General features: G+C 46.2%; 2 protein-coding genes across 4 annotated transcripts; one reads left to right on the forward strand and one right to left on the reverse strand.

The window, feature by feature from the left end:
* Window positions 1-11,921: 11,921 nt before the first annotated feature.
* LOC138492910 (uncharacterized) lies at window positions 11,922-12,668 on the reverse strand. Its single transcript, XM_069620213.1, has one exon. It carries the CDS (start codon window positions 12,666-12,668, stop codon window positions 11,922-11,924), a length of 747 nt encoding a protein of 248 aa, XP_069476314.1.
* A 167,682-nt stretch (window positions 12,669-180,350) lies between these two features.
* TFDP2 (transcription factor Dp-2) lies at window positions 180,351-931,608 on the forward strand. 3 transcript variants are annotated; one of them, XM_069618278.1, is made up of 11 exons: window positions 180,351-180,438; window positions 335,302-335,406; window positions 501,421-501,545; window positions 512,927-512,968; window positions 594,064-594,226; window positions 631,978-632,121; window positions 662,189-662,257; window positions 717,414-717,565; window positions 751,509-751,675; window positions 888,495-888,696; window positions 929,938-931,207. In XM_069618278.1, the coding sequence occupies exons 2-11, from the start codon at window positions 335,404-335,406 to the stop codon at window positions 930,122-930,124; spliced, it is 1,254 nt and encodes a 417-aa protein (XP_069474379.1). In that variant the 5' UTR covers window positions 180,351-180,438; window positions 335,302-335,403; the 3' UTR covers window positions 930,125-931,207. The 3 variants fall into 3 exon arrangements, with proteins under 3 accessions (XP_069474379.1, XP_069474380.1, XP_069474378.1); XM_069618277.1 differs by lacking the exon at window positions 180,351-180,438 and adding an exon at window positions 272,907-273,035 and having other exon boundaries at window positions 929,938-930,269; XM_069618279.1 differs by lacking the exon at window positions 512,927-512,968 and having other exon boundaries at window positions 929,938-931,608.
* The last annotated feature ends 221,825 nt before the right edge of the window (window positions 931,609-1,153,433 follow it).

Genomic DNA, 1,153,433 nt, shown 5'->3' on the forward strand with positions numbered 1-1,153,433 from the left:
CCTTCTCCACAGCGACCACAACGTGCTCGAACGCTACTAAGTCCACAAATTCCACCTCTGGATATCTTGAATACTCGTTGTTAAGACGGATTTCTGAACTCTGTCCTGGTGGCGCAGAAGTTCAGAAGGCCAACCTAATTACTTGGAACAGGGTAACCTCTGGACAAGCCAGACCAATCAAGGTAGCGATCGCGGCGGTCAAGACTAGGTCTCAAGAGGGGTGAGGATGACTGAAAGCCCGCAATGAGCACACAAAGCAAGAGCGCTTACAAACTACTCCAAACAGTTGTTATATCAAAAATAGATACACATTTATTTTAAGGCCTTTAAAATAATGACCGTAGCGAGAAAATCACAATATCACAATATTAAACCAACACATACCATATCAACACAATATATATACAAATACACAGTCGCAAGCGTTTAAAGCACGAAATATGTAGTCCACCTGAAAGGAAGGAAAACAGGCAGTGCGATACCGCTTTAGACTCAGTTCGCCTTCAGAGGCACCTAACTAGATGGAAGTCCGAGCCCTGCGAAGAGTGGAGCCTTATGCTCAAAGTACCTGCCACGCCGGTGCCAACGGGCAAAAGGGGAAGCTCTTCGGAGGAAGTCAGGCAGTTCAGTATAGTGCACAACAGAAGGAGAACAGGTTCCGCAACTCAAGCGCAGCCTCCACAGCGGGCAGAAGCAGAGCGCGAGTACGGCAAAAAGGGTGCTGTTTTTACACAGCAGGGAAAAGCAATGGGATACTGCAGGAGGGCGACCAGATCCTAGCTAATCTACTCACCGGTCCCCGAAGCAAGCAGACCCAGGCTTCTCCTCGTTAGATTCAGTAGCTGGCAGGTTCAGAAGAGCAGGGAACGCCTCGTAGTCGTGTAGAGCAAAAAGACGTCCCAATCGACGAAACCAGCACAGTTTGTTGCCGCAGCAGGACAACGGAGCGGCCGTGTGTATTCAAGCCAAATGTATACTCCTCCCTTCAGACCTGGGGACGCCAAGCGTACGAAGCGTGGGAGAGTGACAAGGACTCGAAATACAACACAACCTGGCGGCAGTTACAGAGCAGGACTCCCTTGTAAGCTGGTCAGTCAACTGGATGGCCCAGAGACACTTCCGAAGGCTTACTTGGCAGGAGATGATGAAGTCGCCGGGAATAGCTGTTCCTGCTATTCCAAAGGTCGAAGCACCAGTACAGGCCTTCTGGTTCGATCCAAGGAGGAAAGGGTTTCACAGAACGACAGCAGTGCAAAGGAGGATTCCTTCAGCGGGTCACCAGCGATTCCTCGGTCCAGCCTCTTGGTTGCAGGATACTTGGCTCCTGTATTCCTTCGTTCGTGAGAACTCAGGAGATCGACATGGTAGGGGTGTTTCCAGCTCCCTCTTATCCACGGTTCCCTTCGCGCCAAAACGGAGGGGAGCCAATGGGAGATCCGCTCATCAACACACATACCATACGTGGACCAATCACGGACCACGGTGGTCCCAGGCATTCACACCACCCTAGACTCTCTGGCACCCAGGATGTGTATTGGGACCAGACATCCCAGCCCACACCCTGGAGGCACACAAACGACATGTAGAAGCCCGCGAAAGCAACCACGTTTCGCGGGAAAGTACATGCCCAAATAAGGAAGGCCCCGGGTCGCCCGACCTGGGGAAGGTGAAGGGAGCAAGACGGTCAGTGGACAGGACAAAGGAGCCTCGTGGACTGGCCATTTTGGGAGCCAGGCCACCATTTTGGGTTCAGTGCGAAAAACGTGCTCAGAACGCCAAAAGGAGCTCAAAATAAACAAAACGATCGCTGCCACCATTCGAGTCCCTGAATGACTTGCACCGATCAAATACCATCCTAAAAGAGTATCTAGGGTCTGTAGAAGGCTAGAGACCCAAGAGAGCTGTAACTTAGCTTACAGTGCCCTCTTGTGTCATGTTGCACTAAAGCCGCAACACGATAGAAGAAACTACGGGAAACAGCGTTCCCCGGTACTGACTGTCTTAAGGGCATGTCAGTTTCCCCGTAAGAAAAGGAGCGAAAGCCCAGAGAAGTGCGGCAGAAGGCTGTACTTCTCTGGCAAAGTCAAGAACAAGGTGTAAAACAACAGCAAAAAGTTTAGGGGTTGCCACATGGAAGGAAAATTCCCTACAATTACGAAATCTTTCCTAACACTCGTCAACTAGTACCAAGAAGTGGGTGCCCATCGTGGTGGAGCCGAAGTCCGCATGGACGACCTCCCATGGTTGCGTCCCGCGAGGCATCGCCTCTATCTCCAGCTCACGCTGTAGTGGAGAAGCCGCCTGACACCACAAGCAGGCCGCCACGAAGTCATCCACCTTACGCTCGAGTTCCAGGAAACCACACCTTCAGCCTTAGGCGGGCCTTGGTCTTGGCGGCACCCTGGTGGCCACGATGTGCCAGCGCAATCACGTCGCCCACCTTCGACTGGGGCACCACAATCCGATCACCCCTGAGCAGGAGCCCGGACGTTGAAAATGATAGTTGCTCCCGGACTTTCCATAGCTGCTCCAGTACCGTCCTGGCCTCCTGAGTGCGCCCTGCCAGGGCCTCCTGCACCGACTTCCAGGAGCCTTGCTGCATGGACTGCTTCAGAATGTTAAAGCACTCATCCTCAGCTGCAGCCGCCTCAAGCTCCTGAAGAGGCATGGCATTCAGCGTCGCCGCCTCCACTACCACTCGGACATGTTCTTCTGCCTCCTCTGCGCAAATGTCTGGGTCTCCTCCACCGGGTGCTCCCGGGTGTCTGGAGAGGTAATCGGCCATGTTATTCGCCCCAGGCCGATAGACAAGAGTGACCCCATACTCCAGAAGGGCGAGCATCCATCTTTCAATCCGCACAGGTGGCTTGGATGATGACCCCGCCAGGATAGGCAGCAACGGTTTGTGGTCCGTCACGACCGTCACCGGGTGTCTGAGAACATAGAGCTGGAAGTGCCAGCATCCCCAGAGAACTGCCAGTGCCTCCCGCTCAATTTGCGAGTATCGTTGTTCCGCCTCAGACAGGGCCTTGCTCGCGTACGCCACAGGGCGGATGCCCCCGTCAGGGTCTACCTGGGTCAGGACGGCGCCCAATCCGAACGGGCTGGCGTCGACAATGATCTCCGATGGTAACATGGGATCAAAGAAAGACATGGTGTCCTCAGCTGCCAGGGCTCCCTTGATGTTGTCAAACCCAGCCTGCTCCAGTGGGCCCCAGTTCCAGATCGTGTCCTTCCTTGTTAGTGCCCTGAGCGGATCCGACCTGGAGGCAAGATTTTTAATAAACCGTCCACAGTATGTAACCATGCCCAGGAAGCTCCGTACCTCAGACACAGACTCCGGAGGCTGCGCCTTCTTTATGTCCTGCACCTTCTTGGGATCAGGAGACACTCCCCCCTCCTTGAACACAAAGCCAAAGAATTCTATTGATGGTCGCAGGAAGTCACACTTTTCTTTGTGTAGGGTGAGGCCCAAGGACTGCAGTCTCTCAAATGTCTTTGCCAAACGCCGTAGATGATTGACCTTCGTCCTCGCGAACACCAGAATGTCGTTGCTTATATTCAAAACTCCCTCCAAATCCGCTAGGACACCCCGGATGATATTCTGGACTACCTCCGCCGCCGAGGAGACACCAAAACTAAGTCTCTTGTAACGGTAGAGCCCTCGATGTGTGGTGAAGGTGGTGATATATCTCGACTCGGGGTGGAGTACAACCTGGTGATACCCCGCCCTGAGGTCCAGTTTTGAAAAGAAGCGAGCACCTTGTACCTCTGCAATGATGTCATCTATCGTCGGAGTGAGGTGCCTTTCTCTCCTGATGGCCTTGTTTGGGAGCCTCATGTCAACACAGATCCTGACAGCGTCGGGTTGCTTGGGTTTTCGTGCCACTACTATAGGGGACACCCAGGGGGTGGGGCCATCCACCTTCTCTATTATGTCCAGATCTACCAGGCTGTCCAGCTCCTTATCGACATGTTCTCGAAGGACACCCTCCGATGCTTCAGGGCAATGGGCTGCACCGACTCGTCAATATGTAGTCTCACCGGTTCCCCAACCATCTGTCCAATCCCCTTAAACAGTGCCGCATATTTCTCCAACAAGTCATTTATGTCCTCCAAGTAGACAGAATATGCGAAAGTGACAATGCCAAGGGCCTCCGCTGCAGCACAGCTCAGCAACGTGTTGGTGCTCACAGGTGTCACATAGAACCATGCTTTGATTTGAGAGCCATCATGCTCCACCTTGGCCACAAACGCGCCATCCAGGGGGATAGGGTCAAGACCACCAAAAGCAAAAATGCGGGCCCTTGGTGCAGGCCATTTACGGATGCCCCAGTGTCCACGAGGACCGGAACGGGAGACTGATTCACCTCGATCACACACCTGGGCTGTCTCCTGTTCCTACTCTTCAGGACCCCCACACTCGAGACAAAGAACACATTTTCTTCCTCGTCCTCCTCCACTTCCTCCACCTGGGCATCCTCCTCGCTCTGATCCACCTGAGCGACGTTGGGCGGCCGACCCTGGCGGACGAAGCTTGGCCGCCCTGGGCCTCTCTGTACCAGCACAGGCGTGGCCGCCTTGCATACCCTTGAGAAATGGTCCGGCAACCCACACCGTCCACACGTCTTTCCGGCCGCCGGGCACTCTGCTGGGTGGGGCAGGTCGTATCCACACTTTATGCAAATTTCCCCTGCCCTTCCGGCCCTCTCTCGGGGAGCACCTCCAGGCCTTCTGACACCCCTGCCACCGCGCCACATCGCACATACCTCCTCAGTCTTGATGGAGCGCGACCCTGCCTCCATTTTGGTTGCTCTCGCCTCTGACACCTCATGGCACCTCCCCAATTCAAGGATGCGCTGAAGCGTGATGCCTGGTTCTCGTAGTACCTGACGCCTGAGCTTGCCCGATGAGCATGCCTGGATAAGCATCGTCCTAATCATGTCCTCTGCATCTCCCCAGGCGCAGGCTAAGGAGAGACTCCTCAGGCGTCCATAGAAGGAGTCCAGCGCTCCATCGTCCTTCTGTTTGGCCGATAACATCACAAAACGCTCATAGTCCACGTTGGCAAGAGGCAGAAAGTAAGCTTGCAGGGTGGCCTTCGCCTGACCATATGATCCATCCCCAGGCGGCAGTGATTCAAAGATCTCCTGAACGGACGGTCCCGCCGAATACAGCATGGTTGCCAGCCTGGTGTCATCATCCACCAACTGGGCCGCTCGAAAATACATGTCCAGACGGTCCACCCACCTCCTCCATCTGGGCCCTAAACTAGAGGGTGGGCCCAAAACATCAAACTCGGGGATGGGCTGCAGAGCCGCCTGGGTACGCACCTCAGCCATGACAGGAAGGATCTGTGGAGCAGCCGGCCCTGCCACTGGCTGTACGAGAGGTGGAGGACCTTGAGGAGCCGCCTGAACAAGTGGAGGTTGCTGCACAGGCTGCACTTGAGGTAGCGCACGTGGCGGGGGCGGAGGAGGCCGCTGTACTGCCGCTGCACCACCTTGGTCTTCAATGTCACTCATGAGTCTGAGCGCACAGGCACCACAGCATGGAACACAGGGGCCGCAACTCAAACTCCGCAGTCACTGCAACACCTTATGATGATGAAGAGGGTGAAGATCAGCGTGGCCACCAACCTGTTGATGAAGATGCACCACCTTGATGATGAAGAGGATGAAAACAGAGTGTGTCCACCAGCCTGATGATGAAAGAGATGAGGATGAACTATTCAGCTTTCAAATGTCCCAAAAATTAGAAGAAGAAAATGCGTGGGTCATGTAGACCTTAGGCTCAAAGCCTTCTTTCTTGCTTTCACTCGACGTAGGAAACCCAAGGAAAAGCCAAAATTGAAATTAGGCATCTATTCTTGCAGGTATGCCTTCCTGCTGTCAGGAGTTCCAAAAATTAAGCCTGGGGCCGCTTCCGAGCCGAAACCGGAGCCTCGTGAAGTCTCACAGCTTGTTCACCAAAATGGCCGCCAGCCACGTGGGTAACGCACTACCCGCGGCAAAGAAACGAAGAGTTGCATCCACCTCGTTTCGGTGAAAAAATTAATCAACAGTCACTGCCGGGCCCCGGCATCGTTTCCCCCACTCGTCGCCACTGTTGAGGGTTCCTCCATGCCCCCATGCGGTCCCGTAGCCCCACCTAGCAAGGACAACACATCCACACGCGTCCTCACTGTCCGGGCTTCCAAGTCGCTCTGCGCGGCCGGGAAACGCCCTGTTTATTTATGTTGCACGCGGCGACGTGCAACGTCACGCCGCCGCATGCGTGCCCGTCATCGGGCCGCGCCACAATGAGGAGGATCACACTGCAGAAAAAGGTGCTACTGTTGCTTTAAATATGGATTGACTTTCTTCAGGGCCAGCCACACCCATTCCACTAGGGAACATGTGTTTTCTTGTCTCCTGTACTTTGCTTTTGAAGAGAATTCTTGCCAGGATGGTGTTGCTTAGCAGCCTTTAAAGATCACCACTGTTAGAGTAATGATGGAAGTATGTAACAGTATTGTGAAGATTCGTCCCGTGAGATCTGAGATCCCGCGAGATTACGCGCGCAAAGCACGCACAGGAAGCAAGAATAAGTGACAGCCGAGTGGACAGTGAGGGCAATGGTTGTCCCCCAGCGCTCCTCCTGAGGTGAGGCACGGCCTCCACTGAGCAACCAGACAATATGGTGCTGCTTACACCATTGCAGAGCGTAATACCATGGCTACCATATGGAGCCTCGTGGGAGCTCTTGAAATTAAATTAAGACACTAAGGCAGAGACTGATACATCAGTGCAGTGAAGCCAATTGCACTGACCCACCAAGGACTTAACTGTGAGTACAGCCAATTCTCTGCATGTTCCAAGGTGCCAAATATAACACCTTATCGTTATCCTGGTGTCCTGTGTTCATTGGACCACCACAAGTATACACGTAACTCTTGTCCTCGTGTCTGTCACTATACAGAAACAGTGTGGAGGAAACCGACCTACTGACGCGCATCCGCCAGTACAGGGAGAGGCAGTGTGAGGAGATTGACAGGTTGGGCGAGTCTTGCACAACAAAAACTGCAGAGATTAGGACCACTGTACCTACACCCAAGTTCTGGAGTCATGGCATCAACCGACACAAGGAGGAGTCTCGCACAACTTCCTGGACACCCATAGAGATGTCACAGTATGGCACTCTCCGGATAAGCCTCACTGTTCTTACACCACTACAGTGGATTCTGGCACAGTATAAAATAAATATTAATAAAAAAAACAATTCTTAACATAAATTAATGTACAGAACACATCGGACATTATATTTTCTGTTCTCCTATTTAGTCTCCCCTTCATTCTCTTTTAGTGTTGTGTGACAGCCTAAGAACCTTACTTTGATATACAACTAAGCAAAATTACAGTAGGTGCTTTCTTTCACCTCCACATTTCAGCATGTTGAATTGGCCTCCTCAGGGCAATTCGTCCATTATACATCCTCACCTTAGCAGCAGAAACCGACTTCGCAATCGTTCCACTTAAGTACCGGACATAGCACCTTGAAATTAAAAGGTTAGCATCTGTTGCGTGGCTAGAGGCGAACGTTGCATTTGGATATGTAGGGTGCGTATGTGTGCGTATGGGAGGGTATTGAAACCTCTCTCTGCTTTCTCACACAACCAGACATGCAGAAAACTGCATGCTTGCTCTAGCTGCCTCTAGAAACCCCTTGAAAGAAAGAGGTATTTGGAAGTCTTAGTTACTTACCTGTAACTGTATTTCTCCAGCATTGGTATCTTTCATAGATTCACATGCTTGAATATTCCCTGTCGTCAGACTGGAAATCCTCTGTGATTTAAAAAATTATTAAAATTTTAAAATGTATACATTATTTCCATAGAAATATGACTGTAGATTGCCCATTATGCACTATGGGCCATCACTTGTGTAGTCCCTCCACCTCACTTTGGTCCTTTATGACCCTAACCAATGAGGTAGCAGGGTTTAAGCTCCGCCCCAGTCAGCCATCTTCAGATTTTGAGATGTATAGACTACAGTATGATGGAAGCTGAACGCAGGAGCAGCCTCTAGGGGAGGCGGGTGGGCGCATGTGAATCTATGAAAGATACCAATGCTGGAGAAATACAGTTAAAGGTAATTAACTAAGACTTCTCCAGCATTGGATCTTTCATAGATTCAGAGGCTTGAATAGAATACCAAGCAGTTAAAACATGCCAACATGTTATAACATAGATATGCAGATCCTTTCCCATATAACAACACCAAGGTTACATATCCAGGGAAATGCGGGAGGAAAGGCTGAGCCTACCTTATGCAAAGAGATGGCGGAGCACTGCCTGGTCAACTGCAGATTCTTTGTTGGTATCGTCTGTCAGGCAGTAATGCTTGGCGAACCTGTGCAGAGTGCTCCAGGTAGCGGCTCTGCAAATGTCCTTCAATGCTAACCCTGCGTGAAAAGCCACTGAAGCTGCCTTCCCTCTGGTGGAGTGCACCGAAGGAGGTCTGGTGAGGGGGGTGCCTTTAGATTGATGACAGTGGGTGATACATAGAGAGACCCAACGTGCCAAAGTTTGCTTTGAAATGTGTTGACCTTTAGTGTGTCCAGAGAAAGCAATGAACAATCTGTTGGAGGAGCAAAACTCCTTCGTTCTCTGTAAGTAAAACTTTAGAACCCTCGCCAAATCTAATGAATGCAAAGATCTTTCTGCATCAGATGTGTGATTCTGGAAGAAGGTTGGTAGGACAATGCGTTCCGTGAGAGTCATCTCCGACAAAACTTTGGGGAGGAATTTTGGATGGGTTCTCAGAATGACTCAAGCTTTGTGGAACAAGGTGAAAGGAGGTTCCGATGATAAAGCTAACTCACTGATCCTCCTGGCAGATGTGATGGCTATCAAGAAAGCTGTTTTCCAAGATAAGAATTTCATGTCACCTCTATGAATAGGCTCATAAGGTGGTTCCATTAGAGCTGTCAGTACTGTGTTTAGGCTCCAGGATGGTACCGATGTTGGCGTAGGTTTGCACCATTTGGAGAAACGAGTCAATTTCCAAGGATTAGGTGATCCGAGTAGATGGAGCCCTAGATGTCTTGATAATGTCCCAGCAATCTGCAGGGAGATCCAGGGAGATCCAGATTCATTAGTTTTCGCTGCTCAGGAACCAGGCCTTGAGAGATAGGCTTGCTGGGTCGTGGTGGAGGACCTTGCGGTCCTGTTGCGTCAAAAGCTCCTGATGAGCTTTGAGGTGCATCGGGGGCCAACGGGAGAGGTGTTGTAGGGTTGAGTACCAGATCTGCCGGACCCAATCCGGCACTATCAGGATCATAGAACAATTCTGTTCCTTCAGTCCGCGAAGCACTCTCACTATGAGAGGGATGGGGGAAAGGCATAAAGGAATTTCCCTGTCCAATCCACTGAGAACGTATCTCTTATTGACGGATGTTCTGGGTACCTGGAGGCCAATTCGTGGCATTTCCTGTTGGCTTTGGTGGCAAACAGGTTGATCTACGGATGATCCCATTCGGAAACTATTTGTTGGACTTCTATCTCGTCTAGTTCCCACTTGTGAGATGTTGTGAACTCTCTGCTTAGTTTGACCACTAGGAGGTTGTCCACTCCCGGAAGATGTTCCGCTTTGATTTGGACTCTGTGGTGCAATGCCCATGGCCATTGCAGTTGAGCTTCTTGTGACAAGATATCTGACCTAGCGCCTCCTTGTTTGTTCGTGTAATGCATGGAGGTCGTATTGTCTTTCTGGATGGTCACCACCTGGCCAGCTAATACCGATAGAAACGCTTTCAGCGCCCACCGTATTGCCCTGAGCTCTAAGACATTGATGTGCAGCTGAGATTCCTGAGCAGACCATGTGCCCTTCGTTTGGAGGTCCTCTGGGTGAGCCCCCCAGCCCGAAAGAGATGCATCTGTCCTGAGGAGAAGGGTAGATGTTGGCGCCTGAAAGGGCATTCCCTGTAATAGGTTTTGAGGTGTATTCCAACATCGAAGTGCCTTGTGTAATGTGTGCGGTAGTTCAACGGTATCCTCCCATGAACCAAGTGCTTGTTTCCATTGGTGGTCCAGGGCCTCCTGGATTGGTTTCTTACGATGTCTGCAATTTGTTATGAGGAATATACATGAGGACATCATGCCAAGGAGAGATTTCAAAGAGCGTACCGTGGTTTCCGCTCTGTTTAGGAACCAAGAGGTCAAGTGAAGAATAGCTGTTACTCTGTCCGCTGAGAGTCTTACCCTGGGGATGCAGGTGTTGGGATCTCACCCAGGAAGAGAACTGTCTTGCTGGGCATAGGGCATGATTTTGTTTCGTTGATTGAAAAACCTAACCCTTTTAAGAAGTTTATTGTTCTCGAAACTGCCAAGCGTGTGAGTTTGTATGAGCTTGCCCTTATCAACCAGTCGTCCAAATATGGGTAGACTTCTGTTCCCGTCCTTCTGAGTTTTGCCGCTACTGGTGCAAGACACTTAGTAAAAACTCTTGGTGCTGACTTTAGCCCGAACGGGAGAACACGGAATTGGAAGTGTAACTCCCCTATTGCGAACCTGAGGAATTGTCTGTGAGCAGGGTGAATGGGAATGTGGAAGTAGGCGTCTTCCAAATCTAGAGTGGCGAGGAAGTCATGTTGGTTTAGCCAAGGTAAGACACTTTGCAGGGATATCATCTTGAATTTGATGCGCTTGATGAATATGTTGAGCGCTCTTAGAGCCAGTATAGGTCTCCACTGACCGTTTTTCTTTTTGATCAGGAAGAAGCAGGAGTAGAAACCTCTTCCCTTCTGCTGTTCTTGGACTGGTTCGATAGCTGCTTTTAGGAGCAGTTTTCGAATTTCGGACATAACATGTCTTAAACGATGTACCTTGCGAGGGGTGAGAGCAAAGGATGGAGGTTGATCTAGAAATTCTATGGTGTGACCCTTGCGGATCACCTGCAACACCCACTTGTCCGATGTTATTGACTGCCAATGATGGAGACATCGGCTTACTCTTCCCCCCACCGGGGTGTGACATTGAGGAGAAAGACATGATCTGTCAATTTTGTTTGCCCTGGTTCTTGCCCTAGGTAGAGCCACGCCTTCCCCTCTGGGAGTGCCTGCCAGAGGTTTGATGGTATCTATTGTCCTGGAAGGTGTTTCCCTGCATCTTTTGGCCATAAGAGGAACAATTGAAGCCTCTGAATTTGGATGATGAACCTCGAAAGGGATGAAAAGGTCTATGGTCTTTGTCTTTAAGGGAACTGATGGCTTAAGCAGTGTCCGTGTCTGTCTTTATTCCTTTGAGGTGGTCATCGATCTTTTTAACAAATAAGTCTTGCCCATCGGAGGGCATGTCCAATATTTGAGCTTGCACATCTGGTCTGAAGTTTGTGGCTTTCATCCAGGCTTGTCTCCTTAGAACAGTACAGTGAGCCATTTGCCTGAAGCCTGATTCCGCCACGTCCACTGCTGCGTCAATCATATGATTGGAGGTAGCTTCCCCGTCGGCTATGTTTGTTCTGGCTTCATCCTGGAAATGCGCTGGTTAGTTTAGACATATGCAACCATAGCTAGCAGTCAAAATGCGCTGTCATGGCTAGTGCATTGCCCGCTCTGATGGTGAGAGTTGAGTAGATAAAGACATAGCCAATATCTTTGACCCCGATTCCCAGATGGTATCAAGAAGAGGTATAGTCATGACTGTCCTTCTGGGTTTGTCCCTGTGCTCATAAAGCACTGACTTTTTCTCTTTAGATGTGACCTGCAACTTGAATAAGTCTGCAGCTTTATCGAAAAATGGTATGAAAGGATACCAAGTCGTCTGGTGGTGAAGAATCTCCTGGAGAGTCTTTCTTTCTAGGCTTCTCAACTATGTAATCATCCCATTCGCTATGAGTGTCAGGTTCATGAGTAATCTCCCCTTCCTCTGGGTCAGAAAAATCTCAGAAAGGATCTTCTTGCCAGTCTGAGACCAATGCGGTTGAAGGCACAATTGTGAGGTCTCGAACAGGTGATCTTGGCCTAGGCAATGATCTTAAAGATGGGACCCTTTTCGGTGAAGCACTGAGCGTCCTGCTCCTGGATCTGCGAGGAGGCTCAGGTGAATGTGCCCTTTTATGTGGCTTGCTCCTGGAAGGAGACTCTCTAGGTGTGCTATGCCTAGGCGAGATGCTCCACAGTGGAGGTGTTACCTCTTTCGGCATGGATGACTTATTCTTTTCTGCTTGACATCCGTTGAATTCTTCAATTATCCTTTGCATCGAGTCAATGAGAGCTGGATCGGCAGGTTCTTCCACAGTTGGCTGCCAGGGAGGACTGTGTTCCTTGGGGGTGAAGCAAGGTTGCCCGCTAACAAATTCTGTGTCTGAAAACTCCTCCTGAAGAATGATGTCTGGGAGTTCTGTCATTTCTCCTAAAGAATAAAGTTGTGCTCCTATTGGTTCAGGTGTCAATGGTATAAGAGGTACCGTTTTTTCATTGGTTGGTGTAACAGTAGCATTTGTGGTGGCTGTTTTGGTTTTGGGCTTTGGTTTCTCCGTGGACGAAGGAATTGACTTTCTCGTCGACGGCGCCGATGTATGCTTCGTCGACGGTGGTTTTGTGGACGATGATGACTTCGTTGATGGTGGCTTCGTGGACGATGACTTTGTCGACTGTTGAGTGTCTTTCTCCGGCGATGGCATCTTCATGGACGAGAGATTCGTGGACGAGTGATGGGACTCCTTCGTCGACGAATGTTTCGTGGAGGCTGATTTCGACGACGAAGATTTGGTCATCAATGACGAGGTTTGAAGTGTCGTCTTGGACGATAAGGGTTTCGTCGACGACTTGGTCATCGATGGGCCTCTATCACTATGGCTGCTCGTAGACGGCTTATCCGTGGATGATTGCCCATGGGTTTTTTGAAAATGCCTCCTTACCTTTGGAGGTTGTTTTTTCTTTACAATGCCGTTTTTTGTTATCTCCAGAGCCCAAAGAGGGTATTTCCACCTTCCTCTTACTTTTGCGAGAGGGGGAGACACTACTTTCCACTGAAGATGCCCTTCTCTTAGAAGTTTGTATCTCATATGGTTTAGAAGAATGTACAGGAGCTCTTTTGGCAGATTCTTCGTCAGAAGATAGACCTTTGGCTTCTAAATGGAGAAAAAGTCTTCTGTGTCTATCCTGCAGGGTCTTGTTGGAGAAAGTCCTGCAAATGTCACATTTATTTATATCATGAGGATACAGGCAGTAGATGCATTGCTCATGTGGATCCTTCATGTAGACAAGTTTCTTCATGCACCGCGTGCAGTCCCTGAACAGGGAGGGCTTTTTGGCAGTTGGAAGCTCAGCCATGTTATGAAGAGGATTTCACTCAATGAATTTTAGGGGAAAAATAGTGTTTTCTGAGCGCAGAAACAAAGAGCAGGAAGAGTTTGAACAGGAGATTTCAAAAAGATATATTTTAGGTAAAACCAATATATCTAACAGGAAAAAGATTACGAAAAGCTCAGAGAGCTGGAGGATTCCCTCTGTCTGTTAGACTGCGGTGAAAAATCTCAAGATGGCTGACCGGGGCGGAGTTTGAACCCTGCCACCTCATTGGTTAGGGTCATGAAGGTCCAAAGTGAGGTGAAGGGACTACACAAGTGAATGGCCCATAGTGCATAATGGGCAATCTACAGTCATATTTCTATGGAACTAATGTATACATTATAAAATTTGGATATTTTTTTTAAATCACAGAGGACTCCCAGTCTGACGACAGGGAATATTCAAGCATCTGAATCTATGAAAGATCCAATGCTGGAGAAATATATTGACTGAAATAACTACTAACTTCTCCAGGCTGCTTGAAAAATGCTTTCGGGGTTACTGTTGGTGAAAATGAATGTGGCCTTCCACAGGTTTTACTGTAATCCTGGCTGGGTTTTGAAAGGGTTTGCAAAGGATTTATCCACCTAATTCCTCGTTTATACTGCTTTTGTCCAGGTTCCTATGCCTGTGAGTCTGCTTTGGGGGAAATTAATTTGTGTTTTAATGGATTCTCGCAGGCATACATTTTTTAATGTAAAGCTTCTGCCCACCTTGATGAGGCATTAACCCCTCCCCGGCACAGACGCACACGTTGCTTTTTGTCTTCCACTTCTTTCCATCCTTGTTTTTATTTTAAATCTTTTGTTCAAATTTTAATCTATTTTTTACCGTAGGCCATATTCCATTTTTAAGGGAATGTTGCTCCTTTTTCATTGTAACTACATTTATGTTTACTTATCCAACCTTCCGTTTTTCGGCATAACAGTGTTATAGTTTAACGTGAACATTATGATACATTATATTATTTCATGTTATATTGTATCATGTTTTGTTATGTCATAAGCAAGGCTGTGAAGCAGTGGGAAGGTGACATAAAGCACTCCACAGTCCCGGAAATAATTAAATAGTAAACATTAGCAGCACTCATTTCAGAAAAGGGCCATATTGCCCGCTATTGACCTGCAAAAGCAGACTCTACAACCATTCAGTACCTACATTTTCCTGCTGCCCTCAATTAACAGTACAAGGTAACTGCAGCAAACAGTGAGAAGAGTATGCAAGACTGGAATATGCAGAATAGCACCCATTAGAGCCCAGCCTCAGGCCAAGAGGGATGGATCCATCCTTCCACAGCACCATTACCGTCATCCTAAAGCTTTTAGATTGTACCCAAGAACTTCCAGGCAGCCCTGTCCTGGTCTTTGCTGCCAGTGGATCCACAAACTAAAAGCCACCCCATTTAAGCATGCCCATTGTTCCTCCCAGCTTTCATGTCTTTAGAACCTACCCATTTGTGGTCTTTCGTGGCCTAGGGAGTAAGTGGAAGGGTGTTTGCTCTGCTTCTCTTTTGGGCATTGCTGCAATACACCTAAGGTGATGAGAAAAGCCTCAAAGCCTGTGCTTCAGGTGCTACACAGCCTCTGGATGCGGGCCTTACAATGGACAATTGTCCTCCTACAGTGTTGATTCCTGGCTATACCAGAACCCCCTCTTGCTATCAACAGGAGGGAATCCATCATTATTATCTGGTTAGTAGCCCACACAACTCCTAGGAACTCTTCTGCACACCTTAAGGCTATCACCCATCCACAAAAAGGTTATAGCACCACTACACTAGTGAAGGCCTCCATGAAAGTTCTGCCAGCCAATAAGGGAAGTTGACGTCCCTTCTTTTGATTACAATTTCTTCCAGTCAATAAAATGTAAAACTATACATTCGTACAGCTCTCACTGCGAGTGGTAATTAATTCCAAAAATGATACATTGAGTACTCACTTTCACAGTACTTAGAAGCAAGAAAGCACCAGACTAAACCATGGTTTTATTGCATTGCTTTGCATATATTGTACTGTATGCACGAATGGCTATCGTTAGTTATCTAGCCTTTGAATGTCATGTAGGTCTGGTCCTTCTTAAATATGTCCTGATAAGTGGGAAATAACTTTATTAAAGGCTGATAACCTCCTACACACAACAAACCCTCTCTAGCTCAGTCAGAGGGTGACCTAACATATATGTATATAAGAGCAGAAAGGGAATTCCTACCTGATTCTATGTATACTAAATTTGCTGATGTATACTACACTGGGTTAGAGAGAGAGAAAGAACTCTTTAAACTGATAGTCTTGGAAAAAATAGACTCAGTATAGGTCCAATGTTACCAAGAAGGTTTATATAAAACAGTATTTAATAGAAAATTACTCATTAAGAAATTATTTTCATAAAAAATGTTTTGGACCCAAACATTACATACATGATGAACAACAAAAAACAACTAATACAAAAAAAGTGACTACACTCAAAAATTGAACAACAGACAAAACAACCAAATGACATAGTACAATAAATAAGCTCATTGAGTATATCACTCAAATGACATAAAACAATCCCAACATGTTTCAGTTCTTCCAGGCTGTAATTGCATGAACTTTCTTCAGGGGAGAAGACTATTTTCTTGTTAAACACCATGCATTCCAGGGCCACATGTTGGTATAAATTCCATAACCTGTACCAAAAAATTGCTCCTAGAAATAAAACACATAAGAGACCTTTAAAGCACACCTATACCCAGTTTTTCCTATATACTAAGACCAACGCCCAAAACGTAACATTACTAACAATGTATCCGTGGCCTCCCCAAAACATCACAGCCACTGGACCAAGTCCAAAGGTAGAATCACTACCTTGACCATCACATATATAAAGCAATGTACCTTGAATGGTATTTTGCGTAGCTGCTGCCTTCAGTGCATACAATACTAGCTCCAAAATTCCTCCGTCAATTTTGCAATAATTCGGAAAAGGCTCAAAAGTAGCCAGAAATCTCAATTAGACCTACAAGCAAAACATAACCCACTAAATCAATTGTGGGGAAGTGGAAAACAAACAAGGCATGGCAAAATGAGAGGGGGCACACACTATTCAGTGTTACATTCATAAGTCTAAAACATAGTCATCTCATACCAACCAGTACCTTAGATAGTACACAAACAACCAAGGACGATGTGCGGCCAGATGCCAATCCTAAATATAAAACATGCAGCGTTATCACCTCAACCTCGTGAAGTCACCCTTCTCGTGTCACTCTTCCGTACTGACCCCACATGCTAGTACAAACACCCTTGTGCTTGCCATTGTGAGCCACGTGTATAAATATAAAACATGTGTAGAATATAATACCTCCACAGTTGGCTTCACAATGTAAACTTTCATGGCACGGTCGGTTGCGGAATGACATTTTTTGTTCCTCATAGAGTTGCAGCTAAGTGTGGAAACACAGAGATACAATCACCTATGATGTAATCTGGCGTCGAACATTAAATAAATAGTATCACACTGCCACTGCACACGAATGGACGTACCTTTCACGGAAAAAACACCATTCTCACCGGGCACGAGGCGCGAGGCTCACAGCAGTCCCACAATGCACCGTGCCTGTGATATCAGGACATAACGTGTTGACCGCAGTAGAAAAAGGAGCCGGTTCATAGAGAAAGAAAGAGGACTACCTGCTACCTCATAAAGAACAATTATAGCGTGAGCTGTAACACGCTCTTACGCTCCATCCACTAATAAGTGAAACTATTGCCATCGCTCCACACACGGACAAATCTTAGCACCAGGAATGGAACAATCAATTCTGAAAAAACGTCCAGAATGGACCTCAACACAAAGGGCAGATACCTGGTTAATTTACCCACTCAAATGCGAAGCAGAACATAAAGTGGGTCCTGGAATGCATGGGAAGCGACAGAAGGAAGCCTTTTGACAGAATGGAAAAAAGCTTCAGTATCATGCTCATATTTCCCACACTAATATACATCTAGAGTGGAATGTGCACCCACATTAAACAACATCTAATGATTTGACATTTTGTGGACAACAGACCTATTAGTGATAAGGCTGCACTTACATAATCAATGACAGCAATATATAATATGGTGTTCTACAAATCTCAAAACAAGTAATAAACTTGTGCAGATAACATCACGTCTAAGTTGGTGGAATGAATCTAAACGGCATATTAGCACACTAAAGATATTATAGGTATCAAACGTACATCAGCATATGATCAACAAACTCAAGTATGGGTATGGTTCCATTCAATGTCTTCATTTAACCCAAGTACATGACTCTGACATTTGAAAATAATTTTTTGTTCAAATAGCACCAATTTTTGATCACTGTCTAATTTGTCATTACCTCTGACTTTTTTCAAAATTACCCATCTGAAATCTTCATGAGAATGTTTCATTTGGACAAAGTGTCTCACTAGAGGGGCTGTCATTATCTGGTTCTTGATACAACTACGATGTTCAATCATCCTAGTGCGACATTTCCTGTTAGTCTTACCAATGTATTGTAAACCACAAGGGCACGTAATCATGTAGACCACATTCTCGGTGTTGCAATTGGTCATTTCACTGAGTACCCAGGTGGTGGTGGTATTCAATGTAATTTGTTTGATTTCTTTGGTAGAAGAACACATTACACATTGTCCACAAGGAAAATGGCCCTTAACAGCTGGCATGCCCCATAGAGTGGTTTGTCTGGGTCCTACTGTTTGTTTGATGGATATGTCATTACGAATCAACATTTCTCTGATATTTTGGCTCTTCTTGAAAGCTACCAAAGGTGAAGGGGTAGACGTATCATTGTACACTTTTTTCCATGTTTTATTAATAATACCCTTGATCCTATATGACAAATTAGAAAAGGTATTCATGAATACAATTCGGTTCTCATTCTTGTCCTTTTTAGTTTTTTCCAGTAAGGCATCACGATTATTGTTATATGCTCTCTTCAGGGAGTGTCTAACAAGTTTCGATGGATAGCCTTTGCTCAAGAGTTTATTAGATAAACTGTGTGCACTCTCACTATAATCTTGTTGTCGACTGCTGTTCCTTTTCAATCTAAGGAACTGGAAAACGGCAGATTATTTTTGATGTGCTTAGCATGATGACTTGAAAAATGGAGAAGCGAGTTCTTATCTGTCTTCTTATGATATGGTTTCACCTTAAATTTACCCATATGTTCAAAGATAGTAATATCCAAAAAATGTATCTCCTCAGCATTAATCTCCTTGGTAAACTTAAGAAACACATTTTGAATGTTCAACCATTCCAAAAACAGAACGGCATCCTCACTGGAACCTTCCCACACAATGAAGATATCATCAATGTATCTTAACCATTCCACAGGGTGTTTTTTGTAAGGGTTAGTATCTGCATAGATGACTGACTTCTCAGAATACTCCACATACAAATTTGCAAGATTGGGTGCCATGGCCACGCCCATAGCAGTACCTTCAATTTGTTCAAAAAAAGCCCCTTGAAATTGAAAAATGTTTTTGGTGAGGGCAAATTCAGCGCACCACAAAATGAAGGCATTGCTCACAGGGTGACCGTCTTCTCTATCCCTTAGAATGTCCTCTACCACTGCAAGAGTGGCTCTCTGGGGAATGACTTTATACAGAGATTGAATATTGAGACATATCAAAAAGGATTTGCCATGATGAAAATGTAGATTTTCAATTTTATTGATTGCATCGGTCGTATCCCTCAAATAGCTCCTCATTTTCAGGGCAAATGGTCTTAAATAGAAATGCACAAATTTGGACAACGGTTCCAGTATGGAGCTCACTCCGGAGACAATAGGTCTACCTGGCGGATTTACAAGGCTTTTGTGAACTTTAGATACTCATAGTCTTGCTTACTTATCATTTCTGCCTCTAAGCTCTGGACACTTTCTCTTCAATTGCCTTCATCATGTTGGTAGTGGGATCAGTTTTGATAGGCCGATAGCTCCTAATATCGCTAAGGAGGCGTTCACACTCCTTTACATAGTCTGTGCGATTAAGAAGAACAATTGCGCCCCCTTTGTCTGCTTGTCTTATTATAATATTCTCAGTTTTAGCTAATTTTGATATAAGAGCTCGTTGTTTGCTACCAAAATTTGAATGGTGAGGAATACCATGATTCCCCAGTGTTTGTACTTCTCTCAAAACCTGTTTCTCGAACACTAAGGAATCGGGGGTGTAGCTACTGGAGGGTGCCTTGAAAGTGGATTGGTTCCTTAAACCAGTACGATTAGAATTCTCGTGCCCCATATCATTCTTAAAGAATTCATTGACGTGTACCTTTCTCATAAAGGTATGAAATTCAGATCTAAATTCGAATGGATCATGGAATTTGGTGGTCACGAAATTTAAACCTTTATTCAAAACGTCCTCTTCTTCTTTCCTTAGCACATAATTGGACAAGTTGATCACCACTGATTCCTGGGCATCCTTTTTATTATTTATTATTAATTGTATCCTTTAACATCAGATTAACACTATTGTGCATTCCGTTTGCTAATCTTCTCTTAACTTTTCCTCTTGGGCTGGGAGCACAATCAGAGGAGCTCCAAAGGATCTGGCTTGGAATTTGGCAATCTAGGTTAAGTTTCCCAAGTTATAGAAATGTCAATAGTTCTACTGCGCATGCTCCACATCTTCTTTTCCTGTTTCTTCTTTCCTTTTAGGTGTGGAGGCAGGCAGAAGGAAGACTCATGATCTGCTATGTAGGTAAGCTTGTTCTTGGTTCTGAACGGGTGGCAGGCATGGTTTAAATAGCCTTGCCGGCAAGATAGCTCTTGTGACTCAGAAGTTTTATGTGAGTATGCAGTTTTTGAGTACGTTTATTCCCAGCCTTCTGACCCTCCATTTCTTCATCAGACATGTTCATCTATCTCCCAATCCCTGGGAAAACTTGAAGGCGGATATTGATGTCATGGGAGAGGTCAGAGTCAGGCTAGGGGCCAGTTTGTGGAGAGGATGCAGTTGGGGAAAGTGGCTGAAGGCATGACAGTACACCCCGCTAAAGACCCACCCCCAGGTTGGGGGTTGTCTAGATGTTTAAACAACTGTGCCAGTAGGTGGTCTGCATAGGCCCCACTCACTGGTTCCCATGTCCACTCCTCTGGTCTATACCCTTTCGCATCTATAAAGCAATACCCCCGTACCCAAATTGTTTGGGCATCCAGGATGGATTTAACTTTGTACTCTAGGTTCTGATCAACTACTTCAGGTAAAGGGAGTTAAATTCCCGATCTGGTATCAGGATAGTCTTTTTTCAGTGTGGGATGTGGAACACTGGGTGTACTTTCAGTGTTGAAGGTAAGTCCACTTGTAGGCGTTGGGCGATGATGAGATAGGGTTTTAGGTAATGTGAGAGCAATTAATTTGTAGTGTCTCTTTAGATGTAGATGTTTTCTGGTTAGCCAAGCATGGTCTCCCACTTTGTAATCTGGTGCAGGTTTTCATGTTCTGCTCACATTTTTATTGTATGTCAGTTTGCCCTGCTGTAAATTCTGTTTGACTACTTCTAGGGCCTGACAGATTTTGGTGTGATGTTCCAGAACTTTGGGTGCAGTAGAGTGGATATGTGTCTCACAGACTGCTGCTGTGGAGTTCTACTCATATAGGAGAAGAACAGAGAGAATCCCATGGATGCATGTGGAGTATTATTGCATGGGAACTCAGCTGCCCAGAGGATCTCTGCTCATTCTTTGTTTGCATGTGCCAGTGTGCAGCGCACGTGTCGCCCTAACACCTGGTTAACCCTTTCAGCCTGACCATCAGTTTGAGGATAACTGATCAAGAGATGAGAGTGTGTGTGTACCGCTGTCATGAATGCCTTTCAGAAATGTGATAAAAACTGGCTTCCTTGATCTGAGATGATTATCTTGGGCTGTTGATATAATCTGATTACTTGTTTGTATTGTATTAGTATTTATTTAGTTTATATAGCGCTTTACTCCAAAGTGCTGCACATTTTAACAACAGGATACATAAAACAATTAACATTATAACAACATTGTTCTGTGAGTACTATTGTAAGTTCCTGCACTGAGGAAACCCCTTTCTAGGGAATAAGGTGTCACATGTTAGTCAAGTGATCCACTACCAGCAAGATACTTGTGTAATCCATACTCCCAAGGAAGTCTACAATGAAGTCCAGTAAGCACATATGCCAGGGTGCCAGCGGTATCGGCAATGGTTGGAGGAGCCCTTGGGGTCTTTGTCATGGAGTCACAGTTTTAACCCAACTTCCCATAAGCATCAATGTATCTTCTCGAGGGTTTTCTTGACTCCAGGGTGACGTACTAAAAGCAAGTCATGATACACAGCATGCATTTGGTTTTGAAGCTGTGTTGTTGGCAGATACATCAAAACAAAAGAGGTGATGGCTGGAAGGTTTAGAATTAATCTTAGCCTCTGGTATTGCTCTCGGCAACCCTGCAGACCATCGTTCTTCACCAGTGAAACCATTACAAAAGGGGAAAGACCATATGCAAATCAGACTTGGTCCCACCCAAAAGGGGGAATCCAGCCCAAACTGCTTGGTCACATCCCTTCTGCACAAGACCATAAGAATCCCCAAAAATGTTTTGTCCTTGTTGGGCCTCATCAGAGTAACTTGGATCTCTAGGTCCACCCGGCACGTGACCCATGTCAGGGCATACCCATCCCACTCGGGGTGACAATAGCAAAACAAAAGAGGTAATGGCTGGAAGGTTTAGAATTAATCTTAACTTCTGGCATTGCTCTGTGCAACACTGCAGACCATCGTTCTTCGCCTGCCAAACCATTACAAAAGGGGAAAGACCATATGCAAATCAGAATTGGTCCTACCCCAAAGGGGGAGACCAGCCCAAGCTGCTTGGTCACACCCCTTCTGCACAAGACCACAAGCATCTCCAAACATGTTTCAGCCTTGCTGGGCCTCATCAGTGAGAAGTACCTTGGGTCTCTAAGCCCAGTAGGCTCGGGATCCACGTCAGGGCATATCTGTCCCATTGGGGGTGACTGTAAAATAAAAATGTGATGGCTGGAAGGTTTGGAGTTAATCCTAAACTCTGGCATTGTTCTGGGCAACCCTCGTTGGCAGGTACAACACATTTTGTTGATATGGCAAGCCCTCTCTCAGGTGTCTATCTGCTGAGGTCAATGCCCACTTTTGGCACACGCCATGGGATAGATTGTCTGAGTAGAATGCTTTAGTCAGGTCGGGGCTTGCACAGCACCAATTAATTTATGCTCAGGAATGATGTTAGGAGGGTCTGACGGTTTCTCTGCCTCTTCCTCCTCCTGACTGAGACCTATGTGAGAGTGTGCGCCGGCTTTGCAGATCTTGGCCCCATGGCAATACATTATTATGATGAAATAAAAAAAGAGTGTCCATTGTAGTTGGCGCGCTGATAACACTTGTGCTAATTTTAAGAATTCCAGATTCCTATGGTCTGTATATATCTTGATCTGATGCTTAGCCCCCGTGTGATGGTGTCGCAATTCTTTGAAGGCGGACTTAATGGCCCATAATTCTTTGTCCATGACGGAGCATTTCTTTTCTGGAGCTGAAAACATCCGTGACCAGAAGGCGACCGGGTGAAGAACTACATCTGCACGGTTCTTCTGGGACAACTCCACTCCCATGGCAACATTAAACTCATCTGTTTCCACTATAAAAAGAAGGTTGTTTGTGGATGTGCCAGTATTGAGAGTGTAGTGAACAGTTTCTTTAATTCAAAAATGCAACTTCTGCTTCTTGTGACGAATCCTGAGATGTCGTCACTTCTCCCCAGGGGGAGTCCCTTCCTATGAGGCCAGGGTGGTGAGGCCACTACCCGATAGTCCCCTGGGGGTGTTACTCAGTGGGAGGATTTCATGGGAAGGGACCTCACGTCTAGGGACAAGGGAGAACATCTTGGGTGAACATGGTATACACACCCTCTACCCATTCTCATACACACTACTCATACACACTCCCTCAAACCTTATATCCCTTTGCTAACACAATTTCCCATGGTCAGGATAGACCGATGTACTTCTGTAACATCTCTGAAGTTAAGGGTACTGGGATGAGGAAGATGCTTAAGAGCCCTAGGGATTGGCTTGACCCAAGTACTGAGACGAGGTGGCCACTAGGAGAAGTAAGGATTGACTTGACAGCTCTGACTGCAGGTGTGGACGTTACACCTGGGTGGAGCTCACCAAATATAAAGGAAACTGAAGAAGGACTTGGTGTCTTCTTCTTCAGCCTGCGATGAACCCGGGAGTTTCAAATCATGTGCAAGAAAGAAGAACCAGGCGGAGCGGTGGACTGAGACAAGCAGCCATGGAGGTCCCGAGTAGGTCAAGCAGAAAGCAACCTCCCTGCCAGCCTTCAAGAACCGTGAGTTGGCACGGCCATAAGAAGCAGCAGGCAGAGAAACAAACTGCAGATCTGAACAGTTGACGAGGCAAGGGAACAGGAACGCCAATGCTGCAGTCAAGACCCTCAATCCAAGGAAGGACCAGAGAGCTACCCGGCCCCAGTAACATGTACGGGATGATCGGGTGACCCGGCAGGGACATGGGGCAGGCATCAAGAAGGCTCTCAATCAGAGGACCGCTTCCTCAGCCCAGTGGCGTCACAAAAACCACAGAGCTCCAGAGAAGGTTCTGGGACCCACATAGAGAAGCGAGGCACCACCCTTGCACCAGTCCTTTGTGGGAAATTGAGCAATGGTAACAGAGCCTAAGAAAGAGAGAAGCAGGTGTTAGGAACCCATACAGATAAGTGAGCATCTCCCTTTGCATCAGCACTTGGCAGGAGAGTGAGCCAACAGTGCTGAGCCAGGTAGTGAGAGAAGCAAAGGTCTGAGACCCAACCAAGGAAGTGAGGTATCTTCCTCCCGATCCCACTTGGCATGAGAGTGAACTAAGTGGGCCAAACCAAACAGAAAGAGGATCCAGGGTCAGGGACCCAATATCTGCAGAGGGCACAAGTCATCTTCCTTGTCGCAGTACTTGGTAAAGAGGAATACCAAGTGAGCCCAATCAAAGAAGAGAAGTTAAGAACTGTGTAATTCTGTGATGAGAAAACGGGTGTGAAAAACCAGAGGGTGTTTCACAATCTAATCCCCGGGGATCCCGGACTCAGTTGGCCAGGGAAAGGCCATTGCTGTTGGATCCCGACCCAGGGGGTGGACAAGCAAGGGAGGATATCCTGGGTAGGGGGGTCCTCAGGGAGTGGGAGAGAAGCAGCCAATGGTGAAGCAAATGAAGTGTAATTGACATCAGTTCCTAAAACTGGATACTTGTGGGGGTCCCCCAGGAAGCATTAATGTGGGGCTAGTGGTACTGGGGGTGGTGTCATCACTTGTTCTGGTACTACTGGTGGGGCTGACTGTGCCCCTGCTGCCAACTAGGCCTGTAGAGCATTGACCTGTTGGGACAAGGTATTAGTTTCAGCCCTACTGGCCTGTAACTCTTAATAGAAGATTCTGAAAAACAGTGGCCAGGCCAGCAGTTCTTGCTTAAGGAACCATGATGTCCAGGACAAGAAAAGCATGGGCTCAGCATTCTGTAGCCTCTAACCTGAATGGCCTTGGCAGGAATGTCGTGGATTGATCACCACCTCTACAAGGCTGCCCACCTCTAGTTTGAAAACACAGAGGTTGAAGCCTAGTGAAGGGAATGAATTTAATGTACACGGGGGCTCCCAGCTATTTCACTGTGGATAGTGTCTGTATCTTGAAACAAAGTGATACCAAAGTGAACAATTGACACCAATGTCGCTTCTTTCTCCACTAACTACTCTCTAGGTATTGGATGATCAGGAGTTTGGTCTTGTAAGCTAACACAAAGTAGTGCACCTGCTGCTTCAGTCTTAAAATTAGTGGCTACCTGGTGTTCTCTGTCACTTGCTTCAGTGGAAATTGTTTATCTTAATTTTAAAGTCAAATTCAGACCCCTGTACATTCTGCGTGCTAATCTTATCTTTTCGACATAGGCTGGGTGCACGGTCAGAGGACCTCAAAAGGATCCGGCACGGAATCCGGGAATATAGGTAAGTTTCACAAGTTATGTACTTTTCGGTGCAGAGGCAGGCAAATTGAGGATCAGGTGCATGAGCGTGGCCTGAGGAAGACTGAGGATCTAAATTCATGGAACTGACCGTGGCGGCAGGCGTGGCTTAAATATGGCTCTCATGACTCAGAAGTATTGTGTGAGTATGCAGGTTTCTGGGTAGTCTAGTCCCAGCCTTGTGATCCTCCATTTCTTCACTAGAAAGGTTTATGGATCTCCCCACCCCTGGGAAACCTGAAGCAGGCTATCAGTGTTACTGGAGGTATCAGAGTTAGAGTGGTGGGCAGGTTATGGAGAGTATGTGGTTGGAGAATGTGGCTGAAGGCCTGACAGTGCCTGTTCTAGCTGACTGTCTGAAACACCAAGACAAAGCGCATGAAGCAATATGGGAAAATATACTACAGGCCCAAGAACGATCCCAAAAATATGCAGATCGGCGTTGAAAGTATTACAAGGTGGATGATGGGGCCCTGCTGCCAGTTAATCACCTGAATATTCAGTGTAACTGAAAACTCCTTCCTCGATGTGTTGGGCCATACACAATTCGACAGATAATAAACCCTCTCGTCCTTTGACTTTCTTTGCCCAGTCACAAAGCATTCATGAAGTATTTTATGATTATCAGCTTAAACACTATTCAATGGACACTCATCTCCCTGGCCTAGAACTTTGAGGGCTATTGGAGAGGAACAGGAATATGAAGTCCACGACATATTAGACTCCTGTGTCAGAAGGGGTCCATTGCAGTACCTAATCAACTGGAAGGGCTACGGGCACAAGGAAAGGACTTCAGTACCTGCTCGAAATGTCAATGCTCCTCATCTGGTGGCTCAGTTTGACAAGTCCCACCCATGGCCCTGTTCCCTGCACAGGTTTTGGAGTGTGCACTGTCTGCACCTTGGTTCCCCAACCTTGTGCCTAATGGAGTGCAGAAGACTCCACACTGCTTTTCCCATGATTTTCAGGGCCATGTCATGCCAAGACGAGTCAGATGTTACCATATACCATTCATCATAAAGTAAATGTGGAATTTCTTTACAGGCTCCCAGCACACCCCACATTTCTTAATGGCTTCGACGCAGAGTGTCAAAAGCGACTTTGTTGTTTGTGGATCTTTGGTGCTTCGATCGGGTTCTGCCTGACCCACTGTAGTAGTCTCCTTTGGCTGCAACACCTGGGATCGCCAGACCACATTTTTTCCATTGGCCCTTTACTGGATTGTCTCTGTGCAGTGATTATTATTTTTCTTAACTCAGTTTGTATTGATTTTAGACAGTGATTACACCAGACAATGACATATACCAAGTATACATATATAATGAAGAAGAAAAAAATACCCAATTTAAAGCTACTTAACAACCGACAAGATAAACTGTCTGGGGTTGTGCACAAATCAGATTTCTGCTACAGCAGTGGAATGTCAACAAAGAATTCAAGATAGCCCCCTCACACCCATTACCCCTAGCCGTTAATGCATCCCTCCACTTTCCCCCGTCAGGCCTCCCCAAATATTCAACAACGGAATGACACGACAAGACACACTAGGCATAATGCCCGGGGGAAATGAATCCTTCTATTTAGGTCTTTTCAACCACCAGAGGACCTTATAAACAATCCAATGAAAACCAAGGGGATGTCTAGCACACTGCGGGTGTCCCTCCACTCGCCCTGGCAATAGCCTAGTCCTTCAATTACTTCTCCTCCTCCTCCTGTGCCTCAACCTCTACTCCCCCTGCACTTCAGATGTTGGACCCACTACTTCTACCATGCCATATTTTTATGTAAATAGCAACCCAATCCTCATTGAAAGTAGACATGTCATCATGTGCCATATACGTCAATTTCTCCATGAGATAAACTTCCCATACCTTTCACAGCTCGTAACCTTTATCGGGTACTGTAGGTTCTCTCCATTTCTGGGCCACGCCTATCCTCCCCACCCACACAAGGGCCTACCACATCCTTGGAAACCTACATGTATCTTGCCCTTTAGGGGGAATTCCAAGGAGTACCATAAGAGGCTACAGCTGAAAGAGGCATCCTGTGATGTCTTTCATCCAACTTAAAAGCTCCCCCCAGAAGAAACAGAAACAGTGGCAGTCCCGCCACATGTGCATTGAGGTCTCCAAATCACTGCATCCCCTTGTACACTGCGGCAATACTCCAGGGAACATCTTTGAGATTTTCAATGGGTCTCTGTGCCATCCATGGGTACCTTAAAATTATGTTCGATGACATGGGTGAAAAGGTTGCCATGAAATGTTACCTTAAATATTTACCCCCAAAGATCATCTGGTACTTTGTCCCCCAACACCCAGTGACAATCCAATTTTAATTTCTTTCCCCTTTAACATTGAATGTCACCATGGCTCTATATATTTTAGGGATTATTCAATTTCTAGATTGCGCCATCTCTAGGATCTTCTCAAAGAAGGTGAGGTTGTGATTTAGGTCATCCTTCTACTTAGGGTCTAAGAATATCCCCTTTCACCTAAGATACTCAAAGATAAAAAATATAACCCCCTGACTTTTTGCATACTTCCTTAGACTCTTTAAACTTGCCACTTAAAAGGAGGTGTGACACCAGATCCAGACCCACATCTGACAATGCTAGTGCCCCTCTGAACCCTTGACTTCCCAACGTAAGTGGGGGTTCGGCCTATAAAGTACTCAGGGGTGAATGCCACAAAACTCCCAGCATTGGGTGTTCCAGTACCTCCATGGGGACAAATCTAAAAGGTGCCCGAAAATAATCCTTAACCTTTTGCGGATATTTAATGCAATTCTCCATAAACGTCCAGTAAGTTCTCTGATCCTCCGACATATGCTCAAGCCTGATTCTAAATTGGGCAGCTTTGTAATAAAGTGCAACATTGAGAAACCCAAACCCCTCTCCTCTTTTGGTAGGGCCAAGGTCTCACATCTAATACGCACCCTCTTCTTCTGCCAAACAAAACTATTGGGCTGCGATTTTGACTTGGTGAACTCTCCCGAACTGCATTTCCTGGACATTTGACCTTTCCTCTTCTGATTGGACTGGATTTTTCCTTCTGAATTGCAATTGCTTTTCTTGAATGGCATCTTTGCTGTTTGGGCTTGTCTACTAGACTTTCAGAAGAAAATTACTCTAGGATAATCCTTCCTGGTGTGGATCTACCTGAATGCATCCTCATGTCATCAGGTTTGGGACATTCCACAATTGAACACCTCCATTCCTCTGCTGCATCCACCTCAACGGTGCAATCACCATGTCTACTGTGTTACCAGGTATGTACAGACATTTAGGGAGGTATTAGGGTTGTATTCATCCGTCACTTATTTTCTCATCCTCAGGAGAGGGCCAGACAGCATTCCTCTGCACTCGTTCAGTCCCGTAGATGACCAACAGTACATCTTATTTTCTTGGGTTGTCCTTTGGGTGGGAAAATCTTTCGACATGCTTGAGAAGAACCCTGGTTACATTAGCACCAAATTTCAATTGCTGGTTGCTTGCCACTATTGTAATGGGCCCCTATGAAGAAGGACTGGGACCAGTGGCTGACAATTTACACTGCCTGTTGTAAATTTGTGCAGAGACGCAACTCATGTAAAGAACAACTATTTGTAAAAGTGGGGTGGAAACCCCATGTGGATAAGCAAAGAGGACAGGCCAGGCAAAATACCACACCCAACAAATTAAAGTGTCATAAAATGTGAAAATGTGACAAAGACATGTTTAATTTAACAAGACCCATATAAAACTGGGACAGTTATGGACATCAAGACGATCTCCGTTCTCTTGAGTAACTCCAAGTTTGACAGTGGCTTATAAATGAGTCTGATATCACAATTGATGTTTCGTCCTAGTAAACCTAAGGTGGGAAGGAATTGGTTAGGGGAATCAACTGATATACATTTCATAGGGTTTAGTACATTGATTGACTACACTCTGTCTGGTGGCTCCGCCTGAGACCACGTACTAAAATGATACAAGTGAAAACATTTCATCATAATGCAGTATAACTGGCCGTTGCAACATGGGTAGGGATTGGCCAGTGGTGTCTTTCTCAGCCTTGGCACTTTGGAAGGTTACGAGCACGTGAGCAACAATAGGGGGTGGTGAGAACGGCACCAAGGTCCTACTTGTCGCAATAAGCTTCCCATTTCTGATTCTCTAGGCCACAAGCCAGGACGTTTAACTTTCAACCTTGCATTACCTTATATCTTTTGTCCCGAGAACTAGATGGGAACAAAGGTCTCAGTCTGTCTGTCTCTGAATCTAATGAATAGGCATTATCCTCCAACTATAGGTCACGCGTGTGGAGACCACATTTTGGATTATTCTACCAAGTATTTATGAGGATTTTTAGCTCTTCTTAATGCAGGTGTCATTACTTTCATCGGCCTCTAGAGACTTGTTCAGGCTACTACCTTCTCACTATTAAGTCAGAGTCAGTGGGAATGTGACCTTCCCATGTTACTTGTTCCTTTGCTCAATCTAAGAACAATCTATCTCACATCAGGGAACTGGTACTGTATGCTCTCTTGGGTGCCAATCCAAAACTTTCCTTCCAAGGTAACCTTGGCCAGGCATGTGCACCTATTGTCTAAGCTGTTCAGGTTTTGTTTTTCTGCTAACTCAGTCAACCAGGTTCCCCTGCAGCTTCGAGGGTTCCCGATGTCTCGCATGCACCAAAACATGGATGTGCTGTCCATCTTGTTTTTCATGGCCACTCATTTTAGTTGCGTTCTGCATTAAGCAAGCTTATATGTATTCTTGTGCGCCTTGCATTTCAGCGTGTAAAGAGTACATATTTTCTAACCTATTGGATGCAAGCATATTCTTCATGTCTAAGTGCAATTTGACTGATTGTTTGTGTATCTTTGTAGTGGATGCAGAGGTGCTTTGTGTCTAATGCACCTATGTGTGTCCGTGTTCAGCAGTGACACCATTGGTTTTCATCACCTTTGTCACAGCATGTTCATATCCTCCTTAGCTTGCAGATTTAGTTCTTCTACGATCTGTCCAGGGTAGGGTTGATAGGGTTGTCTCAGTGAGCACTGTCTCTTATACCTGAGGAACAATGGTGGGGTGGAGTCATATTCCATAAGTGATGCACAACTTCCTGTTCTGTAGCATCGAGACAGGGGAGGGGCTGACATGATGAATGACACATTAATTTGTCTCTCTTCATTCCCCCTTTGGTCGGGTTCTCAATCACAATTCTCAGAGGACCCTCCCCATTGCTGGGTACCGTGGAGATCCATATCTTCGTCAACCCCATGAGGTCACCTGAGTTCTTTATATGCTTGTCTATGCTCCAGGCCAAATAGCAGCACTCTCCATCTGGTATGCACATCCAACGTCCCACATAATTACGTGGATCCCAGGGATTATATAATTTTGTACCTGGATGAACCAGGGGGCTTTGCTCTAGGTGAAACAGAAGCAGATCACCAGTCTGTGTTTACTCATCCGTCTTCGTGTATTTGTATTTTAATTGGGTTTTATATAGCGCTTTAAGCCAAAGTGCTGAGCATGTCTACCAGGATTTTCATTCCTCCCGTCTTCTGGGCATTGGGCTATGGCTAGGAGAATAGATACATGAGCCAATCTTCGTCCTGCCCCAATTTGTTTGCTTCCTCCTCCATCTTCTTGTCCAAGTCTGTTAGCAGTGTTATAGCTTCTGTGAGAGTCACATTTTCTTCATCGTGGGCAGGTATGTAGAAGGATGGACCAATTTGTATGCATACGCCACCATCCATTGTTGTGATGATGTCAAGGACATACCTATTTTGAAGAGTCATGAGCCTCACGGCTCTGAGCTCCTCCGTTATGGCATTAAAGACCATCACTGTTGAGTTAATTCTTTGCAGCAGTTCCCAACGGGTGATTTATAACCATTTGGCATTTACGTTTGTTTGCATCCCTGAAACAAGAGAAGCGAAGAACATTTCTGTTCTACTGAACATTCTGTGTTCCTCTGGAATTTTATTAAGTGTGGCTTCCATCTTGTCGGAGACATGGGCCTCGTTACGGGTCCGGCGGTAACGCTGCCGGTGCTACTGGCGGGCTGCCACCAGACCGGTAAAGATTTCCCTTCCGGCACATTACGAGTCTGGTGGTTGGGAAGCCAGGTGCCGGTATATTTGTTAAACCCCATAGAGTCCAATAGGACTCTATGAGAGTGGGGACACGGAAGCACCGGCACCATTGCTAACAGTGCCGGTGCTTCCGTGAAGGGTTTGCCTACCCTGACCACTGAGCCTGGCAGGGTCAGACCTGTCAGGCACAGCGGCTCCGGCAAGTAAACACATTGTTTGCCGGTCCGGAAACAAGGGTGCCGGTGAGCTTAGCGGCACTGTTGTTTCCAGACCAGCAACAATGTAATGAGGCTCCTAATTTCCTCTTTTTACCTGTTTGAGTTCCAGGGTCCTTTTCTTTCTCTGGTGCATATCCATTTTGGGAAACCCACTTATTTGTGTGTCTTTCTGAGGTACTACCAAGTACTACCAGGGCTTGTGTATCCAGTAGCACTAGGGAACATATTCCTCCCCAGTTTGGAGGTAACTGCATGTAAGCTTTGGAGCCTGCGGCCCAATAGTGATCGCCTTTACACGGTTTAACGTCGCTGATGTGTATCCATGCGTGCCTGCCTAACACCTTGGCAGCTGTGCGGGTAATGTCCTTGTCATACATTCACCTAATCGCATAACCAGACTGTCTGCACCCGTCCCACTTTCCACAGACAGTACGTCGCCCATGTAGGTGCAGCCCGAAGCCACGGCTCACCAGGAAACTCACCGTGCCTCGGCGGGCAGCGTCCCATGGTCCCGCATATTTATGCTTGCGTCGGTGGCCATGTTGGCACTGGCAGATTCCTTGGTGTCTGCGGGCGCGTTACCAGCTGGTCTCCATTACATCTGCCGCACGGAGAGTGCGGTCACATGTTCAGGGGTGGAGCTGTTCCCCTTCAAACACAGTTGGATTCTCCTCCTGCTCATGTGACTCCTGCCACAGCAGGCAAATCCACTCACCACGTGTCTGTCTTCTGTTTCCCTGCTGGTAAGTGCCTCTTTAGATTCTGTTTGTGGTTTATAATATAGTGTACTGTTCTGGTTTATCCTTGACTTGCATGTTTTCCTTTACAGTCATCTGGGATCCGGAGTTTGCTGTTCCTGCCACCTGGGGCCTCAATGACTGGTCAGGGAGTTCATTGATATTCTCTCTGACTGGTGCTTGGGGTCAGAGGTACTATAATCTACGTGGACCTCAGATCTTGACAGACTGAGAAGCCTTTCGCTGCTAGAATATGGATTCTTCCGCCGGGGACCTGGTGACTGCATTGGTCCAGGCTTCACCATCCTGAGGGATAACATGTCGGCTGCTACTGTAGCCATCCATCAGCGTTCAGATGCATTGCAGAGTGAGATTCATGCTTTGCCCCCGGATCCCGAGTTTGAGGGCCCACCTGCCCAACCTGGCCCATCTAGTGGGGCAGCCCAACCCGCTCACGTTTGTGCACCCACACCTTTTCCTTTAGGGGCTCCGGAAAAGTTCAAGGAGGATCCCCGAAAGTTTCGCACTTTTTTAAACCAGTGCAAACTACACTTTATCTGTCGTCTTCAGGCTTTCCTTGATTCAACCACTAAAGCAGCCTTTACGTTATCCCACCTGAGCGGCATAGCGGCTACCTGGGCCAATCCACTATTGGAGGGCAATACCCCTGTTTTGTATGATTTTGATTTATTGGTCACTGAAATGACTAGAGTGTTTGATACCCGACATAAGGCACAGACCCGTGATTTGGAATTACTTGAGTTAACCCAGGGGAAGACCACATTGATCGAGTACATTACTCGATTCAACCAATTGTCAGTGGAAACAGCTTGGCATGAAAACAAGAAGGCTGCGGTCTTCTATCTGGGTCTTAATGATCACATGAAAGATGCCCTGGCTGTGGTTCCCACGTTGCCGGCTCAGTACCCCGACCTTGTTGATTTAGCCCTCCAGGTAGACGCCCGAAGATCACAGTGAAGAACCGAAAACCCACAAGGGGGCCTCCCCTCTCGTTTTCCCCTGCTACTACCATTGCAAGCAAGCCTATGCAGATAGGGGGGATACGCAGTCCGATCACTCCCACAGAAAGGGAATGGCGAAGACAGGCCAATGCCTGTTTTTATTGTGGTTTGGGTGGTCACTTTGTTAAGGAATGTCCAAGACGTCCAAAACCCAAGACGTCAGGTTTTCAGAAGGCTCGTCCCTAGAAACTGGGGAACGGATGAGCCAGTTTTCGACCCCCTGCTCAACCCTTCCTCTACCAGGCTCCATGAAACCCATGTTACTACCTGCCCTGTTAAGCTCTGCCTATAACATTGAACATCAGTTTCAGTTGGTCATTGACTCCGGGGCTAAAGGAAACTATATTGATATGTCCCTGGCCGCTTCTCTTAATCTCCGTACAAAACAAGAAACATCAAGAACCAGTACATGCTGTCGATGGTACTTCCCTGGTGTCAGGTACTATTAGACAACAAACCGCACCCCTCACCTTGCTCATTCAGGACAAACACATTGAAACCATTGCCTTTGATTTGATAACTACACCCCAATTCGGGCTCATCCTTGATATCCCTTGGTTATGGGTCCATAATCCTGCCATCTACTGGTCTCAGGATCTCATAGTCTTTGAGTCAGCTCATTGCCAAGACAACTGTTTACTCGCCCCCACTGACATTGTTTCCCCTTCTCAGGTTTTGGGTGCCATGGCCCATTTGTCTATGGAAGAACCACAAGTCATGGTTCTCGATCAACCAGGTCATGTAGTAGGTGTCGTTTCCACCAACATACCTTTGGAATATCATGACTTCCTAGAAGTGCTTGACAAGGGTTGTGCTGAGCACCTACTCCCGCATAGGCCCTATGATTGTCCCATTGATCTTGTCCCTGGGTCGGTTGTGCTATATGGGCGCATTTAGTCCCTGTCTCCCTCTGAAGGTCAAATCTTGAAGGAATACTTACAACATTCGCTACAGTTAAAGCACATACGACCTTCAAAATCCCCCACAGCCAGCCTCATCTTCTTTGTACCCAAAAGGGAAGGTGACCTCTGCCCCTGTATAGATTACAGGTGACTTAACCAGATCACCATAAAGAACCATTACCCCATTCCACTCATTACTCCACTACTTGATCGTCTGACCCATACCACAATCTTCACTAAACTAGATCTACGGGATGCATACAATCTGATCTGTGTGAGAGAGGGCGATGAGTGGAAAACTGCCTTTTGCATATGGCATGGTTTGTTTGAATATACAGTCATGCTCTTTGGGCTCTGTAACGCCCCCGCTACCTTTCAGCGCTTTATGGACAATATCTTTCATGACATCATTGATACCTTTGTGGTCGTCTATTTAGACAACATTCTGATTTTTCCCCCCTCTCTTGAGGAACATGTGGGACACGTATGGGAGGTCCTCACCCGACTCCATTCTCATGCTCTATTCGCCAAACCCGAGAAGTGCCTATTCCATGCACAAGAGGTGGATTTCCTGGTTTCCACATCACCCCCGGAGGTCTGTCCATGAATCACACTAAAATCAATGCACTCCAGTCCTTCATTGGCTTCGCCAATTTCTACAGGTGGTTCATTTCAGGGTTTTCAGCGATTGCGGCCCCGTTGACTAAACTCACCAGTTCTCAAAGTCCTTTTGAGTGGACCCCTTTGCAACAGCAGGCCTTCCTCACTCTTTAATCGGCTTTTACCTCAGTTCCTGTTTTGCAGCACCCAAATCCTGATCTCCCCTTTGTCATCGAGGCAGACGCCTCCTCCTACGCTCTGGGTGAGGTTCTGTCCCAAACCTGTTCCAATATGGGTTTATTGCATCCAGTGGCTTATCACTCCCGCAAGTTCACCTTCCCGGAAAGCCACTACACAGTGATGGAGAAGGAGCTCCTGGCGATAAAAGATGCCTTTCTGGTGTGGAGGCACCATCTCCTGGGTGCAAAACATCAGGTTACAGTGTATACTGATGACCGCAATCTCCAGGATCTAGCAACGTTCTGATGTAACAACATTCGCCATGTACGCTGGCATATGTTCTTCACTGCCTATGACTTTGTTATACGACATCGACCCAGTGTTTCAAATGGTAAGGCAGATGCCCTGTATCGTATTCCAGGAGGGGCTTCTCTTCCTGTGTTCCCTGAAACTCTACTTGAGTCCAAGCATGTGGTCTGTCTTTGTACCCCCTCCACCGATTTATTGTCTTCAGTTCGTCAATGGACGTCCAGTCATGCTGAACAGTTAAAAGAATGGGACACAATCATACACGATGGGTTGCCTATCGTAAACAACAAGCTTTTCATTCCCACACCTGACACCCGTACACAAGCGTTGGAATGGTCCCATGATGCACTCCTTAAAGGACACACCCTTGCTCTGCTACAACATTGGTGTTGGTGGCCCTCCATGCGTAGGGACACCAACTCCTATGTCCACTCTTGTTCCATATGCGCTCAATGTAAAAATTGAAAGGGACGGCCCCTTGATTTGCTTCAGCCTTTGCCTCTTCCACCCAGGCCCTGGCACACCGTTACCATGGTTTTCGTCACGGACATGCTTAGGGTGAAAGGTTTCGACACAGTTTGGGTGGTTGTGTACTCATTCACCAAAATGGCCCGATTCATACCCTGTACTGGCATACCCACGGCTGCTGTCCTCGCTGATCTGTTTTTTCATCATGTTTTCTGCCTCTTTGGATTACCTTCAGTACTTGTGACCGACCGGGGTTCCCAATTCACTTCACATTTCTGGCGTTCCCTTACGAAACTCCTGGGGATAGACACACGTTTTTCTTCTTCCTACCATCCAGAAATGGATGGGCAGACCAAACGTGTCAACCAAACTATGGAACAATACCTGCAGTGCCTGTCTTTACAACATCAACACTCCTGGTATCAAGTCCTACACATAGCCGAATTGCATACAACGATGCCTCTCATTCTTCCACCGGTTTTCCCCTTTTTACTCCCTGTATGGTCAGCACCCCCGAGTCCTGTCCTTTCCTGATGTGTCCCTGCCTCTTGTTCAGACACCTGCCGTCTCTTCAGGCTTAAGGGAGTTGAAACACATTCATGGTCAGACACTGGTTCATCTCAAGGAAGCGCAGGAATCGATTCGTCTGGCGGCCGACAAAAAGCATGCAGAGACGCCTGTATATAGTGTTGGGGATCGAGTATGGCTTTCCACCAGGCATCTGTCGATCTCCGGCTGTCGGAAACTACTCCCTTGCTTTGTTGGACCTTACAGGATCCTTAAGGGTATCAATCCTGTGTCATTTCACGTCTCCTTGCCAGCTTCCTGGCGTGCCATCCAGTTTTCCATACCTCCCTCCTGAAACCCTGTCCTCCAGCTACGCGTATCATCTTGCCAAGTTCTCCTCTGGTGTAGGGTTCTTCTGATGAGTACAAAGTCAACAGCATCCTTGGCTCTTGTATCCGTATGAGTCGCCTGTACTACTTGGTGGACTGGGTGGGTTATGGCCCTGAAGCACGATCCTGGGAACCCGCCGATCAGGTTCATGCCCCTCTCCTTACCTTCCGCTTTTATAGGGACAATCCTTCCAGCCCACGGGGACGTGGGCCTTTGGGAGGGCTCTGTCATGCATTCACCTAGTCCTATAACCAAACTGCCTGCACCCCTCCCACTTTCCACAGAGAGTACAGCACGTGCCCCATGTAGGCGCAGCCCGAAGCCACGGCTCACCAGGAAACCCACCGTACCTCGGCCCTTGGATTGCTTTGTCTCTTGTCTTGTGGATTTGGTGCTCTGGGTGTTTACCCTTCGCTCTGCCTTGCCGCTGGATTACCTTGGACCAACTTGATCCCCACCAATATACCTCTCCTCCCTCCTCCTGTTCTACAGTGGCACCCCATTGATGTTTTTAGTTTGGCAACAACCCTGTTGTCCCAATACTCCACCACGACATCTCATTGAAATCAAGGGGGGAACCAACTTACTTCTATTCTGTCTTCGGTTTCCCTGCTGGTAGGTTCCTCTTTATATCCTGTTTGTGGTTAATAACATAGTGTACTGTTCTGCTTGATCCTTTACTTGCCTGTTTTCCTTTACAGTCGTCTGGGATCCGGAGTTTGCTGTTCTTGCCACCTGTGGCCTCAATAACCAGTCAGGGAGTTAATTCATATTCTCTCTGACTGGTGCTTGGGGACGGAGGTACTATAATCTACGTGGACCTCAGATCTTGACAGTCCTCGATAACGAACGGCCATTCAAAACGGGGCTTGTACCACAACGTGCAAAAAGGACAGTGTCACCAGGTATAGGGGAGGGGGCTTGAGAATGTCTTGCAAATCTACTTGAGTGCCATCTTCATCATTCTTCTGCGACCTCCCCTGCCATGCTTGAAGCTGTTGGGAAATCAAAGAAACACTAGCCGTCATCGCTGCCAGGTATTCATGCATCTCAGAAACCAAAACAACAGTGTTACTGTGGGCATCAGTTAGTGCTCTAGTGGGAGGAGCAAGAGGTGCATGCATACAGCATCCTGTCACCAGCTTGTGAGGAGTCAAGTGGTGGTCTGAGCCGGGCTGGTTGTGTAATGCAAATAGGGCTATGGCCAGTTAATGGAGCCATCCTTTTTTCAGAGTCATCTTTAATTTGGCTATTTTCTCTTTGAGCAAGCCATTGAGGCATTCACAAATCCCATTTACTTTTGGGTGGTATGCGCAGGAGAACTTCTGCTTAATCCCCAGTTGGATTGTGATGTGCTCAAACACTTTGTTCACAAAATGCGGTCCATTGTCAGACCGAAGGACTTTGCACACCCACATCATGGGAATACCTCTGGTACAAGGTATTTTACAGCACAGTGGCATCATGGTGTGTGCACAGACTGGCCCCGATCCATCGGGAGAAAGGGCATACAACTACCAAAATGTAGCTGTAGCCACTATAGTTTTGGTTTATGTCTACATAATCAATGTGCAAATGTTGGAAGGGTCCAGTAGGACCGGGTATTGCTCCTCGCACTACTACCAGTGTGTGCCATGCTGTGTACTTCTGGCATACAATACAATTAGTAACAAAAACAGCAACATGCTCTGCTAAATTGGGAGTGAACCAATCTTCCGCAAATGAGCTGCAAGACTATCTCTAGTTGTAAGGGCTAAATAGTGGAGCTGCTCTAAGGCTGCTTTAAGAAAGTCGAGAGGCATAACCGGTTTGCCGTTGCTGTCCTGCTGCCACATTGAACTGGTGGGGGATACTAGCTACTCCCTTCTTTTCCGCAGCTCTTGCTCTTCTGGTGGTGGACATTTCTGCAGCTCTATTTTCTGGATGATGGGCAAGGAGTTAAAGTCTTCTTTTACTACCATGTTGTACCCCCTTGTGTATTTCTAAGGTGGTGTGTTAAATTCAGATATTTCAGGAAAATATGCTGATCTTTTGGCCTCTGTGTCTGCGGCTGTTAAGATGGATTTCTAAACTCCTGTGGGCAGAAGTTTAGGAGGCTACCCTCGGTTTAGTGAAACATGGGAACCTTCTGGACAAGCCAGACCAATCTAGGTAGCTTGGCAGGTGGTCAAGACTGTGGGCCTCATTATAACTCAGGCGCAAGAAAATGTAGCTCCCCATTCCCATTGAGTCCTATAGGACTCAATGGGAATGGGGAGGACGGATGCACCGGCTTTGTGTGCAACAGTGCTGGTGCATCGGTCAATGTCAGCGGGTGGGTGCCGTTCTGCCCGCCAGGTCAGACCTGGCAGCCGAGAGGGTATCCTGCCCACAAACTTGTACTTTGCCGGTCTGGTACAACGGTGCCGGTAAGCCTACCGGCACCGTTGTTACCGAACCGCTAATGTTATGATGAGGCCCTAAATCTCAGGAGGGGTGAGAGGGATCAGAAGTCCATAGTGAGCACACACAGCAATGAACCACAAGTTACTCTTAGACAAGTGTATATGAAAACTATCTATACATTTATTGTCGGCCGGACCAATAGACACAAGTACACTTTTGTTATGCAAAAACAGTTACCACACAACATACTCTACCATACAGCATATATACAATACGTTTCCTAATGCGCCAAATGAGGAAACCACAGCCACAACCTGTAAGGAGAAGGGTGTGTTAACACACTAGAAGCATTAGACAATTCTTCTAAGTCATTCCCTAACTTTCAAGTCCAGCCCTAAGAAATGGGTAGCCTTGTGCTCAACAGTACAGTTGTGTGTAAAAGCGCACAATCGCGTCGGCGAAGCAAAAAGCGGGTCTTCTTGAGAGGGCTGTAGCAAGTCATGAAGGGACTTGAGGCGATGAAGAATTGGTTCCCATTAGTCGAGTAGGATCTGCCTTTGGCAGAACAGTTTTCAAAGGGTGTGAATAGCTAGGGAATGCAAGCTAACCCAGTCAAGAATGAATACTTTTAGGGGATATTCGTGTGTAAAAGGGATCGGTTGTGCTAGGGGGTGACCAGTAAGTGATGCAAGTACTCACCAACCCTTAACACAGTCCGGACCAAACTTTGCCAGTCTAGTCGAGGTCACTAGTAATTTTGAGTCATGCAGTTTCGTGGCGCTCTGCCACTCAGCGGATGCGGGAGAGAATGATCATCTGTGATGGGACAGTTGCCTTTTCTTAGCTTCAGAAGGAGGTATGAAGAAATTTCAGTGCAGTAGGCTTCAGGGCACTGGAGAGTACAACAGCAAGGCACCTACAGCGACCATCACCAACAGGTAGTGACGCAGGAATCACAGATGCAGGCAGCATTATCCACTCTCCTTACTCAGGACCTAGAGGAGCTAGGCCTGCGGAATTTAGCGGCAGAATGCACTGGACCACAAACAAGCGATGTCCCCAGTCTTGGGTTGCAACTCGAGACAGAGGCGGTTCTGCGGAATACCATGAGGCAGAGCTGGACAGTTCACTGGATGGCCCAGGAACACTTCCAAAGGGGCTCATTCAGTGAGTAGACAGGGGGTGCCAAGAGTAGTTGTTTCAACTACTCCAAAGGGGCGAAGTGCCTTGGCAGGCCTTCTTGATCGAGGAAGAAAGCAGGGGTCCAACGGGACAGCAGAAAGCAAAGGGTGCTAAAACCTTCTAAAGCATCTCCAGAGGTCTCACAAGTCTGTTTCTTCATGCAGGAGGCTTGGCTCCTTCTGTAGTTCAGTGAGAACTCAGGAGATCGACCTACATGGAATGGATGCAAAGCCCCTTATCTTATCCAAGATTAGCTTTGCGCCAAAATCAAGGACTTCCAATCGAAGATCTGCTCTCATGCGGCATCCCAGTGGTGGTAAAATCACGGTCCACGGCGTCTGATTCATTCAGGCACTCCAGACATCTGGCACCAGTAATGTGGATTGGGACCAGACAGTCCCAACCCGCTTCGTGGGCACACACATGTGGCAGGCAGAAGCCTGTGAAAGAGATCGGATTTCGCAGGAGGCTGCATCCCCAAATAAGGAAAACCTGGGTTAGTCGACCTGTGTGAAGGCAAGGGACAAAATGGCCATGGGACAGAAGCAAAGACTTTGTGGCTCAGCCATTTTCTGACCTGGCCACAGTCTTGAACCAAACGTGGAAAACGCTGTGTGATTCAGTAAAAAGAAGACAAACATTATTAAAAGTAACTGCTGCCACCAGTTCATCCCAGGCACACTCCTTAGGGGGTGTCTAGGGGTATAAAACCAAAAGGACCCCAGCACACAGTACTGGAAGGTACATTGTGCACTGTTACAAAGTTACCAAGAAATGGAAACATAGTCAAAGACAAAGGAAAACATAGTTTCCCAGTACTGACAGTCTGAAGGACGTGTCAGTTTCCCCATAACAAGTGAGCAAAAGCCCAGGAGAGCACAGCTGGAGGCTGGGCTCCACTGGTAAGAGTTCCTGATAGGATCGCCAAACAAAAGCAAAACGTTTGAGGGGTTCACAAATGGAGGGAACATTACACATAAATGACATCTTTCCTAACACTCGCCCCTCCCAGAGTAAGGATTGGGAAACTAATCCTTCCCTGGATAGGCCTCATGTTCAGGTTGGTTAAACGTTCTGGACAACCCATCAGCATTGCTATGTTGGACACCTGGCCTGTGCTCAATGGGGAAGTCAAACCCTTGCAGGCTTATGGACCACCTGAGCAACTTTGGATTCTTTCCCTTCATGTTCATCAGCCACTTCAAGGGCTTATGGTCAGTTTGCACAGTGAAATGGGTCACATAGAGGTAGGCCCTCAGCTTTCTGAAGGTCCACACCACAGAGAAAAATTATTTCTCTACAGTGGATCACCTGAGCTCTCTGTCCTTAAGCTGGCGACTAATTAATCCAATCGGGTTTTCATTGTCTTTCTCATCTATCTGTGATGGTACAGCACCTATCCCAGTGTCAGAGCCATCTGTCTGCACAATAAAAACATGTTTGTAGTCAGAGGCCCTGAGAACAGGGGCCTGGCACAGGGAGTCTTTTAAGCCGTTGAAGGCCTTCTTACACTCCTCAGAACAAGAGACCTTCTTAGGCTTCTTTGGAGTAGTGAGAGCAGTCAGAGGGCAGCTAATGTGCCATAGTCTGCCATGAAATTTCGGTAGTACTCAGTGAGTCCTAAGAAGGCTCTCACTTGGGTTTGGTGTGGTGGGGGTAGGCCAGTCTTGTACTGCTTGTACTTTACTGAGTAGAGGCTGAATCCTCCCTCCACCTACTTCATCTCCAAGGTAGACCACAGATCCTTGAGCAATCTGGCACTTGCTGGCCTTTATGGTGGGCCTTCTGAAGAGCTTATAACACAATCCGAAGGCACTCCACATTTTCCTCCCTGGTGTCACTGAAGACTGCTATATCTTCCAGATATGATAAGCAGAATTCATCCATCCCATTTGGAACATGGTTCACAAGCCTCTGGAAAGTATCAGGTGCATTCTTCAACCCAAAGGGAATTACCCAGAACTGGTAAAGGCTGTCTGGAGTTGAGAATGCTGATTTCTCCTTGGCATGTTCTGCTAGGGCTATTTGCAAATACCCTGCAGTGAGGTCAAATATGCTGAGGTACTGGAGGCACCCAAGGTATCCACCAGCTCATCAGTTCTAGGTAGGGGGTGATCATCTGTCCTTGTGACAGCATTCAGAGCCCTGTAATCGACACAGAACCTAAGTTCAGAGGTACCTGCTTTTGGCAATAGAACCACAGGACTGGACCTTGGACTACTGGAGGGCTCAATCACCCCAAGATCCAACATCTTGTTGACCTCCACCTTGAAGTAGGCTCTCACCTCATCTGACATTCTGTTACCCCTATTTCTGGTAAGTACACTATCCCCAGTGTCTATCTCATGTTCGCACCAAAGTGTCAAACCTGTAGTTAGTGTGAACAAGGAGAAAAACTGGTGCAGCAAAGTTCTTACTTCCCCTTGTTGGTCAGAAGTCAGGTGAGGGGCCACTTAGACACCCTCAATGGAGCCATCTGAAGGACCATTCTGGAATAAGTCAGGGAGAGGTTCTGATTCCTCTTCTTCCATATCTGATGCCAGTAGCAGTGCAGCTATTTCAACCCTAGGGATGGAAGCCTTCAGTCTATTTACTTTTTGTTTTATTGTACATGGTTAATAAAAACTTTACAATTCAAATACAAAAAACAATTCAATTCACGTAACTAACACACATTAATTCATATATTTTACAGATAATAAAATTGATCAAATCGAAAGAATCAGAAGACATATAATAAAACCAATATTTGTTGAAGAAGTAAACATGTTTCACTCCATGACAGAACATGATAATTCCCAAATGAACAAACAATAAAAAAATGGAAAAGCTAAATAAAACAAGTAATTGAAAACAAATTTCATTTCGTAGCAAACATAAAACTCTGGAACGTAAAACCAAAATTAATTAACGTTGGCAGACATTTACATTAGTTCCACACTTTTAATGAATGACAATACTGCCAACCCTTGTCGGGGGAATTGGATATTCAAGCAACAAAACCATGCAAATTCATCTATCTTCTAGCAGATGAAATCTCCCTATATATTTCTTTCTTAGGGACTCCAGTGCCTTACACTCAAGAAGCAAATGCCTCATTGTTTCTGTATCAAACTTACAGAACCAACACTGACATTTATCAGATGTAATGAGCTTCCTACTCAGTTGGATCTCTCTAGTAGACAAGAGGTTCCACCTTAACCTCATCAAGGTATTTCTATGGTTCAAATTAGGAAACAAAATAAATATCGGGAGGAGCACTCCTCGTCTTTTATGTTCATGTGCTAAGTGAGCCATTGACGGATAGGCATGGAAGCAGTCAATTGTTTCACACCAATCCTGCTCCAACAAAATTTGTTTCACTCTATTTGGGTTACTCAAAAGGCAATACCTATCGCGTGTTGTACCCTAAAGAATAGCTTTGCATCTCTCACCAAAATCAGCAATGTAATTCTGGCCCACCGCGCCTCCTGATAATGCATGGCAAGAACCTCATAGATGGTTCCCGGTAATGGTGAGATCAGTTTTTCATATAGAGCCAACATACGCCATTCAATTCTAGCCTTGAATGAGGAGATACCCAGATCATATTTTATGGCTGCCCCTGGTATCACATTCAGGACCCTCAGAGTTTTACGCCACACCCTGTCTTCTATCTGATCCAGAATTTTATACATAGAAGTACCACAGAGCTTCAGCCCATATGTCAGTTTTGGGACAATGTTGCCCTCATAAAATAATAAGGCCTGTTTTAAAGAGAATCGTCCATATTTACTGTTTATCCTCCACAGCTGTTTCTGTAGCATAAGTGCCTTTTGGAGTGTAATCTCCTAGGATTGCCGTATTCCTGGATTGGCACAAAAATGAAAGCCCAGGTAGGTGAAACTCTGTGTTGCCCTAATAGGAGTATTTCCCAAGGACCATACATGCACATTTTTGGCTTTTTTCCCTTCGAGAATGCTAATATCTTGGTCTTGTCCGGATTAATAAGTAGCCCATTCTCATCAGCATATGCAGAGAAGGCAGATAATAGTTTTTGTAGACCTACCTTTGTGTTATCCAATAGAATAAAATCATCTGCGTAGACTAACCACATCATTTTACATTTGCCAACACTCGGGGGGAGTGCTTGTATCTGCTTTATCTAGATATTCCTCTGCATCTGACGTGTATTGATTATATAGCCAAGGCACCAGTACACAGCCTTGTCTGAGGCCTGAAGAGGCCTTAATTACCCCTGAGAGGTCCCCCTCTTTATTTAGCCTAATGCGCACACTTGAGTTCTGGTATAGACTCATCAGTAGCCACAGTGGGTCATCTGGTAAACCCCAGTTTTCCAACTTTGACTAAAGACGATTCTGAACTATCTGATCAAAAGCAGCCAATAGATCAATGGAAGCTAAAAAGGTGCATCCTCCCTTGGTACCCCATTCAGTTTCCTGGACAGTTCGCAACAACAGACCAGTTATGTTAGTAGAGTGACCTCTACTGAAACTAGTTTGAAATTTGTTCAGCATATGCCTACTGTTTGACCAGTCCTCCAGATGTTGAAGAAGAAGGGTTGCAAATGTTTTGCAGTCGGCATCGATCAACGAGATCGGTCGACAGTTTCTCGGCTCAGCTCTGCAGCCCCTCTTGAATATTGGCGCAACAATTGCCGAACCTCCAAGAGGAGGGCAACAGGCCCATGTCGAGAATGCTTCCAAACTACAAAAAAAGGACTTTCTAAAGAATAGACAGGGAAAGACTTAGAAAACAGAATAGAGCATGCTCCACATACATTGTTATTCCCCAGCCCATTGTAAAATTAGCCGGCTTCTCAGTTGCAAAAGCTGCTGCAGCCAACACTTGTTCGCAGGGATAACGACCCTTCATTACTGCATGTAGAAGCTCACTGTAATATGACAGTGTTTTTTATATCTCAGGGTAGTCTTCTGTGTGGGCTGTAAGGAAGGCATGGTATCAACAGTAACACAGACACAAGTGACCACAGTTCAAGGGGGTTTATTGAACTTTCAATTGGATTTAAAAAAAGCCTATCTAATCCAAAATCTAAAGATGGGAGCAAGCTACAACCATCAAATAATAATAACGCAGTCCAAGTGGTGTCTCTTCAAAATAAAAGGGCCTATACTAATAAACCTTTTGCCAATCCTTACCTCTAAGCACAAATTGTATGGAAAATAATGTTATGCAAAAGAAACGTGTTCAAGAAATGATATGTCAGGATATTCTAGCCGTTGTCTTACCTTACCTACGTTTTCAGCATGGGGAAAGGCAGCACACTGGAGCTTAGCACAGTCTCAGGCTTCTCTAGCACGATGGTGCAGTTCAAAACTTCAACATCATGGACGTCTGTGCCAAAGTCTCTTTGCAATACAAAGTCTCTTCTTTCAGAGGGCCTGATGCAACAAACAATAAAGTTCCTTTTCTTTATGTATTTCATATATACACAATTTTCTTAGGTGATTTAGTATTTGTTAAGACGGATTTCTGAACTCTGTCCTGGTGAAACTACCAAAACCCAAAACTACCTCAGCCTCTATTCCGCTGGGAAATGAGTCTGAGGAGAAGGATGCTCCTGTAATCTCTTCTTCCTCGTAGGAGGAGAAGGCCAGATTAGCGGAGTGGACCCCCAAAGGTCTAACCTTACAACGGGGATCCCCCTTCACGTGGTCAGTTGCTCCACAAGAAAAACAAGCCCCAGTGGGTCTGTTTACGTAGGGAGGCTTATTGTAACCAGAGTTCTGTTTCGGGGGCGGACCTCCACTGCCCTGTGAGTTCTCTTGTGTCTTACCCTTGTTTTTCTTTTTGTGGCCCTTTTGGGAAGAAGATTTAGCAGATTCCCCACCCTCCATATCTTTGGACTTTTTCCCTTCTTCCTGCTTACCAGGATGAGTTTTGTCCTTATGGGACACTCGATGTGACACCCATAAGTCTGCTGCAATGGCCAGCTTCTTAGGATCTATCTCCTTCGAATCGGCCAAATGCTGCTTAAGCTCCGGGGAAGAAGAAGCAAAAATGTGTTCCAGCATGACTAGATTTATCATGCCTTCGAAGGTAGAAACCTTATAACCTTCGACCCAGCCAGTTAAGTTTTTCAAGGATTCAGCGACATAAGATACCCAAGTACCACCTTCCTTTTTCTTATACTCTCGAAAACGCTTTAAATATTGGGCCGGAGTCTTCCCAAACTTTAAAATGAGAGTTTGCTTTAACATTGCGAAATCAGCTCGCTCAGCCTTTGACATTTCCATAATGGCACTACAGCCAGAATGGGGCAGTCTACTGAGTAACCAGGCAATCTTATCAGCATTGTCAACTTCTTGAACCTCGCATGCATACTCAAACGCATTCAGCCAGTCCATAATGTCATTCCTAAACCGCAGCTCTTGCTTCTTGAATTCAAGCATAGCCTCCCCATCAACACTGGCAGAGGAAACATTAGACATCACATCCTCCCTGTCCTCGTGGTCGCGATGGATCAGTGCAGCGGCAGAACCGTCGGTTCTACCAGTGAGAGCAGCCCCACCACCTTCTGCACTGTCCTCAGAAGTTATAGCGTCAAGCTGCGCTTCTTGCCACGCCACGATTCTCTGGATCATTTCCAATGTTATGCCTTGAGAGGAAACACCTCTCTCCGCACACATCTTTTTCAGCGTTTCTGATTTGGAAGCATTTAAAGTTAACAAGGTATTTGTTTCCATACTGTTTGATAGGACTATGGCCTTTTAAAAGTTATACTACAACAATTCACTACGTGTACTGGTTGGAATAACCTGAAATGCCTTAGTTCGAGCGCAACACTGGATACCTTCAGTCGTATCCCACCGCTGTACACCAATTTGTTAAGACGGATTTCTGAACTCTGTCCTGGTGGCGCAGAAGTTCAGAAGGCCAACCTGATTACTTGGAACAGGGTAACCTCTGGACAAGCCAGACCAATCAAGGTAGCGATCGCGGCGGTCAAGACTAGGTCTCAAGAGGGGTGAGGGTGACTGAAAGCTCGCAATGAGCACACAAAGCAAGAGCGCTTACAAACTACTCCAAACAGTTGTTATATCAAAAATAGATACACATTTATTTTAAGGCCTTTAAAATAATGACCGTAGCGAGAAAATCACAATATCACAATATTAAACCAACACATACCATATCAACACAATATATATACAAATACACAGTCGCAAGCGTTTAAAGCACGAAATATGTAGTCCACCTGAAAGGAAAGGAAAACAGGCAGTGCGATAACGCTTTAGACTCAGTTCGCCTTCAGAGGCACCTAACTAGATGGAAGTCCGAGCCCTGCGAAGAGTGGAGCCTTGTGCTCAAAGTACCTGCCACGCCGGTGCCAACGGGCAAAAGGGGGAGCTCTTCGGAGGAAGTCAGGCAGTTCGGGTTAGTGCACAGCAGAAGGAGAACAGGTTCCGCAACTCAAGCGCAGCCTCCACAGCGGGCAGAAGCAGAGCGCGAGTACGGCCAAAAGGGTGCTGTTTTTACACAGCAGGGAAAAGCAATGGGCTACTGCAGGAGGGCGACCAGATCCTAGCTAAACTACTCACCGGTCCCCGAAGCAAGCAGACCCAGGCTTCTCCACGTTAGTTTCAGCAGCTGGCAGGTTCAGAAGAGCAGGGAACGCCTCATAGTCGTGTAGAGCAAAAAGACGTCCCAATCGACGAAACCAGCACAGTTTGTTGCCGCAGCAGGACAACGGAGCGGCCGTGTGTATTCGAGCCAAATGTACACTCCTCCCTTCAGACTTGGGAACGCCAAGTGTACGAAGCGTGGGAGAGTGACCAGGACTCGAAATACAACACAACCTGGCGGCGGTTACAGAGCAGGACTCCCTTGTAAGCTGGTCAGTCAACTGGATGGCCCAGAGACGCTTCCGAAGGCTTACTTGGCAGGAGATGATGAAGTCGCCGGGAATAGCTGTTCCTGCTATTCCAAAGGTCGAAGCACCAGTACAGGCCTTCTGGTTCGATCAAAGGAGGAAAGGGTTTCACAGGACGACAGCAGTGCAAAGGAGGATTCCTTCAGCGGGTCACCAGCGATTCCTCGGTCCAGCCTCTTGGTTGCAGGATACTTGGCTCCTGTATTCCTTCGTTCGTGGGAACTCAGGAGATCGACCTGGTAGTGGTGTTTCCAGCCCCCTCTTATCCACGGTTCCCTTCGCGCCAAAACGGAGGGGAGCCAATGGGAGATCCGCTCATCAACACACACACCATACGTGGACCAATCACGGACCACGGTGGTCCCAGGCATTCACACCACCCTAGACTCTCTGGCACCCAGGATGTGTATTGGGACCAGACATCCCAGCCCACACCCTGGAGGCACACAAACGACATGTAGAAGCCCGCGAAAGCAACCACGTTTCGCGGGAAAGTACATGCCCAAATAAGGAAGGCCCCGGGTCGCTCGACCTGGGGAAGGTGAAGGGAGCAAGACGGTCAGTGGACAAGACAAAGGAGCCTCGTGGTCTGGCCATTTTGGGAGCCAGGCCACCATTTTGGGTTCAGTGCGAAAAACGTGCTCAGAATGCCAAAAGGAGCTCAAAATAAACAAAACGATCGCTGCCACCATTCCAGTCCCTGAATGACTTGCACCGATCAAATACCATCCTAAAAGAGTATCTAGGGCCTGTAGAAGGCTAGAGACCCAAGAGAGCTGTAACTTAGCTTACAGTGCCCTCTTGTGTCATGTTGCACTAAAGCCGCAACATGATAGAAGAAACTACGGGAAACAGCGTTCCCCGGTACTGACTGTCTTAAGGGCATGTCAGTTTCCCCGTAAGAAAGGAGCGAAAGCCCAGAGGAGTGCGGCAGAAGGCTGCACTTCTCTGGCAAAGTCAAGAACAAGGTGAAAAACAACAGCAAAAAGTTTAGGGGTTGCCACATGGAAGGAAAATTCCCTACAATTACGAAATCTTTCCTAACAGTATTCAACTCGGAATCCCCTCAGATCCACTTTAACACACTGTTCTCAGGATTTTCACATATCCAATTTCTTGGGTGTCTCACAATTCACCCCTGATCCCACTCTGCCGAGTTCAGATCCACTTTGACACTAAATGTTCAATCAGTCTCGCTCCGCCGGGCTCGGACCAATTTATCTACTTTAAAATAAACTTGCTTTAACACAAAGCTTTCAATTGATCTCCCTATGCCATGCTGAGACCAACTTTATCTACTTTACGATCAACTTTCTTTACTGTATCAACATTGAAGACTTTCGATTGTGCACAGGATTTTGCTTGAGCCGTTGCAGGACCACTTCGATCACATCAACTTTCTTTACTCTTTCACTTACTCTCAGCTGGATACCTTACAGGGGCCTTCGATTGAGCACCCATGCGGTGCTGGACCACTCTGCCAAAGGTATAATATCTTGGTTTCAAAGTTCAATCACTCATCTGCAGTTCGACTTAACTCGTGTTGGTTTTCACACAGGTTTCAAACAATGTTCATTCCAGCGCTCGCCATACAATGTTGCTGCTTGCAACCTTGGCTTCAACACAGACTGGTCTTGTATCGATCTCCCCAACTCACCGGCTGTGTTGATTTCACTGATGCTGCTTTGTTGTTGGAGTCAAGGACAGTACCACAACAGCTGGCGATTCTCCCCACCCTGATCATTGACGCGGAAGGGCTCCGGTTTCCTCTGACACACAATGCAGGATTCCACAGCCTGGTTTCCTGTTCTTACGCTTCCAATTCTCGAGGCTTCATGAAAGTAATGGTTCCTTCTCGAAAAGGTCAAGGGAACTTCCCTCCTTGCGATCCCTTTCTGTTTCACCGTCTTTCTCCTCATGTTCAACTGCCATCTTGGAACTACTGTTTCCTCATGTGCTCTGCCTCGCACAGAGTGTGCTCTCGCTCTCCGCCTTTTATCAGTGTGGAGAAGTGTAATGGAAGTCAGGTGTTTGTGATGGTCGGTAATTGCCTGACCGTGCATGACCATTGTATTGGGACATGTCAGGTATACAGCTCGGGTGTTAGTCAGTTATCTCTCATTGCGGCTGTTTGTGAAAATGTATATGTGTTGTAAAAGAGGGAGGGTTGATTTCCTAAATATCCTACCTGGTAGGATGAGGTAAAGGTGTTACAGGGAACGGGACACCGCATCTCACCATCCGGTGTCCCACTCCCAGCCCCCAAAGACCCCTCACTCAGGTGATTCTCCCGCACTGGTCCACCCCCAGGAACTGGATCCAAAAGCAATGGCTGTGTTCTGGCCACCTGGATGACAGATCCCGGGGGACTAGTGGGTGAGACACCTTCTGGTTTCTCACAGGGCACTGCTGTCATCACTACTCCATTTGAGTGTGAGAATGGGTATAATTCTACACTGTAATGAAGAATCCCTAGAACAGGTGCTGTACATACTACTCTTTTCAATTCTTCAAATGCCTCTATTATTTAACTTGTACAGGCTATCTTGCTGTACATTCTCTGAGCCTCTTCAATTCCTTTTAAGAGGGGCCTAACGTATGTGCTGTAATCAAAGACCCACACCCTACAGTATTTGCAAGGTCCTAAAATTGCTGCATCTCTCTCACTGTCTTTTGCTGCAGTGTTTTCATGATTTCTTCTGCTCTCTCAGGGGTCACTTTCCTGCCTTCTTGTGAAATCAACTGCCCAATATACAGAACCTCCCCCTGACAAAATTGTAATTTGGCCTTGTCTACCTTGTACCCCTTGTCTGCCAGGACTGTCATCAACTGTATTGAATCTATTCAGCACCGCTTCTCTGTCTCACTGCACACTTGAATGTCGTCCACATATTGAATTACTGTGCTGTCAAGGTATACCTTCCTGAAGTCCTTTTGGAGCACCCTGTTCAATATAGAAGGAGACTCACAGTACCCCTTGGGCAGCTTTGTATGCTTGCAATGTTTATTCATATATGAAAATGAGGTTAAATCTTGTTTCTCCTCATGAAGGGGGATAGAGAAGAAGGCATTCTTTAGATCAATCACTGTGAAATGTGTGGCTTTGCATGGGATATTTCATAATATCGGTGCTGGGTTGAGAACCAATGGGAATTCGGCCTCAACAATATTGTTTAGGGGACGAAATCCTGAATAAATCTCCACATGCCCCCGTCACTTTTTTCACTGGGTACACAGCCATTTAACACGAGTACTCTGATGGCACTAAGATTCCCTGTTGCACTAACACTGAAATTGTCTCAAAAATACCCTCATCTGCTTTTTTGGATATAGGATACTGTTTCCCTCTTGGCAGGATTGCTTCTGGTTTCAATTCTATCTTAACTGCCCCTACAATAGGCCAACACCATAGGGACTACTTGTCCACAATGCAATTGGTACCTGCGCCAAATCATCTTTGAGAAATGACAGATTGTTTTTTATCAGGGCCATTCTCTGTGGTACTTCCCTGTTCTCAATTCTCACCCAATTAGTAATGCTTATAAAAAACACCACTTCATCATCTGAATAGTCATCTCGAAACAACTCTTCATCTGTCAAGTAAGTCAATCTGTGCCCTTCGTCTAGGGCAATCACTGTCCGCCATGCTTTTCCATCATCAACAGTCCTGTGGAGAGTTCCTCTCTCTTCCCTAGCTATAACTACTTCCAATTCTATTGGGAATACATTTCCTTCCTCCATTCCATGGGAATATCTGATCTAAAAAGGATCTCTGAAGGTAGTCACAGTATTTTGCCCTGTATACCAGAAAGCCATGTTAGCAGAAGATTCAATCCAAATTGGAACACCTTGGGATACCTGGGTGATACCCTAAGTGCTGTCTGAAATCAAAATGCTGATACAAACTCTCGTGCATTCATGTAATGAATCCCTGGAGTGGAGCACACTATTCCCTGATCAGTAAATGAGATGGTCATGTTGAGTTTTCTCATCATGTCCCTTCCCATTATGTTGACTGCTGTCTGGCGGTAATACAATAGTGGCATGGTGAGGTTGTGCTCTCCGATAGTGTTGGGCAATTCGCCAGTAAATGGAACCAGATTTGTAGCCCCAGAAAAGCCTTGTGCATTCATGGTGACGCCTGACATTGGGTATCTCCTCTTCCTAACACAGAAGCTGGTTGCCCTGTATCTATGAGAAAAGAGAATGTTTTGTCGCCTATGGTCACGCCTACTCATGGCTCCTCTTGCAGGTCAGGTGCAACGGATAGGATTGAATGCATCAAGTCAATCTGTGGGCTATCCTATTGTGGGCATAGGTTCATACCTGTCCCAGTGAAAGGGTTCCCCCCCACTACAGTGATGGTTCTTATTCTGGTTGTGGGGGTTTGCACTTTGGTACCAGGGATCCACATGGCCATGGTATTCTGCTGTGTGGTGTTTATGGTTGCGTTTGCGTCTGCTGTATCTGCATGGGGGCTTGCTGGGGTTGCATTGGTGGCCGTTGTGTATGCATCAATGCTTGTTGTGCTGGTTGCATTGGCGGCGCCTACGTCTGATACTATGTGTGATCTTAGGCATAATAGTCAGGTGGCTCTGTACTGTATACTGGAGGATTGGTCACTCCCCTTCTGGGGTCCTGACAATTCAGATGCATCCCCTCCTACTTCTACATACTTGAGCAATGTGCCCCATTTTCCCACATGCCTAACATTGCTGAGATGGTCTCATGGGTCTGTCCTGTACCCCGTTAAACCCTCCTCCTCCTTTCAGAGCTTGAAATCCAACCCCTCTCTCTTTAGACATGCCCTCTCTTCCCTGGGGCCAGTAATTGTATTCTCCCCTTCCTGCAAAGCTCCCTCCAGTCATTCGCTGCGGATCTTGACTAACTACTCCCTCTCCACTTGTCAACATGGCCCCTTCCTTTGCAAACTTTGATAGTTTTTTCTGAACTAGCTTTTCTTCTTTTAGCTTCCTTTCTTCTGCTTTCTTCCTTATCTTCTCTTGTAATAACTGATAATGGTGAACTATAGTCAACTGTATCTCTATCTAGGACTTTGCTTCCATCCCCACTAGTTTCTTCAACTGCCTCTGCACTGGCTTGGGTAGTCCATGACACAGTATGTGAAGGAAGGTGCTATTGTTTTGTCCCATGGTTCATAGCTCTCAAGGCACCAATGCTCTTGAATCTCCTGAATGAAAGCAACAGGGTCTTCGTTCTCCCGCATTTTGCATGTCATTATCGCACTCATGTCTGACGTGTCGGGATATTGTACTTTAAGCGCTCTCCATACTGCTGCACTACAATTATTAAATGATGCTTTGTCATGTGCTGTATTCTGTGCAGTCACCCCTGGGTACACCGCTTGTTTCCAGATGTCATCTGCCCTCTCCCCAATAATGGCAGCCAAAAAGCTCTTTATGTTGCCCACTGCTAGCATCATCCCTGCTGGCATTCTCTGTAACTCATAAATCCATTTTCCCCGCCTGTGATGTTAACAAGGGCAATTTACATCTCAAATTGTCTTTGTCCATTTGTGGCCATGGTATGTATTGCAGCAGACCTCCCCCTTTTCTAGCAAAGGGAATTCTGTTCATTCTACATTAGGTTCAGGCTCAATTATACACTTCAGTCATGCTCACTCTCTTTCATCCTGGTAATGCTCTCATCCTCTGGGTTTATAGCATGATGTCTTGTAAGCTGCACAATCGTCATTTTGTGTGTTTAATATGTGTCACAAGTTCATGCTTTCTCCCTTCTATTTCTTCCAACTCGGACCACTCTGCCTCCCTTTCTGGGCTTGCCCCCACAGAGGGGGTTACGTGCGTTATTCCTCTCTTTCTCATCTTCATTTTCCACCTTACCTCATCTGACCCCATTATCCCACAACTGTCATCATTTTCTTTTCCGCCCTCATTTTTAAGATGTAGTCTTATTCATGTATTCTTCCCGTACAGTCCGCTCAGTACCTTCTCCGATAGACTCTGTTACTCCCTCTGTGGAGACCCGACTATGCTTCTTTTCACCTCCCGCTTTTCACCTCCCGCTTTTTTATACAGTGTCCCAATCCTCCTTCGTATTCCTACTCCCTCGTCTTCATCTGGAAGTGTGGGATTTTTCATTATCTCCTCCATTTTTCTAAAACGCCTCTCCCAACTTCTTTCTCTTTCCCTGCTCCTGTTCCTTACTTTTCTCCTTCTCCCAACATATATGCTCCTTAATTAGTCTCTCAATGTCCTTTCGCCGCCTCTCTCGGCTTAACTCTATCTGTCTCTCCCTTTCCTCTTCAACTTCCCTCTTTTTCCTCTCTTCTGTTTCCTTCTGTCTTTCTTTATTCGCTTTCTGTTTTCTAAGTCTTTCCCTGTCTTCTCTCTCTTTCTCCTTTTCTGCTTCTTCTAATTCCCTCATCTTCTCGTGCCATTTGTTTTACTTCATTTCCCTTTCCTTCACTTCCTCCATTATTTCCATCCATTCTCTTTCTTCCTCATCAAACTGCTTTGTCTGTCTTGCCTCATCTTTCTCTTTGTGCTGCTTCTCTTTAACTTCCTTTTCTCTGACTTTAGTGTCACTCATGGTTTGCATGTCTAATTTGAACAATATTTGTCCTCTCACCCACTCACTAGTCATTTGTCCATTATTTGTGACTCTCTGTTAGCTTTGTCTACAGTTCGCAGCACTCTTTATATTCATTGTGCATGAGGACTGGCTTTTGGTTATTCATCTTGGCTCCATTTATTGCGTCTTCACTATTATACACAGGGGGCGCATTTATGGGGTTAGTATATCCTGCCACAGCTTTCAATAGGTACAATCTCTGTCCTTCAGTTGGCAGATCAGTGCTCTGGAGTGGAGGAGTAGGAGCCGTAGGCGCTTCACTCTCCACATCATGCTGATTGAGCATCCACTCCCTCCTGGGTGGGTCCTCCACCTCGTCCATGAACGTCTTCAATATCTCCAGAATAGCTAACCGGTTGCGCAACTTCTTCCCCTTATATGCAGCACATAAATATGTGGTCATGTGTTACAGTACATAATTCGAAAGACTACCCTGGAGTAGGCTCTAACCATGTTTTACATGCACATTGTAGTCTTATACTGCAGAAGGGACTTGCACATATGCATAAGGGGAGTTTCGCCCATGAGGGAATGTCACACTTATGACTGCTGATACCCACCTGACCTTAAAAAAGGTTTTCTACTCAAGATCTTTCCACAATACTTTCACAATTTCTCACCAACAATATATATATATTCTGCAAATTTCAACACCCTTCAGACCTTTCCAAAAGCCTCTCCGGCTTTACCAACACCTATTGGGGCACAAACCACAAATGCTGCCCATTCCCAGGACTCCGCCCTTTGAGCCCAAACCAAACTGCGCATGCTCCTGTGACATAAACCAATATCAAGGCAACCTCTTTTCACAACCTCAAGTCAACTTCTCACCCTTCAGCAATTACCTCACAGCACTAAGAAACAAAACCTTTCTTGCCACTTCACCACAGTCTCTTGCCCCCTACCACAGGCAACCAACTTCTCCCGTCAATCCTCCAAATCCTATCTACACCATACCACTGACAGACAAAGCCTTCATCCAATAATTCTCCCCAATTTCCTTACAACCTACCACTGGCGACACTAACCTCTAGACATATCAGACATATGAGTGCACCCTCAAAACAACACAATAATCAAAATCCATTCGTCTTCCTCTCCTACTTCTCACAAGGGTCCATCTTCTCTTAAATAACTGCCCTTTGGGGTGTGACGCCTACTTCTATGCCCTCGACACAGGATAACTCATATACTTCTTTGTTTTTGATTTATTTTGTTTTTTCTTTTCTTATTCAATACTCCTTCTCTGAGTTTAAGGCGCCACCTTCCGTAACTCTGGCTACAGGTAAACTATCATAAATAAACACTTTCTACCACAATTTATACAAACAAATTCTCAAAATATACAAACAGCTCGCTCCCACCTTTCTTTGTCAAATCAATGCTCTCATACTTTCATCCGTGGGTTGGCCGACGCCTTCAGAATCACTCCTCCCACAATCAGCCACTCCTCCTTCTGGCCTGTGGGGCGTCCCGCAAGGAGCGGGTAGGATTATCATCAAGAAAGCTCCTGATGACCATCTCAGTTCACGCGTCATTGGGTATCCGGTCCTCACAGGTCACTCAGTAGTCCTTTAGGCTTGTGGAGGGAAAAAGCACTATTTCTGAGAGCACTGGTCAACCATACTCTGCTACCACATGTAAAGGTGGGGTGTAAACCCCCCCGTGGATAAGCAAAGAGGACAGGTCAGGGGAAATTCTATGGCCATAAAATGGAAGAGTCCAAATATTTGACAAAGACCTGACCGAGACCTGTTTTATTTAACAGCACCATAAAAAACAGGGACAGCTATAAACAGCATGACGATCTCTGGGCTGGGCAGTCAAGTAACTCCAAGCTTGACAGTGGCTTATAAATGAGTATGATATCACAGTTTACATTTCATCCTAGAAAACCTAAGGTGGGAAGGGATTCGTTAGGGGAATCAACATAGGGGTTAGTACATTCATTAGCTGCACTCTTCTGGTGGCTCTGCCTGTGACCACCTACTAAAATGATACAAATGAAAACATGCCATCATAATGCAGTATAATTTGCTGTTGCAACAGTGATAGACAAGCGTTAAAGGTGGGTAGGAATTGGTCAGTGTGGTTTTTCTCAGCCTTGGCACTTTGGAATGTTACCAGCTCATGAGCAACAATAGCAGGTCGTGAGAACGGCACCAAGGTGCTACTTGTCCCAATAACGTTAATATTTCGCATTCTCGAGGCCACAAGCCAGGACGTTTAGCTTTCAGTCTTGTATTACCTTGTATATGAGAACCGGATGGGACAAAAAGTCTCAGTCTGTCAGTCTCTGAATCTAATGAATAGGCATTATCCTCCAACTGTATGTCACGTGTGTGGAGACCACATTTTGGGATATTTTACCTAGTATTTGTGAGGATTTTTAGCCCTTGTTAATGTGGGTGTCATTACCTTCCTCTGCCTCTAGAGACTTGTTCAATCTACTCTCTCCTCACTATTAAGTCAGTGGGAATCTGACCTTTCAACATTCCTTGTTTCTTTGCTTAATCTAAGAAAATGTTTTCAAACGTCTGTGAACTGGTATTGTGTGCTCTCTTGGGAGTCGATCCAAATCTTTCCTTCCAGAGTAACCTTGGCCAGGCATGTGCACCTATTGTCTAAGCTGTTCAGGTTTGATTTTTCTGCTAACTCAGTGAACCATGCCCCCCCCCTGCAGCTTTGAGGCTTCCCGATGTCGCCCATCCACCCAAACGTGGCTGCGCCATCGTTCTTGTTTTACATGGCCACTCATTTTAGTTGCATTCTGCATTAAGCAAGCTTATGTGTATTCTTGGGCATCTTGCGTTTCAGCGTTTATAGAGTACATATTTTCTAACCTATTGGATGCAGGCATATTCTTCATGTCTATGTGCAATTTGACCTATTGTTTGTGTATCTTGGTGGTGGATGCGTATGTGCTTCATGTCTAATGCACCTACATGTGTCCGTGTTCAGCAGTGACATCATTTTCTTTCATCGCCTTTTTCACAGCATGTTCATATCCCCCATAGCTTGCAGATTTAGCTCTTCTGCGATCCCTCCAGGGTATGGTCGGTAGGGTTGTCTCACCGAGTACCATCTCTCACACAACCGGTAGAGTGGTGGGGAGGAGTCAAATACCTTAAGTGATGCGCCGCTTCTGTTTCTGTAGCATCGAGACAGAGGATGGGCCGACATGATGAATGACACATTTATTTGTCTCTCTTCATTTTACATAAGGGCAGACCCATCGAACCTTGGCAAGTAATCCACATGCTTTATATAGGGCCAATCCCATTGCATGGATATCAGAATCAGTAACATGGCAGCCTAACTCAGGACCAGTGATGTTTCTCGAAGATCTAGTGATTATCTTAAGAGACTCTTAATGACCCAGAGTTACTTTTGAAAAGCATTCCCTTTGGTTAGCCTAAAATGCTCAGAGACTTTGAAAGTCTGGTCATGCTGTCTGCTGTTTTGGAACATTTTGTATTTAACAAGGTCACAAACCCATGTAAGAAGTAAAAAGACACCCGGAAACTGGAGGAGGCATGTGTGGAAGAGATACTGATGGTATGGATAAGGCATTCAGCTGTAGTTCAGGTTGCATTGAGTTATATCACCTTCTCCGACCTGTTAAACCCTTGTTTAAGAAACCCTCAGTAAACATTGCTGTTAAAACTGTAAGCAGATCTGATCTAGTCTTATTGTGCCATGATTATGTGGTGACAGATACCACAGGTAAAATACCCCATCTGAAGCATGTGAGATTAGTTCTGCTTTTCAAAGTATTTATCTAGCCCAAATACAGTAAGGTCACCTTCTCACTGCCTTCTCCTTTGTAGCTCTCTTAGCCAGATTTGAGATCACTTTTAAAAAGAATTCTCTCCACAGTCTTAGGGTTCTGATTGTGAGTAAAGTGCTACGTGGCTCTGCCCAAAACATTTAGATGAGTTACTTAATAATTGTCTATGAAGGCAGTATAAAAAAGCATGGGTTACTTGTTAATTGAAGCCTGATTATCACAGCCACATATCCAGCCTTTTACAGTATGCAAGCCAATTGATATGAAGCCTCTTTCCTCAATAAGTGACAATGGGTACCCATTGTGGTGGCACCTACTCACCTGGCTCAGAAACCCAGTGGAGGCGGTAAAATGCTGCACACATATCAACCTATAATCCAATTGAGCATCTTGAAATCCCAGTTCAGATGCCTTGACCATTCTGGCAGAGAGCTTCTAAACCTCCTTCTTATGGTGTGTAAGATCATAGTTGCCTGTAGTGTGTTAAACAACATTGTGCTCATATTTGACTTGTAAAAGAAGCTGTTTTGTGAACTGTTTGAGCTGTTGTGAGCTGTTTTGAGAACTGCATTTGGGGCCACTCATCCCACATGCTGTCAGGGAGTCAGTTATGGAGCAAAGGGATTGCGAGTTCAAGCGTTCTCAACTCTGTTTACTACATTAAGAACACCACCTCACAGGTGGAAGTAGCTATAACATTGTGCCCATCGAGCACACTTTCCCTACAGGCAGAGATATGATAGTCCTCAAGGGCCAGGTGGCTGTTAAATAGGTTACTTTGAAGGCTCTTTGGTGGGTGACTGCTAAATTATTCATCCTGCCGCTCGTGCATTCTATGTCTCACCTGTGACTCAATCCCAGTTTAGTGTTCAATCTAAGAGGCCTTTGCTGCTGTTTTTGAGGTTTGTTCTTAGGTGCCTATCCTCACATTGTGAGGTCTATCAGGAGTTTTCATACCCACCTATGTGTCTGAACTGTTTCAATATTATTTGCTGCATAACAGCACAACTGTGAAGCAGTACATACCTCTTTTTTTGGTGGACTAGTCTCTTGATTATATAAAACAACAGCAAAGTAAGATGCTTTCTAAAGCCAGCAAACTTTAACATGCAAAAGGGAGGAAACAATGTGTGAAAAAATGCTTAATGATTTGCCAGCTTGCTATCAAAAGGAAACAAACTTGACTTTCTCCCTCATACCAGAAGATGACAAGGGAGGAAATCACTGATACAGACTGCATTTACTCACAAGTGCACTTCAGAAGGACAGATCATGTGCAACTTATTTGAATATAGCATCAACATGATCACAGTAGCAGGTACACCAACAGATCAATCAAGACTGGTTACGGATTTTCCTCACTAACTCATCCTTATAACTCTCTGTATCCCATCTGTGATGGGAAAAAGAGTGACAAAAAGAGGCTGCCCTTCTGGGAAAGATGTTCAGAAGGAGAGGAGCATTGTTTATCAAAGTGTATTACAGAGCACAAATGTGAACCTTGTTTTCCCTTAGGAGTTGTTAAGAATTTTGAAGCTGCAATTTGTTGAATACTCAACCTTTTGTCAGTTGACTTTAGCCATAAATGCACTTGTTGTTGTGAAACGCTGTTTGGGCAGGGAAGTATCCTTTGGAGGTAATGGCACTGGCATGTGAGTAAACCAGGAGGAAGTTGAAGAAGTGCCACAACGTGGTTTTGTCAGAGACATTTTATGCGCTTGTGCTACTGAAGAAAAGAGCTGTGAAAAGCTGCTAGGAAGTTGTGTTTCGTTAAAATTATCAGTTGTGGCAAATCATCCTGACCAAGACAATTATTGTTGCTATTGATGAATTGCAAAGTTGTTCTTTATCTGAAGAAGCTAAATTATATAGGGAAGAAGAAGAGTCTTTTATTTACTTTGTTGAAACATCGGAGTATTGTTACTTTTTGTTGAACAATTGAACTTGCAAAGAACTGTGTTGAAACATTGTGCAGACAAGGATTTCCTTATTTTCTTTTCTTGAACTTTGAAGCAGAAAGCTGTGGAAGGTGAATTTCGTCAGATTCTAAGAGACTGTGTTTACAATTATTGTTTTGAACTGCTATGCATGTCCTTATTCATTTGTTGTATGTATAAGTGTGAGGGACATAGATCCTTTGTTAGAGTGTTTCCTTTAGTTATTTTAGGCAGGGAAATCCTTGTTAGGGTAGAGATAATGAGGCGTTTATTCAACCTTCTTAAAATAATAAAATGGCATTTGTTGAGAAAACCTTACAAAGTGGTCCACCTCACATTTCCTGCTCCTCACACCTCTCTCCATGTGATTACGGATCTATGCCCACGGGTTGGGCACAAAAGGTTGCACCTGAGGATTGCAGCACAAAAGTCTGCATTCCGCTGGTGCAACCTTTTGTGTGCGACCCTCTCCCGGTCCCTATCGGGGTGCCCCCCGAACCTCCAGCCGCTAAGCGTCACTCTCCACCCCGTCCACCCGCTCCTTCCTCCTCCTCCACTTACGTGCTGCGGGCTCTGATCTCTGGCTGCCTGCTTTTATCCACTTCTTGGGTGCTATGCATACTGCAGCACCAGAAACCTGGGGCACAACACAGCGTGCTTTTGTGCCCCGTGCTTCCGTCGCCAAGACTGCATACCATGATTTGAATAACCTTAAAAAGTCTATCCTTGTAATTGTGTCCATTTTGTTGTACTCTATTGCTGTATCCCCTTGTTGTACAGCGCCTGGTTGCTCCACAGCTCGGATTGCACTATATCTAAAGCAGAAAACACACACACAAAACTCCCGGTTCCAATGGCAATCCATTCATGAGGGAAAGAACGCACATGATGCAGTGTCAACCCCTGTATTATGAAATGTTAAAATAACATAATGGCAAAATTATACAAGTGAGTACTCTCTAACCCTGCAATGCATACTAATCTATAAACAAGGGAATGTGACCACATTTTCTAGTGGGCATGCCTCTGACTATGTCCGAGTTGTCTGTTCCTCACGGAGACACCTTGTTTTCCAACAGGGGTTCCTGAATGTGTTACATGTGCGGCCCTCTGTGCATCCCTATGTGATGGGCCAGCAGGCAACTCTGTACCCACACTGGGGGTGGGATTGGACTCATGGCTGCAAAATGCACTTTGCAGGCTATATGCTATTTTGTTTGTGACCCCTGTCACCTGGTCATGATGCATCACCAGGAGGCAGCCAGGCCACCACATAATGGGTTGGTGCCTATGATGGCTGTCGGCCAACTCTGACACCATGACCCTTTTGGTCTCACCACTTCTGACAACTCTTTTGCTGTCAGACATCTTTGGCACTTCAGCTGTTCTGATTTCAGCCAACTCGGATACTATGGCCCTCTGGGTGTCCATGACATCTGTTGTCATGGCGTGCCTGGAGCTTGCCACCCCATTTCCTAGATCCACCAATCCCTTGCCAAATGTGGACCTTGTGGAGGAAGACTTGCTCCATATTGTCACCTGATGTCATTGCATTGCCTCCCACAAGTCAGTGTCTGGGATGGAGTAGACTGATTAGTATGGGTCACCAAGGTGGATGTTGCTGTGCGTCTGTGCCCATTGTTAATGGTTCTTGTAGGTCAGGTGCAGATGCTTGGTGGTAAAAAATATCCTGTACTTCCACTGGCATTTTGTTTGGGTCATACTCTACACAGTGGCATCCATAACAATACTGCTGTACTTTCAGGGCTGCAGTGGGATAGTCGCCCCAGTGTCATTTCCCCAGAGAAGTGGGTCTCCATGAATTCCCATAGTTTAGTATCAGTATGAAAATTGAATTGATTGATGGCATTTGTGTGTGCATTTCTGTTTAGTGTCCAGGCAGTTCATCACCTCTCAGCAAGGAGGAGTCACCCCCTTTGTTAACAGAGAGGCGAGCCCAGTACACTTAACACCCCATAGGGGATAGGGTAATTGGGACCCCTCTGGAGGTGACTACCCCTTAGGGGACAGGGAAACCTCAGAGAGAGAGAACTAAGGGCTGCTCTCAGCATTCCCAAATGAGAGCACATTACCAGTGGCAGACAAAAAGCTAATTGGCTTCCAGTCAAAGAAAGAATATTATTCAAAACCATGTCCATTACCCACAAATGCCTATCGCTCACAGCCCCTCCATATCTGGCAGAAAGAATTACCAGAGTAACATCCTCCAGACCTATTAGGACTCACCACTCATGCCAGCTTAAAATCCCCACCATCAAAAGAGCCAAAGCAGGAGGGACCTGCTTCACATTCCTTGCCCCCAAGCACTGGAACGCCCTCCCCACTACCTTGCGAAATGAAACATCCTATCTAGCATTCCGCAAATCGCTCAAAATCGAGCTCTTCAACTTACTCACCCAACACTCTCTGCCCAATCTCTCTCCCTGCATACGTGAGGAGGTCTCTCGCCGCCTCTATCTCTTTGTTTTATTTGCCACCTTTATGTCATTGTATTTCTCACCTGTCTGGCTCAATGTAACCAAGAACCTCAGACATGTGCCCCTGTCTTTTTTGCATTGTCACCAAGTAAGCACTACTGTAACAGCGCAACGATGCCCCTGGGCCGCTTTGTGCGCTTTATAAATTCAAAATAAATAAATGGAGACTTAAGTCACCATCCCTGTTCCACAGGCACTAACACCTTTATGAAGTATGCAGGAATAAAGATGTGTGAAAACTCTTGAACAATGGCTGGGACGGTTTCTGACACAAAATAATTTAATTGTATTTAGGAAAAACAGCAGAACAATGGAAAAAACAGCCTCATGAAGTCACGTCAAATGGGTAAACAATCAGGAAGGCGTATCCACGTAGAGTACAGACTGTAATTATGCTGCAGCACACATTGAGGAGAAAGGCACACAGAGAGACAAGACACCAGACGTGGTGTCACAGAGGTTTGCACTAAAGAGAGTGCAACGCAGCCCAGCAGGTGACAAGCCGCTGATATGGGGGGGTGGCAGAACAAGCAAGAACCAAGTACTTCTCTCTCGTATAGACCTGATCTTAGTAGACACAACCCTGAAGGCACAAGTTTTAGACTCACAGGTCTCCCCAACCACATGGTCGGACCACGATATGGTGAAGATCACAGTGGGCATGAGACGGACCTCGGGCCAAGGTGGGGGTTGGTGGCATAATGATTCCCTGTTGAAGGATGGGGTGGTTCAACAGAAACTGATCTTGGGAATCAAGGACTACTTCCTCTTCAATAAAACCGGGGAGGTGGGATCCAATCCCCGTGGGAGGGCTTCAAGGCAATGAATCTGGGGCTAATGATTAAGATAGGCTCTCAGAAGAAGAGGGAGAGGGGGGGAGAAGGAAAACACCCTCCATAGAAAGATAGCACTGCTACAACTGGGTGGAGCCCAGGGAAAATGTATTTCTCCAGTGGAAGCAAAAGAACTCCACCGATATAAAACCCAACTAAAGGCTGTCCTTAATCGGGACACATAAAATAAACTTCTGTTCTTGAAACAGAAATACCATGAAAAGGGAGATAGGGCAGACAAGATTCTTGCATGGGGACTGAGGAAGGAGAGGAAGTGGAGAATGATTGGCGAGATAGTTTCTGGGGAGGTTGTGTCCATCATAGACCCAAAAGGTATTGGAGAAGAGTTTGGGAAATATTATAGCAACCTTTATGCTACGGAATGGAAGGGTGACATGGCACAGATAGATGAATTTCTTGACAGGCTTCCCCTCCCAGGGCTAGCCCCGGACATAGTAGAAAACCTTGAGCACCAAATTACGACTGAAGAGGTTCTGCAGGCCATAAAGGGCATGAAGTCAGGAACAGCTCCGGTGGAGGATGGTTTCTCGATGAAGTTTTACAAACTGTTTAGGTCACGGCTGGCCCCATGCTTAGTAAGAGTTTTTAATGCCTGCCTGCAGGGGGAGGCGCTGCCACCCACTATGTTGTTGGTGACGATTGTGGCAATCCCCAAGGAGGGAAAAGATCCAACCAGATGCTCTTCGTAGAGGCATATCTCTCACTTGAACAGCAATGTAAAAATTCTGGCCAAAATCTTGTGGAAGAGATTGGAGGTGGGACAGAGACCAGTTGGGCTTCATCCGGGGGAGACAGGGATCGGATACTATCCGGAAGACCCTGAACCTTTTCCGCTGTGCTCAGACGGAGAGTCTGGATCCCTGTTTCGTATCCCTAGACTTAGAGAAAGCAATCTACAGGGTCGAATGGCAGTTCATGAGGAAGGTCCTTGTGAATATGGGGCTTGGTACCAATTTTCTGAGTTTGGTGGCAGAACTTTATAACCAACCTAGGGCAAGGGTGTGTGTCAATGGGGGGTTGTCAGAGATGTTTAGGCTAACGAGGAGTACAAGACAAGGATGTCCCCTCTCGCCAATTCTCTATGCCCTGACAATGGAACGTTAGTGATCGCAATCCGAGCAAACGAGGGGATCCGGGGAATAACTGGGAGCGGGGGAGGGGGAATCGAGTTTAAGCTCTCGTTATTCGCGGATGACATATTGGGGTAAGTCACCAACATTCAGTACTCACTCCCGGTGCTTATGGCACAGGTCTCGGAGTATGACCGCCTCTCGGTGCTGAAGATTAATGTTGAGAAATCATGCATTATGCTAATACTCAGGCTTAGCCCCCTCCTAGATTCGAGAAGGAGATACCAGGGTATGAGAGTAGAGAAAAAGGGCACACGTTATCTGGGTATCAATGTGACTAGAGACTTAGACTAGCTACACTCAGCGAACTGTGACCCCTTTCGCACAAAACTAACAGCTGACCTAAAACGGTGGGACTCTCAGGTACTGACCTGATACGGAAGGATGGCCTCCATAAAAATCAATGTGCTCCTTCATTTATTATATCTATTTACGGCTATCCCAAGGCAACTCCCAGAGACGTTCTTTGTAGACCTAATAGGGGAACTCTGCAGATTAATATGCTGAAATAAGACTCCAAGAATTAAAATGGCGACACTGACACTCCTGAGGGATAAGGGGGGGATTTGGGGTCCCGGACGTTCGCTTATATTGCAAGACGGCTCAACTGAGGGTGATGCTGGAGCACATGAGGGACGACCTGAGGACCTACTGTACCTACCTGGAAGACTTGACTGCCCATCCTTTGGAGGTAAGGGACTATCTTTGGTCCCTTCTCAAGTCCGTCCCGGAACGCCTCAGGTCACATCCCACCATGGGGATTTGTTGGTCTATCTGGCGTGACGCATCGGGTAATCGCACATTGTCTATGTGGCCCTCCCCCTTGTCATCAGCATGGGGACCCCCATTCGACTATGCGCTCCAGGGGCTAGCTTTCTCGCAGAAGTGGTCGGACATGGGTCTTGAGCGGTCGGGACAATTATTTAAAAAAGAAGTCTCCCTAAACCTTGAAGCCATTCGGAAGGTGCTTGGGAGGAATTTGGTCTCAGTCTTCGAGTATCTCTGCATTAAGGGCATACTGACCGACCTAGCATGGGGAGGATAAGTGGCAAGGGAACTAACAGTGGTTGAGAAGGTTCTTGACATCTCAACCACGCAGAGGGGCATTTTGTCCCTGATTATACAAAGCCCTGAATGAGTCTTGCTTTGAGGGGAGAGAGAAATTTCAGTGGTATTGGGTGGAGTTGGCTCGGGAGGAAATCATGGAGGAAGAATGGGCGGGAATGTATAAAGTCATCTTCCAGGGTAACTGTTCACCTCTACAATAGAGCATCATTTTAAAGTACTGATGGGCTGGCATAGGGATCCCTTGAAGTTGTCCAGAATGTTTGTGGGGGCCTCTACTTTTTTTTTTATTTTAAACTTTATTTGTTTTCAGTCAAAAATGTAGACCTTACAAATAATTTGAGATTCTTTCAGACAATACAAAATTGTTAAAATCAAACAACATAAGATATTGTGATATGAACACAATCGATGTAACATGTTGAACATAAAATGTCAAATTCATAAATTAAAATCTGTACAAGAGTACACTAGATTTGAGCACCATCAATTCTCAACATTCATTAGTTCTATAAAGTTGAGACGCATTTTCCAATTCTTTCTCGATAATATTTACAAAGTTTGTTGTTTTTACTACAGAAGTGTCCGTTGATCCCCACATACATTTAGTCCAAATCCACTCTCTAGCTAGAATCGTATTAGCTTGCCCAAAGGACTTTATAAGAATGCATCGTATATTTTCAAAATAACAGCAATATAAAAACAGATGTTTTAAGGTCTCCAGAGCTTGATTACAAAAACGACATACCTTGTTAGTGTGAGCCAATGTATCTTTAGACCAGTATTTCGTTCTAGATCGAGTGTGAATTAAATCTAGCCTGAAGCGCATAAATGTGCGACGGACCTTAGAGCAGGGACAAAGTCTCAAGTAAGACATGCGTGGTTTCTACTTGTGAATAAATTTGCGATATTCCGCACAAGAAGGGCAGATTTCCATTTTCGAACAGGTATCGCCCCAATCCTGTAGCAATAGCTTTTTCTTGATTTTCTCTTGAAAAAGTTACAAGTCTTCCATTGGGAGATTGATCTTATCCAGTAAAGTTAGCATGCGTTCTTTAAATTGCACCATAGAGGGAGGGTTGCTATCTGCTAGCATTCTGTTTAGCCCTATGTAGAGCGAGTTTCTAATAGGAAATAATATTTTAGCAAAATTATTTAGCATGCGGCAATTGTATCTGGAGGAGAGGGAGTTAATCCCCAACTCGTGTCTTATCACAACATTAGGCATTGATAAAGGTAAGCCTAATACATCTTTCCAAATATGCCCTTGAAGTTGGTCCAATATTGGCCCTAAGTCATGTAAGGTAAGTTCAGCTTCATATAATAAAATGGCTTCAACTTTTTTTGAATAAAATTCCAAAAGTGGCAATAGAGAAAATTTGCAGATTTTCTTTAGTAGGATTTTCATTTGGCATTTTAATGGAGAAATTTTCGCATTCAATTGTTCCTTCATGAATTTATAGGAGGTATTCTTTGAGAGAATCAATCCTAAGTACGGTAAAGTGGGGCTGATTGTAATTGGAGAAACACCAATTTTCCATACAAATTTACGTACTTTTTTCTTATTTGAGAAAATAATAATGTTAGATTTTTGAGGATTGACTACCAAATTATTAGAGCTACAATATTGCATAAAACAATCAAGTTTAGCTTGAAGACCTGACTGAGTCCGATCGAAAAATAATATGTCGTCAGTGTACGCTAACCAAGACAAGGTAAAGGCGCCAATGCGAATTGCAAACGACTTCTTAGCATTCCATAGATCTTCTATATCTAGTAGGTAGAGATTGAATAGTATCGCTGCTAAGTTACAGCCTTGTTTAACACCTGTAAAAGATGGAATAGCTTGGGTTAGAGACCCTTCCATGTTGATTCTAACTTTGAAATTAGTTCTAAAGTGCAACATTTGAATAAGAATAATGAGATATTGGTGGAATTTTGCTTTCCGCAATTTTTCCCATAATTTGCTTCTAATAACCCTGTCAAACGCAGCTTTCAGATCTAAGGAGGCAACAAAGACGGGGCTATGAGACGGGCATGTGGCATGAGATATAATATGAGCCATCAAGCATGCATTAAGGAGGGTTCCCATCCCTTTGCGAAAACCCACTTGCGAAGAACATAAAGAATCGTGATTGCGTGCGAAAATTTCAAGTTCTTGTAGAATTAGAGAACCAAATATTTTCGCAGCAACATCAATGATCGCTATAGGACGATAATTATTTGGGTCTTCAATTGAGCCTTTTTTATGTAAGGGAATGATAATTGAAGTAAGCCAAGACTCCGGTATCCTTTTGTATTTGAATATCTCTTGGAAAGTCGTAAGAAAAATAGGGGCCCAGAATAAAGGATCATCCTTTATTAAGCAAGGAGGGAGTCCATCAAGACCTGCGCATTTAGAGCTTTTAAATTTCTGGATAGCCTCAAGTATGTCATTCTTTCCCCAAGGACAGACATTAGGAAGTAGTTGGCAATCAGGTGGAGTATCAAGCACACTGACATTTTCTGGGAGAGCATATTTGGCGAGAAGAAAAGAAGTCCAGGTTGCACTATCAATGCCAGAGACAAACTCACGCGATGGTTCTTTGTCTAGAGATCTTATCGTATTCCATATGTCTTTAGTCTTGCGATTGCAAAGAAGAGTTACTATTTTTTGATTTTGAAGCAGTTTGTTAGCATCATGAATCTCCTTTATTGCTTTTTTATATGAAAATAGAACCTTTTTTTTTAGCGCAAAATACTCGGCATTGAAGCACAACGTAGACTTCTTTAACATCCGTATGCGAGCGTTTTTCTTACTTTTTAAAACTGCTATCTTAGCACAAAAGTCATCTCTGTTATATTCACAAGAGAGTTGCTCAGACTTACGAAAAACACCCTTCGCCAAATGTGTGGCAATCATTTCACAATTCCATTTTAGGATTGCAGAATTAAACATACCATTTTGTGCTTTGTCTTTCCAGACGTCTCTATTGACAATGAATGTGAAATCTCTGCATGTGGCAGGAGACCAGTTGATTGAGGCACCTGGTCTGTGACTTTGAATTAGTGCTAACTGAGCTACTGGAGGACACAAGGTAAAATAGTTCCGAATTGAGGTAGTGATCATCACATGATCGCCCATATCAGTCCTAAGGGTATTTGTTTTAGTCATAGAACGAGAAAGTCCATTTGAGGCAAACATGTGATCGATCCATGAACTTGCATTACCCCTTTTCCAAGTGACATTACAATGAGTGTCTGTGTGGTCAATTAAGTGTATATTCCAGGTTTTGAGGAATTTACACCAAATCTTTCCTTTTAGACTAGAGGCATGGTGATGGTGTGAGTAGGAACTCTTAGAGATGCCATGGTATCCCATATGGGAATTAAAATCTCCTCCGATAAGGATTTCTGCATGTGGAGCTTTACAGAGTGCACGATTAAGAGCATCACCTAAGATCTCAACCACTTTTTCAATTAGGAGTTGAGCGGGATTCCAATAAAGGGAGACCAACAATAGATTTTCATTTGTTTTAACCAAGAAGGAAATATCCAACATGATGAACATATCCGATTCATATATATTATTGATGGTAAAATTTAAATGGGTGTCAATCAAGATCGCAATGCCACCAGTAGGTCTCCCTTTCATCCCTTTTTTAGCATGGTGGGAATAGGTTTTATAGCCGTCAAATTGGATGTCTTTCGTGGCCATAGACTCCTGAATAAATAGAATGTTAGGTAAGATTTTATGTTCTGCCGCTCTTCTCCATTTCAGTAAATTAAGTAGCCCACAGCAGTTCCACGACACAATGGTAAGGTCATGACTTTATGAAGAGGCTGTAGATGTACTTATATTGACAGCAGACTTTATGACAGGCACCAGCCATTTAACCCCATTTAGGTCATTAGTCAAGGCAGAAAGTTGTTCCGACATGTTTTTGTTCGATGCATTATCTACAGATGGAGAATCTGTGGAGTCACTGTTTAGTTTCGGAGGAGGTGGTTGGTATTCCAGAAAGTCCATAGCAATTTTTATTTGTGGAAAACCAACCATAACCAGACCAAGGATCGAAAGATCACTTTGGTAATCCCACATTAGCTTAGCAATTATGGGAGAAGACACTTTAGACAGCATCCTGTTGTTATTCGTATTAGGCAATCTAATCCACTCTATGTCATTTGTGACCAAATTTCTGAGTGGAGGAATTTTATATAGGGCGTTCATAAGGAACGATCTGTTAATGCGAGCTGTCCCATTGATTTTGACGTCACTGATCCATCCAATGGTATTTTTCATTTCCGAGGGGATATTCTGGAATTGGTGGATGGTTTGATTCTCTTCTACCTCATTAGGGCACTCTTGTTGGAAAGCCTCGTCAGCGCTTTCTTTCCATTCTTCGGGCAAGTCACCCCCTGCATGGAAATTTGTTATTCTAGGTTCAGTCCTTGTTTGACCATCTTGATCTTGTTGTATGATTGCTTCTGGAAGGGTGTTTTTAGCGAGGGTAGATACTGTAGAATCAGATATGGATTGACTACGACCCTTCGTCTGCAGAACCTTTTCAATCAATTGACCTTGCTTAAAGTGAATATCTATGCAAGAGCTTTCATCTTTGGGGATTGATTCTAGTAGTATGGCAATTTTTTCTAAGACTTCTTTGCTGTGCATTGTTTTTGAATGTTTTTCTTCTTCAATCACAGTGGTCGCAGTCTCTCCAAAACTATTCTCTTTACTTTTGAATGTAGTGTTTCTAGTGAACCCATCCGATTTTTTTGATGAAATATCGGTAAAAAATGAAGTTAAATGGGGTTGAACCATCAGCTCAGGCTGCACCTTAGATTCGATTTCCTTATGAGTTTTTCCTTTCATGTCAGCCACTTCCATATTAGAACGTTTCACGAGCTGCTTCTGTATTTTTTTTTTTTTGAGAAACCAGTAGATTCAGAGCAATCTCATGAATAGGAGATGGTTTCAGTTGCAAGGCATTTTTGCTCACCTCATTTAACTCATTTAAGTTTAATTTTTGTTCTGGAGAGCTCACCAAAATTGCACCTAAATTAGTGCTTATGGATTCTTTATTTCCACAAGAGAGTTCTTTAGACAAATCATGCATTTTCTTCTCAGCTTTGAGGAAGATTCCTTTATTTTTGTGACGTCTTTTTAACGCTTTTAAATGATTTTTCTTGGATCTTCGTGACGTGTAATAGAACTTTGCTTGAGATTCCGCGCTTTCTTGATGTTCTTCTTTGGCCGTGGCGTTATCCATTAAATCAATCAAAATCGTAGGACTGTCCGGTGCAGATTCTACCAAGTTTTTACTGTCATTGGGTGTTTGATCCTCTTTTAGCATGTCTAGTATATTATTTTTGGAGTTCATCTGGACCAAGATGTTCTCGACTTGTATCAGTCTTTCATGTTGCAGTTTAGCAACTTCCAGATAATCAATTTTTATCAGATTCCGACGATGACTCCTTGTCCTCTTCTTTTTCTACTTTTTCAACCTTGCACTGCAATATTTGTGCAAAAGTCACTGGTACACTGTTTAATAGCATTGGTTCATCAGAGGTTTGTGTACCCATTTGTTTTTTTTCAACCTGCGGGATGTTGATTTCTGCAGCATCCTTCACTTTGCAGTTCATGTGATATCCCTGCCATGCTTCTTGCGCCATGATGTAACCTTCAATTTTGGTGATGTGGGAAGTGTTGTTTAGCATTTCCCTTTGTAAGTCTTGCAATAGAAGATGCGAGTATTCATGACCACGATCCAACAAGTTTAAAATTTTCATGAAGATAGGTAGATCATTGATTTTTTGTTTAAAGCAGTCCTCCTCAATAGTTTCTTGAGTCTGTGGCATGACGGGCACATTGGAAAGGTTAAACACAGGAACCAAAGTATTCTTCTGCTCAAATAGTGGGCTTTGTATGAGTGGATTAGACACGGATCTCTTTGAAGGCGAACTGGTGGACGGAAATTGTACAACAATCTTCTCTGTGATGTTTCCTGAGTATGTACACTGATAATTGGACTCTTTAATGTTGGATTTGTGAAAGTGTACGTGCTCCATCCGCATGCCTTGAGGAGACACTGGAGTGGAGGGGCCGAGTGATAAACGCACTCGTTTGTCTAAGTCTGACATAATTACAGGTTCAAGCATAGAAATATCAGAAATCGGTAAATATCTATTGTCATGGATGTCAGCAATTATATTTTGTATGTTACAGGTGTGTTCCTCTGTATCAAAGGGATCATTGGTTATGTTATCGTTTGCTTTTTTTAACGAACATACTTCATCAGACCCAACGGGTACAATTTGTTTTTCAGACATAGAGTCTACTTCATCAAATGGTTTCAACACATCATCTTGATTTGACATAGAAAGAAACGATTGTTTACCATTAAGTGATGTTACAGGGCTAAATTTTTTCTTTTTATTTACATTTTTTGGAGAGTCGGCGGAGGGAAGGGTTTTATAGGAACACTCCCTCCTCTTTTTCCCATTTCTTAAATCCAAATCCATAATGCAACGGTAATTGGCACAACGAACTCTAGAAGTTCTTATAAATCACACAGAACAAGAATAATTAACCACGTGGCTTAAACAAGAAGAAAAATCAATTTCCTACCAATAGTTCACTACTGGATAAAGGAGAGAGCCAGTCCCCGCAAGCCGCACCGAGCACAGCGAACAGCCAACAGTACTCATGGTACTTGCTAGGTGTCGCAGCGCGGGTGCGCAGGAGCAGCTGTTTATGAATGATACAGGAAGAGGCGCGGCCAGGCAAGGGGCAGGCACTCTAAAATATGTAAACACAAACAAAGGAAGTAAATAGTCAGAACAAACAAAACAACACAAACAGTCAAAGCACCGCTCAGGCGCGGCGTAGAGAAGGCACTAAGTATACGTTATAACTTCTTAGAACGTTCTTATAGCTAAACGCCCCTTTGGGCGTAGTGCGGAGAAGGCACCAATTAAATAAGTGCAGCGTCACGGGCAAGCCCAATGTGGGAAACACAAGTCTTTACAGTCACCTTTAAACTTCCTGTGAAAGGTCAGGCAGACAAAGTGTTGCCGCCAAAGACGTCCTCCTGGCGAAATTCAGGCAGCTTTGACACGATGTGCAGAGGGAAAACAAACAGCCGGTCCTCACAGCCAACAGTACTCGTGGTACTCGCTAGGTGCGCAGCGCGGGTGCACAGGAGCAGCTGTTTATGAATGATACAGGAAGAGGCGCGGCCAGGCAAGGGGCAGGCACTCTTTAAACTTCCTGTGAAAGGTCAGGCAGGCAAAGTGTTGCCGCCAAAGATGTCCTCCCGGCGAAATTCAGGCAGCTTTGACACGAGGTGCAGAGGGAAAACAAACAGCCGGTCCTCACAGCCAACAGTACTCGTGGTACTCGCTAGGTGCGCCCTTGGGAGTTCCGGAGAAAAACAGGGAGGAAAATAGACTCCCCAGGATGTGTGGGAAGCTGGCCCTAGCCCAGGGTTGGAAAAGTGGGACTTTCCTGTCAAAAGAAATGTGGGAAAGGAAAGTGCATGATATGATGATCATGAAGAGGGTTATGGCTGTGGTGCACGATGGGCTGACCGAGTTTCATGCGGACTGGGGTGTGCTGCTTTTAAAATGGGGACTTGACGTGGAGGCCTCCGCAAGCCCGGCAGACAAGTGTGGGGAGCAAGAGTGGAGAGAGGGGGACCTCGGAGTTAGCTGAAATAGAACAGTAAGGTTATTCTTTTTGTTTTTTTATATGAAGAACTGACCCCTCAAGACATGGTTAAATGGATATCGGCACACCTGGATGGGTTTTTTGAGAAGGGGTCAAGGGGGGGTGAGGGGTTTTGGTGGGGGGATTGGGGAGAAGGGGGAGGACTGGGTAAGGCTGGGGGAGTAGGACTGTTTTCTCTTGTAGAATGGATTTCGATTAATGGTATTTGATAATGTCTTGTTTCCTTAACACATGTCAATAAAAACTGAGTTTAAAAAAAGCAAGAACCAAGGACTTCAACGGATTGATGCTGAGCACGGAGGAGGAACTGATCACAAGCTCCCGCACTGAGCCAGTAGGACCGCCGCAGAGTCCAGTTGAGGAGTCACGTAAGCAGTCAGCCTGCATAGCCCTTCCAGGGAGCACTACTCATCATTAACAGGTACGCAGTGGCTTCCGAGAAATGGGAGCCACTCGGCAAAGCCAGAGAGAAAGCCCTAGTGTGGAGAAGAAACAGAGAAGCCCCACAGTAGGGAGATACATAGAGATAAACACTGAGGTGCGAAAAGAGCAGAAAAGCCCCTGACTAGGAGGGAAACAGCAAGAAGCCCCAGAGTGGGGAAACAAGACAGAGAGAGGCCCAATGTGGGTGAAAGAACTAAGGAGCCTAGATTGGGAAATGAGCAAGAGCGAGCCCCAGAAGTGGAGAGGAAGAGACTGAAAGAACCCTAGAAGGCAGGAAGCGGGAATTATGAAAGTTTCCCCAAATGGAAAAGGACTGTGAGACACACAAGTTCAAGAAGAACCAGAGCAACCTGTCTGGAACCCTGGGACAGCACCCCAGCTGTACACAAACTATTGTTGTGGACTGTGAACATAGGCAGGTGTCTATGGTGAAGAGACACAAGGGTGGGGTCAGAAGCCAGCATCCATCTATTTCTCTTGGGAAAGGTCCAAAAGTATGTCTTTGTTGTTGTATATTTTCTTTTGAGCTGTAGGGAGAGAAAATAGGTTAGAATAGGATTTCTGGACAGAGGACTTCATTTATGTTTGACTATCCTGACAGACTGACGAGCACCCCTTGTTATCTTCACTTGTATAGATTAAGGCTTTTTTTTTACTGTTTTTTGCACAATGCCTGTTAACGGAGTGGCAAAGCCAGTAATCCCAGGGTTTCCCTCAACCACAGTCCGCTGTGATTTATATGAAAACAAAATAAGCTTGAACAAAAGCATGGAGTAACATACTGAGGCATCCTAAAATAGGGGAGAGGCCCTGAGTTTTCCAGGACCATCCTATCTTATTAATGTCACCACCCCGTCACATGTATTACACTCCCGGGAGTCACCTCTGTCGACAGACCCCTCTTTTGCGCTTCTTGCGTAACTAACCTATATCACTATCCCTATCCCTTAGTACAATGCTGCAACATTTGCACGGGAAATACAATTACTCGCCCTCACTCGTGTCGAATAGCTCTTCCTTTGTACAGGGAGTTACAGGGATTTACCTCGTGCTATAAAAATCATTACTGAGAGTCATTTCAGATTTTCATTCAGGACAATCATCATGTATATATTATTTAGCTCTTATGAACTGCTCGAGGGCTTTCTCCAGTATTTCACTCGGATCAAAACGCGAGATGATAGCTGGAGGGCTGGAGATGTTAAGGCCCGATATATCTAGGGATTTTAATATCGTATGAACTTATAAACCTTTTGGGCTAGTCAAGGTGCTTCACACAAGAGAACTCCGGGTGGGGTACAGACTTGATTGAGGGCTTATTTTGATGCTTTAATTCTTGTATTTTGATGGACTTGAGGGCTTTTTGGATGGATTGATTTTACTAATTCTTCTTTTTGTAAAAATGATTAAATCAATTAAACCAAATTTAAAAAAAAAAAGAAAAAAACATATTTCACTCTATTGGTGGAACTCCAAGAGGGTGAAAATGTCAAAATTATCAGTGGTTGAGCGAAGGGGAGCTGACCTGGAGAATACTGTGTTTATCACCACGGTTTCACATTTCCAGCAGCAGGACACTATTGCTGCTAAAATGAAAGAAAAGACTGTTAGGCACACAGTGACGGTAAGTTAAGGCTAATCAGACACTTTTTGGTGAATGGCACATAAAACATCTCCAGAAGCATATAAGGTGGCAGTCCAGTGTGCGACTTCAAACGTACGTTTTTCCTCAAAATAAACAGTTTTCAATATCTGCAAGCTATTAGTTATATCAGTGACCTTTCTAATGTCGACCATTTCTAAATCTTCAAACCTCTGTGGCACCAAATTTGGTCAAACTTCAGATACTCTACATGCAGACTTACCCTCTTACTCTCTACAGCAGGCCAAAACATGTAAAATTCCCTAGTCTCACTCTCAGTATGAATCGAAACATTACTATCAGTTTCTGGGGGCAATGAAAGTTCCACTCATATATCCTTCCCTCGGAAACAACCCACCATATTTCCAGAGGTTCTGCAAAGGCCAGAGGTAGTCGGGTATTCTGGAATCGTTTCCTAGCAACCATGGCCATCTGTTGTATATCTCTCTGATGGAAAGCAGTTGGGAGTTCAAGCAGTCTTGTACCTCTCCACATGCCATGTTCCATTGCCATCCTTTTCTTGCTGCAACCCTGCTATCCATTATTAGCTGCAGCATCCCACACGTCAGCTGCTGAGTGTTTTGATGACGTAGAACTCCCCCACATGTGCTTTGCTATTTGCAAGCTCTGCCACAGATATACGCCTGGTGGCTTCTTCAAGACTGTTCACATGGCATTATAAACTTGAGCTCTTATAGATACTCAAGATGTAAGTGCCGTATTAGCCCAACTCCAAACTTTATCCACTACTTCCCTTTTCTACCATCCTCCAAAGAGTTCCTCTATCTGCTGTTACAGGCGAATCCATCTCCTACGCCCCTCCCAGCAGTTTTGATAATGTGTCATCACCTGGAAGGCAGATAATGGTACGATAAATGACATAGGGCCTCATTACGAGGTGGGCGCAAAGGGATACTGGGCACCTTTAAGGACATCAGTGCCGGTAATACCTTTGCGCCCTATTCCGAGGACCCTTAGCCCCATGAGATTACCTGTATCCTCACCTGTGAAAGGAATGTCTAATTACCTGCAGTTGTCTACTGATAAGTTGCTAATGTATGCAAAACAGTGAATCTCTTCTGTCAGTCACATCCAATACCAATTCAAGGCTTCCCTGCCGCAATAACCTTCCCGCCCAGCTCATTCATTGCAACCTAGAGATCGAGTTCTAATTAAGGTCCACCAGAGAACGTCTGCTCTCGCCCCAAGATTGAAGTGGCCATTCATTGTACTCCAGACATCAAACACTGCAGTGAAGGTGCAGGGTCACCCAACATGGGTGCATGTGCCTCACTGCAAGAGAGTGGTGGCTCTGGCAGACTGAGCCCTCTGGTTATTGTTTGTATTGGCGCTATTGGTGCCATGGCTGCCTCCAAACTCGTTCCGACTCCGCCCTGGTGAATGGTGCAATTACCGGTCCATTCCAAGGTTGGCGGGACCGGTAATTCCCCATTCACCAGGGCCATTCCCATTCCCATTTGAGCCCCAATAGGGCTCAATGGGAATGGGGAAGGTGCTAATAACGGTACCGCAAATTGCGGTACCGTTATTAGCTCCAGAGTACCTTTGCAGGTCCCGTCCTGTAGATAGTCCTCATCACTCATGTACGTTGGCTGTGCCTCACAAGGCTATAGGAAAACTCCAACTGGACATTTGGGTGGTGAAACATAAATCCAACCACTCATCTAATCCACATTCCCAGGTACCTCCCAAATCGCACTTTCCCACCTCCCACTTGACGATGAACCCCTTATTGTACGACGGCCACCCTTGTATTTCAGAGGAGGTAACAATTTTAGTGAGGTTATAAGCTGGAGCTGGTTCCGAAGCAGAAACATTAAATACAGCAGAAGCCAGAAATCAATATACTAGAATACAAAAGTACAAACAATAACCAGAGGGCTCAGTCTGCCAGAGCCACCACTCTCTTGCAGTGAGGCACATGCACCCATGTTGGATGACCCTGCACCTTCACTGCAGTGTTTGATGTCTGGAGTACAATGAATGGCCACTTCAATCTTGGGGCGAGAGCAGACGTTCTCTGGTGGACCTTAATCAGAACTCGATCTCTAGGTTGCAATGAATGAGCTGGGCTGGAAGGTTATTGTGGCAGGGAAGCCTTGAATTGGTATTGGATGTGACTGACAGAAGAGATTCACTGTTTTACATACATTAGCAACTTATCAGTAGACAACTGCAGGTAATTAGACATTCCTTTCACAGGTGAGGATACAGGTAATCTCATGGGGCACCCATAGAGGATCTCATAGGGGCTGAGCCCATTTTTCTCACTAGCAGTACTCTTCATGCTGAACAATACCAAGTAGCCGCTGTACCATAGGGTCTGTTTTGCCCACATTGTTTTGTAAAGAGATCACACATCTCTGACAGAATTCTTGAGCCAACTGGTATACCCTGACAAGATGGGAAATTAGTGTTTTGGGGGCCACTAGAATATCCTGGCCATTCCGCCACAGCGATTCTTCATGCAACCGACAAACTTGTCTTATCCAGTTATCTTTCTTAGTGGTAGTTGCATCCTCCTACATGTGGGCCATTTCCTCCAATGTTTTGTAAGGGGAAATATCAGGGTGACCTCAGCGGATAATATGAACACATCTGCCGTCTTCAATGTGGCAGCCAGTTTTGCTGTCATGGCCACAATGTATTGAATCCTCTAAGTACTGGTGTGCAGTACATTTAATGATAGCTAACTTATCCAGTAACCTAATAGCCTCCAAGAGAGCTTTTACATGCTGTCCATGCTTGATTGGGGTCCCTGTTGATATCAGGAAGCCTTGCCATTTCCAGAGCTTACCAAAATCGTGGACTACCTCAAAGGCATAGCATGAATTGGTATAGATATTCACCGTCTATGAGCAGGCTAATCTGCCAGCTCGTGCCAAAGCCACCACCTCTGTCAGTTGTGCTGAGTTCACCTGGGGAAATTCCCTGATTCTACCACCTCCCAGGAGCACACACTGCATATCCAGTGACCACTTGCCCAGTCTGGTCTTGATAACAAGAACCATCCACAAAGTATTCCAGAATGGGTTCAGACAAGAGCACCTCAGTGAGATCGGCATGAGGACTTAACAGGCAGTTGGTGCTGGCCACACAATCATGTGGGGTACTATCATAGGGAGAAGAGAGGCTGGGTTCAGAACAGAGCACCTAGTTAGAGTGATATTTGAGGAGTTTAGAAGGAGTATCTCATGTTTGCTAGCCTTCGAAACAGACATTTGCTGTTTCTTTGTGTTTAACAGTAGTGAGACGGCTACATGTGGCACAGCGACCTCCAGTGGATACCCCAACACTATGTTCTCACCGCCATGGCTGCTTCCGCCACTGACCTCAAGCACAGGGGCATGCCAGCAGCCACCGAGCCTAGCTCTTTGCTGAAGTAGGTGAGAGGCCGGAAATGTACTCTGTGCTGCTGTGCGACCACCGCCAAAGCAAACCCATTTTGCACATGACAATATAGGACAGCGGTTTCTTATAATCTGGCAAACCTAAATTAGGGTTATAAGGCAAATAGGATTTTATCTTAGTGAAGGCTTTCTCTGCTTCTGGTGTCCACTTTAGCAGTTCTATCATTTTCAGCCAGGTGTAGGCCTGGGAAGGTGTTATGATCTCTGCGTAGCGTGATGTCCACTACCGGCAGTAAGAGACAATGGGCCTCATTACACGGTATGCGGTAAAAAATGGAATTTACTGGCATGGCGCTATTAGCGTGTCCGCCCTCGCAGGCGACCGTTAATAGCGCCCCATTCCGAGTACGCGGACACGCGCATAGTGCCATGCCGGTAAATGACCCTACCGCCATGCCGCAAAAGTCCCCCAAGAGCACCTTACCGGCTTTGACCAAAGCACTGATAGCACCTCCGCCCTCACGCTACATGGAAATAGCGGTTACCGCTAATAGCGCTTACCGCCATTAGCGGTCACCGCTATTAGCGGTCACCGTAAAAAAGCGGAACCGGAAATAGCGTCATCGCACAGGAACGGGAAAGAGCTCGGCGGCCATCTTTAAAAGCACAATCCATTGCCATCCTCTGCACCCAGGACCTGCAGCAACACCACAGCTGGAAAAACTTCTTCCCACGACATCAAAGAATGCCCAAGGTGCTAAAGAAAGGTGATGCACGCCAGCGCAAACAACGCTTCTGCGACAAGGAGTTGACAATGCTAACAGACACACTAGCTGAAAACGCAGATGTAGTGTTTGCAAGCGACATGCGGCGTCCCGCACTGCTGAGAAAAAAGGAGATCTGGACAGAGGTGGCGTGGAAAGTCAGTGCGGTCGGCACCACCCCCGCACCGTAAAGGACGTGCGCAAGCGGTGGGACGATCTGCGCCTCCGTGTACGCAGTATACTATCGGCCAACAGGAGTCTGGCCATGGGCACAGGAGGCGGAGGAGGATCCCCGATGAAGATGCAGGATTGGGAGGAGACATGTGCCAGCACCATTGGCATTGAATCCACCGAGGGAGTGGGCCAAATTGAGCGCGGTGTGGCAACAACGTCAGATGGAGGTGAGTGTCCACGCAAAACACTGCAATGCAAAGCATGAGGTCCTCCCCCAAATGTGACATTGGAATTATCTAATGGATGGGGGCATCACACACACATGTATAGAACCCTGCACATATGCCGTGCACATCCCCACACAACCACATGCATGCAGCACCTCACACACGTGTCATCCTGACTCATGTCTGGATGATCCACCCATCTGGCCAACAACTGCATGTCCAAACTAGATGTCCAAATCCATAGAACTGCAGCAACAACAACATATGCATGATGCACGTTGACCCATCACTGATGCTATTCCTGTCTTGCTCCCCCACAGGCTCACAATCTGACAGTGAGGAGCTGGACTCTGCAACGCAGGCCCCACCACCCAAAAAGCAGGCCAAGGGCAAGGATGCAGGCACCAGGCCCAGTACATCGAGGGGCACTGGGAAATCTGGAGTGGCCCAGCGGTCCAAAGCCACACACGCACCGACTACACCAAGGGTTGATATCCCATCCGACAATGTGGTAGCACCCACACCACCCACCCCCACCACTCAGGAGCCAGTGGCAGAAGGCACGCTGTCCGCAGCCAATAGCTCCGTCGGGGAAGCAGCTACCACGGCACCCATGAGTGATGTGGAGGACCCATGTCCGACACCGGAAGTGCAGCGTACACCCAGTCCCCAGCTGTCTTCACACCACAGCCCATGCAACACACCAAATGGCAGCATCCATGAGGTGTATGCTGGAGAATCACTGGCAGGGTTATTGAGTCCCGTGGCGAGCTCACCTGATGGCTGCCACATGCAGCAAGCTGCGCCGAGGAGAAACAGGGGCTGGGCCACAGACGAGAGCATAAGCCTAATACGACAGCGCCAGGAGGAGCTCAATGCCCTGGTTGGCCGGCAAGTGAGCGAGGCTGCCTTGTCCAGGGAGGAGATTCGGGAGTTTTCAAGGGACATGAAAGCCGCCATGGACAGCAACACAACACGCTTATGTAATGAGATGGCCGCTGTGAGGCAGGTCCTAACCCGCATTGCTGAGGCGATGGAGAGCATGCGTCACACACAGGGACCTGATCAACCAGGCACCTCCTCGTCTGCCAGCTCCGACCAAACAAGCACCCTGCGCAGGTCCAGCCGGTCCTTGCGGCGGCCAGACTCACAACCCCCCAATGGTGGTAGTGGAGGAGGGAAGTAGGGCCAGCCTGTCACTGTTGACACTTGCAGACTAATGCAGCACTGATGTGCACACCATGTTTGTGGGAGTTGTGGAGGAGGGGGGTGAGGGTGTTTGGGGGAGTTGTGGGGGGAGGGGAGTGAGGGTGTTTGGGGGAGATGTGGGGGGAGGGGGTGAGGGTGTTTGGGGGAGTTATGGGGAGGGGGGTGAGGGTGTTTGGGGGAGTTGTGGGGGGAGTGGGGGAGGGAGAGGATGTTTGGGGTGGAGGGTACATGCACTTTTGATTCACATAATGCTCAACACACACGTTATGGCATGGATAATCACATGACTGGACATTGATTATTGTGTATGTGTGCTTTATTGGTGAAGGGTGCACAGTGTCAATGTCCTCCCAATACCCAGTGCCCTGAGCTCCACATCAATTGCACCCTCCTAATCCATGTGTATCAAAAACAATGGTCTATCAGGTGCTGGCGCACAGCACGTCCCTCCTGGGCATCGACACCTGCATGACCTGCAGCCCCCTCTCCTCCATCCTCATCCCTGTCATCATCCTCAGCAGGTGGTTGCAGTTCAATGTCAGGGGGCATTGGCACATTCCGTCTGATACACATATTGTGCAGCATGACACATGCCATGGTGATCTTGGCCACCTTCTCATGCCCGTACAGGAGTGCCCCGCCCGACCTGCTGAGGCAGCGGAAGTGTGCCTTCAAAAGGCCAAATGTCTGCTCAATTACCACGCGGGTACGGGTATGTGCACGATTGTAGTCCTCTTCGTGCCTGTTCTGTGGATTCCATACAGGGGTAAGGAGCCACCTCTTCAGGGGATAACCGGAATCACCTGCATGGGTGCAACAATGGGTATGTGTAAGTGTTTACATCAAGTGGAACCTGTACATATCACACAAACAATCATAGCATTGTGAATGACATCCACTGATCCAAGCACGCATGGCAATCAGGGTAACTGCAATGTGGGAAGGTGAGGTAGTCCTTGCAAGTGGACATGCACCATGCATGCATACGGCAGAGATTGCCATGTCCTGGCTGAGTTTAAGTCATTCATGTTTCCCGGCCCTGGCAACGTTTGTACCACACTGCTGGTATACTGCCATTCCTCATTTGAAGTCACCATGCTGTTTAATGGCAATTCAGTAGTGGTGTACGGGTGTGGCACACTTCAATGGCTACAGGAGATCCATTTGTATGCACTCATGGGCGCGGATCATTTCTGATGTTGTTCAGCGTACATTTCTGATGTGATTTTTCCATGTATGTTGCTGATTTGTGTTATGGGGCAAATGGTGTGTTGTGCGGTGTGCATGTGGTTGGAAATGGCATGTTTGGCGTAATGGATTGATATCTTTGTCCGGCAAATCACAACTTGCATGTGGTTTTTTGTCTGGTCCATTGTGGGCTTCCTCACTGGACAGTGATGCTAATATGTATGTCCATTCTTCTCCTGACACCAGTTCACACCCAGTTGGAGTATGCACCCCCCCCACACTCACACCCAGTTGGAGTATGCATCTCCCACCCCCCACTCACACCGAGTTGGAGTATGCATCTCCCACCCCCCCCCCACTCACACCCAGTTGGAGTATGCATCTCCCACCCCCCCACTCACACCCAGTTGGAGTATGCATCTCCCACCCCCCCCCACTCACACCCAGTTGGAGTATGCATCTGCCACCACCCCAATCACACCCAGTTGGAGTATGCATCTCCCACCCCCCCACTCACACCCAGTTGGAGTATGCATCTCCCACCCCCCCCACTCACACCCAGTTGGAGTATGCATCTCCCACCCCCCCACTCTCACCCAGTTGGAGTATGCACACCCCCCACACTCACAATCCACATCACACTGCCATGTGGTTGGCCTGCTACTCACCAAGTAGCCACAAACGTTGTCCAGCATGTCGCTCCATGTATCGTGGTATTGTCGAGTTCCGCAGGACCATTGAATCATGGGTTGATCCGGGATATCGGGCACAACAATGTGTGATGATCTTGTTGGAGTCACATACCATTTGGACGTTGATGGAGTGGTATTGCTTTCTGTTACGGTAGACTACCTCATTGGCATGTGGGACCACCAGTTCAACATGGGTACAGTCGATGGCCCCGATGCAACTTGGGATGCCTGCCAGTGAATGGAAGCCAACTTTGGTGTTGGAGATCTCCTGGGCAGTCCGTGGCATGGCTATGTGTTGACTTGTGTGCTTCAGGAGGGCATCGAGCACCTGGTTCAGCGTGCGTGAGAATACTGGTTGTGATATGCCATGCATCTGACCTACCGTATGCTGGTAGGTGCCTGTGGCCAAGAAGTGGAGCACAGTTACCACCTTCAGTAGAGGGGGGATGGCAGTACGGATGTCTATGAGACTCACGATGTCGTCGTATATCGTGTCTACAATGGTGGTGATGGTATCCCGGTCCAGACGGTACACGGTGTGTATCTGCTCAGGGGTTAGGTTGAATGGACTGGCTCTGATCCTGGGAATTGGTGGCTGCCTCTGTGGTATCACTAGGTGCACTGGTGGTGCTTGCTGCGCCTGTCTTGCCCTCCTCCTCCTCCTCCTGCGTCTCCTCTGTGCTGCCTGTTGTTGTAGCTGCTGCACTGCAATCATGTCCTCCAGCCCATGTAATGCTGCTAGTATTGCATCCATCTTGGTGTGGAAATGGGTGTGGGAAGGGGTGTGGTGTGCTCTTTTGTGCTGCCAGTCTCCATTGCCTCCACCTGTGCTGATTTTGTCAACCTGTGGCAGGTGGGAACACTGCTCAGGTCTTTTAACGGGTGGTTCGCGATGCCGGTATTAGCGCCTTGCCGGTAAGGGGTTTTTGGGTCTTCGCCATGCCGGTATTGCCATGTCCGCATGGCTTGTGATGGCGTGCTATTAGCGCTATGGCGCTATTTCCGGACTGAGGGGTCGCGCACCCACGGACTTGCCGCTAATAGTGTCACCGTACTTAGCGGTGCCGCTAATAGCGGTTTGTTCGGGTCGTGATTGTGGAGTGGATTTAACGATACCGGTAATCCCTTACCGGTACCAGTAAATCCCTACCGCCTACCGTGTAATGAGGCCCAATATCTAGGTACACCCTCATTTGTATGATCGTCTGAGGCTTTAGGATTTTGTAAACAGTGTCCTTTTCAGATGAGGATAGCAATCGATAACCTTTTATATGCCCTTTCATGGATAGGGCTGTCAGCAACAACTATGTGTCTTGTTGGCAGGCATCATATGAGGGAGAAGCTATCAGCAAGTCGTCAACATACTGAACAACCACAGTCTTTCCTGGCAGTTTTACATCGTCCAGATCGTTCTTCAACTATTGAGAAAGGATGGTAGGAGACTCTGTGTACCCATGTGGTAGCTATGTCCACGTACATTGGGCCCCCTTATCAGAAAATGCAAATAGACACTGACTGTCAGGGTGCACAGGCACAGAGAAGAAAGTGGAGCACAAATGTACCACTGTGAAGTGGGTGGCGTCAGGGGAAATGCAAGAAAGTATGGTGCCTGGGTTAGGTCCTACTGTGCATACCAGTATCACCACCGTGTTAACAGCCCTTAGGGCCTATACGAATCTGTAAGATGTCTTCCTGGGCATTTCCACCAGAAAAATTGAAGTGTTACAGGGGCTACTGCTGGGAACTATTCTCCAATGGTCTAACAGTGCTTCAACGACAGGGGTAATGCTAAGTTCGGCCTTAGCATTCAAAAGGTACTGTAGTATCTGGAGCAATTGCTCAAATGGATCCACTTTGATTTTTACTGGCTCAGCTATATGTCTATCAGCTATCAGTGCCTCCAAATCGCCTCACCGTTGTAGGTCAGGAAAATCTGAGCAACTCCTTTCATCTTGCTGAAGCATGGCCTTTGCTACTTCTGTGCTCACACAGGGCACCGCCAGAAAGATCTCATCTGGGGTACAATACATGGAACATCTACGCTTGCACAACAGGTCTTGGCCCAGCAGTTTTACAGGAGTAGTAGGGCTTAAAAGGACTGCACGCTGATATGTGATCGGGCCCAGAGTGATTGTAAGAGGTTCTGTAACTAGATGTAAAATGGGCTTAAAAGAAATACTTACAGCCTTTACCGTCTCAGCCGAGGTGGAGACATTGGGAAAGCATCAATTTTTAGAGCAGACGTGTTGGCCCCCATGTCTACTAGACAGGTCACTTCCTACACAGGCAGATTGAGGTCCCTGAGGATGATCTGTTGCCCGAAATGCATTGGACGCGATTTCTTGCCATTTGTCTCTGGAACACGTTTGTTTCATTTTATTTTATGGACACCAGTTTGTTGAACTGTATGGAACTTACTTAAAGGACTAGAATCAGGTTGATGACCACAAGTATATAAAAGCGAAAAAATTGACTTTGAATATTCGGTGTTGTTAGGCGCAAGACGTCCTTCCAATTTTCCTGAGTTACCTGACCCAGGATTGGATCATATTCTCATAGTTTCGCTCCTCAGTGCAAGTGGAGTTTTCTTGGCTACAGGACCACATACGTTAATGTTATTCTTACACACTATTGACCTTTCATTAATTCTCTGCTGTGCCACTCTATTGGCTTTCAAGCACCTGTAATAAAGCACACATGTATACGTATCTATTTGGGTCAGTGGTGCAAACAGAGCATCAAGATTGTGCCCTTGGTAGGGGTCTACAATTACAACAGTCTGTCAATTCACCCATGACTGATGGGGAAGAAATGTATAGTCATCTGACATCCCTTAATTGTCCCATGCACTCAGGAGTTGAGAGCTGAGTCAAACCTCTGAGTGGTATTTTGTGCTTGGAACTTTAACTCCTGTTAAAATATCTTTTGTTGAACTTTCCTGATGAACATTTTTTGAACCTGAAAAGTGACTTTCAGAGACTAACCTCACATATTGGCTTTGTTACCTTTATCACGTTTATGGAAAGACATCCAACCTGAGTTCCCCTCTTGCTCCTTCTCAGTTGTTTATTTGTGCACTAAACATTTTGTTTTGAGACTTTGTAGGTTGTGCCCAGAGTCCTGTGATAATCTCCTTCTTGGTACATCTGGTGTTAGAAGTGGGCTTAACGGAACTTTACCACAGGAGTCCAGCCAACGAGAGAAACCCTGCTGCCTGGCCAAGTAGATACATCCTACAAAATTCCAATTCTCCAGGGCTATCCTACGTCCCAAAAAACTGCAACTTCTGGGGTCTTTGCTTTTCCATACCAACCTCCCACAGACCAGCCCTACTTAGTGACATCACACGTATAGTCTCACTACACCTTCCGTGAAGAAGGCTAACCCCTGGAATAGGATCATCCAAACCATAAATCTCGGGTCCTCTTAGAAAGACCGTTGGTTAAGAAATTCACAATTTTTCCACCTGTGACCCAAAAAAAAACTCCACAGAAAACATTCTTGTATCAAACGAAATCACCACAGTGTTGACAGTCCTCTCTTTCTCATGGATTTACCAACTCAAGAGCCTGGTGAAGATGCACTCAGTTTGAGAAATGAGGAGAATGCCTTTTCATACCCAAATCAAAAAGCTGGAGGGGAGGAGGCTTGGAGCAGAACAGACTATTGGTAATGGAACAACCCTCCAAAACTCCTCCAGGAGTTGGTATCAGACAGTTGAAGTTCATTTGGTAACTAAAATCCATGGTGACGCAACATACCCACGTATTCCACACACCCCACACAGTTTTCCAAGACAACAAGAAGGTGAAGATCATTATTTGTTTTTTTTAATGTTTTTTTATTTTATGAAGATGCAAATGAACAGAAACATTAAACAATACAATTAAACAACATACAGGGCAAGAGCACGGTAAAGAGAGTGTTGGTGTCACGACTCGCTCCCTTCGCTCCCGTTCCCGCCACTTGGGGGCATGTTTTGGGGCTTATTCCTTGCTGGACATTTCCTCCGAACCTAATGCCACAGTGCTGTAATGAATTGGGAGCGCTAAATCCCTATTTTCCAAACTACTTCCCTTCCGGATCCATTCCAGGTTTTTGGCAGCCAGCATGCTTCTTTAACCAAATGACTGTGCTTCCCAGAATGCCTGGCCCACTGCTCCACCTCCACCCTTGCAGGACAAGGTTGGGTGGAGGATAGGCAACACCTGTGGCTGCAGGTGCAGCAGTCAGCACACCTGAGGCGTGTGCTCGTTAAACAGCTTTAAAAGCCTCAGTCTCACTTCAGTCCAGCGCTGGTCATCGTTTGCAGTGTTCCTGTTTTTGACTAGTCCCTGGTTCCTGGTTCCTTGCCTTTGTACCTACTTCCCTGTTCCTGTTTTCTTGTTTCCTCCGCCCTGAATTTCGGATTCATGCGCTAATTGATTTCTGCTCCCTTGATTTCCCTTTTTGTCTTCCCCTGTTTGCAGGCAGCAATTCTCAGTGCTTTCCCCTTTTAGATGCAGCCCAGTTTGTCTGTGTTCTATATTTCTTTGACTCTGTCCTTTGCTGCTGTTACCCATTTGCCTTAGCCTTCCTCTTAGTTTAGTTTCCTGTCTTTTCCTTGGAGGGGTAGGGAGAGTTTGCATAGGTAATTTCGTTTTTCCCTGCTCCTGATCCTTACTTTCTAGAGGATCCATTCCATGTTTTCCATTGCACTTCTGCATCCATTTCCCATTTGATCATTAGGTGTGGTGTGTGGTGGTAGCTAGCTCCTGTGTGAATGCTTATGTTTTCCCCACTAGTTTGTTATCCCTATTCCAACTTAGGTATTTAGTTTTCTGCAGCGGATCACGCTCCGCTGCCTTCCAGTCTCCGCCCTTGTCCTGCCGGGCTCTCCACATTGCAGCGGATCTCGCTCTGCTGCCTTCCAGCCTCCGCCCTTGCCCTGCGGGCTCTCCACATAGCAGTGGATCTCGCTCTGCTGATTCCCAGCCTCAGCCCTTGTCCTCTGGGCTCCCTGCCCGGCAGCCTGCCTCATTCCGGCTGCCTTCAGCCCTTGTCCTCTGGACCTCCCTACTTCTCCCATTGCTGTTATAGCCTTTCTGGGTCCCAGATTCATCAACAGGATTCGTGGGCTAGCTGACATTCAAGAGGTGTATCTCGTCCTCGTGAGTACAGTTCCTAAGTTCCCTTATGTAATACCATCAAGAGTGTTAGTACACAGATCCTGTCATTGCTGGCCCTCCACGTGGGTTTAGCGCTGTCAGTACCTGTAACAGCAATTGGGGGTAAGGTGCTTGCCGACTTTCCTCGCGGTCAGGTGCTTACCCCACATCCCTTTTCATATATTGGTTTTGATGTCACACTCTATTTTGCACTCCTGGGTTCTAGCATACCTGAGTCGTTGTTCCTGGGTGCACATTTCCCTTGCCATATTCGCTGCCTTAGTACTCGCCTGACTAATCCTGACAGTATGACCAGCCCAAAATTCCCATTGAATATGGCAAGTTTAAGAAAGAAAGGCAGCAAGGCCTCTAACAAGTTAGTACAGAAAGCTTCCCCTACATTTACCTGTAACAATCAAATCACTAGTCTTGGCTTAAATGAACTCCTTGTCACGAATGGGCATTTACGAGCAAAGTATTTTTCCCATAGGATGGCACATCCTACATTGCCTGATCCTAGTTCGATCTTTTGTTCTGATCCCGATTCTATGTCAGCGCAAGCCTTAGCCGCAGAAAACAACACACTGTTAGACTTATTATACAAGAGTACCTCTGTTGTTGAACCCCATGATTCCAGTTGTGCTTCACCTCAGATAGAACAGTTTCATGGTACAAACATAACGAATGGAGGGGTTCCTTGCATAACTTCAGTTTTCTACCCTCAGTCCAAATACTTCTTTGCACAAGTACATACGGTAGTCCCTAATGTCAAGAGGTCTAAGGTCAATAGATTGCTTAAGTGTAACACAGACCAAGTTAGTATGAGAAAGTATAAATCTCAGAACCTGAAAGCAGTTGAGGACAATGCACAATCGGTGCACATCCAGATTGCTAGTGCAGGATCCAGCCCTGATGCCACTATGCCTCCCCCTGTGCCTACTGATAGTGATGTACAGTTAATGCAGGGCATGCTAAGAGCTAAGCTTGAGGAGTTAACACAAGAATTCATTTCTTTACAAGAGGAGAATAAGATCTTGCACGCATTCCTGAATACACCTCAGACTTTATCCATTGATGTTGATGAAGTGAACACAGTTCAGCCCCTGAGTGCAGAGACTTTGGTAAACCATGATAATTGCCAATATGTTAGATCTATTGGAAGTGAAAGTCTTTCTTCTAGCACAGCGCTCAATCTGGGCACAGTTTCTAACAATTGTTCTGCTGATTGTCAGGGATTGCAGTTAGCTGAAGATTTACAAGCCACTCCTTTACCTAAAGTTTCCTGTGTAGCAGTCTGTCATAATTCTGAGCTAGCACACATACAAGCTTCTGATCTCCAAACACAATACACAAAGGTGGCATACACAGATTCAGTCACTACAGTAGGCTTAGGTCCTGCTCTTGATACAGCTGCTGAGACTGAAGTAGATGTTAAAGCTGATGTGGAAGACGATCTTACCTCTGGGTTCACTCTTCCTTCTGCCAATTCTGATCAATACGAACAGTCAGAGACAGTACAGATTTCATGTTCTGATGAACTCATTCCACAGTATACAGAACCAAAAGACCAGCAGGCGATTCCTGAACTGTTGATTGTTAATCTGCCTCTTTCAGAAGCTAAGACAGAGGAATGGACAATTGACGAAATCCTGATTAACAGAGACTTTACTATGGTGATTCCACTGGTTGATTTTGACTTCCACAAAGAAAGAGACTCTGTGTCACCCACTAAAGAAAAGGACTGCAAGGGTACAGTTCAGTCCTTGGTTACTGGAGCCAAGGAGTCTAATGCCCTAAAGGTGCCCTCCATTCCTGAGCCACTAATGTGTCTATCAACTTCTGAGACTTCTGTGTGTCCTCCTACAACCATTGACTCTTCTATGATCCAATCCACAGCCCTGCAGTCATCTTTGGTACACGTGTCTTCAATCAATGAACCGCTGCCATGTCTGCCATTTAATCAAGAGCCTCCACCATGCACGGGGTTAGTCCCAAAGACCCTGACATGTTTGGATTCAGCTACCGAGATGGCTCCAACTCGCATGCCTTCAGCTTCAAAGTTTCCTCTGGCCTGCCTGTCTTCAGCTACAGTGACTCATCCAGAAGATCATCCTTCAGCCAGAGAGCCTCCGGTAGTCCATCATATGTGCATGTCTTCAGTTCCAGAGTTTATTGCTTGTTTGCCTTCAGTTCATGATACACCGGTATCCTGCTTAGCTTCGCTTCCAACATCAGAGGTATACCTGTCTACACCATCAGATCCTGCTATATTTTCTACTGCTCCAGACAGTCCTCCTGAATCCCAAACATTTACTGTCGATGAACGTTTAGATTGCCTTTCTTTTGCTTCAGGAGGAGCACCAGAATGCCTGCCTTTTCCACAAGACGATTCTCCCAACTGCTTCACTTTAGCATCAGAGCCTCCTAAAAATGCAGCATCAGAGTTTGAGACTTTTGCCAGCTCCCGCTTCAGAGTCATCAAGCTGGACCAAGTGGTGAGTCAGAACCACTCACCTGGGTGTGCACAGGGGGTGGTGCAGACCGGCGTATTACCTACAGAACTTGTGCAACAGAATTCCGCCAAGAAGCACCAGTTGGGTGCTAGTAGCCAAAGGAAGGGAATGACTGCTGCAGTTCAAGATGTGTCTGTTATTGCTCCTTCTGCGAGTGTGCCTGAAATACCAAGTACTGTGTCTATCACTCCTATCAGTATGCCAAACGTCCCTGCTGTTGTATCCAACGTGCAACAAGGTGGCTACACGACTGTCACCAGGAGTACCAGCCTCGTACAACCCATGGGACTTCCAGGCATCCAAGGCGTAGAATATGTGCAGTCAAACCTTAATCATTTTCAACCACAAGCCTTTTCCCAGATGGATGACAGAAAAAGATCTGAACCTCTACCTCAGCCGCCACCTTCTCTAATGGCGGAACATGAACATTTCCTGAAGCCAGCAACTTCCTCACCTCCCGCATGTCCGCTCTCGGCAGAAAGGCTAACAGAACTTCTACCATCGTCTAAGGCAAGTTGCACCAGCCTGCCTCCCTCCTCAAAGACTTACAAGGGTCCACTCCCAGTGACTGAGCTTCCTGGACCTTCCAACTCTGCTCCAGGTCCTGCAAGTTCATGCCTTTCTTCGAACCATGAGTCTCTTCCTCACCAGAAGTCACCGTTTCCATCAGTATCACCTCCAAAGACAACACACTCCTATCATGGAAGCCCATCAGCCTTTGCCCACAAGCCACCATTTCCATCAGTGCCACCTCCAAAGAAAAAGCACTCCCATCATGGAAAGAAGAAGTCTCGTACGGGTGGCGGGCACCCGAAGAGGGCCGTAGGAGGGGGTATACTGTCACGACTCGCTCCCTTCGCTCCCGTTCCCGCCACTTGGGGGCATGTTTTGGGGCTTATTCCTTGCTGGACATTTCCTCCGAACCTAATGCCACAGTGCTGTAATGAATTGGGAGCGCTAAATCCCTATTTTCCAAACTACTTCCCTTCCGGATCCATTCCAGGTTTTTGGCAGCCAGCATGCTTCTTTAACCAAATGACTGTGCTTCCCAGAATGCCTGGCCCACTGCTCCACCTCCACCCTTGCAGGACAAGGTTGGGTGGAGGATAGGCAACACCTGTGGCTGCAGGTGCAGCAGTCAGCACACCTGAGGCGTGTGCTCGTTAAACAGCTTTAAAAGCCTCAGTCTCACTTCAGTCCAGCGCTGGTCATCGTTTGCAGTGTTCCTGTTTTTGACTAGTCCCTGGTTCCTGGTTCCTTGCCTTTGTACCTACTTCCCTGTTCCTGTTTTCTTGTTTCCTCCGCCCTGAATTTCGGATTCATGCGCTAATTGATTTCTGCTCCCTTGATTTCCCTTTTTGTCTTCCCCTGTTTGCAGGCAGCAATTCTCAGTGCTTTCCCCTTTTAGATGCAGCCCAGTTTGTCTGTGTTCTATATTTCTTTGACTCTGTCCTTTGCTGCTGTTACCCATTTGCCTTAGCCTTCCTCTTAGTTTAGTTTCCTGTCTTTTCCTTGGAGGGGTAGGGAGAGTTTGCATAGGTAATTTCGTTTTTCCCTGCTCCTGATCCTTACTTTCTAGAGGATCCATTCCATGTTTTCCATTGCACTTCTGCATCCATTTCCCATTTGATCATTAGGTGTGGTGTGTGGTGGTAGCTAGCTCCTGTGTGAATGCTTATGTTTTCCCCACTAGTTTGTTATCCCTATTCCAACTTAGGTATTTAGTTTTCTGCAGCGGATCACGCTCCGCTGCCTTCCAGTCTCCGCCCTTGTCCTGCCGGGCTCTCCACATTGCAGCGGATCTCGCTCTGCTGCCTTCCAGCCTCCGCCCTTGCCCTGCGGGCTCTCCACATAGCAGCGGATCTCGCTCTGCTGATTCCCAGCCTCAGCCCTTGTCCTCTGGGCTCCCTGCCCGGCAGCCTGCCTCATTCCGGCTGCCTTCAGCCCTTGTCCTCTGGACCTCCCTACTTCTCCCATTGCTGTTATAGCCTTTCTGGGTCCCAGATTCATCAACAGGATTCGTGGGCTAGCTGACATTCAAGAGGTGTATCTCGTCCTCGTGAGTACAGTTCCTAAGTTCCCTTATGTAATACCATCAAGAGTGTTAGTACACAGATCCTGTCATTGCTGGCCCTCCACGTGGGTTTAGCGCTGTCAGTACCTGTAACAGCAATTGGGGGTAAGGTGCTTGCCGACTTTCCTCGCGGTCAGGTGCTTACCCCACATCCCTTTTCATATATTGGTTTTGATGTCACACTCTATTTTGCACTCCTGGGTTCTAGCATACCTGAGTCGTTGTTCCTGGGTGCACATTTCCCTTGCCATATTCGCTGCCTTAGTACTCGCCTGACTAATCCTGACAGTATGACCAGCCCAAAATTCCCATTGAATATGGCAAGTTTAAGAAAGAAAGGCAGCAAGGCCTCTAACAAGTTAGTACAGAAAGCTTCCCCTACATTTACCTGTAACAATCAAATCACTAGTCTTGGCTTAAATGAACTCCTTGTCACGAATGGGCATTTACGAGCAAAGTATTTTTCCCATAGGATGGCACATCCTACATTGCCTGATCCTAGTTCGATCTTTTGTTCTGATCCCGATTCTATGTCAGCGCAAGCCTTAGCCGCAGAAAACAACACACTGTTAGACTTATTATACAAGAGTACCTCTGTTGTTGAACCCCATGATTCCAGTTGTGCTTCACCTCAGATAGAACAGTTTCATGGTACAAACATAACGAATGGAGGGGTTCCTTGCATAACTTCAGTTTTCTACCCTCAGTCCAAATACTTCTTTGCACAAGTACATACGGTAGTCCCTAATGTCAAGAGGTCTAAGGTCAATAGATTGCTTAAGTGTAACACAGACCAAGTTAGTATGAGAAAGTATAAATCTCAGAACCTGAAAGCAGTTGAGGACAATGCACAATCGGTGCACATCCAGATTGCTAGTGCAGGATCCAGCCCTGATGCCACTATGCCTCCCCCTGTGCCTACTGATAGTGATGTACAGTTAATGCAGGGCATGCTAAGAGCTAAGCTTGAGGAGTTAACACAAGAATTCATTTCTTTACAAGAGGAGAATAAGATCTTGCACGCATTCCTGAATACACCTCAGACTTTATCCATTGATGTTGATGAAGTGAACACAGTTCAGCCCCTGAGTGCAGAGACTTTGGTAAACCATGATAATTGCCAATATGTTAGATCTATTGGAAGTGAAAGTCTTTCTTCTAGCACAGCGCTCAATCTGGGCACAGTTTCTAACAATTGTTCTGCTGATTGTCAGGGATTGCAGTTAGCTGAAGATTTACAAGCCACTCCTTTACCTAAAGTTTCCTGTGTAGCAGTCTGTCATAATTCTGAGCTAGCACACATACAAGCTTCTGATCTCCAAACACAATACACAAAGGTGGCATACACAGATTCAGTCACTACAGTAGGCTTAGGTCCTGCTCTTGATACAGCTGCTGAGACTGAAGTAGATGTTAAAGCTGATGTGGAAGACGATCTTACCTCTGGGTTCACTCTTCCTTCTGCCAATTCTGATCAATACGAACAGTCAGAGACAGTACAGATTTCATGTTCTGATGAACTCATTCCACAGTATACAGAACCAAAAGACCAGCAGGCGATTCCTGAACTGTTGATTGTTAATCTGCCTCTTTCAGAAGCTAAGACAGAGGAATGGACAATTGACGAAATCCTGATTAACAGAGACTTTACTATGGTGATTCCACTGGTTGATTTTGACTTCCACAAAGAAAGAGACTCTGTGTCACCCACTAAAGAAAAGGACTGCAAGGGTACAGTTCAGTCCTTGGTTACTGGAGCCAAGGAGTCTAATGCCCTAAAGGTGCCCTCCATTCCTGAGCCACTAATGTGTCTATCAACTTCTGAGACTTCTGTGTGTCCTCCTACAACCATTGACTCTTCTATGATCCAATCCACAGCCCTGCAGTCATCTTTGGTACACGTGTCTTCAATCAATGAACCGCTGCCATGTCTGCCATTTAATCAAGAGCCTCCACCATGCACGGGGTTAGTCCCAAAGACCCTGACATGTTTGGATTCAGCTACCGAGATGGCTCCAACTCGCATGCCTTCAGCTTCAAAGTTTCCTCTGGCCTGCCTGTCTTCAGCTACAGTGACTCATCCAGAAGATCATCCTTCAGCCAGAGAGCCTCCGGTAGTCCATCATATGTGCATGTCTTCAGTTCCAGAGTTTATTGCTTGTTTGCCTTCAGTTCATGATACACCGGTATCCTGCTTAGCTTCGCTTCCAACATCAGAGGTATACCTGTCTACACCATCAGATCCTGCTATATTTTCTACTGCTCCAGACAGTCCTCCTGAATCCCAAACATTTACTGTCGATGAACGTTTAGATTGCCTTTCTTTTGCTTCAGGAGGAGCACCAGAATGCCTGCCTTTTCCACAAGACGATTCTCCCAACTGCTTCACTTTAGCATCAGAGCCTCCTAAAAATGCAGCATCAGAGTTTGAGACTTTTGCCAGCTCCCGCTTCAGAGTCATCAAGCTGGACCAAGTGGTGAGTCAGAACCACTCACCTGGGTGTGCACAGGGGGTGGTGCAGACCGGCGTATTACCTACAGAACTTGTGCAACAGAATTCCGCCAAGAAGCACCAGTTGGGTGCTAGTAGCCAAAGGAAGGGAATGACTGCTGCAGTTCAAGATGTGTCTGTTATTGCTCCTTCTGCGAGTGTGCCTGAAATACCAAGTACTGTGTCTATCACTCCTATCAGTATGCCAAACGTCCCTGCTGTTGTATCCAACGTGCAACAAGGTGGCTACACGACTGTCACCAGGAGTACCAGCCTCGTACAACCCATGGGACTTCCAGGCATCCAAGGCGTAGAATATGTGCAGTCAAACCTTAATCATTTTCAACCACAAGCCTTTTCCCAGATGGATGACAGAAAAAGATCTGAACCTCTACCTCAGCCGCCACCTTCTCTAATGGCGGAACATGAACATTTCCTGAAGCCAGCAACTTCCTCACCTCCCGCATGTCCGCTCTCGGCAGAAAGGCTAACAGAACTTCTACCATCGTCTAAGGCAAGTTGCACCAGCCTGCCTCCCTCCTCAAAGACTTACAAGGGTCCACTCCCAGTGACTGAGCTTCCTGGACCTTCCAACTCTGCTCCAGGTCCTGCAAGTTCATGCCTTTCTTCGAACCATGAGTCTCTTCCTCACCAGAAGTCACCGTTTCCATCAGTATCACCTCCAAAGACAACACACTCCTATCATGGAAGCCCATCAGCCTTTGCCCACAAGCCACCATTTCCATCAGTGCCACCTCCAAAGAAAAAGCACTCCCATCATGGAAAGAAGAAGTCTCGTACGGGTGGCGGGCACCCGAAGAGGGCCGTAGGAGGGGGTATACTGTCACGACTCGCTCCCTTCGCTCCCGTTCCCGCCACTTGGGGGCATGTTTTGGGGCTTATTCCTTGCTGGACATTTCCTCCGAACCTAATGCCACAGTGCTGTAATGAATTGGGAGCGCTAAATCCCTATTTTCCAAACTACTTCCCTTCCGGATCCATTCCAGGTTTTTGGCAGCCAGCATGCTTCTTTAACCAAATGACTGTGCTTCCCAGAATGCCTGGCCCACTGCTCCACCTCCACCCTTGCAGGACAAGGTTGGGTGGAGGATAGGCAACACCTGTGGCTGCAGGTGCAGCAGTCAGCACACCTGAGGCGTGTGCTCGTTAAACAGCTTTAAAAGCCTCAGTCTCACTTCAGTCCAGCGCTGGTCATCGTTTGCAGTGTTCCTGTTTTTGACTAGTCCCTGGTTCCTGGTTCCTTGCCTTTGTACCTACTTCCCTGTTCCTGTTTTCTTGTTTCCTCCGCCCTGAATTTCGGATTCATGCGCTAATTGATTTCTGCTCCCTTGATTTCCCTTTTTGTCTTCCCCTGTTTGCAGGCAGCAATTCTCAGTGCTTTCCCCTTTTAGATGCAGCCCAGTTTGTCTGTGTTCTATATTTCTTTGACTCTGTCCTTTGCTGCTGTTACCCATTTGCCTTAGCCTTCCTCTTAGTTTAGTTTCCTGTCTTTTCCTTGGAGGGGTAGGGAGAGTTTGCATAGGTAATTTCGTTTTTCCCTGCTCCTGATCCTTACTTTCTAGAGGATCCATTCCATGTTTTCCATTGCACTTCTGCATCCATTTCCCATTTGATCATTAGGTGTGGTGTGTGGTGGTAGCTAGCTCCTGTGTGAATGCTTATGTTTTCCCCACTAGTTTGTTATCCCTATTCCAACTTAGGTATTTAGTTTTCTGCAGCGGATCACGCTCCGCTGCCTTCCAGTCTCCGCCCTTGTCCTGCCGGGCTCTCCACATTGCAGCGGATCTCGCTCTGCTGCCTTCCAGCCTCCGCCCTTGCCCTGCGGGCTCTCCACATAGCAGCGGATCTCGCTCTGCTGATTCCCAGCCTCAGCCCTTGTCCTCTGGGCTCCCTGCCCGGCAGCCTGCCTCATTCCGGCTGCCTTCAGCCCTTGTCCTCTGGACCTCCCTACTTCTCCCATTGCTGTTATAGCCTTTCTGGGTCCCAGATTCATCAACAGGATTCGTGGGCTAGCTGACATTCAAGAGGTGTATCTCGTCCTCGTGAGTACAGTTCCTAAGTTCCCTTATGTAATACCATCAAGAGTGTTAGTACACAGATCCTGTCATTGCTGGCCCTCCACGTGGGTTTAGCGCTGTCAGTACCTGTAACAGCAATTGGGGGTAAGGTGCTTGCCGACTTTCCTCGCGGTCAGGTGCTTACCCCACATCCCTTTTCATATATTGGTTTTGATGTCACACTCTATTTTGCACTCCTGGGTTCTAGCATACCTGAGTCGTTGTTCCTGGGTGCACATTTCCCTTGCCATATTCGCTGCCTTAGTACTCGCCTGACTAATCCTGACAGTTGGTACATCCATGTCTTGACATCAAATACAGAGGAAGAAAAACAAAAGGAGCCAATGTGGTGGACGAGAAATCACTGGACATAAGGCAATAGCATGTACGTCGGCCCAGACTGCAAGTTTTAAGGTAAGCAAATGGTAATTTCCATAACATTCTCATGAATATACAAACAGTTCAACCCGCTCATGGAGGTTTATCATCCGAGCGTGGAGGCATAGCATGTCCTTCCAAGATTCCAAGCTTATCGTGGGTTCTGCCATCCCCCTCCTTAGGGCTCTATACCATTCAGTCGTCTCCACCAGAGATCATCTCAGCCAGTCTCCCCACCATGCTGCATAGCATGGGCGAGAGCTATTTCTCCATGACAAGGCAATTCTACATTTTGCAAGAAGAACACAAGCCAGGTCCATAGCTTTAACCATATATTTAACCTTGTCCAAACGTGGGTAAATACCAAGCAAGCATTCCGCAGGGGTTCAATCATATCTCAGTACCCATGCCTTCTCCAGTGCTAGCTGAATTCGGAGACAAAAGGAGTGCAGTTTAGGGCACAGCCAAAACATATGCATAAAGTCTGTGGGTTCTCCCCCACAACAAGGGCATCCAGGGTGTGCCTGTTTATTAAAGCTTGCCACTTTCTGAGGTGTCATATCTGTTCTATAGAGGACATTCAACTGTAACCGGCGAAATCTTGCATTTCTAGAGACTTTCTTTATAAACAGCAATGAGGAGTCCCACTGCCTATCCTCTACCACACATCCCATGTCATCCTCCCATTTTCCCTTTATTTGCATGACCAGGTGCTCGCTCTTGCGAGCAAGCTCTTATACAGGCACGTTACAGGTTTCCACCCATCCTCTACTTCATACAATGTATTCAATATTTCCTCACATTTGGGTTCATCAGGCGATCCAGGCCACATCGGTGAAATCTCTGAATACGCCATCTCTAAATACATCTCACCAGGTAGCAAGGCCCATTCATTCCCACCTCCAAAATAAAGGTAGCTCACATCTGTTTTGACATAGCATAGCCGCTAGGGGGATGTTTGTAGAGTATGCCTGCCCCATGTCCAATATCTTCCCCATCCTATGCCATGTCTTCCTCTCCAGGTCTAGCATGCATGGGTTATCCGGTAGGCAGCACTCTACAATCCACAAAGACTCCCACATAGTTATTCGTCTTATAGCGCCTAGCATGAGCAAAGTGTCCAGCGTTTCCTCATCAGCCAGCAATTTAGCTGCATGTTGTGTTTGTGCCACCAGGGAATATAACTCGAACCAAGGTAGCTGGATCCCAACATCCACATTACAAGTGAATCTACTTAAAGAAGGGGCGCAGGATCATGTACATAATATTAGTGAAAAAGTATGGCAGTTTTGGGAGTACCACCACCTTGACCAATGCAGCCCTTCCCATCAATGAAAGTGGCAATCGATCCCAAAAGCTCATGGGCGACTCAATCCCCTGCACAGCACACATCGTGTTGTCTGCATGCATTTGTCTAGCCAGGTGCCATATGGTGACCCCTAGGTACCTAAAGGACCGGGTTTCCCATTTGATTCCCAACTGCGATAGGTCTTCCGGTCTCATCCTACATGGCCCAGCAAGCGGAAAAATGCAGGACTTTTACTTGCTAAAGGTGATGCCAGTAAGCTTGCAAAGTTGTCTAATACCTCTAATATGATAGGTAGATTCTCTGCAATGTTATTTATATATAAGAGGCAATCATCAGCATATAGCGACACCAAGTGACGCATCCCATCCACCAGTATGCCAGCCTCCGCGAACTCATTACGTAGAAACACTGCCAATTGTTTCAATGCGAGTATGTAGAGCATCAGTGATAGGGAGCATCCCTGTCTGTTACCTCTGCCAATATTCCAGGCTGCAGATATGTGTCTGCCGGTGTTCACCCTGGCCACAGGTGTATCATAAAGCAATCTGACCCAATGAGAGAATCCATCACCAAGACCGTAGCCTTCCAGGACAGCGTATGTCCACTGCCAGTAGACCGTGTCAAAGGTCTTGACTGCATTTAAGGCAATCACTGCATAGGGGGCCTTGTGTGTCAGGGATCTGTCAATAACCTACTGGAGCCTACGTAGGTTGGATGATGTACTCCTATTTGGTACAAATCCCGTTTGGTCACTGTGTATAATAGATCCAATGACCGGTTTAAGTCTCCTAGCGAGCAAAGCCGTCAGGATTTTCACATCTTGATTTAACATTGACAGTGGTTTGTACGAGTCACACAAATAGTGCGGCTTGCCAGGTTTAAGGATGGGCACTATCACAGATTCAGTCACACTAGTGGGTAGGGAGCCAGGCTCATATGCTTCTCCAAATACCTAAAGAAGTACCGGCACCAAGGTGTCATATAGAACGTATCAAATTCAGCAGGTAATATATCTCCCCCGGTGCTTTGCTAGCCTGTAGGGACAGTATAACGCTGCGCAGTTCGTCCTCCTTTATGGGTGTCCCCAGAGCTGTTGCCTGGTCTGTTGTAACTCTAGGCAGGGTAATGTGTGTTAGGGTGTGTTGGATTTCAGCAGTATCTATTCCAGTCCTAGCGCTGTAGAGTCCCTGATAAAAGTCACTGAAAACATCATTAATATCTCTCCACATTCATCCCGGACCTCATAATCACGTCCATGGGTTGTTCACTTTTACATAGCCACGCAAACATCTTACCCGTTTTATCACCTTCCCCATGCATTCTAGAGGTGCATACGCCATAGTCAAATTTCCTAAGGCGTTCCCATGCTCTGAACATTTGGTACGTATGGGGAGCAGAATCTCTTTGAGTGGGCATTCTTTGTCTTCCCTTCCTTCAATCTTTAGTATCTTAGCTTCCAATTCACCCAATTCAGAGGCCAAAGTCTTCCTGATGCCTCCTGCTTTAGCTATTACTTCACCACGCACTACAACCTTAAAGGCCTCCCATATCGTACTCCATTTGTCGATGCTACCCACATTCACCTCCAGATAATTCTGTATTACATCAGCCAGATGTCCGTGAAAAATATCGCCTGTGAGGGCATGCGTTGGCATGCGCCAGGTCGGGATGATGGCAATGAGCCCATAGGTGCCCAAATATCCATCAACAGTGAGTGGTCAGAGATAGTCCTACCAGCATATTCTGCACTTACAAACTCATCTATGTGTTCCCTTCCAGAGAATATATAGTCAATCCTGGTGTAGACTTTGTGCGGTGAGGAATAAAAGGAGTAGCAGCGTCTGTTACCATGCATAGCTCACCACACATACGTCGAAGACAGGTGCTGCAGCAAGGCACACAGGGTCTTTAGCAGATGGGAGGGCAGAGTAAATTCATCATCCGACCTATCCAGCATAGGGGCCATTGCACAGTTGAAGTCTACCCCCCTCCCCAAATCCAGAACAAATCTCTAACAGGGGTCAGTCTAGTATATAGGGTGCAGAAGTAGGTAGAAGCCTCATGATTAGGGGCATACAAATTCACTATGCAAATCTCTCTTTGGTTAACAAATCCTCGTACTATTACCAATCTGCCCTGGTTGACCTTTTCAACCTTGACCCATTTAAACAACACTGTTCCAGCCACCCAAACCATAACACCTGTAGCCTACCTTGAATATTGCGTACCGTAACCCACCCCTAGCCACTTTGAAATGGTTTTCACAAGTTTGTCATTTAATAAGTGGGTCTCCTGCAATAATGCTATGGAGATCCGTTTCCTTTATAACGTTCCGGAGTCACCTCAAGTAGGAGGATATTCCCTGGATGTTCCAAGACAAACATCCTAAATTGTGACATCGCCCCTAAATAAAGGGGAGATACCATTCTCATTCCCAGTTGACATCCACCTGCTGCTCGGAGGCCTGAGATAGCGAAGCGTTATTAATACGACCAACACTTCCATATTCCTATCCCTCCCATCCATCATATGATCTCACCTATCCCTTCCATTGATACGTTCCATCTCAGTAGACCTCCAAGCATTTCCACCCTGGTATCGCCCAATATACACAGATGTAATCCCAAGTAACCATAAACTAGAAAAAACATTGTAAAGATGTGGCTCAACGACAGAAGTATGCTCAAGCCTTCCAGTCCCCCAAAAGCACTAGTGCGCCATGGGTCAGCGGGCATAGTGGAGACCATCATATCAGGCTCCATTGATGGCAGATCCGTCTCGGGTAGTGTTTACCTGAGCCGTTTCAAGCAATTGGAGTATCATGTAGGAGTCCTCGAAGCTGGCTCCCGAAGCAGTGTTACAGCACACAGATTTAGTACCAATGTTCACAAAGTTGACCAAGGTGACAGACACTTGCGTCAGGAAAAGTATTCTCTGCAGGAGTTTCCAAACATTAATCATCCAACCCCAGAAGCCTTTTGTCTCCTCTCTGGGCCAGGTGCCATGCCACATTCATAGATTAGCCTCCTTGGGATGTTAAAAAAATAACGCTTTGCTGTTGTAGGTGCCTTAAGTTTCACCGGGTACAGTAGCATAGGTTTTAGGCCCAGGTTGGGGAGCCTCTCTTTGGTTGGTGCAAACATGTTTCTTTTCTTCTGCACCAGAGGAGTATAATCCGGATAGATAGCTTAATTAAGCCTCCTTCTCTTGAAAACTTGAGGATAGTCTCCCGGTCCCAGAAATTAAGTATATGAGTTATGATAGGGCGAGGTGGGGCACCTGGGGGCGGGCAGCGGGCTAGTGATATATGCGCCCTCTTAACTGTGAACCCTGGAGAGAGTTGTCCAGCACCTATTTCTTGTATCAAGAGGTTTTCAATGTACAGCGTCGGATCCGGGCCTTCGTCCCTCTCATTGAGCCCTATTATGCACAAGTTATAACAGCGGGACCTGCCTTCAGCATCTTCAGCTCGTTGTTCCTGCACACCAGGTCTTGCACTGTGGTCTTCAAGGCGTCAGTCTCAGTTTTCACAGTCAATGAGATGTTCTTTGTTATCTGCGACCCTGGAGGATAAAGCTCTGAAAATCCTGTTGCAGTAGGTTGACATAAATTCTTTTATTTTTTAGGTTAACATCAATTTTAACCTCCTCCATTTTGTATTCAGTGGAGGTGCGTACTGCCGCAATTGCGCCCAAGACCTTTGGCCTCAATATAAGTATGCCGGTCCAGAAATAGTGTTGCTGGTCGCTCTGTACTAGCACCTTTTTCCGGACCGGCATAGTGTGAGTTGTGATGTCGCTACCACCGGCACCGCAAGTGACCCACCGTATCCGGCAACAGCATGGCCAGAATCTGCGGAGAGATGCGTCAGCCGTGCCTGAGATACCGGCATGGCGTTAGTAAGTGCACATTCTGAGCTCCACGCACATAAAAATACCGGCATGGACATGCCGGTAGCACTGTGAAAACCACACCGGAAACACCGGCATCACAGAACAGGCATTAATTAGACTCAGGTGTGTAGAAACATGCCACAGGTGTCCAAAATCAGCCCAGGTGTTCCCAATGAGCACCGCAACAGCACAAAAGGACCACTCCCACACCCCTTCCAACACTACCATGCTAGTAGTAGCAGTCCTGGAGCTGGAGGCCCTGCATGCAAGCGTATTACTTGAAGAGGCAGGAAGGCAGAGGATGCGGTGGAGGAGAAGGAGGGGCCATCATGGCTTAGCAAAACCCCACTGTCCAGCAGGTTGCAGCCCGCAGGCAGCCACCAATTCCAAGCATAAGGACCACACCTTTCAGCCGGAGCAAAGCCAAATTCTCACCCTGTGTCATGAATTTTCCCCACTGGAAGCTATGGGAGCAATGGAGGAAGGGATGAGCCATCGCTGCTTCAGTGAAGCTAGTGCAGCATACTAGTGTTCTGTCCTTGTTTTGATGACGTGTTTAAATACACGTCGGAAGCTTCACTCGGCGCGTTGCAACCCTGCGCTTCCCTTTGGGTTTACACGCTGCTCGCGTGTTCCGTATACTACACGCTTTCACTCATTCCTCCGTTCTTACTCTGTTCCTCCCTCTTTGTCTTCTTCCTTTTTGTTCTGCTCCTGAGCCGCCTCTTCCGCGTTATCCTGTAATGCTTTCCCTGGGCTCAGTAGCGGTTACGGTTACCGTGGTTCGGTACCGCCTACTTTATTTCAATACTTACTTCCTCATCCTCCTACTCCACTTACCTTCTGGATTCCCTTCCTGTTGGTTAGGATGCCTCTGATTCCTCTCTGTTGAATCCAAGTTCCTTGTCAGCCACGCATCCTGTTCCGGTGCACCTTGGAAATTGTAGTCTTTACAATCGGAAAAGTAACCAACACAGAGAGAAGATCATATTTACCTGGGATTCAAGATACCATCAACAGAAGGTCTACATCAGGGTTTTTCAGCAAGGCTTTTCCCTGAAGTGGGGTGGACTCACTGGAAGCCCCTATTGCCGGCTTATTGCTTTTAGGGAGTGTGGCTTCCAGAAGAGCTTATCCTAAAACCTGCAAAGAAAAGTCTAACAACTCCTGGTGAGAAGAAGAGACATTTCTTCCGAGAGCTCATCCAACGAAGCGTCCACAGGTGAGGAGGCAGAGGAGGTGGGAGACTTCAAAGGTGTATCTCTAACTGTTGCCCAGTCTGAGAGTTTGCAACGCCAAAAGATGGCTAGCCTAGAGCAATATCAGGAATTAGTTAACGCTATACAAGGGATCAATGTAGAAGTACAGAACCTGAAGACCGACAATGCTGCACTCAGGGCAGATAATACCGCCATGAGACAACAGTTACTGCAGAGAGAGGAGGTCAGAGGAGACCTTCCCTTGTTACCATTATCGTGTGGTAAATACGACGGTAACCCAAAAAGAATCAAAGAGTTTTTGGATGCATGTTTAATATATTTCACATTCTGTCCTAAAGCATATGAGCTTGATAAAGCTAAGGTCGGTTTTCTTATATCTAACTTAGTGAATAACGCCCTAGCCTGGGCTACTCCATTGGTGACAGGCTCAGATCCTGTACTGAATGATTATGGACAGTTTACCCAGCAGTTTCGAACTCGGTTCGAAAGACCAGAAGTACAATATTCCTCCTATGAAAACTTATTGGACGCAAGACAAGGCACCTCGGATGTACAGACATACGTGTCTACCTTTCAAAGATTGGCACAAGAAACCGGATGGCCGGATTCTAAATAAACATTATTCAGGAGAGGATTGCAAGACGAAATCAAGGATGAATTAGCAAGAATTGCCAGACCCTCCACATTTCAGGACTTGGTTACACTGGCCCTGCAGATTGAGTATCGTCTTTCTGAAAGGCGAGCAGAGAAAAGGAGACCCAAGTCTTACCCTCCGTTGCCTCCTAGCCTTCCGATCTCTTCAGAAAAGGTTCCTATAACATCCGGGCCTGAAGAACCTATGCAAATCGGATCAACTAGAGGACCTCTGACAGCGGCTGAGAGAAAGCGAAGGAAGGATCTGAACCTATGTTTGTATTGTGGGTCAGAGAAACACATGCTCTGTGACTGTCCAGAAGTTCCTCCCCGGAAAGCGGGAAACGAAAGACTCCGACCCTGAGCAGGGAAAAGGAAGGGGTTCAAACTGCTAATCCCTGTCTACCTACCCCCTCGGTCACCTTGGACATCTCCCATCACCTGATGGTGTTTAAGGTAGTTCTTAAATGGGTTAACCACCCCGGAGTGGAATGTCTTGCTATGCTAGACTGTGGGGCGGCTGGTAACTTTATGGACGACCAATGTGCAAGAACTCAATCAGTACCAAGGAGAGTAAAACCCCAACCCATTCCAGTTGAATGTGTAGACGGCACTCCCTTGACTTCGGGACCCATCATAGAAGAAACTCAGGAATATTCAGTACAAATGCATTTTCACCAAGAACGACTGGGTTTCGATCTTATAAAGGCTGCACATTTTCCAGTCACATTGGGAATACCATGGCTTAGAAAGCACAATCCTTTCATAGATTGGAAGACTAATACACTGGAGTTCCGTTCCGAATATTGTTCTGGCTCTTGTTTCAGCCCTAAGAAGAAACCATCGACTCACAGAGAACCGGTGCCTATAGACAGTGTGAACATTGTTCCCCTGGCATACAGAGAATATACAGATGTTTTTCTGGACATCCAACCTCGACCTTTACCCCCTAACACACAGGAGGACTGTAAAATAGATCTATTACCAGGTACAGTGGTTCCATTCGGACGGATGTTCCCTTTGTTCCTCCCAGAAAAGGAAGCCTTAAGGGATTACCTAAACACCAACCTCCAAAATGGTTTGATTCAAGAATCAACTTCCTCAGCTGGAGCATCGCTATTCTTCATTTCCAAGAAGGGGACCACCGAACTCAGACCCTGTATAGATTATAGAGGCCTCAACAGCTCGACTATCAGAGATAGATATCCAATGCCTCTCATTATGGATATCATGGAAGCTGTACAGGGGGCAAAATGGTTCACCAAACTGGATCTGAGGGGTGCGTATCATCTGCTCAGAATACAAGAATCGGACGAGTGGAAAACCGCATTCAGGACACCCCTAGGGCATTATGAGTATCGTGTTATGCCTTTCGGGTTGGTCAACGCTCCTGTTCAATTTCAACGATTCATGGACAAAGTCTTTTCAGATCTACTATTCACATCTGTTGTCGTATACTTAGACGATATCCTGATTTATTCAAACAGACTGGAAACTCATCGTCAACATGTCAGAGAGGTGCTACAAAGACTCTGGAAAAACAACCTTCTAGCCAAACCGGAAAAATGCATATTTGAAAGTACAACCGTTCCATACTTAGGCTTCATCTTAAGTGCTAATGAAATCGAGATGGACCCACACAAGACAGAAGCAATAACCAAATGGCCCATACCTGGTTCAGTCAAAGATGTACAACGTTTTTTGGGTTTAGCAAATTTCTATAGAAAATGTATCAGCGGATTCTCAAAGATGATCCTACCCATCACTGCTTTATTGAAAAAAGGGGTGAAATTTGAATGGAGCCCGGAAGCTGACCAAGCATTCAACCAACTGAAAGAGACTTTTACCACGGCACCAGTACTCAGACAGCCTGACCAAACTTTACCTTTCATTCTAGAGACCGACGCCTCCCACTGAGCTATAGGCGCTGCTCTTTTGCAGAAAAAAGAAGACCACTTAGAACATCCCATTGCATACTTTACAAGGACTCTAAATCCAAGTGAAAGGAACTATTCGGTACTTCTTGCTATCAGAAAAGCCTGTGAGGAATGGAGGCATTTGTTACAAGGGGCCCAACATCCTTTCTGTGTACGTACCAATCACAGAAATCTGAGTATATTACAACAAATGGAGTGCCGGAATTCACGTCACGCAAGGTGGGCCTACTTTTTTTCTCAATTCGACTTCGATCTCACCTATGTGCCTGGGAAGGACAATCAACTAGCAGATGCTCTTTCCCGGAGTTATGGAGAAGAATCAGGAAAATATACCGGACAAGAACTCTTATTACCCAGAAAGAGATGTATAGGCACTGTTAACTTGTTTCTCCAACAGGTGTATGACGCTCAAAAGGACACCTCTATGCCACAGGAAAGATCAATAAACAAGAAGGGGAGATACTGGTTTAAAGAGAACCAGCTGTATCTACCTACACAAGAACTCCAGTGCAAGGCCTTATCATGGTGTCATGATTTACCTACTGCAGGACACAAGGGTCAAGCAGCCTCCTTGGAGTTAATCAGAAGACACCTTTGGTGGCCTACTGTAGTCAGAGATACCAAGGAATACGTTTCTTCCTGTCCCACGTGTGCCCAGAACAAATACAGTACAGCCAAACCCTTGGGTCTTTTACAACAAGAGGAGCCTCCAACCGGGCCCTGGCAGCATATTTGGATGGACTTCATTGTGGAGCTACCCAAATCCATGGATCATACGGCTACCATGGTAGTAGTAGATTAATTTATTAAACTGGCTCATTTTTCCGCATTGAAAGGGACACCATCTGCCTCAGTCACCGCAGAAGTATTCCTTCGAGATGTGGTCCGACTCCATGGTGTACCCTTAACTATTGTGTCGGATAGAGGAACACAATTCACTTCCAAATTCTGGACTTCTCTTTGCAAACAACTTCGAATTCAGAGGGCCATGTCTTCAGGATTCCACCCAGAAAGTAACGGTCAAACAGAGCGTTTTAACGCAACTCTTGAGCAATACCTAAGATGTTTATGCATTCAAGCACAAGACAACTGGTACCAACTCCTGCCAGTCGCAGAATTCTCATACAACAACACCATTCATTCAGCAATAGGCATGAGCCCATTCAACTGTACCTATGGGTATCACCCCAGACACTTAACCTTCTCTGATTTACAGCCTACTAAGGTACCAACACTTATTCAGGTGTTGAGCATCCGAAAGGAAACCCATAAAAAGGCACAAGAGACCCTGCTGAGTAGTCGTCAAGGATACAAGAAATGGGCTGATGTTGGAAGACGATCTAATCCAGAATGGCAGGTCGGAACCAAGGTTTGGCTCTCTACTAAATTCCTACCCAGGTGGGTCCATTCAGGAAAGTTCGCTCCAAGATACATTGGTCCATTTACCCTAACAGAACGAATCAACCCAGTGGCGTTTAAGCTATCTTTGCCGCAGTCCTTACGAAGAATCCATCCAGTGTTCCATGCATCACTACTCAAGGAGTATATACCTGACCCCTATCATAGGAGTTACATTAAGGAAGTCACAAGATCAATTCCTCCGCAAGAATATCAAGTGTCCCGTATTCTTGACTCAAGATACAAACAGGGAACACTACAATACCTTATGCTATGGAAGGGGTATCCACGGTCAGAAAGAACCTGGGAACCAGCAAGAAATCTCAAAGCCCCTCGACTCCTATGCCTTTTTCATAGATTACATCCTGGGAAACCAGGAGGAGTGCCATTGAAAAGGGGTCATACTGTCATGAATTGTCCCCACTGGAAGCTATGGGAGCAATGGAGGAAGGGATGAGCCATCGCTGCTTCAGTGAAGCTAGTGCAGCATACTAGTGTTCTGTACTTGCTTTGATGACGTGTTTAAATATGCGTCGGAAGCGTCACTCGGCGCGTTGCAACCCTGCGCTTCCCTTGGGGTTTACATGCTGCTCGAGTGTTCCGTATACCACACGCTTTCACTCATTCCTCCGTTCTTACTCTGTTCCTCCCTCTTTGTCTTCCTCCTTTTTGTTCTGCTCCTGATCCGCCTCTTCCGCGTTTTCCTTTAACGCTTTCCCTGGGCTCAGTAGTGGTTACGGTTACCGTGGTTCGGTGCCGCCTACTTTATTTCGATACTTACTTCCTCATGCTCCTACTCCACTTACCTTCTGGATTCCCTTCCTGTTGGTTAGGACGCCTCTGATTCCTCTCTGTTGAATCCAAGTTCCTTGTCAGCCACGCATCCTGTTGCGGTGCACCTTGGGAATTGTAGTCTTTACAATCAGAAAAGTAACCAAAACAGAGAGAAGATCATATTTACCTGGGATTCAAGATACCATCAACAGAAGGTCTACATCAGGGTTTTTCAGCAAGGCTTTTCCCTGAAGTGGGGTGGACTCACTGGAAGCCCCTATTGCCGGCTTATTGCTTTTAGGCAGTGTGGCTTCCAGAAGAGCTTATCCTAAAACCTGCAAAGAAAAGTCTAACAACTCCTGGCGAGAAAGAAGAGACATTTCTTCCGAGAGCTCATCCGACAAAATGTCCACAGGTGAGGAGGCGGAGGAGGTGGGAGACTTCAAGGGTGAATCTCTAACTGCTGCCAAGTCTGAGACCCTGTACCGGCTAGACAGGGACACCATCTCTTCCATAGTGGACCTGATCCATGACGACCTGGACAGCCTGATACATAGCCATACAGCCCCCTCCCCTTGCTCAAGGTAGTGTCTGTGATACACTTCCTAGCCACGGGCACATACCAACACACTGTGGGTGAACTGCATGGGATATCGCAACCGTGTTTTTCGCATGTCCTGTTTCAGGTCATCAATGCACTCCTACATCACGTTGGAAACCACATCAGCCTACCCAGGGCTGCTGACCAGGTCAATGCCACTAAAATTGCCTTCCATGCCTTTGCAGGCATGCCAAACATGATAAGTGCATTGGACTGCACACATGTGGAGCTTGTGGCCAGGCATGTTGTGGAGGCATTCTCCTGGAACAGAAAATTATATCACTCACTGAACGTGCAGATGGTGTGCGATGCCCGCCACCTCATCACCCACTGCTGTGCCAGATTTACCGGTTCAACCCACGGCTTCATGGTGCTGTGCAACTCCATGCTGCCTGGGTACATGGCACGTCACAGTGGACAGCGTACCTGGCTGCTGGGTGAGTGTAACTACAAGGGCATGTGCACTGTTGAATTGGGGGGGCAGAAAAACACCATAGCCTACCTAGCTGGTTGGTGTGTAATACTGGATTAATCCCAAGACTGGTACTATATTGGTAAGCAGTAAACACTCACCAGGCACCGAGTCCACCGACCTGGGTCCGAGAAAGCAGCACTGATGAGAATGAAAAGTCTCCTGTCAGTCCACTTCCTTCCCGTTGACTAATTAGCCAGGAAGGAGTGAGGACACCAGGGAAACCCTCTGGGGAATGAAACCCTGCTGGATTCTAGGTGATGCAGTGTTCTGTAGCTGAAACGTAGGTGAAGAATTCAGGCGATGGTCAATAGAAGGACGTATCTAGCATTGAGCAGGTAGAAAGGGAGTAATATATTAGATAAGCAATTATTAAGGCTAGAAGGCTTCAGAGAAAGGATTAAATAAGTTGACTGGAAGAGAGCATTACCAGAAGAAGTGAATCCCAGAGATGAGATGTAGATCAGTGGTTCTTCCACAAGGGTCTGTTCAATGTAAGTATAGTGGGAAACAGATGAAAGTAATTTCCCTATTTGTGATGTGTACATAGAACTGTTACCAACATGAAAGGAGCAATAAAGAGAGTCTTAACGCCAGTCGGCAGCAAGGGACCTGTAATGCAGCACTGCCTGGGATCAGAGATAGAACACACACACCTCGCCGTGAACGAAGATGGCGTTTAGGGTTGCTGTGGCAACTGGAGGAAAGGACCGGGTGCTACGATTGCAAAGAGAAGGTAAGATTTTGTATGTGATGTTTTCAATCAGATTACCCCGAAGGAAGTTACGACAAATACCAGGATGAAACCTCTCACGAGGAATCTTGTCAAACGAAGCTAACTGCAGGTGACAATCGAGATAGGAACTCAAAGGAACAATTGATCCTATGGACATAGGCCGCTGATTATTGAAAGCTAAACACATATAAACACAGGGACAGAATTAGTGGAAGATACAGGTGAACTCACAAAGCATTGGTAGTAGAAGAGAAGCAACGCACCGAAGCACGGATCAAGATGCCAGATATGCCGTCCCGGGCAACGGGGAGGGAATCACACGGTGAGACTTGAACAGCAAGGCTGGGACACTGCAGAAAGTATGTCCGCCATGTTGGAAGGAGCAATACAGGAAATGCCAACACGGGGCCAACAATGCCAAATGGACCAACATCTTCTATGAGACATGACAGTATGCCCCCTCCAAAGGGCAGAAGTGCCGGGCTTCCCAGGATGACACAGATGAAAACGCTGTACCAGACGCAGGGCATGAACTCTGAGGCAGGCTCCCAAGACCTCTCAGCAGTACCCCCTCCATGCCACGAGATACTGCAACTTCCCATGGTGATAACGTGAATCACAGATCCCAGTCACCTCAAATTTAGGACCCGAGGAGGTAGACACAGGAGGATGACAGACTCCACCACCCGATGGAAACGGTCTGGTACATCCTTTTTGAGCTGGGAAATATGGAAGACAGGGTGAATCTGGGCCCAGGATACAGGCAACTGGAGACGGAAGGCTGCAGCCCCAAGTTGACGCACGACCTTAAAGGGTCCAAAATATCGGGGTGATAGTTTAGAAGGCTCCAAATGTCTTGGCAGAAATCGGGAAGACAGCCACACTGTATCACTGGGGGAAATGACCAGTGCTGATGTCCGATGGCGATCTACAAAGCGCTTAACACGGTTCTTAGCAGCAAGGAGAGAGGAATGTGCCGACTGATGCCCATGCCGAATGCTCAGCAGTAAACCATCAATGTCCGGGAATTACGTTGCAGAAGAACCCACAGCAGGAAAGCAAACGGGATAGAACCCATAAGTACAATGAAAGGGACTGCTACCCAGAGAAGCATAAAGGGCATTGTTATAGGCAAATTCGGCTAAGGGCAATAACTCAGTCCAATTATCCTGAGCCGCAGAAATGTAACACCTAAGGTAACCTTCCAAAGTCTGGTTCATACGCTCTGTTTGACCGTTGGTTTGTGTGTGAAACCCAGAACTCAGAGCGCACTTGATGTTGAGAAGGGCACAAACCTGTTGCCAATACCTGGAGGTGTATTGTAGCCCACGGTCAGAGATAGTTGTCTCTGGAACGCCATGCAGAGAAAAGATGTGATTAATGAAAATCCTTGCCATCTGACCTGCCGTGGGCACCCCTGGAAGAGATACAAAATGGGCCATTTTGGAGAAAGAGTCTATCGTCACCATCACTGCAATGCATCCATTAGAGGGAGGAAGATCCACAATAAAATCAGTCGAGATTATCTGCCAAGGTCGATCTGGTATAGGCATTCTTGTGAGGCTACCCAATGGAGCCCAAAGGGGACACTTTGACTGAAGACAGATGGAGCTGGCGGCTATGTAATCTTGAACATCAGAAAGAAGACTGAACCACCAAAAATTACGTTGAATGAGTACAGCAGTGTTACGAATCCCACCATGACCTGCCACATGCGTATCATGGCACATATGAAGCACTTCCTTCGGAAGTTCAGCAGTCGGAATAAACAGTTTCCGTGCCTTGAAACCATAGCCACGCTCCAACGTAAGATCAAGTTGCTCGGGGGCTTGGGGATTTTCAATCTTCATTCTCAGGGTTGCTCTAGAGACTGATTGAAGAAAATCTGAAATAACATAAATGAAATTGGCTCTGGGAAAAAGGGGTTTCGGCTCGAAACTGCGAGAATCAAACAGATTCTTGCCTGGACAGGGAGTCAGCCTTGAGATTACCCTGCCAGGTATAAAATGTCAAAAGGGGGAAAAAAATGAGCCCAGCGTGCCTGTCTACTGTTGCGGGTTTGCGCGTATTGCAATGCTCGTAAATTATGGTGATCGGTCCTTACTTCGACTGGATGTTGGGCTCCCAGCAACAAATGCCTCCATTCTTCAAAGGAGCGTTTTATTGCCAGCAGTTCCTTTTCCAGAACTGTATAATTCAGTTCCGATGGAGAGTGTCTTAGAAAGGTAAGCGACCGGACATTCTATTCCCTGAAGGTCCTCCTGGAGAAATACCGCACCCAACGCTTCATGAGAAGCATCAGATTCAATGATGAACCGCTTGTTTTGATCTGGAGCAAGAAGGATGGGAGCAGTTGTAAATCTAACCTTCAATTTATCAAAAGCCTGTTGGGCCTCCGTTGACCACTCAAAGGAAACCGCCTTTTTGAGGAGCATGGTCAAAGGAAGTATTGTAGCGGAGAAATTTAGGATAAAACGCGGATAGAAATTAGCAAATCCTAGACATCTCTGTATGTCTTTGATACAAACTGGGGGAGACCACTCCAAAATAGCATTCACATTCCTTGGGTCCATAGACACCCTATTGAGCAGACAGGATGTACCCCAGATAAGCAACCTTGTCTTGGTGAAATTCACATTTGTCAAGTTTACAGTATGAATGGTTCTTCTGAAGGCGGGTTAATACTTCCTTGACGTGTTCCACATGCTTGGAAGGGGAGGCTGAAAATATCAGGATATCATCCAGGTAAATGATTACGAAATGTAATAGAAAATCAGAAAAGAGATGATCCATGAATCGTCGAATGACTGCTGGGGCACTTGATAATCCGAAGGGCATCACACGTTACTCGTAATGCCTGAATGGGGTACAAAAGGCCATCTTGCACTCATTGCCAGGTTTGATTCAAATGAGATGATATGCCCCACGAAGATCTATTTTTGTAAAGATCTTAGCCCCTTTGACAGCCTCCAAAATGTCTGGTATAAGAGGCATAGGGTAGCGGTCAGGGATAGTAATCCTGTTTAATCCACTGTAATAAATACAGGGTCGGAGTTCCGTAGTATCTTTCTTTGGAACAAAAAATTATTCTCTATTCACGTGCATTCTTGGGATCCATACTTTTGCACTCCTCTAAGATGTCATGGTATCTCACATGCTTGTCTAAGCTCCAGGTCATGAAGCAGCAATCTCCATCAGGTGTGCACCACACCCATCTGCCCCAGTAGTTGCGTGGATCTGGGGAAAGGAGAATCTGTGCCTGGCGGGAACACAGGACTGTCATGACCACTGTGAGGGGGCACAAGTTGTACCACAAGCAGGCTCCTATCAGAACCCTGAGGGCCTTAAAACCACTGCAAAAGGGCTCCTGGAGCCAGTCATGGTGCCTTTGGCACCAGGCTCATATGTAGGAAGGAAGGGCTGTTCAAACTAGGTCCCATTTATATACATGGGCCTTTAAATCCAACATGGAAGCACCCACACAGTCTAGTTCTAAGAACCAAGTCATGCAGTCCAGTGTTTTGGGTGTGGCAGGCCTGGAACTACTTTCCCTGGTACTACTTTACCTGGGCTATATAAAGCACAACCTGACTGCAGAACATGCTTCGTGTTATTCTGCAACCAGCAGCGTGATGCTCACCGTGTCCAGCTCCTGTTCTTCAGCATCTTCCTGTAATCCTGCAAGAACAAGATTATTCTGTTTTACCTGAGAAAACACCATCCAGCACTCAGCATCTCAACTGGGCTGCAATCTGTGGAAACCGAGAGAAGAAGAAACATCACTCACCTGTGAGTACTAGCTTAAGGACTTCCGGCGAACCGCTACCACAACTGCTGTTCGAACATTGTGACCTGTAACAACGAGAAATGGAAAAACAATATTAGAACGCACGCTTCCAAAACATCGAATTTCATCAGTCTTACCTGAATTCCATTGCGCTATGCCACGCTTCCATCTGGAGCACCACAGCAACATCTGCAAAGGAAAAGAGACATATTCAGGTTCGCTTTCAATATTAAACAACCGCACAGCGCTGTACTTACCTTAACAGATTCCGGGGTCCTGTTTTTCAACACGCTCTCATCCACTCGCAGCACCACAGCGGCCTGTGAGGAGAAGAAGAAGAAAACACAGGTTAGCTTTAAAAGACAATAAAGGCGCTGTGCTTCGTGCTTTCTCTTACCTAGAAACGTGCCTCTCCATCCGGTAAGCCAGCATCAAGACCTTCACACCTGAAAAAAAGGACATAAAGACATTAACAAATTCCCAACATAAACAGAACAAAGACTTACAATTAACAAACCTACCTGCCTACCAGCAGATTCGGGGTCACAGCAGGCTTGTGTCCAAGGAAGGCGTACTGCACCAGTGAAGCAACTCACCAACAAATGACAAGCGCCCCTGCACAAGAAACGCAGGACGGATAGCTCACCCTACAAATAACTAAGATTTATTATTCAGCACTGGGCAACTACGCATCCAGGGTTCTGGATCTCAGAGCCTTCCAGATGCCAACGGGGATATCGTGTGAGCGTAGCAGGACACTGCTTCAGGTGTGATTGCAACACCCCGAGAGTATGTGGCTCTTCATCAGCTTTTGTCTCTATGTACAGTAATATTTTCATCCCTATCGTCTTTTCAGTGGTCTTCTTGAACTTTGCTATAGCTACTCTGATGCAGAAGGCAAATAATACTAGCACTAAGGCTACTATCAGCACTTTCAGTCCACTATCTATCCATGATGGTAGACAGGAAAAGATGTACGTCAGCCAATCTTCATCTTCTCCTACTGGGTTTGTCACTTCTTCCCATTTTAGCATACATGTCTGATAATAGTATGATTGCCTCTGTTAGTGTCTTGTTCTCTACATCATGGGAAGGTACGTACGTGCAGCAACAAGGCCCGATCTTGGTGCAAACACCTCCTTCCATAGCCATGAGAATATCCAGAACGTATCTGTTCGGTAAGGTCATCAATCTGACAGCTCTCAACTCTTCTTTTTCTAGCGTTAAACCCCTGGATGACCGAGTTTATCATCTGCAACAGTTCCCATCTGGTGATCTGGAGCCATTTGGCGTTCATGTTGGCCTGGACTCCTGGAACAATCGACACAAAGAACATCTCCGTCCTGCTGAATAATTTGTGTTCTGCTGGTATTGCGTCTAGTACATTTTCCATCTTTGTCGACACATAGTTTCCTCTGTTCATTCTTATTAGCTTCACAGATCTTTTCTTCCTTTGGTGTGTATTCATTTTGGGTGATCCATCTACTTGTATGTCTTTTCTAGGCACTACCAAGGCTGGTGTGTTCAGTTGCACTAGAGAGCATATCCCTCGTCAGTTTGGTGGTCATTTCATGTATACCTTGGATCCGCAGGCCCAGTAGGGATCCATTAGCACTGAGGTACCGACTCTCATGCCTGGTATCTTCGATCTTCATTTGCATTCATTATTCTCCCTAACCTTCACTGGACCATCATTCTGGAAACACAAGGAAGCATTCTCATGTGGTATGATTGGCAGGGGACCTGCTTAATTCTCTACCAAGGTGAGCAGTTTTGCACTTGTTGCCCATTCCTTGAGGCAATCATTGTTTTCCTTCTGCACCACTTCTACTGGAACTGCCAAGAGTGTGTGTGCTTTCCACCCTCCCATTCCTTCCTTCCATCCCTCTTCTGTGAATATTTGTCTGTATACTAGTAGCTGAGGCCTTTCCGAGCATCCTGACATTTTCCCTATCCCTCTTTGTCCTGTCTTTGGGCATTGTAACTCCTTTTGTGTCACTATTCTAGCTTCTCCTTTGTTTGGGCCATCAGAAACATACTCTATGGTCTTGTCAGTGCTTCAATAGTCATCTATCATTTCCTGAGTCTTGATATACCTATCTTCATATGGGAATATCTTCTGCGACATCCACTTTAGTGTGGCTCATCTTCCTTCTATCAGCCTCGGGTTGTGAAGAGCGACAGGTGCATGAGGCATTGTGCTCTCCCTGTTGGTATTTCTGTTGCTATGAATGTTCTGGAAGTATTCATGGCATAGGGGATGAAAGAGCACACATAGCATCTATCCTTCATTGTCTCTCTCCCTACCTTGGTCATGGGCTGATACCACACGTTGTTAGACACGTGGCCCGAATCAGCAAGGTATGAGTTTACGTGTTCAAAATCAATATCTGCACTTCCACTGAGTCTTTTTACTTCTCGGGCAGCGGTGGTTAACCGCCCAGATATGGCTTCAGTAAGAGCAGGAATTGGGGTTGTGTTAACAGGTACCAAAGCGTGTGCATGAGACAATACAACCTTTTGTAGTGCAAACAGGGTAAAGAAATAGAGACAGCAAGCAGCAAAAAGTATCAACACAATAGATCTTGCCACAGCTTCCATGTTCTGTAAAGCCAGATATCTTTTATATTGTCCATAAAGTCCATGAGAACACCTGAAAATGTCTGAGAAATGCATTACTACAATTTTGTTGTGTTAGTGAAGCTCTCCTGTGGTAATACTAAGCCAGTGCAGAAAAAACAATCAGTCCCAGACAAACTGCTTTTTGGCACTATTAAGATAAGTGTGTGCCACATAAAGAAGAAAAGCATAAAACAACACCTTAGGTGGTATCATTTGTCTGGATGTGGCTACAAGTTTGGAAAAGTGCTTCTCAAAGTTTGTGCAGGTATATAATCATTAGCCAGAATCAGTCTAAACTTTCACGATGAGTGCCTAGTGTAAGGAAATAACAGTGTGCCTAATCTACTAATCTAACTTTTCATTCTGTTCTTGTCTAGCTCTAGTCTTAGATTGGGTTTGTATTTGCTGAAGTGTTTATTCTTCTTGTTCTTCTTCTTGCATCTGTCATGTCTCCCGGCACACACTCGCCTATACATACTACAGGTACACCAACTAGTCCTCACCTACCTGATACAGCGACCACCCACCACCGGGGCACTGGTGATCCACGAGCCCATGCACATAAGCAGCGGCGACATTCCGCCAGACTGAGGAGATTCGTGTTCTGCAATCGAGGAGTTTTCCGACCCTCCCTCCGCTGGCAGCTGCCATGGAAACTTCTGCATAGCTGGCGCTGCCGCCCGGGTGCACGGAGAGTCCTGCGTCACGTGATGAGGCGTCCACAACAGCCTCGGTCAACATCGCGAATCACGTGATGCGCTCTGTACGTCTCCCCGTGACCCGCATCACGTGATTTCAGTGCGCAGTTAAATGAATAGGAAAAAACGGAAACAGTGCTTCACAGCTGCTTTCGTAAGGACTGTTTGGCGTTTTGAATTACTCTTGGATTATTTAGGTACTAAAACCACGGAACGTTACTTGGATTGTTTTTTCTTGTCCCCTGCACTATTTCCTCGGATTGGTTACCTGTTGGAACATTACTTTGGATCTTGTTGTTTCTACTGGCTCCCGACCTTGGATTTGTTCACTGGATTGCAATAGGATCATCCTCTGTATTGAACATTTTCAGATTCTATTGGTTATCAACCTCGATTCTGGTAACTGGACTGTTCAAGGATCAACCCGTGTAAAGAACATTCTTGGTTCAGGTGTTTTCCCAATTACCCTGAGTGTCGCCGGTATCCTGTCCCACATCCCCTGCTGGTGATTATTTTCATTAAGGCCCCTGTCATCCATACACTTAGGTAAGCCTTGCTACGACTTGTCCTTTACATTGCATTATTGTCCATTTGCACCTGTTGACTAATCACACAATGCCTTACAGCGGTCAGGTGGTCCTTCCGGCGTTCCTGGTTCCAGTTTGACGACACTCTACACCTGTGGCCACAAAGATTGCACTGGTAGTGATTGATACTTCTACCCGTGTGGTACTTGGGACGGAGGTATCATTAATCTGCACGACCATCAAGATCAGAACAGACTGTGAAGCCTTTCTGGTTGTCCAGATCATGGATACCTCCGCCGGGGATCCTGTGACCGCTCTAATGCAGGCAGTTGCGGCCCTTAGGACCGACATGGCCGTAGCCATGACTGCAATCCACCATCATCTTGATGCTTTACAGAGTTCCTGTCATCCTTTACCCACTGATTCCGAGTTCGGGGACCCCACGCCCAAAGACCCATCTCCTTCCACTTCTTCTACTATTCATACCACCTTGGTACACCCAACCCCATTCCCTCTTTCCGCCCCAGAAAGATATCAGGGCGATCCCAGGAAGTATCACACATTCCTGAATCAGTGCAAGCTCCACTTCTTATGTCGGCCCCAAGCATTCCCCGACTCTGTCACCAAGGCTACCTTTCTTCTTTCCCACTTATCCAGAGTGGCAGCTACCTGGGCTAACCCATTATTGGAGAACGACCACCCTGCACTATACGATTTCGACCTTCTAGTGAACGAAATGGCCAAGGTGTTTGACACTAGATACAAGGCACAATCCTGAGATATGGAACTACTAGATCTTACCCAGGGTAAACAAACACTTATTGAATACATTGCCCGTTTTAACCAACTCACTGCAGAGACGTCATGGCCTGAGAACAAAAAGGCTATTGTGTTTTACAGAGGTCTATGTAGCGCCATGAAAGACGCCCTCTCTGTGGTTCCATCTCTTCCCTCCGTCTATTCAGATCTAGTGGACCTCACCTTGCAGGTAGACGCTCGTAGAATGGAGCGTAGGGCGGAGACCGGCTTTTCTAGTCAACCACCTCTACCCTCGGCAAACACAAATCCTAAACCCATGCAAGTAGGCGGGATTCGAAGTCCCATAACTCAGGCTGAACGAGAACGCAGGAGAACAGATAACGCCGGTTTTTACTGTCGAATCAATGGCCATTATGTGAAGGGAATGCCCTCGTCGCCCAAGAAATAAGAACCCGGGTTTTCAGAAGGATCGCCCCTGAGATCGGGGGTACGGGCGAGCACTTCAAGTCCTATTAGACCTATTGTAGTCCAGGCCCTGTTGAAACCCACTAGGGATTTTGTACACCCAGTGCACATAGTAATCGACTCAGGGGCCACCGGCTGCTTCATAGACATCGCACTGGCCCACAATCTCAACTTACCCCTGATAAAGAAGGAAAACCCATAACCAGTGCAGGCAGTGGATGGCACCTCCCTTGCTTCTGGCCCGATCAAGCATCAAACTGCCCCTATGGAAGTGGTGATTCAGGACACCCACGAGGAAACCTTATCCTTTGATCTCATCACAACACCACAGTTCGGTATTATTCTGGGCATTCCTTGGCTGAGACAACATAATCCGTTGATAAATTGGGGTACTGGACAGGTTACCTTTGAATCAGAAATCTGTCAACATTACTGTTTGACAGAACCTGACACGCTCTCCACTCCTGCTAGCATTCTTGAAGCTATGGCTTCTTCCCATATATAAGAGGTAGTCCCGACTGTGACCACACCACATACGGTGGGTGCGGTTCAAGCCGGGATCCCCAATGAATACCATGAATTCCTAACAGTTTTTGACAAAGCCTCATCAGAGGGTCTACCGCCACACAGACCCTACGATTGCCCTATTGATTTGGTTCCTGACGCATTGATACCGAAGGGCAGAATATATTCTTTATCTCAATCAGAGGAACAGGCCCTGAAAGAATACATCCAGCAAGCTCTACGCTTGGGTCATATACAGCCCTCCAGTTCTCCAGCCGCCAGCCCTATCTTTTTCGTTCCTAAAAAAGAAGGCAACTTACGTCCTTATGTCGATTACAGACGATTGAACGCTATCACCATTAAGAACCGGTACCCCATTCCTCTCATCTCCACACTGTTAGATAGGTTAACACGTGCATCTATCTACACAAAGCTGGACCTCCGGGGGGCGTATAACCCGGTCCGCATGCGTCGTGGAGATGAGTGGAAAAAGGCGTTCTGCACCCGACAGGGCCTATTTGAGTATAATGTGATGCCTTTCGGCCTATGCAACGCCCCAGCTACATTCCAACGTTTTATCAATGAAGTATTCAGTGATATCTTAGACGTATACGTGGTAGTCTATTTAGACGATATCCTGATCTTTTCTCCCACCCTGGAGGAACATATTGTCCATGTCAAAGAAGTGCTGTCTCGCCTCAAAAAGAATGCCCTATTTGCTAAACCCGAAAAGTGTTTGTTTCACACTAAAGAGGTAGATTTCCTTGGTTTCCACATAACTCCCGGAGGTCTTTCCATGAATCAGCCAAAGGTCTGTGCTATCACAGAGTGGCCCGCCCCGGTTAACCTCAAACAACTCCAATCCTTTCTCGGTTTTGCTAATTTTTGCCGGCGGTTTATCGCTGGTTTCTCCTCCATTGTGGCACCTCTAACTGCTCTGACTAGTCCTCGTGTACCGTTCTATTGGACCCCAGATCATCAGGAAGCCTTTGAAACCCTAAAACCAGGTTCATAACCGCCCCTGTACTTCAGCATCCTGACCCGGAACTCCCTTTTATCTTGGAAGCAGATGCTTCCTCCTTTGCATTAGGCGCGGTGCTCTCGCAACCATGTCCAACCACGGGTCATCTACACCCTGTGGCATACCACTCACGGAAGTTCACATCAGCCGAATCACATTACACAGTTACTGAAAAGGAACTACTGGCCATAAAAGACGCACTACAAACATGGCGCCACCATCTCATGGGGGCAAAACACCAAACCGTGGTATATACATATCATAAGAACCTGCAAGATTTGGCCTCCCTTAAGTGCGTGAACAGTAGGCAGGTACGCTGGCACTTGTTTTTTGCAGCATACGATTTTGTGGTAAAACATAGACCGGGAGCGGCCCACGGGAAAGCGGATGCGCTTTCTCGTTCTCCAGGGGGGGATTCTCTTCCTTCGTTTCCTGTCACATTACTAGAAAAGGGTCATGTTGTTTGTATTTGCACCCCGTCCTCTTCCATGATATCTGTCATTCGTCAGTGGGTCTCCCCACAATCAACACGCATTGGCAGAATGGGACCTTGTCCTTCAAGAGGGGTTACCGTTCATTCAAGGAAAGCTGTTTCTTCCCACAAGCGATGCACGCAACCAGGCGCTTGAGTGGTCGCACGATGCCGCCATCAATGGTCACCCTGGGCAACGTCACACCTTAAAACTATTGAAACGTTGGTGTTGGTGGCCATCAATGAAACGCGATGTGGAGAACTATGTGAACACCTGTTCAATATTTGCGCAATGTAAATCGCGCAGGGGTCACCCACCAGATCTACTCCAACCGTTGCCTATACCCCCTAGACCTTGGCATACGGTTTCCATGGACCTTATCACAGACCTACCCCGCAGACAGGGTTATGACACAATTTGGGTCGTTGTTGATTCCTATACTAAGATGGCCTGCTTTATATCCTGTACTGGTATACACTCAGCTCCTACACTGGCCCGGTTGTTCTTCAAGTCAGTTTTCTGCCTCTTCAGTTTGCCACAGGTCATAATAGTCTCAGATCGTGGTTCACAATTCATGTCCCGTTTCTGGCAGGCCCTTACCAAACTCCTTGGCATCGATGCCCGCTTCTCCTCAGCATATCATCCAGAAAGCGATGGGCAGACCGAGAGAGTGAATCAGGCTCTAGAACAGTATTTATGCTGCCTGACACTCCAGTATCAAGACACATGGCTCAATTTGCTACATCTTGCAGAGTTTGCCTACAACAATTCCTGGCATTCATCCACTGGCTTTTCCCCTTTCTATTCCCTGTATACGGTCAACAACCCTGCACCCTTCCTCTCCCAGATTTCGTTTCCTCTAGTACTCCTGCTGCCAATGCCTGCGCCCGTGACCTTATCTCGGTCCATGCCCAGACCCTTGTTCATTTGAGTTAAGCCCAGGTTACCATGAAGACGAGTGCTGACAGGAAGCGGGTTGCAGCCCCTGACTATCATGTGGGAGACCATGTTTGGTTATCAACTCGCCATTTACATATTCCTGGTTGTCGCAAATTGCTTCCCCGGTTCATTGGCCCTCATCGTGTTACCAAAGTCCTGAATCCTGTGGCCTTGCGACTGGCGATTCCCCCTGCATGGCGTATACATCCGGTTTTCCATACCTCCTTGCTCAAGCCTTGCCCTGGTCCTACTCGTATCATAGCGCCTCCTGTTCCTGTCTTTGTGTCTTCTCCTGATGAGTTTGAAGTCAGTGCCATTTTGGGTTCCCGCTTCCATAGGGGTCGCCTACAGTATCTTGTGAACTGGTTGGGATATGGTCCCGAGGATCGTTCTTGGGTCTCCTCCCGGGATGTCCATGCCCCGCAACTTGTTGCGCGTTTCCATCTGGACCATCCTTCCAGCCCACGGGGTCGTGGGCCTTTAGGGGGACTCCGTCATGTCTCCCAGCACACACTCACCTATACATACTACAGGTACACCAATTAGTCCTCACCTACCTGATACAGCGACCACCCACCACCGGGGCGCTGGTGGTCCATGAGCCCATGCACATAAGCAGCAGCAACATTCCGCCAGACAGAGGAGATTCATGTTCTGCAATCGAGGAGTTTTCCGACCCTCCCTCTGCTGGCACCATGGAAACTTCCGCATAGCTGGCACTGCCGCCCGGGTGCAACGGGAGTCCTGCGTCACGTGATGAGGCGTCCACAACAGCCCCGGTCAACATCGCGAATCACGTGACGTGCTCTGTATGTCTACCCGTGACCCGCATCATGTGATTTCAGTGCGCAGTTAAATGGATAGTAAAACATGGAAACAGTGCTTCACAGCTGCTTTCGTAAGGACTGTTTGGCGTTTTGAATTACTCTTGGATTATTTAGGTACTACGACCACGGAACGTTACTTGTATTGTTTTATCTTGTCCCCTGCACTATTTCCTCGGATTGGTTACCTGTTGGAACATTACTTTGGATCGTGTTGTTTCTACTGGCTCCCAACCTTGGATTTGTTCACTGGACTGCACCAGGATCATCCTCTGTATTGAACATTTTCGGATTCTATTGGTTATCGACCTCGATTCTGGTAACTGGACTGTTCAAGGATCAACCCGTGTAAAGAACATTCTTGGCTCAGGTGTTTTCCCAATTACCCTGAGTGTCGCCGGTATCCTGTCCCACATCCCCTGCTGGTGATTATTTTCATTAAGGCCCCTGTCATCCTTACACTTAGGTAAGCCTTGCTACGACTTGTCCTTTACATTGCATTATTGTCCATTTGCACCTGTTGACTAATCACACAATGCCTTACAGCGGTCAGGTGGTCCTTCCGGCGTTCCTGGTTCCAGTTTGACGACACTCTACACCTGTGGCCACAAAGATTGCACTGGTAGTGATTGATACTTCTACCCGTGTGGTACTTGGGACGGAGGTATCATTAATCTGCACGACCATCAAGATCAGAACAGACTGTGAAGCCTTTCTGGTTGTCCAGATCATGGATACCTCCGCCGGGGATCCTGTGACCGCTCTAATGCAGGCAGTTGCGGCCCTTAGGACCGACATGGCCGTAGCCCTGACTGCAATCCACCATCATCTTGATGCTTTACAGAGTTCCTGTCATCCTTTACCCACTGATTCCGAGTTCGGGGACCCCACGCCCAAAGACCCATCTCCTTCCACTTCTTCTACTATTCATACCACCTTGGTACACCCAACCCCATTCCCTCTTTCCGCCCCAGAAAGATATCAGGGCGATCCCAGGAAGTATCACACATTCCTGAATCAGTGCAAGCTCCACTTCTTATGTCGGCCCCAAGCATTCCCCGACTCTGTCACCAAGGCTACCTTTCTTCTTTCCCACTTATCCAGAGTGGCAGCTACCTGGGCTAACCCATTATTGGAGAACGACCACCCTGCACTATATGATTTCGACCTTCTAGTGAACGAAATGGCCAAGGTGTTTGACACTAGATACAAGGCACAATCCTGAGATATGGAACTACTAGATCTTACCCAGGGTAAACAAACACTTATTGAATACATTGCCCGTTTTAACCAACTCACTGCAGAGACGTCATGGCCTGAGAACAAAAAGGCTATTGTGTTTTACAGAGGTCTATGTAGCGCCATGAAAGACGCCCTCTCTGTGGTTCCATCTCTTCCCTCCGTCTATTCAGATCTAGTGGACCTCACCTTGCAGGTAGACGCTCGTAGAATGGAGCGTAGGGCGGAGACCGGCTTTTCTAGTCAACCACCTCTACCCTCGGCAAACACAAATCCTAAACCCATGCAAGTAGGCGGGATTCGAAGTCCCATAACTCAGGCTGAACGAGAACGCAGCAGAACAGATAACGCCGGTTTTTACTGTCGAATCAATGGCCATTATGTGAAGGGAATGCCCTCGTCGCCCAAGAAATAAGAACCCGGGTTTTCAGAAGGATCGCCCCTGAGATCGGGGGTACGGGCGAGCACTTCAAGTCCTATTAGACCTATTGTAGTCCAGGCCCTGTTGAAACCCACTAGGGATTTTGTACACCCAGTGCACATAGTAATCGACTCAGGGGCCACCGGCTGCTTCATAGACATCACACTGGCCCACAATCTCAACTTACCCCTGATAAAGAAGGAAAACCCATAACCAGTGCAGGCAGTGGATGGCACCTCCCTTGCTTCTGGCCCGATCAAGCATCAAACTGCCCCTATGGAAGTGGTGATTCAGGACACCCACGAGGAAACCTTATCCTTTGATCTCATCACAACACCACAGTTCGGTATTATTCTGGGCATTCCTTGGCTGAGACAACATAATCCGTTGATAAATTGGGGTACTGGACAGGTTACCTTTGAATCAGAAATCTGTCAACATTACTGTTTGACAGAACCTGACACGCTCTCCACTCCTGCTAGCATTCTTGAAGCTATGGCTTCTTCCCATATATAAGAGGTAGTCCCGACTGTGACCACACCACATACGGTGGGTGCGGTTCAAGCCGGGATCCCCAATGAATACCATGAATTCCTAACAGTTTTTGACAAAGCCTCATCAGAGGGTCTACCGCCACACAGACCCTACGATTGCCCTATTGATTTGGTTCCTGACGCATTGATACCGAAGGGCAGAATATATTCTTTATCTCAATCAGAGGAACAGGCCCTGAAAGAATACATCCAGCAAGCTCTATGCTTGGGTCATATACAGCCCTCCAGTTCTCCAGCCGCCAGCCCTATCTTTTTCGTTCCTAAAAAAGAAGGCAACTTACGTCCTTATGTCGATTACAGACGATTGAACGCTATCACCATTAAGAACCGGTACCCCATTCCTCTCATCTCCACACTGTTAGATAGGTTAACACGTGCATCTATCTACACAAAGCTGGACCTCCGGGGGGCGTATAACCCGGTCCGCATGCGTCGTGGAGATGAGTGGAAAAAGGCGTTCTGCACCCGACAGGGCCTATTTGAGTATAATGTGATGCCTTTCGGCCTATGCAACGCCCCAGCTACATTCCAACGTTTTATCAATGAAGTATTCAGTGATATCTTAGACGTATACGTGGTAGTCTATTTAGACGATATCCTGATCTTTTCTCCCACCCTGGAGGAACATATTGTCCATGTCAAAGAAGTGCTGTCTCGCCTCAAAAAGAATGCCCTATTTGCTAAACCCGAAAAGTGTTTGTTTCACACTAAAGAGGTAGATTTCCTTGGTTTCCACATAACTCCCGGAGGTCTTTCCATGAATCAGCCAAAGGTCTGTGCTATCACAGAGTGGCCCGCCCCGGTTAACCTCAAACAACTCCAATCCTTTCTCGGTTTTGCTAATTTTTGCCGGCGGTTTATCGCTGGTTTCTCCTCCATTGTGGCACCTCTAACTGCTCTGACTAGTCCTCGTGTACCGTTCTATTGGACCCCAGATCATCAGGAAGCCTTTGAAACCCTAAAACCAGGTTCATAACCGCCCCTGTACTTCAGCATCCTGACCCGGAACTCCCTTTTATCTTGGAAGCAGATGCTTCCTCCTTTGCATTAGGCGCGGTGCTCTCGCAACCATGTCCAACCACGGGTCATCTACACCCTGTGGCATACCACTCACGGAAGTTCACATCAGCCGAATCACATTACACAGTTACTGAAAAGGAACTACTGGCCATAAAAGACGCACTACAAACATGGCGCCACCATCTCATGGGGGCAAAACACCAAACCGTGGTATATACATATCATAAGAACCTGCAAGATTTGGCCTCCCTTAAGTGCGTGAACAGTAGGCAGGTACGCTGGCACTTGTTTTTTGCAGCATACGATTTTGTGGTAAAACATAGACCGGGAGCGGCCCACGGGAAAGCGGATGCGCTTTCTCGTTCTCCAGGGGGGGATTCTCTTCCTTCGTTTCCTGTCACATTACTAGAAAAGGGTCATGTTGTTTGTATTTGCACCCCGTCCTCTTCCATGATATCTGTCATTCGTCAGTGGGTCTCCCCACAATCAACACGCATTGGCAGAATGGGACCTTGTCCTTCAAGAGGGGTTACCGTTCATTCAAGGAAAGCTGTTTCTTCCCACAAGCGATGCACGCAACCAGGCGCTTGAGTGGTCGCACGATGCCGCCATCAATGGTCACCCTGGGCAACGTCACACCTTAAAACTATTGAAACGTTGGTGTTGGTGGCCATCAATGAAACGCGATGTGGAGAACTATGTGAACACCTGTTCAATATTTGCGCAATGTAAATCGCGCAGGGGTCACCCACCAGATCTATTCCAACCGTTGCCTATACCCCCTAGACCTTGGCATACGGTTTCCATGGACCTTATCACAGACCTACCCCGCAGACAGGGTTATGACACAATTTGGGTCGTTGTTGATTCCTATACTAAGATAGCCTGCTTTATATCCTGTACTGGTATACACTCAGCTCCTACACTGGCCCGGTTGTTCTTCAAGTCAGTTTTCTGCCTCTTCAGTTTGCCACAGGTCATAATAGTCTCAGATCGTGGTTCACAATTCATGTCCCGTTTCTGGCAGGCCCTTACCAAACTCCTTGGCATCGATGCCCGCTTCTCCTCAGCATATCATCCAGAAAGCGATGGGCAGACCGAGAGAGTGAATCAGGCTCTAGAACAGTATTTATGCTGCCTGACACTCCAGTATCAAGACACATGGCTCAATTTGCTACATCTTGCAGAGTTTGCCTACAACAATTCCTGGCATTCATCCACTGGCTTTTCCCCTTTCTATTCCCTGTATACGGTCAACAACCCTGCACCCTTCCTCTCCCAGATTTCGTTTCCTCTAGTACTCCTGCTGCCAATGCCTGCGCCCGTGACCTTATCTCGGTCCATGCCCAGACCCTTGTTCATTTGAGTTAAGCCCAGGTTACCATGAAGACGAGTGCTGACAGGAAGCGGGTTGCAGCCCCTGACTATCATGTGGGAGACCATGTTTGGTTATCAACTCGCCATTTACATATTCCTGGTTGTCGCAAATTGCTTCCCCGGTTCATTGGCCCTCATCGTGTTACCAAAGTCCTGAATCCTGTGGCCTTGCGACTGGCGATTCCCCCTGCATGGCGTATACATCCGGTTTTCCATACCTCCTTGCTCAAGCCTTGCCCTGGTCCTACTCGTATCATAGCGCCTCCTGTTCCTGTCTTTGTGTCTTCTCCTGATGAGTTTGAAGTCAGTGCCATTTTGGGTTCCCGCTTCCATAGGGGTCGCCTACAGTATCTTGTGAACTGGTTGGGATATGGTCCCGAGGATCGTTCTTGGGTCTCCTCCCGGGATGTCCATGCCCCGCAACTTGTTGCGCGTTTCCATCTGGACCATCCTTCCAGCCCACGGGGTCGTGGGCCTTTAGGGGGACTCCGTCATGTCTCCCAGCACACACTCACCTATACATACTACAGGTACACCAATTAGTCCTCACCTACCTGATACAGCGACCACCCACCACCGGGGCGCTGGTGGTCCATGAGCCCATGCACATAAGCAGCAGCAACATTCCGCCAGACAGAGGAGATTCATGTTCTGCAATCGAGGAGTTTTCCGACCCTCCCTCTGCTGGCACCATGGAAACTTCCGCATAGCTGGCACTGCCGCCCGGGTGCAACGGGAGTCCTGCGTCACGTGATGAGGCGTCCACAACAGCCTCGGTCAACATCGCGAATCACGTGACGTGCTCTGTATGTCTACCCGTGACCCGCATCATGTGATTTCAGTGCGCAGTTAAATGGATAGTAAAACATGGAAACAGTGCTTCACAGCTGCTTTCGTAAGGACTGTTTGGCGTTTTGAATTACTCTTGGATTATTTAGGTACTACGACCACGGAACGTTACTTGTATTGTTTTATCTTGTCCCCTGCACTATTTCCTCGGATTGGTTACCTGTTGGAACATTACTTTGGATCGTGTTGTTTCTACTGGCTCCCAACCTTGGATTTGTTCACTGGACTGCACCAGGATCATCCTCTGTATTGAACATTTTCGGATTCTATTGGTTATCGACCTCGATTCTGGTAACTGGACTGTTCAAGGATCAACCCGTGTAAAGAACATTCTTGGCTCAGGTGTTTTCCCAATTACCCTGAGTGTCGCCGGTATCCTGTCCCACATCCCCTGCTGGTGATTATTTCCATTAAGGCCCCTGTCATCCTTACACTTAGGTAAGCCTTGCTACGACTTGTCCTTTACATTGCATTATTGTCCATTTGCACCTGTTGACTAATCACACATTGCCTTACAGCGATCAGGGGGTCCTTCCGGCGTTTCTGGTTCCAGTTTGACAACACTCTACACCTGTGGCCTCAAAGATTGCACTGGTAGTGATTGATACTTCTATCCGTGTGGTACTTGGGGACGGAGGTATCATTAATCTGCACGACATCAAGATCAGAACAGCATCAAACCATCTATGCATTGGGCTGAGGGGGTCTCACCTCTGCATGCTTGACGTCTCCAAGATAGTTCCATACCTTCTTTCCCACAGGCTTAAATGCCTTGTCTGTTGCTTGTTCCACAGAATATGGGCCCTCAAACCTGGGCTTGTACCAGGACCTGATGAAATTACAGAGATACATTTGATCCCCCGGATAAGGAAGTGGTTGCTTGAGCAGTTCAGAGTCTGTTAGTGGTGCATTATCTTCCTCATCCTTCTTTGACCTCTCCCGCCAGGATTGAAGCTGCTGTGAGATAAAAGAAGCACTAGCCATCATCGAAGGGAGATATTTGCACATTTCATTACCTAGGACAGTGGCTGTACTTTGGTTTGGACATCTGTCAATGCTCTGTGCTATGCGATTTACCTTTGGGACGCTCCAGGCGTCCTTTGGGCTCTACCTTACTTTTCTCAGTATCTTCCTCTCCACCCCACAGTGTCTCCTTGTCGGGGCTTACTTCCCTGAATGGGCAGCTAGGCCTCCCATCTTCATCATCATCACCTTCCCCTCAGTCCTCATCTGACTCCATGGTTCTGATGCTGCCGTCACTGTCCTTTCCTCCTTCATCTTGAAAATTAAGTCTCCATAACGTTAATTTCCCTTGTTGATTCCCCGGTACTCTGCACACTGAGTTGCTCTCCCCCTGCTATTCTCCTGCCTGTCTTCGGGGCAGAAGCGATATCTCTCCTGTTCTCATACAGTATCCCTATTCTCCTATGTATCCCCTCTTCTTCATTGTCCTCATTGTCATTTGAAAGTGTTTGAACGTGTTGGTCCCGTCATAATGTCTGCTACCTCCCTGAGGCGTCTCTCTTCATCTGTATCGGTCCCTCGGCCAACCCGTTTGGCAGGACTGTCACCATGTTATTTATCCCCACTACATTTCAATATCCCTTTGTCATCGCCCCTCAGTTTCACTTGCAAATCGTTGCGCTCCTTGTGTTTGTCATTTATAGCTTCTATTCTCTTGTAGGCCTGCTTCGCTCAACTAAGCGTGTCTTCTCTACTATAGGCAGGTGGCGCATAAATGGTGTTGGTATATCCTGCTGCTGCTTTTAATTCCTTCAAGGAGTAAAATCCCTGACTTTCTGTTGTGGGATCTGTGGATTGAGGAGGGAAGGAGGAGCTGTGGGCGCTTTGCACCCTTCGGCCCCCCCCCCACATCGTTCTGGTTCAGCATCCACTCTCTCTTGGGTGGATCTACTTCCCCATCCTAAAACATTTACATAGCTCCAGTATGGCTAATCTGTTACTCAAATTCCTCCTCCTAAAGGTGGCATGCAAGTACATGGTCATGACTTGCACCACATATTTTGAAAAAGTGCCCTCCCGGTGCCATGGCTGTACCATTTTGCCCTCTGTATCGCAAATCCATACTGGCGTATTTTGTCCTGATACCACAGAAGAGACTTTCACAAATGTTTGAGGGTGTGTCCCCCATGGCAGCACGCCACTTTCTGATTGCCAATACTTACTTGACCTCAAGTCGGGATTTTGTACATGTTTAAACACTTTGGCCCTCATTACGACCCTGGCGGAAAGTAACTGACCCGACCGCGATAGCGTAAATAGCGTTTCCGCCATTGCACGATGGAGTAAAGTGCGGCTAATTCTGACTCATCGGGCACGAGCATTACGCCATGGCGGAAGTGCAAAGTCCGCGATGGCGGAAATGTCCCCAAAACGCCCCTCACCGCCGTCGTACGGCGCCCTAGGTGCAATTCCGCCACCCATCATAGCGGTCACCGTAATGAACGCCAATCGCAAAATACGGTGACCGTAAATATACGGAAACGGAAGTAAAAACATGGGGCCGGAACGGGAAACAGCACGCCGTACACCTATAAAATCAGAATCCCAACACAACCATTAAAAATCCGACCCTGAGACACATCCCAACCCGTCAGCCACCCTAGTAAAAACAATCAAAATGGGAAAAGTTGCTAAAAAAGCGTGCGACCGCAAGCGGCAGGTCCACTTCTCCCATGAGGAACTCACCGTGCTGACAGAGACCCTCCAGGAGAATGCTGGCGTCGTCTTCTCGACGCAAATGACCAGGACGGCACTTGCGAACAAGAAGGCCATATGGGCCCTGGTGGCACAGCGGGTAAGTGCGGTGGGGACCGCACCCCGCAACCCACAGCAATGCAGAAAGCGATGGGACGACTTGCGGATACGCGTACGGAGCATACTATCAGCCAACCGTAACATTGCCACAGCTACCAGGGGAGGATCGGAATCACCCATCAAGTTGACCCCCTGGGAAGAAATCTGTGCCTCCACCATTGGAATGGAGAGTATAGAGGGAGTCGGAGGGATGGAGAAAGGAGTGCAGACATCCGAAGAATCAGGTAGGTGGGCCAAATAAAACAATGCTAAATCCACAATGTCCAATCATGTGAAGTACCATGTGTCCACAGAGTGCAACAGAAACACATGTCCAGGAGAACGTCCACATACATTGGCCTGATAGCGCACTTTAAAAGTCACAATAAATACATAAATAATTAAAAATCCTAAAAACACCCTCTACACGTGCAGCATGCACACCCTAACTGCAGGCTGCAAAACAACTGCATCCTCAATCCACACAGAAATGAAACCACCTCCAAGGCCCTGACCCAAATCACCCTCAGGTACCACCCCAATGCATGTGATACATTGCCATTCCAATTTCCACAGACCCATTAATAACGCTCGCCCTCCTTTACTCCACCACAGGGTCCGAGTCAAACGACGAACTGCAGGACACCCCTACCAGCACACCTGCAAAGAGGGCCAAGACCAACGGCCAAAGACCCTCCACCTCAGCTGCACGGATCAAGACACGGCAGCAGCACAAATCAAGTGGCAGCACACAGGAGGGGACTTCAACAGGCACCCCAGCAGCCAGCATGCCCACACCAGCAGCACCACAGGTCCCGCCAATGGATGCCACAGAAGGCACTGCTTCTGATGGCAGCAGCACCATAGGTGACACTGCATTAATGCCAGCATGCTCCGACACAGACAACGGTGCTGTCGATGTAGGACCCATCCATGACCTGTCACAATCCCCCTGTTAGTTTCATCCCGTACACCATGAGGATACCACGCAGGGGCACCCACAAGACGACGACTGGCCATCCCCCACAAGCCCTGTGGCAAGGCAACATGAGGTGATCAGCTCCTCTGTGACACCACCGCAAATGGCCATGGCCCAGCAGAGGCAACAGTCCCTCGACCAGGTGATCGTGCAACAGCAGCAACTGGCCACGCTCCTCAAGGAGCATGCTGATGAATGTGGGGCTTCTAAGGCAGCCATAGAAACATCTACTGAGACACTTAGGGCAGAAATGGAGCGAAGTACAGAGACACTTAGGGCAGAAATGGAGCGAAGTACAGAGACACTAAGGGTACAAATGGAGAGAAGCACCGAGAGCCTGAGGGGGGAACTGCATGCGACGTCCAAAGACGTATGTGGTGAACTTGCCGCTGTGCGCCGTGTGCTCACTGAGCTCTCACAAACCCTTAGGGACATGCATGGACGTGAGCAGGCAGAGACATCATCCGTTGCAAGTTCCGTCCAGGGCAGCCCCCAACGTAGATCTGGGAGGAACCTGCGCTCCACAGGCAGGGGTGCCCCTGATACCCGGAGAGGGGGCTTGCAATAGCGTCTGCCCACTGACAATGAGCATCTTTGGACACTGGTGTTCGGGGGGGAGGTAGGAGGGTGGAGGGGGGGTGTTGGGCTTACTTGGGTGGCGGGTCGATGGGGTGTGTAACATAATTTCACATATGCTATAAACATTACATAATCATCCAATGAGATGTGTGGACATTGTTCCTTGTGTATGAGTCCTTTATAGGCGTACAGTCCACATTGTGCATGTTCCCGACACACACAGTGCCACAAGTCCCGTGTCCATGCATCAGCCACCAGGCGTGAGTGCTAGAAGCATGAATCTATGATATTCTGACGAATTTCACGGGCCTCCTGTGCCTCGCGGACTCCTTGAGGTGCTGCCACATCCCCAACCTCATCATGACCATCTTCAGGTGCTTGCAGTTCTGCGTCAGGGGGCATGGGCACATTTCTACGTACGCACATGTTGTGTAGCATGACACATGCCATGACTATCTTTGCAACCTTCTCATGGCGGTACAGGAGTGCCCCGCCAGACCTGCTGAGGCAGCGGAAACGAGCCTTCAGTAGGCCGAATGCCTGTTCTATGACTACACGGGTACGTGAGTGGGCATGGTTGTAGTCCTCCTCATGCTGGTCCTGTGGGTTCCGGAGTGGTGTAAGGAGCCATCTCTTCAGTGGATACCCGGCATCACCTGTATGTGGACAATAAAGGATGTTTGTGGGATGACATTGCTACGTACGCATCCCCCCCCCTTCCTGCCAGGTCATTGCCGCATCACATACCCCACATTATCATGCATGGATTGAGACTCACCGAGTAGCCAGGATCTGTTCCCTGCGTGTCGCTCCATGTAGTGTGGTATTGTAGAGTTCCTCAAGACCATAGAATCATGGGTTGATCCAGGAAATCGGGCACAACAATGTGTAAAGATCCTGTTGGAGTCACACACCATTTGTACATTAAGAGAATGATATTGTTTCCGGTTGCGGTACTGGACCTCCATGGCATGTGGGACAACCAATTCCACATGGGTGCAGTCGATGGCACCAATGCAACCCGGTATGCCGGCAAGTGCATGGAATCCCACTTTTGTGTTTGTAATTTCCAGCTCTGAGCGTGGTAATGAGATGTAGTCGTCTGCGTGCTTCAGGAGGGCATCGAGCACTTGCAATAGTGTCCGTGAGAACAGTGGCTGTGAAATGCCATGCAACTGTCCGACTGTGTACTGGTAGGTGCCTGTGGCCAGGAAGTGGAGTACAGACACCACCTTCAGTAGGGGTGGGATGGCGGTTGGGCTATCTATCATGCTGACAAGGTCAGCGTGTGTCATGTCCACAATGGCGATTATGGTGTCCCGGTCCAAACGGTAGAGGGTGTGGATCTGCTCAGCAGTGAGGTTGAACAGATGAGCTCGGAGGCGTGGGATTGCGGGCTGCCTGCGTGGTGGTAGTGGCTGTGCTGGTGGGCCTTGCTGGCCCTGCCTTGCCCTCTTCCTCCTCCTGCGTCTCCTCTGTGCGGCCGGTTGTTGTAGTAGTTGGTGTTCGTCTTCTTCTTGGAGTTGGAGTACTTGCAGTGCTATCAGGTCCCCCAGGCCCAACATCGCTAGTCCTGCCGGTAGCATTTTGGAGTGGGTGTGGTTGTGGGAGGGGGTTGGGTGTGCAATTTATGTGTTTTCAGGCTGTATAGCCTCCACCTGTGGTGATTCATTCCACCTGTGCCAGCTGCAATCCCCTTTGGGCGAGCACTGTACCGAGGTTCACCGACGGGCGGGGCGTCCCATTTGTGAGTGAAGCCAGTTGCCATTTTCACACACTGCAGCACTACATGGATGAATTTGTGATTTCGAGCGGTCACAGATGCCTTTTCGACGTGATGTTGCAAATGAGGAATTCGAAGGACAGCGCTTTCGGTTTTCAGCTAGCGGCGAGGAGACGCCCACAGGTCTGACTGCGAATATAACGTTCAATTGTTTAATGTCCTTGGGACAGGGGCCATGGCGAGAATGCAATGATTGATATGAATAGTATGGGATGCGCAATAGCGTAGTGGACGATTAGGCAAGACGTTCCCACATACATGTTACTTCACAACACTATTATTCCGGCCTGGAGCACAGTGGATTTTGCAGGCTGCATTACGCACAGAATCCATGGAGATTACAAATGTTATGTGAGTAAATAATCGGGCGTTTTTATACCCGGATGAGGGAATGATGTATGGATGCATGGACAGATGATTTAATTGAGAGTTTGCCATGTACATGGTTTATTGGAATCTATCCCCTTCCCCTGCGCTATGTGATGCAGAGCTGCCATAGTGGGACCATCGTCTATCTGCCCTTGTTGAACCCTCCCTGTCTCGACGCGCCTTCCAACACTTGTGTCTATGCACGTGACTAATCCCATCTAATGGATTCTGTTTTAACAGACGCATGCACACAAACACTCGTTTGTAATAGTGTTTTCACCTCGATTTATATTGTTATGATTGGCAAGTGATTTATGGGTGGAAATAATCCTTTTGAGTGGGCTAGCATGCATATGGCTGTAGATTTAGTGTGATCATTGAAGTGAGTAATACTAATGAAGTTCTGATGCCCATACTATTCTTTTTCATTTCATTTGGGTGACAGGTATCTCCTCCCCTTTTGCCGCTGCCATCTGTATGCCACTCCTGCAGATGGCTTTTACTCCCGACACCTGCTGCTTCGAGTTAATCAGTGGAGCACCATTACGATCTTATGGGACGATCGCCAATGGGCCACATGCCCTTACGCAGTACTAGTGGCTAGGAGCAACATATCTACCTTTCTGCTGGACTAGTGCCTACCTAATGGGACGGCCCTGCGGTTCTAGGCGCTTCCATGTTGCCTTTTTGAACGTGAATGTAGCCCCTGTGTACCATGAAGGAACAGGGCGTCACACAAGGAGTAGCTGGTCATTTATTGCGGATGCAGCCCACAGTAATGTAGATATTTTGGGGTTTATGAACTAATAGCTGTATGGGCTTGGTGAATTTGATGTGCATTAAAATTTCATTCTGATGTTAACCGTGTAGCGTTATTCTTTGCAAGTAATGTAGCATATTCCTATTTGTGGAGCGATGTATTGTGAGTAGATCTGCATTGGGTTCCGGCTTCTGAGTATAGTTGCGTGGTACTGTACTGGCCGCGTTTGCCTACGAAGCCCAGTAAGGTCAGGGATAGGGGCTGCCATTATGACTGTTTTAATGATGTCATGCTTAGGGGCGGGGGATTAGCTTTTGTGTAACAGATGCCGGTCAGCCAGGTGGATTGGTGGAATGACGTGATTATCAGGAAATGGCTGGTCACAGGTGCCTGTGTTTGCGTGCGTTTCTTGGAGGGAGACTGAGGTCATGTCCATTGGAATAGCTTCTGTATTTGTGCCATCTGTGCCCTGCAGCTCCCATTGGCCCCTCTTGAGATGAGCCTGGCTGCACAGTCACTCTGCCAACTTGTGTGGTACATGCTTATGCTGATGGTTGGTTTGTTTACTGGCATGTGTACAGGGCTGGTGCAGTCTCCCTCAGGATACTGCTTTGGATGTTGCCTTACACTGGTGTCAGGCGATGGGGGCCTGTTGTTGTTTTGTCTCATCTTTCAGTTCATTTTGCTGTACTTGAACCTTCGCATGCCTGTGCTGCATCAGTACGGCAATGGTGACATGCCAAATATGGATGGCCACTCACAAGGCACTTGGAGCCCCTACATTCATTTGTTCGTTGGCATGCGTGGGTGACTTGTGCATTTCACTGGTTGCATTGTGTAACTTCATTGCACCTACGAGGAGTTGTGCAATGTGGCCAGGGAGTCGTGTACAGGCATAGGGCCATTTACGGTTGGTTCACGATGCCGTAATTCTCACCATGGCAGAATGGTACTTTCCGCCATGCTTGATGGCGTTAAGTGAATGTCCGCTGGGGTCAGAATTCGCGTACCGTTGCGCCATGGTGGTAATTACGGTTTTGCATGGCGCGCGTGCGCGTACTTGGTGCAGTTAGCGTTGGCTTTCACTACGGTGTCGCTAATGGCATCGTACTTTACGGTGACGGGTCGTAGTCGCACCGAGCGGTATTCGATGGCGGTATTGCATTTCCGCCATCGTTTTTCGATTTCCGCAAGGGTCGTAATGAGGGCCTTTGTCAATGTATATATTTCACAATTATCATCAATTCTCAATCAAATTCTTTAAAACCGTAACAATTCTCGAAACATTCCACCAGCCTCTCTTGTTCACCACCGTCAACAAGAGTGTGCTCTGTACACCGCCCACACTGTATTCTCCTCCCTTAAGGCCAAGCTACAATTCCTTTACATGCTCTTCAAGCCTAGCCCAAACGGCATACCACTCTTTGGTAATCTAAACATCACCTCATCAATCTAGAAACCATTGCCTTCTATTTCCAAACACTTCTCATTTCTCTCCTTTTCCTCTTTTCTCTTACCACCATGTCTTTGCCCTACTTCGGGTTTTCGCTCTCATATCAACGCACCATGTCCTATTCAACAACCTTATATATGTGATGTCACAAGATTAAGGAAAAAATCTGAATACTCAGATTGAAAATCCCAAGCGTTACAGCATCCCAAAACACAACACAAATGACATGACACGCAGCCTTCTTCCTGTCCTTCGAATCACAGGGAATACCAAAATCATGTGGTCCTTCTTCTATACCGCCGCATATAGGAATACATCTCCATGAGATAAACTAAGAAACCACCTTCCGCGACCTAAGCGAGCTACGCTAGCGTCTAGACACATGGATCCATACATAAATCATCCATAAACCAAGCTAACTGCTCAGAAAACAGGTATCCTTTTTTTGTCTTTTTCATCCGCAAACTAAGCTAGCGCCTAGAGAACAGGTATACCTTTTTATCTTTTTTTCTTTTTCCATCCGTAACCTAGCTGATGCGCCTGGAAACAGGGATCCTTCACAATAACACAAAATAAATGACAAACAGCAAGTTCCCCTCCCCAATATCTGTAGTATGGCTGAGTCTATACTTACACTCTGCAGATTCGCTGGAGCTCTCGGGCACTGTCTCTCCCACAATCCGCCACTCTGCCACGGGAAGCGGGCAGGAATTTCTCCAAGGCGGCTCCTGAGGACCTTCTGAATATCCATGCTTGGTTTTTGCAATCCTGTCCTCGCGGGTAGCGATGCATCCAGTTGCACACGCTGTTGGGGAAAAGACAGTATTAATTGCCAAGAGGTCTTAGCGACCCACCTCTGCAACCACTTGCAATAGTGCCAAGGGAACTATTATCAGTCTCCCCGTCTACATGCAAGAAGAACTGGGCCCTGGAAATCCCCTGCGCCAAGAATGGAAGACCCAGCCATAGGACAAAGTTCACTATCTTTATTAATAATTCAATGACAGGGATTGCAGCATGAACAATGCAACATTCTCCAAGTGCTCTTGCTCTCCAGTCACATGTGGTCCAGTTTTGTTAACATGTGATGTCACAAAAATGAGGTTATCTCCAAAACCCTAACAGGAGAAGGGATTGGTTAGCAAGGTGAACTACATATGCATTCTATAAGGGGTTAGTACGATTATTGAATAAGACATATGTGGTGGCTAATCCGGAGACCACCTCTATGCGTTTTGCAAATACAAAGTTACAGGTTAGCAAAAGGTGATTGGCCGTTGCAACATAGTGTAAGCTTATCTTGGAAGGCAGTTAGGGATTGGACAGAAAGAGTCTTCTCAGCTTTTGAGCTTTGGACAGTTGCCAGGCTAAGTGCAACTATTCAAGTTAGTGGGAACGACCCTGAAGGTGCTGCATGTTCCCAATAAGTTACCATATCGGATCTCCTAGGCCTTGAGACAGATCATTCAGCTTTCAACCTGCATTATTTTATCTCTGTATCCTCCTGCCTTTGGTTCAATGGGAAAAGCCACCTCAGTCTGGCTTGAATGAATAGGCTCTTTCTTGCAGGTTCAGATCACGTGTGTAGGGACCACAAAATGGAGCTCTCTTGCTTGCATTTATAAGGATGTTTGGCTTGTGTTCCAGACAGGTGTATTATCTCTTCTATTAACTTGAAACCTTCCTTTTCTCAGTGGCCTTGGCGAGGCAGTGCACAGTGTCCACGCTGGAAGACTGGTCTGAATGTTACAGCAGGATTCGGCTGTCAGCCTTTCTCTGTGTTCTTAAGCTCATCCTGCTTTTCTCATTCCATCCAGTGTCCCTATGGCTTCTATCTTTATTAGCATGGCCGCCCATGTTAGTTGCGGTTAAGTGCCAGCAAGCAGTTCATATGTATTCTTTTGCATTTTCTGCTTTCTGCATAGCAAAAGGTATACGTGTGAGTGTCAGTCTTCTAACTGTGTGAGTCATAAGCATATTATTCTTGTCGATGAGCAACAAAGCTAAATGTCTGTGTAACTTTGTGCATGGATGTCTATGTGCTTCATGTCTAACGTATCTATGTCATGATGTCAGTCGTGACATCATCAGCACTCTTCAAGGTTGCAGTCAGGAAACTTGTTCGATTGATGGCAGCTGTATCTCTTCAATACTGTCATCCAGGTATGGTCTGAACGGTTGTCTGAGTGAGTAGCGCTTCCCACACCTGCGATACATCAGTGATGGTGGGGACAGGGCCAGAAGCGAAGTACATCTCTCGTTTCTCTGTCATCTGGCTGAGAGTGAGATGGGTGCACTGAGGGCCATGTTTCTGTCTCCCCCTTCATTGGTAAAGGAATGAATGGAAATGACTACAGTAATATTGCAGGAAGTATGCTTGTGCCCGCACCCTGCTGCGCCAAGATAGATAAGTAACAAAATTGAAACAGCCGTTGTAGCTCAAGTTCAGTTTTAATTTGTTCAGTTTATTCTGTTTCTTAGCACCTTTCGGATGACACGTGTTTCGGCGTATATGCTACGCCTTTCTCAAATCAGGGCTATTCTTGTTCAAAGAAGACAACAAATGGAAAAAAGGAATACATTGCAAAAAATAAATCATATGTATAAACCTACTCGGTTATTAAGCAAGTATTGCTGAAAGTGACTTCTTTTGTATGTAAACCCTTCTTCAGTATTAAAAACATGTTTCAACCATATCTTAACACCTTAACACCTTGTGCATTTTTTCTGGTGAGTTTTTTGTGAAACTAAGGTAGGAGAGTTACAGGTTATGATTCTTGATATTAGATATACTGTTATATTGTGCACATTCATCCATACTTATGTCACTTATTACCCTATGTATGATGTTGTGGTTTCCCTTTAAACGGTATAATTTTGTATATCTTGTCAGGCAATTCCTGGGTTCAATCCCACCTATGTTGAAAAGCATAGATATTTGAAGTATAAGCATCCATTTAAATCTAGTTGAGCCTATTCATGTAATCTAGATTCCCAATCACGGCACACATTTCTTGCCATTTAAAATTTTTCCTGGTGCCTGCAGCGCCCACCGAATTTATAAAGTGCTGTTTGCAAAACCTTTATTTTTGCATTGACAGCTCCCATTCTGACTGTAACACAGTGCCTGCAGCGCACAGCAACTTTAAGAAGTGCTGTTAATAAGGCCGTCATTATCAATTTAAAAAGCCCCCATTGTGATTGTGACAAGGTGCCTGTAGTGCACCGCACCTTAATGAGGTAATGTTTTCAAAAAACGTCATGTTTACATTGGCTCCACACAAATTCTTATCTTCGTGTGCCTCTGTTTATTCTAGTCTACTAAACAATTTGTACAAGCAACACGGTCTAAAAACGTGCCTGGACCTGCAGGTGGGCTTCCCACCTCCTGCAAGGGCTTACCTCAAAATTCAAGTGCTCCTGCTCCTGCTCCAAGCGTCGGGTTCCTTCTCCCCCGAGGCTCTGCAGTTCGTAATTGACAGCTCTCAGTGCCCCTGAGTCCCTCATCACTTTCTATTCCCCACTAGTAAACTGGCGGCCATATTTTGGGATGCCTCTCCATGTTTTACACTTGGGCATATTCGTTGTAGCCCTTTCCTCCATTTCCTATTCATTCTTGGCAATTCTATATTCGCTTTAAAAAGCATTATAGCTTGATGACACTCCAGGTATCATAGATTTTAGTGATTAGTATATATATAGATCATTGTGTTTATTTAGATTTCCACATGCCCACTGTTTCTGATGCTTGTAATTCTAACTCTAAATAGCGTGGCCCACACGGCACGGTCAGGATAATGATCTGAAGAGTTATAATGATGATGGTTGCTTGTTATAAGCTCCCCAACTTAATTTCGTTGCTTATATTTCCTGACTATATTTGTAGTGCCCCATTCGGCACTGTCGTTAGTAAGATGCAAGAGATTATGGTCATGGTAGTTTCTTATTGCCTTGAGGTTTGTTTACCAAATGTGTATGTGTTTTGTCACGCTATTTGATAGTTCCCTTTTCTTCTTAACTAGTACTTATTTTTAATTGTGCTAATGGTGCTCATAATGACAGATCACTGTCAGTAAAACTACTTTACCTTCCATGATTATGGCACTCTCCGCTTTACATCATTTTTTGCAGACACATAGACCTGTCCTTATTGGTTCTCAGTTTGGGTGATTTATTCATAACTCAAATTCTAGTACATACAAGATAGTACACACATTCTTCATGTTGTTGGTCATAATAATTGTGTTCATCTTTAATAAAAATTGAATCATTTCATTGTCTGAAGTCCTTGTTCCACAGTTTTAAAATGACAAATTAGTCTGGCTTCTTCTTTCAGCATGGGAACAGACAATGTGAACAAAGAAAAGGTGAGCCCAGGTTACCCTGCCCTTACACACGTAATTGGGTAGAACAAAGCTTTGGTCAAGGACTGCAAAGAATTACTCAACAGTATTCATGGTCAGAGAAAGCTAAAAACATTTTATTCAAGAAACAAACGCATCATTGCGGTATCAAAAAACATGGCATCGATATACTGAATGGACTAAGGTACACAAAAAAGCCACTAAATATGGCTAGACTTAAACCCTAGTTCAAAGACATCTAGAGCATAATATATATACTGGCATGATATTAGTAGAAGTGTGACCAACATTTCACTGTAAGTTTCAACACTGTTGTGTTTCTGGCTATAGAGAGGAAACTGTGTCTTGCATCAGTTGATTAAGAAATAGAACCCTTCAAGCCATCATCAGGACACCCAGGCACAAGATGATGTATTAAAGTGTGTGGTTCACCCGTTGTGGAAAACAGCTCCAGACAAGCCCTGCAAACAAATATAAATTATAACATTTTTGAAAAACTGACCATGGAGAGTTCTCTTATGCGTAGAACTAATATGCCAAAACTTGCCACCCACCTATCATCTCTTCTGCGTGTCTTGGCCCACTTGTTAGTCAACACGTTGGACAACTCTGTGTATTGTGTAGATTATTACTGGAAAACATAAAAGGGGGCAACAATTTGTCCTCATCCTCGTAGCTCCAGAAGTTGCATTATAACTTCTTGTACTTGCCTAAGGCATTTTTATAAATACCTTGCTAATAAGTATCTCCCCTCTTAGTATTCACTGTCAAAAAAGCTAGTCAAGAACCCGCCTTGTGACGCTGATGTTTCTCGTGGGAAAAACCTGTTGAAAAGATGGAAGAGCGTTTTACTGCATTGTTGTGTTTGTTCACTCGCAAAACATGCACTACAACAAAAACTCAGATGCCCAGAATAAACTGAACCCATGGGGCTTCTGTTATTCCTCAGCATATGTGCTGCCAGGGGCTGCATTCCCTTTGTGTGCACAGACTACACGTTGCCCGAGCAACTCTTGTTAGTATGTCACTAAGGTCCATAATATAAGTCCTACTTATGCTCGCATTTCTGGGCAAACTCTGTGGTTCTATTATTAGCATACTCGCTACAGCGCTACGCGGAGAGTCACCCGGCCAAACAAGCTCTACGAAACCAAAAAGAGAAATGCTTTTCCGCATGGTTTGTATTATTGCGTACAAACGTGCGTCCATTGCAGCAAGCGCCATCTTGGATTGGGGTATAGTATGCGCCCGGGCAATCCTACACAGGACAGTGTTCCCTGGTCTTGGTCATAGCTTGGCAAGCAGGACCATTAAAATCCCGGCCTCAGCCTATGTTGCAATCATATGGGAGTATGAATAAACTTGTCGAGGCCCATGTGCCGGCAGACAAAAAAGAAGGAGTATTATGTCTATTTAAGAAACCTGATGGTATTCCCCAAGCCACTCCCTCAGGATCTTCCACTTAGGTGGCATGGGAAGGGCCTTTGCTTTTGGATCCCGACCCTGGTGGTGGACAAACGAGGGAGGATCACCTGAGTGGAGGGTCACAAGGGATTGGGAGGAAGATCCGCAAGGGCAATATATGATATTTCCCCTGTCCCAAAACCACCCCAACCTACTCTCCCTCAGCCTTTATGGGGTATCTCCAGTCTCACCCCATCTCCCCCCATTTGCACCAAATACTGAGACAAGGAAGAGGCGACTAAGATCAATAAAGATTAACAACATGGGAAAAGTAAGTGAAACCTACCACAGAAAGAACTCAAGTTGCCCACTGATAGAGTCAGGCAGGGTCAGGCATTGAATAGTAACCATTCACACCGGACTCCATATGACTGGTCTTTTCACTATAAAAGGTGCAGTCTGACACAAATGTATGCGCGCGTAGGAGAGCAAGAAGGAGAACGAGTTGGGAGGAGAGTCGAGATGCCAGAGTTGGCCAGGACCAGACTCCAGAGACCGGGATGCCGAGACGCTGAGGAACTGTCATGCGAAAGGGCAGAAGTGTGGCGAGGGAGCCGTGTCTCGAGGGAGCCAAGAAAGGGTTCATGTATGAGAGCCCGAGAGGCGTGCTGGTGCCCTGCAGAACCTATGTATGTGAATGCTCATTACCCTAGGCTGGAGAGACAGACCAGTAGTGTCAGAGGGGCAGGTGGTGAGACCTTGACCTCTGAACGGCGGTGCAGAAGTCAGCCCTGTGAGTCTGAAAGCATTGCAGAGCCGGGTTGTGAAGAGCACGCTACAAGGTAACGCCAGATATGTGTAAGAAAGAGGATCGAGTTTGAATGACCGTTTGTTTTATTTAAGCTGTCGGGAAATCTTCAACAAAGATACAAGTAACAGTGTAAGCACAAGACGCGCAGTACAGTGACCCGAAAAGAAAGAAGCCAATGCAAGAGTGCACAAAAGCATGAAAGGAGTGTGCTAGAGCCACAGCTAAGATAAGGAATAAAGGATCGTGCAAGTGTGCACGGAAAAGGCAAAGGAATACAGGAAAATGGTGCAGGAAGCACCTGAAGATAAAAAGAGCAAAAGGAAGTTAAAGTAACAAACTAAGAGGGGGCAAAGGGTCAGAGTGGTTGTGCTGAGGAAAAGTAAAGAGCCTAGCCTTTTTTGAAAGCCTCTGATTCTACCCCATAAGAGGATGATATGCAGGAAAGAATTTACACGAGAAAAGGGCACATCCTGACCAGCTGACTTTGTGTTTTGAAAGCTGGAAGAGGGACCTGAGCATGGGGAAGGGAACCCCGGAGGGCCCTTTTGAAGAAACTGACGTTGTGCTTTGTATGGAAAGTTGAAAGTGAACAAATTAAAGCTTGGGGAATGGAACTCCAAGGAATTCTAGGACATTGGAGGTGTTTGAATTGACACTAAGGGCCCTGTGGAGAATGTCGTGCGAACTGCCCTGGTGAGTGAACACATCTTTGTAACATTGACCAAATTTCACCTGCTGAGAAGACCACCTGAAACCAACTTTTGTTTTTGCCATTTTTGTTTAATCAATATTTTTCCTTTCACATTTTTGTACAGTGAGGGCAAGCATAGGTTTAGACATAGACATGTTTTTATTTTGGACTATTAGACAACGGCAACCATTAGAAACATCAGTTAAGGGAACCATCCTTTTAGAGTTAGGACCAGTCAGGCATTCTACCACTCCAGGAACCTTAGTAAATAAAGATTTTAAAACAAATAGTTTGAGTCTGTGTCTCTCTTGATACCATGCCCGTTTCACACATGGTGTCAGAAATGGGATGCAACTCAACTGAAACAAGTTGGGGGACTCTGAATATGAGAAGTTAAGTGATAGAGCTTCCAAACCTACAGTGGCAACTAAAGGGTCTGTTGAATTTGACATTACTAGTACCCAAACAGAAACCACCCCACCAAAAGAAAGACGTCTTATCCCGACTGATCTTGTTCTTATTGCACGTTCCGGAACAAACATCAGGTTGGCACCCAAGTCAGGACTGGCAAGGAAGTTTGGCATCAATGTCCGGGCTGGCGTGATCAATCCTGATTTTAGAGGGGATGTGAAGGTATTACTCCAGAACCATGGGGAAGAGGCCTTTCAGATCCAGGCAGGAGACCAAATAGCCCAGGGAATACTTGAAAGAGTGATGTTGCCTATCCCTAGAGAAGAGACTGAGAAAGTCGTTACTGAAAGAGGGGCTTTAGGCTTTAGGGAACTTGATGCCCAACCGAGTTCTACCCAAACCCCAGCCATCCATGACGAAAGCTCTTACATTGTCAGGGTCACATGCAAGGTCTGGAACTCTATGCCTCAAACTCATATAGCAGGCAGTGCCAGCCTACCTGACTAGCAGTCTAATCCATTAAAATACTCAGTAAAAGTGCTTGATAGGCTTTTATGCTTTTCTTGCAGAGCGAAAGCCTACCGGACCGCATTTCACAGCAGCAACTGGGCTAGAAACTACAAAAGGAACCTCATAGGGCATGGCACATTTGCACGCACGACACAGGCATGGGGCTTGTGCTCAGGATGCCAAACCAGCAGTACGAGTTTCCCACAGCTTCAGGCAAGAACGTCCAGAGGGCATGTGCGAGGGACCCCATCCCAGTAGAAGAATCACGGCCCCTCCCAGACGGCAGCCAGCAAAGGGGAGCAGGCGGGGGGGGTTGCACATGGGGCCCAGCCCCACCAGTTCACTAGCCCCATGCCTAAGCAAGAGAGAAGTTATGCTTAGCCCTCTTACGTGTACTACCTAGCGCCTTAACATTAGACTAACCAGCAGCAACCTAGCGCTCCTATCTACCTGCTAATTCCCTGCACCCAAGTCAAGACCACGTGTGGCTGATCCACACACCCAAGTCAGGTGCGGCAGACTCATGCACCCAAGCCACGTGCGGTGGACCTGCACACCTAAGCCATACGAGGCAGAGCCGCACAGCAAGCCATGTGTGGCCTATTTGCATGCCGGACCATGAGGGGCCGACCTTAGTTGCACCGCGCTTGCATTCCCAGCGACGGCTTCAGGGAAAGAACCCACAGGGGATTTAGAGACTCAGCGCATGACGACTAATACGCTATCAAGTTATAGAGCATGTGTGAACCACATGCGGTTGTGTAGTTTTCAGGGCACTAATTGTGGTGTTTCTTGCAGCATTGAACTGCTACCACAGAACAACCCAGACTAAGAACTATCATCATCAGGAGCAGGTACGTTCTGGACCATCATACCAAAAAGCTAAGTCAGAATCTCTATGTTTGAACGTCTTCGGGGACCGATGTGTGTGCATGTGTATTGTGATCCTGTTCAATGTAAGAACATGTTAGATAGGAACCTTCCCAATTCCCCCTACCTATCCCTTTTGCTTCCTTAACACTCTTTCCGGGTTAACCTACTTCCTCATACCCATCCAACGAACAAGACCCTAACCCTCCTTCCCTACTGGGGTTGCAGAGACCTGTGTAAGTTTAACACTTGCAGGGCCTTCGAACTACAGTGGGGGTGGTTAGTTCGTGCCACCCCTGCGTCTGAGACCTGGATCCTGGCAGAAGCAGAAGCCCATGTGTTTCTAGGTGCCTAAGTGGCACAACCCAGCATCATGAGCATGGAAGAGATAGCTCAGGTCATGCAGGGCCTGCGAGCAGACCTAACAGACACCAGTATGTTACTCTTGCAACACATGTATGCAGTTTGACTGCACAGACGGCCCCCTTACCCAGCCAGACCCCAGTTCAGGTTCAAGTCACCCCCGAAGCCCATGTTCCATTGGCCCCGCCAGAGCGTTACAATGGGGACCCCTCCAAATACCTCAACATTTTGACACATTGTCAGCAGCACTTCCTGACCAAGCCTACTGCATTCTGTTCAATGCAGGCTAGAACAGCATGTGTGATCTCGTACCTGACTGGCGATGCTGCAGCGTGGGCAAACCCCTTGGTTCAAGGGGACGATCCCGTCCGATACAATTGGGGAAATTTCCTTGAGGAATTCAGTAAGATTTTTAATAGACAGGCAGCTACCATGTGCAAGGACCAAGATATTATGTACAGCCTTAGCAGCTTGTGGCGTTTCTCCCTATTTTTGTCACGTAGATGTGGGCTTATGGTAGCTGCAAGTAAAGGTTTTATGTCCTGAGACTGTACAGGATGCTAAAATGGAAAAGAAGGTAAACCTTTTTCGCATTCGCTTGCACTGTCCCGTTGTATGTAATACAAACTACTCATGCACTTGTGATTTGTTCCTCAGCACTTATTTATTTCAATGTTCATTGAATTCATTTATTTTCAATCATATTGTACATGTCATCGTTCATGTGATACATTTCATTCATTGAATTTTCATCATTCAATTTGTCCAGTATTAATGATTTGTTAGTCTCCCTTTTATTGGTCTCCCTCATTCATTGAATTTTCATCTTTCAATTTGTCCAGTATTAATGATTTGCTAGTCTCCCTTTTATTGGTCTCCCGACACGTTTCCCCATTTTAGTGATGATGGTTCTTCAGGGGATGTGATGACTGTTTTTCGGTGGGGATCTCAATGGAGCAAAGAAAGATTATTATCTGTCACAATCCTACTCGCCTGCCACCCAGTACCGCTACATGCGTCTCTGCCTTTATTTCCTTGTTTTACCGCTGCAGTTTTGGACTAATCTAATTGCATGTTCCATTCCGGATTTTGGGTTAAACCAGCAGATGCATTCTGGGACATGTATGCTGTCCAAAAGGCAGAGGGCTGGAGGAGGCATACTAAATACATTTGTTTGCAGCAAGCTACTAAGAGCTGCAGAGGGCCTGATTGCATTCACCTGTTCCAAGCTACTGCAGGCTAGGCTGCAGAGAGCTGGAGAGCACTTGATTAGAAACCACTGCTGCTACTGCTGCAGGCTACTGAAGCCAGGGCTGGACTTAATTGAACACAGCTGCCAGCGTCGGCAATTAGCTCCACCCTGCTGACCTGCTAGCTGGGAGGGCCTTTATAAACTCACTTTGAACAGAAGCAGTGGTCAGTCAGCTGCTTCCACTGGGAGTTCGTGCTGGTGCTCCTGGTACCAGTTTTTGACCTTTCCTGGAAATCCTCTTTTGGCCTTTTGATTCCTGTTGCTGTTGATGCTTGCAGCTCCCTCTCCAGTCTGCTGTTGCCTTCTGTCCTGCTCCTCAGGGCTCCCATCTGGCGGCTCTGCCGCACTCTGCTGCCTTCTGCCCTTCTCCTCTAGGCTCCCACCTGATGGCTCTGCCGCACTCCGCTGCCTTCTGCGCTGCTCCTCTGGGCTCCCGCCTGATGGCTCTGCTGCACTCCGCTGCCTTACGCCCTGCTCCTCTGGGCCCCCACCTGACGGCTCTGCCGCCCTCCGCTGCCTTATGCCCTGCTCCTCTGGGCTCCCACCTGTACCTTCTGACCTGCTCCTGTGGGCTCTCACCTAACGGCGCTGCTGCACTCTGCTGCCTTCTGCCCTTCTCCTCTGGGCTGCCACCTGACGGCTCTGCCGCACTCCGCTGCCTTCCGCCCTGCTCCTCTGGGCTCCCGCCTGATGGCTCTGCCGCACTCCGCTGCCTTACGCCCTGCTCCTCTGGGCTCCCGTCTGATGGCTCTGCCGCACTCCGCTGCCTTACGCCCTGCTCCTCTGGGCTCCCGCCTGATGGCTCTGCCGCACTCCGCTGCCTTACGCCCTGCTCCTCTGGGCTCCCACCTGACGGCTCTGCCGCACTCCGCTGCCTTCTGCCCTGCTCCTCTGGGCTCCCACCTGTACCTTCTGCCCTGCTCCTCTGGGCTCCCACCTGATGGCTCTGCCGCACTCCGCTACCTTCGCCCTGTTCCTCTGGGCTCCCGTCTGACAGCTTTGCCGCACACTGCTGCCTTCTGCCCTTCTCCTCTGGGCTTCCCTGCCTGGCAGCCTTGCCACACTCTGCTGCCTTCTGCCCTGTTCCTCTGGGCACCTTGCCTTGCTTCCTGCCTGTTCCAACTCCTGATATCCTATCCTGTCCTGTACCTGGTTATTTCTTTCAACACTGCTTTCTACTTGTATACATCTTGGTCCACTGTGGTGTCTCCACTTGAATCCGTTTTACAGTGTAACCCTGGGTTGGTCTCCGTTCAGATCAGATAAGGGAAGACTTCTGTTGCCGTCACCTAGTCTGTTGAAGTCGGACCTGCCTCAGTATATGGTCTTTCCGTTTTACCCTTGCACTGAGTACAACAGTTTCCTCGGCACGCCTAAGTCATGACGTTGCTGTATGACTGTTGTTAAGAGTAATCTGCTGGTACCTATCCCAAGGGCTTTCCTTAATCCCTGTAGACCCCTTATCATATTCCAGTACACCCTTATTTCTGATCAATCCAAGTTGCCCAGCATACTTGCTTGTCTTTGCCTTTTCTCTGTCTCTTTGTTTACAGCCTGCACCTGCAGTTCCTGTGAATACCTGTTTCAACTAACAGCTTGGTATGTACCTTTAATCTGTTATATTCTAGCAGTCTCCAGAATCTCCCTTAATCTACTTGTATACAGTTAGAGATAGCCTCTGCCCCGTATTGTCCCCCTAGACTTGTGACATTATCTATGAATTTGTTGTCACCATGTGTGGTGTTTATGCTATATTTATGTGTTCTTTACTTGCTGAAAAAGGGGATAAAAATAGACACACCATTTAGGGTCAAGTTGTGGAATCTTTAGAACTTTCTATTTCATGATTTAATGAAAATACTTACTTGGACACTAGTGTCTATTGGTTCCAATTGTGGTCTTGAGGCTTTATAGGGACCGATGTTTGGTTGCTGCCAATATGTTTGTTCTAGTGGTCTTTAAATGGTCTGTTGAGCTGTTCGGCCCTTTGACCAAGGAGGAAAAGGAGCAGCGCAGGAAAGAGGTGCTCTTTATGTACTGTGGTACTACGGGTCATTTTGTGCGCGAATACCCAACCAAACCAAAGTTTCAGGGAAACGCCTCGGCTTGGCGATCGTAGGGGTCATGCAGTCGAGCCTGGGTAGTCAGGCGGCCCCAGCAGTAGATAGACATCATTTGACATCTCATGTCACAATACCCAGTAAATTGTGCTTTTCAGGTCAAAAGGTGTCAGTGTCCTTGCTAATTGACTCTGGTGCAACTGGGAATTTAATCGACATTCGTTTTGTACTAGCATTGGGGGTGCCCGTGTTTGGCAAGAAGGCCCCAGATGCCATTTGAGCTGTAGATGGAATGCCACTCTGTTCTTGCCCCATTACACGACATACACAAGGAGTACAGCTCGTCTGTGGGGAAACCCAATGGGAAGAGATCCGATTTGATCTCATTGCGGCCCCACAGTTTGGATTCCATTGAAATTCTGAGTATTGTGCAAGGTATTGTTGCATCCCGTGAGGGATTATACCCTACACGAGAATTGAGGGCAGCAGAGGGGTATATAAATCCAATATTTGCACCTCCACCATACACCAAGGAGGAGGGGCAGAAAGGGTTCGCGCCAGGAGGTGGGGGCAACGAGTGGCGGAGGTGGAAAAGGGGTGCGCAGTGAGACGCAGACAAGTAAAAGGGGATGTGGCTTGGGAACAGAGGAAAGAAGGGGCTGGAGAATATAGTATTGTACGAATGCGGTGGAGGACAAATACTCGGCAGCGGGAGAAACAGGAGGGGCGAGTAAGGGAATAGCTGGTTGCAAAGAGAACAGTTAAACACGAGAATGGGTGGAAATAATGGAAGAAGTAGAGAGGCAAGAAAAAGAAGAAAAGGAGGAACACGAGAGAGTACGAAGGTAGAAGCAAAAGGCTGAAGAGGAAGAGCGGGAGCAGCGAGAGATGAGGAGAAAGAGAGAGCTCAAGGAGATAGCGAGGACAGGGGAGGAAGAAGAGAAGGAAAAGCAGGTTTTGATAAAGAGGGAGAGGAGAATGTTAGAAATAGAGCGGCTCGTAGGAGAGCGCAAACACAAAGAGGATGACGAACGCACAGTGAGAGACATAAGACTATGGTTGGGATTAGCAAGTTTTAACAATGAGAATGGAAGAGACAACCAGGTAGGGCAAGATCGTGGCAGAAAAAGTTATAGGGCAGCTATGCTGCCAGACAAACACAATACTGGGTCCTCCGAGAACTTAATTGACATAGAAGGGGAAACGACAGGGAGGCACGGTACTGAGGAGACTAAGCTTCCAGGACGATGTCGACAGTGACTTGGGAGACACCGAGTCTGGCAATGACTTAGTACGGAGTGAGGATGAGGGAGCAGGGCGATCTGTTCGTTGATTGACAGGGAAGCACACTGATCGAAGTTCGACATGGGGAGCAGAGAGAGACATGTGGGGATTGAGGGCCAACAAGGATGAGAGACTATGTTGGTCCAGGGTTACATCGCGCAGCATGGACAGTGTAACTCCGTATATGCAGATGCTTAGGGACCTTCCAGCACGAAGAAGGGGAGAATTGGCGGGGGCATTCACTGCCTCCAAAGACACAGGGAGATTGGATGGTGGGATCGGGTCGACACAGTTCCCCTTACTGGAAAAGGCAGGGGGGGCTACCTAAATACATACCATGAAAACATATCAACAAGGAAAATCTGAGGTGTAAACTACCCTCGTTGACCGTGTGTGTGGGGAAATGGATATATGAAATGGGGAGGATGACAGCAGGGCAAAAGTTAGCAGTAGGGGACATAGAAGGTTTACTAGTGGCGACCCTCGGAGAGGCTGCAGATGACGTATGAAAAGGGCTGGATACCCAGGAGTAACCACCCAAAACACGGTTCATGATGGTTCACTGTTTGATAACTGCCAAGCGGCAAGCTCTACGTGCGCAGTACCCAGACACGTCAGATATTAGTGCGATTATGGCACGCAGAATGGGAGAAGACAAAGACCCGTACAATATATTCAGGCTACTCAGAAGTTATGGAGACTTGAAACACAAGAAACATGGGAAAAACAGTGGCATTATTCTATCATATACTATGCCAAGGGTTGCCAAATCAGGTGCAAAGGCAACTGAATATGTTGGTGGGGATGAAGGCAAAACCGAGGTCAGAAATACAATTTACAATAGTATATTACTGGAGGTTTTTTGCAGGCAAGTGCAAGGAAAAAGCACGAGGAGAGGAAACAGGAAGAGGCGAAGTTAGTGCAGAAGTAACTGTCTAAATATGTCATGGAAGGGGCAGTGTTAACAAGTGTGGGAGGACAGAGCGCACCACAGACACAGTACACACCGCTGCCAGTGGGAGGAGGGTTCATGGGGTGAGGGGGATGGGCGGCATGGGTTCCTAGGAAGAGGGGCGCCAGCCACCAAGGGGGCATGGGTATGGGCAGCAAATGCAACAAAGCCAAGGGGGATTTTCGGGAGAGTATCGCAAGTATGGGTAACAAATGCAGCAGGGCCAAGAAGGGTTCTCTGAAGGGTATCAGAGGCAAATAAGAGAACCAACCCAGTGTTGAGTGTGTGGACAGATAGGACATATCTCTAGGGTATGTAGAAGTGGACTGGGGGATGCCACATAATGGGGCAATGCAATACCAGCCAACATCAACATATCCAGGGGAAAAGAATGAGCATCATGCCTAGGACCAGACACAACAACAACGACAGACACCAAACGCACACCTGCAGACACACCAGCCCAGACACCACAAATGCAGGCACCAGTGCAGCATTACCCACAGACGTCCCAGGCACCACAGACACAGAATAACACACAGGCATCATACATGGCACAGCAAAACGACAGGACACTGGCACGCATGGACTCCATGGCAACGACTCCAATTAGGAAACTAGGGGGGGTCAATGTGGTGGGGGGAAACCCATTTGCATGAAATGGAATGTCATTATACCCTCAATAGGACAGCCCACAGACAGACCTGATGTGTTCCATCCTATCGTTTACACCCAACCCGGCGGAGGAACCACACATAGGGGTGACAATAGGTGACAAAACGTTCTCCTTTCTTGTAGACACAGGAGTGACTAGATCCTGCATCCAGTAGGGGAAGTATAGACTGTCAGGCGATGCCATGAATGCTCAGGGATTTTCTGGGGCAACAGTATTGGTTCCATTTACAGACAATATTGCACTTTCTATAGGCGAGCATGACCCAGCTCTACCCTGAAGGTATTCCTGACAGACAACGGTAAACTTAATGGGGAGGGACATCATGAGCAAATTAAACATGACCATCTCCTTCACTGACAAGGGGATAGTTTGTTCCACACCTGGGATACACCATCTAAACGTGAGGGAACTTATTTAAGCTTATTGTGGACGCAAGGTACATAGGGGGTGCCAGCAGATGAGGAACTATTTCGATATGGGACTGAAATAACAATAGCATGGCTCCCAGGGATTCAGGGAAAAATGTGGCACCTTCAAAATGAGTACATGTTCATGCCAGAGCTACAAATAGATGAGAAGGAAGGGATGATGGTACCACTAGAATTAGAGGCAGTAATAGTAGGGGGCGACTGGATAGCAGTACATGGGGCAAATGACACAGAGTGAGCATGGCGATCAGTGATCACCATGGCCAAAGGGTACAGATTGACTACAGTTACAGATGAAGAACTGTTCAAAGACAATCGATCAGATCACGAGGTAGTGTTTGAAATTAACATCACATACTGGGTGAAAATACATTACAGAGAGGCACCACAGAAAATGTGATGGTACAAGCACCGCCGACATTTCTCAAGGAAGACTTGGCAAAGGTCCCCAGAATCTTATGGACCACAAGTCCCTATGAGGTGGGGCTTCTGAAAGAGATAGGAGCAGTGAAAATAAAACTGAAGGCAGGAGCCATTTTACCACCAGTTAGGCAATATCCCCTGTCCAGGGAGGCAGACAAGGGTATTTATGAGACAATTGCAACGCTAGTGAAGCAAGGCATCCTGATACCATCAGAATCATAGTGCAACATGGCGGTGTACCCTGTCAAAAAGGCAACGGGGTCATGGCGTGTTTACAGGACTTGCACCCTCTGAACCACATTGTCAAAACAGAATTTTCTTTAGTTCCGAATCCAGCGACAATATTATGTAGCATTTCCACAGAAGCAACCTACTTCACAGTCATAGGTTTGAAGAATGCTTTCTTCTCTATACCACCACCCAGACTCACAAGACTTAACCTAATTTCTATATAGTAATTAGAAGTAGAACCATTCTAGACTTCCTCAAGGGTACTGCAAATCACCTTCCATATTCAACAGAGTCCTTCAAATGGATTTAGGAAATGTAAAATTGGAGAGCGTTGCTATACAGTACATAGACGACATTGATTTGCAGCAGGACAGAGACACAGTGTAGAGATGACTCTGTGCATATGTTGACTGTATTAGCAAAAAAGGGATACAAGTTTGACAAGGCAAATTTACAATATTGCCAGAAAGAAGTGTTGTACATTGGACAACTGATATCAGAAGATGGGCAAAAAGTGACACCAGAAAGAGCAAAGGCGATATGCAAGACAGAAAAGCCCACAACCATAAGACAAATGCAGCAGTTTTAGGACTATGCACATATTGCAGAGCATGTGGATTTGGCTACAGCACTTACACAAGTCCCTTGCTGAGTGCACTGAAGGAAGCACAATGAGGGGAGGGTACATTACAATGGACGAAGAAATGGCTGAGACATTTAACGAGCTGAAAGAAGCAATATGCATAGATCCTGTGTTAGGGATCCCAGGCTATCAAAGTGAATTTTTCTTAATCTCGCACTCCAATGGAATTGTTATGACTGCAGTACTGACACAAAAGACAAGCATGGGGCACAAACCTCTAGTATATTACAGTGGGAAATTAGACCCAGTAATGAGGGAACACTACGTATGCAAACAGGCACTGGCTGCTGCCACATTCGGAGTAGACAAATCAGTGAGTATTTCCATGGGATGCAGCACCACTCTTTATGTGGAGCATGCTCTCTTCTCAACACTGGAAAGGCTCAAAAGTACATTGACAATACAGAGAGCATCAAGGTATGAGGTGTTACTGTTAAACCCAGCTCTCAAGATAGTGAGATGCCGACTTGTCAACCCAGTGACTTTCATCGCCGAACCCATAGAGGAGGGTGACTATCTGCACAACTGCACAGCCAACATAGAACAATTCTCCGACACCCCAAAGGTACAGGAGAGTGCCCTTGAGGGGGAGACGTGCTTTAAATTGACAGTTTGTCCACGATTGACCAAACAACTGGGGAAAGACGTACTGGGACAGCAGTAGTGAGATTAAAAGAGTACGGTACGATCGAGGGGGTGACAAGCGCACGTCCACAGTCACATTTTTCAGCACAAGCAGCTGAATACGTATCTTTAATATTGGCACAGGAGCACAACAAAGGCAAGCAAGTAGCAGTGCATTACGTTTCAGCCTACATGACAGCCACAGTGCATTCTGGGCTGTCGTGTTGGCCGAGGAGGGGCTTCAGACGTGCTGATGGGTCATCAGTGCAGCACACATTACTATTGGGCAGACTGATAGAAGCACTCCAGTACCCAATGCGCATGGCAGTGGGGAAGTGCCTAGCCCACACAAGGGGGGAGGATCCCATCTCTAGGGGCAATGAGGCAGCAGATGCAGAAGCAAAACCTGCCGCCTGTTTTGGAGACATTTTAGAAATGGATGCTTCGTGCACAGCGCGATATTATGTGCAAACAATGATACTAAAGGAAGGATATAACACATTAACAGTGACACAGATTATGGAATTGCAGGGAGCTGCACTAAAGGAGGAAAATGAGTTGTGGATAAGGAGGGGATTTACAGTGTCTCCGACAGATGCATTATGTTGGCAAAACAACGCAGGACAAGTAGTAATGCCATTCTCATTATTGCACACTACAGTGACACAATCACACCATCGTACCCATATGGGGAAGGATGTGCTATCTGCTGATAATGAAGAAGATTGGTTCTTGTCCTAATTTGGCAGAACATGTGACAGAATTCGTGACTAATTGTCTAGTTTGTAAACAATTTACAGCAGGTCATACACTAAGGGTAGTGGGAGGAGCCATACCTCGCCCAATAGGTCCATTCCAACACCTACACGTCGACTATGTCGACATGCTCCAAGTATGCCAGGGCTACTGCTAGATGTGTGCCCATTTTCCCGATGGATGGAAGCCGGTCCCTGCTCCCATCCCGATGCCATTAGAGCAGCAAAATTCCTGGTTTGAGAAATCTTCCTACGATGGGGCGTGTGTGAGGTCCTGCAGTCTGAAAATGGTCCTCACTTTCCCAATAAGATGTTCCACAACATCACAACCTTGTTCAGAATACAACATAAATTCTATTGTGTCTATCACCCGCAAGCAAACAGAGTGTGTGAGTGCCTCAAAGGGCTGCTCAAAGAAGGCATTGCCAAAATTAAAAAGATCCTTAATAAAAGCTTGCTGCACTGTCTTCCATTAGCATTATTCGCATTGTGCAATAAACCAGAGTCCGACCACCATTTAACCCCACATGAGGTGGTGACAGGACGGCGCATGAGACTTCCCCTGCCTCCTCACAATAAGGCTCTGAAAGATGCAGAAAACATGTCTGATGTATAGGGTCAGGAAATTTATGGGTAAACCGCTTCCTTGATGGCTTGCGCCTCCTTTATTTCTTGTCAACAACAGGGACAACGGGAGAGGCCTGAAGGAAGAGAAGAGAACAACGACCTGGAAGCAAACAAGGAACTTCTGAAGCATCCACAGCTGTATCCTGGTGATCAGGTGTTATTAAGAGACTTCACCATGGGGTGGTATAAAACAAATTTTACAGGACCATATACGGTAAAAAATAAGTAACTGATCGAGCAGTAAAGCTACAAGGGAAGACGGCCTAGAATCACTTGGGGGACATCAAGCCCTGCAAAGCGGTAGCCTCTCCTAGCACCAAAAACAAAAGGGCCAACGATCCACACGCAGAAGAAAAAAACAATTCCCTAGATGCATCACAGCCAAGTATAGATCTACCTATGATTACTTGCTACAGAGCAAGAGAGATAGGGAAAGGACTTCCTACACATCCAGAGTGAGTGCACACTGACCGTTTATTATTTTTCTTTCCGCACACTGACAGCATTCATCGTGAAAGTGTGACTGTTAATATTGTATTGTCCCGTGCTTCCCCTTGATCCTCATCCTGAAACCTTCCAAGGCCAACTTGTCCAATTTGTTAGGAGATCCAACAGCGCAAGCATATAGCTTATTTGGTCCAAACATACCCACACATAGTGATAAGAAACCCTTCTGTGCTTGCAGTACTTTGTGTCCTAGAATACGCACAGTTTGGGAACAATTATTCCTTCTTGCAATGACCCAACGCCATGTTTGCGAAGCTTGAATTAAGTGCTAATACAATAATGCCTTTTTAGAACATGGAATGCGGGCAACAAACATCTTCAAGACTACACAAGAGTGCAAGGAAGAGTAAGTTATGGGAGAAATTATTAAAATAATGCTTATTGTGTTCTGTGTCTTATTTTTATGTGGTATTTTCACCCTCATCTTTTGGTGAATGTCATATGTTGCAAGTGATACCGCTGTGACCTCTACTAACACAACCCCAACTCCAGCAGGTGGAAAGACCATGTCAGGTGGAAAGGTAAGCACAGTAAGGAGAGGTAGCCACAGTGCGGACATGAAGGGGTGGATCTCACTGATACTGCTCAAGTATCTAATAACATGTGGCACAAGAACATGACTAAAGTAGGGAAGCAAACCACAGGGGCGAGCTGCTATGTCTGCTTAATAACCCCCTATGCCATGAGTGCCAAAGAAGATTCCAAGGGAGAACAGCAACATTGCGATGGATGCCCAAGGCAACATTCCCGTATGAAGATAGTTAGATAAAACACTTGACATAATGGACAATTATTGCAAACAAGAGTAAGCTATACAATACATAACTGATGGCCCACAGAAAGGAAAGACAAAAACAATAACACTGAAAGAATTACCGTGTTCTAAGAAGGGACCAAAGGAAATAGGAGGAAAACCAGGATGCTGGGAATGACCACAGCTGCTTGTGTATGGCCAAGTGTACACAGCGGAAGGATAGAAGGAGGGAGTAGTAGGTAGCAAAGCACATACGCTCCTACAAGTTCCAGTAAACACAGTATAAGAAGAAAATGAGAAATGCCTGAAGGAATGGGATGCAAGAGCAAAGTTAATGACCTTGGTGGAGAAGGAAGCTGGACCAATGCCCATAATACCACTAAAAAAGGCAGTATTGCGTTTCCAGAATGATGGTGCAGTAATGGTTGGAGAAAACAAAGAATGTAAGCACACAGAAAAGCATCCAAATATGAAGGTTGGGACGGCAGTAATAATGGATCATTATTGGTCATGCGGATATAAAGTGTATCAGAAGCTGCCACTCAACTGGGGAGGAGTAGGTTTGTAGGTGCACATCAGTACGCCAGCACTAGTAGTGCCCCAAAAAAGACTTCAAAACAGAAGACTTTCCTAAAATGAACAATGCGATAAGAAAGAAAAGGTCAGGGGAAGTGAGTAGAGTGAAAAGAGAGAACTACTTCTCGTCAGCAACAGAAGCATCTCTGGACGAGGTACCAATTGAATGCTGATTGTTCAGTTGATCAGAGAAGTTCTTCGCTCCAGTTGTTCCAGCTGTACAGACATACACAAATGCAAAATGAGATGGGAGTTGATGCAGACCATGATGACCATGACCTTCTCACAGCAATGGAAGGAGGAGTTTGCGCCAAGATCGGTTCTTCTTGCTGTATGTCCATGCCCGCAAACGATGAAGCAAATGGCACACTCACAGAAGCAGTTACCAGATTGTTGAAAATGCACGCCAAGATGGAGAAGGAAGCAAAAGGTACAGGAAAAGATAAAAGCTGGCTGTTATATATATTTTCATGGATGACAAGATGGATGAAGACGGACTAAAAGTATTACTAGGAGCACTAATGTTGGTACTAGTAGCATTATGTGTGATTAAGATCTGCATCACGCAATCCTGTAAAACGACAGAGGAGAGAATAGGAATGAAAGTGTTAGTGGATACAAATGGTGAAGAAGACAAGATAGTAGAGGAAATAAATAAAATAAGGACACAGGTAAAAGAGTGCCCATTGCTCTTGAGCAAGATGATAACATTCGATATTCCCTTGGACAACAGAAAATACTGGGCGAAATGGGTAAGGTGCAACCCGGAAGGAAAATGCAGTTACATGACGTGGAGTATGGATGACCGTGCACATTACTATGGACATCTTAGATGAATAACGAAAATATGGCTACCAAAAGCGACAGTGATTAGATTTGGTGGAGTGGTCGACAAGTCGACCAGAGGGGGACTGAAGAGGGGGTCCCTGGAATGCCCCTCTGGACGCCGATAAGCAAGACAGCCCAAAGAGTCAGAAATGCAAGATGCCAGTCACTGTTTGGCCCGCACCCAGGAGGGCCAGTGACGTCTACATATGCAAACAGATATTCTCTCAGACAGCCATTCACACCTTATCCAGCTGACGTCTTCATAGATACAGGTGCCTCAACACTGGACCTGGTCGACTAATGACAAATATCCAGCTGTGCTGACGACCTTAGAGACATCACGACATAGTAACGTTAGCCACAAAGCAAATTCGCATCCCTGCATGAAGTTACACGGACCCACATGTGCACACACAAAGAACATGCTTACACAGTTCTGTAGCTAGAGGACAGATACATACTGTCAAAAGCCTTTCCTTTTCATTAGCAAAACACAGAAAACGCAAGAAAGCAAGAGATGCACAGCAAGCTTGCATAGGCTTATTGCAACTAACCATATTGAACTACAAGAACCTGGAAGGATCAAGTACCACTAACCCTTAAGGAAATAATACAATGTAGACATATAGAAATCATAGCATAATTTTAGTAGAATTACATGAAGCCACAGGCCTCAGAATATGGGACGTAGGATTTTGCAGCACGCTTCCAGGGCTGGTGCTCGCAGCCAAGGTCAGAGATGAGCAGAAAATTCTTTGCTCCAGGGAGCCACCTGCAAAATAGCAGAATAAATCCTCACTAATTACAGACAGAAAAGCTCAATTTTGCTGTCTTCACCCACGTGATCCGGCCGAGCTGAACAATAGCATTTACCCCCGGTGGGAAGATGAGCAGTTCCCAGTGAAACAGACAAGAACTGATACAAGTGTTGTTTTACAATGTTGCTACCTGTAGGCACTCCCTAAGGCACGGTGGTGGACCCAGTAGCACCAATGGGAATACATAGTCTTTCTCATCACCTAGAGAAGGTACACCGAGTGCTGGGAACAAAGCTGGGTCCTAGGCCTGAGGAGACCTGCTCCAGCCAATCAGGGAACACAATTCCAGGAGTGGATGGCAGAGGGCAAGGGCCAATGGTAATCCTGCGACCCTGTAACAATGTAATAAGATAGTTTTCGGTGAAGGCTCAGGCCAAGCCACCGACATGTGAGGATCAGTTACCTAACCTCTATAGGTGCCGTCTATAGGCACTACCACCCCAGCCACCCAATAGAGTAAGCTCTTAGGTTTTTGGGGAAGAGCCCCAACTTGTGACGACACACACCAACAAAAGCCCCTGACACAGGCTCAGGAGCTGTGATTGCTGGAGAATTATTTCCTGTATGATCCCTGTCTGTTATGGAAAATAAAGGATAGTTCTAACTTGCCCTTGGCTGAGTCCTCTGTCTTTTACTGAGGGAGGGTTTGTTGGGCCCTGGGTACTCTGCTGAATGGTTTGTTGTGTAGCACAAACCCCAGTCCTCTGGTAAAACCATACCTTGCGGTTTTCTACTTAGTAAAATGTGTGTTTCGGTCCGCTAACTATGTGAGTCATAAGCATTTGCTTAATGTGCATTAGCGATAAACTAAAATGTCTGCGTAGCTTCATGCAGGAATGCATATGTGCTTCATATCTAACGCATCTATGTCATGATGTCAATCGTGATGTCATCAGCTCCATGTGGCTGCAGTCAGTCGACTTCCTCTATAAAATGCAGGCTTGTCTCTTCTGTGATGTTGTCAGGATATAGTCTGAATGGCTGTTTGAGTGAATAGCATCTCTTACACATGAAGGGGAGGAGGGGGTCACGAGCGATGCACATCTCTCGTTCTTCTGTCGATGGGGTGAGTGGGATAGGTGCAACGAGGGCAATGTTTGGGTTCCCCTCTTAACTATCATCATTCAGTTTACCAAGTACTATGTGCTTGTATCTTATGCCAAAGTTACTAAATATGCTTATGTCCCTCTGAATACACAAGGGTTGAGGTCAGGGTCTCACCACCTGCCCCTCAGACACTCTTGGGACCGGCACATGTCCAAAGGGAACGAGCATTGCACCGAACGCCACCAGCAGGACACAGGCTGCCGTACTCTGGCTTCTTGGAGGCACGGCTCTCTAGCCACGCTGCAGCCCCTCCGAAAAACTGGGCTAGCGTCTTGGCACGCTGATCTCCTCCAGATTTGACCTCTTGCTGTTCTCTGCTCCTTGGCTTCACTGGTCCGGACAGCATCTTCAGCTCGCTCCCCTGCTTGTGAAAAACGATGACTTTTATAGTTGAAAGAACAGTCAAGTGGAGTCAGGTGTGGGTGGTCATTATTAAATGCCTCACCCTGCCTAACTCTATTAGTGGGACAACTTGAGTTCTTTCTATAGTAGGTTTCCCTTACTTTCCCCATGTTGTTTCTTTTTTTTAAATGTATTGTATTGTAACATTAGTTTGATTCAAAAGAAAGAAAAAACTTTTAGTTACAGTTTCAATTCCTTGCCAAATGAGGTCAAAAATGTCACTCTGTGTTGTTTATCCTCAGAGCATCCATAAAGTTTATTATTGCACAAGTTAGCTGAGTATTAAATCCTGCAATCAAGTAACACCACCAAGCATCCATGTTTTCCGACAAAGGTGCAAAGTGTGCTAGATGTAAACCACGATGTGCTGTGATTGCTTCGCAATCCAAGATTAGGTGCCGCACAGATTCTGTCGCTTGCTTACAGAACCGACACTGCGCCGTCTGTACAAGCGGATCACGCCACAGCACCTGTATCTCCCTTGTTTTATAAAGGTTGAGACGCAGTCACAGGAACATGTTCCAATGATAGCATGATGGGAAATTCTCCAAGTATTTGGGGATTGCATCCAGTTTGTTTAGAGCGCTTCCAAGGTCCAAAGAGTCCAAAGAGTCCAAAGAGGATGCCAGTTTGTTTCGGCACTCTTTGTTTATTATCCAATTTCGTAATCGAATTTTCTTTTTTGCAACTTGAGGACGTAGTAGTACTGTCTCAAAGGAGACGCCAGCTTTGTCTAATATGATAAGAAAGGCAGATGGATGCTCTGAGACTGAGTGTAGAATTTCATACGGTTTTACTACTGCCTCCAACCGCATTTTCCTTAAAGTGGAGATTGATTTCCACAGAACAGCTCCATAAAGTGACTCAATACATAGCTCGTATCGTATTGCCGCAATTGAAGAGTTATTTGGCAATCCCAAAACTTTGCGCCAAAATTTCCCTTCAAGCTTATCCCACAAATCTTGTGGAATATTCCAGCTAGTTTCGCTCCCAAAGGTTATCGCAGGAACTACTTTTTGAAGATAAAATGTTAGAATTGGCTTCAAGGAAAATCTTCTGTATGCTGCATGTAATTTTGCCCCCTGCAATGCAAACATTTTCATGCGGACCAACAGGTCCTGTGTCCAATCCCACTCTCGTATAGAGGTGTTGAACAATACACCTAAGTATCGGATACTATCTAATGTCTCAAGGAGTTTGTCGTTTATCTTCCAGGCAAATTTACTTGATCTCTTTAGTTTACCTTGTCCAACCACAATGATCTTTGACTTTTTGATGTTGATTCGTAAGTCTTTTTGCAGACAGTAGCGTTGTAGCGCATTTAGCAATCGCTGCAGTCCAATTGAAGTGGAGTCAATGAGCACGATGTCATCTGCAAAGATAGCCCAACTTATCTTGTGTCCATTTACTGACGGGGAAGACCCTTAGGTCATTTAATTTCAATGGCAGGTCTGAGATGAAGAGCTTAAATAGTTGGGCTGCTAAAGGGCAACCCTGCTTCACTCCTCGTTTTGTGAAAATCTCGTCAGATAGGTCGCCTTGCTCGTTTATCCGAACTCTGATAGATGTCTTAGAGTGTAGAGCAATCAGTGGAGACAGCAACTCGCTTGGACAATTCCAAGCGTGCAGTTTCTTCCATAAAAGATTACGATTGATGCTGTCAAATGCCTGACTCAGGTCTATGAAGGCTATGTACAGCTTTCTCTTCTGCATCACAGTGTCTAATTTTAGACAGCTCAGAAGGACATGATTGAGCTCAACTCACACTCCTTTTGTAAAACCTGTTTGACGGGAGTCAACCGCTGCGACCTCTTCAGCCCAGCGTGCAAGTCGTTTCTGAAGAAAAGAACCAAAGACTTTCCCAATTGTATCCAAAAGGGCAATCGGGCGATAGTTGTTGGGATCGTCCCGATTACCCTTTTTGAATATCGCACAACCACCGCCTTTGCCCATTATTCAGGCAGCACTTTTTCCAGTGCAATTCTTTCAAAAAGGATACTCATCAAGTTGGCCCATTCGGAACTGTGAGTTTTCAACATCACATTTGATATGCCGTCGGGACCGGCCGCCCTGGAGGACTTTAGCTTCTGGATTGCCCATTCAATATCTTCTTCTGAATCTGCCACATTCCATCTTCCAGCAGTTAGGATTAATGGAGGGACCTCAATACAGTTGTGATCGTCAAATATGTTTGTGAAGTGCGCCACCCAACTTGCCCCATTTACCCCGTTTAACATTGAGTAAATATGTTTGATGCTACCAGTGCTGAGGATCTCCCAGATATGTCTACTATCTTTTTGTAAGATTAGTTTTAGTATCTGTTCAGCTTGATCCTGTACCCGAATCAAATTAAAGGATTTAATCCAATTTCGGTAGCGCTGTCTTGTTTTTTGTATTAGCTTGCTGTCTCTGGCAGAGTAGTCTTTTTTTAGGAGCCTAATGTCGTCCCGAAGTTTTTTCTTTTCTCTACTTATTATTGAATTAAAAATGTGTTTTGCTTCGACATCGCTCCCCTTATATGTGTTGCTCCTCACTTTAAATTGATGTAATAACAGTGGATAATTTATCTTTGAAGTATTTGAGTTTGCATTAGCAAAGTTAGTTTTCATCTGTGTCAACTGGGGTGCATTCAGGCGTAGTCTGTTTGCTCCGTTGTTTATGGTGACCCTCTCCGAATACTTCTTCGAAGCTATTTTTGGAGCTTTCCGCCAGTGCAGCAACAAGGCGTCGTGGTCGCTCTTTTCTGTCTTTATGACTTTGAGAGATGTTACTTGAGCTAAATTGTTCCTGGACACCTATATATAATTGAGTGTCTTCATGGACTCGCCTCGCTTCCAGGTAAAACCTGGGGAGATGTCTCCACGTGTACAACCATTCAGCATAGAGCAGTCTCTCAGGGCAATCTCGTTGGACCATCGAGCACCACGGTCCTGTATTTGAGCATCGCTCCTTGTTCCAGATGTTGTACTTTTTATCACTGGACTGTTCACCCAGGCATAGTTGAAGTCCCCACATATTAGAATTATAGGATTATTAAATGATAGTAAGCATTTGTCGACAGCAGACACAACCGCTGCAATGAAAATTGATTGTGAAATCATTGCAGGGTTCCAATAAATATTGACTATCAGAGTCACATGGTTGCGTGGATTTGAGGACCAAGTATTTTGAATTGTCGTGACTTACACAAACATGTTTAGATTCTTGGCAGATAGAATCTTCCAGTCATTGCTGTTTTTTATCATTGTTATCAAGCCAGAGAAAGGGCGGCCAAATAAATTCTTTCCAGCCGGATTGAGGAGAACTGTGTAGCCATCACACGCCGGACATTCACGCAGCCATGTTTCTTGCAAACATATGATAGAAATTTGATCCGACAATTGCCATTTTCCGTCGAAAAGGTGGGAAAAACCTTGGGTGTTCCATGATAATAACTGATGATTGCCGTCAGAACAATCCACACTGAACTATTGGCCGATTTGACTTTCGTCCTTTGGGCACAGTGAGCGCTTTATCCTCATCTGAGCCCACAATTCTTTTCTTCTTTTTTCGTTCTCGGTTTGTTCCACAACCGGGGAGTGTGTGCTTTCTTCATCATGGTCGTCAGCACAAAATACTTCAAAGCCGAAGAACAAAAAGTCATCAGCGGCATCCTTTACGGCTGACCTTAGCATTCTAGATTTGAGATGTAAGTTGACCCAATCCAGATGGTCCTCGGACATGTATTCAACTACCGCTATGTCTTCTGATTTAGTAGCTCGCAGGGTTGGGATGCACTCTCGAAGTTTTATTATGTTCCGTCGGTTCAGGTTTACCTCTTTTTGTTCTGGCAGAGAGTTTTGGATTTGGATTTTCCAAGGACCTTTGTCAGTTGAAGCATTTTGTTTTGTGTTCCTCATTTTGGATCCTCTGTCCAGTTTTTTCGGCTTGCGCTCTTGTTAATTTCAGATTTAATTTACCGCACCAGACATTTAGCTGAGCAGATGCAGCTGGCAATTTGCTAGTCGGCTCTTTTCTATCCTTGTTTATGGGCAGCAGTAGAGACATCTTTATGTTTTTCTTGTTTGCTGGACCACTGACTTGCGATGGGATTACACTTGGTTCTCCCAGCGGTGGATTAGTTTCTTTGGCTTTGCCCATGGCAGCTGGTAAGATTTCTGCCGTAGAAACTGCATCATCATCAGCCTCTTCATCATCAATTGAATACATGGAAAGCTCACATAAGTTGATGGATGCTTCAGAGATTTCGTCGTCGTCGCAATCAGAGTTTTCCCTTGCTCTTTTTGGGCAATGTTGAGGTGCCGATTTTATTTCTGAATCGTGTTTGGAGTTATGTTGAGCCTCCTTTGACTTCACCGAATGGAGAAATATGGAAGGGTGCGGCGGCGTTGTGAGGTTCCGTATGAATTTTTTTCTGCCCATTGTACGAGCACGTTTGGCCACTTGCTTCTGGTTAGAGCGTTTCTGGGATGTTTTATCACCACTCTTTTTTTTCGGAGGTTGGTTTTCACTAGCTTTCTCTGTCGTTGTGGACTTGTTGAAGATCCCAAACGAAAGTTTCTCTGTTAAATTGCCTAGATCAACTTTCGCCACCCCTTGCACAGGCGGCCGAACCCCAAGTATTTGCTCCAGCTCCAGCGTTACCGCCAGGGCAACACCATTTATGATATAGTCAGGGGCTTCCTGCTGGGACAAGGAGTTGATTTGTGCAAGCGGCATTTGGCTCTCGCTTGCTTTACTTGTCTTCAGGCCCTTTTCCCGCGCTGCGGGGAAGTTCTTTTCAGTTTCCGTTGATCCGTTGACTGAACACACCGGGGCCGTATTGCAGCCAGGCTCTCCTATAGACTCAAAGCAGTTTTTGGGGACCTGACTAGGTTCTCCATTTGTTACTTCTGACATTGGTGATTGTCTGGGCAGGTCATCAAACCCTCTGCTTCCCATTCGTTTTTTTGTTGGAATGTTGTGGCGCATCCACTTTGTGCACTCAATTACAGCATCGGTTAGGGACGATTTGTCTCTGTTTGCCTGTCGCGCAAGATCACATAGTCTGCTTTGCCATTTTAAAGATGTCTCAGCTTCGCTGTCAAGTCTTCGGGCAATTGAATGCGAAAAGGATTCAAGCGTTGAGATCTTAGCATTGACAGATGCCAAGAAAGACAATTGGTCACACACGGCTTCATGTAGTGATTCGTATAGTTTCATAAATGGCAATAGGGCAATCGTTGTTGCGGCCAGTACGTTATTATGAATTTGGATTCCTGCAGCCGTGGATAGGGAGCTTTTAGAGGGATGTTCGAGTCTTGCTTCCTCTGAAGCCACCTGTTTAGATCTGGCAGTGGCAGTGTTTTCCTTTGGCGGATCGGCAAACTTTGAATTGCTCATTACAGCTCTCATCTCTACATCCTTAATGACTAAAGGCTGCAGATTTCCATAAGATCTTTGATGTAGAGAATTATTATTTAAAGCTGACGTCGATTGCCTCAGATCTGTTTGATGTATTACAAGATAAGTTCCCTGGTGAGTTATGATCCGCGGCCTCCGTCCTGTTTGTGTGTGCCGTTTGATTTTGCCGAAAACTGTCATTTAGGCGTTCGTAGTTAGCCAAAAACTCTGCTTTTAGCCTTGCTGCCAACCTTGCTTCGCGTCCTGAAAGTTCGGTAGAGGCAACTTCAGTAGGGGGCTTGCTTTTAGGAGTGGCCTGCAACTTTTGCGGCTGCAAAGTGTGTAAAGCATTTGTTGCATCCGCTTCTAATAAAACCATTTGGCTTAAGTCTATTACCTGGACTGAAGCATTTCCAGGTGGAATTTGAACATGCAAGGGTTCGGTACTCTTTCCACCCCCCAGGTTTTATTCCTTTAAGAGATTTGAGAATGCCAGCCTTCTTTACACCATGCGACATTGAAAGCGCCAACATGTTTTTTTTTACATCTAAAGGTTTTGGAGATGAAAATGCACACTGTGCTCCGAGGCTTCTATTTTCAACCAGGGGGGGGTTGCATCAGCACCTTTCAACCTGGGGGGTTGCATCAGCACCTTCGTCTGAGTTAAAACATTTGGAATGTTGATTGCCAGGAGGTCGGAGTCAGTTAATTCAAAAGGGGAGATTTGGGCGACATCACTGGCATCAACATACACCGAAGGCGAGAATAAAGTTTCTGGCTCAGCTGAGCGACTTTCAGAGCGGACACGTTGGGGATTTAAAATGCCTTCATTTCCAGGACATACATTCACCATGTGGGGAGGACCCAATTAAGTCTGGGACAAGGAGGCTAACGAAGGCACTGTGCCTCTCTCCAAACGTCTGACAACCTCCATGTCGTCTACATTGTCATTAGAAACATTTGGGTCGTTTGGATCAGACAGGTTGACCAGGCTTACCTCCTTTGAGAGTCTCTGTGGCAGCTTCCTTCGGGATAACAATGATTTATGCCGAGTCTGCGGGCCCTCCTTCGCAGTCACCATGTTGCACTGATTTACAACAGCAGCTCGGATTGTTATCGGAGGCACACTGGCGTGCAAGCGGCAAGCTGCGGACGTGCGGTGGACTGCGGTAGATTGAACTCGTTTCCGAACTCTGCGCCACGCTTCAACGTAGCTTTTGTAGGATGGGCCAAAAATTAAAGCGACAGCAGCACAGCAACCCAGGATCCGTAGCAGCAGCTCCTCACAAGGTCCAAACACAAGGAGTTTCAACGGTAGACTGAACTCGTCTCCGAACTCCGCCATGTTGTTTCTATGGGTAATCTTCATTAATCTTGGTGACCACCTCCTTGTCTCAGTATTTGCTGGAAATGGAACGGGGGAGATGGGGTGAGATTGAAAATAGCCCATGAAGGCTGATGGAGAGAAGGTTGGGTGTTATTGGGAATGGGGGAATACCATGTATTACCCTTGGGTATCCTAATACCAATCCCTTGTGACCCTCCGCTCAGGTGATCCTCCCTCGCTTGTCTACGCCCAGGGTCGGGATCCAAAAGCGATGGTCCTTCCCATGCCACCTGAATGGAAGATCCCTAAAGAGTAGGTGGGAGAATACCATCAGGTTTCTCACAATAGTCAGTGTGCCCGTGTCACCCAGATGAATTGTACCTTTGCGCCTTTAAAACACGGAGTGCCTATGGCACCGGGACTCAATGCACCATGTACTAGTGCCTCATTGATTCATGGTGATAACTTGAAGTGGTGTAGGTTTGGCCGATTGCGTCTTTGATAACTATTACATTTTATACCTACCTGTTGATACTCTCAATGCACTATAAACACTTTTAAGGTGACCCATAATTAGTCATAACCTTGGATCTTTGAGATTCTTTTTGTGCCTGCAGCCTAATCTTAGAATGGCCATGGTACCTGAATAATGTGGATCAGAGCATTATTATTTATTCCGCTTCCCTTTTTTTAGCTTTAACCCTTGAACATGCAACTGTCGGTCAGACAGTTTGTAAAGTGTTTTTATGCCTTCACCTAACCATTCTCTCACGCTCTTTTACTTTACTTTCAGTAGTCATTTACAGATCCATGTCTGGAATACTAGAAAAAACATTTAGGCGTCACCATGACATGCTTCTTTCATGGCTATGGTTTAGCCAAAGGATGGCAGAGAACCCATAATTCAATTAAAACGCTAAACCATGGTTGTCCAAGTATAGGCCTCGAGGGCCAGAAACATGTCAGATTTTCAAGATCCCCCTCATTAATATTCATGAGATAAACTTGCATACAATGATGCTAAATGTATGCGCATTTTTTCTCATTAATATTAATGAGGGGGACCCTAAAAACACATCAGGATTTCGTCCCTCGAGGCCTGGAGATGGACAACCCTACTTTAAACCTTAGTACAGTGTTAAGTATCAGTGCCTTCATGTTACTATTGGTCCATGCAACACAATCTGGTTTTTCTCTTCTACTTTTCCATCTTTTTTCCTTTTGATAGAGGGTACAACCGTTGTTGCGGCGCTAGCAGTGCCCACTTGATGCAGCACATCTCAGTGCCGAAGTGACGAGCAAAAGAGAGGTTTACTCTCTCTTATAGCGTGCAGGTCCTTTCTTCTAGTATTATATCTGCGCATCATCTTACATTGTGTTACTTACCAGTAATTTACTTTATTCTTGGTTCTACTCCTTTTCGCCATTACCCCCTTCTTTCCCTTGCTCTGTTGGGTTGGTATCGACACAAAAAGCTGGTTAGTTCTGGAAAGTTGTGGGTAGTGAGAGACCATTTCTACTTCCCTCATCAGGAGAATGAGTTAAAGAAATGTATACATAAAAATACTTTTGTGGAGGAAAATGTAAACAAACAGAGTTTCTGTTAAAAGACAGGCATCTCTTAAAAGTAATTGACTTTCATGAGGTACAGTAGGAATATGAGTAATGGCGATTACCAAGAAATCATCCAGGCATATTAATAGCTTGGAATGCTCCTATATTACTTTTAGGGGTCATTTGTAAAGCTCGCATCTGCCATTGGTATTGCCTTGTAGCCTGTCTTTGCATTTCTCACACTGTAGCAAAAGGATGGGTGTCCCCTTCATCGCGGACATGAGGGAAACTACTATATCTAAAATACAAGTGTGTAATATGTCACGCAGAACTTCACAAAAAAATATAATTTGTAAATATTTAACAGATTTCAAATGAATGGCTGAGAGGAGAGCAAGGTCAGAGCATAACACCAAACATATAACATATAATCCATTATCAAAAAGTGTTTTAATTATCAAACAGATAAAAACGCATTGATCTGAAAATGCAGCCCATAATACATACCGGGCTTCCATAATGGAAATATTGACACAAATAAATGAATGCCAATGCATTCATAGTATGGACCTGATAAATAGTCGGTATCAATAAGTAAGAACACAAGACTCACACCAAGTGAAGGGGATCACATGGAAGGAGGCTGTGACTCGCAAATTGGTAACGAACTAGCAAAAAAGAGTTTTCAGTCAATGGTAAAATACATAGAATACATTTAAAGCTGCAAAACCAACTAAAATGCATTTAATGCATCAAAAAGTAATTCATAAAGGCTTGGTAATGTCAAGTCTAAAGGTGATTTAAAGTGCAGAAAGTCACTAAATTGCATACAAGCTGGACATCATAAAATCCAAAACCAAATTGAGGTGCAATGAGTCGACTACGAATTCTAGCTACAAATTCTACAGACATCATAGGTAAAAATACTTTTGTGGAGGAAAATGTAAACAAACAGAGTTTCTGTTAAAAGATAGGCATCTCTTAAAAGTAATTGACTTTAACGAGGTAGAGTAGGAATATGAGTAATGGTGATTACCAATAAATCATCCAGGCATATTAATAGCTTGGAATGCTCTACTGTTACTGTTAGGGGCCATTAATAAAGCATGCATCTGCCATTGGTATTGCCTTGTAGCCTGTCTTCGCATTTCTTACATCCATTGCAGACTGAAATGCATTTTAACAATTGTATGCTTCGTCCACACGGGCATTGACACAATATTGCACCATCCATAGCATAACATAGCAGCTGCAAAGAGGTCTATATTTTAACCGGGGTCTGCCTGCACAGTAAAGCTGCAGGTTCCAATGTGCATGACTGGTATGTGGGTGGCTATGTGAGTTGCCAGTTCTGGATCCTTTTGAGGTCTGATTAATGTTGTGCTCCCAACAGGGGCCTGCCTGGTGCTGAAGTTTAAATGTGTACATGGTTGTGGGAGACTGTAGGGAGGACCTTCTCCAATTAGGTACTACTGCTGGACATGTATCAGGGTACATATTCTTGTAGAAACCAGGCCCACACTTCAATTTAAGAGTAGTAGCCGAGACAGCTTTGTCTTGCAAGACATAAATCCAGACAAGGCATTTTCATTTTACCACAACAAACTGCCACAAGCTGACCCGCCCTCCAGACATCCACCTTTATAGGTCACGATCCCAGAGCAAAAGTGAAACTTAACAAGAACCATCTAGAACTGAAACTCTTAGACTTGCATTGTGGAACAGGGCCTCCCAACCCATCCAGCCCATGCAAACCCTTGCCCAAAGGTCCGTCATCGAAGCAGATGACCGTCAAACCTGTCAAATTAAAGTTCTTTGTGGAAGGTCCCACCAAAATGAGTTCATCAACCCCTCCTTTCATAACACTTCGTTGTAATCCTTCACGATGTCCAGTCTAAACTTTATCGTAAACACTGCTTTGCCCAAGGTGTCCACAAAATGAATTGTTAAGAAAAGGTGCAAGCTAGCAGTTTTGAATCTCAGTCTGTACATTGCAGAGAAGCACAACTTGGGCATCAAACAAATATTAGCAAGAGCAAACTATTAAATCATTTTAAGATGCAGTCGAAACAGATCGGCTGGAAAGAAAAACTGTTAGTACATGGGAAAAGAGAACAAACATAATGGCACTGAGTCAATTGAACTCAATGACATAACCCATTCGTAAACATAAAAAGAATCCAAGTTGTGCCACTGCTCGTCCTCTGGAGATGCCGGATTGGTGAAAAACGATGGAAGAACAATGTACTGTGCCTAGGGAAATTTAGAGGGATACCTCAGGAGGAAAAAACACATCACATCAGAGAATAAGCAAATCTGACTGGCCCCGTGGCAATGGGGCCAAACAAAGCAACACCCCAATCTCTTCCAACCTGCGGGCAGATGTAATAGCCACTAGAAACACGGATTTGCAAGTTAGCAACTTGATGTCCACTGACTTCACTGGTTCAAACGGTGAGTCCTGCAAAGCATGCAACTCCAAAGAAAGGTTCCATGGTGGTACCCCTGCATAAAGGGCTTGATCAGCAAGAAACTCTTTAGCAGATGAAACACCAGCGGCTCAGATCCAGTACTCAAAAGCCGAAGCTCCGGAAAATCCAGAATAGCCACCAATGTTCCCTCTAATTATTTTTCTCTATGTGCGGAACCGGTTGGTTGTTGTGCGAACATTATTTTCCATGTGTGCAACTGACTAATGAGGTCAATGACTTTGTGCGCTACCGTCGACCTAAGAGAGTTCGGAAAGGAATTTCCTCTTCCCAGCCACTGCAATTCTTCAAAAATCTTACAACACTTTTTCCAAACACATAGGCTAAAATAAAATATGTCATAGGTGATTATACAGAAAACTCATCAAGCAGTCCAAGACTTCAATATCTGCCACAGTACCTTGCAAACTTACATCCACGCAGAGAAAAATGTCGGCCTCATTAAGAGTTTGGTGGTAAGTGGTAAAGTTGGCATTAACTCCATTACCGCCAACTTTACCACTACACCAAATGACGATTTTGGGGCTGGAGTGGAGTATTTGCCTCCAGGAAAATCCTGGAGGTAAATCCTCCAACTCAACGCTGAAATAATTGGAATTTCTGCTGCGGTAAATCCACCAAAAAAGCCAGATTGAGTCCAATGGACTCAATATGGGCTCAATGTTAATGGGATATTTCCCTAACACCACAAGTTGTAATCCAGCAGAAATACCCCTGGACTAAGTGGTGGTAACAGTAATTCGTTTTGGCGGTATTCTGGCGGATGTATGCCGGGATAATGCCCCAAGTCTTAATGAGGCCCTGTATGTTTTATGCCACTGGAAAATCACTCATTCGTATTACAAGAATACATTTGATGATAGATTAATGGCAATTAAAAGCAATGTGTCAAAAACCTGCTGAAAGAAGTTCAAGTGCCACTTTAATAAAAAATATTCAAGGGCCAGAAGAACATGCTTCTAATAATTTGTGGAAGGATGATAATTGCATCAGAATAACTGCACCTTAGAATATGATGATCCAAAATTCCTGTGCCTCTGCTTACTATCCACATTACGTTCTCCTGCGGGTAGAGCTAAGAAACATATGCACCATGCATTTTTACTCCCTAAAAAAGGAAAATGTGCCTAACAAAAATGAGAAACAATGAACATATCATTGCTTCAACCCACAAACCTCCACTGATATTTTTTCGCATTAGTGACCAGTAGAGCAGTGACATAGGAAAGAAGGAAGGTACTCTAATAATATTAATGCTGATCGCAAAAGGAATGTTATGGGGAAAGAACATCTTTCAATAAGCAGAAGGTATCCCTATTAGCAAAACTGATTACTTTTTTACTCCCATAAAAATAATTTGACTCCAAATAGGGAGCAAAATCTGATTAGAGAACTGCTTGTACCCCTGACAAAGGGAGTGAAATGACAGGGCACATAATAAAGTGTATTGTTTTGCCCACCCTTCTGCACCACAGCCTAGATAGAATTTAACAAGAGCCTTTCGTGAGGTGTATTATGGAGCCCTGTTGGAGAAAATCAAACATATACGCCTTTTAAGGGAAGTGCATCAATTCATCAGAGATACAACTGATTGAGTGCCTTCTTCTGTAACTATGTCCCGAGAGGATAGCTCAGCAGCAATGTACTCGCCTTGGAAACAAGATCACACGAAGCAACACAGGTTCGATCCCCGGGTCCGCACTTAGAAACCTCTTGGTATTAAGAGCGTTATAAATACGGAACTAAGAGACATATTCCTGTAACAGTGCCTCGATGCGCTTTAAAAATGCAAATAAATAAATGGATCCCTCTTCTGTAATTCTTTGTTATCAATACTGGTTATCAATTCTTGTGTATAAGATGCAGGGGGATGCTAGAGACTGCAAAGAGAGAACTCATGGTTATATTGAAAAGCCCACAGCTGTTGAGCATAGAAAGAAAAAGAAGGTGCTGTTGTCTAGATGGGTACTATAATTTTCTATCCTTTAGCAAACACGCAACACATTTCCTTCAGTGTACTGCCAAAATGTCAGACTTGGTCTTTGAAATATGCTGCTTTGTTCATCACCCGCAAGGAGTGTTGCTTCCACCCATACCCTTCCACGGCCCCTGTGCTTACCTCCAATACTAGTTGATAGAGCACTGTAAAAGGTGAGGGGTTGTAGAAGTAAACACTCACTGGGATATTTGCAGACCCACAATAGTTTGCATGCAAGGCATATTTAAATGCCTTAACATATGATGTGCATTTTAAGAACATCATGACTCTGCATGTACACAATTCTTTTGCAGTGCAAACAAGATTGTTTGCAACATACCTCACCCTTATATCATTGTCTAGTATTATACAAGTGCTCAGTGAAACTGTTTTTGTATAGAAGCAAGTTACCATATAATGAATGAAGGTCTATGACCAAAGGAACTCCGAACCCTTGGAAACTATGCAGATTGTGTGAAAAGCATTTTCCTGTCTGAATATCCAGATACTATGGGCGAGTAATCCCAGGCATAGTCCATACCCATTATCCCTTGTAAACTAAGTAAATGATATTGCAATGTTGCTCTTTACTTATAGGGTAATGTTAGTAATGCTAAAGTAGGAGACGGTGAGCATCACGTTTGTCTTGTCAAAATCATTAGAGGGCAAATTAATATTTGAGTTTTATAATGCGTTAACTTACAAGGGGCCGCTTCAAAGCACTTGTGTAATATATGTACAAAGAGAAAGGATGGGATTTGGTTACACATCCAAGTAGCCTGCTTACTTACAGTCAGTATCCGATATTTGAGCTGGCAGTTAGATTATATAGTGTGGGTGACGCTATTGGTAAGGCACAATGAGTACCACAAATTCTGGGTCGTGAACGTTGTTCATATTACAACAAACATAAAGCAAGTGGATGTAGGTACACGTCTGCTAACCGTTCGCAGAGTCAAGAGAGGAAGAGTCAAGGTTGTCCGTTAGTATCTTAATGTACTCTCGGAGATACAGTAAAATTGTGGTAGAGTCAGGTTTAGAAGTCAGGGGTGGGGAGGGAACTTTTTTGGTTAATGTTTGCAGGCATATCTTGGTTAGATTCTTCTATTCATGGAGCCAGTTTTTCATATTAGTTTTTAACCTCTTGTTGTATTTTGCTGTTAGCGATTTTAGGTGCATAGTAGTGCAATGCAAATTAGCAGAATATCAAGACTAGTTGCTTATTTTAAGAGAACAAACATTTCAGGTAATTGCTGTGGCTTGTGCCTTATTAAATCTTTTTGAATAGGGGAGAATTGTCTGTGTGCGCTGCTAAAAATCGTCTGAGCGGCACCCAGAAGCAAGCTGGGCAAGCGCACACGCGCACAGCTTAGAGGGAACATTGATAGCCACCCACTGAGCCTGTAAAGCAGACACAGTCAGGCCCATAACCCAGCCTTGTAAAAATTGCAGAATCATTGGTACGTAGCAATCCAGGGCCTGCATCGACTTTGTGGAACACCACAACACAAAGTTTCTCCAATCCTTGTTTTACACTTTCAGCATAGAAGACCTCCTGGATTTTTGAACAGCCAGAGCCAGTTGCTGACTCAGCCCCTGTCTACGCAACTCCTGCCTCTCAATTTCTAAACCCCCTAACCCAGGATGCAGAAGGCAGAATCCCTCAAAACGTTCCTCCGTGGGCACAGTGCTAGAACCAATACTGAAGTCATTGCCAGGCTGAGCAGAAGAAGATATCAACAGCATTTCGGTCACCCTAGCAGAATCATCTGCGACCCAGAGTTCTGTCTCTTGCCAGCACCCTTGGAAGAAGTGGATGAGGAGGAAAGGCATAGTGTAGTCATGCTGGCCAGGACACTGTCATGGCATCCACTCGACAAGCCCACGATCAAGGGAAACTGGAACAGTACTAGGGCAGCTGAGCATCCTGAGGAGAGGCAAACTGGACCGGCACACTGAAACTCCTCCAAATCAGACGAAACAGTGTCCGGCCCAACACCCAACAGGAGGAAGGAAATACATTGCTCAACAGTCAGCTTGACGTTGTCCATCCTTCTAATGTGAATCGGCCAGAGACAGGAGGTTGTGTTCTGCTCAGCAGCCCAACTGGAATGCGAGTGACGCCAACTGATGGGAACGATTTCCCCCTTGCCGGTTCACAGAGGCTATTGCCGGCAAGCCGTCTGCCCTCATAAGAACCACCGACCCCTAGGTGCAAGAAGAAAAAACAAGTAAATACTGGGATGTGGTAGAAGACGGATGTAGAGGTAATATTCTGATCCACACTATATTTATTTTAAAATGTTTTTAGTGGCATTTATATAGTAGCAGTTATACATGTATCAAGTGTGTCATATATTGGCATATATTTCCATGCAAATACATTGGGCCTCATTACACGGTAGACGGTAAGGGATTACCGGCACCGGTAAGGGAACCGGTGCCGGTAATCCCTTACCGCCCTACTACGAGGTCCCTTACGGGTCCCTTCCTTAACGCCAGGTCTGACCTGGTGTTAAGGACGGGACCTGTTAAGGGACTTCAGAGCTACCGTTATTAGCTACTTCCCCATCCCCATTGAGCCCTATGGCGGCTCAAATGGGAATGGGGAATGGTTCCCGGAATGGGGACTTACCGATCCCGCCAAGGTTGGAATTACCCATTAAGTCCCTATTCCGGGAACACGGACCCGGAATGCGGTAAGGGGGTAGCCATGGCGCTAATAGTGCCAGGGCGCCTGCCTACTGTGTAATGAGGCCCATTGACTTATAGTTAACAACCAAATAACACAGTAACAACCAAGAAACTTTCTTTGCTTGTTGGACAATATACAGTATTAGGCATCTCTATTTTCCTTGTAGGCGAGTAGGGGTTCACATTTGTATTAAACACTATCTTCTGTTGGGGAGGAGCAGCCTGATCAGCACCCTCCATATGTTGTTTTACATCGTATCCTGGTTTAAATGTTATAGGAAAATCCTGTTTGCGCTCGTGGTGGTTTGTCATCGGAGGGATGGAACATGTCCCAAATCAGTGTTTTCCAAGCTTTGTAGCTATCCCTAACATTCCCCTCTGCCTTGGCTACCCATCATTCCATACTCTGGTTTCAGCTTCTGCCCAGCGCTCAAATTATTTGTGCCAGCGTGTATATTGCTGTCCCCCAGCTGATTTCCAAGCCATTGCAATGGATCTTTTGGCTAATATGCACGCCAAGTCCATGAACTTGTCCACATGCCTACATTTTCCAACTCTGGGGTAAGCGCCCAGCAAACATTCTTTCGGAGTCCAACCATACGTAACAATTCCAGTCTTCCCACAGGCCTGTTCTACTTGTGCCCAAAACCGCTGTACATGCCCACATACCCAGAACATGTGTATCAGCCCTGCTCCCTCCATTCCGCACCAGGGACACAGAGGCTGTGCATTGCTGCTGAATTTAGTTAGCCTTTGTGGGGTCATATAGGAGCGGTACAAGACATTCAGCTGGATTAGCCTAAATCAGGAGTTTCTTGACACTTCCCGGGGGTATACCAGTATCCTTTCCCATTCCCTTTCTGTTATATCTCCTCACAGGTCCATCTCCCATCGCTCTTTCAGCGTTATGCCTTTGGGATTGGGTCTGTCTATCAGTAGGCCATATAGTCTGGACACTGGTTTCCAGCCATTGCTCAAGTTGTGCATTAGAGTTATGAAGGGGTTTGATACCGGCTCCTCAGGCTAACATTCCCATTGCCCGTTTGCCACCTTCCGTGCCCTCTGGTACCACAAGAACTACCCTTTGGGCAATCCTTCCTTCTCAAGTAGGGATCCAAACTCTCTAAAGACACCCTCTTCGTACATATAGCCCCAATTGTAGATACCCCATCTTTCCCAGTGCTTCACCACTGCTAGATCCATTTTATCTTTGCAGACGTCAGCAGCGATTGGAGTCTCGGGCGAGTAAGGGTGCTCAAGTTTCAGCAATGTCTTGGCTCTGTGCCACACCTTTCTCCCCAAAGTTACAATAATGGGGGCGTGCCCCAAGCAGCTCAATGGTACCCATAGTATTTCTTTCAGGCATGCAGGGGCTACCAGTTGCTGTAGCAATTCTGTTTCCGGTGCAGCCTCACCTGAGAGCCATCTAGTTACAAAACTAAGTTGCACTGCAAGGTAGTATTTTGCCAAATCAGGTAGTTGCACCCCTCCCACCCTATAAGGCAGGTATAGTGTAGCAAGTGACAGTTTATGTCGGGCCGCACCCCATAGGAATTCTCGTAGCATTACTGCTAGTAAGTGGAAGGAGGCCTTGACATAGCAGTGGACGTTACTGATGTAGTATAAAACTCGTGGCAGAATTATCATTTTGGTAATGGCCACCCTGCCCATCAATGATAACCTGCTGATACCACACACACTATATATGTGCTGCAGCCCAAGGTATAGCCGCCATCCTTAGCGCCAAGTCAGAGAAGAGTGGTGATACATTTACATCATTCTAGCAAAACCAAAGGCATGGAATCACAATCTCCATTAATTAGGATATGTTCTGGTTGTACATATGACCCAAACCGAACCTTTCTAATAGCTAACATTGATATAATTTTGTTAATTTAAAAAGTATATTTCAATCTTAACACCAAAGAAGCACAACTTTGTTTCATTGCCAATTTTAAAATGCTCCTCATTTTGACTCTTACTTTTTTTTCTAATTCGTTTGCCTTTGGGATTTTCTCAGCCAGGACAAACAAAGTTAAATATGTATGCATATTTTGTATGAACAGTAGTATTTTGTTTTTTGCAATCGCTCAGTCTCTGCATGTCATATGATTTATACATATTAGCACATGGAAACATGTTTTTATGGGATTATATGATACCGTTGCAAATGTAAGAAGTGTGAGTGAGATAGTGGTTGGAGGAATGTGCATCAGATACTTTTAGTATACCCTTCTGCAGCCAATGAGGAAAACAACACGTTTTAAAAAAAAATTCAGACAATATAACCTGTTGGGTATTCCATTTCATTAAGGCGCTGGCGTTATTGGTTCCATATTTCACCCTGCACTGAGAGAATATTACTTTGTACCCAAGGTGCGTAATATGGAAGCGTCCTGTTGCACACACCTCTGATCTACACCATCTGTGAGCGCATGGCTTGGGGTATAGAGGGGTGAGTCGTGAAAGGATGCGCTCTGAGCTCGATTGCTCACGTCTGGGAGAGACTCAAGTTTCCACTGAATGGTAACAAAGACTGGAGAGTGTTGTTGGTACTGCAGTGAGAGCATGCTTCCCCAGTCCTAGTCCAGGTAAGCCGGAGAGAGCGAGGGATCATTTTGTTTCTATTTGCAGTGATTTATTTGGTATATAAACACCCGGTGTTTCACCTTGTTCAGATCACATGTGCAAATAGCCCCCTACTTGTCCGGCGACGTTGAAGCTAACCCTGGAAGTTGCAGACAGGCAAACTACAGTGTGCTGCGGGGGAGGACGGGGGAGGGGTGAGGAGTTGGCTGAGTTTGTCAATTAAATGCTCACATACAATGATTACAATGTGGATATTTATTTGCAGCATTTCCGCCTGCGTGTCTGGTTGTAAAACGTGTGGCCGTTAAATAAAATTAATTTTGCGAAAGATTTTTAACGCCATTAAGGGTACTTTAAAAATGTATAGAAATTGCAGTTGTCACTTTAATATCTCTCTGGTCCCCTCAATTAAGAATTAACTTTGACATTTGGTATTTTATTATGCATTTTAGTTTAGCCTGCAAATTATGTACACTATATTATGGAGCTTTTAATTCTAATTCTCGTAAATTCATTTATTAAATACATTTTCAAAAGTGGACTTTTTTTTAACACGGTTTTTTTTAAGATATATGTTTGTTTCTCAGTTTTCTTCCAATTTTGTGATGTTTTTTCCCTGCTGCAGTCTTCATGGGAAGAATGCGTTCGGTTGGAAGTGTCAGCTGTATTCTAATGAAGCCAGGCATTGTTTGCTCGTGAAGGGGCTAGTGCATTCCAGCCCCTTATGGTTATTACGAGGCACAGTGTGAGAGTGTGGGTGGCAACATTTGGTGTCTGCCTCTCGGGGCAGGAACTGCCATTGTGCAAGCTCTGGATTGGCAAGCGGCCCCAGCAAATAAGATTTTGTATGGATCTGAGCGCCCTTTGCAACACGCGATTATGTTTTCATTTTGTAATTCTTGCGTCACCCCATGCGCGAGAATGTATAATTCAAGGCAACAGAGTATGCCAATTACGCATGAGTAAACTTGTACTTATCAAAGTATGAATGGTTCCTTTTTATGTTAAATATTGCATATTATTTATGCCTCATTCCAACGAACAATGCACCTTTTATTTTGACGTGCGCCAAACTTCATGGCTTCCTGTGGGCTCCTGAAATGGCATTCTGCTGAATGTAAATAAGGGGTCAACATGCTTGAATTTATTCAGAGCAAACATTCTTTGAGTTAAATAATATATTGAGCAGGGTGTTCATGCTGTGGCTTTGTATTGCTGCTATGGAGCTAGGCAACCTTATGCAAAAGTAATGCAAGAATTGACAGAAATGTGGTAGTTTCATTCATAAGGCATAGGCGGGCACATAAATTAAGCTGAGGATGTAGTGAGCATTAGAATTGCAGATTAATGATTTAACCATACTGTAGCCTAAGCGCCGGGCCCAGTTTTTAGGAACTGCATAGCTCCTAAGTAGCCCCATGTAATCCGTGGCAGCGTCTGCCAGTCCCAATTTTTCAGCCTGCATCACTTTGAATTTCATGCCTGGTGTTATTGCATTCCTATCATAAGTCTGGGATCTACATAACTGGCAAATTGTTTGTTTGTTTGTTTTATTCACTTATAATGCGCACCAAACCCGAAGGTAGCCGGGCGCAGCAGTACAGAAAATGCGAAGCTTAGGTTGCAGGGTGGGGTCAAGGGAATACATACACTGTATAAATACAAAATACAAATAATAGAATGCAAAATATCACAGGAAGGCAGCAGTTGCGGTTTACATGCCGAATAGATACAAAATATGATCAAGAGAGTCTATGTACAAGAGAGTGGGACCATAAAGATCATGATGAAATGTATGTTCTAGGGTGGGGTGAAGGATAAGTGGGCGCCAATAGGCTATTCATTGGCAGTCCTTAGCAAATTGATGTAGTTGATTCTGAATTTAGGGAAGGGCTGTGCCTCGCGTAGAGGATTAGGCAATGAGTTCCATAATTGAGCTGCTTGCACCGGGAAGCTACTACCCCCCGCCTTAGATAACCTGAATCTAGGAATGATGAGGCTGTTGGCATTTGCAGTTCTGGCAGGGCGCGAGTGATTTCTTTTTGTGAGTTTATTGCGGAGATAGCTTGGTGCTGCATTGTTCAAGGCTTTATGAACCAGGGATGCTACTTTGAGGTGGATTTTGTTTTGGGAGGATAACCAGTTGTTTAGACGTCTGATGTTTGAAATATGTGATCTTTTGGGTACACCAAGGGCGGCTCGTAGGGCATTGTTTTGAAGAATTTGAAGTCGGTGGGTAATGGATTTGTTTGCTCCGATGTAGAGGGCATTACAATAATCAATCCTCGAAAGGATTAATGCTCTTGCTAGGATAAGGCAATTGTTATCGGAGAGAAAATGCTTGCCTGCTCTAATGAGCTTACATGTGTAGGCGGTGGCAGATGCCAAAGACTTCACCTGCTTATCAAAAGAGAGGGTGGCATCCAGATAGAAGCCAAGTGTCTTAACATCTTTGGAAACCTTGATAATGTTCCCGTCAATTTCAAATGAGGTATAGTCCTGACTGAGTTTCTTCATGTTAGAATGTGTTCCTAGGATGAGCAACTCTGTTTTGTCATCGTTCAGGCATAGACCGTGGGTTGCCATCCATGCCTGGACGATGATATACACCCTATTCACCAAGGCCAAATCCTTGTTGTAGTCCCCGGAAAGTGGGAGGAGAATCTGGGTATCATCTGCATAGTTGGTGTAGGTGATACCAAGATGGTCCAGATCATCAAAAAGGGGCTTAGTGAATATGTTGTAGAGAGTCGGGGAGACGCATGAGCCCTGAGGGACTCCACATCGGATGGGGATTGGGTCCGCCGCTGCCGAAGGGGAGAACACCCTCATGGTCCTATCACTGAGGAAGGATTCAATCCAAGATATGGCCTCCTTGGAAAAGTGTGCAGCAGAGTCTAAATGGCTGCAAAGTACTCCATGGTCTACAAGGTCGAAAGCCGCCGAGAGGTCCAGCAACAAGAGGAGAGCCATTTTACCTTTATCTCTTATTTCATCTATTTGTGCCTTTAGGTCGATCAGGGCAGTCTCTGTACCATGTTGTGGACGGAATCCTGATTGGCGCTCTCCTAAGAGTTTATGTTGTTCCAGGAAACTTTGGATTTGATTGTAGGCGATCTTATCCAAGATTTTGAGCAGGAAGGGGACTGTTGTAATGGGGCGGTAGTTTGTGGGTATAAGAGGGTCTAGCGTTTGCTTTTTAAGCAATGGTAGTACCCAGGATTGTTTTAAATTGGTGGGTACCGTGCCGGACGTGAAAGAAGAGTTGACAAGTTTGGCAATAAACGGGGAGAGATCTCTAGCTGCGTCTTTTATAAGCTGGGCAGGGCAAGAATCACCCTGGCAGTTAGAATGGAAGTGTTGTTGGATAAAAAGCCATGTATGTGCTGAAAACATCAAGTGACTAATTAATCAACAAATGCTTAGCCAATGGTGTCGCCAGTAATCCAACGACAAACGCGTATGGCCAAGCCAAGATGGAGGTATTATATGTCACCTACTGACTAAGGAAAATTTGTCACAGGAATGATCAAACCATGTGTACCGCCTCATTTTCCGGTTTTAGTAAATTTGCCGTTGAACGACATTTGGATTGATGAATTTGTATAACCCATGCCGCGGCCATGCAGGATTTCACTGCAGTGGTTTTGATGTTATAACGATTTGGTCACTCGACCTTTCGGGCTCAAAATGTTTACATGAAAAGTTAAAAACACGAGTAAGGGAATAGTAAATCGACATTATATGTCAAGTTGTGGAATTATTAGTAGGTATTTGATCTCAAATACATTGGTTTCGAGCCATTTAGGACTAGCCTAAGATGGCCGCCTGGGTTTCGCCAGGCAAGGTGGTCTTAAAACCTTAGTCACATGACCCAGTACGAGCCTATTCCCTGAAAATGTAAAAATAAAAGAAGTATGATTCTGTAAAGTTGTAACTATTCGCCTGAGGAAGTCCCTGAATAGTGGTGGAATGTGTGGCATGAAATAGCGTCTTGAGGACTTTGCAAACAGTTCGTAAGTCCATGCTGACTGCATTTTTGTATATCATGATGGATTTTTAATCAGAATAAAGTTATGTTTTTGCACTTAGAAATTATTGAGTGCTCTTTCAATTTGGCTTGGCCATACGTGTTTGCCATTGGATTACTGGAGACACTATTGGCTAAGCATTTCTTTATTTATGCACGGTTTTCCCTTGACCGAACGTATGAGCACCTGCTGAAGCAGGCATGAGCACCACTTTAAGGGAGTTTTGAGTGGGTACATTAGGAGTGGTAGCCGCCTCCCTTGTAAGCAATATGGACTTGAATAGAGAGGACATTTTATAGTATGCGTAGTAAGCCTGGTATAGTTTCCGAGTATTAGGGGTGAGCGAGTTGCTAACACAAGACACGGTTCAGCACCATCAGGCATCTCTTTTGAATTTTACAGCAAGAGATAGTCTAGGAGAAAGGATCGTACACCCGATGGTTGGTAAATTTGGCAAACTGACATTGGGGATTTTTGTCAAACTCTATGATTACAGGTAGCGGCAGAATACAGTGCATAGTTTGATCCCTACTAAGTACTAAGGATATAATCGTCAAGCATGGCAGAACAAATCAAAGCCAAGCGATTTGCGGCGACACAAGTCTTATTTAAACTGGATAAAGAGATTTTGGCAATACATGGAGCAAGCAGTTCAGTAGCATTAACAGTGATGCAACAAATGGGCAAATTGGAGCGCATCAAAAAGAACGAGATCAGTAAGTGGTGGGAAGCAATGACACACTGTCTGGAAGAAAAAAGGATCTCGAGAGGTTTGAGAATTTTAACCATTCCAACCTATGAGGATATGGATCCAAAACCTATAGAAGAATGGATTAACCACTCCAACAGTTGTTCCTTTGGGATAATTCAGACATTAATCAAATATGCTAAAAAAAAACAAGAGAAAATCTCATCGTTAAAATAGAGAATTTGGAAGGGAATTATTCACTTCAAAAGATGTGGATGAATGTAAACGTAAAGTGTCCATAATGGAAGAAAACTTTGAACGTTTCGAGGGTTTAAGAAAACAACATTAAGGCATTAAGAAACAACAAAAATTCCTAAGAGGTAAGAAAGATTACCAACAAGGCATAATCTATGCATCTGTCTGCAAATACAATGAGCCGATAAAGGAGCAATTTATGAAAAATAAGAAAAATCCCAGCAGTATTATCACAGTACCAGTTGAGTCCACGTCATGAGAAGTTGAATCATCCGATCTGGATTTGAGACCTGTGAGGATGAATTTTTTTAGAGGAATTAAAACTCCTCCATCTGGAAAGCGGGAACGAGAGGAAACCAAGGGGCAGACTCCCAGGAGGAAGAAGCAGAGGACCAACAAGAGGAGAAAGAAATGACGGGGTTGGCAATACACAGAATCGGATCTCACGTTCTGGGATAGGACAAAAGAGCTGAGGAAAAGGAGCACACAGAATTTAAACCAAGAGTCTTTAATATTTCAGAAAGAGTAATAACAGATAATGAACAAGAAGTTCTGGAATTGGGATTACGATTTTGTCCGACCCAGAATTTTGATTTACAGAAACTATAATAGACCTATTCCAATTTCTGAGGAAAATCTAATTGAAAAAATTCTTTGCTACTCAAAATAAGTGCAATGGCCCATATAATGTCTGATCCTCCGCCAGAACCCAACATCCTCAGTGTTAACGATTTGGAAACGGTGATAAGTCTAGAAACTCTATCAGATACACAAGCCATCATGATGGGAGCCGTGCCTGATAATGATCAGATCAAAGAATATTAAGAGATTGCTACAGATCTAACGGTAGAAAGTGGTTTAAAGAACAAATCAACCTTCAATCCATCAATAATCTCTAACAACATTGAGGCATTTGAAGAGTGTGTCATAAGAGATTTAAGAGATTTAAGGGATTTGTCGGATATATCTCCTTTCAACAGATCAAATCTTACACTCTCACAGAAATCAGCCATAGAATCTCTCAAAAAAGATGAGACTATTGTTGTCAGACAGGCTGATAAGGAAGGTGGAGTAGTGGTTTGGTCTAAAACTAGATATATGGTGGAAGCATATAAACAATTGAGAGATCTGGAATGTTATGAAATTAGGAAGATGCAATACATAGGCGAGATCAAAACAGAATTGTATGCTATGCTACAGTTATTTCAGGTTAATAACTTGTTGGAAAGTGAGGAGGTCTTATTTATGAAAAAAGATTTCCTTACAACACCGATCATGTATTTTATGCCCAAAATTCATAAAGATATTGAAATGTCACTAGGTAGGCTGATTGTCTCTTCCAGAGGTTCATTGTTGAAAATGTGTCCAAATACCTATATGTGTTTTTTGCAACTGTTTGTGAAAGGCTTGAATTCATACATTAGAGAAACTACAGATCTCCTCACTAAAATACAAGATATAGATGGGAATCTGGTTATCTATTGGTTTCGCTAGATGGGACATCTCTATATACGTCGATTCTACATCACAATGGGTTGCAAGCATGTCAATTCTTTCTTGGTACTAGATCGATCAGTTTCAAACAACAAAATGAAATGATTATAACACTTCTTAGATACTGTTTGGAACACTGTCTTTCTGTTTGATGAGAAATTATATAGAGAGAAATGTGGTATGGACATGGGTTCCTGCATAGCCCCAACATATGCTAATCTGTATATGGGGTGGTGGGAGCAAAAGATGGCTTGGTATGAAACAAATGGCCTGTGTGAATCGGATAACCAGACCCGCGGACACGCAGGATTTCACTGTAGTATGTTTTTATGTTATTTATTGTAACGATTTGGTCACTCAACGTAGCGGGCTCAAAATATTAACATGAAAAATTGAAAACATGAGTAAGGGAATACAAAATCAACATTATATGTCAAGTTGTGGAATTATTAATAGGTACTTTATCTCGAAGTACGATTCTGTAAAGTTGTAACTATTCGCCTGAGGAAGTCCCTGAGTAGTGGTGGAACAAATGTCATGAAATAGCTTCTTGAGGACTTTACAAACAGTTTGTAAGTCCATGCTGACTGGCATTTTTGTATATCATGATGGATTTCTAATCGGCATAAAGTTATGTTTGTGCCCTAAGACATTTGGATCCATTGTTCTTTCTATTTGGCTTACGTGTTTGTCATTGGATTACTGGCAACACTATTGGCTAAGCATTTGTTGATTTATGCACGGTTTTCCCTTGACCAAAAGTATGAGCACCCGCTGAAGCAGGCATGAGCACCACTTTAAGGGAGTTTTGGATTGGTATATATGTTTTTTTTTTTGTTCTTACACCGGGGTGTCTCAATTTTGACTGCAGGGTCAGGCCACCATGTCTGCTTACTTCCCTATATTTTTTTAATGTGTGAAACAAGTGACTTGCCTCTGTTTCAGACTGTATTGCTACACATTTCCATTGGGTTGATATGTTGTTTGGGCCTGGAAGGCATAGTGGGTCAGAAGTAACAGTACAGGAGGTAGAAGCATGTGTCAGGATTCAGGTCAGTTTCAATTAGTCTAGGAGAGGGGTTGGTACCCTTTTGTTGTTCACAGATTACCAGGAAAGTTGATGCACAATCTGAAGTTCCTGGTAGGTGAGTAGTGGAGGCCAACATCTGCTGGTAACATATGTACTTGCTCCATTAGTACAGGATGTATTAAATCTTATTCATACTTGACAAGGGACAAATTAAGTGCTTCAGAGACAAATTGTGACTGCTCTTGGTTACGTACAGTGCTTGTGTTCAATGTAACCTAATGTTTTTTTCTCAGGATGACCATATAGACTTGATTGAGCTGGAATAATCCAGATGTTGTATGACCATGTTTGCCCACTGGCATCATTTCATGACGTTTACCATCTGCCTTTCTGCTTTTCATCCAACCACACTTGGAATTCTGGAACTTTGTCAGTTTACCTATTATAAATACAGGCTTAAAGGTTCCTTGGTGCAGTGTGCTGTTAGCATAAACAGGAAGAATGTAATGCTCATTACATGAAGTTGTTTGGCAGGTATGAGAATTATCGATGTTAGCGAAATCTTGATGCTAGTTTTGAAGACATGCAAGGAACCCTCCAAAACCGTTGTCCAGCGTGAAATATTTTCCTCATTTAGAAGAAGAGTGGATTCACTTAGCAAGCTAGAGTGAACCCCTATAAAGAAGGAATTGGGGTGGGGGGGTCTGGGGGTTTGCCCTCCTCCAAGAAAAGTTGTTACAGATGGGACGTATTATTATTATTATTATTATTATTATTGTTGGGCTATTTAATGAGCGCAGACTAAGCTTCGGTATGCAACAGAGCGCTTTAAAAGTCCTTGGGGGAAGTACACAGTGAGGGAAGCAGAGATACAAGGGAGCAGCGGGAGAGTGAGCGGGGGCATTTAGGCAGCAAGGTATCTACAAGTAACCAGTGGAGCAGATTGCCAAGTCTCAGATTAGGTGGAGTGTGTGTGCACCTAGGTGTTATTGGGGAGCCATTACTTGAAGGGGAGGGTCTTGAGTCCCTTCCTGAAATGTAGAAGCAAAGGGGTGAGTCTTGTGTTGACAGGGAGGGGACTCCAGAATCTGGGGCTTAAAGAGAGAAGGCCTGTCTTCTGATTTGTTCCCTCCTACACCATCCAAGTTCAAGTCTGCATCTGCATGTGTCCTTCTGGTGGATTTTAGGCCTCTGGAGATGCTGAGCTTGTCAGCCAGGTAGCTTGAGGAAATTGACTGTGAATTCCTCGTAGGTGATGGTGCAGGATTTGATGGAGGTGCATGCCTGCAACAGTAGTCAGTGCAGTTCGATGATGGTCAGGGTGATGTGGTTGAATTCCTTCAATGAGTCATGCTGCAGCATGTAGGACACGGCTCGTGGGTGCCGGGGTGGTGACCTGAAGCCTTTGCAGAACAGCAATGCCACCATCCAGATAGGAGAGAGCAAATGCTTGGACAGCAAATCTGAATTTGTTTATTAGGATGAATGGCTTGATTTTCTGCAGGAGGGAAAGTTGTTAGCAAGCCGTTTGTGTCTTCCTTGCTATGTGCTCCTTAATGGAGAGGTGTGTGTCGATGTAGTACCCAACAGACTTAGCAAAGGTGTGAAGCCTCCGAGGTTAATGGTGGAGAGCCAGGTCTGGATGTCAGTAGGAATTTGGTTTTTAAACATTGTAATTCTCAACTGTATATTTAGATACGTCCCATAACGGTGTGCTTCACAGGACAATGACCCAGTGAGGCAGAATTATCATGAATGGCATTGGAGATCTATTCTTCTTGCTCCATTAGAAACTGTGGAATGTTGGAGACGTACACCTAAAGAGAATGGGAGTTGCAGATTATGCTCCAAACCTCAGATTACAGAAATCTTTGTAACATTGATTTTTAGAATGCTAGGGAGTGGATCATTTTATTATTAAGCTATTTTGTGGAAATTTGTTTCTAACGCAAAAACAATCTGTATATTTAATTTGTGACAAAATTGCTGAAAGTTAATCAAAATGCGCTTGTCGCATCAATGAGATTTATTAATTATGTTTATGGGATTTTAGGCAAGACAATTTACAAATGAATTAAGTAAATGTCATTTTTTCTTAACATTGGTATGTTTTGTATTTTATTAATGAAATTGATTTAAATGTATTTTGTAGCTAGTATTGTGAAAGGTTTTTAATAAACTATCTGACAAAAAAATGGAACCATACCATCACTTAAGACTGGGATACTGCGAGGGCCTGCACTCGCAAACACCAAATGATTCAGACCTGCCTCTCCCTCTGTTTTTTGTGTGAAGGGCCATGGACCATGACACCACCCAAAATGTAGAGGTGTGCTATTAAAATGTGTTACATTAAGCAGAATGGCATAAAACCATCAGCTAATATACCCAATATCAACTATAAGGCTCTGGCAATTATTCCAACCAGGCAGTAATGATAACATATTTGCAATGGCAATTATTTGGTAGCATTGACCTAGATACTTGTCATCTCAGATCCTTCCCCTACATACTGTGACACCTGCCTTCCCACATTTGCTGCTTCCATACTGCATATGCACTTCCTAGCATACACACAACCAAAATGTCAACAGGGTGCAGCACCACCCTCCACTCATGTACCCACAGGCCCATTCACACCCTCCTTCCCCCACTGACAAGCTTCTTCTCGGATTAATCTTTTAGGCACATCTTATTTACACAGGCACATAACCACCCTCTATCCACCGCCCCATAGCTATATCCTCACCTTCAGCCCATGTACACAGGCACATCATCAACCACCATCTGCTGATCTAGACTTCCACTGGGACAAAGCAACACTTCATCTACAGACGATTTAAGATTGAAGGAAATAAGGCTATATGTGTAAGACTTAAATTAGGTGACCAAAAATGAAGAGAACAAAATACAAGAAAATACATGTATATGAACTGTTTTATTGGATTTATCTAAGAAAGCTTTTATTCATCAGACGTAATTAGGAACCTCAATACTTAAAGTGTGCAATGTATTTTAACTTTACACTGTAGTTTTCAGTGTTACACATTTGGCCGCCAATTTCCTTTTTTGTGTTTTCATTGAGTTCTATAGTGAGTTTCAGAAGTTGACTAGCAGTACGCTCTGATGAAATGTCTCATATGCCCACTGATTGGGGCAAGCATAGAGAAGTGTTTATGCTTTTCCTATGTTTTGTTTGTTGGCAGGTTGTGTGTTTTTGATCTTGTTTACTAGCTTTGCATCTTCTCTATGTTCATAGGTTTCAATGGAAGTGAAGAGGCTGTGGAAGAAAGGGTAGTATAGGAGGATAGTGAGAGGAGGGGTTCATTTCATTATTTTGGGAGCACAACATTTGTCTGGGTGTTTTGGGTGCTAGGGAGTAAGTGAAAGGCAATCTCATGGAATGCAGAAGGCCTAAAGCAAAATGAAAACATGGTAAAAGACAGGAGTCAAATGGACTGACGCTTAAATCCTGCAGGACAATGAGGGGGGTACAATGATTGGGTCAAAAGCATATATTGGCTGGATTCCCGAGGTCCATCAGAATCTGATTTTCCCCAGTCCAAAAAATCTGCATCTCCTCTACTCGGCTAAGTGAACTTCCACTAGAAAGTGGCATATCAAGTCATTGGGAGAAGGGGGGGGGGCAGCAGGAGCTAGTGAACATTACAGCGTAGATGGTACATTGTCAGCATCGTAAGCTAAAGATAGTTCAGGATTGTTCGCTTTGTTACATTTTGGGACTCTTCTGTCTCTACCATGGAGTTCATGCCTATCAGAATGCATGAAGCTCTTCCTTCCCTTGCTCACTAAAGAGATCACTAAACTGCAAATTCTGCAGAATCTCCAAGGCTTGGCCAAGAATCGACATGTAAACCACTTTGCCTAAAGGAACAAAATCTTGGAAAAAGTGATGACTGGACAACTTCGAGTGTATAGATCTAAACAACATTCTTCATGTTCAGAGTCTAGCTTTAGACCAAAGTGGTATGTAAACAAAAATACTGGCCAATGTGAGGGAAGAGCTGCTCACTTTCCTGGATGAGGACCAGCAACTTGACTTTATCTTCCTTGCTCTCTGTGGCATACAATACAGTAGACCACTTCACATTGCTGTTTAGACTGAATTATAGGACCAATATTACCGTTGAAGCACTGAAATGGATTTGCTGCTTAACTGAAGCCAAACAGTTTGGATTGGGTCTTCTGACTGTCTATCACATTGGGTGCCTTATGGAGTCCCACAGGGTTCATCAATCTCCCTCCTTGTATTAATTGTGTACATGTGTCCACTTGCTTGAGTCCTTGAACTAAATCGGGTGCAGTTTCAAATGTATGCCGACGACGCCCAATTTCACACCCATCTTTAGGGGTCACTATTCAGATTTCCTGAGCAGGAGCTAACAATATCTCCTGGGTTTTGGCCAACATCTAGTAGGCAGGAGATATCCCTAGGACTCCAGGAGCTAGCACATAGTGTGCTGCATATCCAACTTACGTGAAATGCAAACTTGAATTGAATATGATGGAGCCAATTTTAAACATCTTTTAGATATCTTTAATGGTTCTTTATTAACATTCCCAGATACAGAAAGATAATGCCACATAGTCTTGTGTGTATGGCACCAGTTTGCCTCAAGAGTCAAAAGTAGCTTCTGGTAGCTATTGCTTTCAAGTTAACCAGGCTCTTCTAGGCTAGAAGCAGGAGCTAAATAGCTCCCAGCCATTTAGAACCCTGCATCTTGAGAAGGTTCAGGGACCAAGCTTGAGCATCACAACGTGTCTCGACCACATTCAGCACTTAATAAAGGAAAGCTTCCTTCCCGCAATGATGCAAAAAGAGACGTTTTTTTGATACTGGGTGGAATGCAACTCAATCCAGTATGTGTGGAGAACAAGTCTGGGCAACTCCCTGATCATCTCTGCTAAAGTAAATGATCTAGGACTCTGTTCTGCTTGGTGCAGAATTACGTTTGGTAATTAAATCATTGTGATCGTTAAGAATGCCCACTTCCAACGTTCCCTACTCCATAAATTCCTGTGTCTTTTGCAAATCAACTTCTTCATGAAACAGACAAGAGGTATGGTAATTACACTGATTACTCTTTACCTGGCTCCCAAACAAATTCACCACCAAATGCAAATGACTGCAAAATCAGGCTGCCAAAAGTATGCCTCTGCCTGCTGAAACAAGAGCATGTGAAGCCTTGGCTGAAAACACTCTGCTAGTTTCCATTTTGAAGAAAGAATAGCATTTCCGAACCTCTGCACTATAAGCAAGGCCTGCTAGAGGGAAGGCTGGAATTATCTTCAGAACCTGACCTATCTCTATGTACTAGCTAGACACCTCTGTTCAACAAATGCTCACTTGATCAACCATCAGTCATTAAAGCAGCTCAAACATGGAGGCCACTCTTTGGGAATAAAAGGGCCCAGACTGGGGAAGGCACTTAATCTCAATTTGCGGGCCGAACCTAACTATATTCACTACACAGAGCTCTTAAAAGACAGACTGTTCCTCCTTGCCTTGCACTGAGGCATTAGTTAGAATAGGATAGGATAGGATCGGCGCAATACTGAAAGTGGATCCATAACCTCCACTCAGTTTTATTCTAACTTCCTGTATTTTCTTTCTTTGCTGGCATCTAGCACTCTGAAGTGACTGCATATTCCCAATAAATGAAACTAATATTAGTAGTTTCTTGTAATGCTCTGTAGGGCAAATCTTGTGTCTCAGGTAAGCTCATAGAGCAGCTGCATACATAGGCACTAATAAGCACCCTTATTGCTAAGAGTGTCGTATAGAGGATGTCCTTGTGAGACTGAATAGGGGGTGGATTAGCAGCCATGGGATTCCTGTCTACTGCCACGGAAAGTAGGCAGCACCACCTTTCTGGAGGAACAACTGAAATACAGGAAAACATGCTAGACAAGTCCGATCTATGAAAGCCTCGTCAAAACAGGTTCATCCCCGTTCCTCTAAAACCATCAAGGACCACATTGACACCCTTGCTGATTTTTTGCAACCACTCCTTTGCCTCGGGAACCTTCCCCTCCCCTGTGAAGCACTCCTTTGTGCATCCTCTTCTCAAGAAACCCACAGCTAATCCTTCTTGTCCAGCAAACTATCGCCCAATTTCCATTACTCCCTTTCTTGGCAAACTCCTAGAAAAGTTGGTCATCTCTCAGCTTAACCTTCATTCCAATTCTGTTGGCTGTCTCCATGACCACCGGTCTGGCTTCAGAGCTGCCAGAAGCACGGAAACTGCTCTCCTGAACATCCGTGAAGATCTGCTCTCCAACCTTGACTCTAACATTGCCTCTGTTCCCAACCTCCTCGATCTCTCTTCTGCCTTCGACACGGTCAACCATACCATCCTGCTCAACTGTCTCCGTGAAAACCTGGGTATCACTGATCAGGCTCTGGCCTGGCTGACCTCTTTCCTCTCAGATTGACCCTCCCAGATCCAACTTGGGTCCTTCCTTTCATCTATCTTCCTCTCTGCCTGTGGTGTTCCCCAGGGGTCTAACCTCTCGCCCTGGCTTTTCAACCAATACCTGGCAACTCTCGCCCACTGCATTGCTACTTTCTGCTCAAATTTCCAGTGCTACGCTGACGACACTCAACTCATTTTCAGGCTGCCCTCTGCCACCTCCTCTCCCTCTCTCATCTCTGATTACCTAACTGCCATTCAAGATTGGTGTGCCGCCAATGATCTTTGTCTGAATGCCAGCAAGATGGAGATCCTCCCCATCGGCACACCTTCACTATCCTTTCCCCTCACTCTCTGGCCGGCCTCCCTTGGCCCTCCTCCTACCCGCACCTGCGAGGCTAAGAACCTCGGGGTCATCTCTGACTTCACCCTTTCCTTCTCTGTCCACATCTCTGAGGTCTCTAAAAATTCAAATTTCCGACTGCACCTCATCAGAAGTACTCTGCCTTTCCTCTCCTTCCCCCAGAAGCTCATGGTATCCCAAGCTCTGGTTCTCTCTAGCTTGGACTATTGTAACAGCCTCTTTCTAAATCTACCTGCTTCTACTCTCTGTCCTCTGCAACTAATTGCGAACAGGACTGCAAGACTTGTCCTTGGCCTCAAGCCCTGGGATTGTTTCTCTCCAGCTCTGAAATCTCTCCATTGGCTCCCAGTGGATGCAAGGATTAAATTCAAAACCCTCTGCATTGTCCACAAGGCTTTCTGGGGCCTGGGTCCTAAATACCTTCAGCTATCCCTCCGCAAATACCTCCCCTCTCAAACTCTTTGCTCCTCTACCTCCAACTCCCTCAGGGTCAGTTGTTTTTCAAAGAAACAAGCTGGAGGTAGATCTGTCTTCGGCTGGGGCCTCCCTCTGGAACAACCTCCCTGCCACTCTAAAACTTGAGGAGAACCATCTCCGGTTCAGAAGCACCTCAAGACCTTCCTCTTTTCTTCTGGCTTTGCTCCCCCTCTCCACTGCTGATCTGTTCTCTCTAGGCACTGTGCACCTGGCCACCCTCTGTCCTCTGGGCCCAGGTACCTGCTCACCCTCCTGCACTGCCTCCGGGCAACCCCTTGAACTGGGGTCTGTATCTGTACCCATACAGCCCCCGCCTTTTTCTTCCTGCACTTATCAGACCTACCCTGTCTGCTGTCTTAAACCTAGCACTTGCAAATTGCTGGCTGCACTAAAAGTGTTTGTTGCCTTTATTATTTATTGTTTTTTATCCGTTTCTCCTCTCCTCTGCTTTGCACTTTCCACTTCTCCCCCTCTCCCTTGCACTTGCGCGTTCTCAATGTCACTGGGCCTAGTAAGATCACTGTTTTGTTCTCCCTGTTCCCCTCCCTTGCCTTGTCGCGCTCTGAAACACTTGTGTATGAGCGCAATAGAAATAAAATCTCAATATCAATATCAATGCACATGGGGTTGGAACATCCATGTGAAGCTACTGATTGCATAAAACTAGGAGGTAATCGCACATTTCGATCTTTGCTTGCAGAAATATAGAAGATGTTACAAGGGAACTGACAACCAGAGTCGGAAACGAGGAGGGCAGTAGGAACAACAAGTGGAGAAGTAGATGTGTGTGTAAAGGAGGAGGATACATGCGTTTTACTGTATGTGTGGGGCACTGCAGGTGGAACTGCAAAGGAAGGAAGAAGCAGAAGACCGGTTTTCTGCTTCTGCAGACAGAAGATGCTCCAGTGTTTTCCAAAAGGCCCTGTAACACATAGTGGAGCAAACTAGCAAATCCTACCCAAAGGGGTAGAGAAGTAACCTAATTCAACACCTCATACTAACCACCAACTCACTTTATTTACAGAAAGGAACTTTCAGTGGTGTATTAATACACAACGCTGATGCTTCTTAAGGAAATCATAAAGTTCTGTTCTTTGCCTTTTATAGTGAGCAAATTACCACCATAGTGGCCTTGAACTTTATCCATGTGGGGCCAAGTTCGGACCCCACCAAGGGTGGCAGCGAGACCATGGTCTGTAGGGTGAAAAGGAAACTGGGCCAAGGAGAGCGGGAAAGGCAAAGGTTAGGGAGACAATAATGTATAGACTTAACTCACCACCTGTAGGCAAATTAAATAATAAGGGTGAGTGATAGTAATCGTTGGGATATATGTATAGTTTTGGTGCTTGACCAGAAAGAGATGAAATCAAGAGATGGGATGAGAGGTTCCCTTATTGGCAAGCTGAACTTTCAAAGCGGCAATTGCTAGTGTGGTGGCTGTGGATGTGTGATGGCCTTGGGATCTGCTCAAGAGTGCCAAGGGTAATCGCATAGTATTCCCTCCTGCTGATAGCCAGCGTTGGCTCTGATAAAGCCGAGCCCACTGAATGTGGCGTCGGAGCTGAGAATTGGCAGTGTGCAGAATGATTGCAGGGGGACACAAAAGGAGAGTTTGACAAAAAAATCTCCCCCACTCTAAGCCATACCCGATTGGTCTCGGGTGGACAAAATGGCCAAGCGTCACCCTTGTATGTAGTGAATTAGCAAATAAGGTGCTGGAGTGCTGTATAGAGGGAATGAAATTAGAGGTTAGGTTGTAAAAAATGCATAGCAGTCTAGCTAGGTCACATTAGGAACAACACTCCAGGAGGGCAACTGTCCTTTTATAAGGCATGTATGCAGAGAACATTTGGCACCTTATGCACTCTTTTACTTACTCTCTAGGCCACGAATGATCAGGTTCTATAGACTGTGAAAGCTGGCAGGATGTACAGGCTCTCCTACTAAATTAGGGTGGCCTTTGATCTGTGGCTCTTCTGGGAGCAAGGCCCTGGGACGGGCTACCTGGAGGTTCTTGAGGCCTGCCAGGGGATTTATGGGGATGCTAGTAGTGATATGGGTAGTTGGATTGCTTCTTGGCGGAGTCTGGGCTTTAAAAAAAAAAGTTAATCTACATAATCCAGCCGTGTCCACCCTTCCCAAGATAGGCTGCAATTAGTTACATAGTCCAGGTAATAGAAGCCAGTAGTGAGGTTCACACAGGTCGTATAGTCTTCTTTGCAGCTTTCATTTGCATGTATACATTGGGCATTGTAGCCCTTTCCCTGAAATGATTACCACTAATGTATATTATTCAATTGGATGTTTGCAGAGTACTACATGTTGCGTTTCACCTGCTTCACAGCCCTTGCACAAAGTGACATGACATTACTGTTAAATTACATAACAAAAGGAGAATATTTGAAACACTTTGAAGTATCCATCGCCTAATTTTCTCAACCAAATGTTCTAGGTTTCAGACTCTCTTCTCAGGGCTTTGGAGTACTCGCTCAAAGAACATTTGTAAATATGTCCTTTATTGAATAGGTTGTATAGATAGATAGTGCAAGCCCAGTGAAACTGGCTCATTAAATGCAACAAGCATGGTCACACCTTTGTACAACCAGTATTCATTTGATAACTGTTTTGGCATGAAATCCGCCAAACAACCAAATCCATCCTTAATAGTTTGACAATATTATCCTAAGGCCCTGGAGTCTGGAACAGAATTCACCCATTTATGATTATTATCAAAACGTTTTTCAACACTAACACAGTAGACATGGCTGGGTCCACTGTTGTATGTCTCGCGAACAATAACACCAAAAAGTTGCCTCTATCGAAAGACCACACATTTATTTTCATAAACACGAGAAATTAATCTTTTTCATGTAAAATCAGTGTAATTATAAAAAATTAAATAATTGGCAATTTATGTCTGTCTAAAAATCACCATAAGCTTTATATAAAAAATCTTCAATCAACCGTGTAAATTAGACTGCACTTAACAAAGAGTCGGATAACAGCAACTAAACAACACAGAAGCAATTTTATAAATCGTAACATAAAAGAAAAAGATCACAAACGCATAAGATTACATTCTGAATACATCATTTATTAACAATCTAAGACTTATTTCATTCCCATTGATCTTTCTTCATATTCCATTGATTGAAAAATCTAATTCTTGACATAATTGACGTCCTATGAATTTTTGTCAGTGTTGTTCGATGATTATTTTTAAAAACCAAAAGGTCTGTTTTGATCTGTATCCAGAAAGGAACACCTTTTATTGAGACCCATTTTCTGCAGCGCCAAAACATTACTTTTTTCCCTTTTTATAGGGGTTTATTCCCTCACTTGACCCCTAATGCGTATTGGCGTGTATCCATTAAAAGCACCTTAATCAAGGCCTCAGACTGTAATTACCAGCAATATTTAGATGTAGACTCGTTTTACATCCAGTTAAAGTCCCATTCTAATAAGTGGATATGGGAAAAAATACATCGCCCACCACCACCATCCTGGTGAAACCATCAGTGCATTTCATCATAATCATTTAATTGACTTTGGAATGGAAATAAGGAACAAGAAACGAGGGACAAGGGATGGTTGCAAGGATTAAAGTCCCAAGAAGCCCACAGTGTAGGAGATTTTTTTGTTGTTTCTCCTAATCCAAAGTAGTTTCAACTACCATTAGTCAATTGCGCATTTCCATGGCAATAAACAGCATGTCTGTTTTTAAATAATGAACATCAACCTACGTATGGACATACACACGTCAAGTACATGTGCTTACCATGTATGTGCATCGTTGAGGATCTTGTATAATGGAGTATTTGAAAGTCCAACCCTATACCTTTTTCATTTTTTAAAAAATGTAATGGCTGGTACTGCCCATGTTCAAATTTAAAAGGAGATGTATAGAGAGAGGGATGCAACATTGTCGAGAATACTTAACTTGGAAATGTTCCTCGTTTAAAATGGCATGCTGTTAATTTCAATATAGATAATTCCATTCCGTTCCTCTGCCATTTTGATTTATTTATAAAGTGTTGTATTTTACACAGTGTTTGGTGACAGAACGTGTCAACCAGATCGTGTTAATTCTGTATTAGTACATCTGTAATTAATATAACGCTGACAGTTACATAAGTCTTTGCACATGACCACCTTTTGGCCATAAATATTCATGCCAAGGACCTTTTTTTTTTTTCTTTTTTTTTTTATGTAGGAAATCGGGATACTTCTATCAACAAAGCCCAGCTTTAACTGCCCACTAAAGTTATTATACCAGGGGGTAGATATGCTCCTGTAGTATCCTACTTAACACACTAAAAGACACGGGAGATGTGACATTTCAAACACAGGTGATTGATGTAATCATAAACCTTTAGGCGTGTCCATAATTATCTTTAAATGTTCTGCAAGAAATAATGTTCAGACCAGTCTGATGAGATCTGAACCTGAATATCCATTGTGTTTTTTTTTTTTTTTTAACTTTATTTAATACTTGCATTGACACATTACGGGAAACACATGTTCAGGAGGGGTGTTTCAATTCACAGTTATAGCAAGATACATCTTTAGTCACATTACACACGATGCAGGGGGTGAAATTAGGAAAAGAGAGGGAGGGGGAGGAGGACACATCGCAATGAGTTATACAGCAGGACTTGGTGCATTCTCAGTTCCTTCCTCCTCTTCTGCCGCCAGTAAGTATGCCCTGAGGGGGGCCCATATGTCCTTGGGCCTAGATGTGGATTGGATCCCTCGTACATATGTCTCTTCACTTTCTTGTGTGTGAATTAGATCAAGTAACCAGCTTTTGTGAGTGGGGGGGTTCTTTTGATTTCCATTTCCTAAGGATACTCCGTTTAGCCACAGCTCCCCCCACTGCGAATAGTTTGCAAGCTTTAACTGAAGACTTGCCGATATCTCCCAGAAGGTATTTCAGCGGTGTGGGAGGAATGTTCATGTTTAATATGTCCTCCATGGTGTCTGCCACTTCTGTCCAGAATCTTTTAATTGGCAGGCATTCCCAGTACATATGGATGCCTGTTGCTTCGGTAGTGCTACATTTGGGACATGCTTGTGGTTTGGTAGGGTCGAACTTGGAAATTTGTTTGGGTGTAATGTGTAGTTGGTTCAACATCTTGAATTGAATGAGTATGAAATTTGCACACATGGATATAGTTTTTGTGTATTTGCAGTAGTTCGCCCATTGTTGATCATCTATTTGAATGTTCAAGTCTCTTTCCCACTTGGCTCTCATTTCGTTCTTGGATGGAGTGTTGATTGACCGATTCTGTATAGGCTGGACACGCTGCCTATAAAGCCATCCTCTGTCAGGATTTCTGATAGAAATTTGTGGACTGGTGGTGCAATAGGAAAGGACGGCCATTTCTTCTTGCAGGAGGCTTTTATTCTTTGATAATGTAGCGTTGTGGTCAGGCTTTGCCTGTTCGGTTTTGGATCTGTGCCGCCGTGAGAAATCGACCTTCCGGAAAGAGATCGCCAACTTTTGATTGTTTTGTAGGGTCCCATAGTACTTGTATGGTGTGGTCTGTTGTGGGCTCCAGTCCTGGGTAGTGCCATAGGGGTAGGTGTGGCCAATATGTTATTTCACTCTCTTGAGAATTTGTGCCCATGCTCTTGCAGTCGATTCCATAGGGTCAGCCAGGGTTTTTTCTCGTGGTACTTTAGCGAATATCATACTTTGACGGTCCAGTGGCGATGCTGCAAATATCATACTTTTGGCGGTCCAGTGTTGATGCTGTGAACTTTTCTGCATGTATGTGTGCAAATTGTTCTGCAGTATTTATCCAGTATTTTGCGAAGTGGGCTTGTGCCGAATAATAGTATAGTTTGAAGTCTGGGGCTGCCAGACCTCCCGTATCGTAGTTCTCACACAATTTGGACCAGCTTAGTCCGGGCACCTTCCCTCCCCAAATGAAGCATGTGGCCAGATTTTGTAGTGTATCGAAAAATCTCTTGCCCGGCCAGATCGGGATGCCGTTAAATAGGTATAGCAGTTATGGGACTACCACCATTTTCAATAGTGATATACGACCATACAGGTTAAGCTTAAATTCAAGCTGTGTCGGGTATGGGGCATAGTTATTTGCATACAGATTTTTTTTGTCAGGTGCCATGATGATGCCCATATAGTTTGCAGAGGTGGGGGACCAACGTAAATCATTCATTGTTGCGGTCTGGGTTGTGTACTCGGTCAGTGGAATTATTTCAGACTTGGTTTGGTTGATTTTGTATCCGGAGTACTTGGTGAGTTTGGTAATGTCTCGTAGCACCGGTGGCAGATGTGTGTCTGGGTTTCTGATGTACAGCATCGTCTCGTCTGTGTAGAGGGAGATGAACTGTGGAGATCCCATTATACGGATCCCTCTCCAGGCTTGGTTGTGTCGTAAGTGTGCTGCCATTCCTTCTATTGTCAGAACAAATATTAACAGAGAGAGGGGGCAGCCTTGCCTGGTACCTCTCTGCAATGCGAAGGTGGTGGACCAAGTTTTGTTGGTCCGTACTCTGGCAGAGGGCTTGCGGTATAGCAGTTTTATGAAGCTGAGGAATCATGGGCCAAACCCCATCTTCTCCAGTATTCCGTACATGTATTTCCACGAGATAGAGTCAAACACTTTCTCCGCGTCTAAAGTGACTGCCACCGTTTGTACCCGGTGGTCCATTTGGGATGTGATGGCGAAGAAGCGCCTGAGGTTCAGGGCGGTGGAAGGGCCAGGTATGAAGCCTGTTTGGTCCGGATGCACTAGTTTGGTCATGTATGGATTTAGTTTAGTTATTGCTTTTGCAAAAATGTTGGCCTTGATGTTGATGAGAGAAGGCGGCCTATATGAGGATGGGTAGTGTGCAGGTTTATTGGGTTTTAGTAGTACGGCTATGATGGCTTCTCTCATTGTCGGTGGGAGCATTCCAGTTACAAGGGCTTCGTCCCATACCTCTAGGAGCCGTGGGGCGAGTTTGTCTATGTACATTTTGTAGAGATCTGCAGGGAAGCTATCGGATCCCAGGGCTCTGCCCGCCTTGAGGTCCTTAATTGCTTGTTGTATGTCCTCTAGGGTAAGAGGTAGGTCTATCATGGTGCTTTCTTCTCTGGAGAGTTTGGGGAGTGGGAAGGAGTCCAGATATTCGCGGAGTTCTTCTGTTGTCACTTGGTCAGCGTTTGAGTATAACCTGCTGTAGAAGTCTCGGAACACAGCTTTCCCTTTCGAGTGGTCTACATGTGTTGAACCTTGTTCATCCATTATACTGGTGATTTGCCTGTGTCCCTGCTCAGTCTTGATAAGGTTTCCTAGCATTTTGCCAGATTGATTGCCTTCACCGTATTTCCTGGCTTTGGTTGGCTGAGACATATACCAGACTTCTTGCTCCGCTAGCATCTTGAATTTGGTCAGAGCATCATTCAGTATGGATAATGTTACTGGCTCAGGTGTTTTGACGTATGTCGTCTCCGACTCCTTGATGTGGGTTTCGATTTGGGTTAATTGGGTGCGTATATCTTTCAAAGTGCCATGAATCTTGGAGATCAGGTGTCCCCTGAGCCACACTTTTTAAAGGTTTCCCATACTGTATGGCATGATTTCACTGAGTTTCGGTTGCGGTCGAAGAAGTCCTGTACATCGATCCGGAGTGGTTTGTGTACCGAGGTATCCCGCAGGAGGTCCAGAGGCATCCTCCATAGTTGATGTTCATGGATGGACGATCCAATCTGGATTTCAAGTATTACTGGAGAGTGGTCCGAGAATGTTCTGGGTAATCTAGTGCATTCTTTCAGGTCGGGGATGCGGTCTGTGGAACAAAGCCAGTAGTCGATCCTAGAACTTGATCCGTGAATGTATGAACGAAACGTATATTCTCTGGTGGTAGGATGGGTTTCTCGCCAGGCATCTGCCAGCGGTAGGTCGGACATAGCCTGTTTTATGGTGAGTGCTGCTTTGAAGTTTGCACGGTGGACTTGGGATGTTCTGTCAAGTGCAGGATCTAAAATGGTGTTAATGTTTCCTCCCCATATGATTGTTGTGTTTTCTGCAGGGGTTATTAGATTTACTATCTGCTGGTAGAATTCAGGTGTGTCAATGTTTGGGCCGTAGGTATTTAGGATTACTAGTTCTTGACCCTGATTATTCCCCAGATTATCACATATCTGCCACCCGTATCTATTTTCATTTTGTGTACTTGGAGACCAAGTCTGCGGTGGATCAGCATCAGGACCCCTCTTGATTGCGACAAGTAGTTTGTCATGTATATCTGTGGGCCCCAAGCACGACCAAGTGCATTAGCCATGTGGTCCGTGTTATGGGTCTCCTGTAGTAGGAGAATGTCTGCTCTATGTCTATTGGTGTATGCTACTACTTTCCTGGTTTTGATTGGGTTAAAGAGACCTTACATTCCAAGGCAGAAGTCTAGTGTTTCTATTCAATTGTTGAGGTGCCATGTGTATAGTGTCAGTGATGTGTCCTGTGTTTTAGCCATATTTTGGGGATATTTTTCCCTCTGTGACAATTCCAGGTTTTCTTTGTTCAAAAGCCAATAGTTGTTAACAACACAAACGTTTTGGAGGTGCGACATTTTGAAACTTCGGCACCTTCTTCTTCTGAACAGGCAACCGGCCTGTATGTTTCCCCGTCCCCCGGTATCAGGTAATATTATCCCCATATATATGGTCGCCGTAAATAATATCGCCGGGAAAAGGTTGTGGCGATATTATATGGGTGACCATATATATGGGGACGGGGGCAAAAAAAAAAATGGGGGTTGCGGGGGTGTCCCCTGCATGCTCCATGCAATAATGTCACCACAAAAAGCAGCCATTTTCGGCGATATTTTGGCATGGCTAGATTTTTGTGGCAACATTATTACATGAAACCCGTCCCCCCCCATCACTATCCCCCCAATCGGGCGGTGTGTCCCAAAAAACCATTTGCAACATTGCAGTGGAAACCAAGTAGAGTGGGGGCAGTGTGGCCCGTCTCTGCTCCAGGACTGTAGCGTTCATGATCTCGTGGATCGGCCTGTGGGTGCTGCTGCGGCAGTGCGGAGTAGGAGCTCTTATTTTTGTCAAGTTTCGTAGCCTGGATTCCAGGGGGTCAGTTCTCGGTGGGCGTCTCTGGGATATGTCGTTCTATGTATGACCTTGCTACATCCGGTGAGTCAAAGAATTGTGTCTTGCCAGCGTGTTGAATGCGGAGCTTGGCAGGGAACATCATGGCGTATGTTATTTTGCGGTCTCTCAGTGATCTTTTAACAGAGTCAAAGGATCTCCGGGCGGTCTGTACCCCTGTGGAGAAGTCTGGGTAGATGTGAATGCGGTTAGAATCGAATGTGAGGGGGGCCTTGTTCACGAGCCAGACGGAGCACCAGGTCCCAGTCCCGGTAGTTGAGTAGCCTTGCTATGATGATTTGCGGTGCTGCTCCAGGTTTAGGGGGGGGTGACTAGTGATCTGTGTGCCCTTTCGATCAAGAATTGTTTCGAGAACTGCGCCTCTGGAAATAGGGAGTGGAGCTTGTCTTTGAGAAATTGTTCCATGGTAGTGTTGAACTTGTGCTCCGCTACCCCTACCACCCTGATGTTGTTGCGCCTCGAGCGGGACTCTAAATCTTCACACTTGTGTTGTAGTGCCTTGACATCTTTTTGAATTTTCTCCATGGTTTTGCCCTGTGTGGTAGCTGTGTCTTCTAAGGTGGAGACCCTGTTTTCCGCTTCTGTAACTCTGGAGTTCACTTTTCTTATGTCCGCCCAGATGGAGGCAATGTTGTCCCCTATGTCGTTCAGTTTAGTGTTAATCGCTGCAAAGCCTCTCTCCATAGCGACCATATACTGGGTCATCTCTTAAGGGGTGGGTCTGATATAGGTGAACTGGAGGTTTCAGTGGGTTCAGTACCCTGGTCTAGGTTGGAGGAGTTCGCAAAAGCGTCCATGGGGCCCCTCCTCTTGTCTTTGTTTTAGGTGCCCCCTGCCATTGTTATAAAGTGGCCTTGGGCTATTGCACTGGAGCATAACAGTTGTATGTGTTGGTGGAGGGGGAACAGGACATCTCCTACATAAGTTTATATGTTCAGGCGTGGTGCTGGGCCAATTGTGTCTTCGGGGGGTTATCCCGGATGATGTGAGTAGTGGTGAGGGTCTTTGGTGCGGCTAATATTCTGCGTGGACTTACGTCGTAGTTTAAGGTCTTGCAGAGAGTTTGTTGGCGCAATCGTTCAGTGTGGGTGGTAGGTTTAGTATTTTGCTGACGGGGTACGAGTGGTGCTCTGTGTTGGGCTTCAGGCTGGGCGGATGAGGAGGGATAAGCCAAGTGCTGTAGCAGGCGCCCACGTACCTTTGGTCCCTCTGCGAGCCCCCCAGCAGGGTTGATGATGTCTTTTGCGGTGCCGGGAAATGGGAAAGCCCGGGGCCGTGTTCCTGGCTATGGGATCTTCGCGCCCGCTTCCACCTGGCGCCTGTGTGAGCCAGCCAGCTCTGAGGCTTGTATCCGCAGTGCCAGCGGTCTGCAGGATCTCAGGAGGTGTTGCGCTGGCGTGGGAGGAGGGTCCCCGCTCCGCTGCTGGGGCACAGTGCAGGTCAGTCTCCAGGGGCTGTCGGCGGCAGTGCGATGCAAGTCCGTCACAGTCTCGGAGATTATGGTGCAAAGCTGCACGGCCGTTGGTGATGGCGGCCCCTCCTCGCCACAGCGTTTCTCGGGATCGGCTTGTCAGATTCACACCAAAAAAGCACGGGACACAACCGGGGAGGTTCAGACACCCTCTCGAGCACTCTGTTTCAGGCGTAGTTGGCTCGATCCTCAGGATTTATGCTTCAGGATTTCGCTAGTCTCAGAGCTCCGAGATCAGGTGGCCATTTTGTTCAGCGCGTCATGGCGCCCCCCTCCCCCCCCCCCCCCGAATATCCATTGTTGTTGTTTGTAATCAAAATTCCCTCTAACAATTTATAATCTATTTAGATGTGCTACATCTAATATCCACCATTTAAAATAATTTTGAGTGTGGCCATTTTCCAAATAGTGTTCCACAAAGGGTTCTCCCATTTTCTTTCTCCCAATCCTAGAGTGATGCCCCACGATTTGAGTGGTTGCAGTTCTTGACTTTTGTCCCAGATGTTGGAGGTCACACGGTTCTTTCACGCCCGTCAAATTCAGAAATTATGTTTTTTAAATTCACACAGGGAGCATATTCCACATTGGTATTGTCAAACTCCTTCACTAAGTTCCCATGAGATCAGCTGTCCTCTCTGTCCGTGAATGTTTAGTGATGAGTTTTAATAAATGTTTAAGCTTCCGTAGAATGTTAACACCTTCATGGCTTTCCCTCTTTACCTGTGGTTGAAGCAAGCATTGGCAAAGCCAATAGTATTTCCCTTTGCTTAGGCATGGGATAGGCATTTACCAAGCACTGCCATAATGGTACTTGCTAACTTCCTTGGTTGTGTTATTATTTTAAAAAGATATCATACGTCTCTTATGGTATTTGTTGTTCTCTAGACTGTCTTCGTTTGTATCTATCATGCATTTTTATATTTATCTTTTTGAGATACTTAGTTTTCTTTTTTGAAAGAATTGTTGATTTTGAAAGTTTATTAGACATTAGCACAATAAAACACTGAATTTTATTTTTTCATGAAATGTTTATATTTTTATTTGTGCTGAACTTTTTAAATCTTTTTCCTTTTTCTTTTTTAAATTAGTGTTCTGTTCAAAATAGGGATTTAGGACATTTAAAATAAGAAAAACGTGTTTCTATGTGTAGGAATCCCGGGGTTACTTATTTTTGTGTTGTGATATAATGGTACTACTTGGCTATAATACTGCAATAGCTGGAAAAATACTGTGACTACCTGAGCATATGATGGCAGTGCCTGGGAAATGCCCATCTAATGCACCTGTTTTTAAAAGGACTTCAGTGCAAGGACTCACCCATTGCTTATAAATAAAGTGGCCTAAGGCATTTTAGTACACCAACAGCTCATTTACAGCACAGTTAAGCCATTAACTCTCAGAAGACCTTTTAGAAGTAATTCTGATAGGCCCCACACTTCACAACGTTTTATGTTCCTTCTTGCTAGCTCAGGCAGATCACAAGGGGTTGTGATTTAGCTGGAGTTAGGCAGGCAGATGGTTGGTATGGCCATAGGGATTAGCATGGCCAAGGAAAGTCAAGGTGTCGGGGAAATCAACCAAAACATGACAATAGGTTGTGTTCCTCCTCACCCCATCTATGCTGCAATACAATCATTTTGGCTTATGGGTTACCACCTAATATTTGAAACTAAAAAGGCGGTGGGAGGGAAGGTCTCTCTGCCCCTCTCCCCTCCACCTCACACTTGATCAATACAAACACACACTACTAGTACTCCTGTGTGTCTATTCAACGTCCCTTTAAATTCCAGTATTATTGATGCCACCGCACATTCTAAATTTTGAAGGAGGCCAATGTTACTCTTCATTCTTCTCCTAAAAGACTTTTCAAAATCCCTTGCTTTTGAACAGGACATGTGATGAATCCTGGGCCGTTTAATCTAAAGTGTATTTATAGTGGTCCTTGTGGCACCCAATTGGGCACATCCTCTCTTTAGAGTGAGCTCCATACACCACCATTATCTCTTATGTTACTTTAGTTTATATTTGTGTGCACTGAGGCCTGGGGGCAAGCTGCACTTTATAAGAAACTTAATAATAATGATTTGTATAGCACTTAGTTACCACTGTCATGGCCTCTGGGCACTTTCAGTGTCTAAGAGTTTGGCACACCATGATCTGAATCTGCATGCTCAACATTGTCAGCGAAAGACACTACATGATGATATGCATTTACAGTTTCAAGCAAACTACTATTTCTGGCAGAGAAAACTAGCACTCGACAGTTCTATTTTTGCACTTGTATGACAGTTCTATTTTTGCACTTGTATGTGTTGGATGGGATGTGCTATGACATTTGTTATGCTACTGAATATGTTTATTGTTGGCATGAGAACTGAATTTGGCAAGAGATTCAGTCACTAATGTGACGCTGTGAGGTGGAATACGTAGAATGTACATATGCAAATGTCTATCCCTAGAGAAGCTGATTGCATATGAAGACTTTGCAAATATATGCTATACAATTAATTACATGCGTATTTGGTAAACATGACATGTTAAACTGTACGTGACATTTCATGTAAACATTGCTAATATTAAAATATTAAACAGTAAATTATCTTTCTTTACGGTCACAGGCGAGAAACAAATTTGGCAGAAATGACTTGAATTGTAACGCTACATTTAACACTTTCATGTGTGGGATGCAGGTGCTGTATGATTTCCAATGTCGGTGAATATGCGATTGTTGATATGAGGACAGAATTTAGCACGGGACCTAGGCAACCAATGTGGGGGGTGCTAAAGGTGGAGTGAGCAACCTGCATATCATTTTCAATCATTCTAGCACTGTTTCCAGTTGGGTGCTATGCAATTGCATGTTACACAGTGCTTTACATCACATTGCATTATACAGATGGTGGTTTAGGTTCATCTGATGCGAGGAAATAGGTTTATGCACTATATTTATGAGTGCCTGTAGACTTTACATGAACATGCGACTAACATAGCATTGTGGGTTTTAAGTACATGTAAGGTTACGCAATAAAGTTGTGCAGTATGTATATATGCTAGGTACCTTGAGTGAGGGCCTAGAGCGGAGGCTACCTGAGTTTTTTCCATTCGAAGTACTGCACCATAGAGGGGACTATAAGCAAACTGAAGAAATGGTGAGGAGAACACAACGTTGACAGACCTCTAACATATGAGAACATATTTTGCATATTCCCGACAAGACGGATTATAATTGAGGTGCTGAGGAGGCGGGGCATCTGCATTGGTGCCCGGTTCCTGTAGTGTACCCGGCTGGTTGGGGAGGGAGAGTTTCCTAATGTTGAGCCTCAAAACAGATCTGCAAATTGTCTCCCTTCAAGCATATTTAGCACAGAGGTGGCTGATTTCTGCTCATTTATATTCATGAATGACATTGCTCATCTATGTTCATGAGTGTATATAGACCTGGAAATGGGCGGAAAGCTATTGCCACTTCTACCCACGTTCTGCCACCACTGATTTGCATAATGACACACTATTAGGGAGGAGCCAGGCAGGAGAGATGGCTGCATTGTGAGGGCACAAAGGATTGACACTTAAACTAAACACATGCACTTTTATTTGACTATATTCCCACATCGGATATCAGCCAACCATTGTTTCAGGTAACCTGCTGCTCCTTTAGTGCTCCTTTTATTTAGTAAGTGAGGCAATCAGTTCATATTAACATTATTGTATTGCAAAAGGTACTATAAAGATTACGGAAGTGATAAAAATGCATCACTACAAAAGCAGATCATTACACTTGATTGCACGCAAGCACACTATTGCCTTTAGTCCAAAATGTATTCCAAATTTTCACAGCGCACATTAAGATAAGATCTCTACTCCATGATCAATTCTTGATGTGAAAAAGCATTAGCTAATTTGGGTAGGCCTAAGACATTTTTTAAATAAATCCATACTGGATTGGATGGCCTAGAATTCTGCTCCATAAAGTTCTTGTACCTTCGCTTGGTAAACCAAGCTTTTATAAAAGAAGGATAAAATTGCACTCTCAGCCAGTGCCATTTTACACTGTGTTCTATTGATCTGGCGGCCCAAGACAAGATATTTGAAAAATAGGTGTCCAAAAGGTTTTATGAGGATTCAAGTCTTTCATTCTTAAGAGTATATTTCAGCTTAGGTTGTTTGCTTTGTCCAATAATCGTACATTTGGTCAATCCATTCTAATCCTATTCTGAATGTTGGCGGATTGTCCATTGTATGTGCGATCTGTAGGATGTTTTTTAATCTGGCGACATCTAGTCTAGGGGAATTTTCCACCCACCCCAAACCGAGTATGCACAATTTTCATTTATTTAACACATTTTATTTTATGAAATTGGGACCCCCAATTTAAAAGTATTGATTGCCTACAGCCTCCACCCCCTTTCGGGACAATACATGCACAGGGTTGCACAGTTTTATTTATTAATAAAATAGAAATAATGGGATCAATTAAAATAATATAAACAAATTATACATCAATGAAATTCCAATGTCAGCAGTGAAGAATGATCAGTACACCAGTCACCTGAGTTTTCTATTTTACTTTTCCCTGAATGTGTAGTTTTGTAACACACACATCAATATATATAATTTATTTTACCCTGAGCGCACATGCACTATAGATTTAAAAATGAAAATGCATGAGGGTACATGATAAGGTTTTAGTTTACCTGTCTAATTCTCTCTATTGAAAATAGATACATCCCCTTTACTCAATAGACCTGTCACTTTGAAACAGCGTTCTAGAAAACTCTATTTAAATACTGGCTTCTTGACATTCCATGTAAATCTGTTACAAAATGAAAGCATATGCTCGCTAAACTTCCTTCATTGATATTTCCATTGAATTAATGTGTAAAACTTCACATTTTCAGTGGGCAACTTAAAGGAGGGAAAATGGGTTGTGAATAATTGCCCTTTCCCCCTTATTTTGAGTAGTTCAGCACTAATAATAGGACTCTGCTTGGTGATGTAACCAGGGAATAACTTTAAGTGCAGCAATGAGACAAGCTCTGATGTCTACCATGTCCATTCGCTTCTTGATGTCCAGCAAAAGGTAAGCCCTTCAGGGCTTTACCAGCATTTTTGGAGTGATTTGCTCCTTTCTAACATGGCTGCCGCAGCCTCACGAGCACTGCAGGGGACCTTTTGTTGAGGGAAAGCCTGCCTCCGCAGTCAGTGAATTGGCTGGGGCTTGGTTACATCTCTTCCTGTTCTGGGCCTCATTTAAGGGCCATGCACTACCCCTGTTTGAGCCTGTTAGAGCCAGGAAGGCTTAAAATAAAACCTGTTCACTGTGGTATGTTCCTTGTCAGTCTCCCGTGCAGCAGGACATGTTTTCTGTTACTGCAATAGTATCTGCCTAGTCCTACCAGCTTTTGCAACTCTGTACTCTGTACTTTTGTCTCTTGCTTCCATCGTATTCAACACGGACATAGCCCCCAACTGCTTGGGTGCAGCTTTTCCAGCATGTGACTCACATTTTTGTTCCTATATTACCTTGCTGTGCCCTTGCTACACCTATGTGCATAACGGGTTGGGCCTGCCTTACTTTCCTTCCTTGAGAAGCTAGCACAATGTCCTGCAGCTACACGCATCCTTGATTTACATGTTTCTGCATTTTGGATCGTCTTACTATATTGTTTTGTCTTGTAACTAAGCAACGTGCAACCGATCACTGCATCACCTTACTTTGACTGCTGCATCCATTGTATTCACCGCTGACGTAGCACCCAACTATCTGGATGTGGCTTTGCCAGTGTATGACTCGCATTGTTGTTCCTACATTACCTTGCTGTACTCTTGCAACACCTACTCTTAGGGTACCAGTGGGTAAAGCCTGCCTTATCGTTCCTTGAGAAGCTTGCACAACGTCCTGCAGATGCACACATACTTGATTTACATGTTTATGCTGTTTTTGATCAACTTACTATATTATTTTGTCCTGTAACCATGCAATGTGCAACCATTTGCTGCATCAACTTACTTTTGACTCCTGCATTCATCGTATTCACCTCTGATGTAGTCCCCAATTGCCTGGGAGAGGCTTTTCCAGTGTATGACTCGCATTATTGTTCCTATATCATCCTGCTGTGCCCTTGCTACACCACCTTACTTTTTGTGTCCCAGTGGAAAAGGGTGGTCTTACTTTCCTCTTTAGAGAAGTAGTGCAGACTCATGCCATTATTTGTATCCTTGATTTGCATGTTTTTGTTTTTTTGGATCAAATTACTATTCTTTTTTTGTTGTTGTCCTTCAACCATATAACTTGCAACCGATTGTTACTGTAACTATCCTGAATACTTCATGGTATTGCTATTCCCTGCATTTGCCTGTTATGTCCCCACTCGAACACCGTGCATCACATGGACCCTTCAGGTAGGTCTTGTCTGAGTCTCCTTAAAACAGGCACCAATCATAATGTCTTGCACTTTACCGCATCTTGATACTTTGGCTTTCTTGAATGACCATCACACTTTCGTCCCTTAACCTTACTACTTCTACTCACTTGTAACCGTTACTAGTGCCTAGATGCCTCAGGGCTTGGTGTGCTGCTATAAATGAAAGTAAATAAATAAATTACCATATACACACCATCGGGCCTATTCTATCAAATCTATAATTCCAGTCACGCATACACTTCTGAAATACTGGTTAATGTCCCAGAAGTTGCAGTAAATATATATGCCTGCAGTATATACAAATGACTATATACAAATGACGGGGGCTAGGTTTTAAACCATTTCCCCTTTGCCTTGCTCCCCACAGAATTATTTCCCCTTGATATTATACTTGCATACACATTTCTTTTGGCTGTCTCACAGACAGGTCGGTACTCTATTAAGTACTGGCTTAATTCTCCACCTCAGGAAACAATGGGCCTCAGTCAGTAAGATATCTGCCTCCGTCCACAGTCTGTCTGCTGTCTCTTTCACTGAAGAAGGACTGATAACTTTAACTCCAGGTAGGCCTCTCTTACAGTGTACCGCTAGTAATCCAAAAATGTGTCCAAAAGGAAAGCAATCTATTCCTTCTCGCCTTCCTCTTCATCAGTCAGTGAGTGAGACCCCCTAAAATAAAATCTATCGGTTCCGACCTTTACAGAGCACAAACCACACTCCTTAAAGGTATGTATAATTTCTCTAATTTGTCAATTTCTGGGATTGGACAGTGTTTCAGAAGTGACACCACACTAAACCAACCCTTCCATAGACATTGGGCAAATTAATGAAGATGGCAATCTAATGGAAGACACTTTTAAACAAGTTTCCCTCCAATTTGATGTGTCATCTTAGAGATATCTGCATTAAACAATTGTAACTTTCTAAAACCGTATAGACCACACATGTGATCATGTTACTAATCGGTTCATCAGGTTGCTCTCTCTTAGGTGAATCAAATAATGCACCTTTAACAGTGACACGATTTATGGTGGGCGAGTAATACATTTTTGTTTTTTTCTAATTGATACTTTTGTACAAAAATTATGTTTCCCTCTCCCGATAACCGGCCCGCTGGCGCGGACACTAGGATATATAAATCGGTTGCATGTGCTATTTTTTGCATGACGATATCCACATTCGCCTAATTTACATACTGACAGTAGCATTACAAAAATATCTTTCTGTATTTAGCTAATAGTGTCGCTAGGACCTTCATTCAGAAGTTACAAAGGATGTACGATTACAAATGTAAAATTCAAAAGGCATTTCTTATTTTCATGTACAAAATGTTACATATATCCCCAGTTTTTGGCCTAACACAGCCAATTGGTATCAGGCCCTTGTAAAAGACAGGGATCTGGACCATTAATGACTGAGGGTACAGGCTTCAAGAATTTCTTTGAAGTACTGATATGTCGGGGCCTTTTACGACTCAGTCCCACCTTCTTCAGTTATTACAGCCACTTCTGTTCACTTAAGACTGACTTTCAGTCTTGTCATGTGTCAGATATTTCCTCCTAGAAGCAACTGCGCTGATGACCGGATCTCATTGTGAGGGACCACTGTAAGACTACCTCTAACACCATATTTAAATATTCTAAACTAGGCTCGAAACAGATAGGAGTTGTACATGGGGGGGGGGGGGCATTTGTTTTTATTGCAGGGCCTGAATCCTATGAAGCCTCTCCAGGCACAGTCAATGGGTGTTATGGTACATCTTCATCCTTGAGTTTAAAAGTTCCTTGGAAAGACTAGGCATCCACCTTCCGGGGTGGGAGAGAGGGGTGGAAGGCCATTTGGCAATTCAGTCCCAACATGTTTTCTTGACAAAATGTAGCTTTTACAGAAATTATCTTTTCCCCTTGCTTTTACATTTCAACAACACAGGGCAGCATTACACATGTCTTTGCAATCAAACGTCTATAAAAGGTCCACATTTTTAAAATGTGTATGATTCATGACACTGATGCTTAATCCTGTAATGTTTTTCAATGTAATAAAAGTTTGCTGGGTTTTTCCATGTAACCCAACAATTCCTTGTTGTGCCTGTCAAACAGTGTCAGACATATATTTTTTTTAATTCAGATAGGCTGCGGACACCACACATTTTCCTTGCACATGTCATTTTTCAGATGCTGTGCGCAGGCTGCAACTCATGTTTGTTTTTAAACCGGCGCCTTTGTTTCTTAGCAGATTTTTCTTCAGTAGACATTTCTCTACAGATCCTTCATCCTAACCCCAACTCAAACCCTAACTTTGTGTCTCATTCTATTTCTAATTTCAAACCCAAAAACGCACAATCTGTAAGCCTGACACCTTAATTTTTTTCACCCTTCTACTTTTCACCCCAAAGGCCACTGTCCGGCTGCCAATGTTGTCAGACTCACAATTCGCTTCTAAACTGACAAGGCTGGGTACTTTAAGACCATTATGGTGATGAACGCAATGCAAAAGAATAATAACATAACCTACTTGCCTTGCCTAATGGTACTTCACATGTGGAATCTTGTTCTCTTTGCAGCCTAAAGGAAATTGTGTTCCAACATGTTAAGACAAGGATATCGGAAAAAGGCACATTGGTGTGTGCTGGTCATTTTTCTTCATGCGTTACCATGTTTAATGAATCCAAAACTATTATGTCAAGTTTATTTCTCTTAGGTCGAGTAGATAAACTAAGTTAATCGACTTGCAGGTATGGTAAGATTTTCAAGATTTTGGAAGGCCCGTATAAAGTCTTGCGGTATAACTCCAACAGAAGTGGAAGGTGCACTCGGTCTTCCTCACTGCCCTGTTGTTACCTTGCTATCCCCACACACAACTGCATGTTTGTCCATCCCCCAACTCTTGGTTGCAGACAGGAGGACTTTGAGGTTCATGACATCTTGGACTTGTGGATTGGAATGGCTATGGGCTTGAAAACAGGCAATGGGAGCCTGACACCTCAGTATCCCGATTGCACCTGCTACATCCTCAGTGCCTGCAAGGGATGGGGCTTTCTGTAGGTGAAATGTCAAGACTTGGATGTTCACATTGACTGCACCCCTCTGCGTTTCCCTCATGGCTGTCCCCGGGGAGGTTGATACACCAAAACTGACCTGATGACCTCACAGGAAGTGACGTCACTTTACCTGGTTGACATCAGTTCCTCTTTAACCCTGGTGACATTACTGAAAGTGACTGTTGGTAGTAAAAAAAAGTACTTCAACATAAAAATTTTAAAATACCAAATACGTACTGAAGCAGACATAGGCAATATTGGTTCCAACATCGGGTTCGCTATTTGAATATATGTTTAATCAATAATTATGACAGAGCAGTGAGCAGTTTTGGGGAGTGCTGTGACCTGATTCCTGCTGAAATGGACTCGGACAAGCTTACATTGATGGAAATCCCAGTGAAGATGTACAAAAAAATGAAAATTGTGAAATAGGCAAAGATATACAGAGAGTCATTGTATGAACTACAAAGGGAGCTAACCACACACCTGGGGACATATAAGGAGATGCAGTCCTTCGTAATAAGAGTCCAAGGGCCAAAATATTGTTACATTTATATACACTTTGGTCTTAACTTGCTAGGTTCCCTACAAAGGTGGGGTCCCGTAAGAGGAATCCCTTGGCAAGAAAGACCTTCTTGGCTCTGTAAATAGCCAGGGGAGGCAGACCCACTACAACATTGGCTAATTGGCTGTTGTGCAATCCTAGGGCCGAGGAAAATGTGTGAGAAAGTTCATAAGGCCATTAGGGGATTTAAACAGTGAAGTCAAAGGGGCTAGGCTCTTGTATGGATTATCTATCTCAGTGACCATTGCTTTAGTGAATATTTTAATAGTGATACACACACATTTTGGGGGAAAGGTTTTTCTCGATTAGTCCACCATAATGAAGTAGGGAATGGAGTAATTTGTCGAATGGGTGGAAAATGTAAACTTGGGGGTGAGGAAAGGAGGCCTTAATGGGCATATTGTATTGTGTTGAATGAATTAATGTCTGTAATGTTGTGCCTGAAGTAATTTATTGCCGTTTGTAATTGACTAAGAGTTGAACTATATATATATATATATATATATATATATATATATATATATATATATATATATATATATATATATATATATATATATATATATATTATGTTAAAGTTTTTAATAAACTATAAATACAGAAAAATAGGCGAGGCACTGCAATAGATATGCCGCTTCAGCATTGTATGACCAGTTACTTCCATATTATGCCAATTATAGTTGCATGTTGGGTATTGTCAGTTTATGAAATATATGAAAAGTAGATGCCCCTACATGTTAGTTGCTGCGATTAACACAGAATCCCAAAATCCAAAAGATGCAAGTTGCTTTCAGTGCACAGGAGCATTCATGCTGTAATGATAACAATTTGTTATTTATAAACCGCTGTACATAGCCCATATTTACATACAATTATCATCCCAACTGAAGTTGGTACTTATTTATTAACCTCAACCTCGGAAGAATGAAAGGCTGAGTTGACCTTGCCAGGATTTGAAACTGCAGGTCAAACCTAGACCGCATCAGCAAGCGCTCAACCTGTTGAGCTATCTTACCTCTTTGTTATTAAAAATGCAATGCCACCATTAGAAAGCATGTCAAAACTGTCTGCACAATGTAGGCCAGTCACGTAGTAACACATATGTTGTTTGCTATAGTCTTGATGATGCACAGTAAGAAATGCCTTGCCACAGTAAAACATACCTAGACTGGCAGCACCAAAATGGCAATCTAACACGTAATAACACTTAACATGCTTACATTATCATAAATACCCTGTAAAAATGTCATTCCACATTAAGAAATGACTAGAATCGCTGTACCAAAATGCGAGTCTAGACACTAATATCACATAGCAGGCCTGCTTTATCATGGTTGCCCGTGCACGTGATCGAGCACTCCACACACCTGTCCCACACACCTGACCCATCCCCTATCCCTCCAACTCTCCTCCTCCTACCCCAAACTCAGCCTCTTGTCCCAGTAGTACCTCCACATCCTTCTTCCTTGTCACATTACTTGCTTATAAGGCAAGGTGATTTATAGGCAAGTACTGGGAAAAGGAAGAGTAGGACTAGGAGTAATGAAGATGACGGGTAAGCGATCTAGGTATTGAACACAAGCACACCATTCACATGCTCATTTCACTGCACCCATCTTACGTTCTTACCTTTTTCCAAATCCATTGCTGCTCTGAGGAACTCCTCTGTGGGCAGGCCCCTTGCCCATGCTCCACGCACGCACACAGAGGACACATGATGTCTATGTACTGTGGGGGGCGTGTGGAGAGGTTTCTTTTTGAAATCAGTCTAACTTCAAACAGAAATTATTTCTGTTATGGTTTTCCATAACAGAAATAAATAAGACTGACTTAAAAAAATAATGAATGTAAAGATGGCTCTCGTCTGCTACCCCATGGCATCCCTGGCTGTCCTCCCAGATTAAATAGTTATTGGTGGGTGCAATAGCATTGAGTGCTTCAGGAAATGTTATGCAGTGCCTTGGACCAGCAGTTAGTTGTCGCTCTGATAGGGCTACTCTTCCCCATATGCACATACCCTGTTTGCACATGTGCAAACCCAGACATGATGAGGTAAATGCTTTGAGGACGTTAGCGGCTTGCTCCTTAGCAAGTGACCAGTAGGAGTGTGTTGTATCTGCCATTCCTCCAATTCATAGCAAATTCTGTGCTTCTATTACTGACCTTTTGGATCATGTGTTGATGGTGTATTTACCTTGTTCTAGTGACTTGCCCACGTTGCAGACTCCATTACGTCTCTGGTCTGGTTTGTCTACGCACTGTGACTTTCTATCTTGCCTGCACTTTGCAAAACCAGACTGTTAATGCATTGCTTTCTCTCCTTGGTCGGATCGGACTGCACAAACTGAATTTTTAGAACCCTTATTTCTGGCATTTGGACCTCTTCAACTCTGTTTGCTTAGTTGCACCACAATGCCCTTGGGCTGATGTGCTCTTTAAAAATGCGAATAAATCAAATAATAAATAATTAGACTTTGTTGTGTACACCTTTATGCTGTCCGGTTTCATCACAGACCTTCACTGCCTACAGTTTCTCCTAATGTATCCATGGGATTCTGCACCAGCTGCCACCGCTGACTTCTAGGTGTCTCTGCCATCCTTATCCTCCAGATATGCTGGTTCCTATTTCATTACATAGCTTGCCTGGTGGCCTAATATTCAGTGGCTCGCTCGCCTATTTTCTTTTTTCTTGCGGCTGGGGAGACAGTGTATGGTGATGTTCTCGCCGCCCTTTGCTTCACCCCAGGTTGGTTAGCATTTAGTCAGTTTCAACAGGGTTGAAGGGAGTGGGGTCCATGGGGATTGAGCATCCTAGCCACACGTGTTAACTAAGATATACTAATAAAATAATAATAAAATGACCAAATTGAACTCATTTAAATGAAATTGCTAAATGAAAATCATGTTGAACCTATAAGGTAATTGCTGGTCATTTTACTATTTTGTAATCACCATGGAAACAAACTGAATTAATGTTACAATGTTTGTAAAGACAGGTGTGGTTTCTATACAAAATTAAGTGAGCAAATAGGATATGCATATATCAGAATGATAAATCATATTCTTTTTTTTTTTTTTATTTTATTTTATTTCTTGTTTTTAATCAGAAATGATTTTTACAAGAATAATACAAAAATATAATTTAGAATACTTTTTTGCTTACAAACATGTAAATTGATTGTAAAGTACACGATTTTGAAATTCATAGAGACCATTTTATATTTCATTATTTTAAAAATGCAATCGAAATTCAAGCATCGCATGTAGAGCGCAAGCTCAGACAGTTCAAAAACTCTATAGATGCAATAAATATGCTCATATTAGCAGAATTTAACAAATAGGCCCATCTCAAGCTCGGCTGTATGTTGGCCACCACAGACATGTTTTCTGTAAGCATAAATCATATTCAAAAATGTGTATAGCATAATTTGGAAAATCTAATTGACATTGAAATATTTGTCAAATCAATAATATGATTACTGTAATCAAATATATTGCAAATAGTAAATATCTCATTGAACAATGAATACTTGTCTCAAATTCAAGTCAAAAGTGGCACAAGCATCATTTGTATCCAATAGAAACCTGGGAGTGCTACTTGGTGATGCCTTGGAGACCGATTTCGGGGTGACCAGCATCTCTGTCTAATAAAAGCAATATAGTGTCTTTGCTTTCCCCACCACGGATGACTGCATCCAAATGATCGATCCAGAAAGATTCGCTTCCCTGCAACATGTTGTAATGTTCTCTTCCTCATATAGTTTTTCCCTATTTTCAGATTGGTTGATCTGATGTTGTTCCAATAAGTGTGTGGCCACTGTGCACTGCATGTTTATAGTGCTCTTCTTTATTCATGTTATTTTTGCCCTTCGTGAAGACTATTTAACATAATACATGCCACAGGGGGAGCAGAAACCATAGATCACTTTGTATGAAACACATGTAGCATAGTTCCTTAACATGATTAATTTCATCCATCAGTGGATGAAAACAGTTTCCTTTTGTCAACAGGGTAATGCAATGATGAGACTAAGGTGGTGCATAAACAAGGTAGTGGTAGGCGGGAGATGGGGACCGACAATACAGTGATACTGCAGAAACAACATTAAAGCATTTCTTCAATGAAGGTTGAAATTCTTCTGTCTAGTCTTGTATTTTCTAAACCTACTCTGTATGTCTCGTACATCGACCCATGGGGCAGAGGTGATTTGTTTTATAAACATAGGCTAGGCGATAAAGTGACAGCCTTCATTCCACATTTATGGGTTTTCAGACCATGGTAGCAGGTGGTAGCAGTTTTCAGTGTCTGACATGCACAGTTACCATCAATCAGTTTATCTTAAAATAACTTGAGCGGATGAAGCAGGAAGAAAGTGAGGGGTGTGTTGAATATGTGATCTTTTTTCAATTGTATGGGTGAGAACACAATTCCTCATCTGTCTTGTGGAACTATGGTTGAAGCAAAGGTATTATTGCATGCCTCCATATGTAGTGGATGATGAAGGATTTTATTAAGTCAACAAGCAATCCGTGGATGGGGCCTCAAATCATTAGGCCCTGGTCTTTGGCAAATAAAGATTGCTATTTTAACGGCAGTCAAATACAGCTCAACAGGCAAGGCTATAAATACCCATGATATAAGAGGGAGACATTTTGAATTCTCTCTAGTCCCTGGTTTTGTGGAATTCCAAAACAGTCACCCTCTATTTGAGTCTAACCTGAGTTTTTTTTTAAACTGCTTTAAACTCTTACTTATGCAACAAGTTGGGATATAAAATAACATTCTTGTACTTTTTTGAGAATGCATATTCGGGTGTAACCATTTCATTGTAAGCTACTAGTCGGTCATAAAAAGCCACTCGCCCCTTCAGTTTTCTGCATCCACACAGTACACGATTTTATACTCCTGGGAAAGGAAGAGGTCCACCAAATTGTTGGGGACAACTACAGGGCACACCTTTGACTGATATAATCAGATAATTTTTCAATTAAGTAAATCAACTTTGTAACAACAAAGATCAAAATATATTTAAGAAAAACAAGTTCATAAAGTGTCGCTTATAGATTCAGCAATGCTAAAACTAAGGGAGCATGTGGTGCTCACAAATGAGTACAATAATAACAGTAATTAGTGCAAATCTATACAAATATAATCAAAGTATACACAAGCAAGGTGTTTTCAACTTTCCAACAATATATTCAGGATTTGAGCAAACTCCTGTCTCCTGTAAGGGGCATACAGGACTGTTGGTGATCTATGGGGTATAGTGCAGCTCCTTGTATATACTACGCGTTACAGGCGAAATAGCCCTTCATCAGTTATGAGACGTAGAGTAATTTCTGCAAGAAATGGAATCATATAATGTATGATATCCAATGCATGCTCCCTTTGTTATGAAGTATTGCTGAATCTATAAGCGACACTTAAGTAACTTGTTTTTCTTTATTAAACGTCTTTTGATCTGTTTGTTACAAAGTTGATTTACTTCATTGAAAAATTAACTGATTATATCAGTCAAAAGTAGGTTGATTAGAGCATTACAAATCCGTGTGTCCTGTGGGTAAGGAGAGCGGATTGCAATTCAATGCGTACTGTACATATCCGTGACATAATCAATGGAAATGACACAGTGAAAAGGCATAACTGAACTCGCCAAGCTGCATGGCTCCAGTGAGCGGCGTGTGAATGGGGGACTTGGCTGATGTTGCTAAAAAGATGTGACGGCCGGTGCGGTGCGATCTGTTGAATGGATTAGGTCTGCCTGACCTGTAGGTCGGAAAGCGTGAGTAAATCAATGTATTGGCATTTATTGGCATTTTTAGCGTTCTTTATTGAACGCGATCAGCTTACCTAGAGTTGGCAGTGTGTGGCTACATTAAACGGCAAGAGCCGCGTCTCTGAGGCACAAGCAGTTGTCACGGAGACCGTGACGCTTGCGCACAGAGTTTATGCATTCTCAAAATAGAAAGGCAACCAATTGCGCCATCTTGGAATGGAAATTGCTGATTTGTATTCAGATGCGGTATTAACAATGACTAGGGAAGACATTGCAGCAAGTTAAATGATTTATCAGCATGAATGCCAAAACAAAAAGTACAGTTCAATGATCAAGTTATGAAAACAATTTGCTTATGTATACTTTGATTTTATAGATTTGCACTAATTACTGTGATTATTGTACTTATTTGTGAGCACCACATGCTCCCTTTGTTATGAAGCATTGCTGAATCTATAAGCGACACTTAAGTTTTTCTTTATTTTTCTTTGGATCTGTTTGTTACAAAGTTGATTTACTTCATTGAAAAATTGATTATATCAGTCAAAAGTGTGCCCTGTAGTTGTCCCCAAAAATTTGGTGGACCTCTTCCTTTCACGACGGTTCATTTCTTGTAGGCAAGATTAACAATTGGAGCACCTACATTTTTCATAAAACTGTTGGAAATTCAGTGACACTACCTACTTTGAATCTCCACTACTTGTAAGTGCACCTCTAAAACATTTGTGTTTTTGCATGATTTTTTACTCGCCACAGGTTAATTATCACAAGCCAATGGCTAGTGCGAGTGAAAATGTTGATACTTGTTTGATGAACTGGTTATATTTTTTCTTTTGTTTAGTCGTAAACATTAATAGTATTTGTATGATATTGTGTATGTTTACCATATTGTTGTAGTGCTTGATTGTATTCATAGTACTTTTGAGTTGTGTTGTAGGGTACTCGTTTCTCCTGGGTTCACACATTTTAATATATTTTGAAATATCTCATGTTGTGAGGCTTCCATATATCCCAGCATTGCTAACTGAGTAGCTGCTAGACACTTCCTTGCTGATTGCTATCCCTGCCTAACTGTGTGCTAGGCCCATGCTTTCTTGCCTAAATGTTTAGCATGAACAATAGGGCCTGGGAGACACCATAACTACACTATGTTCAAGTCTGGCAGACGCTGTGGGAACTCAATTCACCAAGCACATAGGCATAAACGAGTCCGTTCATCCATTCGGAACTCGCTGGCGGTTGTCTGGGCGAAACTTGCCACAGTTTGGTCTAGTTCACAATTTGGAAGGGCGGCGCTAGGTCAAGATCAAGCTGAAGCTGGAAGAAAAGCACCTATTATTTGACTTAACAATTTTTAAGAACACAACTCAGTGAAAAATCCAGCGTGACATCACCTTACAGAGATGTGGAATTTCAGCCAAGCACTGTAAGCCCTGAGGAGACCTATGCAAAGTTCCAGGGCTATTGGAATGTAGCATTACAGCAGTGAACACTTATCACCTCCTAACGGATAATGTCCATATCCAGTGACCATGCTCCGAGAAGGGTGAAGAAAAACCACCATGTTAAATCGGGGTGCCAAAACCGGTCTATATTGGATGGGAAGAAGACTTGATTCTTTTTAAAGAGCCCAAAGCAATTACAAGACTAAAATTGTCCATCAGTCCCAAAATGCTCATGTTGTAATAGTTTATTAAACCAGCAAGACATTAACATTTCTTTATACTGGTGTATTCAATGCAACTCTGTGGCGTGGTTGGCATCAGTCTGATCACACTTCTGCAGCAAGCCAGCATGGTGCTGTTTGTGTTGTGTTACACATACCATGGAAAATAAACAAATATTAACTTGCATTAAACTCCGTATAAAATTGCAAAAGATGTGGTAGGACGTTTTATTCTTTTTTACTCTAACCCATACTGATAAAGTGTGAAAATTTGTGGTAAGAGTTAATGGCCTGTTTCCCGCTTATCTGAGTGATAAAATGTGTCGCTACCAACCTTCAAGGACATTTCCAACTAAGGACTAGCTCCTGCTGAGCGTTGCTCGATCGGCATTTGTTAAGAGGAGACAGACAATTCGCAGTTGCAGGTGCAAAACCTTGGAACAGTATTCCTTTGGAGATCAGGGCTTGCAATACGGTTTTTCAGTTTCGCCAGGCCTTTAAGACCTTTCTGCTTAAATAGTAGAATTACTGGTGGGATTTTCCCCTCGCTTTCTGTTAGAACGTTTGGATGCACCTCTTTTTGGCTGTTTGAGTCGTTATCTTTTTTCAACACTAACTGCGCCTTTAAATGGTTGAGTCCGTTCTGAGCACGTTTATAAATAATCAAATAAGGAAAATCTTGATGGAGAAAAGGATGGTACAGCAAATGGGCCATAACACATTTTTATCACCAGTTATACATATTTGGAAACCTAAATTCCCAATGGGGAGTTAGGAGGGGGCAATCTAACCACTTATGCATAAATGGACTTGGCACAAGATTCTTTTAAGACTGCTCTTACAGCCAAATCCTGTGGCATTTTATTTGATGCCAGTACGTCAATTTTCCCCAGGCTAATGCTGTATTTAGTGTTTCTTCCTACTATTTTATTATGCGAAACAGATATGCCCATTTCTTTCCATAGACAATCGAACCCTATCTCGGGCCATTATCTGGGCCAAGCTGGATTATTGTAATGCCTTAGTTTTGGGGGCCAACAAGAATTCCACAAAGTGGCATCAAATTCATCTTAATTCTGTAGTCTGTATCGTGACTAACAAGCCATGGATGGCTCACATCGCCCCAGTGTTAAGGAAACTGCACTGGCTTTCCGTTACGTTTAGGGTTAAGTTCAAGGCCAGGACCCTGGTGTATAAAACGTTATTTGGGTAAGCTCCTGAATATATAGCCGACTTCATTCAATTGTATACCCCAAAGAAGAATCTGAAAACCAAGGATACATATTCGGTTCCTGTCCCTTTCTTTAAACACTCGAGAGCTCTGAGTCTCGTTTCAAGCTTCGGTAACTTCCTTTTGGAACGCTTTGCCCCTTGAATTGCAAGGTATGAATGAATTGCTGGCGTGCAGGAAAAGACTCTAGAATCTTCTTCTCTTGCCCCTTCTTTTCTCCTTCTGGGCTCCTGAAACATGCTTCTAACTGGGCATCCGTCACTCTGAGATACCTCTTGGGTGGGTGATTAGCACGGATATCATTTTAGTTCTTTTTTTTTTAGTTAGTTTACCCTAACAAACTGGTTGGCACATTCTACTGGCTAGTAATTCGTGGGGCCAGACCCAACAGTGTCACGGCTTCAGCTTCCAGGCTCAGGAGTGGCACAAACCGACCTACCCCTCCAGGGTCTTGGCGCCTGCAAGTTAAATTTACACAAGCTTCCGCGACCCGGGCGGGGAAAGAGGGTTAGGATCTCGATGGTTGGATAGGTTCAGTAGTTAGGGTAACCGGAAAGAGGGCTGGGAGAGGGGAGGTGGTCAGGGAAGGGGACATTGGATAACACAAAACAATAACTGGCATTTATAGACATAGGTATTCCCAACATGCACATTTCCCCTCCAGACCCCACAACAAGGCTTATAACCAGAAAGAGACTCATCTCAAGGGGTGAGTGCTGGCCTCCTGCCTGCGCACTCTCAGGTCCGGAATCCGGAGAAGTGTTATGCTGAAAAGAGAGTGGGAATTACCATCTGCGTGTTACATCACACACTGAATGCTGACATTCACTCACTCTTGCACTAGAAGTTCATGCACCCTCCAGTGCTCATTAGTTTAGTACATGCAGCAGTTAATATGCCCCTTTACGAGCGGATTGCAGCCGCGCGTGGCTCCATGTCTTTTATTGCTCAAAGGTTATGCAGGGTTTTTCCCCTTTACGAGCGGATGACTGCCGCGCGTGGCTCCGCGTCCGCTATTGCCCAAATCGTGTTGCCCCAAAGGTTTCTGCGCAGCAACAACTCGTGGTTTAATCTAGATGGTTGTTATTGGGTTAAACTTGCCCAACTATGCGCTGCATGTTTTTCTATAGTTGCGCGTAGTTCAATTGCAGGCACTTATGGCGTTAATATTCAAGATTTAGCTTTGCTGGAGCAGGGGGGGAACATGAGGAGGTTGGGCGGAGCCCCCCTGCGCGTGCCCCTGACCGCCGTTGCTGGTGGTGTTCTCTGACTCTCTAGGGTTCTGCACTGCGCAGCGCGCTTTCCCCCAGATCGGCTTACGCTGCTGATTGTCTGCGGTACTTATCTGTATGGCTTGAGGGGCCCGGGTGGAGGTTGCATGGGGCGTGGCACCTCGTGAGCTTCCCCTTGCTCGGAGCTCCGGAGAACACGTCTTCTCTGGTTACTGTCCTGAGCACAAGCCCCGTGCTCTTGTTGAACGCGTGCGCATGCGCGCGCGTGTCCCGCCCGACGTGGGCTTCAACATGTAGTTCTTGGCCCAGGGGTGCTTGGGAGATGTGGTCCTTGAGCTGTTTCTCCTGCAAAAAGGACACAAAAGCCTTTTGTACAAAAGTATTTTGTTTTTTGTGGCTTGTATCTTCTTGATGCTGATTGTCATTAGTTCCTGAGCCCTTCCCAACACTGGAATGCTATGTTTATTATTGTGGCCCATGACAAACAGTAAGTAGTCTTGATGGAGTAATTAAGGGGCAGAACATATCCACATATTTGTATTCAACATGGATCTGTGATTTGTATTTTTCATGCTTGGGTGTTTTGTTTTAGCAAAATTAATTGTTTGCATTAGCACTCGGGAGATGTGTACCTACCAGCATCTCTGATAATGTTTTGGGAGCCGATGGTTCTGTTAGACGAGTTATCACATTGAAGACTTAACCATGTTGGTGGTGGATATATTATTTATTTATGTAGTGGCTAACCAGTTGCCTTGCTGGTGCCTTGGATAACTTTTCTGAAAAGCTCTAGCAGTCAATCCTGTCCTGCCTGGGCAGTGGGACCAGCCTTGCTGGTCTAATGGGGCACGTGGGGCTTTTGCCCACCATGTCCATGTATGGGTACTTGGCACTGTGTTATAGGGGACAGTGGTGGTTAATTGTTATCACCAGGTTTGAGGTTAGGCTATTGACAAAGGCCTTGAGTACTTAACCCGCTAAGATGTCTGCTGACCTTTCTATTATTTCTTTGCCAGGATGGCTTTCTCCTCCGAGTGTTTGTTTTGTTGTCTGGTTCAGTGTGTCTGACCTGTGTGTACCCTCTTGTCACTGGGTGCCCCTCCCTGTAGGGGTGGCCTGTGATAGAATGGGAATGGGGTGCCGTTCTTGTGCTTCTTTGTGTGCTGTCAATGCTGTTCCTGTGGATTCCCAAGCTCCTTACCTGAAACCTTTTGCAGACCCTTGAAGAGCTAAGGCTTATTGTGCACCTGCAGGGTGGCTTTAGAGAAAAGCAAGCCTTTGTTTCACCCCTACCCTGGACCTATGAAAAACAAGAGCACCTAGATGCTCTTGTGGTACTTTGGATACAGATCGGTGAGTTAAAGGGTGAAACAAAACAAACTTTGGATCATATGTTTTAATATGCACATCATATTATCAACTTTTATAAATTGCTTCATTTCACATTCCTCCCACTTCTAAGTGCCGTAATAGCTGTTACTGTTATGGATTTTAATGGTATTGGCCTTGGAAGGTTGGACGACCATGCAGAGATTTGAAATTGTGCAGTGCAGTCTTGCCCTATTTCAGAGGATGGCGCGCACCCCAGAGAGCTCATAGTTTTGGCCATAAACGTTTATTCTAAATAAAAGTGGGGTTGGGAAATACCTAGTTCTCCCTAACTTAAGAGGTGTTTCCCTACCTCAACCAAAAAACAAAAGGTCATTCCTTTGTCAAGACGTCCAAAGCAAAATGTCCTGTGTCCGAAATCCTATCCTAGCCCTTACACTCTACAAGTAACTCTAATGTGATAACGATAATGTATTTGGGCTTTAAAGTTGTACACACATTCAAGATCCAATGACAAATGTAACTCCAACACAAAGGTTCACAGTTCCAAGGGATGGCTCCCTTCCCCAGGTTTCTCTTCACCATCAAAATGAGTCAATTATGCAACCAAAGTTCTTTATAGCCCAAGAGGATAGCTCCCTCCTCTTAGCATCACAGTTCACTCCCGGGGCTTCCCCAGGTCTCTTTAAAACACTCAGAAGCTCCTAAGGGTATGAGTCTTCCTTAAGAGGGCGGAGGGGGGGGGTTCTCTGTTCAACAAAATAACTTACAGTTGGCTGTGCCTTGTGTACTCCCTTGCCGGGACTGTCTCATGTGGCTTCTTTACACACTTACATCCTTGACTTTTCGTGGTATACTCTCCTGCCAGGGTTCTCCTCATGTGATACACTTAACACACTTGCAAACTTAACTTTACCTTGCATTCACCTTTTTGGATATGTCTCACGTTCACTTTGTTACTATTCTGAATACATTGGCTTTCATATTCCCTTCCCATATTGCTTGCTTTCATCTGTCCTTGATAATGTTTCTGGAGCGCCCTGGTGTCCCAGTTTCCCTTCTTGGGATTCACCGGCTTCTTTGGCGTTCTCCAGCTCTTCCGTGGTAAACTGGTTGCAGCGTTCCAGAGTCCCGCTTTCCTTTCACAGGCTTGTTGGCTTTGCTCAGCTGCTCCCACGTCCCTCGCAGCTCCTGTCTTGCTGTGTAGCCCATCACTCCGGTACTGCTGCTCTGCTCACGCGGCTGTAAGGGAGACTTCCTTCGCCTTCTTGTTGCGGCTCTGGTACAGTGAGCCAGCATCTGCAGTTTTCCTTCCTTCACGGTTCCACTAAGCGGACTGGCTCCATAGTCTTTGTGGCTCGGTTGTGCCTTGGTCCACACCAAGGGGACAAAGCTTTCCCATGCAGCATCTCCGCTCTCCATGCTGGTTGGGTTTTTTAAATGTCCCGGCACCTATCACAGGTCTGCAAACGCTAGAGTGCGTGCTGTGCTTCTCTGACTCAATGATCTTCATTACTCCGTTCAGTCTCCTCCCCCCGGTATTTACTCAGGGAGTATTGAAAAATGCTGTTAGTAGATTTGGTGGAGGTTTGAAGAGAACAATCGCAGTAAGCCATAAGGGCTTGATATATGGAGGGGACATGCCTAAAAAGGGAAAGGGAGGGGTATATGCTCTCACCCGACGATGCTGTATCATCCCCCTGAAGGGTACCTACCCCCATGTGGTCCTCCCTCATATAGCTGCCCCGAGGGTCAGGATCAGGTTGCGACTGCCGTGCCTGGCCACATGGGGAGAGGCTACATCTGGGAAAGGAGTGATGATATCGTCTGATTCAACACAATGTTTACTGACCTTAAACTCCCTGTCCCTGCTTCACTTGACTGACCATCCCTGATTTGCCTTCCAGCCTTACCCCTCTTATCATTCCCTTCCCCGTGAGTGCTTGGAGGGGTCTTCGGGCCATTTGAAAGGGATGTACGTGATTATTTCAAATACAAACATTTCGAAGACGAAAATGTTGAATCCTAAATGTTTGTATGTGAAATAAGCACCCCACAACTAAATGCCCTTTGTAGACCACGCTCTCACCACCCCCTTACTTACCTTTTGGCGGCACACTTCGCTGTGTGCTGCCGAGTCCCTGCAGCGCCAGTTCCCTTCACTTCTGTGGATGGGAACCGGCACTTCAGGGTCCTTTTTCTTTCTTCTTTTTTATTTTGAAGCAACTTTTTTAGTTTGTATGCAGGGAAAACCCTGCCACCCCATATTCCATTATAGCGAACAAGGGTGCGGGGTACACCCCCGCAACCTCAGCTTCCCTTGTCGCTAGAATGAAAAACGAATGGTTGAAATGTTCGGCATTTTCGGCTGTATGTAATTTTGTACAGCCGAAATCTGGTCATTTCAACCATTCGATTTTTATTTTTATTTTTTTTGATAATATGTTCGTACAATACCAGTTGAAAGCACTAGGCAACAACCATGCATACACATCTGAACGTCCAAGCTGACAGATTTACCTGATCTTTCCTCAATCAGGGATTCTTAGTAAGTCTGTGAGTTGGAGTGTAATTCGGCACAAATGCTAGATTGCACTAGAAGGCAGATTAAACTTTTATCATGTACTCCACCGGCAGCACATGAAGTGCTTTTAAGGTGGCAGTTTGCTTCACAATGCTCTCCTGCTCTGAGCCGACACTCCTTTGTAATCTTGTTCCTCATTCTTCTCTTTCTCTTGCTGCTGATCCTGTCCCATCTTGGGGTCCTCCTCAGCTTGCCTTGTGTGTTTTCTTGGCCCCTTTCTTCTGCCTTCCTTGAGACTCCCTGGTGCCTATTCTTACATGCTGCTCCTTTTGGATAGCTCCACGTTTCATCCTTTCCTGCCTCTTCATGCTTCCAGCTGCCCTTGACCTCATTCATTGTTGTTGCTGTTACTAAAGACTTCTAGTTGAGGTTTTTTTTTCTGGGACCTGTTTTCATACGCTGCCTTCCTACCATCTGGAGGATTACCTAGACAGGACTGTGTGTTTACCTCGCCTCCTGTCGGGATGGTGTTTGGGACGGATAGGCCTTGCCTCCTTAGCACCTCCTGGAAAAAGAAACAAGAGCTAAGGCCTGTTGGTGACAATGATCTCAAAGAATATTTTTTTATAAACGTAGATTTGTTTGGCATGGGGAGCTGAAGTGGGGTTCAATATAGGTGGTAGTGGTCTTGTTTGGTCTAGAGTGTTCTCTCCTGAGGATTATCTGTGGCCTTGGAGTTTTTTAACCTTTAATTAGAATAGCATTGGAAGGACTGGGGTTTGGTACCCACTTACCAGCTCAATGATTTCCTGTTGCATACTTTTTGGAAGCTTGATGTTCTGGGATTTGTTAGATGGGGCGGTGGGACGAATCCAGGGAGATCGTCACCTCTCCCCAAGTGGGAGCCACCCCCTTTGGGAGAAGGGCAGAGGGACTGCTACACTTAACACCCCCTAGGGCTCAGGGACCCTGAAAGTGGATGTAAGTCACCAACCCCCTGCCCCGCTCCTCTGACTAACACCGTTGCAGGGTATCTAGGGGCTAGTATTTACTATAACCCAATATACCCCTTCGTAATGGCTGACTTAGCTTCTGACTTTACCTGTGCCCAGCCTTCTATAGAGACTGAGCAGAAATGAGTTAAGCAGTCCCCTGGAAGAGCGTCCCGCATACAATCAATCGCAGTCTCAACAGGCAGCGTGGTACTTGAGCTCACTAAACAGGAAAAGGGTGAAGTTGCCGGCGAATGAGGGAGAACGCTGGTTTCTGCGTCCCGACAGAGGACACAAGCCAGAGTGGAGAGGAGTGCAGGAGTAGGCCAACTGTGTCAGCACGGAGAGGCTGCTAGAGCGAGGCAGAAGGGACTCGGATGACCAACGCAAAGCCCAGTTTACGGGTTGTATAAGCGACTCTGCCCAGCCCGATCATCTACCAAAACGAGAAGCGAGAGCCTCGAACGGCCGAACGGGGTCACAGCGGAGAAGACGTGCAAGAGGCTCCGCAACCACCGGAGAAACGGTCCAACTCATGCCCATTTCGTGGAGCACTGCACAAGGCAAACGGGTACATGGTGCCTCCAGTGGAAAGGGAGGAGGGCAACAGAGTGCAGAGAAAGAGAAGGAACCCCAGAGCAGGGAGAGTGAGAAAATACCCCTGAGGGGGAGTGCAAAAGTGAAGGACCCCATGGGTAGGGAAACGGAGAAAGAGAAGAGAGGAAGAGAGAAGACTGAGAAGAGAAAGAAAATAGCCCAGTGTAGAGAGTGCCAAAACGAGGAGCCTCACAGTGTGAAGAAACCGTGTACTCCCTAGAGTACCAGCTAAAAGAACCTTCAAGTGGGGAGAGACCGTGAATACCCCAGTGAGAAGAGAGGCGCCCCAGAGTGGGAGAGACTAAGAGAGCCCCTAAAGGGGTTTAAGGAAGAATGACTTGAAAGACAGATTGTGACCTGGGCTAGAATAATTGGAGAATCTTCTGGCACCCCAGGAACTGTCTCGCCTGAGCTGGAACTATTGGCAAAAGTATTTTCTAATACGGAGAAGGTTGTATTTAGGAGCCAGGAGGGTTTTCTATTGTTTTGTTTTGTTTTTATTTTGGGAAATGGGTTACAGTAGGATTCTGGACAGAGGACCGATATTAATTTACAAGACATCCTGACGAGCACCATTTGACTTTCCTTCATAGGATAAGGTTTGAGCCGATCATGTTATGGGATGATTTTTTTTTACTTGACAGGAAAAATAGAGACCTGGGAACCATGCCTTTTTGTCCAAGTTCTGACTGTGATGTACCACGTTGGGGATGGACAAAAAGTGCTGGTTGGTAGTCGTATAATGGTTGCATGTGTTCTGCAACCCAGTCCGTTAGTATTTCTACTCATGGAATGGGTTGTGCTTTCATTGTAGAAGTTTGAGTTGAGCTGCCCCAATTAATTGTGGCCTCTTACAAACAGTGCCTTCCTTTCCGTCTATACCAGCAAGTCTCCCGAATTGCGCATTACATTCCTTCTCAGTGACATCTCACCGTCGCAGTTCTTCGCATACTCAAGGTTGTCCAGGGTGCTTTGGCCAGGTTGGACATTTTTATTCATGTCAGCAACATTGAATTTCTGTGAACATAAATCATAATGACTGAGAAATCAGAATGGGGTTTCAAAAAAATGTGACGTGAAATGTATCTGAAATGTATACTGATTAAGCTGATATCCATAAGTACCTTACTAACAGAAAACCATGGCGTGGCTCTGCTGCATGACTCCAGGAATTTAATGTGTAATCGAGCATCCTGGGAAAATAAAGTAGGCTGGATTGAGAGAGAGAAAAAAAACATCCCAAACTACCTACTTGTTTGGGTGTCTAATTTCGTGATCTTAATAAGAAAAATATTTAGTCCATAAGACGGGGAAAGGGAAATAAAAGACCTGCTTGTATAATTGTAGTGAAATTGTAATCCTGGAACTCTTAGTTCTATATCAAAATGTCAACAATATATAAATGCAGTGATATATCCAATAAGACCAGACAAACGTATTGCCAAGAGATGGCATAATTGTTCAGAAAAATAATTTCCAAAGTATCCAAAAACGACGTATCACGTGTTGCAATATAATGTGCAACTGAGTTCTGGGAAGATTTTCTGGTTGAGACTGTCCCAGCTAGAACAGAACCATAGTTTCATTAAAGAAAATAAGCCTATCAAATGATAAATCGCAAGAATTATTGGGGGAAAGTATAATTCCCAAATTAGAAAAAAGCAGTCCAGCATGGAAGACAATAGTTCATTTGAAACGTGGCAAATTGGTGAAGAAGACTAAATATGTCTTGCTATAAATCAAATAGGCGATTGGATTTGCCCATGGTGAGAACGTGCAGAGATAGAAACATAGTAAAAAGGTATCAATAATTTTACAATTTAATTGAAGCACACACTTTATCAAGGTTTCCGCACAGTCTGTGTAAACCGCAAATTGGAGCTACCCAAAACAGGCCTTGGTTCAAGAAAAAGCTCTTAAATTAGTAGTCAGCTTGGCAAGCTGTGTAAAACCATGGTGCGTTGAGTACAAGAGTATATAGTAAAGAAAATAAGAACATATATAAACTAACAAACATTGAAATCATTCAATTTTGAAAAACGTTAACCAGAAGTCCAAAAATAAATCTGTTTCAATCATGTTGAAAGACTTTTGATGATGTAACACAAGTTCAGTACGATGTGTTTATTTCAGAAATGCATGTACTTTTTTTCTACCAATGTTGAAACCCTCTGGCAGGTGTCCATCTTCTCAGTAAGGGTTGCCTCTTTTCGACAGAGATACAAGGCTCTGTCACTCCCCCGGATGATGTATGCAGGGGTACAAATGTCATGTTGCAAGCTACTAGGAGGCCTCAAAATGTGACTCGCCCCTTCACCCACTTCAGTTCTCTACATGCAAACCGAACACCGTTTATTACTCGCCATGAGCCTGTTCATTTGTTAAGGACTTTGCTAGGTATATGAGCCATTAGAAAGACCCGTACGTCCTTATACTACTTGAGTTCATGTTCTCATGCCTAGGCACGGCCATGGGGGGTAACTTTTGTTGGTGTTCTTAATGACGAAGCGTTTTCCTTTAGTCACACTGTAATTTGTTGAATAGCACATTTGATGTATAGACAATCAAAGATATTGTATAGCATATACAAAAAAAAGTTTAGCAGTTGATGTTTTCTTATGCAGTGTATTCTTTTTTTTTTTTAATTTTTACTTTATTTAGTGCAGTGACAGATATACAACCTCGACGCACATACATTTGCGAGTTTGATACAATCTTGTATTAAACAACAACGGTCACCCACTAAGGCTGCGCGGAGCCGGCACACAATGCAAGACATTTCATCTCATGGAGCAGTCACTGAGCCAAAGTAGTTTCTGCAGGTACTCGCGGAACGGTCCACATATGTCCTTGGGTCTGCAGATGGGAACTACCAGCAAAATGTAATCTTACTCACTTTCATTGCCATAAGTCAATTCCTTGAACCATACATTAACATCAGGGGCAGCTTTAGATTTCCAATAGTTTAATATGCTTTTATTGGCTACCAGACAACCCAAATTGAAAAGCCGGCGAATCTTCACAGATACCTTACCAATGTCTCCCAGCAAATATTTGGGGGGAGAGAGTGAAAGGGGGATATTAGTAATATCATGTAAGGCATCTGCAACTGATCGCCAAAATTCGGTGATCAATGGGCAGCTCCAGTACTTATGCATAGAGTCCGCAGCAGCCGCACTGCACTTGACGCTTCGCTGCTGGATGTAGGTGCGAACCTTGCTATTCGAGCAGGTATGAAATGTAGCTGATTTAATATCTTTAACTGTATCAATCTAAACCGAGCATTTATGGAAACTTCCTTTGTCCGTCGACATCATCGCAACTACTGTTAATCGCTTATTACAATCCCCAAATCTTTTTCCCATTTCCCTGTGGCGCTATGGATGGGAGTTTGACTAGCCTGACATGCTTCGTACAGTCTAGATACCAACCTTTTCTAGATACAACCATTCCCAGTGGTTCACAATCACTGGGTTCGCGGGGGAGGAGGGCCAACGTCTACGGAAAATTGAAGCACTCTCATTGGGTTGTTGCCTAGTTTAACTGTAAAGTCTTCATGAGAGACGAAGGGCCCATCAGGGAAAGGGTTGTGCAAAGTTAACGTCTCCCCAGGGTCCACGCTCTTTGAATATCCTTGCAATATGTCAGGGGAGGCCAGGACAGTTCCACAATGGGAGCACACCGCAATATGGTGTCATCATATCAAGTCTTTTAAACTGTATTTCCCATGCATTTACTGTCATGCGGACCGGATCAAATGTACAAGTATCAGCATGCTGACTAGCAAGAACAATTGATTGCAGGCTCGAAGGGGAGGTACTATATTTCTCTAAGCCCATATGTATCGGACAGTCTTGAGAGGAATACCAATAGCTGGCGAACAGCGCATCCGAGGCAACGTAGTAGAGTTCGAAGACGGGGGCTTGAAAGCTGCCTTGTTCGAACGGCTTGGACAGTCCCTCCCACTTAATCCGTGGGATCCCAGTTCCCCATGCGTGGCAAGGAGCGAAATGTATTGAATGTGTGTCCTGGCCAGACAGGTATATTATTAAAGTAGTACAATACTTTAGGAACCACTATCATTTTCATTATTGAGAGTATAACTCACCAATATGCCCAGATATTTAAATTGTGTGGGGCCCATCAGGTGCGCTGGGGCATGTGTGGCGTCTGTTAGCGCGAACAGTTCCAATTTTGATTTGTTGATGCGATACCCAGAGTATGTAGAAAACTGGCGGACCTCCAACAGTGGGGCCAGTTTTTGTGTTGGATTTTGAATATATAACAGCATATCATCAGCATAGAGAGAGATTCTTTGTGTTGGACCCTCTATATGTAAACCTCTGTGGCTATGCTTAAGCCGTATTATACATGCAAGGGGCTCAATCGTCAGAGCGAAGAGTAAAGGTGATAATGGACAGCCCTGCCTTGTTCCGCAGGCAAGAGCGTGCCACTGGTGCAGACTCTGGCAGCAGGGTCAGCGTACAGCAGACGAATAAACTGTATGAAGGGTCCCCCAAATTGCATCCGCTGAAGCACTGCGAAGAGAAACCGCCACAAGATTGAATCAAAAGCCTTTTCGGCATCGAGCGAGGCAGCCACAGCCTGTGCATGTGGATTAATTTGGGACATGATGCAGAATAGTCTGCGCAAGTTAAACGGCGTGGAGTGGCCAGGGATAAATCCTGACTGGTCTGGGTGGAGTCGACATATACGGTAGGATACGGGTGGATAATAATTTGGCAAAAAATGTTGTATCAGCATTAATTAGGGAAATGGTGTATATGAGGCCATCTCAGAGGCAGGTCTGTTGGGTTTTAGTAATGCAGTAATTACAGCCTCTGAGAGCGAAGGGGGCAACTGATCTGACTGGAGGGATTTCTCCCATATCTTCAACAGCCTAGGGGCAAGGATCAACCTGAGCTCCTTATAAAGTTCAATGCCCATTTGCCTCAGTAATTTCCTCAAGTGTGAGTGGTTGATTCAGCGCCTGCTGCACTTCCTGCGACAGCAATGATGGTGGGATCTCATCTAGGTAGCTTGTTGGCTCCGTATTAGTGCACCAATCTTAGTTGGCGTATAAAGTCTTGTAATACTGATAGAATTCACCTTTGATTGCCTCTGGTGCAGTAAGTATGTTCCCAGATTGTCCCCTAATACCAGTGATATGTTGCGCCCCCTTCTCAGATCTAATGGCGCCTGCTAGAAACCTGCTTGGCCTTTCCACCTCCCCATAACCCCTTGCCTGGATGGGGTGGTTCATCAAGTGGACCTCTCTATCCACCAGTTCAGTACATTTCAAGAGGTTCCCTTTAATGAGTCCCAATAATGCCCTGTTGTGTGATGTACCCTATGCATTCTCAAGCTGTCTCAGGTCAGTTTCAATGCTGCCGAGCTTTCTTCTCGTTTCCTTCAGGGCACCTGTGGATGTTGAAATCACCTCCCTTCTAACCCACCCCTTAAATGTCTCCCAGACTGTGGAGTAGCGTTGGACAGAGCCATCGTTTCTCTAAAATAAGTCTGTGACCTTGTTACGTAGTGTCTCCAGGAACACTGAATCTAGTAAGTATGAGGGGAAGCATGCACCAGGGAGGGCAGGAGGGACAAGGGGCCGTCCCAGACTACTGTCAGAGTGACCAGTGAATAGTGGGAAATGGTCCTAGGGTGAATCCTGCAGTCCTGTACCTGCGCTGCAAGCATGGCAGCAACCAGACAATAGTCCATCCTGGACTGTGCATCATGTACTTACGAGTAATGGGTTCATTCTTGTACCCCAGGGTTGTGGTCCCTCCATATGTCAACCAATTCAATTTGTTACATAATGTGCAGAATCGTGCGGCTCGCAATTCGTCGGATCTCGTTGGGTGGTCCTGGAGCGGTAAACCACACAGTCCAGCATTGAGTTAAAGTCACCTCCGCAGATAATATGGGAGCAGCAGCCCCCTATTGGAATACCCATCACTTGACCATGGATTTCAGGGTCATTTAAGTTGGGGCCTGTGATAAGGCAGAGGAAGAGAAAGCAAGTCCGAGCCAAGTCAGGTCCCTTTCTTCTAAGCAGCAATTCTGCCGAAGAGTAAATGGATGATGTCATAAGAGGAAATGCCTTTATGTGATAAGCACCTCTATGCTCCAATGAGAGTGAAGATTGTGGATGGTAGGGTGCTTTATTCTTCTTTGATGGGTTTCTTTCTGATCTCTGTTTTTTTTTCAAATATGTTTATGATATAGGAGCGGACAGCGTCAGAAGATGAACCACTGTATGATTGGGCCTATTAAGAAGGACGGGGGCCCATAAGAAGAGGAGATCCCTATACCAGTTGCATCTGTTGTGCGTATGTTTGAGGAAGACGTTGGCCGTGTTGGAGCCGAAATGAATGAGTCTATGATAAAGTAAGAAACAGGATCTGAAGAGGGCAGAGCGACTTGCTGAAAACAATCGGCAGCTGTCATCCGAAGCAACTGTGCGTCTCCCCTGGTGGTTTCACTCCTAGCCCCCAACTGCTCGAGAGGAGGAGCCGTCAAGATGGAGTGTATCTCCGCATTCACAGGCAAGGAGAGAGGCTGGACCAAGGGGCCATCGGCGCCCACAGGCAAGGAGAGAGGCTAGTCCCAAACGGCCTATTGGAACAAATCAGCTGATTGACGGACGTCGAATGCAGAAGGAGGGGCTCTACCCGCGGCAAACCGAAGACGTGCGGAGGGACGTAAAGGAGGCAACCTTTGGAAGTAAGCAGAAAGAAAGTGAAATTAACACTTTACAATACGAACGCTGAAGTGAACGTTTGTTACAATTGACACCAAAGTTACTGTTAAGCCACGGAGGGAGAGGGAGGGAAATATAACCCCATTAAACATTAACATTGAAACTGAACTGAAATGTACTTGAAGTGAAGTACAGGATAAAGACTTTCAAATAGGAGAAGGAAGTAGAAGAGAAAACGGAAACCGTTCCAGTTCCTTTATAAATCCCAGAGCATACAAAGATTCAAAAGGGAGGTACAGAAGTTGTAGATGCAGAAAAGGCCATGCCCCAAGATGTATAAAAGCTGAACGGAACTTCTGCATCTTCCCTGTTACTAAACCACGCCTGGTCTCATGAAAAGAGAAGAGTGAATATCAGTTCCAGAGAATTTTTCAGTTCATCCAGTATCCTTTTTATGTTGATTGTTGAGAAATCTTAATTTAGAGAATTAAAAAACCTAAAAGTTCTTAAGTCTGTCTAACAGTCTGTTTCCAGTCTTGAGGTTTATCACAGGGTCATATGTATTAACCAATGTTGTGGCTATTCCGGCCAGCTTACCCCATAGGATCACATACCTCCCTTGTGGGTCTATACAGCGTTTTGTTTCCTGAAAGGGGAGTGATCGGTGTATCACCGTCATCACTCCTCTCGTCTTGAAGGAGTAATCAGTGTAGTAACGTTGGGGGTCCCCAGTTTGAGGCAAAACTTTCATTGAGCGTCCCCTGAGCGCGAGTTTCTTCTCGCATTACGACCCTTGTGCCATGACGATTGATATATGCCGCTACCTTGCGCGACTTGATAGGATGATTGAGGCCTAAAACATTCCAGGTCAAGAAGGAGATCTTATCTCCTATAGCGCCATGATTATGTTAAATAGTGGACTCAACTTGCATGCATGGACAGAGAGGAGATTACTGCAAAGTGCAATAGAGGGACAGTCTGCGCCTGTTTTTAGTAAAAAGCATGTTACTACAACTTCAAAACATTCAACCCCCTGTAACTTTTGTTCTGCTTGTGCCACATTTACCCCCATCTCCATGCACTTCCAACACACCACCCACATCATCACCCCTAACTTGACGATGAACCCCAGCTAGAGAAAAATTGGAAATTTCCTGGGGTGCACTGCGACAGAAACTGCTAGTGCTTAGCTGGTTGCAGTATCTGCAGCCATTCCCAGAAGCTCATAGATTACCCATCCATGTACACTTTACGAAAGGGGGGGGGAGTCTGCTCAGTTTCCTTGTTGGTCAGTCTTCCATAATGTCAGGACCATTGTTGTGTGGGTGGGGGCTGTGGCCATAGTCACCATCACGCCTTGGGAGTGGAATAGAAATAGAGGCTTCTATGTAGGTCGTGGTGTCAGTTGGGTTATCAAGCACCCTTCTCCCTAGCCAGGCGCAGAATAAGATCTCTGTCCCAGTAGTTAAGTAGTCTAGCCAGGGTGGTGCAAGGGGGAAGGTGGCCGGCTTGGGGACAGGAGCCAGAACTCTATGCGCCTTCTCCACAAGGAAGTGCGATGAGAACTTTGAAGGAACAAACATTGATTTCAGCAGGTTTTCGTCAAAAACTGTTCCATCAGGCCCTTGCATGCCACTTCTGGAATTCCAATTATATGGATATTGTTGCATCTGGAGCGTGACTCCAGGTCCTTACACTTGTTACAGATTTTATTGACCTCTTGCTGCAGCTGCGCTATGTCGCGATCTTGTTTATCAATCTTGTCCTCCATGTCACCAATCCTAGTTTCAGCTTCAGTTATGCAGGAACTTTCCTTCTCCAATTTAAATTTCAGAGAGCCAATGGTGGACACGATGTTGTCAACTGTCATGTTGACCGTCATGAATCCATTCTGCATTGCCGCTAATAAATGGTCGTCTCTAGAAGCACCCGAGGTTGAGGCTTGGTCATCATCTGCTGTCTGGTCCGCAACCCCCGTGGATTTGGCGGGGGTTTGGGTGTAAGAGTCCATGGGCCCTTTTTTCTTGCCACCAGAACCCTTCGCCATCTTGCATCTCGGTGGCGTCTGGGTGGGAGAGACCAAGTATGGACTGTAGTGAGATCCAGGGACAGATGGAAAGAGTCCTGAAACTGGGGGGATGATGCCGCAGTTATCCACTAGCAAGAGGTCAACCTGTCCGCATCTCAAGCATTTTGTCTGCTGGGATTCAGTTGGGAGAGCTGTGTAGTCAGATCTTCATATAGAAAGGGCACCCGTCCCTTAAATAAGGCGAGGTAGAAGGCCAGGTTAGCGTTGCAGCAAGATGCTCCAGGCCCGCACAGACAATGAAGGGGTCGAGGATTAACCCAGTTATCGACAGGCGCCGCCCCAGATGCGTGTAATATGGTGGATTTCTGGAACAATATTGTCACAGGGTCAACAGGCCAGGCACCCCAGCAGACCACGCCAGTCGTAGCGCGGAACTCGGCAAGCGCCAATGCGGGGGCCAGCGCGACAGGCCAGCAGCACATTACAGTGCAGCTATCGATGCCAGTGCCCTATGATGTTATAACTGCCCCACTTCCACGGGACGCAAGAAAGGTGCCCACTACAAGCAGCGTAACTACTTTGAGCCCACAACTGGAGGTGCAGAAGCCTGATGTCAGGATAGGCCACAATCGGGGGGCTGCACAGTCATTCATAGTGGCCCTGCAAAGTCGGGGATCCAGTAGGGCGGTAAGATAGATGTCTGTCCAGCGCAGTGCCCACCGCACGCAGCTGTGCCCGGGTGCCCAACAGCAGGGTGATGCAAGGATAGAAGATGTCAATGTAGGGCCACCCAAGTTTACGTGTTAGCAGCCTTGCACAGATCAGAGGCCTCCAGGGTCCGACAAGGATCTGGGACACACAGCACTCACCAGTTGCCTTACCGCAGAGGGGCAGCTATCCGTTGTTGGTGGTAGGCCGAAGGACGGGCAGATGTTATGGCAGAGACCTCCTCGTCCGCAGTGGAAGGGCAGAGGGGGATTTAGGCTGTCACCGGAGCCCTGTCGTGCGGCAGGCAGAGTCCTGAAGTAGGATAGTCGCAGGCCCAGCTGTCAAAGTTTCACCTCAGTCCACAATGGGGTCGAAACAGGGCATTCCTGTCGATAATGTAAGGTCTAGCCAGGAAGTAACCACGTCGCCTGGCCACACATGCCACAGAGTGTATGTTTATGTATGTTATGGTTGCTCCGCCTGCAGACAAACCAAGAAGGGCAAGCTCAAAAAGCAGTAGGACTGTTCCGCATCCGCAGCAGGAGATGCAGGGGCCCGACGGCAGGCCAGGCGGCAGTCGAGGGGCTGCTCCGGCCTCCCGGACGGTCCCAAACACTCTGGGGCCCGGTATGGCGGCCAGACTCTCACAGCAGGATGATGCTTGGTTAACAGGTGCAGATTCTGGGTCGTCCTCTGCAGCACAGCGGCTGCCCCACACAGCAGAGCAAAGGTCCTCGGCCATCGGAGGGGGTCAGGGGTACGCAGCTCACTCCAGACGCGACACCTCAGTCGGCATCAAATCGAAGAATGCAAATGAAAGCTGCTTGTGTCGGGTCTCCGCTCAACATGCCGCCCGCCGTGTCCTCCACACAGGCAGCGCAATCCCAGAAGGCTAGCGGTCCAGGCTCCCGGTTCAAAAAGGTGCATCACACAGGCCTCGTCTCTTCCCCCAGGCCGTTCAAACTTCAAAGGCACTCCACACCGCCCACATGGAGAGGTTTGATTCAGGCTGAAGTCTGCTTGATCCCCACACTGTCTGCTGCAAACAAAAACCACTGAAATGCTGCAACAATGAACAAGTACAGAGTTATTTCAGGAAAGGATTTCGCGGGACCGGAATTCCCAGCTTAAGCAGCCAGCTTCTTGGCTGTTCAACAGCACCCCCCTTAAGCAGTGCATTATTCCAGTATGATCCACACATTCCTTTTTTCCTGTCAGGATATGAGGCCATACAATACAATTTCTCATTGTGTTTGTTTACATGTCTTCTCTGGTGCATAGGCTCTTTTTTTTAAGGAAGCTGAGACTGTTGAACAATTTCACTTTTGATGCCTTGTGAAACAGGATGGACAGTTGATCTGATATGGGAGGTTTCACTTCATCATCTAATAGGATCAAGTGCCAGTATATTTATAGATGGTTCATTTTGGATGTACTTTCCATTTAGTACTTTATGATGAATCTCACTTTTATCCCTCGTGTTTTGTTTCTAGTTTTTTGGTGTTTTCCGTTAGAGGTTTTGTCCTATTCAGCATTGGTGCTCTCATACATGTGTGCTACGTGTGCATTTTTCAGATAACATTCTCAAGTCTGATTAAATGACTTTGCCATGAAACATGTGTCGACTGTATTTTAATAAGATCATATGAAAGTTTCTACTGATTGGAGTAAATCATTATGACCTCGTCAATGGGTGGATTTGTTTTTATAAAACTGAACACCGAGCAATCCACAGAATGATTTTCGGATCCTTTTTTCACCAAAACAAATGTATTCAAACTGCCAACCAGGATAAAGCACCACGAATGACAAGAGTTTACATTTCCAATCAGTTCATAAATCTTTATGCATATAATTATAGAAATGAAACGTAACAACAATTTTGCAAAATCATAAAAATGATAAAAGCAAAAAAAAAAAAAAAAAAAAGAAATGTCTTAATGCGAAAGCAGGATTTCTTTTAGCATGCAATCTTGTATACTCGAACACCACTCCTCTGACTTTCTTCTCAGCAGGGTGGATGTGTTAAACGCTTCGACTGACCGTTCCTTAAAATACCTGAAAAACATATAATTTCCCCCTTTTAAAAGACGGCGAGAACCTTGTGAGACCTTTGTCATAGAACTAACAAAACGAAAAATCTTAGTCTGATACCCCTTTTATTTTTAGCTTCTGCTCTGTGGCACCTCATTGCCTATTATCCTATTCAGCCATTGTTTAGTGCTCTGTAACCGCAGTATAATGTTACGTCAAGTGAAGGGCGAGTAAGGGAGATTACATGCATATTACATTTTGGTAATTCTACAACGGAGGAGGAGATGAGCATGGTCAGAAAGAGAATAATGAGTATTGGTGACACAATAGGGAAGGAAGCAGTGAAAGGGAGAAAAGGTTTGAACATAAAGCGAGAGTCCTGTCCAACAGCAAGAGGAGAGAATGACGAGATTTGAGGCAAACCGATCCCGTCGGACAAAGGCAGCAATACGACCTTATTAGTTACCATGAATTATGGAAACCCAGCTGTGGAATCAAAAGTGAAATCTTCAACTCATTCCCACAAGTGACCCTTAGAAGGGAAATAAACTACAATTCACCTATGGATAGATATGTTTTTCTTACATCTTTGCACACTCCGAGCAATATGCATAATGGTTTTGAGTGGCTTTTCTCCACTACAAATTGATCAGTGCGCAGCAGATTTGGCCATATAGTCTTTTCTGCGAAAATAAATGGACCCTAGCGCAGAATACAAATGAGAAAATTCTCTGCTCCTCCAAGTAATATTTGCGTCTTGTGGAAACATTTGTAAAAAACTGTTCTTTTCTACATCTGTTTTTTAGGCAAACTTACTTAATGGTCCTGAAACTTAGAAGTCTACATTTAAAGGCTGATGGGTGTAAAAGATGTATTTTTAGAAGGCATTGTCCCCAATACATTTTTGGAATGTCCCAAATATTGGCAATTGAAATGACACATATTGTAAATTCTAGACACACTGTCACTATCAAATGTGTTTGGATCTTTCGTGTGGTGATAAAGAGACTGCATTTTCACAAAAAGCCCCCACTCACTTGGCCTGACATGATCGTCATGTAAGGCTGTGACAGTCCCTATAGACCTGCCTACATGCAGTGAAGTTTCTCGAAGTATTGGCAGCTTCAGAATATGAGTGTGGGCAGGTTTTGGGCAGGAAGAAAGAGGGGATGGTGCAAGTTGCAATTGCTCAGCTCTTGTGTTTTTGATCGTGGTGTGGTGCAAAAGTTCCAGAAGGCAGGCAGTTTGCTTTCTTCTGAGGATTAGTGGAAGAGATACTGCATATTGTGTGCTCTTCAAGTGTCCCCTGTTGTCTTGCAGTGCAGAGGCTTATGAGAAAGGCTTATGTGGCATGCCCACAGATTCAGGCAAATGCTCTATCAAATGCCATGCAGTCTTGAGGTCTGGACCGCAACTGGATGCGAGTGCATGGCTGCTGCATCAGAGAGATGTTTATTACACCTGCTCTGTTCTTCCAAGAAATGAAGCATATCAAATGTAGTCAATGAATATGAATTAGCCAGGTCATTGATAAATAAATGCATGGTGCCCGAACCTGGGATTGGTTCTGAATTGGATAATGAACATGGAGCATTCTTTGCTGTTTTACGTATATTTGGGTGTGTGTTTATACATATGTTTTGATGACTATATGGATTGGCTTTTCAAGATGTATTAAACTCAGTGTTCTTAATGTAGTTATTGGAGGTAGACATATGCGTCTTGTTAAAAACATTTTATATGGCTTTCTAATACTTTGTGGATACAATTTGAATAATCTATTTCTTCAAATCCAATGGAATTAATTGATGCCAGATTTGAAGTTAAAAATTTAATTAAACAGTATGCATAATAATCCTATGGAAACATTTGTGTTGCTGATTTGCGAAGACTCCACTTCTCAGGTGTGAAATGAGTTGCCTTCCCTTAGAGATGTACCTACCATGATGGAGCATGTTTGGAGAGTTATCATTAGGATTTGAAATGGCAGAGAGTATACGTTACACTGTAAAACATATGAAAACATTATCAGAGGTCCATCGTAATTTAGTACTGTAGGGAGGTCTGCTAATTCAAATAATTGAATTATTGGAAATGTGCTGTTCTACACCAAATTGCATAGCTGTTTCCTGATAGAATTTCTGATATCTACCATCATCCCGCTCTGACTACAAATAATGACCCTTGCTTAATTTAAAGTGATGATGAATATTAACAGACTTAAGCTAATTTGCCATAAAATGTAGCAGAGTCTTCTAGATCCTATCCATCACTGTGGCCCAAAAGACTAGCTGATAAGTACAGAAAAGACTTGGCTCATGGTAAAGACATTGACATTTCTAGAGAATTGAGCATTGATAGGCGTGAAAGAGAAACACAAAATACATATAATTAATCCTCTACAATTAAATCCTTTTATTACTGAAAGAAAATTTAAAAAGCTAAAAAACACATCCAAAGCAATATGAGAGAGTAATAATAGACCCGTACTCTGAGGATGTCCCTGGATGTTGATTTGGCTTTAGGCCTATAGGTGGTCAGAACACATGTAGACTTTTATGGGCCACTTCCTGGATACTTGAGGAAGAAAATAGCAATTATTTTGAACCAAGGGGAAAGTATACACAATGAATCACACATCGGCATCATTTCTTAGGTTGTGGCCCCATGAGACGACGATATTGCACCAAACATCACTAGGACGCTATGTTTTGTAAATTCAGAAGTGTTATTCTTGTATTGAAAAGGAGATGTGAATTAACAGAAATGGGATTGGCATCTTGAGAGACTTTACAAGACAATGCACCGCATTATGCGTCCAGCCGTAACCGTGTCAAAAATTCTGGCAGGTTACCGCCTGACTCGTATTACCATTCCGCCTCTGTGATTCCCGGAATTACCGGGGCATTAAGACCCCGGTAACCCAGGAATTCCGGAGGCGGAAGTCGGTAAATCCGCATTAGGACTCAATGGGAATGGGGAAGTGGAAACACCGGCACCATCTCGTGATGGTGCGCTGTTTCCACCTCTGCCTGCAGGCAGGTGGTGTTAAACCTGCCAGGTCAGACCTGGCAGGAATGACACCTCCGCCTGCAGGACTCGACATCACCCGGTATGGAAACAATGGTGGCGGCGGGTTTACCGCCACCGTTATTTCCATACTGGGTGACTCGTAATGAGGCCCAATGTATTTTACACAGTCATTCTGCTGTCAATAAAAAATAAATTACTCTTGGCTGTGCTGGCCTTTGCTTTGTGAGTTATGTGGTATACGGAAAGTTGCTAACAGTAACTTTGTTTTTGTAGGTGGTCCCCTCCCGACCAGTGGGTTTCCAGGCTCGAGTTTTTACTAGTTTCAAGGCATGGGTGGGAGTAAGGCCTGAGGGTTTCAACTCAAAAGGGAATACACCCAAGCAAAACACTCTAGATGACCTAATGTCCAGTGTTTAACCACATCTTAGATGTTAGTCTTTCTGATGTCTGGTTATGATGTTTGGCAAATCACTCAACAGTGCCCCAGAATCCTTCTTTAACATTGCCATCACTGTAGTGTTGATTCTTTTTTTCTATTTTGGCCTTGGTAGTGTCTCTAGTCTTGTCATCTTGGTCCCTACCCGTGCTTTGGGCTGTAGGACGGTGTCCAGTCATTATCTCGAAAACAAAATGTCGAATTACAATAATGTCGAAACAATAATGTCAAACAAAAATGTCGAATTGTTTTTTTTTAATTTACATGTTTTTTTGGGGTTCCGGTGGTAAAAAAAGGGGTAAAACATAAAAAAAAAATTTAAAAAGGGGGGTTGGGGGGGAACCCCCCATTTCGAATAAAAATCAACAAAAAAAAAAAAAATTCGACATTTTTGTTTTCGACTTTATTTTTTCGACATTATGACTTTCGACATATTTGTATTCAAGATTATGACTATAAACCCTGTAGGACACGGCGACAGCCCCAAGATGCAACCAGGGTAATCGTTGTATTGGATCCCTCTTGCCCTAAGGGGTTCTCCTAAGGCGACTGGTAGGTATTCTCCAATGCAGGGTAGTTCTGGAAAGCTATTTCTTCCCTTTTACCTGGGTTCTCAAATGTTTGCAATACTCTTTTTGGACTGGTGGCCTCACAACCCCCGAATAGTCTGGGCTAGAGACATTAGATGAGTTTACCCTAAATGATTCTTCGAGGGGAAGCCCTTGCCAATCTTGGGACCACATTTTCACCAGGCATCCTAATCTAGCTGGACCCTTTAACCTGGTTTCTCTCAAACTTTGGCTTAACTGACCAAACCATCTCCTGCTCAGTATCCCTGTTATTAATTGGCCTTCTTTTCTTGACCTACACAGCTTGTGGTCCTCTAACTCTCCTCTTTTGCTGCTCAATACAATGCCACTTTCCTGCCAAAATGCCATTTTAACACCCAACAACTTCAGAGGTGTATGCCTACTTTTAAGACAGCTGCTAATTAGGAGTTTGTGCCCGCGAATAATCTGATTTGTAGGTCCCTTTCCTCATACATTTTGCTCCCCATGCCTGATGGTTCCATCTCCTTAACAATTATATGGACTGTTAATTTCTTTCCCTGCAGGTATTTTTCATCTCCTACTAAAAGGGTTTGGCCCATACCTGAGGTTCTGAAACTTTCTTGCACTTTGTTGTGTTCATGCAGCACCATGGTAGTGGCACCCTGAGCCAACATTTGGAGCCAAATGATTCTGTTTGAGGGGTTTCAGCATCCCTCTGAGGGGGAGCAATCTCTTTCTCTTTCTCTCACCCCTTCCTTTGCTGCCAAACTATTTTTTTGGTTGCTCCGGGCAATGCTCCATGCCAGGGCACTCTCATCTGCTGTGTGCTACCCTATGACTCCTTCATCCGGAATAGAAATGTGACCAATGGTCGAACATTTCACAGAAACACTTACTTTTTCTAGTAATGGCAAACCTATGTTCTGGGCCTACTTTCCTTTAGGTTTTTGCCATGTTGGCTGGATATTGTATCCTGAGCCTAAGCAGTTTGACTTGTTCTCCTCGCCAATGTTGCCCCATATTTAATAAGTAACTAAAGGGTTGCAAGCTACTAGACATGCATTAAAAGGCACGCACCCCTCAGTTCTCCACATGCACAGAGCACATCATTTTTTTTAGTGAAGAGGTAATTATCACTTGCCAGTGCCGTGAAAATTATGACCCTGCTGTAATTTGTCAAAAATGAATACTTAGCATCGAAAGAAGTCTTTAACTTGTCCATAAAGTGCAGTAGGAGAGCAGTTCTATGAATGCCCAAAAATATGACACATCACTGCTTATGTAAAACAGCGCAGGCATCGACATTAAGACGGGACGAGGAGCTGAAAGCAGTCCTTTAGTGTTATTAGTAGGCAGAAACTACATCTGGGGAGGCATAGTGCACTGCAAATCTAACTTGTGCATTCCATTATGCTTTCAATATTCCTTCAATGTGCCCTTTATTCTCCTTTATACACATTGCGAAATTACAGAATTTCATGTTAGCATGTTTGCTTAGTTCCTGTTTGGCCCAGTAGGTCATAAGAAGGCCTTAATGGCTGGCTGTGTCATGCTAACCAGGATCTCCTGGGCTACAAGCAGAAGCTAAATAGCTCCCTGCAATTTCAAACCCTACGGTATGTCCTGTTATAAAGTCTTGCTGTCCTTCCACAGAGATTAGAACATTTTTAGGGGAACCTAAATGGAGATGAATAGAGTCTTCTATTAATCAAGCACCACTATACATATTTGATTTTCTGAAAACCTTATGGAAATTCTATGATTTTTCTGTGTAGAATGATGGTAACAGGCTGGGCTCATTACTCCGATCTCTTTCAAAATGTGGATATTGTTTTTACAACCACTGGAATCTAAGATGAGATCTTTTCTACAGGAACCTGACTATTAATGTAATGGAAGAACAAAGTGTGATGCAGAGAACGGTTATATTTTTATATTCACTCTTCAAACTATATTTCCCTAGACCAGATTTATGTTGGCTATTACACGTGCCCAGTACAATTCTAACCACCAACATTGTGTTCCTGCAAAGTACTTCCATTTGCAAATAAAATTAATTGCAATCGGGGCTGCCCCCATCCCTCTCTGGCTAATCTTCTTATAGCCAGGTTCAAGGAAGAGTGAATCATCTATAATAGCCCTTCTATGGGGATCATAGAGGTTTAAAAATTGTATATTTTGATGACGCTCTTGTCATCTGCACACTGACAGCCTCTGAGCATTTTTCTGTGGTTATTCGACGAGATGGCCAACTCAAGTGTATGAATTAGTGCTGATCAAAAGCGTTTTACAATCTTCTATTCTATTATATCACCAATACAGAAAACGGTATCCAATTGAGACTAAAAATCAAATGATAGGAATGCCATTGTGTCTTGTTCCAGTCATCGCCCTCCTAACACACTACAGGAGAACTACCTGTATTGTCTATTTCTACAGTTAAATTATTAGATAAATGAAACCCTACAGGCCACCCAGCAGAACTGCTAAACTAGTTTAGTGATGCCACATAAAACAGCCCAGTGTCATGACCAGCTAACTAGTCTAATGGTAAGTTGGTATGGGTAGTGGTGGTTAGTTGGAAGATAAGAGGTTATGCACTTTAAAGCATAATATGAAGAACTGAATCAGTCTGTGTACATTTCCAAATGCCCCCCTCTATATGTCCTAGAATTTCTCCTTGCTTTTCATCAGTCTATATGTCACTCTATGGTCGCCAGTTTATCCATCTCTTTCATCTATCTTCCAACCCAAAAGGTTGATGTTAATTCTCAGTTGTTTGACGCTATCAGTTTCCCATTTTGAAATAGCGTTCTTTGGCCTCCTAGGAGAGTCCTTTTTTTCTGGCAGTTGTTTTGATGCAGAACCCTTGGGATATTAATACATAATAGGCACATTGTGCATTGGGGCTCAAAAGGCGTTTTACTCTTTAAAGAAACAAAAAAGCCACTTGCCAAGCGCATGCACTAAGAAAATCAGTTCCAGTGGTACAGTTGATGTCTAAAATGTAGGTGTCGGTACAAGAAGTGGATGATTATCACTCATGACAGTTGTAGAGATTTTCAGGTAACACTCTGCCACACAAAACCTCTTCTTAATTTTTCACTGTCCGATATATCGTTTCTTGCAAAGGACGTGGAGACTGATCCTTCCATTATCTTTTCAAGAGCCAGTAAATTCAAAAGGACAAATACAATTCCATATATAAAGAATACCATTTAATAAACTGAGCATACCAGTTTAAATTCGTTTTATTTTTTTCATTGTAATATAGTCAAAACAGAAAGTTAAAACTTGACTTTTCACAAGACATCATTACAATGTACAGTCAACAATACTAAACAATTCAATAATAGCATAACAAAACCTCTCTGAAAAGAGCATATACGCCCACAATAATCACTCAAAAATTAAAAGCGAAATATAAAAGATCAAAATTAACAAAAAAAGAAAGATAAAGAAGGCAAATCCCCTCAAATCAGAAAACGGAAAAAATAGGCAAAAAAAGTCAATTAATTAGTGGATGTCAACAGATTCTACTCTCTCAATAGTTTTACATCTTCTGATGTTAAAAAGACTTCATTGCCCAAGACCAATCTATTCCAAAAAAGATCTGTTTCCAGCCACCACCCCAGAGAGTGAAACGCTCCAGCCTTTGGGCACTAATCTCCCAAGTCCCAGGACAATCCCACAAGAGATGTCTCGGAGTCTGAGTAGCAGAGCCCCCACACTTCTGGCAGTCTGAACTTGAGATCCCAATTGGGTCTCTAATATTCTTAATCTCCAGAATTGGTAGTAGGTTTAATCTGAATCTCAGAAAGTCACCTCTCGTAATTGGGTCTGGAAATGTACTCAAATATGTGGGTAGTGTAGACCTATATTTGTCCATCGGAATCAGGGAGGGACACAGGCAGGATTTTCTCAATTTATCAATTGTTCTTATCCAGTCCATTCTTTGAATTAACTCTTTGGCCTTATCAGGATTTAGGATCAGAGTAGCTTTTGTACAAACAGCTTTGTCTAAGATGTTAACACACATCTTTTTTAGATTATTCGATTTGATTTGTTTATTGGTATAGCGCTCCTAGCCCGTGGGCATCTGAGCGCATTTCTTACATCGAAGGTTACAGAAGCTACATTGACCGTAATAAAACGTACAGTTGTTGCATGAGTATGTTTAGCATTAATATATATAGCGCTTACATAATTACAGGTGTGAGTAATACAATTATAGAAAGCATATAAAAGACATATAACTGAGATCATAATTATACATATATTCACAAAGCAGCAAGTAATTACAAGGTTATCGGCCTAGTGGCTGAGATGCAGACGAAGATCTATGGATCTTGCGCCAGAAGCTACATTTTGGTGGTCCTTCTGAATGGGTGGAAGGCATGGTCAGCTCTTAGTGAGAGTCAGATAATGATTAGACATACCCCTTAATGCCACCAAGAGATCTTCATAGACTGAACCGGGAGTGGGCATAGAATCATCCTGTACTGAGAGATCCAAATCCATTCAAGACAAGCCCTTAGCGATTTCAGGCCCAGCTCATATCTCAAGGATGCTACAGGCACACAATTAGGCAAACTCAAAACACGCCTCCAGAGATTTCCTTCCAGCCTCTCCCAATCAATATTATATGATTGGGGAGTAGTCTCTAGGCGGTACATAAGAACCGGAACTATCTTACCACTATAATACTTAATTAGCGGTATCATGGAGAACTTGCAGCATTTACTAAGAATTCTTTTCATCTGGGAACCTGATTGCAAAATCTTTGCGTCCAGGCTAGAGGTAGACAAACCCTTATTCGGGAAAGATCTTGCTACCGAGCCCAGGTACTTGATCTCCTTCACCAGAGGAACTCTTTGATTATCCATATACCAATTGAAAGGCTTAATTATCTTCCTAGGATGTTTAAAAATCATAATTCTAGATTTCGAGCCATTCACCTCAGCATATGACTGAAAAGCTCCAAGTAACCTTTGCAAGCCGACCTGGGTTCTGTTCAATAACTCGATATCATTGGCATAGGCCAACCGACTAGTAGTAGTGGTACCTAGTTTCGGGCTGGCCAATGCCGATTCCCTTAACCATTCTGCCAAATACAAGAAAGAAAAGTGGGGCTAATAAGCAACCCTGTCTAACACCAGTGGATATTATGATTGATTTCGAGAGGTTACCTGATCTATCCAGTCTATCCAGTCTAACCTGTATATCAATGTTTTTATGCAGTTCAATAACGATTGCCAGTAGGGATTCAGGGATACCCCATTCTCTGAGTTTAACCCAGAGGTGGTCCCGACTGATATCAAAAGCCGGGGACAGGACAATCCATGCCTCAAACAAGGCTAGGCCGCCCCTAGAAACAGCTTCACTGCTGACTGCGTTTAGTACCAGAACGTTTAGAGATGTCGACAGACCTCTCCTAAAGCCTGTTTGATGCCTAGAGATTATGCCTTTAGAGTTCGGCCTAATTTCTAGATCTCTAAGGACTAGCACTGCAAAAATGTTCCCAACAGCGGCTAATAAACATATTGGGCGGTAGTTTATGGGGTCAAGTCGGTCTCCTTTCTTAAAAAATAGGTATGACAGCCGCCCTTCTCCAGGAACTAGAAATTTGTTTAGAGATTATAATGCCTTTAAATAAAGCAGCCGGGACCCAAGCCCAAGTGTCTGGATCAGCCTTGAGAATCATATTGCTCAGACCATTGGGTCCCAGGGCTCTGGAGGAGGAAGACTTCATAATTGGTCCCTTTTTGTCCTCTTCCATGTAAAGCAAGGACCACTTTGTATAACTTTTGATGTTCTGTTTCGCCGATGAGACACATCCATAAAGGCCAGAGAAGTGTTTGGCCCACGCCTGCTCCTAGATCATTCCATCCTGTGCAGAGGTTTATCAGAAGATCCCACTAGGGACCAAAAGTTCCGGCAGTTATTTTGACATACTGCCCTGAACATAATTTCTCCTTCAAGTTGTGAGCGTTGGAACCGATAACTCCTTCCTATAGATATTTTGTATGTTTTTAATATCAGCGTTCACTATTTGGAGATCCCTTCCTCCCCTCCTAGACTTTCTTATTGCTTGTCTCATCTCTATTTTCTTTTCCCAGGTTTGTTTGTCAAACTGGTGCAGATGTTTACCCGGGGCAGCAGTCGATGAATTATCTGGGGGGGTGGATGTTCCAAAGAAATTCAACAAAGACATTGGGTTGGCATTTCGTTTCCAACTCTCCCTCTGACATGGATTCTATTAGTTGACCCAACCGATCTGTCAGGACCCGACCACTATTTTTTAAATGTTGACTCTGGTCTCCCCCACTAGGCACCCTTGTTCACAGACACATTTTCATCATATCGTTTTATCATCTCCACTGGTTTGATCCTAAAAACCGCTTCCGGTACGTCGTGATCACTGGGTGACCCATTTGTAATAGTAAATTGAGAGCAACAATTAAACAGTGGCCCAGTCAAAAACAGATGATCTATTGTCGAAAGCTGTTCTGCCTACGCCAACTTGGAGCGGGGGTATATCCCCCCTCGATCGAACAGTTGGCCATCCAGAGGTCCCAACTCACTAGAAACATTTTTCCACACATTCCCATTGGTTGACGTAGTTTAGGGTTCAAAGATCCTGGTACAGTCGTCTTTATACATTGAGTGTTAAAATCCCCCATTATCAGCAATTCATTGCCTGGCAATTGTTCCGACCAAAGAACCAAAAGATCGGATAGAGAATGGTCAGACCTCACGAGATCGATCTTCGTGGGGTTCCAATATATATTCACCACAATCCATTTGAGATTGCCATTCTCAGTACTGGAATCCACCCTTTCAGCTAGGATACCCAAAACCTCATTTGACAATAGAACAGATTGGGAAAGAACCTCATTCCTTCATGCAATACTCATACCCTCCGAAGGTCGACCCAGCCCCTCACCCACCGCCAACTGTTGAAAAACAGAGAAGCCATCCAGTCCAAAAGTATCCTGTAACCAGGTTTCCTGGCAGACCATCAAATCAAAGGATTTGAAAATATACACTCCTCTGGTGACCGTAGGATTTATGACCCCTTGTGTTCCAATTCAGCAAGGCAATTGAGTCTTTCAGTATAGGTGTTTCGCTGGGTAGTGCAATTTGAGAAAGGCCACTTTTTGGAACATCGTTGCTGGTATTTACTAGAGATGCCTCCCTGGTAGGACCATCTTAAGGAAGACCTGGGAGACTATCTCTGGTACCATTGACCACACATCACGGGACCGATCAGTTCTTTTGGAGATGATTGGCCTAGGCTGTTCGACTTCTCGACTCATTGGCATGTCCGGCGTGGGTTGGACATTTGCTGGCAGCGCCTTATACATTTCATAGCCTCTCTTTCTCCATTCCAGACCAGTTCTCCGAACTGCATCCATCCCCAAGCTAGTCTTAAGACCCAGCTCAACCACGTCTGAGGATGGTATAAAGGGAAATCGAATATAATTGATATCGCTGTGGTAAAGAAGCAAAGGGCCGGGATTTCGTTCATGATTGCTAAAATTGTATATCTATTTAGATGACAGCACCTAGGATTAGACATATCTGATCTAGAGATATAGACCGTCCATGAGTTTTTATAGGCTGAGCCCAATGGTCTTCTTGATTCACAAGACGCTTGCACATCTACCTCAGAATTTACAGGCAAAACCCTCCCTGTGGGTTCCATACCTTGTGCGGACTTACTTTGCTCTTCCTGAGTGTGTCTCATGTCTGTTGGAATATTTACCGTTATAGGCTGATTGCCAAAGAAGATGGTGTCTGACCATTAGAGGTAGCTACCACTTAGCCTCTAGCAGTGGTTGGTTAAAATGTCACCTCCAGATACAGTTGGAGTATCCCTCTGATGTTTTCCTCTCAAGAAGATCTGAGCAATCTTCATAGTCTGAGTTGGCATGTCTGTCTGGCTCCTACTGTTGTTTGATTAGGTATGTCATTTTTTGACGGTGTGGCGATAGCTAAACTTTGCTTAGTTTTCCTTGTCTTCTTAGAAGGATTCTGGGCTTTTGACTTCAAGCTGTCAGCAATTTTCAGCTTTTTCAGAAACTGATTTGTATCCGTGTTTCTATTTCTTTTGGTGTTCAGGGGCCCAGTTTTCCTTTGCTCCACTGGTAATTCTTGCATTTCCAGGATGGGAGCCATAAGACGTACCTTCCTTTTTTGTTTTCCTTAGTTTTTCCATTTGTCTTAGCTCGATTGATATTTCGTACGTTCTTATCACCGGCTACAGAGTTTTCAGTTGGAGAACCCAGCTCCAAATCATCAGCCAACCGAGTAAGTTGGACAAATTCCTCAAATGCCGAAACCGATAGGAGTATCGTCCAAAGGGATAATTTGTTGTTCTTGGCATACTTCCTCTTGTCTTGGCATACTTCATCTTGTCTATCTACACCCAGCCTATTTGACATTTCATGAGAAGTTCTCCTGTCATTAGCCAAGTTGTAGTTTAGCCGGTCAAAGTCCTCCCTCAGCCCTTCCCAATGACGATTCAGGATGTCCAACTTGATTGTCTCTCTGTTTCAAGCTTGAGCTCCTTTAAGGCTTCTCCCATTATACCATTTATTGCTTAACTCGGAACCACCAGAGTGGACTCATTGGTCTCCAAATCCTTAGTAATTTCGTTCAGACAAGCCAAGTGCTGGTACACCTCGGATTTTAGAGCTTCAAAGACTTTCACCAACAAGCTTAGAACAAAGTTTAACGCAGTCAAAGTTGGGATTGATTCACCCACTGATGGCTGAGTATGATTATTTTGGGAAGCATTTGTAAGGCGCCTATACAACACCTAGTGTTGAAGACAAACATAAATAATGAAGGCAATCATTAATATTCCCCTGGATTTTACATATATTATTTCTCAGAATATGTTATCTTGGTGTTGAAGAGTAAAAGTCCCTTTGGAACCGTCGAAGGCACGGTATTGTACCACATATTAATTGTATTTTACCATGCTAGTTTAGTCTCACGTATAACTTAATATGGAGACTTCCTTGGTATAATTAACTGTTTGCTTTCGAAATCTGGCATTAGTTCAGAATTAATTAAAATATCTGGAGCATCCTTTGCTGTTATACGAGTGATGGGTATGTACGTATGTTTTGATTGTCAGGATTAATGATCGATACAGCTTTGGCCTTGGTCAAGGGCTTTGCAAATCCTTGTTAAATGGGCTCACATTTTATTTATTGTGTCTAGGTCCCTGTGACTCAATGCATGTAAGTGTGAACACATTTTTTATGAATTCTGGATACAATTGGAAATAGTCTATTTTTTGCCAATAGTGTGAAATAACTGATTGCCAAATTGGATGTGAAAAAACATTTTAAACGGTCAGTATAGTAGCCCCATTGGAATGCTCTTGTTCTACTTGATTCACATTTCCAACATTCCGATGCGTTGGAGGTACTAAATATACCAAACTACTAGTCACCCTCTATCACCCATTTTAAATGCACACAATAGTCCCACTACCTAGCTCACTCCAAAAACCTGTTTTAAAGATGTTCAGCGATTGTAACCCAACAATAACTACATGGACCGACAACACAACTCCGACTCCTCACCAGATCATAACTTCTCTATATCCACTACACTTGCGCTCAAATTCACATAGATTCAATCAATGCTAGATGAGTAATGAAAAATGCACATCACATCTCGGCTCTTTTAGAAGACTTTAATCTAGACATACTGGCCATCAGAGAATCATGGCTTACAGTCAATTACATTAAACTATTCTTCCCAACGATTTCACTATCAAAATGCTCATCGGGAAACATAAAAAAGGCAGAGTCATAGCACTCGTATACCATAAGACCTAGACCTTACTCGCTGTCACCAGCATACCAACAACCAACTTTGAAATCCTTGTACTCAAACTCATCAACTCTAAAACCACCCAAACATTTGTCAATCATCTACAGACCTCCTGACCACAACCCGCAGTTCGAGAACAAATAGGTCTCCTTTCTTTCCAACCTCTCAGCCAGCACAAACACATTTCTTGTCCTAGGCGATAACTACATCAGACAGGAGGATCACAATGACACTATGTTACTATGCAAACTGTCAGTCTGTTCCCCAGACATGGAGAAGACAAGTGGGAGAAATTGAAGCAGTCAGGGGGACATTGGGGAAACTGGAGCGCTCCGAGTGGACCTCGAATAAGTAACGGTCCTCGAACACAAGCAAGTGCTAAGTACATTGAATACCGAACTGAAAGAAAACTACTATTTGAGTGAGCATATTTGAATGCTGAATGTAGAAATAACTATTCTAAGTGAAATCAGCACGTCCAATATCAACATTGTGAGCACAGTTAACGTGTATGGAAAATTTAACAAACACTTAAGCATTCTAATTCCCAACGTGAGAATTCTAATAACTAACGTGAGAAAGAGCCATAACTCCGTACCAAGGCAAATACTGATGCAAAAGAGCGTTATATTAAATAAGGAGAATACAAGTGTGCAAAGTGAAAGTCCAAGGCAGAAGAGCTGTGAGGGGCCTAACAGTTTTGGGGAAACTTATGGTTGTGCGACCTGTGATGTGTGGACTGTGTGGTCTGACAACTGTGCCTAGACCAAGAAACCCTGATTGTAGAACAACCTGTAAACAATTGGTGAAACGTACCAGAAGGTGGGTCAAATAGACCCAGTGTTTTCTTTTGAACTTTGGCCAAAGGAACCCAGCATGAGTGCTATGTCGATAGTCTTGGGGAAGGGAATCCTGAGATTCAACCAACAGGAAATCTTTGTTTTGTGGAAGGGAGTCCCAGGACTTTCTTATTGTGTGAACTGTAGCCCATTTGAACTTGGAGAAGGTCATTGCAGAACTCTGAACATTATTGAAAACCACCTCTATTGGAACTATATATACTTGGAAATAGGGAATGAATCCAAGAAGATTTCCAGCTTAGGACAGCTTGGCCTTTACTTCATCACCTTTCCGGCAGCGGACCGCGCGGATGTAGGAAGGGTTACGGCGCGGAATATAGGCCTGACAGTCCTGCTGCCTCGGCGCCACCAATGCAGCGCCCATGAGACACGGACAGTTTTGGAACGGTGCTGCGAGGACACTTCATTTTACAATCGTCCTGCTCCTCCACACTCGATTATTTCGGTCTTGTTGACCATTGTGACCGCCGGGTGAGGGACATTTACTTAGGATCTGCCCAGCCCGCTGACTAAGAACTCTATTTCCCTTGGGGTCCTGACGAAGGCAGCATAATTGATGTCCGGCCGAAACGTCCTTTGCATCTCTCCGTGTCATCGAGTTATGCTACATGGCTTAGTAACGCCACTATGGACGTAGACCTGGGATGTGTGTTTTTTGGTCGGGCGTAATTTATTTTACCATGTTTAATCAATTTTAGAACTTGAATTAGGTGACGCTGCTTCATGGAGTATTTCTGTGACGTGTTAGCCAGATAGGGCCAGGAAGACACCATGTGTGCCCGTTCTCCTCCATATTAGAGAATTTTGGCTGTGTCACCTTTTAGCTTTTATGAATTAACCACAAAAATGCTATTAGATAATAATAATAATAATAATAATAATGATGATAATAATAATAATAATACGTATATATACATCCTCCACATTAATATATGTCTGTAGGTGGCTTGTTTTATTTTGTGAAACGTAGGACCCATGACCTATGTAATAAAACTACAATTTTTTTTTATATTAAATGAAAAATTCAGTGCACTGTGTATTACATTCTGTGTGGTGATGTTAACCTACGGAGTGGGACCCAGTATGAGTTAAGACTGGGCCATTAAATTTGTCTTTGAATGGTTCATCCGAGGGACTCCCCAAAGTGTGTTGATCCTGTTACTCATTTGTCCCCTGTATGCTTTTGAGTATTTATCCCTTGTGCGGTAAGATGGCCTTTACTTTTGGACACTTATAGCTTTGCTGAGAAGATTCCCACACCCTGTTTAGTTATAGGTGTGAGGGCAAGCATAGGTTATGACGGAGACAGACTTTTTTATTTTGGACGTGTAGACACAAACATTACTTAGTTTCTTTAGGCAGGCAAAATCCCACCATAGCATAGGGCAAGTTAGGCATTGCACCATCCTGATTATTAAGAACATTTTGTTAGAACTACACCTCTGATGTCTGTGTCATCGCTCTTGATACCATGCCTGGCTCACACTAGTTATTCATACAGATTAAAATATGCATTTGACCTCTTTGGCTTAGACAGTAATAATAACAATTTCTTTGTGTGGTATGTCATGCACTACTGGTTCAAACATATCCATGGACTTGTGTGGGAACGCAGGGATACAAACTCTGATGTCTGTTTCCTGTTGTTTATTTGGCAGTATTTGCCCGTTTTACTGAGTAAAAGTGCCAATACACACCTGTAGGGCTGATTCCACCGATGATCGAAGCCTTCACCCTTACTTCAGCGTAGAAAAGACAATGAGTCCGAAGGCATCCTCCATTCAAACCGACCCTTGCCCAGCCTCCATAACAAAAGAAATGGATCCCTACTAACACAACTGTACCTTATTCGCAACTGGTTGGTACCCAATGGCGCTCATAAAAGCAATAGTTAGACCGCTCCTGAAAAACACTAATCTTTCTGAAAAGAACCCTGACAACTATGGACCAATACCGAATCTAGCATTCATTGCATAAATCATGGAGAAGCTAAGCATGCAACTGACTCACAGAACACATCCTCCTTGCACTAGATAACACTTCTACCTGCTTAATCCTTCTAGACTTCTCTTCAGCTTTTGTCACCATCAGCCACCCCAGACTTCTTGAACACCTGCATTTCCACCTAGGCATACAATGCTCTGCCCTAAAAAGGATTAAGTCTTCTCTCCAAAACTGCATCACCACAGTAACAAAAGTTGGAATTTCCTATCAATCCCTAGGGAAGTTATTCATGGAGTGCCTCAGGGATCCACCTGTTCCCGTGGCTCTTCAATGCTTATATCAAGGCCCTCACACACAAACAACTCAATCCCACATTTCAAGGATAAGTAGTTGACATACGACTTGCCCTCTCTTTTTCACCAAATATCATATCTTACAACTTCATCGGCCAATGCCTTACAGCCATACAAAAATGGATGTCCCAAAACAACCTATGCCACAATCCCAGCAAGACAGAGGTCATGGTCTTTGGCATCCAACACACTCATCACTTTCCTTTTTTATGGCTCGCTGACCTAGGAACCCCCTCTTCACCTACTTCAGAAGCACAGGACCTGGGCATCCTAATAGACACTGACATATTATCCCTTAAACCACATACCTCAACAACAATAAAATACCTCCTCAACATCCCCACAAAGATACGCATCTACTTAGAATTTCACCAAATGATCATTATCACCAATGCCCTAATACACTCCAAACTAGAATGCTGCAATTCTCTCTACATTGGTATGTCCACGGAAAACCTAAAATTGCTTCAAACGATCCAACATAAAACTGCAAGATGCATACTAAAACTCATGTCTTACTGCCATATTGCTTCTGTTCTAAAAACACTTGACTGGTTACACATCAAAAGTAAAATAGAACTGAAAAACCTAAATATTACCCACAAGAATTCCACTCTTCTAGCCCCTCATACCTCCAATCATTGCTTAAGCTTACCATCCCATGCAGATACCTACAGCCATTCAATAAGACTGAACTAAAACTTCAAAACTTTCTACGTGAAAAACACAGAGCCAAATCATCTTGCCCCCAGCCTGCGGAACAATCTATCGGACTACATCTCACACGGACGCACATTTTACACCTTAAAAAAACCATCCAAAGACTGATAAACTGCCAACCTTCACTTACTAACCTAACACACCACCTGTTTCAACCTCCATACACCTAACACGTCATCCACATGACTCCACTCCCGCCTTTATCCAGACACCGCCTTTTTCCACTATATAAGCACCACACCTTCTACCTTGGTTAGCACTTTCCCCGCCACCCCTTCTCTCCTTCCTTGCATCTCCCTTTTACAATAGCACCTATCTGAAATGCAGTATATAACCCCATAGCACGTTTACCTCTTCATTAAACTGCACTTCCTTTCATTCCCAACCCACCTGCCACCCCCTTCCTCACCTTTCCGATCTATTGCAGGGTTAGGAATAATTACAAATTGAAGATCTTGGATATTGTATTGCTCATATATCCAGCCCATCCCTACCCAGACATATATCAATATGTCATCCAGGTAAAGGATGATAAAGAGGAACAGCGTATCTGAAAAGACTCTGTCAATGAAGTGCTGGAAAACCGCAGGAGCGTTGGCAAGGCCAAATGGCATAACCAAATATTCAAAGTGACCGTAGGGCGTACTGAAGGCAGTCTTCCACTCATCGCCTTCCTTTATGCGGATGAGATGGTAAGCGCCCCGTAAGTAAAGTTTGGTAAAGATTACAGCGCCACGTACTGCTTCCAATATGTTTGAAGTGAGTGGTAAAGGATAGCGGTCCTTGAGGGCGCATTGGTTAAGGCCCCGATAGTCCAGGCATGGTCGGAGTTCCTTGGTGTCCTTTTGGTGTCCTTTTGGGAACAAAGAACGAAGAGGCCCAAGCAGGAGACTTAGAAGGATGAATGGTCCCATTGGCGAGATTGGTGTCCAGGTATTCACGTAGTGCTCTTTTCTCCGGCTCTGAAAGTATAAATATCCTTCCAAATGGTCTAACTGCAGAGGCTTCAGTATCGATAGCACAATCTTCTGGTCGGTGGGGAGGTAGTGACTGAACAATGGCTGTCCAGAAAACATCTGAGTATTGTTGGTAAATCTCAGGCACTTGGGTAACGTTGGAAACACATATAGAGGGTTGTTCTGGGATCCGGGATTCCACGGATATGGTCTGCATCATGTTCTGGGATAAACAATGAGACAGACAGAATTCGGAACGTAGGAATAAGAATCCGGCCGCCCAGTTGATGTATGGGTTGTGTTTTTGAAGCAAGGGCATGCCCAGAACCATTAGGTAATGAGCTGCCTTTATGATATGAAAACGTAGCATCTCCTGATGGTTGTTTATTGAGAGCAGTAGTTCCGTGGTTTACTGGGTTATGGGTCCAGAAGACCGTGGTTTCCCATCTATCCCTTCAACTGCCTGGATTGTTTCTTTGGATTCTCGAGTAATATTGTGCTTTAAGGCACATTCGTAGTCCAAGAATATTCCCATAGCATCCACTAGGGCCAGGATGGAATGAGTCTTTATTGGTGGAAGACGAGAAGGCTTTTAATACCACCAAGGTGTTTTGATGAAGACAGTTCAAGGAAGGCGAAGAAGCGGAGCAAGTACCTTTCTCACGAAGCTGTGCTCCGTTTAAGATTGGGAGCTGGTGTTTCCCGAACGCCTAGGCGGGGCTATCAGACAATCTCTTACAAGATGTTTATCAGAAGCACAATACATACAGAGTCCAGTGTTGATCCTACGAATCCTTTCTTGTGGAGAGATTGGACCCCGCAAGGAGCCAAGTTGCATAGGTTCAGGATCAGGGGAGTGTGGAGTGGTTGTTTCTTTAGGGCTAGGATAATCCACAGGAACCTTTGGTGGGACTGTTCGTGTCTTTCTTTTCTCTGCCTTTCTCACTTGAATACGGAAGTTGATTTGTAGAGACCAATCTATCAAAGCCTGGAAGGAACCTGGACGGGCTACTCTAGCCAATTCATCCTTGATTTCATTGTTTAATCCTCGACGAAACAAGGTAAAGCTTGCCTCCTGAGTCCAATCTGCCTGCTTAGCCAATTGCTTGAAGCGGGTTACATAAGACAGCATGTCTTGGTTTCCTTGTTGGAACGCCAGCAGCTTTTCCTGAGCACTGTACACTTGTTCAGGGCGGTCAAACATGGTTTTGAAGGCATCCACAAATCTGTCATAGTTGTCCAGGAGAGGGTCACCCGCATTCACCAAGGGAGTTGCCCAGGCTAAAGCATTTCCAGAGAGGTGTGAGATTATAAATCCCACTTTGGCCCTGGGTGTGGAAAAATAGTAGGGTTTAAATGTGAAATGCACCAGACAAGAATTGAGGAAGGAACGCAGTGCCTTAGAGGTTCCATCGTATTTGTCCACTATGTCCCCTACCAAGCCACTTTCCTGGAATGCCGAGTCTCTGGATAGCACGAGTTGTTTTAGTGCTGCATTTTTGGCTTTGAGGTTCTGGACTTCTGTTGTCAATTCTTGCATTCCTCTCATGAGGTCCTGGACAGCAGCCTGCATATTGAATTTTATATCAAGTCTTTTGCGTCTCAAACTGTCACACTCTGCCCCTTGTATCACCTGTTTGTCCTTTGAAGTCTTCTTTCTCTGAGGTCTTTCTTTGTTCCTGGACGTTCGGGACTTGTACAGGTATGGACGGGTATCCTCTGCCTCCATTGTGTAGACCGGACACCAGCCTCGGAGAGAAGGTAAGTGTTCAGTATTCCAGGAAGGTAAGGTGAGTAACAGTCAATGTCCGGGATGGATCTAGGAACCAGGGAGGAGTTGCGATACTCGCAGAGTGCAGAAGGCAGTATGTGAGCACAGAAAGGACAGGACCGAAGGCCCAGGGAGGAAGAGGAACGAGTGGACCCTCAGGCGGGAGCGCAAGGAGCAGCACAATTGCACACCAGGTAGGAAATTGTATCCGCTAATTAGCAGGGGAGTAGCACGGAAGAAGGAAAGTTAGGAACACACTTGCCGGTTACTCTGTAAGGTAGCGTTGAGATGCGCAGAGCCGTGGGGGCGTGCCTGTTTTCTAGGAAGCAGCAAATTTTGCATAAACACTAGACGGCGGCTTTTCTCTGGTGTCTGCCATGTTGGTAGAATAGCAGGTATGACTCCTTTAGTCCAATATCACCCGACCAATTTCTCAAACTTCTCTGCCCGCAAACCATCCGGCTCTCCGCTAGACCCCTGCCTGGCCACAACCCTCAAAGAAATGTTCGCTTCTACCTGCGCAGGTGAACACGCAAGATCCATCATAAATGACTCCCTTTCCTCGGGTATCTTTCCCGACGCATTCAAAATGGTTCATGTCAAACCACTAATAAAAAAAACTTCCCTCGACCCTCTCGAGCCCAAAAACTGCCGCCCCATCTCAAACACCAGGTTCCTTGACAAACTCATTGACCGAACCGCCTGCTCCCAACTAAATGCCTTTGTCGAAACCAACAATCTCCTAGACCCTGCACAATCAGGTTTCAGAGCCCGACACAGAACTGAAACCACCCTAACCTCAATCTGGGATGACCTTAAAATCACGGCAGACGCCGCAGGATGTGCTGCATTAATCCTTCTCGACCTATCAGCCGCCTTCGACACAATCAATCACTCAATCCTCCTTGACCGCCTCCACTCCCTAGGAATTTGTGGAACCGCTCTCAAATGGATAGCTTTGTTCTTCAAAGATAGGTATCAAATAACACTACTCTCCACCTATTCCTCCCAAGCCCGACCAGTCGACACGGGAGGTCCACAAGGAGCATGCCTATCTGCCCTCCTGTTCAATCTCTACTTGATCACCCTCCCACCAATAATTCGCTCACACAACATCCTATGTTACAACTACGCTGATGACACTCAACTAATTCTAAAACTCCTGAACTCAAAACCCAACTGCCAACCTGACCTCGCTTCCTACCTCCTCGACATTGAGCTCTGGATGACCAGAAACCACCTCTTGCTAAACCCCTTCAAAACCGAAATCATGGTATGTGACAACTCTGAACTTCTTCCACACTCATTACCCTGGCCATTTGCCATGGGCAATTCACCGACTCCCTCTAAGTCAGTAAAAAACCTTGGATGCACCCTTGACTCTGACCTGACACTCTCGCGCCAAGTCAACAACGTCTCAAAGTCCTGCCACTACCACCTTAAAACTCTTAGGCGCATCTTTCCATACCTCTCCTTTCCCAACAGACTCTCTGCAGTCCAATCAATTGTTATATCAAGACTGGACTACGCTAACCCACTCTACCTCGGAGTCCACGCTTACCAACTGAATAAACTACAAAGAGCACAAAACGCTGCAGCCAAACTGCTACTAGCGCTTGGCCCGAGAGACGTCTCCCCAGCCCTCAAAACTCTGCAGTAGCTTCCGGTGGCCCGAAGGGTGACCTTCAAAATCTTATGCATTTCTCAATGAGCACTGCATAAAACCGGACCTCAATATCTTCAAGATAAGCTAAAACCCTATCACCCTCCACGTACTCTAAGATCTAGCTCAGCCAGCCTCTTAGTCCTACCTAAAACAAACTCGGTAAGGTTAGGCGGATCATCATTCTCTGCCTTGGCCCCCACACTGTGGAACGCACTCCCACCCCACATCTGCCTAACTGAAGATCTAATGTCTTTCCGCAAATTACTGAAAACGTGGCTCTTCCCCTAAAACCAACTCTGTACTCAAACTGAATAACAGCATCGCAGTGACACCAACCCAACAAACTACTAGATCTTGAATAACTATAAGACAAATAACAATACAACATCAAGATCCAAGCGAGAAATCGACAACTAATTGTAAACTATTGTAAACTAAAAGGACACACAGAATAGAATGATGAAAGTAGATCAAAGCAGTGGAATGGATAAAAAGAATAAATCGTACAAAAACAGGAATTGCGGTTTAAATTGATGAAATGGATATAATGATTGCAATGGACAAATGAACAAAATGAACGAAATGAATAAAGAGAAGATGATGTAAAGATGAATACAGGAGACTGATGAGTACTCAGACAGATGACATGGGATAGATGAGTGCATGGCATAAATGGAAAGTACAGAATAGACGATTCAAGTACATGAGACGGGTGTAGTGCATGAAACAGAGCGCACGGAACGGGTCCAGTGCGTACGGCAAGTGACATGGCCTGAACCGATAATGCATAATGAGTGGAGTAGAGCGGATGAAATCGGTAGAATGGTTGAAGCGCGTGGAACGGATGAGTGTGCCGAGCGGATGAGTGTGTTGAGCAGATGAGTGTGTAGAGTGGATGAGTGTGTAGACCTGCAGGAGTGTATAGAGCGGATGAGTGTTTAGAGCGAAGAACTGTGTAGAGGAGATGAGTGCATATAGCAGATGCGTGCGCGGAAAGGATGAGTGCATAGAGCGGATGGGTGCGAGTTGAGCGGGCATGTGCGCAGAGTGGACGGGTGCGCAAGAACGGAGGAATGTGTAGAGCGGATGAGTGCATAAGAGCTGAGGAGTGCCTAGAGCAGATGAGTTCGCAGAGTGGGTGAGTGCGCAGAAAGAGCAAATGCTTGGAGCGGATGAATGCGTTGAGAGGACGAGTGCCTAGAGCGGATGAGTGCCTAGAGCGGATGAATGCGTGAATGATGGAACGGTTGACTTATGTGGATGGAACGGTTGACGTATGTGGAAGGTACAGGTGTAATATGTGGAAGGTACGGGTGAAATATGTGGAAGGTACGGGTGAAATATGTGGATGGAGTGCATAAATCAACTTAGAATACACGGAACGGATCGGAGTACATGGAACAGATTAGAGTGCACGGAACGAATTCGAGAGCATAGAACGGGTTGGAGTGCGTGGAACGGGTTGGAGTGCGTGGAACAGATTGGAGCGCATAGAATTACCCAACATACATGGAATGGTTTGGAGTGCATAGAACGTTTGAAAGAGCATGTAAACCATCATATCGCATCACCACGCTTACTCTATTCTTTAAACCACCATTCAACTAGAACACAGAGATACTATGACACCATTCGGTATAGCTGTTCTCATACCAACATCTGCCTCATACTCCCCATCACTCTAACTAAACACTGCTGGTTACACACCCTCCAGCCAGGCGTTCTCCTCAGGCCTAACGCAGCCAGAATCGGTCTGGATAAAACCTGCCAGAACAAACGCATACTCTTGGTCTCTCAACCACCACACCTAACGCTAAGAAGCAGCTATTACACGAATGCCACACCAGCTGCACATATATACGGTGCTCACACGCACCTTTGACTCTCTCTACTGACTTGAACTTCGGTTCCCGAGGGCGTTCAATCTACCAGCGTCTTGAGACTATATCAATGGTACATAAGGCGCTATATAAATGCAAAATAACATGTTGCGGTGCATGATGGACCCTGAAGTCCAAAAAGGGCGGAAACAGCGAATCATGACAATGGAGGTGCATGGATGTTTAGAAACACAGTGGTTGCGGAATAGTTCTGCTCATCACACATGATGCCTATACTTGGTCCTTCACTTCTGCATAGGCTTCTTGCATTCGACTTGCAACTGTTAAGTTTGTTGCAGCCCACTAGGGTCTGTCTCGTTATTGAATTGTCTTTTGAACTATTAAAAAAATATATTAAAAAAAGGACATGTCTTCTCTGCAATAAGGGACCACTGTACTAGTGTGTCCCTGTTGCCCTCTTTCCTCTGGGGATTCAGGCATTACATATGGTGAATGCAGTGATGGCAAGGAACAACACATCTCTAGTGTGTTCTTTTATGGCTCCACCACATTAACAGCTAAAATCACTTGATTATTTTCTTTATGGCCCGCAAGTCTGATAGTATCAGACAGCTTGGTCAAGTTTGGATGAAGGATTTGATGTCCATTAAGGTTTTTAAAGCCATTATCTCTCCAATTTCTGCATGCCTCATTTCTTTTTCAGGAGGAGTTTGCTTTTTCTCCTCAATGACTAGTTGCGATTTCTAGGCTATTTAAGACTTGGAGTTGGAATAGCTGTTGCTCTAGATGTAGCTTTCTCAGATCTTCCTGGACCTGGATGGATTGTGCTGATCTGATGTCTCCAGGCCCTAACCACTAAATAGTCTATTTTTGATGCATCCTTTTAACTGACCGTAATGGCAGTGCCTTGTCCATGCAAGGTGACCTGTAATTCAATTCTCTGTCAAAATCTAGAACAATTGGGAAGATCTTCTATACTTTTATGCTTTTCTAATAGGGTCCTGGTTTCTTCTATCATAGGTGAGGACTCCATGGGCTAACACTTTCATGATCGTGTTAATGGGAATAACCTGCTGAACATTTTGGATATGAAAGATATGCTTTGGCCCTGTTGAATATATTGGTAGAGCTTTATAGAAACCTGAAGAGTACAGGTTTGGGAAAAACACTTACAGGTAAAGAAAAATCAAAGTGTTTTCGCTAATCCTCAAGGGATATGAGAGCCTTTCTGTCACTTACAATCACACAAGACATAATAAAGACCAAAACAGTATACATTTGCCAGCAAAACTTGGAACAAGTGGTACTTTAATTGTGTTACCTATTCTGACCCTGGCTGGAAGGACACCCTGACCCTGCAGAGCTCCTATCCCTAGTGTGCATGTGGTGAACCGCCTATCTAAAAGAGGCTAGATAAGAGGGAAGCTGGCCCTTAATGAGTAGTCAGACAGTTTTGCCCAGATCAAAAATGGGCTATCTCAAAACATCAAACACACCACTAGTGTTTAAAAAGACGGTAATATGAGAGAAAGAACACACGGCGGGGGATTTCCGAAACTTTATTCACCCTCTGTAGTGTGGGCTTTCCCTACCCGTCTGTAATCATGCATCAAGCATAAATTACTTGCCATTGCAAAAATCTATCTAAAAAGTATATGTAACAACTACTACAAAGTTGGTTTAGACGTTGTCCTCTTTGATATCATATAGATACAGGGCTGTATAGAAGGAGTAATTTTCAGGAAGTGTTTTGTTTCCTAAAGACATCCGTCTGTCTAGATGATGGATGTCTTTAGGAAACAAGACACTTCGTGAAAATTACTCCTTCTATACCGCCCTGCTCAACGCCCTAGCTCTGTTCAACACCCTACATCTGCTCACTACCATCAATTGTCCCTCCAATCTCACACTATGCCTTCTTCCCTCCACCCTTAGCTCTTACTATTCTCTGTATTTCTCTGCTCACTACTACCACTAGCACCTACTATCTCTTGTGTTATCTTCTCCTCCTTCCTGCCACCTCTAAACCCTCTTGGCAGCACTACCCCTCTGCTACTTGTACCACCTCTACCACTACTCCACTACCACTGCCGTCCCCTCCTATCATTGCCACCACTTACTACTACCAGCCCCTTCTCTACTCCCACCTCTCACTACTACTCTCTACTTCCACCACTCTACTGCTACTCCACTCGCTGCTTCCTGCCAGTGGGTGTATCATGGGAAGGGTCAAGGAGGGCTGATTAGGACTTGTAACCCCTGCCGCCTCTTGCCTCTTTTTTCACATGGAACCTGCACTGGCTCTCATGAAGCTTGAAAAACATGAAGACCATGCAATATTTTACAGTAACAATACTGCAATTCTGCATTATGTAGCAACTTAAAATGTTAGAAAGGGAATTAAAGTTAACACATACTGTCTTTGCCAGAAAGGATATAGTTAATTTAATGATGCCACCCTGTTTACTTCTGGTTTGCAATTATTTGAAAAAGAGAGAACGTTTCTTGCCTAGCACTCTCACATAGACCTCTGGCAATTTGAATAGTAAAGGAGATGATTCCTGAGATGATTCCTGCTGCACTATCTCCCATTAGTCCATTTGTACTTGCAGTGAACGGGTAAGAGGGTGGGGTAGCCCTGAGGGCAAAAGAGAAATGCAGGGTGAGCTGTGCTTTCATTGAACAAAATAAATTAAATAGCTAGCTGTGCTACACAAGTGTCAATTTAATTAGCAAAACTGCATATTTGCATAGCAAATTGCTATGCAACACTGCTTATTTTATGCCCTGTTGAATGAGAGCTACATTTTATTTAGCAGCTTGTGTCTCTTAAGTTTGATGCAGCCTAGAGGAATCGGTAATGCTGCTTGATAAAGAGGAATCTTCTTCATCCTTGTTCTGCTCTGTTAGGAAGGAAGGTATTTCTGCAGGGCCAGAAGAAATACAAGTCTAATTAGCTAACGGTTCATGGCTCTGGCAGCTGGGAATGCCTATAGAGGCTTCCATTTCAAGTAAACTCAGATCATTGATAAAGTTGTCACCCTTGGTCACCTACTAGCACCAGCCGATGAATAGAAGTCTGTAATTTTATTTTACCTGGATTCGTCTTAGTTTTGGCTATTAGGTGACAGAGCCACCTACACGCCATATTGCATTAGAGTACATATAGGTAGAAATGGCATATGAGGAGGGACACAAAGCTTGAAAGACGTGTCTGGTTATTTGCCCACCCATCGACTGCCCATGGCCATGCTAATCCCTGCGGCCATTCTCAACAAGTTACTGCCCGTTCCTGACCGAAACACCTCATGGGAACTCGTTCAGCTTGCTTACCATCAAGCTTTGCACTTGAAGTGCCTGCCGGTGTTTTGTTGAAGCAGTCTTCGGAGAGTTAATTACTTAATTGGAGCGGTAAACACGTTACTGGTGTAATACAAATGTCTAAACCAGATCTGCCTTCAGCCACTCTATTTATAAGCACTATGCGTGTCCTTCACTGAAGTTTGTTAAAAACAAACATGGGAAAGCAAACAGTTTTGGCTTGTGTATATGTATTCAGTGTTTTTCAGGCACTGCTGTTAGATGCCCAATTACTCGAACCATTTTGCACCTGCTGCCATCAATGGCCAGTTAATACCACTATGGCAGTGCCCGACAAGTGCCTTTCCCATCCCTACACAAAAGCCCATAGTGTTAGCTGGTTCTCCATTAGCGTTCATCTGAGAGGGACAGTCGTTTAATGACGGAGCCACGTTTACTACGTCAGCTGCAGTCACCTTGCTAAAAGCGTCAACTTGAACAGTGGTAAGGGGAGTAATATCTGTTCTACTGCCATACGTGGCTTTACTGCATATGTTATACATTGTATAAGGGGGTGCGATGGAAAACACTCACCTCACCTTCTCCAACCCTCAACTGAACTCTCACCACACTCTGCGTGGCAGACGTGCTGTGCTGGTTAATTTCAGTCGATGAAGCACGCCAAAGAATTCTGTCCCTCAAGGAAAACCTCTCTCCAGTCTGTCAGTGCCTCTAACTGCACTCGCTTACCACACTCGCTCAACATACTGGGACCAAGGGAAGGTGACCATGGGATAATCTCAATATTGCCTCTGTGTCCATCATCCACTGGTTCGCGGAGCCAATCCCCCTCTTGGCTGTATCCAGTACTAGGCAGAAGACTTGTTATAGTTGCAATGTGGAAATTCCAGTAGCATGAGCTACCCACAGCTGTCATGGATCCCCTCGAGATATCCCACCCATTATGTGAACAACCTGTGTGTTTCCCAGGTTTGTTTTTATGTGAAGGTTTCCTGGTGCGAATTGCACTTAACCATGATATGATGTGATAGGTTATTTATAACGCGCTTAATACCCAGAGGTTTCTAAGCGCGGACCCGGGGATCAAACCTGTGGTGCTCTGTGTCGTCTTCATTCCAAGGCGAGCACGTTGCCCCTGAGCTATCCTCCCGAGAAGACCATTACATGTTTTCTACTGAATTCTGCTGCAGGTGCATTGTTATTGTACTTCTAAATAGGTTTGAAGAAGGTTTTCAGATGTTTTTTGTCCCTCCTAGTACAAGCGATCACCCTCCTCCTTCCTGCCTGTACAGATGCACACCGCTCCTTATCTGCTCCACTTTTCCCCTCCCTGCTCACCACTCTTTTTCTGATCTGTCCCGGTAGGATAGCTCAGGGGCAACGTGCTCACCTTGGAAGCAAGACGACACTCACTGCCTAACCCTATACGTGAGGAACAGCCCTTTCTGAAATTCAGAACCAACTACATCAACCTGCTGAAGTCTACCAATGATTAGCCCATTGGTGCACAAATATCCCCAGACTACCCAGTATTTACATATCTTGACCATGCTCCTTCTGACCGTTGGACCTCTTCACTCTGCCCTCCTGGTTGAGGAGATAATGTTCATCCGGCACCTGTATATTTTACTGCCCCTACTATACTAGGACTGTATATTTACTGCCCCTACTACCATCTGGCACCTGTATATTTACTGCCCCTACTATATATACTATATACTTTGTAACTATGTCTGTGTCTTGTAAATTATAATTGCCTACTACTTGTGATATCTGTATATGTATCATGTATTTTGTATGTAACCATTGCTACCTTGTAACCTAAGCTTTGCATCTTCTTGACTGTTGCGCCTGGTTACCCTCGGGTCTGCCGCGCATTACAAGTGAATCAAACAATCAAACAAACGAGACACAGGGCAACGCGTTTAGAAGCTTCTGGGTATTTTGCGCGTTATAAATAACCTGTCATATCATATCATTACTCACTGTCCACTTTCTTTTGCTTCTTATCTTGTTTAGTGTAGTTTTTATATTTTTAATTTTTTATGGTATTTTGTAAAGCACTTACTTTAACCAAAAGGCATCATGGTGCTATAGAAGAGCACATACTGGTGCATTGTGCTCCAAGCAGAAATGGGGCTAAGAGCACGTGATCGTAAATGAACTAAATCGAGACGTGGCAATAAGTGAAACATATACAAAAAATAGTTTTCAGATGTTTCCTGAATGATAATAGTGGCATTCTGTTGCTGGCTTGCGACTTTCTAAACATACAGCAACGTAAAGCAATAATAGCGGGACTCCCTGCAGGACTACGCACGTATGTATCTATTGTTAGCGATTGTACAACCCATTATTGGAGCATTTGAGGCTGCACCCAAAATATGATGGCAGCAGCTGCATACATGGGAGACGTGCCTTACCATATGGTGACTATGGTACGGATATGGTGGCGTTGTTGAGGCATTCCAAGCTGTACTTGATATGCGACAACCAAAAAATATTGGCTTTGCCAATGCACATTTAACGTACGGGGATGCAGGATACCGTACAACACCGAGACCCGATTTCGAAATCGAGTCCCGGCGCAACTCTAAATCCTCGAATGGCCCCCATTTCCTCTCCCTTCCCCTCCCCCCGGGCACTTTACTCCAATAAGAGGGGGGTGCATGTGAGCACACACCCTCCGCGCCCCCTCTCGCCCCCCACCGCCCGCACGGGCCAGCGACATAGAAGTAGGACTATAGTCTTGTTTTTTATTTATGTTAGTCCTACTTTTATGTCTATGGCCTGTTCGGGGTTTTTGGGTGAAAAATCTGGTCACCCTACCTCTGACCAAAAAGCTCATCGGTACAGCCGTGGCCAACGTAGGTCTTGCGGAGTTGTTACTCAGCAGAAAGTTGCAGGTTCATTGACACGAGTTCCACACATTGCAAGGCTGCAAGTGCCCACAGCAGGTGGGGCGCCTAAGGCCACGTGAAGGGGAAGCACAGGTTTAAGATTGCCTTCGACCTCGGACATCTGCGCGTTTCTGTTACTGGAATAATCCATATTAAACCGGTGAGGTGTCATAGCAGCCGTTTTGTTTATACAGTACATTGGGAGTGTAAGGGTTTGGTAGCTGAACTTATACTTGCCAACCCTACAGATTTAGGCAGTAGGCTACTGCTTTTGAAGCAGTCCTACCGCCTACAGATTTCAGTGACAGATCCTACTGCTTTTTACAGTGGCAGGTAATTCATGTGACTCTAAGGCAGGCTGCAGGACAAAGCATGCAACGCATTAATTAGCCTGTCTGTACAGTGGGCTGGTAGGTGATTTACTTTGAGTGGATTCAGACCAATCCAATGACCTGACAGCTACTTGACTCTGTTCTGCACTCTTGCCAATGCCAGGACAACCCTTGGGTGAACCACGACCAATGAAAGCAAGTGGCAAAGTGTAACACCATCATACAGCATCTGCCGACAATTTGGTGTTCTTTCCATGTTGTGCTGTTTGTATGTTTTGTATTTTCCTGTGATGTCATTGTTATGGGAATTATTATTTTTGAAACTTGAAAAATTCTTCATCTTTTTGGTCACAGAATATTGGCAAGTATGTCAGAACTGCTCATATACCAAAGTCTTTGTAGTCTTTTTGATGACCTCGGGAGGATGACAGGCTGAGCCAGCCCTGCCGGGGTTCAAACCTGTTACCCTCAATGTATATATCTGCGTCACACCTCTGTGCTGTTTTGCCAGCTCCTGTACACCTCGATGCTGTTTTGCTAGCCTGTACACCTCCTTGCTGTTTTGCTAGCACCCGATTCCTCTGCATAGTATATTTGTAATGCTGTGCTACTGCTTTCATCAAAAACAAGGAGATTAAAAGCGAAGTTGATCTGGTGAGATCTAAAGTTTTGACCTGCTTATCGTCATCGCTTTACGTGCAACATACTGCAGTAGCATTCCCTAGCAAAGTCCTTGAAAAGGCAAATCTGAGTTTGGAAAAGGTATAACCAGAAGATTTAATGAGCTTTATTTTGGAATCGAACCATAGCAGTGTATGGGTTATTTTCAACATTGTAGCTTTAGCTCTTGTTGTGTTAGTGCCTACGTGTTTGACTGAGCAAAAAGTAAACCCTTTTTGGGCAAACCTTAACTAACTGCATTTGTATTTATTTGTAGTGCGCACCTTGCCCCCGGGCATCTGGGCGCATGTTTTGCGGGTAGTTACAGCAATATATACATTTTACCTTTTACACATATTTACAAAAAGTTAAGAACATTGCATAGAGAAGAGTGTACAGTACAAATGGTATACGGTATAAACAGTCTATAACAGTGTACAGACAGTTCGCAGGTGAGTGGATTAACAGCTGTATAAATTAAAGTGAGGTGGCTGGGGTATCCCGTTCATATAGCCACTGTTTGGTTTTAGGTTTGAAGGAGTGGAAGTGTGGAACATTTCTGAGAGCATTCGGTAGGGAGTTCCAGAGCTTAGCCGCAAGGACTGGGAAGCTCGAGCCTCCGGCTGTCTATAGCTTGAAACTAGAAATAGACAGTGTGCGAGCCTGAGATCTCAGGGGACTGGTTGCTGTATGTTGTCTAAAGCGCGTGGATAAGTAGGCAGGGGCTGCATTGTTCTGGGCCTTGTGAGTTAGAACAAGTGCTTTGAGGGATATGCGATGGATGATGGGAAGCCAATGCAAGTTGCGTCTAGTGTTGGAGATGTGAGAGCGCCTGGGTACGTTGAGAGCTGATCTTATGCCATTGTTCTGAGTGACCTGGAGTTTATCAAGGTTTCTTTGACTTGTCCCTAAGTAGAGGGCGTTGCAGTAGTCGATTTTAGACATGAGGGTTCTGGCGAGGATCAAGCAGTTGCTCGTTGTCAAAAAGGGACGGCATGCTGTGATCAGTTTACAGGTATAGGATGACGCTGAGATTACTGCATTGGTTTGTCTATCGAGGGACAGAGTAGAGTCTAGGTAGATTCCAAGTGTTTTAGTGACGTTAGAGACTTTGATGTTGTTCCCGTCGATAGTAAAGGATTTGTATTTGGGGTCAAGTGTGGTGAGTTTGGAGTGAGAGCCTAGAATGAGTAACTCAGTTTTTTCGTCATTAAGGCAGAGCCCATGATGTGCCATCTAGGCCTGGATGACAGTGTAGACTGCATTGAGTGCTTTGGCATCGGTTACATAGTCGCCAGTGATAGGGATGAGTATCTGGGTGTCGTCCGCCTAATTAGTGCAGGAGACACCAAGGTAGTCAAGTATATCAAAGAGCGGTTTAGTAAACACATTGTAAAGTGTGGGAGATGCACAGGATCCTTGTGGGACTCCACACGGGACGTGTGCTGGATCAGCTGCGGCTAAGGAAGAGAAGACACTCATGGTTCTGTTTGCTAAGAAGGAGCTGATCCAAGATGTGATTGCGTCAGAAAAGTGAGCAGCGATCTTAAGGTGTTGGCAGAGGATTTGATGATCGACCAAATCAAAGGCTGCTGAGAGATCAAGGAGGAGCAGGAGCGCCTGTTTGCCCTCGTCTTTCAGGTCCTCGATTTGGGTTTTCAAATCAATCAAGGCTGTCTCTGTGCCGTGTCTAGGACGGAAACCGGATTGTCTAAGCCCTAGTAGATTGTTGGTTTCAAGGTAGTCCTGTATTTGGAGATAGGCTGCTCGGTCCAGAATTTTGAGGAGGTTTGGCACAGTGGTGATGGGCCTGTAGGAGGGGTTAATGGGACCAAGATTAGGTTTTTTGATTAACGGGATGACCCACGCATCTTTGAAGTTGTTAGGTACAGTGCCCGATTTGAAGGAGGCATTAATGAATGAGGTGATGAATGGGGCGAGATCATGTGCAGCTTTCTGTATGACCGGTGCAGGGCAAGCGTCACGGCAATTGGAAGGCTTGAGCTTCAAGATAATATTTTCAACATCCTTAGTGGTAAGGGGTGTGAAGCTTAAAAGGTTTGAAGGAGTGTTTAGGTGAGGGGTTTTTGTAAGACAGGGTGTTACTCGTTGAGTCAGAAAGGTAGCTTTTTTTGGTATTAATTTTGGCTTGGAGCAAGGCAATTTTGTCTAACAGTGCCTTTGGAATGTTGGAGCACCACTCCGTGTCGGGGTTACACTTATCAAGCGGGGCAACTGGAGACTCTAGTTCCTTGAGGATCTTGAAGAGTTCCTTGGTGTTAGACTCATGCACGACATGTGCGTCCTACCAACCCGATGCCAACACCGAAGAAATCAGCTGTTCTAAAAAGCATTACGAGCTCTGAGAGCCATTACCTTCCTTAAATGGCCGCCGTGACCGTGGCAACTGCCACAACACCAGCTTCAGAGAAGCCGGATTGGCACCTACACCTCGCCGCAACCTCCTCTCCTGCTTTAAAGGGAGAGGAGGCTCGCCGCGAGGCAAAGCCGCGTAGGGAAGGCCAGGAGGAAAGGCTGTCAACCCTCTTTGCAGCTCTTTGCTGCTCGTCGGTGCTCGAAGGAGCGTGGCGTATGCAAAGAGGTAAGGCTCTTCACCCCCATCCACATACGTCCCCTTCTCTCACCTCTATGCATAGCCAGAGCCGCAATGAGTCCCCAATCCACACGTTACCTGCTCTCCTACCTGATAGAAACCTCTGTCTCCGCACATGCATCCTGCCGTTTCCGATGCGCTGCTATGCACCTTCCACTAGCGTCCGCAACCTCAGAGTTGCAAGCAGGTGTCCGCGACAAGCCATCCGCCGTTGCAAACATGTACGCGGCACGCCCACTAATATCAGAGACGCCCCCTCCATTGAGCATAACGCCCGCTGTAACAGCACCAAAAGACTCACTAATGGAACTTTGAATGACACTCAGAGCCAAGGCGTGGACGATAAAACTCACGCAAGTTACTCTATTTGCAATCATGTGGTTACACTGCCTTTGCACACTGAAATACCTGCGCCCAACCATGTTACTGCATTGCCTGTGCCCACCGAAATGCCTGCGCCCAACCATGTTACTGCATTGCCTGTGCCCACCGAAATGCCTGCGCCCAACCATGTTATTGCATTGCCTGTGCCCACCAAAATGCCTGCGCCCAACCATGTTGTTGCATTGCCTGTGCCCACCGACATGCCTGCGCCCAACCATGTTAATGCATTGCCTGTGCCCACCGAAATGCCTGCGCCCAGTCATGGTGTTACACTGCGTGTGCCCACTGAAATGTGTCTGCCCCCTCATGCTGCTGCACCTCCAATGCTTGGCACTCCATGCTTCGCTAACCACTCTGCATGTAACATTCCTGCCCCCACTGAGCCACTCACCACCTCCTTGCTACCCCGCACCACACCCCTACCCTCATCTCACATCACCCCACCCTGTCCATACTCTAAAGAGCGCACTAGTTAATGCACGTTCTATTCCCGCGCATCCCCTTGACATTCATGATCTGATCACCAAAGACAATCTCGACATACTTGTAATTACTGAAACGTGGCTGAATGATAGCTCAGGACCGGCACTCTCTTTAGCTATCCCCACAGACTACGCTATCTTCAGGAGAGACCGTACCAATCAGAGAGGAGGGGGTGTTGCCCTCATAGCCAAGAACTCCCTTAGCATCAGGGAATCACCGGGACAACAGAGGCAACTCAGACTCAATTGTGACTACCTCCCACTTAAAATCAACTTGTCTCACACCTTCACCATCTATATGCACATTGTATACCGACCTCCCGGCCCCTGCACTGACTTCCAAGACTCCCTCGTCCACGCCCTATCGGATAATATAAAAAAAACCTCCCAAATCATCCTCCTGGGTGATCTCAACCTAGGCCTCAATGACCCTAAAGACCATCGCGCCAAACCCCTTAATAAAGCCCTTGCCACACTTGGCTTCGCACCCACCATCTCTGAACCCACTCACATCAAAGGACGCACCCTTGATTGGGTTACCCAGCACAATTGCTCCATCCTGGTCACTGCCAATACCCCTATCCCATAGTCCGACCACCACTATATCCAGTTCAACCTCACCACTAAGAAAAAGGATTCCGTCCCCATCACCCTTTGTCCAGCGGCACTCGCCAGGAGTTCACGTAAACTCACAGCAAAATATCTGGCGCCATTCCTAATGCTTCCCATGCTTCAGACGCCCTCCTCCAATAAACCAGACATTCTCGCTAGCACCTTCAAAAACATCATCACCAAAGCTATAGACGCCATTGCTCCCCTGGCCCTCAAGAAAGCCAAGATAATCAAGCACTCCAACTCTTGGTGCTCAAACAACTCTCAGAAAAACAATCCGCCCTCTCTACCTGGAAAGCTAACCCCTCAGAATCAAACGGGAGGCCTTCAAAACCATCTCCAGGTCATATAAAAACAATTTAGTTAAAGCTAAAGCCCTCTCATTTGACTCGAGGATTAATGACGCCAAATCCAACTCCAAAGAAATATTCTCTATCTTAAGAGAATTGGAAAAACCCTCTACCCCCCCCCCCTACGCTCATCAAGGATGCAAATTGATGCAACATCATTCAATCAGCAATGCTAGAGAAGCTCAACACCCTTCAGTCCAAAAGCATTGGCCACCAAAAAGTGCTCAAAAAGCTAATAGCTAGCCAGCACAGCAAAGCACCCACCTCGCCTGCGCTGAACCCCACTCCACCCTTCGCATTCAGAGACATCACGGAATAGGAGGCCATTACCCTGCTCAAATCTATTAAACCCTCCAATTGCAAAGGTGATGCCTATCCAGCCCAACTAATCAAAGACTCTGCTCCCACGTTGGCTCCCTTCCTCACTGCCTTTATCAATGTTTCCTTCAGGTCAGTCTTGTTCCCAAAGATCTCAAAGAAGCCTGGGTACGCCCATTAATAAAAAAGCCATCACTCGACCCCCAACGTCCCCGGAAACTACAGGCCTATAACCATGGTCCCATTCCTGCTAAAAATTCTCGACAAAGCGGCTTATATGCAAGTTCAAAAATACCTGGAGGAGAACCAACTCCTAGGCCTGCGGCAACCCGGTTTCCGCCCACGACATGGCACTGAATCAGCTCTCCTCGATTTAAAGAACCAAATGGACGACATGAGAGACATAGGCAAACCTGCACTCCTCCTGCTCCTTGACTTATCAGCTGCTTTCGACCTGGTCGACCACAACACTTTGTGCCGTCACCTTGCTTCTGCGGCTAACTTCTCCCCCAAACCACGCGACTGGATCACCTCCTTTCTCCAAGACATGGCTATGAAAGTTTTCTCTGACTCAGCCTCTGCCACCCCAAGCCTCCTCAAATGTGGGGTCCCACAAGGGTCCTGCATAGCGCCAACGCTCAACCTTTTCACCAGGCCACTGTTTAGCATCCTGGATTCCCTGGGCATATCATACACCAATTATGCGGATGATACGCATGTGTTAATCCCACTCACAGGTGACTACAAAACTGACATGTCTAATCTCACAGCTATATACTCAACTATCCAATCCTGGATGGATGACAATTGGCTTTGCCTAAATGGGGAAAAACGGAACTCCTACTAATCGGCTCACCCACTACCCTGGGTAACCTCAGTCAGGAATACCCCTCTTTCACTATTGACAACACACCCATCAAGGTGTCTGACTATGTCAAAACACTTGGCATCTACCTAGACTCAAACCTCACCATGGAGAGACAAGTGCATGCTATCTCCACATAATCAGCCTACTACGCGAAAATCATCAATGCAGCCAGACCATTCCTATCACAACAGAACTGTCTCGCCATAGTCAGAGCCCTCATTGGCTCTAGACTATTGTAACGCCCTACTATCCGGGACGTCATGCAAAAACCTTTCTAAACTACAACTAGCGCAAAACAATGCCCTCGGGGCAGCCACTGGGACCTCAAGGAAAGAACACATCTCAGAAATCAGGAGACAGGTCCACTGGCTGCCGGGTAAACAGAGAATCATTTTCAAAACTCTCTCCCTGGTGCACAAATGTCTCCATGATACTGCCCCTCCATACCTTGTACAGAGGATTGTCAAACACACTGCCACAAGACCTCTTAGGGAGGGGTACTCAAACCTTATCCTTGTGCCTAAAACTAAAAAAGGCCCGTGCAGGAGGATCCAGCTTCCCCACGATAGCAGCCACACAGTGGAATGCCCTTCCGCCTAACCGAAGAATGATTCAGTCCCACCTAGCCTTCCGCAAAGCACTCAAAATACAACTCTTTAACTAATGAACTGTTTTCTTATGTCTAATAAAATATGTGATGAATACTGTACTTGTAACTAAGAGACCTCTCGGTCACATGTAACCCTACTTACTGAAAATTCTTTTAAAATTCCTGTAACAAGCGCCACGATGCCTCCGGGCTGTAGGTGTGCTTTACAAATGCAAATAAATAAATAAATAAATAGATTGGGCTTGTAAGATCCTTTTATTGTACACTTCCTTTTTTGCAGCTAGGATGGCTTCTTTGTAGGTGAGGGAAGCTGAGGTGAGGTTATTTTTGTTGACTAGAGAGGGTGAACTTTTCCAATGAGCCTCAGCTTTTCTTTTTTCTTTACGCAGGTCGCGTAGGTTGGGGGTGAACCAGGAATTAAGGTGGAGGCTAGGTTTTTGTTTGCGCAATTTGAGGGGGGCAATGAAGTTGAGAGCTTTTAGCATGGCGCGGTTGTAGGTGTCTACTAGAACTGTGGGGTCCGCGCAAGTGGAAGACACCGTGTTCAGTAGAGAGAGGATAAGAGGGAGTAGTTTCTCAGCCGTAATATCCTTCTTGTTGCGAGTGTAAGTGGGAGGGGCAAGGTTGGGTTTGTCTGTGGGTGGACTGGAGTTGATGGAGAATACTATTTTGTGGTGATCAGACCAGGCGCATGGGGACACAGAGGTTATGTTAAGCGCACAGTTCATGTCTGAGACCCAATTGAGGGTGCGACCCTTGGTATGGGTAGAGTCTCTAATATGTTGGGTATGGCCGAAGTCGGACAGAACACTTGCTAGGTCAATGGCTTTGGCATCATTCGTGTCCAGATAACCTAAATTGAGGTCGCCAAGTCATATGATTTTGGAGTTAGGCTTGGTGCTAGTAGCTAGAATGGATGAGATGTCCTCCACGAATGAAGAGGTAGGGCCAGGGGGCCTGTAGATGAGGTGCACTGTGGCAGTGTGATTAGGTGAGATCGGCAGTTTAATAGATAGTAGTTCCGCTGATGGCAGCTGCAGGGTGTTGACAGCTGAGATTGAGCGAGCTCTTAAATATGAAGGCTAATCCTCCCCCCTTAGTTTGATTGGTGTCCCTGTCACACCTGATAATGGAGTAGCTGTCGGGGATGGCCAAAATCAAGGCAGGGCCAGAGGCCTCATGCAGCCAAGTTTCCGTGATTGCAAGAAAGTCGAGGTTTTCCGTGACTATGAAATCTCCAATATCTAGGGCATGCGCGGGGATGGAGCGTGCGTTGATGATGGCACCTTTGAGTTTTGTGGCAGTGCTGGTATTGTGAGCAAGAAGGGCCAGGTCAATTTTAGGAGCCGAGAGGGCCGAAGCTTTGCTATCGCTAGAGTTGGAGATTTTGTCAATAGTGGGGTTGTTCAGGTGGTAGGACCAGTGATGACATCTAGAGGCTAATCTTTGGTTTCTAACTGAAGTGGCACATGGTTGACTAGATAGATTTGGTGATGTCGATGTGGTGCGTCATGGCATGGCATGGCATAGCATTTATAGGAAAGCCATTAACCCCAAATGGGCCAAGAACAGAATCCAAGGTTACGCTTCCAAATGCTCCTTCCAGGAGTTGGGATATCCACAATCTCGGGATTTCAGCCAATGAAGGATGCTCCTGCATGGGCTTGCCTGATAGAAGCGCTGGTCATTGGCAAGTGCCTTGAATATAACCGGGAAGGACAAAGGGAGTGAATGAAGTCCAAAAAGAGTAGGAGTTATGTCGTCTAATGTCCACACATCAGTGATCAAAGGAGCAGCAGAGTCGAGAACACCTTCGGGAGAATGAAGCGAAAAAGCACTGAGTGCTGAAAGAACAGCATTGCCTCAGGCTTGAGCTGAGGTCTGGAAATCCTAATCAAAGAGCAAACTGTATGGAAAAAAGAATTGGAACACATCTAATACACATTTAAGCACAATGGTTCATACAAAATGGATTAGTTAAATGAGCATCTCTGGTGTCGACTGGTTCCCCTGCAGTAGCTCCTGCCTACAGGCTGTTGCCAGACACCCAGGAGCTGGTTTTAGCTTGTGCTTATTGAATCTCAATTTCGAACCCTGTAATAGCAAGGGAGCAATCCGTCATGAGACCCACATATTTGCCAGGTGTGGCTATAGAAAGAAACTGTTTCAGAAAGACTGAGATAGTGGGCGCCTCTCCTGGACAGTCCTTGATGGTCTTGAGCCAGAGGAAATTCATCACCGGCATCTTCTGATGATCTCTTTTGAATGTTTAGGAGTACTTGTGGAACCCTAAGCCCAACACCAAATAACTCCACCTGCTCCAGGTAGATGTTATGCATGGTAAAAGGCATCTGTTGTACAGATAGGGGGTGGATCCAGCCTGGAGGTCCCAATTAGGAAACCTTGAGGGTAGCAAGGGAGAAAGAAGGTTAAAACACTCCAGAAAGTGATCTGGTATTAGCAGATAAGCCAGATGTCGGTGCCCCATGGTTGAATGTCCGATTGCACTGATGAAATAGAACTAAAGAGGCCCACCACCATCCAGTGCGTGCATGGCGACAGCAGTCACTGACCGCATTGTTTCTCAGTCATACTGCATTGCGTGACAACTGCTATGAAAAGAGATCAGACTCTAGTCTGATTGGGTTGTGTTGAGGTAACTTGTACTGTTAAATCCAGTATGTACAGGGGTAATTCGCCAGCATCAGAATGGAGTAATTGTATTACATTATCCACTTTCCCAATAAGGGTCTCATTTCACTGGATCTGGATGCTGGTCCAGGCACTTGTTAGTGTTTTGAGATACAGATTGAATGTTTGTGTTACCTGACCCAGAGGGTTGTGTATTCGATCTCTCCATTCATTTGAAAAACCTGTTAGTGTTTTGAGGACACGTGGATACTGTAGAACAATGACTCCATTCTGGATCTGGCAAATTACCACTTTGGAACTCGCCTCACATCAAGCTACATTTTCAAATTCATGAGCGATGATATTTACTGACACAAACCCTTGCTGCATGTCTACAATCTTTTATTTTGATAACACATATTTATTGAATTTATAGGGAAATGGCAAAAAGAGCAATCCAGTCCAATGCGGTATCCAGCACAATACCTCAATCAATATTATAGTCCAAAGCAAATACCCCTCCCAAACTCTCCCACTTTTTACCCTAGACCTCCCCATCCCCGTGAGCTTCCAATCACCTAAACTCTTTTACCCCTCTGCAGCCCCCCCTTTCACGCAGGCACTCTCCACCCTGCCCCTCATATCTTGGCCCCACCTTCCTCACTTCAGCTCTCCTCCGGTCAGTCTCCTTGAGCCCTCTGCACCCATTTTCCCTATACCTTGGTGTGCTTTTGCTGGCATCCCCTGTTCTTATATACCAGTTTTTCCCATTGAGGGGCCTTCCCCCGGCCCCCCTCCACATCACTATACGTCTTCCACGCCAAACATTGCCCCACCAGATATCTCCATTGACGTCAAGGGTGCAACCTCCCAAATCCCTGAAGCACACAGTTTGAGATCTAACTCCAGTTCCTCTTCCACGACCGTGTTCAACGCATTAATTAACCCAACCTCAACAAGCTACTAATTACTGGGCATATCCAAACCACATGAATAAATGGTCCCTCCTCTGTTTTGCACTTGAGGCAATCCCATGTCAATCTTTCAGTCACCAGCCTTCTCAATAATGAGTAATCTTGTAGAGGTTCAGCCTCCGACCTGATCCGTGTTCCCAGTGCGTGACTCAGCTGCACATAATGATATAGCATACTGGATGACACCCCATGACTTCTCCTCAAATCCTTGAAGGACTTCACGTCCCCCTCTGAATCACATCGCCCACCAATCTCACCCTCTGCTCCCCCACCTGCACCTCCCTCATTTCTGGGAGCAGCCTGTTCTTCCAAAGTGCCTGGTTCAATGCCAGTTTGCTGCCATCCCTCGTTTTCTCCATTAATATGCGCCAAACCTTAACCACCAATCTCTCATGCTGAGGAAAGTCTGTTGGGGATGGAACCCCAGTTATGCCAGAGGGACACAGGAAGTCCGCGGACTTTGAGGGCCCAACTCCATCCCCAGGATACACAGAGGACTCAGTCAACGGCAAGTTCAAACTGTGGTTTATTACAGGTAAAGCCAACCGGGATCAGCATAAGAGCAGAAAATAGTCATGCACATCACGCTCTTCCGTTGCTTGCAGGCTGGTTTTACTTGCAAATGGCATCAGCATTTTGTCACCACTTGGGCTCCTCTCCAGAGAACCTATTGGGCCAAGTGATTGGGTATTGAATATTCTTTGTAGATGTTATTCTACTGGCCCTCGCATGCCAGGTGGCCGGCCTGTTACATCCCCAATTCACTATCTATTACATTGTTGCAGTGTGGTGGATTTACCATTGGTTCTTGCCCATTGCTACCCACCCCATGGGTACTAAACTGTGATTGGCTAGAGCCGACGTCCCCAGGCCTGGGATCTGCAAAGATTCTAAGCTCACTGTGTACCTCTTCAAGGTAATGAGAACGATTATGTGTCCGTATTGTAACTTGTGTAAACCACCTTTGCTTATGAGAGTGCACTGCAGAGTAGCGGCACACTTGTTGCATACTTGTTGAGGTCTTTGTCTGGAAGCCTGAGACCGGCTCTCCTTTCCCACCGCCGATTGCTGTCCATTGTCTGCTTCGGTTGCGTGCGTGTTCAGAGACCACAGATTTGATCTGTGCAGCTCTGAATTATGAGGATTTATTAGTATTTTCTGCAGCTGGTACCTTTGTCGTCTGGGGATTGGAATGTCATCCGTATCTCTTGACCTTGGTTGCGGGTCCTCTCTCACACGTCTTGTTCTCTTCCCAGCCTGAATCGGCTCAGTCCATCCCTTGCTCAGAGGCCTGAGGCTTGCTGTAATTTTCCTAAACCTTATAATGTGGTTTCCACAGTGTCAGTGCTATACTACATCTCCATAGGTTAGTCACATTTGGCTCTGTCAGGTCCCATAGGTGCTCCTGTAGTTCCATAGGGTTATTTGTGTGTAGGCATCTGCAAGCTCTGCTCAGGATCTCTTGCACCTTGCGGTTTCTGCGTTGCTGTGTTTGGCTAATGGCAAAATAATAAAAGCAATGACAGTATGTATATGTATCTATCCTCTTAACTATAGAACTGTACTCATGTGTTCATGGATTAGAGTGCGTATTTGGGTCCTGAAGTGCGATGGCACGTGTGCTAAGTGTCTAACGCTGCTATGCCGTGGTGTCTCTTAACGACGTCAGTAACATGGCTTCTTAGTGTTTAGTCCAAGCTGTCCCTACAGGTTTCTCTAAACATAGCCTCTGCTTCTTCATCCATGTATGGATAGATCTGTATGTCCCTTGGTCAGTATGGCTGGGAATCGTACCAAAATGTCGACCTGATAATTGCGACGGCCGAAAATGGCGCCTTTTTTATTTTTTACCCCACCCTTACACCACATATATATGTGGAGGGGTGTAGAATGTAACATTAATATGGGGTGCTGCAGGGGGACTCCCTCTGCATATATATGTAATGTAGAGGGTTAAAAAAAAAAGTCGCCATTTTCGGCTGTTGCAATAATCACATAGATCCGTATGGCTGGCCGAGGGGATGCCTCTCAGCATAATTGTCAATCATGGGTCCGTTGGGAATGAGTTCAAAAATAGAATTGGTGACTGCAGTTTTTTCTGGCCTTCTTGTCATGAATTTAGTTGGAGGGAGAGGTGGTGGCAGGCTTCCCCCATCCCGCTTCAAGTCTCTCTCTGTTTTTCTCTTTCGCTCTTTCTCCCTTTTCGCTCTTTCTCCCTTTTCGCTCTTTCTCACTTTTTCTTATGGAATCGCCCAGAGATCTCTCTGAAGGTTGGGGAGGTTCTGTCCTCCAACCCAGCCTCAGTTTGCTATCTACCTTGTCAAATTCACCTTTGGGTACCTCATACAGCGAGGTCTGAAGTACATAAAGACATTTTGGGAAGGGAATCTTCTTAAAGAGCTCCACTCTGCCCATCCATGAGAGCAGGGGGATTTGACCACCTCACCACATCTTGAAGAATGCCGGTTACCACTGCCTCCCAGTCCGGCTGAAACAATTCCCTGCTCGACCGTGTCACCAATATCCCGACGTATTTAAATGCTTGCGTCAACGGTTGGAGCTCCCCCCACTGCTCATGCCCCTCGAGATCCCACTGGAGATTAAAATATGCTGACTTCTCCCCAGTTAATCTTCAACCCACTCATCTCTCCAAACGTTTGGATTAACTCTCCTGCCCTTTGCACTGTCACTTCTGGGTCGCACACATATAGGAGAATGTCATCCTCCTACTGCGAGATCCTGTCCTCCTGTTTCCCCAGACTCCCAATACCCCTGAAAACCCTGTTGGATCGCACCACCTCTGCCAACAGATCCATGTTCAATGTAAATAAAAATGGAGAGGGGGGGCAACCCTGCTTCGTGCCTCGCCTTAAAGCAAAGGGGGCAGAAAGATGACCATTCACCCTAACACTCGCCCAGAGGGAATCGTAAAGTAACCTGGCCCAGGAAATGAACTTTGGCCCAAACCTCATCCTTTGCATAACTGCCCACAGAATACCCCTCCACCATATCAAATGCACTATAGGAGTCTAAGGAGAGTATCGCTTCCTTGCCCTCCCAACCCCTCTCCCAAGTCCCTTGAGGTGATCACATTGAACAACCTCCTCAGATTATATCTTGTCAACCCATCTGGTATGAATCCATTCTGATCTTGTTGTACCAGCTGTAGAAGTACTCCTAACAACCTATTTGCTAATGCCTTAGCTAAACTGTTAACCTTCTCATTAAAAAGTGTAATTGGGCGGTATGATTCACATCTATGTTTATCCCTCCCTTTTTGTTGATTACCGCCATGGTAGAGGCTTGCAGATCTGCTGGCAATGTCCCCGTCGCTGTACTTTCCTGCAGCATTTTAAGCATGTGACTGCTCGCTTTTTCCACCAGAATTTTCCACAAATCTGCAGGTAAACCATTGGGACCTGGAGTTTGTTGTTTGTTTGTTTATTTATTTATAATGCGCACCAGACTCAAGGGTATTGGGGCGCAAACAGTACAGAATATGCAAGGCTTAGGGTTGCATGTTAAAAAGCAATATAGGACAGGTATATATACATAACAAACATGAGACAGGGAAATACTACATATAGAAGAGCATGCATATTAATCAGGAGAAAGGTGGCACACGTAAGGTAACTCGGAGAGTTATTTACACTTAGGTAGGGCTAAATATCCTCAGATTTCAACCAGTTTATATAGTTAGCTCTAAATTTGAGGTAGGGCTGGTCTTCTCTTAGAAGCTGTGGTAAGGCGTTCCAGTGTTGTGCCGCTCTGACTGGGAAGCTGGCACTCCCCGACATAGACAACCTAAATCTCGGTACAATGAGGCTGCTGTTGTTAGTTGATCTTGAGGGTTTAGAGGGGATTCTCCTTTGGAATCTGTCCGTAAAATAACTAGGGGCTGCATTATTCAGAGCTTTGTGACTAAGGGATGCAATGTTTAAATTCATTTTGTTTTGAATAGATATCCTCGATAAGGCGCCAAAACAATTGGCTATGTGTGATCTTTTTGGCATACCGAAAGCCGCTCTCAGGGCATTGTTCTGGAGGACTTGAATCCTCTGGATAGTAGATTTGTTGGCACCAATGTATAGGGCATTACAGTAATCGAGCCTAGAAAGAATAAGGGCTCTAGCCAAGATGATGCAGTTATCTTCCGAAGGGTTTGCCGGATCTGATGAGCTTACAGGTGTAGGCTGTAGCTGAGGCCATAGACTTCACCTGTTTGGAGAAGGAAAGGGTGTCATCAAGGTAGAAGCCAAGTGGCTTTACCTCCCTGGCCACCTGGATGAGATTGCCATCTATTACAAATGAATGAAGAATAGTCTTGGTCTAGTTTCTTTACATTGGGGTGGGTGTCTAGGATGATAAGCTCCGTTTTATCATCATTCAGGCATAGACCGTGTGTTGCCATCCATGCCTGGATGATGATATACACTCTATTTACCAAGGCAAAATCCTCGTTGTAATCCCCAGAAAGTGGGAGGAGAATCTGAGTATCATCCGCATAGTTAGTGTAGGTGATACCCAGAAGGTCCAGATCTTCAAAGAGGGGCTTAGTAAATATATTGTATAGGGTGGGGGAGACACAGGAGCCCTGTGGGACGCCGCAGGTAATGGGGATTGTGTCTGCTGTGGCTGATGTGGAGAACACCCTCATTATCCTATCACTTAAGGACTCAATCCATGTTATGGCCTCTTTGGAGAAGTGGGCTGCAGATTTTAGGTGGCTGCATAAGACCTTGTGGTTAACAATGTCGATTGCAGCTGAGAGATCAAGCAATAAGAGGAGGGCTGTTTTCCTTTTATCTCGTAGATCATCTATTTGTGCCTTCAGATCAATGAGGGCGGTCTCGGTACCGTGTTGCGGTCGGAATCCTGATTGTCGCGCTCCTAGAAGCTTATGTAGAATGTATAAATCTGATTATAGGCGATTTTGTCCAGAATTATTGGCAAGAATGGCGCTGTCGTAATGGGCCGATAATTTGTAGGTTTCAGTGGGTCTAAAGTTTGCAGTTTTCCCCCAATTGCAGCTGCATATACCCCTTTCTATCTCCGCTGTAGATTAATCTTCCTCCAGGTCCTCCCTCTGCGCCACAGTGATCCCTCTCATCAGGATAACTTCCAGGTAGTCTGCCAACCCCCCTCACCCCTCGGTCATAACCCGTCAGCACAGCATAGAGTTTAGCATAAAACTCTGCAAACACATCAGCAATCTCTTGGTGTTGCTCCCTGAGGATTCCCTGTTTCTCTTACTGCCGCAACCAACCTAGCTTGCTCCTTCTGCTTCTGCCACGCTAACATTTTCCCACAACCGGGTTGTTGCTAACTGTTCCTATCATCTTCGCCTCTCTAGGAATACTCGTCCCTTTCTCTCAGAGCCAAACTGTGCTTCACGTGCAATAGTATTACAGAGGCTTGACTACTGCAATACCTTGCTAATAGGGGCGAATAAACAGAACATACATAGGCTACATGTGATTTCAAACCGACGATGTACGTATCGCACTATCCACCGAGCCCTTGTTCTCGTTAAAATAATTATCTGTGGTCTCGCAGCGTGTAGCACCCATTTTGGGTTACAGCAGTTGGTACGCATTCATTCACCACACTTCTTATTTCCTTTCTTTACCTACCCTCGGTTGGAAACGCCCTTTTGGAGATACTCCACCGACCCTACCCTGCAAACCCCCTTCCCTCATCGTGAAAAAATGATCGATACATAATATAACCCATGTACCCCCTGAAATGAGACGCTCTTCCCTCCATACGTCCCTCAGCTCCAACACACCCGCCCATTCCTGTAGCTTCGTACCCCTCCCCTAGTGCATTTTCACCCTGGTGTGTTGGTCCTCCTCGTTCATTGTGTCATTAGTCACCCCAATCAACATCACCTCCGCCTCTAGACCTCCCTCATCAACTCCTCCTTCCCATGGGGCAGGAGGCACGCATGCCCATTAACCAGGGTAACCCTCTCTGTGCCCATCTGCTCTGTGACACTTAAATACCACCCGCCCTTGTCCCCCCACCACCCGTATAGTTTCCCATTGCACTGACTTTTTGATCAGGATTGCTGCACCTCTCGACCCCCTGCCATACCCTGCACTGAAGACTCTAGGGTATACTCTCCTCCCCATAAAGTGGCAGTTATTCCCTTGCAATTACAACATCCGGGCCATGCCTCTTCAAGAACTGGTACACTGCCCCCTTTTAATGTTGTCCCCCAGCCCATTCACGCTCCAGAACATGCATTTAATTACCATCTTCCCCCATTCTGCCCTCTCTATACCAGTTGCCTCCCCTACTTTTCTCCCAGGGGATCCCCTTGTCCAGCGTGTCTACGATCTTGCAGCTTCCTCAAGTCCCCATCTTGTCCTAATGAAGGCTGGAGATGCCACTGCTAATCGGCTAGAAACTTGGTTGGAAATGGTGAGTAACTGGGTGGGGTCAGATCGGTGAAAACTGAATGACTGAGATCCTAGTGGTGAGTCCACTTACTTCATACTCGCTGTGGACCCTGGCTTATTGGCCATTAGCCCTGTGTTCCTTATCTACCCTTCGAAAGTAGTAAAGAATGTGGGGGTGAAGACTTCTGCATCTCTTTCCTTGGAGGTACAGGTTTGCTGCCGGGATCCTTGAAGCAATTGAAAAAGGTACTACCCTATATCCCACCCATTTTCATGCCCTGTATGTTGCTGCCATGCTTACTGGCAGCCCTGATTACTGTAATGCTTTGTTTTTGGGCCAACCTGTATTACGTAATCGACTGCAGGTGTTGCAAAACGCTGTAGTGCATTTGGTTAAATACATTCCTTATGGTATGGCGGTATTGTCAGTCCGTCGTGACTTACACTGTCTACCGGTTGATTTCCTCCCCCCCCTCCCCTCCCCCAGGTCCAGTGTAAGCCCCTTTGTGTCATTCATTGGGCTCTGAAAGGCAAGGTCTTCCTGGCACACAAGAAAAAATAGTTTATATTGTTCTGGTCGACCTTTATTATCAGCTTCTCTAATTCGCCTCAAAGTACCAAACAAAGTATTAAAGTATCCTCTGGAGCGATCTGGCGGGCGCGTGTTTTCAGTGGCAGGCCCCAAATTGTGGCACTCTCTTCCCCCCCCTTTCTGCGAAAGATTCAGCAGTTTGATCTGTTTAAAGCACACTCAAAAACCAACTTGTTTGCCTAATTGTTTTTCAATCTTTCCTTCTGTATTTTAGCGCCCCAATACCAACGATGAGTGTTTGAGATATATAAATGTTACATTGATTGATTGAAGGCTGGGCATATACCCTAGCCATGACCCACTTCTCCCTTCAATCCAAAACATTTCTCTTCACTGACCCCTTTCTATTTTTAATATGTATTTATTTCTGTTATTGATTTACACTCATTCGTGGGTGAACAGGATTCATGCGGTATGCAGTGATTTAAACGAATAGAAAATAACGAATAACATTTACATCTAAACATAACACAACAAATGCCAAATTTAAAAAAAATAAAGAAATATATATATTTCTGAGGCTTGTGGAATCTGCTTAGATCACATGCTGTGCATAGGCCGACATCTAGTGGAAGCTGCGGAGTATTACAGTTTGTTTTTCGAAACTCGAAAATGGGCGTCGACACAGGGCGTGCCAGTAATACTATCCCTAGTGTGACGTCCACTGTACCCAAGATCCCTCACGTGTCTAGGATCCTCAGATTGTTTTGTTCCGCCATACTGGTCGGAAGCATTTTGCGGAGTCCCCTGGCCTTAGCCATACTTTTGCTAAAATATTGATTAATTTACATCCTTTCCCCATCCCAACTTCAACACTCGACGCCGGCTTGGAGAAGAAATCGACCGTCGGCTGCTGCACGACGGATTTGGGCCTCGGAAGGCCTCTGGCCTCGGCCCGGGCCTTGGAAGGCCTCTGGCCTCGGCCCTGCAAGTAGGTAGAGTGGGGGGTTGGACATACTCTACACTCTTGGTATATAGGTACACCTTATACATTTCCTACACTTACCAGCCCGCTGCCTCAAGGTGCGTATGGAGGGTACCCCTTTTCAATTCTGCCCCAAGTGCAATCGAAAATACCCTTGGGTCGACAGGCACGCCACGTGCAATCTCTGCTTGCCGAGGGACCACCCCGAAGCGAACTGCAGAGCGTGTAGTAGGTTTAAACCTAAGACACTTAAGGACCGTTCGACGAAGCGTTGAGCCCACCACGCCAGGCAGGCGGCCATGGCAGCGGAGGGCGCCTTCAGCGATGGCAGCGATGCCGTGCATTCGGACGGCGAGGGCATTACGGCGTCGAAAGACAGCCGAGCGCAGGTCCCCGACCTTGGAAGGTCGTCCGACAGGGCGGCTTTGGGGAAGACCCCCGGCGACACAAGCGCTTCACACACCACTCACACAAAACACACAAAGTCCAACCGAGACTCGACGACGTCGAGTTCTCGGAAAGAGGCACAAACAGAACGGTCCAAATCGGTGTCCTCTGGGCGTTCTCGTTCGAGATCGCTGCACGACTCCAGGCAATCATCCACTCTTGCCAAGAGTGCCTTGCTCCCTAGGCTAACAGAAGTTTGATCGTCGGAGGACGAAACGACTTCCACCCCCAGGAAGCTCTCCAGGAGTCGGAGCCCGCAGACAAGATCAGTGCGGCCCCACGTTCGAAGGACAGGGACTCTACCCCCGATCCTCAACGCCAGGCGTCGAAAACCTCCGGAGGCACAAAGGGACAGGGAAAACACATTTCCACTCCCGGGGAGGCGGGGGGAAACAGCAGAAGAAGCAGCCTCTGCACTCTTCCACACCTGTGAAACACTCCACTCCTCCTAAACAGACAGACAAGACCAGGTCTGCTGATACTTCTAAAACCAGCAAATCTACTCAAGATCAATCTCCTAGACTTTCTGAGAGAGTCATTCCCAGTTCCAAAAAATGGTCGAGCGATGACATAGATAGGGTCATGTCAAGGATGTCTTCTTTGGCAGACTTTTACGATAAAAATCCAGACCATTTCCTTTCATATAATCCACAAGGGGCTACACCCTCAGGCTCTAATGATCCTATTCCCCCCCGAGTAAGAAGCCCTGGTTTGAGACACCGATGAGGTCTACAGACCCCTTTGAGGCACAACCATACTCACGGCCATACTCACTGTATCAAGGAGAGACTTCCTTTGGTGAGGACCAAGATTTTGGCATGGTAGAAGAGCAAACCGGGACGGGCTACTATGGGGATGATGAGGACCGAGAAGGGGAAGGGGAAGAGGAAGACCCTGAAACCTACAGAGTAGATTACCCGGTAGAGAAGGAAGCCCCCGTTACCGACTCCCCTGTCGATAACCAACGACTCCTGAACGAGGTTCTCGCACGAGTAGCAGAACATTTCCATATTGACACCCACGGTGTCCAGGAAGAGAGGGACTTCGCCGAGGAGTTAGTGGGAGAAAGGAAGACTGTTGCCCAGACCATCCCTATCCTTAAGTCTATTCAGCGAAGAATAGACCCGTCCCTGGTGAACCCGAACCTCACCAGAGCAGTCAATCCCAGAGTTGAAAAACATTTCAGGGCAGCCCATTCTGACCCTCTCTATATAAGAGGACATCTGAAGCCAGACTACCTAGTTGTCACTAACACTCGTAAGAGGGCTGAAACACCCTTATCATCGTCCGAAACTCCTCCAGACAAGGAAAGCAAAAAACTATATGGTTTCGGCAGGAAAGTAGCCTCAACGTCCGCCTATCAGGCAAGGATTGCAAACTCCACCACCCTGTTGGCCAGCTACAGCTGCCATCAGTGGGAAGAAGTCGCGGCACTCATAGCCTCTGCACGAGAACCCTTAAAGGGCCAGTTAGCATGATTTTCCGCAGAGGGTAGTGCCGTGTCTGGTTGCATTTTAAAAGCAACTTTTGACGCTGCGGACAACGCAGGCAGATTGATAGCAGAAGGTACTGTTATCAAGAGACATGCGTGGTTACGGCAGTCTGGTTTTAAGGCAGAAACCCAGGCATCATTATTGGACAAACCGGTGGAAGCCGATCTGTTTGGTAAGGCGGTCGAGGACACGCTGAAGAATGCCAAGGACGAATATGAGACACTCAAGTCCCTTGGCCAGTTAACCAATAAACCCCCTAACCAGAGAGGGATTAGTAATTTTCGTCGCCCACGCGGCCAAAATTCCCAGAGAGGATCAAACTATTCCCAGGGGCAGGGTACACAGTGGAACAACAACAGCCAACCCAGGGTTACGGCAGGGGTAATAGGAGAGGACGTGGTAAAGGCAGAGGAAGCCCCAGTAAAGGAGGCGGCACGCCTCCACCAAAGCAGTGACGCTTAGTTCAGGGTCCCTTCTCACGCAACCCCAGTAGGGGGACACATTTCCAACTTCACCCAGGCGTGGGAAGGGATCACATCAGACAGATGGGTGCTGTCAACAGTATCCGCAGGGTACTGTATAGAACTACTGCAGCGTCCCTGGAACCATCCTCCACGACAAAGAGTACACTCTTTAGAACATCAGAAGATTCTCCTGGAGGAGATCGCCAATCTGCTAGCAAAGGACGCGATAGAACTCGTCCCGGGACACCAGGTAAACAAGGGTATTTATTCAACTTACTTCCTTGTGCCAAAAAAAGATTTGACAATGCGCCCAGTATTGGATATACGGCCTGCCAACAAGTATGTCAAGCCCCAAATGTTTCGTATGACTACGCTACCAGAGGTAATCCCCCTCCTAAAAAAGGGGGATTACATGGCAACCTTGGATATGAAAGATGCCTATTTTCATATTTCCATGTTCCCAGAGCACAGAAGGTACTTGCGCTTCAAGGTGGACAGTCGGCACTACCAGTTCAAGGTACTGGCCTTCGGGATAGCTTCGGCACCAAGGGTATTCACCAAGGTACTGGCGGCGACGGCTGCACACCTACGCAGGGAGGCAATCCCGATGTACCCTTATCTGGACGACTGGCTCATAACGGGGGAAACCCCAGTAATTTGCAGAACAAACATTCAAAGGACTATCGACCTCCTCCACGAATTAGGCTTCTCAATCAACGAGAAAAAGTCAAGCCTGGTGCCAAGCACCTCCAAACAGTTCCTAGGAGCAATCCCAGATACTCAAGAGGGGTTGACATTTCCTTCAGAGGAAAGAATTGGGAATATACTACTGCAAATTCCGCAATATCAGTCCGGTCACCAAATAACGGTACGCAAAGCAATGCGTTTGCTGGGCATGATGGCGTCATGTATTTACCTGGTCCCCCACGCGCGCTTGCGCATGCGTCCCATGCAGGAATGGTTGGCGAAACAGTGGTCTCAGGCAAGTGGTCAGTGGGACGATCTAGTGGTCGTTTCGCCAACACTAGTTCAAAGCCTTCACTGGTGGACAAGAGAGAATCTTGCACAGGGAAAACCCTTTTACGATCCCGAAGTACAGGCAGTAGTCACTACCGATGCATGTCTGACGGGGTGGGGAGCTCACCATCTCCACCACACAGCTCAGGGTCTCTGGTCTCCCTTAGTGGCCAAGAACCACATCAACCTGCTAGAGCTTCTGGCAGTATTCAGAGCGCTTCAAGCGTTCGAGCCCCACCTACTAAACCTGTCAGTGCAAATCCGGACGGACAGCACAACAGCCATGTTCTACCTGAACAAGCTAGGAGGGACTCGTTCACCAAATCTGTCCAAGCTTGCCCAGAAACTCTGGATATGGGCACTCAGACGGAACATCTTCCTGTCATCACAACATGTTCCAGGGGAGCTCAATTCCCTAGCGGATGCTCTGAGCAGAGACTCCCTCCCAGAGGAACACGAATGGGTTCTACACAGAGAGGTCGTAGAAGATATCTTCTCTCAGTGGGGTTTCCCCACTATAGACTTATTCGCCACAAGCGAAAACGGACAATGCCCAGGATTTGCATCCAGGTTCCCCCAATCAGACTCCCAGGGAAATGCCCTGTGGATGAACTGGTCAGGGATGTTTGCGTATGCTTTTCCACCAACTCCTCTCATCAGGAAGGTGGTCAACAAGATGAACAGAGAGTCGATGACGCTCGTCCTAGTTGCTCCCATGTGGGCAAGACAACTGTGGTTCCCACACCTACGCAGGATGGCGGTGTGCGAGCCCATCAAACTTCCAGCCTGGTACAATATACTGTCCCAGCACCAAGGTCAAACAGTGCATCAGCAACCCAACTCGACGAACCTGGCAGCATGGCTCCTGAGGTCATAGAGTTTGGACATCTCAATTTACCACAGAGGTGTATGGACATCCTAAAGGAATCTAGGAAACCAAACACAAGGCACTGTTACTTTGACAAGTGGAAGAGATTCGTTATCTGGTGCCAGAGTAGACAAATCAACCCAGTTGATTGCACTCCTTCCACTATTGTTACATACAATAGTTAGATGCAGGATTGGTTTTTAACTCACTGAAAGTACACCTGGCAGTCCTGTCGGCCTACACCACTTCCCATAACAAGGTCTCGTGGTGGAAAGTACCAGTAGTTAAAGCCTTTATAAAGGAGTAAAGAGACTTCACCCTCCTATTTCAAACCCACCACCAGGGTGGGACCTTAATGTGGTGCTATCTAAGCTCATGGGCCCCCCTTTCAAGCCCATGCATAAAAGCAGTCTCAAACACCTGATTTATAAAACGGCCGTCTTAGTAGCTATTACTTCTATAAGAAGGGTCAGTGAAATTCAGGCTCTGTCAGTGCAGGATCCCTTCTTTACTGTCCATAAAGTCAAACTGGTTTTACGCACACACCCTAGGTTCTCACCTACGTTTATATCTAAATTCCACGTAAACCAGTCCATCAAGCTTCCGGCTTTCTTCCAGAACCCTCAAAGCTCGGCTGAGGTGAAACTACACACCCTAGATGTGCGTAGGGCGGTCCTCTACTATGTAAATAAAACCAGACCGCTAAGGAAAACAGATCAACTGTTTGTCTCCGTAGCTACAGGCAGAGAGGGGGATTGCGTCTCTAAAGGTGCCATCTCGAAGTGGATTATTAACTGCATCCAGCTGTGTTACTCATTCTGAAAGAACTCTGCCTTTCACGCCAAGAGCCCACTCTACTAGAGGCATTGGGGCCGCTCTGGCTTTCATTGCAAATGTACCCCTTGACACCATTTGCAAAGCAGCTACTTGGAGCTCTGTTCACACTTTTACTCAGCATTACTGCATTGACACCCATTCCCAGGCAGATACACAAGTGGGACAAGCGGTTCTAAGACACTTATTTACTCACATCCCACCTCCTTCTTCAGGTACTGCTCGCTAATCTATGCACAGCATGTGATCTAAGCAGATTCCACAAGCCTCAGAAGGGATACATTACTCACCGTAATCGTATTTCTGATGCTTGTATCTGCTTAGATTCACATGCGACCCACCCTTCCTCCCCTCTGAGAGAAGGCGCATGGTTGCTTGTAGTCCTACCTTTCTACCTATCTGCTTGGATTATCTGTACTCGCGCTACTCCTCATGCTACCTCATGTCAGGAAAAACACAATCTGGGGATCCTAGACGCGTGAGGGATCATGGGTACAGTGGACGTCACACTAGGGATAGTATTACTGGCACGCCCTGTGTCGACGCCCATTTTCGATTTTCGAAAAACAAACTGTAATACTCCGCAGCTTCCACTAGATGTCGGCCTATGCACAGCATGTGAATCTAAGCAGATACAAGCATCAGAAATACGATTACGGTGGGTAATGTATCCCATATATATATATATATATATATATATATATGGGCTGGGTGAAGGAAAACGGGGTTTTCGGGGGGCACCCCAAGTAAAAAATAAAATCTTGTTTTTTTCGTTATAAATGTAATTCGTTATTTTCTATTCGTTAAAATCGCATGTAACCGATTCATGCTTCATCACATATGCTTCAGAGAATATTGTATGTTTATTCAGCACTAATGGTAGAACCATGTGATGCACTCCTATATGTGTTGACATGCTCCCTACTCCAATAGAAACATTGCTTAATGTATCCATTCAGGTAGCAACCATGATTCCCATGACAATGTTTGTTTCCTATGCATGTGATTTGTCCTGTCTTTTGAATTGATTAATATAAAATTGCTTAATGACTATGTTTTATGTTCATATAATGGTTTATACACCACCATCTCTAAATGAGGGAACTCCCTTGCTGTATTTTTTCTTCTCTCTATCCCTCTGCTCCTCATAACCCAGAGAGAACCACCACCCTTTGCATTCTAAATTGATTTTCAATGCTGAAGGAGCATGCAGTGGTAAACAGAGTTTAATTTTCACAACTTTTCTGGTTCATTTGTCTGGTTCCCAGCACCTCAAACCATCAGCAGAGATATTATATAGATTGAGCGCCAGTGTGCGCCATGCTGGAATTGGCTTGCTTTCCACAGTTCTACAATTTGACAAAACGTCTCCACAGATTCCGATTCCAGGGAAACCATAAACCTATTCCCATGCCGATGTAATCTTTGTACAGGCAATGATCAGGTATCGAAAGCGCTCTTAGACATTTCCAGACTTAAAAAAAAAAACTCTCCTCTGACGTGCCTTTTTTAGAAGCACATTGAAGTGCACTTAGCATTAGTTGGCCGGGGAACCAACAACTAGTGGATTGTCTTTTAAGAGGTGTGACCGGTGGGTCATTAGCATTGGGAGGAATGCATACTGATGGCCATGGTTACAACAATCCAGTGCATTTTCCTTCCGTTTTTTTCCAGGGGCAATTACTGAAATTACTTTGCGGAATGCTAATTGTAGGCTTCCATTAAGGATGAGGAAAGTAAAGCTTCAATGCATGTTTCATGTCTCTCTAAAACAAGATTTTTTTTATCCCCGGTTATTTGCACTTGCCTGCCATGACTCTGCCCCTAGCACCAACCTATCACTCCTCTCTCCCCAGGTGGACTCCCAGAGCACTTTGTTTCCATTTCCAACATGCAGTACCTATGAGATGCGCTTTCTTGAATTCCGAAGTATTTTCGTGGGTCCCCTGTTAGGCAAAGTTTGTATGCAGTGCCCTTTGGGACCACTACACACAACTAGGACTAGAGGTGTAAGCAAACCAACCTTTGGTACAAGTCTGTACTACACAGTTTTGGTAGCGGAGCTCAGCAGACGGGCTTATCTCAAGAGGGGAATGTGAGCAGTAATAATACACAGAGGTCTACAATTATAAGTGTTCAAATAAACTCTTACACTCAAGGTTTCATTGATAAATACTTATTAATTTATACATTAATTAGAAGGAGGTAATATAATCACACACTAATATACTCCAATACTTTTTCATAATACTTTTCAAGAGGCATAAAAGGCAAAAGATTATTAGAACATGAAAGGTTACATTTATTCGTAGACAGTGCAAATACTTTGAGTTCACCAGAAGAGTCAATTCAATTCAATAGGCTATGCCAAAGTCAATGGGCTAAAGTCTTGGATAGGATAAAGCGGTTCTGGTAAGTAAACCATAAAGTCTCAGAAGTAGTTTGTAAAAAGAAGAATCATATGTTGGGTCACAAGCTGATTAGGCCTGCGAGTTTCAAAAGTTTCAAGCACTTTCACCGCGAAAGTTAAGTACTCTGTCTTATTTCACAGTACCTTGCAATGAAGAAAAAGAAGCTGCTGATGACTTCTGTTCCTGGCAGTTCCTATAGATCTTGCTGTTCCTGTGCCTCAGTCGTGAGGACAAGAGGGAGGATGTTGTGGGGAGGTGGGGGGGTGGGGACTCCTGCACTGGGACTGGTCAAAAAGCTTGCACTTGGCAAACTTCAATTTCGTTGGCTGTGAGTAAAGCACACAAACTGGTGTCCCTCTCCCTGGTCCTATGGTTTCCTGCAGCAACTCTGAAGAAATTCAACCAGCTCCGAGATAAGGGTCCAGGTGGCTTATGTGTGAGTTGATTGGCCCCACCAACTCAAAGGGAGAATTTGTCCTTACAGGGTCTTCTCTGTCGATGTGAACTTGGCGATTCGGACCTGCAGCAGGGCTTCACCGGGCAAACCAGCGGTCCAGGATTTGCAGCAGCTGCCTTCAAGCTCTTCTTTGGTTCCTTCGTTCCAGTGGTTAACTCTGCCTTCCAAGCCAAGAGACTCGCCCTTTATTCAGTTCTCTCCCATTCCTTCCAGCCTAGCTGTCACTCACCCAGCAGGGTGGCTGTCCTTTCTGGACAGTCAGCCAGCCAATCGCCACAGAGTGCATTTGGGTCTCCTAGGAGACTAAGCACAGGGAGTTTCCGGCACCTCCCTCACTTTCTGCCCACCCGAGACACTCGGGTGCCAGAGGCGGTCTTCACTCCTGAAGCCTGCCAAAGGCGAATCAACAAAGAGACCAAACCTGGTTTGGCGCGCAGAGAGAAACTCTAGAAGGACCTTTCCACAAAGAAATGGCGAAAAAAGAAGACTGGGACCTGTCAAACAAAGGGTGCTCAGACGCCATCTTGAAAAACATGGCTCCCGCGATTTAACGTTACCGGAGCTACGAATAGTTCACAATCGGAATAAATCATGGTAGTTCATTGTAAAACCACTGCCACCAGCCATTCTGAGAGGAATGGGTAGCATTTGACTGCTACATGAGTATCTAGACACAGGGGATATTAAGTAACCCCTCCAGCAGTCTATTGTAAAATAGTGTGTGCTGGGCCTAGGAATTTAAAAGACTAGTAAAGTCAATTTCACTTTGCTTACTCTGGGAAACAGTAGTTTATCCCAGAGAAGGTATTTAAACCTGGGGAAAGCCTGAAAAGGCTTCCCTGTGCCACTGCACTGAGGGTGCTGTGTGACGCAAATGAAAAGATGATGCTTACGGAGTTGGTTAGACTCCATGACCAACACAAGAGTAAAACACATATCAAAATACATGAGAGAGTGGGAAAATGGCTCACACTCTCTCCAGGTAAAAAAGCAAGTCCTCAAAATCCAGCAAAGTTACTGGGGGTCTCTAAGGTGAAGGGAATTATCACATTTATGAGAATTCTCCCTAACATCCGCCCTGCCTTTTTGTGGGTTACAATAGACCTTCAGCACCTGGGAGCAAGAAGGTCTACTAAACTACTAGCTGATTTTGGAGAAAATGGCCCTACAATAGTAGCTGGCGATTTTCAATGTTAAAATTCCAGATGGGTTGCATTGTTTTGCAAGCAACTTATCGCACATGAATAGAAAACTCCATGATAACAAAGATAAAGCATGGGCAGATATTTTGTATCTAAATAACTTAAATATGTTATTCAGCCACTGCAGTGAGGACGCTCATAAAGCTTACACCTGCATCTGTGGAAACAGTGTAAGCGCCCTTGACTATATCTTTGTTAATGATCCGGCATTGAGCCTGGTAAACGATATGGCAATACTCTTTTGAGAAGAAAGTGAGACCATATGCCGCTTTGTGTTTGGCTGAATACTGAACTGGTGGTTGAAAACCCGGCAAAGTGTGATATTACAAGCTTTTCAAATAATAATTGGATAAGTTGGAACTCCAAGAACTTGGAGAGGGTTAATCATATAACCGATTTAGTTTTGAGTCAATACATTGAAGCAGTGAAGTCTCAAATGTCCAGGAGAGAGTGTGAGGCAATTAGGACATTTGAAATTCAGATGGGTGATATTATGAATGGTGTGAACAAAGAACATCAATACCTCAATAAGGGTGATCATTATAAGGGAGTCCTAAGGAAAAATTGTATGTTTGATGCTTATATTCAAAGTGCCAAACATTTATTGTGAGTTAAGTTCAATAGCATTCTGAATTCTGTTTACACTGATTGGATGTACTCCAGCATTATTAATGATTTATAATATAGGCAATGTTTTGGGTGGCTACAAATGGGAGAAATCAAAGGATTTGTGGATACAAATAGCATGTGCTGTCAGACAAAAGGATATTAACAGTATTTGGGATTTAATCAACGGGCCGAAAGAGGCCCATTAATTGTGTACATGGGGAGGATTGGACCACTTTTATAAAGGAAAAGACTATGAGGCAAGTCCATGCAATTAGTAAATGTATTTGGAACCAACAAGGCCTCTTAATTAAAACGGTAATGTTATCGTATAAGACAAAAATAGTCTCTGTTCTGTTGTATGGCTCAGAGATCTGGGCCAGTAAGCATTATAAAACATTGGATATGCTTGAAGGTAAAATATTAAGAATCTTGATAAGATTGCCGAAGTCGTTACCCTTGGGTTATATCTGATTGGAATTTGAAGTGATAGGTTTATCTAGTTTTATAGCATATAATGATATAATGTGTTATGCAAAATTAGCAGAACTAAAATAAAATTACTGCTCAGGTATATTCCACCTATTTGGCAAAACAAGACATTGATTATAAGAGAGTGCTAGCTAGAATGTGTCATGCATATAGTGTTTGGAGTACACGTGGGAACTTAATATATGGAAACCTTACTGAGATAGCTTTCAAGAGCTCTGTCAAGAACATAGCAATAAACATAACAGAACATAAATGCTGTGAGTTTTATTCAGTATGTGTTAAATTGTAGAAATGCAACAAATGATATTGATGCTTATCCATCAGGTTTTATTTTATTTTAGGATTACTTTCAATGTTGCTAATTCATTGGAAATTATAGGTGTAAGACAGACCTTTCCCAGAAATGAACTTTGTTGCAGATTCTGTTGTACAACTTGGGAGGAATCTGTTCAGCATTTGCTGACTAGCTGTGAAAGTCTTGACAATGTATGCAACTAAATGGGAAAGTTATATGGGAATTTTAGGATTTTTTAACGAACCTGTGGTTTAATGGAATATTTTTATGCGAGGGAATGATATGAATTGTATTTATTATGTGGTTAAATTGCTTTTGAATATTATGCAAATTGTACATGATTTGAATGATGGTTCTTTTTAAACTGTTATTTAATTGAGTACTTTTTTGTAATTGAGCTGTATACAAAGCCATGTTGGCTATGAGTATACTGATAAATAAAGAAATAAAAATACCTTGGCTCTCCTTGCAAGTTAATGCACAGGCTAATTTCACAGCTCTTCTAGGTGCTACACACTGGTTACCTCTTCTGAGTGCAGTACATTGGTTGTCTTCATATTTCATCTAAGTGCAGTGTATGTGCTATCCTCCTATATCTATTGTGTGCGATGCAAGGGCTAGGCTTCACATTTCTTCTAAATGCAATACATAGGCTAACCTTCACATTTCTTCTAAAATGCAATGCATAGGCTAACCTTCACATTTCTTCTAAATGCAATACATATGCCAACCTTTACATTTCTTCTAAATGCAATACATTGGCTAACCTTCACATTTCCTTTCAAATGTAAAACATAGGCTAACCTTCACATTTCTTCTAAGGGCAATACATAGGCTAACCTTCACATGTCTTCTAAATGCAATACATAGACTAACCTTCACATTCCTTCTAAATGCAATACATAGGCTAACCTTCTCAATTCATCTAAGTGCAATGCATAGGCTAACCTTCACGTTTCTTCTAAAATGCACTACATAGGCTAACCTTAACATTACTTCTAAATGCAATACATAGGCCAACCTTCACATTTCCTCTAAATGCAATACATAGGCCAACCTTCACATGTCTTCTAAAAATGCAATACATAAGCTAACCTTCACGATTCATCTAAGTGCAATGCATAGGCAAATCCAAGAGTACAGTGCAGGACAAAATAATGTTAAGAGTAGATGTTAGTAATGTTGGAGTGGTAGGATTTTATCAGAGAACAAAAAGTGTCTAAACTTAAAGACACTCCCGTCCCCTGCACACTTTACAAGCTGAAATAAATCAGTAAATTTTCATAGAATTCAAACTTTTATAAGCAAAAATATCAAGTCAGAACATGAATAACCACATATATTTGCTCGTATCAAGAGAAACCGATGTTGACTGGCTTCACAAATGGCCAGCATGAAAAACAAATCAAAACAGAAACCGAAGTAAACTCCCAATTTTGAAATGCAGCTTCAAGCACTACGCGTTTCGGGGAATGACCCCTTCTTCAGGAGCAGAAGATCTGCAAATATAGATATATACACAATTAAAATACATCTCACAGTTCACTCAAAGTTTCAACTACCTCAACAAATTCTACAAAGGTTGTTCATTAATTGTAATGTCTACACATAAATACCCAAAGGTTTATACATAATCTTGTCAAGTGGTTGTATATTCACAGTGGTGCAACTGGTGTGACTCCAAAAATAAATACCTTCAAATTGTAATATTGCCAAAGAATACTAAATGTACGTCTGTGTACATCGTGCACAGAAACCAGGATCCCTGCCGAGCCTCCTGCAGTCATTAGCAAGATGGTGTAGTTTCAAGAATTCTAGAATACCAAAACATAACTATAAGCACCAACTAAATAAACTAAATTACAACACCTTAATGGCTAAATGAACCAACATTCAAAACACTTATATCTAGTCACCAACTAATCCGTGAAACGCCAAAGAAAACACCAAATTCAAAAATCAACCTTGTGCCACCACCTCTACTAAAAACTATAAGTTAAAATCGCCCATCCTCAAAAAAACTTACTGTGTAAATATCACCACACCTCCACTGTAATGTATTTACCCAAACCGTGTTACTTGTTACTTACACCCCATTCCAGAATGCTGACTTCAGAGAGTTTCAAAACATAAAGTAATCCGCATCCAACATGAGGCCTCCTGCCTATTGTGGAATCTGTGGAATTGTGGAATTCCAGTGGAACTGGAAAAATAAACACATAACAGCACTTTTAACACTCGCCGCCTTTCCAATGAAAGAAAAGGGAACACAAACGTCCACACAGCTTGGTTTTACCTTACGAAGCACACCGCTTCCTAAAAAGTTGAACGACTCCTCTCCCATTCACACGGAACAGTTCCGAACCGCAAGTGCACTTCCTGGCTCATTATATGCTAGTTCCAGGTGGTCACATGATGAAATCACGTGACCGCAATGTAAACGAATACTGCAAACTGCATAAATTCTATATGTACGCGGACAATGGAGATGCCAACAAATAGTGGCTACAAAATTCTGCTGCATACTAATAACAGGATATAAACACTTTGGAAAAAAATGCAAGGCAGTATATTAACCAACCCTTCATCCACGCACACGTGAATAAAGAAATAAAGTGAAAAACGCCAAATATAAGTTTACCACCATTACCAATGCCTACTCAAAAACATTTTTATACTACTCACCGAAGTTGTGCAAAAACACAGAAATAGGGGAGAAGAAAGGAAAAGAATAAAAATAAATAAACCCGTGTTCAAGGAAGAACAAACATAGACAAAAGACTCACTGGTAAATATTTAAATGAAATGATAAATTAACCATGAGTAATCCATAATTACTAATGCTTAAATACAAAGACTAAAAAACAAGTTAAAAGTAACCTAAATAAACCAATCTATACCCAAGTAAGTAAACTTAAATCATAAGGACAAAACTCCTAATAAATACTACCAACCTTCAATGCAACCAACCTTAAATCAACAAACCAGCTACTCATCCATTCACCTCTAATGGGACACGCAGTATGTAGCTCTGTGAGGCAACCAACAACTCTGAGACCAAGTAGTAGTGTCTTCCGTCAGGTGTCCATGGGCGAACGGGGGATGGAATTTTCCCAGAGGGGAGCTGCTTATTGCCTCTGGCCAGCTGCCCGGGCAAGTCTGCCCTGGGGCTCACTTCTAAGAGTACTTCTTGGAGATAGGTGGCCCTATCAGGGATGGGGGGGTGGTAGTGGGGCTGGGAGATTAGCAGATGAAAGAAAATTGATGGTGGAGGATGCAGAGTGAGCCTTAGCCAATTGATATGAAGTTGGGAGGAGAGGGTAAAAATGAAAGAAACAGAGGGGACACCACATAGGGAGAGCTTTTTATAAGCAATCCAGCACAAACAACGGATTGGAAATCACACTAAAATGCAGGTAATCCCCCTCCAAAAGAATCCCAAACGGGATGTAAACTCCTTACCAGGTGCTTGCTGCACAGGATGGCTAAGGATTACTAACAGAAGGCAGGGCAAACCAGTAACTAGACTCCAAAAACGGAGGACAGGCACGCACGCCTACCTCAGCCAATTGCTATGAAGATGTGAGAAGAGGGTACTAGCCCAACTCCAAAAAACACTGCAATCTCAGAATGAGACAAAGAGGCCAACCAAAACGTGTTTCATTGTGCAAACATCATGACATGCACAAGTGCAGAACTTCCAACATTGCAATGTCCAATATGAGCAAAGCCATACACTTACTTAATTATTAATACAAAAACATATCAAAAGCTTGCCAGATACAAACATTGTTTCTGTTTTATATTCTGGTTTTGAAAGCAAAATATTGCAGTGATACACAGCAATCTTAGTAATGAAAGTAATCCAATCCCGTCTTTCTGTGTATATATTAGTATGCCACAATTGACATTGAGATGTTTATTTAAATTGTATGAAAGTAACATTGACATATAGTAAAATAGAAAAGGTTTTGTGTGCTATCTGTATATTGCCTAATACATTTTAAAGTCGTACTTCACATGAGTTTTTATATACAATATTTATCCAGCTATAGCGAAACATAGCGATTGTAAACCCATTTACATGTGCACTAGCAATTCACGATTGACATAAGCTGTTTTCTAAAATACTACGGTATTGTAACTGTGGCCACATCCTGGGGATGCATCAATCAAGGTTTTGCCCTGGGCATGTAACAGAAACTGCCCTGCTGAACCTAAAAAACAGCTTGATGACATCATAGACTCTGGAAAGCCAACTCTTCCTCTACTCCTGGATCTTTCAGCTGCTTTTGAACCTGGTCGACCATAATTTCATCTCTCCGTAATGATCTCATATTAATGGTGCAATGGTTGGGATCTCTGTGTGTGAGGCAATGCGTTTGGAATGTCATCTCAGGTGGAATTATGTGTGCCTGGTGTTCTGGTGGTGACTGTGCTAGCCAATGAAGGGGCTGGGGGATGTCTTTACGCTCTGTCTTGGACCTAATTCATTTATCTGTAAATAGTACTAAGATCATTCAAAGTGTTTATATAACGTGAGGCTCTGCATTTATATTGTAAAGTTCTGGGTTCCCAGTGATGACTGACATCTGGTGATGTTCTAGTTGTTCCTTTTATTGAAGTTCCAGTACATCTTTTATAGTTTCTTATGTCAAGTTAATCTGATCTCCAGGAAAACATGCACCGGCATCCTCTCAGGTAGGCTACATAACTACAACGGACAAACGCAGAACTCTCAGAGTATTCCATGTCACTCAGTCAACATTCCACTCATAATACACAAATTAAAATGGAAATAAAAAAAATACATATCTCCCCTCTTTACATAACAATAAAACCTACCAAGACACGGTATGTGTGTGTACACACACACACACACACACACACACACACACACACACACACACCAGCCCCACACCCCCCGCACTCCCCCCCCCCCCCCCCACCGGCACCAAACACATACCAACAGTGCCCTACTCCTTTTCTACACAGTGGAGAAAGGACACCAAAATTGCACCACTTCCAATCTTCACCACCTCGGGTATCACTCCTGTCCTCCTCTACCCTATTGTAACGCATAGCCAATACTATCCTCACAGCCACACCACACACACAGCTCTGAGCTGTGTACCCACACAAACCAAAGAACAAGAATGGGCGTTCCAAACACCCGAGTGAAACGACACAAAACAACATGCTCACCAAAAGTACCTATATCCGTCACCTGTGTCCTCATGATCCACCCTATAGGCCAACCACTGCTATGAGGAAGCATCATCACCAAATGCTTCACATTCACCAGAACGACCACACATATCTCCACAGCCACATTAAACACACAACAACATGATGTGCATCCCACCTTACAATGAACCAAGTTGGACAATCCAAACGTCTGAGTGAAACAACGTCCAACACCACCCATGGTGCAAAGTTGACACCCCCTATCCGTCATCTGTGTTCCCTGAAACCACCAAGCTCACACAACTGCTGTGAAGAAACAGCACAGTATAACTCAGCACTGACTAAACCTTAACGCACAAAATCACCATCTTACTCCAAGGCTTTAGAATACAGGCAATCCTCGCACCAACACACCACACACTGCAATAACATCTCATTACAGTAATATTCTTAACATTTATAGCAACATTAACTTCTTAGTCTTCAAAATAGGCACAAACCCCCTCAAAATACGCACCAATATCCATTCATAAGTCCCACCTGCAAAGCAAAATATCAGTGTGGCATAAAATCATATGCATTACTGACTCTATTTAGTGCAACATTCCCCAGTCCACATCACTCATTGCTTTACATAGTCCATCTGTGGGAAAGAAATCATCAATCACTAACCTGGCACTAAGTTAACACTGCCTAACTGCACATTTCCCATAAAAATTCCAACTGTGGTAGAAAACATTAGACACACTGTTACACTAAACAATCGTTGAATTATCAACTTTTGCTAAAATTACTACCTATGCATTTACCACACAGAGGCCACAACACATTGCTTTTCATTCCATGCACATTCAACCATTACCAATAACATTGCATTTATAGCGCCTCAAAATACCATAGGCCTCGCATGACACTATTACTAAAAAAGGTGTGCATAAATACAACCAAGTATGGTCTACTAGAACCTTATACACAAAACTCTGTAACAAGACAAAAACAAATTCTCCTGGTTGACCGCTTCATCTGTCAGTCCCTTCTGACCCAAAACAGTACCTTGGGGGACACGGCCCAAATTTCCTGGCAGTCTGCTTACATTGGACCTAACGTAGACTTTGCTTCCTGTGCCGCTTTCACCGCGGCTTAAAGAGTTACACCACAGCTGTATCTTCACCCGACAGCAGTCCCTAGTTTCTCATCCTCAGGACCGCTGAGTTATTTTATCGCCGGACACACTTCTCAGTAATACCTTGTTTCTCATCCTCCTGACCACCAAGCTCTTTTTATCACCAAACTCATTACCCAGCAACTGCCAGTCTTCCAGGAAAAAAAACGGAATATGCGTCCATGTGATTCACGACGCTGCAGGGTTCTTTTCTTTTCCTTTGAATCGCGTTCTAAAGCAACAGACTCCTCAGCGCTTACGTCCTGCCGACAGCGGCACAATCACCATTACCCTAGGCATTCTATAATACGTAATCAGATGCCAAAAGACACCGCAGGGAAAGGATCTATGCGACCCAACAGTCGCTGCACACAGCAGTGCTTCCCTGCCTCTGGGTTTACCTCTGGGTTGGTTGAGCCTCGGGTGTCGTGCTGCTCGTCCCCTGACCATCACAGAGTCTCCCAACTTGTCACTGTGTTAACTCCAGACCACGGCGCTCCCAGTCACACGTGCAACGTGCTGCCAAACATGCTCCAAGTACATGTTTATCTCCGCGCTTCACCATTGCAGCCCCTCAGCCACCCGAACTCATCAGCACAACGGACGCTGCTCACAGCCACACGGCAGCATCCAACCAATGGGCCCCGTCTGCCACTTGAGGTAACGCTTCCTCGCAGTGTGCTTATATTTCTTTAAAGCTTTATGTCTTAGCAAAGTCTCAAGTTGAATTAGCTCCAAGCCCCTCCAATGTCATTATTGGCCCTCATACCAACATATTTCAAATGCTGGGCACCAAGCCCCTCTGTAGCACAACAGTAATACCTCTGTTTCTCCTAGGCGCAGCTCAGGCTCCGAGCCTCTTCAAATGCTACTGCCATGGGCTCCAAGCCGCTCAGCTGCATAACATGGCTCCCAAAACTTCAAGGTACAGCTCAGACTCCAAGCCTCTTCAATTGCTCCTGTCAAAGGCAACAAACTTCCATGTCGCAACTTTGGGTTCCCAAACCCCTTCAAGACGGTCAATGGGCCATCAGCCCTGCTAAAGTTCCTCTGCCAGTCCCTTGGCCCTCTGTGCTTAACCTGCCCAACTTCCTGTTGGGTCAGCCCAGATGGCTCCTTGCCATGACGCAGCTCACTACATCCTGTGCCTGGGGCCCCTGCGGTGGGGCCTTCTGCGCCTAAAGACAAATAAGCGCTCGCCCCATCTGAGAGGATCTTCTTCTTGGGTTGGGGGGCGGTGCATGTGCCCTCCTTAGTGCTGTCCCCCCAGCACAGCCAGCATCCTCGACGCCATTGTAAAGTTCTGGGTTCCCAGTGATGACTGACATCTGGTGATGTTCTAGTTGTTCCTTTTATTGAAGTTCCAGTACATCTTTTATAGTTTCTTATGTCAAGTTCATCTGAGCTCCAGGCAAACATGCACTGGCATCCTCTCAGGTAGGCTACATAACTCCAACTGACTAACTCGGAACTCTCAACCATACATCAATACTCTCACTCGCAGCATTCCATGTCACTTAGTCAACATTCCACTCATAATACACAGATAACATGGAAACCAAATCACTACACCAGCTCTTCTTCTTCTCTTGGACCTTTCAGCTGCTTTTGAACCTGGTCGACCATAAGATCCTCTGCCGACATCTGTCCCCCAAGTCTCATATGTCTCCCTTACGCTATACAACATTTTCACCAAACCCCTCTTTGTCCTCCTGGACTCATCTGGTATCTCATACACAAACTACGCTGACAATACCCAAATCCTCCTGCCCCTCTCGGGGGAACTACCATGAAGACTCTGCCACACTAAGCACCATCTTTCAAACCACCCAAGTCTGGATGACCGCACACCATCTATGTCTTAACAACAAAAAGACAGAAATCTTCCTTGTGTGCTCGCCTGGAGTGCTAAAGAACTTCAGCCATCAATCTGCCTCCTTCACCATTGACGGTATCCTGATTCCTGTATCCCCAACAGTGAAGACTCTAGGAGTCTAGCTTGATGCCTCACTTTCCCTGAACCGCCAAGTCAACGCCATTGCCTCCTCTGCTAGCCACACAACTAAACTAATCAACGCCTGCAGACCATTCTTTTCTCCAACCAGCTGCCTTACCATTGACTGCGTTGTCATTGGCGCAAGACTAGACTACTGCAATGCCCTCTCGCAAGCACATCAACATGCAACATCCACAAAATACAAATCATACAGAATAACGCCATCTGAGCAGCCCATAACATGAACATTCCTAGACAAGAACACATCTCTGCGGCAAGAGGAAAGGCACACTAGCGCCCGCTGCAAGAACGGATAGCTTTCAAAACGCTTTCTGTCACCCACAGATGCCTCTTAAACTCTGCCCACCTACCACTCACAGACAATCTCCAAAGCCCAATCAACAAGATCGACCAGATCTGCTTACGTCCACTGGCTCATCCTGCCTAAATTTAAAAGGGCTACAGCTGGTGGCTCGAGCTTCCCAGTCATCGCAGCTAAACTCTGGAACCCCTTGCCGCCTGCGCTGAGAGCCGAACAATCATAATGGGTCTTCCGCAAGCTCTTGAAAACCTGGCTCTTCACCTAGACCCTGCCCCCTCAGCCATCCTGCCCTCACTCTTTTGTGACTACAAGCATTAAAATAAATAACTTGTAGTGTACCTATGCCTTCCTAATATATTCTGCTCTCCAATAAATGTCAGTCATATGCATTACGTGTGCTTTTTTCATTCATTACTTATTTACCTAAAGGCAAGCATTGTAGTGCTATGACACGATCTTAATGATGCAAATAAATCTGAGCATTTCCATGTATGTCCGCGCGTTGTGAATCATGTAGAGTGGTGTTCTGGAATAGTAAAGGAATGAAATATAGGACACATTGTTTATTACAAATTTGTTGATCAGCTGCTTTTCCATATATAATGTCACTGGAAGAAAACTGGGAAATGTCCTGATTGGGATACATGATGTCTTTTGCATGCCAGTTTTGCCGAAGCCTGCCTTTCCGGGGCCCTGCTTTCCTGCAGGGGTATGTAGGGCTGGGCGATATGGACCAAAAGTCATATTGCAATATTTTTGGGCTGAATGGCGATATATGGTATATCTCTCCATATTGTTTATGAGGGTTAAATGCTCGGTTGTAAGCCGCCAACTACATGTGAGAGGTCACAAACATCTTTATTTATAAGACATTGATCAAATTAAAGTGCAAATGCAGGGTTCCTCTTCCTGTTTGAGAATACACACAGCAGTGTAAATATCAAAATGTAAATAGAAAATAGTGGTGTGTGTATATATATATTTCTGAGGCTTGTTGAATCTGCTTAGATCACATGCTGTGCAAAGGCCGACATCTAGTGGAAGCTGCAGAGTATTACAGTTTGTTTTTCGAAACTCGAAAATGGGCGTCGACACAGGGCGTGCCAGTAATACTATCCCTGGTGTGACGTCCACTGTACCCATGATCCCTGATGCGTCTAGCACCCTCAGATTGTTTTTTTCCGCCATACTGGTCAGAAGCATTCCATAGAGTTCCCTGGCTTTAGCCATACTTTTGTTAAAATATTGTTATATTTCCCCATTTCTCCACCCCAACGTCGAGTCACCGAACATCCACACTCGACGCCGGCATGGAGAAAGAATCGCCGTTGAGAGCTGCACGACGGATTTGGGCCTCGGAAGGCCTCTGGCCTCGGCCTGGGCCTAGGAAGGCCCCTGTCCTCGGCCCTGCAAGTAGGGAGAGTGGGGGGTGGACATACTCTACACTCTTTTGGTATATAGGTACATTCTTATATATTCCTACACTTATTAGCCCGCTGCCACAAGGTGCGTATGGAGGGTACCCCTTTCTGATTTTGCCCCAAGTGCAATCGCAAGTACCCTTGGGTTGACAGGCACGCCACGTGCAATCTCTGCTTACCGAGGGACCACCCCGAGGCTAACTGCAGAGTGTGTAGTAGGTTCAAACCGAAAACACTCAAGGACTGTTCGATCAAGCGTTGGGCCCACCACGCCAGGCGTCAAGAGGCCATGGCAGTGGAGGGCGCCATCAGCGATGGCAGCGACGCTGTAATTTCCGACGGTCAGGGCAACGTGACGTCATTTGACAGCCAAGCGCAAGTCCCCGACCTTGGAAGGTCGTCCGGCAGGGCGGCTATGGGGAAGACCCCCCAGTGACACAAGCGCTACCCACAGCACTTCCACAAAACACAACAAAGTCCAACCGAGACCCGACGCGCACGCTGAGTACTCAGAAAGAGGCACATACAGAACGGTCCGATTCGGTGTCCTCTGGGCGTTCTCGATCTAGATAGCTGCATGACTCCAGGCAACCATCCACTGTTGCCAGAAGTGCCTCGCTCCCCAAGCTAACGGAGGTTCGATCGTCAGAAGACGAAGCCGACCTCTATCCCCAGTCTGTACTCCAGGAGTCGACGTCAACAGGCCGCGCAACGGCTGCTCCCGAGTCACAACCTCCACTACACAGAGATAGGGACACTACCCCCGAACCTCGGCGCCAGGCGTTGAAGGACTCTGGAGGGGCAAAAAAACAGGATAAACACTATTTCACACACGGGGAAGGTGAAAAACAGAGGAAGCACTCTCAGCCTACTTCCACACCTCAAAGACTTTATACCCCACTTAAACAGATGGACAAGTCTCGGTCTTCTGTTATCCCACAGACCCCTGTTCAAACCAATAGGTCTAGTCTAGATAAGACAGGGAAAGGCCTTCAAGAAAGAATCATTCCCAGTTCAAGAGAGTGGTCTACTGATGACATAGACAGAGTAATGTCAAGGATGTCATCATTGGCAAATTTCTATGCCAAAAACCCTGAACACTTCCTCTCTTTTACCCCAGACGGGTCAACTCCCTCAGGCTCTAGGGATCCGATACCCCCAAGTAAGAAGTCCCGGGTTGAAGCTGCTACTTCAGACCCCTTCAGTATACAGCCCTATTCTCAATATCAGGGAGATCCATCCCTTTATGAGGATCCGGATTTGGGCATGTTGGAAGAACAAACTGGGACAGGCTACTCTGGGGATGACGAGGACCAAGAGGAGGACAACCCAGAAACCTACAGGCTAGATTCCCCGGTAGATGAAGAACCCCCGGTTACCGACTCCCCTGTCGATAACCAGCCTCTTTTGAATGAAGTGCTGTCCAGAGCGGCAGAACACTTCCACATTGACACCCAGGGTGCACAGGAAGAGAGGGATTTCGCCGAGGAGTTAGTGGGAGAAAGGAGACCTGTAGCCCAGGCCATCCCTATCCTTAAGTCTATACAAAGGAGGATCGACCCTTCCCTTGTTAATCCCTAACTCACTAGGGCGGTGAACCCCAGAGTTGAGAAGCTTTTCAGGGCAGCCCAAACAGACCCACTGTACATAAGAGGGCATCTGAAACCGGACTCCCTGGTAGTTACTAACACCCGTAAGAGGGCGGGAACACCCTTGTCATCGTCGGAAGCTCCTCCCGACAAGGAGAGCAAGAAGACTTATGGCTTGGGCAGAAAAGTAGCCTCCACTTCCGCCTACCAGGCAAGGATTGCCAACTCCACCACCCTACTGGCGAGTTACAACTGCCACCAGTGGGAAGAAGTCGCGGCACTCATAGATTCCGCCCCAGAACCCTTAAAAAGGCAATTGGCACGAGTTTCGGTGGAAGGAAGAGCCGTGTCCGGTTGCATATTAAAAGCAACCTTTGATGCCACGGATAACGCCGGCAGATTGATAGCAGAAGATACTGTTATCAAAAGGCATGCTTGGTTGCGACAGTCTGGGTTCAAAGCCGAAACCCGGGCTTCATTGATAGACAAACCGGTGGAACCGGATCTATTGTTTGGAAAGGTGGTCGAGGATGCACAGAAAAATGCCAAGGACAAGTATGAGACACTCAAATCCCTAGGCCAACTAACCAATAAACCCCCTAACCAGAGAGGGAATGGCAATTTTCATCGCCCACGCGGACAAAATTCCCAGAGAGGGTCGAACTATTCCCAGGGGCAGGGTACACAATGGAACAACAACAGCCAGCAGTCTACCCAGGGTTATGGCAGGGGTAATAAGAGAGGGCGTGGTAAGGGTAGAGGCAGCCTGTATTGCTCTTCCAGAGTGCACGGAAAATCATAAATCACCAATGCAATTACGGAGCCAATACTTTGAACGCAGTAAGACGCAATAACTTGCAACCACACACTCTTAGAAAATAATGAGCTAACGGCTATTTATTCAAAGCTTAGAAGCAACCAGTGATAACCTAGAAATAAATCACAGAAGAAGCAAAGAATTCAAAAGGAAATACATCACCGTGAGCGTAACTGGATTCCTCATCTCGCCAGAAGCGACTGGAAGACCCCGATAACAGCCAGGCCGAGAGCACAACAGCCCACAGGTATGCCGGACGAAAGCGTCCTCCTCCGGCTGAAGTCCCACCTGACCACCCCCAGGGTTCCGCATATATGCACACTCCGAAAAGGGGTGGCGATTTCTCGAACCTTCTGGCAACGCACTTGCGCATTGATGAGCAGCTGTTGGTTGCCAGCTCGGTCAACCGACAGTACCCTCAAGGAGCAGAGTGCCTCCCTCCTCTAAAAACAAGCACCACGAAGAACAGTCCCATAGCTCATAACAAGACATAACAAAGTTAGCTTTCCCAGCAGAAATGTCCTTGACTGCATAACAGGTTTGGAAAGCATGTTTTCTTCAGCACCGTGAATCTAACTCTCAGCAAAATGCGTGCAGCTTTTCACTGCGGCATGAAGTAAATATCCATCATGGCTCCGAGCGCTCCCAGAAAGCACTGCGCACCAGTGCCATTTTAGTTCAAGCATAACACAGCCCCAGTAGAGGCGGCGGCACGCCTCCACCAAAACGGTGATGTTCTGTTCAGGGTCCCTTCTCCCACATCCCCAGTAGGGGGACGCATTTCCAACTTCACCCAAGCTTGGGAAGGGATCACTTCAGACAGATGGGTGCTGTCCACAGTGTCCGCAGGATACTGCATAGAACTGTAAGAGCGTCCCCAAAACCACCATCCACGACAAAGAATGCATTCTTTGGACCACCAGAAGATCCTCCTCGAGGAGATTGTCAATCTTCTAGCAAAGGACGCGATAGAACTCGTCCCGGGACAGCAGGTAAACAAGGGTATTTATTCAACTTACTTCCTTGTGCCAAAAAAAGATTTGACAATGCGCCCAGTATTGGACTTACGGCCTGAAAACAAGTATGTCAAGCCCCAAAAATTTTGCATGACTACTCTCCAGGAGGTAATACCCCTCCTAAAAAAGGGGGATTACATGGCAACATTGGACATGAAAGATGCCTATTTTCATATTTCCATGTTCCCAGCGCACAAAGTACTTGCGCTTCAAGGTGGACAGTCGGCACTACCAGTTCAAGGTACTGCCCTTCGGGATAGCCTCGACTCCAAGGGTATTCACCAAGGTACTGGCGGTGGCGGCAGCGCACCTACGCAGGGAGGCAATCCCGGTGTACCCTTACCTGGACGACTGGCCCATCACGGGGGAGACCCCAGTATTTTGCAGAACAAACATTCAAAGGACGATCGACCTCCTCTTCGAATTAGGCTTCTCAATAAACGAGAAGAAGTCAAGTCTGGTGCCAAGCACCTCCAAACAGTTCCTAGGAGCTATCCTAGACACGCAAGAGGGGTTGACCTTTCCATCAGAGGAAAGAATTCAGAACATACTGCTGCAAATTCCGCAATATCAGGCCGGTCGCCAGATAATGGTACGCAAAGCAATGCGCTTGCTAGGCATGATGGCGTCATGTATTTATTTAACTGGTCCCCCACGCGCGCCTGTGCATGCGTCCCATGCAGGAATGGTTGGCGAAACAGTGGTCTCAGGCAAGTGGTCAGTGGGATGATCTAGTGGTCGTTTCGCCAACACTGGTACAAAGCCTTCACTGGTGAACAAGAGAAAATCTGTCCAAGGGGAAACCCTTTTACGATCCCGAGATACATGCACTAGTCACAACCGATGCATGCCTGGCAGGGTGGGGAGCTCACCTCCTCCACCACACAGCTCAGGTCTCTGGTCTCACTCAGTGGCCAAGAATCACATCAACCTGCTAGAGCGTCTGGCAGTATTCAGAGCGCCTCAAGCGTTCGAGCCCTACCTGCTGAATCTGTCAGTGCAGATCCGGACGGACAGCACTACAGTCATGTTTTACATAAACAAGCAGGGAGGGACTTGTTCGCCAAATCTGTCCAAGCTTGCCCAGAAAATTTGGATATGGGCACTCAGACGGAAGATGTTCCTGTCATCTCAACATGTTCCAGGGGATCTCAATTCTCTGGCGGATGCTTTGAGCAGAGATCAAAGCACGAGTGGTGTCTACACAGAGAAATCGTAGAAGATCTCTTCTCTCAGTGGGGTTTCCCCACTAAAGACCTATTCGCCACAAGCGAAAACAGACAGTGCCCAGGATTTGCATCCAGGTTCCCCCAGCCAGACTCCCAGGGGAATGCCCTGTGGATGAATTGGTCAGGGATGTTTGCGTACACTTTTCCACCAACACCTCATCAGGAAGGTGGTCAACAAGATGAACAGAGAGTCAATGGCGCTCGTCCTAGTTGCTCCCATGTGGGCGAGATAACTGATTTCCACACCTAAGCAGACTAGCGGTGTGCGAACCCATCAAACTCCCGGGCTGGTACAACCTACTGTCCCAGCACCAGGGTCAAACATTGTATCCTCAAACAAACTCAATGAACCTAGCAGCATGGCTCCTGAGGTCATAGAGTTGGGACATCTCAAATTACCACAGAGATGTATGGACATCCTAAAGGAATCTAGGAAGCCAAACACGAGGCACTGCTACTTTGACAAATGGAAACGATTATTTATCTGGTGCCAGAACAAGCAAATCAACCCAGTTGATTGCACTCCTTCCACAGTTGTCACGTACATGCTCCACCTGCTGGATGCAGGACTGGTATTTAACTCACTGAAAGTACACCTGGCAGCGCTGTCCGCATACACCACCGCCCATAACAAGGTGTTGTGGTGGAAGCTTTCATGGAAGGAGTAAAGAGACTTCACCTTCCTATTTCAAGCTCACCACCAGGACGGGACCTTAACGTGGTGCTATTTAAACCCATGGGCTCCCCATTCGAACCCATGCATAAAAGAAGTCTCAAACAGCTGACTTATAAGACGGCCTTCTTAGTAGCTCTAACATCTATAAGAAGGGTCCGTGTAATTCAAGCTCTGTCAGTGCAGGATCCATTCTTTACAGTTCATAAAGATAAACTGGTTTTACGTACACACGCTAGGTTCTCACCTAAGTTTATTTCTAAATTCCAGCTGAACCAGACCATCGAGCTTCCGGCTTTCTTCCAAGACCCACAAAGCTCGGCTGAGGTGAAACTACACACTCTAGATGTGCGTAGGGCGGTCCCCTACTATGTAAACAAGACCAGACCGCTAAGGAAAACAGATCAGCTGTTTGTCTCAGTAGCAACAGTCAGAGAGGGAGATTGTGTCTCTAAAGGTGCCATCTCTAAGTGGATTGTTAACTGTATCCAGCTGTGTTACTCTTTCTGGAAAGACTCTGCCTTTCACGCCAAGAGCCCACTCTAGAAGAGGCGTTGGGGCCACTCTAGCTTTCATTGCAAATGTACCGCTTGACACCATTTTCAAAGCAGCTACTTGGAGCTCTATTCACACTTTTTCTCAGCACTACTGCATTGACACCCATTCCAAGACAGATACTCAAGTGGGACAAGCGGTTTTAAGACATTTATTTGCTCATGACCCTTCTCACATCCCACCTCCTTCTTCTAACACTGCTCGCTAATCTATGCACAGCATGTGATCTAAGCAGATTCAACAAGCCTCAGAAGAGACACATTACTCACCGTAATCATATTTCTGATGCTTGTATCTGCTTAGATTCACATGCGACCCACCCCTCTGAGAGAAGGCACATGGATGCTGGTAGTCTTATCTATCTTCTATCTGCTTGGATTATCTGTACTTGCGCTACTCCTCATGCAACCTCGTGTAAGAAAAAATACAATCTGAGGGTTCTAGACGCGTGAGAGATCATGGGTACAGTGGGCGTCACACTAGGGATAGTATTACTGGCACGCCCTGTGTCGACGGCGATTTTCGAGTTTCGAAAAACAAACTGTAATACTCTGCAGCGTCCACTAGATGTCGGCCTATGCACAGCATGTGAATCTAAGCAGATACAAGCTACAAGCATCAGAAATACGATTACGGTGAGTAATGTATCATATATATATATATATATATATATATTTTGAATGGATTGTGCCCTCCAAAGTATTCCACATCTTTGACATGTAATGTCCACAGCTGCGCTGCTTCAGACTTACTTTTTTTGGCAGAGGGCGTCCTGCGCCGATGACATCGGGGCGATGTCCCTCGAAGGCCTCCTTCGAGGGTGACATCATCGGATGTTATAAGTAAGTAGGACGCATGCCGCCCGTAGCCTCAGTTCTGTTTTTCCGCAAACGTGTTTGCTTCGAGAACTCGGCGTGCCTCATGTTACCTTCTTCGATAATGTCGACTTCTTCTACCCCACCAACCTTTGGGGCTTTAAAAAGTGCAGGGACTGTACGTCCAAGATGTCCATCACGGACCCGCACCGTATCTGCTTGTGGTGTCTGGGCGAGAGCCACTCACGGACGACTGCTCAAAGTGCCAGTCGTTGACTGCCAATCCCTTGAAGGAGCTTAAGGGGAGGTTGCAGGTAGGTCAAACGCCGTAAATCCAAAAAGACTACTGGTCTTTCCACAGACGACTCGAGGGGCGACTCTCCCCGTCAGAGGGAGTCCAGGGGATCTCGGTCCCGGAGTGGTTCTTGCTACTCGTCGTCCTCGTCAAGGCACTCCCGGAAGTGGCATCACTGGTCGCCTTCCCCGTCCTCGTCAGATGATGGCCCCGCGAGGAAAGTGGCTTGCCCCACTAAATCCTCTACTCCAGAGGAGTGGGAGGCATTCAGGAAGAAAATGCTGGCGATTTTTCAATCCCAGGCCACTGTCCCATCCCTGCCTTCGGTTGAAGCTGGCAAGGAACGGTCTCGGTCCAACGCTTGCGCGCCTTCGGGCCCGGGCAGTCAGCGCGATAAACATCGGGAACCATTGCATTCTCGTTCGGACAAGGTTTAGGTAGATCATCAGAGATGTGCCAGATCCGGGTTGCGGTCTCCGTCCCCTGCGAGACCGTCAAAGTCTGGGAAGGTGTTGAGGAAGGTAACGTGCTCTTCGAGTGTGACTGTTGGGGCCTTGCCCTCGGAACTCTCGGCGCCCTCAATGCCATCGGGTCCTATAGGCCTGAATTTGCCGGTGGTGGCCCCTAGAGCTGTGGCTCCTCTCAGAAAGGCTCTAAGACTGTGAGGCCTCCTCTTAATTCCAGAGCTCCCCCTGTGCCTAGGAGGAACTTCCTTCATTCTGTACAGGATATCTATGAGGATAAGGAGAGGTCTGAGGTGCAGTTGGAGCCTTTTGATGCTCCTGGTGCCACTCCTGATGCTCCTGACATGGCCTTTTCTGAGGACAGTCAGCTGTAGAATCTTCGTCAGTCTTTGCATGATTCCAGTGGACTTGACCCAGTGTTACCTTTTCACATGGCATTACAGAAAAGGGTGGCTTGGAACACCCCGGAGTCTCTTCCGGCAGTCAACAAGTCCTTGACTAAGAAATACTGCTCATCCAGTAGCGACCCCAGCTACCAATCCACTCACCCCACTCCTGAGAGTTTCGTGGTTCAGGTGGCCACGGCACCTCAATGCAGGCGGCGTACCCTGCGTTCCCTCCAGATGGGGACGACAAGCACTTTGATGGATGGGCAAGCAAGGTATTTTCAGCTGGGAGTATGGCCCTTAAATCGGCCAACTCCACCTGTGCCTTGGCAAAGTTTTCACACACTCTGTGGAATTGTATCTCTCTGGTGGCTCAGCATATTCCCGAGAGGGAAGAAAGGCATGGGTTCCTTGCTACTGTGCAGGATGGCAAGGATGCCACGTGTGAATCCCGTCAGTCTAGGTTGGACACGGCAGATAATGTCAGCCTATCCATGGCTGCGAGCACTGTGATATGCAGGTTTACGTGGTTGCGGAATTCGGGCTTTGCACCAGATGTGCAGGCCCGTCTTCTCAACATGCCCTTTGACGGCTCTCATTTATTTGTCAAGAGCCTTGAGAGGTTGCAGACCTCCAAAGCAGCTGCAAAATCTTTGGGCACAGCTGTGTGTCAACCTCTGCCTTTTCTTCCTAGGGGGCAGCATTGGAGAGGTTTATTTTGCGTTACATCTCTTTTGGTGGATCGAGGGAAGCAGCCAGTCAAAGGGGCCACCGTAAGGGTACTCGTGGTGGACAAGGACGTGCTGCCAAAGCTGCTCAGGCAGCTGCTTCTTTGCCTTCAGGAGCTGCCGCAGCTGCTCGGAAACAGCTATGAGGCCAGGTCTCATTGTTCGCCGGTTGGGGGTCAGACTGTCTCAGCATCTCGAAGAGTGGCGAGCCATTACTTCAGATGCGTGGGTTCTGGGAACAATAGCCCACGGATACTGCCTACCCTTCCAAAATCGGCCTCACAACAATCCACCAGGGAAACTCTCTTTGAAGATTCTGGATCCGGTCCTTGTGCAGGAAATCTTGACCCTGCTGGAGAAAGGCTCTATAGAACTAGTGCCTGTGGCGGAGAGGAACAACTGGTATTCCGTATATTTTTTGATTCCCAATAAAGACGGAGGACTGAGACCGATCTTGGATTGTGTCGCTTGAACAAATTCCTCAGGCGGGACAAGTTCAAGATGGTCACTCTTTCTCGGGTCCGTCAGGCCTTTAGACTTCAGGATTGGTTGGTGTCATTGGACAGGATGCTTATTTTCATGTGCCGATCCATCCAAAGCACAGAAAATACCCAAGGTTCGCCGTTGGAAGCTCGCACTTTCAGGTTCTGGTCCTGCCATTCGGGTTGACCTCCGCCCCGAAGGTCTTCACCAAGCTCATGGTGGTGGTGGCAGTGTATCTCAGGAGAGGGGGGGCAGCTCACGTCTACCCCTAACTGGACGACTGGCTGATCTGAGCACGATCTCCCGAACAGGTCTTGGATCATCCCAACCTCACCTGCCACTCCCTTCACAAGCTGTGCTTCTCCCTCAATTTCAAGAAGTATCATATGACACCTTCCCAACAGCTCCAGTACATCAGGACTGTGTTGGACACATCCTTGGGGAAGTGCTCGCCACCCAAGGCGAGGGCTCATCACATTGTACAGATGGTCAACAAATTTTAACATGCCCAGAGTCTTCCGGCTTTCGAATTCTTAAGGTTGCTCGGCCTCATGGCATCCTGTATTTTTCTGGTGCCAAAGGCCAGACTGTGGATGAGATCCCTTCAATGGGGCCTCAGGACCCAGTGGTCTCAATACTCCGGCATGATGTCGGATCTCCTTCAGATTCTGCTCATGGTCTCACAGGATCTTCTGTGGTGGGTCAGCGAAGGGAATCTGATGAAGCGAGAGCCGTTTTGGCAACTGTGACTGGAGGTGATGGTAGTGACGGATGCTTCCCACGCGGGATGGGGAGCTCGTGCCAACAAGCTGACCACCAGAGGTTGTTGGTCTCTGTCTGAGTCCAAATTCACATAAATCTTTTTGGAGCTGAGGGCCATCAGGCTAGCCCTGAAGGCTTTTCTGCCGTTTGTGTGCAGGAGGAGTGTTCTGATCATGACGGACAACACAGTGGCCATGCATTACCTCAACAAAAGGGGGGTGTAGGGTCGCTCCCACTGTGCAAATAGGTGATGGAGTTCTGGTTCTGGGCAATACAGCAAGGAATCTCACTCTCTGCAGTTCATCTGGCCGGAGAGGAGAATGCGGCAGCGACTGATGCTCTGAGCTGGCAGAGAGCGGTCTCCCACGAGTGGAAGTTAGCTCAGGAAGTCCTTCAGGAGATCTTCGCCCTTTTGGGAACCCTGCAAGTAGATCTGTTTGCGACCGGTGCCAACCAGAAGGGTGAGAGATATTGCTCAAGGGAATTTTTCCTCAGGGGAGCTTTAGGGGACGCGTTGGTCATGGATTGGTCATTCCCACTTCTGTACGTGTTTCCTCCGGTCCCCGTCATTCCTCAAGTTCTAAGGAGGTTGCGGAGGTTCGGGTCCCACATGATCCTAATTGCTCCGGATTGGGCCAGGAGAGCGTGGTACCCAGACCTTATGGAAATGTCCATCTGTCCTCCACGCCGTCTTACCCACAGGGAGGATCTTGTCTCCTGCGAGGGGGGGTCAGGTTCTCCATCCAGAGGTCAAGACTCTCAACCTTCATGCTTGGTTTCTGAAAGGTTGAGATATAAGGTTTGGGACCTCCCTGATGATGTGATGGAGGTGTTGCTTTTGGCTAGGTGTCCGGCAACCAAATACCTGTATCATTGGCATAAGTTTTGAGACGGATGCAGAGGACACAATGTTGATCCTTTTCAGTGTTCCATTCCAATGGTTCTTTCTTGCTTTCTTTGGCCCACAAGGGTCTTCAAGTAGGTACCATTAAGGGTTACCTGGCAGCGCTGTCTATTTTAAAGCCCTCGTCTGAAGAATGTTCTTACTTTAAGATTCCTTTGATTACCCAGTTTCTAAAAGGGCTCACAAATGTGTTCCCGCAGTCCCCGTTTCAGGTGCTGGTTTGGGATCTGAATCTAGTCTTGAAATTCTTGATGGGTGCTCCGTTGGAACCCTTGCACTCTTGTCCTTTGAGACTGTTTACCTTCAAGACCGTTTTCTTGCAGTGACATCTGCTTGCAGAGTGAGCGAGTTGCGGCACTTTCATCTAAGCCACCCTTTACTGTGTTCCACAGGGATAGGGTTGTACTGCGTGTACGTCCTTCCTGTCGACCTAAGGTAGTGTCTGAGTTTCATTTGAGCCAGAAGGTGATACTTCCTGCTTTTTATCCTCCTCCTCATCCGAGTAAGGAAGAGGAGAGGCTCCATAGGTGGGACCCTAGGAGAGGTTTGAGCTTTTATATTTCTAAATTGTCCAGGGTCAGAGTGGACGACCAACTTTTTGTGGGATACAATGGACACTGATTGGCCAGGCTGTTACCAAACAGACCTTGTCCAGGTGGATTATCCTCACCATTGCTGAATGTTACAAACTGGCTGGCAAGGACCCTCCGGATGATTTGCGAGCTCACTCCACCAGGGGTGTGGCTACTTCCACAGCCCTACAACAGGGAGTTCCTGTTAAAAATATTTGTGATGCTGCAACGTGGTCTTCCATCCACACCTTTTGTCAAGCAATACTCCCTGGATACTTTACATGGTCAAGATATGGCCTTTGGTCAAGCAGTGCTCTATTCTGCCATCTGATTGGGTATATCCAAATTCTACTCCCTCCTCTGTTCACTGATACTGCTTTGGGAGTCTGTCAAAGATATGGAATACGTTGGAGGACACAATCCATTCCAAGAACAAGTTACTTACCAACTGGTAACGATCTTTCGACTGGATGTTTCTCCAACGTATTCCACATTGCTCTCCCAGCCTACCTTTCTGAAGAATTTCCTATGCTATTGCAACTTGCGTTCCCACAAGGCTATATGCAGTCAATAAGGCTTGGTGTGTGGTTATGGCACACGTTGTGGGGGGGGCATAAACTGAGGCTACGGGCGCTGTGCGTCCTACTTATAACATCTGACAACATCACCCTTGATGGAGGCGTTCCAGGGACATCGACCTGGCGTCATCGACGCAGGACGCCCTCTGCCGAAACATTTCCAAAGCAGCACAGCTATGGACATTACATGTCGAAGATGTGGAATACGTTGGAGGAACATCCAGTCGAAAGAACGTTACCAGTTGGTAAGTACCTTGTTCATCTGCCAAAACTCGATATATCGTCCAGCACCAGCAGTAAGACACCATTTTAGCTGCCCTTTCCCCCTTTGAATGTGGGAGACACCCCCACAAGCCTTGTCATGCTATCCTCCAGTGCCCCCATCCTCCACCTTTCCCCTTGCCTCCAACTGTGGTCGCCGTCACTCTGCTTGGCGACCTAGACTTTACCTCAACCTCTCCTGCATCCCCTTCATTACCTCGCTAGCCTCCTGCAGTGCTTGCTCCTTCCGCTTCCTGCTCCCTAAGCCACTTGCACGATTAGCACTTGTGATATTTCCTGACAAGTTGCCATTCGGCTGCCTGTCAGGAAATATTTTGCGCTAAAGTTGGCCTATTGCCATGATTGTATGTAAATCAAAAAATGAACAGCACCATGTTCAAAGATGTATTTCTGTTGAAGCACAAATATTTAGAGCAAGAGGAACACAGGCAGCTATTAGCGGCTAATTAAAATATGTATAATGCAAGATTGTTAACCCTATGCAGGGCTGCATTTAGCATTACAGAAAAACATGTGAAAGATGAAAAAAAAAAAGAATCCAATATGTACCATCCATGTGTATTTATACTTGTAGCACCAGTTTAAACATAGCACAGCCAATGCCTTCTACTTCACATCAGTGAAACTATAAAGCATGAATTCAGATTAACGTCTCATAGACCCAATCACTCCTCAATCACAACTGAGAACATGGTAATGGTTTCCAAAGGGCATCTCTCTCTCTGAAGTACTTGATGTCTGAATGGCTATCACTATTCCAATAGAACACATCTGCTTATACAAATGTACTACAGACAGAACACAAATTACATTGCATCATTCCCACAATATATTCCAACATTAACATGTGCACACTGAAAAACTCACACATCACATCTGTTATGGCATCGCGAATTGCATCATTGATTACATCATTGATTACATCATTGGGAACGAGAGCACAATGGTGACGACTGCCATGACCTTAGGCCATTCCCCATAGGTGTTAAGCGCTATACAAATTCAATAAAAATACAAAATGCTCTGCCAAGCCACCCAAAGCCTGTGGCCAGAGATAGTGGAAACTTTACCCATCCATAAAGGATCCATGGGCCAATAGCCGTGCTCCCCGCCCCACCAGGGCCCCAATGTAGCCACAGGGCCTCGACCAGGCTAAGTGGCCACTTTATTACCATAAAGGATCCAGGGGTATATTACATTTCTGTTAACATGTACTACACATACGTCTGTATAATATCTTGAAATAATGTCTTGAAATAGACCAAGTTTTTTTTACTCTGACGGGTAGCTTCCCTTGATGTACGTTTTGATGTCACCTACCTTGTCATTAGTGATGACATCATTGATGCCATCACTGTGCTAGTCGGTTTTGGAAAAGTTGACCCTTGCTGAATTTCAATGGATATCCTGCGTTCAACCCTCATCTTCCAAATAACGTTTTGTTACCGTTTTTTTTTACTGAATTTTTGTCAACTGGTGTCTTGCGTTGGAACTATTTCAACTTAATCTTCTCTTAATTTCAAGGATTCTGTTATGATATTTTTCACACCGCCTGTAGTAGCTATGTTTTTTTCTTTGCATATAATCACACATGCCGTATTTAACATTATTGGTTATTTCTTACGGTACGCACAATGGGATATTTTCCCCATTACAGGTCCCTGGCCAACTGGCCATAGCATATGGCCATGGCCATTGGCCACTTTGCGATGAAGTATTGGGAAGAGAATGGGTGCAATGTTTGGGGAGACATTTTACATGCGCTGTAGTGCCAAAAGTAAGGTGTAAACGCAAATTACAAACAGGAGATCCAACTGAGACTTTTCAGAAATGAAAAGCGGATTATTTTTTATGTGAATTTCACAGTCAATTTGAAGTAGATTTACGTAAGACCAAAGCGAGGGTCCCAAAAAACTCTTCAATACATATGCTGGTCATTTTACAAAAGATGTGGACTGTATGCAGGGGAGCACCAAACTTGGCTCTTACATACTCAAGGTTGGTGCTCCCCTGCATACAGTCCACATCTTTTGTAAAATGACCAGCATATGTATTGAAGAGTTTTTTGGGACCCTCGCTTTGGTCTTACGTAAATCTACTTCAAATTGACTGTGAAATTCACATAAAAAATAATCCCTTTTCATTTCTGAAAAGTCTCAGTTGCTAAAATGTAAATTTGTAACTATTGGGCAGATATACACCAACCACCAAAAGGCACATCTGCAAAGTTTTGTAGCCAATTTGTTTCTTTTTAACGTAAATCTATCTGCCAGTTTTCACTATAATAATAATTAGGCTTTTATATAGCCTACAAACCCTCAGGTATCCGAGCGCTGCTTATTATTACCCACGGTGTGTGGTGCTCATTTATCGACCTCGGAAGGATGAAAGGCTGAGTTTGGCCCCGCCGGGATTCGAACCTGCGTTAACAGGCTCTGCACGGGTGTCAAAGCGAGCGCTCTACTCGCTGTGCCACTTGACCGGCACTATACGCTGGTCTAAAGGATGCAGGTTTTTACCTATGGTAAAATGAATGAGCGGAGTCAAAAATATCCAGTGGGGGTGGGGGAAATGGCAGGCAATTGTTTTTGGAAAATGTAAGCTTTATATGTCTAGCGAGTTAATGGTTATTAGCAAGTGAATGTTTGCAAAAGTCAGTGGTTTATAGGTTTAACATTAACTAAGGCAGCAACCACTGCCCTTTTCATTTTTATGAATCCATGGTCTCATCGCGATTTCAACATCGCAGCACACAGCAATGCTTATTCAACTAGCATGAAACTGTAACGGCAAGATAAATATCAAAAAGATACCAAGCTTTGTTACTTGTAAAGCTTTGTGCTTTTTTTTATCATCTCCGCTCCCATCAATGAACTAGAAATATATTTTTACACAAGTTGTATACATTACTCATATAAATTGATGTTGAAACTTTTGCGATGTAATGCCGGGATCTCGAGGAGGCAGGTAAATCAATCCATCCATCTAAGTATGTCACGACTCTGCAATTAACATCAAGAAGTTTACCGCGATGGGTGTCATTTAAAAAGACCACTCTGACTTGTGAAGTGTATGCTATGGGGCTGTATTGGCCATATTCCAGAAAATTAATAGGATTGACTTGAATCACAAAACTGCTTGGTAAAATCAGGATCTTTGGGGTGAATTGGCACTAGGACCATTTCTCGCACTCGTTAGGATTGCCTTCTCCCTAGCCCAGGTGCCCCTATCCCTGTTTCTAAGGCACGGTAACTCCTACTGTCTGATACTACAACTAGGGCTATGATGTTTTTCATGAGGTGTTGGCGGTCTAACTCCCTAGGGGGTCGTATAGTTGTCCCTTGCCTAGCCCTAAGGGATGGTGCCTTCACTCACATGCTTCGAGCCTCTCATCAAGCGTGCCCAGTCTCCCCTTGCCCTTCTATGCTGGTGTTCCCCTCCCCACCAGACTTCTGTCCTCAGATGTTTCACTCTGCCTTCCTACCTCCACCCTTGGATGTTACCTTATTTCTTCCTCTTACTTTCCGCCTTCTCTTCTCCTCCACTCACTACTACTACTGGCTCCAACTGCTGCTCTTTTACCTCTCTCCTCTTACTACCACTCCACCTCTCTACCACTACTACTTCTGTACTACTACTCCTGTTTCTTCTCCACCACTTTTTCTCCGTACTGCCACTTCTTCTCTGCTACTTCTACTCCCACCTCTACTTAAAAGTGCTGTTCTTCTACCACTAACACTTCCGCTACTCTCACTACCACTCCCTGCCACTTATTACTACTTCACACTATCCTCCCTCTCACGCCCACTCACTCTACAGAACTGTGCATATAAGAGAAGAACTAGTAGTCATTTTTCTCAATCCGGGGCTTTCTTCTTTCGGTAGATCAACTTTCGCGGCTCGTTTGGCTTCTTTGGTTGGACCCCTGGTTTCTGGGGAGACATGGCTCTTTGATGGGCAATGGCCATTTATATTGTCTCCTCTAAGGTGGGCTCATGTAATTATCACACCACCTTTTGTAGGTAGGAAGGTAGTGAGTCTGTAAATTGGTCGAGGACTAACTTCCTTCAAGGTCTTATTATTATGCCATTTATTTGGGAGATCTCGGACCCTATAAGACATTTGCCTCAATGTTTCTCCCGATCTTCGGTGGTAATGACATAACTTCATCTCGTAATGTTCCTGGTCCTTCTCCAGATGTTCCAAAGTTTTCCTACTGGGTTTGGCTATCAGTATTTTAGGCTTGGAAAGCCTGTTAGGGTTCCATGCTAAGAAGGGTGCGACATAATGTCCCGGTGCCAGCCAGCTGTTTCTGTGACCCTTTCAAAATTCACAAAGATTGCTGCTGGATCTTTTCCTGGGCCCAATTTCAGAAGGATGCTCAGCGAGGTGTTGCTATTCGCCCCCATCTTTTAGCCATCACTCTCTGCAGGGCTGCCATTGTCTACTGATGTTGTCGACTTATGTAGTTTTGCCTCAATCAGGGCCCATAATAAGTCTTCCATTTTTGCTTCATCTGGTGCTTGGCAGACTGGTCTATCAGCAATTACTGAGACTGGAAAAAAGGCCTATTCCTCCTTGTGTGTCTGAGCTGTATTTCTTCACTGCAAAAACTGGGCTTCTCTCGCTTTACTCGAAGGCCGGACAGTCTGGGATTCCACCAGGTTCTCCGTCTCAGGGTTTGGGTCAGCCTTGCTCTGCCTTCCTGTGCTTTTTGGTCTGGCTCCAAAAGGAGTAGTTTGAATGGGCACTTCCACAGTTAAATGGGAGTACAAATTCTAGATTCTGGGAAACAAGTTTGGACCCTAATGCTTCAAGTATCTCGCTCCAGGGGTCCAGCTGCTCCTTTCTGTGGATTTGGGGATCGGTTCTGTAGTCTCCTGCTTGCATGACCTCTGTATCAGGGCCTACTAATCCCACTCTGACACCACATTCGATGGGAGGTCACTTAAAAAGACTACTCTGAATCCTGAAGTGTATTCCAAAGTTCTCTATTGGTGATTTTCCAGAAAATCAATAGGGTTGACTGGAATCACGCAATCCATCCCAGGTTCAACTGTACCCTTTGCTCTCCTCCATGCCGCTCTCCACCTGCAGCGTCCCTCTAGCCTCTCGTCAACATCTACCTTGCCCCTCTCACCCATTTGATCACCGCCTTCACTCCTCACTTCCAGTGTTATGCAGACGACACACAACTCTCTTTCAAGCTTCCCTCCACTGCCTCCTCTTGCTCCTCTCTCATTCCTAACTGTCTGACTACTATTCAGGATTCGTGCACTGCCAACAACCTCTGCCTTAAGGCCATTAAAACTGAGATCCTTCTCATTGGGACCCCAGCTCCATTCTTCCCTCCTCCTCTCTGGTCACCCTCCATGGGTCCCATCCCCTCCTCCTCTTGTGAGGCAAAAAACCTTGGTGTCATCTTCGACTCCTCTCTCTCCTTCTCTCCTCACATCGCAGACCTTGCTAAGAAGGTCCACTTTCAGCTACACCTCCTCGGAGGCAATGTCCCCTTCTTCACCTTCCCCCAGAAAATCATTGTCTCCAGAGCTCAGGTCCTCACTAGGCAGGACTACTGCAACTTCCTCTTCCTCAATCTGCCTAATTCCTCCCTTCGCCCCCTTAACTAATCCAGAACAGGACTGAAAGACTTATCCTTGGCCTCAAGCCCAGGGAACGCATCTCTCCAGCCCTAAAATCTCTCCACTGGCTCCCAATTGTTGTGAGGATCAAATTCAAGACCCTCTGCATCATCCACAAGGCTTTATGGGGTCTGGAATCCCGCTACATCCAACTCTCTTTTCCTAAATACCTCCCTGCTAGAGCCCTTTGGTCTTCTAGCTCCAACTCTCTGCAGATCAAATGCTATTCCATGCAGAGAGTGGGGGGTTTATCCCTCTCTTCCGCAGGAGCCTCCCTCTGGAATATTGCCTCCCTGCCCGTCTCAGGCTTTAGCTGGATCTCCTTAAGTCCTGGAAGCTTCTGAAGGCCCTCCTTTTCTCGTCTACCTCCCCTCTCCCCTCCCCTGCTAATGTCCCGCGCTGCTGCATTCTGATTGGCTGCCTGGTTCCCTCTGGGTCTTACAGGGCACCCGGCCCTCCTCGCCCAGTCTACCCCAGCACCTAGGTCTCCCCCGATTTGCCCACCCCCCCACCCTTCCCCTTACCTGCACTTGCCCTACCGGACTCCCTCCCCCTGTAATAGTCTGGCAGAGCCTACCCCTACTGAGCAGCCCAGGCCACCCCCGTCCTCACACTTTGCATGTGAACCTTAATTCCCTGCACTCCCAACTTTCCCCTGGCACTTGTCCACCTGCTTCCTCTTAGCACTTGTCTAGCCCAGGGTCTTTTCCTCCCCCCTCACCCACCGCCCCCAGCACCTGCCCACTTTCCGGTGCTCTGATCTGGAATTCCTTTCCCACCTTGAATTATTGTATTCCTCTATTACCGGCATCTCCGCCCCCTCCCCTCCCCCCCACCCCCTTTGCACTCCCCTGTACTTCGTGTTACTGCACTTGCGCGATCCGAATGACACAAGGCCTAGTAGGACTGTTCTTTTATACTTCATCCCTGCCCCCCCCCACCCTTCCTTTTTGTCTTGTGGCACCTTGGAACACCATTTGCTGTATAGGCGCATTATAAATACCCAATAAATAAACCTCTCGTTAAAATCTGGGTCTTGAAGGGAATTGGTGCTAGGGTCGTCCCTCACTCTCTAGTCTCCTTTGGGATGCCGCCTTTCTAGCACAGGCATCCTTATCTCTGGTTCTAGGGCATGGTAACCCACACTGTCTGATACTATGACTATGGCTGAAGTGTTGACTATCTACTTCCTAGGGGTCTTTTATCTGTCCCTTGCCAAGCCCCACTTATGTTCTGGGGAAGTTAGGGGATGGTGCCTTCATTCGCGCGGTTGGAGTCTCTCACCAAGCACAGCCAGTCTCACGTTGCCCTTCTACGCTGGTGTCCCAGGGTGTTCTTTTCTCCACCACACTTCTGTCCCTCAAATGTTTCACTCCGTCTCTTACCACCACCCTTAGATGGTACCTTCTTTCTTCCTTACTTCCCCCTTCTCTACTCCCCCACTTAGTACTACCGCCTGCTGCCACGCTACTTCCTCTCTCCTCTTACAACTAGACCACCTATCTGCACCTACTTCGCTAGTACTACTGCTATCTCTACTACACTACGGCTTCTCCCTACTACCACTTCTCCTCTGACACTTCTACTACTGCCACTTCCACTGTTACCCCGACCACTACTCCCACCTCCCACTTACAAGCTCTACTGTTTTACCACTGCCATCGCCTCCCTTCTTGCCACTACCGCTCACTATCACTACCATTCCCTAAACCTCATGACTACTTCACTCTCTTCCCTCTCACACTTGCTCCACAGAACACGTCTCTCCAACCACCTGTCCACTCCTTCTTTCCATCCTCTGGTCTTTTGGCCATCCTCCTTCTGTCTCCTGACCCACCCTACTAAACCAAAAACAAAACCTTTTTCTTCTATTTCTCAAATTACCCCCCCCCCCCACTGTCCTCCCCCACCAACCTCTCCCTGTCCATTCACTTACCTGACTTCAGGGGTTATGACGGGAGGGCTGGAGGATGCTTTATAAGGGCTTTAAGCATGACACTTTTCTCTGCGGTTCTACCGCATTCAGAGCCGCAGCCCAAAGCAGTCTACGGGGGATTTAATCGCCCTGGTGCAGCACCGTATTAGAATCTGGAGCTTCAACCTTCCAGGTTTCACAAACACGACAGTACAAAATGGAAGGGGTGCACTGTGGTTCCCTGCACAATTCAACTACTCAGCCACTGGTGTGCTCTTCCAACCGGCTTCTGTACTCATCACATCTTCAGGTTGGCAGTCTATAATGTGCAGCTCACAGCCAGTGCAGGAGTAGTGAATCACTATTAAATCTGCTGCAAGAACTTGTGTAGTCATCAGTTTCGCTGGGAACCTGCTCACACCCAAACACCCACAGTGGGGGAGGAGTAGCAGTGCATGTGTCACCCTGGTGCAGCACCCTATTAGAATCTGGGTCTTCCACCCTCCATGATTCCACAAGCACAATAGTACAAGATGGAAGGGGCACACTCCGATTCCCTGCACAATTGATCTAGTAAGCCACTTGTGTTCCCCTCCGACCAGTTTCTGTGCTCATCACATCTTCAGGGAACGGAACAGTTCAGCAATAATAGCTTTGCCCTGGATTCCTGTTTAAAACAGTGCACGGTCCAAGGTCATGTGCTTGTCGCACTGGGCATTCCATGACTTTGACCAAACTTGCTTTCCTCCCGCCTTACGATATAAGTTGCTGGTAGATTGTTCGATCTTCAGCAGCCAGCGCAAAGCGTTAACCTCAAATCAATAAGTCCATCAGGGGCCAGTCTTTTCCTCACCTGGACCCAAAGGTGTGAAACACACTTCTGAAACATCTCGCAGCCATTGAGAATCACTTTCAGTTCAGTAAACTACTTGAACGTAGTTATGCCAAGCAACTCTAATCCTCATTATGCAGTCTCGCACAGGGGCAAGAAGCCACTTGTGGCACATAACATGACATAATCCATAAAGCAATTTCGCTCCCTTTGATCACTCTGCTGGCTACCTATTAATCCCATACTCCTCACCACCACTTCGAAAATGTCACACTTAGGACCTCCACTCACATGTCATCTCCACTGTGTATGTGCTTATTACCTGGGTGTAACCTGAATACGAGACGGTCTCCCTGGCCCAGGAGCACTAGTGTGCTGTGAAAAGCCACTGGACCACCTGACTGCGATGATCTGTCCGTTACATCTGGCTCGCATAAGACATCTAGACCTGCAGAAATGTATGGTGATCAGACCAGGCCCACGTGTTTTCTGCTGGCAAGCTCCCTTTCTAGTCTGGTTGAATTACTCTGGACCTATTGACATCCCGTAGATGTCACCTTGGCACCAGGTCCTGGCACCCCTCTTAATGGAAGAGTAAAATTCAAATTCACTGTGTTTCAGGCGAAACCCTTTCAAAACGTTCCCTTGTGCAGGTGTGATGCATCCAGGTTAATGTGTGATAGTTCATATCACCCCAACACACGCACAGGGGTCTGAGGCTAAAATCATATTTGGCTTCCCACTTGTTATGGCCTCCCAAGTCTGTGAATTACTTCTCAAACCCTACATTATACTGTCTTATCCCTCCTGTTTTAAAGCTAGACTCTGTGTCTTCACTGGGTGAAGCTAAACCCCTCTTGTGTCCACTGGACTGCCACGTGCAGTGTGGTAGTGCTCTCTAAATAGGTGTGGCCTATACCCCGATATTCTCAGCTGCAGTCCAATCCAAGAGCTAATCCGTTTTCAACTTACCCTGTAAGCAAGCTTTCTTTTCTAGCTCTGCACACCATGACCCTGGTCCTTCACATTCTGTGTTGTGGCATGTAGGCTGCCGTAAATGCAGTTCGGAAAAGAGGAGGCATACATATCCATTACTCTATTGTAGCATCACTGCCTTAGGCCCGGCCCTCTTGTTTGATATACTAAATACCACTTCCTCCTACAGTTCAGGCCCTGTGAAGAATATGCTCTCCGGTGCTGGTGGAAGAAATTGCACTCCACACCGATTATCCGAAAATCCTATTTCCGGTAGTTAAATTGAAAAGATTGTGTTGACACCCACCATCTTCATCGGCATGTGTACTGTCTGACGTCGCATGACACCTGCCAGTTCTACTCCTTGGCCTTACCCATCTCATCCTTCTTTCCCCTAAACTAAGTTCTCAATTAACTGCAGACACACACTTCATCCTTCCACAACTCCCTCACAACTCTCCCACGTATGCAAACAGACCTGATGGCCCTCCAGGCAAAATTGCTTGCTCAGTTTAACATTTCAAGTTGCATGCTACTGACCAGGTATACAATCTCACTTGTCTCCTCAATCCAAATACACCAACAAAGCGTTTCTCACTTGTCTGGGCCAGTTATCACCACCCAATGGCAAGTGGCGAGTGCACATTTTGAGGCTTGTAGTTGTCTGAAAAATGTATCTAAGGTCCCCCCCATCCTACCTTGCTGACTGTATCTCTTGCTACTCTTTCTTGAACTCTGATCCTTCTCTGCCCTTAACCTTTCTTCCTCTCATGTGTTTCTTCCCGCCTACGCTCCTTCTCTCTCCTTGCCCCCTCACCAACAGTGCCCTCCCTGGACATTAAAGTTTCACTTATTGGCCAAAGATGGGGTGTCTCCCATCGCCTCACTGTCCGTCACAAACGGACACATGACTGCCCCTGTATATGAATCGCATGTTTTGGCACTAGACATACATTATCATGCATCTTATTTTCATCTACCCGTTGCCTCTGCCTCTGATCTGGGTTAGCATTCTGCGTGTTCTGCATCAATTGCTTCACTCTCATTTGGACATCCACCCTCTATTGTAAAGGGACGTACCCAGGGATTGCTTCTGTCAACCGTATTTCTTCCTGTATGCGTCATTTCCGTTCGTAAGACTGCCTTTTATTTTTTTACTGAAAAAAAAATGATATTACAGAATGAATCCGTGTATAGAAGCGAAGTGTGCTCATCCCTATAGAGTTCTAAAGCCTGTGTACTGGCAGTGTAGTGTCCTATCAATACATCTCTAATGTAACAAGTAAAATAAATAGTTTGACGAATAAAGGAAGTCCTTCACGGGACAAATAACATCTTCGGTGGCATCCTTCACTATTTCTTGAACCCGCTTTACCTTGTTTATTGTTTTTTCTTAAATGCTCACCAATGTATTTTGTATCCGTACCTTTGAAATATGTGGTAATGCGGTATAGTATTTTAACACATTGTTTTGACATTTTTAGGTATCGACTGAGTAAATTTGGTTTCCAGTACCAAACATCCCCCTTTCCATCAAGATTTTACCAAAAACATTAGCACCCATTAATGTGAATGTTGGCCCCCAAATGGTGAGTACATCTATTATAATTTTACTCCATGCATTGCAGATGAAAATTGGACAAACTATTTTTTGGTTCAGGGCTAACCCACTGGAAATTTGGCATATACAAAAATAGCAAATAATGTCTGGAGCGGAATTACATTTAACTTTTTTTTGCTTAGTTTTATTTATAATCTGAAATGTAATTTCTGCAGCACGCCATGTGAACCGAGAAGTACCTGATGGGATCATTGGTTTTGTGAAACGGGCTAGTGGAGAGTGACTGGGGCCACGTGATGCTCTGATAGGTTCTATAGAGTCTGTGTATGGTGTGAGCATGCTGTGGTCCTGCCAGCGTCAGTCAGTGGATTCCAAAACGTGGGATGGAGGCTACCCTCCATGCATAGTGCTGTCCACACCGCACTTTTGCCCTGTTTCTGTTGTGCCTTTGCGTGGATGGGAAGAAGAGGAAGGATGAGAAGGCGGTGTCCATTTAGAATCTGGATAATCTTGACATAAATCGTACATTTGCATGTTAATTTAAGAATTAAGTTATTCTCTCCTGCTGTTATCGTAAACCCCCCCTCTGTTCCTAGCCCACCACTTATTCTGTGCCATCATCAACCCCTTGCCATCTCCAGAATCTCGAGTTCTGTGGTAATGGAGGAGTTCTATTGGTGGAGGCAGTTGTCACTTTGTGTCATTGAATGTCCCGTGTTTGCCTTCTTTGGTTGCCCTTAATTTTAGTATGGCTTCATTGCATCTGTGTAGTTAGTGCACAATAATCTATGCTATTCGTATGGACTTGTTATGCCATAGGAGTTCTGGAATGTTTACATTTCTTTATTACTCTGGGTTTTCGTGCAGACCAAAGTCTTGGTTTGCGGGGGTACATGTTTATTATATTTATTATTTATTTATTTGTTTATTTATTGTGCGCACCGGACCCTGGGATAGCAGGGCGCATGTGACAAGAAGGCTTACAGTTTAGGTACAGAAGTTACAAATTTACAAAGCATGGTAACAAGCAGCTTTCTCGACTCCACAGGTGGAACAAGTATAGACAGTATACAGACAATAGGTCATCATATCGCTAGCGTTTTCATAGTAGTAAATCTATGTCAGGTACAAAAGATGAGGTAGGTATACATGGGGAGAGTGCGAGTTATGTAGCGTTCTCAGTGAGCCAATTTATAGTATTCTTTCTGAATTTGTTGAACGTTTGGTCAAATCTGAGTGCATGGGGTAGGGAGTTCCACAATTGAGCTGCCCTTACTGGGAAGCTGGATCCTCCAATAGTGGTCAGTTTAAATCTAGGCACTAGAAGGCAGTTGGGGCTGACTATTCTTTTTGGTCTAGTGAAATTTTTCCTAGTGAATCGTTCTGTTAGGTAACGTGGGGCTTTGTTGTTTAAACATTTGTGGATGAGGGAGGCAGATTTGAGGTTGATTTTTTCTTGGGTAGATAGCCATTTGTGCTTCCATCTTATTTCAGAAATATGTGATCTTCTGGGGATACTTGGGGCCGCTCTAAGTGGATTGTTTTGGAGCACTTGTATTCTGTTGATGGTTTGTTTAGTTGCCCCTATGTGGAGGGAGTTGCAATAGTCTAATTTTGACAGAATAAGGGCTCTGGCTAAGATTAGACAACTGTCATCTGAGAGGAATTGTTTCCCAGCTCGTATTAGTTTGCATGTATAGGCCGTAGTTGAGGCCAATGAGTTCACCTGTTTGGTGAAGGATAGGGACGAGTCGAGGTAGAAACCTAGGGTTTTTACTTCTCTGACGACTTTGTGTTCCCATCGATGATAAATGCGGAGTAATTTGGGTTGAGTTTTTAGAGATGCGAGCTGCAGTGCCCAGGATGATGAGCTCTGTTTTGTCATCGTTCAGGAATAGGCCGTGGTTGGCCATCATGCCTGAACGATGCTATAGACTCTATTCACCAAAGCCAGATCTTCTCCGTAATCCCTGGTAAGTGGTAGGAGAATCTGGGTATCGTCTGCATAGTTTGTATAGGTGATACCCAGATTGTCAAGATCGTCAAAGAGTGGCTTGGTGAAGATATTATAGATTGTTGGCGAGACACAGGATCCCTGGGGCACTCCACAAGTGATGGGTATCGGGTCTGCTGCCGCAGTGGAGAACACCCTCATGGTCCTGTCACTGAGGAATGACTGTATCCAGACTATGGCCTCCACTGAAAAGTGGGCCACGGAGTCCAAGTGGTTACACAGGACTCTATGGTCCACCAGGTCAAAGGCGGCTGAGAGGTCTAGTAGGAGGAGGAGGAATACTAGTTTACCCATGTCTCTGAGTGGGTCTATTTGGGCCTTGATGTCGATAAGGGCAGTCTCTGTGCCATGTTGATGTCGGAAACCGGATTGGCGGGCGCCAAGGAGGTGGTTCACCTCAAGGAAGTTCTGAATTTGGGTGTATGCAACCTTGTCTAGAATTTTTAGTAAGAAGGGCACCGTTGTGATGGGCCTGTAGTTTGTGGGAATGTTCGGGTCCAATGTTTGTTTTTTCAGAAGGGGGGGGAGTACCCAGGATTCCTTTAGATTGCGCAGAATGGTGCCCGTGGTATAGGAGGTATTGATCAGTTTAGGGATGAAGGGAGTTGGGTCTCCAGCCGCGTCCTTGATCAGTTGTGCTGGGCATAGGTCGCCTTTGCAGTTGGATGGTTTAAGTGCCAAAATAGTTTTCTCTACCTCAATCACTGAGACTTTGGAGAAGTTGAATTGAGTGACTACTTTGGGCTTGGGTATAGGTGTTTTATTCAGGGGAGTTTGGGTTTGGGCTGATAGTGAAGCTTTTTTTAGAGCAATTTTAGTTTGGAGATTGGCCACTCTGTTGGTAAGTGCCAACTGTATGTCTGTGCACCAGGTTTTGTCTTTAATAGAGTAATCCTGTACTGCAATAGAGGTTTCCAGTTCTTTTAGCATGGAGAAAAGCTCCTTCATACTTGAGTTGGCTTGGGTAATCCTGTTATTGTAGGTTTCTTGTTTGGCCAGGATGATATCCTTTTTGTATTGCGTTGAGATATTTATTAGATTCGTTTTATTTTCTGCGGTAGGATGTAGGTTCCATACCGTTTCACATTTTCTTTTTTGCAGTCTTAGATTTTTTAGGTGAGGTGTAAACCAGGAGTTAAGATGCTTTTTGGGTTTACTGTTCCTAAGTTTAAGCGGAGCAGTGTTGTCGAGAGCAATGGTCATTGCATTATTGAATTCCTCCACTAGAAGGCCTGGGTCAGTATGGTCTGGTAGGGCGTTAAGATTGGGTAAGATATGGGGCAAGATATTTTTCTGCTGTAATATTTTTCTTATTTCTGGTTAATGTGGGTATGGCTGTGCTAGAAAGTAGGTGGTCTGCATTTAGGGCTATAGTGTGATGTTTTGTCCTGTAAAAATCATTTTAGGTAGACTGGTTGGGTTAGTAGTCCTTTGTGCCAAACCATCGGAATTTGTCTGGTGTTTGTGTATGTATTATTTTATAACTCTATACGTATTAGTTATCTAACTCTGTATGTTACTCTTAATATTTAGGTAATGTGTACAGATTTTCTTAAATATGCTACATAACCCTGTTTATACCTAATTCACCCTCTACGCTGTGCAATGTAATCCAACCTTAACATGTAATGTTTACCAAATGTATATGTAATACAAAGTACTGTATGGCATGTAATTGCAGAGCCATGGACTGCTATAGTTGACTGAGCCCCTTGTTAAATTTAGTTCCCAGGCAAGCAATCACATAGTTATTGACATGGCAAATCACAAAGCACCCTGCATCCAGTACATAACAGTGCAAACATATAAGGCTACAGCACTAGTCTTGTTTGCAAAATTGTCATTTGTCTGTGGGCGTAAATAATAGTACCATGTAATGTTGTTCTCCTGCAATACAAATGCACTGCTCATCAGTTAGGCGCTATACAAATATACCATAACCTAACATTTCATTTGTGTCTGACTGGACACAAAGTAACTACAAGCTCTGTCTGATTGGTTTCGCGTTTTTTGATGCTTAGCCGTTATCCATTGCCTGGAATAAGTGAAAATGTGTGCACAATGTTTGCGGTGAAGGTGCTACTGTCTAGGGCGACATGTATTAAGTTTGTTGAGTTTTGGATCTTCAAATGGACGTGACCTTTGCCGCCTGGACCGATAATTATTGCCTCTGGTGGATGTTTGACAATGTGATGTGCCAGATTGAGTCGTGGGTTCTTAATTGAAGTTAAGAGTTGTTGGGTAGCGATACTTTGGTGTCTGAATGCATTCAGCTCCATTTTGGTTCTGTTGGTTGTGGGATATTGTGACATCGGTGCATCTGATGTGCGATGTTGGATTAGTGTTTCGGTCTTGTGCAGGTTTTCCTCTGTTTGTGTTTGAATGTGTAAAAGACTTATACTTTAACTCGTACAGTCCCATCCAGACAGCCACAATCTCATTGTTAATTTAGCATTGCTTTGTACCAACGAAATTGAGTCGATTTGCAAGTTGCAAAAGGATAGAAGTTAATAAGCCACTTTTTTCTCTGTGTTGTGATTATCATCAACAATAAAGATTGCCCCTGCCTTGGGGCGAACATTATAAAGATAATGATGTGTTATGTATATAGCGCCTTAATCCAAATCGCTTTACAGAGCACATATTTACATAGAATATCACCCAACCGAAATTGGTACTACTTTATCGACCTCGGAAGGATGAAAAGCTGAGTTGGCCTTGCCGGGATTCGAACCTGCGACCTGCAGATCACGCTCAGATCGCGGCAGGGAGCGCTCAACCCGCTGAGCTATCTTACCGGCATATTATGCTTTCTCTTCTTTCTTTCTACCCTTCAGCAGATATAAATCTTCATACTTTCTTTTACTAAAACATATACTTTTTTTTTTTGGGGTGTTTTTAAAACGAAGAAAAACATATCCAGGCTGCATTTCCCCTGAATCCCAGTGTCTCTGATAGTCCTTATGCTCATACTGAGCCCCATGAGGCACTTCCTGCCTAGGTCCCCTTTTCTTCTTTTTCCTGCTCTTCACAGAGTGAAGTGCCTTGTTCGTGTCTCCCTGTGAAAGATGTTGTGCCATATATTATGTGCTTCCACGTTGTTTTATGTAATTATAATAACAAGGACATGCCGTGAACCAAACACGACCGCGCAGATGCCTGTGTGCCTAATTCTCATTCCCTCACAGCGTCCACACACCCTGTCCTCTCGCCTGAGGCTGTTTTACAGCTGCGCAGCGAACAGGGACTCCAGGGTCCGAAGCGCAGCCCATCATGCAAGTATCACACTAGCGCTATTTTGGTGGGGGCGAGGGGGGTTGGGAGATGCTGTGGAGTTCTGGTGCACACCTCCATTCACATTAGTAATTAATAGCACTAAGTCACAAGCATTCAGAGTGTCCTAGTGCAATTACTTATGCAGATACTCAGATATTTTCCTGTCCGTTTGGTCTACAGGACAATTCAAAAATAACTTATTGGACGAGTCCCTAATCAGGTTAGACCTGTTATACCTTACTCGCCCATTACAGGGACAATGGCACTTCCTTAGATAAATGACCCAGACTGGGTGACTTTATCCCTTTATCAAGTAAAAATCACTATGTAAGTGGTGGAAGCACAACTCACCTTGGGCGCAACTGTGACATCACCTATATATGAGAACAAACATGGTTAGCTTTGGTGGGACACATAATGGGTGACTCAGAATGCATGGGACTTATAACTGAATGAGTGCAGCCCTCACTTTATTATTTACATATAAATCACACCTAAAATGGTACTAAATTGCATGATTAATCTTTTCAATACATATATTTCTTTCCTCTATCCGGAATCTTGCTCGTATGAGGTATGTACGAACAATTTGAACACATTTCACTTTGTTATGCCTTGTACTATGTGTTATGTTATTTTAGGTGTATTTCCACGTTGCAACTGATTGTACAAATTATTCAATGTGAAACAAACATTATTACTGTCCAACCTGTTTCTAAAATATGAACGCACAGCCTTGAGAAAGACTTCTTGTCGAAACACATGTTGACTGTTTTTGCACAATGAAATCGCCAGAAAATAAACTTCACCAGCAACCCTTTCAAGACTTTGGCACATTCATTTTACGGATCATTCCTTCAAGGACTTTGCATAATTGTATTGGCCAAGTGCGAAGTGCGAGTGGATTCACCGAACTGTACATAGTTAATGAGTTGATCCAACCACAGTTATGATGAAGTAAATGGAATAGAAAAGCAGGAAAAAACACAAAAGAAACTATAAATACGAATTGTAAAAATGAACCAGTAGAGCTGCACAAATGAGGGTGAAGCAAATGTATGATTTTTGCAGGACAAATGAGCTTAAAAACGCTATAAATTAAACAGGAAGGGTAATGGAGGATTCCATTGCATTTCGGAATGCACATGAGGAAGCAAAGCATACAATGCAAGAGAACGCATATTAGATTAGCCAGTAGTGCAACAGCGATACCAAGGAGTAAAAGTTGAACCAGCAAGAGGCGAACAAAGTTACTACTGCACAGGATAAGGTATTCAAAACTGGACAGCCACTCCACCAAGTGGCTACAAGCAGCCCTGCAGATACGGGGTGTATCGGCCACTTTTACTCCCTGAAAATGGGCAAATACTCCCCAAAAAATAAAAAGGGGTAGTAAAAATACTCCCAACACTTTTACAACCCTGCTTTCACCCTCACAACGTTATGGATATGTTTGGACCAGTAGTGCACGTTGTACCACAGGAAGACACTGCTATTATTACTGCCTAATCGGAAGAAGTAAACATGCATCTTTTAATGTGCATCAATAACTAGGTTCAAAGAAATAAAAATTACAAACACATTTCTGGTTTTTAGTTAAAGAAGATTTTTACTTGCTTAGAAAATTCTCAATGCTTGTAAAGTACTCTCATTGAGAATTTTATTCCCAAAAATAGGGAGTAAAATACCCCTACTTCCAAATCTTATCTGGAGCACTGGCTACAAGTTAATAGCTGTCGCATTCAGATGGTCAAGTAGCACAACTAGAATCAAACTGGTCGACTGACTCTAGTCGTAGTACGTCCCGAAACACAGCTGCAACAGCAAGATGGAAAAATCACAGCAGTAGCAGCAAGATGCATAAATGTTGCTCTGCTCACCCAGACTGTCACTTGTCAACCACACCATGGTGCCACATCCCTACACAAAAGGAGGGCATTACAGCAGCAGTAGAACAGCAACTGCAGCCGTAAGACCGGAAGAGGGAACAGCACTTCAGCGGGTAGCCTGGACTGAAGCAGGAGAGTGCCATGATCGTGCCAAACCAACTCCAGCCTGCCGACATGTTGAGCAGGTAGACAAACGAGCGAGGGAAAGTGGGAGTCTACACCAGTGCCAAGATCCAAAATGGCACAATGGTCCACAGCTGGCACCAGGCTCCTCTCTCACTCCCTCTCACTCGTGGCTTAAGCTCAGCCGTGAACAGGCTCCAGCTCACAGTTCCCCTGAGCCACACCATTGATCCAATATGTAAGCGCCATTGCACTAAGCTGATGGCCAGCCATTAGAGAAGGCTCCTCCTCCTCACCATAAATCCACAGTATGAAGTTATCCGGGTGAAATCAGAGGAGAAGCAGGAGGAAGCAGTGTTTTGTGGAGACTTTTGTCTCAAAAGGTGTGGCCTTGGATAAATAAGTATAAAGATACTGCAGTGGGAGTGGGCATATTTGTTTGGTGATGGAGTAAAGTAAGCTACAGTAAGGAGTGAATGTGAAGTAGGTGGTAATGGGTGTTTGAGTTGTTGGAGGAGAGTAGTAATGATAAGAGAATATTAGTAGTGAGGTGGAGTGTGAGGAGTGGTAAGGTTAGTCCAAGGTCAAAGGTGGATGTAAGAACTAGGAGGAGTGAAACAGTGGAGGGATAGCAGATTGGCGGGATGAGCAAGAATAGGGGTGAAGGTAGAGGCCATTGTGAGTGTGAGTGAATGCTCTTGAAGTCTGAATAAGTGCAAGGCACTTGCCAACTCACTGAGAACTCTAACAACGGGCTAGAGTAGGAACAGGTAGGATGTCCCAGAGGCAGTAAGAGAGCTGGTGTTTTCAGGAGTCCATTCGTAGTCCAAGTCAGAAATTAGGCGATAGGTGGTTACTGTTCAGTTGCACTAACCAGGGAATACGGACGCCTGGCTTAGGGAGGCATTCCAGGGGAGACGAGAGAGGGATGGCCGTACTGCCCACAAACCTTTGGTCTGTCTCACAGACACTAAGTGATTTCTGGTGCTGTCTGTGACATATGTTTGCAGTTTTTTATTATTATACCAGATCTTCAGGCTCATTTTGGTTTTGGCACAAGCGGTTGTATTTTACCCACACCTTGTAGCCAGAACATTCCTAAGGAGAGAAGGGAAGAGGTGCTACAAATCTGAATAGTTGGTTGGCATGGCAACATGCAATACTTGTGGCACACATAGGCTGCAACAAAAGTTATTTGTTGTGGTTTCCGCCATATCGACTAGTCCCTCATCCTAGCCCTTTTATAAAGTCCTACTCCTAGTCTCTCATCTGTGTGCCCTGTTGTCTTCTCTTGTCCTTGTCCCGTAGTAATTTCTTGTGCCTTGTCTTAGTCCCTCGTTGTTCATGTAGACCTTCATCATAGTCCCTTATCCCAGTCCCTTGGTCCTCGTCCATGTTCCTAGGCCTTCATCATTGTGCCATCCTAATCTTGTCTTTGTCCGAGTTCCAAGTCCTTGACATTTATCCAGTCCCTCATCTCGCCCTAGTCCTAGTTGTTTCTAGTCCCTCATCCTACTCCCTCATTGTCTTCCTAGTCCCTATTCCTTCGTCCTCCTTCTAGTGCATTGTTCCAGTTTCTTATCCTAGTCCCTCGTCCTAGTTCTAGCCTGTCGTCCTAGTCTACTATCCCTGCTCATCGTCCTAGTTCCTTGTCCTCGTCTCACATCCTTGTCCCTGATTCTTGGCACTCGTCCTAGTCTCGTTTTTTTAGTTTGTTTGTCCTCATATCATAGTCCCTGTGCCAGTCTCTCGTTCTCCTCCTAGGTCCTCACAGTACTTTCTCAACCAAGTCCTTGTCCTTGTCCCTTGCCCTTGTCTCTTTTCCTAGTCTCTCCTTTTTTTCCCTCATGGCATTCTCCCTTGTCCCTCTCACCCTAGTCCCTTGTCCTCAACCTAGTTCCTCATGTCTTAGTCTCTCCTCCTGTTCCCTAGCCGCTTGTCCCAATTTCTCATCCTAGGCTCTTGTCCTTCTCCTAATCTCTTGAACCTCATCCTAGACACTTGTCCTCTGTCACCTCCTTTTCTTAGTACCGCATCCAAGTCGTAGTACCTTGCCCTCCATTGTCGCTCCTCGACCTAGTCCTTGTTCCAGTTCCCGTTGTCCTAGTCTCTTATCTTCCTAGTCTCACATCCTAAACCTAGTCCTTCAGCCTCCTAGTCCCTCTTTCTAGTCTCTCATTCTAGTCTTTTCTCCTAGTTCGAAACACTTGTCTTCCTAGACCTTTTTCCTTGAGCCTAGGCCCTCGCCCTCGCTCTAGTCCTTGTACCTCATCCTAGTCTCTCTTCCTAGTCCAAGTGCCTCACCATAGTTCCTCTTCTCTTGTCCTTGTCTCTAGTCCTAGTCTCTCCTAAAAATCTATTGTCCTTGTTCTAATCCCTCTTACTAGTCCATTGTCGCTCATCCTTGTCCTTCATGTTGGCCCTTTACCCCTCGTTCTAGTCCCCCTCCCAATACCTTATCCCCTGTCCTATCCATCATCCAGTCTCCCATCCTAGTCAGTTGTCCTCTATCTTTGTAGTCCTCCTACTAGCCCCCACCCCTTGCCCTGATCCCTTGTCCTAGTACACTTAGTCTCTCATCCTTGTTCTAGTCCTTCATCCTACCTTTGTTCTTCATTCTTGTCATAATACAGGTCTTTTCCTTTGTCCTAGTTCTGCCTGATCCTTTCTAATTCCTCCTCCTTAGTTCTAGCTCCTCGTCCCAGTCCCAGTCCTAGTTCCTCCTCTTCCTCCTCCTGTTCTCTCATCCTAGTCCCTAGTATTTCAGTAGTGTCTCTCCTCCTACGGGTAGAACAGATCAGTGGCAACACGCTTGTTTTGGAAGCAGGACGACGCAGGTTCGAATCCCGGGTCCGCACAGAAAAAAACATCGGTATTAAGTGTGTATTAAATAATCAATTATAATCCTAGTACCAATCTTTATCCTAGTCATGCTCTTAGTCTATATCTCCCATCCCCTTCTCTGTGGCTTCAAGCATCTTTCTTTTGGTCTCTTTCTCTCATGTTTCCTTCCTTCTTAGCAGGAAGTCATGTGCTGTTCAGCGTGTAAATAGTGTAAGAGAAGACGAAGAAAGAATTAAAGGCTGCATGCATAGTTTGTAGGGTTAAGGCCTTGAAGGCATAACGTAAAAACCTTTAGAAGAATGTTGCTCTGCTATGCTAAAACAACCACCCGCTAAACTGCCAACGTTTCTCAGTCATAAATGGGCGTACGGCCTTTACGCTACCACATCTTTCTTACATCTGTTTTAAGTGGCAGGTTTTCATGAATGTCGGTGCCCTCTTTGCAGGTGCATGGTTGGTAAACTGGTGCTGGCTTTTGGAACAGGCAATATTCTTATCGTGCTCTAAATGATAGTTCTAAAGCAGTGCCTGCCCTCCTACCCAGGTTCTCTGATATCATGCATGCTTTGTATACTGTTTCCAAGGTGGAACAGTCCCAACGTTTGGCCCTGTGGTAAAAGGCTTGTTCGCGGGGTTACACTGTTCTATTGTACTGTTGTATTTTTGGGGCTTGAAGGTGTGTTTTCACATTGATGAGTCCTTGCCAGATGGCCCAGGGATCAAACCTGTTGCGTGGGCCTCCGTAGCAGGCAGTGCAAGCTGCAGATTTCAAGCCTCCACTGCCCATGTAAAATGTTAGAATGATTTAATCAGCTAGCCGAGACCTACAGCTCACGCAATACTCATCTGAGCACCGTCCCTTCAGCTGGCATGTTCTTTGGGTTGCGCAAACACCGCATAGAGTTGAGACAAATGCATCGGTATCCATGTCAAATGCAACAAACTGCTGGCAACGCACATGCATTGAATTTGAATGTGTTTATAGCAGTGAGGGATTTTTGAACGTATAAGAGACTTGTGTCCCAGATCACCTTTGCAGTGTTCCCTGGAGGAGGTAGTGCTTTCTTTAGGAAGCCATTGTATGGTTTTTGATGCCAGCTTTGCTTGAACCCCCTGCTGATGCTGTGGCTGCTCAGTACTGTAATGTCTGTGTTTTTGTGAGACAAGTGTATAACCAATTACAGTAGTGTTGATTGGTAAGGATCCAAGGTGCATACCAGTGGAATAGATCCAGGAAGTGTACTAGCGTTTCCCTTTTACTCCATATTATTTATTGAAAAAATGTTATATCCACCCGCCACATACCCATGGGCCTCAGGGTGCATACACAAAATGACCACATGACAAACAGCCGAAAACAAACCGTGTTTAATAGTGGTGCGAGAGGGAAAATACCAGGGGCAGATTCAGGGTCGAGACAGTACCAGATTCAGGAGAAAGCAACTCATACGGACAAAGTCTAATCTGGAGGCAGATTAAAGAGATACGTCTTTAACTCTACCGTTAACTAAACAGTACTGGTTCCACAGGTGCGGGCCTTGCACACTAAAGCTACGGCCACCAGCCTTTACCAGCCTGAATCTGGGTTTAACCAGTCTCGCGTGGTATTGCGGTCTGAGAGGGCGAGAAGAGACCTGGAGTTGAATATGTGCTGAAAGATACTGGGGGGCTAAGTTCGTCACACATTTGTGTGCGTCAGAACATTATGCCTGATTCTATGTTTTTACAAGCAACCAATGTTTGGAAAGGAGTCTTTGATGTTACTTTTGCTAGGATAGCACCCTGAGTCGCCCCCTATTCAGATGTTGATTGCAGAGGTGGATCTGAGTTTTGTATGTTTTACATTTGGATTTGGAGATTGCGAGTTTGGGTGATGTTGGCCAGCAGGTGATGTGTGCATATTACATCTAAAGTGGAAAGAGAAGTAATGTGGGGAGCACTGGTGTTGACTTTCTCTATTGATATGCGTTGATCTTAGTTGGAGCTGTTTGGGCCTGCTGATGAGGAATCTCTTAATCCATCATTATTGAGGGTTCGAGATTGTTGGGAACTATCAAACTCCCGCTTATAGCCTATGAATGCCTGGTTAGCATGAAACCAATGGCTCCCATGAGCTACACTTGGCTCCTCAGGTCAACTGCTGCCTTAGAAACCTCTATATGTGAAATTGACTTTTGAGTAATTGGTAATGTTAATAAAGAAAAATTAGACGCTTCTAATACACATTTAAACACGATGGATCATACATAATGGGAAAAAAGTGAAAGGAGCTCCTAGTTCCTCTGCAATATTCTCCTGCCTGCTGGGTGATGCTCGATAACCGGGAGATGGTTTTAGCTTCTGTTCATCGAATCTGAATTCCGAACCCCGTTATGTCACAACTATTGAACAAGTGGGTGATGTTTCATGTAGCCCTCGAGTATTAAGCTGCAGATTCAGGAGCATGCTGTCCATTTCCTGCTCGGCATTGATCAGTTGCTCGGCTCCTTTTGATTACTCTTTTGACTTCTGCCTTTGCAGATGTGGGCTGGCCAGTGTTCTGTAATCAGTGATGCATTTTGGATTGTTCTGCAACTGGTTTGGACGTTGTGGATTGACACCTCTTCTTGGGTCTTCTGCACAACTTAACTTGTTCCTGCTTCTGCCTTATGTCGTTGTCTGATGTCTTCGTTGTGCAGTGGTGGTCATTCTTGAAATGGAGCTTGTTGCATTCCACAAAGGAATGGATCCTTCATCCTTGTGTCCCACGCATTGTCCACCATGGAGTCAAAAGTATAGAAGCCTGGGTTATAATAGCGTTGTGGTTCCTACAACTCAAGCTCCTCAGCCACAGAGCCCATCTTGCATACCTCCTATCTAAGCCGTCACAACTCTGTCTGAAATATTGCCATTGTGAGTTCAGTGTACAGTTGCCAGATGACTCCATGTCAGTAGAGGCACAGCGCAGTGCTGGGCGCTCATTTAATATCCTGACACATTTTGGATAGTGTGATCTTGGCCTACATCATTTGAAATGATTAACCTAGATCAGAGATCTCTTCATGTCAATTTCTTGAGAGCTAAATCCATACAATGTTTTCGTTTTTTCTAACCAATTGACATTTGAGTACAGTGATTTTAAGTGGGAGATATTTATTTTGTCTCTGGTTATCCTAAAAATCTGGTGTGATTGGGTACTCTTGAAGACCAACTTGGCCCTCCCTGGTCTAGAAATGTTTTGTCAAAGGAAAGTCCTGGTCTGGAATATTGTCTTGGTGTTGCAAGAAGGTCCTGTAGTCCTCTTAGTTCACTGGAGATTGAGCATAGATTTTTTTTTCTTTCCCCTCAACATTTCTGGGAACTTTTCGCTAACTTACTGTCGCATGTCTATGCCAATTTAGGCATAAATAATACAAACGTGTCTTTCTCCCCATGTCCCACTGCAAGTTTGTTTTAAACTGTTATGCTGGGTTTAAGACATGAATGTTTGAAACTTCTTCTTACTACCGTGGTTCTCCCCTAATAATGTAGAAGTGGGTGTGCAGGCTCGACCATGCAGACATCGTCTTCTTCTGTGTGATGTTATAAATATGCTTACCTCTTCTATCCCAGGCACGTCGACTAAACTAACCATTTAATAATGATGATCTTGGGATGTTTGTGCTTCATAAATCACTGTAGTATCAACCCCTTAATGTTGCAGCAATCGTATAAAGGCATTGTGAACAATATCCTCTGCCAGCCTGAATCTGTGAAGAATAACCCTGGCGAGTTATTCTTCACAGATTACAGTGCTAGGTCAAGCAGCACAGTTCACCCAGGCCCACTGCTAGAATCCTCCTAAGGCGTCTTCTCAGAAGTCCTTGGACCATCTGAATAATTTCTCTTCTGTGGTAAGCACAATACAGTCTAGGCATGCCTGTCAGGAACCGGACCTGAATCCAAGTTATATTGTACAATCTCAGAGTCCCAGGGAAAGAGTCTGTTTTCTCAGGGTCCCACATTTGTCTTCCAAATACATAAGAAAGTAATTTGATCACTCCTTTTTGTTCACATTTGCTAGCCTATTTGAAAAAGTTTAATTGGAGCGAAAACCAGCGAGTATTTTCTAAGTGCTGGATTCGAACATGTGTTGTGCTATGTTGTCTTGCTTCCATGATGAACACGTTGCCCCTGAGCTATGCCTTCACCCTCTTAGGTCTTACTACCTCTGCTCTCCTTTTGTTGTCACTTCTCTACCCTCCTCCATCTCTCCAGCCTTTCTTCCATCCCTCATCAAGCCTTCTCCAAACCTGAGCCTCCTGCTTGTGGAACCCACACTGATCAACTGGGACCACGTGATTTTATACTGTATTCCCTTCTCCCCCTGGGTGGGATTTTTAGTGAGAGTCTGAACCTGTGACTGATTAGGTGCCCTAGTTCTCCCAGAGTGCACCCTGGGCTGCTTTGAGCTCAAGGGGCCGCTGGACCAAGCCTGTAAGAGGCCTGTTGCCATCTGTGCTGAGCTGGTGGGTTTGGTTTTTCCAGCGTGTGAATTAGAAGCTGGGAGCACACAGGGTGAGCTTCTTTAACACTTTGCTTTCCATATTCTCTTATGTGCGGGTACATTTCGACATTGTATCCCTGGAGTGAAAATCTCTTGCAATGGGACAATGCTTTGGTAACCGAGTTCCTGCGCATAACCTTCACTCCAGCAAAACCCTTGCTACTATTTGTTGAGACAAAAGAAACGTTTTCCCTTACAGGGAAAGATGACAATTTTACTGTTCGGTGTCAGCCTGCTAAAAGGGGGCATTAGGCTCTCTCAGCAGGGGAGTCCTGCATGATCTCATACTGGGTGTTGGCCAGATCTGCCTCTTCAGGGTTGGCCTGTCCTACTAAACTAGTAGGTTTCGGAGCGTCCAGACCGCCGAGACTGCCTGTTATAGGCTGTTTTGATTGTGTACACTCAAGTGACGGGGACCGAAGTGGGTGGTGGGGGGCTGCAGATTCTCCCCATGCCGCTCCCAGGGCCAACATCCAATGGGGTGGGGTAGCACCTGGCCCCTGAGTCGCCCCCTTGAATGTCCCAAAATTGGGCAAGGGACTCGCAGGAACCTGAGCAGCTTTTGGAACTGAGGGGCCGAGAAGGCAGACAGCAGTGAAGAAGATGGCAGAAGGAGATGGGAGAAACAGTACAGCAACAATGCAGAGAAGTCAGCCTGAGCGAGAGTGGTGGCTTGGCTGAAACTCTATCATGAAATACAGCTCAGAGTTACGCCAATGAGACACTAACATGCCTCTCCATGGGTATGAGGTACTTGGCTCAGGGAACTAAGGCAGAGTTGCCATTGGGAATCTCCTTTTGGGTTTAAGTGTCCAAATGAATTTGAGTTTGGCGAATCATGGGTAAATGTAATGAGATGTAAAGTGAAATGCCGTTTCTGGGTACAGTAATAATGGGTCCTGTGACTCACCCCTGTGTACCTTATTTATCGAGCTTTGAATGTGGGACGGTAGAGTTCTGCCGTTTTGATTTGAACCACATGATAGAAATATATGCTTGACTAATCGGCCTTCTGTGAGTAATTGACCTCAGTATGCTGTGTTGCCCTGCTCGGCTTTCCTTTCAGTTCTTGTCGGTAGAATTGATCCTTTTTGTACTTGGCAGTTTGAGGTTCTAAACATCAGATGCTTCCATATTACAGGGAATGGAAGGTTCTCGTGTCCGGCTTTTATTTAAGAACCTAATCAATGCATTCTGGAAGTTGCAATCTTGGTTCATATCGATTGAACAAATTGATCTGAAGTAAGATTTTGTAAGACACACTTCTGCTAAATGCCTTTGCAACAAAGGAGAGAAACGCAGAGAATCTTCAGAGGGATTGCGATGTGCAATACTATAGGAATTTTAAAAAGTGCAACTATGGAAGTGTGGAGCTGGCTCTTTGCAGGGGTGTGACGAAATGACTGCTGCTTTGCAGGCCTGAATAGTGGCTTCTAAACCTCTACTCAGTTCATACTTAGGACTAATGTAGCAGTGATGCAAATCATCAAGCTAAAACGGAAAGGCGTACCTTCTTTGCTAGTTTAAGGCCTGCGGGCCCAGGGCACGCTCTACTCAGGCTTAGACAATTCTGCAGCAAGTAAAGAAATGCCCAATCGGAATTCTATGAAAATAGTCTTAAATCAAAATAAAAGGACAGGCAAATGATTACTCGAACAACCTGCCTTAAAAAGCACCGTAAATGCAGAGGTAAGCTAAAAAGGCACGGTTTGTATAAAGAACCGGGTCTGCAGGTAACAGTCTTGCCGAAATGTGAAACCGGTTAAATAACATGTGTTTTAAAGTATAAAGTGGGTTCCTAAATGTCACAGGGGCCATTAGAACAAGAAAGGCGGGGGTTGGGGCGGGGGCACATACCACTGTTAGATCACTTATTGTTTTCTTTCAGGAGCTCAACCGTGCCAAGCAACGTTTCTCGGTACTTGCTTGTGTGTGAAATCATGTTCGAGTTGCTCGTGATGGTTCCACGGGATTCTGCAATGCAGTGCACTAGAGGCTTGAAGCTTGGGACAAGCAGTGATGTTCAAGTCCACACGGTGTGAAGCGTACACGCAGGCGATGTTTGGATTGGCACAGCACAAAGGCGGTTGTAGGTGCAGAGTGTCAAAGACAGCTCTGTTGGGTCTTTGAAGCCCCTTGAAGGCATCCAGAGTGCTCACAGTGGCTGGAATCTGCTCTTCAAGGCAGAGAAATCCATAGGCTGTCTGTTTTGGTCCAGGAATTACTGCGAGATGCTCCACTGAGTCTGTGAACAAAGGTAGCCTGGCTTCTGTTCTTTCCATACAACAAGGTTGCTAGGGACACAGGCAGGGTGTGCCACTTCGGTATTGCCAGTCCTGGGTATCAGTGTCCAGCTGTAGTCAGGCCTTCATCAGCAGGCCACTTCAAATGTCCCCCGATGCGGTTAGGGAGAAGACCTGCACCCTCCTTGCAAATCCTTATCTTCAATAGCTATTCAAAGAAGATACAATTGGTGGGTCTCACTTTTTTGCCGCAGCGGATTGGTCCATTCCAAGCCTTCTGTAAGGGGCCAACCCTTGCGGCTGTAACAAGGGTTTTGTCTTCCGATGTGTCCATTCCCAGAGTGTATTGTCTGGAGGAAGTTAGGAACAATCACATGAAGGAAGTGTGCCTTACATGTTTTCAAGATCGTGGTACCGTGCCTTCATTGTATAGACCTTCCTCAGCTACCCTAAACTTCCCCCGCCCCCTTTTGTGCTCCTGAGAACAAAAAGACTCAATTTTCCCTCTTCTGTGATTTCTCCCATTGTGTTGGAGAGATTGCCTTAAAGTACCAGGCTTCCTCCCTACTACTTGCGGGCGTCTGTCCTGTTCTCCGGGGACGGTGTTCAGCCTTTCCAGCAGAGTACAAATGGGCATCCAGGACTAGGCCCAACATCTGTTGTTGGTGAAACTCCATTCCCCATGCAGTAATACACAGTCACAGGAAACCAGTGGTCGATAAAAGTACATATTATTGGTTTTGGCAGTATACAAGTGTTTCCTGACAGCTCCCTATACCTAACTACATATTGTTTTAGATTTACATTTAATCAAAGTTCTGACACGGGCCATGGGCATACACAGTTACATATAGTGTGAATCATAGGTGCCCACTGTTAAAGGCAGCCCACATTTCTTGCAAATAATGGGATTCCAGCAGGCTGTTTGAGGAATGCACATGTTACTCTATATCGGCTATGCTTCCAAATCACATTGCAGCTACTGGTGTGTCAGTGGACAGAGTCCAGCAAAGGGTAGATGTGTGCACTATACGCTTGTTAGCCAGGAGCATGGAAATAAAACCCTGTTGCGTAGAGCTCACTTTCTGAGACCAAAACCCAGCATCATTTTGCATAGCAAACATTAAAGTTAAGGATAGCATAAACTTGCAGATGGCATTCTGTTACATACAGCGATTTTGGGGCACAATACCATGTGCAAGGAACTGGCAATCCGGACCAGGGTATGACAATCTGGGCAGGGGAGACCAATATCAGGGGGTGGCAGCCACCTTTAGGCAGAATGAGTAAATCCGAGACGGTGGCCAAGTACTGTTGGGTGGCAAACTTTAGCGATCCAGAGAGCTACAAGTCCAGTGTGAACTACAAATGAAGTGTGAGTGCAAATTTGAGTGGGGCTGACAATTCTAGTGATAACAAAAACGTCAGTTGAGGTAATGATTCAAATCAGGGGGTACAGTTCGACTTGCAGCAAGAATTCCAGTCAAAACTCCTGATCTGTGAAGGCCAAGTTTCCATTTGGAATGACCAGTCAATCGAGACCAAATCTAATAGGGAAAATATTTCCAAAGAGAGAAACCAGTTCCAAGGAGATAAGAATTTCCTGTGTGAAAATGTCCAGAGAGAATTAGCAGAATCGTGAGGGTGCCTGGGAAAAACTAGCTATGGGAACTATCGGGAACCGAAAGGTGCCAAGCTGAAACATTAGCTTCCTGACTTTAAAGATGATCCTAGACTGGGTAGTAAGGGTTTCAGGGAAGCCCTACAGAGTGGGTCCTGATGCTCCAACAACCTTGCCAGCAATGTTTGCTTCTCTTGATTTTTCCCTGGTCGCTTTCACTGTAGATGTGGAGGGTCGCAAGCGACCAGTGTCTGGCCCTTTGACTGAGTGTGTACAAAATGATTTGACCTGGGCCACTGCACCCCATTGCTGCATACCAAAAGGTATCCGAAAAATGTGTTGTCTCCCTCCCCTCCACCCCCCAGCCCCTCTGTGCAGGGTTGCAGAATCAAATACAGGGTAGAGGGGTACTTGTCATCTTGATTAGGTTTTGAAACACAATCCGAAAACGTGCAGGATTGTACTACTGGGCGGACTGAAGGTTGTGGACCCCTGTTAAAAAGCTAAGTAAGCCATGGGAGAGCATTGTCTGGATGCCTTGGCTGCATAGATCGCTGGAGGGCGGGTGGTGAGACAGGAAGAATTAGGCAGCCCCCCCCACTTCCACATGTAACAAAGTAGGAATAACAAGTTGTCTGAAGCATGCCACCAGGGGAGAGGAGAGACAGGAGAGAGAACCCCATCTGCACCCCATTCCTCTGCCAAAGTTTGCAGGCCCACCCATTTATGGTAGGTGGTTCCTTGAATAGGCTAAAGGGCCACCCTAGCTGATTTTCTGGCAGCATTTGACACCCGGCTGTGCCTGGGGTAAATGTGGGGGGCATACAAGGCCCAGGCCAAATGCACGTGAGAGCAGCAGATTGCATGGGTTCCACTGCCCCCATGGGCCAGACTGGAGTACAGTCCTCTCAACCTCTGAAGGTCCCGCCTCCGAGTCACTCTTGTCCCATTATAGCATCAGCCAACCTTCACTGAAGACGAGGATCAAGGGATTCCTCCGCACACAGCTTCCTGCTATACTCCAGCAAATATCGCTCTGTTCCTGGATTGGTGGGGGCAGTGCAGGCAGGATCTGGGCCAAACCATAGCTGTTTACATTGCGGCTGCTGCAGAGCACCTTGCTGGCCAGACGTGCACACGAGGACAGGCTGCAGCATGCATCACTACTGTGCCCATCTACGGTCTCACCTGCACCCACCTCATTTGTATTGTTGATGTCCTAGCCCCATCCCATCTTAGATGTAGTGCTGAGGCGGCATTATTCTGAGGATGATTTTGTGTTTCAACTTAATCCGCCCATATTGTGCCCATCAGTTTGAATAAATGGCCACCCCGCCTGAAGGTGAGGCAAATCCAGACGTTGCCCGGTGTGTGCTTCCTCCTTACGTTGGACTACCAATGTAATTAAAGGAACATTTGGGACCCTTGGAAAGTTTATTTGTTGTCTAAGTTTACTACTGATAACACAAACTCAGAAAGCCCTGTAGTAGCTCACGAATGAAAACACTTTTTGCTGCTGTCTTGGATAATACTTTGTTGGTTTTGTTCGTTTTGTCGTTCAATGATAAAAAATCAATCGAGATTTAAAAAACAGCCGAGTCTGTTGGAAGACTTTCCTAAATATTTTGGCAGCTCTGCTCGTAAAGTTATTTTTCGCATAAGTAGTAACTTACTTCGAATCAGATGCAACACGAAGAGGCGATTAAGTTATGCAGTGTGCGCTATACAATTTGATTCACTCACCCAATGAAAGGAGTCCGTCTATTGACAACTATAGTTTACAGTAGCATCATTAATATGCAAGATTGCGAATGGGCTGGGGACTGAAGACCAGTGGCCATTTAACTTAATCATATGAACTTTGAGTATGGTGAAGGCTGTGTCATATTGTTGGACAGTAGCAATATGGCGTATCTCAAAGGGATATTCATACCAATAGCTTTTCATGTAGTGCTTCATGTCCGATCCCGCTCTCTTTTAAGCACTCTAACAATAGTCGTTATTATTTAACTCGCCTGTACTCCATGTATTGCCCTCTGAAGGATGAACAGCTCAGCCACTCCTTGGAGTTGAACCCACACAATGGAAATACCATCTCTGTCAATGAGTTGCCAGCAGTGTGATTGACCATTTTGCATTCTGCATTGCCCCGCTCAGTTTTCCTTTCCGTTTCTGTTTGTAGATTGCGCCCTAAGCACTAGGCAATGTCAGTGCACGATAAGCAGCTGATTCTGTATCGATCGCGACTCAGGGCTCCAGTCGTTGGCTTTTATTTAACAACTTATTGAATCCTGGAAGTTGTGCTCTTGAGTCACATCAGTTGAACTATCTGACCCATTGATGGCAATTGTAAAGAAAACCCTGGGACTGGACGACTGCGTTCCCTGTGGCTTGATGTCATGGGTCTGTGTGCGCGGGCACGCATATACCCTTTGGTACCTGAGGCCTAGCACTGGCGGCTCTATATGCCCATCTATGCCACTTCTGATCTGTGAGTTCTCTGATCCCTTTTTCTTTGGCGCTATAATGATGGTTTCATGGTGATAAATGCGGCGAGAATAAAATCTGAGCATGGCAGATCCCAGAGGGTTAATGGGACTTTGTACTGCAGAGCTACTGAGAGAAGGAAAGAGTGTTTTATATTCCTTCTCATTTGGATACCTAAGAGAGAAGAGTTTGATTCAGTCAAACGTATTGAAAGGTCATGGGACAAAGGCCAGCTGCCAAAGTCCAATGGGAGTTTGAAGAGTTAGAAATTTTAAGACCTTGGGTTTGAGTTGTTAGTAATTTGGACTCGGTGCCATGGAAATTCGCCTAGGCTGGTACAGATGCTCCTTATGTTTACATCGGCGAGTTGCTGGGGATTATACCCAAGATCCTGCATTCAGGAAAGAAAGCTAAGTGGTGGATTTTGAGAAGAATGTCGATGTAAATTGTACTGCTCTCCCGTGGATTGACAGGGATTCACTGTATGTGACTTTGACTGTGACCATGTGATGTGTGTGAATTGATTAAGAGCCAGCACAGGTCTGCTCGTAAACCCCAAAGAAACCATGCATGGTGCTGTCCTGAAGCGCCAGGTCGGAGTCAGCCATGTCCTGTAGGGAGTACCTGGAAATGGGCCCACCTTTGCAAAGGAGCATCCGGTAAGACTGCTCGGACAGCTACTTCATCTGCAACACTGCTACCACTGTTGAAATTAAGTACAGATATATTCTTAAACTGGTTCTTCAATGGCGGCATGCCTTGCATGCATCTAAAGAGCCTACGCCGCCTGCAAGGCCTAGATACCAGGAGAAACTAGAAGTTGGTGCTACCTTTACACTTTTCTCTCATCCACATAGACATGGGGATTATACCTAGTGTTTGAAGCAATGATCAAGTGCAGGCGTCTGTGTGTATTTTGTTGTTTGAGAATAGGGTTGTCCAACTCCAGGCCTTGGCGCTGGAATCCTGACCGGTTTTCGTGATATAACCCATTACTATTCATGAAACACAATTTGCATGCATTTAGAATCATTGTATGTACATTTACACCTGGAATATTAATGAGGGGTATGCTGAAAATCCGACACGTTTTCTGCATTCAAGGTCTAGAGTTGGACAACCCTGTTTTTGAATAAGGACCCCATCCAACAACGGGCTCATTGCGTACACTAGAATGCACATTCCCCACAATTCTTGCATCCCAAAATTAGGTTAAGTATCCCTCCACCCATTTTGGATACCTCACAGATTTGCTTGCATCAGTTAAATGCGACCCTGCCTTGTGTGTCTGGAGGATGGCAGCACACAAGTGATGGAAGGGGAAAGGAAGATTTCACTGAAATGTAAACGATCAAAATACCACTCAACTCTGCAGAGCTAATAGCTTTCTCAAAGTACCAACACACCTTTATAGATTTCTAGGTGTTAGGGAGAATTCTCCAGAATGGCTAATTTCCCTTACCTACTGAGTCTCTCAGCAGCTTTGCTGGATTTCTAGGATTTTCTTTTTCCACCTGGTAAGAATGTGAGCTTTTTTTCCCACTCTTACATGTATATTGCTGTGTGTTTAACATTTATTGTGTTCACAGACTGCGGAGCCTCACCTACTCCACAGGCATCATCTTTTTACTGTGTGTTACACAGCACCTTCAGTGCAGTGACACAGGGTTGTCTTTTAGACTTCCCAAATTCGGACTCCATTTTCTGGGACTGGGTACTGTCTCCCAGAACATGTAATGTTGCCATTGACTTTATTAGTCTCTTTTGAATCCACAGACCCAGAATAAACTATCTTACATAGAGTACTGGAAAGGGTTAATACTTCTCCCTTTTTGTCTGTTTCTCTTGGATCATTGTTTCGCTCCCTTTTCATCAAGACTTGGCTGGTGGCAGTGGTAACTACCCTATTGTTCCTACCGCGGTTATCTTAAATAACCTTGGTATTGTTTTAGCCTCAAACTTAAACCCGCTAGACCATATACATTTTTATACGGTTCCGGCCGGGTGTATTCGCCATTTCTTTTTGAAAACGTCTTTCTCGTGTTTTACTCCGCACGCCAAACTAGGTTTGGTTCCTTTGTTCAGTCTTTTCGCGGGCTTCTACGCAGAAGCCCTCCTTAAGGCGCCTGAAAGTCTGGTTAGGCAGTATGTGAGGGAGGGGTTTTAGGACACCTGCCATAGGTTCCCTTGGTAACCCAAGTCGCACTCTCTGTTTGATTGGCTTGGTGACTGTCCTGCCAGAACAGCCACCCTGCTGTGTGATTGACAGCCAGGCTGTGTGAATGGGGGAAAACTGCATAAAAAGCAGGTCTATGGGATTGAAAGGCAGAGTCGCCACTGGAACAAAAGAACCGACGAGGAGCTGATGGAAGAGGACCCCTACAACGACTGAACCGCCCGGTGAAGCCCTGCGGCAGGTCAGAATCTTCAGACTCCAACGACAGAGAAGATCTACCAGGAATCTTCTTCCCCTGAGCTGGTGGGACCAACCAGTTCGCCCAAACTGCAAGCCAGGACTCCCTCTGCTGGTCGAATTTGCTGTACAGAGCTACAGTTAACCGGATAGCCAGGAAGGTCGGACCCTGCTTGAGTTTTAAGGACCGCACCTTTAATTCGTGTCTTTGCTCTGCTGCTGGATTCTTCCCTGGGCAGTGCAGGACCCTCCAGTCTTCCTACTTTGGTTCAGTCCGACAGTCGCTTCAGGAACCATGTGCCTTAACCGCAAACTACACTGAACTGTGTGATCTTGAGCAAAAGACTTTTGTCCTATTGACTTTGGCCCCAAGCCTTTTTTGATTTGATTCCATCACTGTAGTTATTCTTTCTAGATTGCCCTGCTTACTTACCTTTTGGTGCTGCTCAATTCTAGTCTAACTCTCTTTTTCCCTCCCTTTTTAAAATTGTTGGAGTACCATTTTGCTCACACTTCGTTTTGAGTTCAACTTGTCTAGAATCTATTGGGAGTGGTGTGGTGTATTAAGAGTGTGATTTTTGAAGTGCTTTACTTTAGTGAGATGTTATACAACTGATGTGTAAATAAATGTATATTCTTTTACTCAGAAACCTTGAGTCATTGTTTGTTTGAATCATAGTAATTGCTGTCATTTGTGTAACTATTGATACTGCTTGCTTGCTCTTGAGATAGGTCTGGCTGCTCAGCCATCGCTACCACTTTTACTGTGTACAGGTTTGTACCAAAGGTGAATTTGTACTGTCATTTGTAGTCTTAATTGTGTGTGGTGTTCCCAAAGGGTACTGCATATAATTCTGCCTTACACTGGTGTACAGCGGTGAGGATCAAGTATAGTAATTACACTTAGAGTGCTGCTTTTACCTTGGATCAACTAACCACAAGGCTAACATCATATAATTCTGCCTAACACGAGGACATTCAACTTGCCGGTTGCCATCTTTTAATATGGTTGCACGTCACAGAATGTCAAACACTGCATCCTATTTCGAACAACGCAAGGTTATTTATCATCTTGCTCTATATTGCTCAGCAGGCCTAACTATAGTACCGAAATACTGGTATTCTGGTACATTTCTATACTGGCTTTCTTATAGAGCTATTCATTATAACATTTCGCCCACATATATGGACATTACTAATTATTGAAAATGGAGAAATGTGTGCACGTGGAGAATTCACTGCTTAGCTCAGTCGCACGATCCAATCAAGTAGGGAAGCCGTGATTAGAACTTGGGTTTCCTTGTACCACTATCAACGGCTTATCTACCACACCACTTAAGCTGATGAACTTTCTAACATCCTTGCATCCCATTGACATATCGCATAATGAGGATGAAGTTCTCCCTCCACCAACTTCAAACTAATGATGGGCCAAGTGCTCATGACAGTCCCCCACATAATCAATGCAACCCTTTACCCTAGGGACGCTCTCATCTGTCAAAGCAGAGTTAAAATGCCAGCTTCTCAAAAAGTGACTCCTGACCCATATGACCTGTCGAACTATCCCCAGCTCTCTTTCTGGAAAAAAACAATCCCTTTGCTGCCTGAGCAAATGGGTCATGGGGGAAACATTACAGGCTACCAGTCTGGGTTAAGGCCCAGATGTAGTACTGAGACAGCAACCATGCAGGTCCTTGATTAAGCACTGCACATTTTGGACACAGGGAGCTCTTGGTCTTAGTCCTGCTCAATCTCTCTATGGGGTATTACCCAGTTTGATCGAATATTATTGATCGAAAGGTACATCTGACCGAATTCGGCCAGTAAATTTGATTCGATAAATTGGGTAAAAAATTCCAACCATGGGAGCGGGAGTTGAAGTGGTGTCCCACGCTCCCCATGTTCAGTATTTTTGCTCTTGGTGGGGGGTGGGGGGTTGAGGGGTTGTCCCTGCTTCCTGAAGATTGATGGCGGGGGGAAAAAAAAGAATAGACCCTGCAGCGTCGGATTTGACCCGCCGCAGGTTTGGGAGAGGTAGCGAATGGAGAAAAGGTAAGTGGAGGTTTGGGGGGGACATAGATTTGGTGAGTTTGGCCATGGTAAAATTGTATTTGCAGAGAAATTGACTACGGTCAATTCCGCTGCGAACAATTCTGCCACAATTCTGCCACGGTCAAACAACCCAGATCTCTCCATGGCATTCAACACAATTTTATTATTACATTTTTCTCACAATTGTAACTACCCTGATGAGGTTTACTGGTTTACTGACTGTACTCGCCTGGTTCGTCTCCTACCCATTGTGCAGGCACCAACTAGTCCAATTGTGAAATGGCAGATCATTTCGTCATCCAGTTATGTGAAAGTTCCCCCAAGATTCCATCCTTTTTCAATCATCTTCAATTTTTACATTGAGGTCTTAGGAGCTCTCCTCAATGCCTTGTCATCTCCATGCATCAGTTAGCAGGTAAGGCATAGCTAAACCTAAAGGTCAGACACATTGAAGACCTCTTTTGACTGAAACACTGCTTTATGCTCATTCACTCCTGGATGTGGCTGGCAAACTCGAACTTAAAACTCAACCCCTTCAAACCGCATATGTGCTCCTCTGAAATGCTGCCAGAAACACTCTTCCATTCGTGACTAGCAAACGAGAGCCTCCATGGGTTCTCGCCAAAAAACTAGCTCCGAGTGCCATATCGCTATGCTTCACTATTGTTTGAAACCTCCTTTTAACACAACATCACCAACACGGCCCTGATGGTCTGGCAGCAACTATTACTGCTGCATAACATCCAACTCTTCCTGCCATCCTTTGGCTTCAGGACTCAGCTGTGCAATACCTAGTCCCGTTGCACTTGGACGCAGGTTACATGCTCCTCTTTGGATTTCCCACCATAACCCTCGCCCCACCCCAAGCAACACATCATGCTGCAGGCAGACTAATTGCTGGCATTTAAAAAAGTTAACACTTCTTCTAAATCCTCAGAGAGCTCTGCTAGCCTCCAGTCACAGCCCATATAAAGTGCAGGACGTCATGTATACCATATAAGACTCTGGGAACTCAAGCGCCGCCATAGCTTTCTAAAAACTGGTCCTGTTCCAGAAGCTGCTATATTGAGTCTGGAGATGAAAAACGTTGGAAACAAATTAAAAGGAGACCGACCGACCTCCTGTTATGTGCTGCCAAAGAATCGAAGACCGTGACTGTACTGTTCAAGGAATTCCTCTTGTAGCACAGGGTACCATGGAACACTGGTCAGGCGGATCCACTCTCACCCACCTGGCAGAAAATGCTGCTTTCATCATTCTTGGAATTCCTCAATCATTGGAAAAGTTCTGTTAAGTAATATCTTCCACACACCTACACCACATCCACCGCCAAATAGTGATGCAGACATTAACATTTGTGCTTTTGACTGTTTTACTCTCAGCAGCACTTGCTTTTGATTAAAAAATGAAGGTAGTAGTTATATTTACTTCTATGTTATAGATGCCAAATTGGGGAAACCTCTAACTTCATTGCTGTTATGAAGGTAGCTGTTTTAGTAAGACAATCACTCCATCATGTGCTTTGCATGTTTGTACATGTAGTTCTATTGGCTTCTAACTTCCCATACTTCCTACTTGCTGGAATAATTCCCAGTACTGCTTTCATTATAGGCTATTTATTACTGAGGTTAAAGGACAAATGCACATTGCTCCTGTCTTTCATAGCCCATGATCGTAGAAGAGCCCACCCGTCATCACACAGTAGTCCATCTTTGCCACCAACGTGTGTAGAGAGTAATAGTGTAGTGATCCTTTTTGAGGGTGACAGCCACGAGTTGTCAAATGTTGTCATGTACAATGACACAGCATGGAATGCTTTAGAATGCATGCTCTCAAGGCAGGCGTGATGAATCTGGACAACTCATACCTTCTCACCAGAGGGTAGACACCCCCTGTGAGGCTAGGGAGGTGAGTCTGCTCCATAAGACCCTCCCTAGGGGTCTGGGCAAGTGAACCTCAGTGGAAGTGACTTCCCTCTTGGGAGGACAAGGACACCCAGTCCATTGAGGACCTCCCTGAATGGACTACATTGTCCGCCTACATGGGACTTGAAAGAACTGGTTGTTCTCAGATTTCAACTACAAATACCAGCCATCCTCCCTCCATCCATGTTGGCTTCAGGTACGGCTGAGTTTGATCTGAAGGCAGCTGTAAAGGAAGGAGGACACCCCTTTAATGTGATGATGTACGTGCACACAATAAGAACTGTGAATGGAGAGAGACCTGGGATGACGCAGTGCATGACTCCTACAGAGGGAGGAGAATCAACGATACATAGAGGCGAGCTGCTGTGAACACGCCCTCGAGTAGTGGAGCTATGTGCAGCCAAGGAGTCAGTGGTAGCATAACACAAATGAAGCCCGCTAGCTGGGGGCTATAAAGCGGGTACGCTGACCAAGCAAGAGGCTACAGTCAGGAAAGGATCCTAGACAGGAAACAAATCGTCTTTACTGGTGGCGTGACCACTAAATCACAGCGGTGGGCTGGGTGCCCAGCAACCAACGCCGAGACAAGGGGAGAACACGGAACTTGAGTCCCTGAGCTTCACGCGGTGTGTGCTAGTGAGATGAGCACGAACAGGGCAGCGAAGGGTCTCACCAGGAGGACACCAGCGAGGTCTTTAAACTGTGGGTCAAATGCTGCCAAAGCCATTCGTGGTACGAGAAGTTGGGAAACCGGAACGGGCACAAGACTCAGGTAATACAGATTGAGAGAGATGTGAATATTGCATACCAAGGCTGGAGTGAAGGAAATACGAACGCAGTCTATGAAGACTGGGGAATCTGTTACAGTATCAGAAATTGAGAGAATTATATTGACCAACGTCCTGTGAACCAGGGAATGAAAGGAACAGGGGGAGGTTTTATGGTCAGGGGAGCCCAGAAAGTAAAGTTGAAGCTAGAAGATACTGTGCTTGCAGCAGGGGGAACATGACAGGCAGCAGGAAGCGAGGGGGGAGACAGGCACTGTACTGTATCCAAAATGGCAATCCTAACTCTTATAGCCTCTGTCCCAGTGAGACCTGCACCCAAGCAGGCACAAGAAGGAAGTGCCGTCAACCAATCATCAAGAAGACCTCTCCTCCAGTCTCAGCGGTCGTCTGTCAACCTGGAAAGCAGCCCAGGGGAGGGCTTACGACACAATAAAGACAGCTCCCAGCGCAGTCAGTTTGTGCCAAGCTGTCCAGGGGAGCAGACTGTGTGGAAGAGGAGCTGTAAAGAAGCAAGATATCCTGGAGAGGCAGAGTAGCCAGTGGAAATGTCGAGTATAAAGGGGAGTGTTAATTTAATTAATTGGGCACTATAGCTCCAACTATGGTTTTAATGGGGGGAGGGAGGGTTAGTGAGCAGATCGTTATATTTCTGAGGCATTACCATGGGAAGAACACTATATATTCTCCGGCAAGTTGAAGGAGCTACCATCTGAAGAATTCTTGTAGATTGTAGAAGGGTAGTGTTGGAGAGAGCCTGAGAAGTATTGAATGAAGAGTTGAGTGAAAGTCAGAATGAGGGAGACATAGTCTAAATGAAGATTAAGGAAGAGATTGGAGAACACCAGGATGGAGTCTGAGTCGAGGAAGTGGTTAAGGAGAAGGTAGGGAGGATCAAGATGGGAATGACCAGAAACCAGAGTTGCAGATAAGGAGGCGGTGGGTGGAACATCAGGAGGTGGTTAGTTTTATTTTTTAGAGAAGGTGGTGCAACATCAGGAGGAGGAAGGTGGAAGGAAGAGTGAGCTTTGCAACATCAGGAGGAGAAAGGTGGTAGTAAGGAACCTGAGGATTTTGCAGAGAACCCAGAGGAGGTAGTGACTTCATGATTGAAAGGAGGAGGTAGAGAGCAGTAGGGAGTAGTGCGGATGGAGCAGTAGATTGGAAGAGAGAAACTATTGTCAAAGGAAGAAGATGGAGGTCATACACTGAAGATGATGCGAAGGAGGGGGATGTGGTTTGCCTTCAAGTGGCGGAGGGAGGGAAAGAAACTATAGAATTGGATATAGTGGAAAGAGAAGGGGGGATCTTGGCCCGACAGCGCCCGGATTAAGGGAGGCACCCCAAGTGAATTCCAATATAAGGAGGCATGAGCATGTCGGCGTGGCAGTGATGAGGGCAGGACTGTTCTGGTTCATAGGGTTTGGTCTGCTAACCACTCTTAAAACACTCCAGAACCCGATACCTTGCTTGTGGCCATTGAGATTACCACATTGAAGGTGAAGGAACTTGAAGGGTCACGTCCTTCACCTCAAGAAGGGAGACTACAATAGGGAAGGAAAAAGGACGGGGTGAAGGACTTCTCCAAGCCATCCCGAATTTAGGGACTTAAATGTGACAAACCCTGGAGGAATATTAGGTTTCCACTTCTCAAGTGTCCTAACTTTTAACCTGTGAACTCTGTTGTTTTTGTTCTTTCAGTTTAATCCTGAGAACAAGGGAATTTTTAGTTTGATTGCTTTAATAGTGCTTGTACTATATCTTGGTGTCCTGCCTGTCTGCTGAACCTAGTGCCATCCTGACCGATGCAACACACCTGCTTATTTTCACAGTCATATTTTGGTTAACACTGCATATGCATTTTGGCATCTGTTGACAAAAATTTTGAAGGATTCATAATTACCAAATGCACATTAATTTAATTTTGTGTGTAATTTAGTTGTACATTCTCGCTCTTTCTTTCAGTTTCTGGCACAAGTAGCTAGACTTTACCTAGTATTCACTTGTTTTAATCCTCAGTTACTTTCTTATAATGCTGTTTTAGGCTGCCTCCAAGCAACCTCAATGTCTTTGACCCACATGGAGTCCTGTAGTCTAGGAAAATGAGATCTGATGTCGAGTCCTGTCACGCACCATGCAATCCTGTTTTGAGTTTGCATATGAACTTCACCTCGAGCCCAAATGTCCCTAGTATTCTTTGGCACTGCAATTTGGAAGTACATTTTTAACCATTAGAATATTGGTCATCTGCCCAGACAATTCTTACATACTCATGTTTACTTCTCAATGCTCTAGATAAGTTTTTGAAGTGGGAGTATTTTACTCCCCATTTTTTAAAGTTGGGAGTAAAAAGATTTTTTATGTAGTGAAAAAGTAAGCACCATTAGCAATGGGAGCATTTTATAAGCGAGTAAAAATGTTAACCAAAAATGTTTTTGTAATAAATCTTTCTTTGCACCTAGTTATTCATGCAAATTAAAAGAGATGGTTTTACTTTTTTGGGTCAGGTAGTAATGATAGTTTCTTCCTGTGGTACGACGTGCACTACTGTTCCAAAAATTACCAATGGAGCTGCGTGGGTGAAAGCAGAGGCACAAGCCGCTAGGTCCATTTCCTATTACGGGAGTGTTTGTACTCCTTATTTTTATTTTTCAGGTTGATTTGTCTATTTCTAGGGAGTAAAGGTGGCTGATACACCCCTTATCTGTAGGCTCGTTTTCTCCACAGACTCAGTGTGAGGCTGCTAACGCCATCTCTCTCTTGGTGGGAGTACCGAAGCTGTGCATGGTTAGTAAAATGCATAGCATGATCTGTTGGACAGAGCTCCAGAATATTGGCAGCCATTCCTGCAAATGCCCTGAACCAGAGCCCCCAGATGAGGGCAGATTGGCAGCAACATACTTCATAACCATGATTCGTACCCAAGTATAGTATTATTCTCCCTCTCTGTTGGGCAGTTTGTTATTTTGGCACTGTGGTCTGGAAGCAACCTACCTCTGCTGTTCTCCTGCATTCTTCTCTCTCGTTAAGCAAGTATCTGGGTATTTTAGAAGTCTGGTTGCATGCAAACACATGCTCTGTACCTTCCTTTTATACACTGGAGAACCTTTATCTACCTTGACGTGTGGTGGTCATTTTTTGCAGTCGCCCTGGAAAGATGCCTGGAGATTACCAGCTGACTTTCACATGACTTGTCCGATCTGTACAATTATGTCAATGTAGTACTGTGGCCCCCCTAAGACATACTGGGTGGGGTGCTACTTTCCAACAGGAAAAAAGGAAGAAATAATCATCACATTAACTAAAGCTCCTTTCTCATAATCCCAGTTCCTGCCCACTATAACTTATTCTGGGAAGTTTTTAAACTGCAGTCAAATCCCTAATGGAGACTCCCAATATAAGAAAGCATATTAACTGCTTCATGGGGCATTGCACATGTTTTCCTCCTGCTTGGCTTTAACCGCCAGTCCTCCCTACTTTGAACTCTGACCTGCCCATGGTGTGTACTGAATGTACTTTCCTGACTTGGGCTCTCATGCATGTAACCAAAGTTATGCCTGCGCTCGCACTGACCTTCCTCCCCACCCTCCGTAATTGGCCAGACCTGCAATAGGCAATGTGCTACCCAGTCTTCAGAGCTGGACATCGACATCAGCCTGCTTGTTCCAAGTGGTTCAATCCTGTGTTCAAGTTATTTCAATGGCAGAATTTTAAATGTCCTTCCAGTGGGAACCTTAGGCAGAGCAGCAGCCTGCAGGCTTCCGCATCATTGCACCCTTCTCTGCGTTGTACACTTGTGAAATCAGACCTCCTCTGGGCAGTTACTTTCTGTGTCCTGAAGCTTGAGTTTACACATACTGTCCAAAGCTGGTTGTAGGGACTGAAAGGTTCAGTGTAAAAGTGCACTCTCCAGTTTGCTGACATTTTTGTGTTCATGTGGTCTTTGCTGTATATTTCCCTCCTTCGATTATTTCTTTTAAAGATATATATACCACCACTTTAGACAAATATTTGTTTATTATTTTAAGGTTGCCACTAACCACATCTGTGGCAGTAGATGCTGAGGCAGAGAGATTCAGCTTCATTGCAGCATTTTCATTTCGACGAAGCTAGACTTGGCAAAATATTTCTCAGCTGCCTTCCTGCTCTGCTCGCCTTGCATGGTTACTGGAATCCTATCTAAATCTTCTGAGGGAACGAGAGGGACTTGAATTAGGGAGGAAACCGAGATGGTCAGCCAGCCATATATTGCACAAGGTTCCACTCCCCTACAGTTCAGAACAGCTAAGATTGAGGGAGTCTACGCTGGCATCAGAGTTTGGGTATAACCACCAAAGAGAAGACTGCCCAAGAGAAATGATCATCCAGCCTCAAGTCCCACATGGAAACTGAAAGTCATCATCGGGGTGAGAGAGTGAGAGAGTGAGATCCCAGGGGACAGAGCCCAACAGCCAGTTCTCATTCCAGGTAACACACCTGACACCCATTTCACCAGAGAGAGATTGGAGGGCAGGAACAGAGCCCCAGACCATCAGTGCGTGTGTGGGGTATGTGTCAAACCAGAAGAAGCAGTCGGACTAGACATTAAAATTTCAAGGGTGTCTATTTTGAATAAAGAAAAAAATCCCTACCTGTCCTCAGGAATTGTCCAAATCAAAAATAGTGCTCATTCCGAAACCTAACCCTTATCTGTCCTTACCACTTTCAGAAAAACTTTAACAACTAGCCAGAGCAGTAGCCTTTTCACTTGGCTACTGGCCGTTCCTGAAGAAGAAGACCGTGGGAGTAGTGCCCTGAAGGCGATGAAGCGAAGGACAGTGTTTACCATGCTTATAGGGGTGATGAAGGCGAGGGCAGTGAGGATACCCAGAAGGGTGATTTATGGGGTCCCGAGGGTCAAGACTGGGTGTGTACTGATCAAAGATGGGAAGAAGATTGTAGAAATCCTAATAGAAGAGTTAATGATTGAAGAGTGGGGAAAGGAGTGTGATGAGGGGGTGGAGCTGTGAAAATGTAGCGAAGTGAAGGAGCTGCAACAAAAACAGACAAGCCATGAGGAGAGACGAGGAATCCTGGGAAATAGACTGGCTTAAAGAAGGTGAAGAAAGGTAGAGGGGGGCCCAAGTCCTTGAGGCTAGAGGCAGGCAACCCTAGCCACCGGGGAGACCTTAGAATGGTTGGCCAACCTGGCACCATACTAAGCTCCCTTGGTCCACCCCTGGACTTTGGGAGTTGGCAGGTCCCGCTCCTTCTACACCCAGGGCCCCTATGTGACAGATCCAACATCCAGAGGTGTAATTAGTGTGAAACCTGGGAAAGGACAAGAAGCCACGGACCAACAAAATCATGTCACAGAGGAGGAGGAACTAAAGGGCAGACATCCAATGATCCCAGTGATAACTGAAGCCTGACACAGAGCCTGGAAGAAGCTAAAATGTGTTATTAAAGATTGTTTTTTGTACATATTGCACTGTATAGCCACCTAGGGAACCCTGGAACTTTGTGAGAGTGGAGAGGGCCAATGTTTGTGTTTTTTTTTTTTTTAATGTCCCTGCAGGATAGATGTTGTGGAAGAACCACCAGACCTATCCTCACGCTGGATTGCAAATTACGCTGCCCTCATATTTATCCCATTCACTGTACAAGTTGTCAATTAAAACCCCTAAAGCTTACTTTTGTGTTTTTCTGGTCATTTGATCCCCTTCATTGTCTTGACAATATTCATATCACCTTAAGCCACTCTGGAACATATAAACAGATAGGCCGGATCTTGCCTCTCCAAGCACTTTGGAATGGATTAAAGGGTGCAACAGATCAGTGAGCAGGTTGAAACCTTCGGGGTAATGGATGAGCGTTTGCTCTGGCCACAGGGCTTGATTTGCAGCGGCAGGTGACTTCTTCGTACGTGATTAAGTAACAACCTGGTTGGGCTGGAGAAGGGAGACCGAACTAGTTAGCAGGAGATCCCAGGAATTTCAAAATGCTAACTGACCTAGTCTCATGCTCCCAAAGGTACAATGCATAATATTTCGGAGATTTTCAAAAGGAGGTCCCAGACGAGAGAAGTCAGGATAGTACTGAGTCTAGATTAGAGAACAGGCTTTCCTTGGGGTCTGTGGATGAAGCTGGATTTGTAGAAATTGCAGAGAAATCCTTGCATTAAGCACTCTGGAGTGGTGCAAAGTGTACTGGCCTTGGCACTGATGCAGAATGAGGGCAGAGTAGAAGCCAAAGCAGCTGTGAATCCAAACATATAGAATGTAGCTGTAACCGCATCAGTCGCTGGGTCACATGATCATAGAGCTGGCTCGTGCTGCAACACAGCGGTAGAAAATTCTATAGTGTACATCTCATTGTAAACATGTGCAGTGCTTTTCCATCATGCAGTGACCTTCACTGCCAAAGACCTGCAGGAGAACCCTGACATGTTCTGAACATTGCCATTAGCTTATATATTAAAATTCAGCGCCCATAATGTTTTGCTAAATCCTGTTCTGGCTTTTTCCTCAGCCCGTATGCCTGTATCCCAATGCCACTCCCTGTTTAAATCTTTACCCCATTACCCTTCTTCCAGAGCCAATCCTATCTCAGAGGCAAGGTGAGGGATTTACTAGAGCCCCAGTATCTGACCCTTCTACCTGTGCTTGGATAAAATTGCCAAGTACTCACTGTAAGGGAGGCATGGTATCACAGGCGTGACACTGAGACAAAAGCTACAAAAATCTTTTTGGGGTTTGGAGAAACTCCCACTTGGCCCTATAGCTAAGATGGGAGTAGTGTCTATCATCAAATAATAAAGGAAATACAGTCCTAGTCAGTATGTCAAATACAAATATCCTATACTAACAAATAAATCTCTTATATAAAAAGTGTGTGAAGGGGAATATGTATGCAAAGTAAAGTCGGTGTTATAACCTGAAGAATCAATGTGGCTGAGACAGCTCTCCTTCCAACATTGGACAGCACGGATTAAGGCAGCCCCTGTAAACGGGATGACACACTCTGGCTCATGTCCTCAAAACAGAGGCAGCTCAAAACGTAGATTGAGGCCCGCTTGGCCTTACACGTTAAAGTCACTTATTCTAGCTTTCAAAAGTTCTTTCGCAGTTCAACAAACATTCACGCAGGTCTCCCTTGGTCGGTCTCAGACCTCTCAAAGCAAAAAGTTCATGTAGGTCTCCCTCAGACCTTTCAACCAAAGAGTTCCTGATTCAACGTAGATCTCCCTCAGTCGGGCTCAGACCTCGCAATCACAGCACTTGCAGGGGTTCCTTTCCCCAAGCTTATTCCCCTAACTAATCACACCTCTGATATCCCTCAGTCGGGCTTGGACATTTCACGGATGTTGAAGACTTTCGAATGTGCGAGGCTTTTACTATAAACCTCCGCAGGACCCCTTCGACTTTCGCTTCAGCTCATACTCTTGTGTTATTTTCCCTGGTGTCTCTTGGTCTTAGTAGTTCACTATCATAAACACAAATGTTCATAGAAATGTTTCTCTCTCTGCATATTTCACAGTCTTTTTAGTGGGCTATTTCCTGTCGCTGAATCAACCACTCCACTTCTTTGTATCACTGGCTTCACAATTATCGGTCTTTTAAAGTTCACCACAGGTCTGTCTTCCTTCGCGTTTCATCAGCATGCGCACAGCCTTCAATCGTGAGCTATACTGTTGCAACTTCACTATTTCTTTAACGCACACCGGCCTTTCATATTGTTTGCTAACTCACTGGCTGTGTGCATTCCTTTCCTTTCTTTTCTTTGCGGCTTTAATCATATGTCGAGGTTAATACCACAGGCTTGGCCTCGCCTCCTCAACTCTGTCGTTCACCCGGGAGCGTCGCTGGCATCCATGAAACACAATGCAGCCTTCTTTTCTGGGATTTGGCCTTCTCCGCGTATCTTTCATGGCTCTTTTCGGAGGCAACAACCTCCTGCACGGATCTCCTGGGTTTCCCTACCCTTTTCTCTCATCCCTCAATCCGTCATTCTGCTTCAGTGGGTTTGCCTTCGCCCCAGAAGATCTGCTTCTTCTCGTGTTCCACCTTGCTCAGAGTGTGTCTCTATGTTCTGCCTTTTATCCATGTGGGGAGAGCTAATGGGTATCAGATGTATGTGATTAAAGTCAAATGCCTGACTTTGCCTGAACTGATTAGCGGGACATGTCCAATGAGATATGTATGGGTTAGACTCTTTTTCACCCTCTTCCTCCGCCCAGTGTTAGTGCAGAAAGGGGGGGGGGGAGTTAGCACATTGGAGAATCCTATAAGGATGGGGAATGGGTACCGGAAAATGGGGAATACTGTCTTACGATCTGCTACCTCACCCCCACTCCCCAAAGACCTCTCACCCAGGTGATCCTCCCCCACTGGTCCACCCACAGGGTCTGGATCCAAAGGCGATGGCTGTGCCCTGGCCACCTAAGAGAGATCGCCAGGGACTAGCAGGTGAGACACCCTTTGGTTTCTCACATCACCCCATTCCTGCCATGCCCTGTTCTGGCCACTGTTCCTTTTCCTTTTTTACTGGAGTACAACACCCAGCAGTCCATGTCACAGAAGAGGGAATGAACAATCCTACAGCGAGAGAGCCGGCGATGAAGAGCGGGACTGCAGAGCAATACGCGCTGCAGATGGGCAATCGGAAAGCTCCATACCGCACGTCTAAGAACTTGAAGGGTGACTATGTTTGTCGTGAACGCCATTGCTGCGCCCCGGTAGACCTACGCGTGAAAATCGCACACAAAAGAGCTTTGAGAGAGGCCGGTAGTCACGGGCCGCCATTGCAAATCTCTGACGGACCCTCGTTGGGGGTGGGTCTTCATAAGCATTTTGCCTCGGTATGCCATGACCATGGGGAAAGAACAAGCTTGCGATTAGAATCCGGAAATATTTGGGAATAAAAAGGTCTTTGGTGAAATAGTGTTAACAATTATAATTATACATGGTATGGGCCAACATCTTAATAACAATAGTGTGGACTTAAGGGAGTGGTAATCGGCACACTCTGTTATATATAACACCACCTGGGGCATCATGGCGCTGAGGGAAAGAGACTAGGCAGAGGCTAAAGACCAGAAAGAGACTAGGCTGAGAACAGAAAAGCCTTGCGAGTGCCTTTTAAATGGCAGGTGAACAGAGAGCGCACGTAAAGGCAGCGGAATAGAGTTCCACAGTTGAGAGGCTGCAACTGAAAAAGAACGACCTCCTACCCTAGAGTATTTGACCCATGAGAATGACATATGCAGGGCACTGGCTGAGCGAAGGTGGCGCAAGGGAACATACTGGAAGAATTTAGCCTGAAGGAACTCTGGCCCTGATTTCTGGAGCATGATCCGCTTAGCCACTGGGAGCCAATGATGGGTATTTAAAATACCAGACACAGCCGAGCGAGTGGCGGAGGGCGCCAACAGCCAGCCTTGCTGCTTCGTTTTTTTTCCAAGTTATCTTTTTTGTAGAAATCTGGACGAACAATATAACAACATTGCTGTACACTATTAGCATTAAAACTTAATTTTTCAATTGAATCCCCCCTCAACAAAAAGGAAGTCTCATGTCTATTAGGCATAATCCTCTCATCCAGCATTGCAACCCCACACAGACCCGGCCTTCACATGACTTCTAATTCGACAGTAATTAGTAATTCCATAATATGTGGCCTAAAGAACATGTGCTCCTTCCCTTGGGTGAACTCCAGGAAGAGGGTCCAATTACGGGCAAATTTTACCATTTGATCGGACAAGTGTGCAGAAAGTTTTTCGATAGCTCGGACCTCTCATACTTTCACCCACCACTGTCAGATACAGGGATCTTCTGGAGTCTTCCAGAATCGGGCATGATTCATCCTCGCTGCTGTCAACAGGTGTGATATGATATCAGCTCTGGGGTCGGACATTGGATTTGTGACATCATCGGGGTCTTCCCACAGGAGGATCATCAGCAGACCCATGGGTAGCAAGCAGCCTGTAATATCTTTTATCCTTGACCGGTTTTCTTGCCAATGTTTGTATAATTGGGCAGTGCCACCACATGTGTGCGTGATCTCTTAATTGACTGCAGCCGTGCCAGCAGTGATCCGGGTAGCCTTTACAAAAATGACATGTAATCTTTGAGGTGTCATGTACCAAAGGAAGCGTAACTTAATAGCTCCTTCCCTGATTAAGGTTCAGCAAGAGCTCTTGTAGGCTCGGGAGCAGATCTTTTGCCACGAGTCCTCTGATTTCCAACCCCAATTTCCCTCTCCCAGCTTGCCATACATGGCAATTTGTTTTCCTGGGAAGCCCTCTCTAATAGGCAATAACAAATAGACACCTTGCATGTTTCCTGGCCCTTCAGCACTTTAAGTTCTATTTCTATGGGAGGTCGGCTAGCAACTCGCTTAACTTGGCTATTGGATACCCAGTATTGAATTTGGGAATAACGAAAGCACTCAATCTCAGAATGATTAAACATTCCACAAAGTTAAGTGGCACCCGTCCCTATATAAGTCGCTCTGCCGCCCAGCGGTTTCCCCTTGTGTGAACCTCGTAACTTCCATGCTCGGGGAAAACTCTGGGTTGTGCAACACCGGAGAGAGAGGGCCCAACCCTGTTTAAAACGCTCGCTGAGCAAAAGCTCTATCCCAGTGATGTAAAGTGGCTCAAGTAGTCTCCAGGAAGGCCTGATGGGAGCCTCTCGTAGGTTTGTGAAGGGGGAAGGAATGGGAGGTGAACCAATGGGACCGGTGGGATCGCGCCTTGAAACACTTGTGTATAGGTGCATTATAAATACCATATCACATCAGCGCCTTCAACTTCGGCTTCCTTTCCTCTGAAGCCTAGTCTAGCATTGGGGTGATCTGCACCTCCCGAAAGTAGCGCTGGATGGATGTGACTCCCATACCCTTAGAACGAAGAAGAAGCTTGCAGGGAATTATGGGGGGTGGAGAGGGAGGTGACCTCTCAAAAATAAATGGCCCTGTTGTTTTCTGCAGTTCAAGTAGATTGCGCTCGGGGATGACGATTGGTAAGGCCTGGAAACTATAGAGGAGCCTCAGGAGCAGGGTCATCTATGGACATGTCATGAATAATACGGAATCCTGACACCACAGGAACTGTTACAGAAGATCTAGAAGTGCTGGCAGAGTGGCTAAAGGGTTCGGCAGAAAGCAAATTACATCATCAGCAGGACATTAACTTTAGTTCTAGTGGACGGAATTTGAATATTTGCCAGAATCAGTTGACTGAAGGAGGGGCCAAATCCATAGGCTGGTAGGAGGGCTGTAAAATAATACCATGACATACTGTCAAAGGCCCGATGTGCGTCCAAAGGGAGCAGAGATAGTCCACCCAAGACCCGGGGAGCAAGAGAAACCAGGTCCACCACCATATTATCATGAGCCCCTCTATTTTGAATAAAACCATTCTGATTGCTATTAATTATGTCTGTGAGGACTTTGCCCAATCTGGTTGCTAAGATCTTACTGTACAACCTTGCATCTGTATTTAGGAGAGCTATGGGACGGTAGGAGGTGCAGACCTCAGGGTCTTTCCTGTGCTTCAGCAGTAAGGTGGTGGCTGATTCGGCCATGGTGTCAGATACTCTCCCTGATTTTAAAAAAGAGTTAAATAGCTTTGTGAGGTATGGGGCCATGGAATCAGCAAAGGTCTTGTAATATGTATTGGTGAAACAATCCGGCCCGGGGGCCTTGCCTGACTGTAGAGTCAGAGTTGCGTGGACCACCTCCTGGCCAGAGATATCTGCTTCCAGTGTCCCCCGCTGCCCCTCAGAGATCTGAGGAAGGCCCGGCTGACAGATGAAACACTGAACTGTAATTGTTAATTTGTAAAGCGCTTATACACAAGTTAAGTGCTTCAAAGCAGAAAGAGAACAAGGGAATATAGTTGTCATTCTTAGACCTTGAAGATTCCGAATGATTTAAACAACAAAATCTAGCATACTAGTCCAAGGGCATATATACTAGTGAAGAGCTTGACCAAGAGTTAGGATAGAAAAAGGGGGGTGAGAGGGAGAGGAGCATACAGAACAATAAACTACAGTACTGTCCTGGCGACATTTCAGGTAGCTTGGTAGTAGGTCATCCAATGCACCTATGCATGAGTATGTCAAGCACGACCAAGCTAGGGAGGGGAGACCGAGGGAGAACCGGACAGCGAGACTTGCAAAGCCTAGAACATTCAAGGTCGTCAAGTGCGCATGACAGGGAGTGCGAGGGAGGGGGATGGGGAGAAGTGCGTCCAGTCCAGTAGGGGCCTGGGTTAAGTGCAGAGTGGTTGCCCCTCTCATGGAGCATAGTGCAGTAGTTCCAGGCAGAGTGCGGAGGCAAGTGTAAGACCGGCGGGGGAGCCTGTGAGGCTCTGAAGGTGCACCAGGCATCAGTCGGCTAGCTCAGCAGGTTGGGGAAGTGAAGGAAGGAGGGCGAGGAGAGAGGAGGTTAGCAGGGGAGAAGGAGAGATGAGGGGGAGGAGAATGGGTAGGTCTTGAGGCGTTTCTGGAACATAAGGAGGTACGGCTCAAGATGGAGAGAGGTAGGTAGGCTGTTCCAGAGGGAGGCACCTGCAGAGGATAAGAATCTACCCCCAAATCTCTGTTTGGAAATGCGTCTCACCCGCAGAGAGTTGGAGGAGGCCGAGCAGAGGGTTCTAGAAGGAGAGTATTTGGGAAGGGAGCGTTGTAGATAGTAAGAGCCCCAGAAGGCCTTGTGGACTATGCAGAGAGACTTGAACTTGATCCTTGCAGCCATGGGGAGACCAGTGGAGTGATTTCAGCGCTGGAGAGATGCTGTCCCTGGGCTTGAGGCAAAGGATAAGTCTTGCGGTTCTGTTCTGGATAAGTTGCAAAGGTCGGAGAGTAGAAGTAGGATGATAGAGAAAGAGACTGTTGCAGTGGTTCAGTCTGGCTAGAACCATGGTTCTGGAGACAGTGAGCCTCTGGTGAGAAAAGGCATAATACCCCTGAGGAGGTGCAGCTGGTAGTGATTTTTTTTGCACATGCCGAGATGTGAGAAGAAAAGGAGAGTCGAAGATGACCCCCAGGTTTTTTGCCGCACTGCTGGGTGGGGGTGCAGTACCAAGGGAGGCTGGCCAAAGTGGGAATGTGGGAGCAGGGGTCCCAATGAGGATGATCTCTGTCTTGCTGGTATTAAGTCAGAGATCGTTAGCAGGACACCAGGACTGAAATGCGGACAGTCAGTCAGGAATGAGTGAGGAGGAGGAAGAGGCTGAGGGTAGCCTGAAAGAGAGATGTGTGTCATTCTCATAACACAGAAAGTTGTAGGTGAAGGCGGAGAGTATGTGGGCCAAAGGGGCCATGTAGCCATTGAAAAACAAGAGGGATAGATTAGATCCCTGGGGGACACCACAAGGAAAGAGAGTGATGGTAGAGAGAAAGGACCCAAGTTCCTCCTGGGAAGGACGGTCAGAGAGAAAGGACGCAAGCCACATCAGGGCCTGATCTGTGATGCCCAGGGTATCCCGGAGACTGGTGATCAGGATGTTGTGGTTTACCTTATCAAAGGCAGAGGAGTGGCCAAGGAGAATGAGTACAGAGGGAGAGTTGGAGTCAAGGTTTGAGAGCAGGTCTTTACAAGTGTTCAGAAGAGCAGTTTCCGTGCCTGGATGCTCTAAAGCCAGACTGATGGTCGTGGAGACAACTAACCGGTTCAGTGTGGAGAGCCAGCTGAGAGATAGCCAACTTCTCTAGGAGTTTGCCCAGGAAAGGAGTGATGGAGATCAGGCGAAAGTTAGCCGGAATAGAAGGGTCAGCACAGGGTTTTTTCAGCAGAGGGTGCATATGAGAATGCTTGAGGGAAGTGGGGGAAATTCCAGTGGTGAAGGAGAGGTTGCAGAGGTCTGCCATGGATAGAGCTAGAGAGTCAATGTTGTCCTTGATGGTTTTGGAGGGGCAAGGGTCCACCTGTATAGCTGAATAGCTGCTTGGTTGCTCTGATGTGGGGCAGATGCCCTCCTGAGGAATTCCACCATAACCTGTAGTTTTCCTTGCCTCCCTAATAGTTCATTTTCCATCCTCCCCCCTCATGGCCCCAATATAATTCCGAGTGGCCACCTTCCACAGCTTGGCCGTTAGTAGCCTGTTGGCCTTCTTCACCTTAGAGTAAAAATATTGCTTAGTTAGCAATATTGACTGAGCCGCCTTCCCCATCGGATGTGCCTCCTGTGCCTGCTGAGCCACCCTAAGGTCCCGAACAGAGAACAGACTCCCTTTCTCTACATGTTCCTTTTCCTCTCCTGAACTACCTCCTCTTCCGGGGCCTGATGAAGCCTATGTGTCAACTTCCAGGGCACCGACTGTTCAATGATGACTCCCCTCAACCACCCCAAATCGCTGCCTTCCCAACATCACATACCGTCCCAAAATCGAGTTCCCCAGTATCATTGATAAGAAAGTAATTTGTGATGGGTTCAGATGTATGGGTTTTCAAGACCAAATCCGTTAATATGGAGTCGTTAAGTCTCCAGAAAAGTCTCTGCGGTGTGGTGGCCACACGAAAGCTAAGCATAAACCTAAGGGGGGCATGGTCGGAGAGCACTTTTGGCAAAATGTCTAGCCCCTTTACTGATGGAACAAGGGTATTAGAGATCAAAAGCATGTTGAGCCTGGACAACCCCTCTTGCACAGTTGAAAAGAAGGTTTATTCCCTTCCCCTGGATGGAAGAACCATCATTGCTTGTGACTTATCCCTAGTAGGGTCGGTGACACAATTAAAGCTACCCCTCACTCCCCCCAGGATTATCTCTCCTTTGGCAGATTCCTCTGGAATCTCCATCCCCACATATATTTTATTAAAAAAGGATTTCTTTTTGGTAACAAAATAAAAAAAAACAATGTAATAACTTGGATTCGGTCACTTCTACTGTATCGCACCCTGATAAGCTAGAATAATGAAATACCTCCCCTCCCCTTCCCGCAGCACCTTAGTCACCCTTAATGGTAAGCCCTTACAGATCATGATGGCAGCCACTTGGCTTTTTAGACTACTTGTAGCTAAATACGCCCTGGGATATAAATATTGCAGAGGCGCATCTCATCCACAGCCAGTAGATGGGTCTCCTGTAGGATGATTAGGGCTGTTTCTAGGGAAGACAACCTATGCAGCAAAGCCCTTCGTTTTATTGGGGGGATTAAGACCCTGCATGTTCAGGGTCAGGCAAGGTAAGTCGGGGGACGCCATCATGTCTCCCTTTGGGCCAACAGTCACAAAAGCAAGACTTTGTGAGCACTACGAATATTCTGTGTGGAAAATATCTCCCAAATCTAGGTTCAATGCATGTTCATGTGACAAAAACGATAACCCCAAAAACGTGAGCAACACAAAGATAAAACATTCTATGCAGTATAGCATACATACATACATAATGGAAAATACTGGGCACAGTTCCCTAGAGGCACCCCAATCCCCTTTTCTTTTTTTTTTTTAAATTCTTTTTTATTAGTGGTAACAAAAAGGTCAACAGCACCATTGCACAGTTCATTTCAAAGATACAACAGGGATAAACTTGGTCAATGCAGGTTTACAAAACAATATTATGGTGACAAATCATCGGTAATCATATTGCATAGGTAGACCCTAAACGGGCCCCAAATGTGTTCCCAATCCCCTTTTCTATCACTCCTCCAAATTGTATTATCCTTCACAAGACAGCTTTCCAACCCCTTGAAAAGTTAGGCACAACAAGGTAATTTTAAATGACAAATAGTATAATTAACGTTGACATAATGGCCACTTGCAAGGCCAACAACCAGCAGAGACTGTTAGGCCAAGGCACTATTAGGCAGACCGGCTTCCTCCCATAGACGTATTCACCAAATTTCACTTTCCCTTAGGCCTTCTGAATTGGTCCCTAGACCCAGAGTTCCCTCACCGCCACCCTCTTGCCTCCTTCTTTTCCAGAGCTCGCAGGCGCTTCCATCAATTCAGCCGCTTCCTGCTCCGAGCTGATGGTATAGCGTGGATTGTGGTGCTCAAATAGTAGGTTGCAGGGGATGCCCCAACGATATTTAATGTTTTGGGATTGCAACCATGACGTGACAATGTTTAGATTTCTTCGATTCGCAAGTGAACGCGGCGCTAGATCCTGAAATATAGACCGCATCGCCCTCTGAAATTCTATAGGTTCTCTTACTTGCTGCCACTTTCCCTTAGGCCTTCTGAATTGGTCCCTAGACCCAGAGTTCCCTCACCGCCACCCTCTTGCCTCCTTCTTTTCCAGAGCTCGCAGGCGCTTCCATCAATTCAGCCGCTTCCTGCTCCGAGCTGATGGTATAGCGTGGATTGTGGTGCTCAAATAGTAGGTTGCAGGGGATGCCCCAACGATATTTAATGTTTTGGGATTGCAACCATGACGTGACAATGTTTAGATTTCTTCGATTCGCAAGTGAACGCGGCGCTAGATCCTGAAATATAGACCGCATCGCCCTCTGAAATTCTATAGGTTCTCTTACTTGCTGCCATCATGATTTGCTCTTTTAGCTGGAAGAAATGTACTCTCGAAAGAACATCCGGCAACCAGTTGATGCCTTGTTGGGCCGAGGAGTACAACCAATGCGTTCTGTCCAGTTCTAAGTCTGTAGTGCTCGGCAGGTCTAATAAGGATCTGAACAGTTTCTGGACATAGTCTGCGAGCTCCTGGTCCTGCACATGTCGAGGGATTCCTCTAATCCAGATGTTTCTCTGCAATCTATTTTCTAAGTCCTTCTGCTTGGGCCAAATTAACTCCAACTGCTATTCAATTCCCACTGCTCTGATCATTAACTCAGAATGGTCATGCGCCTGCTCGCACACCATTTTCTCCATATCGCTGACTCTGGCTTCCAGACCGAGCATGTGCAAGTTAATGTCTGCAATGGGCTTGATCAGTACCTCCTTCGTGGACTTAATCTCTAGCGCGAGGTCTTGTTTCAGAGTAGCCAGCATCTTGTTTTGTGACTGTGTGAGCTAACTGAGCAGCTGTGGGAGGCTGTGTGTGGCCCTCTACCCGGACCTCCTGAGCGTTCCTCTCTTTTCCGGCATGGTAATCATCGCTTTAATATCTCCTGATTTAGCTTTATTCCCAGACCTGGGCATTGCAGCAGAGCCTGACAAGATCCTACAAACACAATGCCCCGCCAACCGACTAGGGGCCACTTCGTCACTGGTTCCCACTCTCTGCTGCATTACTGCACACTTTTCAAATCAGAGTCAGTTGCAGATATCCCAGCCAAGGCACCAGCTCCTTGTAGCCCTGTGTACAGCCTCACCGAGCACACCCTACTACCGGGATAGTGTTTCAAAGCGCCACAGTTAGAGAAGATACAACCAGCGGGCGAAGCTGAGGGGGAAGAAAGGGCAGCACTTTGCGGACAATACGTAACTTGTGATGGACGGATTGACATACAGCGCTGACCTGAGCCTGCATGGACAATGAAGCGGAGAGCTTGACACCCAGGTTCTCAACCATTGGAGAGGGCAGAGGAGGGGGGCCAAGTTCATCAGACCAGATAGCTATGTACCAGGGAGAGGTCTCGGGTGCAGAGCCAACAATTAGCAACTCAGTTTCTTTTCGTCATTGAGGGACAACCAGTTGTTACCCACCCAAGAGTGGATGGCTGACAAGCAGGCACAGCACCATTCAGCAGTAGACAGAAGAGAGAGATCAAGACACACCAGAATTGTGTGTCATCTGCATATGGATAGCACCGAAAACCAAAAGATAGGACACTAAACCAAAAGCATTAGAGTTGGTTAGTAAAGAGATGGAAAGAGGAAATATTCCGGCTTTAGAACTTTGGAAAAGCCGAAATATCAAAATTCTAGAATCCATAAATGCCTCAGTTGAACTTTTGCTAACAAGTCCAGACAAAGTGATGGAAAAAACATTTTGAGGCTGATTGGATACGTACAGCAGAAATGGCAAATGAATATAAGCTGACAAAAACTTTTCCAACTACTGAGATGAAAATAAATGATGTAAGAAACTATTTGGAAAAGTTTCCGAATAAAAATCTAAGCAGAACTTTCATGCGCTTTCGTCTGAACCAACTGAAAACAAATGAGATACTGTTTATACGAAATCTTTCATTGACGAACAAGTGCCGATACTGCCACTCGGAGAATGTGATAGAAACAAGCAGACATCTTCTCCTTGGATGCAAAGGGACTAAGAGTGAGAGGTTAGCTTCTCTGTGAAAACTGCTGAATTCTTTTACTACATTAACAGAAGACGAATGGTGGTTAATCCTGACAAGTGGCGGTGACACTCGCTACGTGATTGGAGTAACCACATCCTTTAGATACATTGATCTGGAGCACCGTGGACATGAGGCACTAGAAGAAACAGAGAAGGGAGGGGACAAATTTAAACTAAGAGTAATACATGCTGGATGATGTTGAAAAGAACTACCTATGGCGACTGTTATGAAATGGTCCCTTTGAGTGAACTTTTTAAGTGATTGATATTTTGTAAAAATTGTTTTTCAATTTAAATCAATAAAAAAAAATAGTTTCAGTTTCACCAAAGACTGAATATATATGTTTAACACACGAAGGGAGAGAGCAGAGCCCTGCGGGACACCACAAGTGAGGGGCTGAGCAGATGAGGAGAATGCAGAAAGAAACAGAGATTACAAACAACCAGAGAGAAATTACAAAAACCCATCAAACACGAGCCGGAGATAGCAGCCAATTGCAACTTCTCCATAAGAATGTGATGGTCAACAGTGGCAAATGCAGCAGAGAGGTCAAGCTGGATCGGGGTATCAACACCACCCCGATCCACTATCTGAGCCAGGTCATTGACTGCGGACACCAAAACAGATTCAGTTTCCCGCCAAGGTCTGAACACAGACTGGAAAGAGTCAAAGTACACAGAGTTGTCAAGAAAAGAGCATAGAAGAGGGGTAACCAGATCTTCCAAGAGTTTCATAGGTTAAGTTAGAAGGGAGATAAGGTGAAAATTGAGAGGAATGGAAGAGTCAAGATTGGGTTATTTTAAGAGAGGAATAATGAAGGCATGCTTGTGTTAATCCGGGATGTGACCGGCAGCCTTAGAAAGGTTCACGGCAGCAGAGACCAAAGGCACAATAGAGGAAATGGCAGATTTTAGAATGCTGAGCGGCACTGAGTCGGTAGGAGAAATAGACTTCAGATCCTGGGTGGCACGAATAATGCCAGGGTCACAAAAGGCTGGAAAGGCGGACCACAGGTGGGGCAGCTGGCATTGCTCCAAAGAGTGAGTAGTCCCCATACCGGTGGCCATGGAGACAGCAATATTCTGTCTGATGGTTGAGATTTTATCATGAAAGAAAGAAAACCAGAGAGTTGCACAGGCACTGGGAGGGAAGTACTATTTCACTTTGCTACTGACAAACTCTGTATCCCTCTCCCTCTTTTGGTCTCTCAGGTAGATGTATTGTAAACTGTGTGCAATAAGGATCTGGGAAGTGGCAGGTATGGGAATAGGCAACACATGATGTTTGTCAGGCCATCAGTGCCACAGCCAGAATCCATGGTTGCTTATAGCAGAATTCTTTCCCAGTGTCCCCAAAAGGCCCTGAACCCTCTCCTGCAGTGCAGTCACAGGCTAAAAACCAAATCCGTTTCAGAATTGGGATGACTCTGCAAGCAGTTCTTCATGTGGAGGTTGATGAGATGAGGAGAGGGCAAGCCAAAAAATACCCCATGAAGTTTGTTGCACCATTGCTTGGCCTAAAGCTGCATAAAGGTGAAGAGAAGCCTTTTCACTCCCTTTTGACTCGGGCCTTCTTTCGCACTTTGGTCTAATAAATCAGTCAGTTCCCTCTGGCCCTTTGACTTTCTCAGCAACCCTGGGGCCTGCCAGCTCTTTTACATCCATCACCTCTCTTAGGTCCTTTGGTACCCTGGTGCATTCTTCTACCTTCACATGCTCTGCTTCTCCTACGGAGGCCTGAGACCCGTTATTACAGTTTGGGCACCTTCACCCCAAGGAATTGAATTTGTTTGCTTTGTGTAAGCATTACTTTAGCATGCTTGGATTGATCTGGGGTCTCGATGAGCCCCTAAATCAGATGAGCTTAGCAAGGTAAGTGAAGCCAAAAAGGATTTACTTACCTCTAAAAAGACAGGAAAGGTTCAAATAATGGCAAAACACATGGGAGTTCCATAGATCTCTTTGAAGGAAAGCAGCATGAACAGAATCTTTCCATATGAGTCTAGGTAAATCATTTACACAACTTTGGTAAGGAACATTGGGTTCACTTGGAGAACCAAGTTCTCTCTCCATTGTCAGTGGGAGAATAGCTCTGGATACCGACAGGTAGGCTTCAGGGGAACACAAGAAACCACCCACTGTTAGTGGTCCTACTGGATGTATGGTTGGCAAGAGAGGACCATTAGACCAATCCCTACTTGGCCTGCATTAGCTGTATTTGGGTGCCTTCGAATAGAGAGGATTTCCTGGACCAATAATGCTATTAGTAATGGTATCAAGTGGGAGGTGGGAGTGTTGTGCAATTATATAGGTATGACATGTTCATCAGCCTCCCACAATTGAAAGAAGAATTAAGTGGGAGCCAGTCTTTCTGTACCTCTGTGTTACGGTGGACTTGCTGTTTGTGGCCAGGGCAAGCCAAGCAATGGTGTAGAAGAGACCATGTCTTGGTTCTAAGAAAGAATGGTTCTTAAAAGCATGGGGGATTTCTGGCATGGAGAGACTTACCCCCCTAATGAACAGATCCTCAGTAAATGTTCAAATAGAGTGATTCACCTTTTCTAGAAGTACCAAAACGCAAAATCCCAATTTCAGTAGAATGTATATGGGCAGAATGATGAAATAACATCGACTCTTGAGGTTGGAAGAGATTGAGCAAGACTGTCGTGCCTTCTTCGGTTTCTGTTAAGTGGAGGCATTGATTTGCGTCTTCTAAACTGATATCATGGGGTGAGCGGGGAAGGGAAGCCTTCTGTGTTCAAATCTCAATATTGCTCTGAATGCTAATCTCCAGGTAAGGACTATGAATTTATGACGTTTGAATTTAGCTTGGATTTGAAGAGCCATTAGATGTTTTTGTATCTATTTCAACTTAAAGACAAATATGGTTGATTAATTATTTATTTATTTCAATTAGACACAGCAGTTCTGTAACATTTCTGTTAAAAAATGGAAAATCAGTAAATGTTAATTGGACAAAAAGCAAGCAGTCATGTTATCCGTGTTCAGGGAGCAAGGTACTAGCAATATGGTAAAAAGGATACATTTGCGAGTATGGTGCAAAATTTGCTCTCGCCACTAGCCATTGGCTAGTGATAATTTGACTCTTGGTGAATAAGAAATGGTGTGTATGCATTGAATTGAGGTGGCAAGTAACTTACATTTTATGGCTGCGTAAGGGTGCAGAACGAGGAGACTGACACTTGGGTGGTATACTTGTTGGCTTAGACTTTTATTAACAATGACAATAAAAATAAAACCTACCTTTCCCTAACTCAGAGACGGGTTTCCCTAGCTCAACTAAAAATGCTAAGGGAATTGTCAAGATTTCTGTGTAAATCAATAGTCAGCCATCTTGTGTCAAAAGCCTACTTCTGTCCATCTGACTTTAACCAAACTAAAGAGGCAGTGGATGTTCTTGGTCCAGAAGAATGGTTCCCGTTTTCTGGACAACCTATCACAGTTCCCATTGTTAGGTGGGATCTTTTTCTGAAGGAATGTATTGCTTTTCTTGTCACATCCCGGGGCCTTAGACTTCTGCACCCTCTTACACAGACCAAAAGCAAGTACTGGGACTCAGGGAGGCAATGAACCACACTTGGAGAAGAAAATAAACGACTCGTTATAGGCCCTTTATTCACACCCAATATACATACACATAACTAAAACATAACAGTCGATTATACATCAACATAAAAAAGGAGCTTTACCGTTAGTATAGCTGCAGAAGACACCTTCATCTCGGCCACCACAACACACTGCTTAGTCCCAGGGTAAGTAGGCAGAGAGATCACTCGTGCTAGTGGGGTCTGGGGCAGAGCGTCCTCCCTCTCAGCGAGACCGCATCACCCGGGGTCCAATTTTCTCTGACTTCCCTGAGGAATACCTCATCTCTTTATGGGGAAATCCCCACCCCTTCATGGTTACCACTGCCCTCGGCCGAAGGGCAGACGGCAAGCATTGGGAGCAAAGAGTGGAAAAATCCAGCTAGAAGTGGAAAAACCCAGCTTCTCTCCCTCATCTTCATTGCCCAGCACCCCTTATGACTGCACCTGCAAAGCTCCTACTCACTTCTTGGCTCGTCCTTCAGCGGATAATACCTCCACAGTTGGTTTATCTGGCATCATTATGTGACCTTGCAACCGTTGTAGAATTCTCGTTAGCTTACGGAGCCCACAAAAACTTAGTCTTTCATTGCGCTAATGCAAGGGAATGTCCAAAATGACCGCACATCAGCGCCATTTTGTTTAGCTCATTTTCGCACACACACTATACTCAACCCCTTGGACAATCAACTACAATAACACAACGGGCAAAAAGAAGGTTCCCTGAATTTATGCAACATCCCCCATAAATTCGGAACACACGAAATACAACAGCAACAACAAATCAAAAGAACAAAAACCCAAATAAAAGTAGAACGCAAAGCCTCTGGAATCCATGCAAACACCTGACCCCACCAGCCCCCGTCCTGGTCTTGAGTGACTTGAGAAATCAGAACCTTCAACCCGCCAATATGTTTTTCAATGGAACGGGACTGATCATCCAAACTAAAACACATCCCTTCCACGGCATTACAACCTAAATTATGCTACAAAAACAAATCCTCAATAGCAGCTCTATTCTGCAAAATAGCCTTTCTAAAATGTTTACTATCTAAAGATAGCTCTGTCAAAGCTTGCAAAGTTTCATTGAGCCCTTTTACTACTAAGCAGGCTTGTTTAATCGTAGTTTTATATCCTCCAGCCGTTAAACCCCAAATCCCTATCAACGAAATAGCAAGAGCCAATACTTCAGCTTTGGATAACAAATGCACATTAGAATCACAATCGGGTGACAAGGCGGTGTAATGACTAGACTGCGTAGACCATTGAACAGCAGGCTGCAAAGGAAACCTATTTAAGCTAAGGCATGTCAAAGCACAGGGGCCACCCGAAATGTTAGCAGGAATATATGAATATGTATAGTTGGACAGGAGAATAACCAACCCGTAGGAAGTTTCACATGATGCAGGTGACTGGCAGTTAAAATTACAAACATATTATTGGATGCATCAATAGACACACTTTCTGATCAGCACATAAGCGTTTTTCAAAATCAGTTCCTCCTTGATCATCGTTTAAATCCAGTTGTTGACATTTAGTGATATAGTTTGGATCACAAGTCATTTGATAACAAACATCATCAGGAGCAAATAATGTAAGTGATGAGTGTCATGTTTCTCCATTTGCGGTCTGTGTCCGTGCAGAATTTACAATACTCATAAACAGAAAAAGAACTCCTTACATCGGATTCTACCAAGGAATCTTCATGCAACACCCCAAACAGATGTCGTAGCAGAGGAGCGGGTGTAGGCACAGCTACGAGGCAGGTGGAAATTAGATTTGCGGAGTCGTGTACATCCGCTAAACAGAAACGTGAGATGTTCAACACCCGCCCAGCCAGAAAAACCCATATATTCTCAGGTTGCTCAACAAAGGCCAAATAGCCATGCTGCACAAAGGACATAGACACTGCAGAAGGGGATAACGTATCCCGCTTACGCCCCCGTCATTTTCTCAAAACATCACGATACGCTGCAATTGATGCGTCACTTGGTCCAGTGGTTGTAGCAAACTCGTTGGTCATCATCCAGATTCCTGATTCCATCTGCAGAACGGAGACATTTGCCGCCTCTTCTGGCATGTCCCCAGACTCTCCTGAAAGGACTCCACATCGCTCCGCACAGACAATCCGCACACTCAGGATCTAGAAAGTCAGGATTCAAGAACAAGATATCAGTGGAGTACATTACTCACGCAAATATTTGTCAGCGGGAACATGAGTCCATTTCCTCTTCCCGGGTTCCATCACAAGAACCACCTGATCCTCTCCTGCCGCAATTACATCCGCTGTGACAGGCGGACCATTAGGCTTTTCCACCCACACCTTAGCTCTAGGGACCATTGCATCTGATGGGCCACAACCCTTATCCCCACGAGTTGTTACTACAGTGGGTGGCTCTCCTTTCTTCACCATGGACAATTTCACAAGTACAAGAATTAACTGTGCCACTCTATCCCCCTTATGGATTGGCAACATATTCTCTCCAATGTTCATGAGAATCACTTTTACCTCTCCTTGATAGTCTGCATCCACAATCCCGCCCAATACCTGAATATCCTTTAAGGCAATCCAGATCTGGGGGCAATTAATTTCATATGGTCAAATGGAATTTGTACCCCAATCCCTGTATCAATCACAACAATGCTTCCAGGTTCAAGACAGATGTCTTCCCTTGCATGCAAGTCCACCCCAGCAGACTCAGGGGGGGGGCTCGATAAGGAGCTAAAGCCCCAGGAGGCATTTCCCTGTACAATAAAGTTTCTATCGCTCTGTTTGGTTTGATTTGAAAGGTTGGTATTATCATGCGCATTAAAGGAGTCTCACCATTAGCAATGGGGCGGTTATTCAAAATTTAAACCACATCCAACACATGCTCACACCACCCTTTCAAGGTACCTTCACCAGTTTTGAGCAACTGTTCTTTCAATAATCCATTCACTCGCTCATTTAACCATGAAGCCTCAGGCTGATATGGGACATGAAAGATCCATTCAATTTCTTTCTCCTGACAATAATCTAGAGCAAATGTTCCCTTCAAGTGTGGCCCATTGTCACTCTGAATCTGCAATGGTACTCCATAGTACATAGCCACTTGATTCAACAATTTAATTGTGTTCAATTGCGTGGCTCTTTTGCATGGCAACCCCATAAGGTAGCCAGAATACATGTCCACAATGGTGCACGTATATTGACATCCTCGACTAATAGGTAGTGGACCGATATAATCTATCTGCCAAATCTGTCCGGGCAATGTACCCCGTTTCAATGTGCCTCGAATTACATGCGGAATAGATCTCTGCTTCTGATGTTGACACACGGGGGATTGTAAAATCACTGTTTTCACGACTTCTAATGGAATGCTAATTCCCCTGTCTTGTGCCCACCTGATAGCCTTTTCTCTGAGATGCCCACTTTTCTGGTGGGCCCACTTAGCAATCCCCTCCAGATCATCTTCCTCAGACCTTGTGTCCATGACTGAAATCTTGGCATGTTCAACTGCGACAGAATTGAACCATCGTTCCAAGGAATCGGTTGCACAATGGGCATCTACATGATACACAGTTACTTCTGTATGCATCAGCATCTCAGCAATATCTTGCCACAGTTACTTTCCCCATACTTCTTTGTCATGAATCTTCCATCCATTCTCCTGCCATATAGGCAGCCAAACAGCCAGCCCATTTGCAACGGACCATGAGTCCGTATAGATATAGCAACAACTAGGCGCCTCTTGCTGCAAAGCCTGATACAGGGCATATCATTCAGCAAATTGGCTACCTTTCCCTTTTCCGGAGGTGGTTAACACTTGCTTTGATTTAGGGTTATATGCCACTGCTTTCCAGTATCGCTCAGTACCCACATATTTGGCTGAACCATCAGAAAGCCAGGCATATTCAACTTGTTAATTCTCCATACGGGATTCCCCATTTTACCTGAGACTCACCGATTTCTATCCTCTCCATGGATTCCAGATCTACTAACGGAACCCCTGACACTTGCTCATGTAACTTTGCAACTTCCCCCTTGCCTGTCTTGCCACAATATTGAATTTACCATTTCCATTTGATGATACTGACCTCTTGTGCGTGCCCTATTTGATGCGTCTGATGAGAGCTCAGTACCCACTACACGATTGGAATTTCCGGTCGGATCAATACATCATGTCCCACCGTCATTTGTTCAATATCCACGAGAGCCCAGTAGCAGGCTAACCGCTGTTTTTCAAAGGGAGTGTATCAATCCTGGGCCTCAGCAATTTACGACTCCAAAATCCTAAAGGCACCCGCTTTCTGTCCTGTTTTTGCCACAAACTCCAGTTGGCATATCTTGCACGGACACATTCAACTCAACCTCTCCCTCCCTTAAGGGCCATAAATCAAGCACTTTCTATATGGTATCCTTTGCTAGCTGAACTGCTGTCTCTTGCTCAAAAGGGCACCAAAATCTGCCCCAAATGTGGTATATGCTGTCTCCAAAATCCAAACAACCTGATGAACTGCTGGGCTTGTTTCTTGTTCATCGGCGTGGAAAACACAAGGATCTTTTGATTAGCTTTTGGCACCATTTCTCGATGTCCGTTGTGCCACTGAATTCCCAGAAAAATCACGCTCTCTGGTGGACCCTGGGTCTTTGCTTCATTAATTTTCCATCCTTTCTTTCGTAACCCTTCCATTATCCACTCTAGGTGCGATCGTACGCTATCCACATCCTTTCCCTGTATCAAATATGTCATCAATGTAATGCACAATTTGCACATCAGGCTTGCACAGAATTTTGTCTAAATGTTTGGCCACCAGCCGGTGACAGATGGTGGGACTATGCATGTATCCCATTGGCAGATGTTGGAACGTATACTGCCTCCCGTTCTAGTAAAATGCAAACTGCTCCTGACATTCTTCGGCAATTGGTGTGGTGAAGAAGGCATTAGCCAAATCTAACACTGCATGCCAAGTTTCCTCAAACTTCTGCACATTTTCGATCAGAGTAACCGCATCTACGACTGCAGGTGTTGACTGAGGAGTGTACTTATTTAACTTGCGGTAATCTACAGTTATCCGGTAACTTCCATCCGTTTTTTTAACAGGCCAGACCGGATTGTTCCTAGCCGTGGTTACGGGGCACAATACAACGGCTTAAACATATCCTTTAATCATGTCTGAAATCTTTCTTGCCCCTGGGAATTCGATATTGTTTCATAGATTCTCTTTTTGTGGCTAACAGAACCTGCACGAGGGGCATCTTCAATTTCCCTACAATAACGGGGGTACAGGTCAAAGCACTCACCCCAGACTGATAGTTTACCTCCCAATCCGAGAGTCAAACCCTCCAAAATGTTAAATCTGATAGTATATTCAGTTATCGGCACAACTAACACTTGATAAGTATCCCTTTTTAAATTGCCGATTTTAATCATCGATTTGGGTCTGCATGGCTGGGGTTTCTTTTCCCCCCCAACCGTGTGATCTTCAAATGCCACCCATTAAACCTTGAAGAATTCCCATGTATCAATGAGGCCCCCGCCCCGGTATCAATTAAGACGCAGACCTCTTGGATATTTCCTGATTGCCAAAATAATTTCACTTTCACATGAGGCCGTCTGTCTACCTTAATTCGGGCAGTTGTCACCAGGGTTTGGGCACAATCCTATTCATACTTGGAATGTGCATATTTGGACTCCATTTGCACCATAGCACTCATCATTTCCCTCAAATCCGCATAAGTCGGCTGGTATTGTGGGGATGTACCCGGAGACTCATCGTCCACTTCCCGTGGCACCCCATCTTTTAGTAGCGCCATAAACATAGCCTTCCGGGATACCTGAGAGTCTTGTCTGGCAAACCTTTCCCTAGGGGTCCGGCTTTCACATCGCTTCTCTCTCTCTCCCTTTCTCTGAGTTTTTCCTCAGCCTTTTCACATTCCCTTAGGTTGGCCAATTGCCTGATTGCATCCACCACCTCATCTGCCATTCTACCGGTAAACCCACCAACATTGTCATAATGACATTATTATATGCGGAAGGAGCGGTTCAAATTATGGCATTTCTCGCTGAGACCAATAACGCTACCACCCCCAATATGCTGCGGGTACCCAAATGAATCGCTTCTTTCATGGCATGTTCCCTCACTCTTTGTATGGCGCCTCTCAAGGTGTACCACATTTTCTCCTTGTTAGGCTAGTCTGATGCGATCAGGTACTTGCGTTTACAACCTTGGGCCGCTTGCTGTAATAAAGACATTTGCACCTCTCGCCCATCATCCTCACGAGGAGGACCTACACGTAACATCTCCTGAATACGTGTTTCCTGCGATAATGGCAGAAACCTGGCTGCATCCGTGGCATCTACCCGGAGATCCGCCGCCCATCCGACAAATAACCCAACCACCCACGTTAAGACTCACCAGCCCTTTGTTTCAATCGGCTAATGATTTTCCCAACCTCTTGCTGGGAATAATCATCTAGCGTGGTCAAATCCAGCAACCCCACCCCCTCCGGGATTATTGGGAATGGGACCAACTTGCCTGCGCATCACTGGTTTGGCTGTTAACTCCTTCAGACCAGACTCTGGCCTGGACGATACCTCCTGCTCTGAACCACTCTCGGTACTTGTACTATCGAATACCTCCCCATCCCATTGGTCAGGGTCCCAATCAATCCCTGCAGCGACAATCGCGGTCACTACTTTATGGGAGTTCACCCTCCTTCTTCTCTTTTGATATTTGTATCGGGCAACTCTGACAGCAGCGCGCTCGGCTACCGCTTGATATTTATCTGCCTTATGATATAACTTCATTTGAAGCTGCTGCATTAATGCAATCTGTTTCTCAGCCACCATCTCCTTTTCCAATCTCAACACACTTGCCTGCAATTCCACATTCTGTTGATTTACCTTCTGGAAAGCATGCAAAAGAATCCAGCCTCTTCTGCCTAAAGCCTAGCACTCTTTCCCTTTTTCCACAGGCACCTGTTGCAGGCAGCCCATTACTTCTGCTGGACTTGCTTCTCCTATGCTATTATCCCAGGTCTCACTCAGACCTGCACCACATGCCCAGGTCTGTGCCACTTTGTCATATGGACTCTTGGTCCACCTTGGGATAGTCACTTCAGGACAGTCTCCGCCTGCGGAGCTTCCTTTTTTCCTGACTAGGGAACCCCTGATATCAAATGAATGTTTCACATCCCTATCACCAGTACCACACACTACCAACCTTTCCCATCAAATATTCACAAAACCAATATTGCCTCTCGGGAGTCCAACACTTCAAATTGACAAAATTGGCAGGGCTTCTTTGGCATCAATATCAGCACAAAGACCCTGCACACAGCGCCAAAATGTATTGCTTTTCTGGTCACACACCGGGGCCTTAGACTCCTGCACCCTCTTACACACACCAAAAGCAAGTACGTGGACTCAGGAAGGCAATGAACCACAATTCGAGAAGAAAATAAACGCCTCGTTATAGGCCATATATTCACACCTAATATACATACACATAACTAAAACATAACATAGTCGATTATACATAAACCTAGAAAAAGAGCTTCACTGAATTACACATTATCAACGTTGGTCATGGTGGCAGAGGAAAAGATTAGGCAGAACTGTGGGAAACATTATTGGAAGAACTGCCAACGCTGCAGCATTACACTGGAAGTAGCGGTCTAGTTGGTTTACGTTCGCCTGGCCCTTCCACGACAGATCACGTGATGCCTGATAAGGAAGGAAGTGCTTCAAGCAAACTCGTCGCTACTGTCTTTACCGACGCTCCGTAAGTCCGCTACTAGGAATCCTACCTTTCTGACTCTGTTGCCTGCAACTTCCCTTGTTCTAACTATCATCTCTCCAAATGTCCTTTTCTCAGACTTAGGATCTGGCCGATTACCGATTATACGGTTAAATACTTGAGAGAGGTTCTGCCCTCTGCAGTGAGTGTTCACATTATCCTTCTCTATTCTCCTGTCATTACTCTTCCCTCCAAACCATCCATTCCTTAATCTCCTTTCTTTTCCACTCAGCCCAGCTACCGATCCAGCCTCCCGAGACACTTTCCTCTGTCTTCCTCGAACCTCAGAGAATAGTCAAGTCTTTGTATCGAACACCTTTCAGGATTCATTGTAAGTCACCTCCCGATAGGTAGCTTTCCCTGTATCGAGACATCCTTCTTTCTTTGCACTTACCTGTTCTGCCTTTCTTTCATAGAAAGAAAACCAATCCTCATCGCGTACGAACTCGTCTAGAAACTGCATCCACACTCCACCGCCCAGTCCGAAGCTTTGCTGCTACACAGGTTTTTTTTCCCCAGGAGGGTTTCCCTGGGGGTCGTGCCTTCCTCCTCCCGGCCTTTCAACCGCGGGGAGAGATGGGAGCAGGATTCTCACTGGAGATTTTTCCAATTCCTTGCTGGTTGTCTTCATTGGAAACCGCAGTCCGCTCAGGTTAGTGATACAGATTGTCATATACCAATTATCAGAATAACAGTTAACAGTTAGCCACGCCCAAAAAAAAAAAAGATTGAGAAGGATTTGGTTATTGCCAAAGCAGACGCCGATTTACAATGGAGCAACAGATGCAACAACTCATGGCCGCCGATTATGACCTCCTATCATATATCACTCTTTAAACAACTGTCCGCTGAAACTGGATGGCCGGATGATGGACTTACTACCTTATTCAGACGAGGTCTTTCTGAAGAGCTCAAAGATGAGGTATCAAAGGTTCCGCGACCAGCCAGTCTGGCGGACATGATCACCCTTACTATGCAGATCGATTACCGGTTACAGGAACGTCACCATGAGAGGAAAAAGGGAAAAGGTATCCGGTCTCATACAGAATTTCTTCCCAGTAATACTAAGCCTGTATCCACAGAAGAGCCTATGAAATAGGTTCCATGAGGGGTCCACTATCCACCAATGAGAGAGAGAGAGGAGGAAGATGTTGGGACTTTGTATGTATTGTGGGTCTTCCGTACACATACTAAGACACTGTCCATTAGTCCCACCATGTCGAAACCATTCCCAGGTTTCGGGAAACGCCAAGTCCCTACCATAGGGGGAACCACGGTAGGCATTTTTCGACAGGGTTCCCCTAGTAGGAATGAATCTTCACTAGACAGTGAACTAGCTGAACAACCTATGGTGGTGATTTCTCTGACAATAATCTTCCCGAATGTCATCCTAAAGAATATCCCTGCGCTTATTGATTGCTGGGCAGCGGGGAACTTTTTGGATGATGAGTGGGCTTCTAAGAAAGATATTGCCAGAGTAACTAAACCACTAGCCACTCATATTCAAGGGGTGGATGGAACTCCCTTAAGTTCAGGTCCTATCCGAGAACAAACTATACCCTTAACCTGTTTAGTTGCTGCTCACCAGGAAGTTCTGGAGTTTGATCTAATCAGAACCGCACATTTTCCGGTAATTTTAGGCCTTCCTTGGCTAAGATTACATAGCCCATTTATCAACTGGTCTGCCGGAACTCTCTTTTTGGGATCTGAATACTGTGTCACTCATTGTCTGCCCCAAACGTCAGTGGGAGTACATATTTCTTCTGAGACTGAAAAGATTCCGAAAGTTCCATCTATTGGCCACATTAGAAAGATCCGCGATTGCCATCAACAATATTTGGCAGTGTTTTTGACTCCCAAATTCCCTACTCTACCCCCACATAGAAGAGATGTCTGTCATATTAATCTTCTCCCTGACCAGCCTCTTCCATTTGGTCGGATGTATGTGCTATCTCACAAAGAAAAGTCTGCCCTTAAGGAGTACCTACAACAAAATATCCAGAACGGTCTGATCACCGAATCCAACTCGAGCAGGAGCATCATTATTCTTTATCCCGAAGAAAGACTCTGAAGAACTCAGACCATGTATAGTCTAGCGGGGACTGAATAGAATTATTATTCCTGACAAATACCCAATGCCATTGATCCCTGATGTTTTAGAAGCTGTTCAGGGGGCATCGTTCTATACAAAGTTAGATCTGAGAAGAGCATATCACCTCATCAGAATTGCTCCAGGAGACGAATGGAAGACGGCTTTCCGAACTCCATTCGGACATTACGAATATCATGTTATGCCCTTCAGCCTGGTTAATGCACCGGCTATTTTTCAACGCTTTATGGACCATCTATTCTCCGACATCCTTCTTCATTTTGTCATAATTTATCTTGATGATATCTTGGTTTTCCCCAAGGACAAGGAGGAGCATATCCGACACGTCAATCTAGTTCTGGCTCGTCTGCAAGAAAATCAGTTATATTGTAAAGCCGAAAAGTGTGAATTCCATCAAGAGCAAGTAACATATTTGGGATTTGTATTGTCATTTCGAGGAATCTCCATGGATCCAAGGAAGGTATCTTCTATTTTGGACTGCCCACCACCAACATCTGTTAGAGATCCAGCGGTGCTTGGGGTTCACAAATTTTTACCGCAAATTCATTCCCTGTTTTTCTGAAACTGTTCAACCTTTTACCAGATTGTTAAAGAAGGGAATCCCATTCTGTTGGGATGAAGTGGCACAAGAGTCTTTTGAAAAACTAAAACGCCTTTTTACTTCCGCAGAGATCCTGGCGACTCCAGACCAGACTCGTCCTTTCGTGGTTGAGACGGACACCTCACATCATGCTTTGGGGGCTTTTTTACTCCAAAAGGACAATCAAGGATTCGAGAAACCAGTAGCATATCTATCGAAGACCTTTAGCCCTTCTGAAGAGAATTATTCAGTCCTCAAAAAAGAACGGTTAGCTATTAAGAGAGCCTTCGAGGAATGGAGGCACCTCTTATTGGGAACAATTTTTCCAGTGGAGGTCCGAACGGATCATCAAAATCTCAAGGTCCTACAGCAAGCCTACACGACTAATAATCGACATGCAAGATGGGCCGATTTCTTTTTGCCTTTCAGAATACAATTTACGTTCCTCCCAGGGAGCCACAAATTCGAGCACATGCTCTTTCTCGCAAGGGTTCCCCTTCACAAAGATATACCCCGGAACCATTATTCCCAAAGGCTAAATTTGTAGCTATGGTGACGGTTCTTCTTCAAGACCTAAGACAAGAAACTTCTCGAAATAGACAGGTATGTGAAGATCTCGCTGGCTCTCATCCACTTATTTTGACGCAAGGCTGCTATTCCATAAAAAACAAGTCTTCATCCCCACCGAATCTCTACAAAAGGATGTTGTACAGATGTGTCATGACTCTAGAGCAGCCGGTCACCGGGGATATCGAAACACCTTAGAATTAATCTCCCATCATTTTTGGTGGCCAACATTAAAGACTGATGTCCGGGATTATGTATCCGCTTGTGTGATTTGTCAGCAGTCCAAAACCCCTCGAGCTCCTCCTTACGGTCAGTTATCCCGTATGCCTATCGCTGACAAATCCTGGAAGGTGATTTCTACGGATTTTATAGTAGATCTCCCCCTCTCTTCTCAATACAACACTATTATGGTAACCATCGATTACTTGACCAAATTGGCTCACTTTACACCGCTAACCAAGTTTCCTGGGGCAGTCCAAATGTCAACTGTTTTTGGCAGAAATCTTTTCCCGACACAGTCCTCCCAATACTATTGTCTTTGATAGATGTCCCCAATACACTTCTCAATTTTGGAAGTACTTGTGTCTCGAATTAGGAATTAAGAGGGCTCTCAGTTCTGGTTATCACCCGCAGACCAACGGACAGACCGAGCATCTCAACCAAACCTTGGAAGGTTACCTACAGTGTTTTGTTTCAGCAGCCCAAGATGATTGGGTAGGATCACTTCCACTGGCAGAATTTGCCTACAACAACGCGTATCACTCTGCACTAAAGTCTACTCCCTTTTACTGCTCCTATGGTTATCACCCATCTTTCCTACCTTCAATCGCTCCCCCTTCATCGCAGAGTCCGGGGGTGGACAGTCTTATTGAAGACATTCGCAAAGGTCATCAACTGGCTCGCCTATCTTTGAAATCCGCCCAGGACAGAGCGAAACGATATGCAGACTGCCATCGTAGGAAATTACCTGCACTTCAGGAGGGAGAATTGGTCTGGCTAGCTTCCAGGTTCCTTCCCAGACATTTGGTTCCTTCCAAACTATCTCCCAAATATTTTGGTCCATTCAAGATCATTTCCCTAGTGGGGTCCTCGGCGGTTCGACATGAACTACCCCCCTCCTGGTCTCGGATTCATCCAGTTTTTCATGTCACCCAGATCAAGTTGTCCATTCCAGACCGCTTTTCATGGGCAACTAAGACTCGCCCTCCGCCGGTGTGTACTGAGACCGGTCCAGAATATGAGGTAGCCAACATCTGTGACTCAAGATATAGACGAGGTCGCCTTCAGTTTCTAATAGACTGGAAAGGGTATTCGCCAGCAGAAAGGATGTGGGAAGCGGCTTCGGGAGTTCATGCCCCTGAATTAGTGAGAACGTTTTTCCGACTTCACCCGGGGTAAATCGGGGTCACCTCCCCGGAGAAGGGGGCATACTGTTACACATTATCAACGTTGGTCATGGTGGTAGAGGAAAAGATTAGGCAGAACTGTGGTAAACATTATTGGAAGAACTACCGACGCTACAGCATTACATGCTGGAAGTAGCGGTCTAGTTGTTTTACGTTCGCCTGCCGCTTCAGCGTCAGATCACGTGATGCCTGATAAGGAAGGAAGTGCTTCAAGCAAACGCGTCGCTACTGTCTTTTTTTTTTTTTTTTTAAAGGTGTTTATTTTTTAACACGGCAGGGGTAATGACAGTACCGACAATTATCAACAATTAAAATGCATTTTTGTAAAGCCCATCTCTTCACCACTGCCCCCCCTCCCTCCCGTTTCTCTATTCTTCAAGGGACCTCTCCATCATTCTTGCTCTTGCGGGGCATCATTGCTTTCTAGGACTTTCTTGGCCAGTTGGGGTTTGTAGGTTAGAGCCGGGAAGTTTCTATCATAGTCAAAAACAGGGTTCCAAATGTTCCGAAATCGGTGGAGGAGGCCTGCTTTAGCTGCCATCACTTTTCCCGCTATCAGTACATCCCATAATTTTACCCACCAGAGGGGAAGGTGGGGGCCTTCCGCGGATTTCCATGTGCGGGCCACCACTATTTTAGCCGCCAGCAAGCATTGGGACACGAGTTTGGCCCTGGGGCCTAATCTTGGATAGGTTCCGGGGATCGGAAGGCCCAGGAGGATGGGTTCAGGGTCCAACGGAAGAATAATTTGGGTGATGTCGGCTATGATCCTTAAGCATTGTTCCCAGAAGTTTTGGACTTTGGGGCAGGTCCACCACATATGAAAAAAGGATCCTATCTGGCCGCATCGCCTCCAGCAAGCTGGGTCCAGAGTGTGGGTCATGTGGTGGAGGCGGAGAGGGGAATAGTACCATCTCAGTAAGATCTTGTAAGCACATTCTCTGTTTGTAATGCATGCTGATGACGAGTGGGCGCGGGTCCAGATGTCCACCCAAGCCTGGTCCTCCACCGGGTGGCCCAGGTCTGCTTCCCATTGTGCCATGGCCTGAGTCCTATCGACAAGAAAGTCTCTCTAGAGGCGTTTGTACAGCACAGAGATTCTGCCCCGGGATGGTAAGTCCTTGAGGGTTAGTTCCAGAGCTGTGGGGGGGGGGGCGAGTTACTGCCTGACTTGTTTGCGGGTGGGAGCACCAGTGGCGTAGTTGAAGATATGTGAACCTATCTCGTTCCCGCAGTTGAAACAGTTCCTTACATCGTTCAATGCGATGCAGTTGTCCTCCCTCAAAGAGTTGCCCCAAGGTCTCCAACCCCCCTTCAATCCAGTTCTTGAAGTTTTGGGGGGCCATTCCAGGTGAGAAGGCGGGGTTTAGGAACAACGGGGGTGAAGAGTTAAGGCCTCTTGGAATCTTCTTTTGCCTCAGAGATCTGTCCCAGATGGCAATAGTGTGTCTAGTGGCTAACAGAAGTCCCTGCCATTGCCGCCTTGTCGCTGGGGGAATATGGGGGAGGAAGCGTAGGGGGAGGGTCAGACGTGATTGCTCCAGATCTACCCACCTGGGGCGGTTGGTGAGTGTCTGCCATGCCTGAACGCAGGATAGTTGGGCGGCCAACTGGTAATTCTGCAGGTCTGGGACCCCCAAACCCCCAAGTTTTGCGTTTCCCAGCATCGTGTTCTTGGGGATCCTGGCCTTCTTTCCCTTCCAAATGAATTGGAACACCTTCCTTTGCAGTCTTTGGAGCGCTGGGGTCGGAATTGCGACAGGGAGGGCGGCGCATGCGTACAGGAATCTCGGGAGCAGGTTCATTTTACATGCTGTAATCCGGCCCATGAGAGATGTCTCCTGTGTCGTCCAGCGTTTCAGGTCTGCTTCAAGCTCTTTAAAGAGCGGGGGGAAGTTTACCTGATAGGTGTCTCTTGGGTTGGCTGGAATTTGGACCCCCAGGTAGTGATCGCCTTTGTTTTCCATTGGATTGGGCACATAGAAGTCAAGGACTTTTGCTCCCTTTGAGAGATCCCTATTCCCAGAGCTGTTGATTTGTTGAAGTTGATAGTGAATCCTGTGACCCTGCCGTAACTGTGCATTTCTGCCAAAGCCTGCGCCGGGGAGCTGCGGGGGTTCGTGATGGTCAAAAGAACATCGTCCGTGTAGAGCGCTAGTTTATGATGTGAGGAGCCAGCTTGGAAGCCCTTAATCAGATTATTCCGTCTAATCCGTTGGGCAAATGGTTCCATGATCAGAGCGAATAAGAGTGGAGATAGCGGGCATCCCTGCCTGGTTCCGCAGGTCAGGGTAATGGGGGCAGAGAGGTTGCCATTAATTCTCAGCAGGGTCTTGGGAGATTTATAGTTAGCCATGACCATGGAGCGGAATTCCGGCCCAAATCCAAAGGCCTTCAGGGTGAGTTCCATAAACGTCCAATCCACCCTGTGAAACGCTTTGGTCGCGTCCAGAGCCATGAGCACCATTCCTTGTGAGTCCCGGGTGGCCCTGCGGATATTGTCAGCTGTGGATCGATTCCTCAGGAAGCCGCTGTGATCCGGCTGGATTATGCCCGGTAGGATATGAGAGAGGCGTGTTGCTAGGATTTTGGAGTAAATATTAGCATCAATATTGAGTAGGGCGATCGGCCTGTACGACGCTGGGTTTCTTGGGTCTCTTCCTGGTTTCGGAAGAAGGACTGTAATCGACTCCTGCATGGAGGGGGTTATGATGCCTGTGTCTCTGAATGAATTGAGTAATTGCACCAGTGGGGAGAGCAGTTGGGGCCTGAAGATTTTGTAGAACCTAGTTGTATAACCATCTGGGCCCGGGGCACGGGATTTGAGGGATTTGATAGCCTCATCCACCTCTTCACTAGAGATTGGGGCATCCAGAGTGTCTCGGGCAGCCCTCGAGAGATGAGGAAGTGCTGTTGATTTTAGGTATTCCTTCTGTTCCTCAGGGTCCAGTGGCGGGGCGGTCATTACTCAAGTTAGGTGCTCAGCTGCTAGGCATTTTGTCTTTTCCGGCATACTGTGTTCTACCTTGTGGGTCCCGTAGGGCAATTATCGTGTTGGTCTGTTTTGCTTTGGCAAGCTGGGCAACCAGAAGTTTATTTGCCTTGTTGTTTTTGGCATAATAAAACTGTTTGGCTTTTGCCAATTGGTGTGCTGTGTGTTCTGCGTAATGGGCCTCAATCATCTTCCGCGCCGTGCGGTTGGTGCATTGTGTTCTAGGGGACCATCCTTTTTCTTTTTGGATTCTCTGCTTCCCGGAGGTCTTCTTCGAGGGATAAGCGCGTTTGCCGCCTGATTTTGTGAAAAGCCGTGCCTTGGGCTATCAATTCTCCACGTACGACTGCCTTCATAGCGTCCCAGGTATTAGCGGGAGTGGTGTCTGCTGTAGGGTTTTCTTTGAAGAAGTTCCTAATTGTAGTAGCGATTGTGTCCCTGAGCGACATCTCGTTAAGGATTGGATCATAGCGTGTCCATCTGCGTTGCGCTGAGCGGGGTGCCTCCTGTACTCGGAGCTCCAAGGTCAGTGGGCCATGGTCAGAGAGGATTCTTGGGCCTATAGTTACATCATTGGTGAACGAGAGGAGTTGGGGAGAGACTAGGAGAAAGTCTATCCGGGAGTGGGTTCTATGGACGTGCGAGTAGAAGGAGAAGTCTTTTTCCCCAGGGTGAAGTACTCTCCATGAATCGACCACATCTAGGGTTCTGAACACTTGCAGAAGGGCTAGCGCTGTGGAGAAGTCCCCAGATGAGGGTGGATGGGATTTGTCCTTCGTGGGGTCAGGGACTCCATTGAAGTCACCGCCCATGACACTTTGGCCTTCCATAAAGGGGGAGAGGGATGCGCTCAGAGCCTCGTAGAAAGCAGCCTGCCCTGAGTTTGGAGTGTAGACTGAAACAAAGGTATAGAGTTGGCCCAGCAGCAGACATTTCCCCGCCGCAAATCGGCACTCTGGGCAAAGTTTAGTACCTAATATCTGGGTGTCTAGCCCCCTCTTAAAGAGGATCGCTGTGCCTCCTTTTTTTGTATTTCCTGATGCGCAGAATTGTTTCGGAAAGAGCCGGGAGCGGATGCGCCCAAAATCAGCCAGCAGTAAGTGAGTTTCCTGTAGCATGGCCACCGTGGCGTTTTCGTTTTGAAGCTTTTGCAGGATTGACTTGCGTTTGGCCGTCAAGTTCAGACCATTAACATTTAGAGAGATAAATCGCAGAGTGGAGTGATCGGGAACGTGGGGTGGAGGTGTCACCGTGTTCGGAGGGGGGGTGTGAGGCAGAGACGAGTCAGCCGGCATCTCGTTGAAGTCGTGATTGCATTGTCACCTGCCAGTGAAAATTTTGCTCCGGCCTCCAACGGGAGGACGGAGGTTTAACTATAAAGAGGGCCAGTGTTGTTAGGCTGGCACTACTTCCGGCCAACGTGGCCAAATAACTAAAGGTAGCCAACATGGCTAAAATTACAGGTTAATGATTCAAAGGACGCAGATGGATAGTACCTCGGAATTGGGCATGGGCCGTGGGGTAGGGCCCGCTGCTTCCGTTAGTAGCGTTTCGTTTGCAGGATTGTGGTGGTGATTACCGCTCCAGGCAGGCCGTTGGCAAGACCGGGGATACGGAGAGGGAGAGAATTCGGCGGAACCCAGCAGGGGATAAGCCCATGGTACCCGGGGCCAGGGTTCAGGCTTCTGTTGCTTAGGGTTTCACGTATCCAACAAGTTGGCTGGATTCCCATCTCTGGTTATCTCTTCTTCCTGAACCTCGGGACCTTTGACCAAGGGTTCTGCTGAGATATAGGAGGGGCCGGGAGATCCGTGTCGGTGTTGTGTTCGGAGACCTGGGGCGATTGAGCCTTGGGTGAGGATGGGTTCATGTTTTCGGCATCTTCCAAGCGGCTAATTCTCCTCTGGGTGCCCTTGTACGTAAACTGTAAGGCTGTGGGTAAGAGCCATCTATAACGGACTTGCTGGTCCTGTAGGAAGACCGCCCAGGGTCGGAGGGCTCGTCTTTACTGGAGGGTGAGAGCCGATAGGTCTTGATAAATTTGGAGAGGAGAGCTTTGAAAAGTTATTTCGTCCCAGGAGCGGCTGATCGCAGAGATGGCCTCTTTCGTGGTGAAAAAGTGCACCCTAGTGATGACATCTGGCGGGCCGTCTGAGTCTAATCCTATGCGTGTGGTCAAGAAGGAGCTGTGATTTGTCCAGGTCTGGGAGGAGAGCTTGAAAAAAATCGCCTACATATTCCGCCAGCTTCCTATCTGGGACCGACGCAGGAACCCCTCGAATGCGTAGGTTATTGCGTCGGGCCCTGTTCTCCAAGTCTTCTTGTTTAAATTCAAAAATTTCAGGCTTATCCTGAAGGAGTCTGATTGCGCGTTGGACTTCTAACTAAAGTGGAAGCCTGGTCCTCAATTTCCCCCAATCTCTGTTTGGCCTCCGTTACTCTTCGGTCGGTATTTTCCAATTTAGTAGAGAGTTCCGTCATACATGACCTGAATTCGGATTTGATCTCTTCCATGAATGCCTGAATGTCCTTCTTGGTTGCCAGGGATCCCTTGTCTTCTGGGGGTCCTTGAAGGGGAGAGGCTGGATTTTTTAGAGGACATCAGCATTGAGGCAATGTCAGAGTTTTTACCGGGTCTCGTTTGTTTGGTCATTGTGCTTTCCAGTATGGGGAGAAGGAGTGAGCCCCCAAAAGGTTAAGGCGGCAGTGTTGTAGGCGGAGTGGCAAGCTAGGTGCAGCTGCAGAGGCCGAGATTCCCTATTAGGGGGGGGCTCAGGGTGCTCACGAACTGCACTTGGGCCGTAAGGTACGATATATGGGTTGCAGGGAGTGGGCCGGGGTGCCCCAGGAGAGGATGCAGCAAGGTCAGGTGTGATGCAGTCCCAGCAGGTCTTGGTCGGGGTCCGCCGGACTCAGGCGGCCGATGGAGTGCAGTTCGGCGTAGGCAGGCGGAGGGGAAGAGCGGGCCGACCCTGGGTCCAAATGCTCACCTCCCAGGAGACTCCGGGTCTGCCAGAGGCAACGGGGCCAGCAAAGTTCTGGTACTCCCCCGGGGATCGTGGGCAGACAGGGGACCTGCTATGTGTCATGAAGCAGGCTATCCCAGAGATTGCAGCAAAGGGTTCCAAAATCGAGTCATCCAACTTGCTGCCAGGGACACCGGGAATCCGAGAATACCCCAAGCGGGCACCTCTGACGACTGGCGCTTAGGCGACCCACACAGGCCAGCTCCTGGAAGATCGTCCCAGCACATCGGCTGTCTCCCAGCGTCCCTACCCAGGGGAGGTCCGGTATGCCGAGTGCGCGGATCGGGGCGCGGGGTCCACAGGATCCATGGAGTCGGCTCCGGAGAGCGCAGGTCGGGCGGGCGAGCATGCAGGTAAGCGGGCGGGCGCACCTCAGGAGTGCGTCGCGATGGTCCGCCACTATCAGCGGTTCCCCCACTCTTCATCCGGCGGGTGGGGGCAGCACCTCAACGGGTCCCGATGTCCACAGTGTAGGGTCACCAATCTTCCTCCAGCGTAGTACGGGAGAGGTGAAGGCGCCTCACTCGGACTCCATGGCTTCTCCGTTCCTCCCCCTCCCGCCGAAGCGCTCGTCCGCCATCTTGAAGGACAGCGAGGCCAGGGGGGCAGTACTTCTTTTCCCGGATTTCGATGGCTTACGGGGAAAAACGGCCGCACAGCTCAGCACCGATTGTGCTCAGGTTGTTCCGGGAGCGGCGGCTATGGTTTTTAATTCGATTCGGACATGACAACCGCTAAAATTCATGTGTAGCAGCGGGCTTCCCACAGAGGCCATTAGGAGAGCGACCACATCGATGGCGCTCCAGGCCACGCCCGCGTCGCTACCGTCTTTACCGACGCTCTGCAAGTCTGCTACTAGGAATCCTACCTTTCTGACTCTGTTGCCTGCAACTTCCCTTGTTGGTCTAACTATCTATCATCTCTCCAAATTTCCTTTTCTCAGACTTACGATCTGGGCGATTACCGATGGTACGGTTAAATACTTGAGAGAGGTTGCACCCTCGGCAGTGAGTGTTCACATTATCCTTCTCTATTCTCCTGTCATTACTCTTCCCTCCAAACCATCCATTCCTGAATCTCCTTTCTTTTCCACTCAGCCCATCTACCGATCCAGCCTCCCGAGACACATTCCTCTGTCTTCCTCGAACCTCGGAGAATAGTCAAGTCTTTGTATTGAACACCTTTCAGGATTCATTGGAAGTCTCCTCCTGATAGGTAGCTTTCCCTGTATCGAGACATCCTTCTTTCCTTGCACTTACCTGTTCTGCCTTTCTTTCATAGAAACAACACCAATCCTCATTGCGTACTAACTCGTCTAGGAACTGCATCCACACTCCACCGCCCAGTCCAGAGCTCCGCTGCTACACAGGTTTTTTTTTTTCCCCAGGAGGGTTTCCCTGGGGGTCGTGCCTTCCTCCTCCCGGCCTTTCAACCGCGGGAAGAGAAGGGAGCGTGATTCTCACGGGAGATTTTTCCAATTCCTTGCTGGCTGTCTTCATTCGAAACCGCAGTCTGCTCAGGTTAGTGATACAGATTGTCATATACCAATTATCAGAATAACAGTTAACACACTGTCCGTATAGCTGCAGGACACCTACATCTCGGCCACCACAACACTGCTTAGTCCCAGAGCAGGTAGGCAGAGAGATCACTCGTGCTAACGGGGTCTGTAGCGGAGCGTCTGCCCTCTCAGCGAGACTGCATCACCCGGGGTCCAATTCTCTCGGACTTCCCTGAGGAACACCTCATCTCTTTATGGGGAAATCCCCGCCCCTTCATGGTTACCTCTGCCCTCGGCCGAAGGGCAGACAGCAAGCATTGGAAGTAAAGAGTGGAAAAATCCAGCTTTTCTCCCTCACCTTCATTCCCAGCACCCCTTATCACTGCACCTGCAAAGCTCTGACTCCCTTCTTGGCTCGTCCTTCAGCTGACAATACCTCCACAGTTAGCTCATCTGGCATCATTATGTGACCTTGCAACCGTTGTAGAATTCTAATTAGCTTATGGAGCCCACGAATAGTAGGCTTTCATTGCGGTAATGGAAGTGAATGTCCAAAATGACTGTGCGTTGGCACCATTTTGTTTAGCTCATTTTTGCACACGCACTACAAGGAAAGTCTCCCTTCCCCAGGTCTCAATCCGTTTCCAATGCACAAAACAGAGTTCCAGGTTGAAATGCCAAAAAACAGTAAAGTTCTCAATTCACACTCAAAAGGGTAAAGCTCCGGTTCAGACATCAACATTCCTATTTGCCCATATTTGCCACATTCCTAACTGACCAGCAAGCAGCCTTCACGGACCTTCACCTAACCGGCATAAATAGAGAAGCACCGCCATTGAACAGCCAAGCTTTCAATCTAGTAGACCGCGTCAACGAAGATGCAGCCTTCACTGATCCTCATCCACCCCAATCAACGCCAATAACGATGCACCGCAACCAAACACCACAAACCAAAACAAGGTAAAACTAACAAGCAAAACCACACCAAAAAGATCCACTGCAACCTCATCAATGCAAGGTCAATGTCCAAACATGCCACTGAAATATACGTTCTGCTCTGCGACGGAGTCCTGTTTGTAACAGAAACATGCCTAGACGACAACTACAAGATCACCCTCAACAACTGCCTGCATGAATACTTCAAATACGTCCAAGCAAATAGAAAAACCAAAAAGAGGAGGGGGGCTGGCAATCATTCACAAGGAACATTTTGATATCAAATTGGAAGACCCACTAAACATCGATAAATGCAAATCCCTAATCATAGGTTCGAGGGGATTGTGTCCTCCCACGTATTCCACATCTATGAGCGGTAATGACCACAGCTGTGCTGCTTTGGAAAGTTTTTCGCCGTGGGCGTCCTGCATCGATGTCGACACGTCCCTCGAGGGCCTCCGTTGAGGGTCGCCATCACCGGATGTTATATATATGACGCACGCCGCCCGTAGCCTCAGTTCTGTTTTTTCCGCAAACGTGTTTGCTCGGAATCTCGGCGTGCTCGGTTCTTCTACTTTGAACAACGATGTCTTTGTCTTCTTCTACCCCGAAGTTGGGCTTTAAAAAATGTCGGGACTGCGGTTCGAAATGTCCCTCACGGACCCGCACGACGTCTGCCTCTGGTGCCTCCGCAAAAGCCTCACCACCGATGACTGCGATGACTGCCAGTCCCGGACATCGAAGGCCTTGCGGGAGCGGAAGAAGAAATTAACGGTAGGTAGGGTTTCAAAGCCCCATAAGTCGAAATCCGCTGGGCTTTCGACCGATGACTTGAGGAGCGACTCTCCGCATTGGCGAAAGTCCAGGTGGTCTCGGTCTCGAAGTGGTTCCCGCCATTCCTCTGCCTTTTCTAGGCATTCTAGGAAGCGCCGTCACTAGTCGCCTTCGCCGTCCTCGTTGGAGGACTCCGCCAGAAGGTGGTTGACTTGTCCCACCAAGTCTTCGTCGCCGGCCGAATGGGAGGCATTCCGCCAGCAGATGATGGTGATTTTCGAATCGCTAGGCACTGTTCCATCCGCACCTTCGAGAGAAGCCGGCAAGGAACGGGCTAGGTCCACCACTCGCACGCCTTCTGGCTTGGGCGGTCGGCGCGATCATTGGGACCGTCGAGGTCCTGATCAGACAAGGTTGATCGCCATAGCCATGCCAGATCCAGGTGCCGGTCGTCGACGCCCTCGAGACCTTCGGAACCTGTGAGGCCTTCCAAGAAGAAGTCAACGCCATTGGCGCCGAGGCAGTCGAAGGACACTCTCGGGGCTCAGGCCTTGAAGCAGTTGTCCAAGTCATCGGCACCTCGGTCGACTTAGACACTGATTCCATCGGCGCCCTCGACGCCGTTTGTGGAGGATTTGCCGGAGGTGCCCCGGAGGGCTGTGGAAACTCTGAGGGAGGCTCTCAGTAAGTCTGTGAGGCCTGTTTTTTTAACCCTTCTCTGTTCCTCCACCCAGATTGGATTTATTCCAGCCTTTGGATTACATTTCGGAGGTGGAAGAAGAGTCTGATGAGGAGGTGGTTGTGCCTCCTGATGTCCCTGATGACGTGTTGTCTGGTCACAGTCCGATGGAAGAACTCCGTCAGGCCTTGCATGACGCCAGTGGGCTTGACACCTCTCCGGAGGTGGAGTTTGGCAGGCCTGAGCCTAGTACACATGCCGAATCCTCATATAGGCGTCTCATGGGTGACTGAATACTTGGGGTGGTCTGCTCCACCTGTTCATTTTCTGCAGGATGATCTGATGGATATCCTGGACCAAGGTCCACCCACTGACCCGGTTTGCCATTTCATATGGCTTTACAAAGAAGGGTGGCGGCGGCTTGGACTGCTCCGAAGAGTCTCCCGGCAGTGAATAAGCCGCTTCTGAAAAAATACTTTCCAGCCAGTGGTGACCCCTGCTACTTGTCGACGCACACTACTCTGGAGAGTTTGGTGGTGCAGGCGGCTACGGCCCCTGCAAAGCAAGCTTTGTACCCTACCATCCCTCCTGATTGGAACGAGAAGCGCTTTGATGGTTGAGTGAAGAAGGAATTTTCATCTGGGAGTATGGTTTTGAAGGCAGCCAACTCTGTTTGTGCCTTGGCAAGATTCACTCACACTCTGTGAATTGTGGTTTTCTAGCCCATGTCCAGGCCGGCAAGGATGCCATGTGCCATGTGTGAAGCCGTTCAGTCGGGTTTGGACACAGCAGACTGTGTCAGTCGGTCCATGGCTGCGAGCACTGTGATAGGCAGATTTGCGTGGTTGCGGAAGTCAGGGTTTGCTCCTGATGTGCAATCCCGGTTTCTCACATGCCCTTTGATGGTGTCCATCTGTTTGGCAGCAAGGCTGATGAGAGCCGTGAGAGGTGAGCAGACCTCCAAAGCTGCAGCAAAGTCTTTGGGCGCTGCAGTACGTCAACCTCCGCCTTTTCATCCTAGGGGACAGCAATGGAGGGGAGGTTCCTTTCGGTAATACTCTTTCTTTGGTAGATCGAGAGGAACTGCCAGTCAAAGGGGCCAACGTAGGACTACCAGAGGTGGAAAGCAAGGTACTCGAGGTGCCAAAGCCGCTCGGGCAGTTGCCTCTTTGCCCTCGGGCACTGCCACAGCCGTGTCTGCTCAGTCATGAGGCCATGTCCCATGGTTAGCCGGTTGGGGGCCGACTTGCGCAGCATCTTTGAGAATGGCGTGCCATTACTTCAGATGTGTGGGTTCTGGAGATCCTAACCCACGGCTACTGTATCCCCTTTCGGCAGAGGCCTCTGACAATCCACCGGGGAAGCTTTCTTTAAAGAGTCCGGATCCGCTCCTTGCACAGGAAATCCTATCTCTGCTGGAGAAAGGTGCCATAGAACTGGTGCATGTTGTGGAGAGGAACAAGGGATGGTATTCCCCTTATTTTATTATCCCGAAAAAAGACAGGGGATTGAGACCCATCATGGACTTGCGTTGGCTGAACAAGCTCCTCAGGAAGGACAAGTTCAAGATGGTGACTCTTTCTCAAGTCCTCCAAGCCCTTCAACTTCAGGATTGGTTGGTGTCTCTGGACCTCAAGGATGCTTTCTTTCATGTGCCGATTAATCCCAAGCACAAGAAGTACCTGAGGTTCGCGGTTGACAACTCGCATTTTCAGTTTTGGGTCCTGCCGTTCGGATTGACCTCCGCCCTGATGGTCTTCACCAAGCTGATGGTGGTGGCAGCGTATCTCAGGAAAGGGGGGATTCACGTCTACCCCTACCTGGACGATTGGTTGAACAGGGCGCTCTCTCCCGAGCAAGCCCTGGATCATCTGTCCGTCACCTGCCACTCCCTTCACAAGCTGGGCTTCTCCCTCAATTTAAAGATGTCCCATTTGACACCTACCCCGCGTCTCCAGTACATCGGATCTGTGCTCGACACATCCCTGGGGCTGTGTTTGCCTCCCCAGGTGAGAGCTCATCACATTCTGCAGATGGTAAACAAATTTCAACGTGCCCAGAGTCTCCCAGCATTCGAGTTTTTGAGGTTGCTCGGCCTCATGACATCCTGCATTTTCCTGGTGCCAGAAGCCAGGCTGCGGATGAGATCTCTGCAGTGGGCTCTCAAGATGCAGTGGCCGCAGTTCTCCGGCAGGATGTCGGATCCCGTTCATATGCCGCCCTCGGTCGCCCAGGACCTTCTGTGGTGGGCCGTCAAAGGAAATCTTTTGAAGGGAGCTCCGTTTTGGCAACCGTGGCCTGAGGTGATGATTGTGACGGACGCATCCCTCACGGGCTGGGGAGCTCATGCCAACGAGTTGACGGCCAGCGGCCGTTGCTCTCTGTCGGAGTCCACACTTCACATCAATCTGTTAGAGCTGCGGGCTTTCAGGCTAGCCCTGAAGGCTTTTCTGCCGTCTGTGCGAGGGAAGAATGTCCTGATTATGACAGACAATACAGTGGCCATGGACTACCTCAACAAACAATGGGGGGGCAGGTCACTCCCATTGTGCAAGGAGGTGATACAGCTCTGGTTCTGGAAATTTCAATCTTGGCAGTTCATCTGGCCAGAGACGAAAACGTGGCAGCGGACGCTATGAGCCGGCAGAGCACGGTCTCGCATGAGTGGGAGCTGGCTCAGGAAGTTCTGTTTGGGGAACCCCACAAGTGGATCTTTTGGCCACCAGTGTCAACCAGAAGTGCGAAAGATTCTGCTCGCGGGAATTTCCTGCAAGAGGAGCCTTAGGGGACACGTTTCATAGTGGAGTGATCCTTCCCACTGCTGTACGAGTTTTCTCCAGTCCCCGTCATTCTGCAAGTGTTGAGGAGGTTACGGAGGTTTGGTTCCCGAATTATCCGCATTGCTCCGGCATGGGCCAGGAGAGCGTGGTACCCGGACTTTCTAGACATGTCCATCTGCCCTCCACGCAGTCTTCCCTACCGAGACGATCTCCTCTCACGGGATGGGGGTTGGGTTTTCCATCCAGAGGTCAGGTCTCTCAGCCTTCTTGCTTGGTATCTAAAAGGTTGAGGTATAAGGATTGGGACCTCCGTGAAGATGTGATGGAGGTGTTGCTTTCAGCCAGACAGCCCGCAACGAAATCCCTGTACCGTTGCCATTGGAGAAAATTCTGCGACTGGTGCAGGGTACAGAATGTGGATCCTTTCCAATGTTCCATTCCTTTGGTTTTCTGTTTTGCTTTCCTTAGCCCACAAGGGCCTGCAAGTGGGTACCATTAAGGGTTACCTGGCGGCGCCGTCTATATTTAAACGCTCGTCTGAGGAATGTTCTTATTTTAAGATTCCTTTGATTTCACAGTTTCTAAAAGGGCTAACTAATGTGTTTCCACCATCGCCTTTCCAGGTGCCGGGTTGGGATTTCAATTTGGTTTTAAAGTGCCTGATGGGAGTTCCGCCTGAGCCCTTACTTTCTTGTCCGTTGCGACTGTTATGCTTTAAAACTGTATTTTTAGTTGCAGTTACTTCCGCACGCAGAGTGAGTGAGTTTCAGGCACTTTCTGCCAAGCCACCCTTCACTGTGTTTCATAAGGACAGGGTTGTCCTTAGGGTGCGGCCTTCTTTTCTTCCGAAGGTTGTGTCAGAATTCCATTTGGGCCAGAGGATAATTCTTCCGGTGTTTTGTCCTCCTCCACATCCTGGTAAGGAAGAGGAGAGGCTCCATAGGTTGGATCCTAGGAGAGCTCTGAGTTTCTATCTCTCACAGATGTCCCGGGTCAGAGTGGACGATCAGCTCTTTGTTGGTAATGCCGGCAGGCGGTTAGGTCAGGCTGTTTCCAAGCAGACCTTGTCCAGATGGATCATTTTGACGTTCTCTGAGTGTTACCGTTTGGCCGGAAAGGACCCTCCAGTAGGCTTATGGGCTCACTCTATTAGGGGTGTGGCTGCCTCCACTGCTCTACAGAGGGGAGTTTGGATTTGCAATATTTGAAGCAGCCACATGGGCCTCTGTCCATACTTTTGTGAAACAGTATTCCTTGGACTCCATCCATGGGCAGGATTTGGCCTTTGGTAAGGCAGTCCTCTATTCAGCAATTTGCTTGGGCATTCAAATATTCTAAATTTGTAAATTCTTTTCCCACCTCCATGCATTGGTACTGCTTTGGGAGTCTGTCATAGATGTGGAATACGTCGGAGGACAAAATCCCCTCGAAGAAAAAGTTACTTACCTTATCTGGTAACGTTCTTTCGATGTGATGTTCCTACGATATATTCCACATCGTACCCTCCCAGCCTGCCCCTCTACAGCATTTCTTATGCGATTTCAGCTTACGTTTCCGCAAGGCTTTCTGCAGTCATACTGGCAGGAGATTGGTGCCACACGTTCTGGGAAAAAAAATACAACTGAGGCTATGGGCGCCGTGCGTCATATATATAACATCCGGTGACGCCCACCCTCGACGGAGGCCCTTGAGGTACAACGGATCGACGTCATCGATGCAGGACGCCTACGCCAAAAAAATTTCCAAAGCAGAACAGCTGTGGTCATTACCTGTAATAGATGTGGAATACGTCGGAGGAACATCCCATTGAAAGAACGTTACCAGATAAGGTAAGTAATTTGTTCTCTAACAGTAAGCCCCAAAACAAACCTGAAATTCATACTAATGTATAGAACCACCAACCTACGATGCAACCTTCGTAGGCGCCTTCACAGAAGCAATCACCATCCTAGCCATCAAACACAGTAACCTGATAGTCCTCAGAGATTTAAACCTCTGGTTTGAAGAAGAAACCAAGACCATACAAAAATCGCTAACTAGCCAACTAGCAGCAATGAATGTGCAACAACTAGTCAAAAGAGCAACCCACTCGGCAGGGCACACACTTCACGCAATCTTCGCAAACAAATTACTCCTCACCACGGCACCTCCAATTCAAATACCCTGGAGCGAGCATCTCGTCATCCCCTTCGTAATCAAAATGTCCACCCCAACAGTCAAGTCAACCGAACAAAACACTGAACACCATGAAAAGAAATTAGAGAACCATCAAAAACTCCAACTTAATTGAACTCCTGGAGCTTAGCAAACCACACCAAACATTCATGGAAGAAGATGACCTGGACAAAAAAGTAGCCCTGTTGCATTCCTGGATTATAACTACTATAGACAACATCGCCAAAGAAAAACCCTTCACTCCTTCTCATAAACAGGCAATGGCCAAATGGTTCACGCCACTACTTAGCACCATGAAAAGGAAAAACCAAAGACTAGAACTTTATTGGAGAAAACAAAACGATGATGTGAAAAAACTGAAATTCCTCCAACACAACCGCGCATACAAAAAGGAGATGCAAAAAGCAAAGAGGAAACACTACAACAACCGAATCTTCGAAGCACCAAACACCCAAAAATAACATAAACGAAATCAAAACCCCTCCGGGATGTAACAACACACAAACTCCGTCCACGAAACTAATGACCTTGCTGACCACTTTGAAAACAAAATCACCAGCATCCAACAAAGCAGACTGCCTGATCTGACCACGATCCCCACCTACACCCAGGAGGAACACCCAAACAAACAACAAGGCTTTCCAGAAATATCAGCTGAGACAATCGTCAAACTGGTGAATGAAAGCAATAACTCGGGGTCTCCTGAAGACCCCTGCCCACCAGATATATACAAATAGATTCTTAAACAAGGAACGCCCCTGGAATATCACAGGAACGTCCTCAACCATTCCATCGCAACTGGGAAAGTGCCACAAGCCTTCAAAACTACATACATCAGGCCACTACTCAAAGATACAGCGGGAAACGTAGAGGACCTCTCCAAATACAGACCCATCTCAAACATCCTGTACACAGCCAAACTGCTCGAAACATAGATATGCAAAAGGACCCAAGACTTCATAGAACAGCACGGCCTACTAGACCAAGCACAAGTTGGCTTCAGACCAATGAGAGGAACGGAATCAGCTCTACTCTCAACATGGGACGATCTAAAAATGAACGCAGACTCGGACAACAGCACTGCCTTGATACTCTTGCACCTATCGGCAGTATTCGACACAGTTAACCACGACACCCTCATAACGAAATTAGAAGGACTGGGAATAACAGACACCGCCTTACTATGGATGCAATCTTTCCTAACAAACAGAACGGAAACCATATGGATGAAACCCTTCAAATCTATCCCGAGATATTCGACCTGTGTAGTACCACAAGGATCCTCCTTCTCCCCGCTACTGTTCAACATCTACCTGTATCTACTTATCAGAATCATCAAAAGCCACGGCCTCACCTGCTACAACTACACTGACGATACAGAAATAATCTTCAAAATACAAGACAACCCGGAAATAAACTCAACGCAAGAAAACAGCCTCCGCGATGTATTCCTCTGGATGAACTCCAACTGCCTCAAATCAACCAAGGCAAAACATAAATAATGATCGTCACAAAAAATGGAGGAGAAAACCACTTCATCCCTTGGCCAAGGCAACTCGGGACAACCCCAGCAACCTCGCCAGTTGTAAAAACCTGGGGGTCCTGATGGACAATAATCTTACGCCAGAGCCACAAGTAAACACCCTTCTCAAGAAAAGCTTCTTCCTCCTGCGAGCGGCAAAGAGGATCCTACCATTCCTATTGTTCGCCACCAAAACAACCACCCTCATCGCCCTAATCATGTCCCGAGTAGACTACGCCAACAGCCTTTACTTAGGCATGCCGGAACGACTTTAAAAAAAACTACAACGCATTCAAAACGCGGCAGCCAGACTGCTTCTGAAACTACCCCGGAGAGAACACACCACACCAGCGCTGAAAACACTACACTGGCTACCAATAAAGCAACTGATAAAATTCAAAACAATGTGCATCACGCACAGAGCGGTACACAACGTAGGCGCTGAGTTCCTGAGAGACTAACTGCATCTATATCAACCAACAAAAACGCTCAGATCAAGCATTGACATCCGCCTGGAACCGAAACCCTACAACAAAAGGAAACTTGGAGGATCCTCCTTTTCTCACCAAGCCCCGAAAACCTGGAACAACCTTCCAAAGTACATATGTAACACAAGAAACCACCTACTATTCAGGAAACTACTCAAAGTCTGGCTCTTCACGTTGTAACTAGAAAGACCAGCCACAGGGGCACACACACAACTATAACATCTATGAACATAGAGAGAGACCCGGATCCACACCAAGCCATCAATGGGGAAAAACCCTCAGGAAAATATCCCAGAACATACTAAACGACTAACCGGGATACAGCCGCAATACGACCAAAGACCGTATACATAGCAAGGCAACGATAGAAACACTAGGACGAATCATCAAGAGGACCATGACCTTAAACCATAGCCATTCCCAACAGACCTAAGGACAATAGACAGAGAGGGAAAGGAAGCACTACACCACGAGCCCCAAACCGGTGGGTGAGAAACAGAATGTTTCATCATTACACACTGTCCACCTGCCACACTGCAGGAAGCACAATGCCCCATCACACAAAAACTACAACTAACAACATCCCCAAGGATGTTCACCCCACAGAAACCAATGAACCAACGGAAAGACAGTCATGACAAGAGGAAACGCATGACTGAATACACAGGCTCACCAAGACGGAAGCACCAGAACACCACATCAACACCACTGCGACCCTGACCCTTTCAAAACCTCACCTGACCAGTGTCACACCAGATAACGAGCGAATAGAGAAATTACCAACCCAGTCCCACACCAGAATAAAGGTTCAGACGCACCTATCAATCTAAACAATACTCACTATGATACAGCAGGGTCAGTGCAGCACCAACAAAGCGAGTCGGCCCATGAGGAACCACCATCAACCCAACCCACAGGGATACAGCTCTAGCAGAATCAGAAAGTACCTGAATCAGGACACAGACCCCACTAACCCAACCCTCAATCTTCTGCATACTTAAACCACACAAAGCCACACAACCATCTCTCTCCTAGCAATCTGCACGCACTTTACCACACCGCATCAACAACACCTACAACACTCGATGTCTCGCCCGATCCGATACAAACACCAAAGCCCAGCACTCGGTGCATCACTTCTCCCACTCCCCTCCTCCAGACTAACCATATCCATCCTTCCTGTTTAAAGATCTGCCAGAGCGTCTGGGGACCAATTCCGTTGGTGACGGTGCGCTATATAAGTACCTTTAACATAACAGAACATAGTTGCTTGTTTACTATTGGGTTCCTGGAGAATGCCTCCCTTCTCAAGGTGTCAGGCTCTCAGCGCCTTTCCTCACACAAATCCAGGGGGAATCCCTCCCTTCCCCTGGACTCTCATTACACTAGGTTTCACAATTTCACAATGCCAGGAGAAGGACTCCCTTACCCTGGCCTTTTTTGGCTTCATCCTCACACTTCTCGGCTTTAGTTTCACAGTTCAATATGCTAGGGGGAAATGTCTCTCTTTCCCTTGCTTTTTAACACAGTTCACAATGCCACAGGGAATGTCTTCCTTCCCCTGGCATTTCTCAGTCTTTTTTATTTTTTAAATCAATTTTTATTGGTTTTTCATGGTAACAGGAAGCTTTTAGAACAAGTGAACATTCAGGCCGCAGCCCAACATACCTCAAAGATCAAAGCATTATTCCCTGAAAATGTCCCCCCCTCGCCCCCACTGCCCCCAGGTCCATTGTCTCTAGTCACACGAACCAACTAAACATAGCACCTCTCATCGGGCAACTCCAACCGGGCCTTCAGCCGTCGGGGGTTGACTGACTCCCCCAGTTCTGGTGCACGGCAATACATGCTACCAGTATATTCGGGCCGGGTCATGGGCCCCTAGAGATCATCAGGCGCTTCCTCCGTGTGGCCGAACACCTCCATGAACTGTAACCAGTCCGTTTCTATCTGGGTGCATGGGCCCTGTGTTGCCGCTGTAAGTCTTTCCATGGAGTAAATGTCCCTGGCCACTGCCACCCACTCTCTTCGCGTAGGAAGGGTGGCCCGCTTCCAGGTGCTGGCTCGAGCTGCTCGGGCTGCCAAGAGAAGGGAATGTGTCAGGTTCGGGAGTTTTTCCCAGTGTTCGTCCCTTAGCTGCAGACCAAACATTAAAAGGATCGGGTCTTGTGGGTATGTCCCCTCTCCCGCCTCCCTTATCCAGCTTAGGACGTCTGACCAGAAAGCTTGAACCCTCCTACAAGACCACCACATGTGCCAGTAGTTGGTCTTTTCTCCACATCCGTGCCAACACCGGGTCCACATCCGGGAACATCTTGGAGAGGGTGATCGGATCATACTGCCACCTATGAAGAAGTTTGACCGCGTGTGTCTTATATTGGCAGGAGATGGACGTCTTGAATGCCCTACTGCAAATGCTTCCCCAGAGGCCATCCCCTATTCCACAGCCCAGGTCCCTTTCCCATTTCCTTCTGAGGCTTTTGGTTGTTCCGTCACGTGGAAGCATGAGGGCTCCCTAAAGGAGGGAGATGAGTCCTTTCATTTCGACGTGTGAATCTAAGATTTTTTTGACAGGGTGAGCTTTCTTTGTATACAGAGTTTGTTTTGGTTTCATCAGGACGCCCTTGAGTCGTAAGTATAGGAGCGGGGAGAGAGACTACCGATTCCCAAAGCTTCCTCCAGCTCCTGAATAGATATGAAGGTGTCTTCCCTCACCAACTGTCCGACTCTGGCTAGACCAGCGTCGATCCAGGACTGGTAGTGTTCATGGCCTGGGATCTCCTCCAAAACTGGCGTGGACCAGATGTGGCTCAGTGGCGAGGGCCATGTGGTTACTTGCTCTTAAGCCCTTTCCTCCCAGTGCTTTCCACATGGTTCCGAGAATGGGGTGGTCCAAAATTCTTTTTGGTAGCTTCTTTAGAGGAACCCATAGCCATTCACCTACTGTGACCGGGTGCAGGTAAACATTTTCGAGATAAGCCCATTGCTTGTTGGGATCCTCCCTGAGATGTGGGGCGAGCGCCCAAAGTTGAACAGCTCTATGGTATGTTCGCAAGTCGGGGAGGGCTACTCCATCCCTTTTCTTGGGGAGGGTGGGAGTCTCGTATCCAATTCTGGGTCTCTGGCTCTGCCATATGAATTTGGTAATTCGCTTTTTGGCTTCACTGAGGTAGGATTCCGAGGCTTCCAGCGGCAGCATCCGAAAAACGTACAACACCCTGGGGAGGAGGTTCATCTTTATGGCATTTATTCATCCCATGCATGAGATTTGCCCCTTCGCCCAGCCCTCCATATCCCTAAAGAGTTTATCAAAGAGAGGGGGGGGGGGGAGTTCGCCTGGCTCAGGTCCTCGTCAGGCCTTACGATTTGAATCCCCAAGTATTTTATACCCTCTGTGCAAATTTGAAGACCCAGGGGGATCAGTTCGGCCAAGTTCCTCTCTGGGACTGGAGCAAAGGGGAAAATCATCGACTTGCTTATGTTTACTCTGAAGCCAGAGAAGAGACCGAACCGCTCGATGACCTGCAGGGCAGCTGGGTACGAACGTGCTGGTTCCCTCAGGTGAAGCAGAATGTCATCTGCGTAGAGACCGAGTTTAAAGGTACAATCTCCGATGTCTATACTCCTTACCATCTGAGAGCCTCTAAGGTATTCTGCGAGAATCTCCATGGTCATGGTGAACAGGAGAGTGGAGAGGGGGCAACTCTGCCTAGTCCCTCTTTGGAGTTCAAAGATGCGTGACAGGTGGCCATTAACCGTAACCCTAGCTGTTGGGGCATATAGGGCTTTAATTTTTCGTCTGATCCCCACCCCAAAACCCAGCTTCTCGAGCACCCTGTGCAAGAACCCCCAGTCCACCCGGTCGAACGCCTTTTCTGCGTCGATGGACACTAGGAGCGGGTTATCCCCTTTGGGTGCCGCCTCCCTCATAACATGGAGGGTCTTGCGCAGGGTGTCCGCCCCCCTGCCTCCCCTGTATAAAGCCCACCTGGTCGGTGTGGATTAACCCCGGCATATGGCTAACGATCCTTGTAGCGATGATCCTGGTGAAAAGTTTCGCATCCACATTCAGGAGAGAGATTGGTCTATAGGAGCGGCAATCTGCTGGGTCCTTCCCTTCCTTCGGAATCACCGTGATTAGTGCTTCACCAAATGATGGGGGTGCCCTCCCTGTGGTCATGATGTTGGTAAATAGGCTTGACAGAAATCCCGCTAGGAGGCCCGAGAAGGTCTTATAGAATCCTGCGGAGTACCCATCCTCTCCCGGAGCCCTTCCCAGCTTGAGGCCTGCTATTGCCTTAAGTACCTCCTCCTCTGTTATTGGGGCGTCCAGGGTGGCGGCCTCCGGGGCCTGGAGAGTGGGGTGGGCAACTCCGTGGAGGTACGCATCTAGCATTTCCTTATCTACCTCCCCCTCCCTCCTGTATAGGGTTTCATAGAAGCCAGCGAACTTTTCCGCTATGTCCTTCGGATCCGATGTTTCTCCCTCATCCCCGCTTACGATTCTTGTCACCCATCTCTTAGCCCAGCCCGCTGACCTCAGAGTTTGGTTGCCAACATAGCGTCGGCCTTGTCACCCTTTTCGTAAAATCTTTGGCGTAGGTGTTGGAGGCTCGCTACCGTTTTGCCCATCTCTAAGTCTCTCAATTCCTGCCTCTTCCCCCTTGCCCTTCCCAGATCTCTATCTATCTCCACCTCCCCCTTCCCCTCAGACCCTTCGAGTGTAATAATCTCGGACCTCAGCCTGTGGGACAGGAGGGTCCTATCCCTCTTTTTGGAGGCCCCTTCACTGATCAACCTACCCCTCCAGGTTGCCTTCGCCGCCCCCCCATGCTATCTCCCGGGAGACTTCTCCGGTGTCGTTTAGCTCAAAGTATTCTCTGATGGCCTTTGTCATTTCTTCTTTAAAGACCGCGTCCCTAAGAAGGAAGTCATTACATCTCCAGAGGGATTCCCTGGGTTTAAGGCCTGATATGCTGGTGTCAAACCAGACCAGATCATGGTCTGACCAGCTGACTGGGCGCATCTCGGTAGCCTCTACTCTGCTCATGTACTGGTGCCCTGTGAATAGGTAGTCTATTCTTGTCCTTGTACCGTGCACCGCGGAGTAAAAGGTATATCCCTTCTCCACAGGATGGAGCTCCCTCCATATGTCCACCAGTCCCTGTTCCCACATGAGGTCCCGGAGCCCTCCACCTGGCCGTACCTGTCCACCACCTGGTGGGGAGGTCTTACCATTATGGTCCAACTTCCGATCAGCCCACATATTGAAATCCCCCCCAGAAAGAGAAGTCCTTCCGCTCTGGCCTGCACCTCCCTGAGGACGTCCTGAATGAATCCCACCTGTCCCACGTTAGGGCAGTATACGGTGGCCAGGGTGATTCTAGCATTATGTAAGTTGCCTGTTACCACCATGGCACTCCCGTCTTCCCTTCCCCAACGGATTATCTCAGTTAGCTTGTGGTTCTTGTGCAGAATAATCCCGACACCCCCTTTCTTAGTGTGGCCGGATGCCCAGAAGGTCTGACCCACATGGGATCGCGGGATGGCCCTCTCCTCCCCCCTGATCGTTCTGGTCTCCTGTACAAAGAAGATATCAATTCGTGCATTTTTCATTTCCTTCCCCCAGAGAGAGCGCTTCGTTGGGGAGTTGAGCCCCTTAGCATTGAGAGAGCCAGTTCTAAGGGTTTCGGCCCGGCCTGTCCTCTCATTGTCTATTATTGGTTCCTTGCCTTGTGCTCCTCTTTACCCCGGTATCGTGGGAGTTGCCCTGTTCCCTTTTGGAGGGTGAAGAGATCTGGACCTGAGGACACCTGTAATACCCTCCCTCCCTCCCTCCCCTCCCCCTACTCCTCTCCCTTCCCCCTTCGAGACGCCTGCCAACGGGCAAGCCACCAGGATGAGTGAGCATCCATACACCGCTGGTCCCTCGATGGGCTCTGTGTCCCCGGCCGGGGTTGTGAAAATCGTGTCCGTACCTTCCCAGGCAGGATGACATGATTCCCCATTCCCCCCCCCCCCCGCCTCCGACGTGGGAGTATTTGGTTTTCTGAATTTTCTTCGGCCCTTTGCCTTCTTCTTTGTAGACCAGGGGCCCTCTGGTTGTCTCTGGGGTTCTGGCCACGCTTGTGTGCCATCTTCGCTCCCCTCCTCGGGCGCGTCGCCCTTGACCACTCGGAGAACCTGCAGGGCCTCCTTACCACTGGTAACCCTGTAATCTACTCCCGTTCGTTCAAAGGAGAGGGCGAAAGGAAACAACCATCTATATCTTACGTCTTGACTGGTTACCCACTGGGTGAGCGGGCGACACTCTCTTCTGCGGGTGAGCGTGAGGGTGCAGAGGTCTTGATAGATCTTGATTGTGTCACCTTCAAACTGAAAGCTCTTGGGTCTTTTTGCTTTTTCCAGGACCTCCATTTTCTCTCTGTACCTGAGAAATTGCACCAAGATAGATCTTGTGCCCCCTCCTGCACCCCCTCCACGTGCTCTCTCCAGCTGGACTTCTTTGCCCCCCTCCAATGTGAAAAGCTGGTTGATCAGACCCTGGACCTTCCTCCCCGCATCGGCGGCCGTCTCTCCTCTTTGCTAGGTCACGCCCATTATGCATAGGTTGTTTTGGCGTTCTCTATTTTCGAGGTCATCCATCTTCAGAATAATGTCCTCCTCCCTCATTTCGAGGTCCGTTAGCCTGGCCTCATATTTCATGTCCAACAAATCTGTCTGTAGGTGGTTGTTCTCCATTCCTTCCATTTTTTCCTCCAAAGTGTCCACTCGCCCTCTAAGGTCCACTATAGAGGCCTGAATGTCCGTGCGAATGGCCTTGATTTCCTGAAGGATGTCCTTAAGGTCGTCCTTTGTTGGTGCTGCAGAGGGGGGTCGCTGCCTGTGGGCATGGTGGCACCACCGGCCTCCCTCAAGGCTATTTGTGAGCGGCGGAAGCGCTGTAGGGAGACGATTAAACCGGAGACTGAGGGCCTCTCCAGGGTGTTGCTGTTTCGGCGCCTCTTAATGTGGTGTTTTAGGAGGGGCGGGCTCTCCAGTGTCCCCTGTGTCCAGCGGGGGGGAGGCCCCTTCGCCCCGTGGCCCGGGTGCTAAGTGTCCTGTAATTCGGCTTGCTACTGTGCTTGGGGGCAGCCTGGGCCTCACGTGAGCGTGATGTTGTGGGCCTTTGCTGAGTGGGCTGGAGGAAACGCGGCATCACTGGCGGGGTGGGTGCCGCTCCGTATATCCCTTCTATGTCAGGGGTGAGGTTGGGGGGGGGAGCTATGGCCCCACCATCATTCCTTGGTGTCCCATTTCCCCCATTGGTCTCCTCACCTCTTCTCCGTTGTCTTCTGCGGTGTAGGCTGGTACTCCAGGCCCTGGCTCCCTCTCTTGCTTCTGGCCGTGCGTAGAGACGGCCCCGCCGGCCTCCTCACTCAGGATGGGCCTGGGGCACCCCCACCGGACGGCTGGGAGGCCCTTCACTGTACTCGGGCCACTGCTTGATGGAAGCGGGTGCGGGGGAGGGGAGCCCGAACACGGGCTCCAGAGGTGTTTGGAGGTCACGGAGGAGGTGTTCTAGCCTCGCTGGGCCCGACGCAGCCTCACCGGGGGGCCAAAGGCAAGGCAGCACAGGGCGCACCCGAGGGCTCCGTTGCTCGCAGGTCCAAGGCGCCGAGGTCTCTGCCACTCACACGATGCTGGTCGAGGGGCGAGCCGGGAGACTGCCCCCTCATGTCTGGCAAGCTGTTCTCGCCGTCGTCAGTGGGCTCCTTCTGCTCACTCCAGTGTGCCGCCTGTGGGGGGTATGGGAGGTGCGTCCCCCCGCCTCACGAATCCCTTGAATCCTCGTCTATACGGCGTTTGGAGCACCCCCGCACCCCTCCGGGGCTATGGGCGCGGTTGCGCTGACACCCGCTTTCTCAGTCTTTTTAACACAGTGCATAATGCTAGAGGGAAAAGTTGTCCCTTCACCTGGCTTTTCTCTGGCTTTTTAACACAGTTCACCATAACGGGGGGGAGGGGATCTTTCCCTTCCCCTGGCCATTGTCAGGCTTTTTAACAGAGTTCACAATGGCAAGGGGTCTCTCTCTTCCCCAGGCCTTTCTCGTATGCACTGGTCGATGTGCGTTCCAGACCTGTGCCACAGTTCCTTTAGTGATTTGTTTTGGCAGACTTGGTTCACTATCCTGCCAGGTACTGCCACGAAGAAGATGACTACTGATGCTCTCCTTCTTAAGATGCGAGTCCTAGACCCTGCTCTCTGTGTATTTCACTCCTGATAGAACTGGTTTACTCTCCTAGCAGGTATTATTTAAAGTATTCATCTGTCTTATATATGGGTTCTAGGCCCGTGGTTTAAGGTTTCTCTTCCCCCTTCTCTGACCCAGACAGCCAATGTACCTTCTGGGTCTCCGTCATGCCTCATTTGGCGGTCTCGGGCACTTTTGATGTTTTAGCTTGCTTATCTTGCTCTCCTATGGCTTCTGCTGTACTTGCTGCGACTCCACAGCATTTCGTTCTGGACAGGCTGCGCGTCTCGCATTACGGAGCGGCCCGGCAGCTTCCTGCGATGGGATTCCCATTTCCCCAGTCGATCTGTGAGCAGCGGACTGGATTGGGATGCCTTGGTTCCTCTCCTCGCATCCCTGACAGCAACTTCTCCTTCTCTGTGTGCTGGACGCCCTCCCAGCTCGCTGGTCTTTTATGGTGGGGTGGGGGAGGGGGTCTGACATCATGGTAAATCCTTCCTTGGTCTTTATTCGGAATGGACGATGATATCTAGAACGTTCATTCAGGTTCCAACGGGGATTCGTTAGAGCTCTGCACCTCCTCCTTGTCTCAGTACTTCTTACAGAAGTCCTAGTCAAGTCATCCCTACTTTTCCTCGATTCAGTGACTGCTTTCTAATCCACCTCACAAACATACATGGGGAGAGTGTAATATGGAGGTGAGTGGTATGGGACAACGGGGCATACAGGAGTTGGGTGGAGGATTGGAAGTGGTTGATGAAAAGGTGGGCCTCTCAGACTTAGGGGAGGTAAAGGAAGTGGGTGGAGGGTGATGGTTGTTGTAGTGCATCTTCCCGAGACATCCTCCCTAATCCCCACAGGGGGAATCCCTCCTCACAAGATCCTATCGCTGAGTACCACCCCCAGGGGGACCGTCCGGTAGCAGCCTCACCTCCCTGACCTCATGGGAAGGGATAGGCATTGACGTCTCTGCATTTGTCACGCTGGATAGTAGCTTCAAACTTGAATGCTTGCCCCCCTGTCACGATGCAATCAAATAAAGTGTGTAGTTTTAAATAGCCTGCAACTCGGACGCTTTCTGGTTGAGTAAACTCACAGATGGATATAAGGCTGAGCCCTGTTTTCCACATACGCTGCAGTCATTTAGTAGCCCAGTATACATTTTGGGGGCAAGCAGAGTCCCGCCTTATGGATGCAACTCTGCATTGGCTCGTCACTGGGGCCATGTGGCTATGTTGGATTTGGCATAATGTTCCTTGTTTATGTACGATTTCCCCATTGATGAGTGGACCTGAACGGGGAAATGCAGCACTATGGTCCAAATGCTAGCACAGTAATATTGCTTGCATACAGGGTCTGAGCTCTGCAGTGGTGACAACGGGCAACCTGACCTGTGATAGGTATATTGGAGAATCTTGTTTTGATCTTCTTCACAAGGGCGGAATGGTATTAGTACTGCTTCACATATGAATTGGTACTTAAATTCAGAGAGTGGTAGTGCAAACCCATCTGTGAGCATAGTGTCTATAACTCATCAGGCCGGGGTGATGCTGAACTGGGCAGATAATTCTGTGGATCTCACCCTTGTACCCCCTCAAGTAGCTCGCAGCACTGGCTTGAGAGCCCTGCAGGCTGGATTTCCTGGTTTGCAGTGTCCCCCGCTGCTGATGTGATGGCATCCGACCACTGACTTTGTCCTACCACTTAATCTTTGCACCACGTTACAGTCACATTACTCAAAACATGATGTGCCAATTATATTTATTTATTTATTTATAACGCGCCGAAGCTCGCAAGCATCGGGGCGCGACAAAGACACGTGGACAGAGAGTTCACAGGACAACACAGAAAGTAGAAGAAGAAATGAGAAGCAGAAAGAGTGTAGTCCAATGCAGATATGGGGACTACGTAGTTATTTGAAGAGTGTGGTCTTCAGCTGCTTCCTGAAGGATTGGAGGTTTCTTTCCAATCTAATATTGCCAGGCAGTTTATTCCAGTGAGAGATTGCTACGTTCGGAAAAGCTTGACCTAGGCCGGTAGATTTACCAGGAAAACAGGGATTGAGTAATCCTTGTTTAGCGGATCTCAAGCTACGACTTGGCTCGTACCAGCTAAATTCTTTCTTTAGGTATGTTGGGGCCGTGCCGTAAAGACAGCGGTGGACCAGGGTCAATGATTTAAAAATAGTACGTTCCTTCACTGCCAGCCAGTGAAGCTCGTTTCTGTCCTTGGTGATATGCTCCCATTTGGATTTTCTTGCAATGGACCTGACTGCATTATTTTGAATGATATGGCATTGTTTCAGGCAGCTGCCACTGGCGCCAAGCAGTAATGCGTTGCCATAATCTAATCGGGACAGACTGGTGGCTCTCGCTATCGTGGCACTGTTTTTAGTATTAAGAAATGGTCTGATACGGCAGAGAAGTCTCTGTATAATTCCCAATGCCACTTTCAATGCCAGAACATTGCTCAATGGTACTCTCTCACTGCCCAAGATCATTTCCCTTTGCTACTTTTATATTGCCTCGTGCCACATTTTATTACCTCCGACCATTGCACCATGCCACTTTCAAAACACTCCATGCCATATTCACATTTTACCATAGCTTTGGCCCATTGCACTTTGAAAGGGCCATATAGAGTTGCTCTGTGTGCAACTACCCCTAACATGTACACTGCATACACCCACACATACACTGCAGAGGTCCCTGGCATTGGTACACATATCCAAGGGTGGAAGATCAAGCAGTGATGTGTGATTTCCTGGGACTGGGCAGTGGTGACATATCATTCCTGCCAAGGACGGAAGTCACTGAACAAGGAGCCACTCCTTTCACCACGACTTGTCTGCCTGTACCCCAGACTAATGGTGGGGTCAGCAAGCATACCTGAACCCCTGATTGCAACAAGCAGGAACAGAGCGGGTGACCAAGAAAAGGAATTCTGCTGCCAACATAGTCACCGGTCAGCCCTGGGCTGGTTGCCACCCAGTGGTGTCCTACACATGCTTCCAATGTGGGGCTGCAGAAAAGTGCAACCCCTAACCCATCTGCACCACTGTACATGGAATCAAGGAGCAGTGAGTCTTGTAGAGGATAAAAAGGGATGTGTAGGACAAGGAATTGTGAGTTGTTCCGATGAGGTAGAGGGAGGAGAAGTTGGACCAAAAGAGCAGCCAGAGGAGCGACAGTGAAGCAGAGCATGAAAGAGACCAACTGAGAGCATGTGCAGGGCGAGGTATTGGTTGGTGAGAGAAAGTGGTACTTGGGTATGAGTGTATGTTTGGTAAGTAAGGTGAGTGCATGAGATTGTGTAGGGAAGTGAGACTGAGTAAAGCAGGATTATTGGAAGAGTAAAAGGAGGGTGACTGAGAGAAGGGAGAGGAGTAGGAGTGTAGCGAGCAGAGAGGGGGTTAGCGCTCAAGTAGAGGGTGAGTCGGAGTAGATGTAAGGTGGAATAACATTGGCTGAACAGAGTGAAAAAGAGTGCGAGACAATGGAGAATGGGAAGTGAGAGAAATAGATGAAAGGCAAAGGAAGGACAGAAAATTAGGCCAAGGAGTACAGGGAGAAGATTGGGTGGGATCTGCGCAGTTGGAAGGTACCAGTTCCTGTTAACCTTCTTCTGAGAAACAAGCGTAAGATGCACACAGAAGTTCCGAGAGTGGGTAAAATAGATTAGTCCGTTGCAGTCACCCTAGTCTGCAATATTTTAGATTGGGGAAGTCTGGGCTATGTTGGCGAGAGACCTGGGGGAAGATGAGGGATGGCCCTTAGTTGGACCCCCTTTAAATTCATAATAAAGACCTTTGAACCATCTTTGGGGATTGTTCTTGAGGCCATCTTCACACGCCATGAATTCCTGGTTGCTTGATGTTTTATATACATTCCCCCCCTGTCTTGTTTTGTAATGAATAATGTCTGTGTCCCTGGTGATTGAAGCAGTACTCCTGTTGAATTGTGCCTTACAAAACACCATAATAAAATAATTCCTTCAAAATTCACAGGGCTGGAGTGACGAGACATAGTGCGCAAGTGTAGGACAGTAAAGGCACTGGGAAGTCTTCTGAACTGGGGCCTTTTGACATAATATTTAACATAAGTGTTGGAGAGTGGCTATATCCGCCAAGCACAACCTAATCCCCTCGCTTCACCAGTGGATTGTTGTGAAATATGGTTTATGGGAATGGTACGAAGAGAATCTACCACAGCATGATCAGAAAGACATCTCTGAAGCAGCCCCGCACCTCAGAAACAAATGAAGGGCGCTTGGGGTTGGTTCTGGTTGTAAAGAGCTGACTGGCTAACAAGACTGTTCACTTGCCATTCCGCGAGGCAAATGTAGAGGTTCGCCAGTTCTACACGCATGCGTGTGTGCACGGGGATCTGCAACCTGTGGCTCTCCTGATGTTCTGGACTACTACTCCCATGATCCCTTACCTTTCACTATGCTGCCCAGAACTGATGGGAGTTGTAAAGCTAAAGGTTACAGACTCCTGTCCATGAGCATGTCGTATACATGAAAGCAATAAATATTTATATATATATATATATATATATTTTAATTTTTGTTTTTGGTAGCAAAAATTAATTTACACCTTTACAAAAAGTTTTGTCCCCAAAAATAGCACTGTTCATAACAAAATCAAAATATACTTATGTATAAAACACATTGTAGAACATAATATAAACCCCATTTATTCTTTGGAGCATATAATGCACAAATCTAAAATTCATTAAACACACTTGAATATAGTACAATGTGAAATAAATTTCAATTTCAAATCTTCATAAAAAATTTCAATTGCCTGCACCACTTTAGTAAACCCTTTACAGTGAAAATTACTAATTCATCAGTTTAGAAGAATGTTCATATACATTCAAGAAATATCAACCAATGCTCAACAATAGGAAAAAAGAATTTGCTCTCCTTATGTAAAACCAAACTCCATGATGCCAGGTGTGTTACATTTGGTAATATAACTGCTATTTAGGTGCCAGTGAGACATTTGTGGCCTTCATGGCATACATGGATTTATTTAATGACGAAAGGTCTTCCTCAATCATATTCACGAGTCTCACAGTTACTAGCATGATAGAATTAGACATGCCCCACATGCAGCGCAACCAAATCAAGTGGCGCTCAAAGCTAGAGTTCGAAACCAAAAGAGATCGCGTACAACAGAGCCTTTGTTGCTCAAAATGGGTGCAATACATAAACAGATGTTCCAGAGTTTGACACCCCAGGTGTGGAACAAAACTGGCAACGGTCCCACTGTCGCAGCTCTTTATATCCTGACCAATTCCTGATACGAGATCCCGTCTGGATGAGATCCAGACGGAATCTCATGTATGTCCTTCTAGCATTTTTATCGGGAAAACACAGAACATAGGGCAAGCAGGGAGAAATTGCATGGCTGAATTTTGCATAGGTGCAAAATGAGGAATAACCTGAAATCAAGTCGGAATTACGGGCCCATGCATTCCTAAAGACTCTAGTTTTGGCTTTCCCTGGAAAGTCAATTAGGTCCTGCTGCGACATATTCAAATTTCTTAAAATCGCAAACATGCGTAGCTTAAATTCAACAATAGAGGCCGGATGGTCCTCTTCAAGCATTGACCTAAAATCCTCATAAAGAGAATTGACTGGGGGCGAGATCATTTTACCAAATGAATTTACCATACACCAGTCATATTTATCTGCTAAGGGATATAATCCCAATTCATGTAGAAGAATTGCATTGGGTAAATAACCAGGGAGGCCTAGGACCCTTTTCCAAATTTTACCTTGCAGGAAATTTAATAGTGTCCCCATATTCAACAAACAGGCATCCAGGGTGTAGAGTAGGATAGGCTCTACTTTCATGGTGAAGTAGTGGAGCAGGGGCATAAGAGAGTATCTACAATACCTAGCGAAAATAATTCGCATCTGGGCAGACAGATGGGTAAGCTTGGTATCGAGCACTGTACGCCACTTGCCGACAGACATGCCATTTGATATATGGTAGCCCAAATAAATGATCTCTTCCCTCATCATGATTGGTTGTGAATTTACGACATAGTTGAATGTCGACAATTTCTTCTTAGTCGTGAAAGCTATGATCTGAGATTTAGCTGAATTAATTGTCATATTATTCTGAACACAATACTCATGAAAGATGTTTAATTTGTTTTGAAGCCCAAAGGGTACCTTATCAAATAGAATGACATCATCAGCGAATGCCAACCAGTGAAGACAGAGCATGCCCAAGGTTACCGGAAAGGTGTTTGTTCCCTCCCATATTTTCTCGATATCGGCCAGGTATAGATTTAAAAGTAAAAAGTACCGCAGCCAAGTTGCAACCTTGCTTCACACCAATTCCCGTTGAGATGCTATCAGATAGCAGGCCTTCTGAGTTGATGCGGACCCTATATGAAGTATTTTGGTGAAGTGCCGCTATTATCGCCACCAGCTCAACAGGGATGCCATAAGACATCTTCTGCCAAAGGCGGTTGCGCAGGACACTGTCAAATGCAGCTGATAGATCTAAAGATGCCATATAGATCGTACCATTTGACTGAGTGCGCGATGCTGACAATAAGTGGCCAAGAATCAACGCATTAAGCTGTGTGCCCATGGCCCTACGAAAACCAACCTGGGTTTTGGAAAGAATACTATTGGCGATGACATAGGATTCCAATTCACACAAGACAAGCCGTGCGAACATTTTTGCTGCTGTATCTATTAAGGCAATTGGCCTGAAGTTTACAGGGTCGTTTAAAACACCCTTTTTGTGAATTGGAATTACAATTGCCATAAGCCATGAGGCAGGAATTTTGCCAGTTTGGTATATTAGCTGGTAGCGAGGGAGCAGATACCTGGCCCAAAAATGGGGGTAATCCTTGAATACAAAAGGTGGCAACCTGTCAGGCCCTGCCGCTTTTGAAAATTTCAATTGAGAGATTGCCCATATGATATCTTTAACTACCCAAGGGCAGACAGGAGGAAACTTCAACTGCAAGTTAGATAACTCCAGCCTTCAATGGTTTATTGGCAGATCATATTTTTGAAGGAAAATATTCTTCCATTCAGGGCCAGATATGGTTGCCACCATATGCTTATCAACCTTGCCCGTGGTATTTCTTCAGATAGACCATAAATCCCTAGTGTTTTTTTTGCAGAGCAATTCGATCATCTGTTGATTGGCGAGATTGTGAGCAGCTTGGCGGAGGATCTTCCACTTTAGCTTGAATCGAGCGACAATAACGTTTTTTTTCTCTTTTATAATTTGGCAAGCTAGTAAGTATGCGTCTCACCTTGCGAAGCTCACTATTTTTTGGGATTTTTAATTTAGCAACCTCTGCCAAATATGTATGGGCAACTTTTGGTGAGTTATTATCAAGGCATTCCTTGGCAAAACTTACCAAATGCATGTGGATCATCGTCAGATTTAATTAATTGATTTTTTCCACGTTACCCACAGATAATTGGTCGTTGTGCATCACCATCAGGTCCCTATTCACAAAGTACACCATTTTCCGTCAGATGCTGCAGTGCCATCTCACAGACAGGGCATGCCTGTTGCTTTCCACCATAGCGGCGGAAGCCGAAGTTTCATATGCGTCAATCCCCAAGTGTAGACAAGTAAATAACATACGATGGTCGCTCACTCCCACATTCAAAAGTGAAATGGGGTCGAGCAATCCGGAACATACCACTGAAGCAAGCATATAATCTATGAGAGACGACGAAGTCCCGCGCTGCCAAGAGAATTTACTAGTATGTGTCGCAAGTTATATCGGGTAGATGCCCCATGCTTCAAAAAAGCTAACCCATCGGATTCCTCTCTGAAAAGCTTGTTTTGCATATGCGGAGGAGTGATGTGAAGGCCGAGTGGTGCCATTGAGCTCCACGTACGAGTTCAAGTCACCTCCAATTACAATTTCATGATTAGGGCAAAGAAGGGATGTGTGGCCTAAGATTCGGTTTAATTCATCTAAAACCGAGTCCAAAAGGGCAGCACTCTGATTCCAATATATAGACTACAAGAGCATTGCGTGGAATTTAGAATGATTAAAAATGTATTCCACCAGTATACATGACTCCGATTTGTCTAATATGCCCGACGCCACCTTCAAGCCATTGTTAATAAAGATAGCGATACCACCAGATGTACGTCCAGATTAAAAGCGTTGTGCTGGAACACTAATGCCTGTGTAACCATCTAACACGAGATCATCTAACGCCATAGTTTCCTGCAACAATAAGATATCGGGTCTATGATGACTCCCGACCCGTCCATGCCATGCCTTGAGATTGCTCACACCACAGCAGTTCCAGGAAGCAACAGCAATCCCAGACAGTTATGATTCCGAGGTTGCAGTCTTCATGGATCCCGCCACTTTAATCAAGGGCTCCAACCATGATAGGCCACTCAAGGCTTGCGTGAGCGAAGCCAATTGTAGGGTTGTTTGGCATGAGACTCGAGAGAGGCTCATACTGGACCTTCAACACGCTCTATGGGAGCTGGCATTACGAAGTCCAAAAATGCCCAAGCACTCTCCATGTTCGCAAACAAGCAAGGAGCAAGACCCAGAGATTCAAAGTCATCTGTAAAGTCCAAAACCATTTTAGTTATTATCTGAGATTGGACTTTACACAATACTCTGATTGTTGTGGGAGGCTAGTTTTACCCAGTCCATGTCCTTTGATGATGGATTTCTTAGCGAAGGAATTTGAAAAAATAAGTTGATCAAAAAGGACCTGTTAATCCGTGCAGAGCCATTTAAATCCGGGTTACTGACCCATCCGAGTATTAATTTCATGTCCTTGGGGGTTTCCGAGAAAGACAACATATCAGCAGAAGACTCCGCTAAATGGGTTTCTCGTGCTGCATCTTCCTCTGTAGAGACATTTCGCGGCGCGCCCAGTAGTACCTGCACGTCCACTGAACTGGAATCATTCACCATATGCTCTTCTCTACCCAATGAGTCAGTTTCCTGTACTACTGGATCGATAGTCTGACACTCAGAAGCTCAGTCGCCATTTTTGGAGAGATTACACCTTTTGTTTCTACAGTGGCCCGAGTAACCACTTTTTTAGTTTCAATGCTTGGAAAAAAGCAGTGAAGTTGGGGTTGGGACTTGGCAGATAGAGTCCTAGGGGAAATGTGGGTAGAGACCTGTACATTGCCACTTTTCAAAGCTTTGATCTGGAGATGTTTTTTGCTTTCCTCGTTCAGATCACGAAGATCCAATGCCAGATCATCCTGACTTGCACCTATTTTAGTACTCCGTGTTGGGATGGTTTCTGTTTGAGCCTGGGGGACAAGTGTCCGAGATAGCTTTTTTTGCTACTTTCTTCTGCGTGGCCTTGGCAAAGTTTAAGCGTTTTTGGGCTCTCAGGAAGGACTTTTTCGCCTTACGAGAGATGAAATGCCTTCCCTCTTGCACTGCATGACCCTCCTCTAGCTCATGTGGCAACTGAGGAGCCACAGATTCTAAGATGGTCTGGCCATCAATGATATCCATCAATGCAGAGGGACTGTCTGGTGTATGATCAGGCTCCATTCCTCCACATGGATAATCTGTGGCTCCCGAAGGTTGAAACTTTGCCGACATCTTGAAAAGTAATTGTTCTACCTGGAGGAGACGATCATGGTGGAGTTTGGCTACTTCCAACAGATCGATAGCCTCAGAGTCACAGAGCTCTAGACCAGCCCTATTGTCCCCTTGCAACACTTGCGAGTACAATCTTTGTGGCAAATAGGCGTTCGAGTGCCCATTTTCCATTTGGGACCCTTGCGACCGTGCGGAACTGGGAGGAGCAGGTATCAAAACGGTAGCGGCACTTGCCAACATTTTTTCAAATTGGGCAAAGTCGAAAGCCTTTGATTGCTCTTCCACCAAAATAAAGCCTTCCAATCTGGCCATCTTTTCTTTCATAAAGGCAAGTGAGCCCTGCATTTCCCTTAATGAACAGTGGGTTAGCTCGTGGCCTTTATACAGAAGGTTAAGTATACGTGAAATCACTGGGAAGTTAAAGGGGTCATTTGGAAAGGTACCAGAGGATGAGTCCTCCGGAGTTGAAGATGACCGCACATCTACTTTAGGAGCGCTATGACCGACATCATCATTCCCCAGGGAGAAGGCGTCCAGTCCATGAGGAAGACGAGTCCCAGAAGAATGTGCATAGTCATCGTGAGAGTTGTTATAACCAGAGGACAGTCCACCTCCCTGGCCGCTCACTGGAGTAGCTGATGGGTCCCTTCCAAATTTGCTAACCTTTTTACAGTTTATTTCATCGGGAAGATGAAAGTGAACTTGTTCACGAAAAGGAAATGACCTAAAGGCAGGTGAAGAGCGGCCCAAAGCCCGTGGACATGACAAGGCCACCTCCCTTTACTTTGGGAAGAGGTAGGACTTGGCATCAAGGGCACATTACAAAAGAAGTTACAAGTAAAAATAACTTTAATTTATTGTTTTTCTGTAAAATGCAATGTGGCTTTGGATATATAAAATATGTATCAAATAATGCACACGCAAACTGCTTCAAAGGAAAACCTAAAAAGGTCAAACAGATTTAAAAAATACATGACTTGTGTAACATTCACCTGCCTTACTCTGGGGACTTCTAATGGGAAGACCAAGAGTAGCCCCTAATAACACCTCCCCGTCCTCATCCTTGTAACATCTCTGAAATTCAGATCTTCAAAACAAGCATGTGCCATGATCCATGAACCTGGCTCAAATTATGGACACCTTCCCTACCTCTAGCCTACAGAATCTCACTTTATGACCAAACCTCTGCACTGGACTCTGCCAAATCTTCTTACTTCACAAACCTAATCTCCTCCCTTCACAATCACCCCTGAAAACTTTCATCAACTCTCCAATTTTTGCTCACACCTCCCAAACCAATATCCATCAAACCAATATCCATTGCCTCCTCCCTTACTACTTTTCCTCTAAAATCTCTAGAATTTGTGTCACTCACAGTCCTCCCCTCTCCATTTCTAACCCTCTAAATGTCCACCACCTCACCCCCTTCCTCTTATATGCTGGACTACATCTCCCCTGCATCTCCTAATGAATTGACACCCATAATTTGCAGTGCCAGCACATCTTGCGGAATCAATTCTTTTGCTCCCCAAATGGTCAGTCTTGGTCAAATCACTTGCCTTTTTCTCTCTCAGCTCTTTAACCTCTCTTCTAGACTTCTCCCTGCCTCCTTCAAATCTGCAACTGTCTTACCCCTATTGAAGAAACCCTAGTCTGAGTGGGTCGTCTTCAACTCGATCACTAAGTACCTTGAGGATAATGGCCTTGGAGATCCACTTCAATCTGTATTCCGTAGTAAACAGTCCACTGAGAGTGCACTCATACAGGTCTCCGCTTTCGTTCTAGTGAACAACACTCCAAACTCTTTTCTATGCTCCTTCTTTTGGAACTTTCTGCCACTTTTGACACTTTTGATCACTCCTCTCTCCTCCTCACTCTCCAAGACCATGGGTTTCCCAAACCTGCTCCTGCCTGGATCGCCTTTTAAAGGTTGATCCTTTAAAATCTCTTTGAACTCGCAAACATCTGGCCCCACTCCTTTCCACTCACTTCTCAGTCCTTGGACCTCTGCTCTTCACCCTCTATACCTGTGTCCTGGGGAGCCTTCTCTCATTCTTTGGATTAAACTATCACTATTTTACTGATTACTCTCAAATAGGTTTCTCCTTTCCCTCCCTTACCCCAGACATCTCTGAACAGATTACAAACTGTTTCACTGCAATTCGTCACTGGGTGGCTCTCTGCTGCCTCATGCTGAACTCTTTAAAAACAGAAACCATCTGTCATCCGCCGCCGCCGCGATTGGCGGATTCATCCACGTTACCGGTGGCGGCACAGAGGCGGTGAGTTTTAGTCCTTTTTCAATGGTCCTCATTCTCGGCCATTCCTTGTGGGCGGAACCTGCCGGGAGTTTTAAAACTTCCTTTTCCCAGCAGCCTCCGCGTTGCAACCCGCATCGGAAGTCTCCCTTCCGGGTTCATGCGCTCCCGAGGCTTGGCGCTCCTTGTTTTGTTGCGGCCTTACCTAGCTCCACTGTCCTCTGCTTCGCTGCTCCCGCGAAGTGCTTTTGCTGACGCCTGCCTTTCTTCCCTTGGGCGTTTTCCTGTGTTTTCCATTAGGTCCGGTTCCTTAATTTTCTCCGGACTTTCCTTTCTCCATCTTACCTGTTTCTGTCTCCCTTCTCTTCCGCCTTTCTGGCTGGGCTTCCCGGATTCCGTTCTGCCCTCTCTTCTTTTCCCTACTGGATCCGGCTCTCCTTCGTCACCGGCCTACCTTCCGGAGGTCTCTTCTGTCAGCGTTGTTTCCCTCATCGCTCCCCTCAAAGGCGCTGCTCGATCTTCACGCCATTCTGCTCATTCGCTTCCTGCTCAGCCTTCACCGACACCTTTGGAGAGGACAAAGAAGAGCTCAAGTGCTACAAAGGTCTTTTTCTTCCCGAATGGGTGTTTCCCTTCCTTCGGCTTGATTCCGGAAAAGGGGCCAAGGAACTGCTGTTTCCTAGCGGTAACTGTGGCTTCCTTCCGTGACAAGCACATTCATCCAAGAAGGGAGAAGGATTACCTGGCCAGGCGAAACCTACAGTCTATGGACAACGATTCCGGCAGTTCAGGAGAGGAGAGTGCAGAAGGAGGGAAAGAGGAGGGAGTGCAGAAGGAGGGAAAGAGGAGGGAACTAAGGAAACCAAACAACCACACCATCTTTCTCTCGGCTTCTAATGCCATCCCTACCCTCTCCTCTCTCCTTGACTGGCCTTCTTGTTCCCTCAGCAAAGGCTCGCAATCTTGGGGTCCTCTTTGATAGCGAACTACGACTGCACCAATTCATCACTATTGCTGCCTCTTATGCTTGTATTAACCGCCTTAACATTTGGAGAATTCGTCCTTTTATCATTAACCACACCTTGGCCTTCCTCTCTGTTACTTCCTCCCTCTGGGCAAAGTCCTCAACTTTGTTACCCCAACTCTCTACAAGCTACCCATATCCTCCCCCACTTCTACCTACTGACAACATGCTAGTTGGCACTACATGCACAACTGCTCTCTTTTGAAGTTCCATCTCAGTCTACAAAGATATCAACGGCCTTGCTCCCCAGTACCTGTCTGATTGTATCTCCGTTTACTCACCATACCATTCCCTCCAATCCTCTTCTGCACTCAACCTCACTGTCCCATGACCTTCCTGTGCCTCCTCCCACTTCCGCTCTTTCTCCCTATGCACCCCACTCCACTGGAACCCACTGCCCATAACAATCAAAGCCAGCCCAATTGTCGATCTCTTCAAAGCTCGGCTTAAAGGAATGGTTCGGTCAAAATGTTTTATTGTCCCTACATGTCGGCCATGTGTTTTTAAGCCTAAATCGCTCGATTTTAGAAAAATTTCCTCTGGACCTTACCAGAGTTTTCGTCCATTAAACGCACACGAAAACAGGCATCAGGGCGCTGCCATTTTGTGATAATCCTATCACTTGCCGCATCGCCCTGGCTGACCTGCTTTTGCGGCACTAAATCATATCCCCCGCCCCTGAGCCTGACATTATCAAAACATTTATATTACCCGCCTCTCTCCCCGTGATGTTACTGTGCTGCGTAGGCAAACGCGCCCAGTCGTCTTCTACGCGACTTCACACAGAACCCGGAAACCAACACAGATCAACTCACAACACAGTGCGCCACAATTCGCAATATGAAACTGTACTTTCAAATCAAACAGCAACACGGTACATTTGGTAAAGTACATTTATTTAACATTAAATGTTTATAGAATATTCAGCAATTGGCATATTAAATCGGAATGGGATTTTTTTTTTCTTTTTCTTTCTCTCTATCCGCAAATCCTGTTCCGTTTTATCGTGAATCACGCGCTGTTCCTTTATGGTACACAGGGTGTTGGTTTTCGTTAAAAGAAGCACTTTGGTCGCACGGTGAACCGCAAGGCTGTTCCATCAACTAGGCCAGCGTAAAGGTTGATATGTTGCTTCTAGCCGCTAGTACCGCGTAAGGGCATATGGGCCCTTGGCGATCGTCCCATAAGATCGTCAAAGTGGTGCAGTTGTTTACGATAAGCTGCAGCTGGCGGTTGAAAAAACCATCTGCCGGGGTCTGAAACTGGTGGCAGTAGCAGTAGGGTAGGATATACCTGTTTTGAAAACATAAAAATTATAATTAGTCTCGCCAGCCGATCTTTATTAATATTATTCATTTTATTTATTACGGCCGATCTGAAACTATTTGCTTTCAAGGATAGTGCAATGGAGTATGTTCGGCTCCAAAATCAATGCGAAAACTAACGAAATAAATCAAAGTTAACACACAGTGAGAACCGACTGTTTGTCTACATGCGTGTGGAATGTGGACCTGCATGCCCATGTGCTCGGTACAAAGACGATCCCACAAACGTTTTACTTGCTCTTCATTCATCCATTCATTAATTCTTCATTCCGGTATAAAAGCGTTACATTATATTTGCAATTTCCATTGTGTCTCTGCGTAATGCAGTCCGCAAATCCCACTGTGCTCTTGACAACGATTTTTTGTATACTGAACTAACATGAAACTCGGTCTAGTTTCAGAATTTTCTGCCTTATCGTCTCTTACGTTATGGCACCCCTCCTTCAAATTAAGTCCTTTCGGCATGGTCCCTGTCTCTCAAGGTCAAAAAACAATAGAACCTTATACTGCCAGTGCGAGTTGTGGGCCTCTTCAGGCCGCCAGCTGAAAATCAAAGCCGCTGACCTTCACTCTAAATGAGCATACATTCTTACTTTGAAACATCCCGTGTAAAGCCATCTTAGAGAACTTGAATTTTCGAATCCATCTATGTGCTAGGCCTCAATGTGCAAATGCGAACTGGCTTCTCTCCTGTCTGCAACGGCTCGCTTGGCGCGTTCTGAGGCCCCCAATTTTGGCCTCGTTGTCCGCGAGCTTTGCAGCCCTAGAGAACCATAACTATGGAGACATTGACTTTTTGTTTGTCTACATGAAACTGGTGGCAATTAGAAATGAAATTAAGCTGAGAAAAATCCTTTCAAATGCATTTGTGGCTAGGGGCTACAGGTATAGTGCTTAAAATGCCACCCAGATGCTGTTCCAAATGCTCCAGCAAAAGAATGGGAGGGTGCGTGTGAGAAAGGGAAGGAGTTTGAGGCCGTACCAGGCCAGAAGGTTAAGGTACATTGCTGGCGCCTAAGTGCACCTTGAAGCTATTTGTAAGCACTCTATGGGTAGAGGGGGGAGACGGAGGTACTTTATGTGGGTATCCAGTCACATGATATGGTATTTATACCGCGCCTGTACACAAGTGTTTCTAGGCGCGACAATATTTGTGTACTTAGGTACAATTATAACAATACCTGCCAAAAGGTGCGATTACATGACATATAAGGGAACAACTTGGCATATGGGGAGGGTTCCTGAGTACATGGAGCCTTTATCTGGAAAATGGCATGAGAACCTGGGCATATGATTGCCCTAGCTGTCTAATAGCCTAAGCCCCCGGGAATATAATGACCACATCTGGCAAATGCTGGCCCAAACTGCAAGGGATGGGATAATGATGGAGTAACCTGGCAAATTGGGCGACTTGCAGCCTCTCGTGGCAGCTTGAAGTTTGGACCAGTACCTGGCTGTGATGGCCAGTACTTTTCTATAATTTGGGAATGTCTGTCATTTTAAGTATGATGGGAGCAGGTGACGGGCAAATATTGGTAATCTAGGCATGCAATCGTAACTCTGTGCGAATCGTGTGGGTACCTGAGCATTTGATGTCGACGCATAGCAATAAAGTGAACATGTTCACTAAGCAAAACTCGTTCATGCTTGTTTTCATAATGCAGGATATTGCAACTGTACACCTAGAACAACAAACAATAGCAGTTATCCTTGTTAACCCCACGGTCTTCTAACCTTAATCTGTTCTAACCCATTACCCTCAATGTTTCTAGCTTCTGGCCCTTTTTCCTTAAAACTTGAAGAGTAGAAACCAAAATAATAGGTAATCATGTTTTTCCTTACTTGCCACATGGAGCTCACTACAAGTTTGCTGATATCCTGTGGGTAAATCCACCAGGATACAGGCAAACTGAAATACTGATACTGGCACTCGGTCTGGCGGTATTACCACTGGATTACAAGTGCTGGGGCCGGGTGTTAATCCTGATTCCATGCAGTCCCATTGGACCCAATGGGGGATTTTGCTGGTATTACCGGCACCGGTAATAACGGTGATGTTTGCCAGTAATGTGCCGGAATTGCCTCCAGCTCTTAGCTGGAGGTAGTTGGGCGGTGCAGAAAGGTGCTGGTAAACGTTAATACTGACACGTTAATTCCACACTGGCCAAATCCTAATGAACCTCTTGGACTTTAATTTAGCAAATCAATGCATTCTGGGAGCTGTAGTTGTGTTGGCTTAATTAGGATTAAAGTACCAGACCTAAGCCGTAGGATTGCCTCCCCCTTTTTCAGCTCTCTTGAGAATTCACGGAGAGGGACATGCCGAGTTGGTATTTACACACCAGTAGCGTCATTCTAAGTAAACTAGTAGAGATGGCATCATTGCAAGACCTTCGATCCCCAGGGATATCACACGAAGCGCTATCATCACCACCGTGTACTCCTGGTGATGTGCTATTAAACCCATCTTCATAAAACATGACGTCTATAGTACATCAACAAATATCGATTGATGAGGGTATAAACAACAAACTACTGCAGACAGCAAAAAAAGGCAAATTACATTATATAAGACCCAGCCCCACCCCTCGCTTTCACCAAAAGAATTTGCTTGAAACAGAGTAGACGAACTTGATTTCAAACGGAACTTTCTTCTACCAGCTGTCCATTAGATGGCAGTAGTGGACCGCATTGTACACACGTCGACGGGAAATGTACACCGTGCAATGTTTTTTAACCAGACTTCCTGCTCGCTCCACATATAGACAAGCCGTTTTGTCCTTAGTAAGTTAGCTGAATGGGCACAGTATATGCCTATTTTATACTAGCAGAAATAGCAGCATTGTTTGTTTTTACAGCCAGCATCCACTTGCTTTTGTGGCGCAAAATGTCAGCAAAGTGACCGCGTGTGCTCCTCTCGCCCCGGGCAACGTCAAGTATGTCAGACTTGCAGTCCATCCTCCCGGGAATGGCATTCTCTCTGTTCATAGGCCACGGGGATCTTGGACGTGATAATGCCACAGGCCTTGCTTGCCGCTCGACCCCTAACCTGACCCCTGACCTGGCCTCTATGACCCCAGAGTTGGGCACCATGGATGAGTGACTACGCGGCCGAGGGCGGGGTGAGCGTTGCCCGCCAATACTGAGCTCGGTGCGTCTTCAAAGGAACTACCCGACCCCCAGTTGCTAAAAGCGTCTTCACGCCTTAGCTGTTGTGCTAATAGTGTTCAGCTTTGTACGTCAACTTTGCATATGTGCCACCACAGAAGCGGCCATCTCGTGCCCAACTTGCCGGATAGGATACCTCCCACTCTTATTGAAAGTTGGCCATGAGCCTTTCACGTTTGACCCAGTGTTGAGGCCCCTTTTAAAACACACATCCACGTGTGTATACCTTTTTACTAGAATCACTGAAATGAATGTGCCGAGATGGGACAAGGCATTAGCGTTCTAGTCACGTGGCCCTTCGAATCACCCTGATTTTGGTTTAACAATAGCTGGTTCAGAAGCCAGTTCATTTAGCTCAATCAGTTTAGTACTGACAGCTGTGTTATGTTATTGAGATGCATACGGGTCGCCGCTGCCATTTTCATGGTCTCCAGGTGCTCTGGAGGATCTGAAAAGGATGGAGAGCAGGGGAGTGTTAGTGGGGCGCAAGGGAGCTTTTGCTGTGCTGTTGGTATCTTCAGTTCAGACAAATCGGCCACTGTGTGTGGGCATTGCATGTAGATGGTATGGATTTGGTGTTGTGTGTCTGTGGAGTAGTGCTAGCATGAGATTTCTGGGGGGGGGGGGGCGTTTCCTGTGTGATTTCAGGTTTCTGCTTGGGTAGGGTGTTGCATTTGGTGGCTGAGGTGAGTCTGTAGGAAAAGGGGACGTTTTAGTAGGATTAGTGGTGAGGCAGGTTTGTGCGTTCTTGTCGGTTGCATTGTTTTGATGAGGCTGACTTCCTTGTATGGCGGTTGGCGCCGTTATGCCTTCCTCTGTACAAGATCTGAAAGCCACTCTCAGCCTTTCATTGAAAACGTGCAATTTCGGATGATGTTTGCATGTCAAAAAATGGCTCCATCTCATTCACTTATAAATTACAGATTAGGTCCCCTCAAGCCCTGCCAAGAACAGCACCACTGGGCAGTAAAAAAAAACGCGCACACATGTATTTTATAACAACTTGCCCAATCGCAATTTGGTTTATGAGACCTTATTTAGAAATCGCAAGAAACATTTACTCTAAAGGGAACCAAGACTTTAAAGAAGTCCCCACACAAATGAGTGCTGCAGCCTACTACCCCGAAAACGTCCAGGCAGCTCCTGGCCCGCATGTTTAGGTCTTATATACTTTAGCACTTGTTATGGTGCTCACTGTTTAATGCACGCCCGACTGCACCACTGGGAGATAATGGGCTTTTCTCAGGAACATATCCTTTGTTTGATGTGGAAAAGCTAGCATTTAAAGCCAGTTCTCCTTGTTCCATAAGCTCTACGTCTGCATGTACAACAGTTCGGCATAAATATAAGTGTATATACCAGGCAAACTCAATAGCAAGCCTCCCACCCAAATATATTTATTGCACATTGGGTAGAAATGTTTGCCTTTATTTACGCTGCAGCGTATGGATGCCTTTTGGAGACTCATGCCCGAGCGAATCCCGCCTTCCTCGAGGGCCTTTCTATCGTTTGTTTCCTTTCTGTGAAAGAACCGAGGCGCAAAGGTGACATGCGCTCATTGAGATAAGTGACAATTCCGCCTACACTTCTCTGTAAATGGTCTTTACTCTTTTATACACGGAGGAGAACTGTAATTAGTGCCCGGAATGGAGCATTGGGTGCTGCCCTGCTGGCCAATCGGGAACCTTGAAATGCAGGCACAGTAAATGGCTGCGAATCGAAGGATCACGATTGACTGCACCCAGTATCCCCCTCGGCCGCCCCGCCCCATTGGTGCATCCGCTCCCCTTCGCTCATTTCCCACCATGACCACACTATGTGCCCCATTTACCTTTTCGTGGCTTTCTCGGCTACGCTGTGGTGTCCCATTTTTAGTTTGTAGAAATGAAAAAAGGGGCATGCCATCTTGGAAGGGTTTTTCCTTGCGTGTTTTCTTGCCTTTTTGAAGTCTTAACTCACCAAATGGTAAACACCTGAGCTAAATAAGGATAATGAGAGGGGGTTTAAACCCAGGCTTCCTATCCTTGGTAAAGTGGTGGAGAGTGAGTGAGGGAGTAAGATTGCAGAGGTTGAGCTGGAGAGCTATAATGAAGAGAGCACGACGCTGTGTCCTGCGAGACCAGATTTGAAAGAGAAAATAAGAGCTTGCTGAGAGCGCTATACCGTAAATACTGGGAGTGAGCAGGCGGGCGAGAGGGAGATCTGACTAGAAAGTGGAGACGTGAGCTCGGCACTACATCCTCCAGACTGTGATTGAGAGACTTACCAGGATAGAGACCCATAGCCGAGTGTAGCTGTGCTTGAAATAGACCCTAAACTGGTGGGGGAGGTGGGGTAACCTGCTGGTAAAACAAGTGAACAGCGCGATATAACCGTCGGGCAAAGACTAGCAAAAGAAACTGCAGTTGAGAGAACCCTGGGAAGACTCGTATTTCCCCTGACCCTTGACCCTTCCATATCTCTGTATTTGAGTATCCCTTTTCATTCCTGTGTTGCAGTGCCGCATATGGTGTAAGAAGTGGGATTCACCAAACCGCCTTCAAAGGTTCGGTCTATGGTTGGTCACGCCATAGACCCAGCTCCTCTTTGACCAGTGAGACTATTCAGTCCAGTGCAACCGTATTGAGGGTACCAAGCATGCCGTTTTCAGAGTATGATCTTGCTTTTCAACCTTGGTGAAGGTCTCGTAGTCGGAAGTGTGTAGCGTTGGTAGCATCCATGACTTCTAGTAAAAACCGGCTTGCACTTGCTGGGTTTAAGCCACATCAGTACCTTGTTAATTTGGTATAATAATCACATTTTCTTCTATGCTTTTCCCAACTAGCCAGCAAGGATTTATGGTCTTAAGTTTTTCCAGCTATCCAATTTTGCTGAAAAAGTGGACTTGTGTCTCAATTACATTGAAAGACCCTGCAGTTACCGAAATTCGACATGGAGGGAGACGAGTCCTCCAATCCGATTATCCCACAGTCATCGGCCCAGGCGGCAGAAAAACCAGGAGCTTCTCCCAGGAGTCGATGGTTCCATGTTACGCTTGAGTTGAATTCTGTCGGAAAGCCACTGTTGCATTTTGTATGAAGAACTCTTATTCCCTCCCACCAGGCCCAAAGTACACGTTTACGAAGGCTAACTTGCTGGAACACCAATAGGAAGCCCGGGAAGAAGTCCTCGATGGAAGTGGGACCTTCAACCCTGCCACTGAAAGCCCTAGAAGAGGACCGGTCTGGAGAGCCAATTCCGGGAGGAGCTCCTGTTCCAGTAATGATCAAGCATAATAACCTCCCTCTCGAGACAGAGCTCGAACCCGCTCACAGAATCAGGGGAAATGGTCTGGGAGAGCGTACGCTAGACAGGCCATGGGTGCTTAGGCTGGCAGCCCTCGGCCGGCCGGCCCACGAGGAAGAAAGCGCCCATGTGTAGTCCAGCAGAAGGGAAACCTGCCTTGATGAGGAGAATTAATCCTGTTATTCTTTAATAATATGTTGGCCTCATTTTTTTACCAGCCCATTAGTTCAACCGGGCAGTCGGTTTTCATGGTTTCATCAACCTTTTACTCGTACGGTTAAAATCTTTACTGCACTAGGGCTCCGGCCTGTGAATGATTGTGGTGTCCCTCTTAGGCCAGAACACATCGAGGCACTGCACCCCAGGCACAGTGTTGTGTGCATTCGACTCCCATTTGCAAGGTCTTTGTTGCATCCCCATTAAGCAGGCCTTGAAAATGCATTTTTTTCCAGAAAGGGGGCTTGTGCTTTCGCTGGCATCTCCTCGTTTTTTTCTCGGAGCACTTTCCAGGAAAGCGACCTTCCACGAATCTGCGTGGGTTTCTTTTCGGATCCAAGAGCGCTGCAGAATAGACTCCGCGCTCCCGCTGCTTACGCTCCGTACGCTTATAAGGGCACTGTGCTGCGCGAGCCTGCATCTGTCGGAGAGCTGCAATTATCTCCGTGTTTTCACAACTATTTTTGGAGCGCGAACAAGAGCAAGCCTCGGAAGAGCGCGGCAGAGAAGGTGCTAGGCCGCGTCTGCATGCGTGCCTCTCTGCAGCACAAACATGTCTTGAAAAATGCAGGATTGCTTTGATTTTAAAAGAAGGTAACGCAAATGTGAACAGGCTGGGTTTAAACTCCACTGCCACCCAAACAAGTGGAAACAATAAGAGTGAAGACCTTAACCCGATCTGGGGTAGGTTGTGGTGGAGAGTGGGTGTCAGGAGGGTACTTTTTAAAACATCATGTTGTTCTCAGCATCGGTGTTCGAGGCGGGGTCGCATTCCCTTTCATTGCTGTCCCCTCTCCCCTCCCCTCCCACCAGGTGCATCACCAGCTGTGTGTCATATACAGTCGTCTGAACATTGGACCCATGTCTCCATATATGAACCAGCGGTTGTACATGGATGCTAAACGGTAGTGGGCAGAGGTTGGAACCCTAATGCTAATCGCTCCGATTGGTGACCACAATGTCCTCACTCTGTTGGGTACGCATTGTTCCAGGGCGGAAGAAATCCCAATCGAGACGATTCTCGAGTCTAGGATGATGTGTGTTACAGGTTGCCTTTAATTACGGTGCTATGTTTTTACTACCAATTTCTTTGGGGTTGTTTGGTGGTATGCCCATTGCCGAAAAGCTAATGTGGTGGTTTTGGAGGAGGATGGGTGGGGGAGGCGGGGGACTCTCACTTTTAAGCTGTCCTGTTTTCTTCCTGAAATGCGGGATATGGAATCCAAATTCCTCTTTTCATGGTTGGAGTCGGTATTATTGTCATTCTTGTCATACCTTGGTTTTTACATATGCATGGCAAGAATGTTGTAAATTTACAATAGTTCTGTTGTGTTACAACTCCCCATTCATCCTAGATTACCTTATGTCCCATGCACCATTTCCCAGCAAAGGCCTTCCTTGCCCTCAAAACTCAGGGCCTGATTCATGGAAGTGTTTTATAATGGCACAATCCCATAAGAAAATGTTCCATGAATCAGTGTGATAGAACTCTTGAGAGATCCCTCTATGATTACTAATTATAAATACATGCCATTCACCTAGCATAATAAATACAGAGAGCTAAATTAACTATATAGTCCACTTATTTTGTAATCTTCAGGTAAAGGCATATGTACGCAAATATTCTAAAATAAATTGTTATATTTTGTTCTCCTTCCCATAACCAAAGCCTAACCACAACACGCCGTGGCCTCCCATTGCAAAGGCAATCAAACGTCTTGAGACGGTAACCCGCCCCTCTCCTTATCTAAAGAGGAGTGAATCCTTGCCAGGAGGACCTTAGAGGAGTTCCAGAAGAATACAGAATTTGTGTGTGCATGTTCATAGCAAGGCCGGGCAATACGCATGATCCCACCGACTACAAAGCGAGAACCTGGCGTTTCCTCTGCTGCATAAAAGATGTACTGTTGCACACGTTTGGGCAAAAGCACACCCCTTTTTGTTCGATGCGGAGCAAAGCACATCTTAACTTTTACTAATGCATCTGGTAAGATTGTGGATGCTGTAATGAATGATTTTCTTCCCATCAGGGTTAACATTTTGAGCTATGATCACATTGACATTGTGAAGCAAATGATCTCGCCACATTAACCCCTCCAACCTGGTGGGGTACCGTCCACTGGGATTTAACATGCCTTTTTCCTTTCCCCCGACCAACCTTATAGGCTGGAATTGTATGGGTGTTCGGTTTGCTATAATAGCTGGTGACTTTTAATTTATGGCAGTGTATGCAGGAGGACATCAGGACCTCAGACTTCTTGGACTAGCTCATGCTTTCAACATTCTCGGGAGGATAGTTCCGAGGCAATGTGCGCGCCTTGGAAGCAAGACGATACAGAGCACCACAGGTTCGATCCCCAGGTCCACGCTTAGAAACCTCTGGTTATTAAGCGCGTTATAATCTATCATATAACATTAACCAATGTATCCAGGACCCCACATGTGTCTTTCCACCAAAGCCCTAACATCATGGAAATCTTTCATTCTAAGTCAGATTTGGTCGGGCCATTAGATGGTTCCTTTTCAGGTCATAGTCCCACACCCTACTTGTTGCCCAAATACATGCTTAGCAATGGTCTTAAAGACATTCCACCCTATCTCTACAAGTGCTGGACCATATTCACTAACAACTGGCCTTCCCAGTGCTGCAAAGAATGTTTGGATTATGTAGTTGATTTAGTCCGCATAGCAGTTGTGGTGATCCTTTTAAGGAAAATCCGGCACCAATCGCACCACTCCACATTTATCTTTGTGATCCTGCTTAAGGGGATGGTGGAGGAAATATTGAGAGGTTTCTGAAAAAATGTCATTTGAAGAGATCTAAACAACTGCCCCAACCTCCATGCCTCTCTCCTGAAAACTCAGCTGATTATACCCATTGTGGAGGGTAGTCCACCATGCTCCCCTTTGACGCCCTGAGCCTCTCTGCACTCCTCTGTTCTCAACCCAATCGCTCCACCTCTTTATCCTTTATTAGTGACCCCTTGTTCATGCTGAATGCATGGTGCCCCCTCCCCTCCCACTTCTCCTAGTCCTCCTCCTTTCCGGCCCATTTGTTTCCATGCTTCTTCCCTGCACAGGTTTCTCTTCATGCTATGCTGCAAGGTCTGTTCCTTTGCCACGACTGCTCTGCGAGATGATATCTCACCCCTCCCCCCACTGCCACGGATGTTACTGTCTTCCCTTTAACAGTGGCAACATGCCCATTTCCACATCAATCTAGTTCAGTCCAGAAGGATACTCCAGCATCAAAATCTACACAACCCTTCCTTGAACTGGAGTACCATGGGCTACACCAGACACGTGTTTCACCCTTGTTGGACGTCATCTGTGAGGTGTGTTGTGGTGCTGTGTCTCTAGGCACAGTGTTCAAGGGGTGTACGTCAGGATTAACCTTACTGATTTAGGGTACCTGAGTATTTTTTAAAATCTGTGCACTCTATTGATTTTACATTGACTAACAATTTGAGAAGTTGATACACGTGGTGAAAACAACATACTTCCAGAAATCTTTTAACAATTGATTAGAGGGGCGTTTTCACATATATTGAACAACATTTACCTTCAAAGCCAAAGCAATGACGGTAACACCGCTCACTGCCTTCAGGGATTGCTTCAGGAAATGTGTGCAAACTCTTATGTCTGAATGTTGGGATGGTCAGCAGTACTCATCCTTCTGAAGCCGATGCCTCAGGAGAAAAGTGTTGCTGCAATAAAATTAACTTTTTTCACTGTTCTAGTAGGAAGCTTTTCAAAATGTAATATATATTTCATTTCTCCGGTGCTCCAGATAAGATTTTGAATTGGGAGTATTTTACTCGCTATTTTTTAAAGCTGGGGAGTAAAATTAATCTTTAAGGAGCAAAAAAGTAAGTCCCAGAAATGTTTTTGTAATGAAGTGTGGTGGGTAGCCATATCTTACATTTCGGCCCATCTGCGCTAGTTAGCTATATTTTTGTATTCATCTAGCAATTGGATTGTCTGTGAAACGTAGCACCGCTCTTTGTACATAGATGTAACCCAGGATGTAGACATTGTTTGTACAGCTAACCCATTTTCTCCCCTCGCACACCGCACCTTCGTAATTTAGCAGAAGGCACATGCTCATTCCACAGACCAAGTGCTTTAAATGGAAAAAAGAAGTGTAGGGACTCGCCAAGCCACGAAGCTGAAAAATCTGGCGCAGTGCTTTCAGCGTCGCCCGCTTTGGCGTGTCAGCCTGGGCACGGGTGCCTTTTAGGCACACCCTGTTGTTTGAAGGCAATGCCAAGTGAGATTAAATTATGTGCCAAGGAGCACACACTATGGTAAAGCAGTGTGTCTGAGATCCTTTCACACAAACTTCGTCTGTTGTTATGCATTGTGTTACAAAAATGTGAATATCTATATTAAATTAGACTTTATTTGTGTATCAAACTAGCAGATATCAAAGCTGTAAACTATGCTTTAGAAGGGGAGTTGTATTATTGCTCGCTCGGTAGGAACTGGAGCTCTGTGCGAGTTTTCACTTCAAAACGTTCCCTCACAACTCCAATTACTTTGGTAACAGGTGATGCCCTCTTAGCGAAACTCTTTTTCCAAGCCTCACTAGATGTATGTTTGTATCTCCTTTTGTTCTGCAGGGTGGGCCCTGAAGGAGACATTATGGGCACTGCGGGTGGTCAAGAGGGCTCTTTTTTCCCCAGCAAAGGCTGCCGAAGCTTAGTCCTCTACGTGGCGATAAAGTGAAAAGAAATGCTTTCATTTTCACCTCGCAACATAGTTGATTACCACTACTCTCTTTCAGGCGTTGAGAAGCGCATGTACTCAAATGCTCAAAAAGAAGTGCAGGTACAGAGGGACGGGTCGGACCGGCCCTTTTAAAGCACTGCACACACCCTGCACTCACATAAAACACAAACACTACTGCACAACACCTCTGCCATTAGAATTAAGCTACCTCTAACAACAAAAATTCGAACTGTAGCTTCTCACATAATTCTCTATATCCTTAAACACAACCCACCCCTATTTAGTTCATAGTTTACCTGCGCTGTGACCACCCACCCACCATTCAGACATGGGTGACTAACTGGGTCTTTGCCACCTTCACATAACTTTAATGGCTGAAATGCACACACGCATAATAGCACCTCCCAACTTCTCCCAAATTTGGACAACGGTCCCTCAAAGGGCATCCAATACACAGCACACTGGGGCCATAAGAAAGGCGCTATGTAAATGACAAAATGAATTAATGAAAATTATTTAATATATAAATATCTTTGCTCCTAGTTATTCATGCACATTAAAAGATACATTTTCACCTCCTCTCCTCGGATAGTAATAGTTTTTTCTTCCTGTGGTACTAAATGCACTACTGGTACAAATGTATCAATCATTATAATGAATTATAATTGGCTATTTATAACACGCTTAATACCGAACAGGTTTCTAAGCGCAGACCCGGGATTCAAAACTGTTGTTCTGCATCATCTTGATTCCAAGACGAGTGCGTTGCCACTGAGCTATAATAAGCAAAAACAAAGAGGTGATGGCTGGAAGGTTTAGACTGAATCTTAACCACTGGCATTGCTCGGGGCAACCCTCCAGACCATCGTTATTCGCCTGCCAAGCCATTACAGAAGGGGAAAGACCATATGCAAATCAGGCTTGGCCCCACCCCAAAAGGGGAAGTCCAGCCCAAACTGCTAGGTCACATCCCTTCTGCACTAGACCACAAGCATCCCCAAAGCTATACTACACACGGTCCATGAAGCTGTGTTGGTGTAAGCAGAGGGGCGGGCACCTTCTGTCTGTTTCCTCTTGTGTGTTCAGAGTATTTTTACTTCCTATATTTCTGTTTTGGGAGCATTTGCCTATTTTGTTAAAGTGGATGATATACCCCTTCTGCGTGGGGAATGCATTTGCCTTTTCTTTCACAAATTAATCATTAGCACTTTCAGGAAGGTTAGAAATGTAGACTGAAACCCAAAAAGTGATGTGTGGAAGATTTTGAATTAATCTGAACCACTGGCATTGCTCTGGGCAACCTTCCACACCAATGTTTTTTAGCTCGTCTGTGCCATTGCAAAAGGGCTCCAGCCATCCTCACTGATGAGGCCCAACAAGGCCGAAACATGTTTGGGGATGCTTGTGGCCTCGTGCAGAAGTGATGTGACCTAACAGTTCCGGTTTGACTGCCCCTTTTGGGGTGGAACCAGGCCTGATTTGCATATAGTCTTTCCCCTTCTGCAATGGCTTGGCAGGCGAAGAAAGATGGTCTACAGGGTTGCCCAGAGTAATGCCAGAAGTTGAGATTAATTCTAAACCTTCCAGCCATCACCTCTTTGTTTTTGCTGAGTTAGAAATCTAAACATTGAAAGCTCACTCAAGAAGACCTTTTCCTGCATGGCCCATTTGCCATCAATCTCTGCTTGCTGGCCATCAGCAGTCGTTGCAGACAAAAGATATATAAACCAAAACGGGCAGGATCGAAAGGTCATGAGAGAACCCAGCCTTGCTGGGGGAATCCACCTGACGGCCTCCCGGGGCCACAGACTGATGGGAGGGGAAAGGGAAGAGGGCTCCAAAGACCGCATCTAAACATTTGGTGACTCCCTTAATCACAATGGGTAAATGGGACCCTCTGGTACCTCTTCTGAGCTGGTATTTGGTTTAGAAGCCACCTGGATGTCAGACTTACTGTTTAAATTGTTGAATGACAATATTAACATGTCGTATAACTTCAAACAACTCACGTAAACCCCGGTCTGCTGTGACACCAGTTGTGGCGAATTCTTCACGAAATTCACTTAATTAAATTAATAAAACATGAATATATTATAATAATTTATAATAAATCTTCCATACAAATGTAAAGAATTGTACTTTTTCTTGAAATGGCCAAATTCAATTCAAAATTCCCAGAAACAGGCAAATATTAATAGTAAGCAATGCGTTTTAGGGTGAGAAAGCAATGCTAAATGGATAAAAATCCTTCCCTCCCTTGCCCTTTCAGAAATCTGATTTTCAAACAAACCCTAATGCACCCAGACTCCTCAAAGTTCAAGTTATTCAGAGAAAGGATATCGGCTGCAGAAGGTGATAACCGTCAAATGTAATAAAATCAAACATGGAAATCTGTTTTACTTTAGGAACATTTTGGTAAGCATAGGTTCTCCTACCAAAATTGATGATAATTTGTTAGGGGCCAGCAATAAAGCTGTGTCATCTTGTGTGGTGGTAGTCTTCGTCCCCCCCAACCTCCTGGGTTGTTGGGAATTGAGTGACAGTGCCTGAGCCTCCTGCCTCTGCTTGCCATTATGCTCTACCAGGTGTTGGGATTGGTCTTGTTCCACTTGAGCTGCTCCAGCAGGGTTCCTCCAACAGCAACTGGTTCCCATGATGTTTGTAACTCATTTGGGATTTCTCGTTGGATTGCATTGCACTGAGTTCATCAAACTCGAATTTGTTGACGGCATGAGAACCTGCTGGCAAAGTGGCGGCATTGAGCAAGTATTAAAAAATGCCCTTTAGGTAGTAATATCTGGGAAGGACAATGCCACAGATTCTCTAAGAAACACAGAGCACCGATTGATGTTGGGTTTTCATTTAAACTTACCAGGTATTCTTTATTCTTCTTTGACTAGATTGGCTAATGCTTGGCCAACACAAACATAGTTGAATTTTTTTAATTGGGCCTCCCTTGGATGCTGATCTGCCCGTCAGTCATCCTTCTTCACTCCTCTCCTCTCTCCTCTATTTCTTTTTCTGACTTTTGCTTTATCACTGCTAACTAAGCCTGCCATACTTTAATTTAGACACACACGAGCCAGAATTCCTTCGTCACATACTCCCAACATCAGCCTTTCCTGTTTTCTTAACTGTTGAGACATGATCTTGTTTGTTGTCATCTTTATTACTTTTTTCATCCCTTGTGATAGGCTGACTAAATGATATGTACATACATATAATAAACACTGTAGGTCTACAGACAATTTTTCATGAGAGTTCTAAACGAAAGCCACATAGAAACAGAAGATCATAACTGTAAACTCCAGACATGGAAAAGCAAAAAAAAAGATTAAAAAATGGGGAAATGAAACACGAGAAGGGCAGACTGGTGAACTAATGGGGGCGCAGGGGTTGAGCCAGCTAAGTACAAACACACCATCTAACCCCTCCATTCATTCCTGTCGGTTCAGTAAGTGGGAAAACGCCAAACATAGAAGCAGGACAGTCTCACGATAGGGCAACTCTCCCGTTCCTCCACCCCCCCACCATACTCCAGTTACACATCCTCTTTTTGGAGGAGTGTCTTTTTCAGCCCGCTTCCCAAAAATAATCACACCCTTCATAGTCCATCTTAATTTGGCCATGTCCTGAGATGGACCTTCTCACCTCAAGGTACACCATATAGTTTCGTATCTCCTACGGCCTGATTGGAGCAGCTCGCCACTTTGATCCTACTACCACCCCTTTGTATTGCCAGCAACTCCAAGAGGGGAACCACTCCTTCTCGTCAGTAGGCAGAATGCCTTCAGAACACAAAACGGTTTGTTGCTGTTACGGTGCCCCCACCACTGTATCAAAAAAGGACTGCAATGTTGCACAAAGGTCATGGGACTCCACTGTATCTTGGACACTTAACAATATAGATTTGCTGTTGCCAAAGGTTTTCAGCTGTTCTTGTTTTCCCTTCAGTATAAGCATTGATTCCACCATGTACTCAGGATATCTCGGGTCTCTCCAAGTTACACCTTGGCCTAATCTCCCTTCTATTCAAGAGACTGTAACCGAGTGCCTGTGTCACAAAGGTTTTTCTCAGTCCTTTCAGTCGCCCTGGCAAAAACTTTGTGTGCTCAATAGAGCTCACTGACTTTCTACTTTTTTTCCCCATCTGCTGAAGCGTCCAATAGCTGAAATGTCCTCCTGATTGCCCCTCACTAAGTCTGCATTGGGTATAATGGATCACCTCTGTCACCTGTTGTGGGGTGGAGGCTGTGTCTAGATGAGGCCCTTCTCCCTTGATAATGAGGCACACATGGACAACCTTGTCTTGGTTCAGTCTACGTCTGCACTGCCCGCTCGTGCTCAATACTTCCCCCATTTATTAACTTGGCCTCGTGATTTGACACGTCACAAGGCTCTTAAAGGAACACACTACACTCTTCCTTTTTCATAATCAAACAAAACAAGCACCACATTTTCACAACAGGTGACAACATAGGGTCTCTAAGGTGGCATTCTTCACGATGGCCAATACTGCCTGATCAGGGTTTAACCTCACGGTATATCGACAAAGTCTTTGAATTAGGCGGGTTGCCGGTGACGTTCTATCACTGGATACCTTCTGTCTCTCTTTCAGGACTTGCTTCTCTCAGACTCGTACCCCCTCCTTGATCTATGGGTTCCGCTTCTCCATAGCTGGACTCCGGTTGTCCCATGTCGGACTCAATCTCAAGGCCTGGCCATCATGAGGGACTTGCTCCCCTCCCTCTGACAGGGCTATCTCTGCCACCTTCCCCAGTTTGGTCGGCAATCTTGCGGAATAAACTGGAGTTACTTTTCACTGCCGTTCAGCCATCTGAGGCAGTAACCATTGTACCCATAGCCATTACCACGTCCATGGGTGTGGGTTCATGAGGTACAGACATTTTTGCTTTTGGGCATCGCTGGAAAAGGACCTCAGCTGGTGGTAACGCAGTCGAGCAGTGCGGGTGGAGTGGTATTCCCGACAAGTACTGGTATATGGCTCGTTGCTCACGCTCTCCTTGTCCATGAGCAATGCAGAACACTTTATTTAGGGTTCTCATCATCCTGTCCACCTCCCTGTTTGCCTGTGGCCACACCGGTGTGATCTTGCGGTGCTGAATCCCTAGGGGCTGGAGGTACTCCGAGAATCTGCTGCCCTGAAAGGGTGGTCCATTGTCTGTGCATACTTCATCAGGGAGCCCATGGGTAGCAAGGATCTTCTCAAGGCCCAATATCACATCTTCAAGTGAGGTTGACTCAACAAACTCCACCTCCGGGTACCTTGACTACTGATGTATAAGCACCATGAAATGATTGTCCCGGCAGGTGGATCCAAAGTCCATATGCACTGTTCCCTAGGGAATATTGCTTCGGTCCATGGATTCAATGTATGGCTCCCTTTGGCGTGGCAGCGCCGCTTGACACCACACACAGGCTCGGACACATTTTTCCACGTTTTCTTCTAGACCTGAAAACCAGACCTCCATCCGAAGCCAGGCTTTGGTCTTCGCCGCTCCCTGGTGTCCTTTGTTTGCCAGTTCCAGCACCTGTGGCACCAGGCTGTTCATGAATGTCAGTTCGGATTGCACCAGCCAAATTTGCCACATAGATTTCCTTGCATCATGAGTGCGCTTGTTTAGCATATCCAGGACACGTTTCCACTCGCCCTGTGTCCCTGCTGACTTCAGCAGTTGGAAGAAGTCGTTGTTCGCCGACCCCCCCCCCCTTGTATTTCTTCGAGAGACACGGATACGGGTGTAGTCTCCGATAGCAGGGTAAGCAGGAACTCTTATGTCTCCCTTTCTTCGTCCTCCCCCACCCCCTGCTGCCCTTTGCCTCTGCTAGGTGCCAGAAGAGGAAATCGGCAGCATTTTAGTGTTCCTAGGGTGATACGCCAGTTCCAGGTCATACTCTTGCAGGGCAAGCAACCACCTCTCAATCCGATCAGGGGTTTTGGAGGACAAGCCAACCAAGATCGGGAGAAGTGGCTTTTGGTCAGTGACCACCATCACAAACTTGCCGTACACCTATAAGTGAAAATGTTTGCAGCCCAGAGCATGCTAGAGATTCACATTCTATCTGCGAGTACCTCTGCTCCGTGGCTGACAGGGCTTGGCTTGCAAATGCCACTGGACGGGCATTCCCTTGGCCGTCAGGTTGCGTCACCACTGCCCCCAGGCCAAATGGGCTGGCGTCCACAATGATCTCTGCTTTCTTGTTGGGATCAAAGAACACCATTGTATCTTCTGACGTATGCACGCTCTTAATCTCCTCGAATGCACATTGCTGAAGGGCGGTCCACCTCCAGGCATAATCCTTCTTCGTAAGATTACGGAGCGGTTCTGTATGAATCTCCTGCAATACTTGACCATACCAGGAAAGCTACATACTTCTGAGGCACTGGAAGGAGGTCCTGCCACCTGAATGTCCCTTACTTTTGCGAGGTCTGGGGAACTCCTGTCTTCTTGGAACTCAAATCGATCTTCCTTTGCATGAACGTGCATTTGTCTTTGTGCAGCGTGAGTCCCAGCTGTTGAGCGAGTGCCAGGATGTGCCCTAGCCTTTCCAAGTGTTCTGGTTCTGAGCTGGAGTAGACCGTAATGTCATCACTGATTAATTGCTCACTACAGTCCAACAAGTGCACCAGAGATCGTGTTCTGAAACACTTCTGCGGCTGAAGATATTCCAAAGTTGAGATGCTTGTACCGATACAACCCCCCATGAGTAGTAAACATTGTGATGTATCTGGAAGCGGGGTCAAGAACCGATTGGTGGTAACCTGATCTCAGGATTAGCTTTGAGAAGAACTTCGCCCCTTGAATGTCCGCTAGGAGGTCATTAAGCGTAGGGGTGATGCGTCTTTCCCTGTTGATAGCTCTGTTTTGACACCCTCCAGAGTAGTGGGACCTTTGCCCCAAACACACAGATTCGCAATTGCGTCTCCCTTAGAGGTAGAGCGCCTGTCAGTCCACGATAGTGTTCATCAGCCATAACACTTACAGAGGCCCGGGTATCACTCATCGCTGGAATCTGGGAGTTCCAAATGTTGACTGTACATTATGGTTGACACCGTTTTGAGGCCTACAATTCGGTCATGCTGGAGATGAGGAATACATCTTCTTCATCAGGTTCGTCTTCTACCGTCTGTACTTCCTCAAGGGAATTCTTTGGAGGTGACTGTTCGACCAGCGCAACCTTCCGCGTCTGTCTTTGGTATTGTTCCCTTGAACCGGCTTGTCCCTGCACGTGGGTGGAAGGTGTTGGCGCACGGCATACACGTGCAAAATGGTTGCTCGTGCCACATCTCACTTATGTGTGCCCTTTCACTGGGTAGTTGCTGGAGTTAGGCAGGTCGTATCCACAGTTGGGACACAGGGTAATCTCTGTGCCCCATCCATCCTTGTTCCATGGAGGGCGTTTGTCCACTTTCCGGAATTGTTGACAACCCAATTCACAGGCTTCCTCCAGCTTGACCGACTTCATGGCGGCACACATCCTATCTGCCCTGACATCCGCCAATTCATGGAAGCGCCCCAGTTTTAGTATCGGCACTAGCGTAATACTTGGCTCCCGCAGTATCTGTCGTTTTAGCTTGATGGAGGAACACCCCTGAATGATCGGTTGATGCATCTTGTGTTCTTCATCTGGCCATGCACAAATCGTGGCCAGCCGATGTAGCCTGCAATGATAGGTGTCATTTTTGCAGAGCATTCCTCATGAGACCTCTCATAGTCCCGATTTGCCATGGGCGCAAAGTACTCCTGAAGCACCGTCTTAGCCGCATTCAACGACATGTCAGCGGGCCCTAGAGTCTCGAAAATGTTGCTGAAGGCAGGGCCAGCCGAATAGAACATCAGACTTTCTTGTGTCGACTTTATCCTCCCCTGACGCCACCAGAAATAGCTCTAGGTGCTTCACCCAGGCAGACCACCTGGGGCCCAGGGCCGAAGGGGCCCCGGAGACATCAAACTCCTGTAGGGGCATGAGGGTCATCGACGGGCGTGGCTCCCTGGCACCAGCCGGTGCACCATCATATTGATTTGCCATGTTTCCTTGCACTGTGGTTTCCAGCAAGTGACAAACCCCACCTTCAACACAGAGAGCGAGTGCCTCTGGTCCACCCTTTCTGGCTGCGAGGAGGTAGGGTCTATTGCCTCCGTAACAGTGTCTGGGCGCACAAGCACTCCCGGTAGGATCTGCAAGCCAATCGGGACGTTGATATGGGCCAATTAGTGTTCGATGTCGCCCAGTAAATTGACATGTGGAGCACTGTGAGGGCGGGACGCACAAGCACTCCTGAAGGGTTCCACAACCCCTGTATTAGCACTGGCCAACTCAAGTGATTCACGGCAAACAATAGTTTGCTGACTCCTGACAGAGAGTCTTTTATACAATGTAGCCTAGAGCAGGCACTGCACTGGTTTAAGTTTCAGTTGACGATGTGGGGGTAAATGCTTCACGTGTTTCCAAAATCCAGGCCTGGGCACTCCAGGGAAGACTTATTACTTGAGCTCCTGGTCAGCAGGAGAAATTCACACGTGCCGCTTTGTGCTGCCGGGTGCGCTGCAGAGCAGAGACTTACTTTCTTAGACTACTGCCAGTGGCCCAGGCACCCCACAGTGAGATCAGAAGGCAGCAACTGCTACAGGCACACAACCAAGACAGCGCTGCGCCCGGGGTAGGCTTGCTCAGGATCCTCACCGGCAAATGTATGTGTCTAGATGAGGACCTCCACCCTTGATAATGAAGCACACGGACAACCTTGTCTTGGTTCAGGTCTCCGTCTGCACTGCCCGCTCGTGTTCCGGACGTCCCCCATTTATTAACCTGGCCTCCTTAAAGGAACACACTGCATCACCTATGCATTTCATGGGTGGTGATCACGGATAAATGTCCCCTTTAGCTGTCTTGGGAAGATTTGCCTGCTATGCTGAACTTTGGCAGTTCTCTCCAGCTGTTGGACCTGCTACTCAGCTGGAGAGAACCACCTGTGGAGCATTCACTGTTCCTCAGAGCCCTCTTATCCTGCCTCCTCCAGTACAGTTGTCCCTTTGTATGTAGAAAGATGTGCTGCATTTGAGAGGAGTCAGAGGACAAGGACTACATTTCATATAAACCCCATCCGTTATCGTGAGGGCGCTCCCTACACTCTCAACAGGTTATCAGTAAAGACTCTCTGACCGCTAATCTCTTGCTTCACCAACTTCATTAATACTGCTGCGCCACCATTTTGACCTAACTTCACGCCTTCTCATGCGCTTGCTCCGAGCAAGGGATACTGTCCCATAACGGGACAACCGTCTGAGCACCAACTTCAAACACCCAATAGTGCCTAAACCGGAGCACTCCTGTGCCTGATGGCAGCACCAGGGGTGAAAGGCTAGGGTAGGAGCAGATGGATGAACCAGCCTATTTTCTGCTACTTGGCTCCACCACACTTTTTTAAGGTCTTGTAATTGCAGTACTGACATGTGGCCAGTATTCTTACAGCAGCGCCTTTATCACAAGTAACTGTGAACATGTCCTAGGTAGGCCATGGGATACTTGTCAACTATTAACTTAAGAATTGCCCATTCATCGTTTGCTGTTTCTCTTCCAGCCAGTATTGACAAAGCCTTGGCTGTCCCAAGAGCTGGTTTATCCGTGTTTGCCTTCCTTAAACACCAGGCATTCAAATCTCTACAGAGGTAATTTACTGGGCTTAGGTACTTCGTTTGAATCAATCATTATCTGAAACCAATGTCTGGAGCGCAATTGCCTACTTTTTAGTTTTTATTTTATTTGTAACACGTAGTTATTAAAAACTTTTATTACAATTCATCACCATAATGTGTACCAATATTGCACATCATGTCCTCAGTTGTCGAAAGCAAAGTAGTAAAAAGAAAAGAGAGAAAGAAAGACAGAGAAACTTTCTATCTTCGTCTTCATCTAGTCCTGACAATCTTGCTTTTTCTTTACTTCCCTTAAATCCATTACAACTGTCATTACTGTCCTGATTTTAAGACCAATAGGCTCTTTTCCCCGGGTAGTTAATCATTGAGTAGCTAGCAATTGCCTCCATTGCAAAACGTGGGCTTTGTTATGAATTTCTTGATCATGTTTTGGAACCGAGCAATGCACAGTGAAGTCATGCTTTTTGTTTTACAATTTGCAACGTGAAACTATGCATGCTACCTACTATATTGAGCAGATCATTTGATCTTGGGCAAGGCAACGCGCAGCAACACAGGTTTGAATCCTGGCGTAGCGCTTAGAAACTGGTCTCTGGTATTAAGCGCGTCATAAAAGAACAATTATAATCTTTCAGATTGCATGCCAAAGACCCATTCCACAACCAGATCTCGAAGCTAGTAATGCAGGGAAATCGAATGTAGGAAACGGTGGTTCTATTCTATAATTGGTAGGAAAAATTGAGGTTTTGTTCATTTAATTCACCAGCAAAAAAAAATCAAAAACTAAATACTAATGATGTAATGGAATTTTTCACCTTTTTAATTTGCCATGTTTTAGTTTCATTGTCAATGCTGAAGATCATGTCAGTGACACTGGGCTTTGACCAGCCATGTGCGATCATTTTGCTAGAACTATACTTCGCAGTGCAGGCTAAATGACGCAATTTTTGCTGTCGCAGCCTGGTGCGAATCCACAATTAATTAAATGAATACATCTTTTATTACGCGCCTAATACCGTAGACCAGCAGAATGAGCGGATGTGTTTTGCTATTATTGACTGTGCTGGTAGTAGCAGATTTTTGGTCATTGGGCTTCCATCAGTGCTTAACTTGACACGCCATGGTAATGTACTTTGACCAAAATCACAATGTAGTACAAGTAAATATATATGTTTTTTAAGGTTTAGTGGGTATGGGGAGGTGGGGTATGGGGCGGAAATCCTTCATTAACATATTTTTTTTTTAAAGTGAAGTCATTTATGTCGACGTAAATTACTACAGAGTAATTTACTTCAGCAAAACAACGTAGCGCCACCAACAAGCAGCCATATTTGGTCATGTCAATGGCAATACAAGTAGCACACATCTGCTCACTGATCCAGCACCAAGACAAGTGGAAAGTGTGTAATTGTCCGTGATAGGAGGACATGTGGGCCATGATATGATATATGATATGATAGTTTATTTATATAGCGCCTATACACAATGTGCTTCAAAGCGCTTTAAGGGAGGGAACAAAGGAAAATACGACGACATTCTTACAGGCCATAAACAGTAACGATGTGAAATTAACTATCATACTCGGTCTGACGACATTTCAGATAGTGCAAGAGCTAAGACATAGATAAGAAAGGGAGGGGGAGAGTGGGAAGGAAATGGAAACAGACCGGCAACTACCGTACTAGTGTATCACAAAAGGGGTAGCCACCAAACAAAGTTGGAACATACTATAGATTTTGTATGTAGTTATTTACAGTTAAATACGTGGTGTTTTTTTCAATAAATCACCAATAGTTCATACTAGTGATGTAGTCTAGAACCCCCTAAAACGGTGAGCATAATGGGTATATTGCATTGTACCAGTGTTCTCAATCTGAATGGGAGAAAGGGCGTGCTTTAGATGCAATTTTATTACAAAAAGTTTCTCTTATCAAAACAACAAAACACAAAATAAAATGTCATGATATATTAATAAATAAACAGATAGAAATAGAGCATAAGTCTCGAGTCTATGCTGTAGACAAAAAGATGGAAAGAGAGAAAGGAACAACTCAGTTGTAATCATACATTTTTTTTCACATAACATAACTTAAACAAAATAATACAGAGGTAAACATAAGCATCAGTAATTAGAAGTGCAATTTCATCATTTTCAAGAGATGCCCCACTAAAATAGGGCTGTAATGAACCATAATCATGACAGTCTAGTGGATATTAGTTGGTTAGTGTACAGGTAAATGCAGGTCAGGAACATATGTGCTTGCAGTATTGATTTTAATCCTATATATTTGTATACTGATTAGAGATCTATTGGTGACCAATCTTCGGTACTAGGCCTGACAACATTTCAGATAGTGCTGGAGGGAGGTGGGGGGACAGTAAGGGGATGGGGGAGCAACAGACGAGGTTGCTATCATACTAGGTCCAGGGACAATTCTGATAGAGTAAGTGCATAGAAGAAAGTAACGGGAGGAGGTAGGAAAAGGGATAGGGGAGGAGAAATAGAGAGTGAGCAGTCAAAAAGAGTGGAGAAGCAAGAGGGGAGAGCGAATACAATTGCAGAAGTCAGTAGTAACACATAATGTTGCAAGCCAGGATATAAGATGAAGATGGGAACAACATGATTCAGGGCCACCATGAGTACAAGATGCAAAGGAAGTCCAGCATGAGAGTTGAGAAAGGGTGACGCACCGTGAATCAATGAAGTCCATAAAAATCAAATCCAGCATTGGCCACAAGACCGTGATGGTGAAACCATGTATCGGGACAGAATCCTGTGTGGAGGAAGGGGAGACAAAAATGAACAACACGGGGGGACCAGAGAGGGTGGCGATGGCCTGTGGGGACAAAGGGTGTAAACACATGTTGGTGCATGCTTACCTGATGTCTTAGCAGGGGGGGGGTCAGACCCTGGATCCTCCTGGCCCAAACAGGAATTTCCCTTTTCTTTGACTGCCCTTCACTTTGGACGCCCGGGCGAGAGACACCCTTGATCTAAGAGTTAAGAGCAGGAAGGAAGAGGCAGGGCTAAGAAGGTGGGTGATGCTTAGGCCAGGTGACGTATATCCCCTTACAACTGCTCCCCAGCTGCAAAGGAAAAGAGGCAGGAGGGCTCCTTAAGTAGGAAAAAGAGCGGCAAGCAGGAAGGCACCAGGTGGGCGGGGCTTGCTAAGTGGTGAAAAAGAGTGGCAACCAGGAAGGCACCAGGTGGGCTGTGTTTAGGCCAGGTGACCTAGATCCACTTACACCTGCTCCCCAGCTGCAAAGGTAAAGAGGCTGGAGGGCTCCTTAAGTAGGGAAAAGAGCAGCAAGCAGGAAGGCACCAGGTGGGCAGTGGTTAGGCCAGGTGACCTACGATATCCAGTCAAAATGTCAAACCTTTGGTCGAATGACAAAAATGTCTAAAAAATGTCTAAAAAAAAATATAATAAAATTCGAATACTTTTTTTATTTACATGTTTTTTTAGGGTTCTGCAAGTTAAAAAAAAAGGGTTAAAACAGAAAACAAAAATTTAAAAGGGGATTCAAAAAGGGGGGGATGAGGGGAACCCCCCCATTTCGAACAAAAAACAAACTAAAAAAGACATTCGAAATTTTTATTTTTCGACATTTTTTTGACATTTTGACTTTCGACCAAATGTTATTCGAAATAATAACTGTAAACCGTGACCTACATCCACTTACACCTGCTTCCCAGCCGGCCATAAAGAAATTACCTCAGGAAAATGCTCCAGAAGCCCCACTCGGACCTGTCTGCTTTCAGGCCGGCTGCCTGGCAAATCAGCCCATCTGGGAGGATAGCTCAGCGGCAACGTGCATGCCTTGTGAGCAAGAGGACATGGAGCACCACAGGTTCAATCCACTGGTCCGCGCTTAGAAACCTCTGGGTATTAGGCACGTTATAAATAACCTATCATATCATATCATCTCATCTCACTGGGCCTGCAAGATCATAGTAGACGCGGTGCAAGGGACGGGGCACTTTTTCACTCGTTTAGGATCCGCAATACATTCCAAAATCTTTCGGGAGAGGACAATTAAAGCCTCGCACCGATTTCTTAAGTGAAACAGGTTATAATGTGAAACCTAACAGAAGCTGGATATTATGTGCACCAAGGACATAATGTAAGCTGGCAATGATGTGCCAAGTGGGTATTCTGGTATTTGGCTATGATGTGCACACTGGCCGTAATGCAAAACTGCCAATGATCTACTTAATGGGTAAAGAGGTAATTGCTTAACCGGGCATAATACAATCTGTGAATAAAGTGGTAAAAAGGCATATTGTAAACAAGTAAGGTTGTGATATGATATGGCATTGTACCCAAGTGTTTCTAGGCGCGGTTCAACTATATATCCCTGAACCAATGAGAAAATAATATTGATTCTCCAAATATTTTGCGTCTTGTAGCGTCTTTGATTTTTTTTAAAGAGCACCTGCTATCATAGCTTTTTGCCATTAAGCAGTACAGGGATAATCGACCTTGGAAGGAGGAAATGTTCGGGCTTGGGAGGTGTTGCCATGGATGCAGACGTGCGGAGGGAGCACGTAACTCGCCAAAGACGCTAGAAAAGTCAGTGGTCCGGTCGTTTTTTCGCCATTTAGGCTTCTTGGTTCTGTTTTCATTCAAAGTGTACTTTCGTGCCGAAAAGCCAGCGCCGCCTCCTGCTGGACGCTTTCCACGCGCCTCCTCACAATACAATTATGTTTTCTAATCGCGTCCGAGGTTTAGCTTCTGAAATCCCTCTGAGTTTTGGGTGCCTAATGGCGTGACTGTCTGACTGCACATGTGAAAGTAATTCGTCTAACAAAGTAGTGCGCTGCAAACCGGCCGAGAATGCTTCCCTGCTATGCGGCGGCGTTGTTTTAGGGAAAGCAAACAGTGTAAGTTGTTTCCACAGAGGCAGCCAGCTGTCCTCTCCTGTTGGTGTGCGGCGGACATTCCAGCCGCTCGGTCACCTGGCGTGACTAGCCTTGACCTCCTGCAGGAGCCTGCTCCAGGGGCCAGCGGTGGGCTGTTGGCTCTTTGATTTTTCTGAAGCTTGTGGGATTTCATGTAAAGTCCCCAAGTGAGAGCGATGCCCCTGACCAGAGCTGACATCTGCTCATAGGAGCGTCCCCCTACCAGGCTACGGCATGTTGACTAGGAATTTGCCAGCAGGCTATGGTGAAGGGGGGGGCTGTCGGAGCAAATCACAATATTTTCCTAACTGAACAGGTTCTCAAGGGGGTCTTATTTACAGCGTGGATATTTGTTCGGTACATTAATGGTTTGTTAGAAGAATTTACTCCAGGATAGCAGTGGGAGAAGAGGAATGCAGAGGGATACAAAGAGAGAGGCCTTGGAACTGCCCACGAGTCTGCTGCGAGGAATGTCTCTGTCGCTCGTATGGGAGACCCTGTGCATGTTGAAGTCCCCATTAAACAATGCTCGGCTGCACGAGTTAACTTGGAAGCTATGCCGTGTGAGTGGCCCAGTGCAACATGTCTTCAGTTCTTCTCTACGCTTTTAGATCACCCCTCCTTCAACATAGACCTCCCTAAACCGAGACCACAGTCTAACCTTCTTAGGAAACGGATTGGACTGCCGAGCCCCCCTGCATTGCTACCCCCAAAGGAACACACATTCAAGCCAATTTGAGATGTTGTCCGGAAAGCGGCGTGTCCTAATGGAGCAGTCATTGGCGTTGGAACCAGAGGATCCAGGGTCCTATTATTGTTTCTCCCTCTCTTCTCACATGTCTCTACCCCCCCTGTCTTTCAGTTCTGTGAACAGTAAACATTTTCAAGCTTGTGTGCACGAGCCTTACCTGCACACCATATTAGTTAGTAGAATTTACCCCTATGGCACTATGTCCTAGTACAAAGTGGCCTACTGAATAGATCATTTATTTTATATTAAATTGTGTGCCATTCAGAAGGTTTATTCAAGTATAGTTTGAGAGCTACGCGTTCTAGTAAGTGTGTGGCCCTATAGAATTACAATTTTTGGGATTTCTTAATTGAGGGGGCTCCCCTTTCTTGTTTGACAGTTCTAGCACAAAGTGATACAACCATCTAACCGCCCTACCCCTAGATCTACAAATTAGAACGTTTTGGCCATTGGTTATGTCCAATTATGCTTCAAAGTCTTGTAGAGGTTTCCTAATCGCATGTACAAATGCACACACAGAGCAATAATGTCACTTAAGTTTATCTACATAGCACCACTTGGACTGGAAGTCGAATGTAGCTCCTTGTAGTTTTTGGAGTTAGACTAACCAGTATCCTGTAGGCTACCAGGAGGAGCTAACTAGCTCCCAGCCAGTTTTCTTCTTGCAGGTCCCAAAGTGTGAATGATCAATCCCACTGCTCTATTAGGGCTTGGGGTTTTCCAACTTGTCTGTCTTGTTAGTTGTCAGATAGTCTTACTCGTCTGCTTTACATTATGTTAAGCAGGTCTGCAAAACTACTCGTTGCACTTGGCGTGTTTACTAATCAATAAAAACACTGTACATTCGTTTAAGGAGGCCTCCTTTGCTGTTTCTGTGCTTATTCTTTACATGTGGAATTTCATACTTGAGCTGTGCATATTGTATTTCTTCTTTTAAATAACATTTTTTAGGATGAAATTCGACATCTTTAACCTGCAAGCTGAAGGTGCTCCCTCCTGCTGCATTTCCTGTTATTACCTCCCAGCAACTGCAGTCCCGCGTATTGCCCCTCCTGGAGAGCGTAGCTAGCGTAGTCTGGGTCTGTTGTAGGCTTATCTTGAGGGTTGGGGACTTTGTGTGTGGTGAGGGAGTTGCGTAACTGGGGATGTGGTGATGGCAAAAAGTTGGAGGCGGAACTGAGCAATAGCTGTGCCAGGGGTCCAGTCTGGCTCTCGCCGCAAAGCTTATTCTCTTCTATGGTTGAATGTCCTAGTGGAATGCAGGGATAGGTAACAATGAAGTATACAAGGTCCTAGCCCATTTGTTCACAGGCGCATTTAAGAAGGTTTTTTTTTAATGCACATTTTGCTGAAAAAGTAGATTGGGGGGGCAAGAGGTAGGTTTAGGTATTTATTAAGGTGCAGGGGTGCGGAGGGTCCATTTGAACTTTGCTTGTGAGGCATTTGGGATGCCTTGGATCTCACAGGGTAAGGCATTGCCTCGCATGGTTTTAGACTCATCTCCGGGCCTCTGATCCTGATGGAAATGTCTCATATACCTGCATTTCCTCATAATACACCAGACAGTTATTTAATTTCTTCCTTCAGGTCATCTGTGCATCTTGGTAAACCTGTAACATTCTGTTTTTTGGAAACTATAATACCACTCGTGACTCTCCAATTGCCCTATGTCTGGGAGGAGCAGTCAGTCCAGTCCTTTTATGCATTTGCACTCTGGGACTTTTGCTTGTCCCGTTATACGTGATGGGCTGACATTTTCCAAATGCAAAGAAAAGGACAAGAACTGTCCATGATAGCCATTGATCTGCCAGGCACCCATTCCTTTCTATGAAATCCCTCATTTAAATAACAGGGTCACAGATCGATTTCTCGCATAAGCAGTAATGCTACATTCCAAAGGCCGTTACTAGATGGTAATAGCCTTTGCCAAATGATTCACTTGGGCCTTTAACGAGGGGCCAAGGGATGTTACCACCTTATAATGGCCCGAGGAGGGAGCATTATTGGTATTAGCCCACCTGTGCAAACTCCCAAAGTGCAAAGGGCAAGTTAAGAAAATGGACCTCCGAAAGCATGTGGCCCTTGGATTCAGTGTCACATAGGGAGACAAAGCATTGTTGTCATGGAGATGGATCACTGGGCTAAAGGAGGCGCTCCTAATCCATTGCCGTGGCTTGCAATATAGTGAACATTGTGGTGTGTGGAGAGATGGCACTGTGAGGGGGCAGTGGTACAGGGGTGTGTCTGAAAAGTAAGGAGGTTGAGTTGAGAGGCTGGGAAGTGAGAGCTGGGATGAGGCCGACCAGTTCCATTGCCACGGCTTGAAATGTAGGGATTAGTGTGGTGTGTGGAGAGATGGCACCATGGGGGGGCAGGGTTGTGTCTGAAAAGTAAGGAGGTTGGGTTGAGAGAGCCGGGATAAGGCCAACCAGTGCAACCAGGAGAGGAAGGGGCAAACCAGCAACATAGACCTGGGCTTTGATCAACATATAAAGTCTGTGTCCTCAGCAAGTGGATTGGTTGCCCAGTGTCCCTTTCAGCGTGAATTGCCATTCTCCCATCTACACCAGGACATTATGGCTTTTGTGCCATTAGCTCGTTTCTGGAGCTTTAAATGCTTGCTAGTGAGAGCGTTTGGTGATTCGCATATCATGAATACATCTAAAAGGCAGTAAAAGGGTTAAAAAAGGGTTTCGGGAGTTGAATATTGCTGTCACTTGCACTCTGGTCTTTCTCCAGATGCTTGATGTGATTGTGTCCTATAGATTGTGGCGTGTGCGACAGCGTACGGATGACTATGCCGCTCCCATCTGTTATCCCTGCTTTGGGCCTGTGGGCCATTGCCCTCTCATATGCCCTAGGCTGCCATGATTCTAATCAAGGTCACTTTTGTTGTGGACTCGCCGTATTGTATCATAAAATTCTTTGCTGAAGCGAACCTTGCATACAGGTACGCTATCTCTACATTTACCATTTTGAGTCGATTTTTATAAATGGTTACTCTGTTTCCATCTTGCAATCCGACTGGTAGCCTGCGGGCAGTATAGTAATATCCAAAACAATGTATTCCCGACTGTACATTTAAAGGATATTTGCCACTGAGAATTTCTTGGTCCCATAAAGCTTGAGCTCTAAGCCTAGATGTGATGTTCAGAATATAGAAACTCTCCTCTCGCCCCCAGCTGCCTTGCCTAGATAACTATCCGCATGACTCTCTTCCTCACTATTTGGAGGTCCTGAAACATGTGGTATACAAACCACCCGCTCCTGCAAACAAATGGCTCTGTGACCCTCTCCAATCTGGGAAGTGTAGTAGACTGAAACTGCACTCTTCCATGGCTACAACCTTCTTACTGTAGTCCAACACGGTCCCCTCTCTTTCATCCTCATCCTAATTGAGATCTCTGTTGTCATTGACCATATTCATCATCCCTTTCTCCTTCTGACTGTCTCCTACCTTGGCTTGAAGGACATCACCCTTGCTTTGGTTGCCCCCTAACTGGTAGCTGCAACTTGTTCGTCTATTGGAGCTCTAGGACCTCTTATACCAACCTCCTCCTGGTAAAGGTCCCAAAAGGGTCCTCATTGCCCTCCTCTTCCCTCTTTGCATCTACTTTTTTTGCCCAATGGATCTCCTTCTCTGGCTTCTCATATCATCTGTTGGTTCATGATACTCTGATCTTCTTGTTCCGTTCCTTCGCCACGGTACAATCCTTCCTCTTGCATTCTCCCCTTCCTTGCTGCCTTTAGGGAATGGTTGGTGCCATTTATTTTACACTTAACTTACCCAAAACAAGAGATCTACCTGCTCACAATTGTGATCCAGTCTCCACACTGGACCCTCACTCCACTCTTTCACTTCTATCAATGAAGGGATAATCTTTGCTACCCGCATCATCTCCCATTTCCGTCACCCAACTCCACTCACTGGCTTCATATGCTGTGGTGATCTATGCAAAAAGATTTACTCCTACGCCCCGTCCCCTTTCCTCCATACTTATGGGACATCTCTCCGTCCTGTGGGACGGGACTGGAGCACTTTGTAAAAAGCATCCAAAAATTTTTTTAAAAAATGTGTCCTTTCTCTCTTTCTTGCGCAGGGCCAGGCACGCGGCCGTAACCCCGCCCACCTTGGCTCTGCATCGCCCATCAGTCCTTTTCTCCGCATGTTCGGGACTGGACGCACTTGCATCCGCGGAAGATTTTCTTTCTTTTTTCCTCTCTGGCTCTCGCTAGCGATCGTGTACTAGTCGGTCTATGTCGTTCAAACTAGACTTTGCAGATTATTCATCGTGTCACCAACGCTTCGCGAGGGCGGATCCCCATCCTCTTTGTTTAGAGTGTTTGGGTCCGGATCACCGTTGGACTCTTGTTTTCACTGTGACTCCCTTTCGGTCCTGGCTCTTCAGCGTCGGTTGGAGTGGTGGGAGGAGGTGTTCGACAAACTACTCCTTCGCATTTTTAAGCGTTCATCGACGAAAAGAAGAGACGTCCGGTAAGTTCTTTACTTTTCGGAGCACCCCGGCCGGGAGACACCTTTCCGGGTTCCTCCCGGGCCGGGAGGGGCGTTGATCGCTCTGTCACCAGAGTTCGCCCTGAGGTGCCCATTGGGCCTAATAATTATACCAGAGTTTTCTCTCAGGGTCTCCGTAAGGGGCCTGTGGGTACCAGAGTACATTCCGAGGCCCCTCCTGTGGGGGCTGCTTGTAGGCCGAGTACTACTGGGCCATGTGGTACCGGAGCTTGCTCTGAGGCCCCTCTGTCGGCTTCCCTCAAAAACAAGACCGGGGTTCGCCCCGAGGCCTCGGCGGGGCTTGGTATTACCGAACGGATGTTCGAGGCCTGCGCCAGTAAGGCTGTTTTAACGGGCCTGTGTCCGAGGTCCCTAGTACAGAGGCTAAAGCTACCAACATTTCTGAGAGGCCTGACACGGCCTTATCGGTGAAGGGTTTTTCTCACCGTTCCCGCTCTTGCGGCGACCCCAGATCTGTTGAGGGGGCAAAGGAGGAAAATTCTGAGTGCCGAGGTCCTTCCTGGGAAGGCTTTTTTGGCGGTTGGTATGTTGCAGAACCATTCCAGGCCTCATAGTACCGGCTCTGCCGAGGTTCCTTGTGTCAAGGCTAAGGTTAAGACCCCTGATCCATCGACGGGGACCCCTGCCTCACTTCCTAAAATGCTGCAGTTCCCCTCAGACGATGACAAAATGGCGCCCGTTCCCGCCACGACCCCGGTGGCCATTTTGGGTGCTACCCCTACAACTACGCCATCGGCCTCAGGTGTAGGGCTTGGTTCCGTGGGTGAACATAGAGTTCCTTGTGCGCATCCTCATCGGCCAGTTTATGACTGGAATGCCCGGATGCCCCTTCCGCACAATGTTTTGTTGCCTGCTGGGTCGGCACCCTTGATTTATGTGGGTACGCCGATGGAGGGGCCAGCGTGGCATCCTTCCCAGTTACGTCCCTGGAATTATTCCTCTCATGAGAGGCCTCCACTGGTTCCCAGGAGGATGCCTTTTTCAGCAAATTTCAAACGCTCATGCGTACATGAGGGAATATTTCAAAGTTCTTTTTAGGGAGATATGTCCGCCCGCGCCTCCGGCTCCACTCGTACCTCCGGTGGTTCCGCCGGTGCCTCCCTTTCCTATGGTGCCTTCTCAGACTCTTCTGCCTTTGCCCCCTTCGTCTCCCGTGGACAAGGCAGTGCCCGACACGGTTCAGCAGGATCCTGACCTGTCGGATGACGCGCAAGGCGATCAGGACAACGAGGACCTGCCCCTCTCTATCAGAGCTTTTCATGACCAGGTACTGGACATGATGTGCTTCTTGGATGTTCCGGTGTCCGAGGGACCTGATCCGTAGTAGGGCGTGCTCACACTGTCTCCTTTGGAGCGTACCAGCCTGTTCTTGCAGAAGGATGTTCTGGCCGAGGTCCGCAGGGTCTGGGAAAAGCCACACTCTGTACTTTTCATCAATAAGAAAATTGATGCACGATACAGGCTGCATTCTTCGGAAGAGGTGGCCCTGTCGTCTTGTCCGCCCCCCTCTTCCACAGTGGTGGCGGAGGCCACTTTGCAGTCCAAGCCTGCAGCATCCTCTTCCACGATGGCTACTCAGGTTCTGGGAAAGGAGGATAAGCTCCTTGACTCCCTTGGGAGAAAGATTTTCACCAACTCGGCCTTGCAGCTCAGGCAGACCAACGCCGAACTGGTGTAGCAGGGGCTAATATGGGGATGTGGAAAGCTCTGTCGGAGTTTGAGGAGTTAATTCCGGTCGAGAAGCTGGAAGACTTCAAAGCGGGATTATCCGACGCCAGGGTCTTCGCCCAGGATCTCCTGGAGGCTGCGGCTCATCACGTACACACCTCGGCTCGGGGCCTTATGATGGGGGTTGATATCTCATGGCAGGCGTGGCCGCGTGCTACCAAATTCTCAAAAGAAGTGCATGACAAGGTGTTAGACCTTCCGTTTGATGGTAAGGAGCTCTTTCATTCTACAACATATGTAGAGCTGACCAAGACGAAGGATAGCACTCAGACAGCTAAGTCCTTGTCGGTCCTTGTTAAAGCCCCTTTCAAAACCCAGAGACCGTTGTTGCAAAGCCAACCCTCCTGGCTTTAGGGGCTTCCTAGACCGGAAATCTTGCAGAGCGGACGGCTCGCACGAGACCCCGGTGGGAGGATGCATCTCATTGGAAGGTGTGGCAGACCATCACCGAAGACAGATGGGTCCTGTCAGTCGCTCGGGCAGGCTTCCGCTTACCCCTACCCCTACCCCCACACCCCACATTACAACCCTCCTTTTCAGCTGTCGGGCTCGCCCTCCCTCAAAGCTGAGGTTCAGAAACTTCTGGACCTCAGAGCTGTAGAACCCGTTCCCCTTGGGGAGCGAGGGGAGGGCTTCTACTCCCAGCTGTTTACGGTGCCCAAACCCAACCAGGCTGGCCTGCACACCATCCTAGACCTTTCCCAGTTCAATCTTTTCCTACCCCAAAAGAAATTCAAGATGATCACGCCCGGCCAGATACGGTCCTCCTTGCAGATGGGCGATTGGCTCAGCATGGTGGATCTTCAGGATGCGTACATGAATATTCTGATTTGGAATCCACACAGGAGATACCTCAGTTTCCCTTTGGGAGAGGAGCACTTCCAGTTTCGAGTGCTTCATTTCGGCCTCAGCTCTGCGCCGCATGTCTTCACGAAGATGTCGGTGATTGCGGCCTGTCTTCGTCTGCAGGGTATCCATGTGTATCCGTATTTGGACGACTGGCTCTTACGCAGTTCTTGCCCGTTGAAAGCAGCGGGCAATCTTCAGTCTCTCCTTCAGCTCCTGTTCCATCTTGGGCTGTCAGTGAATTGGCGGAAATCTTCCATGACGGTCTTGCAGGACTTGATGTTCCTGGGTTTTCGCTGGAACACGATCAACTGTAGAGTGTACCTGACCGGGGACAGAATGGCGGATCTGTTAGCCACGTGTCAGATGTTTGTTCAGTCGGAGAGCATGTCGGCCTGGTGGTTCCAGAGGCTTGTGGGCCTCATGGCCTTGTGCGTGTTGGCTCTTCCTCTTGCTCGTCTCAAGATGAGGTGGACCCAGATGGCTCTTCGGAGTTCTTGGCCTCAGGCTGTGGACCCGGATTCCAAGCTGAGGATTCCGGCTCCCATGAGAGTGGACCTGGAATGGTGGTCATCTCTCAGCAACCTGTCGGTGGGTGTAGGGTTTCAGGACCCAGCCCCTACGGTTACGATCACGACGACTCCTCCCTCCTGGGGTGGGGTGCGACGTTAGATCCTCTTCAGGTCTCGGATCTCTGGTCGCCTCAGGACAAACTCCTCCACATAAATCATTTAGAGCTTCTGGCGATCTTCCTAGCGCTCGGGGCGTTCAGACTGATCATAGCCAACAAGGTGGTCCGCATACAAACGGACAATGCAGTGTCGATGTAGTACATCAACAAGCAAGGGGGAACCAAGTCTTCCCCCCTCTCGTGGACTTGTCCATCCAGATTTTGGAGTGGGCTGTGCTTCATGGTTTTTGGCTGCTTGCAGTGCACCTTCCGGGCCAGCTGTGTCACAGCGGATGCCCTCAGCCGGCGGACAGTGGTCAGCTACGAGTGGGAGTTGAAGGCGGAGGTCCTCATGGATTTTCTTGCATTGGGGCACACCGGAGGTGGACCCCTTCGCTACGGCGGTAAATAAGAGGCTTCCTCAGTATGCCTCCAGAGGTGGGCTGGGAGCCTCCTCTCTGCGGGATGCTTTCGAGATTCCATGGCACAACATGAGAGCTTACGCCTTCCCGCCTCTGCCTCCAGTTCACCGTGCAATTTGGAAGCTAAAGAACTCGGTGAACTGTTCCCTTCTACTCATAGCCCCGTGGTGGCCGGCCAGGTTTTGGTTCTCAGAACTTCAACACCTGTCGGTGTATCCGCCGATCAGGTTACCTGTGACCCCCGATCTTCTTCATCAGGGGGAACAGCAGATGTGGCACCCCTCCCCACAATCACTCAGCATGGCGCCTGAGTTCAAGTCTTTAGAACATCTAACTTGTCTGCGGATAACATGCAACCCTCGACTAGGTCCCAGTACAGAAGCAAATGGCTCAAGTTCTGTCATTGGTGTTTAAACAGGCAGTTGGACCCAAGGGGGGGGCTACAGTTGACATGGTTTTGTCCTTTGTATCATTCTTAGCAGAATCGGGTGTCCATGTTCTGTCATGCAGAACTTACCTTTCAGCAGTTTCTGCTTACCTTTCTATGGACCAATGCTCTTACTCACTGAGTAACCCAGTGGTTAAGAGACATTTTGCAGGCTTGACACGCCTCTATCCTCCAATTCGTAGTCCGCACCCGTCGTGGGATCTAAATGTGGTCCTGACAGCGTTGTCATAAGCCTTTCGAGCCAATGGCCACGGTGGACCTCAAGTACCTGTCCTGTAAAGTGTGCTTTTTGGTCGCTGTTACATCAGCAAGGCGGGTAAGTGAGCTCCAGGCCTTGTCGGTGGAGCATCGCTTTTTGGTCTTTCACAAGGATAAGGTAGTCCTACGGACGAATCCCGCTTTCCTGCCGAAGGTGGTAACCGAATTCCATCTGAATCAGTCAATCTCCCTGATGGTCTTTTTTTCCGAACCCTACCTCAGAGGCAGAAAGGGGTCTGCATTGTCTCGATGTCAGAAGGGCTCTTAAGTTCTATCTGGACAGAACGTCTGAGCTTAGGAATTCTTCTCAACTGTTTGTGACCTTTGGTAACCCTCAGGGTAAGCAGGCGTCTAAGGCGACTATTTCTCGGTGGATCGCCGCCTGCATTACGGAGTCTTTAACCGTCCGAGGGCTGTAACCTCCTAAGGCTATTCATGCACACCTGGTGCGGGGCAAGGCAGCCGCGGTTGCTTTTCAGAAATATGTCCCCTGGGAGACAATCGCTAGGGCAGCTACTTTGGCCTCCCCTTCTGCTTTTTGTAAGCATTCTCAAGAGCTGATGCTCAGTTTGGTCAGGCTGTGCTGAAGAACCTTTTTCAGTAAGGGGTATTCCATCCACCCGTAGTTCCTATAAGGAGTGCTAGGGAATCTCCCATACGTATGGAGGAAAGGGGACGGGACGTAGGAGGTAGGAGTATAACCAGGTTACTCACCGTAGGGACAACCTTACTCCTAGTCCATAGTCCCATTTCCTCCATACACCCGCCCGCCGTCCCCTCTAATAAGGTTCCTCTGTTATTGCAAATAGGTCTCTGACCTGGCGATAGAAAAGGGCTGATGGGCGATGCGCGGGGCGGAGCTAAGGTGGGCGGGGTTATGGCCGCGTGCCAGGCCCTGCGTAAGAAAGAGAGGAAGGACACATTTTTGAAGAAAATGTTTGGATGCTTTTTACAGAGTGCTCCGGTCCCGTCACAGGATGGAGAGATGCCCCATAAGTATGGAGGAAAGGGGTCTATGGACTAGTAGTAAGGTGGTCACTACGGTGAGTAACCTGTTTAATTTTAGACTACTTCTACACAAATCTCTATACGGGCAAGTCACCCCTCCCCATTACCCCCTGGCTGACACTGTCCCCTGCTGCACTCACAAAGGTAGGTTCACTTAACAGGTTCTCTCCTCGTCTTGCTATTCCGGCCCTCCTCCTGCTGCTTATCGCTTTCGTCCCTTAACCCTCCTTGAGCCCGACCACTGGCCCTCCCTACCTCCTGTATTCAAGGACAATGTCACTAAAACCTGATTAAAGATTCCTGCGAAGAGCCACCTTCCCTCCCACGAGGGACCCCTAGTTTCAGGCTCCATCCTGTCCCCCTCAGCCGTCCCCTCGAGCCTCCAATTAGGACGTAGGTATTGTATGATTTTGTATAGCAGTACATTTGGTATCTAGTGAAGCTTTTCTGTTTCTAACTCTGTATCCTTAACACCCTTATTTATATAACCATCAACTTGCATAGATCCTACGTGAAGTAACCTGAAATGGCATTGCCCCGTCTGTAATCTGCACTATATCCAGGACGCAGTGGGCAAAATACTCTACACCTCAACTAAATACATATAAATAAAATCAAAAGTAGGCTTATTGCTGAAAATAAAATGTGCTTGATAGGGGCGGCGGCTATATGATTGTGTATGATATAAACCTTGGTAGGGGGTATTCTTGTTTTTGAAGTAGTCCCTGGGTGCCTTGTACGATAGGAACATGACGCAGTCGTTTAAAATGCGGCCTTTTGCGTACAGGCGGTGTATGTGCTTTAGTTGTTTACCTCCGAGTGGAAGAAAGCCCTTCCACCCCCGTGAGCTTAGTTCAGGCCTTCATCACTGGTCATGCTGGCTACTGCCTGAGCTTCACAATACAATCATGTTGGCTACCAAAAGGAGCTGTGAATTTTACATGCGTTCACTAAAGTTAATTTTTACTCTGATCTCTGGTGAATTGAAAGTGTTCCACGGTTCACCCGTATACAAGGATCCTACCTCCAAAATGCCTTTACGGTTTCAGTAACCTGAAAAAAAGTCACTGGTATCCTGGACTCAATTTATATCTGCAAAACATATTGTAATATTACATTGACCGACTCCATTGACAAGCATCCTTCGTGTTTAGTTTTAATAATTCCATAGCCGTGTGCAACTTTTTATAAAAATGATTTTTCACTGACATCACAAATAGTGAATTTTTATATAATTGACAATTAAACCAGCACAACAAAGGTGTAGTAGCTTCTTTTTGCATATTAAGTTACACTTGGAATAATGTGTTACTTATACTGCACATACCACTAATACACCCTTTTTTGCCACACTGAACGGAGTGGCACTTCTTTCATCATGTTATGGCCATTTACCGCTAAACCAGAATTAGTTTAACAGGCGTTTTACCAGCAAAGTCAGAGCAGCCGAGCGTAAACTCTTGGTTCGGATCAGTTAAAATGGTGGAGGGAGCTAGGGGCTATTATTGTTAATGTGGTATTTATTGAGCACGGACCTAGCTTTGGGAAGCAACAGAATGTGTTAAAAGTCATAGGTGTAAGTAAATGGGGAAGGAAGCAGGTCACAAGGGATCAAGGCAAGGAAGTGGGGAGCTAACAGTGGAGAGGCACGTAAGCTATTCGGCAGCAAGGGACCTACAAGCAGTCTGGAGGAAATTGGGAGGAGCAGATCACCCAGTCACAGGTGGGGAGTGGTGTTCAGCCAATTTTTGAAGAGGAGGGCCTTGCTCTCCATCCTGAAATGCAGAAGCAAGGGGGCGAGTCTGGTGTTGATGGGCAGCAGCAGGTTCCACAGTCTGGGGGCTTAGAGGGAAAAGGCCTGTTTGCTAGTTCTTTCCTTCCTGAACCTGTGGAGTTCAAGCCTGTTCATGTCCTGTCTTCTGATTGATCGCAGGCCTCCAGAGATGCAGAGTTTCTCAGTAAGACATCTTGAATACTTGAAAGCGACGGCCTTGTAGATGATGCAACAGGATTTTAAGTTGATGCATGCTTGCAACTGGAGCCAGTGCAGTTCCATTATGATACTTTAGTAAGCATTCCCATAACTGTTGCATATCCATTATTTTAAACATTGTTTTATGTCACTTCAGTCAGCATACCAATGTATGGTCATTGATGTACTGTATAAGGACATAAATGGTGAAAAGCTTTGTAACTATTGATGTGCGTGGAACTGTTAGGGAGAATTCTCAGAAATGTGTTAATTCTCTTCTACTTCAGAGACCCTAAGCTCTTTTGCTGGATTTTAGGACTTTTAATTTCTAATCTGGAGAGAGTGAGGCCTTTTTCCCACTCTCATGTATTTTTCTGTGATTTGAACTCTGTGTTTCCTTTGACTTTGAAGTCTGACAAACTCCATAGGCATCATCTTTACATTGAATCATACAGCACCTTCAGTGCAGTGGCACAGGGAATTCTCTCAGATTTCCCAAAGGTTTAAATACCTTCTCTTGGTGAAACTACTGTTTCCAAGAGCAGTGCAGTGAAATTGACTTTACTTACATTTTGTAATTTCTATCTTACCATAGAGGGCTGGAGGGGTTACTTCGTATCCCCTTTGTCTAGTTTGTCATGTAACATTTTTATGTTACTCTTTTGACATTTAATGGCTGGTGGCAGTTTTTTAATTTTTACTACCATTGTGTGTTTTTACCGCGGGCTGCGTTCGCAGCTGCAGTAAGGCACTCATGGGTGTCCATTTTGTCAAAATGGCCCCATTCTTTTTTTGCCATTTCCTATTGGAAAGGTCCTTCCAGATTTGGTCCCTTTGGTTGTTTTATCTATGGCGGAATTCACGAGTTATGTTATGTTATGTTATGTTATTTTGCATTTATATAGCGTTATATACCATTGGTATGGTCTGAAGGCGCTGGTAGGTTGAACGCCCTTTGGAACTGAAGTTCAGGTCAGTATAGAGAGTAGAGAGAGTCTAAAAGGTGCGTGTGTGCACCAGGTATGTGTGCAGCTGGTGCGGAATTCAAGTGGTAGCTGCTTCTTAGCGGTAGGTGTGGTGGTTGAGGGATCAGGAGTATGTGTTCGCTCTGGCCGGCTTTATCCAGAATGAGTGTGGCTGCGTTAGGCCTGAGGAGGACACCTGGCTGGGGGGTGTAAAACCAGCAATGTTTACATAGAGTGATGTGGAGTGAGCGGGAGAATGTAGATATGAGAACAGTTATACCGAATGGTGTCATAGTATCTCTGTGTTCTAGTTGAGTGGTGGTGTAAGGGAGAGAGTAAGCGTGGGGTGTGGTATGATATGTTTTTCAAATGTACCCTTCATTCCAAGGAATAATATGTATGTCGCACAGTTCCGTGTGGGTAGGTTCGTTCTATGCATTTTGTTCGCTCTACAAACCCCTCTGCTCCATGCGTTCATCGGCTCTACATACTCATCAGTTCTGTACACTCATCCACTCCACTCGTTTGTTACACACACTCGTCCGTTCCACACACTCGTCAGCTCCAAATACTCCTCTGCTCTAGACCTTCGTCGGCTCCAGACCTTCGTCGGCTCCAGACCTTCGTCGGCTCCAGACCTTCGTCGGCTCCAGACCTTCGTCGGCTCCAGACCTTCGTCGGCTCCAGACCTTCGTCGGCTCCAGACACTTGTCCAGTCTACACACTTGTCCAGTCTACATACTCGTCCAGATTAGACACTCGTTCAGTTGACAACGCTCATCCGGTCCACCCACTCATCGGCACAACATACTACTAGCCCACCTCTGGCTCCAGTATGTCTGGCAGGAGCAGGAAGTGAGGGAGGTGCCCAAAACTCCCTGTGCTTAATCCCCTTTGTAATAGGAATGCACCCAAAGGTGATTTGCCGGCTTGCAGGACAGCCACCCTGCTGTGTGATTGACAGCTAGGCTGGAATGAATGGGAAAACCTGCATAAAAGGCATGGCTTTTTGGCTCGGAAGGCAGTCAACCAGTGGATGAAGGAATCCGAAGAATAACTTGGAAGGGACGCCTGCTGCAGCTCCCGGACCGTTGGTTTGCCCGGTGAAGCCCTGCTGCTGTGCTGTAGCTCCGAATTCTTTTTGATTAGAGAAGCCCTACACGGACCACTTCTGGGGTCCAATGAACCCCAAAGTGAACTTGTCTGGACATCCTCTTGAAGCTGGCTGTACTTAACACTGCTGGAACCGAAGTGCCAGGGAAACACTAGACCGAGTGGATTGCTTTTTAGTCGGACCCGAGCGCTAGGAAGATCCTCCGGACTTCCCTGAAGCAGGACTGACCAAGCCTGAGCCACCCCAATAGAGTGCTGGACCCCAGATGCGAGGAAAGTCTGAAGTGGTATCCGAGAACTGCGATGATGCTATTTGCTATAGACGTGAGGAGCTGAAACCACTACGTGCTGCTGAATTGAAGTTTGACCATTCCTGCTGCTGTCCTCCCTCTTGTCCCCATGACTGAGGCCCAGGAACAGCAGGATCTGCAGAGCCACACAGGAACAGAAGCCAGCTGGAACTATTTCCTCTAACCAAAGGTACTGTAAACCTAAGAGGACTTACCTCTTGTTGTGTAGCCTTACTTGCTCTCAGTTGAGACTTGTCTTGGTTGCCATTGCAGAGTTGCTTGCAGCTTTGGCCCTTACAATCCTCCCAGCTTGTGGTCCTTCAAGTGAATCATATTTCTACAAACCTTTCTAAAAACATTGTGCAAGACGTTACTTACCCGCAAAGAAGATCTTCAGCTCTCCTAGACTTTGTTCAACTAACATGGACTGTCCTGGCTCCCTGAAAGACTCTTCTACATCTCACTTTGTGCTTTTGCCCCCCCCCCCAGGAAAGGGTTAATTTACTTTGCATTGGAAGGTTTTAAAAAGTGCTTACCTGTTTATTAATTATTTGTTAACCTTTGTTTTATTCCTCTATTCTTTTACACCCCCAACTCAGTATTGCTCTAGATGTACCAGTGATAAATCAGTGTCCACAGTGACCTAGCTATTTAAGTCACCTGAGGGTGTAGGAAGTGTCTGTGTGCCATCCCCGATGGGTATCATCTGATTTAGAGAAACCGATTGTTTTGAAGTGTATTATAATTGTTACACGTTTTGTTCCCTTCTGAAGAAGGCTTATATAACTGACTGTTAAATACATTAATACTTGTTTAATCAAGAAACCTTGAATGTAAGTGTTTATTTGAAGAACTGTCGCTGTGAAGCTCTGTTACAACCCTACTGATCACATTGACCCCTCTTTAGATGAGCCTGGCTGCTCAGCCACACTACCGACCTCTGTAGTACACACTTATACCAAAGGTTGGGTTCCTATTGCCAGGAGGTCAAGGTTGCTGTAGTCTCCCAAAAGTTACTGCACACAATCTTGCTTAACACGCACCCTTTAAGCTCCAGTGCCAGGGAAGTCATTTAGGGGACGCCAGGGGTCGCAACTGCAACCCCTGTGGTCTCCCTTGCTACCCTTGTGGTCTCCCTTGCTACCCCTAAAACCCTCCCCTCCCTTTAAAAAAAAAATGCTAGGTCTTGGGCTATGGCCAGCGCCATGAAGCTCTTTGCTTCTGGAGTAGCCTGCTTTCTTGTTCAGGCCTCTAAAAATAAATAACAAATACAAAAAGTAACAGGGTTTCCACAAGTCTAACACTTTCAGCAGTGACGTTAAATAAGAAAGGATAGGAATACCAAATTATTTGTCTTTCTGGAATTCCATAAAATAATTGTTAGACTCATTAAAGGTTTATTTCAGGCACACTTCAGGGGGTGAGTCACTGATTTAGTCTGTTCTTAAACACCTCAACTCAGCCTTTCATCCTCCTGAGGTCGATAAATGAGTACCAACGCAGGTTGGGTAATATTGTATGTATATTTGTTCTATATAAAGCGCTTAAGCGTAGGTGCTATATATTAACACATCATGTTTTTGCCTTGGACGTCTGCTTGCATTCACAGTAATTTGGTAATATGAGCCTATACACACTGATCTTAATGATACATTTAGCGATCCATTCTTTTATGAAATGTACATCACATTTAAAGTGATATCCTAACCATATTTCGAGGGGATTGGGTCCTCCGACGTATTCCATTATCTATGACAGTAATTACCACAGCTGTGCTGCTTTGGAAAATCTTTCTGCGTCCTGCGTTGATGATGTTGATACGCAGTCCTCGAGGACTTGCTCCGACGGCCGACGTCCCCAGATGTTATAAGTAGGACGCATGATGCCCGTAGCCTCAGTTCTGTTTTTTCTGCGAACGTGTTCGCTTCAGAGATCTCGCCGCGCCTCGACTCTTTGCAGTTTGTTCTTTTGGTTCTTCGAACCTGTTTGTTTTGTGAAGAATTCTCAGGATGTCTTCCTCTTCTTCCACCCCGCGTCCGGGCTTCAAGAAGTGTGGGGACTGCTGGTCCAAGATGTCGGTGACGGACTCGCACAACGCCTGCCTCTGGTGCCTCGGGGAGGCCCACGACATGGATGATTGTGCCGACTGCCAGTCGCTTACGTCTGAGGCCTTGCGGGAACGTAAGAAGAAGCTGTTGGTCGGTAAGGTGTCCAAGCCCCAGAAGGCGAGGTCCACTGGGCTTTCGACGGACGATTCGAGGGGCGACTCTCAGCATCATAGTCGTAAGTCTAGGGGGGTCTCGGTCCCGGAGTGGGTCCCACCACTCCTCTGCCTCTTCGAGGCACTCCCGGAAGCGCCGTCATCGGTCACCTTCCCCATCCTCATCCGAGGACTCTGCCCGTCGGCGGATTTCTTATCCGACCAAGCGTTCCTCTCCGGAGGAAGGGGCTTCCTTCGGGAAGAAAATGTTGGCGATTCTTGAATCGCAGGGCTCCGGTCCGTCCACGCCTCCGAGAGGGGTCGGTCGTGACCGTACTGGAGACACGGCTCGTACGCCTTCGGGCTCGGGTGGTCGGCACGATTCGCGGGAGAGGTCCCGCTCAGACAAGGGGAATCGTTCGTCATGCCCGTTCCAGGTCCTGGTCCTCGACGCGCTCGAGCCCGTGTGCACCTGTGAAGTCTTCGAAGAAGACGTCGATGCCGGTGGTGTCGAAGTAGTCGACGGACTCTCTCGAGGCTACACCTCCGAGGAAGTCGTCGACGCCATCGGCGCCCAGGCTGTCGAAGGACACGCTCGGGGCTCTGCCCTTGAGGCCTGTGTCGAAGCCGCCGATGCTGTCGGCGCCGCACTCAACGTCAACGCCATTTCACTCAACGCCCTCGACGCCTTTCAAGGCTGTGGTGTCGGAGGTACCCTGTGGCACAGGGGAACCACCTAGAAAGGCTCTGGCCAAGGCAAAACATGTCTTTCTCCCTTATTCATTGCTCACCTTCCAGCCTATGGAGTATATTTCTGAGGTGGAAGAGGGTTCTGAAGATGGGTTGGTTCCGGACACGGTACCAGATGAGATTTTTTCTGGTCATAGCCAGATTGAGGACTTGCGTCCGTCACTGAATGACGCCAGTGGTCTTGACGCCTCTCCGGAGGTGGAGTTCTGTATGCCTGAGCCTGGCACCCATACCGAATCATCGTACCGGCGCCTTATGTTGAGGGTCACAGACTACTTGGGGTGGTCGGCGGCCCCAGTTAATTTTGTGCAGGATGACCTGACGGATATCCTCGACCAAGGTCCACCCACTGACCCGGTACTGCCGTTCCATATGGCTCTGCAAAGAAGGGTGGCAGCGGCTTGGACTGCTTCTTAGAGTCTCCCTGCAGTGGGTAAGTCTTTGCCGCGAAAATACCGCCCAGCCAGCAGTGACCCCTGCTACTTGACCATGCACCCGACTCCGGAGAGTTTGGTGGTGCAGGCGGCTACGGCCCCAGCAAAGCAGGCGTCGTATCCTACCATCCCTCCTGATAGGGACGACAACCGTTTTGATGGCTGGGCGAAGAAAGTGTTTTCTTCAAGGGGTATGGCTCTTCAGGCGGCCAACTCTGTATGTGCCTTGTCACGTTTCACGCTCACTCTGTGGAACTGTATTTCCTTAGCGGCTGAACATATTCCCGAAGGGGACGAACTGGATGGTTTTCTTGCTATTATTCAGTATGGCAAGGATGCCATGTGTGAGTCCGTTCAGTCGGGTTTGGACATGGCAGACTGTGTCAGCCGGTCCATGGCGGCGAGCACCATGATACGCAGGTTTGCATGGTTTAGGAAGTCTGGGTTTGCTCCTGATGTGCAAGCCAGGCTCCTCAACATGCCCTTTGATGGTGAACATCTTTTTGGCAGCAAGGCTGACGAGAGCCTTGAGAGGTTGCAGACCTCCAAAGCTGCAGCGCATTCGTTGGGCGCTGCAGTCCGCCAACCTCTGCCTTTTCGTCCTAGGGGGCAGTAGTGGAGGGGAGGTTCCTTTCGTTATTACTCATCCTTTAGTAAAGCGAGAGGAGCTGCGAGTCAAAGGGGCAACCATAGGAGTGCCAGAGGTGGAAAACAAGGTACTCGAGGTGCCAAGGCCGTGCAAGCAGTTGCCTCTTTGCCCTCTGGCAACGCGCAGCCGCTTCTGCTCAGTCATGAGGCCCATGCTTCGCCGGTTGGGGGAAGGCTATCACAGCATCTTGTAGAATGGCGTGCCATTACTTCAGATGTGTGGGTTCTGGAGATCATAGCCCACGGCTACTGTCTTCCTTTCCGGCAGAGGCCTCACGACAATCCACCAGGGAATCTCTCTTTGAAGAGTCCGGATCCGCTCCTTGTGCAGGAAATTCAATCCTTGCTGGAGAAAGGTGCCATAGAACTGGTGCCGGTAGCGGAGAGGAACAACGGATGATATTCCCCATATTTTTTGATTTCGAAGAAAGAAGGGGGATTGAGACCCATCATGGACTTGCGCGGTTTGAACAAACTCCTCCGGAAGGACAAGTTCAAGATGGTTACTCTCTCTCAAGTCCTCCAGGCCCTTCAACTTCAGGACTGGTTGGTGTCTCTCGCCCTCAAGGACGCTTATTTTCATGTGCCAATCCATCCCAAGCACAAGAAGTACCTGAGGTTCGCGGTTGGCGACTCGCACTTTCAGTTTCGGGTCCTGCCGCTCGGATTAACCTCCGCCCCAAGGGTTTTCACCACGCTCATGGTGGTGGTGGCGGCAGCGCATCTCAGGAAAGAGGGGATTCACGTCTACCCCTACCTGGACGATTGGTTGATCAGGGCGCGCTCTCCCAAGCAAGTCCTGGACATCTGTCCGTCACCTGCCACTCCCTTCACAGGCTGGGCTTCTCCCTCAACTTAAAGAAGTCCCACTTGACGCCAACTGAGCAGCTCCAGTACATCGGAGCAGTGCTCGACACGTCCCTGGGGCAGTGTTTTCCTCCCCAGGTGAGGGCTCATCACATTCAGCAGATGGTGCGCAAGTTCCTACATGCTCAGAGTCTCCCTGCGTTCGAGTTCTTGAGATTGCTTGGCCTCATGGCATCCTGCATTCTTCTGGTGCCAGAGGCCAGGTTGCAGATGAGATCTTTGCAATGGGCACTCAAGCTCCAGTGGTCTTTCCTCCGGCAGGATGTCGGACCCTGTTCAGGTGCCGCCCTCGGTTGCCCAGGACCTTCTGTGGTGGGCTGTCGAAGGCAATTTGATGAAGGGGGCTCCTTTTTGGCTACCCTGGCCGGAGGTGACGATCGTGACGGACGCATCCCTCACGGGATGGGGAGCTCATGCCAACGAGTTGACAGTCAGCGGTCGTTGGTCTCCGTCGGAGTCCAGACTCCATATCAATCTGTTGGAGCTGAGGGCCGTCAGGCTTGCCCTGAAGGCTATTCTGCCGACTGTGCGAGGAAAGAATGTCCTGATTCTGATGGACACCACAGTGGCTATGCACTACCTCAACAAAAAGGGGAGGGGGCAGGGTCACTTCCTCTGTGCAGGGAGGCGATGCAGCTCTGGTTCTGGGCCACCCAGAAGGAAATTTCGATCTCGGCAGTTCATCTGGCCGGAGACGAAAATGAGACAGCGGACGCTCTGAGCAGGCAGAGCACGATCTCTCACGAGTGGGAGCTGGCTCAGGAGATTCTCCTGGAGATCTTCGCCCTTTGGGGGACCCCTCAAGTGGATCCCTTCGCCTCCAGTGTCAACCGGAAGTGCGAAAGGTTCAGCTCGCGGGAATTTCCTCCAAAAGGAGCCTTAGGAGACGTGTTTGTGGTGGAGTGGTCCTTCCCGCTGCTGTACGCGTTTCCTCCAGTCCCTGTCATTCCGCAAGTGCTGCGGAAGTTACGGAGGTTCGGTTCCTGGATGATCCTCATTGCTCTGTCATGGGCCCGGATGACGTGGTACCCAGAATTTCAGGAGGGGGGGGGGGGTCAGGTTCTCCATCCAGAGGTCCGATCCCTCAACCTTCACGCTTGGCTTCTGAAAGGTTGAGGTATAAGGATTGGTACCTCCCTGAAGACGTGATGGAGGTGTTGCTTTCGGCCAGACGGCCGGCAACAAAATCCCTGTACCGTTGCCGTTGGAGAAAGTTCTGTGACTGGTGCAGGGTTCAGAATGTGGATCCTTTTTCATGTGACATTCCTGTCGTTCTGTCTTTTTTCTTTCTTTGGCCCACAAGGGCCTGCAAGTGGGTACCGTTAAAGGTTACCTGGCTGCGCTGTCTATATTTAGGCGCTCGTCTGAGGAGTGTTCTTATTTTAAAATCCCTTTAATTTCTCAGTTTCTGAAAGGGCTCACTAATGTGTTCCCTCCGTCTCCTTTCCGGGTGTCCGGTTGGGATCTGAACCTTGTTCTCAAGTTTCTAATGGGTGCTCCCTTTGAGCCTTTGCATTCTTGTCCTTTGAGACTGTTAACCCTTAAAACTGTGTTTTTAGTTGCGGTCAGTTCTGCTTGCAGAGTGAGTGAGTTACAGGCACTTTCAGTTAAGCCACCCTTCACTGTGTGTCATAAGAACAGGGTTGTCCTTAGAGTTCGTCCTTCCTTTCATCCAAAGGTGATGTCGGAATTTCATTTAAGCCAGAAGGTTAGTCTTCCTTTTATCCTCCTCCATGTCCTGGTAAGTAAGAGAAGAGGCTCCATTGGCTGGATCCTAGGAGAGCTTTAAGCTTCTACATTTCTCGCATGTCCCGGGTCAGAGTGGACGATCAACTCTTTATTGGTTACGTTGGAAGGTGTTTGGGACAAGCTGTTACTAAGCAGACTTTTTCTCGATGGATCATCTTGGCAATTGCGGAATGTTACCGCTTGGCGGGTAAGGACCCTCCGGTAGGCTTACGGGCCCATTCTACCAGGGGTGTGGCTGCCTCTACTGCCCTGCAGAGGGTTGCTCCCATTCGTAACATCTGTGATGCAGCCACTTGGGCTTCGTTCCATACTTTTGTACGTCACTACTCCCTCGATTCTATCTGGGGGCCTGATCTGGCCTTTGGCAAGGCGGTCCTTTACTCTGCAATTTGATTGGGCATTCTAAATTTGTATATTCTAAATTCTTTTCCCACCTCCTTACGTTGGTACTGCTTTAGGAGTCTGTCATAGATATGGGATACGTCGGAGGACCCAATCCCCTCGAAGCATAAGTTACTCTCTTACCTGGTAATGTTCTTTCGATGGGATGGTCCGACGACGTATTCCATATCGATCCCTCCCTGCCTACCCCGCTACAGAATTTCTTATGCGATTGCAGCTCAGGTTTCCGCAAGGCTTTCTGTGGTCATACTGGCAGAAGATTGGTGCCACTCGTTCTAGGGAAAAAACTACAACTGAGGCTATGGGCATCGGCCATCGGAGGAGGTCCTTGAGGACGGCGTATCGACATCGACGCAGGACGCAGACGCCGAAAGATTTTCCGAAGCAGCACATCTGTGGTAATTACTGTCATAGATATGGAATACGTTGTCGGACCATCCCATCGAAAGAACGTTACCAGGTAAGAGAGTAACTTGTTCTTTTCGTAGTGTACTTAGGGGCAATGCTATGTGATGCCACTTCCTGTTTTGTCAAGGGGTGAAAGGTTGTGTTCCATCGCTTCCTGTGGTATCACATCAGGGCGGGGTCAAATTACATCTCTTGCTGTGATGTGATCAGAGGTCAAGGGTCTTGTGATGTCACTTCCGCTACCCCTGGCATTTTGGTGAAATGACGTCCCTGAGTTCTACGCCACCATTCTAACTTCAGCAACTGCCACCATTCTAACTTCAGCAACTCTCTCGCATGGCTCCTAACTGGAAGCTGCTACTAGCGGTTACTACAGCTTAAGACTGTGGGAATTCCCCTTTTAGCAGGACAAATTGACTAATTTAATCGAAGCTGAGCCATGCCAAATCCTCATCGTCATCCACCAGTGCAAATCCCTTCATTCATTTGGGGGCACTGATTGGTTTGACGTGTGCACACTAGAAGTGACCCTACGCCTCGCGCTGTATCTTTATGGAATCAGTGTTTTCTTTGCGCACCCTAGCACACCCACGTGTACACAACAACATATGCACACACAGACCAAGCCCGCACACATTGGCACACGCACAGAAACCCCTGGACACCAACGTGCCACTAACGCATTAAAACACGCTCTCTTCCCCCATTCCCTTATCGCAGCACAGATCTGCAAAGCTGCATGGCGTTGTGGGCTCGCATTGGTAATATAGTATTGGCACATTTCCAAAGGATAGAAATTGTGCAAAAGGCCTATCAGTATTTGTGGTTTCATTGAGCACCGTCTTAGCCAGCGTACATATCGAGGTGCTGCATGGTAGTTGTATGTTTGATGTAAATGAAGTGCAATGTCTTGTTTGTTAGCAGGATATGTATGTGTGTGCTCAGTTTCATAGAAGTGTGCTAAAGAGAGTTAACCCTGATGCGCCATCTTGAACATTTGATTGAAAAGCATTGCACTTGGGATAAGGATGCCAGGGCCATTAAAGCAAGTCACCTTCATCTACTTAATTCCCATCCGTTCTTGCCTATTTCATACACGAGTGTCCATTGATGCCGGTCATGGTACTGGGATCCACATCGCCTCCTATATAGGTGCTACACCTCCCACAAGCATATATATTTTCTTATGTCCTAAGCAGTTGAACTGCACCCTTTCACGAGTAGCACATGATCCATTGCAAAGCACCGAGCCTTATTTCTCAGTAAAAAAAGTCATGCAAAGATATTAAAATAAGTCTACTGGGCAAATATTTACTGTACGTGGCCGGATCCCGTTCTAAGCAAATAGGGAGTTACCGATCTGCGTCATTATGTCAATGCTCATATTAAGACAATGCAAACCTATTTTTGCGCCCTAGTCTTTTTCTCTTTGTCATATTCAAATGAAGAGAGGAACTCTGGTTTAAATAATAGAACAATGTTTTTATTTCTGTTTGTTTTCAAAGGTATATTCTGTTTTTCTTTGTTCACAACTTAATTGAGACTCTCACCTTCGACATGTGTTTCACTGTCTTTTAAACATATCGGAGAGTTCTTCAGGAGTGAACTTTTTGTAACATCAAGATATGTCTTCATTGTTTTCTGGCGATCCTTTCGGGTACGTGATTCTCGCGGCACGTTAACCTCTGTTGCAGCCATAAGCAATCATAAATAGTCACATCAATTGGAAATTGCAACTACAAAAGGCTGGCCAAGGAGTTGTGTGAGGCTGAAAAGGACTATAGAGTCCTTATTATTTTTATAAAGACAATGCAACTGTTCTAAGGTCGCCCCTTCATTCTTTCTCACGGTTACCGTCCTTTGGCCTGCCATGTGCTTATAGCATTTTAAAATAATAACGCTCAAAATGTGACATGGGTAACTAGACTAGCAGTGAGCCATGATGCATATGAAGGGACTTGGTGACATATCAGGATCCCTTCATGTGTGCATATCCGCCCAAGACACTGGCGCCTAACGAGTGTCGCTGCTCCCTCCACATGCTGTGCGACCCCAGATGCCTCAGGCAAAGTGCACGCCGCTCACTCCTACGTGTCCGGTCACACGGACTGTACACAACCTATGACTACCTCAAAGACACTTCGCTTCAGCTGCTCCACCAACAGTGACAAAGACCTCACCGAAGATGCCGGATCCCCCTCTCTGATTAGTTGTGGCTTGACATCAACTAATGGCGCCCCGTTATGGCCCGCCCTGCTTACCCTATGCACGCTTGGCCATACTGGTGAAGGCTGCTCTGTGCCCACTATCCCTCCTGCATATCAAGTCACCACCAGTATGCCCACACCTCACGTTATGATTGTGCCCCGGCAGCTTGCCACTCACAAAACTACTGCCTACCTAGCCATGCCAAAGGATCACGCTGTGCCCACGCCTTTACCACTACCTGTTGATGTTGATAGCCCTACTATGCCTGCGCATCATGTTGTGCCCATGCCTATACCACTACCTGTTGATGTTTCTAGCCCTACTATGCCTGTGCACTATGTTGTGTCTATGCCTTCACCACTACCTGTTGATGCTGATGTTACTAACCTTACCATACCCGTGCACCTTGAAATACCTATGCCTATGCTCTTGCCACTACCCGCACATGCTACCAACCCCACCCCAGCCCTGCCATGCCTGCACCCCCATCTCAGCCCTTGCCACTGCTTACCCTCGCTCCTCCTCCCACCTACACCCTCAATTGTGCACTCATTAATGCACGCCCACTACCAGCTCATGCCCTTGACATTAATTACTTAATTATCAAGGACAACCTCGACATTTTAATAATCACAGAAACCTAGCTCAATGAAGGTTCTGGCCCTGCTCTTTCACTTGCCATCCCTACAGGGTACGCAATATTTAGAAAAGACCGTACTCATCAGAGAGGTGGAGGCGTTGCCCTCATCGCTAGGGAAACCCTTGCTATTAGGGAGGCTGAAGGTCAACATAGTCACAACTGTGACTACCTCCGACTCAAAATTAACATCTCCCACAATTGCACCATTACCATGCACATTGTATATCGTCCCCCAGGTCCCATCGCTGACTTCCAGGAAAACCTCATCCTCTCCCTGTCTGACAATATCAAAAAGACTTCCCAAGTCTTGCTTCTGGGAGATCTGAATTTATGCCTTAACGACCCGAAGGACTCCCATGCCAATACTCTGAACAAAGCCATTATTACCCTAGGTTTCTCCCAAACCATCCGTGAACCAACCCACATTAAAGGACGCACCCTGGATTGGATTAGTCAGCATAACTGCACCATCCAAATAAATGCCAACAAGCCTCTCCCATGGTCTGACCACCACTACATTCAATTCAACCTCCTATCCAAAAGAAGCTCCTCTAACCCAACTACCCCCTGGCCAGCGGCACTCGCAAGATGCTCACGTCTGCTCACTGCAGAAAACATTGCACCTTTTCTAACGGGTCCTGCATTGCAGGCACCTTTCTCCGATAACCCTGAAATTCTAGCCAGCACCTTCAAAGACATCATCGCCCAAGCTGTTGACGCTATAGCCCCCCTCTCCCTTAAGAAAGCTAAAAAAGTCAAACATTCCAATGCCTGGTTCTCTAAGGAACTGCTTGACGAACGCGCCAAAAAAAGGTTAGCACTCTCTGCTTGGAAAGCCAACCTCTCGGATGCTACCAGGAGTGCCTTCAAAGCCATTTCTAAAACCTACAAAGCCAACATCATCCAAGCCAAAGCCGCATCATTTAACTCAAAGATGCTAAATCAGGGTCCAAAGAAATCTTCGCCATCTTTAGAGAGCTGGAAAAGCCGTCCCCCGCGCCCACTCTCCTTAAGGACAAAAGCAGGTGCGACAGCATTTAGTCGGCTATGCTAGACAAACTGAATACTCTCCAAACCAAAATCAGGGGCCATCAAAAAGCACTTAGCCTTCTGATAGCCAACTTGCATGGCGACTCGTCTACATTCCCCAAGTCCAACTCCTCCACCCTTTTTAACTTTAAAGAAATGACGGAACCTGAAGTCATTGCTTTGCTAAAATCCATCAAACCTTCTAACTGTAAGGGCGATGCCTGCCCGGCCCAACTGATTAAAGACTCAGCAAACCTCCTTGCCCCTTTCATAACTGCCTTTATTAACACCTCCCTTAAGTCTGGCCACGTCTCCAAGGATCTCAAGGAAGCCTGGGTTCGCCCACTCCTTAAAAAAAACCTTCCCTCGACCGAACAGTTCCAGGGAACCATAGGCCCATCACCACCATCCCTTTCCTCCTAAAAATCCTGGACAAAGCTGCCTACCTGAAAGTCAAGAAATTTCTGGAAGATAACCGTCTCCTTGGCCTGCGGCTGTCTGGCTTCCGCCCACGACATTGTACTGAAAAGGCCCTTCTTGACCTAAAGAATCAAATGGATGATCTTAGAGACTCAGGCAAGCCTGCGCTCCTATTGCTCCTTGATTTGTCAGCAGCCTTTGATCTGGTGGAGCACAACACACTTTGCCGCCACCTCGCCACTGCAGCCAACTTCTCCCCCAAAGCCTGTGCTTGGATCACTTCCTTTCTCCAAGAGAGGGCTATGAAATCTTCTCTGACTCAGCCTGTGCCACCCACAGCCACACCAAATGCGGAGTCCCTCAAGGCTCCTGCATTGCGCCCACTCTGTACAACCTCTTCACAAGGCCTCTGTTCAGTATCCTCGACTCCTTGTGCATCTCATATACCAACTAAGCGGATGGTGCACAGGCGCTTATCCCACTCACCGACAATTACAAAGAGGTCATGATCACCCTCACCACCATATGCTCCACAATCCAGTCCTGGATGGCGGATAATTGGCTGTGCCTTAATAGTGAGAAAACGGAAATCCTCCTAATCGGCTCACCCACTACTTTGGGCAATCTAGACCAGCAGTACTTGTCATTCACTATTGACAACATTCCCATCAAGGTATCCAACAATGTCAGGATGCTTGGAGTATACCTAGACTCAGACCTGACCGTGGACAGACATGGCAACGCCATTCCTTCCTCCTTGGCCTACTACTCCAAAGTCCTTAAGGCAGCCAGACCCTTCCTATCCCGTCTGAATTGCCTTACCACCGCTAGGGCAAAAATTGGTTCAAGGCTTGATTACTGCAATGCCCTCCTCGTAGGGACTTCCTTTAAAAACCTGGCCAAGCTCCAACTGGTGCAAAATAACGCCCTTGGGCTGCTACAGGAACATCGAGGAAAGACCACATCTCCGAGGTGAGGAGGCAGGCTCACTGGCTCCCAGTCAAAGAGCGAATTGTCTTCAAGACACTCTCCCTGACCCATAAATCGCTTCATGACCTGGCCCCACCCTACCTTGCTCAAAGAATGGTTAAACACACATCCACAAGACCTCTCAGAAAGGGGTATTCCAACATGATCATCATTCCCAAGACGCTGAAAGTCGCTGAAAGTCCACGCTGGGGGCTCAAGCTTCCCCACAATGGCCGCTTCACACTGGAACGCTCTCCCTTCCCACTTAAGAATGATTGAGTCACAGCCTGCATTCCGCAAAGCCACCAAAACCAAGCTCTTTGTCTAACTTCCTGTCTAATCTGTTATCTCTGCTGTAATATTGATTGGCTCACTGTTCTTGTATGAAATTACCTGCCTGTCTTGTATGAAGTCACCTACCTTTATTGCACCTGTACCTAAGAGACCGCATCGGTCACCTGTATCTTAATCAAAATTTCCTATAAACTTCATGTAACAGCGCCTCCATGTCCCTGGGCTGTAAATGCGCTATACAAATGCAAATAAATAAATATTTGCTGTATAAACAGATGCACCTTCATTAGTACCTCCTGCATAAAACACATCCCAACGTAAGACCACCTATGGTTATGGTTGCTCTTCCTCAAGTAGCAAAGGGATTCTTAGACTTGGTTGGCAGACATTTCCTGAAGCAGAAAGTGATCTCTTTTTCCCAAGAGAGTGCAGTATATGGCACTAAGGCAGTCCCAGAGTCGTAGAGTTCTAGATTTCAGAGTAGAATGCAGAAAGGGTGTTTCAGAAATGGTGGTTTTCTGCACTTTCAGACTTCCAGGCATAGAAGTCGGACTCACATCGGAACCTCAAATTTCTATTGTTAATAACTAGTAATGGCTTTGACGGAAATGTCGCAAGTGATTAAAAAACCTATGGTCCCCCCGAGACTGCAAAGTTTTGTAAGGATTTGTTTTAAAATGAAAAAGTTAAGTGCCCCCAAGAAAACGCTTTCTCCAAAAGTGGGCCCTACTTCCCATTAATTTTCCCATAAACAAACTGGGTACATTTTTTCCAAAGTGCACAGCCCAAACCGCTGGACGGATTGGGACAACGTCCGAAACAACTTGGGCACAAAGCGTTGACTCGTGATCCATGTGTGGTTTGGGGGATATAGTGACACAATTGCCATCCAGATGTTCCATCCATGATGTAACCAGGACAGACCCTGCTTAGCTTCAAAGTGGGGAAGGGACAAGCCTCCTCGGGCCATGTTGCCAGATAAATAAGCCAAAGTTACAAGACCACTTAGAGAAACGGGCCGGACCTTTCTGTGCTTTCAAGCTAAGCAGTGTCAGTCCCAGTTACTGCATTGATGGGCAACCAAATTATTTTATTTTTTTTAAACCATGCTACTGTCAGTCCTTGAAAGTTTTGCATTCAGAGACATTTTGTTGCCTTTTACCAAATTGCATTCTGGTAGTTGTAGTTTCATAGTCAAGATGGGGGGAATAATGCCACAATTGTACACTTTTTGCCTAACATAATTATATAAGGATTTATATATTTGAGTGACACTATGGTATGTGTACTTTCCAAGTTAGCTTTATAAAGGAGAGTATTTTTGAAAGCTAGACATGGGGGTGAGGAGGGGAAATGATAAGGGGGTAAGTGAGTCATAAGTATTTGCCCACAATGTGGTAAGAGAGTTTGCAATCCTGGTAAGAGAGTTTGCAATCCTGGACACTGTTGCAGTTACTTTCCCCTGCTTGTGGCTGCTTTTCATGGCACCAGTAAAGGACTCGTGGGTGGACAGCATAACTTTTTTTCAGAGTGCGGGTGCAACCCCTTGTTTTTTTTTTTTTAGGTTGGCAACCTTACTGTAGTATTTGGCTACCATGATTTTACTCAGGTTGTCATGTTCCCAGTGCAGACATTTACTCACAAGACCACAAGCAATTGTTTCATTTTGGGATTTAGTTTTCCAAGGAATATTTCATGACAGATTGCTGGTTTTAACGGTGAGCACCTTTTATACTTTGCCAGCATATTTATTAGAACATTTCCTCTCTCAGGTAATTTTTCTGGTGTTCATTACTTTTTTTTTTTTTTTAAAGTCCAATGCTATTTTGTCTTGAATACTTTCGTCTAAGGAGTAGGTCTGTGGAATTACCTTTGTATATATCACTTTAAGATATATAGTAACTTACTGTGGGTGCCTGCTTTTGATTTTTGCTATGGGGCAAAAGTACCTGGGCATATGTTATTTTTGCAGTTGGTAATTCTTTTCCCTTTTACGTGCTGCTTAAATACAGTTAGTTGGGATTGTGCAGTGTATCACAACAGCCAGCAAGAAACCGGACATAAAACAAGGGGCTTGCAGCATGCTGCTTAAGTGCGTGATCCTCAGGGAAATTATTTAATCGCACAGGGCATTAACTAAAATCATTCGGAATTCTCAAAGCCTGCAATCTCTTATACATAATAAAAACATATATTTTTATAGCTACAGTGACATCGAGGGTAAAATAATCACTGGTGACCCGGGTCTCCCATCCATGCAGTTAGCAGGAATAACCCTGCTTAGCTTCACAGTGAGGAAAAGGCCACCCCACTCAGGCCATGGTGCCTAATAAGTGAGGCAAAGTTACACTCCCATTTGGAGCAACATAGCCAGGCCCCTTACTCACCTTGAAGTTAAGAAAGGGTGCCGGCTTTTGATTTTTGCTATGGGTACAGGAAGAACCTGGGCATATGTTATTCTTGCAGCCGGTCATTTTTTCCCTGTTTCCGTGCTGCTTAAATGTGGTTAGTTGGGGCCGTGCGATGTTGGCCAGTTAGGTGCACGCTGTCATGGCAACCATTTCACTGCAGGTCCCGCTTGGCTGCGTCCAGTTAGATGCAGCCAATTGGGCGCAGTGGCCTCTCGGCGCAAGGATGTTTTGGCGCGAGAGGTCGCAATTGGCACAGCATGAACCTGCAAGCACTTTGTATTTTGTATCTCTCGGCGCAAGAATATTTAGGCGCGAGAAGTCACAATTGCTATGAACCTGCAGGTATTTTGCATGCAAGAGTTCAAGATGCAGCACTTAACCATTATGCTACAATGATATTATTGTTTGGATTGGATTCCAAATATACCTTGCAATCGTGTTGTTCTTAGGGTTGTATTCGCTTTTGGTTTTTTCTTTAGTTGGATCAAAATGTATATATTAGATTTTTGAGGTGCAGAGGAGAAAGTACATCCCTGGCAAATGGGATGTTTATGGCAAATCTAAGAAAAAGAAAGTTCCCTGGGATCCTTGTGTCCACTGCACACTTTAATTGGCTCAGTTAATAAGCCCAACTTTCTAGAACATTTTCTCCTGGTATAGGGTAATTTATGAATGATTATGTCCATATTTTCACATAAAAGATTGTTATTCCATTGTTCAAATTCCTGTGGTTTCGAATAAAACACTTTCAAGTTGCTTTTTTATTCAAATAAGGTTCTTTAATGCCCAACGCATTTTGAGACCGAGTATCTCTTCTTGAGGTTCTATTTACTAAACCCTGCAATTGTCAGGTTTTTTATACAGTTATTATAAGACAAACCGCATTATCAATGGTTCACAAATTCAAAATTTCAAAATAAACTTGTATATCTAGTCATGCATTGTGCTGTTGGAGAAAAGTATGTATCATTTTGCTTGTCATAACTTTTCATTTATCAAGGTTACCTTAAAACTACCAAAAAAGATGTCAAAAACAGAACTCTATTTTGATCAGTTTACATGTATGCACTCTAAAAAGCATTGTTTATATTACTAGGGTGTTTTTAGGAATTTACACAAAGTACTAGCCTGTATTTTCTTCTTTTCTGTTTCTGTCTCTAGTGAAGACGCTCGTCCTTTTCTTTCCTCTTGGACTGGGCTCATGTGTACATCCTATTTGTCTCCCTTTATGCCATCTTCATTATTTCACATGCTCCTTGGATGGATTAGATGAAGTAATGCGTAATATGACATTGACTATCACTTCTGTAAACATAAAGAATCCTTTTCTGTTTGGTTTACTACTTACATAAGTGGTTGTATTCCAATTGTAGCTTGATAGTTGTGTCTGCTGATGAATCTCATTTCCCTTATGAAGGGTTCCTTTGCATGGATAGCTGAAAAATGCCTCTTGGATCTGTCGAAAATATAGTGTTGCTTATTTTAAGATACAGGAATAAAATAAAAGGGGGGGTTGGATGATACCTCATCTTGTAGGTGTCTTGTAATTACCTATATCAATGGATCAATAAGGAAGGGTAACGTAGTGGAGAATTTCTGTTAAAGGCTTGAGCCTGTGTCACATACTTGGAGTCCTTGTGGTGCTCTGTAATTAAGCACAATTCTGTTTCATTGAAAAAAGTTCCTAAGTAGTATGTCTAGGTTAGATTTAAAGTAAAAAATCCAAACATCTCAATGATGTTTTGGATTTTGAAGGATATCGTACCTGGAGAAGTTGTTCGCGTTTGCCCACGATTTTCAGGGTTTACTCTCTGAAGCATAACCAAAAAATGGCCACCTAATATAACAGCGTCATTACATTACTGTGATGTCATCGCGTCATGTATGATGTGCATGACATCACCAATGTAAACAATTCGCTGTGCAGTGCTGATATATCACGGGTTGAATACTTTGTGTGTGAACTGTTATTAAAATGGTATATAGTTAATGATGTTTGGTTTAAGTCACTAAGAAATTCTTGCACTTCATTGTGTTTTTGAGAAGTGAAAAAATATTAAGGTATATTTACAAAGTTAAGTGTATAAGTAAGATTGTTCTGTGTTCCCAATGGCAGCAATAGTGTACAATATTTGGTCATATCAGTAATTTATTACTGGTTCAAAATTGTAATTTACACTCACCAATAGGTAATCGAACAAGGTTTTTTCCGACATAGTCTGTTACTGTTTCATTAAGGAGATAACTGATGTTATCTAGATTCTCTATTAAAAGAAGATCTTGGGTGTTAGTCATCTGGGGATGTCATCAGATGTTAACTAGCCTTTTTATTAAAATAAATATGTTTTGGGTCTATGATATCCCTCAATGTCCATAGATAGATAATAGCTAAACTATGTGCATGAGGTCATGAGTGATATTATGATGTACATAACTACATATACCCGCCTCGTTTGAATATGCATTCTATCTCCTAAGTTGTCTTGATGTCAAAAGCATCTCACCATTCAATTTTTCTGCCTCGAACTATACATAAATGGTTCTAGTTCTCTATTGCAAAGCAGTACATACCTATACAATATAATACGAGAGTAGTCAAATTTAGTGCTTATAAGTACTTGTCTAGATAGTGTAGTCAAAAAGTATTTGTTGTCAAGTAAAGTGCTGTTATCAAAAAACGAGATTGTTACTCGTTACTGTACTTGCACATACTAATGGAATATAGTAAAAGATCATTTGTTATCAAATTTAGTGTCATATAAATGACATGTTATTCAAAGTTATAGTACTCAACACTGCAAATATATACAGTGTGGTAAAAAAAACATTTGTTTTCAATTTGAGTGTTTTTATCCATATACTTGACCGTTACTCCACTTGTTCAATATGGTATGTTAAAGTTTGGCAAAATAGATTGTCCATTGTGGCTGTTCTGTCTCACATGAGTTCTCAATCTATCCATATTTCTAGAGTTATTTAGAGGTATGACCCTAAATAATGTTCCTCATTTAATCCCAGTGGAGATATGTAGTCTAATTTGTAGATCCAGAATCATTCTCTTTGAGAGAGTATCTTGGAGATGTTACCACCCCTCGGTAGGGGGTATATTACTTCCAGGATTAAGCATTGTAATTGAACTATTGTGTGTTTGTTGTCACAGAAATGTCTGTAAATTGGGGATTTTATGTTTCTCAACCTGATGTTGGATTTATGCTCTGTCCAATGTTCCTTGGCTATCCTCATTGTCTTGACTACGTAATATTTCCTGCAGGGACATTTGAGAGCGTATATAACATTCTTTGAGTCACATGTGGAAAAGTCTCTGATTCAAATCTTTCCTGTGTTAGGATGTCTAATGTGGTCATCTTTGATCAAATTGGAGCAATGTTGGCAGATCAGACAGGCGAAGTGTCTTTCTTTTGTTTTCTCAGTAGATTGTGTCTTGTTATTAGTCTTTCTGCTTTTATCAGTGCGTCCCTGAGGTTTCTGCCTCTTTTGTAGGCGAACATTGGGGGTTCAGGAAACAGACGGTTTAAAGTCTGATCACTCTTGATAAGATCCCAATTCTTCATTATGATTTTCTTAATTTGAAAACTTTGGGAAGAGAATTTTAAAGAATGTATCAGTCTGGTGTTTTACTTTTTCTTAGTGTATTTGAGGAGGTCAATCCTTTCCAATGGTTCCACTCTGGTTTTTGCCTTTTCAAGTGTTTCTTCCGGAAAATTAGATCCCACAGGTTCTTATGAAGAATACATTATCGAACTAGATGCAGATGAGGAGGAGGATGTTTTTTAGATAATCCTGGTTGAGACCCTGAGGATTATACCGTCCGATCTCCTGACATCACCAATGACCCTGTTTCATCCACGCCCATTGATGGAGGTGGCAGATTTCTTTCAAATTGAAAAACGCGAGTTCGAAGAAGACACTGACTTTGCTGATGACATTCTCAATAAGAAAAAACAAGTCAGTCTCTAGATCTCATTACTACAATCAGTTAGAAGACGGTTATTACCGTTCCTTTCTACTCCAGCACAAACCAGGGACTTTCAATGCACATATAGAGAAACGATTCAAGCCAGCTTCAAAAAGCCCACATTTTATTAAGGGGCAGCTGAAACCAGATTCACTGGTGGTTACTACCACACGCAAAAGAGCTGACGCCCCTTAGCCATTTATGAAGTCCCGCAGACAGAGGGTTAAAATTATCTATGCTCTGGGGAACAAAGTAGCAACATCGGGTGCGTTTCAAATGTTCATTGCCAATAATACCACCCTCATGGTAAGCTTTAATAGAGCGCAATGTGATCAGGTTGAGCACCAGTTTAGCGGAGTCCATGAGCCCCCTATGGTCTGAAATAATTAAGACCATATCTGAAGCTAAACAACCAGCAAATGCCATAATAAAAAATACCCTTGACGCTGGAGATACAGTTGGTAGAGTAGTGGCAGAGGGGACACTTATAAAAAGCCACGCATGAATCAGGAATTCAGAGTTTAAACCAGAAACTCAAGCCATGCTTATTAATATGCTAATCGAGAACAATGCCCTTTTTGGCAAATGCCACATAGGTATGTTTGTTTTGCACCACTTGGGTCTGGGGAGCTAAAAGGGGCTTCTGGTAGCTATTGGGGGTGAAGCTTACAAGGCTATTTTAGGAAAAAAGCCGGCGCCAAGTAGTCCCCTGCAATTTCCATCCATACACAGATTGCATGCATTGGTGTGATTTGAGGGTAGTTAAAGTTAGCGTTTGCTATGGATATGTTTCTTGCTGCAAACCCAGCCTTTCATCCCACCTGCCCCCCACCCCGGTTGTTACCAATGCTAATACAATAAATAGGCCTTCAGCCCTTGTTTTAACATGTTAAACATGCTGTAGTCTCAAGTCTCCAGTGAATATTGTTTGAAAATGCATACAGTCACCCATCCTGTCACTTACCACAATATCATTGAGAGATCAAGATGGGATTTGATGTCTCTTTTGCTCCCACTATGATTTTGGTGAAAACATTGTACGCATTCAGAAATAAAAATGTTAATGTTGAATCCTTGTGATGTAAATATAGACCACATTGTTTAAATAACATGTTTTTAATTTGTCTGTATACTTAGTCGTAAGGGTTCCATGTGGGTGTTTTTCACTGAAATAATGGCAGACTTTTGTTGATGGTCAGTGGCAATTCCTCTGCTTGTTGAACACTTTCTTGGTCAGCAACCTACCCATCACCTGTGTAGTCCCACAAGAATCTTTAAACTTTACATGGAACTGCTCAGAGCCCTCCTGGCTTCGACACCACATCCCAATCTACCAATACCCAGATGACACACAGCTCTACCACAAGATATCCTCAACCCAAGACTTCCACAGGCTCAGGGCCTGCATCAAATTGATCCAGTGCTGGATGTCCAGTGCTTATTTGAAGCTCAACCCCTCCAAGACCACATTTCTACTGCTAACCAACACTACCATACACCCTGATAGCCAGACCTGATTCTCTGCTGTGAACCTGAGATTTATGTTACATGCTGCAGCAGACTCATCGAACAACTCTGCAAATTCTAGCACATAGTCCCAACCCTCATGAAACTGCACTGGCAGCCGATATTTTCAAATCAAATACTGCTTCATCATCTGCAAGGCTGTTGCCCTGAAGTGCCTAAGCTACCTCACTGAGAAACTCTTCATCTTTGGAGGCCTTCGATCCACCAGAAGTAAGAACATGTGCAGACTTGTGAGAGTTCAGAAAGGAAAGAACCAGAATACTGACCTTCTTTGCCTGTGCCACCGGAGTCTCAAACCTCCTCCCGGTCCACATCAGACTCACCCCCCTTCCTTCTACATTTCAGGGTGGAGCTCCTCCCTAAAACATAGGTCCACACTCTCTCCACTCCCCACCTAACCTGCGACTAGGTGAATCGCTCCCTCCTCTGTCCTCCCCTGGTTGCTTGTAGAGCCCTTGCTGCCTAATTACCCACCTCCCCATTCGCTGATGTTAGCTCCCCCTCTGCTTCCCACAGCATGTCTTTCCCCCTAAAACATGTAAAGTGTTTCATTTCTACCAAAGCTAGGTCCGCGTTCAAGAAATGTTAAAGTTAAAGGTACTTTTATAGCCACCGTCGCCACCGGAGTGGTCCACAGGCGTTCTGGCGGATATGAAAAGGAGGGTGTGAAAAGAGCGGGGAAGTAAGGGGTTAGCAGGGTGCAGTGGGAATAGGAAAGTGAGAGAAGTGATGTCGTGTTGGCAGCTTCAGTTTGGTTTGCACCGTTCGCTGAGCTTAGGGCAGTTTCCGGATTTGTGCAACATCCCATGTGCTGTTGTGCCAGGGTATGTGGTGTTAGTCTGTTGTTGCAGTGTGGTGAAGTGCAAGCAGATTGCTGTCAGAGATGTGGTTGTGTGAGTTTCTGTATGGGAAGTGTATGCGGAAGGTTAACTGAGGCCCATTGTTGTGTGGAACCCTTCCAGCGTGTTCCAGGTGTATCTCGGGGGGGAATTGTATTTTCATGTTTCTAACACTGAAAAAACACTTTCACTCCCTTAACCTGCATGGGTCCTGAAATGGAGTGCTCGCTTCATGAAGTTGCTAATGCTATTTTGTCCAATGTAGTCATAGATTACGATCAAAACTATGAAATTGATCACGTAGAGGGTGTGTTCCAGCACTCCTTCGATTATATATGTGTTCCTATCCCATCCTATTAGTGAATGGTCTCCAACCTGCCATTGTTACTAGGTTTTCATCTCCCACTATTAGTGCAGGTTTGTATTTTCTGTTACTCATTGTCCATTGTCTCTCCCTTCCTCTGCTTCCATTGGAAAACATTTGCTATCCCTCCCATAGTAAAGGTGTCCCTGCCCCTTCCTTTCTGTTAGTGAAATATCTTTCATACTCCTCAGTGCAGTCTCTGCCCATACATTCTGAGTTTCTTTCGCGTTAGTGCATGCTTACTGGGGCCTGCCATTGGCGCAATAGCTTGCCTGTCCTGTCCTCTCCTCTCCTTTCCTTATTGAATGGTTGCCTTCAAACCATCCTCAGCTATAGCCCGAATGGAACAGCTGAGCGAAAAGACTATTCTTAGTATGGACGCGGTGGGCAAATGTTGACAATTTGTTCCGATATGATTGCTAGGAACCAGAGCAACCAGAACATCTTGCTAAGTTGCTCTCTGCAGGATTTGGGGTATAGGAGGGATGGGGGCAAAGGGCAGTACAGGGGATTATTTGAACACACACAAGAGAGTAGGATAGCAACCCCAAAGTGACTGCAGCTGTCTTAATGGGTCAAAGACTGCTTCTGTCGTCCTGGTATCTGGTGAGCCCACTTCTGTGTCATTGGCTTGGCCATCATCCATCACCAATTCAAAACTTCTGTTTCTTCTATTACAGACTGTGGGTAACAAGGGTAGTCATGCCCAATGTAAGTCTGTCCTTCTCTCCACAAGTCAAAACTGTCTTAATAGGCAAATTTTACTGCTTTATCACAATTGCTTGGGTCCTCCGGCTTCTAACGTGGCTGCATTGGATACCCTTGGCCATTGCTATGGTTTTATCCCCTGTATGGGATGCAGTCTCTCTAGCATCCATCCATCGTAAGTGTTTACCATCTGGACTCTTGGGAACCCATTTCCCCATGCTAGCCCTTCCCGTGCCAAATGCAAAAGGTTTTAAAGCGGCCGAGAGATGCCCTGAATACAACACAGAAATCCCTAAGCTAAATAAAATATTTAGTTATTTGAACCAATTGTGATATGTCTATCGATCATGTGCTGTTCCACCTTTCTTGTTTTGATATTTCCAATAACCAAAAAGCATCTGCACTAAGTTTATGTCCTCGTTTTATGTTCAACAAATATGACGTTGCTCTCATTTTCATTTTTTCAGCTCATAAGCGCACCTCAACGATTTGCCAATTCAGGGAGTGTTCTGACTGGAAGAGCATACACTCCGACACCATCTACAATGGTCACCCTCACCCACATCACAGAAGGCACCAACTGGATCCCAGGGTGAGTCTTGGTCATTTGTGTCCAACATAATGGGAAAGTTGAGCGGACAGTAGAACAGTAGTGAGAAATATGTTTTTGAATGGAACTCATTTCTCAGATGTTCAGGTTTTAGGAATAAGCCACAGAATTGCTTTTTTTAAATTATTGTTTTTTTCATAATACTTTAAATATGCTCTCCTTCCTTCCAGTCTGATGGACTCTTTAGGAGCTACTGGATCAGTCGGTTATTTAATCTGGGTCTTCTCTTTTTTTAACCCAGTCTGTGTACATCGCTTTGTTTTTAACATTATGTTGGCCGCTACAAATTTGCCAATACCAAGCCTTCACTAATATCACATTACATTTTGCATAGGGCTTCATGTTTAATTCTTCCTCTTTGAAGTACTGGAACAAGAGGTGTTTTTTACCCACTTGAGTGCTACTCAATAGATCGCCCTCTGACGGATGAAGGGACGAGTTAGTCCTGCACGAGAGTGTAATCTGCGTCTGCAAAATGACCAAGCCAAACATGAAGAGAGCAAAATAAAATCACCCTATTATTTAAGACAATTTATCAAATAAACCCTTCTGAACAGGTGCACTGCAGTTCAGAGTAGGCGAGGAGAGCTCTGAGGGCGCTTTCGTGATTAGGGCATTTCCCCCATTTTTAAAGTTTACCTTGAGCGATAGAAGTAGGCAACGCTAAATGAAAGGGTGCTTAGTGGAGCAGAGAAGGGCATTGGGCGATTTATATTTCCCTTCATATTAACTAATTCAATAAGAAACCAAACGCACATTATTAAACCAATAGGTATAGTTCTATAGAGGTTCCGTTTTTAGAAAAACAAGTAACTTTAAATGCATACATCCATTTTCGCATTTGTAGCATGCTACATGGCACAAGTGGGCTTAGTTATTTTTTGCTCTTTTTACTTTTTCCGTTAAAAATGTCTTTCTTTTCACGTAAAAAATACTACAAAAATTGAGGGGACTTTTTCAATCTATCTTAACTAAGCTTGTGTACATATATATATGTATATATATATGTATATATATATATATATATATATATATATATATATATATATATATATATATATATAGCATGCTTGTATATTAACCTTTGCCAGGGGTCTACCACCTGTGGCTCTCGAGATGTTTTGGACTACAGTTCCCAGGATCATTCACCACTGGCTATGATGGCTGGGGCAGGCGGGAGTTCTAGCCAAAAACATATTGAGAAACAAAGGTTGCAAACCCCTGACATATGGTGAAGTATTTAAGCCAAAACATTTTCAAAACGAAATTTATATTTTATTGAAAAGTCTCATTTACCATAACAATTTAGCCATATTAAAATAGCATCCACAGATAACGAGAAGATTTTAATACATGTATTAATTGTAAATGTTATGCAAGTACGTGGATTGTGGTTTATGTGGAGAAGTATAGATATCTGTACTCCGGACCAACCATTAGTTTCTGTTTGCAGTCCTTCAAATGATCACTTACACATATAATCACTTTTCAGTATACATTCTAAATTCTAGTGCTCTCTTCAGCATGCCCAAAATCTAAACACAATTCAGGTATTAAGGGGAAATTCGTTTTTTTTCCTTCTTTATTTTTACAGTGGGTTGTAATTCCTGGCATATCACACTTTAGGACCCTCACTTGTTCAAAACACTTTAGCACCAGCAACACATAGTATCCTGTTTGAGATATAATCCCCTAATGTTTGGAAATAGAAATAGTCCTTGGGAAGATATGCTGTTTACAGAAAGAAGCCAGGTGCTTTTACTTGGCACTCCCAATTGTCCATTATTGCACAGAACGGGCAGGGATTGGCATACTACCCTCCAAATGTCCCACTGCATCACTTGCCCAACCTACCTCCACCTCGGTAGTAAGTATTTATCGAAGTATCCAGTGTTTTTCTCCGATCCAACAGTGTGTTATGGGGATATAGCCTGATGCACGGAAAAAGTCGACACCAAACCACACAAGGCAACTACCAAGTACAGCAGAAGGATCCTCAGCTGGATGACCTGGCCCAAAGGGAGGGGGAGACAGACAGACACACACACACACACGCACGCACGCACGCTCGCTCGCTCGCAAGCTCACTCACTCGAGCTCACTCATCGGCCCCAACAATTTTTTTTTTTTAAATGACTATCTCATTTTCACATGTGAAGAAGCGGTCTATCATGGATTGGGAAGTGAGAGGTGCTTGAGTGATAAATGTAAGTGTTGCCGTTTTGTCTATCACATGTTACATGCAAACCTCTCTCTTGCCTCATTCAGTATCAGTCATTGGAAGCCCTTCCAATGTCCAGCTCATTTCTGGTCTCTTGAGCACATTTTGTAATGCTGCTGCACCAGGTAACAGAGGACTAAACTTAACTAAGCTTGTGTACAAATCGGATGTGCACCTGCAGAGCTGCTCTTTGGGCACCTTTTGTTCCTGGGCTACAAATCTCGTAGGATAACTAGGTTCTTACAGAATATCTGTCTTTTTATGGAAAACCTCAGAACTGTAGGAGCGATTGGAAAGGCCCTCATTATAATTATATATCACGTGTCCTTGGCACAGTACAGCTCCACTATTCAGTAGTGCTATCTGTGCACACATCTTTGTTTTATTCCTAAAATGATCTGTCAATCCCTTGATAAAGGTTTGCAGGAGGCTGGGTAGCGAGTCACTGATCACCTTTGTTCCTCGAACCAGCAGCTTGCTCACTCAATCATGGAGCAACAAAATGCATCACTTGATCAGCGTACCCGACGCTAACGGATACGCCTAAATATCATAAGATAAAGAAATCCTGCCCCTTAAGAAAATTGTGACCTCTCTTCTAGCCACTCCAACTTCCATAGCCTATTAACTCTACTGTCAGCAGATACCCATGATGAAAACTTCCATTGCTGCACACCTTTCTGTGTTGAGATTTGCACAGGCCAAGAAGCAACTAGCCTGGTTACGCCTTGTGTAGTAGACCTGTGAGAAATAATCAGATTGAGGTCCTAGAACTATGAACACTCCAGGCCCTCCACGTTCAGATGTCCTATTTCCATCTGGTTGAGTCACAGAAAACATAGCATTCAGAGGGTCCATTTTGAATCACTAGTCCTGAAGAAGTCAACAACTGAGTCTATAGAAACGCCTGGTTAAAAGACATTTAGACTCCATATAACTGTCATTAGTTAGAAGGCCACCTTTTGGGCCCTTATGAATTAAGTTCAGACGTAGACCTGCTAGAAAGAATTCACCCTTTGAAAAATTATAATGATCAGTTGTGTGAACCAAGTATATTTGAAGAAATCGGTCCATTATGTGAAGCTTTTGTTACGGGTTTGTGTTGGTACAGTTTCACACTTTATTTTGTACACTACGCTATTATTGTTATGTCGGTTTTGATTATTTGAAAATATCTTTTTATAACACTGTGCACACTGTTTGTCTGGTGTTTGCACATTGGTACAAAAATAATACACATTTCTTTTTCTAAAACAGATGTATTGGTCAATATGAGGAAGATAAAGGTGTACATTTAATTAGTAATCTTTTCAAGGAAAATCACTACCCCTTTCTTTTGGGAGCTATCTGCCAAGTATAAGGGACCACAACATACATATGCAACAAAGTATAATCATGTTTTTAAATTGTATGTACATGTGTTGGTAACCTACCCCTGTATGCAGAGTCAGTGATCACGTCATGTAAGAATGAATGAGTGTGGTGGGTGGAGAGGGACTATAACAAGTATTAATGCCCTCACCAAAGTTATCGTTAGCCATAACAATGCTAAAGGGAATTAGTATCCAGTTTAGCCAGTCCTCTCAGATTTTATTTTTTTTAATAGTTTTTATTAACTTTTATAACAACCAAACATCAAATAACAAAACCAGCAGTACAGGTCATATAGCTTCAAACATCATATGCATTTCCTAACTATCTACTGCCTTCCTATTACCCCCCTCTAACTCGAGCCTACCCCACTTCGTTCTCCGCCGCTGTTTCCTCCAGGGGAACTTCCCCCCCCTCAGTGTTCCCAGAGGTGTCATGTTCGTTTGGGCCGGCCTGGGCGGACCCAGCCAGGGTGACCACTAAGTGTCTCGAGGCCTCCAGAGTCTCTGCTTCCTCCTCCCCCACGCCCTATTGGCCGCCTCATTCCAAACTGCTGTTTCTGCCTCTGACCATTTCTGAAGATCATACCACCATATCTCCACCTTTGGTCTATTACGTTCTTTCCAACCCATGGCTTATATACTGGCCAAGAGCAGAATTGCCAAGTCTTTAAGATTGCTCACATGTTTCAGTTTCCGCAGTCTGGAGAAGCTCCCCACCTTGCATGCCCACATGGATTCCACATCTAGCATGATCCCCTTATCGGTTAGACGGTGGGCTACTTCTCCCCAGAATTTTCTGATTTCCGGGCATGCCCAGAACATGTGCACCATTCCTGCATTCACTTCCCCACATTTGGGACATGTCTGTATGTCTGCGCTTTTGAATCGAGCAATCCTCTGGGGGGTCATGTATGCTCTGTGGGTAACATACAGCTGGATTTGTTGCAGCCTCGCATTCCTAGACACTTTTTTGTGATACCTCTGCACCCTCTCCCACAGCCCATTGTTTATGGGCTCCCTTGCTTCCTCTTCACAGTCCAGTCTCAGCTGGTTCACCTCCCTTCCCACCCTGGACATCAGTAGTTCATAGATCCGGGAGACCTCGTTCAACCCCCCCCCCCCCCCCCCCCCCTCTGAGATGTCATACATTGTTTCTATAGCCGGGGCGGGCTGATCTTCCAACATTATTTCAGACCAAGTCCCTCTCACCCGCCGTACTAATCTGGTATAAGTAATGTATTGCCCTGGGTGTAAGCCATTATCTTCTACCAGTCCATTAAATTCCATAATTTTCCCATCTTGCCATACATCCCCCATTGTTGCAATTCCCATCAGTTCCGATTGCTTGCGAATCGTCTTCCTTAGTTGCTCGTCCCCTCTGGTCAGTGCCACTAGCGGGGAGCACGGTATCAGGTTTTCCATGGCCTGGCAAGCCTTACGCCACATTTCCCATCCCAGTTCTAACATCCTCGTGCATCCTTTTAGCTCAGATTTAGGCAGCCATATCCATTCTTTCAGGAAGAACAGGGCACATTCGAACCTAAATAGTCTGGACTCCGATGTTGAGTCCTCTTTTAACCGATTAGCCACGTATTGTAATTGACTGGCCAAGTAATAGACCTCAAAGTTGGGCAGTTTAATCCCCCCTTTTTCATACATATTCTGTAGTTTCCACAGGGCTATTCTATTTCTGGTGTTGTGCCAAATGAAACCTCTACATATGCTCTGCAGTTTAACAAAGAATCGCCTAGGTATCATGTATGGTATATTCCCAAAAAAAGTGCAACAACCTCGGCAATACGACCATCTTCAGCAGTGCCACCCTTCCCATCGTGGCCAAGCAGAGTTTGATCCAGAATCTCATGCTATTCTCAATGTTAGCTATCACTTTGGTGGTGAGCTATATAGTAGTTTCAGCCATTTCAGGTACTCGGGCCGATTCCATGTTCTTTTAGGACTGCTATCAGCCAAGGCCATTTGACAGTCAAAGGCCTTCACCGCATATAGTGAAACTATTGCAACTTCATGCAAATCCCTTTCCGTTTGTTCTATGGCACGGTGAAGCCTCCTAAGATTGTCGAATATGCCTCTATGCGGGACATATCCGGTCTCGTCTGGATGTACGAGTTTGCTTATGACCGGTTTTAATCTATTCGCCAGCACAGCCGTGAGTATTTTGCTGTCCTGGTTCAGCATGGATAACGGTCTGTATGACCCCCAGTCCATGCTTGGCTTATTCGGTTTCAGGAGTGGAATGATGATCACCTCTCTAAGGGATTCTGGCAGTGTCCCTGTTTCTAACGCTTCATTCAACATTTCCAGTAGAGGGGGGGGAGCACCTCCGTCTTATATGTTTTATAGAACTTGCTGGAGTTTGTCGCTCCCAGGCCGTACTAGTAGGTAGTTGCTTAATAGCTGCTTCTAGCTCCTCCAGTGTGTTTGGGGCATCTAGGCTCTCTCTTTCTTCTGTACTCCATTTAGGTAGGCCAATATCCTCCAGTGTTTCCGATATCTCTTTCCATTCTCCCCCCTCTACATTTCCATACAATTGTTGATAGAACTCAAGGAACCCTTCGTTCACGCCCTCTTGGGTATCAAGTATTTGTCAATTTTCACCCTGTATTGCTCTGATCTGTGATCTGGATGTCTCACTTTTATACAGCCAAGCTAGCATTCTTCCCGGCGTGTCCCTGCCAGCGTGCTGACTCTCTATGTATTTCTTGTTATTTAAATTGCATAGTCTTTCCCAGTGCCCTTCACATTCTTGTTGTAGTTGGTTTATGGTCTCGGCCTCCAGAGAACTATCTCCTCTACGCATGACTACTTCTAATATCGCCTCTGCCTTTTGGAGTTCTTGCATTATGCCTCCTTGTAGCCCTTTGGATTTGGAAATAGCCGCTCCCCTCACCACTACCTTAATTGCCTCCCATAGAGTGCCCGCCATTTCTACGCTTCGGTGTTATTTTCAAAGTATTCTATTATTTCTTCCCTCAAGTCCCCTCTGAACACTGTATTTCAGTGCTTCAGCTCTGAGCCGCCACTTTGGGATCCTGGCTCTAGGAGGCATGTATTGCCATGTTAAGATCAATGGCGAGTATTCCGATCGCACTATCTCCCCTGTTTTTACCGGTGAAGCAAGATATGGCAAAGGTGGCAGGACAACTGAAGGTTGATAAAGAAGCCACTAGACACTGAATGCCAAGCAATGAACTTAGATAAGTGATCGAAACGAACTCATGATAGCTGTATAATGTACGCAAAAACAGGTCAGATGCCGGGAAAAATGTATACATGTGTGTCTAACCACAATGACTAAGGGTGAATTAAGTATTTTGGTTGTGTTTTGTTTGTAATCTATAAAACAATAAAAAGTATTTTATGAAAAAATAAACATAATCTAGTTGTGTGTACAAATTTTACAGGGCCGAGTAGTGTGAATAATGTCTATCATATGGGTGATGTAGCCTCCATACATCTTCCAGCTGTAGGTCTCCCAACAGGGTTTTCAAGGTTTTGGCTGCCGGGGTAGGTTTGTCTGATTTCTTGTGTGACCTGCCCACCCTGGGTTCTAGAATGCAGTTAAATTCTCCTCCACATATGACCGTGCCCCCCAGGTACGGGCTACCTCTGCTATATAAGGTCTTAAAATATGCCACAGTATCTTGATTCGGGGCATACGTGTTAATGATACACAGCCCTTTATTTTCTATCAATCCCCGAATCGGCACCATCCTCCCACCTGGCTCTACGGTGGACTGCAACAGCTGGAAGGGGACATGCGGTGCTATCCAGGTGATTACCCCTCTAGTGTATGCCGAATACATTTCTACTATGGTGGTCCCCTTCAATTCTTTATTATCTCTTGCTTTTCCTTTGTGTCCTTTGTGAGGCGAGTCTCCTGCAATAGAGCAATATCTATTTTCTGTCTCTGTATGTACATCATGATCTTATTCCTTTTCAAATAACTGTTAAGCCCCCTAACATTCCAGGTTGCTATCTTGAGGTCGCCCATCTCTCATCCATATCCAGTCCCGCCCCTGTCCTCCCTTATCCTGCGCTTCATGCACAGCAGGGCGTGGATGTAAGCTTGTTCCCTTATTAATACCACTACACACCCCCCGCCTCCCCTCCCACCCTTTCCCTCCAACAACCCCTCAAACTTCCCCATCCTCTTCCCTCCCCCCACCCTACCCCACCCCAACTGTTGCCCTCCCTCCATTCCCCGTTCAACTTTCCAAAATGGATGCCCAGCTCCATCGCTGCATCTCAGGCTACCCCGCATCTAGTCCCTTTCTCGGTATGACCGGTACTCAGTACTCAGCAGGGGGATACCGCCCTAACAGTATCCCAACTAAACTACCTCCGTGGGCGGGTTGGCAGCATGCCTGTGGTGCTGCCTCATGCTCTAGCCTAATAGCATGTCTTGGTGTAGGCGATAGTCTGGTCCACCTATCCCACATACATTTCACTATAGTATAGTCCCAATGTCATTATATATGCAGTACTTATCACTATTGAAACATGTTCTTTTGTCTTGGCGTAGCGCTTGCCGGGCTCCGGCTCATTTCTCTGTCGCGCTCTCCTCCTGGTCTGTGCCGCTCGTCGGGCCGTTCCTGGAATCCAGCCATGTATTCACATCCTCTGGTGTTTCGAAGAACAGTGCTTTATTCTTTAGGAGCGCCTTCATTTTTTCAGGGTATAGCAGCATATACCTGTAGCCTGCAATCTCCGCTTCACGGTACCATAGTTCAATCGTTGCCTTTGCACCATGAGTGTGTAGTCCGGGTATGCAGTGACAGTTTCTGACGCCCTGCTGATTGTTCCTCCCTTCTGGAAGTGTTCCAGAACCTTCTCCCTGTCCCTATAGTTCAGGATCTTTGCGATGATAGGCCGCGGTAGGGCAACTGGCGGCGGTCTCCTAGTCTGGGCCCTGTGTGTTCTTTCCACTGCAAACCCTTGGCTTAGTGCTCCTCCCGCTATCTCCTGCAGCAGCATATTTTCAACATAGTTTGTCGGGTCCGGTCCCTCTCCCCTTCCGGAAGCCCTACTATGCGCATGTTATTCTACCGGCCCGCCCTTCCGCCTCCTCAGCTCCGCTATCGAGGTTGCGCATCTGTTGCTGTAGCACGTGAACATCTGTTGCGTTAGTCTTACATGAGCTTGAGTTGTCTTTCATTTCCTTTTCCAGGGTCCCTGTGCGTTCAGCTATGGCTCGTACATCTTGCCGCAGTAAGTTTACATCTATACTAACAGCATCAATTTTGAATTCCAGCGCAGCCCTCGAGTCCGAGATGGCTGTGTCCATCCTACTTCCCATCGATATTTTCAGTTCCGCTATAGAATCCAGTATCTGTTAATTGCTGGGCGCCATCTTCTCAGTTTCTCTAGAGTTCTGTCCCTTTCCGCTGGTCCCCTCCGTCACCTGCGGTAATTTAGCAATCTCTTCAATGGTGGTTTGTATTCCCTTGCTCTTGGGCAATTTGGTGGACATTTTGGCTCGTGTGTGGCCTACGTGCCTGAACAGCCATCATCCTCAGCGCTCTCCGGTGTATGTATCGAGCCCCTCTTCCCTGGGCCCGGGATATCTCTCACAGCCCGTCCCCTCCTAGGTCCATCAAATTTCACCCAGTTGCACTTGTCATGGGGCTGCATGCATCCTCTGGAGTTCCGGCAGACTCAATTATCTGCCCGGCTTTGTTCTGCGTGCTCAGGTGCTGTATGTGCCGTTATAGCATGGGTTTCATTGGCCGTGTTCAATGTTGTGTCCCGATTGGCTTCTGGGCCTCGCTTAGGGGTTTGGGGATCGCTGGACGCCCAGTCGGTTGCCTCAAGTTTGTGTATCTTCCTTGGTTCAGACAGTTCAAGTCGTGCCTGACGTGTCCTGGAGTAGTTCTCAACTGGCAGTTCTCACCCTGCTTTCCCCCCTCCCTGTTCATCCGTTTCAGCCTCACCGCCAGTGCCTGGTTGTGGATTTGCATACGGGACAATGGTGTAGCACTGTCTTATGGGCCGTGATCACCCGCTCCCGGCTGGCCTCCCCTCTCTGTTGCTGAATCAGTGCAGCCTCTGGGACTTACGGGGCATGTCTCTACTACTGCCTTCTATGTTGCTGGTGCGTGCGCTCGCCATATACGGGGCCTGTTACCATCCATTCCGTTCAGGCTCCCTTTTTCACACTTCCATACCCGCTCGTATAATCCTGGGCCTCTTAACAGTATCCAAAGAGGTGCCTTCAAGTCGCCTCCGACCACACTCCGGTGCACGTTGATCAAGGTGTCTTGCGGCTCTGTTATTGTTCCCCACGCCGTACCTCACTCCGGCAGACCAGCAATCCGCCCAGGTGCCGCGATCCTCTGGTTCCTATGACCATATATATGTGTCAATCCAGGACAACAAGCAACAGTATGACGCTGGCTTGTAGGCCGCTCTCGTGCTTCCCAAGCTCCCGGCTTTTTTCTGTTGTCGCTCACCTGGGTTGGCCTCGGAGCTCCCATTTCGGATGTGTCGTCTTCTTCGCAGCACCCCCTGCTCCCAGTGTAGGTAGCCCGCAGCCTGGCTATTTTTACCCCAATGCGGGACTTCCTCTGCTTGCTCAGTCCGCTGCCTCTTCAACAGCTTTTACGCCGTGCTGTGTTTGATCAGGCCGGCTCTGTGTCGTTGCCCTGGCCCTCTGATGCTTACAGCTGACTGGTAGTTCTTGTTCTGAACAATGGGCAACACTGTATCACTGCAGGCCGTCTTCCTGCACTCATGGCTCACTGCTCCCTTTTTCCATTGTTCAGTTGGGCAGACCTCTGGAGCTCCCCGGCTGGGTATATTTTATCCCTAATGTAGCCTCTCGAGTTCTTAGATGAGTGTTCCTGTAACGTGGGGTGCACCGCACGGTCCCCTGCATCTAGGGCTTCCTTTGTAGTTGCTTGTGCCCAGTTTTGTTCACAATGGGGATTTTACCCCTGTGTTCTCAGTCCGCCGTGCACCGCACACCAATGCACGGTGGTCGGGATGTTCTCGAGCATCCTCAGCCCCTCCTCACTTCGCGCTTCGTTTCATAAGGCCGGTCCTTTGTCCTGATGCCACGGCCATCTTAATTTGTATGGTAAGGCTCCTCTCTGTCATTTCACCTTGCATTTTGCGCTTTGTTCATCTTATCCTTTCGATTTTGCACCCCATCGATGCCAGGTTAGTTCATGCGGCCGTAGGTCAAAATATAGCTTCGGTGGTCAGCATATACCGCCTTTACTCTTCCGGATCATTAAGGATCTGCAGGAGTGTCCCGGACTGGTGTCCTACTCCATGGCTCCCATGCCACGCCCCAGTGCCAGTCCTCTCAGAATGCTGTGTAAGTATCATTTTGAACACCCATCCCCACCTTACCCTACACTCAGCAGCCACGTTGTGAGGCGCAGAGGCACAGTGATGTTTTGGCAAGCACAAGCAAATAAGCACAGGGACTGGAAATAGAAATGGAAAGAAGACTACCACAACAAAGTGGCTCTGCTCTTCACAAGGAGGCTGCCAAGAAAGAAGGGGCACAGAAGCACCAAGGCATATTGGAATGTTACAGTGGAGACAGGGAGCGAACATTGTAACAGCGGTTAATGGGAACGTTACTTTGCTACTGAAAAATCGTTCCACTTATGAACTTGTCATTTTGACAAAGAAAAAATGTTTTTCCTATCATTTTAATTGTCAAGTTGTATTTAGAAATATTTTGATTATTGTTGTCTGATAGTCTCTTCTTCTCTTCTTTCAATCACCACTACGGACAGAAAACGACCCCGCGAGTTTATCGATTCTGATTTTTCCGATAGGTGAGCCCCTCTTATTCTACTCTTTCATTAATGTTCATGCGTAAGTTCTGAGAGCCTTGTCTTGTCTCTGTCTGCAAACTCTCAGGATCCAGCTCTCAGTTTCAGGGTTATTGATGCAATCTCAGGGTCTCCGTTACTGGGCCAGGTGCCTCTGGGTAATCTACCTTGATTCCAGATACACCAAAAGCGTCTTGACTATGTGACTTTTTTACATCTTAGTTAGTTTTTCATGTGATGCATGTATGTGACTGTCATGTGAAACTGAATACCATGCATACTTTGTGGTACTTGTCAGCATTATTGATGAGGGTGTTGGGTCCAATGCTGTCTACTTGATCATCCCAGACTGCGCCCATCAATTTAAATGCAATTATCCACTGTATGGCAAATCTCAGGCTAAAGCAAAGCCGAAGGTTACCAGGTGTGCTCCTGTCTACTAACGAAGGCGGCTCACCTGGTGTCTCAGCATAATGAAACCTAGCCTGCAAGAATCCATTTATTGGCTACTGAATCTCCAGTGGGCCTTAAATAGTGGTATGACCCCTGCATGGAGGCTGCTCATTCAACCTCATGAGGTTGCCGGTAGGCTGTACTGGCAACCTCGGCTTACCATTTCTGTCGCTTGATATCCCGGTAATACTGGGATATTACAGGCATCAGCAGAACGGTAAGTTCCCATTCCCGTCGAGTCCACGGGAATGGGAACACTGAAGCACTGGCAGCATTACTAATGGTGTTAGTGCTTCAGTGAATTATCTGCTAGTAGTTCACAGCCCCTACCGGCAGACTCGGAGTGAGCCGGCTGGAAAAAGTGCCAGGAAACTTTGTTTACTGCACTTTATTTCCGGACCGACTCACGAGGGCCATTGTCTCATATTTGAGTTCTGCTAGGAGGAAGTGTTGGGGGCTCCTCCATCAACTGTTTTGCAAAAAGGTCTGCCTCTAATTGTTGCCAGGGGCCTTCGTCCTTCCGCCCTTCCCACCTGTCTTTGTAGCTTGTCTCTCTTAGGAATTGTACTTCAGCACAAACAAGTTTCAAGTGAGAGAGGTTGCTATTGCACAGTGTGTACAATTCACATTCCTAAAATGAAATCGAAGGACACAGCAATACAGTCACATACAGTAGACCATGCATGTCTTGTGGGTTTAATTTTTGTTTTCAACGATGCTATGAAGAATTCAGAAGTACGTGATACAACTACCAAGCACTGGCGCTGTGTGTGCCAGAGGCATGGAAAAGCTGCTCCTGTACCCAAGGGGCATGTGAGCTCTGCCAGCAAGCCAACCCTTTCCATGAGTGCTCTGCCGAGAACCAGTCTAAGCAATAGGCCTAAACACGTTTTTTTGAGCAAATAGTTTTTCGTTCATTTTGGTTGAAAAGCGATTGTTTGATTATTCTGAAGGAGAGCGCATTCAATAGCCCAGTATTTCAAGTTTAAATACAGTGCCAAAGAGCATTATGCCCCTGCTGCCAGAAATACGTTTGTTTATAAAACTGGCACAGACAAAAAATATTATTCACAACACAATAAACGGTAATTTTGGGGTCAGTGCAGAGAAGCACATAAACTGGGCCCTTGCTTCAAGAGCTTTATGGCGCCTTGGGAAAGGCCCACAAGTCATTTGTGCACACCACTCTGTTCACTCTAGCAGTGGTCTTCAACCTGTGGTGCTGGGCGCCTGAGGGGGGAGCCCAAAGGATGTCCAGGTGAGGTGCAAGTTTCTTTAAAAAGGGATTGCGGCTCGGGATTTTAATAGAATATATAAGCAGTTATAGCTTGTGGAAGTCCCCAGAAAAATAGTTTTACTCAGGGGAGGAGGCTCAGTATAAAAAGGTTCGAGTAGCACTAGACTAAAGTGTAATCTTGTGTACACACTCCGTCTTCCTGTCCATGTGGAGGACCTCACTCAAATTCCAAGTATCTCTCTCAAAGTTATGGCAATCCGAAGACCAGTGCTCTCTCTTTCTCTCTCCCTCCGCCCCACACCAATCTGCAAACTGGACTGAATATCGCCTCCACTCTGCACCGCATGAATTGAAAGCACATTATCACAAATCCTTGTTATTCAGCCAGGGCACATTTGTTAACGTGGATGTATTGGTCAAAGTTTCCAAAGGTCAAGTGTACCTCCCCACCCTGCCACTCTCCTTAAGGGGGCTTTCTGGCGAGACCTGTTTTGTTGCTATGTTGGTTGAAATAAGAGAGAGTTGGTACAAGGGATGGACCGAATCGTACATTTAAGTATTTAGATGAATTCCAAAAAGTTGGACACGTATTCAGCCGGAGCCGAATAGTTGCCTTTTTAATCAATAAAGTTTTTTAGACAAGCAAAACACTGTAAGTTAAAAACACTTTAAAACATGTATATCCATTCTTTTTTGCATTTCTTTTCTTTGCTGTCTACAGAAGATGTTTGTGTGCACCATAAAAGGAATACATTTTCAGAAAATAAACTGTTCAATAACAGCATGGTTTGTTTTTTCGTGTATTCATAGGTGTCACTTGTTGGACGGGAGGACCAAAGTAACTATAACTAGCCCAAAAGTACAGTATGCATGTATGCAATCAATGTGAGGGAAGACTGAGCTATGTCTACTTGTGCTTTCAAAGGTGCCTTTTGGGCCTGCCCATCTTTAGCCTTATGGTTCCAGCAAGGCACTGAAACACGAAAGAAGTGATTACATCAATTAGCACCCTGCTGTCTGCTGGAGTGCTTCTGAATGCAAACCTTTGGGATGCTAAACCATGCTTTCTACCTGTGGTACTGAGTGGGGATGAGGCATTTGATAAAAGTCCTTTAATTAAAAGATTGTTTTATTCTTTCTTTTTTGGATGGGGTATGCTTGTGGTGTTTTAGGACATGGTAAGACACCAGACAAAAATGTATAGGGAATGCTGGCCGAGTCCTCCACAGTTCCCAGCTGACCAAATAGGGAAGGAAAAGTGCTGATTTTCACATCTTTAATTAACATGTGTATGTTTCATTTACTTATTTGTTTCACTTGTACATCCATTTGATCCAATGTTTCTAAATTGTAAAGTTGTATCTCCTTGTCTTTATTACACAAATATGCCCTTTTTTTGTAATTCTATAATGTTGGGACAAAATATTTCTGCTGCCACAGACTGGGGCATTTTGGTCAACAAAATGTAGCCACATTCTTTAGTAACATCTCTCACATTTACTCAATTCAAAGGGACTCATATTGGCAACAACTGGAGGGCAGGAATTGTAACCTATGTTTCGATATTACAAGCACATCTCTGCCATAGCCACGCTTCCCACTGAGCCATTTACTGATTTATAATGTTGGCCTGCAGGCTGAATACAGTACTTTGCTGCAGGCACACTACCTCTTGAACTAATTTACTCAGGATTTGGAACTTGCTGCAATCTGCAACAGCTATATTAAGCCACTTATTTATATTATTTGGATTGGGAATTGGTGGGATTGGAATCTGTAACTTTCAGATTTCTCACACGTTATCAGCAAATCAATAAGCGCCTAGATAAAGTACCATTTCCAATAGCGACTTCATAAACTATTTTTCCAGTTCAATGGTTTTTAACTGCAAAATGAGGAGAGACCACAGATACATTCAAAATATTGAGTTTTGCTTCAGCTAACCGCTCTCCAGTAATCCACCAGATGAAATTCTGTCTGTCCAGTACATGAAGGCCAGGGACTTTGTTTGAACTTTAAAACCTCTGTTCTGCCTGTACTCAATCCAAAATGTGACAGCAGCCTTTGTTTAATGATCCTTTTAAAGGATATACGGGACATGCCTGACTGATTCCAAGCACAGTCAAAGCAGTACTTATGTATTTTGTAGGGGAAACTATTCAGCTTCGAATGATAATTAAGTATTCAGCCGAATATCTAATTTTCTACCGGAATTCAGCCGAATACTTACTCGAAGCTGAATTTCGGTACACCCGTAGCTGGTACAGCCCAGGATCCTTGGGAGGCGCCTGAAGCGAAGGGACCCCAAAGTGTAGCGCAAGCAGATCATCGTTATTTTAGTTGGAACCCAACCCTCACTAAAGAGGGTCAAGCTGGCACCCTGCTCCGTGCCCAACATGAAAAATACCCAGCATTTTAGTTGTACGCAAGTGTCCAAAATATGAGTCGCCATTGCCTAGTTGCAGCTTCCTTAGAAGCAGCAGGTGCCACACCTGCACTCTATTGCTGGTTGTGAGCGCTGCTGCACTCCTGCTTTGACAACTCTCTCCTATCCTCTTTTACTAGCCAATAACTTTTTTTTACGCAAGGATACATTGCGTACTGCTGCTGGAATATGGATATATTTTATTGAATTGAAGGCCGCATTCCACATGGAAATACCAGCAGCCTGACCATTTTGTTGCTGTGGCACGTTTATTAACGTAACGGCAATCAATGAATTGACGTATTTTATCCTTCAGCTAATCTGGTATAACTTTTCTTCTTGCACATGAATTCCGATTGTAATAGTTTAACATTGCCGACTTTTATCAGCTTGCTCTTTGTTTTTTTTTCCCAAGCCATGAGTTATGTGTTTTTTGTTTTTATAAATTGCTAAACCACCATGCGTGTGGCCGTAACATGCTACGTGACATTAGGTGGTGCTTAGCTATACGTACTCTGCTTTCCAGACTACAGTCTACTGTGTGTGAGAACAGGTTCAACACCTCTATCCGCAGATCTAGGTTATTCCTAGATCTGCGGATAGAGGTGACTCTGCAGCGTGGTTGTGCTGATGCAGTGTCTATCTTCTGCGAGCCTGCCGGTCTCATCGAGACAGCCGTGCCTACTGCAGCGTGTCTGCAGTTCGATCGTGAGCAAGCAGCGGTGGAGACGCCGTTGCTAGGTGCCAAACTAAGATATAGTTGCACGCTGCAGAGTCACCTCTATCCACAGATCTACGAATAACCCTGGCCAAGCACGAAGATAGTTTCAGTCTCTGCCCGCCCTGATGCGGTAGTGAGACGTCCCCCCTTTTTTGTGGCGCTGATGAAATAGCACCATTGTGAAGTTGAAACAGCAACAATCAGGGCTTTCCCTGTATTTTGACAGCCTGCTGTAACAACACAATCGTGAAGTCTAAAGCAGCATAAATAAATTCACTCAAAACCACGGGTATCCCGAATTAGGCTACTTTTACTACCTTCACCTGGGGCCTGACTATCGTCCCCACAACACCTCCTGAACATCTTGACCACACAGTCCTTCCCTGTCCTGATGAAGGCCCTAGGAAGAAATGGCTCACTTTGCCCCCTGATAGGGCTAAAACACCGGGTGTAGGCGTATTTCCCTCCAATGTACAGTGTCACCATTGTCAACTGTTTATTCTCAAGATATTTATTATATATTTGCTGTTTATTTGTTCACTGGATTCTGACCCCTGTCGTCTACTTTGAGTAGCGACAGTAGTAGCTGTATTATGTCTTTTGTTAGTATCACTATGCAAGAACAATATCTTGCCTCTGTTTTGTTCTGATTGTGCAAACTACGATTGCTTCCTGTTGTATTCTATGATGTTCAGAAATATTGCTTAAATAATGTAAAAGCAGACACCAAAAAAACTACATAAACCTAGGTTTTTTAGAACCCTGTGTGTTTTTTTTGTACACATCATTGTGCTAAAAGTTTTGAATGAACTAGAAGGGAGGAGGCTCTTTAATGATTTTGCTCTCAACCCTTTCGTGTGTGTTCTAGTAACGTAAGACCTCCTGGGCAGAATAGGGTTGAATCCTCCAGGAGCCCTTCTTTATAGGCTATGGGTATAAACCATGTGTTGGATTGTGGTGTACTGCAAGTCTAAATCTGGGGCTAGTGTCTGGTGTGTGAGTTCAAAGTATAGTGTGAGTCCAGTAAGAACCGCCAGGAAGCTGCATGAGAGGAGTGAGAAGTAGGCAGCCAGTAGTGTCCTCAGGGCTGGACTCGGAACCAAAAGTGGCCCTGGACATTTTTTTCAAAGTGGCCCCATAAGAAAATGTTGAATAAAGTTAGTCAAAATGAGTGCATTTAAAGCAGGTTTTAAACATATATGGGGTAAAACGATATGTTTTAAATAAGTTCATGATCAAACAAAGATTATCTTCAATGATAGAGGGACAAACCACGAGTGCAATATCAGTCTGAATAACTTCAATCTTGCCCAGGTTCACTTCAGTTGCCCTCCAATACTCGCACCTCTTTGCTTCCCTCCCGGCTTTCCTTCTTACCCTGCCTGCCACGCTCCTTCATCCCATGCATCTGCCCTGCAACCCATAACTCCCGCCCTAAAGCACATTCATGCACTGCATGTGCATGTACTGTTATAAAGGCACGATAATTGCATTCCTGGAATAATCATTCCAAATTGGGGGCAACATCAGTGAATTTTCAATGCATACTTCCAAAGATACATTTACCACTGAATGAAGGAAAGTAAGAAAAACAGTGATTACAAAATCAGACTGCCTGTCAATCCCGCGCCTTCCCAGAATTCAACTACATCTCACTACCCTTTAAGCCAATTCACTGGCTGCTGCCAATGGAACATTGACAGGGGAATGATTGAAAGGGTGGGCGGGGAGGCGATAGCTCATTCTTAAAGCAGTCCTTAAGAGTCTGGTTTCAGACCACAACTTTGAAGCTGCACCAGAACAGCCTCATTAGATTGTGTAAAGAAGTTAAATGCCCCCACGCACGCTCCCCCGCCCCACACATTCTCTGAAGTTAACCATGTTCCCAAAATATGAAGTGTTACACCCCACACCCTACCCTAGAAAGAAGGACTGAGTACACCAGACCCCCGTGATGCCCTAAACTCACATGCACCATTGAGGGCTTCAAACTTAAAGAAGGCAAAAGAAAGTAAGAAGCAGATTTCTCAGAGCTCTGGGGATTTCTGATTTCTGGAAATGCAGTTTCAGAAGAATGATATTTGTGGTCAACAGTGTTGTGCATGCTACTCAAGTGTTTTAGGCCTTTCTTAAAGGGTTTCTTCCAGTTTAGGGGCAGTCTTTATAGCATTATTTTGATAATTTCTTGTTTGTAGATCTTGCAAAGCTGCCCGGTTTGCCGCCAGCATGTGATTTTCAAGCTGGCGGTAATGCCTGCTGTGGAACCCACCTAGATTTACCACCCGGTGGAAGCAGGCGTCATTCCCTAGAAATTGATTGTAAATGCGGCCTGCAATTGGGATTTGTAGAAGGCAAGTATAGTGGTCCTACACTGTTTTATCGAAATTACTCAATTCAATGCGGCAGAATTACTTCTCCCATATCCCTTTACCTCCCCCACGACCACCTCTAGCCCCTCATATCCCGACATAAACAGGTATATTTATTTATTGGGTTTTGATAATGTGTCTATACACAATGGGCCCGATTCGTGGAATTTTTTGCACGGTTCAAAGTGACTTTGCACTGCTGAAAAGTGACTTTGCACTGCTGACACAAACAATGATTCATGGAACTGTGCCAAGTGTATTCTTGCAGTGCAAAGTCTGCGCAAAGTCAATTTGTATTGCAAAAATGACTATGCACTGACGTTGCATGGACTTTGCACTGCAAAAATACACTTTTGCACAGTTCGATGAATCAAGGATTGTGTCGCCAGTACAAACTCACTTTTCAGCAGTGTAGTCCATTTTCAGCAGTGCAAAAAATTCCACGAATCAGGCCCAATGTGTTTACATTTACTTCCGCAAGAAGTAATTCTGTCGAAGTCAATTCCAATGGTAGACCTTTACACTTTTTCCAAAGCAGAGTGGAAAACACTCACCATACCTTGCAGTACCATTTTTTTATTTGCTTAAAATTCTCTTGTTTAGTCTCCAGGTTTGATCCGACTGCCCCCACCCCAGCTCTTCCTGCTCTATGTCAGCGGACCTCTCTGTGGTTCTGTCCCACTACGTTAGGTTATACGTCATACACAACCTACGGGGGTGAATTTCGAATCCCATGGAGCGCAAAACGTGGTGGCAAAACAGGTGTAAAGTGGTACACCTGTTTCATCACCACTTTTCCCACTCCAAGTGGCAAAACAACCAACATCTCTTAGGCGTGGGCTCACAAAACGGGGTAACCCTGCCTGCTAGCCCCCGAAATGTTACACCTGCATTCATATGCATACAGTGTTGGGCAACTGAAATCGTGATGTGGGGTTAGTACTTGCATGCCAGGGGAGAGGAGACCGCTCATTCTCAAAGCAGTCCTTAAGTGTGTGGTTCCAGACTTAAAAGAGAGAGTTAACTGATTGTAACATTGAAGCTGCAAACAAATAGTCCCATTAGAATGCACACAGAAGTTAGATGCCCCCCACACAAATACGTTTGCCCCTCCCTCATCTCTGAAGTTAGCCCCTCTCCCAACATTTGAAGGAGTCGCCCCTCCCCCAGCCGAAATGTAGGTTGTGTTTCGCCCCTGCTTAGGAACATTTGTAACTGCATTTCACACGCATACGTTTGCACTTCCTTGCAGTATGACCCTGGACCTGCCACTTCACAGTGCAAACAACGAACACTGCACGCAAGTGTGTAAGTGCACACTTCGGGCTTCCCCTCCATGCAATGAACACATTTCAGAAACATGACCCCTTTGGTGTCTGCGGGGGTCAAGGCCAGCCCTCCACCAGGCTCCCAAGCGCAGATGAGCGCCGGATGGGTGAGCTGTGGCCGGGTGGGGCCCCGCGCCCCAGTGAAGCTGGCGGATACTGCCCAGAGACACAAGATTAACCAGGCAGGTGGCTGGCAGCCTGGCATCCCTTCCCTTTGCTCGTGGTCCCATTACAGGTCCTAGGAGCCCTCACAACATCCTCAAAGCGCCCTCTCACTTTTTTCAATTTCAAAATGTAAACAGTGGATGACAGAACGACTCACAGAGTGGAGTGAGGGACATATGGGGGCCCATTCCAGGAAGCGATGGGCGTCATGTTAATTCCAGGGAGTGAGAGCGGCAGGGCGCTCTTTCCTGGGAGTGAGAGAGACGTGCAGCATTTCATGGAGAGATGTTGCGCTTGGCACGCAGGATGGGGGTGATCTTACTCTGCTTCCGGACTTCCCTATATGCGCCCAGTTAGTTGGAGCTGCTTTTAGGCACTGTCGGGTTTGCCTGAGGATAAAAGAGGGTCAGAGGGATCAGCATATCACCCAGGATCACACCATGCAGGGCAATAATAGATGCTGGGATTAGGGCTCCCAATTGTGTCCCTCCCCAGCCCCCACGCACACGCATCTCTTCCCCGGGGTCAACCCCGTTCCCTCTTATGGCAAGGAGTCCCAATTGCCCTCCATTATACCGCCCACACCGGCAACAGACCGGGGAATCCCCACTCGCTTAGACTCACCTACTTGGCGGTTTCCGGCACCCCACTGTGCGTGGTCCTCTGGGTCAGTCCTCGGTTTGGTGATCACCTTAAATTGAGGGGTACTTCCGCCAGCAGAATCCTGCAGACCCCGTATGGTCACAGGGGGCTGCCATCCTGCCTGACACGGCAACACCCACTTCTATTTAGATATCTTTTTGTGCCAGTAAACGTGCTGCCTGCCTTCAGTGCCGGAGACTGTATAGCCAGTGTAATGCCAAGCCACTCACTGCTTGTTGCTTGACGATCTGTTTCACTTTATTCCACAGCCCTTCGGTTAATTTAGCAAACTCGGACCACAGTCAGCCTAGTTGGGCAGATTAACAAAAGTGACTATTTCCTATGATCCGTGTGGACAGGCGGGTTGAGCTGTGTCACTTGAGTGATTGTGCAGCCTGTCACAGCCTATACCGAAGTTGGCACTGGCTGAGAATCAATGCCTTAATCAGAAGCAGCTCTGGGCCACTCTGATGCATCACACGCAAACAGGCCTCTAATTACATTTAGGGGATACATATCTTACACATAAAATCTGCCATAGATATCGGGCAGTGTTGGGAGCCGTCAGGCGGGATAAGCATAATTCCCCCAGCGGCCCTGGGCCTTGACATGTTCAATACGTGCGCGCGAGGTGCTGCGAGCAGCTTTATACGGCTGATTGAGTTATGACAGCGCCAAAGGCAACAGGGGAGCCGCCTATGCAAATGTCAGTTAAGGGGTACAGACACACCGGTGCAATTGTGGTTTGGCCTCTCATTGGCTCTACCACAGGGGGCGCGGGCCGCCTGCGTGACGTTAAGAAAGATAATTAACATCCAGTTTAATAAGCGCTGCATGCCGCATCCATTGCGGTTTCAAGAGCTGCCTGTAACAATGTTATGTTCATATATTTAGTGGCAAAACTTTATTAAAACAAAAGTTAATACTTTTTATTGCATACATACTTTACGGTTTAAAAAAAGTGTACAAACCTACCTTACTGCAGTATATGCCTCTGCCACACACCCTGGCTCATTGCCACTGCCAGACAGTGGCCGGACGATCATCTGTACACCTGGCCGCACAAAATGAAAGCGGGTGGCTCCACTACGGTCCTAATGCGTCCCACTGCACCCACCCACAGCACTCATTAGTGTTAACAAATTTCATTGGCTGATAAAACAGCCAATGAAATTAAGCTTTTCTATTGTTACTATGCAGATTCAGGCCTGGCCTGTCTGCTTTAAGACTGTTGTTTTCACTCATTTCATCAGGTGCAGTGATGGAGCAGTGATGAAGACCCGGCCTGTTAACCTGGGGACTGCAATTCGAGTCCCAGGGACGGATCCATGATTTATAATATGATTGATGTTTCTTACTTGTTATTATTATACACCACATCCATAACTATGGCCTCTAAAATACTGGGGACAGCGTCCACCTAATGATTTATGTATGCTTCTGCCAAAGACCGAAGCAAGAAAAGAGGCCCTATGCCCCGAGGCCCACCGGGGGAAGTCCCGGTGTCCCGGTGGGCCAGTCCAGCACTGAGTGTCCTTAGTAGCCAGAAAAATGTTTGAAAATCGTGTGCTCTGCCTTTTTAAATTTTTTTTTGTAACTGTAGAATAATTACAGATGGTAAGGGATCGCCATACACAGCGCTTTACTTTGCAGTTGTCTGTAGGGGAGAGTCCCATTAAAGAGAGTGTTGGAGGAGAGACCTGGTTCTTGAAGTTTGGGCCTGGGCATAGAGGAAGGTTTGGCCATTGGCAGTAGAATGGTTAATATGAGGGACAGAGCTCATTTCAGCAAGCACTGCTTCACTGCTGGTTGAGTGGTGGAAGTGGGTGGGGACTCTACATACAGATGAGATTCTGAAGGACCTGCCCAGGAGAAGATGTCAAAGGAAATTGACAACATTTAAAATGTTCTGGGGGGAGAAAGGGTGGATTGTCAGTGGGGTGGGTGGGACTGGGGCTCCGGATTGTTAGTGGTATGGGCATGCCTGAGGGGGCAGAGCTAAGTGTTGAATGATGTGCATGCCCTGAATATAGGATGCTGGCTGCTCTGCATGAAAACAAAGTGCATTTACGGAACATAAGAATGACCACCAATTTATCAAACATGTCTGTGCTAGTAATTCAAACATTCATTCCTTCTGAGCATGCAATGCACACTTGGTATGACGCTCATTTCCTCTGCGAGAATAGACAGTAAAGCACGAGACCTATATACATCTTTGGACGGTTTTGTTATTTGAATTTGGGCTGCTGTTCAAAAGACGACTTTCAGATGCAGCCTGTGAAGTCGCTGCATATCGCGGCTAGGCCGGACGCATAGAAACACTGTCTGTATGCATGCAGCTGAACGGCGATGTGCAACGAGCTCCATAAATCCCCCCCCCCGTCCCCCACCCGCCACCCAAATTGAGGATGCTCATGGCAGTCAAGGGCAGACGTCTTCCTCAACTTGGGAATGTGGGCAAGATTTGGGCCTTGTATCTACACAGAACGGTGCTCCAGCAAGGCAGTTTTTCACGGAGTGCAGCTCTGTCTTGTTCCAGCCCAATTCCTCCCCTGTCCTCTGTGCCAATGTATGTTAACCGCAGTGGGCCACTTGTGCAGGGCTAGCATCCTCGAGATAAAGGTGCTAAAGTAGTGAAGCCCGCCCTTTTCTGTCAGCTCTTGCTTTAGACCAATCCAGCATGAATTAAGACGAGGAGCCAGTCTGTTGGCGTAGGGTTCGGCTGAACAATTTGCAAGCACTGTTTGAGCCTTCCCCTCGCTGCCACCTGTAATTGTACGTCAAGTGACGCTGCCGATTGGATTCGGGGTGTGTGGCAACATTTCACACTAGAACCAACCATTGCTTTCACCTTTAAATTTGAAAGTATTCAAACAACTTATTCCGAGTTGTATTTGTTTTTATTGTGTATTTTGATATTTGTTCATTGGAATGGAGGAACAGCCCAAGTATGTTCCGTACATGCTGTACTCTTTCCAACTAGAATAAACAAAATATTGATTCTCATTAACATTTCTGTAGGAAAATAAAACTACACTTGTGAGCAATACAAACACTATTGCAGTGATGCCAATACATAGAATAAACCTACAGTCCCGATTAACAGCAAGACTCTTGCGGGACTCTTTTCCTCGAGGTATCAAGATCCCTGCCTGAACTTGTTCTTACCTGCACTGAAAGCGACTGCTCATGCACATTTCAGCAATGTCCATTTAGCCCCGGATATCAACTCAGTCATAGCGTAGCTAATGATAGGATTGCTCCTGATTTATTTATCAAACTGGAGCAAAAGACGGAAGTTTGGGACAGGGCACGCACCATCTCTAACCTCAATGGGAAAAGAGATACATGGAATAGACTAGACAAGGTTTTTGTACCAACAACCCCTTTGCTTATTTGATTAAAATCTGTATCAAAGACCTAAGGAGGTGTATTGACTACCTACGGCGGCGTGACAGACATACTTCCTATGTATGAATACGTTGGGTGCTGGTTAAAGGTACCCTACGACGATCGGATCTGTAGAATCTGTCATACTGTGATTGAGACATCACAGCATGTGCTAACACAGTGCTCCAATTTAAACGAGCAATATCCAAAAGGGCACCAAGCTGTTGTCTTGCACATACTGGATGTGCAGGAGGATCAGTTCTGCAATACGCTGACTGGGGCTACTTTACTAGTGCAGCATACTATATTTGGAAGGAGGTATTGAGAATGCTAGAAGGGACTTCCAATATGTAGTCCCAATGTGCCCCATTTATTTCTAGAATCTGTGATATTGTTCTTGGACTTTTGGATGCAGCGAGGCTCATGTTTAACCATTCATTTTGCTTGAGATGCTGAACTGTCGTTACTTGCTAAGCAATATTGATGTAATGAACATTGTGTGTCCATATACTGATTGGCTTTTAACATGTACATGATACTACGTTATCATTTTATGAACATTCATTGAATTTGTTGATTAAATGTATATTGCAACAATTATCAACTTTAAAGGATGATGTAATAAGGACATAGTCATTACGTAATGTGTAACCTGATTTTGATGTTTTGTAACTGTGCTTAAGGTTATATTTTTAATAACCAAATGCACAATAAATAAATAAAAAATAAAAGAAAGACTAAGCATGTATATATAAGGCTGGGAAGGTAACAGGTAGCCCCTGATGACATAAAGATACACATGGTTGCCCTCTTTCAAAAAGCGTTCTTCTGGTCTAAACATTTGATGATATGTGGTTGTTGACAGGTGACTGAAGGTATTGTGTAGGCCTTTACTTAGCACCATGTGGCGGCTGGCACAGACCCGATGATTACTTCAAGCTTCCAGGTCTTAACGGTATGCTTTTGCACATTTGAACTGATTTGGCATCCGAACAACAGCGGCATCTTCGACACTGGCAAGCAGGTGAGCAAAATATATTAAGCCAGCCTGCCCTCGAATCTGGCACAGTGAATACGTTCACAGAAACTCAGCATTGAAATTTTGAAGCATTCGAAATCACCTACAGTAATTACTAGACTTACTCGGGCCTCTATTAAGGTCACACGCGCCAGCAGTTCTGCTGAATGGTAGGGCCTTGTGGTGATAATCCACTGTTTGCGGTTTCCAATGCCGTCATCTGTGTGCGTAGAACCGCCACCACTGGAGCTGTGTGTGGTGGCACAGAGCCGGAACGGTGGGCAGAATGCTCCTGAAGCAGGTACTTATTTGGCAGGGTATGTATGATTAAAGGATACAGTACTTCATGGAAAACCTCCTACACTAGGCCCTTCATCTCATCATCCCGTCAGCAAGAAAGCGCAGTAGGCGCAGTGGAGCGTCATGTTGTATGTGCACGAATGACTACTGTCAGAAAGATCAAAAAGGTGTGGGCACGGAACTAGTCCAGTGCAGGAAAATATTTGTGCACCTCATGTGCGTAGAGTGGAATCCTCACTAGGGCAATACCACAGTTTGTGCGTCACACCTCCTCTGTCAGACTGGTCTGCATTAAAGACTGATGGGTTTATTATTGTAGGGAGTTTGGGATGTAAACAACATTGAGAATGAAAGCCAGGATAGCTATGTCCTTGGCCTTTAATATAAGAGTAGGTTGATTGGCATTTGTGTGTGTTTGTTAGGTTTTACATTGTGCTACATACCTCATGAAGAGGTCCCCATAATGCCAGCGTATAAATGAAACTTGGCTGATTGATGATAACCGCAAAGTACAAGTGTATGAACATTCTGGAATATAACAACATGGTTGCTACTTGTACCTAAAACCAATCCGATCGGCTGTGATTTTAGGTGTATATGAGAAGTTAGAATGGAAATGGGTAGGGAAACATGAACACAATCTAGTACATGTACAATTGTTGCTTATACTAAAGAATAAAATGATTTAATGCGGACAGTCTTAGGTGTTGTCTGTATCGGTGGATGAAAAAGTATGCCGCAAAGGTTTAGTAGAAACTGGTTGTAAGTACACAACGTATTCCTTTACGGAGCAACCCACAATCTAACCATTATCGGGGTCCCTCTAAAAGTAGATGGTGAAGATTTTCGTCACCATTAGTCTGTCCCTCAAGTGGTAAATATTTTTAATGACAACACTTGCATACGGGTAAGCACAATTGTCCTGGTATTGTGATCTTTTTCTTTTTCAGTAGAAGTAGTGCGCTTTTATGTCCCTGGGCCTAAGGTCTTTGCTGTGTTTGGTCGTCTAGATTTAAGAAAGTTTGATCACCACTTTCTCATGAATAACCACAGCTGTCTACCCCACCCTGTGCCTATAACTGCACTCCTTCAAACTCTTCCGGTATTGGGGGGTATTCAGGAAAAGGTTTCTGTGAGTGGCATTTCCTTCTTTCTTCACTGATCAGCTAACTCAATCACTGAACCATCAGGCCAGGGCTTCCTAATCTTTAGTTTCTGGAAAGCTCTGCATTGGAGTTCTGAGTAGTTAGACCCTCCCACCCCAATCACACATTATTTTGCTCCCCTCATTGATTGACCACATTTTGTTATGAACTTTGATTAACCCTCAGTTATGCATACCGCTATACAAGACACTTCAGTATTCATGAAGCACTATGCATATACTTTGTGCTAAGCCTTTCCGAATATCACTTGTGATATTACAACATAGTAGTTGAGATTGTGGTTAAAGGCTAGACTATAATGACTTCAAAAGCATAATGCCATCCAAGCATACATAGAGAGGCTATGGGCCAGGAGGTGCATGGTGGCCTAGTAGTCCTATTTCTTTTGCGACAAATCCCAGGGTATTGTCACTGTTCCCATGAGAGAGCCCCTTTGTATGAGGCCAGGGAGGTGAGGCCACTACCAGTGGCGATAGCCTTGGGAGATCGCAGTATTTACTCCCTCCATTTCTGTCCCCTCTTTCCTCTCACCCAACTCAGTCCCCCTCACTTCTATGTATCTTTTACATGTACGTGTCTTTTACATGTACGTATCTCTTCTATGTAGAGGGCTTCATTCATACAGATCATACTGGGACAAGGAAGGGTGAGGCTTACCTCGCTGGAGTGCATTCAATCGCTGACACCAAGAAGATCAGGCAAAGAGGCTAAAGGCCACTGTGAAACCAACATACACGGTACAGTCTACTAGAAGCAGCCCTGGAGATAAAAAGCAAGGAAGGATGGTGTGCCTTGTCAAGCTGTCACGTCAATGAGACGTGAGGAACCAAACGCTGGTTTCCTTGGCAAGAGACCAGAGAAAAGTGAACAAGATGCTGTCATGGATGGATGAGTGCCTCCAGTTGCTCCGTGGAGCCATGGACCTGTCCAATGACTGGGAAAGAGGAAATCTGACCGCCAAAGCAAGGAGAAGGCACACAGCCAAAAATGCGAGAGAGAGCCTACAGTTGTGGAGAGAACGCAGGCAAGATGCTGAATGCAGAAGCAGAACATATGCCCTGCTCTACTCCCAGGAGAGACCATAGACGGCAACAACATTTCCCGACAGTAGGGAAAGGGTCGCACTAGCTGGTGGGAAATGGAGGAGGCCAAATGAATTAAAGAGACACTTAACAATATCCAGAGAGGCAGAAAGGGAAAGCGAAAGAACTGTTAAAAACTGGAATGAACTTTAAGGAATATCCTATTTGGAACAGTACCTAGCAGGAGAGTACTGCAAGTCTGTTCAACTGAACATTTAGTGATGCAGGGGCAGAGGGGCCCGCAAAAGCAGCAAACCAGGGTCTGGGACCCCTATGAAGTACGGGACACCCTGCAAAAGAAGCACATAGGGGGTCACAGACACACGGTTAAGGTGCTGGTGCCCAGAGCTAGTCGCGGAGATCGCTAGACACCCCAGAGAAGTCTGGGACCCACGTAAGAGAGAGAGATGCAAGAAGCTAATACAAGGCGTTGAGGACCCACTGACAAAAGAAGAGACATTTTCTGGAATTCTAAGATCTACAGCCACGTCTAGCAGGATAGTGAACCAGACTTGACACTACATTTGTGAGATGGAGAAAGAACAGGTGAAGGGACTACCCCCCTGAAACTTGGGAACTGTGTTTTGTGATAAGAAGATCTACAATCAAGTCTGGCAGAATAGTGAACCAGATTGGATGCTACATTGGTTAACTGACGAAAGAATAGGAGAAGAGACTCCTCCCAGCACCGACCCCCCTGAATATTTGGTGACTGTGTTTTGTCGTAAGAAGACCTACAGTCTGGCAGGACAGTAAATCCGCCTTGATGTTTCATTGGTGAAAGAAGAGGGGAAGAGACTCCACACTCCCTCCACCCTTGCCCCGTTATACTTGGGAACTGCGTTTTTCTTTGTAATAGAGAGAGACTGGGAAAGAAAGAAGAGTGGAGACAATTCCCCATTGAATCCTGCTGTTTGTTTCTTTTTATTATTTATAATGCGCGAGCGTACCCGGGGGTATCAGCGCGCAGCCTTTACAAGAATTTTCAAAGCTTAGTTACCGTACAGATAATATACATAATACAAGAATAGAATACAACACTGTTATGTACATAGCATTAATGGGCCAGCAGAACTGGCAATTTGTTATAAACATGTAGGCATACCAAGAGGGCACACAGGTTACAGTTTGTGCAGGTAGTAGTGGGCACTTCATGGTATTAGTGGGTCTCCAGTTTCAGCCAGGAGACATGTGTCTCCGCATGTGTTTCTGTATACATGCGGAGGAGCATCCAACATCAAGAACTTTTAAGTTAAAGAACCATTTGTGTTTTTCATCAAGAACTGAACATATGAATCTGTAGCCAGAACGAAAGTGAGTCTCCTGGATCAAGAAGACGTCCATTTTTTCCTTAGTCTAGAATGCAGGACGGTGCACATTTGACTTTACTGGACATCGTGACAGAGTGCCTAGTATTTTTGTTGAGGTAGGGCAACCCCTCATAGAATTAGGGCATGATAGGTTGTCCTTTTCTTTATTTTCATACATAAATAAATGTCTTTGCCAACAAACATACCACCAGTGTCAGACTCGTACTTCTGCACCCTTACATACACTATGAAGAGTTGTACATGGTCTAATGATTTTTTTTTAATGTATATTTTTGGTTTTCGATTAGAGGGTGCCTTTCCCCTTCTGCAGTGGCATGACAGGCTGGAAGACAGTGGTTGGGGGTAGGGAGAATTACCCAGAGCAATGCCAGGGATTATGATTAATTCACAACCTTCCAGCCATTTCCATAGAGCCTAGATTGGTGCCTGCCACAGATTGAACATGTTCTTGGTCTTCTTTATCAGTTGCAGTTCCAGTTATTCCTCAAGATCTTCACAATCACCGGCTATCCTTACTCCACACTGCTTCAGCCTCAGCTGTCACACAGAGAATGCTTATTCATAGCATGGGCCAGCGCTCTGGTCAAATGATGCTCATTCCTTCGTGCTGACCTGCACACTCAGCAAGCAGCGCACAACACCACACACCTGCCTTCCTTTCATAAGACCCATTCGTGGCACAACACACCACCTTCCTTTTACACATTTATTACGGTCACAACACACCATTCAGTCCTCATGGACATGATGTGACACAACACAAGACATAGACCAACACAGTGCCATACTATACACACCACCTCTCCACCACAAGTTTGGCGTAAGTCAAGAATATTTAAATGGGTACAAGACAGGTCATGCCCACATACTGAAGCAGCCCACAAAACCAGAACCGATGAACCAACACAGAGCTACTTAACAAAGGTAGTCATGTCAGAAAATGCACAGGATGATGAGAGGACATACTTTCTCCATCAGCAGCCTCTCAACCCCAAACAGCGGGAAAATGCCTAGGCACGTGTTTTCACTCAATGCACCAACATCCATACACCTGGATGCCAGCAGAAGATCAGCACCTCACAACCTGCAGCCTCCGTCCTCCCATAAACCCAGAACTCAAAAACACAACTATCACCACTTCAACATAGTCCCCTCTTATACACAACTAGACATAAACACACTTCTGCTCGCACACAACCCTTAAACCTCATAACACGGAGCGAAAGCACCTTGCCTGCTCCAAATGATAACTCCTATCGAATGACACAGACAACCAAACCTGTTGCATCCGCTCCAAAAGACAGTTCACACTTACTTCCATTAAGCTAAACACCTTTGTAAGACTGTGAGCTCAGCTCAAAATTATTAATATTCTACCTCCCACACTTAACGCAATAGACTATACTCACTCCCTCTACTTGGTGAACAATGAGAAAAACAATCCTCAAGTTCTATGGTAACAAAGTGATTAATCCATTACAACATGGCAACCACTCTCATTGGCCAGAGGACATTTGCCCAGACTCTCCTTATAAGCGTATCAATATTTTGAAAATTGCAATACACACCTACAATACTGCCAAATACATGTCTAGCTGTCATATGCTGTTTACTTCAAGGCAAGCTGAACTGTGCCACATTTACTAATATTAACTCTGCACTCTTTAAACACAAGGTGCTGTGTTTTACCATTGACTCAAATATGAATTGACTTCAATTAATAATCTTCAATTGATCACATCTGCCTCCAACTAAGATCAGAGGAGCCGTACGCATGACGACTGCCTTAAAAAAGCACAGGGAGATGAAACGTGTCCCGTTTGGCGTCAAGAGTGTAAAGGTGCCTTTTGAAAAATTGGTAACTCCAAGAGTCTTGAAAATCTTTGGCACCAAATGAAATATTACTGCAAGAATATTCCCCTTATCACAAACTGAAGTCATAACTGTCTAAACAAAGATGTACAATTTTAGTTGTAGGCGTGTAGCACACAGATTGCAAATTTGAGTGGCTCAGAACATAACTAAATTCCCACTTTAACAGTACCACCACTTAACTATCACTACCTCTAGGTTTATATGTGGGCCCAAAACATCATCATCATTCATAAGGCGTGCAGTCTGGGACTGCACAGCAACTACTCTGAAGAATATACCCTAACTAACACATCCTAAACTTCAGGGATTATATACCAAATTGGCCTTTGAAGAAGTTCAGTGATCTTAAATGCAGCGCTTCTAGAATGTCTGTCGCTGCCATGGAGCTATGAGCACCCTGATACTCCAGTGAAAGGTGGCACAGCAGGCTGGGCCATTGATGGAGCCACCCAGTCAAGACTCATCAGCCATGTGATGAACTGGCACATTCCACACACATCCTGCATGTCCTCTCAACCACGCTGGTGACATGTGCCTCTTGGTTCCCTTCTTCATCAGACGAGGAGCTTGGACTAGCCTCAACAGACAACTCACTTCCCAAATCTACTTAATGCTCACCCTCCGAAGCAGATTCTATTTCAGATTCTGCTTGTGGTTCTGTGCTCTACTCCGAGTCAGACTGGAACCGTAAGTTGGGAGCCTCCTCACCAGACATCTGGCATGAAGCCATGACAAATGTGTCGATCTAAAAGTGTACTGTACAAAGAACAGATAAAGACTTAAACACCAAGTAACTTTGCTTTTGAAAATAAGGAACTACTGTAGAAATTGGTCTTCAATGAAATAGACCAACACCACACAATTACGCCAAATTGTCCAAAATCTGCTTATGAAATGTAGCAGTCCTCTGAAATAAAAGTCTAGCTCACTGCTTACTTACAAGTAGTTGGACTGCTACAACACACCTGCATCTATAACAAAGAGCAAGTAGAGTAGGTCGCCCTGCCCTCTTATCGCTCAGGTGGCCATCAAAGTCCATTAAATTCTTCAATACTAGACAATCTGGTGGCATACCCTGCTACTTTCAATCATTTTTTCATGTTTTCATATTTTGGTCCACAAATCTCCAAGTAATTGTGAATTATTAAAAATCATTCAACACTTTATTATTGCTTGTATACGTCATCATTCACATATATCAAAAATGCATATTTAGGCAATTGGTCTTTGTGCAAAATACAGCAAAGTGCAAAGCAGTACATCAAGACACAAAAACGTGCAAGTGCATCAAAGTGCTGTCAAGAAACAACTTTGTCAAACTGACTTTGTAGGGCTGACGGAGAAGGTGCCTAATTGCTGCGTTTAATGCCAGAAATATTAACGCATGGTAAAAATGATAACATGAGAACAACCAATGCCTTTGGTCATGCTCTATCTTCCGTGCAACAGCACATTCAATTTACTAGTGCTGAAGCTGATGTTCCCTATTCTGGGAAGCAAAGTCCAACATAGGATGACAAAATATGGATATCAAACCTATGATGCCAATTATACATATGTCAACGCTTTGTGTTTCGGCCTTAAGGTGCAGAGTACACTTCTCCAGGGTATCTCCTAGGCTGATCTAGAGGGCCTTCATCAGCACGTAGAATAACATTTAACATTCACTTTTCCATGCACTTCTTGGATTTGAGACCTTCAATCCAAAGTAAATCTGTAGGTAAGACACATAGAAAGATTTGTGAGGTTTTTAATGCGAAAGCTAGAACCTCAAGGGGTTTTTGTTGCAAAGTGGTCACAATAGTCTCAGACTAAACTTACTGGGTGTTCCACAAGAGCGCTGGGCTTACTTGTGTTTTTTCTCAAGCCTATGATTGGCCTTAATTTCTTTTGAAGAGTCCTCCACGAAGGGCAAATTCTGGGCTTATATTCAATGGTTGCTTTCTTCTCAACACTAGTGTGGAAATCTAATAGTGTTGCTTGATTATTTTGGGGGATTTAATCCCCTCTGTTCTTATATCTCTGGTTCATATTGCTAAATCTTTTAAATTGGATTTATTTAGGGCTGCAGAGAGTGCTAATACAGGTGCCACTATTGTGTTATACATAAATGCGGCTCAGCATGTTAATGCAGAAAAATAACTTTTGAGTCACATCTACTTTTCAACCCATGATTGTTCATCACTGACATGAAGGTTTGCTTTATATATATTACACTCCTTTAATTTCTGAGAATTCAGCTGTTGCAACAAAACCACGTGGCTGCGTGTCCTTGGGCAGCAGCTTGGTGAAATTATCCCACATAGGAATTCATCCTGCGGGGTGTGAAAATGATACTCATTATGACCGGTCAACCAGGTTACATTGAGCAATTTCTACATGTATTTCTTCTCACATGTTTGTTAAAAAGGGCTGACGAGCACTGAGAGAGTGTATTAGCCTGCTGCCTTTCAGACTCCATAGGCACGCCCAGTCTAGCACCTGGGTTAATATCAATGAAAGACCGGAGTGGTGGTCACTCCAGTGATTTATGCAGAATTACACTGCTACGGTCAACATAGACGGACATAATCTGTGAAGGCGGACGCGCCCTCTTAGAACTATCTCATGAATCGCCTTACTTGGCAAAGAATGACAGATTTGCATCCAGTCCGCCAGCTGTCCCAGCAAACTCTGGTTCAATGTGCATGAACACTCTATATACACTTTTAATTGACTGCGTCACATGCGGTTACAATGGTAACGCGGCCCATGTTCAACAGCGGGGATATGTGAAAACACAGTGGCCATATTGTACTGTATTGTAAATACTAACACATGCTGTTTGTTTCCTGTGCATAGCACTCCCATAGCACCATAGTGTCTAATATTTTTGTTTATTGTGTGCGTGTTACACAAACATAATTGTGAGCATTAATAAAGCACAACTGCGGCATCCATTACCACAATGTGCTCTTCAGTCACATGTGTCGGCTGCCTCAGTTCCAAAGGGTGCCCTACCAACTTGTACTGTACTGACCATGTTAGCACATGCTGTTTGCTTACTGTATATGGCGGTCCTATAGCACCATAGTGTCTACTTTTTTGTGTGGTATGACTGATGCAAAAGCATATTTATAAGCCATATTCTGGCACAATTTTGGCATGTGGAGCCACAGCGTGCTGTTCAGTCACAGATGTCGGCTGCTTAAGTACTAAGGAGTGCACTGTAATTTATGAGTGTGCAATGCAATACTTATCCAGGTCTAGGTATATAGAATTCATAAGGGAGCCAGGGCAGCTTTCCTAATACTGTTCTTGGGCTCTGTCGATCCTACCTCATAAGGACCCTGTTACTCCTCAGCCATTGCCGGTGGTGCTGCCCCTGTGGTGGAAGAAGCAGCTCAGATGGACACTGACACGGATACCACCACAACCAGTACACACGCGCACTCGCACACACACACACACACTCGTGCACACAAACACACACACACACACACACACACACACACACACACATACACACACACACATTCGATGATTACTGTCCCGGAGATGGGGAACCCCCTGATGTCGATGTGCCCTCATGAGCCTCTCCACCGGACGAGATTGGGTCCTTCCACTCCATGATACTTAGGGCTACCAAACTGTTCAACCTAGTACCGGAGTTTAACCCTGGCACCCAGCATCGTTCAGGGCGACACTACCAGTGCCAGGCCCTGCCCTTTGGGCTGAAATCAGCCCTGAGGGTGTTCAACAAATGCTCGTCCCCAGTGACAGTGCATCTGCGCCGCAAAGGAATCCACGTCTACCCTTACCTGGTTGATTGGCTCATCCGATCACGCTCTCACGGACTGGCAATGCAGCACACCGCTGTGACCATCCAGATCCTGACTTTGCTAAGATTCTCGATAAACTATCAGAAATCTTGCATAGTGTCATCTTAGAACACATGATTCCTGGGTTCCCAACTGAACACACTCCCTTGTGTATAACTACTCCCTCGGAAGAGAGGGTGAAGGCCATCATGGGAAAGGTTCAACGGCTATTGACCGCTTCCGTTGCAATAGTCCCGTCCATCAAGTCCCTGCTGGGGATGATGTCCTCCTGCATCCATCTAGTCCCTTTTTTGCAGACTACAGATGAGGCCTCTGCAAGAATTTCTGCATGCCCAATGGCAGCAAGTCATGTGCGCGTGAGCCGACAAGATCAAGCATTCTGTCAAGCCCTGCAATGGTGATCAGTCCGCCTTCTTCTCTTTTCAGGTCCCTGCTTATCAGGGAACAGTCACTACCGATGCCTACCTAGATTGTCGGGGAGCCCACACAGGTCATTCTTAAGCCAGGGCGCTCTAGCTCCCAGAGGAATCATTGCATGTTAATGCCCTGGAACTACTGGCAGTCTTCTGGGCCCTCAGGTCTTTCCAGCCTCAGCTCCACGAGAAAGTGGTGCAGGTATTCATGGACAACACCACCACCATGTTTTACATCAAGAAGCAGGGCAGGACGCACTTCCCTGTGCTCTCTCTGGAGGCACAGAATCTGTGGCGCTGGGCCATTGCTCAACACATGCTCCTCGTCCATTTCACCTGGCAGGCGTCCAAAACATCATTGCAGACTCTCTCAGAAGGGAGCAGCGGTCCTACCACGAATGGGAGCTTCAGCAAGCACAAGTGTCTCGTCTCTTCAATGAGTGGGGCCTCCCTCAAATTGGCCTATTTGCGAAAGATACCAATGCGGAGTGTCCAATGTTTGCCAGCAGGTATCCTCAGTCAAGGAGTCTGGGGGACGCCTTCTCATTTCCTTGGTAGGGCCTCTTCCTGTATGCTTTTCCACTGCTTTCGTTGTTGCTAAGAGTGATCAACACACTCGGACATTGCCACTGCAAAATGATCCTCATTGCAACAGCATGGCCCAGGCAGATCTGGTACTTGGACCTTCTCCATCAGTCGGTGGTCCCACTCATCACGCTGCCTCCACTTCCAGACCTCCTCTCCAGAGAAGGAGGGTCAATCCTGCACCACAACCCAGAGTCTCTCAATTTCGCAGCCTCACTTCTGCAGCCCTAGAATTTAGACACTACTCGCTGTCTTTGGAATGCAAGAAAATTCTAGCCAACGGCAGGACCCCTTCTATGCTTGCTTGCCAGAAACACAAGTGGAAGCGGTTTACCATATGGTTTCCGACCACAGAAGATTTCTCTGCTGCGCGTGATGTCGCTGCAGCTCCTCCCATACCTGCAGAAGCAGTGCAAAAAGGACTAGATTGCTCGTCCTCAGCTTTTAATGGGTTAAGGGAAACATTAACTGTCCATAACGAGGCATACTGGTCTACTAGCATCGGTACAGGATACATTTTATAAACAGCAGCCGCGAGCAGGGTGTACTCTTAGATGCAGGACATAGATCAGTAACCGTATGTAAAAAGTACACATACCTCAGCAATCTCAAAGAATGTAAAAATGCTCATGCATGGAGACTAATTTAAAGCAATGGGAAATGTACACATACCATTGCATATAATAGATAGTGGATGTAAATGATAAGCTAACAGAAAGATGCATGTATGCTAACATAGACAGAGATTAGCAAAAAGCTCTGGTTTTCAAGATGTATTGCTATTAGTTAGCGAAGAAACAAATAACTTTGTGGTGTTCAATATATCAGCGCATGGTATTTATCTTTAAAAGAGAAGAACTCTTTTAAGATGCCAAGATACCAAGACCTGTAATAGCTTGTCCTTATGATGTTGCTGAACCACATATTCAATCTTTTGACGTGGGTAAAGCTGGTGTGAAATCTCTAACCATTTAAAGAAAGGAAAGACAGTGCAAGACCTTTAAGGTTAAAAATCCCCCTTACTTTCAAAGGTACAGTGAAAGGAAATCTATAAATAATGAGCTGAACAAACTGCCTTCCTCTTTTAAAGATTCTTTTCTAAATGCATTTAAGAAAAATAGATCTGCATTTAAAAGAAGCTGACAAAAAAACCTAATTTTGTTGTTAAGGACTACAAGGTCCATAATCCCCTAAATATGGGGACAAGGAAGATGGCTCAAGAGCAATGTTGCAGGAGTAGTCAGCTTGTTAAACGTAATGACCCACACCTGAGGGAAGTAAAGAGGCTTAAAAGACCCCCTCAGTTGCTGGCCTTTAGATGGAGCTTTAGCAGGAGTGGTTGCAGCAGTAGCAGCATAGGAAGCAGAGCACAGTGTTGGCAATCCAAGCAGAAGTGGTTGAAAAGAAGGGACGCTGGGACTTTAACCAAGTAGATTCCAGCTGCCTGCCCTGAGAGGGTCCTGTTTCCCCAAAATCTGAAGTTCAGAGGTTACACAGCAGAAGGCATGAAGGAAGACTGCTTTTCCCCATGTGAACCTGATCGCAGAGATTGTGCAGCAGGAAGCGTGCTGAAGACAGTGGCTGGAAGGTGCTCTGCAGCTGAGGGTCCCAGGAGCGAGAGGAGCTCCTTGACTGTGTGGCAGGTCCGAAGATACCTTCATCGAGGAAGAATGTGTGTCTGAACGAAGTCAGAAGCAGTTCAAGCCCTACAGCACACAAAGGGAGCAAGACAGAAGCCAGTGAGTGTTACTGAGCATTCTGAATCCTTGCGCGAACAAAGGCAGGCGACTGTATCCAAGCGGAATCACTCGCGTAAGAGTGAAAGCTAAAATAAACCGACCATTGATTGTCGGATAATGGGAAGTCTGAAAAGTAGCATCTGTGTATGAGGAAACTTTATTTATTGCACTTGCCTAAGAGTCAAATCCTTTGAAACCCACTAATTGCATACTAAAAACTCTGAAACCAGATGAGACTGGTTGCATGTGCCTTAAAAAGATTGTGGTAAAGGTTAACCTAAGAATCAATTAAGAAGTAGTTGAAAACAATGTAACACTAAAGTTAAGTGACTGAACATTAAGAATTGTGAGTCAAGGGAACACACATTGCCTAAAGCTAAGTTTGAAGCAAGCATTGCCCAAGTCAAGAGTGTCAAAACATTTTCTTTTGACAGAGACAAACAAAACGGCATCTAGTTAAGCTGATCTGGTTGGCAGCTAATAGAGGTGAATGCAAGGATGTAAAGAGGTGAAGCTTACGCATGGTGTTTATTCCCTAAAACTTGGTGTAACTCACATTGCCAAAGCCACAAGGAGGAAAATTAGAATTACATTCTTGGGGGCATTTTGGTTGTTAATGTTGCAGAAAGACAAGTGTGTCAAAGAGGCTGCCCTTCTGAAAAATGAATGTTCAGGAGAAGAGTGCCTTGCTTACTTGGAAGTGTTGAGGGGCACTAAAGTGAATATTGTCTTTTCTGGAAAACTGTTAATAGTTACAAAGGTACAAACTGCTAAAACTGTGGTAATACTTTCAGTTGTCAGTAGATTTAAAACTTCAGATGCACAGTTGAGCGTGGAACACTATGTGGCAGGCGAGTAGATCCACATGGTGAATCCTTGCAGAGGTTATCCTATATAAGAGGTATTCAGGTGAAAGTAGAAGTGCTGTGAAGTCATCCTGACAAAGATATAAATTGTGATTTGTACTGATATAAAGACAGAATTGAGAAGAGCTCACAGACGTTGTATTTCTTTAAATCTGACAAGGAACTGGTGGTTCTTTGACGTTTAGGTTGTGGCAAAGCATCTTGACCTGCAACATCATTGATGCTATTTGATGAAGTGGAAAGTCATTATTCAAGGAAGAAGGCAAACGTTTCTGTTGGTTGAACATTTGTTAACAGAACCTTCTTTTGACAAAGTGAAGGAGCCAAGGGCTGAATTGAAACTTTGTGGACACGGATGCCCCTGTTTCTTTTTGTTGAACATTGGAACAAAAATCTGACTTGAAACCTGGAGGAGGGGAATTCACTTGGGTTACCAAGAGAGACTGTGAATATATTATAAGTATACTTGTTGACATTGTTGTGACTTGCCATATATATTTTATGTTTAACTGTCAGGGCCTTTTTTAGAGTGTTCCTTTACTTTTTGATAGGCAGGGAAATCTTTGCCAGGATGGGGAAAGCGAGGCGTTTGTTGAACTTTATAATGTAATAAAATGGCACAGTTTGAGAAAAAGTCCAAATGTTGTCCACCTCACATTTCTGACCCTGCACAATAGTTAAAACATTAGTGAGATTATTTTGAAGAGCATACCCTGAGGGCTAAATCACTCTTAGGGGCTGATCATTTTAATAGATTAGGCACCACGATATTACATTGAATTCCCCAAGATCACAAACATTGTTGAAGAGGTGACACCTGGGTTTTGATCTGCAAATTCTGAACTTGACACGTTGTTTCCTGGCTGTTATCACACAGAGAGCAATTATTTGTTATATTAGACTTGCAAGGACTAAAATAATACCTTTATGTAGAACTGACTTGCAAAGTACACAAATTGCATAATAACCCAATTTACCAGATTTTAAAACAAACTTTATAGAAGCATGCTATGTGGAAGGCGAATGGTTCTGGCATCATGTTCTTCATCATGAAGACAAGTGTAGAGATACCAGAACGTTAATTGATGCAAGTTTTAAGAAGATGTTATATGGGTTTTTCTATTGTAATTTAACACACAGACTTGTGGACTGTTATTTATGATGTGCGGCTGTACCTTTGAAATTGTATAAAAAAAAGCAAACCATTTCTTGTGCTAAGTAAGCACACCTGAAAAAGGTCTTGCTAGAGTCCTGTGACATGTGTTTGGTTCTCTTCTGTCTGGACCCCTTCACTCAAATTGCCTACAGAAAGCAAAAGATCAGGCAGTGGTGTAAAAATAGCCACCAGTATGTGAGAAGGCAAACGCTCCCATGGTAGGCAGCAGAGTTGTCCGGGTTCAATGTATTGTCTGCTGCTGGAGTCAGGATATGAACCTCAACACTTGGGCTCCACAGACTAGAATTTGGTTACCTAATCACCTCTCCTGACTAAGACTTTATGCTGTCTATTTGGGGTGGCTGGCAGCTTTTACAACTCTCATTTTGAGGAACCACGCTCTAAACCTCCATCATACTGATGCTATGTTACTTGTTATAGCTAGCGCTATCTGGTGCAGGTGCTTAGTTTTGTAGCAAAGTAGGTTTTGATAACGCAAACGTATATAGACGCACACAAGTTTATCAACCTCAGACCAAGAAAAGGCTTAGTCCTCCTTTCTGGTATTTGGCACTGTGATCACAAATCTCTAAATGCTTAACACACTAATTTATCAATATGCATTTCAACTTTCAGGATTGCACGTGATCGATATATTCCATGCAGAAGGGTGAGAATGCTACAGGAGCTGTGCTATAGTGAATAGACAAACTGGGGCAGATTCTCAAAACCTATTACAAATAGAAAAAGTGCAGAGTATTAGCTTTTTTTCATTTGGGCTCCTTTCACAAGTGCGCAGTTCTCCTTATTCTCGAAGGTGACCTGCATCTTTCAGGGGCGGTTGAACATTAGTGCAACGATGCACTCTACACACACCCTAAATACATTAGTCTTGGGAACACTACAGGATCCCAGCACCCATGTGGGTGCTTGGAGCGTATTTCAGAGTGACCTGCCCTTGAAAGGCCTAACACTGTGAAATGTGCAATATATGCTTTTCTATAATTGTTTGGAGGTTAGAAATGCAAGTGTGAGAGCAGCGGTTAACGCCACACCTTTCCCACTTCATAGGAAACGAATTAAAGTTTCAGAAATTAACCTGTTATGGATTGGCCTTCCCCTGTGCCTAGTCCAAACATGCACAGGGGATCATCTTTCATTTGTGTTCATTTCAAAGCGCATCCTGTTTGTGGATTTGGAATGTGCACTTAAATGTTTTAAAATTTCACTTATTTGCACCAACGAGGAAAGGCATCTGAATGCAAGCTTCTAAGATGCACACATTTAGAGGCCATTTGAGGATTTGGGTGCACCTTTTTTTGGTGCAAGTGGTGAGATGCCTTCGGACATATCATCTCTTGAGCCAAACTAGTTTGAGGATCTGGCCCAGTGAATGTGCATTACAGTGAATACAGAAAGGCTTCACAAGATTCATTGATCTGAACAGAATGTACTTGTGAACAACGTCCAGAGAGCATGTTTAGAGCTTCAGCAGTGCACCGTAAAATGGCCTGGCATGGTTTGGAAGAAATGTACACATACTACTTTGAATCGTGAAGCCATGCGGGGGTGGGTGCACACGCCCACTTTGCCACCATATTAAAAAAACCTCTACTCATGCATGTGTTTGGAGTAGAGTAGCCGCTCAATGAACCCTGATAGAAATCCCTCTCCACAGTTCTGTCCGTAAGGAGCACACTACCTCTGCATCCATAGAACCCCTCACTTCCTGCTCCCCTGTCACCCACGCTAAGTAATACATATACCTTCCAACAGAGCTACCAACCACGCCAGACCAGCAAAGTCTTTCTCGACAAAATCACAGACCTCAACACAACAGCATAAATCAGCACCACAACTAACATCTTCCTGGGAGACCTCAACATGCCGGGGACCCAAGCCATCAAGCAACCAGAGAGACTTCTCAGACAGCCTGACACCATCAAGCAATTTGTCACAGAACTAACCCACAACAAAGTCAATACACTCTACTTGGTATTCACCATTTCTCCAGCCATCAGGTCTCCTCCTGCCCCATCTGGACATAACAAACAACCATACCTGTCCTGCTCACCACACACCTCTAACACTCCGCCTCTCTTTCAAGAACTTTCCTGTGAAAGCACTTGAAGGAAACCTCATCTTGTTGGCCTTCATGTCCAAACCCTTGGGGTTTGTCGAGGCCCAGCTACATGTACTTAACCACGCCCTGCGACCACTAACAGTCATGTACCCCTGAAACGTCGACACAATAAACATAAGCCGTCCACACCATGGTACTCAAAGGAATTTGTCAACAGCAAGTGTGCCATCCAGAGAAGAGAAAAGGTCTTGAAAGAATCCCACTAACTAGAAGGACTCATCAGACTGTGAACTCTCCCATCAGCATGCAGGACACTCATCACCACAACCAAAGAAAACGACTTCACAGCACACATCATGAAAAAATCCAACAAGAGCAGATGGGTCTTCCAAGCCGTGAAGCACTGCATCTACTCGCTGCCAGAACCTCCAGTACCAAAATCCATTTACAAACGCAACACCATCAGCTTATTCCTAGACAAGGTAGATGAGACGAAGCAACACAATGACCGCTCCAAATGCACCACAGACATCCCATCCTACCAACTCGCCACTTATGACGAACCTCTGAATTCAGGACAATTGCTCCAGAAGATCTGACCGACACTCTTGCAGCTCTCAAGACCACCATCTACAAACGTGACATTCTTCCATCCTCCATTGTGAAGGTCACCAAAGGTGAATCAGTCACACCATTTCTCAATGACATCCTTCAAACAAGGCATCTTCCCAGATGCACTGAAAATGGAACAGATCCTCCCCCTGTTGAAGAAAACCATACTCGTTTGACCTGGCCAACTATTGCCCCATCACTCATCTACCCTTCCTCAGCAAAGTGATTAAGAATAAGATTCGGTTGCATGGAAGGATCACTCAGCATAATTTCCCACAGCACTACCTATCTGCTTTCTGAACACAATGCAGCACTGAGATCACCAACATCCAAGTTAAAAATGACACTTCCCCATCCTGAACTAAGGGGACCCAGCTTACTCTTGGACCTCTGTCTTCTATGCCATTGACCATGAAGCCCTCCTCAACATTCTCGCCATCTGCATGGGCTTCAATGGAACAGTCCTGCTGCAGTGGTTCACCTCATAACTGTCAAACAGAGATCAAATCATACAGATGGGTCCCAAAAAATCCCAGTGCTGCCCAGTAACCTGAGTAGTTCCAAAAGCCTCCATCCTGTCCCGTGTCATCTTCAACCTTTACATGGAACCTGTGGGAGAACTCCATACCAACACACACATCAAGATGCACAATACGCAGATACTGCACAGCTGTAACTAAAGATCAATTTTATTAATAACAATCATCGACTCAGGCACTGTCTGATCTTCAACCAAGCCTTGATGTCAATTGCCTACCTGAAGGTCAATCCTGCAAAGACTTAATTAATTCTCCTAGGAAACCCAAACAAGCATGCCCAAGTCCAGAATTGGCTGACGGACATGAAGCTTAAAGGATTTACCCCTCAACTCTCACCCAGTGTAAAATCTATAGATCTACGTACTGTGACCTCTCATTCTAAGCACACATCACCAAGAAGTCCCAATCAGCTTGGTGCCACCTTGCGCTTCCCTGCAAAATCAAGCCCTTCTTCCCTGCTTCAAGTTTCAGAACAGTTGTCCAAGACCTGGTCATCTCCCAGCTGGACGGTTGCAACACCCTTGTCACAGGAGTCCCAGTCCTCAAGGATCTGCACTGGCTACCCCTTCAAAGCACCCATCGTGCTCAAGACTGCCTACATCACCTGCAAAGCAGTCACAACCAAAATACTACTCTACTTAGCTGGGAAACTCGCCATTTCCAGAGGTCAGCACACTACCAAAAGCCATGTTATCGCCGGGCTGGAAACAAAGAACTGCAAGAGGGCAATATCAGAAAACGCACCTTTTCCTGCTATGCGCCCTATCTCTGGTACAAGTTGCCAATGCAGATAAAACTGCCCTTCCAGAAAGGTCAGAAGACCCTACTATTCGAGGCACATTTTTCACTCACTGATTGCTCTACTAAATCTATTTCTACATTCTGAAGCCACCCACCCACCTTCCAGCTCCTCTGCTACCCCTACATCGAGTTCCCTCAGTGTGTATTTATATTGCATTTATTTACAGCGCACATAACCCATAGGTATCTAGGCGCTAGTTTCATTGTGGACAGGCAGGTTATTTATAACACTTATTTTTTTCTTTCAAGCGTGGGTGCGGGATTTGAACCTGTGTTTGCTCAGCGTGGTCTTGCTTGCAAGACCCAGGCGTTGCCACAGAGCTATCCTCCCATCCCGTGTCTCCTTTGTACAGTGCTCTGTTGCTTCCCAACTAGTTGACGCTTTATAGGCATCGAGCTATGAGGGATACTATGAAAGATCCTGCATTCACATGAACTTCATGGTCTCATGAGTGGAAGAGAAATGGCCGACTATGAGAATCGAAAACTGTAAACCTGGGTCCCCGAGCACGTGCATTCTTGCCTTCACACATACCCTGTGCCAATATGCCAACATGTAGCAGTAATGCCAGAGCAAGAAGAATTCTCCACCTTCAGGAAGACTCACTGGAGATTTGTAGAGCATGGTTTCTGGGCCTTCCAGTCAAACGAAGTCCAGCATATGCTGTAATTACATAAGTGCTTTGCTGTGCCTATGTGTACTTAAATTACCCCTACTCCCTGGCCCCAATTAACGGAGTTCATCTGTTAAGGCCAAACCACTTCTGGCCCCTCTTCCTGCTCTTAGAGCGCTGTACCGTTTGGAGGCCTCTTGCTCACGAGTGCCATCCCTGTGCTGCTGCTTTCAAGGGGCCTTGGACCGCCTCTTCCCAGCTGCAGCCAGAGCTTGTGCTTCATGGCCTTCATGAGTCCTCGTCTGTGACGCGGGTGGATTCACTACTTCAATCTGTGCCGGTCCCTAAAAGAGGCTGCGTATCTCCTCACCCCGCGAAGTTTGGTAAGCCCAAAGCACCCTCGTTGGCTTGCGCTCCCTGAAAGATATCCCCAAATTCTACCTGCCCGCCCAAGGACCAGCAGGGGTCACCTGGTTACCTCTTCCTTTCCCCTCTCTGACGAAAGGTACTGGTCTGGGAAAAAACTGCTATGGCCATTCCTAACCCTAAAGCTCCCTAGAGCTAAGACTAAAATACTAGGCTGTGGTAGTGGGCATGGCTTGGCCGGCTGAAGATGTCGGACCGATTTCAATGTGATGTTTAAGGGGGGAGGCTTGCCTACAGTGATGAGAGGTAGTCTGAGGCGCCAGTGGGGTGCTTACATTATAATGGAGATATACAAATGCAGCAAGGCGGTTAATAGCTGCACATTGTCATGGAACAGGCACCCACTAGGGAGTTTGAAACACTAAATGTACACTAAAAAGCTATTAATTGTTGCTTGCAGCAAGGTGCTAATATGGAGAAAACTGGAGTTAAAAAGGTAACGAGGTGATCAGAATGTTGCTGGATGCTGCAAGAAACCAGAGTGAGGTGGCGCGGGGCATCAGGAAACGCAGCCTGGAATGGCACACCTTTCATCTCCTGAATTAAAGACGTGTGTGTCTGTGCCATAAGACTGCCAACAAGTGAGCAGCAGCTGGGGGCCCGCTTCAACTAAAAGGATTGAAAGGTACCGATGCCGCCCCTGTCACTGTACTAGTATCATTTATTTTATATGGCATATAATGCTCAGTTACTCCCGTTTCTAAGCGATGTAATGGTAGCTGTTAGTTACTCATTTTATTTGTACTCGTATCCTCCTCGGAGGGATGACAGGCAGAGCATGAGTGGTGTGAGGATTCGGGCTTTCAGAGTACAGGACTACTCCATAATAGAGGCCCGCGCGTTACCTGCCAGCTTTCCACCCAGGCATAGAGAAGAAAACCCAGCCCGTGGAAAGCAATTGCTGTGTTTCTGGGGCATCTGTCAGCTATTACTTGGCTTGGAAGAGAACTGGGCACATGGACATTAAATATTGAGGAATAGACGCGAACATTTTAAAGGGGATAAGCTTGATGCACGAGGGAGTTCTTTGTCATTAAGAAACATGGGGCCTCTTTGAAAATTATTTCAGGGCCTCATTTGGTCCGCAGCCCACCCCTGGTGGGCGAGCTCACATCTTAGTGCAGGGCTGGGCAGGTTGGTGGCGGGGAGTACATGAGGATGATTATTGTGGGGACTAGGCGAAGGTTGTGAGGAAATGAGTTTTTTTTACTTTAGCGGCAATAGGCCGCGTGTGGCACAGTGGGAAATTATCTGTCGCGGTAACTGTCTTGTTTAGCGTATCGAAAATGTGATCGACATTATCCATTTCAGCCTTCAGAAAGGTACAATGCAAGCCCTCGACACAGATTGAGCAACCCCCTTTTTCTGTCATGTTCTAATCCTCGGGGATTATATGACGGGTTACGTGAATTATTTCCAGGCAGGCTCCGTGGAAGCTAGTGCATTGGTTGCTCCCGGAGCGCTGCGGAGAATTGTGATTCTGCCTGCAGGGCTTTTTTTTCCATCAGCTGTGCAGAATTCAAGAAGCCCCCTTCATCACACGAAACAAGCACTTGAAAGGTCCTTTCAAGCCTGCCTATTAGCATCACTATCGACGCTGACTTAAAAGCCCCCTGGTTCCCGCAGTGCGCGCGTACAGCGCGGAGAGGGAGTGGGGGCTTTCTGTCCAATCGCAGTGGGCCAGCAGAATACGCCGGCGATGTGCAGCCAGACTTGCATGACTCGTGTGCAGCGCCCCCCTCCCTGCCAGATTTCTCAAAGGTTGCTGCTACTGCTGCCCGGGGGTCTTTTGTCATCTTTCAATTCGGGTGGGCAGCATGGTTCTTAAAATGGGGTTACCAGTCACACCACATTGCCGGTTCCAACGGACCAATCGGTGGCTTTCTCTTTTCCCTTTGACCGTCGTCCAACCTGAAGGTTGCTAAGCAGCTGACGTAACCTCCTCAGTTATGCCCTACCCCCCAGCAGACTGCGTGGCAAACCGGTTTCAAATGACAACCACTGGCCTCCTTCCCGCTCTTTAATAGGGCATTCCTCTGTAGCACCCACCCTGTCTTGAATGCACGATACGTGTATGCAGGGTACAGCCCAATCCGGCCACAACATTGATCGCGACAACATAAAGCTTTCGGGGTGTAGCGACTGGTTGGAGCGCTACAACCATTTGTGGTCCGTTTGACGTCCCCTTTAAATATACTCTTACCTGGCAAGGCCGCAGTAAGCTGAATTGAACGGGCGATGCCAAGAGGCATGAATGGAGGGGGTGTCATCAGGTACAAAACGGCACTGCAAGAATGCCAGCTGGCCTGGAGACCGAGGTCCGCTGGCAATGACAGAAGTCTGGCGCCCCGTTTTCAACTCCGCTTTTTTTTTATTTTAAAGTTAAACTATTGTAATTTTTTTTTCAAAGTAACAAAAAAACATATAATTGCTGGCTGGCAGAGGCTCGCTCCAAAGTTTCTGGTTCAAATTGTGCCCCATTTTCCAAGCAAGGTATGCAGTGATGTTCCTTCCAATATAACCCAAAGTACATAGTCCCTACTGGGTGTCTTTGCCAGAGTCTACTGCCATTATTTAGAATGTTATGGATGTGATGTATTAATAGCATCCCCTTGAGTCTATCATGAAAGATACCAACATGTTAAAATACTGCTATACATAGTTACAAAACATCATATCCAGATACATGACGAAATAGAGGATTACAGCGAAATAGCGTACGGAAACGATCCTGCCTCTTGGTTTACAGTGAGCTGCTGGAACAGTTTAGGAAATGGAACTTAAAGCGTTCAAGGTGTCTCCGTGACCAGCCTCCAAAGAAAGTGTTGATGGCTCCTGGTGTGATCGGTTACCATTCACATGTTCACCTTCGCTATGTCTGGTCATTGGTAGTGGTTTCTACATTGCAAATATCAAGGAGGTTCGACTGTCCAAAAGCACCTGTGCATGCATAACTCTCAAGATGTGGCAACGATTCAACTGAGCCCCGTTGGAGTGCATGGGATGCTCTTTTGCGTTTGATCTTTCAAATCCATCATACTGCTTATTTTTGAAGGCACTGCAGAGTCTTGATGCATTTCACAGTCATGCCGATATAGAGCACATTGTAATAATTTAAGATTGACAATGCGTTGACTCTAATCACAACTTCCCTTTGCTGGAAATGTAGAAATTTAACATGAAGAAATAATCCTGATCCGTGACGGTGGCCTCATTGGGCAAAAGAAGGGTGCGTTTAGCAATCTCCTCATTCCAAACAGCATTGGAATGAATCCCCCATGGGAGTCAAATTGCATTAATTTAATTTAATTTTGCATTATATATATAGCGCTACAAACCCTCGGGTATCTGAATCTGCTTATTATTACCGACTGGGGTGGTGCTCATTTATCGACCTTGGAAGGATGAAAGGCTGAGTTTGGCCCTGCCAGGATTCGAACCTGCAGGCTCTGCACGAATGTTAAAGCAAGTGCTATCTGACCGGCATTACTAAGTGTCTTACAGTGCCTGCAGTATTAGAAGACATGCAGTCTAGCAGGCCACAGGAACAGTAATGTAATGTGAAGCCCGGCCGTGTAAAGGGCAAGTGCGAATTTTCTGCTGTTTGGCTGTTTGCTGCTTGCCGCAGGCTGCAAGTGATACTCTGCCCACTCTCAGCCTCAAGCAGGTAACCCTTTGTATATACCTTGGTATCCGTGTGAAAGAGGAGCTGCAGCAACGTACTATGGACTGCTTTCTCCCTTGGCCTGCTGTTGTGCTAACTGAGACTTCTCCTTTTGGTTGACTCCACCTTAAAGGTGTATGCGTGCGCGGAGCGCTGCACAGAGTCCCAAGGAGAGTTCAAGTCCACCCTAGACCATACTTAGATATGCGGTCTCGCGCCAAATACATTTTACAATAAAGGTTGGCACTTAAATGAGCGGCCGTATGAGCAGCCGTAGTGACACTCGTGCGATGGCCCCACAGACTCAGCTAAAACAGAAAACTCAACTCGAGTCTGTGCGCCAGGGTTCCCTCGCTTTATCCCCCTCCCCATCCGCCTCAATTCCCTCGTCTCAAGCGATGGCTGGTTCTCTTGACCTTGCTTCATCAGTGGTGAGTGGAGGAAGTACGAAGGTAAGCGTTGAACCGTCAATAATGTCTTTACTGCCTAATAATCTACTGGATGAGTGTACAGTGACAGGTACGGTGTCATCGCTTTTGAAATTGACATTGGCGGCCATTGAGAAAGAAAAGCTACTCACACGTCTCAGACTTAAGCCGGTTGCCGGCGCGTGTCTGAGTTCAGTAACAATTGTGTACCCACTGGAGTGTCTGGCTTCTCAGATGCCGTACCTCTTTCCTCAGTGTTTAACAAAAACGCATTCGCTTACGAAAGTACCAGCGTAAATGAAAATACAGGGCTGAATGCTAATACAACAAATTGCGACCTTCTATCTCCACAGACGTTAATTCCTGCAGCCTCTCTATCCTTGACATCTGTGGAGACAAATTTGATTGAAGTAAATTCTGCATCATGTCAATCCCCCTTTGATGTAACTGACACAGAGTTACTACAATTACAAGTATCTGCTGATAACTCGAACATTTCAAACCTTGCGTTCATGCCTCCAATTGTTCAAGATGAGATCGGGCAGTCTTCAAACAATTCTAATAAAACACGAGACGATAATGTGGCGGATGTACAATGTAAAGCAAATATAAAGACAAACATGTTTTGAGAAATCAAATAGTGAATATAAAGCCTCAAAAGGGACTGGCGAAAGATTCACTCTGCCATGTAATACGTCTATGACACTTTCAAATAATGACGGCATACTAAACAGTTTGCGAGGGCCTCAGACACAGAATATGACCACAGCGTCACTATGCCGCAGACGCTAAAAGGTCTACAGTCTCATACTCCATCCAGTCAGTCACCAAGAATACTTGACCTGGTAGGTCGGGAGTCACGTCTCACTGAGAGGCTGACGGCTGACTTCCAGTCCATTAAAGAAAAGCTAGTACAAAGCTTCGTTCATTCACCATGTGACAACCTGGTAAAGTCAGTATGAAGTGGACGTGATAAAACCGATATGGCAAGACGGTCTACTGAAGAGCAAATGAGGCTGCCTCAAATTAATTCACAAAATGGATTGCTGTTAACTCCAACAAAGTCGAGTTCCTTTTCCATGGATGACAATTTGCAACAGATACATGGTGTAATGGGGCCTAAAAATACAAATAAGGACGTAATGGAAGTTGAAAATATGCCACAAAATGCTGGGAAGCATGCCACATTAGATGACCATCGACCAGAAGTGCATTCACAATCAGTATGTGATAAACTAGCACAAGAGCAATTGAACAAAACCAACCTGTCGGTGGCTGCCGGCATCCAAATACACAATAATGTCCTAGCTGCAACCTCCCTAGCGCTCATTCCTTTCTTGAAGTTATACGAAAGTTTAAATGACTCCATAAAAGATCAAGGAACTCAAATTAACAACTTGATCACAAAAGTAGATGCAATGACACATTTAAAATGTGCCTTACAACAAAGATTAGAAAGAGAATCGGAGATCTCTTCACAATGGCAATATCGCCTTGGTGATCTGGCGACAAGTGCACAGGCAGAAAATTCTACTCTGTCAGCAACATTAGAATGTATGAGATGGCTGAGACACAACATACATACAAAATGTGATGGGATCCATGAAGTACACAGCGTTGACACTGTTGGAAAAGAAAATAGAACCCACCTACATCCAAATTGCCATAGTCTAGAACAAATGCAATCTTCAGGAAAGGCCGCTCAGTCAATAAAGCCTACTACATTAGTGGTAAGTGCAACACAGGCAAGCAGTTCCGATCCGTCGGACGAGCAGGAAAGCTCGCTGGATGTACCTATGATGCCTTCAGTCGAATCCAGTGGGCTAGTATGTGCAACAAACACCATTGCCGAAAATGGCCAGACACAAGACCCTGAAAAATCTAGTGCCATATCAGACGTAACAGCTATGATTGTGAAGAAGATGACCTTTGATATCTTCACTGGTGCGGCAAAGAATCTGCCCACTTGCAAGGTCATGACAGCGAAGATGACTACAACAAAACAACAACCTGCTTTAAACAAAGTAAGAAATAAGTCGAAAAAAAAGTCCTCTTCACAAGTCAAACAATTTGTTAGAAACTTGTCAACCCCACATAAGCTTAGCCTATTTGAGCGCACTCCACAAGGGCAACCGACAGACAACTCAACAAAGGCACAACTATTGGAGTTGAAATCTCAGCCTAAGAGTGCAAAGCCTTGTTTGAACCAAAGGCAGAATCCAAAAAAACGGGCAAGGTTAGATTCTGATACTCAACAAACAGGGGAAAACGAAGTTTCGGTGGAGCTATGTGACTTATCGACTTATTCAATCGAGTCAGAAGTTTCATCATCCTCACATGAAGAAAAAAGTGCTGGAGAAAGGCCATCAAGAAGTCGTGATCTTACCTTTCAGGCTAGATTGACTAAACAAATAAATGCAAAGCGGCTGAATGCAGATAGAGTACCCATGTTGTCGTCAGTTCGTGATGAACAAAGCACGTCTTTGAAAGAACCTACCGCAAAGTCAAAGATGTCTCCAAAAAACCAGAGCTGGAAGTCGGCTACAAATCTGAACCCTAGAATGACTGCTGCTCAATTAAATAAACATCAAACAATGAAAACTAAAGATCATGAAAAACACTAGATAGAGAGAAATCATAAATCATGGAAAATCAGAGTGGAAAATGTGTTCCCTGAAGAAAGTGGAGTTAATTTAAACAGACGTAATGTGAAGAGATTACTTCACAATATTCCGTCCTTACGCACAATAACTACAGAAGATATTCTGATTGTAGAATATATCTCTGAAAAGTCAGCTGACCGTGTCTTTCTACATATTAGATCAACTGTTGTGGAAAGAACTCTTTTAGCGGCAAAGGATGAACTCCTATCGTATGGTTTCGAAGTACAATCTGAGAGAAGTGTGAAACAAGTTTCCAAATCAACAGAACAAACTTCTTCAAATGAACACAGACGTGATGATTTGAGGACGCACTTCTCCGAAAGAGCCTCTCCGTCTCCAACGATCTATACTTTGAAAGACTCATCTGAAATCGCAAGAAGAGTTGACGCCAACAAAGTCCATCGAGCGTAACCATCATTAACCATAGGAATGGAAACATGTGGAATACTATCTTGGAATGCGAGAGGATTTACCCATTTATTTCAAGAATTTCCAATCCTGCAGGTAAATAACTTAATAATCTGTTTACAAGAGACTTGGCTGAGAGAAATCCCAATAAAGGACGGGTATACCATTGTGCTAAACAAAGCGAAGAAAAATCATCCTGGAAGACCCTTTTCTGGTCTAATCACAATGGTAAATAACTCCTTTGGTTGGGAGATTGTCCAAACTTATATGCCAAATATTTTTGTACAAGGCTCACTGTTACAGCTGATGTCAGCCAATACGAATCAGACTTCACACCTACTGGTGATTAATCTATACTGGAATCGAGCAATGATTCCGACGGTGAGTTTCATCAAAGCGGTGACAGGCATAATTGATCCACGCTTAACACTATTCAGAAACTTATTAATTTTAATCTCCAGAGACTTCAACTTCTCCTGGTTCAACGCTTCTTCAAGAACCGTGGCGGAAACAAGCTTGACACATACAAAGGGCGACAAATGAAGGAAAGCGATGAAAGGGAGAAGTTGTGAATTGGTTAACGGACACAATTATGGAGATATTCCACCACGACCTACTTGGCACCGAGAAAACACTCATAAAACATTAGACTACTTCTGGATCTCCTCGTCTTTCTGGCCAAAAGTAAATACAATGGCAGTACATAAGACTGATAACAGCGACCATAGCATTTTGGAATTAACCTGTGCAATAGAGCGGATTCAAACTCTGCACAATTACAACTGTCCTGTAGAAGCAAATGAAGGCAGGAATCGTCTGCGAATTAAAGATCATCATATCTGCCAGTTGAGAAACCGATTAAAAAATGAGCAAACAACTGCCGCTGTAAAAATAAATTACGCCCCATTATTACTGCAAATATGTACGAAAAAAAACATCAAAGTCCCGCCACCAACAGCCTAAATATGCCTTCAGTATTCAGGTCAATCAGAAAAAAAACAAATGCATAAGATCATCAGGCAATTAAAAAAGAAAGATAGCACAACGATTAAAACAGAAAGAGCTATCACAAAATGCAAAATGAAATATCGAAATTGGCTCAAATCGTTCAAAATACTTAGAGATCAGGAACGTGCGGAATTGATGCTTTGTTTGATAATCCAACGTAAATCAAGAGACATCTGGAAAATTCTAAATACGAATAATTCCCAAGAAGCAATTCTGGTGAATGGTATATCCATGGCAACATGGGAAGATCACTTCAGAAAAGTATTTGCTGGCACATCAACCTATGACATAATAAAGTTTACACAATCCGTGGAGCCCTGGATGTATGTGAAACCAAAGATAGACTCCTCACACTTATAAAGCAGCTTAAGAACTCGCGTGCTGCAGGCCCTGATGGGTTAACAAATGTTATGATAAAAGAAAAAAGGAGTTATGGGCTGAATTTATTGCAGATTTATTTGAAGTAATATCAGTGTCCAAATGTATACCCAATTCATGGAAGTTGGCTGTCATTGTGCCTATTTTCAAGAAGGGCAATAGGGAAAATCCTGCCAACTATCGCCCTATTGCCCTCTTGGATATAATAGGGAAAAACTTTGCGACTTGCTTACAACAGAAAATCACAGCTTGGGCGGTAAACAAAAATCTATTAGATGTCCTCCAAACCGGTTTTACTAAAGAAGTCGGAACAGAAGTTAATCTTCTAATTGTGAATCTGTTGAAGTTGGAAACTTTAAAGACAAAGAAGAAACTCTTTGTAGCATTTATAGACATGCGTCAAGCCTTTGACCGAATAAACCGCATAAAATTGTGGAACAAATTAATAACATGGGCTTGCCCCCCAACTTTACTGGAGTCTCTAATGGCTTTACATGAAGAAACTTCAATAAAAGTTCGCACTAACAATAGTGGTAGCCTGAGAAAAGAAGTTCCAACAATCCATGGAGTTAAATAAGGATGCCCGCTAGCAGCGTTACTGTTCAAGCTTTACATTGCTGACCTGTCAGCAGCTTTCCAGAACATCCGCTGTTTTCCACCAAAATTGAACCATCAAATGATAAGTTGGGCTTTATATGGCGATGATATTGTATTAGTCGACCAAACTGAGATTGGGCTTCAACGGCTCCTGAATGCATTGGTCATCTACCTACAAGTAAACGATCTTGAAATTAATGCTGCAAAATCAAAAATTGTAGCTTTTGGCACAAGTCAAAAAAGAGCCCTGAAAAGATTTGGGTGGTCAGTGAATGGTGAAAAAATTGATGCCGTCTCAAGGATACGTTATCTTGGGATCCAGATCAATCAATCCATAAGAGAACAAGACTGGATAAATGATTTGAAGCATCGGACGGCATCCTTTACACTGCAGGGAAACGGTTACATAATGAATATGGTAAATTCACCTTCATTCCGATAATGACATTTTATCGGCAAAAAGTTATTCCGGCGATAAAATATGGGACGGAAGCTGGATTAAATTTGGATAATCGGATCTGGCCGATTCTAGAAGGTCAGTTCTGGAGGGGAGTTTTGGGATTACCATCCTATGTTTCCATTGTAATAATACGATATGAATTAGGCCTGGAACCTTTAAATAGACTAATCCAATGGAAATCAATTGCCTTACTACGTAAAATGAACCTCAGTACCGTTGCTCCTGCCTATGAAATTTTAAAGGAGTCGGCCAAAAATCCATACACCGGAGTTCTGGAAATTTGGGCCATGAAAATGCATAAGATTCTAAAAACTACTGACATTGCTTGGGAAACTGTCATAAATATGCCGCAAATTGCAAAAAAAAGCTCATACAATGGCATTGGATAAAAAACACGGAAACACGTGACTCCATGCCTTCTGCACTTAATCTGGGTCTAACATGCAACAAACTAGATAAACTACCTAAGTATTTAGAAAGGTTTCCATCCAGATATCATCGTAATAAATTCTTGAAATTACGGCTCAACATCTATAAAACTAAGGAGATGATGTGGCAGAGACATTTCAAAGAAGCAACAGATAATAACTGCAGGTTCTGGAAGAGTGAACCAGAATCCTTAAAGCATTTAATTACTGAATGCAGTCATGTATGTATCCAGCGTACATTCTTTCTTCACCATCTGACATTATTACATCATAATCCTGAAGACTGGTGGCATACATCTATAGCTGGAAATAATGTGAGATTCGTATGTGCCTTAGTAGACTTTTTGGAAAATGTTCTTCAAATAGATCCATCTTGATGAGATGATATCTCTGTTTTTCTTGGTTAAATGAAGAGGATTGGACAGGTTTGTATGTTTGTAAATAAAGTTGTGTAAACAACTAAATGTTACAATAAAAATAAAATAAAAAAAGTAATGTAAAGTTGTCTTATAAAGTGCCTTCATGGTGCATGGCTCTTCCAATGGAGGAGGGTTAGTATTGGGTGGAGAGACAGAGAGAGAGGCAGGTAGGAGTCCTGAGGAGTTGACTAGTGCAGGCCCGAAGGGGACACTCCCTGTGGCCCTTATGTTCCTATGAGTTATGGTGATGTGTAGGTATCTGTATAATGCAGAGGGGAGAACCCAAGTTAGATTATGCACCTGCAGAGCTATACCAGGAAAGCCGGTGGCTTGAAATATGGGGTGTATTTGTGGTAGGGTGTAGAAGTGTTGCTCAGCTGTGCAGTCAGTGCTCTTCATGAGCGTATAGCTGTAATGTGGACCCATTAGTGGAATTATTGCCTTCTTCACATTCAGTAGGCATATGGCTCGTCCCCTTTTTGCCATACTTGTGGGAGTCATGGGGACGGCACCAGAACCTTTGGCAGTGAAAAATTGAGCTTCCCCTTTAAATTTAGTGTAGCGTGCAGTGGCGCGGCCTCGGGCGTTGGAATGCCATGCCTTCCGGCGCCTCAACTCAGTCCCTTTTTCTGCACGGATGGTGTCGGACCTGGCAGCCAGGGCAGATACATTTTTAGCTTTCTGCCTGCTCAGAGTTTGTTTTTTCAATTCTGATTTTACTTCAGTTCGGTGCCTCGCTGGCGCATGTTGGCCGCAGGAGGCTTCCTGAGATGTGCCTCATGCGACTGCTCTTTCCTGACGTCAGACCCACATGCACTCTGTCATGAGTGTTTGGGGCCCGACCACCGCTGGGACTCATCTTCGGTCATAGGGCATTGAAGAATTGTTTGTCGCGGTGGAGGGAGATCTTCCACACTTCTCCCCCGCCCTACCATAAGGACTTTGTCTCCAAGACCTCTCGTCAAGACAAGGTAGGCCCTCTGTTCAGCACGGCCCGACAGCGCTAGCGACTCCGTCCCGGGGTTCACATGGATCATGGTTCCTTGGATTCAGGTTCTGGCAGGCCCAAGGCCTCGAAGGCTACCGGCTACCATGCCGAGGGACCCAGACGCTCTTCCGGGTGCTCTGGGGGCAGATCTGAGGCCATCCCGGCTCCCAGCTCCCAAGCGGTGGGGAACACGGCCCCTACCAGGCTGTCCTTGGGGTGGCGGGGGGGAGATCAAGTTCGTCCTCTCATTCTACCCCAGGGGGTAAGGGATCATCAAGTGCCACCTCCAAGAGTCTGTCCTCGACTAGATCCAGCACGGCTACCGGCACAGGTGCAGAGGGCATCCAGCCTACTGGTGCTCCCTCCAAGGTCGTGAGTCAGGGCGTTACAACTACCGGCCATCCGGTCGAGGGCTCAGCGCCTACCCGAGTGTTCTCCGAGGTTGACGCCTCTGCTTAGGGTGCAAGACCCTAGCTGTAGCCTCTCATGTCTGAAGTCTCTCTTGGCTCAGGGCCTTCACGCCCAGGGCCTGGTGCCCGCCCAGGGCCTGGTGCAAGGCTTCAAAATGGCAGAACAGGCAGCCATGTTGGATTCAGTTTAGGGCCCGCCAGTGCTTTCACCCATCGTATGGGCTTTGCAGGATGATCCCAGCCCCTTCTCTCTGGAAGCGGCAGCAGATCGTACGGTGCAGGCTTATTGTCCCCTCAGGTGTACATCTACCCATCACAGCCGTACGGCCACATGCACCAGGTGCCTCATCACTTTGACCAGGAGCAGAGGCCCAATGCCTCAGAGGACTGGGCCTCTAGGGGCCTGGAAGCTTGTGAGGACCGCTTCTTCGAGCGCTTCCTCTTCCTCATGCGTTCCCCTCAGATGAAGGGGCTCCTGAAGGACATTGTGAAGGAAGTCATCCCGCAGGTGGCGCCACCCCGGCCTCCTCCTCTGGGTATTCCTCCCGTTTCTCCTGTGCTGCCGGTCTCTCCACTAGTTCAGACACCACCGTCTGTTCTTAGCCCTTCACTTCCTCCTTTACCACCAACGGCTCCCCTCAACAGTTGCTGGAACTGTTTGCGGCTCCGGACCTGGGGGAGTTCTCCACTGGCACCCATGTCCCCGGACCCAGATTCCCCTTGGTCTGTGAAAAAGACGTAGGGGGGACGAAGATGATGATGATGATAATGACTATGACCATGACCCTCAAGACGATGTGCCCTCGGCATCTGTTAAGGGCTTACTCCTACATCCCGTCCCCTTTCCTCCATACGTATGGGGACATCTCTTTGTCCTGTGGGACGGGACCGGAGCACTTTGTAAAAAGCATCCACATTTTTCCAAAAATGTGTCCTTCCTCTTTCTTGCGTGGGGCCCGGCATGCAGCCGTAACCCTGCCCATCTTGGCTCCGCCCCGCGCATCGCCCATTAGTCATTTTCTCCGCTCGATCGGGGCCGGACGCACTTGCATCCTCAGAAGTTTTCTTCCCTTTTTCCTCTCTGGCTCTCGCTAGCATTCGTTTACTGGTCTGTCTGTCGTTCAAGCTAGGCTTTCCTGATTGTTCATCCTGTCGCCATCGCTTCGCGGTGGCGGATCCCCATCCTCTTTGTTTAGAGTGTTTGGGTCCGGAACACCGTTGGGACTCCTGTTTTTACTGTGACCCCCTTTCGGTCCGGGCACTTCAACGTCGGATGGAGCGGTGGGAGGAGGTGTTCCGACGTACTCCTCCTTCACATTTTCAGGCATTCATCGACGAGAAGAAGAAATGCCCGGTAAGTTCTTTACTTTTCAGAGCAGCCCGGCTGGGGGATACCTTTCCGGGTTCCTCTCGGGCTGGGAGGGGCGTTGATCGCTCTGTCACTGGGGTTCGCCCTGAGGTGTCCTTCGGGCCTAATAATTCTACCAGAGTTTTCTCCAATGGTCTCCGTAAGGGGCCTGTGAATACCGGAGTACGCTCCGAGGCCCCTCCTGTGGGGGCTGTTTGTAGACCCAGTTCTACTGAGTCGTGGTGTACCGGAGCTCGCTCTGAGGCCTCCCTGTCGGCTTCCCTCAAAGATAAGACCAGGGTTTGTCCCGAGGCCTTGGCTGGGCTTGTTGTTACCAAACAGATGTTAGAGGCCCGCACAGATAAGGCTTTTACCAGACCTGGGTCCGAGGTCCCTCGTTCAGAGGCTAAAGCTACCAACAGTTCTGAGAGGCCGTCAAGGCTTTGTCGGTGAAAGCTGTTGCTCACCGTTCCTGCTCTTGTGGTGACACCAGACCTGTTGAGGGGGCAAAGAAGCAAAGTTCTTCTTTTACCGACGGTGCCGAGGTTCTTCCTTCGAAGGCTCAGTTGGCGGTTGGTATGTCACAAAAACATTCCAGGCCTCATAGTACCAGCTCTGCCGAGGTTCCTTATGTTCAGGCTAAGATTAAGACTCCTGATCCATCGATGGGGACCCCTGCCTCACTACCTCACGTGCCGCAGTTCCCCTCAGATGAGGACAAAATGGTGCCCGTTCCCGCCACAACTGTGGTGGCCATTTTAGGTGCTACCCCTACAACTACGCCATCGGCCTCTGGTGTAGGGCTTGGTCCCTTGGGTGAACCTAAGGTCCCTTGTGCGCATCCTTACCGGCCGGTTTATGATTGGAACTCCCGGATGCCTCTTCCGCACAATGTTTCGTTGCCCGCAGGCGCGGCACCTTTGATTTATGTGGATACGTCGGTGGAGGGGCCGGTGTGGCACCCTTCCCCGCTACGTCCTTGGATTTGTCCACCTCATGAGAGGCCTCCTCCGGTTCCGAAACAGTCTCCGGAGGACGCCTTTTTCGGTAAATTTCAAGCGCTTATGCGCACCGACCCCATAGGGGAATATTTCAAAAGGCTTTTCAGGGAGATATGTCCACCTACGCCTTTGGCTCTAGCCGTTCCTCCGGTGGTTCCGCCAGGGCCTCCCTTGCCCATGGTGCCTCCCCCGGCTCTTCCGCCTTTGCGTCCATTGTTCCCAGTGGACAAGGCAGTGCCTGACACGGCTCAGCAGGATCCTGACCTGTCAGATGACCCTCAAGGCGATCAGGACAACAAGGACCTTTCCCGCTCTATCAGAGCTTTTCATGACCGGGTACTGGACATGAGTTTTTTAGATGTTCCGGTGCCCGAGGCACCCGCTCCGCAGGAGGGGGTGCTTTCTGGGGCGTTCACCCTGTCTCCCTTGGAGCGTACCGGCCTGTTCCTGCAGAAGGATATTCTGGCCGAGGTCCGAAGAGTCTGGGAAAAGCCACACTGGAATTTTTGTCAATAAGAAGATTGACGCGAGGTACAGGCTACATTCTTCGGAAGAGGTGGCCCTGTCGTCTTCTCTGCCTCCCTCCTCCACAGTGGTGGCTGCAGCCACTTTGCAATCCAGACCTGCAGCTTCCTCTTCCACGACGGCTACTCAGGTCCTGGGTAAGGAGGACAAGCTCCTTGACTCCCTAGGGAGGAAAATCTTTGCCAACTCGGCCTTGCAGCTCAGGCAGGCCAATGCTGAGTTGATATTAGCGGGAGCTAACATGCGGATGTGGAAAGGTCTGTCGGAGTTTGAGGAGCACATCCCGGTCGAGAAGTTGGAAGACTTCAAGGGTGGCCTATCCGACGCCAGGGTCTTGGCTCGTCACGTAGACACCTCGGCTCGGGGCCTTATGCTAGGGGTTGATACCTCACGGCAGGCGTGGCTGCATGCCACTAAATTTTCAAAAGAAGTGCAGGACAAGGTGTTGGACCTTCCGTTCGATGGTAAGGAGCTCTTTCATTCTACAACAGATGTAGAGCTCACCAAGACGAAGGATAGCACGCAGACAGCTGAATTTGTCTATGGATAATATGCATATTATCCAGGCAGCCAGGAAACCCTCGACCAGATCTCAGTACAAGGGTAAATGGCTCGGGTTCTGTCATTGGTGCTTGGAGAAGAAGTTGGATCCAAGGGTGGCCACGATTGACACAGTGCTGTCCTTCGTGTCCTCCCTAGCAGAGTCAGGGGTTCATGTTCTGTCATGCAAGACTTATCTCTCGGTGGTTTCCGCTCATCTTTCTACAGACCAGTGTTCTTATTCCCTAACTTACCCAGTGGTGAAGAGGCATTTTGCTGGCTTGACACGCCTCTACCCTCCGGTTCGTAATCCGCGCCCGCCGTGGGACCTAAATGTGGTCCTGACACCGCTGTGCCATAAACCCTTTGAACCAATGGCTACTGTGGACCTCAAGTACTTGTCCTGGAAAGTATCCTTTTTGGTCGCAGTTAAGTCAGCAAGGAGAGTGAGTGAGCTCCAGGCATTGTCGTGGAGCATCCTTTCTTGGTCTTTCACAAGGACAAGGTAGTTCTTCGGACAAACCCGGCCTTTCTGCCGAATGTTGTGACTGAATTTCATCTGAATCAGTCGATTTCCCTACTGGTCTTTTTTCTGAACCCTGCCTCTGAGGCTGAGAGGGATCTACCCTGTCATGATGTCCGAAGAGCTCTCAAGTTCTACCTGGACAGGACTTCCGAGCTTAGGAGTTCTTCTCAACTTTTTGTGACCTTCGGTAACCCTCAGGGCAAGCAGGTGTCTAAGGCAACTATTTCTCGGTGGATCGCTGCCTGCATCACGGAGTCTTTCACCGTCCAAGGGTTGAAACCTCCTAAGGGGCAAGGCAGCCGCGGTTGCTTTTCAGAAATATGTCCCCTGGGAGTCCATCGCTAGGGCAGCTACTTGGGCCTCGCCCTCTGCTTTCTGTAAGCATTATTCTCTCGACATGAGCTCAAGGGCTGACGCTCAGTTTGGTCAGGCTGTGCTGAAGAACCTGTTTCAGGGAGGGGTATTTCCATCCACCTGTAGTTCCTGTAAGGAGTGCTTGGGAATCTTCCATAAGTATGGAGGGAAGGGGACGGGCCGCAGGAGTATTACCAGGTTACTCACCGTAGTGACCACCTTACTCCTAGTCCATAGTCCCCTTTCCTCCATACGCCCGCCCGCCGTCCCCTCTAATAAGGTTCCTTTGTTATTGCTAATCGGTCTTTGACCTGGCGATAGAAAAGGACTGATGGGCGATGCGCAGGGCGGAGCCAAGATGGGCGGGGTTATGGCCACATGCCAGGCCCGGCGCAAGAAAGAGAGGAAGGACACATTTTTGGAAAAAATGTGGATGCTTTTTACAAAGTGCTCCGGTCCCGTCCCACAGGACGGAGAGATGTCCCCATAAGTATGGAGGAAAGGGGACTATGGACTAGGAGTAAGGTGGTCACTACGGCGAGTAACCTGGTAATTCATGACTGCCTTCAGGTTCTGGTGGAGTTCTTCTGGGTCCCTTTTCCACACACCACAATCTGGTCTGGCATCCTCCTCCAGAAGGATGTCCTGAACGTGGCACAAAATGTCAGGGAGAAGCCCATGGCCAGCGCCCAGATGAACAAAAATTTGGACAGCAGGTTTAGGCTGACCGAAGGGGAGCCAATCCTCCTTTCCCACCACCCGCAGCCCCATTCCTCTGTGGTGGCTTCAGCCTTGTATTCTAAACCATGGTCTTCGTCGTCTTCCTCCACGGGAGCCACCTCAACTTGCCTCTCCAAGGAGGACAAAGTCCTTGGGGAAAGCGCTGCTACTCTTATCTCAGGACTGCATTTGTGGCAAGCATACGTGGATGTCCTCTTGACTGCGGTTAACCAGAAGCTGTGGCTGGAGTTTGTGGAATTTCAGCCCAACCTTCCTTCGAACAAGCAAGCCTCCTTTAAGGCCAGTCTGGCAGATGCCCTGGCCATTTTGCAGGACCTCATGGAGTCTTCAGTCTCCCACATTGATACAGCCATCAGAGGGCCTTGGGGTCGAGATGAGAAGGATGGCGTGGCTGGATGCTACAAAGTTTTCTTCTGACGTGCAGAAGCGGATCCTGGATCTGACCTTTGAGGACGTGGACTTTTTTCATTCGTCGACCGATGATGAGTTGACAAAGAAGAACATCTCCACTCAAAAGGCGAAGTCTTTAGCCATCCTGACAAAACCAGGTCAGAAATCCTTCCCTCAGTCCCAGGGCAGGACCGAGTTCAAGACATGCTCTTTATCCAGCTTCAAGGGGTTCCCTCACCATGATACACAGAGGCCTGACAGGTCGCCCAGCGACAACAAAAGGAAGCAGCAGAGGACATTGCACAGGTTTTTCTGCTCCTTCTCCTCACCCCCTGCCTCTGACACCAAGAAGCATTGACGTCAGAGTCGGCGAACACAGCTTGCCTGTGGGGGGCTGTTTGGCTCTTTTCCAGGACACCTGGAAGTGTATTTTCAGAACTAGTGGATCCTATCTGTAGTCTCCATGGGCTACCGTCTTCCTCTTACTTTGTTTCTACCACCCTCTCCTCCTCTTCGTCAGATCTGTTCTCCGGCTCTTTTACGGGAGGTCCTTTCGCTCTTGGAGGTACAGGCGATAGAACCGGTTCCTCTTGTAGACAGGGGCTTCGTTTATTATTCCAGGATTTTTGCGATACCCAAGAGCAACCAGGCTGGCCTGAGGGTAGTTCTGGACCTGTCATTTCTAAATCTGCCTTTACTGCTAGAATGCTTCAAGATGATTACTCCTGTGGGTGTAGCTGAGTCGCTGTGTGCAGGGTACAGGATGTGTTCCCTGGACCTCAAGAATGCGCACCTGCATGTACCCATCTACCAGATTCATCGGAAGTTTCTACGGTTCACAATGTCATACCATTTTCGGTACAAGGTGCTTCCCCTTGGCCTGAACTCGGCCCCTCGTGTCTTCACCAAGTGTATGAACACCGTGGCGGGCCTCCTCTGCTTGGAGGGCCATCATCTATTTCCTTATTTGGACAACTGGCTGGTGAGGGCGGGATCACCCGAGTGGGTGGTGCACTCCTGCCAGCGATTGGCGGATATCCTTCATCAACTGGGTTCTCCCTCAACCAGATGGAGTCACAGTTGTGCCCATACCAGGATCTGGTCTTTCTAAGGGTGCTTTGGACCAACACCATTCAGCAGGTGTTCCCAACGCCGAGAGGCTCCTGTCCCTCCGCAAGGCGGTGGGGCATTTTCTGACCAACTTAGCATGGTGGTTCCTGCACATTCTGGTCCTGATGGCCTCCTGCGTGTTCACTGTTCAGCATGCATGCCTCAAGATGAGGCGCCTCCAGGTGGAGGCCAATTGGGATCAGGAGACAGTGTCTCAGTTGGACAGGATTCCTGTACTGCTGCTCCTTCTGCCAGACCTTCACTGGTGGCTGATGGAAGGCAATGTTTCGTTGGGAGCCCCCTTCACCTGACCAGAGCCTTCCCTTGTGGTGATGACAGATTCCTTTGTTTCGGGCTGGGGGCTACTCTGGAGAGCTACGCGATTCATCGAACATGATCCAGGACGGAAGCCCTCCTCCATATCAATCTGCTTGAGCTCAGGGCAGTGGGCCTGGCCCTCAGGGCGTTTCCGCCGCTCATCAGGGACAAGTCGATTTTGGTCAGGACGGACAATTCTACTGTGATGTTTTACCTGAAAAAGCAGGGCAGAACCTGCCTCCCAGGCCTGGTTCCTGATCAGCTGAGGCGTCGGCATGCTCAATTTTCAGATGACGACTGGGAAATTATTCAGTAGGCCAGGGGGCCCTCCACTCGGTCCCAGTATAAGAACAAATGGGCTAGGTTCTGCCATTGGGCTCGCAACAAAGGTCTGGACCCTTTCACTTGTCCTCTGGATGACCTAGTGGCCTTTTCAGCACTCCTGACCCGCTTTGGGGTGTAGGTGGATACTTGGTGCATGTATTTGGGGGCCATTTTGGCTTACGAAAATTCCCCTGAACTTTAGTTTTTGGAAGCCAACCCAGTGGGTAAGGCCCACCTTAAGGGGTTGTCTAGACTTTTTCCTCTTGTGCATTGGCCGCATCCGGTCTGGTATCTCAATGTGGTTCTTGCAGCTTTGCAACGCAAGCCTTTCGAGCCAATGGCCTCTGTGGACATCCGCTTGGTGATGCTAAAAAACATTTTTACTGGTGGCTCTCACCTCTGCATGAAGGGTTAGTGAGCTGCAGGCGTTGTCTTGGTGCAAGCCCTTCACCACGTTTAACAACAGTCATCTTGTGTACTCACCCAAGCTTCTTGCCCAAGGTGGTCTCTCTGTTCCATCTGAATCAAGAGATCTGCCTGCCAGTGTTCTTCACGAACCCATAGTCGGAGGCAGGGAGGGTCCTACATTCCTTGGACCTCAAGAGGGTTCTCAAGTTTCTCTCTCTCGGATGAAATACTTCAGGAAGTCTGAGGCATTGTTTGTGACCTATGCATGCAAATTATAGTGGACAGTAAGCTCAGTCAATTATTAAAAAGCAGAGGCAAGGTATACGACTTCAGCGCAGCACCCACGTTAACATAGATACGATGGGCTGACTGCAGTTGCTGAAACCCTTAACTTGATTAGCAGTCACATCAAGAGAATGTAGAGTTAGTGTGAAATGCTGCAATTGGGTCTACCATAAGAAAGACGGTTTGCAGTACGTTGAACAATTTCTTTCTGATATATCCAATTGTGTATTTTCTGTTATGTGCATTTGGACGTAAACCTGATTGTCTGAAGTACAAGAGTTTGTGGGGTGCATGGTAGGCCTGCCCTTGTAAGATGCTAATATATTCCAGAATATGGCGATATTGTTGGTGCCATCTGCTCTGACCTAAAATTTAGTAGAACACATTTCGATAGGAGGTATTCAGTTGTGCGCATAAACGCTGTTCTAAATGCACATGCTGTGTATACATTTACCATCCAGATTTTGGATCCAGAAAGCGCACTTGTCTCTCTAAGGTTTGTGGTGGTCAACCAGCACATTGTCTGCAAGGAGACTGCCTTATCACGGCGACCGTGTCCTCGCATTGCCCCATACATCGGAACCTTTTTCAGGTTGTTCTTTTTCCTGTCGTTAGTATTAGTCGGAGTAGATTTCCTTGTCTAAGTTGCCAGAATTGCAATGATGTAGTTCAGGGTGAATAAGTACATCCATCCTCAAACGGGTACATCTGTAGTGTTATGTGATTATGCTACTTGTGATTAAATGAATGTCATGTATGGCCTTAAATGCCCTTATGGCTTGTGCAATGCAATTAGTAATCTTTGAAGTTTTGAAAATTCTATCAAGAGGGCGGGAGCAACAATCCCAAAATATCAGTGAGGCAGGGAACTATTTTGGATTTATAAAAAGTGCTTCTTGTCTACTAGAATAATTAATGTTAAAAAAATCTAAATGATTCCATTTGTCAGCTTTCTAATTGCTAAATGTGTTTTAGGATGAATTATGTGTAATGGATTTTGAATCCTACTGACACTAGCAATGTAATGTGAAGTTCATTCACTTTGCGTCGGCAATATTATAATGATTTCATTTTTGAGGTAGAATTAAGATTTAATTTATGTATTTTGATTTCTATACTTCTTAAGAACATGATCACTCTGGAGATTATGGCATCACAGTTGGCGTGGGGACTATTCCTAAAACTATATGGTTGATTTGTTTTGTCCTCCCAACATGGCGCCTGAGCTGGGCGGCTGGAAGTAATCGTTTGGTGCTCTATATATGGAGCATTGCATTGCGTGGCAATGTAGGATGTGGAAGAGTATGTCTGGAGTTGCTTGCATAAAATGACCACCAGTGTGCAGAGAATGTTTCGAGGTTGCAGGAAGCTCAGTTATAAATACAATAATGTTCATGTGGCGAGTTTGTATATTAATTACCTAGTTGCCTATTTTGATTATGTAGGGATTACATCCCAGTTATTTTATCCCCGTTCATGTTGGTTAGAAGTTTTGTTGGTTGATTCATTATTTCAGAATTAGAAGATTTGAGACGCAACACACCAGCATGTTGTTGGTGTAATCAAAACAGATACTTATGTGTAAGGGCTATATAGCTTTGATTATTTTAAGTTGATGAGTATTGAGATGGCCTTTTCACCATTTTGCTGTCTTGAAATATTAGGATTTGCTTCCATTATTTTTGTGTTTTGGGCATTTTAGACTTGTTGAGATGACCAGAATTAACATTATTTTTTTTAATACATTTTATTTTCATACCATATTACAATGAGCACCAGAGAAAATAGTACAGCAGCAATATATGAAGAAAAAGACGAGAGTTTCTGAGGCACCCTCACATTCAATAAATGGGGGAGACTGTACGTATCAGCTTGAGAGGATAGCTCAGGGGCAACGTGCGCGCCTTGGAAGCCAGACAACACAGAGCACCACAGGTTCGATCCCCGGGTCCGAGCTTAGAAACCTCTGGGTATTAAGCGAGTTATAAATGACCTATCATATTAGTATTACCGGCACAAATAATACACAGTGTTTTGATATTAATCATATTAATTAAATTGGCGTATACCATGCTTATTCCGCATCAATATGATGAAATAGAAATCGTTTAAAGTCTGCCGAGATGTCCCTGGGGCGGCATGAAGTAGGGGTAATTGCAGTTAGTGTCTTCCATGTGATGCGACCATGTTAAATCAGACAGCTATTGTTTATTTGGGGCTTTGCCAGGAGTCCATCGGCTTAGCACACATCTCTTGGGAAGGAGAAAACAGAGGCTTAAGAAAATGTATATGTGTTTGTGGACCTTACCAAATTGACTGAACAGACAGACATTTGGCTTAGTGTGAAGGTGGACCCCTGCTACATTTTCCACTGCTGTGCATACATCGCTCCAAAATGTATGTAAGTCAGAGCAGCTCCATAACACGTGCAAGTAATTGGCTTCATTAGATCCACACATGGGGCATTCACTTTCACCATCTCGGCCAAAGAGGCGTAGTCTGGCTGGGGTGTAGTGCCACCATCTGTTAGTTGGATCAGTCGGAACCTCGAGTTTAAATATATGTCGCGGGTCAAAGTACACATTTCCCACCACACATCGTCAGGGGTGTCAGTGTTCAGATATTTAGCCCATTTCTCTCGAGGATTAGAAGTGCCTTGCCGAATGTGTTGTAGTAAAAGCATATATAATGTGGATACCATCTTTTTGCTACTGCCTGCACAGGTAAGAAACGTTGTCCATTGTGATTGGAACACCACTCATAATCTATACTATTAGACAAACTGAGAGGAAATGGCGTGCTACATACCAATGTGAAGCAAAAGCTGATTTTCGTAGGATCCTTGCCATATTCCACACTGCTATCACGAACGCAAAAACAAGCCTATTTGGTGTCTCTGTGGAAGAGGCTTTAAATAAGCCCAAGGCTCTATTTGACCTAGTACAATCTCTCTCGACCCCTAAATCTAGTCGTCTCTTGGTAACACCCTCTCGGGCACTATGTGACTCCCTGTCCTCCTTTTTTGTAGACAAAATATCGGCTATCAGAGATACCATAAATGAGGAGGCAAGGGCTCTCACCACAAATATGACACCTGTTGAACCCCCTCCTGCTAATATTCTGTAGTTCCTTTGGCCATCCAGTGTCTAAAGTCGGCTTCCCCTGCTGATGCCATACCATTAACTCTTATGAAGGAATCCTCCTGTGATCTGATTGCTCATATCACCTCTGCGGTCAATCTGTCCCTCTCCACTGGAGTTATCCCCTCCGCTCTTAAACATGCCTTGGTTATTTCACTGTTGAAGAAGCCCACGTCAGATCCCGCAGTACTTATCCAACGACCGTTCTATTTCCCTACTGCCGTTTCTCATGAAGATCCTGGAAGCCCTGGTATCTCCCCTCTTATCTACTTTTCTTGAGTCTTCTCAATACTTTGATAAGTTCCAGTCTGGGTTTCGGCCAGGAAGATGCACTGAATCCATTTTAAACTCGGTGCTGGATGACCTGGTATGTTTGGTCGATCAGGGTGGTGTCTGAGCCGTCTGGTTATTAGACCTTTCGGTGGCTTTCGACACTGTTGATCATTCTACCCTGATAGCTAGGTTATCTGCTGCTGGACTGTTGGGTCAAGTTCTTAGTTGGTTCTCTGCGTTCTTGGACGACCGTTCACAATCTGTGTGCCTTCCTCCCATTCTGCTCCCGTCTCTATTTGCTGCGGGGTCCCTGCATTGTCCCCCATTTTGTTTAATGTTTACATATACTCCTGTTGGTTGTCCTTTAGTCACACAGCTTCCGATTTTATTCTTATTCGGACGACACCCAGATTCTGGTGCGCCTGGACCTATCTCAATCGGATACTGCAGCCCGTTTAAGCAACTGCCTGGAGGAGTTAGGGGGTTGAATGACCTCTAACTGGCTCAACCTTAACACCAGCAAGACGGAGGTCTTAGTTTAGGCACTGCCTCCCCTCATCTGTACTGGACCAATGACTTCTGGACATTCTTCTTGGGCCCACTCCCTGCGCCAGTTGCATCAGTAAGAAACCTGGGTATAAAAATTGCTGTCTCCTTGACTATGGCGGATCAGGTGGCAGCAGTGTGTAAGACCAGTCATTTTAAACTCTGGATTCTAAGGAAGGTTCTTCCTTTTATTCCAACTGATTCCCAAGCGCCTATGGTTGCTGCCCTAGTTTTAAGTGGAGTTCATTATTGCAATTCACTCTATCTAGGTCAGCCCCTGTACTTGTTCAGGCGGCTGCAACTTCTTCAAAATGCAACAGCAAGATCGGTTCTTCGCCCATCATTTGGTACACATGTGTCCCCTCTACTTGGACAACCCCATTGGCTCCCGGTGGAGGCTAGGATTATGTTTAAATCTAAGTGTATGGTCCATCGGGCTTTCTACAGCATTGGTGCTCAGTATCTGCAAGCGAAATCTGTGCACTATATTCCTACTCGTACTCTTTGTTCCCACTCTGCCCTGCTCTTAGTTGTCGCCCGGTTCAGGCGCACCCGCACTGGCGGTCATGCCTTTTCCGTTGTGGCAGCAAAGGCCTGGAATTAACGTCCTCTATACCTTCTAAAGATTGTTGACGACCTTCTTTTCCGATGGACGTTAAAAACTTTGCTGTTTTAGAGCTCTCCTCCTCCGCTTGTATTCTACTGTCTTTGTTCTTCAGAGCACCATGATTGTTAGGAAAGATTTCGTAATTGTAGGTAATTTTCCTTCCATGTGGCAACCCCTAAACTTTTTGCTGTTGTTTTTCACCTTGTTCTTGACTTTGCAAGAGAAGTGCAGCCTTCTGCCGCACTCCTCTGGGCTTTCGCTCCTTTCTTACGGGGAAACTGACATGCCCTTAAGACAGTAAGTACCGGGGAACGCTGTTTCCCGTAGTTTCTTTTATCATGTTGCGGCTTTCGTGCAACATGACACAAGAGGGCACTGTAAGCTAAGTTACAGCTCTCTTGGGTCTCTAGCCTTCTACAGGCCATAGATACTCGTTTAGGATTGTATCTGATCGGTGCAAGTGATTCAGGGACGGGAATGGTGGCAGCGATCGTTTCTTGTGTTTTGAGCTCCTTTTGGCGTTCTAAGCGCGTTTTCCGAGCTTAACCCAAAATGGTGGCCTGGCTCCCAAAATGGCCAGACCACGAGGCTCCTTTGTCCTGTCCGCTGACCGTCTTGCTCCCTTCACCTTCCCCAGGTCGAGCCGACCCGGGGCCTTCCTTATTTGGGCATGTACTTTCCCGCGAAACACGGATGCTTTTGCGGGCTTCTACATGTCTTGTGTGTGCCTCCAGGATGTGGGCTGGGATGTCTGGTCCCAATACACATCCTGAGTGCCAGAGAGTCTAGGGTGGTGTGAATGCCTGGGACCACCGTGGTCCGTGATTGGTCCACGAATGGTGTGAGTGTTGATGAGCGGATCTCCCATTGGGTCCCCTCCGTTTTGGCGCGAAGGGAACTGTGGATAAGAGGGGGCTGGAAACACCACTACTATGTCGATCTCCTGAGTTCTCACGAACGAAGGAATACAGGAGCCAAGTATCCTGCAACCAAGAGGCTGGACCGAGGAATCGCTGGTGACCCGCTGAAGGACTTCTCCTCTGCACTGCTGTCGCCTTGTGAAACCCTTTTCACCTTTGATCGAACCAGGAGGCCTGTACTGGTACTTCGACCCTTGGAATAGCGGGAACAGGTATCCTCGGCATCTTCACCATCTCCTGCCAGTAAGCCTTCGGAAGCGTCTCTGGGCCATCCAGCTGACTGACCAGCTTACACGGGAGTCTTGCTCTGTAACCGCCGCCAGGTTGTGTAGTATTTCGAGTCTTTGTCACTCTCACACGCTTCGTACACTTGGCGTTCCCAGGTCTGAAGTGAGTAGTGTACATTTGGCTCAGATACACACGGCCGCTCCGTTGCCCTGCTGTGGTAACAAACTGTGCGGGTTTCTTCGATTGGGACGTCTTTTTACTCAACACGACGACGAGGCGTTCCCTGCTTTTCTGAACCTGCCAGCTACTGAAACGCACGCGGAGAAGCCTGGGTCTGCTTGCATCGGGGACCGGTGAGAAGCATAGCTAGGATCTGGTCGCCCTCCTGCAGGAGCCCATTGCTTTTCCCCGCTGTGTCAAACAGCACCCTTTTCCGTACTCGCGCTCTGCTTCTGCCCACTGTGGAGGCTGCGCTTGAGTCGCGGAACTTGTTCTTCTTCTTTTGTGCACTAAACTGCCTGATTTCCCTCGAAGAGCTTCTCCTTTTGCCCGCTGGCACCAGCGCGTGCAGGTACTTTTGAGCACAAGGCTCCACTCTTCGCAGGGCTCGGACTTCCATCTAGTTAGGTGCCTCTGAAGGCGAACTGGGTCTAAGCATTATTTCGCACTGCCTGTTTTCCCTCCCTTTTAGGTGGACTACACTGCATTTCGGGCATATAACGCTTGAGACTTGTTGTATTTGTATATATATTGTGTTGATATGGTATGTGTTGGTTTACTATCGTTATATTGTGATTTTCTCGCTACGGTCATTGTTTTAAAGGCCTTGAAATAGATGTGTATATATTTTTAATATAACAACTGTTTGGAGTAGTTTGTAAGTGATCTTGCTTTGGGTGCTCATTGCGGGCTTTCAGTCACCCTCACCCCTCCTGAGACCTAGTCTTGACCGCCGCGATCGCTACCTTGATTGGTCTGGCTCGTCCAGAGGTTACCCTGTTCCAAGTAATTAGGTTGGCCTTCTGAACTTCTGCGCCACCAGGACAGAGTTCAGAAATCCGTCTTAACAATGATGCCCCCCGGCGTGCATGCGCTTTACAAATCCTGCTAACATAACATCTTTCTTTGGAGAGACCGTGGTGGTTGTGCATCAGCCACTTAGATCGCTTGAAGTAAAATCAAGCATTCCATTTAACAGATATTTGCTTCCAACTTATCTTTAAGTTCTCATAAATAGGAGCCTCACTGCATGTCATGAACCACAGATTCCGGCCCTTCTGGACTTTGTGGTCCATGATGTACCGCGGCATGAGGTCAGTGATTCTTCCAACATGGCCAACGGGCCAGAAACGCTGCGCTCTAGCCTTTGCGCGCAAAACTCTGCTTCCTAGAAAACAGACACGCCCCTCTGCATGTCTCAACGCACCTGCTTGGAGTTGTTAGGCGTGTGTTTCGAGTCCGTGTACCATACTGTCTCCAACTCCTTACCCCTTTTTCTTCCATCCTGGAACCCTCTCCTGATTCCTTCAATCATCCCACTATCCCATATCCCCTCATCCCGGAACCCGTCTTGTGCTCGGTGCCATGGTCTCCCGGGCACTTCCCGACCATCGGACGCCTGCCCTCCTCCTTCATGAATCCGTCGCTAAACATTCCTGGATACTGAACGCTATCCGGCTTAAGGCAGCCGGCTACCTCACGCTGGAACCCGGAGACTCGCGCTCCAACCTGTACAAGTCTCGAACAGTGAGGAAGAAGGAAAGCGCTCCCAAGGAGACCACAAGCAAGGAAAAACAAGTGAGAAAGAAAGAAGCTTGTGACACTGCAATGAATCCATGGGTTTTAGTTATTTTTGACAACTCTTTAAGCCTGTCAGCACAGCACTGACGCTTCTGTACTGCCATTCTATTGTCCCCCACTACCCCCCACCCTGATTCATTTCTTTGACTGTTGCAGACAAGGAATCTGGAAGTAATTCCGCTTGACAGCTGCATGCCTTGCGTGCCAGCCAGCAACTGTTGTGGCCATAACATTCTGCTTATCACTGTCCTGCTTTTCCAAACAATGGAGGTCAAACAATACCATTTGATAAGATTGCCATACAACTGTTCATCATATCATTTGTTTACCGTCAGAGATTAGTATGTTCTGTAGAATCTGTTCTGCGCTGTCTGCATTGTAGCTTTCACAATTAAGTCGTTTGACGCATAATGAACTAGCCCTTTTATAATTACCAGTGAATTGACCCTTCTTTTATATCCTTCAGCCTGCCAAGTGAGAGATGGTCAATATTCACAGGAAGACTTGGTTTAATAGCCAACCTTTGAATATGTGTCTTAAAATGGCTTGACCCACTAAGCACATTGTGTTTTCTTTTTCAGGCAGATCTATAGAGGTACCCAGCATTCCACACCATCTAACCCACAAATCGTTTCAGGCTGAAATTGCCCATATCAGAGTATGTTAATTTCATTTTCCAGCATGGGACCTTGCATGGATTCACATGCTATGACTATTCTATGTCGTCAGGCTGGGTATCCTCGTTAGCCATAAAGCAGTTTAGCTTTAAGCTAAAACTGCATCTTCGCTTGTATAGCCCATTGTCATACTGCCCCAACGAATGACAGTTGCCTCCCTAGCTCTATCCATGGTGGTCATCTTCAGATTTTTAACAGATGTTTTCGTGTCGGGAGTCCTTGACTTTCGCTCCTCGAATTTCTCGAGTACTTGGCCTATTTTTGATAGCTTCTTCTTCAATCCATCACCATTGTGACTTGTCGGAATCGGTGATCTGTTGCCGATCTCAATCCCACCTTCCGTTGGACCGCTACGTTGTGTGGGGCTGCAAACCGAGTTTTGGGCATAGGAAACATGCCATGTCGGAGCCTGAAATGAAGTGCCTCTTTAAGGCCTGTTCCAGAAGAATGTCTTCATCGATGACTGCCACAAAAAGAGCATTTACTAACTGCCCTCGGACCACGATGTGGAGAGATGTCCCAGCTGCTAGACTTTCTCTACTAAAATGAGGAAGGATCGCCATCAGAAGCTGATGTCATGGCTGAAGGAAGGTAAGGCCTCTACCTCAGTGTCTGTGCGCGGTTAGGCCTCTGCCAGGGCTAGCAGGCCCAAGGAGCATTCTCCCTCTGGCAAGAGGTTGAGATCCTTTGAGGATGCTTTCAATGGGAGGGTACCGAAAAAAGTGAAGTCTTTGCACGCTCCGACTTCCTCATTGAGCATAACGGCAGCAGCATCTGTCATCTGGATTGGCGACTGGATCGAAGGGATCCTCTTCTTCGGAAGGCTGGATATGGTCTACTCTATCACAGTTAACCCAATTGTCGAAGCAGCATTCATCGCCGTCAGCAGTGTCATCGTCATGGCCCTGAAGATATCTTCGTCGATGACCCCAAGGACGTTGTCTAAAGCATCGTCATTGTCTACAAAGACTCTGTCGATGACACCATCCGCCAGACCGGCGGTCCCAGTTTTTGTCACATCTACAGGCACGTTCACGAATGCAGGCACCATCTCTATCGTCACATCGGTTATCTCAAGGGTAGCATTCCAGTTCCGTTTGCACTGCCTTCTCCAGGTGTGTCTGTGCTGGGCACCTTCCTGGGAGATTCGAGCTGAGAGAGGGAGGCACCACCAGATCTCTCGTTTCTGCCAAAGCTCACGAGGGCCCCTCAGCTGCCTTCCACATCCCCTGTGATGCCTCCCAGGGTTGTCTCCAGCCCCTGTCTTCACTCTTTCTATCCTGTCAGAGGAGGAAGATGTCCTTGTAGACGTCAGCCCACATACTATGCAAGGTGGTGTTAGCTTACTTCCACAGCTGGCACTTCGGCCTTTGCAACCACTTCAGCCTGTTCGCTGATACGAGCCCTTGACCCCATGCACCAATCTTAACACCTAAAGCTCTGAGAGATCCATTTCTAATAGATGTTTCTTTTGACATTTTGTCAACTCTCCACACTGGTCCTAGAGATTCAGCAGTGACTACCGCCTGTGGCTTCTGTTCCTTGTGTGGATTCGGGCCCAGCTCCTGTGGCCAGTCCACTAAGACCGTCTCAGCCCTGCCCAGTGCCACCTCCTTCAGTGCCTGCGATCCCGCAGCCACCTCCTGTTCCACAACCCTCTATTGTAGAAGAGTTGTTCCTGACAGTACTGGACAATAATACGGACACGAACCCGGATACAAATGGTACCCAGGGTACGGATGAGTTTGAGGACTACAGCCCTGGAGGGAAGGAAGTTTGATGTGGCTGGAAAGCACGCAACCACCACTGCAGCGTCTACAATTAAGGCTGCCAATGCCCTAGCCATCCTTGCACACTACGACAGAGAACTCTAGTACAATTTGGGACACATCCTCGATTTCCTTCCAGATGACAAGAAAGCGAAGGCCATGGCCATCTTTCAGGAGGGGGAAGTGGCATCTGACGCGAATGCCAAAGGAAACCTGACCAGGTACAGTCCCCGAGCACCGGCTTCAGCACCCCAGTGGGAGGCCGGCTAACTCAGTTTGTCGACATGTGGCGCAACATCTCCATGGACAAATGAGTGCTCACCGTCACTGAGCAGGGACACTCTATGGGTTCCTCCCGTGATGAGACCAGAAAAGCGCAGAGCCCATCTCTTCAAGGAAGGCCATGCTGCTAAAAGGGGCAATAGTACTTGTCCCTCTGCGTCTCCAGGGCTCCAGCGTGTACTCCAGTTTCTGGTTTGCAAGAAGTCAGGCGGGTGGATGCCCATCCTGGATTTACACCATCTGAATAATTTCCTAAGGCCTCAAAAGTTCAGGATCGTCACGTTACTGCACTTGCTCAGCCAACGGGAAGAGGGAGATTTATTGGCGATATTAGATCTAGAGGAGGCACATTTCCGCATCCCCATTCACCCAAAACATCAGACGTCCCTAAGGTTTATCGTCCAAGGAAGGCAATCCCAATTCAAGGAGTTACCCTATGGCCTCAAATCAACCCCCGAGGGTCTTCACCAAATGCCTAGCCCTAGTGGCAGCGTTCCTTCATCGGAAGGGGTGTATGTCTATCGCTACCTGGACAATTGGATAGTCTGGTTTCATTCTCACGCCCAGCATTCATCGGAGACAATACAGACTTTAATCTCTCTTGGATTCTCCATAAACTATCCCAAATCCTGCATGGTGCCATACCAAGATGCTCTGTTCCTGGGGCCCAACTCAACAGTCTTGTGCCTGGCAGCCCCATCGGAGGAAGGGATACGTGCCATCCTAGGAAAGGTCCAAAGGCTATCCACCAGAGTGGCAACAGTCTGGTCCATCAAATCTTTGTTGGGGGATGATGTCTTCCTGCATCCATCTGGTTCCTCATTGCAGATTGCTCATGAGATTTCTTCAAGAGTTCTTGGATGCCAGGTGGAAGCAGATCTCCGGCTCATGGAATGACAAGATAGTCCTCAAACAAATGTTCATGAAAGCCCCGAGGTGGTGGTCCATTCACCTTCACAACTTGTGAGTGGCTCCCTTTAGGACCAAGCTGCATCAGGAAATGGTCACTACCAAAGTCTATTTGGAGGGTTGGGGCCCCCACATGGGCCAACTGTACTCCAGGGGGCTACGGTGCACAGAAGAGACAGCCTTGCATATCAACATCCTGAAACTGCAGGCAGTTTTTAGGGCTCTGAAGTCTTTCAAACTGCAGCTTTTGGGGAAGGTGGCGAGGCACAGAGCCTGTGGCGCCGGGCCATTGTTTAGTGGATGTTTCTAGTCCCGTTCCACATGGCAGGTGTCGAAAACATCATTGCAGACTCACTCAGCAGGGAGCTGTGGTCCTGCCACGAGTGGGAGCTCTAGCAAGCTCAGGTGTCTCAGACCTTGAGCAAATGGGGCAAGCCTCAGATCAACCTGTTTGCTACAGCGACCAACACCAAGTGGCAGCGATATGCCAGCAGGTTCCCGTTCCCTCAAGCAAGGAGTCTAGGGGATGCCTTCTCGATCCCAAGGGAAGGCGTGTACTTTACGCATTCTCACCAATACTGTTGCTGCTTCATGTGATCAAAACACTCACTGTCTTGCTGCAAGATGATCCTCATCGCACCAGCATGGCCCAGGCAGATCTAGTACCAAGATCTATTCCACCTTTCAGTGGTGCCATCATTTGGACTGCCTCCTCTCCCAGACCTGCTCTCCAGGGAAGAAGGATCCATCCTGCATCACTATCTAGCGCCTTTGAACCTAGCGGCCTGGCTCCTGCAGTCTTAGAGTTTGGCCGTTACTTGCTGACGTTGGAATGCAAGGACATCCTGGCTAAGGCCAGGAGTCCATTTACACTTGCCTGTTACGAGCACAAGTGGACACATTTTTCAGTGTGGTGCCAGTCAAAGAAGAGCTCCCCATTGCACGTGAGTGCGCCACAGCTTCTTCCTTACTTGCTCTAGCTGGCCAAGGCTGGCCTTGCAAATGCTTCAATCAAGCTGCCATCTCCCGGGTCACCCGGACTATGCCTGTGGTCAGAGAGACTTGTCAAAGAGTTGCTCACGGGCCTCTTCAGGCGTTCTCCGCCAGTGAAGGCTCCTGCATGGGGCTTAATGTGGTACTCTCCAAGCTCATGGGGCCGCTATTTGAACCCATGCATCGGGCACCCTTGAAGTTTATTTCTTGGACAACCACTTTACTCATGGCTATCACCTCGCCCAGGACAGTTGGTGAAATACATGCTCTCTCATGTAAGTCTCCCTATTTGTTGTTCCACCCAGCGAAAGTGGTTCTAAGGACTCATCCTTCCTTTATGCCCAAGATCCCATCAGACTTTCATTTAAACAAAACTTTGGTACTGACAGTTTTCTTTGCAAACCCTTCTTCGCTTGCTGAAAGGTCTTTTTATTCGCTGGATGTGGCGCATACTTAGAAATTCTATGTTGCATGCATGAAGGACATTCAAAAGACTTCTCAGATTTTTGTAAACTTTGGATCAGTGGTTCATGGGAAGGCCCTATCTAAAGGGTCCTTCTCCAGATGGCTCTGGAGCTGCCTCATGCATTACCATCAGCTGGCCAACAGGCCATTGGCAGGCAGACCGAGGGCCCCTTCCACCAGAGCAATCGCATCTATGACTGCGTTTCTCTCTGTGTTCCCATGCTTATTATCTACAGGGCTGCTACGTGGAGGTCTACTCACACCTTCACAAGATTCTACTGTCAACATGGATACCAGGAGGAGTCTTGTGTCGGACAAGCAGTGCTTCGCAACCTGTTTTCTTGAGGTAAGTGTGTAAGTCTTATTGCTTCTGTTGAACCTTGCCACCTCCTGTGGTTGTGTTTATGTACTGCTGTGCAATCGTATGTATTCATAGCATGTGAATCCTTTTTAAGACCCCATGCTGGAGAAGGAACAAGTTACTTATCTGTAACTCACGTTCTCCAGCATGGGTGTTACATGGATTCACATGCAAACCCTCCGTCCTCCCCCTATATGGCTTTTCGTGGGTCCTACTGCCACTTTCCGTGCACAACCAAATCTGAAGATGGCCACCAGGGGTGGAGCTAAAGAGGACAAGTGCTATTTGTTGGGGCAGTATGACCCACAATTACAGCAATAGGCTATACAATCGAAGATGCCGTTTTAGCTTAAAGCTAAACTGCTTTATTTTTACTGCAGATTCCGAGCCTCACAGTAGGGAATAGTCATAGCATCTGAATCCATGTAGTACCCATGCTGGAAAACAAGAGTTACAGGCAAGTAACTTGTTTCTTCTTCAGTTTTGATTTACTTTTTCACTTGAAATTAGCCACAGAGCCTGGATACCCACTCTCACAGGTTAACTCACAATTGACGAGCCTTCAACCTCTACATCTTTAGTGGTCCTTTAACCCAAGTGGGCAATAATTGGACATCATTTACTCGCTGGTTCTTTCGTAGCCAACTGCAAGTAATGGACCTAAACCCATCTCCAGTGGAATGAAGCACCCATATCTGAAACAAAATGTCATGCTTGGCTGACTATTATCCCATGTTGGCTTTCTAAGCAAAATAGTAAAGCTAATCAAAGCAAGAGTGAGTAACATTGTTGGATCAGTGTGTGGTAGCAGAGTGGTCAATGGCTGGATTGCGCAGTGGTCTGGGTTATTGCCGATCTGTCAGTAAATGAAAAATATACCTTTCCAGCAACTCCATCCATCACATTTCTCTAGCTCTAAAATTCCACCCTCTCCTGGTGCTGCTGAAGTGCATCTTGGCACACCGTTAAAATGGAGTGGTGAATAAAGTTGTAAACAATGCAGTGGCCTTTGGGTATTTATAAAGTCTTTCTGTGACCAGCGAGCTGCTGCTCAGACATCATCACAAACGGGTTTTCCGTTGTCGATAGCTCAATCTCGCCGATCATTTTCCTGAATGTTGAATTCCTTAGGCATTTTCTAGAAGTTGTCTGAATCAAGTGACCCTGGCTCTGGTCTGATTCTTGATGTAGTTGTTCAGTCCAGGCACATCAGGACTCAACTTACTGGGATCGAAAACCGCAGAATGGGTAGACACATCCCACTGGCCTAACAACGGGATATGCATTGTTTTCAGAAAGCAGATCCGTACACATTACATAGAATTTCTTAGGAAACGTTTCTGCTGTGCTGATATTGTTATTAGAATGCTTTTTATCGAAACCATACCATACCATCCCCTTACAACCTTATTTCGGAGCACCGTTAAGTCTGAGGAAATCCCTATTGAAATATTAAGCTAAATTTCCTGGTTAAATTCGTACTGCATTACACAAACCCTTTATAAGAAAGTATGCTTTAGAGTATGTTCGTATTTAGACCTAACATCTTCCAGTCCATGTAGTTATGCTACTTGGCTCTCTCCTCTCATCTGGCTCCTAAATGATTCTGCTTTGCATAAAACTTGAAGTCTTGCGTTGGGAAGTAAAGGTCAGAAACTTTCCTGGTAGTGCAGAGAAGCCTATCCAATCCAGCTCCTAAAGCGCTCTAATGCACATGGGACATCCAAGTGCTGCCAAGAGAACTTTGTGAACTTCATCTGTGGAATTGGACAAGGGGAATCAGAGGCTCAGGCAAGTGCTTCATATTTTTGAGATTGGAAATGTGGAATTATGCTATTTAGTGAAATGATTCCGCTGCAACTTCGAGAGAAATGTTCTTTTGCTGTCCAATTCCTGGCCTTAATTTCTAGGGTTAGTACCCTGGTCAACAAAGAAAATCACACTTCTTTTCTTTCACAAGCAAATCCATATTTGTTGAATGAAATGTTACGTTGTGGGCCATTTCTAGAGCCCTCTAACGCTTGGAGAGGAGTTTCTCAGTGCTACTGATTGGGATAGTGTGGGCGATCAGATGGTATTTCTGTGCGATTCCTGTGAACGAGCAGCTAGGCTTTTGGACTTTGCAGGAACGTAGATGATTTCATATTTTTCCAAACTCAGCTGAGAATGTGCGTCCAGCATTTATTCATGATAGTCTGGTACCCTCATCAGATGCACCATAGTGGTTAGCTCCCTGGGTGTGTTTTGCAGTCTCTGAAACTGCTGGAGCAGGCACCGTGGCAGACCAAAAAAGCTGTCATTCGGTTAACCCATTCTAGACGTTGCAAGGTCATATTCCACCTGCAGCAGGAAGGTCTGAAAAAAGAAAATGTGTATGGCCATCCCGAGGTGGTGAAAACCTTCCTTCATCATTGGGCGATCTGCAGCACCATGATCAGTTCAGATTGTGAAATAACTCCTAATGTCTCCCCATATGGGAGTTGATCATTGTTTTTTTTGTGCTTCGATTCTGTCTTTCGTGTACTGCTAGATCAGGCGCTTTTCGATTTATACTCTTTCCATTGTCAGTATCTGGAACTTGATGTGGGAAATGAAGAACGGGGGTATGGACTCCCGCTGTACCAAACCTTTTCCTGGATACTTCCTAGCCGATCATATTCATAAATTGAGTTCACTACAGATGATGCAGTACATTTTCCTAAATAAAAGAGCGATGGTTGGTTTATAACAATATCTTACATATTTTTTGTATACAATGACTTCTTTGTTTTGATGCAAGAGAGGTGAAGGGAGAAGTGTATAAGGGCAGTGTGATTAAGTAGCCCCAGATAGCTGTTTGAAATGTTAATCTGTTTACATCGCCTATCTCCAGCAGAACACCCAACCTCTTTTTCCCACTCCCTGATATTAAAAAATACCATTCCATTTCATTAAAAAAATTATAAAAAATGTCTTCATCAGTCCATAATGTGTGAGTCGATATAGTGCTTGTTCTCTAAAATACAACAGAGAGAGGGGAAGGAAGAGAGCAGTTCATCTCTGAAAATAATTTGCATCAATAAATGGATTAAAATAGGTAAAAGTAAATTTGTTGGACATGCCCTGACAGTGCTTCTTTTAATCAATTTGCGACTGTCACGTTCCAGTTCTCCAATGTATGAAAACATGAAACCTGCGGCACGCAGAATCCACCACATCACGGCGTGTTTTCTACATTGGACAAATTGTGAACTGAGCTGCCTCTAGGCATTGAGCGAAATCAACAGAAGGACTCGTGTTCTGATGTCACATTAGCGCTCTATACCTTCAAATTGTGGAGGCGGGGCACTTGTGGTCAGCAAGAAACATTTTATTTCACAATTGAAATGTAATAAGGAAAATTGTTTTTTTTATAGTAAAAGGATTTGTCTGTCTCAAAATATGGACCTGCATCCACACACACCACATTCACAGTATCTTTCACACTCCTCTCCAGTTTGCGCATTCACTGTAAACACGTATGTAATACGCTTCTGGTCATTTCATTATAGGCTGATGTGCTCATCACACGTCCATAATTAACTTGATGGGTTATTTGTTCTTTTCCATCATTTTAAGCGAAGAACAGAACTGTGCCATTTACAAATTGAAACTATATTTTTTCCTCCACTATACCAACTTTTTTCTTTGGAGATTACATAAAGTACTACCGGTTTTGACCACTGGGTCAATGAATTGCTTCAGTCGATGCAATCTTCATCGTGTGTATTCTCAAAGTTAATATGGATGCAAATAGTCTTCCGTGTTCGGTGTAGAATGGCACACAGTTGTGTAATGACATTCTATAATTCATTTATATGAAAAGTAAGGCTAGAGTAGACGTAAAAGAACAAAGAAACCATCAATTTAGCTTCTTTTTTGCATCTACAAATCTACAGGTTGTGTAACTTTGTTTCTTTTTTAAATATATTTCACACATCATTTACATTTTGTATTATCATCCTCTCCAGTTTATAGTCTGATGTCAAAATATTTAATACTGGTCTTCATTGTTAATTGGTTATAACTAAACCTGTATTCTCCCCGTACGGCCTACTCCCCAGATCTACCTGCAAGGTATTGATCTAGAGTAAAAAAGGAAATAATTTTCATTTACTACCGGTCCATGAGTCTGACTACAGTAAATACAGGGGTAATTACCATCCTAGATCTGTACCATTATATCTGTTGACCTACACCTGAATTAGTGGCCAGAGTAATTTTGTGACTTTTTAGTAGCCCCCACTAGAGAAGGGCTACCTGTGGTTTGGCAAGCTGCATGGTACTTAAAAAGTGTTTAAGAGCCATGTTCACTTTGAATATTTGAAATCAAGAATATGGTGACTATGGTTTACAGAGATACATTGTGAATTACTCATCCTACAGGGTGTTCAAAAAGGTAATTTTACACATGAATTCCTTAACTTATAGGTGCGCTCAAAGTGTAAGAATATGCTTTATTACCTCGAAGTGTCTGTTGCTCGGAGGGGCGGAAATGTAATTATTGGGCCCAATATGTTAGTGCCTTCTATGTGGCTCTAACCCTTAACCTATAAACAAAGTATTTGTAAAATATCAGAAGCATCCAAAGGATATGTATACAACAAAAGCATCAAATATTCAACTATGGGCATTTTCGTCTGATCATTATGCAACTTATGCACCCTCGAGTGAAATATGTTCAGTGTGGCTCAACCCTTAACCTATAAACAAAGTATGTGTAAAATATCAGAAGCATCCAAAGGGTATGTATGCAACACAAGCATCAAATATTCAACTATGGCCATGTTTGTCTGTACATTATGCAACTTTGTCCTCGCCTATTTGCACAATTGTAGGTTGGGAGATTCATCCCTAATGTTATATCCTGATCTTAACATCTCATGCCCAAAAGTCTTTTAAGATCTGAATTCTTTCCCTGCTTATGGGTATGTGCACGTGAGGTAAATTCATTGGTATTCCTTGAGGTTAAAATGCTCGTGTAGAAAAGAAAGGTGGGTTTCCCATTGAGCTGTGAATGGTGGTGTTATGGGTCTTTCGCCATGGGTAAGACATGTATTTAATTGTCTTGATTGTTGTTGATATAACATCAGAGAAAGTGTTTCAAAGTATGGTTAATTCTTTGTCTGCCCATCTGTTTGAGGATGATGGTCTGGTTGGATTTACAGTAACTGACATATGGATTGCTGTTTGTGATGATTCGCTGTGGTAGTCCATGCAATTGGGAAAACCTCCTATATGAACAAGCTTTCGATTTCTGTGGCCCTGGACAGACATGGACAAGGAATTAAATGAGCCCATTCTGTTAAATAATGTGCTACCAACATTGTACAAGTAATTTCCTCAGAACGTGTTGAGTCGGTTATGAGAGTCGGTTATGAAGTCAATTGGAATAAACTGCTGTAGTCGTTCCAGTGTAGGCAGTGGACATAACTGCCCCTTTTTCTTTGCCGCCTCCTCCTTCATCTTAGTACAGGTATCATACTTCTTGGTGTATGCGGCCACACATCATTTCATATTCGTCCCCCAGAAATATTGCTGTAGCAAAGGAAGGTTTTTTTGCACCCTCACTCCCCTTTGCCAGTGCGTTGTTGATTCTATCAGTTCTTGGTCCACAGGATTGAGGACAGTTAATGTGTCTTCTTTAAACCATAGGCCTTTTGGGGAACGTGGACTCCCTATCTTCAATTTGTTGGGGGTTTAATAATCTTGCTTATACCTGCTCTTGATCTTGGCTATACTTTCAGTGGTTTAGAGCGTAGCCATGAATTGTGCTGAAAACCCTTTGCTGAGGAGGCACATTTTTTCTTGTTTGCTTTTAATGTTTTGACTGTGCACTGGCCCTATTTTCTCTTGTGGCTATCTAAGTGATGAGAAAATGAAAACCTGAAGGGAAAAAAAAAATCTATCGGACTAACCTTTGGTTGGTGCATCCGAAAGTGCCAAGATATAATGCAAGCAGTTGTGTTCCGGGATTCCGTACTGGTTGGTTTGTCTCCCTGCGTTGAGATGGTTCTAGTTAATTTCTGTGGTGGTCAGTTAGTTACAGAATTGGGCAATGAGGAATTGCTTCGTGGCACCCTTTTTTCTTTTGGAAATTACTGCTCCTATAGCCACGTCGGAAACATCTGCTTCCGGAATAGATTGTTTGGATGGAATAGGGACCCAAAAAATGTGATCTTCCATAAAGGCTTTCTTTAGTGCTTGGAAAGCTGCTTCTGGTCCCCAGGGTCTGTCACAAATAGACTGTATTCATCCCCTCACCGAAGGGTGAGCCACCCCCTTTGAGGCTAGGGAGGTGAGCCCGCTCTGCAAGACCCTCCCTAGGGGTCTGGGCAAGTGGGACCTCACTGGTAGTGACTCCCACTTAGGCGACAAGGATCCTGGATCCTGTGAGGATCTCACTGGATCAGCTACACCATCAGCATATATGGCACTGCCTACTGGGAAGAAGAATTCAAGCATCCTTATATGTGGCTGTAGTCAATGCTGAAGCAAAGCCATCAGAGATCGAAAAGATGTCCATTTAAGAGTCTTGCACTGAACGGAGACCAGTCGAGGAGAGTGAGCATTGGATGCAGAGAAAGCCGCTTCACATGATCGCAGCAAGAAGGGTGGAGTTGAATCTAGCCGCAGAGCCTGTGACTTTTGAACAGGCAAGGTTTGCCAAAGCGAGACGCTGGCAGAACCGGCGCGCAAGGAACTAGGGGAATTGCTGCCTGAGAGAGAAGACGTGTCCAGGACCTGGTGGTGGCGTGATCATGAGCAAATCGTGGTGGCCAAAGCACCCGCACAACTATGCCAAGACTGTGATGCTGGAAATGCATCAGAGGGACAGGGCCTCCGTATCCTTGTCCTTTACTGCTTTTTATTGTGTGTTCTGTCATGTTTTCCACGCAGGAGTTCATGTGGGACTCCTGGCGGTGCAGCTCTCTTTTGGTTTGGTGAACAGACCCATGGGATACCCTTATGGCACCCATGGGTGGGGGTACAACCCTGTGCGCCTAGTGTATGTTTTTGGGCACCTGTGGGAGGTCCACAGAGCAGGGTATGGGCTGGTGGCAGCTCCATGCTGAATTTGACAGGTGCTCTGAGTATCCTCCATTTTGGGATACCCAGGCCCTGCCATTGGGATCAGTTGATTCCTGATAGGAAAAAAGATGGCCCCCGTGGCCTCTTGCTTTCTATTGCCTGTTACCTTGTTTTCCCAAAGTCCTGGGAAGCCCTGACTCTGTCCCTTCCCCCTGACCGGTTGTTGGGTGGTGTTGTTGTGAAGTCCAGTCCAGGCCAGACTGGCTGGAGCCTTCCCAGTGACTGTATGTTGTGGGTACACCCTGTGGGTGGGACCTGGGTGAATGGAGTGTGTGATGAATACGCATTCTGTGTTGTGGGTGTCTAGTATCTGGTGTATGACACAATGACTGAGACGGCCCTGCACGAAACTGGTATTAATGCAGTGTGGAGTGTTGAATGGCTGGGTACTTGTCCCAATACACATAACTTGTTGTGAGTGTCTGGAGAGGCGTTAATGGCCTGAATGCATTATGCACCTGATTGGATGCCTGCCTGCATGAATGCCCTTCTGACCGATTGGTTGCCTGAGTGTGACCCAGCAGAATGAATGGGAGATCAACTAGTATATCTGGGGGCCTCTCACTGCTAGAATTCGTGTTCAGAAGCTGAAGAGAAACTGGAGTTGAAACTGAAGCTTAACCTTGAAGCCCTGCTGGAAGAGAAGTCTTGCTGCTGCTCTACTTCGTCAATCTGAAAGCTGCTGTGTCTCCAAGGACTGACCCAGAGAGGACCTGGTAAGGCGCCCCTCTTCCCGAACTACGAGGGACCATCGTGCACCAGGTGATCTTTGCCAAAGCTCACTGGTAGACAGACCTACAACAGGCTGCCGACTGGAGACGGGGACTGCCGCGGAATCCCAAAGAGAAGCGCCCGGACTGTTGTCCGCCATTCTGTTTTTTCCTTCCTGTACTGGCGGAGTTCAAATCTGCACAAGTCCTTACTTCTGGTGGATTGTAGGCCTCAGGAGATGCTGAGTTTCTGAGTGAGGTAGCTTGGGGACTTCAGGGTGACAGCCTTAGGGGAGCAAGTGTAGTTCAAAGAGGGTCATAGTGATGTGGTCGGATTTGCAGAGTCCTTGGTAATTCGCGCTGCAACATTTTTTATTTTATTACATTTTCTTTAAAGCGTGTACGTTAACACAAGTGCTTAGAGAATAGGTCCTGGTGACCTAATTTATTCTGTGACAGGGTCAGGGACCCTGAACCTGTCAAGGGGGAGCGCATAGCGACCCCTCACAACCTGGTGTAGGAGGGTGTTTGGACTCCCCCAGAGGTGGGGTGAGGGAGTTGGGAGGGTCCCAGTCTCTGCCCTCCCCTTTATGTGCTTGGTTACAGTTGGTTAGGTACCACTGTCTATTCACCCAATGCATGCCTTACAGCGTACACCATGCTGGCTAGTGCTCTCTCTCTTTTTCTTTTTAAAACTACAAAGCCCAGAAAACCTTGGGGAGAAGGATGACATGCCTGACCCACAAGGGGTAGATGCAAAAATAATTACAGAGCAGGCAGAATATCACACACTACACATTAATAGCAGCGATGCTCCAACTCCCAGAAAATGGACTTGTCGAACCTCAATGATGATGCCGAGCAGACACGACAAACTGCCAGCTGATCTGTATTGGGAGAGGGGGCGGTGCTTGAGGGGCATTTTGTAACCTCACCCCTGAGTAACGCGGCCTCTGGCAAAATGTCAGGTAGAGATTGTCCCAGGTAACCAGGTGTACATGATATTTATTTATTGTGCATTTGATAGCCAATTTAAGGGGGGTGAGGAGGCAAAACACACAGAAGAGGCAGTATTTAAGGGCACCAGGGGGATGTAGGAGTGTGGGTTGGTTAGGGGAGGTTAAGGAGAGAGGAGGCTGACCAAGACACCAGGTGGAGAAAGGATGGTGGAGCGAAATGTTTAGGTGGCAAGAGCGTGTTAAATGTGAGGCGTTGGTTTGTGAGAGCGAGTAGTACTTTTTGTGAGTGCATGGTAGGGTGAGGGAGAAGGGTGAAAGACTCCAGGTGAAAGAGTAGGAGAATAAGTGAGTGAGGGTGAGAAGTGTGGATGAGAGGGTGACAAGGGGCTGAGTTTAACTGGGAAAAGTGGAGGGTTCTAGAGGAGCACAGAGTAATGGAGAGGAGAGGAGCTTAGAGAGATGAACGGAAAGAGGACAAGAGATGCAAACCGAGTAAGAGGGAGTTGTGTGACCATCAGCGGGACATAGTGAGAGAGGTAGAAGAAAGTAGAGAGTGGGAGAAGGAGGGAACATCAGGAACCGAAGGATTAGAAAGAGGGAGACTAAGTGAAAAAGAGTGGTTGAGAAAGGAACCACATTCCTTTGCGTGACCCAGATATTACTGGGCATTTAAGATTGGTCTCACCTAGAAGAACCCTTGGGGGAGAGAGTGAGAGAAGGCTGATGCGTTTAGGCCATCACTTGACTTAATAGTCAAGAGAATAGGAGTTACTGATCACTAGTTGACAACCAAGGGGATAGACAAGGACACTGATTGAGTGATCGACAGCAGCATGTGTAATAACTGCTTCTCTATGATCTGGAGAGAAGAGGGGTCAACATAACTAATCAAACCAGACCCATAGCAGGCTATTGGAAATGGCTTGACGACATACATCTGCACAGTCGATTCTATAAGAAGTCCTCACATATGTTTCCCATACAGTCCCAAACCTCCTTTAATCTAAAAGAGCTTGTATATTTAAATGTTTGCATGCACTGTAACAGTGTGGTGTGAACCAGTAACGTAACATCAAGGAACGAAGAATGTGTTCAACCGTGTGCTCATCATATGATGAGGCCAAAAGCAGAGGGTGAGGATAAAAATGGGCGTCAGACAAAAGATGCTGTTCTGAAGGAAAAGTATGGCACTTGGAAGACTTCTCATGCCATTGAACCATATATAGAAAAGGGTGACACTGGAGAACTGAGTTCGCAAAGTAAACTGAGCTTGTGGAAAGCACCCTTGCCCATGCTCGTCAATGAGCTGGTCAACAGTAGTGAGAAGGCTGAGAACCAAACCTAACTTGGGAATACCGAGCCACAGAGCGGATCCAAGCCGCTGGGGCTAGAGTCGGGTCCCACAAAGGTCTTCCAAACCCAAGGTGAAAGTAAGAGGAAATAGCTGGAGAGGGAAGTGACCATGTGATTTCAACAGTTGAAGTCCATAGCCATGTCAAGAGCCAAGAAAGAGTCAGACAATCCAAAGTGGCGAAGCAAGACTAAGAAGCAGAAGTATTAGTTTAAAATCAGAGGCCTAAAGACAGAGAAGAGATGGGAAAAATTAGTAGAGAGGGGGACCTAAGGCGAATCAAGGGGTCAAGGAACAAAGATCCCAGAGAATTGGGAATAAATAAAGCTTATTTTCAGTTAGTACAATCATTCAAACTTAAACATTTCCAATAAAAGTAAACAGTGGGACCCAAATGAAGGGTGACATCAACATAAAGCCAGGGGAACAGAATTTGACTAAGGTGACTTATTAGATGTCGATCTAGACAACACCTTCTTACATTTTCTTGATCAGAGCCCAACGCTAGAAACACTTTGTACAAGCGCGTTATAAATGCCATATCATATCATAATATCTTGTTGGCATTGGGAGAGCCCCTAGTTTGCGAATGAGATGTATTAAAATATGAATTGTAAAGATTCTTTAAATGCTCCCAGAGTTCTCTGTGTTGATATCACAGGGCAGACTATATGCATCCGTAAGGAACTCGGGGTTGCTGCAACAGCTTTCCAAAAAATCACTGGTTTCTATAGTTGAACAATTTACTCTTCTAGCCGATCACAAACCTCCCTCTGCAGCACCCTCTTTTAAGCTGATGTTACTGCTGAATAATTGTGCATTCATCGACCAATAAATGAACGATCCAGCTTTTTAGGCCTTCCTGCAAGGTGTATCAAACCAGGTTTGCAAATTTGGGGAACTTTTCTAGCTGCACTCTTAAACCTCCGCGACTTAATACAAAAGTAATAACTCAATCGTGTCGCAATGATGTGTGTAGAGAGCGAAGACACAGAGTTCCCCCACTTCGCTTGTCAAAAATGAAACTATAAAGTTCTACACGCATCCATTACTGCGCCACCAAAAAAATATTGTTCAAAAGCAGTTATGTTTGTTCATTTTCAGCCTTGTTCTATTACTATCCAAACGATCTAGGCCTAGTAAATACACGACGCTTGATGCCAGAATTGTGACTTTTCAGGACGTACCTCGTCCACGAGTCTGACGGGACTCTCTCCATTTGTATCACCCACGTCATTTAGAGAAACCATGAACAACAAAAGATCGTTTGGATAGTAATTTGTATAAGAATAATTGCCCAGATTTGAGAAAGGCAAAGTTAGAGTGCCGAAACATGTGTCATCAATATGGGCTGCAACTAAAAATAAACAAGGCTGAAAATGAACAAACATAACTGCTTTTGAACAATATTTTTTTGGTGGCGCAGTAATGGATGCGTGTAGAACTTTATAGTGTATCAAACCAGCCCCTAGCCTGTTGACATAAAGTGCCAGGTAGGACCTTGGCACGCTGCTTAGCATTAGCCATAATATTCTCGTTGGCCATCCGTTTTGAGTCTGCAGAAATGTTTAAACTAAACGTTTTTTGATTTCCTTAAGTGAAGAAGAAATGACAAAAAATGCCTTCCTGAGCTTCGTAGTGCCCCGATTTCTTGTGATCTTGTGGAATGGGATTTCCTTGAGGGGGTCCTCGTTAAGATCGTTAAGATAGGGCTGGGCAAAATATTTCTCTCGGGCATTATAGAGAATTCATCGAGCCGGGCACTACTCTGAGGGAGGGTGAGCATTTAAAGTTCATGATCTCTTTCCTTTCTGGTGTCTACATAAAATTCCCCAATAAGATACTGATTACTTGGGTGCCTCAGAAAGTAATTAAATAATAAAGTAAAAGTATTGGTCTGAAGCGGTGGGTGTACTGGAGGATACTCTCGGAAACTCCTGTTTAAGATGCTCTTTATGTGGGCCAAGCATTCATACATCACTTTAAATAAGCTTATTTTCAGAGCATAAAGCTGGTCGGGGGACATGGGAATAATTATGAAAATTTATTTTAAAAGCTGGGAATCCATTCAGAGGTAGAACAACCAACTGTTAATGAGGTATCCATAGACACGGGCTCATTGGAGACCTTTGAAGAGGGAGACCTAAATGTGGCCCTTGTTGTGCCTATCCCACTCGCATCTCGACGGCAAAGAAACGAAAGGTGTACATTGTTCCTGTGCCTCTCCTCCCCATCTTTGATGTGTCGCAGGTGTGAAAGATGCTACTCACTCAGACTGCCATTCAGACCCTGTCCTGTTGACGCTGCTGAAGATCTACAGCTGCAATGAATGGAACAGGTTGACTGACTATAACATCAAATAAGCTGATGATGTCACAGCTGACACTCTGACATAGATGCGTTAGACATGAAGTACATAGGCATCCCTGCATGATGCTACGCAGACACTGTAGATCTATTGCTGATAGACAGAAAGAACATGCTTATGACTCAGATAGATGACGCACACGCACTTTCGCTGAGCAGAAACCGATAGAAGTCACATACACATAAACATGAATTGCTTGCTGAAGCTTAAACACAACTAACATGGGCTGCCATGTAAATCAAAATGGAAGCTACAAGTATTTTGGAATGAATGGAAGGAACAGAGTGGACTCAAGAATGCAGAGATGAACTGATAAGCTGATCTCACCGAGACGCGCAGACCTGGCTTCTAGTGAAGCGCTGTGCACATCCTTGCCAAGAACACTGAGAGAGGGGGGAGTTACAAGTCAGGAGAAAGGGTAAGACACCTGCACAGAATACAAGCTGAAAATCCTCATAATTGCATGCAGGATAAATCAATTCTGTGGTCTCAACACACGTTATCTGAACCTGCGAGACAGAGCCTATTCATTTAAGGCAGGTGGTCGCAGGAGGAGCTGATGGATATGTTTTTCCCAATTGCCACTTTAACCCTTTGTAGATTGTGTATATAGTTTACCCTACTAACAATCCCAAGTCCTGTTAGGTTTTCTAGGATGTAACTTCATTTTGTCACATCGTATGTTAACAAAACTGGATGGCAGGCTCAAGACTAATGAGCGGGTGTGGAGAATGCTGAATTGTTCATGTTTAAATCCCTGTCATTGAATTTTTAATAAAGACAAGTAAAAGGTTGTCCTGTGTCTGGATCTTCTGTTTTTTGGTGCAGGGGATTTCCTCAGCCCATTCCCTCTTGCATGTAGTTGGGGAGATTGATAACGATCCCCCTCCCCCCGTGCCAGTTATTCACCTTCGACTTCAGCTGTATAGAAATATAAGCAGCATGGGCAACAGTGCATCTGCCCATTTGGTTCCCATTGGCACTCGCAGAGAAACCTTTGAAATGCTTACTAGGCAAAGAGGAACTCGACTCTGTCACTTGGAAATTAAGATATCAAACTAAGTTATATAAGAAACCAAGTTTGGCATGTGATGTCCCGATCTGCAATACTGCAAAATATAGTCTTCTAAGTTGAGCGCCCCAGAAGCAGGATTAGAGAATGGATGGGCCCTGCACTGCGCCTTCTGTGCACATTGTAGTTTTTCAGTTGAGTTAAACGAAAATACTTAAGTTTGGAACATTTTAAGACAAGGCGGCACCATAATTGTGTTTTGATCTCCATTTGAATGATCCACTGCCAAGCACTGTGAGTTTAGAAATTGCTAATCCTCTTAATTGTTGTCTGTGTGATGCTATGTTTTATTTGCATCATGTATGCTAAACTGAATGATGTACCATTGCATAGCATCATCATTGGTGTATGTGCTCTGCCCACGGTTGGACTGTTAAAGGTTCAGCACCACCTGTGACTCTGAGCATCCAGGGCCCAGGATACAGTGTACACAGAGCATCGCCAATATTTGGGGGCTCTGTCACTACTGACAGTTGGGTTAGCAGTCGCAGAGTCACATCTCGGGGGCCATCACACAACCATGTTGCCACTAATTCCAGTACTTCCTCCCAACGTACTATACACTGCCCTCATGTGAAAATGCTTACCACAAGTTTCTTAAGTGCCCTCTTTCATGATCAGCTTTCTATGTCATCCCGTCTACCATTACAAACGTACTCCTATGTATGCAACCACGTTACCTTAACTCCATCTCATCTTCCCAATTTGCATTAACTTTGTGCATTGCTAACCAATTCCTGCTTCTCCCTGCCCCTATCATTTGCCCTTTTCCCACGCTTCTAACTCCATGATGTTACTACTGACTTCTGCAATTGTATTTGCTCTCCCTTTTTGCTTCTCCACTCTTTTTGACCGCTTGTTCTCTGTTTTCCCCTGCTCTCTGTTCTCCCCTCCTCTCCCTTCTCCTATCTCCTCACCTCCTCCCTTCTATGCACTTACTCTATCAGAACTGTCCCTGGACCTAGTATGATAGCAACCTCGTCTGTCTCCTCCTTCTCCCCTTACTTGCTTCCCCCCTCCCCCCGCAGTCCCCTCCAGCACTATCTGAAATGTTGTCAGGCATAATACGATAGTCGCTTGTTTTGTTCCTCCCCTCCCGTTCTGCACCCCTCTCCCTAACCATTTGTTTTCTCCGGCTCTACCAGAAATGTCGTTAGGCCTAGTACGGTAGTCGCCTGTCTTTCCACTCTCGCCCTCCCTTCCTTATCTATGTCTTAGCTCTTGCACTATCTGAAATGTCGTCGGGCCGAGTACGATAGTTAATTTCACATCCTTACTGTTCATGGCCTGTAAGAATGTCATTGTACTTTCCCTGGTTCCCTTGCCTTGAAGCGCTTTAAAACACATTGTGTATAGGCGTTATCTAAATAAACTATCATATCATAGACTATGGCCTGCTTATCCTGGGCGGGGGCACACTATGCTAATTTCTCAGACCAAGTTGCTGGCGCCGTAAGACCACCAAGTTGTGATTGGCCCAGTATAAAAGCTGTATAGCATAGCATGACTTCAATTACATTCTTGCTTCTGTGCCAGAAATGACTGCAGGTACCATCTTGTAAACAGGGACGTGTGTTTCACATGATGCAGCAGTGTCCTAGGAAAATGTGTAAAAAGTTAAACATTTGACAATTTTGTACACAAACATATTGTAACAGTTTTTCTTTTTCACTGCAGCAAAAGAAGCAAAAAAGGAGATAAAAATGGAAAAGGTCTCAGGCATTTTTCAATGAAAGTGTGTGAAAAAGTTCAGCGGAAAGGAACAACTTCGTATAATGAAGTAGCCGATGAACTTGTGTCAGAGTTCACCAGCGCTGACAACCAAATCGCCTCGGATTCTGTAAGTGAGCGCTTGTGGTCACTATTGAACCTGTGTCTGCATGTGCATGCCTGCCCTTTTAACTAGAAGGGATGCTGTGTAAGATTTGTTGATGTGTTTGCTGAAGTTAAATTAAATCTGTGGAAAGTGTATTCCTATTAGCTTACTGCGAACGCTGTAGGTTTGTTTCCCAAATGTTTCCCAAATGTAAGAAAATGGTACAAAGCATGGAATCGTCCGAGTAGAATTCAGAACCTTGTGCATCACCGAAGTACCCGGCATCTTCATGACATAGCAGCACCCTTCACTTTGGACGAGCCGTAACTGCACACCAGAAGGGGAGGCACAGCAAACGTAGGTTTGTTTCCCAAATGTAAGAAAATGGTACAAAGCATGGAATCGTCCGAGTAGAATTCAGAACCTTGTGCATCACCGAAGTACCCGGCATCTTCATGACATAGCAGCACCCTTCACTTTGGACGAGCCGTAACTGCACACCAGAAGGGGAGGCACAGCAAACAAAGTGCACACATATGGCTTCAAGAGGCCTGGGTCCCGTTCCAGGGTCAAAGCTCAAATAATAGTCTTATGTGGAGGAGTATCTGTAAAGTGCTACATTCACAATGTCCAGGGCTTGTTGACATTGGCTACACTCATCGAGGTGAGCAGTTGTTTGGCCCTGGGTGGGTTGCAATACAGATAGATTTCCCCAAGTCTTGAGAGAACTGTTGCAGATGCCCAGCGCCCTAATTTATGTGATATGCCATTGGCTCGAGGGTGGTCAGGCATTTAGGCATTTAGGCCTGTTTGCAGAATTAAGAAGAGAACTAATTGTTTTGAATAAGACTTTGTTACAAGGGATCATGAGTCCCCTTATGTGGAGGAAAGCATGGGACTTGGATTTTGAAATGTAGTAATAGGCCCCAGCATTAAGCTCCAACAAGAAACCCAGAGACATTTGGTCTTTACGAGCAGGCGGAGACCTGAGAGAGAGACACTTGGGAGGTGTCAAGCACCAACCAATAAATCCAAAATGGTGGTAATCCACAGATGCAGGAAACTGAAAACATTACATCGTGCCTTCGGAAACGAAGTGATAGAAATTGTCCAGTCTTTGAACTAGGTTTTATTTTCTGCAGTGGTACATCCATTATAAAGCTTTAGAAAAGACTCGGGAATAAAACAAATTATTTTATTTCCCAACTGAAGACAATATTTTTTTAATTCTCTAAGTTCTCAATTGTTTCTACGTTAGACTACTGTAATATGAAATATGTTCGTAACATTGAAAAACGTATTGGACACTTCCAAATTATCACTCAGATTAAATTAGCTTGTGATTGATTATTTTGTAGAAGCAAATGACACCATCGTAAATGTATTGGATCTTGACGGGAGACTGTTTAATGGTATGGTAAGTGTTAAGTAATGTGTAAGAGTTTAAAAGAAATGATTTCACTGGAACTTGAGTAACACCAAAGAAAAGATGAAAACATCTTCTCTGCATGGTGAATATGCAAAATATACAAGACAAAGGAATACTTTTCCTGGTTATCTTCTTAATTCCTGTTGCCTAGGAAGGTTTATATGAGATTTAGGAGGCATTTGGTTCCATCCAGAGAAGTATTAGGTCTGAGAATGTACATAGATAGGCCATAGAAATTGCAGACTGTGTAATTCAATCTCAGAAAGAGAAACAATGAGACTGATCTTGACTAATTGTAAATATACTTGGAACTCCAGAAAAGTGTCCTAGAATATAATGATTTTACAGCCATATTATTATGGCATCGTTTTATGGAAGGACAGCAAGTATCTTTGACTATAACATTGACAAAATATGTAGTGCAATTGTATGACATTTTAGAAAGAATTTACGAAATAACTTTTATGAATTTCTTTAATGTTTTGTATACATTTAGAAAAATGTAATTATTGTGAAAGGTTTATTATTAATGACAGTAACACAATTTAAAAAAAACCAAACTGACAGTATGTCCAAAAGCCAGGGGTTCCGGGGGGAGAACAATAAGGAGCAAAATTTGACTTTAAACAGAAAAATAAAATATATAGTTACAAATTCATATTTGGGAATGGAAAACAATGAAAATCCGAGGTACTTAAAAATGTTAGGTACATATGAGGAGAGGGAGAACATGGAAGTCCAACAGTGGGTATGGAAAAAAGAGAGGGAAATCCATTCAAAAACAGGCAAAGTGTGCCCGTTTTTTATATAGAGAAAAGGATATGTTAGAAATACCTCCTGCCAAGCGGGTGAGATGGCAGTGGACTGTGGCTATGGAGATCCGAGTACCCGCTATTCGTTGGAGCAGTGGGGCTTGTAAGCGTGTGTAAAGTCAGGGAGGAACTGTCAGATAGTTCGGATTCCTGGATGCAGCATGGGCATGCATGGTGCTGTCATTTCTCTGGTGCCATCTCCGAAGCTCCCAGGCGTGCTCTTTAGCTGGGCCTAGCACTGGCTAATGGACACATTCCTAATGATGTATATGGATCCAAAGTTTGAGACAAATGTCATGTGGCGGTGCTAGCACTCTTGGTGCCCTGATGAGTGATTGGCGATAGGCTGAGCATTTATACTTTCATAAGCCCTATCCATCCCCTCAAAGGATGTAATCTTTCCAATACAGGCGGCTGTTAAAGTTCTTCATGCTCCTTATGTCATCGGCCTGGGGAACTATTTTAATACTTTGGCTCCAGTAAAACGAAATCTCACTGTTGAAACAAAGTAGACCAATATTTATTATGCAAGAATAGAACATTTTATATTCTGCTCTTATCCAAGGAGCTCTACATTACACGCATTGGTACACATTTACTATTTTCTATAGGATCTAGGATGTAAAAGTGTGTGTCCCTTCAGTTTAAGGCCATGATAAAGTGCCAGCTACCAGACAGGTTTTGAGCAGAAAGGATTTGGTGTATCTGGTCCTTCCTGCTTGTATGCTTTGTGTAGGAACACTGCGTGAGTGACAGCCGTGGGGAGTCCTTTGGTCTATTTATTTGTGAAGGTTCTGTATCCTACGGTTGGGGACAGTTGCTGCCGTCTAGGATGGGTGTATGATATGATGGCCAGTTGCTTTGCTCTGATCCGACTTACTCCCTGGTGTTCTTAATTGCCTTACAATAAAGGCACTCGCCTGCTGAAGACACTTACTGTCATTCCTTCACATAATACACTTCATTATAGTTCAGAATTATTGACACAATAAATCAATTTCAGAAAATAAAACACTTTTTTCATTCTTATGTTCATTCTTATGTAAATGTGCAGTCACCTTCCTGTGACCTCAGTGCGACACATAAATGAGTATTGCAGGGCAGTGAGGTACCTGTTAGATTTTTGGACCAAGTCGCCAGCTAAATATTCTTTCATGGCTTTTTTCTTCCTACAGAAAGCGGGGCATACTGCATGAGGAAGCCTCGTTTGCATTGCATTGTCTTCGGCGACAACAGTTAGAGGTGCAACGATCTACCAAAGCGTGAGCAGCCTGCTGTTGGCATTGCATGTCACAGTGTGCCTTTTCTCTTACGCTGATAACGTATAAGTATACCTTATGCCATCTTTAGCAGCAAAATATGCACTTTGCTGCTAAGACCTCCGAAGGCAGATCTACGACATGCAGTTGTCTGTAGTGGACAATGTGCCACATTCTCTTCTGTGTGGTAGCAGGTTTACAGTTTATCTGCCTCTGCTGATGAATGATGTAGAGCTTGCTCCGGTTTTTTGTTAAAGATGAGCTGGTTTCTTTTCCTCCAATTGCACATGCCTTGTATTATGACGGATGTAGTGCTTGCTTTGCCTCTGGTGTCAGAGGCGTGCTTTGCCCAGCCTCAGTTCGTCACTGGTCATGGTGGCAGATGTGTAGTTGGCAGGGCCACTGGTGTTATGTGCAGCTCGCTCTCACTTTGCCCTCAAGTGTGCAGCTACCACTTCTTCTAATCGCAGATTTGCTGCTTGCTTGGACAGGGCTCCAAAATATAGAGCTTTCTCTGGCTCTGATGGCAGATTAGAAGTATGTCCTTCCTCTTGCGGTGCATCCATGTGTTCCTTAGCTTCGGTGGGCAGATGTGTGCATTGATCAACCTTTAATGCCAGATGTGCAGCTTGCTCGGCCTATAGTGGGTAATACACAGCTTGCTCTCGCTATAGTGCAGATATTCTGCTTGTTCGCCCTCTAGTCGCAGATGTGGAGCCTGTCCTTGTTGCAGATGCATGTTCCACTGGACCTTCTATAGCAGATGTGCTGCTTGATCTGTCTCTGTTGGGGTCAGCCTTACAGATTTTTACTCTCTAAAAATAGGCAAATGCTCTGCAAAAATAAAAATAGGGAGTAGAAATACTCCCAACTAAAAATAGGAAAGGACACGCAAGATCGCGTAAGATCATGTGCTCCTGCTTTCACCCACAAACCTATATGGATATGTTTGGACCAGTAGTGTACATAGTGCCACAGAAAGAAACTACTATTATTACTGCATGTTTGGAAGACGTAAACCTGTATCTTTTAATGTGTATAATTAGGGGCAAAGGATTAATTATTAAAAAACCATTTACGTTTTTCAGTTAAAACATTTTTATCGTTTATAAAATACTCCCATTGGGAATTTGACTCAATAAAACATAATTTTACTGCCAACTTTAAAAAATAGGGAGTAAAAACTTCAAAATCTTATCTGGAGCACTGGTTGAGGTAGCTACAATTCAGAGCTGTAAAAAGACACCAGACTATTTCTTAGCCATAGACCTTGCCTGGGTGTAATCACATATGTTGTCAATACCTTTTTTTCATGTAATGCGCCAGTATGTCCTGCATCATTAAGTCGTACCTTATCATCCACCCTATTACCTGCATTTTACTACCCAAATATTCTCAGATTCTTTTAGTCTCATTTTTAGTTCCGACTTTAGGTGGCAGCACAACCTGTAATCCTACACTATTGGATTAGAATACAGATGGAGAGAAACGGCATATGAGGAGGGACACAAAGCTTGAAGGTGTTGTTTGGTTATTTGCCCACCCATTAACTACCCATAGCCATTCCCACCCATTTCCTGACCCTCCCTGCCCGAAACACCTCCTCCGGGGAGTTCTTTGAGCTTGCTTTAATCAACCCTTGCCATCCTACTTTGCACTCAGTGTGCCTGCCCGTGTTTTTTCAAAGCAGACTTATGAGGGTTAATAGGTGTAATAAGCATGTCTTAGCCAGGTCGGCCTTAAGTCACTTGATTTATAAGCACTATCTGCGTCCTTCACCGAAGTTCTGTTAAAACTAGCATTGGCAAAGCCAACTGTTTTGGCTTGTATGTAAGTATTATGTTTTTACCAGGCACTGCTTTTCCATGCCCATGTACTTGCACCTGCTACCCTCAATGGGCAGTTAAGACCACTACACCAGTGCCTGGCATGTGCCTTTCCCATGCCTACACAAAGCACAAACTGTTGGCATTGCTAATGCTTGTTTTACTTCCCGTGGTCCCATTTTACTTTCTTAAGACGTTTAAAAAAAGAACATTGAAACAACACAATACTCCTACATCGCGTCCCCTTCCCCCATCCTTATTGGCGCCCCCCAATATGGAGACGGTACCGGAACCTTTGGCAATGAAAAATGGAGCTTCCCCTTTAAGTTTAGTATAGCGTACAGGGCTGCGGCCTCAGGCTTGGGAACGCCCTGCCGAGGCCCCACCCTCCGGTGTCCCGCCTCAGTCTCTTTTTCCGCACAGACGTTGTTGGATCGGCGACCAGCGCAGATATTTTTTTAGCTTTCCTCTTGCTCCCCGTTTTGTTTTTTGCAATCTTATTCAACTTCCCTTGGGTGCCTTGCCTCCCCCGGCGCATGTCGGCTACAGGAGGATTCACGAGTTTGGCATGATGCGACCGCTTGTTCCCGGCATCGGACCACCATGCACTCTTGAGTGTTTGGGGCCCAACCACCGCTGAGACGCAGGTTCAGCTTGCAGTCCTCTCAATCACAGGGCATCATAGACTCCATCACCCCGGTGCCCTGGTCAGACCATCATTGCATAAACTTCACTATCCTGTGCAAAAAAACAGACTTACCGAAAACGGTTGTTGAAGAATCCTATGTAACAAGGAACATCAACCCCCTATTAGCCAATGCCCTCAATAACAATATCATTACTGCCAAAGAACCTTGTGCCCTGGCAGACCATTACCATAACTGTCTTACCAGTACAATTGACGCCCTAGCACCCTGCGTTAACAAAACCAAACGTAAAGACAAAAAGTCCTCCTTTTGGTTCAACGAGGAATTAGTCTCTCTTAGACGGATCAAAAGATCGCTTGAACACCGCCTAAAGAAAAACCACACCCCAGAAGCTCTGGAAGAATTCAACTCTGCAAACAAAACCTATAAATCGGCCATCATCGCCCATAAAGCAGATGCCTTCAATACTAGATTTATTAATGCGGCCTCCGATAGCAAAGAGCTATTTACCATACTCAAGGAGCTTGAGAATCCGATCCCCATAATTAACCCATTCAAACCAAGTAAAGAATGGTACACCACCATCCAAGATGCCTTGGCCACTAAAATTAAACTATTACAAAACAAAATTATCTCCAAAAGAAACCTCTTGGCCGACAAACACTCCACGGCCAACCAGATCTCCACGATTATAGAAAATACCGTCCCCCTCTTCAACTTCACACCAGTCTCTCATGATACAGTACTTAATACTATAGCCAAACTTAAAGCGTCCAACTGCAAATGAGATAACTTTCCAGCACACCTAATTAAACTGTGCCCCCACTCTCACGCCTATAATCACTAACTTTGTAAACACCTCCTTCTCCACAAATCAGGTCCCAGTCAGCATTAAAGCGGCCTGGGTCACCCCTCTACTAAAAAAGCCCACACTAGACCCAATAGTGCCCACAAACTACCGGCCCATAACGACTGTCCCATTCTTACTTAAAACCATTGATAAAATAGCCTACAACCAACTTCAAACTCACCTAGAACGAAATAACCTGCTAGGAGCCAGACAATCAGGCTTTAGGCCTAATCACAGCACTGAGACAGCTCTCCTGGATCTTAAAATCCAAATAGACTCTATTAGAGATTCAGGCAAACTAGCCACACTACTGCTACTGGACCTATCAGCAGCATTTGACTTGGTAGATCATGACGAACTATGCAACACTCTAAAAAAGATTTTAATCTTTACAACAACGCCACACACTGGATCAAATCCTTTCTCACTGACCGTACATCCAGAGTTGCCATTGGAAACTTTGCAGCGGACCCCATAATAGTACCCATTGGAGTCCCCCAGGGATCCTGCCTCTCCCCCACCCTTTATAATGCATATACTAAACTTTTATTCTCAGCCTTAGACGATATGGGTGTCATTTACACTAATTTCGCAGATGACACACAGATCCTCATCCCTATTACAGGCGACTACACCCAAGACACCTTCACCATTAATAAAGTTTACTCCATAATCCAAAACTGGATGGCCCTGAACAGTCTGCCTAAATGATGAGAAAACGGAGGTCCTCATGGTGGGCTCCCAAAAAAGAATAAGCACCCTCCATCCAGACTACTCTCACATTAATATCGACGGTACCCGGATCCCAGTACTTAAACAAGTCAAAACGTTAGGTGTCTACATTGACGAAAACCTGTCCATGCATCAACAAATAGCAGCCCTTTCCTCGTCCACAGCCTACACAGCAAAACTTATTGCACTCAGTCGCCAATTTCTCACCCCTGTAAATTGCATCACCCTGGCTATAGCCCTAATCCTAACAAAACTAGATTACTGCAACGTCCTCTTCCTAGGAACTTCCAAAACCAATTTAAACAAAATCCAATTACTACAGAATAAAGCCCTCAGAGCGGCTTAAGGGGTAAAGAAATCTGAACATATATCCGGCACTAGAAGAGAAAACCACTGGCTGCCAATTGAAGCAAGGATCATATTCAAAACCCTTAGTATCGTCTACAAATGTACCACCAACAAAGTGCCCAGCTACCTCAACAACTCCATTAAAAAGAAAATGTCATGTAGGTTGCTGAGATCTAATAATCTGGCCCTCTTAGAAGTTCCTCAATACAAATACAGCAGAGCAGGAGGAAGTAGTTTCAAAGTTCTAGCCCCTTCGCACTGGAAGGCACTACCTCTGAGTATCAAAAACGAGGATTCCTTACGAAAATTCAAAAAAGCATTGAAAACCTGGTTATTCAATAAATATTAACCGCTCAAGCCCTACCCTCCCATGACCAACTACACTGCTTAGGGCAGCCGCTGTACTGCAAATAAGGCTGAAACAAAATGCGAAGGGCTAACTGACCAATTGGAATCTGGTATATGACTACATGATATCTTGTAACCTATGTATAAAGAAAAATGTATTATTTCGAGGGGATTGGGTCCTCCGACGTATTCCATATCTATGACATGTAATCACCACAGCTGTGCTGCAGTGATTACATGTCATAGATATGGAATACTTCGTCGGACCATCCCATCGAAAGAACGTTACCAGGTAAGAAAGTAACTTGTTCTTCTAATGTAACTGCAACATTGTAATAATGAGTTTAACTCTCCTGTATCTTTCGCCGTGATACCCTACGGTCTGGGCGAGTAACAAATGTAATAAATAAATAAATAAAAATAAATAAATAAATAAATTGAAGAATCTTTTGTAACAGTGGAGGGAAATCTTCCACACTTCTCCTCTGCCCCGCCTTAAGAACTTTGCCTCCAGGACCTCTCGTCAAGCAGAGGTAGGCCCTCTGTTCAGCACGACTCTGCAGCGAACCAACTCCTTCCCCGGGGTTACCGCGGATAGGGTGTCCTCGGATTCAGGTTCTGGCAGAGCTGAGGCCTCTAAGGCTGTCATGATGCCTACCTCCAAGGAGCCAGGTCCGACCCAGCAACCCCAGAGGCAGGCATCATTTCCCCCAGGGGAGTGCCAGCGGGCCCAAGCTGGGGCCCTTTGGACGCAGTCCTGGCGCCTTAGGCGCCAGGCTCATGTTGGACCTCTGTCCTGGCGCCTTAGGCGCCAGGCTCATAAAGCTAGACATGTGTTCAAGTGTTTTAATGTGCACTTACCTGATGCAGACCATGCTGCCACATCCAGGCCCTCTTGAGGCCTGAATAGGCACTACTTTACCTGTGGGACTACTTTCCACCCGGGTGTGGTCGGGGAAGGATACATACCTGATCAGAGGAAGGATACACACTTGGAACTTCTTCCAAAGCTATTTAAACCACACCCGATCAGCAACTCACGCTTCGCGTTGTTCTGCTCCTCGCAGCTGGACGCTCAGCGTGTCAGCTCCTGCATCTGGACTTCAGCCACGCCTGTCAGCATCTTGGGTCACCTGCAAAGGGAGACAAGAGACCTACCAGCTAATCTGCACCACGGAGACATCACCGACGATCCTGAAAGGGAAGACATCATTTTTAAAAGCATTTCGTTACGATCGCTGCAGCGCTGCATTTCACTCACCTTTCCTGGGTTCCTCCATCTTCAGCTGCGATCATCCGGATACACAGCCACTTCCCAGAGCCTAGAGAAAAAGACAAGAATAAGAGGTGAGAGAAGGAAGGGAATAGGAAAAGCTCAGTTTCCTTCTAAGACTTACCTGTTGGGTCATTCCCATTTCATTTCGGGTTTTGCTGCTTCCAAGCAGGAACCCGGCCCCTATGGGGAAAAAAGACAAAGACATTAGATGAGCGAATGCAAAAACATTACCTGAGCGCTCATCTAGGACTTACCAGATCTTTATTGGAACTGCACGTTTCACTTCGGGTCGGCGCCATATCTCCGGCATTCCGAAACCCGGCCCCTATGGGGAAAAGACATCAACATCAGCGCTTTGTTGCAAGAAGTCTCCAAAGGAATCTTCATTCATCACCTGAAAAAAGACAATGAACATTATTATTTAAAGCTTGAATTTTTGAACTCGCAACAGAACTTTTACAGCGCCTTACCAGTATAATCAAACTTACCTGAACTCCCATCCATCCTCAATCCAGTGAAGTAACTGGGCTCAACGCGCCCCTGCGTCAGAAGCAGGATGGAGAGCTCGTCCTTTCAGACCCTAAGGTGAGACTTCACAGGGAATCGTGGAAGGGTATCGTGGAGGGTTGGAAGAGAGTGGGAGGCTTGAGCATAACTCAGTCAGTAGGTAATACTCCCTTTTCACGCACAGGGGGAATATTCCTGCGAGCCGGAGAAGCCAGAGTAGAGGGCCCTTCCTGTCCATCTTCAGAGTCCTGCGCTTCACCATTGAAGAAGCATCAGCACTCGAAGCCAGACCTGCGCCTCCGTGGGAATCAGGTGAGCGTTACAGAACGCGAAGCCTACCCACAATTTCCCACCCCGGCGCTATGGAGTCTTCCGAGACTGACCAGCTGGCCCAGCTTTTGGGGGAGTTAAGGGCAGAGGTGCACTCAGCCCGCCAGGACACTAAGGCTCTCAAAAGAGAACTGATCTTATGTAAGGAAAGAACTGATGACCTAGCCAAAAGGTTATTACAGGCCCAGGCAGGGCACACTCCTTTACCTAATTCCGGAGACATTTCCACATCAATGGGTTTGAGTAACCCGGTACAAATTAATCTACCTGGACACATGCCTTTGGCCCCGCCTGAACGTTTTGCGGGGGATTCCAAGAAATATGCCGTCTTTATGAACCAATGTCGTTTACACTTTCTATGCAGACCCGGAGCCTTCCCTAACGACCAGACCAAGGTAGCCTTTATACTATTTTACCTCAGTGGCAGTGCTGCCGATTGGTCTATTCCATTGGTAAATCAGGATGATCCCATTCTCCAGAATTTTCAGGGTTTCCAGGCCAGCATGGAAAGATTGTTCGCTCGACACTCTCAAGGACAGGCCCTTGATAACGAACTGCTATCCTTACGACAAGGTAATCAGGATCTTCTGTCCTACATAGCTAACTTTAACAGACTGGTTGTGGAAACTGGATGGCCAGAAAGCAAAAGGATCACATTGTTTCATCGAGGCCTGCGCGGAGAGCTTAAGGATGTTCTAGCTCAGATAGTAAACCCACCCCAGGTCTGCGCAGACTACATTGACTTGGTGGTTCAACTTGATCACATACTTCAAAATAGAAAAGCAGATCGGTTCAAGTATGAAAACCGAGCACCGATCAAAACCCACGCTACCTCCAAGAGTACCGACGTATCTGAACCTGTGCAAATCGGTGGTGTTAAAGGACCATTAACGCAGAAAGAACGAGAGAGAAGGCGGCAAATGCAACTTTGTCTGTATTGCAGGACTTCCGGTCACTTTCTTCGAAATTGTCCAGTTAAACCACTTAAGAAGGTGGTTGGAGCTACTGATAACGAATTAGTGACACCTGATTCGGGAAACGACCTAGCCCGGCAAGCGTAGGGGTCCGCTTGCCGAGCTTGAAAACTAACTCTTTGACCTCGCATTTCGTCATGCCAATGGTGCTCGTGGACCCAAAACAGCCTCAGCAGTTGCATGCTATAAAAGCATACATCGACAGTGAAGCTATTGGAAATTACATAGACCGTGAATTGGCTTCCAGGATTTAGCTTCCTCTCCGCCCGAAAGTAACCCAAGATGTCATTACTACAGTAGATGGAACCGAAATAGCCTCAGGGCCTGTAACGCATTCCACTGTTGAAGTGACACTGGTGGGTCAGGATGGACATCGGGAAGCAATCGTGTTTGATGTGATCAAGGCCCCACAATTTCAAGTAATTCTTGGAATTCCTTGGTTAGAAACACATAATCCCAGAATTGACTGGCGAGCAAAGAAGATAAGTTTTCCTGATTGTGAACCAACTTGTTATCCAAGAAATCCAGCTATGGGTCTAGCCACAGCAACTTCCCCCCCTGTACAGCTACCGTCAGAATACCAAGAATTCCAAGACGTTTTCCAGAAAGAACAGGCTAACACGTTACCTCCCCATCGGTCTTATGATTGCCAGATCGATCTGGTACCCAATGCTCAACTACCTTGTAGTAGGATTTATGCTCTTACGGAACCTGAGAACCTGCATTTGGTCAGTATTTTGATCAGTACCTAGCCAATGGTTTTATTCGCCCGTCCAAGTCCTCCTGTTTCTTCAGCTCTGTTCTTCGTGCCAAAAAAAGAAGGCGACCTTAGAACGTGTATAGACTATCGCGCCCTAAATCAAATCACGATTAAGAATCGTTATCCTCTGCCCTTGATCCCTGAGCTTATCGACCAGGTGAAAGACGCTTGTGTGTACACCAAGTTAGATCTCCGAGGAGCTTATCACCTGGTGCGCATAAAAGAAGGCGACGAATGGAAGACTGCATTCCGCACCAAATTTGGGCTCTTCGAATATCAGGTGATGCCCTTCGGTTTGTGCAATGCACCTGCCGCCTTTCAGTACTTTATGAATGATGTTCTTCGGGAACTTATCGATGTCTGCATCATTGTTTACATTGACGACATCCTGGTGTACTCTTCTTCAGAATCTGATCACAGAAAACATGTTAGGGCAGTTCTTGAGAAACTGCGCCAGCACAGACTATTTGCAAAACTCGAAAAATGCATTTTTCATACCACAGAAGTTGAGTTTCTCGGATTCATCCTGACACCTCAAGGAGTCGGAATGGACTCGCGAAAGGTGGACGCCATCCTCAAATGGCCATCTCCAAGCTCGGTGAAGGGAGTTCAGAGCATGCTCGGCTTTGCCAATTTCTATCAAAGATTCATCCCGGAATTTTCCCGAACAGTCCAACCCATCACCGCTCTCCTAAAGAAAAACAAACGCTTCAAATGGACTCTTGAGGCTGAACAAGCCTTCCAGGACCTGAAAACCAAATTCACCTCTGCACCTGTATTGAAGCACCCGCATCCAGATCTCCCGTACATAGTGGAAACCGATGCTTCCAGTTCGGCCATGGGAGCTGTCCTGTCGCAAAGAGACCCAAAAACTAACCAACTACACCCAGTGGCCTTTTGGTCCAGAAAATTTTCTCCTCCTGAAATCAACTACGCAATTAACGATAAAGAGTTACTGGCCATCAAATCTGCTTTCAAGGCTTGGCGTCACTACCTTCTCGGGGCAAGACACACCATCACCGTAATTACGGACCACAGAAACTTACAGTATTTAAAGACGGCCAAAGCTCAATCTTCACGACAACTCCGATGGGCTCTATTCTTTGCGGAATTTGATTTTGTAATTACCTATCGCCCTGACTGCAAGAATGGAAAAGCAGACGCCTTATCCCGGATTGGCATGGAAGAACCTAATTCGAGCTTAGAACCTGTGCCCATCATACCTGAGCAAAGAATCTTAGGCTTAACTTCATTGCAATCTATTGAGGATATCCAAACGCAAGTAAAACAACTTCTAGACTCTTCAACCTTACTGGAATGGAGTCAAAAGGGTCCTCATTACACCGTTAAGGATGACTTACCCTACTTCCAGGAGCGGTTGTTTCTGCCAAGTAAAGAATTGCAAGAACTTGTTATTGCCCATCATCATGAATCTTTAATGGAAGGACACCCTGGTATCGCTAAAACGGAGGAAAAAATCAAACGCCACTTCTGGTGGCCTTCTTGGAGAAAAGACATAAAGTCTTTTGTACTGTCTTGTGGAATTTGCGCCCAAAACAAGGCTCAAAAGAAAAGGCCAGCCGGCCTACTTCAACCCTTGGATATTCCACCGGCACCATGGCACACCCTGTCAATGGACTTTATAACAGATCTGCCTCCTTGTGCTGGTTACAACACAATCCTTGTAATTGTGGACCTATTCTCCAAAATGGCCCACTTTATCCCTTTAAAGGGTTTGCCTTCAGCTTCCACCTTGGCCAAGGAATTCCTGGAGAATATAGTTCGCATACATGGTTTCCCTTTCGTATTAGTCTCGGATCGTGGAAGTCAATTTATCTCCCATTTTTGGAAGAAGTGTTGCCGATTAGCACAAATAGATGTGCGGTTATCCACCAGCCACCACCCCCAGACCGACGGACAAACCGAGAGAACCAATCAGACTCTCGAGCAATATCTTCGGTGCATGTTACACCAATCCGAGTTAAATTGGAAAGACATCCTTTGGATCGCAGAATATACATACAACAATTCAGTGCATTCTGGAACCGGACAAACCCCCTTTTATACTTTGTATGGTCACCATCCTCGGACCTCTGATCTAGATCCACCTCTGACCCTGGAAATGCCCGCAGTAAATCATCTGCATTCCACATTAACCCGAGCCTTCAAGGAAGCTGCAACTCATTTACAGCAAGCCAAGAAAAAGTATAAAGAAAACGCTGATTTGCACCAAAGTAAAACTCCTCCTTACCAAGTAGGAGACCAGGTATGGCTAGCAACTAAACATTTACCGCTCAAGGGCCCGCGAACCTTCAATCCCAGATTCATAGGACCTTATCCCATCAAAGCTATAATCAACCCAGTGGCCTTTAAACTGGATCTACCGTCCAACATGCGTATCCATCCAGTTTTTCATGCATCACTTTTGAAGCCAGTACAACCAGGAACCCGATTGTCCAAGCCTCCAGATCCAGTTCAAATTGAAGGGGAATTAGAATTCGAAGTTAAAGACATTTTAGACTCCAAGGTGGTAAAGTCGAAACTCTTCTATCTTGTTGACTGGAAGAGATATGGACCTCAGGAGAGATTGTGGGAGCCTAGTAACCATGTCCACGCACCTCGATTAGTACAAAGGTTTCACCAGAGATTTCCGAACAAGCCCAAACCCCCGGAGGGAAGAACCTTGGGAGGGGCCTTGAGGGGGGGTACTGTCATGATGCCTACCTCCAAGGAGCCAGGTCCGACCTAGCAACCCCAGAGGCAGGCATCATTTCATGTTGGACCTCTGTCCTGGTGCCTTAGGCGCCAGGCTCATAAAGCTAGACATGTGTTCATGTGTTTTAATGTGCACTTACCTGATGCAGACCATGCTGCCACATCCAGGCCCTCTTGAGGCCTGAATAGGAACTACTTTACCTGTGGGACTACTTTCCACCCGGGTGTGGTCGGGGAAGGATACATACCTGATCGGAGGAAGGATACACACTTGGAACTTCTTCCAAAGCTATTTAAACCACACCCGAGCAGCAACTCACGCTTTGCGTTGTTCTGCTCCTCGCAGCTGGACGCTCACTGTGTCAGCTCCTGCATCTGGACTTCAGCCACGCCTGTCAGCATCTTGGGTCACCTGCAAAGGGAGACAAGAGACCTACCAGCTAATCTGCACCACGAAGACATCACCGACGATCCTGAAAGGGAAGACATCATTTTTAAAAGCTTTTCGTTACGATCGCTGCAGCGCTGCATTTCACTCACCTTTCCTGGGTTCCTCCATCTTCAGCAGCGATCATCCGGATACACAGCCACTTCCCAGAGCCTAGAGAAAAAGACAAGAATAAGAGGTGAGAGAAGGAAGGGAATAGGAAAAGCTCAGTTTCCTTCTAAGACTTACCTGTTGGGTCGTTCCCATTTCATTTCGGGTCTTGCTGCTTCCAAGCAGGACCCCGGCCCCTATGGGGGAAAAAAGACAAAGACATTAGATGAGCGAATGCAAAAACATTACCTGAGCGCTCATCTAGGACTTACCAGATCTTTACTGGAACTGCACGTTTCACTTCGGGTCGGCGCCATATCTCCGGCATTCCGAAACCCGGCCCCTATGGGGAAAAGACATCAACATCAGCGCTTTGTTGCAAGAAGTCTCCAAAGGAATCTTCATTCATCACCTGAAAAAAGACAATGAACATTATTATTTAAAGCTTGAACTTTTGAACTTGCAACAGAACTTTTACAGCGCCTTACCAGTATAATCAAGCTTACCTGAACTCCCATCCAACCTCAATCCAGTGAAGTAACTGGGTTCAACGCGCCCCTGCGTCAGAAGCAGGATGGAGAGCTCGTCCTTTCAGACCCTAAGGTGAGATTTCACAGGGAATCGTGGAAGGGTATCGTGGAGGGTTGGAAGAGAGTGGGAGGCTTGAGCATAACTCAGTCAGTAGGTAATACTCCCTTTTCACGCACAGGGGAATATTCCTGCGAGCCGGAGAAGCCAGAGTAGAGGGCCCTTCCTGTCCATCTTCAGAGTCCTGCGCTTCACCATTGAAGAAGCATCAGCACTCGAAGCCAGACCTGCGCCTCCGTGGGAATCAGGTGAGCGTTACAAAGGCAACCGGCTCCCAAGCCGAAGGGCCCAGCGGTGCCTTACGGGGGGCAGACCTGAGCCCTACCAGGCTACGGGCTCACAAGCAGAAGGGCTGAGGGGCCCTACCGGCTGTCCTTGGAAGGGTGATAAAGTTCATCCTCTTCTTCAACCCAAAGGGGTAAGGGATCGTCGAGTGCCACATCCAAGCATATGTCCTCGGCACAATCCAGTACGGCTACGGGCGTGGGTGCCGAGGGCGCCCAGCCTACCAGAGCTCGCTCCGAGGTCGGGAGTCGGGGCATTAAGATTACTGGCCAGCTGGCTGGGGAATCAGCACCTACCAGAGTGATCCCTGAGGTCGACGCTTCCGCTTTGGGTGCAAGACCCAAGCTGTATCCTCCAGTGTCTGATGTCTCTCGTGGCTTCGGTCCTTTGCGTCCTCCCACCCATGGAGTGGCGCAAGGCTTCAAAATGGCAGAGAGGCATGTTTGGAGCATGCCAGGACAGTGCCATCTTGGATCCAACTCAGGGCCGCCTGTTTTTTTTCGCCCATTGAATGTGCTTTGCAGGATTATCCCGGTCCCCTTACCTCTAGAAGCGGCAGCGGGTTGTACGGTACAGGAATCTGGTCTCCTCAGGGATACATCTACCCATTGCAGCCTTACAGCTACATGCCCGAGGCGCCTCAGCGCTTTGACCAGGCGCAGAGGCCCAGTGCCCCGGATTACTGGGCCCCTAGTTACCCGCAAGCTTGCGATGGCCACTGTTTCGAGCGCTTTCTCTTCCTCATGCGTTCCCCTCAGATGAAGGGGCTCCTGAAGGATATAGTGAAGGTCATCCCGCAATTGGTGCCTGCCCGGCCCCCTCCTCTGGGTACCCAGCCCCCCAATCTCCCCCCAGCCCCCTGTTCTGCCAGTGCTGCTGGTTCCAGTGCTGGTCTCTCCCTCAGTCCAGGCCCTACCGGTTGTTCAGACCCCTCCACCTCCTCCTGTTCCACCAACACCTTTTCAACGCTGGACCTGACTTCGGCACCAGGCTCGGGTGGGAGGGGGTGCGCCGCCAGCATCTGTGTCCCAGTGTCCAGACAACGATTGGTCTATTAAAAGGGGGGCACCAGATGGACCCAGCCCATGTCACACATCAGGCGTGGGCCAGGATGGTTGGTCACCGTGGCAAGAACACAGTGTACAATTCGGACATGCCGATCTGCGGTGCACCGTACCTGCCCCCAACGCTAGACCAGGACTTAGCCACACACTGGAGGGAGCGGTGCATAAGATACTTTAAAGACTTGTTCTGGAACGGCCATTTCGTTGCCTGGGATATTAACAAGATAACTATTGGGGATACTACACTAAAGAAATTGCAGTACCTCAGGTTGCGTTCGACACTAGCGTCCACCTGGATTGGGTTCCCCACTGAGCCGCCCTCTCACCCTGGCTTGCGGTATGTGCTATCCCCCAGCACAGTGAAGAAGACTGCCTCGGAGCTGTGGAGGATAACTTTGTCAACTAGGGAATTACCGACACCAGATGCTAAAAGAGAGTAGGAAAGTGATCTGGGAGCTATAATTACCGATATACAATGGGCACAAATCTGCAGACTAACAAAACACATCATGTAATTCCAGGTACTGTTTAATCCTTTTTAAGATAGTCAACGGACTGCATTTTACTCCAGCCCGCCTCAGGAGAACGTACCCTGCAACAGATGGGAAGTGCCCTAGATGTGAGAATGAGGACGCAGAGATACTACATATGTTGTGGTCATGTGGGGCACTCGCAGAGTACTGGTCAGATGTCTGTAAGGCACTGGAAGCAATGATAGGCCCTCCCCCCTCGTGGAGTGGGAAGCTGGTCAATGCATGCTGGGATATGTAGGCAAAATGAACACCATTCCCCGTAGACTCCTGAACCTAGGACTGCTCTTGCCAAACGGGCTATACTAATGTGATGGAAAAGTAAGCGCCACCCAGTGGATGAGCGATATGGCTTGGGCAAATGACAATGAGGAAGTGTATGCTAATTTGCTCCCTATGTTGAATCGTCTGAAAGATATATGGGGGGGATTTAAACAATATTTGAGTGATAGAAGTGAAAATGCGGACAGCCAAATTGAAGTGGCGTAATGGCTGGAATATGGTAACTGCCTGACTACTCATATGCATAATCTAAACATATGTATCATCTGATCACTGTCTAATGTAACTACAATACTGTAATGTGATGAATCAGTGCAAAGTTAAATATAAATAAAAAATAAAAATAAAAAAAGAAGGGTGGGGGGTGATGACATTGAAGCCCAGGATGATGAACCCAAAATAAAAAAAGAAGGGGGTGGGGGGTGATGACATTGAAGCCCAGGATGATGAACCCTTGGCATTCGTTAAGGCCTTTCATGACTGCCTGCAGGGCCTGGTGGCGTTCTTGGGGTCCCTCTTCCTGAGGAAGCCCCTCAGGAGTCAGGAATGCTAGCTGAGGTTTTGGGCAAGTGCACTACAAAGTCTGGCTTCCCTCTCCAGAAGGATTCGCTGCAGGTGGCAAAGAAAGCCTGGGAGAAGCCCAGGGCCAATGCCCAGATGAACAAGAAGCTGGACAGCAGGTTCAGGGTGATAGAGAAGGAGCCAATCCTCCTGGCCTCCCACCCACAGCCCCATTCTTCAGTGGTGGCTGCAGTCTCATTATATTCTAAACCATAGTCTGTCGTGTTCCTCCACAGGAGCCACCTCCAGTTGTCTTTCCAAGGACGACAAGGTCCTCAAGTTACTCCATCTCAGGACTGCCTCTGCGGAAAGCCAACGCAGACAACCTCTTGGCTGCGGCTAAGCAGAAGCTGTGGCGGGAGCTCAGGGAATTTCTGCCCAACTTCCCTTCGGACAAGCAGGCCTCCTTCAAGGCCGGTCTGGCAGATGCCCCGGCCTGTTGCGCAGGATCTAATGGAGTCTTTGGTATCCCTCTCTTTCAGGCTGGGGAGCTACTCTAGAGCGCTACGTGATTAATGGCGCTTGGTCCAGGACAAAAACCCTCCTGCATATCATTCTGCTCGAGTTCCAGGCAGTGGACCTGGCCATCATGGCGTTTCTGCCCATCATCAGGGACAAGTCTGTTCTGGTCAGGACGGGCAACAATGTTTTACTTGAACAAGCAGGCTGGCACCCGTTCCCACCTCCTTTGCATGGAGGCGGTATTGATGTGAGAATGGGCCCTGACAGAGGGGGTTTGGATTTCGGCGGTCTACCGTCTGGGGGACAGCAATGCAGAAGCGGACCAACTGAGCCGGCTAGGGTTCGACACTTAGTGGGAGTTGCACACCGACTCCTTGTTGCCCCTGTTCCAGCGTTGGGGATTCACAGAGCTTGTTTGCATCTCCACAAAATGCCAAGTGCCACCAATTTGCTTCAGGGGCATGTAACGGGTCACTGGGAGATGCCTTCCAGATCTCAGATCTGTTGGCACGGCCACAGGTGTTATACGTTCCACCCACCCCTATGCTCCAACGGACCCTCTGGAAATTCCTGGCTTCGGTAGGTTGCAGCCTCATCCTGGTTACCCCCAATGGCTTTCGAGACCCTGGTTTTCGGATCTCCTGCAGTTATGCTCTCTGGGGCCCATCCACCTCTCAATCTGCAACAAAGGCTTCCTGACGCAGCAGGGCGGGCCAGTGGAACATCCAGACCCAGCCAAGCTGGTGCTGGCGGCGTGGTTCCCGACAAGCTGAGGCTTCAGCACGTCCAATTTTCGGATGACAACTGGGACATTATTCAGCAGGCCAGGAGACCCTCGACTCCTGGCAATAAGAACAAATTGACTAGGTTTGGCCATTGCGCTTATGACAAGGGTCTGGATCCCGTCACCTGTCCTCTGGATTACGTACTGGCATTTTCGGCACACCTGGTTCGTTCTGGAGTTCAGGTGAATACTTGTCACATTTATTTGGCGGCCGTTGGGGCTTCAAAGAATTCGCCGAAGCATGTGTTTTCAGCAGCCAACCCAGTGGTTAAGGTCCACCTCAAGGGGTTGTCTAGACTTTTAACATTGGGTACGTTTCTACAAAAGAGGGACATCTAGTGTATAAGCTTTACCTATTACATGTATCATTTCATATTATAGACAACTTTTGCCATCCGATGCGTAAAACTGCCCCTCATTAATCACCCAAAATTGCAGTGGGGGATTTGGATCCACTGGGCATCGACAAAACGATGTTCTTTTGGCTGCATCACAATACAAAAGATGGATTTATTAAGTAATTAGAAAGTCCATACCCCAGACTCCGCTCAGTGCATGGCTAATTCATTATGGCTCCTCTTTAATGGGCGAGGGGGTACCAACCCACCAGAACCCTCACCCATTCTGGAGGAGCTGAGACAGCACAGTGTAAACACTGAGAGCTTCCCCAGCTGCTTTCTGTAGCTGAAGGGAATGTTCCTGGACTGGCTTAACCCATCAAAGGGAAACGTGGTTTCCCCTTGACAGTTTTGTTCACCAGCGCGCATGCTCAATGAGCCATGCTCAATGAGCCACGGGCGTTTTGCTTCCCCAGCCTAAAGGGCCATTGGGGATGCAGGCTGGGGAACTGCACCTTTTGAATGTGTGTGGTGCTCTCCAACAGCTCCCAGCACATTCAAAGGGTATGGGGCAGGGTCAAGGCAGCATTCAGGCTCCTGTGCACAATTAAAGGAACCGGGAGGTGCTCTAAAGCAAGCATAATACGTTTTACTACATGGCTGGACTGGCATTTTGGAGCAGCCAGTCTTGCCATTTTTTTACCGTGGCATGACATGTTTTCCTTGGCATCTCTATTAAAGCAAGCATGATATGTGTTATTAGATGGCTAGAATGTCCTTTTGGTGTAGCCAATCTGGCCATTTTTTACTGTGGCATAACATTCTTTACTGGGCAACTTTGGTAAAGCAAGCATGATAAATGTTATTCCAGTGCTAGTTTGGCATTTGTCTTCAGCCTGTCTAGATATTTCTTCTGCATAGCATATTTTTATACTAGGCATCTTTGATATATCAAGCATAATGTCTTATAACGTGGCTAGACTGGCATTTTGGTGCTGCCAGTTTTGAAATGTTTTCATATTGTGGCATGGCTTTTTTAGAGGCAAAGCCAACTGGAGTATGTTCTTAGGTGGGGATATATTGGCAGAACCAGGTTGGATATGTTTTCTTATAGTATCATTACTGGCATTATGAGTAAAGAATAAATGTGTTTCCATGGGAATGCAGCTAGTATGGAAATGTATGGGAAATGTATGGGCTATGGATAATGTTTTTTATACTGGTAGATATTGTGGGCAAAGGCATCGTGAAAACGCGTTGGGAAATGCTCCTGTGCACTGTTGGCGACATGCATCTATCTATTGGATTTTTTTCATGAGTTGGCCTACAAAACATAACTGTCTGGCCTTTTACCCAATTTTTCACTTGGTGTGCTTTAAATGCACCGCTGTAACCCATTGTTTCAGGGTGTAAGAACCCTCCACAGACATCTTTTGGTTGGTTCGGGCTCCAGCTGTAGGCTGTTGGTTGTGAACCGATTATGTGAAACCCATACACCATTACCCTTGAGCATGAAAAGGAATGCACCGAAATAGAAAGGTGGCATTCCATTTTTCATGTCCCTTCTTATTCTTGCATTGCTGAGCTTTTCTTTAATCAAAAGTGTAGCATGTGAAGATTATTAGTATTGGGTCAGTGGCTGTGTGCGGCTCGGCCTACATTGTGCACCACTGTCGCCAGCGTGGCTGGGAGCGTCCTGTGGAGCGGGATCAACATTGCTTATGGTCTGCATCCCTTTATTAAATTGCAGTGTTCCGGCAGTGCCCGCCCTTGCTAAATAGGGGCAGGCGACAAGGAAGAGATCTGTTTGGCTTAGAGATGAAAGATCTGACGGCAGCCTTGGATGATGAAACAATTGTGAGCGAGGCCTGCAGTCCCCAGCTTAGAACACTGCTTCCTTTCCATAGAACAGGCGGTAGGGATGGGTTTCCCTTGATGTACACGGTCCATTTAAATGGTAGGATGTTTTTGCATAAAGTGCAAAACCTTTCTAATGTGTACTTGCAAATAATGTGCTTAATCACGCTAGGGGACACCCGGCTTCCGCTTTCAAGTTGTTTTTAAAAACACATCAGAGGCGTTTTCAGCTCTTCTGATCAAAGCCCAATTTTAGAATAATTAAAAGCGTGCACTCTTATTATACTTTGTAAGATAGAGGCTTTGATCCCGATGGTGTTTTACAAATCCAAACAATATATGATTACTTGAAATATGACCGGTCTTCCAGCTGCCTGGCATCAAAAGCCATGGGCGTGAAACTGCTGTTGTATGATCATTTCTCCATTCCATACATTCAGAAGAGCACAGTGTACAACCCAATCCATCCTTGAAAAGGGTTTCACGGTGCATTAAAAAAGAGCACAAGGGAAATAATTCAATCCGATAGAAAAATAGCCAAGAGAAAAATTGAACCATATGGAAACAAGAGACCCTGGGGAAGGGGTCATGAGTCTGACCAACCGCTGCTGAAACTGAGATCCAGGACCCAACAGGCTTTAGATTAAAAAGCCAAAACTCTGCAGAGGCCGGCAACCCTCTTACCGCCAGACCTGGAATTTTTCCCAGCATCCAAAATAGTCCAAGATACGCAGTCTCTCTAAAAAGGGAGGAGCACAGCGAAGGAAGTCGCTGGTTTCCAGGCAACCCTGGGACCGCCTGGAATGTAGCGGTAGGCAAAAGAAGCTGCTGGCTCCGACAGAAAGAAGTAGGACTCGGGGGGGCTAGCAGCCCGCCTGAACCTGCCCAAGGAGGCATCATGATGAAATGATGGCAAACGCCCCATACCAGGGTAAATGGTTCAGAAGGGAATCTACAATTGGGAGAGTAGAAAGTCGTACCGGGTGACCAAGGAAAGGGCACGCCGAAGTGGGAAGATGTGAATTCCTCCCCAAACCTTTGTCCTAAAGCAGACTACAAAGCTTTTGGGGTGGGGGGCAGGGGTAGAGGGGCATGGCAGCATTTGTAGTTTGTATGATCCCTGTTGCTGAGGACGAAGATTCAACCGCCTCCTCTCCCATTGTGCATCTTCATTGTTGCCGACATCCTGGCCCCTGCTAATCTACACCACTCCCGTCCCCCAGGTTTATCCTGCTCCACATTAAAGGGCTTAACAAGGCTTTCTCTTTCAACATCTCTCCTCTTATCTAGGCCCTGCTTGCAAGTAGCAATTGTGAGCTCCTCCCCTTGCGTTTCTTAGAAGCGAGCACTTCAGTCGTGGCAGTATTTTTCTGACTGTCATCTGTGGTTTCTCTATGGTCTGCTACAAAAACTTGCCAATGAGGTTTACTATTCTTTTCCTCTGGGTAGAACAATCCAGAGGCACGCCTGTTTACATATTACCGATAGGACACCTTTGTATTACATTCTGTTGTTCTGATGTTCTTCATCCTTGTACTAGTATTGAAACTCTCCTTTACCTCAGATCTCATCTCCATGCACCACACATCCCAGACCCAGGAAATCACTGCCTATTAATCATATGCGACGTGTCGTGTGCAGTCACCCACAAACCTGTGCTGCGTATCCTTAACCACACACTTGGGCTTTGATTGCTCCTTGAAACACGTGTATGGGCACAAATACAAATGTCCAATAAATAAATGAATCCATTCTATACTGGTTTCCATTTTAACTCGCCAACAGTCAATTGGTTCATATGGGTTCTCATCCAAATACCAGTGTTGTGAAACTACATGTAGCATATACACGGTTGCATGCTCTCATATCATTTTAAGCCTACAAATCTGCAACCATTGGCTCTCCAGATGCTTTGGATTGCAACTCACAACATCCCTAGCCCTCAAAGTCAATGGCAAGGGATCATTGGAATTGTAGTCTAAAACATCTGGAGAGCCAAACGTTGCAGGCGCCTGTTATGCAATAAACCTCCAATTAGGACATCAATATACAGACAGTAGTTTATCTGAGAAGCTTCTGGGATTGTAGCATCCAATAACTCAAAATCTGACTTTCCTTCCTCGTATCACACATATATAGTGCCTACTTAAAATTTGACAATAGTCTGCATAATGCACGCATGAAACACGGACCTGGCCGCCCAGGAGCTCCTGTCGCGAATCGCAACTGACTATGGTACGTTGGTGTTGGTAATGCAACACCACCCACCAATTTCATTGGTCTAGTGAATAAAGATGGCCATAGGTGATTTACAACACTCAAGTTGCTTGGGGAAAACAGCCTACTTACAATTTCCCAGGGCTATCTAGCAATCCAAGATGCCATGGTGCTGTTATCTATCGATTAATGCTTAAATCATTTCGAGATTCCACAATAAAGGAAAAAGGGGCAGAATAAGAATTATTTTTTTTGTGTAGTGAAAGAGCTTGATAAGGAGCGCATCAGCAAAAGGTGTCCGCGGAGCACATGCCTAATTCTCATAATATGCATTAGGAATTTTTATGAAAATTAACAAAATGAAATGTGGCGTAACTGAAGCCTAATTTGTGAAAAGCTGTTCATTTCACATTATAATACGTTTAATTAATTGGGGCCGAGGACGAGGATAGAAGGCTTCACAAACTCCAACTTTAAATGAAACGCAGCAAAGACAGAATTCATCCACCTCAGAAATCCTGAAAAGGAGGCACAAGTCCAGACTTGGCTGGCAGACGTGAAAGTTGATGCATTCTGTACTCACTGCGAACTCCTTTCAAAATCCCTTGGTTTTACCATCGATCAAGATCTCACATTCAATAACCACGTCACCACGCAAACACAGACCTCATGATGTCATCTCTGTGTATGTTGTTAAAATCCAGAGCACCGCTCGTCGCATGATTTAGAGGCCGCTGCTCCTCCCTCACTTACATGGTCATAAGGGCTCCTCACAGACATCCCAGCCTCCACCCTCTGAGAGTTGCCCTCAGTGCTTCAGCAAAGCTCATTGCTAGCCAAACAAATGTGTTGATATGATCCGGTCCTCAGTCTCCATTAAATTAAAGTCAATATCTGCAGGCTTCCCCTCCTTCCTTGTTGAATATCTCACGTTATCCGGGAAAAACGCATCAAGTGAAGTCATGATATCCATTGGTTGGAAACCAAGAACTGCAGGTGGGAAAAAACAGAAGCCAAGCTGTGTCCTGCTATACATCAAAATATAAGCTGCTCATTTGCATCACACAGGCCCAAAATCACCTACAGTTCAGGGAGCAACTCGAAGCACTTCTCATTAATACCACACCCAAAACTGAACTGCCCTCTCCATCTCTGGGTCTACCCAATAATTGACCTCCTGTTCAGCGCACTGCAGCGTGCTAGCTGGGTTTAAGCCGTAAAGTTCCTTGCTTATGCATGCATGCAAAGTCCAGGCCAAGAGGTGAAAGTGGATCTTTTTTATACTGACTAATATTTTGGACATTTTCCACCATGTAAAAGTTGTCGTCTTCAGCGGGGCACAAGCAAGCTTTCTTTAGTATCTCTTCCCTTTGCTGTGTCATGCCAACGTTCCAATTAGTGCTGTGCAGGGCAGCCTCAGGAGCATGCCAAGAGTATAATTAATCTAAAGAATTGACTGAATGGTGCCCGACGGGGAGATCAATAATATTAAGTACTTCACCAAGAGGCAAGAGCGGGCAACCTCATCAGCCGTGTGATGGTCCATAAGGATGGAGTGAGATGGTGTTAAGGATACCAATCGGGCGTCACACACGGGAACAGGACACTTGGTTTTAGCCTGGTATGTGGTGCTCAATAGGAATGGTTTTTCTTTCATTTCAATTCAAATTGAGCCGATACCCGACCTGTCTAACACCCCCTTTTACAAATATCCTCGGTCACAATGGACCATGAACCAGGCCGGTTGGTGAAATACAATATTTATTTATTTATTTATAGAATTCACAAAAATAACACAACTTTTAATATTGGGCAGCAATCACCAATGGGGTGATAATGACAATGGAAATTGAAGCAATGCACTTGGTTAACCTTCTAGTAGAACATATCTAAAGCACAATTGAATAGGAGCACTTTTTAAATCAGGGTAGCACCCTAATTAGCACCCAAGTTAAGGTTTCCTCCTGCAATGTTCCCTCAACACACAAATAACCAAATTCTGAGTGGATAAAAAGAAGCAGCAGGTAGTCTGGGATAAGAAGCAGCAAACAGAATCAAAATCACAATGAGAGGGATTTTAAACCTTTTGTAATAGCATGAAATGACACTCGGAAAGTGACAAATAATTAATGTGCGGTTAAATCTTTGAGATAAATATGACTTCTCACGACAACAGTAATGCATAAACCCTAGCAATCCCAAGGCAAGGGATCAACAAGAAGCATACAATTCAAAAACAAGGGGAAAATTAGAACATGCTGCAGCCAAACGACACGTTGGAAAGTTGCCATTTTCTCATTTCCTGTTTAAAATGACACAAACGAATTTGAGGAAAAAGGGGTGAAATACTTGAATTCTCAATGCAGTTTCTGGGCTGGGGGATAGATATATATCGCAGGTACAATATAGAGGTGAAAATAGGTCTCTAGCTGGTGAATTGAGAGAGCTTTGGAAGGTAGAGTGAGGTTTGTTTTTAGGAAAACAGAGCAGTGAAAAAGAGAGAAAATAAGTCTTTAAAAGTGAAAGGCAAATTTGACTTAAACTAGATTTAATGGCTAACAAAAGAGGAATGCCACCCGTGAATATCAAAGTTACGCTGCAGTTATAACCCTTCACACAGTGTACCCCTTTTCTTTAGGGAAAATTAATTAATTTAATCAAAATATCGCTAATAACTTAAGATCTATGCTGAACAAAAGGAAAATAGAAAAGTGGCGCTAACGCTGGGAAATTCAATGACAGGGTGCACAGAGAATTCTAACAGTTTTAACAAGTTACCACGGTAGGGATAGGATTGCTTAGAGAGTGGAACAAAGACAAACGGGTCAAGATGGGGTAAACTATGTGTTATGGGATGTGGGATACTCACAGTCCACTCTTGGGTTTGGGAATTTTGGAACAGTCAAAAAGGTTCTGGTCACTGCAGCGCTCAGGTCACCAGGTAGCGGACTCTCCTGGCAAAAGGCAGCTGGGCAAAGGTCTGGTTACCGGATGGCAAAAGGCAGCTGGGCAATTCGAGTCACTGGATGGCACAGGTAGTGGACAAGACGGTCTGGTCTCAGGATGCTAAGGTACCACAGCCTTTCCCCTTTTTCATTGTGATTTTTAGTGGTATTTTTTTAATCTATGCCTTTGCTGCAGTAGAGTCAGCTATGCTTTGGACTGGCAGAGAAATCTGGTCAGCTTTGCTTTGGCCTTGTAGCGGAATCTGGAGTCTGGCAGGAAGAATGTGGAAGATCAGGAACGCAGGCGCTGGAAATTCAGGAGAGTCTGTCTGGAGCTCTGTCAACCACTCTTATTTATAGAGCATGGTGACATCACAGAATTATTGGTGGGAAGAACTGAGCTAGGCCTACCCCCAAAAAGCAGATAGGACAATCAATGTGGGTTGCCTCCTACGAAGGAATCGCAGTTTATGAGGTTGCATTTTATGAGGTAAAAAGCCATTTCAGTCCTTTTTGCCAAAAATCTGTCATAACCTAATTTACACATTTATACATTTGTGGAACTTTAACCAATCACATGGGCAGATTACATATTGTAGGTAGATTATAGCAGTCTAATCCTCTCGGTTGTGGGACCTTGTTTAGCCCTTCTACCAGTTTTTCACACTTTTCAGTGAGAATTATATTACTTAAAATTCAATAACTTTATACATGGGTTTGGATTATCATTAGGCATGTAAGTATTAAAATTCGAAATGGCATCATGGATACTTTCCTTATAATACCCAATTCTCTGCCCTTTCTATTCCTGATGTGTCAGTGAAGTCTATGACGTCTTAAATGAAAGCCCATAAAATCACATTTAAACTGTTAACTTTTCACATTTTTGCAAAGTCCTGTGGCAAAGATGAGTCTTACAAGTTTTATTTATAAAATAATCTTTGGAAACAAATGTTCAGTATTGTTTCCCATATACGGCCATAGCTTCCAAGCTACCCCCTCAATCCAGGGTTGTCAAAAAGATTTCCTTTGAAGCTTCCTGTAGAAGTCACGAATAGGTGTGATTTTTCACTTTGCACATCCATGTCCTAGAAGTTCCATTGTAAAATGGTTCAGCCCAGACCCAAGTCTGATTAGTATGTGAAGTTGCTTTGTTTTGGTCAGTCAATGTTTTCCAACCTAGCAATTATCACTTTCGTGTCCTGGAAGTTTATGATGGTTACCTTTTGGGGGAAGCATTAGCTCTGTCAACAGGAATAACCTGTTTTGGGAGCTTGCAAAATCCAGCCCATGCAGCGTAGCAGTTTTATTTTTATTTTATTTAGTCCTGAATCAAAACAAGCCTGTTGAATAAACAGCCCATATATGTTTCCCCAGCAACAAACCCCTTTACATTGCTAGGCACGGACAAGCATTCATTCAACATTGTACTTTAAAACAGGCATTTTCTTTTCTGGTTTGTAAAAGCCCATTTTGACACGTGGTCAATGCTGCTGTGATTTATCATCCATCTACTTCCCAATATTGTTCTGTAGCTGTAGTTCGCTTGTTTTACACAACAGTCTGTACAAGACAAAAGTCTTCATGAAATTGGCATGTGCACAGAAAGCCATGATTTTCTTTTCAAGCAGTGATTTTGACATTTTGTAGCAAAATGTAAGCATTTCCCGTTTAGCTGAAGGAAAGTGTTTGCTGATTTTCTCAGATTTGGCTGGCACAGCATGTCATTCAGGAATAAGGCTCTTTTCTGATGAGCACAATGTGAATATGGCTGGGCATGACGGGGTCTTTTTGATAAAGGTGGTGTGATGAAGAACAGGGACAAATAGCATCAGATCGGTATCATTTTAAAGGTGAAATATTCCCTTTTTCAAATGGGAACTTTGGGCTTTGCAGCAAAGCAGCGCCGCTTTTTCACTCCCCTTCTTTTGTACATGTAAGAACACACTGGCAAGCTTTTTCAGTGTTCCCCCTTGTTCCATCCTGCCAAATATGTGCTTGGCAAGGTGGTGCAGCCATGCTTGCCATGCAACCTGCACTGCTCCTCCTTCTCGATCTATCAGTAGCCTTTGACCTGGTAGATCACCAAACACCACCCACCTCATTCATGCAGCCCATTTCTCTAAACAAGCAGCATCCTGGATCACATCCTTCCTCGAAGGAAGAGCCATGAAGGTCTTCTTCGACATAGCAAACGCAGATCCTACCACGATAAACTGCAGTGTCCCCCATGGTTCATGTACTGCTCTCACCCTCTATAACCTCTTCACAAAACCCCTCGTTTACCTACTTGACGCTATGGGTGTTGCATATACCAATTATGCAGACGATACTCAAGTACTTATACCTCTATCTGGAATCTATCACCAAGAGGCCACGGCTCTACACAACATCTATGCAACTATCCAAGCATGGATGGCAATTAATGGCCTCTGTCTCAACGGGGAGAAGACTGAAATTCTCATCCTTGGTCAGAAAAACACACTAAACTGATCCCCCAATACGCCAACTTCAACATAGACACCTCAACCATCTCTGGATCGTACTCCGTCAAGACACTAGGTGTCCACATTGATGCAAACCTATCAATGAACAAACAAGTCAGCGCCATAGCCTCTGCTTCAGCCTTCAGCACCAAACTCATTAACGCCATCAAACCCTACCTATCTGCTCCCAACTGCCTGGCCATAGCCAGAGCAACTATAGGAGCCAAACTCGATCATTGCAACGCTCTTCTAGCGGGCACCTCCTCCAAGAACATTCACAGACTGCAAACCACACAAAACAATGCCCTAAGAGCCGCCATGAGCATCCCCAGAAGAGACCATAAATCCCATGCCAGACGTACGGCACGTTGGCTACAGGTCAAAGACCGCATTACTCTGAAAATCCTCACCATTACACACACATGCATCAACAACACTGCTCCCACATATCTATCTGAACCTATATCAAGAACCGCCTCCACTCGCCCCACCAGAGTTCAGTATTCCAACCAGCTACACATACCACGCATCAAGAGAGCTACAGCGGGAGGTCTAGGCTTCTCTTACATTGCACCGAAACTATGGAACGCACTCCCTGCCACCTTTAGAGCTGAAACCTGTCTCTATCTTCCGCAACAACCTCAAGACCACTTTCCTCAACTAGCACTGCGTTTCTTCCTCCTCTATTCCTGTCATGTATGTTGTATTATAAACACAAATGTAATATATATATATATATATATATATATATATATATATATATATATACACACACACACATATATATATATATTTATATATATATATATTCCCTGCTCAAAATGCTCATTATGTAACAATTGCATGCCTCATCACTCTGTAACTAAGTATTGTTTTGTAACAAGTGCCACGATGTCCTCGGACTGCTGTGTGCTATATAAATACGAATAAAACAAAAAACATCTTTTTGTCATTGCAAAATGCAGTTTTGGTGTGAGGCAATGGTGCTCACAGGGGCCAGCGCAGCCATTTTGCTGGTTCTGCTGCTTGGTGATGTGGGAAAGTACTGCTGAGTGGGTAAATATATCCCACAAATGTCACATGTGTGAGGCTTGGGAATACCCAGGGAAATGCGAGCCACCACCCACGTCATGATGCAGGTCCCAGAGGAGGTATACATGGGTCTGTACCAGGTGACCCAGCCCTTCCCTAGCCTTCTGCGTAGGGAGAGTCTCATTTCTAGGAGAAGTATGAGAGAACCATAGTTCTGCGTGGAAAGCATAAATGCTATGTTGAAAATATGTATTAAAGCAGAAGCAAGCCTCTTGCTGACCCACTTTGGGTGGCATCTGCAAGCTGCATTATGCCACCATGGCATCTTGGTTAACGACTGGGGGATGGGCATCCAAGGTATATTTATTAGGCGTCAGTAGTGATGATTTGTAGAGAGAGTGAACGGGCAGGCGGTCTTTGGGGAGGGTTGCCGGAGCAAGGGCTACTGTCAGACTGTTTTCAACATGGGGAACATACTCTTTGTAACCGTGGGAAGCAGAGCCACAGGGACATACACTACACAACCCAGGCTGTGCAGGTCTGGACCAATCAACACACTGTTGCACCTCTCACACACCTCAACCCAATCATCCCCGGCGCCAAGAGCTATATATGTAGACAAAGCACTCTTGAGCAGACATAGAGAGGTGGTGTGGGAGTTGGGAGATGGAGTGACTGTGGGGGGGTACAGAGCATGCTGTTGCCACAAGGGGGGTGACGAAGAGTGAGTAGAGAGAAGGCAGCAGAGAAGATCAGAGGAATATGAGGAGAGGAGGGGGAGAGTTCAGAGGAGAGGAGCAGTGGGTGAGGAGGGGAAGGAGCAGAGAGGTAAAAGCTAAGGAAGAAATGAGGTGCGGGAGGCACATAAAGTAGGACACCTTTAGCAGCATAGGCCATAAAGTGATTTTGTGACAAAGGTGCCCAAGGTCCTAGTACAGGCCGGGATTGAAAGACACTCACGTAAACTAACCAGGAGTGCCCTGATATCCAATCAGCAGCCCATTACCCGGTGCTTCAGACCCTGCCGGAACACCTAAGGTCACTGGGCAGTGGCATATGGAAAGAAAGCTCATGAGGACCAATGCATGGCCGCAAAGACATCGGCCACTACCAAGGAAAGAGACAGAGATTAGAAAAAAGTGCAGGTCACTTTAAATCCCAGAGCCTGTGATTGACGTTTTTTTGCCACTAAAGCAGCCATGCACAAAGGGAGAGGACAGTGGTCATTAAAAGGTTTGGCAACGACGCAGATGTGGTTTACGCCATCCCTTACCTTACTTTCTATGAGGCAAATGCACTTGACCATGACCTTTGTTGATCCTTTAGCTGTGAAAAGAAACAATTGAAAATTGTTAATGCAGCTGTTGTGCATAAATGCTTCAACTCTGTCATGCTCTCCAGTTAAATGTTTTGTTCAGACCTAGTTTTCTGAATTGTGACAGGTGGGGATATACATATATTTACATTATGCATTTATTTTCGCACGGTTGTGTATAAAGTTGTTGCTTGGAAGAAGTGCCTGTTATTTCTTTGGTTGTTTGTTTCTGGCCGATGATGGCTAACATTGCTGCAAAGTGCTGGTGGTCATTTGTTACAGTTGCAGGTAATATAATGGACCCTCAAGTGTAGATTACTAGCTGGCTGTGCGTCTTGTTGGTGCAATGCGGTGACTCTACACACCGGGCACCTTTTGAGTCCTCCTAAAGGTTTTATGTGGTGGTTGTGGCCCTTTTCAGTTCCTTTAAACCAGCGCAAGGACCATTTTGGGAAATCCAGCCCTTTTAGGCATACTTTCCTATGGCGCAGGCGGGTCATCAGAGATAATGAATGGAAGTTTTATACACCTGCACTTTAAGTAGGTCTCTATTGAGTTCAAGTGTGCAGCGCAGTTGTTCTTGCGCTTACAATGTTCATTGTATTTCAATCCTTCACTCCAGGGTGCAAGGGTTGCTCTCACAATGCTCAGTTTTTTTCTGAGGGCTGGGATCTCCACCGTTTCCCTCAGCGTGCTTCCGCTTCCTGTTTCCCAGTGTTCTCTGCCCCGTTTCCCATTGAAGTGATGCGTTTTGTCTCTTGCATGACTCATGTCTGGGTGGTGTCATCAACCGGCTGGACTTCATCTCTAACTGAGCTTTCATTCATGACCATTATTTCTGCCTCTCTGTGGATACTAGTCTCTCTTTCATTCTGACTGAGTATCCTTTCCCTTGAATGCTCATCAGCCTCTCTTCCGAGCTGGTAGGATTCTTTTATCTTCTCACCAGCTCTGTTTGTCAACGTCCCTCTTCCACTCTAACATGCTCTCTCCCCTCTGGTCTTCTGATGGATTTATTGTGCTGTTCAGCTGCTTGATCCACCCGTGGTGTGGTGATGAATATGGACAACAGACTGCGGGGTGTCTGTGTTATGGGACGCTACGGGGACACTTTACCACATGTATGTTGGCCTGAGAGAACGGAAATTGATACCACATATGGTCTTTACCGAATGAATACAGTTTGTTAGCCTCAAAAAATGTTAGCCTCATATGGAACTCTGGAAGCGTGGTCATCGGTGCCTTTCTCTAACTGGAAACTGAGGCTTGCAGGAACTATGAAGCATGGGTGAGCGAGGCTTTGTGTACATGTGGGAGAGTGGGCGTTGTGGATGAATTAAGCAGGCAAAGCTGGTGAGTATACTTTGGGAGGCAACAGCGGCATGGCCCATTTGACATTTCCCACTGTTCCTGTGTGGTTGGGCACTTTTCTGGAGAGTCCCAAAGCAGACCATTGTGGGCACACTTGAATCATTTGCCATCTCCTAACCGGTTCCAGGAGGAGCCTGACTGCGTCTGTTGAGCCTGTAGGCTGCAAGTTAGTTCTCTGGCTATTTCTGCACGTGGGTAGTGTGACAAGGCCAGCTCTCGGGCCTTGTCAAGAGTGGGAAAGTGAAGCCCGAACCTTAACCCTTTCCTTAGTGGCTGCATGATTCAGTGAAGTAGGCCTTTGTCTGACCCCATGCCTCTATATGTTGATGCTTGCTAGTTTGTTTCTTCTGGTATTCAGGCATCTTCCGAGGGACAGCCTGTGCAATCAGGTAACCTGTTAAAGGCCCCATCATCACAGCTTTTCTTGGAGACCATATCAGCTGGCAGCAACTGCAATCTTGCAGGCAGCAGCCAGTCTGTAGCACCTTTGGTGCAGGAGTCCCTAGCCCACTAGAGACTATAGGGCTCCGACCCCAAAACTAAACTCAATGGCCTTACCACAGGGAAGTCAAAGATTGCCCCCCCCCCCCTCTACTATACACTTCAACCCTTGGACTCTGGGGCCGCCATCGATAACCCATGGCAGGAGTGGGCGGGTCTTAGCTCCATTTAATAGATTTCCTGTCACACATACTTGCCCAGCTGGGGAAGACTGTGTGACAGGATAAAGGAGTCATTGCTTTGGAAAAAGCGCTGAACAACCTTGACTTTAAAGTTTACAATGAGGATCCCACCACCCCTCAGGGAAACCAGTTAGACTGGCTGTGTGGATATAATGTATCCCTGCAAGATTGCAGAACCACGCCCTGCATTTGGAGCGATCACTATCTGGTATCTACTAATCTAAAACTGCCAATACACGTAATTCAACATAATCCCCATATCCAAGTAATTAATAGAAACTTTAAAAATCTAAACAGGGCACAGCTTAAGTCATGCGCTGATGAAATACTGTGCTCCTTTCAGGATCACGATTCGTGCACAACTCTCTTAGACAAATACAATAAGCATGTTCTTGAGCTGGTGGAGGCAGAGGCCCCTCTCAAATCTAAATTAGCTAGAAAAAACAACAACTGCCAAAAATGGTTTACTACAGAGCTCCACACATTAAAAAAGGAAAAACGAACTCTGGAGAGGAAATGGATCCTAGATAAATCAGTGGATAGTAAAAATAATTGGAAAATAAAGGACAAGGAATATAGAGATAAAATCAAGTCAGCCAAGGCCAACTTCTTTAATTCAGAGATTGAACATGCTGACAACAAGACTAGTAAACTCTTCGACATACTGAAGCGTATTGAAAAACCTGCTAGTCTCACACCCCCGTTTACGCCCACAGAGGAGGATTGTAATACTGTCTCTAATGCTTTTCAAGCTAAAACAGAGAAAGCACGACAAAATATTATCAAGGCTAGAACCTCTGTTAATCAGGATACACAATGTATAGAAGTGGAGGCAACCATTAGAGAACAGCTATTCAAATATGACTCCATTACAGAAGCAGAATTATTAGAGGTGCTGAACAATATGAAACCCACCACTTGTGCAGAAAACATTTTACCACCTAGCATTATTCTCCAACATAGACATTTTTGCCCCCATTCTCCTGAGAATAGTGAATGCTTCGTTTCAGGAGGGTGTAGTGCCTAAGGAACTTAAGAAGATCACCATCACCCCTCTTGTAAAAAAAAGCCGGCCTGGATCCTAAGGACCCAGCTAACCTGCGCCCAATAACAAACTCCAATTTTGTTCTTAAATTATTGGACAAGGTAGCAACGCAGCAACTACAGTATTTTGTAGAGAATCAGGAGGCCTTGCACCAGCAAAAATCAGGCTTCAGAGCGTCCCATAGTACTGAAACAGCCATGCTGGACATACAGAATCAGATGCTGAGCCTGTTAGATAAAAATAAGTTAGGGATGCTGATGCTTCTTGATCTAAGCGCCGCTTTCGATCTGGTAGATCATCAACTCCTCATTAAGGCACTCGGAGAGAATGTGGGCTGCGCCGAAGGAGCCATTGACTGGTTATTGTCATTTCTATCGAACCGCCAAGCCAGAGTCCATTGGGGCAGCAACTTCTCTGTTCCCTGCGACATCCTCTTCCGGGTGCCCCAAGGGGCCAGTCTGTCACTGATGCTGTTTAAAATATTTATGCGCACTTTGTGCAGCTTTTTGGTGAAAGCTGGTGTGTCGTTTACGAATTACGCAGATGACACCCAGCTTATTTTGGAACTGGGGGGTAACCATCACGCCGCTGACAGCGAAGTGATTGCAAGGGTTTATAAGACAATAAACGACTGGATGCAGGCTAATTGGATGTGCCTGAATGATTCAAAAACCGAACTGATGCTGTTTGGATCCAGTCGTCAGTTGGCTAATCTAGGGGCAGAGTATAAATCTTTCCAAATTAAGAAAGCCATCATTTTGGTGGCCCCTAAAGTGAAAACCTTGGGCATGATGGTTAACTCTGCGGTTGATTCTCTTGCCCAGACCAGCTATCTCCAAAGAAATACGGCTTATTATCTTAGGCTAATGAGATATATCAAGCCTTTCCTCAATGAATGCAACCTGGCCACCATAGCCAGAGCCATTATCCTGTCACGGCTCGACTATGGCAATGCACTGTTGTTAGGGGCCTCGTCTAAGGACTTATCTAGATGTCAGGTTATTCAGAATAATGCGGTTAGGTTAGTCAAAAATCTGAAGAAGAAAGACCATGTCACCTCCGATAGGATTTCCCTTCATTGGCTTAGAGTAGAGTAACGTATAAAGTTCAAGGCCCTCTCCTTGGTCCACAAGTGCCTTTATGGTAAAGCACCAGAGTATTTGAAAAACAGCCTAATCCTCTACACTCCCAGGAGAAGACTACGCTCGGAAGGAAAGTGTCTGCTGGTTGTACCCAAGTTCAAGCTGAAATCTGGGTTGGGTAGATCTTTTCTGGTGCTGGCACCCAAATTGTGGAATAGCCTCCCTGATTCTCTGCGGTCAGAAGCAAACCACCTTGTATTTAGGAAACGGATGAAGACACACCTCTTCAGATAAGTTTTGGGGTGCTAGTGGCTGTTGGGTCTTCCGAGCCAACAGCTCATGTCATATTATGCCTGTCCTCTTTATTCTCTTTATTCTGTGTCGTATTGTTCAAGCGCCCTGATGCCCTCTGGCTACCGGCGCTATACAAAAATAAATACATACAAATACATACATACAGATTGGCCTGGGAAAGCTGACCAATGCTAGCAGACAGAGGTAGATATAAGCCTGGGACAGGAAACGGGTAGTTTGGGTCTGCATTGGAGTGGAGGAGGACCAAGAGACCAGCAGGTGGAGGGAAGAAACGGCGGAGTGTGGAGTCTATAGTTTGAGAAGGTAAGGTATTGGTTTAGTGAGTGCAAGGGGTACTGCAGTGAGTGAGCATGTCTGTGTAGCAAATTAAGTTAGTTCAAAATAGTGTAAGGGAGTGCCTGTGGAGTGAGTGGGTTAGTGAAATGGAGAGTGGTGTAGAAAGTGGGTGGAATGAAAGGAGTAGTAGTAGTGTGGGAGGACTGTTAGTAGTGTGGGAGGAACAGTAGTAGTGTAGCAGCTGTAGTAGTGGTGTGGAGGCAGAGTATAAGTAGATGAGGAGTGGTGTAGGGGTAGTATGAGGGGTACAGGAGGAGTTGGAAGGGAGGAAGAGGTGTGGTGTTAATATCAAAGGGTGGAGCGAGGAGTAGGAGTGTGTGTGACATTAGAGGGAGAAAGGAAGGGTGGGGAGGAGACCCGAAGGAGGGAGTTAGTAGAGTACAGAGGGAAATGTGAGTGAGAGTATGGGTGTGAAGGAACCACCCTGTACACCACTGAGTAAGTGCCAGGCGCTGTGCCTGCTCCCTATAGAATACGAACACGTGGTTAGAGTAGGGGACGGATAGGAAGTTTTAGGGAGACTATCCTTGGAGAAGGAAGATCTAGCCAATAGGGGTTACCTGGCTATAGATACTAACTTGGGAGTTAAGGAAGTCTGGGCCTAGCCCCCACCAAGCCCTCGTCGTGTCCCTGTGCACCACAAGGTGTGATCATGTGATTTGTAGGTGATGATCAACAATTCCCTGTATATATGTGAATATATATGTGAAAGCATGATGCCACACCGCTCTAAAGATTGCCCAAAATTACAATGGACGCATGGTTCATTCAGATGGTAGCTTTGAGTAATTTACATTTACATATCAAAAGGTTTAACTATAGGTGATCTCCTCTCTCGTTTTGCAGGCTTATGACCAGAAGAACATCAGACGGCGGGTCTACGATGCACTGAATGTACTGATGGCTATGAACATCATTTCCAAAGAAAAAAAAGAAATTAAATGGATTGGGCTTCCAACTAACTCAGCCCAGGAATGTCAGAATCTAGAGGTGGGTTCCCTGGACAGCATTTGCATGTATTTGGAATGTGCAGTTGAACGCAGCAAAACATGATCATCCAATGCTCTTTTTCTGTGCAATAGTGTATGGTCACAATGGGGGTGATGGCCTGACCCTGTTGGCGGCGAGGCTTCCTTAAGGGGGATTGTGGCGCCGTTACCGACAGGGTCGTACCTGCTGCCAAGTGGCATATCGCCATTAGCATCTGTGTAGTTCACACAGGTGCTAATGGTATCTTTTTTTTGTTTAAGTCGTAGAACATTTTTATATTTTGTAGGTTTGAAGGTCTGTTAAATCAGTTAACAATGGTATAACAGGTTTAATACAATAATAGGCTAAAACAATTATGTTGAAAGTTGATAATAAGACACACAGGGAGCAGGGGGGAAAAACAGGACAAGATACGATAGGATAGGTAGATATAGGGGTTGATCATGTTTAAGCATAATAATCTTGATGCTACATGGTTGAACATCATTATTCAGTATTATTGAGGTATTGAATGTAAACATTCAATTTTTTGTTGAATTTATGTGAATGATCTACAGTATAGGCGTGATATTTTTCAATATGGTGGATGGAACAAATGGAGTTCCACCAAGTATTGAAGGACACATTAGAGGCATTTGCCCAATGAAAATTAATATTATGGTAAGCAATGCTAATGAATAAATTAAATAAGGTAGGCGATTCAATCTGCTGCATGCAGGGGTTACTAATAGTGCCAATACACAGAGACAGAGGTTCTTTAAAAAGAAACATTTTTTGTAGACAAATCCACATTTTTTCCCCCAAAATGCATTTACAAATTTACAATAAAAAAATTAAGTGTAGAAAGTCAGCATTTGAACAAAGACGTGATCAACAGTTATTAGATACGTTAGGAGCAATTTTTGCAATTCTCATGGGTGTGAGGAATGTACAGTGTATGAAGAAGAAATTAGTTTGAATTAGATTGGCGGCAACAGATGTTGAGTAATAAAGTTTCCATATTTTACTCCACATCTCAGGGGTGGGTTCGAAATTCCAATCAGGTTCCCATTGTGTAGTAATACTAGAATTTAGCAAATTAGGAAATGGGGATCATTTAAGAATGTATATATTTTGGCTGCTTTGATAGAGGAACTATTGATTAGAAATGTTAGTAATGGGAGGGGGATTTTTGAGTAAGAGTGTTGCTGATTTGGTTAATGATTTGGGAAGAGAAGCATGAAAGGTAAGGTCAGACGTAGGAATATAAAATTGTTGTATAAAGGGGATTGCTGTAAAATTATGAAATATGTGTTTAACTAGTTTGATACCTGAAGAGTACCATCTATGTAGGATTATCAGGTTTAAATGTGTGAGGGCAGGATTTATTGAACCAAAGATTACCAAAACTCCCAGGAGGTGTAAAATTCCCCATTTTCCAAACATATCATAAAGCCTTTATTCTCAAGCAAATAATTGCTTTTTTAAAACTATGAAATACCTCTTTATGACACACCAATATGGATCAACATAGAAGCAAATATTATCGTTCCATTCTCCCTCTGACATTTTTTACCTACATCTTCATGGCCTAATATCACCACGTTTCCCTCTCCACATCTCTTCAAAATCATTTAGAATACTTCCTACCAACTCTTTTACCGAAACTGAACTGGGAGACATGGTAACTTTTTTTTTTAGTTTTTTTTTTTTAATGAACTTCGGGGGCCGGCACTGTGCAGCAGTGGGCCACACAACAAAGGTGCGTGGCTTTTATGTTTTATTTTTTTAAACAAAATAAAAAAACACACTCTTGGTACCTGTGTACGAAACTACACAGGTGATAAGAGGTGAGGGCAAAGGGAAGGAGGTGCTGGATACTCAGGCTCCTCGGAACGCAGGTTTGTACCATACAATACAGCCTATGTTCTGAGCCTCCAGATTGGCCAGCGCCCAATCCCAGGGTGCTAATGACGGTGGCAACTACTTAATATTCTTAACCATGATCAACTGGGCCTGTATTGCATTATTCAACTAATGTTGTAAAAAACTACTACCTCGCACCACAGGGTGTGTGATGCCACCGGTCTAATTATTTTTTTTCCTCTTTTCTTCCATTGAATGTTTCATTGTTTATATAATCGATGTTGCTAAATAGATTTTCGTATTCTTTTTTGTTTTTTATTTTATGCTAAAGGTTTTATTGAAGTTTCATAAGAGCAGTACTGAAACATATTCCAAAGTATGTGGCCAAGTTCTAACAGGATAACCGGCATGACCTCATTATCGAAATATAAGAAATTTCGAAGTGATATAACAGATATTAAACAGGAGTAATTACAAAGTTTTGCAGTCTTTTCCATTTAAGTGGGTAAGGAAGAGTAAGGCAGACATTAAGATATATAACACATGTCTAGTACGAAATGACACACGCGCGCGCACACGTGCACACACGCGCGCACACACGCACACGCGCGCACACACGCACACACCCCCACACACACGCACACCCCCACACACACGCACACCCCCACACACACACCCGCACACACCCGCACACCCCCACACACACACACCCACACACACGCACACCCACACACACACCCCCCCCACACAAAGGCATTGGATCAGAGAATGGATGCCGCTGCAGCTTTGGGCACTTGCATGTGAAGAGATGTCATATGAGTGCAAGAACAGCTTTGGAACCATGGGCAAAGCACAGTCCGCATCGTGTGGGCCTCAATGGTCTGCAAACCTTGAGGTGGCTCCCTGCCATCCACAGGTGCTCTGACAGAACCTTTGCACACAGCGGTATTCAGAAACATTTCTAGTGGGAGTCTCATTTTCTGAAAAGTGGACAAATTGTTTTTCTTTGACTTGCTGCGGACCTCCTCTAAAGTCTGTGCAATGAAGAGATTTTCACCACCACATTTGTGAAAAGGTCAGGGATGTGACCCTGTCAAACGAATGGGGAGGGAACCTAAGGACGTCCTCACTTCTGTTTCCCCAGAATCCTCCTCTCGGAGGACCAGGGAAAGGCCTTCGCTTTTGGATCCCGACCCTGGGCGGTGGATATGCGATCACCTGGGCGGAGGGAACTTGGGGAGAGGACGTCCTTAGATGAGACATGGTATCACCCATTACCTTTTCCAAATTAACCTTCTGTCCCAAAAGCCTTTGTAGCATACTGTCAGCTTTTCACCTTTTCGCCCCTTCAAAATATCCCCTAGAAATAACAATTAAACACTGGGACGAGGAAGAGACCAGCTAGGAGGACACATCCTCATTTGGATAATGCAAACCTCCCTAAACACCACTCTGGTACTGACACGCAGAAGAGTGCTATGGAGGATTTTGCATGGAACAGCATGGCATTTCACCTTAAATATGATCAGGCGATTGAACTAAATGACCTTCATCGGTGATCACTTAGCAAGTGTAATGGATATAAAAATGTGGGCTGCAAAGAGGACACAGCAGGCTGGAGCTTGGAGCCAGCTGGAGAGAGGCGGACTGACGAGATAAGAGCGGGAGACACTGATGCTGGAAGCCATGTTGAGCAAGGACAAGGGACGCCAAGGCAGGCCCAGAGAGTGTCTGGAAGTCATGGACACCCTCCGTGTCTGGCGCAAGCAGGAACCGCGAGGCACCGAAGCATTCCGGGCACCGCAAATGGCTAGGAGAGCGAGCGGTGCTCTCTCCGATATCCATGAGGGAAGAGCAGAGTTATTGGAAGCCGAACGCAGGAAGAGGAAACGGAACGAAGCCAAAGGGAGCTGCCGCCTGAAGCCGGTGAGCGTAAACAGGGAACACTCGTACAGGGGCGCTACAGGAACCTGAAGCAAGCATTATTTGAATATCGAACAAACTGGAAATTGTCTTAAGCACTTTTGAATACTGAAACAAGTGCTTTTAAATCTCAAACGAACTGAAAGTAGTTAAAACACTTTTGAATGCCGAAACAGATGATCTTCAACATCAAACCAACTGAGAGACATTATAAGCATTACTGAATGTCGCACCGAGCAAAAGCAAGTTATGAACCTTTTCTGAAAGATTACCGACCGAACTGAAAGACATAAGCATTTCTGAATGCTGCACGGAGCTAAAGCAAGTTAAGAGCATTTTTTAATGGAATAAAAGTGAGGTGATACAAGTGGCCAATACCACAGAATTAATTGGTTGAGATACATGTTGGCAAAGTCAATTTAATCCCAAAAAGGGTCTGAGAGGAGAAACAAGTATTGACATAAGCTCAGTGTTCAAGGACTTGTAGGTTAAGAGGAAACCTGTATTGGAAGAAGACAGAAGAGCACAAAAAGTGTAACAAAGTGAATGGTGGCCAATCTAGCCATGGTAAAGTGTTGGAAGAGTATAATTCTGATAAAAGGAACAATCTTCACAGTCAAGGAAAAATATTTGTTGATGAAAGGCAGATGAGAAAGGGTATCGGTTGCGTGACCTGTAATGGGTGGACCATGTGGTCTGACAACTGCACCTAGACCTAGTGGCCCTTTTGGAAAAAGCCAAGGAAAGTAACTATAATAAAGCTTGTGTATTGCAACAGTCGCTCAAGTGATTTTGAAGTCAAGAAACAGAGCTATTTTTGTAAACCAGTGAAAAGTACTAATTACAAGAGAGTTTGGAAGTGTCCCAAGGAATTGTGCTGTTTTTTTTTAATCTCTTTTTATTGAATTTACAACAAGATAGAACCCCCCCAACAAGAACTCCTCCCCACCGTGAGACACATCAGCCCAACTCCCAGTTCATTACTTCCATATTCCGGTCACCAATTATCATTGCAAATCCAACAGTTTTAAACGTTGCGGGCACCTAATCAGGAATTGTGCTGTTTTTGATCTGGAAGATTTGAACTCTTAAGGGAGCCCCAATACTTTGTGAACTGTTTGAACTTGAGGGAAGGCAAAGGCGATTGCAAGCCAAGAGCTGGAAGAAGCCCAGAACTTTATTTTGGAACACTATTCATGTTGGTGCTGACATCCTTACACATTGTATGCAGTTAATTGTGAGGGCAAGTGTAGGTTTTGGGCACAGACTGACAATTGATCTGGACTTCCTGACGCAGACTATCCTTAGTTTTTTTAGGTAGGGAAATCCCACCTTAGCATTAGGCAAGTTAGGCCTTACTCCATCCTGACATTTAAATTAATAACATTTTGTGAGTTAAAACTTGAACCTGTTGTCTGTGTCTACTTCATAATGCCTTCAAAGGGGGTAAGATGGAACCTATCCCCCCCAGAGTGTTTGAATATGTCCAGGGAAATGGGTACAATTGCCTCTGACTCAGTACCTCTAGACCAGGTCTCTTTTTCTGAACCACAACTGCCAGAATGCACCTTGGCGCAATCAGGAAAACCGGAACCAGGGAAATGGAATCACGAAATGGCATGGACTTGGATTTTCCATGCCCAAAAGGGATAAGACACCCAACCCACCAAACCTAGATGGACCCAAGGGGAATGTTGGGGAAACTGATAAGACTGATAGTTAAGAGACTCATAGGTGAGAGACATGAGCTCGGATGGAAACAAAACTAACCAGCAAATGAGGCGAATCACAGGGAAAATGAACAGGCAGAGCCCACTGCTGCCACCACACAAATGAAGATTAAAAATGGGCAGGACTAAAAGCCTTTTATTAAAGACTTTCAGGGGAAGTCCCAACCCCTAGGGGAATAGCTCAACCAGAAATTAATGAAGGGGAGCATGTGACATGGAGGACTAATGGGAGCCAGGAGGAACTCCACAACAGCATAGGCTAGGCTGTAGAAGGGCAGCAAGTGCAGAAGAGGTTGACCCAAGAGACCAGCGAAGAGGAACTGGTATGTGTGGTAAGATTCTGGGGAGGCTGTTGGAATGCTCTGCGAGAGTGACGGTAAGGTTTTGGATCTGAGAGGGTGGTCGGTTGGCGGGGGAGGCTGTTGGAATGCTCTGCGAGAGTGACAGTAAGGTTTTGGATCTGAGAGGGTGGTCGGTTTGGGGGGGAGGGAGGAGATGTATATACACATCTCTATTTACTCCTTTGTCTAAGGAAATGCATAATGCCCCCTCTGTGGTTTATAATTTCACAATAAGTCCTATGGAGGAAGTGCATCTCCAGATAACCTTTTTTAACATAATCACTGGTCACCATGCATTGGTAAAGAATTAATGTGTGAAATAAGAACATACTCTCTGAAGGTTCAACATAGAAACACCATGGGAAAGTGTTGGGCTTCTCTGCAATCTTGAAAAAGACTGGCTTCATTGTCAGTAGACGACGCAGCAGAGGCCAAGAACCTGGGAGCAGATATTGTATAGCCTGATAAGAACCACCATGAGGAATGTATTTATTTATGCATGAAAAAAAGAGGTGAGGCACGCACTCTAGTTCCTGGCCAATATATTACCTGATAAAAAGGTTACTGGGTTAAATCCCTTCTTGGTATTTCATATTTATTTATTTAAACGTTCTACAATGGGGCGACATGTTGCTGTTGGGCTGTTCGTGGTGCAATGAGAATCCATCGTGAACCTTGGGTTCAAAGTCTCCAAACATGCCACAGATATTGTCTTGTTATCTGACGATGGGCAAAAGTAAATCATGGATGCATCAAATCGGAGATGTTAAAAGCTGTAGGGTCCAATGGAATGGGTCAGGTCTAAAATACTCAGAGTCCAAAGTCGTCTAGGGAAAATTATAATCCTTCATGTTTGAATCATAACCGATAAGGTAGGGGAGTACATTGATCGGTGGTCCCAACTAAATTTCACAATAAGGGGCCATGACTCTAATACTATAAGGAATATAATGCATACAGTTCTTTTATGTGGTCAGCTCACTCTCAGTACAGGAGTTTTAAATATAAAATACCTACATTGCCTTCTCATAACTTTCCTGTTATTCAAGTTAAGAGAGCAAACCTCTGTGAACTACTATGAAATGCCCACTTAATAGAGGTGAGTTTGCATTCCCAAAATGCCACCAATACAAAGGTCTTCACTTGACAGCAACTTTCTGAGCGATAATCAGGGAGCATTTATTACTTGTAGGATGATATTGGAAAAGGGCATGTGAGCCATAGGCTCCTTATAATCAATTGCAATCAGAGAACTTACCCAAACCTCTGTACCTGTAGAAGTAAAAACAAGACTGTACTTACCTGCAGAGAAACCATGGGCTAGAACAAAGAAAGCTTCTGGATAGGAAACTGCCCCGCTGGGACAACCTGATTAATGCATACAACTTGCATTGTAAAGATGGACCAAAGTTGGTGTATGCATTCAGTCACTCCCACCTGAGCAAATGAGACTGCTTGATTTTGGGTTCATAACCTTTAAATATAAACTATCCTATGGAAAGTATGAACACTTGCTAGGATTCCTCAAAGTTCCTCAAAATGTAGTCGCTACAGATATAATTTCTTCCCTTGATTGTACTCCACTATTAACATTGCGATCGCCCAGACTACGCTTATCGTTCAAACTAACATGTTTGCCTAGACGCCAACATGGTTATGGCAGCCCCAGTCTGAGATTTGTTACCTATGGTCTAAAATTCTAAGGGTTATTCATCAAGAAATCAAACTCTTCACAGCCTCCAACAAATAGTGTTGTTTTGTGTATACTGGCCACAAGTGAAAATGTTTCGTTGGAGTGAAGGATAATGATTTGTTGGTCGTGTAAGATGATTTGACTAACCCTCATGTTTTAGCGTTGTATTGTACCTGGCTGTTTACAATTTGGACTAAATTCTCAGATTGGGGAAAATGTAGACATGACAAAGGAGTCTACTTTTCACCAGCAATGTTTCTCCTTTGTGTGGATGAATCTTTAAACACTCAGTCCTGGGCCAGTGGAGAATTTCTATTGTGCTCTGTCTTGGTTGTTTAGAGGGTGAGATTAGGGCTGTGTATGTGTGCTGGTTCAGCTTCTATATGACCGGTATGTGCACACTTGCCACACATGAGAAATTTGCCTAAAACAAGAGGAAAGCAATACAAACGTTTTTAAAGTTGTGAATTGTTTTTTTGGACCTGTGTGCAACTATATTGTTTTGAAAATATTTGACACCTTCTCCATGCCCAACTGTCTCCCCCCTTGCCTAGACTTTGTCTTCTCGCCTTACTCCTTTTGCCACCTCTCTTCCTTTGTGTGTGTCTGTGTGTCTTCCGTGATACCCTAGGGTCTGGGCTTTACACAAATGTTAAAATAAATTCTGTTGTCCATTTTATTTTTATGATTTGTGTTGGTGCAGATGACGTTCAAATGTAAATTACACTATATTGTATATTTTATAGCACAATAACTTGTTTTACCTGCCTTCACAGGGTGTGTGTTAAAATGCAAGAGATGTGCACTGGATCGTTCAAGTTAAAGCTTTCTCACCTGTGATGTACACATGTTTCCGATATGAGCACATTTTATTAATTTATATATGGTAAAAAGCAACATGTTACTAAATTTAATACGATCATGCCTACAAAGTGCTTTTAAACTACTCCGGTCCTAGTATGGCACTGCATAAAAGCATAATAACATGATCTAATAGGGCGCTGTTGTGGCAAAGTTAGCCCCCAGGACCTATGCGGATTCTAGGAGCTTGCGATCTGTGTCTGTCACTGTTATTTTCAGCGGGCAACCAACCTACTATTAAGCTTATGGGCATGGCCCACAAGACATGCTCACATCACTTTTGTGGACAAAGTGACCTGCGCTTTTCTCAGATTCACACCGGTCAAGAAACAAATCTTGTTGGATTTTTCACTTGCGTGCTTCTTTGTGACGCATACCCCGTATGTGCAAGTTGGAAATATTCCCATGGGGGATGCCGAGGGGGCATACTACAGGGTAGAAACCCCAAGTGGTTCCTTTTTCTAAAGAAATGTAAACATCCAGTCATTATATCCTTTGTCACAACGTCTAACATATCTCTGAGCAAGGAGGTGGTAATGGGTACAGGCCAAGGTCTAGTGGTTGGATTATGGAGCACTAAGGTGAGTCCTCCATGCGTTAATCAATTGGGATAACAGACCCATACAAGCCCCTGAAACCTGCTACCATGATAGATTGTGGACAAAGTCTATCTGCTAGACGGATAAGGGAATGACTGTGTGCCACTAGAACATGATGATGAAAGGGAGGGGATGGCCAAAGCAGGCTTCGGGCGATGGGTGCATGTAGGCCTGGCACAGATGCAGAGGGTAATATCAGAAGCCTGGGAGACCTGGAGGCAAGAGTTACAGGCTGATTATAAACCGGCCTGAGTGTCATGGGTGGGGGGCTGGAAGGTCCCAAGTGGGCCTTGATGGATTGTAGCAGGTGTCTGCATGTGTGAGGTGCATATGTGGCGAGGGAAAGCACAACTAGCTCACAAATGAGACCTGGTAAAGGAGGAAGTGGACCTGGCAGACATGCCAAACGGGGACTGAAAGTCATGTTTCTTTGGTGGGGTGACAGGTAACTAACCAAGCAGATTGCAGATGCTCATTTAACAAGGCAAGGAATTCACAAGGTCTTCCTTTAGATGTGCCTCGTACTGATTTAAAGGGGGCGTGCCCTTCAAACTGCTGCCTGGAATCCTGGCTGTGCTGACAGTTAGCCGTTTGCTCTTTTCAGAGGTTGCATCCGCAGGACACACCTTCAATCCCCCCTTCCCGTGTCATGTAGCCTGCTCAGCCTCTGTAACCCAGATCCCCGATTCCTCCATCCCCTTCTCCCACCATGCAAACAAGCTACTGATCCAAGTGGTCTGGACAAGCACTTGGACTGGGGTATTGTTCGGTTAAGATATTTCGGAATAATGTTTGGATCAATATTCTCGGAAATTAAGTCATGGTGATCTTTGAGTCGCTTTGTGCAAAAACATGACTTCTTTCTGGAGCATATACGTTATAATTTTAAGAGACTTGAACCTTTCCTGTTCGAATTCCAGGTGCGCTGTCTAGGACAATTCGATTTCACTATTTTCACATCTTTGATGGGGAACTTTTGCTTGCAATTTCTAAATGTAAAAGTGCCCTTTTCCCGGTAAAGAGGTGCTTTATTTTCTAGAGAAATCTCCATAAAAGGGCGAAGCCTATCTTGGTGGTTGCATTGTTCTGTTATTTCCACCGCAATAGCTGCACTATTTTAAGTTAAACTATCGGATCCTCTGCTGTGCTTTTGTTTTGAAGTGGCATGTAAGCGCCTCTTGAGGCAAACAATTGCATGAATAGGGAGGTTCATGCATTCCTGGGGGGGGGGTCATACCATTCACACACTTGTGATTCCCTGCTGCTATATTGCAGGGGCACACATGTGAGAGGGAGCACGGGAGTGCAAGCATGACACATTAACCGTCCACCTGACCAGGTGTGCTGATTTCCATTGTGCTCTCATGCCCAGATGAGTGCCCTGAATGTGGTTGGCAACTGGCACTATAAGGCACCGTGGCTCCTCTGATGCCCACTAGACTGGCACCGGAGCCTCCGTCAGCGGCACTCCATGGTGCACATAGCTGATTAGCCGTTTGGCAGGGGTGTGAATCCAGTGCGTGCTTGTTTCGGCCACTTTTGGGCCGAGTAATGGAATGACTAGAATACGAAAGTTATAGAATTCCAACTATATAATGTGGGACATGTTTTAAATGTCTTCATTGCTATTTCAGGGTTATTAAACAATTTCAGGACCAATTGTATATAATTGAAGCATTTTCAGGGAGCTTTCAGGTCTTTTGCTGGTGAGAATCGTGGTATAGGAAAGAATGCTACGATCATCGCTTTTCTCCATCTTCTATGACTTCTCCTGTGCTGCTCCTTTCACTCGCCTTGGGTTGCTTCTTCAATCCATTACAGTGGCCCTTACTAGTGTTTCTTCCCATCCTTTCTCCACGTTCTCGTTCATGTGTTCCTGTCTCTCGATCTTCAGAGCCCTGGGTCTTCTGGCTGCAATAAGAGAAGCTTAAGTTTACACTGCCTGTAAGTTTTGCCTGCATGTATCTGTTCTCAGAGAAGGTCGCAGGTAAGGAGCATAAACCCTATTCTAAAAAGTGGGAAATAGGAGTATTTTCAAGAAGCTTGTCGGGACAGGGGACATGGTGACAAATACCGGGCCTGCCCTCGCTACCCCCAAAACCAGGACGTCTGGTGGTAACTATCTATGTACTAGTTCCTCTCTTTGTATGGAGTGTTGCCCAGAGCAATTGCCAGAGGTTTAAGATTAATTGTAAACCTTCCAGCCATCACCTCTTCGTTTTGCTTTGTCACCCAGTGTGTGACGGGTATGCCCAGATGTGGATCCTGTGCCTGCTGGGCCTAGACACGCAAGCTACTCCTCACTGATGTACACAAAACATGTCTGGGGATGCTTGTGGATATTTAATGAGCAAAAGACCACTTTTTTGATAGGGGCTTGTGGGATGTGGTCAGAACATAATGAGAATAACAGTTTCCCAAAAAACAAGCTACCTATTGGTGTCACACACTTAGACTCTAGGTCTAGACAAGGATTTGGCACATCTTAGAAAAAATCTTCTGTTGAAGCAAATATCACAAGATATAACACATAGGCTAGTATTTTGCCATAAATATATTAAATTTTATTCATCTTCATAAAATATTGAGCCCAGTGGGTCCAATTATTAAAAGAAAACACAGAACAATGGAGATCAATCACAATTCTGTTAGACAGCACAAAATATTCATATAAAGATGATTATGTGAGTAAACTTGCTTCATCCTGTTCCTATATCAAGAACACTATTGTTTTATCAAGGTGGTGTTAGTAATTATATAGGTGACTTTATCAACATGAATATTTTCATAGTGAAGATATTTCTAAAGTCCCCAGTTGGTACAGTGTGTGGGCATAAGCCCATCTATACAAAGTGTCGACAGGATGGCTCTGTTTCCAGCCTTATAAGCACAAAAAACAACAACGTTTTTTTTGGCATTTATAGATGACTGTTGTCCATTCGGCCAATATAGAACCAAATAAGGCTTTCATCAGGACACGTTAGAGAGGTGTTTTTGACCCAGACCACGAGGTCTTCACAGTGGGTTTCGAATGTTGACTGGTATATCTCTACAAACAGACAAACAAATAGATTAAAAACTAGCTGTGTTCGAAATATCATTCATAAACATGCCTCATCACCATTTCTATGACCTGCCCTGTCTTCTATTGATCATTGTGCACCCAAGAAGAGATCTTTACGTGGTTTCCCACGTATGACTATGACAAAATTGAATTAAGTGAACTATTTTATGTAGTCTTTATTACCACTTTTGGAACATCTTAATGCGCATCAACATTTACTATTTTTGCATAATTCTATTTCTATTGATCATTTCATTATGACACGGTGTTTATTTTGATATATTTTTAGTACCTTATAATGTGGCTGAAGTTAAATAATCTTCAAAAAAGGTTGTTTCGAGGTTTTAGGATCCTTCCTGCATTTCTGTAACAACGGAATATGTCAGGAACTTGCCTACCATGATTGAAATGGGAAAAGAAGAAAAAAGTGCATGTAATGCACGTGAGATGTGATAACGCTATTTCATACAACATCTAAAGGTGGAGACATGTATAACTCTTCCTACCTTCCGTGAGCAGTAGATGCGCTGCCTTCGGCGAAGAATTACTTAATGAACGATCGGCGTGATGCAGGAATAATGACCTCTGTTTTAGACGCCGTTAGAGGAACTCCCCGTGCTGCAGGATAGCGGGGGCACATAAGGAGTTTGTAAAATAAAACGTCTTTACTGTGTCCTACGATGTAAAGAAACGCTGCATGCAGGCACACTTACTATTGCGAGGGGAACGGGACTGCTGCTTGTCTCCCTCAGATGATCGCGTTGTCTGTATGGAACGTCTGAATGGTCATGTGATCATATTTACGCCTTTCTAAAGGTTAAAGACCTAACGCTGACGTGATGACGTGTTGTTTCTAGTAGCGGCTGAATAGATTAGAAAAATGACCCGGCCATCTTGGAGTGACTTGTTGTATAGCTAATATGCCACCATTTCAATGCTTGTGGCCTCGTGCAGAAGGGATGTGACCTGGAGGTTAGGGCTGCACTGCCCCTTTGGGTGTGGGACCTATCCTGATTTACATCTGGACTGTTCCCTTTCAGCAGTGGCCTGTCAGGCAAAGAATGATGGTCTGGAGGGATGCTCAGAGCAATTGCCAGAGGTTTAAGATCAATTCTAAACCTTCCAGCCATCTCCTCTTAGTTTTGCCTAGTTCCTTACTCCCCAGAGGTATGCCCTGTTCACTGAGTGATGCCAGATTCCCTAGAGCCATCATTGAGGATAACCTTACTCAGTGTCTCTGTTCTAGGTAGCGATGTTGGCTCTCTCATTCCACCCTGCAACCAATGAAATGGGAACGGCATCCCCTGTCCGGGTTCCACCCATTCCAAAGCCTGCTTCCACCTCAGTGCACCTATAAGATTATTTTTCTTCTGCAGCTTTCCTTCGCCTAGCTGCAATACCTGCCGCTAGCAGGGGCGATTTTCGGGGGTAATTTTTCTTTTCCTAATGTTTTTTTTTTTCATTCCAGTTTTCATTGCACTGTGGAGACCCGAATCATCTACTTGAATGGCGTCTTATTTGGTTTCGTGGTTATAGAAGCAGTGCGCCTTCATGCTGTTTTAAAATATTTATCAGAAAGGAGCTCGTATTTGAATATTCATAAAATATCTGTTTTTAATGTATAGTGTGTGTTTGAACACACAGATGATCCATGAGCCTCGAAGGAAAGTCCAACATGTTGCTAAATCATTGCAAATACAGGAGCCATCCTAAAGATATATTTAAATTCAATGTCATTTGAGACCATCGGCGATATTTTCCTGTCCTGTGAATAGAAGAGGGGAAACTGACGTATGAGGCAGGACGAGCTTCTGCCATTTGACTGAAGGTCCCTCGTTAGAGTCAGCTCAGCAGTGGGAACAATCACTGCATCAAATTAACCTCCCGACCCTTATCTATTTTTGACCTAATTCAAATCCCCGAGCCACTGCATAAAAGCGCATGGTAAAAACCCACAACAGCTCCGCTCCTGCAGGCATGTCGCGCGCGCCCAGCTGTGCCTCCACTGGTAGCAAGGCGGAGACGCAGAGCACTATGGGAATGTTTACTGTTGATGCATTGAAGCTTGTAGGATTTGTGCTAATACACCGTTCTTGCGGTTTAGGTTATTGGTTCTAAACGAACATGCTAAAACCGACCGTCAAAAAACAACCGATAGCTTTTGGTGGCACGTGGGAGGCGGCTTTCTACGTCAGTAGAGCGGAAGATTTGTGACGTGGGCAATGCTAGCGATATCAAAAATGTGGAATTGTATGGCATGTGTATTTTGGAGCGTGGCCCACTGCTGGTGCAAGGTGCTGGTTTAAGACTCTGGAGATAACTCTCGTTCTGCCGTATCTAACATTCATAACTTAAATGGTTGCTCAAAAGATGTAATTCAATTATTTTTACATTTGTTAAGCAATCAAATGTGCTCAATCTCAGTTTTACAGGCGTTGCGGCAGAGATCATTGTAGGCGCACCAGGGCTGGATGCAGATAGGGTTCCATGTAATTTTACCGACACCTGTTTTTCCAACGGGTGTTTTGCCGCAGGAGTTTTTCTAAAAAACATAATCACATTTTTTTGTATTTATGTTTTGGGGAGTTCCACCCCCAAACCCCTATTCATTTAACTATCATATTTATTTCCCAACCCTTTATTTGCCCCTCCACCCCTAAAAAAATGTTGGTGAGTTTTTGGAAAAACTCCTGCGGCAAAACACCCGTCGAAAAACGAGTTCTCGGTAAAAGGCCGCTATACTGCAGATAGGCAGTCATGGATGATGGAGGGTGAAAGAGGGTCAGCAGGGAGACTGAAGAAGAGCTGTGTGTCGTCTGCGTAACACTGGCAGTTGGAGGAGAAGGTGGAGATGAGGCCTGCAAGGAGAGCAAGGTAGATGTTAAAGAGCCAGGGGGAGAGTATAGAGCCCTGGGGGATGCCACAGGAAGAGATGGAAGTAGGAGAGGAGAAGGGGCCCAGGATGACTTGGGAAGAGCAATTAGTGAGGAAAGGGGGAAGCCAATCCAGTGCCCGTTCTGAGATACCAAGTGTATATCGTGGAGCCTTTGTATGAGGATGGAATGATTAACTGTGTCAGATGCAGAGGAGAGATCGAGGAGGCTAAGGGACAGCTGGGGAATTGGAGTCCAGATACAGCCTTCTCAGCCTGGAATCAGAATCGTTTTTTTCCCCGGTTTACGGACATGGACCCAGTGCATCGGACCTGCTACTCCTAACTATATACCACCACACCTATAGCTTCGCATATCCAAACTACTAAAACCTGTAACCTCTGCTTCCACCAACCTCTGTTAACTCCAAATTACTTGTACAGTGCATCATTGCTTACTAGCTAGATAAACCCGAATACACCTTCAAAATAGGGATTGTCAGGTGTGTAAATAACTGAAAATAAAGAATATGGATGAGGTGCATTTAGCCCATTCTCACCCTGTCGCAAAATCAGTAACTTTGATGATCCTTTATATTTTGAGGACACCCGATCTCAAGCTGTATATACAACCATGCCATGTTTTGGCTGCCGGGCACATATCTCATCTACCTACTGAAATAAAACCACAGAGTTCTCATTGGAAAGACTCCCCACTTCCCTTTTCAGTGGTATGTTCATGCTCGAAATACGTCCAGTGGATCACACCAGGCCACTGTCCCGCTGGAAGAGCCACTAGTCGCTACTCGCTGGAGAGTACGGTTGAATAAAGCATGGATGCTACCAGCCATAAGCCTGTCTTGTCACATTCACGTTTTTTTTGTTGGATGCTATATGGTCCTAAACATTGACCATGGCACAGTCACATTGGAAAATAACATTCAATAATGTTCTCTGTAACCTAATGATTTGTGTTTTATATTTTCATTTCTTCTGGAATAAAACCTATTTGAGAACAATGCACATTGGGGAAAGGAGAGTTATTCCCTGTTTCATGGATACACTAAATAGCACAGTAGAAAACAGTAGAGCAGCAGTACCCTGGAGGAACAAGGCGTCAAGCAGAAACCCATAAAAAAGAGTGATAATGTGGGGTGCTTGGGGAGGGGACAATATTTCTGCCTTGCAGTGGAGAGTTGTAATGTCCTACCCCCTCCTACCTTCTAATTTTTCGCTGTGAGTATTCAATTCCTTTTTTAGATGGAAGTATTAATTAGTCTGTGCTCAATGTGTTGTAAATCCAGGCTGGCTGCTCCAGTGCCCTTTACAAATCGGCGTGCGCAGCTGCATTGCTGATTAAGCGCCGGCGTTCACGCGGATGACTCCAAGATGCGCCCGTGCCCTAGAGGCCTCTTGTCTCCAGAAATCATGCCAGCCATCTTATTCGTTCTGAGTTATCGAGACAGCGCCTCCGCAAAGGGCAAGATCGCACACTGATGAAATGGAAGGATGCTGCTCTTCGCCTGTGAAATGGCCAAAGCATGTGGCACGGCTAAGGCGTGCGGATTGTTAGCCCTCTGAGTATTTTAGCTCTAATATGTGACTTGCTTAGTCTGTTAATAATAGTTTTTGCTCAGTATATACAGTCTGTGCTGATCCTTTTGAATAGTATCTTGCCAACAGGGAATTCCTTTCTCAGCGCCAATATTATAGCCACTGTCGACACACTTGAAGCTACCGTGAAACAATATCTTATTTCTAGTTGATATTAGTTTTACAATTGTTGGCCGGACAGATGCTTGAGTGGAAAGTCTGGCCGCTGGAAATGTGTAACAATGAAAGCAGATTCGGTGTTGGAACTCTAGAATTTGTGTCGATTCCCTACTGATTCATTGTGTGAATTTGGAAAGAATGCTGTGATTTCCCAGATACGAATGGAGTTATATTAGAAGTGTGAAAAGGACAAAAGAAACGCAATATCAACTGTTGCAAAATTGGTTTCAAAATATCCCAAATTTGATTTTGTGTCCTTTCAAATGTCGCCTTTCCTTTCACTAATAGCACCACGCTTGCTAATGAACAATGCCAGCCTTCTTTTAATGGTGCACTGACAGTGGTTGAAGTCTGCAGGAGTGGTTGGGAGCGGGGCTCATATACTTTTTTAAATAAAATTTGACCATTCCAATCCTTTTATTTTAAAAAGAAACCATTCAGGAAATGGCTTAGTTTTAAAATAAGTTTGGGAAGAAGTTGAAACTTGAACATTCCCTTAAACTTGTTTATTTGGCGGTTTGGATTGCGCGTGGTAGGGGCATGCTAATGGTATTTGTGTGAAACTGGGGCAGGCCAACAGGGAATACAGTTCCATTACTTCTTTTCGTACACTTCAACAACTGTACGCATACCTAATACATCTCCTCACTAATGTTAGCTTTGGGAAAGAAATCATGGTCTCCGTTAGCCTTTAGACAAGCATTGGCGATGCCAAACGTTTTGGCTTTTGTGTTGGCCTGGCAAAGGCATTTGCCAGGCACTGTTCTAATAGTACTAACTGCCCATTAATGATAGCAGTTGCAAAATGGTGCAAGTACCTGGGCATATAATTGCAGTCCCTGGCAAATGTCTGTATAATGCCTATACACATAACAAAACTGTTGGCTTTGCCAATGCTTGTTTTTTTACAGGACACACCCACTTCTTATAATTCATGTCTGAAATGGCTTACACAGGTCTGCCTGCTTAAGACATTTTTATGACACCAGTAGTGCCTTAACAGCTAATAGTAAGCCATTAACTCTCAGAAGACTGCGTTCAAATAACTCATTTAGGCACTTGGGGCATGGCTACGAGGCCATGTAGGACGACATGTGTTCAGAGGAGCTCCTGATGATCCTGCCATGATCCGACTATAACTATGCACTCAGACAGCTGAAATGTACAGAAATCAGAGGCACAAGCACTGGAAACTGCAGGGCACGGCTGGATGTGTATTCCGTGCTGAGAAACAACGTGGCTCACAGACAAAAGCCTTGAGGAGATTGCTGTAGGTCCCCGACAAAGGACCCAAGATGGCGACCTATGGAAGACAAAGGGACTGAAGACGAATATAAATGAAGGTGCCCAGACCGCTACTCAGCCCGAGAAGATGGAGTAATGAGGCTCGAGCCTCGGTATCCAAAATCACTGCTGATGGATAAAAGTCTATCAGCAAGAAGAAGAACAAGAGGCTGCGGTCCGAAGCACAGAGAATATTACGAGAGGAGCGGGCTCTAGCTGCCACCAAGCAGTGAAGCAGAGACTTCCAAAGATGTGTGAAATATTGATGAATACGTCCTGATATGAACCGCGATTAAGCTGGCACAGTGCAGGGGCAGAGATCGGACCCTGGTAAAGAGAGCGAGGATCGGAACGACGCACATGCACAAGATCAAAGCGCTCCCCTTCCTTTGAGCTGAATGCAAATATGGCAGTGCCCACTGGGAAGCCTGGCCTATGGCAGTGCAACACCCCCGGATATAATCTAACAGCGGATAGTAAAGAGAAACCACAACCGCGGCTGCACTGGGAACGGCAATGCGTGGGGTACTCCTGCAGCAGCTGCCCACATAATAGACTGTTTACAAGCAAGGCACAGTCCCGTGCATAGGAGCAGCTGTGGGCCGTCATACCCAGGACGGTGAGAGGAGTCAAGGCAGGAACGCACGACGGCCAGTGGACGGCACACAGCTGTGAGCAAGGTGAGCCCAGGTGATGGAGAACGGCAAATGAAAGGAAGAAACGTGGGGGCTGCCTCATCAGTTACAAGGGCAAATAGCGCTATTAATATGGCACGCAAGACAAACAAATTGGCAGTGCAGCCATAGGTGATGTGCAGCTGGGGGAAGGCATAATTTAACTCTTGCCCACCGGTCAGCTTCCTGCACTCGCCGACGTGGGTATGGAATAACTCCCTGCACAAGGACTGCACAGGCGCACAGCAAGATCAGAGAGACGCTACAGGGGGAGGACCAAGGTGAAACACGCACACCACGTGTGTGCAACAGCATCCTTGTGGAACGGAAGAGAGGAAGGATTTTCAGCTGCTTGGCAGGAGCCTACAGGACAGGCCTGTCCTGGCCAAAACCAGTAAGGGCCGCATGAAAGTTTGGGGTCCATGATACAACCCTTTAGTAGCATAAGAAGATACCACGGACAGTGCGGCTCTGGGAACAGTAGAGCACTGTGGACGAATGAACACGTGCTAAATGGGACTCCCCAATTAGAGGCACCACAGGATAGAGCCTATACCCTGAAACCGATGCCCAGAGAAGGTTGGGCAAGCAAATAAGCGACCCAGACTTAAAGCGCAGTGGCCAAGAGACAAAACATAATGGTGGAGGCGCAGGCGCAGCGGAGGACAAGGGGCTTATACAGCCACTGACAGGCACAAGGCATACCAAGTGGACGAGACACAGAGACGGTGTCGCAACAACAGGGCACATAGTGTACAATATAGCGGTGCTGACCAGCGCAGTGCTACAGTCAAGAGGGAAGGATCCCCTGGAGACGGAAATGGCGTCTAAGGGGGCAAAATCAAAAGGAAGCAACCAATAATGGAGGATTTTGCCAAATTGACTCAGGCTATGGGAATTGTAAGACCCAAGAAGCAAGACATGCAGGGAGAAACGACCCGACACAGAATGATCAACAAATCCTAGATGCCATAGCAGAGTTGAAAACATCATGGGAATGTAAAATAGACCCGGCAATTGCAGAATTGTGGACCTTGCTGGAACAAAAAATGTCAGTGTGGAGGTCAGTCTTCTACGGCAAGATGGTAGATCGCTGGTGGAGCGCACAGTTGTGCTAGGAAAGGATGTGAACGTGAACACTGGTACCTGCACCATGAACGCCAAGGAGGTTTACATACTAAAACGACGAGTGCGCAACCCCGGAAAACAGGGTGGAGGAGGCGGAAGGGCGGCCGCGCAGAAATAATATACACATTGTTGGGCTCCCGGAGGGAGAGGAAGGCTCTGATCCGACAGATTATGTCGAGACTATGCTGCTTTAGGAGATGGATGGTGGGGCACTCACCCAGGGATTCACTGTAGAGAGGGCGCACAGAGCTCAGGCCAGGAGGCCGCCTCCGGGAGCCCCTCCTCGGCCACTCATCGCCAAGATATTGAACTATAAAGACAGGGAGAAGATACTGGAGCACTTCCGCAAAGGAGGAACCATAAGTAGGGGATCGGCAACCATCACAGCGTACCAGACTACGCCTTTTTGGTACCGAGACAGCGGCTGAACTATGTGTCCATTAAGAGGAGGCTACAAGAGGCTGGATATAAATATATGTTGCTTTACCTGGCAAAATTGAAGGTGATGCAGAAGAACAGGGTGCATTTCTTTGAATCCCTCGAAGAGGCGACGGTATGGCTGTATGCGTGAAACTGGCCGGCAGGAGCAGACGACCAGACAGAGAGCAGACAGGATAAGTGAACCTGGGTTTCTCTGAGACATACTTTGAACTGAGCAGGAGTGGTGATGTTTATATACTGTTATGACACAAACTTTAGACTAGAATATAGAAAAAGTAATACGGGGAGTTTAAGGCGATAGGTGCACAGAAGAGCTTTAAGATGTAAGAGTGTATAACAAACTCGGGAGACTCGGAGGGAACACGTTATCATGCCCCAGTAGTTAGTTTAATTGGGATACTAGTAGAGCGGTATCCCCTGCGGAGTTCCTAGTATCGACTGAGTCAGAGAAAGGGACTAGATGCAGGGTAGCCTGAGATCCAAGGGAGGAGCTGGGTAACAGTCTGGGATGGATAGGGAGGGGGGAGGAGGAGGGGGACGGGAAGGGAGATTGGGTAGTTAAAAAGGGGCAAGCCTACAATCACAAGCCATGAAGGAAAATGAGGCAGGTGTGGGTGGAGATGTGGGGCGGGGGAGAGTAGGAAACAGTTAGGATGGGGGACCTGATAATAGCGACTTGGAATGTGAGGGGACTAAACAACTACATTAAATGGAACAAGGTCATGATGTATCTGAAGAGACAGAAAATGGACATTTCACTGCTATAGGAAACTCATCTAACCAGGGAAAAACAGGAAGTGGTAACAAGAAAATGGAAAGGGACAACCCTGGGGGAGCATACTCTGCGTATGTCAGAGGCGTCATAACATGGATAGCGTCAAGTGTCCCGTTTCAGATACTACAGCCACTGTGGATAAAGATGGGAGAATGGTGCTGATAAGAGGGATGGTGGAAAATAAAGAAGTGAGCATCATCAATGTGTGCGCCCCCAACCAAGACACTGCAGTCTATTTTAGGAGTCTACATACCAATATGGGCCCATACATGGACGGTACAGTCCTATGGGGAGGGGACTTTAACTGTACCTTCGACCCGAGGCTAGACAGATCGGATGAGAAGGTCAGAAGGCCTGCCCCAGCAGCGAAGGTCCTGGGTGACCTGCTGTAGGATTTTCAGCTGGTGTATGTGTGGAGAATGCATGACCCGCAGGATGAGGAATACTTGCACTATTCTGCCCCACAAAACCTGTATACCAGACTATTTACTGGATCGGATCTGACAAAATAAGTGACGCAACCAGAATATAAGGCGATGGTCCTCTCGGACCATGCACCGCTGATAGTAACATGGCAGTACTTCCCTCCCAGGGCAAGGGTCCCGACATGGAGACTCGGGGCCAAGGCATTAAAAGACAGTGTTCAAAGAAGACCTGAGGAAGGAAATAGAGGAGTATTTTGAACATAATACCGGCAGTGTAGACTCGGCTGGGACATTGTGAGAGGCATTTAAGGTAGTAGCGAGGGGAGCTGCAATATCAAAATCAAAAGGACTGCAGGGAGGCATAGTATGGGAATTACATAACGCTGAGATGAGGTTAGAAACAATAATGCGGGAGGGTGCGAGATCCCCCGAGGAGGCCGAGACCAGAAACCAATTACAGGAAGAATGCAAGAACCACTGGGAAAAGGCTATGTAATTTAAACTATAAAACATATGTGGCGAGACAGCATGCAGAAGGAGACCAGCCAGGCTGGCTACTAGCCTGGTTATTGAAAAGTGAGACCGCCAGACAAACCATCAGGGAAATGCGGGGGGTGGATGGGCAGATACAGGATACCCAGGAAGGAGTACATTAATGTTTTTTTTAATACTATAATGCACTATATACTGACAATATTGAGGGCGAAGAAATAGACGTGCAGGTACATTAACTGAGATTACTCTCCCTACAATTGATGCGGCTGAAAGAGAGAACCTAGAGGTTCCAATAACGCTAGAAGAGCTAGAACAAGTGATCAAGTCACTGCCTACTAATAAGGCCCCGGGGGCAGAAGGAATCCCGAGTAAGTTTTACAAAGCGTATAGGATGGAATTACTCTCCCCGCTGCTAGCAATGTTAAATGAAGCGTTTAGCACGAGCACATTGCCTGAGTCCCTACGGGAAGCAATGATTATTCCGCTCCTTAAACCCAACAAACCGGACACGGAATGTGGGTCCTATAGGTTGCTCTCGATGCTCAATCAAGATAGCAAAATACTCACGGCAGTGATGGCAAATAGGTTGAGACCATTTATAAATAAACTCATACACTCGGACCAGACAGGGTATATCCCACACAGGAGCATATCGGGCAACCTAAGAAGACTTCATCATGTTATAGAGCAGGCACGAGGTAGCTCACTGGAGGCAGCAATAATCTCACTAGATGCGGTGAAAACATTTGACTCAGTCAAATGGCCTTGCCTACTGACGGTTTTGAAAGAAAATGGTATCGGGCCCATATATATATATATATATAAGTGGGTTCAACTGCTATAAAGCAAACCACTGGCTAGAGACAGAACAGGCGTGACCATATCTGAAAAGTGTCAACTGAGTAGAGGCACCAGACAGGGATGTCTGTGGTCTCTGATGCTTTTTCATTTTAGCATTAGAACCCCTGGGGGCGTACCTGAAGCAGCAATATGGAGAAGAAGGAATCGGCACTAAGGGAGGGCAACATTTGATATCGATGTACATAGATGACACGTTGCTGTACCTGAGGTGCCCCAAAGAGAACTTAAAGTATATTTTGGAGGTTATGGATAGGTACGCGAAGCTGTCTGGCATAACAGTTAAACCAAAAAAGTCCAGTATATTTCCCCTAGGTAGATGCATAGGAATGCCACAACATAAACTGCCGGTCCTACAGATAAAGTGGGAAACGGAGACGTTCAGATATTTGGGAATATATGTATATCACAATACTGAAGTTGAGCATAAACATAACACAGTGTCTAAAATTGAAAATAGCATGGCTTTTTGGGCCAAGCTACCCTTGACCATGATGGGCAGAGCGGCATTGTTAAAGATGGTGGTACTGCCCAGATTGTTACACTACTTTGCGAACATACCATATGAGATACCCAAACGATTCTTCGCTAGAGTACAGAGCATATGTAGGGGGTTTATATGGCACAATTCCAGGAACAGAATAGCGTTGTGGAAGCTACAAAACCCGTATGAATTGGGAGGCGTTAGACTGCCCAATTATGAAGTATATTACCTGGCTAGCCAACTCCAATATGTGGCAAGGTGGCTATCAGAGGACCCTACACCTGAGTCTAAGTTTTGGGGGCCGAATGCACCCCTTATTTCTTGAATGAATGGATGTGGTTGCCGAAATTGCAGCAGGAGGGGAGAAGTAGATTGCTATACCTAGTGGGGAAGATATGCCGTAGAGCATGCAAGTTAATGGGGAACTCGTTCCCGTGTTCCCCATAGATACTGCTGGTGGCGTTGGAGGAAGTAGATGTGCAAATGCGTAGCATCAGAAGTCAGTGGGAACCGATGGGCATAGTGACCGTGGGGGTGTGTGGCAGGATGCAAATGCGAAAGAGATTGACACATTGGTTGAAGACACAGGATTACACCAAGGGCAATATATCACATATGCTAGGCTGGTGAAGATAATAAAAAAGTACATGGCCCGATGAAGTGTTGGCTAGTCAGCTAGAGGCTGTCATAGAAACATTTTATGACATATAGGATGGGGGCCACAAGGTCTCCCGGATATACGAGCTACTGATGTCTAAGGTGGGGAAAGGAGTAATCCAAACAAGACTTGACTAGGAGGAGAGGATGGGGCAATCAATGGGAGACGGGTGCAGGGATACCACATAAAAGGATCAAGGAACGTGAGGTTGCAGCAGATTCAGTTGTATGTTACCCACAGAGCATACATGACCCCTAAGAAGATAGCCAAGTTTAAAAACGCTGGAACAAACATGCCCAAAATGTGGGGAGGTGAACGCAGGAATGGTACATATGTTCTGGGCATGCCCCGAAATAAGGAAATACTGGGGGGAGGTGGCTCACCTCATGGTAGGAAAGGAGATAAACTTGGATGTGAACTCCCCGTGGGCATGCATGTAAACTCAAAGACCTGGCATACATACTGGCTAAACGTAGGATAGCAATGAGCTGGAAAGCATGTAGAAGACCCCGAGCGGAAGCTTGGTGGCATGATCTTCAAAAATGTGTGAATGTGGAAACAACGGTGTGGGAAGAGGCAGCAAACGGAGGAGGGGAGGAGGAAGCGGACACATTGATTGCCTGGAAACAAATAGTGATGACGCTATCTGTGTCCGACTAGGCAAGCCTGGAGGAAGACGGCCCTCTAAGAGAAGGAGGCCCGCCGCACGTATAGGTTGAGGAAGGTAGAAGTGTTTGGTAGGCTCGGAATGGGTGGGAGGGGGGGGAATATGAGGTTGTACATGTGAATGGACATGCATATTTGTTGTTATTGTATGGTGAGCATGTTGGAAAATCAATAAAAACTGTTTAAAAAATAAAATAAAAACTCATTTAGGCACTTTGAGGGCAAATTATGATTTCACAGCTTTATAAAGAGCTAGCTCAAAGCGATCCCAGTAGGATTAGGGTGTGTTTAGGCAGAGCGGCTGGAAGTGTGTGGGAATGACCATGGGGATTAGCATGGCCATGGGAAGTTAATGGGTGGGTAAATAACCAAACAACAAGCTTTGTTTCCCTCCTCTCATTCCATCTCCCCCTACCTGTACTCCAATGCAGTTAAAGCGCCACCCAATAGCCAAAACTAAAAAAATCATTCCAATACCCCTTTCAAGATTTCCTTTTCAACCAGACATATATACAGTAACTGGATGAAAGCACAGCTGGAAACGCTTGCCGGGGCATCCTCCTATCCTTTCCTTTTGTGATGTCATTGGTTGGAATAGTCTATTTAGCCTTCCCTTTGCATATCCTTGTGACAGGCTGCTTCGGGGCTTGGAATTCTGTCTGTTGTGACGAATCTGAGGATGTTGCCCCTTTTTTCTCTGCGGGAGTCCTTTTCGATGGGGCCAGGACAGTGCGTCCACAGAACAATAATCCCCCCGGGGTGGTGTACTGAGGGAGGATCACATGGGGAAAGAAGCCCGCTATGGAATTGGGGATGGTTGTTCTCAGAGAATGCAGTATTCTTCCGCCTTGTTGCATCCAGTCCCCTCTCAAATACTCAATCCTTCCCCCTCCTTTTTTTATGCAGAACCAATATACTCTGTTGCAAGGTTAGTGACTCTGGTATACTTGAAAACCTGCACCCATTAGAGGATGCGGAGTGTCTCTGTCATGTCCCTGTCACCTCTTCTGACCCTAACCCTAATATACTACTATAATTGTGCAAGGAATGTCTTAACTTCAAATAAACAGTGTTCTTGATGATCTCAATAAACAGACAAGTCTCTAGGTTCACTGGTAATAACGTGATGCAAAATAATCTTTCAACATTACAAGTGTATCTATCATTACTCGTTGCTTTACCTTTTTTCGGGCATCTGTGCTGTTGTGCAGAGACATATCTTGCCGTCTGGGAAAGCTGGAAATCGAGGCTGCCCAGAAGAGGAGTAGAAGTGAAATGCCTCCGACCAAAAACAAATTGAAAATATCGGAGTGTGCATCGCCTCCTTGTACCTAACCCCAAGCCCACGCTCTATATCAGCTGCTGAACACTGTGACCAATCCAACGGTATTCGCCGCTTCTCCCCAAGAGGGAGCCATCCTGTTTGAGGCTAGGAAGGTGAGCCCACTCCGCCACACCCTCTCTGGGCAAGTGGGACCTCATAGGGAGTGACTCTCCCTTAGGGGACAAGGAATCCCGTTCCTATTCAGAACTTCCTAGATTGCCCAACATATCAGCATATATGGGACTGCCTGCTGAGAAGAAAAATGTCGCATCTTTGTATTTGGCTGTAGGCATTGCTGAATTGAATCTATTAGAATGATGAAAAGATGATGTCTATTTAAGACGAGACGTATGTTTACCAGAGACGAGTGGAGGAAGGAGGAGGAGTGAGTATGGCATGCAGGGTAAAGCCCCCTGAGGTGGTCAAGCCTTGGAGGGGTAGCGTAGAGCCAAGCGGTAGAGCTCATGACTTTCGAATCGGCGAGGAATGCCACAGTGAGACTCCAGGAGGCCAGTGATAACGGCAACAGGGAAAGAGCTGTCTGACGAGAGAGAAGCATCCAGGAGCTTGTGCTGGTGTGATCATCATCGCCTCATGGTGTGTGAGAAGCCCACTGAAGGACGCCAAGACCATCACAGCTGGTAACGCAGAAGCTTCCTTTCACCAGCGCTTCCATAGATAGCTGCAGCCCGAGGGAAAGCCGAGAACGAGATGCTGCTGCAAAGCCAGAGCGAAAGAACTGACAACAGAGAATAATACCAGAATGCACAGAGAGAACGGGAAAAGCGGGAGGCCGCCAGGAGAGAGAGCGAGAGAGAGAGAGAGATTTTCTCTTGTCTGACTTTACGTTGGTTAAACGAGCAGTAGAGTTAGGTTTGGACCGAGGATATTTTTACTTGGGTACTTCCTGAAGACAGACAAGCACCCTTAGTTTCTTCTTTAGATAGGTAGAGTGATCCCTTTAGCAATAGGGAAAGTTAGGCTGTTTCATATAATTTCATTAAATAGAGTACATAATGTCCTTAATGTGCCAGACTCCTTCTTCCGACCTGCCACAGCACACGAGTCCTTGGGTACATATGCAGCCTCTTCCCTCACAATATCGGTGAAGAGGCAGAATTACCTAGTCATCTGTAAATAAATGATTATTGCTAACTAGTGGCGTCAATTTCTTATTGAAACTGTATTCTGGTGGGAGAACACACTTTATATGAGAAAATAATTAATAACAATGAAAACCTTCTATATGGAGATTGGCGTCACCCATGTAATATAGCTATCTTACAAATTGATGTTCCTGATCCCTATTTGGGCACGCGCCTCCGGTCTGCCTGAGATTAGAGACTCTAGTCGTTGGCATGGAGGTCCAAGTAACCTATGGCATTGTGAAGCAGACAATTCCCAAAATGCTGCTGCAAGCGCTCATCAGCCTTTAAACTACAACATTCTAAGTACAGGAAAACTGAACTTGAGTTGGACGAATGCGAAGACCCATCGAGTCAAGGCAGAAATATCATAGAAGGTCTTGACATGTTGGCAGTAAAATAAAGGAGATTCTGATTTCCCATTTCAGTGTGAAGATTATCCATAAGTAGCCGTGTTTGCAGTAGCAAGGCTATAGAGGGTCACTTGCACCACAGCATTCTGCAAAGGTGGGCGTAAACAAGATGGAAACTACAGGCAGAAGCCTTCTGCTCTTCTAGGCAACCTGATGAAATCATTATTTTCCTTCACTGTTAATGCTGCCAAAAAGTGGTTGCTTAGTTGAACCCTCTCTCCTGAGGAATGCTCATGTTAGAGAACGCTGTTCATCGAACAAGGATAGTACTTTAGTGTGGCTTTTACCCACCTTCCTTTCTACCTTGTTTAAAATAACTCGTTGGTTTTGACTATTAGCTGGCTCTTGGGTGCCACCTTAAACCCAACTATTGCTTGCTTTTGAGCACAGCAATGAGGAAATTGACATGCAAGGAGGTACACACTGCTTGTGAGTGCTTGGCCATTTACCCACCCATTGATTGCTCATTGCCACACTAGTCCCTATGGCAATTCCAGCCCACTACCTGCCCGCAACACACCCACCTGTGGTCTGTCTGATCTAGTTCTATCAAGGAGTATCATCAAACGTTGGTCTGTCAGTGTTTTTAAGCAGTCTACGGAGTTATTGGCTTAACTGCAGCTAGAAATCTACTACAAGTGTAATACAAACGTCTTAACCAAGTGTGCCATGAGCCACCATCTGTTGCTTGAACTGAGTTCCTATTAAAAATATACATTGACAAAGCCGACAGTTCTGGCTTGTGTATAGGTGGTAGGTAGGCGGTAGCCAGGCACTGCTATCATTTCTCCAAGTAATTTCACTATTTCCAGCTGTTGAGAACTTCGGTCCAGTAGTGCCATTATGGCAGTGCCTAGAAAATTCCTATTTTATGCCAATAAATTAGCCAAAACTGTTGGCTTTGCAATTGCTTGTTTTTATTGGTACACAGTGACGGGAATAAAACACAAAATGAAGCGTGCTGGCTGTAGTTCCTTCCAACACAGCCATATTCTGCAAGTCGATAAAGCTCCAGAATTTCTCCCACCAATCAATTCTATTTTCTACCACTAGCGTCAATAACAAATAGACCCTTTGCCACCTTTCCTTGAGCAATTCCCCACTTGTTTGCTTCGTTACTTTACATTCCAAGGTTTTTCTGTCTTAGTATGACACATCTGTGTATAAATTGTCACATATTGCATCAGAAGCCGATTCCCTGCTCAAGTTTCCAGCATCCCCTTTGGATTCCTGCTAGTCCCTCTCCTTCTCTAAGTGGCAAAGGTGTTTTGCATAGTACACTGCTGTTTTTTGTGACTTGAATGGTAGGGCAGTCACTTTGCGGTTTAGGTATCGAGTTTAGCGCTTGGGTGGATGGTGGTATGCGTTTAGATTACCTATACGTGGAAACTAGCAAATGTTAGGTGTTTTCGGAGGGATGCTTAAATTAGGTGCTAAACGTGTATTGCCAGGGTTAGATTGTGCATAGGTAGGTTGGGGTAAGTAAAGAGTGTGGTGGTTGGTGCGGGTATGGACTAGTATCGAGTTCATCCCATCCCCGATGTCTGGGCAGGCGATACCCTTCCAAAAGAGGGGTGATGTTGGATGTTTGCTCTCCTCGTGCCGCTACTTACTTGTGCTTTTCATTCGGGACGTGCATGGAGGCCCCTGCAGAGAGTCAGTTAGTTGTAGTTTACCTACGTTTGTGGTGCATGTAATATATATATTTGTTTATTTATTTCCCTGAGCGAGAGACCGAGGCATTGCAGTGGGCTGCCGCTGCACTCACCAATGCTCAGTACTGGAAATGGACACAATGTACTTGGGGAACGGCGCCCCAATATCTGTGTGGGTTGATGGGGGGGGGGGGGGCACTGAGGGGCGGAGCCAAGTGTTGAATGATGTGCATACCCGAATATAGGATGTTGGCTGCTTTGCATAAAAACAAAGTGCATTTTGGGAACATAAGAATGACCACCAATTTATCAAACCTGTCTGTACTAGTAATTCAAACGATCATTCCTTCTGAGCATGTAGTGCATACTTGATATGGTGCTCATTTTCTCTGTCGGAATAGTCTCCTTGACAGTAAAATGTGAGCAAAGATTGAGACATATATACAGCTTTGGGCCCTGTGTCAACACAGAACGGCGCTCCAGCAAGACCGTTTTTGCTGGAGTGCTGCTCCGTCTTGTTCCAGCCCAATTCCTCCCCTGCTAATGCTTTGTCCCCTGGTATGAATTGTAGATGTTCATCATAGAGCGTCTGGAGCCATGAAACAATTTACATTATGGATAAAAGCTTTTGACCCACAAATCATAGGTTTTTCTTATATTTCAGGGTGAAGTGCTGATGGTCCATTTTCTATCTGACAGGATTTTAAATGTATGTTTGGATAAATCATAATTTGTTGTGGGGAGTTAATAGTTCCAATGATATAAAATAAATGCCAAAGCACCTCTGGATGATAATATAAAGACATTTACTAAATTGGTCTGAGTACTACACCGCTTTCCAAGGATTGCAAACATCAGTGGAATGCAAAAATGAGATGAACCACTAATACTGTACACAGGGAAAGCATCCATGTTTCAATGTACTTTTTGTCTTTTGAAAGGTGGAGAAACAAAAACGAATGGAACGAATAAAACAGAAGAGAGCTCAACTACAGGAGCTGCTACTTCAGGTAAATCAAGACTTTTTATATAAATGGCAGGTTGGCGGGAATGATGGAGCATTCATTGTTAGGATCGATGGTAATTAAGTTAGTTATGCTATACTCTACAGGGTTGTTCATCACAGTTAAAGAAAGGTCATACAATAGTTATCAAGTTATTGGGATAATAACAAGCATAGCAAAAAAGACATAAAGTGAATAGTCCTAGTGCTTTAAACACACGCAGAATCAGTGTGCATTTAAGAAATAAAATAGTTTAACCCTATAAAACCAACGTTCCTTGTGGCCCATCAGTGAGACTCATGGCCCAAAGAAGAAAAAGAAGGCTGACCAACTACTTGGCATATGTCTATCCCTTTATTTCCAAAATCAAATATCTTCTATCTATATATAAAATGCTTAGGTATGTTTCTGTACTCGGATGACACAATTTTTGAGTGTTAGGTTGCCCTCTGCTGTCCAAATGGCAAAGTGCTCTCACTTCAACAACCTTCCACTATTGCATACATTCAGAAGTTAATTCTTTCCACCCCCACTTCTCTTCACACAGGGCGCAGCAGGCCCAGTGTCAATAAACATTTAATTACTGGCTCAATGTTTTAGTCTCTAAAGAGCAAAACGCTGTAGGACGAATGCCTCTCCACCAGCTAAAATTGAAAGTAGTAATTATGCTACTACCCAATCTTATGCCATCGCGGGGACTCTGCAATGGAACAAGGTTGACAATTGCGCGTCTACAAAGACCCATCATAGAGGCCATTGTGATCTATGGAACTTAGATACTGTTATTATACCGCGCATACCTCTCATTCCATCTGATACAATTAGCCTTTTCAATGACCATGAATAAGTCACAGGGACCTACGCCCCATTTAAGGAGGGGGACAGAAGTGACCCAATGAATTACTGACCGATATTGAACTTTAGACCGGCGTATGTTAAGCCAGGAACAGCTGGTTTATATGAAAATGCCTTCCCTCGCAATCACTAAAAAGGATCTTACAAAGTAGGTCAGTTGTGGTAAAAAGATCCACATTCTCTCTAATATGATCCGGCAGGTGATTTAAAATCAAACTGGTTCCAGGGTTTACTGCACGGGGCGCATCCCAGTAAAGATGTGAGACGCTTACGCAGAGAGTTTGGGCAAGGAGATATTTATCCAACAGACTCACTCCTGCTTTGATTTGGAGTGGTGACACCAATGCTACTAAAGGGTAAGCAAAGGGGGCCACCTAGTGGAGAACAGCTTCTTAGGTTTTAATTGAAAAATCCCTAGCACATTTAGCACATTTATAAAAAATAGACAATATCTTGGTTTAGGGAAAAACAAAGTTGGAAACTTATAACTTACCTTGGGAACTCAAAAAAGGAGAGTTTAAAGCTTATGAAAAGCTCAAGAATAAAGACTCTGACCCTGAATTCATTTATTTATGACTGATCATAGAATCGAATTTGGACCTTAGCTTCAGAGATTTCAAAAAAGCCAATGAACCGATTAGGGAGGATGGCGGACAAGTCACAACCCCAGCTCCTGAAAAGGACATGGCAAATCTGAGCATGCATCTGCAAAGCACTGGAAATCTGAGCGTGTCGTGAAGATCACCAGCTTCCTGTTCAACTATAACTGAGGGAGGGGGGCCGGGAATCCGACCTGTTCCTATTCCTGGTCAGAGTACTGGAAGGGATATTCTACCATGCATGCATGCAACAACACAAAAGTTCCGTTTGATTTGGACTCATGTTGCCTATGCCAAGCATTGATTGTAAAACCTTAAATACATACTCTTACAATGTTCAAAAATGCAATGAGACATCTCGTTTTGAGACAGGTTTATTTACTAGGCAGGATAAGACCGAGAAGTAAATTGAATTATGGGCATCTGAATGAGCTGTATGGTTAGTCTGAGTTACTGATTCTATGTGTCAACAGGATTGGAGGTTGTGGGCTGCTTGGGTTGTTGCTTGTGTCCTTGTGTGTTTGTGTGTGTGTGTAGTTTTGTGTGTTGTCGTCCTCCCCTTTTGTATGTTCTGGGTTATTGATTGGTGGGGTGTTGATTACTTTGTGCTTTGCATTGTTCATATTGTTGCTTTTGATATGTGTATGAATTATGATTTCTGTAATTGCTAATTATGTTTATGGAACATGTGAAAATAAATGTATTAATGCAATGAGACGTGCAAGACATATGGGGGCTTGACACCTGACGACAGATCCGCTAGCATCCTAGTTGAAAGCCTGCAAATCACAAAACATTTTGCTGTGGTCGGCAGGGGGGCTTTTTCCGATCTCAGGAGATTGTGCGAAGAAGAGGAAATAAAGAGTTAAACCACCACTTCAGAGTCAAGGGTGTTGAATTAACACTTTATAAACTATCTCTGTGAAGAACAGGAGAAACCGCCAATGAGAGAGTAGACGAAATCCCAAATGCCAAGACTGCTTCCAAGCATCTACTGTGGTCCTGCACAATTGATAGTCTGGTGCCTAATGTTAGTGCATTTAACTATTTGTGTATGATTTTCCACCATTACCAGGGCATAAATACAGATGCATTAGACAGGGATTCATGTTCCACGTACACGTTGATGAATTAACCCTCATACCTGCTGGGGATGTCACTGGATTCGTAAATTTCGTAACAGCTTGCTACAGTCTTTTAAACAGAAAAGGGGTGAAGATGGTAACGGGAGGTTTGGCTGCAGTAGATTTAATCGAGAAAGAATTGGTTGAATATTTTCTGCCGCATTTTACTACAAAATGTATGTGGGGGTGGGTTAGGATAATAATAAAGGAAGGGGGAATTGGAGTGGGGGTTGATGGGGGCAGGGGGATCTCCCCCTGCATGCATTTGAAGTAAAATGTCCTTGCAGGAAAAAAAAAATCGACCAATTCGCCCTCAAATAAATTCGACGAAATCACGTGTTGTCTCGTTCTGGCTGTGCACACAGTAGCAACATGGCATCAGAAATCAAAGCAGGTGGAATCTGCCTCTTGATTATATGGTCACACCAAAGTAGTTGCCTTTCTAGGTGCTATAGTTTCTGTGTGATGTAACTATTGTTATGATGAATTATATCTGTCACATGGGGCTACAGGAATTGTTTTACTTGCCCTTTTTTGCATATCCAAGCAAGGAGAGAGGCTTAAACAAAATGAGCCCCATGGAAATTGGACGTTTGAAGATAACTCAAGTGTCACGTGGCCTTCCCTTGGTTTGGGCCAATGGAATTGCCCTCCCAAGTTCCCTCTCTTTCCCAGCGAGCGAATACATACTGATTATCTAATGAACATATCTTGCTAAATTATGCATTTCTTATTGCTTCAAATCCACCACCCTTTCTCTAACATGGCTAAACATGAAAAGCCTTGAATGACAATCTATGTTGCAATATCCTGCTCCACACTGAATACTTGTAGTTTACTGTGCCACAAGCATCACTACACAAGATAACTTCTCCTATGAGAGTATATGGCCACTTCAGAGTGACTGCCAAATCAGTGTGCACAAGACTTTGCCAATTATAGGCTGATATCTTACTCTACCATCATAGTAGCACTTGGCCACACAGACCACATGTCTTTAGTTGCCCTTCCTTGTATAACCCTGTGGGAGGACTAGGATACAGGTCTGTTTCAGGAAGAAAATCTAAGGTCATGTACACTTGATGTTATCCGTGTACCTGGCAATTGCATTGGAAACGTGAGGGTGCACTGTCTCTGACCATGGTGAGAGCTATGGTTTAGACTTTGGTGTTCCCCCTTACCAATGGGTAGGAACCCCCATTACGTGGATTCTTAAAAAACAGAGCATTTGAAAAGAATGAAATGATTGATTTTGCATGGCTAAATAGTTTTAATTTTGAAGATGGCTGGTTTGGTCGATTCATTTTGTTCGACCTATTATTGACCTCTATTTCTGTTATGTGGGTCTCCCTCCACACTTCCCTCCCTCCCCCTTACCCTCTCCACCCTCACAAATCCCTACTCCCATAGATATACGTATTTGTGTGACTCAAGCAAACGGGGACAACCAAACCACATCTCTCACCTCCAAAATTAAAACCGTTTAATCATTGCACACCAGAAAGATCAAGGGCAGTAATTTGCATAGTACCTCGGGACTAGTGGTGCAGCTGGAACTCCTAGACGCACGTTAGTGTCCTACATATATATCGGAAAAACGTAAACCTGCACAGGTTTGTGCTTTCTGCACACTGGTGGTAAAGTTTTCACCATCAAAGGGCTCACTATGTGAACCAAGTCATAGGTGCTGCCTTCGATGTATAACAGAGTTCGCAATTGAGATTCATTGAGCTGGCGCTAAAAACAGCTCCTGGGTTTTGGGCATCACATTGTAGGCAGGACCTACCGAAGGGGTACCAGGAGCTACCATAGATTCTCCTTTAAAGTTTTGTCCATTTTGTGTGAACTACCGTGTTTAAATGTACATTATATGTGTTCTAATTCTTCTTTATTAACATTCTCAAATATACTCAGTTAACGTCAAATTTACATGTTTTCAAGGCACCTGTGGGGCCTTAGGAGCCAAAGGTGGCTCCTGGTAGCTGTTGGATTCAAGCTAACCAGTCTCTACTATGCTAGAAGCAGGAGCTAAATAGCTCCCAGCTCCCCTCAATTTCGAACCCTGTATACTCCTGCCTCCTTCCACCATGGCCCATGTCTGCTTTATATGTGTTCACTAAAAGAACACCTCTTCAGAAGGAATGGCGTCACTGGGGCTACTGTGCTTCCTCTTACACCAACGTTTTTGTTCTAACCAGTCACTCGTCAATCATTACAAGTAGTCCATATTTGATGTTCTCTTGGCTGTATGTAGACCAGAACCGACACAGATCAATCGGTATCCCCTGTTTACTTTGCCTAAATAACTTCTTCTACATTCACTTCATCTGACATTTTCTTCATGCATTTACTTGGTTGAACAATTCACATAAGAACGGTGAAAGTTGAGTTGCAAATAATCTATAGAATTCAGATATTAATCCATCAGGCCCTGGAGATTTTCCAGTATTAAGCTTCAAGTACCTCACTGATCTCAATTGTCGCTTCACTATTAGCCTTCCCTTGTAATGAGAGTTGTAAGTTCAGTTTTTCTAAAGAAATTTCCAAAATCCATATCATTCGGAAATATATCTTCTGTATATAGTTTTGAATAAAAATCTCGAAAGTAGTCACAAATCTCTGAATTTTTCAGTAGAGGTTTCCCATCTTGAGTTTCAATGCATTTGATAAAAGTATCCTCTGCTATTCCCCTGAGTTTGTTAGCCAATACTTTGCCAGTTTTGTCTTCGGTCTCCCAGAACCTTTATTTAGTATAAAAAAAATCTTTCTCCGACATCATGTCTATTTGGCTTTCCAAAGTCTCCTTCACTCTTTTAAATTCAAGTCTGCTTTTTTCAGTATTTGATCTAGCAAATGTTTGTTGCAACCCTCTTAGTTTATTCTCTAAAGTTTTCAAATTGTCCAGACCTTTCTTCCTAGCATGTGCAGATCTACTAATTAATTCTCCCCTCACTAGTGCTTTAAAAGGATTGGGGTTTAAAGACCGAATTAGAAATGTTCCAGGGAGAAAAGACCGAAGATTATTTTTTCTAAATAATCTTTGGTCTTTTCTCCCCTGAACATTACTGACTTGGCCCCCACCACACCCCTGGCCACACCCCCAACACACCCCACCCCCCCCCCCCGACTCCCACCCTCCCTACTCACCTTGCATTCCAACTTGCTGTGTCCCTGTGACACCTGTTCCCTTTCACTTCCGTGATCGGGAACCAGCACTGCAGGGTCCTTTCCTTTCTATTTGTTTATTTTTTTGTTTTTTTCAGGACAGCTGTGGGGGGGGTGGCCCCTGCAACCCCTGCTCACAATATAGTGAGCACGTGTGCGGGGGACATCCCTGCAGGCCTTTTAATTTGTTTTTTTTTTCATTTCGGATGGCTGCAGGGGGGGGGGTGGTCCCTCACAATTCCCGCTCACAATATAGTGAGCAAGGGTGCGGGGGACACCCCTGCAGCCCCAGCACCGAATGTGTGATCTGGTCTAACTTTTCGGCCGTTCTGATTTTTCAAACGGCTGAAATTCAGCCAAATCACGCATTTGCCATTTTATTTTTGAACCTTTTGGAGGAAACCCTTTAAAACAGTCCCAAACTACCATTGTATCAGCCACCCCCACGTTTTCCCCAAAGTATTCAGTAATAAGGGTCTCCATTCCTATAGTTATTGACATATTTTAAGTATCACTGCATGTAGTCTCCATTTTACTCGTTTAACCCCTAAGCCTGCAATTATCAGTTGCATTTCTACCATTGCATGCTCGGAGATTGCTCTCTCCCTTATCTCTGTGCATATAACCTGACTGACCATCCGATCACTGATCAATCGATAATATATTCTTGAGTGTGAATTGTGTACGGGTGAATAGAATGTATATTCCCTTCGTGTCGGGTGTATCTCTCTCCAGATAGCAACGAAGTTGTATTTCTGAAGAAAGTTATTCAACTCTCTACTTATTCCCTTGCCCGCTAATCTGCATTGTGCGGTTCTGTTAAGTACACAATTGAAATCACTGCCCAATATAATAATGTCCCCATGCCTTCCATTCAAAGGTTTACACAACCCATCAAAGAAGGGGACACTCAGTGAACATGGAGCATTGACCACTCCCATAGGTAATTTCCGCATCATCAATTTAACATTATTTGGCCCTCATCATCCTTCACCATCTTCTCTACCTGAAATGACCATCCTCCCCTAAATAATATACTTACTCCGATCGATTTGAATCATAACAGTTGGACAGCGCGCATGTATACTTAGAGCTAATTAAACCTTTCTCAGATTGTTCAACTGTGTTTTCTGGATAAGCACAGTGTCTGCTTTACTTCTCCAGATCCTTGCTCGTACTTTCTTTTGTGTACACTATGTAGGCCCTTTACGTTCCACAAAATTAAAGTCAATGGATTCCTATTATAACAGTAATCTACTTTTCGAGGGGATTGGGTCCTCCGTATTCCATATCTATGACATGTAATCACCACAGCTGTGCTGCTTCGGAAACTTTTCCGGCATCTGCGTCCTGCGTCGATGACGTCGATGCGCCGACGTCGAGGACCTCCTCCGACGTCCGACGTCATCCGATGTGATAAGTAGGACGCACGACGCCCGTAGCCTCAGTTCCGTTTTTTCCGCGAACGTGTTGCTTCGTGTTTCTTGGTTCTAAGCCTCGACTCTTTGGAGTTCTGTTTTTTCTGGTTCTTCGAACCTGTTCGTTTGTGAATTTCCTTCGGCGATGTCTTCCACTTTGTCTTCAACCCCGCGTCCTGGCTTTAAGAAGTGCGGGGAGTGTGGGTCCAAGATGTCGGTGATTGACTCGCACGACGCCTGCCTCTGGTGCCTCGGGGAGGCCCACGACACGGATGACTGTATCGACTGCCAGTCGCTCACGTCCAAAGCCTTACGCGAACGTAAGAAGAAGTTGTCGGTAGGTCGGGTGTCCAAGCCTCGGAAGTCGAAGTCGGCGGGGCTTTCGACGGATGATTCGAGGGGTGACTCTCTGCGTCATCGTCGGAAGTCTCGTCGGTCTTCTTCTAGGAGTGGGTCTCGCCACTCCTCAGCCTCTTCGAGGCATTCTCGGAAGCGCCGTCACCGGTCGCCTTCCAGGTCCTCTTCCGAGGATTCTGCACGGCACGTCGGTTACCCCACCAGCCGTGCGACGCCGGAGGAATGGGCTTCCTTCGGGAAGAAAATGTTGGCGATTCTTGAGTCGCAGGGTACTCAGCCGTCCGCGCCCCCGAGTGGGGTCGGCCGTGAGAGGTCGAGAGACACCGCTCGCAAGAGTGGTCGGCACGAGTCACGGGAGCGGTCCCGTTCGGACAAGGAGGCTCGTTCTCGCCGTACCCGTTCCAGGTCCCGGTCCTCGACGCGTTCGAGACCGTGTGCTCCTGTGAAGTCTTCGAGGAAGACATCGACGTCTGAGGCGTCAAGGGCGTCGACAGGCTTTCTCGAGGCTCCGGCTTCGAGGAAGTCGTCGACGCCGTCGACGATCAGGTCGTCGAGGGACACGCTCGGGGCTCCGGCTTCGAGGGCTGTGTCGACGCCGCCGATACTGGAGGCGCTGCATCTGACGTCGACGCCGATTTCCTCGACGTCGACGCCGATCCTCTCGGCGCCGTTGCCGGTTTTCTCGACGTCGGCGCCGATTCGCTCGACGCCATCGACGCCTTTCGTGTCGGAGGTGCCCCGTGTCACGGGTGTACCCCCTAGGAAGGCTCTGGTTAAGAGCAAGCACTCTCGGGTGCCTTTTCGCCACCTGGAATATATTTCAGAGGCGGATGAGGATTCTGATGGCCTGGTTCCTAGTCAGGTGCCAGATGAAATTGTCTCGGGCCATAGTCAGTTTGACGATTTGAGGCAGTCACTGCATGATGCCAGTGGACTGGACACCTCTCCGGAGGTGGAATTTTGTAGGCCTGAGCCTGGCTCCCATGCCGATTCCTCGTACCGGCGCCTTATGGCTAGGGTGTCTGAGTATCTGGGATGGTCTGCTCCCCCAGGGGAGTTTGTGCAGGATGATCTGACGGACATCCTTGATGTTGGTCCCCCAACTGACCCGGTACTGCCGTTCCATATGGCTTTACAGAGAAGGGTGGCGGCGGCTTGGACTGCTCCGGAGAGTCTCCCGGCGGTGGGCAGATCCTTGTCGCGTAAATACCGTCCAGCCAGTAGCGACCCCTGCTACTTGACCAGGCACCCCACTCCGGAAAGTTTGGTGGTGCAGGCGGCCACGGCCCCGGCAAAGCAGGCGTCGTACCCTACCATCCCTCCTGATAGGGACGACAAACGTTTTGATGGCTGGGCGAAGAAAGTGTTTTCTTCTGGTGGTATGGCGCTTCAGGCGGCCAACTCCATTTGTGCCTTGTCACGTTTCACGCACACTCTGTGGAACTGTGTTGCGTTAGCGGCTGAACATATTCCCGAAGGGGATGAACGGGATGGTTTCCTTGCCATGGTCCAGGATGGTAAGGATGCCATGTGTGAGTCCGTTCAGTCGGGTCTGGACTTGGCTGAATGCGTCAGTAGGTCCATGGCGGCGAGCATCGTGATACGCAGGTTTGCGTGGTTGCGGAAGTCGGGGTTTGCTCCTGATGTGCAGTCCCGGCTCCTCAACATGCCCTTTGACGGTGAACACCTTTTTGGCAGCAAGGCTGACGAGAGCCTTGAGAGGTTGCAGACCTCAAAAGCTGCAGCGAAGTCGTTGGGCGCTGCAGTTCGCCAACCTCCGCTTTTTCATCCTAGGGGACAGCAGTGGAGGGGTGGTTCCTTTCGCTATTACTCGTCCTTCAGTAAAGCGAGGGGAGCTGGCAGTCAAAGAGGCCAACGCAGGGGTACCAGAGGTGGACGACAGGGTACCCGTGGTGCCAAGGCCGCTCGGGCAGTTGCCTCTTTGCCCTCAGGTAACGCTGCAGCAGCTCCTACTCAGTCATGAGGCCAGGTCCCATGGTTCGCCGGTTGGGGGAAGGCTGGCGCAGCATCTTGTAGAGTGGCAAGCCATTACTTCGGATGTGTGGGTTCTGGAGATCATAACCCACGGCTACTGTCTTCCCTTTCGGCACAGGCCTCGCGACAATCCACCGGGGAACCTCTCTTTGAAGTGTCCGGATCCGCTCCTTGCGCAGGAAATTCAAGCCCTGCTGGAGAAGGGCGCTATAGAACTGGTGCCTGTAGCGGAGAGGAACAAGGGATGGTATTCCCCTTATTTTTTGATTTCCAAGAAAGACGGGGGATTGAGACCCATCATGGACTTGCGCGGTTTGAACAAACTCCTCAGGAAGGACAAGTTCAAGATGGTTACTCTCTCTCAAGTCCTCCAGGCCCTTCAGCTTCAGGACTGGTTGGTGTCACTCGACCTCAAGGATGCTTACTTCCATGTGCCGATCCATCCCAAGCACAAGAAGTACCTGAGGTTCGCGGTTGGCGACTCGCACTTTCAGTTTCGGGTCCTGCCGTTCGGATTGACCTCCGCCCCGAGGGTTTTCACCAAGCTCATGGTGGTGGTGGCAGCGCATCTCAGGCAAGGGGGGATTCACGTCTACCCCTACCTGGACGATTGGTTGATCAGGGGGAGCTCTCCCGAGCAAGTCCTGGATCATCTGTCCGTCACCTGCCACGCCCTTCACAGGCTGGGCTTCTCCCTCAATTTAAAGAAGTCCCATTTGACGCCAACACAGCGGCTCCAGTACATCGGAGCAGTGCTCGACACTTCCCTGGGGCAGTGTTTTCCTCCCCAGGTGAGGGCTCTTCACATTCAGCAGATGGTGCACAAGTTTCAGCAGGCCCGGACGCTCCCAGCGTTCGAGTTCTTGAGGTTGCTCGGCCTCATGGCATCCTGCATTCTTCTGGTGCCAGAGGCTCGCCTGCGAATGAGATCTTTGCAGTGGGCACTCAAGACGCAATGGTCGCAGTCCTCCGGCAGGATGTCGGACCCGGTTCAGGTGCCGCCCTCGGTCGCCCAGGACCTTCTGTGGTGGGCCGTCGAAGGCAACTTGATGAAGGGGGCTCCATTTTGGCTTCCCTGGCCAGAGGTGACAATCGTGACGGATGCATCCCTCACGGGATGGGGAGCTCATGCCAACGGGCTGACAGTCAGCGGTCGTTGGTCTCCGTCGGAGTCCAGACTCCATATCAATCTGTTGGAGCTGAGGGCCGTCAGGCTAGCCCTGAAGGCTTTTCTGCCGACTGTGAGAGGAAAGAATGTCCTGATCCTGACGGACAACACAGTGGCCATGCACTACCTCAACAAAAAGGGGGGGGCAGGGTCACTTCCTCTGTGCAGGGAGGCGATGCAGCTCGGGTTCTGGGCCATCCAGCAGGAAGTTTCGATCTCGGCAGTTCATCTGGCCGGAGACGAAAACGTGACGGCGGACGCTCTGAGCAGGCAGAGCGCGATCTCTCACGAGTGGGAGTTGGCTCAGGAGATTCTCTTGGAGATCTTCGCCCTTTGGGGGACCCCTCAAGTGGATCTCTTCGCCTCCAGTGTCAACCGGAAGTGCGAAAGGTTTTGCTCGCGGGAATTTCCTCCGAAAGGAGCCTTGGGAGACGCGTTCGTGGTGGAGTGGTCATTCCCGCTGCTGTACGCGTTTCCTCCAGTCCCCGTCATCCCGCAAGTGCTGCGGAGGTTACGGAAGTTCGGTTCCCGGATGATCCTCATTGCTCCGGCGTGGGCTCGGAGGACGTGGTACCCGGACCTTCTCGACTTGTCCATCTGCCCTCCACGTCGTCTTCCCTACCGAGATGATCTGCTCTCACGGGAGGGGGGTCAGGTTCTCCATCCAGAGGTCGGATCCCTCAACCTTCACGCTTGGCTTCTGAAAGGTTGAGGTATATGGATTGGGACCTCCCTGAAGACGTGATGGAGGTGTTGCTTTCGGCCCGTAGGCCAGCAACGAAGTCTCTGTACCGTTGCCGTTGGCGTAAGTTCTGCGACTGGTGCAGAGTTCGGAATGTGGATCCTTTTGCATGTGACATCCCCATGGTTCTGTCCTTTTTGCTTTCTCTGGCCCACAGGGGCTTTCAAGTGGGTACCATTAAAGGTTACCTGGCAGCGCTGTCCATCTTTAAGCGCTCGTCTGAAGAGTGTTCTTACTTTAAAATCCCTTTAATTTCACAGTTTCTGAAAGGGCTCACTATTGTGTTTCCTCCGTCACCTTTCCTGGTGCCCGGTTGGGATTTAAACCTTGTTCTTAGGTTTCTTATGGGTGCTCCGTTTGAGCCTTTACATTCTTGCCCTTTGAGGCTGTTAACTCTGAAAACTGTGTTTTTAGTTGCGGTTACTTCCGCTCGCAGAGTGAGTGAGTTACAGGCACTTTCAGTTAAGCCACCCTTCACTGTTTTTCACAAGGACAGGGTTGTCCTTCGAGTTCGTCCTTCTTTTCTTCCGAAGGTAGTGACGGAATTTCATTTAGCCCAGAAGGTTGTTCTTCCGGCATTCTATCCTCCTCCGCATCCTGGTAAGGAAGAGGAGAGGCTCCATAGGCTTGGCCTAGGAGAGCTTTAAGCTTTTATGTTTCATGCATGTCCCGCGTCAGAGTGGACGATCAACTCTTTATTGGTTACGCTGGAAAGCGTTTGGGGCAAGCTGTGACGAAACAGACTTTGTCCCGCTGGATTATTTTGGCCATCTCGGAGTGTTACCGCTTGGCGGGTAAGGACCCACCGGCTGGCTTGCGGGCCCATTCTACCAGGGGTGTGGCTGCATCTACTGCCCTGCAGAGGGGTGTTCCTATTCGCAACATCTGTGATGCAGCCACCTGGGCTTCAGTACATACATTTGTACGGCATTATTCCCTCGATTCCATCAGAGGGCAGGATCTGGCCTTTGGCAAGTCGGTCCTTTGCTCGGCTATTTGATTGGCTATTCTAAAATTTTGCTTCTAAATTCTTTCCCTCCTCCTTGTTTTGGTACTGCTTTGGGAGTCTGTCATAGATATGGAATACGTCGGAGGACCCAATCCCCTCGAAGAACAAGTTACTTTCTTACCTGGTAACGTTCTTTCGATGGGATGGTCCGACGACGTATTCCATATCGCTCCCGCCCTGCCTTCCCCGCTGCAGAATTTCTTTTGCGATTGCAGCTTACGTTCAGCAAGGCTTTGTGTCTGACTGGCAGTTGACTTATGTCACACGTTCTGGGGGGAAAAAACTACAACTGAGGCTACGGGCGTCGTGCGTCCTACTTATCACATCGGATGACGTCGGACGTCGGAGGAGGTCCTCGACGTCGGCGCATCGACGTCATCGACGCAGGACGCAGACGCCGGAAAAGTTTCCGAAGCAGCACAGCTGTGGTGATTACATGTCATAGATATGGAATACGTCGTCGGACCATCCCATCGAAAGAACGTTACCAGGTAAGAAAGTAACTTGTTCATCTAGACTATGCAATGGAACATTTCATAGCACAGCATGGAACATTATCTATTGGAAATTAAGAGAGTGGTGTAGTACAAAGGTAAAAAGAACAAAAACACAAAACAAGACAAGAACACTAAACTTGCATTAAACAGCGCATTTGATTAAGGAAATAGTAATAGTGTCTGATCCTCATCAGACACATTTTGAGTAAATGTATGTGCACAAGTCACCTTATCTCGAACTATACTGCCCAGTAAGGCATATGCCCAATATAATAAAACATTATTGCCAATATATAACCCTGTCTTCCTCCATTCTATATCTAGCATACCATTCAGACACCACCACTGCGTACATGCAGTTACATCCAGTAGGCCTTTGCGTCATTGGGTTGTTGGCGTATGTCAATTGTTTTTTCATGTCGGAGATGAACATTCAACCTAAACTTTAGAGCTTTCCATTCACCAAATTCCCAACAATACCCACATGTTCCTGATTTCCAAACAACTTGATTCCACTACCTGTTATATTCCCCTTAGTGTAGCCATTAACTAATATACAAATCTGTGTTCTCAAATATCTGAAGTGTAAATAGTCAGGCAGCTAAACAATTCTTGCATTATGACTTCCAGCGATTAAGGCACGCTTACAAGAAACAGGTGCAAAAATGAGGGGTTTTCCTTCAGAAAAGTAAAGGTTAAAAATGATGCCTCATTTTGCAATATTAATCGCATGCTTATGCTTAAGTCAAGCACAGAGGTCCCACAGGTGGCACTAAAATGATGTTCAGAAGCTAGCATTAATTTACCTCCACGGCCCCACATTTCAGAGCTCTGTGGCCGCCCATATGTTGAAAGCATGAAATAGATCAAAAAAAGTTAAAATGGCGGAGTAAATCTGAATGCACAAGTGCATGAAGAAACATATGAAAGGATACCCAAAGCAATAGAAGGGTGAGAACAAAAACAGCGTGCCAAAGGTACACATTGTTTCAGAACTGTAATGGTGTCCTGTAAAGATATCCATTCAGCCACCTTTACAGAGGCTGCCTGGTGCTAGGCAGGCAAATGGCATCTGTGCTGAATGTATCATGTGTCTTTGATGACATTCTTCTGCACGCTCAGTACTACCAGGAGAACCAACTGCAAAGTATGTCGCACAATCACATCAATATCTATTCCCACAAATCTCAAAATGTTCCTATTTATTGTACAGTCCAACACTACAGAGTTAGCAAACATTTTATATTACTTTAAACTCAAGCAGGTAAAACACATAGCCGAAACCACACCCACAAAGGTAATATTGTGCTGGAAAGCCCAATGCATTGCTCACTTTTACTCTGGAGTGTTGGGTATTTTGAACAATTGCACAAACAGCAATGATATAAACAGGGTGTACCACTTAATTTGTTACAAAAAGGTGCCTGAATTGTGCAGCTACGAGGAATGCTATTGCTTCCCACACATGAATGCTCCGGGTCGACCTAATCCATTACACCACCATGAGAATGCGCAACCCGCTTCCTCCCAATGTGAATGTCCTTCTCTTAGACGGTCCACGGATTCGGGGTCTGATGGTAGAAGAACGTGGTCCACTATATTGGAGTATGGCATAGAGCAACATAGCATCACCTATACAGCTATTCATCTCCACTCCAGTCTCCCCCAACGGATTTTCTAATCTCGAAATCTGGTGAGCCTGGAGGGTTGTTTCTCGAACCAATGCTGCAGCTCATTTTCATATCTGAATGTCTTTGGATGTAGCGGTTTCGTAGTTCACTTTGTGGTCGACATAAGTGCAGAATTAGGATCTTAGTGGTTCAATTGTGGTTTGGCAGCATGCGCACCCAGGTAAAGGGGAGTATCTTACAGTTTTTCTGGGCCTCTCTGTTTGACACCATGATGGAGGCCTAAAAGAAAGAAAAGGAATTAAGAGGATTCACAATATACCCCCTCCAAGAAGATGACATGCAGTGGGTGATCTTTCCCGGTCGGCAGGGTCTCTCAACCTCTAAATGACACATTACAGATAGCTGAGCCGTACCCCAGAAGGGTGCCTTAACAATAGCACAAAGATGAGAACATGTTTGAGTCATTTTATGAAGATGTGAAGAAAGTGAGATATGGACAAGAGACATAAGTAAACAGATATACAGTCAGACAAGTTTCATTGTGCCTGGCTGCCCTTTCGGTTATGCTATTTGTACGTGTAACGTGCACGTTCACCAAAAGTATCTTGGCACGAGGAATACACTGATAACACAAAAGCAACCAAACTAGCAGTTAAAATAACCAAGTTTCCGTGACAGCATTGCACAAAATATGAAGTGTGCTTATGGTGAAATGCACCATTTTAAAGAAAGTACTGGTTAATATTTTGTCACCCATCATCATGGGGCGACTGTATTTTTCTTAGGTTGAGTATGTAAACTAAGGAGCTCGCTCTGCATGTCTAGCGGATTTTTAAGATTGTGCAAGGCCTGCTTATTGATGAGACCCACTCCGCCACTCTTCCCAAATGTAATGGAGTGTGGGAGAAGGTAGCAGAGTCATTGTGGTGAGCTGCTAGTGCAGTGATCCCCAACATGTAGCTCGGGAGCAACATGTTGCTCGTGGCACCCTAAATTGTTACTCACCAGTTGCTCAGGGCCATGGTATGGAGGCCTAGAAGGAGGTGCTGCATGGATGAGACCTCGGTAGCATAGCCAGGACTGGACTGAGCGAGACGTTTGGCCAATGAGCCTGCTGTGGTTCGAGTTGGCTTATTTTTGTAGATGCAAGATTTGAGTTTGTTGCCACCATGCAATCTATTTTTCAGTAAATGTCCTTACTTATTATATCAGTGTAATTATTAAAAATCTGTCACCTTCAGATGTGTTGTTCAGCTGACAAATGTGTCAATGACCAAAATAAGTGAACCCTGTTCCCAGGTTTGTATCTGGAGAGCATTGTCATATTCTGTTCCTTTGTACAGCTAGCAGGACCAATCAATGGCATGGATACCCAACCTTAATTTATTAAATAATTTGCATGTACTGCATTTTGTATCAGTGAGGTTTGTGTTTGATGCCACCATGCATTATACTTATCAGAAATATTACCATTCGTGTCACCTATATTTATTATTACAAAGTGTCCTAGTGTGAAATTGTCGTTTGATACCCTACCCATCTGGTATGTGGATGATGGGAAGATCAGACAAATGCATGCCACATTTTTCATAATTAATTAGCACTATCTATATTAAAATCCAATTAAGTCACTGTTAATATGAACAAGCCACGTAATTAATCCAAATACCTAGTTAACACCACCACACCACTCTTATGAAGTGGTTGTCAAATGCTAAAAGTTTTGACCAATGTTTGCCGCTACGTTTTGTATAAAATCCCTTTTGGGCAGAGAAAAGAGGATCCAAATCATTCAGAAAAATAAAATATTGGGCCTCATTCCGAGTCGGAGGGTCTGGGGAAAAAAAGTGCTGGTGTTCATGGATACCAGCACTTTACCGGACCGCCCGACTAAGAGTTTGCCGGTGGGGCACCTCGGTTACCTCCAGCTAAAAGCTGGAGGTTAGCAAGGTGCACTACCAGCAATAAAAGCCGTCATTACCTACCATACTCCATGAATGGGGATGGACACCGTCCCGCCGGTGCTCGTAATCCGGCGGCCGGCAGGGACGAGCGTGAGTTGGAGTGCTCTGTCCCCATCGGGCCGCAAAAGAAGCTGATAATAAAGCAGTGTAATCTGATTGCAGCTGCAATGGTGCTCTTGAGCCGTTACTGAATAGAGTACCCAACCCGAGCATGGACATCGGCCCTCTGACGAATGGGATGTTAAGCCAGTCTGTTGGCTGGTGGTGTGAAAGGCACCATTCGGTGAAGCAAGTTGCCAGCAGGATGTGCAGGAAGGCCTCCAGTGACGCAGGATACCACAATTTGGTGCAGAGTCCCAGGCAGTAAAGAGAAGCAGAGAATGAAGGGGGTGGGCTCCGGGGGCGAGATGACTTGTACTGGTGTGCCGGCAAGCGCAAGGCGTTCACTATCCTGGCAAGGAAAGACGGCAGCAGCAGGAGGCAGTGTTCCTGCATCGTAACTCCCACCAGCTACGAAGACCGGACAACAAAGTGGGTGAATACCAGAGGCGAGGCAACTAAGAAGTCGGCGGCAGCGCAGGCAGCGTCCCAGGGACTCGCAGGAAGGAGTCTGGCAACGCCAGAGGCAGCATTTCTTCGCCGAAGCCCCTGGCAATAAGGAGAGGCGGTAAGTGAAGGGGATGGACCCTCAGGGTAAGATGCTCCAATTTAGCTGAGCCGGCAGGCATGAGGTGGTCATCTGCCCAGGGCAGAAGTAAACCAGCAGCAGTTGGTCGCGTCCCCCATAACAGACCTCCCTGCAGTTCAGTGGAGCAATTCGAGAAGGGGGCACTCACCAGAGGTGAGGCAGCATAAGATTGCAGTGCCGGGGGCGGTTATCTTCTACCAGGTCAAGGCTAACGGACCCTAGTGAGCAGGAAAATCCTAGGCTGGCAGCCTGAGGAGCTCACAAAACAGGGTTGGGGTACCATTGGAGCCACTAGGGACCCCTCTAGCACTGGGATACGTGGATGGGAAGGCGGGTGACCAGCATATTGAAGACGGGAAGGCAAGACATTATACGACAGCCCCTGTGGATAAGGCTTCCATCTTGTGCACTGCATTCATATGTGTTCCATTTTTAAAAAATCATATCTAGGTGGTGTGCGTTACATCCTTCATCCATCTTTTGCAATGCATCCATTTGTGTTCCATTTTTAAAAAGTGTATCTAGGTGGGGGTGCTTTACATCCTGCAACCGTTCATTTAGGATACATTTTTTAAAAATTATATCTAGGTGGGTGTGCATTCATCTTGCATCCATTTTGTACACTGCATTGAGATCCTTTTTAAAACGTACCCCTGTACCCATCCTATTGCTGTGCATTTGTACTTGTGCCCTCTTTAACTACTAGGACGCCTTGGGTAAGTGCCAGGACTGAGCGGTGTACCCCACCCCCTTCTTTCCTTCACTCATCTATCCTCTCCCTCTGAGATGGCACTCAACATCTCTCCTATCCTCTCTAACTGCTACTCTATCACCTATCCTCACTCTCTCAAGTCTGTATGCAAAAAGCACAAAAAAGACATACTGGGTGGAAATCCTGGCCTTCCCATCGCAGACACCTACGTCAGCACATCTTCCAGAGAGATCTTTACCGATCTCCTTTTCTCTGTCCCCTCTCCAAACCTAAGGACTTTTCATCTCTACTCTCTCCCCTTTCACATCCTCTCCCATTAATGGTGGCACCACGTGGGAATCCCGAGGTAGAGCACCCCAAGGAGAAGGTCTTGGCAGAGGTCCTCTCCCTAAAACCCCCTACCAAGAAGGGTATCCCGATGCAGAAGGATGTTGTTGCTCTGGCCAAGAAGTTTTGACTCAAGCCACACTCGGCCCAGCTTGTCAATCAGCGCTTCGATGCCAAGTATAGACAGATGGAGGGGGATACACTCTTGCTATCAATGCACCCCCAGCCACACTCGTCGGTGATCGCTGCAGCGTCACTGTACTCTAAGCCTTAGTCGTCCTCGGCGCTGCTAGGCAAAGAGGAGAAGATCTTGGAGGCTTAAGGGAAAAAGCTGTACTCCAGCCCCTCCCGGCGCCAAGCCAACGCGGATGCCATGCTTGCAGCGGCTAACCAGACGTTGTGGCGGGAAATATCGGACTTCCTTCCGGAACTCCTGGTGCAGAGCCAGGCACGCTTTAAGGCCTCACGTGGTCAAAATGACTGCATTCTGCGGACGGGCAGCCATTCCGGCAGCCGACTCCGCAGGTCACCATTACTACGGACTCCTCCCTAGAGGGCTGGGGAGCCAGTCTGGACAGCCACAGCGTACATGGAGTCTGGACACAGCAGGAGTCTCATATTAACTGGCTGGAGCTCAGAGCCCTCGGGGCCTTCATTCCGCTCATCAAGGGCAGGACCATCCTGATCCAGACCGACAACTCCCACAGCATGTACTATGTCAACAAGCAGGGGGGTAATCCGGTCCCCTCTGCTGTGCAACCTAGCTCAGCATGTGGGAATAGGCCCTGGAAAACATATACCTCAGGGCCGGGGGTGGCCAACTTGGAAGCAGACAGACTCAGCAGGCTGGATGCGGACAATTACGAGTGGCAATTGAACGACCAGGTGCTGCAGGTGTTCTTTAATAGGTGGGGCCATCCTCGGGTGGATCAATTTGCCTCCTGGAGGAACAGGAAGTGCCATAAGTTTGCGTCTTGGCGGGGACTATGCCCCGGCTCCCTGGGCGATGCCATGCAGATTCAATGGGAGGGCATGACAGCCTATGCTTTTCCAACCACCCCCCTGATCTCCAGGGTACCCCGCAAGATAAAGGAGGCTTGTCACCTCAGCATCATAGTGATAGTGCCTTGTTGGCTGGCGAGATGTGGTTCTCGGAGGTTCTTTGCCTCTCGGACCGACAACCCATTCACCTTCCGCTGGGCCCAACACCTCTCCTGCCCCAGCAGGGTGGCAGGGTTCTCCAGCCCACTCCTCAGAAGCTAGCCCTTTCAGCATGGTTCCTGAGCAGATCACTGTCAAGCACCTGAACCTTTCTTGGGCTAACCTGGAGATCATCCAGGGCGCTAGGAGCAAGGCCACTAGGAGCCAATACAGGAGTAAATGGAGCAGGTTCTGTCACTGGGCAGATTCTAAGGAGATCAACCCCCTGACGTGCACACAGGACCCCCTGACGGCACACCTTGCCCACTCAGAAGTACAGGTGGACACATGTCACACCTACCTCGCAGCCATAGGGGCCTACAGAAACTCGGAGGAAGAAGTCTTCTCCTCTTTTTCTCCTCTTCCAACCACATAGTCAAGAAACATGTGGCAGGCTTGTCCAGGCTTTACCCGCCCATCAAGAAGCCAAACACAGCGTGGGGCCTCAATGTGGTGTTGGGCGCCTTGGCGCACAAACCCTTCGAGCCGATGGCATATGCGGACATCAGGCTGGTCACCATCAAGACAGCTCTACTAATAGGCCTCAACTCTGCTCAGTCAGGGAGATCCAGGATCTGGTGACTTCAGAACCCTATACCACTTTCCACAGGGATAAGGTGGTCCTGCAGACTCACCCGGCATTCCTACCTAAGGTACCCTCCGCGTTCCATCTAAACGAGGAAATAGTCCTACCTACATTCTTCGCTGAGCCCAAGGATGAGGCTCAGAGAGTCTTGCACTGTCTGGATGTCAGACGCGCTCTGAAATTCTATCTGGATAGGACCAAGGGCTTCTGCAAGTCGGACGCACTCTTTGTCACCAGACCCGGTTATCGGGCGTCTAACGCCTCCATCGCAAGGTGGATGGTTGCAGGCATCAAAGAGGCCTATGACTGGCAGTGCAAGCCGCTGCCAGCCAACATGCACGCCCATGCCGTCAGGGCCAAGGCCATGGCTATGGCATTCCAGCGGCAGGTTTTGTGGCAGGTCATAAGCAGCTTTCTGTAAGCTTTACTGTTTGGGCACCGGCTCTAAATCAGGCGCAGCCTTCTGACAGGCGGTTCTAAGGAACATGTTTGCTTAAGGAGGGTCTCCTCTCCACCCTGGGGCTACATTCACTTGTAATCGCCCATATAGTATGGAGGAAAGGGGACGGGATGTAAAAGGAATTGCAAGGTACTCACCGTAGTGACTAATCTTTAGTCCCCTTTCCTCCACACGTCTGACCATCCCCCCCCTCCCCCCCTAATAATACTGGTGTCATTAGGCAATAATAAATATTGTTGACGCGTCAATGGGGACTGAGGAGTGGCGCCCGTTGGGCAGAGTCTGGGTAGTGCATGCTCCCCGGGCCGCACCCCTCTCGCGCCTCTAAATTTATCGGGGAAAAAGGGTTTTCTGGTGAAAAGGGTTCCGTCTCCCGTCCCTAGGAAGGGACACCTATACAGTATGTACGAAAGGGGACTAAGTTAGTCACTACAGTGTTATTTTTTGAACAACTTGACTGGTCCTATCTGTCTAACAATGTCTTCTGACCTCCTCAACATTTCCTGTAAACAACCACTTAATGTCAAATGAAGTTAAAGACCTTGCATATTTACTTTACTAGAATTGCACTTGGTCTAGGTAACTGTTAAGTACTGCAAATTAAAATGTTCAAGTAACAGTCTAAAGTTTATTACATTTCTAATGTGTTGCAATCTCTTTTCCACCAACTGAGCGTCAATATGTTTTGTCGAATAATGGAAGTTGCTTACTATTTTATTTGATATGCACATTTTGCGCATTGCGCACAAAAGGTTGTGGACCCCTGTGCGAGTGTAACAGTCATGAGGGGAGAGGAGGAAAGGAGCTAAGTCATTGTGCAAGATGGAGGGTACGAGTACTTTGTAAGCAAAGGCGGAGGAGGAAGGGTGAAGCCTGAGAGGGTAGGGGAGTGAGTGTCAAGAGAAGAGGGTAAAGGGGAAACGCTAGCTGTGAAGGTGAAAGCAAGTCCGAGGACGGAAGGGCAGTGGTGGCCATTGTCGGGGGGGCTTCCAGAGTTATAGAAGGCGAACTGGAAGCCAACAGGTGTCTTGTTGCCTGCAAGGGATGCGGCTGGCACAGGGAAGCAGAGTCGCCGAAGCGGAGGTAAGAGCAGATTGAGAGGAGTGGGGAGGCGCAATGACAGACCTCATTCAGCAATAGCGGAGATGGTTTTGCCAGCTACTGGCCATCTTGAATCCATAGGTGGAGGAACGGCTTGGCTGGGGAACACAGGCTGAGGCTCAGAAGGAGGGGTTTCCACCTTATGAGTGAGGCTTGCCGCAGGTGGGACACCGGTGAGACTCTGAGGGGGGCGCACTCTCGGGGCCCCTGAAATGTGGACATTAGGCCTTGGCTGGAGGTGATTTTGTGGAGTGAGGTGGAAAGCTACTTGAGCGCATACACTGCAGGCCAGTGGAGGTGATGGGATGTTGCGCGAGGAGCAGCCATTGTAAAAGGGGAGGTCAAAGTAACCCCTGGCATCAGGAGAAGGAGGCTCTCGTGTGCTAGCAGCCCTCAGCGGTTATAGTAGATTGATGCTGGGAAGCAAGGTCCTCTTGTCCAGGGTAGATCCAAATGAGGAAAGAAAGGTGTACAGGGTCAACACGCTACATGTTGAACCAACTAATGCAAGGAGATTGTAAAATTAGGTTGCAAAGCTTTGCGCAAATACCAAGAGGAGTACAGCATGGAGGCAGAAAAGCAAACGCAGCAAGAGGCTTTGTCATCACCTTCAGAGATGGTGAGTGTGGCCACCAAACAAGATATTATGGGCATCTTGATGAAGATGGAAGGTTTGAGGTCTTAAGTACAGGCATCCATAGTTGACCCCAAGAGCAGGCTGGACAAGGCTGAAGATAGACTTAAAGCACCAGAGAACAATCATCTATCGCCAGACCTCCTAGAGCTCAAATATGAACACAAATTGAAGGACTTGGTTCTTGTACAAAAACTTTAGATAATACAAAAATAGAGAAAGGAGGTGCAATTTGCATTTCTTCGGGATATTGGAGGTGGAGGGGGAATCCCATGTACATGTAGAGAGGGAGGTACGAGAAGGAAGTGGTCAAAGCTCTTTCAAGAGTAACTGCTCTTTGGGTTTCAAAAGGAGGGGGCACACCGTGAGATTTTTCAAGATCTATCGCTGTTGACCATGATGGAAAGAAAGGAATGTCGCCCTCTTACAGAATTTTTAAGACAAAAAGAAATGAGATATAGATGGGTTTACCATTTTGCACTGGTGTTCAAGCTCAAGTGAAGCCCTATTCCCTCTCCCAAATGTAAGAGATGTAACGAACTACTCAGGAGCTGGTCGGAATAGTAGAAGAAGAGAAGAATGTCACAGTGGGCACGACAAACACCTCAAAGGGAAAGGAAGTAGGAGAGAAGCGATCCAGGAAATTCCATAGGCTGAATGCCTGATCAATGAAAAGAGGTAAAAGGTGCTAGTTTACATAGATAATAGGGATGTGCAAGGAAAGTACGACCTGGAAAATGAGCAAATAGGCCTGCAGGCAAAATAAAATGTGGTAAAGATGGAGAAATAAATGAGATGGGGTAGGGGGATGCAGGGTGGGGAGAACGCATGCAGTTTCTGTATAGAGATTTAGGGGGGGCTAAAAACTGGTGAACTTTGTGTTTTTTTACTGCAGGTGTGTCTCGAAAAGTTAAAGATGTATGGTTAAACGTTGGGGGAGTGCTTGCAAGGGGGGAAGGACAACAAAATGGAGGGAGAAATTGGTGGCTCTACACAATCAAGAGTCACGCTGTACCCTCCCACAAGTACATATGAAAGGGCAGTGGAAGAAGCAGAAAGTGGGAGGAGAAAGTGAAATTCAGATCACTGCAGTTGGGGAACTGATAGAAAAGGGAGGATGAGAGAAACATTTCTTTGTTTGGATCCAATAGTCCAAAGCAATAGCTCTGTGGTAAGGTGAGGTGACCTATGAATGGGAGACAGCAGGGGAAGCAGCAGGGGAATGACAACACAAGGGGAAAAGGCTATAAAGTGTAATGTTTCCACCCTGAATGTCAAAGGGCTGAATTCACCACACAAGCGTTCCTTGTTAGGTAAGTGTGAGGAAAGAGTTCTCTTTTAGTCAACTTTCCCTCCATATTCTATGGACCCCCAAACATTTCGCTTTCGTTTTACACCTTGTCCTGACATTTTACAGAGAAGTGAAGCCTTCGTCTTCACTTCACTGTCCTTTTGCTAATTTGTTATGGGGAAACTGACTAGTCCTTCAAATGGTCAGTACTGGTAAACTGTTTCCCTTTTGACATGTTACCTGTTGGGGTAACCTTTTCCTATTGCACACAGCATCTTCCAATGCAGTGCAATGGTGATAATTTTGTATCTGCCTAGACTTAATCCAAAAGAATTTTTGGTTACTTTTAAATGTGCCTAATGACGAGCTGGTGGCAGCAGTTCCATTTTTAAAATTTTTTCTATATTTTTTGTTGCCACATTCACGTTTACCGCGTTTTGGATAAAAACTGTGTCTAGTGTCCTAAGATGACCATGCCCTGAGATTTATTGCTTGTTCTTTGGCCATTTAGTTCTTCCTGCCATCTCGGGTCAGGAAGTCCCTTTTATGGTCATGCATTTGCCCGGGAAAGCAGCTGTTTTCCCAGACTAGCATATGCCATGTGTGTACGGGCACAGGAAGTAAGCTGGGACTGTTTGTCCCCAATCCACAAACTGGTGCCAGTGTGTGTAGTGTGCATGCATGAGTCAGCCCCACAGTGGTCCCTGATTGGACCACTGCTGGTGTGATTGAGTGGTGCAGATCCTTGCTATTGGAGAGCTGAGTTTGATCACTCAACAGAATTTAGGAAAAGAAGAGGAGTCCTGCAGCCATTCCAGCAGATCACAAGAGGAGCCAAGTATCCTGTGTAGCTGTGCAGAAAACGGAAGACCCAAGGACGAATCCTGAAGAGGGCTGGCGACCATTCTTGCTGCTGTCCCGGTGAAGCCTTGCTGGACTACCTGATCTCAGAAGACCTTTGCTGGTACTGCGAACCTTTGAACTGGTGGGACCAACTAGTCTTGATGCCTTCTCCCAATCTTGTAGCCTCGAGAATTGTCCCTGGACCACCCATTGGACTAACCTGCTCTGTTGTGGGCTACTGTGCCAGAAGTGTTACTGTTTTGCATTTTGCCCAAAAACTTTGGGGCTGCACTTCTTCACTGGAAAGGGTTGCACTCAGCTCCTGGACCTGACTGGAAACTTCCTTACACACGCAGCTCCTTGGCATCTTCTTCTGCACCCAATGGTGGGTAAACCTACCTCCAGCAACCCCCATTTCGACCTGCTAAGTCCTTTAGGAAAACTGGAGTAAAGGTAATGAGTAGTCGCAATACTTATTGTTACCCCTATCACCTCCATTATAAACTTTGTGAATAACTTTGATTTATATTCCATTCCGTCGCTTCTGAATAGTTTGTTGAAAAAGCTACTTGAGAAGCTAGGAAAATCACTTTACTTAACTGTAAATCCCTTTGAAAGTCTTCTGGAACAGTCTTCACACCCACGGGAACAATTCCTAACTGTGCCATCTTCTAAAGGTACTGTGCAAACATTTGGGCACAAGGCCCATTCAACTTAGGGTTGTACTCATAAAGTTAGGGCTTATATTCCTGTGGACTGGTTATACAATTGCCTAACTATTTACCTTTCCTTTCAGGTGTAATGGTGAATTGTATGCATTGTATTAACAAACTGTGACTGTATATATGTTTTATTTTTTGAGTTTGTGTGTTGCTTGATATTACCTGCTTGATTCATTTTCCTAGTGTGTTTTCGGGCCTATAATAAGTATGTTTGTACTTACTGTCCAAGTGTAATCATTATTTATTATGTATTTTAATGGGTATGGCTAAGGAAAAATAAGCATTTTGCATGTAGATAGAAAATACAATTATTTAACATTTCATTAATATTTCATCACAGAATAAAACCACATCAATTCAATAAAATGTAAAATACATAAATAAAACACATCACACAAAATTCCACATCACCAAAAAACTCATATTAATCATACAGATTAGTTTAAATGTTCACCTTTCTTATACCATGTTCTTACATGATAAGAGGGACTGAATAGTCTCCCAAACATGTATGGATGCGGCCGTAATAACCAGCAATTCAGCTGTCATGATTGTAGACCAAAACAGGTCAGATCAATCAACCTCTGTGTATAGCAGAAACGTTCATAACCGCATGTGAGAAGGCTGCAGATCTGTATACTTAGGAGTAAGACATGTTTACTGCTTTCATCACAATTAGTACACAACCAGCATAATCTCCTTTCTCTCTGTACCCTTTGTCATCACCGGAAGGATATTTAGCCTCAAATACAAAATAAGCTGTCTTAAAAGGTGAGGACACACCCGAGTTAAATAACTACAAGGCTTTTGTATTCAAAACTCTGTACTGCAAACTCCCCATAACGTTTTTGTGTGTGAAGGGAGTCAATAGATCTAACTCTGTCCCACAAATATGACTTTGCCTTAAGCTTATTTGCATGATTTCCAATCTCATTGTGGTCAAAGGAGGCCAACCCAATATTTTTCAGATGAATCTGCATAGATACAGCTAGATCACTATCTGCTAGATTAGCTTTACAGAAGCGCGAGTGAGCCTCAAAAAGAAATGCAATTCGAGGGGTGTCCTCAGGCTCAACTGCATGCTTTATGCTTCAATGCAGTTTACTACACATCACTTTACTCGGAATATATAGTGACATGAGTCCCAGCTCCTTTCTTATTGCCACCAACCGGTAAGAGGGAATCCTTTTAAACACATCCCTGAATATTTATTTAATGATATCAGAACAAGTCTAAACAGTCCCTAAATCACAAAGAAAGTTCAAAAGGCACTGAAATAACAATACAGGCTGTTTACCCATGCATAGCTTCTATTTTTACAATAGGTCACCTTTAAATAAAGACCAATGTTGCATGTATCCTCCTGCATAACTAAAAGACAAGATAATTGAGCGAACAATACAACTTCAGCTTGCCCTAACTATTATTATCCCGGCCCCCCTCTTTCAGATCTGTAGTGATTCATAGGTTTTACTGTTTATATCGACCAATATGTTCCAACAGGATGTAATCATTGACACATCTGGTTAAACCATTCCTAAGGATGAAATGCTCACAGATTTTGCAACCTATCAACCCGCTTCTTCTGTGTACTGCTACTAGTCCCCATGCTTTGATCAAAATGGGAACCATATTAGGCATATTAGGGGTGTTAAACTAGAAATTGTTAACTTATATTCGCTTGGGCCTCCCTTTCTGTAGTGCCCCTCGTGCTGCTGTGTATTACTCCTATACCAAAGCGAAAGCTCTACGACGAAGGTTAAGCCTTAAGGGGTTTATTAAATGAGTAGGTGGTGATTCGGTGGAGGGACTCAAGGAAATATACAGTAAAGCAATTGTCCATGTCAACTTTACAGGTTACAGACCCTCCCGGAAAAGCATGTGGGATGGCTCGATATTTTGGAGGGAAAGATTCTCGGGTCTCTCTTGGGAGTCAGCAGTATCAAAGGCTGCTGATGGGTCCAGCGTAACAAGCATACTGATATCACCCTCATCAGTAGCCCTCAAGATTTTGTCCCATACTGTGACAAGAGCAGACTCTGTCCAGTGTCCAGGTCTAAACCCTGAATGGTAGATGTCCAGGATGTCATGTTCTTCTAGGAAACTCTGGAGTTGCATTGTCCCTAACATCTCCAGAATGTTTGCTGGCCAAAGAAGGACAGCAATTGACAGTAGTTAGATAGAATGTTATAGTCCAGGGATCATTTTTTCAAGAGTGGAGTAAGATATGATTTTTTTTCAGTTCTGGTGCAACACATCCTTCGCTCAATGAGGCATTAACTAGTGAGTGAACAATCTGACTTACGGCTGGTACATGCTATTTAACCAAATGTGCTGGGATGGGATCATAACTTAGATAGGTAGGTTTAAGCTTCTCCATAAGTGAGGATACTGTTTGCAAACTGATTGAAGACAAAACAAAATTAGGAGATCAAGAATTGCCGATCAAATGATTCTGGCACTTTAAACTTTGAGAGTCAATATTCATACGAATCGGATTAATTCTGTCTAAGAAACAATAAATGATACATATTTGTTTGGAACTGTACATCTGTTGTCTGTGTCATCTCTCTTGATACCATGCATGTCTCACAACTGTTACATATTAAGTTTAAAAGTGAGACAGAACTTTACATACGAGAAAACACCATCAAAATGCTGAATCCTAAACAGAACTATAAAAACAAGTGAAACCATGTATACTGCATTTAAAGTTGAATGTGAAAACTACACATCACATTTAAAGCATAAGTAACTAAGACTTCACAGTTTATTCCAATACTGCTGCAATTTCTATATGAAAAACTAACCATACCACGACTGCACAGTAGCAACAAAGAACCTTAAAAAGACCAAGGATATTTTAAAGCTGAAATTAAGTCTTGGGGAAGGGAGCCCTGAGACTTGTGGAGGAATTACGTCTTGGGGAATGGAATCCCAACAATGAAACCATTAATTGCCTTGGAATTGGATTCTCAAGGTTCTTTTGTGCTTGGAATTGTGATATTTGGTGCTTGGGGAAGAGAAGCCCGAGCATTGGTTAAAACTGTATCATCCTGAACTCAAGAGAGGTCATTTTGAAACTCTTCCTTTTAAACTGCTTTATACTTGGGGAAGGAAGCAGAAAGGAAGCTGCGAACTGGAAGAGGCTGAGAACTTTATGTTGGACACTATTTCTTTTGGTTGTTGACATCCCTATACATAGTATAGATTAGCTGTGATGGCAAGTATATGTTTTTGGACAGATTCTTCAGTTGAACTCTTTGACTCAGACTTTCCTTAGTTTTATTTTGGTAGGGAAATTACACCTTAGCATAGGGCATAGGGCAAAAACTTAGGCCTTTTTCCATTCTGACATATCAGTTAATAGAGGTGTTAATTTTGAAATGATAATCTGTTGTCTGTGTCTTGCTTCATGATTGCCGCACAGTACCCTCTAGGTGTAAGAAGCCCTCATTATAATCCATCATGCTGTAGGTGACTTTGCATTCAGACTCACAACCGTTTTTGACTGCTATTGGTATCTAGATGTATATAATCTTGAGCACAAAGGAGAGTTAGTTATCTAAGTGTGGTGAGTCAAAGGCCTTCACCATCCTCTGTATGGGAGACTGAGTCATAGGGCTAGGGTGATCCGACTGCTATCCAATGTGCCTAGCAGAGCGTGGAAGGAGCCCTATTCCCTAGTCTCAGTATTCCCTCAAATATGATACAACCCTGACCACCTAGAAGCTCTCTGTATCTAGAATAACCCTTTAGCCCTGCTGAAGAAACATAAAAAAGATTCTGTGGCCGAGCTGTAAAACTCGAGGCACGCACCCGAGAGAACATACTCACAAGTTTCTCCTAGAAAAACAGAAACTACTTGCTCACATACCTCATGCGAAAATGAACTTACCAGTGGCACACAACGGAAGGCAGCCTGTGGTCTCAGAATGCCACAGAGTTGTTGGCAAATACCTTAAAGTTTCCAAGAACAAGTGTAAAGTCTGGACTGTTAGGAAAGTTTACCATTTTATGTGTCATTATCCCTCCAGTTGTGTACCCCCCAACGTTTTGCTGCTGTCTGACAAGCCTAGTCTGACTTTTGCCAGTGGAGCACAGCCTTCAGCTGCACTCCGGTGGTTTTTCTCTCACTTTGTTATGGGGAATCTGACATGCCCTTAAAGACGGTCAGTACTGGGAGACTTTGTTTCCCTTAGTCCTTTCCTATGTTGCAACTTCTCTGCAACATGTTACAAGTGCACAATGTACCTTACAGTACAATGCACTTGGGTCTTCATATTGCTCTTGATATGGGTCCTCTCACTGGGCATAGGGGTCGGTATCAGAAGCCATTTGCTGTAGATAGACAACCTGTTTTCACTATTTAAATATGTGACTCATATCTGGTGCACATTTACCATCAGCAAGGTGGCCATTATTGGCGCATTAGCCATCTGAATGTATTGTTAATATATAATAAAACTAAGCCATCAACAGCCCTCCACAATCACCCTAACCCCATCTCTAACACTAACTGAATCCCCTATTCTACTCTTAACCCTTAGACCTTCACACTCTAGAGCATCTTATTTCCCTATCTAACCCTAAACCTGGAAATCTCAAGCCCTCCACAACCTCTGTAACCCTAACACGCACCCTAACAGCACTGCATTTTTGGTTACATTTCAGCTAAATCTTTTCAATACTTTTTATTTGGTGACTTTTTCACTGCAAGCGTATTTTCACCACAATTATTTCACTGAATACTTTTTAATTGGCAACATGTTCACTGGTTACATATGAATTTGCAAAACAGCTAGGAATCTGCCCCGTGCACTTCCAGCAGTTGAGATTCATTCAAAACCTTTCACTAATCACATTTTAGATCATAGTTTGTTTCCCTAAGTGAGAGAGAGTATGCCCAGAGGTGGGTCCCTTGTTGTTTCTGGCACCATAGGGAACCAAGCTACACCTCTGATGAGGCTCAACAAGGCCACAACATGTCTGTAGTTGCTTGTATTTCCATGCAGAGGCGGAATGGCCTAGCAGTTTGGGCTGAACGTCTCCCATAGGTGGCAGGACCAGGACTTATTTACCAATGGCTGGTCACTTTTTATAAAATGGTGCAGATCTTGGAGGTTTCACCTGTTGGTTCTTCTGGACCAAGATTGTCAGGTATGAGAGTGGGAGAGACTACACAAGTAAGGAGGGTCACAATGGTTGCAGCCGGAATCTTTTCTCTCCCTTCGTCCTGCTTGTTTATGTCATAAATGTACTCTTTGTGCCTGCGGTCTGGCTGGCAAATCTTGTAGTTCAAGACATCAATCGCAAACACTTCATGGGGGCTGTGCCATTTCGCAAACAATTAGTTATCAGATTTATGCAACTGCACCAATATGTTCTCACTAATATTAAAAGTTGATAGACTTACTCTTTGATCGTACAGAGCTATCTGTCCATGCTCAGCCACAGTCAACTGGTTAAAATTAATTAATAACCCTTACCTATTACATTTTTTGTTTTTACAGGATACCCACGGAACACTTCTCATCAGATGAGCACTGCAATAGATAAAAGATGGGTGTGTGAGTGGAATAATACTCTGCTGCGTGTGTCTTAATAGAATATCACCCCCGCCCCTTACAGTATCAATTCTATGGCAAGCCCGAAGGCTTCTCATTATGCAAGTTCATAGCCTTTGCAATGCAACATTAGCCACACGCTGGACACGTTTATGGTAAAATAAATTGTAAATTATGACTCCTTCAGCAAATCCACCACATGGAGAATTCCTTCCAAACTCCCTCCCAGCAGGCCTGATTTAGAGACCACAGTGCCTCTGGCAGAGTGAACACCTAAAAAGCTAGATCAAATCCTGCCTCCTTCATCACGCATTGCACTGTGACGAATCCCAGGGTTTTGTCACTGCTCCCATGGGGGGCTTTCCCATGAGCCCAGGGAGTTGAGGCCGCTACCTGATAGTCCACCTGGGGGCAGTAGTCAGCGGGTGGATCTCTTGGGGGAGGGAAGCTCTCCATGGGACCAGTGATGACACTGGTCTTGGGAGAACGCGCTATTCACCCCCTCCATTACTGTTCCCACTGTCCTTGAACCCCACTCAGTCCACGCTGGTCCCTCACACCTCTATGTACTTCAGTAGAGTAGAGGACTTAATCCTACTGGGACAAGAAAGAGTGGGGCTTACCCAGGTTCAATTCAAAGCATCACTGACACGAAGATCAGGCAAGGAGGCAAAAGCCCACCAGGGAACCAACATACGCAGCACAGCTTAATGGAGCCAACCGTTATGATAAATGCAAGGAAGGACTGCATACTTTGTCAAGCCAGCCCTGGAGGAGCGAGGAACCATACGCCCGTTCCATGGCGAGGGACCCAAATGAAAGAAGCAGAGACGCTGTGGAGGAGGGACCCGTCTCTCCAGGAGGTCCATGCAACAGGGACCTGGCCGGTGGTGGGGAGAGAGAAAACCTGACCGGCGAAGCCAAAGAGAGATGAAGGCACACAGCTGAGAACACGAGAGGTAGCCTAATGCTGCGGAGCCGGCGAAGACCAGCGCTGAATGCGGTAGCAGCACAAAAGCCCTGCTCTGCTTCCAGAGTCGACCGGAGCCCAGAACAAAACTTCCTGAAGGTAGGGAAAGAGTTGGGCAAGCTACTGGGACACAGAGGGAGCTAAATCGATTAAAAAGGCACACACTAACATCCCGAGAGGTGAAAAGGGATAACAGAAGTATTATACAGAATATTGAGGGGTCTGGGACCCACAGAAAGGAGAAACCAGTAGCAGAACAAGTCGGAGAGATCTCGAAACAGCCCAGAGAGATCTGGGGCCCAGTAGAAGAGAAAGAAAGGGCAATAAACCAGAACAAGGGGTCGGGACCCTTTGCATAAGATTTGAAAACAAGTCTGGCAGGATGGTGAACCAAGCTTGATACCACATTGGTGATCTGGGAATATTTGGAAACTGTTTTGTGAACAGTAGGTCCGCAGTCAAGCCTGGCAGGATAGTAAACCAGACCTGATACTATGTTCATGAGCTAAAGAAAGGACAGGGGAAGAGGCTCCCCCACCCCCGATACCTAGTAACTTTGTTTTGTAATATAAGGTCTACAGTCAAGTCTGGCAGGACAGTGAACCAGAGTTGACACTTGATTTGTGAGCCGTAGAGCGGGAGCAGGTGAAAAGACTCCCCCTGATACTTAGAAATTGTGATTTGTAATAAGACGATCTACTGTTAAGTCCGGCAGGATAGTGTCCCAGACTTGACGCTATACTTGTGAGCAGGGGAAGAAACTCCCCCATAGACTCAGGACATGTGCTTTGATATGATATGGCATTTATAATGCGCCTATACACAAGTGTTGGAGGGGGAACAGAGGGAGGACAGAGAAAACTATCTTACTAGGCCAGGTGACATTGAGATTGCGTAAGTGCAGGGGAAGGGGGAAGGGAAAGTGCGGGGGGAGGGGTAGTGGGCAGTGCAATACATAGGATCAACAGTAAAATAAATAAAACAGTAGGTAAAAGTGCAGCCAGCTACTGACAAGTGCATGGGTAAGTGCAGCCATCAAGTGCCAAGAGCTGGTGGGGACTGTAGGGATACAGAAACAGCCCCCAAGTTCATGGGCTGCCTGCAAGGCAGTGCAGGAATGCAGCTGGTGGGGGAGTGGACCTGGGCCCGAAATCAGAGGGTAGCCAGGTGACCAGTGCAGTTTCAGTCAGGAGTTCAGCAGGGGAGAGGAGGAGAGAAAGCAGAAGCAAAGAGGAAGGATTTTAGGTGCTTCCGGAACCGGAGATGGTTCTCCAAGTTTCAGGGAGGCCGGGAGGCTGTTCCAGAGGGAGGCCCCAGCCGAAGAAAGAAATTTACCACCAACTTGTTGCTTGGAGAAGCGACTGACCCTGAGGTAGTTGAAGATGAGGAGCGAAGAGCTCGAGTAGGAAGGTATTTACGAAGAGAGTTGGAGGTATTGAGGACCCAGGCCCCAGAAGGCCTTGTGGACAATGCAGAGGGTTTTGAACTTAATCCTCGCAGCCACTGGGAGCCAGTGCAGAGATTTCAGTCCTGGAGAGATACGATCCTTGGGCTTGAGGCCAAGAACAAGTCTTGCAGTCCTGTTCTGGATGAGTTGCAGAGGGTGGAGAGTAGAAGCAAACAGATTTAGAAAGAGGCTGTTGTAGAAGTGCAGCCTAGAGAGAACTAGAGCTCTGGAGAAAGTGAGCTTCTGGGGGAAGGAGAGGAAAGGAAGAATACCTCTGAGGAGGTGCAGCTGGTAGTGTGACTTCTTAGAGACATGAGGAGAGAGAGAGTGGAGTCGAAGATGACCCCGAGGTTTTTAGCTTCACAGGTTGGAGAAGGAAGAGCTTTGTGCTCCACAGTGCAAGTCTGGCAAAATAGTAAACCAGACTGGGCACTACACTGGTGGACTGGAATATGACTAGGGGATGGGCCCCACCCCCTTTTTATGTTTGGAAACTGTTTTGTTGTAAGAAGATTCGACAGTCAAGTCAGGACAGTAAACCAGACTTGTTATTGAATTGGTGAATGAAGCAGGGAGGTGATTCTCCATTGAATCCAGTTGCGTTTTTTTATTTTATTTAAGGGGGAGCATCCAAGATCAAGAACTTTTAAGGTAAAGATTTTTACACATGGTTTTCCCATCAAGAATTGAACGTTCGAGTCTGTATCCAGAATGAGGGGTAACTCCTTCTGGATCAAGAAGACAGCCAATTTTTCCTTTGTTCAATTAGAGTGTAAGGGACGGAAATAGGACGGTGGGCATTTTACCTTTACAGACATCCTGACAGAGTCCTTAATATTTTTGTTGATGTTGGGCAACTCCTCATAGTAATAGTGCAAGATAGGTTTTTCTTTGACTTTTATGTAAATAAGTCTTTACCCACAAACATATTACCACTGTGTCAGAATCGCACTTTTGCACCCAGCAAGCTGAGTAGTGAAAAAAAATAGAATGATGGTTTGATACAGGAAATGGACAGCTGAGAGGTGGATGGTGTGTGTGGAAGGGCCTTAGTTACGTAATTACTATTATCAATAGCCCTTCATATTTACAGCTTTAACATCAGAAAAGCGCTTAGTGGAGATATGGCATAACAGCATTGTTGGCTTAGAAGTGTATTGCTTTAAAATTAGTAAATAAGGTTACTAATTGTCAGGATTGAAATAAATAAAATATGTCATTGACATCCCAAAATATGGAATACTTAGCCACCTGTGGCATCTTGATGCAAATGGAATATGTCAGGAAATGCTACACTGGTTCACCCTTATGTGACCCGCAAATGGGGCTGATCTGAACCCATTAATGGTCCTAAAGGTCTTAACCACTTTGAATAAAGAAAACGGGTAGTTCACTACCTCTAGGTTTAAGTGCAGAAATTAGATTCATACCCCATCCTTATAGCAGCCACCCACTGTGTCCATGGTAAAAAGAAATGGGAGTATTAACTGGACTTGGCCCACGATTCTCTCATGACCTAAAGATGTCATCCAAAAGGCCTGAGAGCCCAGGATTCACTGAAATCCTCCAAGCAATGAGTCTGAGGTGGCCTTGAAGCAGTGGGTTTTAGAACTGTCTAGCCAAGTCGGTTAGCGATGTGGATGCATTGGGTGAAATCTGGGAAAGTCTACCATCCACATTAGTAAGTACAGGACCCATACCAGAGATTACCAAAACGGGGTGAGGCGAGCTATAGTTGCTTGTTGTCCGCGGACAGGCACCAGAACCTTTGCTATTATAGCAAATGGGAGAAACGCATAACCATTTAACTGGGACTGGTCCTGGAGGAACGTGCCCACTGCCAGGGCATCTGAATCAGGAAGCCTTAAGAGGAATTAGGTAGACTGGCATTTGAGACAAGCGGTAAAGAGATCTGTGCCCATGAAGCCCCAGAGGGATTGGAGAAGGGCAAACCCATTGTTGTCCAGCATCCAATCGCTCCTTTCCTGAAGGTACCTGTATATTGTGGCCAGGACTCTCTTGCAGTCGCTCTAATTATTAGCAGAGAACACTCTGGCCCATCAACGACTCCCAGCCACAATAACGGGAGTCTCGGCCACAAGGCAAAGTTTTACTGTCTTTTATTGGCCAAAACAAAAATGGCAGGGATCGCACCAGAAAAAAAAATATTCTCCAGAGCTCTCATCTTCTAAGCATGTGTTACCCGGTTTTACCCCAGTGTGACATGACAAATTCAGGTACCCACCCAAGAAAAACTATCAGCCGATTACATTGGTCAGTTTAAGCATGTTACATGTAGAGGACCTATAGGTTAGTCCTACGATTGGAGAGCCATGTCTAGGAGCCCCTAATGGTATCTATCTACAATGTTGCATTGTTGCAGGGAGACCATTGGCCCTTGCATCAACTTATCCCCACGTGAAAGATGAATCTGGATTGTTCAGAGTGTGTTCTCCCATCCCTGGGACCCTGGACAGTTACCAGACTGGGTGCCTTTTCAAGGCAATGGGAATGGACATGGAGGTGTGAAGTGTTCCCTAATGTTGCTATTCTGATCACCTAAGCCTGTGAGAGTGCATTCAGTTGAATACCCAGATGCTACACTTTTAGCTTCTTCTCCCTTGGTTCGATGGGAACCGCTCTCCTCGTCTATCTCTGTTCAATGGGCATTGTCCTGTTCAGCTGGGTCACGTGTGCTGAGACCTCGAAATGAAGCCCTCTAGCCTGTAATTATGAGGACTTTTGTCTGACTTTCTGCAGGTGGCTCATTGTCTTGGTAACTGGAACTTTCCCATCTCCACTTGTCCTTGGCTGAGTTCCTCCTCTCTGCTTGACTCTGCCTGTAGTGCTTGTGACCGCCTTTCCATGTGCTGGAAGCCTGTCTCTCTTTTGCCATCTATTTCACATACCTATAGCTTCTATATCATTCCTTATGGCTTCTCCATGTTAGTAGCAGTTAAGCATGTGCAAGCTAAATATATGAACTCTTTGCATCTTGTGGTTTCAGCTTTAGCAAAATATATGAACACAACAGTATGTACTTGTATCTGTCCTCTTACCTACATGAGTCATACGCAAGTGCTTTGTGCCTATATGCAATAGACTAGTGCATGTTTCCTGTAACTTCATGATTGGATGAATATGTACTTCATGTATTATGCGGCTATGTCGTGATGTCAGTGATGATGTTATTGATGCCTGGCTTTGCAGTCAGTCGACTTGTTCGATCAATGTCATTTCCATATTGTCTAAGTCATCGATTGGGTATGGTCTGAACGGTTGTCGGATTGAATAGCGTTTGTCACACCTGCGATACATCGACGTTCGTGGTGATGGGCCTAGAAGTGATTCACATCTGTCCTTTCTTTGCCTTCATGCTGCGGATCGTGTGAGGGGCATGAGGGTTAGATTTGGCCCCCATCTGCATACCTGTATTTCCAATCCGCTGTGGTATTGGCCAAACCTAGAAAGCTCTCTCTCTGTAGAATTATACCTCTCAAGATAAAAAATACCAAAAATAATTTGCTAGATCTGCAAATCCCTTTGTCTTCAACCCTACTGCCCAAAAGATTATGTATCTTTCTGTTGCCACATTGTCCATTTGCACAAAGGCACAATTCAGCTGGTCTTTCACCAGACTTCTTACAGCAAACAAGCTTTCTTAAAGCTCCAAACACTTTATATGATGTGACAAAGTGCCCTGTTTTACCAAGTTGGTGGATGGTGGGGTCAGAAAAGGTGTACTTCTACATAGGATTATCATCACTACTCTAGCCCATTTCAGAAAATTATGGAGTAGCATTCCTGAGGGGCTGTCGGCACTGGTACGCTCGGCTCTGTTCGTCAGTCCCTAATCTGCTCTGGAATTCATTCAAACCAAGAGGGTGAGCTGAGCTCGACCAAGATGTCCCCAAGAGAGTCTGCCTGCAGCTTGAAGAGGGAGTTGGGAACTTCAGTATGTGGAAGTGGGTCTTAAAAGCAGATGTCCAGAGGCCCAGAGAAAAATGAGTCCTAAGTTCCTCTTGTGAGACATCTGATCCCCATTCCACCAGGTGGAGATTGAAAAGAGGGTCCAAAGCCCTAACAAATGGCAAAGGCTCATTTATTTGGTGGTGACGGTAGGAGGAAGAGCCCCTTCAGTGCTGGCCGGAGAGAGGAAGAGGAGAAGCTGGGGAAGGAGCGGTAGGTGATGACTGGAGCAGAAGGCTGGGGCAGAGCCCCTGGAGCCTTGGAAGAATAGGTGACAAAAGGCTGGGGGAGAAACCCAGAAGGCTGGCGTAAGGAGACCGGAGGCTGCAGAAAGAACCAGTGGGCTGGCAGGAGGATGACCCAGGAGGCTAAGAGACGGAAGGTTTAGAAAGTGGTAGAGACAGAGGCGTTGTAGAGCACAGGTGTGGTTATGAACAAAGTGCCCAAAGTGGTGAAGAAGGTGGAAGAGTAAGGTGTACATTGGGGGAAACATGATTGCAATAATAGAAGTGCCTCAAAGGGGTGCGACTCCACTTATGGATGGCACCCACAAACTCCAAGTATGGCGCTAAAGGCCAAGGACAAAAGAACCTGAGCACTGTGATACACAGGGTGCTGGAACCCTTAAAACGCAGTACTGTGAGCTCACATGTTTTGTGTGGATTTTTGCTGGGGGAAATCCAGCCCCTGGACTTACAGAGCACGGGCAGAACATTTGTTGGAACACTATATTTTCAGAATAGGCACTTTCTTTTTAAATGTTTCCCCACAGCACTACCCCACTAAGAGAAAGACCCATCCTGACAACCTTTAATTTAATTCAGACACTAGATCTTTATTTCAGCCAATCCTGTACTGTACACATCTAGTAATAAAATCCTTTAACCTTTTTTCCTGGGGCTTGGTCTAGTTTATTTGCCCACTGTATGACAATGAAGAGATCGCTCTTCTGAAGACCATTTCCCCCCTTGGAGATGTCCCCTCTTCTCTCACCCCACCTTGAGTTGCTTGCATCTGACTCTAGTACTGTCAGAGAGGGCCACAAAAAAATCACATTCGTGTTCCAAAAGTCCCATTCCTGTTGCAAAAAGTCCATGTATTTGAGCCACCAATCCAATTAATCCCTGGCATCTGGCGACCACTGCATCGACTGGGAATATAAAATACTTCTGTGCATTTTCCTGTTCTTGAGTCTTTGAAGAGCTCTATGATGCAGGGGGGGCTTGGAAAACTGCCTGAATTGAGGCAGAAAGCATTGCCATTACTTGAGCCAAAATTCTAAAGGGGTATTTCGCGACATATTCTCTTAATTTGTGTCTTTGGAAAGAGTAGAATACATTGCTGAGAATCTAAACGAATACCAGAATCGGGTGAATTGGTAGACTCAAGTACTTAAGACGTTTTGGTATTCGTGACAAACCTCAGGCTTTCAAAGAGAGATACAGTAAGTGAGAGAAATAACAGTGCATCCTGTGCTGCCAGAACCAAGGTGATTCTATGTGATATCCTGACACTGTTTGGACAAACCCATAGCTCAGATATTCGATGTGACAGTTTTTGGAAGAAGATGGTGAGATTTCCACAATAACCTCCCATGGATAAAACATTTCAAAGTCTACTCCTTACCTGTAGTGGGATGTGAAAGTCCAGATCGGTGGCTCAACCAGCCTCTCCACTGACCCCCTCTATGGGGAAAGAAATTTGGTTAACCACCTGGAGGAGACAAACCCAGAGTTGTAGCAAACTGATATGGGTGTGGTGGACCCGGGAAAGACTGCCAGAGGAGTGTGTCCTGAATATTCCAGCTCGGTTAAAAAAAGACTAGGAGCAAAAACCTGTCAAGTTTGTTTGGGCGGTATCCAATGCTGTAAATGCATGTACATGTGAGGACAGATCCTTAGAAACTTTGTCTGGCAAAGGGAAACCCCTGTGTCTAGGGGGCTGCCTCAGAGGAGGGTCATAACCCTTATTTTGTAAGCTCTATGCATTATAGGTGCCTTCCTTCTTTCCACTGATATGGCTGGATTTGCGTTGGTGTGCAGGGTAATTCATCTGTGGACCCATCCACAATGTCTGGCATGATGCCATTAATGTCATCATTAATAGCCCCGTCCTCCAGTAGTTAAAATATATGAATAAAGGGACCCAGCACATCAAGAAGTGCATCTTGACAGGATCCTAGAGATTTGTCTTCATGGGATATTTTCCTTTATAGATAAGGCCACCAAGGGCTGGTTGTAGTAGCTAACCCAGCATTAGATGACCGTGTTCTATAGAATGTCATGATGCGCATATTAGACGGTTGGGAAGACAGTGGCTTACTCTGCACGTTTCGCAGTTTCCTCATTCGTCATTACTGCCACACAGTCTTTACTCAATTTTATTCTACCAGTCATCACAATATGCCCTGGTGGGTGACCCTGCATATTGCAGCTGGGGTCACTATAATGTCCTTCACATGAGGAACCGCTTTGTAATTACTACATTACTACATAATTGGCGACGAGGTGGAGGATGTGGTGGAGTGACCCCAAGCACGTACGGCAGATGTACTGCAAGAAGTCTGAGGTCTGGTTCACCAACGCGACAAGAGGCAGCAAAAGTAAAAACTGTTCCACCATTAAGACGTGCCACAGCACGGAGATCCCCTATCACACGCAGTGGCAAGCAAGCTTCAATGGGGAGAGGCAAGGGAATTGCAACAGAGATTTCAAGCATGTTAGGCAGAGTTTGGGCAAGTGCTTTTGAACTGCAAATTGCACCGCAACACTTATGCCGTCACACGTCGTGCAGAAGGTGGTGGCCATATTGGAACTGGAGAGCAAGCTCATATAGTAGACTATAAATATATATAACTAACTGGAGAGAGAGGGGAAAAAAACTACTGCTGTTTGTGATAGGTGGATGGATCGTGCAAGAAAAGCAATGATGAAACGGATATTGCGTCTGTGTTGAGTGAAGTGGCTGACAACTTGGAGCCAGCCATGTCCACCAGAAAACTACTGGAGCCAGTGTGCGGGTACCTTTGTTGAAGCAGGCAAACCTTGTGGAATGCTTAGATAGCATGAGACCGAGGACAGCGGAGTAGAAGTGGACTCTGTGCAGGCAGCAAGTGGAGAATGGAAGGAACATGGAACACATTACTGTGCCGTTCGCTGTGGAAGTAGTCGGTGTATGTGATTGCAAATAGTGATTAACATTTATTTTTAAAAAAGGGGAATTTTTCACCATATGGTGTGAGGAGGGATTGGTGTAAAATGCACCAGTGATATTTTTGTTGACTCCAGGGGAACCTCCAGTACTGTGGGAAAATTGGAAGGATTTGTTTGAGTTTTATTTTGTAGCATCTAGGGGAGAAAGATTTTCTGATGAGGACATGTTCAACTCTGTGTTGTTTGGGAAATGCACCAGTAAGGATTGTGAAGAGGTTACCTGATATTGATGAGGGGGTGAAGGTGGGATGATGGTAGGGCCGAAGGAGGGGGTTTGTATAACAAAGCCATGAAAAGAATGGATGCACAATTTGACAAGCAGACAAATGTAGTGCAAGAAAGGGTAAACGTTTTTCATGAAGAGGCAAAATATTGGCAAAACAGTTAATGTGTTTATAACGGATTTAAGGGGTTGTTCGCATCTTGTGAATTTACGGGGGTGGGGGAACAAGTATATACATGACCAGTTGATGATGCACACATCTAATCCGAAGATGCAAGAATGTTTATGGAAAGCTAAAAATCCATCACTGCAAGAGGCTTTGACAATAGCAAAAGATATGCACCTAACAAGAAAATGTCTGAAGGAGATAAAGGCCAAAGTGGGAAAGGAAACCCTACAGATTGTGAGTGGGGGATGGAACAGGTACGAGGTGGAAAATTTTGAAGAGAAGATGCATGTAAAAAGGGAAAGTGAAAAAGGGAGGGTTCAAGCACCACAGGAGACAAAGAAGTGGCAATGCGTTGTATAACAAAGTGATGAATATTGTGGGCGAGGAAGAGGAGGAGGAGGAGGAGGAGTTTTGCAGACTCTGGATCGCTATACAGATAATACCAGAGAAGGAATACAAGTAGATTTGGTTGGGGAAAGATCATATACTACATGGGAGTAATGTAAGGTTCAAAGTATATGGGGGGGAGTATTGAGGTGATTGAGTTTGTAAAGGATCGCATCACGTATGGTGAGAAAACTGTGAAGCGAAAAATATATGTAGCGACAAAGGGTGATTGTCTTCATGGTTGCTGACACCCGGGTAAGACTAGGGATGAAATTGCATCCAGGTAAGAAGGGGCAGGTGAGAGCGTTAAAGGAGAACAAATCTGATATGTCTGCAAAAGAAGAGGTGCAGAAGTTCAAGGAAGTATTTGCTAAGAGGATAGGGAAGCTGAAAGGATATTGTCACCAGATAAAGTTGAGGGCAGGATCAGTAGTCTATGCCAAGCTGGAATAATTGTGCCAATTGAAAGGAGTGAATGGTCATCTCCAATTGTGGTTACCCAGTGTCTAGATGGACGTACAAGATTATGCATTAATTTAAGAGACCTGAATAGGAAAATATGGGTGGATAGATATCCATTACCTTAGGTGAATGAGATGTTGATGACCATGGCTGACGCAGGATGCTACATCACATTCGATTTGTCACTAGCATGCCATCAGGTACAATTACACTTAGCGTCACAAGCTTTAACAGCATTAATTCCTCTGATGGGTACGTACCAATATAAGAGAATGCCGTTTGGATTGGCATCTGCATTAGCAGTGTTCCAAGGAGTGATGGAGGACTTGTTCAGGAAGATACCTGAGCTGAAATGTTTTCAGGACAACATCCTAGAGAGGGCCAGAATTGGGGGAAGAACATGACAATAGGTGCATCAAGTGTTAAGTGGAGTAAGTTTCATATTTAGGGCACGTTTTGATGAGAGGGGCATAACACATGCCCTGAAATGGTAGAGGCAATTTGAAAAGTTGAGGCACCAGAGAATAAAGATGAGTTTGGATTATTCCGTGCATTGAATTAATATTATGTGAAATTTATGGGGAACTTTGCAGCCAAGTGTTCAATTTTGCAGCAGTTGTTAAAAATAAGGAAGGAATTTGTGTGGGGGGACGAGAAGGCATTCAGTTGCATCAACGAGGAAATGGCAAACACACCCATGTTGTACAGTTTGAGCTTGCACCAAAGACGATAGTAACTGTTGATGCTTGTATGCAAGGGTTAGGAGCAGTGTTAAGCCGTATTAGAGCTGGTACAGAGGTACCAATTGCATTTGCGTCAAGAGTTTTGTTGAAGTCTGAGACGAAATATTGCACCATATAAAGGAGGCATTGGCATGCTACTGGGCCTCAAAATACTTTAGTACTTTTTATAGGGAGTATTGTACACCATCAGAAGTGACCACAAACCACTCATTCATTTATTCACCACCAGACGATCAGGGTTGGCAACTCCAAAGATAGCAAGGTGGTTAGCAGCAATTCAAGAACACAAATTTAAGGTGGAACATATCCCAGGGAAATGCAACCCTGTGGCAGATTGTGTGACCAGGTCGTCCTACGAGGGTAGCGTAACAGAGGACAATGCAAGTGATGAATGGATTGCACACGTGGAAGCAGCTGTATCTAACATCATAGAATGGTCGGCGTGGGTGAAGAGGGTGGAGGTGGACCAAGAATGGCAAGATCAATGATTTACATGAAATAAGGGTGGTGAACGGAAGAGGTCAAAGCGTCACAGTACTATAAAGTAAGGGTGGAGTTAAGCAGATCAGAATTTGGAGTAGCGAGAGGAGAAAGACTGGTGCCTCCACCGGTATTGAGGAAAGCTCTAATAAGGGTTGCGCAGGAAAGATCTGACAAGGGTTGCGCACAATGTTCACATGTGGGAATAGTGTGATTAAAAGAAGGCCAAGTGCAAAATTCTGGTGGCCAGGAATGGATACAATGGTGGAGGGGGAAGTGGGAGCATGTACTATGTGACAACTCTTTGAAAACACAAATCAGGAAGCAGGTAAAGTTGAGATACCTGATCGAGTATGGGAGAAAGTTGCGATAGACTTCATGGGTCCTTTAGTAGTGTTAGGACAGGAGAGCAAATTTGCAATTGTACTAGTAGATTATGCTTCCAGATGGTTTGAGGTGGAGTTTGTTGACAATATAACATAAAAGGGTTATCGAGTTCATGGAGGAGATATCTGTGAGAGTGGGATATGCCACGTTTATAGTGTCAGACAATGGGGTGCAGTTGGTGCCGTATGAGATGCAAAAGTACATGGGGGAGCATAGCATTGAAAGCCACAGTGCTGCACTTTATAATCCGAGAGCCAACGGATTGGTAGAGCGAGTACATTGAATCTTTAATGAGTCTATACAATTGGTGCATGCAAATTGAATGGATTAGAAGGTCAAGGTGCGTAAAATGGTGTTGGCATGCAGGGATACACCCCATGTTATAACGGGTGTGGCACCATTGGAGAGAGTGAGACGAAGAAAAATGCGATTGAGGTTGTACCCGCATTGGATGACAGTAGGGGCAAAGACCATGATGGAAAAGAAAGGGAAAATTGGTAATGGAGATTAGAATTCTGGTGCCCAGGATGGAAGGAGGTGTACTGGAAAACAAGGGAATGTGGACAACATTGTGAGAGGGAAGAGACCAGTACCAAAAGGTTGTTTGTGGTCTTATCTCATTGGAATAAGCAAAGTGGGGAAGAGACATATTGTGATGACTGATGAAAAGAAATGGTGTAAAGATCGCGTGGTGTTAATGAGGAAGCTGCAAAACTTGCTTCTGAGGAGGCGGGCAACAATATGGAATATATATGGAGGATGAATGGTGGAGGAATGGGAGTGAGCAAATTGGTTTGCGAAAACAAACACAGGATGAGAGAGGATGTGTGCATGAAGCACTTCATTGACATGTTGGATAACATATACAAGTGGGGTGGGGACAAGAAAGTGAGACTGGTGAGAAGGATAATGCAGTTCATGAGCATGGTAATACACCTGAGGGACAAGCGTTAGTGGGAGTAGTGTTGCGGGCAGTGTGAGGAGAAGACCAGCTAAGTTCAATTAATAGGTTATGTATTAGCATGGTTATAGAAAGTGTCATGCTCCATTTCATCCTGTTAATGCTGTTCCTAGTAATATGTTTGGTAATATGTTTGACTAGTGTACTAAACATTTATGTTGTGTGAAGAAAATATAAGAACAAGCAAATAATGCAGTAACTAACCCAGCGCATTATGACATTCTCTGTGTTTTATAGGATGTCATCATGCGCACTATTGATGGTTGGGAAGACAGCAACCGACTCTGCATGTTGCAGCTAGGGTCACTATATTGTTCAATAGATGTACCTTTACATGAGGAGAATCACTTTGGAATTACTACACTGGACTATCTTAGCTGCCTGGGCCACTCTGCTCAGCAGGGCAGGTCACAGGTTTTCCTTTAAGAGTGTAGAAGTGGGAGACTGACACACAGATGGCATATTTTGGCTATAGATATTTATTATGTAAAACAAAAGGGAAATCCCTACCTGTCCCTATTACCAAGAGGGGTTTCCCTGCCTAACCTAAATACTAAGGATTCGGTCAGGGTGTCAGTCCAAAACAAATAGTCCACTGTCTTGTCAAAACCTATTTTTGTCCCTTACACTCTAAACCAAACTAAGTAATGTGGGGATCTTCTTGGTCCAGAAGAATCACTCTCTTCATCTGGATGATAAACCATAGCTCACTTTCCAGTGATGAAAATTAAATGTTCTTCAAAAAAGGTCAAAACCAAAACATCTGAAAAGTTCAGCTTGGCGCTCCACCAACACAATTAGAAAAAGAAAGTCTCATATCTTCACAGGGTTAGGGGGGTGACTTCCTCTTCCCCTAACCTTCCTCAGGTTTCTTAATACTTTTCACAGCACCAGGATTAATAATATTTTTCTCCTGGCTTTTACCATACAGTTCACAATGCCAGGGGGAATTACTCCCTTCCCCTCGTCTTTCTTGCGTTTCCCACAATGCCATGGGAATGGCTCTTTTCCCTTGGTTTCTCACAAAATGTTCACAACCACCAGGGCGGGCGATTCCCTTCCCCTGATCCTTCTCAGGCTTTTCACAATGTCAAGAGAATGACTCCCTTCTCTTGGCTTCTTTCACAATGTTCATCAACACCAGTGGGATTACCACCCTTCCCCTAGCCCTTCTCAGGCTTTTCACAATGCCTCGAGAATGACTCCCTTCTCTTGGCTTTTCTCACAAAGTTCATCAGCACCAGGGAAGGATTGACTCCCTTCCCCTGGCATTTCTTCATGCCCTTCCTTCTCCTGGCCTTTTTCAGGCTCTGCTTCACAGCTAACCTGATTCACTACCCTGTGAAGTACTGTGACAATGAAGATCAATGAGCCTATGTCCGCCCACTCGCTGGTTGGTCTTTCCGTCCTGGACCGACTCCCTACTTTCCAGCTCCTCGCTTGGCGTCCGACCTGCTTCCACTCCGTGCTTGCTTTGGTGGTTCCTTTACTTAATAGAAGATAACTGTCTCAGGAGAACCCCTGCATTATTTTCCTCAGAGTGAGTTTACCTGGACACTGGTATTGGTTTTCCCCACCAGAGCAACTGCATCATGCAGTGGCACCTCTGCCCCTCTAAAGGCCGCTGCTCGTACTCTAGATACAGTATACGTTTCCTTTTTATGTCAAGCAGCTGCCCCCTTCATAATCGTCGTGAAGAGGCACTCTCCTGTTAGAGGGCTAGGAAATAACTTCAGCGAGTGCATCACTGAAGCTCCAGCTGAGCCAATGCAACCAAGAATCGGCCGAGCAGGCAGCAGGTAAGAGAGGCAGGGATTCCGAGCAGACACCCTCGTCCAAGCAGGCCGCATGGAATCTACCTGGGGAGCAGAGTGGGCACGTTGACACTAGAAAGGTTGGCCATGGCAATGCACTTGTGAATAAAAAAAACACCTGCGTGCAGTGTCAGCTCCCTTACTAACACAGCCAGCGCAGGGTTCATGACTAGGATGATCGTGCGCTTGTGGAAAAAGTCATACCAATCTGAGAGAGGGATGGCGCCAGCAACTGGCTTTGGATGGCTTAAGCCCTCCCAAATGGCAGAGGTTGCAGGCAGAAGCTCTGCCATGAATCATGACGCCCAACCCAGGGAGCGGTGCAAGTGGGAAAGGGGTGCAACCTCAAGAGCCTGTCACATTTTTTTAGGAGAGCAGAGTGCTTACTTTTAAACAATCATTAACGTGGCAGAGCATCATGCGTACAATGGGGCAGGACAAAAGTCTGCCCAGGTAATATTTCAGATCCACCAGAGTGCCACTCAGGTGGCGATAGTGCGCAGTATAAACATCCTTTAACATAACATACCATAGCCCCTGTGATTGAAGCCAAAGGCTCAACTGCTGCCCTATGCTTTTAGATTGCCATTCTTTCAATGATTAGCATCTCTTTGTGAAACTAAATGTCCTCTGAATTGGGATGAAAGATGCATCTATGCAGCCAAAGGAAGGCATACTAGCTATTCAACCTCCTGAGCTCGAAGGAATGGGAGGGTGGACAACCTAATGGGTTAATGTCCTTCAGCCCCTTCATAATTTTGAGGCTGGCTTCGCCCCTGCCAATCACTCATCGGAGGATGTCCAGTTACTGCAGGAGGCACTACCAAACAAAATACTGGCTGAAACCTTAACTACGCTTCAATATTAACAATATGGGAAACAGCAGCATAGCTGCTCTAAAGCACAGAGCAAGGACATTAGAAGGGATTAGCTTGTGCTGGTCAAGGAGCAAAGAGAAGGATGAAAGACCAACTCTGGATGGTTCCATGCTATGAGACTATTGCTGATTGGCTGCCGAAAGAGCAGCCCATGACACGGCCCTCCATGTCGGATTGGGGAAAGTCCTTGTTTCTTGCATTGCTTTCATATACAAACACATGGTCTTGTAAACAAACGTTTTTTCGAATGTTTTCTTTTTCTGTTGATTGAATATAAAGAAATGCTAAATGCAGAATAAGAAGCCTCCAGTTTTTAAATAAATGTTTTCTGAATCTACAAATCTTGCTTGGAAAAGGGAGCCCAAGGGAACCAAGGCGGCAAGTTGGAGAGTTGCCTTTGTGGAGCTTCATTGTTGTGCAAATGATACCCAGGGAAAGTTTCCAAGCACAGCTCGCAGAGGGAAAACAGTGCCAGAAAGAAGCATACAATATGATCACTGTAGGAGCCCCGTTTCCCGCCTGAAACTGGCAGCTGGACGGGGCCCAGTAGTGCTCAGGAAGTCACTACCACTTTGAGAAAGTAACGGCTACACTGTGTGTACCGTTGTCGGGGTAGCCGGAGACCTCGATTTCGAGTTCGCTAATCTGAAACCACAGGGTGATCGATTGGACAAAATGCTTCCCCTTTTGTACGTGCGGAAACTCGTATTGAGTCGCACAATCAAGACTCTGTATCATCATCATCCATTCAGATGGGCCTCGCTCAGAGCTGAAAGGCGCAGCCAAACCGGCCCGGCCCCATCTGTGCAACTGCCAGCATCCTTCAAGATTACACAAGATCCACTTGCAATGCTGCAGCATCCCTCAGTGCAGGAAGAAAAAGCAGCTTTATTGCAGAATTATTCTGGCGCGGTTACACGATTCCTACTCGATCATTTCTCTTTCCATTCACCCAAGCCCCAAAATGGTTTGGGGCTCAGTCATTTTGCTTTACATTTTATTTATCAAAGTGGTGTGGTCCCATGGATGCGAGAGGTGGTGGCTGAGGGTAAAATGCTCACTCTCAGAACCAGGCTCTAATGCAGACGCTGTGGTCTTATTGTGCCCAGCTGCGGTTGGGTCGTGGCACCAGTCATATTGATATGTTTTACCTGCAAGTTTTTGGTTGCAATAAACATCATTGTAGCGATTGTACATCATCAATCCATGTAAGTGATTCTTTCCATAAATGGACAAAGTTGTCCCCAGCCGCCTTTACATTGATGGTATTAGATGTGCAAGAGTGACACCTTCCCATTGTAATGAGCTAGTTCTCCAGTTTATAACGATTTCCTCTTGAAACAAATAAAATCCAGTTTTCATAAAATGTAGAAGAAAATCAGAAATTATTCTTAAAAGGTGCCTTTTGGCAATCTGCCCTTTACTTCAGACTTGGGTAAATTGTTACTTGGCATTTGCATAGCGTACATATTCCATTGGGGTGGCGTTGTGGTCTTGTGCAATGTAGCCTGCAGCCCTGTGATAATTGGACAGAGAAGTCTGGTTTTGTGCAAGTTATGTGGTATATCTTGGATGTCATGGGTAAGGTCAAATGTGAGCCTCTATAACAGAGCTGTGTTCTTTTGCTCTGACTGTGTGGCAGTGTTGCACTGAAATGTCGCTTCACATGGCAAAATAGTGACATTCATACCGGGGCAGTTGGCCATTAAACCGAGCGGGCTGATCCCAAGGCATTCTCTACTGCCTGGCTGCAGCATCAAGGTCTCCATTGTTGGGGAAGGTGTTGGCTGCATGCAATCAACATCCTCTTCTGTTCCTTTCCGTCTCTGTTAGACTGAGCAAAGCAGGCACCTGTGCCACTTCCTGCATCACATCACTCCTACAGTTATTGCAAACATGTGGCTTGCCATTAGTCATCTACATCTGCACAACTCCTTCTCAGACAGATCGCTCATTGAAATATGCACTTCTTGCTGTTTGACATAACATAATAGAGAACATTTAATATATTGCTTAATAACTAGACTGTCACGGTTATAGGTTAAAGGTGCGAATGAAAAGTTTCGAAATACAATAGGTTCGAAACAAAAGGAGCGAAAACTAAAGGTTCACATTTTTTTTTTACTATAATTTTTTTGGGGGGGTCCCCCAACCCCCTTTTTGTGGTAAAAAACTTTTTTTTACCTATAAGGAAACCCAAAAATAAATATATAATTTAAAAAAATTGAACCTTTTGTTTTCGATCCTATGTACCCGAAACTTTTTCATTCACACCTTTAACCGGACACCGTCTGTCTGCTATCCAGGAGTGGTGTGCCGCCAACGATCTCTGCCTTAATGCCAGTAAGATGGAGATTCTCCTCATCAGCACACCTGCACCCTCCTTTCCTCAATACCTTCCTACTCAAGCTCTTCGCTCCTCCAACTCCCTCAGGGTCAGTCAGATTTACAGCACTGCCCGCTCCCCTGGCACTTTTACCCCTCCCCTGCCCTCCTCTGCACTTGTGCGATCTCAATGTCACTTGGCCTAGTAAGATCGTCGTCTGTCCTCCCTCTGTTCCCCCTTCCTTGCCTCGTTGCACCTTGAAACACTGGTGTATAGGCGCGTTACAAATGCCATATCATAACACAACACAGTTGAAAAGTTTTTACTATGGGAAGTATATCTGCCCAAAAACAACTACTTGTCAAAATGAAATGGTGATGACAAACAAAGCCCCTTTGCATTGGACCTTCTATATGATGAATGTACCTAAACAGAGGAGAGGTGCTTTGGAAAGTCCCAATACTTGACCCATTGAATACGCCATGTGAAATGATCCTGTACTATTGTAAGGGATGGTATTTTCTGTCTGTTGGTCACCTGATCCGTTGGATAAGAGCTGGGACATACCAGTTGTTCTACTGAGAGGTCCATACCTGGAGGATAGGTTATTGGCTGTTAATTACAGAGTCCTCCCCCAGAGGTTTGTAAGATTGTGTTGCAAAAAAATATGGCCATCCCTATCACCGCTTCCTTGATGGATGACATAGAAGTGACCTTGCAGTAGTCTTGTTTCAACCCACCGTAATTGGGAACAACATGTATAAATGACCTGGCTTATGCTGATGATATCACTCTTTTCGATATGACACCGATGCGGGGCCTGGTAGCCATCAATGTGTACTTTTGAAAGTTGACCTACATTTTAATTTTTAAAAAATTGAAAATGTTAATACTCAGCCAAAATAAGCGAGTAAAACACATTTAATTGGCTGTTGAATCATTCGTGGTTAGAGCTTGTTTCAACCTTTAGATACCTTGGAATGAATGTGCAAGCAAAGCAATCCAAATTGACTGACTTAAATTTGGTGACAACTTTAGCAGCCGTAAATACTACTGAATTACGACTGTTAGATAGGAAATTTGGCCAGTTTTCGGCTATACCACTGTTGAATTATTACCATCAAAAATGATTCCTCTGTGGTTATATGGGGCTGAAACAGGCTGACTGTCATCCAATTTGTATATGACTGAGGGTCTCCTGTGGATGTAACCTTTAGCTTTACCACGGGGGACCCCACTTCCAATCATAAGACATGAAATGGGTTTACTGTCTTTACGAGTCTGAATGAACTGGAAGATAGTTCAACTATTTTGGAAGCTCCTTGTTCCACCAATGAATTTATTATTTGTACATTTGAATTCTGAGTTTGCGAAGTAGAAATATTTCATTTTGTGGAGGTGGAAGCAGCCTTTAATTGCCATGCTGGAGACAAATGATGTAATCTTACAGAACTTGATAGACAATATCTTTAAGGTGAAAAGAAGGATGTATACGGTTTTGCCGTAGCACAATTGTTCGCGGCCGAATTGACCGTGGTCAGTTCGGCCGCAAAGCCAATTTTGCCGCAGCCAAAACTGCCTAAACTAAAAAAAAAACCATACACTCCCGCTCATCTTCTAACCCTGCAGCATCAGATCTGTCCCTCCTACGCGAGTCGGATCCAACACAGAAGGGTCCGCTTTTTATTTTCTTCCCGTCCCCTGCCTCCATACCTCTGAAAGTGGGGGACACCCCCGCTACAAAGGCCATCACTAACAAACATGGGGAGTGGGGGAAAGCCCTGCAACCCCCCGCTCCCTATGTTTGGTAGTGATTACCAAAATTGATTGTTTCCAAACGATCGAATGGTACTGGCCGAATTCGGACAGATTTACCAAACGGTTCATTGGAACAATCAATTTGGGTACTAACGAAAAGAACACTGTTTGAAAAGGATTGGATTGATAATCAGGGCATTAGCGATGAATTATCATCTGTTTTATTATTTCAGATTTGAAATTAGAGCTTTTAAAATGTTGCCTAAATACTTGTTAGAAACATCCATCCATCCAGGAGGCATAGAGTTGAGATGCTCAGGTTTAAATTGAATCTGTCACCAACTAAAGACGTTGTAGGGGCAAGGCAAAAGATTGTAAAATGGCAAAGATTATGTAGATATTGTACTTATACGATGGAAACCTTGCGTCATCTATTAATTGAATGTAAAGCTCTGCATGAACTGCGTGTCGATATGACTTCCAGATTTGTTTTTATGAACCTTATTTGAATCCTGACCACATTTGTGCTAGGATTTTAAATAGTCGAGTTAATTTTAGATTTTGTAGTATTAAAATTCTTATTGACATGTTTACCAGAAACTATGATTTAGAAGGATCTCCTAACTATTGCAAGCTTTTAATTGAAACTATAGTAAGATGCTGAACCCTTTAAGCAGCAAAAGTCACTGGCTTACTAACTCACTGGAATTTCAAAGTCACAATTTTACTTATGATTTATTGTGCTTATGTAACTAACCTGTATAAGAAACTCCTATTGAATACAACCTATGTAACAAACAACTTGTATTGTTTCACTCCTTTGATACCGGTAAGAAGTGCGTATAATAAGGGAACTTGATTTCAAACTCTGTATAGGAAGATATTGAAGTGTTGTTCATGCTAAATGTATGGATATTTTATGTATTCTCTTAGTATTTTATTGTTGTGCAAAAAGGTGTATACTTAAATGCACAGTAAATAAATTAAAAAAGAATTGACAATGAAATAGCCATGGTAACAATAGAGCAGATATTCCCAGGGTTACACCTAGATTGTACTCTCAAGCTGAGGTTTGACACCCAATTGCTCCCCAGATATTGGCTAATGGACAACGTGGGCAGGGGGGGCAAGAGGAAATCTAGAATTAATATACTGGAATATAGCAGGTCTAATTGGCAGCTTTGAATCCTTTGCTAATTCACTCAATTTCGAAAAATGTCAGCATTCCATCAGTCAAAGGTCTGCATGATCTGGTATGATGTTAGAACTTTTGTTATGTACTATCTATCTGAGACTGATAGGAAAAATCGACCTTGACACACTCGAGGAATAAAGAATGGTAATAGAACAACAGGCAGTTTTTAACCATCTAAATGACAACTACATGGTTCTGGTAAGGGGGGATTTGAATATTCAATTTGAACCTTTTGGACTTACTGAATGTATAACAGAAGTGTCTGGGGCGTACATGGCCAGTAATGGCCCACTAGCCGAAGCCTAGGCAGGCCCGAGCTAAGCGAGGACTGTGGGCTGTTACTGGCCATGTACCCCCTGACAAGGAGTGGGTAACTATTCACTCCCCGGGGTGCAAATATATATATATTTTTTAAATATGTTTTGTACGAGATGGGCTCCACGTGTATTGTGTGAGCCAAATATCCCGTAATAAAAACAAGATGGCTGCCACCTTAGGAAAATGGACTTTGTCGCTTTTACATTTCCATGTCAGCTGCAGGTGGTAATCTAGCATAAAAGTGGGGAGGGTGGGGGGTGGGGAAAAGGTTCAGGATGTCTTTTAGGGTGGAGAGGAAGGCAGAGAGATGTGGAGGCAACAGGGAAAGACTAACTATTGCCCCCCTAAAATGAAGATTGTGCCACCAGAGGGAAGGGCCTCAGGTGGCTGGAAAAAGCAGGCGGTGCACAGTGTATTCTCGCCCTCTTTTTGCAGCCACTTGATTGGCTGAGCACCCTTTCCTCCCAGGGCCGAATATGAAATATCCCTGAGCTATGTGCTTATAGCCCTAGATTGAAACACCCAGGTTCTATTAATATTGCGCCAAAGTTAATTGAATTGGGTTTAAGGGCTGCGAAGGGCGCCTCCCAGGAGACAAACCTGCGAACATTACTTTTAGGAGAGGATTTTCATTCTCAAGGCTATATTGTATACAAGCAGGTTGTGCTAGTTACCATTTGATGGTTGAGTTGTTGGTTGTGAATAGAGTTGAAAGTGATCTTGGTCAAGTTATTGTAGATTTTAAATGCCATTCGGATTATTCTGTTGTCTTTATTCATAATTATAATAAAGGGCTGATTCAATCTAGCAACAGGGTAGGAATTAATTGCACTAATTTGGACTTCGGATTAACATTACCACTTATTTGCACATTTTTGCTACCAACTTTATATTGTTTTTTATATTCGCATTTTTATTAGATTTTCTATTTTACAACAATACATACATGTTTTCACAAACGCGCGCCAGGCTGAACACGCACAAGCCCAATTACATTACCTCCAAAACCCTCCCCCATATATCTTCATACAGGTTTAATTTATTTCTTTTGTTCAAAATTACCCTTTCCATTTGAGACATTCTGCATAAATCAACAATCCATGCAGACCTGCTGGGCATTGGGACACTTTTCCAATCTCTTAGAATTACCATCTTTTTATTGTTTTTTAAAAGTAATTTAAGAACAGACATTGTCAATGTAAAGGAAACATATAATGACATTGTTGCAGTGTTTACCCCTTATGTTAAGTATTGATGTGAGGGGGAAAGTAAATTCCAAATCTAGTAATGTGCGGTACTATTCTGATTCCAAAAGAGCAAAAAAAGTCATCAAAAATGAGCCATAGCAATAGATAATTAATCAAATATGTGCATGGTCCCCATTCCAGAAGGGAATATAAACGCCTGTTAGAATAAAAGAAAAGTAAGGCACTGGGCAACTTATGGGCTACTCTTATTAGAGCAGCCAGGGACAAAGACCAAAAGGCTTTTGGACAGATTGTTTTGAGAGGTAATCCAGGTTCCCCGAATGTTGAAGTATTAGCAGTTAATGCATGAAGAGAGTGCTAGGATTACTTTGGGAAACTTTACAATGATGTGGACAAGGAGACGGATCGTTGCTCTCTGGATCTAGTAGTGACTTGTAAAGGATACACACCATCCAAGGTTAATATTTACTGAGGATGAGAATAGCAGAGCTATACAGTCACTAAAGATGGTTAAGGTACCGGGAATTGACATGATCACTGGCGATATTTATTTAACAAACCTAGGGAATTTAACACCTATTTTTAACGTTAAAAAGAAAATAATAATAACTCTTGTAACATACCAAGGAGCTGAATGAGTGGGGAAATTGTTCTAATTTTTAAAAGGGGAAATGGCCACGCAACTATACCTCTTATTAATAGATTGTGCTGCTAAAAGGTGTGCAAGGTGATACTAGCTCGCTTACATGAGTAGATAACCGACAATAAACTGATTTCTGATCTCCTACGGGCTTTGGGTAGAAAACAAGGGCACACTCGAACATTGCTCCCTGTTGAATGCGATCATGCATAAAGTTTTTATATAAAATAAAGCTTTTTTGTGTCTCGTTTTTATCAATTTTAGAAGTGCTTTTAATAGGGTTTGAGGGGGAAACTGTGGCAGGTTTTATAGTCATTAAATATCCCTCACATTTTTTTAGCCGCTATAAAATATTTGTACACAAACAACTTGGTGAGAGTCCGATTTCACTAGATGGGAGAACACACTGATTATTTTGAAATAGGTAGGTGGTTAGGCAGGTCTGTGTGCTTACCCTGTTTATTTTTATTTTATGTATCAATTACTTAGTTGACATGATAAAGAGTATAGACTGTTAAGCTCCCAGAATTGGTGGAAAAAAGTGGGCATATTATTCTATGCAGATTTCCAAATTGGTAGCAAGAACCAACTCCAGACTCTAGAAAGATTCTGTGCAAATTGTTCTTGAAGGTTAACATGTCGAAACAGTCTTAATGGTATGTCATAGGCTCACAACAAAAAAAAGTAAAACTTCCTCATAAAGGTGTTGCTATTGATCAGGTTGATCGTTTTGAAAATTAGGGTTTGAGTTTGTCTGCCAATGGTTCCTGGCTCAATCAGGTGGAAATGGGCAACTAAGTATATTCCTGCTTGGAAAACGCCTGTGCAACACAAGTGGTGTTAAAATCCTGACTGCCCTTTAGAACTCATGCAACCGCATCGATATGCAATTATCATGGGCACATAATGTGCATGTACATAACAGTGGTGCTTATTTCTCCAATGTTTTCCTATTTGCAGCAAATAGCTTTTAAAAATCTTGTGCAGAGGAATCAACAGAATGAGCAGCATTCCCAAGGCACTCCAGCGTTGAATTCGACCATCCAGCTGCCCTTCATAATAGTCAATACCAGCAAGCGGACGGTTATTGACTGCAGCATCTCCAGCGATAAGTGAGTGTAATGTATTTGAAATGGCACCCCTGCTGGCGTCCTAACATACACGTCTGTAGATATGTCAACGCTTTTGACAATGAGAGAAATATATGACAGTTGGAATAATGCAAGATTTTTCTTTGCTACTATATCTGATGTATAACCGCTATTGTTTCCATCCTTAACATAGCCAGTAGTGACCCTATTGCTTTCAGATGGCATGAAGCTAGACTTGTGTAAAAAAAAAAAAAATAAATAAATAAATAAAAAATGGTCCTCCCGCATAGCCAAATCTTACACAAAATGTCAGTGCTTACATGCAACTTGCCCATGAGTTGATGGCCTATTGACTGAAGTTTAAATGGGTGCGCACATCCATTGCATCAATCAAATGCATTGCTGTGTTTGAATTAATACTGCACAAGGCTGTTGCATATCCTACCTGCTTAACCACTTGCTCTGTGATTCGGCCTCTTGTTATAATGATGGAAGGTTAGTAAAGCAGTGAAGGAGTCTGAAATGTTCTCCTTTAACATCTGTCCACAATTTAAGGGAAATTGCAGGGTATTCAGAAGTGGCTGGTGAGTATTTCAAGTGTTAGAGTTTAAAAGTTGTCCCATTTTGGATTGGATTGGAAACGCGCAGGGTGGAATCCACTTAGGGTGGTTCAGGAGGTTGTCCCTCCAAAATATTTCATTAACTAATGGGTTATAATGGTCATTTGCATGTCTCAATGTTTGGGTGACATTTGATGTAAAAGAGACGCAGGATTTACAAGCAGCAGTTCTGTTTAGAACATCAGAAGTATTTCAATATTTCAGGTGCTATGCCAAATTGCCTCTTGGTTTGCCCCATGCCGCTCTCACTGCCGCCTCTTTTTCCCCAGTGTAACTCACTCTGCTCCAGTTTTACCCCTTTTCTGCCACTGTGATACTCTCATTGCTGCATTCTGTCCCATGTCACTACCACTGCCTTAGTTTTGCTCTATTTGCCTGCAGGGCTGCTTTGTCTGTAGACATAGGCTGATGATGACTGCAGAGGTCTTCGAGTCAGGCTGACTGTCTGGGACCACTCTGCTCATCAGTCTCTGGTGTCTATGGAACATAATTTGCAAACCTCTGTGGACAGAATGCTTTGTGCATGTTAATATTCTGCTTTGTTGACAAACCTATCGTTGCTGACAGTTGCCCGAGGGAAATGTTACACCAGGAATCATAAACGGGTGTTGTTCATTTAGTTTGTAAGGGGCTATTTGAATTGTCCTCTTGGCTCCAGAACTCTGAGGTCTTTCTGTCAGAATTTGCTTCAACCAGTTACATTGGAAACAGCCAGGATTCAAAGGCATGTGGAAAACACAGGCAGTTTGAAATGCTCCTGGTGGTCCGGTCACAAGCATTCAACAATTTAGCAGCTTGCCTGAAAGTCAAGCTCCCCTCTCTAGGTTCTTGTGCAAATGAGGAATAGCAAATCGTTTTGGCTAGCTTGATCTTGATTTGCATCTTGGTGCATAGCATAGCAATGAAGGAAAGGGAGAATGTACGTTATGAACTGCATGGTTACAACAAAGAGGAAATTGAAAATTGTTCTGCGAACTACAGGGCGCTTGAGAAAGGCAATGCAGGAGTGGGAGGCTAGTGTGTGTGACATGGTATTCTCTCCTCGTTAGTGTGACCGGGTCAGTTACCTGACCATGTCAAGAAGAGATGGGGTCCGCACTCAACCTGGGGTGGAAGGCCTACTAGGGTGGTGGAAACAAGAACCATTCCTACCCCAGAGGGAGAAGATGACAGTTGAGAAGGCCCTAGTCACTGTCCTTTCTCTATGTGCCCAGGTTTTGATTTGTAGTACTACTCTTTAGCTCCCCATGCCTCCGCAATGCTGGCAAGTCTTTTTATGTTTCCTACAGGAAACTACAAACATCAACAGTGAACCAGAGAAAAAGCAGCCCACTATGATGCTCTGCAAATTCTCAATGTTGGTGCACCCCAGCCGGAGGAGGAACTCTAAATAACTGCAGCACGATATGAAAGCAGGACCCAGCGGAGTGCAGAATACTGCTATCTGCTCCCCACTGCAGCAACGTTCATCTGTATCTCAGTCGCTGGCCCACCTTGCGAAACAGACGGTATGCTGCAACTGCTCCTCCCTGATAAGTCGTGCAGTGGCTCATTGAGAGGAACGGTCACATTTTGATTTCAGACACTATCACTGACTAGGACTAGTAGTAGTGGAGAGGCAGTGGAAGTAGTAGTGAAGAGGCAGTTGGAGTAGTAGAGGTGTGGAGGTAGGAGTAGGTGTTGCTTGGATAGAGAAGAGTAATATTGCAAGAGTAGAAGTAAGTAATATTGAAGGGTGGAGGTAGACCATAGAAAAAGGCACATTAGAGGGACAGAAGATGCAGAACCAGGGGGAGAGAGGAGAGGAGAGGCAGTGGGCAGAGTAGGAGGGAGGAGAGTAGAAGAAAGAGTGATAGAAAGATAATGGGAGAGGAACATCAGAGCGCAATCGAACCAGAGAGGGTGAAGACCTGAGTCTCTGGAAAGGACTCTTTAATCATAACTTGGGGGAAACTGTTGGATAGCAAGCCTAGATTGTTCCCTGAGTGGAGACTAGATAGAGAAGGCAGTTGCCTTTAAGCCATCAACAAAAGCTAGATGGCTTTTAGATAGTAGGCATTACCGATCACTAGCAGCAACCAGGGAAGTCTGGTCCTTTTATTGCTCGCAAAGACTCGTCAACCGCCTTTCCGAAGAGGTTCTCCTCTTCGAACGACATATCCAGCACCTTCAACCAAGCTATTATGTTCATCCATCGCGAGACTGGGACTCGCACCCAAAAGAGAGTTTGAGAATAAGAGGGTTGAGGACCCTGAAGACAAGAGAAACTGTTAAGTTGAAAAACCCATGCTTGGTAGGGCAATACACAAAGCCGGTAGTATAAAGAATTACGAGTCTGGGACGCGCACCTTTATGAAGGTATAAAATACACTGAGAAGATAGAGGCTCTCTAGGACCCAAAGAAAAGGAAAGTAGAACCAGAAAGAATCCAGGGGAAAGGAGCAAACATCAAAAACCTGGGAACTTTACGTGGTAGAACATTTCTTTTGTCTTTTGGACCACCCGAGACATTGGGAACTTTTCTGTTGGCAAGAGTTATGATGAACACATTCCTTTGGAAGAGCCCATCCCTACACAGTTGGTTTAGGTTATTAGTGTTGGAGATAGAAGTAGGGTTTTGTGACATGACAGGAACAGACTATTTGTTTTGACATTCTGATGTATTCCTTAGTTTTCTTTGAGGCAAGGAAACCCCTCATAGCATTTAGGGCTAGGGAATGTTTTTCCCCACCAGTTTATTGGTTAATAAAAGTTTATAGACAAAAATATGCCACTTTTGTGTCCGAGCCTTCCTTCTGCCGCCTTACAACATCTATAACACAGGAAGAGGTTTTAGGATTAAGATAAGAAAATTAGCTCTTGGGTGATAAAATAGATGGAGACAGTCTTGGGAATGAGTGTACAATGCTTCTAGCAAGGCAAGTCCGGAATGTGAAGGAGCAGAGAGCAAGAAAGATATGCATGGATTATAAAGATGTGGACAAGTAGAGTACTGAATGGCTTGTCAGGCAGACTGGGCCAGAGCAAGAGTGGTGGTGGGGATTAAAGGCTGGCAGAAAGGGAGGTGAGCTGCTCCTGTCATCTATGCAGGCTGACAACACCCTCGGCTAATGTAAATGTAAGATCTGCTCCTGACAGCAATAGGTACAGCAAATTATCTTGCTCCTTTTTGATGATATGAGCTCCAAGATGACCTGAGCACTTCTTCCACTCATGTGAGTCTAGATTTAGGGTTTCCAGCACCCCTTACCCAAAGGCAGTCATTGATGCTCTCTAAGGCACTTAGGGTTCTTTTACAGATGACGTAGGGGTCAGCCAGAATAGTGGCAGAACTAAACCCGCTTCTGTGTGATATTTCAGTATATTGAAGACCAAACACAAAAAAGACAGATTTTTGTTTGTTGGTCAATTTTGTGTTACCTTCTGTATGTGGCAATATGACACTAAATGACCCCCCCCCCCAACCAGCCTCACCCCCATTCAGATCCCCTGCCCGCCCCCACCCCTCCCGTGCTGGTGAGATTTCTTGATATTTGTGGATTTCCTCCCCAAAACCCCATTTTCCTCTTCCAACTCACATAAAGCATTCCTCCTGTACCCACCCCCATCACAGACACACTAACAGTCTCTCTCTCTCTCTCTCTCTCTCTCTCTCTCTCTCTCTCTCTCTCTCTCTCTCTCTCTTGCTCACTCACTCACTCACACACACACTCGCACACACACACACTCACACACACACACGTTTACCTGCTCCATTTCCACTCCCTGCTACAAACATTACTCACAAGCAGACACACACAAACACTTACCTAGTCCGCCAGTGTCTTCCCTCTTCTGGCTCCGCCGTTGCTGTCAGTGTGCGTCGAAGGGGCTGACAGCTTGATTTAGAAAGATTGCTCAGAGTGGTCGCAGACTGGTCTTTCTAAATCGGTAATTTTCAAAATGATTTTAAAAAATGGGTTTGTTCACTTAGTACCCAAAACATGTAGCAACCTTTCTTGAAGGCAGAAGGCCCAACCCCTATTAAACTGTTTTTTTGAGTGTGTTCTCCCCGCCACCTCTCTCAACTACTGCTAGGCTCCCTGAACACCACTGTAGCTTCCTCCCAGCTGTTAGATCTGGCTAGTGTCTGACATGGCCCTCTGGATGCTCCTATCCCTAGCTGACTAACCTGCTTCCTGCCCTCTGCCTCTCTGATCAATTCCCTGATAAAGTTCCCAACTGTTTCTTCTACTGCCTTCTTTTTCCTCCTCCACCTCTCATCAACACCTAGTTGTTTGACCTTACTTTCCTTGTCTGAAGATGTCCCATCCCCAGTACCCTCTCTCTCTCACCTACCCCTTCACTACTGCCTGCTCGGTCACCCCCTTATCTCCCATCAGCTCCAATCTTCCACTCAGTTTACTGTTTACACCCTCCTCTCTACTCAGGATCCTACTTCCTACCTCAGCTTTCAGAGGTTTCTCCTTCCTTCAACTTGGATCCAGGTTTACTTCCTCCCCTTTGCTTTTGTCATAACCTTCCACTCCACTCCTGATTTTACTTCTTCCCTCCTTTGCTGTGATATTGCTTGCTCTTCTTTCACCAATTAACTCTCACTACTGTCTTCTCCCCTGTAGATGTCCCCTCCTCCTCTCTCCTGATGCCACCTCTAGCTCTCGCCTTAGTCTTTTTCAAATTATTTCCAACGTCACTCCTCTGCAGCAGTCTTTAGTCTCAAGCCTTCTCCAAATGAGAGCTCCCTGCTCCCGTCACCCACAACATTGGGCTGTGCTGCCTGGCTTGTATAGTAACATTCTCCTCTCCATCTTTGTAGGACTAGAGCTTAAAGCCCTTAGCTGTGAGCCTAAGGTGTGTCAGAGATGTTTGACTATGCTGTCTCAGTTTTTGATGGTCAGAATACGGCTGAATGGGCTGGCCTTAATCTATTAGTGCCCGATCTGCCATGTTGAAACTATTCTGTGTGCATGGAAAGATTGTGCTTAGGATATCCTGCTGCACAGCTGCTGGACAGCTGTAGTATGAGGAGTCGGGTGTTTAGATTTCCTGTATGGTCTTCCTGTTTTAGAAAAGATTTAATTTCCCTTTTCCATTCTGCGTTTTCCGGTTGTGACCTGACTTGTCCTTTTGCAAGGTATACTCTCTCCCAAATTCCACTTTTTGAGAGGGGAATGTTTTTTTTGCTATCTGTCTTTCCCGAAAGGGGCTAGTGGTTTGTGGCATAGGAGGGACACTTACGTTCCCTGGTTTGGGAAGAGGGTCTAGTGGGTTGTCAGAATTGAGTCCCTGCCGGGGAAGACCGGTGAGGCTCCTACTCAGTATGATAGAACCTGCCATCGTGTTGAGGACCACAGAAAGGGGACCAGGGGATCTTCCCCCATGCAGCACCTGGGTCCATCATCCACTGACTTGGCTATGTACCCGGCCACCGGAGTTGACCGGCCTGGGGTTACCAGAGCCAGGCAGGTAACTTTGTCACAATAATGACCATATTACAGAGTAGCAGTAAAGGAAAGAAGCGATATTGGGGAGTGAGGGAAAGTGTCAAGCCAATGATGACTTAAGTGCCAGTTCATGTAGACATTGTAAATATGGAGCTAAAAGGAGAGAAAAGTGTGTGCATAGGTTAAAAAAAAAGGGGATACTAGGTTATTGATGCTTGTGGATATCTCTAATATTAACTATGGTTCCTGATACATTGATATAGTGTTGGCCAGGGAGTTTAGTGACCATTTCCACTTTGCAATATTTTAAATTGTGTTTTATTAAATATATTTTTTTTAGCTTTAGCAGACCTCCGTCTTATACATTTAATCTACTTTTACATTGTTTTGTTTGGTTTAAAAAATAATTTGTCAATATCAACACATGGTGTCGGCACCCTCAAAGTACTTTATTGAAAACATCCTCTTCAAATGCATGGCAACGCAATTTGTAACCAGCGCCTCTGGATTCCGCCCTCGCTTTTAGACAACTGCTGAAATCATAACAATATCTAACGCAGCCTTTCAGGTAGCCACATTGTGCCCCTTCTAGAACAGACAAAACAATTGTTTCCAAATTCTGCCCAGTAGAAGGTAACAGAGATACAAAGGGTCCCCTAACCCTTTCCTATTGTATTTAGAAAATGTGTTTTCAATTGGTATATTCAACCGGTCTACTTGAAAACCTAGCTTCAATCTAATGCAGGATCCTGTGAGGTACTTTTATATACAGAACCCAAGCCCTAAAAATCGACTTTAACATTGGTTCTCTTTACAGTGCAATCTGAAATGCACTTACACATGGTAATCAGTATACCACTTCTATCCCACAGTTCTAAAAATGGTGAGACAAAAACGGCTGATTACGTCTTGTTTCTATATTAAAACATTTGCAATAGACTCCAATCTTGTTTAAGATGCATCATAAAAATTCCTATACTCATTTGGTACCCGCAAGTCTTTCCGGCAATCTTACAGCAGCGAAGTGTGCAAACCTCGAGATCCTAGGTGCTATTTTTCCCCAAAGCCTTCGCAAAGCATTCGCAACTGACTAGTGCTGTATAGCTTCCAAACAACACAATCAGAACGACTTTAGCCTCATAGGCAACTTCAGGTGCTCACTCATTAAACCAACCATCTATGGGATTACGTTTTTAGTAAACCTAATGTTATTTTCTTGGCTTTTTAAAACTGCCTTAGAAGATTAGCTCCTGGTGTCTATATTGCTTAAATTACTCCAGGCTGTGTGCAACCCATTTACCATGTGTAGAACACCTTATTTTTCCCAAAAACATTATTTTCATTTTTTGTTTGTTTACAAGAAATGCATTCTTTTTGCATTACCATCGACTGTGTCATTAACCATAGGGGGAAGTAAGCCGAAGTTTGAATTTAGATGGTACACCAGACACAAAACAGTCTGTAAAAATAAGGACTGGTTACTGAAAACAGTCCGGAGTACAGGTGCAAAATAATATTATGTATGCCAAACAGTAGCAAAAAGGAAACTGCAAAGCAGACAAGGCAGCAAGTTACCTATCCAGAGGCAGTGGTTAATAAGCAGATGTAAGTGCAGCACAACCAACCATAGCTTAGATTCCAGGAGGGCTGTGTAAGCAGCCATATCCAAATATAAAAACTGTTATGACAAGTTAGTAGCTACATTTGTGTGTATTGAGTGTGCAGAGAAATTGAATTAAAAGTACATGGTGGTTCTTGAATCTTATGTTGGAATTTGGTTTCCCCTCTACAAGATTATGTAGATTTCCCTTTGTAACAATGTAGGAATGGTAAACTCTTGACAGTATCTCTTGACCTGCATCCGCTCTCTACTTGGAATGGCATTAATAGCTGTTTTGGTCACACAGAACAGCTTAGTAGAAGTATTACGCAACACACCGGCACGCAAAGCATCTTAAAACAGAGATTACACCATCTTAAACGCAGGACTACTACTATAGCTTGTAATCTTTCTAATAGTGGACAGTTCTTAAAGCAGCACACCATTCATTTGGTATTATTGTAATGTATTATTTGAAGGGAACTTATTGAGAGCAGAACAAGTTTTGGGAAGCAACACAGGGTTTTTTGAATGATGAGGGGGAGGACACAGTGAGGGAAGCAAAGATACCAGGGAGCAGGAAGCTAACCGGGGTGTGGGAGGGTGGGCAATTTGGCAGCAAGGAATCTACAAGCAACTGGGGAGTTGGGGGTTGTGTGATGAATCCGGTGAAGTCATCATGGATTCCCCAGTGGTAACTTCCTCCCATGTGGTCATGCGATGGAAGCTGCACCCTGCTCCTGACCCTGGGGGTGGCTATATGAGGGAGGATCACATGGGAGGAGACAGCCTCTGAGAAGATGTTGACGCTCCGTTGGACGAGACATGGTATCCCCCATTTTCCCTTGAAAATAACATCCCCATGTCTGAAACATTAATGCGCTATTGTCCTGTTTCCACTCCTCTTCCTAAGAAGAGTAGCGAAAACCCTTTTACCAAAGCTACTGAGCAACCTTGGTTTAATTTGACAATGTGATGAAATCACCTCTTTCAATCCCACGTGTCAATCAGAAACTGACTTACCATCAAAACCTTTTGAAAATGCTCATCTGAATTCCATAAATCAATCATTCACAATGGACTTCTGTACCCAGAATTCACAAAATACTGGGACGAGGAAGAAGGATCGAGCAATGTGGTGCATAAGAGACTGCAAACCTAGCAAGTGCTCTATTGTTTGCTGGCACTCACCTGTGTCTGGGAAATTTAAGCAGCCCAAACAGGGAGTGGGAGGCAGCTGCTGTGGCGACTGGCGAGAGACGGCTTCACCTCTGCGCGAGAAGCAGAGAGCCCAGGACCTGCGTGGTAGAGTCAGGCGGTTCACCACAAGGAACAGAATTTTGCTTGCCAGAGCCGAGACGACCGCAGGCATGTTGAGAGGAAGCCACTGAGGAGCCGTGAACAAAGAAAAGACCACGAGAGGGAAGCAGGCAGGAATCCTTACGCGGCCGACCACAAGAGAAGAAATCAACACCTACAGAAACAGGTGAGTCCTCAAAAAGGCAACGGGGACACTGGGGGTTATCGGCGAATACGCAGATTGTGAACAGTTGAAAGTTACTTAAAGGGCAAAGAGAAAAGAGTCACAAAGAAACTTCTTTGTAATGTGTAAATGTACACAATGTCAATGCGGAAAAAGTAGAAATAGGATAATATATTAGGAGGATACATGATTAAATACCATATGCAGACAACTTTGGGAATGGGTGAGAAACCCAAATGAACAGAAGTCCTGACGAGATGCTTTGCGTGCCGGTGTGTTGTGTAATACTTCTACTCAGCTGTTCTGTGTGACCAAAACACACAGAACAGCTGAGTAGTTTTATATGCAAGTGTTGCACTTGGCCAAAAAAGGCCCAAACAACTATGGTGAATGAAATCCTCAAGACGTAAAGAATAAACATGGGAAGGGAGCTACCCTCTGGAACCAAAAACTTTATCCTCGAAAAAGCTTTTGTTTAAATCATTTATCCTTTCTTTTTTAATGCTTTTTCCAAAGCACTCAAGGTTAAAGACTCTTCCCTTTTGTACAGTTTGAGTTAAGTTTATAGTGTGAAGGTCAGAATAGAATATTGGAAAACGCACAGTTTTGTTTTTGACATCCTGACACAGACACAGCCTTCGTTTTTGTTTAGGTAGGGAAATTCCTCTATCACAGGGTCAGAGAGGCCTTTTCCCAACCCCTTTTATTTTCAATAAAAGTATTTAACCAAAAACAATGCAAACTTGTGTCAGACTCTCATTTCTTACTCTTCACTGTTATGAACTTTGGTTGGTCAGACAGAGGAGGCAGACACAGAGGCATGGTTCCACAACACTTTATTAAATAAAGAAAACCTTTTTTTATTTCTTACCTCTAAGATGAGTTCACTGTGCTATAAAACAATAAAAAGGTAGTCGTCAGGATATCTCACAAAATAAGTTCAGTCCTTAGTTCCAAAACCTAAGCTAACCTATAACTATCCTGCTCTATTGAAACCCAGATAGAAAGAAGTATCATAACCTAGTGTTTGTTTAGGGTTAATTTTATCCATTAATTGATGGTGGCTGGTTTCTGACCTCCACCCCAGAGTTCATAGCATCTCCTGTGGTTCCAAAGAAAAAGAAAGATTTGTTGTGGTTCAAAAGAAAAATAATGATTTCTTCCAAAGAAAAATGTCTCTCAAAGTTCCTTCTGCTCTTAAAGTAACGTACTTGTCAGAATCTGGTTTTATCGCATCTCCGGGGATATGTCGACTTGACCCGGGAGGCTCAGCACTCCCAAGTCCAAGAATGTTCGCCCTTTGGCCCTCCTGGGAACTCTCTCCTGGCAAACTCAGAAAGGCACTCTCTCTGCTTCTTCGATACAATTTGCTGCTGCTTCTCCTTTTCGTGGGTTGGTCATTCTCTAGGGCCTGGGTGCGTTTGGGTGGCTCTGGCCCGGTCTGTTGTTCTGGCGCGTTCACCTCTTGCAGAGGTATTCCTTCGGTTAGCCCCTTGCGAGCTCTGGGCTTCTCCTGCCCTCTTGGTTGCTGTGTTTTGTGCACCCGTTTCTGGGGTAGCTCTTCGGTTAGCCCCTTGTTGGCTTTGGGCATCTCTGGCCTTGTCACTTGCCCAAATTTGTTCAACTCTTTGATGCGGGAGGGCTGAGTGGATCTCAGATGTTGGCCTTCATTGCCGTCCTCGCGGCAAATTCCAAGATGGCCACGCCTTTGCTGGGATTTAAACGCAGGCTGAATGCCCCTGAACTTGCCTTCCTGCTCGGCCTTTGGGCATCTCTATCTTTCCAACTGGGGACCAGCATGCTTTAGCTGGCACCCTCATCAAAGGCCCACTTTCTAATGCCCTCTCTGCTCCCTGTCCGCTACCTGGTCGGGTCCGGGATGTCCTCCGCACCCCTCACTTTTTGCATTGGGGCTGGTGCTTTTACACTATTCAGGAGTAGCTGGAACTTTGTGACATTTCACTTCACCATGGGTTAGTCGCCTATTCCTAAAAATACTCCGACCCCTCTGATTGTCCCACCCTCACTCCGTCTCACCTGGACTCCGCTCTTCTGCCTCAGCCCATTGGCTGCACTGTGGTTCACCCTGTTTCCTAAATTTCGCATCTAGTTCTGCCCATTGGCTGCACTGTGGATCACCCTGTTTGCTAATTTTCACATCTAGTTGTGCCCATTGGCTGCACTGTGTTTCACCCTGTTTGCTAAATTTGATTTTGTCTGTGCCCAGCGGCTCCATTGTGCTATTCTGTCCTGCTTTTCCTGTCCTGCTCTGCCTCTTATGCTTGCACCCCCCCACCGTGCTCTTCCCTAGTGTTCCCACCCATCCCCCTTTCCGCTCTTCTCTCACTCCCTACTCAGGCCCCTCTCTCTCCTCTACCCCCTCCTCCACATCACCCATGGCGCTCTCTGTTTCTCCTATCCTCTCTAACTGTTTCTCCATTGACTTCCCTACCCTTCTCACTAAGTCTGGTAGGAAGAAGTTCAAAAAGGATATCTTGGTCTTTAACCCTGGTCTCCCCGTTGCTGACACCTACACCAGCGCTTCCTCCAGGCAGACCCTCACTGACATCCTCTTTGTCGTTCCTTCGCCTGACCTATAGACCCCTCATATGGTCTCTGTGCTCTCTCCTTTCTCTTCTTCCCTGATTAATGGTGGCACCCGGTGGGAGGCCCTCCTGGCCCCCTTCCACTCCTCTAAGGTCGTCATTAATGACTACCAGGTATGGCACCGTCCTAGTACAGGGCCCTCAGGCCAACCTTCTCCTCTCTGGTAGACACTTCCTGCGCCTCATCAACTTCCTTCCTTCTCCTGCTGTTCCTTCTGGTGTCCAATCAATATGTCGAATGCATTTTTTCGAAATGCAAAAATGTCGAAAACAAAGTCGAAAACATTTTATTTATGTAATACATTTTTTGGGAGGTTTTGTTAGAAAAATAAAGTGTTAAAGAAAAAAAACGGGAGTTAGGGGGGGGGGAACCTCCATTAAAAAAAAAAAAGAAACATTCTAAAAAGAAATTTCGACTTAATTTTTTCAACATTTTTGTATTCGAAAAAATGTAATTCGAAATATTCACTGTAAACCATTCCTTCTATCTCTTCCCCGGCTTCCTTGCTTCACACCTCTGCCACCTTGCCATCGCCTTCTTTTTCTTCTGCCTCCTCGGGTTCCTCCTACACCAGGGTGTACCTCTGATTTGTACCCCTCCCTTTGAAGTCTTTTAAGGTGGGCAACCTTCTCCACATTAACACTCTCAACTCTCGCTCTGTCGTCAAACACTCCTCTTAACATCTGCCGCCTTCTGGAAAAACTTGATCTCGATGTCCTCGGTCTCACCGAGACATGGTTCACGGCCAGCTCTCAATCTTTGACACTTCTCCCTGATGGCTACAAGATCCTCTCTGCGCCTAGTCCCAACCATCCCGGTGTAGGAGTAGCCTTGATCTTCCTGGAATGGATTCCTGCCTCTGTGATTCCTATGCAGGACTACCCCTTCGAATGCCTAGTGTGCAGACTTTCTCTCTCTCACCTGGCCATTCTATCACCATTGCTACTATCTATCGCCTACCTGCTAAGACTTCCTCCTTCTTCTCTGAGTGGGCTGACATCTCCAGCTCGCTCCTGGCCTCTACCACTCAGCTCCTCCTCCTTGGTGACCTCAACATCCACCTGGATGCTTCCTCTCCCTCCTCTGGAATCTTTCGCGACTTCTGCGACTCTCTCCCGCTCTCTAGTCTTCCCTCTGGCCCAACTCACACTGCTGGACACACTCTGGATGTCCTCATCTCCTCAGACCTCCCCTTCTCTAACCCTCTCACCACTCCTCTCTCCTGGAGCGATCACTTCTTCCTTTCCTCCCATCTCTCTCTCTCTACCCCTCAGGCCAAGCCAAATCCAGCACTACCACCTAACTTCTCGGTCATCCGGCCCATGAAGCGTGTGTCATTTGAGGCTTTCACTGCCACTTTCTCTCCCCCTCCTCCACCTCTGATTGACTCGCATCCTGACACAGCCCTTTCCAAGCTCCACTCTTCTATCTCTGATACTCTAGATGTACTTGTCCTTGTCATGAGGATCCGTTTGAAGCCTAAAGCCAAATGCAACTGTTGGTACGACTCTGACCTCGTCACCCTTAAATGCAAGTGTAGGGTGGCTGAGAGGAAATGACTGGCATCTTGCCCATCCTCCTACAAACTTGCCTGCCGCCTGCTCCAAAGGCAATACTGGCTCCCTGTCCGCACTAAGAAGAGAGCCCACATCCAAGCCCACGACTATGTGGAATCTAACAACTCGGCCAAACTCTTTAAAATCTGCAAGGAGCTGGCCAATCCTACTGCAGTCTCTACTTCTCCTGTCCCGTCCCAGGCCCCCTGCTCGGCCCTGGCTTCTCATTTCATCTCTGATACCAAGGACATCCTGTCCACCCTCTCGTCCTCTCCTCCTCTTCCTGCTTCTCTCTCTGCTACCTCTGGCCCCCTTGCGGCCCCCCTCTCCTCACTCTTTCTCTTCCTTTCCTCTTTTCTCCCCTGATGAGATCTCCAGACTCAAGATCAGGATCCACCTGGGTAGCCCCAGTCTCAAATAACAACTGGGTTCTCCTATCACAGAGTGAATTTTCCCCCGAGAGCACAGCCTGCAGGAGAAGACAACCTGCTAGGCTAGGTGCTCAGGTGAAAAGGCCGGAGCAAGACAGCCGAGCTAAAAGGAAATAAACAGATATTACACAGTCAATCTCCTTGTTACGCCAAATAGGCACACCTACACCACCCTCAAATATCCCCCACTCCTACCTGTTGTTGTTATGCTGCAAGCCAGGAACCTACTTGCAATACTCAGCTCCAGGAAAGACCCAGCAGAAACTCTGTAGAAAAAGAAAAGGAGGAATCTAACCCGGGTGCCACTAGGGCGCAACTAGGGGTACACTCCACTCGGGATCAGGAAGCAGGAAGTCCAAAACACAACAGTTCCTCAGGAGAAATCCAAGGAAATGTCCCAGTACAGTTCCACAAGCGAAGAAGTTCTAGGAGACCAAATGAGCCAGGGAGTCCTTGAAACAATTGAGAAACAGAGTTCCAGGGGGAAGAGGCCGAGTTCATGAGTCAAATAGGGAGAAAAACAAAATGCAGTCCAGTATCCAGGAGCAGAGGTCAAGGGGAGCCAAGGAGACCAGCGAAGGGACCAAACGCGCCACACACATTTGACGGTCGGATTCAGAGAGTAGCCGTAGAAAGAATGCCAAAGTCGTGGGATCCAGGTAGCAGCTGAACGGGATGGGGTGCTGGAATCCATGAGGCACAAAACAGAAACAATCCGATAAGAAAAGACAGGAGGTCAGGATGCACAGGAAAGCAGAATCGCAGGAGATGAACACAAAGCAGAGCAACCTTGCCGGGCGAACGCGATGGTTAAGGAGTGTCGCCCAGCAGCCTAGCAGTCGGCATATACCGTTGCTTCCGGGTAGGGCTAAGTGCGTGAAGACGTGCTGCATCACGTGGGGGCTGGGCGCAATGGTGGCTGGGGATGGTAGTTCATTATGAACACTGGAGCGTTGGTTGGGTCAAATGCCACGGCACACGCCAGTTCCTCCGGTGCTTAGTGTTCCGAGGCTGCCTGGCCCTTGAGCGCGGATGAGGAGTGGCAAACAAGTCTGATCTATGAAAGTCTTGTCGAAACAGGTTCATCCCTGTTCTTCCAAAAGCATCAAGGACCATATTGACACCCTTGCTCCTGCCCAGGCCGACTTCTACAATCACTCCTTCCCCTCCCCCTGAAGCGCACTCTTGTGCACCCTCTTCTCAAGAAACCCTCTACCGAGCCCTCCTGCCCAGCTAACTATCGCCCGATCTCCATCACTCCTTTCCTGGGCAAACTCCTGGAAAAGCTGGCCATCTCCCAGCTTAACCTCCACACTGATTCGGTTGGTGGTCTCCATGACCATCCGTGTGGCTTCAGAGCCAGAAGCACGGAAACTGCTCTCCTGAACATCTGTTAAGACCTGCTCTCCAACCTTGATTCTAATCTCCCCTCTCTTCTCATCTTACTCGATCTCTCTTCTGCCTTTGACATGGTCAACCATGCCACCCTGCTCAACCCCCTCCATGATAACCTGGGTATCACTGATCAGGCCCTGGCCTTGCTGACCTCTTTCCTCTCCAACCAACCCTCCCAGGTCCAACTTGGGCCCTTCCTTTCCTCTATCTCACTCTCTACCTCTGATGTTCCCCAGGGTCTAAGCTCTTTCCCAACCAATACCTGGCACCCCTCGCCCAACGCATTGCTGCTCTCTGTTCCAACATTCAGTGCTATGCGGATGACACCCATCTTGTTTTCAGGCTCCCCTCTGCCACCTTGTCTCCCTCTCTAATCTTTGACTGTCTGGCTGCAATCCAGGAGTGGTGTGCGCCAATGACCTCTGCCTTAATGCTAGAAAGACAGAGAGCCTCCTCATCGGCACACCTGCACCTTCCTTTCCTGTCACTCTTCTGGTCAGCCTCCCTGGGCCTTGTTCCTACTCCCACAGGTGAGGCTAAAAACCTCAGGGTCATCTTCGACACCACACTTTCCTTTTCTCCTCACATTTATTACGTCTCTAAGAAGTCAAACTACCAACATCACCTCGTCAGAGGTATTCTTCCTTACCTCTCCTTCCTCCAGAAGCTCACTGTCTCTAGAGCTATGGTTCTCTCTAGGCTGGACTACTGCAACAGCCTCTTTCTAAATCTGCCTGCTTCTACTCTCTGCAACTCATTCAGAACAGGACTGCAAGACTTGTCCTTGGCCTCAAGCCCAGGGATCGTATCTCTCCAGCCCTGAAATCTCTTCATTGGCTCCCAGTGTCTGCAAGGATTAAGTTTCAAGACCCTCTGCATTGTCCACAAGGCCTTCTAGGGCCTGGGCCCACAATACCTTCAACTCTCCCTTCGGAAATACCTTCCTACTCGAGCTCTTCACACCTCCAACTCCCTCAGGGTCAGTCGCTTCTCCAAGCAACGAGTTGGCGGTAGATCTTTCCTCGGCAGGGGCCTCCCTCTGGAACAGCCTCTGTGCCTCTCTGAAACTTGAGGAGAACCATCTTCCCTTCTGTAAGCACCTCAAGACCTTCCTCTTTGCTTCTGCCTTCTCTTCCTCTCTCCTGCTGATTTCTGTCCGCTATTGCTTCTGGGCACCTGGTTACCTTCTGAAATCGGGCCCAGGTCTCTGCCCACCCAGCTGCATACCTGCACTGCCTCCTGGCAACACTTGCACTTGAGTCTGTGTCTGCAACCCTACAGTCCCCTTACCTGCACTTATTAGACACCTGTGTCTGCGCTTAACCCTTGCAGCAACCACCTCCTGGCCGCAATACTTGTATTGTCTTGACCTTGTTCAACACTTCCACTCCTCCCCTGCCCCCTGCATTCTCCCCCTTGCCTCTCCCCTGCACTTGCACAATTTCAATGTCACTGGGCCAAGTAAGATTGTTGTCTTGTCCTCCCTTGTACCCCTCCCTTGTCTCATCGCGCCTTGAAACACTTGTGTATAAGTGCGCTATAAGTAAAATATCATATCACCCCTTTCTGTGGTAGTCTCACGTCTAGCCCCCCGCAGGCTACAGGCTTCTCTGGACCTGTCTTTCACCCCTTCCTGGGGTAGTCTCTCAGCTAGCCCCTTGCAGGCTCTTGGCTTTGTTGGCCTTATCAGCTGTTGTGCTATGTACACCACCTTCCTGGATAGTCCTTTGTTCAGCCCTTCGCAGGCTATGGCTTCTCTAGCCCTCTCGGTTGTGGTACTCAAAGCGGTCTCCTCCTCCTGGGAGTGTCGGCATCTATGTTTCAGGATGCCGGTACCTCTCGGCTTCGGTGGTGGAGGCACTTTCTGGCTAAGCGGTCTCTCTGTGGCTGGAGGTTCCATCTTCATATAAGCTACATAGTTCTCTTAGCTGTCTCCGGTCTCCACCCACTACGGTAACTGCATCGTACTCTGCTCCTCTTGTGCCCTGCTCAGTGAGCCAACGTTCCTCGCTTTATGGCAATTGATCTCCAACACTTCCTATGTTCGGTGCTCTTGAAGTTCCTCCCTGGATGAGAAGGAGAAAAATGGTTTATCCTGGCTTCCACAAAGAGGTGATGACAATTACAGAAACAAAGCTGTTCACATAAAAGGTGCTCTGTGCATAATTGCCCTGTTCACCTTCCATAAAACCAATAAACATGCCACATTCAGGGGAAAGGGAATGTTGGGGTGTTATCCTTGTTCTAGCATTCCTTGTCCCCAAAGTGGGGTCACCCGCAATGGGATCTCACTTGCCCTCTCCCCTAGGGAGGGTGTTGCGTAGCGACCTCACCTCTCTGGTCCCAAATGGGTTGGCTCCCCCTTCAGGAGAAGAGACCAATTGCTTGGATTCATCGCAGAATCTAGGTTTTTGCAAAGTGCCATTCCTTTGAAGAGGAGTGTCTTGAGCGCCTTCCTGAATGTGTAGAATTAAGTGGGCGGGTCTGGTGTTGACTGGGAGTAACTTCCTGAGTCTGGGGGCATTGACATATAAGGTCTGGCTTTTGGTTCTTTAATTCCTAAACCGGCGGTATTCCTTCTAGGCACAGATACAGTACATCTGGATTTACAGAAATGCCAAGCAAGATGAAGGTTCTTTCATGCAGCTGAATAATTGGTTCTAGTGATGACACATACTTTCTAAATGCTTTGCACAGTTTTCGGAATGGTTGTTCCAAAGGATTTAGCCTTTTAATGGGTGTAGAAGTGCAGAATATATTCAGAAGCCAGTGGAAGCCGATGAGATTCATTTCGTGCCTCAATGAATGTGTTTTTCTTTCCCCAATTGGGATTATAGTGGGTTCTGATTCTGAGTAGTGGTCAGGCATTTTCTGTTTTAAAAAAAGTTCTGTTTGCTTAGCATTTTTTTGCTAAAGTTTCCCATGAACAGAATGCGCTTAGACAGGGGGCTTAATGGAAAAGGAACCATGCCAACCTTTCGGTTGGTACTTTATTCAAAACAATTAATTAAATGGGCTGTTTCACAGTAGGAGTATTATGTATTAGAAATGAATTGAAAGGAAAGACTATAAAACTGTGTTTGGCAAAGCTGTGGATAATTCGATTTACACTGAGGTTGTTGCGTCGCTCTTTGCCTGTAATTTTGTTTGATAAACTTGATTGGCTAAACATTTTATCCTGCTGTTAAAATCACAAGGGACAAGCGGTACTGCTCTGCATTTTTGCTCTTCTTATTGATCAATAATATGTAGCTGGCAAAGGAGTCGGGGGAGAATAATTCGGTTTGTTGTATTACATTTATTTCCTGCTCTTGCATTTTGCCCCTAGAACTATATCAGTATGCTACTATTTTATGTTTGCACTCTGAGCTTCATTCTTCATTCTTGGGCAGAATACTATTAATTATCTTGAATGCTATGAAATGCATATAGCTGAGTTGGTGCAAGGTATTCTTTTGTTTTCCTCCCCACCACTCATGCTGATTAAATTAGAGGTCAGGTTAATTACAATTTTCATATCTCCAGCACATTGTATTGCATTGCATGTTCACATTTGTTGTTTGTTCTTGAGATGTTTTGTGAGTCTTTTCAGAGTCAAAATAAATGGAAATATCACTTGAAATGTGTATATGTTAATGGCTGCCACCAAAGGTTTTACAAGATGCTGATGCTTTATCTTAAAAGGAGGCCTTTCACAGTGGAACGAAACACATTGCGCATTTATAGGATGCTTGGCTCAAATGTACCTATATATACAACGATATCAAGGAATCCACAAGGGCAGATTGTATTTATTTGCTGAATATTGTAAGAGTGGAATTAGATCAAAGAATCTGTGTTTAGTTCCACTCCACCTAATAGCCATATATACCCAACCTACCAGTATCATTTGTGAGTAACTCGAGACAATGATGCACATCCTACTGAATGTGGTTAAAGGCCTACATGTATGTGATGTATTGGTCATAATTCGGAGTTGGATAACCCCCCTAAAAGCGACGAGGGGGAAACTCTAAAACTAAAATACTGATAGATTTAAGCAAACAGTGGTCAGGATAGGTCACAAACTGAGGGTTCTTGTTTCTTGCGTGCAACACATTTCTATAAATTAGTATCATAAGTCCCTGTCCCTTTCCTTAGACACCCTATTCTAGAAAGCAATCCACAAATGAGGTGGCCAACACAGTCTCAAAATCCCTAGCCTGCAGCAGTCTTTAGCCTCTGGGCTACCCTAGTCTTTAAATGAAGTGTGCCAACAAATTAGTTATACAATCTTAATCTTTAAGTGTGCAGCCCAGAGCTAATCAAATGCACAGCAGCAACCGTTCTGAGGAGGCTCCATCATGAGTTGTTTGCACTTCATATGTTCCATCAGCCTATCTGCTTTCACCCTATGACCTAGTACCTCCATCAGGAATTTAGTTCTGCAGTTTTCTCTTAGGCTTCTACTGGACCTTGCAATAATTTCTCATCAGCTTTTTCCCATCCTTTTAGTTTTCAGGACTCGCAACAGCTCCCTCTTGGACCTTGGTTTTCAGACTTTACAATAGGTCCCTCCTGGGTCTGGGGTGTCTGGATTTGCAACCGGTCCCCTCCTGGTCCTTGGGTTTCAGGTTTCATAACAGGGTCCCACCTGGATAGTGGCTTTAATGGGTATTTCCTCCTCCCACCCCCCTCCTGCAGGTTCAGGATGCTTTTTAGGCCACCACTGTCCTTTTGCCCTCCTGCCATGGGTGCAAGGTTTATAAAGGCACTTGTGGAGTGCTGTAACATCTTGGACATCCCTTGCTCCGTGTCAGCAGCTCTGTTGTTTCTTAGTCTCCTGGTCATTTTGGTCCGTGGACAGCTTTATTCCCACATGAGGTGTTCTATGAACTGAAGTGCTCTGGTTTATTTACAGGCTGGGTTGTCCTTGGATGAAAGTTACCGCTTCTCTCTGGGACAAGCACACCACCTCTCTTCCGCTGGTGGACTGCTGGGCAATGGATTCTGCCATAGCAGTGGTGGCCGAATACAGCATCACGGATTCAGGGATTGAATTGAGAACACTTTCTTTAAAGGTGGGATAAGGCTTCAGTGAGACCCTCTTTCTGACATATTGGATGGCGGCAGGGCCAGCATCATTCCTCGTGCCCTGAACACCTCATAAGGGAGATTGGGGAATGCCTCCACTCACAACACATTATATTGACTAAATATCCATATAGTCTGGCTAGAGTTGGATGTACATCCCTTCCACATGCCTTGCCCCACCAATAAGCTTGTTTCTTATATTTCCTTGCCACTCTGTTCAATTGTTACTGACTCTTGAAAAACAGAAATGTGCTCCTCTCGTTTTATTTTCATATATCATGTTTTCTTTCTCCACATAAAGTGTTAGTCTGTGCAAAACTCTGTTGCCTTTCTTTATCTCTGAAGCCACTTCAGGCTGCAAAGGTATTGCCTCAAAGAGTGTAAACTCGTGTTGCAGGTCAGAAGGACAGAGACTGATATATTCCATTGAAGGATGTTATTCAACCAAATGAAAAGATGTAAACTCCTAACTAACATTTCCACACTACAGTAACCAACACTCATTTGTTCTTCATGTCTTCTTTGGATAGAGGTTGTTGGAGGTGGGATGTGGGTGAGAAACTTAGGGAGTTCCTCTTTGAAACGGGAGAACTTGACCCCAAGCGGCCGGGTGAGTCTCTCGCAATGAGGGCATCGCGTAGCGGGCTCACCACAATAGCCTCACAGGGAAAGGAGAAGTGACTGAATCCTGAGATTCATCACACTCTGCTGTGGCAAGTTAATGTTTCCTATTGCATAGGGCTTCGAGAAGATGCCTGCGTAGGTTATTTTGCAATCTACTTGTTTCTTTTGTTTATAGATCATTAAATGTTTCTCTTCCATGAATATGTAGACTTGGCCTATTATTGCAGAGCTGGCGGTACATGGTGGAACATGCTCCTAGTTCCAACGTAAGGGCACTAATTAGGTCCTTTACCATCCTCAAGAAAAAATTCCCTTTAATTTGTATTTTATTCATTGAATTTATATATCGCTTTCACCAAAGCGCTGAACAAGTTAAGGAATGCACCATCGAAAGGTTTGCAGACATGTCCTCAGATAACTAGTAGTCTTCTTTTCCTCTGCCATTGTTCTGAGGTCTGTGTAGCTCTGGAGAGGTAATTTACAAGCTCACCCAAAGGTTGCACCTAGCTCTGATGGCTTCCCAGGATCACTTAGTAGGGATGCACATGAGGCACAATGCATCAGTCGCCACCTCTCAGAGAATCACAGTACAAGGTTTCTAATCTCGAACTCCTAGAAGAACAAAACGCCTGCTTCCCAGAAGAGCCATGTGGCACACTCATTGTAAAAAGAAACAAAAGCAGGATGAATAAGGGAAAGATGAAGCCCCAAACTATCTATAGATCACGTAACAGAGAAAGGGTTGGAGAAGGACTAGCATGTACATAATATAACTTTGGGCCCTGCTCCCCTTGAAAAAAGGGAAGCCTCCTTTGTCTTTAGTATCACTTTCGACTTTCATTTTTGAGCTAGGGACCGCATTCCAAATATAGGAGGGAGATTGGGAGAAAAGTGTAAGAGGACAGGGCACAGCCCAAGGGCCGCATTCCAAGCTCTTATTAGGAGGGCAGGGTATACATACGGAAGGTTAAGAAGGGGGGGGGTAATGGGTGAGGTGATGTCCCCAGGTAATATTTTATACTAACCACAGTTCTATGGGCTAAAACAGAAGACGTAGAGAGATGGGAAGACTCTGGCAGTTGGTGTGTAAATTGCTATATAGAATAAGGGAGGCAGAGTGTGCATATCCTAACACGCCTAATAAATGGACACTGCCCAAATGTGAAAACACATCTAATCATGCAATAAATGATTCAAGTGTATTCAAAACTAGACACAATACATATCTTCAAACCATGTAGATATCAGATGTTAACATCACATAGAACCCATGTGAAAAACAACAGTACATACATTTAAAGAATACATATAGTTGTCAAAATAAAAAAGAAAATACAATCATTATCCAAATGTACACTGCTGGCCAAGCCCGAGTAGTCTTTGTGCGTTTTTTCAAATTTGGTGATTGTCCATTTATTAGGAGTGTTAGGATTCACAAACTAGGCTTTTCCTGCTGTATCTAGCAATTTATACACTAACTGCCAGTCATCCAGTCTCTTTAAATCTTCTCTTGTTGCCCATACAATTCTGGTCCCTTCCTTTTTGTTTCTTTTAGGGTGCTCACGGCTAAGCCTGACTGGAAGGGAGAGAAAGAACAGTAAGTAGAGGTGGAAGTTTAGGGAGAAGGGCAACAGTTCAGGGGGTGTTTACTACTAAACCTCGGGGGCACATTTTCACCACCTTTATAGAAGAGAGATTGATGGAAACAAAATAAGGGATCAGAGAGATCAGAGTTGGTTATTAAGATCCCCAGAGGGAAGTGGCAAGGTGATGTAACAATTCTGATCCTGTCACAAGAAGGGCAGAAAGAAAGAACATTACATTTCAATTTGCCTGTCCTAGCAGTTACAATCCAAAGTTTGAACTTAAAGTGCTGGGTAGTAAATGTCAAGGTGTTTCAAGTTCAGAGGCAAAACCCCTGGGATTGTAATGCTCAACCAGAAACATGAAAGTGGGGTGGATCTGACTAGGCCAACTGTAGTTTTCATTTGCGATTTCTTCATTGATAGGCAAATGAGAGCATCCAGAGTTTAACAATGCAAAAGTACTCACAGGAAATACTAACTGTGTTTGTATACCCTACTATGAGACCTGCACTGATTGGAGGCCGAATTGAGTGGTGTGGAGTGGGGAGAAGGACAAACCAATTAACGGATAACACAGTTTGCTGGCTGCCTAGGTGAGGTCACTCTGGGGGAGTTCGATTTGGACACATGACATGGTTCCTCTACTCCGCTCTGGTCTAGGTCTTGCAGGGCTTTGTGGTGTACATTAGGTCGGAAAAGAAAGGAAGCTGTCAAGCATGCTCTAGTTACCTCCCTTAGTTCCAGGTACATTTACCTGATTCCGCTACTTGGCTCTAGCATCGGTCTCAAAGTGGCTTCTGGGGCACATTGATGATAATGCTGAGCCTCTCTCGCCACACTGCAGGATTCCCAAACACTGGCATTGTGTGGACATTTTCCACAAATGGCCCATCTTGTGTCAGTCGACAAGAAACCAAATCCTTCAGGCACCATGGTGAGCAGCTAGATACCTTTGCATCAAGTGTTTCTTTCAGACTGAGGAACCTCATCCTCTAGTACTCTTCTACAGCTATAACGTTCTCAATAAGTGATTATTCACTCTACAGTATGAAATGGTCCCTATTTCACATTTCTTAGAATGATTTTCCTAGTGTCTGGATTTCCCAGAACCTGTATTTCTGGATAAGGAAGATCAGTCGGATCCATGTGGTCACTTCGAAAAAGAAAATGCTGAATTTCCTTTAATCTTTAAACCCATTTTGCCCGCATATAAATCTACAGGTAGACCTCCCGCAACCCCACTCCCACATTTATGATCACACTAGCCTACTCCCCACATACATACGTGGCAAAATGCAGCATTTCAAATTCGTCATTTTGGTCTTCAGTATTTTCTGTTGTACAATAATGGGCTGATACCGATCAGTCCACGCCTAGGTTGCTGGGCTTCTTCATATTGCTCAATTCTCTCTGGGGTAAACGTGACAGAGTAATCGGGTGGTAGTCTCGGGAGGGGAGCCTGGCGGTAAAATAAGTCAATGTACCATGCAATAAAGCACAATAAAGGAGTGTTCTCACAGTACACATGTAAAAATATACAAAACTATATTTGTTTCAGCAGAAATGAAAATGCAACCTGTTATAAATGTGTAGCTTTTTACAAATGGGGTGTTCGGGGTGTTGACGTCTATATAAGTCAATTGGAAAGTTCAGGGGTTCAGGCTTAAGACCTTAAAACAGGGGTTGGGGTTGGAAGTTTTAGAACTTTTCGAATCTGAGCACGCCCAATGCTTTCCATGACACCAAGTCAATGGTAAAGTACAGTGGTTTTGATAAAGCAGAATGGTCTAAGTTTAGTTACAATCAGCAGAGGTCAAGATTTTGCTTCGCTTGTACCTAGTGGTTTCCAATGGGCTAATGCTGTTTAGCGCAAAAAAGACAGGATGCAGAAACCCTCCAGTTTCAAGCAAAAGGAGCTGTCAGTGTGGTGACCGAGCCATGACGATGCAGAGTTTACAGGATGTGGCTTGAGACCAAGGAGGAAGACAAAGGACCCTGGGACCAAGAAAGAACCACCAGATGCTGGGGTTGGTTTACCCATTATGGTTTCCAAGATTGTAGCCTCAGTGGTCAAGGTGATGCAGGCATGGGGGCCAGCAGTTCAAGGCAGTTAACATGAAGTCTTGGCCAACTGTAGGTCAGTGACACTACCTGTTGTTGGTCCACTGCAGGAGAATTCGGTCCGATGCATAAAGTAAGTCATGCAGTGGTTAGTAAATGCTCTTCAATGGAGGCCAGATTTCTGGAGATGAGTACCTTGACTTTCACCGCAGTGTGAAAGGAACGACTCACATATATCGTTCCCTGTGGTCATGTGGTGTTTGGTCTGAAGTGCACAGAGACCAGCAGTACCTACCCGTCAGAATTTAAATTTCAGGTCTCGATCATTTTCCTTCCCGCAGGAGTTTCCTTTTCAGCTGCTCTAAGACAAGTCCCAGTGATTGACAAAAATAATGATGCAAATATTCCTATTCTTAGACTGTTCTAACAGTTTGTGGCCACCCAATCTGGGATGGTTCCCACATTCAAACAACCCAGGCTCCCTTCTAGGCAAGCAGAAAAGATGTGAATCCCAGACAGCCATTCATACATCCTACTAGGTCTGGTTATGGTGGTCCTGAGCTCCCAGCATGAACTCTCAGGATGGACATGTCCTTATATGGCACACCCTCATTTCACTGCCTCCTTGAAGGCCTCACTGGACTTGTAAACCCAGACCACCATTTTATTCTGTACCTACGCATGACACGTTTTTGTTGCCTGATGGCAGCATGAATACAAAGAGCAGCCATTGGACATTGAGCTACATAAGGGAGCCCTATTGAGCAACCTGCTTGTTGAAAATGAGAGCAGTGTTCCTTTGGGGCACTATGGCCTGCAGTCATGGAGATTCCCAAGGGCACATAGCACAGAGCGACATTGTCGGTGAGGCCCTGGATTGAGAATCAATGTGGAAAAAGAGGTTGGTGAATCGGCGGGGAAAAGCAGAAATGCAGGTCGAGAGTCGGAGATTAGGACTTTGGTCCTAAAAAGCTTCATTGAATCTTAGATGTAAAAGCTGTGCATGTTGTGATTCTCTTCCACAATCACTCTTGTTGTCCTTATTAAATGAATGAGTTGTTTAAAATGTTTTTTAGAAAGTCGCATACAATTTTAAAGTATTAAGTTGGGAGTTATTCCCATTGACTAGTCATGTCTAAAAAATACTTAGACTATGCTCAGAGATGGAGGTTTGGATCCTGGCAGGTTTGACTCTGTCTTTCATGCTTAGATTGATTACATGAGTACTATCCATCCATATAATAATACTCATAATTAAAACACATAGCGGCAATTCAGATAGTAATGGGTGCTCTACAAATATACTTCATTATTCTTCTTTGTCCTGGGCTGGAAAGAGAGAGAAGCAGGAGTAAGTTTAAACAACTTTATTAGTCGTATAAGGAGAGTTGGATGTCTGACTACTAGGAAGAGGAGCTTTAACCAAATGGGAGGCCCTATGTGACTTGGCAAAATTAACATTAAGCAGGTAAATTTAATATATAAAGCTAATGCGGGGAGAGGTGTTCAAAGAAATATCTTGAACGGTTCCTGATCCTTTCTGGGATGTTAATGTTCCTTAAGAGTTAGTGCAATTTTATAGATATGGGTCTTGAGGAACTCCCATGGAACCTTTGTGTGGTGCATTCCTTAATTGGAAAAAGAAAATCTCTATTTAAAAGAGTTGGGATAGAGGATTAATAAAATATGCACTAGAGTCTATAGTAACAGGATTAATGTCCCAGTTAGTCCAGTTCCTTACTCCTGTTCCCTACTATAGCCAAAGGTTCAGGGTTGCCACACTCCGACAGCTTCCATCAGTTCACTCAGTTTCAGGGTGTTTAAAACCCCCCAGTGCGGTGTTTGTTTTCTTATTCACAGTACAGGTGTTGTTGTCCTCTGGTCTTCAGCTAACTTCCTGGGCTCTTCAGGTGGAGACGTTGCACATGTCTGTCAGTCAGAATATATGATTCCCCATGCGGTATACCCATGACTCTTACCAGTAAGAATACCCACTGCTTAGATGCGCGTCAGACGGATGTTATTCTCCCCAGCTATCTAAGCCACCATCAAAGGGTGCCTTACTGCCATTGACCCCATTGCAGGCTTCAATCCGCTTCTAGCTTCCTGATTTCTGCCAAGCTCAGAGTGCTTGCCCCCAGCAAACTAATGATACTGCTTCACTTCTGGTAGTTACTGGCTTCCACCAGGGTCTGGGTTATAGCCCCCATCAGGCAAGTAACACCCCTTCTCCATAATGGCCTCTGCGCCTTACCAGGTTATCTGCTATAGTTCCCAGCAAACTCCCCTAGTTCTCCTTGCTACCTGAGCCCCCTCAGGAACTGTGCTCTTTGGCTCAGCCACCTGTTCATCTTTCCTCCTTTCACTGCCTCTAGTAAAACACTTACTCTCAGGAAGACTGTCCTGACTCTCTTTATGCTCGTCTCTTTCTGCCTCCTTTTATACTTCCTCAGCAGTCTAAAAGAGCTCAATATGGTCTTGGATTGGATGGACCATTTCCCCCGTGACCTCTGGGTCACAGAATTGGTCAGGGCTTCGAGGTCTTTGCTTCTCACCAGGTATTTCCTTACCCCTTCACAGTATTCTCACGTTTCATTTCTCTGCCGGACGTGTTCAGTAATTGCGTAACTGATCTGGGATCCGCGAGAAGAGGAACACCACAGGCCAGTGGGCATCTTTGAATCAGACAGAACTGCCATGACAGCTGTGCAGCTCTGCCATCCGGCTCCCCTCTCTGTTACCTCCTGCCTGCGTCTGCCCCCCTGAGATCCCAGGTTTATCTGGCTTCTAAAGTGTGAGTGTATAGAAGAAGGAGGCTGACAAAGACGGTTCATTTTTTGGACTAAAGACTTTTATTAATATCCAAAAACTTAACTGTCCCTATTTCTATTAGGGGACTGCCCTGCCTCCACCTAGAAAACCTCAGTGGTCTGTCAGGATGTCCATCAAAGTAAAATGATTCTCGGCGTCCTCTGTCAGTAATCAACTAAACAAACCCCAACACTAAAAATCAGGCTGATAAGTAAATTAAAGTTTGTGAGTTCTTTAACCAGGAGAATGACTCCCTTCTCCTGGTTTCCTTCTCCAGTCTTCCAATAGAAATGGTTTGGTAAATGTTCCACAACAAAAAGGGGACCAGGGCAATAACTCCCTTCTCTTGGTCCTTGGTTCTTCACTGTATTTCCATCACTTTAGTAACAACTTTCAATGTCTGACTCCTAGACAGTACAGAAATGTGGGTGGCTCTGCTGATAAGGGTCCTGTATCCGTAAGCCCTCTGATTCTTAAACTGGCCTTGTTTTGTAGTTTATATATCCTCTTGGATTATCACTACAACAGTAGTGGTCATGTCTGATAGCTTCTTGCTTTATTTCGTTCTCTCTAGCTTCTTGCTTTATTTTGTTCTCTCTCCCTCATCTTCACTCTGTTGAAGGGTACTCCCCCAAATGCACTTTTCTGTGTTCTCCTTTTCATAAGTATTAGGACGAGGGAGATTACTCCTGAGGCACTTCTCAGTGGTGTACTGCTGACTGTGAGTACTGGTACGAGGGGGATTACTTCTGATGCACCTATCAGTGATGTATTCTTTCTGGTGAGTACTAGGACGGGGGAGATTACTCCTGATGCACTTCTCTGTGATTCGTGTATCCCTACCGGACTTACTGTGCCTACAGTCACCTTCTTGCATGCAATGGCACTTCACTGGTTCTTCCTGGGACTGAGTTTCACAGCACCGGTGTCCTCCCTCTTCTCCTTCTCTTCTGGTTGTCTTGTGGTTGCTGCGTAGTCTGCCAGAGGCTACGGTATCGACAGTGATGTTGGACCCACTGGTCCACCTCTGCGAGGTCCCGCCACTGTGTTCCTGCTTCCAACTTCTGTTCGAGTCTTTCTCTGCTACGCCCGTGTGTTTGGCATCCCAGGCACTTCTGGTTCGCTTTCTCTCTGTGTCCAGGCTCCTGGTTTGATATAATATGACATTTATAACGCGCCTATACACCAGTGTTTCAAGGCGCGGCGAGAACAAAGACCATGATCTTACTAGGCCTTAGTGACATTGAGATCACGCAAGTGCAGGGGAGGGGAAAGATGCCTGGGGAAGGGGCGGCAGGGCAAGTGCAGGTCACAGGATCAAAAACAAGTAGTGCGGCCAGCAGGTGGCAGTGCAAGGTTTAAGTATAGACAAAAAGTGTCTGAATAAGTGCAGGTAAAGGGACTATACGGTTGCAGGCCCAAGATTATCAGGAGGCAGTGCAGGTGTGCAACTGGGCGGGCAGGGACCTGGGCCAGAGGTTCAGAGGGTGGCCAGGTGACCAATGCAGTATCAGACAGGAGATCAGCAGGGAAGAGAGAAGGCAGAAGCAAAGCGGAAAGTCTTGAGATGCTTCCGGAACCGGAGATGGTTCTGCTCAAGTTTCTGAGAGGCAGGGAGGCTGTTCCAGAGGGAGGCGCCTGCTGAAGAGACAGATCTGTCCCAACTTGTTGCTTGGAGAAGCGCCTGACCCTCAGGGAGTTGTAGGTGGAGAAACGAAGAGCTTGAGTAGCAAGATATTTCCAAAGAGAGAGTTGGAGGTATTGTGCTCCCAGGCCCCAGAAAGCTTGTGGACAATGCAAAGGGTCTTGAACTTAATCGTTGCAGCCACTGGGATCCAATGGAGAGATTTCAGGGCTGGAGATATACGATCCCTGGGCTTGAGGCCAATGACAAATCTTGCAGTCCTGTTCTGGATGAGTTGTAGAGGACAGAGAGTAGAGGCAGGCAGTAGTCATTCCTAGAGAGAACCAGAGCTCTGGAGACAGAGAGCTTCTGGGGGAAGGAGAGGAAAGGAAGAATACCTCTGATGAGGTGCAGCTGGTAGTGTGACTTCTTAGAGATGTCAGAGATGCTAGGAGACAAGGAGAGAGTGGAGTCGAAGATGACCCCGGGGTATTTAGCCTCACAGGTGGGAGAAGGAAGAGGGCCAAGAGAGGCTGGCCAGAGAGCGATCAGAAATAAGGGAGCAGGTGTGCCGATGAGGAGAACCTCAGTCTTACTGGCATTTAGGCAGAGATCATTGGCGGCACACCACTCCTGGATAGCGGAAAGACAGTCCGAGATGAGAGATGGAGAAGAGGTGGCGGAAGGGAGCCTGAAAATCAGTGTCGTCCGCATAGCACTGAAAGTTGGGGCAGAGACCGGCAATGCGGTGAGCAAGAAGTGCCAGGTATTGGTTGAACAGCCTGGGAGAGAGGTTACACCACTGGGGAACACCTCAAGTAGAGATAGAGGAGAGGAGGACCCAAGTTGGACCTGGGAGGGTCGATCGGAGAGGAAAGAGGTCAACCAAGCCAGGACCTGATTGGTGCTACCCAGCTTATCACAGAGACGGTTGAGCAGGATTGCATGGTTGACCGTGTCAAAGGAAGAAGAGAGATCAAGTAAGATGAGGACACAGGGTATTGGAGTCAAGGGTGGAGAACAATTCTTCACGAATGTTCGAGAGCAGTTTCTGTGCTTCTGGCAGCTTTGAAGCCAGACTGATGGTCATGGAGACAACCAATTCAGTGTGAAGTTTAAGCTGGGAGATGGCCATCTTTTCCAGGGGTCTGTCCAGGAAAGAAGTGATGGAGATTGGTCGGTAGTTAGCAGGGCAGGAGGGGTCCGCTGAGGGTTTCTTGAGAAGAGGGTGCACAAGGGAGTGCTTCAGGGGGGAAGGAAGACTCCAGTGGTGAAGGAGTGGTTGCGGTTGCAGAAGTCAGCCAAAGCAGGAGCCAGGGTGTCAATGTGGTCCTTGATGGTTTAAGCGTAACAGGGGAGAACCTATTTCAACAAGACTTTCATAGATCGGACTTGTCTAGAAACCTCATCTGGGGCGAACAGGGGAATGGTAGAGAAGGTGGGCAGAGAGTTGGCCACAGAAGGGCCAGAGGAAGAGAGGCGAGTAGAGGTAGGAGGAGGAGGAGGAGAAGAAGAGAGAGAGGATAGGATATCCTGAGTTTTAGAGATGAAATGAGAAGCCAGGGCCGTGCAGAGGGCCTGGGAGGGGACAGGCAAGGTAGAGACTGCAGCAAAATTGACCAGCTCCTTGCAGATTGTAAAGAGTTCGGCTGAGTTGTTCGATGCCGCAGAGACTCTGGCTTGGATGATGGCTCTCTTCTTGGTGTGGATAGAGAGCCGGTATTGCCTTTGGGGCAGGTGGCAGGCCAGTTTGTCAGAGGATGTACAGGAAGCATGCCATTTCCTCTCAGCCACCCCGCACTTGCATTTAAGGGTGACTAGGTCTGAGTCGTACCAGGAATTGCACTTGGCTTTGGGCTTCAGGTGGATCCTCATGGCAGGGTCAAGAACATCAAGAGTATCAGATAGAGCAGAGTGGAGCATAGAAAGAGCTGTGTCGGGTGTGAGCCAGCCGAAGGGGACTGGGGGGTGAGAAAGTGGCGGCAAAAGGCTCAAATGACACACGCTTCATGGATCGGATAACCGAGAAGGTAGGTGGCAGTGCTGGAGTTGGCTTGGCCTGAGGGGTGGAGAGTGTGAGCTGGGAGGAAAGGAGAACGTGATCATTCCAGGAGAGAGGAGTGGTGAGACGGATAGAAAGGGGAAGGTCTGTAGAGATCAAAACATCCAGAGGGTGCCCTGCAGAGTGAGTCGGGCCAGAGGGGAGGATAGAGAGTGAGAGAGAGTTGCAGAGATTGCGAAAGAGTCCAGAGGAAGGACATGAAGCATCTAGGTGGATGTTAGGCTCCAAGAAGGAGGAGTTGAGTGGTCAAGACCAGGAGGGAAGAGGAGAGGTCAGCCCACTCTGAGAGGAAGGAGGAGATCTGACACTGTGGCCTATAGATGGTAGCCACAGTAAGGGAATGGCTAGGAGAGAGAGAGAGCCTGCAGACGAGGCATTCGAAAGAGGAGTAGGCCTGCATAGGAATAACAGAGGCTGGAATCCACTCAGGGAAGATCAGGGCTACACCCCTGGGCGTGGAGAGGATCTTGTAGCCGTCTGGGAGGAGAGTGGCAAAACTCGTAACAGAGCTGGCCGTGAACTATGTCTCAGTGAGACTGAGATTTCTTAATTCGTGCTCCTGGTGAGGACCCTATTCTGCCCAGGAGGGCTACTTATGAAACAAAAATACAATTGAATAGGTCAAGAAAGGTTCACTTTTGCACTCTGCTCAAGTCCTAAAGCCAAAACAGTTGTACACAACACTCAATTTTTAGTACCCAGAAGAAGTTACTACTTTGATTTTTATAATTAAACGTTTTGCATTGGTCAAACAAAAAAAAGATTTTTCCATCATCATCATACAGGGTAAAAAGAACACAAAAGCATAAACAATAATTATTTCAATTGCTTGTGTATCAAAACAGGAAATGAATCCTTCACTGCCATGATCTAGTGGGCAGTGTTCTAGAAAGAACAATTGAACATTTCTAACAAGGACAACACAACAAATGACAAAATGTTCACTCAGAGAACAGTGACGATACACTGGTTTTAAAAAGGTGCGTCTACACCAGGTGTTTCAGCCGTCTGTATGGGCTAAGTGAGCCTCATATCTGATACGGCCTTCATCAGGACGGGGGGCTGGATGAGACTGAGGACATCGAGGTCAAGTTCTTCAAGGAGGCGGCAGATGTCAGATGAGTTTTGACAGCTGAGCGGGAGTTTAGAGTGGCAATATGGAGAAGGTTGCCGGCCTTAAAAGACTTTCAGGAAGGGGTACAAATCAGCGGTATGCCCTGCGGAGGTGTAGAAGAAGCCTGAGGTGGGGCAGAAGAGGAAGGAGGAGAGAGCAAGATAGCCAAGGAGGAGACAGCAGAGCGAGGCAAGGAAGCCATGGAGGAAAAACATTTCTGGGCCAACTAGACTGACCAGCTGTCTCTCCAACTTCTTTTGCACGTCTCACCTGCGTGCTGTGAGCATCACCCACCAACTAACTGGTTCTTACTACACATTTGAAGTTGATAGCTCCACCCTTGCGTAATGGCAGCCTCATAGTGTACAGTCTCTGAGATGTTCTTCATGTCTCTGGTAGACCTCCCCGTGTAAGTACATGCATAGATTTGCCTATTGTTTCCCCATAGGTTTCTTATGCTCTTCTTCGTCTCAGTATTTACCATATTGGGCAGAGCCGCGATGTTACAATAGAACATAGTTCTATAAGTGGTGGAAGTGAAAAAGGTGGGCAAAGATATGGTATTGTTGTATGTGAACTAGGTTTAGGGAAAGTGATTCCCAGGTGGTCGTCCTTATCCCCAGGTGGGGAGTCCCTCCCTATGAGGGCCTCCTGCATATTACCAGTCCTAGGGGGACTATTGGTTAGTGGACGCACCTCCCTAGCATCATAGGAAAGCCCCCCCCCCCCACGGGGAGAAGTGACAAGACCTGGTGAATCGACACAATAGCCACTGCAAGAGCGTCACCCACTATGCTAGCCGGCTCACAAACAGCGCTGTTGTAATGCTGCTTTCATTGTACCCGTTGTGTAATCTGCTTGCTGTTTGGGGTTAAGGAGGAGAGGCAGACCCTAGGGGGGGTCTCTCATATAGAGCGAGTGGCTTCCCCTGGACTCCATAGTCCTCTGGCTGCCTCCAAACACCCTACTAGATATGAACTAGTCATGTATTATTATTTTTATTATTATTAATACTAATATGTTTTCATCCCACAAGAGCCGGCCAAATCCCAAATAGTGTACTAATGTTCCATTGATGTCTGATGAAATCCATATTTATTAGCTTTCTGGTTCTATTTATTGTGTGTGTTTTTTACTTTATCATGTAAAGCATAATCTGCTATTTTATAGTGAGCAACTTTATGCAAACGTTTACCATAGAAGAGTGTAGACAAGTGTCGTCTTTTTTAGGACTTATCATGGGAAAACACTTTGGGGCATAAGCATGAAGGTGTCGTTTATAATTACATTGTGTATACCATTCACTCATTTTGCATTTGAAAAGATGTTTCTGCCACTCTGCCTATAAATCATTGGCTTCTCCCAATGCCGTTTGTTCAGTCGTTGTTCTGTATGCTGCATTTATAATCGGTGAGAACTGTTTTTTCATGGCACATCTTGAGTTTCATCTTCCAAATTGGCATTATTATTATCATAATTGTTTTTTATAACATGCTCAATACCAAAGAGGCTTCTAAGCGCAGACCCGGGATTTGAACCTGTGTTACTCTGCGTCCTCTTGCTTCCAAGAGGAGTGCTTTGCAACTGAGCTATGCTACCCATGGCATGCTGATTGTTTGCTGTTCTCCAGTTTGTATCATCAACCTGCAGCAAATACAGTTTTTAGAAGGAAAGCAACACATGCCATTTGTTTACATGAATTTGGATGTGAGTGAATCAAAATGGGGCAGCTCTTGTGCCACCTTAGGAAAAACAGTATCCAGACGTATCAACTTTAAAAGGTATTCCCTTAGAGCTATACAGACGTTGGTCTTGATGATGCATGTCGGGCATAGTTTCATGCCTGTTCTTGTTCTTGCTCCCCATTGCACAGGTTTGAATACCTCTTCAATTTTGACAATGCGTTTGAGATCCACGATGACATTGAGGTTCTCAAGCGAATGGGTATGTCCTTTGGCCTGGAGTCCGGCAAGTGCTCCACTGACAATCTGAAACGTGCACAGTCGTTGGTCCCAAAGGCTTTGGAAGGCTACTTGACAGGTAAGCAATACAAATGTTGTATAAAGTAAAGGTTGCTCATTGGTAGTGCAAGAACGCTAAAACATTGACGGAATAACTAATAAAGTGAATGATTGTCAATAGTGCTTGTTAGAAAGGTGGTATTGAAAGATAACTTTAACATAATGTCTGCTGTGCCTGTCCTAATTTTCCGTTTTATCTCACCTTAGTAAGGCTTAGTTCCTTCCCATTCATAGGGATGCTTCAACGCCCCTAGTGGAACTTGCAATGGGTTGATGGGTTTTGTTTTTTAGCCTCAGAATACTTTATTCTTGATATCCTAATCCCCTTTTTCTAACTTGAAACCTAGTGCAAGTTCTTTTTAGGTTCATTTGGAGACCACGTAATCCAAATTCGTACTCTATATACAAACACCTGCCCTTCTTTGTGGTTTTCACTATCCCCGAATCAATCGAAATCTGCCATTCAAAGAAATATTTATATTTTCTTTACAATGTAACTGAAACAATGCAAACTCCAAATAATCAATACTTCTGTATCTCCTAAGAATGTGCTCCTTTATATTCATGTTTAGTGCCCTAGAACAGCTAGGATCACATAACCATACATTTAAATTCCAATTGCTGAACACTTTCTCATCCTCATGAACACTTGTCTTTGAGTCAATTTCAGTTGCGTAGATCCAAATTCTTACCAAATCATGCTTTTTAAAAGCGTGTGTGAAACTTTTAAATTACCTGTGAAAAGTTTATCGCTCTCCTGTCAAAAAAGCGGTAGAATTAATCATTTGGTTTATTTTCTATGTATTTCAGCTGCATGTTAGCCTGTGTGATCCATAATGTGCATGCTTCTTTGTATTAATCCATGTATTCTGATGTGTTTAATGTCCTTCCTTGTATGAACCCTGCATCCTGTTGCTAGTCCTGGTCCACTTCCTCTTATAATAATGGTCGGTGTCCTTTCAGTGTACCTCGGACATGTTTGGTTTGATAAACATTGATAAAAGTAACATTTATTGACTTTCTGTTAAGTCTCATTGGCTCACTGTGAAAACAATGCACCGCATGGTATCGCCTTCACCAATAGAATATACTAGAACTCTACTTACAGTAGTGCTATCTGCACAGTTCACAACACTCCATCCCTCGGGATATTGTAACATTGAATGGGAAACGTAGTAGCAGAAAATGGTTTGTGGCACTTTTTGTATTCACTTAAGGGTGAGACAGAGCACCGGATTGTAAGATAGGGGCCAGAGTGCTAGAAAGATGGTGTGTGTGGCGCTAGAGCATGTGTACATGCAAGAGGGCCAGATGAGGCATGCATGACAGGGAGCTGGATGTGTGAGAGATTATGCCCAGGAGGGAAGGAGAGATGCACCCCAGTAAGTGTGTGTGCACAAAAAGGAGGGTGCACGAGATTGAGAAGGGCACCGAAGAAATGGAAAGAAAGGATTTTCCCCAGGGCCCTATTCTCTCTTCACACATGTTCTATTTCAGTCACCACTTTACTATGCCCTCTCCCCTTCTGTGCTTTCTCTGCGCACACACTCCCTCTGCCCTCCATATGCTCGCTGCACTGTAGCATCATTGTGCCTACCACCATTATATTCTTTTCAGCAACTTTTTGTTACCCGCCTCCCCCTTGTTTAAAAAATGTAAACTAAACTATTTTAAAGTGTCATAAAATCACTATAAACTGGGTGATGCTGACATTTTCTAGATAAAACTTGCATTTTCCATTCTAAGACTGTGAATTTTTTAACTCCAAATGGTAGTTCCCGTAGTTATTACCATAAATCTTAAGTTGCATATTTCCACCCAGACTCTTCACACAATTACCATCTCCTGGTCGATAGCTGAACTGGAAGGTGTTTGTTAATGCAGCTCCCATCCTCCAGTTTTTTGCCTTTCTCCAACAGCAGCTCTATAGAGCATTAACAAGATGCTTCCCTCAGGTGTGAGCTATTAGGCTTAATTGCCTGACTACTACTACAATATGACTCTTCCTCGTACCAGTACTTACAGGATTATGGGTCTTGTAGTCCTCAACAACAAAGTTAGTTCATTTTAGTAATTTCTTGGTATTGAGGGTAGATTTATTTCCCTTGGAGTTATTTAAGGATGAACCATTAAAATGTGTTGATACAAAAGACGCTTTATTTAAAGCAATGTTTTGAAATTCCTTTCCATTATACCTTTGGGAGTAAGGAGGATGTTTATCCTGAAGAACCTTGAATGGTCTGTTCAGGTTTTATGGCATTTGTGCCTATAGTCACAGATCTTGTATGTGGTTCAGTTACATCATAATGGCAATAAGCCATTACCTGTTCTGACAACCTTAAAAGGTTCTCCCTTTTAGAGGACAAATACTGTCTCATACCACAGGTTCTCCTCACCAAACTGGGCCGGGTCTCCTCCCAGGTGATCCTCCTGAAGTACACCACCCCCAAGGTCAGGATCCAGAAGCGCCTGCCCTTCTCTTGCCCCCTGGGAAGAGACGTTAGGCAGGGGTTTAGTGAGGGATCCGTAGGATTCGTCACAAAAGATTCAACATATCCACTTGATCACAAACATTTTAAATGTGCTAATACATTCTCACAATTTCATTAAAATCTTTTTAAAATGCCACTAATGCAATAATCATAGCTATCATACTTTTATCAGTCAATCTGGGCCATACATTTTAAGGTATTACAGTTGAAACAGAATGTACCCATTTTCCCAAATACAGAATGATCTTCTGCATAGGTATGGGACATTCCAGAACCAAATGATAAAGTGATTCCAGAGAATTTGTTTTACACAGCCTAAATAAGCGTTCAGCTCTATGTAGGCCAAACCTAGGGCTAATAATCTCCAAATTATGTAAACAATTTAGGTGAAACAGATACCACATATGTATTTTTTCCAAAAGGGAATTTCATAAAATAAGGTCTTGTGGTTTGTTGATTAATATAGAGTGTGAACAAGTCTTTTAGTTGAGACGGATCTAACTCATCCTCTATTCTATCCCAAACTCTCCACCTTGATTTAATCGCAGCCTTTGACAAGTCTACTCAGTTATCTGCTTCCTGCAGATAACCTTCACAAGCTCAGATAAAGACCATCAACAACTTCTCTGACTCTGTTCGAGACATATCCCCTAGTTTGGAGAAAAACAAATTCCCTGACCAATTTCATATTTTAAAAAAGAGGCCCAATCTCTTCCACTTATTGTGACCAACATGATTGCAGCCACAATTCCAGACTAAGAACACTAATAGGCATGGGAGGGTGTGGTGGGGGGTAGGCCCCAAACTGCCCTCGACATCTTACATGGTTACACATCAAACATTCTTCTACTCTTAAACTGGATTCCCTCTGAACCATTCATCACAGCCAAAGTGTGGGATATGGTAGTTTCATCTCAGAGATTTGGTCAAATCCATCTAATTTTTTGGTCCCAATTTGGCCGCAAATATATGTGGGGGGTGGATAAGGGTAATAATTAAGGTTGGGGAGTTAGAGTTTTTTCTGAAGTCCAACTAAGGGCTTAGTAAAACCATACAACGGAGACCGTACAAAACTCCACTCTTAGTATAAGACTGTACCATCTGAGTATTTGGTAGCGTGGATGGAGCAGCCAGGGTTACCTTAGGAGGGATGGAGGGCTGTAGCTTGGTACAAAGAAATAGTAGCATACATATGGTCCAAAGAAACGCTATGGGCCTCATCAGGAGTCTGGCCCATCGGGAATACCACCCGCGCAAATAGCCTTACCGCTACTCGGTCTTGCGCTATTAGTGCTGGCAGTAAGTTCCCACTCCCCATTGGGTCCAGTGGACCCAATAGGGTTGGGTGGTGCTATTACCGCCGGCGCTAAATCCTCATAATCGTAGACAGAAAACCTACGTTTTGAGGTCCTCGCACAGGTGACCCAGCCGAGCCGAACAATGGCTATTTGCTCATGGTGAAAAGAGGAGCTGTTCCCAGTGAAGCAGACAAGATTGATACATGCGTTGTCCACCAAAAACTGAAACGTGCAGGCACTCTCTCAGGCTAGGTGATCAGACCAGTGGCAACAATGGGGACACAGTCTTTCTCATTACCTTGAAAAGGTACACCGAGCGCTGGGAACGAAACCGGGACCCAGGCCTGGTGGGGGATCCGCTCCAGCCAATCCAGACGTTCAGATCATGGGGTGGTGTAGAATGTTGCACAGGCCAATGGTCTTCATGTGACCCTGCAACAAAGTAATAGATAGTTTTGGGGTTGTGAAGTCTGAGGCGAAGCCACCTGACGTGGGAAGACCAGTGAGAATCCAGATGTATAAGAGCTCCATAGGTATTAAACCTGAGCTAACCAATACAGGGTTCACATAGGTTTTTGTGGATGATGTTAACGTTTGCACATCACCATGATATAAAACTGGGTGACATAGGCTCGGAAGCTGAGATTGCCAGACATTTGTGGTTTCTTTTATGATCCCTGTCTATTGGAGAATGAAAGACTGTATTACTTGCCCCATGTCTGAGTCCTTAGTTATTGCCACGGGAAAGCTTTCGGATGGGCCCTAGATACTCACTTGTGATATTGTTGACGCCCCCGCCCTCTGGCATACTATTACAAATCTATCACACACTAAATTTGGTATGACAACAATACTACGAGAAGGGTGACAAAGCAGATACCAGTCTGACAAATAGACTAAGAACCCAGAAAGTGAATTAGCAGGTGAGAGAAATTGCAGGAAAGGAAAGAGAGAGGTGTAAAACTCCAGAGGATATAACTCGATGCTTTGATGGCTTCTACCAGGAATTGCATGCAACGGGAGGGGATGAAAATGTGGAGAAAGTACAGGACTATCGGGGGGCGCTAGCGAGCCCAGCCAAGGTGGCCGCAGAGCTGTGAGCCTCCTCATTATATCCAGAGGATATCCAGAATCTCCTAGCTGCACCAGTGCAGTGTTTTATGGCAAATCAGCTGTTGGAATTATAGGGGTACGTCCTCAAACATTGGCGGCTCCGGGCTGCGTGGAGCTGCAAACTGGTGCACCACAGTGGGCGCAGGGCCCTGCCTTCGGCACTGACGCGGGAAGACACGTGAAAGGTACGGAGGACCTTGCAGAGATTTTCCTTTGAAGGGTCGGCCCAGGAGAAGTGGGGCTGGCACCCTTTGAAGTGGTGGCAGCGTTGTGCCCTTTTGAGGTGGCAGCGGCGTTGCGAGGGAGAGAGCGCTGTGGCTTGTGGAATGCAGACATTTCATAAACTGATTCTCTGCAGCTTAGCTGGGGCCCCCGCGGCGTGAAGTGGAGAAGAGTAGTCGGTGAGGCCCGGCACCTACGGGGTGAGTCACATTGACGCGACAAGTGGATCGAGAGCCAAGAGGGGTCACCCGACACCCTGCATTCCCTGGTTAGACAACCAAGGCAAAGTTCACTCTGGCTACGGTGGAGTGGCTGGGAGAGGAGGGGGAAGCACCCAGATGGGGAGCAGGCCTTTCGTGTGGTGCCACAAGGAGTGCTGATCTGGAGATGCAGAGGCAGGCGGAGTGGTCCGTGCATTGCACTGGCAGACATGGCACTGAGGGATTAGTGCACTGACTGGTGTGGACTCCTGGGCTACTATAGCAGAGACTTGCTCTAGGAGGCCTGTGATTCTGCTTGGAGAGCCAGGAGCATGCCGAAGCTTGGGATGTTGTCTGGTATAGGAATCCCAATGTGACAACTGTTAAAGAATTGCAAAGAGGTGCTGCCCCGCAGTGAAAAGAGGTACTGGCACTACAGGGGAAGCAGAGGGGAAGTTACGCCCTGCAGACCTGCTTGGAGGAGAGACAAGGAAGGACTGACGTGTACTGATAGAGGTTTGTGCCACGCTCTGTTATTGAACACCCTAGCATACCAAGGGAGCTTGGAGGATCTGTGTTGCTACCACCATGTTCAGAGGATGCTGTGGTTTTGCTATGCACCCCATGTTTGCTGCATACTCCTACAATGCGTGAGGGTCTTTTAGTATATATGGGAACAGTCAATCCATACACTGAGATAGCCAAAGTTTTAAAGTGGACAAGTACGATCTGTACACAGACATTTGGTGGCAGGAGTCTGGGCCATCCCTGGGGGTAGGGAATAGATGTGCTATCGATAAACATTGAGGAATACCTGTGGGTGGGTGTGGTGCTTAACATGTGTGGCACCTACTGTTGGATGATCCCTCGTTTCGCTGGGCCCCCGTTGCCCGGGACAGCTAGACACCAGGCTTGGGGGGGGATGCCTATTGAGACTTGGTATTTTATACTGGAACACATTTTGGCTGCAATCGAGTGGATCCTTTGGACTTCATGAGGAGAGAGGCGGAATATTGAAAATAAGCTTGCAGTGCAACACCATGTCGAAGTCGCATAAAGGGGGGGGCGCAGCAGGCAACGCTGCTCTTTGAAACACCCAGTCACGCCAACCGCCACAAAGTAATGGATGAACCTCCTAGCAGGAGCTCTCAATCCTCCTCTTTGGATCCTAATGGGGCCCGTAAGGATATTAAGGCAATGTTTAATCAACTTCAAGCTGGCATCCAATCATTGGAAGGAATGATGGACACACTACCGTGTAAAGTAGACCACATGCATGGATGAGGTTGAGGGCTATGTCTCGACAGTTGAGGATATATACTCATCCGCATCCCAGGACATTGCACAGTTTAAGAGGGCTCTTAAGTAATTGGCGGCGAAGCAGGAGGATTTTGAATCGCTATCCAGGAGGAATAACTTGAGAATAGTGGGTGTCCCCGAATCGGTTGACCAATGGTTTATGGAACACCTGGTTGAGTCCATTTGGCGTGAGATACTTGAAGGCAAAGACCTCTAGGCAGTATTCATAGTGGAAAGAGCGCACTGAATTCCTAGTGGAAGTAAGATGATTCCTGGAATGCCTGCAAGACCAATTATGACCTGCATGTTGAACCGGACAGAGATTTAGCCTTGCGGTAGGCCAGACAGAAACGGTCATTCTCATACAAAGGGGAGGATATCTGAATTTTCCAAGATTTCTCAGGTACGGTGCAAGCATCCAGGCATACATATACCGATGAACAGAAGCGGCTGAGAGGGTCATGAAGTGCGCCATGCTCTTCCACACTAAACTGAGAGTGGAACATGAGGGACGTTTACTGTGTTTTCAGCCCCGGAAGAAGCCAACACGTTTATGGAGACACTACCAAGGGTCCCGAGATACAGGGTGAATAATGAACATGGGGAGGCATCCCCATGATGAATAAGTGATGTTGGTTTTGGAATAACTGCAATGGAGGTTGCAGGGAGTGATGAACACTGTTGTTGGGGTGTGGGGGTGGCTGGGTGCTATAGTGGCCCTCGTGCGAGAGCATATGATAGTAACAGTTTTTTGGAAGGAGGAGTTAACTGGCAGATTGGGGTTGCTGTTGCGGGGGGGGTCAGGTGGGATGGGATTGTTTTTGGGCGGGCAGTTGGTGATAGAATGGGTGTTGGGGGAGGATGGTGGCTCATGGGCTCGTTATTGCCCAACTCTCTGCTTTTTGTTGCTATTTGACTGGGTCATGCAGTGACACTAGATACACATCGGGGAAGCCACCGCCTGTTAAGCAGGTGACACAAGAGTATGGCTAAGGTCCTTAAATGTATAAATGTATGGCATGGAACATTAAGGGTTTTAATTGCCTGTCTAAATCTCGCAAGGTACCATTGTATATGCAATGCCACCAGGTCGAAATAGAATTTCTCCAAGAGACCCACTTGACTTCATTTGGGGAGGCACGATTTGGACGAAGATGGGGGTGTCATTGCTACTTTTCCTCATATTCCTCCTATTAAAGGGGGTCTGCATACTGCTGTAACGCTCAGTTGGGTTCCGTCACACTAGGATGATTAAAGATCAGGAGGGGCGGCTGGTGCTGGTGTTAGGATCTATACACGGCCAGGCAGTTACTTTGATCAACTACTATGGCCCGAATCAAAACTCATTGGAAACTCTGGCGTGGATCGCCCAGCAACTAGATAAGAACTCTGGTGGAATGATTATATGGGCGGGAGATTTTAATGCAGTGTTAGAGCTGGACTTCGAAAGGACTACGGGATGGGGTGAGTAGAGACCCCTCCTGAAGGCGACCTGTACATTGCGGGACCTCAGCTGGGCATGGGAGTTAAAGGACATTTGGATAACTAGACGTGAAAGTGAAGAAAGCTATACATTTCAGGCCACTGTCCACCAATCGGTGTCCCGATTGGACTACTTTTTGGTGTCAGACGCAATTGTGGGCTGGGTGGCTGAGGGCATGATACTAGCATGCATACTATCCGAACACACACCAGTGGCATTGACTTTGGGGATATTAGGAAGGATGGGCAGAAGACCACCCTGTGCGTTTAAGAGCAAGGGGCTGTCTGATGAGGTCTTTTGCACTGGGATTACGTGTTGTTGATTTCAATTTTGAGGAGAATGTAGGTTCGGTTGACTCATATGCAGTGCTGTGGGAGAGTTTTTAAGTGTGTGGTTAGAGGGGAGTGCATTTCAAAGGAATCTGGGACATTAAAGCAGATTCAGAGGGAACTGGCAGATTGTGAGACACGTCTTGGCAAATGAAAACAGATGTAGGATCTAGAAGTATGCCCGCCAGACAGATGGAGATCAGGTAGGAGCTGGACGTGTTCAGCAAGTGGCGCAGAGAGGGGTGAGGTTTCTCTTGGGGAAGTTGGCTGTTTGGAAAAATGGAGAGGGACAACATCCGGGCGGGCTGATTGCCAGGACTGCAAGGACTGACGTACCGAGAGCATGAGTGTTGGGGGACAAGGGGAACTGAAGTATACAGATGGGGATATTGTTCAAGAATTCTGTACATTTTATACTTGTCTCTATTAGGGATGTAACGGTATTACGGTATACCGTTAAAGATACCGTGAACCACTTAATTGAACAATAATAACCGTCACATTGTTTATACCGGTATACCATTCATACCGTTAAGTGTGCTTTTCAGTCTGATTTGGAAAGGCTGCAGTAAGCAAGTGCTGCGCAGTCTTGGTCTTGCACTGTTGGATGTGCCGTCTGCCAAGTAGTTTCAGTTGGAGCAGTTTTTAATGCCATTCCATCAACCACACGTGCCTGACACAAAATCAATATGTTAGCAATAGGAAGAATAAATACAGTGCCAAGAAGGAAAAGGGTTTACTTTGGGTTGGCGGTTTGGGGTTTATATATTTATAATGGATAATGTTTTCTAAACATATGACAATGGGGGATTTCCCTGGTTCCATCATTGAATTTACATATAATAAGTCACAGTGCGAAATTTACTCATCTCTGTGGGTATTCCCTGCTGCCATACCAAAGTGTAACATGTCCGTGATTACTGAACACCTTTTGGCCCACAAGTAAACTAAAGGCTGTAACGTAAAGAGAGAGTGCTTGGGTGCGTGTGTGTGTATGCGCACAAGCGTATACTACCATCAGACTCCTTTGATCTGTGGCATGCAGGTTATCAAGATGGCAACATGTTCATCTTCACCAGTAGCCAGTGGGGGGGGCTAAAAGCCGAAATGACCACTTAAGAAAAGCTATTCAGTTTGCTTTGCTAGTCGCAGCAGTGCTTCCCCCTCTCCCCTCCCCACCCCTCCTCCTCTCCACACGTGTTTTTGTGTTTGGTGGAAGCAAGGGGTGGCATTTCAGTGGAAAGTATGTTGAAAAGCCCAATTCTGGCCCTGGGTTCCTGGTTTTGTTTGTGATGATAAATCTGACAATTTATGACCTTTTAGAAAATATTTGTTAAGATTAGTTAACTCCACCTGCTATACCGCGATAACCATGATATACCGTCATTTGGCAAGAAAGTTATTGTACCGTCCTAAAACTAATACCGTGACACCCCTAGTCTCTATTCTTCACAGACTCAAGTTTCACAATCTGAGATGCACGATTATCTTGATCGGGTGGCACTCTACCGGTGCACTGATGCAGAGAGGCAATGTTTGGTTGCGCCCATAACGGTACAAGAAATCCTATTAGCTATCAAGGCATTGTCTGTGCGGGCTCCCGGGCCTGTTGGCTTCACGGTCGAGTTTTATAAACACTTTTGGTTGAAGTTGGCTCCGCATCTTGCAGAGTTATACCAGCAGGCTTTGATAGATGTCAATTACCGGAATCTATGAGAGAGGCAGTGGTTGCTGTATTGCTGATTCCCGGTAAAGCAGCTGATGAATGTTCTTTCTACCACCCCATTTCACTCATCAACTTAGATAATAACATTCTGGCTAAACTACTGGCCACAAGGTTAGCACCTTTGATGCATAGATGTGTGAAATCGGATCATTCGGGATTCATACCAAGGTGCGCCACTTCTTATGGACTTGTGGCAGATGTTTGGACTAATATATGGGGTCCAGCAGTACGAGTCCATTGTAGCGGCATATTGGCTGCAGAAAAGGTTTTATATTCAGTTGAATGGCCCTTCCTTTTTGCGATATTGTGGAGGATGGATGTGGGGGGGGGTTCATCTCTATGGTTTCACTGCTTTATACTCTGCCTACCACGAGAATTCGAGTGAATGGCCAGCTAACCCCTAATATATTACTGAGGAAAGGCACACAATGGTGCTGCCCTCTCTGTCCTTTGTTGTTTGCTTTGGCGATTGAACTGTTAGCTGAAATCCTCAGAGACAAGTATGTTCATAGAGGAATGTGGTTATACAAACATAAGGTAGTGGTCTCCCTCTATGCAGATAATTGGTAATCTATGTCAAGGATCTGCAGAATAATCTAGACCTGATCATGTTCTGTTAAAGGTATTTGTATTGTGCACCGTCACCACCGGAAGTGGTCCCCAGACGCTCTGGCGCATCTGAAAAAGAAGGGGTTGGCGGTTTGCAGGGTGTAGTTGGAGTAAGAGAGGGAGAGCTGTGATATTCTGTTGGCAACTTCAGTTCGGTTTCTACTGTGCGCTGAGCTTGAGTGAGGTTATGGGATCAAGTCCCCATGTGCTGTTGATACGGTTTATTTGTTGTTTGTCTGATGTAATGGTGTGGTGAAGTACATGCGAGTTGTTGTGCGGAGAAGTGGTTGTGTCGGTGTCTGTGTGAGAAGTCTATGGGGAAAATTGAGGTTTTCAAGTTTGGGTTTGTTGTTTTTATTTTAGTTTTTTATACCTCTTAGTCTGTGTTTCTTTGTTCCACATCTATGGTTATCCTGCGAGATTGGTATTGTAGCTTGTCCGTCTAGTTGGCAGGTATAAAGGAGTGGCAGTTTCCTCCGTGCTTTAGTGTTGTGTGTACCTGGGTGGAGCAAGCGTGATCCTGCACCCCGGTTGGCGATGTACGTTTTACATTACTCCCTTCCCGACCAATTCTGTTTCTGCCTGTGTTTCCTCTGTGGACTGGGGTATGTGTACCAAGGTGTCCCCCCCGCCCCCGCAACGCCCCTCCCTCTTAGTGCCTCCTTGCTTATTCCCAACGGGAACCTGACCTACCTACGTTTCCTCTTTGGCATAGCGCTATGCAGTAATGGTGTCCGTCCTCCGATTTTGAAGTTAAGGCATGAAATCAGGAGGACTGGTTCCCTATCAGGGATTAGTTTCCTGTTACGTATGTGTTTCCTAGTCGTTTCCTTCAGGTTCTTACAGATGGCAGTTGTGTTGCACTTTGGAGAGTTCTCTGGGATGAATGTTAGGAAGTCAGTACTTTTTCCGCTTACTGAATGCACTGGATGATTTCATGATAGTTATGGATGTCAGTGGTATGAGGTTTATACCTGGTATATGGGGATAGAGATTGTGCGTACCCCAGAACGAGCTATATAAAGCTAATTACGAAAGGTTGTTAGAACATACTCAAATTACGATGGGCAGATGGATGGGGCTCCTGCTTACACTTTATGGGAGGATCTTGCTTGTTAAAATGGTCTTGGTACCCCGGTTTCCTTATGAATTTCTTAACATACCTCTGGTGTTGCTGAAGGTTTACTTTTGCGAAGTGTAATCCGTGGTGTCACGGTTTATCTGGGTGGGCAAACAGGGGGTGTGTCATGAGGGAAGCTGACAGCACCATTATGCAGAGGGGGATTGGTGCTGCCTGATTTTTAGATATAGTATGAAGCTGCCCAAGCAGGATTCTTTGTGTACTGGTTTGTGGTACGACCGGACAGGAGTCATGTGGAGGTGGAGCAGGCTTTTGCAGCGCCATTTCTCTTATGGGCAGTTGTATTAATGGCGCCAGGCAGGTCATCCAAAGCAGAGAACATGGTGCAATTAACCTGCAGATCTTGGTTTCACATTGAGAGGAAAATAAAGGTGGAGGTGGTTTATTCTCCAGAGCTTCCGATCTTATATGTCTTGGGTCTGCCGCTTACCTCTGAACTAGGATTTGTACGCTGTATGAAAAATCTGGGCATCTCATGTTTTCGGGACTTCTTTCCAGAGGGACAAGTTCTTACTGTGGGAGTGTAACGAAGCAAGGGAGCAATATCGTCTCTAGATCTGTTTTTATGTTTCAGACTGCAGGGGTCCCTGAAGAATCTCTTCTCTACCATTCCGAGGGAACCGGGAGCAGCCCCTATTCTACATGAGATGATAGAACGAGTGGATACCAGCAGCATAGTGTCTAAAGTGTATAGCAAAATACAGGACATCCGAATGGGATGGGCAGAGAATGGGATGGGCAGAGTCCTCTGGACGGAGGTGGGAGGCTTCTCTGGGAGCCACTGTATCGGAAGGGGTCTGAAGATATTGCTGTGCACAAACAAGGCAGGTAGCCCTTAACAGTCGTTTTAAGTTGATTCATTTTAAGTATCTGCATCCGATTTACTATACTCCTGCCATGTTACATGGAGTCCCCCTCCCCCACCCACCCCCGGTGTTGCGATTCTGGGAACACGTTTTCGAGACACTGAGCAACATTATCGGGAAAAGGGTGGAACCATTGCTGCAGATGGCCTTGCTGGGTAAAACCAGGCAGGTCCCAGGGCGAGTGAGGAAATTGACGGGTTGATGTTACTTTTAGCTAAGGGGAGAGTGGCGATGAGGTGGGGTAGACTTAGAGCTCCTAAGGTGGAGCAGTGGAGAGAGGACATTAGTTATTGTAACAAGATGGAGATTGAGTATGGAAGAGTGCTGCATCCTCTGAACGTCTTGGATCCTTATAAACATTATCTAATCACTCAATCCCAAAGAACTGTGCCAGACTCGGAAGAGGGATGTTCCCGAATATTCGTGATGATTGTTAGAGAGGGTTTGCCATTTGATTGTGGGGAGGGCATGTGTCCAGGGGTATGGAAAAATCATATTGAAGTTGGGGAGAAATTTAAAACGTGATAACATAAAGGATGACAAAATATGTAATTGCGATGGAGAGAAGACAAGGTGTATAGCAGTGGAGGGAAAGGGGCTGAGTTGGGGAGCCACTGTCTTCTGTTTTCTTTTTTGTGGTTGTTGTGTATTCTTTATTTTATATGTTTTTGTTATTAAAATCAATAAAATAAGAGTTTAAAAAAAAGAAAAAACAGAATTACCCAGCGAATGGACAACTTTGAGGAGAGGTTGGAAGGGGTCGAGAACAACCAAGCTTCAATTGACACCCTTGAAGCCCAAATGGACACGAGGATACGCAGCATCGAGAAGAGGGAAGAGGAGATGCATCTGAAAATGGACGATTTGGAAAACAGAGGAAGGAGGAACAACCTCCGATTTTTCAGTATTCCGGAATCCGAGGGAGAAACCGAAGACTCACTTAAAGCTACAATACATGATATCATCAAAATTTTAATGGTGGATAAAGACATAGACAAGCCCAAAACTGAACGGATCCAGAGGGCAGACGGACCTCCAGGTGGCCCGCGCTCTGTCCTCGCAAGATTCCACCAATATCGGGACAGAAATAGGATCCTGATGAAGGCCAGGTCCGGGGACTCGATCACAATGGGAGGTGCCCAAATTACCATCTTCCATGACCTGTCGTCGCTCACACTGGCGTTGAGGCATCTCTGCAGCCCCTTGACGAAATGGCTAAAAGAGCGGGGCACGAGATACAGGTGGGGGTACCCCTTCTCCCTCACATTTGAACACGGCAGCACAAAATGGATTCTCCGGTCCGGGGAAGAGATCAAGGACTGCATTGCGGACATTCTTGGGGCAACCCCCAGAGAAGGCGGAAGGAGCGAGTCCGAACACGCCGGAATGCAATGGGAACTCCAGGGCCCTAGAAGAAAGAGAGTGAGAGGATCCAGAAAATATAGACGCCCTAATAACACGCCTGAAAAGCCCGAAAATGGGAAATGAGGACGGATCTCTTGAGCTGGTTGAATCAACAGACTGAATTACACGAATGAACTGTTCGGAGCCAAGTACTTAAATGCACGGACCGACGCGATGGCTGCGGAAACGGCAGCGCCTGGCAGCGGCAACCCCCCTGAAGTAAGGGGGGAAACGATTATCCGAAGGAAAGGCCGGAGAACGCACGTATCGTTATACCTTTGTTTCCTTTTTTGATGTTATTGTTGAAAGATATGAAGTTGCGGGGTGGGCGGGGACGGGTGAAGGGGGCTCAACGGTATGTTTTGATGGTATACTTGAATGGGACCGTGAGGCAACGGTCCCACTGGTGGTCCGATACTGGACTGAACACTTCCATCATGTCAGAGTCGGACGCCGTCAAAGTGCTGAAAATGGCACGCCGGAAGTGAGCGATACCCCAAAGACACCCGACGATGGCATCACCTGATAAACTTAAGGTGAGAGGCGCGCTCAGATTTGGGACCATCAATGTGAAAGGCTTGAACTCACCAACCGAGAGGTCATTGGTGCTCAGGGAGTTTCGCAGATCCAACATTGACATACTCTCCTTGCAGGAGACCAAGTTTGCCAAAGGGGAGGAACGGAGCATCCTGGGGAAGCGGGGAGGCCTGGAATGTTGGGGTTCGGGCCCGCTTAGGAAGGGAGGAGTCGGTATCCTACTCAGGAAGGGAATCCAATTTGAAATGGAGAAGACATGTTCTGACTTGGTGGGCCATACTCTCCCGATAACGGGTAAAATAGCTAAAGTTAAAGTAACTATCGCCACCGTATACGCACCAAACACTGGACAGACCGCATTCCTTGACAAAGTGATCCCTAAAATAATGTTAGAGGCCACAGGGCATGTTATCCTGGGGGGAGACTTCAATGAATGGGCTTACCCGGAGACGGATTGGAAACCAGGCAACCCCGAAACAAGACACCAAAATAAAGGGGCGGGCGCAATGCACTGGCTGAGATAATGGACCTGTATGGCATGAAGGACGTGTGGAGAATCATGCACCCTGGCGCAACTGGATAGACCTTCTATTCAAACCCCCACCACACATTTACGCGTATTGACTACATATACCTCACAAGCGATCTCACAACCACTGCACAACACTCGGATATCATTCCAATAACCTGGTCAAATCACGACATGGTACTCGTAGATATCTCCTGGGCCGATCTACCCATCATGGGAGGGAAGTGGAGGTGCAATGAGACCCTCTGGAAAGACTTGGTCTTCATAGTAAGCATGGAGACCGAAATTGATGAATATTTTAAAATGAATAATGACGGGGAGGTTTCCAATCAAATGGTCTGGGAGGCTGGGAAGGCCACATGGAGAAGGTGCCCTAATACGAGAAGGGTCCTCCAAGAAGAGGGAGAGGAAGATCATACAGCAAAGGTTACGGGCTGAAATAAGTCAATTAGAGGGAGAGATGAGGAAAGACCGTAAGATAGACCTGGGAAAAATGAAAACAGCCCAGCAAAAAAGGGAAGAACTACGGTTCTTAGAACACAACCAAGTGGTACGCACATTGCAGTTTCTAAAACAGAAATTCTATGAAAAAGGAGATAAAGCCGATGCCTTATTGGCTGCTAGACTTGGGGAACAAAGAGCAGAATGCAAGGTAAATGAAATCACTGAGGACTCCACCCCCTGTCCCCTTATCCCCCGCACCATCCCGGAATCCTTCACCAATTTCTATGAAAAGCTTTACACCTCCGAAATAACCCCTGACCAACTAGACATAAACTCTTATCTATCATCAGTCACTATGCCCACAATAACGACTGCAGAAACTGAGCTCCTCGACTCCCCAATCACTGAACAGGAGATCCAAGACGCAATTATAAGGTTGACACTGGGCAAATCCCTGGGAGAGGAAGGCTACACTGCTGGTTTCTATAAAACATTTGCTAACCAATTAACGCCTTTCCTATCAGAATTATTTAACCAAATATTAGAGACAGGCGTGGCCCCAGACTCTTTTAAAAAAGCATTGATGACAGTGATCCCCAAAGAGGGGAGGGACCCTAAAAATTGCGGATCATAGCATCCTATTTCCCTTCTTAATCTTGACGCCAAAATTTATGCCAGGGTACTAGCAGCCAGATTGGAAACCCTAATGCCCCGCCTGGTCCACCCAGATCAAGTCGGGTTTATACTCGGGAGACAGGGAGCTGACTCCATGCGCAAAACACTACACCTTATCCACGTGGCCCATGACCTCCCCAATGACCCTGTTCTATTGTCAATTGATGCAGAAAAGGCCTTTGATAGAGTGGAGTGGGAATTTCTGTGAGCAGTCCTCCAGAAGGTCGGAATAGGCCCCAAAGCTAGAAAGGGAATGCAAGCGATATACACATCCCCCATGGCATCGGTATTGGTAAACGGGGAATACTCCCGATGGTTTGAATTGAAGCGAGGGACTAGACAGGGATGCCCCCTCTCTGCAATCCTATTTGCACTTTCGTTGGAACCCCTGGAACAAAAGGTGAGATCCGACCCTGTGATAGAGGGGATCGGCTAGGCCCGAAAGAATACAAAATAGCACTCTATGCGGACGACATTCTCCTCCACATAACCAACCCCTCAGAGTCCATCCCCTCAGACTAATGGACGAATACGGCCAATTCTCCGGCTTTAAAGTAAATAAGACAAAGTCCATTCTGTTACCCCTTCAAGGAACCGCAGAAGAGAATGACGCCAAGTTTCTCCCACTAGGCCTTAAGCTGGAACACCGCGCACTCCAGTATCTGGGCATACAGATTACCAAAATCCTGAATGACCTATTTGAAGCCAACTTCCCCCCCACTCCTCCAGCGATTCGCAACTGACCTTAAGAAATGGAGCAGACTCACGATCTCCTGGCCTGGCTGAGTTAATGCAGTCAAGATGGTGTGCCTTCCCCGCTTCCTGTATCCCTTCCAAATGCTCCCAGTTGAGATACCAAAAGGGTTCTTTATTGAAGCTAAAAAGATCATGACGAGATTCATATGGCAGGGGAAGAAACCAAGGATCCCATATACCACACGGACGCTCCCCAAGGATAAGGGAGGGGTGGCCTCCCTGACTGGAGTACTTACTACAAAGCTGCCCAGTTCCATGTCTTAATCCCACACCTTAGAGATCACCAAAACCTTCAATGGGTCCAAATGGATAACCACTATCTGTCCCCGGCCACGGTATCGGAATGGCTATGGACTCCGCACAAAAGGGTGCTATGGAAAATCAAAGGCCACCCCATAATGAGCACCATATGGAGTATATGGTGTACAGGCAAAGAAATGCGCAAAATCACTACCTGGCCGTCCCCACTCAGTCACTTATGGTCGCCCGGCATAAACAATCATATCCCAGGCGTGGGTAGGTTCCAATCGTGGTATGAGGCGGGCTTGGAGAGAGTGGGACAGCTGCAGAGGAAAGACTCATTCATCACTCTTATCAGAATTGACTGAAGCATTGGGTATAGGCACCCTATCCACATTCCAGTACATCCAACTGAAAGGGGTCCTAACAAAGGCAGAGTGGAAAGACAAATTGAACAGAGACCTGACCCCATTCGAGAAAATCTTAGACTCTAAAGCCGAGATGAAAGGTCTTATATCAGTAATGTACCAGGAACTAATAGCCTCGGGAGACGGATCCACGAAACCCCTGAGGTCGAGATGGGAAAAAGACTTTGGGGAGGGAATACACCCCGATCAATGGGATATAATGTGTAGAGAGGCCTCCACAAAGTCTATATCCTGTCAATACAAGCTTCATGCCATCAAACTGCACAGGTGGCAATACGATCCCCTTAGGCTATCCAAAATGTCCCAAACAATGAACCCAACATGCTGGAGGAAATGTGGTCAAATAGCTAATTACTGACACATGTGGTGGGCCTGCCCGCGCATTAAAGTATTCTGGAGCGAGGTCCTGCGGTGGATTAAAGAGATAGAAGGCATCCAAAGAGACGCTGACCCCTACTTAGTACTTTTCGGCTTGGAAAGAGATGAAGATGACTGGATCAGAGTGAAGGGCTTGACTCCCCACCTACTACTAGCGGCCAGGGCGCTATTAGTGATCAAATGGAAATCAGCTGTGGTGCCCGGAAAGAATGAATGGATCGCCTTAGCCACAAATATCTACTTCACGGAAACCATAACTGCCTCTCTACACGGCAAGGCCGCCCAATGTGAGGCCCTATGGATGGACTTTAAAAATAAAGACTTAACGAATCACAAATCCTAATCGGAGGAGCCTGAAGGGTCCTGATGAAAAAGGAAATCCAATCAGCATCAATGGAAGAGTTCTCAGAATGAGTGCTCACTGCGCGACCAGACAGAGGATATATGACTACTGTGCATTCTATGTTCTCACATTTCAATAACGTTCAACGGATGTGTGCCAGAACAAGGAGGGGGGCGGGGCGCAGTTCTTTAGTTAAGGTAAATACACCTCAAAATGGCAACTGAGACTTATGTTCCAAACCTCGTTATGATATAATGTCCCTTGTCTTTGTTATGTAACCGAATGTTACCAATGGTGTATCATACAATGTGTAACTTTATTTTATTGTTTCTTTCTATTCTCTGTTTGTGTTAAAACCAATAAAACCGAATTTTTTAAAAAAAGAAGAAAAAAAGCACATGACTATCTCCATGAGATAGAACGGCCTGTGCTTTGGCCCACAGCACGAAGTCGGCTAGATAGCGAGATTACACTAGAAGAGGTGCAATGTGCAATCAAGGGGCTGACCTCCCGGAAAGCCCCAAGGGAGGACGGGTATACTAGACATTTGTACAAATATTTTAATGGTTTGCTGTCGCCCTTCCTGGTAAAAGTATTTAATGATCTGCTGTTGACTGGGGAACCACCTCCCTCGTTTCTCAAGGCTTGGTCACACTGATGCCTGACGCTGGGATAGACACCTCCAGCTGTGCAGCCTATAGGTAACTCTCTGATCAACATGGATGCCAAAATGTTTACTAGGGTCTTAGCCACCAGTTTGAGAAACCTTTCCCTGCATTGATCCACTCGGACTAAGTGGGGTTTGTTTAGAATAGGCACGGGCAGACAACGTGAGGAAAACGCTGGACTTAATGTCTCTTCTGGAGATGCAACTGGCTGAGACCGTCCTTATTTCATTGGACGCCGAAAAAACCTTTCACAGGGTCAGTTGAACCTTCATGGAAGAGGCCTTGTTAAAATTTGAGTTTGGAGGCAATTGGATGAAATGCGATATACTCTAGGCCAATGGCTAGGTTACTGGTTAATGGTGTCTTTGCTAATGAAATAGTCTTGGAAAGAGGGACCCGGCAGGGATTCCCCCTCTCCCCACTGCTGTATGCGCTTGTGATGAAGCCTCTGGCGGACAGAGTTTGTCAGAGGGAGGAAATTCGGGGTATGGAAGTAGGTGGGCAGGAATGCAAACTGGAGCTTTTCGTGGATGACATTTTGATGTGTATTACAGAACCGGCTGAGACGATGGCCTACATCCTGGAAGAGGTACGGGTCTATGGGCAGCACTCAGCTTCAAGGAAAAATGCATAGTCATGCCGCAGGGATGCACAAAATTGGAAGTCATGAAGCTCATTAATTGAAGGGGATTTATATTTGCAGAACAGTGTCGTAGGTATCTGGGGGTTAACTTACCGAGAGACGTACAAGTTCTCTTCTCAGAGAACTACACGGAGCTGTGGGCTGGGGTGAAGGCATGCTTGTTCAAATGGGCCAAACTGACATTTTGCTGAATGGCTTGCATGAATATCCTTAAGATGAATGTTCTGCCCAAGTTCCTTTACCTCTTCCAGTTGCTGTCTATGATGCTCCCAAGGTACTTCCTGGGAAGCGTAAAGGAGGAGTTGCTGAGAATTTTGGGGGGGATACTAAACCCTGGATTAGTTATAACACATTGGTCCTTCCCAAGAACTTAGGAGGGGTGGAGTTCCCCGACTTAGAAACCTATATTAGAGCAACACAGTTTAGGGTCAAAATAGTGTAAAATACTGCAAATATGACTTTGAATATCGAAAATTTTAAATTCATTGCAAATACTTTATGTGAAAAAAAAATGCAGGGGAAACCACCCGCACGCACCCTGCCCCCCACATACACCCCTTTTAATGTATACCTCAAACCAATCCCCATCTATATTTTCGCATAAAGTATTTGCCAACCAGTCGATAATTTCGGAATTACAGTAATGGTGTTCGCAGTAATGGTGATATCTTACAGATCATTCAGATCCTCAAATGGTTAAACAGTGGCTCCCTCTAGAAATGCGTGTTGCGCCCAGTGGCTCTTGGAGAGTTGCTGTGGGTATCATGGGGCGGGCTGTTGTGAGGGGTCAGAAATGAGTCGGACACAAGGTATTCATATTCTCAAGTAAAGACATTTAGTGAAACAAAAACAGGTTGGGAAACTGCCTAACTGGCCCTGTTCTAAAAGGAGTTTCCTACCTAAGGATCAATCTATGTCAGGAAGTCAATAACTGAAAAGCTGTCCTTGTGTCCACAAACGTACTATCCTGACCTTCACACTAAAACAAAACAAAGGGTGCAAGGAAATGTATTTTTCTTGATGTTAGCAAAAAGTGTTGAAAACCAAAATGTAATAATGACTACAACAACAATGTTCTCCAAGGTAGAGACCCTTGGATCCAGAGGATGGTTCCTTTCCCCTGGTTTCTTGAAAAGGTTGGCAAAAGTTCCACTTTAATCAACAGTTCCTTTGTTCCTTCACTGGACTCATAAAGTTCTTGTTTTAAATCGCAGCTTTTGCACCTGTCTTTCTGTAAGATTTCCTTTAACTCTGCAGATTGCCTGGTGTACTCTCCTGCCATGAATCTTCACTCAATCCCATCCACCTGGCATACTTGCATGCCAGGATTTCTTTTAATTGATTCACGGTTCCTTAGTTATACAAAAATGGTCTATAAATTACTTTTATATTTGCCTATGATAGCACTTGCTCAATCCTCAAACCCACACTGGCATCTCATGCACCTGTATTGGATTGGGGTTTCTTTAGACACTGTCTAGTCCGTATACAAACATTCTTCTTATTGGGTATTGTTTCAGTACTGTGTCTTGGCTGCATTTATATAGTCTTCTTATGCTCTTTTCATCATTAACAGTGTTATATTTATCAAATACGGCTGGTGCACTTGTCAGAATGCCCAGGGGTGCCCAACTGTTAGGGCAGACTCGCCGGTCTCTTCCAGCATCTCCGACTCAGTCCACGCCTTTGTGGACCAGCTGCTTCATTCGTTGCCCTTCCACCCTGGCGTCAGCTGAGGTGTCTCTCGCGTTCTGTGCGGCACCGTCGTCACACGCTGGCTTCTTCCCTCGATCTGGACTGACGAATTCTGCTTCCACAAGTGGCCCTATACCCAGGAGCTTCTGCGCAGCCCCTTGTGTCTCCATGGCTTTTCCTGCCCATCTGCTGCGTCCCTACTTCTGTTCCGGTAACCTTTTCTGTGTGTCTCATGTTTGCGAGCCTCCGCCCGGAGTGTACCGTCCTCTCCTGCACTCCTCCTGCTGAGAGGTGCAACCCTCTCACGCCAGCAAAGTCTTTTAGGTTTCTGTCCATAGGCTTCAATGGGCTCCACCCTACTTGGGTAAGAAAACAAACCTCCTAGTGTTTCCTCCTTTGTGAGGCATACTGCAGTCTCTTCTGGTCTGTGGGGCTTTGCTGGTGCTCAGGGGTTCCACTTCCACCTACAGGGGGCAGACTGGTCTCCTTGCCACTTCCAGTGCTTTGCAGTCCCCCGCAGTTGGGAGGCAAGGATTCCCCCCTTTCTTTTCTTGACAGAGCAGAATTCATCACTTCCTTTTCCAGCACGAGATTCCTGCAGCCAGATCCGCCAGGGACCTCGCTCACACTTCCTGAGTCTTTCTACCTTTTTATATTGCTCTGGACAATAGGATTTGAGGAAGGACTAGACTGCTGACAGTAGGAGGTGACCATCATTACTCCTCTCCTTCGTCCCAGTGTTGTGGGGATTGTGGGCATAGAAGTCCCTGTTTGAGAATGTTGTATACATGTTTGCCATTAGTTTTAAAGAAAAACTATGTTTGGAAGAGTATGAGGAGCTGGGAAAAGTCTTTCATAATTTTACAAGGCAGGTTAGTGAGATTTGCCTTTTCGTATGTGACCAAAGCTTTCCACTCTTCTCTATGGGTGAAAGAGGGAAGATATCACAATGGCCCATTAGATTGTTACAAATGGCGGATTAATCCTGAAAGGAGAAAGGGGGATACCGTGTCTCACCCGATGAACTCGGGGGTATATCTCTGGAGGTTGTCTCCCCCCATGTGATCCTCCCTCATACAGCCACCCCCAGGGTCAGGATCAGGTAGCGGCTGCCATCCCCTGGCCACATGGGAGCAGATCACAGCTGAGAAAACAGTGAGGAGTCCATCAGATTCATCGCACTGTCTATTTGAATTCTAAAACACTCAGTCCTCCAGGTCCTCTGAGCTTTGGAGGGAAAAGGCTGATACGAGATGGTTATCTATGTGGCACTCGCTGCGACACTGTAAGTGAGCCCCCATTAGAGATGCCATATACGATCCAAATAGCTGTCGGGCATGGTATGACGCGGGCCTGGAAAAAGAAGGGCAGGTGTGGATGGGAGATCGGTTTATATCCCTGCAAGAGCTAGAGGAATGGCTACAGATAGGCCCCTCTGTCTTTTTCTGTCTTTAGCATAAGGGGGCATTGACAGATGGGAAATGGGGTGCGAACCTCAAAAGGGAGCTGATCCCATTTGAAAAAAGCTTTATATATCTTAGGACAAAGAAATAATATCCAGCTTTATAAAGACATCCTCCTAGCCGAACCACAGAACCTGTTGAAAGTGAGAGATCAATGGCAAGTAGACCTGGTAAGGGAAGTGAACAATAATTTATGGGCCCATATGTGTAGTTGGGTAGCCAAAACGTCAGTAGCAACACATTACAAGCTACATGCTTTTAAGCTACTGCATTGCTGCTAATACCCCCGGCTAGGCACACACAGATGTTCCCAGCAACCAGCTCGTCGTGGTGGAGGGGAAGCGAGAAGGAGGGCACCTACTGGCACATATGGTGGGCTTGTGGACAGGTATGTAAGTACTGGGAAGAGGTCTTGTCCTGTATTAAGGAGGTGGATGGCATTGAGAGGCACTTGGACCCTTTGTTGGTATTATTTGGAAAACAGGGATGGTATGTTTGAAACATTAGGCCATATGGAACATAACCTACAATAAGCAGGAAGAGTCAGTCTGGTTAAATACTGGAAGAAAGATAAACTGCCTACTGTTATAGGCCAGAAGAAGGAGGCAGACTAGTTTTCATCATTTTCAACAGATGATGTATTCAACAATAAGAAAAAGTGCCTTCCTATCCCTACCCTATGGGTTTCCCTACCTGACTAACTAGTGTGCTCATTGCCAGTAGTGATGTTCAAACACAATATTGTCTGTCCTCCATCTCAAAACTAACCTGTTCTGGATCTACCACTAAGAGAAAACATCAAAAAGGAAATCCAGGAGAACTACTCCCTTCTCCTGGATAGGCTTTTGAGCCTTAGTGAACAATTTTCAAATAGCTCGTGGCTATTTCTTTGACCAGTTCCCTTAGTTCTTCTCGGGGGTGTTCTCCAGGCTCTGCCTCTCTTTCTCTTTTAATGGTGAACTTCCTCTCCTCCCAATGTTTGTGTTGTCCCCCGTTTGGGCTATGACTTCTTGCACTGTCCTTTTGAAGTTTGCATTAAGCCGTACTTTTGGTGGGACTCAATGGTTCCTTTTCTTGCCCTTGCTTCTGGCTGTTCCTCTGGTTACTTATTCATCTATAAGCAAAATGGTTTATCTAAGCTTTGTTTGGTTTGTTACTCTTGCTTCCTATGTACGATTGGGGTGCCATCCCCTACCACTTTTGCCTATTGGTTCTGACTTGTTGTGTAACCTTTGACAGGTTTCGGGATCTTCTTTTCTATCGGGGATATTCTTGCTATTAATGTCTCTTGTTAATTCACTGGAACGTGTACGCCTTGTTTCTTCTCAGTCCTGTGAATTCTGCTCTTTCCACTGGGGCGAGTAGACCGAGTCCTGTATTTGTTCTCACTCTGGTGAATATGTATAGGTCTACTGGGACAAGTGGGCTGTTTACCGCTGTTATTCTCACACTGGTAAATATTCATAGCTTCACTGGGACGATTAGCGTGTCTCTCTTCCCTGTACTCCTTTACGGGTCTCCCTCCTCTCTATTTACCTCTGTATGCACGGACTAGCATCACCGGATGCTTGGCCAGGGTTGAGTCGACACTCTGAGTCAGAACGGCTTTAGCATTCATGCTGCCTCTTCTCGCTTCTTCCGTGTGGTCCCACAGGGCTACAGCAGTAACAGTATCAGTGTTATTGGACTGACCAGTCCATCTTTTCCAGACCATTCCACCGTCTCTCGTTACCCTGGGATTCCAATCCCCTGCAGTTTGCTTCTTCCGTGCCTCCAGATTACAGCTGCCCACAAGGTCTTTGGTAGCTTCCAGCCTTCCTCAGATTCAAACTTCCTGGGCTTCACTCTTTTTGTTCAGTCCTTCCATTTCCATATTCAAATCCTGGGTCCTTCCCAAAAGAATCTTACAGTCCTTTCTCTCTGTTGTATGCGCAATCTCTCCTGCTCGCCCATTATTTTTCGTTAGTCTTAGTGTGTCAAACATGGAGTGATCCTTATTACTCGCTCACCTCTCTTGTCACAGTTGTGTGATACACTTCTCTCAATCTAGATGTTGGGGCTAGTAGTACAATAACCAATATTAGTTTGATGCAATAAGTTGCTCTGAAGTGTAGATGATATTGGTGGGTTATAAGAGGTTCTAGTGAGCTCCTTGACAGAACGGGAGTCCTTATCCACAAGAGTGTGGTCCAGCTTATTGCCACCTCCAGGGGAAATGTTACATAGCGGGCTCACCTCCCTAGCCTCATAAGGAAGGGCTCCCCTGTGGGGAGAAGTGACAAAACCCTGTGATTCGTCGCACTACCAAAAAAGAATGATTGAATGTGGCACAAGAGATCTTCATGATGGAAAAACGAACACTGATGCTCAATGACCCCAAACGTAACCTTGTGATCGACATAGATAGGAACTATTCCAAGTATGTGAGCAGGTATGCGTGGCTGATGAGACATGTAGGGTAAAATGGACGGATCTGGAGTCGATGGAGTGGGCAGGATGGATGAGAACTGAGCCTAAATTCGTACAGATCACTAGGATGGGGCAACGATGGGATAGTTGACACCCGGTTCTGGTTTGAGGGAGCTTTGTTTTATTCCATGGAACTGTGATGTTGATGCACATATACTTGAAATGTTCGGTACTTTGTGGGAGGTTGAGGTTTGCTGGAGGTCCTCCCAGAGTTATGCGATGATCTTATGAAAGTGACAGAATTAACATAGAAACATGAAAAATGCTGTACTGTTTTGTTGAAACCAATGAAATACGAGTTGTTAAAAAAAGACAAGTGTGTGTTCTTCATACTACATGACAAAGAGGGATCGCATCTCACCATCAGCACTCTGTTTAAATCAAACTGTGTGCTGGCCCTGGTTCGAGCACATGGGGGACAGTGCTTTAGGTGTCAAGCAAAAGCTGGAATACAAAATGAAACACTTTCTTTTTTTAGTGGTAGCTTTTTGTTCCTTTTTTTGAGTAAAAATACAAGTCCAGGGAAAAAGCACAGATCACATATGGGCCCATGACCAATGGGTTCATCAAACGGCCAAATGAGATCAGGAATATAAAAGGCAAAATTACTTTTTATTCTTGTTTTTTATTCTCAATTCTTTTGAGATTATATAATATGATATTTTATTTGTATCGCGCTCATACACAAATGTTTCAGAGCACAACGAGGCAAGGGAGGGGAACAGTGATAGGACACAAAACAACGATCTTACTAGGCCCAGTGACATTGAGAACGCGCAGGTTCAGGGGCGAGGGAAGGTGGAAATTGCAAGGGAGAGGGGAGAGTGGAAAGTGCTGAGCAAGGGATAAAAACAACTGGTAGTGCAGCCACCAAGGTGGCAAGTGCAAGATTTAAAGCGCAGACAAGGAGAGTCTGATAAGTGCAGGTAAGGGGACTATAGGGTTACAGATACAGATCCAAGTGCAAGGGTTGCCAGGAGGCAGTGCGGGTGTGTGACTGGGTGGGCAGGGTCCTGGTCCCGGAATCAGAGGGTGGCCAGGTGCACAGTGCTGAAGCGAACAGATCAGCAGGGGAGAGGCTGAGCGAAGGCAAAAGCAAAGAGGAAGGTCTTGAGGTGCTTCCGGAACCGGAGATGGTTCTCCTAGAGTTTGTGTGGCAGGGAGGCTGTTCCAGGCGGAGGCCCCAGCCGAGGGGAAAGAGATCTACCCCCAACTCGTTGTTTGGAGAAATGACTGACTCTGAGGGAGTTGGAGGTGGAGGAGCGAAGAGCTCGAATAGGAAGGTATTTACAGAGGGAGAGTTGAAGGTATTTTGGACCCAGCCCCCAGAAAGCCTTGTGGACAATTCAAAGGGTCTTGAATTGAATCCTTGCAGCCACTGTGAGCCAATGAAGATATTTCAGGGCTGGAGAGATACGATCCCAGGGCTTGAGGCCAAATACAAGTCTTGCAGTCTTGTTCTGGATGAGTTGCAGAGGGCAGAGAGTAGACGCACGCAGATTAAGAAAGAGGCTGTTGCAGTAGTCCAGCCTAGAGAGAGCCAGAGCTCTAGAGACCGTAAGCTTCTGGGGAAGGAGAGGAAAGGCAGGATACATCTGAGGAGGTGGAGTTGGTAGTTTGACTTCTTAGAGATGGCAGAGATGTGAGGAGAAAAGAGGAGAGTGTGAAGTCGAAGACCCCGAGGTTCTTAGCCTCGCAAGTGGGAGCAGGAAGAGGGTCAAGGGAGGACGGCCAGAGAGTGACAGGAAAGGAGGGTGCAGGTCTGCTGATGAGGAGAATCTCTGTCTTACTGGCGTTAAGGCAGAGGTCATTAGCGCCACTCCACTCCTGGATAGGAGACAGTCAGAGATGAGCAGAGGAGGTGGCAGAGGGAAGCCTGAAAACGAGCGGAGCGTCATCCGTATAACACTGAAAGGGGTGGGCAAGGCTCCAGAGATGGAGAGGTTGCAAAAGTCGGCCAGAGCAGGAGCAAGGGTGTCAATGTGGTCCTTGTTGGTTTTGGACGAACAGGGTAGAACCTGTTTTTCAAGACTTTCATAGATCGGACTTGTCTAGAAACCTTGTTGGGGGTGAACAGAGGAAAGGAAAAGAAAGACGGGGGCGGCGGCGGCTACAGGAGGCCCAGGGTTAGCAGATAGAGAAGGGGGATTTCGAGGAGAGGACGATAGGGTGGACAGAATGTCCTTGGTTTTTTAGATGAAATGAGAGGCAAGGGCCATGCCGCGTGCCTGGGAGGCGACAGGAGAGGTAGAGACTGCAGCAGGTTTTGCCAGCTCTTTGCAGATTTTAAAGAGTTCAGCCGAGTTGTTAGATGCCGCAGAGACGCAGGCTTGGATGTGGGCTCTCTTCTTAGTTTGGACAAGGTGCCCGTATTTCCTTTGGACTAAGTGGCAGGCCAGTTTGTCAGAGGATGTACAAGAAGGTGACACAAAGGGGAAAGTGTTGGGAAAACATTTTGGGTTTTTATGAGGGAAGACAAGGTTAAAATGGTCAGACAGCAATGTACACTAATGAACAGGCAACAGAGGGCACATGTGACTATAAATCATTCAATGTATCCGCAAGAACTATCAACCACTCCCAAAATACAAGTAGTGGGCTTGCTCTGTAAGCTCCTGCTCCTGCAGTCTAACAAAACCCTCAAACAGAAGTCAGTGATTTTTACAGGTCTCCCAAATTTCACAGAGCACACTGAATCCCGACGAGTGATTTGTCGACTCCGATTGACCAACTAATGGGAACCTAATCCGACCAAACCCACGGGACAGGTTCGGGCACATTTGGCTGCTGGCGAGCCGAATGGGAACTCTGAAAACTCCTATTTTTTTTTTTTTTTTAATTATTTTACATTTTTAAAGCGCTCACGCAGCTCGCAGGCATCGAGGCGCTGTTACAGAAATTGTTTGTTTTGTAGTTGCGTAATTTTTTTTTTTTCTCTTAGTTGCGTATTTATAACGTGCTTAAACACCCAGAGGTTTCTAAGCGCGGACCCGGGGAGCGAACCTGTGTTGCTTCGTGTCATCTTGCTTCCAAGGCGCGCACGTTGCTGCTGAGCTATCCTCCATTTGATTCGAGCCGCGGCCCAGGCCAGCTTTATTTTGAGGAGAACAAGGGGAGGGGGGTCTGGGAATCTCTCTACCAGCACGAACACAGTCCATTGACCTGTTCTTCAGTGAATAACCCCTGGGAGAGACTCTACCAAGTCTTTAGCTCACTGTCCCTTTCACAGAGAAGAAATTTCCCTGCATATCAGTCTTTGTCCTGCCCAGGGTCAGTCCAGCACCGAAATACTAGGCAATTCTCCTCTCAACAAGAGTACCAACAGCAACCCCATACACGTGTTTCAGCCTTGTTGGGCATCATCAGTGAGGTGAAGCTGTGCCTCTCTAAGAACAGTGAGCAAGGGGTCCACGTCTGGATCGCCCTGGTAACTTATTTTGAGGAGAACTGTCATGTTTTCGGAAATTTTATATAAACCTAAAACACCATTTTCAGCTAGGATTCCTGCCTAGTGAAGCAGTATGAGGCAACGCCTGCCACCTTCCAATAGATTTCTTCAGGTGTTCAGAATGGGTTTGCTTAGTGCGGTTATTGTCTTGTATCAGCATGGACGAGACTCTGGGAATTGGAAATGTACTACCAAGTTCAACTCTAAAGCCCTTTGTGACTGAGGCAGCTAGAAATGTCTGCTTTTCATAAAATGCAAACACACATTTTAAGAAACTCCTGGCTAGTCGATGTTACTAGTCGATCTGGCTAGTCGAACTGGCAAGTCGATCAGAAAAGAAGTCTGCTACTCAGTGATACTTCACTTGGGGTGTGCACACTCTGAAAATGTGTGGTTCTGATGTTTCTCTACATTCCAAGTTTGCATTCACGTTACCAAAAAACAGGTTTTTATTTGGCAGTGATCTTCGTGCCTTTGCAGACTATGGTCCCCAACCCTGCTGTTCCAGGAGATGGTGTTTCCATCATAGAAAAAGATAAACGATAGCGATTGGTCAAAATTACTCATCATAGTTTCCTTGTGCAACGATTTATCTACATGGCGTCAGAGCCATGACCAAGATCTGACTGCAAAAATAGAGCAGTTTGAGTAAAAAACAGACTGGGAAGCACAGGGGCGCTAAAACACTTTTTATGGGAAAGGGTTAATCGATTGCCCCTGATTAATTGAACGGTCACGGCTATCATGTTAACATACTCAGAAACAATTTGCCTGCTGTGTTGTTTTCAAGCAGGCTCTTTCAATCCCAGTTCACAAAACTGAGCATTGGCGATGTGATTATTAAAACAAAAAGATTAAAGATGACGCAAACTGGCAGCATCATTATAGGTTAATTTGCTGAACTTTAAGTTACCCTTTTCGGTGTCGAATTGCAGGCTCAGAGACAGGCCATGGCATGTTACACCGAGAGGAAAGACTTGAGTTCAGGGGTGGACTGGAAACCAAAAGAGGCCCTGGAAATAATTTTCAAAGTGGCCCCATATTAAAAATGTTAAGCATGCCCAACCCTTTTCGTATGAGAACATTTGGAAATAAAATAAGGTACCACACAAAAGAGGCCCAGGGTGCAGAGGCCTGCCTGGAAATCCCCAGACTTCCCTATAGGACAGTCCACCCCTGGCTGCTTCTACCTGAAGGGCCTTGCGCCCAGTACAAGTCAAAAGGCACAAGGGTACGTAAAGCAATATGAGGTATGTCAACCCCCGGACTTGACTTGCAACGTCACGGGACATGAAATTTGTTAGGTCAAAGAGGCTCACTGTAGGGTTAGTTGCAGGCGGTTCAAAGGCTGCGGGTTCAAGGCTTCCAGTAAGTGTTAGGTCAGGCTCAGCCAGAGACCCCAGGACAAGGAAAAGGAGGCTCACATTTGGTTCCAACAGCCCAGGAGGACCCCGAAGGAGCAGCAGACAGGAGTGGCTGTTGGTGTGACCAGAACAGGGTCAGCATGCCCATGGAAGCAGCATGGTCAGACTTTGGGATACAGCAGGCCCTTCCCTGTTGTGGGGGACAGCAGCAGCAGGTTGGTAAGGTACCAGCAGAGCACTGAGTATGCAAGTGAAGTTTTCAGCTTTGAGGCCGCAAGGAGCCTGTGGAAATCTGCATGATTTCCATTTACAGTCAGGAGCAGGACAAATGCAGACCGGTTGACGACTCCAACCTTCAAATAGCAGTGGATGCAGAGAAGGGCTTCAGACTGGTTGGTCGCACCAGTTCAAAGGAGGAAAGTCCCAGGTTCAGATCTTCCCAGTTAATTTGAAGACATGAGAGCTGAAACACCGCATTTGGCTTGGCCAGTGCTGGTAGCAGCAGCACTCCTCCTGGGGCTCTCTGGCGGTCCTTTGGCGTCAGATGCTTGGATCTTGTGGTCGGCCTTTCCAAATGGCTCCAGGACCTCTCCTTTTATCCAAATTTCATTCTGGGGTTTGATTTAGCCCACTTATTATAAGTGACACAACATTCTAACAAGTAGAGTCTGTCCAGCCAGGGACAGCCTGCCAACTCCCATTCTGCCCAGCAACAGAACATCCTCTGGCTGAATTATGGATCGACACCAGTCAACCCAAAATGTCAGTTCCAGGTAGTTCACACACAAAGCACTGTTCACGAGTCCAGAGCTGAACTTCAGCCAGAGTGCATTCCCTTATTTGCAAGTTTCCAATGTGGAAAGGAAAGCAGACAGTGAACAAAAAACTGGGCTTGTACTATGAGCAATAGCCATTTTGGGTAGATACTTGTAAAAAGCATTATTGCAGTAAAAAATAAAGTGGAAGGTTATGCACCAGGAAAAGATAAAACGGTTTCACAGCCACCAACCTGCTCAGCACACATCACAAAAGTAACTGTGATGTTACTTTAAGAAAAATAAAAGGAACACAAGTACATGTTCTAAGGGGCGAAACGGTAAAGCAAGTGTAATGTGTGTGTACCTTGCTTTACTGCCCTGTGGTATTTCAATGCCTTTGAAGGTGGACAAAGGGGCACAAAACGGGATTAACATTTTTGCTATGCTTTACTCCTCTTCAAAGTGCAGTGTTTTAAGCCTGCGTGAGATGTTCATGAAGATTGAAAACTAATGGATTCCTGTGTTTTCTGCCTCAAGTTAGCAAATAACAAAAGCAAGCGGGTCTCGTAGCAACACATTGTAAATGGTGTTTGCAAAGAATAATTTGCAGGTAGTGTTTCCGTGTTTTACAAAACAGAGCGTAAGCCCGTATTTCTGCCAGGATTTACGTTCTACCTCCGCTCCGCAAACGTTTATATGCACGGCACCCAACAGCATTTAAGTACTAACATTTGCAGTCCCCTTCCTTCATAAAATGACATTGACAGTGTCCTGCAGCACTCAAAATGTAGGTGAAATGCGAAGGGACTCTGAATGTGCACACTCGCCCCACTGTGCACGCAGATCAAAACCTGGAAGCCCATCTTAGAAGGAATCACGCTGGCGGCTTATGCCAAGTGATTCTCACTAGGTCTGGTCATCCTAGACGAGACTTAAATGGGTGCAGCGCCTCAGGGAACTTTCATTTGTTATAATACCATGTTTAAAACGTTCTATCGTGGCTCATCCACTCCCAGGAAACACAAGTGGTGGCTGGCCTGGCACCAGAGAGCCCGGACCCTGACCCCTCCCCACACGCAGAACAGACCCTTTCTAGGGTGTGCCAACGCCAAACAAACATGCACTGAGCGCACCAGGTGGGGTGACAATGAGCTTCCCGCATGCTGCAAAGCAAGGCCCCCGGAACCCTAAAAGGGCAGTGACTATTCTAATGCATGGGGGCGGCGGCGACGCAGCGTGGGTTTGCACGAGAATGTTCATGCTGATCTCACTGGCACTGCCCTCCCTCCAATGCTGGATTATTTATGCGCTGTGTCGATGGTCTTCACAAGGCAGGGAACATATTTGCTTTAATTGCTTCCTTCCAGATAGAACTGTCTGAGACTCCGAGGACCGTAGGTCCGACTAGCATTCCATTTTTGAAGGGAAGCGGGAATGGGCCATGGCCCTGTTCCAGGCCTGCACTGCAGCAGCCACACCATACAATACTACACATCACCGACCCACCCCCAAACCTCGAGTCCCACCTTAACAGCGCCACCGCCGCTGCACACCAACCAATCTTTATTTTTCTTAAATCTTTAACGTTTGTGAAGGTGTGAAAAAATGCATTTATTGCACGTTGAAAATCGACGTTTAAAATTAATAAATGCATTTTTTCACCCCTGTTCCGGAGTCGTCCGACTCCCCCACCAACAGTCAGCTGCTGTCCGTTCTCTTATCAATTTCATTCTCACCTTAGTGGTTTGATCGTTGGTCGTCATCGTTGGAATTGAAAAGAAGCAGGCCTGGCTGGCTGCTGTTGAATGAAACTAAGTGAGTGCTAACGATATTTCTATAATGGCTTGGTTTAAATGCAATACTCTATATTAACATACCTAATTAGAAGCTGGTGTTTGCTCGGCAGACGGGCTGCGGACGCTGTGAGTTCCAATGCTGATGTGGAACGTTGACAAGGCAACGATAACACGAAAAAAGTGGCGCGCAGGAATGGACACGGCGCCCTGTATGGGGAGAGATGTGCTTTCTTTGTTTGCTCTGTTGTCGTGGCAACGGAGGAAGTTCGGCGTGCGTGCCCCATGGAGAATGGAGTACGCTGCGAACAACAAAAGGGTCCATTGGACTACAAAAAAACCTATTAGTGTGTGCTAATTTCCGTAATAAATATTTCAAAATAAAAAAATATCTTTTTTTGAAATAAGCAATGCAATGTAATCTATATACCAGAAATTACGCTGTGGTTCACCACATCGAACAAGGAAAAGAAATAATGGAAATGGAAATACTAACATAGTACAAAAATAACCAGAATAACAAAAAATTTCTCCAAAGTTGTACGACCACTTATACAGTGAAAAATACACCTTTTTTTTTTGAATAAGCAATGAAATGTAATATATATATATATATATACCAGAATTTCACCACATTTAAAAAGTGAAAAAATGGAAATGGAGGAAATACTAAACAATACAGCTACAGTGAAAAATACATTGGTGCATACAAATGGGAGTTCAGGCACCCTGAGCCATTAATGGTGTCACCATGGACGGCACCTTGGGTCCCAGACCAAGTTGTCCAGGAAAAGGTCGCAGGGGTGCTAATTCAATAACTGTGATGCAAATCTCAGTACATTTCAAAATGACTTGTCTACCAATTTGTGGGAAAACCCACTAGGTGAACTTCAGTATGTTTACATGCCATAACGGTGGCTGGACCACATGGGTTGAACTCTAGTACACAACGAATAGTTCAAAACCAGTTGTTCATTATTACTTAATCAAATAAAACCATAGAAATTGATCCCTTCATTGAGACCACTAGGAGTTAAGCTTCCTAGCTTGTCGATCCAGTAGGTCTCTCTTCTATTGAGTCTTAAACCCAAATCTTCATGGGGATTATTCTTTGTGAGTACTTCTAGGATCTGAAACCTTATTTGATACTTACGACTATATCAACAAAGAGATGTATACCTGGATGGATAAATACGGACCAACTATTCCAAAGAAATTATTCAAATACACATCAGACAATACATATAGTTCTGAATCAGAAACACAGAGGGATTCTGAACCTGTTACAGACCAACCGACAGACACAGCTAATCGCTCAGATAGCCTAACAACTAAAAAGAACCCGCAGGGGGAGGAGGAAATCAAAGAAACAAACCACAGATAAGACTAACACTAAGGAAAACCTAGTAATTGACATTTCACCAAGATTAACACAACAAGAAGAAGAAACGTTACAGAAGGGCCTTAGTTTTGTCCCAACATATCGGACTATGCTATTTGACACCCAAATTGAGTTATACAAATTTGTGAGGAAACTAAAGCTCAAAGTATTCTTTGATGAATTAGAAACCCAAGAAAAATCCACCATTGCAGGTCTTGATTATAAAGAATTCCGTGCCAACAGCAACTTCATACCACCTATCTCAGTACCATCTATAAACATTTTTCAGAAGCTTGTCACCAGAGACCTTGAAATAATAAGTTATAAAACACCTCCTTACAAGAATCTTAAACCACATGAGATGAAATTGATTAAAGATCTCTACACTTGCAAAGACATACTATCCGTCCAGCAGATAAAGGTGGCTCATTGGTCATTATGAATACCAGTGATTATGATGCAGAGTGCAGAAAACAATTACAAGACCACACGATTTATGCTCCTTTAGATCAAGATCCCACAACATCGATCAAGTTAAATCTGGAAACATTACTAGATAAGGCACTTGAACTAGAATGGATAAACAAACATACCCATACATTTTTGAATAATTTACATCCAAGGATTCCGAATTTTTACACCATACCGAAAATTCACAAAGACCCCATTAAGCCACCTGGAAGACCAATTGTGGCAGGGATGAATAGTATTAACCAACCATTGGGTGTATACACTGATTTCTTCTTACAACCTTTGATACAGAATACCAATACATCTGTGACACAACCCATTTCTTATAAAAATTGAAGTCATATAATCAAGACTATCTAATGTTTACCATCGATGTCAAAAGCCACATCAATCCCACATAACCTTGGAATTGATCAGTCGAATGGATATTACTACAAGCACCTGAAATCGAAGCAAAAAAGGCGTTAATACTCTCCCTTTTATAGTTCATAGCAGAAAATGTATACTTTCAATACAAAGATGAATTTCTATTGCAGATTTCAGGAACATCAGCCACTATGGCCCCTACATATGTGAACTGCTTCATGCACAGATACCAGATGGTCCATGTCCTCAACAATAATGAATGGAGCAAGAATATCCACATGTGGGTACGTTACATCGATGATAGTTTTGTAATCTAGACAAGCTCGGAATCGGAGTTCAAAATGTTTTTCAACTACTTGAACAATATAGACAGCAGAATTCAATTCACCAAAGAAGTATCTAAGAATATGATTAACTTCCTGGATGTAAGGATAGAGAACAAAGCATCAGGATACAATACCTCTCTTTTTCGGAAACCTACAGATCACAACAATCTCTTACATCGTCTCAGTTTCCATCAACCAAGTCTGCTTAGGAATTTACCGTATAGTCAGTTACTATGGGTGAAAAAAAATTGTAAGTGATCCCGAAGACTATTTATCTAAACAAACCGAGATGACGCAGAAGTTCCTCACAAGAGGATACAAGAAAGAAGAATTAGAGCTTGCTACCCAAAAAGTGAATGCTCTTGACCGTGATAATCTACTAACCTCTACCCCGAAAACAAGGAAAGAGCTCAAATCTCCAATATACGTTTCCAAATTTTCAACCCAATTTAACAAAATCAAAAACACAATAAAGAAACATTGGAGTATTTTCAAGAATATCAGAGTACAACACCTCTTTGATGAATTACCTGTTTTTGCCTACCAACGAAGCCGCAACCTACGAGATGAATTGGTAAGGGCTAGACCACCCTTGAAGGAACCCATCTCACAACGGACTGGAACATACCCCTGTTTGCATTGCACCAATTGCAACTCTGTGATTAAAGGCAACATTGTGTATCATCCCCGCACAGGCAAGAACATTTCTCTCAGAATTTATGGTACTTGTGACAGTATCAACAGCATCTATGGAATCAAATGCCCTGTGGCAAATATTATGTGGGGCAATCCACCAGAGCAGCTAAAACACATTGGAACGAGCATCGCTCATGTATTTGAGATAAGAACACAAGTTCTGCTGTAGCCCGACATTGGGTTAAGGAGGGACATTATCTCACACAAATAAGGTTTCAGATCCTAGAAGTACTCACAAAGAATAATCCCCATGATGATTTGGGCTTAAGACTCAATAGAAGAGAGACCTACTGGATCGACAAGCTAGGAAGCTTAACTCCCAATGGTCTCAATGAAGAGATCAATTTCCATTGTTTTATTTGATTAAGCAAAAATGAACTACTGGTTTTGAACTATTCGTTGTGTACTAGAGTTCAACCCATGTGGTCCAGCCACCGTTATGGCATGTAAACCTACTGAAGTTCACCTTGTGGGTTTTCCCACAAATTGGTAGACAAGTCATTTTGAAATGTACTGAAATTTGCATCACAGTTATTGAATTAGCCCCCCTGCGACCTTTTCCTGGACAACTTGGTCTGGGACCCAAGGTGCCGTCCATGGCAACGCCATTAAGGTCTCGGGGTGCCTGAACTCCCGTTTGTATGCACTAATGTTGTATTTTTCACTGTATCTGTATTGTTTAGTATTTCCTCCATTTCCATGTTTTCCCTTTTTAAATGTGGTGAACTTCTGGTATATATATATTACATTTCATTGCTTATTCAAAATAAAAAATGTATTTTTCACTGTATAAAATGGTCGTACAACTTTGGAGACATTTTGGTATTCCGTTTATTTTTGTACTGTTAGTATTTCCTCCATTTCCATTATTTTTTTTCTTTGTTCAATGTGGTGAAGACATCGTAATTTCTGGTATATAGATTACATTTCATTTTGAAATATTTCTTACGGAAATTAGCACACACTAATAGGTTTTTTGTAGTCCAATGGACCCTTTTGTAGTTCGCGGCGCGCTCCATTCTCCATGGGGCACGCGCGCCGAACTTCCTCCGTTGCCACGACAACAGAGCAAACAAAGAAAGCACATATCTCCGCATACAGGGCGCCGTGTCCAATCCTGTGCGCCACGTTTTTCGTGTTACCGTTGCCTTGTCAACGTTCCACATCAGCATTGGAACTCACAGCGTCTGCAGCCCGTCTGCCGAGCAAACATCAGCTTCTAATATTAGGTATGTTAATATAGAGTATTGCATATAAACCAAACCATTGTAGAAATATCGTTAGCACTCACTTAGTTTCATTCAATCCTTGGAATACGTCTTTCCACGGCAGGTTTGCTGCCCGGCATATTTGAATGAGACGAGCACTGATTGCAGACGTCTTGGACGTTATCTCAACACTACAGTTCTTGTGACTTTGAACGCACGCAGTCAATCTGCACCGCAGGTGGATCATTCAATCAATATTTCACATGAGTCACACGTTCAGGCACCCGCACTAGAGCTGACATGTGGTTTTTTTATCCACAGAGTGTTTCAGGCAGTGTCATTACCGCTGCTTATGATACTAATAGAGACAAGCGCTGAACACTGGAGATTTTGGCATTTTTCAGGCCCACTTTTTTATTTTCCCCAGTCAACAATGAGATGGGTAACAATTTCCTTACCTTTCTACTTTTAATTAATCTGCCACTTTTATCAAACTTCACTAATATTAGTTATTATTTTTCCTTTCTCTATATATGCACTTGGGCAACATTTGACAACAATTGGAATGGGATGTGGTGTTTTATCTATTTTTCATTCACATTTGTATTTGTATTGACATAATACTGATGGTTTTATTGTACTATGTAAGACCTGCCCTGATGGAGGGAACTCCGAAATGCATTGTCAATTTAGTCTAAGTTACAACAAAATGTTGACTGTTACCTCACAAAGAGACTATTAGTGAATGTTCAGCCTTTTGGATATAAATTTAATTTGAAAAAACAAAGCACAGATTGATTCATTATGGAATTTTTTCTATGAACATAACTGGTTGAAACAGAAACACTGAATTCCTTTTAATTTGTTTGAATTTCAACATCCCATGCTGGGATTAAAAGAGTGCGAGTGTGGCTCGGTGCTTATACCTAGCCTTTTTCCTCGTACTACTGCACACTAGTCCACTATCACTTTTGTTGTCGACATCTTGCCACATGCTTTTTACAAAGGGAACTTCTCCTATTAACTCTGTCTCTTTCAATCTCTCCTATAGTCACCTGCCCCTTCTCGACACTCCACTGGCTCTGTTACCCATACTCCTATGCCCACCCGCTAGGGGCTCATCTCCTCCTGACACACATTTTTTGTATTGACCCAACCCTCCTTTCTTATTATCATCTAGTTACCACCCTGCTAGTTCTTTCCTCTTTTCTCCTCTTTATAAACCTCCTTTCATCTCAGTGCACCTTTCACCCTCTTCTATAAACTCCTTTGAATGCTCCTCTCAACCTCCTGTTTGCACCTGCCTCCAAACTCCTGCTGATGTTCTCTCACCGTGTCTCTTCTGTAAAGTTCCTCCAACCTCTTCCTGATCTCCTTGTTCTCCTCTAACCTCCTAGCAGCATCCTCCAACCTCCTCCTGAACTTCTACTTCTCCAGCATTGGATCTTTCATGGATTCACATGCTTAGAATATTCCCCGTCGTCAGACTGGGAACCCTCGGTACACATATATAGTCATTTCCTATAGGAAAAAACTTCCGACACTTGTGTGTCCTATCCACATCTACGTCCTCTCCGGGGCCGTCCACGCAAGCCCCGTTGGACGTAATGATATAAAAGGCCCCGCCCCCGCGGGTCCCGTCAGATTTCAACCGTCTCCAAAGATAGTGGGATCTCCTCGCGTAGTCTCTACTGCTAGATTTTTCGAATTGTCGAACTCCTGTGAGTTTGTTAATTTTTTTCGGAATGTTGGGAAAACCTCTATTTCGCCCGTGCGCCACGTGCGGATTAAAGAAGGTTTACGAGGGGGACGGCCATTTAGACTGTATTTATTGCCTCCACCCTCACCACTCGGCAGACCAGTGTGAAATATGTAAAGGTTTTTCCCAGAAAACCCTGAAGGATCGAAATCGACGGCTGGTATCCTGGTTAAATGACGGTGCGGGAGCGTACCCTCAGTCAGAAGTGGGCTCTGTGCGCAGCGTGGCCTCCGCAAAAACATCAGGAGCCCCTCGACGCCCAACTTCGTCGGAACCTCCGGCTAAGAAGTCACGACCTGTGGAAAAGGACGTTCCACGAAGTCACTCTTCTAAGGACTCTTCTAAAGACTCTGCAAGAAAGACATCGTCGTCAACTTCGTCGAAGAAAGGAAAGGAAAGGCCTAAATCCTCCTCGGGCGATCAACACAGATCAGCCACGAGTGGAAATTCGGATAAACGCAGGGAGAGCGCTGTGAAGGCGGGACCGCCTAAACCACCTGCAGGCCCGACGACGACGAACCAGTCGGTGTCCTCACTGCCTCTGACGCAGTCGATTTCACCGGTCATCAACCCAGCGACGACCTCGGCGACGATGGCCTCGTCGACGGAAGTTCTGGCCTGGAGACAAGAAGTATTCGATATGGGGTTGCCTGACACATTGCTACAGGAACAGGCAGCGTCAATTGCCTCGAAAGAAGACGACGGCTTCAGAATTGTGAGCCCGGAGGACCTCGGTCTACGAGCCAGGTTTCCATCAGGAGCAACCTGCTCTCAGGTGTTTACTCAACCTCCAAGCTCTCAGGCGACCCTGTCCATGGAGGTACTGTCCTCCTTACACTCGCTGCTGAAATCGCTGGACGAAAGGCTTCCACCTGTACCGTCGACACCCCCCGTCGACGAGCCCGGCCCTTCACACCGCCCGACCAGATTTATCGGGGTTCCAACTGTTCCAGCAATCCAGGTGGAAGGTGAGCTTTCGGACTCCCTATCTGACCATGGGTCAGCGTCAGATATATCCCTCTCACCATCTAGGGATCCATCCTGGGTGTCGGATGTGGAAATGGAAACACCAAAGAGTCCCACTCACCCGTCACCACCGGACGATATAGGTGCTTTTCATTCCATGATGGAAAAAGCGTGCAAGGAGTTTGGCCTGGTCCAACAGGAGGAGAAAAAGGACTGTTTTCTTTTTGACCATATGGGCAAGAGTAGACGCTCAATATTCTCAATACCCATTTTAGACCATGTCTGGAAAGAAGGTGTTCAAACCATGCGTCACCCATTTTCTGAGCCTGCTGTCAAAGGCCGCATTGAAAAGAAATTTAAAGTACCAGACTCTACACCGAAGTGTCTTTCGGCTCAGCCTACACCGGACTCGGTGGTGTCGTCGGCGGCGACGAGAAAAGCAAAGGCCCAACATAAATGCTCTACCCCTCCAGATAATGAGGCGAGGCGCCAAGACGTGTTTGGTAAGAAGGTTCTTTCTGTGGGGGCCTCAACGGTGAAAGCAGCTAACTCCCTGGCGATTGTGGCCAGATATGACAGGGAGATGTGGCACAGACTGGCACCTATTCTGGACCACCTCCCGGAAGAACATAGAAGAACGGCTATGTCCCTGGTTCGAGAAGGCGAAGAAGCATCTAATCATGCTATTAACATAGCGGTGGACCTGGCAGATTCGGGTTTTAAACAAATAAATAACGGAGTTGTTCTAAGACGCCAGGCTTGGCTTAAGTGCACCAACTTCAGACCCGAAGTACAGTATAAAGTTTTGGACATGCCCTTCGAAGGTGATCTTCTTTTCGGAGAAAAGGTGGACGAGGCCTTGAAGGGCATGAAGGAGGACTCAGATACAGCACGCTCGTTGCGTTCTCTCCAGAGTGGTAAGCCCTTTCGTTCCTTTCGTCCCTTTAGAGGAGCATCTGGAAACTCAAGATTTTCAGCAACCAGGGATAGATCTTTTGGTAGATCAGCGTATCCTTCACAAGGATATAGACGCGCCTCTCAGACCACAAGCCGGCGCAGAAACTTCCAGTCTTCCAAGAGACGACCAACTTATTCGTCGTCGACGAGCAAACAGAAAGACCAGCAATGACGGGAAGAGTACCGTTCTGGGAGGAAGAGTGTCAAGCTGCATCGAGGAATGGGAGGCCATCACAACAGATCAGTGGGTTTTGGACACTGTGAGGTACGGACATTCCCTACTATTCAAATGCAAACCTCCAAAATGTCCACCAATACACCTATCCCAGCCGCTTCTAAACATCTTGAGGCAGGAGGTAACACTCATGTTACAGAAAGGCGCCATCGAATTAGTCCCTGCATCGCAGAAAGGCCTAGGGGTATACTCACGGTGTTTTGTGGTAAAGAAACCAAACGGAAAATGGCGCCCTATTCTCGACCTGCGAGACCTCAACAAGACCCTACAGAGTCAAAAATTCAAAATGCTTACACTGCAGGAGGTGACCAAATCCGTCCAAAGGGACGATTTTTTGGCGTCACTAGATCTACAGGACGCGTACTTCCACATTCCGGTGTGTCAAAAATACAGGAGGTTTCTGAGGTTCATGGTAGGTCAGACACACTACCAATTTGCAGTGCTCCCATTTGGTCTAAAGTCCTCCCCAAGAACGTTTACAAAATGTTTGGCACCTGTGGCAGCCTGGCTGAGAAAGGGAGGGCATCATGTATACCCGTACCTCGACGACTGGCTTGTGAGGGGATCCTCCCCAGCGTCGACCAACGACAGCGTGCAAGCCACCTTACAACTTCTGCAACGACTGGGGTTCGCAGTGAACTTCGAAAAGTCTTCTCTAAAGCCCTCAAGGAGCTTGAAGTTCTTGGGAGCTCAATTCGAAACCCACTCGGGAATAGTGAAACCGTCCCTAGACAGAATATTGAAGATCAAACAACTGACGAGTCAACTTCGCCTACAGAGCACATTTTCCGTGAGAAAATATGTGGCAATCCTGGGTTCCATGGCTTCGTGCATCCACCTGGTAGCAAACTGCCGATTGTTCATGAGGCCTCTACAGGAGTTCCTGTCGGACAGATGGAAGCAGGCCACGGGCCGGTGGTCAGACAGGATAACCGTCGACGACGAGGGGGTCATCAGATCCCTCCAATGGTGGAAAATCTTTCACAACCTGGACAGAGGGGTTCCTCTACAAGAGCCGGAATTTCAGAACACCATCATCACGGACGCCTCCCTGACGGGCTGGGGAGCACACATGAACGATCATCAAACCCAGGGCAGATGGTCTTCGACCGAATCGCACCTACACATCAACGTGCTGGAACTGAGGGCAGTGAGATGGGCCTCAAAATCATTCCTTCCACATATCAAAGGATCGAAAGTAAGAGTGCTGACAGACAACACGACAGCCATGTTCTACTTGATAAAGCAAGGAGGCACCAGATCCAGGAACCTTTCGGCGGAAGCTCAAAAGATCTGGCACTGGGCGTTGAAACACAACATATCCTTAGTGGCTTACCATCTCCCGGGTGTGAAGAATGTGCAAGCGGATTCCCTGAGCAGGACAATGGCTCAAATACACGAGTGGGAGCTGGACACCGGTCAGCTACAAATAATCTTCGAAAGGTGGGGGACCCCCTCAATCGACCTCTTCGCTACGAAGGAAAACAGGAAATGCGAACAGTTCGCGAGCAGATGGCCTCAAAAAGGATCCCTGGGGGAAGCGGTCTCGTTTCCTTGGACGGACAAATTCCTGTACGCTTTCCCTCCGTTCCCCCTTATACGGAGGACAATCCAAGGGATTCGCAGGTACAAATGCTGGGTCATTCTAGTGGCTCCGTATTGGCCGAGACAACCATGGTTTTCCGACCTCCTACATCTGTCGTTGGAACAGCCTATAACTCTCCAGAAAGTGCCGAACCTACTGTCCGGGGACAAGGGAACGGTGTGGCACCACAACCCGGACAGCCTCAATTTAACAGCATGGCTCCTGACTTTTCAGAGTTTGGCAACTTGAAAGTCTCGTCGGATTGCCAGAGAATTCTACAGGCGGCTAGGGCCCCTTCGACTAACAAATCATACATATGCAAATGGCGAAGGTTCTGTACGTGGTGTCAAACACAGCACGAAATTCAGCCTTTAGAAGTAACCCCTGAACAAATTCTTCCGTATCTTCTTCACCTAGCTGAGAGTGGGCTGTCATCATCGTCCATCAAAGTGCACTTGGCGGCCATTTCAAGGTTTACGAGGAGGAGACAGTCTTCACCATTATTCAGTGACAGACTGGTGAAACATTTCATGAGGGGTCTCTTTAGAACTTTCCCCCCTGCGAAACGGTTCCCACCGTCGTGGAGTCTAAATGTGGTGTTGGCTGCCTTAATGAAGCCTCCATTTGAGCCAATGTCCTCTTCATCCATGCAGTTCCTATCTTGGAAACTGGCTTTCTTAATTGCCATTACATCGGCTAGAAGAATGTCGGAATTACAGGCATTGGTCATAGATCCTCCATATATGAGATTCTTTAAGGACAAAGTAATTTTATCAACCAACCCTACTTTCATCCCGAAAGTACTGACAGTCTATCACAAGCACTCGACCCTGGTCCTTCCTACTTTCTTTGCGTCCCCGTCGTCGACGGCGGAAAAAGCCCTTCATACTCTGGACGTCAAAAGGGCGTTAAAATTTTACCTACAAAGGACGCAAGATATCAGAACTACCAGACAGTTGTTCATTGCCTACAGTCCGTCGACGAGGGGAAGGGCAATCTCCAAGCAAGGTCTGGCTCGTTGGGTCTCTTCGGCAATTACTTTTAGTCACTCCAAGGCTGGGAGACCCCTACAAGGACGCCCTAGAGCCCATTCCACGAGATCGACAGCCTCCTCCGCGGCTCTATGGGCAGGAATTCCTCTGACAGACATCTGCCAGGCGGGGGCATGGTCCGTTCCACACACGTTTACACGCCATTACTGCCTGGAAAGGCAGCATGCGGATGAGGTACAGATGGGAAGGGCAGTACTGCGCCATCTGTTTCAATGAGGTAAGCCAAATACGGTGAAGCTGTTGTCTCTTGCCTTGCCTATGTTTGTTCCCTTGATCTTATTTATGTATTACGAATATGTTTATATCTGAAAATATGTTGCTGCTTACACACATATATATACATATTTGGACTGAGAGTTTTTCTTGTAAAAGTAAGTTACATTGCATTCTCACCTCCGTCTTCGATGATACTGCTATACAATCTATTCTAAGCATGTGAATCCATGAAAGATCCAATGCTGGAGAAGGGAGTAGTTTCTTACCTGTAACTCCATTTCTCCAGCGTTGGTATCTTTCATGGATTCACATGCGCCCTCCAGCCTCCCCGGATTGCAATGTGCAAGATATGTGCATAAGCAGGTTTCCCCTTCTACTTTGGAGGGGCCGAAATCTGACGGGACCCGCGGGGGCGGGGCCTTTTATACCATTACGTCCAACGGGGCTTGCGTGGACGGCCCCGGAGAGGACGTAGATGTGGATAGGACACACAAGTGTCGGAAGTTTTTTCCTATAGGAAATGACTATATATGTGTACCGAGGGTTCCCAGTCTGACGACGGGGAATATTCTAAGCATGTGAATCCATGAAAGATACCAACGCTGGAGAAATGGAGTTACAGGTAAGAAACTACTCCCTTCTCTGCTCTTATAGCATCCCTCGAACCTGCTCCTGATTTTCTCCTTCCCCTCCTCCTTTTCCCTCATGCAGCCTTCTTCAACTCTATTCCCCTTCCACCTGCTCTCGCTACTGTCTCAAAATGCATGCGTCCTCTGTCTTCAAACACCTTCACTATTTATCTCATTTCCCCCCACCCCCTGCTTGTAAGGGGCCTTGATCTCCCCCTTTACCCGCAATCTGGGGTTGACATTAGCATATTCAGCTGTTTCTCATATTATTTCTCTGGTTGGGATTGGGGAATTCCAGGTAAAATATTGACTTAAGCTGTTAATACTGTGGGGCAGCCCCGATGTGAGGACTGAGCCTTTAAGAGGCTTCTCTGGCATCTTGGGTCTTAGATATAACTCGCTCATATGCATGGATTGTCAGTCCTTGTGCTGCAAGCTTACTACTGCTGCTCACGGTCCTTGTCTCTCTGAACAGCAGGAAACCATGGAAATAGCAATGGCGCTTGATGCAAATGCCAACAAAATAGCATAACCTTTTCCTTTGCTTCCAGGAATCCCTGCAATTCCTGTACCACAGTGCAGCTGGCATGCATCAGATCTGTTCTAATTCACTCCCTAAACTAGTAGGCTCATTCTCTGAATTTGGGAATCTGTTAAAGTGAAATTATATAAACGGCAAATTTTATTTCGAAGGGATTGTGTCCTCCGACGTATTCCTCATCTTAGATATCTCCTTCCAGCTCTGCTGGCCTCGGAAAATGTTTTCTCTCTAGAGGGCGCTGCGCGTCGACGTCCTCCGAGTCGATGTCCCTCGACAGCCGCCGTATCGACGTCGACGTCATCCTGCCTATAAAGGCTGCGCGCAGCGTCAGTTGCTCAGTTCCGTTTTTCCGCGCTTACTCAGTGCCTCGGAATACCGTTGCTCAGTTCTTAGTCAGATTAATCCTATTTACCTCGAGTCATTCGATCCGTACTCGATGGCTTCCTCGTCGGAACCGACAACTCCTCGATCCGGCTTCAAAAAATGCCGAGATTGTGGGAAAAAGATGTCGTTGACTGATCCTCACAGAGTTTGTCTGTGGTGTTTGGGAGCTGAACACCATTGTTCGGAATGCGAGGACTGTATGTCCATGACAGCTAAGGCCCTGAAGGAGCGTAGGGGGAAGCTGGAGAAAGGTAAGACTTTTAAAGCTTCTTCTTCGTCGACGAAGTCGAGACACTCGTCTCCTCGTCACCATTCGTGCTCCAGGTCTCGGAGTGGGACTCAACACTCCTCGAGATCGAAGCACTCGAAGAGGAGACGTCGAAGATCCCCTTCTCCGTCTTCCTCTTCCTCTGTTTCGCCAAAAAGAATCCCTTGCCCCACGAAACATAGTTCCCGGGCTGAATGGGAGGAATTCCGCAAAAATATGATGAGCGTCTTCGAGAAAGCGGCCTCGACCCCCTCGAAGACTGCCGAGAGCGATGCTCTGGTCGAAAGACCCGAAGGTCAAAAACGCTGCGAGTCGCAGTACCCGGCGAAGGTAACCTCTCGAGCGCGTCTCGAACCCTCGAGTAGGACTATGACCTCCAAACCTTCCTCGAAGGTTCCGTCGACGAGGGTTCCGTCAACGCCGAGGTCGATGTCTTCGACGCCGTTGTCGAAGGGACCTTCGACACACGGGTCTGTCGACTCGACGCCAGCTTCGACACCGGCGTCGACGCCAAGAAAAGTCACGGTTACGATACACCCAGTGACTATCCCCAGGTCCTCGACGTCGAGATTGTCGAGCAGAATTCCAATTCTGTCGAGGTCATCGAGGCCTCCGCCTTTGTTTTCGACGCCACGCTCGAAGCCTTCGACGTCGGCGTCAATGACATCGACGTTTTCGAGACCGATAATGACAAGTTCGGCACCCTCTGCCTTGGAAATGGGATTTACTCCTTTTATGATTTCAGAACAATTGAGAACTATGTCCTCAATTTTGGAAGAGGGTGAATTGTCTGAACAGGAAGACACATTTGAGTTGCAGGGACCTGTAACCCCAATTAGAGAGGAATTTTCCTCTGAAGAACGCAAGTTAAAGGATCTTCATGATTCCTTACATGAGGCAAGTGAGTTAGACACTTCCCCTGAGGTGGAGTTTGCTAGGCCAGACCCGGGGAGCATGCTGAAACCCCCTATAGAGCCTTAATGGCCAGAATCAGAGAGTTCATGGGGTGGTCTGCACCTTCACAATCTTTCCAACAAGATGACCTCACGGATATTCTTGACAAAGGCCCACAGGAGGATCCTGTGGTGCCTTTTCATAAAGCTCTTCAGAGGAAGATCATGACAAACTGGGAAACCCCAGATGTAGTACCAGCAGTAAATAAAAAACTGTCTACAAAGTACAGGGTATCTTCTACAGACCCTGAGTTTTTGTCTAACCACCAATCCCCAGAAAGTATGGTGGTACAGGCAGCATCCTCTACCGATGTCAAGACGGCTTATCCTACCGTCCCACAGGACAGGGACGATAAAAAATATGATGCTATGGCAAAGAAAGTCTTTTCAGCATGTAGCATGGTGTTAAAATCTGTTAATGCTACTTGCACCCTTGCTAGGTTCAGCCATACACTTTGGGAGTGTGCTTCTACAGCGGCTGACTGCATCCCGGAGGGAGAAGAAAGGTATGCGTTCCTGAATATTATACAGGACGGTAAAGACGCTATGTGCGAATCCCTCCAGACGGGCATTGATTCGGCTGAGAGTATCAGCAGAGCAATGGCGGCAAGTACATCAACCAGGAGATTCGCTTGGTTGAGAAAGTCTGGTTTTGCCCCAGATGTGCAAGCCAGGCTCTTGAACATGCCATTCGATGGCTCTTCTTTGTTCGGGAAAAAGGCGGATGACAATTTAGAGAAACTGCAAACTTCAAAAGCAGCAGCAAAATCCCTAGGAGCTGCAATCCGTCAGACTCCTTTTCGTCCCACAGGAACCTCTGTGAGAGGCAAGTCCTTTCGCTTCTACTCCGCATTCGGAAGAGGTAGAGGACGACCGGCTCAAAGGGGACAAAGAAGAACTACCCGAGGTGGACGGGGTAGATATTCAAAAGCCGCAGCAACAGCAGGTGCCTCTTTACCATCGGCATCTGCATCAGCCGCCCCAAAACCACTGAGGACTTCCCTCACAGGACACCTGTAGGAGGCAGGTTGACTCAACATCTGCCAGTATGGCAGGCTATCACGTCAGATGCTTGGGCATTGGAAACAGTTGCCCAAGGTTACTGCCTGCTTTTCCTACGTATACCTCAGAGTCATCCACCGGCGATCAGCTCTCAGAAAGCTCCAGATCCGCCCCTCTTGCAGGAAATTTTGGACCTGCTAGAGAAAGGTGCCATAGAACCGGTACCTGTAGCGGGGAGGAACAAGGGCTGGTACTCCCCTTACTTTCTCATTCCAAAGAAAGACGGAGGACTGAGACCCATCTTGGACTTGCGAGAATTGAACAAATTCCTCAGAAAAGACAAATTCAAGATGGTCACTCTTTCTCAGATCCTCCAGGCCCTTCAGTTCCAGGACTGGTTGGTATCTCTGGACCTTCAGGACGCTTATTTCCATATGCCTATCCATCTCAAACACAGGAAATACCTGAGGTTCGCAATTGGCAACTCTCACTATCAATTTCGAGTGCTGCCATTTGGGCTGACCTCCGCCCCGAGGGTCTTCACCAAGTTAATGTCGGAAGTGGCTGCAAGTCTAAGGAGGGAAGGGATTCACGTCTACCCCTACCTGGACGATTGGTTGATCAGGGCTGTTTCTCCGGAACAAGCTCAGATCCAGCTAAATCACATGTGCCACTTCCTTCACAGACTGGGCTTCTCCCTCAATTTAAAGAAGTCACAAATGATACCATCGCAGAGACTCCAGTTCATAGGAGCGATCCTGGACACTTCCCTGGGAAAAGCCTCGCCACCAGAGGTGAGGGCTCAAGATATTCTACAGATGGTTACCAAGTTCCAACATGCCCAACGTCTCCCAGCCTTCGACTTTTTGAGGTTGCTAGGCCTCATGGCATCCTGCATTTTCCTAGTGCCAGAGGCTCGCCTGAGAATGAGATCCCTCCAGTGGGCACTGAGGACTCGGTGGTCACAATTCTCAGGGAGAATGACAGATCTTCTTCAGGTTCCCGGCAGGGTGGCTCGAGACCTTCAGTGGTGGGCCTGTCAGGAGAACATTCTGAAAGGAGAACAGTTTTGGCAACCGTGGCCGGAAATAACAGTAGTCACGGATGCCTCACTCATGGGGTGGGGAGCCCACGCCAATGACTTGACCATCAGCGGTCGTTGGTCTCCATCGGAGTCCAGACTACACATCAACCTGTTAGAGCCGAGAGCCATCAGACTTGCGCTGAAGGCGTTCCTGCCGGCTGTACAAGGGAAGAACGTCCTGATAATGACAGACAACACGGTGGCCATGCATTACCTCAACAAAAGAGGAGGCGTAGGATCACTACCCCTGTGCAGAGAGGCGATGCAGCTCTGGTTTTGGGCAATCCAAGAAGGAATCTCTCTATCGGCAGTTCACCTAGCCGGAGAGAAGAACTTGACAGCGGACGCTCTGAGCAGGCAGAACACAGTCTCCCACGAGTGGGAGCTAGCTCAGGAAGTCCTTCAAGAGATCTTCACCCTTTGGGAAACCCCTCAGGTAAATCTGTCCGCCACCAGCCTAAACAGGAAATGCGACCTGTTCTGCTCAAGGGAATTTCCCCCGAGAGGAGCTCTGGGAGACGCGTTCATAGTGGACTGGGAGTTTCCGCTTCTGTACGCGTTCCCACCGGTCCCTGTCATTCCTCAAATGATCAGGAAGTTGAGAAGATTCCGGCGAACCATGATCCTAATTGCCCCGGATTGGGCCAGGAGAATGTGGTACCCGGACCTTCTAGACTTGTCCATCTGCCCTCCAATTCGACTTCCACTCAGAGAGAACCTACTCTCACAGAAGAAAGGTCGGGTTCTCCATCCAGACATCAAAACCCTCAACCTTCACGCTTGGCTTCTGAAAGGCTGAGGTACAAGGATTGGGACCTCCCTGATGATGTTATGGAGGTGTTGCTTTCGGCAAGGAGGCCAGCAACAAAGTCTTTATACCGCTGCCGTTGGAACAGATTTTGCAGCTGGTGTAGAGAACAGAATATCGACCCTTTTTCATGTGGTACACCAATGGTTTTGTCCTTCCTACTATATTTGGCAAATTCAGGCCTTCAAGTTGGCACCATTAAGGGCTATCTCGCAGCGCTATCCATCTTTAAGCGTACTGCGGAAGAACCATCCTATTTCAAATTACCCTTGGTAATACAGTTTCTAAAGGGGTTAACCAATGTTTATCCCCCAAGACCATTCCAAGTTCCCCTATGGGATTTAAACTTAGTACTAACTTTCCTGATGGGTACACCTTTCGAACCTCTCTTTTCTTGTTCGTTAAGATTCCTTACCCTTAAAACTGTTTTATTAATAGCACTTACATCTGCTAGAAGGGTGAGCGAATTACAAGCTCTTTCTTGTAAACCCCCTCACACAATATTTCACAAAGACAAAGTTGTCCTGCAAGTGAAGCCTAATTTCCTCCCAAAAGTGGTTTCTGAATTCCATATCACTCAGAAGATTACCCTACCATCTTTCTATCCTCCTCCTCACCCGGGGAAAGAGGAAGAGAGGTTACACAGGCTAGACCCTAGGAGGGCTTTAAGTTTTTACATCAGTAGACTAGCCAGGATAAGACAGGCAGACCAGCTGTTTGTAGGTTACGCAGGTCACAAGCTGGGGTTACCAATAACTAAGCAGACCATTTCCAGATGGATCATTCTAGCCATTCTGGAATGTTATAAACTGGCAGGGAAAGAGCCCCCTCAAAACCTTAGGGCTCATTCGACCAGAGGTATTGCAGCTTCATCGGCCCTCAAAAGAGGCGTGCCGGTTAAAGACATATGTGCGGCCGCTACATGGTCGTCTGTCCATACCTTTACACATTTTTACAATTTGGATTCCTCCTCCAGTCAAGAGACTAGGTTTGGAAGGGCTGTACTGCATTCTATTCATCAATAGAAGACAGCGTGAAGTTAGTACTCCCTCCTCCGATAATAGAATACTGCTATGGGAGCCTATCTAAGATGAGGAATATGTCGGAGGACACAATCCCTTCGAAGAACAAGTTACTTCTTACCTTGTAACGTTCTTTCGACGGGATGTTCCTCCGACGTATTCCTCATCGACCCTCCCATCCATCCCCGCAGTTCTACTTCCCTTGTTGTTGCAGCTTGCGCTCCTTCAGGGTGATTAGTTTAGTCCAGAAAGTATTATTGTGGGCTACAAAACGGAACTGAGCAACGGACGCTGCGCGCGGCCTTTATAGGCAGGATGACGTCGATACGGCGGCTGTCGAGGGACATCGACTCGGAGGACGTCGACGCGCAGCGCCCTCTAGAGAGAAAAATTTTTCCGAGGCCAGCAGAGCTGGAAGGAGATATCTAAGATGAGGAATACGTCGGAGGAACATCCCGTCGAAAGAACTTTACAAGGTAAGAAGTAATTTGTTCTTTGATTGTTATTCTGATAGATATGGACTAACTTTCTCTTTTAATTTAACTTGATACTTTTTTATTATTGATTTTGGATTTTAGTGAATAAAGTGTGTTTAGATGACTTTCTTTATCTTTCCTTCTTCTCATCATTTTTTAAATTAAGATATTGATGGATGATTTTGTGATGCAAGATGGAAGATCTATTTAATGTGTAAAAGTTTTGTTTTTTGTTCAAAACTGTCTTCACAAAAAAAATTAAGTGAAATTATAACTACTCGGCACTTTACTACTGTTTTTACCAGCAATAACTGAACCATCACTTAAAGGGTTCTCCAATGTCCTGATGTGGTGAGCCCCTGCCTACCACCAATGGCGTGGTGGAGGTATCCAGATATCCTCCCCATACCACCCCTGTCCGAAAATAACCAACCACCTTTGCTACTTCACCCACTCCCCACCTTTAGGGCCAAGCAGTGGACTTCTTCACACTGAACAATTGCATATTGTGTGGATGAAGTTCACTGTCTATTTTCTACATCGAGGGCTAATGAATTTTGGTTTTGACCTATCTTGAGTTTGCTCCTTGTGTAGTAAAGCCAGTGGAGATATTAAAACCATGGGGGGGGGTCTGGGAAACTCTCTACCAGCACGAACACAGCCCATTGACTTGTTCTTGGGTGGATGGCCCCTGGGAGAGTCTCAACCAAGTCTTTAGCTCACTGTCTCTTTCACAGACATTTCCCCGCATATCAGTCATTGTCCTGCCCAGGGGCAGTCCAGCAACGAAATGCTAGGCAATTCTCCTCTGAAAAAGAGTACCACAGCCACCCCATACACGTGTTTCAGCCTTGTTGGGCATCATCAGTGAGGTGAAGCTGCGCCTCTCTAAGAACAGTGAGCAAGGGGTCCACGTCTTGATCGCCCTGGTAACTTAGGGTTAGACCCAAAGTTAATTTATGCAAAACAAGGGGGGAGGGGTCTGGGAAACTCTACCAGCACAAACAAAGCCCATTGACTTGTTCTTGGGTGGATGACCCCTGGGAGAGTCTCAACCAAGTCTTTAGCTCACTGTTCTTTTCACAGAGAAGAAATGTCCCCGCATATCAGTCTTTGTCCTGCCTTGTTTTGCATAAATTAACTTTGGGTCTAACCCTAAGTTACTAGGGCGATCCAGACGTGGACCCCTTGCTCACTGTTCTTAGAGAGGCGCAGCTTCACCTCACTGATGATGCCCAACAAGGCTGAAACACGTGTATGGGGTTGCTGTGGTACTCTTGTTCAGAGGAGAATTGCCTAGCATTTCGGTGCTGGACTGCCCCTGGGCAGGACAATGACTGATATGCGGGGAAATGTCTGTGAAAGAGACAGTGAGCTAAAGACTTGGTTGAGAATCTCCCAGGGGCCATCCACCCAAGAACAAGTCAATGGGCTGTGTTCGTGCTGGTAGAGAGTTTCTCAGACCCGCCCTTGTTTTGATATTAAAACTGTATTTGTGTTAAGGGCATCTTTTTCGGCCCTTCTCTGAAGCCCCTTTTTCCGATGATAATTTCCATCTTGTCTTTAAAAGGTTGTAGTGTCTTTCTTGCCAAATGTCAATTTCACCCTGTAGAGATTCAACATTAGTTTCATTATTTTTGCTATCTGGAATTCATTCATTTTGGGAAGGCGATGTATGTCCATTATATTTTTAAACTGGGACAGAAATGGATTGGAATTTACTCATAAAATCATGTTTGATTACTTGTAAATTAGTCAAGTTTGCTACCGAGACTCATTTGAGTTAATACACTTTGAGGGCCGTGTATACTGGCTGAGATGTACACATTTTCATGAATCTATAAACCCCTCCTACCACCTGCTGTATTTTCCCAACTTGCTTGGAGACATGAGCACTCCCAGATAGTCTTTCTCTGTAGTCATGAGATTTTACTAGTATGAGAACACCCCTGTGGTGTTTCCATGAATGTGACTGGTCAATCTTCGGTCTAAACAAACTGTTATAGCCCGCAAATTGAATGTAGCCCGTCACCACTGCCCATTATAGCCCAGAAAACACACTTGCTGCCTGGAAGTAAATTGCAGCGTTCCTTTTTTCATCCACTTGCATCCCATTCCAGAACTTAAACAGTTAATGATCCGTGTTGCTGTGCAAGTGTGCCTGACGTGGCCTGCCCCCTCATGGAAGTAATCGGAAAAAAAAAATGTTTCGGTTGCTGCCTTCCCAATACCCCTGTATTCCATTTCACAATAATACTATATGCTCAGAATGCTAAACTTGTCCTGGCTCCCTACGACAATTGTTAATCGGCCTGCTGTGCAAACATGCATAATGTGGCCCCTCCCCTTCACGGAAACAAGCGAAAAGCGTTCTGTTGGACTAATCGCTGCATTGAAAAGAAACACACATACACAAGTAAGTATCACACAGTTTTGAATCCTACCAATGCCCACCTGATACATATTTTTGAAGAGTAGTAGCATGGTTCATTTGTAACTAATTTGTAATTACTTTGTCTCCACATTAGCATGCCTGAAAAGAAAAAGAAAAAAGTACTTCCACCTGCATTGATTTAATTTTTGTGACACCACACACTTAAATCTAAAATAGATATTATTCTTAACAATGCTACCCTTTCGATCCTCTAACCCTTAAAAATGATTTTCTGTAACATGTATTAGTTGTCTTTTTTCCTATTTAATAAAATACTGAGGGTGTTCCAATAGCTTTATAGACCTGTCGCGAGGGCCGTACCGGGTGTTATGGTCCCTCATACCTCGTTAAACGCCCTTGCCACGCTCGGGCCTTTAACTCGGGCTTCAGGGCCCATTACACCTGGTGCAGCCTCCTCTACAGGTCTATAAAGCTATATTAGTAAACTTTGATGGCGGTTTTCTTGTCCTTTTTGCTAGCTGACAAGCCATAATGGCTGATGTACATTGTGATGAGCACTTGTAATAACCGCAGAGTGTGAGCTAAAATTACATTGTCATCTGCCTACATGAAGGCTGGGAATAATCTATTGCCAATCTTTGGGGCGTCTGTTTCAGTACTGATTAAAGCATCATGTAAGCCATGCATGTGCCAAGAGAACAGAAGTGACGCCAACACACAGCCCTGTCGGATGCCAGTGTTCACTGGGAAATAAGGGGTGCACTGACCATCAACACTTGATTTTATGCATGCACCATTACCCAGATGTAGCTCTGACGATGCATGCACTAAGACCTCCGGGCAATTCATGGCTATGCATAGCTTCCAGAGTGTTGGCCTCTGTTGACTTTGTCAAAGGCTGTAGTACTCTGATCCATGAAAGCTAGATAAACCGGTTTATGTTTTAAATGTACTGAATGGGCCATGATACGGTACACATTGATTACCTTTTCATTTGTTCCCAGACCGCAACAAAAACCCAACTGAATGTCGCTTAGAACATTGTCTGCTACTCACTGTTCCAATTTAACCAGTACCAAAGATTTTAAATTGGGCGTTGAGGAGTGAATTGGGTCTATAGGAAGAAGGATGGTCTCTCCTGCCTTTTTTATATGTAGGTTATTTAATGGCGTGTTTCCCGTAGGCTGGAAAGCTGGTTTCTTTAAGCATGGCATTTAAACATTTCGTTAATACTGGAGCCCAGATGTCCTTCCGAAGCCTTATGTATATCTGGTGGAATGCCATCTGGTCGAGGGCAGGGTCCTAATGCTTGCTTTTGTATCGCCATAAGGACTTCGGAATAGGAGATTAAATCCAAGGCATTTAATGATCATCACCATATAGATGGTTGCATTAGTTCAGTCAATCTCATCTTTTCCCAAACATTTTAATTTCAGAGTCTGTTTATTTCAGAGTGTATCCTCTTTTGTTGTGATTGTTATGCCAGTGTATTTAAAGTTAGTATTTTCTACGGTGAGTGTGTAGCTTCTCTTTACCTCTTTGACTGGAACGGAAATATAATTCCACCATTTAATGCAGAACTCTGAACTCCTGATGTATTCCTCTTACCGTATCTTTGATCCTATGTACCACTACCTGTGCTCTTCCAAACATTGACCAGGCCTCTTCTGATGGGTTTCTCAAGGTGTACAATTGCTAATCCAAATACATTTTGGGACTCCCTTTAATGGTTTCTTGACTGGCATTGTTGATTATTTGCATGCAAGCCATCAGTTTTTTGAAAAACAGTGTGACGTCTTTAATGAGCTGGCATTAAAATTCATTTTTTAACGAAATATGTGCCTCTGTATTTTTCAAGGTGTATTGGTCTTTGACAGACAGCTGACCTCTGGGTTATCTTTTCTTTCAATTACTACTGTTCTTGCGTTTTCATGGTGTTCGAAGACGCTTCCTTTGATCTTACACTCTTTAAACCTGTCCAGCATGTAATCATAAACATTCTCTTTTCATTTTTTTAAAAAAGGAGCTTCACCAGGAATGCATTGACTCACTATGTAGCCTAGACTCCATTTGTTGGGTCCCTCGGTTGTATTTCTGTTAATGATTAACAGGGATCGAAATAAGGATTTGATTAGCAGGACCTAAAAGCAGCTCCTGGGTATTGGGTATCACTCAGTAAGCAGGAGCTTCCCCTCGGAACCAGGAGCTATTAAATACTCACTATTATATGCAAACTCCCACATGAGAGACAAACTATGAATTTTTGACAGTTATATACGATCCGTTATGCGTTGAACTTGGTGTGTTCAAAATGCTCATTTGTACATGTTCCTAAATGCACAGGGTTAATTTCATATGGATGTATTTGTACGGCACCAGTTGGCCTGGGGGCCAAATGTAGATCCTGGTGCTGTTGGTGTCAAATTGGTCAAGTTGGTTATAACCAAGACTTAAATAGCTCCCAGCAATTTCGAACCCTGGTGGTATATCTGCTTCATGTTCACAGTGCCCCAGTGGATATCCACATTTCACTTGTGTGTATAAATAATTGGTGCTTCTCACAGGAAATATTCTAGGATACTTTGCAACTATGGGGAGCTTTGAGCACATGCAATGAGACACTGCTGAAAACGAAACCATGTTAAATAGCCTTTTTACATCACATTGCAGTATAAGGAAACCAATGTATCTGGTTTTCCTGCATGTGCCTGGATTAATAGTAAGCATTGCCCTCCCTAAAGAAAAATGTAAACGCCTATACAAAGGCAATATTGATTTCTACTGATGCATCGGATTTGCTGCAGTGAACTTTTGACAGCAGCAGTGATGGCGTGCCACTCCATCTCGTATTTAAATGCTTTTCTCAGGTGTTTTTCTTTCCTTTCTTTCTCAGGCAACTTGAAGCCAAGCAAGGTTTAAGGGTAATTATAAAGCAAACAGGAAAGCTAAGGGATTAGGTTTAACTGAGGTCATATAGATGGAAATCCAGACACATAAACAAGTGTTCTTTATAGGAGTGTGATCTTCAATGCCCCCTCTCCCCCCACGTCTCGCAGATGCCTCTACCTTGGCAGGTAAAATGTCACTCAGTGTTTTGGGTACTTAGTGCCCTAGCTCTGCTTTCTTGGCTCTTGAAGTTGGGTACTTGGGCTTCATAGAAGTTGTGAGAATGTCGCTATTCTATCTAAGCCATACCGGCACTATCAACCCCTAGTGCCCTGGGTTGTACTAACCATGGGCAGGTATCAGACTGTTTAGGATCTTAGTAAAGGATTGTGGTGGACAGTGTGGATGTCAGGTTCAGCCCTCTCTGTTCTGGTTACAAACCCTTCCAGAGTCTCTATAAGCACTTGGGTTTCAACTAACCCTCTAGCTTGTGGTGGGTTCTTTCACATTCCCTCTGTCTGGTCTCCATCTGTCCTTGCTCCAGTTTCTCTACTCTCTCATATTTCTCTCCGCCTTTCACCATTGACAATCGCCATGCTTTACTTTTGTCCCCGTCCACTCCTGGCTTTCCTTCTCTTATCTTCTCTTCCTCACCTAGTCTCATTCCTTCTATCTCTTGGGCTTTCTCCCCTTCTTCTTAATTCTCCTTGTTGCTAACACCTTCCCTGTCGCACTCTTTCTGCTCTTGCCTCCTCCTTGTGGCTCCTCCCGTCCTTATTCACTTCTGCTCCTTTGTTTTTCCCTGATGTACTTTCTACTGTCTCCCTAATGCTCCAACATCTTTTGCCTTGCCTCCTCCTTCTTTCCTAGATGTTTTCACCGCCTGCTGCTTACTGCTCCTCTGGCCAAACTCCACCTCCGACTACTCCTTTTAATGCCCACCTCCATACCGCTTCTCTTACGTTCTTCCATGCTCCTCGTACCCTACTGCACATCTTTAATACCTCTATCCTCTATGCTGCACCACCACACACTGTCCTGATTCTCACACTTCTCCTTGTCATCAGCATATTGTTATACTCTAGTTGGTCAATTCGCTAGCCTTTTAATTGCATAATTGACATCAGCTTGGTGGTTTGTTGTGAGTGCTCTCCGTGATGCACTTACTAGGGAAGTTAAAACTCCCCTGCTATTCCCTATTGCTGTGCTTGCACGCAGATCCACAACCTAAGCACTTAACAAGGCCAGCTGCCATCTTTGATTTATCTTCACAGAGTGCATGGATGGGGCCATTTAATGGAGGGTCCACGTATCTTCTGGCATGCATTGGGCGATGGTATGCTTCCTCGCACCTCACTGATTCCCACGTAGACCAATAGTCGGGGTTTGCAGGCATCTTCCGAGCGAGCACCTACAGTGAACCTTTTCTCTGTTCAAACCGCTTAGTCATCTTTACATAGTTTAGCTTTCGGGGATCGCCAGTAGTGGTCCTGCGGGCAAAAGACATTTGCTGTTGAGACAAGTTTTTCTCCTTTCTATAAATGATCCTCCTTTGTTGCTTGATACATGTAACATTTACTTTGGGCACAATAGCAAGTTGTTGTTGCTTTTTTGCAAGTAACACTTGCCCCACATTATACGTAACATATCTTTCCTGATTGTAGGCATGGGTCTTCCCATTTTCTGGCCAGGGAGTCCTCATACCTATACGGGGTGCTCAAAAAGTAGTCTATGGATGGACTATGTAGCCTCTAGGTTCCACCATATGCCTACTCTGGTGCCTACTGAATGGAATGGGAGGCTGTCTCCATTCCCATTCTCTAGCCCAGAGATCTGCAAACTGAGGCTATATTTCCTATGATTACTCACCATTGATTTTTCTTGCTAGGGCTGATGGGGGGGTTGTAGTCCAAATCATCTGGAGAGCCAAAGGGTACAGACCCTGGCTGTAGTTTGAGGCATAAAACTTTGCCACATCTCATACAACAATCAGAAAGATTATTAAAGTTTCTTTCACCAGAGATGATACAAGGATAAGCTACAATCAAATGTATTACATTTCGGTGAAGTAGAATAATTGCTATCAACAGTCACTCAGAAGAGGGTAGGGGACTGAGAATCTGGAGACTAGTGAACTGTTGCATGCACTGCAAAGCTGCCCTCGGAGGCAGTTTAGAGAGGAGTTTCCAGGGCATGCATCCCATCCCTAGCCTCCTGTGCTGTTACGCTGAGCCACTGCAAACTGGACCTTAGAAAAATCAGTTTGGCAGGTCAGAAGAAGATGGACTAGGTTTTTCTATTTTGACAAGAATGTATTTAAATGATAAGAAAACGCCTCACTTTCCATAAACTATGGGTTTCGCTGCCTAACAAAACTAAACTAGGTTGCTTGTCAGTCATTTGTCAAGTCCAAAGGAATAGTCTGTCCTCCATCAAAACGAATCTATTCTGACCCTACCACTAACACTAAACAACTATAGTTCAGGAGAATGGCTCTGTTAATATAAGAGTCTTCAGATAGTTCTTGGCTATCACATGTATCAGTGCATTTCAATCACTTAGGTGACTTTTCCACCCCTTTTGGTCTTTCTTCTCTTGGCCTTTGCAGCTCCTCCTTAAAGGGCTTCCTCTTTCTTGAGCTTCTTTCCCTTTGACTTTCTTACAAGCACTTGGTCTCTTTAATATCCAGCTTGTATCTTGAATAGCATGGGCAATCTTGTTTCCATCAGAATTCTCACTCTTCTTATACTTGTCCTTCTATTGGGAAGTGTAGGATGAGCCCAGTAAGGATTCCCACCCTTCCAACTGCGTTGCCTCTCACTGGGGTGAGCATGCAATACCCAGTAATGATCTCACTTTTACTGATACATTGATTCTCACTGGGATGAGTATGAGGGACCCAGTGACTATTCCTTGATATTTTTGTATCTAATTGGGACGAGTATGAGATACCAAGTAATAATTCTCATTTTTCTTGATTCTTGGCTTCTCTCTGGACAGAGTACGGTGGGTCCAGTGATGATCCTCCCTCTTCTTGTTACGTTCTCTCACACTGGGACTCCCAGTAGTGATTCTCAAATCTCTTGGTACTTTGTGTTTCACTGGGACTGAGTATGAGGGACCCAGTGATAATTCTCATTCTCAGTAATAATACTGTGACGAGTAGGAATATAATATTCGTTATACTTGTTACCTTCCCAGGTTTCCCCCTTTCCCTGTTACCTTTTGGGGGTTGGGGACACATTCTGGGGCTGTCAGCTAGCCTCTTGGATTCTTCTCTGTGTCGGGGTGGCCACCTTGTTTATCTCTACCTTGTTCCAGGACACCCTCTGCAGTGCCGTTCCGGTTGTGGCTTCATTGTTAGGGATCCGTTTCCTGATGATCTGTCCTCGTTCAACTGTAGCGGTTCCTTCAGCTTTCCAAAGCTTTGTTTCTTCCTGGTGCAACTCGGGCATCGTGATCAGTAAGGTTTGTCCCCATGTAGGAAGCCATGCCTCCTTCTCTCTGCTTGCTTCGCTACCCCTGCAGCTTTGAGCCTGCCGGGTTTCTCTCTCATTGGAGTCTCCTGCTCCAGTCCTTATGATGCTGCACTGGGACTTCCCCTGCGTAACGTTGTAGTCCTTCTTTTGTGTTGGACTATTATTCGTTATTGTTCTATTGGTTTTCTTCGTCGCAGTACCAGGCAGGTCATTCTTCTCAAGTTGGACATCGCAGTAACACATATATAGTGATTCGTTCTGTTGTTTTCCAGACAAGTCCACTACCTTTTGGTTGTTGGGTGAAATGCGCAGGGAGTTCCTTATCAGAATGGGAGTCCTTGTCCCCAAAGCGGTAGACTCTCCCGGTGAGGTCCCGCTTGCCTCTACACCTAGGGAAAGGTATTGTGTAGCAGGGCTTACCTCCCTAGCCTCACTGGGAAAGGCTCCCCCCTGGAAAGAAGTGATGCAGTCCAGCGATTCGTCATACTGGTTTGAGAGGAATGCTTGCAGTGCCTAGTGCCTAGCAAGTCACCTAGGTCCCACAGCACACACCAGTTACTAGCGAGTAACAGCTGCGCAAGCTTGGTTTGGGAGATGACCTGTCTATCAGTTCTGCGCTGCCTCATCAAAGCTCTCTTGTCAACCTAGTGGGACATGGAGTCACTGAAAACTCATCAGTTGCCCATCCCTGCCGTGCAGTCATGCAGTTGGTGTGGGGGGCATTAAGGAAAGTCTTCCTGACCCACAGATGGTAGAATACTCTCATAATCCCTCTGTGTTCTGTGCCATGCCTGGTCCGTGACGTAAGTGCGGACACATGAGCGAATCGTAGCTTGTTCACATCCCTGCAGTCAAGTGCCCCCCCTTCCAGTTACCACACAGCTGCCACGGGTCTCCCATTTACAAGCCCAGTTACAGTCCCAGGAGAACTCAATTTAGAAGGGACTATGGGATATAGGAGATTGTTCACTGACACACATGGGAGTGGAGTGGCGAGGAGGGAGGGAGGGAGGATGTGAGCGGAGGGAGCATACAGAGTGATGCGAGCATGGGGGGAGGAAAAGGGGAGAGGGAACAAACCTCTGCAGAGCAAGAAAGGAGTAGAAGTACGAACACCTGGCTATAGACAGAGGTCTGTCGGGAACGACTGAAGATGAGGGGTGATACATCATGGCACAGAGAAAGAAGAGGAGTAATAGCAACATAAAGATGGGATATTTAGGGGGAGAAACCAGAGCGGAAGTGGTGAAACACCCATATAAGGAATGAAAGGAGGAAAAGCAGAAACTGTGTGAACGAGAGGAGAGAGAGCAGGTATAGGCCAGAGCCGGATGAGAGATGTACAGGAGGAAACTACATTGAGGGGAGGAAGGGAGTGCAAAAGAGTAGAGTGAAGGAGGTGCAGTTACAGAGTGAGACTCGAGAACTGGGCCAGAAGCATTTTTGTGGTTGGTGGAACAGGTGGCTACTATAGGGTCACTGATGAAAGGTACCGTGGCACACACTAGGAGGAGGTAGTCTGTGTCACTTAAGTTAAAAAGTGCCAGAAACAAGTAGCCTGTTGACAATAACAGGAGTGAACTTTATCCAGATCTTCGTTAAAGACAGCCAGATAAAAACATATCTGAAGAGAAATTCTGATGACCTTTTGGGGTCTAACTGTTCCTGAGGTGTCTGATCATGTACCCATTTGGACGATTTAATAGTTCCAGGTGTTGGCAACTGTTAGCTGAGCAATGGACAAACCTGACATCCGGATGGAACCAGAGCCAGCCAAGAAAGGCTCAGAGTGAGAAAGAGTAAAAAGACAGAACCTGAGTGACTGAACCATCCAGAATGATGTCAATGACCTCGAAAGAGAGTGAAGCCCTGAGGACTAAGTTTCCAAACAGCCAAGTTGAAAAAAATCCCATCACTTGTTTTTTTAACTGAAGCCATCACCACTGTTTTGTTCCAGAACCCTAGCACTATCAGAATAAAGACTGAAGAAACTCAAACTTGGCTTGACTTGGCTGGTGATCACTCGGTTCTTACAGGTCACTGCGTTCTCCAACTTTACCACCTTTTTTTGTACTTGATGGCAGTTATTATTTCCCTGAGTTTCCTGTACCTTTATTTACATTAAATAAAGGCTCCCTATTTCCTACTGATGTGCCTCTTTGATTCCCACCGTTGTTCTAATTGCCCCCCCCACAACCCCTCCTGTGTTAAAGAAGAGAATCGGGCCCATCAAGTAGCTCCTTTTTGATCTCCGCTGCCACTTAATAAACAATGTCAATGCAGAGAAAGGCACATTCTGGTTGGACCTGCTGCGTTATTAGCTGGTAGTTTCCATAGGGAGCCCACCACCAAGCTCATTGACCCCCTGTCTAGGCTTCACGGAAGCCCAGTGAGGCACAACAGTGGTGCCCTTTTTATGACCCTTTTGAAAAGCACAATCAACCCTGCTAAAGTTATCATCGGCTACATTAGCCCACTGAGTAATCCTACCGATTATGCCTCAGTATAGTTTACCTTGAAACTTCGACTCCCAGTATGGAAGGCTCTCCTGTTTCCCCGCCCTTCTATTGCATTTGCCATGGTGAAGGATTGTACATTTCCGGCTGATCACGGATTGCACTTTTCCACTAAGAAATGTGCAATTATTTCTATATTTTTCAGATATTAACTCTCCACTGACTTGTGATATGTTCATAGCAACTGCTCAGGAGTGCTTTATCTGAACATCGACTGTGTATCTGTTTGTTCTGCTCTCCATCATGCAGAGGATGACCACGTCTGACATTCTATAAACCTGTCAATGATCTCGGGCTGCTCCCAACTATCGGTTTCTTCATGTCTGAAGAAATGCAAAAGATGGAAAATGCTTTCATTGGAATCTCTTATTGATGTTTGGGCCATTCTCGATATTGAACCTTAGAGAGTTGTTTGTAAAGAAATTGGACTGCACATTAAAAAGCTCTTCATTACAATTTTGCTTTATGAAGAATTACTGTATATCCACACAGGAGAAAGGAGGCTGGTCTCAACAGCTATAGACTAGCCAACCCAATTGAAAATAAACATGAGGTTTAAGCAGAGTGCTCAGGTTTTCACAGTTCTAGTGTTTGCATTCTGAGATGTGTAGCTTAGTTATTCTCATAAAAACACAGATAGAATAGATGAGAATTGATGGTGGACCTTTGGCTTGACATGAGCATTCTGTCCTTTGTGCGTAGATGGCGAGGAGCAAGGCTCCCACTATCCCCACCAAACCTCCAATTGCATGGCTCTTCCCAAGGTATTTATGTATGTAGGTTTCAGCCATCTCGGAGGCACCTCACAAAATCCTACAGGGGACCCCAACAATTTTGTGGTATGCTACTAGCCTGCCTGAATAACTAGTAGCACATTTTGCTTTGTCTGCTGCTGTTGTTTTATATTTTATAATAAGGCACATGGTCATTTTAACCAGACCATGTCAACAAAGGAAGGCTGCAGGACTACTTCTTTGTTTTGTGATGTCAGACCAGAGCACTTGAGACACTCGGGTGGTAGTTAGTTCACATGAGGTTAGAGGGAAGCATAAAAAGCTAGGGCCTTTCAGCCATAACTAAAAAGATGATAATTAAGTTCAGTGTCAGGATGGGGAAGTGAATTGGTAACAGACCTATTTACGTGGGCTCCTAGTCTGAATATGGATTTCACTACTGGAAAGGCACAGAATCTTGGGGGGAAAACACTGTTTTACTTCCCCACCCAAAGGATTTTGTTTTGTAATATATGTATGAGGTCAAGATTTACTGATGGGAATGTCTCCTCTCCCCTTGCAGGGGTATGACTGTAAGCTTGCCAGCAAGTATGTCTTCCCCCTTGCTAGAGTTGCTGTCAGATGGAAGTTACACCCATCAGCCTGGGGTCACCTGTCTTGGGGTCAGCATTCAACACACTCTGTCTTTCTCATTTTGTGTTTTGCCTCCTGCCAGGACTTGGGATATACTCCTCAGTAGGCTAGTGATGATGGTACATTTTCTCCATACTTGAACTTCTTTATAGAGCTGTTGATTATCCTGAATACTCAGTAATCCCCTTATTGGTGGCTATGATCCCTCATTTACCCTGTCTTTTTGATTTGGCCATGTCTTTATATTGTACCTGGTGCCAAATTGTCCTGTCCTTTCTTTCTCTTTCCCATACTCGGCCACACTATTGCAATCTTAAACGCATAAGCAAAGACAACCAGGTTTATTTGTGTGAATACCCTAGAGTCTTCAAGCCAACTCATAAGGCTGCTGCCTACCATGCCACACAAGGTAATACGTTGTGTAAGGGGAACGAGCTGGGGGAGGGAAGAAGAGGGAAGGGGAGGGGATGGGATGGGAGGGGAGGAGAGGGGAGAAGAGGGGAGGGGAGGGGAGGAGAGGAGAGGAGAGGAGAGGGGAGGGAAGGGAAAGGGAGGGGAGGGGGAGAGAAAGAAGGGTGCCAGGATGTATGGTTACTGAGCAGTTTTATTCACAGCATATGTGTTTTTGGTGGGACAAGGGATAGGTCCTCATAGGACTTCTTTGAAAAATCCGTCTTTCTTTGGCCTTATGGGCAGAGTAAACGGGTACATGATTTGAGCCATAAAGCTGCTGGCTGTTAGTCGGCTCAATTGGAGGGTAACCTTCAGTGAAACTGTAACAGTTGTGATGAGTCCCAGGGTATTTTCCCAGAGGCACCTTTCCATAAGTCCAAGGAAGTAAAGCCACTACCAGATAGTCCCCCTGGGGTTGGTAACTGCGGGTGGATCTCATAGGAGGGGAAATCCTTTGTGAGATTGGTGACAATGGCCCTAGGAGAAGGCGGTATTCACCCGACCTTTAGGTGTCCCCCCTCCTTATACTCCACTCAAGTCCCTTTGCCCCCCAGCACCACTATTTGTCATGGTTTAGTAGAGGACATCCTTAAAAGCACTGGGACAAGGAAGAGGGAATCTTGCCCAAACTTGGTGCAAAATATCACTGTAACGAGAAAGATGAAGCAAGGAGGTGAAGTTCCACCGCAGAACCAACAAAGCGCTACAGCTGCCCAAAGGGAAGTAGGACTTACTTTGTTTTCGAGCAACCAGCCCTTGGAGGAGCAGCAAAGAAGACGCTGGTCCCAATCCAAGAAATCCAAAGATTGAAAGCCGGAACATGGACTGACACAGATACCGGGGAGGTCTGAACCGGGCAGGACCGATATGTGGCAGAGTCCCGGGAAGCAAGCCCAGCGAAGACCGCCTAAGAACAGCGAAGCAGGCAGCTGCCGGCGAGCGAGAAACACCAGAGCTGTGGAGCCGTTAGGAGAAGGAAGCCGAGCACGGCGGGAGCGAAGAAGCAGCACTCCAACCCCAGAATAGACAAGAGGCCGCACCGGGAGTACCTAAAGATAGGGAAAGGACCGAGACAGTCAAGCGGGCTGTGAGGGAGCTGAAGGAGCTCATGAACACACACCGAAAAGGCCAAGGGTGTGAGAAAGAGCATACACAATATAATACAAACTTTATAAATCCAGTAAGAACATCCCAAAAAGACCAAGGAGATGAGAAAGAGAAGATACAATATATTACGAACTTTGCAAACCTTATGAAAACACTCTGAAGATTACAAGGGGATGAAAAGGGAAACAATCAAATAGACACAAACTTTATAAATTGAATAAGAACATCCAGAAGAGCACAAGATGGTAAGAGAGAGACTACATAATATAGTCCAAAACAGTGTGAAGCAAATATATACGTCCAGAGGGACACAATGAAAGAGGTAAAAAGACATATGCGAAAATAGGAAGTACACCTAGAGGGGATTATACTAGGTTTGTCCAAGTGGACTAAGTAAAGAAGAGACAATAATCCTGCCAAGGAACAGGATCTAGGGCCCAGATGATGAGAATGGGCAAATCCCACCAGTAGAATAAATAAGAGTCAAGGACCCACCTTAATTCAATGAGAATTGTAACTAGCGGGCTGAAGCCCAAAACACTAGGATCTCTGAAGTTGAAGGTTGTGAAAATCAAGTCTGGCAGGCAAGTAAACCAGACATGATACACTGTTGGAAAAGTCTGTGGTAAGGTCTGGCAAGTTAGTGAACCAGACCCGACAAGAGACTGGGAAAGATAATTGCTTTTGTGCTGCAAACTGGGAGCAGGGAATTCTCCTGAGGATTTGGTAAATAACATTATTGTGAGGACAAATTGAGCCAGAAACCCAGGAAGAGGTTCCCTCCAGGAGTACAGGGAACTCGGTTATCTTTAAGTTGGATGAACGATGAACATTAAGCTATATATATTATTTTGCAGGAGAACTGCACTTTGGTGGGATCTATGTGTTATGTTCAAAAAATAAAATACTGAATCCAAAAATACCCATTTTTTTTCTCTCACCCCATTTCACAGCATATATAGGCGGGGTATTCCCCCTGCAGTCCACCCCCCAATACTCCTCCATATTCTTTACTAACTTTACACCCCGGAATTTCAGATGACCCATTTCACCGCATACAAATATGCAGTGAAATGGGTCATCCTAAATTCAGTAATTTGGGAATCCGTGAAATGCCGTGAAATTATGGGCTGATACTCTTTGGTGTCAACATCCAGAAGGAGAGAAGACTCCATCTGGAGTTACGAAGACACCAATTTTTCCTTTGGTATCGATTGAAAGTGTAAGGTACGGAAATTAGTTTAAGACACAGGATGGTGGACATACTTTTGTTTGATGGACATCCTGACGGAGGTCTTAGTCTTTTTGGTGTGGCATGGCAACCCCTCATAGTAATTAGGGACAGTGAGGCCTTTGCCCAACCCCCTTTTACTTCCTTTAATACCAATACAAGTCTATAACCAAAGCGAAACATGCCAACTGTATCTCGTCTATCTCTTTCAGCGCCCTTACACATGTTACAGGTACACCTTACATTCTCTAAAACTCAGTGTAGGAGTAGGAAGCCGTCTTGCAAACGTAAATGCATATGGCCCGGTGTTATGGGGTAAGGAAAATTGGATATGGAGGCAATGCTGGTAAGAGTGAAAGAGTTGCAGAGTAAAAGTGAGTGTAAAATCAAAGAGCAATATGGTGCTAAAGCTGTTAGGATTTTGGGCGTCTGGGTGAAGGTTTAGGATCCCAGACAGATGGGCATAGGTCGCCCCAATGTTCTCCATGCTAAGATAGTTTGAGTGGGCCACAGCATGTTGGTTTTCATGGATGGCAAGATATGATGTTTGGGGTGGTTTATGACCGTTCAGCCTCCAGTAGGTAAGGAATCCTTGATCCGGCAAGACCAGTTGAGCGGTCCTGCGCTGACTGCTGACAGGATTAATTTCCCAAGTGGGGTGGCATGACTCCAGGGTTCAGGTGTATAATGGCTGCTATTTCTGGAGGTATGATAAAGCACGGAAAGTTCCCACGAAGTTGGGAAATATTGTTCAGTACACATCACTTCTTTTCAATACCCTGATATGATATGATAATGATATGATATGGCATTTGTAACGCGCCTATACACAAGTGTTTCAAGGCGCGACGAGGCAGGGAGGGGGGAACAAGGGGAGACAGACAGCGATCCTACTAGGCCAGGTGTCATTCAGACCGTGCAAGTGCATGGGTGGGGGGGGACGGGAAAAGTGCAAGGGGGAAGGCAGAGGGGAAAGTGCAATACAGGGTTAGTAATGAAAGAGGGCCAGCTAGTGGCAAGTGCAAGTTAAGTGCAGAACAAGTGCTGGGAGGGGGTGGTGTAGGGATACAGACACAGTCCCGCAGTGCAGGGGTAGCAAGGAAGGCAGTGCAGGGGAGAGTGGCTGGGCCAAGGACCAGGGTTAGTGAGTGGCCCAGTTGCTGATTCAGTACAGTATCAGTGGTTTAGCAGGGGAGAGGGGGAGAGAAAGCAGAAGCAAAGAGGAAGGTTTTGAGGTGCTTCCGGAACCGGAGATGGTTCTCCTCAAGTTTCAGGGAGGCAGGAAGGCTGTTCCAGAGGGAGGCCCCTGCTGCGGAGAGAGATCTCCCCCCAACTCGTTGCTTGGAGAAGAGGCTGACCCTGGGGGAGTTGGAGGCGGAAGAGCGAAGTGCTCGAGAAGGAAGATATTTAAGAAGGGAGAGTTGAAGGTATTTTGGCCCCAGGCCCCAGAAGGCCTTGTGGACAATGCAGAGGGTTTTGAACTTAATCCTCGCAGCCACAGGGAGCCAGTGTAGCGCTTTCAGTCCTGGAGAGATACGGTCCCTGGGCTTGAGGCCAAGGACAAGTCTCGCAATCCTGTTCTGGATAAGTTGCAGAGGGCGGAGAGTAGAGGCAGGCAGATTTAGATAGAGGCTGTTACAGTAGTCCAGCTTCGAGAAAACCAGGGCTCTGGAGACAGTGAGCTTCTGGGGGAAGGAGAGGAAAGGAAGGATACCTCTGAGGAGGTGCAGCTGGTAGTGTGACTTCTTAGAAACGTCAGAAATGTGAGGAGAGAAGGAGAGTGTGGAGTCGAAGATGACCCTGAGGTTTTTTGCCTTGGAGATAGGAACAGGAGGAGGGTCAAGAGAGGCCGGCCAGAGAGCTGCAGGGAAGGAGGGAGTGGGTGTGCCGATGAGTAGAATCTCAGTCTTACTGGCATTAAGGCAGAGGTCGTTGGCGGCACACCATTCCTGGATAGCAGAGAGACAGTCAGAGATGAGGGAAGGAGAAGAGGAGGCCGAGGGTAGCCTGAAAATGAGCTGGGTATCATCCGCATAGCACTGAAAGTTGGGGCAGAGAGCACAAGGCACAACACCTCCCCGCCCCTTGATACTTAGAAGAGTGAATGAGAATCATTTTTATAATACTCATACTCCTCCCAGTGAGAGAAAATAGAGCACTTTACTAATTCCCAGAAGAGGGAAATTTCATGAGAGACTAAGTACAGAAGAGAGACCAAAACCCAGAGAAAGAATCGCAAAAGATAGTTGTAAATCCATAATGATCTCATCAGGGGAAAGGAGGGAAACCTCTACTGATAAAGGAAGTTACATGAAAAGCAAGCAAGAAGTTGATAACTATAAGAGAAGAGACCAAAAGGGAAAGCCCATGAAAGTCCTGAATGAACTGTGTGAACTGATGAAAGTAGTCACCAGAGACTATTTGAAAATATCTGGTTGAACTGAAGTTTACAAGACGTGAACACGCCAGGTGAAGGGAGTAGTTCTCCTCTCCTTAGTTATTAGGTTCGTGGTAGGGTCGGGAAGGGTTAGTTTGGACAGTGAACTGATTACTTTAGACTTTGAATGATGAGCACCTTAGTATTGTTACATAGGGACACATTGTAGTATAGGGAAAGCCAGACCTTATTCATATTCTTTAATAATCTTAACAGTGAAATGTCTTATCAGAGTCTGTGTCCTCCTTCCGACTCACCACAATGGGCAGGAAAAAAGTAATGCCACAGTCGGAAAGGGCTAGACTGGCTGCCCCCAAATGTCAGACTACCCAAGCAATAATGCATACAATTCTTGGTTTATCATAGATGCCCATTAAAGAAGTGCCAGTGCCATGATGGCAAACCACCCCACACCCACCATACATGTTATTACTTGGCTAGACAGGCATTTGGGGGCAGCCAATCTAGCCCTTCCCTACTGTGGCATGACTTTTTAGCTGGGCATCCATGGTACCGAAGACTGAAGGTGTCCTGCTGCCAAATGCCCCAGTCCGGCTCATAAAAGAACCACTGAGGTCGGTGGGCCCTCCTCTCAGCTCGTTACGCTACTGGTCAACAGTAATTTTAAAGGCACCATCTCTTCCATAAAATGCTTTTGATTTTAGATGTCCAGATGCTCTCCAAGAGTTGGGTGTCTCCTGATTCAGGTTCTTTGACTGAGTTTTCTGTCCCTTAAAAATATTCATGTGTACAGCATACATGATGAGACTGAACGCCTGCAGCAGTCCAATCAATTACACACAGTAAAAGTGCTTGCAAAACGGATGCCCATACATGATGACTCTCTACACCCACCTTCAATATCATGTCTGGAAATTTGATCGCTTCCACCATGGATACATCCGATTAATCATTTTTTCTTCTCAGTGGTAGTAATAATTGAATTGTCACAAGACAGACCGCTGTCTCTGACAGTAAACTGTGGTAGTTCTGAACGTGGAACCAGCAGACTGCTTGTGCTGCTTTTCCAATATTTGTGCTTTCAGATCACTCCGGATATTAGACTTGTGTAATGAAGGCGGCAATGTCTGTGAAATTTAACAGGAAAAGCAGGCTTGGCGATCAACAACTCGGGGATGTTATCCCTGTGTTGTATGCTTTATTTAATCATCTATTGTATGCCGTTGGCAGTCTTTTGGACACTTGGCATCCCCAAGTTTCGCAGAACACAGTCCTCATTCAGGCTGAAGTATTCCTGTACCTGAAGTGAATACAAAGAACTCACAATGAATTATGCATATGCTTGCAAGAAATGAATTTTCTGAAAGGTGTGTATTGTACTTATGGGTATCTGTTAGAATCTTATATAAGTGTTGGCAGGTTATGCTGTATTGGTTCTATGTATAATCCTGTGGCATCACGAGTCGGGGCATTGAATTGGGGACAGTTCGAGGCTGACGTGATGCTGTGGGGTGCAGAAATACACTTCTCTCTCTTCCCTGAATGTCTTTTGATGGCCACTTCAGTGTTCAAGACATTCATGCCTGGCCTACCATTCTTCGGTTCACGTTCATTCAGATATGCGTTCACATGTATATATGTTTTTTATAATAACCATGGATATTTAATGTACTGAAAATGCACTTGTACCCAGAATAGCCATGAAAGATACAGCAAGCGCATACAGACCACCTCTGTGGTAGGATTTATATACAATGAAATGTGGTGAACACATCGCAGGGATGGAAAACTTAGCAGTGAAGTTGCAAGCCAATTTTTAAGAAGCCATCTGAGATCTCCCACGTGGCTGTACAGAGGCGCCCATGCCAGGAGTCTGGCTGCATTGCTGGCAAACTAGTGGGTCCACAAGATAGATGGTGATGCACCCAGACCTTCCCTGGGTAAGGATGGTGCACTGCCCTAGGCTTCCATATTCCTCGACAGAGCATCGGGAAATCGGATTGTTGTTTTATTGTTTTAAGCACTGACCTAGCTCGGGAGCAGCAGGTTGCCATACAGAGTGTGGATAAGGAGCGCTTACTCAAAGGAAGAGAATGTAGATTCCACATTTGTTACTACAACCATACTATATTACCTTTTTTCTGGCCTCTGTCTTTCTTTTTTGGATGTGTGGCAATACAATGCAGATGCTTCAAGTTAACACAAAAAACGGTGTCATATGCACTCACTCTGATATACGCTTTGTGCATTTGTAAGCAAGATTGTATCCATAACTTCTGCACATTTTGTATAGGTTACAATACAATACACATACTTTGGTAACCAAGCGCTGCTTTTGTACAAATTAGTTGAGGATCAAGCATTGTGCCTACTGGACTACTTTAATAATGTGTAGAACTGGACGTTTTTCAGATGTTGGATCCAATTGAACGTGCTTCTGTTGTCCTTGCTTAATATTTCTCCATCGATCGACTGTGTCCCTTGTTTCATGATTAACAAAATCTGTAAAAAGGAGTGGACTACATCTCGTGAACATCTTATTTGATACCCACAAACTCTGATGCAGAAACCTCATTGCTGCTTACCAGAAAATTAGTTTAGCATTGTGGCCCTACAATGGACAACGTATGTGTTCTGTGAATAACTCACAAAGCGCCCTTTTTCCATTAATTTCAATTTTCTTTCTTTAACCATTTTGATAAGAGTTCCTGAATCCTACTTTGGCCATTGTTGGCATCTCCCATCTTTTTGGTGCAAAGACAGCATTGTGCATGGTGGCTTGGACCCCATTTTTGAGTTGCCTTGCCTCCTCCACGTTTTGGAAGTTGCACCAATTTGTACCATTAGTGCAGCTTCCTTTTGCAAGAAACCAAAGGGTGTCTCACCCGCTAGTCCTCAGGCACTTGTCATCCAGGTGGCCAGGACACAGCCATCGCTTTTGGATCCAGTTCCTGGGGGGTGGACTGGTGGTGGAGGATCACTTGGGTCAGTGGACCTTGACAAGTGGGGCGTTAGATAGCCGATGGTGATGCACAGTAATCCCCCCTTTTTGTTCATCTACCCCACCCTATTTTGTAGAATTTTCTGAAGTCCCAAATCCTCACCCCCTTTTTACACAAACACTGGGCAGAGGAAGAGGGTGACTGAGAGTAACAAGACTAACTCTCTCACATCGTACTGGACATGTACCGTTAATCAGGTCAGGCAAAGTCAGGCACTTTACACTAAGTGCATACACCCGATGCCTTTTATTTGATTGAGGAGAGCTAACTGATAACACCTACAGACACACTCTGAGCAAGGTGGGGCACGAGCAGAACTTCCGGGACGAAGGCACACCTACTGGAGCAGAGCAACGGACCAATGGATGGGAGCAGTGTGCCAAAAACCCCAAGGGTTCCCTACTGGAGGTTGTTGCTTCCGACAGACTACGAAAGACATGTGGAGAAGGCCAGATGCCACAAGTGAAGATTGCATTGTGTTTCAAGGATGCCAGCGACCCTCCAGGGTGAACGGCAGAGTTTGGGAGGTGAGGCCAAGCCTGTGATACTAACCTTGCCTTGTGAATTGGGAATATCAAAAAAAGAAAGAAGCGCACAAGGAGACCAGTGCGTCAAAGTGAATGAAGTAGCAACATTATATCACAAGTGAAGGCTGCACGCGTGTGGATGAGACACGAAGAAGGGCAGACCTGTGAATGAACTTTGAAGTAAATGGCAGCTGTGAGATCAGCGATACTAAGTAATGAGTGGTCTGGTGAATGGAATTGGCCCATTCGAAAGTCTCAGTGAAGCAAGGTATATTGTTTGAAGTTATAAAGCAAACAAATAGCAAGAGTGAATTAAGCAAGAGTAAACATGAACATTGATGTTGACGTGGTCCGTAAAGAGAGCTATGTGCATTCGAAAGTCTTCGATGTACAAAGGGGGGTCCGAGTCCGACATAGGGAGACCCGAAGTACAATAATCTTGGGCAAGGGAGCCCCTGGCAAGTTTGTGTTGAACTGTGAGAAGCTTGGGGAAGGGAGCCACCAGCAAGTTTGCGTTGAACTGTGACGTGAGAGGTCTGAGCCCAACAGAGGGGGACCTATGTGATCTGTGTGCTGTAATGTCTGAGCCCGACAGAGGGAGACTTTTGTGTACTTTACGTTGGAATACAATTTTGAAAGTCAAAACAGAGACTTTAACGTGGAAGGCCAGGCGGGCCTCAATTCACAATTTGGAACTGCTTAGAGTGTTATAAACCAAGCCAGAGTGTGTCATCCTGCCTACAAGGACAGCCATACTCCATGAGGTTTAAAATGAGGAGAGCTGGTTCAATTACCTTCATTCTTTTGAACACTGATTTTTCCTTTGCATACATTTCTCCTTTTTACACTTTTTGTACAAGAAATAGGGCAGGCATTAGGTTTTTGTTAGCATAGGCCATTTTGATTTGATAGACTCTACCAGGACTGTTTTGTTTATCATTTGATGGTCGAGATTACTCCCATCTTATAGTGCAAAATAGAAGTTTCTCCGACACCAACATTTTCAATGAAGGATTTACAAATTGTATCTATTGTGTCAGTGTCATACTTGTGATACCATGCCTTCCCTACACTTGACACAAGAATATGTAATTAGCAGTTAAAGTATAAAATTACACAAGCGAGGTTGAGATTCCCAACCAATTCAACAAAAAAAAAACCTTTACATACTTATTACCTGTATAAATACATGGAACTCAACCATATTCACCACATAATTTACTGTCCACTCCAGATAATTTAGAAAATGTGGACTTAAAAAGTCTAAGAGATAAAAGTACACTTGCTTGTCAAATGCTGAGAAGGAGGGCAATATTGTTCACAGCTCTGAATTGAATGTATACCTCATCCCTTGGGTGCAGTAGCATCAAACCATTGAATATTTTAAGTATTTTAGGCCTGGGCCCGGTGGGCAGGAAGCTCATCTTTGGGGCGAATGGTTAAACAGTTGGTTCATCAGCACATTTTATATATTTGAATCCCCTGCTGCACCGTAAAACATGACAAGGTCACATGATGCGAGCTGGATCCTTCAGGGCTGGCAGGGTGAAATAAAGGTGATGGAAGTGGGAATAGGAAAAAGGAGAAAAGGTTCAAAATGTGCATTTGGAGTAGTCAGAAGATGTACAAATGCTGTGGCCGAAGTATGGCTTGCAGCCTCTGAAACGTGCGTACAAATTGGTGTTATAACAAAAATTACGCATAGGTGTTTGGCCCAGGATCCAAAGGGCATTCGAAAGAAAAAGAACCATCTGCACAACCCGGCAGGCCCACCCATATGTCGCTTGAAGATCAATGCCAGTCAGAGGTGGTGGGGGGATGAGTGGGCTCTAGCCCCTGGTCTTTTGGTTGTAGCCCTGAATAGAAGCTCTGGGGCTACAACCAAAAGGCTAGCTAGCCCCGAGTCCCGACATTGGTTTGGGTCTATTTGACCTAAAACATTTGACCTAATCACATTTGATAGAATTTATTTGACCTTTTTTTCAGTCTAAAATGCCCCGACTTACCCTTAACCTAATCTTTAACCTTACCCATCCCCATATATATACTTTTTTTTTTTTTTAAACTTTTATTTTTGTTGACAGAGGCAGGTAGCATACACAATTACATCAGGACAGCAAGAGCAAATACAGTATACAGGTGCGTTAATGCAAGGGCTTTTCCGCGGAACATAAGCTGTCAGGGACCATCAGCAACATACCATGAGACACCAACACTTTATACAACACTAGTAGAAGGCCGGGGAGATCCGCCCACCGTGGAGATGTCATCCAAACCGTTCAAGTAACTATTAAAGGCAGACCAGATATTACGGGGGCGGGACCGGGCCGGGAGCATATCCAAAAACCCCTCCTCACAATTCCTAGACCATGTGAGCAGGTTCAACCATTTCTGGTATGTAGGGGGGGTCGAGCTTTTCCAATCCAGCAATATGCATTTCTTGGCCACCACACAACTTACATTTAGGAACTTGACCACATCTCTAGGCTCCCCGAGGCCCCACACCCCAAACAGTGCCCCCAGCGGGTCGAGGGCAACATCAACATCAATAATTGTCGACAACGTCTGCATGATCTTGGACCAGAATGTGGCCAGCTCCGGGCAGGCCCAGAACATGTGTAGATGGTCAGCCCCATCGGTTCCGCAGCGGGGGCAGGGCCGGGGAGCAGAGCGTGCAAATCTCGAAATTCTACCCGGTGTAAAATACAGCCTATTAAGCAATTTATACTGTATGGTGCGGTAGCGAAAGTTCAAGGACACCCCACTGGTATGAGAGCACATTTTCCCCCACAATTGGTCTTTAAGGTCCGTCCCCAGTTCAGCAGCCCAGTCCTCCCGTGCCCTGGACGGGCGGGGAGAGGGGCCGGTCAGTAACAATCCATACAATGAGGAGACCACACCCCGCGCCCCTCCCGAATTGGCAATGTATGCAATCCCGGGGGAGTCCGGAGGCTCAGTTGGGAAGTCAGGCCACGCGCTGCGGAAGGCTGCGCGCAGCCTGTAGAATTGCAGCAGCTCCATGACTGAACCGGAGTGCCCCGGCTTCAACGTCTGCAGTGTTATAAACCGCCCATCTGGGTAAAAGTCAGTGAGGGCACGGTAACCCAGCGCCTCCCAGTGCCGCGCCAGTGCAATGTCACACGTGGGTTCAAGCCCGGGAAGGTTCCAGGCGGGAAGCCACCTGTAGTATGGGTGTTGTTCGGCACACGTGTTAAACAGCCGGCCCCAGGCCTGTACAGTGGCGCGGACTGGATCGATAGGCGAGTCCGGAACATACTTCCTATTTAGAATCAGGGACATTATGTTACAGGGTGCCCCCGCCAGGGTCTCCAATTTGACGTGGGGGCGAGGTGGGGGTCCGGGGTACCCAGTACGAGGCGAATTGCGCCTGTGCAGCCGTCCAGTATCTAAGCAGGTCCGGGGCCGTGAAGCCCCCTTTGTCATATGGGAGGCACATGTCCGACCATTTCTTACGTACCGCACCAGAGTGCCAGAGAAATTGTGCAAGTGCTTTATGAAGGTCTGTAAAGTATCTCCCACCCGGCCAGACAGGGACGTTAGAGAAGATATACAAGAACTTAGGGAGCAGGATCATTTTCACCAGCGAGAGTCTACCGGCCAGCGACAGCGGGAGAGCGCGCCAGCGCGTGATTTTGGCCTCAGCTTGTTCCGCCACCGCTCGGTAGTTATCCGCTAGCAGTGTTTCCCTAGACCGAGTCACCCGGACCCCCAAATATTTAATCCCCATTGGGGACCAGCGTAGCGGGTACTCCGTGAGCGGTTGGGTGGTGGAGCTAGTAAGAGGGAAAATTTCGGATTTGGTATAGTTAATGGTGAACCCGGAGTGAGTGCCAATCCGGGTGATACCGCGTATGATCGGGTCCAGGTGCACATCCGGGTCTCTTACGAAAAGTAAAACATCATCTGCATAGAGCGAAACGATTTCGGGAGCGTCCTTCAGGCGGATCCCCTGGTGTGCGTGCCGGGCCCTGATATAGTCGGCCATCGGCTCTATCGCCAGGGCGAATAAGATCGGAGAGAACGGGCAACCCTGACGGGTGCCCCTGGAGAGAGGGAACAGAGCTGACGTCTGGGAATTAACCCGCACCCTAGCCACCGGGGAAGTGTATAGCAACTTAATGTACGCTATCATGTTAGGCCCTACACCCATGGTCTCCAGCACCAACCAGGTATATTTCCAGGAGACCATGTCAAAAGCCTTCTGGGCATCCAGCGTAACCGCCACGGCGCCAACTCCCTGGTCCATGCGGGCCATAACATTGAATAGCCGTCTAATGTTGTGGGACGTCGACCTCCCAGGGACGAACCCTGATTGGTCATCATGCACCATATAGGACATGACCGGGAGGAAGCGGTTGGCAATCACCTTAGCGAATATTTTGGTATCTAGATTCATTAGCGAGAGGGGCCTATATGATCCACACTCATCAGCAGGTTTCCCAGGTTTAAGAAGGACCGTAATGGCGGCCTCCCGCAATGATGGAGGGAGGGTGCCCAGCCGGAGCGACTCATCCCAGACCTCCAGCAGCCTGGGGGCCAAGATGGCCACGTGCTCCTGATAAAATTCTGCCGTCAGCCCATCCGGACCGGGAGCCTTTCCTTTGGGTAGGTTGGAGATTGCCCCGACGATTTCGTCCAGCAGAATGGGGGAGTCCAATGAGTCTTTGGTTGTGGGGGAAATGAGTGTCGTGGGGATCTGGCTGAGGAGATCGCGCATTTGGAACTCGCTATGTTCAGGGGGCTGGGAGTATAGGTCAGCGTAGAAGTCCGCGAAGACTTCCAAGATTCGTTGGTCAGACGTTTGGCTCAGCCCTGACCTGTCCTTGATACAGGAGATCTGTGAATGACCCCATTCGCCCCTGGCCACAGCAGCCAGCGTCCTGCCCGGCCTGTCCCCCTCACCATACTTGCGAGCCGCCTGGGGGCGACTGAAATATCGAACTTCCCTGACGGCCTGGTCGTTAAAAGCTTGGAGCTCCTCACTAATCTGGGAGAGGGCGGCTGGGTCTACCGAAGTGGGATGAGCTCTCTCCAGGTCGCGTAATTTGGTTTCGGAACGGGCAAGAGCAGCACGTATAGCCTTGAGTACTCCCGCCTCCCTTGATATGGACATTCCCCTGATGAAGACTTTGAAGGCCTCCCACCGGACCCCCAGGGAAGTGGACCGGGACAAGTTAAACTCAAAGTAGGACTGTATATCAGCAAGAATATCCGCCTTGAATACTATGTCCTGCAGGGCGGCAGACTTGAAGCGCCAAGTATTAATAGTGGGAGCCGGGACTCCCAGGTCCACGGACATCCGGACAGGAGAATGGTCCGACAGAGTACGCGCCAAGATCTGAGTTTCAGCCACCCTGCCCAGAAGCGTACTGGACACGAAAAACATGTCAATCCTCGAGGAGCTGTCGTGTACCGAGGAATAGTGGGTATATTCGCGCGTCAACGGGTGCATCGCCCGCCATGCATCTCGAACATCTAGTGTCACCCCGTGTGCTAATAGTCTACGCGCTGCGCCCGAGAGCAATCTGGGGGCAGTGCCCGTTCTGTCCAACGTGGTATCCATAATGAAATTCATGTCCCCCCCCCAGATAATCTGTACCCCCACATAACCGAGCAGTATCGCCGCCACCCGGTCAACGAAATCAGGAGAGTCCACATTGGGGCCATACGTATTGACCAGCAGGTATTCCCTATTCGCCAAAGAACAATGCAGGATAACATACCTCCCTTCAGGGTCAACATAATTCTTATGTAGAGAAAACTTGAGCGATCTATGAACCATCGTCAGGACCCCCCTAGCCCGGGAGGAGTAGGAAGTAAAATATCTATTGGGGCCCCAGGAAGGGGCCATGCATCTGGCCAGGTGGCCCCCAGAGTGGGTCTCCTGCAGGAACAAAATTTTACAACAGTGTCTGTTGGCGTAAGCCATAATTTTACGAGCCTTGGTGTAGTTACTAAGGCCCCGTACATTCCAAGACAACACAACAGTTGTCATTGCATCGAGTCAGGGTACATCCCATATTCTCTGCTTAGAGCCAACCAGTAGTTTAAAATGGGCCCCGCAATGGTGCCCCGATGTCATGCATTCTGCCACACTACCTCCGTCTTTTGTAGTACAAACCCACACACCCCCAACATCACCACCCACCACCCACACTGCCCACCCGCAACTTGCAGTAGATATCATACCCCACCCAAACCCAAGGTCCCCAGCTAAGGCAGGGGAGTGACAGGGTCCCCCCAACCGGGGAGGAACAGAGGGCACCACCCAACGGGGATGCGCCCACGATTCGGCCCAACAGTGGCCACCCAGCCCTAACAGCAAACCAAGCACAAACACAAACATTGCAAACGCAGTGGGGGCGCTGTAGCCGTGCGGACGGCATCTTAAGCATCATGTAGGCCAACATGGGCCATCAAGTCAAGTTCTGCGGTGAAGGATCCAAGTTCGAACCCAGGAGTTGAGGTCGGATGATAACAGGAAAACAATAGGCGATCTAACGCATAAGCATACAGTGTACGAGGAGTATTGAGTAGTGTCCACAGGCCCAGGGCGAAACTCCAGGCCGGATGGCCATCCACGGGGTTCGAGTCGCTGGGGCAAAGAACAGCATTACCAACAACACATCCAAAATGAGCGGGGAGAGCTGGAGAGGAGAGTAGGGCACTACAGGGAGTGCTCACTCAGCGGCCACGGGAGCATTTATCGGATTAGGTAATGGTATCTCCAGCTCAATGAACTTCACTGCCTCCTCGGGGACCGTGAAGAAGTAGAGTTTGCCGTTGTGGGTCAATTTCAATCGCGCCGGGAAGAGGATGGCGTATGGGACATTGCGTTCCCTGAGCAGCTTTTTGACACCAAGAAATTGGCGCCTTTCCTGCTGGACCGCTACGGAAAAGTCGGGGAAGATCCTAACGGTGTTGGCCTCCAGGTGCAGCTCTCCCTTCTCCCGTGCCAAGCGTAGGATGAGGTCCCTGTCCCGATAGTTCAGGATCCTAGCAATGATGGGTCTCGGAAGATCACCCGGTCTAGGGCGAGGGGACAGGGCCCGATGTGCGCGCTCGACCGTAAAGTGCGGAGACAGGGTCCGGTTGTCGAGCAGTTCCCTAAGCAAGCTCTCGATCGCATCCTCCCTGCGCCCCTTGAGTGCGTTCTCGGGGACACCGATAATGCGTAGGTTATTCCTGCGAGAGCGGGACTCCAAGTCGTCGCATTTGGATTTAACCGCCTTCATGTCCCGGGACAGGGCCGCGACCGTGGACTGCAGCACATGTAGTTCGTCCTCGTTAGTAGAGATCCTGCCTTCAGCCTCCGCTATTCTGGTCCCGGCTTGGTCTACACGTGTCTTGAGCGAGGCAACATTGGCATGTATATCGTCCAACTTCTCGTGGAAGGAAGCGAAATTTTTGGCCATCGACTCCATAATAACCGTGAGGTCAGGTCCCGGCGGCCCGGCCTGCGACTCCACCCCGGACTCCTCCGGCGGGGGTGGGGATGAGCAAGCGTCAGATCTCGGAACCGCTTTAGCAAATCTATCCATCGATCCTCCCCTGCAGTTTCCTTTCGATTTACTTGGCATGACGAAGAGTAGCGATGGCCGCCGTGGTTATCAAGCGTCAGCCCCGTGGAGGTGGTGGGCACAGGGTCCAGGAGTCGAGTCAAGCCCGGGGGGATCTTCACCGATGTGGACGTGGATCACGTTGGCACTACAGAGCGGGGCGCACCAGGGGGGCAGGGGCAGGGCGCCCACAGGGCAGGTCCAGGAGCAGTGCGAGGTGAAGGCCGGGCCCACCGTGCCCCGTCCGGATGCGTCACCCCTCCGCTCCTCACCTCGACAATGCAGTCCTCCGCCAGGCGAGTGTCGATGTGGCGGGGCACCCCACAGGCCGCCGCAGCCGTCGGCTCGATCCCAGCCCCCCGTCCGGCAGCGATCCGCCCCGCGGGGTCCCCCAGGGTGGGAGACAGGGGCGGGCGGGCCGCGACAAAACGGCGAGGCCTCGAGTAACCGCCGCAGCCCGGGTAGGCCTCCAGAGAAATATGGCCGTAGCAAGTCTCCCAGCAGTCAGAGAAGGCCGGGACTCCGCAAGGAGCTGCCCAGCAGACAGGGGCAGATGGTTGGCCGCAATAGGAGTGTAGCAAGCTCCGATGTTCGCAGATGTGGGCAGATGAAGGCCGGAGCCGCACGGAGCTCAAAAGCTAAGCAGCCATCTTGGGCTGCTCCACAGCGCCACTCCCCATATATATACTTAATTAAATGTGACTGAAAAAAAGGTAAAAAATAAAATGTAGGTCAAATGTATTCAGATCAATTGTGCGAATACCCTGTCATAAGCGCGCCGTAGGGCCGGATCTTTTCCGGACCTAGCAACACCCCTTATGCCAGTGGCAGCCCTTCCAGGAGTGATAACAGATGGGCACTTTGTAAAGGCGCCTTTGCCTCCCGTTTGGCTCTACAGTGCATGGAGTGGCGTACAAGAGCCCTGCAATTAGCCATTATCTACGAGTTGTCGTGACTGCGACGTGTACGCTGTCCTCACCGCCAGCATTCGGCTTTAAGGCCTTACTTAAATGTTGGTTTCGTGCCTTGCGAGGTGGGAAGGAAGGCTTTAGGGTGTTGGGTCCAGAGCCAGACCCGTCATTCTTTGTAGTTTGGTCGCACTGTGGTGTTCCATACACTGGCCCAGCTGGGTCGCTTTCCAAGACTGTTCTGTGCAAAGTGGAATTTCACAACGCGTCAGGCAAGCGGCTATTTTGGGGACTCGGGAATGTTGTACCTTCTCCCAAGAAATGGCTTCAAAACACTGGAGAACATTCTGTACAAACCCCAGTATAAAGAGTTCGCGGAAGTCTCCTCGTTTATTTTTCAAACCCTTTATTGTAACTTGCCTTTTCTTCATGTCCCCATAGCAACACCATCGTGTAGACTGTAGAGCATTCAGATCCGGCTCCGATTGGCTGTCTGCTTGCCTAGCATTGATTTCTTTCAAATCGGCGGAGACAGCCAGGCACTGTTCTCCCTGGCCTTGCTCTTTGCCCGTTTTTTTTCTTTTCGCTTCTGTCTTTAAAGGGAAAGTTTAGCCCATTAAATGTGTAGTTTTCCTTTTTACCTAGGCAGTGTAGGCTGCTCTGTTGCATGGAAGGTCTAAGGATGCGTGAGCCAGACATTTGCTTTTCTTTTTCACGTGGTGCTTGGCGCCTCCGTGCTAATCTGAGTTGGCCAGTTTCGAGTTTTGCTTTGTTTATTTGTTTTGTTGGTTTATGTAGCGCTGCCACTCGCCGTCTGGATGACTCCAAGCGCTTTGGGATACTGAAGCATGCAGTAATGCCATAAGAGGCTATGTTCAAAGAGTCACGGTAACCGTAGCAATAGTGCACCCCTGCACCATGCCCCAGTCGTCTGAGAACAGAGGCCCGAGCAGCGGTTCTATAGTCGGGATAGCTGGGTGGCACTGGGGGGCTTTCTCAAGTGACGGTGGGCTTCAGTTTTAATTTCCCACCCACGGCAGTGCCTTGCAAGGTTTAAATAATCACACATTCTTACGGTCTTCTCTCATTTTGTGATGTGGACATAGAATTCTGTTAAATGTTTACGTTGTGTGCACGTCAAGGTGTCGGGGCCTAAGTGCACCAGGAGCACAACATTTCCATTACAATTATATACTTGTCTTTGTAGTTCTGGGCTTCATAAGTGTAAAGATTCCATGTTTTTTTTACTGCACAATTTTTCACCACAGGATTTTTTACAGCAATTTGTTTTACCGCAAAATGTGAAGACACCACCCGCGCTCTCTTCATCACTCCCCCCCTCTCTCTCTCCATCCCATATTGCCTCTTCCCAAACCTACCCCCTGCTGTGTTGTGGCATGAAACAATTGGGTAATAAATGTGCAGTACAAAATATCTGCAGTGAGCTTTGCGTGGTAAAAAGATTGGATACCTTTTAAGATGTACAGTAAGGTTTGTGAGTCAATAGAAAAAAGGGGGACGTCTGAAGAATTATAACTGAATGTTACTTCCATAAGTGTCATTAACAATTGATATGGGTGAGGGTGAGCCATGGGTTCCCAGGTTTGCACACTGCCTTTGGTTGCACCCATTTTGTTTCTCCTGATCTGTGATTGTGTGCCGCCCCGACTGCCCATGCATTATCGTTGTGTGTGGTGGCTGATCAGTCGGAGAGTGTGGCAGCCAATATCATGGTCTGAAACCATGTAATTCATGGTGTTGCTGTACCACCTTCTAGCCCCATTGCTGTGTGTATAATTGGTTTTAAGCGTGTGCATTTTGGGCAGACCGAGGAGAGCTTAAGTCTAAGTGATAAGTCGCTGTACGAGAGGCCATGGTACTTAGTCCACCTTTAACTATATTGTAATGTTTAGGTGGAGACAGAAGTTCAACCTTCGCATCCAATCATCCAGTGACTCCTCATGAGGGTGCCAAGTGGTAGACAGAAGAACATGGAGGTTGGGGCGGGGGGGGGGGGGGTGGTCATACTTGACTGAATGAAAGTACCATGGAGACAATTGGAGGAGATTTTTAGACACTTGCTTGCACAGAAGGTGAGTCATGAGACCTTTGGCTTCTGGGACCAGTTTTGCGTCTGTATTGTGTGCACGCAGGGTGACCACGCTAATAAGAATTGCAGGCTCTTTCTCCCTATTCGAAATCCGATGTGACCTCTGGACACCAAACCCGATAGATTCCAGGGAGTGTTCAGCATGGCCTTCCGCTCCGCAGTCGATTCTATTGCTCGCAAGTTCTCAGGGTTATCTCACATGTCGGCAACATCGGTGGTATTCTAATAAACTCAGAGCTTGGAGTCCTCTAAGGGAGATCCACGAGGTGGGGGGAGCAGGATCTATGGAAGACCAACTGATCTTCAAAGTCCATCCTTAGGGTGTTTTTGTAAGAGGCATATTACACCCACTACTTAGAGGAAGCCAACACTATTTGCGTGTGCTTCCCAATATTTAAACAAATGTTATCTCTATAAAGATGGTGTAGTATTCCCTCCAGTATGCATTACATCAATATTTCCAGGTCTGTAAAAGATCCAGGGCTACTCTAATGTCGGAACTCGGGGCTAGCTAGCCTTTGTTGTAGCCCCTGAGCTTCTATAAGGGCTACCAAAAGACCTCGGACTATCTCCGCCTCAGCCCCCTCCAGCAACACCTCTGCCTGAAAGACAGAATGGAAGACTGTTATTTAGTTTGTGCAAAAGTACCTTTAACATTGTAAAATGAAGCAGCAGGCTAGAAAATATGTGTGCCAGAGGGCTGTAAAATTGGATCTATGTAATTACGGCGCATCGGAAAATTGCAAATCCAAAGAGATCGAATCACAAAATCCCATTGCGTAGTGATCACGTAGATCACTATCCGCCATCCCGCATCCCCCTACCCCTATCCTCCCCCTTTTTCGGCGGCACACGCAGAAGTGTGCCGCCAACTCCTATACCCCTGCAGCAGCAGTTCTCTCCCACTAACGTGAGTCGGAGCTGGTGCAGCAAGGTGCTTTTTTCTTACTATTTTTGTATTGTCGCCTGCTTCCAATGTCATGGAAGCAGGGGACACCCCTGCAATCCCCAAAGCTCATAATGCCAAACAGGGGGAGAAGGGGTGTCTCCCGCTCCCCCTGTTTGCATTATGGCATTCAATTTTTTGTTTAATGCCGAATGCGCAGTGTGCGTGCATTCAGGCTTTTTTTCCTCAATATTCTGGAGTTAACCCGTGATATTTGGTTGGCTCTCTTCTGTCTAGAACCCTTCCACTCAAATGGGCCTACATGAAAAGAGGTATCAAGCACTAGGTTAAACGATGCCACCCGTAAGTGAGAAGGCAAACCTTTTCATATGAGACCGCACAGTACAATAGAGTGGCATAAGATTATTTGTCCAGGATCACTGTGTCTTCTGCTGGAAAAGCCGGGATATGAGCTTAAACAGTTGCTCAAATTTGACAGCCTAATCCCCTCTCCCTACTAACAATTTATGTTCCTCATTGGGAAGTGGTTGTCAGTTTTAACAACACTCATTTGGAGGAACAAAGCTCTAGACCTGCACCAGATGGATGCTATGTCACATTCTATAGCTAGTGCTAACTGGTGCAATTAGATTGGCTGCTGGCACGCGTTAAGTGTTGCTATCACAGAACTATATAGAAATGCAAGTTTATCAGATATAGGAAAGGTATTGGGTCCTGTCTTTCCCTGCACCCTGCTCTGTAAGCATGGAATGCTAGGAGTGACTGACATGGAATGCTATGTGTGAGAATGTTATGTTCTGAGTGGTTCTGTGAATGTGCAGTTGAGAAGATGGGTTGACTGAGAGAGGATGCCGGTGGATGTTCTGTCTTAGTAATTCACTTGATGTGTCCTAAATGTATTGCTGTAACCTGAGGTGGAACTCAGTAAATATGTTTTCTGTCCTTACACTGGTGTCAGTGTCGTGCTTGGCCAGGAACCCAACTTAACAATGGGAAGATAAATGGACGTACAACCCCCCACTCCCCTGCTACCACCAACAAGAGAAGATCCTCTCTCGAGTCTCTCGAGGTAGGAGCGCTGCAGGCTGCAGTGGGGTCAGCCAGTGAGGGCCAGCTATTGATGTGAGGTGGCTGCAAGGGGCCGATAAATATATTGCAGGGCCATGTGACTACCAAGTCTGCAAGGAGCAAACAAACCAGCGCTGCAATGGGCAGACAGTAACTTTGCTGCGTGAGACATTCAAGCCTAAGTTTGTGAGATCTGTTGAATATTCTACATCTTTTGGCGGGCTTGTGTTTTGCAAGTCAAGGCCTCTGTCTAGAGGTATTTATTGGGCATTTAGTTTTGTTTTTCTGAGGTTTAGTGTGCGTTAATTTTAGCCACGTTTTAACCCCTTCTTTTCCAGTATGGGCTTTGTGTTTTTAAAGTTGTTTAGGCCATGGACTTCCTACCTTAATGGGGTAGTGCGCAAGTTATGATGCATGTTCTGTTAACCATTTTAGTTTACAGGCTGGAGTTTTACTGAAGAACATTGAATTTGATTTTCAACTGCATAGGTTCAATGCTTTATGTAAAACAGTAAGGGAGGTTTATCTTAATGTGTTTAGTGAACTATGATAACTGTCTAGAATATTTGTTCTGCATTGTCTAGTGCATGTGTTATGATGAGGTGTGGTCATGCTTGGCTTTCTGAATTGGAGTTGCTAAAGTTGGGGAATGTGGTCTTTCAGCACAGGCGTCTTGTGGAGTGTCGACACCCGGAGTACTTTCTGTGGGATGTTGGTTATGGTGCACCTGTTATGGTGGGCAGCCAGTGAGTTGCAGTTGGAATGGTTAACATTGTATTTGGGGGCTGAGTTTTGTTTATAGTATGAGTGTGTGGTGTACTGTGTGTTGTGAATTCCACTCTGTGTGTGTTTTGGGAGATCTACTCCATTCCTTCTGGGGTACCCTGGTATGTTGTAGTGGTATGTTGTAGTGGAGAGGTGTGAGATCAGTCTCTGTTCCCTCTGGGGCACACTTGGCATGTTTGTGCGGCATGGTTGTGGCAGGGAACAATTCTCCCGGCCTTCTGGGGCACACATCACATGTTAGTACGGCATGGTCTCTGCCTCAGTCGTGTGGTTTGGGGCTGGAAGCCTGAAGTTGATTGAATGTTTGGATGTGGTATCCTTTTGGTATCAGTCTCTTAGTGGTAGAGGCGAGGCAGTGGCATATTATGGTGCAGATTGTGCCTCTAGGTGAGGATGGCTACAGAGTTTGTGTGAGTGCATTGTTGGGAGGATTTGCTTTGGAAATTGAGGGATGTACATGTGGTGTTGCATGTTTAAGTATGTCTCTTGCCTCTTGGCGTGTTGCTTAATGGGTAAGATATGTTGTGTCTTGACTTTCCCTGCATATGCATGAAATGTTAGGAGTGACTGACATGGAATGCTCTGCTCTAAATGGTTCTGTGAATGTGCAGTTGAGAAGATGGGTTGACTGAGAGAGGGTGGTGGTGGATGTTCTGTCGTAGTAACTTACCCGATGTGGCCTAAATGTATTCCTGTGCCCTGTACCCAGAGCTGGAATTCAGTAATGATGTTCCCTGTTCCTACACTAGTGTGAGTGCCGTTCTTGGCCAGGAGCCCAACTTAATAAAAAGGCTTAGTCGGCCTTGCTGGAATTTAGAACTGTGATTTGGCATGTGAACACAAATCTCTGTAACCAATACCGAACAGAAAACCGGAAAAAGATTGTCCAGAGCAAAATATATTTGAAATCAATGTGACTATTCCCCATAAAACAGACATTATTTTTATGTTCACAATCAATAGAATTAACAAATGATCTATTGACAGGGTGGATCGGAAGGAAAAGTGCAAAAGATCACATCCCTTTAGGGTTTATCTTTTGAGAGATAAAAATGTCTGTTTTATGGGGAATAGTCATGAATTCCTCTTCCCCATAGGTTTTTAACATGATTCCTTTGTTTTTTAGCTTTTGGATGTATGTCATGTTATGATGAGTTGGGTTTAAATGAGCGCACTATGAATGGCAAGTATGTGTGATAATGTTTTAGCCAATTTTAGGCATATGGTTGCTGCTGTTGTATTGTATTAAAATGATTAGTGTTTAATTATTAGTGATTGACTCACCATTGTTTAAATTGTTGGTATCACTTTCAATAAACTTTGAAAACATATTTTTTTCAAATATATTTTGCTCTGGACAATCTTTTTCCGGTTTTCTATGCAATTATAATACTCTGGTCCAGAGGCTAGAGTTATCCTGCCCTTTTCAGTTTTCGCACACCAATACCGAACAACCTGAGCTATCTTCTGAACAATCATGGCACTTAAATGTATCAGTTCATTTCAACTTTCGGTATGGCACATGATTTATATATAACCCACATAATGGTATGAATACTGCAAAAGTTGTGCTATCATGACCGGACAACCTGTGTACTACAGTGAACACAAAAAACATATTATAGGATTAATCGATCTGAGCAAAATGTACTGGTCAGTAACAGCTTGGCTGCACGCTTGACACCTTAACAGCGCACCATAAAACATGGTATGTTATTTTAGTTTTGTAAAACAAATGGGCACTGACTGATTTCAATCAGGCAACGATATGGGGCTCCCTCCAGTGTGGGGGCCTGGGCATGTGTCCCTTTTCCCCTCCCGTAAAGAAGTCTCTGGCCTTCTTGGCAGGGTCCATGATGTGAGGAGACAAGGAGAGAGAGGAGTCAAAGATGACACCAATGTTTTTTGCCTCACAGGAGGGTGAAGCAAGGGGACCTATAGAGGGCGGCCAAGGGGAAGGAGGGAGCTGGGGTCCCAATGAGAAGGATCTTACTGGCATTAAGGGAGAGACCATTGCCAGCACACAAAGCCTGAATAGCAGTCAGACAGTCTGGGATGAGATAGGAGGACAAGGAGGCGGTAGAGGAAAGCTTTAAGGCATGCTTTATGTCATCTACATAACACTGGAAATGAGGCGAGAAGGATGAGGTCAAGTGGGCCAGAGAGGAAAGGTAGATGTTGAAGAGCCACATCGAGAGGATGGAGCCTTCAGGACGCCACAGGTAGAGAAGGTGATAGGGGAGAGAAAAGGGCCCAGTTGAACCTGGGAAGGCCGGTCAGAGAGGAAAGAGGTCAACCAGTCCAAGGCCAGGCCCAAGAGGCCATGGGTGTCATGGAGCCGATTTGTGAGGGTGGAGTGATTGACAGTGTCAAAGGCAGAAGAAAGATCCAGCAGGATAAGAAGGAAGGAGAGTTGGAATCGAGATTTGAGAGCAAGTCATCACAGGTGTTCAGAAGGGCAGTTTCTGTGCCTCTAGCTGCTCTGAAGCCAGACTGATGGTGGTGGAGACAACCAACAGATTCAGTTTGTTGGATCAGTTGTGAGATGGCCAGCTTCTCCAAGAGTGTGCCCAGGAAGGGGGTTGGGGGAGGTCATGGAGATAGGGCAGTAGTTTGCCAGGCAGGAGGGGTCAGCAGAAAGCTTTTTGAGGTGAGTATGCACAAGGGAGTGCTTGAGGGGGGAGAGGGAAGAAGCCAGTGGCAAACGAGTGATTACAGAAATTGGCTGGCGCAAGGGAGGAAATGTTGCCCTTGATAGTTCTGGAGCAGTCAGTGGTGGGGGTCAAAGGATGAGGAGACTACCATTGAGCCCCCTCATATACTTTGGGAGGGGTAAAAGACCAGAGTATCTTACTGTTAACAATCATGATTTTGCAATGTATTGTCCGTCTCTGAATAACAGGAATGGACTTGTATTGTGAGAAGGAGGAATGTGGTTCAAAAGTAGGAAATAATCAGAAAGGGGCACAACCACAAGGGTAGTGAACATTTGTATTTGGGGGCCAAATCAGGTGAAACTGAGCTAATCAAAAATTGCAAAGAGAAGTACAATGTTACGATTATGTTTTTAAAAAGAAAGGTATTGAGAGGTGTGCATATACAATGGAAAATTGGGCAACCCTGGAGAGTGTGCAGGTAAAAATGGTTTTGGCTCCAGGGGATCTAAACGCTACTCATCCTAAAGTGACCCCAGTAAGAGTAACATATGAAGGTGGAGGTGCCAATTACCTGATAGTGAGACAGACCTTAATGAGACCAGATATTGGAGGCAATGCTTAACACATTTGTAAGTGTATCGTGAAATGTTGGGGTCAGACATTAGTTTGAATCCAATAATGATTTGAATTTGTAAAGAATGCACAATCTAATAGCAATATAAACAGAACTGGTTAGTGGGTGATGCTGCCATGCATGGGATGCCCAGAGCAGTAGCTACTCTGGTTGTCCTTAGGGGAGTTTAATAGTTGGTGCCAAGACTGGGTTAATTTTAGAAAAGAACATATTGTTTCTGCCACGTGTGAATCTGCCAAAGCTTTAACTGCATTTGTGGAGGTAGCATCCTAGTGGTGAATGTAATTGAGACCAAGGTTACCATTATACAGCGGCAATATAGAAATATCTGCAAAGTCCCTTTGGGGTTTTGGCCAAGAAATGGTCCTCTGATAGTATTATGGTTCTCAGTTTAAAACTCTGTATCCCGCCCTAGCACCCCTTTAAGAGGGGAAAACAGTTGGCCATCTTTCCCAGTAAACATTTAAACTGAAAGGGGGGTGGGCTGGTTCAATTCTCTGGAGGGATGGAAACTTAGCATGTTAAAGAGCAGAATTGCCTGGGATCCATCCGTTCATGAAGTCTTTTTTTTAAGGACCACCTATTCAGTGATTGACAATGTATTTCACATCGTGCCATTTTTAACGTATCCGGTTCAGGGTAGTCCCATAAGAGATGGAAAATCGATGACGTCCCTTTAATAGTCTGCTGTTAGAAATCCAGGAAGAATAGTTTAGAAACACTGCAAGGGGAACTGGCAAGCAATGAAAGTAAAACAAACGGACATACAATGTTGTGATAACTTGCTGGAACTGGGAAACTGGTTAGAGCATAGAGCTGGAAAATATCTGAATGCATCTTGGGTAGCCGATGACTGGCCAATAGAGAATTAATAAGAGGGGTTTGAATAGTAGTTAATTTCATGAAAAAGCAAATTGGTTTTTTTGTTTATTTATTTATAATGCGCTCCAGACCCATAGGTTACCGGGCGCAGCAGAAAGTATATGCGAGATTTACAATGTTACATGAATAAATTTACAATATTACATGAATGTACAATTGCATACTTACAATCTATTTAGAGAGATTACCAGGAGAAACTATATAATGTACAGGAGTTATACATACAGTGTTAGCAGTTATAATCATAAAGGGGGGTAGCTAATAACAACTATGTACATTGAGTAGGGCTGAGCGTGCAAGGGGGTCGTTACAGGTGTCTAAGCATTGTTAGCGTTAATGTGTTTAATGAAGTTCCTTCTGAAGTGTGAGAAAGGTTGATCTACTCTTAGGTTGGGTGGCAGAGCGTTCCACAAGTTAGCAGCTCTCACAGGGAAGCTAGTGCCACCGATTTTGGCAAGTCTAAATCTGGGTACTACCAGGCAGTTAGAGTTGGCAAGTCTCATAGTTCTATTGGATGTTTTTCTTTTTATTTTGTCTGTCAGGTAACTAGGAGCAGCATTATTAAGAGCCTTATAGGTCAAGGAGATCATTTTTAGATGGATTTTGTTATCAGTGGAGAGCCATTTGTGTTGGCGCCTAATAGAGGAGATATGCTCCCTCTTCTTTATGCCAAGTGCAGCTCTGAGAGCATTGATTTGTAAAGAAAGTTTGGAGTCTTTGGGTAGTGACTTTGTTGGCACCACTATAGAGGGCATTACAATAGTCAAGTCGGGAAAGTATTAAGGCTCTCGCCAGGATCAGACAACTAGTATTGGATAGGAAGGGCTTGCCTGCTCTTATCAATTTACAGGTGTAGTCAGTGGTGGAAGCTAGGGAGTTGACCTGTTTGGTGAAAGACATGGTAGACTCAAGGTAAAAACCACGTGTTTTTACTTCCCTCGAGACTTTGATAACATTTCCATCTTTGCTGAAAGCTGAGTAGTCCGGGCCCAATTTGTTGATGTTGGCTTGTGTACCCAGAATAATCAAGTCTGTCTTATCATCATTCAGGCGGAAACCATGAGTAGCCATCCATGCCTGAATGATAAGATACACTCTATTCACCAACTCCCTGTCCCTGCTATGATCCCCAGAAAGCGGGAGGAGAATCTGTGTATCATCTGCATAGTTAGTGTAGGTGATACCTAGATTGTCCAGATCATCGAACAGAGGTTTGGTGAAAATATTGTATAGAGTCGGGGAGACGCAGGATCCCTGAGGGACTCCACATGTGATGGGTATAGGGTCTGCTGCTGCCGATGGGGAAAAACTCTCATAGTTCTCTGACTCAGAAAGGATTCTATCCATCTGATGGCTTGGGTGGAGAAGTGAGCGGCAGAATCCAAATGTCTGCAGAGGACCTTGAGGTCCACAAGGTCAAATGCAGCTGAGAGATCTAGTAGGAGGAGGAGAGCTGTCTTGCCTTGATCTCTCAGTTCGTCTATTTGGGTCTTTAAATCGATAAGGGCTGTTTCCGTTCCATGTAGTGGGCGGAAGCCAGATTGTCTAGTTCCTAGTAGCTTATGCAATTCAAGGTGTTTTTGAATCTGTGTATAGGCCACTTTGTCCAGGATCTTCAAAAGAAATGGAACTGTAGTAATTGGACGGTAATTGGTGGGGATAAGAGGGTCTAGTGTTTGCTTTTTGAGCAACGGGAGCACCCAAGATTGTTTTAAGTTAGCAGGGATGATGGCTGTGGAGAAGGATGCGCTGACAAGTTTGGAGATAAAACGTGATAAATCTCTGGCAGCGTCTTTAGTTAACTGTGCTGGGCAGATTTCACCTTTGCAGTTAGATAGTTTGAGGGTGAGGATGATTTTCTCTACCCCTAGTGTGGAGGTTTTGGTGAAGGAGAATTTGCTAGACTGAGGATTATGGGTGGCATTGGCTGGTGGCTTAGGCAGATTAGAAAAGTTGAGCAAGTCTTTTTTCAGTTGAATTTTATTTTGGAGGGTGTCTATTTTATTAGTTAGAGCATGCTGGATATCTGTGCACCAGGTCTGGTCCTTAGTGCAGGTGTCTGTTATGGCAATGGGTGATTCAAGTTCCTTCAGTATGGAGAAAAGTTCCTTCATGCTTGAATTAGAGTTGGCAATACGATCATTGTATGAATTCCTCTTTGCCAGGCAAACTTCATTTTTGTATTGGCGGGAGATAGATGTTAGGTTAGCCTTATTCTCAGCAGTTGGGCATAGTTTCCAATTAGATTCACATTTTCTCTTGGTGAGGCGTAGGGCCTTAAGTGCAGGTGCAAACCATTTATTTAAATGAGCTTTAGGTTTACTTGTATGCATTTTAAGTGGGGCAATTTTGTCCATGCTATCAGTCATGATTTTATTGTACTCATGAACTAATATACTAGGGTTTAAGTTGTCGGGCAGTGCATTTAATGTTGGAACGATGGCAGGTATGACATTGTCTATTGTCATATTCTTCTTGTTTCTCGTCGGGCATGATGGTGCCGTGGGAACGACTGTAGAGGATGGGGCAGGCTGGGTTATGAAAGCCCAGTCAGCACAGACAAAATTGAAAGGATTTCGGCTGAGGTCTGGTGGAGCACTGGTGTGTGGGAGACTGGAAAATTGACTTTGCCAAGAGAAACATTGTAAGTGGGGTAGAAGAAATGTCAGGGAAATGGACAAGGAGATAAAAGGATGAAAACACAATCTGGACTGGTGTATCGTGAGTGTTCGTTTGAACACTGAGTTCTTTAGTGAGGTTCATTTGCTAAAAATATAAACAGTTCACGGCATAGTAAAAACTTCACCACAAATAATCAAAAACAGCCTCCACGTTGGAAGGACCGGAAACGAGCAACCAAGGGGGAAATACTAAGCTGTTCTGGCACCTAATACATGTATCTCTGATTTTTATGATGTCTGGGCAGTTAGTATTCCAAAAGGTCAGTGTGGAAAACCTATAATAAACATGTTTAGGCACAGTGAGATTGTTGGGAATGGAATGTCCTGAAATGCATCATGGGAGGGTAAGCTGGATCGACTCGAAATCAATGGATGATTTTAAGACCACTCGCGCCTTTTGACCACATGGGATCCATACTGATGATCTAATAACCCACATGTAAGGTCTAATATGGTAGAAAAAGTGGCCAGACAGGGGATGCTTTGGGTCGTGATTGAATGATAATCTTACTCTATCACAAGATATTTGTTACACTTACATTGGAAAAACAATGGGGTATGTTGGGATATGTGACTGGTTAAGGGTAAGGATCCTGTTGGGGGAGAAGGGACACCTCCTGACCTGGAGTAGGTAACCTATTAGGGGGTATATCAGAGATGGTCCTACCCAAAAGACAGAGTGAAAGATTTGGGGTTGGCAGCCCTTGCCAATCCGGAGTGTACATTGTGTATGTCTGCTGGTACCGCTGTCCCTAAAATGATGCATGCCAGCCCCTTGTCTGAATTCTCTGTTGTCCTTTTCAAATCCCAAAATGCACCTGGGCGCCAAACATGTACTTGAAGGGTAATGTAGTTCAGTGAAGACATGGAATGCTCTTTCAGGCCCAACAGAGATGAGATACCCAACACTGGACATACCAACCCCAGATGGACCCGAGGGGAATGGTGGGACACCAGAAAACTGAGTGTGAAAGACTGCAGGGGAGGTGGGGGAGACGCAGAAATCCTCCCCCAAACCCAATTGGAGATTAAGCTTGCGAGCGCATGGAGAAAGCCACAAGGATAACGAGCAGCCTAAGCACATGGCTGATACCCTGGAAATAGAGATTGAAAAGAGAGAAGGGGAGCCATCTTAAAGCCTTACAAGGATATCTTAGCCAGAGATTGGCCAAGGAGAGCCTGTAACCTGGTGGACCAATAGGAGCCAGGAAGAGTGTTAGGGGCAGGCTGGGTTATGAAAGCCCAGTAAGCACAGACAAAATTGAAAGGATTTCGGCTGAGGTCTGGTGGAGCACTGGTGAACCAAGAAGCCACGCTGACAGTGGAGTGCCAAATAGACTGCACGAGTGTTGTGAGAGAGTGCAGGTACGGTATTGCGTTTAGTAGAGCATTGTACCAGTTGAGTATGGTGGCGGGTGTCGGAGGTGAGTAAAATAAAGATAAAGCGACAGGGGGTGGGGGAAGTGTATGGTAATTTAGAATTTTAGAATTTGAGTGAACGTGATGGAGAGTGTGGGGCAAGAGAGTGGTGAGAAAGTGAAAGGTGGTAGTAGAAATAATAGTGAGGGAAGGGCAGGGAGAAGGAGGAAGTTGGTGAAGAGAGGCAGACAGAGAGTGTATAAGATAAGCAGACAGACAGAGGGGTAGATGCATTAGTGAGAGAGCGAGATGAGAGTAGAAGGATGTGTCTAGAGAGAACGAGAGGGGAAGAGGAGCAAGGAACAGCTAGGAGAGGGGGAAGTGAGAGGAAAATGAAATGGGGGCAGGCAAACAGGAAGATGAGGAAGATCACAGAGAGAGGAGATGGATTTAGAGGGGGGTAATATTATCTGGAGAAGGTTTGAGGCATATAAACCCTGTTGAAATTATTTAGGAGTTCCTCGTCGGATAGGGGTTTTAAATACAAAAAGCTCTCCGGACAGGGGCTCAGAGGGTCCAATTCCACGACTGTACCTGCAAAACCGGACTGACACGTTTAAACATACATTTGAGCTATGTAAACGCCTCCACGTTTGCAAACAAACTGATTTACAGTGGCAAACATCCACACTTATTTTTCATTCATATTTATAATGAATTGTTGGAATCTGATGCTTAAAAACATTGCTGTGTGTGTGAAAAATGCATGTGTCCTTAAACAAGGGTGGTGCCATCTTCACAGAAGTAGCCATTTATTCATATTAGTTTAAAAATGACACTGGAATTGAAGTTAAATGGATGAAATCATTATACAGGGAAAAAGCTGTGAAAATATGCCAATGTAAAAAAGGATTGATACAGGACTGAATATTTCATGACCTGAAAAGTCATAAATATTTGTGTTTCATTAAAATGGTTTGACAGCATTCGACTCCATATAAATGTCTCTCCTAGGATTGCATTGTGGTCGATGCGTCACAGGCTGCCATATCTGAAACAAGGAGGCCCTAGGGGACTCGAGACTGCAAGGATAGGCCAGAATCTGCCAGACAGGCCCGGGGATGAGAAAAATAAGGCTCTGTGGCCTAACCTCTTCTCCCTTGCACCCTCCGTTGGTCATTGATCCTCTTTTTTTGTGGTTTCCCAGTGTCCATTTCACACATGCATCAGGATATATCCTACCCTGGTATTTCCTGGTCGCTTCTCCTCCCAGTTACTCAAATGTTCTGTGAACAAAGCATGCAGTTCCTCTAAACCTGAAGCCCCTATCCGCACTTCTTAGTAATGACGTATAATTAATGACTCGATCATTTAGGAGGCTCTGATGATGGTTCGCCCATGTGAAAGACTGCTCTGCTTTAAGGTTTGAGTCTGCCCCAGTTTTTGGGGTTGTCATCAGATCTGCACGGACGTATTTCTTTTTGTGGGGTCATCCTACTGTAGTTATAGCCATCCCTTTGATCCCTGAAGCTCAGGAGTTGGACTACACCTCCTATAGGGAACGGATTTCACATCTGTTTCAGTCCAGTGTCTCGAATTGGCTACTTGCTTGTCATCTCTTCTTATTAAGATCTGGTTCAAACTGCTGAAGCTTCAAAAAGGTATATCGATAACATAGCAGCAATTCTTTGTTTAGTGAGAGTCCCATGAGAGCTACACGAGAAGGGACCAATTGAGCTTGGACTTTAGATTCTGCCATATTGTATTAGTTGTAGTCTTGGGCCTATCTCCAAGGGATAGGTTGCTTGTGTGCGTTAATCATATTTGCTGTTCTTGGATACTCCTGTACGTTTGTTTGTTTATGATTTATAAAACGCGCCACACCCTGAGGTATCTGACCACGTTTAGAAGACAGCTTAAAAAAACCGTTACATACATGCATCATGTTGAAAAGGCGGGGCGTGGCTACAGAGCCATAGGCTAAGTAGCTGTTCCTGAGTGCTCCTGAGATCCGACATTGATCCGTGCAATTGCGGGCTTTGAACTTAATCTGTGATATTTGTGCTGAAACCTCTGCTGTATGAAGATACGGGCACATGCTCTGCTAAAGCTCTGGGAAAACGAAGACTGCCGAGGAGAGAACGGTGAAGCGAAGAGCGGAGATCCCCAGAGCTAGAAACTGAAATTGGCATCTGCATGTAGCTGTTATCGAACTCGGAGCAGCTAGTGAAAGGCTCTTGCAAAGACACAGTGCGACCAGGCAGGGAAGACAGTGCGCTGCAGGTATGAGAGCCTGGTGAGCGGGAGCGTCTGCAAACAAGACATTGATGAATGTGGGCTGCGTGAATTCCGAGATATGCTTGATCATCATGGGATTCTCGATGAAGTTACATTGTAACATGAATACAGGAACCGCGTGAGCGGACCTGGAGCTGACAGAGGAGAGTTCAGCATAAGAAAAGGACAGTGGTGCTGCAGGTGAAGCGGAATTTGGAAGGCAGAAGTAAGCACACGAACGGTGGACCGATCGCTGACCCCACACTTCGCCGGCAGATCAGAAACGAAATCCAAGATGGCGGGCGCCATCTGACCAAACAAAGACCCGGCGCTCAGGAGGAGGGCTGAGACGGTCTCTCTCGTTAGGTACCACAGTGAAGATCATAGCGGTTGAGACATTGTATGAATGTGCATCATAACAGAGGCGAAAGCAGAGTGTAGAGCAACTAAGTAAATGAGCAAGAGGTTGCCAGATAAGGCTCAAACCACCTCCTAGGTCCCCTTATGAGTGCCAAACTGGGAAGTGACACAGTAAACCGCCAGAAATAGGGCCAAACACGCCAAGGGCATGGCTGAATTGCCATAAGGAGCCTACTAAACACTAAACTGGGGACAGCATGATGGTGGAAGGCCACTGAGGCGGAAACCCTACCTTGAATCTGCTGACAACAGCAAGGTGGGTGGTTGAGGGAAGGAGGACATCCATCCTGCAAGCACAAGGGACAGAGAGAGGCGGACTACAACAAAGGGCAGAGTTGCTGGGGATCAACATACACTTTGTTGGGCCACTGGGCACACGCCACAGATAGCTGAATCTCAGATAAGCGGGGACACCATCAGATGGCAGTAGGCAAGCCAGAACACGTGGAGAGCCTTGTGGTGTAATAACGGCGTCTGTGCAAATGAGTGAATAAAAGCAGAGGTAGAGACACCTGAAACCGCCCCCCGCCATACATGAGACCCCCCTCCCCCCGAGTGAAGCCAGGGAAACCCCGAGCGAAGTGTGACACGACCAGGAGGGACAGGCAGGCCAAGCAGATAGGCCTGGGCCTGGACGAGACCGCAAACAAAGAACAGCAATGCTGGTGGCGACACGCACCCAAACATTACAGTAGGAATAGTGCTGATAAGACGGAGTGACCTGACATCGGAGGCTATAACCTCCTTACCGCAACAGTGGACATGGCAGCTAAGGGGGGGGGGGTAAACCCAAGGTAAAACTACCAACCATGGAGGACTTTGCAAAATCGCCCCCAACTGGAGAAGTGGGGAGACTCAAGAAACCAGAAACACAAGGGGAAGGTTCCCACACACACACGAAACGACCAGCTGATCCTGGAAGCCATAGCTGAGCTGAAGGAGTCGTGGGGAAAGTAAGATCGATACGTCCATGGCTGAGCTGCAGACGTTGCTGGAATTAAAAATCGACGCTGTGAGCTTAGATGTCAATCTGTTGCGACAGGATGTCAGAAAGTTGGCAGAACGCAAAGGAGAGCTGGAAAACGAAGTGAAGGCCAACACAGTTACCTGCATCGCGAATGCTGAAGAGGTTGCAATATTGAAACAACAAGTGCACAACCTGGAGACCAGAGCGGAGGAAGCGGAAGGACGGGCGCAAAGAAATAATTTCCGTATTGTGGGTCTCCCGGAAGGAGAAGAAGGCTCAGACCCGACTGACTATTTAGAGAACATGCTATTACAAGAAATAAGCAGAGGAGCACTCGCCCAAGGGTTTGCGGTAGAAAGGGCACATAGACCCATGACCAGGCAGCCGCAGCCCAGAGCACCACCCCGCCCACTTAGCAAAAATATTGAACTATACAGATAGGGAGAAGATCCTGGAGCATTTCCGGATAGGGGGAACCATAAACAGAGGATCAGCGATCGTCACGGCATACCCGGACTACAACTTCTTGGTGCAATGCCAACGATTGAACTATGTGTCTGTAAAGAGGAGGCTGCGTGAGGCCGGATACAAATACATGCTACTCTACCCTGCAAAGCTGAAAGGGATGCTCTGCAGTAAGGCACACTTTTTTGACACCCCGGAAGAAGCGATGACATGGCTAGATGCACGGAACTGCCCAACGGAAGCAGATAAACCGATGGGAAGCGGAGGGAAGTAGTAAGGTGGTGCCCTACAGGAAAGTAATGCAATGTGGACAGGAGGGCAGCGCACCGATAGTGATGACATTGATCTTGGACTAGATAACAGACTGTATTTTTAGGGTGCTTAGACGGTAAGTACAAAGCCTGAACTAACTATGAAGTGGTAACGGGAGACACTGAAGGAACGCATTAGCAACCCCAATAGCTAGGTAGTTGGGATACTGGTAGGGCGGTATCCCCCCGCTGAGTTCCGAGGGTCAGCTAGGCTGAAGGGACTAGATGTGGGGTAGCCCGAGATCCAGGGATGGAGCTGAGCAACAGTTTGGGGGGAGAAGAGTGTTGCGGGTGGAAGGGCTGGGAGGGAGAGAGGTTGGGGAAGTTAAGGTAGATAAATGGAGGAAGGGGAGGGAAGTTGGGAATAACGGGAGGGGGAGAGCCTGCGATTTCATGCCAGTCCACAATAAGAGGAGAGCAGTAGTGGGGTCAGGGGGAGAGCGATACGGTTGATATGGGGGACCTGAAGATAGTGACCTGGAATGTAAGAGGATTAAACAGTTGTAATAAATGAAATAAGGTCATGATGTACTTAAGGAGACGGAAAATAGACAACGCACTACTACAGGAAACCCCCCTAACTAAAGATAAGTTAGAAGTCATGAGGGAGAAATCGAAAGGAAGCACAATAGGTGCAACATATTCAATGTATGCCAGAGGCATCATCACGTGGATAGCACCACATGTTCCGTTCAAATTGGTACGACAAGAGGTTGAGACAGATTGCAGGATCGTATTATTGAAAGGTCTAGTGGGGAGCAGGGAGGTGAATATTATTAGCATATTTGCCCCAAATAATGACACCACAGTATATTTCAAGAACCTTTACGCCAAAATCACCCCATATATAGATGGAGTGGTGATAATGGGGGGGTGATTTCAACTGTAAACTGGACCCCAAGCTTGACAGATCGGATAAGAAAATAGCCAGGCCCAATCCGGTGGCGAAGGCCCTGGGAGAGCTTGTGAATGATTTCCGTATGGTTGATGCGTGGAGGAGTCTCCACCCACAGCAAAGGGAGTACTCTCATTACTCCGCTCCACACAACCTGCATACCAGGCTAGATTATATATGTGTAACCGATACAGTAATCAGAGACATAAGAAGTACAGAATACAAGGCAGCAGTCCTCTCAGACCACGCGCCATTGTTTGTGACATAGCAGATCTCTCCTCCCAGAGCCAGAATCCCGACATGGAAGCTCAGGGCCGAAGCGCTGAACGACACCATATTCAGAGAAGACTTGGGGAAAGTTATAAAGGAATATTTTTAACACAATACAGGGAGTGTGAGGTCGGCCGGCACACTATGGGAACGGATTCAAGGTGGTGGTGAGAGGGGAAGCAATGTCAAAATCAAAAGGATTACAAGGTGGTATAGTGCGGGAACATCAAGACGCAGAACAGGAGATAGAAGCTAAAATGCAGGGAGGGGCGGACTCCCCGGGAGAGGCTGAGGCCATAAATCATCTACAAGAGAAATGCAGAGCCCTCTGAGAAAGATTAAGTAACTTAAATTACAGGAAATACATCGAAAGGCAGCATGCAGAAGGCGATACACCGGCCAGAATGCTGGCCTGGCTGTGTAAGACTAAGGCCCCCAGAAAAGCAATCAGGGAGATGAGGAAGGAGGATGTGTTGGTGGAGGATACTCAAGAGGGAGTGAGTGAATTAATGCTTCCACAGACTCTATCAAAAATGATATGCAAACAAGATTGAGGAAGGGGAAATGGACATTTGGGATACACTGGAGGAGATCAACCTACCTAAGCTCGGAGAAATTGATAGGAAAAATTAGAGGCCCCACTCACAGAAGAAGAACTGGAGGTGTGATCCAGACACTGCTGACCAATAAGGCTCCGGGGGCAGATGGTCTCCCAAGGGAGCTTTATAACACATATAGGGCAGTCCTACTCCCACCGATGTTAGCTATGCTGAATGAGGCATTTGAAAGGGGAAGGCTGCCAGAGACCCTCTGGGAAGTGATCATTATCCCGCTCCTCAAGCCAGATAAACTGAGCACGGACTGCAGATCTTACAGACCTCTGTCAATGCTCAACCAGGATAGCAAGATCCTCACTGCAGTGATGGCAAACAGACTTAAGCCAATGATAAATAAACGTATACATCACAACCAGACAGGATATGTCCCACGCAGATGTATTTCTGACAATCTTAGGAGGCTTCACCACGTCATAGACCAGACGAAGGGGAGTCCTCAAGAAGTCGCGATTGTCTGATTGGACGCAGTGAAAGCCTTTGACTCGGTCAAATGGCCATGGTTGATGGCTGTTCTGAAGGAAAGCGGGACAGGGTCACGGTACCTGAAATGGGATCAACTGCCGTACAGGGAGCCAGTTGCACGGGTCCGGACGGGACCGATTATTTCGCAGCAATGGACTCTAAGTAGAGGAACCAGACAGGGGTGCCCCTGGTCCTGATGCTCTTTATCTTGGCACTGGAACCCTTGATGATATACCTGAGACAACACTATAGTGAAGTAGGAATCAACACGAAAGGGGGACAATATCTGATATCACTATATGCAGACGACATGCTGCTATATCTGCAATATCCTGAAGAAAACCAGCAATATATTGTAGAAGTAATGGAACGATATGAGATACTCTCGGGCATAACACTAAATCCAAAAAATGTCCACCATATTCCCCCTGGGCAGGTATGTGGGAATACCACAGTACGAGCTACCAGTGCTACAGATAGGATGGACAACTGACACCTTTAGGTACCTGAAAGTGGATATATATCACACAGTCAAGGATGAACACAAACATAATGAGGAAAAGGCAGTGGGGAAAATTGAACAGAGTATAGTATTCTGGGCCTGGTTACCCCTTACTATGATGGGCAGAGCAGCAATACTGAAGATCATAGTACTACCCAGGCTACTGCACTACTTTGCGAATGTCCCGTATTGGATACCCAAGCGGTTTTTCAACAAGGTGCAGAGCATATCTAGGGGGTTCATCTGGCACAACTCCAGAAACAGGATAGCATTGTAGAAATTGCAGATCCCCTATGAGCAAGGGGGGGATAAGGCTGCCCATTTTCGAGGTGTACTACCTAGCTGACCAACTTCAATATGTAGCAAGGTGGATTATCCGAGGATTCCACACCGGAGTCTAGATTGCTGAGGGCGGAGTGTGCACCTTATTTTCTGAATGAATGGATGTGGTTGGCAGAACCTCAGAACGGAAAGGGGGCGCATTACTGAACCTGGGGAGGAGGATCTGGCGTAGAGCTTGCCAGATGATGGGAAGTCCTCTTCTGTGCTCCTCACAGGTTCCCTTGGTGGCACTGAGGGGGGTGGATGGGCAATTGAGGACTATCGGAGAACACTGGGAACCGGTGGGTGTGACAACCATTGGCGATGTGTGGCAGGAAGGGAAGAGGATTTAATTTGATACACTGAGAGAGGATATGGGTTTGCATAATGGGCAATATAACACATACGCTAGGCTGATGATACTTGTAAAGAAAACGTGGTCTGGGGTGGAGTTGACCCAACAATCGGAGGATGCCATATAAATGTTTCCGGCGGTATCTGACGGAGGCCACAAGGTCTCCCGGATCTACGAAATAATGATTTCCAAAGTTGGGAAGGAGGTGGGGCAATTGAGAAGGGACTGGGAAGAAGATGGAGGGGAAACCATAGACGACGGGCTATGGGGAAGGATGCAGACATATCATAAGAAGGTGTCTAGAAATGTGCGACTACAACAAATTTAGCTATATGTCACCCATAGAGCATATATGACCCCAAGGAAGATTGCCAAGTACATGAATACCAATACACAGAAATGCCCCAAGATGTGAAGAGGTAGATACAGGGATGGTACACATGTTCTGGGCCTGCTCGGAAATTGTAAGATACTGGGAAGAGGTAGCACACCTCCTGGCAGGAAAAGGAATACAATTGGAAGTGAACTCTCTATGGGCGTGCATGATGGGTGGATTTCTGAGATCGCGGAAACTTAAACATGTGAGTAAACTTAAAGACCTGGAATTTCTTAGCTAAATGCAGGATAGCAATGAATTGGAAGGCAAGCAGGAGACCAAATGCAGAAGCATGGTGGCGGGACCTCCTGAAATGGGCAGATGCAGAAACGGTGGTGTGGAGGGAAGCGGTGGTCAGAGGTGGGGAGGAGGAAGCGAACACACTCACAGCCTGACTACACTTGATTGCCGCATTGGCGGGGTCTGGACGAGATGAAACTGAGGCTGATAGTTCCTCAGACAGAGAAGGAGACATAACACCCACAAGTTAGGCGGTAGAGGCTGGTGAATCGTGAGGCTCTTAGGGGGTGGCATAGGGAGTTCGGGGGGGAATGTTGGGGAATTGTTTGTGCACTGTGTTTTGGTGCAAGGGTGTTGACTTATGAAAATCAATAAAGTATGTTTAAAAAAAAGAAATGTTGAATAGGCGAGCAGTGAATACAGTAAATGCAAATAATAGGCATACACAGAAAATTTACAGCAATTCGGAGTTTGCAGAAGCAAAGTAAGAAGTGCAGGTTAGTAGAGCAAAGAATTGCTGTGCTAAGGACCTCCAGGCAGTCAAGGGGGTAGTGTCATTCATGAGGAGCCATTTTTTGGTGTTAGACCTAAAACTGTGGAAGTTTTGATCGGTGCGTAGATTAAGCAGGAGAGCATTCCAGGTTTGGGCCGCTTGAACAGGGTAACTGGTACCTCCAGCTCTTTTTTAGGTTAAAGAGTGGGGTAACAATGCAGAAGGAGTTGGCTGATCTCATTGGTCTTGACGAAGTTTTTAAGATAATTTTATCTTTCTAGTACTTCGGTGCGGCATTGTTGAGACATTTGTAGGAGATGGAGACTAGTTTAAAATAGATTCTGTCCTGGATAGAGAGCCATTTGAGCTGTGAATCAGTGGATACGGTTTCATCTCTCACCATGTTCCAAACTCAGGAGTCTACTCACTAAGTCTTTTCCAGGAGTAAGTGACACTTAAGCCCAGTTAGTTTTGGCATACGAAAACGTACGCTTTTATAAAGTAGTAGCAGACCTGAAAGAAAAGTGAATTACCACTAAAGCGGCAGCATCCGTTTTGATCAATTACAGGCACACTAAAAGCTGACTTGATTTGATGCAGGTGGACAAAGCTCTTTGAAATATAAGTGGATCTCCCCCAGACCTTTCTTTACAGTGGACCACTCATTTTCTGACTTTGTTTGCAGGTCAAATGCTTATTAAGGGGTTTCTTGGGATGTCCCCATGGCTCTGTGACCCATGTCCATGGTTCGAGTGGCGTTGGAATGACGGGATGAGCTTGCTGGCACCACAGTGTCCAAACCGTACTTTTCAAACTAAAGTAGTTCCCTAACACCGGCTATATTGACATTCTGCTTTCTCTCCTACTTGTGTGTTGTATTTGGTGTGGGAATGGGAATATCGAGCAGTGCTGCTCGGGGGAGCGTGTCACGTGTTAGTACTGGGGTTCAGTCAGTAGAAACTGATCTGTGATCACACCGTCCCTCATCACAGCCTGTGTTCGATGGTCAGTGGTTTGGTGGTTGGGCTGCAGATGCACATGGCTTTCCTGGGAGCCGCAGCATCTATTTGCACAATAATTATTTCTCATCCACTGTAGATTAGTGGGAAGCTACTTTCGATTGTGGAACTCTTATACTGATTGAAATCTCCTTCTCTGTCCTTTATTCCTCCCCACTGAACAATGGCTAGGTTAGTCCTTTTTGGCTATTGAACTATTTTTATGTTCACAAAGCACACTTTAGGCTGAGCTGGGATACATGGAAGGAAAGAGCAGGAAGAGAGGGCGATGGGGGAGAGGGTGCCAATCGATAATGAAAGAGGGGGAAGAAATGTAGGGCAGGAGGAATGTTTGGATTATACGGATACGTTGGCATTTCATAACGGGCCAGAACAGTTAGAAAGCCTGTGCTAGGCTTAGTGGCAGCCATGTCAGTGGAACATGGATCAGCCAACTTTATTTTATTATTATTTTATTAGTTTATTTGTAGAGTGCCGAACTGCTCGCAAGCATCGGAGCGCTTACATGAAGACGTAGACAAATAGTGAAGACGAACAGTAAACAGGACGATTCATTACATATAAGGGTTGTCAATCAGAGGTCGTAAAGCTTTATCTCGAATTACTTAAAAAGCAAGGTTTTACATTTTCTACGGAAGGAGAATAGATTTGATTCCAGTCTAAGGCTAGTCGGAAGTTTGTTCCAGAATGCTGCTGCACGAGTGGGGAAAGCTCTTCTCCAGCATTGGATCTTTCATGGATTCACATGCTTAGAATATTCCCCGTCGTCAGACTGGGACCCCTCGGTACACATATATAGCCTTTTACAATAGGAAAACGTCCGACACTTTTGTGTCCTATCTATGTCCTTTTAGGACCCGCCTATGCATGCTCCGTAGGCCGTCCCCGTATAAGAGGCCCGCCCCCGCGGTTCCCCTTCAGATTTCAACCGTCTCCAAAGTAGTGGGATCTCCTCGCGTTGTCTTACTATTTTGTACAAGGTTGCATTACTGGAATTTGAGTACAGAAAATGTCCTCCGTGTCAGGAAAAGCGCTGTTCCGCCCATGCGCGACGTGCGGCTTGAAAAAAGTTTACGAGGGGGACGGACATATGGATTGTACATATTGCCTCCACCCTCATCATTCGGCGGATAACTGCGACATATGCAAAGGGTTTTCTCAAAAAACCCTCAAAGACCGCAGTCGACGACTGGTGGCATGGCTGAATGATGGAGCGGGGGCATACCCCCCTTCGGAGGTAGGCTCCACACAATCGGCAAAATCATCACGCCGCGCTACCTCGTCGGAACCACCGGCGAAGAAATCTCGACCGACGGAAAAAGAGTCGTCTGGAAGTCACTCAACTAGAGACCCCTCGTCAAAGAAATCATCTTCATCAAAAAAGCATGAAAAGGAAAAGAAATCCTCCTCGGGCGATCATCATAGATCGACCACGAGTCGAGTAAAAGCAAGCAAAGTGTGGAAAAGGCGGGACCGCCAAAACCACCTGCTAAATCACCGTCGTCGATGGCGGCCCAGTCATCGGCCTCCACCCTGCCACTTACGCAGGTGGCATCCAGCGTCCCACCGACAATGACGTCGACGATGGCCTCGTCGACGGGGGTTCTACAGGAGGCCTGAAGTTTTTGATCCGATCCCCCCGGATACTTTACTACAGGAACAGGCTGTGTTGCTGTCCTCGGAGGACGAGAATGAGAGAATAGCTGGCCCAGCAGACCTAGGGCTACGAGTGGCTGACAAGTCGTCGACAAGGGGATCCGTTATACCGGTATCTGCCCCTCTTCTCAATCTGTTTTGTCGTTGGAAATTCTGCCCACGCTTCAGTCGTTGTTACAGTCGTTGGACCAGAGACTACCTCAGGCAAACCTGCCACAGTCACCCGTCGACGAGCCGGGACCGTCCCGTCAACCGACGCACCTACGCACGCCAATCTCAGCACTGGCACAAGAGTGAGCTGCCAGATTCGGAGTCTGACAGGGGAGCCATGTCGGATATCTCATCATCCCCCTCCAGGGATCCAACCTGGGAGTCAGAGGTGGAGTTGGAAACCCCTAGAAGCCTAGCTCACCCGTCCCCTCCGGACGACATTGCGTCATTCCATTTTATGATGGAGAAGGCATGCAAAGAATTTGGTTTGTCCCAGGAAGAAAAGAAAAAGGACTGTTTTTTGTTCGACCACATGGGTAAGAGAAGGAGGTCGGTGTTCTCGATACCAATACTAGACCATGTATGGAAGGAGGGGTTGCAGACAATGCGTCACCCGTTTTCAGAGCCGGCAGTGAAAGGACGCAGTTGTAACGCTCACCTGATTCCCGTAGAGGCGCCGGTCTTGACTGGGCGTATACCGTATCTGCAAAGGTGATGTGTAACACACGGCTGGCTCTTTGGGCTGGACCTCTGTGCACTGTATGTCTGACTTGAAGGGTAAGATGTCTGCAGATAGAAAATATGGGATTAAGGAACTGGGTTATTGAATGTCTCTCTCTTCTTCCCTTTCTCTTCTCCTGTAGAACCCCAAAGGTTAACGCTCTCACCTTAGGTAAGTGAACGCCGTGCTCTCCATCTGCCTCGGGGCAGGGTGCTGTAACCAGTTTCTTCACTGGATAAGGGGAGCAGGCCTCTTGACTTCAGAGGACTGCTGTCTGTCGTTTACTGCACGAACGGTAAGTTTCGAGTAATTCTAATGTCTTTAAAGTCTTTAGTAATGATGTTTCTTGTTTTGCAGGGTTCCGGCGATGGCGGATGACGGGCTGAAGTGAATTGAAGATGGAGCCCGTGTGATGAATAGAAGCGCCTGGAAGCACGTAAGTAAGCGCTTGTTGCCTGCTTCACGATGCGCTCTAACTGTCTTTTTATTTTGCAGGTACAAGTTCGGAGCGGCTGCAGGGTGCCGGAATACCCACTGGGTTAGATGTGGAAAGGAGTAATGGCACGTGAGTATTAAAGTTCCCCAATGTCTTTAAACGCACCTTGTTTTGTCTTTCAGATGCGGGATGCAGCGCCGAAGGCCTCCGGAGCGTGCAAAGAGTTGGTAAGCTTTTGTCTTTCAGATGCCGGAATGCAGTGTGAAGACCTCCGGAGCGCACGAGGAGTAGGTAAGCCTTTGTCTTTCAGATGCCGGAATGCAGCGCGAGGCGTTGGTGACAGCCGATGATCCAGGTAAGTGAAGAGCTGTCACTGAAGATGCTAACCTGTTCTTTCTTGTCTTTATAGGTGTTGCTGAAGACTGGATTCAGGATGGTAAGCCTTTTTCCTTAGGCCCAGGATCAGATGCAGAAGACACGATGAGCGTTCTGCTGCAGAGGATGCAGAATAACGCAAAGCAAGATTCATCCATCGGGTGTGGTTTAAATAGCCTCCTGTAGTGCTTAGGTGTCTCCTTCCACAGCCACGCCTAGGTAAGAAAAGAGTTCCTGCTTTCCAGAAGAGTTCCAGTGTTCTGAATCTAGGGAGTGGCTCCTGCCCCACCCAACAGGAAAAGTAGTTCCAAACAGAAGAGGATCAGAGGCTCAACTGGCAGGCAAGTAAGCAGCATGGTCTGCTGCAGGTAAGTCCACCCAAGCATTATGAGCCCGGCGCTTCCAGCGCTGGGACTGGGCATATTTATGAGCCTGGTGCCACTGGCGCCAGGACTGGGTCCAAAAGGTCCCAATTGGGACTGGTTGGCACTCGGAACCTGGGTTATGGATCTGCTTCCAAGGGAGTTGGGAAAACCCTGACCTTTTGGAAGCAGAGATCATGACAGCAGTGAAAGGACGCCTGGAAAAAAAGTTTAAGGCTCCAGAGTCTACCCCCAAGTGTTTATCCTCCCAACCAACGCCAGACTCGGTGGTGTCGGCGGCAGCGGCGAGGAAGGCGAAGGCCCAGCACAAGTGCACGACGACTCCTGAGAACGAAGCGAGACGCCAAGATGCCTTTGGCAAAAAAGTGCTATCCATAGGAGCGACCACAGTAAAGGCCGCAAACTCTCTGGCAATTGTTGCCAGATACGATAGGGAGATGTGGCACAGGCTAGCTCCGTTGCTTGATCATCTTCCGGAAGAGCATAGGAAGGCAGCGATGTTACTCGTCCGAGAAGGTGAGGAAGCCTCAAATCACGCAATAAACATCGCAGTGGACCTCGCTGAGTCAGGCTTCAAGCAAGTCAATAATGGGGTCGTATTACGTCGACAGTCATGGCTTAAGGGTACCTACTTCAGGCCAGAAGTACAATACAAAGTTTTAGATATGCCCTTTGAGGGAGACCTTCTTTTCGGTGAGAAGGTGGACGAAGCCCTAAAGGGAATGAAAGAGGACTCGGACACGGCACGTTCATTGGGTGCCCTCCAGAGTGGCAGAAACTACAAGTCTTTTCGTCCCTTTAGAGGGGCTTCAGGTAATTCAAGATTCTCTGAATCTGGAGACAGATCCTTTGGCAGATCAGCTTACCCCTCCCAGGGATACAGACGTGCCTCCCAAACGGCAAACCGTCGCCGGAACTTCCAGACTTCCAGGGAAAGACCATCATATCCGTCGTCGTCGAGAGACAAGCAAAATAAAGATCAGCAGTGACATACAACACACCGTTCTGGGGGGAAGAGTTTCAGCATATGTCGACGAATGGGAACGAATAACGACGGATCAATGGGTGCTGGATACTATAAGAAACGGACACTCTCTACAATTCAAACACAGCCCTCCGCAAATTCCACCTGCGTTCACCGCTCATTCCCATCTGAAGATACTGCAACAAGAGGTAACACTCATGTTAGCAAAGGGCGTGATAGAATTAGTTCCAATATCACAGAGAGGTCAAGTAGTCTACTCAAGATATTTCGTCGTAAAAAAGCCGAATGGCAAATGGCGTACCATTTTAGACTTACGCGATCTCAACAAGTCTTTAAAGAGCCTAAAATTCAAGATGCTCACTCTGCAGGAAGTGATCCGCGCCGTTCAAGAGGGGGATTCTCTAGCGTCCCTGGATTTACAGGACGCGTATTTCCATATTCCAATGTGTCGGAAACACAGGAAATTCCTAAGATTTGTAATAGGGCGGACTCACTACCAATTCACGGTTCTTCCTTTTGGGCTCAAGACCTCCCCCAGAACGTTCACGAAATGCCTGGCTCCAGTAGCGGCCTGGCTAAGGAAGCAAGGCCACCATGTATACCCATACCTCGACGACTGGCTGGTAAGGGGATCCTCCCCAACGTCGACCAACACAAGTTTACAAGCCACCATGCAGCTTCTACAACAGCTGGGATTCGCCATAAACTTCGACAAATCCTCTCTGCAGCCATCGAGATCGCTGGTATTCCTGGGGGCACAGTTCGAGACCCAGTTAGGGCTAGTGAAACCTTCTCTCGACAGAACCTCAAGACTCAATCAACAAGCATGCCGACTACAGCGAAACACCAAGATCTCAGTGAGAAAATACATTTCGGTCCTAGGGGCCATGGCATCCTGCATCCATCTGGCGGAAAACTGTCGCCTATTCATGAGGCCAGTCCAGGAATTCCTCGCGGACCGATGGATGCAGGCTCAAGGATCGTGGTCAGACAAGATAACCATAGACGACGACAAGCTGCTTCGGACCCTTCAGTGGTGGCAAAGTTTCCACAATCTGAACAACGGCGTACCCCTACAGGAGCCGGAGATTCAGCGAACCATAGTCACGGATGCGTCCCTAACCGGATGGGGAGCTCACATGGGCGCTCTCCAAACGCAAGGTCGCTGGTCTCCAACAGAGTCACTCCTACACATAAACGTGTTAGAGCTCAGAGCAGTACGATGGGCCTTGAAGGCATTCCTACCACACATCAAGGGCTCGCGAGTACGAATACTGACCGACAATACAACGGCCATGTTTTATCTGAGGAAACAAGGAGGGACGCGATCAAGAACTCTTTCCATAGAAGCCCAGAAAACATGTCATTCGGCATTAAAGCACGAAATTTCCGTCGTGGCTCATCACCTTCCAGGAGTGAGGAACTCCCAAGCAGACTCCCTCAGCAGAAGCAAGGCCCAGATACACGAGTGGGAAATGGACACAGTTCACCTGATGAAAGTGTTCGAGAAATGGGGTCACCCCCCTCTGGACGCCTTCGCGACCAAAGACAACAAGAAATGCGAGCAATTCGCAAGCAGATGGCCTCAAGAGGGCTCCAGGGGGGAGGCATTCTCCTTCCCATGGACGGACATGTTCCTCTATGCTTTTCCCCCGTTCCCCCTCATACGGAGGACAATACAGTGGATACGCAGATACAATTGCCGGGTAATTCTAGTGACACCATACTGGCCAAGGCAACCGTGGTTCTCCGACCTGCTTCACCTGTCGCTGGAACATCACATAGGGTTTCCCAAAGCCCCGAACCTACTATCCCGGGAAAGAGGCACGGTGTGGCATCACGACCCGGACAGTCTCAACCTTACAGCCTGGCTCCTGACTTTTCGGAGTTCGGTGCTTTAGACGTTTCGGAGGATTGTCAAAAAATTCTGCAAGCGGCTAGAGCCCCTTCTACAAACAAATCCTACTCCTATAAGTGGCGGAGGTTCTGTGAATGGTGTAGGGGACAACAGGGCCTACAACCGTTGTCGGTGACGCCGGAACAAGTTCTACCTTACCTGCTCCTCTTAGCGGAGAGGGGATTATCCTTCACATTGATAAAGGTGCATCTGGCGGCCATCTCGAGGTTCACAAGGAAAAGGTAGTCGTCTCCTCTATTTAGCAACAGACTTGTAAAACACTTCATGAGGGGTTTATTTCGAGCTTTTCCCTCGGGAAAAATGTTTCCCGCCGACTTGGAGTCTCAACACAGTGTTGGCAGGCTTAATGAAACCGCCTTTTGAGCCTATGGCCACGTCCGACATAAGATTCATTTCGTGGAAGTTGGCATTCTTGATTGCTATCACATCGGCTAGAAGAATCTCGGAACTGCAAGCGCTGGCCGTAGACCCGCCATACCTAAGATTCTTTAAGGACAAAGTAGTCCTGGCAACTAATCCTATGTTCGTCCCAAAAGTTCCGACAGTGTATCACAAACACTCGTCCATTGTTCTCCCTACTTTCTTCGCCACACCATCATCGGCAGCAGAAAAAGCTCTTCATACCCTGGACGTTAAGAGGGCTCTGAAATTTTACCTACATCGTACACAGGAATTCAGGTCTACTAGACAACTGTTCGTCGCGTATAGTCAGTCGACGAGAGGAAAAGCAATCTCTAAACAAGGATTGGCTCGATGGGTCTCATCGACTATTGCGTTTTGTCACTCTAAGGCCGGAAGGCCACTGCAAGGACATCCTAGAGCCCATTCTACAAGATCGATGTCCTCCTCAACAGCTTTGTGGGCAGGAATTCCGTTAACGGACATATGCCAAGCTGCGGCATGGTCAGTGCCCCACACGTTTACCCGCCACTACTGCCTTGCCAGGCAGCATGCGGACGAGGTGCAGATGGGAAGAGCTGTCCTGCGCCATCTGTTTCAGTAAGGTAAGCTCCACGCTGTGGAGAATCTGTTGTCTACCTTTTTAACGACAGTTTATTTTATGTGGGTAAGGTTATATGAGGTAACTTATTCTACTGTACATATGCATTGCGTAGTATGTTGAGGGTATATTACATTACATTCTCACCACCGTCTCAAGTGTTACTGCTATACAATCTATTCTAAGCATGTGAATCCATGAAAGATCCAATGCTGGAGAAGGGAATAGTTTCTTACCTGTAACTCCATTTCTCCAGCATTGGTATCTTTCATGGATTCACATGCGCCAGCCAACCTCCACGGAATGTTATGTATTTAATGGATAAATTTAACCCTTCCTACTTTGGAGGGGCCGAAATCTGAAGGGGAACCGTGGGGGCGGGCCTCTTATACGGGGGCGGCCTACGGAGCATGCGTAGGCGGGTCCTAAAAGGACGTAGATGGGACACAAAAGTGTCGAAAGTTTTCCTATTGGAAAAGGCTATATATGTGTACCGAGGGGTCCCAGTCTGACGACGGGGAATATTCTAAGCATGTGAATCCATGAAAGATACCAATGCTGGAGAAATGGAGTTACAGGTAAGAAACTATTCCCTTCCTAGACCTAGTTCTTTTTTGAATTTTGGAGTTATCAGTCCCTTGGTTTCAGATCTTAATGTTCTGGTAGGGTTGTAGGGTGTAAGTTTGGTCTTAAGGTAGGCAGGTGCTTTTCCATAAAGGCATTCATGGGTTAGGCACAAGGACTTGAATTGTACACGGTCTTCCATTTTTAACCTATGTAGGTCGCGTCTGGCTACGCTGATGTGATCTCTCCTTGATTTTAGTTTGATGACTCTTATCGCCTGATTTTGAATCAGTTGGTACTTGTGTAAACTTTGCTTGCTGGCACCAGCAAGGAGAGCATTGCCATAGTCCAATCGTGAAAGAATGGTGGCTCTAGTAATGGTGGCGCAATATTTTTCATTGAGAAGGGGTCTCATTGTTTTGAGGAGACGAATGTAGTAGTTACAGTTTTTGCTGACATACATGGCTTGAGCATCTGCATTGAGAGTGGCTTCCAGCGTCATGCCAAGTGTTTTCACTTTACCAACTACTTCAATGCAAGATTCCTTGATTTGAAATGCCTTGTAGTCAGAAGTCAGTTTAGCGCGAGCCTGGGTAGATCCAAAAACCATTAACTCGGTCTTGTTGCTATTGAGGCACATCCAGTTATTATTCATCCACTCTTCGATATTCTTGTAGAGGGTGTTCAATTTAATACTGTCTTTAGCATAGTCACCGCTCAATTCCATGACTAGCTAAGTATCGTCAGCATAGTTTGTGAAAAATACTTGAAGTTGTTCTAGTAATTCACACAGGAGGCGTATGTATATATTAAAGAGCAAAGGAGACAAGCTGGCTCCCTGGGGAACTCCACCCGAGATGTTATGTTCGATTGAGAATTTATCTCCCCAATGGACTCGTGAAATTCTATTCTCCAGGAAGGAGGTGAGCCAGTTTATTGCTTCTTTAGAACAGTTTGCAGTTTTGGCTAGTGCTTTTTGTAAGAGCTGTTGGTCTAACAGATCAAACGCCGCACTAAGGTCTAAAGGTACTACTAATCCTGTTTTGCCCTTATCCATAATTTCCAGCATTTTTGTTTGCAGATCTAACATTGCTGTCTCTGTGCTATGCACTGCTCTAAAACCGGATTGTTGTGGATGTAGTAGCTCATTTTTATCTACATATTCCTGTAGTTGGGCTGTGGCAATTTTGTCCATGACCTTAAGGGTGAAGTTGCAGTTGGTAATGGGCCTCAAATTGTTGGGGTCGCGTAGGTCTAAATTGGGTTTCTTTACCAGTGGAGTAATGGTGACTTTTTTTTAATATTGACTGGCACAGTTTTGTCTCGGAAGGATGAATTCACAATTTTTGTAAATAAAGGGGCAAATATGTCAGGGTGTTCAAGGATAATTTTGGGTGGAAGCTTGTTTTCCGCGCTGGAAGACGGTTTCATAGATACCAGTGTTTTCTTCATGGTGTCAATAGAGATTGGTTGAAATTGGAATTTCTTAATCCCCGTGTCCATCGAAGATTCGACTAAGGGGTTAGGTTGTGGCATAGTCTGGAGGGCGGATGTAATTAGTTCTCTTGCTTTAGTGATTTTATTAGCAAAAGCTGTCTGAGTGTTATCACATTCTGATTGTGAGGGATTCAAATTTGGAGTCAGGGCCTGGGGTTTGTCAATAGATTTCAGTATATCGAAGAGTTTACTTTACTTTCTTTCCGAGGGTGGTAATTAAAAAGAACAGATAAAGTGTACAATATAGAATGGGAATATGTAATATTGCAGACTGCTACCTCTTGAGTCTCTGGTAGGCCTGGGGCAGAATGAGTCACATTTTGGGATACCTTGCTATGCCTTTTATGCTTCATTAGAGCGCAAATAAATCATTTTGAATTGCATTATATTAAATGGGCAGATGTCAAAATGCAGGTGCCTTAGAGAGTCATTCACATGGCAGGTATGCCTTGCTCATCCTTTCATCCAACTGAAGTAAATTAATGTGTTACAATGGGTTATATTATAATTGCGCGACTCCATGTTGGGCTGGTTCATCTAGAAAGCAACTAGGACTGGAGCAATGTCAGCTGCGTGTCAGTTAGGGGTATATTACTTTAAGTAGGAACATATTGTGACAGGCCAGAACCTCAGCCATTACGCTGTGGTAGAGTTTGGAACATGCCCAGTGTGCCCAGCTGCACCTTTATGCTTCTGAATAAAATCAAATTAATAGAAGGAATGCTAAAATATGAATATTTCAGGACTGGGGTAACTGCCTGTTAGCCCCTGCCAGGCTCATTCCCACTCTGGGGTTACAACTTTCTAGCCCCAAGAACTGTTTACTCGCCGCCAGATTGTTTTAGTCGTTTGGGTGTCTGTGCCGTTTTGTGCCACTGTAACTTTTTCCTTTTTTTGTTATGTTTGACTGTGATGCTGGAAATGCATCGGAGGGACAGGGCCTCCGTATCCTTGTGTGTTCTGTCGTGTTTTCTGCACAGGAGTTCATGTGGGACTCCTGGCGGTGCAGCTCTCTCCTTTGGTTTGGTGTACAGGCCCATGGGATACCCTTATGGCACCCATGGGTGGGGGTACAACCCTGTGCCCCTAGTGTATGTTTTTGGGCACCTGGGTGATAGGAAACAAGATGGCCCCTGTGGCCTCTTGCTTTCTAATGCCCGTTAACTTGTTTTCCCAAAGTCCTGGGAAGCCCTGACTCTGTCCCTTCCCCCTGACTGGCTGTTGGGTGGAAGTTCCATGTATAGTGTTGTTGTGAAGTCCAGGCAAGACTGGCTGGAGCCTTCCCAGTGACTGTATGTTGTGGATACACCCTGTGGGTGGGACCAGGTTGAATGGAGTGTGTCACCAATATGCACTTCTTGTTGTGGATGTCTGGTTTCTGGTGTTTGACACAATGACTGAGACCGCCCTGCCCGAAACTGGTATGAATGCAGTGTGGAGTGTTGAATGACTGGGTACTTGTCCCAATACACATAACTTGTTGTGAGTGTCTGGAGAGAGGTGAATGGCCTGAATGCACTATGCACCTGATTGGCTGCCTGCCTGCATGAATGCCCTTCTGACCGATTGGTTGCCTGAGTGTGACCCAGCAGAATGAATGGGAGATCAACTAGTATATCTGGGGGCCTCTCACTGCTAGAATTCGTGTTCAGAAGCTGAAGTCCAAACTACAAAGAGTAACTGGAGTGAAACTGAAGCTTTACCTTAAAGCCCTGCTGGAAGAGAAGAATTGCTGTAGCCCTTCTTCATCAATCTGAAAGCTGCTGTGTCTCCAAGGACTGACCCAGAGAGGACTTGGTAAGGCATCCCCTTCCCGAGCTACGAGGGACAATCGTGCACCAGCTGATCTTTGCCAACGCACCCTGGTAAACAGACCTACGACAGGCTGCCGACCAGAGACTGGGACTGCCACGGAATCCCAAAGAGCTCCCGTTGCCTAAGAACTTTCGATTCACGGATGCGCTTGTCCGCACAGCGGCCCGCCTTATCCCACCAGAGAAGGTCAGGCCGTCGACGCGCTGATGAGCATCCACCGGTGGATTTCTCGTCACCCAAAGACAACAGACGCCGACGACTCGACGCCCTTGCTGGGCCACAGTTCTTCAAACTCTTTGCAGTCCAGAACTATTGACATTGAGGTGCCCCGCACGCCTCTTCCTTGCAGGACGTTTACGCTTCCCCGTCAACGAGCACCGCTAGGAACAAAGCTGCCACTTCACCGCCGTAGTTCACCGTGTTCATCGCCGGACGTTCGACAACCTGTGGCTCCTGCCTTTAAAGGGAGTGCACTCAAGAAGCTTTGTCGATTTCCCGACGAGGAACTCTACAACACCAGGGACTTTGGGGTTGCTAAACTATTGGAAAGACTCTTGTGAACAATATATGGACTGGGCTTGTGATATATCTTTATTCTACAGGTTGCCCAGGTGGGGGGGGGATCTCCACACAGAACTGTGTCTAACGGTATGGGCCAGTATTCTGCCTATTGTTCTCATCATCCTGCTTTCCTCCTATATCTATTGTTGGTTTCCTTTACGAACTGATTTGTGTGACCTTTAACCGTACAGTTGATGCACGTTAATGAGATCTAATAGTAATAGTGGTACCACGTAGAACTGTATATTTGCCATTATAGATAACCTAGCACAAAGTGAGTTATCTTGATACTGTACATAACCTTGAACATTAATTATATAAAGACTGTGTTTTAACTAATACAGTGTGTGGACATTCCTTTGTGGGTGCTTGGGGACTGCACTGTACTTAAGAACCAGCATGCATCACCTCCTGAGAAGCTAGGCCTTGATTGCTCGACCATGTACCAATAATAGAGAATCTTGGCTGGGGTCCTCTGTGCCTCTCTTCTGCCATATAGAGAGCAGAAGTACAGACCCCCCTCCGGTCTTTACATTGCTGAAGAACCTTTTCTTCATTCTACACCGAGCCTTGCAAACCCAACTATTCTCACCACTTAGTCCTCCTTCCTATTTTTGCAACCAATTGGAGCTGGATGCATTCCGTTTTTTTTCTTTTCTTTTCCTTGCTACCGTCACAGATGTGAATGAATCACTCCAACTCTTAGGCGGAACAAGGGTTTTTATTGATGGGTGTGCGCACCATAGGATGGTCATCCTCTCTCTGGTCTTTTTTAGCACCTTCTCGCTAACCCAAGCATCCCTGACCCCATGTTAGTATGTACAAATGATTGAACCTTACTGTCTAATTCTGTGTTGTATTAGGGATGAGAACCTGAAGGAAGACTGCTTTCTCTAGCTAAGCTCCCGCAGGTATTTATTAACTGACCCTGCTCTATTCTGTTGTTACTGTTCTATAGGGTTAGCGAGCTGTGCCATGCAGACACCATGTTGGATTCAGTCATTCTTTGTCAAGCTCACTCTCACCACTTCCTCTCCTCCCCCTATTTGCTTCCTTGACTTCACACGTCTCTCCTTTCTCCAGTCTCCCCTCTTCTGTCCCTCTGATGTCTCTCACTCCTTCTGGGTCTCACCTCCACCCTTCAATGGTATCATGCTCTCTCTGATCTTAGTACTCCCTCCTACTTACTACTTACTACACACCCACAGTACTACTCCCTCCTCCGCACTACTACTCCCGCCTTCACTCTGCTACTACCACCCAAACACCCTCCTTTCACTCAGTACCATAGATTTAAGTCTCTCCTTACACTTCCTATGCTGAACTCGGTCATGGCACTACCATGCACACTCACCCTGTAGTACCACTTACACTCACTGCCCAATACCTCACCTTCCCCAGAAAATAAATACCTTCACAATTCACTGCTCTTTCCTTCCTTCCTCCTGCTGGTCTCTTGGTCCATCAACTACACCTCCGCTGACCACATCTGAACGACCCCACACTTCCTGCGGACCTCTTTTAGACACTCCCCGTTTCTGGTTTGGCTCCCTGTCCCTAGCCCGGTCTTACCTACCTGGGATGAGTTTTATGCCACCAAGAGTACAAATAGGAGGCTACGCCCGGTCCATTCTTCTGCACTAGTCCACCGCAGAACAACTCTTGTGGCCCGAAATGCTGTGTGTTCCAGTTTGTGTTTAGCAGCTTTGTGCTTTCTGACCCAAAGGTAAATTCTATACATAAGTGGGGCTTGTAACCCCAGTTGTAGACCATGGTGGTCTGGGGGGTAGACTTCCTGTGTGCCTAGCTGCGCTTTGTAGATTGCGCGGCTCTGCCGGTTGCTGCATACTGCTGTTTCTCCCGGTGTTATCCTTCACTCTCCCAGCACAGGATTCCGGGAGTACGGATATAAAGATGATTGCTCTTTCCATTGCAATTCTCAGTCTCCTGTATTTCCTGGAGTGGGGATGGGTATCTCGCTCTCCTCTGCTGTGGCTCTTTATTCAGGATAACTTTGTCGTGAGCATGTGTTGTAGAAGGCATGGTGTGAGACAATTGTGGACTGCATAGAAAGTGGGCTGGACAGGAATTGGATCCCTCTCAACTGCCACGGTCAACATCGGGGGTAGTACTAGCTCAGGATTTCTCCCTGGATGCCTCCCTCCCCCGCCTGAGAGGGGTCTCCACCCAGAGTACTTGCCAAGTCGCACAACCCTTCACATTCGGGCACCAATATCTGTTTATATGTTTTTGCCATTGGAGTTGTGGCCCTTCGCATTGAGGGTAGCTATCTTAAGGGTTCCCATATCCCATGTCTCGTTTCACTCAGAAAGCGCATCCTTTTGTAGTGCTGAGATGCTCCCCGCATAAGGTACCTTAGCTCTGAACTAGTGTGTGACCCCTTGGATGTGAATAACCCCAGTGCCCGATTCCCCCTTCAACAGACCTAATGCAATAGCATATTATAATAATCAACACATGATTCAGCAACACTGAAACACACAGAACTGAGAAACTGGGGTTAAGCTCCTTTCTTTGACGCCTGGATCCATCTAGGCCACCAAGGACCAATCAATCACCTGTGGTTCTCCCCCTGCCAAAGACCAATGTCAAGTTACTCTAATAAATAGCAGTGCCCCCTCTTTCTCATATTACAAGATCATATGTGTTTATTTTGAATTTGTAGAGCGCACTGCAGCCCACAGGCATATGTCCTCCCAGTCAGTGAAAGTCATGTTGTTCAGCGAGGCCCATCTCATGAACCATCCGCTCTTAGCGCCTGGGTTTAGTCAGAGAATGATATGCCACTTTCCTGAATTTAAGGGAGGCTGACCTGGCCGCCTTCTGGTAAACACCCTGAGGAATTTTGCTTGTTTCTCCTTCTCTACGCTCGACAGAGATACCACAGTTTTTCCTGAGCTCAGAATCATCTGTCAGCTTACAGGAGTTCCCGTTAGGTTCGAAGGACAGAGAAAAGGGGACGCCCCATCTGCAACGGATGTCTCTCTGTCAGCCAGGCCGTGAGTGGTATAAAGGCTTTCAGATAGTAGTTTTCCACCCCCCCGTTCCCCACCTCGAGAGAGGTCTTGAAACATCTTGCGTCTCGACCCTTCGTACATGATATGATTTCTCTGCCTAGCATTTGTTAGAATCTCCACCTTGTCCTTATAATAGTGGCATTTGGCTAGTACGACTGAGGTCCTTCTCTCGGAGCTCCACCTCCGTGAATGTGGTCTAACTGCACCGGCTTCGGGACTTCCTCTCCATAGAACAAGTCGATTACCTCCCTCACTTTGTTTTCTAGGGCTTGCAGTGATTGCCCTTCTGACTGTGACATGCCCCATATTCAAATGTTTTTCTTCCTCTCTCTGTCTCTCATAGTCCCATGCTTAAATAGAAAGTCCTCTTAAAAATGGTAAAAAATATTGCCCATGGTTAAAAATGTATATTTACTTTTTTTTTAACAAAAGTTTCTATGAAAAATGAGCTGTAAATTTGCATGCACCAGCCTGTTTTTTTTTTCACGGCGTATAAAATATTGTTTAAAAAAAAAAAAGAAACATGTGATGCACCATTAGAAAGGGAGGTGGGGATTCGAACTCTAGTATAGTGGTTGAAAGGGCTAGCCTTTTAGGGTTTGTCTAATTTTGTTAAAAATAAATTGTCGAACCTTGAAAAAAAATAAACATAGTTGTGAGTCCCACATTACTGACCCCTCACATCAGGCACAGGAAGGTAATCAGGAACAGGGGACCTCTTCCAACTGCACCGATACTCACACATACCTAACAATATGCGGACTCCCTCCTCTGCACCATAAACCATAGAATGCAGCTATCCGCCATGATTACATCAGCCAAGTTGTTCGCATATAGAGTGTACACACGCACTTCTTACCACCCTACTTTCTCCTCTGACCTGGACTATGGTCCCCAAGGGCGCTCAACCCACAATGCTTGGAGATCATACCAATGGTGAAAGGCACTATACAAATGCCCAATAACATAACAATAGTACTTTGTCATATGTGACTCTTGTAATTATGGCAGTGTTCCCATTATGGTAAGGCTCCAAATATGCTACAATCCCATTTATGCCAGGATCCTGATTGTAGCAGTGATCCAATTATCCATGCCTTCGATGATGTCAGGACTCCAATAATGTCAAGGTTCTGATCATGAATGTGGTTCTGTTCATGAAGCAGCAATGTCCGCTGGCTTTGATTGAATCAGGGTTCTGATTATGCATCATGTGGCTCTGTTCATGCACTGTCACTGTCCACTGGCTCTCTTATTAGGTTGTGGTTCTGATTATGCATGTGGCTCTGTTCATGCACTGTCACTGTCCACTGGCTCTCTTATTAGGTTGTGGTTCTGATTATGCATGTGGTTCTGTTCATGCACTGTCACTGTTCGCTGGCTCTCCGATTGGGTCATGGCTCTGATTATGCATGTGGCTCTGTTAATGCAGAAGCACTGTCTGCTGGCTCTTTGGGTCAGAGTTCTGATTATGCAAATGGCTCTGTTCATGCATCATCGCTGTCCGCTGGCTCTCTGATTTGGTCTGGTTTCTGATTATGCATGTGGCTCTGTTCATGCATCATCACTGTCCACTGGCTCTCTGATTGGGTCAGGGTACTGATTATGCATGTGGTTCTGTTAATGCAGCAACGCTGGCTCTCTGGGTCAAAGTTCTGATTATGCATGTGGCTGTGTTCATGCATCATCCGCTGGCTCTCTGATTGGGTCAGGTTTTTGATTATGCATGTGGCTCTGCTCATGCATTGTCACTGTCCGCTGGCTCTCCGATTTGGTCAGGGTTCTGATTATGCATGTGGTTCTGTTCATGCACTGTCCCTGTCGGCTGGCTCGCTGATTGGCTCGGGGGTTCTGATTGTGGCTCTCTTAATGAAGCAGCACTGTCTGCTGGCTCTATGGGTCAGAGTTCTGATTATGCATGTGGTCCTGTTCATGCACTGTCACTGTCCACTGGCTCTCTGATTGGGTCGGGTTTCTGAATATGCATGTGGCTCTGTTAATGCAGCAACGCTGGCTCTCTGGGTCAAAGTTCTGATTATGCATGTGGCTATGTTCATGCATCGTCCGCTGGCTCTGAGATTGGGTCAGGGTTCTGATTATGCATGTGGCTCTGTTCATGCATCGTTACTGTCCGCTGGCTCTCTGATTGGGTCAGGGTACTGATTATGCATGTGACTCTGTTCATGCATTGTCACTGCCTGCTAGCTGTTACGCTCACCTGATATCCCCGGGGGCGTCTGGAAGGTTCTGAGATCTGGAACCCTGGATGCGTAGTTGCCCAGTGCTGAATAATGAATCTGCAATTACAGAAGGGAGGATTTGTGATAACTGTCTCTAGTGGGTGAATCTCCCACCTCCCTCTGACCGATTCCCTTCCCACTGGGTTCTTTTCTCACCTTAGTTATTTGTAGGATGAGCTATCCGTCCTGCGTTTCTTGTGCAGGGACGCTTGACGTTTGTTGGCGAGCTGCCCGAGTTGCTTCACTGGTGCAGTACGCCTTCCTTGGGCCCTGGCCTGCTGTGACCCAGAATCTGCTGGTAGGCAGGTATGTTTGTTAATTGTAAGTCTTTGTTCTGTTTATGGTGGGAATTCTTTAATGTCTTTATCTCCTACTTTTCAGGTGCGAAGGTCTTGATGCTGGCGTGCCGGATGGAAAGGCACGTTTTCTAGGTAAGAGAAAGCACAAAGTGCAGTGCCTTTATTGTCTTTTAAAGCTAACCTGTGTTTTCTTCTTCTTCTCCTCACAGGCCGCTGTGGTGCTGCAAGTGGATGAGAGCGCGATGAAAAACAGGCCCCTGGAATCCGTTAAGGTAATTACAGCGCTGTGTGGTTGTTTAATATTGAAAGCGAACCTGAATATGTCTCTTTTCCTTTGCAGATCTTGCTGTGGTGCTCCGGATGGAAGTGTGGCATAGCACGATGGAATTCAGGTAAGACTGATGGAATTCGATGTTTTGGAAGCGCACGTTCTAATATTGTTTTTCCCTTTCTTGTTATTTGCAGGTCGCAATGTTCGAACAGCAGCTGTGCTAGTTGTTCGCCGGAAGTCCTTAAGCTAGTACTCAGAGGTGAGTGATGTTTCTTCTTCTCTCGGTTTCGACAGATTGCAGCCCAGTTGAGATGCTGATTGCTGGATGGTGTTTTCTCAGGTAAAACAGAATAATCTTGTTCTTGTTCTTGCAGGATTACAGGAAGATGCTGAAGACCAGGAGCTGGACACGGTGGGCGTCACGCTGCGGGTTGCAGAATAACTCGAAGCGTGTTCTGCAGTCAGGGTGTGGTTTATATAGCCCAGGTAAAGTAGTACCAGGGAAAGTAGTTCCAGGCCTGCCATACCCAAAACACTAGACCGCATGGCTTGGTTCTTAGAACTAGACTTTGTGGGTGCTTCCATGTTGGATTTAAAGGCCCATGTACATAAATGGGACCTAGTTTGAACAGCCCTTCCTTCCTACATATGAGCCTGGTGCCAAAGGCGCCAGGGCTGGCTCCAGGAGCCCTTTTGCAGTGGTTTTAAGGCCCTCTGGGTTCTGGTGGGAGCCTGCTTGTGGCACAACTTGTGCCCCCTCACAGTGGTCATGACACTGGCTCTCCGATTGGGTCAGGGTTCTGATTATGCATGTGGCTCTGTTCATGCATCGTCACTGTCCGCTGGCTCTCCGATTGGGTCAGGGTTCGGATTATGCATGTGGTTCTGTTCATGCACTGTCCCTGTCCGCCGGCTCTCTGATTGGGTCGGGAATTCTGATTATGCATGTGGCTCTGTTAATTCAGCAGCACTGTCTTCCGGCTCTCTGGTTCAGAGTTCTGCAGTCAGGGTGCGGTTTATATAGCCCAGGTAAAGTAGTACCAGGGAAAGTAGTTCCAGGCCTGCCACACCCAAAACACTAGACCGCATGGCTTGGTTCTTAGAACTAGACTGTGTGGGTGCTTCCATGTTGGATTTAAAGGCCCATGTACATAAATGGGACCTAGTTTGAACAGCCCTTCCTTCCTACATATGAGCCTGGTGCCAAAGGCGCCAGGGCTGGCTCCAGGAGCCCTTTTGCAGTGGTTTTAAGGCCCTCTGGGTTCTGGTGGGAGCCTGCTTGTGGCACAACTTGTGCCCCCTCACAGTGGTCATGACACTGGCTCTCCGATTGGGTCAGGGTTCTGATTATGCATGCGGCTCTGTTCATGCATTGTCACTGTCCGCTGGCTCTCCGATTGGGTCAGGGTTCGGATTATGCATGTGGTTCTGTTCATGCACTGTCCCTGTCCGCCGGCTCTCTGATTGGGTCGGGAATTCTGATTATGCATGTGGCTCTGTTAATTCAGCAGCACTGTCTTCCGGCTCTCTGGTTCAGAGTTCTGATTATGCATGTGGCTCTGTTAATGCAGCAGAACTGTCTGCTGGTTCTCTGGGTCAGAGTTCTGATTATGCATGTGGCTCTGTTCATGCATTGTCCGTGTCTGCTGGCTTTCTGATTGGGTCAGGGTTCTGATTATGCATGTGGCTCTGTTCATGCATCGTCAATGTCTGCTGGCTCTCTGAGTCAGAGATCTGATTATGCATGTGGCTCTGTTAATGCAGCAACGCTGGCTCTCTGGGTCAGAGTTCTAATTATGCATGTGGCTCTGTTTATGCATCGTCATTGTCTGCTGGCTCTCTGATTGTGTTAGGGGTCTGATTGTGTCCTGTTTCCCACCTACGGTTTTTGAGGACGTGCTTTTTCCAACTTTCTTAAAATGTACTTTGGTTAAACATACATATTTAACATTCATTGTATCACATTAAGATATAAGAAATAAGAACATGAATTTTATAGGCAAGAATAAAACCAATAACAACAATGGATTTATCATCTCTTGGTGTCCCCGAGAACCTGCTATATCACGTACCACAATCCAATAACAGCTAGGATTAATGTCACAACCTTACCTTATCACTCTCCATGCAGTATCTGATTGGCCATGACAAGGAACGGTAAATTTCCCTGGATGCCTGTCACGCACGTTTTTCAGAGAAGAACATAGTGGCAACATGATTTATTGTTTGAATGCACTCAGTCCCACATATTCTGCAACTTCTTTCATTATGTGGTGTCCCAACCCAGGCTCGAAATACTTCCAAAGTTGGACAGTGACTTAAACATCAATCATATACAGTCCTATCTATTGTTACTGCAAGGACGCATAGACACATACCTTGGATGTTGTCCCGGTGCAGGTGTGTGAGGCAGATATGCCTTTGCACTAGATTTAGTGGCCAAGTTGGTCGTATTTGGTTCATAGCCCAACTCTCTAAGATTGTATAATTTCCATTTCAGTGTAAATCATGAATATTCACTTTAGCAAAGCTAAAGAATTGACACCATTTTTGGCCCGTTACCTATCAGGACTGTCGGGTCAAAGAATGTGGTATTATAAATCGATTATTTAACAGGAAATGTAACTATATAAGGTACAGCTTGTGATATTTTAATATTAAATTCAATACAGTGCACCTGGAAACTGCCCCTGGGTGGTAGCGGTGCGCGGTATAAATGAACTTGAGATATATATATATATATATCAATGAAAAAACTTTGTTAAAGGGACGTTATGGTTAAGTTGCACTAATAAAAACCTATGAAATTCAGTAAAAAAACATTGTTGAAAGGGTTTTATGGTTACAAGTAAAATTGAAAAACCCCTGAAATTCGACAGTTATGGTAAGCTAAGCAACCATAACTCGCGCCACCACCGTGCACTGCTAAGACTAACACCCAGGACATCAAAGATGACATCACAAATATCATTGATGAAATATATCACACCAAATTCAGAGTGGGCCATATACTTTTTTTGCAAAGTTTGGTGAGGATTCGTCCAGAGGGAGCGAAGTTATAAGCTGCCCAAAAAGTGCTCTTCCTATGGAAACAGCAACTTAACCAGAACTACACAGCCACTGTCGTGACTGTGTAATATATATATATATATATATATATATATATATATATATATATATATATATATATATATATATATATTTTTTTTTTTTTTTTTTTTTTTATTATTATTATTTGGTTGGCTGACGGTCAACCTTTCAAATACTTTATCTTACAATTCATATTTACAGATAATTTGATGACAATTAAAACATTCACATGTATTATAAGTACATTAATTCATTGTACCAACCAGCAAGATAGAAACAAATAAAGAAAAAGAAAAGTATAGACTTTGGAAAGAGGAGACTGAGTGAGATCGCCAGTCATGATATATGATATGATATTTTATTTATATTGCGCTCATACACAGGTGTTTCAGAGCACGACCAAGCAAAGGGAGGGGAATAGGGGAGAACAAAAACACAATCTAACTAGGCCCAGTGACATTAAGAAAGTGCAAGTGCATGGAAAAGAGGAAAGGGGGGAAAGTGCGGAGGAGAGAACAGAATAAATAATATGTGGAATAAATAAATGCAGTGGAAAAAAGGTAGTGCAGCCAGACAAGTGACAAGTGCATGATTAGGCAGATAGGGTATCTCTTTAAGTGCAGAAGAAGAGTGGGGGACTATGGGTACAGATACAGATCCCAGTACCAGTGCCATATATGTTGAATTGCCATAATCTTCAATGAACATATGCAAAATTCGACCCAAATAAATTCAACGGGTGAAGACATTGGTAATCCAGTACTACTTTTTAACTTTAATAAGGTTTTGTTGTCTTTGAGGCCTCAAATCTCAATTCCAAAATAACAAAGTAGCAGAGAGCTAAAGCTTGTATACTTCTATGTTCTTCAATGGTAGCCACCATTTTTATGTGCAAATTGTTTTATGGCAACCATAAAACCAACCTTGGTAGCCTTCATGACCTTTCCCAGGTAACGTATAACTTATTGTCAATGGCTATAGCCAAGTCGGCATATTTAGGCACTACCTCTTCTGGGGCATCACTCACTTGTATGTATTGTATTTTGGACCATTGAAGTTCCTGACCTTAGTTTTACAAAGATGTATCTGCACACCATGTATGTTCCATTATTGGGAAGGATTAGTTAACACATTCTGCAGACCTGATGGAGTGCTTTATAACAGCACCATATTGTCTGCATATCCCAACCACTACAGGCTGGTGATGCTGCCGAGGCGAGCAGGGTAAGATACCTTGGGTTGCTAGTGCTTTCATGACATCCTCCAGGCATAACCATAGTAACTGCTTCAGGTCTTAATTGCATTACTGGCTGTACCTACATTGCCCACGTGGGCTGCAAAAGTGGTTTGCTTATGCAGAGGCATAATCATTGTAAGTAAACCAGCCAGGGTGGCGCCTGTTTGCTCTTTCTTACTCAGCAAACTGTGTCTAACTGAATCAAATGCGGCAGTGCAATCTTTAAATATGGCATACACCGGCCGGTGTGGCAGGAGCCTGGAGCATTGCAAGACCTCTAGCATTATTTGGTCTGTGCGTGGGGTACACTTGTACGCAGGTACAATTATGCGTGTTCACATATTTGGTAGTATCCCAGTAATACTAATTCTAATAAAATACCATCTGCAAAAATGCAGCCCCATTGTACAGCACCCATTTTTAACAAAGTGTTGCACAACCCATGTGGACCTGGTGCAGCAGCGTTTTGTTGACTTTTCTTTAGAAGTACTAATTGCGACAATGTCAGTGGAGCTGCCTTTGTAGTACCATTTTGAGCTTTTTTCAATATAGCCGTCTTGTCCAGAGCAAATATCTTTCCGAAATATGTAATATATATGCTCTTCGCAGACACCCTTACCACATTTGGAGCCAATGCCGTTTGGTAGTCTATATCATATACCTTATATTGATACTGACCTGGGAAGTAGGGACGCCAGGGTTAGTGAGGGTACTATTTCTTTTAGACGAGAGAGAAAGGGACGGCCCATAGTGCCCTTCCAAGAATTTCACATTAACCCCTCCAACCCTCTTTGGGAGTCTTGTGTTTGTAAGGGCACTGTGACATAACCTTGGAAGCATAAAGTGCTGAGTCGGCCAGCTGGTAGTCGAAACTGAGTACAGTCTTCACTTAGGTCACAGAGGGGCTGTTTGAGTTTCGTGCAGCTGGTTGGTCTGTGCTTTATATGTAGTCTTGCCTCTCTGGGACTGGGACTCGGCTTCCAGCTATGACCGATGTTCCCTGATCAAGCCCTGATGTTCCTCTTCCTCTGCCATTCTCCTCTCCTCCTTCCAACTGCACCCCTCGTCCTCTCTAGGCACTTCTATGCCTCTCTCTCTCTCTCTCTCTCTCTCTCTCCCATTACCTCCACCCTCCATGTTACTATTTCCTATTTTCCTTCCACCCTCCCCACTTTTCTACTATTCTACCTCCTCCACTACTTCTCTTCCCTCCTCTACTCCACTACTACTCTCCGCTCCACTACTACTCTCCCCATCTTCACTCCACTACTACTCTTTCTTCTACTACATTCCCTTCCACTACTACTCTTCGCTCCTCCACTATTCTCCCCCTCCTCCACTCTGCTGGTACTCTCCACTATCACTTTCCCATTTCTTTTCCACTAATACTCTAGCCTTCTCCGCTCCACTACTTCTCTCCCCTTTCCACTCCAAATCTACTCTCCCCTCTTCCACTCCTAGACTACTGTTCCCTTTCCGCTCCACTACTACTTCTCCCTTTCCACTTCACTACTATTTTCCCCTCTCCACTTCTTTCACCTCTCCACTTCTACTTCCCCTCTGCTCTCCACTTCATCCCACCTTCCACTCAGTCGCCCTCCTTTCGCTATCTGTCACCTTCCAGTCACACTCTACACTTTTCTATTACTCTTACTCAGCTACCTTACACGCACACTGACAACACAGTACCACTTGCTCTTACCAACCACTACCTTACCTTCTTTCTAAAAACGCCTTCACACTCCAATCTATCATCCTTCCTGCTCCTGGTCTCTTGGTCTGCCACCTCCTCTAATTCGCCCAACTAACCCACACCTTCCAGTTTCCTGTCCCCCTTCTTATCCTTCCCTTTCTTATCACATTGGTCTTCTTCCCTTAGCCAATTTTGCCCGGACGGTGTACAATTGACACAATACATGAACTCTGACAGTGAGTGGGCATTCCTTTCGGCCATGTAGATTCTCTGTTGCAAAATTACCGCTGGTCAGAGCAATCTGACGATTGGAGTCTTCTGACTGGAGGCTCTGGTGGGCAAGCACTTGGTTGAAGAGTTGTGGGCTGATTAACAGTGGTACTGTTTTTTATAAATACAGGCTTGTGGGGAATGGACAGGCATTGGGGTCCTCTCAACTGTCACCCTCCCCTCTGGGGTAGGACTGGCGCTGGGTTCCACCCTGGTAGGTTTCCCACCCTAGGCTTAGAGGGGTTTCCATGCTCTCTTGACAAGATCAGGTTACTGACCTTGTCACAGTCGCTAAATTAGATACCGCTAAGTTTGTTAATAAGAACAGCTACTATTATAGTGCTTAAAAGTGGAGGGTGAAATCCACCATAACGCACTATGTGAAAACACGGTGGTGTTATTATTTTTAACACGTGATCTCTCCCATGCATGCAACAATGGGGATCAGGCAACAGAGGCAATAAAGGGTGTGGGGGGTATGGACATTTTTTCTCTGCTCTTGATAATGTTGACATAGGGAGCAGAGACTGTATTTCGGCCAGCGCAGGGAATAGGCCGGAACAAGACGGAGCAGTGCTCTGGCAAGCTGCTCGCCCAGGGCCACCAGCAGACCTCTTTCAGAAAAGTCGGCACCAATCGCTACCTGAAAGCAGTCTGCACGAATGAGTAATCCTTTTTTTCAATGAGCTTTCGGAAGACTGGGCACAATCAAAACAGAAGAGTGCATTAATCAATTAAAAGGGCTTCGTACTGTATCACTATTAGACATTGTCACTATAAGACATTGTCACTATAAGACATTGTCAGGAACCATGTGGACTTGGCTGGCTGCTGCGCTAAGAAAAGGGCGTGAAGGCAGAGTTGTTCTCAACATGTCTTTATTTATTCACCAACATCTTCCAACTAACTTTCCCTGTCCCCACACGTCACTTCCCACCCTGCCCCCGAACTACAATCCCCAACTTGACCCCTCCACCCCCAACCCACAAATTGAATTCTTCCATGGTGTCCTTATTGTATTTCTTCAATGAGTCTCTTTGGTCTTGTTTGTGCACGCTGAGGCCTTCGGCATCTCCCCTCCACACGTTCGGTTGGTCTCCATACACCATCTAAATTGGCCCGGCCTCGTCTAAATCTTGCCCATCACCTTGGTATGACTCATCCGATGAGTAGTTGTCTACTCTTTCCCCTGAGCAGCGTCTCCTTGGTATCTCATTCATTGTCACTTTTTTGAAGTGTGATTAGTTTCTCGTTACTTTTCGCTGGTCCCCTTCTGCAGTGATCATTGATCCTTTCTGGGCTGTCATGAGTGGATCCTTGTAGAATGCGGCCATGTGCTTGCTTGTTTGGGGTTGTTTAACTACCACGGTCTCCCCGACTTCCATTGAGTCCTTGGCCCTTCTAGCAGCTGCATGCAATTTCATTTTTCTTTTAGCTTGCTCATCTCTTTCCTACATGTCCTCATCCCCTGTGTATCTGCTGCACTCGCTGTGATGTTGTGGAAGCGTTGTGCGAATGCTTGTTCCAAACATCACCTCCACTGGGCATTTCCCAGTTGAACTGTGCAGAGTGTTCCTGTAGTACCGCAACATTTGATGTAGTAACTGTTCATATGGTTGTCCCGTAAAATGTGTGACCTGGAGTGCTCTTTAGATTGGCCATAAAACGTTCAATCACTCCGTTGACCTGTGGCCATAGAGGGGTTATCTTGCGATGTTGGAACCCCATGTATTCGCCAAACGTTTTAAAGTCTTGGCTCGTAAATGGGGGCTCATTGTCTGTCTTGACCTGTCGTGATATGCCATATGCTGTGAAGATCTGGCCCAGCACAAGTATGCCGCGATGTGCTGCCATGGATGGCACTAACTGCGATTCTGGAAATTGTGAGTATTCATCCATATATGCCAGCACGTATTCCCCCTTTCGATAGGACTAAAGAAGTCAGCCGCAACCACCTCCCTTACATCCTTAGGGAGTTCCGACATGTTCAGTGGCTCGGGGTGTCGGTTTGGTGTGATCGGACAGTATGTTGGACACTCTCGCAGCATCTCCTCCACCAATGCGTCAAGTTTTGGGAACCACACCTTTTTGTCTCAACATCCTCCTGGTGGAGACAATTCCTCTGTGTCCCTCGTGTGCTATCTCTAGTACCTGTTTGCCCAATTGAGCAAGTATAACAATCCTGTTTTCCTTGAGCCGCAAGTTTTCTTCCGACGGTGCTAGCTCCTCCTTCACTTGTAGCATGCCCTCCACGTCTTTCCTCACTTCCTCAACCTCCATGCGAGCCCTTTCCTATGCCTTTCTCCATCTGCCTGACCGTATTCCCTCAGCCACTATTCGACATGCTGGGTCAGTGTCCACCTCCTGAATGAGTCTCATGGGTCAATGCCTTGTGGGATGGCCTGTTGGATTTCTGATAGATCTGTCTGCAACTGGTGGCTCTGGTGCATTCTCAGATCTCTTGTGCCTCGATAAGAAGTCCGCCGGGTTTTCATCCTTCACTGGCCAGTGAATTATGTCGAATGCATAATCTTGCAATCGGAGACCCCACTTGGCGATACGGGGTGGAATCTTCGCTTGGGGGTGTCCGTACAAAAATAGCAGAGCATGGTGGTCTGTGACGATCTTAAATGGCTCTCATTCAGGAACAAATGGAAATGTTTGCAAGCCTGTACGACCGCTAGGCTTTCTTTTTCAGCCTGCGAGTAGGCCTGCTCTGTCTTAGATAAGCTCCTGCTTACATATGACAGAGTATGCCTTTTGGGCCCAGTTGTCTTTGTCTTTAGTATTGCCCCTAACCCCACTGTGCTCGCGTCCACAGTCAGTTCTGACTCTCAGTCGGCATCAAAGTATGCCATGTCCTCAGCTCGAGCAGTGCGACGTTGTATGTCAATGGAGGCCTGCTGACATTCCGTCGACCATTTGAACATCGCATGTTATTTGGTGAGCGTCTGCAGGGGCTCACAAATGGTGGCAGTCTTTTATGTACCGCGTGCAATAGCTCACGAGCCCCAGGAAGGACCTGAGCTCTGAGACATTCGATGGAGGCCGTGTCTCATTAAGGGCTGTTACCTTCTATGGATCTGGAGTCATGCTGTTCCTTTCCGGAACTCACATTTTTCCTTATTTAGCGTGAGGTTGGCCGCTTTCAACACCATGCACACCCGGGATAGTGTGTCATCGTGTTTCTCCGCATCCGTGCCAAACGCCAAAAGGTCATCACTGTAGTTTATACAGCTTGGGATGTGTTTTAATAATGTTATGAATTTCAGCTTGGAATATCTCTGCTGCGCAGGACACTCCGAAACGTAGACTTTTGTATCTGTAGAGCCCTAACTGTGTTACAAAGGTCGGGATGCACCTGCTCTCTGGGCTTAAGACCAGTTGGTGGTGCCCGTGTTGTAGAGCAAGTTTTGAGAATAGTTTGGCCCCGTTCAACAGATGAATCATATTGGTGATCCATGGAGTCAAATGTCTCTTTTGATAGCCTGATTAGGCCTTCACATGTGCACACATAGACAAATAGCCACTGAGCCCTTCTTGGCAACAAGTACGATGGGGGACACCCACGTTGTGGCATACCGCTGGCTCAATTATGTCTTGCTCGAACAGTCTGTGTAGCTCTTCCTCTACTTGGCATTGGATGTTGATGGGTATTTCTCCGTAGTGCTGCGCCAATGGTGGGACATCCTAATCGATGTGTAATTTGATCTGTCGGTTGCACAGTTTTCCAATTCCTTTCAACAAAGCTGGATAGAGATGACTAATTCTGTCTACAGTGTCAATGTTCTTGTGGACCATTAATTTGTATAGAACATGGATGAGACCCATGTACCTGCATTTTGCTTTGAAAAAGTCCAAGGCTCTTCAGGGGGTGGTGCCCTATATGGATATATGTCAGCACTGGTAGTTCAATGTCGGGGCATCTGAGGCAATTCCTTGTACACTTGTTCGCTGATAACATTTACAGTGACACCAGTGTCTGAGTAATTATGTTGGTTTCTCATTCAAACTCATTAGCAGTGTCTGACTATGTTCCATTGCTGTTTTGTTGCACAGTGCATATAAATATCCCTTTTTCCTCTGTTCCCCTTCAGAGGAGCTTGGTTCTGATGGGGACTCTTCCACTAACTAACGAACATGTCGTCTGGTGCGCCGCTCCTTTCCGGCTGGAGCTACTTGATATCCCATTCTTTATCTCCACTCTCTTCTCTGCCTCATCTCCTGACTCATGATCACGTCTTCCTCCTTCTTTCTGCTTCCCATGTATCTGAGTGGCAATCTGAGATTCCTGTACTGCCGCGGTGCCACTTTTCATTCTACGTCTACAAAGTGATAATTTCCCCCCTTCCCTAGCTAGGTGGCACAACAACTTGAAGTGTCCTTACTCTCCACATGCCAAGCATCTTTTTCCGATTGCCGGGCCCTCCGCTTCGTGCGGGATCTCATATCCGCATTTGTAGCAGAATTTCTCACTGTGAGTTGTTATCTACCTCAGTAGTCTGTGGACCATTTCTAAATGACTTCCCGATTCTTTGGGGTTATTGAAGCTCTCTACCTGAGAGTCTACAGCCAGCTCCACCCAGGCCAACATCAAAATGTAATTCAGTGTCCTGGATTTTTGCATCGGTTTGCTCCAAAATGCTTGGGATTCTCACACAGCGATTATTTTAGATCTTAGTGCCTCTGTGTTCAAATAATTGCCAAAGTCAGTGTTTCATCTTAACACGCAACCACATTATGAAGGCGTCCATAGTTTCTAACTTGAGCTGCATGGGGCTGTGGAACAAATGCCTCTCGTAATCTCCATTTGTATGTGGAGTGAAGTACGTGGCCAGCGCCTCTTTCAGACCTTGTATAGGATAGTGTCAATGGACTTGGCCGATAGCTCATCGATTATGTCCCTTGTGGCAGGGCCTACCGCCAACTTCAACGGGCATTGATGTTGGCCATCTTCTATCGGCCCTGTGGCCCCAATATATAAATCAAAGTCCCTTCTCCATCTTGCCCATTGTGGCCCCATATTGCTGGTATCCAATACGTTGAATACCCCTGGCAGCTGGACAGCTAATTACTACTGCACCCTATGCAGGCCATATGACTGCGGCATTATGGGAAGAGTGGCCGGGATCTCTGGGTCTGACATGGTGCCTGTGTGTGAATCCCGGAGTCCCTTTGCCGTGTCTTGGGGCCACTCTGCTCCCTTTCCTCAATACAGTCACCCTTTGAGAGGCCTAGGTGTGTGTCTCCTTAGGGACGTGTGGTGTGGGATGACTGCCTCCTCCCAATTAATCTCTTTCCTTGCCAGTCGTGATACTTGTGGGCCCTGTTGGCTCACAGCAGCCGCCTAGATAGGCATGAGCACCGCCTGGCGTGTAGACCGCGTGCGGCTGCCCGTTAAAGGCACGAGCACCGCTTCCTCTTGGTCTGGGGCCACCACCTAGGCTCCCCCACCCAACGCCACAGCACTGTGTGTGCCTGCGTTCCACGGACTGGGACCATTCCCTGCGCACTGCCGAGCTGGCGGGCAGAGCTGCTTTCTGGAACACGCACCGTGCAGTGTCCCTCAATCACCAACGCGCCTGCGATGTCACCTCCTCATCTCCCGTGTCAGAGTTCCGCTTTTCTAGGAACTGTGTGAACTTTGCTGGCTGCCGTGCACGGTGCTAAGAAAAGGCGCGAAGACTGAGTTGTTCACAACACGTCTTTATTCAATAACATCTTCCAACTAACTGTCCCTATCCCCACACGTCACTTCCCGCCCTGCTTCCCAGGCTACGCCCCAGTCCCAAACTACAATCCCCAACCTGACAGACATGTTTAACATTTAAGATTGTGGACATTGTCATGTTTCCATAATGCTCTTTGCTTTTATGCAGATCTCTTCGATTGGTTCTATGAAGAGATACTATGTTGCACAACCTGATCGGGGGCCACGGCCCCACCCCCACCTCCTTCTTCCCACAGCCCCACCCTCCCTTCCAAAGAAATGACTGTTCCCTTAAAACATTTTTCCAGGTCCAGCACTGGTTTCGGCTTAAGATCTTCGCTTCTGCCAAATCAGGAAACGTTTGTTTAGTCAATACACTGTAAAGTACTTGCGGGACAAGGTGTGAGCAACACGCATCTTTTTGTCCTGTGGTGTAGTTGTCATTTCACAGAATTGAGTCACGATTCAGTTTCTACTTTACGTGAACCCCTTGATTGAAGCGAAAATAAACGAACATTCCTTTGCGCTGTCAGTTGTATTTGAGCACCTACAAGCAATGAAAATAGCACACATTAAGAGGAAACGGTATTTTGACTTCATGTTAAATATAAACTGATATATATCCTAGCCCATGTACAATGGGTCCGTGTCTTCCGGCCTTTGGCGCAGGAGCACCTCCACTGCTGATTTGTGTTTTTGTCGCCCCGGTCCACCCCCCTCTGTGAAAGGCCTTCCCATGGGTCTTTCTGTATTCTCCCGCCTTGCAGCTAGCACAATGGGGGGGAAGGCCCTTCAAAGCAAGCAGATTTTCACAACTTGCTTTCATCACATGACTGTACACCAGGTGTCTATTCAGGCTTTCGCTTTGGTCAACTGAGCACAAATAAAGATGTTTTGTTTCCCAAAAGTGAACACAGTCAGATGTAAATGAAAGTGTTAGCTTTCGCTTTGAAGTGCTGCCTCCGGCCCCCCTGGCGGTGGAGGCCCAGCTGCAAATGCAGCCCGCACTCTCCTGAAAAACCAGTGACCTAAGAATGGTGATGGTATTCAGAGTTCAAGTTGGTCCCGTGTAGTACCTCGGAATGAGCTATGTGTGCGCAGAGCCCCCCCTGGAACTGACACCAACCTCCTGACTAGATTTTTCTGTTCCTATTACTGCATTCGGCGCATCGGATACAATGATTTCGCAACCAAGGTGTCGCAGCATTTAAGTTGCCTCAGGGCAGCTGTACCGCCTGCGTAGGCATAGTCGCAGCTGCCAAGGGGGATAAGGGGGTCCAGGCCCACTCAAAATATGGAGCATTACTTGTGCCCCCCCCAACCCTTCCATCCAGGCTTCCTCTTTCTGTCCGAACAATGCTGTAGGAGAAAGAACACATCTGGGTACGTCTGCATTTTAAGCAGGACAGCTCAAACCTCATTCCTATGAGCAAAGCATGTCCAAAAGGGTATTTATGTCCCAAGAAGGTGTACCAACATTTTACTGTTAGGGTGAGTAATGCGACAAAGCAAATGTGCACCAAACCGCCAGTGCACATTACGTGCTCAGCAGAATTTCAGCAGAAATACATTCACAGATATATTTGTCAAACATGAAAACCTGCGGTCATTCTTATGTTCCCAAAATTCCTTTTGATTTTATGCAAAGCAGCAAGGTGCTATTTGCCTCTCACCTATCTCACAGGTGATTTATTTACCGAATGAAGATTAATTATTTAACAGGGCTTATCTTAAAAGCCGTGGTGCGATAAAATGATAGTAAAAATCCGTTGTAAAAGGCTTGCGCAAGTCTTTGAGCTTCTTTTACGCTCTGTGACATGTTAAGCATTTTGTAGGCTGAGGGGGAGGAAGGATGGGGAATACGCCCCCTATTCCTCATGCCCACTCGGCCTGCAAAAATACCTGGTTTTATGGCTGCATGACACCTAAAATGAATGGATTGATTCCTTTGGAATCTGCTTGTGTTTGACACCTGCTAAAGCACAGGGTTTGCACATACAAATCCATCATAAAGGCTATTTGCTGGCGAATGTAACTTTTTTTTTTTTTTTTTTTTTTTTACAAAGCAGAGTAATATGAAAGAGTAAGGTGATTTTGTCTGTGTTTACTCTTTCTTTTTGCACTCTGTTCTGTAAAAAACGGTAAATTGCGCAGAGACCCACTAGCACGCAAGTGCTCACTTTGGTGGTCCCCTGCATGCAATTACCACTTTTAACAAAATTAACCTGACTGATAGAATTGTTTATATACTGAGTATGAGAGTGTTTTATTTACACACAGCGAATTATGTACATACCGGGCCAGAGAGATGTATTTACAATATGCAGACTGGATGCACATGGACCACAGGACACCATGCTGCATGGCCCACAGTACATATTAGCAGGGCCTCATGATTTATTGTTTGGGGCATGTGGCTCCCCCTTCAGGTAACACCCACCACTCGTTAAACCACATCCCCAGTCAGAATCCCCACAACTTCACATCTAATGGATTGTAAATTGCATGGCTTCTAACTCCCTTTTCTTAAAAGATGTCTGTAAAGTGCCCACCTCAGCAGACAATGATACAATGGCCCATGTATGACAACACGCATACTGGTGTACTATTTTACCAAGCCCAATTCTAGCCTTTGCTGACATCCATGATCGTGCAGTTAGGGGCAAATAAGCTTCTGTGGCTTTTCATGGCTGCATCCTATTGAGTTGACATGAAATGTAACCTTTTGGGCTGTGCCTCACATATTCTATTGTCACTGGATTCTGTGGCCAGGGGATGGTATTGCTGCATGATGAATGAAAAACTCAGAATTGATGGGCTAAAAGCGCAGAAGTTATTATGGTGACTAACTTATTCTGAATCACTTTGAAGTTTCCTTAATAAATTCGCTTTCCTGGATAAGGCTACATTTATGAAACAAGCTAAACACATTATGCAGTATTTACTATTATTATTATTTGTCCACAGATATGTCCAGAGGAACGTCCTGCATAAAACAGGAGGTGGCTGACGGAGTTCCTCAATCTACAGCACCAACTTGGAACAAGCAGGAAGTGCTGGATTCTGCACAATCTACCGGCCAGCCCTGGATTAAGCAAGAAGTGCTTGACTCTTCTCAGCAAGTGTCAAGTTTGAGCATAGCCAACGCTGCCTCTATTTCACATGCAAGGTTTGTAAAGAAAAACATAATCTATATAGTGGATCTCGAGCTACAGGATTTCCTGCACCCTGCTTCTTTGTCTTTCAAGTCTCTGCTCTGTGTCGAGCGACAGGGGTTTCTGCACTTTTCTTCTTCCACTCACTTTAATCTTGCCTCTCAGTATCTGGTTTATAGGATTCCTGCACCCTTCTTCTCTGTGGTTAATCTTTCCTCTCAACTGCTCTGTCGCCAAGTTTCTCCTTATAACAACTACTGTTATAATGCAGATTTCTTGGCAAGGATCCCAGACTCCTGATCATTTACCTTTCAAAGTACCTCTCTATGCCAATTCTGTTCCTGTTCTTTCTAGATCAGCCATCATATGCTCCTTCGTGTTCCCATTGTGGCCAAACTCTTTCACAGCTGGCTCTTTCCGCTATACCTTCCATGGGCCTTTCTGGTCTTCTTGAACATTCCTGTGCTGTCTGTCTACTCGTTTTGCCTGCTTTTCTCTAATTTCCTCCTTGTCCACTACCTTCTCTTGATGTTAACAAAGCTTCTCCTTACCTTCCTCTATCATCACCGTTTAATGTTCACCTACCTCTCCTTAACTTCTCCTGCCTCCTCCTGATGTTCACCAATGTTCTCCTTATCGTCTTAACTTTAAAAAAATGTTTTTTTTTAACAATTTGTATTCTTTTGTCAGTACACAGTGGGCATCACATCATAATATACACGATTGGGCACATTGCACAATTTGTCTACCTGACAGGACTGGCCCCTACAAATTCCCTGGCCCCTCCCCTACCCCTAAACAACTCTTACTTTGTGCACTGCTCTCGGTTTCACCTGTTTGGTTACTAGACTTTTCAGTTCGTAATTGAGTCTTTATGCTCTAGTTCTACTGGTGTTGGTTCTCTTGCTCTGCCTGGATCTGGGTTTATACCGTATTTGCACTTTGTAACAATAATCTCCAAAATTCTAAATCTATTCCCTTCTCACCCTGTCCATGACGAGTCGCCTCTTGCCAGACGGAGGTTCCTGTCATCTCTCTAAGTCACGCCACCATTGTTCCACATATGGGCCTTTTTGTGATTTTCATTCGCCACCTACTATTTGAGAACTGTTCTTTCATGTCTTCCTCCCACGTCTGGCAAACCAAAAGCGTGTTGTCTGCCTGCTGGGAGAGGAGCAGTTTGTATAAGCGGGACACCGTGTGGCCCCCTTCTGAGACATTGTATAGTGTTTCATTTACTTCATTCAAATCCATCTGTACTTTGATGGCCTGCCATCTTTGTTTATGTACCTTCACCAGTTTATTATGCATTATATATTGGCCTACGTGTAGTCCGGTTGTTGCAGTGAGTGCCTGGAAGTCTATTAGCGTACACTCTTGAAACAAGTGCCCCACAGTAACTACTCCTGGACTCTATGCTTACGTATGATTATTCTACCCTGTGTATTGTCTGCTGATAGTGTTACTAACAGGATCTGAGGGGAGAAGGGTGTGGTGTTCCCAATCTTTTTGGAGGCTCTGTGCCACAGACTCTTCCCTAGGTCTAGTAGGTGTGGGGTTCTTGCAAGTAAAAGTTTTGTACCTATATCGTCTCCCTTAGGTAAAATGGGTTGTAAGCGGGTTGCAATAGGAGGGTGTCTTGGGTCGGTTCGTCTGACAGCCGAACCTGTAACAAATTGCAGTAGGCTGGCCAGGAAGTTGGGGACTCTAATCCCCCCAATGTTTGTATGGCCTCTAGAAACCCGACAATCCTAGGATACAACTCCTCTTGTTTTGCCACAGGAATCTTCTGCATGTCGTGTTTAATCTTGTGAAGAAACTCTTGGGTATATTGTACGGGACATTAGTGAAGTAATGCAGCAGTCTGGGGAGGACCACCATTTTTAGCAGCGCTGCTCTGCCCATTAGCGAGAGGGGCAGCCTTGTCCAGAAGTCCATTGACTTTGCAAATCCTTTTACTGCACGTTGTGTGTAGTGGGTATGCTCCGTGCGAGGGTCATGGTATATAGCTGTACCTAGGTACTTGAATGTATCTATGTTCCATTGTATTGGTAGCACGGGTAATGAGCTTTTCTTTTTCTCTCTGTCCCGCTAGCGGGACCAGGCATTATTTTTGTCTGCTGACTGTAATGCCCGAGAGTTCTGCAAATCTATCAAGTACCTCGAGTATGTACTGCAAGTGCGTTTCTGGCTGTTGTATGTATAATAACATGTCATCTACGTACGTAGATATCCGATGCCACAAGCCATGTATCTTAATGCCTGCCTCTTTATATTCACAGAGGAGTTATGTTGCAATTGGCTCTACGGCCATGATGAACAGCATAGGGGACAACTGGCATCCCTGTCTAATGCTTTTCTCTAATACCCATTGGTCTGATATCTGGTTGCCCGTTTTTACTCTGGCTACCGCTCTGTTGTACAGCAGTGTGCACCCATTTGATTTATTTGGACCCTATTCCGAATTGTTGTAGAATAGCAGGTAGCCACAACCATCTTATCGAGTCGAACGCTTTGATCGGGTCTAGTGAGGCCACTGCGTTGCGATTCGTGCTGGAATTGGTGCTATCTATAATGTGGTGTAGTCTACGTAGGTTCCATGTGGTATTTCTACTTTGGACGTATCCGGTCTGTTCTGGATGTATTAGCCCTGTTATCACTTTTTATTGTCTGTTTGCAAGTAGGGCGGTAAGTAATTTTACCATCATGGTTTAGCATTGACAGAGGCTTATACGAACTGCATTCTGTGACTGGCTTATTTGACTTCAGTAGGGGATAATGATGGACTCCCTCAACAACAATGGGAGGGTGTCTTTATCATATGCTTCCTTTAGCATATCTAGTAATGGGAGTGCTACTTCGCTTATATATTCCTTGTAAAATTTGCTTGTCAGACCATATGTGCCGGGAGTCTTTCCAGTTGGTAATTCTCTAATTGTGGCGGATAGTTATGGGGGCCTACAGTGCTCCATTGCTTCACTGTCTAATTGTGGGAGTTCAATTTGGGACAGGTTCTCTTCTATTTCGGAGGCCTGTACCTCCAATGATTCGTTATACAACACATTATAATACTCAAAAGAACATCTTGTTTATGTCTTTTTGTGTGGTGCATAATGTGTTTTGGCCATTCCTAGCGACTTTATCATGTCTTACTTGGTGTCCTTTTGGTAGAGCAAGGCTAGTAGCCGTCCCAGCTTGTCTCCCTCAGCATGTTGTTTCTCTATGTATTTCTTATAATTCAGTGTGCCTAGTCTGTCCCAATGGTTTAGGCATTCTTGTCGTAGTCTAATCCTGGCAGGGTTGCGATCCTCAGGATCACACATTCTGCATTACACGTCTTGCAGTGCTCTTTAAGTAGGTCACTGGTAATTTCGGCTTCTAACCCCCCCGAATTGTGCTATGGCTTCACCCTGACATCTATTTTGAAGGCTTCCTAAAGTGTACCGGCAGATGCCAAACTGCCAGTGTTGTTTGCAAAGTAATTGTTAACCTCTACTCTAAGGTGGTTTCTGAACGCCTCGTCTTTTAGGGATTCTCATCTCATCTTCCAGGTTGGGATACATGTTCTGGGAGGGACAGCCTGGCATGTAACCAGCAGCGGGCATGATCTGATAAGATCTTGAGGAACTTTTTTGTAAAGATATCGTTGTTTGTACCATCGCAACCTATTTTTGTTTACTCTTTAAAATTACTGTTCCTTCTTTGTATATTGACCATCTTTCTCGGTTAGTTATTTGTTTGTCGCACGAGTGTAGGCCACCACAGAGTCACTGAGTTCCTCTACTCCATCTGCAAACTGAGAAAAAATGCACTTGTGCCTGCACTTCTTTGCGCCAATTGTGATGAGTAACAAAATCACAAAAGCCGTTATTTTTGAAGAACAACTTTTTTTGTTATTTGTATTCGTCTCTTAGCCCCTCTTGGATGACACATGTTTCTGCGTATATCCTGCGCTTTTTTCAAATCCGGGCTATTTATGTACACACAAAAGAAAACAGAGAAAATGCAATAGTAAATATAATTCATGTATAGCACCTTGCTTGGTTATTTGATACATTGTAAAAGTGGTGACTTCATGTGTTTTAAATCATATACCCACAATATCCAAAATAATATTGACACCTACACATTACACCTCGTGCATTTTACTATGTGTGAATCAAACTGAACATCTATGTCTATGTTGTAGAACTGGGGAGGAGGGGTGAGGATTTGAGGTTCTCACGTCCTTTGTAACTTGCTATGATCTTTAAGTTATTAAGAGATATAACTGTACATCCTCCTCTTTAGAGAGCACCAACAAATAACACCTTTTTAGTTACTCAATGATACCGTGTTGTGCCATCTCTTACCCTTTCATATGGTGTTGCGGTTCCTCCACTGGTAAATAGCTTTCTTTTCTTATTAAGTAATTTGAAATTCATGGGTTCAATCCCACCTATGCAAAGAGTATACATATGACATTATCAGTGCGCGTTTAATACTACTTTAAAACACACACGAATTCTAGCCTACTGTGCCAATGCCTTTTATTTTTTAAGAAGGGATACATTTCGTCCCAAACCCCTGCATTTATAATATATCCGTAAACATAAGACTTTGTTCTGTATGCTCACATTGTGTTAATTATCATTTAAATGCGCTGCTTCTAAGGCCAGTGAAAAGCTGCCTGCAGCTATTTCAGGAGAGCGTTGCCTCCCCATTGTTGACACCCGTGTCCGGTTTTCGCGTGCTTATACATTTGCCCTTTAGCCGCCTTCTTGTTAATCCAAATACAAGTTTATCTACTTGGCACGATTCGAAACGTGCTCACAGTCTAGGGTGGGCTTCCCACCTACTTTTAGGGCTTACCTGCAAATTCTGATGCTCATGCCTCACGCGTTGGGTTCCATTTTGCCCGAGGTTCGCCAATTGTTATTAGAGATCTCTTTCCCCTTAGTCCTTCTTAACTTTCCTCGCTCGCTCATTGGTGGCCATATTTTGGGATACCTGCCCATGTTTTTCTATGTGGCAGGTTAAAATTACTCCTTTCCTTCTTCTTACCCTTCGTGGCAAATGTATTTTTAAGTTTGGTATGCTTACCAAAAATCTTACTTTTGATTTAAATGGTGACTTATTGGATAGCATTCTTTTATTCTTTCATGATTTTCACCCATGGAGGTTCTATTTTATAAGTATACTTGTTATCCTGCCAATAGCCTAATTCCGCGCGAACACTCACCAAGTGTGAAGGGTTATGGTTATGGTAGTTGCCTTACTGAGTTTAACATTTACTTCTTTTTGTTGTATTTCAATGTGTGTATTTTTGCATATAATTCAACAGCTACGACCTCTAGATGAACCAGGACCTAGCCAAAAAAATTATTATATATTCTGCCTCACTGTGAGAGCCATATATAAACTTTGTTCCGATGATTCATTTTGAAACTGTTTGTAAGAGTTAGGGTTTTTAACAGTATTTGCAAACATCCTAACAGATATATATCAGTAATGAGAAAGTTTACATTTGTGAACATGAATATAGATCATATTGTACAGTAATAATTTGACATATCTTTATCTTGGTATATGTGCATTTCTGAAAACATTTAAACTTTATGTTGTCAAAGAAAGTGGACCATTTCATTATCCGAGTTCAGCCCCTTTTCCACCGTTTTGAAACAGCAAATGAGTCTAGCTTCTTCCTGCCGCAAGCGTAATTCTTGGTCACCTTCTCGTTTTTCCATTTTATTCTTTTCAGCCCCACAAATCTGATGTCTTTTTTGTTTTGTAATTGGTGATGTATTTCTTATAATTCAGTGTGCCTAGTGTGTCCCAATATTTTAGGCATTCTTGTCGTAGTCTAATCCTGGCAGGGTTGCAATCCTCAGGATCACACATTCTGCCTTCCACGTCTTGCAGTGCTCTTTAAATAGGTCACTGGTGATTTCGGCTTGCAACCCCCCCGGATTGTGCTATGGCTTCACCCCTGACATCTACTTTGAAGGCTTCCTAAAGTGTACCTGCAGATGCCAAACTGCCAGTGTTTGCAAAGTAATTGTTAACCTCTACTCTAAGGTGGTTTCTGAAGGCCTCGTCTTTTAGGGATTCTCATCTCATCTTCCAGGTTGGGATACATGTTCTGGGAGGGACAGCTTGGCATGTAACCAGCAGCGGACGTGATCTGATAAGACCCAGGCTTTATAGTCTGCTTCTGCGAATTTGTCCATTCTCTCTGTGCCTGTAAAAATAAAATGTACCCTAGTGTGTAGGTCATGTGGAGCAGAGTAATGTGAGTACCGTCTCACGTTTGGATGGAGCTCTTTCCAGATATCCCATAGATTGAAAACTTTTGTCAAATCATTTAGTGCCTTGGCGGGAGGGGTGGGGCTGTGTGAATTTATTGTCCCTATCTAGTAAGGGATCCCGGGTACAATTAAAGTCACCACCCCATATGATATTACTGTCTTGAAATGGGCCCACCTTAGTATATAGTCAATGGAAAAAGGTTGAGGCATCATGATTTGGGGCATAGGTGTTGAGGATACATACCTCCTTGTTCTCCAAGAACCCATATATTCAGAGCATCCTGCACTTAGTGTCAACGATCGCCTTTAGAGCTCGGAAGGGCATTGTGGGTGCTATCCATGTTACCACCCCCGTAGCGTATGCTGAATAAGCTGAGCCCGCCGTAATACCACTTCATTTCCTAGTCCGCGTTTTTAGTCTCTCTTGGGTGAGGTGGGTTTCCTGTAATAGCGCTATTTCTCCAGCATGGGGTCTGGCATGGATTCACATGCTCATGAATATTCCCCGTCGTCAGGCTGGGAATCCTCGGTAAAGAAAAAACCAGTCTCAGTTTCGTTTCTGATCTGTCTTTCGTAGTAGTAACCAATCACTGATCTCTGCGTCATACTGACCACAGCCAATGACTGCCCTCTACCTAAGCCCCGCCTCTGGCAGCCATCTTCAAATTTTTACTGCACGTTCAAGTGTTGGGATCCTCGTGCTATTGCTCTCGAGCGTTGGTGCTATTTTTTCACGGTTTTTCTCAAAAACTTCGATTTTTCGGTCAAAAAGAGCCTCAAGCTCCACCGATTCTTCATCCGATCAACGGGGACCCGTGTCGGATTCGTCTACGCCCCTCAAGGGTGAAGATTTCGTCGAGCCACGCTTTTGGAGGACTCCAGAAGTTTCTCAGGCCCATCTCGGACATGGCCCAGGAGAAGGTAAGCTCGACGCCCGGAAAGCTGTTCAGGGTCTGCCCTGGATGCCATCTTCAGAATGTCTTTAAGGAGGACGAACACTCCTTTTGTCTTTACTGCCTACATGAGGACAAGATGCACGTGGAGAAGGACTGTGCGTTTTGCGGCAATATGTCGGAGCGGACCATGAATGACCGCCATCAACGTCTCGCCAACTGGCTGGAAGGGAAGAGCCCGTCAGGCGAGAAGAAGAAGAAGAAATCCGAGCGGTCTTCTAAGACCTTTGAGGACGCCCCCCCCCCCAAGGAGAAGGCGGTGAGCGCACCTAAGGTGGTGAAAGCCTTAATCCATCCGGCCAAGGCCTCTATCGAGACAGTCGCGGCGGCCCTGGCTCAGCCTGTGGGGGCTACACCAGTGGTGGCGACCTCGGGGCTCAGAGTCTCCCTGCCACCGTGGAGGGAGTCCTCTTTTATGCCCATCGACAGGACCCCCGTGAAACCTCCGACGGAGAAGAAAAAGGGGGGGCAGGAGGTCGTCGTGGATTCGGCCTCAACCTCTGAGGAAGAGCTGATCGAGGTCTTAAGCCACGGCGTTGGCGTGGAAGAAGACCAGCCCGTCGGGAGGTATCCCGACGTAGGAGACGACAATAACGTCGACGGGGCCCCTGACCGCCCGTCGGGCTCCCCTCAACCAGCGCCGCAAGACAACTCGGCGGCCATTTTGTTGGCTATACAGTCCTTATGCTCGGAGATAAGGACGAGACTGCCGTTACCACCAGCGGAGGAACCGCTCCCGACGGGGGACCCGGAGCCAGGCCCTTCTAGGAGCCCTCCTCCTAAGAGAAGAAGGATTCATCCTCCACCTCCTTTTCAGCCATTGCGCCCTGTTCAGCCCTCCTCCCCGTCCACGACTCGTGGGGATGATACGGGGACTGACACGGCCGCGACGGGTACGGACGACGAGGTTTACGACGAGGATCTGCCGTCGTCACCTCCCACCCGGGCTTCCCCACCCGACGAGATTGGATCGTTTCACTCCATGATCGCCAGGGCATCCGAGCTCTTCCAGCTCTGCCCGGAGGAGAAGAAGAAGGAAGGTTTCCTTTATCAACGGCGCGAGGCCAAGAGGAAGACGGTCCTCTCCGTGCCTCTACTGGACGATATTTGGGATGATGGCCTCGCCCTCCTCAAGAACCCATCCACGACGCCGGCTAGAAGGGATCGGTACGAGAAGAAGTACCGGGTCGCGGACGCGGCCACCTTGTGCCTCTGGGCACAGCCGACCCCGGACTCCGTCGTCTCTGCGGCGGTCAGGAAGAAAGCGGGGGGGGTGCGGCCTCTACGTCGACTTCCCCGCCGGACGGCGAGGGAAAGAAATTGGATACGATCGGACGCAGGGTCATCTCGTCTGCAGCGACGACGATTAAGGCGGCCAACGCCTTGGCTATCGTAGCCCGCTACGACTGGGAGCTGTGGTACAAACTGGCCCCCCTGCTGGACTTCCTACCGGATGACAAGAGGGCGGATGCCCTAGAGATCTTGCAGGAAGGAGAGGTGGCGTCGGACCACGCCATTACGATTGCGACGGACATCGCTGACACTGGATTTCGCCAGTTGGGCAACGGCGTGTGCCTTAGGCGGCGTGGATGGCTCAAGGCTACTGACTTCCGTCAAGACGTGCAGACCAGAGTCTTGGACATGCCGTTCGATGGAAACAACCTGTTTGGCAAAACAGTGGACGATTCCCTTCAAGCCATCAAAGCAGACACAGAGACGGCCCGGGCTCTTGGGGTTCTCCAGCAACGGCGGCCGCCCTTTTGGAGCGGCGGAGGCAAACAGGGTGCCTCCAAAGGTTCCGGCGGCGGATTTTCCACCTACCGTCAAGCGGCCTGTTCGTCGTCGCAGGAAGCTTACAGGGGACGAGGCAAGTCAGGCGGACCCCGCCGTCGTCGCCAAGGAGGTCAAGGCGGCAAAGCCTCGTCGAAGCAGGACTGAACCGGCCGTGGGGTCGGGCCCCCACCGAAGCACCCTGGTGGGAAGCCGGCTGGCGAGCTTAGTCAGCGTGTGGGAGTCCATCTCCACTGACCATTGGGTGCTGGACGCCCTAGCCCAGGGTCACGCGCTCGAGTTTCAAAAAAGGTGCCCGCGCGTCCCCCCCTGTGGCCAGGAAAGAACATCACGTCCCTCAACTTCTCTTGAAGGTAAAGGCGATGCTCAGGAAGGGCGCCATCGAGCTCGTCCCAAAGAGGCTTCGGGGCTCTGGAGTTTACTCAAGATACTTCCTCGTGAAGAAGAAGAGGGGAGGATGGCGTCCCATCCTGGACCTACGACGACTGAACAAATTCATCAAGGCACAGAAGTTCCGGATGGTCACCCTCCAACACGTCCTGGGTCAGCTGGAGGAGGGCGATTTCCTGTCGTCGTTGGATTTGGAGGATGCCTACTTCCATATTCCCATCCTAAAGGGACACCGAATGTTTCTCAGGTTCGTGGTCCAAGGGCGTCACTATCAGTTCAGAGCGCTTCCCTTCGGACTAAGGTCGGCACCCAGGGTGTTCACCAAGTGCCTCGCACCGGTGGCGGCGCAGCTGCGCCGAGAGGGGATCCACGTCTACCCCTACCTGGACGACTGGCTCATCCGAGCCAAGACGAGGGAGCTCGCCGTGGAGCACAGGGCAAGGACAGTCCAACTTCTTACGGACCTGGGATTCTCCGTAAACTACGCCAAGTCCCACCTGGTGCCCGCACAAGACGCACTGTTTCTGGGAGCAAAGCTCGACACAGTGTCGCTTCTGGCCTCTCCGTCGGAGAAAAGGACGAGGGCCATTCTGGGCAAGGTGCAGCGGATGCTGGTTGCGGACGCGGCCAGAGTGAGGTCCATCAAGTCCCTCCTCGGAATGATGTCTTCTTGCATTTACCTCATCCCCCTGTGCAGGCTCCGGATGCGCCCGTTGCAGGATTCCTGGACACGCGCTGGATCCAGACGACGGGCAGCTTCGAGGAGAGGATCACACTCGACGAGAGTTTCCGACGAGCGATCCGGTGGTGGGGCACCCACGCACAACTGACGGCGGGCATTGACCTCCAGACCCCCGGCCACCAGGAGACAGTGACCACGGATGCCTCCCTGGAAGGGTGGGGAGCGCACACCGAAAATCTGCACGCGAGGGGCCTTTGGCTCCCGACGGAGAAGTCCCTCCATATCAACGTCCTGGAGCTCCGTGCAGTGTTTTGGGCCCTCAGGTCCTTCCTTCCGTCCCTCAAGGGCAAGGTGGTGAGGATCTTCACCGACAACACCACCACCATGTTCTACATCGGGAAACAGGGCGGAACCAGGTCCCCAGCCCTGTCCAGGGAGGCGCAGGATCTGTGGCATTGGGCCGTCGCCCAAAGGATGTTTCTGGTGCCGTTTCATCTGGCAGGGATAAAAAACACCATCGCCGACTCACTCAGCAGGGAGCTGCGCTCGTGCCACGAGTGGGAACTACGACAGGATCTAGTGGACCGCCTCTTCCGACAGTGGGGCACACCCCAGATCGATCTGTTTGCGACGGCGACAAACTCCAAGTGCCGGAGGTTCGCCAGCAGGTTTCCCCAGCCGAGGAGCATGGGCGATGCTTTCTCGTTCCCCTGGGAGGGCCTGTTTCTATACGCGTTCCCTCCATTGCCATTGCTGATCCGGCTCATCAACCAGCTCAAGAGGTCACGGTACAGGATGATCCTCGTCGCTCCTGCGTGGCCGAGGCAGATATGGTTCCCGGACCTTCTGGATTTGTCAGCGTCCCCGTCAATCAAGCTGCCAGTTGACGCGGATCTGCTCTCCAGGGAAGGAGGCGCCATCCTCCATCACGACCCGAAGTCGCTGAACTTGCAGGCCTGGCTCCTGCAGCGTTCGAGTTTGGAGGATACGACATACCGGCCGACTGCAGAGAGGTTCTTGCAAAGGCCAGGGCGTCCTCAGCTCTTAAATTCTACGGACACAAATGGAAGAGGTTCTCTGTCTGGTGCCACGCACAGAAGATTAACCCTCTGCGGATTACGGCTCCCCAAGTACTGCCGTACCTACTGACGCTGGCCAAAGCTGGACTGGCGCACGCGTCCATCAAGATTCATCTTGCTGCGATCTCCCGATACACCAGAACCACGGGGCGGACGTCCTTGTGGTCTCATCGTCTGGTGAAAGAGTTCATGAAGGGACTGTTCAGATCGTTCCCGCCGGTGAAGGCTCCGGCCCCGGCGTGGGAGCTCAACGTGGTGCTGACCAAGCTCATGGGACCTCCGTTCGAGCCTCTGCACTCAGCCCTGTTGAAGTTCTTGTCGTGGAAAACAGCGTTTCTTGTGGCCATCACCTCCGCACGACGGGTGGGAGAGATCCAGGCCCTTTCCTGCAAGGCCCCGTACTTGACTTTTCACAACACGAGGGTAGTGCTTAGAACGCACCCCTCCTTCATGCCCAAGGTGCCGTCGGACTTCCACCTCAACGAACCCTTGGTGTTGCCTGTTTTCTTCCCGTCGCCTTCGTCGCCGGCTGAGAGGACTTTGCACTCGCTGGATGTGGGTAGAGCGCTGAAGTTCTACGTGGACCGCACGAAGGGCTTTCGGAAGACGTCACAACTCTTTGTGAACTTTGGACCTGTCAATCAGGGGAAGGCTCACTCGAAGGCTTCCATTTCCAGATGGCTCTCCGGCTATATCATGTACTGTCATCGGTTGGCAAACCGACCCCTGCCTGGCCGTCCGAGAGCCCATTCCACCAGAGCGATCGCAGCTACCACGGCGTTCCTATCTGGTGTGCCCTTGCTGGACATCTGCAGGGCTGCTACGTGGAGGTCGACGCACACCTTCACGAAATTCTACTGCGTCGATCGGGATTCCAGGGAGGAGTCCAGGGTCGGCCAAGCAGTGCTGCGCAACCTGTTCGCCTAAGGTGAGCCTGGTGAGGAGGTAAGATTTGCTTAATGTTGAGTTTGATGTGATGCTTAATGTTGAGCCTTTGCCACCTCCCGTGGTGGTGCATGTGTGTACTGCTATGTATTCTTTATTCATGAGAATGTGAATCCATGCCAGATCCAATGCTGGAGAAGGAACAAGTTACTTACCTGTAACTGTTGTTCTCCAGCATGGGTCTGGCATGGATTCACATGCGAACCCTCCCGCCTACCCCTCTGCGGCTCTTCACTTGGTCATACTGCCACTTCACGTGCTACCAAATCTGAAGATGGCTGCCAGAGGCGGGGCTTAGGTAGAGGGCAGTCATTGGCTGTGGTCAGTATGACTCAGTGATTGGTTACTACTACGAAAGACAGATCAGAAACGAAACTGATACTGTTTTTTTCTTTACCGAGGATTCCCAGCCTGACGACGGGGAATATTCATGAGCATGTGAATCCATGCCAGACCCATGCTGGAGAACAACAGTTACAGGTAAGTAACTTGTTCCGTCTACTTTGTGTCTGCATAGGTATGTTATCACCCTGTTTCTCTTTATGTAATTGTTTAATCCCCTGATGTTCCAGGTTATTATTTTAAGGACCCTGGTCATGTGTAGTATATTGATTGAGGGTCACCCCTTTGTGGGTGGTAGATGCTGCTAAAGTGACTGTCTTTCCATATCTTGCCCACTTATATGCGGATTGTGTTGCTTCCCTAACACAGATATGGGTGTCCGGTCAAATGTTCGAAAACAAAGGGAAGAATGACCTTTTGTTCGAAAGTAAAAGGATCGAAAAAAGGATTGAATTTATTTTTATTTATTTATATATTTTTTTAGTTTAGAATGTAAAAAGGTTTTTTTTATAAAAACAAAATGGGGGGCTGTGGGGAACCCCCCCATAAAAAAAATCCCAACCTTTTTTTCGGTCCTTTGACTGTCGAGAAAAAGGCATTTGAGCCTTTTGTTTTCGAAACTTTGACTGTGAACCACAGATATGATACGAGGCAGTGCAAACAAACCCACCATTCCTTCCCTCCACCTAACTGTTCCCCAACTCCCAGCTGTTGCCCAGCTATTCCTTACAAGCTCAAGCATTCCTGCTTCTCACTGCCACGCAGCCTAGTCCTGTTCTACTGTACTGGGTGTGCCGCAGGTGGATACTTTCCAACTAGTATCCCTCGGGTGAAGTTCCTGTGGGGCAGAGGTTACTCTGCAATGGTTCTAGCCGCTAGGTGTGAAGTATGTCCTCCAAACTTGTTCCTGCTTCATTGGCATCCTGAGCAAAACTTGTGCCTGTGATCCTTTGTTAATAGTGTTGCTGTTATTTTTCTTTTCTTGGTTTACGGTTCCTCAGTGCACTAGGTCGGAAGTGATAGGCTATCCACCCCTTTCGTAGACAGTCTTCGGGGATGGATACGGCCTTGTCCCTTCTGTATAGTCCGGGTGGCATTCCGGGATAGGTGACAGACTTTCTGTGGCCATCCATTTATGTGTATCTTGCGGTGTGTCGAAGAAGAGGGTGCAACCTTTGTATAGAACTTTCAGACGTGCTGGATATATCAACATATATTTGAGGTTGGTCTCACGGAGTCTCTTTTTTGCTGAGGCAAAGTGCATTCTGTGCTTTTGCACTTGTAGATATGCTGTAATTTTTGATGACGCTCTTGAGCTGGACCCCCTGACTCTGAAGAATGCCAAGATTTTCTCTCTATCCTTGTAATTTAATATTTTCGCTTTTATTGGCCGTGGGGGAGCCCCGGGTGTTTTTTTATTTTGGTGAGCGATCTGTACTGCCGTTCGACTGTGAAGCCTTGCATGAGGTTACCTGCGCTGATTTCTTGTGTTAGCATATTTTCTATGTAGTTCGTAGGGTCCGTCCCCTCCTCGCCCTCCAGGAGTCCAATAATTCTGACATTGTTTCTCCTAGCCCTCCCTTTCTCCTTTGTCTGCTCTACCAGGTTTCTTATCTGTTGCTGCATTATGTTAGCGTCTTTCAGTGTCGTCTTCAAGTCTGATGTGTTTTCTATCACTTGTTTCTCTAGCGTCCCAGTTCTTTCTGCCAGTGGTCTCACATCCTGTCGCAGGAGTCCCACAGCTGTGATTATGGCATCCATTTTAAGGCTGCTATTGATGCTAGGATGTATTGTTCTCCTAAGTTCTGTTTGTTTGGTGACACTTGTGCTGTTGAGGCCATGCTTGCGGGTAGTACAGCTGTTGTAGTTTTCGTGAATGCGTCGAGTGTGGGTTGTTTGGTCTTGTGTCTGGATGTTTTGGAAGGCATGTGAGAGGCGAGTATAGGTATTAAGGTTCTTCTCAGTCAGGGTAGTTTGCTGGACCCTACTGTGTTCTGCTGCACCTCTCTGTTCTGCTTGGTATTACGCCTCGCTGTTGCCTGCACTGTGACCCTCGTCTACGGTGCTTGCTGTCCCACTACCATGTTGTTGCTCGGCTCCTTGATGTCGCTATCGTATAACCAGTGCTTACTTCGTCCTCTTTGCCACAGTATTGAATTATGGTGAACTATATTTCTGGTGTGTTAGCCCTGCATCAGGCACGCTTTTATGTGTACAGTTAGTGCTTATGCTAATTTGCTCACGTCAGAGCTTCTTTGTGGGCTCTCTGGGCCAGGACCGGGGAAGAGATCTCTTACTGTCTCTGTGCAGGGTGCGGGAGTGCTGCGGGCTGCAGAATGCTTTGTCACCCGGCTGTTTACTCACGCCTCTCCGGGTTCTGGAGAGCAGTGTGTGGCTTCCTCTGTGCCTCCTCTCGGCAGGATGTCGCTGTGGGGCTTCCCTCAGCTGCGGAGCTCTCAGCACAGCAGGGCTGTGATCAACAGCCAGTCTGGGCTGAAATCTGCCGCGTGCGCCGTTCCGCTTTTCCAAGGCACCAGGCTGCGTGTCCCTCATCAGCAGTGACTCACTTGTTGTTGGTTCCTCCTTGGCCGCCCTACTCATCCTTGATGTGGGTTTCCGACCATGCACCGGGCTGTCCTAGTGTCTTGGCCCCCTATTCAGAGCACAGCGCACAAGCTTATTCTTCTTTGTCACTCGTTGTGCCGGTCACCATTCTGGATTTCCGCACCGGGTTGTTACGATCTGGAGAGGTTAGACAGTTTGCACGTGTCGGTTTGCTTTTCTCTTGCAGTATGTTGTGCCCAGCTATTTCTTCTGCACAGCGCATCTTTTCTGTCACATGAGTGGATGATTTAACTGCTCTTTATATCGGATTATTCACGGATCGAGCATGAGCCGTCTGAGTTGCTGCTTTACCTCATGGCTGCAGGCCACACCCCCACTTTATCTTCTCTTATTAGTGACCTCCATCCTCCTTATTTACTCCTGCAAACTCCTTATCCCCTTGCAGTCTCTCGCCTCCTCTCCACACTCCTGCCACTGCTTTATTCCAAGGGTCTCCATTTAAATAGTCCTGCATCCGCTCTACATGGTCCGGAATCCATGTTGAAGTTTTGCACTTTTGATGCCAAATTGCTGATTAACTGGGATTGCCTAGGATTATTAGCTTCCCCTGTGCCAACTAATGGATTTGGGTGGCAGGAAAAACGTTAAAGGGCTGGTCTGCCATTTTAGATTTCATGTACGTTTTGGCTGTGATCTACGGGGGAGCCTCAGGAGCTGTGATATCCAGCATAGCTGAGTCTTGTATTTGTAAATGCAAGTAAGCACCAGCTGGGTGAACGAACATCTCCAGCTTCCCCGGTGTTTGCTCCACTCTCAGAGGGAGTACTGTCTGCATTAATAGGGCAGTTCATGATCTAATGTAAATTTGCTTTGTTGGCTGAGATGGACTTATCTGTAAACTCCTCAAGGCCATGCAAGAATTTGCGAAGGTCCCCTGATGCCTGAGTGGGGCGAGGCGCGGGCCAGTGATTTCTTGCCCAGCATTTTCTGTGACTGCTTGGGGTTCTTGGTCTCTTAAATGGAGAATGCCATTAGTATTGTGCTTCATTTAAAGGAAGGAGTGGTGTGCACAAAGGTTCCAGGGCTACTAGTAATGGATGAGATGGAATGCTGTGCTAGCTTGCGACCTTAGGCCTCTTTAATGTTTCTTTTTTTTTTTTTTTTAAAGATTTATTTAACATTTTCAATTACAACAATGTGAACCCCAGGCCGTTCCCCAACTCCCACCCCCCTCCCACCCTGGAAGGTTCTCGTTAGTTCATTTCTGTGCAGGTTTATGTTCTCAATAAGTCCGATATTCTTATATTATGAGGGCACCATTGCTCCATGTAATCTGATTGCAGATATTCGAGTATTTCTCCCCATTCCTTTGTAAAGGTCTCTTTCGTCCCTTGTAATGTATGTGTTAGCTTCTCCATGGTCAGTTGTGTCCATACTTTCTGGAGCCAAGTTGAACATAAGTGGGGGCTCTCGTTTTTTCCAGTTTTGGGCTATTGACGCCCAGGCGGGTATTAGTAGACCCATGAAGCCCCGCCATTGTGATTTCCTGAATTTCTTAGCTGCCTGATCTTTGAATCCGCAAAGCCATACTTTTTCGCCTAGGAATTCGGCCTCTGGAAAAATTTTAACAATTTCCACCTTTAGTTCAGACCAGAAGGCTTTGATTTCCCGGCAGTCCCACCAGATGTGTCTCCATGTGCCCACCTCCTGGCAGCCTCTCCAACACGTGTTTGTTGTTTGTGGGTACATGGCGTGTAGTCTCTCTGGAGTGTAGTGCCATTGGGTTACTATTTTTATCCACATTTCTCTTTTTTGGACTGATCGGGTCATTTTCGGTATGGAGTTCCATAGATCTTCCCACTGGCGTTTGTGGATTTCCTCCCCCAATGTTTTCGTCCACTTGACCATGTATGACCATTTGAGTTCCTCCCCAGTGGAGTTAATGAATGTGTAGAGCGAGGAGATCAGTTTTCTTGTTCCTGAGTTGATCAGAAACTTCTCGAATGGCTTGAGATCCCTTGTGGCAGCTGTTTTGATGTCTGAGGTTGTGAGCCAGTGTCTTAGCTGTCCGTATTTGTATTTGTCTGCTTCCGTTAGATTTATTAATTCTCTACAGTCTTCGAAAGACCTTATTTCTTTGTCTTGGAACATTTCGCCTATCTTTGTGACTCCTGCTGCTTCCCATTTCTCGTAGGCTCCCTGTTCCATTCCCGGTGGGAACAGTGGGTTCCGACAGATGGGTGTGAAAGGCTCCTCCACTGTGGTCATGATGCCCTTCCTTGTCTGCTCGTCCCAGGCCTCAAGGGAGGTTGTCATGATTTTGCTTATGCGAAGGTTGGGGTGCCTATGTTGTTTTGCTTTCCATAGTGTTTCCTCCAATGGGGCTCTGGCTACCGCTCTGTCCTGTGACACCCATATTGTTTGTTGATTGTCCCCCAGCCATTCTCTCAGGACCCATAGTTGCGCGGCCATGTAGTATTTGCGAAAGTGTGGAAGGGCCATTCCCCCCTCCTTTGTTGGGGAAGTGAGGGTCGCTCTGGCAATCCTAGGGGGTTTTTTGTTCCATATATAGGATGAGATGGCTTTGGTCAGTGCTCTAAAGAATGATTTGGGGACCTTGATTAGGAGAGCCTGAAAGTAGTATAGCATTTTGGGAAGGATGACCATTTTTATGGCTTGAATTCTACCCCACCATGAAACCTTTAGGGGGTTCCAGCGCTCCAGGTCTCTCTTTACCCTTCTCAGTAGGGGGGGGTAGTTCTCATTATATAATGTTTCTATCTTACTGGTTAGTGTGACCCCCAAGTATTTAATTCCTTTATCGGCTATTTTCAGGTTTTGCGAGATTGCTATTCTTTCCGTTTCCTGCCCCCCTCCGGACAAGAGCAAGAGTTCTGATTTGTTCTTGTTAATTTTGAGGCCCAATATCGCCCCGAAGGTTTCTAGCTCTCTAATAGCTTGGGGAAGTGCTGTTCCCGGGTTCCTAAGGGCTAGCAGCATGTCATCTGCGTATGCTATTACTTTGTGTTGTGAGCCTCCCATTTCTATTCCCGTAATGGCTTCTGTCTCCCTTATTCTAGTTAGAAGTGGTTCCAGGAAAATGGCATGTAGCAGAGGGGACAGTGGGCATCCCTGTTTTGTGCCTCGTGTTATTTCTATTTTGTCCGTGACCGCCCCGTTAATGGCTATCCTGATGGACGGGGAGGTATAGTTGGCTTTCACCATTTTTATGTACTGGTCTCCGAAACCCATATGTTTTAGTGTTTTAAATAGTATTGACCATTCCACCCGATCGAAAGCCTTCTCGGCATCTAATGAGAGCAGGGCTGCTTGTGTTTGGGTGATCTCGGACTTCTCAACCAGGTGTATTATTCTTCTCAAGTTGTCATGCGTGAGTCTCCCTGGGATAAATCCTGATTGGTCTGGGTTTATTAGAGACTGGAGAAGTGGGGATAACCTGTTTGCCAGAATTTTAGTGTATATTTTTGCATCAATGTTAATCAGTGCTATGGGGCGGTATGAACTGGGGAGGGATGGGTCTTTTCCTTTTTTGTGGCATACCAGGACCTTTGCTTCATTCATTGATTAGGTCACGTTGCCCTGTTCTTTAAAGGTGTTTAGAAGTCTCGTGAGGACCGGGATAAGCAAATCTGCATATTTTTTGTAGAATGGGGCGGTGAAACCGTCTGGTCCGGGTGCCTTCTCTGTTTGGAGTGCCGCAATTGCCTTTTTTACTTCCTCCTCCGTGATCGGGTTCTCTAGTGCTATTTTGTCTTCCTCTGGGATTCTTTTTAAGGGGAGGGATTGCAAATAAGCGTCTTGGTCTGCTTCGATCGGTTGTTCCGAGGTGTAGAGATTTTGGTAAAAATCCTTGAAGATTCTCCCTATATTTGGGGTTTGTGTATGTAGTTCTCCCTGCTCGTCCTGCATGCTCATTATGTTTATTGACTTTTGTTTCTCTCGCAGCTGTCTTGCTAAGAATCTGTCCGCCTTGTTGGCTTTTATGTATAGCCGTTGTTTTAGAAATTGGAGGGATCCTTCTGCTGCTTTTGTTCGAAGCATTTCCAATTGTCCCTGTGTGTGTTTTAGGGCCTTTTTTGAGGCTCTAGTAGTGTGGGATATAATTTCTTCCTGTATGTCCGAAATTTTCTTTTCGAGTTCTTTTTCCCAGCGATGTCTTTGGTTGTCTTTGGAGGCTTTCAGGGCTATGAAGTTGCCTCTGGTCACTGCTTTGAATGCCTCCCAGACCGTGCTTAGTGGGGCCTCGCCTGTGTCGTTTTGTGAGAAGTATTCCGTTATCTTGTCCCTAATCGATTCTCCCATTACTGGATCCTGTAGGATATCCTGTGGTAGCCTCCAGCGCCACAGCCCTCCTCCTTTTTCTGGGGTTGTTAACTCCAGCCACAGTGGGGCGTGGTCCGACAGGGATATCGACCCTGTTTCAATATCTTGGATTTTCCCCATAAGACCCACCGAAACCCAAAAATAGTCTATTCTTGACATCGTATTGTAGACGTGAGAGAAGAAGGTGTAGCCTCTCTGCTGGCCCTTTTGCAATCTCCACACATCGCAGAGGGCGAGTTGGTCCATTTTTTGTTTGAGTCGTTTGGAGGGGGCGCCCTGTGTGGAGGGGCCCGCTGTGCTTCTGTCAATTTGTGGCTGCCACGCCAGGTTTAGGTCTCCTCCCAAGATCACCTCTCCCTTAGCGAAGCCCTCTAGCTTCTCCAGAGCCTCTCGAATGAAACCGTCTTGTCCCGTGTTTGGTGCGTAGATTGTGGCCAGAGTTAGATGGGACCCGTCCAGGTGGACGTTGACCATTGCTAGTCTCCCTTCTTTATCCGTGTGCCTGTCCGTTAGAGTGACCTTTGCCCCTTCTTTAATGGCTATGAGGACTCCCGCTTTTTTGTCCGTGGCATTCGATTGTGCCCATATCCGATATCCCCTGAGGCGTATATTCTGCTTGTCCTGTGCTTTGATGTGCGTTTCTTGTAGCAGGAGGATGTTCGCCTTTTCTCTCCTCAGCAGGGACTCCACTTTCTTTCTCTTTATCAGGGAGTTCAATCCTCGTACGTTGTATGTTAGGATTCTAAGTTTTCCCATTTCGTACTATGAGATTGGGAGAATCCTATTTCCTTACGATGTGAGAACTTTGCGTCTTCCGGAATCTTTCCCTCCCCCCCTCCCTCACCGACCCCCCAACTTCCAACTTTTGAACGTATAACTTCCCGAGGAGGGCCCGGGTACCTATGGTTGCTAGGGCGTTACGCCTATCGCTCCCGGCCCTCAAAGTGCTCGGTAACAGTTTCGCGGGGGCTCCTAAACCCCGCATGATCTCAGACTTTCCTGAGTTGCGATCCCAAGAGGGCCCTTCCCGGGCCGCCAATTTGTGTTTTCCGTGGGCTAATGTTGAGTTGTATGATTACCCATTTTGCTTCTTTCTTTTCCGTATCTCTTCCCATCCTCTCGGCCTTTTCTGCAAGCCGCCCCTTGTTCTGTCGTGCGATTCCGCCGTTTCCTCTGTTTGTATGTCCATTATCTGCAGACCCTCATCGCATGTTGTCACTCTTCGTTGTTTGCCTTCCCAGCTGAACAGTAGGCCGAAAGGGAATGTCCATTTGTATCTAATTTCCTTTGACACCAGTACCTTGATTAGTGGTGCCATATCTCTCCTTTTTTGTAGTGTGATTGAGGCTAGATCTTGGTACAGTTGTATGTCCGTCCCGTTCATCCTGATGTGGTCCAGTTGTCGCGCCTTTCTTAAAATAAGTTCTTTTTGTGGGCATGAAGATAGGGCTACTAGAACATCTCTGGGTCTTTCTCCGGGCACCCCTGTTCTTTTTGGGCCCACTCTGTGGATTCTGTCTATCCCTATGGTGTCCGTTTCCTGTGCCCCCAGAATGTCTCTAAAGACTTCCTGTACTGCATTCTTGAGGTCCTTGTCGAGTACTGCCTCCGTAATGTTCTTGATCCGTATGTTAGATCTGCGTGATCGGTTTTCTAAGTCCTCGCACTGGATCTCTAGGTTGTGGGTTAGGCGTGCTAGGTGTTCCTGGGTCTCACTGTTTTGGGTTGTCTCTTCTTCTAGGTTTTGGATTATTTTTTTCCACTGTGTCGGTTCTCTCTTCCAGTTGGGCGATGTCTCTCTTCACTTCTTGAACTACCTGTTTCATTTCGTTTCGCATCGAGGTGAACTGGTCTTGGACCGTGGTCATAAACCTTTCCTGAAGCTCCGCGAACCAAGAGTGCATGTCTTCCCTTGATGGAAGCGCTGGAGTTGCATTGGTGTGGTTGCGGTCCTCTGGGGAGTCTTCCCGGGGTCTCCCCCTGGTGTGGATCTGTGATTCAGCCGACCACATTTGGACAAGGTTCGCATCCTGTTTAGAGGACTGCGAATTTGGGAGTACCGTGTTCCCCTTTGTTTTAGACATGCCTTCCTTGGGGGATCCTCTTCTCCTCCGGGTATGGGGAATGGCGGTGTGCTTTTGGGAGGCCTCGGGGGGTGTGTCTTGCTTGTAGTCCTCGCTGGCTTCCCCCCCGTTATTTGGGGTTGTTGGTGGGGTTGAGGGTCTTCCTGCGTGAGGCGGGTGCCCTCGAGAGGGCTTCGTCTGTGGTCAAGCCTGATTTGTCCTTGTTTCCCCCTTCGGCGCTCCCCCTCTCCTCTCGGCCCTGGAGTTGGGCTGATATGATGTTTTGGGGGGGTGGCCCCCCGAGTCTATTAGTGCTGTGGGGGGGGGGGGTGCGCGCTCAATTTGTGCGCCTCCAGACGACCGATGTCAAGTTTCGTGGTGCCGGGCCTTTCTTCTTCTGTGCGGGCCGCGCAGTGTTATGCCGTCTCTCGCCCCCGCCACCGCTCGTCTTCTCCTTGGGGGGTGAGCGGGGGGGGGGGCGCGGGCCCGCCGGCACCCCCCCCCCCCTCACTCGTGTGCTCTGTCCGGGTGCCGGGCCGTAGGCTGTATGCTGGAGCGGCTGCCCGCGCCCCCCTGTTGGTTCCCCTCTTCTGCGGGAGCTCGTGAGCGGCTCCGGGGGGGGGGAGGGGCGGCCGAGCCTGACTTGTCCTTGTTTTCCCCCTTCTTTGGCGCTCCCCCTCTCCCCTCGGCCCTGGAGTTGGGCTGGTATGATGAGTCTATTGGTGTTGTGGAGGGGGGGGGTGCGCTCACCTTGTGCGCCTCCGGGCGACCGATGACGAGTTTCGTGGTGCCTGGCCTTCCTTCTTCCGCGCGGTGTTCTGCCGACCCTCGCCCCAGCCACTGTTCGTCTCCTCCTTGGGGGGGTGGGGAGGTGGGGCGTGCTGGCACTCTCCCTCGTGTGCTCTGTCCGGGTGCCGCGCCACGGGCTGGGTGCTGCAGCGGCCGCCTGAGTCTCCCTGATGGTTCCCCTCGTCTGCAGGAGCTCGTGAGCGGCTCCGGAGGGGGAGGGGCGGCCGCTCCGCTCGGCTTCCGCGCGCCACGTCCGGGTGTCCCTCGCTGATGCGAGGTCATCTCCCGCTGCCGAGTGCTGCCCTGCACTTTCCGGGAATGTTGTCGTGGTAGATTCCACGATGCCGAGGTGCTTTATAATCGATTCAGCTGCGGCCCGGGCGGAGGGCGACCTATGTGCGTCTCCCTATCCCGGCGGCCATCTTGGAATCGGTCTCTTTAATGTTTCTTAAAAGGGTAGTGTTATGGTGGTCTTCTCTATGATTGTCTCCTGCCCTATGATATGTACTCACTGGGGGTGAATAGGAGAGATCCTCTTGATAGCACTACCGGCCCATCTTTTAGCTTGGGGAGGCACTTGATGACCACCCCTTGGCCACCCCACTTGCAGTCACTAGAACCAGGAAGGGGACTTCATTGCGTATCTTCCCCTTTTCATTATGGCTCTCATGTGGATATCCTACTTGGTATCAGTCTAGGTAGACATCATTGGCCTGGAATCAAGCATCCCTCTGCACCATTGAAAAGGAAAGGGGCTTGAGGTCAAGGAACTGCCTCATTATTCTGGTGATGGTGTCTTTGATTCTAGATAACCATGTCAAGAGGACCTGATCTGTGGCAAATGTAAACTTGCGGCCCATAAAGAAATACGTTTGTGCTTCTATGGCCAATCTTATAACTAGGCATTCCAGCTTAATAGTGGCGTGCCATGAGAAGGTTGAATTTCCTGCTTAAGAAGAGGATTAGTTTTACGCCTTTCTTTTTTTTAATGATCATACTCCCCCCCCATACCTATTTGAGAGTCATCACTTTGGAGGATGAATGGATCCTAAAAGTTGGGCATACTCAGGAGTGGCAGATGGCAAAGGGGGTTTCTTCAACAGCCTTAAAGTGCTTCTCAGTACACTGGATGCAACTTAATTTCTATCCCTTCAATTATTTGGTGAGTCGTCCTGTAATGGTAAATGAAAAACGGGGGGAGGGTGGGACTATACTATAAGGCCAGAAATTATTTTTTGGTTTTGGGCGTTGGGATGCTCTAGACCTTCACTTTCTGAGGCGGGATCATCCCATTCCCAACTTAGATTCTCAGTTATTTGACTGAGGGAAAAGCCAGAGCAAGTTTGACTGGATTGCCATCAGTCCAGCCTTACTCAGGCTTTAGGCGACCAGATACAGATGCCTTATGTGATCAGTACAGATCTGGCTACAGCCCACAATTTAATCCAGATATGCTCTTGAGAAGGGCCGATGTGCTTAGAGTATTGTATCCATTACTCGTTGGAGGATGAGGCCTTATGTATCCAAAAGGGGAGGACAGTAAACCAGAATAGTCACATTTGTGAGGTCCAGGGGGATGGGGGGGGTCACACAATCTGTCTTTTCTTGGTTTTCTGGGACCAGTGTGTTTTGTCAATAGCCTTTCGTTAGATTAAGGGAGAACATATATTTGTCTGGCTCAACTCAATCATCTCAATGATCCTTAGCAACAGATGGACATTAAAGTTGGAGATAACATCCACCTTTCAGAAGTCATTGCAATTCGCCAGGTTACAATCAGAGATGACCATTTACTTTGGGAGATCTTGTTCAAATGAGATATTAGATTTTCTTTTACTTCCCCACTCAAAGACCTTCTGGTGACCCACTCAAAGACCTTCTGGTGACCCTTTGGGGGCCTGAAGGCCTGTAATCAAACTGATTTTCGAAGGGCAATCTCATTGAGCTGTATCAACACTTCCACTTTTCCAGGATGATGTACAAAGACGTTTGCAAACTATCACAGATAGGTTTGCAGATCTTGGCTGTGGGTGGGGCTCAGATCCTTAGATGTCTGCTCCATCAAATCACTGTAAGCTTCCCGACACCAAGTAAGCCATCAAGGTTTGGCTCCTTGGGTTTCTTCCAGGCCTTTAGCCAAATCATGTACTATAGTTCAGTGCTCTTCTAGCTGTCATCTTGTTAAATACACTAGTGGAGATTGTTGAATATGTGGTTGAATTTTTAGGGCCCATGCTACTTCGCTAATAGCTTGTTTTCTAACATTGCGAGTAAGACAATCACATAGATGCTTCTTTTTTTCTTGGCTGGCGTGTGTCTGTTCTGAGCCAGATAACCGATAGGCTATCTTGGATGGTCTGCACAAACTCCCAGGTTCCCCCCTCTTTTGTCAAGGTCTTCCCACAATTTATTCCGAATATAGATGTCTTGGGGTTTCCCCCTCCAAACAAACTTGAATGGAAATATCTAGTGGATTTTTGCTGTGTTTGTACTACGGAGAAAAGAGCCCAAGCAGCTTCTCTCAATTTCTGGCATCCTTCGAGATCAATTTCCTCAGAAAATGAGTTAAGTTTGATTTAAGCACTCCACCAAGCCATTGGTATGGGGATGATATACGGAGGTGCAGAGGGTATCTATATGTAGTATATTCTTTAAGTAATTTGAGCCAGGACATGAATGGGGTGCTTTTTTCAAAAAGAATTACCTTTGGGAACTCAAACCTGGAACAATGGAGCACCAGATGTTTGCAGAGGTTTTGGGTAGTGTTTTCCCTCATCGGGAAAGCCTCATGTTGGGAAAGGGGGTTGTATAATCTAGGACAACTAGGCTGCATCAATTCCCGGTTTTAAAGAGACTTAGGTGGTTCCCTATGACGTTTATCCCAATTCAGGAAAGGGATTGTCAATGGGTGCTGTTGTAGTGGTTCCTTTCCTGCGTTGTTTCTGGAGGTCTTCTGACATGGGGGACACTGTAAACAGTATTTCGGAGTTACTGATGTGCCCTGGCTAAAAGAAGATTTTGAATGCCTGCCCTTTGGGTTTTGCTAACACTTGATGCCCTGCAGATAGGTGGCAGCAGGATAGGTTTAATTCTGCTTTCCTTAGGGTTACGACCAGTTGGCATCTTGTTTGTCCATGTCCTTTCACATTATTCACAACCCATTATAGGAGCAGATTCTTCTCCCAACCAGTTCAAATACCCACACTTCCCCCGCCAAGAGTTTTGGACTGGGTCTGATCGGCGATCCCTTCTAACCCACCCGACTCCTTGATTCTGGGAGTCCCCCAAGGTAGATGGGGGTTGGGGGGGATAAAACGGGTGAGGGGTGCGAGCCAGAGCTAGCCTTACCACTTTCTGTCACTTCCTGAAGCTCTTCTGCTCCGTCGATGTGTATATTTCACATATCAGTTGAGCGATGGTGTCTCACTCCTGTGCATTGAAAAGTTCAGAACCATGGTGTCACTCATATTAGAGCCGCAATACGACTAGAGAAGATACAAGATTCTCCTTTAATACTTTTATTGCAGGATTTTCTTAAACGGTAGCTACAATAACAAATATCCCACTCTAGTTCTGTAACCGCTGAACTGACAATACATTGCTAAGAGTCCATCATTTAATAAAAAGTAATTCCTAAATAAATGAATAATCCCAGGTGCTTCTAACACAACTAAAAATACTCCAGGGTGCATTTCACTTCATGGTCAGATGGAGTCACTCCACATACAGAAGTTTGAAGAGAGCGAACAGCAAGGATTCTCGGGCCCCGATTTATTTATTTTTATTTTGGCAGATTTATCTAGTCCACAAATGGGGTCGGCACAATGCCACAGGACAGCTTACGAAAACTAGCGAGTCCTTTTCAACCTTTCCCTATGTACCTGCCACTGTAGCTCTTTTTCTTGCGGGGTGACTCCTTCCATTATCTTTATACTTCATCTAGGGGTTGTAAGACCTTCCTTGCCCCTTCTAATTAATTTCAACAATCCTGGAGGTTCTTCCTGGTTCTCAAAAACGTCTTCGTCCTTTGGGGCATTCCCAACTATCCCAAACATAATCTTCTCATTCCAAACCTCTGTCATCTCTTTGGGCCATTTCCCAACACAATGCCCTAATACTCCTCAGCTTTTAGCGATCAGCTCCCTCTTTCGTCTTGTGAATTCTACTCCACTTCTCTAACCAACAATTCCTCCTCTATCTCTGCTAAGCTGTCCTTATCCACTCCCTCTCATCATGCCTCCTCTCCTCAGAATTCAAACTTTCTGCTATGCCCTCCCCTTGCCTCTTCTGGATAACTTTAGGCAATTTTCTTCCCTGGGGCCCTCCTGCCTCTGCTCAGATATGGGCCCGCCATCTCCTTTCTTCAGATTACGCTCTTGCCTGGGCCCTCTATCGCCAACCCCAGGATTATTAACAGGTCGGACCTGGACATCTGAGTCATCACTCCAGTCTCTACCGTAGTGATCACCCCTGGATGGTGCTTAGGTTCTAAGACCAGCTCATTTTCCTGCACCTGCCACCTTCTCCAAGTGTCTAGGTTCCCGCTCCAGCTATAGGTCCTGTCCCTCGCACAGTCCAAGCTTTCAGGACCCTCTCTATCCTGGGTCAACACTCCTGAACTCTCCACTATGTGAGACGGATTTACTGACTTCAATTCCGAAAGTGAAGCTACTAAGTTCTCCCCCCTGTCTAGAGAGACTCCCCAGTTGTAAATCTAAGTTTATATTTTCTTCCAACTCTTCCACCTGAGCTGGTCTCAAAAGAAGGATTTACAGCTGTGATTCAAATAGGCAAACTGCAGGGATTGTCTAGTTGTAATACATTCATGTGGGCTTAGTTTGGACTTTGTGGGTGGACCACGTCTTGATAGGGTGTATCTGCCATTTTGGAATCCTCTCCCACCCTCTCCATGGCTCTGTTCCCATCAGTAATCTCCCCCTATCTGCAGGCAACCCCAGGCACAATGAAACAAACTGCCATTGCTGGAATTATTAAGTCTATGACAAGCTATTTGTTATCTGTTAGTGTCTCTCTGCAAGCATCTAGTATGCTGCGAATAAACATGAGTGGCATTCTTTAGCCTATCGGAACAGCAAGGGTCAAGAAGCCCAAAAAGGCCAACTAATCCTTTTAGTGAATGAATTTTAACATAACCTAATATTGTTGAGAAGTCTTGGGTATGTAGGTGGAGGGATGCTATCCGAATCCTTATGTTCTGATCTTTTGCGCTGAGCTCTGCGATGAGCAAGAAACTGGTAGTTGGAGGGATGCTATTAGAATCCTGATGTCCTGATCTTTTGCTCTGAGCTCAAGAAACTTGGACCAAACATGGGTGAAATATGACCCAATACCTCATAAGGAAATGGGGATTGGATAATATCTTTATTGGTAGCCAACCTAGTTCACAGTAAGATGGAAGGAGGTCTGACTATAATGGATAAGATGAAGAACGCTGCTGGCAATGGCATGAGTCACTCGTAAGAGGACTGCACACACAACCATGAAGGTTAATGAGTATGGTCAATGGAGTGGAATCCAGAATTAATATATGCAACGTGTACATAAAGGGGTCAATATGAAGCAACCGTGAGCTAATGATGTTATCCATTAAACATGGTTTAAAAAATTGGTAAATACAAATATTTGAGGGGGGCATCCCGATAAGTACAACTGTCTGGAAATAAATATGAAAACATTGATACAGGTTACCCCCGGAATGATAAAATATTTAATAGGAGGCATCGCAAATCTATGGTGGCTAAACCATGGGGCGAAAACACCCCTTATAATGATTGATCTATCACATTGACTTTATACACATGGATGCGGCTGGTGTACATGTGTATTGACTGATGGGAACCTTGCCGATCAACCATTATAAGCGGCATAATGACTGCAGGCAACACAGCGTGACGTCACAAGGTACACAACAATAAAAGTCAGGCTCAAAATGGCGTCTGCGTGCTAAAAGCACGTAGAACGCTGGTATGCTACTAGCCCTCCACTAACCTGGGGGGACATTAAGGTAAGGTTATTACATTATGGGCAATGAATCTTATGATACATTATTCTAATTTTATGGAGTGCATTATTGAATTGATGGTAACCTCGCTACAACCAACAGTGAGGGATGTAATAGGGGATCTTTTTAAATGTAATATTCTGTGAAGAAGGCCTTGCATAGTGGATAACAGAGGGTGACTCTTCTTCATAAAGGCTGCAGAGATAAACAGTCTAAGAGGAAAATAAGCTATAAGCCAAAACTTAATGTTGATAACATTTGGAGGAGAAAATATTACTCTTCTAATTGCAGGGGAAGGGGGGATGATTATCCTCAATATAAGAACGTTTTGAAGTAAACTTGTATCATAAGTTAGGTGCACTAGAAAAAAGGTTAGCGAAGACTTGGCTGGTGTAATGGACAGGGTTAACATAAAGTGACTAATACTAATGGATCATAACACCACTTAGTAGGAGAATACAATAATCAGTTATTTATGAGGTGAGGCAATGTACGGCGGGCACTGAGCGAAGATCCTATGCCTAAATAATAATAACAACAATAATAAATGTGACTACTAATTGAACTGTGAATACAGAGCGACGTAATAACCCCACAAATAGGAAATAATTACTTCTGAACGAACAAGTTAATATGATATGGCAATCATGATGTTAGCTGTGGTGATATTTAGTATAACAATTGATATGGGCGAAGGGCTGATTTAGCACTTACATAGACGGGGTAACACACATATTATGTATCATACTATGACAATCTGCAATTAATGAAATTTGCGGTTCCCTTTGTCTCTCTCTTCCCACCAATCCTCCCCATGCCAACACAACTTTTCTGTCTTTGTCTTACTGGTTTGTTTGATGCGTTCTGTATCTGGATTGATTAATGTTGACTGCTTGATCTGATTTCTATTAATGTAACCTAAAAATTAGTCATGGGCGCCCCTCTATGAGAATGAACATGGCAAAAATGTCATGTTCTATGGGATGGTACCCACTCTAGAGTCCGCTAAAGACTTGGTAGAGTCTATCCCCGGGCGATCCACCCAAGAACAGGCCAATGGGCTGTGTTCGTGCTGGTAGAGGGATTCCCAGAACCCCCTTGTTTTGCATATTATTGTAACTTAGATATTGGAAACCGATTGTGATGTGGAAATGGTTACCTATCACCTTTCATTATTTTTTAGTGCTATAATAATGATGTGCATAAGACACTATATAACAGCCATACTCTCATTGTACTAATGTTTCCATGTTGAAATAACCCGGTCTTGAAGACCAAATGCGGTCGAAACACGTATCACATAGGGCCAACCGAACAAATTATAAATCTTTAATTTGACATAGGGTTAATGGAACAAATAATAAACCTTTCATTTGATGCACAATTCCTGGAGCATTCAACTCAATTCAAACAAGGTGGACAGGTGCCACGCAGGGGTGACTAATTGTATAATAATCATTTGAGTGCTCTGACCCCGAACAGGAGCATGTGGCAAATATACCCCCTCTGTATTCTCTGCACTGGCTTATGCACCAGTTTTGGATAAATCTTGTTTTTTTTTGCTCGGGACACACTAGCAAACCAAGAGAGTACCGGAGGAAATCTCCAGTGTGATGTTTCACTTTCTGAAGCTTCCCTGACCCTCGAGTATACAGGTTGAAAGGGTTTTTGAGGCCAAAACAGATTCCCATTATCCGTTTCAGATGGAGATTCATAGTACTTTTCATGTTTACTTTGTAAACTTGGCATCATGCTCTTTTAAAGGACTGCATCAATAAATAATGGAATAAAAAAATTGACTGTTTTTATCATTTTTATTTCAATTTCTCAAACCCCTGGCTGTGTCTTTTAAAAAGACAATGTCCCTATTGAGTTACAAGGGACAAACACTCCTCTATCCTAGGACAGGGACTTGGAGGAGATGACCAGTGGATCCTCTGTTTGGCAACCGCACTATTTGTCGGCAGCGCTGGTCTTTGTCACAGGTTAAATAGGAGATCCTTGACGACTAGCGCCCCTCCCCCTATAGTCCCAATGCTGGCCAGCACATCAATTCCAAACCTTACTGTTAAGTCAAAGTTTGGGGCAGTCTTTCCATAGGTTCCCTCGGGCAAGGTTATTCCAAGTCCTGTTGAGATCAGGGTTCTCCTCACCGAGGGAATATTAACATTTTACACTCTGTATAAATCGAAGCCGGCAATGTCACATGTGGCTTTGGTGGGCATTTGGGAAGTTCTTGCTCTTTGAATTCTAGGGTTTGCGTAGACTTCAGCTACAGCCTTTGTGCATCCCACTTCTTCACCATCTGTCATGTAGCTAAATGGACAGCACAAAGGACCAGGACACCAGAATGTGATAACCATAAGGTTTGCCTACAACAAGTCTCTTCAACCCACCCCCATATTGATTCATAAGGTATGGTCAGTCTGTGGCTTGAAGGGTTCCTGCTCCTGATCTACGTCTCTTTCAAGTCTCTCCTTTTGGTATCAGGCTGAAGGAGTTCTTGTAACCCTTGTTCTCTTCTTTGAACTGCTCATATAGACATTGCTGGGTTTCTCCTAACAACTGCTGCTAAAAGGCACATTTCTCTGCAAGGTGGCTTCAGGGGCACTTGGGAAAGACCTGGTCACCACCCCCCAAAACCAGCACCAAGGTTCATGAGCTTTGCTCTTATCCGCAACTTTATACTCCTATTCGCTAATTGTCCCTCATCAATGATCTGCCACATACTTTTTCCTCCTCCCATCATGTGTCTAAAGTCCTTCAGACTTTGGTATTTCCCCAAACCTTGGGTCAGACTGGCCCCTCAAACATGTCTGTGATGTCCATCTACTCTCTCTTCCTGCTCTTCTCCAACAACCTCCTATTATCGCATCCCCCTGATGTCTATCAAATTGAGTGTTCTACCTAGTTATAATAGCATAATCTGGAATCCTAAAATCCTGGATTCTTAAATCTAAAGGGAGCCAAAAACATTAAAAAAAGAGATTTGACCGTAATTCTTCTATTGAAAGGTGTGACATCTCACCGCAGACGTTTTATTAAAGACCGCATCACTGTAGGGTTTTTAATAATTAGACAACATCTGTCTTTGGGGAAGTTCAAATACCCAATCCAAAATTATAATTGCCTACCCTTTACTGGATTCAAGACATATGAAAATTATCCAATTTAATAAACTCTCCATAGGACAATCCCCACCACTATCAGGGACAGAAATTAAACAGTTTTTATATGAAGTTTTTACTTTTAACTAATGAAGTAAAATCAACTTTCTTCACAGTTACTCGACAAATCACTATGTTGTTTGTAGAATTGGCAATAATATGGTCTATAATTTTAAAAATGCAGTAGCTTTTAAACAATTTCATACAGTCATACCTTCCTATTGTATTATACTCGTTTGTATCAGAACTCGTAATAAATGCTTCAGTTATCACAGGAGCATAGAAATCAGATCTTAAATATAATCACTTCTCAAATTCAAACTATTATCAATTGGACTATATTTAGAATTCAGTTACATAGGTTAATGCAAACATCGGGCAGATTATGTGCTTCTATTCATCATTTCCGTGAAACCCCCCACTGCAGTTGTGTTTCCTGAAGGATGTAGCACACTAGGCTGATTGTACAAGAATGGGGTCTCCCATCAGTCAAATGTGCAAAGTGTTTGAGAAAGTTGATTACTTCATCAAACGATTATTGAGTTGGTTGATACATAACTGAATGTTGTACCTCTGATATCTATTTCATCACCCCCTTCCCTTGTTTATGGGTTGAAAAGATAATATTGTATGTCCATGTTTCTTGTAGCATTTCAAATGAGATATCATTTGAAAGACTGAGGATCCATCCAGTCGGCACAAATAATAAATAATCTGTGATGTCGTTTTTTACCAACCCTGGTGAAAAGGAGTTATTTTTTTCTTCCTATGGGGTGGGGAGGATTATCCCATGGCTAATCAAAAAACCCTTGTCAATCTAATCTCCTCCCCAGAAGTTGTAATCCTCTCTGGTCAATCAATTACCTTTATCTATATTGGAGAGGTAATTGCCCTCTCTGATAAATCACTTCCTTTTTCTATACATGTACCCCACTGTGTATCTGCCTACTTACTTCGGGCAACTGCAATTCAGGGCAGAGGTTCTTCCTTCTCAGGATGGCAGATTTGTGCCCCTCCCCCTCTGGTGGTCGAAGAGAAGCTGCACAGGAAGCTTGGGAATCTTTACTGGATCTTCTGTTATTCTTTTGCGTGACTGTGGTTACTCGGATGGATCACCTTCAAAACACACTGTACTCCTAGTGGCTATCCGAATGGGAACTTCTACTAAGGAGAGATTGTTTCACCTTTTGCCCTCGCATGTGGACTGTTGCAATCAGCCATGCAATTAAATAAGCACACCTTCCTTTTATGTTTTTATCTTTGACGTCACTTTGTATATTGTTTTTTATCAAGAAATATATGAAACATTGCCTTTTGATAGTTGTGCCTTGTAATTTATTCAAAATGTAGTTCGAGTCCAAGCATATGAAAATAAAATGTTTCTGGATTCTCCCAGATAGAAAATTATGCAGAGCTCATGGTTATTTAGAAGTTCATTGACTTACTATGATATATATATTTTTTTATGAATGTGTTTACGGAATCTCCAAGATAAATTGTTCAGTAAATGTGATATCTTAAAAATAACAAAGTGTTCAGGTTTTAAACTGCATGTCGTTTTTCTGATATTTTTGCATATTACGAATTGCATCAAAGCTAAGTCATTTTGGATGTCTTGCATCACGTGATTTGCGCCTCCACTTGTATGTTTTACTTCGAGGGAGATATTTGCAATATTACTTTTTCATGCATTGACAAATGAAGGGTCATAGTAAGTAAATGAACTTTGAGCTGCCCTTATTTTTTGAACTCCTATCCCACCAGTGCGTTTGTCAAACATATATTTTGAGGGTATTGTGTCCTCCAACGTATTCCACATCTTTAGACAGTGATTACCACAGCTGTGCTGTTTCGGAAAACTTTCGGCGTAGGCATCCTGCGTCGATGACGTCGATACGCTCCCTCAAGGACCTCCTCAGATGGTCGACGTCACCGGATTTTATATGTAGGATGCACGACACCCGTAGCCTCTGTTCTGTTTTTTCCGCGAACGTGTTTGCTTCGAAATCTCGGCGCGCCTCGGTTCTCCTGTTGAATCGGTTCTTTTATTGTTGTTGGTGTATGTCTTTGTCTTCTGCTACCCCGAAGTCGGGCTTCAAGAAGTGTCGGGACTGCGGTTCCAAGATGTCACTTAGGGACCCGCACGACGTCTGCCTCTGTTGCCTCGGCGAGAGCCACGCCACCGAGGACTGTGACGAATGCCAGTCTTTGACGTCGAAGGTCTTGCGGGAGCGAAAGAAGCAGCTGTCGGTAGGTAGGGTTTCCAAGCCCCATAAGTCGAAATCCGCTGGACTTTCCATCGATGATTCGAGGGGTGACTCTCCGTGTCAGCGTAAGTCCAGGGGATCTCGTTCTAGAAGTGGGTCCCGCTATTCCTCGGCCTCTTTGAGGCATTCACGGAAGCGCTGTCACTGGGCAGCTTCACCATCCTCGTCAGGGGACTCCACCAGATGGCGGGTGGAGCCACGAAACACTTGTCGCCGGCCGAATGGGATGAATTCCGCCAGTAGATGATGGCGATTTTCGAATCGCAGGGCACCGTTCCGTCCGCGCCTTTGAGTGAAGCCGGCATGGAACGCGCTAGAGCCACCGCTCGCATGCCTTCGGGCTTGGACGGTCGGCACGGTCAGCGGGGACCCTCGAGGTCCCGATCGGACAAGGATGACGCCGTCGAGGCCGTTGGAGCCTGTGAGGCCTTCGAAGAAGGCATCGACGCCGTTGGCGCCATGTCCATCGAGGGAATTGCTCGAGGCTCCGGCTCTGAGAAAGTCGTCGGCGCGAGGCCGTCGAAGGACACGCTCAGGGACCCGGCCTCGAAGCCGCGCCTCGGTAGACGTCACTCCCATCGGCTCCCTCAACACCTTTTGAGGAAAATTTGCCAGAGGTGCCCAGGAGAGCTGTGGAAGCTACGAGAAAGGCGCTCAGCATGTCTGTGCGGCCTATGTTTGACCCATGCTCTGTTCCTCCTCCCAGGGTGGACTTGTTCCAACCCTTGGAGTACATTTCAGAGGTAGAGGAAGGGTCTGATGAAGAGGGGGTTGTGCCTCCTGAGGTTCCTGATGACATGTTGTCTGGTCATAGCCAATTGGAAGACCTTTGTCAATCTTTACATGACGCAAGTGGTCTTGATACCTCCCCGGAGGTTGAGTTTGACAGGCCTGAGCCTGGTACACAGGCTGACTCCTCGTTCAGGCGCCTAATGCCGAGGGTGCCGGAGTATCTGGGGTGGTCTGCTCCACCTGTGGATTTTCTGCAGGATGATCTGACAGATATCTTGGACCAAGGTCCACCCACTGACCCGGTGTTGCCATTTCATATGGCCTTACAGAGAAGGGTGGCGACGGCTTGGACTGCTCCGGAGAATCTCCCGGCAGTGAATAAGTCATTGCTGAAAAAATACTGCCTAGCCAGTGGTGACCCGTGCTACTTGTCTACGCACCCTACTCCGGAGAGTTTGGTGGTGCAGGCAGCTACGGCCCCAGCAAAGCAGGCTGCGTACCCTACAATCCCTCCTGATTAGGGACAAGAAACGCTTTGATGGTTGGGCGAAGAAGGTATTTTCTTCTGGGGTTATGGCTTTAAAGGCAGCCAACTCCGTTTGTGCCCTTGCAAGATTCACGCACACTCTGTGGAATTGTATCGTTGGTGGCTGAACATATTCCCGAAGGGGAGGAACGGGATGGTTTTCTTGCCCTCGTTCAGGATGGCAAGGATGCCATGTGTGAAACCGTTCAGTTGTGTTTGGACGTGGCAGACTGTGTCAGCCGGTCCATGGCGTCGAGCACCGTGATGCGCAGGTTTGCGTGGTTGCGGAAGTCGGGGTTTGCTCCTGATGTACAGTCCTGGATTCTCAACATGCCCTTTGATGGTGTCCATCTTTTTGGCAGCAAGGCTGACGAGAGCCTTGAGACGTTGCAGACCTCCAGAGCTGCAGCGAAGTCCTTGAGCGCTGCAGTGTGTCAACCTCCGCCTTTTCGGCCTAAGGGACCGCAATGGAGGGGAAGTTCCTTTCAATACTACTCTTCCTGTGGTAGATCGAGGGGAGCTGCCAGTCAAAGGGGCCACCGTAGGAGTACCAGAGGTGGAAAGCAAGGTATTCGAGGTGCCAAAGCCACTCGGGCAGTTGCCTCCTTGCCCTCAGGCACTGCCGCAGCTGCTTCTGCTCAGTCATGAGGCCATGTCCCATGTTTCGCCGGTTGGGGGAAGGCTGGTGCAGCATCTTGTAGAATGGCGTGCCATTACTTCAGATGTGTGGGTTCTGGAGATCATAGCCCACGGCTACTGTCTTCCTTTCCGGCAGAGGCCTCATGACAATCCACCAAGGTAGCTCTCTTTTGAAGCGTCCGGATCCGCTCCTTGCGTAGGAAATCCTATCCCTGCTAGAGAAAGGTGCCATAGCACTGGTAACTGTAGCAGAGAGGACCAAGGGATGGTATTCCCCATATTTTTTGATCCCGAAAAAAGACTGAGGATTGAGACCCATCATGGACTTGCGTGGTTTGAACAAGCTCCTCAGGAAGGACAAGTTCAAGATGGTTACTCTTTCTCAAGTCCTCCAGGCCCTTCAACTTCAGGATTGGTTGGTGTCTCTCGACCTCAAGGATGCTTACTTTCATGTGCCGATTCATCCCAAGCACAGGAAGTACCTGAGGTTCGCGGCTGGCGACTCGCATTTTCAGTTTCGGGTCCTGCCGTTCGAATTGACCTCTGCCCGAGGGTCTTCACCAAGCTGATGGTGGTGGCAGCGCATCTCAGGAAAGGGGGGATTCACGTCTACCCCTACCTGGACGATTGGTTGATCAGGACGCGCTCTCCCGAGCAAGTCCTGAATCATCTGTACGTCACCTGCCACTCCCTTCACAAGCTGGGCTTCTCCCTCAATTTAAAGAAGTCTCACTTACCCAGCAGCTCCAGTACATCGGGCAGTGCTAGACACATCCATGGGGCAGTGTTTGTCTCCCCAGGTGAGGGCTCACCACATTCTGCAGATGGTGGACAAGTTTCAACGTGCCCCTAGTCACCCAGCGTTTGAGTTCTTGAGATTGCTCGGCCTCATGGTATCCTGCATTTTACTGGTGCCAGAGGCCAGGCTGCGGATGAGATCTCTGCAGTGGGCACTCAAGATGCAGTGGTCGCAGTCCTCCGGCAGGCTGTCGGACCCTGTTCAGATTCCGCCCTTGGTCGCCCAGGACCTTCTGTGGTGGGCCGTCAAAGGAAATCTGTTCAAAGGGGCTCCGTTTTGGCAACCGTGGCCAGAGGTGATGATCATGACGGACGCATCCCTCACGGGTTGGGGAGCTCATGCCAACGAGCTGACAGGCAGCGGTCGTTGGTCTCCGTCAGAGTCCAGACACCACATCAATCTGTTAGAGCTTGAAGGCTTTTCTGCCGTCTGTGTGGGGGGAAGAAGGTCCTGATTATGACTGACAATACAGTGGCCATGCACTACCTCAACAAAAAGGGGGGGCAAGGTCGGTGGGTCACTCCCATTGTGCAGAGAGGCGATGCAGCTCTGGTTCTTGGCAATCCAGCAGGAAATTTCAATCTCGGCAGTTCATCTGGCTGGAAACAAAAACGCAGTGGCGGACACTCTGAGCAGGCAGAGCACGGTCTCTCATGAGTGGGAGCTTGCTCAGGAAGTTCTTTTGGAGATCTTCGCCCTTTGGGGAACCCCACAAGTGGATCTCTTTGCCACCAGTGTCAACCAGAAGTCCGAGAGATTCTGCTCGCTGGAATTTCCTCCAAGAGGAGCCTTAGGGGACACGTTCATGGTGGAGTGGTCCTTGCCACTGCTGTACGCGTTCCCTCCAGTCCCCGTCATTCCGCAGGTGTTGCAGAGGTTCGGTTCCCGGATGATCCTCATTGCTCTGGCATGGGCCAGGAGAGCGTGGTACCCAGACCTTCTAGACATGACCGTCTGCCCTCCACGTCGACTTCCCTACCGAGACGATCTGCTCTCATGGAGGGGGGGTCGAATTCTCCATCCAGAGGTCAAGTCTCCCAGCCTTCATACTTGGTATTTGAAAGGCTGCGATATAAGGATTGGGACCTCCCTGAAGACGTGATGGAGGTGTTGCTTTCGGCCAGAACGCCCGCAACAAAATCCCTGTGCCGTTGCCGTTGGAAGAAGTTCTGCGACTGGTGTAGGGTACAGAATGTGGATCCTTTCCAATGTTCCATTCCTTTTATTTTGTCTTTTTTGCTTTCTTTAGCCCTCAAGGGCCTGCATGTGGGTACCATTAGGGGTTACCTGGCGGCGCTGTCCATATTTAAGCGCTAGTCTGAGGAATGTTCTTATTTTAAAATCCCTTTGATATCTCAGTTTCTAAAAGGGCTAACTCATGTGTTTCCACCATCGCCTTTCCGGGTACCGGGATGAGATTAGAATTTGGTTTTAAAGTTCCTAATGGGAGCTCCATTTGAGCACCTGCATTCTTGTCCATTGAGACTATTGTCCTTTAAAACTGTATTTTTAGTTGCGGTCACTTCCGCCCGCAGAGTGAGTGAGTTGCAGGCACTTTCCGCCAAACCTCCCTTCACTGTGTTTCAGAAGGACAGGGTTGTTCTTAGGGTACAGCCTTCCTTTCTTCCGAAGGTTGTGTCGGATTTCCATCTGAGCCAGAAGGTAATTCTTCCGGCATTCTTTCCTCCTCCACATCCTGTTGAGGAGGAGAGGCTCCATAGGTTGGACCCTAGGAGAGCTTTGAGTTTCTATCTCTCACGGATGTCCCGGGTCAGAGTGGATGATCAGCTCTTTATAGGTTATGCTGGAAGGCGTTTAGGTCAGGCTGTTTTCAAGCAGACCTTGTCTAGATGGATCATTTTGACGATCTCTGAGTGTTATCGTTTGGCGGGAAAGGACCCTTCAGTAGGCTTACGGGCTCATTCTACTAGGGGTATGGCTGCCTCCACTGCACTACAGAGGGATGTTCCGTTTTGCAATATTTGCGAAGCAGCCACATGGGCCTCTGCTCATACTTTTGTGAAACATTATTCCCTGGACTCTATCCATGGGCAAGATTTGGCCTTTGGCAAGGCAGTCCTCTATTCCGCAAATTGATTGGGCATTCTATAAAGAATTCAAAATTCTTTTCCCACCTCCTTACGTTGGTACTGCTTTGGGAGTCTGTCAAAAGATGTTACTTACCTGCTAACGTTCTTTCGATGGGATGTTCCTCCGACGTATTCCACATCGTACCCTCCCTACCTGCCACTCTACAGAATTTGTTATGCGATTGCAGCTTCCCTTTCCGCAAGGCTTTCTATATTAATACTGGCAGAAGATTGTTGCCACACGTTCTGGGGGGAAAAAACTACAACTGATGCTACGGGCGTTGTGCATCCTACATATAACATCCGGTGATGTCGACCGTTGGAGGAGGTCCTTGAGGGAGCGTATCAACGTCATCGACGCAGGACGCCTATGCCGAAGGTTTCCCGAAGCAGCACAGCTGTGGTAATCACTGTCAAAAGATGTGGAATACGTCGGAGGAACATCCCATCGAAAGAACGTTACCAGGTAAGAAAGTAACTTGTTCTTCGGGTTATGCGACAGAAGAATGTATGTTTTACCTTCTATGACTTAAGAACCTTTATTGTTGCGTTTTATTGACCAAACACAGGCTAACAATAAATTGTGGTGTCCATTATCCATTCATCTTTGGAGATATAGTATAATTCTTGGTCAAGATTTTACATCAGTAAAATCTGAAGTGTCTAGATATTGGGGTTACCTACTGCGTACCTGTTTGTCCTGTTGGTTGCGGTGAAGAAGCCAGACTGTCGAAGATGGTAGTTCCGTTGTCAGTGCGATGCCGGGAACCAACGCAAAAACTCTCAGGATGCGACTAGGAAGTCCTGGATCAGCTCCCTACGCCACGGGATGGCTCTTCCCAGATTTTCATGGCGCAGGAACAGTGCAAGCACTGACAGGGAAGGCCAAGCTGTATTCTGTTGTCCAAGATGGTTTCTTTGCAGTAAATCCAGAAGTAGCGGCAGATGTTACTGTCCGGAGGCTGGCAGATGAACAGGCTGAATACTGCAGACAAGTGAATTAATGCAGGCTGGAGGCAGGCAAGGGCGCAGGCTGGAGGCAGGCAAGGGCGCAGGCTGGAGGCAGGCAAGGGCGCAAGCTGGAGGCAGGCAAGGGCGCAAGCTGGAGGCTGACAAGAGCACAGGCTGTAGGCAGGCAGAGGCTGGAGGCAGGCAAGAACAGAGATACCCAGCAAATGGTCACAGGGAGAGAGCAGGGCAAGGGGACAGACAAAAGGAAATTTGGTACGAAAGCAGGAACAAGGAGAAGGGGAGCAGAAGATAGACTGGAATCACTGAAGGAATCACAGGAACTATGCATGGTTTGGTTGCAACCTGCATTAAGACGTGGAGAACCGGCATGACCAGGACCCCTATGAAGCCCTATGCTGAAAACGAGACTTGGACAGCAAGACGTTGTTGCCACAAGGCCCGGCATACCGCACATGCGCGTAATCACAGACATGTCTGTCCACGCATACGTGGGCCCGAAAAGATGGCTGCTGCCAGTGTAAACAGTGCCCACAAAGAGGGGAGCGCCAACAGGAATAGTGCCGCCACGACGGCTCTAGATGGTGAGGTCTCTGTGATGTGAGCAAGGGCAGGTGATAGAGAGGCCCATTGAGGTAAGTGGTAGCAGGGGGGGGTGGTAAGCGCTCTGAGGGTGGGCGCCTTAACACCTACCAGTTTGAAACTGAATACATTGTATTTTTTTAGTTTTAGTTTTTTTGTTTTTGTTTACAGAAGCCTACATGATATATTTCATTATTTTGATGTCTGAGGTCTAAGCGCCCACATACCTTTTAGTGTGGCTTCAATTTGGACCAGAATAACAGATTGTATCTATGTAGGCCTCTTAGTTAAGGCTTCAATCCTGCATCAAGCTTGAAAACAAAAATAGTAAGGCATATTCATTATAACCAACTTAAATCTGATAAACTAAGAGTAGATTTTGACCAACCATCAAAGAGCTCTTGTCGAAAATGACAATCAATTGCAACATCATTTTCAATGCACATAGTCTGTTATTCATACGCTTTGCTATTTTTTAGCATGATTTACATCTTCTGTGTGAAGGTTTCTTTGCGAGTAAAAATTATGGCTTATTGTTTACTTTACTATTAACTTTGCGCTTTTAATTTCCTTTAATGCACATTTTCTAAATCGGTGATTCAATATATAATGCATTTAGAAAATACATTCTCTGTTCCTTGTTCTTACTTTGTTTTATATTGCATTTTTAAGTGCGCCTGAGACTTCTTTTGATTTGGTGTGTGTACTTTCTCCCTTTCGGGTCAGTTTAGGAGAGTTTTAGCCTTCCTTTTCTCACCAGTTCCCAATATAAATCTGGTTTGCACTGTGACTAGGCTACAGTGCCTCGCTAGTATTTATTATTCACATCACAACATCTGGAAAGGTACGGCTACAAAATTGGGCAGTATATTATTCCAAATCTGCAACCCACACCAACAATATTACAGGGTGGCACAATTGAAAATGTCCTCTGCTTTGTTGCTGGTGTTCCATCAGTCCACACCACAAACTAAGGCACATTAAGTGGGTTAAAGAGGGCAGAGGCAATTCTGTATTACTTTGAGTGAAGAAGTACTATTTATTTATTTTTTTGCAATATTGCAGAAAGCTGTAAAATTGGATCAGTATTTTACGTTTGTTGCAACTTAACTCCTACACAAAACAGGACAATCACTCACATTGTAATTCGTGTTACTAGTTGTAAGTCACTTTGCGGATTTTCACTGTGAGATGTATGTAAGTAACCAGTAGATGTCTGCTTTGTTATCTAGTGCCGACGTGGTGACGTACTACGATGCTGAAGTGGCCCTAGCGACAGGGCTGCTAATGACTTCCAGTGGTCACCTCTCCAGCAGCGAGACATCGCATTATTCAGAATCTCGGGGGGAAACACCATGCTCCTTCAACGATGACTATGAAGACGAGGACGATGAAGACGACTTCTCCTCTGTGGAATAGCCACAGTTGAAAATGGACAACAATATGCTGCTTGTGTGTGTTTCCAGGATGCGCCTTGGTGGACAGTGTGGCCATTGTGCACTGTGCGGTACACACACACACACTAAAGAGAATATCATTAGGATATATGAGGGTTACTTGAAAGCAGTGGTAGAGTGCAACAGTGAATTGGTAACAAAGAGGAAAAACGGTCTGCCGTCTAATACAAATCAAATGCTCAAAGTCATGGACTTCTGTATGTCAAGTAACTATGTTGATTGTCCGATACTGGAAGGCCTGCTGAAATACATTTGTTTTCTTTAGTTTGTCTTGGGCCTTGCTAATATCGAGACTGTAGATCGGTCCAGGCTCAGTTGAGGAGTGTTTGTCTGGTAACCTCTCCAACCTCCTTAGAACATGACCTTAAGCAAAAGGTCATTTGCTAATGCTGTAGTCAACCTAGCAACCTGCTGGGTTCAGTTTATCTGGTAGGTCTTGCTCAGGGTGTGCTTCCTGTTTACAAGCTTTCCGTCTGAAGAATCACAAGGGTGGTTAGTGTGAGTAGGCAGGAGAAAAGGGCAATTTGCCCTGCTGTCTGAGAACTCATAACATGGCTCCTTGAGGTATTGGGGTGGATTTTTCTGAACAAAGTATTGCTCTAACCCTCAGTACTCACTTTTAAGAGTCAATTTGCTTAAATAGAAATATCATGAAAGACCAGGCAGTGTATATAACATGCACACTCAGAATTGAAGACCATGTTTGGAGGGGAGGGGAGGGGGCAGGAACTCCTGACAATGTTTCATGATCTCTGACTTCTTTAAGAACATAATCTGTTTGTGTCTGAACGCTTTGAGAAAGCATTGCTTAGAGAATAACCGTATAGATGAGGAAGCACGTTGGCATTGTCTGTCCCTAGTGTTATCTAATTGGTTCCCTTGTAGACGCAGAGGTTCCAGTATCTTTTTTTCAAAGCTATACTCGGACTACATCGTGGCACAGAAGCGCACAGTTATTCACCACGTCCCCTCAGATATTTTCTCTCACCCCAGACTTGGCACTGAAAATAAGCCATTCTATTAAAATTCCTCAAAGGAGGTTTGCTTATTTTATTTTGTACCTATTCTTCCATTGGTTGATTTTAATCCTGGTTCTTAATGTTCATTTGTTAATAAGTTGACGTGTCCTGTATGTGCTCACTGTTGTGGGGGCATCAAGGATATGACTGTCTGTTGAAAAGAGAGCCGGTCTGCGACGTTCTAGGTTCTCATTGCACACAACCAATGAAGGTTGCACAGATCAATCATTGTGTCCTCTTAGAGGCGATTGGGTCCAGGCAAGCTGTGCATAGCTCTCGGAATGAGAAAGGAAGCTATTGATGGTTACTTGTGCTGCGGGTTTCTGTTTTGCTCGAAATAATTTTGTTATTGCAGCAACTGGACTTGTTACTTTGAAGATTTTGAGGACACGGTAGAGGCATCTAATAATAATTTTGGTGACTCAGACTGTCCCGCTGCCTTATTCAGCATTTCCTTGCGAATCTTGCTGGATCTCTTGAAAATGTGACAATCCGGTGAATTTCTCAGGCGTTTGTTTCTTGCCACCTCCTTTGCGTCTCACTATCCTGACCAACTCTAGTCACATGTATTGAACCAAGAAATGGTGGGGCAAGGAGATGGTTTCCTCCTTATGGTGTTCTGTGCCGTCCATTCCGTCATTTAACTAAAACATGCCCAGAAAATCGATTTTGGATCTCTGTATTTGAAAAAAGATATTTCAAGGTGGACATGAGCTACCCGAGACAGTAGTGCCCTCTGAAACCACAAGTGCTACATCGTTGTGTGCCTTCACCTAGAATATAATGGAGACTGGCCATTGGAGGACACTTTCTAAAGCCTATGGTTTTCAGCTACTTTGCTTCATCTCTCTCTGCCACCAGGAGACCCTTTCTGTAAGTCCTTAGTTGAATAAAGTTCCTGGTGTCGCTGCAGAACGTTTTCAGTTCAGTAGTTGCCTCTTCTTATTGGATGCAAAGGTGTGTCAACAGTCTGCTCATTGGTGATATTAGACTGAAATACTGACGCCCGCTGTGGCTTTCGAGATTGTGAGTGAGTGCATTAATGAAGTCAGAGAGATGCTGACTTTCTGCTAAATCGCTGGTGCACACTTCAAACGCATCAACGTTTTTTGAACTGTGCATTTTCCTAAATGTTTGAACGGTTTACTAAATTCGAAAATTCAGGGAATATTTATGGTTTCGGGGGAGAGAGGAAAAGAGTTTCGATGAATGAACAGGATACAAGGTTTCTTTTTAAGTAAAGAGCTAGTATTGGCGTTTTGGTGACGCAGTGTCCATGAATCACTGCCCCGAAACGATGATCAAGTCGTACACCTCTTCCCAAGAGCTATCCAGTTGTCAGTGAGCCATTGCAAAGAAAGTCAAGCACGTGGTATTAAAAAGATTTAAGGTGGTCTGTGTGGAACGTTAAAGCGCCTGCTTGCGCTGAAACTGAAAAGGTGCCTTGCAACCGCCTTTGGCAGAACCTCCATGGGCTGGAATGAGAAAATTGCCCAACAAAGCTCCAGAATGATTGCCAAACTCCATGCCAAACGCAAAACGGGTTCACATTTTTTTTATCGGATATGTCTGTGCAGCAAGCTGAATACTTCCCTGGATATTATATTACTTACCAGTAGCAGCATAGATTTGTTTTTCCAATTTCAGTGGCTTCTATCCACTGTAAATACATTTGATCACAGAAAGGATCATTGTCTATGCTCCAGAGTGCAAACATATGGAGTAAAAATTAGGCGGGAATTTTTTGCACTTGAATTTTACAAGCCATGGCATTTGAAGGCTGAATAGGTGCACAACGCAGAAACAATGTTCCCGCCATGCAGTCTTCCTCGTCTTTTAAATGCCAAATGATTTCGCACCAGCATGACATTTCCATGCAGGAGTAAAACTGATGGATTCCTATGGCAGCCCCCTGTTTTTAGCACCTGATGAAAGCAGGTGGATTCCACAGGAATCCATTGTAAGTGCTGCCTGCCAAGTTTTGAATCCCACGCAGCATTTACACTATTTGCAAGCCGTATGCAAACCGCAGGGAGTAAAAGCGATTTCACCTGATACCACTTTTGAAATAAAATGATTCTGTTTTGAATGCATGTCAATTGCCATCAAAGCCATACAAATGTCATGTAAAGCCTGCAGGGTTGCCAATATTCGACTGTTCAGGCACATGTGGCAATTTCAGTCACGCTTCCAGGCTGCTCAATAAGTTGATTGAGTCAATGCGGCAACCAAGTGAGGTTACCTTATATCCGCCGATGTGGCTCTATGCTCGAGGCATCATTGGGCAAGATAGCTGAAGTGGCCAGGGAGCTTATGCTGGAACCACACCTTGGGCGTGATTATGGTTTGGCATCGGCAGTGAAGTCCATCCTCAGAAGTGAGTGGATCATTTGTCATTGATGAAGTGATTGCTTGCTTTATCAACCTAGTGCTCCTTGAAGAAGCGGCTTAAAGGAGCAACATCGGGTCTTCTGAACGTTGCAATGGAGTAGAACACAGTCTTAACATCTGTCAGTTTTCTTATTTTTAGTTTTGCATCCTGCTGCCATGTTTCTTTCTCTGGACAAACAGAAAGCATTGATGTGTCAGAGCCCCTCGATACTCTTGTGAAAAAGAACCCAAAGATTTCTTATTAACAATTTCTTATTAACAGCAGCATCTCCAGGCAGCCTGGGCTGTATAGACGCAAAGATTTGCAGACTTTCAGGTGCCCATGTGGCATTGGTGTGTGCCATGTGGGTGATTGGCTCTGAAGGTTGCTGATCCAGACCTTTTAGAGGCGCCAGGCTCTGTGGGACTGCTCCGATTTGCCGATGGGTCAATCCATTTCTGCCCATGAGGAATTGGTCTTCATGGTGCCAACGCACCTTACATCACAAAAAGGGCCATTTCTTTACTCGTTAATTGAGTATTTTGCTGATCCACTAAACAGTCGACAGGAACTGATATGGTGCTGTAATATGTTGTTAATAATCATCTTTCAGTTACGAACACGCAATGTTTGGATGAATCCTGAATTTTCTACCAGCACTCAACTTGATTAGCTAGTACAGCAAAAACAGGACACACCAGCGAGGTCGAGTTTGGCAAAAACACTGTATTCTCTCAGCCATTCACATTTAATATGGCAAGTGTAATTTAGAGCACATACACTTAAATCTGTAAAATTGTAAGGGTCGTGCCATAGTACACCTGCTCGTTGTGCGACTGCATAATGAGTGTTATTCCAAAACAAGAGAGGCAACAAGTTGCTTTTAAACAGGAAATTGTGTAGTCGGGGCAACATTTTTTTAGAACAACCTACAATAAAGCAACAAAAAAGGTACTTTAAAAACTGTACATTTCTGCCAATGAAAAAGACTGCCAGCGATTAAGCATCTAAAGAATGACCTGGATCCATATGGAGGAACATTTGCTCGTTTCCCTTAAATGCTTATTTTTAGAATACATGGTGGGCCGTGCATCTGATTAAAGAGTGCCTTTATTGGTGAGAGCTGCTTGCATTCTGATGTGTGATTGCTAAACGGTACCCTTCTCAGTGTCAATATTCTGTGTTATTTTTGAAAGCAGTGCCTTTCGTCATCTACCACGATCAGGGTATTATCTAAAGTACTGAGAGCGAACCATGATTTCGCTAGTGTAAAGAAAATGGCAGGGTTCTTTAAAAAGACGTTAAGCTTGAATCAGAACACGATCGGTGGCGACGTCGAAATCCTTGTTGTTTTTAGCTCTGGAGATCAAACGCTCTGCCTGCTGTTCAGAAGTCACAAATCGCCATTTTGTTTGTCTCTTTGTTTTCTTTCCACCTTGCAATGTGCATGTTACATGTGTGTATCAGATCCCTGTAAGGTTGGCTAGTCTGCTTTGCCAATGCGTGGACCACAAGTTTCAAGCTGCGAGTCTGTATTTTTTTTCAAAGCTGGATCCAAGGGGCCGGATTCACAAACCATGATGTCTACTCACTTCTGCCATTTGTGCATACCAATGAACACCGTTGTCCACATTGTACTCACATAGGTGAATCTTTCCATCCCAGGAGTGTGTTTTTGTTTGACTACACTGCAGAACATTAAAGCAAATGCCTTTTGGACTTCGCCAGAGCAGCAGTTACAAAAAGAAGCAGATTTATCCTATGCAAGTTCCTGTGCATATGCAAAGAATGCTATCTGGTGTTTCATCATCTCAAGTGCTTGCCTCCTCACTCCACTTAGCTTTACTCCACATCACCTGCTCGTGATTTTAGAACCAGATTGGCTGTTCCGCTTTGGCGCAGTCCTGCCACAGATCTGGCAAAGAAGCCATAGTAAAATGGAGGCGTATCTGCTGGTTCCACCCCATGCGCGGAACCCGCCTTAATAACATAGTTACGCTCTGTTGCTTTATGCTATTTTTTTATGCAAGTGATAAAGATGCAGTCCAGCATTCATGTCCCTACCCCCACCCCAATACTGGGCGGAAGAGGTAGAGATGGTGGTGCATGGTGGGGAGTGGGGATAAAAGGAAGCCATCTCCTTGATCAAATAAAAAGGTAAGCCAGAAGTCCACGGCCAGTGTTTTTGCTGCCTGCATAAAAGAAGAAGAATGTAGTTATGCATTGGGAATATTTAAGATCTAAAGAGTGACCTGGATCTATACCAAGTGTTTCTACTCTGCAGTTTCACAGATGATATGAATGATTTATTTTGTAGAGTGTCGGACTTTGTAAATAAATACCCAGCTTATTTTTTATGGAAGTTTTATATATATATACGTATTTCTGTACACAGGACTACGCCTACATTTTCTGAACATGCTGCCATTGTATATCTGAGATGTACCCTCTCTAGTTAGTCTTAGAAGTTTGTATCTGCATTAAATTGGAACGCGCCCATCGGAACAGTGGCGGACGGTCTTATATCAATCAACCTGTACGTGGCGGTAAGCGAACCTGTATGCTAAAATGATGGAATAAAGGAATGCAAATGCAGATTGTGCTTTGTCTTTTTTTCATTTATCTGCATAGGTCTCTTCACACATACATCTCAGCGCGTGTTGCTCTCAGCGGAGCTGGGCAAACCTCTTTTTTTCTAAACATGTGGCTTTTTTTTTTAGGTTTTCCATCATTTCCTTTATAATTCAATATCCATCTGTTATCATAAAGGTTGACCATTGTCTTCAGCCAATGAAATCAAAATAAGAATTGGGTGTTGTGTTTGTTCATTATTATCCTCTTTCCACCCCCTTTTAGATTAATGTGTTGTTTTTTGGGCCAATTTTTGTTAATTATCCCATTTCTTGGCAAGACATTGGAAATATTAGTTAATTAATACGTTACATATTAATTTAACAGTGTCTCAGTGTAATTTGAGATTTGTTCAAATGCATTATTTAGCATTCTAAAATATGTACCTCGACAAGCAAGCAAACCCATAAGCACAACTGGAAACGGATTGACGGGCATACTGGTACATTCCAGTCCTCTTACCAACATACTTAAGGGCAGCATAACAGAACATTATGTGCACTGTAATAATGGAATTAGAAAAAGGTGAGCCCAGCATTCCTGTATCTAATGTGGCCCTGATCCATGTCCAAAGGATCCGCCTATCGTGCATCTAGTGACCCCTCACACGGGGTCTTTTCATTCTGCCACTCATAGCTGTGTGAGGCACGTCCAAGCTGTTTTTTGCACTGCATCCTTCATGACATGAAGGTCTTCATGGGGTTAAGGGAGGACTCTTCTTTTCACCCTCGCATAGAGTTTTTGGCAGCCATTTCTTTCACCGCGTGCAGAGAGAATGCCAGTCACTCTGCAGGCAGATGTCACTGTGGCACCTGAAAATCGTTCATCAATAGTTGTCAGCAGGAAGATTGACCAACAACCATAAGGCCTTTACTGGTGAGCCCATGCTTTTCCTCTCAGACGTCTCATTAGTAATTTGTTGTCTTGGGGATTGTGAGTGGGAGCAAAGAGCCCACCTATTGGGCTTTCTCTTCCTTAGACAAGAGGTTTGCAGTTTCATCATGACCTTGGGAAGAAGTTGTATGAAAATTGTGAGACAGGCATCTCAAGAGATGACACAGACAAATAAGATAGATTTGGAAAACCTTTATTATTGATGGTCAGGATGGGAAAAATACCTATTTTGCCCCAACACTAAGGTGGGAATGTTCCTCAATTAAAAGCGCCTGTCAGTCAAAAGTAAACTACTGTATGTGTCAAAACCTATGCTTGCCCTTACTTCTACAAAGTAATGGAGTGTGTAGGATCTGGCCAACTTAGTGTTCAAGACAAAGTCAATACAGCTCCCTTCTCCAAGTTCAAGACACTCAGGGTAAGAAAGTTCCATAAGTTCTCGGAATTCACTTGGCAAAACTCACAGTACCTTTCCTTATCTGGATTCACTTATTCACAGGGTCTCTCAAGCGCCCCTTTACCTCGGGCTTAGACCCTCCTGGGTATCCTTCAATGTCCCAATGTTCAAGGTTCATTTCCAAGCACAAAAAAGTTCACAACAGTTCCATCAGACAATATCACTCCTCATGTGTTGCTTGTGGGACTCCCTTTCCCATACAAAACCAAGTCCCTCTGACTTTCAACTTTTGTATTTCAAATGATTCCTTCTTCCACTTAGGGACCCCTATGGTTGTGGCACAGTTTGCAGACTGCACGGTCCACCCATTGCAGTTTGCGCTACCAGGTGCCTAGTTTTTCTAAAGTCTCTATTTTAGTCTTTCGGGTGGAGTCTCTTCAGCCCTTCTGGATCAACCTCCTGCCTCAGGCCCACCCCAATGCTTTTTAACACTCTTGGTTCACTCACAATATATCTGTATAGTTTTGCTCTTATTTAGGTTTTATGTAGCTCCCCTACTGCTTTGGAGTTTTCAAAAGGATTTCTATTCTGCTCACACTTCACTCATGCACAGCTCCCCTGCCGCAGTTATGCTTCTTTTCCTTCAGAGTCTGAGGGGCAGGTGGAGAGACCCTGACCCTAAGGCAGCAAAGCCGCTGAATGAAGGAGCGGCGAAAACCCTGACCGGTGAGTTTCTGAAGTGAAAGAAACACAGCATTCTTGAAGAGAAGATTATATACTTTGTAGCAATATAATAGCGAGTGAGAGAGCACTTGTTCCCGAAAGCCATCAGGATACCGCTAAATGATGAACAATGAGAAAGAACGTCTGAAAGGATATTGAGTAGCAGAGTGGTCACGTGAAATGGCATACGCATTTGAAAGTCTCTGTGCTGGCCTCCTGCTTTGCCCAGGGGGACGACCTCTCTGGCGACATGGAGTACAGGATTAACATGCCCCACGGCTCCCGTCTGGCAATTCATCTGGCTCTCTGTTCTCATCGTGCTTTGTCGGTCATGATGGTCTATATGACTCCACTACAGTAGTAGTCTTTTTGTCTTGCTTCAAAAGTTGGACATGGTGGCTCATATGTTTTGAGGACAGATCCTTGCCTTAACTGGGGCTGCACACTTCAGTCAGTGGGTGCAACCGGAAAGTTTAGTCTAAAATTGCCCATATAATGCCTGATATTGTTGGTTACTTTTAATGATGCTTGGTATGTCATACCACCAAATCATATTGTATCATGAGGTCATGGATTTGGTAGCACCCATTCTCTAGCATGGGGTCTGGCATGGATTGACATGGTCATGAATATTCCCCGTCATCAGGCCAGGAATCCTCGGTAACAGAAAAAACAGTTTCACTTTCACTTACAAACTGTATTTCTCCTCTAAACCAGTCACTGTACTCTGGGCCATACTGCCCCCAGCCAGTGATGCCTAAGCCCCTCCTCTGGCAGCCATTTTCAGATTTTTACCACATGTTCAAGTTTTGGGGAGACCTTGTGTTTTGCCCCGTGAGCTGTTCAATGTTTTTAGCGTTTTTTTGATTAAAAAGTCCTATTTTTGTTAAACAGAGCCCTTGTGCTCTTTCTCTCCATCGGCCGAGGACCGCGGATCCATTTGTCAGTGAATTTCAATGCCCCTCAAGGGCAAGAATCGTCGGTTTCATTGAAGCTTCCAGAAGGCCATCGGGCCTGCTCCGCACTCTAGACCATGTCGGAAGAGATGAAAGAGGGAAGCTCCCTTTCAAGCTCTGCTCCGACTGTGGAACGTGTTTGTAGAGGACAAACACCTTCGGTGCCTCTACTGTTTCCATCCGGACAACAGGGAAGCGGATTGTGAAAACTGCATCCGGTTCTCCAAGCGAACCATGAAGTATTGTCACAGTAGACTGGCGGCGTGGCTCAGCGCCAAGGCCTCTACCCCGTGCAGCAAGCAGAGGCATGCCTCACCCAGGACCGGCCGGTCCAAAGAGCGAGCTTCCAAGTCCTTTAAGGGCGCTGCATCCATGGGGGCCCAAGACAAGGCCAAGCACCGCAAGTCCCTTTTCGCCTGGGTTGCCGGTATGGGCAGGGCGCGTTCATCTTCACCATCTACCTCCATCTCCAGCCATCGCACAAGCTCCTCCTCGTAAGCTGCATGAAAAATCTGAGAAGATGAAGGCGCAAGAAAAGGTGACCGACCTAGCCCAGAAGGCCCAGGAGGTACAGGTGAAATCGTCATCAACGATCGGGCTGGTGGCGGCCGCTCTCTCGAAGGCCAAAGGGGCTGACCCAGTCAAGGTAGCCCCGGCGGTGCCCAGAGTAGCCCTACCCCAGAGACTGGAGGCCTGGGCCAGGCCGGTGGAGAGGACACTGGAAAAGAGGAGGCCATCCCTAAGCCTAAACCTGACTGCTCAGGATGCAAAAAAGGGGCGGGGGAGAGGCCTCAGGACAGACCGTTCTTCAGGGCATGGATATTTCTTCCTCAGACAAGGAGGACCACGTGTCCATACGCACGATCCAGGAGGACGTGGGGGTTGATGACGGCAGAAGCGCCAACAGCAGAAACGCTGATGACAGTGCGGGGCCCAGTAGGCCTACCTCTCCGAGAGCTGTTTCGCTGGACATCCTTTTTACTCTGCACACCCTGGTGTTGGAAATTCAGAAAAGGATGCCGATGACGCCAGCCCCAGCTCTGGCCCTGGTGGCCCTTGATCAACGTCTGGCAAAGTAGAGGAAGTGGCACCCTACGCCGCAGCATCCACACAAGCGCTGCATGCCTTCCCCCCCGAAGGACACTGGAACGGACACGGCCATAGCAACTACGGACGATGACAACATCGTCACGGCAGGCGGTTCGCCGGAGCCAAGGGCTCTTCCCCCGGACAAGGTGGGGTCGTTCCATGCCATGATCGCCAGAGCATCCAAACTTTTCTAACTGACGACAGAAGAGACCAAGAAGGAAGGTTTCCACTACCAACGGCGCAAGGCCAAGAGGAAAGCCATCATGGATGTGCCTCTCCTGGATGACGTTTGGGAGGAGGGCCTAGCTTTGATGAAGAATCCGGCCCCGGCCAGGAGGGATAGGCTGGAAAAAAAGTACTGGGTGCCGTAGTCTGCACCCAGGTGCCTACAATCGCAGCCTTCACCAGACTCTGGTTTTGGCAGCAGCAGGGAAGAAGTCATCTAACCATTCATCTTCATCCTCCATCCCTCCAGATAGCGAGGGGAAGAAGTTAAATGCCATGGGAAGAAAGGTGGTGATCTCTGCAGCATCAACAGTCAAGGTGGCCAACGCAAATTAAATCCTGGCGAGGTATGACTGGGAACTGTGGTGTAAGATGGCCCTGATTCTGGAGTTCCTGCCCAACGACAAGCGGGTTGAGGCAATCTCCATTTTCCCGAAGCGGGAGGTGGAATCGGACAATGCCATCACAGTGGCCCTGGCCATCGTGGACACAGGATTACGACTGATGGGGAACGGTGTCTTCCTCTGTCGTCGTGGCTGGTTGAAAGCCTCCAATTTCCGCCAGGAGTTCCAGACGAGGATGCTGGACTTGCCCTTAGACAGGGACAACCTCTTTGGGAAGGCCATCGATGAGTCGTTTCAAGCCATTAAGACGGACACAGAGATGGCCCGTGCCCTGGGCACTCTTCAGCAACACTGCTCTTCCTTTCGTGCCTCTGCCAGGAAGTCCGGCAGATCAGTTTCGGCAGAGGGTCCTATTCATACTGTCAACCCTCCCGGTCCATGAACCAGGAGGCCTACAGAGGCTGTTCCAAAGCTTTTGGTGGAGGTAGCCAACGTTGTCGCCCAGGCCCCGAAGCAGGACTGAACCAGCCAGGATGCCGGGCCCCCACGATGCACACCAGTGCGAGGCTGGCTGGCTGTCGGGCTACGTCAGCGAGTCGAAGATCTCCACCGACTGATGGGTGCTGGACGCTCTTGCCCATGAACACACTCTAGAGTTCCAGCAAAAGTGTCAGCGGTAGTCCAGCAGGAGCTGTACAACCCTCAGCTCCTGCAGGAAGTATGATCCATGATAAGAAAAGGAGCTGGTTCCAAAGTGACTACGGGGCTCCGAGTCTACTCCCGATACTTCTTGGTAGGGAAGATGATCGGGGGCTAGAGTCTTAACAAATACCTCAAGTCCCAAAAATTCAGGATGGTCACGTTGCAGCACGTACACAGCCAACTAGAGGAAGGTGATTTCTGCAGGACGCATACTTTCCACGTCCCCATTCACGAGAAGCATTGGAAGTTCCTGCGCTTCGTGGTACAGGGAAGACACTATCAATTCAAGGCCCTCCCCTTCGGACTGAAGTCGCCGCCCAGGGTGTTGACGAAGTGCCTGGCACCAGTGGCAGCCCATCTACTTCTCCAAGGAATACAAGTGTACCTGTACCTCGATGACTGGCTCATTCGGGCAAAGTTAAGGGAGACGGCCGTAGACCACACAGAGGTGACCGTCTGGCTGCTGACGGATCTGGGTTCTCCGTCAACTATCCAAAGTCCTGCTTGATACCATTGCAGAATGCGCTGTTCCTGAAGGCCAGGTTCAACACTGTCTCCTGCCTAGCAGCTCTCTCGGAAGAGAGGATAGCGGCCCTGCTGGGCAAGTTGCAACGTCTTTGCCCATTGAAGACCGCCACAGTGCGGACCATCAAGTCGCTGCTCGGCATGATGTTGTTGTGCATCTAGCTGATCCGGCTCTGCAGATTGCGGATGCGACCCCTTCAGGAATTCCTGGACCTTCGGTAGATCCAATTGTCCGGAAGCTTTGCAAAGGAGATTGCTCTCAGCAAGGAGTTCTGTTGAGCGAAAATGTGGTGGGGCGTGTGCTCCATCGCCGGGGGCACTGGATTTCAGAGCCCCCATACCAGAAAACGGTCACCAGGGACGCTTCCCTGGAGGGCTGAGGAGCCCACACCGGACGTCAATACGCCAGACGCCTGTGGCTTCCAGAGGATAGGGATCTCCACATCAATATCCTGGAGCTGCAAGCAGTGTTTTGGACCCTCAAGTCGTTCCTTCTGTCCCTAAAGGGCAAAGTGGGGATATTCACAGACAACACCACCATGATGATCTACATCAGGAAGCAGGGGGGCACCCGATCCCCAGCGCTCTCCAAAGAGGCGCAGAACTTGTGGCACTCGGCCGTCGCCCAAGAGATGTTCCTCATGCCCTTTCACCTGGCAGTAGTCGAGAACATCATCGCTGACTCCCTCTTTAGGGAGCAGCGCTCCTGCCACAAGTGGGAACTTCGACAGGACCAGGTGGACCACATCTTCCTCAAGTGGGGCAGACCCCAGATCGATCTGTTTGCGACAGCGATGAACTCCAAATGCCAGAAATAAGCCAGCAGGTTCCACCAGCCGAGGAGCATGGGAATGTGTTCTCCTTCCCGTGGGAAGGCTGTTACTATATGCAGTCCTTCATTTAATCTCCTGCTGTGAGTCATCAGTCAACTCAATGCAGGATGATCCTCATCACCCCAACATGGCCATGTACCCGGACCTTCTCAGCCCATCATTGTAACCTCCGGTCAGGCTGCCAGTGGTTGCGGATCTGCTTACCAGAGAAGGAGACGCAATCCTGCATCACGACCCAGGATCGCTGAACCTGAGGGCTTGGCTCCTGCAACGCTAGAGTTAGCAGGGTACGGGTTGCCGGCGGACTGCAGGGAGATCCTTGGCAAGGCCAAAGCGCCATCGACTGTTAAGTGCTACAGGCACAAGTGGAAGCGATTTGCTACGTGGTGCCGGGCTCAGATGATCAGCCCTCTCAGTGAGGGTCACGGCCCCACAGATTCTTCCATACTTGTCTTTGGCCAAGGTGGTGCTGGTGCACGCCTCTGTCAAGGTGCATCTGATGGCTGTCTCCCACTACACCAGGTCTCCAGGACTCTCTTCTCTTTGGTCCCACCGTCTCGTCAAGGAGTTCTTCAAAGGACTGTTTCGATCATTTCCGCCGCTGAAGGCTCCTGCCCCGTCGTGGGAGCTCAACATGGTGCTGACGAGGCTCATGCTGGCCCTCTTCGAGCCTATGCATCAGTCCCCGCTCAAGTTCCTCTCATGGAAAACGGCCCAGCATGGGGGCTCAACATGGTGCTGACGAGCCTCATGGGGGCCCCCTTTGAATTTATGCATCAGGCCCCGCTCAAGTTCCTCTCATGGAAAACGTCTTTCCTCGTGGCACCTACCTCTGCCAGTAGGATGGGTGAGATCCAGGCCCTTTCTTGCAAACAACCATATCTGCCTTATCACGAATCGAGGGTGGTGCTGCGGACGCACCTCTCCTTTATGCCAAAGGTTCCGTCAGAATTGCACCTCAAGAAGCCTTTAGTGTTGCCTGTGTTCCGAAATCTTTGTCGCTGGCTGAAAGGACTTTGCTCTCGCTGGACGTTGCTCGTGTTCTAAAGTTCTATGTGGCACGCACAAAGAGGTCTCAACTGTTCGTAAACTTTGGTCCTGTGAACCAAGGGAAGGCCTTGTCCAAGGCTTCCATCTTAAGTTGTCAGAGACGATTGAGCAGGATGGTGTGGTTGACCGTATCGAAGGCGGATGAGAGATCAAGTAGGATAAGGACAGAGGGAATGTTAGAGTCAAGATTGGAGAGCAGGTCTTCACAGATGTTCAGGAGAGCAGTTTCCGTACTTCTGGCACCTCTGAAGCTGGATTGGTGGTCATGGAGAGAGCCGACAGAGTCAGAATGAAGGTTAAGATGAGAGATAGCAAGCTTTTCCAGGAGCTTACCCAAAAAGGGGGTAATGGCAATAGGGTGATAGCTGGACTGGAGGGATCAGCTGTGGGTTTCTTGAGGGGATGATGCACAAGGGAGTGTTTCAGTGGGGAGGGGAAAGAACCAGAGGCGAAGGAGAGGTTGCAGAAATCTGCAAGGGCAGGTGTGAGGGTGTCAATGTGGTCCTTAATGGTTTTAGAGGAACAGGGATGGACCTGTTTTCATGAGGCTTTCGTAGATCAGACTTGTCTAGCAACCTCATCAGGGGAGATGAGAGGAAAGGCAGAGAAAGAGGGAGGAGGGTAAGCTGAGGGAGGATCAACAAGCAGAGCAGAGGAGGGGATGAGAGTGTGGACAAGATGTCGTTGGTTTTAGAGATAGTGTGAGACAAATTCATTGCAAAGAGCCTGAGAGGCAAGAGGAGAGGTGGATACTGCAGAAGGGTTGGCCAGCTCCTTGCAGATTTTAAAGAGTTCGGCACACGGGATTGAATATGAACTCGCCTCTTGGTGCGCACAGAGAGGCGATATTGCCTTTGGAGCAGGCGGCAGGCCAGTTTGTTAGAGGATGAGCAAGAGGCCCTCCATTTCCTCTCGGCCGCCCTACACTTACGTTTAAGTGTAGATAGGTCCGAGTCTAACCAAGAATTGCACTTGGCTTTGGGCTTCAAGCGGATCCTCATGACAGGGACAATGGCGTCAAGGGTAGCAGTGATAGAGGAGTAGAGCAGGGACAGGGCTGAGTCAGGGTGAGAGTCAGCCTGAAGTGGAGGAGGGGGTGTGAAGGAGGCAGCAAAAGCTTCAACTGACACACGCTTCATGGGCTGGATATCCGAGAAGGTGGGTGGCAGTCTTGGGGAAGGCTTAGCTTGAGGGGAGGAGATGGGAAGAAAAGAGGATAGGTGGGAGTGATTGCTCCAAGAGAGAGGAGTGATGAAGGGGATAGAAAGGGAGAGGCCAGAGGAGATCAAGACATCAAGTGTATGGCCAACAGAGTGAGTAGGGCGAGAGGGAAGGATAGAGAGGGAGAGTGTATCACAGAGGTCGCGAAAGAGTGTAGATGAGGAACAGGGAGAATCAAGATGGATGTTGAGATCACCAAGGAGGACGAGTTGAGAGGTAGAGGTCAGGAGGGCGGAGGAGAGGTCTGCCCACTCAGAGAGAAAAGAGGTGACTTGGCCAGGGGGCCGGTAGAGAGTAGCAATAGTAAGCGAGTGGCTAGGGGAGAGAGAGAGCCTACAGACAAGGCATTCGAAAGTGGAGTAGGTCTGAGTGGGGATGATAGAAGTAGGAATCCACTCTGGGACGATCAGGGCTACACCCCCTCTGGGCCGGGTGGATCTGGGGGCAGAGAGGATCTTGTAGCCATCGGGGAGTAGAGGATCTTGTAGCCATCGGGGAGGAGAGTGTCAAAACTCGTGACAGAGCTGGCCGTGAACCAAGTCTCGGTAAGATCCAGGACATCGAGGTCTAGTTCTTCCAGGAGGTGGCAGATGTCAGAGGAGTGTTTGACAGCATAGCGAGTGTTGAGAGGGGCAAAATGAAGAAGGTTGCCGGCCTTAATGACCTGGGAAGAGGTACAAGTCTGAGGTACGTCCTGCGGAGGTGTAGAGGAGTATGAGATGGGACAGGGGAGGAAGTGGAAGAGGACAGGGTAGCCAAGGGAGGTGGGTGGAGGACAGCAGGAGAAGAGAGGAAATTGATGAGGCGGGGGAGCCGCCTATCAAAGAGACGTAGATTGGCCTGAGGGCCTTGCACCATGACAGTGCCATTTAGGTAGACATTTATGAAGACTCTGGAGGAGTCAAAGGAATCCATATAGACTTCCCAGCAGGTGCCACCATTAATGGGAGAGGAGGATAGAGGACAGAGCATATGGACCATATGAGGGGTCCAAAGATCAGGTGAAGGAACGACAAAGAGGATGTCGGTGAGGGTTTGTCTGGCAGAAGCGCTGGAGTAGGTATCAGCGATGGGGAGACCAGGGTTGGAGTCCAAGATGGGATTCTGGTCAATTGCCTGACTTTGCCTGGCCCTGGTATTGGGACAAGTCAGGTAAACTGCACTGGTGTTAGTCCATTGTCTTTTGTGTTGTGTGAAAGTGTTTGTGTAAGAAAAGTGGGGCGGGGGGCAGTGTTTTGGAATATCCTATGCAGTAAAATGAGGAAAAGTTGTTTAAAGAAGGGGGATACTGCATCTCACCCGTCAGTATCCCACTCCGCAAGGAACCCCATCCAGGTGACCCTCTTGCACTGGTCCACCTCCAGGAACTGGATCCAAAAGCGATGGCCATGTCCTGGCCACCTGGATGACAGATCCCCTAGGACTAGACAGGAAGACACCTTCACATTTCTCACATACCCTTCCTCCATGTGATGTAGCCATATTTGTTTCCCAGTTGAATTGGGAAAGAAAATCTACATTTCCCTGATCTTTTCCTTTTTGGTTTTCCACCATGAAACAGAGATTTAGTTCTAGAACCCATTGCATGACCCAAAGGTTTGAATCTTTACACTGACAAATCCAAACTAAAGGCGAGTGGTTGGTGACAAGTGTGAACTTTTGTCCTAATTGGTAGTGCTTGAGATGGATAATAGCCCATTTGATAGTTAGGGACTCTAGTTCGACCAGAGCCATTTTATTCACGTGGGAATAACTTCCGACTGGCATATAATATGGGATGTTCTAATCTGTCGTAAATTTGGGACAGGACGGCTCCTAACCCTGTAAGTTAGGCATCCGTTTGTAACACAAACTCCTTTGAGAAGTCGACTACCTTCAGGATTGGATTCTGACATAGTTTGCTTCAGGATGTTATAGCTTGCCTCATCTTTGTCATTCCAATGGAGTTTCTTGGGTTCAGCATTTTTAAGTTTATCGGTCAGCTGAGCTGTTTTGTCCAAAAAGTTGGAGATAATCCCCAGGTGACCCTCTTGCACTGGTCCACCTCCAGGAACTGGATCCAAAAGTGATGGCCATGTCCTGGCCACCTGGATGACAGATCCCCTCGCAAGTCGAGTTCAACAACTTTATCAACACAGTTCCTTTCTCAATGAGCTTTGGGTGGTGACTTTCCACCCCTGGATCTCCCTCGGCTGGGCTCGTACCCCATATAACAAAGGGGACACCTCCCATCCACTTGTCTTGCAATGCTTTTTGTTTTCACAAATCTTCACCAACAGTTCCTCATGGGCCCTCATGGGCCTTTTTGACTTCACCCTTTCCATTAGCATCCCTCGGCCGGGTTCTTGCTTGCTAATCTTCACAAAATACAGTTCATGTGCTAATTCTCCACCATGCCGCATTCACTTCCCTTAAATTTCACAATCATCTGTCAGTCAAAGACTTTCGACGGTACAGAGGATTTTACAAGACCCCTCTATGACCACTTTGACCTATCTTCACCTCTTCCCAAGGCCTTCTGGTTACAGTAGTATTTTACCATTGGATAATTGCCCAGAGATTCCTCAGTGAGCACCCACGTGGTGCCGGACCACACTACTACTGGTTTTCCCCCTTCAAAATGATTAACTGTTCTTTGTTTGTTCAAAGTTCAAATAGCCACTTGCTACTTTTCGTTCAACACAATTTGGTTTCTTTATCGGTTCTCCCCTCGACTCACCGGCTGTGATGAACCGCTTAGCTTTCTTTCTCCTTGGAGTCAAGGTTGGTACCACCGAGACAAGTGTCTCCACCCGGCTTGGCAACCACCAGAGGAGGGTCTTGCGTACCATAGACATCTGCTGCAACACACAGCTATTGTTCGCAGACTTATCATTCATTCTGTGGCGGCTTCACAGGCCTTGATCGGAAAGGACTAGGTCGACCCTCCCCTTTTCACCCTTTCGCTCTGCGCCTTTCTCCTCTGCTGGAACTGCGGTGCTGAGTTAGCTCTTACATTGTGCTGTCTGCGTTGCTCCTCCTGTTGGGGAAGGGAAAGGGTTGTCAGGTGTGTGTAATTCTGGTCAATTGCCTAACTTTGCCTGACCCTGGTATTGGGACATGACAAGTAAACGTCTCTGGTGTTCGTCCATTGTCTTTCATATTGTGCAAAGTGTTTGTGTAAGAAAAGGGGGTGGGGGCAGTGTTTTGAAATATCCTACGTGGTAGGGTGGGGAAAAGGTATTTAAAGAAGGGGGCTATCGCGTCTCACCCATCGGTGTCTCACTCCCCAAGGATCCCCCATCCAGGTGATCCTGCCGCAGTGGTCCACCCCCAGGAACTGGATCCAAAAGTGATGGCCGTGTCCTGGCCACCTGAATGACAGATCCCTGGCAACTAGATAGGGAGACACCTCCAGGTTTCTCGCACACTCCAGCAGCTATAGCAAAACAAGTTAGTGACATAGGGAGCCACAACCCTTTCTGTTCTGTGGGCCTAATTAAGAGTTCGGCGGTGTGAGACAATTTGGCAGTAATCAGTGGTAACTATGTTACTGCATCACCAAATTACAGGTTTGGCAGTGAGGTAGGGGAAAACCCTACATCGAAATGCTTGAGGTAATTCCGCTCCTTACTGCCAAAATTCTCCCATTTCGGCCATTTTACTGCCGGTGGTAATACCATTGAAATCCCCATGGAGTCCTAAGGGCTCTGTCAGTGTGGACTAACGCCACCAAACCGCCACTTGCAATCAAGAAGTAATAACACGGGACCAAGTGGTGGTAACGATTATTGCGTTTGTTGATCTCAGCGGATTTACTGCTGAGATACCACCAAATTTGTAATGAGGCCATGTGTCCTTGATACAGGTGGTTGGTGCTGTGTTCTAGGAGCCCCCAAATGGGGCACTGAACAACTCTTGTTAGCTTGTACGTAAAAACCACAAAAAAGGTATTGCCCAGGTTGTGGCCTACCAACACTGCAATTAATAGAGATGTTGGGCCTCATTGTGAGTCAGCCGGTCCGGAAAGAACGGTAGTGGTAAATCCGCCACCACCGTTCTTTCCGGACCAGCTGATTGAGTCCTGCAGGCGGGAGGTGTCGCTCCCGCCAGGTCTGACCTGGCAGGTTTAACACCACCCGCCTGCAGACAGACATGGAAACACCGGCACCATTACAGCATGGTGCCGGTGTTTCCACTTCCCCATTCCCATGGAGTCCTGTGGAACTCCATGGGAATGGGGATTAACAGAATTCTACTTCAGAATTATCGGGTCACCGGGGTTGTGATGCCCCGGTGATTCCGGCAATCACGGAGGCGGAATGGTAATACGAGTCCGGCGGTAACCTGCCGGAATTTCCGGCACGGTTACTGCCGGACTCGTAATGAGGCCGGTTACCTCCTTATAAACTAAACTGAGAGGCTGTTTGTTCTACAATTGAGTGTGTTTGATTCACAAGCTAAAGCACATTTTGTATAGAGTCAGGGACTGTCTCTTGACCTATCCCTCTTAAATAGGAGTTGCACCATCCGCTGTCTAGGGAAAGGCACCCCCGCTAGGGCTAGTGTGTTCTTCCCGAGGGCCAGAACAGCTCACCATCTTGTGTTCTCTTTGTGACTACCCCCAAGTAGCTACACTCGCGTGTTCCGACCTGTAATTGCAGATATACATTCTTTTCTCCCAAGGACCCGTCTTTCTGTGTACCATAATTTGGGCTTGCCAGGGACTTCTTCCTTCTTGAAGTGTGCATTTTCAGTCGGCAGTAATTGTTGAGCCCTGCCTCGGAGTGCAGTGAGATCAGATGCACATGGACGCAGAGTTAAGGGTTTAAATACGTTTAGTCAGGATGACCACAATCTTAAAACATATAGCAATATTTAAAGAACTTACCTTTAAATGTCTACGGGACATGCAGCAAACACTGTGTTCCCGTGGATACAATGTTTTAAGCCTGCTACTTGCTGAACATGGCGAAACTGACACAGAAAACATTGGTATTCCTTAACAAGAACATCTTAAACTAGTGAAACGTCTCATGCTTCACACTCACACAAGTGCACCAGTAAAGCGGAAAGTAGAGAAAACGCACACGTTTCTTCAGCATGCAATTCACACTCTGGAAACACCACAGGCCCCAGCTCAGTGCAGGAAACCTCTGCTGGACTGGCCCTATTTGGTCCAACGTCCTGAGCCCAAAGCAGCTGCAGGTGTACTCAGGAAATACAACCACTCCAAGACCTCCCTCAACTACCACTTGCATGTACAAGCCCTTTGTGTAACAACCACTCAGGGGGAGAAGCAAGCACAGTATAAATACAACCAGTCCCAGGTGCTGTCTGAGGGGAGTAGAAGCAGAAGGCTCCCATTTGGCAGAAGTTGAGGACCATAGTAGAAACAGGTGGAAATGGAGATGTGGACGCTAGACAGAGGAGGAAAAGATGTGACCTAAAACATATGACCTAATCACATTTCATAGAATTTATTTGACCTTTTTTTGGTCTAAAATGTGGGCGGAGACCCCCCCGCAACCCGCCCTCACTTCCCCTCAACCCCATCTATGCCCTTACCAACCCCGACATATATATTTAATAAAATTTGACCAAAAAATAGGTCAAACAAATTCAGTCAAATGTTTTTAGGTCAAATATGCTAATACCGTCTAGACAAGGGAAGAAGGTAGTTGTAGCTGAAAGGGCGGAGATTGTAGTAATGACACCTGGAGGCAGTGACAGAAGAGTGAAGGGGCTCATAACATCTGGACAAGAGGTGGTGGAGACTGAAACGAAGGAGCTGGTAATAGCTGAAGGATTGCCGGTAGTGGCAGCCACATCTAGCGGTGGTGGTAGTAAGTTGGTGGAAGAAGGAACATTTAGAGAAGCTGGAGCTGGTGTTAAGGAATAGAAGGTTGTAGGATCATCTTGTGTAGAGCTTGTAGTGGCTGCTAAAGAGGGGGGTTTAGGGACTGGAGCAGAGGTGGTAATAACAAATGGAATAGTGTTGACTACCTAAGGTGGTGGCAGCAAAGAGGTGGTGGTAGAGCTCCTGGCTAACGAGACCACCAGAGGAAAAGAGTTACCAGATAGTGACTGTGACACTGCCGCCAAGATACAGTTGAGGTTGTAGAAGAGGAGAGAGAAGAAAGATCAGAGGATGCAACGAGGTAGAGCATTGAGGCATGACCCACCACCGGGAGGGAAGAGCATGTGGAAGAGGGGTAATCCCAGAAAAAACAGATTGTTTGGTAAGGAAGGTATCACAGAGCCAGCCAGGTCAAGCCCAGGCAGGCAGAGATGGTGGCAGGAAGTCCCATAGGGGTCAGGAAGGACAGAGACAGTTCAGAGAGGAGACCTGAGGAAGCAGATCGGATTTCCCCATTGGAAAAATGGTCCCTGTCGATCCCTCCTGACCCTCCCTGCTGACCTGCCTCGCCTCAGTGAGGACTACCTAAGAACGGGTGAACACTGGTTAGTCATGGGGTATGAGGTCCAAGTATGCACGCCACTTATGTTCCTGAATAAGTGAGGTGTGGTTCCCCTAAGCCTCGTGTGCCATGATGCTTTTGAGAAATGTGTGACTTTCTGCAAGGCTAAGAGGGCTACATTTCCCAGAGGATAACAGATGGGACTTGGACAAGACCCAATTAACCTGACAATGTTTTAGTTACCTTTGTCTGACCTTAGGAATAATCCCAGTTGGCTCAGTTGCTGAGCATTTCCCTAAACAAAACCTGTTTTATTTCTGTAAATCTGCGGCCAGGTTATCAAAGAAACGTCACTTTGCACTCTGCACCGGGTCAATTTAGCACTGATTTCAGTTTGGTCACTGTTCAGTGATTATCGCGCACTGCATTGTTTTGAAGCACAGCGTGACCGCAAAGGAGATACAATTGTCAGAGAGGTGTTAAGTGCCTGTTTTATATTTGCTAAACTTAACACACCTTTGACCAGTACCGGACTTGGCGGCGGCAGCGCCTCCCCTGCCATTTAAGAAAAATCTGACGCCATAATCCCCTTGTGACCCTAGTCTACTAGTCAACTATTTCATTTTCTTTTCGCTCCGGTCCCCGAACAGAGAGTTAATCAATGGAAAACCACCTAGCTCCCATGCCGGAGCCAGGAGGAAATCATCTCAATAGGGTGCTGATGCTTTTGCACAAATCACTCAGACTGACTTGCCTGGTTGCTCATGCCGGGTAGGGAGGGCTTGCAGCTGGTAGGTCTGGGCCCTGGCTCGCACTAGGATCCGGGTCAGTTGGTGGGGGTGTGCCTCCGTCCGGTCTCGCTGGCACCTCAGAACTTTCTGGGGGAGTCCCACACCCGGCCTCTGCTTCGAGTTGCTCCGTCCACATAATCGCTGGAACCCTTCAGAAGTGAGACATATTCCTCATTACCACTTCTGTCCCCTGGTTGGCCGTCGCCATGCTGTGGTTAGCATCCTGAACTGTCCAGGGGCGTGATTTGTAGGTCAGTGTCATTTTCTTTTGGGGTGCTCTGTTCTTCACCAATACGGTGTCCCCTGGCTGTAACTCCCTTTGATGTGTGCGTGGCAGGCTAGGCTTTCTTTTTCGTTCCGTCTAGCTCGTCTCTGCTCCATGAGGGGTATGTCCGGGTCCGGGTTCACCCAGCTCGGGTGTAATGGCAATTAAGATTGTATCAGGGTTCCAAACATCAGTGCTGCTGGGCTCACGCTGGTGGATGTGTGTGGAGTTTGTCGATTCACTTGCAGGAACCTATACACTGCCGGCAGCCATGGCTGTTTGTGGTCTTTGGCGATTCATATGGTCTTGTTCAGGGACCCCATAAAGCGTTCTGCGTCCTCGGTTGCTTGCGGCCAGCAAGGAGTGATCTTTCTGTGTTTGACACTCAAGTTGGCGAGGATTTGCTTGAGTTCTTGGCTGGTAAATGGTGGGCCCTTGTCGCTCTTCAGTTTTCTGGGTATTCCGTACACCGCGAATACCTTCTCGAGGGCTGTGATCGCTGATTCCGCATTTGTGGATTTGACGTGCTCCACTTCTGGGTATCTGCTAAATTCGTCGACTAGGACAAGGAGGTACCCCTCTCCAGCGATAGTACAAAAAGCCATGCTCATGCAGTCCCACCTCGTGTGGCTCCTGGGTACACTGATGATGGGCTCAGGCGTCGTTAGCCTCCTCGCTGACTGTCCTACTGCGCAGGTTTCCACCACTTCAGTCACATGGTGTTGCATCCGCGGCATCCACTTCCTGGATTTCAAGTACGCTTGGGTCTTCACTATGCCTTGATGACCTCCATGCGCTAGTTGCAGGGCCCTTGCTTCCAATGATTCCGGTAGGACTATTCTGTGTCCCTTTAGCACAATGCCCTCGTCTGACAATGTGAGCTCGTGGCGGATGACAAATGGCGCCTGTAATTTCTCTTGGTCCGTTGTGGTGCGTTGAGCTACAGCGGCTAGGTAGTTCCTCCTGTCGCCTGATTGGATGGCTTGGATGGTCCGTTGTAGGCAGGTGTCACTCTTTGTTTCATCCGCTATTTCCTGCAGCGTAATGGCTCGTGGGCATACGCAAGCAATCACATGGCATACATGCTCCTCCGTCTCAACTGCGTGTTGTTCCTTAAGGTGCGTGGCGGGTCAGGGGTGGCGGGACAGATCATCCGCTGGATTGTCTGCTCCGGCTCTGTATGCAACATCAATGTTGAACGGCTGCAGTTGGAGCATCCACTTCTCTAGCCGCACTTGGGGTTGTGGTGCCGACCACCTAAAGATCGGTATCAGCGGTTTGTGATCTGTGTACACTTTTGCTGGTTTCCCTAGTAGGTACACTCTGAAGTGGTGGCAGCCCCATAGAATCGCCAATACTTCCTTCTCAATGTGTGCATAGTTTTGTTCTGTCTTTGTTAGCGCCCGGCTGGCGAACACAACGGAGTACACACTGCCGTCTTTGTCAATTTGAGTGAGTACTTCCCCTAGCCCTACCGGGCTGGCGTTTACTAGGAGTTCTATATCCTGATCTGTGTTAAAAAAAATGCCATTTTTGTGGTGCTGGATAGCGAATCCTTTATGCGTTGGAGTGCTTGTTGGCGCTGCTCTGTCCATTTCCATGGTGTGTCTTTTTTTGTAAAATCTCTCCGTGGCACTGCAAGGGTGGCAAAGTCGTATATGAATCTTGCACAGTAGGTAGCTATACCCATGAAGCTCCTCACCTCGGATGCTGATGTAGGGGCTTTGGTGCCTTTTATGTCGTTAACCTTTGCCGGGTCCGGTGACAGTCGGAGTTAGAGGCCTGCTTCTGCCAGCTGTTTGAGGACTGCTGCTAGCCGCTCATGATGTTCGCTTATTGTGGTGCCGTAGACCAGGATGTCTTCGCTAATGTTGGTGGTTTCGGCAAGGCCATGGAGCACTCCTGATCTCGTTTTGGAAGACTGAGGATATTCCAAAGTTAAGCCGCTTGTATCTTCGAAGGCCTAGGTGGGATGAAAATTTTGTTATATACCTAGACTCTTTGGCGAGGCGTAGCTGGTGGTAGCATGAACTTGGGTCTAACTTGCTGAAGACTTTGTCTCCTGTTAGGTCTACGATGAGTTTGTCGATGGTGGCAGTGACATGGCGTTCTCGACCAATGGCTACATTGGGTAGCTACATGTCAATGCATATTCTCACTGCATTTGGTTTTCGTTTTTGTGCGATGACCATCGGCGACACGCATGGGGTGGGGCCGGACGTTTTCTCAATTATTCCCTTTTTTCCATTTTCTCCAGTTCCTTTTTGACTGCTTCCCTCATATGGAAGGAAACACGGCGGTGGCGTACGGCCTTGGGCTCCATCGTTGGATCTATGTGTAGTTTGATCATTCTTCCACTAAGACATCCTATCTCCTGTAACACCTTGTGGTGTCTTGCTAGAAGGTCGTCTTTTTCCGTCGGGTTGATGCTGAATGTGGGGTGTATTAGGTGCAGTTTCTCTGTGGAGTGGCAACTCAGCAGCGTTTCCAGGCCAGCATCCATGACATATATTTCAAAAAAGGTAGCAGGCGTTCCTCTCCAGAAAGAACATGGCATGATAACCTGTTCTGAGATGAGAGTTTGCAGCACACGCTTTTTGCTCACTGTACCTTTCACAAATGGGAAATATCCATTTGCATATCAGTCTTTGTCCCGCCCACATGGGCAGTCCAGCACCGAAATGCTATGGCAAGTCCTCTCTGAACAAGAGTACCAACAGCAACCCCATACATGTGTTTTAGCCTTGTTGGGCCTCATCAGTGAGGTGGAGCTGTGCCTCTCTGGTGACAGTGAGCTGGGAGTCCATGTCTGGTTGCCCCCAGGTAACTCAGGATGACCAACCCCAAGTATCCTTGTTCTGCACGTGGCTCCATTGTAGGCTAGGTTTGATCCGAATAATCCACTCACGGTAGGAGCTTTTTGCACCGTATGCGAACAGTTTCATTCGCTTGTTCTGGAGTGTCGTCTTCGGATCTAGATTGTTGTACGTGTGTATGGGCCTGACGTTCACAATCGCTCCTCTGTCAGTGACCACTTTGGTGGGGTTTCCGCCCGAAAAAATGGTGCAAGATGGCCGCTTGTGGTGTTTCTTCTTTCGCCCGGGTTTTGTTCTGCTGGGTTTTATGGTGGAAATAATGTGTACTCTGTGTTCCTTCCCTCTTGTTTTCTTCCGTCTTTCCCATTTCTATCAGGGGACGCACTTTCATTGGAGGACTCTTCTGTCCCGCTGCTCCTGGGTGCCCTCTGGGTAGTGTGGACTGCTCAGGTTTTCTTCTCCCCTTTTGTTGCCGGTTAGAGGTGTGTTGTTGGTTGGCGTCCCTCTGGGTTGTGGGGTTCAGGAATTCGACTGCAAAATGATTCAGTTGTTTGCACTTCCGACAAGTTAATACCCATGCTGGGCACTGTTCGCCTCTGTGCCAGGGGCCACCACACCACTTGCAGGTGTCGTTGCACCCTTGTGGGCGTCCAGGTCTCATCTTGTTGGGGTGGGTTCCATCTTTTCGCCGGGCATCTTGTCAACTCGGACTGCTGCTACCTCTTCTTCTTTTTGGTGGCTGTCCAGGGGCAGGCGTTTCATCACTGCTTCCATGACTGCTACTTGGTCATCTGTTCGCTATCAGAGTCTTCCTCATTGCCAGTATACGATCCAGTGGGATGTTCTTCTCCGACAGCATTGCTGGTCGTAGTTTCTCAGAGGACAGTCCATTGATGATCTGCAATCGGATTGCAAACTCCTTGTTGGGAAAACTCACATCCGATCACCAATTCTCTTAACCGGGCGGGAAAATCGTCGTTTGTCGATTTCTCCCTCTGGCAGGTCATGTACAAATTGAATCTTTCATAGCCCAGGGTCAGTTCGGGCTTGAATTTGTTGGTGAGTGCTGCTTTGGCTAGGTCGTAATCATCAGCTGTCCGTCAGTTAGGAAGTGTATTGAATAAGTGTAGTGCCACAGTGGCAGTTTAGCGCCAGGAGCGTGCATTTTCTCTTCCCCTCAGTAATATCTCTGGCCTGCAGGTGGAGTTCAAATTGCTGGAGCCATATGCACCACTTGAGGGTTGCTCCCGTGGTGTAGGGATCAAACGGTCTCACGAGGGTGGTCTGCGTGGTCTCCTGGCACTCTGGTCTGAAAATGCTGTCTCTCCTTGCAGCGCTGCAGCTGCTTGTTCTGGAGAGGCTGGCATGTGGGCTTCTCATGTTGCTCACTTCGTTGCCTGCGGTTTTCTTGTTGCACATGTTGTTGTGCGCTTGTTTTGGCAATGTCAGCGCATGCACCCATGTGGCCTTCTGGTTGATTCACTTGTGATGGCTTGGGGTTTGTGATGGAGGCAGTTGCTGGACCTCCCCTGGGCTCCCTGATGACTGGGTGCAGGATGTTAGGCAGGTGGTGGAGCTGTGCGAGATGTTCTAGGGCAGTTCCCGGCTTTTCTAGCACATGCGTTGTGGAATGCACTGCGGGCATCCAAGCAGTGTGTGAGGCGCATTGTAGGCAGGCGAACAAAACGGCATGCACACATAGAGGCAGTGTCTTCAGCCGTTCTGGGCCTCCCTGACATGCGCGTTGTAGGGCTATGGGCAGGCAAACAGAGCGGCGTGTAAATCGTTCGTTTTCCAGTTCGTCGTGTGTGAAAATGTTGCAGTTTTCGTTGTTTTTTTCTTCTAACGACACGCTAGGGGTGTCGGTGATCCTCGTCGCCAGTGTTGTGTTGGCTATCCTGACCTCCGGTTCCACTCAGGAGGTCACAGTACATTTGTATACCCGCATGGGCTGCACGCATTCGGAGCACAGATCACTCGGACTCACTTTCCTGGTTGCTCGTTCCAGAATGACGTTGTTCACGACCGATCTTTATTACCACCCATGTCACGTGGATCGGGTCTCCCCTCACCCACATGACTAGGCCTAGCTTGGTTGCACCACACCAGGCGACGCTGCAGCAGGACATGCAAATCACCAACATTTTCCCTCGCAAATGACCTGTCTACTGTGCACAGGTTTCTGATAATCTGAAATTGGCACTTGAGGGGCTTGTACAGATAGAAAAAAACAGGTGCTAACCTTTGATAATCTTGCCATTTATTTATTTATAATGCACTTAATACTAGCATTGTCATTTCTAAGCGCGCGATCGGGATTCAAACCTCTGTGGCACTGCGTTGTCTTGCTTCCAAGACAAACGAGTTGTCCCTTAACATTCCTCTCCTTCTTTTCCCCTCGCGTCTGTGACACTTTTTGCATGCAAGACCAACAGTAGGAAAGAATGGGTAGATTTCCCCAGAGTTCTCTAAAAAACTTACCCCAGATTCCACAGGCTTCTTCTTAAAGCTGAATAACCAATCTGTGTACTGTGGGTGGGCCAACGTAAAACAATGAAACTCAGGAAGAGGATGGTTTTTCCTAAGGGTTCCAAGAACAAAACCTTTGGATCCTGTAAACAGTCTCTTGTGATCAGCCAAAAGTATCCTGGGCCAACACAAAGTCTCTGGGCCAACACAAAGTCTCTGGATTATGTGGGGTCACGTACCAGGATTTATCTTTAATTCTTAGTCGCTCACAGTTCAGGGGCATGTGTGCCGCAAAACTTCTTTCTTGACTCTTTATTCTTCTGCTTCATGCCCTATACTTGTCATCCTGAATTCTGTATGTTGCCTCTCTCTTGGGTCTCAGGTCCCCAAGTGCACTGGCACACTAGAACTTGGTGGCATCATTAGTAAGGCTGTAGTTTGTCACACACCGGAATCCTCTACTAGCAGTCCAGCCATGTGGGCCAGTTTACAGGCTGAGTCAGGCTTCGCTCGCTACCCTTCTATCTTGGGGTCATGACCATGATTTCAAACACGTAGTTCTCTGCTTCCTCAATGCCTTACAACAATCTCATGCCAAAGGGCACTTTCTCCTCCTCTCGTCCCTATTAATACTCCTGCTCTTCCACCTCAACACTTCACCACATAGCCTTATTTCCACCCCTTCTTAACTCCCTTTTGTCAGTCTTGAAGCGTGCCTACTCCTTCTCTTTCCCCCCTCCTCTCTGTCTCCTAACTCATCCTTTAGAATCTTGTCCTTACTTGGTGTCCCTCTTCACCACTCCCAAAGTACACCCTTCTCCCTCCTTGCTATTACCTCCAACCACCTTTCTGCTGTCTTCCCCCTCCTGTGGCTCGCCTCTCAATCACTTTACTCCCTTGGGTGTTATTCTACTTCTGATGCTCATTCTTCATCTCCCCTTTACTCTCCACCACCTCCTTCATCTTCTTACTCTACTTGTTCTTCATAACTCCTTCTCATCCTTGCTCTTCACTACTTCCTCCCCATCCTTCTATTTGTCCAGAAGTTACTCTCTTTTCACCTCCTTCTCTTCCTAATTAGATATTGCCTCCTCTCTTTCCACACACCAACTTGTCAGAATGGCGTTTTAATGCCCTCAAATTAAGTCAGGGTCTATAGCTTTTGATGTTTGTGGCCTTTCTCTCTCGCCAGATCAGGATTGGTTTGATTGTGTCCTGATTCACTCAGCCGCATCGGCTTGGCTGGGTGTAGTTCTTTCCTACTCCTCCCCATGTATTTGTCTCATGTTTCTCATGTGCGGCTTATTGTTCCATTCCCCATCTCGCCCATTTCAATTATTTGCAGTGACTATGAGGACTGAGGCTTTAAATGAGGCTACCAACATCTTTTGGTCAAATGGTCCCACCATGGCACTGCCTGGCCCTGAGCTGGCTTCCTGATGGCTCTCCATATACTGATAAGCAGCTATCCACGGTTTGTAAAAGGTCCTCGATGCAGCCTACTCTCATTTCCTTAGATGAAGGTGGTGTGTGAACATTCCTGATGTCTGTTCATAGTAACTATGGCAGCCCTTACTTAGTCTTCTGTCGCAGTTTGTAGACCACACTTTAGCACACACATATCTTGACTGGCTCCCCTCAAGTGCGGCTCAAAGCCACAGGACTGATGTGGGCAGGAGACTGGGGAGGAGAGAGACTCTCATGGGGATGACCCTTGTACCATCACCAGAGGCCCCATCGCAGAATGGATGGCTACCCCTTGCCCCCAGAGTCTCCACAGCCTCTTCTCTGTGCCTTCCACATGGGAATTTGTCAACTAACCCAATAAGAAATTATGATGACACTGAAAGACCACAGGAGGTTCACAAATATAGGTAAATCTCATTACATTTTTGAACTACCACGGGTGGAATTGTTTGTAAGGCCCACAGGCATGAACTCCGAAGTGAGGCATCCTTGCATCCCAGCCATTTCCCATGTTTTCTATTTCCCAAAACAAAGGGCTGTACCTCACGGTTGGGTGCACATATCCCCGCCATGTATATGAGGACCACCAGTCCCGATACCCCATCTTCATCTCAGTGATTTGGTTCCCATAAGCAATTGGGAATGTTGTCTTAAACGATTCAACAGCCAATGCCTCAAGACTGTTGCCTCATTACTTGAATGAGTGCACATGGTTTAAGGTGTTTTGTAGGTTTCTCTGTTTTTACTGTTCTTTTGAGGACATATTGAAGGAAATTATACCTTCTCCTTCCTCCGGCCACGTTGCTGGTACCGGCTGCATTAGTACTGGTTTTAATTGATCTCACTTCTGCCTCTTTGGGGAGCCGTTGGGTTTACCAGGCCCGAACGCTGCATCTGGCTCTGGGCCTGTGGACAAGGAAGAAGTGTCAAAAGCGGACATGCTCCGCTACTTCATGTTTCATAACTTAGAATGGATGGGGCTTAAATCCCTGAATGTCTCTTTTGGAGACCCTCTTCTTTCATTGAGTTATGAAAGTTATGGCCTTTACAGTCCAATTTGGCAAAGTGGCTGGTGCGATTCCTCACTGTATTGAGCATAAAAAATATCATGTACATAACCATGTCTGACAAGGCATTGTATGCGTCATCTCCCCTTCTCACACAGTCCTTTATCATGACTGCAGATCTTCATAAGAGCAAGACCCCAAAATCGTTGACAGTACCTTAAAGTGAAAGAAATGACAGAATCTTTACTCCTTGGTATGGATAATATATCAACATTCTTTGCTGCATCTCTTCCAGACGCATCCAAACTCGATCTAGCCTTGATGCAACCACACACTCTGGAAGAGATGATCACGTATGCACAAGACTTTGAGGCAGTAAACACGCAATTAACAGTTGAGAAATGAAAAGCCTTGAAAATCTCTTTGGCTGGTTTGATCTTGGCATTAAACAATGTCAACACCTGATCAGATATATATGTCTCTGTGTGGTCACAAAGGTTGATATGTTGAAGATCTAACAACCTTTTTGACACTGCTCAGACGAAGTTTGTAGACATGCCTTTCAATGGTCTCTGTTTATTTGCTGAATCTATGGAGGAGCAGCAAGAGTAGTACATGGAGAGTGTGCAGACCATTAAGTCATTGGCAGTTATCACAAGGCGCTCTCCCAAAATGCATCAGACCCCAGTACCTCGTAAGGCATGCAGGTTTTGCTCCATGTTGGGATTTCCACATTTCCAAGAGCAGACGGCATGATACGGCTCCTGAAAATCAAGAGCAATAGATTTGGCAAATTTACAGCAACACTTTCAGCTAAGGTGCCACTACTGCCAAAGATAAGAATTGAAAGTCTTCCCATTTAGAGGGTTGAAGCATTTGACCATGATCATAGGTTAGGCACCTCTGTTTAACCTGGCCTGGAGAGTGGCCACAACAGATCCCAAGTCATCCCTGCAGTGGCCAAAGTGTCCTGTCTTCTTTTTCCCTCTTTACCCTCTTCCATGCTCTTTTTTGATTGGGTATATGAAAGGCAAGAGGCTCGGGGGAGATGGGTGTGGGGCAATCTGTTCCTCTTCCAGGGTTAGGCTAGGGTTTTACTCTCCAGCGTTTGCGCTTGACAAAGAAACTGGAGGGTCCTTTTTGATCTTGAACATTTGTTGCTTCAAAATGATGTTGGTGGCTCAGATCCTGACCTGTCTCTGGTAAGTGTTGGAAAGAGTCTGTGTGGGCCCCAACATACAGGGGAGATTGATGGACCTTGAAAGTAGATGGATTCATAGGATGGACACGTACAAACACGGACTGAATGAACAGTTCATCCCCCAAACGTGAATTCCATCTAGTACAGTGCCTCCCTTCCCCACACTATTATTTTCCTGCTGACCTCTCTAGATTCCTTCAGAGGCCGCTCTTTTTGAAACAAGTGATACACACATACAAAGCCCTGGCTATGACCTTTTGTGTCCCAGGATTCCCCCCTTTTCCCGCCAGGGAAGTCTTTTCCTCACACCTCTGGACCAGATCCAGAAGACCGACTCAGAGTATCCGTTTGATTTTTCCTCATTTCGCCTTGTGCCCCCCCTGTGCGACCCCACGCGCATGTTTCAGTCTGGGTTAATTTCCCCTGCTCCGCACACTCAACCATGCTGTTTCACTGGCTTTCGAGCACCTACAGCCCATCCCCTTTCATTCTTAATTGGCTCGAATGCCGTTAAAATCACGGCCCGTGTTGCACACGGAACCCCGAGCACGACTGGCTCAATCACACACACCCCTTTGCCTTCCTAGTAAGCCCCTCCATTGGCGCCTACATACACACCCTCCGACCTACGATTGGCTGGTTCGGCGCAGAGACCTGGATACCTGGGCCTGATTGACCACAGTGACGCCATCGTCTTGCCTAGCAACGAGGTTACCAACAACTGATATCTGATGGCACGTCCCTTGCTCCATACTGTTTCTGACCGCAGCCTGACTAACTTCGCAACAACGTTTGACTGCAGCTTCCACTAAGAAGAATCGTATCGGGTGTACTAAGGAGGTTTTGACGCGCAATAAATTCCCGGACAGACAGGATTGGCGCACGCACTGTTGCTTTCACAATTGAACATAGATTCTCGCACATGAAAACTTGCCTAATCAGGGGACTTTTTTGGGCCTGAGGCGGCTCCCCTCTGCCCCCCTTTTTTCTCCCTCTCAGCATAGTCTGATTGACGGTAAACAACGGGAGAAAACTATAGGGCGGCCAGAACCAGGAAACTTTTACGTGAATACAACGCAGATTGGCGACTGCTACACTGCCTGTTTTTTTAACGCACGCCAACAGTTTGACGGATAACAGGCATACAACAGAACTAGGTGACATTTACTTCCCTTACTCTGTACCTATGGTTGCCACTGAGGCCAATGAATGCCCCGCCCCCTTTTTTACCGACCTTGCAACATAAGGATCTCAACTTTCAAATTTTTCTACCGTATTAAGATAGTGAACACGAATATGTCCAAAACTCACATTCCCTTACAGGATAGCTGTGAGCTCTAGCAAAAAACAGGACAAGGACGGTTTTGAGTTTCGTGACTTTTGGTGTTTTTCCAGTGTGAGGGTGAACGAAAAGGAGAATTTTTACCCCCCCCCCCCACCTTTTTTTCTTGTGGTAAGTCCTTTCAAAACAAATGTTGTTTACCACAGAGGAAGGGATGGGGCTAGTTGCCTTTATTTATTTCTTAACTTTTTTCTGTCTGTTCCATTCATTTTGTGGATTTTTCATAAATGCCAGAAAACCTAAATAGACCCCATGTCTTTGCTCTTTATTTACAGGGTCTTCTACCCTATTCCCTGATGAAGGCGGACATGAGAATCTCTATCCACATTACTGCTGAAACGCCACATTTATGAGGCGACTGAAGGTGCTTCCACAAAAAGCTGTAGATCTACAGCGTGGGACACAGCCTATCAATTTTCATCAAAAATGTCCTTTTTGATTGTGTTCCCCTCTTTGCGTTGGCGGACCCTACCTCGAGAGACCGCTCCTACCTTGCGGGCAAGAGAGAGAAAAGAGAACTAGTTCATTTTCACAAAGGAGTGTCTAGCAGAACAAAATTTTGCTTTTATTCATTTGCAAGACACACTCCTTCTCGAAAAACAGTTTGCATCTGGATGATCTAAAAATCCATTTATATGCAAAATTAAATAGTGGATCAGTACTTTACTTTCATTTATTGGCAAACCAATTGGTTTCTTCTCGATTGATCCTCTTTATCAATGTGATTACAGTATAAACCACTAATAAAAGATAATTTCGTTTTTATACTTTCATCTATTTCAACAAATTTTGCCACTTCCCTTTAGTCACATTTCTAGATATTGTTATGTGAAACCCAGGTATTTCACTATTTTTCGAAATGTGAATTTTCATCATTTTTTCGTACACAAAATGCGTCAAGGATCGTAATTGTTTAATTTGGCATATAGTCTGTTCACGTTTTACTTGATTTGTGTTGCCATTTTCATTTGAAATTCTTACACTCAATTGTAATCTAATGACCACAATTTGTCTAATTGTCTAAATGATGCTGTACTGTCTGATTTCATGTATTTTTACTTTTATGATCCATTTTTCGAGAATACACATGGGCAAAGAATGGTAAATCTAATTGTGGTCTGTTTGTGTTTTTTTCTGGCATATAAACAACTAATTAATTTGGTGTCTAAAATAAACCACTGGCTGGTCCAAGGAGTTTCCTAACCATACAACCCTTGAGTATCCAACCCCACCTGTAACAGTACTTTTTCTTGTTCATATTTGTGCATTTGCCCCATATTGCTACTTGTCCACTAGGGCAAACCGAACCAACCTCTTGGTGGATTTTGTCTTTGGCTGTCTCTGGTAGGGGACTGGCTATTGGGAGTAGACCTGAAGGATGTGTGTCATTAGATGTCTGTGTTTATCCTCCAACCTCTGGAGAAGGTTTCTGTGGTTTAGAGGCATCCCCTCATACTTCCAGTATAGGGTTACCATCTTCAGCATCAGCCCTTCACTTCTATTTGAAGGGCGTAGCAGTTGTTCAGTTATATATTCAAAAGCAGGTGGTTGCACATATACCTGTATCTAGATAAGTGAATAGTGAATGATGTGCCCCATAAGGGTGCATAGGACTCTGTCTCTGTGGAGAAGAGACTGAGCAGACCTGGCCAGGTTTTCCATAATGTCAACTGCTGAGGTGCGTTTTTGGCAGGTGTATTCAGAGATTATTTGGCCTTATGCTGTCAAACCTCCGTGTGATCACAAATGCCAGGCATATGATGCACCACTTACAGCTGCATTTGGCATCTCTTTGGTGCCAGAATAAACATCCTTCATCTGCCTATTAGAATTAAGAAGATATCATCAAGGGACTGAGAGTTTGGTAGACAGTGACAAAATGTGGGTACGGACACTCGTTCTATCCCTCAAACCAAAATTCCTTCTGAAAATGGACTTGGTGAAGTATGACTTGGATGCTGCTCTACTTTTGTATCAACTTCATGACTTGTGGGTCTTGGATGAACAGCAGCTCCACATCTGAAAGCTGAAGACCATCTACTTGACATTGACAACTTTTCTGTCACTGATGTGTGGCAAGCAGATTTTGGTTCTCTCATATTAACACTTCTGCCATGTTCTATGTAAATAAGCAGAGGGAGATAAAGTCCCAGATGTTTTGCATGCTTGTGGCAAATTTGATAATTTTTCCATCATGTTTTCCTTTTAATGCCTGATCTTGCAGCAGTGATCAAAATGAGAGCATTCAGTGAGCATTCTATATTTCCAACTGTAAAAATGGTTAATCGGAGACCGAGTGTTACTCCATATGTTTGAATTGAAAGGATGTCTGACATTTACCTTGTAGATGGGGCAAGATCCCATGTCACTTATCAGTGCTTTTCTTCTTCATTTCCAAAGACTTCGACAAATTCAACAGGAGTTGAAAGTGATTCAAAATTGCCATAGAGATGTGACCCAAACACGTTAGATTTTTTAATATTCTTGAACTGTTGAAATCTCAACCATGCAGGATTCCAGGCAGTGGGGAATTGTGTCCCAACAGGAATGCCGTGTTTTCCCCCATCTCCATCAATCATTACACCTGTCCACCTGAGTCCAGAGGAGCTAGCACTGGGCCATCTTGGTCTGTCAAAGAGTAATTTGGAGATGATGCTGTTGGTGAGGAAATGTTAGTATTGAGATACAAGTAAAAAAAGCTATTTTAATTTGTCACTGGATGCCTGAGAAAAAAAGTTGCTTGGTGAGTTCAACATTAGATTGTTTCATCTTTTGACTCTCACTCGACCAGATTTGGTAGACAGTTGTGGAGTTATTTAGTCTCTTTATAGACATCCAAGTAATGTCTTGAATGTATTCTCTCAGGAGTCGGCTCTTGGAAGATGACTTAAGAGCCCCCGAACGCGATGAACCAGTGGTGCCTAGCAATGTAAAGGACAAAAGATCTGTATCTAAGGGCAAACTGGTGCACTCATTACTCATTACTCAGATGGCGCAATCTTATCCATTGTCTTCAAACGGAATGAGTGAGATAATCCACGAGAGAGAGGCTGATCCTCCAACGAATATCTCGAGATTGAAACTACCATTAATAAAGGGTCTTGAATATACCCTAACAGCTAGCAGTATGAACAAAACGATCAAAAATGTCTTCCCTAGAAGGAAATGTTGTGTGGGTGATGTGAACCTTTGTGAAGGAGACGATCAAATGGGTAATTGTGATCTGACTAGCCATACAGGCGACAATAGTAGCAGTTCCCCGAAAGAAGTGCACAGAAAGAAAGATCATACTATGATTACATCTATCTCCATAGCCTCGGGCCTAGCATTTAGTCCAATACAGACACCTAGAGGCTCACAGGCCAATAACTTGGTCAACGAGACTAGAAATCCAGAGTTACCAGGAGGGGAGGCACCTGAGGCAGTTTCACACAAAGGGGCTAACAAGGCTACCCTGCCAGCACTAAATATCCTCCTAAACTCCTTACAGTATGTCTTTGAACTTCTCAGGGAGAGGTACAAACACAGTCAGGGATGCTACTGGAACTCACCCGGGCAGTAGGAGTATTTGAGAACTCCATGGTGGGATTAAAATCAGCCATTAATGAAATTCTCTTCGCTCCATTAGCAGAATTAAAACTAGACATTAAACATTCAAAGGGAATGGACGAACTACAAGGGAAATGGTCTACTACACAAGGCGCTATCAATATACTGTCTGTCTCAGATGACTCAGTGTTGAATGATGCCCAAAGAAGCTGAGCACAGGTGCAGGACCCCAGTGATGATTAATCAGGAACAGGATTCATCAGAATTTAAGGATATGTCGCTCCGAGTCCATTATGGAGGAATTTATTTGCATGGCTCAATCCTGCGACCTCCCAGGGGACATGGAAGAGGGTGGTGTCTCCTCAGTAGATTTAATGAAAGAAGCTAACAGTGTGCAGACAATTAAGCCAATTAAGATCAATGGGAAAACTAAAAGGAAGAAAAAGAAAAGCGCTGAAAGGGTTCTCAATGAACCTCCAAACATAGCTCAGAAACAAAAAACTAAAAATCAGAAAGCTCCAAAGACTAATAAATCAGATACAGTGCCGTTTGTAAGATCAATCGCTATTCCAAATAATCCAGCAAGGTCTAAGAGGCACATGTTCAATGGAAAAACATAAAAAAGCACTCCATCGGATAATGGGGGTATATGCTTAGAAGAGAAAGAAGGGTCGGCAAGTGGGAGCAAGGGTTTACGATTGAAAATAGACCCCCAAAGTTAGAGACGGCCCTAAATAAAAACAACTATTCGGGTACAAACCATGACTCCATCAAAACCTTGAAGGATAGCCCCAATAATTCCTAAACAGAAAGACTATTTGTGCCTAGGCATCGACTGATCCTCGGGAGGCCAAAGGTCCCTGCGACGCTGCAGGCATTAATAACACAGAGATTGATCCAATGGTGCCAGAAACAAAAAAGATCTATAAACCGATCATAAAGACCATAAGCTGTGGACCAGACAATCCTGCAGGAAATAGAGCAGGTAAAGATATTGAGCCCAATGCAGTGAAGGGAAGCAACCTCGGAGATGAACTCGACATGGCCACAAATCCAATTCTCCATATCTAAAATCTGGGTCAAACTAATCGATGTCAGGATAAACGCAAAATCTTTGAACAGAATTGAAATTCTGTCGATCTTTCATCAAGCAGACACATTATTTCTTCTCTCAACTCATGACATCGAATATGTAAAATTTCCGGATTTAAGAAATAATAGCATCACGGAATTGGGGATGAAGTCCAGATTACGAGGCAAAGCAATTTTAGCAGCAGCACCTGTATTAAGGACCCTAGGCATAGAAGCCTCCGCTGAACCTTTTAGAGAACAGGGAGGTCCAGAGATTTCTAGAATCGAAGGCCAGGATCCTAGGGGAGTCAAGGTAGGCCTAGCACACACTAACAAAATAAGCGATGGTATAAAATAGACTAAAACTATAGTTAATTCCTCCACACTGCAATCAAGGACCCCAAACCCTTTGTCTATGGTACCGATGATAATCTCACAAGTCTTCCAGACTCTGGGACTGGCGGGGACATAGCTTTAGTTTCAAGAGAGCTAAAATGGCTAGGCTGGAACACAAGTGGTGCCAGCTCTTTCACAAATAAGGAAATCAGAAGGGGAATTTTTGATAATTACGACCCAATAGCACTTCTTGAAACCTGGTTAAAAAACCTTTAAAATGAGATGGGTTTATAATCATCAAACAGCTGGCCAAACATCAAGGAAAAGGCAGACACTCAGGGGGCCTGCTAATTGCATTGAGGAATTCAATCTTCTCCGGCTCAGTGACAGTAAGTAATGATTTTTTGGGTATTCTTGCAACAAAAACTATGTTTATGGACCCTAACGTTGATTTGGTCTTATCAGTGATTAACAGCTATTGGAACCCAGTCATCTCGCCTCTTATTCACTTTGAGTAATTTTGCACACATCTTAACACAGTTAAAAATTCAATATGGAGCGGGTTACATCATCCTCACCGGCGATTTAAATGCCCAGTGTATTAGAACTCAAATACATTTGGACACCTGGAAGGATCCCACGCCTTCTGGACGTCAATGGCTGGCATTCCTGACTGAATGGAACCTCCTCATGGCCTATGGTAATATCAAGGGGGACGTGCCACCAGCTATCACTTGGTCAAGGGGCGAGCAAGGCTCTACCATTGATCATACATTTTTTTACAAAAGATCTTTTTGATAAATGTAAAAAATGTAATATTGTGAAGACGTCCCGGAGTGACCATCACATGTTGACAGGATCAATATATCTAGTTGCGGAAAATAATGAAGGTCAGCATTTATCGGCCCTGGTAATGAATAACACTGGTAATCGTCTTGTAAAATTTGAAGAGGGTGGACTTCACCTGAATCTGGAACTAACAAGAAGGTGTCAGAGTATGTCAGATCAAGAACTGAATGTCTTCTATGATCCAGTAACGTTTGTGGAATCCCTATGGGACACCCAAATGCCTAAATTTGTAGGAGAACGGCCAAGGTATAACCATCCGCACTCTTAACGAAGAAACGCTATTAAAGAAGAGGGAAGTAAGTAAGGAAGGAACTTTGCAAGCTCAATAATAAAGATCTTGACAAGGAGGATTTGAGTGCAGAGAGAAGAAGGATACACCGTAAATATAATCACTGGTCTAAATCTCAGAGACATTAGACTACAAAATGCTGTCAAACAAATGCTATAAGAGCCTTGGAGAATCACAATTTTAGAAATGTTTGGGCTATCATAAATGGAGAACAGAGACAAGTGATCACCCAAAGATGTCATGCAAGAGTCTGAATGGGTGAAACCCTTCTCTGCTCTATGCAGACATTTGGGAGACCATCCTGAGTCTGGTCAGGGCAAGAGTAGGTGGAGGTTAAATCTCAGCAGGGATTTGGTAAAGGAGGCCATTAAGAAATCATCAGGATCAAGGCCTCAGGACCAAACCAGATCTTTAAATCTGACTAAATTTCGTGGTCAAATATTCTCTTTAATCATTGAGATCATCAATTCTAGACCTTACCAGACTCATGGAGGGAGGACATAATAATACCTATATACAAGAAGGGAGATCGGGTGGATCCTACAAACTACCGCCCAATCTCCCTTCTAGATGCAGACAAAACAATATTTGCAAGCTTAGTGCTGAAGGATCTCAAAAGGTGGGTAAAAACCCATGGTATATTTGCGTAAAATCAAACTGGGTTTGGGAGGGGCTTGTCTCCCACACTAAACGGCCTGATCCTCTGTACAACATCAAGCAAAAGTTTTGTGAAGGGTGGTCCAACTCTGTTCGGGGCCTGGATGGATCTGTCCCAGGCCTTTTCGATACTGTAGATAGGGAACGGTTATGGTGAAAATTGAGGCAATGGGGAATCCCTTATTCACTTGTATCTATTATCATAGAGCTCCACAACAAGTCATTTTTGAGGATAAGGCTGGATGCTAAAGGAAATGTATCCGGACTTCTAAGGAAGTGAGACAGGGTTGATTTGTAGCCCCGTGCCTATTTAATCTATATCTATCAGATCTTGCCATTAGCATGCGAGGGGAGGTCCTCTCTAGTCCGATGGTTGGTAAGGAGAGGTTGAACTGGGTAGTGTACGCAGACGACATTGTGCTACTGGACTATACCCCCATTGGACTACAGAGACTACTGGATGCTTTGGGAGAATTTGCAAGGGTAAATAACCTAAAGGGTAATTCCGGCCAAATCAAAAACAGTAGCATTCAACCAAACTTCTGACTAGGAACCCACCTTTTATATGGGAAATGACAGGTCAAGTAATTTCTAAAGGCAATGAGGTTCTGTATTTGGGGTTTAATATTTGTTCATGCCCATCTAAGGGCTACATAGAGGGCATTTTGGAAGATTAATCTGGCGAGATAGATGAATTTGAGCTGTAATTACTGTAAGTTCTCAACAACGCCCCTGTTAAAATTCTATGTCAGTAAAGTCATTCCAACTTCGATTTCTGGCGTAGACGTACTCCCAGCAATCACAACAATAAATTGGGAAAAGTTAGAAGGCCTATTATGGAAAAACTTTCTATCCCTCCCTCATTCTCTCTCAATAGCTTCACTGAGGTATGAATTGGGTCTTAATTCTCTCCACTACCACATAGAGTGGAGAATAGTGTTGGCACATAGATTGATTAGCTGTCCTCAAGTTAATACCCTTTATGAATATCTTAACATAGAACTGATAAAGAAGGGCAATCCGTTCCTGACAGGCCTAACTGCCTATCTGCAGGACATTTTAAGTTCCTGCGATTGCGAAGTGAGTGATCTTTGTGGCAACCCTATTTATGTGAAAAAATAACTAAAAAGAAAGGATTGGATAGCAACAATCACAGAAATGAGTTCAAGAAGAGTGTTGCATTCTCACTTGCTTCAGGATAAACCACAGGGTTTCCTGTCGGGTTACCTAAGGCGGTTTCCAAATGCTAGAGGTTGGAATGACTTCCTTCGATTCTGTCTTAACATCTTATCAATGAGGGAAATTCTCTTTTCTAGGCATAAGTACCTGTATAGGGACAGTACATGCCGACGCTGCAATAGCGCAAGCGTAGAGACGTTGACACATGCCCCGATTGAATGCCATGGTACTTGCTTGCACAGCATCAAAAAGCTAGCAAGATTTGTGGACAAAGTATGGTGGCTGGACAACAAATCCTTTTGGGACCAGCTATGTTCTGGACATGAGTCTTTTGACCTGGGCAGTGATCATTTTTCTACTCAAATTCAGCCTCTTAAAATGAGACTATGAATGAAAGGCTGAATCCTGGAAATTGACATCTTTCCCGGCTTATCGTGTTCTTATTTCTTTTATCTTTCCTTCTCCTTTTTCTGTGTTATTTTATAAAACCTGTATGAATAAGTGTACATTTGATGAATTGATATTCGTTTCTCTTTACTTTTATTATCGTAACTTTGTGAAAGGTCAAATTTGTTTTACTTATCTTGACTGAAACACAATAAAACATTTTATTTTTAAGTTGTGGAGTTATACAAGTTCTATTTTTTAGCCATTAGTGCATACAGGAACTAACGTAAGAAGTGAAAAGTGTTTAAGAAATATTCTTGGGGTCTTCCAGGCAGAAAGGGTCAAACACTTAAGAAGCAGCCTTCCTTCTCACCACTCCCTGGATACACGGTAAGACTTGAGAAGGTAGTTCATCTGTTGTCAGTCGTACATTGAGTAAACAACCTGGAGATCATTCTACCAGCCAGACCTGAGACCAGAACGTTGGACTTTAAGAAGCCTCTGAAGATTAACCTCTAGCAGGACGGTGAGAATATAGTCTGCTGGAAAAGGACCCTGAGCGATGAGCGAGAAATATGCTCATTACCATCGAGGGAATCCTGAGAGAACAAAAGGTCATGAAGAGACAGAAAAGAATACTGAAAGAACATATATATGTTTTCTTCTAGAAAAGGGATGCACTTTGGAAGTATAGGTTTATGAACAGATTTGTTGGCCAAACTAGGACAATATTTTATTGTAGCTTATGTTTAGCCAGGAGAATAAAGGACTCATTAAGAATAATTCTGAACTTTCTGTTGCACTTTAGCTTTGTACTTTAGTGGTTAGAATACGGTGTCCATGGAGGGACAGAGACGCGCAACATTAGGTTTGAAACCTTTGTGCTAAACGACCGGATAATCCAGAGGTGCAGGCAACAAGTGGGGAACCCCATTTTAAGTTTTCGCACCTTCAACACTACGTTTTTACTCATCTTTTCTAGAATACTTCCCTGGTATCTATACATGTTAATCCAACCCAAGACCTTGCATTTGCAATCTTAATAAAGCATTGTGTAGTCTATTGCGTCATTGCTTGACCATACTACAAGTGCTGTTAGAAGTGAGATGAGAGAGCTCTGATGCAATGGGACTAACCCATCGCCTGAACAAAGAGCAGACTTTACAAGTCTGATGGTGCACCCAATGGGCCAAAGTAAATGTTTGAGCCACTCCAGGCTCTGCCGGGCACAATCTCTTAGTATGGAGGAGATCACCATTGCAGCTGATGGTAGACTGATAATCAGGAATGGCTTCAAGTCCAAATTGTACCCCTGCCCCACCCTTTTTCATGCATGTCCTTCACCTACGTGAACTCTGTCTTCAAGAGCCCTGAGCCATGGTGCCACCTGACAAACAGGAGATTGGGGCGATTCTTGGTTCATGCGCCAAGTGCCTATTATGAGAGATAAGGACCTCCACCTATTGAATAATGTGAAGAAGGGTCAGAATACATTTAAATTTAAATAACAGCCACAAGTCAAGCACACCAAAATTGGGGAGAAGTTCAAGGTGTTTTTGTTAATTTTTTCAGTTCAAACATAGAATGTGTAATTAATAAATATAAATACTGGCAACATACATACATTTCTGGTGAGGATCCAATTCACTGGTATTTAAAATTCATAAAGAGTTAGAGGCTCTCCGACCTGAGTTCCACTCCCGTTGTCAACTCCCTTAATAATGAGAAACAGAAATGATCCTCTGAGACTTTATTATATTTAGTTAGAAAATTGCTTACCCCTATAAGACACTGCTAGCTTAATGCCCTGCAGAAGTAGCTACGTGTCTACTACTCCTTTTTACCCATTGCCACCTGGCTCCTGTTGAAGCCACCTGGGACCTATTTGTGAAAACAAGGAAATAATATGAGGCAGGGTAACCAAAAAGGAAACGCACCAAACACAGGTTACAACGGAACATACAAAGCACTTTATTTTATACTGAATCCAGTTACAAAAGAACAGAACAAAATTCAGATAGCTATCGACCCTCAGTACAACACAGCGAACTCCGGCGTGGTTCGGTGTGCTCAGTGAGTGCAAATATTCATTAAAACAGTCAGGCTTTTATACATTTCTCCAGCCTGTTGTCTAGCCTTTCTTCAGGTTAACCATTCCATAAATAAGTTACTGCTCTAGGGTCACTTGCCAGGTCAAATCTAGTTCATTTTAGGTTTATACATTAACAAGAAGAAATGGTAATAATGTATGCTCTAGGCCTAACATTACAATGCGGGACTTAATTTATGCAATATAGTTAAGCAGGTGTTCTCATTCAATTATAGATCAGTTTCGGTGATACAGGTAATCCATTGCACACAGGTCAGCAGAAGGACAAGGTCTCAGCTCATGACCCTAACAAGTGGCCTGCAGGCAAGTTATACATTAGCTGGACAGAGGTCATGACAATCGAGTTCTGTTCTGAATAACATAGGCTACCATTTTAGCTCACATGGTGACTTTATAGAGCAAGAAAACCTAAAATGGCGGCTTGACCCAAAATGACAGTTTACATGGTTTCTAAGGTCAGGACCTTGCAATGCGAGTTTATTCACATGTAGTTTATAAGCAGCTTGTTAGCAGCTTGGCGTAGGCCAATATACATATATTCATAGCAATAGGAGGCACAATATAATTTCTAGTTTGACATATTAGTTAAATATTATACTCTTGGCCTCCCAAAGCTGGCTACCCATGGGCCAACCCTGTCCGCTACTGCTATCTGCTCACAGGATTGAATATATTTCCTTCCCAGTAAAGCCAAGGGCACTGGAGAGCTTTATACAACTCTCTGGGACTAATGCCTGTGCAGAAACTCTCTTGTAGTCTGTCATTGAGTGACCTGTAAAGGCATTCCCTAGATCCAGTGGCCCATAGCCACTACTCCCATAGCTATTCACTTTAACTGCACGTCCCAGCCAGGATTATTTCTGTGATGGCTGCAGGATAAAATTGGGGTGCAGATTGTACACCATGTACCTCTTTCACTCCTCACTCCTGTGATGAATAGGATGGTGTAATAACTCCTTTCCCAGCTGTACCCTCTTCCCATGTGGCCAGGGGACAGCAGCGGCTAACTGAGCCTGACCCTGTGGCCAGCTACATGAGCTAACATCACATGGGGGGAGGAGACCCTCAAGGGATTGATGCATCATCGGATGAGACATGGTACCCCCTTTCCCTTTTAGGGACACCTTCTTTTCCCCATGCCTGAATGGCCTATTGTCATGACTCCCTTCCACCACCCAATGTGGATATCTTCCCTTTTGTTGTGCATAGGTTACCTAGAATTAACTACTACTCCTATGAATATAAAGGTACTGCAACGAGAACGCTGCATAGAGCAATGAAGATCACTGGCAGTGAGAAGCACAGAATACGAATTGGGAAGCAACCGGCGAAGAATCGGCCAACCACCAAAGAAACCCAAACGCCACAAACCAGACAGAGAGAAAAGACCTCTCCCCGAACACTGTGTATCAGAGAAACAGGTACGCTAAGGGAGAAACGGGAGCTGGATGTCCGGGAGGTTATGGGGAAGTGTAAACAAATATGAATATCGGGGCAAAGGACCCCAATGGAGGAAGTAAGCCAAAGAATGTGTAATGAATATTGGCAAAGAGGGAAACCAAGACATTTTAATGGAAGCAGACAGACATTAAATGTGTAACCCGCAACCAAAAACCTTTGTGCTTCAAGTTTGCAAGTGCATTAAGAGAAAAGGTAAAAGGGTTGAGCATGACCGCCTCTCGGTGCGCTTTGGTCCTGAAATTGTGGTGTGGGGTGCAGCGTGGCTAATACAGTGAAGTCCTTCTCTTGACCTCATGAGATAAAGTCATTAACAAATTGTGCTAGTTAGGTGCACTCGCCCCCACAAATTATTACAAATGAACTATATCCAATGTTCATGGTTTATTGGAGTTCACGCTCAAGATAAATACACAGCCAACCAGTGTTTCGACCATAAGTCTTTCTGAAGGATAGGGTTTCTATTTAGATGTCCCCATGTGCCTGAACACATTCTTCCGGAGGAGATGAAAAGTCAATGATGACTAGGGTGGCAAGTGAATTGTCTTTGGAGGCTTGGTATTTCAAAATAGCGTGCTGTTAATTTGCGCAGATCAGCAGGAAAATGAATAAAATCCTAAAATGGATGGGATTCCGTGTTAGGTAATAATTGGTGCAGTCACACTGTGTGAGACTACACAAGAGTTATCTGCTTGATATTAGGTAACCCACCTTTTGGCACATGAAAGAAAAGCTCTGGCAAGAGAGTACACCATGCGGAGTAGAGTTTGCAAGAGTATTACATAAAGCTCAAGAGCAAAGCCCTGGCAGGAGAGTATACCAGGCAAAGCTAAGTTTACGGAAATTATCGTTGCGGAAGGATAGTTTAGGGGCAACCCGCTCGCCTTTGAAGCAAGACGATACGCAGCAACACAGGTCCGATCCCCGGGTCTGTGCTTAGAAACCTCTGGTTATTAAGCGTGTTATAAATAACCAATTATAATTATCAAGTGAAACATATAATAAACACCTGGCAGGAGAGGTACACCAGGTGAAGTTAAGTTGCTTAACATACAAGTCATCCTTTTTTGTTGTTCTTAGTCAGAGACATTTAAGTAAAACATATACCTGTAGGAACTGTTATGTTGGTTAAGAGAAAGCCTAGGGAAGAGCACACTCCCCTCGAAGTGTGCATTGTATCCATTGGAACTTTTGGTGTTAAAGCTACGACAGTTGTGTTGATGAAGAGAAAACCTGGGGAAGGGAACACTCCCCTAGAACTGTGGATTGTATCTTTGGAACTTTTGTGTTAAAGTTACGCCATTACTTTTGATCTTGAACAATTTTTATAAGATCAAGTGTGTTTCAAACAACTCCAGTGTGTTTGCTGTACGCGCAAGTTGAACCGCGGCAGGAAGAATTCTCGATCAAAAAGGGCACACCACCCAAGGTCAACTTCTGTATTGAAGCAACAACAGGGAGATGGAACTATAAAGAAAAGGAACATCACTCTAGCCCACCGGGAGACGCATGAGCTGGGGCATGAGGTCGGGTATGGATGCCCCACCCTATCTGATGGACATTGCAATTGATAACACGCACCAAAAACACAGGTCCTGAACAAGATGACTACACCCACTAAGTCATCGAAACCAGTCGACCCCTCAGCTGTATGATATCCCTGAAGGGAGTTGGAGATGTGGTATATGTTCTCTGAAACTTCCATGTCGGTAGCACCAACATTTAACTGGTGATATTTGTCAGATTTATATGATCTGAAAAAATTGACTACAAAACCATGGGTAACTGGCACAATAGCCAGCCGGTCCCGTAAACACTGATCTTTCTTGACAGTATAAAATTATCGTTTTTACTCATTTGTTTGTTGAACCACATTACACCAACTGATCTACACTGTATGAACACACTTCTTTGGGGGTAAATAAAGAGAAACGGCAAGCAGTCGGAAGGAAATGCTACCTCCTTGAAATGTACATGGAAAACCTAGATATGGCTCAAGAACTCCTGCTTTTAATTCTGCTGAAATACTACACATTGTAGAGGCAGGGATAGATTCTCGTTGCTCTTTCCTATTAGATAGGCGGTGCACCCGCTCTGGCCCAGGGACAGCACAACCTTACAGTGATAGGGTGTGTTTCATCCTAGGGATAGTGCTAGCGTACACATTTAGTGTTTGTTGTTGAAATGTTCATGACAGAAATAAGAAATTTGCTACAAAGCTGTTCTTGTGTGATACAAAGCATATAGTATGTAAGGGCTAATACCATTCGAAAGGTGTTTTTTACCTTAACCAGGTTCCCTGATTGTATTTGGACGGAAGACATGCTCACCAGCTTCAATAACCTGAAAGAGGTCCTTTCCACTGCCCCAGTGCTAGCTACCCTTGATTCCACCCAAGATTTTTATCTGTTTTCCTATTGTAATGGCCCACTGGTGACTGCAGTATGTATGCAGGAGAGCACTATGGGCCACAAGCCATTGGCCTATTACAGCAGAGTGTTAAAATTGGTGATGCAAGTCCAGTTCCCATGCAAACAGGCACTTGCTGCTGCTGTGTTTGCAATTGAGAAAAGCTTCACAATTGTCATGGGGTGTTCCGTAACGCTCTATGTGGAGCACGCAGTATTTGCCACCTTGGAGCGATCCAAATCAACTTTGACTACACAGCGGGCATCCACGTATGAGATAATCCTGTCCAGCCCAAACATTCACATAGTGAGGTGTAAAACAGTGAATCCTGCCACCTTTTTGACAGAGCCGTGCACAGACGAAGACCTTGCAAGCCATGACTCTGTGACGTTTTAGGGGGAGGAAGACAACATCCCAAAGCAAGGCACAGCCCACTCAAGGGGGGTGGGGTGCTTTTCATTGATGGGTCAGCAATTATCGACCAGGAAACTGGTTTGAGGCATACTAGAGCGGCAGTGGTCTGCCTAGTAGAAGTATTGGTGCAAAAAAGATTACCCACACACTATTTGACCCAAGCAGCAGAACCTATAGTGCTTATTGAGGCACTTCTAGCTTTGCAAGGATGCTGTGTGACCATCTACTCTGATTTGGACTACGTCACCACCACGGTGCATGCAGGACTTGCACAATGGAAGAGAAGGGGATTTAGGAGGGCTAATGAGGCCCCAGTACAGCATGCAGCATTGTTAGATTGACGCACTCTCCCAGCCCTCCTTGACAGCGGTGATGAAATGCACCGCCCATACTAGCAACACAGACAGATTCTCACTCAGTAACAGTGCCGCGGACACAGTGGCAAGCTAGTAGCATATCTCCCTGTGCCAAATGTGTCAGAGTATCTAATGGTAGCGCAGAGTCGAGAACGTCTGCCAGAATCCTACAGTTCTCTACCAATTGCACAACTGATTGAGTTGCAAGGCCGGGTACCACCGGAAGAAAAGGATCTATGGTTGAAAAGGGTATGCAAGAAGTCCCCTACAGATTTACTGTTGCGACGGGAGAGAGGCAAACCTGTCATGCCGCACAAATTGCTTCTTTTCGCATTCAACCAGCTGCATCATCCATCCCATGTGTTAAACAGCATATCGCTGCAGATGTACAGGAGGACTGGTTTGGTCCCAATCTGCAGGAGGCAGTAACTAAAATGGTTATTAATTGTATTACGTGTCACACTTACAACACTGGCCTTACCCTAAGGACAATCTGAGGTACCCTGCCCCCCGCCAGGCTGTTCCACGAATTACACTTCGACTACACAGACATGGGAGAAAGGTGTAATGGATCCTGTTATCTAATAGTGGTTGTGTGTCCTTGCGAACACCCAGATGCTAAATGTGTGGCCAGGTTTTTGGTCAAGGAGGTTTTCCCTCGTTGGGGCGTGTGCGATGTATTAAGGTCTGATAACGGCACACACTTTTTTAATGAGCTCTTTAAAGAGATAACAGCATTTCCTGGCATGAATCATCACATGTGTGCAATCGACCACCCCAGGCCAGCGGGGTTGTGGAGAGGATCATTGGACTATTATAAAAGTAAATTGTCCAAGCTATGCACCACGTTAAAGAAAAATTGGGTACACTGCTTGCCCCTCGCACTGTTTAGCATGCGCACGCAGCCTTTAAGGATCACCATTTATCACTCCAGGAGGTGGTAACGGGCAGCAGATGAATATGCCCTTGCTTCCCGTCAGGAGAGCATCTGATGCTCACAGGGCTGCATCCGTGTTGAGTGACAAGTTCAAAGGTTATCTGGTTGCTCTAACAAAAGCCATAAAATGTATCGTTCAACAGATGGCGCCACCAAGGACTGGACACTCCACCAGCACTACATCTGACACAACTGAATGTTACCTCCTCTCCACCTATTTCCAGGACACTTGCATAAGGAACTTTGTCTGCCGGTGGAGTGAGCTTAGATATAACGACCTCTTTGAGGTAGTTTATGCCACTACCCTTGTGGTGAAAGTTTGAGAGCTGCGATATTGAGTGCATCTGTCTGATGTTTGCAAAGCACCCCAGGCCACACCCACTGCATAGGTTCAGTAAACAACCAAGGTTTAAAACCAGTGCCACACACTGACCCCCTCACCATATTCACATTATTGAACAAATACGTGCAACTGCACCTTGAATACTGGTCCCCTCTTATCCTTCAGGAATTCTCCAACTGATCTACCTCGACGATGAATAAAAACGCTGCTACGCATTATTTGCACCAAACGTTCCGTCTCTCTTGCTCTCCCTGTCCCTCCCTCTTCCTCCCTGTCCCTCTCTCGCCCTCCTTCTCCCTCTCCCTCCCTGTCCTCCCACCCCCTGTTTTGCAATGGATGTAGAAGGTTCCAACCACTCCATTTACAAAAAGTATTGTTTCCGGGAATACTCATATAACAGTGTTTTCCTCCACGTATACCTGTGTTATGCACTGCACTGTGTAGCTGTTTTTTTGCCATTTCTATATTTGGACTAGGTATATATATTTAGGGTGTATGTTTATTTGGGGTGGTCATATAAAAGGCGGGAATTAGACATGCAATCATTACTAATGGTTCTTGAACTAATGGTTCCACAACATATGACAATGCTGCTAATGTGGCACTATCAAACAGAGTAACTGTAATGAATAATACTGCGGCCGCGCTCCTTTATACAAAACCTAATGCAACTGCTAATAGTACATCTGTCACCCAGCAACACATGGGGAAGCTTGCAAATTTACTTATGTTAGCACTATTTTCTAATGTGTTTTACGATATAAATGCAAATGTTAGTTTTTCTTCTAGTGCCCTATATGGTACCGTTTCGAAATGCTTTAAAAGACAAGTTAAAAGGGCTAAGTATGATCAGTACCGAGGACACAGGTTAGATACAATAGAAGATGTGCACCATCCAGAGTTAAGTAATAGTTGGTATGCAGACATGAGCTCAGTGGGGAAAAAGAAGGTTAATGGGAGCTGTTATGTCTGTTCCTTGATTCTGCACGCATCGGGAGCCCCTAAGGTATTAATGCTGCAGGAAACTCTGATTTTGGAGGCTCGACGTTTAGTTCATCTGACGTGCAGATTGTCAAGCACTTTTCATGCACGAAGCGTACAACTTGAAATGATGTATCCAGATCAACTGCAATGTGCCCAAAATCTCAAGAGTGCAGTGCTTGCAAAGACCTACCTAAAAATGGAATGCGTGAAGTTTGTGACAAACAGATGGCAGGAAACTACAATGAGCTCCATGGCAGGAGGGCTTGTAGGATTCGGAGACGAATTGATCCAAAAGGTAGATGCTGTATGCAGTGGGTACTGGAATGAGCATGTGGCGAAACTCACGTGGGTTGAGGCAATGGAGAAACTAGTGAATGTGCAAAAGAGGGAAGACTATGTTCTGTGTTTTTACAATGAAGAGAGCGTCTTTGTGGGGACCAACAGCAAGTACAATAAGACATTATATATCACAGACCTCAAGAAAGGGACAGCAGCCATGACGGATAACTATTGGGTGTGCGGCCAGCAGTCATTTCTGCACCTCCTGCCATCATGGAGGGGCACATGCTCGCTGGCCTCGCACTCGGAACTCCTGGAGGTCCCTAAAGAACACTTGATAGTGGGACCCGGTGGCTTGTTGGTCCCAACACCAGTGTCCAATGTCCCCACCGCTGTACCGAAGCAGCGTCCTATATTCTGTATCCTGCCAGAAAAGGAAAATAAAGATTAATTGTGGAGAAGAAGGTGCAAACCACTGTGAATGCCAAATGGCTTCATATTGTGCATTGGGAAGTGATCCAGTTGGCCAACGACACTGAACAAGGCCTCAATGCGATCAAGATGGAGATGCATTTGATACGTCTGATGACTTTGCAGTACCGCTATGTGCTGGAACTCCTCACGGCCATGGAAGGAGGGGTCTGCAAGAAAATTGGTGATTCCTGTTGCACCTACGTACCTCTGAATGATGCAGACAACGGGTCCCTTGCCAACATAATAGTGGCCATGCGCACCCTCAGCACTTGCATGCAAACAGAAGCTGGTATACAGAAGAGTGACTGGTTCAACAACCTTTTTTCCTGGGCACCATCCTGGATGGGGGTGATCGTGAAGCTACTAGTTCCTGTGATCATTGTTATGCTGGTGATCTTCTGTACCTGCTAGCTGGGGCTCTGATGCTGTGCCAAAGCATTGTCTAGCAGCGCAACGATGATGGTCTCTATTGGGGTACAAGATGCACCTTGCGGTACAAAAAATACTGATGACCCAGACAACCCACGCATGGTTGCAATAGAGCAACCTCTTCACCCCCTAGGCACCATCACAATTCCCCACCGGAAAAATATTGTGCAGGGAGGATGGTGCATGCTGGGTTTTTTTTAGATAATAGCAGCCATATTGAAATCGAGACCTAATGCTGCGCTGCAGCCAGGACAAACATGGAAATACGTGTATGCATACGAAAATAGGCTGTATCGTGGGCTCCGGTGAGAAAGGACAGATCTGTAGAGATTCATAGACCCTTCATTGTCTCATGTTGCCAGCATTTTGTATCCCAGGAGAAATGCACCCTGCAAGGCCACGAGGGGGTTGATTGGTTCCTGCCACGAGAGGGAGGGCACAAGGCTCTGACATTGCCCGTCCCAGCTGTAAGTAATAACACCCAGATGAACACAGGCCCAAGATCCCCGCATTTGAAGGTACCAGTCACTTTTATATAATCGACCATCATCAGAAAAGATCAGAAAGCAAGGACAGGCTGCCTTCTCCAGTAGCTTGATTTGTGCTGCGATGTGCCGGAAGGGCCAAAACAACAAACCTAACACTAGGCTGGAATGCTTTTGAAGGGCGCTGATGTGTCTGGAATTGAGTTGGGGTTTGTTAGATTATAATGACCTTGAAGTATCTTCTTAGCCCCTGTCTGCAGTACCAAGTGCACATTCGGTTAGAGATAAATAATGTATTGTTTTTCTTTTTATAATGAGCAATTAATTGTAGCTTTTTGTCTTATGAGCGAGAATGAGCCCACATGGAAGAAGATGGACAGAAGGGGCTGGGTCAAATGGCCTGGCATCCCTATGGAGCAGGTATAGAGTTGCGCCAAACAGCCATTCAGATTTGTACCTCATGTAATTTATGTCACTGATGCCGCTGTGTCTCTTTTTTAACATGTTCCTTGCACTAATTTTGCAAGAACGTTTCGTGTCAGCAGAGTGCTTTGGTGGCGCATCTCTATTTTTGTGGAAATAAACCTTGTTCACCTTGCAAGAGGTGTGCTGGGCCTTTTTCCCTAGTGGGTTGTATTTTTTCAGGTGCGAGGGTTGTGGGGCTTCTCCACAGCTCCAAGTGGGAGCGAGATGTGGGGATAGAATGAACAGACATGCAATGGAGAAGATGTTGCCTCTTAATAAAAGAGGTGTCGATGTGCACCAGATATCGCTTAATACAATTTAAAGTATTAAATCAACTGCACTACACTCCCACTAAACCTCAATTCTGGCAACAGGTATCTGCGATGCTCTCTGAAATAACTGATGTCCCGCCAATGATGGCTTACATTAAATATCTCCTAGGGGACATTAGGAAGATATCGATAGTCATCAGGAGACTGTTTAATGTAGCCAAAAAGTGTATCCTACGGGATTGGACATCTAAAACGGCTCTAACCTCTATGGATGGCTGAGAGGCTTGGTTTATACCAATGAGAATGAGGAAACCTACATAGCCATGGTAACCCTGATTTGGAGACCCAAAGACACCAGGCATCCACTACAGTTGTGCCTATCGCAAACTGCACATCTAGATAGGATTGCTCCACAAGATACATAGAAGGGAGGCAATCAAGGACAGAGGTGGGAGGATATTAATGTATCAATGTACAAAATACAAAAACAAGAAATGTCCTGTAATGAAGTTCATTATGCATGCCATACCTATGTTCTCAGTACAATGTCTGTCCCTTTTGTTTTTCTTTTTCTCAAAAATAAGGTTTAAAAAAAAAGGGAAATAAAAGTTCTCATACAATGTTATGTTGGGTTACTGGCTTACAACCTGCTCTGTCTTAACTACATGCTATTCAATACAAGAGAAACTTGATCAAAATGTAAAGTGCTATAAAAAATAGAATGATCCATGACAATACCAACAATTAAACCAACTAAAAAACATAATACGCAGAAAAAACTAAATATTAAAAATCTCACTTTTTATCTGACAGATCTTGGAGAAAAATTACTTTCCTTAACAATCACTTCTAATTGTTTCATTACATTATGCCTCAAAAGAATACATATGATTATTTCATTGGTGGTTTATCATATGTGACGAACTGATTGATTTTTTTGCGGAATGCCTGTTGTCAAATCTTGGCCCAGACATGTTTAATTTGCCTTCTGAATACCTGACATGTGCATGATTCTGTCTAAATCAGCTCACATTACATAGACTTTCATCAGGGGTCTGTGATGAATCCGATGGAGTCGTCAATCGTCACTGTTTTTCCGGCTGTGACCTCCTCTCATGTGGCCAGGGGATGGCAGCTGCTACCTGATCCTGACCCTGGGGGTGGCTTTATGAGGGAGGCTTACATTGGAGGCGACAACGACCAGTGAGATGTCATGACTTCATTGGATGAGATGCAGTATCTCCCCCTTTCCCATGTGGAAGACCCTCTAATACTCAAGATCCTAATGGTCTATTGTCAGCTGCTTGTTCCCCCTTGTAGAAATAGTGAAGAAACTTCTTCTTCATATTTTTCTGGTCAAACACCCACCTATGACACAAACACACAATGCTCCAACACAACACCTTTTACTTCTGAGGTACCTTTATGTAAAGTCACTGAGAAGAACTATTTAAACACCAGGTAGCCAATGACACCTATGGTCTTAAACTCCCAGAATCACTCAAGTACTGAGACGAGAAGGATGAAGTAGTTTGAACAAGGTAACAAGAGCTCAAAGCACAATATGCAGTCTAGTTGTTTTTCTAAATCACCTGTGCGTAGGGTATTTAAACATGACCAGCACACTACGGAGAGAGGCAGCGTAGGAGAAGATGTTAGCTCCTATACCGAAGATCACAAATGCAAACATCATGTACCGGTGTGGCAGAGCAGAGAAGGCCGCCAAGTCAGAAGGGGAAATGCTGTGCCAGAAACCGAAGTCCTGTGGAGACGCTGGGAGCTGCGAGAGAGGTCCTAGGTGCTCAGCAGCTGGAGGAGGTGCTGTTCTCCATTCCGGGACCTGGAGGGAAGCAGGCATATCACTGCTGGCCGCGTAGGAAGCCTGGAAGGACGTCTGCACACTTCAATGAGGAAGGCGAGTGAAACCAATATGCTACAAAAGCGCAAGCCAGACCGTAGATGCTGGAGAAAACTGGCGAGTCTACCCGTAGCCAGTGGGGACCCCAGGGCGTTCTGGCGACTGCGCCAACAACAATTTGAATGTGATACCATTGTTAAAACTACAAGAAGATTGTTTGACTACAGAAAAGGCAAAGTAGAGTCCCCAATGATCTATGGATGCATGAAATGGAAGTGTCAGGCAAATCTTGAACAAACCTTACCGCAAACATATATACCAAGCCAAGAGCAATACATACGGTATTGGTGATTCAGAGAAATTGTGAAATACATAAGAAGCCCAGGCAAAGCAAGACACCAGGCAATTGAAACGCATGAGAAGCCCAGGCAAAAAAAAGACACCCGGCAATTGAAATGCAAAAGAAGTCCTGGCAGGGGAGTATAACAGGCAAGTGAAAACCACAAGTGAAGTCCTGGCAGGAGAGTACACCAAGCAAATTTGCAAAGCCTCCAGAAATACTCAATAAAGACAGGGTTTTCAAAACCAAGGAGAAATTGGTGTGAAAGAAAGACTGCTGCAGAACTTGTTGCCTAAACAGGAACCTTGTGAATCAAGGCAAGGCACAAAGGAACTGTTGATAAGAGTCAATTGACATCCTACTTAAGGATCCTGGGGAAGGGGTCCACCCTCTGAATCCAAGGGCTTCCACCGTGGGGAACATTTTTGTTGGAGCTTTTCTTACTTTCAGTTGTGACATTTCTTTGCCAATATCAAGTTGAAGATATTTCCTTATACATTTTATTGTATTGTTTGTAGTGTGAGGGTCAGGATAGGACATTTTGGACACACGGACAGCTTTTCAATTATTTACACCCTGACAGACAGATCCTTAGTTTTGGTTTTAGGTAGGGAAGTTCCTCTTGAGAATAGGGTCAGAGGGGCATTTTCCCAACCCATTATTATTTAATAAATGTCTTTGACCAAAACATAACCTTGTTTCCTGCTTTTATTTCTGATGCCTCACAGGTCTTAGTTACACCATTCATCACAATCACAGTTTCTCTCTTGCTCGTCCGATGAGTACCCTCTGGCCAAATTGTTATGTGCTGTAGCACACGCTGGTTCCCTTTGCAAGCTCTGTGGGTGGTGTTGCACCTCTGCCACTAGTATCAGGAATAGTAGGAGTTTATCTTCAAGCAGTAGACAGAATGAAACATTTTGTTTGGCCCTAATTTCCACAGGAGGATTCTTGAGGGTCCTACCATCACGCATGCTGGTCTCTTCCTTCAGTTTTTCATTGACTAGCTTCTGAACCTGGCACTCCACGCTGACATGATGCATGCTTGTGCTTGTTGCTCGTTCCACTGTGGGCACAATCTTCAGTTCGGGCCTTGCCCCTATCCCTTGTATTGGGCAATCTTGTTCCTTCATATTCTGACTATACATGGCTGTTTCCCTCTCATCTCTGGCTCCTTCTTGTTGACCCCCCATCCTTCCACCACCTGTCGCCTCTCATCATTTTCCTGCAGTCACCCACTGTTCTTTTCTTAATACCTTTTCCTTCTCACCTCCTGCCACCTGCATCTGTTCTCCCTTTGTCACCCCTTTCTTCTCTGCTCCTGCCACCACCTTTACTCATCCATCTGCCATTTTATTCTTTACTCCTTCATACTACTTCTCACATCCTGCCACCTTCTGTTGTTCTCCTTCTCCCACCCCTCTTTTCTCCTCTTGTGCCACCTGTGGTGTTCCCCTTGCCTCAACTTTCTTCTGCCTTCCTGCCACAACCTACTTCCCCTCTCTCTTAACATGTTCTTTTGCTCCCTCCTCTCATTCTCAAGTCTCATTCACTCCACTCTCCAACCAGTCACTCCAAACTCCCCTTACTCCAAACATTTGTACTGTGTAGCGTTCTTTGCATGCACGTTCTTTGTTTTATATCCTGCATGTTCCTCTCCCATGTCTGTGCTTCCACTAAGTGTTTCCGCCAGGGTTTAGCTTTGAACTAAAGTTACAGATTTGGTCTCTCTTAATAAGACTTTTGGTTTTCAGGTGTTAGAATATTTTCAGGAAGCGGACCTTAGACTGGGGCATTAAGGGTTATATCAATTATCTTGAATTATGATAATGTGTTCTTGCGCTGGCATGCAGTTGTCTGGATTCCGGCACTGAGCCACTTCTGCTTTGCTCTCCTGGGTGAGTGTTTTTGCAGTAGAGGCTCTGTGAGAATCCTGCTTGTGAAGCTGATCCTCCTTCACTCATTATGGACACTTGGTCAAGAAGCTTCATCCAGTTTAGTGTGAGTGTTTGGATTTGGGCAGATCAGTGGCCTGAATAATTTGGTGAATTTTAACTGATGGAATGAAAGTTGCAGAGGAAAGCATTTTTTCATTTTCCTATGTAAAGTTCAGTGTAACCACAACTAGAGAGCCACAACTGAGTCTTTGTACCATACCTCTATGATATACTCGTGGGCACTGATTCCAGAGGTTCAATGGGAGGGGCAGGCATTGCCCTGAGAACAAGAGTGAGATTTCATTTGGGAAAGGGAGCATGATCTCTACGGTGGGAGATCTCAAATCCTCTGAGCAGGCAAGACGGTAGTGCTTCCACCTAGATGCTCAGGACCGATAATGCCCTGAAGGTCTTTATTGCAGCCAGCTAGGCACTGAATGAAGACTGCTAAACCTAAATGATGCCCCAGCTTTGAATCATTCCAGAACCTTAACTGGATCACAGAACAAAAGGTTGAGGTCAGTCTTTTGGCACCATGCTGAGAATGATCTCCAATGACATGCATAGAACTTAAGAGTCGAAGAGCAGTATGAGCCTTGGGTCGTTATGATTAAATGGCAGAACAAACTTCCCTTTCAAATTCTAGCTGCCAGGCCATCAACTGTAGCCTTCTCATAGTGAATGAAGTTAACGGTGGTCATTTCAGTAGTTTGGGACCAAAAGAAGAGGTGGCTTGTTCGCTAAAAAGAGAATCCGTGGCTATGACTTCCTTGGCTAGTAAGGTGGCATTAAGATTATGCAAGCCCGCCCCCTTTTTAATGCACAACAGGAATTTCTTCGGATGGAAATTGGAGGGAAGGAAAAGAAGTGACGAGCTTTACACAAAACCATAAAAATCCCAGAGCATCCATACCCTGTGCAAGAGGGTCCTGAGCTTGTGACAGATGAATAAGGAGGAAAGCGTTCTGATCCAAAAGAGGGGGGCCAAATGTGTTGCATATTAACTGGAAGTCATCTGGGCTTTGTGTATATTCTACCACTAAGAGGAAAACTCACCTTGGTGTGTCAGCCCTTATGTTTTCCAACCTCAGGATTTAAGCGGCCTGAAGGGAAACTAAATTATTCTTTGCCCAGCTCAGAATCCTGTAGGACTCCAAATGAAGAAAATGCGACTGTGTCCCTTTCTGCCGATTTATGTTAGTGTTGGGCACTAAATTGGTGCTGCATATCTTGACTCCTTTCATCTTCACTTGCAAAGCCACCACTATCATTGCATCCACAATGGCAAATGACTCTCACTGGTTTGGCTATCTCTTCTGATTCAGAGGGCTATTTTTCCTGAGTAGAATATGGGCCTGTTGTTGCCTCCCAACTCTTCCGGCTGGATAAGATATTTGTACTGTAACCTCCATACCAGCAAGTCAGATATTTTGTGACACCCGGATCTTGTGCCTGTAGTCCATCAAGGAGGCCTCCCAGTAAAATAATAGATATTCCACCAGGATCTTGAGATGGAACTTGTCCCAAAGAGCCACAAACACTGTTGCAGCAATTTTGCCTTGAACCAGAAGCCAATGGTGGGCAGTGGCCCATTCCCTCCTCAGCAGTGATTACAGCCTGCTCTGTAGTCTGGTTGAACAGGCCCCCAATGAATTCCAACTCCTGGTATGGAGTCGGGGAGGAGTATGTCAAGTTTAGGAGCCATCCAATCCTCTCCAGGAACCCACATACATTAATTGTGCCCCTCTATGCACATTGTGACGGTGGGACATAAATGATAAGAGTGAACTGAGCTATTTTGGCTGTGCAGCACCCCTTCTATGGTGGCCAGTACCTTGAAGAAGACACTCGGGCCAGAATGATCTGTACCCCAAATTGGGATGAGTACGTTGAGAAACTGTTGTCGCAGAAGGATTGGGATATGGAGGAAAAAAACATCCTTTAGGTCTATGGGCATCATAGAGCTATGGTCTATGGGTCCTTTCAAGACCATGCTGATGATCCCTGAAGTTTCTCTCTATCTTGAAAGGTACATCCTTTGCATGTCTGTTGGCCATCGTAAGATGAATAGTGTGTTTCATTCCCCAGAAACCTTTGACCCTGATAATAGAATCGAGGGGATTCCTGCTCCCCATTCTGAGATGGGAACTGGCATCATTGATTCCTTCATGAGAAGCCTCAGGGTCACCTCCTGGAGAACTTGAGGGGTCTTTGGACTATGGGGTGAACATAACTTTACAGTGAACCCCTTTCTTATAATTTCTGGGGCCCAAGTGTATTTGAATCACTTGTTCATGTATAGCTGAATATTTTCACCGACCCTCCACACTACTTGTGGCAGAAGTAGCAAGTCATTGAAACCAGGTAGATGTTTGAATTGTATGCTCTGCTAAACGCAGGCCCTCTGGGAGCATCTAAGGTCCTTATAGGATTATTATTATTATAATTATTATAATTGTTGTTTTATAGTGGGCTTAATACCAGTGAGTGGTTTCTAAGCCTCACAGGTACTAATCCTGACAGGGTCAGGATTGGTACCTGTGTTGCGCTGCATTGTCTTGCTTCCAAGACAAACGCGTTGCCCCTGAGCTATCCTTCCTCTCTGAGGGATACCCTAGATTGATGGGTGCTCTTTGCCCGAGCCACCCTAGGCCACAATGGACCCGACATGGCATCAACCGTGTGAGCCCTCTTTACCAGCTTGTTGAAGTATGAGCCAAAGAGCATAGGGACAAGGAAAGGGGCAAAGTAGTAATGACCTCTGAGAGGCATCCCCATTCCAAGCCGTTAACCAAATATAGTGCTTCCTTGGCAATACTTCAGAGATATCCACCAGTGCAATGGCTCTTATTTAGTAAAATGGTATATATGTGGATAGGATGATCTTGTTTTCCAGAGTGTTAGGAGGTCTGTACAGCTGTTACTGTCTCAAGTGGGGAAAAAACAACTGGATAAATTTGAGGATGTTTTTTTCTATGTAAACTGGGTACCTGGTTGCCCTGAGTTCAAACTTTGATGCCCCCAAGCTCTCTTTTTAATACTGTTTTGACCATCCTGTCTGTGGAGTCTGAAGGTGTGACATCACTTGTGGCCCACAAATGACAGAAGGACAGACTCGGCCTTTTGAGGGGCCACTGTTACGTGATCATTAAACCTAATTCAGCTGCAGGGATTGTAATTGTTAGGGTCATCACTGCAGGTGCTGTGGGTCTGGTCGTCATGGGTGGGGAATTACTGGGAAGAACTGTGGCCATCTCTCTTTGGTGGCTGGGAGTGAGATTGTGACCGGTTTTTCTGATTGCGCCTTCTTCCTTGATCCCTGCCACGCTCCTCTCAACGGCTTTGAGAGTTGTGCCTCCTTCCAGATTAACGTCTTGGATGCGATTGGTCATGCAGCAGTCATGTGTCCATGTTGAGGGTTTTCAAGCAGTGTAGGATATCCCGCAATGTACAGTGAGATCACAAGTACAGTAAAAGTACAAGGGAGTAGGACTTGGAAACTACTTTTAAGGCTTTGTTACAATGCTGTTTCCAACATCTTGGACTAAGTTTGATTCTGAGGTAAGTTTTCAGGTAATTCTAATTCAGTAAGTATGTAGTTATAAGTATTTAAGGAGTTCCATATTGCAGGAGACATAGGTACCCACTACTACTGGCTACCCTTGTCCAACTATCCACCACTACATTTCATGCACTACACTACTACATAACCACTCACTTTGGTATCACTAGTCCCAACATGCCATGTGCACACATATGGGTAGAGGTAAACAAGCATATTTTAACATATCCCCTTTCCTATGGGGCAATAAACCAACCTGAATGATTGGCTACCGCAGCAACATTCCTTTCCCAGACCATCTAGCTGGCAAAACAACAAGGAAAGTAAGTAACGATAGAAATGATTTGTAGGACCCCTTAGTAAGCACTCCCTTCTGACACACCTCCATACATACATATACAGGTGTCACCGTTTCCAGATGCCCCAAAGTGAGCATGAAACTGCACTGGACCAATGCGCAATACAGGCACCCTCTAGGCTCCCTACTCTTTCGAACCAAAGCTAAGGCTGAATCCTGCTGCCTAACCTAGGGTTGGAGGAAATTTTAGGAGTGCGATTTCCAAACCATCCTGAATAATACAGAAAGGAGGAGAATGCTTGTACTCCACTGACAATTCATAAAGACACAACACTAGATAGGCCAACAAAGTTGGTGTACCACTGAGCCCACACGCACGTATATAGATTAGCGAGTTACTACGCTATAGAACCATACAATAAGATCACAGCGATCACGATGCCCACGGGCCGATGCGCACTCTACAAATATGAATAAATAAATAAATAAATAAGAGATGGTTGCCTAAATACAGAGCCTGCAATACCTTAAGAGGGTTGTTTCCTCACAGATCCCGCAACACTTCACCATACAGCAGGTTGACTCACAGAGGCTGTAACACTTCTCCTTAAAGTGGGCCGTATCGCGCAGATCCCACAACATGGCACCTTCTAGCAGGTTGACTCATGAAGACCCTGCCAACACAATATGCAGTTGTCACCACAGATCCTGCAACAATTAACGCTTAAACACTTAAACTACACAACCCACTCCTAATGGTGCAGGCTGACCTTCACATACTGAGCCCATTCTGCATAGAGTACTCTTTCTTCTGTATAATATCCTACTCTTTATTGAAGCCACGTCATTAACTTCAAACCACTCAAGACAGCAGCTTCTGACATCTATCATATCACTTCAACTACAATAACCCCCTCCATTTATCAACTTTATATTATTATGCACTCAACCTCTTTACTCTCATCACCCCTCCTGCTCTCACAAGACCCAAGCTTTATATCATTCCGTAATTTCAGTAAACCTGTTGTAAACTCCTCAAGTGCACTGTTTTTTGTTTTATTTGCTTATATAGCGCACCAACCCAGGAAGTATCTGGGCACTTTTACTTAGTGTACAGCAAACGTTACAACAGGACAATGACATACAGTAATAGTTGCAATTATGTAAAGGATATATACAATTTAGGGAAGATATATACAAATTTCGTAACATAGCTTAGGACAATCTTGGGGTATGACCTTCGGAAGTCCCCCATGTGATGCATATCTAAGCTATGGGCATGGTCAGGACAGGCCGCTTGGTCAGAAAATCATGATAGTACATTGTGGCGCTCATTACAGTGGAGACTCCGCTTCAATGCACATGCTGGGCAATTGTTCGATTTGATATTGTGTTTGACGTTCTTCTCTCAGGGAGACAGATTATTTTCTTTGTTAGAACTTTCTTTTCTTTGACTTGGCCAGAACTCTTCCTGGCTATACAACTCGGCCTCTTCAATTATGCTGTCTGACACTCCTCCTTCAGATGTTCTTTGAACATTGCAATTTGTTCTGTGCACCTGTTTTGGTGTTGTAGCTTGGTTGTTGATATTCCTCAAGGAAAGGACCTTGTTCCTTCTAGTGTACAATGTCACACACTGCTTCACAAAGCTTAATGGTTTCACTCTCCTCTTGCAGCTCTGATGTCACAATTTTACGTGCTGAAGAGGGCCCAAACGATAATTCACAACAACATCTTATTCCTTCAGCTCCCTCCTCGATTGCTCGCGCTTCTGCTCCCTCAGTGCTCACAACAAGACCAAGAATTAGGTCATGGCCCATGGCCTCACCGTGGACACAGTCTCTTGCCTGGGCATTACCACTACCCTACTAACGCTGAACCGGGACTATGGTTTGGCTTCCACACCCGCCTTGCTGTACCTTCTGCTACATTTGCACTCACAGGCCTCTTAATAAAAGATTCCATGATGCTCCACAAAGCACTCCATTGGCAAGCCACAGTCTCACAAGCCTCCATACCAGTTGCTCTTCTTCACGCGATTACTGATGTACTCCACCAGTCTCTGCTCTAGAGCTCTTCCTGGCCTGCGCTCTCATACCACACACCTAGTCCCCCAATCTTGAAAGCCACTCGTACTCTGTCTTCCTACTCCTAATTGTACACTCCTTGGATTGCCTCTCCAAAGGGGTAGTTGTCTTGGCAGGCTGCTCCCCCCACCACAGTACACCTTTTTGGTTTGTCCACTCATCACCAATGATACAATGCTGCTTCGTTCTAACGTCCTGAATTACACTGGATTCCGAGGTAAGTTTTCAGGAAACATTCCTCTGCAACAGCCCATTCTACAAAACCCTAGAATTTAGTGCATGGATTTTGGTTAGTTCCCAACCAGTGCTTTCAGTTTTTCAGGTACGTTTTCTTCAGAAAGTAGTTACAAGTATTTAACCACGACACTGAAAGCGTGACTGCGCCCACTGCCACAGGTGACTTATGCAGGATCACAGTTACTTTCCCGGATGCTGCACTGGCCAAGGGTATCCACAGGTCTGCTGCAGGGCTGGGCCTATACATGAGGAAAACCTATGGCACAGCCCCTGAAAGAAAGGGCTAAGGGGGGAGCAGTCTCTTTCTCTGCTTTACCCCCTGCTGCTAGTTGAACTTTGTCACAGGAAGATTACTGTTGCTTTTGAGTTTGAGAGTTCAACGGGATGTCAGCATTTTTAGAGGATATTGCAAAGCTGCAGGAAGCTTACCACTGCAGGGAAGTTCGCCGACTGAAGGTTGAATTACGGCACGCCTGGGCGGCTGGGACGTGTGAAGCAAGGTGCATCCTTGAGGATCTGGAGTGCATGGGGGGGTGTTGATGCTGGGCTTTTGGCACATTGTTCCCCCCACTGCCTGGAACAGCGAAAAGAGTGCGGGCAGCTAGATGCGTGATGCAGGATGGCTGTTAATGAAGCTCTGCCCTACTGAGAGTTGTTGAGTGAGTGTGCGCATAGCTTGCAACAGTAAAGGAAGTCGTGGGTTAGAAGAAAGGACCCACGAATGCCTAGGAGTGTCGGAGCCATTTTGAAGCAGGTTCAGTAACTTACGGAGTTTAACGGTACGGTTGAGGAAGAACGTTACAAGTGCTGTGCACATGCGAAGAGACTGATCCGCGCATCACAATGGATCTTCCTATTCAGTGTTTTGGGAGTTAAATGGCAGAAGCCAACAGGATTTTGAAATTGAAACCGTTAAAATGGTTGGTTGCTTATAACAAAGGGATGGCTGGCGTGCTGATGGTTAAAGCAGCAATAGAAAGACCCACCAACCTCAGATGATAAAGCAGAGACGAACAAAATGGAAAAGGCAAACAAGGAAAGGATAGGAAGCCTGGATTTTGCAAGTGGCTCAAAGGGATCCAAAGTTAGAAAGTGCATGGGTAATAGGGATGGCGGACCTATTGAAGAGGATCAGGGCGGCCAGAAAGAGAAAGGCATGGACTGGCTCATAGGTCAAGCCACAGCTAAAGTAGAGGGGGAGCAAGACGGCATATCAGTGCTGGAGGATACAGAGGAGGAAGATTGCATCCCAGATACGCAGCCACAGCAGACAGAGAAAGATGAAGTGAGTCAAGACATCGAAGATAAAGAAGACTCTCCAGCAGCCAAGAGACCTCAAAGAGGGAGGACGTCGTCAGGGAAAGCGGCAGAAGCAAATAGTGAGAGGGGAATGCTGAAGCAGAGGCAGCAGATGAACACTAAAGGAAAGAAGTCACTTGGGGCCTCAACGGCAGCAGCTGAGACTGATGAGTTGGGTGAGAGAATAACTAAATTGGTTGAACTACATGTTGAAAAAGCACTGCAAGGTTTGCATAATAAATTGTGTTGACAAAATCTACATTTCTGCAGAAACAACTATGGTTTACAGACCGGTACCAGCGGGAATGGCAATAATAACCTAGTGCTGAGTTGAAAAGGTGTGGTTTCAAAAGCAAACGGTGACGCAGCAGCATCTGCGAGGTGTGTGCAAGCACAAGACATGAAAGCAGCAAGTAGTCTAGACCAACAAAGAAGGGAAGCAGCTGTCCCATTACAATCCGGTTTCCCTGGGGAGGCTTGGGGCCTCGAGAAGAGGCAGCAGACATGCAAGGGGACAAGTTGGCTTCAGCAGTAGAGGTCAGAAGGGACCCAGGGTGTACGCCTAATGCCTACTAGAGCAACAGCCCTAGTGTGGCACATACCTGTAGAAATCAAAGGGAAGATATGGAGTAAAGTTTTCATTGCTATGTTCACTTTGCTAGAGCTGGAGCAGATTGGGTTACATATAGTAAAGGAGGCTAGAAGGATGATGATATGTGGGATGGCAAGAAGAGAGTAAGGAAGGAGAGGAACATAATGAATTGGTTGTATGAATTCAGGAGGTATACCTCCATAATGGTGGAAAAGTATCCAGGGGACACATCTGCTCTGATAACACATGAGCAGTGCTTCCACAAACCTTGTGAAGAGTATGGGGGAGCTGTATTGCTTAAATATGAAGAATGGTTTAGGCTCAAGATGCAAATGTATCCCAGCATGAATTGGGATGACGTTGATGTTTCAGGGTACATACATAAGTTTATATCCAGGAATAGGCACAAGTATAACACAGGGCAAGAGCAGCAGCAGCTAATTCGCAGCCAGTACTCAACCTGGAGGATTCAGAGTTACCATGACAGCGATAGAGGAAGGCGGCCCTTCCTGGGCGGAGTGGTGGCTGGTCGAGAGGTTATGAACTAGGCAGAAGACATATCCCAGGTGTACAGAATAGCATAGCTGACACATTGTCTCATTTGCAGTGGCAGAGATTCAGGCAGCTGGGACCAGGGGCAGGGTAGCAGATGACAGTAATGCCGGAGTGGCACTGGGGGATAGCAAAGATGTTGTAGGGACACTCGTGGTATTTCCTGATAGTAATGACGCCTGGGGTGCAATTCAAGAACAGTACCATTATAGAGTTCATAAAAAAGGCCTACAAAGCCAAGAAGAGAAGTGCATGGGCAGCAACGAGTTTAGCATCAGTAGCATTTTTGAGCAGGACCAGAGGAGTCGAGGACCCCACAAAAAAGTGAGGTTATAAGTGCAGCCATGAACAGCTGGGGAAGGCTGGTATGCAGGGAGCCAGATCGCAGGTGCCCCATTACATTCCAAGACCTAACAGAAATGATTAACAAAATTGTACAGGTATGCGCAGGCGAATGCGAGATAAAACTCTTAACAATTTTTGGGGCCTTTAGAGTTTGCAAAATCGCTGCGGCCAACAAGGCAGGCAATGGCCAAGGAGGCTTGAGGGAGGCCGATGTGGCAGTTCTATGTTAATCCATCCCCAGTTATTTTTTCTTGGTGTTTTTTTGCCAAAGTTTTTTGCTCGAAAAAACTCATTGCATATTTTATTTTGTTTGGGGGCCCCCCAAATTCCCCTCCCCTATTATTTATTTCCTATTCCCACCCCACCCTACCTTTCTGGCAAATATTTTCAATATTTTATTGGCGATGAATGAGCATCATACCGACGTGGCGATACAAGGACAGGAGGTTAGGCTATTAATGAGAAGGTGACAAATTGATCAGGCAGGTAAAGGGCAATGGGTCCGGCTGCAGTGCATACGAGATGGCAGCTACTGCCCAGTTTATCTGCTAAGGAATTTTATGTCCATCAGACCTGTGGGTGCAAAAAACCTGTTGGTCCACGAAAATGGGCTACCATTAACGATTTTCAGTTCCAGGCAGCAATGGGCATACTGTTGAGAAGACTAGATAAGGACCCAATACATTACGGCATCCTCTCATTCAGAATAGGGGCAGCCACCCCGGCAGCAGGGTCAGGGGCGAGCATTCAAGGAATTAAGAATATCAGCCACCTACATGAAGTATATTAGGAGTGGAAGGATGTAGGGCACGCCAATGATGGTTATATATTTTTCTCCCCCTGTGACGGAGGACGCCACAAGTAGCAGGAAAATAGCATGGGTGATTGGTCACTCATTCGTAGTGAGAGCAGCAGAATAGGCGTTCTTCAGCAGGAATAAAAGAAAGGGCCTTTGGAAAGACCAACATTTGATGGTTTGGTAAGTGAGAGATGAGTAGGGACGAACCTAAGAAAATGATGAAGAGGTTGACTCAGAAGGAAGCCCCTCCCGACATGGTGGTTATTCATCAAGATGGGAACAACCTGGTTCAGATGAGCAGGGGGCAACCGCTGAAGGAAATGTGCCTCACGTTTTGTTCTTGGAGCAAGGACCTCGGGGCTTGCAAATTGATTTGCTCCAAGATGATATCTAGGTTCTCTTGGAGAGGGGCAAAATAGCTTACAGCAGTAGAAAGTCGAGGAAGAAATTGAACATGCCTGTGGCAACATTTTGCACGGTCTGGCTTTTCAACGATTAGGCACAGGCTGAGTGCCTAGTTACTACGAGAAGGACAGGGCTTACCTGTCGGAAATTGGTTTGGGGCTCATCTTATTGAATTCGGAAGATGCTCTAAGAGACTGAGGTTGTGACTAAAAAGCAAATGTTTACACTGATATGGCGGCAAAGGGGCATAAACCCCTTTTTGCTGTGACAGTTAGGTGATTGGCCAATACCCACACTAATCTCCTGTCAGGGGGGGCAAGAATGACCAGGAGTAAGTAGCCCCCACTTAGCCTAACACGGCAGTGGGCAGCAAGGTCAGATACATAGGTGCACCCCTCCCCCCCCTTGGTCGTCAGCTGCTAGCCTCGGCTGGTTGAAAGAAAAGCATAACAACGCTCCCTGCCGCCAAACAGTGGCGGCTGCCATTATGATTCACCCTGAGCAGGAGCCTCAGGGAGGTTCGAGGGAGTGAGACCTAAGTATGATTGGTAAAGAGGAGAAAAAGAAAGCTTACTCGAGATTAATAAAAGGGATACAAAGGAAAAAAGGGGGGTGCTGATGAAAAAGAATACTAAACAAAAGGTGCTGCCGATCGTCTGTGCTATTAAAAGATAATGTGTGTTTTTGAAGTTTATGGTTGTAAAAATGAAATAAAAAATCATGGCCTTGTTTTGTCACAATACGAAGAGCTTGGTTTGGCCCCAGTTATTCGTACAAAGTAAGCGACAGAGTAATTGTGGGATATGTTATAGGGGAGGGGGTGGGCAAACAGTACCCAAAAGCCTATGTTAGCGTATGGCATAGCCCCCTGAAACAAGGGGCTAAGGGTGCCATGGCTTAACATGGCACAGCCGCCGAACTCCCCTCATACCGCTTCCTCTTTAGGGGAAGATGCAGGAAACAGGGGTCACTGTTATGGTGACCCAGGAGGGAGGGGAAATGGTAGCCAAAAGGGGCTTGGGGATAAGAATAAGAGGAAGTTACCTCCCCTGGGTTATCCCCTGATTGGACAGAAAAGTTATCTTCACACCTCCACCAGGTGACATCAGAGGCCCCTGTGGGGCCTATATATAGGGAACGCGCATGGGGGTGCAGTCTCTTTCTCTGCTTTCCCCCCTGCTGTAAGGCAAACCTTTTACCACCCACCACACCCTAACATGATATCTATTTCAGGTTTTCTAATGTGTGTTTTGTGTATTGTCGCAGGTGGTTCATTCAGGCGATCGAGCAGTGCTAAAACGAACCTCCTCATGGAAGGTAAGAATTATTAGGTAGCCCTTATTAGCCAAACACGACGATGAGGAAGCAAGGGTGGATAAAGAAGCACACCACCTGGTTGGTCGCCCACTTCCAGCCTTGGCTGTTGGAAAGAAAAACATAACGGTTCTCCACGCAGCCAAACATCGGCCGCTGCTGAGCAGGAGGCTCAGGGGGGATGGGCAGAGAGACCTAAGTATGCTGGCTAAAGAGGTGATAAGTGTTGCCGAGGTCGCGGCACATGAAAGGACGCACACACGGAGGTGTAACATGAACCTCTTTATTCTTCGCTTCCCTTCTAGTAACTGGCGCCCTACGCGCCTTTCCCACAAAACCCCACTTCCCCGCTCCCACGTCACGCTGGCGCTCCGCCTCCCCAACGGAGGGGGCCGAGTGCCCTTAACTCATGGAGTGCTGGGTAACACTACCCCCGAACATTATATCCTAACGTCAACTTAACATTCCTCAACAAGTCTTATCGGTTTCTTGATCACTCGTCGGGGCCTCTCATCTTGAGCTGTCGCCTCTAGGACAAGTGGATTGTTCACTCCCTGCCTCGTCCCTCCCGGATCCCCGACCGGAGGGGTCCACAGGTCATCTCTCTGCATGCGAGGTTCTGGGGAGACAGACCTCCTCGGCTCTTCCGAGCCTTCTCTCTTGATATAGTGTCTAAATTGTTGACAGTTCCTGGTGACGGCTCTATTTTGATCTTCAGCCGTCACCATAGTACCTTTTACTGCGACTACCCTCATGGGACTTGGGGCAAATCGTGGATCTGTCTTCCTGGTTATCGGTTGTTGCACAAGGACGTCGTCTCCTACCTGGAAATCTTTTGTTTCAGCGTGGCGCCTCGCATCAGTGTCACGTCTCGCCTTCTCCTTTGCTTCAGCATCACGTTGGAGAGTGTCAGTGTCAAGCGGTTCTTCACTTGACGGGATGCGTGGGATGCGGGTTCGCACCTCGTAGCGAAACATTAGTTCAGCAGGAGTCTTGTTCGTAACTTCATGCGGGGTATTCCTGTAAGCTCTCAGGAGGCGGCACAGTGCTTGATGCGGGTGGACTGCCTCCACCTTGGCTCTTTGTATCGCTTTCTTGATGGAGGCCATGAAGCGTTCCGCCATCCCATTCGCTTGCGGGTGTCGAGGGGTTATCTTCATGTGCTTGAAACCCAAATGCATCGCTAGTTCTCCAAACTCGTGCCCGCAGAATGGTGGTCCATTGTCAGACTTGATGGTTTTGGGAACCCCCCACTCGCTGAATACTTCCTCTAGCACCTCTGCCACCTGGGGAAACGCTGTGGTGGAGACCGATTTGACTATGGGGAACCTTGAATGTTCATCTATTAGCAGCAAAAGGTAGTCACCTGCTTTCACGTGTATCTCGATCAGACCCAGGCGGGATGCTGTATGGTAGCTGATAAGGCATCTACTCCTGGTGAGCGAGCGAATGACGTGGATGGTGGTGTCCACCTGTCGTCCATTCAGGAGAAACCGTTGAGCGAATTGTCCCACCGTCTGCAGAGGGGTAGCAGCGCCCCACTGGAAGATTCTTGAATGTGACGGGGTAAGCTGTGGTGGGTCTGACATCCTGCCATAGTCCTGCTCGCCCATGATGTTCACGGTGGCGCCAGAGTCGATCATGAACTGGAATTGGTCATTTCCCATCTTGATCGGGATTTTTGGGGCTTCGCGCGCCTCTTCGTTGTCAAGAATGAGATTGACGAACTCGTCCTGGTCATATGGATCATGCGGCGCATTGTAGGCTGCCTCTTGATCTTCGTGATAGAATGCCTCTGGCCTTTGTTCCATGGGGGGGGGGTTTCGTATTCATCCATGAACTGTCTGGGCTGGTCCACCTGGTCTGGTTGCACGTAGTATCCCTGCATTTGGTATTCATCGATTGCTCTGACATATCGTCTCTGGTTTTGCCCTTGTTGGTACTGCCTCGGTTGATTGTATTGTGAAGGTGGCGGCCGAAACGGCGTTCTGGCGGGTGCTTGTGGACGCATCAGGGGAAATGGTATGCCCTCCCTGCATACAGAGTGGAAATGCCCCTCTCTTCCGCAGTTCGTGCACCGTTGGGATAATGCTGGGCACGACCCGGAGTGTGGGAAGGACATCCCGCACCGATAGCACTGTCTTTGCTGGCGCGGGGTTGGTGCCCCTGGTGCTCTATATTGTTGTGGTCCTCTGTCGCCTTGTCGAGGCGGCTGTATGGCGCCTATGAGTTCATTGGTGTCTTGTTTGGGGTTATTTGTGTTGCTCATGGATGAGGCTTGTGCATCCACTCTCTCGTGTATGCGAGCGAGTTCGCTCACTTCGGGGATGGTGAGAGGCTTTTTCAAAAGTTGTTTCTTGAGTGCAGGAGAGAGACAACCTTCTATCACTCTCAGCCGTATTGCTTCTTCTAGGGAGAAAGCGTCGAACTGGCAGTTGGCACCTTTCACTCTTAGGCGCGTTATGAACTCATCAACAGTCTCGTGTGGCAGCTGGGTGCATTTGTTGAACAGATATCTCTCATAGTCTCGGTTGACTTCGATGATGAGTAGCTTGTCCAGGGCCTTAATCAGGTTGGGGAAGGTGCCTTGTTCTGCCATCGGGATTGTTTTTACTACAGTCTTGATTTCACCCCCCACGAGGTTGAGAAAGATGTCCCTTATGTTGGGGGAGTCACCATCGCCGGACCCCCGCACAAAATGGTGGAAATCTTCCATCCAGTCAGTCCACCTGGGACCTTTTGTCGCTTGAGGCGTCATGGTGAATGGCGGGGGCAGCCTCAGCTGTATTGATTTTGCTGCGCGCACAGGCTGCGGGGACCAGGATTGGATCCCTGGACACTCATGTCGTCAGGAGATGAGACCTCTGGGATCTTCAGGCGGTGTGTGGTTCTGGGGACACGGGCGTGTATCAGCGCACTCACCCAAACGTGCGGCGGCAGGTCCGGCTATGGGCCTTTAACGGTGAGAGGTGGCTCACAGACGTCGCTGGCGTGGTCCGTGGCAAAGGGCTGGAGCAGCCGCAGGCATGCGTGAGCAGTGGGGGCCGCCTGGCGTGGAGGATGCGGTACACACGCGTTTGTTGAAGTAAATGAGAGAAAATTTTTTTTTTTTTTTTCTTTTTTTTTCAGCCGCGGCCTTGTATGCGGAGGAGGAGGAAGCGCGGCGGGTCCGCGGCCGCCCGCGCGCGAGCACTGGTGGGTAGCTGCACCTAGCGCCACGGAAGGAGGAGCAGGAGGAGGAGGCTCCGCGTGGTTCCCTGCACGCGGCGGACTGCCGCTGGAGGACTCCGGTGTGCGAGGAACAGCCTCGTCGCCAATGTTGCCGAGGTCGCGGCACATGAAAGGACGCACACACGGAGGTGTAACATGAACCTCTTTATTCTTCGCTTCCCTTCTAGTAACTGGCGCCCTACGCGCCTTTCCCACAAAACCCCACTTCCCCGCTCCCACGTCACGCTGGCGCTCCGCCTCCCCAACGGAGGGGGCCGAGTGCCCTTAACTCATGGAGTGCTGGGTAACAATAAGAGTGCTGACTGGAGATGTATAAAAGAGATCAAAAGGAAAACGGGGGTTGCTGATGAAGAAGACGACTAAACAAGAGGTGCTGCCGATGGTCTGGGTTATTCAAAATGAATGTGTGTTTTTGAAGTTTATGGTTGTAACTATGTAATTATAAACTGTGGCGTTATTTTGCCACAATAAGAAGAGCTTGGTCCGGCCTGAGTTATTCGTACAAAGTAAGCTACAGAGTAATCGTGGGATATGTTAGAGCGGGGGTGTGGGGAGGGTGAGCCATACCCAACTGTCAATGTTAAAGATATATGATGCGTGGAAGCAGCTAGCTGTCCACAGATACAGAGAAATTGAAGATACGTGTGTACCAGCGCTCTTTTACCCTGCCCTGAGGAGTGGTAGATCACTGGTTAAGATGTGCTTTCTGTTTGTTGATGTGTTAGCAAGAAGCTCCCTGTTTTAGAAGGCAGGATAGCGCAATAGATAAGGACTGGGACGATGAAGAGGGACAAAGAAGATATGCACTAAATGTGTGCAGCTGATTGCCCGCTGGTTGATGAAGTACCAGCCATCTTGCAGAGCCGAATGGCATATGCCAACTATTTCTGCTGATGCCATGGCGTGCTTACAAAATGAAATGGTGCACACTGAAATATATCATTGTGTCACCATGGACATTACAAATCGGAGCACGTGCACTGCAGTATAGTCGGGAGCCGTTAATCAGCTTGACAGTTGCTGCATCGCCTGACGCAGCATTCTCGGTACAGCGTTTGCAGGCTGCAGGAGCAGCAGCCATCAAAGTGCCTGCTCGCCTTTTTCTGTTCGACAGCACGTTGTTTTCTGAAGTGTGGTGTGCAATATAGTGTGAATCTCAATGCAATGTGCATTAAATTCAGGAGTGATTTCTTGCTTGGCTGGCACCTTCTCCTTTTCCTCAACCCGGCCTCGTAGACAACCCCCTGTGACAAATGAAAGTCGTAGAAGTTGTGGTCATGAGAAAAAAAACGAGTAGCATTGTGCGGACGTTTCAATTAACTTAGGCCATTTTATGCATTGTCGGCGATGGCACCTCACACTGACAACAAATGCAAAACATAGCTAAGGTAGAGAGTATTTGAAACAATTCAGGTCTCGTTTACAGATCGAAAGAATGCAGGCGTTTGAGCACCATTTCCCAACATACCGTCACAGGAGAGCTGGAGCTTTCTTCTCTACCCGCCCCCACACTCCCCTCAACACCAGGTAAAAGCAGCCACGAGTAATTTATTTATTTATTTTACATTTGTATAGCACACAAACAGCCATTGGGCATCGAGGCGCTATTACTTGTGGGGTACTTAGTTACAGTGTAAGTACAGCTGGGAAATGCATTTACATGTTGTACATTGATTCATTAGGGTACATTGGCAATTTATGACTACATTTTGAAGTTTGTCAAGCGATGCAGGTGATTATGGGGTTTGTCAGACAAAGAGCGTAGTTTTCATGGCTTTGCGGAATGCCATGAGAGATACCTAGCCTCGAAGAGTAGGAGGTAGAGCATTCCAATGTGAAGTTGCGAGGTAGGGGAAGCTAGCGCCACCTGCTCTGGCTCTCTTTACCATGGGCACACGAAGCATGTTGGCGTAGGGTGTACTAGTTGGCATTGTGGAGGTGGCGGGGTGGATCCTTTGTGATATGTAGTCAGGGGCGGAGAGGTGGATGCACTTGTGGGTCAGTGTCAAAGTTTTGAATGTGATCCTCTCTTTTATTGGATGCAAGTGGGCTGATTTTCTGGCAGCCGTAATGTGTTCTCTTTTGGAGATGCCTTGAGCTGTGCAGAGCGCATTGTTCTGGATGACTTGTAGTCTTTCCAAGTTTTTTGTGGATGTCCCTACCAGAAAGAGTTCTGTCTTGTCAGAATTGAGGCATAGTCTGTTGGCTGCCATCCATTCATGCATGGATGGTGTTGTAAATGTTGTTGAGAGTAGTGGAGTGTGTATCATAGTTTCCGGTAAGGGTCAGGAGGATCTTGGTATTGTCCACGTAGTTGGTGTAGGAGAGCAGGCAAGTAAGGATGTTGTACAGAGTGGGAGAGAGGCAGGATCCTTGAGGTACTCTGCATAGCATGATAGTGGGTGAGGCGGAGGCTAGGTCAGAGAATACTTGCATGGTCCTGCCTTGCAGAAAGGAGGTGATCCAGGCAGTGGCATTGGGGAAGAATTTAGCTGTGAAGGAGAGGTGGTGGCATAGGACGTTGTGGTCTATGAGGTCAAATGCCGCAGAGAGGTCAAGGAGTAGGAGTAGGGCAGGTTTACCTAGGTCTCTGGCATCGTCCATCTGGTTTTTTAGGTTTAGTAGGGCAGTTTCAGTCCTGTGCCTTGAGCGAAAACCAGATTGACGTGCCCGAGGAGCTTGATGCATTTGTGGAGGCTGGACATGCTGCATGCTGAATTTGGGGTGGCTGACTAGACTTGTTACGGGAACCGGGAAATTGGCTATCAATATGTTGGACATACATGATAGGTGGAGAATAAAGAAAATTACATCCGCTTTTCTAGGCATGTGAAAACCAGTAGCACCAATTTTAGTTGGGCAAAACTGAGGATGTCAAAGTTCTCTTAGCATGCTTTGACCTGTGTCACTTGCAAAATGTGCTTCAAATTACATGATTTGACAATCGTGCTCTACAAAAGTTGATTTTGTAGAATCCCTCAACCCCCGATATCTCTTTGAGATTTTTTTTTGCTTGTATTTGTATTTAGTTTATTTGTATAAAATGTATTACTCTTGAGGAACCTTTCACAGGGGAACTAATGGGTGGACCTAAGCGCCCTCTTTGTTATTAAGAAAGTTTGTTGGAGTCGCATGAAAGTGGTAACAACGGAAAAAACTGGTTCCTAAACTCCGTTCATATAGGATACTGTAACTATGGTTACTCTTAATTATATTAATGCACCAAAAAAGAAAAAGAAACAACTAATTTCTTTGTGATCATGGATTTTATATTACGTTTTCCATTTACCCTATATGATGACACGTGTTTTGACGATTCACCCCGTCTTTTTCAAATCAGGGCTTCAATTATTACATTCAAAATGACCGAAAAATTTAAATAAAGAATCCATAAGACAAAATAATTCAACCATTGATTAAGTGAAATACATCATAAACAATCCCCCACATTGTTTCAAACGATAATAAAGCGTAGTTGCAAAACACAATTAAAGACCATGTATTCAGTCCCATTTCAAAAATAATAAGCCCACCAAAGTTGTGTTGACATGAAGGGAAGGGTTGACAGGGAGGATGGTTGAAGGTAAACAGAAAAAGAGAGAAAGGAATAGAAAAATAAAACATAACAATGATAATGGTTACAAAACCTAATTTACTAACTGTGTAACACACTTGATTGAAGAATTGTATGTGGACGGGCGTGGATAGAATTGTCGGGGTTCCTGGTTGGTATCTTAATTTTTGCTCATCCTACTATTACATGTTACATTATTCTGAGTACTACATGATGCAATCAAAACATGTTTATAAAAAAGAGGACATCTCGTTATCGGAGTTCAGACCCCTTTCTACTGTTCGGAGTTTACAAATCAATTTGGCTTTTTCTTGTCTCAGTTTTGATTCCTGATGTCCGCCTCTTGGTCCAATTGTCACTTTTTTAAGGCCCACATATCTGAGCAGTCTTTTGTCACTCCATTGATGTTTTTTTGCCAATGTTGAGCTAGTGGTACATTTGTGTCTTGGCTCCCAATAGATAATATGTGTTCTCTTATTCTTACTCTCAGTTCTCTGATGGTACTCCCTATGTAGATTTGTTCAAATTGGCATATAATAGCGTAAATTACAAATTTGGTTTTAAAGTTGATGAAATATGTAATCTTGTGCGTGATGCCATGTTTACCTTTGATAATACTTCTGTATTATCTAGTGCATGCTTAGACATTGAACATGAGGTGCATTTCCTGAAGTTACATAATCAGTACTAGTTTATATTCAAGAAGTACACTCGCTCCACTCGAAAAGAACCTAAACCACGCATTGTTTAGTTCACGTGAATTAGTCTTCACAATTCATAAAAATGACTAAAACTAGCGGAAACACAGGAATCAACGCATTTTTACATTTGGCTAAGTAGGAATAATGGGAAAAAAAGATGCTAATATATTCTTTATACATTAGGTTGGGATTTAACCCATGACTTGGTACGTAAGCTGTAAGAATATTCATATGGACAAGATACACAAATTGGGTAAGATCAAACCTGACGCGATCTGTGGAAAAATAGTTTGTTACAACAAGAGGTGAATTAAAAGGATATGTCCCACATTCATTAATGAATGTTTTATTTTTCTATTCCTTTTTCTCTTTTTCTGTTTACCCTCAACCATCCTCCCCGTCACTCCTCCCTTCATGTAAACACAACTTTGGTAAATGTACACTTATTATTTTTGAAATGGGACTGAATACATGGTCTTTAATTGTGTTTTGCAAATACGCTTTATTATCGTTTGAAACAATGTGGGGGATTGTTTATGATGTATTTCACTTAACCAATGGTTGAATTATTTTGTCTTATGGATTCTTTATTTAGATTTTTCGGTCTTTTTGGATGTAATTATTGAAGCCCTGATTTGAAAAAGACGGGGTGAACCGTCGAAACACGCGTCATCCTATAGGGCAAATGGAAAACTTAATATAAAATCCATGTTCACAAAGAAATTAGTTGTTTCTTTTTCTTTTTTGGCGCATGAATATAATTAAGAGTAACCACAGTTACAGTAGTTTATTTGTATAGCGCGCCTGGCCCAGAGGCATCTGGGCGCATATCTTAGGTTACAAAATGAGACAGTGACATAGTATACACCAAAAAAACAGTCGAGCAGCAACATATGCATACAGGATACTTACAGGCTAGTTACATACAGAATACTTGCAGGATAATTACAGTGTATTTACATTAGAATTTACATTTAGAATGCTAGTAGGAGAATTTGAAGGTCATTATGTGGTGGAATTATGGCTGATGAGACCGGTGGTTTGCGTGTCTTGAGCAATAGGCCACAGTTTAGCTTTGCTTTTGAAGGAGTGGAAGGAAGGTTCTGGTCTAAGTGGGTTGGGAAGTGAGTTCCATAGTTTGGAGGCAAGGACTGGGAAACTGGCCCTGCCAGCTTTCTGAAGCTTGAATCTAGGTAGGGATAGACAATGAGCTTGGGCAGCTCTCTGAGGGCGGCAAGAGGTGTGGGGTGTGAACCGGCACAGCAGGTAGTTAGGAGCCTGGTTGGCAATACATTTGTGCGTGAGAGCAAGTGATTTGAGGGAGACTCTTTGGGCTACTGAGAGTCAGTGTAGGCTGTGTCTAGTGTCAGATATGAGCTGATTCCTAGGAATATTCAGTGCTGCCCTGATAGGGTTGTTTTGGGGGACCTGAAGCTTGCTGAGATTCTTATGACTCGTCCCTAGAAAAAGTGCATTACAGTAGTCGAGTTTCGACATAATAAGGGTTCTAGCAATGGGGATGCAGTTAGAGGAGGTGAGGAATGGACAGCAGGCTGTAATAAGTTTGCACGTGTATGCGGATGCTGATATTACGGCATTAGTTTGTCGAGAGAGGGATCAGGTAGAATAATATAGATGCCTAGGGTTTTAGTATTGTTGGATACTTTGATGGTGTTGCCATCGATGATCAAGGATTTGAAGATGGGATCTAATCTATTAAATTGCTTTGTATTCAGTACATCAAGTGTTTTGGTCAATGTAACTGTCCTTAAAAATGAACTGTCTTTCACATCGTTTCCCAAAAATGTCTTGGTAGAGGGCAAATGAGATGCTAGAAAATGGAGCAAGAGCGTCTCTTAGGGTAGGAAACCCCACTCGCCCTGCAATGCTGATCCTGCGAATAAGGGGGTGTCACCAGAGTCTTCACCCATGCAAACTGCATGCACCCAAATATGCTCAGTATAAGCGACCTAGACAATTAGAACTATAGGTGGCAAGTGTGGTCCACGAGCTCGGACTGTGAGCACAGCATGGAGCATTGGAGTGAAAGATTCCAAGAAAGGGTGGTTCGTGTGGCAAACCGCAGAAGGTATTGCTACTTCACCAGTTTTTCTCCACAGCATGGCCAGGGAAAAGCCGTTTGTTCATGGGGCAGATGCAGCAAAGCCAAGGGAGAGACCATCATGGGTAAGCCATGTTGGAATCGGTGATTGCCATAACAAGGCCACCAGATACCAAGATGGTGGCTGGCTCCCTTGTTTAATGTCTTGGCCCACAAAGGCAATGGGCTGAAATTAGTAATCCAAACAGAATTCAGCGTACATGGTTAGGGAGAACAGCCAACCTTTCTCTGCCAAAAATGCCCTGGTGGATGGAAGAGAGGAAGAGAGAGAGAGGGAGATGATGGGGGGGAGAGAGAGAGAGAGAGAGAGAGAGAGAGAGAGAGAGAGAGAGAGAGAGAGAGAGAGATGGGGGGAGAGAGAGAGAGATTAAGATTATTTATATAGCGCTTACGCCTAAGAGGTTAATATAGAACATATATACATACAATATCACCCAACTGGAGCTGGTACTCATTTATTGACCTCAGAAGGATGAAAGACTGAGTTAGCCTTGCCGGGATTCGAACCTGTAACCTGCAGATCACGCACAGATCACAGCAGCGACTGCTCAACATGTTGAGGTGTGAATGTGTGTGAGATTTCTCACCATCAACTAGACGTAGGACCACAGTCCTACTGTAGATTGGGGTTTTGAATATTCATCTCACCTGCTTTGTTCGACTTCTACCTCACACTGTTGCATGGCGGTGCAGCCTTATTTTGTTGCGACCTACATCCTGGTACCAACTCTTGTGTTTTGAACTCAATAAATCCCTGTGATCGGACACTATTGGTCTCAAGGCATCCGTTGATTCCTCATCCTGTGACGCCCCCCAGACTCTTCCAAAAGTGGCCCTTCAATCTGTTCATGTTTTTAGTAATGGTGCTATTCTAATCTTATCTAAAATGGCCCCTCTTTAAAGAGCTCATCAAATCCTTTTATGTTTTAGCAACATTATTAGCCGGCTAAGATTTCATGAATTGTGCTTACTGACCCACCAGCTATATTTAAGAACATCCAAATGTATTGGGAACATCTCCCATTAAACTAGCAGGTTAACTTCCTGTGAATGTTGAAAGCAATGATCAATATGGCCATTGGTGAAACACCAAACAGGCGAAAAGGTTTGCAAGTACCTATAGGTCTCGGGAGGATAGCTTAGGGCAATGTGGGAAAGCAAGATGACACAGAGCAACACAGGTTCGATCCCCGGGTCTGGGCTTACAAACCTCTGGGTATTAAGCGCGTTATAAATAACCAATCATATCATAGCCCAAGAGATTCCTGTCCAATCTCTACTGCTTCACCTTGCAGCTAGCTCTGCCCTTTATCTGTTAGACCCCAGAGTCTGGGTCATGATTAAGGGTGAATCTTGGTTGATGTTGCCATGCTGCTCCTGTGTGTTAAAGTTGGGACTAACAAAGTCACTAATTTACGTCCCTACCAATTTGTCCAGTCATAGTTGGGGCACCCCCTCATCAGCGGGGGCTTTGTGCTGAACACAGTTCCTGCCATAGCACGTATTTGAATACAGTTATACCACTGATCTACGGTCTCAAGAAACATGCCTTTACCGACTTGCATTTATGTCTGCTGAGTTTCTATTAAATCCCATGTTGCCTTCATTTGAAAAGAAAGTGTCCATGTCTGAAAGCTTATGCTGGGTTTTTTCTCAATACATGTTTTTTTGTATAGAGAATTTCGCTCGATTTTATGAATGCAAGTAGTAGATGGGGGCTCCCCTTTCCTCTTGAAGTAAACTTTGCAGGTGGAAACGCCCCCTTTGTGTTTTAGTCCCGCCTCCTTTGTTTTCTTAAACAAAATATAATCTCGTTCACGTAGGGTAGAGTGAAGAGTATAACTGACTAATAGAGGTGGTAAAGGTTAACTAAATGTAGGCTTGAGTTCAGCTGTGTTAATGTTCTCTCAGATGTTCATGACATCACACCTAAACAGTGACGACAATCCAAACGTGAAATGAGACACAAAAGGCATGGCAAATAAAAGGTTTCTCCAAAAAGTTCCTCAAACATTCTACAGAATGTGAAATCCAAAATAATGAATGGTGCGCAAAATAAAAGATCTCTTTTTAAAACATTTATCATATCAGATGGAATTGATTGACGGTCACACTTTTAAATTAAAATACGATGACTGACTGAACTCCCCATTTCTTTTTCCAGGTCTGGGCTTGTCCTGGCCCCACTCCAATGTCCAATGGAGCACCCTGGTCCTTGTGTTAGTGTCGCAGGTTTTTGGGAGTTCCCGGACCCATTCAAGGGAGTCTGCGGGAAATGCCCTACCAGGCCAACATGTCAAGGCTTGGCAGAGTCTCATGTTCTCTTCTAGAAGTCTAGGCAGTGGCAAATCCCTCTTAACAATAGTCTCCTCTCTCAGGGTTTCAGGGACACTGTTGGGGAGTTGATTATTATCTGCCCACTTCCCTGTTTTATGGTCCTGGTCCCCAAGGCACTCCCTTCCTTGCTACCACTGTCATAATATCCCTGTCCCTCTGTGAGATTGCACCATCTTGTACTCCTCCCTTCCCCCCACCTCTGAAGTATGCCCTGTTGAGATCTGGTCCACTAGAACCTCACTGTTCTCTCTGGCTAGTAAGGAGTGCCTGCTCTCTTTCCACCTCTTCAGGTCTTGAAATGCCATCTTCCCCTCTAGCTTTTCTCTGCACCCCTCCATGATGGTATGGCTTCTCGTCTCCTCCTCTCCAGATAACACTCCTATGCCATCTCAATAACTCTCTGAAAACCACAGATGTGTTCACCATGCACTCCTCTTTAAGATATTTGTAAAAGTTGATAGATCTTAAATAGCACAAAAATGCTTTTAGAAAATTTAAGGTGCAGGGGAGATAAGTCAACCCTGGCGTATGGGTTCTGAAATACATGAAAGCAAAGTAAGTTCCTAATAGAAAAACTCCCGTCCCCTGCACACTTTCAGAAGAAGAGATGAATTTCTCGAAACGTGTTGGGTCATCTATGAATTATTGAAAATTAAAGAAACTGAAAATACCTGCAATTGATGTGTTGAGGTTCTTCATTGAATACCAAACAATGTTCTTGTGTTTTATACAAATTAATAAGTATTGTAAAGTCTCTATACACTCTTACGGTGTATCTAAGTCATATTAACAATTTGGCTCATTGTGACCTTGTGAAAGTGTGCAGGGGACGGGAGTTCCTCTACTAGGATCTCAATAACTCTCCCCAGATTGAAACACTTTTCTTTCCACCGTCCTTAACACTCTCCCTCCAACCTCTTCAAAAGGTCTTTCACCAAATTATACCAATTTTCCTTTGGACCTCCTTCGTACTTCTCCCTCCATAACTTTCAATAGGAATGGTATCAACTATTTCCACACTCCTTAATAATTATTTTGCTGGAGGTTATCAATTCTCCTTTGAACCTTCTCAAATATTCTCCCTCCAACTTCATCAATAATTCTATCTCCTGATGATATCAATGCTCCTTCCAACATCCTCAATACTTCTTTCTACAACCTTCAAAAGGTTCTCCCATCTCTCCTCTCATTAGACCTATTGTCTGCCACACTTTCCTCCAGCTCCTTCTCAAACACTCCACACCCTTGGACTGAGAAAGCTGGGTTTTATAGTCTGGTCTTTCATCACTTTCTGAGGTGTTTAATTGTATGGATTGTACCTGTGTAGTATGGGCTAGACTGGTCTATGATTAAGCCATGTGCCTAAGTGATCAGGTTTGCCTGCTTAAATCAATGCCTAGTATCATTTTGGCTTTCAAAACTGCTCCAGTTATATGGGAGGTCTGCTTCTCTATTCGGAGTACTGCTGACATTGCCTGCATTGAACTGGGTCGCTCTTTTTCCCCAGTGCGTACATTGAAAGTCAAAGAAACATGGTAATTGAGGGTAGTTGGTGTGAAAGTAATGTGCTTGTTATGTGGAAATAGTAGCTTTGTCAGCACTGTAACGCTGCTGGTAAAATTGTACTTGTTTGTTTTGTTCCTCACGTGGACAACATGTGTAACTTTCCTTACTTTCTGTTCACTCGTCGAGTGCAAATGTGTATTGGCAAGACTCCCATGGTCGGCACTGTAATGACTTGTGCTCTCAAATGTTTACTTTGGCAGCAGTACTGAAGAAAGATCTCTATTTCCCCAATAATCAGTGAATTCAGAATGTTGTAACTCTGCTTCCTTAAAGGGACAGACAATTATTCTTATGGTGGGTGCTTGAGTCTGGTAGGGTGTTGGCAGTGTTCTCTCTGAGTACCAATGGTAAGAATAGAGGTATCTTCAATCAGTTAAGACAAGACCATTCCATGGGAGTCAGTGGTGTTGGCGGATGTGTTCCTGAGACTGTCCCCTGCCTTAGTGCACAGACCCAGTGGGTCTGGTTTGTGGATCACTTGTATACCTCCTTTGGATCCAGCATCCACTAGCTCGGGCAGCCCTGGCCCATTATCCATCCCACTGACGGTCCCCAAGTTTACACATGGAAATGTATCATGCACCTCTTTATTCTTTACAGTAGTTTAAGGTTCAATGAAGTCATATGGGGACAATAGGGAGGAAACTATAACTTATAACTATAGGAGTATTTGAAAATACAAGTGATGTGAGGGAAGATGAGCGACACACCATAAAATAGTGTGGGGGACAACAAACTTTACTCCTACTCTAAGTACAACAGAGCAGTCTTAAGTCCAGGTTCCCTAAGGTAGAAAAAATTTCTAAAGTCAGGCTTGGCATTACACTTAAGGGACCACCTCAGGGACGGTGTCCTTGACTGGTGGATCCATATCGTCACTTCGTGGGAGATTTTGACAGTATCTGGACTCAATGGGCCAACACACGTCCTTTCCTGGGAGGATTTGTCCATCTGCAAGCACCATGGGTGAACACTTGCTGTGTCGTCCTGGGAGGCAATGGTTTTCTCTGTGTGTTTGCTGGGACAACACCCATCACTTCCTGAGAGTGGTCAGTCTTAAGCAAATGACATGACCAATGATCCTTTATTTTCATTGGTGGACTTTCTCCTTCCAACAGAGACAACTCTATGCATTCTTGCTAGCATCCTTCTCTCTCCTTATTTCTCTTGGTCTATAAACATTCGGCTCCACCACTCTCAGAGCCCAGAACAACAGGGCTCTACAATCTTCTAAGACGTGTGACTTGACTTAACCACAGCTCTGGCACCTCTGGTGACTATACTTGCCTATTCCCTTGGCCTTTTTGGTTTGTCCTATGCATGTCTCCTTTTCAGGACCTCTCTGCTCCCCTCCTCTTCTATCTCATCCTCCCTTCTGATGTAACTGTCCTCCTTCCTAATCCTTTCCGCAACTCCAACCTTCCTCTTCCTGATATCCCTTTAGCTTTCCTTCCTCCTCCTTTGTCTCTTCCTCACCTCAAACCTCTCCCTGTACCCGATGTTCTCATTCTCTTCCTCGTCCATCCTAAAACCTCCACTTCTTCCTGATGTAATCATAACTGTCTTCTTCTCCTCTGTCAATGCTTCAATTCCAACCTCCCCCTGATGTAATCCTTCTATTTTCATCCAACTCTCCTCCCTGCCTACAACCTTTTCCTATATCTCCTCTCTACCTCCGCCTCTCTTCTACTCTGCTCTCTCTGCAACACCAGTTCTCATGAACATTGTACCCTCTCAATGATAATGAAAACTGGCTGATTTTTATACTGTGGATGACTGGGGCATTAATTGTTCTGATTGGCTGCTCTTTTTCTCCCTGGATTTGCCTGATCGGTATTGGCCCTGGGTAATCTCGTTCATATCTGAACTCCGGTTTGCAGGTGTTTTAGACAGAATTTGATCATTTCCCCACCATTTTAGGGTTAGAAAAAGTGTTCTGACCTTGTGATCTATTTGGCAACTTTCTGTGGAACTAGCTGTGTCCGTCTTCCTACATGCGTTTATAGATGTACATTTTGTAATTGAATTCCTGCTTTCTTAGACTTTACAAACCAGGTTTGGAGTTGGCAGAAGACTAGTGCCCACCTCCCAGAGGTGTTGTGCAATGTGCCTTGGAGTAGGGCAACATTATGTGTGAAGCTAGGCCGAATTCTACTGTGGGGGATAGCTGAATTTTTATGACAGAGGTGTTGTGCAGTGTGTCTTGGAGTAGTGCAGTTAGTGGAAGGGTGCTGAAAGGTAGATTGGAGATGTGTGTGCGAGTAGGGAGGATATTATGTGTGCAGCTAAACCACATTTTATCATGGGGGATAGCTGCATTCTTATGGCAGAGGTGTTGTGCATGTGCAGTGTCTTAGAGTATGCAGGCAGTGGTGCTGAAAGGTGCAGAATTCATCTAAATATAATACTTGAGCTATCCTCAAAAATTAATCTATACAGTAGCTATTCTAGGAAATCATCTACATGCAATGCATTGGCTACTCTCAAATTCACCTAATTGCAATACATTGGCTACCCTTAATGTATCTAAATTAAATCCTTGGCTACCCTCAAAACTCAACTAAATGCAATACATTAGCAAGCCTCAAATTCATCTAAATACAATACATTGGCTACCCTCATCATTCATCTAAATGCAATACCTTGGCAACCCTCAACATTAATCTAAATGCAATGATATGATCAGTCATTTACAATGTGCCTCTACACAAGTGTTTCTAGGTGTGACAAGACAAGGAAGGGGAGACAAAGGGAGGACAAAACAAACGATCTTGCTAGGCCTTGTGTCATTCAGATCGTGGTTATCTTGGCTACCATCAAAATTCAATAAATGCAATATATTGGCTACCCTCAAATTCCTCCCTCAAAATTCATCTAAATGTGATACAAGGCTATTCTAGGCAATCATTTACATGCAACAAATGTGCTAGCTTTGGAGTGCAGCAAGATTTCTACACAGTTGTAAGAATCACAAGTAGTGATATAGCAATAAGGTGGTGGCAGGATTTGGGAGGCGCAGCACTGGCCGTGCTCCCAATCCTTACCACCATACCTGTTTGCAGCAGAAGACGTCTATGTACGGCGCCTGTGGCAAACAGGGCAAATGGGGTAGGAGCTGCTCATTGCCTTGTGGCCTTTAGCCAGCTGCACGGGCAAAGCTGCCCTGGAAGGGCTCCTGAAGAGGTAGAATTGCAGTCACATGCACAGAGCACTGACCAATCAGGGAGCACAGTGGGTGGGTTGGGAGGGGGTGAGGAAGGAGTGTCAGGAATGAGGCTGGAGAGGGTTGAGGAATGATGAGGGAAATCAAGGCAATGAGGCAGGGGGAGAGGGGAGCATACCGTGCAGATGGTGACTACCAGAGGCCCATAGCAAAAAAAAAGCACACACAATCCCAACTTCCACACCAACTGGACCGACTTCACAACCAACAACCACAGTCCCCCTGCATCATGATCAACTGTGGGACTTCAATCTTGGTAGTTCCATCCAGACAGCAAGCCCTAGCTAAAGAGTAAAACAAGGGTGGTTCTGGGAGTCCCTCTACCGGCAAAAACACAGCTCATTGACCTGTTCTTGGGTTGATGTCCCCCGAGAGAGTCTGAACCAAGTCTTTAGCTCACTGTCCCCTTCACAGAGGAGAAATATCCCTGCATATCAGTCTTCGTCCTGCCCAGGGGTCTTGTCTCGGTAACTGGAAAACCGGTAAAGCAAATCAAGACTACTATGGGAAGCATTACCCTTGTCCCAGTAATAATGGAGTAACTAAAGAAAACAAGAGTGCTACGGGACTTGTGGCACTTTTCCCAGTAACAGGAAAGAGACACTACCCTTAGTCCATTACCAGAGTCATTACCAGCAAGGGGCGCAGAAGTTCGGAAGCCTGATCCGTCGCCTCTTCACTTTAGGCTGTTTCAAACCTAGCGTTTCTAATACTTTCAACAATTTTCTTGACTCCGTCTCTCCGATCCTGCCTCTCGGAACCAAGAGCACCTGCGGATTGGATATTCTGCTAAACCACACTCTGCATCTACCTTTTCTCCTCATCGTGGCCTCCTCCACTTCTGCAGCCGATGGCCTCTTCCCGCTTCTCCTGCAAGTGGAGAGATGGATTTAGCCACTTGTGGATTCAAGTGATGGCACCCCCACAGTCCTCCCCAACTAATCACCTCTGAAATGCCCTCACAGCAATCTCACCTTATATTCTTGAAAGATGAGCTCTCCATCCTGCGTGGATTTGCAGGGGGCGTCAATTACGTCACTGGTTTGAAGGCTCGGGAGAGTTCCGGAGAGTATTGACTCTGAGGTTCCTGGTGAGGACCAGTAAGTGTTAAGTTCATAGAGTTCAATATGTCCGATGTTCACTCTTGTTCCCCCTTCCTTTCGTGTCTTGCAGCTGGCTCGTGAAAAGATGCTCTTGTGGCAGCTGGTGGCGCTCGGGCAAGAGTCTGTATTACCCGGCGCTGTCCGGTAAATGTTGCACGTGGAAAACGCGCTGTTTTGTCTCTCTTTACAGATGCGGCACGTGAAAATATGGAGAGTCACAAAAAGATGCCTCCGGTGGTAAATCAGGTAAGTCTATGGTGGTAAGAATTATATTTGTTGGTTCCCTCGGCTCACCTTGTGGTTTTCTTTTGTCTCCTATGTGCTGAAGTTCGGCGAAGAAATGATGGAGGCAGCGCCGACCCGAAGGATGCTGTGAAGACTTGTGAGCATGGCGCGGCGCTGCAGCTGGAGGTGCGGCGCGTGCAGAAATGATGTTCTTTACAGGTCCGGAGACGAGATGGATCCAGAATCAGGTGTGGAATAGAAATAAGTTCGTTTTCTAACCTTGTCCCTTTCTTTCCTCTTTATTTTAGGAGCTCCGGATTCGAGGCAGGCGTGGCAGAAGACTGGATGCAGGCTGCAGGCACGATGAGGGTTACGCTGCTGGATGCAGAATAACGCGAAGCGTGTGTTGCTGGTCGGGCGTGGTTTAAATAGCCTCAAAAGGAGGCCCAAGTAAGAAGTCCCTAGAACCACACCCGAGTAAAAAATAGTCCCTGTAGAAAAATAGTCCCTTTCAGACTTCATGTTGGATGGGAGTCATTTGCAGCATGGTCTACCTGAGGTAAGTAATGACTATGAGCCTGGCGCCTTAGGCGCCAGAACTGATTTCTACTATGAACCTGTCGCCTAAGGCGCCAGGGCTGAACCCAGATAGCCCCTAGCCGGGGCTGCTGAGGTTTTACTAAATGTCTAGATGCCTGCTCCCGGGGCTGATGGGCTTGGTCCGGATACCTGGGGGTAGGCATCATGACACATATACCTACTGGACCATCTGCTAACACCCTGTTGGCGAGTCCGCTCACTCTTCCTCCCTATGATCTAGAGTGTCCTTGCTTCTGCGACGACCGCCTTGCTCCAGTTGTATTCACCTAACAGCTTTTAAACACTTTGCCTACAAGGCCACCACCAAGACCATCTGCCTGCTATCACGTCTCCCCTTGTCATGCGTTTTGTCTGTCCCCTCCCTCCTCCTTCCTCACCACCCTCTCCCCTTCCTCCTCCTCCCTCCTCCTCGTGTCTCCCCCACAACATACTCCTGTCCCCCTCACACCCACCCTCTTCATCCTAACCTTATCTACCCTCCCCCTCTCAAACCCTCCAGCTTCATAAACATCGCCCTCTGGGATGCCAGATCCATATGCAATAAGACAGCTGCGACACTTGACCTTTTCTTTCGTCTCAACCTCTATTTCCTTTGCATCACAGAAACCTGTATCCCTCCCATAAATACCACTGTCTCTGCTTCTCTCACCACCCATCTTCCTCCTTCTCTCATGTCTCTCGCCCCTCTGGCCGCAGCGGCGGCAATGGTATCATCTATCATCCTAAATTTCTCTCATCGACCCTTAATCCTTCTCTCCCTACCTTCTCCTCTTTCGAATATCTTTTCAAACCCTTCACCTATTCTCATGCTATCTCTTTCTTAATCATTTACAGACCACCTGGTCCCCTATCTACCTTTTATGAGGACCTAGATCACCTCCTCTCTCTCATCTCCCCCTTCCCTAGCCCCCTCACAGTTCTCAGAGACTTCAACCTTCCCCTCTCCAACCACTCTCGAACCTCCCCTCTCCTCTCCATTCTTGACTCCTATCTCCTCTCTCCACTCACTACTCCTCCAACCCACTCCTCTGGCTCCACTCTTGACCTCATCTTTACCTCAACCTACTCCTCCTCACCTGTTTCTTCTCTGCCCAATCATCTCTCTGACCACGTCTTACTCTTCTTCTCCCTTACCCACCCACTCCCTCTCCTTCCAACCCCTCTGCCTCCCCTCCCTCCTTCTTTCGTCATGACCTCTGCAACTTCAACCCTTCTCTCTTCCTCAACTCCTGCTCCTCTGCCCTTCCACCTCTCCCCGACTTTTCTTCTCTTTCGGCCAATGACGTCCTTTCCTCATTGTCTTCCGCTATCTCCTCCAGTCTCGATCATCTTTACCCACTTACTCCCTTCCACCCTTCTCGCAAACCTTCCCAAACCTGGCTATCCCCTCACCTTCTGTCAATGCGTCATCTTCTTTGTCGCCTTGAACGATGTTGGATCAAATCCCCTACTCTGACTAACCAATCTTCCTATTTTTCATATCACTCTCTCTATGTCGCCTGCCTTGACTCAGCTAAGTGCTCCTACTACTATAACCTTCTCCACTCACAAGCCTCCCACCCTCGTCGAATATTTCAAACCCTCTCTCGCCTCCTCTCCTCTCAAACTCCTGATCCCTCTGCCAACTCTTCTCTCTCTCTCTCCCTCTGATTTTGCAAACTTTTTCTCATCCAAAATGTAATCCCTACGCCAAAATATTCTCCTTTCCTCTTCCTATCCTCCTCCCCCACCTCCTCCGCCCTTACCCCCGCTTGCACTTCCAACTTCCCTGCCTCCACATTCAACCACTCTACTTGCATGTCCAACTTCTCTCCTGTCACTCCAGCTTGTGTCTCCCTTCTCCTGTCCAAATCCCACCCTACTGCTGCCCCTCTGATCCCCTCTCCACCTCTCTCATTCCTAAAATTTACCCCAACCTCAACCCCTAACTAACCTCTTTCTTTAACACTTGCCTTTCCTCCACCAGCTTTGCTTCTACATTCAAACATGCCACTATTATTCCCATTCGAGGGGATTGAGTCCTCCGACGTATTCCATATCTATGACATGTAATCAACACAGCTGTGCTGCTTCGGAAACTTTTTTCGGCGTCTGCGTCGATGACGTCGATGCGCCGTCGTCGAGGACCGCCTCCGACGTCCGACGTCATCCGATGTGATAAGTAGGACGCACGACGCCCGTAGCCTCAGTTCCGTTTTTTCCACGAACGTGTTGCTTCGTGAATCTCGGTTAACGCCTCGACTCTTTGGAGTTCTGTTCTTCTCGGTTCTTCGAGCCTGTTCGTTTTGTGAAAATCCTTCGTGTGAAGATGTCTTCTACTCGGTCTTCGACCCCGCGTCCGGGTTTCAAGAAGTGCGGGGAGTGTGGGTCCAAGATGTCGGTGACAGACTCGCACGACGCCTGCCTCTGGTGCCTCGGGGAGGCCCACGACACGGATGACTGTATCGACTGCCAGTCGCTCACGTCCAAAGCCTTACGCGAACGTAAGAAGAAGTTGTCGGTAGGTCGGGTGTCCAAGCCCCGGAAGTCGGAGTCTGCGGGGCTTTCGACGGATGATTCGAGGGGTGACTCTCCGTGTCATCGTCGGAAGTCTCGTGGGTCTCCTTATAGGAGTCGGTCTCGCCACTCCTCAGCCTCTTCGAGGCATTCTCGGAAGCGCCGACACCGGTCGTCTTCCAGGTCCTCTTCGGAGGACTCTGCCCGGCACGTCGCTTACCCCACCAGCCGTGCGACGCCGGAGGAATGGGCTTCCTTCAGGAAGAAAATGCTGGCGATTCTTGAGTCGCAGGGTACTAAGCCGTCCACGCCCCCGAGTGGGGTCGGTCGTGAGAGGTTGAGAGACACCGCTCGCAAGAGTGGTTGGCACGAGTCACGGGAGAGGTCCCGTTCGGACAAGGAGACTCGTTCTCGACGTATCCGTTCCAGGTCCCTTTCCTCAACGCGTTCGAGACCGTGTGTACCTGTCAGGTCTTCGAGGAAGATATCGACGTCTGAGGCGTCGACAGGCTTTCTCGAGGCTCCGGCTACGAGGAAGTCGTCGAAGCCGTCGACGCTCAGGTCGTCGAGGGACACGCTCGGGGCTCCGGCTTCGAGGGCTGTGTCGACGCCGCCGATGCTGGCGGCGCTGCATCTGACGTCGACGCCGATTTCCTTGCCTTCGACGCCGATCCTCTCGACGCCGATGCCTGTTCTCTCCACGTCGGTGCCGATTCGCTCGACGCCATCGACGCCTTTCGTGTCGGAGGTACCCCGTGGCACGGGGGAACCTCCTAGGAAGGCTCTGGTTAAGAGCAAGCACTCTCGGGTGCATTCTTTTCGCCACCTGGAATATATTTCAGAGGCGGATGAGGATTCTGATGGCCTGGTTCCTAGTCAGGTTCCAGATGAAATTGTCTCGGGCCATAGTCAGTTTGACGATTTGAGGCAGTCACTGCATGATGCCAGTGGACTGGATACCTCTCTCCGGAGGTGGAGTTTTGTAGGCCTGAGCCTGGCTCTCATGCCGATTCCTCGTACCGGCGCCTTATGGCTAGGGTTTCTGAGTACTTGGGATGGTCTGCTCCCCCAGGGGAGTTTGTGCAGGATGATCTGACGGACATCCTTCATGTTGGTCCCCCAATTGACCCGGTACTGCCGTTCCATATGGCTTTACAGAGAAGGGTGGCGGCGGCTTGGACTGCTCCGGAGAGTCTCCCGGCGGTGGGCAGATCCTTGTTGCGAAAATACCGTCCAGCCAGTGGCGACCCCTGCTACTTGACCAGGCACCCAACTCAGGAGAGTTTGGTGGTGCAGGCGGCCATGGCCCCGGCAAAGCAGGCGTCGTACCCTACCATCCCTCCTGATAGGGACAACAAACGTTTTGATGGCTGGGCGAAGAAAGTGTTTTCTTCTGGTGGTATGGCGCTTCAGGCGGCCAACTCTATTTGTGCCTTGTCTCGTTTCACACACACTCTGTGGAACTGTGTTGCGTTAGCGGCTGAACATATTCCCGAAGGGGACGAACGGGATGGTTTCCTTGCTATGGTCCAGTATGGTAAGGATGCCATGTGTGAGTCAGTTCAGTCGGGTTTGGATTTAGCTGAATGCGTCAGTAGGTCCATGGCGGCGAGCACCGTGATACGCAGGTTTGCGTGGTTGCGGAAGTCAGGGTTTGCTCCTGATGTGCAGTCCCGGCTCCTCAACATGCCCTTTGACGGTGAACACCTTTTTGGCAGCAAGGCTGACGAGAGCCTTGAGAGGTTGCAGACCTCAAAAGCTGCAGCGAAGTCGTTGGGCTCTGCAGTTCGCCAACCTCTGCCTTTTCGTCCTAGGGGACAGCAGTGGAGGAGTGGTTCCTTTCGCTATTACTCGTCCTTCAGTAAAGCGAGAGGAGCTGGCAGTCAAAGAGGCCAACGCAGGGGTACCAGAGGTGGACCACAGGGTACCCGTGGTGCCAAGGCCACTCGGGCAGTTGCCTCTTTGCCCTCAGGTAACGCCGCAGCCGCTCCCACTCAGTCATGAGGCCATATCCCATGGTTCGCCGGTTGGGGGAAGGCTGGCGCAGCATCTTGTAGAGTAGCAAGCCATTACTTCAGATGTGTGGGTTCTGGAGATCATAACCCACGGCTACTGTCTTCCCTTTCGGCACAGGCCTCGCGACAATCCACCACCGGGGAACCTCTCTTTGCAGAGTCCGGATCCGCTCCTTGCGCAGGAAATTCAAGCCCTGATGGAGAAAGGCGCCATAGAACTGGTGCCTGTATCGGAGAGGAACAAGGGATGGTATTCCCCTTATTTTTTGATTTCGAAGAAAGACGGGGGATTGAGACCCATCATGGACTTGCGCGGTTTCAACAAACTCCTCAGGAAGGACAAGTTCAAGATGGTTACTCTCTCTCAAGTCCTGCAGGCCCTTCAGCTTCAGGACTGGTTGGTGTCACTCGACCTCAAGGATGCTTACTTCCATGTGCCGATCCATCCCAAGCACAAGAAGTACCTGAGGTTCGCGGTTGGTGACTCGCACTTTCAGTTTCGGGTCCTGCCGTTCGGATTGACCTCCGCCCCGAGGGTTTTCACGAAGCTCATGGTGGTGGTGGCAGCGCATCTCAGGCATGGGGGGATTCACGTCTACCCCTACCTGGACGATTGGTTGATCAGGGGGAGCTCTCCCGAGCAAGTCCTGGATCATCTGTCCATCACCTGCCACTCCCTTCACAGGCTGGGCTTCTCCCTCAATTTAAAGAAGTCCCATTTGACACCAACACAGCGGCTCCAGTACATCGGAGCAGTGCTCGACACTTCCCTGGGGCAGTGTTTTCCTCCCCAGGTAAGGGCTCTTCACATTCAGCAGATAGTGCACAAGTTTCAGCATGCCCAGACGCTCCCAGCGTTCGAGTTCTTGAGGTTGCTCGGCCTCATGGCATCCTGCATTCTTCTGGTGCCAGAGGCTCGCCTGCGGATGAGATCTTTGCAGTGGGCACTCAAGACGCAATGGTCGCAGTCCTCCGGCAGGATGTCGGACCCGGTTCAGGTGCCGCCCTCGGTCGCCCCGGACCTTCTGTGGTGGGCCGTCGAAGGCATCTTGATGAAGGGGGCTCCATTTTGGCTTCCCTGGCCGGAGGTGACGATCGTGACGGATGCATCCCTCACGGGATGGGGAGTTCATGCCAACGGGCTGACAGTCAGCGGTCGTTGGTCTCCGTTGGTCTCCGTCAGAGTCCAGACTCCATATCAATCTGTTGGAGCTGAGGGCCGTCAGGCTAGCCCTGAAGGCTTTTCTGCTGACTGTGCGAGGAAAGAGTGTCCTGATCCTGACGGACAACACAGTGGCCATGCACTACCTCAACAAAAAGGGGGGGGGGCAGGGTCACTTCCTCTGTGCAGGGAGGCGATGCAGCTCGAGTTCTGGGCCATCCAGCAGGAAGTTTCGATCTCGGCAGTTCATCTGGCCGGAGACGAAAACGTGACGGCGGACGCTCTGAGCAGGCAGAGCGCGATCTCTCACGAGTGGGAGTTGGTTCAGGAGATTCTCCTGGAGATCTTCGCCCTTTGGAGGACCCCTCAAGTGGATCTCTTCGCCTCCAGTGTCAACCGGAAGTGCGAAAGGTTTTGCTCGCGAGAATTTCCTCCAAAAGGAGCCTTAGGAGACGGGTTTGTGGTGGAGTGGTCATTCCCGCTGCTGTACGCGTTTCCTCCAGTCCCTGTCATCCCGCAAGTGCTGCGGAGGTTTACGGAAGTTCGGTTCCCGGATGATCCTCATTGCTCCGGCGTGGGCTTGGAGGACGCAGTACCTGGACCTTCTCGACTTGTCCATCTGCCCTCCACGTCGTCTTCCCTACCGAGACGATCTGCTCTCACGGGAGGGGGGTCAGGTTCTCCATCCAGAGGTCAGATCCCTCAACCTTCACACTTGGCTTCTGAAAGGTTGAGGTATAAGGATTGGGACCTCCCTGAAGACGTGATGGAGGTGTTGCTTTCGGCCCGAAGGCCAGCAACGAAGTCTCTGTACCGTTGCCGTTGGCGTAAGTTCTGCGACTGGTGCAGAGTTCAGAATGTGGATCCTTTTGCATATGACATCCCCATGGTTCTGTCCTTTTTATTTTCTTTGGCCCACAGGGGCTTGCAAGTGGGTACCATTAAAGGTTACCTGGCGGCGCTGTCCATCTTTAAGCGCTCGTCTGAAGAGTGTTCTTACTTTAAAATCCCTTTAATTTCACAGTTTCTGAAAGGGCTCACTAATGTGTTCCCTCCGTCACCTTTCCTGGTGCCCGGTTGGGATTTAAACCTTGTTCTTAAGTTTCTTAGGGGTGCTTCGTTTGAGCCTTTGCCCTTTGAGGCTGTTAACTCTGAAAACTGTGTTTTTAGTTGCGGTTACTTCCGCTCGCAGAGTGAGAGTTACAGGCACTTTCAGTTAAGCCACCCTTCACTGTATTTCACAAGGACAGGGTTGTCCTTAGAGTTCGTCCTTCTTTTCTTCCGAAGGTAGTGACGGAATTTCATTTGGCCCAGAAGGTTGTTCTTCCGGCATTCTATCCTCCTCCGTATCCTGGTAAGGAAGAGGAGAGGCTCCATAGGCTTGATCCTAGGAGAGCTTTAAGCTTTTATGTTTCACGCATGTCCCGGGTCAGAGTGGAGGATCAACTCTTTATTGGTTACGCTGGAAAGCATTTGGGGCAAGCTGTGACGAAACAGACTTTGTCTCGCTGGATTATTTTAGCCATCTCGGAGGGAAAGATGGATGCTTGCAGGCTGAGTGCCCCTTAGCCCTCTCAGGACCACACCATGGGGTCTTTCATAAAGAATTCACCTCCCTTCTCAGGACTGCAAATGTATGGAGTCCATAGGCAGAAGCGCTCTGTGTGCTAAATCATTGTATTTTAGAAAAACATTGCCAGTGGCATAGCACAAAATGTGCCCCCCCCTGAGAGCCATGCTGAGGTCCCCCCCCCCGATTAACAACAAATCACAGGTTGTGTCACACTCTGGGCCGGCCTAGATTACCACGCTTGCGCAAAATGCATGAAAAGTGCTGCTGCAGCGATATGCCACACTCTGCACTAGGAAAAAGATATACATATGTGTTTTAATGCATTCTATAGCACACTTCCTGAGAAGAATTGTATAAATAGCCAGAGCGGTTGCAATTCAAAAATCCAATACATGCAAGTCACCAACAGTGCACAGGACCATTAATGCTTTAATTAATGTAATGCTTTGCTATTGAAAATGACATGCCACAATGAAAACCTGTCCAACTGGCTGCACAATGTTTGTTTGAGTTTATATAGCGCTTTAATCCAAAGCGCTTTACAGTATAACAACAAGGTACAATAATGGAAGAAGCATATTTACAAACATGAAACAAACCAGTGATACAGTATGCAGAACAATTTACTTAAAAGGAGGGAAGAGAGGGGGGAGGGGAGGGGAGAGGAGGTAGTTAAGGAAAGTTTCAATGTCTTATTTGAGGTCAGCGGGAGGGGAGGAAGGAGGGAGGGGAAGGGAAGGGAAGGGGGGTCCCTGGTGACCTTCTATGCCTCCTGGTGGTTTCAATGTCAGATTAGGTCAGCGGGAGGAGGAGGAGGAAGGAGGGAGGGGCAAGGAAGGGGGGCAGGGGGTTTGGGGGGAGAGAGGTACGGAAGGAGAGTCAGGGGGTGGAGAAGAAGGGCTTTCAGAGAGGAGCAGAAGGATGAGTAGGTAGGGGAGGAGCGGATAGAAAGAGGTAGGGAGTTCCAGTGAAGGGGGGCCAAGAGTTGAAAGGAGCAGAAGCGTGAGGAGGCACAAGGGGCTGGGGGAACAGTGAGCAGGTAGAGATTAGATGAGCAGAGAGTGTGGGAGGAGAGTAAAATGAGTGGAGGGAAGAGAGATAGGGGGCGAGATCATGGAGAGATTTGTAGACAAGACAGAGGAATTGAAATTTTAGTTGTGAGAGGAAGGGAAGCCAGCGGAGTTGAGAGAGTGAGGTAGAAATAGAATCTTGAGGGCCAAGAAGACAGAGTACAGATGGAGGAGTGGTAGATGGATTTTAGGGGAGTTAGGTGAGAGACAGGGAGTCCAAAGAGGAGAGGGGAGCAGTAGAAGAGGCGGGAGAAAATAAGGGAGGAGATTAGGAGTTTTGAAGCGTGGAAAGTGAGAGAGGAGCGGATCTTGCGGATGTTGAAGAAGTGGTGCCGACAGGCACGAGAGGTTAGAGAGATGTGGTTGGAGAAGGAGAGAGAGAGGGAGGAGTCCATGTGGAGGCCAAGATTGCGGGCATGAGTGGAGATGGGGAGATTAGAAGAGGGAAAGAGGATGAAAGGTGGAAGGGGAAGGAGTGTTAGGAGGGAAGAAAAGCACTTCAGTCTTGTCAGTGTTGAGGGAAAGAAAATGGGATGACATACAGTTTTTTATGGCCATAGGGCAGGAAGAGAGAGTGTGATGGAGGTCGGGAGTGTAAGAAGAGGAGAGAAAGAGTTGGGTGTCATCAGCGTAGAAATGGTGGGAGACGCCGAAGGAAGAGATGTGGGGCGAGAAGGGAGGTATAAAGAGAGAAAAGAAAAGGTCCAGGTATGGATCCCTGGGGGATGCCATAGTTCAAGGGGAAGTTGGAGGAGGAGCAGCCGCCCCAGGAAAAAGTAAAGCATTGTTTGGAGAGGTAAGAGGAGAGCCAGGAGAGGACAGAGCCTTTGAAGCCGAAAGAGGACAGAGTTCTGAGAAGTAAGGGGTGATCTACGGTATCAGAAGCTGCAGAGAGGTCAAGGAGGATGAGAATTGAGAATTGCGTAGCGATCAGTGAGGAGAGAATTAAGTACATAAGTGAGAGCAGTCTCAGTGGAGTGTTTAGGGCGGAAACCAGACTGAGAGGTGGGGAGGAGGGAGTGAGAGGATACGAAAGCTGAGAGATGAGAGTAGGCTAGGCGATCAAGGAGTTTTGAGATGAAGGGAGATTGGTCTGAAGTTGGAAGCAAGAAGAGGGCTAGCAGAAGGTTTCTTCAGGATCGGGATGATGGTGGAGTGTTTGAAAGCTGAAGGAAAGGTAGCAGAAGAGAGAATGGTGTTGAAGAAGGTAGGTAGGGGATGAGGAGGGGGTAGATTTTGGGGATGAGGGAGGTGGGGAATGGGATCCGAGGGGGAAGTGGTAGGGTGCGTTTTGGATAGGAGACGGGAGACACAGGCTGGGGCAATAGAGAAGTTTGACATGTTAGCTGAGATGGAAGAGGAGGAGGGGAGAAGGAAGGAGAGGAGAGGATGTTTTGGCATAGAGAGAGAATTTTGGATGAGAAGAAGTTGGCAAAGTCAGAGGGAGAGAGGGGAGAGTTGGTGGAAGGGTCAGGAGTAGGAGGGGAAAGAAAGCGAGAGAGGGTCTGGAAAATGCAGAAGGGGTGAGACGCTTAGAAGTGAAGGAGGTTAGAATAGTAGGAGCACTTGGCAGATGTGAGGCAAGAGTCATAGAGAGAGTGATAAGAGAAGTAGGAGGATTGATTAGTCAGAGTAGGGGATTTGAGCCAACGTCATTCGAGGCGACGGAGGAGGCGACACATGGACAGAAGGTGAGAGGAGAGCCAGGGTTGGGAAGGTTTGTGAGAGGAAGAGAAGGAAGTAAGAGCATAGAGTTGGTCGAGACTGGAGGATATAGAGGAGGACAGTGAGGATAGGGTGTCGTCAGCCCAGAGAGATGAGAAATCAGGGAGAGGGGGAAGAGAGGAAGAACAGGAGTCGAGGAAGGGAGAAGGGTTGAAGTTGCGGAGATCACTATGAGAGAAGGAGGGGTGGAGGGAGACGGGGAGGACAATGAGGAGGAGGGAGCAGTCAGGGAGAAGGAGAGTAAGGCATGGTCAGAGAGGTAGTTGGGAAGAGATGACACAGGTGAAGAAGAGTAAGATGAGAGAAAGATGAGATCGAGAGGGGAGCCAGAGGAGTGGGTGGGGGGGTAGGAAGGGGAGAGAGGAGGTAGGAGTCGAGTAAGTAGAGAAGAGGGGAAGATTGAGAGGAGGTTGAGAGAGGGAGGTTGAAGTCGCTGAGGACAGAGAGGAGTAGGGGAGGGAGAGATGAGAGAGAGGAGTTGGTCCAGGTCTTCATAGAAGGAATGTAGACCAGTCTAGACACGTAATAACGTATTACAATAAAACACGGAGGCCACATTTAGATACACCTGGACTGGTTGCACCAAACTGCCAGTCAAAAAAATACCACTTATCATGGTTATTTTATCAGAGATGCCCAGAAAAATATACAATGCCACAGTAGGAAATAGCCCGACTGGCTGTAGTCAAATTCCAGTCTAGCCAGGTAAGACGCCCTGTTAAAAAAAGGTCAAGCCAAACTAAGAAATTACTAGACTGGCTGCACCAAATTGCTTCTCCAGCAACTAATACCACATATTATGCCTGTTTAGTCTGGGCCTGGATGACCATTGCAATTTATCACACAATCCCAAGGCCACCCCATACCCCTCCCAACCCCCTGCCCCAACCCCAAGGTCAGCTCCTCTGTCTAGACTTACCTCCATGTCCCTCTTCCTTGTCCCAGTGCTAACATATGAGGCTGCGTTATCTTCTGCAGCGTTCGATCTTGTCGATCATCAGATCCTCACTGATCACCTATCTACAGCAGCTGCCTTCTCTAGCAATGCCTCTACCTGGATACAATCATTCCTGTCCAATCGCACTACCAGAGTCTTTGCACCATCTGCCTCAGCTGACCCAATTTCTATCAACTGTGGCATACCACAAGGCTCGTGCATTTTGCCAACAGTTTACAACATTTTCACTAAAGCTCCTTTTTGACTGTCTTGATAACCTGGGTGTAACATACACGAATTACACTGATGACACTCGGGTTCTCATCACGCTATCAGGGTGCTACGAAGATGATTGTAAACAGATTAATAAGATATACCTGGAAATCCAGGCGTGGATGGCAGACACAGCCTCTGCCTTAACAACGAAAAAACGGAGCTCTTGATTGTCGGCTCCCAAACACGCCTTAACAAATTAGACCCCTGACATGCATCCATTAACATCGATGGAAACCCAATCAAAGTGGCCAAAGAAATCGAAACACTGGGGGTATACCTAGACTCTACCCTCTCTCTCAAAAAGCAAGTGAATGCCAGCGCTTCCTCCACAGCCTACACTAACAAGCTAATTAATGCCTGCAAGTCATTCCTCTCGCCTAGAAGTTGCATTACACTATCCAGGGCACTAGTGTTATCTAAAATTGACTACTGCAACACCCTCTTCCTAGGCACATCTTAACGGAACCTCAACAAACTCCAGGTCCTTCATAATAATGCCTTAAGATCGGCACTAAGCATCCCTAGATCTGCTTGCATCACTAGCTTCAGACAGGACATCCACTGGCTATCAGTACGGGATAAAATCGCACTTTGCACACTCGTCATCACCCACAAATGCCTTTCAAAATCCGCCCCCAAGTATCTAGCAGATAAAGTCAACAAACGCCAACCAGCTAGGCCAACTAGAGCTGTGTACTCGCACTGCCGTACCATTCCTAGATTCCACCTAAAAGAGCAAGGGGAGCGAGCTTCCCTGTGTTGGCTGCCAAACAGTGGAACGCCTTACCCCTTAGCATCATAATGGAACCTTCTTTTTGGACATTTAGAGCCCAAGTAAAGAGTTGGCTCTTCAGTAAGAAACTTGAGTGATCGGCGATATCACCCTTCAATATACCCTGCTTGCTTTTTCTCGCTTTCTTCTGTAGCACTAGCAGCCCTGTATTGTAATTGATTCTCTCGACCCCAATGTACTTGGTCAATTTGCACTTGTTGTTGTTGTTTTTCTAGTTGTTCTAAATTGTCTGTAACACTTGCATACGTTTTGTGGTGCCCAGTTACCTGAGGATTTGGGGCAGGGTACAAATAAAGAAACTAAACTAAACTAAACCTTGCCTCATAGGTAAGTACTGGGACGAGGAAGAGTGGGACTAGAAGTAACAGAGATTACAGGTAATTAAACCAGGCAATTCCTCCATGTCCCTCTTCCTCATTCCAGTACTTGTTTATGAGGCAAAGTGGCTCATACACAAGTATTCGGACACGGAAGACTAGGGCTAGGAGTAATGAAGATTACCAATAAGTAATCAAGGCATTAAACACATGCAGCAATGCAACACCATTGAGCTGGCTGGGCTTCAGCCCCCCTCCCTAAATTTTGGGCTATGCTGACTTGACCTGGCTGACCTACAGAGCTGTTGCAGGACAGAATAGGACACAGATGTTAAACGACACCTAGGCTTCACTGTTAACAAAGGCCCAGCAATTACTAACGTAAGGCGTTTTGCTGTTCGTACCTGCATTCAAATGCATAATATTTTAGGCAATTGAAATCGTAATGCGAGTTTCGTACTTGCTTGCCAGCGGACTGATTGGAAGGGTAAAGAGAGGGGACAGGAGACCACTCGGTCTCACAGCAGTGCTTAAGTGTGTGCTTTTAGACTTAAAGGAGAGAGTTAAGTGCCTTATAACATTGAATCTATATTAGAATAGTCTCATTAGAATGTGCAAAGAAGTTCGATGCCCCCACACAAATAAGTGTATCCCTCCCCCACCGCCCCTGATGTTAGTGCCTCTGCCCACATTTGAAGGGTTAGCCCCCCACTGAAATGTAGGTTTTGTTGCATCCCTGAACACAAGCACATACACAATTCATCATACACACACAAACACACCTAGCCACCCAGACCTTTAAGTGTGTACCCTTTGACCATACACTCACCCAGGTAGCCACTTATACATTTAAGTGTGTACCCTTTCACCATACACTCATACACACACACCTAGCCACCCATACATCATGCACTCACTCATTCATGCACATTACATTATATACTAATGCACACAGTTACATGCACACATACACATTTAAAGAAAATATGTTTTCTTATCCTTAGTTTGCTCGTCTAGGGAACAGGCCCTTTAGCTCCCTACAGCAGCCAGGATTGCGTGTTCCTGTCATGTGCAGAGGATCTGGAGGCCTCCATGTCAAGGTGTGGGTGGAGGAGAGCCCTATTACCTCAAAAACAATTATTTCTGTTAAACGACCGAACCGTAAAGGAAATAAATGTCTTTATGAAGGCAGAGTGACTTCAACAAGGAACTATTTCTTTTTGGAGTCATAGGATTTCCCCCAACCCATGCCACGGAGGCCTCCAGCTTGGAGGCTTCCATGTCATGGGGGGGGAGGAACGTTCAGACTTCAAAAATAAATAGTTTATTTTTGTAGTCACTCTGCCTTAATAAAGAAATTAAATCCATTATGCTGTAACAGAAATGATTTGTTTATGAAGGCAGAGTGACTTCCAAAAGAAATAGTTTCTTTTTGATGTCTGAGGGGGGCCCCCACCCAGGACATGAGTGCTGTGGCCCTCTGCACCGCAGGGGCTGCGGGAGCACCCGCTACGCCAGTCAGCATTGCTAGGGAGATTTTATCTGCGTATTAAACTGTGGGAGCTTTTATCTGCTTTTAAAATGCATTACAAAAAAGCATTGCTAGGGAGCTTTTAATTGTTTTTAAACTGCATTACAATATCTGTTGTGGGACTACATATCCCAGTAGCCTTGCCCTGTTTTAATTTCCTTACTAGGTGCATGAACGCAGGCATGTAGGAGCCGGTTTGTACCAGTATATTAGGCTGCTATATGTAGGTTATTCATTTATTTGTTACATTTTGTTTTGTTGCATTCTGTGTGCTAAGTCATTGTAGTTTAGAAAAACATTGCAAGGGAGCTTTTATCTGCTTTTTAAACTGCAGTTGCTTTTCACTGCTTTCAAACTGCATTTTAAAAAAGCATTTCTGTAGAGCTTTTAATTGCTTTTAAACTGCATTACAATATCTGTTGTGCAACTACATATCCCAGTGAGCTTTGCCCCATTTTAATTTCCTAACAAGGCGCGTGAGCACTGGTGCATAGAGGCCGGTTTGTGACCGGCCGTGGCCTGGTGTTGGTGTGTCGGTGTGGTCTTGGTAAGTTTATTATTATATAGGAGAAAAGTGGGCTCTAGGATAAAGCACTCCTGTGCTGAGCTCAGTATTAGGTCTGATGGTCTCCTGTTGGTCTGTGCAAGGTCACAGGTGGGGAAAGGTGAACCCAACACCTTTTGTCACGTAGTAGTCGGAATTCCTGGTTACCTCGCAGCAAGTTAGTTGCATTGGATCTTGTGACTACAAGTGTTTACACGCTGAATGCAGTGTGTGAAGGTGTGTTTCTTTAATATTCGTAAAGTAGACACATGGTCTAAAGAGGGGTCAGCCGAAACGTGTTTCGAACCCGAAGGTTCCTTCTCAAGGCAGTTGGTTATGTAGAATGTGGAGTATGGAGTGATAGTTTTGATCATGATTAGCTGTATGGCAGGAAGTTCAAATGTTGAGTTCATGGGATTTCGAGGCTGTTGCCAGACGTTTGCCACAAATGCTGCAAACAAGTGTGTTTCCCGTTATTAAAGCTCATCCGTTAGCTGTGATTGATTAAATGAAGTTTAAATAAGAAGCATATGGTCTATCTGAAACAGAAATGTTGTTATACACTAGGCAACAGAAATCTTTGGACATAGTTGCAAGTTATAAATCACTTAATGAAACACACCCATTATTAGCTACTGCCTCGTGCAGAAATGATTGATGCTGAAGTTACTCATAAGTTAGATGCTACGCCAGTCCTGCCATTGTACGATGTATGGGTTGAGTCTCTGGCTGATCAAACTAGTATTGTTATTAAATCAGATGTTCATTTGTCTGATAATGTTTTAGAGTTCAGCTCTGATCCTGCTGTTAAACTTGTAGAAGCAAGTGCAGAGACTAATCCTGATGCTCATGTGTGTGAAAATAATATTATTGGATCTACAATGACAAGCATAGAGGCTTACAGTTACTCTGTTGCAACTGTCTCTGTTAGTGCTGGATCTACAAGGTGTACAGTGTCAAGTATAGATACTAGCCGGTTAGAAATGGTTGCCAATTCCCTAAATATCGGTCTGAGAGCTTAGTTTCATTATTACCCCAGGTAGTAAAAAATGGCGCCTTAAATTGGTGTTCTTTTAAATTCACGATCATTGGTTAGACACTCTGGTGAAATAGCTGATTTTATTGTTTGTAATATCATCGATATAATTGTTGTCACAGAAACCTGGCTAACTTGCACGTCTGGTCCAGATTTTACACTTGTTATGCTGGAGATTTATTTGATAATTACTAAAGATAGACTGTCTGGAAAAGGAGACGGTTTTTGCCATCATTTTTAGAAAGAGACTCAATATTCATGAAGTTGCTATCAAAGCACATGTGGGCGCAGAACCTTTGTTGGTTAAACTTCTTGTTAACCGTGTGTTACATATTTTTTATATATAATGTATAGGCCTAATCTTCTTCCAATGATTAAACCTCATCTAGCAGATTATTGTTGGGGGATTTTAATTATTGGTTTAATGGTGATGCGTATTGCATAGCTACCTCACTCGGTCAAGCTTTTATAGATCTTGGCTTTCAGCAGCATCTCATGGGCACGACCCATAGAGAAGGTCATATTTTGGATTGGATTGGTGGTACTGGAATTATAATTGATCTTATCATCTCACCATGTCCTTGGTCAGATCATTATTTTGTCAATTTTCAGATACCTGTTCCCAATCTTAAACCGCATATGTGTCCTGTTAACATTACTGTATTTAAACACTATTTGTGTAAAGCTACGAAAGAATCTCTTCTTCCATTCTTACTTGTGTCTATAACTTCAGCATATTGTTGATTGTCTTCAGAGTTTACTGACGTTAGCTATCAATGAAGTTGCCCTGAAAAGAAAGGGTAAGATTAGGGTTAATTCCAATAACCAATCTTTGTTCACATCTGATTTATGCAAATTGAGATACATATTTGCTGTTAAAAAATGTAGGGAAGCTATAGTTAATGCTAAAAAAGTATACTTTGATGCACGCATTAGTGCTGCTAAATCAGACTCTAAAGAACTTTCTTAAGTTTTGAAAGAACTAGAATCCCCTGACATGAAGCCACGATGTTCTATTAGCAAAGATGAAACTTGGTGTGCTGCTATACAGGATGCTTGTTGAACAAAGTTCAAAACTTTAGGACATCTATTACTCAAAAGCAAGGCACTCTTCTGCAACCACCTAGCTGCCAGGTGATACAACTGGCTGTCCTCACAATTTCAATTTGCTAATGTTTTGGAACAAGAGGTTGCAACTTTTATTCACTCTCTAAAGCCTATAGTATGCAAAGGAGATCCTTGCCCAGCTGGTATAGTTAAGGAGTGTACATCCACGTCGATCCCTTTGATTATTAAATGTATCATTGTCTCCTTCAATACAGCTACTGTACCTTCTATTATTACGCATGCGTGGATGCATGTATAATGCTGTTGCTTAAGAAGTCCTCGCTAGTGTACCCACCAATTATCGCCCAATCACCAATGTATCTTTTCTTCTAAAGATTATCGACAGAGTAGCTTATTTGAACATGCTGTCATATTTAGAGGAGTATAGTCTACTTGGTCTCATCAGACAGTCAGGCTTTAGGGCTGTTTTTGGGACAAAGACCGCCTTGTTGGATATTAAATCCAATATGCTTCAGATTATGTATGGGGGGGCCTGTTGATGCTTTTGGATCTCTCAGTGGCATTTGACCATGTGGATTATAATATACTGGTAGACAGGCTGCATCACACTGCTAATTTTTCTCTGGAGGCCACAACACAGGTTCTTTATTTCCTTTCTGGCCACTCGGCAAGAGTTTTCAGTGAATCTGCATCATCTTCCCCTGATAATCTAGTTTGTGGTGTCCCACAGGGGTCTTTCTCTCACCCACCTTGCATAATGTATTTAAAAAAACCTTCTTGATATTTTTGATGGTCGTTGTGTGCTTTATACCAACCACTGAGATGATTGATTTTATTGCATATTACAGGAGATTATCAGAACTCAGAGAATCTTAACAAGATATTCATTATTATTCAGACCTGGGTGGCCAGTAATGGCCTGCCGATGAATGACTCTAAAACTGAATTACTTATTATTGGTACCCAACAAAGATTGGTAAAGCTTCCGCTTGATTTTAAGGAGTTTACTATTTCTGGTTGTTTCATCTCAGTGGCCACGAAAGTTAAAACTCTGGGAGTTTATTTTGACTCCTCCCCTACAGTGAAAAATATTTCAACCACCTCTTATTTTTTTTTAAATTGCTATGTCGCATTTGTCTCATTCTGTCTAGGGAGAACTGTGATTGCCTTGCCAGTCTCATTGTTGGAGCAAAGATTGACTATTGTGGCAGCCTATTATGCGGCAGTCTATTATGCAGCAGTCTATTATGCAGCATTCTATTATAGGGCACTATGAAAGGCTATATAACCAAGCAACAGACATATCAAAACAGCACAGTAAGAATAGCAAATCAAATTAAACACAGAGACCATGTTACCGAGGCCCGACGCACCTTGCACTGGATACCAGTGGGAGAGCGCCTTGCCTTTAGAATTCATTCCCTTGTTCATAAATGACAGTTTGGGAAATGGCCACATTATCTAAAATCCAGGCTATCCCTTAAAACTTGTGCTTGGACATTGCGTTCCAGTAACACTAATCTGCTATTAATCCCTTGATTTAAACTGGAAAGAGCTGGTAGAGTGGCCTTTGAGTCAACCGCTCCATATCTTTGGAACAGCCTTCCATTAGATCTTAGAGAAATACATTCTTTGTTACCTTTTCCGAAGGCGCTTAAGACATACTTGTTTAAATGAAGTCATTACTGGGGCTTCTTATATTCTTGATGGCCTTTTTTGCTTTCCGACTATTGTTACTGGCTCTGTTTTTTGGGTAGTAAGCCCTTGATTGTCTTATTGTTTGTGTTTGTACTGTTTTGTGCGCACCTTAATGCCTTTGGGCTCTTAGCATGTTATAAATGAATAAATAAAGGACTTGCCATCACACTACATGTTTACTAACTTCCACAGTATTCTTTTGAGATTTCTTCCATGCATGGAATTACCTGACCCAACTTAACAAACACCCTCAGTTCCCCATAGAAGGGACTGTTCATTTGGACAAATTGGGACTGCTCAGACAAACATTAGAAGACAAAATGAGTAAGATAGCCTGGACAAATTGATGCACCTCTGCCACCCAGATAGTAGATGTAAAAACAGGAACCGAGCAAGATGATCAGGACAGTGGGTCTGCTAAGAACATTATTGACTTTTTCACTAGCTTCCACGCTGCAGCAAGAATAGGCCAGCAACAAGCCGGGTGTGGAGGCAGGCACCAGGAGCTGATCAGCTCCTTCTGGTGATACCGCCCCAACAAGCAGAGCTCTCCGCAAGCACTGCCTGGAACAAGCAATCTGGGAGCCCAGAGGAGAGCGCCTGTTGCACCTCCCTCTCACACTCTGTATGCGATGAGGGAAGGCACAGTGTGCATGAGAAACCACCATATTCTCCAACCACCCTTTTGGCAAAAGCTTGCAGGGTACGAGGAGGAGAGGCAGCAACAGCTAAACCTAGTTACTGCACATGTTCCATGGACACTAGGTAACCAGTGGAGCCTGGCTAAAGTATTCCCAGATATTAGGGAAGAACTACAGCAATTCATAGAAGAACCATGCACAGTCATTCAGTGCTATAATCCAGCTTGGGCAATTATGAATCGGCTCATTAGGGTGGTGATGTCACTCGAAGTGAGACAGTGTTTCGCTGAGTGAGCTACCTGGTCCGATACCGATCCTGGTAATGGGAATGCCCTTGTCCAAGTTGGGGAAGGAAAAAGTACAGCCATCCCTAACATTTGCAGGGGGTACGGACCAAGGCCGTTGAGCCAGCGGTGCGGGCTGCACTCCCAAACATTCCTAACATTTGCACCATAAAAACCACAATAGGTAACTGTAAGCAAAACAAGTCAGAATCACCTGCAGACTACTAACACCGGTTAAAAGTAGTATTTGCCCAGCATTTGGGTATCACTAAGCCAGATAAAATCTCCCAGGACGCAGCAGAAAGATTGATATGTAGTGGACCTTTCTCTTCTGTGAAAGGATGGGGAGCTGAAGACTCTGGTTGAGACTCTAACCTGGGAATATGGGCCGGTAGAGATACACTCCTAGGACCCCCCCCTTTTTGTGCATATTAAGTAGCTTTGGGTTTTCACCCTAAATTACTAGTCTAATCCAGACGTCGAACCCTTGCTCACTGTTCCCAGAGAGGCACAGCTCCACTTCACTGACGAGGCCCAACAAGGCTGAAACAGGTGTCGGGGGTTTCTGTTGGTTCTCTTGTTCAGAAGAGAATTGTTTGGCATTTCGGTGCTGGACTGCCCTTGGGCAGGACAAAGACTGATATGTAGGGGAAATGTCTCTTCTGTGAAAGGATGGTGAGCGAAAGACTCTGGTTGAGACTCTAACCCAGGATATAGGCCGGTAGAGAGACACTTCTAGGACCCCCCTTATTTGGGAAAACTGTACCCTCCACCCAGGGAGCACAACCTCCTCCTTATGGCCCTTTTGTAGGCCTTCAAATTGATTTTCTCCAACTTCCCCATTGGCACTAAATGGCAGTATCTTCTTGTTATCCCTAGGTGTGTCCTCTGGATGGGTGGCGGCATATCCCACCTGGAGAGCAGATGCAGTGAAAGTTGTTTAAATACTTGAGAGATGTTGTACCTAGGTCTGGAGTGCCTGTCCGTATCAACCATGAACACGGCACCCATTTTGTAAATAGTGTGCTTAAGGCCCATCTGTCCTCTTTGAATGTTCATATAATAAAGTAAGGAGTAAGATGATTATTTTACTCCACTCACACCTTCACCCCTTAATTAAGAACCTCTGTAGGATCTTCCGGCACTCAACGTCCTGACAAAATGGACTGTGTGCGTAAATAAACTTACAAAAACAAAATGTATTCAAAGTATTGCAACCAATATTAAAACATGAAAACAACCCTCACATCACACAGTGTTGTTCCTGACCATGGAAAAATGTTTTCTAAGATATAGAACACAAATCATACAAATGCATAGGACACAAAAGATATCTCATTACAAAACACAAAAATCTCAATGTGTCGTTAAAATGACGATCCCAACATGTTTCTGTTCTTCACAGCCCATCTAGGGCGAACATTCTTCAGGGGATAGTTTAAAATATCCAAGAATCTCCTCAACACCGTGAAGACTGGGTTGTTTCTAGCACCCTCAATGGAAAAATAACGGGGCCTGTGGGAGGGAAACAGAGGAGACTGTTGGCCTACAGGGTGAGGCGGGGACTACAAAATGTAGAAGGGAGGCGGGCACGAAATGTCTGCCAACTTCAGGGGGGTCACAGAAAAATGGACCATTACAATTTATCTTCAAATGGTGAACTTTATCTGCGCGTCTGAAAATGACAAATTTACGATGATACCCCAAAGAGCATTTTCTGACGCGCATATAAAGTTCACCATTTGAAGGTAAATTATAATGGTCCATTTTTTTGTAACGCCGTGAGGTTGACAGACATTTCGTGCCCGCCTCCCTTCTACATTTTGTAGTACCCGCCTCACCCTATAGGCTAACAGTGGTTGAAGAAATTTTGCTCAGAAGAGAGGACGGACACCCGGTTAGTGATGCTTTCATTCTATGGTGCACATAGTTTGCCCTTACTCAAAATTTCTTTCAATTTCAAGGGACATTTTTCCAACAAATTGAGGGCACGGCTATGGGGGCTGCCATGGCTCCTAATCTAGCGAATCTTTATGTTGAGTATTTTGACAAAGCAGTGATATACCCAGCTACCAATCCTTATATTCACCATTTGAGAAAGTGGCTCAGGTATGTTGATGATATACTCATATGGGATGGCTCGAGAAAAGAGGCTGTTTGCTTTGTGACTTGGCTTAATCAACAGAACAGGTTTTTGAAATTCACGGGGTCTATATGTGATCTTGAGACTCATTTTTTGGACCTTACCATCTTTCATCATAATGGTTTATTGAAAGTCAAGCCATATAATAAGACCACTGATAAAAACTCACTTTTGCATTTCAATAGTCATCATGCTAAACATTTGAAGACCAATTTGCCTTTTGGACAATTTTTGAGGTTGAAACGCAACAGCAGTTTGAAAGAGGACTACAGTCAGAGTGCGGATACACTTACCCACAAACTGCTAGCTAAAGGCTATCCGTCCAGAGTGCTCAGAAATGCTTCTAAAAGAGCCTATAATAATAACCGGGAGGCTCTGTTACAGAAAAGTAATAAAACCACAAAAATGATTGGCACTGTATTTGTAAACACCTTTTCGAATTTGTCTTACAAAATCAAAACCATTATCATGAAAACATGGAAGAAAGTTTACCGAGGCAAAGAGGTGTTGCCACCGCTGGTGGCTTTCAAGAAAAGTCAAAGCCTGCGGACCATGTTGATCAGAAATGATGTGACAGAAATACACACACCACCTGTCAGACAAACAAGATTATGGGGTCTGCCGGAAGTAAAAGGCCATTTTCCCTCTGGCAAATGTAGCATGTGTCCCCAAACTAAAGAAATCAGATCCATACACATTTTGCGTAATGTCATGTGGGTTTTTTCGGAAATGACTAATTGTAACACATCTAACCTTGTGTATCATCACGTGCCTGTGTGGCCTACATTATGTGGGTAAGACCAATAGGCAGTGTAAAATTCGAATGGTGGAACATCGGAGTTGCATTAGAAATCAAGTGATGACGGCTCCCCTAGTCAAACATTTCGTTGAAATGAAACATGGACATAATGATTTCATGTGGCTTATACTGAAAAAGGTGCATGGTCACAACAAAGTTGAGACAGATCAAAAATTGCTGAATTTGGAACAGAAAATTATTTTCAAATTACAAAGCCATGTGTTAGGGCTCAATGAGAGCATCTATTGGCATTTGGTCAGCCAAACTTGAATATATGATTACTGTATGATTATATAATTTGTTTTATATATTCAGCTTCCACAAAATGAGTGTGCTTGGTTTTTCATTAAAACACTTTAGTATTGTGAGCAACTGGGGGTTTGCCATTCACAATTCAAAATGCTACAATTTGCATGGTATTCAATAAGATGTTTTGTCAATTGAAATGTTTGCATAACTTGGTGTATACTTCACAATACGATGCATTTGTTAATTGGTTCAAATGTTGAATACATTCGATCTTTAATATTGTCGTATCCATGAATTCCCTCAACACTGTGGGCTTGTACATATACTTCCTTGCTGTGCTAAGATGGCCGCTTGTTTTTTGGTGCCCTGCAGATCCATTGAGGAGTATTGTCCCTTCTTAGTGTTTACAACATCTTTGGGATTTAGCTATACAGACAGCGTTTTCTGCCTGCATTCACCCCCGGTTGCTTGGTTTATGGCGTTCGATGGCCATCCAGTGTTAACGGAGGGAACAGGCACCACAGGTAGGTGTGCTGGCACCCGTGATTGATGAGGCTTTTATACACACGCTTTGTTTTGTTGCATGGGCGTACATCAGTGTCGAGGCACTCCAGATTCTGCAGTGATATTTACTGCCTTGCGAGGGTATCCAGTCCCTACAGGGGTCACTAAGTGCTATCTTTAATTGGATGTGGGTAATGGGTACCCCGCATAGACACCCCCTGCCGTTATCCTCCCATCACCTAGTTGGAGTCTTTCATATGATCCACGACGGGCACCCGTGCGTTTTTCCATCTGAGGCACATAATTGTGCATGTGTTGTCACTTTGGGTACCTATGCATACCTATGTATTTATATGTCAGTTGTGCTTTCCACATAGCTGCACTTCACCCGACTAGCTGTTTGGGGGTTTTAGGTGGCCCAACCTGGTATTGGAGGACATTGTGGGTCGCTTACCACCACATTTGTTTTCCAGATTGATATGTGACGAGCAATAGACTCGTTTGGATCTGATCCTTTAGGTGCATTTTCCTCCGTAGCACCCATCCATACATCTGTGGAGGTAACGATGATTATACTTATGGTTTCCTCTTGTTTATGCCCGTGATGTGTTATCTCCTGTCTGACACAGAGCATATGTTCTCTGGTTGTGGTTTGTCTCTTTTAGGTGTAGCGATAGCCTGGCGAACAGTGACGCCTTTTGATCTAATGCTTTCCCATTGACGAGAGACTTGAAATTTGTCATTTTCTGAGGCGCATATAAAGTTCACCATTTGAAGGTAAATTGTAATGGTCCGTTTTTCTGTGACCCCCTGAAGTTGGCAGACATTTCGTGCCCGCCTCCCTTCTACATATTATAGTACCCGCCTCACCCTATAGGCCAACAGTCTCCTCTGTTTCCCTCCCACAGGCCCCGTTATTTTTCCATTGAGGGTGCCAGAAACAACCCAGTCTTCACGGTGTTGAGGAGATTCTTGGATGTTTTAAACTATCCCCTGAAGAATGTTCGCCCTAGATGGGCTGTGAAGAACAGAAACATGTTGGGATCGTCATTTTAACGACACATTGAGATTTTTGTGTTTTGTTACGTGATATGTTTTGTGTCCTGTGCATTTGTAAGATTTGTGTTCTATATTTTAGAAATAGTTTTTTCCATGGTCAGGAACTACACTGTGTGATGTGAGGGTTGTTTTCATGTTTTAATATTGGTCGCAATACTTTGAATACATTTTTATTTTGTACGTTTATTTACGCACACAGTCCATTTTGTCAGGACTTTGAGTGCCGGAAGATCCTACAGAGGTGCTTAATTAAGGGGTGAAGGTGTGAGTGGAGTAAAATAATCATCTTACTCCTTACTTTATTATATAAATTTACCTCCCTGTTGGTGGAGTAAGATGGATTTTTCTGAATAGGGTCTTTGTGTACCTATTTTGAACATATCTCTTTGAATGTTCAGCATAATTTACATGGCCCATACCATCTCCAATCGGCAGGGTGTAGTAAAACGACATAATGGGGTCATTAAGAATAAGTTGGCCAAACTCTGTCAAGAAACTGGTCTTCGACGGCCTGAAGTCCTTCCCCTTGTTTTGTTCAGCATGCAAAGTACCCCTAGCAGGAACACTGGGGTCAGCCCCTATGAGATATTGTATCATTGAACTATGCTATTGCCTCTAACTCCACCTTTAAATTGTTGATGATAATATGCACTTAATTGATGACAGATTACTGGGCTATGTGAAGTCCGTAATATCTTCTGTCAGTTTTGTTCACAGACAGATTAAGGCAGCTCTACCTAAGGAACCACTTGTTCCGAGATACTCTGCAACCAGGCGACCATGTCGTATTGAAGATACATCAGAGGAAGTCTTCTTTGGCTCCATGGTGAAAGGGGTTTTTACAGGTTCTATTTGTATCCAATTCATTTTCTACACTGATAGTTCACCTGACGTGGGTCCATGCGGGCCATTGTAAACAAGCAGCACCACCAATTCAATAATGAAAATGTCAGGTTTATGCTCATGTACTGCCTTAGTCCCTCTATTGGTTTGTAGTATCCTTTGTACCTCCACAGAATTAAAGAAGAGCTATAATATGCCTAACACAGGGACTACCACAATGTCCAGGCTTGGGCCTGGTACAAAAAGAGGTTTATATTGCACTGGCAGGGGGAATCCTGTGATATAAATGGAGCTTGGGAATGTGGGGTAGAGAAATTGGTTAGGGTACTTTCTGAGACAGATGTGTCCCCCAGATGTTGTTCCCTATCCATGTGAGGCACTCCTAAATTGATTGTCTGATGACTATCTTCAAGCCTTGGATGGCAAGTCAAAATCCTCAAAATTAACCCCTACGCCAAATATGTTATTGGAAAATGAAACCTCTGTTACTAAACCTACACTAAGTCCTGAAATATACCCTGAAACGGCCCATATTTCTGATTGAACCCATTCTTGCCATAGTGCTTTGCACATCGGCTGGGACGAAAATAAATCCTGAAGGTGATATATTGGTACAGGTACCTAACAAACACAACGGTAGTGGTCAGAGAAAGGTCTTGGAGTGGTAATGTCAGCAAGGCAAGGCCACTGATATAGTGCTCCTGTCACTGACATTCTACTGTGTGGTCTTACAGGGGGAGTGAGGCAAAGAGGACCAGAGTGTACTATAATAATTCTATGGAGTTGTACTGCTATTTGCTGATCACCCTAAATCCCAGAGATAGTACTGAAGTGACAAGAATGTGTTCAAACTGCAAGCATACGTTATGTGAATGCAATAAGGGCCTAGATAATAGGTAGTGTACCTTAATACAATACCTAGTGTCTCCAAACTTTGAGGTCACTGAGTTCCTGAGAATGTGTGAAATACACATAAGCGTAGTGGCCTCTCTAGTGTGACACAGTTAACAAGAAAGGTAGGTCTGGATTTTAGTATATTATTTTGAATACCACGTTAGCTACTTTAATTACCATCCCTTTGTCTGCATTTCAGGTTACCACTCAAAAGGGTTGTGTAAAAAGGGTCAGGCCTGTCTGTGCCTGTCCGTCTCTGTCTGGACCGTTGACCGGCAAATCCGTAAATACTATCCTACTGCTTCTTGCCCTGAGCCCTCTCCTATGGCACCCCATCATCCTCGTGCACCCTACTCAGTGGCTACTAGTCACGCCAGCTGCCCCTCCACGACAAATCTTGCACCTCAGCAGCTCTGTGCCCCGAGTCTCGGCACCCATTTAAACATCAGGCGCTGTATGTGTTTCCCCTCGAACATTGGGCTATACACACAATGCTGTTCCTCACCTTCGAACATTGCATCTTCTGGGCACGCAGACATGCTATTCAAGCGTGGCGTTTCCGTCGTCACCTGTGTTTCCCTGACCGCCGAATGCAACAATTTCTGACCGGCATCTACCTGAGATATTGGATTACATTTGCCCTTTCCGACGACTAGCCTACCATTTTGATCTGTACCAGTTTATGCCTGACCAGCCCACTGTATTGATGTACACTAGCCTATGCATGACTATGCCTAAGCCTAATGTGTTGATTTGCACTAGCTTATGCCTTTGCCTGACTAGCTTATTTTCTTGACTCACACCAGCCTATGCCTTTGCCTGACCATGCCTAAGCCTGCTGTGTTGATTTGCGCTAGTCCATGCCTTTGCCTGACTAGCTTATTATCTTGATTCACACCAGACTATGCCTTTGCCTGACTATGCCTAAGCCTACTGTGTAGATTTGCAATAGCTGATGCCTGACCAGCCTACTGTGTTTATTTGCGCTAGCCAATGCCCGACCAGCCTACTGTGTTGATTTGCGCTAGCCCATGCCCGACCAGCCTACTGTGTTGATTTGCACTGGCCTATGCCTGACTAGCCAACTGTGTTGATTTGCGTTAGCCCTTTCCTATGCCTGACTAGCCTACTGTGCTGATTTGCGCTAGCCTATGCCTATGCTCATGCCTGACTTTCCCACTTTGTTGATGTACACTAGCCTATGCCTATTGATTTGCACTAGCCTATGCCTGATTAGCCTGTTCTGTTGATCTGTGCTAGCCTACGCCTATGCCTGACCAGCCTACTGTGTTTAATGATACCAGCTAGCTGATTACTATGGTCCCTAGGAATATCCAGATGACCCTTTTACCGTTTATTCTACCGGTAATCCTCCAGCAGATCATAGCCCCAACAATGACCCACACCAGACGCTTACCCTGTCCTCTATCTGCTAGAAACAATAGACTCCGAGCCAGACTACCTTGCCTCTACGAGCCTAGGATTAGTAATATCTTGAATCCCAGCCTTAGTTACAACAAAAATGCCCCGGGCCGTGAATCTGCACTTAGACTAGAACATGAGGCCTTGTTTAGAACATTTTACCCTGCATCGCACCCCTCCATGAAACTAAAACAACTACTATACCACCTAAACCTGCCCCCACTAGACCAGAGGATCCTAAAAACATGACCATGATCTCCGGAGCATTAATCAATGCTAGATCACTAGTGGCACATGCCACTGAAACAGCAGACCTGTTATCCACAAATGACATTGACATTCTAGCTGTCACAGAGTTGTGGCTCACGACGCAGCTGGCCCAGCACTCACGTTAGCAATACCTGACAATTACCAAATACTCAGAGCGGATAGATCCAATGCCAGAGGAGGTGGCTTTGCCCTCATAGTGAAAGCTAACCTCGCTATTAGACTCCTAACCCCACCCCACTCAAATCCTGTGAAATGCTCATTGCCAAACTTCCTATCTCCAACTGTTGCACCTTAACCATTTATCTGCTATATAGACCTCGGGGCCCATTCGGTACCTTTGAGGAGGATATAGCCGGCCTTCTTGCCAATAACACTAAAGATTCCTCACAAATATTAATACTGGGTGATTTTAACCTTGTATTTAGTTATCCAGAGGACAAATATGCTCAGGCACTAGCTAATATCCTCTCAGAACATGGACTGACCCAAAAAGTTTATGCACCGACCCATGTCAAAGGAAGGACCTTAGACTGGGTGGCTTACCCAAACTGCGAAACCTCTATTACCAAGGTAACCCCACAATTGTGGACCGACCACTACCTGATTGACTTCTCTCTGGCAATAAACAAACAAATAGCCAAAGATAAAGTCATGGCACCCCCCCCCCTTCCGACTAGAAGCACAAAAAATATAATGTCAGATAAGCTACTACCACATATCCTTCCAGCACTAAAATCACTTCCAAGTGATTCTGACCACAACCACCTTGTCGAGATATTCAATAATACTATCTCTAAGGCTTTAGACACCATTGAACCGGTCAAACTGCGGAAAAATAAACAGCGTGCACATCTCAATGCCTGGTTTACACCTTACCTTAAAGACCTCAGACAAAAAAAAAGAAAACTAGAATCTCTATGGCGCCACACCCCCTCAGATGAAAATAAGCTGCAATTGACTCACTCTGCAAATAACTATAAAACAGAAATAATTCGCACACAAAAAGACCCTTATAATGAAAGAATCTCCAATGGCAGCTGCAACGCAAAGGAACTTTTCATGATTCTTCGAGAACTTGAATCCCCCATTCCCCCTTCAGACAATGCACCTAAGGACAAACTATGGTGCATAAGCATTCAGAATGCCTTAGCTAACAAAATAACACTGCTCCAAAATAAGATTGCTAGTAAAAAAGCCTCCTTGCTCACTACCGAGCCGTTATCTACCACTCCCATTGAATCCTCTAGCACCTTATAACCATTTAGTTTCACCAAAGTATCCATCCTGGAAACTGAACAAAATTATTTTGTCCTTGAAACGATCCAACTGCCAGGGTGACAACTGTGCCGCCCAAATAATCAAAGGCACAGTGAGAGACCTAGCACCGTTCATCTCGAAATTAATCAATGCCTCCTTCAGGACTAACACTGTCCTAAGCAACCTAAAAGAGTCCTGGGTTTTACCTCTGCTAATAAAACAGACTCTGGACCCCTCCATCCCAACAAACTACAGGCACATTACCGCAGTGCCTTTCCTTCTCAAAATAATCTTTAAAGTAGCATACTCGCAAAATACAGAACTACCTTGAGGCCAACCACCTCCTAGGTTCCCGCCAATCCAGCTTCAGGCCACAACACGGCACAGAAACTGCTTTAATGACTTAAAATCCCAAATTGACGAGCTCAAAGACAAAGGGAAAACTGGCATGCAACTCCTCCTCGACCTGTTGGCGGCCTTCGACTTGGTGGACCACAAAGTTTTGTGCAAACACGTAGCTTCGGCTGGCCACTTCTCGAGCAACAATAGCATGGGTCCAATCCTTTCTAGAAAACATAACAATGAGTTTTCTCCCCATCAGCATCGGCAGACCCCATCCAGACTACATGTGGCGTTCCACAAGGTTCTTGTGTATCGCCAACCATGTACAATATATTTACCAAGCCTCTATTTGACAAATTGGACAGACTGGGTGTCACCTACACGAATTACGCAGATGACACCCAGATCCTCTCCCCCCTTTCGGGCAATTTTGACACGGATACGGCTCTGGTAAATAAAATCTACTTCCTCATTCAGGCTTGGATGGCATCCCATGGCCTCTGCCTGAATGAGGACAAAACAGAGCTCCTGATTCTTGGTTCAGCGGCCAACCTAAAAAAACTGAACTCAAACTATTCTGCCTTCAACATAGACGGAAATACAATTAAGGTAGCTAAAGAAGTAAAAACCTTACGTTTTTACCTCGACTCCACCCTAACCCTAAGTAAACAGGTAAACTCCATGGCCTCCTCAACCGCCTACACATGCAAGCTAATCGGGGCCTGCAGACCATTCTTGTGCAAAGCGAGTTGCATGATCCTCGCCAATGCACTAATACTATCAAAACTGGATTATTGTAACGCCTTGTACCTAGGTGCTAACAAATATATCCTAGACAATATCCAAATCTTACAGAACAATGCCCTAAAAACGGCCCTGAACATACCCAACAGAGAACTTGTCTCCGGAATCAGAAGAGAACACCACTGGCTGGAGATTAATGACAGAATCCTACTCAAAACAGTCTCCTTGACTTTCAAATGCCTTAACAACGCAGCACCCCCATACCTAACAGAGAGAATGGTTAGAAAAACATCCACCCGCCCTTCCAGAATGGCTAACTCCTTTTGCCTGAAGATACCCAGATTCAAGCTAAAAAAAATCTGCAGGTAATAGCTTACCTGTGAAAGCTGCCCAGTCCTGGAACACATTACCTCCAGCTCTCAGGGCCGACCAATCCTACCTTAGTTTTAGGCGCAATACCCTGAACTGGCTGTGCTCCAATGCCATATGATCACTACAGGACCCAACTCTGTTGCATATCTCCTACGTGTCTGCTTTGTGCCACCCACTGTACATTCTTGATGTACCTCCACTGTATATTTTATGAGGCTCTCTTGCCTCTTACTGTAATCTTCTGATTGTGTAACCTGTGTGTCCTACTGTGTATCCTAAGATTATGTTTTCTTGTACTTGTTGCGCCTAGTTACCTATGGGTTCGGTGCACCCTACAAATTAATAAACAAACAAAGTCAGTTGTTGACCTCATGAGAAGGGGCTGCAAACTGCCTTGAGCAACAGAAAGAGGAATTGTGAAGAGGAAGACGGAGAATGGAAGCACCCAACTGAATCTGAGATGGGGCCAATACAGCACATGCAGCCTGGGGTGTACATAAGGGAAAAGGTTTAGATGGCCTTTTGGGCCATCTAGAATGAGCTACACGACTTATCTGTGGGACACAGCTAACCAATACTAATACCAACATTGCTGAACTGCATATAATTGAGACCCTCAGCAAACTAACAAGAGAGTCCTTCATCCAACTGATCAATAGAGTGATGACATTGGGGTGAATGCTGCAATGGGACATCACCTGTGAGGAGTTGCAAGACTACCTGAAATCTGAATGTATGTGTATCTGTGAAGATGTACAGCACAACTGCTGGGCAGGAATCCTGGGAAATGATTCCGGAATACCTAAAGACCTCTGGCCCTGGAGAGATTTCTTGCAGTACCGTGGATGGACCTGTCCATGCTGAGAATCCAGCTTCACAGCAAAGGGTCTTTCAAAGGCATCTTGGCCCATAGCAGCAGATTTGTGCCAGATCCATAGGCTGGATGCAACTGGGACTAGGTCACCCACAGAGAAGTGTGGGAAGTACAACCACATGACCGTGCGCAAGATATTTCACATCTTCCACAATGGTAACCCATGACTTGTGGCTCTACTTGGAAAGTCTGGCCCCTTCAGCCACCTTAGCTGCAATATCTTAACAAGCTTGGTAAAGGCTCAGGTATTGTTAGTGAGTATCAGGATTTGTTGGGATGGTAAAACAACCGGGATATCATTGACCGATAGGTTATTGTCCAGTGGTGAGGAGTTGGTTTTGGTTTCTACGAAAAACATTCATTTTGTCTTGCAGGAAAGAGCTAGACACTTCAATGTGTATTGGCAAACCATAGAAAGAGATTCTATGTGTTCACGTGGAACTTTTGAAGTGTTGACAGAAGATAGTGCCTAGGTGAAACAAAATGTTAGAAAGCTTGATTTCAAAGGTAAAGAAGATTACTGACATTTAGAAAAGCTTGCAGGTATTAGCAGCAGTATTTATTGAGCAGAATAAAGCTATTAAGGTAGTTTACTGTACTGCCAATCTGTGTACTCCTCATGTGTGCTATAAGCAATGAAGTCTCTGAACAACCTTATATCATCACATTTATAAACGTGCTCTTCTTCTTACTGCCAGGTGTCATCTCTTGCTCTTCATGGTGTTATAGGAGGAAGACCATGATCATTAATACACTGTCCTCAAGGCCTGCTCCACAATATTCAACCCCCATTTTCTGTTTTTGTTACCCATGAGATGGACATAGAGAGATGCTCTACACCAAGAAGTGACTGAGGTTTTGACAGTTCGATATACTATGCTATTTACAATTACTAATGCTTAGATTGTACCATAGAGGAATAATAAAGGCCATAAGTTAATGGCTCTGGTCCGACAAAAATCATCTCCTGTAACAATGTAAATGTTGAAAAGCTTCATATGGCTGCTACGATTGTTGCACTAGAAGCACAAAAGGGAGTTCTGTGGAAGTATGCAGCCTCCCAGTCGAGTTGAAAATAGAATAATAAATGTACAAATGGAATCTGTGGGGGAGGATGATGAAATGAGGTGGTGGAATCAGGGTTTCCTGACAGATAAGAGAACAATTCTTCCATTTACGATGTCCTACCCGTAACCCCAATGCAAGTGTTAATTATCTTTCCTTAAATCCCAGCAGACTCTGGTTAGGAAGCCCCTGTCTTCATTGGCTCCAGGTAATGCGTGTTGCCATAATCTGGACTGTGCATTATCACTCAAAAGTGCTGCAAACAGACTTTACCACCACCTCAGGTTACTAGGGCAAGGCTACTCTGAGCCAGTAGATCACACCAGTTTGAACACGACCCAACAAAGGTTGTTCATCAGCACCAGATATCTTCAATGGGGTGGAGGCCCTACGGCCCTCTCCTGAGGAGGATGTGACCAAAAGTACAGAGGAGTAGCCATGCTTCCCCTGGAAACAATCCACCATGTGACACTCTATGGGCATGGATGTAGAGGGCAAACTAATCCTCGAGACCATTATCATTAGGGAATAGTGTGCTTGAATGCCCGTTAATTGATGTTCAAAGTTTCTGGGTTGATCATCTGTAATCAATTTCAGTAGGCGGTTTGGAGAGTGGAGCAAGTCGGTTGGGAGTAGGTTAATGCTAGGATGCTGTCTGTTTGTCTTGTAAGCCAAATATAAGTAACTCTTTTGCTCAATTAATTGCTCAACATCAAGACTCTTTTTTCCTGATGTGTACATACTTTGTCACACTAGACAGCTGCAAGTTGTTGCATACTTTGGTCACCCTGAGTTACCTGGGAGCAACTAGACGTGGACTCCCTGATCACTGTGCTCAGAGAGGGCCAGCTCCACCTCACTGATGAGACCCAACAAGGCTGAAACATGTGTATGGGGTTGCTGTTGGTACTCTTGTTCAGAAAGGAATTGCCATAGCATTTCGGTGCTGGACTGCCCATGTGGGCGGGACAAAGACTGATATGCAAATAGTTATTTCCCATCTGTGAAAGGTACAGTAAGAAAATAGTGTGTGCTGCAAACTCTCATCTCAGAGCAGGTTATCATGCCATGTTCTTTCTAGAAAGCAGCGCCTGCTTCCTTTTTTTGCAATAATGAGTAGGCAAGTAACTGCTCTTCCGAGTACCTTACCAAGGAATGGGACATGGTTGTTGCGATGGTAATGGCTCCAATCATAAGGGCTGAAGTTTGGAGTATTGATGGATGGCAGAATATAGTTTCTTGGAGGGAGTTATAGGGTACATTGGGCAAGCGTAGTGTTAAGAATTTCAAGGATGCTCTTCAGGATGTTGGAGATATATGATATAATATGATATGATAGGTTATTTATAACGCGCTTAATACCCAGAGGTTTCTAAGCGCAGACCCGGGAATCAAACCTGTGCTGCTCTGTGTTGTCTTGCTTTCAAGGCGAGCACGTTGCCAGTGAGCTATCCTCCCAATAGATATTTGGAGATGGAAATGGAGAGAATGGCAACTGTATAGGTGGGGCTTGTAGGGATGCAAAGATGCTAGTGAAGTCTGTAAGTATATAATATGGTTTATAATACCATATGTGTATAACTTAACAAGAACATTGGCTGCCATCTATGCCACTCAGTCCAGAATATATTACTCCCCCTAAGCTTTTATCACAAGGTAGACTTAGAGTCTTAAAATTGTCTTAAGTAGATTACTATAACTGCCTGTACTATGGGCCCGATTCATGAAATAATCTGTGCGGGAAAAAACAGCACTTGCGCAAACATAGCGCGCAAGTCCACGTTTGTTGATTTATGGAACAGAATGCGCTGGGCTTACCCGGGACTTGCGAGGAATCCGCCACGTCACTGCGACCCGACGAACGCCTTGCACGAAACTCCAAGAGAAGGGCCAGCCGGGCCTGCGCAGCCACCTAAAAAGGGGGCGGAACACATGGACTGAGGAAGAACAAGCAAAAATTTGGGCTTTACGAGGGACGTACCACCGTCAAACAATCACACCGGCCATACGCCTTCAAAACAAACTTATTCATGGAATTGAACAGTAAAGGCTGGCGCGCGAAAAAGCATGTGCAAATCCAGAAACATCTACGCTACGCGATAACAGGCGTAAAAGTCAATGCGCACACTAACAAATGCATAAAAAGCATGCGCGATCAACAAATGCATGGATACAGACACGATGAATGGATCATTTGTTGCAGCAGTCATCCAGGGACAACGCAGGAGAAGGAGGATGCCCAGGGACCAGATCTTCCACCCAAGGACCAGCCTTTTTTGGATGCCTGACGACCAGGTCTATGGCAGGTATAGGTCCCCCCCACCTCCCCATATCATCCTCGACCTGATCACAGAGTGAGAAGATGACCGCAAATAACCCACCATGTGTGCCCAAGCACTGAGCCCCTTGCAAAAGGTGCTCAATGTTCTGCATTTTTTGTCCACTGGCTCAATCCAGCAGACCACAGCCATAGTAGGTGGCATCTCCTAGGCCACCCAGTCACGCTGCTTACACCAGGGGTTCGCAATCATAACTGCTCGTCCTTCTGTCCGCCAGCATGTCTATATGCCCAGAACACAGGCAGAAAGGCAAGCAGTGGTCCAGGATTTTTATGGGGTGACGCACTTCCCAAAAGTGCTAGATGCCATTGATTGCCCCCATGTTGCTCTACGTCCACCTCCAGCAAAAGAGCACATCTACCGCAACCGGAAACATTGGCACTCCATCAATGTTCAGGTTGTGTGTGATGCCCAGGGCATCATTACTGAAGTGTATGCCAACTATCCTGGCAGCACACATGATAGTTACACCTTCAGGATGTCCCTGCTACACCGGGCCCTGGAAGCTGGGAAGTGGCAACACATGGCTCATTGGTGAGTATGGATGGCCCTGCACATGCATGCATGTTGCACACAGACCAATAGACACTGTCAACAAATGACAACCTTTCTCACCTCTACAGGGGACAGTGCCTACCCTCTGAGCACATACATGAAGACGCCTATACGCAACCCCAACACACCTTCAGAGGAAAGGTACAGCACTGCCCATATTGCAACTCGGGGCATAGTGGCGCGCACATTCGGAGTGCTCAAGTCACGTTTCTGATCCCTTGACCACTCTGGTGGTGTGTTGCTGTATACACCACCAGTAGTCTGCAGGATCATTGTGGCAGCATGTGTCCTGCACAATGTTGCAACACAGCGTGGCATCCCATCCACACCCACAGGCACACCGCTTGCATATGGCTGGGCAAAGGGCACATGGAGAGGCAGCCTCTATCCAGCTTGTGCAATCCTATTTCACATAAAATCCTTTCCCTTCGGAGTGCACATGATCCCGCCAAATCCCAGGTGCCATTCAAAGATGACAATGGGCCAATACACTGTGCCCACAAAACCACCCTGAGAAAGTGCCCTTGGAAATGTATATTATGTGTTTACAAAAGAAACACATTGAAGAGGGAGGGCACCACTACCACCATGCCAACCATACCATGAAATCACCCCTTTGGCACCAAAACATCCCATATCACTAACTAACATACCTGTCAAATGTGTAAGCAGCGATACATCCAGAAACATCATGTCTGAGCTGCAAGCCATACATGGCCCAAAAATTAACATGGACACACAATACAACAAGCACAATGACATATAGCTGCACACATGTCCTAGAATGTGCATGATGTGAACAAACATGTCCCTATTGTGGGGTGTAGAAAAGCAGTGCAGTAGCAATCAACAGGTTATTCAAATAGGCAAAATTGTGACAGAGTTCAACACACCAGAATTGCCACATCAAGACATGTAGCAACTAAAGTCGCCATTCCATAATGATCAAGATATGCAGTCGACAGTCAAATTTCATCCCATGAAATAGCCATCATTCCCTGATGGAAGGATCTGCAGACAATGAACAAAATGAAACAGAGTGCAGCTAACGCGTCCATGCACCCAAAAACCCAAGACCCACGCGCCCCAATGAGTGACATACAACACGTGCAAACAGCAACTCACAAGACAACCATCAACTTGTGTCCCACCACACATGCAGCAACACCTGCACACTGCATGCAAATCCAACACACACTGACAAACAACAGCAAATGTGCATGTCACATATCCCCCTTCACAAGATGATGGCACCTATACAACACAGGCATTATGTAAACATGCTGCGTGAAAATGAGAGGACATCACATATGCAGATAAATGAGACCACCAAAAAGCAGGGACACCCCGAGAAGACATGACAAGGCAAGCCAGCACCTGCATAGTATTGGGACAGTGCACTGAACACAGTCATGGCAGCCCATTAATTAATTTATGTATGTATTGTTCACTTGTTAGGCGCTTATACAATTAGCGAAACTGTTTCAAAGCACCCACAGGGCAACAGGGTGGGGAGAGGGGAAGGTAGACAATGAATTACAACAGAAATAAATAATTGAATTAATAGTACAAACAAATAATGAGAATAACATTAAGGGGAGACAAACCTACTATGCCTTGTGAGTGTTCAGAACTTGCAGGCGCAGAGGGGCGGGGGGTAATGGAAAAGGTACTGAGGTGCACATGGAGAAGTGCTTGGGTGAAATGCTAAGAAAAGAAAATCTTAAGTGCAACCTACCGTGGGGAGGCTAAGCCTGAGCAAGTGCAGTATATAGACGGCGGCATGGAGGAAAGATGTGGGGGTTCAGGGCCCCGAGGATACATAATACATAATGACTACTGCCAGTGAAGTGGCACAGCGAGTAGAGCGCTCGCTTGTACATCTGTGCAGAGCCTGCTAACGCAGGTTCGAATCCCGGCAGGGCCAAACTCAGCCTTTCATCCTTCCGAGGTCGATAAATGAGCACCACACACCGTGGGTAATAATAAGCAGCGAGAAAATTTGGTAGAGGAGGTGCACTCTGAGTTTATATTTTCTTTATGTTAGTCTAAGTCTCTGTGAGAATTAATTTGAATACTTAGGTGCAATCCGTTAAGCCTGTGCTACCAGACTAAAAAACGGAGTGAATTGTATATGGTCAACCATTGTATCGGAAAACATAACAGATGCACACTTTTGTGCTGCACTACGACAGCCAAATATTGTTCAATAAACTTCACGTGTATGACAACTTGCTTGTGTAAAAAACACAAACTTGTGTGTGTGTTTATTTCTTTCGTAACAAGGATTTTCTGTTATCTCATTCAGTATATCATAGGCACATTGCATATTATATTGTCATATCCAAACTTGTTCGTGTATGCCTGTTACAATAATATTTTTTTTTCCAATTACAGTTTTAATCACATCATGATTCTTCAACAAACAATACTTCATTCATTTGTAGTCAAATTGTTCCAAAATGTATTGATATCCTTGGTTTATTGTCCCAGTTTTACACAAGCCCTCTTGCAGGCTTTTAGGATTCTAACCTATGGGTTCCACTACGCGTTTCGGGCAATGTGTTCGCCCTTCTTCAGGTGGGGGATATCAATTTGTTCTGTCTTTTTTCTGCAAAATCAATGTGTACAGATATCTGCATTAGTTTCTATTACTTTCTACAATCATTCTATGTATACGTCTGACAGTTAACACTTGACTAACCTTGGTCCCGGTGAACTGTTATGTGGCAATACTCTGCACACTTCTGTGTGGTGACTGTATGTCTCTTAGTTTCTCTTTTGTACAACTTCTTATTTTCAGAGTTCCACCACTATAGGAGATAACGTTAAAAGCCTGGATTCAGTCATGTATTCTGTGGGGAATCATACTAACATTGCTTCTTTCATTTGCGCTTTGGGTGAAAAGTAGTCAGATCACAAGTGGGATCAGTCGCTAAAATCGGCACCGAGTCCCACTATGTGATCCGTATTACAGATATTGCTTCTTTCATTCATTCTTTGTTTGGTGAAAAGTAGTAAGATCACGAGTGGGATCAGTAGCTAAATTCAGCGCTGAGTCCCACTCTATGATCAATATTGCAAACAAGTAAGACCTTTGCTGTTTAAAAGACTCACTGTTGGGTGTGGGACCCGTCTCATGTATATGCGGTAGCAGTGTTCTGTGTCCAACGTTATAAGCGTTCCTGGGCTAAGATCCCTCCGGGGATTCCTTCGCTCTGTTCATGACGCTCGTGGGCTAAAGGACACTCGTCCTACACGGTGAACGCGGAGCGTCCTACTGTGGATGAATGTGCGAGGGCAAAAGGAGTCCCTCGCGGTACGGAGTACTTTCTTTCACTCGCATTCGCGTTTTCACCGCTGTTTGATTCCTATGTTCTTTTCCCTGTAATGATGGTGTTGCCGTATGCTGGGTCCTACATTGGAGGGTTGCTAAGCAACCACTCTATGGCTGTGTGTCTACTGACTTGCCTGTTTTGGTTCACAGCGTAATTAAAGGCGCCATGTGGAAATAATGTACTTGCTGCACTGTCTTTCATGTAATGAGTTCTTGCTCATTGCCTACATGTTGTGTCTGCTATATTGTCTATTCGGGGGGGCTTTTTCATATTCGCCATGTGCGGTCGGTATGTTTAATGAAGATTACCGGCATTGTTAATTCTGAATACTTTCCCTTTTACATTCAGATAATTTTTAACATAAACTAAGCCCATTAGCATCCATTGCAGTATATTCAGATGTACCACCAATTCAATACATTTGATATGAATCCTTTTGAGAAGTGTCACTTAAATTTTTTTATTATACATAACTGTGGTATATTTACCCTTTAACCATGTGTTGTTACCATACAAAATATATTTTGGTACATCTTATATATGACAATTATTATAATACAATATCTTCAACCTTTCTGATGGTTAAATAACAGATCACCACGTGCATTGCATTCATGGATGTTTTAATACAGTTTGCATAGAATTAATGACTCTAAGTTTCTTTTATTCACATTGTTAGTTTCACCCACATTGTCCAATCTATCCAAGGATTGATAGTTCGTACTGAGGCAGTTTCCCTCATCATTTATGGCCTTTCTAACTTTTCACAGGGTAGATATGCCTTATGATGAATTCACAAGAAACAATTTAGGTCCCATTCCATGTTCATTCCCCTTGGGTACATGCTATCAAGTTTTTCTATCCAGAATATTTCTCTTTGGTGGAGCATTTTGTTTAGATTACCCTCCTGGGTAATATCACATGTTCCAGTATGACGAACTTAATTTGTGCAATTGTGTGCTTCTCTTTCACAAAATGTTGGGCCACTGGGGATTTTTCTGATTTCTGTCTGATGTTAGATTTATGCTCACACCATCGCGTCTTTGCTTTGCGTCCTGTAAGTCCCACATAATAAAGTCCACATGGACATTTGATTCCATAAATTACATTGCTGGTATCACACGTTGAAGTGTGATGGAGTTGGATTCTTTTTCCATTATGGGGATAGCTAATCTCATTTCCTTTGATTAGGTTATTACAGCAATTGCAATTGTTACATGAGATGGTTCCTTTGTATATTGTTTCATTTTTCTTTTTGTGTCCAATGTCTGCTTTCATTAGATGATCTCGTATAGATGGGCTTTTAGCATACGCAAATAATGGTGGTTTAGGAAACAGTTCTGCCAGTTTGGGATCTAGTTCCAACAATTTCCAATTTTTTGTGATGATTCTTTTAATCGAATTGCTCTGTTGTGAGTGCGTGGTTACATAGACCAGTTCAGTAGCTGTATTCTTTATTCTAGGTAGCATTGCTTCTGTCCTTGATGTTCCTTTGACTTTGGCTGCATGTCTAGAAACTGTGTCTGAACTGTACCCCCTTTCCAAGAAGTTTTTCGTGAGATCTCTTGCTTTGATCTCATACTCTTCCTCATTTGATATAATTCTTCTATATCTCAGAAACTGACTTAAGGGAATGCTTTCTATTGTTTTCTTGGGATGCAAACTTGATGCCAGTAATAAACTGTTTCTATCAGTGGTTTTCGTAAAGATTGTTGTCTCCTGTTTGTTGTCCTTTAGGTAAACCTTCACATCCAGAAACTCAATTGATGTTTGACTGAATTTGTGTGTAAATTTAATTCTTGGTGTGATCGTATTCATGTATGTGAAGAATTCATTTAACTCATCCACTGATCCGTTCCAGATTCCAAACAGGTTATCTATGAACCTCACTAGGCATTTAAGTTTGTTCTTCCATTTCGGGTTTTGTAGTACAAATCTTTCTTCTAAATATGTCATATAGGTGTTTGCGTAACTTGGGGCCATGGCAGCCCCCATAGATGTTCCTGAGATCTGAATAAAGTACCGATCTTCGAACATAAAGTAGTTATTGTTCACTATGATCTTCAGTATTTTCAATATGAATACACAATCACACCTGACTGTTTCTCTGTATTTAGTAAAAGCCATTCCATGGCTTCGAGCCCTCCCTGATGATTAATGTTCGTATAGAGGCTCGTCACATCCATTGTGAATAGAATGTCTGTGGATTCTTCAAATTTGATAGACTTCAATATTGCTAGGAAGTGATTTGTGTCTTTGATAGAGGTAGTCGCTTTCTGTGTTAAAGGTTGAATTAATTTATCCACATATTGTGCCAGTGGCTCTCATAGGCTGTTTTTAGCTGCAATGATGGGTCTTCCTGGTGGGTTCTCGAGGTTCTTATGAATTTTCGGTAATATATATATGACCGGCATGATTGGATGGGTATTCATTAGAAACATCTTGGTTTTGTTTGTTATGATCTCATCTATTTCTGCTTCTTCCAGTGTTGTCTTTATTATCTCCCTTATTTTTTCTGTCCTGGAACACTTCCAAGTATGTATCCTGGTTATTTAGTTGTCGTTCCACCTCTGCTTTATATCGATTGATGTCCATAATCACAAGAGCACCACCTTTGTCCGCAGGTTTCAGGATAATATCGGAATTTCGCCACAAATTAGTTAGTACTTGTCTTTCTCTATTCGTTAGATTAGAGTTCCTTTTTCTTTTGAATCTTACTATCTGTAAATCCTTTAATACAACTTTTTGGAATGCTTCCATCACTGGATTTTGTATTTGGGGGTTAAATGTACTGTTAGGTTTCATTTCCAAATTTTCATTAGGTGGTGTTACTTCTTGCATCTCAGTAGAGTCAAAGAAAATTTTTAGTTTCATCTTCCGGGTCAATTTGAAAAAATCTATCTTCTCTTTGAGTAATGAGGAGTTGTACGTTGGGACAAATGAAATACCCTTCTGTAATGTTTTTTTCTCAAAATTTGTAAGCTGATAGTTGGATATATTTATAACTAGGTTTTCTTCTGTTGTAAGTTGGCTTTTCTTGATGGATTTTTTCTTTTTCCCTCTTCGGCATGAAGCCGGTCTAAAAAAGAATACACAGGTATTGTGTTTTCAGCCGTTTGCTTTGAAGTTGTAGATACTTGGCTATTTCCTCTATTTTCTTCACTCTCTGTTTGTTCCTTCCTCCCGGCGGTTTCTTGATGTTCCGTCTCACCACTAGATGCGTCTGATGATTGAGTGTTTGGATACGGATCTCTTCTCTTCCTATCGTTCCACCAAGGTCTTGTCCCTCTGGTGTTATCTTTTTGTTAGTAATATTCTTTCCACGTGTACACTATGTCCAATTTTTAGTCTAGAGTGTCCCTCCTGAATTTTCGTATTTTTTTGGATTCAATTTCCTTTTTATAATTATCCAATTTGTTATTTATTTCTTCTAGTAATGCTGACAACTCGTCTCTGGTAATCAATCCGGCTAAAGATTTTTTGGTTTGTTCAAGATCCAGTTCAATAGATGTTAAGGATTTTGATAATTCTTCTATTGTTAAAAGGATTAGATCTAGGGAACACTTGTTCAGTATGAGTCTCCACCGTTTGACAAATTCTGGGCTTTCTTTACATAGGGTTGGCTCCAAATCTATCTTAGGCCCCTTGGTATCCTCTGTGCTTTAAAGTATTGTGCCAATGTTGTAGCATGTAATCTTTGGCTTATCTCTCTCCGTATTAGTCGCTCCAACTGGTTTACTAATAATAAGCAGCGCTCAGATACCTGAGGGTTCGTAGTGCTATATAAATGCCAAATTATTATTATTATTATTAAAGCCCTGCTCATCAGTCACGCTACTGTATGATTAGCAGGGGAGAGAGGAGGAGAAGGAAGAAAAGAGGAAAGTCTTGAGGCTATATCTGAACTTAAGGAGCTACTGTTCAAGACGCAGAGGGAGAGGGAGGCTATTCAACAGAAGGGAGCCCGCCGAGGAGAGTGATCCACCACCAGCTCTGTTTAGCAAACCGCTTCACATGCAAGGAGTTGGTGCCAGAGGAACACTGGAGTCTAGAAGGGGAGTGTTTGGTCAGGAAGCGTTGAAGATAGAGGGGTACCCAGCCCCAGATAGCCTTGTGGATGATACAGAGGGATTTGAATTTAATCTGTGCTGAGACCGGGAGCCAGTGAAGGCTTTGTAGGGCAGGAGAGATGTGGACCCTTGGCCTGAGGCCAAGGATAAGTCTTGCTGCCCTATTCTGGGTAAGCTGGAGGGGTCGCAGGGTGGACAAAGGAAGATTAAGGAGGAGGCTGTTGCAGTAGTCTAGCCTGGAGAGAACCGCAGCACAGGTAACACTGAGTCTCTGGGGGAAGGTGAGGAAGGGCAGAGACCCTTTGAGAAGGAAGAGCTGAAAGTGGGACTTCTTGACAACAGGCCTCATTACGTTGTTTTGTTTTTTCCGGCACCCAGAAATGGGCAATTACTGGGTCATTACGGCCTTACCGGACCTGGTATATTGCCGGAAAAATTCTTCCCCATTCCCATTTATGTCCCAGAGGGCTCAATGGGAATGAGGAAGCCGGATGCACCGGCACCGTTATCAACGGTGCCGGTGCATCCGACATGCTCTGCTCGCGGGTGCCGGTATGGCCACCAAGTCAGACCTCCCGGCCGCAATGGCAACTGCGAGCAGAGCTCGTAGTTTGCCTGTCCGGGAACTACGGTACAGGCATGCTTACCGGTACCGTAGTTCCCGGACCGGCAAACTTATAATGAGGCCCAATGTCCTGAATATGAGGGATGAAGGAAAGGGAGGAGTCGAAGATGATTACAAGACTGAAGGGAAGAAGTAGGGTGCAGGGGATCCAATAGGGAGAATCTCCATTCTGCTGGCGCTCAGGCATAGGTCTTTAGCAGTGCACCATGCATGGATGGCAGAGAGGCAGTCGGGATGAAGGAAGGTGCAAGGGCGTCAGTAGGAAGTTTGAAAAAGAGTTGTGTTTCATCAGCGTAGCACTGGAAGTTGGGGGAGAAGGAGGCAATGAGGCGTGCCAGCAAGGAAAGGGAATATGCTAAAGATCCAGGGCGAAAGAATGGAGCCCTGGGGGATGACGCAGGTGGAGAAGGTCAGAGGAGAGGGGAAAGGGCCCAGAAAGTTTTTTTTAGGAATGGTCGTTTAGGAATGAGGTAAGCCAGTCCAGTGGCCATTCAGAGATACCAATGGTGGTATGGAGCTTTTATTAGGATGGAATGGTTTACTGTGTCAAATGCTGAAGAGAGATCAAGGAGGATGAGAACAGCAGGGGAGTTGGAATTGAGGGATGCAAGCAGTTCTTCACAGGTGTTCAGGAGAGCAGTTTTCGGTTTATTAAGGAGGGGGCGCACAAGGGAGTGTTTGAGGGAGGATGGAAAAGAACCACTAGCAAAGAAGTGGTTGCAGAGATCAGTAAGAGCAGAGGCGAGAGTGGAGATGTTGTCCTGGATGGTTCTGGAGGAGCATGGGCCACCTGTTTGGAAGAGACCTTCATGCAGTTGACAACTCTGGTGACTTCTTCAGGGGAGACAGGAGCGAAGGAGGAGAAGGAGGAAGGTGAGTGGTAGGGGGCGGACCAGGGAGGGTTGGGTTGGAAGAGTGTGTGACAAGGCTTTTTAGTATAGTATGTCCTGGGTTTTGGAAAATAAGTGAGAGGCAAGTGCAATACAAAGGGCCTGGGAAGGAGTAGGGGCAGAAGATATTGCCGAAGGGTTGGCAAGTTCCCTGCAGATTTTGAAGAGTTCAGCCGTGATGCAAAGCACAAGAATGCAAGTGCACAAATACTCACCTCTCACACTCCTGGCAGGATTATGCTTGATGCAACAATTCCACAGAGGCCAATGTCAGACTGGAAGGCTGGCCACCGAGGCAACTGCCATGGAAGGCATAAGCAGACATGACAAAGCAATGTGATACTGCAAGCAAGGATACATGCATGCTAAACGTAGGATGCAAACTAAAAGTGCAAGGTGAATGCAGACTTCATTGTGACAGCATAGAATTGGTCCAATTCTGCATTCAATTGAATGCAGCAGTACCACACACCCAGCTGCGGTCAACTTGAAGCTGCAAACAATATGGTGCAGCATGCATGGGACATGCATAGTAACAACAGACCGAACATGCGCGTCCATGACAGCACAAGAATTGATCCTGAAAATATGCAGAGCGCACCCACTGCAGAAGCACCACCGGGTGCAAGTGGTTGACAGAAAATAGATTGTGATCTGCACGAGTGCAACGTACCACAACAGAGCGAGGGAGAGAGGGTGACACTGAGAGGGAAGGCCAAGTTAAAAACACATCAAGGAGTACACTGCCTGGATTGGAGATGGCCAATAACATGCACTACACCACAGTATGTGCAGTCATAGATTAATTGACCGAGGGAGGGAACATGTGACTGGAGTACCACTTAAATAACCATCCGACATGGTAGGATGCAAAACACATATAGGTAAAGTTACACATACAGCAAACATGGTGACTAATGGTGCACGCTCAACATGCAAGACAGTGCTCATGTTTACCCGTTGACTACACCGGCATCGGGTGAATCCCGCATCACCTTCACCATGAACTGTGTCTCCAAATGAGTAAAAGGAGGGACAGTGTCTGGTGGAAGGCATGGGGAGCATGGAAGTCAAAGGGTGTAGGGTCTCTCTCCCGGGACAGCAGTCACCGCCAGATCACGAATTACTGAAACAACATGGGAGAAGACATTACAACAGGCATAGTGAAGTACCATTCACACAGCACACATTTGCGAGGAAACACTGAACCCATAGTTACGTGCGCATGCCTCCTGTGCACCACCATGCAAACATGCAAGTTGACTTCACTATGCATGCCTGCATGTCCACCACTGCAAACGGATTAACAGCACAACTAAGTAAAATAATAAAAATAAAATCTGGAAAGGGCAACTCAAAAATAAAATGCCAACATCCGGGCCTGGGGTCAACTAAAGTATCCAAAGATTAACAAAAAAATTAAAAATGTCCATCATGGAACGGGGTGGGGGATGGGGATCCACCCAGGAGGGGGATGGGGCAGGATGCACAATCCCCTCCATGGGCTCACGGACCGCACGGCTACGGTGAACCGTGAGGCATGTCTCTGCTGGCACCACCATCCTGCGTTGAATCAGAAGGTGGAAGTGGTGTGGGAGGCTCACCACGCAGTGCCCTGGCCTGATCCTCAGTGGCAGCAGCCATGCGTGACACTGATGAATGCAGCTGCCGACTGAGGGCTTGGAAGTCACTATGCACAACCTCACAGGTTGCACAGAGTTCCTCCACGATTGTCTGCCTCAATGATAACATCTCCTGGCAGAATAGTCTTCTACTGGCTGCCTCTTCCTCCCAGATTGCAGCTCTGTGGGCCAACAACTCATGCCTCAGGACTTCCCTGTGTGCCTGACCCTCTGCAAGCAGGGATGCCTGCAGACACTGCAGATCTGCCTGTCTGCCCCTGATGTTGGCCTTCATGCACAGCCTGTGAGTGCCGAATGTGGACTGCATGACCTGCAGCTGTTGCTCCACCTTTGTTGTTGGTGGGATCATTGAACTGGCCACCCTATCCATGCCCTCAGCCAAACTCTCATAGGCAGCACCCTATCTGTGTGTGGAACGCAACATATGTTGCTCCCACACTGTCTGCCCAGCCTGCACAGTTCCCCCACATGTGCAGGGCCCACGCCTGCCTGATCCAAGGGAGCATGGTCCTTGCTGTGATGCCACTGTCTCTGGCTGCAGGACTGCAACCCTTCCTTGGTAATCTGCCCCAGGACTAGAAACCAATACCATGGGAGTGTGGTCTTGCAGCCATAACCACCACAGACTGGCATGGCCCTACAGACTAGCCTTGTGAAGGCACCTGACCCCCTGCAGACTCACGGGCCCCAACTGTTTCACCTATTTGGGGCACTCACCTCCGCCAGCATTGAGGACTGCACATCTGGTTCAGCAACAGAGCTATTGGAGTCCAGAGTCAGAATTGTCTGCAGCATGGCTCAGGGTGGTCTGTAGCACCAGCTGATTCTCACGGCCTGCCATGCCACACCCTCCACTGGTGATCTGAAGAACCACAGTTCCTGCTCCTCTGCATCTGGTGCCTCCTCACCTGCACATGGACAGAAAGACATGTGGAGTCATGTGCAACGTGTCTACAGTAAACATGTATATCACATTGCTGTCATGCAACAAAATGCAGGGCATGTCACCATAAGAAATATAGCATCCACACACTATGTACAACAAGCTATATGATCCTGGCATACACAGACTGGCAACAACATTCCCTGCTCAGGACCATGCTGCCAGTGGACACATTGCCAACGAACAGGGTTGTTAAGAAGCACAGCTAACTGTTTATTAATACCAGGGAAATGGGCATTACCATGTTGCTCTGTCACGTGCAATTACATCACATGGCAACAGGCAGACACATCTATCCACATCCAAATCTGCAGCCATCACATGCCACACCAGTGTTGACCTGGTACAGGGACTGTACACAATGGGAACATGCCATAAGTGTGTGATAAAGAAACAGTCCCAGTTGATGTATTGCTGTGATAGTACCACCTAACTAAGGTCTGTGAAGTGGAGCGAGTAAGTCAATGGCGTTGTAGATAGGAACAAGGTACAGTGACCCACAAGAGGGAGAGTGGCATGGACCCATGGAGTGTGGGCTGAGTTTGGAAGGCTAACAGGGATCAGGCCTCACAACGATTTGCCTCAGGAGTCATTGCCATTGGGGCAGCGGGGATGTACACAGTCTAGACATATGCACACTCACTCAGGGCATGCCGTAAGGCATGTTGGTTGTCATATTGTATGTTCAATGTAGCATGTTAGCACCTACATTCATGTGTGAAAAGAGAATCTATACCCTGCAGGGCCTGAAGTGTAACTCGTATTTCAGACACAAGCACATGTCTAGCAGGGCAGAGTCACTGACATCAAGGATGCAGCTAATAAGAGTGCACGTTGTGGTATCGTGTTGCAGATGCTGTGGGGGGTATGCTAGTGGGGGATGAGTACTGTCACACGGCCATGTTCAACTGATGTACAACACATGTGTTGTATCCACTCTTGTGTACAATGGACAGAGGTCAGTACACCACAACATGGTTCATCTGGGCAGTCATTCAAATGCAGCCAGATGTGCACCACAATTATACATCTTGGTGATTCTTCACTACAAGTACTCAGGATACACAATCTTGGTCACTCACTGGACGTGTCGTCGTAATTTTCCAGGCCTCCCACGTCTTCCACCTGCTCCAGTAGAATGAATTGGCTCATAGCCTCTTAATGCTTGGTCAGTTCCTCCTTCTCTGGTGACCCCCCTCCTGTTGCCAGAGCAGAGACTAGGTTGGCAGCCAGCTTGGACTTGGTGCGACGGGTGAGGTCATTCCAGCACTTCACTACCTGTGTAGTAGTGCACTTCTCAACCCCTAAGGCGTGGATCTCATCTGTGACATGCTGCCAATGCACCATACAATGAGCAGGTTTGTGTGCTCCCCAGTTGGTGGCACATGTCACAGTGGTGAATGGCCATGTAGTCCATGAGGATCGTGAATTCTTCATCATGGAAGTTTTTCTTCCTCAACGTGCCAGTGTCCTGTGGCATGTCATAGGGTTGAGCCTGTTCATGTTATTCAGGCTTTGCCTTCTTGCCACAAGGTTTGGTTGCCACCCCTGTGAGGCTGGGACCACTCTGGGCTCCAGATGCCAGACCACAAGTGGCCTGGGGCATGGCATTACCCCATGGGGCTGGTGCAGCTGCTTTCGAAGCACGTCCCTTATCCTTTTGGGCTGGGGCAGTTCCTTCTGCAGCACATCCCTTACCCTTTTGGGCTGGGGCAGCTGCTTCCGCTGCATGTCCCTTACCCTTTGGGCTGGGGCAGCTGCTTCCTCAGCATGTCCCTTACCCTTTTGAGCTTGGGGAGCTGCTTCCGCAGGACATCCCTGAACCCTTTGGGGTTGGGACAGCTGCTTCCACAGGACGTCCCTGAACCCTTGGGCCTAGGACAGCTGCTTCCACAGGACGTCCCTGAAACCTTGGGGCTCAGACAGCTGCTTCTGTAGGATGTCCCTGAACCCTTGGGGCTGGGACAGCTGCTTCCACAGGACATCCCTGACCCCAGCCACATCTGACCCCTTTCCCTCTTGGGGCCTTTCCACTCATGTTTCAGGTGTAAGGGAAAAATAGAAGGCACACCAAGCAATTGTCCTGGGCAATTTGAGTGAGGGGCAGTCTACGTGATGGAAGACGTAGTTCTCTGGTCTAGCAAGGCTCAGATGACCCCAGGTGTGTAGTATGTGTAATGCACAGGCACCCCCCGAAAAAAATAGATGCATACGCGAGACCAGGATAGCTTCCAGAAAAAGAAAAAAGCAGTATGTGATACACAGTGGCACCCAGCAACACAGAAATTGCGTAATCGAACACCGGAAAGCTACCTGAAAGTTAAGCATAGTGGTACACGATACACAGGGGCACCTAGGGTTTACAAAATGTGTTCGTGACTCCCCCACCAAAATAAGAAGTTTGTACGGTTCCTGAAGTGAATGGATTGCATGGCACCCCAAAATACGCAGTAATCCACTCATCCATCTCCTCCCCTTCGCACGCACATTCGGAGTTGCTTTCACAGGTACTAAAGTATCCCTGAATATGGTGTGCTGAACACCTGCGCTCAGCGCGTGTCATGTAAGTTATGCGCTGAGGGTCTTTCCTTTGTTTTCACGTGTCCACACTTTCTGCATTTTTCACGCGCAGTCACTCTGTTCACGTCTGCCAGCATTGATATACACGGAAGACCCACGCTCCTGCCTCTGTGCCATTTTACCTGCCTTGTGCTCCCTCCAACCTTTCCATCTGCTGCTGCCTGTCCAGTGTGTGCCTGCTGCCCACCTGCTCTGCATTTGGAGTGCCTGCTGTCCAGCCATTGCCTGTGCTCCTGTCTTTGGCCCTGTGACCACCTCAGCTGCTACACTGGACTCCCACTGTGCCATTCCACCACCACCGCTCCACAGCCCAGCTCCAGGACCACCTTGGCCACCGACACCTGCCTTGGGGGTTGCCATGTCTGCACCATCATCAGACCAGAGCGGCAACCCCTTGGCAGTGAGGCAGAGGGCTGTCAACGTCAGTGCCAGGGAAGTTGACATCCTGGTGGCAAAGGTCCTGGAGCATTATGATGCCCTCTTCGACCCTGTGATGCAACGCTGCAAGGAAGGACGTCAGCAGATCTGGGATGGGATCAAGGATGCCATCAACGCAGAGAGGGTGGCAGTCCGCTCCTTCAAGACTGCACAAGCACTGGGAGGATCTTAAATCCAGGACCCACAGCAAGGCACTGCGATTCGTGAAGCTGGTGCTACCATGCAGGTGCACCGTGTGCGCAGGTGCCGGATGTTGGGGAACAACATGCGGGTCCTGGAGAGGTTTTATCGGGCACTGCACACCCAGGTCTGCGAATTATGGGGGCGTCTGGAATCGACTGTTAGGAGCCATGTGGTGACTGCTGTACGATGCAGGTGTGTTGTGCAAGTGCCGGCATGTTGGCAGTGACCCTCTTAGGCTTGCAGCAATGATGCTTCTGAGACGATGTATGCATGCATGCCCCCAACATCGCTCTTACTTGCATTGTGTAATGTAGTGCTGTCTTGCAGACCATGCACATGCAATGTTACTTGTGTTTGCAATGTTCCAGGATGGTAAGTGGGTCAGTTGAGGTAATGTTGCCCACGTCATGTGCATGTATGATACTCATGTGTATGTGCAATTGTTGCATGTGTGTATGGCATACGCAATCAACTGGTTGTGACAGTGGCATATAGTTTGATGTGATCGTGTAGAGTAATGGCCAGGCAGGTGTCTGCATGTATGTGGATTCCATGTCCTTGTGTGTGGGTGTGGAGGTTTATGGTTGTTCCCTTGACAAGCCATGTTCCTGTGAATATTGATGATGCCACGCTGCATATGGTGCTGTACCACTGATGTTGCTATTCTGTGTCTCCTTTTTCACAGTTGCATCTGATGAAAAGGGCAGAAGCAGTGCTGTGGAGCAGGCATGCCTCCACCAGGCAGAGGTGCAGGCCATAGCCACGCGCACGTGACAGCTCATCTTCAGGGAGCTGTGTGGCTTGAGGAGCGCTGGCGACATCAGGCATGGATGCTGACGCTAAGTCAAAGAAGGTGAAGGTGGTAACGGACTCCTCAGCAGCAGTGAGGCCAGGTGATGAAACACAGGGGGCATTCATGGCAGAAGACGCCCCAGAGTCATCCAGATTGGCAGAGGTGAAGGTGGAGGAGGTGGCCGTTGAAGCCCAGCCCATGGGGTTAGGTGGGGGTGTTGACGTGGACTTGTGCACTGCAGTCCTGGCCCAGGGGAATGAGGCTGTGCAGGCTACCGTGGAGGTGCCTGTGCAAAATCCGGTCCCTGTGCCATCAAATGCAGCAGTGTGCGCCTGCCGGATGCCTCCACCCCGACCCATCCCCCGTTGTCGGCTGGTCTGTCCACCCAGACCGACACCTCATTACCATGTGATGTGTACATTCGGGATTATGTGCTACCCCCTGCTGGCTGGATTGACAAGGTGGACAGGTGTCATTCTTGATGATCTGCAGACTATTCGTAGTCTACTTGCACTTCATTACGGTGAGCTATACCGCCTCGTTGTAACGCTCACCTGAATCCCTCGGAGGCGCGGGTCTGGTCTGGGCGTTCTCCGAACCTTCCAAAGTCACTCGCAGGTCTTTGGCACCACCCTGGAAGGGCCCCCTCCTTACTGTGATCTTAATCTGGAGAGTGAGATGTCTGTGGGCAGAGAAGAAACAGGGGTTAACGTCTGCCTGACGGGGTTTCGGCCCTTTCCCCTTCCTGACACTCCTACAACTCTCCTAGGCCGCACGTGCTCACCTTAGGTAGATAAAAGCGGCGCTCTCCATCCTGCGTCTGTGCAGGGGCGCTGTAGCCAGTTACTTCACTGGACGATAGTTCAGCCTTTAATGCGGAGGTAGAGTCCAGAAGGCAAGACCGTCGTTAGCTGCACGAACGGTGAGTGCCTTATATGAGTCTTTTTATTGTCCTTTCAGAGCCTTGCCTCTTTGCAGGTCCGGTATGCTGATCCGGTAAGTGAAGAAGTCCGGAGTTTTTGCAGGCAAGCAAAAGGTTCATCTGAAGTTAAATGCCCTTTTAAAAGTCTTTTTCCTTTTCTTTCAGGTTGCGGTGCAATCGGCGATGAAGACTGATACCGAAGGATCATGCCGGAGGATGGACAGGTATCACCACTTAAGGTACGTGAGTAGAAATGGAGTCCTGAGCTCTAATAATGTCCTCCTTGTATTTTTACAGGTGCGGACAAATGGCGCTGAACGGAGCTCGTGGAGACCGTGGCACAGGTAAGCAGATATCACAGAGTTATCGCTAACCTGTATTCTTTGTAGTTGCAGATGGCTGGAGAACGAAGAATCGCGGCACGAGGCCTTGGAAGGCGCCGGAAGGTGGTAAGAGCGGCTCTGGTACTTTCTCGTGCTACTCTAATGTTCTCGTTTTCCTTTTCAGATGTCGCGGAAGGCTGGAGCTGGATTCAGGAAGGTAAGTTGAAGATTTTCCTGTTTTCAGGTGCAGAAGAAGATCAGCTGGAGCCGACACGGTGAGCGTCCTGCTGCTATTGCAGAATAACGCGAAGCACGTGAAACCAATCGGGTGTGGTTTAAATAGCCTTCAGTAGTGCTTAGGCGTCTTCTTCCACAGCTTTCAGAGATAAGAAAAGAGTTCCAGTAGGTAATTCTTGGGAGTGGTGCTGGCCCCACCCAGCAGTTAAAGTAGTCCGGATTGGATGAAGAGTTCATCCTGCAGGTAGGAAAGCAGCATGGTCTGCAGGAGGTAAGTCCACCCAAGCACCAATCCTTTTTATATGAGCCCGGCGCTTCCAGTGCCTGGACTGGGTCCCTTTATGAGCATGAGCCTGGCGCCGCTGGCGCCAGGACAAGGTCCAAAAGGCCCCTACAGGGGCCGGCTTGTGCCTGGAATAAGGGTCGTGACCCTGCTTCCAAGGATGTTGGGCTAGGTCTGACACCTTGGAGGCAGTGGTCATGACAGCACCCCCCCTCAAGGCCCCTCCCAAATTGGTCTTCCTCGGAGGCTTTGGTTTGTTGGGGCAGGTCCGATGAAATTTTCTGATTAGACGAGAAGCATGGACATTTTCTGAAGGTTCCCAAGATCTCTCCTGGGGACCATACCCTTTCCAATCAATCAGGTAATACAGTTTTGACTTGAAAAACTTAGAATCCAAGATGTTCCGAACCTCGTATTCGTTTTCTCCGTCTACTTAGATTGGCTCTGGAGGTTTAGTCAGACGGGTTCCGGGTTGCATAGGTTTCAGGAGTGAAACATGGAAGACAGGATGTATTTTCATTCGAGTGGGCAATTCTAATTTAACCGCCACAGGATTTATCACAGCCGTGATCGTGTAGGGTCCTAAGTACTTTGGATTGAAGGTGCGTGGTCCTTTTAGAGACAGATGTTTAGTAGATAGCCAGACTTGGTCTCCTACTTGGTACTGAGGGGCCTCTTTCCGATGTTGATCAGCACCTTTCTTATAAGATTCTTTGGCTCGTTGAAGGTGTGCGACGGCTTCCTTAAATGTTTGAGTTATGGTCGCATGAAGATGGTCCACAGCGGGTGTTCCGAGATCTTGAGGCGGATCTAAATTAGAGGTCCGAAGGTGAACCCCATACAACAGGAAGAAAGGGGTTTTACCTGTTCCGGTATGTATTGAGTTGTTGTACGCATATTCAGCAATCCAAAGAATGTCCCTCCAAGTACCCTCTGATTGTTGTAACATGCAACGAAAATACTGTTCCAGAGTTTGGTTAGTCCTCTCAGTCTGCCCGTCAGTTTGAGGGTGGTGGCTGGTAGAGAGTCGCACGTCAATTTGTGCAAGACGACAACAACTTCTCCAGAAATGGGAAATGATTTGGCTCCCTCGATCAGAGATTAGGACTGAAGGGAACCCGTGCAAACGAACAATGTTTTCAAGGAATTCTCGGGCTAGAATGGCAGCTGTGGGTAATCCTTTCAGTGGAACAAAATGAGCCATCTTTGAAAAAAGATCAACAATTACTAGAATTGTATTATATCCGGAACAAGGGGGTAAATCCGTGATAAAATCCATTGAGAGGGTGTGCCAAGGGCACGGTGGAATGTCTATCGGATGCAGTAGCCCGGCTGGTTTTTCTCTCTGGCTCTTGTTTTGTGCACAGATGCCGCATGAGGCCACAAAGTCTTTGATATCCTTTCTCCAGGACGGCCACCAGAAATGTCTTTTAATTTTTTCGGAGGTTTTGGCTACACCCGGATGTCCCTCTATTAAGGAATCATGATAGCAGGTGATGACCTGTTTCTGTAAATCATCACACGGTAAATAAAGTCTGCCTTGGAAGTATAATAGATCTTGATCTATCGTAAAATCCTTTCCTTTTTGCAGCCAAGTCAAGGAATCTTCGGGAGTTATTATTTGCTTGATTTTCCTTTTTATGTCGTCAAGAGACATTGTGTTGATGACTCCCAAAATCTTTTGTTCGGGGATTATGGGTACTGGTTCTGGATTAGCTGCGAGTTCGTTAACGCCTATTCGTGAAAGGGCATCAGCTTTTCCGTTTTTTACGCCCGGCCGGAACGTAATCACAAAATCAAATTCCGCGAAAAATAAAGCCCAACGGAGTTGTCTTGAAGATTGGGCCTTGGCTGACTTCAAATATTGGAGGTTACGATGATCAGTAATTACAGTGACAGTGTGCCGGGCTCCTAGGAGATAATGCCGCCAGGCCTTAAATGCGGACTTGATTGCCAGAAGTTCCTTGTCCGTGATTGTGTAGTTGATTTCCGGGGCCGAAAATTTGCGGGACCAAAACGCCACAGGGTGTAATTGGTGTGTTTCAGGATCTCTTTGTGACAAAACTGCCCCCATTGCAAGACTAGATGCGTCGGTCTCGACGATATAAGGAAGTTCTGGACGAGGATGTTTCAGGACTGGAGCAGAAATAAATTTGGCTTTCAAATCTTGGAAGGCTTGTTCGGCCTCTGGAGTCCACTCGAATTTTTTGTTCTTTTTTAGGAGAGCCGTGATAGGTTGGACTATTCGAGAGAATTCGGGGATAAACCTTCGATAAAAATTAGCGAAGCCCAACATGCTCTGTACTCCTTTTACCGAAGTCGGAGACGGCCATTTGGTGATTGTATCCACTTTTCTTGTGTCCATGTGAACACCGTTGGGTGACAAAATGAACCCCAAAAATTCGACTTCCTTTACATGAAAGGTACACTTTTCCAACTTAGCAAATAAACGATGGTGGCGAAGCCTCTGCAAAACTGCGGTGACATGTCGTCGGTATTCAGCTTCTGAGGAGGAGTATACCAGGATGTCATCAATGTAGACGACTACACAAACATCAATAAGCTCTCGGAGAACGTCATTCATAAAGAACTGGAAGGCGGCCGGTGCATTACATAATCCAAAAGGCATTACTTGATACTCGAATAATCCGTATTTTGTGCGAAAGGCCGTCTTCCATTCGTCACCCTCCCTGATTCGTACCAAGTGGTAAGCTCCTCTGAGATCTAGTTTTGTGTAAATGCAGGCGCCTTTTACTTGGTCCAATAGTTCGGGAATCAGAGGCAGCGGGTACCTGTTTTTGACTGTAATCTGGTTCAGGGCGCGGTAATCTATACACGTTCTCAGGTCACCTTCCTTTTTCGGGACGAAGAACAAAGCTGAAGAAGCTGGAGATTTTGAGGGACGAATAAATCCGTTAGCCAGGTACTGGTCTAAGTATTGTCTGAGGTGAAGATTTTCTGGCTCAGTAAGAGCATATATTCTACTGCACGGTGGAGTGGATCCGGGTATCAGGTCTATCTGGCAGTCGTATGATCTGTGCGGGGGCAAGGTGTTGGCCTGATCTTTCTGGAAGACATCACTAAACTCTTGGTATTCAGGAGGCAATTGGAGGTTCTCGGAAGCGATGGCTGCCAGCCTGATGTCGGGCCGAGAATAACAAGTTTGGGCGCACTCTGGAAACCGGATCACCTTGGCTCGCCAGTCGATCTGAGGATTGTGTTTTTCCAACCAAGGAACTCCTAGAATTACTTGAAACTGCGGGGCCTTGATTACATAAAACACGATTCCTTCCCGATGTCCGTCCTGGCAGAGCAGCGTCACTTCCACGGTGGTGTGAGAGACTGGTCCGGAAACTATTTCTGTACCATCCACTGTAGTGATTACATCTTTTACCAATTTAGGACATAAAGGAAGATTCATCCTAGTTGCCATATCTTGGTCCACGTAGTTACCGATTGATCCGCTATCAATGAATGCCTTAATAGCATGCATACGATTTGGTTGGTCGGGGCTTATGAGGACCATGGGCAGTACGAAATGCGAGGTCAAGGAACTGGTTTTTACGCTCGGCAAGCGGACCTCTACGCTTGCCGGGCGAGGTCGTTTCCCGATTCTTGTTGTTTTGCATCCTTATCGGAAGCTCCCAAGGCTTTCTTGACCGGTTTTACTGAACAATCTCGAAGGAAGTGTCCAGACTTCCCACAGTAGAGGCACAGCTGTAACTGTCTTCGCCTTTCTCGTTCCTTTTGAGTTAAAGGTCCTTTCACGATGCCTATCTGCATGGGTTCCACGGAATCATTTCCTTTAGCAGGGTTTTGAGTCTTTGAGAACGTCCGGGTTTCAAATCTGGAGCGATCGGCCTTTCTGTTCTGTAGTTGATGATCTAATTGAACTACTAGGTCGATATAATCGGAGCACTCTTGCGGAGGATTTACCACCTGTGCTAAGACATCTTTAAGTTCTCCACGAAGCCCCCTGTGGAAAAGCGTGATCCTCTTGTCTTCTGGCCACCTGGTTTCAACCACCAGTCTGTTAAAAGATGCTATGTACGCCAGGAGATCTTGGTTACCTTGTCTTAGCGATAGGAGTTCATTGTCCAAGGCCTGCCCTTGTGAGTGTCGTGCGAACAACTTTTCCATACTGGCCTGAAAGTCTTGGAAGTTTTGGAGGACCGGATCATCCTGTGTCACTAAAGGAATGGACCAATCAGCCGCATTGCCACTAAGATAGGAAAGTACAAACGCTACTTTAGCTTGGTCAGTTGGGAATGCAGCGGGTCTACACAAAAAGTGCAAGCGGCATTGGTTGATGAATACTGCGTAGCGTTTAGGATCACCTGAGAAACGTTCTGGTGGAGCCAGGGGCACATTCCCTGGCAGATTAATCTGCACCGGATTGCTTGAGGTTGTAAGTGGATAATTCCCTCCCGAGGTAGGCAAAGGTGCTTGCCCAGCTTGAATTTGTAGCAATTGCCTGGCCAGGTCGTCCGCTCTTTCTTTGGAAACGATCAATTCCCTTCGTAAGGCATTTGTTTCTTGACGAGATGCATGCACCTCGGCTCTCAGCTCCCCAAGCAATTGGGCCAATTGGTCTGTATCCGAGGTTTCCATTGCGCCTGGGTGGGATATTTGTGGTAGGCTTCGCGTTCTGTAACGCTCACCTGAATCCCTCGGAGGCGCAGGTCTGGTCTGGGCGTTCTCCGAACCTTCCAAAGTCACTCGCAGGTCTTTGGCACCACCCTGGAAGGGCCCCCTCCTTACTGTGATCTTAATCTGGAGAGTGAGATGTCTGTGGGCAGAGAAGAAACAGGGGTTAACGTCTGCCTGACGGGGTTTCGGCCCTTTCCCCTTCCTGACACTCCTACAACTCTCCTAGGCCGCACGTGCTCACCTTAGGTAGATAAAAGCGGCGCTCTCCATCCTGCGTCTGTGCAGGGGCGCTGTAGCCAGTTACTTCATTGGACGATAGTTCAGCCTTTTAATGCGGAGGTAGAGTCCAGAAGGCAAGACCGTCGTTAGCTGCACGAACGGTGAGTGCCTTATATGAGTCTTTTTATTGTCCTTTCAGAGCCTTGCCTCTTTGCAGGTCCGGTATGCTGATCCGGTAAGTGGAGAAGTCCAGAGTTTTTGCAGGCAAGCAAAAGGTTCATTTGAAGTTAAATGCCCTTTTAAAAGTCTTTTTCCTTTTCTTTCAGGTCGCGGTGCAATCGGCGATGAAGACTGATACCGAAGGATCGTGCCGGAGGATGGACAGGTATCACCACTTAAGGTACGTGAGTAGAAATGGAGTCCTGAGCTCTAATAATGTCCTTCTTGTATTTTTACAGGTGCGGACAAATGGCGCTGAACGGAGCTCGCGTAGACCGTGGCACAGGTAAGCAGATATCACAGAGTTATCGCTAACCTGTATTCTTTGTAGTTGCAGATGGCTGGAGAACGAAGAATCGCGGCACGAGGCCTTGGAAGGCGCCGGAAGGTGGTAAGAGCGGCTCTGGTACTTTCTCGTGCTACTCTAATGTTCTCGTTTTCCTTTTCAGATGTCGCGGAAGGCTGGAGCTGGATTCAGGAAGGTAAGTTGAAGATTTTCCTGTTTTCAGGTGCAGAAGAAGAAGATCAGCTGGAGCCGACACGGTGAGCGTCCTGCTGCTATTGCAGAATAACGCGAAGCACGTGAAATCAATCGGGTGTGGTTTAAATAGCCTTCAGTAGTGCTTAGGCGTCTTCTTCCACAGCTTTCAGAGATAAGAAAAGAGTTCCAGTAGGTAATTCTTGGGAGTGGTGCTGGCCCCACCCAGCAGTTAAAGTAGTCCCTGCCGGATTGGATGAAGAGTTCATCCTGCAGGTAGGAAAGCAGCATGGTCTGCAGGAGGTAAGTCCACCCAAGCACCAATCCTTTTTATATGAGCCCGGCGCTTCCAGTGCCGGGACTGGGTCCCTTTATGAGCATGAGCCTGGTGCCGCTGGCGCCAGGACAAGGTCCAAAAGGCCCCTACGGGGGCCGGCTTGTGCCTGGAATAAGGGTCGTGACCCTGCTTCCAAGGATGTTGGGCTAGGTCTGACACCTTGGAGGCAGTGGTCATGACACTCGTGTCATGGCTCGCAACATGCATGTTCCGTGTTGTACTCAGTGGGATGTTCTTTGATGCAACCACCTCCTCAACTTCCTCCTCCGCATGCCAGTCATCCTCCAGGGTGCCTTCCGGCCCAGGTACTAGCTGGGCCCCCTGTACACCAGTCCCACCCCCAATTCCCTGAAAAAATGCGAACCACCAACTACCTCCTGGTAGTTTGGCAGCATTAGACTCATTTTCCTTAATTTCTTTATGAGGCACTGAGGGTAAGACACTGCTCTGATCAAGAAAGCTCTTTTTGCATTAATAGGAGCACTGATAATATGTTTTGTCAAGTCTGAACTACCCCAACATCAATGAATTTATGTACATATAGAATGATGTGTTATGTAATATGTCTGAGTGTTTTAAGTATGTGTAAAGGAAATGATGTAATGACAAACAGAACTAATGATTTTGTGAATAAAATGTTTTTTATGAGTTGGTCTAAAGGGTTTCAAACTAATCTGTAACTCACTAAGGGCTTTGTGGTATACCGACAAATAAAAGTCGTAGGAAACTAAGGAGCAGGAGGTAGTTGGTGGTTCACATTTTTTCCTATCAGAAGTACCCTATATACCACCTTCCCCTCGTAAAAATAAAAATTAGAGGTACGACCTGTGTGATATACATGGTGGAGATCACATCCATGCCCATGTTGGGAGTCCAAGGCACAGCAGCTTAGGTGGCCAGGCAACGACAAGGGCACAGGAAATGGAGGGACAGCAGGCACCCATGAGCAGTGCAGGTGACGTTTGCCCCTGGGTATCATCACCAGCTTGGTGGGCATACCTACGTAGCAGGCACCGGGCACTGGAGCAGCAGTGGGAAATAAGGAGGAGGTGATTTTTCACAGGGCAGACGACCCAAGGGAGGCAGGTGGCATGTGTTCAGACGTTATGACCGGCAGATCGTGGCAGAGAGGCAGCGGGAACAAGAAGCAGGAGTGGTGATGGCTACCACTGGGATTGCGCTGCGTTGTGCAAGGAGGCCGGGCTGCCATCCTGGAGACAACTTGCAGGGAAGCGGAGATGAAAGAGATAAAGGTGCTGAAGGACCTGCAAGCCCTCCAGACAAGAACAGAGGCCCCCCTGATGGGGGAGGTTGGGAAGTGGCATGGGACCCAGCCCTGGAGGAAAGGCTGATTAAGATCTGGAAGGAGGACTATCCCACTGCCTATGTAAATAGTTATTTAGATGTAGGTTTCCTTTTTTATTTATTATTTTCCCCGGACTTGCCAAACTTTCCTTCCCAGTTTTTCATGTATATAGTTAGTTAGGCGTAGGGTTTTTATTGCTTTTCTTTTTTTCCCCCTAGACTGCTTTCAACTTCCTTCCCCGTTTTTATTGTAAATATTTATATGCAATACATATTTGATCTGGTTACATTCCACGCTTCATGCAGTTCATTTGTGTGTGTGCAACTTTGATACTTCATTTTTCAGCCAGTGCATCTCACCATTGCAAGTCATGTGCCTTGTGGAATGCGTGCATGCATGCGTGGTGTTATTGCTGTGATGGTTGCGGCTGGAAGGCTGCACATGTGCCTGACATGTGTGGGGTGGGTCCATCAGACTGCTGTGTCTGCACTGTATGTTTTCCATTGCTTTTAGCTGTGCAGCATCAGTGTGTGTTTGTCATTATTGTGGTTGGGGTGGAGGTAGGTGGGCTCACTGTGGAGGTGTCCCATGGTCCCGTTAATGGCACTTTGGTTTGTAATTGCTGTGTTAAACCCATGTCATGCAGACACGCCCACCAGCATGCGCAGTCACACACTGCCTTCTCTCATGTGTTGCTCCACCTGAGTCACTGGAATGCAGTAGTGAGCCACATTTGCTATTTCGGAGTGGCATCACGATTCTCCGGTCTCTGTGACTCATGCACTCTCTGATTGCCCTCCCATCACCCATGCATGGCCCTGTCATGTTATTGTTCCCTGTCGGGTAATTTGACGCACCTTCCACCCAGGTCACTGATGCTCAGGCATTGACGGACATGGTTATTGTTTGTATATTTTTCATTTTTATTAATATGTTTACTTCTGTCCTGGGCACTCATTGACTTTTTGTGCTTTGATGCCTTGCCAATGTTCCGTGGTCAACATGCAAAGGCCATTGCATTTATGTTTGTATACTTTTTCATTTCTATTAGTATGTTTACTTCTGTCGTGGGCACACATTCCCTTTGTGTGCTTTGATGCCTTGCCAATGTGCCGTGGCCAACATGCACATGCCATTGCATTCACTTGTCACATGTGCATGGGGTGGGCTGGTTAATGTCTTTGGTGGGTTTCAGCAGATGCTCCAGTCCTGTATGGATCTCCGACGCTTCCAGTTGATCATGTTTGCGGCTGACATATTGGTGTTACATCTTCATGTAGCTGGCAGGTTCAGTTAAGCTGCAGACATGCATTGCACTGGTATTGTTGAAGACTGTCAAGATTGTGCCTGTGGGTGGAGCCCAGTCTGGAGTGGGCTGCCTGTGGGGGGTGTCCAGTCTGGAGTGGGCTGCCTGGGGATTGTCCAGTCTGGAGTCGGCTGCCTGGGGGGTGGGGGGGGTCACATGTGAGGGGGGCTCGGGGATGATGCCCAGTCTGGAGTGGGCTGTCTGCGGGTGGTGCCAAGTCAGGCGTGGGCTGCCTGGGGAGGGAGTGTCACAGGTGAGAGCGGCTGGGGGGTGGCGCCCAGTCTGGAGGGGCCTGCCTGTGGGGGGTGTCAGTCTGGAGAGGGCTGTCTGGGGGGGTGTCACAGGTGAGGGGGGTTGGGGGGTGTTGGCCCGTCTGGAGTGGCCTGCCTGTGGGGGGGGGGGGTGTCCAGTCTGGAGTGAGCTGCTTGGGGAGCGTGGGGGCTTCACTCTGGAAGGGGCTACCTGGGGTGGTGGGTATCCAGTCTGGAATGGGCTGCCTGGGGGGGGGGTGTCACAGGTGAGGGGGGTTGGAGAGTGGTGCCCAGTCTGGAGGGGCCTGCCTGGGGGGTGTCCAGTCTGGAGGGGGCTGTCTGGGGGTGTCCAGTCTGGAGGGGGCTGCCTGGGGGGTGTTTAATCTGAGTGGGCTTCCTGTGGGGGGTGTCCAGTCTGGAGGGGGCTGCCTGAGGGGGGGTGTCCAGTCTGGAGTGGGCTACCTGGGGGGGTGTCCAATCTGGAATGGGCTGCCTGGGGGTGTGTCACAGGTGAGGGGGCCTGGGGGGTGGTGTCCAGCCTGGACGGGGCTGCCTGTGGGGGGTGTCCAGCCTGGATGGGGCTGCCTGGTGGGGGGGTCCAGTCTAGAGGGGCCTGGCTGTGGGGGGTGTCCATTCTGGAGTGGGCTGCCTGAGGGGGGTGTCCAGTCTGGATCGGTGCTACCTGTGGGGGGTGTCCAGTCTGGATGGGGGCTGCCTGTGAGGGGTGTCCAGTCTGGAGGAAGCTGCCCTGGGGGGTGTGGGGGTTCAGTCTGGAGTGGGCTGCCTGGGGGATGCCCAGTCTAGAGGGGCCTGGCTGTGGGGAGTGTCCAGTATGGAGGGGGCTGCCTGGGGGTGTCCATTCTGGAGTGGGCTGCCTGTGGGGGGTGTCCAGTCTGGATGGGGGCTGCCTGTGGGGGGTGTCCAGTCTGGAGTGGGCTACCTGGGGATGTCCAATCTGGAGGGCACTGCCTGTGGGGGTGTCCAGTTTGGAGTGGCCTGCCTGTGGGGGGTGTCCAGTCTGGACGGGGGTGTCTGGGGGGGTGTCCAGTCTGGAGGGGACTGCCTGGGTCGGTGTCCAGTCTGGAGTGGGCTGTCTGTGGGGGAGTGTCCAGTCTGGACAGGGGCTTCCTGTGGGGGATGCCCAGTCTGGACAGAGGCTGCCTGCGGGAGGGGGGGTGTTACAGGTGAGGGGGTTTGGAGGTGGTGCCCAGTATGGAGGGTCCTGCCTTTGGGGGGTATCCAGTCTGGCGGGGGCTGCCTGTGGGTGGTGTCAAGTCTCGAGTGGGCTACCTGGGGAGCTGTCACAGGTGAAGGAGGCTGGGGGGTTGTGTCCAATCTGGAGGGTGCAGCCTGTGCTTGCGAGGTGAGGGGCGCGATTTTGCTGGGGTGCAGTCTGGGCTTGCGATGGAGGCGCTGCGCTTTCGCTGGGGTGCAGCCTGGGCTTGCGAGGGAGGACCCGTGTTTTTGCTGGGGTGCAGCCTGGGCTTGTGAGGGAGGACCCGTGTTTTCATGGGGTGCAGCCTGGACTTGCGAGGTGAGAGGCACGATTTTGCTTCAGTGCAGCCTGGGTTTGCGAGGTGAGGCGCGCTTTCTCACAGGGTTACTGGATGGTGTGCCAGGGTTGGCACGGAGGCCTGCACCATGTTTGTTCTTTTGGTAGCTTTTCCAGTACTCGGGGGCGTGTTGTGGGCGTTCCTCGCGCAGCTTGTTTTTATTTGCGCGAAGGCTAGTAATGCGTCTTTAATTCCATGAATACGCGAGACGTGCAAAATATTTACTGCGCCACGGCTCGTGCAGGGTCCTTCTTGGCCCGCGGATGCTGTACCATTTCTGCGCCCCATTCCATGAATCGGGACCTATGTGTTTCCTAGAAGTCAATACACTTCAATTGATCTCAAACAGGGCAGCTTGAATTATCCAGGACCTGTGAAAACACAAGCACATTATGGACGGGTGCACTGAAATATGCCTACCGGCTTCCCCTCCAACAGAGCTGATTTAGAAATATTGTGTATCATCCAACATATTGACCAGTACAACCCAAAGAAAAACATATGGTCTTAACAAACAGTTCTGTTAAATTAAGCAAGCTAAAAATAATAATGTGATAGAGGCAGAGTGGTTGTGCAAATGGGGCCCAATATCTACTACTCATTAGCTCGGGTTTAAGGCAGGAAATTAACCACTATAAATCACTAATGACGATCCTTTTTTAGGAGGCCTTTTTGTGGACTGATACCAAACCTTGTATAGCGATAGATTCGGACCCCATGAGATTATATAGTGGATGTCTACAAAAGGCTATGTTGTGGACAACTGGAATGTACCACTTGCTGTAGAAGGGTTCTCTTCTGCATTCCCACCCTTCTCATTGAAAACATTTCCTTTTCTACTGAAGGTACCACCCACCACCACTCTCCCCACCCAGCTTATCTCCTCTTCACACTTTGCAATTATATTGCTTATTGCATGTGGCTTGTTATACAGTTGCAATCAATAATTATGTTAGTGGAATCTCACAACTGGGATGGGGGTATTGAGGAATGGCGACCGGTTAGCAGACTGCCTTTTCATGTCATTTTGTTGATCTTACCAAAACAAAAACTGGAACAATCTCCCTTTAAAACAGAACACAGAAAGAAATTAATGTGTTGCCTGCAAAAACAGAATATCTCATATAGGAATATCAGCACACTAATCGCTTAGCTTACCCCGGTCTCCTGATACTCACTCAGTACTCTGCAGCACTCTACTGTAACGATTGGCACTCCTGCCCCCATGGCTGTACTTAACCTGTACCTCTTAACATAGAATCTGCTTGCATTGGCCTTTCGAAACGTTACCGGACATGTACCTATGCATGTCTAGTCTGGGCTTGTTTCAATGTCATTACCTTTAAATAGACATTAAACCTTTGTAAATCAGGGCGCTCTAACAAACTGATTGCCAAATCATAAAAAAAACATCTAACCTATGTGTCATGTAATCTATTTGATCGCACCTTATCTAGTGAACTCGCAGATGCAGGACCATCCAGCCCGTGTTGCCTTCAATGCAGATAACAAGTAGAGAAATAAAAATGCATTAAAAAGACAAGACTGTAAGGTAGGGCAGATAGATATATGCTCCTTGGGTAATTAGAACACTTTTCCACAGTACCTTGTACTATTAACAGTTGTTTTTTTGAGTCTTTTTAGATCTAGCAAAAATAGGTAATGGTCTTTATGTAACAGGCCTGTTTTCCCTTCTCTTCTATATTCCTACGTGGATGAATTTGTATGAATTCAAAATGTACTTATACTTTCATTTGAATCAATATAAACCACACTGTCTGGGTTTTCTGGTATCATATTTAAAAAATCGGCAATTTACATATTCACTCCTGTTCAAACTCAACAATTTAAATTGCACATCCTTCAACAGACTTTCTTACATTTTGTTATCAAAATGTCATAATTCTTCATTTGTGTTGATTATACGGTGCTTCTATGTGTTAAATTAGTGTGATGGCCTAGCACTGAGGAAGTCCACTCAAAAATGTTATTGTCTCAAAAGATGGGCCATTGATATTGATTTTTTTATTTCTATCACGCTCGTACACAAATGTTTCAGAGAGGGACAAGGCAAGGGAGGGGAATAGGGGAGAACAAAACAATGATCTTACTAGGCCCAGTGACAGTGAGAACGGGCAAGTGCATGGCAGAGCGGGAGGGGAAAAGTGCATGGAAGGGGGGAGAAGTGGAAAGAAACAGATAAATAATAATAAATAAATAATAAAGGCAACAAACAGTGGTAGTGCAGCCAGCAAGTGGTAAGTGCTGAGTTTAAGGCAGCAGCCAGGGTAGGTCTGATAAGTGCAGGAAGAAAAAGGGGGGAGGGGGTTGTACGGATACAGATACAGACCCCAGTGCAAGGGGTATCCCGGAGGCAGTGCGGGAGGGTCACAGGGTGAGCAGGTACCTGGGTCCAGAGGACAGAGGGTGGCCAGGTGCACAGTGCCAAGAGAGAACAGATCAGCGGGGGATAGGGGGAGCGAAGGCAGAAGCACAGAGAAAGGTCTTGAGGTGCTTGAGGTCTTGAGACGGTTCTCCTCAAGTTTTAGAGTGGCAGGGATGCTGTTCCAGAGGGAGGCCCCAGCCGAAGACGGAGAACTACCCCCAGCTTGTTTCTTTGAAAAACGACTGACCCTGAGGGAGTTAGAGCTAGAGGAGTGAAGAGCTCGAGAGGGGAGGTATTTGCGGAGGGATAGCTGAAGGTATTTTGGACCCAGGCCCCAGAAAGCCTTGTGGACAATCAAGAGGGTTTTGAATGTAATCCTTGCATCCACTCGGAGCCAATGGAGAGATTTCAGAGCTGGAAAGATACGATCCTAGGGCTTGAGGCCAAGGACAAGTCTTGTAGTCCTGTTCTGGATTAGTTGCAGAGGGCGGAGCGTAGAGGCAGTAGAGGCAGGTAGATTTAGAAAGAGGCCGTTACAATAGTCCAACCTAGAGAGAACCAGAGCTTGGGAGACAGTGAGCTTCTGGGGGAAGGAGAGGAAAGGCAGAGTACCTCTGAGGAGGTGCAGAAGGAAGTTTGACTTTTTAGAGTCATCAGAGATGTGGGCGGAAAAGTAAAGTGTAGAGTAAAAGATGGCCCTGAGGTTCTTAGCCTCGCAGGTGGGGGTAGGAGGAGGGCCGAGGGAGGCCGGCCAGAGAGTGAGGGGAAAGGATGGTGAAGGTGTGCAGATGAGGAGGATCTCCGTCTTGCTGGCATTCAGACAAAGATCATTGTCGGCACACCAATCTTGAATGGCAGTTAGGCAATCAGAGATGGGAGAGGAGGTGGCCGAAGGCAGCCTGAACATGAGTTGAGTGTCGTCAGTATAGCACTGGAAATTTGAGCAGAAAATGCAGTGGGCGAGAGTTGCCAGGTATTGGTTGAAAAGCCAGGGCGAGAGATTTGACCCCCGGGGAACACCACAGGTAGAGACAAAGATGGATGATAGGAAGGACTCAAGTTGGACCTGGGAGGGTCGATCAGAGAGGAAAGAGGTGATCCAGGCCAGAGCCTGATCAGTGATACCCAGGTTATCACGGAGATGGTTGAGCAGGATGGTATGGTTGACTGTTTCGAAGGCAGAAGAGAGATCGAGTAGGATGAGGAGAGAGGCAATGTCAGAGTCAAGGTTGGAGAGCAAATCTTCATGGATGTTCAGGAGAGCAGTTTCTGTGCTTCTGGCAGCTCTGAAGCCAGACTGGTGGTCATGAAAACAGCCAACAGAATTGTAATGAAGGTTAAACTGAGAGATGGCCAGCTTTTCCAGGAGTTTGCCCAGAAAGAGTGTAATGGAAATTGGGCGGTAGGTAGCCAGACAAGAAGGATCAGCTGTGGGTTTCTTGAGAAGAGGATGCACAAGGGAGTGCTTCAGAGGGGAGGGGTAGGATCCTGAGGCAAAGGAGTGGTTGCCAAAATCAGCAAGGGCCGGAGTGAGGGTGTCAATGTGGTCCTAGATGGTTTTAGTAATAATAAAATATGCAAAAAAAAGTTTTAAGAAAGTTCCTATGTATAATTTTGAGCAAATGAGGCTCAAAGTTACACATTTCAAGCACTTGTAGGCATCCATTTTGTGAAATGAATGAGCCTCCTGTGCTTGTGTTAAGCTCTGCTCTTGGGGCAATAATGAAGCAAAAGCCACCTACTGGTAGCTTTTGCTTATTACACCAGAGAATGCTGTCAGGCACCTTCCTCCCCTGTGCTGCTCATGAGCGCATCATTGTGTTGTTTTCCTGTTTTCCCGGGCTCCCCTGAGCAGGGGGAGACCAAGAAACATATAGCGAAAATCCAGGCAATTATAACTTCAACATTGCTTTATTCATGATCGCTGTGGCTTTCGTTTCAAGTTTCCCAAGCTCCCCCGATACGGGGGAGCCCGGGAGACTTAAACCGAAAGTTGCAGCAATTATAAATATAACCGCGTTGTATTTATAATTGCTGGTACATTATTTTTAAGTCTCCCATCTAAAAAGAATGTACCAGCAATTATAAATACAACCTTGTTGTATTTATGATCGCTGGCTCTTTCGTCTTAAGTCTCCCGAGCTCCCCCGAGTCGGGGGAGCCTGGGAGACTTAAAACGAAAGTGGCAGAAATTATAAATACAACTGCGTTGTAGTTATGATCACCGTGGCTTTGTTCTTAAGTCTCCCCGGGCTCCCTGAGCCTGGGGGGGCCCAGGAGACTTAAAAAGAATGTCCCGGCAATTATCAGTACTTCGCCGGCCGGAGGCAGAGTTTTCATAATTGCTGTGACTTTAGTTTTCAGTATCCCGTACTCTGGGAAACTATAAAAGATGTTGCAGCAATTATGAAAACTCGGCCGGCGGCCGGCAAAGTATTTATAATTGCTATGCCTTTAATTTTATGTTTTGTGTCCTTCCCTGGGCTTGGGGAGCACAGAAAACGTGAAATGAAAGTCAAGGCAGCCTCCTCTCTGAATGTTAAACTGTGCTCTGGCAGCAGTAAGCAAAAGGTTCCAGTAGGGGTCTTTTGCTTGATTATTGCTGCCAGAGCAGAGCTTAACACACAAGCACAGGAGTCTCATTCCTTTCACAAAATGGATGCCTCCTAGTGCTTGAAATGTTTTACTTTGAGCCTCCTTTGATCAAAACTTTACATAGGAACTTTCTTTAAAATATTTTTTGTATATATTTTTTAATATGGTCCATCTTTTGAGACAATACAATTTTTGAGTGAATTTCCCCTTTAAGCCCTCATTGCTGGCTATCTAAAGATTACACAGTAGGAGTCCATGAACTCTATTTACTAACTTGGACACCTGGGCTAGTGTGGAAGACATTGCACCTAGACGAGAGTATGAGGGGTGGCTCGAGCACCCTGCCAAAGAACTCAATAAAAACCCTTGACCGTTCTCTGGGAGTTGGAGTGCTCTTTAAGACATCTGTGACTGTACTTGCTGATTCACAGCAAAGAGGATTGAGTTTTACAGTGGTGTGCACAATTCTGCCATTAATGAACTGGCAACCTCTGTGTTTTGAGAAACAACCCGTGTACTCTAATACATAGTCCACACAGTCAAATATCATGTACCTCACATCGCCTATCAAGCTGCAGGTACATACAAAAAAGGTTACTCGCTCATTATTTTGAAATGCATTCTTAGAATACATTCTGAGGCATGTTCACTGTGAAACATGTTTAACTTTTCTGATTAGTCTATCATAGCTTGATTGATCATTTTTATTATGCAGTACATTTTAAAGACAAAACACATTTATTCGGATTTAAGATTACTGAATGTCTTAATAAAATACTGCCCTCATCCTGAAAATAAGAAAGCATACCTTGATGTGATTGCCAAATCCGCGGCACATTTCACACAGAAATGGCCATGTTTCTACTGAAATATTTTACCAGTTACAATATGGTGACTAATTGAGAGCTGCCGGATCTTACTATTTTTGTAATTCTCTAGACATTGGTCACTTGTAGGAGGGAGGCATAGCAGACTGTTTTCTCCTTTGGAGTCGTAGGTATAAAGCCTTCTGTGTGGCCAAACTGTAAAAAGCCAATGTGACACTTGTGACTATCCACTCATCAGATAATTCTGCTAATGGGAGATAAAAGCAAGTTAAGACGCCCAATTGAAACAATTTTTAATTTTTTTTTGCAAAATCCATTATTTCTTTTTTTTTTTAACTCTTTATTTAATTTTTGAATGAAACAAAAATACAACATGTTCAACAAGTACACTGGTTTTGAATTGTGACAATTTCAAAGCAAATGGAACATGTTTCATCTAATTTATCACATATTGCAATAGAAAGAAATATAACTTGGATCTGTGAATTTTATTAGCAACACAAAACCCTATCAGCTTAAAGTAACAAAGAATAATACACAAAACACAAACAAAAAGGCCAAATCACAAAAACAACACACAGCCCCATAAACAATCCCCCCCCACAAATTTCTTAACTTATTCTCTTCTTTTGTGGGTTCTTAATTGGGCACACAGAACAAACACTACATTAGTAGCTGCACTGCTATAGCTTCATTCACTGAACCGTTAAAATTGTACGATGCGAGGGGTTGCTGTCACACCCTCAGGCTTAGGTAGCACAAGGTGCCAAGCGGAATTACATGGCATATAAAGTGGTAAACCATTGTATGAAACACAAATCAATTTGGAGCTCATTTTATAAAAATTAGTAACTTGGTGGCGGAGAGCCCTTACGTTTGTACTGCAGCGTTAACGGCTCGCTGCTGCCAGATTTTCGTCGTTTGCAGAACAGGGTGCAAAGGTGCAGGGCAAAAGGCCACCTGTGCAAAGTGTGTAAATGCTGCCAGGCTGCAACCAGCACTAACAATTACAATTAAACCGTAACACAGGGCTTTCACGCCTTTCCTTAAAGCTACACCCCCACAGCACATGAGCCCCCGTTTCTAAAGATAATCTGGTGCGTTGATACATATCTGTGGCTTCCTCAGTTTCTCGTGATATTGCAGTGTCTTAAGGGGTTAGATCCATGGTGCATGGGAAATTGATTGTGAACAGAAGGTATAGGTCGAGCTCGGACTGGCCCATAGGGCAATAGGGCTATGCCTGAATTGCAGGTCCAACATGCTAGCGTGGGACAGTGTTTTTGGTCAACGTGGTCCAGTTTATGGACCAATGATGAATTACTTCACTTATCAGCTGGCCATATTGATTAGAGTTATTAAACAATATATTCTTTAAAAAAAGCACAATTTACAACACATTTTACCAAAAATTCACCTTTGGCTAATACTGAAACAGTCGATCGCAAAAAGTAATTGACGTTTGTGACTGTGGGCTACCTTTTCATTGGTGCCCTAGCCAATTTTAGGCCCAAGTCCCACCCTTATGTGGATTAATTGAACAAGATACAAAAATGTAAACAAATTTCGAGGAGATTGGGTCCTCCGACGTATTCCATAACTATGACATGTAATCACCACAGCTGTGCTGCTCCGGAAACTTTTTTCTGCGTCCTGCGTCGATGACGTCGATGCGCCGTCGTCGAGGGCCTCCTCCGACGTCATCCGATGTGATAAGTAGGACGCACGACGCCCGTAGCCTCAGTTCCGTTTTTTCCGCGAACGTGTTGCTTCGTGATTCTCGGTTCACGCCTCGACTCTTTAGAGTTCTGTTCTTCTCGGTTCTTCGAACCTGTTCGTTTTGTTGGATTCCTTCATGTGAAGATGTCTTCTACTTCGTCTTCGACCCCGCGTCCAGGTTTCAAGAAGTGCGGGGAGTGTAGGTCCAAGATGTCGGTGACGGACTCGCACGACGCCTGCCTCTGGTGCCTCGGCGAGGCCCACGACACGGATGACTGTATCGACTGCCAGTCGCTCACGTCCAAAGCCTTACGCGAACGTAAGAAGAAGTTGTCGGTAGGTCGGGTGTCCAAGCCCAGGAAGTCGAAGTCTGCGGGGCTTTCGACGGATGATTCGAGGGGTGACTCTCCGTGTCATCGTCGGAAGTCTCGTGGGTCTCCTTCTAGGAGTCGGTCTCGCCACTCCTCAGCCTCTTCGAGGCATTCTCGGAAGCGCCGACACCGGTCGTCTTCCAGGTCCTCTTCGGAGGACTCTGCCCAGCACGTCGCTTACCCCACCAGCCGTGCGACGCCAGAGGAATGGGCTTCCTTCGGGAAGAAAATGCTGGCGATTCTTGAGTCGCAGGGTACGAAGCCGTCTGCGCCCCTGAGTGGGGTCGGTCGTGAGAGGTCGAGAGACACCGCTCGCAAGAGTGGTCGGCACGAGTCACGGGAAAGGTCCCGTTCAGACAAGGAGACTCGTTCTCGCCGTACCAGTTCCAGGTCCCGGTCCTCGACGCGCTCGAGACCGTGTGCACCTGTGAGGTCTTCGAGGAAGACATCGACGTCTGAGGCGTCGAGGGCGTCGACAGGCTTTCTCGAGGCTCCGGCTCCGAGGAAGTCGTCGAAGCTGTTGACGCTCAGGTCGTCGAGGGACACGCTCGGGGCTCCGGCCTCGAGGGCTGTGTCGACGCCGCCGATGCTGGAGGCGCTGCATCTGACGTCGACGCCGATCCTCTCGGCGCCGATGCCGGTTCTCTCGACGCCGGCGCCGATTCGCTCGACGCCATCGACGCCTTTCGTGTCGGAGGTACCTTGTGGCACGGGAGAACCCCCTAGGAAGGCTCTGGTTAAGAGCAAGCACTCTCGGGTGCCTTCTTTTCGCCACATGGACTATATTTCAGAGGCGGATGAGGATTCGGATGGCCTGGTTCCTAGTCGGGTTCCAGATGAAATTGTCTCGGGCCATAGTAGGTTTGACGATTTGAGACTGCATGAGGCCAGTGGACTGGACACCTCTCCGGAGGTGGAGTTTTGTAGGCCTGAGCCTGGCTCTCATGCCGATTCCTCGTACCGGCGCCTTATGGCTAGGGTTTCTGAGTACTTGGGATGGTCTGCTCCCCCAGGGAAGTTTGTGCAGGATGATCTGACGGACATCCTTGATGTTGGTCCCCCAACTGATCCGGTACTGCCGTTCCATATGGCTTTACAGAGAAGGGTGGCGGCGGCTTGGATTGTTCCGGAGAGTCTCCCGGCGGTAGGCAGATCCTTGTCGCGAAAATACCGTCCAGCCAGTAGCGACCCCTTCTACTTGACCAGGCACCCCACTCCGGAGAGTTTGGTGGTGCAGGCGGCCACGGCCCCGGCAAAGCAGGCGTCGTACCCTACCATCCCTCCTGATAGGGACGACAAACGTTTTGATGGCTGGGCGAAGAAAGTGTTTTCTTCTGGTGGTATGGCGCTTCAGGCGGCCAACTCCATTTGTGCCTTGTCTCGTTTCACACACACTCTGTGGAACTGTGTTGCGTTAGCGGCTGAACATATTCCCGAAGGGGACGAACGGGATGGTTTCCTTGCTATGGTCCAGGATGGTAAGGATGCCATGTGTGAGTCCGTTCAGTCGGGTTTGGACTTAGCTGACTGCGTCAGTAGGTCCATGGCAGTGAGCACCGTGATACGCAGGTTTGCGTGGTTGCGGAAGTCGGGGTTTGCTCCTGATGTGCAGTCTCGGCTCCTCAACATGCCCTTTGACAGTGAACACCTTTTTGGCAGCAAGGCTGACGAGAGACTTGAGAGGTTGCAGACCTCGAAAGCTGCAGCGAAGTCGTTGGGCGCTGCAGTTCGCCAGCCTCCGCCTTTTCGTCCTAGGGGACAGCAGTGGAGGGGTGGTTCCTTTCGCTATTACTCGTCCTTCAGTAAAGCGAGAGGAGCTGGCAGTCACAGAGGCCAACGCAGGGGTACCAGAGGTGGACGACAGGGTACCCGTGGTGTCAAGGCCGCTCGGGCAGTTGCCTCTTTGCCCTCAGGCTTTGCCCTCAGGTAACGCCGCAGCCGCTCCCATTCAGTCATGAGGCCATGTCCCATGGTTCCCCGGTTGGGGGAAGGCTGGCGCAGCATCTTGTAGAGTGGCAAGCCATTACTTCAGATGTGTGGGTTCTGGAGATCATAACCCACGGCTACTGTCTTCCCTTTCGGCACAGGCCTCGCGACAATCCACCGGGGAACCTCTCTTTGCAGAGTCCGGATCCGCTCCTTGCGCATGAAATTCAAGCCCTGCTGGAGAAAGGCGCCATAGAACTGGTGCCTGTAGCGGAGAGGAACAAGGGATGGTATTCCCCTTATTTTTTGATTTCGAAGAAAGACGGGGGATTGAGACCCATCATGGACTTGCGCGGTTTGAACAAACTCCTCAGGAAGGACAAGTTCAAGATGGTTACTCTCTCAAGTCCTCCAGGCCCTTCAGCTTCAGGACTGGTTGGTGTCACTCGACCTCAAGGATGCTTACTTCCATGTGCCGATCCATCCCAAGCACAAGAAGTACCTGAGGTTCGCGGTTGGCGACTCGCACTCAGTTTCGGGTCCTGCCGTTCGGATTGACCTCCGCCCCGAGGGTTTTCACCAAGCTCATGGTGGTAGTGGCAGCGCATCTCAGGCAAGGGGGGATTCACGTCTACCCCTACCTGGACGATTGGTTGATCAGGGGGAGCTCTCCCGAGCAAGTCCTGGATCATCTGTCCGTCACCTGCCACTCCCTTCACAGGCTGGGCTTCTCCCTCGATTTAAAGAAGTCCCATTTGACGCCAACACAGCGGCTCCAGTACATCGGAGCAGTGCTCGACACTTCCCTGGGGCAGTGTTTTCCTCCCCAGGTGAGGGCTCTTCACATTCAGCAGATGGTGCACAAGTTTCAGCATGCCCAGACGCTCCCAGCGTTTGAGTTCTTGAGGTTGCTCGGCCTCATGGCATCCTGCATTCTTCTGGTGCCAGAGGCTCGCCTGCGGATGAGATCTTTGCAGTGGGTGCTCAAGACGCAATGGTCGCAGTCCTCCGGCAGGATGTCGGACCCGGTTCAGGTGCCGCCCTAGGTCGCCCGGGACCTTCTGTTGTGGACCGAAGGCAACTTGATGAAGGGGGCTCCATTTTGGCTTCCCTGGCCGGAGGTAACGATCGTGACGGATGCATCCCTCACGGGTTGGGGAGCTCATGCCAACGGGCTGACAGTCAGCGGTCGTTGGTCTCCGTCGGAGTCCAGACTCCATATCAATCTGGTGGAGCTGAGGGCCGTCAGGCTAGCCCTGAAGGCTTTTCTGCCGACTGTGCGAGGAAAGAGTGTCCTGATCCTGACGGACAACACAGTGGCCATGCACTACCTCAACAAAAAGGGGGGGGGGGGGCAGGGTCACTTCCTCTGTGCAGGGAGGCAATGCAGCTCGAGTTCTGGGCCATCCAGCAGGAAGTTTCGATCTCGGCTGTTCATCTGGCCGGAGACGAAAACGTGATGGCGGACGCTCTGAGCAGGCAGAGCACGATCTCTCACGAGTGGGAGTTGGCTCAGGAGATTCTCCTGGAGATCTTCGCCCTTTGGGGGACCCCTCAAGTGGATCTCTTCACCTCCAGTGTCAACCGGAAGTGCGAAGGTTTTGCTCACGGGAATTTCCTCCAAAAGGAGCCTTAGGAGACGCATTCGTGGTGGAGTGGTCATTCGCGCTGCTGTACGCATTTCCTCCAGTCCCCGTCAGCCTTCAAGTGCTGCGGAGGTTACGGAAGTTCGGTTCCCGGATGATCCTCATTGCTCCGGCGTGGGCTCGGAGGAGGTGGTACCCGGACCTTCTCGACTTGTCCATCTGCTCTCCGCGTCGTCTTCCCTACCGAGACGATCTGCTCTCAGGGGAGGGGGGTCAGGTTCTCCATCCAGAGGTAAGATCCCTCAACCTTCACGCTTGGCTTCTGAAAGGTTGAGGTATAGGGATTGGGACCTCCCTGAAGACGTGATGGAGGTGTTGCTTTCGGCCCGAAGGCCAGCAACAAAGTCTCTGTACCGTTGGCGTAAGTTCTGCGACTGGTGCAGAGTTCAGAATGTGGATCCTTTTGCATGTGACATCCCCATGTTTCTGTCCTTTTTACTTTCTTTGGCCCACAGGGGCTTGCAATTGGGTACCATTAAAGGTTACCTGGCGGCGCTGTCCATCTTTAAGCGCTCGTCTGAAGAGTGTTCTTACTTTAAAATCCCTTTAATTTCACAGTTTCTGAAAGGGCTCACTAATGTGTTCCCTCCGTCACCTTTCCTGGTGCCCGGTTGGGATTTAAACCTTGTTCTTAAGTTTCTTATGGGTGCTCCGTTTGAGCCTTTACATTCTTGCCCTTTGAGGCTGTTAACTCTGAAAACTGTGTTTTTAGTTGCGGTTACTTCCGCTCGCAGAGTGAGTGAGTTACAGGCACTTTCAGTTAAGCCACCCTTCACTGTTTTTCACAAGGACAGGGTTGTTCTTAGAGTTCGTCCTTCTTTTCTTCCGAAGGTAGTGACGGAATTTCATTTGGCCCAGAAGGTTGTTCTTCCGGCATTCTATCCTCCTCCGCATCCTGGTAAGGAAGAGGAGAGGCTCCATAGGCTTGATCCTAGGAGAGCTTTAAGCTTTTATGTTTCACGCATGTCCCGGGTCAGAGTGGACGATCAACTTTTTATTGGTTACGCTGGAAAGCGTTTGGGGCAAGCTGTGACGAAACAGACTTTGTCTCGCTGGATTATTTTGGCCATCTTGGAGTGCTACCGCTTGGCCGATAAGGACCCACCGGCTGGCTTGCGGGCCCATTCTACCAGGGGTATGGCTGCGTCTACTGCCCTGCAGAGGGGTGTTCCTATTCGCAACATCTGTGATGCAGCCACCTGGGCTTCAGTACATACATTTGTACGTCACTATTCCCTCGATTCCATCCGAGCACAGGATCTGGCCTTTGGCAAGGTGGTCCTTTGCTCTGCTATTTGATTGGCTATTCTAAATTTTGATTCTAAATTGTTTCCCTCCTCCTTGCTCTGGTACTGCTTTGGGAGTCTGTCATAGATATGGAATACGTCGGAGGACCCAATCCCCTCGAAGAACAAGTTACTTTCTTACCTGGTAACGTTCTTTCGATGGGATGGTCCGACGACGTATTCCATATCGCTCCCGCCCTGCCTTCCCCGCTGCAGAATTTCTTTTGCGATTGCAGCTTATGTTCCGCAAGGCTTTGTGTCTGACTGGCAGTTGACTAGTGTCACACGTTCTGGGGGGAAAAAACTACAACTGAGGCTACGGGCGTCGTGCATCCTACTTATCACATCGGATGACGTCGGACGTCGGAGGAGGCCCTCGACGACGGCGCATCGACGTCATCGACGCAGGACGCAGACGCCGAAAAAAGTTTCCGAAGCAGCACAGCTGTGGTGATTACATGTCATAGATATGGAATACGTCGTCGGACCATCCCACCGAAAGAACGTTACCAGGTAAGAAAGTAACTTGTTCATCACCAGCATATATGGGGCGTTGCCATGTGTGGCAGTGGTCTACAAATAATGTATTCCATTGGAAGCCTGACCGCTCAAATGAACGTGCCAGTTTGCTAAAACTATTTTGGCCGTGTCAATCATCTTCAGCCAGAGGGTCCTCTTGAAATGCTGATCACACACCCACCCGCTACAGTCTTGAGAGTCATGCCATGCTGACAGTTTCGGAATTGCAGTACAGAATTGGAGAACTTAAATATAGCACGCACCGTGCGGGGGATTGCACAAAATGGCTGACATAGCAATGACACCGCCCTTCACTGAACCGGCTGTAACAGTGAACCTACACGAATACCATTTGGGGAAGTCAACTCGGACAGAAGCACATTTTTTCTTTCATTTATGTCAAGCAGTGGGTTTTAATTAAAGTCTACTAGATTCTGATATATTTTAATTTTAATAGCGAGGAATTATTTTAGAGAGGTGGCAAATGTGTACATGTAGTAGATAATTAGGATTTCTAATTTTCAGTGTTTTCTGAGGCATTACAAAGGACATTGTTCAGTATTTTTAACGAAATCTTTTTAATCAGATTAATGTTGTTACCACTCATACATAACGCGGAAAAGTTGTAGTAAAAACATTTGTTTAAAAAATCCATATGTTAATGCGTCTGCTGTGAACTCGACTTGTAACTGTACAGTCACACTTGCAAATTCAGCCTGCTTTTGATGGAGTCTGCTGAAAATCATGGCACCATACGCGTTTTGCACTCGGGGTCCCCCTCGTGCAATTCATGCCAATAGGTGATTGTGAAGTTTCCTTCCACTCTCATGGCTGCTTTGACTGGACGGACACTATCATGCGCTGAACATGTTACAGGCACACACTAGCAGGGTCAACAAGAACTCAGGGCCAGGGTCCGCGATCAATTATGGCCCTCACGCATGACACCAAACACAACCCAGTAAAGGACACACTTCACCTCCGCACTCTTCCGGCCATGCTCCGAGGCTTCGGCCTTCAACGCTTTACACGGCCACAACAGTGGCAGGTGCCCGCTATGCACATGCTAATGAACATAACTTGTTGCTGACAGGACATGACCCGTTCATCTGACCCAAAGATGATACTTTTTTGCCTTATTATGCCGCAGTCTGAATTATTCATGCTTCGAGCCATGCCATGAACAAATCATGCCCCCAGCCTGTCATGTATGCTTTAACCCTTACTTCGCTAATCATGCCACAGCACACTCCTCAATTCACAATCTGACTTTTCCCATTTTAAACAGGCAATATGCAGTGCTTTCAGGTAGAGTTGAATTGGGCCTTTTACGTTTATACTGAATACAGGAACTTTTTAACACTGACATGTTGGTAATAGTGTGTTCTCTCACATAGTGCTCAAACTTACTTTGGCAATATGCTGCGAGACTGCGGGCTATTACCGCAAAAGGTAATGCACTCAGGGTCCATAGTTACAGTCCCGAACGTAGATCGGTGTACTAGTGGGTTTTTTTTCCCAGCTGCGAGGCGCGTTGCGTTTCGCAGCCAGAAAAAAAAGTTTGAAAAGTATTAAAACATGGCGGCCATTCACGTACATTGGAAAAAAAAAAGTAAACATAAAAAATGGCCACCATGGAACAGGGAAGGGAACTACGTGTGGTCCCTTCTCCCTTTCCATGGTGGCCTGAAAGAAAGAAAAAAAAAAAGAATAACGAAGACCGGCGTGAGGGACGCGCATGGACGTGAGCGTGCTTACCGTGAGGTCGGGCTCACAAATGCACCAATTTGGTGCGTTTGTTTCCTGCAAAATAACCTGCACTAGGTACTAATTTACTATTATACTCAGCCAAGTGATCATTATTTTACTGTCCTCAGAAAGATGAGCTCAGTTGACATGCACATCAATCCACTGAGCAAATTACTGAGCTCAATAAGTGAAAAGCCAAGTAGCCTATCATACCGTAGGCTGTATACAGTTATCCTATCAGGCGTTGGGGGTCAGAGGCAGCTATTCCATCTGTCTAGCTATTGAATATGCCTGTGACGAAGTCACAAGTTTTGGGGTGGCTGGTGCAGCTCAGTGAACCATGGGGCCTGGGTGCTACCACCCGCTACTTGATGTAGGACTAAGAGTGTGGGCCAGAGTTTCTGCCGCCCATCACCAGCCAACAATGTAGCATGGTGACATTAGAGTTGGTGAGACCTCACGTTCTAATAGAGTGGAACCCGGCTAGGAAGGGGGCTTCTACCAAAAAGGACTGAGAACAAGACCTGTGAATTTAGGGCCGATTAAGGGAGAACACAATTTTGTTCCAACACCCAGAAAGAGCCCTTGGGGCCCGGAGAACTAAAACCATCCATAGGTCACCCGTTAACCTTACTTAAGCTGGCTGGAAACCAGGGATCCCAGAAGCAAGCATCCTGATTCCTAGAAAACCAACAGAACCCATGAGGTATTGCTTGTCCCATTACTCTGAGCCTCCCCTTAGCAGTTATCACCCACCAAGCATATTGCAATCTTTATTCCAAGGGGCTACTATGGAGGGACAATGGTTACCAGAACCATCATGCCCTTTGCCCAAACACCCAGGACCTCATGCTATATTGCTTAGTTGACTGTGGAAAATAGTGGTTTCAGCCATCAGGAAATGAGCTAGTGACAATATGACCCGTGAGACGAACCGTGGCCACAGTCTCACTACGTGAAACTGCCCAGCATTGTAAAGTGGTTTAACACAAGACATACTTCAAATAACTATGCTAGGGACTGAACACAAGCAGGTTGCAGCACACAGACAAATTCAGTGGGCTGCAGCGGCTCCGAGTGAGGTAAAAAGGGCCAGAGGACTGAACCCTTCTTGATGGTTCATACTCGAAAGCTGTAGTGCTACTTGCAACACAATGTGGGTGACAAATCTGCTGTGGCAAGAGACCCAAGAAGACTGCGAACACCACACTGATAACACCCAATGAGACTGACACATGTCTGTGGTTGCATGTGGTCTCATGCAGAAGGGATGTAACCTAGCAGTTCAGACTAGACAGAACATCTTAGACCCAGCCAACTACAAGGATTTGGACTCAAACAAGCTAGCTGACCTCTACAATGACACACTTGAGGTGGCTGTGAACAGTATCGACCCCATCAAACCATCCAAAGCCAAACCAATAGCCCACCTTAACAAATGGTTTACCCCTGAACTAAAAATCCTCCAGAACGCCAAAAGAGTGGTTGAATCTACAAGGAGAAAATCGCCCAACTCCACTAGCAAGGCGATATTCACATTGGCTGCCTCCTCCTACAAATCCGCTATCCTCAACGCAAAAAAGGAAACCTATGACAACCGAATTCTCAATGCCAAATCCAAAACTAAGAGCTCTTCAGTATTCCCAGGGAACTTGAGTCCCCGGCACCACCATCGGAAACTTGTGTGAAAAATGCAGATTGGTGCGCTAATATACAGAAAGCTCTTGCAGACAAAATTGCTATGCTCCAATCAAAATGGAGCAAAGAAAAGAACAGTTTGTCCAAGAAAGCCAACCCCACCCTACCCCCTCCTACCTGCACCCCCGACTGCCCATCCTTCTCCTTAAAACCTCCAGATGCCAAGGAGATCTCTTCCTAGCAGCAATCATTCAGGAAGGCTCAGAGGAGTTGGCCCCATTCATCTTGGCATTAATTAACTCTTCCTTCGAGACTAACACGGTACCCAACAACCTTAAGGAGGCATGGGTCATGCTTCTCTTAAAAAAAACTAACTTAGATCCCAATACCCCCACTAACTATAGGCCCATCACCACCGTTCCCTACATCCTAAAGATTCTAGATAGAGTGGCCTATCTTCAAATCCAGAAACACTTGGAGGACTACAACTTACTGGGCCTCAGACAATCAGGCTTTAGGCCATGACATGGAATGGAAAAGGCCCTCCTGGACCTAAAAATCTAACAATGGATGAGGCCAAGGACAATGGTAAACTTGCCATGTTCCTGCTGTTAGATTTATCAGCAGCATTCAATCTTGTCGATCATCAGATCCTCACTGATCACCTGTCTACAGCAGCTGCCTTCTCCAGCAACACCTCTACCTGGATACAATCATTCCTGTCCAATCGCACAACCAGAGTCTTCGCGCCATCTGCCTCAGCTGACCCAATTCCTATCCACTGCAGCGTACCGCAAGGCTTGTACGTCTCGCCAACGATTTACAACATCTTCACTAAGCTCCTTTTTGACCGTCTTGATTACCTGGGTGTCACATAAACGAATTACGCCGATTACACCCAGGTTCTCATCACGCTATCAGGGTGCTATGAAGATGACTCTAAACGGATTAACGAGATATACTTTGAAATACAGGCGTGGATTGCAGACCACAGCCTTGACCTCAATGACGAAAAACCGAGCTACTGATCGTTGGCTCCCAATCACGCCTCAACAAATTGGACCCCCGCTATGCAACCATCAACATCGATGGGAACCCAATCAAAGTGGCCAAAGATATCAAAACCGTGGGGGTATGCTTAGACTCTACCCTCTCTCTCAAGAAGAAAGTTAATGCCATTGCTTCTACCACTGCCTACACCAGAGGTCTTCAAACTGTGGGGCGCGGCCGCATCCCAGGGGCGGCGCCAGAGCCCAGCATGAAATGTAATTTTTTTTTTTAAAATCTTTTTTTTTTTTTTTAGATTGGAGGAAATGGGAAGGGGCAGGTCACATGGTCAGACTGGACCATAAAACGGCCTTAGGCACCAATGAAAAAATGGCCAGCAGTTGCAAATGGATATTCAGTCCTTTAATCACAGACTGTTTGAATAGTACCCAAGGGGTTGGTTTTTGTTCAAATGTAAACAAATTGTGATATTTAATGAATATGTATTCAGCAACAATGGTCAAAACGACTAGCTGCATAGTGGTGTAACTCCTCAAACTGACCCACATTAGCCAAAAAAAGTGGCCCATTTTGACTGGCCTACACTAGCATTTTGCATTTTTGGTACAGTTATCACCCTATTGCCCTATAGGCCAGTCCAAGCCTGCCCGCTCATCCATAATGGGTGAGGGGGCGTCCCCCCACTGGCCACCTCACCCATTATGGAGGAGCTAGCCCAGTGAAACACTGAGCAATCCCTCAGCTGCTTTTTCCAGCTGGGGGAGTGCTCCTGGGCTGGCTGAACTGTCAAAGGGAAACACTATTTCCCTTTGACAGTTCATTTCCCCAGCCGCACATGATCACTGAGCCATGGAACGCTGGGGGTGTTTGGCTTTGCCAGCCTTGCATAGCTCATTGGAAATGCTGGCTGGGGCACTGCATGTAAGTAGGTGCGAGGGGGTTCTCCTGCGCCTCCTCGCACACACGGGCAGAGCAACCTGGAGCGGGGCATTTTAGCAACCACACGCAGGCCCCTGCAGAAGTTACGTTTATGGCGATTTATTTTTAATTTAAATGTGTATGGCTGTGTGTATGCTTGTGTTATGGGACTGTGGTGGGAGCAGGATGGGCGGCAGCACTGGGATAGTGGTGGGAGTAGGGTGGAGAGAGCCCAGGGTCTGTACTGGGAGTAGGGTGCAGTGACGGCACCCAAAAGTTCATAGCGATTTCTACATACTGTCCATCTGGCACTTTTGGGGGGGCCCAGCCTGCCCAAACTTTGCTCAGGGGGGCCCAGGCCAAAAAAGTTTGAAGACCACTGGCCTACACTAACAAGCTGCACAGCAGCTGCATTACCTTAGCTAGGGCACTAGTGTTGTCCAAAATGGACTACTGCAACACCCTCTTCCTAGGCACCTCTGAACGGAACCTCAACAAACTCCAAGTCCTTCAAAATAATACCTTAAGATCGGCATTACGCATCTCTAGACCCACTCACATCACTAGCTTCAGACAGGACGCCTACTGGCTACCAGTACAGGATAGAATCGCCCTTTGCACGCTCGTCATCACCCATAAATGCATTTCAAACTCTGCCCCCAAAAACCTAGCATCCAAAATCAACAAACGCCAACTAGCTACACCAACTCGAGCTGTGTACTCACATTGCCTGACCGCTCCTAGATTCCACCTAAAAAAAAAAGCAGGGGGAGCGAGCTTCCCTGTGTTAGCCACCAAACAGTGGAACGCCTTACTGCTCACCCTCAGAATGGAACCTTTGTTTTGGACCTATATAGCCAAAGTAAAGAGTTGGCTCTTCGGCAAGAAACATGAGTGATCGGCTTTCTCACCCCTCAAAATACGTTGTCTCTTTGTCGTTTCTAGTCATAACACTAGCAGCCTGGTATTGTCATTGATTTTCTCAACTGTCGATCCCTATGTAACCATGGTCGACCTGCACTTATTGTTGTTTTTGTTGTTGCTCTAAACCGTCTGTAACTCTTGCATAAGTTTTGGCGCCCAGTTGCCTGAGGTTTCGGTGCGCGGTACAAATAAAAGCACTAAACTAAACTAGACAATTCCTTTTCCAGTGCTATCGGGCCTGAATTGCACATGTCGTTTCTCCTTCTGTGATGGCACTGCAGCCTAAAAAATGATGCTCTTGAGGATTGGCCGAACAATTGCCAGAGGTAACGATTAGTTCTTAACCTTCCAGCCATCATCCTTCAGTTTCGCATTTATCAATGCAGGCGGGACAGGTATACCCACACTTGGGTCCTCAGCCTGCGATGCCTAGAGACGGAGGGCTACCTCACTGATCATGTCAAATCATGTCTGGGGTTACTTGTGGTATTGCACAGAAGGAATGTGATCTAGAAGATCAGGCAAGACTGCCACTTTAGGCGGTGGGGCCAGGCCTGATTTGCATATATTATTTTCCCTTCTATAATGGCATGGCACAGTGAAAAAAGATGGTCTAGAGGGTTCTCCTGGGCAATTTCCAGTGGTTAAGTCTCATACATAACTTTCCAATCATCACACTTCAGTTTTGCATTCACCAGCCTGAGTGGAAAGGGTAAGTTCAAGTTGAACACGTATGCACAGACAAGAGTTTGGAGTTGCTGTGCCGAGGCCCAAGCTACACCCCACTGATGGCACCTAATGAGGCTGAAACAGGCATGGTGTTGCTTAAGTTTTCTAGTAAAAGGGAGTTGACCTAGCAGTTCAGACTGGACTGCCCCTTTTGTAGTGGGGCTGGTGTGATTTGCATACCATCTTTCCCCTTCTGTAATCAGACCCTCAAGCTAATCGCGATTTCGCGTTCCCCGCACAATGCTGCGGAAACTGACATTACTTTCAAAAAGCTCAAAAACAGCCATTTAAATTAAAAGAAAAGCACGAAGGGCCATGCTCTCAGTGTTTTTTGGCACAAGTAATGAAATGCGCTAGCATCACTTTTGCCAAAAAAGGAACAGCCCCAATCCACAAAGGACATCTGAATGGGCGCATCGCAAATTATATGCACCAATTCAGATGTCCTTTTTTACCTCTGCTCATTTCCGCAAATCAGGGGGCTCTGCTGTTATTATAAATGTCACTGTTGGTTTTTATTAAAGCAAAAAGTGTAAGGCCTATCTTTCCCTATTCGACAAGACGTTCCTACATGACCAAACTAACTATGGTGCTCGTCAGTCATCAGTGAATGTCTATAAAGGAAATTGTTCACTGTCCAACTCTAACTTATTTGACCTAACAACTAAAAATCAGGAGAATGTCTTCCATCTACTGAGAGTAATTAGCTTCTTGTACAGCCACTTCTTAATATGTAATCTTAATATAATCTCTGGTGATTACTTTTCTCAATTCATACAGTCTATTGATCGTTGTCTTAGAGTAGACTTTTGTTTCTTCTGTGCTCTTTTCCTGTAGGGATTGGTCATTTTCTCCTTCCTTGACAAACTTATCCCAGGATTATCTTGTCCATCTGGGATATTTCCTAATCCCTCATATTCTTTCATTTGTTATTTATCTGTTTGACTTTGTATACGTTCCAACTTATTCTCAGGTCTCCTAGCTATAACCAGTTCCTTCATTTCACTTGAGTTTTCCTGATATGACGTATTATGAGCAGAGTCACTTCCAGTATGTTTCTCTTTCACTTCTCTTGCTATGGACTGTACAACACGTTCTTTTATATTATGACAAGTATGAGCATTCGAATAATGTTTCTTATTCACTTCTGTTAGGCTTCCTCGCTTCTGACTCTGAGTATGACCATTCCAATTCTCCTTTATTCTTGTACCATTCTCTTTCTCATGACTATGACGGGTATGAATGTCCCAATTATACTCTTTGTCATTCACTCCTGCGGGTCTGCCATTATCCCTATTACCTTCTGTTCTTCTTAGGGTTAACGTCACCAGATCTGACATCTCTTGCTCTTTCGCCAGGCTCTCCCTCCTCATCTGGGACAGGGATCCGGTGTCTCAGGGTTTTGCTGGTCCTGAGCTGGCTGCATCAAAACAGTTTTGGCAGTGTTATTTGATCCACCACAGCCTTCTCGTGTTCATGCCATCAGTCTCTGTTCCTCTGTGTCTTGCTCAGTACTCCACGCATCCAACTGTGCTTCAGCTGCTTTCTTTGTTACCGACGATAACGTGTCTGGTCTCTGTCAGTCTCTCCTATCCGCAGAACGCTGTGTGTCTTGTCTCAGTTTCGCTCTCAAGCCCTGATCGCTTCCCTTTGAAGTTTGCAGGCTTTTCCTTCATTCCCCCAGGCTTCTCCTCCTTCCTGGCTGACGTAGCCTTGGGGCTTCTCCTTTGCAAAGGTTTGTTCCTTTTCTCTTTCTTGGGTCGGTTCTCTCCTCCTCCATATGTCCTCTTCTTCGTCACAGTGGATTGGGAGTTAAAAAGGGGATCTTTCATTTCCTGATATCAATAACACATGTTTACCTTTTCTTCATAGAGTTCATCCTCAGAAAGGTTTACAGGTGTTTCTTTTATGAGGTCTTCTACGGAGTTCCTCTTGGGAATGGGAGTGCTTGTCCCCAAAGAGGGAGTCCGTCCTGGTGAGGTCCCCATTGCCTCTACCCCTTGGGAGGGTGTTGCAGAGCAGGGCTCATTGTCCTAGCCTAACAGGCATGGGGGGAGCTGCCCCATGGAGAGAAGGGACAAATTCCCTCAATTCATCACAGGGCATTTCTGCACTTTACAAAGCACATCCTGATTTCATAAACAGGATGTGCTTTTAATGTGCTTTTAATTGTGCAGAAAACTAAGCCAACCCCATGCGCCTGCTTGGAATAGGCACAGAGGGGTGGGAATCGCATGACAGAATCTATCCTGACCCGGTCATGCAACTTTTAAGTGTGACGAAAGCAGCTGTCTCATTTGCATTTCTATTCCTCAAACAGGATATCATTTGTTTTTTTTCTATCAGATTTTACAGTGTTAGACCCTTTAAGGGCTCTTTACGGTGAAATGCACTGGGAGTCTGTGAGCGCTACCAACACTAATGTAGTCAAAGCGGCTGTCTAGTGCATCATTTGCGCTCTAAGTCAGCCCCCTGGAAATGCACAGGGCACCTTTGAGAATAAGGTGACCTGCTAATTGACCAAAGTTGGGCATCTAAAAACAACACATCCTTTGCTCTATTTTCGTATGCTCCATTTTTTTTAGGCTCTGGCCCAAAATCTACATTTTTTTAAAAATGTGAAAAGTCATAAAATGAGGGGCAAAGGAAAAAGAGGGGGAGTGATGGACCGGATGGGGAGAGATGGGTAAGAAAGCAGAGGGACAGCAGTGGCCTAAAGAGGGAAGCACTCCGCAAGAGGGAGGAGAAGGAGCACTGGGCCAGAAAGCAGAAGTAGTGGTGGACTCCAGGTCAAATGGTAGGCCAGAAAGCAGAGGAAGAAGGAGCGGTTGCAAGGTGCAGAATGAGTGAGCAAGAATGAAGGGCTGCAGACTGTAAGAGGAACTGGGGAACATAAGATGTGATTTGAGAACATGGTTTGAAGTGTGGCAGGGACTGGGGAGTGCTAGTTGTGACTGTGCTGTGTGACAGAGCGTGTAAGTATATGCATGACTGGCAGATTGAGAGGTTTGGGAGTGTAAGCAGTGATGTGGAATTGGTTAGTTTCAGTGGTGTTTGAGAGTGGAGTGTGTGGGTGCTTGGGGGGTTGGCGAAGATAAAAGGAGGGTATTTTCACCATTACAACTGATAATGATTAATACAGGTAATAATATTAAATAGGCACAAACATTAAACAAAAAAAGTAGAGTAAAACAAACACTGTTCTGTCAGTCAGGGACATCTGGGGCTCTTCCTATTAAATTGATACAAAGGGTGCAAATCATGACAACCTAGCTCTCTTGTATCCTCACATTCTGCCTCTTTCTTACAACCTGCCAACCTTAAACCCTTCAGGCAATAATAAATATGAAGCAAAAATGCACAGATAAATAAAATTTTGTTCTGCAATATTTGTTTTTTTTGGCCACAACATTTTCAATCTCATGCCGCAGTATCCTGGAGGATCTGTGTAATAGCATTGTAGACTGAAACAATGTCTGGAGGGTTGCCCAGAGTAACTTGCCAACGATTAAGATTAATTTATAACCTCGCAGCCACAAATCTTCACCTTTGCTTTCTTCACTGTTAGTGGGACAGGTATGCCAGACGTAGGATCCAAGCCTGCTCTGGCTACATACCATGCTAAACCACACTGACTATGCCCAATGAGGCTGCAACATGCCTGGGGTTGCTTGTAGCCTTGTGCAGAAGGTGTGTGACGTAGCAGTTCAGTCTGGACTGCCCTTTTGCGGTAGGGCAGGCTTGATTGGCATATGGCCCTTCCCCTTCTGTACTGGCATAGCAGTCTGAAGAACAATGGTCTAGATTGATGCCCAGAGCAATTGTTGGCGTTTAAGAGTCATTCATGCATTTCAAGCCATCAACCTTCAGTTTTGCATAAGCCCCGACAACATCAGCACTATTTATTTATTTGCATTTTAAAGCACTCACACAGCCTATGGACATCGAGGCACTGTTACAGGAATTGTTTGTTTTTCATTTGCGTAATTGTTTTTTTGGTCTTAGTTGCATATTTATAATGCGCTTAAATACCCAGAGGTTTTTAAGCGCAGACTTAGGGATCGAACCTGTGTTGATTCGTGTCGTCTTGCTTCCAAAGCAAGCACGTTGCTGCTGAGCTATCCTCCCGGGACACTAGCTTAGCTTCGGAGATTTACCTGTGGTACCTAAGCAGTTATACTTCCATCCGTAAGGGGACACAGGGAGGCTATAAAAGTCATAGCTAGGGATTTGCCATTGCATTCTGTATGCAGAGTTTATGCAAAGGGGTATATTCTATTTCCCGAGCGTTTACCATTCCTGAAACTTCTTTCAGATGAAGTAGGCAAGGTTGGAATCTGTTAATTTAGGACATCATTTGCACAGTCACAGAATCCCTTGCTTCAGATTCCAGAGAATTCAGGATCCAGTAGCAATGTGCACTTCTCCGTGGGTAGAGAAGAGGCTACAAAGCTAGCTGCTTTCTCCAGTTCAACTTGCCATAACATTAGAAAAAACCTGGAGCCATATTACACAGATGCTCTGCGTTTGTGCAAGTACAATTTTGCATCTTTTTCTAACTAGGAAAAACATTGTCCTGGTGCAAAAAATATTTGCTTTTGAATGCCTTTTTGCACTGAAGCAGGTGTGCACCAGTGCTAATACCATTCCGTATCAGCACTAATTTAATAACAACAGGAAGTCCTTTACATGCAGAATTGAGGCATTAAATCCCGGCATACTGATTGTGAATAACTCTGGCAGGTCCTATTCAACACAATTTTTGATATTTCTATGTGATAGAGGCAGCTTGAAATCAAAGAATAGACATTTCCCAAGCACTGCCATAATGGACCAGAAAAATAGTGCAAGTACCCAATCATATAATGTCAGCGTCTCGCAAATGCCTACCTATTACCTACGTAAAAGTCTTAAATCTAAGCCTTTGCTAGTACTTGTTTTCAACTGGGCTTAAGTGCAAGGAACAGATGCAAAGGCACAGATCTGTCTTATTTTAATCACAACAGGAACTTATTTGAAAACACAATTAAGGCATTATGTCGCAGAAGACTGCATAAAAATAACACTGACTGGCCCTATACAACACAAACATTGATTTTACTACATGGTAGAAGTAGTTATAAATCAAGGAAAAGATTCTTGCCAAGCACCGCTATTTGGACCTGACCATAACATGGCAAACACCCGGAAAAAGGCGCAAGTACTCAATCGTACGATGTGATGTCAGTGCCGAGAGAGAGACTGTGACTGTCTATACACAGATCAATGTAGACTAATAGGACCTCTTACAACAGCATTCAACAACCTTAGACACAGCTCAAACCGTAGCCTCAGCATTTACGAAATGCCTGTTCCAATCCACATAAATGCTGTTTTGGTCACTTTTCAGGGAGCTGCAAGCTTCCTCTCTGCGTTGCACATCCCGTTTGCATTTCTCAGCTGGTTTGACGTGAGCCTGAGTGAGGGCAATGTACCATTGTATTTGTGGTCACAGAGGGCACACGCAGCAGCTTCCCAGTTTAGGAGCGAGTGCAGGGTACTTCTGCTGCCTCCTCTGACATTTCACTAAGACATCTTACCAACTCCTGTAAAAGTTGTACATGTAAGAACACAATTCAGTAAACACCCCCACACACTTCAGAGACTGCCCCTCACTCCTCCTCCTTATCTTCTGTAGTGTAAATAGCTGTTAATGGGTGAGGCCGTACCTTCCCTGGATGCAAGAGACCCCCTATGAGGAACAGCCCACACCTTGTGCATATGCAGATCCCTGGAGTCCCCTCTCTACACTTGAAAGGACAGCCTTTAGAATCTGGATGTATAAAGCATGTCCGTTTTCATCCTGCTCCCATCATTTTATCAGTGGCACAAGTAAGGAAACCCCTTGAGTGCCTTAGCTAGAAAATGGCCCGAGAGAATGGCAAACTCAAGATTGCAGCCTTATTGGAAAGTCATTCATATCCCCCAGCCCTATAACCCCTATCTGTCACTGCCAACACACTGCTAGTCACCATCGTGTGGCTACCGCAGCACACCATCCACAAAGGTACATTGATACACATGACTTGGCTGTGTCTCAAGACAAAACAATTCTGGACTGAGATATTTCAGAGACTTCATCTAATCTTGGAAACCAGTATTCCGATTGGGTGATGACGGGCTGGTGTGTGACCTGCCAACAGAGGGTAAACCATGGCTGTTCAGGGGCTGCATGACGGTTAAAGTTAATTCTACGTGCCTGGAAATCAACTGCTAGAATTGATGTAGAGGAATGAACCCATGACATGCTGACTCTTTCTACTTTTGAGAGGGCCATCTAGAAGTGCGAGTAGGACCTGGATACCTTTACGGCTATTTGGGGTCCCTTCCTTGTTTGATGTTGTGTACAACTATCACCCTTTCTTCTATAGTCTCTCAGACTTGCAAGTGTTTTTTTTCTATTTCCCAGCATACTTTGGGTGAATGTGATAGATATGCTGTATTTTTCTTTTCTCTTTCCGAACTATAGGTTGAGTTCATGCCTTAGGCCTCTTTTATTGTGTATGGATTATTCTCTCTAGTATTGAATAAACAATCTGTATTTGAAGTAATGTTTGGACTGAATGATCTAAGTAAAACTTGTAATAAATGAATGTCCATCATATCCCCAGCCCCAAAACCCCTGCTTGCCTCTACCAACACACTGTTCATCCTCATGCTGCTGCTGCCGCCGCACCACCCCTTCCCCTTTTTTACGCCAAGGTGCAGCCCATTTTTGAGGAATTCACGCTGCGCTCTCCATCTTTCCTGTTCATTGTTTCATCATGAAGAATCCCCTGCAGCGTTAGAGCATCCCTCTGATACCGAAGGCATGGTGCCACATCAAGTTTGTCTCTAATGGTGGCAGTGGCAGGGGGGTTTTCAATTTGAACTGTGTGAGAAGGGTTATGGGCTTGAGGGAGACAGCAAGGAATCCCCCTGGGCAAAATGAGCAGGGATTCTAGCCCTTGCCCTGACCAATGTCTGACAAATGCCTTCTTGCCCGACCCAAGACAGGCCCTGCCCTTAGGGGCAGAATTCCCAGCAGGCCACTGAGCGCAGCACCTGAGCATGGTAGAATGAACTTTGAAGCATCTCTCGGCCTATCATCCAGCATAATAAGCAAGGAGAAATGGCGACTATGACCCCATATTATAAGTTGCCCTTTCTCTGAACCAAAGGTTCTTTCCTCACATAACAATGTGGGTTACTGCCTCAAGCCCTGCTGTGTTACCATCTAAACAGTGACTGCCTGCAACAAGCGCAAGGAAGACCTGCTGCGTCCCCTCCCCACCCCCCACTTGTGGAGCTGCCACTCACCCAGCTTCTCCTCAGCCTGGTACCACAGCAGCATTTCTCCCCTGTGGATTATCCACCTTTGGCCTTGCCAGCTAGTGCCTGCCAAACGCCACAGCATCATGTTCAATGTGAAGCCTCGGCAAAGTCAGCAGCTGTCTGCAGCGGTCAGCAGATGCGTGCAGCCCCTTACTCTCCCTCTCTGTACTCTGTCCTCTGTGATGTCTGCCATACTTCCATGTTGGCCTATGTGCAACACCCTTGACTTGGCTTTCATCTACTACCGCGCCCACTCCCTCTTCATTCTTGGGTTCTTATCTAGTTAATAATTTTGTGGTGCCCACTTCTTAGTTTTGTAACAAACTTAATCTCCTACTATGCTCCCTTCTCCCACTTGATGCCCCTCTGATACTTCTGCGTGGTTTCAACCTCCATCTTTCTTCTACCCAACCCACTGTCCGACTCCTTGCTCTCCTCGATTCCCAGCATCTTACACCTGTCCCCTCTCCTCTTTCCCATACTCCCGGTTCATCACTGGATCTGATCTTTTCTTCTCCTCTTACACTTACTTAGTCTTGGCCCTTCCTATTTATTCAGCTGACCATCCTCTCCTTTTGTTCTTGCTTATTCCTTCTCGCACCCCCCTCCTCCACTTCTTCTTCCACATTATTTCTTTGAGACCTTTGGACTTTTAACACTTCCTTATTTATTTCTTCCTAAACATTGTCTCTTCTTTCTCTGGACGTCCTTTCATCTTTCTCAGTTGACACCTACTCCTTTCTGCTTTCAGCATCGATTCTTGACACTGTCTATCCTTCCTCCTCCTTCTCCCCTTCACGTAAACCAGCCCAGCCCTGCTTTACCCATGCTCTTTGTTCCTATCACTGCTTCCTGCATCGTGTTGAATGCTGCTGGCAAAAATCTCTATCTCCGTCTGATCTCCTTGCCCTTTCTTTGCTCCAAGACACGGCCCTTCTTCTTGCCAAACAACTATTTTTCACCAATCTTCTGGATTCTCTTTCAACCTATCCTCACCGCTTATTTCAGACCCTCAATCAGATTTGTTCTCCCTCCATCCCCGATCCTCCCTCGCCTCCTCCCTCTCTGCACCTGACATTGCCTCTTACTTTTCTTCTAAAGATACTCTTCTCATCTGTTTTCTCCTCTTCTTAATCCCCCCTTCCTATGGTCTCATCACCAGTCCCCCTGCCTCCTCTGCCTTGTGCTCCTTTCTTTCCTCTTTCTGCCTCTGACATCTCCTGCTTACCTTCCAAAGCTCACCTTCAAAGCTCAAGCCTCTCCCTCTGATCCTATTACTTCCTCTCTCATCCCCAAGGTCTACCTCTGCCTCTCTGTTTATGTGGCTCTGCTCTTTAACCTCCCTCTTCAGTATCCTACCTTTGCTTCTTCATTCAAACGTGCTTCTGTCTTTCCTGTCCTCAAGAACCCTTCTGGATTTGTATCCCCCTTCTAACAATTGCCCAATCTTGCTCTTATCTTTCCTTTCTAAACCTCTCGACTGTATCGTCTATGCTCAAGTCTCTTCTCACGTTAACTCTTCTTCCTATCTTTCAATCTGGCTTTCGCACTCTACCGAAAAGCTCTTCTCTATGTCTGTGACTGGCTTCTATCTGTTCACCATTCTAGGCAATCATCTCTTCTGCTTTTACTCAATGTTTCTGCCACTGCCACTGTAGTTCGCGCTCATATTTTTAGCTCTCTTTCTGGTCTAGGTTTCAATGGCTCTGTCCTAGGTTTCACTCTTATCTTACCAATCACACTTACTCAGTGTCCTGGGATGGTGTTAATTCTTCTAGTCTTCCTCTTCAGTATGGAGTACCCCAGGGATAGGTCTTGAGCCACTGCTCTTCTCTCTTTATATGATTCCTCTTGCCTGTCTTATTTCTACTTTGGTCTCTCTCATCATCTCTATGCTGATGATACGCAGCTCTTTCTCGCCTTCTCTTTTTCTTCCTGTGTACACACAACTCTTTCTTCTTGCCTTCTTGCAATTCAGTCTTGGATGTCGGCCCACTGTCTTCATCTCAATCCCGCCAAGACTGAAGTTATGTTCTCCTCTGCCATGACTGTGACTCCTTCTCTGCCTTCCCCCTTTATCTCTTTTCCCCCTTCCGCTCTTCCCCATTTCTCTCTGTGCCCGGAATCTTGGAGTTTTTCTTAACTCGTCCCTTTCTTTCTCTCCTCATTTTTCTGCTCTTTCCCGCTCCTATCGGTTCCAGCTTTTTAATATCCGTAAGGCTAGACCAATTCTTTCCCTTGCTGCTACCAAAATTCTTGTTTCGTCTCTTATTCCCCCCACCCCTACTGTTCTACTAGAACTATGTCTTCCTGCCGTCCATTTGTCTCCTCTTCATTCCACCTATAACTCAGGTCTATGCCTCATTTTCTCTTCATCCTCTCGTGATTCTATTGCCCCTGCTCTTGCCTCTCTTCAATGGCTCCCCTTTGAGTCACATTTCCTATTCGACTTTCTCTGCCTGGTTTTTAAATACCTTTATGCCCTTACCCCTACCTTACCTCTAATTTCATTGTATGTCTCATCACATCCACTTCGTTTTCAAACTCCCTTTCTTCTTACTGTTCCTCACCCTCCTCTTGTGCTAATTCCCATTTTTGCTCTTTTTCCCCTGAAACACTGGAATGGGCTTCGCCTTCCTCTTCGATCGCGGTCTTCCTTTCTTGTCTTCCGATCACACCTTAAAACTCACCCGTTTACTGGTTAATTTGTGTTTTTAAATTTGTTTTACATCAACTGTACCGTTTACTTTTGTACGGCACGTTGGCGTAACGCTCAATGTAAATAAAAAATCAAATCATCTCTGCTCCTGAACACAATGCTCTGCATGATCCAGTCAACTCTGCTAGTAATTGAATATTCACCTAATTCTAATTACTATGCGCATGTAATGTAATGCTATTTTTATTTTCATGTTAGCACAGACCACAGTATTCTGAAGGGCCTGCCAGCCCACAGTGCTTTGAAGCCATAGCCATAGCCATAGCCATAGCAGTAGTGACTGTGTACGAACTTGAGAGCTTTGCTAAACAAGTGTAAGGATGTACAAATTCCCTGAAATATTTCCTGAAAATGTGTTTTTGTAGGACGTGTCGAGATATGAGTGTAAGTTGAAGATAAAATAGAACACATACGTGAATGGTTGGTTGGGGAAGTCCCCATACAGGTGTGTACTAGGGCTACCTGTTGACAACAGCAGGTTCTTTTTGTTAGTAGGCGCTATACAAACATAACATACCTTGGATAGCCTTTGAAATATGAAAAATGACTTGAAATAATTGTGTTGTACTATTGCCGCAGGGCTAACACCATGAAATGTGATATTTGCACTGGTTCAAAGTTTCTGCAATCTGACCCCAGCTCATCGTTGCCCGGTAGGAAGCCATTCCCTGGTGGCTCACACCACATAAAGAAACCCAATAGAGCATGGTTAAAATGCTCTGCCTGTGGAAGGACATTTTTAAAGGAGATGGCCACTGACTAACCAAACCTGTTTTTCTGCATATTAAGTAGAGGCCTTCTCCTCTGGTTAGAACAAAAGGCCCTCTCTCAGTGAATGCCGCCCTTGTCTGGGCGTCCACCGTTCTCTGCAAACCGAGATCACATGGCGTTTAAATCATGTCCCGTCTGTCTCTGCGCCCGCCCCCAACCTTCTCGTGCATTCCCTGAAGCCGCTCGCGCGCTTCCCTCCTTTAATGAGGGGATTGTGCACGACAGGGCGGGCGGGAAAGGACAGAAGGCGATGAATGGCGGCGACCACTCCTGCTCCGGCTGCCTGCCGAGATGCAGTTCTAATTTTAGAAAGAAGGCAGAAGTGGTTCTTGTTTGCGCATTGTTGCTGTGAGAAGGGAGTACCTTCAAATTGAAAAGGAAAACCATTTGTTGGCGTTATTGAGAGCAGAATCCTGCCCTCGCTTACCCATTATTCTTTCTGTCAACATCTTTGGCTACCCTGCGTTTTTTAAAAATCGTTTCTGAATGAATTCTGGGCATATACGGTATTGTTGATACACGTTCTTTGCTTATTTATTCCAGAAAGCATACATACTTTAGAATACTGGTTAACTTAACTAGCTGAGGATTTGCACACATGATTTGCGCACCTGTGGCACCAAAGTTGGAGGGTGCACATCTGCGGGACCTTGCAGTTGCGTGTGAATATTGTTGTGGCAAGCCTCCATGTGTAAATGCTTTAAAAAAATATTTGCAACAATGAGAAATCCCCCTCACTAACGTGACAGGGGGTTTAGATTCTATTAAAGACAGGAGACGAGTATTATGCATTTCAATCTTTACTCTGAAATCACAGCAGCAAAGAAAACATTTTTACAAAGAAAAATGTTTCAACAACAGAACTAGATAGAGTTCAATGTCAATGCATGGGGAACTCCCCAAACCATCATGGAGGACAGGTCATGCCCTGCAGGGGACCAATGAGCAGGAATCCTCCTCCATATATGTCCTTTACTCGAACCCCAACTCCTCTTTCTGCAGCTGTCTTGCACCAGACGCCCAATGTAACGATTCAACTGCGTAGCGCGGAGAAAGGATCCAGCGAAACTGGAGAAATCTCAACTTTTCCGCAGCCTGAAGCTATGACGAAGCTCTTTTGGATAGTACTTCTCAGCCGAAATCCGAAAGAAAATGAAATATAACAGGGTGGGTGGAACAAGAATGGCAACACAAAGGGAGGGTGGCTGGGATAATAATCGCCTCCTGTCTTTAATAGAATCTAAACCCCCTGTCACGTTAGTGAGGGGGATTTCCCATTCATATTATGCAAGTTCAAAGCCCTTGCATCCCAATCCCAACCTGAGCAATACACTTGTGATAAAATTATTCCAAATATTATTCCCATGACCAAACAGTTGCTTTGATAATTCCCTCCCCAAAGGAGAGCGTCTTAAACACTATAGCATCTTCCACTGAAGGACCAAGGAGCAATGAACTCCCTTTCTCTGCAAATCTACTTAATCCATATGGCCCAAGGGTAAGAGCCCCGCAATAGTGTTCCCACAGGAAAGCATCTGAGAGGTATTTAGGGGTTAAGTCCCACTTAAGCATTTTAAAAACACTTAATAACTTATATATTAGAAAATGTCCCTGAGACCTGAATAACAGATGGAGGAAATCCTACGGGTACCCATTCTGGCAATAAAAAGTGATTTTTGCCCCCCGAGCAATCCCAGAGGAACCGTCCGAAGACAGTGCACTGGGATCCACCTTCTCACAAGGAAAAGAGATCACTCAATCGGAACTCCAACCGTACTACAAGATCGTGGCAAAGAGAGCTAATAATGTAGCTTTCATAAAGTTCTACAAACCATCAGGCATCTGAGCCCTGCTTGTTATAGCACATGGTGTGTGGTGCTCATGTATCTATCTCGGAAGGATGAAAGGCTGAGTTTGGCCCAGCCGAGATTGGATCCTGCATCAGCAGGCTCTGCACAGAAGTCAAAGTGAGTGTTGTACTTGCTGAGTTATCGGACCGCCATCCTGATTGACAATATGTTGCTCCAGTCTTGGAGCTAACTGGAATTGATCTTAGAGAAAGGCTCTTGAGTGTAACAGAGTTAGGTAACAATTCCAAAGGCTGATCTAAATGCGAGAATGATAGATTCTCGCGAGGATGCGTGGAACAATGACACGGAAGGAGCTGGCCATCTGCCCATCTAGGTTAGCTAGCTAAGGAAAAAACCCCCCCCTTTCCAGGGGAGAAGACAGCCAACTCCTTACTTAAGTACAGTCTATCATCCCAAAGGATAAGATGCAGAGTTATAATGTTGTGTCTAAAACCAAGAACAAACTCCGTGGTCAGGGAAGGGACATCTCTAACTGTAGCCAAGAAACAAAAATACATATATATTCACCAGAACCCTTTGGAACCGAGGTTGAGTATCACCTTCTTCATTAACTTGGTAAACACCAGGGGGCTGATGGGAAAGGCCAAACCGAAAGGGAGGGACATTGAGAAGAGTGAACCCATCAGTGGAACTGAAGCAGAAACTCCTGAGAGGAGGAAAAATGAAGGAACCCCCAGCACTAATCCTCGAGGTCTAACCCGACCATACCATTTGCCAGGAGACAGGAAACAATGACCATAACAACACTTCCATTTAAAAGGTGCCACAAATAGATGTTAAAACGTGCAAATACTTATTATTGGAAGTACCCCATATGCCCTCTCCCAATTAGTGGGAGCAGAGTTATCTCATTCATAATTGAGAAACCGTGAGGGAGGCTGTTATCACCGCCCCTTCTAAAAAAGAGGGCAAGGGCAAACTGACCGAGGAAGTGCGCAAATTGGATCCTTGTTAACCTACAGCCACCCCAGGGGTTTGAGGTGAACATCATTTACAAAAAACCTGGTGAACACCAGAGGTATTACAGGAGATATCCTATGACTAGCAGTACTACTGTCGGCACAATCACTTCAAAGGAACAAAAAATACTGTGCTCAAGCCCCTCAAGCAGAAGAGTAACTGTGCGCACCCCTTGATGCACCTTCTACCGGATAGGTAGACCTAGGAAAAAGGGCTTACGTCAACCTGTGGCCATGAAGGCGTTTCATCGATGCCGAGCAGGCAATTGCTCTTATAATCCAGCCCTTCAAGATCCCTCACATTTTTAAGTGCTAGTATTATAATACGAACCTAGATTGCATTGATTAACCTCTCAGAGGAATGTGTTGCCCTTGAGCCCTCCCTCCTCACAAGAGGGGTAATTACGCTGCTCCGTAAGAGCAGAGGCGTCTATGTTGCCGAGCAGGCAAACAGATCTCAATCAAGTAGCCCAGCAAATAGTGAAAATGGAGGTTACATCCCTCTTTAGCCAGCTGAGTAAACTGAGTTATCCATGTCTTAAATACACAGCTACCACTCTTCCTTCGTAGGGTCCTTCCCCTTATTACCCCTAGGGCAAAGAAGGATACCAAGGACTGTGCAATCAATGTCGAGAGGGTTAGCTCACAAAAGAAGAGGATGGCACTGCCTCCCAGGACCGTCCCCTAGATGGGGGAAAGGCTAAGGTCCTTAGCGCCTCATGAAGCCAAGTAGGGTCCCCCAAATTATCTGTCACAGAAACAAGGACTATGCAATAGAACTGTGGGTACTCCCCCTAAACTGCGCACCTGCCCCTTCAGGAGAGGAGAACCTAAGGGAAGTAAACAGACTGAGTTGTCCTGAACCTACCTAACGGAAAAAGAGAGAGAGGGGTAATTAAGCAGACATTTCTTTTCCCCCATAAAGGGACATGAAATATCATGCTAGTACAGGATTGTGCCTGCATGATGGCTGGATAGGAAGGCCCAATCCCACTCTAGGTCATTTAACGACCACCTCCACCAACCCGTCTTTTTCTTTGAAGGATAAAATGAGAAAAATAAATAAAACAAAATAATTCTTTTAACAAAAAGGGAAGCGTTACTGCTTCACACACAGCTTAACCATTGCTGTAACAAAGGAATACGCTGAGCAAGCGCATCACAAGCTGCTCACCCTAGCAGGGTATGGAAACCAGCAGCCCGCCAGGGAACAACCCTTGCATCCAAACTCAGGTGAAACTCAGGCAGCGGCACTCGTAAGACATGGGCCGAAATTCTGACGCAATATACCTGTATTGCCAAAATAGTGAGAGACACTTTTTATTTCTTGTATTTCATTTCTAAAATGTAAAGGAGATGAGACATGGCGCTGCCTTCAGCTGCGCATCAGTAAGCAAAACTGTAGCCAGGGCGCGCGTGGGGATTGAAGTGGGTGGCTCATATGTGGAAAACCTGCACTTTCCCATAGGGTGTCCTTGAAAGGGAAACTTTCATACATCTCCTTGGGTATCAATTAAATAATTTAGCATTCAAAATCCAACACTTATATAGTGCTACGAACCCACAGGTATGAAAGCGCTGCTGAACCCTACCCGTGGGCCTGGGGCAGCGTATAAGAAGGGAAAACTCCCATCACACTTGTACCTCATTGGGTATAAATTGAAAAATTTAGCATTCATAATTAGACCTATATATATATATATATAGCGCTACGAACCCGCAGGTATTCGAGCGCTGCTCAAACCTACCCCTGGGGCAGCATATAAGGGAAAATTCCCATCACTAGCCCCCCCCCGCCCCACACGACGGGAGTAAAGCCAAGCTTTCCACGCCCATGCTTGAGGTAACTGGGGAGGGAGGGGCCAGCCGGCGGATAGCCAGCAATCATGACCATTAAGTAGATTTCCCTCCGCGCGACGTGCCTGAAGCAAAAGCTTCCAAAGGGGCCTCGCGAGGGAGGGAAGCATAAACATGAGCATGCGCGGGTGAGGTCTGAAGCAAATGCTTCAAAAGACCCTTGCGTCACAGCTGACCACTTACATAAAAAATACAGTCATAACCGTTGCATGGCAGGCCTGAAGCAAACGCTTCTAAAGGGGGCCGCACGTGACGGAACACAACCAAGACCTGTGCGGAGCTCGCACTAATTGCATGAAGAAAAACAAACACAGAACACGGCGCTGCCAGGCGCCCTCAAACCCACTCGTGCCAGACCTAAAGCTAGAGCTTCAAACAGGCCTGCACACGTTAGATAAACAGAAGAAAAGCTTCACTAGAAGCGGAATGTTCGCTTCCCAAAGGAAACGCCATAAACAAGGTTCCGGTCATACGTGACCCCTTGAGACCAATAAAACACAGTAACATTTGACATAAGGAAAACACCTTTTCCCAAGTAGGAAGCTGTAAGCCTTACTGTAAAGTAAACACTGTCATATAACTTAAATATATATATGCATATCCCAACTACTGACTAGCATGTAAGGCACAACAAAAAGGTGTGACTTAACTGTGGTGTCAGCAGCAAAGAAATAGGAGTTGGGTTTCGAGTAAAGGACATATATAGAGGAGGGTCCCTGCTCATTGGTCCCCTGCAGGGCATGACCTGTCCTCCATGATGGTTTGGGGAGTTCCCCATGCATTGACATTGAACTCTATCTAGTTCTGTTGTTGAAACTTTTTTGTTTGTAAAAAAAAGTCTTTGCTGCTGTGGTTTCAGAGTAAAGATTGAAATGCATAATATGAAGCCTCCTGTCATGCCATAGAATTGTATACATTGCTGCCTGATATTGTTCTTAGTTAATCACGATCTAGCACCAATGCTTATATCAGAACATCATGATGAAGTGGGCAGAATGGGCCTCTTGTAGGGTTAACCCTTTTCCACAGACAAGAACTTTTTCAGATGCGAGTATCTTTAGCATTGACAAATATGCACTGAACGTTGCCCCCCTGCGACCTCCCCCCCTCAAAAGAGCACAAGTCACCAATCTTTTTGCAAAGTTATGGGGCAATCAGTCAATGGGGTGTGCAGGGAGCCAAAGTTATATATGGTTGAATTCCAAAAGTTTCAATCCCCATTAAAAGTTCCATAGGATACCTTATGGAAAGCTGTTAAAAAACGCTGGGCGGATTTCACCCAACTTGAACTCCTATTTGGGGCTTGTTGCAACTTAAAATACCTGTGCATTTTGGTAAAAACTCATCCTTCAGGAAGTTTTCAATCTTGAAATGAAGTTTTGTAGATATATGAAGAATGGCGCTAAACCCCATCAAAGCAAGGGGGGGATTTAGATTCTATTAAGAGACACAAAGACAAGTATTTTGCATCAATTCCACGTTACTTTATCCAGCACTAAAAATAAAATGTTTAAACAACTTTGTGAACTGGGAAAAACATTTGAACACAAAAAACATTCTTAAGCAATGTGACTGCAGATGAAAGCCGGGGCATGGTCTTTAAACGGCATAACAGCCTCAGTCCTCCCATATCCTCTTCTTTGCTGCTAGACCAGCCAAAATAAGTAACCTTTCATGGCATATCCAAGCATCACGTTTCATTGGTTAAGTCATTACATATATTTCAGGTTTGTGTCGGCATCTGTGTCTTTAATGCTTGATTTGGCTGTTTTGCCAAGATTGAGGGTTGAGCACCATATTGGATACAGTGCTAGAGGAACGCTAGGCACAAACACCTCGGACCAAGGGGTGAAACCCCACAGTGCCGGCCGATCCCTTGTAAAAGACATTTTTGCTGGTATTTCAACATCTGTTATTCAACTGATGGGTCATAGTGATTTCTTCATAAATAATCTTCTGTGGCTGACTGTATTTCATAAAAAACTGAAATGTTTCATTAGGAGACAACATGGAAAATGTCCAATGCATTTTGGACCGAAACAAGCCCTTCTTCAGGGACCACATCTATGAAAAAACATGAAATGTACACAGAGCATAATTTAAACGGTACATAAAGAGAACAAAGAAACCCCAAACAAGCAAACAAAAAGAAATAGAATCAAACAACAAATTTCAGTATTCAATTTACAACAACAGTTATGTGACTCATATTAAAAAGAGGGGGCTACATTACCCGTCTCCTTAAGCACTGGCTACCAGTTCTGTATAGGAGGTAAGTAAAATTTACCAGCAGCATACGCTGCTATGTATATTTGGTACCTATTCCAAGTACACATAACTCAAGAACACCCTTGTGTCAGGGACGTCATACCGAAGGAGTCCCAATTGCAGTTGAAAAGGGACAAGGAATGAAGCCAAAACGTACAATGTAGATCCAAGAAGGAAATTACAAGCCTAGTGTAAACACCAAATGGCAAAAGCCCATAAAAATAGTCAAATCAGAGAGGGAACAGCGAGAGGGCACCTGCTACAAATTGCGGCTCTAAAGCAAAATATGCTTCACGGTGACAGGCTAGAGAAGCATGAAGAAACATGGTCAAATCCATAGTCAAAATCATAATTAACCACTTGAGAACAGTGTGCGCAATACCAGCAATTTACTGGTAGCCATGAGGCAAAAGGCGGCATGATATTGCAGCGAGGTCCACCGAGCCGGGTTCAGAAAGCCCAGGCACGGGCGTGTGATGCAGCACTGTGACATCATTGTAAGTAATGATAATGATGATAATGATGTGTTATTTATATAGCGCCTTAATCCAAAGCGCTTGACGATGTCATGGATAATGCTATAGCAGGAATTACGTGACGCACAACGTAAACAACAAATAACGGCAATGCAAAGCCTGGGAAGGTGCAAATCAAACATTTGAAAAGCGAGAGGAGGCTGTAACATCCTGAAGGGTGAGGCAGTGTCCCTATGTAAAGTTCTCTCAGATAGGTGCCCAATATCCTATATAAAGGTCTCTCAGATAGGTGCCCAATATTCCATTGATAACTGTGAAAAAAGTTATGACTGGGAAGGAAGCCAATGTTATGCAGATGCGATAATATGACGGTTAAAAAGAAATTGTGCGACCAAGCACACAAAGATCCTAGTACACTGTAAGTAGTCACAACAGTAAGGGCAAGTACGAAAAGGATCATGGGCCTCATTACAAGTTGGGCGGTATCCTGAAAGTACATCTGCCAGAATATTGCCCAAATTAATTACTGTTCCGCCAGATTACAAGTGGTGGTGGCGGTGTAATTCCCCATTTATTTTGGGTCCATTGGACCCAATGGGGCTTTTTTGGCAGAGTTACCACAGCAGAATTTCCGCTGCTGTAATTCCCCCAATTCTGCCGATTGTTCAGCAGTCAGTTGGAGGATTTACATCCAGGATTTTCCTGGAGGCAAATCCTCCACTCCAGGGCCAAACTTGTAAATTGGTGTAGTGGTAAAGTTGGCGGTAACAGAGTTACCGCCAACTTTTCCATTTACCGCCAAACTCATAATGAGGCCATATGTGTTCAATCCATTACAGCCTGGATATATTATAAATACCATAGTGGCCATTTCTTCAACATAGTCCCTAAGTGGAACGGATAACAAGCAAGTTCATAGGAGGTTCATAACAAAAGCTAATAACCAGCATATTTCCTACTCTGATAGCAGTATGCTAGTAGAAGGTACAAACTATAATATCATAACACTTCTATCTAGTAAGATACATGTCAATCAAATGAACAAGATAATTCCTGTTCTTCATTCATCCTTCGAGGATGCAGTTAGTCCAAAAGGTCAATCCACAGTGTCTCCTTTTGTCTCAACAACCGTTCAATATCAATATTCTCTCTGTTGACATCAATCTTGTCCAGAATCCGGAACCGCATCAGTGTGATATAATGTCTTGCTTCTTGAAAGTATCATGCCACTGATGACCTTGGGTTGTTGGTGCGTGCATTTGAACGATGTTCATTCCAACGTATCCTAGCTTTTCTCAATGTGTAACTTTTATATAGTGACTGTCTGTGTTAGTCTGCCATATGTGAGTGTGTGATGTCACATGGAATGTTGTGGGTGAATGATGGAATCCTGATCTGAGGGTTCCATACTGAGGCAGGCAGTTAGAGTTCCCCTGCCTGGGTGATGGGGCCAGTGCTGATTTAACTCCATACTCTTGTATTTACCTTCATGTAACTGTAACTTAAGTACCTTGGATAAACCTAAGATATAACCCTAGTTAAGCGTGCAAGTCACTTCGCAACAGTAACCAACATAGCAGATAGCACACAGGCACCTTATGCTGTATACCACGTTTTTAGTATCACTCTTAGCGGAACTGTTTTTTGACGCATCTGGGATGGAAAACCACATTACGCTTAGTCACATTATTACAGTTGACACAATTATAATGTGGAAAAGTGCCCATAGGCTGTCTGGGGCCATTGTTACTACTGTTTCTTCCATCTTTATGCACTTGCATGTCACGCAAGTTGTGACTCCGCTGGTAGGAAAAGACAGGGTGCTCTTTAAAAAGCTCCCCCAGCTTTGTGTCTTTACCGAGGATTTTCCAATCTTTCAGAACAGATTTCTTAATTTCGTTACTTTGTGTACTGTACTTGGAGACAAATACCAGTGAAGAAGGAGTTCTTTGGGGTACTGGTTCTAAATGTTTCTCTCTATTAGTAGTGCTTGTGATGGCTTAATCAAGGTCTTCCTGGCTGTAATCTCTCACTGAGAATCTCTCCAAAAACATTTACCAATTGTTCCCTGCTTTATCGGTGTAATTAGGGAATATAAATATGATTATATTGATTGTTTTACGTGATTGTTTTCTTTCTTACAAATTGTATGTCATATGTTATCATTTGTTACTTATTGTATGAATGTTTATGATAAATTGAAAAGTTGATTAATTTTAGCTGTATCAATAAAAAATATATATACATTTGACTCTCAGTAGCTGACTAAAGGGCAGACTCCTCAAAGTGGCTGGTGGATGGGAGCTCATTCTGTGTAAAAAGTTATTCCTGTCAGTTTCTTTCCTGAAAACGTTGGTAATAAACTTATGTTGACTGGGCATAACGTGTACATCCAAAAAGTGTATGCAGGTACACCAATCATGATAGGTGCCTCTCTTCCCATCCCCTCCACTCCCTGAATTGTGAGCCTGTTCAGCTCTGGTGCCTGTGAGGTCCCCTCTTTTTTCTTCCACTTACGTCCTGCTGGGCCTCTGCTTGGGGCTGGGTTTCCATTCAAGAGAAAATTGCAATATTTAAAAATACAGCATCTTTAAAGTAACCAGCGAAGTTGTTGGTTTAATGGCAATCTCTGAAGGGTCTGAGATGACCCAACAGGGTGCATCAAGTCCCAAGGAAATTACAATTACTAATGTACAAGGGTTTAATTCCTCTGAGGAAAATAGGGAATGTGGGGGCACATTAAAACAGGTGGCTTCCACTAGTAAGACTTTCAATTCTGGCTTCAATAAATAAGACGGTCCGGCAATCCATGGATAATGCACTCTGGGACTCTAATACTACTTTAGTTTTGGATTTTGATGATCATATTGATACGTCAGACTTTCAATCTACTAATATGATTGGTTTGCGCATTATAAAACAAATACAAATACCCTGGACCCTTTGGGCCAGTCTGTGTTCAAGCTACCCCACTATCACAGTCCTGCTAACACAAGGACATTTGTAGAGGACTTTTCTTCTTGCAAGAATTCGTCATGACAGTTACATTCCCTCAAGTGACTAAAGAAAGTAGAGCAGTCCCCTCGATGGAGGAAGGCTCAGGTTCTCTCGATTTCCGATTCCTCTACTTCCCCTTTGGAAGACTCAGGGGTTCCTCCTAGGAAGGAGAATTAAATGAAGGACTGCAGTAGGGTCAGGGCTCAAAGGATGCATTGGCGCACCCTTCTTTGACTCAACAAATATTCAACATCCACGCTCAACGGAGTGGTGCCCATCAATGGCAGTGGACACCTTCATGAGGAATTGGATTAGAAAACCCATGGGAAGGGGGCTGAACTTATGTTTCTTTATTAACGTGCATGCAATGGATGGGTTCACAGAAGAATCCAGAGTCCAAATAATCAAACCAACTCAAGAAGATGGCAAAGGTTTCTGTTTAATGAACAATTATCTAAAACAGGGAGGTTACAACAGATATCAATGGACGTTTGCTCAGCTCTCGACAATTTTTTCATATAACAGACTTACTACTAAAAAATATATCAAAAGTAAAGTCTTACTATATGGCAAATAAGAAAAACGTACAAGTGATTATAATTGGTTCAAGGAGAACATCTAAGTATATCTTCTATAGGGCTTAGGATTGTGATTGGCTGCCTACTATCAGGTGGACAACTTATGCCTACCTCTAAAACATGTCCTCTTCAACACTATCAAGTGCACGGTTTATCATTAGTTCTCAAACTATAAGGCCCTTCGTTATACGGCCCTCTACAATTGGTTGCCACGCTCGTGCCATGTCTGGAACATTCGGTTCACTTAGCAGCACGTAAGCTCAGACCCAGGTGCCGGGAGGTGAACTTGACTTTACCCCCCCACCTAATTAGCCCAACATCTCTCATCACCCATGCCTTCTGCCTTGAAGTTTGTCTTTGAACTTGGCCTCACAAAGTATCCTTGTCTGTGGGAACATATGGGAGTACAGGCTCTCACCATCGTTGTTCTAGGACTCCAAGTTCAACTCCATTTCCATCCTCGGCTCCCATGACAGGATACCACGATCTTGGTCCATTCTGCAGCATTTGAATGTCTTAAATGAATAAAACTTGGCACTCTTGGTGTTCTTTCTTTGCATCTTTTTAAGGGATGATTCATGCTTCGCAAGTTCACTGCTTCCAAGAATAGATGACTGACCTTGGCTGCTTCAGTTTTGATGCCAGGCCAGACAGCTGTCACGATATATTATGCAGCACAAGCAAGACAGAGACCTTTTTCCCTTGCAATGGGTGTGTACACAATCAAACCGCTTTTTATTTTACAATCCCCAAGTGCTTTTTAAGGAGGCCTCCAACCCATCTTGCACACAACCTCCACCAGCACCCTTTGTATCAATAGACCAAGAACCAGGCTGGTGTGTAGTCAATGAACACTTTATTAATTTATTATTTTAATATTCAATCAGAACAAAATATGACAGCAGCCACTTTTGAGGTGGCAACTCAATGCACAGGTTGCTAGAACATCACCAAATTACGACAGACGTTAATGCCACGCCAAATTTTTGTTGTGAAAAGCAATGCTAAACAATTTCTCTCAACTGATGGCAGGAAGGTTAAGCGCTCACCCCTGTTACAATGGAAAACTGTTTTTTTTTAAATGATTCAATACTACCATAATGTGACAGCACACAATGGTATTTTGGGCTGCTTACACTAGAGAACAAATAGGGCTTCAACACAGGTTAGCTAGTACACGTAGGAAATCCAATTTGTACACAGGCAGCACATGAAAAATAAAAGTCAAAAATAAAAAGAAATAGAATTTGAATCTGAGATTAGCGTATGATAGAGAAAGAAGGATTGAGTAGGAAAAACGATTTTTCAAAGGTGAAAAGAAAGATTTAGAAAAAAACGAAAATACAAATCATGTTAAGTTTTACTGGGGCTGAAAGTGACGGGCATGCTCAAAACCATAAAATAAAGAAACTGCAATACTAAATCCGAGGTCAGAACATGATAGAGGAAGAAGCGTTGAGTAGGAAGAATCACTTTTTAAAGAAGGGAGAGAATGTTTTGGAAAAATGAAATTACAAGTCGCCATGAATTTGTTTGGAGTTGAAAATGACAAGCAAGCTCAAAACCATAAAGATGAAGGAAACTGCAATGTTAAATCCGAGCTCAGAACATGATCGAGGAAGAAGGATTGAGCAGGAAAATCACTTTTTAAAGAAGGAAGAGAATGTTTTGGAAAAATCACAATGAATTTGGCTGGAGCTGGAAATGACACACAGCTTTCAACAATAGGAAAGGCACATAGAAACCACGGTTTTTAGTGAAAATGACAGGGGCAACTCATAGGGTTGTTTGGGCAATGAGGTTCTCACAGTGGGAACAACAGTTCGGGTTTATTATGACGGATGCAAATGGGGCTTTGTTTTCAGACACACAATTTACACATGGACAAATTCGGTTTTAGCTCATAATGGGAATAATTATTTTGGGGGCAACACTTTAATGACTATAACAATTAAGGGGCCGATTCATGGAACAATTGTGCGCTGAAATCGGTGGCGCAAGCGTGAAAAATCCAGTGCTCGCGTGCGATTCGCACACAAGCGATTCATGGAAGTCCCTGCGTGTGTTTTTCCTGGGAGCTGTGCCTAATCCGCACCTACCTTACACGTCACTGCGACATCCTGAACGCTGTGCGCGACACGCACAGCAAAAGCGCACAACGTTTAGCACACACCAAAAAGTGGGCGGAACACGCGGAATGGGGAACAACACATGAAAATGAGGGCGTAACTGGGGAAGTACTGCTGGGAAATACATGGAACGCCCACACGCTTGCCAACAACACATATTCATGGAATTGAATAGGGAAAACCCGCGCACACCAAAAGACACACACAGGCGTAAACATGGCCACCACATGAAAGTAGGCGGCAGCGCCCCCGAGCAGTATAAAAGTATGCGCAAACAACAAACACGCATATACAGCTACGATGAATGTCCCATATCTCGCAGCAGTGATCATGGGACACCGCAGGAGGAGGAGAATAGCCAGACCCCACATTTTTGTGCACAGGGCCAGCCTTTTTGGGATGCCTGATGACCAGGTCTATGGCAGGTATAGGTTTCCACCTCATATCATCCTAGACCCGGTCACTGAGTGGGAGGATGACCTCACATCACCCACCTTGTGCCCCCAAGCACTGAGCCCCTTGGAAAAGGGGCTCAATGGCCAGCATTTTATGGCCACTGGGTCATTTCAGCGGACAACTGCCATAATGGGGGGCGTCTCACAGGCCACGCAGTCACGCTGCCTACACCAGGTGTTGGCAATCATGACTGCGTGCCCCTCAGTCTGCAGGCACATATACATGCCCAGAACACCCGCAGAAAGGCAGGCCGTGGTCCAGGACTTTTACCGGGTGGCACACTTCCCCAAAGTGCTTGGTGCCATAGATTGCACACATGTGGCCCTACATCCATTTAGGGCCGCTAAGAACATCTACCGCAACCGTAATCACTGGCATTCCATCAACATACAGGTTGCATGCGATGCCAAGGGAATCATCACCTCTGTCTATGCAAAGTATCCTAGGTCTACCCATGACAGTTTCATATACAGAATGTCCGCCCTGAGCCGGGCCCTGGAAGCTGGGAAGCATGGGAACACATGGCTCATTGGTGAGTAGAAATGTCTGTGCACATGCATGCATGTCAGACACAGACAAATACACAAACCCAACTAATGACAACCATCATCACCTCCCCAGAAGACAGTGCCTACCCTCTGAGCACCCACATGATGACGCCAATACAGAACCCCACCTGTTACACTCATCTGGTTCCCACGGGGGCGTCGACCGGAACTGGGCTGCTGTTGTTTCCACCAGCGTGACGTGTAGCGCCGAGGTGACTGACTGGACTGGCCCGCTCAGCCTAGTTTGTCGCAAGAATATTCTTCTGCAAAGGAGAAGAGGAATTAACCACCCGTGGAATTAAGTGTCAACCCACCTTCCCCACTCCCGTTGTCTTCCCACACATCACTCTTGATGTCCCCTCCTTAGTCTCACCTGATGGTTTGGAAGGATGAGCTCTCCATCCTGCGTCGACCGCAGAAGCGCGTTGATGACCAGTTACTTCAGTGGCGTAGAGGAATTGGTGAGTTCCAGTATTGACTCTAAAGTCCAATTGTTCATAAGAGTTCAAATGTCTGATCTTCACTCTGTCCGATTCCTTGCAGGTTGCCGATTAATCCACTCGAAGATTTCCAAATGGCAATTGGTAAGATTCAGGTAAGTCTATTGTGGTTTTCCCCTTAGGGGCCGGGGTACGTTGATGAAGCAGAGTTGACTGCGCCGACCCGAGATGAGGGGAGTACCTCCCGTGGTAAATCAGGTAAGTCCTTGGGGGTTGCTTGTATAGCCTTAGAGAGTCCCCTTCCTCACCTTGCTGTCTTTGTCTCCTTAGGTGTCGGAGGGCGGCCGCGAGATGGAGAGAGCGTGATGGAATGTTGAAGTACCGCCAAGCAGGTGAGTTCAGCGCGGCGCTGTAGGAATGCGAAGCGATGCTTCAAAGACTTCTGTCTTTCAGCTCGGTGGCGAAATGGATCAGGATTCAGGTAAGGATTAAAGTTAAAACTTCTGTTCTAACCTTTATCCTTCTTTTCTTCTTGTTTCTGGATTCCCAGGACTGAAGCGGGCGTGGCTGAAGACTGGAGCTGCTGAAAACACGGTGAGCGTTACGCTGCAGCAAGCAGAATAACGCGAAGCACGTGTGGCTGTCCGGGCGTGGTTTAAATAGCCTTGGAAGAAGATCCAGGTAAGTATTCTTCCACAGCCCCACCCAAGTAACAAAATAGTCCCTTCAGTAAAATAGTCCCTCCTAAGCCTCATTTGGCTTGAGTCTTCATGCAGCATGGTCTGCTTCAGGTAAGTTATCAATAATGAGCCTGGCGCCCATGGCGCCAGGACTGACTTTATCTTTATGAGCCTGGCGCCATAGGCGCCAGGACTGCACCCAAACAGCCCCTAACTGGGGCTTTTGGGCATGCTCCAAGTGGCATGATGCCTGCTTCCGGGGCTGCTGGGCCTGGTCTGGTCTTCCGGGGGCAGGCATCATGACACCACCACACCACCCCGGGTAAGATACAACGCAGCCCATATTGCAACCAGGGCCATAGTGGAGCGCACATTCGGAGTGCTCAAGTCACGCTTCCGCTCCCTTGACCGCTCTGGGGGGCAGCTACTATATGCACCCTCAGTAGTGTGCCGGATCATTGTGGCAGCATGTGTCCTGCACAATGTTGCAACACGACGGGGGGTACTGGTGGACATGGTGGTGCCCCCACATCCCCAACCACACGCACAGGCGGTGCGCATAGGAGGGGAAAGGGCATGTGGCGAGGCAGCTCGGACCCAGCTTGTGGCCACATTTTTCACCTAAACTCCCACCCCTGTGGAGTGTTTAGGTATGTGCCAGGCCACCGGCCTGGCACATACCAAGTGACAATCGATGATGACAAAGGGACAGTCAACTGTCACACCCTCACCACCCTGAGAATGTTTTCACGGAAGTGCTACATTGTGTGCATCCCTAGCTACTTAAACATAACCAATCCGGTGTGACCAAAAGGAACACATGCAAGGTGCATATCCCACCACCCCCCTGCAAAACAGGCCTGAAAATCATGGGTATGTCACCCAAACCCTCCCAACTCCCATGACCCCCCCCATTGGCCACACCATGGCATGCAACAGCAAAAGCGCAAACCAAATGCATAATACATGACAAAATCGTCACCAAGTGCCACGTGATAAATGGAAACAGGCCTGAGACAATTACACCTGACATGAAATCAGATGAAATGACTGACGAACAACCTCCCACACAAAGTCATACACAAATGCATGCTACCAACGGTACCATCAACAAAAGACAGAATTCCTGTTGGCATGTACATTGGGCAATCCAAATCTGCAAATCCCAAAACCTTGTGCTGTGTGTGTGTTTCCCCTACAACACACCGCTCAGCTCACAGCACAGTGAGTGGCCTTTGCATTGGGGATACACCTTGAGCATCATATAAAAAAGGACAAGCAACATAAATTACCCTGTGACGCATGTACACGATCCAAAAATTCTAAGTGATCATGCGCTGCAGGGACACAGCATGGCAGAGAAGACAATCTGTGTGCATGTGTGGGCATGGATGGGTGGTTGCATGTGTGGTGTTGCATTGTGTAAGTGTGTGTGTGTCAGGGACATGCAATCAATACATGCATGTGAAATGAAGTGACCCTCAGTGTCCTGTACACATCACATGTGAACATTGCCCTTGTGGACCCCCCCAGTGTGTTAAACCACACCAATCCCCTGACACCTGAAAAGTAAACCCAACACAGGAACATCCATTGACCAGCAGAACACATCATGTACATAGTACTTCACATTGACAATGACAGACAGTGACCAAACACTGTAGCCCAAGTGTTCCAACCTGACGTTGTCACCACACGGCCCCCTCCCATCATCAGTGTGGCTTTGACGGCTAAAGGGTGCAGACTACCACCTACAGCATGAAGTGCATCAACCACATATACAGGCAAGTAATGAAAAAACATCACAATCAACTTAAAAAAAAGCACAGTTCAAAAATATACTCACCAAAATTAATTGCAGACTTGCTGTGGAGAAAACATCCTTAATCCCCACTAGGGGTGTATACACAAGTAGGACTGCAGACTGGCCACAGATATGACGAAAGTCCAATGCCCCTGTGTAATTTTCTGTCACACTGATCCTTCCTTGCAAGCCTGTGGAAAGGGGAAGCAGGAGTGGCATGTGTCAGGACCCCAAGCCACAAACACATATACTAGACAAGCTTGTATGGGCCCAGCTGGAACAGATAATGGATGCTTTCAAATGCCACAAAGCACCACACTGTCACATGAATGCACAAAAGACAAACAATAATATAAAACAAAATGAAAAATGGCCACATATGACCCGGGGGGGGGCACCCAGGAGGGGGGAGGTACAGGGTGCACCTCAACATCCACATGCAATGATGTTGGGATTAAAAAAAGAAACCTCCATGAGCTCAAAGCATGCACAGCCCGACCTGTGTGGAAGATAAGTTGTCATCCTCGTCACCTCTGGATGTAAATCAGAAGGTGGACGTGGCACAGTTGCCTGACCACGCCTATCTGCAGCTTGCCCCTCCACGGCAGCAAGCATGCAGGTCTGGTAAAACCGGTCCTGTGTGGCAATGGCACCTAGGTCAGCATGCAGCACCTTACGTGATACTTGTGCTTCCTCTTGCAAGGTTGCACGTGTAAAACAGAGTTCTGCCTGCATGGCCTCACATGACCTTTGGAGCACCTCCCGGCTTGCACGTAACTCAGCCGAGATGGTGTTTTCAAGCTGCTCCATCCTCACGTCAGACAGCTGCCTCTGGGACACCGAGAGCACACCCAGAGTAGATCTGAGGGATCGGTGTTCTTCCCTCAGGGCCTCCCTGTGTGCCTCTGCCTGAGCAGCATTTGCTTCGCGCAGAGGCACCATTTCAGCCCGGCGTGCCCTGTTTGATGCCGCCATGCCCAGCCTGAGTGAGTGGCAGGTGGACTGCGTTGCCTGCTGCTGGAGCTCCACCTGCCTATCAGGGGCGAGCATGGATTGGCCCACATTTTCCATGCCTTGAACAATCATCTCAATAGCTACCTCCTGTTGCTGTGAACTGGCATACATGGCATGCTCGCTCTCTCTCAGTGCTCCCCGGTGGCGCACGGCCACCGTGTTGCTGGACATTTCACCTGCAGGAGCCAAGGAGCCGTGGTCCTTGCTGGATTGGCATTGCCCGTGGCTGAAGGACTGCATCCCTCCATCAACCTGATGCCCCAGGAACATGTGCAACTGGTGTGGAGTGTGACCGTGCACCCGTAACCAACACAGGCAGACTTTCCAACACTGCCTGTGGCCCTGAGGGCACTACCCCCACTGCAGTTGTTACGGCCAGAAGATCATCCACATCAGGATCACTCACCAGTGAGGAATCGTCATGATGCACATCCAATTCAGCATTGTGCACAGAGGATTCATCAGAGCTTGACTGATTGCCAGCCCTGGACACGACGGTCTGGAGCACAAATGGGGTCTTGTGGTCTACCACCCCACGACCACCACTTGTGCCGTGTTGTTGATGTAAAATCAACCCAGTGTCTGGAATGACGCAATGAAGGATGAGGATCCTCCATTGCGTCATCACCTGTAATGTGAACAAAACAAACATGAGTACACATGTCAGCAGGACATAACACACACATACACATAGACATCACTACATCGACAGCCAACACATGAAGCAGGCATGTCACACACAACTCAAACTCCAGCATGCATCCAGTGGCATTGATATGCAACGGCATCCTGAAAGCAGATATGGATGCGTGTAAATTGTGAAGCCTACACGTGTACTGAATGTAGTATATCACCTGCATCACACAACCCCTGGCAGGCACAGATCACAGGCAGAAATGATAGATGGCAACAAAGAGATGGCACGTAGCATAAGCATGTGTGAACAGCCAAATGGCCACAGCTGCAAGTGAATCAAAACACACCATGACACATGTAATATGCATGAAGATATGCATCACTAAATCATCATCACCAATGTAGCTTCATCCATCTGCAGCTCAGCCCGTACTCAACGTCATGGGCCCTGAAGACATAGTCAATGTCCTGAGCAAAGCGAAGGTCTTCAACGAGGTATGAGGGACTATAACGCCCAGTACGGTCCGAGCTGCCGGTCCATGAAGCTTTTAGAACACCCTTCAGGGCCTGGATTCAGCACTTTGTGCAATGAATGTGCCAAAAACGATGATTCAGTGTGTCAAATCACTACACCCAGGCTCCACCAGTATTCTCAAATGGGCCTGGGCTTACTTGTAGTGCACGACAGTGCACCTTCAGGATTGTGCCGTTTTAACCTAACAGGCACAATGCTGAAATCTCAGCAGAATTTAACAAAAATGCTGCTGAGAACACATGTGTAAATAAACACTTTCACACACACCAAAGTAAGTAGCTGCCATGTTGCACAACACAACATTGAAGCTGCTTGCATATGTGTATGTGAAAGTGTTCATATACACCCGTTTTTATATACACCCGTATGGTGTATATGAACACCTTCCTATACAGCAAAGCAAGCAGCTTCAACGCTGCTTGCATTGATGTATGTGAAAGTGTACACAAACACACGTGCAGGCAGCTCGGCGGTAATTACAACTCGATTTGCAGGCTGTGATCAATCTGCGGGCTATACCAGTTAGTATAGCCTGCAGATTGACCAATCAACTTTGCTAAACACCCGCTAGGGTGTTCTAATACAGAGTACATGTGTCACAGGATGCACCTGTGCTAGTGCGTTTCATAACAGTGTAGGGATGAACATCTGAACATACATGCCAGGTCACTTTGTCATTGCAGCAGTGAGTAGGCATGTAGAACGGTGTAACATGGCTCAGAAGTGGGTGGGTGCAGTGCAGTACATGTGTATGTTCCCAACAATCTACATCAACAAGTATGTTTTGATGTCAATCAGTTAACATGACGGCAGTGTACGGGCAAGTTCAGCCATCATGTGCAATGTGCATGCACTGGGTTGCATGGCTACAGTTAAACCCTCCCACCCCATTAGTGAAAATGCAGGGAGGCATTGCATGGCAATGAAGGGTTGACCAGAGAACTGTGTATTGGCAGACAGTGTTGGCTAGCGTCAATTGCATCATCTCAGTCAACTAACACTTCAGCAGATGAGAATGGGGCAGTAAGCAGGACAAATGATGAACCCTCAGTAGTACACCCATTCATGCAGAAGGCACTACACCAGTTGAACAGTGTCTGGGCCCCTGCAACAGGGGGAGGCCTGTGACCCACACAGACAAGGACACCATAAACATGTGCGTGATGCATGACTGAGCCAGAGTGAGCATGGAATGGATGACCGAATGCCTTGATACATATGTAATCCCGGAGACTTACTACAATGATCATCCTGCCAAGGACAAATAGGGGCGTGCATGGAATGCACATGGAGCATGAATGGGCACTCATGTCCCCGGGGAGCATCTGCCATCTGCACAGTCTGAGCGAGACACCCTGCATCAAGGACAAAGGAGTAACCCCACAGTATGTGTTTGGCAGGTTTGCAGAGGAAAGTGTGCATGTACACAGGAGCATGGAACAGGCCATTGCAGTAGTCCAACATGTTACCCACCAGTGCCATGATGAAATTGAGGTGCAGGGGGGTGGAGAGGCAAGGAAGCAGGCCTGCGTGGAGTACCCGCATGCAGGCTGACCACACGTGCACGTCAGTCATGCGATGACATAGTCCGAGTGCTGAGTGGAACGACACCACAGGCTACATGCAGACAGGTCAGTGAGCTATAACATGGACCGCAGGGACATCCGAGTGACTAGCATGTGAGTAGGGTGCATGTGTGGTAATGAGGACAGTCCCCGTCTGCTTCACATGTCCAGCATGCATCACAACAGGCACACATCAGTGAAGCATTGCATGACTCGCACATGAAAACCATGTAAACATAGCATGTAGTGACAGTCAAGCACAACACATCACACAAGCAAACAACACATGGGCTGGAGAAACACGCAACAACACTCACCGGACGATGCATCATAATCCAGCATCCCTCCCACTCCTTCGATCAATTCGGCCTGGATGAACACAGCAGCGATCTCCTCGTGTGGATTGGGTTCTTCCTCCTCAGGTGGTGGCCCACTGCCAGTCACCTCAGTCATGGCATAATTGGAGGCATGCTTTTGCTTTGCACAGCATCGGAGGTCATCCCAACACTTTTTGCAGTCCTGAGCTGTGCGCACCTGATATCCAAATGCATTAACACCATCCACAATATGCTGCCAGTGGACCCAATGCTGGGCAGGTAAAGTATGGCAATTTGGGACCACTAGTATATTGCGTTCGTGTTCCGACACGTTGCCCACAAGGAATTCCAGTTCCTGCTTGTTGAAAGGCCGGAGCTGTGTCTGGGATCCCAGCCTCTTGCGCAGGAGCAACCTTCCTCCTCTTGGGCGGTGGTACGGACCCTGACTGACAAATGCCACCCTGATCAATAGGGGCAGTGGCGCTGGTGGACTGGACCAAGGGAGTGGCTGGTGGAACCAGGATGGAAGCCCTGACTTGTGTCAGTGGCTGCTGGGTGCTGGTGCCAGGACCCAGCGCAGCAACTGCTGCAGTGCCAAGGTCTGTGACTGACACAGTCCTGGCTGGCAGACTCACAGCCGGGGTGGTGTTGGCTGCATCTGCCATGGAGTTGCCACCACCCAGCTGCTTGGGGCAGCAGATGACAACACTGCCCCAGGGACATGTGCCTCGGTCAGAGCAACCCTGCGCGCACTTTGCTTGTGCCTCCTGTCCACCTGGAATTCAGCCTGGGAGTTCTCAGGTGCCAACGCATCATGCGCTGGCCGATCCAGAGCCTGGGTGGTGGTCGCCACAGCTGCACCTGCAGCTACCACTACCGTTGGGCCCGTGACAGTAGATGAAACGGACTGCTGGGTCACATGGGCACCAGGGTCGGATGCAACAGCTACATCTCCCAGAGCCGCACAGGGTGGTTGCATGACTGCACTAACACGTGACAGGACATCCTTCACATTTGGCGCACCCCTGCCTCTTCCCCTCTCTGCAGCCACCCTGGCCTCCCCCCTACTCCCTGGTCACCCCGGCTACGTCCTTGACCACGGCCAACACGTGGAGGACGTCCAACTGAGGTGCCCATCACCTTTCGTGGCCTCCCAACCATGGCACGGATGTACTAGTGCCAATGAGAGGTGCACACGACAATTGTCCTGGGCAATTGGGGTGAAGGGGGCGGGGTACGTGATGTAAACAGCATCCCTGTGCTCCTGCAAGGCTGTATGTGACCCCTGGGGGAAAATGACGGGTCACACAATGCTCAGGCACCCCAAATATACAATAAAACCGTGCACACAACCCCCAGTAGCCTACGTGTGTGGAATTAACCTCCCGCAGTATGCAGCGTTGGCACCCAGGGACACAAAAAACACGTATGCGTGGGACACGCATGCTACTATGACCTCGAAAATCGGTACGCGATACACAGGTGGACCCGCAGTGGGAAAATTAGCATGCGCGACTCACCATCTAACTACCGTGGGAAAGAAAAACAGGCGACCGAGGACGTGAGAGGGCAGGAGCCTGCTCACCATCACCCCCAGAGAGGAGCATGCCAGCAATCCTTGGCACGATCCTTACGATCCTGCATCAGCAGCACTGAGCTGCAGCCTGTCTTTCCTGGGCAATCCAGGCTGAAGATCAGCCTTTGGCGACCTCAACATCTTACTCAAATCATCCGTGAACCACCCAACAAGCTAATGGTAAGGTGCTGCTGCCATTAGCAGACACGAGCTTTCTTACTTCAAAATGGGCGCTTGTATTATTGTTAGGGCCGCTGCCTAGCAACATGCATTGCGACGAGCCACACTGATTGGGCCGGCTTCCCCCCTTAACCCCAGCGCCATTGCCGGAAGGCATCAGCCGGCTCACAAATTCAAGGCACGCACTATAAGGCGCTTGCCTGTCTCTGGCCTGATATCCACACACAACCGAGGACAGGAGCCCTCTCACCATCACCCCCAGAGAGGAGCACGCCAGCAATCCTTAGCACGATCCTTCCAATCCTGCATCAGCAGCACTGAGCTGCAGCTTGTCTTTCCTGGGCAATCTGGGCTGAAGATCAGCCTTCGGCAACCTCAACAGCTGACTCGAATCATCCGTGAACCACCCGACAAGCTCATGGTAAGGTGCCGCCAAAATTAGCATACACAAGATTTCTTACTTCAAAATGGCAGCTTGTATTATTGTTAGGGCCCCTGCCTAGCAACAAGCATTGCGGCGAGCCACGCTGATTGGGCCGGCTTCCCCCCTTAACCCAAGCATCATTGCCGCAAGGCATCAGCCGGCTCGCAAATTCAAGGCGCGCACTATAAGGCGCTTGCCTGTCTCTGGCCTGTCTACGGCCGCATCAAGGACGCTCATGTACGCCTCGCCACACTGCATCTTATCCATGGAACTCTTCATCTAGCCTTTCGGCACCCAAACACTGCATCATATCATTCCGGACTACGAGACACTCAGGTACTGCATAACAACGTGTACCTCATCTCAGTCATCGAAATGTTGCTGAACACCCTAATAATCGATTCTAAAATTACACACACCATTGCTATCTACCTGCACTGCCCCCTCAGCACGACCTGCCATTATTTAGTCCTCATCTTGTATATCGCACTAGCCTATATATAAATGTCAATTTTTTTTCTTTTTAATATAACATTTTATTGTTTTTTAAAAAACACAAAGAAAAACATACAGCCCCGAACAACGCGGTAACCAATATTTCCCTTTCCCGCCCATTCGTAGTTTCACATCTTGTTCCACTTACAGAGGAGGTTGGTACAACCGGACATTTAACCACATTAATGTTACGCAAACTGATTCCCTTATGAGTCCTTGGGTTTTAGCGCAGTCTGTCCATGCAGGTTACTGTTCAGTGTGCGTCTTCCCATATTTTCTGAGCTTTCTCAGGACACCCCCGGGCTGCATACACTCTTTTTTCCATCGCAATACAAATGTCCACATCTGTTAACCATTGCTCATAAGTCGGTGCTGTTGCAGAGCCCCATAGTTGCGCTATATTTCTTTTCAGTATTGCAGAGGTGGTAGATAGAAACGCTTTTTCATAACGTGTTAGCTCGATGACCTCTTCTATTCCCAACAGTAGTTGTTTGGGGCTCACGTGAATTCTTTTGCCCATTACTCTTGACAGTTCGCTGCAACATTGCTGCCAGTATCGTTGGATGACGGTACATTCCCACAGTATGTGAAAGTAGGAGCCTTCCTCCCTTATACATCTCAGGCAGTGCGGGGCGGTGGTTTTCCCCCAGTTGAATAGTGCTACCCTTGGGTAATAAATTCTGTGCAGTACCTTCAGTTGTATTAACCTGAACCTGGAGGAGATAGCCACCTCTCTGGGGAACATTAATGCAGCCACCCAGTCCTCAGGAAGTATGGCGCCCACATCCCTCTCCCATTTGGCCTTTAAACCTGATAGTTAATTCGTGGCGAAGGAGGTTATGGCACTGTATAAAGTAGACGTGACTTTGTGTCTAATTATTTCTGGGAACAGGTTGCGTTCCAGCGGGGAACAGTCTGGCATGTCTATCATATCGGGGAGATGGACCTGTAGCGCATGTTTAAGTTGCATATAGTGATATTGTTCATTGGGGGGAAGCGTAAAAGTGGTGGCTAAAGCTTCAAATGGTATTATTTTGTTTTCTCTCACTACATCCCCTATATTCGTAATGCCTAGTTGGGACCAGGAGCGCCATTTAGGGAGGTGTTTATTATTCCATAGTGGTTGTGCTAGGGTTAGCTTCCCGTCCCAGCCTAAGTATTTATGAGTATCTGACCATATTAGAGTTATATGTGTCTGCATGGATGGGGCTGCAGCCCGGTCTTTTTGGCAATAGAGGTATTTCATGATGGGTCTTTCTTGTGGGTTGGAATCCGGCATTCTGTTGTGCGGTAGTGTGGTGTCCCCGTGTAGTTTATCATTTATTATTGCCATTTGACTGGCCCAGTAATATGTTTGCAGACGGGGAGTCCAATTCCGCCTTCCCATATGGATCTTTGTAGGGTTGTGAGTGACAGGCGTGGGCTTCCCCCTTTCCATAGCAATTTCTTGAGTATTTGATCTATTCTATGAAACTCACTGGTCGCAGCAGGCAGTGGGGCATTTTGCAATATATAAAGAAAGCGGGGGAGGCCATCATTTTGAAAAGTGCAGCCCGTCCTAATAATGTAAGTGGTAAGGACATCCAATGTTGGACATCATCTTTGAACTTTAACGTTATAGCGAGTAAGTTCTTGTGCACATAGTCTGACAATTTATGTGTAATTTGTATGCCTAGGTATCTAAATTGCTCCCTTTCTATGCGGTATGGGCATTCATCTGGTACTGCGTTGTCTATCTGCCTCACTTGGGAACAGTATGGATTTCGACCAGTTGACACGGAGGCCGCTGAACCTGCCGTATCTTTTTAGCAGCTGCGTCACGATAGGGCAAGAGTCACGTGGGTCCTGTAGGTATAATAGTAGGTCATCTGCGTATAAGGACACCTTGTCCTCCCAGTTTTCTGCCCATCTGAATCAACTCCATGTTTATGTGGACCTTAGTAGGATTGCTAAAGGTTCGATCGCTAATGCGAATATCAAAGCTGACAGCGGGCAACCCTGTCTTGTGCCCTTACCTAGCCGGAAAGGATTTGAGACATGCCCGTTTACCTTGGTTACCGCTTCAGGAAGATGATGTATAAATGTAAATTTGTAACAGTCTGGGGAATTGTCTCGTCTCACTGTTCCTCTGCGGTATAGCTCCTCACCCCACTGCAGCCAATGCAGACCCCTCCACTGATCTAAATCACTAATTGGAAGGTTATTACATCCAGATCATCTTGCCTCTAGTAATGCTCTGATCCGATTATCTTGCCGCACCTAGTATACCCCACTAACCAAGTTACTGCCAATTCACTGCATTACCATGATTCCATGCTTTGGTTACTATACTGCATCTAACATGCCCTGACAACTGTGATATTTTTGACACTCTGCATCTAGCATACCCTGATATTTGTGTTGCTGATACTATATTGCATATTAGCCAACCCTCGCATTGCCCTTTAGCCAATACCATGATTCTATGTTTTGGTTAATATACTGCATTTAAAATGCCCTGACAAATGTGATACTTTTGACACTCTGCATCTAGCATACCCTGTTATTTCAGAATTCTGAAATGTTATCAGTCTTAGTCCACTTGCTTTACCACGCCTGAACATTACACCATATGCTGAGTTTACAAATATCAAATATAGCCATACCTACTTCTCCCCATAGGCTCACCCCACTCTAGGCATAGTGATGTTAGTTTGGCTACTTATCACCATGTTCCCATACTGCGTGGTCCCAGAAAGGACTTTATACACAGGCAATCACCTATTGATCCTCAGAAACGGATTATCTAGGTTAGCATGCCCCAGACACCACCCCATACCCTGCCCAACGCCGTTCCTGCCATCCACTCCTCCATTTGCAACTAGCGTTACCCTTGCACCCAATCGCCCTTCCACTTTCAAGCTCCCAGCAGACCCCAGTACTAGCCCTATTGTTGGCAGTGCCAGATTATTTCACCTCAGATCACGCACCAAAACACATTGTCATCACTACCCCCTCCCAATCATGATGCCCAACCCATGCAAGTCCAACTACCCTAGACTGGGCAAAAAACAAATGCTACTTACCGCCCAGGCCTCTATCATATCACCCAAGGAGGTTCAATGCCAACCACCTAACAATGACAAAATATTTAAGCCCGAGCCACCATCCAGCTTCAAAAGCGCCCTTATCAACGCTCGATCTCTAGGAGCCCATGCCATCGAAATACATGATCTTCTCACTGAACATAATCTGGATCTCCTGATAATCACAGAATCTTGGCTTCACCAAGCTTCAGGCCCTTTACTTGCTTTGGCCTTACCACCTGACTACAACATCCTAAGAACGGACAGAACGTATGCCATAGGTGGAGGCGTAGCCATCATAGCCAGGACTAACATACAACTCAGATCAATCTCCATTGAAGATATCTCAGGTTATGAACTATTGTTAGCAAAGCTTACCATAAATGAGAAAACTACTATCAATATCATAGTGATATGTAGAACTCCTAGTTCAAATACTCACCCAGAAACAGATATTCCCCTTCTACTCGCTCCCCTCATCAAACCCAATACAATATGCATTATCCTTGGAGACCTGAACCTTGGATATAATGACAACCAAGCACAAAGCTGCAATACTACAAGCAGATCATAAAGATATGAACTTCACCCAAATGGTGAATGATCCCACTCACATCAAGGGCAGAATTCTGGACTGGATTCTGACTTTAAACACCAGACTAACCATTGACTCTATCACCCCAATTGGCTGGACAGACCCTCACTGTATAAAATTACCATCATGAGTGATGAGCCCCCTCCTCCCAAACCTAAACTATTGGACACCTTCAAAACCAGAAATCCCGCAAGCTCACTGTAGAGAACTTCACCCCCACCCTCCAAAAAAATCTGCTATCCAACTTAGTGACCAGTGAAGATCCTAATGTCAATGCAGACTATTACCACAACTACCTCACCCTTACCATTGACGAAGTAGCGCCTATTACAAGTAAAACGTGCAGCACGGACAAAAGGGCCCACACTTCTGGTTCAACGAAGAACTAGCATCATTAAGAAGAACCAAACGCTCTCTTGAACATAACTACAACAAACATCCCACCCCTGACTCCGCCAAAGCCTTCAAGGATTCAAACAAAATTTATAAATCAGCCATAATATCCCACAAAGCTAACACTTACAACTCATGTATAAACAATGCCTCTTCTGATGCCAAAGAACTCTTCTCTATCCTCAGAAAATTAGAAAAACGTGCACCTAACTCCACCACAGAAAAGGCCAGCAAAGAATGGTGCACTACCATTCAAGACGCATTCGCCGCCAAAATCACGCTGTTAAAATATAAAATTACCACCAAAAGACTGCTTCTAGCAGACAAAAACTCTGTAAAGACCAATGCCTCACCAACCCCTTTCTATAAACCAAAGCCTCCTTTTAATTTCAGCCCAATTTCGCAAGAAATAGTACTCGACACTATCACCAAACTCAAAGCCTCCAATTGCAAAGGCGATAGTGTCCCAGCTAAACTAGTTAAAGCTTGCGCAAGTACCTTCACCCCCATCATTACCAACTTTGTCAACTCCTCCTTTAACTCTAATAGAGTCCCAGCCAGTATCAAAAAAGCCTGGGTCACCCCACTCCTCAAAAAACCAACACTGGACCTCACAGTACCTACTAATTACCGACCAATAACAACCGTACCGTTCCTACTCAAACTCATTGATAAAATAGCATACACACAAATCCAAGCACACCTTGAACAGAACCAACTGTTAGGAACCAGACAATCGGGCTTCAGGCCCAACCATAGTACGGAAACAGCCCTCGTGGACCTTAAAATCCAGATGGACACAATTAGAGATTCAGGCAAAGTCTGCATCCTCCTGCTGCTAGAGATCTCTGCAGCATTTGACCTTGTGGACCATGATAAATTCTGCACCTCGCTAGCCAATGATTCTAACTTTTCCAGTGATGCCACAATGTGGGTGAAATCTTTCTTGGCAGAACGCACTTCCAGAGTGGCCATAGGCAAGGAAGCTGCCGATGCTATTCCAGTGCCCATAGGAGTTCCCCAGGGCTCATGCCTCTCCCCTACACTGTATAATGCATATACTAAGCTCCTCTTCTCTGCGCTTGATGACATGGGTGTCATCTAAACCATTTTGCAGATGACACCCAAATCCTCATACCCATCTCAGGTAACTATGATCAGGAAACCCTGGTCATTAACAAAATATGCACGATCATCCAAAACTGGATGACATTAAATAGCCTCTGTCGTAACGATGAGAAAACTGAAATTCTCATCATGGGATCGCCAACCAAAATAGCTTCACTTCACCCAGACTACACCTCTATCAGTATAGACAGTTCACCAATCCCAGTATTCAAGCAAGTCAAAACACTAGGTGTCTATCTAGACGCTAACCTCATGACGACTAAATATATCAGTACCCTCTCTTCGTCTACCGCATACACATCCAAACTGATAGCGTTAAGAAGCCAATTCCTGACCCCAACCAACTGCCTTACATTAGCCAGAGCATTAGTATTATCTAAATTGAATTATTGCAATGTACTATTGCTAGGAAGCTCAAAGGCCAACCTCACCAAACTACAACTCATGCAAAACAAAGTACTAAGGGGAGCATTAGGGATAAAAAAAAAAGTCTGATCATATCTCGCAGACTAGGAAGGATGCACACTGGTTACCCATTGAAGCCAGAATAATCTTTAAAACTCTTTGTATTGCACACAAATGCCTTACCAAAAAAGCACCTATCTATCTGAATAATGTAGTACAGAAAAAAGAAACTACTAGAACACTACGATCTAATGACAATCACTTCCTAGTTGGTCCCTGCTACAACAATACTAGAGCAGGGGGTAGCAGCTTCCAAGTGCTAGCACCCAAACACTGGAACTCCCTCCCTATTCACATCAAAAAAGAGACCTCAATCCCCACTTTCAAAAAGCAACTGAAAACCTGGTTATTCAACCAATACTAGTACCCGCTCTTTCCTACTCTAGCAGAATGCCCATCTGCCCAAATCTGCAACTTATCGTGCTTAACCTGTATGACCTGCCTGCCGTTATTTTATATACAGGTCTTGTTTGTATGACCAACTATTAAGATGTCTGTAACCACGCCGTGATACCCCAGGGTCTGGGCGTGTAACAAATGAAATAAATAAAAGCAAGCAACACCCCCACCAAAAGAAAAGGTATGTACTCGATCCGCTGTGAAGTGATGGTGTGTGAAACAAGCAGTAACAGCACATGTGTCGGTCTCCACGAAAGGCACGTACAGCAAACTGCTAGCCCGCGCTCACCTTTATCCCGTGCCGAGGGAAACACCCGCGTGCATCACTGCGCTTACACGCTAAGGCCCTTTCCTCGAATTACACGCTGACATACTGTTTTTTCACGTGCTAAATCACTCTGCATCGAGCTGGCCACGCGACAACACACAGAAGACCACGCTCCTGCCCAGAAGGCCATTTACCTGCCCCCCAGATCTTCAAGCAACCTCCCACAAGCCATCTGCTGCTGCCTGTCTGCTGTCATTGTGCCCTGCTATTTGGTGCCTGCACATCAGCCATTGCCAGGGGTCCAGTTGCTGTGACCACCCCTGCTGTAACAGAAGACTCCCGACTGGTGTTCCATCGCTCCACAGCCCAGCCCCAGGACCCAGTTTTCCACCCACACCTGCCTCGGGGGTTGCCATGTCGGGGCAAACACCATCGGAGACCACCAGCAACCCCCAGCCAGAGAGGCAGAGGGCTGTCAGCTTCTCAGCCAGAAAAGTTGGCATCCTGGTGGAGCAAGTCCTGGGGCATTATGATGCCCTCTTCAGACGACCGCGCTGACAAGGAAAGACACAAGAGAACCTGGTCGGACATTGTGGTTGCCATCAACGCTGAGGGGAAGGCAACCCGCGACTTGAAACACATCCAGAAGCCCTGGGAGGACTACAGGCCCAGGACCCTCAGGAAGGCCCGGCCCCTCTTGCTTGCAGCAGATGCAGGGCGGTGCCGGGTCAACTTACCATCGACCAGATGAAGGTCCTGGAACACATCAACCCAGTTCTTCACCACCAGGTCCTAGAGAGGCAGACCCGCCTGGAGTCGAGCGGTGAGTGTCTGAGCTATCTCATTCCACACAGTGCATGTTGAGGTGTGGCAGGAGTGTGCAGCTTGGACATATATCTAACATGGCCCATGTATGGATGTGTGTGTGCAGGGATATGCCTGTGCTGCATGTGAGTCCAGTCATGTGTGATGCACATCAATGGTGTATGTGTTCCAATGCATGATGCCCAACTGCATGTGGAGATGCACACATGTTTGCATTTCTGTTTTATGTACTGTGCCATGGTTGGGGTGTGACAAATGGATGCTGGTCCCACCTTCATGTACGTGCACATGTCCGTGTGTCTGTTTGGTATGTGTGACTGTGAGATGCCATGGATGCATGTGACGCAGACATCTGGGTACCTGATTGGCAGATGTGACACAGTTGTCGATGATTGCACTGTGATAGGAGGTAGAGATGTACAGATGCATGTCTGTCTGGTGGCGTGTGTGCATTTGATCGGCACTCCCCATGTTCCTTGTGACGTCATGCCAGCCTTTGGATGTTCATGCAGTTACGTGTGTATGGATGCTGATGCCTGTTGCACGTTCCCTGCGTGTTTGTGTGTGTGTGTTCAATTGACCCGAGTGTTGGGGAGTGTGATGGCGTCTGTGATTTCTGACACTGCCACTCATGGGCAATTGTTGTGTGTCTAGCAGACCATTGTACGGTGCCCTCATGCCTGTGTTCTGTTTCTCCCTGCCCGCAGCATCGACTGATGAAGAAGGCGAAGACAGTGCTGTGGAGCACAGCGGCAGGGATGCCACCACCAGCTGGAGACGCAAGGCCCAGCTCCCCTCCCAGGTTGTAATATCTTCCGGGAGTGAGGAGTCTGATACAGCATCCATGGCTGCATCTGCCAAGGGGAGGTCCAAGAGACGAAGGTTGGAGGTGGACTCCTCGGCAGCAGAAGGGACAAGTGAGCCCCCACAGGGGCATACTGAGGAAGACCGCATGCAGTCATCCAGGTTGGTGGGGGTTATGGTTGAGGAGGAGGCCGTATAAGCCCCACGCACGGGGCCTGGAGGGGGTGGTTCCACTGCTGCAAGTGGTGCAGTCCAGGGGCAAGGGCAGGAGGCAGCACAGGCCGCCATGGAGGTGCCTGTCTGTAATCCTGCCACTGATCCTGTGATTGCATCATCTAGTACCAGCAGAGATGCCTTTGTCCAGACCGGTTTGCACGGAGGGGCTACGTCTACAACAACTGGTTTTCCTCTCCCTGCGGACGTGGCAATCCGTGACTGCATTGAGCCTGCCCTAGTTGGTGTTGCATTGCGCACACATGGTATTCGTATTCGGGATGACGTGCAGGTTTCTAGGCATGACAATGCATGTCATTTCGAATACCTGTGTGCCCGCCTCGACTTGCTAGGACAGGTCACCGGCACAGGGTTCCTCCGTGTGCTGGATGCTCTTGCGACCCCCTACTCAACTGCACTCCCTATGCACCAGACGTCCACCGTGCCGTCTTCCCGCCCTTGTCTCACCTGGGCACCCTGTGGACCTACCCCTCAGCACGCGGCCATGCTGGTGGAGACCACATCCCTGCCACAGTTGGGAGTCGGAGGTCCATCAGGGGTGGTCACACCACCAATTGGACCCGAGCCAATGGAGGATGTGCAGGCATCTACGAGCAGGGCACATGCACGATGGTGCAGGGGGATACCATTGTACCGGAGTCCGTCGTGGTGGCACAGGCACGTGTCATCTAGGCAGCGGCAGGCTCAACGTGAGACGTGTCAAGACTCGTGGACAACATCCCGGGGGCAGGCATCAGCCGACGGGCAGGTGGACCCAGGAATGGGAGTGGCTTCCGTGTGGCAGCGTTTGGGCCAGGGAATTGATGCAGAGCAGCGGCGGGGGAGAGGGCACGGCTCACGATGGTCAAGGCGGAGAACTCCATGCACCGGGCTGAGTGCCTCATGGCAACTCGCAGGGAGTTGGAGGAGTCCATGTCAGAATCCCTGCAATACCTGGAGGCCAGGGAACAGGCCCGCCTCTGGGTCATCGACGTGGAGTTCGATGATGCCCTGGCCCGGAACATCAAGAAGTGAGCTGTCGGACTAGCCCGCCGCCTTTGTATATAGTTAATTAGGGTTAGGTTTCATTTTGTTTTTTTCTGTTTTGGAGTGCACGGACTTTGCTCCACTTTTTGTATATAGTTTTGTTTTTCATAGGGTTTTATGTAGGTTTTTTTTAACGGTTTTTATTTTTTTTAAAACAAACAAACAATACAAACCAAACTGGCAGCGCTTTTTGCAACAAACACATGAACATCAATTAGTCAAGACCACTGCTCCCCCAATCCCTCCCCCCTCAAGAGCTTGTTTGTCCTTCTCATTCCGTATCTGCTGCGTGTGGCAGGGTATCACCTCCTTCTGAGACTGCAGAATCCGTTATTGTTCCATATAGTCCTACTATTAATACTCTCCATGCCAGCAGGGTACTCACTTCTTCTTCCCCACACTTGCTACATGCCTCCTGCCATACCACCGTTTCAGCCTCCGCCCATTTCTGCAAATCCCGCCACCATACCTCCACCCGTGGCTTATGGCACTGCTTCCATCCCATGGCAATCCTTCGTTTTGCGAGCACATATGCAAGTCCTTCAATTTCCCAACATGTTTAAGTTTCCGTGGTCTGGGAAAGCCTCCCAACAGGCAGGCCCAGGCCGTATCTATAGTGAGTGTGACCCCTTTGTCCGCTAGTTTTTGCGCCACTTCTCCCCAGAAACTCTCAATCACTGGACAAGACCAAAACATGTGTGTCATATCAGCATCTTCCTTATCGCATTTTGGGCACGCTTGTCGTCCCGCATTTACAAACTTCGATATTCTCATCGGGGTCATGTAAGCTCTGTGCGTTATATACATGTGTATTTGTTGTAATCTGGCATTTCTTGACACCTTCTTGTGGTATCCCATAGCACGCTCCCACATCCCATCTTCCATCTGTGCTCCCACCTCTGTTTCCCAATCCAACCTCAAATGCGTCAATTCCTTCCCAACCCGGGTCATCAAGATCTCATACAATCTAGAGATCTCATGCCCCCCTTCTGATATGTCATATATTGTCCCCATAGTGGCGTCTGGTTCCTCCACCAATACAGTCTCAGGCCAGATTTTATGAATATTCTGCACCAGCCTTAGATACGTGACATACTGGCCCCTATGCAAGCCCGCCTCTTCCCCTAGTCCTTCAAAATCCTTAATGGCCCCCTCTTGCCAGACATCCCCCAATGTAACCAGCCCGACCGACTCCCAGTAGGTCCTGATTATCATCCTTAGTTTGTCTTCCCCTGCCAAAGCAACCAACGGCACCTGCGGGGAACACGGGTACGGGTCCTCCATCATTCGACATACTCTATGCCACTTCTTCCACCCAAGCAACATCATTCCCGGGCGCTCCTTCATTTCTGACCTAGGTAACCAAATCATTTCCTTCAGGCAAAACGGAGAGGAGTCCCGTCCAAACAGCCTAAATTCGGCAGTTACCTCATCAGAGAGCCATTTGACCATATATTGCAACTGACCAGCTACATAATAGGCCTCAAAATTAGGCAGCAAATACCCCCCTTTTCATAGAAATTCTGCAACTTCCATAGCGCCTCTCTATTCCGAGTGCCATGCCATAGGAAGTCTCTGCACATACTATTCAGCTTGGCAAAAAACTTCTTAGGTATCATGTACGGAATATTGCTGAAAAAATGTAAGAGCCTGGGTAGGACCACCATTTTGAGCATCGCCCCCCCGTCCCATCATCGCCAACGGCAACTTCTCCCAAAACTTCATGCTTATACGTATTTTTCCCACAGCCACCTCGGTGTTGTGCAAATGTTCCTCCTCTACCGTGTGATACACATCTATTCCGAGGTAGCGGAAGGAACCAACCGCCCATGGTATCGGCAACACTGGCAACCACTCCGGAAGGGTTCCTCTGTAGCTACCCAATGGGAACATGCTCGATTTTTGGGGGTTCACCGCTATGCCAGACAGTTCTGCATACCTTTTCATTACCTCCAGAATATATTGAAGATTTTCCTCCGGATATTTCAAATATAATAGCAAATCGTCAGCATACAGGGATATTAGGTGTTTCTCTCCCCCTACCTCAATGCCTATCATGTCATATTGTTGTTGAAGGTACACTGCCAGGGGCTCCAGGGCCAGAATATATAACATCGGGGACCAGGGGCACCCTTGTCTGGTGCCTCTGCTAAGTTGCCACCTCTCAGATATCACCGCTCCTGTACGTATCCTAGCCAGCGGCTCACTGTACAGCAACTTCGCCCACCTAACATAGCCCGGCCCCAACCCGTATTCCTTCAGGGCCTCCAGCAACCACGACCACCTGACTGAGTCGAAAGCTTTGACTGCATCTAGGGACACAACCGCCATTTCACCCTCGCTCTTGCTCCCCCATTCAATCACCCGGTGGAGTCGCCTATGGTTGTGGGTTATATTTCTGTTGGGGACATAACCTGTTTGGTCCGGATGTATCAATTTACTAATAACTCTCCGCAGTCAATATCTTGCCGTCCTGGTTCAGCACTGACAAGGGCCTATAGGAGCTGCAGCTATGCCCTGGTTTGTTGGGTTTAGGGAGCGGTATTATTATCGCTTCTCTAAGCGATTCCGGCAGCCGGCCCACCTCAAATGATTCATTAAGCATTTCTAGCATGGGGGCGGGGGGGGGGGGGAGTACCTCCTCTCTATATGCTTTATAAAATTTGCTAGGGAGTCTGTCCGCACCCGGGGTCTTACTGGTGGGCAGCTGCCTCACCACCTCTTCCAATTCCTCCAAAGTAATCGGTGCATCCAGCTCCTCTCTTTCTTCGGCACTAATCTTAGGTAATCCCATATCGCTTAAAGTTTCCCTTATCTCCTCTCGGCTGCCCCCCCCCCCTTTGTCCTCATATAGTGCCCTGTAATAATCTAAGAATGCCTCATTGACTCCTTCTTGGGTGTTCGCTACCTCTCCATCCTCTCTGGTTATCATCCTAATCGGGGGCCTAGGGGTTTCACTCTTGTATAACCACGCCAAGAGACGGCCCGTTTTATCCCCACCTGCAACATACTTCTTATAGTTGAGGTTGCAGAGCCTTTCCCAAAGTTCCGCACACCGCTGCTGTAGTTTAAGTACTGGCTCTGCATCCCCCCCTCCCCTTTTGAGTTCCCGTTCCAGTTCATCCTCAGCTTCCCCTAACTCCGTTACGACCCCACCCTGCAGGCCCTTTGATTTAGCAATGGCAGCACCCCGCAATACCACCTTAAAGGCTTCCCAGAGCGTGCCCGCCGAATCCACACTGCCAGCGTTCTCTTCGAAATAATGTGTGATCTCGTCCCTGATATCCTCTCTGAAGACCGGATCCTTGAGCGCCTCAGCTCGGAGGCGCCACGTCGGTATCCGCGCTCTGGGGTGGCAGTACTGCCATCCCAGGACCAGAGGCGAGTGATCCGACAGGACCCTCGCTTTGTATTATATTTGGGTGGTCTCTACCACCACATCTGGCGTGGCAAAAAAGTAATCAAGTCTTGTATGCAGTTGTTGCAGGGCTGAGTAATGCGAATACTGTTCCTCATTAGGATGTTTCAGCCTCCAAACATCTGCCAGCCCGAAGTCGTCGAGCAGTGTCTGCAATGCCCTGGCCGCTGGGGTGGGCCTATCAATCTTATCATCAGATCTGTGTACCCTGGGGTTCAGCACACAATTAAAATCCCCTCCCCAAATAACCGCCCCACCCACACATGCACCCAGGTTGGTACACAGAGTCCTAAAATATGCCGCCGTGTTTTGATTGGGGGCATACGTATTTACAATGCACACCCCCTTATTCTCCACCAGTGCCTTCAATATGACCATCCTCTCCTCCGTATCCACCACCTCTTGTGTAAGTTGGAGCGGAACGTGCGGTGCCACCCAGACCAACACTCCCCTAGCATAGGCAGAATATGGAGAGCCCACTACAGTACCTCTCTACTTCTTCCCCACCAGTTCCAACTTTTCTCGAGTCAGATGCGTGTCTTGCAACAGTGCAATATCAATCTTCTGTCTTTTCAAATACATCATGACCTTGTTCCTCTTTAAGTAACTATTGAGTCCCCTGACATTCCACGTTACGATCTTAAGATCCTCCATAGCTCATAAGTATCCTCCCCCCTTCCGTGCAGCAAATCCCACCTGCCCACGCGATACAGATACAGCCCTCTGGCTTTTTCTTGTAGCCTCATGTACAAACTCGAACTCCCCATAACTATAGACACCCCAAACTCCCCACTTCCCTCCCCACCCTCTACCCATCCCTTCCCCAACACCACACTCCCCAACTGCTGCCCAGCTCCATCCATGGAACTCAGGCACCCCCACATCTAGCCCTGCAAGCACCAACCAATGCCCAGAGCTCAGTAGGGTGAAGTCGCCCTAATGGCCACTTAACTAAAGTTACTAAGTGGGGTAAGGAGATCCGCTCTGCAAGGCTCCCCTAAATACAGCAATAGTCACAGTGCTCATAATATATTGTGCAACAGTCTGACCTTCTCTGCCTAAGGCCGCTCAAATGACTATAATCAAGTCCCAGAGACCTATTCCGCGCCATCTTGTAGCACCCTCCTCGTGCACTACTTATCTCCTCCATCTCCTCTTCCCGTCCGAACGTCAGGCTCCTGGGGACATGCCTGCGCGTCGAGCCATCCCATGGCGTCCTCCGGAGTCTCAAAAAACAATGTTTTGTGTTTATGAAAAACTTTCAATTTCGCCGGATACAGCAACATGTATTTATGGCCCGCCTCTCTCAATCTCCGCTTTACCGTCCCAAAGTTCATGCGGCTACGCTGCACAGTCAGGGTATAGTCCGGATAGGCCGTTATTTTTGCCGCTCCTTGTGTAATCGTTCCTCCCTTGCGGAAGTGTTCTAGTATCCTCTCCCGGTCCCGGTAATTAAGGATTTTTGCAATTACTGGCCTAGGCGGGTTTCCCGGCGGCGGCCTCCTTGTTAGAGCACTATGCGCACGTTCCACAGCGAATCCTTGAGATAAGGCTCCTCTGGGTATCTCCTGCAACAGCATAGATTCGATGAACTCTGTGGGATCGTGGCCCTCGAATCCTTCTGGCAGGCTCACGATGCGAATGTTATTCCGTCGGGCGCGTCCTTCCGCCTCCTCCGCCCTGTTCTCCAAGTTGCCCACTCTCTGCACCAGGGCATGCAATTTGGCCTTATGGGAGGCACAATCCGCGGTGTTCGGGCTCACCTCTTTCTCGAGGGTCTCAGTGCGCTCCGCCAAGGACCTGACGTAATGCCGGAGTAAATTCACCTCCTCCTGCACCTCACCAACCTTAAGGTCCAATGCCGTTTTTAGCTCAGTTACGGCCAGTTCAAGCTTAGCTTCCCAGGCCGCCTTCAAGTCCACAATCGCAGCCAGGACCTCTTGGTTAGTACCCGTCGCAGGCATGCCGCCCGTAGGCGACCTATCCTTGCTCTTGGAACTTTCCGGACCAGGGGACGTCTTGGCGAAGTCGTCCAACGTGGGCTGCTTCGCCTTCGGTCTCACTGTTCTATTAGACATGACCCAGAGGACCTGCGTTCCGCGCAAGTTACAAATGCGCACACAGTTCGCTCCCATCGCCCGACCACCATGCGCCCTGCTCCTTCCTTTGTTCTGGTCGTTGATCTGCCATTTTGTTTCGTCTTCCGTCTCCGGCGCTCCTTATCTTTTTCGTACAAAACTCCACCACCGTTCCTCCCACACCTTCCAAAAGTTCACCAAGCGCAGTCAGACCGTTCACACATCGATGTGTGTTTTCAGCAGTCATAGGCACGTTGTTATGCACTATTTCGCCAGGATCATTTCAGGATCTCGGGAGCTCCTCCAGATCGCGTCCTCCTACATGGCCCTCGTAGTCACGCCGGGTTTTATGTAGGTTTCATTTTGTCATGGGATCATGGACCCTTCGGACTTTCAGTGTAAATAGTTCAGGACCTGTACATAATTTATTACTTTTTTTTACCCCATGAAGGAATGGTTTTTTGTGGTTTTTGTTTTGGATTGCGATTATTGGACTTTGGAAATGGACCACTATTCAGTTCAAATTTTTTTTTATTTTCATTTGTCAGGGATTTTGCATTTGTTTTCACTGGACTGTCATGACTTTTTCATTTTCATGTTTTCTTTACATGTTGTCATTTATGATTTCTTTAATACATTTGACAACTGTTCATTATTGGTGTGGTGTACACTCATTAGTTTTGTGCATGTGTCAGTCAGCATTGGCTCAGTCATGTGTCACTGCTGTGTGGCTCTGTTGGACATGTCTTTGGGTGCATGCATGTGTGCCATTGTGAATGTCATACCACGGGGCATTTACTGGGGAGTGGGTACAATGGATGGTTGTGTGTTTGCACTGGGGTGGTGCGGCATGGGGTGGGATTTTGGGTGGCATTTTTGACATGCTCCTGTGTTGTGACAACATGTTTGTTGGGAACACATGTGTCAGGCCTGCTAGCAGGTGCCCGTCACTGGTGGGGGTGGGGGACATGAGTCGGGGCCTGCTAGCAGGCGCCAGTCACTGGTGGGGGGGGGGCATGAGTCAGGGCCTGCTGGCAAGTGGCCGTCACTGGTGGGGGGGACACGATTCTGGGCTCACAAGTGCATGGCACCATGTGGGCTGCCTGCGGGTCATGGTCAGGGGTGATGGGCTGGCTGTGGGGCATGTGCACGGGTGATGGGGGGGTCGGCTGTGGTGTGGGCTGCCTGCTGGCATGCGCACGGGTGATGGGGGTACGTTGTGGTGTGGGCTGTCTGCTGGCATGTGCACGGGGGATGGGGTTCTGTTGTGGTGTGGGCTGCCTGCTGGCATGTGCACGGGTGATGGGGGTACTTTGTGGTGTGGGCTGCATGCTGACATGTGCACGGGTGTTGGGGGGTCAGTTGTGGTGTGGGCTGCTTGCGAGATGCGTTAGCGGGTGATCCGAGCACACGCATCCTTTTTCACGTGATTGGGCTGGTGCGAGCGGGTCACATGTATTCCGGGGGTGCGTGTGGAGTTAGGGTAGGTGTTCCTCGCGCACCTCTTGGAATACACGTACCACGATCGCGCCAGCCAATCGTGTGTAAAACTCCTTGCGCACCCCTCGGAATACGCATCCCTGTATTCCGAGGGGTGTGCGAGGAATTTTACACGCGATTTGGCCAGCGCGAGCGGGGTACGCAAGCATTTTTAGCACGATTTTCTTGTTTGGGGGCTGCATGCTGGCCACTGACCTTTGCGCTATATTATGGATTTGTGCGGCTGCTTTTGCCGCAAGGGGCGGTGTTAGGGGCATAACTGGCGCTGCTGGATGGTCGCTGTGCCACGGCTGGATATGGATGGGGAAATCCATGTATACGCGGTGCGTGCAAATGGGATTTAGCGCACGTGGCTGGCACACGCTGGCGCATGCTCCCTCTCTGCTCCAGCCGCGTGTGCTACTTCTGCACTGGAGTCTAGGAATTACCTCCTAAATAACCTCACAGGTCACAAGATTGTTTGTTTGTTTATTTGGAATTGCGCGCCAAACCCATTAGGTAGCCGGGCGCAGTAGAGGTCAAGACAACTTAAGCTTGGTTACAGAATGTGTACAGAGAAGCATATAATATACAAAACAGTTGGAAAAGTAGGTGCTGCCGGGATAGTTACAGTGGCAGACGGAAGGAATCATGGTAAGAGGCATGCAGCAGAGACAGGAGTGTAAGGTACCGACAAGGTTAGCTAACAGTCATTTGTTCGTAGCCATTTAATTAAATTGAGTCTGAATTTAGGATATGGTTGTTCCTTTGAGGTCATGCGGTAATGCATTCCATGTTTGTGCTGCAATAACTGAGAAGCTAGATCCTCCAACTGTAACACGTTTAAATCTAGGAGTTTCAAGGGTATAGGCATTGGCTACTCTCGTTGGACGTGTGGATGATCTTCTATTTATCCTTTCACCAAGGTAGGGTGGGGCTAAGTTGTTTAAACATTTGGAGGTGAGGGAGGCTATTTTTAGGAGTATCCTGTCAGATATTTTCAGCCAATGAACCTCTCTTCTAGCATCTGAAATGTGTTCTCTCCTAGGGATATTCAGGGCTGCTCTTAGGGCATTATTTTGCATTCTTTGTATTTTGTCGATGATATTTTTGTTAGCGCCTGAGTAGAGAGCGTTGCAGTAGTCTAATCTCGACATTACGAGGGCATTGGCCAGGGTGATGGAGCTCGAGGTTGAGAGGAATGGTCTACATGCTTGGATAAGCTTACAGGTATAAGCTGTGGAGGATACGAGTGAGTTGACTTGTTTCTTAAGCGAGAGAGTGGCATCGAGATAGAAGCCTAGTGTTTTGACCACTGGCATCACCTTGATGAGATTGTTGTCAATATTGAAGGCAGTGTAGCTAGGGCTATGTTTTTTTGTTAGTTTCAGAGCCTAGGATTAGTATCTCTGTTTTATCGTCATTCAGGCAGAGGCCATGAGAAGCCATCCATGCCTGACTGAGGAGGTAAACTCTGTTTACTAAGGCTGTGTCCTCCAAAAAGTTGCCCGAAAGGGGAATGAGGATCTGGGTATCATCTGCATAATTTGTGTAGGTGATACCCAGTCTGTCCAATTTGTCGAACAAAGGCTTAGTAAAGATGTTGTACATAGTGGGTAAGACACAGGATCCTTGGGGTACTCCACAGGAGATTTGAGTTGGGTCAGCAGCCGTTAGTGGAGAGAAGACTTGCATTGTCCTGTTGGCCAGGAAGGATTGGACCCAGGCTATGGCTTCCCCTGAAAAGTGCGCCGCCGACCTAAGATTGCTGCATAAGACTGCGTGATCCACTAGGTCGAACGCTGCAGAGAGGTCCAGGAGAAGTAGCATAGCTGTTTGTCCCTTGTCCTTCAACTCGTCAATTTGAGTCTTAAGGTCTAGCAAGGCAGTTTCCGTACCGTGGAGTGGGCGGAAGCCAGACTGTTGTGATCCTAGTAGGTGATTAGCTTCTAGATATTCCTGAATTTGAATATAGGCTACTCTATCAATAATTTTAAGTAGAAAGCGGACAGTGGTAATCGGTCTATAGTTAGTGGGGATGTTAGGGTCTAGTGATTGTTTTTTAAGCAAGGGGAGGACCCAGGATTCTTTGAGGTTATTGGGTACTGTATTGGTTTTAAAGGAAGCCTTTGAGCTTGGAGATAAATGGGGCAAGGTCTCTAGCCGCATCCTTTATAATTTGTGCCGGGCAGTTGTCGCCCTTGCAGTTAGATGGTTTTAGCGAGAGAATGATTTTTTCCTTATCAAGAATAGAGATTTCTTTAAAGGTAAATGGTGTAGTTGTGTTATACCCTGTGGTAAGGGGATGGTTGTTGCTCAGAGGGGGGTAGAGAGGCTTTTTTAATTGCTATTTTCTGTTAGAGAGTAGTAATTTTGTTTAGGAGGGCTTTCTGAATTGCAGTACACCATGGCTTGTCCTTAGGGACAGTATCTGCCGGTGGAGTTGGGGCTTCCATTTCGCGGAGGATAGAGAACAGATCCTTAGTATTGGAACTAGCTTTTGCAATTCTCTCATTGATTTCCGATTGCAACAATCTTGCTCCGTGAATTTCCATGGTGGGAATTAATTGATTTACTAAGCAAAATATTAGTGAAATAACTTACTTAACAATGCAAACAAACAAAGGACCTTTCAGGGGAACGAGAACTATGATCACCAGATACACAAGGGATGATTTTGTTCCATAGAAAAAATGACTTAAAAGCACAGAGGAACAAAGTATTTGTCAAGGGGAAAGTTACCAAATGCACAGACAGATAAAAAATACTTTTCCATAGAACAATGACTAAATTCCACAAACAGATACAATAAAGGATTTAGTGCTTACATAGATAGGACTTGTTTATTCTATGGCTGTGGAGATCAATACTTACAGATGAAAAGGATTCTATAATCATCAATGGTGCCAGGGCTCCACTGCCGAGATCTTTACCGGGGTCCAT

This window comes from Ambystoma mexicanum, chromosome 10 (assembly GCF_040938575.1).
Source record: "Ambystoma mexicanum isolate Mex_15411 chromosome 10, UKY_AmexF1_1, whole genome shotgun sequence".
In the NCBI taxonomy this organism is placed as follows: domain Eukaryota; kingdom Metazoa; phylum Chordata; class Amphibia; order Caudata; family Ambystomatidae; genus Ambystoma; species Ambystoma mexicanum.

Bases quoted from the DNA above. Each gene is read 5' to 3' on its own strand.
- LOC138492910 (XM_069620213.1), bottom strand. From the start codon at position 12,668: ATGAAGATGCCATCGCCGGAGAAAGACACTCAACAGTCGACAAAGTCA.
- TFDP2 (XM_069618278.1), top strand. The intron at 632,122-662,188 runs GTGGGTTCCCTG...GTCTTTTGAAAG, and splicing joins AGGAATGTCAGAATCTAGAG to GTGGAGAAACAAAAACGAAT. The intron at 717,566-751,508 runs GTGAGTGTAATG...CCCATTGCACAG, and splicing joins TGCAGCATCTCCAGCGATAA to GTTTGAATACCTCTTCAATT.